Source organism: Sphaeramia orbicularis, chromosome 18 (assembly GCF_902148855.1).
Source record: "Sphaeramia orbicularis chromosome 18, fSphaOr1.1, whole genome shotgun sequence".
NCBI classification, from domain to species: Eukaryota; Metazoa; Chordata; class Actinopteri; order Kurtiformes; family Apogonidae; genus Sphaeramia; species Sphaeramia orbicularis.
Genome location: NC_043974.1, coordinates 28,840,128 through 29,867,627, shown reverse-complemented (window position 1 = coordinate 29,867,627; position 1,027,500 = coordinate 28,840,128). Strand labels below are relative to the sequence as shown.

The window sequence follows — 1,027,500 nt, the reverse complement described above, 5'->3', positions numbered from 1 at the left end:
CCCTTTTAGGCTGATTGAAGACCAGACGCGCTGCTGCATTCTGGACCATCTGTATATATATATATATACATATATATATATATATATGTGTCTCTACATGTATGTGTTTGAAGGGGGTTTGTATATTTCTATATGCAAGTGTATTATGTCTGGATGTAGACGGATTGGTCTGGGGTCCGGTGGTTGGGGTGGGTGGGATGAGTGGGAGGGTAGGTGGATGGGAATTGGATGCAGCGGTTTCATGTTTAAGTTGTATGTTTTTGTGGATTTGAAAACTGAAAATAAACAAGATAAGCACTCGGAGAGCGCAGACCTCCACCAAGAGAGATCTGCCCCCCCCCCTTCAATTTGTTCATTATTTTCTTCATTTTTCTTCATTTTGTTCAATATTTTCCTCATTTTTGGTCATTTTGTTGTTATATTTTCTTAATTTTTTTCATTATTTTCTTAATCTTTCTTCATTTTTTATATTCATTTTTCTTCATTTTGTTTTTATGTTTTCTTCATTTTGTTTTATATTCATTTTTGTTCATTTTGTTCATTATTTTCTTCATTTGTGTTCATTTAATTTCTGTATTTTCTTCATTTTTGTGGATTTTCTTCATTATTTTCTTCATTTGTGTTCATTTAATATCTGTATTTTCATCATTTTTGTGCATTTTGTTCATTTTTTCCTTCATTTGTGTTCATTCTGATGCGGTGAGCCCACCCCTCCTTCTGACTGGACCAACCCCCCTCCACCAATCACCACCAAAATGTAATCATTTCTTCCTTGCGCCAGTATCAACATTTCCTGAAAAATTCATGAAAATCCGTCCATAACTTTTCGAGTTATCTTGCTAACAAACAAACAAACAAACACGCATGCACACACAGCAAAGCGATCACAATACCTCCTGGTGGAAGTAAAAAAGACCTTGATCAAAAAAAAAAAAAAAAAAAAAAAAAATACCTTTCACCTTTTTCAGGCCATGGGGAAGTACAGTAAAGCACCTATGAACAGTAATTCATCTATATCTGGAGCCTTGTGTAACAGACAAACTGGATGCATCAGTGTGGAGCCTGGCACCGAGGAAAAGCTAACAGCCAAATATTATCTAGCATTAAGATGGATTGTCAAACGGAAACACAAACAAAAAGCAACATTTATGAATAACCTTGACTACTTCCATTGGGTTTGCGCTCAGGGGGATGGTTTTTGGAACCCACAAGCCCGTTCACGCTCTTTTGGCTTCATTACACGAGCCCTTGTCTCGACAAAACACCGGTAATAACTAAATAAAGAAAAAAGACCCATCAATCTTCATGACAGTCATTATTAACCAGAAATCCAGCGATTTAGGACCCCTGCTGATTAAAATGTGATGTAGCAAGCATATATGGGGCATTGTCTAAGATCGCTTCAGTGTTTGTTTTTTTTCACACTGAAACTGGGTCACGCTGGAATCAATTTTATCTATTCATGAATCCAAGTCGACTACAAATATTGTCCTCTATTAAGAATCAAGCTACAAAATCTAAAGGATCTTCAGAGGGACTTTTAGCTGAAGGCATAACTTATGCATTACAGGACATGTTGTTGACTACATGTATAATCTGTTAATGAACTGTGACTGAAGTACAGGGTCCTTATATGGATTTTAACTAAAATCCTTCCAAATATATAAAACACAACTGGAAAATTAGCACATTAGCACAGTTAAAGGGGCTGGATGTTGTATTTCTACCCTTTAAATATTGAAAAATGACCTAAAATGATGAAAGTGTTGAGAATAAAGAGCTGTGTAGTTCTGCCAAGGATTGTAGAGACATGAAATTTATTTATTTGCACCGGGGTTTTTTAACCTTGGGGTCACCTAGAATTCAAATGGGGTCGCCTGAAATTTCTAGTAATTGATAAAAAATTGGTACTATATAAAACATGTTCTCTTTTGCCCTTGATGTTGCAGCACAGGAGGGTGTTTGTACGGATTTTCCTCAGCCTTCACCTGGCCGATCGCCACCGAACTCGCCAAATGAATAGAAACATTACCTGACTATCTACTAGGTGCAATTTTATGTCTGTATTCAAATGTTGTGAGGCATGCTGGGCGATTTTAGCCTCTCTCTACTTTGAATTCTTCATCCCTGCCACCGTACGCCATTTTCGGAAGTGGTTATGCTGCCGTTCATGAAATTTCTACTGCTAGCAGACAATGCTACAATGTCAAGGCTGCATTTACAATAATGTATAGGCACTTTTCACACACAATGGCACCACGGGTACAACGCCGCTAGTAATAATAATAATAATAATAATAATAATAATAATAATAATAATAATTTGCATTACCCAAATTTTGAACCATTTGTAAACACTTTTGTGTGTCTGTATGTGGTGTGAAACTTTGGAACAGTCTAGACATCCAACGCAAACAATGCCAAAACATCCATCCATCCATTGTCCACCGCTTATCCGGGGCCGGGTCGCGGGGGTAACAGTCTAACCAGGGATGCCCAGACTTCCCTCTCCCCAGACACCTCCTCCAGCTCTTCCGGGGGGACCCCGAGGCGTTCCCAGGCCAGCCGAGAGACATAGTCTCTCCAACGTGTCCTGGGTCTTCCCCGAGATCTCCTCCCGGTGGGACATGCCTGGAACACCTCCCCTGGGAGGCGTCCAGGAGGCATCCGAAACAGATGCCCGAGCCACCTCAGCTGGCCCCTCTCGACGTGGAGGAGCAGCGGCTCTACTCCGAGCTCCTCCCTGGTGACTGAGCTCCTCACCCTATCCCTAAGGGTGCGCCCAGCCACCCTGCGGAGGAAACTCATTTCGACCGCTTGTATCCGGGATCTTGTCCTTTCGGTCATGACCCAAAGCTCATGACCATAGGTGAGGGTAGGAACATAGATTGACCGGTAAATTGAGAGCTTCGCCTCTCGGCTTTAGCTCCTTCTTTACCACAACCGACCGGTACAGCGACTGCATCACTGCAGACGCTGCATCGATCCGTCTGTCAATCTCACGCTCCATCCTTCCCTCACTCGTGAACAAGACCCCAAGATACTTGAACTCCTCCACTTGGGGCAAAGACTCCCCACCGACCTGGAGAGGGCAAACCACCTTTTTCCGGTCAAGAACCATGGCCTCGGATTTGGAGGTGCTGATCCTCATCCCGCTCGCTTCACACTCGGCTGCAAACCGCCCCAGGACACGCTGAAGGTCCAGGTTCGATGAGGCCAACAGGACAACGTCGTCTGCAAAAAGCAGAGATGAAATCCTGTGGTCCCCAAACCGGACCCCCTCCGGCCCCTGGCTGCACCTAGAAATTCTGTCCATAAAAATAATGAACAGAACCGGTGACAAAGGGCAGCCCTGCCGGACGTTGGTCTCCGGCATGCCAAAACATCCACCAATTTAAACTGCTATACAAAAATATGGTCTGTTCCCAGTATAAAGATGGTGGGTCTTAAAACTGATGGTCCATAAATACTCTGTCTTAAATATTAATGTGTGCTTGTTGTTCCTCATCTAGTTGGTATGTGTTGTCCATTACCATCGGGTATTATTCTTACCACCGCTGGTATGTGCTGCCCTTTACCATTAGTGGTATTGCAGTTTTTTGTTTGTTTTTTTCTTACCATTGTTGGTATGTAATTATTGCTGTTCTTTACCACTTGTGGCATTGCAGTTTTTTGTTTTTACCATTGTTGGTATGTAATTATTATCATGTAAGTTGACGGTTAACTGTTACCTGTGGTAACACCACCAGGAACGTACTTTGTTTCTATCTTTTTTTACACACATTTTGGTTATACAGTGTAAATACTGTCACATGAGTTTATTCTAATTTGGTATAGGCCTATTTTGTTCTATTTTGTTCATTGTTCTGGCTTGAAGTCGAAGGACAGGAGTGAGTATTTAAAACGTTACGTTCAGTTATTTGATGGTGAGAATGGGGGTGGGATTAAATCATCTTTTCTTCTTCCCACTCCTTTTTGAGTATAAATGAATGATTTTTTTTGGTGGGGGGGGGGGGGATTTTGAATTTGCTTGTATATATCAGGGTAGAGACTGCGATCTGGTAGGATCGGCGATTCTACCAGTAGAGACTCCGATCGTAGTCTCTACCAGTAGAAACTCCGATCAGAGTCTCTACTGGTAGAAACTCCAATCCTGCCAGTACAAACTCCGATCGGGTCAGGGTTAGGGTTAGGGTCAGAGACTCTGATCAGAGTTTCTACTGGTAGAGACTACGATCGGAGTCTCTACTGGTACAATCGCCGATCCTACCAGATCGCAGTCTCTACCCTGACATATACTACAAATGCTCGAAATAAACAAACAAATGAATGGAAATGAATGAATAATAATTTTAAAAAAAAACTAATAAAAAATAGATGGTGAGTTGAGAGAGACAAACCCAATCCATAAAAGACATGACAAACTGTGAAGCTGAAACTGAAGCACTGTGGTACTGTTTATCTGTCAAATGTTCATTGTGGTCGGTTTCAGATGCTGCAGCTCTTTTATAATTCATAGTTTGAGTTATTGTTTGTTCAGTGTTAATTGTCAGCCTTGTAAATCCAAGCTGGACTGACTGTACATATGACCAAGGAAAATAAAATTCTCTCTGTTCCTGTGTCAGGTTAAAAACACATGTCCAACTGTATTTGATTCATACCACTCTTGTTTCAAAAACTCCTTACTATCCTGTGAGTCTAGTTATTTGTTAGTGGTGCTTCACACATGTTGTACATCACTTTATTATGTTTATCACTGTATGCTTCACAAAGCACTATAGCTACAAGTCAGAAGGTCAGGGTCCATCATTGTTGTTGCCATATGGCATTTGGTTCACACATATGATTGGTCGATGCCTTCATTCCAACTGAGTGAGCTTGAAAAAAAAAAAATCTACCCTTTTCTTTACTTTCCTGTGTACTCGTAGCTTATGTAATAGCTGGCTGCACAAAATATAGACGTGCAAATCACAGAAAAAAGCTCCGTGGTCTGTATTAAATTTGTGCATTTATTGGTGTATATCTATCTGTCTGTGAAATTCTTTTGCAGCCAACAGAATTAGTCGTGCTATTTACAGTAGCACTACTGCTGCTACTGTAAACAGACTGACATGTACACTTTATATCCTGTTATAGTTTATTCTTCATACCGTTTATTCTTGTTCTATTTTTACCTTTTTTAAATGCATGACATTGAACAAGATGAGAGAGAAACAGTATTTCAGTTCTCTGTATGTTCTATGCATCTAGTAAATTGACAATAAAGAATCTTTGAATCTTGAAATTGCCCTTGAGAGGATTTCTTCACCTTATTTTAATAGTTTTGATTCATATGTGCAAAAAGCAAAGCTGCAACAGCCATAAGGGTAATAGTGAGAAGTAGGGCTGCTCAATTATAGAAAAAAAAAATAATCACGATTATTTTAGCAATAATTGAAATCACAATTATTAAAAACGATTATTTGTTAACCTTAAAGTTGTTTATTTTTTTCTTGCAAAACAATGTAAAATATACTCTTTAAACATAAATAAAGCTTTTAACCACTAAAACAAAGTATTTTCACTTTTGTACGAAACAAAAAAATTTTTGAAATCAAAAAGTGTACTGTAAATTCAAGTATGTTTCCTTTTGTAAACAAATAGTGCACTGTAATTAAACTGCTATAGACTTGCCATAGAACTGTAGCAATAAAAAAAAAAAAAAAAAAAAAAAAAAAACAACTCACGTAAAGTGCAAATTATAAATTCAAGTATGTTCAATGTAGTATGAAACATAGTAAATTGAGTGGCGTGCCGTGAGGTTTCAGTTCAGGCCTTCTGTATACATCAGCCATCTACAGGGTGTCCTATAAGTCTCCATACATAGGAGACATAATACATATTGTTCTAACATGTATTTCTTTATATTTCTTCTTTATAGTTCTTCAGCAGTGGAGGACACGCATTGAAATGTGTTCCCGACAAAATGGCAGTCATACAGAACATATTATATAAATAAAAATTGTTTATGTCAAGAAACGTTTATTTTTCCCATGTATGGAGACTTATGGGACACCCTGTTGAATACGCACGTTAGGGTTATACAGGTTAGGGTTAGGTTAATACGGGAGTTGCAGCGTAAAGAGATTCGGAGACTGAAGATTGCATTGCGGATAAAGTTGTTTTTATGCGTTTTAGTTTTTCATAAGATAAAGATTATGATAAAGGTGGCGGTGGTTAAACTTTAGATGGTTCAAAGGTTTGTTGTGTTACCCGTCGGTGCGGACACAACTACGAAACACTTTTTGCACGTGATGTGTTTTTGCTCTTCGTCTTCTTCATCAAACCCAAAGTGATTCCATACAATTGAATTTGACTTGCCTGTTTTGTTTACCAAGCACTTCTGCTGTGATTCTCCTGCCATTTTTCCAGACCGCTAGGTACAACTTTCCTCTTGGGGTGGACCTGCCGGCTAGCAGGCAGCTGTAGCTTAGAGGGGGGTGGGGCAGAGCAGCTCATGGTAGCTTGCATGCGCGTGAATTAAAACAACTCAAAATTAATAATAGTTTTTTCTCGATTACATAATTTTTGTAATCGTTGCGTGTAATAATCGAAATCGTAATTGAATTTCGATTAATTGCACAGCCCTAGTGAGAAGGGAATGTAAATCTTCAGATATTAGAAACTGATGACATGCCACAAAGCACAGAGCAAAAACCTTACAACAGAACGCCAAACCACAAGATACTAGGGTTCATATCCTGCTTTGTGCTGCTTGAGCCCTTACCCAGACCATGTCCCTAAACCTAACCAAATTATTTTTAAGTCTAAATGACACTGTAACCATGGCATAACTACTCTGGACATACTGCTAGATGGTTGTGACCCAACAGTGGGGTCATGAAATTTGTAGTAAAAAAAAAAACCAAAACAACTGTAAATGCTTAGCTCTCTGATGTCAACCAAACATTCAGGCACATTAATGGTAATCATGTTAACACAAATATTAGATGGAAAGGTGAAGGTTAGTGGCTTGTTGACACCAATTATATAAATATTGATGGACAAAGTTGAAATGTCAAAGCTCAAATGACAGTTTCAACTAAAAACTTTCTCTAAATGTGTTATAGATATATTTGCATCACAGTTGCATTGTTGTTGATGATGTTCCATAGTGCATATTTGTCTACGAGCGTATTTTTAAAAGCTAAATTTGTTTGCTTGAATTCTATTTTTTATTTTATTTTACCTTTATTTAACCAGGAAAACCTCACTGAGATTAAGAATCTCTTTTTCAAGAGTGTCCTGGCCAAGACGGGCAGCAGTACATTAAATAGTTACAGACAGACTTCCATACATAAAACGAATACACAAAAAGCACATAGACAAGTCAAACCTTCCAAAGTCAGCTTTGCAAAAAGTGCTCATGAAATGTAGACAAAAGTGCGTCAGGTAAAACATCTGCAGCCAGATGTCTCCCTCTCTAAGTCATACAACATCCTCTTAAAAGTGTCCAACGAAGCCAGGTCCTTCAGTTTCAGGTCTTTTTGTAGTTCATTCCAGGTGAATGGGGCCATATACCTGAAGGCCTTTTTCCCCTGTTCAGTTCCAGCTTTAGGAACAGACAACAAGAAAAGATCCTGAGAACGCAGATTATAAGTGTCTGTGGTTCTCCGACTGATGTAGGTCTGAAGGTAGGCTGGGAGCAGACCTAGAATAGACTTGTAAATTATAATACGCCAATAATTCAATCTGCGAGCTGACAAGGAAGACCATCCTACACGATCATAAAGCAGACAATGATGGGTAAGAGATTTAAAATTGCTGATGAACCTCAGAGCTCCATGATACACACTGTCCAGTGACCGTAAACTATGGGTGGAGGCATGCATGTACAAGACATCACCGTAGTCCAACACAGACAAAAATGTAGCTGAAACCAGTCTCCTCCTTGATTCAAAAGACAGACATGATTTAATTTGAAAGAAGAAGCCAAATTTTAGTTTTAGTTTTCTAACAAGCTGCTGAATGTGCGCAGAGAAAGAAAGGGAGCTGTCAATTAAAATGCCTAAATATTTATAGGTCGGGACAAGTTCTATCTGTGTTCCCTGGGTAGTCATCAGTGAAGGCAGATTTGACAGTTTGGACCTTGAGTTTGAAAACATCATCGCTTTTGTTTTATCTGCATTTAAAACCAGTCTTAAGTCATGAAAATTTTGTTGGACAGCATTAAAAGCAAGTTGTAACTGGGTAAGGGCTTGGACAGGAGTGGAAGCATAAGTGTACATGACTGTGTCATCAGCATAAAAATGAAATTTTGCGTTTGATATATTGAGATTGATGTTATTAATGTAAATTATGAATAAAAGTGGCCCCAGGACTGATCCTTGTGGCACACCTTTTGTCAAGGTGAGTAAACTGGAAGTACAGCCATCTACCTGCACACTCTGCTTCCTGTCTGTCAGGTAATTTTTAAACCAGCCAACTGCATGTTCCGATATTCCTGATTTAAATTATCTATGTAAAAGACTATGGTGATCCACAGTGTCAAAAGCTTTTGACAAGTCAATAAAAAGGGCTGCACAGTGCTGTCTGTTATCAATAAAATCTATAAAATCATTAAAAACGTTATGTGCTGCTGTAACTGTGCTGTGTCTTTTTCTAAAACCTGATCGAAAGTGAAATAAAATACTATTCTCATTTAAAAAAATCCTTCAGCTGATCACAAACCAGAGACTCCAGAACTTTGGCCAGGGCACAGAGCATGGAGATGGGCCTGTAATTGTTTAAAACCGTGGGGTCTCCCCCCTTGAGCAGAGGCATAACTAGGGCAGACTTCCAGATTGAAGGTAAAGTGTCAGTGACCAAGGATAAGTTAAAAATATGGGTCAAGGGTGGGGCAACAAAATCAGATGCTAACTTTAAAAAGTAAGGCTCCAGTTTATCAGGGCCTGCAGCTTTTGCTGTGTCTAAGTGCTTGAGGGCTTTATGCACCTCGGAAACTAAAATGGGGTTAAAATTAAAAAGAATGTCTTGACTGAGCCGGATACTCAGATTTAGTGGAAAAAGAGTTAAGAGTGGGGTTTAAATTTGTAGGGTTTAAAGACTCAAATAAATGCCCTGAGGCTATAAAATGTTCATTGAAACAAGTAAGCATTTTAGCTTTATCTAAGATTTTTTCAGAGTCTTTAACAATGCAATGGTGGTAGCTCAGAACCTTTACTATTTTCAGAAATGGATTTGATGGTTTTCCAGAATTTTGAGGGGTTATTTAGATTCTGTGTAGTTTGTGATAAGAAATAATTGGCTTTGGCTTTCTTGATTTTGACAGAACAAGTATTGCGTAATTGGGCCATGACGTAATGACAATGGGAACAGAGTCGTCGGGATGACGAAGGCAAGGTAGGCAGCTGCCCAGGGTCCCCTCACTGAAGAGGGCCCCCGATGGCCGCATGGTCATTTATCTGTACAACTTATTAAAAACCATCCATTGTAAACAAACCACCACAATGAGGCAGTGCTAACCCTCCCCTGTACTGTTTTGTGACTGAGGCCCCCTAAACTAGAGGGATTCCCCCTATGTAATGATAAACACTATGAGGGTCATGTAGAAGTGACATCCGCCCTCGTGCACCCCCCATTACACCCCCCACTTGCTGTGAGTGGAGGAGCAAACGGTCTGTCCACACTGCACAATAAGCCCGGAATTTGTATTTACTAAAATGCTTTAATTACATGTACTTAAATGATTTAAATTTTATGATGTTACTATAAAATGTTAAGTATATTCTAGTAATTTGTCGACATAGTTGAAAGGACGAAAAAGTTTAAGTTGAATGGAATTAAATCACTACGTTTTAGTCATGACCTTTTTATCTTCGCATTGCATTGTGGGTATTGGGCATGTTGTTGAAAATGTGTTATTTTTATGTGCAGGGGTTCAGCGGGGTTGTGGTGTTAGTGTTAATTTGGATTTAATGTGTGTATGGCAGTGTTTATTGGCCTTTATGTGTTTGTTTTTGTATTTTTGTACATCTGCACCGTGAGTCAGAGCCATAGGAAGAACAATGGATTTCCTGTTCATCTCAGATTGCTATTCTACAATGGAAATCTTAAAGGTCCCATATTATGCAAATCTCACTTTGTGACAGTTTTCTTATAGTAGTGTGTGTTGCAATAGCCTCATTATGAGGTTCGAATTTGAAAACTGTCTGTTTCCTCCCTGTCTTGCTACACCACATTTTGTGAAAATGCCTGCTCAAACGGCCGAGTTTGAGTTGGGTCCGTTTATGATGACATAAGCGGATTTAACTCCTCCCCCTGACTGTGCCCCCACCCTGCATGAAAAGGTAAGCCCCACCCTGGCAAAGTACCTCTTGGACAACAAACATGGCGACGGCAAGACACGCAAGTTGTGGTGTTGTTGGCTGCACACACCAACACGAAAGTTTATTTTTGCTCCCCACTTCCGAGCCTCTCCGTAAAAAGTGGCTGGATTCTATCTGTGATGGTCATGTACCAAACAACATTCCCAAACGCTTGTATGTGTGTGCCCGGCATTTCACGGACGAGTGTTTTTCGAACATGGGCCCATACAGCTCCGGCTTAGCACAAAGACTCCGAATCAAGAAGGACGCAGTACCAACGCTTCGTGACCCAAGTACAAGTGTGGGAGATGTAAGTTCTGATCATTTTTTGTATCTTTACTGCATAACCCTACATTACGGATAAGCTGGTGGTTGTTGACGTGTACGTCTAATGTTAGCATGGCAGCTAACATAGCTCGGTTACTGCTGCTAACGTTTGTGTCCCCGTTAACATGCAAGAGCTGATAATATCAAGAGACATTCAACAGAACTACTTTGAACACGGGCCTTTTGTGGTTGGGATCAGTATAGTTAGCATCAAGCTTGTTTGTAGCTGCCTGCATTAGTGGCGGCAGGCGTCTTTCTGTGTCAGGTCCACGAACCCGACACAACACCGCCGTTTTCCATCGGGGCTCAATCACGCCTCAAGGCAAAGAAAGCCAGTGTTTGGAAAGACGTTCTGTCTGAGACATTTGTATTGTAGACGAGAGAGGGGCATTTCAGACAGGTGACTTGTGTATTCACAACAGTGAACGCTAGCGTAAGCCGCGTCCTCTCCCAGAGAGGGGAGGGGGAGTGGGCGTGGACAGATGCGTTCATTTGCATACCCGGAAGCAGGCCCAGACACAGCCTGTTCTGAGGAGGGCTGGTGAGAGTGACTTTTTCAACCGCTGAAACTCCGAACAAAGGATGATTTTGGGGCGAACAAACTTAAATACTATGTTTTTGGGCTTCTCAGACCTATATGACGTGACTGAAAAATAGCATAATATGGGACCTTTAATGTCTCGTCAAATTAAATGCACTTCCTGTACTGACAAATGACATTAAGATAGCTTCCATTCATGCTACAATACACTGAGTTGAATATTTTCATAAATATTTTGGTCAGGAATAGGCTTTTGAGTTAGATTAACTTAAAAAAAAGTTGTTTAATCAATGATAAATTAATCTGGCTGCAATTGAGAAAATTAGTCAGTGTAACCTAAAATGCTGAGTTGAACGGTTGGATAGTGGGGTTGATTTTACAACAGATTTAAAGAACAAATAACTTGTCTTTTAGTGTTTTCTACTTAATAGTTTAAGTTAAATACTTTTAGCATTAAAGTTGAACCGACTTAAACCGACTGATTAGTCGATCATTACTTAAATCATTTAAGTGCAATCACTTGCCTCAAATTTTTTGCGTAAACTCTACTTATCCAGGCTTACAGTGTGAGCATGGCGGCGGCCATTTTAAAAGAACATCAATAATGAAGCGCTCCTACCCTTCAGGGTTTGAAAAAAGACACACAAAAAAAAGACAGAAGAAGAGGAAAAACGCCAACAACACAGCGGTAACTATGAAGTAAACCATTGTTTTCTCCAAATAGGCTACAACTGTGTGATATGTTTGAAAGTGTGCGAACAAAAGCCCTCACATCAGTGACCAAACACACAGATAGATGTTAGCATGAGAGGGAGAGGATTCAATTCAACAACTAATCATATACACACTCATATAACTGTGTTCTGTTGGAAGAATTTAAGGAGAGAAGAAACACAACTTCTCCATCGCCCTTTTCTACTGTTGTACAGTGTTCCAAAACTTCTTTGGAGCTAAATAATTTGGATGTGGAGGACCGAAGTACGACAGCATTAACAGTATTTAGTCATGAAATGCTAAAGCTAAGCCTACTGAAGTGTTTTCACTTACTCTGGACGGTTGTCTGCCTCCTGCTGTGGTCACCCACACAACTTTATTCCAAACTAAATCGTCTGGTCCTATGAATCCCATCCAGTTTGGACAAAGAATCCATCCAGTTCCATGTACATTTTCGGTTAGCTAGCAATTTCCGTTGGTGATCTGTCCATCCCATTAGGAGAAAAATGTCCCTTTTCTATTGCGTTTGTCCGTCTCATCCATACGTCTGTTCCTTGTGTGTCAGCTGGTTTAGGCACAGAAGAGGACTGCAGCAAAAGTTTGTATTTTCAAGCCAACATTAGTTCGAGTCCCTCACATCAGCTCTGTGCCCTCACTGCAGAACTGAGTTCACACATAAACAATACATGAGGCGTTCAGGAACAATTAGAAGAATTAGGAAATTACAACACTTTTCAAAATCGTCAAATATTCAGAATATTCAATACTACATTAAAAAAAAAAAAAAAATGAATGACGTGTCTGTGAACCTTCTCTGTGAACCATGTAATCACAGTCCTACATTTTAAACTCTGTAATTATCTATATTTCCCACACTTGCCCATCAACACATCACAACACTTTGCACCATGTGCTCAGGTAGTTTTGCCGATGAGGTCTGACATTACATTTTGGTGCATTATGGGAAGTGAAGTTCTTCTCCTGCAAAGTTACTATCAAATCCTCCGCACTTTAATCATATACTTCTACAGGGTGGGGAAACAAAATTTACTATATTTTGAGGCAGGGATTAAAAGACAGTGTATGACCAATTAGTTTATTGAAAGTCATGAGAATTTATTTGCCACAAGAAAATGTACATAATAGAAAATGTTTTTATTCTATGTGTCCTCCTTCTTTCTCAATAACTGCCTTCACACGCTTCCTGAAACTTGCGCAAATGTTTCTCAAATATTCAGGTGACAACTTCTCCCATTCTTCTTTAATAGTATCTTCCAGACTTTCTGGTAATAGTTTTGCTGATAGTCATTCTCTTCTTTCCATTATAAACAGTCTTTATGGACACTCCAACTATTTTTGAAATCTCCTTTGGTGTGACGAGTGCATTCAGCAAATCACACACTCTTTGACGTTTGCTTTCCTGATTACTCATATGGGCAAAAGTTTCTGAAAAGGTATGGATAATAGTGTTAGGTATGATTATGACATCAATATATGTTTGGTTTCAAAACAATTGACGTAGTGCCTGCTGAGAAAAAACAACTAAATGTTCATTGTAAATTTTGCTTCCCCACCCTGTAGAATAAGGACAAAAGTAAGCCTACTCACCAAATGCCTTTCTTTCTTTTTTTTTTTTTTTTTTTTTTTTTTGCTTTTTTAGGTGCTTTGCTTAAATTTCTGTCAGCGCCAACTGATAGTGACAATGCCATCTCCTCACAAGCTGAAGGTATTTATCAGGCTACATGGAATTAGTAACATCACAGTCTAGGAAAAAAAATCTTATCATTATTAAATCTATCACAATCAGTACTAATTGCATAGTATTATATAATATGAATGAATGAATGAATGAATGTTTTTATTGTTGTGTCTTGCATAAAGAACATGCCCAGCCCTTACATGGGCTTATAAGACACCAAAAATACACACCAAAAATCAAACACCAGACAATAGATATGAACAAAACAAAATACTGACCTATTTAAACAAACACATCTGCCGCTTTTTCCAGGCTTTACAAACAAATAATGCTAATTTATATACATTAGAACTAAACAACCATTTCATCTGCTCCAGAACAGATCAGGATTTCAGATACACATGTCATCAAACAAAGGGGCTCTCAGTTCATCATATAGAGGACAATACAAAAGAAAATGTGATTCATTTTCCACTTCCCCCTAATCACACAGTCCACAAATTCTGTTTTCTTCTGGGTTTTGGGTTAATCTCCCAGTTTCTAAGGCCAAGGGAAGGATTCCTGTTCGCAACTGAGCAATTAGGGACCTTTGGTTCCTGGTCAAATTTGCACTGACATAATAAATAGGCCTAATAATAATAATAATAATAATAATAATAATAATAATAATAATAATTTAATTTGTTTATCCTTTTATCATCAGTAGTACTAGGCCTAGTAGTACTGATAGTAGTACAATAATAATAAAAAATAATATAACCAAATTGTGTCATTCCCATCAACAATGCCTAATTGAAGACACTGTGTCCTTTACTACATTCTAGTGGATGCTCTGTGTAGCGTAATAGAGAGTAATTCATGACTCATTAAATGCACCAGAAAACATCTGGATTTTATTTTTCTTCTTCGGTGATTCAACCACCACTTCTTCGCGTATTAGGGGCCTCACTTTGCTTTCTTGCCTAGGGCCCCCAGATATCTTGAAACGGCCCTGAATGGGAAACAGTTCCAGCATGAGACCAGTTGAGAACCACTGCTCTAAGGTATTGAAATGTGACGTCTTAGTCAAGAGTAAGTATGTGATGAGATGGGGGGGGCGCATTGCTTTGGTACCAGTCAGCTGGAGATTGCTGTCAAATCACCATTGACCATATTATTAAAGTATGTCTTGTTTTGTTTTGTTTTGTTTTTATCTGGGCTTGTTATTTAAGGGCATATTAACTCTTGCTAAGGTTAATTTACAGTAGTAATATCAGAATGGTCTCTAATACTGGAGTACACCCACTATAAATCAAACAAAAAAGAAGTCATATCGTAGCTGCTGCAGTAACATGGTCACGAAAGATGGTGGACCAACCAAATTTGTTAACCTACGGCAACAAAAACACATCAATTCTCATTTTCTTGTGATTACACGTTAATAAAAACCTAATTATGAACATTATAATTAATTCCCCCTTACAAAGGACCTTTAACATCAAGCGACATCTACTTTAAACTGCAGAAAAATGCCAAAACATTGAAAAAAAAAAGCACCTGAGCAGCCACAAATTCAGTCCCACCAAAACATCTTACATGGAGGATGGTGAGGTGAAGACCATGCCGCTTTAGCATGGAGCCTAACGTGGACATGGAGGACGGTAATTGCCATCACACAAAGAGTAAATGACTGTTTAAACCAGGGGTCTCAAACATGCGGCCCGGGGGCCAAATGCGGTCCGCCGAAGGTTCAAATTCGTCCTGTGGGAATGAATTTGTAAAGTGCTGTTGAACTAATTTTAGTTCAGGTTCCACATACAGACCAATATGATCTCAAGTAAAATAACAGCATAATAACCTATAAAAAAAAATGACTCCATATTTTCTTCTCGATTTGATGTGAAAAAAAAAAAAATTACATTATGTCTGTAAATAATGACAACTTCAAATGTTCGTCTTTGTTTTAGTGCAAAAAATAACATTAAATGATGAAAATATTTACACTTACAAATAGGCCTGTAATGGTACACGTACCGAACCGTTTTGGTACGCACCTGTTCAGTTCGGTACACAGCTGTACCTAAATGGCACAGTATGATGAGAAAAAGAAAAAGGAACGAAAAACGCTATTTGATGCGGAATTTTAAATCTGCGCAAGTTTCATACGGACATATGGAACAAGCGCACAACGACCCAAAATATGAAATAACAGCTGAAATAAGGTTAAAAAAAAACAACAAATATGATGTCAACCTGGAAGGAAGAGACTGAAGACCCTCCACCATCATTACAGTCCAGTTTGGGATCACATCAGGTTCAGGTGAAAGACAACAACGAGGAAAGAGAAGATAAGACGAATGCTGTTTGGCCCTTAGGAACTACGGTAGTTCTAAAACACACTAGCTCTGTCTGTTTGTCTCTCTCTCTCTCTTACACACACACACACACACACACACACACACGCTGTATAACATGTAAAGTATGTAAAGTTTCACTTTCATTTCACGCCAGCGTTAGTTATGTTAGTTATGGACCAGATCCCCCCTTGGCTCCGACAACCCCCCCCCCCCCCCCCCCGGGTTTCTGACGAATCGCATCCTGCACACACAGACACAAATACTAATTTTGTTGTCAATGTAGCTCTTCAGTTTGTTAAAAGAGAATATGAGTTTGTCCTCTTCTTAATATTGCACTTCATGTGGAATTTTTCAAATTTTTCTGCAGAATGTGAACTGACAGAACTGTGATTAGATTTTTGCTGTTCGTTCAAAACTACCTTTCAGGGAAAAGTGCAATACTAATGTTTAAAATACATTTAGTAATATTTATTTTATTTTCTATTTGATTTATAGCAGCAGAATTACATTATTCCTGTTTTTCTTTATTCTATTGTCTCCAAAAATTTGGGGAAAAATGTTCAAAAATTCATAAATGCATTAAAGACATTTTGAGAGGTTTTCTTTCTTCCCGTACCGAACTGAAAAAAAAAAACGAACCGTGGCTTTCAAAACCGAAAACGTACCGAACCGAAAATTTTGTGTACCGTTACAGGCCTATTTACAAACTATCCTGCCTGTTACTAAGTGTTTAGTGTCTTTGTAGATCCGATCCATAATGCACATGTAGAAATGATAAGTTGAGGCATAATATTGTTAAAATTGCACTTATTTTTCTTAGGAAATATCATTTTTTTCAGGTTATTCACATCTTTTTTGTTTGGATAGTTTACAAAATTAAGTATTTTCATAATTTAAAGGGTTTTTTTTGCACTAAAACAAAGACAAAAATTTGGAGTTGTCATTATTTATAGGTTATTATGCTTTTATTTTACTGTTCCAGCCCACTTGAGATCAAATCGGGCTGAATGTGGCCCCTGAAAGAAAATGAGTTTGAGAGCCCTGGTTTAAACAAAGGCCTGCCACCTGTGACAAAAAGAGAACTACTATAACAGTATGAGTTTGGCTTGAATCAGAGGAGGCGCTCTTCAGTCCAGTCAATCTGCTGTCGCTGCTCAGGCAAGCGTAGCGCTAAGAACTCTGATCAGATTTGTTTGATGAGCCTTTATAACCAGTCACTGGAAGCCGATACGTTCGCCTTTATCAACCAAATGAGCCCATCAACACACCACTTTTGCAGAGGTGAACAAAGACTTCTGAAAGCACGGACTGTTACAATACAACCGCCACAACAGCGTCCCAGTCATTCACACTCATTTCCTTGAATTTCATCCTCAATTTCCTTCCACCTACAGCGCATCATCCTTCCGCAGTGACAGAATAGATCCACGTATTCATCCCCATCAATGGCCTTCAGGTGCGTCTTTACCAGCGTCATTCATAACAGACTATTGTGAGTGCGATTCTGTTTGGGCTCCTTGTTTGCAAGTCTGTTGATGGATATATCGAGTGGAGCCAATTCCCCTGTGTCGCTCGAGTGGATCACGAGGTAAGCTCTTAATTACTCTGAGGGACAGTTCAGTGGCATTATGAGCTGAGTAAACACATATGGAGGAAACAGGTCTGGTTGAGATATGAGAGCGAAGATGCTTCCCAAACACACACAGTCCCAGTCTATGAACGTTTTGGTTAATAAATATTTGAAGATATCTCCTAAATGTTGAGTGACACCTCTTACCGCTGCATGTTTTATTTGGCTTAGAATACATTTAGTCTTGAGCAGGAAGAGTGTGTGGTAGCAGCATTACAGAGGCCGAAGTGTGCAAAATAACATTTTCAGGTCTTGGGGTTTAAGATTTGAAATACACAATTTTTTTTTTAGATTTTCCAGACATTAACCCTTTCATGCATTAATTGTGAGAACCTTTGTCAAGATTTTTTTCTTCAGTGTTTTTATTCCTCCTTAGGCATGAAAAAAACAATGCAATCAAGGTTTTTTTTTTCTGTGGAGTTACAAAAATATCCATGCATTTAATTTTTGAAGTAAAGAAACGTGTTTAAAACCCAATATCAGAGAGGGATAAGAAAACAATGAAATAAAAACATGTTTAATGCTGCTAATCTGATGTCTTCTCACATTTTAACATGTTCTAATGCTATTAATTACTCACTTCATCGAGACAATGTGAAAAAAAAAAACCTTCTTGTCTAACAAATAACAATTGATTTACACTCAAACATGTTAGTGCAGATCAGGTTCATCAAGAACAGCACAGTTACAGTAAAGGTCTGAATGTCAGGATATGAGATGATGCGTAAGTGTCCACTGTGTCGGCTGATATGGAACTAAAACAACTAAACCCATTAATATACAAGAGAACAGCTGGAGAAGAACTGTCCACTGGAGTGACCTATGCATGAAAGGGTTAAAGGTGGGGTATGAAATCTTAGAAAAACGTTTCGAGTAAGCTACATTTTGAAAATACTCAGTTCAAAAATCCAAACCCCTTTCTTCAGACATCCCCCAGAAGCCACACCTCCAGAGTACTGGCTTGTTCTCAAGGGTTCACGAGTAAGGATGCACCGATCCGATACCAGTATCGGGCATCGGCTTCGATACTCAATGTGTTTACTCGTATTCGTACTCATAAATGTAATCCGACACAAATGCACCGATACCTCTTACGGCCGTGTGACATTCACAGTTCAGTGCAGCAGGTGGAATAATGTGTGGGGAGTGTGCAGAGTGTGGAGATTTTTCAAAATAAACTATGGTGGTAAAAGTAACGCTGACTGCAAGTAACGTTAAACACACAGACAGATACGGACGCAGCGTTCCGTCCGTCCTCTGCGTACATTCCATCCATTTTCCAGGTGCTGGCGGATGCGTACCCAGACGGAGAATACCACCGGGAACTGTGGAGGTAGAGGATCTGTTCAAAGAGCGACTGTGTGAGTTAGAGAAAAACTACTGACAGATTTATGACGACTACCCAGGGCCGGGCCGGTTTCCATCCTACTTATAATACTATGGGGGTACGGAGTGGTGCGGACCGCCACCAGCGGAAGTGAAAACAAAACTTATCACTCATTTATCTTTTCTCTACCTGCTGAAGCTAAGATTTTAAACCTTACCGGCGAAAACGCTGTAATATTAGTATCACATTAGTGTTACCTCTGTCATCTCCATATTTATTATTACTGACTTTTTTCTTCTTCTTCTCAAAAAACTTTTCTTTTCTTCATGGTATTTGTCCAGTATGGTTAATTCAGAGCAGCACCCCCTGGTGGATTAATTGAGAAACGCTCATTCCAATACATTAAATGTCAGTAGCAGCACTTTTTTCCAGTCAAACTAATGACAACGACAATAAAGCACATTTACAAAAGGAGCTAAGAACTGGAATGGGATTATTAAGTACTCATATCAGTACTCGGTATTGGCAAGTACTCAAATATAAGTACTGGAAAAAAGTGATATCGGTACATCCCTATTCACGAGCGCTACACAGCAACAATTTCCGGCAGACCCAATCCTTGCTTACCTCATTCAGTCTCCTCCGACACCCCCACTCTTACAGAACAGCCCCAGTTCATACCTGTCTGGCTAACGTTACTTCTTAGTAAAGCTCTTGGTTTCATGATCAGATCTTTCATGGTTTTTGTCTTCATTTTGTGATTCTGAACCTTGTGCTCCTACATGATTAGTAAACTAACTTAAACTGAGGCTAACCTAGTTTTTCAAATACAGGGGTACTCCAGCATAAAGCTACGATGGAGTATTAGAGCCACGTGAGAAAATAAAAACACTTGTCACTATGAGTATAAAGTCATAAAATATCGATATAAAACCCGTAATTTTATGAGAATAAAGTCGAATACAAAAAGAATCACAATGTTATGAGAATAAAGTCGTAGTTATATAAAAAAAAAAAAAAACCTCATAATTTAACAAAAATGTCATTCGTTTATGAGATTAAAGTCGTCAAATTCCGACAATAAAGCCATAATATTACAAGAATAATGTCGTAATTTAAAAACAGGTGGGAAAAATATCATAATTTACCAGAATTAAGTCGTACCCTGCTCGTACAAAGTAGTAGTATAAAGTATTTGATATTAACTAGACGTAAATCTCCTCAGTACCAGTAGGTCATGCATATATTCACTGGGGTCAGTACTCGGTCTACTGTAAATGCACTTTGGATCAGCTGGTTCTGGGCCCTAGTTTTGGACCCTGGTTGTCAGTGATGATGAAACCATGTATATTTGTTTCAGGTAAAAATAGCGATGATCCCTGGATCCATTTTACGGTATTTCAATTCTATAAATTTGCCTCAGAATATAGATGATTAAACACCACTGAGAAAGAGGGGAAAGGAGAGGAAAAGAGGGAATGAGAAATTATGTGTAGTCTTTTCCTTTCTTCTCTTATTTCTGTGTACTATACTAACTTTTTTACTTTTACGATTTGAGTTCCTTTATCATTATTTATGGTTTCCGTTTTTGATTTTCTTTTATGTTTTTTCTTATTTTTTATTTATTGGTTGATTTTTTTTTTTTTTTTTTTTTTTTTGGCCTGTGGGTTGGGTGGGTGGGAAGGGATGGGTGTTGACAGTCAGATATGTCATTCTTGATTGTGCATTGACTGTTACGAATTGATATGTCTGTCATGTTCATTGAAAATGTTCAATAAATATAGTTGGGGAAAAATAAATAAATAACGACGATCCCCTACACCCTGGATGTCCGGATATACGATTTCTGTCCACATGTCAATGTTTGTGGACAACTTGTTCCTTGGTAGCTCGTACGGATCCATGTCCAATCCAATTGTCCTTCATTTAATTTCATATTTTGCATTTTCCCGGTCTTGCCATCATGTTGAGCAGGTTGGTTTTTGCCACTCAGTCTGACTTAGAGGGGCGTGGCCAAGGGGGGAAGTGGCTTACAGTATGTGCATACCCTCTATTACATTCCAGACCTATTCACAGGTAATGGTCAAATGAATGGTCCGTGAAATGTAACATTCATGTACAATTTACATCAACTTGTTTAAAAGGGTACAACATGTTCCCATTGAACAAAGAAGAGCCACAGCAGACGAGTACAGTGTCCTTGGTTACCGCTCAAGTCGATCATTGATTGTACAAGTGGATGGCAGTGAAATGATGTCACCAGCCTGCAAAAACCTGTATGAAACAAGGTTATCACGCAAACATCACAGCGATGGCCAGGGCAGGCGTGAACTCAATGGCTTATTCAAGGACATAACCTGTGAAAGTGGCTCGCCGGGGGATTTCAACCTGGTGCTCTCCAAGCTTCGTCTTTGGGTTCATTTCCCACCAACACAACAGGCAACGTCGATGGCCTTCACTCATCAGTACCCTCACAAACGGCCGCTACCATGCTGCATGGAGCAGCAACGGGAAAATCAATAACATGTTTTTAAACCTTGAAAGAGCTGCGGTTGGTGCTATATATGTTTACTGCACCGACATGAAAACGAAATCCATCATGTATTGTTTGAGCCACCTTTTTTTTTTTTTTTGTGTCGATATTTAAGGTATTGTTTCTTTTGTAAAGAAAATGCAGCATGAAAGATTGGAAATATGATAATTACACAGGAACTTACATTATTATGAATATTGAATGTAGATCTAGAAATATAAAAGCATAATATAAAAGGAAGAGGGAGATAAATATATATATTATTAATAATATTTTATTGAGAAGGGGTGGGATTAAATAACCTGCTCTTCTTCCCATCCCTTTTCAGGCATGTAAATGAAACCATTATACTGTTCTAACATTGTCTTGATTGTTGATTTTTCTGTTATTATTTATATTTTGCTTGTTCACATATATGTTAAATTTCATTGCATGTTTGGAATAAATCACAAAATCACAATGTGAGTGACTCTGTCCATGTTCAGGTCCAGACTCTAGACCAGTGGTTCCCAACCTTTTTTGGCTTGTGACCTCATTTTAACATCACACATTTTTGGCAACCCCAGACCTTCAAAGCTGAGACTTTTTTTTTGTTGTTGTTGTTGCCAAAATTAATTTGTTTTTGATCATGTAATAGTTTGCTACACTATGTTGCAAATAAACGTTAATTTTAGATGACATTTAGTCTATATAATGTATATTATTATGGACAGTGGTATAAAAGCCAGGTGTAGATTACTGCACAAAGTGAGAATTGGATTTTCCTTGGTCAGGATATGTACAGTCAGTCCAGCTTGGGTTTACAAGACTGACAATTAATACTGAACAAACAAGAACTCAAACTATGAATTATGAAAGAGCTGCAGCATCTGAAACCGACCACAATGAACATTTGACAGATAAACAGTACCACAGTGCTTCAGTTTCAGCTTCACAGTTTATCTTGTCTTTTATGTATTGTGATTGTTTCTCTCACCATATATTTTTTATTAATAAGTTGTTGTTTTTATATCAGTTACTAGAAATTTCAGGCAACCCCATTTGAATTCCAGGCGACCCCATGTGGGGGCCCAACCCCAAGGTTGAAAAGCACTGCTCTAGACTGACCTGTTCCAGATTACCTACCCACTATCATAATAATTCCCTAACATCTTACCCTGTATTACATTTCTTGTACTTGTTTTTGTTTTGTATTTTATTTATTGGGTTTTGTATTTTATTTATTGTCTTTTTATCCTTTGCTGTAGTGTCCTTGGGTTTCAGCAAAGGCATTTACAAATAAGATGTATCATTATTATTATTATTATTATTATTATTATTATTATTATTATTATTAATAATAATAATAATAATAATAATAATAATAATATTTATTATTATTATTATTATTATTATTATTATTATTATTATTATTATTAATAATAATAATAATAATGATAGTGAACATGCCTTACCTTTCATTCCACACGTCCTTTTTTTATGCTAAACTGGTTATAATTTTCCACCTGCAGGCAGTTTGAGAATAATGTATAACATTAAAATTAAGTCATCAGAGTTTAACATTCCTCGTAGTTAAACACAGATCCAGTGCTTTGGTCTCTATAAGTGAACATGCTGTAATTATTTGCTAAGGCTGTTTTCATTGCACTTTGCTCCCTTCATTCTGTTTTTTAAATGAAAATGCACAACAAACAGCAGTTCCCTGTAAGAAAACTTACTTAATAAAAAAAAAATGAATAAATAAAACTCTGCCCAGCCACATTCAAACCCCTTTTAGCTTTCATCCACAATTTCTTACAACTTAGACAAAGTATACATGAATGACTCAAACACTGTTCCCAGAGATTTCACAGACTGTGGATTTCACAGTTGGACAGCTCTGAGTCCATGTGGAAATAAAAGAAACTTTGACTTTGTTAAGTTATCACAAATGGGCGCTGAAGTGTCTCAGTGATGGATCCCAGCGCCACATATTCATACCTGTCTGCCATTTGACAGATTTGACCCGACTTCCTCTACACAACATCTTACATTTAACACACATCCATTATTTTGAGTTACCAACATCTCTATTACAGGAGCTTATTCTTGTTCAACACATATTACCGCTGGTGACATACCGAGGGGCAACACTTTTTATTAACTCATCTTTGATTCCTTGCAGGACATTGGAGAACCTCACATAATGGAGTGATAGTAATAAGTTCTCAGAATATATGATAACACAACTAACAGTCATTTACTTTCAGAACTAGAAGCACTCAGAGAGCGCAGACCTCCGCCGAGGCAGGTCAGTGGCCCCCCCCACCCCTCCACCCCCGATCACCACCAAACTTTAATCATTTGTTCCTTGTGCCAGTATCAACATTTCCTGAAATTTTCATCCAAATCCGTCCATAACTTTTTGAGTTATCTTGCACACAGACAGACAGACAGACAGACAAACCAACGCCGACAAAAACATAACCTCCTTGGCGGAGGTAATTATATGTACGATTACAGAGAGAACACTTCATTATATGGTCAATATTTACTATTTATTTCTACTGAAATGACAAAAGACTTTGCATTATGCTTATCCCTATAACGCCAAACGTATCATATTTGATACATGAGTTTTGAAGCCCTCTACATGATCAGTGTGACTTTTTTTTTTTTCTTGAAAAACCTGATTTATACAATTAGATACATGCAATACACAGATAATCCACCAGGGGGGAGGAATTTGTTCACCAGAGGCCTTTCCAGTGACACTACAAGACTGTCATTAATAGCTTTATATAGCTTTATATATATAGCACCTTTTAAAAATAAAGTTTACAAAGTGCTTTTGACAGACAAAGTAGAGGGCACAAGAGCAGGATACAAGATGCAAGTAAAACCACTAAAGCAGAAGCAACACAATAAGAGAGATGTGTACAACAAATGCAAAAACATAACACTTTGAATAAATTAAATGAATCGGAATAAAGAGGGCAGGGATAACGTAACATGATACTGTCAAATCTATGTAAAAATAAAGGAGTGAGATAAAACAACATCGTGTATGAGAATATAAATTAATAATAAAACAGGATAAGATTCAAATTTAAAAAAATAAAATTTAAAAGGGACAAACATCACATAGAAGCAAATCTATAAAAATGTGTTTTAAGAAGTGATTTAAAAGATGTCACTGATTCCGCATTAATGAGGAAGGAGGCAGAACTTTGCCAGTTTTGAAAATGAATTACCAATTTGTTAGACATGTTTGTGTTATTTTATGTTTTTGTTTGTTCAAAAATAATAATATTTGAGCACTGAGACCCGATGTATCAAATATGACACAAAATTGACACTCATACATGGAAAATGATATTTGAATTTTTTTTTTTTTGGTTGTTCAGAAGGACCATTAAAGGCTCTAGTTTCAAAGAACTAGAATTTTCTGTCAATGATTGAATGGTTCAGGCTTTACAGGGTTATATATATACTTTTACTTCATGCTGTAGAAGCATGAAATAAGCTGTTAGATGACAGATTTCTTGACTGAACACTTACATGACAAATTCTTTTCAACAAATGACATTATTTTTAAGTCTAAGTTAAAGTTTGCATATCAAATAGACTATTTTACTGAAACTTTATCCATCCATGAACTCTTGTAAACATTGGAAATACTGACAGCATACTTAGTGAACTCACCGCACTATAGCGAAAGTACTTTCCTTTAACCCTTTTGAGGACATCTTAAAATACTGTACTGTCTATTTCTGTGCTTTCATTAACCCATAAAAACCCAAACAGCCACTGCTGATCAAAATCATCTACTGATCTAAAATATTTATTACCTGTTGATCCTCTAATCCTATCAATCCATGTAAATAATTGTTGTAAAAAGCAGTTTGTCGTCTTTTCATGGTCATCAGAGGCTCCGTAGTTACCGTGGAAACACCATCATCTTCTACAACATTGATTCGCCAATACAACCCATGGAGTTGGATCAGTGACAGTGGATGGACACACTGGGTTTATGTTCAGTTAATGATAGATTTTGCTGAAAGAGTCACTTTTTCTTCGATTTTTTTTCTGATAGAATAACCCTCAACTTTAATCTGAACGTTTCTAAACATTTACATGGTCAGTGAATTAAATATAGGAAAATGCCTGATTTTGACTGAAAAAAAAGCAAAATACAGAGGATAATATTATAATAAATGCTGATAAATCACTTAAGGAAGGTTAAATAGAGAGAAAAATTCATTTGGGAACTGCCACAAAAGTAGCACTGGGTCTTTATGGGTTAAATCATGTTTTATTGGTTTCTAAACATATGATTTCCATAAAATCATGACATTTCTAAGAGTGTTAAAACTCATCAATCCTCATTTTATATGATGTGCTGTTAATTTGCACATATAATCAAAACAAATCAATTTTTATCAAATGGTTCCTCACACCAGACAAACTAAAACTGTAATTATTAGCTCAATATGGCAGCAGGCAACTGTGTTGAGACATATGCTCCATTATCCTGTGCTAATATCATGGTCCAAGTAAGCCGAATGTGCACAGTTTAAACTCATGAACTGCACAAAAAAACACTGTAATGGAGTTCATGGTTAAACACAGCATGACATACACTAGTAAAAAACCTTGTGCATTTATCAGCCATGTATTAAGCACTAAAGTTATTTGAGTGAGAGGGACATGGGGTGTTTCTAAATAGTCTTTTTTGCTTAGTAAGGTTCCTAACTGAGTGAAAGCCATGTTAAGAGTTACGCAAAATCTCTAAATGCATAAGAAAGAAGCTTTTTAGCCTCTCTCTATGGCTCCCCCTGCAAAAAAAAAAGAAAAAAAAACGTAAGGAGCATTTTGAAATGAACTGAATAAATCATTACTTTTTAATATTGTTTTGGGCCTAAATCAATTCTAACATTGTCCATCTGCAAAAATGTGCAGGCTTTACACAGAATACAATTATTTTTTGTCAGCAAATAAACCAAAATGTATGTCACACTACATTATTTTCTTGCCAAATTTAATACAAGATACTCCGTTTGCATTTGTTAGTAGATTGGCTGTTTAAAAGTCAGCCCACATACATGAAAGTTAAGCTTTTTATCCATTACACAATGTAATTTTGTTTGGGAAATAGTGTACATTATTTTAAAAATTGTACAAATCCTGAATGTTTTCTTTATTGTACTTGTATAATTTCATAAATGCACCACACGTTACATTATTGTAGTGGAAATACAAAGTTAAACAACAAACTAATCACAAATAGGCCACAGAAGAACAGCCACCTCATGGTAAAATGTAGATGGGTTTTAAAAAAAAAAAAAAGATGGCTCCGGTCACATTTTTTCTTCTTTTTCAAGTCAAAAACAGTTCTTTAGATGGAAAAGAATACACGTGATTACATTTTGGGAAAAGTAGGTCCTTGTTATAAATTTTTTATGAATTTTTTAAAATTTGTTTTTCTTCTCCCATTTTCTTGTAATGGGCAAAATTTCACATTTCTATAAAAACATCAATTTTGTTTCAATTTACTTCAAACTTGATTCAACTTGTTGGTTGAATTTATACCAACTTGGGTTTATAGATTGCCAGTGACCCAGAATAGATTTGATTACATTTGGGGAAAAGCAGATCAAAGTTCAAATTTTTAAATAATTTTTTAAATGTCTTTTTTTAACCCCATTTACTTATTATGGGCAAAATTTCAAATGTCTGTAGCAGCAAAACTAAAGGTTGAATTCATACCAAATTTGCGTTATAGATTGCCAGTGACCCAGAATACACGTGGTTACATTTTGGGAAAAGTAGGTCAAAGTTAAAATTTTTAGTGCATTTTTGAAATCTTTTTTCTTCTCCCATTTTTTTATTATGGGCAAAATTTAAACATCAATTTTGTTTCAATTTACTTCAAACTTGGCACATATATAGAGGCAACTGATATGCTGACATCAGCACATGCATAGACATGATGACATCAGCTGGATCGATGCCAAAATAAGGTACAATATGTGCGAGGGGCGGGGTTTGTTGTGGCTGGGACCACTGATTGGATATGTTTCGCACTTTATTGGAAGATCATCAACAATGCAGAAAAAGGCTGATTAACCATGTGACTCAGACATTCACTATGTTCAAATGTATTCAGAAAAGGTCTGTCCATTTCCTATTGGCCTTTATTCTTACTCACCAAAACTTACCTCAAATTATTTGCTAAATTTACAATTTTTTTTTTTCCAGTTTCCAATATTTTCAATGAACATTTTCTTGTGTAAACTTCTACATGCATTTTAAATACAGTTATAGAAGTGCATGTTAAGTCATAAATTGTTGTACAATAATCATCTTTTCACTTATTAGTATGTCTTGATGATAAATGGACTGCGTTAACGTCAGATAAGATTCGCATTAGGGTGTGTATATTTTATGAAAAGTGGATAAAAACAGTAGGATTGACTCTATCAGAGCAACCATCTGCATGTTTAATGAACATTATGATATGAAATCATGTTCTGGAGGTTAAAAAAAATGTCAGTATTTTCAGATCTGTCAGGTGTTTTTATGACCCTGTGTACCTGAGTTGATTATTTTTAATTCAATAAATGCATTATTGCTCAATAGTCGCTTTTCCATTGGACATCTGTGCAAAACTTTACCGATATTTACTAAATGTCGAAAAAACACAAGTGCGTAATGTCGGTTTTTCTATTAAATCACAAATGCGATAATTTGTTTATTTATTATCGCGAGATAACATGAGAAGTCATTCCGTAAACATGGTGACAAACGTAAATAAGGTGTTGATTTACAGATATATTCATTATTATTATTGAATATTACCCCTCTATCTCATACCATATTAACCCTTTAATGCATGAATCATGAGAACCTTAGTCAAGATTTTTTTCCTGAGTGTTTTTAATTCCTCTTTAGGCATGAAAAAAACAATGAGACTGATTTTTTTTTTTTTTTAAATAACCTATTTTTCATGGAGTAACAAAAATGTCCACCCAGCTGGACACCATGTGTTTAATTTTTGAAGCGAAGAAACGGATTTAAAATGCAATATCAGAAAGTGATATACTGTGTGAAAGCTATGAAACAAAAGCATTTTTGATGCAGTCAAATCGGATGTTTTCTCACCTTTTATTATACTTTAATACTAGTTCTTACTTCCTAGAGATAATATTAAAAAAAACAAAAACTTTTTGTTTAAGAAAACTGTTAATTACAGTCTAATAATAATTCACAATTGATTTACACTCAATCATGTTAGTGCAGATCAGGTTTCTCAAGAACATAAAGTTACAGTAATGGTATGAATTGCAGTGTATAACGGTGCATAAGTGTCCACTGTGTTGGCTGATATGGAACTAAAACAACAAAATCCATGAATATACAAGAGAACAGCTGGAGAATAACGGTCCACTGTAGTGACCACTATGCATGAACGGGTTGAAAAATGATTGGGTTTCCTTGTGTGTCCACACATACCACGACATGTGTCTTCTTCTTCTTCACTTGTTGTAACGTACATCAACATCTGCTTTTTTTTAATTCACCTGACTCCAGTTTGCGAAAAAAGGTCTTTCCATTGCAGTTTTGCATGATATACCATTTGCGCTACACCCAAAAAACCACCTCTTGCCAGTGTAAAAACTTTTTTTAGCTGTCAATCTTTTTATTCAGTCAATTACAAAAACATCCACCATTACAATTCGTCCATATTTTGAAAAATACACACAGAGTGAGCAAACCAAAAATACAACAAAGGAAAGCAAACATAGACACACAATTTAACAACCCCCCCCCCCATCCCAGGACTTATGACATGTCACACCAAGGGAGGGCACATAAATTGTAATTATATTCAGGTTGAGTTATCAATATATTGTTGAAGGGGATGCCAAATCTGAATAAACTAGTGTAGTTTATTTAATAATGAGAACCAGATTCTCTCTAAGTGAGAGAGTTTAACCATTTCTTCCAACCATAATTTAACTGATTTTTTTTTTCAGAACAACAAAATAAGCTTTTTTGCTACAATAAGTGCCTGAGATAGCAGTTAATAGTGGTGTTTGTTCAGTTGTGAAAATGGATGAGAGGCTCCAAGTACAATCAAAAGCGGAACAGGTTTCAGCGCAAAAACTTTTAATCAAAAAATTAGAGTTTTGGCAAAATTGTCATTTTTCCATTAGGTAAATTTTTATACTGTGAGCCCAGAATTTGTATTTACTAAAATGCTTTAATTACAGTGCACTTAAATGATTTAAGTTTGATGACATTACAATAAAATGTTAAGTATATTCTACTAATTTGTAGACACAGTTGAAAGTACGAAAAAGTTTAAATTGAATGGATTTAAATCACAAAGTTTTAGTCATGACCACACCTTTTTACCTCCACATTGCATTGTGGGTATTGGGCATGTTGTTGAAAATGTGTTCTTTTTCTGTGCAGGGGTTCAGCGGGGTTGTGGTGTTAGTGTTAATTTGGACTTAATGTGTGTATGGAAATGTTTATTGGCCTTTTTGTGTTTGTTTTTTGTGGTTTTGTAGAGCTGCACCATGAGTGAGAGCCAGAGGAAGAACTATGGATTTCCTGTTCATCTAGATTTGTGCGTGTACAATAGAAATCTTAATGCTTTGCCAAATTAAAAGCACTTCATGTACTGGCAAATTATACTGAGCTAACTTCCATCCATGCTACAATGTATTAACTTAAATAATTACAGGGTGGGGAAGCAAAATTTACAATGAACATTTAGTTGTTTTTTCTCAGCAGGCACTACGTCAATTGTTTTGAAACCAAACATATATTGATGTCATAATCATACCTAACACTATTATCCATACCTTTTCAGAAACTTTTGCCCATATGAGTAATCAGGAAAGCAAACGTCAAAGAGTGTGTGATTTGCTGAATGCACTCGTCACACCAAAGGAGATTTCAAAAATAGTTGGAGTGTCCATAAAGACTGTTTATAATGGAAAGAAGAGAATGACTATGAGCAAAACTATTACCAGAAAGTCTGGAAGTGGAGGAAGCAACAAAAAACGTACCAAAGCTTTTATTAAAGCTCTCAAATCCAAAATCCTAAAGGATCCAACCAAATCCATGAGAAAAATGGCAACTGAACTTGAGGTAGACAACAAGACCGTTAGAAATGCAGTAAAATAGGATTTGAAGTTAAAATCTTACACAAGAACACCAAAACACTTGTTGACAACAGCAACAAATCCAACTTTAGCAATTTCTGAGAATCATGTTTATGTCCGCCTTCTAGATCTAAACCCTCTGGATTCTGCTATTTGGGGCGTTTTAGAACATGCTACCAATAGAACATCACACAGTAATGTCGACTTTCTGAAAGATACTATTAAAGAAGAATGGGAGAAGTTGTCACCCGAATATTTGAGGAACACTTGTGCAAGTTTCAGGAAGCGTGTGAAGGCAGTTATTGAGAAAGAAGGAGGATGCATAGAATAAAAACATTTTCTATTATGTCCATTTTCTTGTGGCAAATAAATTCTCATGACTTTCAATAAACTAATTGGTCATACACTGTCTTTCAATCCCTGCCTCAAAATATTGTAAATTTTGCTTCCCCACCCTGTATACAAAGCACTTTATATTGCAAAGGATTTTAATTTAAGTCAACTTGGAACTGAGTAAAATGAACTGATGATATTAAATCTAATGATTCTACAAAGCAATTGACATTATAACAAATTTTAAGTTAAATTAACTTGGCATTTAGTGTGTTGTACTTAAAATAACAATTCCATTCAAATCAAGCATTTAAGTTTAACACACTCAAGCTCTCATTACTCATTACTTAAATTTTTTAAGGCAACGAGTTACCTGAGATTTTTTAAAGTAAACTCAACTTATCTTGTTTTACAGTGTATGCGCACGTTATATTTGCGCAATTTGAGAGTCAATGAAAAAGCGACTACTGATAAGATGCTAAAGTTTGGCCCATCATAGTGCTTAAGCGACCCAGTATGCTCACACCGATGTGACATGCCCCCCCCCCCCCCCCCCCCCCCCTTGAACGGATACAGACTAGTGATGTTCCCTTTTTCTCAAAGTTTGTAAGTGAACGCTGTGGAGGTGTGTGTGTGTGTGTGTTCTGCTCTGAAACATATTTCCAGACCCCGGTGCTCGAGTTGTGGGGGAAGAAGAGAGGAGAGATTGAAATGTAAGGAGCTGCCGTTGTGGCGCCACAGTGATCTGAGGGGTGCCATGGAGACGCCTGTCATGGGGGGGCAGGGTCCTGTGATGTTGACGTGTCTCTGTCTGCAAAGGCTGACAATCTGCTAAAGTCGAACTCCTCTGATGAGTGTTCTCACCATGTGTGTGTGTGTGTGTGTGTGCGAATGCGTATATTCTTCATGTGCACGAGCGTATTTGTGTATGAGTTTTGCTGGCTGCGTAGGTGTGCATCGGTTCTTTGGAAGCATCTACTTTGATTTGAATATATCCAAATAAGGTGCCGCCTGCAGCACAGTGACAGGTTCAAAGGCAATTCGACCCAATTAGGACCAGAAAATGGAATTCTCATTTAGGACCCATGAGTACAAGCAGATGCAGCCGCAGAATCCTAATACAAAAGCGCTCGTACTTTCTTGAATTACAAAAGACACCAGGACTTATATAATTCGGTTTCATCGGTTTGTGAGCGAACGGGTTGAGTTGGTTGTCAAAGGATCTGATAGTATTTTGCACGCTGTCAGTATCCGTCATCGGACATCACGCTGGATGTTTCCTTCTCAAAAGCACTTCAAACTCGGAGAGAGTATTTGGAGAAAAGACGGGTTCAGCGTCTTTGCAAAAATAAATCAAACAGCCTCAACAGTCTGTAGTATCCAGGCCAGTTAATCTGTCCTGACGCCACCATTTCATTCATGTTCCCGCTCTCACAGCATTTGTAGAAATGTCAACCTGCTGTTATTTCCACACTGAGAAACTAATTAAAATTTGTTGTTTTTTTTTGACCAATGCATCTGAGTTTGGATGAGGAGAGTGGCCTAGTAATCTAAAGATTTTATATCATCGACAATCTTCTTTCAAATTAGACTAGATTGTGTCATTAAATGAATAAATTACCACAGTGTCAGTTCTTACTCCACTAATATTTATTTGAAATGGCCTGAGAAACAAATTTAATGGAGAGCGTTGCATTATGGGTTGTTTGATATAGATCATTATCCTTGGGCTAGTTAGTGCATTGGAGTTTATTTTGATTCCTTAGAATTTGTTTGTGTTAATTTAAAGTTCTGAACTGGATTTTATCCCATGTATCTCTACTACTGTCATCCTGTCTTTGACGTTAGGTTGTTGTTTGTTTGTTTTTTTTAAACCTTTTAGCTCATTTTGTAATATTTCAAAGTAGAAATACGACATGTAGCTCCTTTAGGGAAATGTGGACATAATGTTTACTTCATCAGGGAGCAGTCTCAGGTTTGTAGCACCTATTGTGTTAGTAGTGCAATAATATTGGTCATAAATAACAGTCCAAAAAGTAGAGTTTTTAGCCAAATAATAACAACAATAAAAATCTATTCTGCTGCAGCCTACACCTGCAGAAACCTGGGGAAGAACTCTACCTCTGATCAGGACTTGTGAGTCTGCCTCTGAACCATTTCCCGATAATGTTTTGTCCAGATCACTCAGACTTGGATGCAGAGGAGAACCTGGTGGTCTCATTAGTCGCTTTTCCATTGACCCTCAAATTGGGCAAATAGAACTTGCGCATAAAAATTTACCTAATGGAAAAATGACAATTTCGCCAAAAGTCTCATTTATCGATTAAAAGTTTTTGCGCTAGCAAGAGGTGGTTTTCCGGATGTAGCGCCAAAGGTATATCACGCAAAACTGCGATGGAAAGACCTTTTTTTGCAACTAGTCAGAAGAATAAAAAAAAAACGGATGTTGACATACATTACAACAAGCGAAGAATAAGAGGAAACATGTCGCGATATGTGTGGACACACCAGGAAAATCAGTCATTTTTAAATTTAGTACGAGCTAGAGGGGTAATATATAATAATAATGAATATATCTGTAAATCAACACCATATTTACGTTCGTCACCAAGTTTATTGAATGACTTCTCATTTCATCTTGCGAAAATAAATGAATGAATCATCGCATTTGTGATTTAATGGAAGAACTGACATCGGTGTCCTGGTGGTCTCATTAGTTGCTTTTCCATTGACCGTCAAATTGTGCAAATAGAACTTGTGCATAAAAATTTACCTAATGGAAAAACAAAAGTCAAATTTATCGATTAAAAGTTTTTGCGCTGGCAAGAGGTGGTTTTTCAGGCGTAGCACAAATGGTATATCACGCAAAATTACAATGGAAAGACCTTATTTTGCAACTACAGTCAGGAAAATAAAAAAACAGATGTTTACGTACGTTACAAGTGAAGAAGAAGAAGAAACATGTCGTGGTATGTGTGGACACACCAGGAAACCCAATCATTTTTTAACTTAGCACGAACTAGAGGGGTAATATATAATAATAATAATGAATATATTTGTAAACCAACACTATATTTACATTCATCACCATGTTTATGGGATGACTTCTTGTGTCATCTCAAGATAATAAATAAACAAATCATCGCATTTGTGATTTAATGGAAAAACTGACATCGGTGTCCTGGTGGTCTTATTAGTCGCTTTTCCATTGACCCTCAAATTGCACAAATATAACTTGTGCATAAAAATTTACCTAATGGACAAACAAAAGTCTCATTTATCGATTAAAAGTTTTTGCGCTGTGTGGTGGAAAAATTTACTTTTTATATTTTATACTCTTTATATTTTATACTGTTAGTACATCTTCTTTTAATGCTGAGTCATTATTCATTATGTGTGATGTTTACCACTCTGTAACACCCCCAACCCAGGAACGGAGTTCTTGCCTTGAGTTAAAACCCAAACACCTAAATGTCTGAATGTGTAGATAGAGAATGGCGCCTGCACTCCAGATTGGATCCAAGCAAGGTTAGAGTGAAGAGGTCATCATGACCTCTTCACGGAGCAGAGAAGGAGTAGTGTGGGGTGGTACGATGTACGTAAGGAATGACATCATAGTTTGAGGGGGTTGGATTTGGTTCTATATAATCTTTAGTTTTCTCTTGTTTAATCAGACTTCACTTACAGAGTTTCTCTGTGATTGACTTCTCAATAAATGCATTTATTTATTTTAACTCTAACTTTCTCTCCTCCTCTTTGTGTGTGGGTTATCAGTTGAACATTTCCATAACAAATTGGCGCTGCGAGCAGGGTTCCATGTGTGCTGTCGGGCGGGGAACGGAGGTTGGTGGACTGATCATCCTACGGGCCAAAAAGCGGCTGTAGCCCCGTGGTAAAACGACACCGCAGACGGGGGACCGGCCCCGAGCCCCGCCCGTCTCACCACTGGAATCGGAACTGAGTTCAACGCCACACACGGTGAGAAAGTTACAGTTTGGGGTGTTGGGCCTTTTACTCTCTGTGTTCCAAGCTCACGTCACTTTATCACGTTATGTCACGTTATCAGTTGAACATTTCCATAACAGCTGGCAAGAGGTGGTTTTTCGGGCGTAGCACAAATGGTATATCATGCAAAATTACAGTGGAAAGACCTTTTTCTGCAACTAGAGTCAAGTGAAAAAACAAAAAAAAAAACCAATGTTGACCTAGATTACAACAAGCAAAGAAGAAACATGTCGCGGTATGTGCGGACACACCAGGAAACCCAATCATTTGCTACTTTAGTACGAGCTAGAGGGGTAATATATAATAATAATGAATATATCTGTAAATCAACACCATATTTATGTTTGTCGCCATGTTTATGGGATGACTTCTCGTGTCATCTCGCGATAATAAATAAACAAATCATTGCATTTGTGATTTAACGGAAAAACTGACATCGGTGTCCTGGTGGTCTCATTAGTCGCTTTTCCATTGACCCTCAAATTGTGCAAATAGAACTTGTGCATAAAAATTTACCTAATGGAAAAAAAAAAGTCTCATTTATCGATTAAAAGTTTTTGCGCTGGCAAGAGGTGGTTTTTCGGGCGTAGCACAAATGGTATATCACGCAAAATTACAGTGGAAAGACCTTTTTCTGCAACTAGAGTCAAGTGAAAAAAAAAAAAAAAAACCCAATGTTGACGTACGTTACAACAAGCAAAGAAGAAACATGTCGTGGTATGTGCGGACACACCAGGAAACCCAATCATTTGCTACTTTAGTACGAGATAGAGGGGTAATATATAATAATAATGAATATATCTGTAAATCAACGCCATATTTACATTCGTCACCATGTTTATGGGATGACTTCTCATGTCATCTCGCGATAATAAATAAACAAATCATCGCATTTGTGATTTAACGGAAAAACTGACATCGGTGTCCTGGTGGTCTTATTAGTCGCTTTTCCATTGACCCTCAAATTGTGCAAATAGAACTTGTGCATAAAAATGTATCTAATGGAAAAACAAAAGTCTCATTTATCGATTAAAAGTTTTTGTGCTGGCAAGAGGTGGTTTTTCGGGCGTAGCACAAATGGTATATTACGCAAAATTACAATGGAAAGACCTTTTTCTGCAACTAGAGTCAAGTGAAAAAAAACAAAAAAAACGATGTTGACGTACGTTACAACAAGCGAAGAAGAAACATGTCGTGGTATGTGTGGACACCAGGAAACCCAATCATTTGTTAATTTAGTACGAGATAGAGGGGTAATATATAATAATAATGAATATATCTGTAAATCAACACCATATTTACATTCGTCACCATGTTTATGGGATGACTTCTCATGTCATCTCGCGATAATAAATAAACAAATCATTGCATTTGTGATTTAACGGAAAAACTGACATCGGTGTCCTGGTGGTCTCATTAGTCGCTTTTCCATTGACCCTCAAATTGCGCAAATAGAACTTGTGCATAAAAATGTATCTAATGGACAAACAAATGTCTCATTTATCGATTAAAAGTTTTTGCGCTGGCAAGAGGTGGTTTTTCGGGCGTAGCACAAATGGTATATCATGCAAAATTACAGTGGAAGGACCTTTTTCTGCAACTAGAGTCAAGTGAAAAAAAACAAAAAAAAACCAATGTTGACGTACGTTACAACAAGCAAAGAAGAAACTTGTCGCGGTATGTGTGGACACACCAGGAAACCCAATCATTTGTTAATTTAGTACGAGATAGAGGGGTAATATATAATAATAATGAATATATCTGTAAACCAACACCATATGTACGTTTGTCGCCATGTTTATGGGATGACTTCTCGTGTCATCTCGCGATAATAAATAAACAAATCATTGCATTTGTGATTTAACGGAAAAACTGACATCGGTGTCCTGGTGGTCTCATTAGTCGCTTTTCCATTGACCCTCAAATTGCACATATAGAACTTGTGCATAAAAATTTACCTAATGGAAAAACAAAAGTCTCATTTATCGATTAAAAGTTTTTGCGCTGGCAAGAGGTGGTTTTTCGGGCGTAGCACAAATGGTATATCATGCAAAATTACAGTGGAAGGACCTTTTTCTGCAACTAGAGTCAAGTGAAAAAAAAACAAAAAAAACCCAATGTTGACGTACGTTACAACAAGCAAAGAAGAAACTTGTCGCTGGTATGTGCGGACACCAGGAAACCCAATCATTTGTTAATTTAGTACGAGATAGAGGGGTAATATATAATAATAATGAATATATCTGTAAACCAACACCATATGTACGTTTGTCGCCATGTTTATGGGATGACTTCTCGTGTCATCTCGCGATAATAAATAAACAAATCATTGCATTTGTGATTTAACGGAAAAACTGACATCGGTGTCCTGGTGGTCTCATTAGTCGCTTTTCCATTGACCCTCAAATTGCGCAAATAGAACTTGTGCATAAAAATGTATCTAATGGAAAAACAAAAGTCTCATTTATCGATTAAAAGTTTTTGCGCTGGCAAGAGGTGGTTTTTCGGGCGTAGCACAAATGGTATATTACGCAAAATTACAATGGAAAGACCTTTTTCTGCAACTAGAGTCAAGTGAAAAAAAAAAAAAAAACGATGTTGACGTACGTTACAACAAGCGAAGAAGAAACATGTCGTGGTATGTGTGGACACACCAGGAAACCCAATCATTTGTTAATTTAGTACAAGATAGAGGGGTAATATATAATAATAATGAATATATCTGTAAATCAACACCATATTTACATTCGTCACCATGTTTATGGGATGACTTCTCATGTCATCTCGCGATAATAAATAAACAAATCATTGCATTTGTGATTTAACGGAAAAACTGACATCGGTGTCCTGGTGGTCTCATTAGTCGCTTTTCCATTGACCCTCAAATTGTGCAAATAGAACTTGTGCATAAAAATGTATCTAATGGACAAACAAAAGTCTCATTTATCGATTAAAAGTTTTTGCGCTGGCAAGAGGTGGTTTTTCGGGCGTAGCACAAATGGTATATCATGCAAAATTACAGTGGAAGGACCTTTTTCTGCAACTAGAGTCAAGTGAAAAAAAACAAAAAAAACCCAATGTTGACGTACGTTACAACAAGCAAAGAAGAAACTTGTCGCGGTATGTGTGGACACACCAGGAAACCCAATCATTTGTTAATTTAGTACGAGATAGAGGGGTAATATATAATAATAATGAATATATCTGTAAACCAACACCATATGTACGTTTGTCGCCATGTTTATGGGATGACTTCTCGTGTCATCTCGCGATAATAAATAAACAAATCATTGCATTTGTGATTTAACGGAAAAACTGACATCGGTGTCCTGGTGGTCTCATTAGTCGCTTTTCCATTGACCCTCAAATTGCGCAAATAGAACTTGTGCATAAAAATGTATCTAATGGAAAAACAAAAGTCTCATTTATCGATTAAAAGTTTTTGCGCTGGCAAGAGGTGGTTTTTTAGGCGTAGCACAAATGGTATATCATGCAAAATTACAATGGAAAGACCTTATTCTGCAACTAGAGTCAAGTGAAAAAAAAACAAAAAACGATGTTGACGTACGTTACAACAAGCGAAGAAGAAACATGTCGCGGTATGTGTGGACACACCAGGAAACCCAATCATTTGTTAAAGCCAATCATTTGTTAATTCAGTACGAGCTAGAGGGGTAATATATAATAATAATGATGAGTATATCTGTAAATCAACACCATATTTACGTTCGTCGCCATGTTTATTGAATGACTTCTCGTGTCATCTCGCGATAATAATTAAACAAATCATCGCATTTGTGATTTAATGGAAAAACCGACATTATGCGCTTCTGTTTTTTCGACATGGAGTAAATGTCGGTAAAGTTTTGCGCAGATTTCCAATGGAAAAGCGACTACTGAAGCTTTCCTTGTTATTGCACATTGCCTTGAAAAACCACATGAAGGACTAATTGCTGACAGAAATATTTGATAGTATAATCTGGTATTCAACAACACAAGCTACTACTGCCTCATTTTTAATAGAGTGTTTAAGTACTTCTGTCCGCCGCCGCTCGTATTTGCTCATCCCACTCACAACATCTTGTAAAAGAACCCTTCCCTTTTCAGTCACGATTCTGGAACTACCTGTTCCTCTGAGTGTTCCTTCCAATCTTGATTTGTGGTTTGATTTACTGCTTCCTAACTCCCAGCCAATCTTACCTATATTGCTAAATCAATATATGGGCTGACAAATGCTCGCCCTGACAGGTTGCGGATGACAAAAATCAACTCAAACATTTGCTGGGTGTCCATTGAACAATCCATTTGTATATAGAAGACGAGGTGATGGTGCTGGTCCTGGGAACACTACAGCTATTTCAATTACCGGAGAATTCTCCCAAGGATGAGGTTGAAATAGAGTTCACTCCCAGAGAACTACAGCTTCCAGTTACGTGTCTTACCAATTGATGGCCGCTGATTTTTAACGAATGAGTTTGATACAGGCTGTTTTTCTACTGGAAACTCACTGTGTAATCTATTACATCAGGATAAGTTAAAGTCACAAAAATGTCTGACTCATTTACCACAATATATTTATCCCAAGAAAAGAGTTAACTTTCAGTCATGTGAAGTTGTCTGCATATTAATAGTCAACACTGAAAAGTTCCATAGGTGTTGTTGAAGTGTTATGGGTGCATAAAAGAACAAACTGTGAGTGTGAAGGTGTTAGTCAGCAGGGGGGAGGTAAGTTATTAGTGAGATGCAGTTATTTTTAACTTTCTGGCTGCTGCATATTTACTTCTACTTGGCTTGTGTGACAAGAAACTTAATGCTTTTAAAGAAATACCAGTGTATGTCTTATACACAGTGTTCTGCCAGAGCAGGGGTGTCAAACTCATTTTAGTTCAGGGGCCATATTCAGCTAAATTTGATCTGCAGTGGGCCGAACCAGAAAAATAATAAAAGAATAACCTAGAAATAATGACAACTCCAAATTTTTGTCATTGTTTTAGTGCCAAAAAACCCCCCATTAAGTTATGAAAATACTTTTATAAACTATCCAAAAAAAACTCTGAAAAAACTGAAATTTAAATTAAAAAACGTAAGAAAATTTAGTGCAATTTTAACAATATTCTGCCTCCACTTCTCATTTCTACATGTGCATTATGGGTCAGATCTACAAAGACACTAAACACTGAGGAACAGGCAGAAAAATTGTTAAAATTGTGCTAAAATTTCTTTAGACATTTCAGGTTGGTCATATTTGTTCAGGTTATTCACATTTTAGTGTTACAGGATAGTTTGGAAAGGTAAATATTTTCATAAATTAATGGGGTTTTTTTGCATTACAACAAAGAAAAAAGAATTAAGTTGTTAATTCTAGATTTTTTTGGGCTTAATTCAAGATTGTTTTTTACTTAATTAAAGTTTTTGTTTTTTTTTTGGCTCAACTGAAAAATTTTTGTACTTAATTGAAGATTTTTTTTTTTCTTAATTGAATTTTTTTTGGCTTATTTCAAGATTTTTTTTTACTTAATTAAAGATTTTTTTATTGGCTCAATTCAAGATTTTTGTACTTAATTGAAGATTTTTTTTGACTTAATTCAAGTTTTTTTTTTAAACTTAATTGAAGATTTTTTTTTTTTTTTTGGCTTAATTGAAGATTTTTTTTACTTAATTAAAGATTTTTTTTTTTGCTAAATTCAAGATTTTTTTTACTTAATTGAAGATTTTTTTGGCTTAATTCAAGATTTTTTTTTACTTAATTGAATTTTTTTGTTTGTTTGTTTTTGCTTCATTGAAGATTTTTTTTTACTTAATTGAAGATTTTTTTTTGGCTTCATTCGAGATTTTTTTTTTTTTACTTAAATGAAGATTATTTTTTGCTTAATTCAAGATTTTTTTCCTTAATTCAAGCTAATTTTTTTGTTTTGCTTAATCCAATTCAAGACTTGGCAAAAACATCCCAGGGGCCAAACTGGACCCTTTGGTGGGCCGCATTTGGCCCCTGGGCCACATGTTTGACACCCCTGTACTAGAGCAACAATTGTTCTTGCTCTTTTACCCTCGGCCCTCACTGCAGAGTATTATCATCAGTTCGTCCATCCATCTGTCCATCCGTCTGTCCATACAGGGGTGCCGATACCAATTGTGGGCCCCGTGAAAGTTAAACGTTGTGGACCCTTTCATAAAATTCTGTATCTTGTCGATCTGTTGGAGCAGGGCAGGAGGGTGGGGGGGCATAAATAATAGCATTTTCCTACCATGCACCATGGTCGTGGAATAATCTTCAAAAAAGTGTAAAACTACATACAATCATTTCTTTTAATGATTTTTCAAGTATCATGGAGAATGCAGAAAAGGAGGAATGTCACTGTTTTTCTTGATGCCATTATGGTTGAATAGTTATTATTGTGTTTTATTGTTAATTGTGTATCATGTATGTCGGCTAAAATTTACTCAGGGGGTCAAATGAGTGGCCATTTTTGTCAAAAAAAAAAAAAAAGGTGTAAGAAATGCATAGAACTGTGTTGAAATAATGCTAATACATTTGTGCACAGACTACTGATATTATTTGACAGTGGAAGCTATATTTTCAGAAATATTGGATTTTGAATAGCACGTGTATGTGAAAACTTTTGCTGGTGGACAGACGTGACATTACCCATGATGCTCTGGTCAGTACCAGTACTTTATTAGTAATAAACTTATATACTTACTATTGCTAATTCTCCTCTTATTCCTAAATGTTAGTATTGTGGATCTAAAACAATAACAGCTGACACAAAAACACAAAATGTGTCAGTGGACGATGTGACATGGTTGTTACAGATCCCATCATACTGATGCTCTGCAGCCATGTCACCGTTTCCACTAATGATCCCTGTGCAAAAACTAGGATCAGAATTATTTATTGTATAGTTTATCATCATACTAAAGAGTAAATAACAATATAGAATTGTTATTTCTTTATAAAAATGCTTATTATTAGAAAACTGTTAATTTAAAAAGTGACGTGTGACATTCTTAATGTATGTATTGGTGTAACATAAGCAGGATGGATCAGCACCATACTCCATATTGAACCTGTAAAAATAAAACGTGATATGTAGGATAGAATCTTGTAAGAAAAACTGGGGAATCTAAAAGAATAGAATATTTGTTTTTCAGGTAAATTCAGTTCAAATATAACTTGGCCATTTGTGACATGAAAATATAGCATTAATTGTGATGAAATTGGACATTTTTGAGCTGAAAACATAGTTCATATGACCATCAACATGTTGTAACAGAACTGAAATCCTGTAAATTTGCAGAACTTGCATTTACCAACACAAAGTTCCTTTGGGGATTCATTTATACTGATTTCTTATGCACAAAGACAGAAATAAGACCTCTAAGCAAATTTTAGGCAATGTGTTGTATGCTTTTTGGACTTTGTATGGCTGTTAATTTGGCCAGGTCTCCTTTGCAAAAGAGATCCCTAATCTCAATGGGACTTCCTGGTTAAAAAAAGGTAACATAAATAATAAAAAAATAAATTATGTAATTTAAGCTAGCGTGTAAACGAAACGGAAACTTAACATACTTTCAACATCCGACTCCCAACTTCTACGCTGCTCTTAAACAGTGAATCTTACACAAAATTTTTAGAACTTCTATAGCCTGTATCCTCTAGACCCCCTCCACTGCTCTATGGGCCCCCCACAAATGCTGAGCCCCATGAATTTGTCATGTTTACTCCCCTTATCGGCAGCCCAGCGTCCATATGTGCAAAAACTTTGGCGTGGACTGAAAGCCAAGGGTTTTCAAGTGCGGGGCATGTTATGTTTAAATACTGCAGTGGCTGCTAATTGCATATTTGTGAATGTGCGACTGATGTGGTTCTTCTGATGAGGAAATTTGGCAACTCGCTGTTTGTTTGTGTTGGATATTTTACCTCACTTCCATCTGGCAATCGTGTGACAACATCTTTAAAACAGTTGGATTGCTAAAAGTGCCTGACTCAGCCTGCCAACGACAGAGAAAGTGGCCTCCTTACATGACAATACCATCGTCTCAGTCTTGAGGGAACCTTGCTAAGTCCCGCTCTTTAGGGGGTCTCAGTGAAGGATAGAGGCTCCTTGGCCAGCGAGAAGGAATTAGACACAATACGGGAGCAGACAAATCTGCCACGAGGAGCCTCGGCTTGCAAAGACAGCCAAATTCTCCAGCGGAGCATGAGCAATTCACTACATAAGCACATCTTTGTGTCCAGAGGGGGCCCAAACCAGAGTCCAATGTCCTCAACGCTCAAGCAGCCAGCAGCGATGAGGCTAGATATTAGGCTGACGACGGAGGAAGAAATGGAGGAAAGAAGGAGGGGAAAATATCTCGTAAAGTGGGTTGGGAATAAGTGCAGTCTATATTTTTAGATCTATATATCAAATAATTGTTTCTGGGCTGATAGGTGTAGTCCTACTTCTCTGAGTTTATGGTTTAATTTGTTCAGACTGTTTTGCTTCTGCAGAGAAACAGGACTGTGCAGCCTCATCAAACTGTGAAATGAGTACACAGACAAAACTCCATTACAGCAATTACTAGGCCGATAAAACTGTTTCTTTATAGAATATACTACAAAATAAGCCAACTGCAAAAAGTAGAAATTATATTTGTTGTAGTGCATTTAAAGCATATGCAACACGTACTGTTGAGGAAAAAATTATTAGACCGCCTTTGTTTTCTTCAGTTTCTTGTTCATTTTAATGCCTGGTACGACTAAAGGTACATTTGTTTGGACAAATATAATGATAACAACACAAATAGCTCATAAGAGTTTCTGTTTCATATTTTTATTGGTATGCATACAAGATAACAAAAAAATACATGCCAACACCATGGCACCCTGATGTCAACATTAACCAGGGTTGTAAACATCATTACTTTCGAATTTGCATTTTTTTTTTTTTTTTGTGACAAATAATAAAACCAGACAAAGAATATAAGGAAAAATAAACTAAAACATAGTCTGAATAATATACTTAAACTACTGACATAAACGTAAGAAAATAAGTAAATAATTAATAACTAAATTAAAAAAAAAAAAAAAAAAGGGAGGGGAGGGGAAAGGGAATTACATTGAATAAAAACAGTTGAGGAAAAAATTATTAGACCACCCCTTGTTTTCTTCAGTTTCTTGTTCATTTTAATGCCTGGTACAACTAAAGGTACATTTGCTTGGACAAATATAATGATAACAACACAAATAGCTCATAAGAGTTTCTGTTTCATATTTTTATTGGTATGCATACAAGATAACAAAAAAATACATGCCAACACCATGGCACCCTGATGTCAACATTAACCAGGGTTGTAAACATCATTACTTTCGAATTTGCATTTTTTTTTTTTTTTTGTGACAAATAATAAAACCAGACAAAGAATATAAGGAAAAATAAACTAAAACATAGTCTGAATAATATACTTAAACTACTGACATAAACGTAAGAAAATAAGTAAATAATTAATAACTAAATTAAAAAAAAAAAAAAAAAGGGAGGGGAGGGGAAAGGGAATTACATTGAATAAAAACAGTTGAGGAAAAAATTATTAGACCACCCCTTGTTTTCTTCAGTTTCTTGTTCATTTTAATGCCTGGTACAACTAAAGGTACATTTGTTTGGACAAATATAATGATAACAACACAAAATAGCACATAAGAGTTTAACCCTTTCATGCATAATGGTCACTCCAGTGGACAGTTCTTCTCCTGCTGTTCTCTTGTGTATTCATAGGTTTTGATGTTTTAGTTCCATATCAGCCGACACAGTGGACACTTATGCATCATCCCGTACACTGACATTCAGACCATTAAAGTAACTTTGCTGTCCTTGATAAACCTGATCTGTACTAACATGTTTAAGTGTAAATCAATTGTTATTTTTTAGACAAGAAGTTTTTTTTTGCATATTATCTCCATGAAGTGAGTAATTACTAGTATTAGAATATGTTAAAATGTGAGAAAACATCAGATTAGCAGCATTAAAAATGTTTTTATTTCATTGTTTTCATATCACTTTCTGATATTGGCTTTTAAACATATGTTTCTTTACTTCAAAAATTAAGTGCATGGATATTTTTGTAACTCCATAGGAAAAAAAAAACTCAATCGCATTATTTTTTTCATGCCTAAGGAGGAATAAAAACACTGAAGAAAAAAATCTTGACCAAGGTTCTCACAATTCATGCATGAAAGGGTTAAAGCATATGCAACACGTACAGTTGAGGAAAAAAATTATTAGACCACCCCTTGTTTTCTTCAGTTTCTTGTTCATTTTAATGCCTGGTACAACTAAAGGTACATTTGCTTGGATAAATATAATGATAACACAAAATAGCTCATAAGAGTTTAACCCTTTCATGCACAGTGGTCACTCCAGTGGACAGTTCTTCTCCTGCTGTTCTCTTGTATATTCATGGGTTTTGATGTTTTAGTTCCATATCAGCCAACACAGTGGACACTTATGCATCATCCCATACACTGACATTCAGATCATTACTGTAACTTTGCTGTTCTTGATAAACCTGATCTGCAGTGACATGTTTAAGTGTAAATCAATTGTTATTTTTTAGACAAGAAGTTTTTTTTTTGCATATTATCTCCATGAAGTGAGTAATTACGAGTATTAGAATATGTTAAAATGTGAGAAAACATCAGATTAGCAGCATTAAAATGTTTTATTTCATTGTTTTCATCTCACTTTCTGATATTTGGTTTTAACCCTTTCATGCATAGTGGTCACTACAGTGGACAGTTACTCTACAGCTTTAATCTTGTATATTCATGGGTTTTGTTGTTTTAGTTCCATATCAACCAACACAGTGGACACTTATGCATCATCTCATAAACTACAATTCATACCATTATTGTAACTTTGCTGTTCTTGATTGGTTCTTGAGTGGAAATCAATTGTTATTATTTATTTTTTGCATATTATCTCCATGAAGTGAGTAATAACTAGTATTAGAATATGTTAAAATGTGAGGAAACATCAGATTAGCTGCATTAAACATGGTTTCATTTCACTGTTTTCATATCACTTTATGATATTGGGTTTTAAATACATGTTTCTTTGCTTCAAGAATAAAATTCATGGTGTAGCTGAGTGGACATTTTTGTAACTCCATGAAAAACAGGTTGATTTAAAAAAAAAAAACTTGAATCACATTGTTTTTTTTTCATGCCTAAAGAGGAATAAAAACACTCAGGAAAAAAAAAAAAAAATCTTGATTAAGGTTCTCATAATTCATGCATGAAAGGGTTAAACACATGTTTCTTTACTTCAAAAATTAAATGCATGGACGTTATATAACTCCATGAAAAGAAAAAATAAACTCAATCACATTGTTTTTTTCATGCCTAAGGAGGACTAAAAACACTCAAGAAAAAATCTTGATGAAGGTTGTCATAATTCATGCATGAAAGGGTTAATTTAAGAGCTAATATTTATCCATTTTCTATGTTTTCTTGATAATAACTAGAGCTGCAACCTATTAATCGACTCAAAGTGATCCAAAAAAAATCATTCAACCACAATTCTCCTGAAACAAAGCTTTGTTTCCTTCATTTCTCTGCTGTTAAACACTGGTTCCACTGTTGTGTTTCACACGGACGCTGATTGTGACGCACAAAGAAGCTTCAATTCAGGAAAACTGCAATAGAATATCTCTCTTCAATCAATTCGAGTCGATTAATCGAATCGGGACTTTTTGCATTGACTTCAAGCACCTAGTCGATTAATTGGTTGCAGCTCTAAAAATAACCAAATCACTTCAGTTCTTACATCAATATCTATGGCATTGTACTGATAAAAACAGTGTTTTTTGACATTCCATGTTTTGTTTTTCTGTCTGTTTTAGTCACATGATACACACAGGAGTTAGACCCAGGGTTCAGTGCAAAGAGAGGTCACACTAAACACAACCACTTTGGTTTATAGAAGCTGTTGAATGAGACCTGTATATTTTGTTTGATTTTGTTCATTACCTCCGCCAAGGAGGTTATGTTTTTGCCAGGGTTTGTTTGTTTGTTTGTCTGTTTGTTTGTTTGTTTGTCTGTCCGTTAGTGTGCAACATAACTCAAAAAGTTATGGACAGATTTGGATGAAATTTTCAGGGTTTGTTGGAAATGGGATAAGGAAGAAATTATTAAATTTTGGTGGTGATCGGGGGTGGGGGGGCCCAACAGGGGGGGCCACTGATCAGCCTTGGCGGAGGTCTGCGCTCTCCGAGTGCTTCTAGTTTTAATTAAATTTATTGTGTTAAATTCTTTTTTTTGTTCATTTTGGTTCAAGTTGTTGATTATTTTGTTAAATATGTCGATTATTTTCTTTTTGTTTATTATTTTGGTCGTTTTTCCTAAATTTTACTAGTCGTTTTGTTAATTTTGTGATTAATTTGTCCTTTTTTGTCCATTTTGTTGTTTTTTTCTGTTCAATAAATCTCATATTGTCCGAGAAAAAAAAAAAGGGTTAAAGACATGTAAAGTAATAAATACTACCACTTTGGTTTATCGAAGCTTGGACCTTTTTGTTTTTTCTGCTGTACATCACATACAGTCACAGAAAAAATTATTAGACCACCCCTTGTTTTCTACAGTTGTTCATTTTAATACCTGGTACAACTAAAGGTACATTTGTTTGGACAAATATAATGATAACAACAAAAATAGCTCATAAGAGTTGAATTTCAGAGCTGATATCTATCCATTTTCCATGGTTTTCTTGATAATAACCACAATCACTTCAGTTCTTACATCAATATCTATGGCATTGTACTGATAAAAACAGTGTTTTTTGACATTCCGTGTTTTGTTTTCTGTCTGTTTTAGTCACATGATACACACAGGAGTTAGACCCAGGTTTCAGTGCAAAGGGAGGTCACACTAAACACAACCACTTTGGTTTATAGAAGCTGCTGAATGAGACCTGTATATTTTGTTTGATTTAGTTTATTTTAATTAAATTTATTGTGTTAAATTCTTTTTTTTAGTTCATTTTGGTTCAAGTTGTTGATTATTTTGTTAAATATGTCGATTATTTTCTTTTTGTTTATTATTTTGGTCGTTTTTCCTAAATTTTACTAGTCGTTTTGTTAATTTTGTGATTAATTTGTCCATTTTTGTCCATTTTGTTGTTTTTTTCTGTTCAATAAATCTCATATTGTCCGAGAAAAAAAAAAAGGGTTAAAGACATGTAAAGTAATAAATACTACCACTTTGGTTTATCGAAGCTTGGACCTTTTTGTTTTTTCTGCTGTACATCACATACAGTCACAGAAAAAATTATTAGACCACCCCTTGTTTTCTACAATTTCTTGTTCATTTTAATGCCTGGTACAACTAAAGGTACATTTGTTTGGACAAATATAATGATAACAACAAAAATAGCTCAGAAGAGTTTAATTTCAGAGCTGATATCTATCCATTTTCCATGGTTTTCTTGATAATAACTAAAATCATTTCAGTTCTTACATCAATATCTATGGCATTGTACTGATAAAAACAGTGTTTTTAGGCATTCCGTGTTTTGTTTTCTGTCTGTTTTAGTCACATGATACACACAGGAGTTAGTACTTGATTGCATAACCATTGTTTTTGAAGACTTTTGATGGTCTAATCATTTTTTCTGCGACTGTATTGAAGTAACTAACGTGACTGTGCGTGTTTATACTGTTGACTTATGTACTAACATTTTATGACATTTACGACAATGCGAAAATTCTGACAAATGCATCATTTTATTCAGTGTCACTCCCTGTCTATTACATCAGATCCTCTTTCCAAATAATCTTGTTTAAAGCTATTTGCAGCCACTTTACTCAGATGCTATTACATTGCATGAATATGGTGCATATTGTGAATAAAAATGTAATCTACTGCCACGTCTGTAAACATGATTTCTGCCACATGTCAGATAGACTGTGATAGTGAAAACAAATCCCATGATTCCAATACTTCACATTACACACTTATCTGTTATTACGTCATATGTGGTTTGGATTAAGAGGCCCCTAGAGGTAGAAATGACATACGGTGACATGTGTTTAAGCACTACAAACTGTGGTAATTAATATTTATCATATAATTAATCAGTTTTAACATGTTAAGCAGCAAGGCATGTTTTGATAATTCACAAACATACACACAAACATGTTGCAACTACTTGGGTTCATTGTCAACAGGTCTTTAACATGATTGGGTAGAAACAGAGCATCTTAGAGAGGCTGAAGTAAAGATGGGCAGAGGTTCAACAGTCTGACAAAGACAAGGTCTGAAGATTATAGAACAGTTTCAGAATAGTGTTCCTTAATGCAAAAGAAAAAAACATGATCCTGAAATGCTGCTGTCTTCTCAGAGTCATTTAAAGTCGACTGAGGCCAAGTGGAGATCTGTTCTGTGCTCAGATGATTCTAAATGTTCTTTTTACTCAGTTCAAAAGTCTGTCTGTGATGGTATGTAATCCGTGTATCATTCGTTCATTCGTTTTTCAATTTAAAACCAAAAATCCAAAAACAAAACAAAAAAAAAAAACACTCGTTTTTTTGTTTTTTTTTTGTTTTTGATTTTCAAAACCAGAATGAAAACCTGATAACGGTTTGTTTTTCCATTTCCCGATTTTGTGCTCAAATGAAAAATGAAAAAAACGAATAACGACCATTTCATCTGATTTTGCTATTTTCAATATAGTTCTGTTGTCTGACCCAGAAGTAGTCGTTACTAGGGAAAAAATAAACAAACGGAATCATGGCCGGACTGGAGGAATATTTTGCTATAATTAAGCAGCTGTTTGAGTTTGATACGTACGGACGCGTATTGCATTCGCACAAAAAATGAATTCAGAATTCCGAATTTAATTTTTTTCAGAAAACAGTATCTCGTTAATTCAGAAAATTCCGTTTGTTTATTTTTTCCCTAGTAATGACAACTTCCGGGTCAGACAACTTAACCATTTTGAAAATAGCAAAATCGGATCAAACAGTCATTATCTGTTTTTTCCATTTTTTATTCGAGCACAAAATTGGGAAATGGAATATTTTGCTATAATTAAGCAGCTGTTTGATACATACGGACGCGTATTGCATTCGCACAAAAAATGAATTCGGAATTCTGAATTTAAATTTTTTCAGAAAATAGTATCTCGTTAATTCGGAAAATTCCGTTTGTTTATTTTTTCCCTAGTAATGACAACTTCCGGGTCAGACAACTTAACCATATTGAAAATAGCAAAATTGGATGAAATGGTCGTTATCCGTTTTTTCCATTTTTCATTTGAGCACAAAACTGGGAAATGGAAAAAAAAACTGTTATCCATTTTTCTTTGTGGTTTTGAAAATGAAAAACAAAAAAACGAGTGGTTTTTTTTGGTTTTTTGATTTTTGGTTTTAAATTGAAAAACGAATGAACGAATGATACACAGATTGTATGTGAACACATGAATGCCTATGGAATGGGCAGGTAGTGTATCTGGAAGGGCAACATCAGTGCTGAAAGGTATCGTATGTACAGGAGCGATATATTAACAGTCACAGGTGTCCAGACTATAAAATGTTAACAATATTATGCCTGTTAACAACTGTTTTGTGAATTTGTAGCTCTGCTCTGGAATGCACTTGATGATTAAATGATAAGTTAAGGAATTATATTGTTCAAATTTCACTTTTTTTTTCTTAAGACATTTCAGTTTTTTTCAGATTATTTCGATTTTTTTTTGCACAACAGTTTGTAAATGTGAACATTTTCATATTTTAATTGCACATTTTTGCACTAAAACAAAGAGAAGTATTTGGAGTTGTCGTTATTTATGGGCTATTATGTTATTAATCTACTGGTCCAGCGAGTTTTTTTGTTTGTTTTTTTTTAAATCAAAATGGGATGTATGCACCCCCTGAACTAAAACGAGTTTTTGAAAACACTGGTATATATAGATTTTAGAGCAACAGATGATATCGTTTTTAAGGGAGTGTTGAGCCGCATTATGTAATAAATTTCCATTATTTAATGAAAGTTCAAAATGTAATAAGAATGTCACGTCATCTTGTAAAAAAGCCGCATTATGTAATAAACTGACGCATTTTGTAATAAACTACGTCAACGCATTATGTAGTACATTTTTTCACATTATGTAGTAAGTTATTACAATTTGAGAAATTTATTACAAAATGCACTTGACACGTTATTATTTTAAAAAAAAATGTAATAACATGGTTCATTATGTAATAACAATCCAAATTATTATAATTTCACAGCAATTTAGAAGAAATTAGTCACAGGAGCTACAGGTAATGGAATCAGAACTTTAACCACACAGTTTAAAGATTAATTTAGCACATTACATTTTCCTGAAAATAAAAATGTGTCAAGTGCATTTTCAAATAAATTTCTCAAATTGTAATAACTTACTACATAATGCGAAAAAATTTACTACATAATGCATTGAGGTAGTTTATTACAAAATGCGTCAGTTTATTACATAATGCGGCTTTATTACAAGATGACGTGACATTCTTATTACATTTTGAACTTTTATTACATAATGGGAATTTATTACATAATGCGGCTCAACAGGGAGGCCTTTCAGCAAAACAAATATAACCACTGAATGCATCTATTAAAACACTGTGGGTTCATAGTAGAAGAGTCCAGGTCCCGAACTTTCACCAACTGAAAACATTTAGGACATGAGACAAAAATAGGACCGAGGTTCCTGTAGTCCAACAGCATATTTAAAGATATTAATTTGCATTTGTTTGACCTTTCAAGGCCATTAAAGGCAGACCTTACCCCAAGGAATCTCTGCTATGAATTCCAATTGATTCTGGTTGACGGTTTTGGAGAGGAACTTTCTAGAAGTCTGGTCATAGATGATCTTGGGTTTGACCATTCAAGGTCACTCAAGGTCAAAGTTCATAGCACCAAATGAAAGCCCATATGTGACTTCCTATCTATTGCCAAGAGTAATTATATCAATGTCTTTAACATTTAATGATTTCAAGCTATAGCACTTTGAAATGTGTCCCATTATAAACCAATGGAGACTTTTAAAATGTCAGAAATTCATAAAAAAAAATCAAAAATCTATATTTCCCAATTCTTTGATCAGACTTGGTAGACCTTAGCCCAAAGATGGTCCACAACAAATATCAAGTCATTTTACTGACGGTTTCAGAGAAGAAGAATCTTGAAAAATTGTTTATGGACAACGAACGACAGCTGATACCAATAGTCCAACAGACACTTGAGGACATTGGACTAAAAATAGGACTATCTAATCTAATCTAATCTAATCTAATCTAATCTTGAATCCTATATCAGACAAGTATAGATCAATATTCCTCTACCAAAATGCTATCAATCAATCTCAGTTCCAGATGTTCAGACTATTAATTAAAGAAGAGGTGATTATGGTATTACAGTTGCTGCCAGCAAATTCTAAATGACATTATTTTTTCTTAAAATAGTGCATTTGGTATGTTTTCTACATTCTATTGCGAGTCAAATATGGGTTTATGAGATTTGCAAACCATTACATTCCTTTTTTACACTTTACACCCACACTTTGCTTCTTAATCCATATTAGAGACACGTTGGAAGTCAGAATGAAAGTCACGACAAACAAGATAATGTCAGCAACTGCTCTAACACTGACAAGTAATATTAGCTAGCAGCACAACAGTCACCAACTAACAGATGAACAAATGAGCAAATGAGAAATTACACAAAAAAACATCCAGCTGACTTACTTTTCTGATATTCATATTTTCTCTGAAAGTCATCATGCACAGGAACAATTCTTTTACCGACCATAATCATTCGCTTCATTATAGAGATACGTGTTTTTTTTGTTTTGTTTTGTTTTTATCGCTGAACACCTCCACATGTAAAACACACTTTTCCTAATGTTTAATCCAATATTTCTACATAAAGAATTTGCGTTCTTTAGGGAATGTGTGGTTCTTTAGCTGCTTCTTCTTCAATACATACAGCCATTTCAGAAGAAACAAACACATAACTAGGCTTAATTCCTGGTTCATAAAAAGTGACTGCTGCATTGTTATTGTGAAATTTCTCCCGTAAGGAAAGTGAAATTGTAAAGCCAGGTATTCCCTTTATTCAGAATTTGTTCTATTTGTAGACAGACTCCAAATGTGTCATCCGTGGTTCCATGAATCACAGACAGAGGACAAAAGTATGGCAATAGATGGAGTAAAAATATATTTCACAAAAGCCTCTTGCTGCAGATATTGTCTGCTGAACTAACTCTGATACCACACACTAGAAAATGCAGTGTCAATATTTCAGAGTCAAACTATTTTAACCTAGATAGAGTATTTTTAGCTCTACGGCAAGGAAACCAGCTCTAACAGTAGAGTTAAAAGTCTGCACAGATGCAGTGTAAAATTCAACTCTACAGAGTGATGATCAGTGCCAGTCTGCCGCATTGCATTGTGGGTACTGGACATTTCACTCACTGTGTTTTATTTTATGTGCAAAGGTTCAAAGTGGGTTTATGTTAATGTTTATTTAGGTTAATGTGTCTGTTTTACAGCGTTTATTGGCCTTTTTATGTTTATTTTTATTAATGGGACAATATTAGTCAAACCTGTAGGCAGAAAAATGCCCAACCTGATTACTGGTGTGAAACCAGCATTTTCTGGAATGTTTAAAACCCATACAGCAAACATTCTAACATGTGAACGTAATAATAAAACACTTAATCCAGTGATTCCCAGCCTTTTTTTGGCTCGAAACAATATTTTAACATCAAATTTCTGGCGACCCCAGACATTCAAAACATTCTTCTCTTGGAGATGTCTTAGCGGGGCCAGGTGGGCGAAGAAATCTTTCCATTCTCTGTTGGATCTGGTTTTTGTACGTGTGTAAGTAATGCACGCAGTCACATGATCAGGTCAATCACGATACGCCCTCTCAGATATTATATCCTGTCAGATATTATATCCATAAAAAAAAAAAAAAAGAACAGAATGAAAAAAAATAAATAAATAAAATAAAATTATATATATATATATATATATATATATATATATATATATATATATATATATATATTATATCCTGCATTTTATTTGAACTTGATTTTTATTACACTGTAAAAAAAAATCTGTAATTTAACAGAATTTTCACTGTTTATTTCACAGATTTTTTCTGTATTTTTAGGATACAGGAAAATATCAATGAAATGACAAAAATAGACTGTGACTGTACACGTCAAATGTAAAATAACATGAAAAAACTGTAATTGTGAATAACCGCAAAATTTCCATTTTTTAAAAGAATTTTCTTTTTTCACAGAAAAATACAGTTAAAATACATTTGCAAATGTATCGTAATTTCAAAAATATTTCTTTTCTATTTATGAGATTAAACTGTTAATTTAAAGTTTAATACTGTAAAAAAAAAATGATAATAATAAAATGAGATAAAATTACTGACAATTAACTGTAAAAGAAGCATTTGTTCTGTAAGTTTAACAAGACTTGTTTGTTAATTGACAAATTCTTGTGTAATTACGGGAGGTTTCACAACAAAAATGTTGAATAAATGTATTTTTGTGAATGTATAACATGTATAAGCACTGATAAACTGTCCAAATACAGTTTTTATCAGTGGATTGTACAACTTGGTCTCCCTGAAAATTATTTATATATTTATAGGTAATTTGATTGTTTTAATACATGAAAAAATTCTTTATCAAACATTAAAAAGTCAACAAAACAAAACCAAATCTCATGTAAAGTTAGGACAAAAAACTGTATTTTAATCATGGAAAATTACCGTATTTTTATGAGATGGTCATTTCCCATTATTTTACAGTATTTTTTTGGCACCCCTGCTGCCAGAATAATACTGTTTTTTTACAGGGTTTTTTCTTACAGTGTAGGAAAAGTGTGTGGTGTTTTAATTATAATGAAATTTATATTGAATCATTAAAAATATTTTTTATGAGTAATTTTTTTTAATTAATTATTAGAAATTTCAGGTGACCCCTTTTGAATTCCTGGTGACCCCACGTTGGGTTGCAACCCCAAGGTTGAAAAACACTGACTTAATCTGTCATTATTAATGGAAGAGAAGACCCACTTCAAGAAAACTGTGAAATTCACCTCACCACCCCCACCTTAGGAACCCCAGCATTTCTACATTGTTTCAATAGTAATTAATTAATATTAACAACTAAATTTGGTGTAAAAATAACTATAAAGTGTAACCATATTGATGTCAACAGTGTGAAAACACCACAGTGTTAAATATTTTTACATATTTCATTGCTAAGTTTGAGACTGAATTGAGTAGAATTAACTCTGAAAATTTGACACTGGCCATAGAGTCAGTTTTACTCTAATTTTGAGTGGGCCCAAATGTTATCTGAAACAGAGTTAAATTGAATTCTCTAAGAGGTAAACTGACACTATGCACTGCCAAATGTGACGTTAACTGATCACTGAGTGTTGTGATTCTCAGTCAATATGAGCAACACAAAGCCATTGTTTTTAAGACAGAAAAGATCAATAAAAATAATGTACAATGTTAATATCAGGGAACACACAAATGAGTGTTTTATTAAATCAGGATTGTTTAACTTTACAGAGTTAGCTGAATTAGGGACATTGTTGATTGTGTTTAGAGCGAGAAACAAACTTTTGCTGCAAATCTGCAGAGGTTATTTGTTTTAGTATCACAGGATGAAGAACACAGAAGGAGGTTTAATTTTAAACAGCAAAGGGTTCAGACTAATGTAAAGCAAATGTGTGTTTCTGTTGTGGGTGTCAGGATGTGGAATTCTTTGGCAATGGAAGAGAAGAGCTGTACACATATTTTTCAGTTTAAGAGGTTGTATAAGGAGAGAATAGAGAAGCTTTATAAAAGCATAATGAAATAATTCTACTTATGGATTTTTGGATTTGTTTATTTTCATTGACTATCATGTCAACTGTTTACTGTAATAAGCTGTAAAGGCAACTTATCTGAGGTAAGCAGATGTTTGAAGAAAGGGGCAGGTATTATAAATTTTCTTTATCCTGCTCATTTCCAGTCATGTAAATCTGAATGAACAAATAAATGAAATGAATGAAATGACATGATAGGACACTCCTCATTTCAATAATTAACACAAATAGTCATTACTCACGGGGAACATGATGAACAAATGTGTTCTGTTAGCCATGTAATATTTCGGCGACCATATTGGTGTAATTTCTGTACTTTCACATGTACCCACCAGCTAAAATTTGCTTAGAGGTCTTATTTCTGTCTTTGTGCATAAGAAATCAGTATAAGTGAATCCCCAAAGGAACTTTGTGTTGGTAAATGCAAGTTCTGCAAATTTGCAGGATTTCAGTTCTGTTGCAACATGTTGATGGTCATATGAACTATGTTTTCAGCTCAAAAATGTTCAATTTCATCACAATTAATGCTATATTTTCATGTCACAAATGGCCAAGTTATATTTGAACTGAATTTACCTGAAAAACAAATATTCTATTCTTTTAGATTCCCCAGTTTTTCTTACAAGATTATATCCTACATATCACGTTTTATTTTTACAGGTTGCAATATGGAGTATGGTGCTGATCCATCCTGCTTATGTTACGCACATACATACATTAAGAATGTCACACGTCACTTTTTAAATCAGCAGTTTTCTAATAATAAGCATTTTTATAAAGAAATAACAATTCTTTATTTTTAGTATGATGATAAACTATACAATAAATAATTCTGATCCTAGTTTTTGCACAGGGATCATTTGTGTAAACGGTGACATGGCTGCCGAGCATCAGTATGATGGGATCCATAACAACCATGTCACATCCGTCCACTGACACATTTTGTGTTTTTGTGTCAGCTGTTATTGTTTTAGATCCACAACACTAACATTTATGAATAAGAGGAGAATTAGCAATAGTAAGTATATAAGTTTATTACTAATAAAGTACTGGTACTGACCAGAGCATCATGGGTAATGTCACGTCCGTCCACCAGCAAAAGTTTTCACATACACGTGCTATTCAAAATCCAATATTTCTAAAAATATAGCTTCTACTGTCAAATAATATCAGTAGTCTGTGCACAAATGTATTAGCATTATTTCAACACAGTTCTATGCATTTCTTACAACTTTTTTTTTTTTTTTTTGACAAAAATGGCCACTCATTTGACCCCCTAAGTAAATTTTAGCTGCCACAGAAATGTGCCTGTAAATCTGTGCTGAAGGGGTCACTGTGCAACTAGGGTGATTATATGTTGATAGAAGTAAGGCAATGATGCTTCATTATGCACTGTGAAATGTCAGATCAAGCAACACTTACCAGCTGACAATGATTCATTTACACAAATGCATACAGGAGGTAACTGAGACACAGAATACAGTTGCTATCACAGTTCATTTTAAATCAACACCAAAACTGGTGCCAGCTTTTACCTCAAATCAGCTGGAGACAACTTTATTATAATCCTTCTCTGACACCCATTAGTACTTCATCGATAGGTATTTTATCCATAAATAGACTCTCAGAAGGCTGAAACAGTACGTGTCAGGGTGTCAAAATGCACTAGCACAATGATATCAATGCTAAGTGCATAAAAAAACCTGCACGCTGAAGAGCAACGTGTACACGAGCAGTCCTGAATTACTCCCTGTCACACGTTCATCTGAATCTGTCACACAGTCGGTTTACAGGCCCTGCGGTCATGTCACGACGACGTGAGAAAACAGTCGTTGAGAGAAAAACAGAAAGAGAAAGAGAGAGAGAGAGAGAAAAAACAGGGGGCTGGGATTGAGAAATCAAGCAATGATATAATGAAAGGAAGTGGGATAAACAGGGGAACAAAATAAAGAGAAGAGAAATGTGAAGGCAGGTAGGAGGGTGGAAAGAAAATCGGAAACAAGGAAAGAACAGCACCAAATCAACTTGACAAGGAGCTTTGATAATCACACCCGCCAGCCTCCGTCTAAAGTATAGAAAGTTGGATTCTAAAACCTAACTTAGATGGTTATATACAGGGCTAACTCCATTCTATTTTTCAACTAAAGCTCAGTTGTTCTAAGAAATGGTACATGTTAAACAAATTTCCAACTCTTTTGCACCCATGAGTGGATTGTGCTTACTTCTTAGATGTACTCTGACAATGTTAGTTTAGTCGAAAACTCAATAAAAGTTTATTTGAACAACTTAAGAGTAAGACCCTGTTCAGAACTGGCTTTTACATGAGTATTTTTTCTCATTCCGTCACAGGTGGACAGCTCTACCAGGGATTAGAATGTGTCTGTAGTTATCACTCATGATCGGATGTGTCTTTTCTCTTCTGTATGCAAATAAACAAGCTGAAGTAGTCTAAAACGCAACTCAATCATTCATTTCCTGAGTGCATTTCAGATGCAGCACAAGCTGTTGAGTTTTACACACGGGCTCGGCACTGTATCTCCGCAAATGCATCACACGGTGTCAGAAAAGTGAAATAATATTTGACTACCTTTGAATCTCTTGAATTATTTCGACACAGTATGGAGCATTTCTAAAAACGACTTAGACATATGTTATATCATGATGTGATTTGTTTTGTTTAAAGACCCAAACATCCGCCAGCGACCAAAATAATTCACTGATATAAAATGTTTAATACCTGTTGATCCACTAATTCACAGGTGTCAAACATGTGGCCCGGGGGCCAAATCCGGCCCGCCAAAGGGTCCAATCTGGCCCGTAGGATGAATTTGTGAAATGCAAAAATTAAAATGAAGATACAGGGTGGGGAAGCAAAATTTACAATATTTTGAGGCAGGGATTAAAAGACAGTGTATGAGCAATTAGTTTATTGAAAGTCATGAGAATTTATTTGCCACAAGAAAATGTACATAATAGAAAATGTTTTTATTCTATGTGTCCTCCTTCTTTCTCAATAACTGCCTTCACACGCTTCCTGAAACTTGCGCAAGTGTTCCTCAAATATTCGGGTGACGACTTCTCCCATTCTTCTTTAATAGTATCTTCCAGACTTTCTGGTAATAGTTTTGCTCATAGTCATTCTCTTCTTTACATTATAAACAGTCTTTATGGACACTTGCAATAAACAAGTTCTGAAGATTTTACTTTTGCCAATTTATGATTGTTTTTTTTTAATATTACAGGTGAATGAAATGGCTTCGACTAGAAGATCTGGCAAAAATAAGCCTGACGTATTCTGCTACACTTTGTAACACTTAATAAATACATCCTGTTAGAAAATGATTTTTTTTCTCTTAAAACCTATTTTGAGTGAGAACTGTATAAAAAATTAACTGATAAAGTCACAAAAATGTAATCAATTTTGTGAGAAGATCAAATTTTTTAAAATCTAATTAGCCAAAAAAACCTGACCTGACTGAGAAAAACAGATGTCATTTTTGGGTTTAACGGTGCAAAATGGTCCTAATTCAGTTGAAAAAACCTAGACAACTTGCAAAAAACATTTTTAGTAACCCAGTGTTATGCATTACCCACAGGAATGAAAAAGACAACCTTTACTATAATACAAATGAGATATCTGCACAAATAAAAGACATTGTATTTTTTATATATACAGGGTGGGGAAGCAAAATTTACAATCTTTTGAGGCAGGGATTGAAAGACAGTATATGACCAATTAGTTTATTGAAAGTCATGAGAATTTATTTGCCACAAGAAAATGGACATAATAGAAAATGTTTTTATTCTATGTGTCCTCCTTCTTTCTCAATAACTGCCTTCACACGCTTCCTGAAACTTGTGCAAGTGTTCCTCAAATATTGGGGTGACAACTTCTCCCATTCTTCTTTAATAGTATCTTCCAGACTTTCTGGTAATAGTTTTGCTCATAGTCATTCTCTTCTTTCCATTATAAACAGTCTTTATGGACACTCCAACTATTTTTGAAATCTCCTTTGGTGTGACGAGTGCATTCAGCAAATCACACACTCTTTGACGTTTGCTTTCCTGATTACTCATATGGACAAAAGTTTCTGAAAAGGTATGGATAATAGTGTTAGGTATGATTATAACATCAATATATGTTTGGTTTCAAAACAACTGACGTAGTGCCTGCTGAGAAAAAACAACTAAATGTTCATTGTAAATTTTGCTTCCCCACCCTGTATTAATCAATACTGTAAAAATCATGTTATTTCAGGTTCCATACATACTTGTGCTAGGCAGCGATTAAAATTTTTAATCGCAATTAATTGTGTGGATTTCTGCGATTAATCGCATAGTTGGGGGGGGGGGGGGGGGGTATCAACAGCGTGTTTTGCCTTTGCCTTTAAGTGATATTTCAGACTTGAAGTACTCTGGTGATAAAAATAATTCCACATGTCAGTGCTTCCAAACAACTGTGTCCTTCTCAACCCCACCATCTGAAGACATTTAAAATGAAAATGTCCATGGAAAAGACCGCTACTTTTCTCCATGTTTATGTCCACACCAGTGTATTTCCGCTTGTGAGTAACTGACAGGAGTCTTAAGACCACTGATAAGTACTAATACTAATAAGCCCAATAATATGTGATGTTCAGTTGCTCAACGTAAACAAAGGGGGCCCTCTAGTGGTCAGAATAAGTTGCAGTAACGAATGTTTTGTCCTTTCTGTGTTACCGTAGTCAGTTCGGACATAAGAAGGAACTAACAGACACGTTTCTTTCCCTCTGTTTGTATGGCACCAAAAACGTTTGCCTGTGAGTATTTTATGTTCAGTTGCTTTAAGAATGAATAGTATTAAATATATATAGGCTGGCATACTATACCTAAACACAACCAATGAATTTACATAAACTTAGCATGAACCTACATAAAGAATTAGCAACCCATCTGCGACTGCTAGCATAAACGAATTAGCTTAAACATGTTAGTAACACATTGTAATAAACACATCCAAAATAACGTCATGAGCATGTTTCTAACGGCATGCTTGCATGTGAAATTATTTAGTAAACAACAGAATGATTGATACATACAGGCGATGCTTCTGCAGGAGTTAAACAAAGTTTGATTCAGCATTACTCAGAAAGCTCGCTTTTTCCTCTCAGCTACGTGCAGAGTTCACACAGGGCACCGGCGCTTGGTACATGTGAAGTGCCAAAATAAAAGCATGAGTTTCAAAATAAGAGTCCGTATGTACAAAATGAACTAAGACTTGCTTGAAAGGCAGAACAGCATTAACAGGAGATTAAAAAAATTGTTGGCGTTATTTAATGAATGCGTTAACGCGGTAGTAATGCGTTAACATGCCCAGCCCTAATACATACACATATAAACCAATAAGATCTCAATTGGGTCAGACCAGAAAAATACTGTCATAATAACCTATAAATAATGACAACTGCAGATTTTTATCTTTGTCTTAGTGTAAAAAAGTAAAATTACATGAAAATGTTTGCATTTACAAACTATCCTTTTACAAAAAATGTGAATAACCTGAACAAATATGAACAATATGAAATGTCTTGAGAAAATTAATTGCAATTTCATCAATATTATACTTATTACTAAATATTTTGTATATTTGTATTTGTAAGTTGTAATGATAAACTGATAAACTGATGCAGAATATTATTAAAACTGCTTGTTTTTTGAAAGACATTTCAAGTTGTTCACATTATTCAGATTTTTAAGGAAATTATGTCATTTTACTTATTTTACTGGTATTATTTTACTGGTCCGGCCCACTTGAGATCATACTGGGGTGAATGTGGCCCCTGAACTAAAATGAGTTTGACACCCCTGCACTAATCCTATCAATACATGTAAATAATAGTTGTAAAATACAGTTTGTCGTCTTTTCATGGTCATCAGATATGACCCATTTGGACATTTAGTGGCTCTGTAGTTACCATGGAAACAGTCATCTTCTACAACATTGATTCACCAGTAAAACCCACGGAGTTGGATCAAGGACAGTGACTGGAGACACTTATTTTATGTTCAGCTAATGATAAATTTTGCAGAAAAAAATCATATTTTTCATCAGTTTTCTCTGTTTTGGATATAATAACCCTCAACTTTAATCTGAGCTTGTTCGGAAAACTGCAGAAAAAGCGACTTTTTCCATAAAATCTATCATGAATTGAACATAAACCCAGTGTGTCCATCCACTGTCATTGATCCAACTCCATGGGTTTTACTGGTGAATCAACGTTGCAGAAGATGACTGTGTTTCCACGGTAACTACGGAGCTTCTGAACGTCCAAATGGGTCATATCTGATGACCATGAGAAGATGACAAACTGTATTTTACACCAGTTATTTACATGTATTGATAGGATTAGTGGAATCAACAGGTATTAAACAGTTTAGATCAGTAGATGGTTTTTGGTCGGTGATGGATGTTTGGGTCTTTAAGAGTTCAAATGTTAGGCATTACATAAACTAACGGCATTGTACCCGTGGTGCCATAGTAGGATAGCATAAGAGGCTAAAATCTGCTAAAATACCTCACGACATTTGAATACGGACATAAAATTGTGTGTAGTACATAGTCAGGTAATGTTTCCATTCATTTGGCGAGTTTGGCGGCAGTCAGGCCTGTGAAGGCTGAGGAAAATCCGTACAAACGCCCTCCTGTGCTGCAACATCGATCACACATCGATGGAATAGTAGGATGTATCAAATGCAAAAATAAATGGTAGACCAGTGGTTCTTAACCTGGGTTTGATCAAACCCTAGGGGTTCGGTGAGTCAGTCTCAGGGGTTTGGCGGAGGTCAAGACACACACTCGACTCATTAGTCGGGTGTGTGTGTTGGGCTAGGTCCGTCTATGTAAACAAACGGCTTCGGAGACTCTTTCTCTGATTGACATCCAATATACGCGGTGTATTGTTGTTGCTTATAGCACTACAACACATCTGGACGTGTTTATAATCTCTTCCACTCATCTGACGATGAATTATTTGAGTATTTTCCACATCGTTGTTATGACTTTTGCTACTTCCTGTTAACCACGGAGGCAGCCATGTGTAGCATTTGTTTACATTTTTCGGTCACTGCACTGGTCAGTTACAATCATGTGACGACCGACGCACCGTCGCGGATGGAGAAATCGTATTACGCTAAAGCCGAGCTAGTGCCTTAATAAAACAGTGATCACAAAAATACCGAAGGAGTACAACGAGAACTTTTTTTTGATACACTACATGCAATTATCTTTTTTTTTATGTCAAAATTGCGTGGTTCAGAAAGTTCGGCGCGAGATGAAACGAAAACCGGGTTGACCTGACGGCCTACATATGATTCGTGATGACACGCCCCGCTTGGCCATCACTAAAGAAGGGTTCGGTGAATGCGCATATGAAACTGGTGGGGTTCAGTACCTCCAACAAGGTTAAGAACCACTGTGGTAGACAGAATGAACCAAGACAAAAAACAACACCAAAACAAAGGACAAAATGTACGTCTTTTGCTGCTGTAATGATTGAGAAAATACACACTGAAAAATAGATAAAATAATTTAGCTGACAGTCTTTTGTTGTTTTGTTGCAGAACAAATAGCATACCTTAAATGTTGATTTGATAACATTGACCATTCAGTTCCTTTTGCCTCTGTTGCAATGACATACACTTAAGTAATGACTGGATCTTCAAAGACTTCAAATGAGTATGAATTTAGATGGGATTCTGTGAATATTTCATCGACTTGCTTGGAGGAAAAAAGTGCCCCAGTGTCATTCTGCTGCACTCAGACTCACACTGTATAAAGCACTCAAAATGTTCATCTTTTAAACACTTTAATATGACACTATTAATGTGGTGGCAGTACATAGACCTAGTAGTGACTTCTTCTTCTGATATTCACCAGTGCTGGGCACATCAATCCAAATATTGATAGTATCGATACCAAGTCGATATCGGTATCAGATCGATACTAGCAAGCTGAGATCGATACTTTAGTTTCAGTTTTCCTTCTGTACGCTTTGCTGCAGTTTCTGAACACTACCCGAAAAAAAGAATTTATTTTCTGGTGATCATTTTTTGCACTTTGTTTATTCGAGAAAAAAAGTCCAGACATGACAATGTGTGGGGGAAATTATTTTGTTACTGTTCTATTGTTTCTAAAAAAAAAAACTTATTAAGTATTATAAGTATTTTCTATTTAATTATAAACTTTGTCCAAATTCTATCTTGGGTTTTATCTGATTAATAAATCAAACGGAAACATCACAAAACACTTAAAGGTCATGAAAATTAATCGATATTTAGCAATTCGACAATGCATCTACCTTAATTATTGAAACGTATCGGTATCAATATCAGCGATACTGGCCCTGTATTTACTTAGTATCGGATTGATATCAAAATATGCAGTATCACACACCACTAGTATTTGCATCAGCATTAGAATAGCTCAATAATTTCTGGAACACAAGAAAAACCCAAAAAAACATGTTGATACCAGGTTTTAACATTTCCAAAGCACCTCAAACCTAAGTTGTGAGAGCAAATAAAGTAAAACACACTCAAGGGTGTAGACTCTGGCTGAAGTGTTGGAGTCAGAGTATATATTTATTTATATCTTTAAAGGGGTCATATTTTTCTAAACCCACTTTTATTATTCTTTGGTTCATTTATTTGTGTATTTGGACCCTAATAGTTCATAAAGTTTGAATTTGAACCCTCCAGGTGCTGCAAAGCTATCTTTATACAGCTATTCATTCTGGCAAAAATCGAGTGGATTTCTACAACCTGTTTCAATTCCTGTGTAATTTGTTATATCTTTAACTAGCTACGTCACGACATTTGCACATATAAGGTCAAGACTTCTGACAAATATTTCTCCCAGTACGCCATAAATGTTTGTCAGTAGTAAGGTTATAATAGTTTTGTATTTTTCATTATAGTTTATTTTTATTTAGTTTTGACTTTTTTTTCTCTAATTCAATTAGTTTTAATTTGTTTTTAGAGCAGGTTTGCTAGTTTTTATTAGTTTTCCTTTTTTTTTTTTTTTTTCAAAATGCTTAGTTTTTGTTTTTTTTTTTAATCTTTTCTCTTCTTCTCCGTCGTATTCAAATAAATCCCAGACAGGACTCTGCTGCTTTCTCCCACCTTTAGTCTCCATGTTTCCAGGTAGAGTGGGGACCAGAAGACGACTGTAAACCACAAGTGACGGATCGTTAAACATCATATGGTGCCACCAGCAAAAAATTGCTTGAGGGAAATAAATCGATTTTATATCAATCCGACACTGACAAAGACAAAAACGAAGAGAATTTTATCCAGAATTTGTATCCGTTTTAATTAGTTTTGTAAGCACACAATACAGTTTCAGTTAGTTATCGTTTTCTTCTTTTAATTATAGTTTTTATTTATTTCAGTTAACGAAAATGTTTCTACAATTCTAGTTTTCGTCAGTTCGTTAGTTTTCGTCAACGATAATAACCTTGGTAGTAAAAACTGAAAATATGTCCAAACTTAGAGCCAGTTACCTAAAATGTTCAGTTGTTGGTTGAACGGGACAGAGCAGCACAGCCAACAGCCTGCAGGGGGCGGGGCCCTTATGCAAAGAAAATATATTTCTCTATATATTGACTGTCAATATATTACTGACTGAAAAATATATTACCGTATAATATATATTTATATTTAAAATATACAGAATAATATATTGTGTCAATATATTTTGTATTATATTACAATATATTGAAAAATACATAAGGAATTGCCGCTTTCCATATATTGAAACATATATGACAATATATTTACTTATATATGTAAATATATGTCATTATATATTTAGTAATACACTTCATAATGCATGTATGCATATATACATACATATATTGTCTAGTGTATTACTAAATATATGTAATTATATATTTAGTAATACACTTCAAAAAATATGCATGTATATATATATATATATGTACATCTTTTTCATCCTATGTTGCCAAAATGACTAAGAAGGCATCTTTTTTCAGTTAACACTTTTTTCATGTATATCATGATGCATATTTTCATGAAATATGTTATTATGCATACCAAGTAATGTAAGTGTTGGTAAATATCTGCTTTATATAAACTTGTGTCAATGGAAAGAAATTGAGTTTCAATAAAACTATATGTAAAAATATAAGGCAGTTTTTGTCTTCATTGCTGTATATGTTTTATATGTGTCAATATATGATTAAAGTATATATTACAGTATATTGGAAAATATATGCACTACTTTCCCATATATGGAAATGTATTTTTTATTATAATGCATTATATTTTTCAATGTATTGCCATATATTTTTGTTTCATAAGGGGGCCTAAAGTGGTTCAAGTGCATTTAAAGGGCCAGCGCTCAAAATAACCTTTCTGGTGTCATTACTCAGAAATAGTGTTGAAGATGGACCTGTGGAGTTGAATTAATGAAGAATTCAGACCCAAGCAGAGCATTTACAGTTTATGTAGACCACAGGGAAATGTTTGAAAATGCATCATTCCATTTAAAAAAAAAAAAAAAGCAAAATATCACTCCTTTAATAAACCACGGGTGACTTAAAGAGGCTGAGTGCTCCCTTCTCCTAAAAAAAACCAAGACGGAATTATAATTTGAAAAATGTAAAGCCTTCACCAAATGCACTTAGGTCTGAGCTCAAATGACGGAAAACTAAAAAAGCCTGACGTCATATTGGCACACCAATTAGAAGAGTCATGTAACACCCGTGGTAAGATCACCAGACATAATTGCAGAGCTAAAATAGAATGATAGCAGGATCAATACAGAAAAAAACCTTAGAGGCAGAGTGTGTGTGTGTAATAGATGTGTGTGAGGCTGCGCTTCATTGTGTAGAAGTCGATTTGTGGAAAGAAAAAAAGGTGGGAGAGCATGGTGGGAGGAGGGTTCCCAAAGGATAGCACCATTTCATAGCACAGTGCCCGGTGGTACCTCCTGGGCTGGAACTAATTGGTGCGAGATTAACTTTCCAGTGGGATATAATGACCCCGAGCGCTCCCACACATCTTTGGATCAGTGACACTGGAAGGGGCCAGTTTCCGTGGCACGCGCTCAAAGTGATTATTTGGTCCTGGACTGTCTGGCTACCACTTTAGCCCGATGGGACAAAAATAGCCCGCTTCAGAAACCGCCGCAGGCCGCTGATACGCACTTATGAGAATGTGGAAAGTCGGCAAACTACAGTGTGTTGGCCGTTCAACTGATGCGAAACAGGATCACAAAAAGTCTGCTCTCAAACTTTCTGCCCACTCATATAAGCATTTTTGTTTTTTTTGTATAATGAGATCCATGCGTTTTGTTTTTATGTCAACCAGGAGAATGGTTGGATTAATGCTTATGGACTCTTGTTTGTGGGAAGTAGGCAAATGGCATCTCCCTGCAGCTTTAAAAGAGAGGACAAATTGGTGTTCTTTCATAGCTGCGTATACACTTTCTGATTGGGCTTACACTGCATGGTTTTAGGTTACAGTAGTTCTGTTGAGCCGCATTATGTAATAAATTTCCATTATGTAATAAAAGTTCAAAATGTAATAAGAATGTCACGTCGTCTTGTAATAAAGCCGCATTATGTAATAAACTGACGCATTTTGTTATAAACTACATCAACGCATTATATAGTAAATTTTTTCACATTATGTAGTTGTTTTTTGATTTTTGATTTTTGGTTTTAAATTGAAAAACGAATGAACGAATGATACACGGATTGTATGTGAACACATTAATGCCTATGGAATGGGCAGGTAGTGTATCTGGAAGGGCAACATCAGTGCTGAAAGGTACCCTATATTAACAGTCACAGGTGTCCAAACTATAAAATGTTAACAATATTATGCCTGTTAACAAATGTTTTGTGAATTTGTAGCTCTGCTCTGGAATGCACTTGATGATTAAATGATAAGTTAAGGAATTATATTGTTCAAATGTCCCTTTTTTTCTTGAGACATTTCAGTTTTTTCAGATTATTCTGATTTTTTTTTTGCACAACGGTTTGTAAATGTGAACATTTTCATATTTTAATTGTACCTTTTTGCACTAAAACAAAGACAAGTATTTGGAGTTGTCATTATTTATGGGCTATTATGTTATTAATCTACTGGTCCAGCGAGTTTTTTTTTTTTTTTTTTTTTTTTTTTAAATCAAAATGGGATGTATGCACCCCCTGAACTAAAACGAGTTTTTGAAAACACTGGTATATATAGATTTTAGAGCAACAGATGATATCGTTTTTAAGGGAGTGTTGAGCCGCATTATGTAATAATTTTCCATTATGTAATAAAAGTTCAAAATGTAATAAGAATGTCACGTCATCTTGTAATAAAGCCGCATTATGTAATAAACTGACACATTTTGTTATAAACTACATCAACGCATTATATAGTCAATTTTTTCACATTATGTAGTAAGTTATTACAATTTGAGAAATTTATTACAAAATGCACTTGACACATTTTTATTTAAAAAAATGTAATAACATGGTTCATTATGTAATAACAATCCAAATTAACCCTTTCATGCACGAATTATGAGAACCTTAATCAAGTTTTTTTTTTCCTGAGTTTTTTTTATTCTTCTTTAGGCATGAAAAAAAACAATGTAATTGATTTTTCTGTTTTTTTTTTTTTTTTTTTTTTTTTTTTTTTATGAACCTATTTTTCATGGAGTTACAAAAACGTCCACTCAGCTGAACACCATTTGTTTAACCCTTTCATGCAGAGTGGTCACTATACTGGACAGCTGTTTAAAGGAGTTCTCTTATATATTTATGGATTTTGTGGTTTTAGTTCCATATCAGCCAACACAGTGGACGCTTATGTATCATCCCATACACTGTAATTCATACCATTACTGTAAATGTGCTGTTCCAGATAAATCTGATCTGCACTAACATGTTAGACTGTAAGAAAAAAAAAAAAAGATAATTGTTATTAAACTGTAATCAACAGTTTTGTTTTGTTTTGTTTTTCCATATTATCTATATGCAGGTATTGTTAAAATGTGAGAAAACATCAAATTAGCAGCATTAAAAATGTTTTTACCTCATAGTATATCAGTAAATACATATTTCTTTGCTTCTAAAATTAACCCTTTCATGCATGAATTATGAGAACTTTTGTCAAAATTTTTTTCTTGAGTGTTTTTATTCCTCTTTAGGCATGAAAAAAAGCAATGCAATTGAATTTGTTTATGAACCTATTTTTCATGGAGTTACAAAAATGTCCACTCAGCTGGAGAACATGCATTTAATTTTTGAAGCAAAGAAACCTATATTTAAAACTCATCATCAGAAAGTGATATATTGTGTGAAAACTATGAAATAAAAACATTTTTAGTGCTGCTAATCTAATGTTTTCTCACATTTTCTCACATTCAAATACTAGTTATTACTCATTTCATGAAGATAATATCCTCATGAGACCCAGGAAATTGACAATTTTAGTTTTTTTACACTAAAAAATTATCTTGTTTGGAAACTGCATAATGCAACAGTTTTTTCAGATACATTTTTAAAATCATTTTTATTTATTGATTGATTTTGTTTAATGGAATGTCCTTTGCAATGGGCAGCATTTAAGTTAAACTGTCAAACTTTTGTCCCCTATAGAGGACAACATGCATTGCTAGGTCTCAGGAGGATATGCAAAAAAACAAAAAAAAAAAAAAAACCTTTTTGTTTCAGAAAACTGTTCATTACAATCTAATAACAATTAGCAATTGATTTACACTAAAACATGTTACTGCAGATCAGGTTTATCAAGAACAGCAAAGTTACAATCATTGCATGAATTGCAGTGTTTGAGATGATGCATGAGTATCTACTGTGTTGGTTGATATGGAACTAAAACAACAAAATCCATGAATAAACAATAGAACAGCTGGAGAAGAACTGTCCACTGTAGTGACCACTATGCATGAAAGGGTTAAATACATGATGTCCAGCTGAGTGGACATTTTTGTAATTCCATGAAAAATAGGGTCATTTTAAAAATTCAATCACATTGTTTTTTTTTCATGCCAATAGAGGAATAAAAACACTCAAGAAAAACATCTTGACTGAGGTTCTCATAATTTGTGCATGAAAGGGTTAATTTTTGAAGCTCAGAAACATGTATTTACTGACATACTGTGTGAAAACTATTAAATAAAAACATTTTTAACCTCCTGAGACCCAGCAATACATTTTTGTCCTCTGTAGGGGACAAAAGTTTGACAGTTTTACTTAAAAAAAATGCTGTCCATTGTAAAGGACATCCCATTAAAAAATAAATAAATAAATAAAAATAATTTTTTTTTAATTTCTTGGGGAAAAAAACAAAAAAACAAAAGGAAAAAAAAATAAGATGTATTATGTAGTTTCCAATCAAGACAATTGTTTAATGGAAAAAAGCCAAAAAATTCACTTTCCTGGGTCTCAGGAGGTTAATGCTGCTGATCTGATGTTTTCTCACATTTGAACATACTATAATACTAGTTATTACTCACTCAGATAATATGCAAAAGAAAAAAAAAAAACTCTGTTAATTACAGTCTAATAACAAGTAGTAATTGATTTAGTTAAAAGAAAGGAAAGTTATAGGAATGTCAGTGTATGGGATGATGCATTAGTGTCCACTGTGTTGGCTGATATGGAACTACAACAACAAAACCCATGAATATACAAGAGAACAGCTGGAGAACAACTGTCCACTGTAGTGACCACTGTGCATGAAAGGGTTAATATAATTTCAGAGCAATTTAGAAGAAATTAGTTACAGGAGCTACAGGTAATGTAATCAGAACTTTAACCACACAGTTTAAAGATTAATTTAGCACATTACATTTTCCTGAAAATAAAAATGTGTCAAGTGCATTTTGTAATACATTTCTCAAATTGTAATAAGTTACTACATAACGCGAAAAAATTTACTATATAATGCATTGAGGTAGTTTATTACAAAATGTGTCAGTTTATTACATAATGCGGCTTTATTACAAGATGACATGACATTCTTATTACATTTTGAACTTTTATTACATAATGGGAATTTATTACAGGGTGGGGAAGCAAAATTTACAATATTTTGAGGCAGGGGTAGAAAGACAGTGTATGACCAGTTACTTTATTGAAAGTCATGAGAATTTATTTGCCACAAGAAAATGGACATAATAGAAAATGTTTTTATTCTATGTGTCCTCCTTCTTTCTCAATAACTGCCTTCACACACTTCCTGAAACTTGCGCAAGTGTTCCTCAAATATTCAGGTGACAACTTCTCCCATTCTTCTTTAATAGTATCTTTAAGAAAGTGGACATTGCTGTGTGATGTTCTATTGGTAGCATGTTCTAAAACGCCCCAAATAGCAGAATCCAGAGGGTTTAGATCTGGGCTAGAATGCGGCCATAAACATGATTCCCAAAAATTGCTAAAGTTGGATTTGTTGCTGTTGTCAACAAGTGTTTTGGTGTTCTTGTGTAAGATTTGAACTTCAAATCATATTTTACTGCATTTCTAACGGTCTTGTTGTCTACCTCAAGTTCAGTTGCCATTTTTCTCATGGATTCGGTTGGATCCTTTAGGATTTTGGATTTGAGAGCTTTAATAAAAGCTTTGGTACGTTTTTTGTTGCTTCCTCCACTTCCAGACTTTCTGGTAATAGTTTTGCTCATAGTCATTCTCTTCTTTCCATTCTAAACAGTCTTTATGGACACTCCAACTGTTTTTGAAATCTCCTTTGGTGTGACGAGTGCATTCAGCAAATCACACACTCTTTGACGTTTGCTTTCCTGATTACTCATATGGGCAAAAGTTTCTGAAAAGGTATGGATAATAGTGTTAGGTATGATTATGACATCAATATATGTTTGGTTTCAAAACAATTGACGTAGTGCCTGCTGAGAAAAAACAACTAAATGTTTATTGTAAATTTTGCTTCCCCACCCTGTATATAATGCGGCTCAACAAGTTCTCAAACAGATGCTTGTTTTTTAATGTCCTTTGTTTTTCACCGTCCAGCTTTGACGAGCCGAGGGCAGCGCCACTCAATTCTGCTGTTGAACTAGCGGACTGGTATCGGACAGGCTTGTTGTTGACATGGTGATCTCTGCCACAATTGATCCTGCCTGTGTTTGATTATTGGATGACAGCTTGTTTTGGCAGGATGAGAAGTTCAGTCTCCAACTTCTCCCACCTTTACTGCTACTGGCTCTTCATAAAGTTGATGCTGATTTACGTAGCAGCGCGGAGCCGTTCACTTTGATACAAAACCCTACACTACAGGTGTCAAACATGTGGCCCGGGGGCCAAATCCGGCCCGCCAAACAGTCCAGTCTGGCCCTTGGGACGAATTTGTGAAATGCAAAAATTACACTAAGATATTAACAATCCTTTTAGTTCAGGTTCCACATTCAGACCAATTCAATCTCAAGTGGGCAGGACCAGTAAAATACTATCGTAATAACACATAAATAATGACAACTCCAAATGTTTCTCTTTGTAAATGCAAGTATTTTCATGTATTTACCCTTAAACAAAGTATAATATTGCCAAAAAATGTGAATAACATGAAATGTCTCAATAATAATAATAATAATAATAATAATAATAATAATAATAATAATAATAATAATAATAATAATAAACTTTATTTGTATAGCACCTTTCATACAGAAATTGTAGCCCAAAGTGCTTCACATTGATTGAAAAAATACAATATTAAAATACATTAAGATTTGATTATACATCAAGAAATAAAATGAAATTGGAGAGAAATACAACAAAATAAAAATAAAAATAGCGCACATTAAAATATTTGATTATGCATAGAATTTTTGAAGTGCAAGAAATAAGATGAAATTTGAAATAAAGTAAAATAAAAAATAAAAACAGAAATACAATAAAATAAAATAAAAATAAAAACAGCGCACATTCCTGGTTCCTGAATTGTGACCCCATTTTTATCTCCTTTCAAAGGCTAATGAGAATAAAAATGTTTTTAATTTGGTTTTAAATAAGAGAAGTCTTAAGAGAAGTAAGTACAATTTTACCAATATTCTACCTGTTACTCAATGTTTTGTGTTTTATTTTTTCAGTTTGTTCATGTTATTCACATCTTTTGAAAGGATAGTTTGTAGATGTAAACCTTTTCCTAATATAAATGACCTTTTTCGCTCTAGAACATAGAGAAAATTTCGGAGTTGACATTATTTATATATTATTATGTTATTATTTTACTGGTTCGGCCCACTTCAGATCAAATTTAGCTGAATCTGGCCCCTGAACTAAAATGAGTTTGACACCCCTGCCCTACACATTCCTCGTTAAAGCTGTAAGCCCGGATAAGTAGAGTTTAATCGAAAAATTTGAGGCAAGTGATTGCACTTAAATGATTTGAGTAATGATCGACTAATCAGTTGGTTTAAGTAGGTTCAACTTTAATGCTAAAAGTACTGAACTTAAACTATTAAGTAGAAAACACTAAAAGACAAGTTATTTGTACTTTAAATCTGTTGTAAAATCAACCCCACTGTCCAACCATTCAACTCAGCATTTTTGGTTACACTGACTAATTTTCTCACTTGCAGCCAGATTAATTTATCATTGATTGACCAACTTTTTTCAAGATAATCAAACTCAAAATCCTATTCCTGACCGAAATAGTTATGGAATTATTCGCCTTGATATATTGTTATATGAATGGAAGTTTGCCCCATGTCATTTGTCAGTATAGGAAGTGTTTTTAATTTGACAGTACATTAAAATTTCCATTGTTCAATAATAGTATTCGATGAACAGGAAAGCCATTGTTCTTCCTATGGCTCTGACTCACGGTGCAGCTGTACAAAAATACAAAAACAAACACAAAAAGGCCAATAAACACTGGCATACACACATTAAATCCAAATTAACACTAACACCACAACCCCGCTGAACCCCTGCACATAAAAATAACACATTTTCAACAACATGCCCAATACCCACAATGCAATGCAAAGATAAAAAGCTGTGGTCATGACTAAAACTTAGTGATTTAATTCCATTCAACTTAAACTTTTTCGTCCTTTCAACTATGTCTACAAATTAGTAGAATATACTTAACATTTTATAGTAACAACATAAAACTTAAATCATTTAAGTGCATTGTAATTAAAGCGTTTTAGTAAATACAAATTCCGGACTTACAGTGTAAAGCTGTTGCTTCTAATGTTGGGAAACTCTACTTTTAGATCAATTTGAAGCTAAAAAATAAATGACTCAGTTGCAGCTCGTGAACATGAAACTCAACATTGTGCTTCATGCCACTCTGACTTGAAATAGCTCAGAAAGTTGATTTTAAACGCCGCAGGGACCCACCAAACCTTAAAAATACACTGTTTTTCAACCTGCTATATTGTAATAGACTATGTTATTCACATTTCTCTTCCCTTTGAGGATAATATCAGTTTATTTCTTTTGTTTTTCAGCATACACACTAATAAAAAAAAGGCACACACACACTCGCACACACAAATAGATACATAATTGCTGTCCCTTTTCTGCCATTCCAGGCTTTTTCACACTATCACTGCTCCTCTTCTGCATGTTCCCTAGAGGCGAACAATTGTCAGTTTTACCCAAGATGTTTCTGCACATAATAGGCCTTTTGACGGGATGCAGAGTGGCTCTAAGAAAAATCATTCATCCGGGAAAAGGAGCCTTTTTCTGCTAACGGTTTGATTCTAAGTCAGATGTCCCAGTTATTACAGCAGACTTGACAAGGTGCAGCTACCACAACTCATTTCACCTGTCAACAGCGGGTGTATTGACACACGGAGGGGAGACGACGTTTTCATGGGTGAATGACACACAGTAGTGGAAACCATTTTGCAAGGTAACCAGACTATTTGTGGGTCATATCCCCTTTCAGGATGTGTAGCGTTTCATAACGCTTTGCTGGGTCCTTGCTATCACTGAAATTGTTGTGTTTGACTTCCAGCATGACATCTCATCTTTATTTCAGTAAAACGACCACGATGGGGCCTCAATGGAAAACACTAAACCTGGACTCAACCCATGTCAGATATAAATGAAGAGGAAAAAAAGCAGTAATGTTCAATAACATGCAGAACGTGTTCAAAGAGATGGAATGTGAACACTGTCTCCTCTACTAAGAGTTTTGTAACGTAAATATTGGTCTAAGGACAGGTTCATGCTTCAGATATGCAGGGATAGTCCACCATGAGCTAAATGGTTATCAGTAGGGATGGGAATCGAGAACCGGTTCTTTTTGAGAACCGGTTCCCAGTAGCTCGATTCCTTGGAGTCGTTTGCCTGCCTGCTTAACGATTCTGCTTATCGATTCCGCCTTCGTTGTGCATGCGCGATGACATCACACGTAAACTGCATTGTATTGGTCAGAACGTAGCCAACATGGCGTTGAGGCAGAAACTGTCTAAAAAGACGACACCAGGTCCACTTACTTGGAACACTGTCAAAGCTTCCATGTCTTCTAAAGGGTGGAATACCTCCAAAACATTTGTCCACAGCATGTGAATCATTTACAGGAATATCACGTATTTGATACGCTACTTAGCAGCACTTGTGAATGTAGCAACAGAATGAACGCCGGGCCGGTTCTGGTGCGGACAACAAATGTTGTAACTCCTCAAATACAAGTTTCCGAAGGTAAGAAGGGAAAGGAAATGAGGTGCACAACAACGGGAGTCGAACCGGTTCCACATAGTAGAAATACGGCAATAGAAGAATTAGTAAAGCGTCTTTAGTTTCACTTTCACTGTACGCTCCCTCCCCCGAACCGTCATCTGTTCTTATTATTTGTACACACTGTATATGTTCTATTTTCTGTGCAGAGATGGAAATATAAAAGACAGTTAATGCAAACACACCCGTTTGTACTATTTTATTTCCTCACCCAATGAGAATCGATAAGAGAATCGATAAGGAATCGGATCGATAAGCAATATCGATAATGGAATCAGAATTGTTAAATTCTTAACGATTCCCATCCCTAGTTATCAGAAATAAAATATACACACCTTAATGCTAATCTTATCTGATGTTTATACAGTCCATTTATCAAGACATACTAAAAAGGACATTGATTTTTATTACTGACTGACGTGTTTCTTTTGTATATTACATGCTATATATCCTAACCCCACCACCGCCAAATTATGATGATGTAATGTAAATATTGTATATTACTGTACATAAATCTTTTTGTCACTTGGTGTCGCTTCAATAAAGGTTAAAAAAAAAAAGACATACTAATAAGTGAAAACATGATTAGTGTACAACAATATATGACTTAAGATGTGCTTCTATAACTGTATTTAAAATGCATATTGAAATTTCACACTAGAAAGTATTTATGGAACGTATTGGAAAAAAAAAACAAAAAACTTTGTACATTTGGCAATATAATTTGAAGTAGGTTTTGGTGAGTATCAGTAAACACCAATAGGACATGGACAGACATTTTTTGAACACATTTTAACACAGTGGATATGAGTCACATGGTTAATCAGCTGACTGATCAGCCTGTTTCTGCATCGGTGATGATCTTCCAATAAAGTGTGAAACACCTCCTACAAGTGGTGCCAGGCACAACAAACCCCACCCCTCACACATCTTATAGCTTATTTGGCTTCGATCCAGGTGATGTCATCATGTCTATGCATGTGCTGATGTCAGCATATCAGTTGCCTCTATATATGTGCCAAGTTTGAAGTAAATTGAAACAAAATTGATGTTTAAATTTTGCCCATAATAAAAAAATGGGAGAAGAAAAAATATTTTAAAAAATGCACTTAAATTTTAACTTTGACCTACTTTTCCCAAAATGTAACCACATCTATTCTAGGTCACTGGCGATTTATAAACCAAATTTGGTATGAATTCAACCTTTAGTTTTGCTGCTACAGACATTTGAAATTTTGCCCATAATAAGTAAATGGGGTTAAAAAAAAAAAACATTAAAAAAATTATTTAAAAATTTGAACTTTGATCTACTTTTCCCCAAATGTAATCAAATCTATTGTGGGTCACTGGCAATCTATAAACCCAAGTTGGTATAAATTCAACCAATAGTTTTGCTGCTAGAGTGTTAACAAACAAAGAAACAAACAAACCAAACCAAAAACAACACCCCTTGCCTCCTTTTTGGGGGGCGGGGTATTAAAACAAGTTGTGTAGACTGAAAAAACAACCAAATTATTTCTGTTTCATCCATGAAGAACATCCCAACCATGTCAGATGAAAAACAACAATAGAGTACTCTGTTTATTTTACTCCATTTATTGGAGCCATAGCTAACGATGCCTACATTATTCCCATGTGCTGGTGAAACAAGTTGATTTGCTCTAAATTAGTTTTTGCAAAGACACATAATTTGCATTTTCATTTTTGTGACTTTTCAAAGCTTTTCTTCCTATATGCTTGACACGTTATGTAGACACGTGCTAGCATACATTAAAATGAAGCGTCTTAAATGTTAAAACAGCAGAGCTTGATAGATTTAAGGTGTCACTGAGTGAAAATTCTATGAATAACTTTCAACGTGTAATTCCAGAAAATCTACCCTATGAAGCTGGTGTTTTCAGACAGGCAGAGGTGTAAAATAGGTGATTGACAGCTGTAATTAAAAGTGTCTGCACCTTTCTTTAGCACATGAAATAACACTTCTCTATGTATATTTTGTCTTTTGATTCGGAACTTGGATTTGGAGCTTTATGTTTTTGACAACATGGTTTGAAGATGACAAAAATAGAATCCATTTGCACTTATTAATTTCAATCTGTCATTTACTTTCCTTCACTGTCGTCAGTTTGTGTTGAGACCCTCTAGACCAGGGGTGTCAAACTCATTTTAGTTCAGGGGCCAGATTCAGCTAAATTTGATCGTAAGTGGGCCGAACAGTAAAATAATAACATAATAATATATAAATAGTGTCAACTCCAAACTTTTCTCTATGTTTTAGAGTGAAAAAAGTAAATTTACATTATGAAAATGTTTACATCTACAAACAATCCTTTCAAAAGATGTGAATAACATGAACAAACTGAAAAAAATAAGTGTAATTTTAACAATATTCTGTCTCAGTTTATCATTTACACATGTACATTATAACTTACAGATCATAGTGGATCTACAAATACACAAAACATTTAGCAACAGGCAGAATATTGTTAAAATTGTACTTACTTCTCTTAAGACATTTCAAGTTGTTCGTTTTTTTTTTTTGGCAAAATTATACTTTGTTTTAGTGTAAATACATGAAAATATTTACATTTACAAAGAGAAACATTTGGAGTTGTCATTATTTTCAAGGTCAAGGTCAAGGTTACTTTATTTATACCCGTAGGTAGATTTGTTTTGCAGTCTAGGTGATTGCCTTGACATTACAACAACACTTACATTAAACATGCACGACAGGCACTTGATCACGTTTACAGACAGGACAAAACAAAAAGTGCTCAGTGTTCTACTATTCATCAGTATAGCAGCATGGATAAGTAAATACAATAGGTAAGATCAAATAAATAAAAACAAGATGCAGTAAAACACAATAAAAACCAGAAAATATAAAAACAATAAAAACAATCCGGGATAAAAACCCGAGTAAGAACATACAAATAAATAAAAAATTAAAATTGTCATTATTTTTTATGTTATTATGATAATATTTTACTGGTCCTGCCCACTTGAGATTTAATTGGTCTGAATGTGGAACCTGAACTAAAAGGATTGCTAATATCTTCAGTGTAATTTTTGCATTTCACAAATTCATCCTAAAGGCCAAACTGGACTCTTTGGCGGGCCGGATTTGACACCTGTGCTCTAGACCACCAAAACAACAATCTGCTGGATAGAGCCGCAGAGTCAACTGTTAACTCTTAGTGGGATTAGTTGACATTTTTAGAATACAGTGAGGTACTTGATTCACTGTCAGTTTAACGTTATGAAAATAGTTTTATGCAGAATGGAGGGAGCATTGTTAGAAAAATGTTAGATATTTTAAGACAATCAGGGTAAATACAGAAATGACCTTTCTGAGTGTTGGAGACAGTGTGGACCAAAGGAGGCTAATCATTAGCATGTGTTCAGGAACTGCCCCAAGATGCACCAGTATCAGAGTGGTATCCACGGGACTTTAATATCAGTCTTTAACCCTTTCATGCATAAATTACGAGAACCTTAATCAAGATTTTTTTTTTTTCCTGAGTGTTTTTATTCCTCTTTAGGCATGAAAAAAAAAAAAAAAAAAACAATGCGACTGAAAATTTTCTTATGAACCTATTTTTCATGGAGCTGCAAAAACATACACTCAACACCATATGTTTAATATCTGAAGCTTTTTTTTTTTTTTTTTTTTTTTTACCGATATTCACACTTGCACGTACTTGAAGATAGATTCTGTTCATTTACATGTTTTTTGTTTTTGTCTTAATTGGTTGTTTTGTTTTATTTTATTTCTTTGCGTCTTCTAAATAAATAAATAAAATGAAATAAATATATTGTGTGAAAACTATGTAATAAAAACTTTTTAAAGCTACTCATCTGTTGTTTTCTCACATTTTATTATACTCTAATACCAGTCACTACTCACTTTATGGAGATAATATACAAAATAAAACCTCTTTGTTTAAAAAAAATCTGTTAGTTACAGTCTAATAACAATAACAAGCAACTGATTTTCACTCAAACATGTTAGTGCAGATCAGGTTTATCAAGAACAGCAAAGTTACAGTAATGGTATGAATTTATTTGCATGAGATGATGCATAAGCGTCCACAAAAAATCCAAGAATATAAAAGAGAACATCTCTGAATAACTGTCCACTGTAGTGACCACTATGCATGAAAGAGTTAAGGTTCATATGACCTATAAGTTTGTAAATCTATATCTTGGTGATGTCGCTGTACTAGAATTGTGGGAGGATACAAAATTACTACAGGTGCTTTTAGCAGCCAAGAAGGTGGTTAAATCCAAGTCCACTAACAATAGAAGATTGGTACAAAATTATCTGCAAATATTCAAAATGGAAAAATTTATTTACTCTATCAGAATCCAGAGGGATAAATTTGATCATATTTGGGACAAATGGATAAAATTTTTATCCTCTAGCCACCCAGAATTTGTATCACTCCTCTAAAAATGTCCTCTTTTTTTATAATCTCCCTGTATTTATTCTTCTTTTTATGTTTTTTTTTGCATAAATGTGTAATGTTTAAAAAAACAAAAACAAAACAAAACATGTATTGTAACGCTATGATTATTTTTTAAGTGAGAAATACCAAAACTGTAAGCACCCAGTTCATTTGTTCGTTTTTGTTTTTACACTTTTGTATAAAATAGGAAATACGAAAAGGGTTCTAATAGATAACATCTGTATGAATGGTAATGTTGGAGATATTTTGTCACCTTTATCAATAAAAATACAATGAAAAAAAAAGAAAACAATTTTATGCAGGGCAGTGAATAGGTTGTATTTGCACATTATTATTATAAAACCACTGACTTCCCAGGTTGAGGAGGATGCACTGATGTTGATTCTGATTCCAATAGATGTTCTGTTACCGTGTTATTTCTGTTCATTCTTGTTTTTCCCTCTTCTGTGTCAGGGAAACAAAAGACATCTATCTATCTATCTATCTATCTATCTATCTATCTATCTATCTATCTATCTATCTATCTATCTATCTATCTATCTATCTATCTATCTATCTATCTATCTATCTATCTATCTATCTATCTAAAATACAGCCCTTCATCACAAAAACTTTCACTCATACAAATTTGTCACACTGATGAAAATAACACAACAGACAAAGTTTGTCCACTGTCGTCAGTAAAATGTCATCTGAAGCCCGATTTGCTTTTGGGAGTATAACATGGAGACCCAAGCTGATTTAGACATGAACCCTCCCACGGTTGGGTTTCATCCTGCACATTTACATCTTTTTTTTTTTTTTTTTTTTTTTTTTTTAAACTCAAATATTCCCTGGTTCTCGTGTCAAAGCTCACTAACAGAAAACTGCTGAAAGATCATGCATATCATTCATTTCATGATCTTTTGAAGTGGTGCTTTTCTGAAGGATTTAAGCCGGCTCTTTTTAGTAAATATCCATAAAGAATTGCAACATGAACTTCCCAAATTTGCATCAAAACACTATTAAATAATCACCAGCATAGCCTCCGTAGTCTTCAACCAGGATTAGACTAAATAAGCACGCATTCAAAAAAAAAAAAAAAAAAAAAATTTCCAGTCACAGATCATAGAAATGTTCATTTGCACGGAGCTACCACCATCACAGGACCTATGTATTTGCTGAAACAGGGTAGGTCATTTGTGATGTGACGAGACAGATTTACATAGAAATAAACCAACAGATAACCACCACAACTAACCCATGAAGACCCAGTACTACTGATGTGTCAGTTCCCAAATGAGTTTTTCCTCTAAATTTAACCTTTATTAAGTGATTTATCAACATTTATTCCACTATTATGCTCTGTGTTTTGTATTCTTAAGTTAAAGTCATGTATTTTCCTATATTTAATATATTGATTATGTCGATGTTCATTAACCCTTTCATGCATGAATTATGAAAATACAGGGGTTGGACAAAATAATGGAAACACCTTAAAACATCAACAAAATATAATTTAATATGGTGTAGGTCCACCTTTTGCGGCAATTACAGCCTCAGTTCTCCGAGGTATTGATTCATACAACTTGTGAATTGTTTCCAAAGGAATTTTAAGCCATTCTTCAGTTAGAATACCCTCCAACTCTTTTAGAGACGATGGCGGTGGAAATCGACGTCTTACTTGAATCTCTAAAACTGACCATAAATGCTCAATAATGTTGAGGTCTGGGGACTGTGCCGGCCATACGAGATGCTCAACTTCATTAGAATGTTCCTCATGACATTCTTTAACAATTCTAGCTGTATGGATTGGGGCATTATCATCTTGAGGTGAAGGTGTTTCCATTATTTTGTCCAACCCCTGTAGGTTTCTCAAATTTTTTTTTTAATTATTGATTTTATTACTCAACATTAGGCAAAAATTTAAATGCATTTTGAATGTTTAAAAAACAATGGTTTTATTAAGAAGATAATTAATCTCCTGAGACCAAGGAAAGTACAAATTTAGGCTTTTTTTTATTATTAAATAATTGCCTGTATTGGAAACATCATGATGCAACAGTTTTTTCGGATACTTTTTTTTTTTTTTTTTTTTTACATTTGTATGGAAAATTCTTTGTTGTGGACAGTTTTGCTTTTTTTTTTTTTTTTTTTTTTTTTTTTTTTAATATATATAAAGCTGTGAAACTCTACAACCCATAGCTGGGTCTTAGGAGGTAAACTTCATGAAATCACAGAGCAGTAAAAATTCTAAAACTAAGATGATACTTTTTTTCATTGCATTGCCTAGGGTCTATAGACACTGCCCCCATGTGGTTTGGAGAATATTGCCTTTAAAACCCTTTGGAAAGTGAGCTTCAACTGTGTGTCCTCAAATGTGGACATCATGCATGAAAAGGTTAAAGCTCAAATTCAATTTGAAGGTTTTTATATCAAAAATGAGGAAAAACTGAAGAAAAAGTGACTTTTTCATCAAAATATATCAACTGAACTTAAAATCATGTGTATCCATTGACTGTCATTGATTAAAAAAAAAAAGAAAAAGAAAAAAAAGCAGTGTATTGTTCAACCTCCAGATAAAATTAATATTAACTTCACTGCAACCCCCCCCCCACCCCCCCACGAAGTGTGATGCAAGGTTATAATTGTTTTGGATTTTTCATTATAGTTTAGTTTTTGTTAGTTTTGACTTTTTTGTCTCTAATTCAGTTAGTTTTAATTAGTTTTTAGAGCAGGTTTGCTAGTTTTAATTAGTTTTTGTTATTTTGTAAATGTTTAGTTTTAGTTTTTTCATATCTTTATCTTCTTCTCTGTCATATTCAAATAAATCCCAGACAGGACGACTGTAAACCACAAGTGATGAGAAGTGACCGACCGTTAAATATCATATGGTGCCAGCAGCTAAAATAGCTAGAGGGAAATAAATCGATTTCGTATCAATCTGACATTGACAAAGTCGAAAACTAAGGGAATTTTATCCATAATTTTTATACAGTTTCAGTTAGTTATTGGTTTTTTTTCTTTTAATTACAGTTTTTATTTATTTCAGTTACCGAAAATGTTTTTACAATTCTAGTTTTCGTCATTTCGTTAGTTTTCGTTAACGATAATAACCTTGGTGCGATGCTGGTTTATTGGAAATAAATATTCCTACCAGCTCCAATTCCTAACATTGGTACTCTTCTAAAATCAGGTCATTCCCATTTACTGTCCATGTAGTGGCATAAATGCAACACTTTGACTCAGTCACTGCTGAGTAAAAACTGCGGAACAGACCAGGCAGGTATTGAGCACAATGTTCCAAGTATGAGGCAGTAAATGTGATAAACAAACTGTGTAGACCGATTGTTGGATTTCACACAGGATTCAACCTGTAATAGGCCTCTGTGGGCTGGATATACATAATTCATGAGTGTAAGACAGAAAGGGGAAAATAGGTATTCTTTGTGTTTCACTACCGACCGTCCAATGAAATACACTGCATCCCAGTTTTTATGCAGGAAAAAAAAAAAGATCCTCATAAACTCACCGCAAGATAACGTTACAATGAGTTTAACATTAACTCCTGGATGCTGATGAATAATTTGCCCTTTTCAGTTCTTACCCAGTTTCGTTTTGAAAACTAAATGAAAAGAACGACAGATGAGGCAGAGAGGAAGCACAGATAAATGTTTTAAAATACCCATAGTGGCTTCGATTTAATGTAACACATGCATTTAGGGCACGGCTGAAGAGCCAAGGCAACAAAGATGTTCTCTCAAACCTGAACTAATTCCCAAACACAGAGGGAATTCTGCTTCCAAAAGCCCAACTCAGACACCAGTGGAAGAGGAGATCTACATCTGTGTGTGTGTGTGAATAAAATACGTGCCCACAGACTGGTGAATAATTCACATGCTTACAAGGCTAAGGTTGGTAGGTCTTGTTTTGATAATGCCTCTCCAGACCACAGAAGGAAGGAAGGATGATGGGTGACAAGAACAGGGAGACAGATGGCATTTACACAAACGTCCTGTTTAACCCAGAAACACACAGCGCTACTTTTGTACTTCCCAAATCGAATTTTCTCTACATCCAACATTTCTTAAGGGATTCATCACCATTTATTTTAATAGTATCCCCTGCATTTTGCATTTGTTGCACCCTTGAAATGAACGACCAGTCTCAAGTTCATCTTCGTTTTGGGCAACTTTTATTTAGAGCCCGACCGATTAATCAGCCGGCCGATTATAGCTTATTACCAATTAATCAACATCGGCCAATATGTAACTGATGTATTAACTTTTTTGCTGCACGGAGATTCTGTTGCTCCTGTGTGTGCGTGTGTGTGTGTGTGTGCGCTACCCGAAGAGTTAAGGCGGCCTTACACTCTGCGAGTTTAGAGACGATTTCTAACTCGTGCGACTATTTCTGGGATCGGGCCCAATGTGCCTCTAATCGTGTGTCGTGCTTCGTGCAGTGTACATGGGGTAAAGAGAAGTGATTAGCACCTCATGACCAGCAATCGTGTGTTCGCAAGGAAAACGGAGCTGTTTGAAATCCTGCTCGCTCCTCGTGAGTGTATCGTACTGTCAAAGCAGTGCCACGAACCGATGTGCCTCAAATTCTCACACTGTGCATGTGCGAACACAGACGCGTACAGTAGCGTACAAGCTAACAGTAGCTGGCTGTTGTCCTAGTGCAGTTTAGCTTTTGCAGCTTACGTCTTGTTCTCTTTGCTGTAGGATTGACAGCCCATACTGTCCACGTCTGGACAACCAATGCCTGCACCGAACACATCGTTGTCTTTTCTTCTTTTTTGATTCCCCGCAGATAATGGCACATATTACCAAAGCAGCTCGTTGGTTTTTGTTTAGCACTGCCATTTCGTGACTCATGCCAATACACAATTGTCTATGCACTTTTACAGATTCCTTGGTATTTTAACGTTGTATTTCCGGATACAACACTCAAACGTGTCGTGCGTCCAGTGGTGTATGGTCCTACAGTGTGAGCAGTCAGGTCGCACACGAGTGTCGGTCCGTGCAGTGTGAGAACAGGAATCGTGAGCCTGACTGTACGACTGATTCGCACAGTTTGAGATGGAGCTGCGTGCAACGATCGAAATAATCGCACAGTGTATGGCCGCCTTTAGAGGAACAGTAAAGCGAGTTAGTTTCACTTTCACTTCCGCTCAGACAATGAGGCTATCACCACACACACAATCACATAATCACGGAGCTACCGCACGCTCTGAGGAGGATGGATCGCCCCCCTCCTCTAGATCACACGGTTACCGAACAGTTCTCGCACAGCCGCCAATGATTACTATGATCACCCTGTACAAGCACAGGGTGACCCACAAAAACGGGAATTTTTGAAGTGCGTATTGGCAGACATGAGCAAGTGGCAGCACTGCGAGACAGTGACCTTGAGCAAGTAAACACACCCCCATTTTATTAACCATTGGCGGCTGTGCGAGAATTGTTCGGTAACCGTGTGATCTCAAGATTCGGTAACGTTCCCTGGCCCCCTAGATCACCAGATTTGTCCGTTTGGGATTTTTTCTTGCGGGGCGATCTTAAGAGTAAAGTGTACACGACTCGACCAAGAACTGTGGATGAGTTAAAACAGAGAATTCCGGATGAAATTCACAGTATCCCAGCTGAGATGTCGCAGCGGTCAATGAGGAATCTCAACAGCAGATTTCAAGAATGCATTCGTACAGGAGGACGCCATCTACAGGAAGTAATTTTAAAAAATGAAAATTCCATCATTTTTTCTTAAATGGCATGTTTTAAGGTTTCAATTACTATGAATAAAATATTTTTCTTCCATCACTCTTGGTTTTATTGGATTGTTAAAAATTTCCTGTTTTTTTGTGTCACCCTGTAGAACTTTACTGCCGCATTTTTGATTCTTAAGGTCTCACAGATTTGATGTTTTTATTATTTTTGTTGTTGTTGTTGTTTTCATTTGAGCTGTTAAATTATAATGAAAGTTTGTTATAACATAAGTGCCACTGAACATTGAACCCAGTAAAACAATCCTGAAAATTGATTAGTAATACCCTACACACATGTAATGCATTACATTAGGAACGTGTTACTTCTAACACTGGGCATAAATAGCTATTTTATTCGCAAATATTTACGGTGTTCCAATTTGGCTGAAATTTGGTGAATATCAGCACAATTTCTTCTTGTGAGTTTTGTTTGTATTGCTGTCTTTTAATGAGTCATTTTAAAATATACAACATTTATTCATCATTTCAAGGTTTTATTTAATTTTTTTTTTCAGATTTTCCTTTTCTATTAGTCTTTTTGCAAATGGTCATTATGTCATCTTATCCTAATGTTACAAAAGGTTCTATTTTCACCAGTACAATTAACACTGGTCAACAACAAATTTATCGTTTAAGTTTTTTGAGCTGATTTAGGATAATTTTGGTGTGCTGAATCCAAAAATCACATTCATTTTTGCTCAATCAGGTCAACTTTCTGAACTATGCTACATATTGGCTTTTTAACATTTTTGCTTACATTTATGGGCATTTTCACATCATATGATACAAAATTCTTTCATATTTCTTGCAAATAAACGAGTTCTGAAGATTTTACTTTTGCCGATTTATGATTGTTTTTTTTTAATATTACAGGTGAATGAAATGGCTTCGACTAGAAGATCTTGCAAAAATAAGCCTGACGTATTCTTCTACAGTTGGTAACACTTAATAAATACATCCTGTTAGAAAAGGATTTTTTTTTTCTCTTAAAACCTATTTTGAGTGAGAACTATATAAAAAATTAACTGATAAAGTCACAAAAATGTAATCAATTTTGTGAGAAGATCCAATTTTTTAAAAATCAAATGAGCAAAAAAACCTGACCTGATTGAGAAAAACAGATGTCATTTTTGGGTTTAGTGGTGCAAAATGGTCCTAATTCAGTTGAAAAAACCTAGACAACTTGCAAAAAACATTTTTTTGTAACCCAGTGTAATGCATTACCCACAGGAATGAAAAAGACAACCTTTACTATAATACAAATGAGGTATCTGCACAAATAAAAGACATTGTATTTTTTATATATACAGGGTGGGGAAGCAAAATTTACAATATTTTGAGGCAGGGATAGAAAGACAGTGTATGACCAGTTAGTTTATTGAAAGTCATGAGAATTTATTTGCCACAAGAAAATGTACATAATAGAAAATGTTTTTATTCTATGTGTCCTCCTCCTTTCTCAATAACTGCCTTCACACGCTTCCTGAAACTTGCGCAAGTGTTCCTCAAATATTGGGGTGACAACTTCTCCCATTCTTCTTTAATAGTATCTTCCAGACTTTCTGGTAATAGTTCTGCTCATAGTCATTCTCTTCTTTCCATTCTAAACAGTCTTTATGGACACTCCAACTATTTTTGAAATCTCCTTTGGTGTGACGAGTGCATTCAGCAAATCACACACTCTTTGACGTTTGCTTTCCTGATTACTCATATGGGCAAAAGTTTCTGAAAAGGTATGGATAATAGTGTTAGGTATGATTATGACATCAATATATGTTTGGTTTCAAAACAACTGACGTAGTGCCTGCTGAGAAAAAACAACTAAATGTTCATTGTAAATTTTGCTTCCCCACCCTGTATATAATAGTAATATAATAATTCCTGGCCCTACTGTATGACAATATACAAATTCAACTAAGGTATTATTTATGGGGTTGTACAGTGTACAGGGTTAACTGCTGTAAGCATAAGGTCAAAACAAGTCAGCAACAGAGGTCGAACTGCAACAATAAACTGGATCCAATACCACGTCCAGTGACAGTTAGACAGCGTGATTGCTGACCCTGAGATCATAAAGGCCAAACAAGCAACAATTTGATTACCATCATGCGTAACATTTATCAAACAAGCATCGGTTCTTCCAAAGTCACTCACAGACCTCGAACTGTATTAGTTTCATAATATTTCACTTGTCAAAGTTCTTTAAAGCGCAAAACCTTCAAAACTATAAACACACGTCTGTTGTGACAGGAGTCGTGCGTAATGGTCTTTGCCTGATCGATTTAGTGTACACACAGCATTCAATGTGGAAACAGGGATGAAAATCGGATGGTCAGAAGCCACAGCTGCTCTTTTAACAGGGTTTCATATATTGTGGTATTGATATAACAGAGCTGCAGTGTCTTATACCAACCTTTAAACAAAAATATTCACTTATCTCAAAGGGCAAGGAACCACCAGTATTTAATATTTAATGAAAATGTTGCGGTATGAAAAATCTGAGCTAACTTTGTAAAGTATACTGAAGACTAGATGTTTAAAAAAAAAAAAAAAAGAAATCATGTAACTGAATGAATGTACTTGAACTAATTCTGGTCTCTATAGTTGACCTGAACGCCTCGGAGGGTCAGGCTGTCGATGTCCAAATCAGTATTCCGGAGTTTATGCATGCATGCATTAGCACAAAAACCTCAAACAGCCCATGAGAAGACAGTCATCGAACATTCTTCATAATTAATTACCGTTTCCAGACATATTCTTAGCTATACTTTTGAGTGTCACAGCTTTCATGTGACATTACCATCACTAGCACATGGAACAGTGACATGTGACAGGCTAACAAGTAATAATAATGTGTCACAGCTCTCAAGTACAAACTACGCGAGTAAATTGTCAGAAAAGTCAAATGTCTGAAATAGTAACTGTCAGAGCAAAGAAACTCTGGAGGAAAAGGCTGTCGATAACCAGAGCGCAGACCATAATTGTGGCTCTTGAAAACACATTTGCTTGCTTTGTTCTAAACAAAACTAGTAATTCCAAGTTGGATTCGTGTAAGGTAGGCTAGGTTGGCCACATTTTCACCTGCCTCTGTTCTGTCAAAGCTCTGAATATTTACAGGTAATTGCCATTAGGCTAAATGCTAATGCTAATTATAACTGAGGTTTGCAGTTTGACAATATACATTTAATATATGACAAACAAATTGAATTAAAAGTTCAGTATGTAACATTTCTTTGCTACCTGTTGCTACACAAGTCATGTTTTCATTCTTTGAGTGAATAACCAAGAAGATGCTTGAAAAACACCTTATGTTCAACAGTGGCTATGTCAGAACTTACTCGAAAATGCATTTTATTCACAAGACACAAAAATGACCTCAAAGTACTGTGTAAGGTTTGCTAAGACACCAAATATTTGCTGATTTTAGTTCCTCAGATTGTGTTACTTTATCACATCTAAGAGTCAATAACACATCTAAACAGAATGCAGACCATAATTATGGCTCTTGAAAACACATTTGCTAGCTTTACTCTAAGCAAAACTAGTAATTCCAAGTAGGATAAGTGTAAGTTATGTTGTTATTGCACGTAGATCAAAGTCCAGGTTGGCCACATTTTCACCTGCTGAACCACTGCCTCTGCTCCATCACAGCTTTGAATATTTGCAGATAATTGTAATTATGCTAAATGCTAATGCTAATTCTAACTGAGGTTTTCAATTTGGTAAAATACATTTAATATATGACAAACAAACTGAATTACAGGTTCAATATGTAACATTTGTGTGCTACCTGTTGCTACACAAGTCATGTTTTCATTCTTTAAGTGAATAACCAAGACGATGCTTGAAAAACAGCTCATGTTAAAAGTTGGCTATGTAAGAACTTTCTCGAAAATGCATTTTATTCAAAAAACACAAAAATAACCTTAAAGTACTTTGTAAGGTTTGCTAAGATACCAAATATTTGCTGATTTTAGTTTCTCAGATTGTTACTTTATCACATCTAAGAGTCAATAACACATCTAAACAGAATGCAGACCATAATTATGGCTCTTGAAAACACATTTGCTAGCTTTACTCTAAGCAAAACTAGTAATTCCAAGTAGGATAAGTGTAAGTTATGTTGTTATTGCACGTAGATCAAACTCCAGGTTGGCCACATTTTCACCTGCTGAACCACTGCCTCTGCTCCATCACAGCTTTAAATATTTGGAGGTCATTACAATTATGCTAATGCTAATTATAACAGGTTTTCAGTTTGGTAAAATACATTTAATATATGACAAACCAATTGAATTAAAGGTTCAATATGTAACATTTGTATGCTACCTGTTGCTACACAAGCCATGTTTTCATTCTTTAAGTGAATAACCAAGAAGATGCTTGAAAAACTTTCTCGGAAATGCATTTTATTCAAAAGACACAAAAATAACCTTAAAGTACTGTGTAAGGTTTGCTAAGATACTAAATATTTGCTGATTTCAGTTCCTCAGATTCTGTTACTTGATCATATCTAAGAGTCAACTACACATCTTTGGGTTATGGACTATTGCAGTTTGGAATCTATACTTTTGGCTCTAGCAATTTATGACAGGCACATGAAGTTTGTGCTGAGATCTGGTGGTTTGTTGAACTGTTGACGTTAACTGTTTCGAAGCATAAGGCTGTAGTGGTTGCTGGGTTCCTTGAGGACATGAGCTATTTTTTTCCCTGAATTCACCATGCTCGCTCAACACACTACAACACTCGCTGCCATGAGCTTAGACATTGTATAATTGTTGTAATTTCTCCCACATCCATCCATTGTGGACCCCTAAGGAGCCTTGACGCTATCAAGAAACTGCTGCCAATCATCTTTGTTTGCAGTGGCCTCCTATGGTATTCAGGTCCTTTTTTTTCACACTCGTTCATCATGGCTTCATGTAGAGGTGTTCTCAGCCTTCCTCACTGCCATTTTCCTTCAGCTAATGTGTGAAATGCATGTGTAAGATGTGTCCAAATCATCTCTACAATAACTGTTGGATCATACTGAACAGTGACCGACTAATGGTCTGGTAAGCTTCTTTGTTTTTATCTTGTTTTGCCATGAGATATGCAGATCTGGAACATGTCTAACAATATAGCATCAATCCACGGCCTGATCACAATCAAGGGTACCAGAAAGGGTGCACATACAGGTAAAAAATAATAATGCTCTATCAAAAAATCAGACAGGCCATTTTATTTGCCTGATATTTCTCTTTTAAAGTCCAAAGTATTTTTGTATTATGGTGTCTACTAAAAATTTCACAGGCTTGTACCCCTGTCAAATCAGAAATGATTGGGTGTATGGACACTACAGCCTAACAGCCTCCATATTTAATGCCTACAAAGATACACAAATGTTTCAGCACTCAGGATAATCATGCATTGTTTATTGCACAGATGTTGTGTCCAAAGCATGTGTGCTGAAAAATTCCATATGTTGACAGAAACAATAAAATTAGACCCACATATTTTGAATATGGTGTACGGACTCTACAAAATTGGAATGGAAATCTGGCTTACAGCATGGTGGCATCTGTGTTAGATCTGTAACTAAGGGTGTATTCACACCTGAAAAGTCCTTTGGTCCGCTTATTTGATTCGGATCAAATGCGGACTTCGCATTTGATCGCATTCACATTGCACTTTTTGCAAGTGGACCAAAATGTGTGAACACAAGCACGCATGTGACAAACTGCGCTAGCATTGGACAGAAAAGTCGGAGGCGGGGTGAACCAGAGACGGCCGGTGTTGATGAAAATAATCGTGGTACTCCTACATATAGTTATCATTTTTGGAATATAAATTGTATTTTTACTGACACAAATTTTCGAAAATAATGTTAACACTCAAGAAAAGCTCAGTCGGAGCCAGTTTCATAATACGGGCATCTGACCAAATGTCAATGGCAGATTCAGTTTCCTCATTGCTCCACGTCTGTCCACAGCTCATGGCTGCTACTATTAGCTCTGACCACCCGTAAACCTTGACTACTTCCAGTGGCTACGGTGGCTCGACAAGCATAAAAAGGCGCAAGATTCCTTGGTTTGGTTCGGTTCGAGGTCGGTTACATTCACACCAGAAGTGAACTGGCCCAGAGTCCGTTTGGGTTCAAATCAGAGTTCACATGTTTGTATTCACGCCTAAAAAAAGTCCGGACTTTCTGGGGAAATGAACTCTGGTCCATTTTAAACGGACCAAACGTGGTAGGTGTGAATACACCCAAAGTCTTCCCGGTACAGGAGTAAATAAACATTTGCGAACAAGTTATAACAATATATCTATAAGGCATATACGCCATATTATTGATGGAAGTATATTGGTGTACGGACACTACATGAATTTTGGTGAACAACGCGTCATTGAAAACATGCGGTTGGACGTAAACATCCGTTTGCCACATTGTTACCAAATTTTCTGCAGCCAGGGAGCATACCAAAATCTGTCTAGTTGTGCATATTTAGTCATAATAATACTGAAATAACAGGTTCCCATTCTGTTATTACAATTAAAGGGCTGTAAAAGAAGGGTTTTCAGAACAAAATGGTTGATTGTCTTAATACTGAAAATAAGAATTGATAATCAAACAGCTGTTCAACAAAAATGATCAATAAATGAAAAGAAATGTGATGTGTGTATTTTGTAATAAAAAAGACACAGGAGTTGAGTTGTAATTATTTATTGTGTTACAAAACATTATGTACAATAATTTTGCTCGCTCATTGGGTCGCCATTTTATCAGTTTTTATCCGATTTTCGTCAAATTTGGAGGATTGCAAGGTCTAGTAATAAGATGGCCAAAGAAACTTTTTGGGAATGGTTTTGGGGGGATCTTTTTGCAATACTGATGCAAATATACTTGTGCACCTTGATTGTGATCAGGCCGCTAATGTTTATACCTTCATATGTGTTCATCCTAGATACTGTAAAATAGGTAGTTCAGACAGAGGCAGACCACAGAGTCTTCCATCTAACTTTGTCCTGGGAAGCAACCGCTGTTAAAAATAGCCACAAGCTGAACACACACGTTTTCTCCTCCGTACCTCATACTAAAACCACACCATGGCCTCCACCACAGGAATACATTCACTTGTGTGCAGATGAATGTATTATTGCTATGTTTGTCTTTGTGGTGTAGTACAGCTGCTCCGTCTGGTCTCATTTCGAGGTTACTACTGCCTCCTTTTGCACAGGTTTCACACAAAATTCATTTGCAACAGGAGGATTGTGTACAAGCCTAGCCTCAATAATTCAGACCGGCTCATGAAATGGCCAGATATTTGACCTCATTTTGTTGCAATTTTTAAACTGTCAAAACAGAAAGACTTCGGGCAACTTTTGAGACAAAAAAAAAAAAAAAAAAAAAAAAGCTAAAAGATTGGATGACATGAGAGGACTGAGTTAAGTGGGAGGAGGGGGGGAACCAATTTGAGGTGGAAATCTGCCAGTTTAAGAGCTGCAGCAGAAATCACCATTATGCTGTGAGAAAGTTTGACTCAATGTAGCTTGACAATGTCCCCGGAATTCGTTCTGCCTTACTTCTACACATAATGATGACACCCAATCATGCAAGAGATAGCTTGGTTGTCGGACCACTAAAGGCCACTTCCTCAACCTCCCACATACATTCTGATGGTGATGAAGTCTGACATCAGCTTAGCGAGCACTAACCAGCCCTACATTAGTTTTTTATATAGTGTTGTTTACTCTGGCTGGATATCCAAGAAATCGCTGATCCGTGACCCCTTCAACAGTAAGCAGAGACATTAACGTGAGCAGTATATATCGGCTTGTTCATGATTTAACCACAGTCACTTTTTATTGATCATTTTACAGTAAGTCAGCACTTGTGGCCTTTGTGGAAAAAGGCCAACGTATGGCTCGTATTAGCTTTCCATGCTTTCATCTCTGTATGTAGGAAGGATTACAGTGTCCGACAGACATTATGGACATGTGAGTACTCTACTAAGATAGATATGAAAAAAATCTGGACCTATCATGAAACCAACTCTAGGAAAATCAACACCCAATCGATTGGATGAACTACAGGAAGGGGTTCCTCATGGTTTTCTCCTGATTGCAGCAAGACCACAAGTATAAAAAAAATGAGCAAGTGGTCGACTTACCAGAAATATCTGCAGAGAATTTTCAGACATGGTCTTTTTGTCTGTTTTTTGTGGTCATGTACTGAAACTGTTGACTCCTTTTACAAAATATTTTGACAAACTCAACCAAAAGGAAATACTTCATGACAAATACTAAGACTGTCATATGCATTTTCATTGAAATCAGTGCAAGGTTCAGATGTTCTGATGCAAGTGAATTGTGGAAACACATATGATAACACTGGTCAACAACAAATTTATTACGTTTTTTGAGCTGATTTAGAATAATTTTGGTGTGCTGAATCCAAAAATCACATTAATTTTGCTCAATCAGGTCAACTTTCTGAACTATGCTACATTTTTAACATTTTTGCTTACATTTATGGGCATTTTCACATCCTATGATACAACATTCTTTCATATTTCTTGTGATAAATGAGTTCTGAAGATTTTACTTTTGCCAATTTATGATTAATGTTGTTTTTTAATATTACAGGTGAATGAAATGGCTTCGACTAGAAGATCTTGCAAAAATAAGCCTGACGTATTCTGCTACATCTGCGGTGAATACACCATTGTACCTAACAGGAATCAAGTCACAAGCCTCATAAAGTGTGCTTACCAATCTTATTTTGGTATTAATTATTATATTTTGCGAGACGATCAAATTTTTCAAAAATCTAATTAGCAAAAAAAAAAAAACTGACGTGATTGAGAAAAACAGATGTTATTTTTGGATTTAGCGGTGCAAAATGGTCCTAATTAAGTTGAAAAAACCTCGACAACTTTCAAAAAACATTTTTTTGTAACCCAGTGTAATTAATTAACACTTGGCTATGTCAGAACTTATCATGCAAGGTCTTTACGTCTCCATATTAACTGAAAAGACTCGAAAGAGATGGAAAAATCATTTCAAGGTACCTTTACTGTTGTTGTTTTTTTAGACTTTGCTATCTTAGTCAACTTTTTCACCAAGTATTCATAAAATTCTATTGATTTTTTAGTGAAAAAAACCAAACATTTTTTGATTTCAGCTTTTCTTTGGTCCATTCACATGAAAAAACAACCACCTTTGAGACATTAATTAAGGCTCTGGGAATTTATGACAACCTTTATGTTAATGCACATCTCTGATACGTCTTGTGTCTTCGAGGACTTTCTAGGTTTATTATACAGGGTGACACCAAAAAATGGGAACTTTTTAACAATTCCATAAAACCAAGAGTGATGGAAGAAAAATATTTTATTCCTAGTAATTGAAACGTTAAAACATGCCATTTAAGAAACAATGATGGAATTTTCATTTTTTTTTAAACTGCAGGGTGACCCAAAAAAACGGGAATTTTTGAAGTGCGTATTGGCAGACATGAGCAAGTGGCAGCACTGCGAGACAGTGACCTTGAGCAAGTAAACACACCCCCATTTTAGTAACCATTGGCGGCTGTGCGAGAATTGTTCGGTAACCGTGTGATCTCAAGATTCGGTAACGTTCCCTGGCCCCCTAGATCGCCAGATTTGTCCGTTTGGGATTTTTTCTTGTGGGGCTATCTCAAGAGTAAAGTGTACACGACTCGACCAAGATCTCTGGATGAGTTAAAACAGAGAATTCAGGATGAAATTCACAGTATCCCAGCTGAGATGTTGCAGCGGTCAATGAGGAATCTCAACAGCAGATTTCAAGAATGCATTCGTACAGGAGGACGCCATCTACAGGAAGTAATTTTTAAAAAATGAAAATTCCATCATTGTTTCTTAAATGGCATGTTTTAAGGTTTCAATTACTATGAATAAAATATTTTTCTTCCATCACTCTTGGTTTTATTGGATTGTTAAAAAGTTCCCGTTTTTTTGTGTCACCCTGTATAATGGATTAGATTTATACAGGGTGGGGAAGCAAAATTTACAATGAACATTTAGTTGTTTTTTCTCAGCAGGCACTACGTCAATTGTTTTGAAACCAAACATATATTGATGTCATAATCATACCTAACACTATTATCCATACCTTTTCAGAAACTTTTGCCCATATGAGTAATCAGGAAAGCAAACGTCAAAGAGTGTGTGATTTGCTGAATGCACTCGTCACACCAAAGGAGATTTCAAAAATAGTTGGAGTGTCCATAAAGACTGTTTATAAAGGAAAGAAGAGAATGACTATGAGCAAAACTATTACCAGAAAGTCTGGAAGATACTATTAAAGAAGAATGGGAGAAGTTGTCACCCCAATATTTGAGGAACACTTGCGCAAGTTTCAGGAAGTGTGTGAAGGCAGTTATTGAGAAAGAAGGAGGACACATAGAATAAAAACATTTTCTATTATGTACATTTTCTTGTGGCAAATAAATTCTCATGACTTTCAATAAACTAATTGGTCATACACTGTCTTTCAATCCCTGCTTCAAAATATTGTAAATTTTGCTTCCCCACCCTGTATAGCGTTTTTTTTGGTCACTCAAAGCGCTTTACATTATTGACCCATTCGTCATTTCCTCTCACATTCTCACTCTGGTGGTGGTAAACTACATATGTACCCACAGTTGCCCTGGGGCAGACTGACAGAAGTGTGGCTGCCAATTCGCGGCGGCCCCTCCGACCACCACCAAACATTCACACGAAACATTCAAACACATTCATACACCAGTGTGAGTGGCACTGGAGGCAAGGAGGGTGAAGTGTCTTGCCAAAGGACACAATGGACTGACTAGGACAGAGCGGGATTTGAACCGCCAACCCTTCGGTTATTGGACAACCTGAGCCATGGCTGCCCCATATGCTAGTTAATAATCTGTGAAGCAGGTAAATAAGTAGCATATGTTATTTATTATAGGATACTAAAGATTACAGATGGATAAGATGTGACTGACTTTATTTAACCTTTGCACATATATGTTTTGTTCATTATATTTCTCATTTTTTAAATATCTCAACACTTTACACCCAGCACTGATAATGTTACTTCTAAATGAGCTGCTAAAATCCTGTATGACTTTCATCGTGTCTGAAATTGGGTTGCTCCACAATACAAACACAAAGGGCGAGCACATTAATGGTGGCTGCAAATTACCGGCTAAAAAATAAAACAACCCCACATGGACTAAATTGTCCTGAACTCATCAAACAGCTATTACCAAATACCAGTGTGACGCTCTTAGCCACAGAAAATAGCAACTTCATCTTGAGCGGAGGACAAACTGATTCATCCTGACGTGAAGCAACAAAAGATGTTCTGGTTGGAAAAATTGCAACTTTCTAAAGCACATTTGTTTTGTTTTATTTCCAAGGTAATGACATGGACAACACAATCGAGACAAAACGACAGCGTGACGATATTTGAAGAACCGACTTGTTACAACTGTCGCTAGCGCTTATGCTGCAACTCCGAATGAGACATGATATTTTTCTGCATATACTGGTGTACTGTATCTACTCTGTATTCTTTCTGCAAAACAGAGCAGCCTGAACATCACATCAGGAGAGGAGAGAGCTTTTAATCAGACAGCTTTACTTATTAATGCAGCACATGCATTTGGCCGACAATGCCGGAGCCACTTCCCACGTCCGGTTTTCTGCTGCTCATCCCCACCTAAACTGATACTAAAGGTCAAAAGGTCTTTCTTTAAGGACTGAGTAAGTGCACTGCCCTCGGTACACAGCATTATGGACTGGTTAAAGTGCCTGCAGTTAGCATGAGAACGAGAGAGAAGAAGCGTATAAGAGCGACTGGGTGAGTAGACACTGCCATGTTTTATTACCGGCTCTTCTTGGCTCACTTTCCTGTCTTCTTCCTCCTCCTCCCCACCTCTTTCCTCCTCCTAACACATACACGCCATATATCAAACCATGCATTTATGCCAAGCAATTGAATTCTTATTGGATATAAATCTGGGCAATGAAAAATGAGGCCGCTGTCTACGTCTTCGCCTTATAAACTGACATGCATCTCTCATGACTGATACCTTTAATTAGCACAGCAGTCGGAGAGATCCATGGCTCTGTCTTTCACCTCTAGAGCCAAGACACAATTACTGACTGGAGTGGTAGATAAGAACCAGTTTGTTGCCAAGTTTGCAGCACAACACTTTCATCCTTTCCTTTCAAGTATTTATGTACCTTTTTTATGTGGATGTATCTTTGCATTTAATAGTGAAATGTATAAGGCTCTGCTTCAAACCCTAATATTTAACAATTCTGAAGAAAAATATCTAAAACGGACAGAGCCTATGCTGTCTGTTTTCCACAACTGCTTTGTGAAATTCAGCAAAATCTGTTATTTTTTTTTCTGTAGTTCCATCTGGATGCCTATCAGTGGAAATATATCCTTTTTACTAACATTACAAGCAGCTTTTTCATTACAATCAAATGAGTAATGTGAGTACTTTGTGGTGGAAAAATCTGTCAATAGAGAACACAAAAGGCAAGGCTGGTGAGTTTATTCACCCCTTACAAGGAGGAGCCCTCTGTTACAAAAGCACAAGGCTAAAGTGTAGAGCGCAGTTGTCAAACATGCGGCCCGGGGGCCAAATCTGGCCCGCCAAAGGGTCCAGTCTGGTCCCTGGGATGAATTTGTGAAATGCAAAAATTGCACCAAAGATATTAATCATTTTAGTTCAGGTTCCCACTTTAATCTCCAGTGGGTCGGATCAGTAAAATACTATCAGAATAACCTGTAAATACTCACAACTCCAAATTTTTCGCTCTGTAAATGTTCAAATTTTCATGTCATTTTACTGTATTTACACTAAAACAAACTATCATTTCACAAAAACGCAAATAACTTGAACAAATATGAACATTTGGAAATGTCTCAAGTGCAAGTTTTCCCATATTCTGCCTGTTATTAAATGTTTTGTGTATTTGTAGATCCACTGTGATCTGTAAGTTGTAACGTACATGTGTAAATGATAAACTGAGACATACTATCGTTAAAATTGCACTGAAATTTTCTTAAGAAATTTCAGTTTGTTCATGATATTCACATTGTTTTAAAGGATAGTTGAGAGATGTAAACATTTTGATCACATAATTTTACTTTTTTCGCTCTAAAACATAGAGGAACGTTTGGAGTTGACATTATTTCTATGTTATTATGTTACTTTTTCACTGGTCCAGCCCACTTCAGATCAAATTTGGCTTAATGTGGCCCCTGAACTAACATGAGTTTGACACCCCTGGTGTAGAGGGAAAAGGGGTAAGGAGGAGCACAGGCAGTGAGGTTTTATACACACAAGATGTAGCATGACAGACATGACTCTTACAGAAATGAGGGCAAAGTTAAAGTCAGCTGACAAGTGCTCAAAACATCATGGAGCCATCATGAGATAGACAAGAGACACTCAGAATCCATCTTCTATGAAAAGGAGGGAGAAAACCACAAGATCTAAGATGGGGGGGGCTCTGGTCATGTGCGTCAGCGTGATAAAACAAAAAACACTCCGTGTTCTTCTACTGTGCGATGGTCCAAGGGTGTACTGTGATATTGACATGGATAGTGTAGGATGTTCTGTGCCATGTGATCACTTAGAGAAAGAAGAGGTTTAAACTAAGAGCCTCACAAGTTGCGGAAAAAATTATTAGACCATCAAAAGTAATCAAAAACAATGGTTATGGAAATCAAGTATTAACTCCTGTGTGCATCATGTGACTAAAACAGACAGAAAAGAAAGCACGGAATGCCTAAAAACACTGTTTTTGTCAGTACAATGCCACAGATACTGATGTAAGAACTGAAGTGATTTTGGTTATTATCAAGAAAACATGGAAAATGGATAGACATCAGCTCTGAAATTAAACTACAATGAGCTATTTTTGTTGTTATCATTATATTTGTCCTAACAAATGTACCTTTAGTTGTACCAGGCATTAAAATGAACAAGAAATTGAAGAAAACAAGGGTGGTCTAATAACTTTTTCTGCGACTCTATAATGGTACGAGTTTGCCTGGTTCGATAAGAATTACCCAAATGTCAGATATGGGTAGCCTAAGTGACCTGGGTTTGACAGTTACATAAGTGACATAATGTTGCTACTACAACTTCAACTGGCAAAATTGCTCAGCTTCAGCTTCACTAACAATCATACATGATCCAACATTCCATCAAAGGCACTATAAAGACATGCTCTGTTATGAACTTACTAACAGGGTTTTTTTTACTTTCATCAATTACACAAACATTTCATCAACCTACAGATACTTACAAGTTTGCAGCTTTATAATTAAATCATTGCCAATCTTTTCCAACAAACCCATTGATTACACAATGGAAACATTCTTTTTGATTTATTCTTCTACCAATGAAACCATATAAAACTACAGAAAATCAAGAATGTGACCATTTTTCGTCAGTGTATCTGCAAGAAATCCTCTGTCTCATGTGCAATAAAGGTGTTAAATTGTTGAAGTTCATTAAATACCTGTAAGGAATGAGCTTGCCCATCTTCAGCTTTTTACTGTCCTTTTTTATTATTCATTTTCATTTCTGTCCATCCATGCCTCTGCTTTTTATGAATATTCTGTTCCTTTGATTGGAACCAAGGACAGTTCTCAGCTTTGTAAGATGAGGTTAGGTTAAGTTTATTATCCACACAGTGGACATTTATCAAGAATGAGACTCTCTAAATTGTTCCCTGCTCTAAATCCATGTTGTGATCACAGTGGAAAGACACTGGCTTCATCTGCTCACATGTTCTGAACCAAACATTTCAAAGCATCGGTCAGAATTTGGTGCCAAAGTAATCAAGCCTGAAATATCTAAAGGCGAAGTCACACCAACCCGATTTTCGGCGGTCGGACATCATTGGGCAGTCTGGCAAGGTCGGTGACATGAGTCTGGTTGGTGTGTTGTTTGCGATCGGCCATCTTTTTTTTTTTTTGGTCAGTATTTGTCTCTGTATTTGTTCTTCGATTACCATTTAGTATTAACTTCATATCTGTTTACCCGTCTGATGTATGTTTGTCCCTTGGTTGTTTATTGTAAAGCATCTTTGAGTACCTAGAAAAGCACTATATAAAACCGATGTATTATTGCACTGGTCAACAACAAATTTCTGGCTTAAGTTTTTTGAGCTGATTTAGAATAATTTTGGTGTGCTGAATCCAAAAATCAAATTAATTTTACTCAATCAGGTCAACTTTCTGAACTATGCTACAAATTGGCTTTTTAACATTTTTGCTTACATTTATGGGCATTTTCACATCATATGATACAAAATTCTTTCACATTTCTTGCAATAAACGAGTTCTGAAGATTTTACTTTTGCCAATTTATGATTTATGTTTTTTTTAATATTACAGGTGAATGAAATGGCTTTGACTAGAAGATCTTGCAAAAATAAGCCTGACGTATTCTGCTACATCTGCAGTGAATACACCATTGTACCTAACAGGAATCAAGTCACAAGTTTCATAAAGTGTGCTTACCAATCTTATTTTGGTATTAATTATTATATTTTGTGAGAAGATCAAATTTTTCAAAATCAAATTAGCAAAAAAACCTGACCTGATTGAGAAAAACAGATGTCAGTTTTGGATTTAGCAGTGCAAAATGGTTCTAATTCAGTTGAAAAAACCTAGACAACTTGCAAAAAACATTTTTTTGTAACCCAGTGTTATTATTATTATTTTTTTTAAGTATGTTTATTCCATGTAGATGTGTAAATATATGTATACTTCTGTATCAAACCCCCCCGAAAGACAGTTCGAACCACAAAACCATTGCTACGACCTACGTCAACTACACAACCAATAGGAATTGAGCATGAAATAACAGATTGATCAAAGCAACATGTAGGTTTATGTATGCTAAAAATATAAACCTCAAGCTTTCTTCTACGTAACTGGCATTCCAAGCTGGCCTCATTTCCCCCTGAGTCATGACCAGGTCGTTCTCCTCGACTTTCATCTATAGTGGTGCAGACAGATGATGTGGGCTGATGACATTTAATTCTTCCTTGTTTATTTGCATCATAGTGTGAAATTCAGAAGCCATTTACACCGAACAGCCTGTATACATGTTGCACCCAAAAAAAAAAAAAAAACCCAATGAGACTGCTGAAATTTCAGTCTGCATGAGTCGTTAGAAGGGAAATAATTAAATGGATGAAGTGCTTTGATGAAACCCTAAGTCCAACAGACAGGCCCCCTAAACAGGAGGCAAAGCAAGACGATTTGGAAGGTTTTCAGTCCTACTCCATGGTCGTGGCCGCTGGAGGATCCATTAAACCCCCCAGCTGCAGTCTTACGGAGATGAGACCCTCCCTGAGCAGCTGAAGGCTTTAGGTGCTGCCGACTGTCATGGTTGATGGTTGACACAAGTTTGGGACCAGTGCATGTGAACCGGAAAACACGAGATGTCCATTTGGCTGCATCAGACCTCAACCACAGCTGTGTAATGCAGTCTGGATGTAAATCAACAGCGCTCAATTTAAGACCAAGGACTGTGCTCTCTCAATCCAGATGAAAAGTGAACATCTCTAAGTGAAAAGGTTCAGGTATCTGGGGGTCTTGGAGGATCGTGGGCTTGGCTGTCAGTTAGGAGGGCATCGCCTGCAGTAATTCAGGCTTTTTATCAGAATGTAGTAGAAATAAGATAGCTGAGGTATAAAGTAAAGCTCTTGATTTAACAGTCAGTCACTTCCTTCACCTATGGTTAAAGGCTTTAGGTTTTGACCAGAAGATTTAAATCACCGATACAAGCAGCTGAAATGAGGTTTTTCTGTTGGAGAGCTAGTCTCACATTCCATGATAGAAAAGCTAATGGTTAACGGGCTGCAATGTAAACGTCCTACCTTAAAGGGGTCATATGTTGCTAAACCCTACTTTTATTAGTCTTTGGTACATTTATTTGTGTGTTTGTGGACCTTAATAGTTCATAAAGTTTGAATTTGAACCCTCCAGGTGCTGCAAAGATGTCTTTATATTTGTTCCGGCAAAAATCGAGTGGATTTCTACAACAAGTTTCAATTCCTTCTTAATTTGTTACGTTTTATAAATAGTTACATCATGACATTTTCACATATAAGGTCAAGACTTCTGACGAACATTTCTCCGAGTACGCCATAATTGTTTGTCAGCAGCAATGGCTGTAGTCCATACTGAAAATATGTCCAAACTTCGAGCCGATTACCTAAAATGTTCAGTTGTTGGTTGAACAGGACAGTCAAATATCTAGATGGGGGCTGGGGTCATTTGCATTTAAAGGGCCAGCGCTCATAATTACCTTTCTTGTGTTATTACTCAGAAATAGGGTTGAAGATGGACCTGTGGAGTTGAATTAACCCTTTCATGCATGAATTATGAGAACCTTAATCACATTTTTTTCCTGAGTGTTTTTATTCCTCTTAAGGCATGAAAAAAACAATGTGATTGAAAATTTTCTTCTGAAAAATAAATTTAAAAAAATAATAATAATAAAAATAATTTTTAAAATTAAAAAAAAAAAAATACATAAAAAAAATAATAATGAAAAAAAAAAAAAAAATGAACCTATTTTTCATGAAGTTGCAAAAATGTCCACTCAGCTGGACACCACACGTTTAATTTTTGACACACAGAAATATGTATTTACTGATAAATTGTGTGAAAACTATGGGGAGGACTTGTGATTCTGGGGGTTTATGCTCGGGAGAGATCTACATAATGTTACCAATTCATGTCAGAAAAGATATGTAGTGTCTTAAAACTTTAATAAAGATATGTGTGGAAAAAAAACAAAACAACAAAAACAACAAAATCCATAAATATAGAAGAGAAAAGCTGTAGAATAGCTGTCCACTGTAGTGACCAGTATGCATGAAAGGGTTAATGAAGAATTCAGACCCAAGCATAGCATTTCCAGTTTATGTAGACCACAGGGACATGTTTTAAAATGCATAATTCCATTTAAAAAAAAAAGCAAAATATCACTCCTTTAATATAAAGAAGCTTCTTGAGAAGATGTAGATTGTGTTTGATTTATATGTGGAACTAATTTCTGATACTGGAGAAACCATGTACAGGTTGTTGATAATGTCTAAGTGATGCCCCTTTCAGATTAATACACACTAAAAACCCCAATCGACATGGCCTATATATTACAAAATATCTCCATACACACAAGAGGCCTGATCCTAAACCACCATTTGTGGTGGTTTTTGACCCACGGATGATGTGGACCAAGCAAAACTGGGCCCAGCAGACACAGAGGCTTTTGTGTGAAGTAACGCAAAGATATGCTGTAAGCTTATAAATGCTAAAAAATAAAATATAGACATTGTTGTTGCTATGGTTACAGTTGCAAAGTAGCAGTGGGAATACATTCATTTGATGGCACCATTTGTAAAGTTTCCAGTTTTCCACGTCCACATGAATGCACACAACGTTTTTGAAATAATCTTCACTTCATTTTCTTTGTAAAATACTGTTTTCGTGTGGAATCGCGGCCCAGCCATAAAATGTCAATACTGTAAAATACACCCATTAGTGTGGACTGGATATGAACATTTGCAAATATCCACTAGAGGAAGCACTCATTACAGTGTAAAATCAATTATTTTCCAAGGAAGTGCAGTGGTTTCTGCTGAAAACCTGCTGAAAGTCCTCAGTCACTCTTGCAACTCAATTAACTTCAACTCCCGTGAAACAGCCCAGTGTGGGAGCACCGCATGACTGTTTTTTCAAAATCCACTCATTAGATTTCAAGATACTCTGGGTTTTTCACCAATTTTAAACAGAAGCAGAAGGTAGAGCACAGGTGTCAAACATGCGGACCGGGGGCCAAATCCGGCCTGCCAAAGGGTCCAGTCCAGCCCTTTGGATGAATTTGTGAAATGCAAAAATTTCACTAAGATATTAACAATCCTTTTAGTTCAGGTTCCACATTCAGACCAGTTCAATTTCAAGTGGGCAGGACCAGTCAAATACTATCATAATAACATAAAAATAACAACTCCAAGTGTTTCTCTTTGTAAATGTAAATATTTTCATGTATTTACACTAAAACAAAGTATAATTTTGCAAAAAAATGTGAATAACCTGAAATGTCTTAAGAGAAGTAAGTACAATTTTAACAATATTCTGCCTGTTACTCAATATTTTGTGTGTTTGTAGATCCACTGTGATCTGTAAGTTATAACATGCATGTGTAAATTATAAACTGAGGCACAATATTGTTAAATTACACTCATTTTGTCAGATTGTTCATGTTATTCCCATTGTTTGAAAGGCTAGTTTGTAGATGTAAACCTGTTCATATTGTAAATTAACTTGTTTTGCTCTAAAACAGGGGTGTCAAAGTCATTTTTGTTCAGGGGCCACATTAAGCCAAATTTGATCTGAAGTGGGCCGGACCAGTAAAATGATAACATAATAATCTATAAATAATGTCAACTCCAAACTTTTCTCTATGTTTTAGAGCGAACAAAGTAAATTTACAGTATGAAAAGGTTTACATCTACAAACTATCCTTTCAAAATATGTGAATAACAGGAACAAACTGAAAAAATAAGTATAATTTTCACAATATTCTGACTCAGTTTATCATTTACACATGTACATTATAACTTACAGATCACAGTGGATCTACTAATACACAAAACATTTAATATCAGGCAGAATATTGTTAAAATTGTACTTACTTCTCTTAAGACATTTCAGGTCATTCAAATTTTTTGCAAAATTAAACTTTGTTTTAGTGTAAATACATGAAAATATTTACATTTACAAAGAGAAACATTTGAAGTTGTCATTATTTATATGTTATTATGATCGTGTTTTACTGGTCCTGCCCACTTGAGATTGAATTGGTCTGAATGTGGAACCTGAACTAAAGGGATTGTTAATATTTTAGTGTAATTTTTACATTTCATACATTCATCCCAAGGGCCAGACTGGACCCTTTGGCAGGACGGATTTGGCCCCCGGGCCGCATGTTTGACACCTGTGCTCTAAAACATAGAGAAAAGTTTGGAGTTGACATTATTTATATATTTTTTAATGTTATTATTTTACTGGTCCGGCCCACTTCAGATTAAATTTAGCTGAATCTGGCCCCTGAATTAAAATGACACCCCTGAGGTAGAAGAAGAGCACCAGAGGATGGTGGGTCAGGAGGTGTGAGGTCAAAGTTCAAACAGCAGAACAGCTGTATCCCATCATGCTTTTCACTTCTGCATCAGCTCTTCCATGTTCAGTCAGATTGTTTCGACTCTTTTTCTGACTTTGTCTCACTTTGTCACCCAAATAATCCTGTGTCTTGCTTCCCGTCTCTCCTCCTCTCACTTTCTCCAACAGACAGGGATATACCCAAGCACCGATGCTGCTCTCCTTTATGCAGGCCTTCACAGGGCCAATCGCTGGTTGACATTTTGTCTCACAGTTCAGTGCATACTATTCCCAAAGGGATCTATTAAGTTATGGTACTCAGTGATCCAGGGAGAAGGAAAGCCAAGCTTCAGAGTGGATTAGTTTATCAATAATATGGGGAAGCATTAAAATAGATGCATTCATACGTTGATATAGACCAGGGGCAGGAGCTGTCTAGCTTTCACGATTCCCGTGGTATTGATTGCCGCAAATGGTAGGTGGACACTTTTTTCAGGGTAATTGTCGCAGGACTGAGCGTTTGGTATTACTGTGAGTCAGCTCTAAAAACAAGCACCTCTAAAAATAATTCGACGCCGTTATGAAACACGACCTTAAAAAAAAAAAAAAAAAAAAAAAAGACAAAGCATTAATGATGTTGTAGGAGCATGTCATGGTCATTGGTCTTCTCATCTCAGTTATTTCCGTCCGACTCCATGGCCTTTAAGGACACAATGACCCTGGAACGATTTTTTTGTCCTCATGCAAATTGCACTTTTCTTTAATTCTCGGAGGAGCCAAAGAGGAACTAAGCTCATTATCATGCAACTTTGCTGCATTACTGGTTCACTGAACTACTTTTACCTTGGCTAACATCTAAGTGAACCTATTTTGCTCTCCTCATTTCGGTGCATGATAATCCAGTCCATGAAAGCCCTCGAGGGATGCTCAACAGCAGCTCAATTGAGACTTATAAAGAAAACTATGGATGAGGAAATATTGTGTAACACAAGCAACGAGCAACAATAATCTTGAGCCAGGGGCTTTTTTCATTATGCAATTATATTTCATTGCCAAGTGGACGCAAGTTCCTCGATCCGGGAGTTGTGGAGAAATAGAGATATAAAACATTACGAGGCGGTAGGTGACAGTGGAATGGATACAGATTGGACTGTATATAAAAGCCAATAGAGACTTTTAAAGAGAACTTTAAATACACTCTTATAAAGCATCTTAAAATCATTCAAGATTTATTACATTTATTAGTGCCGGGGGAGATACGCTGAAATTCTATTTATCAATCTGCACAAAAAAAAATTAAATAAGTGAACCAATTTAAATGTGAGTACTTTATAATGTCAACCTGTAAAATAGGTACCACTTAAGATTACAGCCTGCAACACACAGTGGACGTAATTTGTTTGTCCCAGCAGTAGGGATGGATGATGAAACAAGATCAAAACATGCCAAAAATAAGCACATTTTCCAAGTAAATTTTGCTGTCTTTGGCTGTCCGAAATATTACACTGGGGAACAATTTGAAAAATTTTTTTCTGTTGAGTTAGATTTTTATGCTGATTTAAACTAAAATTGGCATGCTGATTCCAAAATTGCAGTCAGTTTTTTTCTAGCACATCAAGTTTTTCCTCCACAGATTACCCTCCAGATTAGCCGATTAGCTGTAGTAAGACTTGCCAGCTGATTACGATTGGACTCATCTACAGGGTGGGGAAGCAAAATTTACAATGAACATTTAGTTGTTTTTTCTCAGCAGGCACTACATCAATTGTTTTGAAACCAAACATATATTGATGTCATAATCATACCTAACACTATTATCCATACCTTTTCAGAAACTTTTGCCCATATGAGTAATCAGGAAAGCAAACGTCAAAGAGTGTGTGATTTGCTGAATGCACTCGTCACACCAAAGGAGATTAAAAAAATAGTTGGAGTGTCCATAAAGACTGTTTATAATGGAAAGAAGAGAATGACTATGAGCAAAACTATTACCAGAAAGTCTGGAAGATACTATTAAAGAAGAATGGGAGAAGTTGTCACCCGAATATTTGAGGAACACTTGCGCAAGTTTCAGGAAGCGTGTGAAGGCAGTTATTGAGAAAGAAGGAGGACACATAGAATAAAAACATTTTCTATTATGTACATTTTCTTGTGGCAAATAAATTCTCATGACTTTCAATAAACTAATTGGTCATACACTGTCTTTCAATCCCTGCCTCAAAATATTGTACAATTTGCTTCCCCACCCTGTACAGCTACGTGGCAACTTGTTTGTGCAGTCACAATTGAGACTGTGGTTAGAGGTGTGTGCAGCTCCCAATAGGTCAGTACTATCAATATCTGCAAACAGAAAGCTAGCATAGTAGGAATTATGAGGATTTGTGCTGACTTTTCTCTTAACCTTGTAACCATGCACTGTAAGAAATTACTGTAAAAAAAAAAAAAAAAAAAAAAAACAGTAAATTTTGTACAGTATCATGCTGTTATTTGTAAATACAGTATAATGCGTTAAACAATGAGGTCTTTAAGGTGCAAATTTAAAACAGTAAGCTACTGCAAAATTTGACAGTATTCTACAGTATTTTCTTCAATTCTTCCACTTCTGTCCGCCCAGAACTGGTCTGAACAAAGTCATCTGGCATCAAATCCCACCAACTCATTTAGAAAAGATTCAATCAAACGAATGCTAACTATAGACTTGCTGCATCAAAGGTAAGTGGTTCTTTTTTGAAGCAGAAGGATAAAATAAAAAGAGGAAATAACTGAGGATGGCTGTTTTCTCCTGGACTTAACCCCGTACAGAACGGAACAGAGGTCACCTGATGCTTCTACCAACACTGCCAGAACTCCATCCTGCTCCAGTTGTTCATTTATAAAGGTAATTTTGATTTTATTAACGTAACTGTGGCATTTTGGGTTCATTAAACATTAAATTGCCTCCATAAACCACATTCACACCGAATGCAACTTCGCGGTGTAACATGCGTGATAACACTGCTTAATATTTCGGGGTGCTAACCATATGTAGCTAACATGCAGCTAATTTAAGTTGAAGCATACTAGCTAGCTGCGAAGTGGACACCGTTAAACTAAACAGCGTGTCAATTTAATGGTTATATATAATAATGTCATCTCTTGTTTGAGCTTTTTCTAGCAATGTTCATGATTTTGTATTTTAAAATGTAACTTAAACGCTAAAATCCTAGCTTTTCGCTGTGTTATACCGTAAATATTACATTAAATACATTTTACAGTAATATATTGTTTCTTGGAATACGGTAGTTACTGTAAAATGCAGCAACTGTGGCTAACAGTATTTTACTGTAAAAGGTACATTATGTACAGCCCAGTACTGTAATACTTTTTACAGCAAGAAACTGTAGTTGTAGATTACAGCAGAGATACTGTAGAATAACAGTAACATGCTGGCAACTCTAGCTGCCAGATTTTACTGTTATTTAACGGTAAAATTTGTTACAGTGTGGGCATACCGTTGTAAGTTCTATTTTGTTTTATGCTGTTTTTTTTAGTTTTCAAAGCTTGTAACTATTCCATCTTAAGTGTTTTATTTCCATAGGTATACAGGGTGGGGAAGCAAAATGTACAATATTTTGAGGCAGGGATTGAAAGACAGTGTATGACCAATTAGTTTATTGAAAGTCATGAGAATTTATTTGCCATAAGAAAATTGACATAATAGAAAATGTTTTTATTCTATGTGTCCTCCTTCTTTCTCAATAACTGCCTTCACACGCTTCCTGAAACTTGCGCAAGTGTTCCTCAAATATTCGGGTGACAACTTCTCCCATTCTTCTTTAATAGTATCTTTAAGAAAGTCGACATTACTGTGTGATGTTCTATTGGTAGCATGTTCTAAAACGCCCCAAATAGCAGAATCCAGAGGGTTTAGATCTGGGCTAGAAGGCGGACATAAACATGATTCCCAAAAATTGCTAAAGTTGGATTTGTTGCTGTTGTCAACAAGTGTTTTGGTGTTCTTGTGTAAGATTTGAACTTCAAATCATATTTTACTGCATTTCTAACGGTCTTGTTGTCTACCTCAAGTTCAATTGCCATTTTTCTCATGGATTTGGTTGGATCCTTTAGGATTTTGGATTTGAGAGCTTTAATAAAGCTTTGGTACGTTTTTTGTTGCTTCCTCCACTTCCAGACTTTCTGGTAATAGTTTTGCTCATAGTCATTCTCTTCTTTCCATTCTAAACAGTCTTTATGGACACTCCAACTATTTTTGAAATCTCCTTTGGTGTGACGAGTGCATTCAGCAAATCACACACTCTTTGACGTTTGCTTTCCTGATTACTCATATGGGCAAAAGTTTCTGAAAAGGTATGGATAATAGTGTTAGGTATGATTATGACATCAATATATGTTTGGTTTCAAAACAATTGACGTAGTGCCTGCTGAGAAAAAACAACTAAATGTTCATTGTAAATTTTGTTCCAGATCATGTCTGCTCCTGCTACTTCTCGTCGTAAATGCCTAAACAACCCTAACTCCTTTTGCTATATTTGTGGTAGTTTCACCATTCCAAGTCAGAGGGCAAACATGAGTGCCTTTGTCCAACAAGCATATTTTGCATAATTTAAAGTAAAACTCGGTGATCAAGACAAGCCATGGGCCCCTCACAAAGTGTACAAGCAGCTGGTATTTGGTATCCACATGGTTTGGTGAGAGCAAAAAGATTGCGCAGACTGTTACTTTTGTTTAGTGAAAACATCAGGATTTAACCCTTTCATGCACAGTGGTCACTACAGTGGACAGTTATTCTACATCTGTTCTCTAATATATTCATGGGTTTTGTTGTTTTATTTCCATATCAGCCAACACAGAGGATGCTTATGCACCATCCCATAATACACTGACATTCATACCATTACTATAACTTTGCATTACTTGATAAACCTGATCTGCTGTGACATGTTTGAGTGTAAATCAATTGCTAATAAAAATTGGGAATATGATAAAATGTGAGAAAACATCAGATTAGCTGCATTAAAAATGTTTTGATTTTATAGTTTTCACACAGTATATCACTTTCTGATATTTGCATTCCTTCCTTCAAAAATTAAACACATGGTGTCCAGCGGAGTGGATATTTTTGGAACTCCACAAAAAATAATGAAGGTAGATTTGTTTCTTTATTGGATTAACAAAAAAAAAATTAAAAAAATAAATAAATAAATATAAAATAAAAAATTCAATTTAAACAAAAATCACTTCAAAGAAAAAAACTGTTCAAATGCAGTTTTTTTGGGTCATAATTTTTTTTTTCATTCAAACACTTTTTTAAATTGAATTGTTATTTTTTTAGTGAAAGCAATAAAGAAACAAATCTACCTTCATAAAAAACAGGTTTATTAAAAAATTCAATTGCACTGTTTTTTCAGGCCTAGAGAGGAATAAAAACACTCAGGCAAAAAATCGCGACTGCAGTTCTCATAATTTGTGCGTGAAAGGGTTAACAAGAAAAATAAAAGTAAAGTAGAATATCCTAATCTACCGTCAGCTATAAGACCAAAGCCTCATTCAGCTGAAATTCCAGTGCCAGTTTTCCAACAACTACCTCCTATAAAAGATCTGAGTGATGTTGAAGAACGCAGTGAAAGCAATGATGCAGATTTTGAAATTCACGAGGATTCAGTTCGTAGGGGATTTGAGATTTCATTGTATGTCAATATTTGAAAATTTTTATAAAACAAGCACATATCTGTTAAGTACAGTATTTTTCATATCTTTTAAGAAAACGGGGATCCTATAGTTCAAAAACTTGATGTGATAGAGAAAAACTGAGATCAGTTTTGGATTCCGTACACAAAAATTAGTTAAAAACAGCTGTCAGACCTAACTCAACAAAAATTGTGTTCCCCAGTGTCATCAGGTAAATATCAGAAAAAGACTCAGCTGAGAGTCTGTACTGCATTCTGGCATCATTTACAGATTCCACATTTGGCATTGGGCACCTATTACCTCTTAATACCACTATAATTAGAATAATAACATTATTATTATTATTATTATTATTATTATTATTATTATTATTATTATTATTATTATTATTATTATTGATACAGGTGTATTCACTTCTAACTATGATATTCAAATTTTATGCATCACCCATTTTACATATTTGTACCATTTGAAGGCACAGTGTGTAATATTTAGCAGGCTCTACTTGCAGTTAAATTAATTGTAATATTCATGGTTTCCTTTTGCAAATTATCATGTGAAAATAAGAATACTTGGAGTTTTGTTACTACGTCTAAACGAGGATGCCAATGCAGAAGTTTTGTGAAATGTACAGCCGACAGCCACAAAATGCTGCTCTGCAAACCCCTCGCTCCCATATACTTACACTGAACTTCTCTCTCAGTATATATTTTTTTGAGTTATTCTGGTCTTTTTAGTCTTATTTGGACCAAATTACATCTTTAAAGTAATCCCCCAACTGATAACATTTTAAAGTAATTAGAAGACGATGATGTAGGTCAAATTGTGATTGATAGCTGTGGTGGAATTAGACTTTCAGAGCCATTGTTTATTGAAAAAATGTATTATTTCCTGACTTCCTCTACTTATCTTGAGTAGAGTTGTGGTTAATAAGTTACCCTAATACTGTCAGCATATCAGTAAGTACCGTGGTCACACTGGAGGTTTAAAGGTCAGACTCACCCACTTAAACAGGTCTTCCATATTTTTTTTTCTTGAGGTCACTTAACCCATCTATAAAACACATACAATATTAGTTCGCTTGCTTTAGAATTGTCTTTATAGCACTGTTTTTTCACTGTTTTCTAGATGTACTGTGCACATTTAATTGGCCTCATTTGCTAATTGGTTCAGTTGTATTAATCTCCTTTTCTTTCTCTCGAGTTACATGGCAGTCATTGGACTGATCCACCATCTCCATGGGGGGATATGGGGATTTGTTGTGTTTAATTAGAGTAATTGCCCATGTTATCCACCTCCATTTAACTTTATTTGTTGATTAGTTACTATATATGCTTCCCCTTTGACTTAACACTTATGTTGCTATATTATAACGTTGGTTAAAGTCACATTTTGCTCATCTTCAGCATAATTGGAAAATGGAAACTAATTTTTGAGCCAACTGGCACCTAAGTGCTTAGTCTCTAACAGTGAGCTAGCATTTAGCACAAGCTCTACCACCACCCCTTGTATGCCAACCAGTGGTTATGTCGTGTAAAATTTACCGCCACAGATTGTAGACATCTTTGGTCCCTTTGACGCTCTTCCTCACTGTACTCTGGCGTGTTGAATTTATGTCTCTGTCCTCCCTAATCTATGTAGCAGAGCTTCGTCAAGTAAATGCACACAGAGTCAAGTCAAAATCGGAGATCGAGCAGAACTGGAGCCGCATAAAAGTGTTTATTCATACATAAAATAAACACTGAGTTGATATCTGCAGAAACAACTGACTTTTCGCTCTGGGAGACCACTTTTATATTGTCAAACGTAGGTAGGGTTTAGCTACAAACCATACCCATTTTTTATCATATTTTGAACATTAATCTAGTCACGTCGGAAACCCCCTTTTTAGCTTGTCTCCGATAGGGTATGGTTTTATTTGTGTCAGTCAGGATTGGTCAAAACATATACATATAAAACTAATTCCCAGTATTTAATTACCATATATTAATATTAAACTTTTTCCCAGGAAATGTAAATTATTTCCCAGAATGTCCAAAATTTCCACTCACGTGTACTTCTTTTGTACACCACGTTTTCCGAAACTTTCCATGAACTCACATGTTCTTTCTGCCTGCCCCGTTTTGCAACTTTCCATAAATTCACATGTTCTTTCCACGGCTACACATGTTCGTTCTTTGGTGGGTCTCTCAGGAAAAAAAGTCATCTACTCTGGTACAATCTACAAATTACACTGCCATGCAAATGAATACAGGTTAAATACTTTCGAATACAAATTGAATACTTTTGATTAAAATACTGATTTTTTGACACCACAGTTACTTCTGGAATTTACCCTTGTGGGACGAATAAAGGCTTATCTTATCTGTCTTATCATATCGTATCTTATCTTATCTTGTCTTATCTTCTGCCACCAAAAATCCAACATAATAATTGACAAAAATGATGTCACAGTGGATATGACCGTTCCTTATGTACAGTCAAAGGTCCACTTACACATGTTGCGCTGGCTGTTGTTGTTGTTGTTTTTTGTTTTTTTTGGAGTTTTCGTAGCCACCATAGGTTCTTCTATGTGCAATCTACAAAGTCACCAGTAGATGTCACTAACTCCTACACACTGCCTCTTTAATAATACAATGATCCCATATACAGAAACAGGCTTAGATACAAATAGGGTCTGCGGTAAATTCAAGTCAGTCACAGTCAGACCGACTGTTTGTAGCACATGAAATATAACATGTAGTGTGAAGTGCTTTTCTGTATAAAAACCTCACTTGTTTAGTCAATACCTGAATTTTCCACCTGCTTAAGGCATGGGAGAACCCATTCTCTGGAGACAGCAGGTTGAAAATATAGCAAATCATTACAGCAAGCAAACACAATGCATGCAAGAGCTAAGTGAGAAATTCCTGTTATGCTTTCACACACTGTAAACCTCATATTCAGTCCTGGACTAGTGCCCACAGCTAGACTTTTCTTTAAAAAAAATCTGTTTTTCCAAATGCTATGATTATCACACAGTGCTTTTCTTGAATCCAAATGTTTACAGATGCAGCGCAATCAGAAACAGAGTGCAAATTGCTCTATTGTTAGGGTGATCATACGTTGCCGTCTTTGTTTCACTTCCCCCTGCTTCCCCTCCCTTTGTCAGTCCTGTCAGTTTTCTATTTTCTTTCTGCTCTTTTTTTGTCGTCTTCTCTCTCATCCTAAAGCCCCTTGGAATCATCATTATGCACAGTCAACCATATCATCTACAAATATTTGTATGCTGATGCCTGTTTTCCTATGCTGCTCTAATTAAGGCTGCTAGTGTGGCGTAGGCTAGCTAACAACTCCTAGTGTTCTCAGTAGAAATGACTAAAACAATCTGCTGCTCGGTGAGGAAGTGTTCTAACCGTCTCCCAGCAGACTCTAAGCCCGTGTAAAACAAAGACTGTTCTGATTGGCTGCCACTGAATTGCCTTAAGCTTCCCTCCCAATGGGCGAACAGGTAAGTTAATTAGTCATGCAGCAGCTTCCCCTGGCCACACTCAGTATCTAGTTGGACGGGAGATGTCTGAGCGTTCCCCCTTTGAGCAGCGGCATAAGTCTGCGGTGTGGCACAGAATGGTTAAAGCCTGTGGGAACAGGTCTGAGCTACGACCTGATGTTTGTACATCATAACCAAGAGTGCCAGCTTCCTGCTTGTATTATTTTTGGACTGAACCCAGAGGAAATGACTGAAACTTTGTTACTGTCAAAATTCCCTTCATTTATCCTCTCAGAAAGTATGGTTTTCCATCAGGGCCTTAGGCTATTGTATTTTTATTTACTTTTTCATTTGTGATAAAATATCCATGCTATTCACCAAAGGCCTACTGGCCTCAAGTTTAGATGAAATTAGAAATCTATAATTCAGTTCACACTTCAGAAAGTGTGCCCAGCAGAGTAAATGTTTGGCGAGTGAAACAGACACACACACACACAATCACACTGAGGGAAAGAACAACTAAAGGAGAAAAAAAAAAAAAAAAAAAAAAAAAAAGAGATTTAATTTCCTATGCCTCCGCCGATCACATTCCTTGTGGCACAGTTAAGGCCCTAGAACAAAACACAACCTTGAATAATGAACTATGCAAAAGCAATATATTCCTTTTTTCATGATGATATTCTTTTGAAAAAAGTGAGTCGATTTTAAGAAAATGCTGTTCTCAACACCCAAAAATAAACTTCTAACATCAACAGTTTGACAAGTCATGGCATACAGCCTAGAGAAGATTTCAATGCTTGATCTTCTGACATGATATTTGATGTATTTCTCTGATATAATTGCATATAGAGGAAACTGTATAAACCCTCCACATCACCCAAGTTTTTTTTTTTTTTTTTTTTCCTCAAGCTTCTGCCAGTTGATACAGTCACTTCAAAGATCCAACTTAGTGGGATGTTATTGAATTTTTGATGGGGGTGGAGGGCGGGCTGGAGAAGATATTGCTCAAGAGTTTTTCACCAACACTCAGACCAATATCATCAGATATTAAACATGGGCAGAAATCACTCCCTTTGAAGAGCAGTAGAAAAAGAATGAACAAAGGCAGGGAAACACAAGATCTATTACCTCGGATGTTGACAGAAAAATAAATAAATAAATATATATATACATCTCAAAAATGGCTCAGGGCGTGAGGTATTTTAACCAGATTCAGACAAACAGAATCTTTTCATTCCATGCAGCTGTGTGCTATTGTGGTTTGTATACCTGAGCACAGGCTGGATGCTTCATATCGCCTTACACGGGTAAAATAAGGTGCTGTATTTTATGGAAAATGTCTTCTACCGATGATCTACAGGCCTGGCGGTCCAGCAGAAATGTGGTAATGTTTAGGTGCTCTGTGTGGCCAGTGTTAAATGTAGCTTTGCTAGAGGATCGATGTGCTTTTGCAGGGTCTTGTGCCGGAATAAATAAGTGTTTCACAGCGAAGTTATATTACGTCTGCAACACTCCGCTGTCTCTCGATCTAAGGGCCAGAAATGTGCACAAACATGTTCAGATAGTGGCGTTCAGCTTGATTCACTTGTGTGGGTTTTTTTTTTTTTTTTTTCATAGTGCCAGTGATACACAATGCCATATTTCACTCATGAACAAGGTTAGTTTTCAATTTATTACCTTGTTTCTTCAGTCTGCCTACAGCTGATGCTACAGTTTTATGTGAAACCACTTCGGGAATATCACTGAGTAATAACCTTAATCCTTGTAATATCTGTCATGTATAATTTCATACGCCTCTGGTTATTTTGACACGGAACATGAAAGGATCTTTTTCACTGTCTTGTCATATGTGAGACAGATGGATTTTTTTCTCCCGTCATGCTCTGATTCAAGACAAAGGAGAGAACACAGAGGGCTATGCCGAGGGTGGAGCAATGCTTTATACTGACGGAGTGATACATCCCAGCCTGTTAGTTAAAACGGAAAAGGAGGGGATCCATTCTATTGGATACCATGCATACGCTAGAAGTACATTCATGTCTTAGTTATGAGCATCTAAGAAAATATAAATATAAGTATGATTATAAAACACACATTTAACCCATAAAGACCCAAACAACCACTGGCGACCAAAGACGTACTGATATAACTGTTAATACCTGTTGATCCACTAATCTTGTCAATACATGTCAGCTGAAATTTACTTAGGGGGTCAAATGAGTGGCCATTTTTGTCAAAAAAAAAAAAAAAAAGTTGTAAGAAATGCATAGAATTGTGTTGAAATAATGCTAATCCATTTGTGCACAGACTACTGATATTATTTGACAGTGGAAGCTCTATTTTTAGAAATATTGGATTTTGAATAGCACGTGTATGTGAAAACTTTTGCTGGTGGACGGACGTGACATTACCCATGATGACCTGGTCAGTACCAGTACTTTATTAGTAATAAACTTATATACAGGGTGACACAAAAAAACGGGAACTTTTTAACAATCCAATAAAACCAAGAGTGATGGAAGAAAAATATTTTATTCATAGTAATTGAAACGTTAAAACCTGCCATTTAAGAAACAATGATGGAAATTTCTTTTTTTTTTTAAATGACTTCCTGTAGATGGCGTCCTCCTGTACGAATGCATTCTTGAAATCTGCTGTTGAGATTCCTCATTGACCGCTGCAACATCTCAGCTGGGATACTGTGAATTTCATCCTGAATTCTCTGTTTTAACTCATCCACAGTTCTTGGTCGAGTCGTGTACACTTTACTCTTGAGATAGCCCCGCAAGAAAAAATCCCGAACGGACAAATCTGGCGATCTAGGGGGCCAGGGAACGTTACCGAATCTTGAGATCACACGGTTACCGAACAATTCTCGCACAGCCGCCAATGGTTACTAAAATGGGGGTGTGTTTACTTGCTCAAGGTCACTGTCTCGCAGTGCTGCCACTTGCTCACGTCTGCCAATACGCACTTCAAAAATTCCCATTTTTTTGGGTGACCCTGTCATTTTTAAAAAATGAAAATTCCATCATTGTTTCTTAAATGGCATGTTTTAAGGTTTCAATTACTATGAATAAAATATTTTTCTTCCATCACTCTTGGTTTTATTGGATTGTTAAAAAGTTCCCGTTTTTTTGTGTCACCCTGTACTTACTATTGCTAATTCTCCTCTTATTCCTAAATGTTAGTATTGTGGATCTAAAACAATAACAGCTGACACAAAAACACAAAATGTGGCAGTGGACGGATGTGACATGGTTGTTACAGATCCCATCATACCGACACTCGGCAGCCATGTCACCATTTCCAGAAATGATCCCTGTGCAAAAACTAGGATCAGAATTATTTATTGTATAGTTTATCATCAAACTAAAGAGTAAATAACAATATAGAATTGTTATTTCTTTATAAAAATGCTTATTATTAGAAAACTGTTGATTTAAAAAGTGACGTGTGACATTCTTAATGTATGTATTGGCGTAACATAAGCAGGATGAATCAGCACCATACTCCATGTTGCAACCTGTAAAAATAAAATGTGATATGTAGGATAGAATCTGGTAAGAAAAACTGGGGAATCTAAAAGAATAGAATATTTGTTTTTCAGGTAAATTCAGTTCAAATATAACTTGGCCATTTGTGACATGAAAATATAGCATTACTTGTGATGAAATTGGACATTTTTGAGCTGAAAACATAGTTCATATGACCATCAATGTGTTGTAACAGAACTGAAATCCTGTAAATTTGCAGAACTTGCATTTACCAACACAAAGTTCCTTTGGGGATTCACTTATATTAATTTCTTATGCACAAAGACAGAAATAAGACCTCTAAGCAAATTTTAGCCGCTGTAAATAATTGGGGTAAAATACAGTTATTCATCTTTTCATGATCATCAGATATGACCCATTTGGACGTTCAGAGGCTCCGTAGTGAACATGGAAACACCGTCATCATCTACAACATTGTTTCACCAGTAAAACCCATGGAGTTAGAGCAACGACAGTGAATGGAGACACTTGTTTTTATGTCCAATTATTTATATCTTTGCTGAAAAAGTCACTTTTTTTAAACCAGTTTTCTCTGTTTTGATATAATAACCTTTGAATTTACTTTGAGTTTTCATGAATATTTACATGATCAGTGAATTAAATATCGGAAAATAAATAATTCACACTGAAAAATACAAAACATAGAGGGGAATATTATAATAAATGGTGATAAATTACTTAGGAAAGGTTAAGGAGGTAGAGTGGGTCGTCCAATAACTGAAAGGTTGGTGGTTTGAATCCCTCTCTGTCCTAGTCATGTGCCGTTGTGTCCTTGGGCAAGACTCTTCACCCCCCCTTGCCTCCAGTGTCACTCACAGTGGTGTATGAATATTTGGTGGTGTTTGGAGGGGCAGCTGTGGCTACAAACGTAGTTTACCACCACCACAGTGTGAATGTGTGCGCGAATGGATAGTGAATCAATAATGTAAAGCACTCTGGATGCCTTGAAAAGCACTGCAGAAATCTAATCCATTATTATTATTATCATTATTATTAAATGTAGAGAAACATGTATTCGGGAACTGCCACAGAAGTAGCACTGAGTCTTTATGGGTTAAGTTAACGAGCAGCAAAATTTGTATGATCTTGAGTGAAATGCAGTTAGAAAAGACTACTTTACTGTATGAATATTAAATAAAATTGTCCGCACAGGGTAATATAACCACAATGCACACTCTCCCACCTCATTAGTTTGTTACATCTAATGGGTTATTTCATTCGCAGCCAATTAGGCCTTGTGCACATGGAGACAAAAAGGATATATTTCTTTTTCCTTATAACCAATAACGCGCAATCGCCTCAAGAAATGCGCGTCTACACAAAACCACTGAAAACACTGTAGTTTATATACAGTATGCCTGGCCTGTAAGTGGCCCTGTAATTCTACCGCAGAAATACAGAACCAAAGTGGGAGGACATAACTCCATTGTCTTTTTTTTTTTTTTTTTTTTTTTTTTTTTTTTTTACCTTAACCCTTTCATGCATACCGGTCACTACAGTGGACGGCTATTCTAGAGCTGTTCTCTTGTATATTCATGGGTTTTGTTGTTCTTTTCGTTTTTGTTTTTTTTGTTATTTTTTTACACATATCTTCATTAAAGTTTCAATACACTACATACCTTTTCTGACATGAATTGGTAACATTATGTAGATTTCTCCTGAGCATAAACCCCCAGAATCACAAGCCCTCCCCATAGTTTTCACACAGTTTATCAGTACATACATGTTTCTGTGCGTCAAAAATTAAATGTGTGGTGTCCAGCTGAGTGGACATTTTTGTAACTTCATGAAAAACAGGTTCATAAGATTTTATTTTTTTTTTTCATTATTATTTTTTAATGTTTTTTTTTTTATTTTTTTAAATTATTTTATTTTATTTATTAATTTATTTTTATTTTTCAGAAGAAAGTTTTCAATTTCTGTTTTTATTTTTTACTTTATTGTATTTCAAATTTCATCTTATTTCTTGCACTTCAAAAATTCTATGCATAATCAAATATTTTAATGTGCGCTGTTTTTATATTTATTTTTATTTCATTGTATTTCTCTCAAATTTCATTTTATTTCTTGATGTATAATCAAATCTTAATGTATTTTAATATTGTATTTTTTTTTTCAATCAATGTAAAGCACTTTGGGCTACAATTTCTGTATGAAAGGTGCTATACAAATAAAGTTTATTATTATTATTATTATTATTATTATTATTATTATTATTATTATTATTATTCAATCGCATTGTTTTTTTCATGCCTAAAGAGGAATAAAAACACTCAGGAATAATTTTTGATTAAGGTTCTCATAATTTGCGCATGAAAGGGTTAATTTAATTGAAGGAGGTATATAAAGTATTAAGTATTACAAAACACTTGTCCTAAACCCACCCCACATAAATAGAATTATCTGTACTTAATAACCGTACAGATATTCTACACATTTATTCGTAAATTTATGTACAGCTTTGTTCCTGTCACCGTCATTGAGCTCAATAAGAAATAGTGACATTACACTTTACTAACTTATTTTAGTTATTTATTCCATTTCTTTGCTCTATTTATTATTATTGTGACTTCAAATTTTTTAAATTTTATGTTCTTATCCTGGTTTTTATCCCGGATTGTTTTTATCTCCTCTGGTTTTTATTGTGTTCTACTGCATCTTGTTTTTATTTATTTGATCTTATTTATTCATTTTATTCTTTTACTTATCCATGCTGCTATACTGATGAATGGTGGAACACTGAACACTTTTTGTTTTTGTCCTGTCTGTAAGCGTGATCAAGTACCTGTCCGACATGTTCAACATATGTATTGTTGTAATACCAAAGCAATCACCTAGACTGCAAAATAAATCTACCTACAGGTATAAATAAAGTAACCTTGACGCACTCGTAAAAATACACATACAATTGCCCATGTTTACAATAGTGAATAAAAATTAAGTATCTGTATATGCGCTCACACATATACATATGCACAAACACATATGTTTACAGTAACAAATATATACATGCTTATACTCGGAATATCGTCTCTGCAATATATCACGATATTTCATTTCACTATACTGTATCGATACTAAAAAGTACTGTAATGATATTTTTAGGTATTTATTCAAATGCAGATATTGCGGAGGTTCCTTTTTGTTTTTGTTTTTCTCTTTTGTTTATATCTTATTTATTACACTGGTCAACAACAAATTTATTGTTTAAGTTTTTTGAGCTGATTTAGGATCATTTTGGTGTGTTGAATCCAAAAATCACATTCATTTTGCTCAATCAGGTCAACTTTCTGAACTATGCTACTTATTGGCTTTTTAACATTTTTGCTTACATTTATGGGCATTTTCACATCATATGATACAAAATTCTTTCACATTTCTTGCAATAAACGAGTTCTGAAGATTTTACTTTTGCCAATTTATGATTTATGTTTTTTTTTAACATTACAGGTGAATGAAATGGCTTCGACTAGAAGATCTTGCAAAAATAAGCCTGACGTATTCTGCTACATCTGCAGTGAATACACCATTGTACCTAACAGGAATCAAGTCACAAGTTTCATAAAGTGTGCTTACCAATCTTATTTTGGTATTAATTATTATATTTTGTGAGGAGATCAAATTTTTCAAAATCAAATTAGCAAAAAAACCTGACCTGATTGAGAAAAACAGATGTCAGTTTTGGATTTAGTGGTACAAAATGGTCCTAATTCAGTTGAAAAAACCTAGACAACTTGCAAGAAACATTTTTTTGTAACCCAGTGTTATTATTATTATTTTTTTTTAAGTATGTTTATTCCATGTAGATGTGTAAATATATGTATACTTCTGTACCAAACCCCCCTGAAAGACAGTTCGAACCAAAAAATCATTGCTACGACCTACGTCAACTACACAACCAATGGGAATTCAGCATGAAATAACAGATTGATCAAAGCAACATGTAGGTTTATGTATGCTAAAAATATAAACCTCAAGCTTTCTTCTACGTAACTGGCATTCCAAGCTGGCCTCATTTCCCCCTGAGTCATGACCAGGTCGTTCTCCTCGACTTTCATCTATAGTGGTGCAGACAGATGATGTGGGCTGATGACATTTAATTCTTCCTTGTTTATTTGCATCATAGTGTGAAATTCAGAAGCCATTTACACCGAACAGCCTGTATACAAGTTTCATAAAGTGTGCTTACCAATCTTATTTTGGTATTAAACTTGGCGACCAAGATAGAGTTTGGGCGCAGACTGTGAGAAGATCAAATTTTTCAAAATCAAATTAACAAAAAAAAACCTGACCTGATTGAGAAAAACAGATGTCATTTTTGGATTTAGCGGTGCAAAATGGTCCTAATTCAGTTGAAAAAACCTAGACAACTTGCAAAAAACATTTTTTTGTAACCCAGTGTTATTAGTTAACACTGTTTTATTAAATAATGGTTATTTGAAGCATCCTGAAGAGGCAGATGTTAGTTCCTTTGTTGAGACTGCACAAAAATAATGTTATGATGTTAGTTATGAACTAATAGAAAATGAACATCTTAAACTGTAATGTCTGTAAAAGATAATTTAAGGTTTCAGTTTTTACAGAGGAGAGTTTGGTGACATAGCATTAGATCCTGTTCTGATCAAATAAAATGTGTTTAGTATTTGTGCAGGTATCTGGTGTAATTACATTTTTCTAGGAAATAATCTTTTTTAAAAAAAGAAGCAAAAAAACCCCCCAAAAATTACCTTTTTAACTGTGGCATGATATATCGTAATATATCGTATCGTGATCCTAGCATTGTGATTCTTACCAATACACACCCCTACTTACAGGTAGTGTTCATCTGTGTTTTCCCCTAATTTGTCTTATTTGTTTTGGCCAAGAAACTACATATAAGAGTAAGTTTAAAGTCAGCTTTTCAACTGTTCCAAGGTCAAGGTTTAAATGGAAAGGTGACTGCGCCTTCTCCATCAGGACCCTCTGACTTTGGAACGGCCTGTCCAAGGAGATAAGGCTTACGGAAAAGGTGACATCTTTTAAATCACTTCTTAAAATGCGTTTTTATAGACTTGCCTTTATGTGATGTTGTCTCTTTTTAATGTTGAATATTTCATTTTACCCTGTTTTGGTTATTCATTTATATTGACATACATCAGGGGTGTCAAACTCATTTTAGTTCAGGGGCCAGATTCAGCTAAATTTGATCTGAAGTGGGCCGAACCAGTAAAATAATAACGTAATGATATATAAATAATGTCAACTCCGAAATTTTCTCTATGTTCTAGAGCGAAAAAAGGTCATTTACATTAGGAAAAGGTTTACATCTACAAACTATCCTTTCAAAAGATGTGAATAACATGAACAAATTGAAAGAATAAAACAAAACATTGAGTAACAGGTAGAATATTGTTAAAAATGTACTTGCTTCTCTTAAGACATTTCAGGTTATTTACATTTTTTGGCAATATTATACTTTGTTTAAGTGTAAATACATGAAAATACTTGCATTTACAAAGAGAAACATTTGGAGTTGTCATTATTTATGTGTTATTACGATAGTATTTTACTGGTTGGGCCCTCTTGAGATTGAATTGGTCTGAATGTGGAACCTGAACTAACAGGATTGTTCATATCTTCAGTGTAATTTTTGCATTTCACAAATTCATCCCAAGGGCCGGACTGGACCGTTTGGCGGGCCGGATTTGGCCCCCGGGCCACATGTTTGACACCTGTGACATACATGATGTTTTATTCCACAGGTGTCAAACATGCGGCCCGGGGGCCAAATCCGGCCCGCCAAAGGCTCCAGTCTGGCCCTTAGGATGAATTTGTGAAATGCAAAAATTACACTAAAATATTAACAATCCTTTTAGTTCAGGTTCCACATTCAGACTAATTCAATCTCAAGTGGGCAGGACCAGTAAAATACAATCATAATAACATATAAATAATGACAACTCCAAATGTTTCTCTTTGTAAATGTAAATATTTTCATGTATTTACACTAAAACAATGTATAATTTTGCAAAAAATGTGAATAACCTGAAATGTCTTAAGAGAAGCAAGTACATTTTTAACAATATTCTGACTGTTACTCAATGTTTTGGGTATTTGTAGATCCACTGTGATCTGTAAGTTATAATGTACATGTGGAAATGATAAACTGAGGCAAAATATTGTTAAAATTTTTTCAGTTTGTTCATGTTATTCACATCTTTTGAAAGGAGAGTTTGTAGATGTAAACCTTTTCATAATGTAAATTAACTTTTTTCGCTCTAAAACATAGAGAAAAGTTTGGAGTTGACATTATTTATATATTTTTATGTTATTATTTTACTGGTTCGGCCCACTTCAGATCAAATTTAGCTGAATCTGGCCCCTGAACTAAAATGAGTTTGACACCCCTGTTTTACTCCATTCCTTCATTTTGCATTGACCTGACAGCATCATATTATGTTATTTCTGCCCTCTCCACTATGATACATTCAAAGTTAGTCATGTTTTTGTGTTTGCTGTACTTATCTCTTATTTATTGTGTTGTTTTCTGTGTTTTTATTCTGCTGTTGTGCGCTTTTGCTGTCTGTTGAAGCACTTTGTAAACCCAATTTCCAAAGGTGCTATATAAATAAAGTTATTATTATTATTATTATTATTATTATTATTATTATTATTATTATTATTATTATTATTACCTCCGCCAAGGAGGTTATGTTTTTGCCAGGGTTTGTTTGTTTGTTTGTTTGTCTGTCTGTTTGTTTGTCTGTCCGTTAGTGTGCAACATAACTCAAAAAGTTCTGGACAGATTTGGATGAAATTTTCAGGGTTTGTTGGAAATGGGATAAGGAAGAAATGATTAAATTTTGGTGGTGATCGGGGGTGGGGGGGCCCACGGGGGGGGCCACTGATCAGCCTTGGCGGAGGTCTGCGCTCTCCGAGTGCTTCTAGTTATTATTATTATTACTTGATTTATATCTGTAGTCAAACATGGTCTCTGCATTTCACCCACCCTCCTAATACACACAGAACCATTAGCGATTAGCATTAGCACACAGCTGACATTAGGAGCAGTGAGCTGCCATTAAAGTCGCTCAGGGACCCACTCCAGATCAGTACCGTGGTCAAGGGCACTGACAGGAGAATTAACCTATATGTACCTATTTTAATGGCAGGGGAAACCAGAGGACCAGAGAGAAGAGGTAAACTCAACACAGTCTGAGAATCAAAGCTGGAAGTGCTAACCCTTATGCCACCGCACGGCCCATATGTTCCCTCTTGTGTTATCGTGATGGGTGAGTTTGTTCTATAGCTTCTTATTTAAGTGCTGTTAATTTGAGTGCAGTTATATTGTGCTGACCTCTTTGAAAGGCCTTGTTCTTATATTTGGCCAGTTTATTAGACATACACTCTAAAGCAGGGGTGTCAAACTCATTTTCCTCCAAGGGCCACATTCAGCCCAGTTTAATCTGAAGTGGGTCGAAACAGTACAATGCTAGCATGATAGCCAATAAATAATGACAACTCCAAATTGTTTCAGTGCAAAAAATAACATTCAATTACGCCAATGTTTACATTTACAAACTATTCAAACAAAAAGGATGTGATTAACCTGTAAAAAGGAAATTTGTTAAGAAATGTAAGTACAATTTTATCAATATTATGCCTCGACTTATCATTTATATTTATGTACATGTGCATTACAGATCAGATCTACAAAGACACAAAACATTTAGTAACAGGCAGAATCTTGTTTAAATTGCACTTAATTTAATTTAGACATTTCAAGTTGTTTGTATTTGTTCAGGTTATTCACATTTTGTTGTTAAAGGATAGTTTGTTAATGTAAACACTGTCATAATTTAATATTTTTGGCACTAAATCAAAGAGAAAAAATTGGTGTTGTCATTATTTATAGGTTATTATGATATTATTTTGGGGTTTGACGCCCTAACTTGCACTTTGCAAATTCAACCTGCGGGCCAGATCGGAACCTTTGGCGGGCCGGTTTTGGCCCCCGAGCCGCATGTTTGACACCTGTGCTTTAAAGGATAAATAAATAAAATAAAAGACAGTTAAGAAAACAGCTGAGACAAACATAAGTCAGACAGTAGATGAGACCCAGGATAAAAATAAAAAATAACAGTTTTTTTAGTTAGAAGATGAAAATAAACGTCCTGAAGAGAGAAATATGAACTCACCAGCTACAATATGACACAATAGTTTGGATATGATCCATAACATCATTCTCAAAATAAACGAACAAAGAGCTCTGTTTCATTTATATATTTTGTATTTTTGTTTCACTGTTTTTAATTGTACAGCTGTTTTTATGTCTTTTTAATCTACAGGGTGTCCCATAAGTCTCCATTCATAGGAAAAATAAACGTTTCTTGACATAAACCATTTTTATTTATAAAATATGCTCTATATGACTGCCATTTTGTCGGGAACACATTTCAATGCGTGTCCTCCATTGCTGAAGAACTATAAAGAAGAAATATAAAGAAATACATGTTAGAACCGTATGTATTATGTCTCCTATGTATGGAGACTTATGGGACACCCTGTATACTTGCATTTTAGTCTGTCATTTTTGCTTTTTTATTCTTCTGTACGACTGTATTTAATTGTACAGCTGTTTTATGCTATTAGTCTATTCTTGTATTTTATTCTTTTATTTTGGTTTTTCCTTCACTCTGGTCACTTTGGGAAAAAGCATCTGCCAAATGCATAAATGTACATGTAAATTTATAACACAGGATAAAACACTGTAGACCACAGGTGTCAAACATGTGGCCCAGGGGCCAAAACCGGCCCGCCAAACGGTCCGATCTGGCCCCTGGGATGAATTTGTGAAATGCAGAAATTACACTGACGATATTAACAATCAAGGATGTTAGAATCTATTTTGGTCAATTCAATCTCAAGTGGATCAGACCATTACAATACTATCATAATAACCTAGAAATAATAATGAAAACTACAAATTTTTCTCTTCGTTGTGTAAAAAAAAAGTAAAATTACACAAAAATGTTCACATTTACAGACTAGCCTTTTACAAAAAATGTCAATAACCTGAAATTTCTTAAGAGAAGTATGTGGAATTGAACCCATATTCTGCTTCTTACTAAATGTTTTGTATATTTGTAGATCCACTGTGATCTGTAAGTTGTGATGCATATGTATAAATGATAAACTAAGGCGTAATATTGTTTAAATTGCACTGATTTTTCTTAAGAATTTTCAGGTTCATATTTGTTCATGTTACAGGTCGGAGATGTAAACATTTTCATTATGGAATTTCACTTTTTTCACTCAAAAGTATAGAAAAAAACTTTGGAGTTGACATTATTTATAGGTTCTTATCCTTTTATTTATATTATTTTACTGGTCCGGCCCACTATATATCATATTAGGCTGTATGTGACCCCTGAACTAAAATGAGTTTGACACCCCTGCTGTAGACTATACTTAGCATTAGCATTAACATCTTAGCTTCACTAATGTGCTAACTTTTGTTTTTATTTGCAGACTCGAAGTCCAATAGTAGACAACACACACACACACATTCATTTTGCTTTGGATTGTTTTTCCATCCTTTTGCATTAATAAAACCCTTTTTAGACGCTACACTCTTGTTTCCTCATTGCCTTATCGCTTGGTCCCTAACAATGTCAATCTTAAAAACAGAATACATCACAAACATGTTGATATGGCTAAATCACTGAGCTTGTCAAGATGAAAAGAAAACCTATAAAAATGATAGAATATGACTTTATATTCATTGCAGGCCAAATTGTCTTTCAGCTCTGCCATTTACTCCAAATCAGTCAACGACCTTTTCCGTGACAAGGACAAAATATAATCGGATATCTGTTTTCATGAATTGCTTTTGTGATTCAGAAGCCAATTTCAGTTCATTCTAACCATTAACCCCTCAAGCCAGACCAAAGACTGAATTAGAATAGGTTATGACTTTGTTTGCAAGCATCTTGTCCTTAGTTATGTGCCGTTTGTGCATCCAAAACAATCGGTAAATGCAACGGGAGTCAGTCATGATCTTAAAGGAATAATGAAATGCATTACCAAAAGCAATAAGATTGTATTATTGAAGTAAATCCCCCTACCCACTATGAGCGAAATACTGAGCAGTGAGAATCCAAGTCCTCTCCATCAAACAACTGAATGACCTAATAAAGCACCACTGCCCATTTATGACCTAAGCCCACTATTTTCTAGAAATAATGGCAACGTGTGAGATAGATTTCACCTCTCTGATTGGTCCAAATGTTTAACCTATCATGTGCAACTGAGCCCCAAACTGGTTCAGATCTTCTTCTACATTTATACCAATAAAGAGCTTTAACCCTTTCATGCATACTGGTCACTAGAGTGGACAGTTATTCTACAGCTCTTCTCTTGTATATTCATGGGTTTTATTGTTTTAGTTCCATATCAGCCGACACAGTGGACGCTGATGCATCATCCCATCCACTGTAATTCATACCAATAGTTTGCTGTTCTAGATAAACCTGATCTACAGTAACATGTTTGAGCGTTGAAGGGGTGGGATTAAATAAAGTATACTTCCTCCCACTCCTTTTCGAATGTGAAAATGAAGTCATGTAGACGTATAACTTTTGTTTTTCTTTTTTTGTTTTCTTCCATGACCTCTTACTACCTGTTTTATTTCTAAAGACTAAGTAAGATTACTTTGTCTTGTTGCATATTGGAAATAAACTAAACTACACTGAACAAAAATATAAATGCACCACTTTTGTTTTTGCTCCCAGTTTTCATGAGCTGAACTCAAAGATCTAAAACTTTTTCTGTGTACACACAAGGTTTATTTCTCACAAATATTGTTCACAAATCTGTCTAAATTTGTGTTAGTGAACACTTCTTCTTTGCTGAGATAATCCATCCACCTCACAGGTGTGGCATATCCAGATGCTGATTAGACAGCAGGATTTTTGCACAGGTGTGACTTAGGCTGGCCACAATAAAAGGCCACTCCAAAATGTGCAGTTTTATCATACAGCACAATACCACAGATGTCACAAGTTTTGAGGGAATATGCGACTGGCATGCTGACTTCAGGAATCTCCACCAGAGCTTTTGCCTGTGAATTGAATGTTCATTTCTCTACCATAAGCCATCTCCAAAGCTGTTTCAGAGAATTCATGAAGAAGACTGCGTGAGGAAAATGGTGGTCACACCAAATACTGACTGTTTTCTGACCCCCCTGGACCACCCAATACAGTAAAAGTGCACATTTTAGAGTGGCCTTTTATTGTGGCCAGCCTAAGTCACACCTGTGCAATAATCCTGCTGTCTAATCAGCATCTGGATCTGCCACACCTGTGAGGTGGATGGATTATCTCAGCAAAGGACAAAGGAGAAGTGCTCACTAACACAGATTTAGACAAATTTATGAACAATATTTGAGAGAAGTAGGCCTTTTGTGTACATAGAAAAAGTTTTAGATCTTTGAGTTCAGCTCATGAAAAATGGGAGCAAAAACAAAAGTGGTGCGTTTATATTTTTGTTCAGTGTAAAAAAAAAAAAGAAAAAAAATCAATTGCTTCTTATTGTTACTAAACTGCAATTAACTGTTTTTTTTTTTGGGGGGGGGGGAGGGGTTTGGGTTTTTTTTACAAAAAAAAAAAAGGGTTTTTTTTGCACATTATCTCCGTGAAGTGAGTAATGACTAGTATTAGAGTTTGTTAACATGTGAGAAAACATCAGATTAGCAGCATTAAAAATATTTTTATTTCATAGTTTTCACACAGTACAGGGTGGGGAAGCAAAATTTACAATATTTTGAGGCAGGGATTGAAAGACAGTGTATGACCAATTAGTTTATTGAAAGTCATGAGAATTTAAATCTTCAAATCATATTTTACTGCATTTCTAACGGTCTTGTTGTCTACCTCAAGTTCAATTGCCATTTTTCTCATGGATTTGGTTGGATCCTTTAGGATTTTGGATTTGAGAGCTTTAATAAAAGCTTTGGTACGTTTTTTGTTGCTTCCTCCACTTCCAGACTTTCTGGTAATAGTTTTGCTCACAGTCATTCTCTTCTTTCCATTCTAAACAGTCTTTATGGACACTCCAACTATTTTTGAAATCTCCTTTGGTGTGACGAGTGCATTCAGCAAATCACACACTCTTTGACGTTTGCTTTCCTGATTACTCATATGGGCAAAAGTTTGTGAAAAGGTATGGATAATAGTGTTAGGTATGATTATGACATCAATATATGTTTGGTTTCAAAACAATTGACGTAGTGCCTGCTGAGAAAAAACAACTAAATGTTCATTGTAAATTTTGCTTCCCCACCCTGTATATCAGTAAATCCTTGTTTCTTTTCTTCAAAAATTAAACGCATGGTGTCAAGCTGACATTTTTGGAACTCCATGAAAAATACGTTCATAAGAAAAATTTCAATCGCGTTGTTTTTTTCATGCCTAAAGATGAATAAAAACACTCAGGAAATAAATGTTGATTAAGGTTCTCATAATTCATGCATGAAAGGGTTAATATTTTGCTAATTTAATTTTTTTCTAAGGTTATATTGAATCACAATAGGTTCCACACAGGATAACATGAAAGGTAATAGCACTGATACTGAATATTTCTCCAAATACCAAACACTGACACGAGAAGTCAACTCAAAAATACCTGCATTCATCAATTTTCATCATGTTCTCGGACGTCAAGCTAAATTCACCTGAATGATGCCTTTCCTGGAAACTATTCTATATTTTAAACTCATCTGTGGAGCATCTCTTAAATTATTCAGTCTTAAAAAGTGTGCATTTTTATTGATATACAGATTCAATTATGTATTAAGTTTCAATGTCTTTCCTTTGAATTGATCTGTCCTTTCAAAGAGGCTCTATCAGCACAATGCACAAGTATTTCACAGGATTTGATGATACTCCATCAACACATTGCCAGGAAATGCGGTGTATCAAAGAGCTCAGATCAGACTATATGCTGCGTGTTTAGCACCATTTAAAGGGAATAATACGCTGCACAGACAAAGAGCAATTGTAGACTACACCTTATCGTCACAATAATTATAAGCTATTGTGCAACCAGATGCACAGCTGAAATAGGCAGGCACAACAGTTTCTACAGCATGTAAGGCAAATGTGTGACCCAGTGAGGCAGCCAGCCACTTCAGCGAGCCTTGTAGGCCATCTGCCACGGCCACACCTGAGAACCACATCTGACAGGCCATTAATAAGAGAGCCCCTAGCTGTGGTGGCCAGCCTCTGTGGCATATGTCGCTCTGATGACACTAGTTCGTCTAGTATTTCCATTTGTTCTTTAGGCGACTGCACGGAAACATCATATTTTACATTGCAATGCTGATGCACATCATTAAAGGGGTTCGATATAGTACAGGGGTGTCAAACATGCGGCCCGCCAAAAGGTCCAGTTCGGCCCCTGGGATGTTTTTCCAAGTGCAAAAATTCCACAGTCTTGAATTGAATTAAGCCAAAAAATCTTGAATTAAGCCAAAAAAAAAATCTTCAATTAAGGAAAAAAAATCTTGAATTAAGCCAAAAAAATAAACAAACAAAAAAACTCAAATTTAGCAACAAAAAAAAAATCTTGAATTAAGCAAAAAAAAAAATCTTCAATTAAGTAAAAAAAAAAATCTTGAATTAAGCAAAAAAAAAAAAAAAAAAAAAAATCTTCAATTAGGTAAAAAAAAATCTTTAATTAAGCCAAAAAAAAAAAAAAATTCTAGAATTAACCACTTAAATTTTTTTTTCTTTGTTTTAGTGCAAAAAATAACACTAAATTATGAAAATATTTACATTTACAAACTATCCTGTAACACTAAAATGTGAATAACCTGAACAAATATGAACAACCTGAAATGTCTAAAGAAAATTCAGCCCAATTTGCACAAAAATTTTTGTGTAACTTCGATGGGGTAATTCATTCATTTCATTTATTCTTTTTTTTTTTCATTCGTTTATTTGTTTTGAGCAGAAAAAAATTACATTTTTTTGTGTACAAGGAACTAATATCCAAGCAAATACATTAATAAATAAAGGTGATCAAGACAAAATAGTGATTGCCGTGTACACTAATAATAACCAAATAAATTCAATATATACTGCTCAAAAAGGATAGGAAAGGGAATAAAGATTAACAAGAGATAACAATAAACTTTTTCTTTTTTCATTTTTTTTTTCATTTAGGCTATTTATTTTTTTCATACAGGTGCCGGATCTGAAGTTGGAGGTGCCAGATCCAGAAATGAAGCCCTGAACGTAGTTAAATATAAAGCTGTTTGTGTGATGGTGACATCCTCCTCTCTGTTTGTGTGTAATCTACAGCTATATTAAAAACAGATTACTCTTCACAGGCTCAGTGAAGGTTGTGCAGTGCGTGGTCACATGACTATCCAGCGCATCCATCAGGGGATATGAAGGTGTTTTGCATTCACTAACCTTGAAAACCAACCAAGTCGACTCATGACGGCATTCATTCCTCAATCTTTCATTTCTCAAATTGCAATGCTGCCTATAATAACTGCAATATGACTTTTCCGCCAAATCACACAGCCCTAACTGACGACCACCTGGCCAAACATATACCAGATACACCAGTTTACAGCGGAGGATCTGGATCAGTTCACGCGACACAGCACTGGGGTCAGATTTATGCCCACATGTCAGGGTACACTGTAAAAAATGACTGTAGAATTAACACCAAAAAGTTGTAAAATTGCAACATAAAAAAAAAAAAAAACTGTAAGTGACAATACAACGCAAAGTTGTTTATTTGAGAAGATTTTTGTGTTAACGATTAAATCAAATATAGCTGTAGTTTTTACAGGAAGAGTACAGGGTGGGGAAGCAAAATTTACAATGAACATTTAGTTGTTTTTTCTCAGCAGGCACTACGTCAATTGTTTTGAAACCGAGAACATGATGAAAATTGATGAATGCAGGTATTTTTGAGTTGACTTCTCGTGTCAGTGTTTGGTACAGTCTACTCTCGTTATACCGCCAACTTCCGTTCACGGCCAAATTGGCGGTATAGCGAAAATGGCGTTACAACGGGTTGCGTCTATAATGTGCATGTCTTTACTATATGATGTCGATGCTGCCTCCGTTAACCCGTTCTAATTGCGTTTCTAAATAAATCTTGATTCTGTTATGTTGTAAGGGATCATTTAAAGTGGGGAAACATTTTAAGCATTATTATACCGTGTCGGGAAATGACACCCCATCATCTTGAGGCTTTGGCTTAATCCCACGTCCTCTTCCCGACATCCTGACCTACTGAGTGTTCTGCGATAAATGAACGGTGGCCGTTCCGTAGACCTACTCGTAGCTTGTCGCGATCAGCGTCTGGCGCGTTTGTTTCAGTGCATTGTTAAAATTTATGTGTACTCGATGGCAATCACGCTGGCGGTATAACGGTCGGGAAATCAATGGTATAAGTGTTGTTTGTACATGGAACTGGGCTGGCGGATGGCGATAGGCGGAAATGGCGGTAGCTAATGGAATAATGCATTGGGGATTTTTGTGCAACGGTTTTGGTCGGCATTTAGCGAAAATGGCGGTATAACGGCGGGCGGTTTAACGAGAGTAGACTGTATTTGGAGAAATATTCAGTATCAGTGCTATTACCTTTCATGTTATCCTGCGTGGAACCTATTGTGATTCAATATAACCTTAGAAAAAGATTAAATTAGCAAAATATTAACCCTTTCATGCATGAATTATGAGAACCTTAATCAGCATTTATTTCCTGAGTGTTTTTATTCATCTTTAGGCATGAAAAAAACAATGCGATTGCAAATTTTCTTATGAACCTGTTTTTCATGGAGTTCCAAAAATGTCAGTTTGACACCATGCGTTTAATTTTTGAAGAAAAGAAACAAGGATTTACTGATATACAGGGTGGGGAAGCAAAATTTACAATGAACATTTAGTTGTTTTTTCTCAGCAGGCACTACGTCAATTGTTTTGAAACCAAACATATATTGATGTCATAATCATACCTAACACTATTATCCATACCTTTTCAGAAACTTTTGCCCATATGAGTAATCAGGAAAGCAAACGTCAAAGAGTGTGTGATTTGCTGAATGCACTCGTCACACCAAAGGAGATTTCAAAAATAGTTGGAGTGTCCATAAAGACTGTTTATAATGGAAAGAAGAGAATGACTATGAGCAAAACTATTACCAGAAAGTCTGGAAGATACTATTAAAGAAGAATGGGAGAAGTTGTCACCTGAATATTTGAGGAACACTTGCGCAAGTTTCAGGAAGTGTGTGAAGGCAGTTATTGAGAAAGAAGGAGGACACATAGAATAAAAACATTTTCTATTATGTACATTTTCTTGTGGCAAATAAATTCTCATGACTTTCAATAAACTATTTGGTCATACACTATCTTTCAATCCCTGCCTCAAGATATTGTAAATTTTGCTTCCCCACCCTGTGTGTGAACAAAACCAGATTTGTACGTAGAAACGATATATTTCTATTGGTTTTAGAAAATAAAACTGTAAATTGAAAAAGAATGTGGTGCCGTTTAAATTGCAAAGACCATAATGTTGAAATAACGGCCTATCTGCTTTTTTTTTTTTTTTTTTTTTTTGCTTTTTTTAAAATAAAAAAAGTTATAAAAAGTAAACATTTAACAATTTTACATTTTAAATTTGTAAATTAATGGGTTGGTAGAGTTGGTAGAGCGGCTCGTCCAGTAACCAAAGGGTTGGTGGTTCGAATCCTGGCTCCGACTGTCTATTTGTCCAAGTGTCCATGGAAGACACTGAAGCCTAAATTGACCTGGTGGCTTTGGATACTATGAAGGTGGAGAAAATGCACTGAATAAGTCCAGTCCATTTACCAGATAAATCCAGTGTTAAGTCTACAGGGGTTGGACAAAATAATAGAAACACCTAACATTGTGGCATCATAGAAGGTGTTTCCATTATTTTGTCCAACCCCTGTACGTGCTTAAAATGTTAAATCTACACTGTAACAAGCTTCTGTAGTTTTCACAGCATTATTACTGTATAATGAGCAAATGCTTACTGTAGATTGGCGGGTGAATTCTACAGTAAAATATATTTTACTGTAAATCCAAATACAGTAATTTTGAGCAGGATTTTTTTTTTTTAGCTGCCCTCTTTGGGTCATACTACGTGTTCAACACTGAATATCCAGAGGAAGCAGCCATATCACTGGAATGTATCCAGAGGTAAGCACGTATTTGTTCTTAATATTCTTCACTAGGGATGGGAGCAAGTATTTGTTATGTGACCACCTACTCCACAAGTAAAATACCACTAAAAATGTATCCGATTTTCACAGATTTTCACCGTTCAAACTGTAAAATGTTCAGCTTCTTCAGGACATTAGTGCTTGTATTTATATTTTTCAAATTTTTTTTAATATTCAGCTTTTTATGCCAAAATTTTTTATTTTTTTTTTTTAAATTAGTGATAGTTAACAAGACAATGTGGACAGAAAAACAACAAAGGGAAACTCAAACAAATAAACAAACCAAAAACAACAACAATGACAGAGTATTGACAAACAACAACGTCATATTACAATGAAAAAGATCAGAAATGTAAATAGCAATATGATAATAATAATGATAACATGATAATATGATAATAATGATAGCAATAAAAATATCCAAAAAAATAAAAAAGCGGGGGGGGGGGGGGGGGGGGGGGTTGGTTGAAGAGATAAAGAGGGGAGGGGAGAGAGAGGGGAAGAAAGAAGTGTAGGTGGGAATGAAGGGGAGCAGAGATCCTGGTTTGTCTGTTTGTGGAGGTAGAGAGAAAGAATGAAGTTAATGTGGATGATGTAAATTAAAAAATGTTTGTTGTGGGTTGGATGTGGTCTGATATGTGATCCTGCACATGGCTGTGGTTTTGGTTACTGCTTTCGTATGAGTTCTGGGTGGACTTTAGATAGTTTGTGAATGGGTTCCATGTTTCCTCAAAGGCTGATATATTGTTTGTTTTGTATGCCAAACATTTTTGATGGTTTCTTATGGAGAAATCAGCACTTCTTCTAGTATGAATGGCAGCGCCTGTGGCCAATCAAACTTGAAGCACTTTTTGCACTTCCTAAGGGTTTTTCCCTCAAGTCTAAATTCTTGCTTATGTTGTACATCGCTTTGGACAAAAGCATCTGCTAAATGAAATTGGAAAATTGTACAAATCTTCAACATGCCACACTTTCAACTTTTTCCACGGTATTTTCAACCTTTCTTTTCAGCTCAACCACCTAAAACAAAGCCCACCTAAATAAATCAACATTGGTTTGAGAGTGCGCTAAATAAAGGATATTCCCATTTGTGACATCGCCATCAGACAGCCCATTCCTTTGCCGTAACATTTTCTCAACTGTATTACTTCAAAAAATCCAAACTATCACCTCAAACAGCAGTTCTGTATTTTTACTCACCATGCAAAAGATAGAAAAGCAAGAATGGCTTTTATTGGTTCCGTGAGAAATGTAAGTCTAAAATTTATGCACATATCACATATCTACATGTCTTTTTTCGCTTCATCATTTTAAAACAAAAAGTTGAGTGCTTGGTTTTGTTTTGGAGTATTCAAAAAAATACCCCAAATTCCCATTTCACAGTAGTCCACTATTTGCTGTGATACAAAATACATCACCACCATCATATTACAGTACTGTAATAGCAATTACAGTATTGTGATTGGTACTGTAATGACAATTACAGTATTTTACAGGTACTGTAATTTAATATACAGTAAGTATGCTGTAGAATAATACAGCAACTTACTTGCTAATTGCTGCCAGCAAGTTACTGTACATTTCACAGTATCCTTGTTACAGTGTACGTTTAAAATGTTAAATCTACATGTTTAAACTGTTAAATTTACATGTTTAAAATGTTAAATCTACATGTTTAAACTGTTAAATCTACATGTTTAAAATGTTAAATCTACATGTTTAAACTGTTAAATTTACATGTTTAAAATGTTAAATCTACATGTTTAAAATGTTAAATCTACATGTTTAAACTGTTAAATCTACATGTTTAAACTGTTAAATCTACTTGTTTAAACTGTTAAATCTACTTGTTTAAAATGTTAAATCTACATGTTTAAACTGTTAAATCTACTTGTTTAAAATGTTAAATCTACATGTTTAAACTGTTAAATCTACTTGTTTAAAATGTTAAATCTACATGTTTAAACTGTTAAATCTACATGTTTAAACTGTTAAATCTACATGTTTAAAATGTTAAATCTACATGTTTAAACTGTTAAATCTACATGTTTAAAATGTTAAATCTACATGTTTAAACTGTTAAATCTACATGTTTAAAATGTTAAATCTACATGTTACTCCATAAATGTTTACAGTTGGGTGTGTTTTTTACAGTATTGTTCTGGAAACCACAGCTGCCAGTTTTTTTTTCCGTAAAAACAACAGGATTTTTTTTTTTACAGTGTAGAAAAGGCAGGGCTTGGTTATGGACTGTGGTTGTGCCTAGAGATTCTCAAAGCTTCAGCACTCGGAAGTCCATCAACCTGAGACCTGCAGAAGAACTTCGGTCAGGGGTTGTGAGACTGATTGCGGCAAATAGATCTGCAGACAGTGCAGCAGTGGAGCTGGATTTATGCGTGCACCACTGGGACAAATCAGCCATCAGTAATGGAGAGGTGTTGTGCTGAGTCTCAGAGCAGCTGATACAGTTTGAGTAGGTGAGGTCCTGTCTGCTGTTGTGCATGACAAAGATGGGCAAAGACTTTGACCGGATGCAGCCATTCTAACAGAAATCAGGCCATATCGGCATCTCCGGCACTACAGGCCACCCCTGCAATGAACCTGCTCAAATTATTTGCCTTAAATTATGCGTAGGATCAGAATAAAGCCCCAGTTCTCATTCTCCTTGCCTACTCTCTTTGCCCACAGGAGCATTGTTCAGTTTTATTTAAGGAGTTTGTGGGAGTAGGTGAGATCCAAGACTATTGGCTACAACTTGACAACATAACATAAAAAAAATTCAGGCTGTTATGCGAGTTGACATGATGGCAGAGACTATTAATAAACAATAAAATCTAAATTAATTGTGTTATAATAGGTTTAATATAGTGCAAGTTACAGATAAGAATATGCTATATCGGAGACTTCATATAGATGTTTAAAATGTGATTCACTCAAAGTATTTTTTTTTTTTTTTTTTAATTTAACCTTTATTTAACCAGGAAAAAAGATCCCACTGAGATTAAGAACCTCTTTTCCAAGGGAGTCCTGGCCAAGAGGTAACATGAAATACAACACACAGTTACACGGCTAAAATTTGCTTAGAGGTCTTATTTCTGTCTTTGTGTGGGGTCGCCTGGAATTCAAATGGGGTCGCCTGAAATTTCTAGTAATTGATTAAAAAAAAAAAAAAACAAACTAATAAAAATATGTTGTACTGATTCAATATATATGTCATTATAATTAAAACACCACACACCTTTCCTTATAAAAATTTAAATTTAAAAAGAAAGCGTAAATGTTGTTTAAAATTAATGTTTGTTTGCAACATAGTATAGCAAACTATTACATGATCAAAAACAAATTAATTTTAGCAAAACTAATGTCTCAGTTTTGAATGTCTGGGGTCGCCAGAAATTTGTGATGTTAAAATGGAGTCACGAACCAAAAAAAGTTGGGAACCACTGGTTTAATAACAATAATAAGCAGTTGATTTCCACTCAGACATGTTAGTGCAGATCAGGTTTATCAAGAACAGCAAAGTTACAGTAATGGTATGAATTACAGTGTATGAGATGATGCATAAGTGTCCACTGTGTTGGCTGATATGGAACTAGAACAACAAAACCCATGAATATACAGTCTACTCTCGTTATACCGCCAACTTCCGTTCACGGCCATTGGCTGTATAGCGAAAATGGCGTTACAACGGGTTGCGTCCATAATGTGCATGTCTTTACTATATGATGTCTATGCTGCCTCCGTTAACCCGTTCTAATTGCGTTTCTAAATAAATCTTGATTCTGTTATGTTGTAAGGGATCATTTAAAGTGGGGAAACATTTTAAGCATTATTATACCGTGTCGGGAAATGACACCCCATCATCTTGAGGCTTTGGCTTAATCCCACGTCCTCTTCCTGACATCCTGACCTACTGAGTGTTCTGCGATAAATGAACGGTGGCCGTTCCGTAGACCTACTCGTAGCTTGTCGCGATCAGCGTCTGGCGTGTTGTTTCAGTGCATTGTTAAAATTTATGTGTACTCGATGGCAATCACGCTGGTGGTATAACAGTCGGGAAATCAATGGTATAAGTGTTGTTTGTGCATGGAACTGGGCTGGCGGATGGCGATAGGCGGAAATGGCGGTAGCTAATGGAATAATGCATTGGGGATTTTTGTGCAATGGTTTTGGTCGGCGGTGAGCGAAAATGGCGGTTTAACGGCGGGCGGTTTAACGAGAGTAGACTGTACAAGAGGAGAGCTGGAGAAGAACTGTCCAATGTACTGACCACTATGCATGAAAGGGTTAATCATTAATCAACTGATAAGGTCAACGAACTAATGATTAATGGATTAATCAATGATTTGCATCCCTAGCTCACACATATTGGACATTTTTTGGAAATCTGAGGACATTTTTCAGATGGATTTCAAGAACTTGTAATACAAGAGCATATTATTTTTTTCATTATTAATACACTGGAGGAGAAGTTCATATTGCAAACCTGAAAAAAAAAGAGAAACACCTTCCCTTCAAAGCCAGAAAACATTAATAAAACATTACTTGAGTATTGAAAGGACAATGATAGAGGACAGCAATGCAGAAAAACAATTTCACAAGGTAAGTAGCTCGATTTATGAAGCTCTGTAGATTGGGTGAAGCTGCAGAAGCACTCGGTATACAAAAAAAAAAAATTTGCTTTGTTATTGATAAGTTATGTGTGTATGCGCTATGTATTTATTTGTGTAGGTGGGATTGCAATATTACCTGTGATGACTATGTGTGAGTGGAGAGGCCTTTTGGATTTGTTGGAGAAATGATGATTATGTAACAAATATTGGATGGATTGCATTCAGACTCTCAAGTCTTTATAATAGTGTGATTGTATTTAAGTGCAACACCGAGCTTTCCAATGAGGCGGCGAACTGAGAGGAGAGGAATAAAAGGCTTGAGGGTGAAGTTACTTGGAGACGGGCCAAACGTAGAGCTGGGAGCTGAACACGGAGGATATACTACGATATCAATACATATAGGATTACACAGTGATCAATACTTTAGTGAGACACAGTCGAAGAAACAGGGAACACAGAGCATTAGGAGGTGTGCATCAAACAGCTTCTGATTTATGGAAGGGCGCGGTAATAGCATTAAAATATTAATTTAATCAGTATTTTAAAACCTGTTACTACTTTACTGAATTACTTAAGATACTTCCTTTATTTATCTTACATGCATACTTTACTTAAGTTACAGACTTATTTTATTGAATTTACATATTTACTTTACTTATGTTATTTACTTACTCTAATTGATATACTTACATAAGACTGGTTAGTTTTCCTCTGCATGTATTTTTGTGTTAAATGGTGTAAATAGTATCTTTATAAATAAATGGTACTCAATTTGGCATAGGGATATTCTCTATATTGTATTTATTAACATCAGAATTATTATTATTATTTTCTTTATTATTACTTATGAATGCTCACCAATGATGGTTATAATACAGCATTAACCTTTTACTTTTGTTTTTAGGCTGATAATGTACTTTCTGTCCAATGACAACAGATGAAACATCGCCTTTTAACAAATTCTGATGCATTTACAGCTGCTACATAAGCCAATAAAATACAGTAATTGATTATGATGACTTTGATGTTCAGTAATTCAGTTTTTTTTTTTTTACACATTTATGCAATTCAGTTCAGCAGGATTCTAATAAAGAAAAGAATTGCTAATTTCACACGTGTATAACATGCATAAGGGTAAAGGAAAGGGATGTTTTTTTATAGTTATTAGTTTTTTACCGTTATTATACAATAGTGACAAAAAAGTTTTCATACATCCTTTAAATTTTAAAGAATCTCAAATATTACTCTGAAGTATGTGCGGAAAACAATGTTTTTTGTGCTTTAAAAGGTGTGGCTGCATCAGACAGACATCAACAAATGGACATTATAATTTTTTTTGTTTATGGTTAACAAGAAAAAATAACACGACTAAGACCTCGATGGAACAGAACATGTGCAGATAGGAGCATGTGGGTTTGGAGAATGGAGCTAAACTTGGCACAGTTCAATGACATAAGGGTCCGATCAAGCGAAAGTAAACATCAACCTGAAAAAGTGGGCTCATTTTTAGCTGAAGATCTGTATTTTATGGAACTATTCTCCTTTTTAAAATACCACTTGTAAAAAAAAAAAAGTTCCAACTGATTTTATCAATTGTACTTTTTACACCATAGCTCGAATTTGACGCTAAAAATTCTATCAAAAAAATTTTTTTTAATGTTTTCAATCTGTTTATTATATATGATTGTTAAGTTTCAAGTTTTCAAGATTTTCATTATTTTGTGAATATTATTGATATTTATGAGTTTGAACATTTGTGAGTTGCTTGAAAAGCCCTGTCCACGTGTTACCACAAAAATGCCAATTTTTAATTTTCAACTTACTTATAATTCACATATTTGAGTGAAACTTTCACAGAGTAATGACCTTTTGATACATTTTGAGTGATGCATACAATGGTAAAGAGCCGTCCACGTGTTACCACATTCCCATGTCAATACTAGAAAAGCACTTGTAGAGCGTAGACCTCCGCCAAGGCAGATCAGTCCCCCCTGATCACCACCAAAATTTAATCATTTGCTCCTTGTGCCAGTATCAACATTTCCTGAATTTTTCATCCAAATCCGTCCATAAATTTTTGAGTTATCTTGCACAAGGACAGACAAACCAACGCCGGCAAAAACATAACCTCCTTGGTGCAGGTAAAAACAGAGACTTTTCAATATTTTACTCCAAAATGTATTTTCAGCATTGTTGAACATAATATCTAAAAGGTTTGGTCCTAGTTGATATCAATTTCTGTCGAGAACCGCATGTTTTCAATGTTAAAGCTTAAAAAATTGATGTCCGTTTCAAGTCCACGTGTTACCGAGCTGTAAGTTGACATTTTTCACCTAAAAATTTTGTCTCCCCACATTTTGTCAAACATAATGTTACAGTGCTTATAAATACATACTCAGATATGTATAATACATGCATATAAGTTACTCTGCTTACATGACAGAGACTGTTGAACACCAAATGTGTCCATGTGTTATCACTTGATCAGACCCAAAAGTGATTCTTAATGAAATATATGACTCATGCATGGGATGGCCGACAACTTTTTTCCCTCATTGTTTTACCCACTATCTTTTGACCTCTAGTTTAGTACATGTCATTGCTGGAACTAGGCTAACAAGTGTGTTCCAAGTTGTTTACAGTGAATCATTGGAGTCTGTCTGTGCTATCAGAATTTTTCACTCTCTTTATTTAACCATCTGAGCACGCACAAGGAGCCACTGAAGGCCTCTGGGGACCCACTCCAGATCAATGCCAGGACCTTGGTCAAGGGCACCGACTGGAGAATTAACCTAGCATACATGTTTTTGACAGCGGGGGAAACAGGGTGTACAAACTCTACACAGAAAGGCCCTGTTCCCTGTTCCAACTGGGAATCAAACCTTGAACCTTCTCGCCTGTGAGGCATCAGTAGAACCGCTGCGTCGCCGTCATGTTCCATTGGCATTTCGTTAACCCACTGTAATCTACTGGGGTTTGTGTATTGTGTTTTTCTGCCAATTTAAAGTCATGACTAGAGCCCAACCGATATGGGATTTTTGGGGCTGATGCCGATACCGATACTGGGGGCTAAAAAAGCCGATATCGAACATATCGGCCGATACCCGATTTTGGCCGATAAGCGATATATTGGCCGATATATGAAATAAGAACACTGATCTACACAGGATATAATCATCTTATATCAGATAATTGTGGACAGGTGGATTAACAGTTGCATAAATCTTTGTTTATCTCACAAAGATAATTAACACCACTTTCAAACGCAAACTCTGCAATCACAAAAATAATTAGAACAAAAATTATGACTTACCACAAAATTATGTTTTCCCTCACAAATGTTGATGTGTCTGCCTCATGGCACTACAACTTCCCATGTGGACTAAGGACTAAACTGAGCATGTGCAGAGTGAATTAGGTGAGTCCTAAGTTGTTCCTGATTAGAGCAATTGCAAGAGTTACAACTGACCCGTGTTACAACTGCCCCCAGTCTCCCCTATGCTAGTAATACCCAGGTGTGCCTGCAGAACGAAACTGCGAGGTAGACAGGAAGTGCACGGACATGGGTGTGTGTGGGGGGTTGAATACTTCATAAGACAGGGGGGGGTCTGTGATTTTCGGAGGTAGGGGGAGGGGGGGTGGGGGGGATTCGCGATCCATCCTCCTCAGAGCGCACGGTAGCTCCGTGATTATGTGATTGTGTGTGTGGTGATAGCCTCATTGTCTAGCAGAAGTGAAAGTGAAACTAACGCGCTTTACTGTTCCTCTAACTCTTCGGATAGCATGCACACACACACACACGAGCAACAGAATCTCAGCGCAGCAAAAAAGTTAATACATCAGTTACATATTGGCCGATGTTGATTAATCGGTGATAGGCTATAACACTGGTCAACAACAAATTTATTGTTTAAGTTTTTTGAGCTGATTTAGGATAATTTTGGTGTGCTGAATCCAAAAATCACATTAATTTTGCTCAATCAGGTCAACTTTCTGAACTATGCTACATATTGGCTTTTTAACATTTTTGCTTACATTTATGGGCATTTTCACATCATATGATACACAATTCTTTCATATTTCTTGCAATAAACGAGTTCTGAAGATTTTACTTTTGCCAATTTATGATTGTTTTTTTTAATATTACAGGTGAATGAAATGGCTTCGACTAGAAGATCTTGCAAAAATAAGCCTGACGTATTCTGCTACATCTGCGGTGAATACACCATTGGACCTAACAGGAATCCTGTTAGAAAATGATTTTTTTTCTCTTAAAACCTATTTTGGGTGAGAACTATATAAAAAAAATCAACTGATAAAGTCACAAAAATGTAATCAATTTTGTGAGAAGATCAAATTTTTCAAAATCAAATTAGCATAAAAACCTGACCTGATTGAGAAAAACAGATGTCATTTTTGGATTTAGCGGTGCAAAATGGTCCTAATTCAGTTGAAAAAACCTAGACAACTTGAAAAAAACATTTTTTTGTAACCCAGGGTAATCGGCCCGACTAATCAGCCGGCTGGTTAATCGGTCGGGCTCTAGTCATGACAACGTGGCTTAAATCCTAAACTTTGAAGCTACAAGTGGTTGCAGTCAGATATATTCTCTAAACTTCGCTGCATGTGCACATGGTAATTGTGGTTTTACTCAGATTCTTTGCTGAGGACACTGCAAACTACAACTTGATTTTCTTTTTTGTTTGCTCGTGTTAGCACAAATAGGATGTTCCACTCACTGTTCCAAACAAAAGCTCTGTGTGAAAGAGTTTCATGCTAACTACCTGTCTCTGTACAAAGAAATAAGCCACTACTCCACACAATATTTTCATTATAAAACTCCACTGTCCACATAACTGATGTGAAACACTGTGGTGGTAGTCAATATATCGCCTGGCCCTGCTTTATGGTTAAGGGGAGATTTATTTTACATCACCATGAAACACAATTAGCACACTATGATTGTAATGCGGAGAGGGCAGAGAGAATATGCATGACACAAAATAGTTATCTGTACTTCATACTACACTTCACAATCCCATATGATTAGGATTAATGATATGCGGTACACCAGACTGCATGTGAATAATAATGAATGTGGAAACCATGTAGTTTCATAAGAGTGAGGCAGGGTTGGATGTAATCGGCTGCTTCATGGAGTGATTGAGCTGTGCAATTACACACAGTGCTTATGAAAGAACAGTCACTTTCATTTACACTGGCTTTAAGTAGCGTTATGAGGCCGACAAAAGGTGATTTTGCATAAGCACAGGCACCACATAGTTCAAATTTGTCTTTGAATTATGATTTTTATCTTTGTCTACTTGTAATTGGAAAAATACTTTCACAGAGATTGTGAACTACAGCGTATATATGTAGCTGGTGATGGATTTAAAGGAGTGATGCATACATGGAAAATTATATTTGAAAAATATAATAAAATTTTGGTTGTTCAGAAGGACCAATAAAAGCTCCAGTTTCAAAGAACTGGAATTTTCTGTCAATGATTGAATGGTTCAGGCTTTACATGGATATATATACTTCTACTTCATGTCGTAGAAGCATGAAATAAGCTGTTAGATGACAGATTTCTTGACTGAACACTTACATGACAAATTCTTTTCAACAAATGACATTATTTTTAAGTCTAATTTTTAGTTCACATCTCAAATAGACTATTTTACTGAAACTTTGTCCATCCATGAACTCTTACAAATATTGGAAATACTGACAGCATACCTAGTGAACTCACCACATTATAGAGAAAATTCTTTCTTTTCACCCTTTTGAGAACATCTTAGAATACTGTATTGTCTATTTCTGTGCTTTCATTAAACCCAAATCATGTTTTATTGGCCTCAAAACATATAATTTCCATCAAATCATGACATTTCTAAGAGTGTTAAAACTCATCATGTTTCGTTTTAAAGGAGTGATATTTAGCTTTTTTAAAAATGGAATCATGCATTTTAAAACATCCCCCTGTGGTCTACATAAACTGTAAATGCTCTGCTTGGGTCTGAATTCTTCATTAATTCAACTCCACAGGTCCATCTTCAACCCTATTTCTAAGTAATGACACCAGAAAGGTTGTTTTGAGTGCTGGCCCTTTAAATGCAAATGAGCTACTTCATGCCCCGCCCCCTCCAGGTTGTTGGCTGTGCTGCTCTGTCCCATTCAACCAACCACTGAATATTTTAGGTAATCGGCTCGAAGTTTGGGCATATTTCCAGTATGGACTACAAGCGCTGCTGCTGATAAACAATTATGTCATACTTGGAGAAATGTTCGTTGGAAGTCTTGACCGTATATGTGCAAATGTCGTGATGTAACTAGTTATAAACGTAACAAATTAAGCAAGAATTAAAACAGGCTGTAGAAATCCACTCGATTTTTGCCAAAAATTAATATAAAGATAGCTTTGCAGCACCTGGAGGGTTCAAATTCAAACTTTTTGAACTATTAGGGTCCAAATACACAAATAAATCAACCAAAGACTAATAAAAGTAGGTTTAGCAAAATATGACCCCTTTAAGCAAACACGCTAAAAAGAAACAGACAGTAACATAAATTCAAACAGACTACTAAGTAACATACATTTTTCATCAGTGCCCAACACATGATAAACTCATCCAAAAAGTTGGTACACTGTCTAAAATGTCAATAAAATTAGAATGCAATGATTTGCTGTTTTATGTGGTTTAGTGTCGTCTTCATGAAATATGCAAGGCCTTCACTGAGGAGCATGTCATCTGGATGGGAATATATGTTGCATATACACCGATTAGCAGTGGTGGCTGGTGAAAATATTTTTTGATGGGGCGCAGTAGGCCTATCCAAGTCAGTTTTCAGCTGCACTATAACCACATATCAGCACTTGGATACACCAAAAGTACATGAACTAATATTGTAAAACGTTAATTTGAATTAAAATAAAAACACTCGGTATGTGTTTTCAGCCATGTATTTTTTTTTATATGTACATTTCATCCATTTATCCATTAAACAAGCACAATTTTCTGTAACTATTGTTAAAGTCGGACATAGTGTCTTTTCCACTGATAGTGTTACCAATGCATTTAGAACAGGGGTGAAGGTAGTGTGAGTAGATTGCATGGCATTGGAAAGATAGAAACTTAAGGGTTAAAAACAGATCACTGGTAACACATGTACCGGGAACCGATCCTGTACCCCCCCACACTGTAGTCCATTATAGTAACCACTGAACTAACCAGCTGTTTAGTCATATTTCAGTAGTATTACTTAAGGACCTATTTGCTGATTCCATTTCTGAGGATGGTCTTGTTTCTTTTCGGGATGCGACATTTACGACTGTGGGCGGTGCTTGGAATCCACTATGCACGCGCCATTTATAACATGAGTCTATGGCGTTCTTGGCCGACACCCCAAACAGCAAACGCCTGACTTGACTGGTCATTAAACGACTGAAAACATTTTTAAACTAGACATGAATGCAGATTTTACACAGTACTAGCTGCCTGTATCATGTATAGGTCGTTTATTTATATATTAATGTTTTTGTAAAATTATTTTAGGTGATTCCTATCGTTCTTCATGTGAGACAATAATACCATTCTGATCACCGACAGGCAAAGTAGTATCAATTTTAATTTTCTCATTCCAATGGGGCCTGTCAGTGGGTGGATATATTAGGCAGTGAGTGAACATGTAGACTTCGAAGCCAATGTGTTAGAAACAGCAATATTGGGAAGAGTAGCAACTTTGACAAGGGTCACAATAGAGCATCACCAAATCTTGTTAATTCTCAATGGAAATTGGTTAGTACCAACCAAATGTAACAACAACTGGATCTCAACCAGTCCAGCATCTGTTGGAGCAGAACATTATTACCACTGGTCTAATATTGCCTAGGTTCCCCTTTTTCCACTAAAAACAGTTTTGACATGAGGCCTAGACTCCACCAGACCTCTGACAGTCTACTGTGGTATCTGGACCAAGATGATAGCAGCAAATCCCTGAAGTCCTGGAAGTAGGGAGGTGGGGTCTTTGTCCAACACCTCCCACAGATGCTCAATGGTCCTGAAATTGGGATGTCCGTCCTTAGTCCATTTGGGATCGGTACTAACCACTGCAGACCAGGAACACCCAACCAGACCTGCAGTTGTGGAGATGCTCTAAAGAACAACAACTGGATCATAACCAGTCCAGCATCTGTTGGAGGAAAACATTATTACCACGGGTCTAATATTGCCTAGGTTCCCCTTTTTCCACTAAAAACAGTTTTGACATGAGGCCGAGACTCCACCAGACCTCTGACAGTCTACTGTGGTATCTGGACCAAGATGATAGCAGCAGATTCCTGAAGTCCTGGAAGTGGAGAGGCGGAGTCTTTGTCCAACACCTCCCACAGATACTCAATGGTCCTGATATTGGGATGTCGGTCCTTAGTCCATTTGTGGTCAGTACTAACCACTGCAGACCAGGAACACCCAACCAGACCTGCAGTTGTGGAGATGCTCTAAAGAACAACAACTGGATCGTAACCAGTCCAGCATCTGTTGGAGCAGAACATTATTACCACAGGTCTAATATTGCCTAGGTTCTCCTTTTTCCACTAAAAACAGTTTTGACATGAGGCCTAGACCAGACTAGACCAGACCTCTGAAGGTGCGTATGGTATCTGGACTAAGACGATAGCAGCAGATCCCTGAAGTCCAGGAAGTAGGGAGATGGGATCTTTGTCCAGCACCTCCCACAGATACTCAATGGTCCTGAGATTGGGATGTCGGTCCTTAGTCCATTTTTGGTTGGTACTAGCCACTGCAGACCAGGACCACCCAACCAGACCTGCAGTTGGAGATGCTCTGACCCAGTCATCAGCGTTACCATATGGACCTGGTCAAACTCACTCAGTTCCTTACGTTGTTCATTTTGCAGCTTCAACCCATCAGCTTCGAGGACTAACTGGTCACTTGTTGCATCATATATCCAACCCAATGAAAGGTCCCATTGTGATGAAATAATCAGTATTATTCCACTTCTCCTGTCAGTGGTCACAATGTTATGGCTGACTGGTATATCTTTCAGTGTTGATGATGCCTTTCCAGATGAAAGGTTTCAAAGTTGCCCCTCTATAACCGTGATTGCACCCCCATACCATCACCAATATAGGCCTCTGAACTGAGCACTGATAACAAGTTGGATGGTCTTTCTTTTCTTTGGTCTTGCAGACAAAACATCCATGGTTTCCAAAAGGAGTTTGAACCTGATCACAGAACAGTTTCCATTTTGCCTCAGTCCATTTTAAATGAGCTTTGGCGCATCATGTTCACATATGGCTTCTTGTTTGTCTCCGTTTTGTGGATGGCACAGCTGGGTTCACACACTATGATTTCTGGAAGTGTTCTTGAGCCCAGGTTGTGGTTTTCATCACAGAATCATGCTTGGTTTTAATGCTGGGCTGCCCGAGGGCCTGGACGATCATGGGCATCCGAGGTAGACTTTTTGGCCTCAACCCTGAGTCTGCACACAGAGTTTTCTCCAGATTTTCAGAGTTGTTTGATTATGTCATCCGCTGCAGACGATGAAATATTCAAAGTCCTTGAAATTTTAAGTTGAGGAACATTGTTGTTTCACAATTTGTTGATGCAATTTTTCGCAGATTGGTGAACATTTGCCCGTCAAAACCTCCAAGAGACTCTGACTCTCAAAGATGCTGTTTCTATAGTCAATCATGTTACAGACTTCTTACCAATTCAAGGCTCAAGGTTCAAGCGGACTTTACTAATACCCATAGGTAGATTTATTCTGCAGTCTGGAGATGGCATCTCAAATGTTACACACAAAAAACATTAAAACCACAGGACACATGTAACAGGGTCAAGTATTTAGCAGCAATGTGGGTGTGTGTATTGTATTGTGTATTGTTATAATTACACAAAATCTGTTCATTTTATTTTCATTTCTTTTGGTTGGTACCTGACATTGTGGGCCTCCGGGTCAGTGTGTGGAACTGTTGGTTTTGATCTGTTCCCCAGCAAACAATTCACAGTGTGACACTGCATGTACAGTATAACCTGAGTTTTTGCACCTTTGCCTCCTCCCTTTTGTTCTGGATTTCTGTGGGAGAGGTAAGCAGCCATACAGTTGGTAAAAATTTTTGGTTTAGTCTCTGTTAATTTATTTTTTTTAAATGAACCAGCTAGTTCAGGCTGTATCAGGCGATTATAATGTACTTAACCCTTAATAGGTAACTATGGTGCCCCCCACAGCTACAGGTAACCTGGGGTCCAGCTAGACCCCAGGTTACCTACGGTGATAAAAACATCTAAAAATGTTATTTTTTAGTCAGTTACAATACTTTATTGCTGCTGGTAGTTCTGCTGAAGGAGATAGTTCTGCGGGTGCTGATGATGGGCCAGGACGAACACGACGGACATGTGGTTCTGTCGAAGCGCTTGATGATGGGCCAGGATCCAGTATGGATGACGAATTTCGTGAAGCAGCTCTTGGTTCATTGTGAGAGAACCCAAAGAATGGCGGCGAATTTCGCACATCACAGCATAATTTCTTTCTGAAAGGTTCATCACAGCTATCTGAATCACTGTCACTACCGATGTCCTCAGGAATATAAGGAGCATCGTTATTATCACTGTCATAAATACTATCAATCGATAAATGGTCATCATCTGATTCAGATTCTACTTCTAAATCTGCAAGCTCTATCCTAATATCTTCATCACTTAGAGTTTTCCTCTTAGCCATGGCCTCACACAATGTTAAAATTACTCAAAAAAGATTAAAGCACTGAAAGTTAGCGTTATTAGAAATTTATAATATCAATTATTGATCATATTCTGAAACACCTGAAATGGAAAAACAATAAATCAATATACGTTGAAGGTAACCTGGGGTCACGGGCGACCCCAAAATGTCTGTATTGCCTATATTATTCTATGAGTTAATTTTTTGGTTCCATTTTACTTTTCAGATCCCTATACTAGGAGGGTAAATGAAGTAACACACACGAGCTTCAAAAAAACCCAAAGAAAACATAAAAAAAATTAAAAACGTGGGGTCTGCTGGGACCCCAGGTTACCTGTTAAGGGTTAAACACATTTCTGTGTCATTTTGGTTTGTGTAGGAGGTTGTTTAACGGGGGATACTGACCGGAGGTTTTTATGTTTTCTGTCACTTTTGTCAGAATAATAAACAGAGACTGCCTCCAAGGACACACGTGCGGGTCTCGTCATTTAAAAAAAACAAAACAAAAAACAACACAACGTAGAATCCGACACCACCGGTTACACACATACAGGGGACAGATTAAAAACAACAGACAAAAGACATGGACAGGTACTCCCAGCTGCTCGCTAATCATGGTTAAAACAGACTAGAAATAAATAGATAAAAAAACAGACTAAAATCATTAAAAGCCATCAGATATCACTAAAAATGCCGATATAAAACCTGTAAAAATTACGATAAAAACATCATGATATAATAAGAAAAGGGAGAATAAATAAATAAATGACACACAAGTTAAGACCACATTAAAATAAGCCAGAACCACGATATAACACCTTTTTGAAAATTTGGCAACCGTATTTAGATCATATCAGTGCATCTGTTACACCAAGTACTTAATGTATTTGTCTGTACTGACCGTGCATACTGACTGTTTTTCCTTTTTTATTTTTGTTGTGTAAGAAGGTTATCCTTCTCGCCTTGCTTTTTGTTATGTCTCTATACTTTTGGTATGTTGACATATTTGTACACATTGCATATATAAAACTGAAAATAAAATATAATAAATAAATAAATAAAAGCCAGAACCCGAGAATTACAATTACAATTTAAAGTGAAGTGCATCAAGGCTTATTTAACCCTTTCATGCATTGTGGTCACTCCAGTGGACAGTTCTTCTCCAGCTGTTCTCTTGTATATTCATAGGTTTTGTTGTTTTAGTTCCATATGAGTCAACACAGTGGACACTAATGCAACATCCCATAATACACTGCAATTCATACCATTACTGTAACTTTGCTGTTCTTGATAAACCTGATCTGCAGTAACATGTTTAAGTGTAAATCAGTTGTTATTTGTTAGACAAAAAGAGTTTTTTTTTTGCATATTATATGAGGTAATAACTAGCATTAGAGTATGGTAAAATGTGAGAAAACATCAAATTTGCAGCCTTAAAAATGTTTTTATTTCATTGTTTTCATTTTACTTTCTGATATTGGGTTTTAAATACATGTTTCTTTACTTAAAAAATGAAATGCATGGACATTTTTGTAACTCCATGAAAAAAAAAAAAAAAAAAACTCGATCGCAATTTTTTTTTATGCATAAAAATACTCCAGAAAAAAAAAAATTTGACTAAGGTTCTCATAATTCATGAATGAAAGGGTTAAGCGAAATAGCAGCAGGAACAAAGCTGTTGCTGTAGCGCATGGTCCTACATTTGGGGACTTTATTTAACTTTTTAGCATCAATTATGTCATCAAATCAAAATTATCTTATTTTCTTTTACAGTGTTCAATTTTAAACATTCGATATGTTTTCTCTGTTCTATTGTGACTAATCTATGGGTTTATGAGGTTTGAAAAATCGCTGCATTCTATTTTTTTTTTATTTACATTTTATGCAGCATTCCAAGGTTTTGAGGGTTGCATTTAACCAATATCAATTAATGTAAAGGATCTATGAGATGAGTAATGGGGTCTCATGATGTCATGTCACATTGTGTTGTGGTGAGACGGGTCAATACCAGGGTCATATACGGGGTCAGTATCTCCAAACATCACTCAATAACGTCATCCACTACATGTCAAAGACTAATATAACTCTTATTGATGGATGTTTACCATTTTTTGTGTAGTTCCACACGCCAACCTCTTGTCTTGTCTAGAAAATCAAGTTCCGCACGGATGGTTTGAGTTTGTAGTTTGTGTTTTGGTGTAAAATAATGCATATTAAACCAGACTTAAAGAGCTGAATTCATTAACCAGCGTCAAAATGACTTGAAACTATATTTTCAAAGGAAAAAAAAAAGAGCCTGCAATGAGTTTCATAACAGCTACGTCTTGTCAGCATCATATTTATTTATTTTTTTTTTTTCAAAAGGCATTAATGCTGCAGAGGGAACATGCTGTAATATTAAAACCCAACCATCACTCCATTATCAGTTACCCTTGCTTCTTTTAAATGCAGAACCATCTGTCATAGTACAATGTTAGATGTTGCAAGAGAGGCTGCTTAAATATTACATTTCTAACAAAGCTGACTCATTGCTACCTCACCGCAGGTCATTTGTCTTTTAAATTATATGAGTTTTGATTATGACTGGATTCACTGAGCCATGCTTTTGCTCGGATGCATTTTTCCGAGCGGTGGCCATATGCTTTTAACTCAATTAGCATTCTCTTTGGGGACTGTATGCTTGGCTTGACTTTTAATTATTGGTCACTGATTGGTATTTTCTCTTAAAATGCACTCCTGTAGGCGCAACATTACTTTAATTTAGACTAAGCCATTTAACACACTGCAGCATCTTGCACTTTACAAACTGGTAAGAGGCAAAAATGTGGATCTGTACAAATACTGATCTCAACAGGTAAGTAAGTACCAGTGCCCGTGGAGCTCGAGAAAAGGGGTTGGAAGCGATTCAATATGCAGATGTCCTTATCTCTTTTATATACTTAAAGTGCTATGCTAAGTGTTAGAAGACAAAATATCCTCCTTTCCTCTATGAAAGCAGAATGAAGGGAAAGAAACAGCTTTGGAAAAGCTACTGTATATTCATTCGATATCCGAGTCGGACCTGATTTGCATACCTACAGATGACTGGCATGTCCGATAATTATGCTTCTGTGGGTAAATGAGGATTCCTAATGCAGCTTAGGCTACGCAGGTGCTCATTTTGTATTCACAGGACACCCGGAGCGCCAGGGATTTCATCTTCCCAGCATTTATTGTTAGTCATTAGGTATTTTTAGATTCAGTGAATAGATAATGGACGAAGCATGATCTTAATGAAATGTAATTTGGAAATGAGGAGTTAAATAAGTCACTTGATGGGCAGCAGGCTTTTTTTTTTTTTTTTTTTACCTGAAATATTGGCTTTTACAAAAGTGGGTCTTTTTCAGCTATTATTGTGATTGCTCCTCTCAAAACTGTATTAGTATGACAAATGATTCCTGTTTTTTTTTTTTTTTTTTTTTTTTTTTTACCTCCGCCAAGGAGGTTATGTTTTTGCCAGGGTTTGCTTGTTTGTTTGTTTGTTTGTTTGTTTGTCTGTTTGTCTGTCCATTAGTGTGCAACATAACTCAAAAAGTTATGGACAGATTTTGATGAAATTTTCAGGGTTTGTTGGAAATGGGATAAGGAAGAAACGATTAAATTTTGGTGGTGATCGGGGGTGGGGGGGCCCACGGGGGGGGGGGGGGGGGGGGGGGGGGGGCGCAGACCACAAAATTTCATCAAAATCTGTCCATAACTTTTTGAGTTATGTTGCACACTAATGGACAGACAAACAGACAGACAGACAAACAAACAAACAAACCCTGGCAAAAACATAACCTCCTTGGCGTGGGGGGGCCCCCGCAAAATAAACTCTGTATTTTGATTTACATTTTTATTTTTGTAACCAAGGACACAACTGTATGTTAATTTCACATGGATATTACTGGCATTAACATGTTCCATCCCAACTAATTTGTGTTAATTTTTGCCTACCTACCATACCAAGTTCCAAAGCTTATAAGTGAAGAGCCATGAGGCCAAAATGAATCAATGACATCTCACTTGACAAGTAATAACCTCTAGTATCAGATTAGCTTTACTGTTTTTTTGTTTTTCTTAGTATGTAGCTAAAACATAACCTGAACTGCACACAATAATTCCATTAGTTTAGTGCAGTGTTTTTCAACCTTGGGGTCAGGACCCCACTTGGGGTCGCCTGGAATTCAAATGGGGTCACCTGAAATTTCTAGTAATTGATAAAAATAAAAACTTACTAAAAAAAATATATATGGTGAGTTGAGAGACAATCACAAAACATAAAAGACACGACAAACTCTGAAGCTGAAACTGAAGCACTGTGGTACTGTTTATCTGTCAAATGTTCATTGTGGTCGGTTTCAGACGCTGCAGCTCTTTCATAATTCATAGTTTGAGTTCTTGTTTGTTCAGTATTAATTGTCAGCCTTGGAAATCCAAGATGGACTGACTGTACATATCCTGACCAAGGAAAATCAAATTCTCACTTTGTGCAGTAATCTACACCCGACTTTTCTGCCTCCGTCCCTAATAATTTACATTATATAGAGTAAATGTCATCTAAAATTAACATTTATTTGCAACATAGTATAGAAAACTATCAAAAACAAATTAATTTTAGTAAAAAAAAGTTTATATTGAATTTCTGGGGTCACCAAAAATTTGTGATGGTAAAATGGAGTCATGACCCAAAAAAGGTTGGGAGCCACTGGTTTAGTTACTCACTTGTGGAGAATCTAAGCTTCTAATAAGGTATAGCATGCCTATATTGACAGTGTAAAAGTTTTATTGTAGAAGCATTAACGTATGGCAACTGAATCACCAACAAACCGATGGGAATGGAGAAGTTATTGGACAACATGCACCTCAGATCACAGGATAATCTTATAAGACATAAAATAATGTGGCGTTTGTCGTCTTTGGTCGGGAAAGGGGAAAATTGGGACAAAAACAGCCTGATCATCTTCATGTGTGTACTGCAGTGTTTCTCAAAGTGTGGGGCGGGCCCCCCAGGGGGGGTGCGAAGGTGTGCCGGGGGGGCATGGGATCTCTCTTGGGTGGTTGGTTTTTTTTTCTCCTTCAGGTTAAAATATGTAGCAGGTGGAACTAATATTTTAGTGTTGGAGCACCCTGGACTCATTTTAGGGACGTACAACAAACAAATCTACTGCCATGGTGATCTGTCACTAGACTAGACCAAGAGTTTAGGTTCGGACAACGGACAAGGACTGGACTGGAAAAGAAAAATGTGGAATGTTTCTGTTTTTGCACTGTTTGTACAGTTTGCACTTTAAGGTTCTGAGATGTGCAATGGAAACAGGCTCATTACAGCCACTGATGCTGTCAAAATGTTAATCTTTCTTACCAAAATGTGTTTGTTGTTCTAAAAAAGCAACTTTATTATCACAGTTGTAAGATAATTGCACATTTCCAATTTTTATTTGGAAAAATATTGTCTTGGCGCAATCTTGTTGAGTTTATTTGCATTGTTCAAGGAAAAATCTAAGTTATTTTTTATTTGAACAACAAATTATTCAAGGAAAAGCAAAAAGTATTGTTACAATATTGACGTTTCTTTCAATAAAAATTTTAATTGCACCACTGTTACAATGTTGCTGGGGTTGGGGGGGCCCGGAGATTTTTCGTCCTCCAAAGGGGGGCCCGACAGAAAAAGATTGAGGACCACTGGTGTACTGTAACATGTCAAATTCATGCGGCCCAGTGTTTGTGGGAGGCCCATAGAGCAGTGGGGGGGCGGTGGATACAGATGTAGTGCATATTTTGTGTAAGATCCGCTGAAGTTGGGAGGCGAAGGGTAAATGCATGCAAGTTTTGGTTACATTGTTTCTTGAGCGCACCCCCCCCCCCCCCCATCTGACAGATGGAGAAGATAGTAGATGGGAAATGTCAATTTTTGTAGGGTCAACAACGATTATGCTTTCATGGGACCCATAATTGGTAGTGCGCCCCTGTGTGCGTACCCCACTTAAGTCTATCCTGTATATTTCAAAATACATTAAAGGAGAGCAGTCTAGACTGTATCATGAATAATTAAGGTATTGGTATAATAATTGGGCCTGCAAGTATGATTATTTTAATATGGATTAATGAGCTGACTCATTTCTTATTCATTTAAAGACTCGTGATCCAGCAAAACCAACTATCCATCCATAAATATGCTTCAAAGCATCTCATGCATGACAAAAAGACGGAAATGTTTGATTGTTCAGTCGATTGTTGCAGCTGTAAATCCTATCTGTTTCAGCTTCATAGGAAAACAATTAGAGCTGTAATACTGTGCTGGGAGAGCCGAGTGTGGAGTCGTACAGCTCCTCGCATGGCTGGAACTGCTATCTGGGTGTCACACATGCTCGGCCAGCTACTCCTGTATGGAGTCATGCCTTCTTCACTGACAAGAGAGATCGTTGTGAGTCAGCAGGTTAACGGCAGAAACCCCAGGATAGCTGATGGCTGAGCGAGGCGAGACTCACAAGCACGGAGGTCTGACAGAGCTGGCATGGGGCGATATGCAAGAAAGCCAAAAAAAAAAAGGGGAGCTTGCACGCATAAGTAGGCACTAAACTGCTTCCTCCTCTTGGATTCAGACTTTTGCTGTCCCAAGATGATGGCTGTAAGCAGAGCGGTTTATTAGTATAGCAGTCGATTTAGCTGTCGTCCACAAGAAGCTCTATTCTGGGTCATTTGGACAGTCATGGCTAATCAAACACACCAGACTCTGGCCATGACCAGAGCTGTGACAGCGGACCGTGGCACCAGCTACCTTTTTGTCTGGACCACTGGGAAAGAAATAAGCACTACTGGCACAGACGTCCTGGCTGGCATTAGGTGGGAAGGCACTGGGCTGTTGATCATTCTGTTAAAGTGCATTTTGTCTAGACAGGGACCAAGACGCAGTAAGAGGTACTGCTTCAAGGGTAGGGTGGGGGGGGCTTCTATTACCTGCCTTGCCTTGTGATATGTGCGCAGGCTAATTTTGCAACATAGAAAAGGCGCCGCTGTTTTGGGTCACTAGGAATGGGTATTGATAAGATTTTAACGGTTCCAGCTCCGTTGTCGATTCCCACTGGATTAGGTAATAAACTATAGTACACATGGCTCATAAAGTCTTTACTGTCAAATATGCATGAATGTTTGGCAGTGGATTTGAACAAACCTCATAAAGGGTTACACAGGTGTCGTTAAAGGAGCGCTGCAGCCTCTGAGCATCGTTGTTGACAACATGTGATTATAGGAGGTTATTCATAAACAATAGTGAAAGCAGGTTGAAGGTGAAATGGCACTAACGTTAACAGTATCGATAAAACCCAGAGGAGTTTAATGTCGTCCCTCTCACAAAGCAGCCGATCAGAGACGCTATATTAATGCAGGTCGGTTGGATGCGGTGGCTAAATGTTTGTGCATATTAGAGGTATTTGTTGTAATGGCAGCTCTGCAACTGTTGCGAATAGCCCTAGCATCGACTTTACTGCTGAAATACAACTACACATTGGAGTGCTTCCGAACTTCCGTTTCATGATTTTTGGCAAATGTAAAACAAGTAATGAGATAAAGGTACAAATAGATGGTGTAGATATAGAAAGGGTGAATCAAAACAAGTTTCTTGGAGTGATATTTGATGATAAAATTTGCTGGAAACCTCACATAAAATATCTACAAAACAAACTGTCCAGAAGCATCTCAGTCCTGGCCAGAGCAAAGGGGATATTAGATAAGAAATCACTTCAGATTCTGTATAATTCATTGATCTTACCATATTTAAGTTACTGATTGGAGGTATGGGGAAACACATATACAAGTTATATTGCAAAAAAAGAGCAATAAGAATTGTTCACAATGCTGGTTTTCGGGAGCACACAAATCCACTATTTTTACAATCTAAAATCTTAAAACTCATTGACCTTGTGGAATTCAAAACTATTCAAATAGTATATAAAGCTAAAAACAATTTACCACCGGGCAATATTCAAGAAATGTTTTGTGAAAGAGAGGGAGGCTATGATTTACGGGGAAAATTAAATTTAAAGATTCATAAAGTACGCACTACATTAAAAAGTTTCTGTATCTCCATTTGTGGAGTAAAACCGTGGAACAAATTGTGTGTGGAGATAAAACAAATATCAAATATAATTCAGTTTAAAAAAAGATATAAAGAATTGATTCTTGAGAAGTACAGTATTTAACAATGACAATGAGGACTGTTTGTTTTGTTTGTGTATGATATTGTACTGTTAAAATCTGCTGTAATTATTGAAGAGAATGTTTGATTTGTTGAGTCTGTTTGTATGACCATACTGACACGAACATAATGTTGTGGATAATTCAGTTACTGTATTATGGATTGTTGAGCCGCATTATGTAATAAATTCCCATTATGTAATAAAAGTTCAAAATGTAATAAGAATATCATGTCATCTTGTAATAAAGCCGCATTATGTAATAAACTGATGCATTTGTAATAAACTACCTCAATGCATTAATGTAGTAAATTTTTTCGCATGATGTAGTAAGTTATTACAATTTGAGAAGTTTATTACAAAATGCACTTGACACATTTTTATTTTCAGGAAAATGTAATGTGCTAAATTAATCTTTAAACTGTGTGGTTAAAGTTCTGATTACATTACCTGTAGCTCCTGTGACTAATTTCTTCTAAATTGCTCTGAAATGATATTAATTTGGATTGTTATTACATAATGAACCATGTTATTACATTTTCTTAATAAAAATGTGTCAAGTGCATTTTGTAATCAATTTCTCAAATTGTAATAACTTACTACATAATGTGAAAAAATTTACTACATAATGCGTTGACATAGTTTATTACAAAATGCGTCAGTTTATTCCATAATGCGGCTTTATTACAAGATGACGTGACATTCTTATTACATTTTGAACTTTTATGACATAATGGGAATTTATTACATAATGCAGCTCAACATGGATTGTTGTGGTACAATGCTAAAATTAGGGCAATAGTACAGGTTAATTGCTGTATAAAGTTAATAAAAAAGGTGTAAAAGGACTGAGGGGTAGGATTAAATAAGTTTATACTTCTTTCTACTCCTTTTCGACCATGCAATATTCAGACATGTATGTGCTTGAAGACAGATTCTGTCCATTTAAATGTTATTTTGTTTATGTCTTAATTTGCTTTGTTTTGTTTTATTTTCTTTGCATGTTCGAAATAAAAAAAATAAAATAAAAAATAAATACATTGGAGCGCTTCCAAACCAAAAGGGGTAGCCATGGCCTAGATGTTTGGAGAGTCAGCTTGTGATCGAAGGGTCGCCGGTTCAATTCCCTGGACTGGTGGAGAGTTGATGGCTGATGTGCCCTTGAGCAAGGCACTTAACCCCAACATTTGCTGTCCAGGCACCTGGCATGGCAGAAGACAAATTTCGGTGTGTGGTGCATGTTTACGTGTGTGACAAACTACTACTGTCAAAATAAAGATTCGATTCGACTCAAAATGCGGAAATGACGTCGTGGAACCAATAAACAGAATTGTTACGCAAGCAAATTATGGATTCCTATACCTATGAGCAGGGGCGCCACTACCAATTGTGGGCCCCATGAAAGGTATACGATGTGGACCCTTTCGTAAAATTCTGTATCACGTCGATTTGTCAAGGGGGGGCGGCCCGTGCTAGCGTGAAACTGAAACTTGCTTTCACCATCCAACTCACGACTTCTATGCCTCTCTTATACAGTGGATCTTACATGAAATTGTCACAACTTCTAGCTTGTATCCACTGGACCACCGCCACTGCTGTATGCCCCCCCCCCCCCCCCCCCCCCCCCCCCACAAATGCTGGGCCCCATGAATTTGTCATGTTTACCTCCCCTTATTGGTGCCCCAGCCTATGAGTCGCTGATTATAAGTGAATGATAAATTGGTAAACATTGAATATAACTAAGGGAAACCCTAAAAGCATCAAGGAGGCTCATCCTGACCACATATAATGCAGATATTTGGGGATGTTGATGTTTTTCTTACAGCTGCCGAGAGAAATAACAGCTGCAACTACCGTCTTTTTTCAGAATGAGATGGCACTCTTCTTATTTGGGATGAAAATCCCTGGAGTTTTCAAGAGAATGCTTTTAAGCCAAGTAATCAGACATGGCAGGTCTTACAACGGTAACAAGGAAAATGGAAGAAAAGGTTGGTCTGATCATGTTAATCTACCCTGAGCTTCATGATATTTTGATATTTTATGATTTTGTGACACATTTTTCTCCTTTAAAAACATACATAAATGTTCAAGTTACTTAAAAATGTAGCATCTGGAGAAGGATGGAAGAGTTTGGGTTGGATTTTCCGTCTTCCATTACAGTTTGCCAGTGAAAATTCCAGTGACTCGAATGTCTACGATCATAATCACCACACTGAATAATTCCACTATGTTGTGAATGCTTAACATTGGATGCAGTTTCAGTTCTATTATCAGACTGAGTCAATCAAATATGGTAGATTTGGAAAGGGAAAAAAAAAAATAACCATGGTGATAGATGTCATTGTGCAGCATATGTGATATTTTTTCAGACCAATTGCAAAATGACAAAGTCGTCAATGATATTGTAAATATAAATGAAATATTCCAATTTCAGCCATTTAATCATTGATGAAAATGGGAATGGATAAGCTAATTAACTGCAGCTTACCTTAATGTCCCTGAATCTTCTCCAAATGTTATAATTGTTAGACTTACAGCAGAGTGGATTTCTTACTAATGATGAGAGAGACTGATGAGGGGGTGTGGAGTTTGTCTGTTTGGTTTGGATATATGCGTCTGTAGAGCAGCCGCAAATCATCCTTCACTCTTGCCACATCTCGAGCAGTCATTTGTCTCGCAAAATTATCATTTTGTGAATATTACATCTTAATAAATACTGTTATAATTTGATGTTCAATGAGTATCATGTTCAAGGTCTTTACAAAACTCATCCAACTGTTTGGAAACCAATCGTTTTCACAAAATAGATGAACTAACTTCAAACAAGAAGAAGAACATGAAATACAGCAGCATATCCATTTACTGGTCATCTTAATGGGTACACTTACTGCTAGTACATGATGTACCTAATAAAGTGGCTGGTGAGTGTCTATGTTGTTTTTGTTGCCCATCTGCTTCACGTGTGTTCAGGTGTTCTTCGTCATTCCTCGTCTATAACCAGTGCTGGTCTGGACCTTAGAGCATTCTCTGTACTATAATACTCCGACCAGCCTGTCTAACAACAACAACCATGCTCAAAGTCACTTAAATCACCTAACTTGCCCATTCTGATGTATGGCTTGGACTTCAGCAGATCCTCCTGACCATGCATAGATGCTTAACCCTTAAAGACCCAAACATCCACCATCTACCAAAACCATCGACAGACCTAAAATGTTTAATACCTATTGATCCACTAATCCTATCAGTACATGTAAATAATTGGTGTAAAATACAGTTTGTCCTCTTTACATGGTCATCAGATATGACCCATTTGGACGTTCAGAGGCTCCGTAGGGAACGTGGAAATACCCTCATCTTCTACAACATTGATTCACCAGTAAAACCTATGGAGTTGGATCAATGACAGTGGATGGAGACACTGGGTTTATGTTCAGTTAATGCAAGATTTTACTGGAAAAGTCACTTTTTCTTCAGTTTTCTCTATTTTTGATATAATAGTCTTCAACTTTACTCTGAGCTTTTATGAACATCTACATGATTAGTAAATTAAATGTAGGAAAAGACATGATTTTCACCAAAGAAAACACAAAATACAGAAGATAATACTACAATAAACTGTGATAAATCACTTAAGGATGGTTAAATATAGAGAAAATTTCAGTTTGGAACGGCCAAAAATGGGTTAAAGGCATTGAGCTGTTACCATGTGATTGGTTTAGTACAGGGGTGTCAAACTCATTTTAGTTCAGGGGCCACATTAAGCCAAATTTGATCTGCGGTGGGCCAGACCAGTGAAATAATAACATAATAATATATTAAAAAAATGTCAACGTTAAACTTTCCTCTATGTTTTAGAGCAAAAAAAGTAAAATTATGCAATGAAAAGGTTTACATTTACCAACTATCCTTTAAAACAATGTAAAATAACATGAACAAACTGAAATTTCTTAAGAAAACTAAGTGTAATTTTAACAATATTCGGCCTCAGTTTATCATTTACACATGTACATTACAAAGTACAGATCACAGTGGATCTACAAATACACAAAACATTTAATAACAGGCACAATATTGTTAAAATTACACTTCAGACATTTCAAAATGTTCATATTTGTTGAGGTTATTCGTATTTTTGTGAAATGTTAGTTGTTTTAGTGTAAATACAGTAAAATGGCATGAAAATGTTTACATTTACAAAGGGAAAAATGTGGAGTTGTGAGTATTTATAGGTTTTTATAATAGTATTTTACTGATCCGACCACTGGAGATTAAATTGGTCTGTTTTTGGAACTGGAACTAAAATGATTAATTTCTTCAGTGTAATTTTTGCATTTCACAAATTCACCCCGCGGGCCGGATTGGACCCTTTGGTGGGCCACATTTGGCCCCCGGGCCGCATGTTTGACACCTGTGGTTTAGTAGATATTTGCATTGATGTGCAATTGAGCAGCTGTACCTAATAAAGTGGCCGGTGTGTGTTTTACCCATTGAAACTGAAAACAACATCTGAATTCTCTCTTTTTAAAGTGATTTTATACATGGAAATATACCCCCACTTCAGTGTTGTTATGACAATGTGGTGGGCTGCTAACACATTTTCCCTGGTCCTTCACCCTATTATCCTAACACAGACACAGTTCCTTAATGTGTAACGTTCTATTAGACTTGTCGGCGTTCGTAATGCGGACTAGTCATCTAGATGCACGAAGCCTTCCTTGATTAGATGAGTAAAATAATACTGTTTGCCCATTAGAAAGCAGTACATGTATGTCACTTGATTTCGGAATTCCCTGCACGAAGAAGCTTGACTCAGATTATACAGTATGTAAACATTTTCTGGCAAAGCATATGAGTAATCCCATCTCATTAACCCACAGTTATAAATGCTTGGTCAACTGTGACTCCTGAATGTACAAAAGAATGAGAAAATAACTGGGCTGGAAAGTTGTTTTCATTTGTCACTTCCTTCTCAGCTGTGAGCTCATATAAAAAGGAACATATTCACATATTCTCCAAACATGCATTAAGCAGCTTTTGATAAGTCAAAGACACTGTGGAAAACGCTCAAGTGCAGACCAGCCTCTAAAATGTGACAGCAACCCGACTCCTTAGCTAATTGGATGAGATGTGTGCAGTCCTCTGGCAAAACTTTAGTTTCATTTGCCATTAAATTGACAACGCCTCTAAGGATGTCAATATCACAAGGTCCGTCACAACCCTTATAGAGCTGGCTTTAATATTCTGACATTATAGTCTTAGAGGAAAAAAAATAAAAAAATAAAATTCTCCTTCGAAAAACACCGAGTTTCAAGACAACTGGCTCCAGAATACAAGCGCAATTAAAATCGGAGTTTTATTAAGCTGAGGACCTTGATGTGCTGACAATGTATAGCAGTATGATGGATTACAGTGCATCCCTGCATATTTTTAAACAAAGTGTTGAGGTTAGTGGTTTGCCAACTTCTTCTGATGGGTGAAAATGGTAGGATCAGCATGAAGATAAATGTAGAGTTAATGTTCAGAGGTTTATTTATGTTTGATGTGCAGAATCTTGAAAAATCCCCACATTGAGATGGCTACTCGTACATTAGATCGTCACCTTTTGGCTGTCAAGTTGATGTTTAGTCTTGGCGAATCAGGCTTTTTTTTTTTTTTTTTTTTTTAATTATTGGAAAGCAGGTGCAGATCAACATATGTCTGTCACTCTGGGGCGCCAATAAGAGGGGGTAAACATGATAAATTCACGGGGCTCAGCATTTGCGGGGGGCCCATAGAGCAGAGGAGGGGGTGTAGTGGACATAGGTTAGAACAGGGGTGTCAAACTCATTTTAGTTCAGGGGCCAGATTCAACTAAGTTTGATCTGAAGTGGGCCGAACCAGTGAAATAGTAACATAATAATTGTAACGGATAGAGTTTCAGGTTGTCAAGTTTCTATGGCAACACAGTTGTTTATTAATCTGATTATTATATTTTAAATTTTTTGGGTTAATTTTATTTTGCACTTCATTATTGAAATATCTGATTTGTTGTAATTTAAGTTGTTTTGTAAGTCAAATAAGTATTTGTAATAAGTAAGTTCGTCCTGGTCAAAGGTCATGTACAGTCATGTGACCTCAACATGGAAGCGAAGGACAACGCGGGAGGAAAGGACAGATCTGGCGGGTCCGAACAGAGAAAACTACACCCCGTCCCATTTTTCTGTTGGTTGACCAGGCGAACACGGTAACAGTGACTTTTAATTTTTGTTTACAGTGTTTTGTATGAATGATATTTGGGTAAAACATTGTTTGGTTTTCTGTTTATATTTAGTTTTCACGGTGTTTCACGGTGTACCACCTATCTTCTGTGAAGAATAAACTTGCTGTGGACATCAGTACGAAGTGTGGAAATATTTAATAACCAGCAGTTATAATAATATATAAATAATGTCAACTCCAAACTTTTCTCGGTGTTTTAGAGAAAAAAAAAAGTTAATATACATTATGAACAGGTTTACATCTACAAACTATCCTTCCAAAAGATGTGAATAACATGAACAAACTGAAAAAATAAATGTAACTTTTACAATATTATGTCTCAGTTTATCATTTATACATGTACATTATAACTTAGAGATCACAGTGGACCTACAAACACTTAAAACATTTCGCAACAGGCAGAATATTGTTAAAATCGTGCTTGCTTCTCTGAGGACATTTCAGGTTATTCATATTTTTTGCAAAATTATACTTTGTTTTAGTGTAAATACACAAAAATATTTACATTTACAAAGAGAAACATTTGGAGTTGTCATTATTTTTATGTTATTATGATAGTATTTGACTGGTCTGACCCACTGGAGATTGAATTGGTCTGAATGTGGAACCTGAACTAGAAGGATTGTTAGTATCTTGGTGTAATTTTTGCATTTCACAAATTCATCCCAAGGGCCAAACTGGACCCTTTGGCGGACCGAATTTGGCCCCCGGGCCGCATGTTTGACACCTGTGGGTTAGAAGTTGTGACAATTTTGTGTAAGATCTGCTGTATAACAGAGGCATAGAAGTCGGGAGTTGGACGTTGAAAGCATTTTAGCATAAGTGACGGTATGTACTGAGAGCAGGGGTGTCAAACTCATTTTAGTTCAGGGGCCACATTCACCCCAATATGATCTCAAGTGGCCAGACCAGTAAAATAATAACAGTGAAAAAAGTCAAAGTACATTATGATAGTGTTTACATCTACAATGTTTCCTTAAAAATCTGAATAACATGAACAACTTGAAATGTTTTAAGAAAAACAAGTGCAATTTTAACAATATTCTGCCTCAGTTTATTCATTTATACATGTGCGTTACAACTTACATTACAAATACATAAAACATTTAGTAACAGGCAGAATATTAGTAAAATTGCATTTATTTCTCTTACAACAGTTCAGGCTGTTCATATTTGTTCAGGTTATTCACATTTTTTGTAAAAAGATAGTTTATTAATGTAAACATTTTCATGTTATTTTACTTTTTTTTTCCACTAAAACAAAGATTAAAATCTGGAGTTTTCATTATGTCTAGGTTATTATGATAATATTTACTGATCCGACCCAACTGAGATCTAATTGGTCTGTATGTGGAACCTGAATTAAAATGATTTTTACACCATTGATTGCACTGGTGTACAGTTTTTTTTAGAAATGATTTACTTCAGAGATTAAATGTGCTAAATGTTACGTATTTTAAAAAGATTAATTGGAAAATAAATGACAAAAGTGCCGGTTTGCTAATGTTTTCAAGGTATATGATTAAATGTTATTACACATATATATTGGTTTATGTACATTTATATAATAGTTTTATAAATCTTCCACTACATAGAACCTGTAAAGTGAATGTATTCTAATGTGCAGACAGTGTTTTGAAGTAGATCTTGTAGCTCTGAGACAAATATTCCTTTTGAGTCAAACCCATTCTCTCGTTAATTCTTGAGTTTCACATTTTGACCCAAGGCTGTATCTTGGAAAGTTCAGCCAACCAGCATTTTTGACATGATTTCTCTTTATCAGTGACTCTCATGTGGTAAAATTTCATTACTTTTATTCTGGAAGCATTTTCCTTATAGACCAGTGTTGTTAATATGTTCAGTGTAATTCATCCTACGGGCCAAACTGGACCCTTTGGCGGGCCGAATTTGGCTTCGGACCGCATGTTTGACACCTGTGGGTTAGAGATTGTGACAGTTTTGTGTAAGATCTGCTGTATAACAGAGGCATAGAAGTCGGGAGTCGGACTTTGAAAGCATGTTAGCGTAAGTGACGTTATGTACTGCACTGCCCTGCCCCCTGCCCACCCCCCCACCCCCCGAGTCTGACAGAATTTAAGAAGGGTCCACAATGTTTGTTTTCATGGGGTCCACAATTGGTAGCAGTGCCATTAACCAAGATACAGATACAGAAATAACAAATAAATAAACAAATAAATAAATAATAGATGTATGTATAAACACATGTACACATGTACAGGGTGGGGAAGCAAAATTTACAATATTTTGAGGCAGGGATTGAAAGACAGTGTATGACCAATTAGTTTATTGAAAGTCATGAGAATTTATTTGCCACAAGAAAATGTACATAATAGAAAATGTTTTTATTCTATGTGTCCTCCTTCCTTCTCAATAACTGCCTTCACACACTTCCTGAAACTTGCACAAGTGTTCCTCAAATATTCGGGTGACAACTTCTCCCATTCTTCTTTAATAGTATCTTTAAGAAAGTGGACATTGCTGTGTGATGTTCTATTGGTAGCATGTTCTAAAATGCCCCAAATAGCAGAATCCAGAGGGTTTAGATCTGGGCTAGAAGGCGGCCATAAACATGATTCCCAAAAATTGCTAAAGTTGGATTTGTTGCTGTTGTCAACAGGTGTTTTGGTGTTCTTGTGTAAGATTTTAACTTCCAATCATATTTTACTGTATTTCTAACGGTCTTGTTGTCTACCTCAAGTTCAATTGCCATTTTTCTCATGGATTTGGTTGGATCCTTTAGGATTTTGGATTTGAGAGCTTTAATAAAAGCTTTGGTACGTTTTTTGTTGCTTCCTCCACTTCCAGACTTTCTGGTAATAGTTTTGCTCATAGTCATTCTCTTCTTTACATTATAAACAGTCTTTATGGACACTCCAACTATTTTTGAAATCTCCTTTGGTGTGACGAGTGCATTCAGCAAATCACACACTCTTTGACGTTTGCTTTCCTGATTACTCATATGGGCAAAAGTTTCTGAAAAGGTATGGATAATAGTGTTAGGTATGATTATGACATCAATATATGTTTGGTTTCAAAACAATTGACGTAGTGCCTGCTGAGAAAAAACAACTAAATGTTCATTGTAAATTTTGCTTCCCCACCCTGTATACACATATACAAGTGCATCGTTACTATGCACTATTGGCAGACATGAGTCATAACTAAGACCATAAACGATTCGAATCAGCGAATCTGGCTTTCGACCACTTTTGTCACCGTTCTCCATCACTTTCCATCTGAGCCACATGAGATCTGATCTCTGAGGACAGGAACACTTCAGTCCAATATAATTGTCTGTGACAGGTGAGTTCACATTGGTACTTGCCCCCCAAACCCAGCTGTCAGAAGGAAATTTTTTTTTTGTTAAAATGAACATGCTGTTTGTGAAAAACAGAACAACAGTGGTTGTACTGTTGCTTTAGTGTGGCGAGCTGCCAACTGATCTCTCAGTTTCTCTCATCATTCTTACCCCAGGCAAGGCCAGAGTGAGGTTAGCGCTCTAATCTAAAGAGAGCTAATCATAGCATCACAGGGATGAGTACACTCCCCTTCTCCTCTCCCTTCATACTAGCCTTTATCTCTTACACTGTACATCCTCTCATTCATCTCATAATGTATTTTACATCAACCTATATTCAACAGTGTTACAAATACATATAGCATGCAAGCGTGAACACAAGCTGAAGGGTGGAATATTGGAAATGGTCAAATTAATTCATGGTATAAGAAAAATATGCAAATCAGCTATGTCCTATAATCCAACAGCGATCATAAGAGGAACCGAAGAGCTGCAGAGTCACAGAACTGCACCTCTTGAAACCGGTATGAGCAAGCCAACGTTCCAAATAATTCCAGGCTCCCAGAATAATGCAATGACTCATAAATATCACCTTCCTTCTGTGTGAACCAAAGTGAATATCAGATACAAAGTGCCGAGCACAGCTTCTCCCACTCAACTTTTATTTATATTGCATACTTGGCAGGATTCCAGCTATATTTTTTGCTTGATCTAAACCAGAGTTAAAATAAGGCTTAAAGGAAGACATCTAGTCATTTCATCCTACGTATGTTTCACTATCATTGTATTTTCTGGCCTTAAGGTTAACAATCTGTAGTGACACATACTGTATAGTCAAATGGAACGTCATGTCTACCACAATTATCAGGAGTATTCTTTATCTGGATTATAAAAGCCAAATGGACTCTGTGTGCATGCGTGTGTCTCAGGAATCACACAAAATCTGGAAAGAGTTGACGGCTGAAATTTGGCATGTTCATGTATTTTTGGTCATGGAAGATACTAGTGAAAACAGCAAATTGATACGACCAATATTTTGGGAGATATTAGTAATTTTGGAATGCAATAGCCTTACAATCACGTTGCTATGCTTTGGTGGTGACAGCTGGACAAATGCAGTATAGCATGCACGAACACACAACAACATAAAAACTAGAACAACACACTAGTTTACAATGAAGCTGCTTTTATGCTTATGCTGGAATGATTTTTTTGGTGAATTTTTACACATGTGAACATTACAAAAACTGTTTTAAGTCTACTTTGTGTCTCATTTTTGCTTAAATGTGTAATTTTTTTGCCCACTCAAATGGAACAGATTTTTTTTTTTAAACACATCGTCGCAAACAAGCAGGTGACACTTTAAAGCTGCAGGAGACCACTCTGTTACCATGAATTAACATCTTTTAAAACTACAATAAAAATGACATCAGTTTTATTTTTGGATATAATGTACTCTCATATATTAAAAAAAAAAAAAAGTGTAGTATGCTAAATATTTGCACTTTCCTTGAGGAACAGCACTTTTTGGCACTTTTTTCCAAACCTTGAATAACTGCTGTATATTATTCCTCACTCCGTTACTTTGTCAGTGATGATACATTCATGTTTTTATGAAATATTTGGTTATTATTCCTCAATGGCATGTTAAAGTACTTGCTTAGACCTACAATGTGAGCTATTATGGTTGCTGTTAAATACATTTTTAAAAACCGATATGGAATGATTAGTATTACCCTACAGTGCTTTCTCACTTACTTACTTACTTACTTGGCCAGGCTCATATGTGGGTTTTATAAGACTGTGGTGGACCTGATGGTACAGTCTAGACCTGTGGACCACTGGCCTTTGGTTTGAGACTTGCAGGGGGTAAGATATAAAGAAAGATTAGGGTAGCATCATCTTATAATCTTTCAGTTTTGCTTGTGGAAGCCTGCTGAGTTGAGCATATTTTAAAGAGAAATGTATGCAAATGTAGGCTGCCCAGGCCAATAACTGGCCTGCATTAGATGCAATAAAAACAACAAAGAACTCAATAAATTCAAGCGCATTAGTGCTTTCCAGACGTGAATAAATGTGACTGCAAACACCGGGGAAAAAAATATGTCAGTAAGAATCTGCCTGTTTTCAGATAGCGTGGATTTGCACAAAGAAAAATAGATGCTGGAATATAACTGAAGAGTGATGTGTGTCAGCGGTAGGGGGTTCGTACAGATGAGTAGGAAGATGGAGCTTCAGGAAATGAGCTGCAGAGATGTGTTGTGGTTCAGGTAGCAGTTGGATGTTGTGACTTTTCAGTGGCTGCTATGTTGTGTTGGTTCAGTCTCAACCTCAGCAGATGAAGGCTCTTAATGGTTTCATCTTTATCCTCCCGAGACCCAGTAAGTCAACATTTTCACCAAATAATTGCCTTAATTGGAAACAGCATGATGCAATAGTTTTTTCAGATACATTTTTATTAATATAATGTCATTTTCAATGGACATTTTATTTTTTTTTATTTTACCATACCATACCAACTTTATTTAAAAAGCATTGTAGAAGCCAATAGTGTAATAACAACCGATAACGTAATAACGACTGATAATGTGATAAATTTGCTATTTTTAAAATGTAATAGGTCAATAACGTAATATCTGACCAACAACGTAATAAAAGTCCTGAACCGATAATGTAATAACTTTTGGCCAACAACATTAGAACTTATTGGCTAGTTATTACGTTATTGGCCTAGTAAAAAAAAAAAAAAAAATTCTTTGCAAATGTAATAACTGAGCCAATAACGTAATAAGTTATAACGCTATTGGACAAAATCAAGGCAAGATGTATTTCCGTTAGAGGGGTTGTAGAAGCCAATAATGAAAAAACAACCGATAACGCAATAATGCGGATAACGTCATAACGGCCGATAATGTAATAAATTTGCCATTTTTAAAATGTAATAAGCCAATAATGTAATATCTGGCCAATAACATAATAAAATTCCTGAACCGATAACGTAATAACTTTGGCCAATAACATTATAACTTATTACGTTATTGGCTCAGTTATTACATTTGCGAAGATTTTTTTTTTTTTTTTTTACCAGGCCAATAACATAATAACTAGCCAATAAGTTATAATGTTATTGGCCAAAAGCTATTATATTATATTTTATATATTATATTGACTCAGTTATTACATTTGCAAAGAATTTTTTTTTTTACCAGGCCAATAATGTAATAACCAGCCAATAAGTTATAATGTTATTGGCCAAAAGTTATTATGTTATCGGTTCAGGACTTTTATTACGTTGTTGGCCAGATATTACATTACAGGCTTATTACATTTTAAAAATGGCAAATTTATTACGTTATCGGCTGTTATTACATTATTGGCTTCTACAAGCACTTTCAGAACTTTACAGCTGGCCAAAGTGCCGTACACAAATCATAAAAGAAGGAATTAAATCGGTAAAAATAAGTAAGTAAAAACAGTGATAGCACAGGGTGCAAAGCAGGCTAAGAACAACAAAATACAACCATCATAAAAACAAAGACAAATTAAAATCTGATCAAAACAGCATAAGAAAAATAAAGAAACATGTCACTCACTGATTAAAAGCCAATGAGAAAAAGTGCATTTTTAGACATGATTTTAAAGTAAAGCTGTGAAACTCTCGTCCACTACAGAGGACAAAAATCCATTGTGTGGTCTCAGGAGGTTCGTGATTACAAAATGAAATGAGTAACTCATCCAAAGAAAAGGATGAGGGAAAAGTCAGCTTAGTGAGCTTGCTTTGGGGCAAATTTCAAGGTATATTGTATGCTTGTTCTGTACTTCTGTAAAGCTGTCAGTGCTTCTCACAGACAGAAGTCGAAAAAAAAGCAAAATCAATATTGTTCAGCTCTACACTATATTCCATTCCTCTCAACAAGGTCCAAATATACCCAGTAGTTTGACATCCTCCCTTCTGTTTCGTAGTCTATGTATGATTAAAACTGGTGCATATTTTCTTGCCTGCATCCCCTATTGCGGTGACAGATCATCGCATTATACTGGTTGATATAACCTTTTTTTTTTTAATCCGTCCACCATGTTTGCACTTTCCATGTGAAAGCGCTGCATTATAAGAGTGCTCTTGACCTTTCTTGGATGCGCCGTGAATTCACTACCTGAGGTTAAAGGTGCGGGAGACTTTCGTGACCAATTTTTTAGCAAATCTGTAAAACCTCCGTCATAGCCTAAGTATCACGAATCTGTAAGTCTTTCTGCGATTACTCACCTGAATCTCTTGCATTACGGTGAACGTTTCAAAGTGCCATCCACCATAAACAAACCATGTGTTTACAAACAGAGCCAGTAGGTCACTTGGGCATCTTCAGACTTTTGTCATGATGTTCATTGTGGGAAATGGAGGTTCGTGCATCTGCCTGACAGTGGCAGCGGCAGCGCAACCATATGGTATTATATGGATGAAACAAACACGACGCGAAAACGGCTGAAACGCGGAAACGGCTGGAGGGATATGCATTGAGCAGGGGTATCAAACCCCTTTTAGTTCAGGGGCCACATTAAGCCAAATTGAATCAGCAGTGGGCCGGACCACTGAAATAATAACATAATAATATATAAATAATGTCAACTCCAAATTTTTCTCTATGTTTTAGAGCAAAAACAAAAAAATAAAATTATGTGATGAAAATGTTTACATCTACCAACTATCCTTTAAAACAATGTGAATAACATGAACAAACTGAAATTTCTTAAGAAAACTAAGTGCAATTTTAACAATATTATGTCCCAGTTTATCATTTACACGTTCAATTAGAACGCACAGTGGATCAACAAATACACCAAAAATTTAATAACGGACACAATATTGATAAAATTACACTTCAGACATTCCAAAATGTTCATATTTGTTCAGGTTTTTTGCGTTTTTGTGAAATGTTAGTTTGTTTTACTGTAAATACAGTAAAATGACATGAAAATGTTTACATTTACAGAGGGAAAAGAAAAATTGAGTTTGTGAGTATTTACAGGGTGGGGAAGCAAAATTTACAATATTTTGAGGCAGGGATTGAAAGACAGTGTATGACCAATTAGTTTATTGAAAGTCATGAGAATTTATTTGCCACAAGAAAATTGACATAAAAGAAAATGTTTTTATTCTATGTGTCCTCCTTCTTTCTCAATAACTGCCTTCACATGCTTCCTGAAACTTGCGCAAGTGTTCCTCAAATATTCAGGTGACAACTTCTCCCATTCTTCTTTAATAGTATCTTCCAGACTTTCTGGTAATAGTTTTGCTCATAGTCATTCTCTTCTTTCCATTATAAACAGTCTTTATGGACACTCCAACTATTTTTGAAATCTCCTTTGGTGTGACGAGTGCATTCAGCAAATCACACACTCTTTGACGTTTGCTTTCCTGATTACTCATATGGGCAAAAGTTTGTGAAAAGGTATGGATAATAGTGTTAGGTATGATTATGACATCAATATATGTTTGGTTTCAAAACAATTGACGAAGTGCCTGCTGAGAAAAAACAACTAAATGTTCATTGTAAATTTTGCTTCCCCACCCTGTATAACTTAAAAAAATAAATAAATAAATCATCAATTACTAGAAATTTCAAGAAACCCCATTTGAATTCCAGGCGACCCCACGCGGGGTCCAGACCCCAAGGTTGAAAAACCCTGAACTAGAAGAAGGTCTGATTGGTATCTGTTTAGAAATAGAAGTTGGACTGAGCAGAGTGATGGCGTTCCTGCTGAACACTGAGTCAAGGCCGCTGAAATCACCAGCCCAAGGCTCAAACCTCAAAACAGCTGTGAGCAACATGATGGATGGGGGATGTGTCAAAAAATTCAGTCCAGTAACTGTGTCAGAGTCATGGATTATCCCCATCTTGTTTATCATTTGGTAAGCTTTGCTCGGTGTTAAATTCCTCACCTTCCTACAAGGGGCCAACTTCCATTGAACTGCTAATCTTAAACTCAAGGGTTAACCCAAAAAAACCAACATTTAAGCCACAAATGGAACTCTGTGCTACAGTATTGGATGCCCAACTGCCTGTCCTCACTGGTAATTGCCATATTTTCTCCAGGCTGAAGTTGTTTTGACCTGGTGTAAAACTGAAAAACATGTATTCAAACCGGTAGAATGGGCTCTGCTACACTTGTCTCTTAGAAAAGTTAGAACATCTGAAACTACCAGACATTTTAAGTACTATTGAGCTGAGACGAACCAGACTAATGGTCATAATCATCGCTCTGTGAGGCTTTAATGCACAAACAACACTGTCCAATAGAATAACACTCATATCACCATAAGTATTCAACCCAAGGCTGAACTATTACATGAAATTATTATCAAAAGATGGAGAAAAATACAAAAAAAAATCTTTCGTACATTGGTCCTCTTACACTTTGAGGCTATAATCACACTAAAAGACACATTCAACAGTGTAATGTGCTTGAACTATATTATATGCATTCCTCATGTGTTTCTTGGATATGCTACAGTATATAAATGAAAAATCTATTCAGAAACGCAGAGTTAGGATGCAATATATAGAAAACTTAATAAAACCGATGCTTTCTGAAGAGTTTACACAGGTCAACAATAGGAAATTGGAAACCGGTGAGAACACTGAGATGTGTCAATGCACGATGGTGTGACTCAAGACTCAACTGTAGGGTTAAATAAAAAATATATAGTGTTTGAGATCTGACAAATGTCAAATGGAGCAGGTGAGTATTGACCTGAATGGGTGGGTCATATCTAACAGTCTCGGTGTGTATCTTATCCATTTTGGTCAACTGTCAGCTCCTGCAGACTCTGAGGTCACAGTTTCACAAAAGTTAGTTTAGAAAAACTAACAAACAAACTGACAACTAGCAAAAAAAACAAACAAAAAAAAACCCATCAGACCTACTGTACTCATTATATTTTTCTTTTTTTTTTATTTATTTAATTGTATGACTGAAGAACAAGCACAAACATAGCATCTGAAGTGTCACTTATGCTAAGCAGATCTGATACACATCAATGTAAGTCATATGAGATTCGACAGCAATAAATAAATAAAATACAACACAAATCCCTCAGTGTGCTGTAATGAAATGAGTGCCGCATTACACCCACACATCACAGGACTTGCTCTGTGTCTGATTACTGCAAGATGTAAAAAGTAATTAAAATAAGGTTAAATCCAAAGCCAAAAGTCTGTTGAACTGTTCAATTCACCTTGAACTTGCTTATCCACAAATATACACTATAAAAAATGACTGTGGAATTAACTCCAAAAGGTTGTAAAACTGCAACATAAAAACCTGTAAGTGACAATACAATGCGAAGTTGTTTATTTGAAAAGATTTTTGTGTCAACGATTAAATCAAATATTGCTGTAGTTCCCACAGGAAGAGTATGTGAACAAAACCAGATTTGTATGTTGAAATTATGTATTTCTATGTATATCTGTATAAATTGCAAGACCATAATGTTGAAATAACAGCATATTTTCTTTCTTTTTTTTTAATAAAAAAGTTCTAAAAAAAAAAAAGTAAACATTTAACAATGTAACATTTTAAACTTGTAAATTAATGGGTTGGTAGAGTTGGTAGAGCGGCTCGTCCAATAACCAAAGGGTTGGTGGTTCGAATCCTGGCTCCAACTGTCCATATAAAGTGTTGATGGAAGACACTGAACCATAAATTTTTCCCAGTTGGACCTGATGGTTTTGGAAAGTGCTTTGGACACCATGAAGGTGTAGAAAATGTGCTTAATAAGTGCAGTCCATTTACCAGTTAAATCCAGTGTTAAATCTACATGTTTAAAATGTTAAATCTACATTTTACTCCGTAAATATGTTTACAGTTGGATGTGTTTTTTACAGTATTGTTCTGGTAACCACAGCTGCCTTTTTTTTTTTTTCTGGAAAAACAGGATTTTTTTTTTTTTACAGTGTACACTTAGAACCAATAAACTAAAATAAATAAAGAAAATTGAATAAGAAATAAAAAAGGTTTGAAAAATATGCATAAGGTAGGTATGGATAGGAGTAAAGTAGTCTTACCTCGAGTCTGATGTTCCTGTACCCATTATGCCTCTTAAATACACATCTGAATTATAGACAGAAAGCTGAATCACAGGGTTTTTGGGTGAAAGTGTGATTTTTGCACTTTTTCTGCATGTTATTGTGCATAATAGTGCATTCTTAAAAGTAGTAACATCAGTGTTTTGTTTTTTTTTAATTTAAATATACTGTACGTACCTGTTTACATTGTGATTACACAGAATTACAATTACATTCACTGTATATTTTTGCACTATTTTATCTATGTTGTTCTGTTTTTACCTGTTTATATTTCTTTTTAATTACTGGGCATTCTGTAAACAGCAAAGCAAGAATTTTATTGTACAAGACACAGCACTTTGCACATGACAATAAACACTACGACTCATTGAAATCTTCGAAAGTCATAATTACTTGGTTAATATTCTCACCACTTTCTTCAGCTCAACACACTGTTCAAGTATTTAATACTATAAAATACTGGACATGGTTAACCCATAAAGACCCAAACATCCACCAGCAACCAAAACCAACTAATGTGAACTGTTTAATATCTGTTGAGCCACTAACCTTTTAATACATGTCAATAATTGGTGTAAAATAGAGTTTGTCATCTTCTCATGGTCATCAGATATGACCCGATTGGACGTTCAGAGGCTCCATAGTTACCGTGGAAACACAGTCATCTTCTACAGCATTGATTCACCAGTAAAACCCATGGAGTTGGATCAATGACAGTGGACGGAGACATTTGTTTATATTCAATTAATGATGGATTTGACTGAAAAAGTCACTTTTTCTTCAGTTTTCTCAACTTCACTCTTAGCTTTTATGAACACTTACATGATTAGTCAATTAAATGTAGGAAAATCCCTGATTGTCACTGAAAAAACACAAAATACAGCATATAATATTACAATAAATGATAAGTCACTTAAGGAAAGTTAAATAAGAGGAAAAATTCATTTGGGAACTGCCACAAAAGTAACACTGGGTCATTATGGGTTCAAGTTAAAGAGCAGTTCTGTAAGTACTGACGAGAAAAGCCCATTTTTTACTAATCCTGGTATAATTACATAGGCAACTCTGCTCTCTAATGGTGTTTTCGTGTCACAGATTGAACATTTTTCTTTTTTTTTTTTTTATATTAAACTCATAAACTCTTTTCGGCTCCCATTTCAGCTGGGATTCTGACTACTCAAACACATCCATCATCGCTGTCAGTGATGACCGCTCGATTATTGCCATCTGTATATAAGCACGGAACACAAATCAAAAGGATTTAGCACTCAAACTACCTTATATTTGCTTTTTTACTTCCATAACTTCTGCATATGAAGATGAAAAACTGTATTCCCAAATTCCCAATTTGACTTTTTTTTTTTTTTTTTTTTTCCTCAAGCAAGGCTGTAAAGAACGACATAAGATCGTAAAGTAGTCGGCTAACCCAGTTGTTAAGCCGATAAAAATCCACTCTGCAGCTGTATTAAACCACACAGCCCTAAATTAACACCGCCATCAGAACATCAAGTGACACAAATCATCAGAAAAGCCCACAGCTGATGGCTGTAAAAGGCTCTGGCATCAGCTGTGGCATCAAACTCTGCAGTCACACATTTCACAGTAGTAAAGAATTTACCTCACCTCATATCTGGAAGTCACAGCAGTGGAAGTACCCACAGGCTTTACTCAGGTAAAAGCCGCAATAGAGCAATGTAAAAATATTCCAAGGATCAGTGTGGAAAATAGCATTTAAAGGGGTTCTATGTAGTTTTGATATTCCCAATTCTCAACAACTGGGGTCAGTCTGTACCAGAACACACTCAGTTCTACCAAAACCACCAATGACTCAACACAGACTGTATCATTGACTTAATAAAGCATTAAGTTAATTATTTAAACACATCGGCACCTTCCCTTCAAACTATTAAGTTACAACAACTACACCAACACAGGTTTTTCCAATGTTTATATCAGTGTAATTATTCACGATTATTCACAGCCATTATGTGTAGAACGAATGAATGAATAGTTGATTTAACCCATAAAGACTCAGTCCCATTTTTCTGTCAGGTTCCAAATTATTATTATTATTATTATTATTATTATTATTATTATTATTATTATTATTATTATTATTATTATTATTATTATTTATCTCTATTTAAACTTTATTGACTGATTTATGACCATTTATTAAAATATGCCTATGTCATCATTATATGTATTTTCAGGTTTTTTAATTTATAGTAAACGAATGATGTATTACTGCTGGCTGTTTGATTTTTTGTTTCCGTCACCTGCCTAGGGACTGCAGATGAAAAGTATTTATTTTTATTCATTCTGGCATATTTACATGAGTGTATTTTTTATACAGCAATGTTCATAAATGTGCATGGTCCCTATTAAATAACCCAATAAAATAAATAAATAAATAAATAAATAAATATTATCCTCTGAATTTATCATTTTTACTGTAAATCATGTATTTTCTATATTTAATTTAGATGTTCATGAAAACTCTGAGTACATTCAAGGGTTATTATATCAAAAATAGAGAAAACTGAAGAAAAAGTGACTTTTTCAGTAAAATATATCATTAACTAGAACAGTAGTTCTTAACCTGGGTTCGATCGAACCCTAGGGGTTCGGTGAGTCAGTCTCAGGGGTTCGGCGGAGGTCAAGACACACACTCGACTCATTAGTCAGGTGCGTGTGTCGGGCTAGGTCCATGTATGTAAACAAACGGCTTTTGAGACTCTTTCTCTGATTGACATCCAATATACACGGTGTATTGTTGTTGCTTATAGCACTACAACACATCCGGAAGTGTTTATAATCTCTTCCACTCGTCTGACAATGAATTATTTGAGTATTTTCCACATCGTTGTTATGACTTTTGCTACTTCCTGTTAACCACGGAGGCAGCCATGTGTAGCGTTTGTTTACATTTTCGGTCACCGCACTGGTCAGTTACAATCATGTGACGAAAGACGCACCGTCGCGGATGGAGAAATCGTATTACGCTAAAGCCGAGCTAGTGCCGTAATAAGGATGCTGGACATAAAAACGAAGAAAAGGAACAGACTTTGCTGTGAAAATGACAAGAGAGTGGCACTTGCCAAGGTGAAGCCACACATTTCTGAACTGGTCTGTCAAAGGCAACAGCAGAAGTCACACTGATTTGCAGTAAATATTCATTATTATTGTAGCCTGATGGAAATTAGGTGATGGGTGTGTGTTAAAATGTTAAAAATGATAAATAGCATAAATACAATAAGTTCATTATTGGAATACAAAAATTAAAACCATTTCAGTGTGGTAGTATTAAAAAAGGTCACGTCTTTGTGAAAAGGTATGTAATTTGTTGTGAGTTCATGCACTGTATTGGTTTTGTTCTTTGAACACAGTGATGTTAATGCACGGTTCATTTTGTGCACCAGTAAAACATATACCTGTGTCTTGAATTTGGAAAAAAATCATTTTTTTTTTTTAATAAAGAAGGGTTCGGTGAATGCGCATATGAAACTGGTGGGGTTCAGTACCTCCAACAAGGTTAAGAACCACTGAACTTGAAGCACTCGGAGAGCGCAGACCTCCGCCAAGGCTGAGCAGTGGCACCCCCCCCCTTAGGCCCCCCCATCCCCGATCACCACCAAAATTTAATCATTTCTTCCTTATCCCATTTCCAACAAACCCTGAAAATTTCATCCAAATCTGTCCATAACTTTTTGAGTTATGTTGCACACTAACGGACAGACAAACAGACAAACAAACCCTGGCAAAAACACCTCCTTGGCGGAGGTAACTAAACATAAAGGGCCTTGCTGGATGGGATACCGGAGGGTTAATAAAGCAAAATCTTACTCCTTTAATGTAAACTCAGACACCAGATAAATCTGAGAACTCATGGGATACTAAGAGGAAAATCCAAGGTTCTGATGCACAAATCTGTTTTCGGTTATTAAGCTTTGATTTTTTTGGTTAGAGACTGGATGATTCTAACTTTTACTGAAATGAAACCATGCAAGAGGGAAAACTCCCTATTTGGTGGAGGCCGGGAGTAGTTTGGGCTTTAAACAACTCGCAGACATCTGAAAAGTGAGCCTGTCTGCACACTGCTGTTTAGAAGATGTCAAGAAGCCAAACAGGATGGAAACTACTGCTTTAGCCTTTCACAATATGTTCTACTTCAAAAGCTCCTTGTACTGAGTTGGTTGAAATGTTGATCTGAAAAGCAACTAAAACAGTCAAATAAATATATTATTATATGTAGTTATGTAGAGTAAAAAAAAAAAAACAGAGCAACAAGCAAGTCTAGAGTCTTCGGCATTAACCCATAAAGACCCAGAGTGACATTTGTTTCAGTTCGCAAATGAATTTTTTTTTGATATCTAACCATCCTTAGGTGATTCATCACCATTTATTGTAATATTATTTTCTGCATTTTGTGACTTTTTCTGTGAAAATCAGGTATTTTACTAACTTTAATTTACTGATCATGCAGATGTCCATAAAAGCTCAGAGTAAAGTTGAGGATTATTTAATCAAAAATAGAGAAAACTGAAGAAAAAGTGACTTTTCCAGCAAAATTTATCATTAACTGAACATAAACCCAGAGTCTCCATCCACTGTCACTGATCCAACTCCAGGGGTTTTACTGGTGAATCAATATTGTAGAAGATGACGGTGTTTCCATGGTAACTACAGAGCCTCTGAACGTCCAAATGGGTCATATCTGATGACCATGAAAAGATGACAAACTGTATTTTACACTAATTATCTACATGGATTGATAGGATTAGTGGATCAGCAGGTATTAAACAGTTTAGATTATTAGATGATTTTGGCAAATGGTGGATGTTTGGGTTTTTATGGATTAAATTTCATTCAAATACTAAGTTTTTGTGGTATAAATCAGGCAAATTAACCCTTTCATGCACAAATTATGAGAACCTTAGTCAATATTTTTTTCTTGAGTGTTTTTGTTCCTCTTTAGGCATGAAAAAAACAATGCAATTAATTTTTTTTTTTTTTTTTTGAATGAACGTATTTTTCATGGAGTTACAAAAATGTCCACTCAGCTGGACACCATGCATTTAAGTTTTGTAACAAAGAAACATTTATATAAAAATCATCATCAGAAAGTGATATACTGTGTGAAAACTATGAAATAAAAGCATTTTTAATGCCACTAATTGCTAAATTGCCACTGTTTTCTCACATTTTATCACACTCTAATATTGGTTATTACTCATTTCATGGAGATAAAATCCTCCTGAGACCCAGGAAATGGACAGTTTTAGCTTTTTTACATTAAAAAATTGTCTTGATTGGAAACTGCATAATGCAACAGTTTTTTCAGATACATTTTTAAAACTATTTTTATTTATTGATTGTTTTTTTTAATGGTATGTCCTTTGTAATGGACAACATTTTTGAGGTAAAACTGTCAAACTTTTGTCCCCTACAGAGGACAAAAGGCATTGCTGGGTCTCAGGAGGGTATGCAAAAAAAAAAAAAAAAAAAAAAAAAAAAAAAAAAAAAATTTGTTTGCTAATTACAGTCTAATACCAATTAGCGATTGATTTACACTCGAACATGTTACTGCAGATCAGGTTTATCAAGAACAGCAAAGTTACAGTAATTGTATGAATTGCAGTGTTTTGGATGATGCATAAGAGTCCTGATATGGAACTAAAACAACAAAACCCATGAATAAACAAGAGAACAGCTGGAGAAGGACTGTCCACTGGAGTGACCACTGTGCATGAAAGGGTTAAAGTAGAATCCCTGATCACATCCAAGTAGTAAATACAGACATATATATATATAAAATAAAGTGCAGTTAAATAACAGTGACACAGCGAGTAATGGCAAGAAAAAAAAGACAAAAAACGACTAAATGACTTCAGAATATACGATTAATGATCTCATAAACACATAGGTATGAACAGATCTGCTAAATTCCCCATTTAACGGTATAATGGGCCCATCTGTCAGTTCTTATTTAGAAAAAGTTCGGTCTGGTTCTGAGGGAGGTTCTGTCTTTTTCCCACTCCTTAATAACGTTTGTCGGCCTGTCATTACACTGGTTTGATTTGCTTCTGCGTGCACACAGTCTTTCACAACTGACGGCTCGAACGCATCAAATCTGTCTCATCTGTCTCCTGTTTACACCTGTGGAGTTTTTCCCAGATCTCTTTATTCTGATCATATTTGGCTACTTTCTACTCTGAGCTTGATCATACCTGCGCAATAGTCGATCCTCAATCGCCCAAAAAAACCCATGTATATAAAACATATTGTGCATTGTTGTAAGTCAGAAAGTTAAAGATGATTTTTTTTTTTTTCAACAAAACATAAAACAGCTTGTTAAACACAGGCACAGGTTCATTAACCCTTTCATGCATAATGGTCACTACAGTGGACAGCTATTCTACGGCTGTTCTCTTATATATTCATGGATTTTGTAGTTTTAGCTCCATATCAGCCAACACATTGGACACTCATGCACTGCAACTGACAACATTATTGTAACTTTGCTGTTCTTGGTAAACCTGAGCTAACAGGTTTGAGTGTAAATCAATTGCTTGCTATTGTTACTAGACTGTAATTAACAACAAAAATGTGTTTTTGTTGTTTTTTTTTTTGTTTTGCATATTATCGCCATGAAGTGAGTAATGACTAGTATTAGAGTATGCTAAAATGTGGCAAAACATCAGATTAGCAGCATTAAAATGTTTTCACTTCATAGTTTTCACACAGTAGGTCTGTAAATACGTATAAGAGAACAGCTGGAGAAGAACTGTCCACTGTAGTGACCACTATGCATGAAAGGGTTAAATACATGATGTCCAGCTGAGTGGACATTTTTGTAATTCCATGAAAAATAGGTTCATTAAAAAAATTCAATCACATTGTTTTTAGTTTTTTTTTTTCATGCCTATAGAGGAATAAAAACACTCAAGAAAAACATCTTGACTGAGGTTCTCATAATTCGTGCATGAAAGGGTTAATTTTTGAAGCTCAGAAACATGTATTTACTGACATACTGTGTGAAAACTATTAAATAAAAACATTTTTAACCTCCTGAGACCCAGCAATACATTTTTGTCCTCTGTAGGGGACAAAAGTTTGACAGTTTTACTTAAAAAAAATGCTGTCCATTGTAAAGGACATCCCATTAAAAAATAAATAAATAAATAAAAATAATTTTTTACAAATTTCTTGGGGAAAAAAAAAACAAACAAAAGGGTAAAAAATGCTGTATTATGTAGTTTCCAATCAAGACAACTATTTAATGGAAAAAAGCCAAAAAATTCACTTTCCTGGGTCTCAGGAGGTTAATGTTGCTAATCTGAAGTTTTCTCACATTTGAACATACTATAATACTAGTTATTACTCACTCAGATAATATGCAAAAGAAAAAAAAACCTCTGTTAATTACAGTCTAATAACAATTAGTAATTGATTTAGTTAAAAGAAAAGAAAGTTATAGGAATGTCAGTGTATGGGATGATGCATTAGTGTCCACTGTGTTGGCTGATATGGAACTACAACAACAAAACCCATGAATATACAGGGGTTGGACAAAATAATGGAAACACCTTCACCTCAAGATGATAATGCCCCAATCCATACAGCTAGAATTGTTAAAGAATGGCATGAGGAACATTCTAATGAAGTTGAGCATCTCGTATGGCCGGCACAGTCCCCAGACCTCAACATTATTGAGCATTTATGGTCAGTTTTAGAGATTCAAGTAAGACGTCGATTTCCACCGCCATCGTCTCTAAAAGAGTTGGAGGGTATTCTAACTGAAGAATGGCTTAAAATTCCTTTGGAAACAATTCACAAGTTGTATGAATCAATACCTCGGAGAATTGAGGCTGTAATTGCCGCAAAAGGCGGACCTACACCATATTAAATTATATTTTGTTGATTTTTTTAAGGTGTTTCCATTATTTTGTCCAACCCCTGTACATGTTTCTTTGCTTCAAAACTTAAATGCATGGTGTCCAGCTTTTTTTTTTTTTTTTTTTTCTACATTTTTGCATTATTTTTTCATTTTTGCAACTCCATTAAAAAAAGCTTTATAAAAAAAAAAATTCAATCCCATTTTTTTAAAGCCTAAAGAGGAATAAAATCACTCAAGAAAAAAAAAAAAATCTTGATTAAGGTTCTCATAATTCATGCATGAAAGGGTTTAAAAATAAAACTGTGGGTCATTTAGCAACGCTAATCTGTCAAATTGTCATTAAAATATTCCTTCAGAGAGATTTCAAATACTGTGTTTTGACCCTTATGCATAATTTCATATACTGTAATTCATAGCATTACTGTAACTTTCCTGTTCTTGATAAACCTGATCTGCAGTCAAATATTTGAATATAAATGAACTGCTAATTGTTATTAGACTGTAATTAACATGTTTTTTGTTGTTGTTGTTTTTTAAACAAAAGTTGATTTTTTTGGTTGCATATTATCTGAGTGAGTACTAACTAGTGTTATAGTATGTTAAAAATGTGAGGAAACATCAGATTAGCAGCATTAAAAAAATGTATTTCGTAGTTTCATTCAGTAAATGCATGTTTCTCTGCTTCAAAAACATGGTGTCCAGCTGAGTGGATATTTTTGTAACTCCATGAAAAATAGGTTCATAAAAAAAAAACAAAAAAAAAACAGTTCAATCACATTGTTTTTTTAATGCCTAAAGAGGAATAAAAACACACAGGAAAAAAATCTTGAATAAGGTTTTCATAATTCATGCATGAAAGAGTTAATAATGTTCATGATGGCTCACTCATACAGTTTATGAAAGTATTTATGAAAGCAGGTCATTATTACTGCTAAGTTTACATCTGGGGTGAGCAGTGGAATCATACTGCCAGAGCTTGTACATGAAATACACCAAATGTATGGCCCACTCCCAATTCACCCCTTGGCCCCTCCCCCTTATCCCTCCCCCTCCATTTTCAGACCTCCGCCAAGGCAGATCAGTGGTAACTTATTTTTTCTCCACTGTTTGTTGTCTGCAGAGCTTTTTCCTCATCAGAGCTTCATCACATTAAACCCAGAGGGAGCCCAGATTATTACCGATATCATTCTTCAGTCAGTTTGTTTTTTTTTCCTTTTAATGATGCATGTGTCAGCCTTTAACACCTCCTGGAAGGCTGTTAAATTTGGCATGATGGGAAATGTCCCACTGTCAGCTCCTCCTCTTACTGGCCATCAAGTGGATGGACTGTGGAGTGTTTTAATTATAAAGAAATATATATTGAATCATTAAAAATATTTGTTCTTAGTATTTTTTTTTTAATATCACTTACTAGAAATTCCAGGCGACCCCAAGGTTGAAAAACACTGCCCTACACATTTAGGAACAGATATGTGATTTTGCCCAAAGTCAAGCAACATAAAAGTAATGAGTAGCATAAAAAGTAACTTTCCATAGAGGTCAACCAAGTAAAGTAATGGATTACTTTTTTAAAGCAGTAATGAGCAAAAGTTACTTTTTAAAAGTAACTTCCCCAACACTGGTAATATATTAGAAATATATATATTTTTCCCCCCTGAACTGTTTGTTGTTTTGCAGAGCTTTTAAACCCAGGGGGAGCCCAGATTATTACCGATATCATTCTTCAGTCAGTTTGTTTTTTTTTTTCCTTTTAATGATGCATGTGTCAGCCTTTAACACCTCCTGGAAGGCTGTTAAATTTGGCATGATGGGAAACGTCCCACTATCAGCTCCTCCTCTTGCTGGCCATCAAGTGGATGGACTGTGGAATGTGTGGTGTTTTAATTATATTTAATACATACTGAATAATTAAAAAATGTGTTAGTAACATTTTTTTTTTTTATCAATTACTACAAATTCCAGGCAACCCCTGGAATGCCCTACATATTTAAGAACAGATATGTGGTTCTGCCCCAAGTCAAGCAACATAAAAGTAACGAGTAACGTAAAAAGTAACTTTCCACAGAGGTCAAGTAAGTAAAGTAATGGATTACTTTTTTAAAAAGAAGTAACGAGCAAAAGTTACTTTTTAAAAGTAATTTCCCCAACACTGGCAATATATCACAAATACATGTTCCCACACGCTCCACTATCAGCTCCTCCTCCTCTGGTCATCAAGCGGATGGATTGTGGAATGTGTGGTGTTTTAATTATATTTAATATATATCGAATAATTTAAAAATATGTTAGTAGCAATTTTTTTTTATCAATTACTAGAAATTCCAGGCGACCCCAAGGTTGAAAAACACTGTCCTACACATTTAGGAACAGATATGTGGTTCTGCCCCAAGTCAAGCAACATAAAAGTAATGAGTAACGTAAAAAGTAACTTTCCATAGAGGTCAACTAAGTAAAGTAATGGATTACTCTTTAAATAAGTAATGAGCAAAAGTTACTTTTTAAACTGGCAATATATCACAAATTCATGTTTTTTTCCCCCATGAAATGTTTGTTTTTCGCAGAGTTTTTAAACCCAGAGGGAGCCCAGATTATTACCGATATCATTCTTCAGTCAGTTTGTTTTTTTTTTTTCCTTTTAATGATGCATGTGTCAGCCTTTAACACCTCCTGGAAGGCTGTTAAATTTGGCATGATGGGAAACGTCCCACTATCAGCTCCTCCTCTTGCTGCCCATCAAGCGGATGGACTGTGGAATGTGTGTTTCAATTATAATGAAATATATACTGAAATCATCAAAAATATTTGTTATTAGTATATATATATATTTTTTTATCAATTACTAGAAATTCGAGGTGACCCCAAGGCTGAAAAACACTGCCCTACACATTTAAGAACAGATATGTGGTTCTGCCCCAAGTCAAGCAACATAAAAGTAATGAGTAATGTAAAAAGTAACTTTCCATAGAGGTCAACTAAATAAAGTAATGGATTACTTTTTTTTAAAAAGAAGTAATGAGCAAAAGTTACTTTTTAAAAGCAATTTCCCCAACACTGGGAATACATCACAAATACATGTTCCCACAAGTCCCATTATCAGCTCCTCCTCCTCTGGTCATCAAGTGGATGGACTGTGGAATTTGTGGTGTTTTAATTATAACAAAATATATATTGAATCATTAAAAATATTTGTTATTAGTATTTTTTTAATCAATTACTAGAAATTCCAGGCGACCCCAAGGTTGAAAAACACTGCCCTAAACATTTAGGAACAGATATGTGGTTCTAGCCCAAGTCAAGCAACGTAAAAGTAATGAGTAATGTAAAAAGTAACTTTCCATAGAAGTCAACTAAGTAAAGTAATAGATTACTTTAAAAAAAAAAAGAGGTAACGAGCAAAAGTTACTTTTTAAACTGGCAATATATCACAAATACATGTTTTGTTTTGGGTTTTTTCCCCCCTGAACTGTTTGTTTTTCGCAGAGCTTTTAAATCCAGATTATTACCGATATCATTCTTCAGTCAGTTTGTTTTTTTTTTCCTTTTAATGATGCATGTGTCAGCCTTTAACACCTCCTGGAAGGCTGTTAAATTTGGCATGATGGGAAACGTCCCACTATCAGCCCCTCCTCTTGCTGGCCATCAAGTGGATGGACTGTGGAGCGTGTGGTGTTTTAATTATAACGAAATATATACTGAATCATTAAAAATATTTGTTATTAGTATTTTTTTAATCAATTACTAGAAATTCCAGGCGACCCCAAGGCTGAAAAACACTGCCCTAAACATTTAGGAACAGATATGTGGTTCTGCCCCAAGTCAAGCAGCGTAAAAGTAATGAGTAATGTAAAAAGTAACTTTCCATAGAGGTCAACTAAGTAAAGTAATAGATTACCTTTTAAAAAGACGTAACGAGCAAAAGTTACTTTTTAAACTGGCAATATATCACAAATACATGTTTTGTTTTGGGTTTTTTCCCCCCTGAACTGTTTGTTTTTCACAGAGCTTTTAAACCCAGATTATTACCGATATCATTCTTCAGTCAGTTTGTTTTTTTTTTTCCTTTTAATGATGCATGTGTCAGCCTTTAACACCTCCTGGAAGGCTGTTAAATTTGGCATGATGGGAAACGTCCCACTATCAGCTCCTCCTCTTGCTGGCCATCAAGTGGATGGACTGTGGAGCGTGTGGTGTTTTAATTATATTTAATACATACTGAATAATTAAAAAATGTGTTAGTAACATTTTTTTTTTTTATCAATTACTACAAATTCCAGGCAACCCCTGGAATGCCCTACATATTTAAGAACAGATATGTGGTTCTGCCCCAAGTCAAGCAACATAAAAGTAACGAGTAACGTAAAAAGTAACTTTCCACAGAGGTCAAGTAAGTAAAGTAATGGATTACTTTTTTAAAAAGAAGTAACGAGCAAAAGTTACTTTTTAAAAGTAATTTCCCCAACACTGGCAATATATCACAAATACATGTTCCCACACGCTCCACTATCAGCTCCTCCTCCTCTGGTCATCAAGCGGATGGATTGTGGAATGTGTGGTGTTTTAATTATATTTAATATATATCGAATAATTTAAAAATATGTTAGTAGCAATTTTTTTTTATCAATTACTAGAAATTCCAGGCGACCCCAAGGTTGAAAAACACTGTCCTACACATTTAGGAACAGATATGTGGTTCTGCCCCAAGTCAAGCAACATAAAAGTAATGAGTAACGTAAAAAGTAACTTTCCATAGAGGTCAACTAAGTAAAGTAATGGATTACTCTTTAAATAAGTAATGAGCAAAAGTTACTTTTTAAACTGGCAATATATCACAAATTCATGTTTTTTTCCCCCATGAAATGTTTGTTTTTCGCAGAGTTTTTAAACCCAGAGGGAGCCCAGATTATTACCGATATCATTCTTCAGTCAGTTTGTTTTTTTTTTTCCTTTTAATGATGCATGTGTCAGCCTTTAACACCTCCTGGAAGGCTGTTAAATTTGGCATGATGGGAAACGTCCCACTATCAGCTCCTCCTCTTGCTGCCCATCAAGCGGATGGACTGTGGAATGTGTGTTTCAATTATAATGAAATATATACTGAAATCATCAAAAATATTTGTTATTAGTATATATATATATTTTTTTATCAATTACTAGAAATTCGAGGTGACCCCAAGGCTGAAAAACACTGCCCTACACATTTAAGAACAGATATGTGGTTCTGCCCCAAGTCAAGCAACATAAAAGTAATGAGTAATGTAAAAAGTAACTTTCCATAGAGGTCAACTAAATAAAGTAATGGATTACTTTTTTTTAAAAAGAAGTAATGAGCAAAAGTTACTTTTTAAAAGCAATTTCCCCAACACTGGGAATACATCACAAATACATGTTCCCACAAGTCCCATTATCAGCTCCTCCTCCTCTGGTCATCAAGTGGATGGACTGTGGAATTTGTGGTGTTTTAATTATAACAAAATATATATTGAATCATTAAAAATATTTGTTATTAGTATTTTTTTAATCAATTACTAGAAATTCCAGGCGACCCCAAGGTTGAAAAACACTGCCCTAAACATTTAGGAACAGATATGTGGTTCTAGCCCAAGTCAAGCAACGTAAAAGTAATGAGTAATGTAAAAAGTAACTTTCCATAGAAGTCAACTAAGTAAAGTAATAGATTACTTTAAAAAAAAAAGAGGTAACGAGCAAAAGTTACTTTTTAAACTGGCAATATATCACAAATACATGTTTTGTTTTGGGTTTTTTCCCCCCTGAACTGTTTGTTTTTCGCAGAGCTTTTAAATCCAGATTATTACCGATATCATTCTTCAGTCAGTTTGTTTTTTTTTTTCCTTTTAATGATGCATGTGTCAGCCTTTAACACCTCCTGGAAGGCTGTTAAATTTGGCATGATGGGAAACGTCCCACTATCAGCTCCTCCTCTTGCTGGCCATCAAGTGGATGGACTGTGGAGCGTGTGGTGTTTTAATTATATTTAATACATACTGAATAATTAAAAAATGTGTTAGTAACATTTTTTTTTTTTTTATCAATTACTACAAATTCCAGGCAACCCCTGGAATGCCCTACATATTTAAGAACAGATATGTGGTTCTGCCCCAAGTCAAGCAACATAAAAGTAACGAGTAACGTAAAAAGTAACTTTCCACAGAGGTCAACTAAGTAAAGTAATGGATTACTTTTTTAAAAAGAAGTAACGAGCAAAAGTTACTTTTTAAAAGTAATTTCCCCAACACTGGCAATATATCACAAATACATGTTCCCACACGCTCCACTATCAGCTCCTCCTCCTCTGGTCATCAAGCGGATGGATTGTGGAATGTGTGGTGTTTTAATTATATTTAATATATATCGAATAATTTAAAAATATGTTAGTAGCAATTTTTTTTTATCAATTACTAGAAATTCCAGGCGACCCCAAGGTTGAAAAACACTGTCCTACACATTTAGGAACAGATATGTGGTTCTGCCCCAAGTCAAGCAACATAAAAGTAATGAGTAACGTAAAAAGTAACTTTCCATAGAGGTCAACTAAGTAAAGTAATGGATTACTCTTTAAATAAGTAATGAGCAAAAGTTACTTTTTAAACTGGCAATATATCACAAATTCATGTTTTTTTCCCCCATGAAATGTTTGTTTTTCGCAGAGTTTTTAAACCCAGAGGGAGCCCAGATTATTACCGATATCATTCTTCAGTCAGTTTGTTTTTTTTTTTTCCTTTTAATGATGCATGTGTCAGCCTTTAACACCTCCTGGAAGGCTGTTAAATTTGGCATGATGGGAAACGTCCCACTATCAGCTCCTCCTCTTGCTGCCCATCAAGCGGATGGACTGTGGAATGTGTGTTTCAATTATAATGAAATATATACTGAAATCATCAAAAATATTTGTTATTAGTATATATATATATTTTTTTATCAATTACTAGAAATTCGAGGTGACCCCAAGGCTGAAAAACACTGCCCTACACATTTAAGAACAGATATGTGGTTCTGCCCCAAGTCAAGCAACATAAAAGTAATGAGTAATGTAAAAAGTAACTTTCCATAGAGGTCAACTAAATAAAGTAATGGATTACTTTTTTTTAAAAAGAAGTAATGAGCAAAAGTTACTTTTTAAAAGCAATTTCCCCAACACTGGGAATACATCACAAATACATGTTCCCACAAGTCCCATTATCAGCTCCTCCTCCTCTGGTCATCAAGTGGATGGACTGTGGAATTTGTGGTGTTTTAATTATAACAAAATATATACTGAATCATTAAAAATATTTGTTATTAGTATTTTTTTAATCAATTACTAGAAATTCCAGGCGACCCCAAGGTTGAAAAACACTGCCCTAAACATTTAGGAACAGATATGTGGTTCTAGCCCAAGTCAAGCAACGTAAAAGTAATGAGTAATGTAAAAAGTAACTTTCCATAGAAGTCAACTAAGTAAAGTAATAGATTACTTTAAAAAAAAAAGAGGTAACGAGCAAAAGTTACTTTTTAAACTGGCAATATATCACAAATACATGTTTTGTTTTGGGTTTTTTCCCCCCTGAACTGTTTGTTTTTCGCAGAGCTTTTAAATCCAGATTATTACCGATATCATTCTTCAGTCAGTTTGTTTTTTTTTTCCTTTTAATGATGCATGTGTCAGCCTTTAACACCTCCTGGAAGGCTGTTAAATTTGGCATGATGGGAAACGTCCCACTATCAGCCCCTCCTCTTGCTGGCCATCAAGTGGATGGACTGTGGAGCGTGTGGTGTTTTAATTATAACGAAATATATACTGAATCATTAAAAATATTTGTTATTAGTATTTTTTTTTTTTTCAATTACTAGAAATTCCAGGCGACCCCAAGGCTGAAAAACACTGCCCTAAACATTTAGGAACAGATATGTGGTTCTGCCCCAAGTCAAGCAACATAAAAGTAATGAGTAATGTAAAAAGTAACTTTCCATAGAGGTCAACTAAATAAAGTAATGGATTACTTTTTTAAAAAGAAGTAATGAGCAAAAGTTACTTTTTAAAAGCAATTTCCCCAACACTGGGAATACATCACAAATACATGTTCCCACAAGTCCCATTATCAGCTCCTCCTCCTCCGGTCATCAAGTGGATGGACTGTGGAGCGTGTGGTGTTTTAATTATAACAAAATATATATTGAATCATTAAAAATATTTGTTATTAGTATTTTTTTAATCAATTACTAGAAATTCCAGGCGACCCCAAGGCTGAAAAACACTGCCCTAAACATTTAGGAACAGATATGTGGTTCTGCCCCAAGTCAAGCAGCGTAAAAGTAATGAGTAATGTAAAAAGTAACTTTCCATAGAGGTCAACTAAGTAAAGTAATAGATTACCTTTTAAAAAGACGTAACGAGCAAAAGTTACTTTTTAAACTGGCAATATATCACAAATACATGTTTTGTTTTGGGTTTTTTCCCCCCTGAACTGTTTGTTTTTCACAGAGCTTTTAAACCCAGATTATTACCGATATCATTCTTCAGTCAGTTTGTTTTTTTTTTTCCTTTTAATGATGCATGTGTCAGCCTTTAACACCTCCTGGAAGGCTGTTAAATTTGGCATGATGGGAAACGTCCCACTATCAGCTCCTCCTCTTGCTGGCCATCAAGTGGATGGACTGTGGAATGTGTGGTGTTTTAATTATATTTAATACATACTGAATAATTAAAAAATGTGTTAGTAACATTTTTTTTTTTTATCAATTACTACAAATTCCAGGCAACCCCTGGAATGCCCTACATATTTAAGAACAGATATGTGGTTCTGCCCCAAGTCAAGCAACATAAAAGTAACGAGTAACGTAAAAAGTAACTTTCCACAGAGGTCAAGTAAGTAAAGTAATGGATTACTTTTTTAAAAAGAAGTAACGAGCAAAAGTTACTTTTTAAAAGTAATTTCCCCAACACTGGCAATATATCACAAATACATGTTCCCACACGCTCCACTATCAGCTCCTCCTCCTCTGGTCATCAAGCGGATGGATTGTGGAATGTGTGGTGTTTTAATTATATTTAATATATATCGAATAATTTAAAAATATGTTAGTAGCAATTTTTTTTATCAATTACTAGAAATTCCAGGCGACCCCAAGGTTGAAAAACACTGTCCTACACATTTAGGAACAGATATGTGGTTCTGCCCCAAGTCAAGCAACATAAAAGTAATGAGTAACGTAAAAAGTAACTTTCCATAGAGGTCAACTAAGTAAAGTAATGGATTACTCTTTAAATAAGTAATGAGCAAAAGTTACTTTTTAAACTGGCAATATATCACAAATTCATGTTTTTTTCCCCCATGAAATGTTTGTTTTTCGCAGAGTTTTTAAACCCAGAGGGAGCCCAGATTATTACCGATATCATTCTTCAGTCAGTTTGTTTTTTTTTTTTCCTTTTAATGATGCATGTGTCAGCCTTTAACACCTCCTGGAAGGCTGTTAAATTTGGCATGATGGGAAACGTCCCACTATCAGCTCCTCCTCTTGCTGGCCATCAAGCGGATGGACTGTGAAATGCAAGTTTTGGAGCGCAGCATCCATCCCATGTCTCCCGTCTCTTCCTTCCTTCCCTCCCTCTCCAGCCGTCGCCGGGAGCGGTGTGTGTGTGCGTGTGTGTATGTGTGTGTGTGTGTGTGTGTGTGTGTGAGTGTGTGTGTGCTGGTGTAATCTGACAGCACGCTGGGGCTGCGTTTCCAAAGAAAAGCTCCGCTCTCTCAGTTTTGTGCCCGTCTTATTGCCGCTCTCATTGTCTTTGTCGACAGTGATAAACAGAGCAGGTACCATCTGTCCATTCGACTATTTATTACGACTTAGCTTTTGTTTGCTGCTCTTCACAGCTGTTATGTCAACACTTTTTTTTTTTTTTTTTTTGCGGGTGGTGGTGAGAGGTGGGGGGGGGATTCCCGGTTCTAATGGAATTTGTTGTGGCTGTTTTGGTCTCTTCTCTCTTTCAGTTCAACACCACGGGCCTGTTTTTGGAATAAGAAAAAAAAGCATTGCTGTTTTCTGACTTTGAGAGAAGAAAGAACGGACTCCTCTGGAATTTCCTTGGAATTTATTCGGAAAGCTCCGGTAAGTGGATGCTTTTTTTTTTTTTTTTTGCCCATTACAATCCCAGAGCTTTGTGACTATTAATGCATGTGGCTTTGAACGCATCACTATAGATAAATAAGCCAAGCGCATCCTTCATTTGTGTCCGTTCTTCTATTTTAATTCCAGTTACCGGGGCTTTGCATTCTACCGCCTGGCTCTATAGTAAGTAGTACTTTTTTCCCCCCCTGCTTTTATCTCATTCTGTGAACTGAAGTCGGACGCAGGACGCATCCGTTCCTTTCTTAGTGGAATTGTGTCATTTGGTTTGTGCTCTAAGTTGTGCGTCGTGCTGCGTTGAGAGTAGGTGCCCAGGGCGCATATTTTTGCATATCTTGGAGCTGCGTTATGGATAATGGAGCGCACAGCATGTACCGGTCTGCTGCTCACCGTTGCACTCCAGATGGTGGCGAGATATTTACAGATTTTTTTTTTCTTAATTAATTAATTAATTAATTATTTTTTAATCGTCATCTATAACACACACTGAGCGCAAAAAACACAGAGCCATCTTTGCGCACAAAACCAATGCTTTACCCTGTTTGTTTCATTTATTTTGTGTTCAAATTGAGATGCAATCTGTTTGGTAGTAGCGGGACGTTTTGGATTTAAAAAAAAAAGTTTGGATGCGTGGTTTGGAGCCGTTTGGATGCGTCGCCCTTCCTTGGCTGAATGTATGTGCGTGCCTCTGTGCGTGTGCGTGTGCGCATGCGTACGTGCGTGATGGCTCCAGTCTCAGGTGATGTGCAGGGTGGGTAGGTGGGTAGGTGGGCTCTGACTCACCCAGTTTACCTGTTTTGCTGCTGTTATCTGACATGCTTTGTTGTTAGATTTTGGCTGGTGATTGACAGTGGAACATGCGCAGTAGAGCGTCAGCACAGTGCCATGTTGTGTGTGTTCCTCCAATGGCTTTTTTTTTTTTTTTTTGGCTATCTTTGGAATTTACCTCATTCCATAATTTACACAACTCCCTCTCTGAGTGTTCAAGAGAATTTGTCAGACTACTACTGACAAGTGATTCATATATAGCCAATTACCCATGATTTGCAGTCATAGTTTGTAGACTGAGTAAAAAAAAAAAAAAAAAAAAAAAAAGCTCTAAAAGGCACGATAATGAACTGAAAAGTTTGTGTGCCTCAGTATTTTATAGCAAGCCGAGCTGAAGAGATCGCAAATGAGGGCAAGGACAGCTCACACTGGCAGAGAGATGTGTCTTCCCTGGCTAGTGTAGAGTGACACAGGGCTAACTGAGCATGACCATTGAGGGGAGGTAATAGCATTATGGTCTGCCAGTCATGAGGCAGTGCAAGAGATAGGCTACTGTTGCATTTCAAAAAGAACTAAATGGGGAACATGCAAGACAGCAAGCTGTGACATGAGGACATTTTAACACTTACCAACACCCACACATGACTCAGTGGTACACCTCAGCTACTTTTTGCAGATATAACACTCATCACGTCTTGGTTTTTAAATTGGTTTGTGCGGTGAGGTCATCTTTACAGAGATGGGGAAATCCTGTGGACTGTGATTAAGACTGGATTTAACATCGCTTGACTAATGTTGCCCTGGAGTTGGAGAGATTTGCTGATGCTGAGTTTATTAGGCATGATTTCCATTATCAATGTGTCCGTCTGTATTTCTGCCTCCTGCCTGCAAAACGCACACACTCGTGTAGCTAAATGAGGCACAGAGGAGGACAGAAACGCCACATGTGAACGAGATCTGATTCCGTATCTGCAACAAGCACGAAATACATTCATATCACACTGACAGCACTGATGTAAAAATAAGAAAATCCAGTACAAACACAAGACAAATAACACACTCTCTCTCCTATAAAAGGGCTGTTGGTTGCACAACAAATTGCAACATGATGAAATGCTGAAATACAGCAGTCCTTTAGGCTGGTTATCCTCATGTGTAGAGACAGTTTTGAACACAAAAGTGGATTTGAATCATTTGCTGTCAGGCTGTGAATTTCTTGCGAAGCTTTCAAGGATTAGTCCCAGGTAAGAATGTCCCCTGCCATCCTTTACCCAGAAGCGCTGCCATTTCATAACTGGCAACATTCTGCAATTTTCCTTCGTCTTCCCCTTTGAGCGATACTTCCAAAACTACTCGTCGGGCCCGCATCAGTTGCTGCTGGACGGGATTTGTGCAGCACTAAGCTGGGAGGACAGGTCTGCTTGCTCACAGTTGCACAAGCTCTTTCAGCGTGACCCCAGAGCCACAGCCAGCAGTGCCAGTTCAATAGCTGCTTTTCTGCTAAATCTTTTTCTCCCATTAATTATGCCTTAACATAGTTTGTTATAGTGCGGCCTTGTTGACAACACACCCACTATTCTTCTCCTGGCTGCACCTCCCTGGAGAGAAACTGAAGTAAGCTGTAATTATGGTTTATAAACTTCATCCAGGTGACATAATCGGGGCATGGCTGAGCTGGCAAGAGGCTGTCATAACAGCTGCTAATACATTTATAGCGTGTTTTTCCTTTTTTGCATGGCACATTACATTGACTCTCTTCCTGGAAACGTACAATGCAGTGGCTCAAACCTCATGCAATATATATCTCGCTGGAAACGCTCTATATATTTTCCCTCGCTGTCCGTAAAGACAACAAGAGCATAGGATATTAAAGGAGTGCAAATATTGCCCACATTCGCAGCAAAAGAGGCAAGGGTGGTTATATTATCCATGTGTTGCTGCTGTGTGGAACACCTTGATTGCGGTCCAAGGCTCGGCAAGCCGAGTAGCCGGCTCCCAGGGGCCGTTTTATAATGAGGATGCGCTGTCAGATAATTAGATACACCTGGCGCAGGCGTTTTGAGGAAATTTCGATTCATCCCAAAATAAAATATCTGCGCCTGCCAACATGAAAGCAGAAAAAATATCCCGCTGTCACACTGCCTCTCCTCTCATGGCGGCAATGTTTTATTTATTTATCCACATCTTAATGCTCTTGGATGAGGGAGGCTTCATTTTGTGCGAGCTGATGCATTAGCTGCCAAAGTTTCCCATCTCTCGTGGCGTGAGCCGCTCACTCATAAGGGTGCCAGTGTCCCTCCGTGGACGTGGACTCTCTGAGACTGGATGTTCTGACGCTGCTAAATTTAATGAGTCCCTTGGCTGTGCGCCGTAAGATGCCGTCCCATTCTGATTCCAAGACAGCAATAGAGGGAAATAGATGGCTTTGCGTAACAGTAAATGGAGATAGTCACATGGATCTGCAAATGACAGCAGCGCAGGTGTGCACCACATGAGGATATTTATCTTAACGCTACGTGTGTGTGTCTTATCTTTTGTGTTTTTGTGTTTAAAAAGATTCTATACACTTGAGTATCTTTATATTAGTATGTTTTGTGTCAATTTTCATACTTAATTCATACTGTATAGGGTGGGGAAGCAAAATTTACAATATTTTGAGGCGGGGATTGAAAGACAGTATATGACCAGTTAGTTTATTGAAAGTCATGAGAATTTATTTGTCACAAGAAAATGTACATAATAGAAAATGTTTTATTCTATGTGTCCTCCTTCTTTCTCAATAACTGCCTTCACACGCTTCCTGAAACTTGCGCAAGTGTTCCTCAAATATTCGGGTGACAACTTCTCCCATTCTTCTTTAATAGTATCTTCCAGACTTTCTCGTAATAGTTTTGCTCATAGTCATTCTCTTCTTTCCATTATAAACAGTCTTTATGGACACTCCAACTATTTTTGAAATCTCCTTTGGTGTGACGAGTGCATTCAGCAAATCACACACTCTTTGACGTTTGCTTTCCTGATTACTCATATGGGCAAAAGTTTCTGAAAAGGTATGGATAATAGTGTTAGGTATGATTATGACATCGATATATGTTTGGTTTCAAAACAACTGACGTAGTGCCTGCTGAGAAAAAACAACTAAATGTTCATTGTAAATTTTGCTTCCCCACCCTGTATTTTCTGTTAGGGCTTGGCAATCTATCACTTTAATTAGATTAATCAAGGTTTTGTGTTCTGAAAATTGTTAAAAATGCCTATATTGACAACTGAGATGATTGTTCTGGGGAACTATCTACATGTAGCCCAACAAAAATTGAGAATCCAACCCTTTTGCCTCTTGTCATACATTAATTGTAAAAGTACAGTTGTGGAAAAAAAAATTATCAAACCATCAAAAGTAAACTAAAACAATGGTTATGCAATCAAGTACTAACTCCTGTGTGTATCATGTGACTAAAACAGACAGAAAAGAAAACATGGCATGCCTAAAAGCACTGTTTTTGTCAGTACAATGCCATAGATATTGATGTAAGAACTGAAGTGATTTTGGTTATTATCAAGAAAACCATGGAAAATGGATAGATATCAGCTCTGAAATTAAACGACTATGAGCTACTTTTGTCGTTATCATTATATTTGTCCAAATAAATGTATCTTTAGTTGTACCAGGCATTAAAATAAACAAGAAATGGAAGAAAACAAGGGGTGGTCTAATAATTTTTTCCACAACTGTATGTCAGTTACACATGGCCTATAATTTTAACAACAGTCAGAGTTGAGCTTGTTCTTAATTCAAATCATCAGAAAACACTTGATTAAAATAGGAAGTTGTCAAAAACACTGCAAAAAATAGAAGTTACATTCCCTCCCCGTATCGCCCAGCTCAATTTTTTTTATTAGTACTATGACAGCGAATGTTACAGGGGATGTGATACCACGGTACTGAATATTTGATGCATCTGGTTTTGTTCTTGATATAATCAGACCCAATCCACCACAGTGAATAACTCCATTACCTCATCAACACGGTGAAAAAAGCTCAAAGAGAGAAATGTGTTGTCAGTCACACCGTTCATCCTTAAACCACAGGCTTTGGATTCATATTTCTATCACCAGTTGTTTTAAAGTTCTAACAGCGGATGAGATTTCAGTGTCATTACAGTCGGTTCTATTATTACTCCGAGTGTGGATGTTCATCAAATTTGGCAGAGTAAGAAATGAAAATATGCTCTCGGTTCAGGTGAGGTCAGGAAATTGATCACATTGATAGATAATGTCATGCAAAACGTCTGGGATTTCTTTTCAGACCGACAGCCGCCTCCCTATCTCCCAATGGTGACGAATCAGATATAACAGAAAAAAAATTAAAGTCAAACTGAGCAGAAGATTTTCAGTTACGAGCACAGTACAGAGGTAGATCTGATTGCAACACCCTTGTATGGGAAATGATAAAAAAATCCAAATATTATACCTGGTTTCTGATGCAGTATCATAATATAACAAGGGGTGTGTATTGGCAAGAATCTGGCAATACGATACAAATCACAATACTACTATCATGATATGATATATCACGATACTGTTAAAAAGGCCATTTTTTGTTTGTTTCTTTTTTTCTTTTTTTTTTTTTAATGATTATTTCCTCGAAGAATTTAATTATACCCGAAATATGCACAAATACTAAACACATTTCTATTTGACCACAACAGGATCTGATGCTATATCACAAAATTTTCCTCTGTTAAATCTTAAATTACACTGGTCAACAACAAATTTATTGTTTAAGTTTTTGGAGCTGATTTAGGAGAATTTTGGTGTGCTGAATCCAAAAATCACATTCATTTTGCTCAATCAGGTCAACTTTCTGAACTATGCTACATATTGGCTTTTTAACATTTTTGCTTACATTTATGGGCATTTTCACATCATATGATATAAAATTCTTTCATATTTCTTGCAATAAATGAGTTCTGAAGATTTTACTTTTGCCAATTTATGATTAATGGTTTTTTTAATATTACAGGTGAATGAAATGGCTTCGACTAGAAGACCTTGCAAAAATAAGCCTGACGTTTTCTGCTACATCTGCGGTGAATACACCATTGTACCTAACAGGAATCAAGTCACAAGTTTCATAAAATGTGCTTGTGAAAATGATTTTTTTTTCTCTTAAAACCTATTTTGGGTGAGAACTATATAAAAAATCAACTGATAAAGTCACAAAAATGTAATCAATGTTGTGAGAGGATCAAATTTTTCAAAATCAAATTGGCAAAAAAAACTTGACCTGATTGAGAAAAACAGATGTCAGTTTTGGATTTAGCGGTGCAAAATGGTCCTAATTCAGTTGAAAAAACCTAGACAACTTGCAAAAAACATTTTTTTGTAACCCAGTGTTATGTTTTACAGACAATACAGTTTAAGATCCTTCTGAAATGTTCATATTCTATTCATTCATAACTAACATCATAATATTATTTTTGTGCAATCCCAACAAAGGAACTAACATCTGCCTCTCAGACAGTAAAAAGTGCTTTTAGAATGCTTCAAATAACCATTATTTAATAAAATAGTGTTAAACAATCATAAATAAAATATAAACAACAAACAAAAATGAACCTCCACAATATCTGTATTTGAATAAATACCTAAAAATATCCATACAGTACTTTTTAATATCAATACAGTATCGTGAAATGAAATATCGCGATATATTGCAGAACTGATATTTTCTTACACCCCTAAATATAATTGAATCACGATACAGATTCGTCCCCTTCCTTTAGAAACTAGAAAAATAAGCAGGTTTCCGTGTCAGTGTGCTAATCCCCACAATAAATACTTTTGATGGATGCACATGCAACCAATTAGCCATTTCACGCTTTCGCTGTATACAGAAAACAGCGAATGATTAATCGAATTAACTGAAAAACACCTGAAACGCCACATCTTTTTCTTCGCCGCTGATTAGAAAATGCTGCGTGAGATGAAACCCTCTCACCTGTGTTGTTTATTTATCAGGCACTGGGCTCCAGTCATAAATCAGACACTCATTAAGCTGTTAAACAACAACTTTTGCCTTCTGCAGGAGACATCAATGCTATTAAGGCTGATGTATGTGATATAGTGGGAAGGTGAACCGTTACTGTAATCTAATTAAGTCTATTTTTATCATTTTTCTATAGTTACGCTGTAGTTGTAGAGTGAAAAAGCATGATTTACTATAAACTGGACTTGTATCCTATGTTAATGCGACAACAAAACATAAGGACTACAGTAAACAAGTTATTGTCTGTCAACACTGGTGTGAGCACAAATTATACAGTATTGACTTTCTCTGTTAGAACTCAATCAGCAGGAAGTCTTCAAATATACAAGATGATTATGGAATAACACAGCTTGTTCTGCATGTTCTGAATAGGAACGGTAATAAAAACCTCCAACAATACTTGTGATTAGTTTGGCTTGAAATGTGAAAAACGGGAATGTGAACTTTGAGAAAACAAGTGATCTCTTGCCCAAAGTTGAATATATTCAGAAGCAACAGCTGCTATTAAATGGTGCAGAAAATTTTCAAGGTCAAGACATGACTTTGAAAAATCAAATAAAAAAATAAAAAAAAAAGAAAGAAATGTGGTAGAAAAATTGGTAAAAAACGGCATGCTGAGTATACAATCAAAAGCACCGTCAACTAATATGTGCAATAAGTTTCCAAGGTCAGCAACAGCTTTTTAAAATAAAACTCAAAGTTCTCAAAGAGTTAGGTTGTATGACAGTGATATACAGTTGTGGAAAAAGTTATAAGACCATCAAAAGTCATCAGAAACAATCAAGTACTACCTGCGGTGTGTATCATGTGACTAAAACAGACAGAAAAGAAAACATGGAATGTCTAAAAGCATTGTTTTTGGCAGTACAATGCTATAGCTATTGATGTAGGGATTTTGTTTATTATCAAGAAAACATGGAAAATGGCTAGATATCAGCTCTGAAATTAAACTCTTATCAGCTATTTTTGTTTTTATATTTGTCCAAATAAATGTACCTTTAGTTGCATTAAAATGAACAAAATATTGAAGAAAACAAGGGTGGTCTCATCATTTTTTTTCGCGACTGTAATATGTATTGGCTGGTACATATATCAGTCAGATTAATGTGTTTTTGGAAATTTTTTTGCAGTTATTTCAGGTAAAAACCAAACAGTTTTGCCAAATGAACCAAAAGTTCACCAAAAAAATCATGATTTTACACAAATGAAGCTACAAACTGATGCCCTTTCCACACCAATATAAATATTTCACAAAACAGATTTTTTTTTTTTTTTAAATTCTTTGTTTATTTGTAAAAGCACAATTTACAAAACTTCTGTTACATGCACAGTTCTATCTCTACACATCACATAAAAAATGCTTATCCAAGATTTTTTGTCATATAAAGAACTTTTAAAGTAAATAAAGAAAAGTGGGCTGGAAGAGAGGGCTTACTTCATTACTTCAATGAAAAGACAAAACTATAAGGTGTGAATGTTTACATCACTCTAAACAGAAATGTTTCACATGTGAAAGTATTCACATCACCGATGTATTCATTTCACATCCATGACAACTTTAACATAGTTTGTCCATTTAGACCAGGGGTGTCAAACTCATTTTCTTTCAGGGGCCACATTCAGCCAAATTTGATCACCAGTGGGCCGGACCAGTAAAATAATAGCATAATAGCCTATAAATAATGACAACTCCAAATTTTTTAGTGCAAAAAATAACATTAAATGATGAAACTATTTCTATCCAAAACAAAAAAAAAAGATGTGAATAACTGAAAAAAAAAAAAGAAATTTCTGAAGAAAAATGAGTACAATTTTATCAATATTATGCCTCAACTTATGATTTATACATGTGCGTTACAGATCAGAGTTACAAAGACACTAAACAGGCAGAATATTGTTAAAATTACACTTATTTTTCTTTAAACATTTCAGGTTGTTCACAGTCGTTCAGGTTATTGACATTTTATTATTAAAGGATATCGGAATTTAATGTTCTTTGCAATAAATCAAAGAGAAAAAAAATTGGTGTTGCCATTATTTAGAGGCAAAATATCATGATTTTTCTCACATTAAACCAAGAAGAACATTTGGACTCGTTATTTCTAGGTTATTATGCTGTTATTTTTGAGTTTGATGCCCTTGACTGTTATTATCTTCAGGGTAATTTTTGCATTTTGCACTTTGTAAATTCATCCCACGGGCCAGATTGGAACCTTTGGCGGGCCGGATTTGGCCCCCGGGCCGCATGTTTGACACCTGTGATTTAGACCAAATAGTGAAAAAAGATTCCTTTTGACCCTGAAAACAAAATGTCAACTTCTCCGGAATGCAAATGTCCTGTACGATGTCCATCCATTCTTCTGTTGTGGGTACTCCAGGCTTTAACCATTTTCTAGTGATAGTCTTTTTACGCGCTGCCAAAAGCATTAACAACAGTTTTTTTTTTTAATCACAAAACAGATATTTTTATAATTATAGTTTTATAGTATAATATTTTTTTTTCCACGACTGTATAGAGAAGCCTTATGGTAATAATAAGAGAGAATGAAAACCTACTCATACAACAGTACACACCTATGGCCTAAATATGATGTCAGTTCGATCCCATAATTTGATCTGGAGCCTTTTGTCTCCACGCGGGTCGACCGTCAACAACATTTCCTGGCCTTCCTAGCTGGTAAAGGAAATGGACAAACTGTCTGTCGCACTTTAAATTGATTCCCAGGTTAGTTGCATAGCAGAGTAAGTGGAGTATTTTTAGCTACATGTGGAAAAGCTTTGACATTTGAATAAATTGCGAGATGCTGTTGTATATTAGCGCGGATTAGTCTCACATCAATCATGGAGCCACTGTGTATTTTTCTGCGAGCTCCACAATTCAGCTGTGTTTACATCGAACCTGTTGAAAAGTGACCATGAGTATGACTTTGCTCCGTACTACTCTATCATGTCCTGTTATCTTAGTTTTCTCTCAGGGCAGCAGGACTTCTAAGCAAGGCTCAGCGATGCATGATTTGACATTCATCCCGTAGTGAAGGCTGGCTGCAGTGAAACGTTTCCCCTTCTCTGCTCGACTTACTGTATTGTTATTGCCTAAAGAAAACCTGTGTCCGTATTCTGCTGTAGAAGTTGCACTAGGGGGAGGAAAAAAAAAAAAAAAAAGAGGATGCTGCCACTGTTTTGACTTGACAGGAACTCACAAAAATGAGGGGGGGGACTGACAAATGATCAAGACAAGAGGAGAATGGTGCAATGCCCAAAGTCAGATCCACTTCATGAACTTATGCAATGAGCACTGGGGTAGAGACAAACAACTGCACTATATAATCCACAGGAACATCAACACAAACAGCAGCTTTGCAGTTGCTTGAAAAAAAAAAAAAAAAATCTAACTCCTGCAGCGGAAACGGATGATTTCTAACCCAGCTAAAGAGTTCTGCAGTATGGAATTCGGAAAAAGCAGAGTATGGAAAAACATTTGCCTTTTCCCTGATTCTGCTCCCCAACCTAAAAAAGTCAGAGTTTCTAAAAATAAATGTTTTTCATTGCATTTGGAGAAGGCAGCCAGTGCAGCCAAAACATTCAACACTTCACGAGAGATGCTTGAGAGTGTCAAGAGCAAAGCAAGAACAAGAAATAGTGCATATGACTTAACACATACTCCTACGCAGAACTGCATCTACACCTGCACCGTCGTCCAGGGTTTGGTGTTTATTGATTTGTATAAGGTACAGGAATTAGCTGACATGTCCTAATAGTCATTTAGCAATGTACAGTCACGGAAAAATTACACTGGTCAACAACAAATTTATTGTTTAAGTTTTTGGAGCTGATTTAGGATCATTTTGGTGTGCTGAATCCAAAAATCACATTCATTTTGCTCAATCAGGTCAACTTTCTGAACTATGCTACATATTGGCTTTTTAACATTTTTGCTTACATTTATGGGCATTTTCACATCATATGACACAAAATTCTTTCATATTTCTTGCAATAAATGAGTTCTTAAGATTTTACTTTTGCCAATTTATGATTAATGCTTTTTTTTAATATTACAGGCGAATGAAATGGCTTCGACTAGAAGATCTTGCAAAAAAATAAGCCTGACGTATTCTGCTACAGTTTGTAACACTTAATAAATACATCCTGTTAGAAAATGATTTTTTTTCTCTTAAAACCTATTTTGGGTGAGAACTATATAAAAAATCAACTGACAAAGTCACAAAAATGTAATCAATTTTGTGAGAAGATCAAATTTTTCAAAATCAAATTAGCCAAAAAACCTGACCTGATTGAGAAAAACAGATGTCATTTTTGGATTTAGCGGTGCAAAATGGTCCTAATTCAGTTGAAAAAACCTAGACAACTTGCAAAAAACATTTTTTTGTAACCTAGTGTTATTAGACCACCCCTTGTTTTCTTCAATTTCTTGTTCATTTTCATGCCTGGTACAACTAAAGGTACATTTGTTTGGACAAATATAATGCTAACAACAAAAATAGCTCATAAGAGTTTAATTTCAGAGCTGATAACTACCCATTTTCCATGTTTTCTTGATAATAACCAAAATCATTTAAGTTCTTACATCAATATCTATGACATTGTACTGACAAAAACAGTGCTGTTAGTCACATGATACACACAGGAGTTAGTACTTGATTGCATAACCATTGCTTCTGATGACTTTTGATGGTCTAATATTTTTTTCCACGATTGTATCGCGATAACAGTTTGATATGAAAGCCATTTATTCACATCACATCACGGATTCTAGATGTAGTAGTTTTTGTGCTGTTGTGTATTTGTGCATGCTGTACTGCATTTGTCCAGCAGTCACCACCAAAGCATTCCGGCCATAGCAACTTAATTGTAAGGCAACTGTATCTGAAAATGACTAATATCTCCCAAAATATTGGTCCTATCAACTTGCCATTTTTGCTAGTCTGTTCCTTGACCAAAACAACATAAGCATGCCAAATTTCAGCAGTCAGCTTTTTCTGGATTTTGTGTGAGTCCCCGGACACACACACACACATATGCATGTGTGCACACAGAGGCCACTTGGCTTTTATAATATACAGTCACGGAAAAAAATTATTATACCATCAAAAGTCATCAAAAACAATGCTTATGCAATCAAGTACTAACTCCTGTGTGTATCATGTGACTAAAAGAGACAGAAAAGAAAACATGGAATGTCTAAAAGCACTGTTTTTGTCAGTACAATGACATAGATATTGATGTAAGAAATGAAGGGATTTTGGTTATTATCAAGAAAACATGGAAAATGGATACAGACATGATTCTTACAGAAATGAGGGCAAAGTTAAAGTCAGCTGACGAGTGGTCAAAACATCATGGAGCCATCATGAGATCGACAAGAGACACTCAGAATCCATCTTCTATGAAAAGGGAGAAAACCACAAGATCTAAGATGGTGGTGGTGGTGGTGGTGGTGGGGGCTCTGGTCATGTGCGTCAGCGTGATAAAAAAAAACACTCCATGTTCTTCTACTGTGCGATGGTCCAAGGGTGTACTGTGATATTGATATGGATAGCGTAGGATGTTCCGTGCCATGTGATCACTTAGAGAAAGAAGAGGTTTAAACTAAGCCACGCAAGTTATACAGTTGCGGCAGGGCCAGATTAACACTTCATCGTACCCAGGGCAACAATATTCAAGGGCCCCATCATCACAACCCCAGGATCCCTATAATCTGGCAAAATACAGAATAAGTTCCAGGAATATATGTAAATATACCCCATACTTCAGTATCTAACTATCATCAAATGCATTTTGATGTACAAATGTGTAAATGCTCGTGGAACTACAAGTGCACCACTATAGCCTCTTGTCAAGGCCACTCACTTGCAAATGATGATATGAAAACAAAACACATTAGCATCAGTATAATCTAAAATTGATCCACTACATTAGAAAGAGAGGGAAGTGTCCTCCATTTTCACAAAAAATAAATAAGAAACCATTTCCGAAGTATCCAGTATTTATTTAAGAGCACTTTTTGCAGACAGTTTCATTTATAAGCAAAAGATAACCAGATATTTTCGTTATGCCCGAGCTACCCAGGGCCCTTCAGAGGTCACGGGACCCTGGGCAATTGCCCAGTTGCCCATATGGTTAATCCGGGTTTGAGTTGCGGAAAAAATTATTAGACCATCAAAAGTCTTCAAAAACAATGGTTATGCAATCAAGTACTAACTCCTGTATGTATCATGTGACTAAAACAGACAGAAAAGCATACATGGAATGCCTAAAAACACTGTTGTTGTCAGTACAATGCCATAGATGTTGATGTAAGAACTGAAGGGATTTTGGTTATTATCAAGAAAACCATGTAAAATAGATATATTTTAGCTCTGAAATTAAACTTTTATGAACTATTTTTGTTGTTATCATCATATTTGTCCAAACAAATGTACCTTTAGTTGTACCAGGCATTAAAATGAACAAGAAATTGAAGAAAACAAGGGGTGGTCTAATAATTTTTTCCACGATTGTAGATAATAGTCTCGCTTTTTAAACTCAAATATGGCCTAAAATATGGAAATTTGAGTCTGGATAAGTATTGAATTGTGTGTAGGGTCCTGAAGTGAGAAGTAAGCTGCATTTATTATTCACTTCTGTGACTTAGAATGTCTTTTTTTTTGATACCATAGGTGTTTGCTTCGATAATGACTCACAGTGCATTTACCAAAGAGCAAATGCCAACGTGATCTTACATCCTGACCTTTTTGTAAGCCACATGTTCTCCACCTCGGTATGGGTATTTTATCTCTGCACATGCTATTGCTGTGGCGTTCTTCTGGCAGCCGGACAGATTTCAGAGGGCACTGGTATGTTGAGTATTGGCATTGTAATCTAGCGGGATATGGAGGCAAAGAAGAAAACAGAGAGGAATAACGCAGGCGAGCTGGAGCCAGGGTACTCTGCACAGTTCGATGCTGCTGCCTCTAACCGACATGAACAAGAGAAATCAATTAGACCTACTCGGTTGCTATCCGAGGGACTTCCACCATGGGAAAGGGTAGAGCAAATCAAAGAGCTTGGAAAAAAACAAAACAAAAAAAAAAAACAAAAAAAGAAAGTTGCAGAAGGGTGAAAGTGAACTCGAGTGGCAGTTTGTTGTATTCTTTGTCAGATCAGCCTCCTCTGACCTCGAAATAACATTCATTCTCTCTGTGTTCATCTCAGGCACACTTAGAATTCCAGACACTTCTCCATCTTCTACTTTTTTTTTTTTTTTTTAAACACTGATGCAAAGCCTTCTCTCTTACTGTCTGTTCAGGTCAGTAATGAGAAAAAATGAAAGGCTTGCAAAAAACAACAACATTTTAATGAAGCCTTAACTTAGTTTACTTGCAGATGCACAAATCCATGTTGTTGCTGCAGCAGCGTTAGGATCATTGTGTTATGTTTGCATTCATACCTTAAAGCCTTTTCAGGAGCAACTTGAGGGTCACTGAGAGCTATACTTCTTTTCCACACTCTGATGGCCACTGCAGTTTTGTTTGGCTGAAAAGAAAAGAGCAAACAAGGTAGACTGCAAAGAAAGAATAATATTATATAAGTGGAATATTTTGATGCTGGCAATATTGCTTCCTCAAACTTTCATGCTGCTTTGAAATGAATATTTCTGAAGTTGCATTTAAACACTAGTTATAAAAGTTTATTTTAGAGAGAGAGAAAAAAAAAAAATTCCCTTAAGAATGGAATATGTACTCTAACTATTGTAGTGGAATCGATGAGGCTAGATTCCACAGCATATCATTTATTAATAGTATTTTACAGACAGCCTTGGTATAATTTATAAATATATGCAGTTTCAGAGCGAATGTAGAGGTTGTTTTAATCCGACTGCCAAACTTGACTGACGTTTAAATCTCTACGCGAGTTTCCTGTTGATCATGAGAAAATATTTTGCATAACGGCTGGAGTTGATCGAAAGAGATAAGGCAAATTGACGCTTTATGCATATTTCATCGAACGGAGCTGAGTTCTGCACTGTAAATACCGAGGTGGAGGGTGCACAGCATGGATTTCACAGCACCCGGAGGCCTCATCGTCTTTGATCAGACTCCAAGAGGACACTTTTTCAACAAGCCCTACCTTGGACATTTAAATCAAACCGCTGACAGGCTTAGCAGCCTTCGGGCTAGGAAATGGTGTGTAATCTCTACACGTAGGAGAAAAAAAAAAAAAAAAAAAAAAACGGACACCCCTGGAAGTGTGCTAGCCTATTATACTGCACATTTTGAAATCTTTTTCTGTGTCCATTGATGAATATCTGGCAGTCGGTGATAGGGGAGGTATTCAGAGTGGAAATTCAATTTGACAAAGAAAACCTGTCTCACTGAGCCTGTTAAATGGTTATGATAGCATAGAGACTGCAGGAACAAACTTGGGTGGATTAATGAACAGGAATCCATTCGGCCTGTGTAATTATATAGGCTACATATGCAATCAGTCGGCCAGAATAAAACGCCTCAAACTATGGATGTGTATCAACTCAACTTTTCTCAACTAACAGTAGGATTTGCATGAACATCTACACCTATATGCATTTATTAGTAGTAGCACTTTTCACTCTAGAATTAACTTCATATATAAGGATTTATGGCCATATTTAGGCATTTGGTTAGATTAAGGAAAGAATATTTTTAATACATAGAATTTCCCAATAGCAAAAATGTTAATCACCAACACACAGCTTGGTATAATATGGAAAAAAATTGCAAAGATAACACTGTATAGCATTTTCTACCTCCTGTGTATGCATATTAGCAAAAAGTATCAGATCCTTCTAAGGCTGTACAGGTTGATTATAAAAGTCATATTGTACTATATTACCATGTAAGTTCAGATTGATTGGTTTTTGAGGAAAATACACAGATAAGTCAAATATACAAAATTAAACTAGCATAAAAAAATACAAAAACATGTTGCGATCCGCAATCAGTTGGTCAGAATAAAACACAACAAACTATGGATGTGTATCAACTCAACTTTTCTCAACTAACAGTAGGATTTGCATGAACATCTACACCTATATGCATTTATTAGTAGTAGCACTTTTCACTCTAGAATTAACTTCATATATAAGGATTTATGGCCATATTTAGGCATTTGGTAAGATTAAGGAAAGAATATTTTTAATACATAGAATTTCCAAATAGCAAAAATGTTAATCACCAACACACAGCTTGGTATAATATGGAAAAAAATTGCAAAGATAACACAGTATAGCATTTTCTACCTCCTGTGTATGCATATTAGCAAAAAGTATCAGATCCTTCTAAGGCTGTACAGGTTGATTATAAAAGTCATATTGTAATTACTCTGCCTATATTACAATGTAAGTTCAGATTGATTGGTTTTTGAGGAAAATACACAGATAAGTCAAATATACAAAATTAAATTAGCATAAAAAATACAAAAACATGTTGCGATCTGCAATCAGTCGGTCAGAATAAAACGCCGCAAACTATGGATGTGTATCAACTCAACTTTTATCAACTAACAGTAGGATTTGCATGAACATCTACACCTATATGCATTTATTAGTAGTAGCACTTTTCACTCTAGAATTAACTTCATATATAAGGATTTATGGCCATATTTAGGCATTTGGTAAGATTAAGGAAAGAATATTTTTAATACATAGAATTTCCAAATAGCAAAAATGTTAATCACCAACACACAGCTTGGTATAATATGGAAAAAAATTGCAAAGATAACACAGTATAGCATTTTCTACCTCCTGTGTATGCATATTAGCAAAAAGTATAAGATCCTTCTAAGGCTGTACAGGTTGATTATAAAAGTCATATTGTAATTACTCTGCCTATATTACAATGTAAGTTCAGATTGATTGGTTTTTGAGGAAAATACACAGATAAGTCAAATATACAAAATTAAATTAGCATAAAAAATACAAAAACATGTTGCGATCTGCAATCAGTCGGTCAGAATAAAACGCCGCAAACTATGGATGTGTATCAACTCAACTTTTCTCAACTAACAGTAGGATTTGCATGAACATCTACACCTATATGCATTTATTAGTAGTAGTACTTTTCAACTCCAGAATTAACTTCATATATAAGGATTCATGGCCATATTTAGGCATTTGGTAAGATTAAGGAAAGGATATTTTTAATACATAGAATTTTCAAATAGCAAAAACGTTAATCACCAACACACAACTTGGTATAATATGGAAAAAAAATTGCAAAGATAACACTGTATAGCATTTTCCACTCCCTGTGTATGCATATTAGCAAAAAGTATAAGATCCTTCTAAGGCTGTACAGGTTGATTATAAAAGTCATATTTTAATTACTCTGAACTATATTACAATGTAAGTTCAGATTGATTGGTTTTTGAGGAAAATGCACAGATAAGTCGAATAATCAAAATTAAACTAGCATAAAAAATACAATAAAAAATTGTGATCCGCAATCAGTCGGCTGGAATAAAACGCCACAAACTCAACTTTTCTCAACTAACAGTAGGATTTGCATGAACATCTATACCTATCTGCATTTATCAGTAGTAGCACTTTTCAACTCCAGAATTAACTTCATATATGAGGATTTATAGCCATATTTTTAATTCGTAGAATTTCCAAATAGCAAAAATGTTAATCACCAACACACAGCTTGGTATAATATGAAAAAAATCTGCAAAGATGTAAAAAAAAACCAAAAAAAAACCAAACAAAGTAACACTTTATAGCATGATCTTAACGTGAACAAACCCCACCCCACCTCCTGTGTACGCATATTAGCAAAAAGTATCAGCTCCTTCTAAGGCTGTACAAGTTGATTATAAAAGTCATACTGTAATTACTCTGCACTATATTACGACATAAATTCAGATTGATTGGTTATTGAGGAAAATGCCCAGATAAGGCAAATATACAAAATTAAACTAGCATAAAAAAATACAAAAACATGTTATGATCTGCCATTTTGCACATTTTACACAGCGCTTCATTCTACTAAGTGTCACGAAATCTTAAATATCTTAAACGATGTGTATTTTTTTCCATTTCTGCATTGAGATCATCCTAATTCTGGAGCTTAAATTATGACTACGAGGGCTGTTCAATAAGTTCATGGCCTCACCCAGAAATACTGGTTGTTATAATACAGGCTGTTACATTCTTTCGTGATGGGATAGTGATGCTTGAACATCGATGGACCAAGTGCATTGCTGTAAATGGAGATTATGTTGAAAAATAAAATATAAATTATCAGTCTGTGTTGTTCTGTTCTGGGTGAGGCCATGAACTTATTGAACGGCCCTCGTATATGACTGCACATTACAATTAGAATTTGACTAATTGTGCAGAGCCTTCATAACAGATCATCTATTGACAAATTATGTTACGATTATATATAATCATAGTTTGTAGAGCGGTACGTTTGACATTAAAGAATTGCAAAATATCATGAATATTCAGACAGATGGGTGTTGCAGGTTGAGTGTGATCATGTGCAGATAAAATAATGAAAATTTGAACAGCACAGGCTTAGGAAGTTGTGCTCCATCTATAATCCTGTGTGTACAGTTAGCTCAATCCCCTGATGGAGCACACATGTAAACAGTACACCCACCTCCCACTCAGCCCTGCTGTAGGTTTGGCGGTGGGTGAACGGCAGATCCCTCGGCATCATGAGAGAATAACAATGAGGGTTTTGGGAGGGATCAGTTCCCCAGCACACAGCCATACTGGCTAGGGTTTATGTAAGACCTTGGCTTCTTGAGCTCTCTGCCAGTTTAAGACGACAAACAAATGGTACGAAGGAGTATCGACTTGCCAAAAGGGGGGGTTTTCATTTCTTCGTGCTACCCCCACTGCTTCATCCTCTCCTCGCACACTCCCTCCCTGTGTTCGAGTCTGGTTATGTGTCGTGGCTTGTGATACCAGGTCTCATGTGTATCCATGCAAGTTGATGTGTGTTTTCACACCGTTTGTTGGCTCTGCAGTAACATCACCCACTTTGAAGCCACCCCCTTCCCTTATCCTCCTCTTCCTCCCTTTGTTTCCCCCCCCTTCATATGTTCCAATGAAAGAAGGCTGGGATCTGTCAAAATCTATCCTTTCTTCTGTCTGGCTTGTCAACGTTTTTTTTTTTTGTTAGGTGGGCTGCCACGGAAATTCACTCAGCCCTGACACCCTAGTGGTTCTTAAAATGCCAAACAGGTTGAGGCTGAAGTGTTGTCTTTTGGAATGATACAATTTATCGTCATTATTGTCAGCGCTTCGTCGTCTCATGTGATGATTCGGTTTTTCTAATGTTGGGATTCATGTCATGACTACACTCCGGCTTGTGAAGTATCTATTAATAATTATCAAGGCTTTATAAATAGAGCAAGATCTACTTAATCCATTTTAAATACCCCCTTTCATCACTTATTTATGTGGTTTCTTCCATAAAAATCAAATGTGCTAAACAAGAAATCATAGCAATCACAGATAAAGAGTTGCTGAATAATGTTCAGAGGCTGCAGAGCTCCTTGATTTTCAACCTAGGCCAATCAAAAGTACTCCAGCACAAAGTTTAGGTGGCTTGCTATATAATTAGTACACAATTACAGCGAGCTACTGATAAGACCAGGCCCACAATCCCCTGGTGTCAGGTGTATTTTTAGAAGTAAATGTGTGAAGCGCACGGCGTGAGTGCAGTCTAAATTTTGCAGCAGAAGGCATCCTTGCATGCTGTTTTCATCAGGATCTGGACATTACTGGCTTGAAAAGTTCAAGAGAGGAGGATACATGGCAATGCTTTTTAATGTGGTCCTTGTAATAAATGTTAGATAATAGGTTTTAGGGTTTTTGAGGCTATTTCTGATAAATAAGATACAAGTCCAACCCATTTATAACACTGGTCAACAACAAATTTATTGTTTAAGTTTTTGGAGCTGATTTAGGATCATTTTGGTGTGCTGAATCCAAAAATCACATTAATTTTGCTCAATCAGGTCAACTTTCTGAACTATGCTACATATTGGCTTTTTAACATTTTTGCTTACATTTATGGGCATTTTCACATCATATGATATAAAATTCTTTCATATTTCTTGCAATAAATGAGTTCTGAAGATTTTACTTTTGCCAATTTATGATTGTTTTTTTTTTTAATATTACAGATGAATGAAATGGCTTCGACCAGAAGATCTTGCAAAAATAAGCCTGATGTATTCTGCTACATCTGCGGTGAACACACCATTGTACCTAACAGGAATCCTGTTAGAAAATGAATTTTTTTTTGTCTTAAAACCTATTTTGGGTGAGAACTATATAAAAAATCAGCTGATAAAGTCACAAAAATGTGATCAATTTTGTGAGAAGATCAAATTTTTCAAAATCAAATTAGCATAAAAACCTGACCTGATTGAGAAAAACAGATGTCATTTTTGGATTTAGCGGTGCAAAATGGTCCTAATTCAGTTGAAAAAACCTAGACAACTTGCAAAAAACATTTTTTTGTAACCCAGTGTAATCAGTCGTAATAAAGGCGCTCCTCTTGTTTTAGATTTGGTAGCTGCAAAAACTGCTGATATGTACATTAATTGCACAATGACATATTTATTAACTTTCATAAAGCAACAAAAGGGTAAAGGTTTGATAATTACATTCTTTAGTCAAACAACAGTTCCAAAATAAAACCAATGCAAAGTATCTCACAGTTGCAATACCACCGACGGCCACTAGGGCCAACTTCAAAAAAACCCTAGCTCACATACATTTACGTTGAACTTCTGTCCAAACATTTCAAGTCAATATTGTTTTTCCAGGGTTCATTTCAGTCACATTCACTTTATTTTGAACCTCTAATAAGTGATCTGATCTGTCTTTACCCCCCCCCCCCCAATTAATTAGATCTCAGGGTGAATCAGAGCTTTGAAGTCTGCCGTGTCTGGGTTTGATTGACAGGTCTATATGACAGCTCGCCTGCCTGCCAAGTTGGACTTTCGGGAGTTCCAGTTTATTTAATAAAACATATTTTTCCTGACAGACAGCTCGTGTGTAGATGTGGTTAAAAGGTCCCACTAGCAAGACTGTAAAATGAGTTTGTTATACAATTGCTAGCATTTAGCTTTAGCTCACCTCTGACCCCTTGGGCTACTATAGCTTCATCCGTGTTCAGGAAATATGGTCACTCCAAATATGGCTCTGAAATGCCAATATGATGACAGCCACATTGCAAAAGTATTGACTTCAAAATGTAGGTGGGTTATGTCATGGTCAAATACTTGTATACAGTCTACATACAGTTAAAAGTATATAAAACTCATAAAGCTTTTAATACCTCCTCTAAATGCTGAGTGTATAAAAATTCTAATACATTTAATAAATAGGCCATTTCAACTATTTAGTATGGTCAAATCATGATTAACACGTACTAAGCAGAGGCATATTTCTGAAATCTTGAGGTCGAAGAGTCAGTGCAGCACATGATGAAATGTTTGCTCAGCATCAAAATTCATCCATCCATTTTCTGAACTAATTATTCCTTGTGAGGGTCACGGGTTTGCTGGAGCCAGCATCACAATATGCAACAAAGTACAGCGCAAATGTCCTAGGCCAGCATCAGGTTTGTTGGTTTAGTAAAGTCCTAATAATCACACATATGCATGTCTCTGTCTCTGTATTAAGATCCAGATTGGTTCTTAACACAGCAGGAAAAACAAAAGTTAAATGTAAAAAAAAATTACAACAAAAGTGGTAGTATTCAGTGTGACCCTCCCTTTGCACTTAATGTGGCTTTATCCCTTTTATTCGGAAAATATCCAATGTATTACTTTCATTTTCATGTCAGATGTTTGTAACTGTTTGTGCTGTTTTTTTGTCATGCTGTCAGAGGTCACACTAAATAGTGAATTCAATGAAGGCTGAGTAAATATTCCCTGTATTTTTTTCAAAAGAAAAGAGATTGAGACATTCACTTATATAGTCATGGAAAAAATTCTTAGACCACTCTTGTTTTCTTCAATTTCTTGTTCATTTTAATGCCTGGTACGACTAAAGGTACATTTGTTTGGACAAATATAATGATAACAACAAAAATAGCTCATAAAAGATTAATTTCAGAGCTGATATCTAGTTATTTTCCATGTTTTTTTGATAATAACCAAAACCACTTCAGTTCTTACGTTAATATCTATGGCATTGTACTGACAAAAACAGTGCTTTTAGACATTCCATGTTTTCTTTTCTGTCTGTTTTAGTCACATGATTCACACAGAAGTTAGTACTTGATTGCATAACCATTGTTTTTGATGACTTTTGATGGTCTAATAATTTTTTTCCGCAACTGTACGTATGCTTATTTCAGCCCTGCAAAAACAACAAAGCTAAAGGTGGACTAAGACTTTGACACAGTAATGTATATTTGTATTGCCCCGCTGTACCTAATATATTATAACCTAATAACAAATATATTTATACTGTTATTATTAATGGTTAGGATCTTGTAGATGGCTATCTTTAATCCAAATACAACTCCAAACAGTCAGCATGTCAATACTGGCTTCAAAACTGCAGTTCAGAAACCGATCCAAATCTTACATACAGGCTAGGTGTTAGCATGCTATTAAAGGTGATGCTAAGAATAGCTGACAGAAAAAAACACAATTCAAAAAGTGTCATGTAGAAAGCGGCAGTTTTCAATCATTTTTTTCCCCAGACACTACAAGGAGGACATAGTGTATACACTGTTCTTCAGACATGCATCGCTGCAGAGCAAAGCCTCCCTTTACTTCTGCATAGCACAGAAATATACTATAGATAACATTAGGATCCATTGAGGTGGGAGTATGGGGAAAATCAATGGGAGGTGAAAATTAAATTTGGCCCAAAGAGCCTTTAGGCAAAGTGCAATTTGAAAACACATCTTTTATTTTCCCCTGGGTGTCTGATAGAGGTTGGCAGGAGATGGACGGTAGATCTAACCATCATGGAAAAAGGCAGAGGTATGCTTTGAGGGAAGGGAAACACCCTCATCTCACTCCTAATGTGCCTCCCCTTTGATTGCCTAATTCGGTTAGGGCCATGCGTCCCTTATCGGATCATATCAAAGGTCAGAGGCGTCCTGTAGACAAATCAATCTCCCCGTCTGAGGAGGCGCAGAGGAAGCATGGATTGAGGGAGAGCCGATCCATCTAGCAGGCCCCGAATGAAGGTGGGTGAGGAGAAAAAGAGGCGGGGGCAAGAAAAATGATGGCATCTGCTGTTTGGAGAGAAGTGGGTGAAGAAGGTGAGATTGAACTGTTGACTTGGGGAATGCGAAATGCTCAGAGAGCAACATTATTGCCTGCAAGATAAAAGTGTTTCTTTGAGAAGATCTGGCATAGTGTGACCTACTTTTTTTTTTTTTTTTTTTACCAGATACTCACGATGACAAGAAAGTAGTTGATTTGTCCCAATTACTCTGGACATGTAATGTTAGAACCATAAAACACCCTGCGTTTCAGTGCGAGATGTGAAGATGAAGTGGTTAAAAGCTTCTTTTTTTTTCTAACTCAAATCGAGGATGTTCTTTTAAAAGACTGCTCTCTGGTCACCGCTGTCTGACAATATTAGCCGGGTGTTCTAATAGGTGTGAAGATCCAATAGCTGCACATGTTCTTATGCATGACTACCCCCATTTAATTCATCCCGTTCTAACACCTTTACATTTTTTGTGCGGTGCCTCCTAATGAACTACAAGCTCAACTTTTCAACCTTGACTCATCTACACAAGGTCACAGCGCTCAAGTGATTAATTGACTGAGTAAAAATTAATCTGCAATGGTTCTGAGAATCGATAAGATTATCCGCCGGCTGGAAACGTCAAACATTTGCAGGTCTGTGCTTATTAATGCTGCAGATACGGAGCTTTTATGTTTTATTTTGTCTTCATCTGATATGGGGCTTTTGTGTTTCTTTACACTCATTGAGACTTTGGGTTCTGGGCTGATGGTTAATTTCATTTTGAGATTGATCAAGAACAGAATGACATTTGAACAAGATATTCCTCCATAATAGAATCATGTATACATTCATTCTGTAGTCTTAAAATGAAAGAGGCCATTTAAGCGTTAGTAAGATGAATTAAAATCAAGTTCATTCTACTGCAAAGATTAAATCATACAACTTGACCAAAGAAACTTGAGATTTAAACCAGTGCAGAAATTCTTAAATATATCACTGATGGCTCCAAAAAAAAAAAGAAAAACCCTCACCTGCTCCCTAAAGATAATAAATTACTATTGATCTTGCTTTATTTAGACCCTCTAATACAGATAATCCTTCTGTAATGTATTACTATGTTAAGATTTTAGGTCTAATAGGAGGCTTGGATGCCTGCCATGTTAGCTTTGATTGACAGGTGAGATTTGCTGGTTGCTCACCTGCTAAGTCAGGTTTGCAGAAGTTTGGAAAGGATTGTTTTCTGACAGACACATTTACTACAGTTACACCAATAAGACTATCCTATTAAAGGGTTTCAGGAACCATGGGGGCTTGAGTCTATGTTCTGGACCGTGGCCTTTCTGTTGTTTTGAGTTAGCCTCATCTCTCAGAACCATGTGGAGTTCCTCTGGGTTCTCCAGTTTTGCTCTGCTATCAAATACAGGTATCTGTAGCTAATGCTCCTATCAGTTCCCTTGACCACGGTACTAAAGAAGATCTAGAGTTGGTGTAGTGGATGAAATTAGATGAGAACATGTTGAGATCATTTTCCTCCTACACTGCAACACCGGTGATGTGACTATTGTGCACACATGCACTACAAACAAAAAGTTAAGGATATTTTTTAATTTTTTGGCTATTTTTCAATTGGGATTCTTGCACAGTGTTTTTTTTACTTTTTTGTGTGTGAATTGAAACACATTTTTTTTAATGACCAGACATAGTTTTATTTACAAATGGAAAAAAAATGACAAACAAAATGACCAAAAAAAAAAAAGAAATATCCTTAACTTTTTGTTAGTAGTGTACATTGCGATGACGATGCTCCACCGATATATTGTGCAGCTCTAATCTAAACTGTTTAATACCTGTTGATCCATTAATCCTATCAATACATGTCAATAATTGGTGTAAAATACAGTTTGTCATCTTTTCATGGATCATCAGATATGACCCATTTGGATGTTCAGAGGCTCCGTAGTTACCGTGGAAACACTGTCATCTTCCACAACATTGATTCACCTGTAAATCGGATCAATGACAGTGGATGGAAACGCTTGTTTTATGTTTAGTTATTGATAGACTTGGTGAAAAAGTCTGTTTTTCTTTAGTCTTCTCTGTTTTCATAAAATACCCGTTGAATTTACTGAGTTTTCATGAACACCTTCAATGGCAGCTCACTGCTCCTAATAGGCTAAATGCTAATGCTAATTGCTAATGCTAGGTGCTGTGTGTATAAGGATATGTAAAATGCAGAGACTAATTTTCCCCAAAGTGAGTTAACCTTAAGCTAGATAATTTAGCAGTTAGCTTATTTTAGCATCGTTGCTTTATTGCTAGCCTGCTCATTACACCAGCTACAGTGTTAATTACATGAAATTACTCAGTTTTAGTAAATTTTAGTTGTGGCGTTAACCCTAAAGATTCAGATTCAGATTCAAGTTTATTTGTCATTTCAGCATATAAAAATACACAGAAACGAAATATTGTACTCAGGTCCCCGACTGTCAGCAGCATAAAATGGTACATTTCAGTCCCTGCTCTTTGCTAGCTCTGCCTACATGTCCAAATATGGTCAGTTCTGGTCCCAAAATGCAAAACATGAGGCTTCAAAATGATCAACAAAAAAATTAAATAACTGCATATTAGCTGTGACTGATAATCAGTTATGTTTCAACTCTGGGAAAACTCTGTGAATAGAATTTGTCACTATTTTCCTACATTTTATTTTAGACTATTTAAAAACAGAAAAAGCATCATTAACCGACACCCCAGTGAACAATGAGTGATGTGCTTTCACTTGGTGAGGTCAACACTACTGCAGTCAAACAATAATTTATCATTCCTCTGCCTCATCGCACTGAATATTCTTTTTTTTTTTAACAAATACTACAGTCCTCCTCGAAAACCCATTAACAAATAGTCATAATTAAACCAACGATGCATAAACACACAAGTGGTGGGCAGCAGACCTGGGCAAAGTTTATAGGTGAGAATAAATCATCCGCAGTTTAATGCCAACAAGATGTTTAATTTGGTCCCTCTGAGTGCGTAATTAGTTCAATTAGCCTCAATCCTGCACACAGAAGCACATTCAGAAAGGACCCGGGCTGCCCTGTGGTCTTCCTACATTAAAAGCCAACAGTGTATTTCTTCCTGTAAGATTAAAACTCAGTGTGTAATAACTCACGAGAGCCTTCCCCCCCAGACACTATTGCAACTGTTCAGTGTGAGATAATGTTTGCTCAAGCAACTCTCAATGAGATTCAGCGCTCCGGTGACACCATTACTCTAAGCTCATTGCCTAGTCAGGTTGGGTGGGTCTACCGTGCTTCACAAAGTCGAAGCACAGAGGCGCCGAGAGAGAGTGCACCTCTCCAGACAGATTACATGTCTGCGGACAAGCGAATAGGTTTGCACTTCACCTCTGCCTGAGACGAGCAGGTTATTATCTTACGTGTCTTTTTTCCTCATTCTTAAACGCTCTTGCCAGTTACGTAGTGCATCCAGGACAACACGCTCTTCTGGCAGCCTGAGCAGGTAGACGATGAGGTAGCTAGCATGTCGTAGCTAATTGCAGGCAGTCAGCGACACGCATCTGAAATGACGATGATAGCACAAGTCTGCAGAGGAAGTCAAAGCTGCCTAGGCCCGAGCCAAAGTGTTTTAAATGGATTACACCAGTGTGTCATTGCGATTACACGCTCCTCGCAGGGACCGCGACAAGATGAATTGTATTTTATGGCTTTACAGCGGATCTTTTTTCTTTCTTCTCTCCTCCAACTTGAATGAATTTTTTTTGCCTCTGCTATGAGCCGTGCTCTGAATATGGGATTGTTTTTGCCTTTGAACTACCTCACTAACAGTTTATCTGCTACTTTTTCCTTAAGGGGACACTTTTTGTTTATCTCCGAGTCGAGTGGCCGACTCGAGAAACCATACATGTTTACGGTTTCTTGCTTTGTAAATGATATTTCAGACCTGCTTTGGCTAGTTAAGCCGAGTGATTATTCCCACTGTAATTTCAGTCTGCTCATCACAGCATTTCAAAACATACTCTTGGCAGTGAACCTCAAAGGGCTTCCAAAAACGACACAAGCCAACACAACTATTTTGTTGTTCTATACAATTCCATAGCACAGAAGGCCTGATTCTATACTTTCCATTTTTTAATCATGTCCTGTAGGAGCCATTTTATCTTTCAGCACTATCTTTTCAATGTCAGTCTACTATATTACTCCTGCCATACCATTTACATGACTGAGCATGGGCAGAATAATAACAATTTCCGCCTCCTTCCGACTTACATACATTATCTGCCATGTGCAAGAAACCTCAATGACAAAAAGTATAATAACGGCAAAGGAGTGGCACCCAACACCAATCTAATCTCTGCAGAAAAAAAAAAAAAAAAACAGTAGACGGCCAAGTGTGTGTGCTCTGTCAGGGAGAGCTATCAAAGCCGAAGAGTCAGTGTGGATGTGAGGGAGGCCATGTCTCAGGGGAGTCCATTAAGTAGGGAAAGGGCATGGGGTTAAACTTAGCTATGACCCAGAAGCATGTATGTTCAAACACAGAGATATACAGACACACACATTCGTGCTCTTCTCTTTTTAAGGGTGAAGCATCCCAGTAGCACCCAGAGCACAGCCCTTCTACAAGTACTACTTCTGCACACTTTGAGTGAGACTAGCTAAGACACATGGAGGTGTATTACATCTGGTTGGTGTACATTTGAACCCAACACCTTGCAGACCCTGCAGAACTAACCTGCAGACAAAGGCTAGTGTCATTAAGTTGAAGTGTGTGATAAAAAGAAGTAAGGCTCCAACTAAGGCTCTTATTATTTTTCCACAATTCAGACAATCCTATTAATCCTCTTGTTAATTTACTAATGAAAAATATCTGCAACATACCATTAATATCGTAACAGTTCACAGACTTTAGTGTTGAATGATTTACTTCGGTGGCTAGTGCCACTTGTAATTGCTGTATTATTTATTACAGGTTGCTTACACTGACTTTCACTGTGCAGCGCTGTTAAAGGAAATCTATCTCATTTAGCTTTATAGATCTACCCACATAAAACAACTGCTTACAACTTGCAAATGTGCAAATGTTGACAACGTTGCCATAATAGGAGTTGACAGCTGCCCTAGGAAGTTTTAGAGTCTTGTGGTAAGTCATTTCAAGGCTTACAAGTATCTTTGAATAATTAACACATTTCACACAATTTACAATCAACACACAGTCAATGGCATTGACATCTCCTGGAAAGTAATATGTTTGTATGCTTTTCTACTCTTTTCCTTGATAAAGCAAGTGATAGACTGATAATTATAAGATTTTTTGAAGACCCTGAAACAAATTAGTCAATTTAAATCTATTTTTGATATACAAGAATTATATTAAAATCATGCCATCCCAATCTTAAACCCGTTTTGCAGGACCTGTATTAGGCTACCTCTGGTGATTTAGAAAATGAACCCCTTATGTCTGTCTTTAGGATAACCCAGGTTTGTGTTTTACTTAATTTCCTTACATTATACTTAGATGATGTCAAGGCTAACTATTAAAATTAGTACTTAACTGTCTAAATAGATGAAAGACTCCAACAAATCTCCATGCTGTGCACATGAAATTTGCACATGAAATGCTATTGAAATGTTCATTTATAATCACCAGTGCAGCCGCTAAGAACTCAAAGACTTGTGTCAAGAAAACAAACCAAAAAAAAAAAAAAACATTGCAAATCCAAATCACAAAGATGCCAGTTTGTTTTATACGAATATGACGACAGGACCAACGTTTTGCTCAAATAGGTTTACTTAACACACTACAATCAAGGTACATTTGTAAGGGTTTAAGGTCAGAGACAAAACCTGGAGTAACTTCTCTTTATTGGAGGTAAAACTATATAGTTTTTATGTCAATATTAAAGGTTTTTTTTTCCAGAATATGATCAAAGTTTATGCACTGATCCCCACGCTGAACACATTCCAGACCTGCCGTACATCTGACTATGACCAAAATGATACAATTAACTACACTCTTCCGATCTTCCACCTGGCATTCTTCAGGTTTAATTCAACCTTGTACTTCCCACAGATCAGCCTCTGCTGCCCTTGGCACTAAAACACTCCCTTCACTCTGGCCTGTTGAAGTGCCAACGGGACTTAATGCTCTTACTAGGCTTATATCAGTGAACACTTGCTCCTCAAGCTAATCATAGGACTTGCGTCTCTGAAATTTGATCAGTCTTAACAATGACCATTGTGCTCTGCTATTGAGTGCCATACAAATTAGCCTTTGTGCTGGTGGCCAGTGGGACAATGTATTCTGCTGGCTTTATCACATCTTGCCTCAGCCTACTATTAATCTTGTGGACTGTATGGGTTGAATTAATGCACTGAGGGATTTGTAAGGCTATGGATATGGATTACATTGTCTAACAGTATATTTGAATTGGTCTCTCAATGTAATTCCAGTGGACTGAGATTAAATTCAGCTGATAAGAGTCTGCTGTAACAAACCACATTATTATTGCCCTTGTCAGTCTGTTGTGCATGGCAAAATGAAGCAGTGCACCCATAATCCTGTTCATCTACAAGAGGTCTGCATCTCTGATTAAATTTAATACATACAGTTGGTGGGGACTGCCTGGAAAATGAAGAGCAAAGTGAGTCATTTTGCTTTATATGTCCTCTGCAGACTCTTGCCTCCCTCCTGCACACACGTCCTTCTCTAATTCGACTTCATTTTTTCACTTTATTCATATACTGATCACACATTTCAGAGCCAACGGTTTCCACAAACATCTGCAATAAGAAAACCTATGACAGCCGGTTTGACCAAAAGGATAGGAGACTATAAAGAATGCAACATCCCGAGGAACTTCTCCCCCTACCAATCAAACCGACTTACCCACAGGGATGTCTGGACTCGAGCTGTTTTCTGTCCTCCCTCTCAGTTTTTCTGCTCGCATTACATCAGATTACTCTGTCACAGTGCAATTTCTCTTAATGCTCCCTGCACTGTAAAATCATCACTACAGTCTTATCTAATCCCAACCTCGAGTGAGATTCTTTTTCTCCCTGCGCTTATAATTGAAAATTATGTTTATAAATGACTTGTTAAGTGTTGCACATTTTCTCCCACACACTGAAAGCATTTCCTCCCCTTTTATTTTTGACAGTGGCATTAAGTGAAGTTAATGTGTCGTGAGCATTCTAAGCATCTGCACTCAGTAGAGGCCATTTCAAAACATTTCCAGGCAAAAGAATCAATACCCCTCACAGCGTATGGCAGGGGTGTCAAACTCATTTGAGTTCAGGGGCCACATAAAGACTCATATGTTATAAAGCGGGCCAGACCAGTAAAATAATATAAGAAATCGGATAAGAACTTATAAACAATGTCAACTCCAAAGTTTTCCTCTTATGTTTTTGAGTGAAAAAAGTCAAATTCCGTAATGAAAATGTTTATATCTACAAACTGTACTTGAACATAACATGAACAAATATGAACAACCCGAGACTTCTTAAGAAAAATAACTGCAATTTTAACAATATTACACCTTAGTTTATCATTTGTACATGTGCATCACAACTTACAGATCACAGTGGATCTACAAATACACAAAACCTGTAGCAACAGGCAGAATATTGGTAAAATTCCACATACTTATCTTTAGATATTTCAGGTTATTGACATTTTTTGTAAAAGATAGTCTGTAAATGTAAACATTTTTTGTGTAATTTTACCTTTTTTACATCAAAACAAGGAGAGAAATTTGCAGTTTTCATTATTTATAGGTCACTATGATAGTGCTTTACTGGTCTGACCCACTTTAGATTGAATTGACCCAAAATGATTTGAACACCATTGATTGTTAACCCTGTCATGCACGAATTATGAGAACCTTAATCCAAAACTTTTTCCTGAGTGTTTTTATTCCTCTTTAGTCATGAAAAAAACAATGCAATTGAAAATTTTCTTCTGAAAAATAAATTTAAAAAATAATGATAAAATAAAACTAATTCAAAAATTTTTGAAAATACACACAAAAAAAATAATAATGAAAAAAAAAAATCTTATGAACCTATTTTTCATGAAGTTGCAAAAATGTCCACTCAACTGGACACCATGCATTTAATTTTTGATGCACAGAAACATGTATTTACTGATAAATTGTGTGAAAACTATGGGGAGGGCTTGTGATTCTGGGGGTTTATGCTCAGGAGAGATCTACATAATGTTACCAATTCATGTCAGAATAGATATTAGTGTCTTAAAATTTTAATAAAGATATGTGTAAAAAAAAAAAAACAAGCAAACAAACAAACAATGAAAAGAACAACAAAATCCATGAAAATACAAGAGAACAGCTGTAGAATAGCTGTCCACTGTAGTGACCAGTATGCATGAAAGGGTTAATATCTTCAGTGTAATTTTTCCAGATTTGAAACTTTGGCGGGCCGGTTTTGGCCCCCAGGCCGTATGTTTGACACCTGTGGCGTATGGCAAATAACAGTTGCATCTCTTCAGTAATTTGGTTTAGTATTTGGACTGTTCAGGGTTTCTCTCGTTTGCCACCGGTGGCAGCAAACACAACAGCTTCTTGTGGTTTCTGGCAGGCCAGTGTGCTCTACCAGTGATTCTGGTTTTCTAGCCAGGGAACATGAGACAATAAATTAGCATTCAGCTCCGGGCTGTGCCAGAAACACGGTGGAGCACCTCCACAGAGAAACACTAACATCCACATTTTAGCTTGCATATTAATAAAGAGTAGTAATGATTCACCGGCGACGCTTTATCTTCCCATCTTGAGTCGCTCTGCTCCTATTGAAGCCACCAATGAAAGCCATGAAAAACAATTTGCGTCATTCCAAGAAGAAGGAAAAAAAAAAACAAAAAAAAAACATCCAACATTCAATATTAAGCCTGCGATTTGCCCGACTGAGCCAATGAATTTTTTATAAACTGTCCCTAGAGATTCATAAACACCATGAGTTAGAGCGAGACAGGCAGCATGATTGACAGAGAATGGCACACAGGAGTTAAGAGGTTCCCATTTTGGAATCTCAACATGGCTTTTTTTTCTCCCCACATGAAACATGCACGGGTACCAGCTGTGGTTGCACTTACAGCAAGGTGGCAGCACTTTCTTCTCACCAGCTGGAAAAAGAAAAAGCTGCATCATTCAGTGTTTTTCTGCGCTTAGAGCTGACCCTGCCATCCATTTGGCCCTCCTTTATGATTACCATAAATGCCTGGATTGCCTGCATAAAAATGTGGAGTGGAGACGAGGGCCTCCGCTTCCATTAGTGGCCTCTTTTTACTGGAAGGGCCAAGTGTGTCCCATGGGTGAGGCCAAAACTCTCACTGTCCTCTGCAGTCTGTCAAATAGACTCTGTAATCAAGGACTAGGCTAAGTGGATAGCTACACTGATGGTGATGTTCAGTAAATGATTATTCATAGAGCATATACTGAGTGTGTATTAGCAAGCTAATAAGGGGCAAGAGTGTTTCCAAACAAAGAGATCATCCTTTTACAATAAAAGCTCAATTAGTTGTAATTGTTTGCTGTTGCTAAATTCCGAGATATTCTCCAGTCTATCAGCATCTTAAGCTGCAGAAGCCAATTTATATGTGCTTTATTTGAGTCCCTTTTAACAAAAAAAAACAAAGCGTTTTTATATGAGCTCACAATGACTATAATAACAGATGACATCAAGTGTTTGAGACATTTTGGGGGAAAAAAAAGAGGCACAAATGCACAGAAAATGCATTTTCTCTTTTAATAATAGGATTTAATGAATGCAGTAACTTCAAAACAAGAAGCAGCTACAGGCGCTTGGATTATTATAAATGCATGGCTCGTACATTTTGCAGGTCATTTAATCATTTGGGAGTTTGTGTTTTAATATTAGCAATGTTGCTGAAATGTTCGGGCTGTGCACTGCGTTGTAAGGTCTTGCTGAGACAGTATATACAATAAAATTGGCTTGTCTTATTCGAGGATTTCGTTTTCAATTTGATCTCATCCTGTTTGTTTAGAGAAAGCAACTTTCCTAGGGATAAATCCCTGCGAGGGACAAATATATGGAAATCCAAACATTGTAATTGTATCATTGCACTGCATACAAATATGCGACCAGCTAAAAATACATTCAAACAAACCAATACAGAAACTGTTGTGATTAGCATCGACTGTGCTTTTCTTAAAGTGGAGAGATTAAAATGTGAAAGCAACTCCCACAGGAACTCAAGGAAAGCGACGTGATAATATATGCAGGGGGAAAAAAATCTATTATGAGCATGATGACAAGAGATCAATGTTGCCTCTTATTCCCAGTGACAGTCTGAAACTAATATACTCATTAGCGTTAATGCCACCATGATATAAATTGAGCAGGCTTTATTTTAATAGTCCTACTACTGTCTGCACTGGGCAAAGAGTGATAGGTATGAGCAGGACAGGTTACGTGTCCTTGGGCATCAGTGGCTAACAGTGGGATGAAATTGGATAGTTATTGTGAAAATTGTGCAGGGAATTGTGTTGCATTGTGTGCCTTGAAAATACCGTTTTTTTTTTGTGCCGTGGCTCAGTGTCGCTAGAAGGAAATGCACTGTATAGAGCATTTTAACAAGCAATAAATATGGCTCATTTAGTGTGAGCTCATGATTCTACCTTCAGTATACTGTACATAAATAGAGATTGGGCTGTTAGAATTAAGTTGTTTTCAATATTTAAGGGATGTTTCTATTTCTTTTCCGCTGACAATAGTGGAAGCGTAATGTTGCCGCAGCTGCTCTGGGAACTGTTCACACACCAGATGTGTTCGTCACAGCCCAGGTGATGCTACTATCCCTTTTACCTGAATGTGGAAGGGCAAAAAATCCTGTGTTTGCTTAATTTAAGGGATAACGAGGAAGGTAGAAACACAGTTTTAGTTGGATGACTAGTAGAAAGGACATCCATGTATTAAAAGGGCTATATACAGGGTTAGACTTTTAAATATGAAAAAATGGCCGCTGAGTGTTCTTAAGTTCTGCTGATGGCGTTGAAGTATTGGACTGTAGAGAATACGTCTAAACCAGGGGTGTCAAACTCATTTTAGTTCAGGGGCCACACTCAGCCTAATATGATCTAAAGTGGGCCGGACCAGTAAAATAATATAAAAAAAAAAAAAAAAAGGTTACGAATTTATAAATAATGTAAACACCAAAGTTTTCTCTCTGTTTTTCAGTGAAAAAGTAAAATTCCGTAATGAAAATGTTTACATCTATGAACCATACTTGAACATAACATGAACAAATATGAACAACCTGAAAATTCTTAAGAAAAGTAAGTGCAATTTTAACAATATTAAACCTTAGTTTATCATTTACAGGGTGGGGAAGCAAAATGTACAATGAACATTTAGTTGTTTTTTCTCAGCAGGCACTACGTCAATTGTTTTGAAACCAAACATATATTGATGTCATAATCATACCTAACACTATTATCCATACCTTTTCAGAAACTTTTGCCCATATGAGTAATCAGGAAAGCAAACGTCAAAGAGTGTGTGATTTGCTGAATGCACTCGTCACACCAAAGGAGATTTCAAAAATAGTTGGAGTGTCCATAAAGACTGTTTATAATGGAAAGAAGAGAATGACTATGAGCAAAACTATTACCAGAAAGTCTGGAAGATACTATTAAAGAAGAATGGGAGAAGTTGTCACCCCAATATTTGAGGAACACTTGCGCAAGTTTCAGGAAGCGTGTGAAGGCAGTTATTGAGAAAGAAGGAGGACACATAGAATAAAAACATTTTCTATTATGTCAATTTTCTTGTGGCAAATAAATTCTCATGACTTTCAATAAACTAATTGGTCATACACTGTCTTTCAATCCCTGCCTCAAAAAATTGTAAATTTTGCTTCCCCACCCTGTATACGTGTGCATCACAACTTACAGATCACAGTGGATCTACAAATACACAAAACATTTGGTAACAGGCAGAAAATTGGTAAAATTCCACTTACTTCTCTTAAGAAATTTCACATTGTTCATATTTGTTCAGGTTATTCACATTTTTTGTAAAAGGAAAGTCTGTAAATATGAACATTTTTGTGTAATTTGACTTTTTTTTTTTTTTTTTTTTACATTAAAACAAAGACAAAAATTAACGTTTTTCATTATTTACAGGTTGTTATGATTGTATTTTACTGGTCTGACCCACTTTAGATTGATTGAAATGATTTTCACATCCTTGATTTTTAATATCTTCTTTATAATTTTTGCATTTCACATATTAATCCCAGGGGCCAGATTGGACCCTTTGGCGGGCCGGTTTTGGTCCCCAGGCCGCATGTTTGACACCTGTGGTCTAAACTGCTGGACTGGGAGATTTAATGTGACCACTAGAGGGAGCAGTGAGTCATTCTGCACATGTTTAGGCAAAAAAAAAACATCCCAGGGCCTTTGACCAAAGCATCAAAATGGGACCAGATGGAATGAGAACTGTTAAGAAACAACTTTTAAAGACAGAGAAAGTGATAGAAGTGAGAACATCTGTTGTTTTCGCCGCTGGACACAGCTATCAATGAAAAGAATGGAGTTTGATGCTGAAATGGCAGTGTTTCTGTAGGTATAAAGTTATTATGTGATGTAATTATCTTTGCTAAGTTGCTGTGTGTTGATCCACGGTTCAGACTAAACTGTGACAGTTCTGACCTTGTTTGTTCGATTCCAAAGGGATCTTTAGTTCAGCTATTGACAACACAAACTGTGCAGAAAACGGAGGTGATTTGTATTGTTGTTTTGATTGACTGTAAAAATAAGCAGCTGTGACCTGTAGTGTAGTTGTAGTATTGATTCGTTGGTGGTTTTGGTCGTCTTTGGTGTGTTCTGATACCAGACTGGCCCCTGCTGGGGAGAGATTAGAATATCAACACTACATAGAACCAATTCAACCCTTTCATGCATTAATTATGTGAACCTTAGTCAAGATTTTTTTCCTGAGTGTTTTTATTCCTCTTTAGGCATGAAAAAAAAAACAATGTGATGGAATTTTTTTTTAATGAACCTGTTTTTCACGGAGTTACAAAAATGTCCACTCAGCTGGACACCATGTGTTTAATTTTTTGAAGCAAAACAAACATGTACTTAAAATGCAATATCAGAAAGTGATAAACTGTGTGAAAACTATGAAATAAGAACTTTTTTTAATGCAGCTAATCTGATGTTTTCTCACATTTTAACATACTCTAATACTAGTTATTACTCACTTCATGGAGATAATATGCAAAAAAAAAAAACATTTTGTGTAAGAAAACTGTTAATTACAGTCTAATAACAATTAGCAATTGATTTACACTCAGACATGTCACTGCAGATCAGGTTGATTAAGAACAGGAAAGTTACAGTAATGGTATGAATGTCAGTGTGTATGGGATGATGCATAAGCGTCCACTGTGTTGGCTGATATGGAACTAAAACAACAAAACCTGTGAATATACAAGAGAACAGTTGGAGAATAATTGTCCATTGTGGTGACCACTATGCATGACAGGGTTAAAGAAAGGTACAAGATGTTAATATGAACTAAGATGTGGACATTTAAAAGCATCTGGATGTTGTGCAGCAGTCAGCAAAGACATACATTTGAACTATAGTGAATAGAATAGAATAGAATAGAATAGAATAGAATAGAATAGAATACAGGGTGTCCCATAAGTCTCCATACATAGGAAAAATAAACATTTCTTGACATAAACCATTTTTATTTATATAATATGCTCTATATGACTGCCATTTTGTCGGGAACACATTTCTATGCGTGTCCTCCACTGCTGAAGAACTATAAAGAAGAAATATAAAGAAATACATGTTAGAACCAAATATGTATGGAATGTATTATGTCTCATATGTATGGAGACTTATGGGACACCCTGTAGAATAGAATAGCCACTTTATTGTCAAACAGAACATATACTAACTGGTGCACATTATGAATGAAATTTCGAAATTGCAGAAAGCTCGCCATCATAATGGTAAAAAAGCAAAACAAAAATTATTCGAGATAAAAACAATTACAATACATAAATCTATACAAACACACACACACAAATATATATGCATACCCATACACACCTGCATACATACACATCCGCACATATTTATCTGCGAAGCGCCTATAGTGAGACATACACATTAAGTTAAATATGCAGTAATTGAGATCATTTAGCTTCTCCAGTCTCCAAAACACTTGGATAAGCTGAATAGTACATATGCAACTGCTCTAACTACCATTAGAGTGGGCGGCCATGCTCAGAGGCAAGTGCTGCATACATGTTTCAGACGATGATCTATGTTCGAGGATGATGAATGAGAGGTGAAGGCTTGCATTCCACCCCCTTAGGAGCATCCTTTAGTATCAGTGCATACTTTCTTGCTCAACATCCCCTTAAGTACAGGCTGAGTTTAAGTGTCTCACCACCTAACACTTGGATGACTGCAAAAGGGGCAGGCCTACATACATTTCCTGATTCCTTAGAGGGTTTTGTATCTGGACATAAGGCAAACATGGATTTAATCTCAAAATCTGTATCTATAAAACAAGCCCTTTCTTCTGTAGAGAGCATACAGGGTGGGGAAGCAAAATTTACAATGAACATTTAGTTGTTTTTTCTCAGCAGGCACTACGTCAATTGTTTTGAAACCAAACATATATTGATGTCATAATCATACCTAACACTATTATCCATACCTTTTCAGAAACTTTTGCCCATATGAGTAATCAGGAAAGCAAACGTCAAAGAGTGTGTGATTTGCTGAATGCACTCGTCACCAAAGGAGATTTCAAAAATAGTTGGAGTGTCCATAAAGACTGTTTATAATGGAAAGAAGAGAATGACTATGAGCAAAACGATTACCAGAAAGTCTGGAAGTGGAGGAAGCAACAAAAAACGTACCAAAGCTTTTATTAAAGCTCTCAAATCCAAAATCCTAAAGGATCCAACCAAATCCATGAGAAAAATGGCAATTGAACTTGAGGTAGACAACAAGACCGTTAGAAATGCAGTAAAATATGATTTGAAGTTAAAATCTTACACAAGAACACCAAAACACTTGTTGACAACAGCAACAAATCCAACTTTAGCAATTTTTGGGAATCATGTTTATGTCTGCCTTGTAGCCCAGATCTAAACCCTCTGGATTCTGCTATTTGGGGCATTTTAGAACATGCTACCAATAGAACATCACACAGTAATGTCGACTTTCTTAAAGATACTATTAAAGAAGAATGGGAGAAGTTGTCACCTGAATATTTGAGGAACACTTGCGCAAGTTTCAGGAAGTGTGTGAAGGCAGTTATTGAGAAAGAAGGAGGACACATAGAATAAAAACATTTTCTATTATGTCAATTTTCTTGTGGCAAATAAATTCTCATGACTTTTAATAAACTAATTGGTCATACACTGTCTTTCAATCCCTGCCTCAAAATATTGTAAATTTTGCTTCCCCACCATGTATACTCTAAGGTACAGTATACAGAATGATTATTATTTTATTTCTTAGGGCAACTTTCCTTTTGTCCAGTATAGGGATGTAACAATTACCGGTATTACAATAAACCGCGGTAAAATTGCTAAGGGTTAGTGTTACTGTTTAAATTCTAATTATCATGATAACTGTGTTTGATTACCGCACTTTTCTGGAAAAAAACGCTTATGTGAAGATCTGCTTTTATGTCAAATATTTGAGTATAGTTTTAATTTATTACAGTTTTAATTTTATAAACCTAATATTTGGAACGAATGTTCACTTTTAAAGTCTTTGAAAAGGTTCGTTAAGCATCTTTGTGTTATTTATTCAATAAATTATATACATTTTTCAAATCGGATTTTATACATTTTTTTGTGTGTTTTCTGTCCTTTTATGTTTATATAGTAGGTTAAAGAGAAAAAATAATAGGCAGATGATATAGATCACAGGTGTCAAACATGCAGCCCGGGGGCCAAAACCAGCCCGCCAAAGGGTCCAGTCCGGCCCCTGGAATGAATTTGTGAAATGCAGAAATTACACTGAAGATATTAACAATCAAGGATGTTAGAATCATTTTAGGTCATTTCAGTCTAAAGTGGGTCAGACCAGTAAAATGCTATCATAATAATCTATAAATAATGAAAACTACAATTTTTTTGTCTTTGTTGTAGTGTAAAAAAAAAAGTAAAATTACACAAAAATGTTTACATTTACAGAATAGCCTTTTACAAATAATGTGAATAACCTGAAATGTCTTAATAGAAGTATGTGGAATTGTACCAATATTCTGCCTGTTAAGAAATCTTTTTTGTATTTGTAGATCCACTGTGATCTGTAAGTTGTGACGCATATGTATAAATGATAAACTAAGGCATAATTTTGTTCAAATCGCACTTATTTTTCTTAAAAATTTTCAGGTTCATATTTGTTCATGTTATATTCAAGTACGGTTTGTAAATGTAAACATTTTCATTACGGAATTTGACTTTTTTTACTCAAAAACAGAGAAAAAACCTTTGGAGCTGACATTATTTATCAGTTTTTATCCTATTATTATTTTATTGGTCCGGCCCACTTTAGATTATATTTGGCTGTATGTGGCCCCTGAACTGAAAAGAGTTTGACACCCCTGATATAGATGAAGTTGTGCTGAAAAAAAAAAGATACAAACATGGGTATAGGAAACATTTGTTTATATGGTATATAAAGGCAAAATCAAAAGGACTGAAAAATGGCCAAAATAGGCTCAGACTACTAAGGGTTAATACTTGAATGTTTCTGCAACAGAAGGTACATTGTGCCAATTATTTAATTTGGGTTTTTTGTTTTTTTTTTTTTCAAAATACATCTTGGTTAAATTATTTAAGTGTGTGTATAAGTACTTTTGCACATTTTGAGCACAATTTCAACATTACCGCGATAATAATGATAACTGTGATAATTTTGGTCACAATAACCATGATATGAAATTTTCATATGGTTACATCCCTAGTCCAGTATGGAAAACTACAATATCGCACAGTGTGATATCGCAAAATCTTTTACAATCTTCCCATTTGGCCCAACTGTTCCACCACTTCCACTAAGTTTCATGAAAATCGGCACATTACATTTCCGCATCATCCTGCTGACAAACAAATAAACAAACAGACGCAGGTGAAAACATCTCCTCGGTGGAGATAATAAATAATTAAAGTAAATTACACCTGCTGTTTCCAAATCATGGCTGTAAAAATGCTAATGTCATCAGGGCTTTTGCACCCTATCACATGCTATCACAATAACCGGTTCATTAATCAATCATGCAAGACACAACATACGATCCAAATAGTTTCAGGCAGAAATGAAAACAGCTGGAAGGGGAAACAGTTAAGCTGCTGAGGCTGAAGTTTTTTCCCCAGCTGCTACTGTTGGCTAACAGCAACAACAAAAGCCAGAAGCAGGGATTAAAAAAACAAGGACTGAGGCAAAGAGAGCTGACTCCTAATGAGTAAATGCTATTTCCTGCCCGTTTTTTTTTTTTTTTTTTTTTTTGAGAGGTGCATCTGTAATATAGCGGCCATTAGATTGCATCATTAGTGAATAACTGTCAGAATTGTGGCCAGTTCTGCACATCACGAGCACATGATATGATTTACCGCGGATTGTCAAAATGTCTTAATGAGTTCTCGTCTTTCATAATTGCCAAGCTCAATCTGAAGGTTTGTGACTAGCTATTAATTTAATAGACATGTAAAGATAATTAGGATTATAAGGACAGAGAGCCAACCTGCCAAAAGTGTTAATAATTAAGGCATTCAGTCAGAACACCAGCACCAAAACTAATGTAGAAAAAACAAAAGCAACAAGGGAAAGTGTCTATTTAGTGGCATTTACATTCTATTTCTTATTAAACTGTTATGACACAGTTGTAATAATCTTCATTTCTCAGCCCGTTCTTAGACAAAGACTGTTGTATTAGGAGTTCTATTAGTATAATACCCAGAACTGCTCCAGGTGTTTTGCCGACCTAAGACAAATTGTCTATACTCACACCTTCCGACAGAGAAAAAGCATGCTGCTACATTCCAGTGGCGGTTCGGTTACACAGGGCCGGCTTACAGATCGATATGAGCCTGCCAATGACAATGTCTGTGTTAATGCCTCAGCCCGCTGCTGCATTCTCCACACAAAGCCATTTTGGCAACCCCTCCCTCTAATTACATATGCATTCTTTGTTTTCCTCTCTGTCCATTCTCCGCAACAAGCTTATAACAAGGGCTAAAACGCTTTCATTTCCTCATTTCACTCACTGCCAATGAAATGATGAAATATTCATTGGGTTATGCCAAGAATGCCAAGTCTGAAGTTTGAGTGTGATGAGTGCTAATATTGAAATGAGGGGTTGTGTAATTGTGTACTTCCACAGGCTTCCTCGTGCATCATAATCATGTGCTTGTGTCGGAGTAACAGCAGTTTGCGTCCAAAGGCAGCCATGGAGGACCTGGAACCACGGAGATAAGATGTGGAAACGGGCGTCGGGAAGTAGGGAAATTAAGAACAAAAGAAAGATAGAAGATGCATGTGGGGAGAAGAAAAGAGAACAAAGATGAGACAAGAAATAGGAAGGAATATATTTCGGCGTGAATGAATTATTCAGACGTCTCAAAGAAGAGTACGCAACCACATTATTGGTGTGTGGTTGCTTTTGCATCTTTTATTCAGCTTTTCGCTTGAATTTCAAGGTCTCTTAAGGGCCACTATATACTTTTTACAAACCAAGGGCAAGGAAGGCAGATATGAGAACCTCAATGTTTAGTCCAGAAAATCTTTAACCCATAAAGACTTAGTGCTATTTTTCTGGCAGTTCCCAAATGAACTTTTCTCTCTATTTGACCTTTCTTAAGTGTTTTTTTTTTTTTATTATTCAGCGTAAATCATGTATTTTCCCCCATATTTAGTTAGCTGATCATGTAAATGTTCATGAAAACTCAGTAAATTCAAAGGTTATTTTATGAAAACAGACAAAACTGAAGAAAATCTATCAATAACTGAACATGAAACAAGTGTTTCCATCCGCTGTCATTGATCCAACTCCATTGGTTTTACTGTTGAATCAATGTTGTAGAAGATGACGGTGTTTCCACGGTAACTATGGAGTCTCTGAATGTCCAAATGGGTCATATCTAATGACGATGAAAAGATGACAAACTGTATTTTTACACCAATTATTGACATATATTAATAGGATTAATGGATCAACAGGGAATAAACGCTTAAGATTAGAGCTGCACAATATATCGTTTGAGCATCATCATCGCAATGTACACTACTAACAAAAAGTTAAGGATATTTCTTTTTTTTTTTTTCTTTTTTTTAAATCATTTTTGCTATTTGTAAATAAAATTACGTCTGGTCAAAGTATATAGGGCCACTATATACTTTTTACAAACCAAGGGCAAGGAAGGCAGATATGAGAACCTCAATGTTTAGTCCAGAAAATCTTTAACCCATAAAGACTTAGTGCTATTTTTCTGGCAGTTCCCAAATGAACTTTTCTCTCTATTTGACCTTTCTTAAGTGTTTTTTTTTTTTTTCATTATTCAGTGTAAATCATGTATTTTCCCCCGTATTTAGTTAGCTGATCATGTAAATGTTCATGAAAACGCAGTAAATTCAAAGGTTATTTTATGAAAACAGACAAAACTGAAGAAAATCCATCAATAACTGAACGCAAAACAAGTGTTTCCATCCACTGTCATTTGTCAAACTCCATGGGTTTTACTGGTGAATCAATGTTGTAGAAGATGAAGGTGTTTCCATGGTAACTACGGAGCCTCTGAACATCCAAATGGGTCATATCTGATGACGATGAAAAGACAACAAACTGTATTTTACACCAATTATTGACATACATTGATAGGATTAATGGATCAACAGGGAATAAACAGTTTAGATTAGAGCTGCGCAATATATCGTTTGAGCATCATCATCGCAATGTACACTACTAACAAAAAGTTAAGGCTATTTCTTTTGTTTTTGTCATGTTTTTTAATCATTTTTGTAAATAAAACTATGTCTGGTCATTAAAAAAAAACTGTTTCAATTCATTCCACACACAAAAAAGTAAAAAGCGCTGTGCAAGAATCCCAACTGAAAAAAATAGCCCAAAAATTAAAAATATCTTTAACTTTTTGATTGTAGTGTACATGTGCGCAATAGTCACATCTTAGTTCCTGCAATATAGGAACCAAATGAACTCAAAATGTTCTCATCTAATTTCATCCTGGGTACCTGACTCATCCTGGGTACCTGACACACACTGCACACAGCAATCAACCAATCACAATCGTTCTTAATCAGTTTGCTGAAGCAGACCACGCCCCTGCACATGGAGTGAGTCGCTGGTAAAAACATAAAAAAATAAGCAACGGACAAGAGAAAATCACCAAAATAAAGACATGGTGCCAAAAAGAAAAGCGATATCACTTATCTTGAATTATTTCAGCTACAAGAAGAATGATATTGAAACACGTGTTTTAATATCATCCGTCCGAGAAGTAACACAACTAATATGTTTGACCGTTTACATCGGCACCACAAAGCTACAGGGTGGGGAAGCAAAATTTACAATGAACATTTAGTTGTTTTTTCTCAGCAGGCACTACGTCAATTGTTTTGAAACCAAACATATATTGATGTCATAATCATACCTAACACTATTATCCATACCTTTTCAGAAACTTTTGCCCATATGAGTAATCAGGAAAGCAAACGTCAAAGAGTGTGTGATTTGCTGAATGCACTCGTCACACCAAAGGAGATTTCAAAAATAGTTGGAGTGTCCATAAAGACTGTTTATAATGGAAAGAAGAGAATGACTATGAGCAAAACTATTACGAGAAAGTCTGGAAGATACTATTAAAGAAGAATGGGAGAAGTTGTCACCCCAATATTTGAGGAACACTTGCGCAAGTTTCAGTGTGAAGGCCGTTATTGAGAAAGAAGGAGGACACATAGAATAAAAACATTTTCTATTATGTCAATTTTCTTGTGGCAAATAAATTCTCATGACTTTCAATAAACTAATTGGTCATACACTGTCTTTCAATCCCTTTTAATCAAAATATTGTAAATTTTGCTTCCCCACCCTGTATTATATCCTCCTGAGTAGTTTTTCAAATCACATCAGAGGGTTAAAAAAAAAAAAAAAAAAAGCAACGTCACTTTTTTCCAATAGCGTGCAGCCCTTGTTTAGATCAGTAGATGCTATTGGTTGATGGTTTTTTACGGGTTAAAAATGAGGGTCCTGAGAAACTGCAGCTTATTTTAAAACTCTGCCTCGCCTCCAAAGCGGTGCAATAATACAGTAATGATCATCTTTGCTGTTTGATCTCTGATATACCCTTAAAAATAATCCAGAGGTTGACAGATGGGGTATTTTACACCACGCTTTGATCAGCAGCAGGTTATCAGCGTTGCAGCCTGTCTCACTGTGACGGAAGCTTCGACTCATATGTGTTGGAGGAAAACAAAAAAAACACACACATGGTTTTTGCGGTTTCATGAAATTTTAGTGATTTTTTTTTTTTTTTGCTTCTTGCTGTATATGAATTTTTCACGCCTAGTTCTGTACTACAACTCGTGGATTTTATCCCTATCAAAAACAGCAGGGAACAGTAGGTAAAGCAAAACGACTCTGCCATAAAGCCTTCAGCTCTCCACTGTTGGATCCAGGAAGCTTTGTGTTTGCCACCTCAGCTGTGAGTCTGTGTTTGTCTAACAGAGCTGTGCCAGGAGGACGGAACTGTACGTTGGAGTAGGTATTTTGTGTGTATACAGCAATACGAGTGGCTCTTTCCAGATGAAATTTAATTTATTCAGTATTAAAATCGGTATGCACTCTGTCTGAAACTTTTGGTTCTTTTCCCGTTCTGTCATAACCTTCCCTAATGAGGCTGAAAGGAAAACTGACTCCCTGGGGGGTTTGTGGTTCTGTACGGCGTATATATAGTAAAGAATCGCAATCAAACACAGATGTTAGTAAAAACGTTAAGATGGAATGAAAAATGCACATAAAACTAGCTGATTTTAGCTTGTGTTATTACAGCTATGTCTTAATTTGCCCCATTTTTATGGGGATCATATAGACTGCAAGGTTATAATAGTTTTGGATTTTTCATTATAGTTTAGTTTTATTTAGTTTTGACTTTTTTGTCTCTAATTCAGTTCGTTTTAATTAGTTTATAGAGCAGGTTTGCTAGTTTTTATTAGTTTTTATTTTTTTTTCTAAATGCTTAGTTATAGTTTAGTTTTAGTTTTTTCAGATTTTTTAATCTTCTTCGCTGTCGTATTCACATAAATTCCATACAGGACTCTGCTGCTTTAGTCTCCATGTTTCCAGGTAGAGTGGGGACCAGAAGACAACTCTAAACCACAAGTGACCAGAAGTGCCGTTTGGTGCCGCCAGATAAAATTGCTTGAGCGAAATAAATCGATTTCATATCAATCCAACATTGACAAAGACGAAAACTAATGGAATTTTATCCATAATTTCTACATGTTTTAGTTAGTTTTGTAAGCACACAATACAGTTTCAGTTAGTTATCGTTTTTTCTTTTAATTATAGTTTTTATTTATTTCAGTTGACGGAAATGTTTTTTCCAATTCTAGTTTTCGTCATTTCGTTAATGATAATAACCTTGACAGACTGTCATTAAAAAATTAACCTTTTCTACTGAGCTCATGTGTATTTATTCATTTTACTTTACCTCCTGAGACCCAGCAATGCATTTTTGTCCTCTATAGTGGACAAGAGTTTCACAGCTTTACTTAAAAAGTCCACTGAAAAGGACATTATATTAAAAAAAAAAAAAAAAAAATTAAAAATGTATTTGACAGAACTGTTGCATCATGCTGTTTCCAATTAAGGCATTTATTTAATGTAAAATGTTGAAAATATTTACTTACTGGTGTCAGGAGGATAGAGCACTGCAAGGTTATTATCGTTAACGAAAACTAATGAAATGACGAAAACTAGAATTGAAAAAAACATTTTTGTTAACTGAAATAAATAAAAACTATAATAAAAAAAAAAAAAAGATAACTGAAATTGTATTGTGTACTTATAAAATTGATCAAAACGTATAACAATTATGGATAAAATTCCCTTCGTTTTAGTCAGTGTCAGATTAATATGAAATTGATTTATTTCACTCCAGCAATTTTAGCTGTTTGCACCGTACGGCACTTTACGGTCCGTCACATGGTTTAGAGTTGTCTTCTGGTCCCCACTGTACCTGGAAACATGGAGACTAAAGCAGCAGAGTCCTGTATGGGATTTATATGAATATGACGGTGAAGAAAAGAAACGATATGAAAAAACTAAAACTAAACTAAAACAAAGCATTTAGAACAGGGGTGTCAAACTCATTTTCTCTCAGGGGCCACATTCAGCCCAAATTGATCTCCAGTGGGCCGGACCAGTAAAACAATAGCATAATAACCTGTAACTAATGACAACTCCAATTTTTTCCTCTTTGTTTTAGTGCAATCAAAATTAAATTATAAAAATATATACATTTGCAAACTATCCAAACAGAAAGGATGTGAATAATCTGAAAAAAAAAAAGAAATTTCTTGAGAAAAAAAAGTGCAATTTTAACAATATTACACCTCAACTTACCATTTATACATGCATATTATGGATTGGATCTACAAAAGGCACCAAATATTTAATAACAGGAAGAATAATGTTAAAATTTTACTTTCAAAATTTCAAATTTTTCGTATTTTATTGTTAAAGGATAGTTTGTAAATGTTAATATTTTCCTCATTTACTGTAAGTTTTTACATTAAAACAAAGAAAAATTTGGAGTTGTCGTTACATATTTATAGATGTAATGTAATATTATACTTTTCACAGTAAACTCAGAAAATTTGGAGTCATTATTTATAGGTTATTATGCTATTATTATTTTAGTTGAGATCACATTGGTCTGTATGTGGAACCTGAACAAAAATGACTTTGACATCCTTGATGGTTAATATCTTAAGTGTAATTTTTGCGCTTTGAAAATTCATCCCACGGGCCAGACTGGACCCTTTGGCGGGCCGGTTTTGGCCCCCAGGTCGCATGTTTGACACCTGTGATTTAGAAGAAACAAAAACTAATAAAAACTAGCAAAGCTGCTCCAAAAAACAATTAAAACTAACTGAATTAGAGAAAAGAAAAAGTCAAAACTACATAAAAGTAAACTATAATGAAAAATCCAAAACTAATATAACCTTGCAGCGCTGTATTAATCTGTGGGTTTTAGTGTTACTGTTACTAGCACAGATCAATAGGCTAGCTTTTTCACGCTGTTTATAATGATACTTTAGTAAGTGTTTGCGCTAAAGTGTTCAGTTTCAGTCCATATTAACTTAAAGAGTTTGAATAAAGTGTTGTTTTTTTGCTGCTGTTGATGCAGTGACAGTGATGGATTACCGTAACTCCATCAGGTCTGGGTCCAACTTCTGAACTCCAACATGCAGTTAAGATGCTTAATACCTATTGCTTTAGAGTTAAGCAACTGTGAAAATATTATTGATTGATTATAAACCTGTAACGGGGCAACATATGCTGCTGCGATCTAGGTAATTAATGGAAACCCTGCAGTTGTATGTGCACACAAATGTGAACGTTTGTTTACTTCATCTAGATATTGTCAAATTATTGTATTAATTTTAGTCCTAAATTATGCAGAAAGTCTCCACAAACCAGAGAAAACTAGAGAAATTTAGGTTGATTGTGTTTGATAAGAGGTGAAAAGGTTGTGATTCAGACTGTGGATCGTGACTTTACCTTAAAAAAAGATCATCAAATGAACTCAAGGCCAGATCACCTAGCCCTAACTGCAGCAGTTATAAACATATCTTACATTTACATTCATGCATTTGGCAGACGCTTTTTTCCAAAGCGACTTACAGGGGAAAAATAAAAGAAAAATACAAGAATACACTGTAAAAAAATAAATAAATAAAAAAAAAACCCAAAAACGTACAAAAACGGTATTATTCCAGCAGCAGGGGTGCGGAAAAAATACTGTAAAATAACAGAAAATAACCATCTCATAAAAATACTATAATTTTCCATAATTAAAATACAGTTTTTTGCCCTAACTTTAGATGAGATTTTGCATTTTGTATTTTTTTTTTTTACTTTTTAATGTTTAATAAAGAATATTTACATGTATTAAAACAATCAAATTACCTATATATATATCATTTTCAATAAGACTAAGTTGTAGAATCCACTGATAAAAACTGTATTTGGACAGTTTATCAGTGCTTATACATGCTATACATTGACAAAAACACATTTATTCTACATTTTTGTTGTGAAACCTCCCATAATTACACAAGATATTTGTCAATTAACAAACAAGTCTTGTTAAACTTCCAGAATAAATACTTCTTTTACGGTTAATTGTCAGTAATTTTGTCTTGTTTTATTTTTATTTTTTTTTTTTACAGTATTAAACTTTAAATTAACAGTTTAATCTCATAAATAGAAAAGAAATAGTTTTCTTTCTGTATTTTTCTGTGAAAAAATAAAAAAAATCTTTAAAAAAAATGGAAATTTTATGGTTTTTCCAGTTACAATTTTTTCATGTTATTTTACATTTGACATGTAAAATCACAGTCCTTTTTTGTCATTTCATTGATATTTTCCTGTATCTTAAAAATACAGTAAAACTCTTAGATAAACAGTGATAATTCTGTTAAATTACAGATTTTTTTTTACAGTGTAGACAATCAAAACAGTGTCGTACAGAAGAATAAAGAGCAAAAAATGATCGACTAAAATACAAGAATAGATTAAAAAGACAAAAGCAGCTTGTACAATTAAAAACAGTGAAATAAAACTACCAAGTAAAACAACAGAATAAACATAATTATACATTTAAAATGGAATGAATCTTCTAATATTCTCATGATTTTGGTTGTATATTTACGTCACACAACAACATCCTGCCATCCAGGCGTTCTACGACAAGTTAGCATGGATGAGTCAGCATCCAGGAGAAGTTGAGTCCTTCAGAACCGGAGGCGTTTTAAGGAAAGAGGCTTTCAAATGTACAAGAGAATGATTGAAAGGATGAAAAAATGTTCCTCAAACAAAGTCAGGAGGGGATATGTCACCTTCTATGAGCAGAATTAAAAGATTCGAGCCTGAGCTGGAAACGCCACTTCATCAGGAACCATCAGTTATCTCTTAAGTGGCTACAAGCACATGGACTCAGGATGACTTTGACAAACCTTTGCCGAGCACCACAATAAGATGACTTCTCCAGGCTCGGAGGCATCTGTAATGAGCTATAATATATGTTTCCACTGTGCGATGGTCAATCACAGATGCTTCTGAGCCCAGAGGAGTCGACGGTGCTTCTGGATGCACGATTAACTTCCTTTTTGCACAGTGAGGTTGTAAGAGGCGTTTGTGGATTTAACTATTGTGTTGTATGGTATGTACAGGTGCGGAAAAAAATTATTAAACCATCAGAAGTCATCAAAAACAATGGTTATGCAATCAAGTGCTAACTCCTTTGTGTATCATGTGACTAAAACAGACAGAAAAGATAACATGGAATGCATAAAAGCACTGTTTTTGTCAGTACAATGCCGAAAATATTGATGTAAGAACTGAAGTGATTTTGGTTATTATCAAGAAAACATGGAAAATGGATAGATATCAGCTCTGAAATTAACCCTTTCATGCATGAATTATGAGAACCTTAGTCAATATTTTTTTCTTGAGTGTTTTTATTCCTCTTTAGGCATGAAAAAAAAAACAATGCAAATGAATTTTTTTTATGAACGTATTTTTCGTGGAGTCACAAAAATGTCCACTGAGCTGCACACTTAATTGGACATTTAATTTTTGAAGCAAAGAAACATATATTTAAAAGTCATCATCAGAAAGTGATAAACTGTGTGAAAACTATGAAATAAAAACATTTTTAATGTTGCTAATTGCTAAATCGCTAATGTTTTCTCACATTTTATCATACTCTAATATTAGTTATTACTCATTTCATGGAGATAAAATCCTCCTGAGACCCAGGAAATTGACAGTTTTAGCTTTTTTACATTAAAAAAATTATCTTGATTGGAAACTGCATAATGCAACAGTTTTTTCAGATACATTTTTCAAATTATTTTTATTTGATTGATTTTTTTAATGGAATGTCCTTTGTAATGCACAGCATTTTTTAAGTAAAACTGTCAAACTTTTATCCCCTATAGAGGACAAAATACATTACTGGGTCTGAGGAGGATATGAAAAAAAAACAAAAACAAAAAACTTTTTGTTCCAGAAAGCTGTTAATTACAGTCTAATAACAATTAGCAACTGATTTACACTCAAACATGTTAGTGCAGATCAGGTTCATCATGAGCAGCAACGTTACAGTAGTGGTATGAACTGCAGTGTTTTGGATGATGCATAAGTGTCCACTGTGTTGGCCGATATGGAACTAAAACAACAAAACCCATGAATTTACAAGAAAACAGCTGGAGAAGAACTGTCCACTGGAGTGACCACTATGCATGAAAGGGTTAAACTCTTATGAGCTATTTCATTGTTATCATTATAGTTGTCCAAACACATGTACCTTCAGTTGTACCAGGCATTAAAATGAACAAGAAATTGAAGAAAACAAAGGTGGTCTAATCATATTTTCTGTGACTGTATTATGTATTGGGTCAAACATATGTTCACAAGTGTCAGATTCATTTGTTTTTGGAAAAATTTAGCAGTGAATTACAGTAAAACCCAAACAGATTTGCCGACTAAAGCAAAAGTTTACAAAAAAAAAATCTTACTTTTATACAAATGAAGCTGCAAACCAATGCCCTGTCCACACCAATATGAATATTTCACAAAATAGATATTTTTTTTCTACATTCGTGCCTCTTGTTTTTATTTATTTATTTATTTATTTATATTTCGAACATGCAAAGAAACAAAATAAAACAAAACGAGACAAAAACAAAATAACATTTAAATCAACAGAATCTATCTTCAAGTACGTACAAGTCTGGATTTTGCATGGCCGAAAATGCACGTTCATATGGAAACAATGTTTGACGTCATCCAAATTGAGATTTTACATTTTCCAAAGTGAAGAAAACTCTGGTTTGTGTGGACAGAGATAACAATAACAATAATGTCACAGTGTCTTTTATGTGTTTGTGTAATGAATCTGTACCTGAAACATCTAATCCAAGTAGGAATGTAACGATATAAAAATTTCATATCACGGTTATTGTGACTAAAATTATCATGGTTATCATTATTATCGCGGTATTGTTGAAATTGTGCTCAAAATATTCAAAAAGTACTGATACACACACTGAAATAATTTAACCAAGTTGTATTTTGAAAAAAAACAAGACAAACACAAACAAAACTGAAAACGAAAAAAAAATAAAATAAAATAATTGGCACGATGTACCTTCTGTTGCAGAAACATTCAAAGTCTGACCCTATTTTGGCCGTTTTTCAGTCCTTTTGATTTTGCCTTTATATACGATATAAACAAATGTTTACTATACCCATGTTTGGGATCTGTTTTTCTATATCATCTGCCTATAATTTTTTTCACTTAAACCTACTATATCAACATAAAAAGCCAAAAAACACAAAAAAATGTAAAATCCAATTTGAAAAATGTATATAATTTATTGCATAAATAACACAAAGATGCTAAACGAACCTTTTCACAGACTTTAAAAGTGAATATTGGTTCCAAATATTAGGTATACACAATTAAAATTTGGAATAAATTAAAACTATACTCAAATATTTGACATAAAAGCAGATCTTTACATAGGTGTTTTCTCCAGAAAACTGCGGTAATCAAACACAGTTATCGTGATAGTTACAATTTAAACGGTAATACTAACTGTTGGGAGTTTATCGTTATACCAGTAATGGTTACATCCCTAAATCCAGATGAATAAATCAGTGAATGACCTGCAGCAGAACGAGGTCAGTTATGGACAAATCCACACAAGTAAAGAATACACTTCAACAACCACAACTAACACTTATTTATAACTTAACTTGTTGTTGCTGCTTCACCTTCAGGTCAAATTAAAGCTTCTGTGTCTGCTCCGTCAAGTTTTTTCCACAGTTTATAGTCCAGTTTGTAGACAGAAGGTCACAGAGATAGAAAATAGTTTAGTAAATATCAGTGTTTAGTCACATAATTCTGAATTCCCAGAGATGGAAGTAGAAAGAGCAAACTGAAATGGCTTATTCGTGTCATGTAAAAATGTCTTGCCTCTTTTATTTGCTGATGACACGTTTGGTTATATCACATGAAAATTTCAATACGCTGATTAGAGAAGCAAATGAAGAACTATCGTCTATTTCTAGATGGTTTCAGATGAATAAACTCTCTCTCAATACCCAAAAATCTAATTACCTCCACCAAGGAGGTTATGTTTTTGCCAGGGTTTGTTTGTCTGTTTGTCTGTCCGTTAGTGTGCAACATAACTCAAAAAGTTATGGACAGATTTGGATGAAATTTTCAGGGTTTGTTGGAAATGGGATAAGGAAGAAATGATTAAATTTTGGTGGTGATCGGGGGTGGGGGGGCCCACGGGGGGGGGGGCCACTGATCAGCCTTGGCGGAGGTCTGCGCTCTCCGAGTGCTTCTAGTTTTATCATATTTTGTAACAAAAATAAGAAGTATAACAAGGAAAACAACAAAATATTCATAGATAACTTTGAAATAACCCAGGTATCTTTCGTTAAATTTTTGGATGTTATTGTAGATGAAAAATTGAATTGGAAATCTCATATTGATCTTGTCTGTAAAAAAAAAAATCATGAAGTCAATTGGCATTTTGAACAGAGTTCGTTCATTGTTAAATCATTCTTGTTTCTTGACTTTTTATTATTGCTCAATTTATCCTTACATTATTTATTGCAATACTGTTTGGGCGGCAACCTGTCCCACGTATCTCAATAAAATTCTCTTAATTCAAAAGAAATTTTTAAGAATGATCAGTTTTTCTAAGAGACTCCACTCATCTGCTCCTCTTTTCAAAAAAATTCAATCTTCTCTCAGTTTTTGACGTGAACGTTTTACCAGACCTGTGTCTTCATGTACAAATATGCTCACTTAACTCATATTCTTCCTCAAGTTTTTCAAAATTTCTTTATGTTGTCTTCTGTTATTCACAACTTTCCGACACGATTTTCAAGCAAATTTGATCTTCCGTACTGCCGAACTTCAGTCTGTCAGTATTCTCTGAAATATTGTGGACCAAATCTGTGGAATAATCTAAGACCTGAACTTCAATCAGCATCTACTTTATCATTGTTTAACCCATAAGGACCCAGTGTGACATTTGTGTCAGTTCCCAAATGATTTTTTTTTCTCTATATTTAACTGTCCTTAAGTGGTTTATCACTATTTATTGTAATATTATCCTCTGCATTCTGCATTTTTCAGTGCAAATCATGTTCTTTCCTGTGTTTAATTCACTGATCATGTAGATGTTCATGAAAACTCAAAGCAACTTCAAAGGTCATTATACCAGAAATAGAAAAAAAAAAAAAGAAATAGTAAGTTTTTCAGGAAAGATATCAATAATTTAATGTAAAAACGAGTGTCTACATCCACTGTCATTGGGCCAACTCCATGGGTTTTACTGGTGAATCAGTGTTGTAGAAGATGACAGTGTTTCCACGGTAACTACAGAGCCCCTGAACGCCCAAAATAGGTCATATCTGATGACCATTTAAAGATGGCAAACTGCATTTTACACCAATTATGTACATGGATTGATAGGATTAGTGGATCAACAGGTATTAAACAGTTTATATCAGGAGGTGGTTTTGGTCGATGGTGGATGTTTGGGTCTTTATGGGTTAAAAAGCATCTGAAAAGGACTTTAATTCATGAAAAAATGTAAGGCTGTATATCACTGGATTTGTATTTGATGATTTGTAATGTGGATTTCATTTGTATTGTTTTTACTTCAGTTTATTATTTCAGTTATATTGTATTTTTTAATTCTTTTTTTTTTGTGTATTGTTCATTTCGGGGGAGGTATTCATATAAGCCTTCTTTTTTTGGCTTCTAACCTCTCCTGCACAATTTTGTTACTTGTTTGAATGTTGTCGGGGGTTTTTTTTCCACTGCTGTTTTTATTTTGTGCAAATAAAATAAAAAAAAAAAAAAAAAGCCAACGACTGGACAGAGAGACTGGAGTGTAATATGTAATGTGCAGTCAGTGCTTCAAACAGGATTTTAATATTCACCGTACACATGTGAGCTCATTTTACAGTTGGACTGCACGTACCTGTACTTCAACATTAATGAAGATGTTATGGTTGAGATTTAGACACTCCTAAAGATTAAAGCCTGTCTTTGTAGCTCTGCAGAATCTGTATACCACCTGCTGGCAATCTCTCTGCTTGCTCATTTTTCGGGAGCTTCTCATTAAATTTATGAATGCTTGAAGGAAGTCAGATTTTCTATTCTCCCCATCTGTATGTTTTGTCCGTACGGGATAAAGGGCTAAATAAGTTCTTCTCTTGTTCCGACTTCTCTCCCGTTTTCCCCTGACGTCATTCGGCTGTTTTTTTTTTTTTTTCTTCACTCGGAGACTTTGCTGAGAAAGCAACGCATGCATAAATCAGCTATCTAATCTATCTCCTCTGAATCCGTCAACACAGCGAGTCCCTTAAACCCAACGCCAACCGACTTAGGTGCAATATTACTTATAAAGCCTTTTTCTTTTAACGTTGCGCTCTCTGTTTTGGTTCCTTAAGACTGAAGACAGAGTCAGAAACACATAAATCAAGGGTGGGAGGGGGAGGGGGGGGGTTGCTGAAAAGGTCAATGCCACACCGTCAGCAATGGCGAGTGTAGGAGGGAGTGATAAATAAAGAAACGGATAAATAAAAATAGGCCCAGGTAGTTAGCAGTGTAATGAGACAGCTGCACCCATCAGCAATCGATGAGCTCTGGAGACAGTAATCACTACAGCTTCCTTAACAGTGTTTTAATTGGATGTCAGTCATTTACACTGCTGGCACAGTCCGACACTGTCTCTACGTGCCTCTGCTCGCATAAGAAACACTAAATGATCAAGGTGTGTGTGATTTGGGGCCTCTAAGTGTATACATAACTAAACTAAACAATATGTCTTTCACATTTGTGTCGGTGAATTAGACTTCCTCTACTTTTGCCTTGAGGGAGTTTGGCTTTAATTTCACTTTAATTGTATTTTGACATGAACATACACTAAATAGTTTTGTGTTATTCTGCAGGACTGCATTGTTTTTTTTTGTAGTTTTTCTATTTTGACAAACAGGGTTGTAAAAATTCCATCATAACACATTATTATCCGTCATTTCAAATTACATTTTTTAATAATAATAATAATAATAATGATGAGGCATATTTAGTTGTATTTAATGTTCAAAAACATCTCAATGATACAGCGACTGGAGTTGCTGCTGGCTGATAAACCAACGTGATATCACGACTTGCGTAAATACACCACTTTTATTTGGCGTATTATCTGTACGCGTTATAAGCTTACCATGTGTATGTTCACGCCGTGGTGCGCACTGAGAGTTAGGGTTATGGTTGTGTGAACTGGAGATCTTGGCGATATTGACACACCATCAAATGGCATTGAATAACACACGAAAGGTAGAAAATGAGTACGTATAGCACACCAAATGCCATAAGAACTGCCGTATTACTTACTTGTCCTTCATCCTTCACCTCATCAGTCCCTCTGTTTCACTGTGTTTATCAATGCCGTCACATTTACTGGGCTTTCTAAAATAACTAAGGAGACTCAGCTGTCTTGACATTTTGCGCTAGCAAAGTAGCGTCTACTTTTGGCTAAAGTCATGACTGATTTATATGCACACTCCCCAGTAACTGTACTACAGGTGAAGTAACGGTGAGTCATTTGAAAGAAATACCAGTGTTGTATTCAGTGTAGTTGTGAACGGTGGCGCTGTAGGTTATATACAGGTGCTGTAGGGTTGTATACAGGCGATGTAGGGTTATATACAGGTGCTGTAGGGTTATATATGGGCACTGTAGGGTTGTATACAGGCGCTGTAGGGTTATATACGGGCACTGTAGGGTTATATACAGGTGCTGTAGGGTTATATACAGGCACTGTAGGGTTGTATACAGGCGCTGTAGGGTTATATATGGGCACTGTAGGGTTATATACAGGTGCTGTAGGGTTATATACAGGCGCTGTAGGGTTATATACGGGTGCTGTAGGTTATATACGGGTGCTGTAGGGTTATATACGGGTGCTGTAGGTTTATATATGGGTGCTGTAGATTATATACTGGTGCTGTAGGGTTATATCCAGGCGCTGTAGGGTTACATACAGGTGCTGTAGGGTTATATACAGGTGCTATAGGGTTATATTCAGGTGCTGTAGGGTTATATACAGGTGCTGTACGGTTATATACAGACGCTGTAGGCATATATACGGGTGATGTAGGTTACATACGGGTGCTGTAGGGTTATATACGTGCGCTGTAGGGTTATATACAGGTGCTGTAGTGTTATATACAGGCACTGTAGGGTTATACACAGGCGCTGTAGGTTATATACGGGTGCTGTAGGGTTATATACAGGCGCTGTAGTGTTATATACAGGCACTGTAGGGTTATATCCAGGTGTTGTAGTGTTATATACAGGTGCTGTAGGGTTATATACAGGCACTGTAGGGTTATATACAGGCACTGTAGGCTTATATACAGGGGTTGTAGGTTATATACAGGTGCTGTAGGGTTATATATGGGTGCTGTAGTGTTATGTACAGGCGCTGTAGGTTATATACAGGTGCTGTAGGGTTGTATACAGGCGCTGTAGGGTTATATACAGGTGCTGTAGGGTTATATATGGGCACTGTAGGGTTGTATACAGGCACTGTAGGGTTATATACGGGCACTGTAGGGTTATATACAGGTGCTGTAGGGTTATATACAGGCACTGTAGGGTTGTATACAGGCGCTGTAGGGTTATATATGGGCACTGTAGGGTTATATACAGGTGCTGTAGGGTTATATACAGGCGCTGTAGGGTTATATACGGGTGCTGTAGGTTATATACGGGTGCTGTAGGGTTATATACGGGTGCTGTAGGTTTATATATGGGTGCTGTAGATTATATACTGGTGCTGTAGGGTTATATCCAGGCGCTGTAGGGTTACATACAGGTGCTGTAGGGTTATATACAGGTGCTATAGGGTTATATACAGGTGCTGTAGGGTTATATACAGGTGCTGTACGGTTATATACAGACGCTGTAGGCATATATACGGGTGCTGTAGGTTACATACGGGTGCTGTAGGGTTATATACGTGTGCTGTAGGGTTATATACAGGTGCTGTAGTGTTATATACAGGCACTGTAGGGTTATACACAGGCGCTGTAGGTTATATACGGGTGCTGTAGGGTTATATACAGGCGCTGTAGTGTTATATACAGGCACTGTAGGGTTATATACAGGTGTTGTAGTGTTATATACAGGTGCTGTAGGGTTATATACAGGCACTGTAGGGTTATATACAGGCACTGTAGGCTTATATACAGGGGTTGTAGGTTATATACAGGTGCTGTAGGGTTATATATGGGTGCTGTAGTGTTATGTACAGGCGCTGTAGGTTATATACAGGTGCTGTAGGGTTGTATACAGGCGCTGTAGGGTTATATACAGGTGCTGTAGGGTTATGTACAGGCACTGTAGGCTTATATACAGGGGTTGTAGGTTATATACAGGTGCTGTAGGGTTATATATGGGTGCTGTAGTGTTATGTACAGGCGCTGTAGGTTATATACAGGTGCTGTAGGGTTATATACAGGCACTGTAGGGTTATATACAGGCACTGTAGGCTTATATACAGGGGTTGTAGGTTATATACAGGTGCTGTAGGGTTATATACGGGTGCTGTAGTGTTATGTACAGGCGCTGTAGGTTATATACAGGTGCTGTAGGTTATATACAGGTAGGTTACTGTTATGGACTGTTTGATGCCTTGTTTAGAGGCAGACAGACCAGTGATCCTGCAGGTTCTGTTCAGTGTTGTGTGTGAAAACTTTCTTTAGTAGATTACCTTCAGTATTTTAATCTGACCAAATGACGGACAGCCTTCAGAATTTTCTGCCATCTTTGAAAAAAAATTCTTCAATGACGGAATATTTTCCGTCAACACGACCTCTGTGTGGATCTATATTGTGATCTAGACCAACGACGAACAGGGTTTGTTAAGGGTAAGGAGATTTCTGAAATGCACGCTTTATGTATAATCTATTTAAGTATTTTTAAAAACCAGAATGTTTTTTGATGTGGTACAAAAAAGGGGAAAAAATGTTGTGTTTTACATTAAAATAAGGTAGAGAGTACACAGATGCAGCCAGAGTATGCAGCTCTTTTTCTAATTTTTTAATCTCCTTCCAGTTGAGCAGCACCTGGTACGACTCTTGATGTGCAGTACTTTTCCATTATATTTGAAGTGCTATAGAAGGCTCAGTGCAAATCAACATGGAAAATGAAAGCTGATTTTACCTGCATGAATGTATATAACATTAGAGTTAGTTTTTCTACATTTATATACATCAAGAAAGAAAAAAAAAAAAGTAAAGTAATTGATAGTGCTGGAGAGGTTATAAGACTTTGAAACTTAAGTAAAAATGAGCCCTTATTACCAGTTGTTTCACAAAGGAAACTGAATATGACATCATGTTAATATTCATGTATACCAAATCCATATGAAGACAATAGAATATCATAATTATTGATTTGAAAAGTTGAATCTATGGAAAGTGAAAGAAAAAAATCCTTCACAAGCTAGCTATTTCATGTCGAGACCTATTTTTGGTTATGTAGGGAAAAAAAATAAATATTTTTTTTAGATTAGTGACAAAATAATCTTAAATTCCAATGAAGCCATGCTTAAGCAGAGGGTTAAATGCTTTCTTTCAGAAATTTCCATTGGTTTAGCTCATTTGATTAATTAGTAATTTAAAAAAAAACCATGTTTTTTGAGAAAAGTGAAATTCCCTACATAACCGGCACCATCTGATATTAAAATGCTTAAAAAAGCAATTCACACCAATTTTTCAGACAAAATGATTTTTATAATGATAAAAGGCTGTATAAAAGGTCATAAAACTATATTGAAAACAGAAATATATGATTGAGATTTCAAATTATAGCAGTGAGAAGTTGTGTTATTATTCATTCTTATAGAACTTTCTGAGGGACTGAATTTAGTTTGTATAAAAAGTTCCGTAATTTTCTTGAAAATCCTTTTTTGGCAAAAATTTTAATGGATTTAGAAACTTAAGATGTTGTACTATCTACAAAAAGTTTGAAATCATTATCTCAATTCTAATTTTTTGATTCAAAGTCAACAGGCACGTGACTTGACCCATATGTATCAACAATTATACTTAGTGCTTATTGACCTAACATAATTTCCTGGATTTTAAGATTTTCAGATGTAGCAGAAACCAAACTATCCATTGGAAACAGAGTTGTTGATTCTTATTGCCACTCAGATTTCAACACAAACTTCACAGACACATGAGCATGTGCAAAATAAGACAATATGAAGAAATATACAACAGTAAAAACAATAACTTTCCAATCAATGAATCCATTTTTCATGTTACAGACTCTTTGGGAGATGCTATGTTTATGAGAGGATTTTAGTTGTTTTTCGTCGCTAGTTTTAGTTTAAGTCCGTGGCTTCCAACCTTTTTTGGCTCGTGACCCCATTTTAACATCACAAATTTCTGGTGACCCCAGACATTCAAAATGGAGACTTTTTTTTTTTCTAAAATTAATTTCTTTTTGATCATGAAATAGTTTGCTATACTATACTATGTTGCAGATAAACAATTTTAGATGACATTTACTCTATATAATGTATATTATTATGGATGGAGGCAGAAAATCCAGGTGTAGATTACTGCACAAAGGGAGAATTTGATTTTCCTTGGTCAGGATATGTACAGTCAGTCCAGCTTGGATTTACAAGGCTGACAATTAATACTGAACAAACAAGAACTCAAACTATGAATTATGAAAGAGCTGCAGCATCTGAAACCGACCACAATGAATATTTGACAGATAAACAGAACCACAGTGCTTCAGTTTCAGCTTCAGTTTGTCATGTCTTTTCTGTTTTGTGATTGTCTCTCAACTCACCATATATTTTTCATTAGTACATTTTCTTTTATTTCTATGAATTACTAGAAATTCCAGGCGACCCCATTTGAATTCCAGGTGACCCCATGGCTGGAAAACACTGGTTTAAGTCTGAGGTTTTGTTGGCCCTGATATGAATACATGTGTTGTGTTTATCAGTGAGTGTGTGGTAAGGATGCGCCGATGCCGATACGAGTATCGGCATTGGCTCCGATACTCAGAGTGTGTACTCGTACTCGTAAAAGTAATCCGATACAAATGCACCGATACCACTTACAGCCGTGTGACATTCACAGTTCAGTGCAGCAGGTACGAGGAGGAGGAATAATGTGTGTGGAGTGTGAAGAGTGTGGAGATTTTTCAAAATAAATGACGGTGATAAAAGTAACGCTGACTGACAGTAACGTTAAAGACACAGACAGATACGGACGCAGCGTTCTGTCCATCCTCTGCGTACATTCTATCCGTTTACCAGGTGCTCGCGGATGCGTAAACAGAATGAGAATACCAGCAGGAGTATGGAGTGGTGCGGAATGTCGCCAACAGAAGTGAAAACGAAACTTATCACTCATTTCTCTTTTCTCTACCTGCTGAAGCTAAACTGTTAAACCTTACCAGAGAAAACGCTGCAATATTAGTATCACATTAGTGTTACCTCTGTCGTCTCCATGTTTGTTATTACTAACTTTCTTCTTCTTAAAAAACTTTCCTCTTCTTCGTGGTATTTGTCCAGTATGGTTAATTCAGAGCGGCGGCCCCTGGTGGATTAATTGAGAAACGCTCATTCCAACACATTAAATGTCAGTAGCAGCACTTTGTTCCAGTCAGACTAACGACAACGACAATAAAGCACATTTACAAAAGGAACTAACAACTGGAATGGGATTATTAAGTACTCGTATCGGTACTCGGTATCGGCAAGTACTCAAATGTATGTACTCGTACTCGGTCTGGAAGAAAGTGGTATTGGTGCATCCCTAGTGTGTGGCAGCACTCACTAGCCATTAGTCAAAGTGTGTGGTATACCAGGTGTGCAGGTTTACAGGAGGCAGTTCAGACTGCTGCCAGGGTTTCACAATTTGTGCAGGAGGAACAACTGGATTGGGCTTCCAGGTTTTTCAGACCCGGGACAGCAGGGTTAACCCGCTGTTCGCAGAGAAGCTGTTAACAACCGGTTGAGCTTCTGGGATTCTTTGAGTCCCCGGGGGTGCAGGGAGCGAATTGCGCTCACGACGAGGCAGGTAACCCCAGGGGCAGTGGTTTCCGCCGGAGTGAAGCATCTTTTCTGCTCTTTCCTTTTGTTTAACATTTTATTCTACTATTGTCCTATGTCATTTTATGTTTCTATGCCTTTGTAAAGCACTTTGAATTGCCTTGTGTCTGAACGGTGCTATACAAATAAATTTGCCTTGCCTTGCCTAGCATCGATTTTTTCAAGGAGGGGCCTCTCACCCTCTCACCCTCTCACCGGTGTCCGTCTCTCCCAACACACACCCCCCTCCTCTCCACCTCCTACCACTGCTCTCTTGCGTGCAAATAGCAATAATTTCACTCTCACAGTCTTGGTCACTGTGGGCCCTGCCCTCCTGCAGCGTAAAAGATGGCAGTCATCGATCGGGGCATCCGGACGCCTGCCCCCTCCCCCCTGCTGAAGGATATCTCTGTCGATGGGAATCTCAGGTAAGTTACGAGCAAGCCTGCATGGCTTCCAATTAACTAACAGACTCAATGCCAGCCAGCTGCCACCTCCTTCCCATTTTTCAAGCGTTTGCTCTCAAACTGCACAGCCACACTTAGGCCTCGCACAGACCTTTTCTATCCATCAGGAGCAGAAGTTAAGTGTTCAATGTAATGAGAGGGGAGGCTGGGTCCTGTATGTATATCACAATTAAGTTGTTTTCCAGGAGAAGTGACTACACAGCGAGTGGCTCTAGTTTCCATTTCTCAAAAAACACCTCTTTCACCTTGGATGGTGATTATCATTCACAACGACCATGACGGTATAATCATAAAAAAATAATTGTCTGGCCTTTTTCTGTGGAGCAGTCTATCATAAATGCACAATCTCCTGCGTTAGATGTGATTGCTCAGGAGTAATCGGACTCATAACCAGTCTCACCGAGACAAGGTACTATTTCCACAAAGTCACTGGGTGGAAGGAATACTACTAAATGCGACGGTCCCTGCTGAGAACAAATCCCAGTTGCTGCCTGTGTGCTGCATGACAAAGTCATTATTTGAAGTCTGTGTTGATTAAATATTGAGTGACATGACAGATGCTGCATTGAATCAAGTTCATTATGTCGGACACCACCTCTGTGCACATCAGTGTTCTCAGTCTCCATCCAATAATGCAGACATGTTCTGAACATGCTGTTCTCATATAACGCCACCTGAGTCATCTGAAAGCCATTACACACCTTTGATTAGCTATTAATCAGAGGAAACCTGAGTTTAATTCCAGACATTTCAGTTAAATCATATCAGTTTCCCCTCTGGAGAATATTTGCATATATGAATATAATGGCTATTAAAACAAAACAGGCTTTTTGGAAAAAATGCAATGGTAAGAAAGCCAGAATTAATCACGCACAGACAACAAACAGCCGAGCAAGGAAATGAGGAGGGAAAAAAGAAAAAAAGCTTCACAGCTGTGTGCCTACAAAACTGAAACCCTGGCCGCTCAAGCTGCAATTAATATTCCAAGACCATGGCTCAACTGCTACCGATTATTTCAAGGGCCACTGTTTTTTCCCCACCACTGAAGAGGCTTAATCATCTTAATGTTTTAGGGAGAAGTAGTGAGAAGCTTTGACATTTTATTTTTTTATTTCTCTCAATGTAATTGGGCCAAAGATGTTTGCAAGCCCAAGCACATTAGGACCTGATTACTCCAATTTCCTTCCATCTCCATACCCAATCCTACTCCTTTCCCTCCTTCACTTGCCTAAACAAACCCAAACAATCTGTCATTTTGCCAGGCAGTTGTTTTCTGGCAGGTTTTCTTTCTCTCTCTTTCCTATCTTCCGCCTTTCCCTCCCCTCTCTCAGGCTCTAAGCCCACTGGACCCAGTGGGGAAGATCTAGCAATCCGCGTAATGTGAGCATAATAACACCAACAAAACATCTCATTCCACGTCTAATTCAGTGTAGCGGCTAGGCTACTGTGTGTGGGATAGAAGACAATCCTCTCCCCCTTCTCTCACCGCTACAGCCTGTGACTGGCTTTTCTCAATCGCTTTTTATGGCAAGAAAATGGGCTTGATGCACACGACTACAGCTTGGCATTTAAACAAGACAAACCCCACAGTGAGTTTTAATTTTGAACAGCATCCTAATGGCACCATTTGAGCCTGCGTGACCCCTTCTTGCAGAAAAGCTGCCACGAATATAAAATCTACCTGATTTCAGTGGCATTATAGGTTATTGCATTATGAGAAAAGCCGGTGGCATTGTAATCAAAGGCTTTTATGCCTTCTCTTTCTGAATTCCAGCCCGTGGGGTCTCGATTTCATCAGCAATATTACAGCTCTCATTATTTCAGAAAAAAACACAGTAGCCCACATTTTAAGTCACTGCTCTCTTTATGAGCTTCTTTTGCCCAGAGCATTGATATCATATGATTTTTTTTATTGCATCTATTGTCCATTTTCCATGTAGTTTTCACATTTGAATAAAGGTTTTGATTTGGCACAGTTTTTTTTTTCTTTTTTCTTTTATTCGCCTTACCAGAGGTGGCTTATTACAAAGCTCTGCATTTATTAGAGGTACTTTTCTTATCTTTTGTTTGCATAAATTAGTAATTTGTACCCTTAATTTACTGAATTGATTCCAGGAATTTAACAATTTCCGCTTATAAATTATTAAAAATATAAAAAAACATTTTGCTGTTACTGTTAATGGGTCCATGGAGATTCATGTTGCTGTTAGCAGAGAGCTAACACAATGAACAGTTCATTAATCGGAGCCTTGATTACTCCTGTGCGAGCATATTTTAGTATTCAAGTCCATAACCTAGTCTTAAACTCAGTATTACTCACATGTAGAAAGAGCAAAGAGAAAAACTTTGGTTGATTAACAGACAGGTCTATAAGACATGTTTATATTTATGTTTTTCCCACTGTACACATTTCCATAAAACAAAGCAAATCACATTTTTAGTTGGTTCAGTTAATGATCCAGATTTTAGAAAGTGCAGCCTTCTGCCTCATCGACTTTCTTTCCCATCTGTTTGTCAATCACTCTCATTCATCAGCAAAAACTTTGTTGAAATTGTCAGCTGAAGAGCTCACACTTCCCTAATTAAATCTCAAATCCAAATGCTAATTACCTGCCAAAAGCATAACCTCCCTTCACCTCCTGGTGTGACACAGTCATATCCCTGAACACACACAAACACCACAGTTCCTTCCTTCCATTTCCAGGTTGTCATGGTATCTTGGCAAATCAAGGTGTCTGGAGGAAGTGTGTTACCTGGTGTGCTCTTCACTGCAGTCAACTGAAAACAAAGCCACTTGAACAAAGCCACATGAAAAGATCAGCCACTTAGAAAGGCACCCAGGGGATGTTTGGGGATGCAACGCAGTAGGACTGTACTGCACCTTCTGTTTTGTTGCACACAGAACTTAGGCATATTTCTCTGTTTTGGAAGTTTGTGGGCCTTTACATGCAGACATCCTGAATTCATGCGGTGCGAATTTTCTAAGTTCAAAGATGGAAATTTCAACTGGAATGGCCTTGAAGTCAAAAGTCTGACTCAGAAAGCTGAAAGGAGTTCAGCAGCTTAAAAATGTAGGATGCCTACTCCACACATAATGCACATCTTGCTCATTTGTGTCTCATGAAATCAATCATACACACAGTATTATCTAACTACTGTCTGTGGACATGTCACAACAGTGTATCAACAAAACACCACATAATTCCCCTGATTTTTTATTACATAAGGCCAGAGAAGGTCATATGCCAGAAGCGAAAGAATAATAGTACACACCAACATATTAGAAGTGAAAAAGAAGGAAAAAAATAAATGCTTTCTCCCTGGTAGTGCTAAGCAGTAGCTAACAATGACTAGAAGTGCTATTGCTAGAGGTTTCTGAACTTATACTGTAACAGCATCAATTCAAGTGTAGCTGAACAGACTGCAGCAATTGTTTCCACATATCTTCACATACATATAGAAACACCCACCTAGAGGGCAAAACAAGGCTTTCTTCTGTTGCCCACCAGTTATTTTTAGCAGTTTAAGATAACTGTGCATCTTAGTTTGTTTGTAGCTGCTGGAAAAGAGTTGGTACAGTATGTGAATGTACTGATGCTAACACCTCCATACAATCATGCTTCTTCACAGCTGCTGTCAATGTTGAGTCAGTTCAACTGTAGGAATAGTTTAACTGGAAATGGGAAATTATTACCCATGGAAAGGAGGCAAGGGGTATTGTTTTTGGTTTGTTTTGGTTTGTTTGTTAACACTCTAGCAGCAAAACTAGTGGTTGAATTCAAACAAAATTGGGTTTATAGATTGGTAGTGACCCAGAATAGATCTGATTACATTTTGGAAACAGTCAGTTAAAGTTCACATTTTTTATGATTTTTTAAAATCTTTTTTTCCCCCATTTACCTATAATGGGCAAAATTTCACATGTCTGTCGCAGCAAAACTATTGGTTGAATTCATACCAAATTGGGTTTATAGATTACCAGTGACCCTAGAATAGATGTAATTACATTTTAGTAAAAGTAGGTCAAAGTTAAAAATTTTGATGCATTTTTTTTTTATCTTTTTTTTTTCTCCATTTACTTATAATGGGCAAAAATTTACATGTCTGTAGCAGCAAAACTATCTGTTGAATTCATACCAAATTGAGTTTATAGATTGCCAGAGACCGAGAATAGATGTGGTTACATTTTTGGGAAAAGTACATTAAAGTTCAAATTTTTTATGAATTTCTTAAACCTTTTTGTTTTCCTCCTATTTACTTATAACGGGTGAAATTTCAAATTTCTATATAAACATCAATTTTGTTTCAGTTTACTTCAAACTTGGCACATAAATAGAGGGAACTGATATGCTGACATCAACACATGCATAGACATGATGACATCAGCTGGATTGATGCCAAAATAAGCTACAACATGTGCGAGGTGCCGACTTGTTTGGGTTTGATGTGTCATAACATATTGTATAAAGCTAAGCAGATATTAACAGCCTGCCATTACTCCCTTAAAATGGTTAAACTATGGATGCTGAACAAAAGTTAGCTTGTCACTCTGTTTTCACAAAAAATAATTTACCATCTTTCACCTTCCAAATGACAACATTACTGGTCAATAGAGATAAAAAGAAATGCATGAAACTGTTCAGACTTCTGTATATTTTCATCCTGCTGGTAGTGTATAAGGAAAGATTCATAATTTACACTAAGTTCCATTTTATTTTCAAAGTGCACAAGAAGCAGTGGCCTGTAACTTGGTGAATGGTACTGAAAAGAGAGTTAACCTAGCATACGCATATTTTTGTTGTGATGTGATAGTTGTAACCACTGCATCCCATGTTAACATCACAAAAGTGGATGTTTACATGATTATTTTCCCTTTTTTCAATCGTGACTCAAATATCCATGGCTTCAAACTCATATAAAATTGATAGGTATATGCTGTTTCATGGAATATTTTACCTTCAAAGCTTCTACATCTGGTGTGTGATATGATCAGTCTGGTATTTGAGAGCATCATCTGTGCAAACATCTCCTATTTTATTTTATTTTTTTTTACATTTTTTTCAAATGTGATGCTTAGGACCATTCCAAAAGAAACACATAATGCATATTCTTACCATCCTGGGGCCATCTTTTTTTAAAATCCAAAGTGACTCCAACAGCCTCTTACTGTCATGTTGATGTGTCGTCTTGTCATAAAAAAAAAAAAAAAAAAAAAAAAACCATCGCGTATATTGTTTTTCGAACAAATAAATATTGGTGCATTGTCACTTTCAGCCACTGGACAGTAAATAGCTTTTGGTGGCCACAAGAGCACACTGTGGCAGCAATAGCAATTAGATATATGAAGCTGTCTTCCTGCAGGCTTAATATATAATATTTATAGTGGGTTGTCAAGGAGATTGGATCATGACTTGTGTACTAGATGACACTAATGGCATGTTACCTCTTTGGGCATGTCCCATAGTTGTTGCCCATTTAGGTTTGAAAGTCAAAGTGTGGGAACTACCGGACAAAAAGCTCTAAAACCATGTGAATGTAAATATAAGTGTTGCCACTTTGGGATGCCTACTTGACTATACTGTACGTCTGCACATTTTCACATGATTAGTATCCCTGAGTCCTAATTTCTGGCACAATTAACAGCTCACTTCCTTGTTGTGACACAGGGCACCGCGAAAAGGGAGGGGTACTCGAGAAAACGGCTCAAAGGGCCCCTTCAAGTGCTGAATACTAATGTACAATCTCTTCTCCTCACTTCCATGGTCTTTTTCATCAACTGTTTCCCATGGTCTCTCAGTCTGCCGTCCCCCTCTTTACCCCTGCATTTGCCTCATGTTTTTTCGCCGATACAATAGCCCCTAAATGTATGATTCAAATAGCCAGACGCACTTTGAAGTCACTGAAAACGTTGTAACAAAGCCCAGTATACTAACATGCTGGTTTTGCAATCGTGCGGCCATTCATAACAGCTAACAATGACGTGAATATGAGCTTGTGGTGGATAAAGGAAAAAAAAAAAAAAAGCTTGATGCTGAAACAGTGGTCGTATTCTCTGTGAATGCACCTGAATAATAGAGCACATGAGCCCTTTGTGTTAAATTAAATCAAAAAAACTGTGATAATTAGCTTAAGATACAGGAAAATAAAGCGACGAGAGAAATGTTCAGCGTTACTGTTACATCTAGCTTTGCTTTACCAGGTGTAAAAATCGCACTTGAGGTTAAATTAATCGTGTTGCCATGAGAACGATGTTCGTGAAGCTGAAGGAAAGTGTGTGTTGTCTAAGTTTAATAAATTCTCCCATGCAAGCCCATGTGTGCACAGCACCGACTGCTTTATTTTGGGGGTGCAAAATAATATCTCTGTCCTTACATGACCTGGAAATTGATCATATCTGTCATCTTAAAGGACATTTCTGTTGTCCTAATGAGAATGAGGAAGAAAGAGGGTTGTCCATTGGGCTTTAGTCAGCAGACAGCTTCCTATATAACAGCGTTCATCTGATAGATACTACAATTTATGTGGAATCTGTTGGTGCAACTAAGCCTTTGAGAGCTCTATAAGACACTAAAAGTACTTGAAAGAAGACAGATATGTTTTTTTTTTTATCAAAACGTTGAAAAAAAAAGTGGTTATATTCTAAGTACAGATTACAATATAGGACACATACGTTTTTGTTTAACACACAGATGAATTCTCTCTTTAAATTATATTTTACTTCTCGAGTAAACTTTTTCCAATTTGTAATGAAAAGGCTGGATGGTCTGTTTTTCCACAATGGAATAATGTTTTTATGCCTATGTGTATCATTTACATTCCTTTGCAGTGAAGCAATCAATCACTGTACATTGGAGTTAAACACCCGCTGTGTGGAAGGCTGTAATTTCTCTCTCTTTTCTTTTTCACCACCCAAAACGGTTGCAAAATGATTTTTTGCAGATTATAAGCCATCCTCATCACACTCTGGATGACTAAATTATCCATTCTAAAGTGAAATAAATGAGATGAATAAATGCGGGTGCAGATTACTCAGAGGGAGATGATGTGCTCTTGCAACAAATTGCTAGGGGCTATATGTTTTCAGTCTCTGTTAACTTTTGCAAAATGTGGCCTTTCACCTCAAAGACTTCTCAGCTGTATTTTCACACTGTCCACTAAAACCCTGTGTATCCACCCCTCCCTCTTGCAGCTGAGCACACATTCCACATGCAAATTGTTTCTAAATGCGCTGACGTATGTTGCAGAGTCAAACAACGTAGTTTAACTGTCAGGGCTGTCAGCTGGAAACTGCCTGTCAAAAGCAAAATCGGCACAAGCTAACAATTTACACTTTGTTTTTGTTATTTGCTAAAAAGGAGAGCCTGGAATAAAACTAAGTGTGGTTAATGTGGCTCAAACTGCTCACGCATTAGGCAACAGAGCATTTACAAGCCCAATGACATGGAGTCCTGCTGTGCACACATCATCATTAACAGACATTGCTTCAGATCATGGTTGGCTGGGAAGGACATCTCAATTTACAAATTTCCTTGTTGCCTTTCTGTGTGTTTATTTTACTCATTCTCCTTCATGTGTATTAAGTAAAAGGGATGCAGTGAAGCAAACACAGCGCTGTTTGTATGTGTTGTATTGGGAGCCGCTGTCCATGGTGCTGAAACTACCACCACCAACACTGACCTGCTGACATTATATAAGGCACTTTAAAACTTACTGAATGACTGACTAGGATAAGAATTAATCCAAAAGAAGCAGCAGAATTAATTCATTTAAACCTATGGTATGTATGTATGGTATTAATATTATATGGTAAAAATACAACTCCAATTCCAAAAAAGGTAATCAGGGGTGCCCATACTTTTTTTGCCTTGCAAGCTACTTTTAAATGAAACAATCATATACAACTGTTCTGTCTTATTTTTATTTGTTCTCATATTTCCATCCAGAGGGCCAGCGTGCTGTTTAGCATCTTCCATCTTTATCAATTATTATTATATATACGTGTGTATTAGGACTGTCAGAATGAATGCATTGATGCAGATTAATCCATCATCATGATTAATATGATTAAAAATTTTAATGCAATTAACCCCATCTGCCCATATGTATGTATGTATGTATATATATATATATATATATATATATATATATATATATATATATATATATATATATATATCAGGGTAGAGACTGCGATCTGGTAGGATCGGCGATTCTACCAGTAGAGACTCTGATCGGAGTTTCTACTGGTAGAGACTACGATTGGAGTCTCTACTGGTAGAATCGCCGATCCTACCAGATCGCAGTCTCTACCCTGATATATATATATATATATATATAAACACACACACACACACACACACACACACACACACACACTAAGTATACCTTCTGTATTCTCTGCATACCTTGCATAACTGCATGAACCCTTATGGTACAGTAAATTTCTATACATTTGTTGTCAGTACCATACTTTAATGACTTTCACTGAATGCTCCAGCTGACTTTCAATAGACATCTATAGCCATGGCAGAATGCTATTTGGACTTAATAATCTTCATGTGGAAAATGACTGCTGTCTGGTTAACTGTGATTTTTTAATTCTCTCACCTTTCTCTATCTCAGCTCATCATTATCATAGTATTTATGAACAGTTCCAAAGTGTCTATCAGTGATATCAATGATAATCCAGTAGCAAATTCCATAGGGAAGGCATCTACCTGCATGACCTATGCAATCTACTGGTTTATCGCGACCGACGTATTGGTCAACCCTGGTGTAAATAAATTTGATAGCAGCATACTTCCACAAACCTGGGATAGGGCCAGTTTCTTTTCACAATGGTCTGTAAATGTCTTGGACTGTGGAGACCAGTTGATGGAGCTTTGTTAGAGGACAGTTCTCCTGTTCTGGTCTGATATGAGACTCTAGCTGCTCAACAGTCCTGTGTCTTCTTTGTTGTATTTTTTAATTTCACAATACGCTGAGTTCAAACCAGTTCAGCACTCGGTCTCTTCTACTACAACGTCATGCTGTTATAATTGATGCATTAAGTGGTTTAATATGGTCTTGCTGAAATATACAAGGCCATCCCAGAAAACAGTAGTCTGGATGAAGCATATGTTGCTTTAAAACTTCTGTTTATGTTTCAGTGTTGCTGATGCCTTTCCAAATGTGCACAGACACTAATGCAGCCCCATGCCGTCATCATCAATGTGGGCTTTTGAACTGAGCACTCAAAACAAACTGGATGGTTCCTGTCCTCTCTAGTCTCGAGGTCCATGGTTTCTAAAAAGCATCTAAGCGGAGAACAGTTTCCTACTTTGGGCCTCCATTTTTAATGAGCTTTGGATCAAAGAAGACAGTGGCATTTCAGGATCATGCATAGTTTCTTCTTTACTTGTTTGGATAGAGCTTTAACCTGCGTTTGTCAATGGCCCAGCCAAGTGTATTCACAGATAATGATTTCTGGAAGTGTTCCTGAGTCCCTGCTGTTATTTCCATTACAGAATCATGCCTGGTTATTATGTACTGTAGATAATGAGATATTCAAAGTATTTCCAATTTTACACTGAGCAGCATTTTACTGAAATTGTTCCACATTTTGTAGACACAGTTTTTTTGTGAACTTGTGAAACCTCTGCCTCTTTAAGGTCCTCATTTTACCTAATTAGTCATAAAATGATCCTATATATGATTATTTTTAGTAGCAACATTTTATTATCCCATTCATACATTTTTGAAGGCATGCTGCAATTGGCACTGCTTCTAGGTTTAAGCTTGTGATATGTTTTCTATCTTATATTGTTAATGAAATATAGGTTTGTGAGAGTCTGTTTTATTTACATTTGGCACCATCTGACCTTTTCCTTGGAACTGAGGTTGTATTTTCAGTGTAACGTTGGTCTTTTTGACTCAAGTGAAGGATAGTTCTCCCAATGTACTCCATATATTTATTACTATTACATATTTATTTGCAAATTTTATTAGTGTTGTACTCTGCTACATGTAGAAGGTCCTCATATAAAACCTTGTATAATGACCAAGTATAAAAAGTACAAGTAGTCATTGCACAATAAATTGGTCCCTGTCAGTGTTTTACTATTACATACGTTGTTTTGGTTTTAAAAGTAATGCCGCTTTAATGTGCATTCTGCATTTTACTGCTGTAGATATTTATTTATAAATTATACATACAGTGTGCTTGTTGGCAATTTCCATATGCACCCTCAGCCTGATGTTGAACCATAATGTACTGAAGAAAGTCACATATTTGCACTCAATTCTAAATATAGCCATACTGCTGCCACTTAATCTCTCATATACTAAAGTAGCCTTCTGAATTTCAATTAGATATTTAAGGCTGAGCTCATCTGAACTACTTTATACACCTTCAGTTACTTTACACTTAATTTAGCCAGTTTAATCTATGGTAGATTAAGGTAGTTTGCAAGATCATGAAGTTTTTCAAGTCGAAGTTCTGTGAGTAACACCGTATTTCTGCAAAATTAACTTTACATGAGCTCAGAAAACACGTGGGTCAATATATAAATGAGGGACTTTTTGAGTTCCCTTTACAGGGTAACATAGTTGACAGGTATAGGTGACATTTTTGCTGTTTTCAGGCCTAAAATCCACATAACACCACATGGCATTTTTACAGAAAGATTCTTCTAAATATCATGTATACAAGTGAGTAAAACTGAAAATGAAAGTTATTTATAAAGATATTGTAGTAACACTGTATGAGTGCGATAAATACACGCTAGATTCACACACTACTTTACATGAATTAACTAAGAAAGAGGACAAAAAGCATATGTTGGAGTCTTGCCAGTGTTTTCTTCAGGAGGAAATGACATCCTGTGGAGCAGGTCATGTGATTTGGAATTAACACACTTCCTTGGGAGGTGTTTTTAGAATAGGTAACTTAGTTGAAAGGGATTTCTCAGACACAAATATAATTTATTTTCCACATAAAATTTGATCTATTGCCAAAAAAGAAATATCTGTCATGATTACCTCAACTTAATAAAAAGAACACAATCAAAACTATTTTTGAATAAGCTCAGTTTATTATTGTTTAGCTAATTAGAACAATTATTTGGTTGACATTTTAGTATATCTAGTCATTTATAAATTATTTATTAATCATTTATAAGTGATTGTTTCCGTAATTAAATAATTATGGAATTTTTCAAGACATGATCATAATGAACATAAAAAAACAGTTTATTGACAGGTCTGAGAATTTCCTCTGCTAAAGGAACACAAACATTTTGATATGAAACAATACATACTTTTTATTGAATTTATTCAAATGTAATGGACTAAAATGTGACTCATGTAGTGGGGAAGCAGTATAAAGCTGTATAAAATGGAAACACACAAATAAAATACCTGAAGTGTATTATTAAATCTGCAGTTTGGTCATTTTCAGCATCATTGGGTGAAAATTTAATGATTACCTGTCAGCATATTGTAATGGAATGGAAGTTCTGCTAATGCTCCTTGTCAGTGATTGTGGCTAATCACAGGTGTTTTCAGACAGGTAGGAGGGTTGAATATGTGACTGACAGCTGTAATTACCAATCTCAAGTCAGACTGCGTCAAATGTGACCTGCGTGTTTTTACTGCTCTGGTGCAAAAGTGTTTTTACTTTTTCATAACGGCACCAAAACAACTACAGCTCGTGTTTAATCATATCCAGTCTTTTTATTTGGCCTGAGTGGAAGTATCTCAAGGGAACGTGTATATTTTCAAGTTGCTGTATTTTTCTCCACTTCAGCTCTGCAGGTGTAGCCTGTCACAGCCGGGCAGCCGCTGTTCCATCTGGTGGTAATGCTATGCAACACATGCTATACATCCACATAGGCAGAGTAATTTTTAGCTAGAAGCTCAACAAAACCAATTTTCGGGAAACAGAACACAGTCCAAACAACAAGCACTTAAATGAGCAAATATCTAAAACAAGCTAACAGTCTGAGACCAGTGTATGCCATGAATAATTTAATAAAACAACAGACCAATGAGACAAACTTTGCAGCGTTAAGCTAACACTAAGCACATCCGACAGTACAAGGATTATTTCTCTACTGATAAAACTCCCTAAAGATTGCACTACTCATGTAGCATGACTATGAACTGTGTCTTACTTTGGATGTTTTCTGATCATAACTTGGCTTTATTTATATGAATGGAGTTTCTCCTATCAGTGAATGCATTGTTTGTGTTATGTTGAAATGATTCCAAGTACAAAATGAATGGGTCAAGGTTTAACAGGTTAATCATGGTACATTTCATACATTCCGTAATCTGGAGTAAAACTAGCAGAGGTGGCTAATCCATTTATACTTCTTCCTACTCCTTTTCGACCGTGCAAAAATTCAGACTTGTACGTAATTGAAGATAGATTCTGTTCATTTAAATGTTATTTCGCTTTTGTCTTAATTTGCTTTGTTTTGTTTTATTTTGTTTCTTTGCATGTTCTAAATCAATCAATCAACCAATCAACCAACCAACCAACCAATCAATCCATCCATCCATCCCAGGTTCATCAAGTCCAAGTCCTGCTGCCATGTATTGGTTCCAACCTGTTCACTTAACACAGCTGATTCCACTTAGAGCTTCACAATATATCGTTTGAGCGTCGTCATCGCAATGTACGTGTGCGCAACAGTCACATCGCAGGTCCTGCAATGTAGGAGGCAAATGAACTCAACGTGTCCTCATCTAATTTCAACCTGGGTACCTGAAACACACTGCGCACAGCGATCCACCAATCATAATCGTTCTTAATCAGTTTGCCGAAGCAGACCACGCCCCTGCACATGGAGGGAGTCGCTGGTAACGACATTGAAAAATAAGCAACGAACAATAGAAAATCACCAAAAACGAAGATTTGGTGCCAAAAAGAAAAGCAACGTCAGTTATCTGGAATTATTTCGGCTACAAGAAGGATGACACTGAAACGTGTTCTGTGTCGATAGTGCCTTGCACCTGCCGCTACAATGAGAGGTGACACAACTAATTTGCCTGACCATTTACATCGGCATCACACAACTATTATATCCTCCTGAGTATTTTTTTCATATCGCAGGGTTAAAAAAAATCGGAATGTCAGTTTTTTTCAATATCGTAAAACCCTAATTCCACTAATTATCCCATCTACCTGGATGAGGAGTTATGCTCATCAAAATGGGCTGCAAGGTTATTGTCGTTAATGAAAACTAACGAAATGACAAAAACTAGAATTGTAAATACATTTTCGTTAACTGAAATAAATAAAAACTATAATTAAAAAAAAAAAAACGATAGCTAACTGAAACTGTATTGTGTGTTTACAAAACTAACTCAAACGGATAAAAATTATGGATAAAATTCCCTTCGTTTTCATCTTTTTCAGTGTGGGATTGAGAGGAAAGCAATTTATTTTGCTCGAGTAATTTTATCTAGCGGCACCATACGACACTTGACGGTCTGTCACTTGTGGTTTTCAGTCGTCTTCTGGTCCCCACTCTACCTGGAAACATGGAAACTAAAGCTGGGAGAAAGCAGCAGAGTCCTGTCTGGGATTTATTTGAATACAACAGAGAAGAAGAGAAAAAATATGAAAAAACTAAAACTAAACTAAAACTAAGCATTTAGAAACAAACAAAAACTACTAAAAACTAGCAAACATGCTCAAAAAACTAATTAAAACTAACTGAATTGGAGAAAAAAAAGTCAAAACTAAATAAAACTAAACTATACAGGGTGGGGAAGCAAAATTTACAATGAACATTTAGTTGTTTTTTCTCAGCAGGCGCTACGTCAATTGTTGTGAAACCAAACATATACTGATGTCATAATCATACCTAACACTATTATCCATACCTTTTCAGAAACTTTTGCCCATATGAGTAATCAGGAAAGCAAACGTCAAAGAGTATGTGATTTGCTGAATGCACTCGTCACACCAAAGGAGATTTCAAAAATAGTTGGAGTGTCCATAAAGACTGTTTATAATGGAAAGAAGAGAATGACTATGAGCAAAACTATTACGAGAAAGTCTGGAAGATACTATTAAAGAAGAATGGGAGAAGTTGTCACCCGAATATTTGAGGAACACTTGCGCAAGTTTCAGGAAGCGTGTGAAGGCAGTTATTGAGAAAGAAGGAGGACACATAGAATAAAAACATTTTCTATTATGTACATTTTCTTGTGGCAAATAAATTCTCATGACTTTCAATAAACTAATTGGTCATACACTGTCTTTCAATCCCTGCCTCAAAATATTGTAAATTTTGCTTCCCCACCCTGTAATGACAAATCCAAAACTATTATAACCTTGATGGGCTGGTTCAGTGAACAGGTTGGAACCAATACATGGCAGGACTTGGACTTGATGAACCTGGGATTACCCACCTCTGAAAACTAGTAAATCCTGTTATCCGACTCGCACAAGATGGAGTGTTTAACAGCTCTTTTTCTTTTCCACCAAGCGAGTTTAAGTCACTAATATTCTTTCTGATCACCTAAAATGTGCCTCCAAAGGGAACATTTGGGGGTCTTTCCATGGACCTAAAAGTACAGCTCTTAGATGCTCTCCATTTCTCTGCACTGCTTCAAATCGGCTCTCTCCACCTCTGAAATGGAAAGCTAGTGTGCAGCTTGCACACAACTCGGGGTCATAGGTTGTCTCTCATTTTCTGAGCAGATTCATATCGGAGTGTTACCCCTCGTGAGATTTTCTTTCGCCCCATCCCTCTGTGTTGGAACCTTTTCTCAGAGGAACCCCGTCTCCACCGTTTGACCTCCCTTTCATTACGTTCTGACTCCCAAATGTCTTTTCTGTTCAGAGCGCCGGTGTCAGGGGTGCAAATCCGCACCCCTGCCACGTGACCTGCTCACCCTATCACTCCCTCTTATTAGGGGTGAGGATATACATATCAAGTCTGTTCTCTGTAGCATAAAGGAGTATGGGTGGATGGATGATTGTTGCCTCTGTAGTTCTCCTGGGTTCATCTCCCAGCAATGCTGAATGGACAGTTAGCCTATACCTCTAATCCCCTCATAGTGCTGTGTGTACTACTTCCAACATTTCTTCTTCACTGCTCATGTTTAATATCATATGCCTCTTTATTTGTGTTGTAGCGAAAGGTACTCTAACTGCAACACACAGCTACAATTCATATCAGCCGCCCTACTTATATGAGGAGAAATATCCACCTTCATTATGCATAGGACTCTTGACAATCCCCTCCTAGGATTAGGTATGTGTGTGACAGAAAGAGTGTGAACAGGCAGGCAGGGCTCAGCTGAAAATGGGGAAAGGAGGAAAATATGCAAGGTTAGATTTTTTTTCTCCCCCACTGCTCTGTCTTCATAGTCTCGATCTTACGCTACCCTCCCCTTTCCTGAGCAACACAGTGTATTATATATTAAACTGTAAGTAATGACAGAGCTCAAGTGGATTCTAGTCAGCGATAATAAGAAAGCCTCGGGGACTTTTTGAAGATTTGCATTCGCAGGCATATGAAAATGTATAGACGACCCACAATGCAGCTTGTCTTTTTCTAGTCGTTCGCTAGTTGCTGTTTAGCAGTCGCCGTGCTGCCAACAATAAATGTCAAGAAAGTGTTGTTCTTGTTTCAGGGAAATGGGAAAAAAAGAATAATCTTGTCAAACATGTTTGTCATTTGGAAAGTAATCTTATTTTAAGAAAGTGTACGTAACTTTATCGAAACTGATATTCCAGTTAATACTGAGCCAGATCAGAAGCAAGCTGAAACAATGGTTTACATATTATCTAAGAACAAGAATGAGATTTTCCTTATTTTAAGAGTGACAGTATTTGTATAAATAGAGTCGCATCTTTGATTGGTAATAACAGATGAACTTAATGGACTTGAACACATCTGTGGTTAGGCAAACTCTGGAGATTGGCAGATTTGGTATTATTTCAGACTTCTTGTTTCCTGTTAGACCCCTTAATTTACAAAATGCTGAAAGTTTATAATGAATATTTTTTTGGCCAAATGATGCAATCAAGCACTGCATCCAAGCAATGTTTGCTTACCCCATAGACATTTTTTTTTGCTAAAAGGTCCAGTGTGCAAGACTTAGTGGGGTTTAGGAGGCTCTGAATGCAGAAATGTAGTGTAATATTCAGAATGTCATCATTAGTGTGTAATCTTGACTTAAGTCCATCAGCATTATTGTAAAAACAAAATTGAAGGGGTGGGGTTTGTTGTGCCTGGCACCACTTATTTATTCATTTATTTATCAGGGACAATGCAGTGAAACATAGTGGACATTTAGGACATTTCATGTTCTACACAAAGAATATGTAGCATTTAGCTAATTCCCTGGTTGGGGTTTTCAAGAAGGAAATCTATACAGTATTAACAATCAATCTAAAAGCATAATTACTGTAAAAACACCATGTTGCCTATAAAAGCACAATATTTCAGATTTGAGAAACTGTTGGAATTTTTTGAACAACACAAGCCGTGATGTAATTACAGTAAAACAACGTGCACTTGCAGAATCTTTCTTCATCTACAATTTTAGGTGGGTTAGCACATCTACACCCTGTCTGGACTAAACAACACTGATGATTAGGGGTGTAAGAAAATACTGGTTCTGCAATATATCGCGATATTTCATTTCATGATACTATATCAATATTAAAACTGTACTGTATTGATATTTTTAGTATTAATTCAAACGCAGACATGGCAGAGGTTTATTTTTGTTTTTTCTTTTTCTGGGAATCCTGCAAGCTCTTTTATTTATATATTTATATTCTGTTTTTGGTATACTAAAAACATAGTATTGTGATATTACAGGTCATACATGTAGTTTTTCAGTTTTTAAATAATGGTTGTTTCAAGCATCCTAAAAGCACGTTTTTCTTTCTGAGAGGCAGATGTTTTCCAGGAAATAATATTTTTAAAAAAGAAACAAAACAAACGAAAAATATTTACTGCTTTATTAGTGTCATGACATATGACAATAGATCCTATCATGATTCTAGTATTGTGATTTGTAACGTATTGCCAGATTCTCGCCAATACACACCCCTACTGATGGTCATGTTTCTAATGTGGCTGAGTGGACTCTGTTTTCTCCATTTCATAGCAGGTGGTGCCCTACAATACGGTGCATTACTGTAAATTACTAGGTTTGAGTGTGGGCTGGAGTTATTATCCCTTCAACTAAAAGGCCCAGAACTGACAAAACAAACAATGACTGTTTATCTTTGGCCGCTGTAGGAAATAAAGGAAGGGGGGGATTCATGTCACAAAATATCACACTGAATCTTTAGTACGAGTCTATTTGGTGGTGTTGAATAATATTTGGGATCTTTTTAGTACAGCTTTTACCATAGAAGGAGTCATGAGGTGCTACAGAATAGACTGCAATGCTAATAAATGCAGCACAAACCATACCAGCTGCCGTGGGATATGAATTCTGATGTGAAATACATACAAATGAAATTACGTCTATGTGGTTACCTGTGTAGCCCTCCGAGCTTGCATGTGGTCTTCCATTGGGAAAGTATGCTAATATGTTGGCCCAAAATTTACTAATGACTGGCTGAGTGATTGCACAGACTGAAATCTTTTGCTAAATAAAACATATTTATGCTAATGCCGACAGACTTTGCACATTTTTTTTTTTTTTTTTGAATAAATACTGATTTCACCTGGTAAAATTAATTATGTTCACACAGGTTTGACTAGCTTGTTCAAGAAAAAAAAAAGCCAATTTCTGACACTAGCTACACTAGGAAAAAAAATCTGACATGTCCCCTGTAATGGATTTACTGGTAGGGGCTTTTCATGTTCCTTTTAAGTGAAAATGAAAATCCTGTGTTTTAACACCTTGTTAGGATTTTACCTATATATTAACATTTTCTCCCTCATTATCGCTACATAGATGCTGTCTCTCTTCCCTTTCCCTGGCCCAGAGTGTGAGAGATTTCATTAAAGTTGCTGTTTAATTATGTAGGTGTTGAAATTTAATTAATGAAAGGCTGGAGCAACGGCAGTACTCTGACATATTTTTGATGCTTGAGGAGAAAAGAAGGAGAGATCTCATTTTAGCTGAGCGCTGCCCCTTGAACATGTCCCCCTTTCTCCCGTCTGTGTCTCGTCTGTTGTACCTGTCTTTTCAGTTGCTAGGCTTACACCTCACCATCGATCATCCCAGCCCGTGTGTGAAGACAGCCAGGTTTTTCAGTTCAGTGGAAAAAAAAAAAAAAAAAAAAAATGGCCCCTTATGCTGATCTGCACTTTTCCACAACTTTTTCATTGGAACCTGCCATGAATGAGAACAGTTACACAAGACCTGTCTTTTACTACATCAGCCTTCTTTCTCCATCCTCTGTGGATGTTAGCCATAGAGCATACAGTCAGATATATATACGTCTCCACTTAGTTCTGACCTACTTACAGATAAAGTTTACTCTTAACACAAATGTTCTATACAGTAGGGAGTGACACAGGAGTGGAAATTCACTTCTATCCACTCAGACCTCTTTTAATGCAATACTTCAAAATGTGCATAAAATACGTTTTGAAGGCACTGTTGGTGGTGTATGTGATATACAGGTTAAACATCTTCAAAACAGTATATAGAGATTTAACACACACACAGACAACAGGGCGCCAAGAATCATGTCAAGAGGAAGAGTCATCCGAGCTGTCAACAACTACAACTCACCGGCTAATAGGTACAGATTCTTACATCTCATAGTGGGCAAGGAGCAATAAAAAAGTTCTGAAAAGCTGCAGGAAACTGGATTTGCCACTGTGTGGAAGGAGCAGCTTTTCTTGCCTCTGACTTAAAATGATGGGGATGAACTGAGGAGGTGTTAGAGAAATATAATATTAGACTATTCTCTGTAAATACCAGGTGTCCAGAGTCATGGATGGGTCGTGATGACATGCCCTGTAAGAAAACACCCAGGATATTAGCGGTGGGAATCTTTTACTAGCTCACTATTCGATTCAAGTCCAATTTTTGGGGCTACGATTTGATTCAAAATCGATTTTCAATTCAAAATGATTTGATTCATACCGATTTCTGCTTCAGTCTACAGGTGTGCAAAGGATCTTCATGATCTACTCCACTCTGATTTGCAAGACAGAATGACAAATGCAGACATTAAAATGTCGTTTTCACATTTATTAAGTTTTAAACATTTATCCATGCTTGGCAGGGAGTTTGGTGAGGCACAGCAGTGTGCGTTGGTTTGCCGCTGGTGGCTGACTGGGCACCGTGTCCTTAAGCTCTGGGTGATGCCCGCTGACAGACTGAGCTTATAAACTGGCATTGCATGTGTTTATTGCATTTGTTGTGCTATATGTACGCATTTTCATCCTTTTGCATGTTATTTAACGCCACTTGATAGCGTGTCAATGCGCAAGCCGCTAATCGTGCCAATCGCTAACCCTAACCGCTAACTGCACTAGCCGCTACTCGCCAACCCTAAACCTAACCGCTAATCGCGTTAGCCAGTAATCACCAACCCAAACCACTAATCGCACTAGCCACTAGTCGCGCTAATCGCTAACCCTAAACCTAACTTGAACCGCTAATCGTGCTAATGGGATGGGATAAAAGAGAAGAGTCATGTCGGACAGAATCTGACCAGCGATCAGTAGTTACTACAGCTGTCATTCACATTTTCAACCCCCTACTTATCTGAAAACGCTTGTGATTAGATTTTCTGCCGCCTGAAAATGCAGTTAAGGAGTACATGCAATATTTGCATAGTCATGCTAAAAAGTGACAAGCACTGCAGTTTTAATGAAGTAAGTTATGATAACTCAACTGTGAAAAGGTGAGTGAAAGGTTGAAACATAAGTGTTTTATTGATTTTATTCTTTTATTCATTGAAGGCTCTGTTTGTCCTTTTCTTCTGTTCTTTTGTTCCTCACCATTAGGGGTGTAAGAAAATATCAGTTCTGCAATATGTCACAGTATTTCATTTCAGAATACTGTATTGATATTAAAAAGTACTGTTTTGATATTTTTAGGTATTTATTCAAATGCAGATATTGTGGAGGTTCATTTTTGTTTGTTTGTTGTTTATATTTTATTTATTATTAGTTAACACTCTTTTATTAAATAATGTTAGTTCCTTTGTTGGGATTGCACAAAAATAATGTTATGATGTTAGTTTTGAACTAATAGAATATGAACATTTGAACAGGATCTTGTCTGTGAAACATAATTTAAGTTTTAACACAGGGAAATTTTGTGATATAGCATTAGATCCTGTTCTGATCCAATAAAAATGTGTTTAGTATTTGTGCAGATTTCTGGTGTAATTCAATTCTTCAAAGAAATAATCATTTAAAAAAAAAAGAAAATAACAAAAAAAATTGCCTTTTTAACAGTATCATGATATATCATATGGTGATCCTAGTATTGTGATTTGTATCCTATTGCCATATTCTTGCCAATACACACCCCTACTCACCATAGTGCAATTGAGGATAAATATAAATACTACATGCATAAGATACAATGGATAAACTGTGATTTGGTTTGGGCTGTGACTTTCCAAACCTCATGTGCACGCAACACTGCACAAAAACACACACACACACACACACTGGAACGCACAGACCAGAACCCGACCCCAGGTGCGTTCTCATCTTCCCAGCAGGTGCCTGACTGGCCGAGTGCCCTGGCGCCTCCCTCAGACAAACACAGTGTCTCTCACAGTGTACCGAAGTGACCTCCCTTCCCTTAAGCTGGAAGCCTAGAACAATGTGAACCACATAGCGACGCAAACTTTGACATCCTCAGCCAAGAAAGTGCAACTTGCTCAAAGTTGGCTTCTTAAGAAATGTGCACTATAGCTGCTGCTGCTGCACATGCACCACCTGTATCCTGGTACGGGATTATACAGGTGACTAATGCTTCTGAAAGCTCGTGAATCTTTGACTCGCTCACAAGCCCTCTTTGGAGCAGATCAGAGGATGCTTTGAGGCAACATTTGCCACGGTGGGTTCTGCGTGGATCCCTTAGCTGGTATTGCCAACAAGTGGCTATTACACAATCTGTAGCTCCGTGATCTCTGAGAAACAAAGATAGAAGCAAAGGGACTAGAGGCCTGCTGGTATGTGTCAGAGAGTGAACAAGCCGGATGGAAGATGACAAGAGTATAATGAAAGCACAAAGTTGGTGGCTTTCCAGCTTCCCTGTCGGACATCCATGCAGTATTCAGCCATAGATTGCCCTAAGTGTTGCAGCTCCAGCCAAAGGGCCAGCTCAGCCGAGGCCATGCCACAGATTCCCTTTGATGTTGGGGTGAGCGGGGAGGGAAGGGAAGGACGGGGAGGGGGGACGAGGGGGGGATACCGCAGCTGTTTTGGCCTCCTCACTGTCACAGCTGACACAGAGAGAGCCAACAATAATTCTTCTCTGTACTTCAACACTACAACCCCCCCCCCAGCAGTCTCACGAGCCACCTTCTCTAACCTCCTCCACGCCCCCTGTTGAGATGGACGCCCGCCCGCCAGACTGCAAATTCACTGCTCACACATAAACACAAGTGAAGCCAAAGAGATTAACTGAAGCATACAAAGACTGGGGGTGACCTGATTGAATGTAATGTTGCCCTGACTCAGCTTCAGAAGCTGTCCATGTGAAAATGCAATCACTGTAGCACATTGTTGGATAACAAAGGTGAAAGTAGGGTTAGCCGAACTCTTGCATTCAATTCCGTACATAGTATTGAAGGATTCCTGAATGTCTATCCTTCAGAAAGCAGTTATGCACTCAGCAAAAGAGCGATGTTTTTCTTGTCAAACTCACACCTGTGGATGACACGGAATGGCTGCCGTGTTGTGGACAACACATGTTGAGTTCCCACCACGGTTTTGAACTCCTCCAGCTGTGATAAACCAAGCTGTCACTTGACCCTGAGCACTCACTGCTAAACTGTTTTGTATCTTTACATTAGATGTGCTTATCTGGAGAAATGTCTCATAATCAAGCTGTAACGGGCATTTGCAGGAATGTGTTTTACAAAGAATTCATAGTGATCTTAATGACAATGAAAATCGTGTACTGATCTAAAATGTTTAAAAGAGTGATATTTTGCTTTTACAAAAGGAATTATGCATTTTAAAACATTTCCCTGTGGTCTACATAAACTGTAAATGCTATGCTTGGGTCTGAATTCTTCATTAATTCAACTCCACAGGTCCATCTTCAACACTATTTCTGAGTAATGACACCAGAAGGGTCGATTTAAGCGCTGGCCCTTTAAATGCAAATGAGCTACTTCACGCCCCACCCCCTCCAGGTTGTTGGCTGTGCTGCTCTGTCTTGTTCAACCAACAACTGAACATTTTAGGTAATTGGCTTAAAGTTTGGACATATTTTCAGTTTTTACTACAACAGCTGCTGCTGACAAACAATTATGGTGAGAAATGTTCATTGGAAGTCTTGACCTTATATGTGCAAATGTTGTGATGTAACTAGTTAAAAAACATAACAAATTAAGAAGGAATCAAAATAGGTTATAAAAATCCACGCAATTTTTGCCAAAATGAATTTAAAGATAGCTTTGCAGCACGTGGAGGGATCAAATTCAAACTTTTTGAACTATTAGGGTCCAAATACACAAATAAATGAACCAAAAACTAATAAAAGTGGGTTTAGCAAAATATGACCCCTTTAATATCTTCTGATCCACTAATCCTATCAATACATGTAAATTACTGAGGTAAATCCACTTTGTCATCTTTTCATGGTCATCAGATATGACCCATTTGGACGTTCAGAGGCTCCGCAATGAACATGGAAACACCATCATCTTCTGCAACATTGATTCACCAGTAAAACCCATGTAGTCTGACAGATGGTGTTTGTAAATATCTGTTATATGTTGAGTTGATAATATATTTTTCTGAAAAACTCACCTTTTCTTTTCTTGATATGACCTTTGAATTTACTCTGAGTTTTTCAGTAAATTAAATATGGGAAAATACCTCATGTATACTAAAAAATGCAGAGGAAAATATATAGTTAAATGATGATAAATGACTTGGGAAAGAGAACGGGAAGGAAAACAGTTGTGGGTCTTTAGGGTTTTGGATAATGTTGTGAAAGAATTTCCTGCACCTTTTTTGCAAACGATACTGGATTAATTAAGAGAACAAAAAATGTCATGTTAAGATAGTATAATCACTCTCTGATGCCGCTTGACCCCATATGTCACTGTGGATATTATAAATGGAAATATCACAAGCCCAGATGGAAATGCTGATTATGTGGTGCATCTGTAGCAAAGAACTTTGGTTCAATCAGAGGCTGAAATATCACCTCTGTTGATAATGTCACAGTGAGAAAGCAGCTTCCATTGAACAGGTGATCAGACCGGATGGAAAATGAGTCAGTCTACCTGTGGCATATTAACTAACTCTACCACTAAATGGACAGCAATGGACAGGGAGGCCAATTTTGGTGGTAAAGGACAGGAAGTTTACAGAGGATTTACAAGGTTTACATAAAAGAGATGCTGACCTTTGGAGGTTTTAATGCCTGTCTGTTCAGTGAGTCACTCATTTCATCTATAAAAAACCCAATTAAAGTTAAATATAGGATACACACAGGTTGCAGAGTTCAACAGAGTTCAAACTTTAAGATGAAGCGTTTCTTACTTTTATTCACAAAGGTTAAGTGAGTCATGAGGTTATTAATCCACTTACAGTAGTGTAAAAAAATAGGTGTTCGCAAAAATAATCCAATAATGTGCATCATGTTTGGAAACAGAACCACTCCCCTCTGCACGAAATCATTAAGAATGCAATAAGGACCTTTATCAAATGTTATATATTATATGCAATACATTCAGAGTAGCACCAATATGACTAAATATGAATGCAAATAGTAAGAAATAATATTGGCTCTTGTATATTTTTAAAAAAGTGTCGTCTTCTAAGCTATGGTGGACCCTGTGGGGGTGACCTGCTCCTTCTGCAGATACGAACAACTCATTCTAAACTAATGAAAACACAACAATTCTGGCTTTCATGAGATTATACACTCATTAAAACGTAATTATCACGGATATTAAATTCCATTTCTGCAATTAGATCCTGCTAAATCCCCCAAAAATCGCACCTTTAAATGACCTTCCGGAATTTTAATGCAATTAATACGCCATTAATTTTGAGTTTTCTTTTACACGGAAAGCACACAACTAAAGGTAATTGCTTGATTAACATTAATAACTGTGAAAAAAGGTGAGGGAATGAGGTTGAGTTACCAAAACAATGCTTTGGTTTAATAGAGAAATTAATATTTTACCATTTGAAAGGTTTTGTGGTAATTTAGCGATGTTGGTAATTGAATAAAATGTCGACTTTTTACAGTGTAATGTTTAATTGTGTGTTACTGTGATGCATTTATGGACCCGTGAGTAACCTCTCTGCATGAGAATCCACTCACAACAACCTAGTGCAACCCACCCGCCTACACTTTCCTCACTACGCAAAACGGGCATCTGATTCACACCGCGCTGTCACTTCTTTTTTTTTTTTTTTTTTTTTTTTTTATAAGTACATCTTCTTTTGAGCGAACCCTCCACTTTGAAGTTCATTTTTAGACGCCCTGCGGATTACACTCGGTGCTCGGTGGAATAGGTTAAACATGACCAGATGTGCTGTAAAGTACTAAATGAACTGGAAACAATTTTCGGTGTGATCCATAGATAATTCTCAACTTTTTAATGATGCCCCTTGGCTCCTGCGGAACACGACACACCTACAGGCGCTTGTATCGTTGGCGCACAAAGGGAAAAGTCATCTTTGTAATAGTGAAAGCTCATTTCCCAGGGTGTTCAAGAGTACCTTTACAGAAATAGAATAGCGCTTGTTGGATATCTTTTAGATGTCACTGTAGTATTGTAAGCATGCAAAAACTTACAGTGGATTTAGACAATACCTACACACCTTCTCTTAAGACTCAAGGCTTGGAATTTGATTTGAATGTGATTAATTTCGTGCGTTCTTCAGCAATTATGCAAAACTGTGTTTATTTAAAGGAGTGATATTTTGCTTTTTTAAATGGAATTATGCATTTTAAAACATTTCCCTGTGGTCTACATAAACTGTAAATGCTATGCTTGGGTCTGAATTCTTCATTAACCCCTTCATGCACGAATTATGAGAACCTTAGTCAAGATTTTTTCCCTGAGTGTTTTCAATTGTCTTTAAACATGAAAAAACCAGTGTGATTGAAAAAAATTCTCATAAAAAAATTAAAAATAAATAAACAGATAAGATAAATAAATAGAAAAAAAAAAACATAAAAAAGTGAAAAAAATAATAAAAAAAATAAGCTGGACACCATGCATTTAATTTTTGAAGCAATGAAACATGACATGTATTTACTGATAAACTGTCTGAAAACTATGGGGGGGGGGGGGGGGCTTGTGATTCTGGGGGTTTATTCTCAGGGGAGATCTACACAAGGTTACCAATTCATGCCAGAAAAGATACATAGTGTCTTAAAACTTTAATAAAGCTATGTGTAAAAAAATAAATAAATAAATGAATGAATTTAAAAAATCCATGAATATACAAAAGAACAGCTGTAGAAAAGCTGTCCACTATAGTGACCAGTATGCATGAACGGGTTAATTCAACTCCACAGGTCCATCTTCAAAAATATTTCTGAGTAATGGCACCAGAAAGGCCGTTTTGAGCGCTGGCCCTTTAAATGCAAATAAGCCACTTCACGCCCCGCCCCCTCCAGGTTGTTGGCTGTACTGCTCTGTCCCGTTCAACCAACAACTGAACATTTTAGGTAATCGGCTCGAAATTTGGACATATTTTCAGTTTTTACTACAACCGCTGTTGCTGACAAACAACTATGTCGTACTCAGAGAAATGTTGGTCGTAAGTTTTGACCTTATTTGTGCAAATGTCGTGACATAACTAGGTATATACGTAAGAAAATTAAGCAGGAATAAAACAGGTTGTAGATCTGGGAAAGGCTTTTTGAAATAATTGAGGGCATAATGACTTTCACAATTCCTAATGACCCCAAATTCTTTTTGCTGGGACTTCTACCTGGAGATGTATTAGAGAAAGAAAGACAAATACCTCTTTAAAATTCTTATAATTGCTTCCAAAAAGGACATTATAAGGACCTGGCTCAAAATGGATGTACCCCATGAGGATCAGTGGCTATAATAGAGGAAATCTACTCTATGGAAAGACTGACTTATTACCTTCAACTCAAGGAACATATCTTCATAAAGCACTGGAGAAAATGGCTGGACTATAAACAAAACATTGTATAATTACTACTGTCATTTAAATAGTTTGTGTTGAACCAGTGAGCCATGGTTTGTGTGTTGTATTGTTTGTCTGTTGATAAAACAAATAAAAACAAAGTATACTGTATATACATATAAAAAAACAAAAACAAAAAAACAAAAAAACAGGTTGTAGAAATCGACTCAGCTTTTGCCAAAATGAATCTAAAGATAGCTTTGCAGCACCTGGAGGGATCAAATTCAAACTTTATGAACTATTAGGGTCCTCGTACACAAATAAATGAACCAAAGACTAATAAAAGTGGGTTTAGCAAAATATGACCCGTTTAATGTTTGGCTGCTTGGAAAAGTCTGCTTTTATAAATACTCTAAATAAAACTCCAGTTTGTTCCCTCATGTGAGAAAGAGAAAATAGGTAAAACCAGACACCTTCTGTTTTTTAAATTCATTTATTATGCACTAAATCATCACTGTGAGGTAAGTGCAATCCTTAACTGGCATATAACAAATAACAATGCACAACTCAACCAAGTTTCATGAGTTTGTTTCATATAAAAATCTACTGTAGATAAGAAGTTAATAATAGGTCTTTGTTTCTCTTAATGGACAGTTTGGTCAAAAAAAAAAAAAAGAAGTCTTTCTTCCACTTCTAGAATATAAATGGCCTGTCAGTGCGACCCATTTGTCAAAACAGACTTCAGTGATCTACTAACCTATAAAAAGTATAATATTGTGTTTTATTTTGAGGCCATCAATCACCCTGTAAGAGTAAGTTTTTAGTTGTTTCTTTTATTATTTATTATTTTCCTTTCTGAAATGATGTGTATCTCATTGTAAAATCATAGTCCTCAAATGTTGCTGTTGTGAAAATGGAACCGAACCCATTTTAAAGCCATTTGTCAACATTTGCATCACCTGACCGCAGCCGTCGGACACGAGCATCCGCGAGCGTATTCCGTTCGGATCGATTAAGTTGTCGTTTTGATGTGATGAGGTTCTGACTGAGCGGCTCTCTGTACAGATGGTGAAACCCTTCAGTGCAATGTTGGTATTCTGGCGCAGTTCCTCTCCGTCATCCCAGGAGGAAGTTCATGCATAATGGATTAATTGTTGCACACTTCCACATGTACGGGGCCCACAGGTTAGTATTCCTGCAGTCTCACGCTGCTCAATAGGTCAACTAAATAGCCATGCCGAGCAATATCACTGCAAATCTACAGGAATAGTTCAATTAAGTCCACAAGCGCTCTACAGCTTCCGGCGAACGACTGTGTAAAGAGCTCTAATAGGTACCTTTCGAGTATTCCCCAGTGCTAATGTGTTGAAAATTGACACATGCGTCCACTGTCTATCACACAAACACAGACAAATACACTCACATATGTAAAAGGCCCGGATCCCGGCGGAGAAAGACTTTGTGAATGTCAATGCGATTCAGTGGTGACAGCGAGCCGTGTCGACAGTGAAATGGCCCCTATGTTGAGCGGAATGTAATGACTCACAAGACAATTGGAGTCGAATATGGAATGGCTTCCACTTTGTTGTGACGTGCTGAGGATGGGTGACAGGCGAAGTAGCGAGCGGGAGCCCTTCAAGGGGTGTCCTCCTCTTCCCCCACCACCACCACCACCACCACCCCTGCATTTACGTCTGTGTGTGGCTGTAGCTGTGGCGTCTCCCTCGGAAATATATTTCCACCGCGGCATTTTTATTTATGCCAGCTCCCCTGTTGAATGCTCAGGGATATTGGTTCTGTCTGAACCTGAGTGAGAGGTCCAGCTCAACTTTTCTTGTTATACCTGCATTCTTAGCATCTGGCATTTATCTGCAGAAGTCTCGAGCCCCGAGACAAAGCAGCACGCAGTGGGATGATAGCGGTATAAAAGCCATGTTCAAACAACACCGAATCTCTGCAATCCAGACAGGCCTGAGGAAGTGTTGGAAACTTTTCTTTGCCTTCTTTTAAGGCAGAAACTTCAGGTTTTTTTACCAACCTCTGGCAGCGCGGAAACATGAGGACTTTATGAAATACTGATTGTGTCTTTGCTGGTGAGAAACGTACCGAAAACACAGCTGAGATTATGCCATTTTCAGGGTAATGTGATGTAATATTTCTAGAAGCGATACTTAACAAGTATTTTCATTCTGCTGCTATCTGCTCAAGAGATATATGGCGCCACTAAAGAAATCTGTTCCCAATCATGCTGGAGACGAGCAAAAAAAAAAAAAAAAACTTACTTAAATCTAATCGCTAATATACAGGATTTCGCTGGGAATGAGGAAATTGAGCACTACAAATATCTCTGCATAATAGGCACGGCACAAATGATGTTGATGTTACCCAGTGCATAAATATTTAGCCAGAATACATCCTACTCGTGAATGAACAACAAGAGAATGACTGCCACTTACAGCCTTCAGAAGTACTCTCTAAACAGAACAATTAGACGCTGGGAGATTTAATCCTATATAGAAGACACTTTTATTTCAGACATCGCTTTGATCATTTGGCTGACAAGAGGAACAATTCATGCCCTGGCATTCAATGTAATAAGTAAGATAGAAGGAGTTTTGTTTTGTTTTTGTTTTGTTTTTTTAACTATAATTTATTCATGTAATGTGTCACTGTCAAAATAGGGAAACGGTGGAAAATATGCAAGACGCAGAGGAAAACAAAATGAGGAAAGAAGATATGCAGTACTGTGTTGCGTTACAGCGAGGAAATGGCTGGAAAAAGAGGGGGGAAACGGCAGCCATTTTGTCCCCTAATGAACCGGTGATAAACATCAGCGGGCCCGTGGAAAAGGACACAGTGGGGAGAAAGGAGTTTAAGGGTGGAAGCCGTGGAGCAGAGAGATGAATCACATGCTGCTCGGTGTTGGGGAAACACGGTCTGCGGAAAATTAACAAGCTGCTTCCAGTTGTTCCACTAAAAGAGCAGCGTGTGAAGATCAAAGATGGTCATTGTTGCTGCCAAGGACATCTTATCAGAGCTATCTATTTTTTGGATCTTTTAATTGCACAAGTTTTGGTGGGAGTGCTGAAACAACAAAAGTTAACAGGCACAATTAGGGAAATATATGTGCTGTGTCCATTTTGTCATTTGTTCACTTTGAAAACTTTCTGTTCTTGATCTGTTCCTTGTCCGTAACTTAGGTATTTCGGTTTCTAAAAGTATTGCTGAAATTCACATATGATCAACTACACAGTGGTGCTTTTCTTATGCTTTTTAAAGGTCATCCTGTTTCATCTGCTTTTAAAACTGATAATGTCAGCCACAGTCTGCATTTTCATCTGTTTTTTGTTTTGTTTTCATTGTTATTTAGTCTTACAGTTTGTTTTCCATCTATTTTTTATTAACCCAGAAAGACCCAGTGCTACTTTTGTGCCACTTCTGAAATAGTTTTTTCCTGTATATTTGACTTTTCTTAAGTGATTTATCACCGTTTATTCTAATATTATCCTCTGTTTTTTGTGTTTTCTCAGTGTAAGTCACGTCTTTTCTTATATTTAATTCAATGATAACACTGGGTTACAAAAAATGTTTTTTGCGAGTTGTCTAGGTTTTTTCAACTAAATTAGGACCATTTTGCACCGCTAAACCCAAAAATGACATCTGTTTTTCTCAATCAGGTCAGGTTTTTTTGCTAATTTGATTTTGAAAAATTTGATCTCACAAAATTGATTACATTTTTGTGACTTTATCAGTTGATTTTTTTATATAGTTCTCACCCAAAATAGGTTTTAAGAGAAAAAAAAATCATTTTCTAACAGGATGTATTTATTACTTATTATGTATTCACTGCAGATGTAGCAGAATATGTCAGGCTTATTTTTGCAAGATCTTCTAGTCGAAGCCATTTCATTCACCTGTAATATTTAAAAAAAAACATTAATCATAAATTGGCAAAAGTAAAATCTTCAGAACTCGTTTATTGCAAGAAATATGAAAGAATTTTGTATCATATGATATGAAAATGCCCATAAATGTAAGCAAAAATGTTAAAAAGCCAATATGTAGCATAGTTCAGAAAGTTGACCTGACTGAGCAAAATTAATGTGATTTTTGGATTCAGCACACCAAAATTATCCTAAATTAGCTGAAAAAACTTAAACAATAAATTTGTTGTTGACCAGTGTAATATATATGTTCATAAAAGCTCAGACTAAAGTTGAAGGTTATTATATCGAAACCAGAGAAAACTGAAGAAAAAGTGACGTTTTCAGCAAAGATATCAATGACTGAATGTAAAAACAAGTGTGTTCATCCACTGTCATTGATCCAACTCCATGGGTTTTACTGGTGAATCAATGTTGTAGAAGATGACGGTGTTTCCATGGTAACTACGGAGCCTCTGAATGTCCAAATGGGTCATATCTGATGACCATGAAAAGATGACAAATTGTATTTTACATCAATTATTTACATGTATTGATAGGATTAATAGATCAACAGGTATTAAACAGTTTAGATCAGTAGATGATTTTGGTCGACAATGGATGTTTGGGTCTTCATGGGTTAAAGGTCTTCAATGTGCAAAGCCAATTATTGTGTCACACTATTTATTTATTTATTTATTTTCAAACATGCAAAGAAACAAAATAAAACAAAAACAAAATAACATTTAATGGAACAGAATCTGTCTCCAAGTACAAAAGAGTCTAAACTGGCATGGTCGAAAAGGATTAGGAAGAAGTATAAACTTATTTGATCCTACCCCTCAAATACGTTTACATCAAATACATCTTTATCGGTAGCTTTATTCATGAATCAAGCAACAAGTTTTTCTTAATTTAGCATTCAACCCACAACTACTACATAATACATGTTACAGTTCATTCCTGTGTTGTAAGAACCTGGCATAATTATTTCTATTTGTTACAGAAATCACAGGTTTTTTTTTTTCTGTTTTAGCCTTGGTGTTTGTTAATTATAACCCTGATAACAGCCTGTAAAAGGTATGAAAAAACAACACTGTTGAAGAAGGTCTGTCCGTCCATTCATTTTAAAATCTGAAAATGAACATTCACTTTAACTCAAGGACTGATTAGACAAAATGGTGGGCAGAGGTGAAAGATCAAAATCACTTTGACTGTGACTGTTCTTTATTACTAAAGCAATGTCTCAGGAATTCAATATGAGAATTTCTTCAACTTTTGCACAAACATTTATCAGAACTCCATGGTGAACTGATGACATTTTAGCGACCAAAGATCTTGTGCTACTTATCACATATTCTCTTGCAAAAAGCCTGTCAATAATTGCAAACTGTTGCGAAAAATTGTGAAAACTGCACAAATGGATTACAATGTGAAGAAAGTGGACACTGTTTGAGCTTAAACTTTTCAATTTGGTTTTTTTTTTTTTTCATGTTTACCACATGTTCATCTTTGCTGCACAGTCTGTTCATGTTGACAATTTTCAGATTCAAGATCTGATACGACCTCAAACAAATGTGGATGGATTTGAGATGTTTCCAGCAAACAAGACCGCTGTTTGTTTCTGGAGTCCCAAGGGCTGATGGGAGAAGGGAAGAGTGCTGAAGTACGAGCCATGTACTGGTTTAAGCTGTGACTAAGATTCCCAATCAACAATTTGGTGTTTTTAAGCAGCTCGTTTCAGAAGGAGGCTGAGTTTTTGGTTTTCACAAATTTACTGTAAATCAGAATGATGTATCTCTCAAATTTTTTTCTAGTAAGGTAGAGAACCAACCATACTTTGGTACAATATGTCTCATACATGAAGAGCTTTAGATGTAACTTCTTCTTGAATACCTTCTTTGTGGCTGATATTGACGTTAAAGCAGGGGTCACCAATCCTGGTCCTCAAGGGCCGGTATCCTGCATGGTTTAGATGTATCCCTCTTCCAACACCTGATTCAAATGATAAGCCTATAATCAAGCTTTGCAGAACCCTGATAATGACCGTCTGGTGTGTTGGAAGAGGGAAATATCCAAAACATGCAGAATACCAGCGCTCGAGGACTAGGATCGGTGACCCCTGCGTTAAAATGATGCTAAATACTACAACATTTCATTTTAGAATCATTTCACGCTAGTAACAATGCACATAAAAATCAACACATTTGTTAAAAACTGCATTTTATCGGTGAAAATAGTGGCAACTTCTTGTTTAAATATTTTCCTTCAACCTTCACACCATGATGATGTCAAGTCAAACTTAAGTACAAGTCCACATCATGTAATTTCTCTAAAAAAAAACCATCAGTGTTTCCACCTTTAATCGGATGTGTTCAGTCCACATGTCCTGCAGTCAGATTCTGACAAAACTCATTAACTCTCCGACTGATCAACCTTTTTTTTTTCCTACTCAGAACCACCAGACTCAGACAGGGATAGTGATTTTTTTCTCTTTAAGTGGCAGATTCAGCCGGCTGATTACTATTAGATTGCTAGAATACGAAAACATTTTTTTTAAACAACAAAGACTGCAGATTGTTCTTCTTTTTGTAAAACTATGATTGGTTTAAAAGACGTAAGAGTTAAGGTCCCAGGAGGACAGGGCAATTGAAAATATTCTAAATACTAGACGCACTCGGAGAGCGCAGACCTCCGCCAAGGCTGATCAGTGCCCCCCCCACCCCCCACCCCCGTGGGCCCCCCCACCCCCGATCACCACCAAAATTTAATCATTTCTTCCTTATCCCATTTCCAACAAACCCTGAAAATTTCATCCAAATCTGTCCATAACTTTTTGAGTTATGTTGCACACTAACGGACAGACAAACAAACAAACAAACAAACAGACAAACAAACAAACAAACCCTGGCAAAAACATAACCTCCTTGGCGGAGGTAATAATGCACACTTAGACAAATATTTATTTTTTTCATGGGGTGCCGGTGGTAAAAACAGTACAGAAGCTCAAACTAGCCCTTTCAGAGACTCATGTGTTTCCACTAGCGATGTTCGATACTGAGGATTTCCTTTCCGATCTGATACTGAGTAAAAGTCAGGCTGATATCGTCGATGCTGATCTGATACTTTGTAAAAATACCCTTAATGTCTTGAAAATGAAAAAAAAGAGTGTATTTCAAATCATAACTTTATAAAGAATACAAGACATGAGAGTAATTATTATTTAATTATTAAGAACTGTTATAAAAAAAAAATAACACTTGCATATTAACATCTTCTTGGCTGTTTGTGGAGCTAAAACAGCTCCACACATGACTCCTTTTCTGTTCTGCCATTTTTTCTACAGACTGAATGAGTCAGAGTTAACTGACTGGGAAGCATGACACAGTACACACTTACCCAGGCGGAAGAGGAAGTAGTTCCCACCAATTGCGTATCATTTGGACAAGATCCCAATAGTTTAGCTTCTTTCCACTGTGTCCCTGATATATATTACCTCAAATGACCAAAGTATCAAAAGTATTGATATTTTGATTTGTAAATTGATTCTAGAGTGTAAAGATCTGGTATCGGAGATATTGATATTTCAGTATCGATCCGCACATCACTTGTGATTCTCTGCCGTATGGATGTCTCTGAACTACTCCCGTCTCCCATCCACTTGGATATTCAGACACTAACTCACAGTTTGCACTAATATCCAAAATCCTGCATCATTTGGAGTTGGAATCAGAACATCTGAAGCTTGCCCTTAAATAACCAGTACACGTCCACAACTTTCTCATGAAAATCTACCCAGAGTTACAGTATCTAGTATTAGCTTCAAAGAACAGTCTGCAAATGACTGACTACCAGAGTAACACAGACTCCAGCACACAATCACACACAAATGTTAGACATTTTACCTTAAAATGAAAGAAGATTGGTTCAGTTTCTAAAGTTGAAGGCTCTGAAATGGAGGTTAATATCTGCGAAAACAAACCTGCTGCTAAAATGTACCATTTTGTACATTAGGCAGTAAAGCTATGCTCAGCTTCAATCTTGTCCCTTCAACACACAGAAGAATCCAAAGGCAACCCGCTGCTACTAATTCCTATAAACAGACATGTTCTGTGGATGGAATTGTCTTTTAAGTACTCAACCATAGTCAATTACTGTTGGCTTACAGTAAAAGACAAATCAGTTCCCTCTTTTTGTTGGTAAGTTGTTGACTCCTGCTGTGGCAACACAATGGCTTTTTTAGGAGCACAAAACAGTTTAAGCGCTCTACTTTTCTTCTTTTTAGCAAGGACAATTTGCTGCGGCAGAGCGGTCTCAGAATATCAACAGTCTGGGCCCAAACACTGGCTGCATACATCATAAGCTCCAAACTCATGCAGCGATCTCAAGCGGTATTTGCCTCCGATATGCGGATTGTTTGAGTGACACCACCGATGGATTTAGCTTTTAGGCTGTCAGATGGCGTCTCCGCTTAAGGATGTGACACAACGAAAGATGTTATATTTTCTTGTCATTGTGGATATTAGAGAAAGGAAGTCATGATATTGAACTGATAGAAACAAGACATCTGCAAATGATACACTGCTTGCTTCTGCTGACTGATCGCGTGATGGTTTTGTGTGTGACATATCCATTTTGGTCTATCTCCATAACAATTTGCAGCCTCCCAGATGCAGTGTGCTTGTGTACTAAAACAAGATAACCTGTCTAAATCTCTTTACAAAATGAGTCCAATATAACACAATAAATCACCTTTGCCCAGAGGGATCATTATCTTACTCATTGTAAGCATGGAAGTTTGTTCATTTTAAAAACGCTGAGTGATCAGTCATAGTCTATTAGAGCAGTGGCTCTCGACTAGTTTGGCTTAAGGACCCACCATCACCCCTAAATGACAAGTCACGGCCCAAACTGATAACCGTTAAAGTCCTCAAATGTATTTAATAAAAAGATGGTGTGTTTTGAGCCTGAGATAATACAGAATATCACAGTATGAAAACACAGAAGACCAGTTTAATGATAAACCAAACTGACCAGCAGGTGGAGATACTAAGTATGGAAATAAACATGAAAATGATGTACATTTTAACCAAAACCAAAAATGTGTACAGAGTTAAAAATTAAAAGTGTATTCAGTCACTTGTTCAAGAAGTAAACACACTGAGGTTTTGGTCCTCAATATCGGTAAAACCATATCTGATGTAGTTATTACCATATGAGAGTTTCACCATGATATGTATAGAAACTTTTGGGTCTTAGAAACTTTTGGCCGCCACCTAGTGTTGGGGAGTGTGAATGGACAGCGCTTAGCACCATAAAAAATAAAGCACAGGGTTAGTTTCTTAACATTATTTTTTGATAAGACTAAGTGTGAAGAACACAACACATCAACTACCAACTTGAGTGTACGTTCTGTACTTGCACAAGACATAATGTCTCCATAACAGCAAACAAACAAAAACTGGAAATGACGGAACATTTCTCTAGACCAAAACACAGAGCTTGCGGACTCGTCAGTCATTGTTGTCAGCAGAGAGTGTGGAGTAGAATATTATTGTTGAACGGATGGCTAGTAATAAAAAGATACTGGCGTTGTCAGCTCTCGGACTTCTTCTCGTGGAAGAAGAAAGATTCCGGTCTTCTCTTTCACCGATTTGCTAGTTAAGCTATCCCTCCACCAATCTGGTAGTGGCGGATTACACATGTTGAATCGGCTGAAAAGACTGGTGACGGCATTAACGGTGGCCGATCGCACAGAACACACCAAAAAGACTCATGTCATTGACCTCGCCAGACTGTCTGACAATGTCCGACTATCAAAAATCGGGTTGGTGTGTCTTTGCCTTAAGGTCCATGTCCCACTGAAAGCGGGTTTACGACTCACTTTTGGGTTGCGACCCACCAGTTTAGAATCACTGTATTAGAGGACTGACCTGTTTGGAGGTCAGTTAATAGCTCCAAAGGGTGGCAGGTGTCGTCAGCCATCGGGGCCCATATGCACAGCCACAGGGATCAGCTGGTGTTGGTTCATGTCACCAGAGCGCTCCCTTTGTCTCCCAGTCATCTGAATATTTCATAAATTCAGAATAGAGAAGGTAGTAGTCTACTCAGGGCAGCTCGCACTCACATGACCTTCTCTTCCACCTCAGTACCTGGACCTGAACTGAACACCGCAGAATAAAACATCCCATGCATATGTGCTACACTTGATTGGGTGTTCTGTGCAGATGAGGCGGCTGTAGCTGGATTATGTCAGGCTGATCTCGCAAGATAAAAAATGAATTGCTTTATCTTCAGCAATTGATTGCTTCTATTGTGAGTCACTGTTCCTTTCATTTGATGCTGTCAGCAGCCGGATATTAATGATGGGATGATATAATGGACCGCAGTCACTCTACTCACACAGTTATTGGTACATTGGTTATTGGTGAGACGTTACTTTGATGGCGTTATCAAACAATCCTCTTATCGGAGTATGGAAACATTTACGTCTAGAGGACTAAGGGACAGATTTGCAAAGACTTTGCATCGCTTCTGCGTTAAAATCTACTGTCATTATTTGCTAAAGAAGCCTTGGAAACACTGGAAAGACATAAACTTTCACGCTGCACAGGTGTTTGTTGGAGGTTTCCTGTGAGAAAAGCCCAATCTGGGGACAAGTAGTCAAATGAAACACCCAAAGTGATTAATAAAGGTTTGTGGTTGTCAATTTCCTGCCAATCGCACCACCATTTAAAGCCAAAAAATAAGCATGTGTTACCAATTTTGCACCCGGCATGACTGTGATAGCTGCTCTAGTATGAGGCACTGCTGAGAACAGAAAGCATTTGGAAGAAAAATAGACATTTTCTTCACTCCCAGCAATTTATTTGGAAAACCAGAAGATGACGTGATCAGAGCATCATGAATTGCCATTCTTAATGTTCTGGAGCCAATCAGAGTTGAACGTGGGATTAGAGTGTGTAATTTCACCTGTGCCATCCCCGGTTTTGAGGTCACTAATGGTGTACGGAGGAACATAATGGTCCAAAAGTCAACTCTGAGGTTGAATAAACTGTGTTTCACAGAAGAGCTTTCAGGCTTCAGGTTAGCCTTCAAACACACACACAAAATAAAATAAAATAAAATAAAATGCATTTTTTCGTGATTTTGGAACATTATGGCTTTGGACATTGCACTACTCCTTGCTCTCTGTCAGACTTCTATTGGAGCTCACAATCTGAAGTTGTGATTGATTCTGATTTGTCACACATTTTAGGGAGTTGGTCATGTAGCGCTGCATTATGTAATAACAGTGCAATATAATAATGAAATAATTTTTCACCTCATTATGTAATAACATGCCGCATTTTGTGATAAAAATTCTTGAATGCATTTTGTAATAAACCTTCCCGCATTTTGTAATAACTTACCACCTATTGTAACCGTTATTAAAATGCTGGTGTAGCACTTTTTTTTTTTAAAGGAAATGTAATAATTTGCTGCATTATGTAAGAAACCATCAAAATCGATGCCTTGATTGGTAAAACCATCATACCAGCGGAACAACATTAAGCATTCCAGTTGAATTACAGTTCATTTTAAAAAACTAGTAGGATCTTTCATTGGTCAAACCTAAATCAAATGTAACTGTATTCATTATAATGGAGAATGTGTTTGCAAGTTAGAGACAAAAGCTGTACTAATTAAGTATTTCTGACAAGAAACTTACTGATGCACTGACATTTGGAAGACACAATACGTAATAAGTTTGCGTAAGTTACAAAATGCGTTCAAGAATTTTATTACAAAATGCAGTTTTATTACATAATGAGGTAAAAAATGATCACATTATTACATAATGTGGTGCTACAAGGCGTTCTTACTCATTAAGTCTTAATTTTAAATGCCACATTTATCAGTGTAATTACAGCATTTTCCAGACAGCATCACCCTAACCTATAACAAAGACCCTTACTGGTTTGTAGCAATAATGTTACTAGCACATATTGCTAGTCTAGTGAGTTTTATTTCAATTCATTTGTAGAAGTTCTTTATTGTTTGTCTGCACTAAAATGTTCCGTTTCAGTCTATGTTAACTAGCAGAGTTTGTGAATGTGTTCTTGTATCACTATTGAAATAACAATGCGGAACCTTGAATGCATCAGCTGCAGGTTAGACCTCTAAACTCTGATGCACAGTGAAGATGCTTCAGAGTTATGGGAGTGTGAAAGCACTTTTGATTCATTATGAAACTCTAAATATTAACCACAATATTGGCAATTAATGAAAACAGGAGCTGCAAGTACTGGGAATGTGAACGTGTTATATTATATATACATATTTGGTCCACATTATGCATCAGACTGTTATTTTGTATTTTTTTCATGATAAAATACAGTCTGTGAGCCTCCTTTTCCCTCTCTCTTTTTTTGTTTTTTTCTTCTCTCTGAGCCTTTGGGTGGATGGGGTTTGATATTTGTATGTTGTTTTGCCTTGGACTAGTTCATAGGTCCTACGCTGATGTAGATGCTTATTTGAAAATTGAAAAATAAAGTCTTAAAAAAAAAAAAAAAATCTAAATATTTGGTCGAAAATGATGCAAAAAAAAAAAAGTTGCGTTTCAGATCAAATAAAAAAAAAAAAAAAGACATCTCATGCATCTTCAGTCTGCTAAAAATAAAAGTAAATTCAGCTTGGCTATAACTTGCCTGTATTTTATCAGAGTATGTATTTTACCCTGCCCTTATGTAAATGATGTAACAAGATTACGAGTCTAAACATGTACATTGTGATAATTTGTGCTGCTTTTGCTGGATTGTGTTGTACATAATGGAAATTAACTGGTTGCATCTGTGCTCTAAAATTAGTACATTTTTAGTCCATCACATGCAGAAGTAGCCATTCCTGTGTGTGCTTTTTCTTTTCTTTTTTTTTTGGATTGCAGCCTAACTTTAATTTGCTCATCTTAGCAAATCTGGCCCTGGAAGTTGTATGCATTTTACCGCCAATTTCTCTGCATCAATGTATACATGTCGGCTTTGCATGCTTGGAAATGGACACAAGGCTCCATCATCTCTAGTGTGGCTTACAACAGCATTACAGCAGCAGGAAATGCTAAGCACATTAGCAGAATCAGGGATGGTTCCAGCTACTACACAGAGCTCCCTTCACAGCCAACCCCCCCCCCCCCCCCCACACTCCTCCCTGCTAACCGGGGAGGACGCTTTCACTCAGTACACAGGAGAGAGGTAAGCAAAGCATCCATGCGTAGTCGGAGCTGTTCATTTCTTTGCTCCTTTTATGCACCTTGGCTGTCCCAGGAGTTGAATACATCTGGGTCTCTCACAAATGTAACAAGACTTGACGGTATTTTACAGTGGGTAGCAACAGGATAAACTGAACAGTACAGGAATCATCAACAGAATCCAAAACAGTCTTAGTTTGATTGCAGAATTAGAGCCCAAGCACATCCAAGAATCATCTTATTTTTTTTGCAATTATGGAGATAAATAAAAAAACAGTAGGACTCCAAGCAAACATCTGTATCGACCCAAATCAACAGAGTCTTTTAAAGATGCTTCGACTGAAGATTAAACATATTAAAGGCAGTTAGTTTCACAGATGGATATTAAGCACAAGATGACTTTTAAAGCAGACGAACTCAAAGTGGCTCATGGATGGTTCAAAACAGTCCTGCATTCATCATAGGCTTCACGAAGGAAGATTACAGCCACTCCAGGACTAAATAATAGGTTTAATTAAACCTACAAAGAGTCTGCTTTTACTTTAGATTAATGTTTTCTGTAAAAGGACACACATGCAGTATTTAATGAAGACCAATGACCACTGCCAAATAGACAAGTGCTTACAGATGGGAGCACATAACCCATTCATTTCAACTCATTCACACACAGAGAAGCCCCACTCCTCTGAGTGATGCTCTAACCTTTTCACTGAAAAATTACAATCGTACGCAGCTTTTGCCATAGACAGATATGTTTTAGCTGATATGTTTATCTGCAGAAATTGCCTCCATGTCGAATGAATTAACTATTCACAATAAGGTCAATAGACGTGTTCAGTGTTAATGCAAAATAATAGTGTGTGTTGGAGTAGAACGGAGACCAGATTGGGGATGCAATTTGAATAAAAAACACCCTGAACTCTGTAGTTATCCTCAGTTCAGGTTAGTTTTTTGTTAACTGTATTCACAAGCTACTGTTTTATTATTATTATTATTATTATTATTATTATTATTATTATTATTATTATTATTATTATTATTATTATTTATTTTAACCCATAAAGACCCAAACAGCTACTGGCGACCAAAAACATCTACTGATCTAAAATATTTAATAAGTTCTGAATCACTAATCCCATCAATATGTTGAAATATTTCAGGTAAAATGCAGTAATTCATCTTTTCATAGTCATCAGATATGACCGTGGAAACACCGTCATCTTCTACAACATTGATTCAATAGTAAAACCCATGGAGTTGGATCAGTGACAGTAGATGAACAGACTAGGTTTATGTTCAGTTAACGGTATTTTTGCTGAAAAAAAATCACTTTTTCTTTAGTTTTCTCTGTTTTGATATAATAACCTTTAAATTTACTTAATGAACATCTACACAATCAGTGAATTAAATATAGGAAAATATCAGATTTTTGGCATCTTGGCTGAAATCTCGCTCCATCATGTCAGGTATTGATGCAAAATCAGAAATGCCCATTTTTAGATCCATTTATGTTATTTAATTTCTCTGCAGAATTGATTTAGTTCTAGTTGCCTGTACTGTATCCAGTGGTACAAGAAATCAAACATTAAGGAATATGACATGTTTTTGTCATGAAGTATAAAAATAATATTTAGTTTTTCTGTCAGCCTGTCCCAGGGCAGCTGTGGCTACAAATGTAGTTTACCACCACCAGAGTGTGAATGTGAGAGCGACTGAATAATGGGTCAATAATTTAAAGCGCTTTGGGTGTCTAGAAAAGCACTATATAAATCCAATCCATTATTATTATTATTATTTTTATTCTTATAGACCCTATCAAAAGAGAAATTCAGGTTCTCAGGAAAATCGCCGCTTATCAATTAATCGTTAATCGATCAATAAGGTCAACCAACTAATGATTAATGGATTAATAGATAATTTGCATCCCTAGTTTGTATATATTTAAATATATCCCAAAGTAGAACTTCTGTTTATAACTTAGATCAAAGCCTCTGCATCTGCTATATCTGATTTTACTGACAGTGTTTAAAGTCCCACAGAGACAATGTCATGGCCAAGCATTTGTACTGTTTGTAGTCATTTGTGTGTTGGAGTGTGGACAGAGATGTTTTGGGAATCATTTTGTTTCATTTTTGTCATAAGAACGATTTTTTTTTTCCCTCACATCAATGAGGAAAATACCTGTTTAGACAAATATCCATCGGGCATATATCTTCCTCCTGGTCTCTAAGAATCTGCTTCATACGTCATGTATTCATCTACCAGCTATTACAGGAACTACATTTGCAGTTTGTGATTAAAACATTAGAACTTGAAATTTTCACTGTGACAATTGCACCGGAATCACATGGCCCAACAAAGCCCAGAAAAGCAGATGGAGAAATTTATAGACCAACGCCTACTGTACGTTTTCACGGTTTTAAATGTTCCCAAAACGGCAAATACTTGAGTCATACACCATTGGCTCAAATGAGGAGCTTAATCATGAGAGCGATGATATGTAGGCACATGCTTTGATGACTTTTTTTTTTTTTTTTTTTGACTCAGTATGAAGATGTTACTCACTCAGTCCGACTTTAAAATGTATTCTTAAGGAGATCTCAACAGATCAGATGAGCGATAATTAACAGAATTTCACACAAAGTGGTTTGATCAGCCATACTGGGGCACACATAGCATTATGACTCTGAGGTTTGATCACTCGGATAACAGCTCAAATGAGTAAGGAGGAGCCGAGCTGCTGGGGGAAAAAAAGCCCCCTGTAAAAATTGCAACAGTGCAGCCCTTATTTTCCTCTCGATTGATACTAATTGGCAGCAGAATGCCTTCCTGACAAGTCTCTCGCCCTCAGCGCCTCCTGCATGCTAGCGTGATGAACTGCCAACTCTGGAAATAATCCCAAGTTTAGCTGGGGAGGATCATCAAGGCCTTTAAAAATCTGCTGGGACCTGAAAGATTTTATTCCTCTTTCCTTCCCTGGCATTTTCACAGACATCTTAGGCGTGTTCTCATTGTCTTTTATCTCTCTCAGCCCACAAAGTGAAATCTTCTATAAACTCAATTAGAAGAGAATAACAGGTTTTTTTTCCCTCAGTATTTTGACAAGAAAACAAGCTTGTCTTCACATTATCATGACACGCAAGAATACAGTATTTAAAACCCCTTGGAAAATCTGCATTTTATAATGACTTTTCTATATTTGAGTTTATTACAGGAGGATAAAATAGAGCATTTCACTCGATGGGTGGGTGTTTTTCCCACCCGCTGTTCACAGGTAACAGCCTTCAGTATTTATTTATTACTGCTTGATCTCTGCTACCGTTCTTCTGCACAGTTTCACAGATGGTATCCCAAATATTCGAAGATATAGATCTGGAGAAATATCACAAATTAATTTACCACTCTTGCACCGACAATTCTCATTCTTCACGTGGCTGGAGAAAAAAAAAATTGACTTCATCTGAAAAGATCATTCAAGTTTCTGTGGGGCTGAGGATAGATTTTTTTTTTCCTGCTGGTGCGTAATTTGACACTTGACAAAGTGCAGTGGGTTTCATGGATGAATGAGTGTATCTATCAGGTCTGCTAGCAGAGCCTTTATTTTACCATACAGTCCAGTGTGCTGTATTTCTCCCTCGGCTGAACAACTTCTTCTGCAGAGGATACAAGGTCAACAAGTGGTACCAGGCACAACAAGCACCCCCCTCGCACGTATTGCATCTTAATTTCGCATCGATCCAGCTGATGTCATCATGTCTATCCATGTGCTCATGTCAACATATCAACTGCCTCGATATATGTGCCAAGTTTGAAGTAAATCGAAACAAAATTGATGTTTTTATACACATGTGAAATTTCGCCCATTATAAGTAACTGGGAGAAGAAACAAGATTTAAAAAACTCACACAAAATTTGAACTTTGACCTATTTTTCCCAAAATCGCTTCTATTCTGGGTCACTGGCAATCTATAAACCCAGTTTGGTATAAATTCAAGCAATGATTTTGCTGCAACAGATGTGAAATTTTGGCCATTATAAGTAAAAGGGGAAAAAAAGATTTTAAAAATTCATTTAAAAATTTAAATTTAGACCTACTTTTCCCAAAATGTAAAGACATCTACTCTGGGTCACTGGTAATATATAAACCCAATTTGGTATGAATTCAACCAATAGTTTTCTTGCTAAAGTGTTAACAAAGAGACAAACAAACCAAAAACAATACCCCTTGCCTCCCCTTTGGGGGGCCGGGCTATGGCACCGTAAACAAATTCATGGGGCCCAGTGGATATAGGTTAGAAGTTGTGAAAATTTTGTGTAAGCCCCACAGTAAAAGAGAGGCATAGAAGTCGGGAGTTCGACATTCAAAGTTAAAAGTTAAGTTTTGCTTTCGTTATCATGCTCATTGTGCTTGTTACGGCATTTATGAAACGAACCCCTATACCTACAGTTGTTACAGTACGTTTAAATCCCCCCCCGCCAGATTTATTATCTGAAGGGCCCACAATGTTTACCTTCCATGGAGTCCACAATTGGTAGCGGTGCCCCAGGGGCCAGGTAATAAGATGTCCCAGGGGTTAAACTCCTGCCAACATGTCTCCAAATCATATTAAAAAAAAAATGCAGTGTTCACACAATGAGTCATGCAAAGAAACTTTTTAACTTATGAAAAGTTCAGAAATAAAGATTTGGTGATTTGCAACCGCTGCTTTCATGCGTCTTGGCATTCTCTCCAGTCTTTTACTTGCTTTAGCCAGCGCTGGCACAAAAAGGCAAGCAGCTTAGCTTTTGTTTGGTGGCTTTTGACCATTCATCTTTCTCTTGATTGCATTCCAGAAGTTTTCACCGGGGTTCAGGTCTGAATATTTCGACTAATTTATAGAAGTGTACACAAGCTGTGAAAGCAATGTTAAGAAAATGAGTGGTGATAAAATTTTAACTTACTGCAGATTACATCTCCAAGACTGTAAAATGCGATGCTTTCTGATGTTGTATTTGTGAACGACGCGCACAGAGAGGGGGGAAAACATTTTTTATGCCTTTGGATGCACTTGGGAAGGGTCATTAATCGAAGAAGCGCTCTGCCTCTTTTTTCCCCTACACTTTTAGCAGAGGGCAGGATAATGTGCTGATGATAAATTGAGTTTATGCTGAACTGTTAAATTCCATCTCTGGTGGTAAATCTTCCCCACTTTTTTTTTTTTTTTTTGGGCTAACTTCTCTCATCACACAGAGTTCAAGTCGGGGCACCTTCGTGGCCCTGTTGACATTTGAAACAAATCAGTTTTGACGGGTCAAGATCCCTTTAGAAAGACTGCACCACGAAGAGGTCAATCACTGAATGAATGATTTATCTCCTGGAGAATAAAGTGTTCCTTTCAGGCTGAAACAAGATGTATTCTAAAATCTGGAAGAAAACTCCTGGTGGCTGGAGAGTTAAAATATTCTTTGCACACCCTGAGTCGGGCTGCAATGTGTCAGGCATGCTTACACCGCTGTTAATGCTGAAGATGACTGTATTGTAGGAGGCTCAGAGTGTGAAGGTCACCTTTTTTTCCCGCTTCACTGACTTTGAACATAAATCGCCGCCAATAAGGGAGCAGAGGTCTATCTTAGTACACATTCAGGCCCATGTTGTCTGGAGCATGTGATTTTCCCAAAGGCTATACAGTACATACTGCTGCCAAGCTCTCTTAAATGTGCCAAAATGCACTGTGCCTTGAGGTGCACCATGTCCAAAATCATGAAGCTCTTAATGATGCAAGTCCTCCCCCTTCAGTGGACGATGTGCAAGCCTAGAATTGTTCCGACCTGCTCCGCTAGCCTGGTAAATCTCTCCACGGCATACCTGTTGATGAATCTGTCGAACATGCACATAGCACAAGAGCCTAGTTAGTATACAGCTATAACATGGGTTTTTTTTTGTCAATTAACTCCTCTTTTTATCTCCATTGGCTGCCGGATCGTCTCCAGTGGTAGGTGATCTCTTTTGCAGTCAGAACACCCTTAGCTTTCAGCGTTTATTGAGGTCATGTCCTATTACCATCTGTCTTTAGCTGCATCCGGAGTAATCCTTGAGTTCGCTCCCTTAACCTTATTAAAGAGATCAAGTGCACCAAGCAACTGATGCGGTATACATTTGTCTGGACCAAATGCTAATTTTATCATTTCCATTCCTGAAATTATGGAAAATATCGCGTCCGACTGACCTTATTAAACCGCCTTATTTCAATCGTGGAAGGAAGTCTGATGGCATTGATGTCACTTAAGTATATTTGGTGAAAATACATAAACAGAGGAATGTATGACAGTTAAAAGCCTGGGATGGGAAGTTCACTGGCACCGCCCATGACTCTGAACCCAGCTGAGTCCCAGAAATATGCTACCCACAGAACCCATAAGGCCAAGGAGTCCCGGTTCCTGTCCGGGGCTACTGGGTCAGATGCGTGTTAGCTTACAACGCACACTGCTAGGTTATGGGCCAACAAAGCAGACAAAAAAAAAAAAAAAAAATCAGCTCCTACACTTGTCTGTCAAACACAAATACTGATCAAGTTAGTTAGAAATGAGTTAACTATGAAGAAAACCAGTAAGACAGAACCAGTGACTGATGTTCATTAAAGGGAGTTTATGTTAGAAACAGTTGAGTAACAGAGTGAAGTTATATTGACATAAGTGAGTTAAGAGGATTTTTTTCTGTTGTGTTTTACATCAACATTGTATTAAACTGTTATGTGCTAAAAAAAAAAACAAAAAACAAAGTGAGTTAAGAGTGTAGGAGTGCTAGGAAGGAGCCACTCAATATAGTTCGAGCTATGAATTTAACTCTTTATTATTGTTTTGTGTACCCTGCCTTTCCCCGTAAGTAGCTGGGATAGGCTCCAGTGACCCCCACGACCCTAGTAATGATAAAGCGGGCTCAGAAAATGAATGAATGAATGAATTATTATTTTGTATTTTTATGTATTTATTTGAAATATCCAGCATGTCATTAAATTTAGAGAAAGATCTGTTGGATGGGGTTAGTTCGGGTTAAGGGGCTATAAAATATGCAGGTGTTCTCTGTTATTTTTCTTTTATCTTTTATTGTTTTAGGTATGATGGCCAATTGTAACAATGCACTAATGTGTATACGTGTGTACATGTGTTTATATGTATGTTATTTATTTATTTTTGTGAGTTATATCTTGGTGAATGTATGCGTGTATGTTTAAATTTCTTGCCTGCAGCGACAGACGTATTGATTTGCACCTGCTTCCCCATAAAGACAAAGGGTGTAATGACATACCTTTATGTTGGTATTAATAAATAGATTAAATTAAGGCAAAACAAACTGCATACTGTTGTTTATGATTACAAAGTTGTCATGAATTCAGTCTAAGTTGACCAGATAATGTGACTCAATACCATGTAATAGGTTATTGTCACGTGTATTATGATATTGAATTATTTCTGACATGACTCAATTTAGTGGAAATTGTTGACGTAGTTATATTATGAATTATAGATATGAATTGATACTATTATTATTACTACTACTACAACCTTGACTTCCTTTTGCACTGGTGTCGGTGCCATGTGCAGAGTTCATCTGTTGCTCAGAGCAAACAAGCTATGGCATAAGATTGACTGTTTTCTGTCATGTTGTGTGTGTCTGTTTTTGTGAATAATTGGGTTTTCTGATTTAGCAGCTGCAGAGTGCTGTAGAATGGATTTATGTCCTTTCCATTGGTAAAGGATGATCCTGTGTATGTTATGTTAACAATGATACTACAGGAAACACTGAAGCTTCTTAGCATTTTCAATACAAATGCACTTTTTAATGACTTTTTATTGTTAAATGATCAAGATGACCTCAGTAGATTAGTGGATTAGGTCTAACATCATCATTTACATGTGTCCTTCTCCTAAACAAAGATAATAATATTAAAAAAAAACAAACAACAAAAACAGATTGGTAGAATGGCATCTTCTTGTTTTCTCTTTGAAAGGATGATTCAGTGCATTTTGTGTACATGACAATAAAGGAAACATTGGAGCTCATTAGTATTTTGAGTAGGGATGAGCATTTTAATTACATTTTGAGGTCGAATAATCATGCTGATTTCAGTAGATTAATCGATTAGTCCTGCCTCCACTATGTAATATTAATTGGAAAAACTGGTTTACCAAGGACGGGTATAGTACATGTATAGTGTTGAATGTTTCAAAACACCTGAAACTTTTTTTTTTTTTTTTCAAACTTAACATATAAAGAGCTCACGCAGAAGCAGTCCCATCATTCTCCACAAAATACATTCATAGTCATAAGTTCATTTTTAGGTATTTGATGTATTTTCTAAGCATTTATTTATTGGTTTATTTAATAGGGACCATGCACATGTATAAAAATTGCTGTATAAAAAAATACACCCATATAAGTACAGGGTGGGGAAGCAAAATTTACAATATTTTGAGGCAGGGATTGAAAGACAGTGTATGACCAATTAGTTTATTGAAAGTCATGAGAATTTAAATCTTCAAATCATATTTTACTGCATTTCTAACGGTCTTGTTGTCTACCTCAAGTTCAATTGCCATTTTTCTCATGGATTTGGTTGGATCCTTTAGGATTTTGGATTTGAGAGCTTTAATAAAAGTTTTGGTATGTTTTTTGTTGCTTCCTCCACTTCCAGACTTTCGTGTAATAGTTTTGCTCATAGTCATTCTCTTCTTTCCATTATAAACAGTCTTTATGGACACTCCAACTATTTTTGAAATCTCCTTTGGTGTGACGAGTGCATTCAGCAAATCACACACTCTTTGACGTTTGCTTTCCTGATTACTCATATGGGCAAAAGTTTCTGAAAAGGTATGGATAATAGTGTTAGGTATGATTATGACATCAATATATGTTTGGTTTCAAAACAACTGACGTAGCACCTGCTGAGCAAAAACAACTAAATGTTCATTGTAAATTTTGCTTCCCCACCCTGTACACCAGAATTAGTAAAAATAACTACTTTTCATTTGCAGTCCCTAGGCAGGTGACAGAAACAAAACATAAAAACAGCCAACATTAATGCATCACTACATCAAGTATCAGAGACAAACGTAACATATTTATGCAAAAAGTCAATTCGTGTCACTGACAACACTTTGGATGACTGTAAAACATTAATTTCCTCATGCCCCCTCCCCAAATACAAATTACTCGACTCTTAAAAATAAGTCGACCACGCTTTCCATTTTGACTGACCCATCAATAATTCATGCACATCGTTAATTTCGAGTATTCAACCAGCTCTTACGGCCACACTTAGCTACTTCCAGGTCATTTCTCTCAGTTAGGAACACAGCATGAGCACAACCAACAAGACCGACGACTGACTATTATATTGCGGCGTTGGAAAAGAAAATCTAAAATCAACACACAATCCTACAAAGACTGAGGCAGATAATGCACTTGCACTGCATTGATCATGAAATGTAATTTGACAAGTACTTGTCACTTGTATAAACAAACACGTTCCCCCATATTTGAAGAATACGGTTTGTGATTTGCGACTCTGCTTCACTGATAATGCTTTGTTATGACATATCTCCCTTTATTCTGTGATTTGGATATTGCACATGCAGCCATTTTGAGCGTTCCGATTAATCGTTCAGCCCACGTGAAAACATGAAATTTCCACTTTTTTTTTTTTTTTTTCCCCACCAGGTCATTAACCGGTGATCTACAACTGGTCATTATACATTCAGATTAAATTAAAACCAGGCACCATAAACTGACCCAAAGCAAAGCTATGCCTCCTCAGTTGGATCTCTGTGGATTCTATATCAGGGGTATTAATCTACCTGTCTGCAGTCTGATATCAAATGTGATGGATGATGGCTGGCCAATGCCAAAGTCAGCTATTTCTGAAGAGCTATCTGGTTCAGACTCAGTCAAGCACAAATCTGAATGTCACAGTCCCGCTCACATCAAAGGGCCCCTTTTGGATTCATTAATTCAGAGACGGTACTCCCTATCAATTATAGCCCTGATTAAAATGTTTTGGAGTTGTCTTGCTCGGGCTAGGAATATTTTTCTCAGAAGACACAACTTCACACGTACAATTCCGTTCTTAAAAGAAATTTAATCCTGAATATCTTCTTTCAATTCCCTGGTTCTGGGTGAAAAAAAAAAAAAAAAAACACTTCAGGAAAGAAACCTTTTGTAAAGTCTGTGGATGCAAGTTATCCACCTCGTAAAATGCTCTAAAATATGAGCTGTTCTCTCAAACGGAGGAATAGTTTGAGCGTTTTTTTTTTTTTTTTCCCCAGTTGTCATTATATCTTATTCAAAACAGATATATGGATCAGAAAAAGTAAATGCTTGTAAATGCAGGCAGTGTGTTAGTGGCACTTATTTAGAAAAAAAAAAAAAAAACCCTCCCCTCTTGCGTCTCACTCAGAGCCTAATTTTCCTCATCCATCCATTTGACTTGAAAAGGCCTTTGAAGAATCTCTTCTGAGCTTGTTTGTGGCTGATGTTTGTGATGTTTATTTCTGCACAGCACTGGCACTGCCTCCCACTTCCTCCTTAAAATTAAATTGATTGATGACAACTTTGGCTGTATTTTGATTAAGAGGCCAGCTATGGTGTTGACTGGTATGGTTCTGTCATTAATTAATTATTTTTTTAATTTATTTTATTTTTTGTTTGTTTGTTTGTCTTTCTTTTAGCAAGATAACTCAAAAAGTTATGGATGGATTTGGTTGAAATTTTCAGGAAATGTTGATACTGGCACAAGGAACAAATGATTAAATTTTGGTGGTGATCGGTGGGGGGTGGGGGGCTGATCTGCCTTGGTGGAGGTCTGCACGCTCAGAGTGCTTTTCTAGTTTATCTGTTTTAGTTTTTGTTTGTTTGCATGACTTTTAGCAAGATAACTCGAAACGTTACGGACGGATGTTGATGAAATTTTCAGGAAATGTTGATACTGGCACAAGGAACAAATGATTAAATTTTGGTGGCGATCGGTTGCGGGGGGGCTGATCTGCCTTGGTGGAGGTCTGTGCTCTCTGAGTGCTTTTCTAGTTTTTTTGGTGTTTTTTGGTTATTAACGTCTTCAAAACCAACATAATCTCACATCATCATTTTCCACAACTATATAGTATCCTCATTTGATCTTATTTCCTCTGTTTACGCAATTTCAGCCTCCATTCTTTCCCATAAGCACTGAGAACCAGGTGTGAGCCTATGTGCTATATAAGCACTTTGTTTTTGCTGAGGCCTTCATTTTGTGTGTTGTTTAGCATCCAAACCAATTGCTTCTAAACTAAATCCAATAGCAGGAAGCACAATTAGTGCAGCTTCGTGGAGGACCACATCACGAAGCAATTTCCACATCTACAGATGTCCGTTTTCCTCTACAATAAGACAGATGACGCTTGGCAGGCTGTATCACTAAAAACAACATGCTAATGCACAACACAGCACAGCTATTGTGTTGCTTTCTTTTGTTTTTATTCCTGCGGTTGAGGATCTTCAAACACAGACTCCTTATCCATGGGAATCAGCGATCTGAAACATAACATGGTTTGCCAAGCCAGACAGCACATAACTGCTCAGTATTTCACTGGATAGGTAGGCATCCCTCTGACCGTGACGATTCAGACATACTGGGCCCGATTTCATCAAAACGCTCAATCCCACGGTGAGACAAACCAACATTTGTTCTCAAGTGCACAGCTTCATGTTCACAGGCACAGTGAAATAGTGTGAACATGGACACTACGGATGCCAACTTTTATTCCGAGCAACAAAGGAGGATTTTTTTTTTCTCCTCAGTCTGAATGTCACACTGTACCCAAACTGTCAAAGCACAAAGTCTTTTGTTTTCAGAACACAAAATATCTTGAACCTTATCTTCCTGACTGTTGTAGGACTTAAGCTTAATAAAACTCCTGTTAGTATTTGTGCAACACCAGAACAAAACAATATATGCACAGTCTTGTTGTCCATTTCTATTACCCATACGATATCAGATTACACTAATAATATCCTACAGTTTTTCATTAAATCAACCTATATCCACATTATTATTAGGAATATGTTGACATTAGTAAATTAGTTAATAACCTATTGATCCAAATCTAGCACAAACACAACTATTACATTGTTAGCATTAATGTCATTTAGCTGCTCAAATGTTTTTCAAGTGTTACCAAAAAATTGCTCTCTTGTTTCCGTATTAACAGTAATGGAAACATTGTGTATGCTCATATTTTTTATTATAATTACCACGGCTGAATTTACAAAAAAACATGCCTATGACTCTAATGATAAACCTTGCATCAACCTATAACCACATTATTATTAGGAATATGTTGACATTAGCAAATTAGTTAATAACCTATTGATCCAAGTCTAGCACAAACACAACTATTACATTGTTAGCATTATTGTCATTTAGCTACTAAAATGTTTTTCAAGTGTTACTAAATAATTGCTTTCTTGTTTCCCCATTAAAAGCAATGGACACATTGTTTATGCTCTTATTTTATTTTTATTATAATTAGCACGGCTGAATTTACAAAAAACATGTCTATGACTCTAATGATAAACCTTGCATGCAGGGTACCACCTGCTATATATTGTATATATATTATTTATTCTATTTATTAGAATGATTTATGTACTCTATTTAGTCTTTCAAAAATCACCAGGATTTTTTTTATATCACCAGAAATGGATACCCAGTGTTTACCATGCTATTACTATGGTAATTACAGTTGTTTGACTCAATAATTACTCATGTATTATCAAAGTATGACCCCACGTAGCATTAGCGAGCCATAAGGTAAAGTGCTGCCTTTTTTTTCCCATTTTAATATCTCACATTTAAAAGCTACATCATGTTGTAAATAATCCTATTTTACTGACGAAACCGCTCCTTGGGCACTACTGTGTCACACATTAGTGCTCTTGTGGATCTAGCAAACCTCAAATCAAAATCCCCACAACTCCAATAACAGGAGACAAACCATTTCCTTCCACGCCTCCTCCTCCTTACACCAGAAGTGTTCCTGAAGGCGAGCAATCAATAGAGCTCTCATGCTGAAAGGCTGTAAACCTGAAATAGTACCCATGACAAGCCCTTGCAGGTAATAGGTCAGATGTATTGATTGATCTGTTCATAAACACACATTTTTGGATCTTCGGCTCCATGTGGAATGTTACGTCCATGTATGACGCAATCACTTCGAAATTTATGCAATTTATCTACATCCATGTGCAAAGTTTAATGACTCCCTGGCAGTGTTTTTACAGGAAACCCAGCTTTTTTTTTTTTTTTTTTTTTGGCTGAGAAGAGCTGCTGTATAAATCATCTGCGGCAAGTTCAGGTTTGTGAAATTATAAAATGCCTTCTCAGCCAAATACCGCGCCAGAATTGTGATCTGTATGTCAGACCACATACCACCGTCTCACCTCTGCTGTCACACTTTAAGACTTTTTTTTTTTTTTTTTTCAGTGAGAGGCATCATGAGAATGGCTGTGCAGTAAAATGTTAAGGCTGGAGTGCAAACTGACATTTACCACTTGCTTAGTTGTGTGATTTTCTTTTTTTTTTTTTTTTAAATGTCCGGCTTCCATGCACTTGGGAGTAGCAGACCTTTCTCGGTAAATATCATAATAACTTTCTAGAATGGAAAGTGAGCATCCAAACAACCTCCAGAACATTTACTCTCACATACTTCGAGTTAGTGAAAAATTTGACAGCCGAAAAATAACCTTAATTGGAATTAACACTGGTTTTCCAATTCATCACAGATTGGATATATGGGGTACATGGAGTTCATATCTCTACAAGTGTCTGGCAGAAGATTGGAGCTCTTTATTATTACATATATATCTATCTATATCTGCACACACCACATTATAGCCCCTTTAAAGGAATGGAACATATTCAGTGTTTTCCAAATCTCAACCATACCAATGGGACAGATTTATGTTCATCCTGAGGAGACACCGTGTCCTTCATCAAACTGAAATTGAGACAATGCAATCCCCCCTCCCTGTCTTTCTCACTCTCCGTCTCCCCTCACTAATAAGCAACGCTCTCTTCTTCATGCATGAGGGAGTTGCAATGGCTCTCCTCCCTCCGTCAGACAGATAGCAGGGGAGATGGATGTGTCAGTCAGTCAGCGCTGTCTCATCTCAGTCAGGTGTTCGGTGTACTTCAGGTTATTTAGAGGCCTGCTGGCCACTAAACCGCACACGGCTCGCGTTTAAAACGTGTAAAATCTGCCTGGGGAAAGCAAAACTGAGCTCAATTTGCTTAGTTGCTTTCCAGCTGTTCACAGGGCTGTTATATTTTTCAAGGTACATCTAAGATGCTGGCATGCATTTCAATTTGCAATTCAACATTTGAAGGAAAAAAAAACAAAAAAAAAACAAAAACAGACTCTCCGTACTCTCCATAGAGTAACTCGTAGCATTGGGTAACAAGGTTTTCTCCAGGTCTGTCTCACCACGATGCGACCAACCCGTCCGTGATACAAACTGGAACAGTCAGTTCAGTACATCTCCATGTCAGCCGCTCTGCAGTGTCATGTCAATGAATAACAAGCACATTGCCACGATCTCCAATTATGCAAAACAGTGGCAGGATCCAGATATAGGGTTGTTTGTGGCAGATCTAAATGCAGACGCAGTGATGGTTTAGAGTTCTATCGTATTACAGTCATGAATAAACGACCGTCATCGAAGGCTCTTTGCCGGAGCGTGTCTGGTATGCAGCTGCTGGTATGCATTGTACACTACGACGATGTTATTAAAGTAGTACAGAGGTCTGAGAAACATTTTCAATCTATTAATTTCCTGTACATCACCCGTAAGTGTTTGTGTGACGGCCGTGTAATACAAAACACAGCAGCGACTGATGGCAGATGACATTGAGAAGACTTCCTTTCATAAACACAGTATCAGCCCTTTCCAGTCCTCTCATCCATCCTCCTGCACTTTGTTTTGACTAGTCCTTTTTGTTGGTCTCATTCCACATTCTGTCAGCTAATCATCACCGAGTGCCAGTTTAGGAATAACTCTTTTAATCTTGTGCTGAAAGCCACTCGGCACATTCCCGGCATTGTGTTATGGTTGCACAAAAGACCCCCTGTTGCTTTTAGCATGTCAGTGCAGTTTTGTAAAAAAAATAAATAAATAAAAAATTGATAAAATTTTGAATTCCCATCCTGCCCACATACTAATCATTTGTTGACTTAAATAAGCTCTATACCTATTTAGCCGGCCTGTTTAAGAGTGAGGTTCTGACCCCTCGTATATACATTTTCTAGGCTGTGAAGTTCAAACCAAAGGCTGAAACAAGTGACCACACACCAAAGTATAAGCATGACTAGAAAAACCTCCTACTATTCATTTCTCACTGACTCCTTTCTCTTACGAGGGTCAATATGTTCATGGGCAACCACATCGTCTAACACAATTCACCATTTCAATGCTCCGCACTCTTTTATTCCTCAGACTATCCAACTCAATGATTCACTTCTATTTGTATAACACATTTTATACACAGAAGTACTTAATGTGCTCTGGAGTACAGCATGCAACAAATAAAAGAAAAATCACATTGTACACATTGACCTTCTAGACACCTATATAATACACACTTACATTTGGCATAAAATAGCATTTGATTACTATTTCTATCAACGCATTAACATATGAACAGTAAACAGACAATAAATAGTGGACAGAGCCTCCATGATGTCACTCAGTGGTTTGTCAACAACAATCTGAAGCCTGAAAATGTGTGACAAAGCCATCATCATGTTGGTTTTATGGAATCAAGAGGGTGGAGGAGGAGAAGAATCCGGCTTTTGCAGAAAACACCAACCAAATCCACTATTCGTGAAGTAATAAAACACCATCAAGTAATTCCAGATACTTGATAAATGGTAACAATAACATCAGTTAAGTCATGAAATGTACAAACACACTAACAACGGCTACCTGATATGATTAGCATGTTAGCTAGCAAACCATACCATTCAATAGATATTACTGCTAACATGAGCTAAAACACACAAATACACATCACAAAACACATACTCCGATGGTCTTGTTAGTGCAATGCCTTGAACATTTCTATGTCAGAGCTGTCTGTCAGTGAGAAAATATGTTTAATTAAATGAATAATAGCTCTAAATGTCCAACTCAACAGCCGAGGTAATGCTAGTAAAACACAAACCGAATGGGAGACACAGATGGCCATTAGGCAGCTATTTCTGATTAATATAATAGGAGTTATAGAAAGTGTCACCCCTGGACAGAGGGCAAAATCATTTTGTGTTCCGGACTGTAAACATGGTTATTCCAGCTGTGGAGTCGACCATTTTAACATGGAGGTCTATGGGGATGGACTTCCTTTTTGGAGCCAGCTACCTGCAGACTAGCATCACCTGAGGCTGATGCTTGACAGGATATAATTATGCAAACACACTTTTACATTTCTTTAGAAGTCACACCAACTTACAATGATTTACACTAATTTCCAGGAGACTAAGGGTGTATTCGCATCTACTTTGTTTGGTCCGTTTAAAACTGACTGATAGAAAAATTCTGTAATATACTCTGAGACAAAAGACGGAGTCACTGGATTCTGGAATCAGAAGATTTTACTTGCAAGGAGTCAAGTACATACAGTGAGATGCAGCAGTTGACTGACTATCAACAGGAAGTGTAAGATCTTATGAAAGAACATGACTATTACAATCATTGGACCAAGTGTAGAAATATTATGACGTTGATCAGGTTCACCATTGGCTTAGGTATTCAAAACACGGTGATGCATGGGTTCAGTGACCGCGTTTGTACTCTTCCCCCACCTGCCCCGTGGCCTGATCTCCTCAAGGGCAGCAGCCCGCTCTGGTCCCAAACTGGATGGACAATAAGTACACTTTGGTCCCAAACTGGAACAAAACAAGCAGATAGCAAAGAACTGGTAGACATATCCTGAGTGGATATGTCCGGGCATTCTTGCAAAATGTCATCATAACCCATCCATGACTCGTGCTCTGGACACCTGGTATTTACAGGATATAGTCTAATAGCCCAATTTTTCTAACACTGACCAGATTTCATTTCCCTGGAAAGTCCAGACTTTTCTTAGGTGTGAATACAAACATGCAAACTCAGATTTGAATCAAATTTGATTGGATTTGAATCGCTCACCGGCCCAGAGTCCGTTTAGAAGCGGACCGAGATCACCTAGAAGAAATAGTCTCGGTCCGCTTCTAAACGAACTCTGGGCCGGTTAATTTCGGGTGTGAATATAACCAGCCAGGAGCCGAAACAAACCGAGGAACCATGTGCGTTTTTGTGCTTGACGAACCACTGTAGCCGCCGGAAGTAACCGAGCTGTATGGGTAGTTAGAGCTAATAGCAGCAGCCATGAGCCGTGGACAGACGTGACATTTGGTCAGATGCACATGTTACAAAACTGGCTCTGAATTAGCTGTTCTTGACAGTTAACATTATTTTTGTAAATTTGTCTCTGTAAAAATAGAATGTTGTTTTCATCAACACCCGCTGTCTCTGATTCATCTGCCCCTGACTTTTCTGTCCAATGCCAACACAGTTCGTCACATGCGTGCTTCTGTTTACACATTTTGGTCCATTAGCAAAAAGTGTAATGAGAATGTGATCGAATAAGTGGACCAAAGGACTTTCCAGGTGTGAATACACCCTATGTTTCAAATCTAATCATGTGCATGTAGAGTCCAGTCCCACAGAGGAATGTGGAAACTAGACACAGACTTACTGATTGATCAGTGCTAACAGGACATTTAAATAATTGGCAAACGGTGGTACCGGCAATAGCAAGATCAGCATAATATTTGGTGTCTAAACTAGAACATAATAACTTGGAAGATAAGAATCATAATGACTTAAATGTTTTACTTCTAGTTTGGTAGATCTATGCATTTATTGGTTAATGACAGAGATTGATTTGAACAGATTTATTTTCTCAGGTATAATTTAACCTAGTGTAGATATTTAGTTCTACAGGTGTAACGTTTCTAACAGTGAAAATAATGTTAATGTCAAACATGCATAACACACATGACATGCATAGTTTACATTTTTGGAGGAAGGTGCCAGGATGTTATAAGCAAATACTGGTATTATATGAGTCTTAATACATCAGTCAACCTTTTCCTCATACTAAATGCTAAATACCTGGACCACACATACACACACAAACTACTAAAAACATGAGAGAAAAAAATTGCTTTGAGATTGCTTTTAAAAGAAGATATAGCTGCACTTTCACCTTATTTAGTTTTCATTCCATTCAGGAGACACAATGTCAGGCCTAAAGCTGGTTTTAGTTTTGCTTTTGACCATTTTTCCACCCAAAGGCTCAATCTGTTTCAAAATTCTACTTTTCGTCTCCCTACTTGAAACATGTAGAAAATAGATGCAGCATTTACCACAGTCTGGCTGCTTTTGCTTACACTGAATGTTTGTGAGTTCGCCTTAAACAAAACATGTACAGACACATTTTCTGTTGTACAAAACTCAGTTTCACACTGTTTCTTACAGAATGAAATCACTCGCAGTTATTGGGAAAACATCTCTATTCAGAATGTAAAACACACTTCAATTTGTAAACACCCACACGTAAAAAAAGAGGCATATACAAACACTAAGAGCTCTTACGACCCTATTATGGTGTTGTGTTATCTTCTTTTAAATTTGCGTCTTTGTGAGTTTACAGTATCATATTGCAGTGGTCAGTATTCTGCGATTCTACAGGTTTTTGTGGGGGAATGAGATGTTTTTTTCCCTCCTTCAGTCTCTCTATTTCGGTGTTCATTGAGAAAACTGAAAGGTAGAAAATACTACAACTGGCAATGTTTTCCATGAAGTCAACCAGAGTGGTGCTGCTGTTTACAGAGAGTAATTGAGTTCACTTTGTGGCAAAAATGCAATTTTGAAGGAGAATTTTTAGACTTTGAATGCAGGGTTTCGTTTCAACATTGAGATGATATGTTTCCCTCCAAGTTCTGTGTCGTGTTTGGCTTGTGTTTAGAATTTTGAGACCGTCAGCCAAAATATGCAAGCGCTCATTATTATTATTAAAAAAAAAAAAAAAAAAAAAAAGCTATTTTTTTCCCTAGTCAAACTATTAAGCCCTCATTGTTTCTTGATGTCACACAACAAAGGGTCTTGTCAGTGCTCTCTATTCAGGTCAGAGCTCTGGTGCAATCACAGCTGAAGCGTTGACCTGATCCCACTTAATACAGCTTTACTTCAAGTACCCTATGGATCTACAAAGGAGCTGGGTGCTACAGGCAGAATGACTGGAGCCTCATACAGCACTTCTTTCATAAAGAGCACCGCAATAAGCACATAGCACATAACAGATCCCCACATTTACTTATTTTCTTCTTCCCATCTTTTTTTTTTTTGTGCTCTCATGTGGGTCACAGTCATAACAGCATTCGACTTCCTTTGTAGTTGATTTAATTGGCCAGTTTTGCATCCTGACATGGAGTTTTCATTATCGCTTACTATACACTTGGCTACTGTTCAAATGAGAGCACCCTGAGGAAGTTAGAATTTAAAACTCTCATTCCGGTGCTAGGTGTTCAATTATATATATATTTAAAAAAAAAAAAAGAGCGAAAAGAGGATAGGTACTGTCAAATTTTTTCTGCTTTGTTAAGCACACGAGCTTAATACCTATGGAAGGATGTACTTTTTATAGCAGAATTTAAGGAAATGAGTGTGGTGAGGGTAGTATGTGCTTGACTGCGTGTTTAAAAAGCCGCTTTCCTTGATTTATTGTGGATTTCTTGACTGTATGTTTTGCATTGTTGGCAGGTTGTGTGAGTGTGCGGCTAACTGCAAAAAGGCACTGAATGGGATCCACTTTGTAAATAAAGGTCAAGTGTTTTTATTTGTGGTCAAAACAGTCACGGCAGCAGTCTCCAAATGTAATCTAGAAATGAAAATAGATTTCATCGCCTCCCTCTTGCTATTCTCCGACCACTTTTTGAGAGAATGCAGCTTCGTCTTCTCCGCAGAGGCATCTCATTTAGACACGCAAACCGCTGGGAAGGCAGCCACAAACGCCTAATTGAAACCCTTTTCAGTTTATGAATAAGAGAACACCCATGTGCCCCCGATGACAGAATGTCTTTAACGGCGGGGCAGCATTGGAAATGCAGGGCATGTCGAGCCGCTCTCAGACCGTCGTGTTACGTAACACACCACTGCAGGTGCAATTCATAGAGAGTGTGTATGAATGGCAGGCAGCAGCTTGGAAGTGACCATCAGCTAATGACTGGGGGCACAGGGTTGTTTCAGACACATGTTGTGAGAGGAGTGTGGTACTTTACTATGCACACAGAGGCTGAAAAAGCCATAATACGTGTAATCATCAGCCACAATTTGAATACTAATCTTTCTTTTCAATTCTCAAATGCAGAATAGAGAAATAGAATTGTTAAAGCACTATCTTATATTAACTGTAGCATTAGTTCTACAATAAATCTGTATTTTGGTAGTAAAAAAAAAAACAATGAATGAAAGTCTATTAGATAAGTAAAGGTAAAATTGGCGTACTATTCTTTTTTAAAAGCAGATATGAACATGACATCCCAGCATGCACTTTTCATACAGGGTGGGGAAGCAAAATTTACAATATTTTGAGGCAGGGATTGAAAGATAGTGTATGACCAATTAGTTTATTGAAAGTCATGAGAATTTATTTGCCACAAGAAAATGTACATAATAGAAAATGTTTTTATTCTATATGTCCTCCTTCTTTCTCAATAACTGCCTTCAGACGCTTCCTGAAACTTGCGCAAGTGTTCCTCAAATATTCAGGTGACAACTTCTCCCATTCTTATTTCATAGTATCTTCCAGACTTTCTGGTAATAGTTTTGCTCATAGTCATTCTCTTCTTTACATTATAAACAGTCTTTATGGACACTCCAACTATTTTTGAAATCTCCTTTGGTGTGACGAGTGCATTCAGCAAATCACACACTCTTTGACGTTTGCTTTCCTGATTACTCATATGGGCAAAAGTTTCTGAAAAGGTATGGATAATAGTGTTAGGTATGATTATGATATCAATATATGTTTGGTTTCAAAACAATTGACGTAGTGCCTGCTGAGAAAAAACAACTAAATGTTCATTGTAAATTTTGCTTCCCCACCCTGTACTCTGACATTTAATCAGATATTTGTCAAGCAGTGTTCTGTTGACACGTTGCATAAAGGCAGGGAATGACAGGATTATAAAAAAAAACTAAATTAAAAAAAAAAAAAATGTTTTCCTGTGCATGGACATATTGTGGACGTACAGTCTCCATGGCCACATCTTCTAAAGTTTTAACACTAAAAGACCTTAAAAGCAACTGGCAACCAAAAACCTCGATTGATTCAAAATGAATAATAACTGTTGAACCACTACTTCTATCAATATATTGAAATAATTCAGGTAAAATGCAGTTTTGCAGCTTTTCAATAGTAAACGTAGAAACGCTGTCAACTTGTGCAACATTGATTCACCAATAAAACCCATGTAATTTGAAAAATGTCAGTGGATGTAAACATGTTTTTTCATGTTCAGTTAATGACGTATTTTGTTGAAAAAGTCTTTGCTTCAGTTTTCTCTGTTCTGATAATAATAACTACTCCGAGCTTATTTTTAAAAAAATCTACACGCTAAGGAAAATATTTGCTTTTCACTGAACTCTGGAGGGAATAATGGGCTTAGCAAAGGTTATATCTACAGAAAACTTCATTTGAAAGTCACCACAAAAAAGTAGTTGAAGGACATTAATCCATAAAGACCCAGTGCTACTTTTGTGGCAGTTCCCGTTTGAATTTTTCTCTATTTCTACCTTCCTTAACTGACTTATCACCAATGTTTTTTCATAACATTATCCTCTGTATTTTGCAGTTTTTGGTGTAAATGACGTATTTTCCTATATTTCATTCACAGATCATGTAGCTGTTCAAGAAAACTTACAGTAAATTCAACAGAAACAGAGAAAACTGAAGAAAAAGTGACTTTTTCAGCAAAGATATTGCTAAGTGAATGTAAAAACTATTGGGGCCATCAACTGTCATTGATCAAACTCGATGGGTTTTACTGGTTAATCAATGTTGTAGATGATGACAGTTTCCATGGTAACTATGGAGGCCTCTGAACGCCCAAATGGGTCAAATCTGATGACCATGAAAAGATGAATAACTGCATTTTACAACACTTATTTACATGTATTGATAGGATTAGTGGGTTGACAGGCAATAAACATTTGATCTGTTGATAGTTTTTGTCGCTGGTGAGATCTTTATGGGTTAAAGGTTAAATTTGTCTAAATAAAAACATCTCTCCTCTATTTGCAGTCTTGGTCATAGTTGGTCGACTTCTCTAACACCTCCGTCAGACAGCTGTTATTGTTCTAAAAGCGTGTAATAACTGATGGATCCGTTTTATTAGATGATCTTTGAAGTTGGAAAATGAGGTGGATGTGATAATATTTCTATGCTTCACAAAAAACTGGATATTGTAAACATCTGTATGCGATTGATCATGATATATGAACGCATTCGCCTAAAAACAATGCTAATTTCTTCCTAGTGTTTCACGGCAGGTGCAAGTTTGAGACCATCATAACAGTGTGAAATAACTGCAAATATCTCCAACGTCTTCCGTTTTCACGAGCCAGTAAACCAATCCCGGAATCCAAATGATAGAAGACGTTCATGCTAGCTAAAAAAAAAAAAAAAAGGCAAACAGGAGGAATTTGTGCACGGCATCCGAGAAAGGAGCGCCGTGTTCCATCTTAGAGCTGAATGAAGCTAAAATCGGGCAGTTTTGTGAAAGCGAAACGCTGCATCAAACAGTTCGAGCAGATCTCAGCGCCGTTGGATTAGAAGCTGTAAAAGATGGATGTGGTGGGGGATCGAGCTGCTACACATCCTCCGAGTTGCTAGCAGCTGTTCAGGGTAGGGACTTGGCAGGTACAGATCACGAGGGAGCTCGCTAGCAACTCTCTCCTCCCCTCCTCCTCCCTGTGCTAGCGATGGCCTCATTTATCTGTCACCACCCCTCCTACTCCCCAACCCATTCCACTCCAGACATCTTTGTCTAACACGCCTTCGCCGTCGCTGTTGAGCCGAAACAACTCCCGTCACTTTTGTTTTTATTCCATCAATTACTTTCCTGCCAAATGCTGTGATCGTCCACTCTGAAAGCTGCCGACTGCCCTAGGGACTTCGCATCTTGCCTGTCAGACCGGCACTGTCGTTTAATGACTTACCAATGGGCTCAATATAAAAACTGTATTAGTCATCTGTATCCCCCCCCCCTCCCTCCCCCCCAACTCCATGCTGTAATGTAACAGGGTGGCAGCAAAAATACCTGTGGGCCCCCCCTAACACATATTATTGTTCTACTCTGAAATATGCCTTCAATTAGAACGTCATATCTTTGTGCCTCAGTCATCCTCTGCCATTGCTACGAGTGATGAGGAAGGATTGGGCATTAGTTCTCCATCTGACAAATGCCTCCCTTCAGAATTTCTCATTAGTCAAATGCATCTCTATTCTGTTACAGGCAACTCACATTGTTGACCGTGCATCCCTTTGATGATGACCCACACCCTCACATTTAAAGCTCCATTAATTACCATAGATAGCAGTCGCATAAATATTTCAACACAGGAGTCGCCCAATATTTCATACAGTGGATCTGAATTTACAGTCGACACATTGAGAAGAGAAAAAACACCTCCCGTTTAGTTGAACATGTCCATTAATTTCCAGGGAGACACTGATGTAAATTAACTTACACATGTTAATAACGCTCATATTTATGTCTTAAGGTCGCATTACTAAACCGAATACATTTAGAACATAAACTATCAGTAACTGTACTTGATGTGGTAAGCAAAATATTTATTTATAGCTAGTAGATTACTGAAAGGAGTGATGTTTTGCTTTTTTAAATGGAATTATGCATTTTAAAACATTTCCCTGTGGTCTACGTGAACTGTAAATGCTATGCTTGGTAACCACTCACTGCAGCAATGAACCTAAAGACCTGATCTAGACACAAGAACAGCACTTGATTTAAGAAAACACAGACATTAAGTAAAAAAATGAGATAACTGCAGCCAAAAAATCAGCCTTGAAGGAGAAAAACTGGTTTCCTTCGTTACATATTCATCCAAAAACATTATATTACCTCAAATAAACCCAAAATAACGTGCCATTTTTGTCTTAAAGGAGTGATATTTTGCTTTTTTTAAATGGAATTATGCATTTTAAAACATTTCCCTGTGGTCTACATAAACTGTAAATGTTCTGCTTGGGTCTGAATTCTTCATTAATTCAACTCCACAGGTCCATCTTCAACACTATTTCATAATGACAACAGAAAGGTCGTTTTGAGCGCTGGCCCTTTAAATGCAAATGAGCTACTTCACGCCCCGCCCCTTCCAGGTTGTTGACTGTGCTTCTCTGTCCCATTCAGCCACTTGTGTTCGTTAATACAACCAACAACTTAACATTTTAGATAATCGCCTTGAAGTTTGGATATATTTTCAGTTTTTACTACAACCTCTGCTGCTGACAAACAATTACGGTGTACTCGGAGAAATGTTCGTCGGAAGTCTTGACCTTATATGTGCAAATGTAATGATGTAACTAGTTATAAAATGTAACAATTTAAGCAGGAATTACAACGGGTTATAGAAATCCACTGGATTTTTGCCAAAATGAATACAAAGATAGCTTTGCAGCACCTGGAGAGTTCAAATTCAAACTTTTGGAACTATTAGGGTCCAAATACACAAATAAATGTACCAAAGACTAATAAATGTAGGTTTAACAAACTATGACCCCTTGAAAGGGACTTCATAGGTTTGCAGTATTTGCTCTAAATTGTAACAATTTTACATTTTGAAACAACAAAACACCTTTTCATCTGTTGGCACTCAACATGTCTGATCTTTCCAACACATGATTTTGAGTTGTGTGAGTATGTAAAAAAAGAAAAAACAAAAAAACAATAATTTTCCAATCTTGGGCCAACATCTTTTACTATGCATTACAATCTGTACATAATATGAGCTAGTTGTTTAAATTTAGGCCTACTTATACAGGGTGTCCCATAAGTCTCCATACATAGGAGACATAATACATTCCATACATATATGGTTCTAACATGTATTTCTTTATATTTCTTCTTTATAGTTCTTCAGCAGACACGCATTGAAATGTGTTCCCGACAAAATGGCAGTCATATAGAGCATATTATATAAATAAAAATGGTTTATGTCAAGAAATGTTTATTTTTCCTATGTATGGAGACTTGTGGGACACCCTGTAGATATGAACATGAAGCCTAATGACGACTCAGAATTATTCAGATGCTGTGTCTTGTTCTTGTGGTTGTGATAGTTCGCTGCTGTAGAACCAACAATAATAAGCATCATGTTTAGGTTGAAGCCTCTTGGTACTATGGTTTCCAATTTAGATATATGGGGATGAAATTGTTAACTATGTTCATCACTCACATCAACTAAAGTGGAGTTAAAAAATCAAAGTGTGAATGGAGGGAATGCATGAAACAACCATTATACAACACATCCTACATGCTTTCTGCATGTCCTCAAATGTTATGAGGACGTAACTATTTTGTATGGTTGTACCAATAAATCCGAAGCTGTTTATTCTAGACCAGAGTTTTGAGGGGATCACCAGTGAATTATCCAAATTTCCAGCTTTGTATCACTTTGAACTGCACCTTTTTTTTTTTTTAAATTTAAGATATTGAAACCATCTGAATTCTGTCACTTCTAATTTTTCTGACTAGCAAGTCCAATCATGACATCCTGGAGAAATCAGTGTGCTATTTTTGGTAAAAAAAAATCAGGTATTTTTCAATGTAATTTGGCATAAACATGTAATTTAAAACAAAGTCCAAAATCTAATCTGCACCAGAGGAGGCTGTGCACACCTACTGGATCTACATCTGTCTACACATGAGCCAAGCAGATAGAGTGGTAGCACAAGCATGTGGAAATGTATCCGTGGCCTGGAAATTCACCATTCATTTCACATTCATAGAGGGCGAAAGGGATCACAATATTATTATAGAGCCCAACATCTGACAGAAAAAAAAAAAGTTCAATTTCCAGTGAAGCCACTACAATGTTGAATAAACAAAACAAATTCAGTTTTCTTTTTGCTTCTCTAAAGCACAGGTGAAATCGCCTACCTAGCCAAACCACCGGCCAACTGCAGCTCTACCTGTTAGCAACAGCCTCCGTGTTTTAGTCAACTGAAAACACCACAGCGCTGTGTGTGTATACTGTTAAAACAACTGTTAAAACCCAATCTGAGCGAGTCCAGGGTTCAGTCTACTTTGGGAAGCAGTTCTGTGTGAATGCCACATTCCCTCATATTGATTCGTTCAATAATAATCAGAACATGTTAAAATCACAGAGAACTGAACATATCCTGCTCCACTTGAGTAAATAGAATACATTTCAAATTACTTTTAACCCATAACGACCCAGTGTGACTTTTGTGTCAGTTCCCAAATTAATTTTTCTCTCTATTTAACCTCTCTTAAGTAATTTATCACCATTTATTGTAGTATTATCATTTGTATTTTACTTCTTTTTTTTTTTGTGAAAATCAAGTATTTTCTTATATTTCTTTATATTTACTGATGAAAGCTCAGATCAAAGTTGAGGGTTATTATATTAAAAACAGAAAAAAACTGAAGAAAAACAGACTTTTTCAGCAAATCTATCAATAACAGCATAAACCATATGTGTCCATCCACTGTCATTGATCCAACTCCATGGGTTCTACTGCTGAATCAATGTTGTAGAAGATGACAGTGTTTCCACGGTAACTACAAAGCCTCTGATTGTCCAAATGGGTCAAATCTGATGACCATAAAAAGACGACAAACTGCATTTTACACCAATTATTTACATGTATCGATAGGGTTAAATGTTCTAAGGTTATTAAACAGTTTAGATCAGTAGATGCTTTTGGTCGCTGGTTGATGTTCGGGTCTTTATGGGTTAAAGCTAGAATATTCCTAAATATGACCTATGTGATATATGTTGCACACTGCTTACATTATGCGTCCAATTCTGAAAAATCCATTATTTATTTAAAGAAAAGGCACATTTCATTCTGTCACCCTAACTTTACTTCCACATTTTTTCATGAGAATGAAATGACTCAGTGAGTATGTACGTCACTAATATGCATAAAACTGAATACATTACCTCATCTACAAACATGATCCCTGCCTGAGACATCAGTCGGAAACGCTGATCAAAACATTATCCCACAGCACCTCAGAACATCAGCATCTGACATGTCTTTTGTTATTTTCCTGATTGACACATTAACTGCTCCCTTTAGCTTAACAGAATACATTATAAATCACAGTTAAAGCTGTAACACGTAGCTTTTCTGCCTTAAAACATCTAAAAACACCAAGGCCTATGTGTATATTTTTTTCTGATGTTTCAAACAGTGTCCAAAATCAGAAAAACACATAATTTATTCAAAGCTACGACCCATTTAATTTCATTGCGTGCCAATGGTTTCACATGAGTGTGATTTGCACCTTTTTAATTAGAAGGAAATGACACACGTAAATACATACGTCACACAACCTCAGAAACATCAGCCTTGAACATGTTTTTTGTTAGTTTTCTGTTTGACATATTGGCTGATATTAACAGAATTTATTACAATTTACAATTAAAGCTATGATGTGTAGCAGACAAGGCGTGTGTGTTGTATATTTTGTTGACTTGTGGACATTTTATCGAATATCTATAAGATAAAGGGGTGAGAGCTAATACTCTATGCTTCTTTGCACTCCTTTTTGAATATGACTTTTTCTCTATTTCTTTTTTGTGTGTATTGTTATTTTATGCGTCCTTGAATTTTCATTTCTATATTATGTTGTGCAAAGAAGTCAATTAGTAGCAATCAGGAAGCTTGTTTCATTTCCATATTCGAAATAAATCAATTTTTTAAAAAAATAAAATAAAAAAAATCTCTACTATTCACAAACACTATAAAAGGAAAGGGAATGTGCAATGTCCTTAAGTGCAATTTGTGGATATTACGTATTTCTAGATATATATTACAAGTCACTGTGCTATTGTCTTTTAAGTGTTTTTAGACTGATTTTTAGATTTTTCTATATTTTTATACTGCTTATAGCTTTGACTTTTATTTGATTGCATCTTTTAACCCTTAGGGGTCCACAGTCACGGCCCAGTGACTGAATCTCATGACATATTCAACATGTCATAGCATCGGAAGTCATTCATGTAGACCACTGGGGACAACTGCATTTGAAAAAGTGCAGACTAGAAACACTCTCCCACTTTTTATTTGATGTTGATAGTGAAAATACAACCGGAGATATGACGATTTGAACCTGGAGCAAACAAACGTGAATAAAATTATGAAAATGAGGTAGGGGGTGGGCGTTACATTTCTTACCATATCTTCGTCATTTTTTTGTCCGTTTTGAAAACAAAAAAAACTGGCTGAATCTGCAGATTCTAATCCACAGACTGCATTAGCACTACAGGTAAGGGTGAGGATGACTCCCACCTGCAGAAACTGGGAGGACCGGGGGGGTGAGAAAACACTTATGTAAAAATATGCTTTTATGTCAAATATTTGAGTATAGTTTTAATTTATTACAATTTTGATTTTATATAACTAATATTTGGAACCAATATTCACTTTTAAAATCTTTGAAAAGGTTCATTAAGCATCTGTGTGTTATTTATGCAATAAATTATAGAAAATTTTCAATTCAAATTTTATATTTTCTGTGTGTTTTTTGGCCTTTTGTGTTGATATAGTGGTTACAGTGGAAAAAATAATAGGCAGATAAGATAAATGAAGTTGTGCTGGAAAAAAAAAAAAAAAGATACCAAACATGAGTATAATAAACATTTCTTCATATAGTATATAAAGGCAAAATCAAAAGTACTCAAAAACGGCCAAAATCAGCCCAGACCCGTAAGGGTTAACACAGTGGTTTCCAAACTTTTTTGGCTCTTGACCCTTTTTTAACATCACAAATTTCTGGTGACCCCAGATACTCAAAACGGAGACTTTTTTTTTTTTTTTGCTAGAATTTATTTGTTTTTGATCATGTAATAGTTTGCTATACTATGTTGCAAATAAAGGTTAATTTTAGACGACATTTAGTCTATATAATGTATATTATTATGGACGGAGGCAGAAAAGCCAGGTGTAGATTACGGCACAAAGTGAGAATTTAATTTTCCTTGGTCAGGATATGTACAGTCAGTCCAGCTTGGATTTACAAGACTGACAATTAATACTGAACAAACAATAACTCAAACTATGAATTATGAAAGAGCTGCAGCATCTGAAACCGACCACAATGAACATTTGACAGATAAACAGAACCACAGTGCTTCAGTTTCACAGTTTGTCATGTCTTTTATATATTGGGATTGTCTCTGTCAACGCACCATATATTTTTATTAGTAAGTTTTATTTTTATTTTTATCAATTACTAGAAATTTCAGGCGACCCCATGTGGGGTCCCGACCCCAAGGTTGAAAAACACTGGGTTAACATCTATCTATCTATCTATCTATCTATCTATCTATCTATCTATCTATCTATCTATCTATCTATCTATCTATCTATCTATCTATCTATCTATCTATCTATCTATCTATCTATCTATCTATCTATCTATCTATCTATCTATCTATCTATCTGATTAAAAAAAAAAGCATCATAAAAATACATAATTTACTCAAAACAGCCTATTTGGTATCATTGCGTGCTGGTGGTGTCGCACCTTTTTAAGTTGCCGAACTATTTCAAGCGACGTCCCTAACAAAATATCAAAGCGACCGCATGAAGTCTCCATCTTCCCCAAACTTCTCCGGCTGACATCAATCACCTATCTCCCCTGTTCCATGCTAGTTGCTGATGAAAGCAGAGTGCCTCACCATTTGGACGGCCCACGCCGATAACAGAGCTTTCAGTCTGACAATCGGGCCAAGCAGGTGTTTGGCGGTGTGTCGGGGGAATAGAGCAGCTCAACAGCACATTGGAGGATCAGAGGAGGCTTCAGATGCACCTGGTCACGTGCCAAGGCCTCCCTCCCTACACAATCTGGCCTGTTCTGTTCCCACTCAGTGGCAGACGCACCTCCGCTGGCAGCACTGATGGACGCTAAGCTCTGTTCTGGTGACAAATGCAGAGATCATTCGCTCCTACCCACGCACGTGTTTAATCATGATGCACTGCTACTGCTGCTCACACCCAAGATATTAAATCACGCAAAGTCCTGGTATGCTCTATTAACCGGCTTTTGGTTACTTTATGTAGGGTTTTGTTTTAATAGGCGACATGCTGGCGTCTTTTACCTGCACAAATCAATGCTGAGGTAAGCCAAGAAGAAGAAACAGCAGCTGGTGCAACGACAAAGACATTTTCCAACATATTTATAATTCAATGCACGTTTAGGACCCACAGTACATGTCCTCTACTGAGCACATGAGTAATAGGCATGGAAATCCCTGGTTAATATACTGTATGAATAATCTGAAGTTGTAAATGGCAGCCCTTTAGCACACAATTTCCCTTTGACTTTCACTAAATAAATGGACTGTATGGATGGAAGTTTGGATCTCAAATTATCTACATTTGAAATCACGTTTGTTTGTTTATTGTGAATTAAAAGTTGATTACATCCACCTACTTGAATCTGTCCTGTCGTTTTATATAATTAAGTGAATTTGGTTTGAGGAAGATAATAGTTTGAGTCATTTTTTTTTATCATGTCTCTGCAAAATTTTTCCATTTTAAGCCGAACCATTACCATAAATAGTATTTTACATAGTTCCAAATGAATAATCATAATTTCTGAGAGAGCCTGGAGCTGCTGAAACACTGCTATATGTAGAAATACTGTTATAAAATATATTTTTGGTGCAGAAACATTTAGATTAAATGTGTCTGAAATCTATGATGAAGATGATAATTTGTATGATTATGTCTCTAGTGTTGTTTCGGAACCGTGAATCCCACCAAGAAGCAGTAGAGACCAATCAACCTGGATATAATAACAATAATTCAGAGCAGAAAAAGCCAAGAGTTCATTAATCAACTTAATCATCCCCCGTACTGCTTGAAAAAAATGAATAAAACTACTAGAAATCAAGTGTCTTTGAAAAAACGGCTAAACTGAACACACTGCTGTACAAGTAAAATGCCTCCAGAATAAAAATAGTGAAACTTTTCCAAGTTTGACTCATTAATAAACTGATATAATGTCAAAAATGCTGGCTGGCTGTAGTCTCCAAGATACAGTCTTGGGTCAAAAATTGAAATGTGAAATTGTGAGAATTAATGAGAGAATGGGTTTTACTCCAAAAGGATGTTTGTGTCAAAGTTACCAAAGCTCTGTCTGCACATTACAGTACATTCACTTCACTGATTTATATTAGTGGAAGATTTAGAACGGTTTTGTATAAATGTAAATAAACCAAAATATATGTGTAATGACACTTTATCATATATATATATTGAAAATGGCAGATTTGTTTTCTGTTTCCAAGATTTAGCACATTTAATCTCCGAGGCAGATAATTCAGAAAAACTTGTAGACCACCGATCAAGCATAGTATGAATAATGATTAAATCAGTAACTGAACAACACACACTATAAAAAATACAAATGGGACATACTAAATTATTAAATTCAGGCATTTCAGTGTTAACAAGAGGTTGGAATCCAATATAATATATCATGGTTTTATATTGCAACAAATATTGCAATAAACATTTTTTTTTTAATTTCATCTTTAGGTTTAATTTTGTATATATTGTCAACTAAAACGTATTACAAAATTTCTTAATTTTTTTTATCATTATTATGATTTATATGTTCTGTCTTCTTATTTACAGTGTCTGCTGCCTTGTCACTGAATGGTAAAGGGAGAAAAAAAAAACCCAAAACAATCAAACAGCGAGGTCAAATGTCCTTTTCTGGCCACAAATAATCAATAAATAATCACTTTAAGTCACATGTAACTGTCTGGTTTGGTGAGGAAGACAAATCAGCTTTTAAACTCAAAAAAAAAAAAAAAAAAGAAAAAGATTGATTTTGACATTTATTGATTGAAAACTGACACAAACATGTGTATCATCATAATATTTCAAATCAATGAAAAGTCTGACAGTCATAGGTGTGACGTGTCCCAATATTTTTGTCCATATAGAGTAGGTATATACTATTATATAGCTGTCAGTCATTATTAGAGCTTCTAGTTGTGCTGATCCAATCATTTGTTAAACACCTTATGTGCACCGATTGACGATTAATCATGTCTACGTATCTGACACAATGACTGAAGGTACATATTGTCTCAGATTTAAGAAGTATTCCACTGTTTGGCATTAGTACATGGGTGTCAAACATGCGGCCCGGGGGCCAAATCTAGCCTGCCAAATGGTCCAATTTGGCCCCTGGGATGAATTTATGAAATGCAGAAATTATACTGATGATATTAACGATCAAGAATGTTAGAATCCTTTTAGGTCAATTCAATCTCAAGTGGGTCAGAGCAGTAAAATACTATCATAATAACCTAGAAATAATGAAAACTACAAATTTTTCTCTTTGTTGTAGTATAAAAAAAAAGTAAAATTACACAAAAATGTTTACATTTACAGACTAGCCTTTTGCAAAAAATGTGAATAACCTGAAATTTCTGAAGAGAAGTATGTAGAATTTTAACAATATTCTGCCTTTTATTAAATGTTTTGTGTATTTGTAGATCCACTCTGATCTGTAAATTTTGATACACATGTATAAATGATAAACTAAGGTGTAATATTGTTAAAATTGCACAGATTTTTCTTAAGAATTTTCAGGTTCATATTTGTTCATGTTATGTTCAAGTACGGTTTGTAGATGTAAACATTTTCATTACAAAATTTGACTTTTTTCACTCAAAAACAGAGAAAAATACATTGGAGTCGACATTATTTATAAGTTCTTATCCTATTATTTATATTATTTTACTGGTTCGGCCAACTTTCTATCATATTAGGCTGAATGTAGCCTCTGAACTAAAATTAGTCTGACACCCCTGCATTAGTAGATTAGGTCTTTCCATACAGAGCATTGTCAATACCATTATTTTATTGTTGATTTACCTTTTTTTCGTTTGTAATTCCTCCTGTTTTTGAGCTGCACACACTAAAAAATCTCCAGAATAGTATAAAAAAACCAAATAACTATACTGCATATGATCAGGAATTTATAAAACCTATAATATAACACATGCCATGAAGTTAATCCTACAGTCATTTCCCATTGTTTTGCTCCATCACTAATTTACATCTCTACGTTTTCACCTCAAATTCATGCTTTTACACTATGCGTGAGTGTATAGTTATGGAATTTCCATACCTGTGTGCAGGGGAGGTATCAACAATCGCCCGAGCGATGGCAATGAAAGCGTCCCAGAGGGTCCGTGAGCCGAAATAAGACAGATACAGCCGAGTGAACCTTGATGAAAAAAAGATACATAGAGAGAGATACGGGTCAAAGAGATGGGGCTTGGACCCTGGGGACGGCTGGAGACGAGAGAGTACATGAGGCCTTGTTCACCAAAATCAGCCCTGCAAAGATTGAGCTGTTAGTCTGCAACAATAAAGAGCCAGAAGAGGCAAATGGAAGTCAAAATAGAATAAGTAATGCACTGTTGTAACGATAATAGAATGCCTTTCGCCCTGAACTCGGCAAAGAATGGCAAATTATCTTTCAATTTAGTAAACAGATTAAGATAGATAAATATGATCCGGGCCTCGAGTGTAAAGGAAGTGTACAAATGATGATGAAACGCGGGAATATTTCGCGTCTCTTGGCTGATTCCTCCGGTACATTCCCTCATGTGCTCCATCAATTTCCCTGTAATCATTCCCACCCTTTCATTTGCACCAAAACTCTGTCATGATAAATACATTAAAAGTGTAAATCCTTCAGTGTGTGACACGCTTGTCTGATGGGATGATTTCATAAATTTCTCAGTGAATCGGATGCTAATTGCCGCTTTATGCTGTTGCAAATGAACTGAGCAATTTGCTGATGCAACACAATGTTAGTAAATTTGCTCCTCTAACAAGCATATCATTATTCTGTTATTTTGTTTTCCATCCGCTCGCGCTGTACAATTTTAGCAACTGACGCCGCCGAGATGAAAGTATCCGTTTATCCAACTGCTTTCTCTCTTTTAAGGCCATTTGTGTTTTTCTTGTTTTTTTTTTTCTTTTTTCCTCCCCACAACTCCATCTTTCAAGTCTCCTTCAGTGTCTTACATGATGCCCAGCTGTGTCCTTGCAGAGCTGATAAAGCTGTGAGACATCAAGGACCATCAAGGTGACGTCTAGTTACTCGGCCCTTTTTCGGCACAGCTGAAACTATTGCTCGTGCTATTGGTTCAGTGACAGAACTGAACTGACAGCTGAGAGTTGTAATTATTTCCAGGTTACTGAAAAATGTCACAGCCAGAAAACAGTGGGGATTTACCGAAGGGACCCCTTGTTTAATCAGCCTCGCTCACTTTGTGCTCACATTTAGCCCTTCTCTTAGGGATTTCATTTTCGTGGCAGCCATTCAGCATATTTTGCATCCGTGTTTTGCTAAGTAGCCATTGATGTGCCTACTTGGGACCGTTCCACGTTCTGAAAAAACGGAATAAATAGCAGCGTTCCTGAACGCCGCTCACGGACAAGTGAAAGCAGAACTTGTGGGTGAAGTTTCATCGGTTATGTATACAGGCTGTACATTCGGAGACTATGTGGGTAGTGAGTCCATAAGGCGTCATATGAAACCACCAGGCTGTTCCTCACTTGAAGCTCGGAGGTGTCAACAGCAGGAGCGCTATTTCAGTATTCATTTTCAGCCCCGGTCTATAATACAGAGGACTGTGACAGTGTGACCCACTCCGTTTCAGTTTCAGTTGTTCATGGGAGTTTTGTTGGGTCACGATTTGCCTTTTTTTTTTGGTCTTTAAGCTTCATTTCCACAGAGCACTGAGGCTAGATCATCAGATTTGAATTCAGGGTTTGCGGCATATTCATTTGCACCTCTGTGCTCTTAATCTTTATAACTCTGGAGATCTGGGTATTTAAATAAGGAAACAGTCTGGGTGAATAGGGGGCAGTAAAACTACTGTAATGGTTTGGCTGCACAGGATGAAGCAGAATACATAGCCAAGTAAACGGCTGTTTTTATTTAGCATCTTCCACATCACTCCCATCTCCAATGACTCCCATCTGGTGTTAAGCATACTGGGGGCATGAAAGAATATGGGCACAGCAGTTATAAAGTAGTGTACAGGGTCAAACTTTTAACGTTTTAGTCCGTTAAAAATGCTTCTCAGCCTTTAAGCATCGGGACTCGAAGTGCACGGTTTACATTACAAACCCAGTTGATTTTAATAATGATAATAATAATAATAATAATAATAATAATAATAATAATAATAATAATAATGGATTAGATTTATGTAGCGCTTAATTTGGTCAATCAAAGTGCTTTACATTATTCACCCATTATTCATTTAACCCATAAAGACCCAGTGCTACTTTGGATTTTCTCTCTATTTCACCGTTCTTAAATGATTTTTTCACCCTTTATTATAATATTATCCTATTCAATAAATAGAAAATATCTGGATAAACTAAGCCAATTATCAGTGTGAATCTAAGATTTTGCTTAGATTATATTATTTGTTTATCTACATTATTGTTTAAAACTGCACCATCTTGTTGTCTTGTTTTGTTTCTGCAACTTTCCTTTTTGTAAATAGGGTATGCATAAATAAGCTGTTGCTTCTGCCTACACCTTTTTGCCCATGTTTAATGTAGAAATCCAAACTTTAGGAATTTATGTATCATGTTTTGTTAAATGGACAAATAAATTACTTACTTACTAATATTATCCTCTGAATTTAGCATTTTTCAGTGTAAATCATGTGTTTTTCTCTATATATAATTTATCGATCATGTAGATGTTCATTATAGATCAGAGAAAATTCAATGGTTATTCTATCAAAACAGAAAAAAATTGTAAAAAAGTGACTTTTTCAACAAAATCTATCATAAAGTAAACATAAAACCGATTGTCTCCATCCACTGTCATTGATCCAACTCCATGGGTTTTACTGGTGAATTGATGTTGTCGAAGATGACGATGTTTCCACCTTCACTACGGAGCCTCTGAACATCCAAATGGGTCATATCTGATGACCATGAAAAGACGACAAACTGTATTTTACACCAGTTATTTACATGTATTGATAGAATTAGTGGATCAACAAATATTAAACAGTTTAGATCAGTAGATGGTTCTGGGTCTTTATGGGTTGATGTTTGACTTAAGTCCATTTGCATTGTAGTGAAAAGAAAAACAGGGACATAATATTAGTCACTTGCAGGATTTTGCACTCTCATATCCCACATGGTACACTTGTAATCTATCCACTCAGCCACAGATAACCCATGTAAGTGAAGAGCAAAGTGGTGTTTGGCCTGACCCAAAGTGTAACAGGCTGAACAGGACTAAACTTTCGTATCTGTAAAAATCTAGAAGAGGTTAATCATCTGCTCTGAAGTACTCAACGTGTCTGTATCTCACTCAAGGCGACTTAGCAACCCAGTGAAAATCCTCCTCACATCTCATTAAAGAGAAGAAAATGAAAACAATTCTGATATAGGCTACAGGCAACAAAAACCACATTCTGGGGTGAATATTTAATCGCCCAGTGATAACACAGTCTCATTTCACCAGCTGTGCAAGTTTTATATGCCGTATACACATTCTGCAACCAGGAAGTAAACATATTCACACATAAATTAACCAAATACTGTTAAAAAATAACATCAAGAAACATTGATGTAAACTACAGGACACAGGATGAGCAATATATTAGAATAATTTTAACATTTTTCATACTTTTTTGCTAAATAGAATATGTTTTTTGAATTCTGTTATTAATTTTAAGTGGGATGGTGCCCCCTATGGACCAACCATGATAGAACATGACCTGAACTAGACTATTTAATTCTGAACCGTTTACTGTTTTTCTTGTTGGTTGAATTTCTATTTTTTTTTTTTAATCATTCCATTTTAGTACTGCGATAACACAACATTTTTTCTGTAATTAAATAAAAAACAAACTGTTTACAGGTTATCATTTAAAATATCACATGCCATGTGAAATCAAGTATTTAATACTGATGATTTGGTGGTGGATTGAGCACGTCTGCATGAGCCAAGACAAGAAAAAAAAAACAAAAAAACAGAAAAATATTAACCCTTTCATGCATGAATTTTGAGAACCTTAGTCAAGATTTTTTTCCTGAGTGTTTTTATACCTCTTTAGGCATAAAAAACCCCCAATGTAATTGATTTTTTTTTTTTTTTATAAAGCTATTTTTCATGAAGTTACAAAAATGTCCTCTCACCTGGACACCATGCATTTAATATTTGAAGCAAAGATTAAAACCCATCATCAAAAAGTAATATACTGTTTGAAAACTATGAAATAAAAACATTTTTCATGCTTCTCACATTTTATCATACTCTAATATTAGTTATTACTCATTTCATGGAGATAATATGCAAAAAAAAAAGCCCAACTTTTTGATTAGGAAAGTAGTTAATTAGTCTTAACAACAATTAGCAATTGATTTACACTAAAACATGTTAGTGTAGATCAGGTTTATCAAGAACAGCAAAGTTACAGTAATGGTTTGAATGTCAGTGTATGGGATGGTACATAAGTATCCACTGTGTTGGCTGAAATGGATCTAAAACAACATAAAACATGGATATACAGTAGAACAGCTGTAGAATAAGTGTCCACTGTAGTGACCAGTATGCATGAAAGGGTTAAACAGGTTTGATTTTATCGGAACATCAAGACTGACTTGCAGCTTTTGTTTTATGACTATGTTACATCAAACCATTGAAAAGATCTACAAATCTAGGTCTCACGCTGATGACGTTTTCCCCAAGTTGTTTGGATAGTGGCCTAGTTTACCCCTTAACAACACATAAATGACTGTTAACACAGATTTAGTCATCTCCTCCAGTCAGTTTTCCAAAGGACTATAATATAACTGCTGGTGTGTGCCAGTGTGGTGACTCACTGCCATTCACTTGTTCTTGGGACACGTGGACAAAACTGCAGATTTGATTATCATTCTCAAAATGATCTGAGCCACAGAGCAATTACTCGTCAGGAACTGTAATCACTCGGAGTCTAAGCATGCATTTAATTACAGGAGTATTAACAAAAAATAATCGCTCTTGAACACCAGTCACACAGAATGAGATTTGGCGAGGGGACTCCGAGATGATTACTGCCTGTAAATCTAGCCATAAAATTGGGGGCTATTATGTCTCGTACTCAAATGGCTTGTTCAACAAAACTCTAATCGCATGCATAATTTTACACAGTTCATTACTGTAGTTCATTAAGATACGAGAGGTGCTTGTCAGAATGAAGGCTATATTGAAGCGTAGAAGATTCGCAGCACTTTGTCACCTTAAAACAACGTAAATGACACATTACATGTCGAAGAAAACGGCAGTAATTTTCAGTGAACCGGTGGTAAATCAAATTGCGGCTCTGTCTTGCTTCTCGATGACTGTGGAAAGCACCTCCATTGCCATATGTTTGTGTTATCCTTAAGATAACCCTGTAAACATCAGTTAAAGCTGTTAGATAATTTATGCAAAACATAACCCTCCTCTCACAGCAGCCGTCGCCTCTTTTGCTGCTGCCTTTTCTGTGTTTTACTTTGCGTCGCCCTGTTTCGCTGATGATAACTTGTGACAACGTGCGGCACGGGGGGCCGCACAGCAGGTGGCCGCCGGGAACCTCGCTGTCTCTCAAGCGACCGGCCTCTGGCAACCGCTGACCTCGAAAAACACGCGCACGCACTCATACATACTAACCACCTAGTGTGTCAGCTGTGGCGCCGTAGCAACCAGGGGAGCTTGTCCGACACGCTGAGTCGACAACAAGGGGAGCTCAAGTGGCAGCGAGGACAGCAGCCTCCGGGGCTCGCCTGCGATGTACCTACGTCACCAGCCGACACAGCGCCGCGATGCTGACAAGCCGAGCAGATAAAACATGGAGGCCAGAGTACAAAAAACGTCGGGTGAACTCGTGAGCCAGATCTGCTGAGTAACAGTGAATGGAAGTGCAGACAAAACAGAATCAGCTTTAACTATTTCTGAGACTGTCTTTTATATGGAAGGCTGCCAAAAGAGAAATAAGTTCATTTCATTCTCTACAAACAAATAATCTTGCCAAACATGTTTTTCATTAGAAAAGTAATCTGTTGTCTTAATAAGATAGTCCAGCTAATATTTAACTTGTACAGACCAGAACAATGGTGTGCATAAAACCACAGCAGAGGAAAAAAGACTGTTATCTGCATTAGAGGGAGACCACATGCACCAACGTCTCAGTTTAGACTATTAAATGTGGCTTAAATTACTGTGTTTGTTTCTTATAATGAGCACAACTTGATTAAATTTTATCATTAGGTCTATTATAGACTTTCAGTTGCTGGACTTTTATTCTAATTTTAGGAAATGTAGACAGTTTTGTTTTATTTCAGAATATTTTTTTCCTCTCTCTCTCCTCAGGTTTCTCTCAACCTCAGCATGTGTAGCTTTATTTATTTATTTCATCCTAAGGAATTGATAGATTTTTCAGGGTTTATAAAAAAAGCAGAAATTCACAAAACCGGTGATACTACAGGTTCAACCCATTTTATTCCTGTAAGCCTGGTGGCATCTTCTTTTTCATCGGGATAAAATATGAAGCAACCACATCCAGCAAGAAAATGGAAAGTAACTTGATTTGACCTTTTATTGTATGTGTCATGCAAGTTATTTTTTCATCTATAGATAATTCATGGACATGTCCAGATGTAGTCAGAGACATGATGTTGTTGGGTTAAAAGTTGCCTGTTCTGTCCTTTCCTGTCAGTATTTAACATGCATCAGCTTCTTCACTCATTGATCTCTTAATATAAAACAGTGCATACTGTATCTGTGAGAAAGGGAGGAGGGTTGGAAGAAGGTGGACTCTATGTGAACCCATAATGTTGTACTTACTTCACTGCTCAGCTGCCTGGGAACATTTGCTCATTAACATTTAATGACTTAACATTAAAATATTTTACTTTCAATCCCTCACTTAGCTTTTGGGAGGGGAAAAAAAAAAAAATCCTTACAGTGTGAGCACCCAGGCTATAAATAACAGCATCACAGAAGGCGGAAAAAACAAAAGCAAAGCTTTTTCCAGCTACACAAATCGACGATAAGTCCACCAGCAGTCATTTGTCTACTGTCAAAATTGGAGTTGAAGCCTCCTTCCCGTTCTTATCACACTTGGCAGTTTGTGTTATGTTTATATGCAGTTATACAGTGAGTGCCCTTCTCCCTGACAGCCGGGCGCCTCCTAAGCAGGAAACGTATATTTCAAGAGAGGGTGCCCTTCTGTTCAGACACAGGCTTAATGTCAAAGGGGTGTGTATGTAGTCGCAGCATTTCCCCGGAGAGCGTACGCGTCTTAAATAGATGCAAACGTGGCTCTGATTGATTACATGAATGATCAGGGACATACGCTGGAAAACAGCAGTTGAGCTGAGGTGATACTTTGTGGGTTTTAACAGCATTTTACAGTTTTTATGCACAAAGACACGTCAGTTAATTATAGTTATCACCCTGGTCTTAGTCAAAAATGTTTGGGAATCATTTAGTTGCACACTATAATGTCTTGTTGCTTTCTTTCCGCTACACAATTGAGAACCCCATATTTTTTTTTCTTTTTTAGATGGAGCTGCTTACCAAATGCGCCACCTTTCCAGTTTTCTGACAAAATCCTTTAAGCATTAGTAAATTTTACAGTAAAATTACATAGTCAGAGAGGGCTGCATAATTTCACTTCACAGGAAGCTTAAAATTACCAAATGGCAGAAAATTAGTGGCAATTTTTGCTATCTGAAACTTGGAATTTTGCCTCAGTCCAAATGCCTTTTTGTCACAGTCTAGATTAAATGACTCACTGAAATCACACGGCTTTTCAAGGGGCATACAGTACACAACATAATTGTGCATTCAGGCTGCGCTTTGAGCTGATTGAATGACCAAAAAATGCCATTTTGAAGTGGGAAAATTAGGACTAACAACACTAGACATATCAGACTGCATGGCCTATATATAACACCCACTGACTAAAGACTAGCCATTAGCTCCAATCAGTTGTTCATTAAGTTAACTACTGTTCTTCCTTTGTGTGAAGATTACAGGGTTAAGAGCATACGCTACTTTGTCTTTCAAGCTATTTCCTGTTCTTAAAAAGCATTTGCTGGAAACGGCTGGACTGAAACAGAGAGGCGGTGGACTGTAATGTAGCCTCTTTCCCACCCTGCACACGTTCAATAACAGGTTGAATCAATACTCTCTCACCTTGTCTTTGTAAAACACAGCCTTAAACATGCTCGGCTTAATCCTCAAATGATGTGATTATTAATGAAGTTAAGAAAACAAGGTGTCCAGTTTAGATAGGATGAGAAATGGGGTGAAAGGGATGCTGTAAAGGGTTAGATTCCATTAAGGAAAATGAGCTTTGTGGCACATTGTATATATATAAAAAAAAAAACAATGTGGTCCTTTACACGCCTGCTACTTTTCTTTCCAAAGGTCAAGGCTGGGTAAACCCTTATCTAAAGTGATGACTTTAACTCCACCATCTGGCCAAGGCCCCCAAATGATGCCATATATTGTGATGCATTGCCTTATGTACTCTTGACAGCATACATAACCCATAATATATAATGCAGAAGTGAGAAGACAAATAAATCCGAACAGTAGCAGAAATGTCTTCTTCCCCAACAGGTGCTGTGAAATTTAATGCTCTAGGTCAAGCGGTAGAAAAACAGGTTTGAGGAACATAATGGTCAGTGTCAGTATGGCGATGTTTACTGTCTTGCTTTTCTCTTTGTACCATTTCAAGAAGAGGAATTTACAGAGAGGTAACCACTCACTGCAGCAATGAACCTAAAGACCTGATCTAGACACAAGAACAGCACTTGATTTAAGAAAACACAGATATTAAGTAAAAAAAAAATGAGATAACTGCAGCAAAATAATCAGCCATGAAGGAGAAAAACTGGTTTCCTTCGTTACATATTCATCCAAAAACATTACATTACCTCAAATAAACCCAAAATAACGTGCCATTTTTGTCTTAAAGGAGTGATATTTTGCTTTTTTTAAATGGAATTATGCATTTTAAAACATTTCCTTACGGTCTACAGGGTGGGGAAGCAAAATTTACAATGAACATTTAGTTGTTTTTTCTCAGCAGGCACTACGTCAATTGTTTTGAAACCAAACATATATTGATGTCATAATCATACCTAACACTATTATCCATACCTTTTCAGAAACTTTTGCCCATATGAGTAATCAGGAAAGCAAATGTCAAAGAGTGTGTGATTTGCTGAATGCACTCGTCACACCAAAGGAGATTTCAAAATCAGTTGGAGTGTCCATAAAGACTGTTTATAATGGAAAGAAGAGAATGACTATGAGCAAAACTATTATGAGAAAGTCTGGAAGTGGAGGAAGCAACAAAAAACGTACCAAAGCTTTTATTAAAGCTCTCAAATCCAAAATCCTAAAGGATCCAACCAAATCCATGAGAAAAATGGCAATTGAACTTGAGGTAGACAACAAGACCGTTAGAAATGGAGTAAAATATGATTTGAAGTTAAAATCTTACACAAGAACACCAAAACACTTGTTGACAACAGCAACAAATCCAACTTTAGCAATTTTTGGGAATCATGTTCACCCACCCATGATCACCCAGATCTAAACCCGCTGGATTCTGCTATTTGGGGCGTTTTAGAACATGCTACCAATAGAACATCACACAGCAATGTCGACTTTCTTAAAGATACTATTAAAGAAGAATGGGAGAAGTTGTCACCCGAATATTTGAGGAACACTTGCGCAAGTTTCAGGAAGCGTGTGAAGGCAGTTATTGAGAAAGAAGGAGGACACATAGAATAAAAACATTTTCTATTATGTCAATTTTCTTGTGGCAAATAAATTCTCATGACTTTCAATAAACTAAATGGTCATACACTGTCTTTCAATCCCTGCCTCAAAATATTGTAAATTTTGCTTCCCCACCCTGTACATAAACTGTAAATGCTCTGCTTGGCTCTGAATTCTTCATTAATTCAACTCCACAGGTCCATCTTCAACCCTATTTCTGAGTAATGACACCAGAAAGGTGGTTTTGAGCACTGGCCCTTTAGATGCACATGAGCCACTTCATGCCCCGCCCCCTCCAGGTTATTGGCTGTGCTGCTCTGTCCCGTTCAGCCACTTATGTTCGTTAATACAACCAACAGCTGAACATTTTAGGTAATCAGCTCAAAGTTTGGACATATTTTCAGTATGGACTACAACCGCTGCTGCTGATAAACAATTATGTCGTACTCAGAGAAATGTTCGTCGGAAGTCTTGATCTTATATGTGCAAATATTGTGATGTAACTAGTTATAAAACGTAACAAATTAAGAAGGGATTAAAACAGGTTGTAGAAATCCACTTGATTTTTGCCAAAATGAATATAAAGAAAACTTTGCAGCACCTGGAGGGTTCAAATTCAAATATTTTTGAACTATTAGGGTCCAAATACACAAATAAATGTACCAAAAACTAATAAAAGTGGGTTTAGCAAGATATGAAACCTTTAATTTGATGCAAGAGAAAATTTTTCACAGGTTTGTCATTGGCCAATGAAGTATCATGCTTTTTATTATTATAATTTGACTTAAAACAGCAGTTTGCATAGTTTTGGACTGTTAAGACTCACAGTGTCTGAACAACAGCACAACAATCATTGACGGTCGACGCACAATTTCACAAATAATCACAGGTTATTATTTTCATCAGCTTAGTGTACTGCACCTAAGTGGTATAATGGGAGGGAAGATCCTGCGGGAGATATTAAAACCACAGTTCAACAGTAAACGTACTTAAGTATCTGGGTATTGAAGCAACCCGCTCTACCTCCTGACCCAGAGTCTACATGCTAACCACAAATTACATGTTTCCTCTACACTTTTTTATTTTTTTATTTTTTTTACATAAACCCTCACTTAGCCATCATCTGTAGAGGTCATCACCGAGTGGTAGTAATAGCAAAATGAAACCATGATTATATGATTGCACATAAAAATAGAAATTAATAACTGAAATGGAAAAGGTTTTGAAAGGGGTGAGTTGATAGTGATATGAGGGCTTGTCTTTGGTGTAAATGTAGCGGAGATGGTAGCACTCATCTCTTCAACTAAATAATAAATATATGAGTGAGGAAAATAATAATTACCTTGTTAAAACAAGATGACTACCAGTAAAAACATTTTGAAGGGACAAATCAGGATAGAATAGAATAGACAGTCATGAGTCAATTACAGTGCGCGATAATACACAGAGCGTTGACAGAAAGAGAATTAAAAAAGGTAAAAAAAAAAAAAAAAGTAAAACAAATCATAATTAAAACAAGTGGTGCCAGGCACAACAAACCCTGCCCCTCGCACATAATGTAGGTTATCCAGTTATCCAGCAATATCAATTGCCTCTATATATGTGCCAAGTTTTAAGTAAACTGAAACAAAATTGATGTTTTTAGAGACATTAGAAATGTCAGCCATTATAAGTAATGGGGAAAAAAAAAAAGATTTTAAAAAATCATTAAAAAATTGAACTTTGACCTACTTTTCCCGAAATGTAACGACATCTTTTCTGGGTCACTGATAATCTATAAACCAAATTTGATATGAATTCAACCAATACTTTTTGCTGCTACAGACATCTGAAATTTTGCCCATTATAAGTAAATGGGAAAAAAAGATTTCAAAAATTCATAAAAAATGGAAACTTTAACCTACTTGTCCCAAAATGTAATGAGATCTGTTCTTCATTACTGGCTATCTATAAACCCAATTTGGTATGAATTCAATGAATAGTTTTGCTGCTAGAGTGTTAAAAAAGAAACAAACAATCCGAACCAAAAATAATACCCCTTGCTTCCCCTTTGGGGGGGGGGTGTAAAAATGGAAGAAATACACAGTTGTAAAAGAACAAATTCTAAAGTCTAGAATCTAAAATATAAATTATAAATGAACAAAGTACACTAAAAAGTGACAAGATGCCTTTCACTTGAGCTTATTGCACTGTAGAGTAATAATGTCATCTGGTGTTACAATGATTACAGATTTACTGAATGTCTTCTTATCTCCACCAACCAATATTTAGACGGGCAGCAGAAAAACAAAGTGTGGTCAAAACAATAAGTAAAATACAAAATACAACATCACTACAGCGCTGGAACTACATTTTTATAGAGTTTTAGAATAATGTCACAAAAATTTGCCAGAAGTGGAACCGCCTGGGTATTGATAATTTATTAGTGGTTGAGGTCAACATGTAAAAGAAATATTCTAAGGTTGACAATGCACTATCTTGAAGTACATGCAGCTAAAATTAAAAAAAAAAAAAAAAAAATCACAATACCAAGCAGCGTCTGTAAGACTAAAGCAACTTCATGTGCATGTAAAAAACATAAACATTCTTTAAATAATCTTCCTAATGGGACACTCTTACAGTCTCTTTCACCGCTCTTGCACAGTCTTCTACAGCCTAGAAAGATCATTAACATGGACATGTTGCTTCCTCTTTGTTTTGTTTCCATTAGATTTTATGCTCTTAAAATCCCATATCATGACAGCCACAGTGGATTACACGTCTGGCCACATACAGGGAAAAAAAATATACAGGAAGGAAATCCAATTATCATCAAAATGCAAGTACAGTGTAAGCATAGTGTAAAATGCACTGTGAGAATGATACTGTAATTGTGGTGCTTTGTATTTTAATCCAATGAATTATGTGTCTGTGTTTCCTTAATGTATTTATTGTCAGTGGCCGTCAAGGCGGCAGTCACCTTTTTGTAAAACCACCTACGGTATATCAGCTCCAGACGCAGTACGGTGGGCGACAAGGATGGTAATACCCGAGGTGTGATCATACCATGTTCGAGCCAAATAAAAGTGACAGAAGCAGGCAGTAATCCCCACTCGTCCTGCCACCGTTTTTGACTGTAATCTCAGATTAATGTCCAGGAAGCGTCCTTACGAGGTGATTGCACACCGGGGCAGATGTGGCAGCATGTTAAGTCATGTGTTGCACTGTTGGAGAGCAGATAGATGGATGAGCGCTCACGTTTTGTAGTGCTTCAAAATCTGGTCACCTGAGGGAACAATTTTAGGGCGCTGTCCTGTCAGAGATAGAAGCTGCCGTCTTCTTTCCATAAGTACTAGTATATTTATATATGTATATATATATATATATATATTATGCTTTAATCTGCTTTCACGATTGCTTCACAGAGCCAAGCTTTGAGAAAAACATTTTTCTCTGTCAATTTCACCCAGGTCCATGTGGAATTCTGTGGTTTCTGTTTGCTTTAAGTTAGTTCTACAGCAGCATCCAGTAAATGTAGCGGGTTTCTTCTGTTTTCATTTAGTGAATTATTCAAAGTATGCCAAGAGTTTTTTTTTTTAAACAGCAGCAGCAGTTTCTTTCAAGTTTATGTAAAGAGTGTATCGGCTTTCTTTTGAGTGTAAAAAAGTTTGTTTCATGGGTTACGTAGACATAGATGTTGAAAACAGAGCAGTTCTTGGACTCAAAAAACGATTTTGTTTGAGGCGCTGTTTAGATCGGAACATATACGAAGTTTGACATGGCTTAAATTGCAAAACTAACGGTGTTGCATTATGAAAAACTGATGATGAATCTTTGCTGTTTTCTGGTCATAACTTGGTTTTATATGAATGAAGCTTCCAATAGACTAATCCATTGTTTTGTGCTACATTTAAATGATTCCGACAAATAACCCAGGGTTTAACTGGTCGATCTAAATCACCTGTAGTGCAGTAACATGTAAAAGGTTTACCCCATCCCACCAGAATAGCACTGCAGTGACGTACTCGAGGATTAAACGATTCCAAAACTGGACAAGTCAGACGTATAAAAACAACTATGCTTCAGCATGTTCGGCAGGAAGTCAACCAGGGAAACTGGATCAACCACCCCATTGATATCATTTCAGATTGAATGTCCTTTTTTGTTTAACACTGATTTGTTGAACACTGGGTTGGATGATGGCATCTGCTGGTAACACAACATGGTGGTTGACCCATTTATTCTGTCTCACTTAACCATGCCAAGAATAAAAGAGGATGCCTGGCAATACTTTTTTGCTTCCTGTCACATTTCCTGCTGGGGATTACTAGGTTAATTTGTATCCGTAAGGTTACAAAGTTGTATTATATGTTGTATTTCATAGAGAAAACACTTACACAAATATACCTCCAAACAATCCCCACTATTACCCATCAACCAACTAACGATCACATAGTTGCATTCATTTTAAGTTGATTAGAATTCAGATAAAACTCCGAGGCCAATTGTCAGAAACCCCGTCCACTATCTGACTCCCAGTTACAAAGTTCTCCTATTAAATGCAGCCCCCACGGTGCAAGTATGTTTTGCCGAGGAGGCGTATTCTCGTGGGAAAGTGAAGTCAATGCACACACTCTATACTTCCCAATACTCACAGTTACAACAGTTTTCTTCCAGCTGTCACAGTCCAGCTCATTTAATGCTGGGCATGTTCTATCGATAAACCTTGGAGAACTACAGCTGATAGTAAGAAACACAGTGAAGGTTTTTGCGAGTAATGGTTGCCTATTTTACTTGGATGTACACATACATCTTAGTTATTGCCTACAGAGGGTTTGAGGAGTTGACTTGATGGGTAAAAGTGGAGGTTTTTTATTATTATTTCAGCTGCAGTTTCTCTATTAATCAGTGGTAATTACTGGGTGTTATACTGTAATTTACCACATAATAGATACATAGCAATTAAGGGACTGTAAAAAAGTGTGATTCTGGTTTCGGAACAGTAATGGTGAATCCTCCTTCCCCCTCTGAGCAGTGAAATGGTTAAATACATCCGGCTATATTGGACAGTAGCAAAGCCTTGAACAATGACTTAATGCACTCCACTGAGGCTGCTTCACATCCCTCTAATGGATCATTTTTCACCTGGCACCTCAACTCTCTTAAGATCAACTGAGAGGGATCAGCTTTATTGATTCCTTTCCTCTACAGCGATCTGAATCAATAAGGATCCCTGCATTATAAACCACCAGCCCCGTCTCCAGTGCTGCTGCACCTTGTCATGATCTCGCTCTTGTCATTCGGAATTGCACAATGAATTATGTTGATGCAACTGATTTGCCTCGCTAACAGCCTTATGTTCATAGAAGGCAGCTGCGTGCGGTGGCGTCTTCCAAGCAATGCCGCATGTTAAAGTTGATCCTTCCATATCCCATTCTAATTAAAGTTCGAATTATTGTACAAGCATTGTCACGTCCATCTTTCGCCTCTACCACAGCACTTTTAATGACAATCACTCTTGTAAGTAGTGCTCATCAATGCCCATTTCTATTCCCCGGGTGCACATTCTGGCAGATGATTCATTGGCATGTTGAAAAAGCAGTTGGAAGTCTGCTAGATTGTTAAAACCTGTGGGGGGAAAAAAATGCATGCTCTCCATCAGTATGCACTACATCAAAGATGCCGAGATGCCTCAATGATGCGCTCACTGGCATGATCAAAACAGCGTGCTTAAAATGCAAAATCTCACTCCGTGATGCCGGAGATGGAAAAGGAGCACTAATACAAACAATCTCGAGGAAAAAACAAAGGTAGAATCTAAACAATGGTGCGGCAAAGCGCCTTCAAAGCACGTATGAATATGCCTGAGTGTCATTGTGGTAATGAACCTTTAGCTTGGTTTCAACCTTGATCCATCCACTTACTGGGAAGAAAAGAGAAACCCTATTTCCAGTACGATCAGATATCATAACGGTAACATGAAAAAGGAAGCAATTATTTATACTGCTCGTTGACATTGGCATCAGATACTTGGGGAAGGTGTTTTGGTGTCAGATCTCACCGGGTAATGGGTGGATGCGGGGTAGGGGGCGGCGTGAGGGGAGGGGGAGAATATTCTCGACTTTACCCACGGCATTTCCAGTCCGTTATTATACAAGTCTGCACAGGGTTAATGGCACAGGGAAGCCTCAGTGCCTGTGAGGATTATTGGCAATACACTCCCACAAAACAGCTGTGGAAGGCAAATAATTGTCTTAAGGTGAATAACAATACCGTGTTATCCCAGCAACAAGGGTGGAGGAGGGGGGGTGAGCTTAATGCAAACCAAATAGAGTTTATTTCTTCAACCTATGTTTCATTTATGAGATGCTCATATGAAGTCTGTTGCTCTTGGTTTATATTCATGGCTTATGTACGAATATGTGCAGAGGGGGGAAAAGGATTTAGCAGAATGCACAAGGAAATGAACAGGGGTTGCAGGGCCACGCCAGTATGCTTACAACATGGTGCTACAAGGACTCTCCCCCGAGTGAGTTTGGATTTTGTGAATGAAACCCCTCCTTATCTATTCTGCTCGAGCTGCCGATCAGTAAATGCAGCCCCGGGCGAAGTCCCCCTCTGCAGCTCGCAAAGATTCAAACGCATTTGCAAATGAGCCAGTTTCTCCAATCTAAATAAGCCGAGATGTGCAGAGCCGGAGGTGAGGCGTATTAGAACAGCCTGACTTGGTCATTACTTGGTGGTGGCATGCGGTATCGCCTCAGGTTAGTAACTGAGCGAGGAGGCCTTGACATTGAGACAGAGAGCTTGTGTTTCTCACTACACTGGGCCATGCTGAGCCTGTTTGTGACTCATGTTAGGTCAGACAGACGCCATGTTCTAAGGCGAAGGAACTGTCTGGCAGGTTCACTGTCAGAAGCACCAGGAGGAGGGCTCAATATCTCAGGATGTTCTGCTGTAGTTTGGGATTTATACGTTTTGAAGTATTGATCACAAATGCATGTAATATCTTTGATAAAACACTTACTACTAACCACAAAACCTTATACATATCTCATATGATATCATTCTATATTATACACAAAAAAAACATCTGTCAGTACAGGTTAAATAAAATCTGAAGAAGCACTAAATACAACTATGCAATGACGCTATGAATGAAAAATATTTGCAGAGCAAGTTGCACATACCTGTGTCCTAATCATCCTCAAACAACAGAAGTAGAAAAGTAGCTTCAGAAGACAACAAAAAACATTTGTGCTAGAAAAAAAAAAAAGAAAAAAAGTGGCTTAATCTTGCTTTCTATGTAAATCTGGATGGAAGACTTCAGCAACATCCCCTCATGAATGTGAATATAAAGCAGTTGGGCAAAAAACTGTGATGAAAACAACATCAGAAATCAGAAAATGTGCATTAAATTCAGTATGTTTGGTAAATGCATGTGTTCTAAAATCGTGATCTTAAAATCCAGTCTTGACTTTCATATTTAGACATAGAAGAGGGATGAGGAGTTTCAACTATAGTTCTTTTTACATCTTTTCATTTCTTGCTGCATTATTTTTGTACTAATCTCCACTGGTAACTTTTGCGGACGCTGCAACTTCTCCTGTGTTAATCTCCCTGCTTTATCAGCTATGTCCTACGCTCTTGAGCATGTGCTATAATTAGTGCTTAATGAAGATGATATGATTAGTAATTGCACAAATTAGCTGAGCCCTGGATCTGGGATTACCTCTTCCATAATGGCTTTTAAAGAAGATATAGCTAATCAGGAGATTTCACATAGACTTACAGAATGTAACGCACTGCGAGGATCCCAGGTTTAACAACAGTGAATCAATAGTTCATGAACAAGTCATCTGCAGGCGAGTACTAACTCTGTCTGTGTATTATCTGATGAAAAATAAGTGTTTAGCTACAAGTTTGTTGGCCCCTGAGGGTCAAAACACATTGACATTTCAGAAAACACAATCACAAAGAAAAACATTTCATAAAATTGCAGTAATATTTCCATGAACAGTGGCATTTCATCTTATGCAAAAGGTGGGAAAATGCTGTTTTCTGAAATGCTGTATTTTGACCCTTGAGGCCAATGTATTAATAATTACAGTGATTTTTCCATTCTCTCTATTTTTTGGACAAATTAAAAAAATAAAGAAAGGCTCACTAACGCAACTCACAGACTTAATAAAAATGCCATCGTTATTTTTAAATAATTTTCGGCATTTCTGCGTAGAATTCCGAGCCAATAGTTTTTTTTTAGAGCATAATTACTTCTTATTGAATTCTGTCTCGGTGACCTTTCATTTGTCAGTTTTCATGTAGTGCATGGAGTCTGAATCCTGTTTACACATTGAAAAATCCCTAATACTCCTGCTGTTTGATCTGCTTTCTGCCTTGAGCCACATGCTCCACTTTTGACATCACCGTCTACCCAGCTCTTCCCTTCCGTGCAACCAAAAAAATAAAAAATAAAAAAAAAAGGGTCAATTGAAGAAAATGAAGAAAATTGCAATTTAAATATTCATAAGGCTCTTTGTCTTTTCCCTCCCATCGGTGTCGGAGAGAGATCATGCTATTCCGCCGTGGATTTTGGCAATTACCTCTCATTGTAACCTCCCCGTGTCCAAAGTCACCCCGTTGCTCTTGAGAGACACGAGCAACCTTAACATAATTGTGAGGTTACAAGAGGATGCCAGCAGATTGGATACTGCTGAAGCTGACATCATTTCACTGTTGTTGAATAGGAGCACACCCTGCATTGTCTACTGCAAATTAATCCTAATGCCATGGCTGTGCAGTCTGAAAAGATTACATTGTATAATTGCATGTCTGGCTCTGGCAAAATGAAGCATTGTGAGCGCCAAGCAGAGAGTCAATGAGCAGAAAAATATTTTTATTTTCTTTTGAGATGTGCAGGTTATGTCCTGATTATTTTTAGTGCAGTACATCCCCTATTTTTTTTTTTTTTTTTTAAAGTTGTACCTTTGAGCCAATTTAATCTTTACTTTTAAAACCTGCTACCTACTCTCTCGCACTGTGTGGTGACAGCACTGCCATCAGGGTCTACATAGCTCCGACAGGATCTTGGCAAACGGCTTCAGCTAAAGGCCAACACAATGCCAGCTCTGTCACACTATCATTGCAGTATGGACTGTAGGGAGCCTGCTCCCCAGACTCTCTGTTCGCTGACTGCCAATTATGCCATCCAATTGAATTATGCCTTTGAGTGGTATTATTAGCAGTTGTTGAGGGATCCGAATATTTGTATTCATTAAGGCTTGTTCACAGGAATGATTGAATGACCACCACAGCCTAATTAACATGTGAATAAAGGCGCTGCATAATTTCAGTTTTTATTAGTTCCAATGTATTGTTAAAATCTGCCAGTTTTGTTGCTTTTTTTTTTTTTTTTTAACTCTTTCTGGAGCCTCCATGCCACCACAGTATCACTCTGCATGTCTTACATCAGCTCCACGACCCATCTCAAGGGCTCAATCTGAAGTTGTTCCACATTGAGGAGTGTTCAGTTTAATGACACTCAGAATCAGAGAGCTGCCTGCTCATCCTGGAGGACTAGTGCAGCGCTTTTCTATGTTCTACTGAGGAGGCACGATTCCTACCTACCTTCACTCACTTTCGCTCTGATGTAACTATATTGTGGATTTCAGGAGCAACAGATAGCCTAACACTAGTCTACAATTTTTTTTTTTTTTTAGAATATTGTCTGCCTCACAGGTTGAATAGGCCGAATCTTGCATACTTTAAAGGAGTGATATTTTGCTTTTTTTTTTTTAAATGGAATTATGCATTTTAAAACATTTCCCTGTGGTCTACAGGGTGGGGAAGCAAAACTTACGATATTTTGAGGCAGGAATTGAAAGACAGTGTATGACCAATTAGTTTATTGAAAGTCATGAGAATTTATTTGCCACAAGAAAATTTACATAATAGAAAATGTTTTTATTCTATGTGTCCTCCTTCTTTCTCAATAACTGCCTTCACATGCTTCCTGAAACTTGCGCAAGTGTTCCTCAAATATTCGGGTGACAACTTCTCCCATTCTCCTTGAATAGTATCTTCCAGACTTTCTCGTAATAGTTTTGCTCATAGTCATTCTCTTCTTTCCATTATAAACAGTCTTTATGGACACTCCAACTATTTTTGAAATCTCCTTTGGTGTGACGAGCGCATTCAGCAAATCACACACTCTTTGACGTTTGCTTTCCTGATTACTCATATGGGCAAAAGTTTCTGAAAAGGTATGGATAATAGTGTTAGGTATGATTATGACATCAATATATGTTTGGTTTCAAAACAATTGACATAGTGCCTGCTGAGAAAAAACAACTAAATGTTCATTGTAAATTTTGCTTCCCCACCCTGTACATAAACTGTAAATGCTCTGCTTGGGTCTGAATTCTTCATTAATTCAACTCCACAGGTCCATCTTCAACAATATTTATGAGTAATGACACCAGAAAGGTCGTTTTGAACGCTGGCCCTTTAAATGCACACGACCCCACCCCCTCTAGGTTATTGACAATACAATCTAATCCAACTGACCACTGAACATTTTCAGCATTTTAAGTTTTTACTACAACCGCTGCTGCTGGCAAACAATTATGGCGTACTCGGATAAAGGTATGTCGGAAGTCTTGAACTTATATGTGCAAATGTCGCGACGTAACTCGTTATAAAATGCAACAAATTAAGCAGGAATTAAAACAGGTTGTAGAAATCCACTGGATTTTTGCCAGAATGAAGATAAAGATAGCTTTGCAGCACCTGGAGGGTTCAAATTCAAACATTTTGAACTATTAGGGTCCAAATTCACAAATAAATGTACCGAAGACTAATAAAAGTGGGTTTAGCTAAAACCAAAAAATAAACTCCTTACGCAGTAAAATTAAACTGAAGTCCGGAGCTAAATTGAGAGGCTAACCCAAACTAAGTAAAACGTAACAAATTAAGCAGGAATTGAAACAGGTTGTAGAAATCCACTCGATTTTTGACAAAATGAATATAAAGATAGCTTTGCAGCACCTAGAGGGTTCAAATTTGAACTTTATGAACTATTCAACAAATACACAAATAAATGAACCAAAGACTAATGAAAGCAGGTTTAATAAAATATGACCCCTTTAACAAGACTGATTGGAAAACAAATGACAGCAGTGCTGGTTTTCTGATGTTTTCAGTGTATATGATTAGGTGTTGTTACACATGTACTGGTTTATGTATGTGCACAATAGATTTATAAACCGTCCATTACAAAAAAAAAAAAAAACTGAATAGTGAATTTTATTGTAATGTGCAGACAGTGTTTTGAAGTAGATGTGGTAGCTCTGAGGCAAACATCCCTTTGGAGTAAAACCCATTCTCTCATTAATTCTCAGTTTTTCACATTTTGACCCAAGATCTTGGAAACTACAGCCAGCCAGCATTTTTGACTTAATTCTTCTTTGTAAGTTTCACTGCTTTTATCCTAGAGGCATTGTTCTTGTAGACCAGGGTTACATGCGTGTTGCACCTTTTATCAGCGTTTTCACAGTCATGCGTGGTCTGGATTTAGTCATTTTAGTCCTGAAAGCAGATGGATAGCAGTCTCTTGAATGCTTAAAAATGTTGCTCTTATCAACTGATACTTGAACACATCTGAATGAAATGTCCATCAAAGTGCTACCGTCCTCCGTAATCATCCAGAGGTTATTGTAGTTACTGAAAACTAACATTAAACCATCAATTAAAAAAAAAAAAAAAAAAAATTACACACTAAAATTGAAGTGTTGTAAGTTTTGTTTCTTATTTAACTATAGGTGCTAATTACAGGGGTCTGCTGCAGGTCAAGGAATTCCAGTGGTTGTGTTCAAGAATAAAATGGATGTTCACAATGTGGGGCCTTTAAAAAAAAAAAAAAAAAAAAAAGTAATGATTTTGTAAATTACTTTTAATGTGGGGATTTCCTCACATTACAACATTCAGATGCAGCATTTTTCACAGCAGCTGAACTGAAGAAACAGAAAAAACTCTGCTGAGAATAGTCTGGAGAGGAAAGATAGTATATCAGCCTGAAAAAGACAAAGTTTTCTAAAAGGTGAGGTTTGTGTGTTGGTCGAAAAAACTGGAATTATGTGCTGACTTTATCAATACGCAGATTAGTTTCACATTTCTTTCATACTAAATATTGTAGTTACATCAGTTAAAGCAATTCATCCATTTTTTCATCCTGTCTCTGTTGAATCTAGGTTTCCATCGCAACACTACGTAGAAACTAAACTACAAAAGAAAAAGAACAAAAACGACAGAATCGAGTCTACAAATTCAGAGCATCAAATACAATACAGTACAATGCATCACACTGCATTCGACACAGTGAAGGACACACTTGATGACACCCATTTTTACAATACGATGTTGAAAAAAAAGTCACAACAAAAGCCAAACTATATGGAAATTAGATTATCTGTCACCTGTGTCCCATATTAAAAAAAAAAAAAAAATCCACTGTAATATGACGGAATTTACTCTTTAAAATCAAGGTTTTCCTCACGACACCTGAAAAACTGCATTAAAAACTAAATTAAAGGAGTGATATTTTGCTATTTTTAATGGAATTATGCATTTAAAACATTTTCTTATGGTCTACATAAACTGTAAATGCTATGCTTGGGTCTGAATTCTTCATTAATTCAACTCCACAGCTCCATCATCTAAAGACCTGATCTAGACACAAGAACAGTACTTGATTTAAGAAAACACAGACATTAAGTAAAAAAATGAGATAACTGCAGCAAAATAATCAGTCTTGAAGGAGAAAAACTGGTTTCCTTCATTACACATTCTTCCAAAAACATTATATTACCTCAAATAAACGCAAAATAGCATGCCATTTTTGTCTTAAAGGAGTGATATTTTGCTTTTTTAAATGGAATTATGCATTTTAAAACATTTCCTTATGGTCTACATAAACTGTAAATGCTATGCTTGGGTGTGAATTCTTCATTAATTCAACTCCACAGGTCCATCTTCAACCCTATTTCTGAGTAATGACACCAGAAAGGTCGTTTTGAGCACTGGCCCTTTAAATGCAAATGAGCCACTTCATGCCCCACCCCCTCCAGGTTCTTGACTGTGCTGCTTTTTCCTGTTCAGCCACTTGTGTTCGTTAATACAACCAAAAACTGAACATTTTAGGTAATCGGCTCAAAGTTTGGGCATAGTTTCAGTTTTTACTACAACTGCTGCTGCTGACAAATAATTATGGCGTAAAAATAAAATAATAATAACAATAATACATCACACTTATATAGCACTTTTTTGGGCACTCAAAGATGCTTCACAAACAAACAAAACAAAAGAACAAAGGGGCTCAAGAAATGCAAGAAAGGCGTACTCGGAGAAATGTTCATCGGAAGTCTTGACCTTATATGTGCAAATGTGACGTAACTAGTTATAGACCACGGTTAAATAGTTTTGGATTTTTCATTATAGTTTAGTTTTATTTAGTTTTGACTCTTTTTCTCTAATTCAGTTAGTTTTAATTAGTTTTTAGAGCAGAATGGCTAGTTTTTATTAGTTGTCGTTCTTTCTGAATGCGTAGTTTTAATTTAGTTTAGTTTAGTTTTAGTATTAGTTTCAGTTGTTTTGTTTTTTTTTTCATATATTTTATCTTCCTCACCATCCTATTCAAAGAAATTAGTGAGGTTACCCTGGACACTTTATTTGGGGGTGGGGTTAGGGAGGCTCACTGACTGAGCAGAGACACAAACACATGTACAGTACCATGGATAAATTCCCCATAGCAGGTTGGAGGGGGTAATGTAGGTGGGGGTGCGATCCATACACAACGTCACTTAACGTGAAAATGAAACTGAAACTTTCCATACTTTCACTGTTGGCCTCCTGACTTCTATACCTCTGTTAAACCACTGATCTTAGATGAAATTTTCACATGTTCTATCCTATATCAACAATGACAAAGACAAAAAATAAGGGAATACACAATTTTTTTTTATCCGTTTTAGTTAGTTTTGTAAGCACACAATACAGTTTCAGTTAGTTATCATTTTTTTCTTTTAATTCGAGTTTTTATTTATTTCAATTAACGAAAATGTTTTTTTTTCAATTTTAGTTTTTGTCATTTCGTTCGTCTTCGTTAACGATAATAACCTTTTTAGAGACCAGGCACGTGCACACAAAGGGCCCAAAGGGGGCTTGAGCCCCTGCCCTTTTTGCCTCGTAGAAAAAGTGCCCTTTTGACTTCTAAAAATAAATAAATTCCTGTTCTGCATAGGAATGTAAAAGAAAACGGCTGTATAAAAACACCATGATTTGTCTCTCACTGAGGGGCGGGGCTTATCTTCAACAATATATAGCCTGATAATAAGCCGATGTTTTATTGCTTTTTAGAATTGTAGCTGAATCACATGTCCTCCAAACCTCAGTATCATGATACTTTTTGACAATAATTTGTTGACACAAGAGAATCAGCAATTGCATCACTCACAGCTACACATTATACACTACTATGTTGCTGTTGTTATCTATGGCTACTTCACTCATTTTACATTAAGCCACATATTGTGTTATTAAGGCCTGAAAAAAATTTGGTGCACACATACTGCCCTTTTGTGACTTTGAGCCCCAGCCCCTCTATAATCTTGTGCACATCCCTGTTAGAGACGCATGAAAATTAAGCAGGAATTAAAACAGGTTGTAGAAATCCACTTGATTTTTTTTTTTTTACCAAAATGAATATAAAGATAGCTTTGCAGCACCTGGAGGGTTCAAATTCAAACTTTTTGAACTATTACGGTCAACAAATACACAAAAATAAATGTACCAAAGACTAATAAAAGTGGGTTTAGCAAAATATGACCCCTTTAAAACCAAAAAATAAACTTCTTACAAAGTAAAACTAAACTGAAGTCCGGAGCTAAATTGAGAGACTAACCCAAACTTTCCTCAAACATGCCTGTCTATTATCTCCCCCAGTGTGGTGCAGCAGACTGGGGTACTGGTCTGGAGTCATAGAGGCCTCTCAGGAGGATCAGGCAGCCAATTGGCAGATACTCTCCCAGCTTCCTAGCTCTCTGCATGCTCTGGTAGTCTGCCCCTGTAGTTCACCCCCCACATCACACAGTCCCATCCAGCGTACGTGTCTATTGTTGTTGGGTCGACCCTGGCACTGCGACCATGTGGGTCAGGGCCAGAGAAGCAGCATGTGGATTCTTATGTGTGAAGTCAACTCCTCTTGGAAGTGCTGCTCTCTGTCTCCCCTGTTATTTTGTTTTCTATTTGAGCTGAGTGTGAGGCCACCTGAGCCTGCATAGTCACTGCCTTCTTCTTCTTCTTCTTCCCATCAGCCTGCGGGGTCCTAGTCACCTTAAACTCTACACAATTAGGTTCAAATTCACTAAAGATTACTGATAACGCTGCTGAGGTGATTCTTTAAGCAGACAGAAGCAGCTGGACAATGAGTAAATGGAACAAATGAATCCCTTTTAGTCAATATAGGGGGGAAAAGTTACAGTTTTGCTATCAAGCCTTTATCTTAAAAAAAAAAAAAAATAAATAAATAAATATAAATATGTATATATATATATATATATATATATATATATATATATATATACACACACACACACACACACATATATATATACATATACAGGGTGGGGAAGCAAAATTTACAATGAACATTTAGTTGTTTTTTCTCAGCAGGCACTACGTCAGTTGTTTTGAAACCAAACATATATTGATGTTATAATCATATCTAACACTATTATCCATACCTTTTCAGAAACTTTTGCCCATATGAGTAATCAGGAAAGCAAACGTCAAAGGGTGTGTGATTTGCTGAATGCACTCGTCACACCAAAGGAGATTTCAAAAATAGTTGGAGTGTCCATAAAGACTGTTTATAATGGAAAGAAGAGAATGACTATGAGCAAAACTATTAGGAGAAAGTCTGGAAGATACTATTAAAGAAGAATGGGAGAAGTTGTCACCCAAATATTTGAGGAACACTTGTGCAAGTTTCAGGAAGTGTGTGAAGGCAGTTATTGAGAAAGAAGGAGGACACATAGAATAAAAACATTTTCTTTTATGTACATTTTCTTTCTTTCTTTCTTCAATTTTCTTGTGGCAAATGAATTCTCATGACTTTCAATAAACTAATTGGTCATACACTGTCTTTCAATCACTGCCTCAAAATATTGTAAGTTTTGCTTCCCCACCCTGTGTGTGTGTGTGTGTGTGTATATATATATATATATATATCTTTGGGTCAAAAAATAGTCATGTTTCGTCACAGAGCAAACTTCAATTGATTGCCATTCCAACATTTATTTCAATATGAAGTAGCTCCTTATTTTGGATAATCGCTTATGGTCCAACTGAACCAAAAATGAATTTAAAAATAAAAATGTGGGTTATTTCGCAACAATAATCTGTCAAATTGTCTCTAAAATATCCCGTCAGAGAGATTTCGAATACCGTGTTTTGATCCATTTATATAATTATCATTATGTATTTACTGAAATAAGGTATTATTTGACTATTTTCAGCAAATGACAGAATAGAATAGAATAGAATAGAATAGAATAGAATAGAATAGAATAGAATAGAAGGCATTTTTCATTACACAACTGTACAACCGTCATGCAACTCATCCTTCAATGGGACAAAGAAGTAGATAAAAGTGCAAGATAAACAAATACATTATATAGATCAAAATCTGAAACCTTATAATACCTACATTTTGAAAAATTTGTGATGTTGGAAAAAAAAAATGCTCCATGAATTTTGGTTTGAGTTCCAGAGACTATATCTATTCCTAAGCAAGAAAAGAAAAGAAAAGAAAAGAAAAGAAAAGAAAAGAAAAGCCTTTTTCATTGCACGACTGTTCAACAAACTGTTATGCCACTAATCTTTCAGTGGAACAAAGTAAATAAAAATGAAACAGAGAAAAATAAATACAGCTCTTATCAGTTGAATTTCAAACCAAACAAACAAAAAGAGCCACTTTGAGGAGATTCAAGCCTCGCCTGTGCACACTGCCATGTTATTGGAAATCTGCAATTATCATTTATATAACTTACATATATTTAAATGTCCCGATTTCAACCAAACTTTAGCTAAAAGTAGAAACTGTCTCTTAAAATGGGAGAGAAACATGTCTTTTGTATTAGTTTGGGCTAAACTAACCACTGGGATGGAACTTTGCAACTTTATGGTAAATGCATTGAACAGTTCATGTCAGCCTAATATAGTGCGTTAGTAAAGGTATTCTTTGTGAAGTGGTGCAGTGAAATTCCAACTGGAATAAGGTGTTAAACTCACAAATCCACATACAATAGAACTATTCACATTGCACAGGACATAGCAAAGTTAGTGCAAAGACATACTCAATCTAACTGCTCTAGTAAAGGCTGTTTCTGACCTTATTTTAAGAGATAAGGTGGTGTAAAAATCTAAAAAATCAGCTTCAAATTACATTACATTTTAATTTTTGTCCCAGCCAATTATGCATGTCTCAGTTTAGTCGACTTGTTTTAAGAAATAACCAAGTGCCTGAGAAGACAGACCAGCAAAACTCCGCGCCACCCTCCGAAAAAGGCTTGTTTTAGTCTTCACGCTTTGATGTGAAATACACCAGTGTAAAAGCAACATAACTCACTGTCACTTTATATCCTTTGATTATAAATGAATATGGTTTCGCGCATTTAAGTTTCCTCAAGTGCAGTCATTTATTTTGTCAGACGCCAAAAATCAAAGGTAGACAGCTGGAAGATAGAATCAATCACAGCTCCTCTTTTTCTTCTCATATTCAACTTAACAGAGCTGCCACTTTATCCGTGTTTAATCCCTCGCCTCATTCCTCCAAAACAGATCCCCTTTGCGCACAAATAATAGGGTAGAGTGTCTTATGACTCAAAAATTGGTTTTAGCAGAGGGTTTTCAGTGTAACAGCCACATGGACAGTCAGCAGAGCGCTTTTGATTCGATTCATTCTATATGACTTACTTGCTTTATTTTAATGAAAAAAAACAGCTTCTAGTGGGTTTCAGACGCTTCGGCGGAGCAGTGGAGCCGGTAACCTTGCCTAGGTTCAAGTTTACATTCGCTGGTTCTTACTTCAAATTCAATTTATACAATTAAATGTAAGTCAGTGTTGGGAATGAAGGTAGCACACAGAGGTTTGATTAAAAATTTAACAATACCATGACAGGAAAATCGAATTAAGGACATGGCTGCCTCAGTCAATCAAAGTGCTACACTGTGAAAACTCATCAGCGTCTCGTGGAGGAAGCGTGTTTTTGTGTACGGTTGTGCTTGTGCGCGCATGAGGACACGCGTGTACCTGACCCTGCCATCTCAGTACACTAGATAATCCACATCCTGGACAGGCGCAAACTGCAGTCTTCCAGAACACTGCAGAAGGTAATTACAAATTAGGCCAGGCCTTGGATCATGAGGCGGGCAGCATTCTCCAGTGCATCCTATCACCCCCAACTCTCCCCGGCCAAAACAGGCTTAGGCCAAGTGAACAATGACTCAGACCTCCCCACTGTGACAAAAACGCAAGCAGGCTGCACTAAGCCCGCTGGGGACTGCTGTCCTTGGTGAATGGCTTACCGGTGAATTAGCACCAGAGGTCACTAGTTGAGAAAACAATCTGAGGGAGCTATACATTCAAGGGATTATGTCATGCCACATAAAACCAAACCAAAGTACATGAATCCTTCATTCATGTAGAAGCCCAAATACAAAAAAAATATATATACAGGATGGGGAAGCAAAATTTACAATATTTTGAGGCAGGGATTGAAAGACAGTGTATGACCAATTAGTTTATTGAAAGTCATGAGAATTTATTTGCCACAAGAAAATGTACATAATAGAAAATGTTTTTATTCTATGTGTCCTCCTTCTTTCTCAATAACTGCCTTCACACACTTCCTGAAACTTGCGCAAGTGTTCCTCAAATATTGGGGTGACAACTTCTCCCATTCTTCTTTAATAGTATCTTCCAGACTTTCTGGTAATAGTTTTGCTCATAGTCATTCTCTTCTTTCCATTATAAACAGTCTTTATGGACACTCCAACTATTTTTGAAATCTCCTTTGGTGTGACGAGTGCATTCAGCAAATCACACACTCTGACGTTTGCTTTCCTGATTACTCATATGGGCAAAAGTTTCTGAAAAGGTATGGATAATAGTGTTAGGTATGATTATGACATCAATATATGTTTGGTTTCAAAACAGCTGACGTAGTGCCTGCTGAGAAAAAACAACTAAATGTTCATTGTAAATTTTGCTTCCCCACCCTGTATATATATTGAATGTAGAGGCCTTCATCCAACTTTCTAATCAGTACGAAAAAAAGTGCAAAAGAAGGCGCTTAAATGTATGAAAATCAAATGTAGCACTTTGAAGGACATTTATACCTCACATTATAGTAATATAATGGAAAAAGTATCCTAAAGGTACTGAAATACTGAAAATTGAAGGTTCAATGTGTAAGATTCACTTTTGTGTTTGTGCAGGGAATTGGTAGGTTTTCAACTATGTCCATGAAAGCAACCCATAAAAATGTCAATGTAGAGGACAGGGCAAGTGCTGAAATACTTCTATCAATGGTGTAAAATAAAAATAAGTGATAATTCCCTCCAAATGCATTATAACTAAAATAACATGGCAGGCTTGAAAATATAGTATGTGAAGACTGTATAGATGTTAAAGTTAAGAAATCAGCCTGAGTGGAAATACTTTTTTTTTTTTTTTTTTTTTTTTGCTGAAAAACCTTCGTAAAAGAACAATAACATAGTTTTGTTTCTCTTCTTCAAACTAGACTCTAGCCACTAAAAGACCATAATGAACCCTATGGGGAAAAGTGACAAAATAAGCAAGTTATGTTTACTGCAACAAAAACACAGTTATTTAACAGAAACTAAATATCCACACACACACACACAAGTGGAAGCAAGGTTATTTTTTTGGTTCCGTTTGTTTACACTTTAGCAGCAAAACTGTTGGTTGAATTCATACCAAATTGGGTTTATAGATTGCCAGTGACTCAGAATAGATGTGATTACAGTTTGGAAAAAGTAGGTCAAAGTTCACTCCCATTTACTTATAATGGCAGAAATTTCAAATGTCTACAAAAACATCAATTTTGTTTCAATTTACCTCAAACTCACATATATAGAGGCAATTGATATACACCACTCTGACCTAAAGCTAAGGTATATATTGTGTATAACTGAAACAACACAAAATCTTTCTTAAAATAATCTCAATGTTAACACTTTTTTGGTTCAAATGCTGACATCACTATATGTACATGCTGGGGTGCCAATAAGGGGGGGGGGTTAACATGACGAATTCATTGGGCCCAGCATTTGTGTGTGTGTGTGTGTGTGGGGGGGGGGGGGTGGCGGGGGGGCATAGAGCAGAGGAGGGGGTCCAGGGGATACAGGTTAGAAGTATAACCTGTATAAGAGAGGCATAGAAGTCAGGAATTGGACGTTAAAAGCATGTTAAGTTTCAGTTTTGTTTTCACGCTAGCGTAAGTGACATTATATATGGACCGCACCCCCACATAACCCCCACCCTCCTCCAACAGATCGACAAGATACTGAATTTTATGAATGGGCCCACATCGTTTAGCTTTCATGGGGCCCAAAATTGGCAGTGGTGCCCCTGCATACATGTATATAAACATGATGACATCAGCTGGATCGATGCCAAAATAAGCTACAATTCGTGGGGTTTGTTGTGCCTGGCACCACTTGTTACTTGTTAAATCGTGCTCAATATTAATTTATATATCTTACCAAGACAAATATAGACATATTTTATTATTTTGAGAGCTAACTTTTTAATTAAAAACATGATTGATAAGATTTTTAATTTTTGGAAAGAAAAGGAGACCAGATGTGTGTGTGTGTGTTTTTACAACATAATATACTGTGATATGCAAATACAAGTACAGATATCTAAATTCACAATGCTTAAGGACTCCCCGCTTCTGTATAAATGGAAAAGCCAATCACATTCTGGTAGATTTACCCAAAAGGAAGAACAACTCCAAGCCTTGACATGCTGATGATGAGGCATCTTCACAGAACTCTGAAGTGTGCGAATAAGTGTCTGTCTTCATCCAAAACGACTTTCTGCGCTGGCAGAAGGATCTTACTTTCACCAACACATAGGTAGACGTCTCTGACTGTTCTAATGATCATCATCAAACATCAGGCTTCCATCCCATCCCCTGGCAGGATGTACACGCATGTTTGAGCGAGGAAAAAAAACAAACAAAAAAAGCTTGTGTTGTCGACAGCGGCCCTGTGATGGCTTTTTAGAGAGAGGGCGTATGTGTGACGAAGCACGTGGGTATTATTTTGCTTGCGAGTGCACACATGCATATGCCTCCTGTCTTCACGGTCATCAGGGCTGATGATATGTTCAAGGTGGCATGACAGCTCGGGGACGGCGCGAATGCTGGACGAATGCTAAGGGGAATACCAGCCATCGAGACGTTCCACTTCATGAAGTGTGCAAATCAGGCAACAGGGGAGGGGGGGGGGGGGGGGGGGGGGGGGGATTAGATGGGAATGGAGTAACCAGGCCAGGGCCAGACCACCTCATCTGGGAAGAAAAGGAAGGATGAGAGGATTACAGAGATGGAGAGGATGGAGTAGTAAAAGTACGGATACAAATACAGGAAGAGACTTGAAGATAATAGATGAGTGAAAGAATAGCAGATAAGGTGAAGCGGCAAAGGGACGGTGAATTGATCGCAGCGAGCACTTCCTCATAGGGGCTATATCTTCAATAGAACAGACAGTGAGCAAAAAGCCTCACTTTGACTGTCATTCACTGTGAGGATATTTTTTTTTTTGGAGAGCCAGTTAAAGTGTGAATTAACAACATCATAGAGCAAACATGATACATTATACATTCTGCCTCGCTTCGGAAGTGATAAACAAGTCTGTAGACCGGCTTGTCATGCATGTCATTTTGGCCTTGGGGTGTTTAAAAAAGAGACAACCCCAATGTTGCATCTTAAAGAAGTTAGTTTTCCAACATCATGCTTTCAAATGAAGTCTTTGTATGTTGATCCCCCCCCCCCACACCTCCTCGCCCTCTAACAGTTGCCATGGTAACAGGAGTTGAGGATTTGGTTTTATAGAGAGAGAGAAAAAAAAAAAAAAACTAGCTTTTTAAGATTTGCCAATTCACAGATAAATTCCTGAATCTCTTTTTTGCAAAGTAAGTGTTTTTTGGGGTTTTTTCTTCTATCTTTATGCTTTTTTTTTTTTTTCTCACTTCCTCCTGCTGGTGGTGTTCAAATAACCAGATTAGTGTGAAGAACGGGATTGAAATAGCGATGGTAGGACAAGTGCCAAGAGTCGTGCCTGGCAATTCAACTTCTCTGGAGCGACAAGACACTGGGGCTCATTTTAAACCACCTTTTTTAAAAAAAATTAACTTACACTCTGTGGATACTAACTCAATACTGCACTGAATTAAACTTGCTTGATGCACAAGTGCTGTACAGAGCTTTACGTGGATCAAAAACCTACAACTTCTATTCAGTCTTTATGATAATATCAGCTCTGAGTGCATCAATCCAACCTGGTACTTCTTAAAGGTCATGCAGTTTTGCTTTTTTTTTTTTTTTTTTTTAGCACTTTTTCAAATCATGACATGCTATTTGTCCTGACAATTTAAATGCCTGGCCATTGCTGCTCATATCTTTGAGTGATGATAATGACTGACTATTCCCTATTTTGTTAATAGGAATGTGGAACTAAATGGGCAGATCGGCTGAGTGATTTCGTCAGGGCTTGGGAGTAGCGCGTATGTGTGTGAATGTGTGTGTGTGTTTAGGGGGTGGTTTGGTGTAATGGTGCTTCTCTCTATTAGATCCCATGATATAATCCATCTTCTGGATAATTAGCAATGAGGGGATAGAAGAGAGGAGGTGGAGGAGCTGGCATGCGCTGTTATAGATGAAGGCTCGTTGCCTTTACCCTGATGGAGGGTGTGTTTAATAGGTGTGTGGCATGTTAGTCTCTCAAGACAAACACACAGGCTTCCACGTTATTTAAATGCTCTTTTACTGCTGTCTGTCGACTCATTTTTTATGCTTTTTCAAAGAGAGCAGGATCAGAAAACGGACAAAACACAAGGAAATCAAGAAAATGTTTGGCAATTTGACACCACATGCTATATATACAGAGATCATCAAATAGACAAATGCAGTGTTAATTCTCACCACACAAGCAAATACAGAACAGCGCCGCAAAAGATCACAACACATTTAATTATAGAAGCACCGCGAAAATGATCACAACGCAAGCAAATGCTCATGACACAGTCAAACATGCGAGCATGCTGCAAATGAATAAAAATAAGCTCAAATGGAAACGTGCTGCGAACTCTCATAACATGAGTAAATACAAAACGCATTAGAATGTCTAAAAATACAGAATTCAGCCCCACATAGCTACACAACACGGGCCAATACAGAAACATGCGGAAAATAATTACAAAGCGCACACATGCAGGAACATGCTGCAAATTCTCTCAATACATGGAAACACGCCGCAAGTGATTGAAAATGAGCAAAAATGGAAACATGTTGCAAACTCTCATAACATGAGTAAATACAAAACACATTAGAATGTCTAAAAATGCAGAATTCAGCCCCACATAGCTACACAACATGGGCAAATACAGAAACATGCAGAAAATAATAACAAAGTGCACAAATACAGGAGCATGCTACAAATTCTCTTAATACATGGAAACACGCCGCGAGTGATTGAAAATGAGCAAAAATGGAAACGTGCTGCAAACTCTCGTAACTTGAGTAGATACAAAACGCATCAGAATGTCTAAAAATACAGAAATTGGCTCCACATACACAATATGAGCAAATACAGAAACATGCGGCAAATAATTACAAAGCGCACAAATACAGAAACATGCGGCAAATAATTACAAAGCGCACAAATACAGGAACATGCTGCAAATACTCTCAATACATGGAAACACGCCGCAAGTGATTGAAAATGAGCAAAAATGGAAACGTTGCAAAATCTCATAACGTGTAAATACAAAACGCTTTAGAATGTCTAAAAATACAGAATTCAGCTCCACATACACAACAGGAGCAAATACAGGAACATGCTGCAGATTCTCTCAATACATGGAAACACGCCGCAAGTGATTGAAAATGAGCAAAAATGGAAACAAAAGCAAAAGCAAATACAAAATGCACTGCAGTAGCTACAATACGTATACAACATGAGCGAATTTAGAAACCCCCGAGTTCTGGTGTCGCTGCTACATAAAGCATTAAAAAGTATGGGCTTTCGAGCAGAAACACTTTCTGGCAGAAATCAGTGACAAGAAATCTTGCTGGATAAATGAGTCACATGCTGTAAAGGAAAGTAACGGGTTTGCAGCCAGTGCGACTCGACAGAGACTTATCGTTTCCAGCTTTTCATTATTATTCTCTGCAAAGATTTCATGTCAGCTAGCATGTAGCACCACGTGTTGTGTGCAGCTGAGGACGCCCTCTTTGCATCCTTTCATGTCTCCGACCATTCGAATCGATTAAGGCCGAGCTGACCACGCTGTGTCTCATCTCGCAGTTCCTCACATTGCATTCATCTCTATTTGCCCAATCAAACAAACGCAGGCTTAAAAGTGTGGAGCAGATTGTTGGATCACAACTGTTATAATAGTGCATGATGGTTGCTTTTAAGTAACAGCGTTCGACAGTCTATTGAAGAAGGAAACGCATTCATACAACTTTACAAGCGGCGGAATACACACAAAAATTAAGATACAGTAGACTGGAGGAGAAGGAGGGTTTGAGATAAAATAAACCTTTAAGATTCCCTGGAGACATTGGGAATACCATGCAGACTGAGAGCGGCCTGCATGTCAATGTGATGCCTGCAGTGCAATTACCGCTTTCACATTCCATCGTGGTTCCCTTGATTGCCCCAAAGAGGCTCTCTGACTCTCTGATTCGCATACTGCCTTGTGCTCACTGGCGCCCAAACTACAAAGTGAAAAGCATCAGTGTGAAGGAATCAGATTTATTACGGGAGCCTGAGATTAAGTAAGAGCACACAAAAATGGCGCTGACCAATGACAAAATAAAGTCGCACTGGGAATACGCGGTGCAGAGTTGTTTCGTTTCCCCCACAAATGCCTTACAACAGGTGCACTTCAGGTCATCTATATTTAATTTGAGTAGTCGTTGCAGGATGATGAATGCAAACACAAGTGTGCGTGTGTTTGCGCATGTGTCGTCAGCATTGCCCGATAAACTGGCCCTCCCTTTTTCCTTTCAGTTTGAGCCCCTGCCCCGTCTTTTGTTTCATCGTCCGCTCATTAGACCCATCTCCACCCCAGCTACTACGTGCATGCTTCTGTGAGCGTATGCACTTTGTATTTGTGCTTGCGCCTGTTCCTGTGAGGTGCCTGTCAGGACTCGTGGGAGGGGTCAAAGGGAGAGGTCGTTAATCAAGACAGACAGGAGCATCACCTCGGTGTTCCCTGGATGATGCTGTAGCTGGGAGCTGTGGGTCCCTCAGCCCAGATCCCCTTCTTATCAGAGCACCAATTAAGGCCCGTGCTGCTCTACTCCTCAGCAGAGGTAGTGAAGGCAACCTTTTGTTCCCTGGCCTTGCATCACATGCTATGAGACCAAAGCCCAGGAGCATTGATGTCCAGTGCAGTTTTGGTACTGCATGAAACAAAGTATATTTGCCGCCTTCAGATATATAATAGTAGAGGAGCTCATTATTTGCTTCGCACAAATTGCGTCATCATAACGTATGACTTGACGAGTGTAAGTCAGAGATGTACAGGAGAAAAATCCAATTGCAATTCATATTGTAAAGCAACGGCATTTCTCCAGCACTTCATGGGTAAAAAAAGTATTTAAATAAAGCAAGAAAAGGCCTCCATTAGAGAGCACAAGCACAAACTATGAAGTGTCATCACTGATAATAGAAAGCATCTCTCAAGGATCTTTCCGTTCTTTCGATACTACTCATCAAATCGCGGGTACTCTATTCATACTTTTTTTTTTTTTTTCCCTCTTCCTCCTTCTTTTACCTCCCCCAGACAACACTAATGATCAATTCCAGCCCTCAGCATATTTATTCATGAGTGTATTACACCTGGTTCGTCTTTGTTGCAGATGCATTTCCTCAAGTATTATGTGATGCCTTGACTCCCACGCTTCCAGCTCAGAAGACATTTCTCTCTTCTCACTACCTGGCTTTGTTCAAGCACCGCCGTGCACACTTTCATGTGCACAAGTGCACGCACACTCACACTGGTTTACATTAGCAGATAATTTGAGCTATGTTATGTTGTTTCACTGTCTCACCCACTATAGATCAGTTTTCTTCTCCCTTTGTCATGGCAGTCCGTGGAGGAGTATGAGATGGCGATTTGTGAACTTGTGTGTGTGTGTGTGTGAATGCATGGGAGGGTGTGTGTTTATTTCTTTGTTTAGTTCTATCTAATTATCTCATTGCCTTTGTCGCACACTCACATTTCTTTTTTTAGTATGTTTCTTGCTGCATGTTTGTACTTCTGGCTTACAAATGTGTGCGTGGACTCGGTCATCTGTGTTTGCCTTTGCAGACTATCAGCCAATCCAGATATGATGAAGTAGCATTGTGGTATTGATGGCAAATATGTCGAAGTATCTAGAGAGGCTGACAGATGTCCACACACTCTAATTTTGGTGAATCATAGAGTTTGTGCCATCTCGTCGTTGTACACCTGTTTCCAAATTGCACAAAGAAACTTTGCGGAGCATTTATTAGCATTGATCTAGATTCAACAAAGCTGCATTCATGGAATAATTTATAAGGTTTGCTGATTGGACATATTCCTCCACACAGTACTTCTTCTTTTCCCAAGTGACAAGAGAAGATTGTTAGAAAATGGTATAATTGTCAGAATCAGGAAAGTGCATCCTAACATTCATTCATTCATTCATTCATTATCTGAACCCGCTTTATCCTCACTGGGGTCACGGGGGTTGCGTGGAGCCTATCCCAGCTACTTACGGGCGAAGGCGGGGTACACCCTGGACATTCCGCCAGTTCATCACAGGGCTATCCTAACATTTGAATAAATAACAATTAACCACCTTTTATAGACTTCTGTCATCAAAAAACGGGTAATAATAGTTATTTTCATATGAAAATAGTGGAAAACATGTAGTCTTTAATGTATCCTGTGAATTAATTGTACAAATAGAGACGCCAAGAGTGTTTCTGGTCTGCGTATGCTCTACAGTGCACGAACTGAAAGGAAAGGTTGCAATTCAGATGATGAATCAAGATTTTGATTAAAATTATGTGATGTTTTCACCATATTACAAACACCCACATGAAACTAATAAAACTACTCATCTTAACTCAGCAGCTGTTGTAATGTCAAAGGAATCAGGGAAACTTGTGTACAAGTGTGAGGCAAAAATCTGTGCATGTGAAATACTTTACAAATTTGATAAAGAAATACGATATTTCAATAAGTTGTTTTTTTTTTTTATCAAATGGTAAATTAGGAACATTTGATGCTGGAAAATTATTAATATTCTAAGCACAGAATATCAAAAAGGTCATGCTGAGGAGTTTTTATGTTGAATTTCCACAGTCTCATAATTATTTCTGAGGCAGTTTTGAAGACTGTAGATAATTTCACGGACTATATATTATTTTGAATAATAGTAATAACAATAATAACAGAAATATGGCAGCATAGTCATAGTTATGAGCATATTTAGATAGATTTGCTTAAAAAACATTATCTAACTATTAGTTTGATATTGCAGTCTTTCAGCAATCCTGTGTGCCTATACATTACTCAAACTTAGGATTGCCATAATAGAACACAGTTGACATTGACCAGGTAAATTCAATTTCATGTCAGCATTTCCTAAGTAGTAGTTTCAGTAAGTCAACAGTAACATTAGCCTTCCGGGTTTCATTCCTCGCTCTTCTGCAGCTCTGATCTCTTCAAAATGTGGTTTGACAGAAAAAAAAATTAGGCTTCAAAACATTATTCATTATTATTAATCATTATTATCAAACATTATTATTAAGAGACGACCAAATTCTGTAATGTAAAGGAATGGAGCTTCAATACCTCCTTATATATTGCAATATATTTTTTACACAAGGGGAAGAGACAATGTCATCCCACAGTCAAATACAGCAGCCCAGCTGTTCAGGAAAACATGAAATCAACATAACAGAGGGTACAGGCATTTTCCATTTTAGGCCACAAATGAATATTGAATTTAACTATTGGTGAAAAATGTGAAGTTACTGAGGCAGAATTGTTTAGTTTGCATGAGTTATATCTTCATTTTGAGCACGGTTATACTGCAGCTTAAACCATCCATTATTGATTAACTTAACTTAATTTAACCAGGTGGTTCAGTTGACAACCAGTACTCCGGGTATTCATCTAACTCTAAAACTAACCTATAAAACACTATATTGTAAACTGGATCTTCAAAATGAATAGGAATGAAACCGAATCAAGCTGGGATAAGTGTATTTGTGGGTGTTAAATGCTAATTTAAATGTACAGATAATGTTTAATTCATGTAAACTTAAGTAGAGGATTTGTAGCTTGATGCTATGATGCTGATTCAGGACAAATGTGGGCAGACATGAGGAGGAGCGTCACAGACTGGTGGTGTAGTTACAGCCTTCATTTAACTCAACTGCTGTTCCGACCTCAGCCATGAAGGCCACCTATACATGTAAAGTAAAGTAAGTAAAGTAAATTTTATTTATAGAGCACTTTTCACAGACAGAGTCACAAAGTGCTTTATCAATACATGTAGCCGTGTATTTATACAAACAGATATTTCCCTACTTCTGTTTTCAACAATATTATGCACGAATTATTAATAAGGCCGGTTACTATGAACATACTAGTCAGTTGTTTATGAAATCCCATATTATGAATTTTAATCATTTGGTTTATTATAAATTAATGCAAATAATGTATAAAACAATATAAAAGCTACTCCCTGTCTGTGTACAAAGGTTCTTCTCAACACGAGTCTAAATGTGATTTGCGAGATGTTTGTAAATTTGTTCAACAAAAAGCTGGTAAAGACACTAAAAGAAGATCACCCCCCCATCACCAAGACTAAGCTCCGCACCTTGGGTGACAGGGCTTTTGCCATCGCCGCCCCCACCCTCTGGAATTCTCTACCCATTCATATCTGGAACTCCGACACACTCACCTCATTCAAAAGCCAACTCAAATCCCACCTCTTCAGATCATCATTCGAAAACTGACCACCCGTTCAACCTCCTCCACTCTGGTCTACCTTCTTTTGTCTGTTTTTCTTTTGTCAGTATTTGTCTCTGTATTTGTTCTTTGATTACCATTTAGTATTAACTTTGTATCTGTTTACCCGTTGGATGTATGTTTGTCCCTTGGTTGTTTATTGTAAAGCATCTTTGAGTGCTTAGAAAAGTGCTATATAAAACCGATGTATTATTATTATTATTATTATTATTATTATTATTATTATTATTATTATTATTATTATTATTATATCTGTTGTGGGAGTTAAACTATGGAATAAGGCCAGCGTGGATTGAAGAATGTGTCGCTCATTTTTTGTTTTTAGAAAAATGGTATGTAAGGCAATTTTTGAAGGTTATAATTGTTAAGATCTAATAATTAATAATTAACAATTACAATTAATTTGGTTGGTTGGGTTTTCTGTTTTTCTGGATTAGTGTCACTTTTTGCTTGTTTGAATGCATGCAGTTTTGTTTTTCTTTCCTATATTGAACGCTGGGAAGCTTAATTTGTTATGTAGGACAGGCATTAACCCTTTCATGCATGAATTATTAGAACCTTAATCAAGATTTTTTTTTTTCCTGAGTGCTTTTATTCCTCTTTAGGCATGAAAAAGAACCCAATGTGATTGAATTTATTTATTTATTTATTTTTTAAATCAACCTGTTTTTCATGGAGTTACAAAACTGTCCACTCAGCTACACCATGAATTTTATTCTTGAAGCAAAGAAACATGTATTTAAAACCCAATATCATAAAGTGATATGAAAACAGTGAAATGAAACCATGTTTAATGCAGCTAATCTGATGTTTTCTCACATTTTAACATATTCTAATACTAGTTATTACTCACTTCATGGAGATAATATGCAAAAAATAAATATTAACAATTGATTTCCAAACAAGAACCAACCAAGAACAGCAAAGTTACAATAATGGTATGAATTGCAGTTCATGAGATGGTGCATAAGTGTCCACTGTGTTGGTTGATATGGAACTAAAACAACAAAACCCATGAATATACAAGATTAAAGCTGTAGACTAACTGTCCACTGTAGTGACCACTATGCATGAAAGGGTTAAGATAAGCATTAAGCTTCTGCTTGTGCCTTTTCAGTCACTAACCTATTGGTAATGTTTGTAGTGTTGAAAGTGGTTGTATTATGTGATGACTGAATAAATCATTTCATCATCATCATCATCACATTAGATCATTTTCAGAAAGGTTTGCATCTACACAAATCTGCATAAATATGCCTGTTGAGTGCCATCATGGGGTTAGAGTTAGGATAAACAAAGGTCAGATAGGATAAGCAAAAGTGAGAAAATGAGAAATTATCTGTTTTTCCAGATATGTGTGTACAAGACAGAAAACACTTTTTTTTTTTTCCCTACCATGATGTTCATATTTATATCCTGCAATAAACACCATGTTAAAAATGCACCAGGGGAAGTATCCAGGATGCATGTTGTAGTCCATCTTCAGAATATTGCCTGTTTAACCATGGCTGACCCTTGTAACATTCCTGTAGTCTCCATTTCATCTTCCCTTCACCTCATTGTTATTTCCAGGTCAAGGTAGAGTGGTTCAGAAAAGTACATAGCAGTTAATATTTTGGACATTTCAGATCTGCCCTGTGACTCCAATGTAAACCAGCTCACTGATTAATTTAGAAGTGACTGCATTAGTGATTGACAACCCAACAAAATAAGATCATCCCCTTGCTTTACTTCCGCTGTATTGCTAGACTGTGTAGGCAGCATCACATCTGTGGTGGCATGTCCTTGTTTGCTTTCCTGTGCGCATGTAAACAGCATGTGTTTGCCTATTCAAGGTTTCTTGTCTGTCCATCTCTATCTCTTATTCCCCTCTTTCACTTTCTCCCAGACCGATGGGATGCACCATTTTAGGGCAGGCTCAGTGGTTAGAGCTTCCTCCCACTGATATGATTAGGTGTCATTAGTCAGTTCAGCCTGTCGGACTAGCCTCACAGTCAGCCAGTGATAGAGGTCCATACTATCGATTGCCTCTAGCGTGGAGCCTTCACCCCTATTTTCAGGCCTTATTTTGGCCTTTAAACCAAACCATCCATGCCATTTGTGAGCAGACTCAGCCTCAAATATTGAGGAAAGTCATGTATGTGTCTGTAAGTATATCTGCATTTATCTAGCCATCCATCCATCCCGTTGACTTTTTGCCTTGATGTCCTGCTGTCAGCCCTGTGTGGTCGCAGAAGAATATGAAGTTTTAGCTGCGGCTGTCTCGCTGGGGAAATATAAGTTGACTGTCTATTGCATTACTGTTTCTAAGCCTCACATCAGGAGGCGATCAGATTCCCTGAGGTAGAAGGAACAGGGGAAATGGAGAAAGGGATGATGGGATGTGTGTGCTGCTTTGTCTCTCAATGTGTGTGCCTATGTGTTTATGTCTTTGTGGGTACACATTAGGGCTTTTACTTTTCACTAAATCACATTTGAACACGCTCCTGTGTTAGTGTTGTTAGCATCTGTGTCAGTATGAGGTAGGGATCATTTTATGCAGTGTATACCCTCGGTAACCATTTTATAAGCCATGTGCTTGTTAATACCAACAGTCAGCTCCGCCATGCGGCAAATCACAGTGCTTTAACTCAATATAAAAAACATAGTAAAAAAAAAAACCCAAAAAAACAATTCAGTTACCTTTGTAAGCAAACACTTGTGTTATCAAAATGACAAGTCTAAACTACCTTTTGATGTGATTATTACTGTTGTCCTGACAAGGTGGTTCCAGCACAGCAGAAACAGATGCACTCCTGGGATTCTAACACATTGTGTTGTCTACGCTTTACACAAAAATGACAGTCAGCAGCTTCTATGTGGGCAAAAACAATATGTCAGACACTGAAAGGGCACTGTGTTAATTCAAATAAACATTACATCAGTGTTGGACATGTCAGCATGAATTCAACTACTGCACTGAAACACCTGCACTATTTGTACAGTACTTGTACTTTATTGTGTTCTACTCAGTCAAATATTACTTTTTGCTGCACTACTTTGTCATAACTTCATATATCTATTGCTTTATAGTTTCATAGTTTTACCTAAAAATACAAAAATACAATGAACTACCCAACACGCACCACTGATAGTACAGTCTTTAGTTAACAGAGTACTACACTAATAATTATAAACTATCAGTATATTATCCTGATATGAGCCATTTAGCATATGCACATTGGTACTTTAAGCATATTGTGATGCTAGCTGTTTTGTTTTGAATATGGGACTTTTAGGAAACTTTTATGCTGTATTATTGATACTTTTACTTACTTTCTCCATCACTATCCCAAAAAATTTGCAGAAATTCTTTATTGATCTACCCAAAACTGGGAATGGTTTGTCCTCTTCCAAGTGTCATTAAAACTGGAACAGTAGTTCTTACATAATCACACCTAAGAAACCGTAATGTAAACATAAACTCTGTCGAGGAGCTTATATACTGTATATATTATAAATGGAAAGAGCCCATCAGTAAATCTAAAAGCTAGGTTGCAGATCACAACTGCTCAGTTTGCATCTCTTATCTAATCAGACCTTGGAGGGAGGGCTGTCCTTCAGAGACAGAGCACTGCAATACTTGATGTGATCACCAAAATAGATCCAAGTCCGGCTATTTTGGCCCTTGGCTAATCTACGTTATGTCACAGATAATGTGTACCAAGAGCGTTGTTGCTGAGCAGACACATCCCTTCATGGTCACACACTGTAGTCCCATCAGGATAATACAGCATGTGACAAAGCGCTCATCATCTCCAGATGGTTCAAGGGACATGACAATGACTACAGTATACACAGATGGCTTCCAAGAGAGCCTCTTACAGGACAAAATGGGGCTTTAAGTTTTGTAGCTTCGACGTGTGTTGATTCTAAGGCATTGTGTGATCCATGTATCGTGTAAGGATGAAGGAAAAAAAAAAAAAAAAGCCAAGGTAATGGGGTCACTTAGAAGACGGATGGTGATCTTCCTATTTCTGAGCATGTGTACCTAATAAAATGGTCAATAGCTTAATATATAATATATTATGGTGAGCACAACTTTGCACTGGCTAGGCTGTCATTGGTTCTTAAATGATGTTATCTTTTACTTTGACACATACTCAGAAGAGGAGCACTTTAAATCAGAAGTCCGCCTGCATTTTCTCAGCGCTCCTTCAGAGTTGATGCGCCAGCCCCACTCTGATTGAATATTTATCCCCACCAATCAAAAATGTGGTCCCCAGCTATTAAGTTTTACAAAATTAGGATAAGCACTTTATCCAGGGGCCCATTAAGGTAGCGACCAGCGAGAGCGTCCAGGCCTGGGCTTTGGCGCTGAGTAGCAGCTTAACGGGTTTATAACGGAGCAGGGCAGTGAGTCAATCAGCTGCTATTGAGTGACTCTATAATGGCCAACCTGACCATCACACTCCCCTGAGAGCCAGTTTTGTTTTCCATCAAGACTGTCATTACACAGGGAGGCACAAAACACTCTCCGAGGGAATTTGTCTTGTGTGTACATGTGGAAGGTAAAAAAAAAAAAAATGTTTCAGACTATTGATATTGTGGTGGGAGGAAAAGCTATACTCTATGTGACTTGTGTTTTAATGCCCTTCTTTCCCTTCATGTGACATAAAATCCTATCTTGTCTATAAGTCGAATTGGACGACACTGTAAAATGTGTTGTGTTTGAAGAAAAGGATCGTCCAATGCTCGGCACCGACTTAAAGGGAACTTAATGCTGTCCCCGTCAGCCGACCCAAGAGAGAGAGCCATTAGTTTTAATCAAGCGCCACTCTAATTGAGAGGCCTCCCATCTTCATAAAGATAATTACCAGAAATGTCAGACACTGCATGAGCTCCCTCCTCCACTACACCCGACCCATGAGCAGCAATAAAGCACAAGGCTGGACATGTATCTTTATCAGAGGGCAAAGTCATGGCATCCACTTGACTCCAACAATTAGTCAACATTAACCGCAGATGGCCTCCATAACGCAATTAAATGCCTTTGAGTTACTCTAAATCATCACTATTGAACCTTTATGGATCGATCATTTGAGTTACAAAGTAATAGAATGGAAATGAATGAGACAGGTTTTCAGAATGACTCACTCGACCTATTAAGGGGTTTGTGCTTTGCTTAAAAGTAATAAGAAAAAAAAAATTGTCAGTGTAAAAGCCCTCTGGAAAAGTCCAATGTGCTTAAAATATCAAAAGTATTAAGTACAGAGGAAGTGGCATTACTGTGCATCATAAAATCATGAAATTATTAGTGCTAATTAACAGTGAGACATTTTAATTGTCATAGATCAAGGTGCTGCTTTTATGTGAGATTTCGATTCAACTAAGAGAAACATAAAAGTATAAATGAAGATAGAAAGTAGAGTTATACTATTCTAGGTTAAATACACTGCAGTGAGGATATGCATTGCATCACCACATAGCCCTAATTAAAAAAACAAAAAAAAGAACAGTCAATGCACCCAAATATTCAGATATTTACTGGCATCTAGTGTTGAAGGTGAAGATTGCAACCAAATGAATACCCCTCCGTGCACCCTCCCCTAAACCACCAACAAAAAGCCCCTGCGCTGTGTCCATTTTGGGCTTTTGGGGTAATGGGTGTGTAATGTTTAAGCACATCTAGTGGTGAAGCTGCAGATTGCACCGCTCTACCTTCACCCTGATCCTGAACTATTTTTTTGTTTTTTTAATTAATTGAACATTGAACAATTGAACAGTATATAGAGATAATAGTATACATCAAAGAAAGATTTTAAAAAAAGTCACATTTCACAAATGTAAGTAAAACAAAAATTAAATTAAATTTAAAAAAATAAAATAAAATTTAACAAAGCTTGAGGTATTAAATAGAAATTATATAAATTAAATACAATTATATACTTGACATAGCTTTTTTATTTTATTTGCTTTCGAGTTTATAATGTTCTTCAAATTGTCTAAATAATTGGAAAAAAGTGCTTTAAAAACAATAATGTTTGGACGCTGGTGTGCAAATTTAGTGCAATGAACGTGAAATTTGGCAAATATTACTAAAAGGTTGATGATACATCTTTTTTCTGGATTCATTTTATCAATTTGTGAAAGGCCAAATAAAGCATGTTGAAAGTTCAATTATGAAATTATTTAAATCAATCCAAAATACATGCGAGTAGGTGCAATCCCAAAATAAATGACATGTTTCCTCTGCGTTGCTGCAAAAAGAACAAAGACCATTTAATATTCAATATTTTTCTTATATTTTACACCTTATCCTGAACTATGGGGGCCATAACAAAAAGCATAGAAGTCCCTCTTCAGAGCCAGTATTTTGTTTGTCCATTCTGGAGTTTTTAACAGGGATGTTAACTCTTTTTGTCAGAAAACAGTGCACTATAAACTGCCTCGTTTGTATATATGAACAGCTCATTCTAGGGCAACGAAAGTGCACCTCTTCATATTTTCAGGTGATTACATGCTAATGGAAACCATAATTATGAATATTACACTGATGCCACCCACCATAAAACAGAGTTAAAGAAAGGAAAGGTTCTGGATTACTGTAGGAACATGACAGTGTGACATGGTTGACCTGCTTTCTATAGACAACTCATTGTAAAGTGATGGAAAGGAAAACAAACTACAGTTTCAGGTGATCATACATTAATAAACAGAACATAATAATAGATTATAAATATCATAGTGTTTCGGTGATAAGAACCCGCTGAAGCCCTATTTGCACAGCACTAGTCATACCTGTGAACCTTTGGTAATTTTCAATAATTGCAGAGGTCGTCAGTGATCTAAACTGGTGTGAATCAGCCATGTCTGTAATATGTAAAGTAAAAATTCCACAGCAAATTACCCAAAAATACTTGTTCCAGCAAATGCAGAGATCCTGTTATAATATTAGTGTGATTTGCAATACTTTTGTTTCCTTCGTGCATTTATTCTGCCTATTCCGTGGTTGAACTATGGAGGCTGTTGAAGATAAATGAATGTATTTTGGGTAGAAATTCAAGAAGCTCATGTCACGACAAAGCATGAATATTCATTGATCAAACAAACTTAGACAGTGAGGAACATTATTCTTGTATTTTATTCTTTTATTTTTATTTTTTTTAAATTTATTCTTCTGTATGGCATTTTGGTCCACTGTGGCTGTTTTAACGTGCTTTACAAATAAAGTAGGGAGAGAGAATGAGAGAGAGAGCTATCTTAATTGTTAATCTTCCCCCTTGGAAAAAAGTGTCTGCCAAATGCATAAATGAATGTAAATGTAAATTATTCTGTTTTACAGCTATTTGTAAGTGTTGACCATTGGCATCAGAAGCCTGGCATAATCAGTAAATCGGTGTACAAAACAGACTTTGGTGACAATTCCGGTCAGCGTTAGTATTTGTGTACTATTTTGTAGAGAAGTGTGTAAAATTTAAGTCCTGTTTCATGGGGTCCATTGGCATGGGATGAGAGAAGTCTGTTTTTTTTTTCTTGAATTTACTGACATTATTCCCCTGCTGCGAAGTCAAGGGCAGGTTCACCACTTGCAGATAACTTTTGAAAGACAGAAAAATGTTCCTTACTGTAGCTGTCCTGCATGTCATTCATCCATCTTTTCGGATGTCGCTCGTCTGAAAGATTTAAATTTACTCTTTCAGTGAGCATCTTTCCAACCAAAACACTTTCGCAATTTTATTTATTGTCGTTACTTCAACCTCCGCCATCGTCAACCAAAAAGTTGTCTGAATAAATGAGTGGAAGAAACATAAAAGTGCTGCAAATCACATGAAAATACAGAGATCACATCACCGGACCTTGCTTTGCTGAAATACGAAATTTTTACTTTACAAATTACAGACATGGGACTAAGATCACGATTATTACAAACACTAGTCATGTGCAAAAAGGGCTTAAGACAAAAAATTGATCAAATTAACAAGGGTGGCCTGACAGTATGGCATCACGTCTATCAATTTTCTATTTATATCTTAGCCTAATAGCGCATTGATAATGAAAGACCACACAGACCTCAGGAATATGCCTAGATTCCAGAGTCTCGTCAGTGCTTTGATGTGACGTCCTGTCTCTTGAACTTTGACTGATCGCTCTCTCCGGGCTCTAACCGAGTGTCAAGAGAATGGATGAGGTGGCAGAGAATGACTGACAGCTACCAGGCCGAGGCTGCTCCCTCAACAGCGACCAAAGCCATTGTACGTTTAAAGCCAGTAATAACTGAATATCAAGCACATTTTAGAATGCAGATGACATAAACGCCCCCACGTCTTTTAATAAACATAGAGACTAGCCCTGCCAAACATGGTTGAGTGCGGTACGCTCTTCTTGTGCCATTAAAGGCTTTAGAGCAGCCACGATAAGTCTTTAAATTCACATGATGTTACTCTTTAGCCATGTCAGTTCCCCATAATAAAATAAACTAGGGGAAGCTGTCAACACTCGACAGTTCTCTGCATACAACCAAGGTAAAAAAAAAAAATCACACATATGGTAGCAAACCCAAGTGAATTGTTATGGATCTATCATATTCCCCAGTACAAGCGTTAATTTGGTACGACCCACGCACAGGATATCAAGAAATCAATATTGCTTTCCCATGTCTGTGGCTGCACTAGGTGGGCCTAATTGAAATGTATGAGGGAGCCTGCTAAATGATCTGTGCAGGCAAGGGAGCCAGAGTGATTGCAAACATATGGAACGGTTCCTTAGACAAGAGAAACATTTGTACAATGCTGAGAGTGAGAGAAACAGACAGAGTGAGGGTGAAAAGGAAAAGAGGGGGGAGAGGGAAAGAAAAGAGACAGAGCAGAACACAAGAGGAAGCATCACTCGTTTCGTTCGGTGCTACCTGATGTCTCATAACGTTCTTGTTACAGAGCTTGTGGAAAAAAAAAAAACTTAGCAACTTTGACGGGTTTTCAGTCGGATGCCTGTGTTAGTTGGAGAGAGCTATTAACATTGGAAAAAGATGTGCGTCTTGACACATTATAAACCTATTACAGCCGGAAACTTGGAAATACACCTTTGACCTTTGCAAGCTTTGACCCACACGTGTGAAAATTCTGTATTCAAGGGTCCTCCCCCCCATTCCCCCCCATCCATCTCTCTTACCATGTCTCTCTAATAAGCTATTGACATTTTGCTTAGTAATGACTGCTGGAATAATGGGTCTTGTATCGTCCAGAATGAGCAATGAGTAGAAGTGGCATTTTCTAACCTCCACAACAGGTGGACAACCAGGCTCGCTCAATTCCAATTGGTCGGTTTAATTGGGGCTATCTGGTCTGGATAAAGGGTACCATCTCCTGTGCACTGAATTGACACTCCACCACTGTCACTCCATGATGCAGTGATTAGTCAGAGCCATCTTGCTCTAATGCGTCTAACACGAGTGAGTCATGTCCGTTCCAATCACAGCAAGGAATATTCGTTACTCAGTAAGTCGCACAACACGTGTGTACAGACGGCAGCGCTTGGGGAGGATGTAATAATGCATTAGATTAACAGTCAAGGCGTACATCGTGATACTCTGTATTGATGTTTCTGATGTAATTTTAATGTTCGTTTCTGTTGAGATATATAATTTAGCAGACTTTTTCGTCTAGCTCAGACATCAGTGACGGAAGAAGAGTTTGAAGTCAGTCACACCAGCCTCTCGGTTTCACAAAGCACAAACATTCTTCTTCTTCTTTCCATTTGGCCCCTTAGCCCTCCCTAAATGCTACGTCTTTGCAAGTTTACACCGTTTCCAAACGAGCAGAGAAACGATTATTCCATGAAAGATGAGTGCAATAATGCATCTTTACAAACATTGCTTGAAGCTGCAAACAAAGCTCGAGACACATTTCTATGGCCTGAGCGAGGTTCATGAGTGAGTGTCAAGTGTGTTGGCATAATTCTCAAGTTATCTCCACCTTTCACATTGCTTCACAAATAAAATGGGTGAAGAAATGTACACACAGCTCTCTCGCAAGCTGAGTTTTCTTCTCGGTATTGAAAGAAAAGGTCAAACGATTATGGTTTAGAGAATCTGCCCTCTAAATGATGACGTTCACTAAGTTCTGGCAAGACCTAAAAAATTACTTAAATTTCTCAATGTGACTTTAAAAAGTCTTCTGGTCAGATTTATTTCAGCTTGTCTGCCAAAAACCGTTTTCCAAATTTCACTAACATGTGAGCATCTCAACCCAAATGGACACCTTGATACGAGGATAGCACTACAGAGCATCTATTATTCATTGAGTCAATGTATTGACAGCTCTAGTAAGCACTGAGGTGAGGTCAGGACAAAGAAAACTACAAGAAATGGAATGTGAATATACTTAAGGACAAAACAGAAAAGATTTCCAAAAGAAAAATGTGACAAGAAAATAATACATTGAACAGGATTGTAAAAAAAACAAAAAGCAAAAAAAAAGCATCATCTTACTTTGGATGACCTATAGTTCTGATGCTTTTTGTCGTTAATATGCGCCTCAGACGTCTCATTTCAATGCATTAAAGGTATGGCATTTTAAACATATTTCCTCTTAAGAGCAGAAAATGATTTCTATGTGAATATGTCAGTGCAATAAAGTTGAGTGACAGCCAGAATTGATTTGGTTGCCCCCCTGACTCCCTTGTATAAGCACAAATACAGGACATTTCCTCCTACCATGAACAGCATATCGATACTATGGAGTACTGTATGTCCCTCTCCCTCACCCACTAGTACAGTCTGGTAAATGTCCTGGAGCGAGCGCAATCCAGCCGAGTGTGTACAGATGTGGTAATCCGTTTGTTTAAATACATCTGACATGTTCATTAAGCTGCTAAGCCACACACCCTCACATTTTTCCCTTTTCTCTCTCAATCCTTCTACCAAAAGCTGCTTTTTCTTACCGCATTGAGACGGTAATTACCATGCAGTCAAATGAGAGGATGGCAAGCAGAAACACAGCGCTTGTCTGTGGCTGCCTGCCAGCCAAGCTACTTACACCGAGGAGCACACAGCACCCAGACACTGCAGGCCAGAGTTGGGCTGCGTATACGTCTGGCATCCTGAGCTAATAAAGATCATCTCTCTTGCGGAGGATTTTTGAGTTAACATGATATAGCACGTCAACACTTTGGGCAGCAGAAATGCCAGTAAGGAGATGAGCTGATGGTCTCTGGAACCAAAACATCTCTCAAAACAATGAATCAAGAATGAGGGATTGGGTTATTTTGGGTTAGAATGTGTTATGCTAAGTGAGAAGATAAACACCTGTGGTCTGATACATACATTATGTTCCACCACCGCTCCTGACAGGAGGCAAAAATCAGACAGCTCTTGTACCAGACTGTGCCATTTTCGTGAATTCGGAGCGGGAAATAAAATAGGTTCTCCAACATCTCCTCACTCCTGTGAGCCTGTTTGCCCGCCTGCTTTTCAAGCATGTCGTTGCCAACTTGGCATATTACCCAGGAGCTACACTGGTGTCGGCAAAGAGCCATCTCTGCCAGTTCCATGATTGCCATGATCTGGGTCGGCAAGAGTATTACATGACCACCTGGAAATAGGCGAACACCTGGACGCAGCTTAGCGGCCGGCTCAGCCATAATACAGGTCTGTTCTTTGCCAAATACAAACCTCCTCCCTCCTTCTTCCTCTTATATGGTATATAACTGATCAAGTATTGTATGGGGTTACAGTTGGTCTGCAGTAGGTAACATTTTGCAGAAACAAACTGCTTCATAAGTCAGATAAAAGGAACGGCAGCTGCCAAATGATGCATTGTGTGATACACAGCATGGAATAGTCTGTACCTACCAGAGACTTTATGCATAATTAGTTTACATTATCAGTAGTGCATTGTGCAGTGTTTTGCCTGAAGATGGATGTTTCATGTGACAGAAGCAGTGGGTTTTTGCCACTTCTAGCTGTCACAGTGTGGTTAATGTGGTGGTTTGTAACAGGTGGTCGGATGGCGCAGCGCTGTATGTGCTGCCACTTGGATGTATGTAAAAGTATTGCTAAAGGATTATGTTAGGTACAGAGTCTGACACAGCATCTTACTTTGAACTTAAAAGGATTATTTCTTGTATCAGAGCCTGGCCTTTGAAAATACTGCAGCCTTGTGTAACATTAGAAGAGGGATCACTTATTGTTCCTGATCTCCTTCCTCTATCCAGCGTTCTTCTTCTTTTTCTCCTAGTATTATAAATTACACGTTTTTTATTCTGCTCTCAAGCCCTCATTGGGTCTTTGCCAATGAATTTTCATAACAGCACTGCCGTCGTGCATTGTTCCAAACCAATCCTCTTGACCTCTGTCACAAAATTTCATTGCCTGTGATCAAATTCACAATTTATATTCCCTCTATTTATTATTTTTTGCAGAGGCTTAACTGGTGTTTCCTTATCGTTAGCGCTTAACTCAGACTGGGGGGATCTATTTTCTGCATCATTCAAATAAATCTGCCCTCCTGTTCACTGAGGCAGTGTACCTCACTGGATTATGGCGAGATAATATTGTTTCCCTCTAGGACCTTACCGTCTCCATCTTTTTTTTTATGACTATGTAGATAAAAAAAAAGTGAGCGAGGTGCTTGGCCTTTTCTTACGTATTGTTCTCGCATGTTCCCCTTCTATCTACTCCAAAACATAAAACTCAATCATTGTAGGACAAGAACCCCGAGAAATATATTCCCAGCAGACAGATCCTGTCTACTATCAGAGCATACTATATTTATATCGCATAATTCACTTCAAAGAACCTCCTCGTCTTCTTGGGAGAGCCAGTATTCATTAAATACAGTTCCCCTTCAGTAAGTTCAAGAGTCACAACTCACAAACAGCGGGAAATAAAATCACGCCTCAGAGCGCCCTGAAGAGGTAAAAATATCTGACTTTTTGTGATCTTGACAATGGATCTCGCTGGGGGCCATCAAATCCAGACAGCTCCTCACAAAGGTATTCAGTAAAGCCCAGCATCGCGGCTAGTTCTCCCAAATCATCTGAACCATTGTGCACATTGAAAGTGTGGACCTATGGGTTTGAATGCTGATTGAACACAGATGCTCAGGAGCAATAGCAACAGTAGTGGGAGAGAGACGAAATCAGAACGACACAGAAAGGTCACGCAAGCAAAAGAAAAAAAAAAAAAAAACTGTACGTGTGCACAACAAATGAGGTGGCGGAGAGTGTGGCTGAGTAAACAGCTCTGAATTTGTGCTAATTACTGGTCCTGTGGGTGGTTGTTAGTGGGGAATGTCCACTGCTTATGTGTGCTTATATAACCAATCAATAGCTTTAATTAGACTATTAGGTGGGATTGGGTCCCTGCAGAATACTTCCAGGCTTTAAGCTGCCTTATTGTTTACTTTCCTGATTGCTGAAAGTGCAGCATGTTGAGAGTATTGCAACTATTGATGTAAGGCTTGGGTGTTTGGTCGGACATGAGAACATCAGAACCCAGGTATTAGAAGGGCTGTTTGTTTAATACGTTACAGTTACCATTCCATACAGACCTGTCACAATTATTTAACAACTGCAGTAATATCATATTTCATCATCATTTTTACACCATTATCTACTGTTTAATAATCAACCCACACTGGTTCAATGAAACCATCTCATTCCGCCTTAGTCATCTTGAAGCATTGCAATATTTTTTTTGACAACTTCCACAGAAATCTTTCTCTACATTTAACCTTTTCTAAGTGGTTGCATATGTCAGTAAAAATCAGGTATTTTCCTACTTGTGATTTACTGATCATGGAGGTGTTCATAAAAGTTCAGAGTAGGTTATTCGAACTGAAAAAATGAAGAATAAGTGATTTTTTTTCAGCAACAATATCATTACCTGAACATAAAAACAAGAGCTTACTGGCACTTTTGTCAAAGTCAAAGTTGTTTCAGTTTTTATCTGCTTGATGTAAAGTGTCTTTGAGTTCCATGAAAAGCACTGTACAAATAAAATGTATTTTTATTACTGTTATTAAATAGATTTTAGTGGTGAATCAATGTTGCAGAAGATGATGCCATTTTCATGTTCACTACGTAGCCTCAGGATGTCCAAATGAGTCATATCTGATGATGTTGAAAAGCTGCATTTTACCTGAATTATCTGTTCTGAATGATTTAAAACATTAAAAAATATTTAAATTGATATGATTAGTAGTTTAGCAATTATTAGACATTTAAGATCATTAGATCATTTTGGTCATATAGGTGTCATTGTTATAAAGAGTTGCAAAAAATAGGGGGAAAAAATTGAAATTGGTGGGAATAATGTCACTTTCAGTGTCACTGACACTAACTTCAAATGACATTGAAATTTGATGTAATGATTATGTTACATAAATATTATATTAAAGTGTGACTGTCTGGTAACAATGTCATGCTGTTCTGCTAATTCCCTATTATTATGTAAAGTAAATCACATGTAATTTGACATATTTTTCTATAAACCTATTTACTTTTCGGATAATATAATATATTTGTGTAAAACCCATTATTTCCTAAGTAGACACGGTAATGAATAGAATTGCACTGATGCACTGAAAATCACTTTTTTTTTTTTTTTTAAGAGTAAACTTAACTTAAATCTCTTGCTTTTTTTTTCTAGGGTTCACAAATACTTAGATGCATATTTATCAAGATAACTATATATAAATATATAACCACCGTACGTGGAACTATAGCATAAACATATAGAAGATCTAAAAGTTGATATGAACTGAATATTGTGAAAATATCTCCTCTACAGTACTTTTACAAATTCATGTGCATAAACAGAAAAACCAAATGTCAACTGCGAACACTCAGTTTTATCACCAGAATACTATATAATAAACTTTGACTGCAGGCATGAAAGGTGTATATTTTAATTAAAAAGTTGGATTGTGATATAATGACAGTAGCTACAGGTGCATGTGATAAACCCAAGCACATTCTAGCCTTATAATATTACTAAAATAACTAATATGGGGGAGAATACAGAGTCATAAAGTCTATATTTAAAGCACAATTCTCTGGCTCATATTAAACAATTCTTATGTCTTTGGGTTTTATTGATTTGTTAAGGTAATGCAATTCAACTGAGATCATTAAAGCAGCCTGTGTGGCGTTTAAGGACCACCTAAAGAACTGTTTGCTTCAAGTGTCTCTCAATTTAATTATAAATAATGAAGTACATGCTTATTTTTGTAATCAGAGGCCTCCCAGACAATAGCTCCATCACTATAGGCACACACATATAAAGCACAATAACCGACATATTGTGAATTACAGCCAAAAGCAGAGAATAGGCTATTAGTCCAACAGTGACACGCAAACGCATCAAATGAACCAGCGGACACCACGGCGGGTGTTTAGCAGAAATAGAGGGTATGCACGTGATGTCACCGCTAGCAGAAGACACCGCAATTACGTCCACTGAGTGGCAGAAAGAGGGAGATGAGTAGCGGCTTTGGCTTGAATACTGCAAAAACTTTAGAACAATCTAAAAAATTGGGAAGAGCTGTTGTGCCATTGATTGGACAAATAGGTTTAAAAAGCACTCGGCGCTATCGTTATAGCGGTGACCTAAAGCCAAAGACGGAAGAAACAGATGGATCGCTGCAATTTGTAGAAATAACTGGAATCCAGGCAACGAAACCTGGATTTGTGTCAGGTAACGTTAATTTTTGCTGTATTCTTGTGTAAAATCATACCTTAAATTACATATCGTTTTGGCTAACTTTACTTCTTAGTAAAGCTCTTAATGTTAGCATCTGTCATTACTAAGGGTTCAACTCCAGTAAATCAGTAGTGAACTGTGGGCACTACTGCTGGGCCTTTACCTTGGAAATCACCGCCAAGAAAATACATCTGCACTGACAGAAAACCTCAAAAACAATAGCATGTTGAACTGAAAGCACTCACCAGCTGTAATCCTCTAATTAACGATGACGAGGATGTCAACAACTCTTTGTCTTTTGTATGCTTTCAGCTTTTGCATTGTGGATTTTCTTGGCGTTGAAATCAGGTTTGTATAAATGTCAGGATACGTCATTTCCGGCCACAAATCAATGTTCGTAGACCACTTGTTGTTTGGTAGCTTGTATGGATCCATGTCCAGTCCAAATGTCTTGAATTTCATGTTATATTCCACATTTTTCCCGGTCTGGCTGTAGTTACTGCTATGCTCCTCCATGTTGAGCTGGTTTGTTTTTGCCACTCAGTCTGACTCAGAGGGGCGTGGCCCAGGGGGGAAGTGACGCATGTGCATTCCCTCTATAGACCAGATCAGGAACCAGCAGTGGATTAAAATAAGATAATAAAACACGCATTTTCTTCCCACCAGTTTTACACATTACATAAAACAGAAATAAACAACCTGCGTCTGTTTCCCCTCACCTTTCAGGTTTTCAGATGTGCGTCCGGTCCAGTAAAACTGTCCTTTTCCACAAACTTCCTTCAAGTTTTTTTGTTTTTTTTTTTAGATTTCGGACTTTCACACATGGGCAGAGCATTGTGTTTCCTCCATATTAAGTCACATTAGCTCCGACGTTTGTTGAAAATAACGCAAAAACAAAGCAAAAGTATCCATTTCCTTCATTTTGAGCCTTTACGCACCATATTCCACCGCTCTGTTGTTTTATTAATGTAAATCACCTGTAACTGAATATAATTAACTCTAATTACACTCACCTGTTAGCTGCAGTTATGGGTATGTGTTGGATTTATGTCACTAAATGCACCGTGCGGGCGGGGTGATGGAAAAAAAAACAAACAAAAAAAACTTCACATCAGGACAAAAGTCATACTGAAGAAACCTTAATATTATTTTGAATCATCTTCACTTAATAAGTCATCATTTTTCAACACTTTCCTTTGACTGTACGCTAAATTCTGATCATATGGCAACTAGATAACACGAAAAAAAAAAAAAGCATTAGCACATTAGCATCATTAGCATTAGCACACAAAGAGCAGGAGCTGCTATTGAAAGGAACTTGGAGACCAACTCTAGATCCTCATGAGCACCCTGTTATATGTACAGCATATATATTATTCATTCATTCATTCATCTTCTTGAACCTGCTTTATTCTCTCATATATATTATGCTATGGCTATTTAAGATAGCTAAATTGCTGACAGAAAATAGAAGGCAATCGATAACAGATTCCAACCAATTCCTTATCTTCTTAGTCTTTTCTCTCTTCCTGAATGACTCTACTGAATTTTACTTGATTTTTTATTCTATTATTTTTATTTTCTTATTTATTTTTAGTGTTAACTCCCCCTAGTATTTATCTCAGTAACAGGATTTGTACTTATATGTTATTTATGTCCAATCTGCCTTGTGCAAATTTTGTTTACACATCCTACAAGGAAAGAAGAAAATCATTTCTATTTATGTGCTCCAGTATTCAATGCCAATAAGTGGCTCTTCTTCTTAATTAGATGTACTGTATGCGTATAAATAAACTATTGTAGGCTTATACTGTGCTGTGGCATAAATTATTTAATGACAATTAATCGTCAACTAAAATTTACTTATCCTGGGAGCCCTAAATCCCTCTCTATATAAATATAATAAGCTCAAGAGCTAAATATATTCATATATTGGTATTTATTATGAATATCTCCGATGTTATGTCAGCATTCTGTTTCTGAGCAGTGCACATCTGCTGTTTATAGTCCTCTTCAGCACAATTCTGTCTCAACAGTACTTTGAATTATGCTCCATTTTTCTACCCCCAATTTCTTTCTGAGGTGTAGTATAAGCCGACGGTGGCCTTTTCTCTGAACCACTATGGGCAACCTTGTAGATCCAATAACACCGCATTTAGTGAGCAAACATGCTGAAAAAACACTATGGCGCTTCCCCATTTTCATATTCAATATTCCACATCACGCAGATTCACTGACCCCTTAGAAGTGAAACACTGTGAAATAGGAAACCCTAATGCTGGTATTATTTTCAGTTTTCTTTTATCTTGAAGAGTTGGATTTTATATAAGCAACCAGGGTGACATGAAGAGAGCTTTTCAGTGCCAGCTTTTATCCAGGAGGGAGAAACAGAGATATATAGAGCAAAAGAGAGACAGTAGTGATGCAGGGTAGGAACTGTAATGAGGGAGGGGAAGAGGAGGCAGAGGAAGAGGCGGTGAGAAAAAAAAAAAAAAAAGTTCGGCTGATCTCAGAAATAGACAAAGGCAGAAAAGTAACACAGAGGCAGTGAGAGCTGGGAGTTGGAGGGTGCACTGTAATAACTTCATGCATGTTTAAGTAGCGAGGTAACGGTGAGTTAAATGCCCTGAGGATGTGGGTAGTGGTACCAGTACCCAGTCACAGAGATGACACCAAGTAGAAGAAGGGTGCTGAAGTACTACTACAGGTACCGTTACTGCGGTGACATTGACAGCGAAAGTAAAAATACTTGTGTCAAATCAACTCAAATGAATGAATACTTTTTTTTTTTCATACTTTTCAGTCATAAGAATGTGCATTTGTAACAGCCAGAATGGATGTAGCTTGAATTAAAAGGTTCAATATGTGAGATTTACTCATGGGCTAACACCATACTCTGTGCACACTGTTGCCCATAAAGTTATTTTGTATATATTGGTTCAATCAAGAGGTATTTACGAGCACTTTAACCCATAAAGATCCAAACATCCACCACTGACCAAAAGCATCTACTGATCTAAACTGTTGATCCACTAATCCTATCAATGCATGTCAAATGATTTTTGTAAAATGCAGTTTGTCATCTTTTCATGGTCCATTTGGATGTTCAGAGGCTGCATAGTGAACATGAAAACACCGTCATTTTCTACAACATTGATTCACCAGTAAAACCCATGGAGTTGGATCAATGACAGTGGATGGAGACACTTGGTTTATGTTCAGTAAATGCTATATTTTACTGAAAGAGTCACCTTTTCTTCAGTTTTTTTTGTTTTGATACAATATCCTTTGACTTTACTCTGAGCTTTTATGAAAATCTTCATGACCAGTCAATTAAACATGGGAAAGAGATGATTTTCACTGGAAAAAATGCAAAATTCAGAGGATAGTATTATAATAAATGGTGATAAATCACTTAGGAAAGGTTAAATAAAGAGAAAAATTCATTTGAGAACTGCCACAAAAGTCACACTGGGTCCTTATGGGTTAACGTTATGTATAATAAAATTTGGGGAGATACATTTTTCAGATGAAAAATGTCAAATTACTGCTCAGTAAAACGTGGACTTTAAACAGACATCAATTTTTTAAGCTTTACACAAACATTCAAAACATGCGGTTCTCGACAATAATTGATACCAAGTAGGACAAAACCTTTTAGATATTATGTTCAACTACGCTGAAAATAAATTTTGGAGGAAAATATTGAAAAGTCTGTTTTATTGATGTGAGAATGTGGTAACACATGGATAGGTTTCCATAGTAACACATGGACGACTCTTTACCATTGCATCACCTAAAATGACTTATTTTTTAAAACAAGCCTGATATAATCCCAATGCTTTATTTAATGTATTTAATACTAACACAGTGTTATTTACAACTTCTGCTGGTCCATACTGATTTAAGTACGTAAGTAAGTAAATTTTATTCATAGAGCACTTTTCACAGAGTCATAAAGTGCTTTATCAAATCAAAATCAAATCAAGTTTACAGAAAACCCAACAGAATCCTCCAGGAGCAAACCCTTGTGAGGTAAATTTTTAGGTAAATTACAAATAAAGAGTAATTTCTTGGTAACAGTTCACAGATAGTCTTTTAGATGTGACCAGTGTATGAATTCACAAACTTCATCATTCAGAATTTGAATTTCTCAAAGTAATAGACAGTCTTTTACATGTTTTTTGTTTTTTGTTTTTTTGTTAATTTAATGCAGCCTAGCAGAAGGTTTGGTACTTTTCCTTTACTGTGTAATTGGGATTTTAAAAAGGATAAAAGTTCCATAAAATACAGATGTTTAGCTAAAAAACTTGATAAATGATGTGTGCAAATCAACTTTTTCATGTTGATGTTCTCTTTTGCTTGATCGGAACCATATGTATATGTATATGTATATTTCTTCTCATGAGATGATTGTGACAATATGATTTATTCTTGATAGATAAAGTGTAACTGGGATGCAGTATGTAATTGACTGGTGATTACTGACGTGTATGATGTGTCTGAAAACAAAACTGCTGCAACTTTATGGGCAACAGTGTATAATTAGTTGGTATGTAACTTATTAACATTTATTAACCTGCTGTTTTGAAGCCAATAGTTTGTGAATTGTCCATCACTATCTTGGCTTAGTAGAGTCAGAAGTGGCCATTTTTGTACAAAAGGGGTGGGAACTAATGGTGGGAGGGTAATTAGTGAGCCAATGCTAAGTGTTAGCTTAAAACTGTCATTCACAAGTCAAACAAGTCATTTTTACAGTTTTTGCATGGTGGAATCTGTTCACCAACAACAGTGGAGCTGTCTATCAGGACAGAATTTATTTATAAAACCAACCAAAACTTCAAAAGTCCAACTCAGCAGGTGAGCAACCTGTCATAAAGACCTGTCAATCAAAGCCTGACATGGTAGATATGAAAGTTTGCCCTGAGATCTGATTAATAGAGGAACAATTTTTAACTTGACCACCAGAACATTTATTAAAGGTCCAAAATAAAATAAATGAGACTGGCATGAGTCCAGGGAAAAAAAAAATATTGACTTAGTATTTTTAGAGAGAAGTTATAAGTCTGTGAGAGCCATGGATTTTTAGAGCCACTACCACCATCTGCTAGCAGGGTTAAAACTCTGAAAAGTTCATCAGCTTCCTTTTGGAGCTTGGTTAATGCAACGTTTGTATTTGTGTCTGTGTTGTGTTGGGGGTAAGTTATCTACTGGGATGAAACCCGCCTTTGTCAGTACCCAAAAATGATCACAGAACCATCCTACTGAGTTTGTAGTTAGAACTAAGTCTATAAAAATGCTTTGATTTGTAAACTATTTTTCCAGTCTTCCAGTGATATAACTACTCCACCATTTTACTGCTGAACAAATTTAACATACTTGTACTTTACTTTTGAGCTAACTTATAATTATAATCTATTGCACTATTTGATAATTACAGTTACTTGGAACATTTTACACAAAAATGATCGAGGAACGCTGCTCTCATGTGTACTCATTAGCTTTAAATTCATGACTTTTATTTCTAACGTAGTACTTCTACAGTGTGGTATTTATACGTTTACTGATTTGAAGGATCTGAATACTTCTTCCAGCTCTGTCTAATTCGAAACAGAAGAGGAGTGCTCTGTTTTTGCTTCACTGATCTGTTCATATCAGATTCTGTGTGCAGTATTTTGACAGCGGAAGTTCATAATGAATCTTTCCAAGTTTGGGATTGAGCTATAAAAGTTGGGACGCCTCTCAGTCTCAGGTGGCTACATCTATCATAACAACCTGTAAGATGATTTTTCTGTAGGAGTTGGGTTCATTTTTCAGCAAAAATCCTTATGATTGCATCTGAGTTTTCATCTCTATGCTTTCTGCCCTTAGTGTACATTTGTGAACATTTGCATCCAGATTTAACTCATAAAGACTCAGGGCTACTTTAGCAGCAGTTTCAATATGAATTTTTCTCTGTATTTTAACCTTTCTCAAGTGATTTATCACCATTTATTATATATTATCGGCTTTATTTTATGTTTTGTTTTGTTTTTTCCAGATACAATCATTTATTTTTATAGATTGATAGATTTAATTCACTGATCATGTAGATATTCATTATTAGGAGATATTATTACATTCATTAATGATTGGATTTGTAGTAAATATTTGAAGTCCATATAATTATTATAGTTTATGTTAAAAACAGTTGATTATGCAAATCTAATTGTGTGTGAGGTGACTAAAAAGTGTATGTGAATGGTTTGTATGGATGTTTTTGTACTATTGGAAAAAATATACAGAGAAAAAAGTGTGTTAACAAAGCAAAGGAAGCAGAATTGATTTAATTATTAGTTTGTAAAATAGGGGTGGGAGTTTATAAGTTATACTTATTCCCACTCTTTTTTGAGTGTGGAAAAATTTGGTTTGACCATGTTGTGTGGTTCTTTGCTCTCTGATGATTCTATGTGCTCGAAATAAAACTAAACTAAAAAAACTAAACTAAAGCTCAGAGTAAACTCAAAGGTTATTATGTAAGTGTATGCGCATGGGTATGTATATGTGTGTATATGCATATATGTGTATGTATGTATATGTAGGTGTATGTATTTGTGTATGTCTGGATGTCTGGAAAGACTGGATGGATGGATGGATGGATGGATGGATGGATGGATGGATGGATGGATGGATGGATGGATGGATGGATGGATGGATGGATGGATGGATGGATAGATAGATAGATAGATAGATAGATAGATAGATAGATAGATAGATAGATAGATAGATAGATAGATAGATAGATAGATAGATAGATAGATGTGTACGTATATGGGTGTATGTATATATGTGCATATTGTTGGTTTAGACAAAGGGGTGAGAGCTAATAAGCTATGCTTCTTCTCACTCCTTTTCAAATATAACTATTTTTTTCTTTTTGCGTGTATCAATATTTTATGCTTCCTTGAATTTTATTTCTATATTATGTTGTGCAAAGAAGTCAAACAGTAGCAATCAGGAAGCTTGTATCGTATCCATATTCGAAATACATCAATAAAAAAATTAATTAAAAAAATTATATCAAAACAACAAAAACTCAAGAAAAATTGGACTTTTTCAGCAAAATATATCATTAACTGAACATACACCAAGTGTTTCCATCCACTGTCATTTGTCAAACTCCATAGGTTTTACTGGTGAATCAATGTTGTAGAAGATGACAGTGTTTTCACGTTCATTACGGAGCCTCTGAACGTTCCAATGGGTCATATCTGATGACCATGAAAAGATGACAAACTGTATTTTACACCAATTATTTATATGCATTTATAGTATACGTGGGTGAACAGGTATTAAACATTTCAGATCAGTACATGCTTTTGGTCGATGGCAGTTGCTTGGGTCATTATGGGTTAACACAATGCATGAACAATTTGTGATTAACATCCTGCGAGAAAAAAAACAAAAAACATCAAAGCTACAGGCTATTTCCATGCGTCTGTTTGAAATTCACTTGTACAGGTTGAAAGCAAAGTTTTTGCAATAGTCCACAGACTTTTTGGGCAAACAAACACGGCATAATGGAGTCGTTGCCTCTTTTGGATTTGAGTTAAATCGGTCGCTTAAACGTGGCCAAGGATTTTCTGCATGTTCAATTTCAGCCTCAGCTGAATAGGACTGGGACTGGGAAGTTCTGTGATCTTGTATGCTTTGCTGTCTTGGCATAGGAGGTATCATTTCCAAGTGCAGAGTTCATGGACTTTTTAAACTCTGTAACAAGCAACTGTGAGCCGCTTATTTAAGTTTTAACTATCCAAAAATGGCACGCTTAATTAACAGTAAAGCTGAAGTGCAGGATTTTTAAAAACTCAAATAAATCAGGTCTGGGCAACACGGTGGTGCAGTTATAGCACTCGTGCCTCACAACAACAAGGTCCTGAGTTCGATTCCAACACTAGTGGATGAGGTTGGGACCTTTCTGTGTGGAGTTTTCATGTTCTCTCCAGGTACTCCAACTTCCTCCCACCATCCAAAGACATGCACTGATAGGTTAACCCTTTATCGGGCAAGTGACTATTTTTGGTCATTTCTGCAAACATTAAATATGGGTCCAATCCCGTGCCTCAGTGAGGTCAAGATGCATGTTGGTTTCCATAACACTATACAGACAGATTTTATAGAAATGTTGCAGCTGTAAATAGTGATATTAGTGATTTTTGTCAGTTTATGACCTTATAATAGTTGTTTTATTACATGTATTTACTTTTTAGCAAATGGTGCTCAAAAATTTTCAGGCAAGAGGAGGTAGATGACGATGTTCAATGACACACTAAGGTTGAAATTTTGAATTTCAGTGTACTTCAGTGACTGCCCTATAAAGGGTTAATTGACTAATCTAAATTGCCCTTAAGTGTGAAAGTGAGAGTGACTGTCTCTATATGTCAGCCCTGGGTGTACCCCACCTTCACCCATAAGTATCTGGGATAGGCTCCAAGCAACCCTAGTAAGGATAAAGCAGTTTCAGAAAATGAATAAATCAGTTCTTTTCAGTAACAAAAGTAATTGTATATAAAGATTTATGTTTCTTTCTGGCAGACAGATGGAAAAAAGTTAATTCTTTTACCTTGACATGTTTCGGCTACAACCTGTAACCTTGTCCGATGGTTTGTTTGTTTATTTATTTTGAATATTGCAATAAAAATCAGACAACAAAAGAATTATATGAAAAGAAAGTAAACCATTCAAAAAGGAGCAGGATGACGTTTAACTTATAGTCTCCTTACTCCATCCTTCACCTACCCTAAATTGCTGTGTCAAATTCCGTAAGTAATTCAAATATCCTCACATATAATACTAAATTCTAACTATGCATAACACACAAAATTGCTGCACATATCAAGGATAGACTACTCCCTCAGAAGGGTCACTTGATGTTACTGTGATGCATCATTGTCAGCTGTTTTATCCTGGTTTGGTTGTAGCCGAAACATGTCAAGGTCAAAGAATTAACTTTTTTCCATCTGTCTGACAAAAAAGAAAAAGAAATCTTTATAAGCTGTAGTAGACAATACAAACCTAATCGGACTATTAAGAATAATTGTAGTTGATTCCATGACCACAGATGACAGTAGTCGCTTTTCCATCGATCCTCAAATTGCGCAAATATAAATTGCGCATAAAAATTTACCTAATGGAGAAACGACAATTTTGCCAAAAGTCTCATTTTTTGATTAAAAGTTTTTGCGCTGGCAAGAGGTGGTTTTTCAAGTGTAGCGCAAATGGTATATCATGCAAAACTACAATAGAAAGACCTTTTTTTCACAACTAGAGTCAGGTGAATTAATTAACCGGATATTGACGTACGTTACAACAAGCGAAGAAGAGGAAGAAACCTGCCGCGGTATACGTGGACACACCAGGAAACCCAATCATTTTTTAACCCTTTCATGCATAGGTCACTACAATGGACAGTTCTTCTCCAGCTGGTCTCTTGTATATTAATGGGTTTTGTTGTTTTCGTTCCATATCAGCCAACACAGTGGACACTTACGCACCATCCCATACCCTGACATTCAGACCATTACTGTAACTTTGCTGTTCTTGATAAACCTGATCTGCACTAACATGTTTAAGTGTAAATCAATTGTTATTTGCTAGACAAGAAGTTTTTTTTTGCATATTATCTCCATGAAGTGAGTAATTACTAGCATTAGAACATGTTAAAATGTGAGAAGCCATCAGATTAGCAGCATTAAAAATGTTTTTATTTCATTGTTTTCATATCACTTTCTGATATTGGGTTTTAAACACGTTTCTTTACTTCAAAAATTATATGCATGGATATTTTTGTAACTCCATAGGAAAAAAAAAAACTCGATCACATTGTTTTTTTCATGCCTAAGGAGTAATACAAACACTGAAGAAAAAAGTCTTGACTAAGGTTCTCACAATTCATGCATGAAAGGGTTAATTTAGTACGAGATAGAGGGGTAATATATAATAATAATGAATATATCTGTGAATCAACAACATATTTACGTTCGTCGCCATGTTTATGGAATGACTTCTCGTGTCATCTCGCGATAATATATAAACAAATCATTGCATTTGTGATTTCATGGAAAAAACGACATGATGCACTTCTGTTTTTTCGAAATTTAGTAAATATCGCTAAAGTTTTGTGCAGATGTCCAATGGGAAAGCGACTAGTGACACAAATCAATATATTCTAAAACAGCGACACATTTATTAGTGGTTATTGGTTAATCATAACTAATTTCGTTGAATTAATGACTAAAGAAAAATGTTTTACCATCAACTTTTTCTACGATTCCCTGACGTAATAGACTGAATCCATTCACTTGTTAATGACATAATTGTCCAACTGCCTGCTGGTGAATACAGTAGTTAGCTGCAGCCTTATCACTGTAAGACAGCAGTTCATACAGTTCACATCTACAGTATGTTCATGTGAGATACTGCACTCTTGCCCATACCGTTCTGGCCTCGACTATCTATCTTAGTTGAACACATACTCGCACACAGACTCCTCTCGTCCCACCAGGGAAAATATCCACCGTCAGTGCGAAAAATGGAGTGGAACAGATGGCATCAGGATGATTGAAACCACCTACAATGGTTCCCGCAACTTCTCTGTCGTCCTCCCTTTTCTCTCCCACATCCTACTTTTCCTCTCTTCACCCCCTGCTACCACTTCCCTGCCCAACTACACCCATCGTTTGGATGCATCATTGCAGCCTCTTCAATGCCATCCAGTCCCCATAGTTCTTGCCAAAGAGGCTCAGGCTCAGTGGAAGCCCCACAGTGCTACACAAAGTCAGCCAAGAGGAGAACGAGAGGAGGGAGGAGTACGAAGTGAAGAAGATAGGTGGTGGAAAATAGAGCCTCTGGTTTTGGTGCTTTTCCTGCTGCATTGTTATCAACTTTCAGTCCATGCACTTCAGCAAGGATTTACATATCAAACAGCCAACACATATTTACTGCCTCAATGTATTTATTCATTACTGGATAAACTATATTTGTGCGGTTGCTGCGATGTAGAAATTAGGTGGGGATTACTAATTTGAGCACCTATAATAAGGATGATACAAATTAGTGACATTAGGCATACTTGTCATAATAGTAATTAAGCAAATGTTCTCTGATTGATGCTGCTATTGATCAGTTATTCCAGTCAATAAACCAAACCAAACAAAAATTATCCAAAAGATCAGTAGAATGTCATGAAATGAATAAAACCATTCTAGAAACAGGATGTTGAAATTGATCCATAAATGCCAGGGATCATAGATCAACAGGCAACATAAGCGCACTGAACAGCACCTCTTTACAAAAACAGTGGAATATTGAGGGGAATTTGCAACAAAAAGGGGTCTTATTTTGCAAAACCCACTTTTATTAGTCTTTGGTACATTTATTTGTGTATACGAGGACCTTAATAGTTCCAAAAGTTTGAATGTGAACCATCCAGGTGCTGCAAAGCTATCTTTATATTCATTTTAGCAAAAATCAAGTGGATTGCTACAACCTGTTTTAATTCCTGCTTAATTTGTTGCATCTATAACGAGTTAAGTCACAACATTCGCACATATAAGGTCAAGACTTCCGACGAACATTTCTCAAAGTACGCCGTAATTGTTTGTCAGCAGCAGCGGTTGTTGTAAAAACTGAAAATATGTCCAAACTTCGCGCCAATTACCTAAGATAAGATTAGATAATATATACTTTATTGTCCCTCATGGGGAAATTTTTCCTGGACTCCATTGAGCTGCAGTTTACAGGTGGACAGAATAAAGAAGAGCCAACAGAATAAAATGGAGAAGTACCAGATAAATAGATTTGCACATAATATATACATATTTATAAATAAGGTATTGCACAGATGTGTATTGCACATACAGGTGTGATATTATTGCACCATGTAGCTTATTGCTCTGACACATGCTACTGATTGTTTAGCAGTCTGATGGATGTTGGGATGTATGAGTTTTTGTAGTGGTTCAGCCTGGTTCTGGGGGCCCTGAATCTCCTGCTGGAAGGTAGGAGCTGGAACTCATGGTTTAGGATGTGAGTCGGGTCAGACTCACATCCTAAACCATGAACACCAACTGAACATCCTAAAATGTTCAGTTGGTGGGTGAACGGGACAGAGCAGCACAGTCAACAACCTGGAGGGGGCGGGGCATGAAGGTGAAGTGGCTCATGTGCATTTAAAGGGCCAGCACTCAAAACGACCTTTCTGGTGTCATTACTCAGAAATAAGGTTGAAGATGGACCTGTGGAGTTGAATTAACCCTTTCATGCATGAATTGTGAGAACCGTAGTCAAGATTTTTTTCTTCAGTGCTTTTATTCCTCTTTAAGCATGAAAAAAACAATGCGATCGAGTTTTTTTTCCCTTTGGAGTTACAAAAATATCCATGCATTTAATTTTTGAAGTAAAGAAACATATGTTCAAAACCCAATATCAGAAAGTGATGTGAAAACAATGAAATAAAAACATTTTTTATGCTGCTAATCTGGTGTCTTCTCACATTTTAACATGTTGTAATGCTAGTAATTACTTACTTCATGGAGATACTATGCAAAAAAAAACTTCTTGTCTAACAAATAACAATTGATTTACACTTAAACATGTTAGTGCAGATCAGGTATATCAAGAACAGCAAAGTTACAGTAATGGTCTGAATGTCAGTGTATGGAATGGTGCATCAGTGTCCACTGTGTTGGCTGATCTGGAACTAAAATGTCAAAACCCATGAATATACAAGAGAACAGCTGGAGAAGAACTGTCCACTGGAGTGGCCTATGCATGAAAGGGTTAATGAAGAATTCAGACCCAAGTATAGCATTTACAGTTTATGTAGAACACAGGGAAATTTTTTTAAATGCATAATTCCATTTAAAAAAGCAAAATATGACCCCTTTAAATCATGTTTAGGCTAAAATTAATTTTATGACTACATAGTTTTTGCTCTTCTAAAGCAAACATCTTGCTCCTCCACAACTACTTTTTTCTCTCTTTCTGCCTCTCCTCTCACCTTCTTCCTCTTCCTCCTCCTCCACCACCTTGCCTCGTCACACTTCCCTAGCACCAGGCCGAGCTGCTGAGCGGCAGTCATGTAAATGAGATAGTTAGCAGATCAAAAGGCATGGAGAGGAATTTTTAATAGCAGTAGAGGTGTTGATTAGTGTCAGTGAAAGAGAGAGACAAGGCAAAGTGCAGCCAGCCTCTATTACACCCTGACGCTTTGAGGCATATGTAGAGGAGTGTGTGCGTTGACGTGTGTGTTTAGGTGTGAGGGGAAGGAAAAAAAAAAAAAAAAGACAAAGCAAGCAATTGTGTGTGTCTGCGTGTGCACATTCTTGCATGCGTTTACAGTATACCTACAGACATTTCTCTATGAAAAGTGTGAGTGTGTGTCTTGGCATCAAAGTGTGCGCCTTCCCTCAGGGAGATCATCGTTAATGCATAATACATAGCTCCATATTTCCGACTATAACAGCAATAATGTTGGCGCGCTGAGTTTATGAAGAGGAGATCAGGTGTAGGAGAAAGTGATTACAGGGCATAAACACTGCAACTGATATTGCTTTATTGTGAAAGGTAACTGGCATAAAGATGACAGTAGCTGGAGTCAGGCTGAAGAAGAGTGCCAGCAACAATGCTAATGAAGGGCATCAATGCACTGATTGTTGTTCGTTATTAAGGCTCAGGATCATTATAATGGTACGGATTTTGAGTCTAATACTTCTTATTTTTTTAATGCATATCTTTATAAAAGTTTTAACACATTACATATCTTTTATGACATGAAATGATAATATTGTGTGGGTCTCCCTTTAGCATACCCCCCCCCCCCCCCCCCAAAAAAAAAAGACCACCTCTGAATTTTGAAACAGCAATGGAAGTAAATAACAAAACAATAACTGACAGACAATAGTGACTTGAATACTTCTAATAATTCTTATAAGTTCCACTTTTTATTCATCCTGTTTTGACCAAATATAGGCTACACAATAAAATATGATAATGCATTCAAGACAGCTTACATTTCAGATGAGGACCAATTTATTGCTAGTTACTTCTGAGAGACTATTTTAGTGTTCTAATGGCACTTTATTTTCACTATATTTTACTTATAAAGGACAGTGTTTTCCCTCCCATACTTTACACCCTTTTCTGTGAAAACAAATGACTTGCAGCTAATTATCTTCCCACAGAGCCTTTATTTGCACGAACAAAGAGTTATCATATTCAGGAACTGATAAGCACAACTGGAATTAATGTTTTTTTTTTTACAGATAACCTCCACATAATATTTTCGATTTTTGCTGTCATTTTGAGTTTTACTTCCAAACCCTGGTGATTAATGAGGGACATAAACACATTGAGAAATATTGCCTTAGTTAGTTCAATCGAAGCTCAGAGGTTCAGAACGTGGGCGAAGTGGTTAAATGAAATATTTGATTATGTGACTCTGCTTTGATGATGTGTATATGCAATTCATGTGGAGTCTATGTTAATGTCAGAACTTACAGAAGCCGCATGATAAAGAAACAAAATTGCAAAACCTAAAAATAACACGCTTTCACTATTATTTGAGTAGAAGTACAATTTCACCATAGTGCATGCTTTTACTTGAGAAAAATAATTGAGTACTGCACCTCCTTCACAAATGCAGAGGTTATTAAGTTGTTAAAATGAAGTATACGATGTTGATTTGGCTCTGCTTTGATTGCGCCTATATGCAATTGAAGTCAACAATGGCCATTCGTTGTTGTAAGCACTCCACCACTCCAGCGATGCCCTGTATGCAATCATGGACTTAACTGCACTTTAATTGGACACAAGGCAGTGCGTGTAGCATTTTAATTTGACCTCTATGGGATTTTTGTTTTGCCTTCATGGTTGCATAACATTTGTCATTTTTCTTTTCAATTTACTCCTCCAGGAAATGCAATGGCAGCCTGCAGTTTTTATCTGTGAATCTAAATCTGAATCCAACTTTTATGATAAGGTTGAGGAATAAATAAATAGCACTTCAAAGCTGGCATATCAGTGGCTCTTCATTGGGCGTCCGGGGGTTTGCCCGCATGCTCCTGCCCATGTCAGAATTTTCATCTTCCCATTCTCCCCAGCTGCTTCCCTCGCACGCCTCTTGCTCGCACAGATGGCAGAAGGGTCGAAGCACTTTAATGAATTTTCAAAGGAGCTGCATTGGCAATATTAAAAGGAGCTTCCAAACTTAAACACGTCTGACATCGGAGTCACATGCATGCGCACGGTGACATGGACACGCACATATGAAGGGACAGACGACTTCTGTCTCCAATACACATAAATGCCATCCCGCTCACAAATACTGTACACACATCAATATTAGTTTCTTCCCAAACCAATAACATGCACAAACATGGTGAGAAAATACCACTTCTGGACACCTTGATTAACTCCATTAGAATGACAGGAGCCCGCTGGAAGGTCAAAGGTCAGTTTTAATGATGAGCCTACATATGGCAGCCACCGTGTTGCCTTGCAAGTGAAACGAGCGCCACTTCTGCTGATCCATCTGTCCCGTGGTAATGACTGCACCTGGCCTCGCATGGGCCAGCGCACGCAGGTAGCAGCGCTCTCAGAAGTAGCTCGGTGCACAGAGGGAAACACAATTAAAAAGCAATAAGCGTGTTTGCATCTTGTGGCGACATTGTTTACTCATTATGTCTAATTATCTATTTGAGCCACAGATTTAAAAAGACTTCTTTGTAGGGGCTTTTTAGACAGTCAGCAGGAGCGTTTACAGTGAGGCTGGGTAGGACCGTGATCTTAGACCTGATGAATTTCAATTGGAAATGCGGTCAATTGCCAGATGTGTCCTTCTGACCCATGTTAATAGTGTTCTTGTAGTGAGAAGCTAGTGGTTAGAAACTGATTGGGGAGTTGCGAGAGTGCAGTGTCAAACATTATTACAGCCTCTCTGTTTTCCACCCTCTTCCTCACACCAGAGCCTGGAGGAACCACTCCAATCCAGGCCTCCTTGATCGCGCCAGTCGACGTACGACTGCCTGCAGGCTCCCCCTTCTGTCTTCACAAGTGGCTGATATGAAGGGCCAAGCCGGCGCTGCCCAGTGAGAGGCTTCAAGGCTATTGCCTCTGCCTCTTTTTTTTATTCCTTCCTTTCTATGCTGTCCTTCCGTCTACTTCTCCCCAGGCTAGAGAGTCTTTATCCCAGCACTACGTATCTGAACTCAGGGTCAGAACTCAGCATAGAGCCCACAGGTCTCTCATCTCTCCAACTTCTGATCACTCATCAAGGTCTGCTGGCAGAATTCTTTAAAATACTGCATTTGAAAAAATCCCCTCTTAGCTTCCTTTTTTTTTTTTTTTTTTTTTACCACATGAGGACTGGCACCAATCCAAGGATGATCTATCAGACCATGGCTATATTTGATTTGCACTGTGCTTTCCATTAATTCTCTCTTTTTTTTTTTTTTTTTTAATAAGTATCAGCACCCTAGAGATCTGCTCAAATTTTAGTTGATTTTAATTACAACATTTAGATCACAAGTTGTTTGGGTTATAAGCATCTGGTATTATAATGATTTTATCAACTGAATCAAACATGTAATTTGACTCTGGTATGACCTGAGGAAAAAATTAAACAGGAGTTTTGAAGATCTGGGGATTGAGATGTACCGAGCAATGGCGCAGCGCTTCTGTTTCCAAACAGCAGACAGCTGCAACAGGAACTGAACATCTGCTGCAGTGCTAACATAAGCATACCTCGATCCTGTACTGTCATGCCTGAGCTGCGTTTCCAAACTGGACAGCGCTGAATCTGACAACCGCCTGATGAAGTTCTGAGTTTCTGTGACTGCGCTCATCAGGCTGTCACTCACAAAGTACTTATTCACACCTCAACTTGAAGAAAGATTAAAAACAAGTTGAGCAGTTTCTTTCTCTCTCTCTCCCAAGAACAGCCTTAGATTTAGAGCCAATCTGGCTTCTAGTCTGACTTGTGTAAACTTATGCAGTCTGTGTGAGCCCGAGCCATCTGTAGCCTCTGTCAAGGCTTCTTTAATTCTTTGTTGCAATCGAAAAAAAAGCAATGTTTATATCAGCTCAGATGGAAGGGTGTAAGCTCATATCATTCATAACATGGCAGCACTGTTCCCTCTTCTGCAATGTCTGTTTCACACCTCTTCTCTTTTCTCTCTCTTGCATTCAGGCCTTTTTGCAGCTAGCTGGAGTTTAGCCAGCCAGAGCCATTTTGTCCCATTATGTGGTACTGTAAAAAAACAGCTGCTCCCATTCCACACTGGTGAATAGGTTAAATGGTGACACAAGGAAAAGGGCCTTTTTTGTCATGGTCTAAATTGACCGACAACAGGCACTGGAGGTTCGACTGCTCCTTCTCTGCTGCCTTCCAGCTCCATTGCTTTTGATTTCCAATTAGTAGCTACTCAGTCCTGCAGCCGTTTCTAGAGAGTGAACTTTCTCTGCTTTGCTCTCTTTCTCTCAATGGTCTGCCACTGGGGAAAAAAAAGGCAAGTAATTCTAAAAATGCCCAGTCTTCTAAAGAACTGAAACTCATCAATCTGCAGAGAGTGCTGTGGAATCAGAGGAAGCAAGATACACGACAATTTTAATGTCTAGGTTCACTCGGTGCACATTTTACGACATGAAAGTGGTGTAAGTGGCAAGATTTATTAGATATTGTAACGAAGGAGATAAACTGGCATCGTTTCAAAGGTATTCACTGCTACTTTTCAATATGGAGGCTTTAAGTGTACTTGCGCTATTAGACAACTGCCTGATAGTAAAGAAAAAAGCACTACACAATACAGCGAGTAGTGTTTTTTTTAACAAATAAACTGGAAAAGAAATGTTACAGAAAGAAGATACTTTGGCAGAAATGAAGAAAAATGTTGAGTAAAAAGTGAGATAAGAGATACTGAAGAGCAAATGCAGAATAATATATGGCTGTAACTGGTCTCAGAACCAAATGATCACTTATATTTGTCTTCCAGAAGATTTGAGGACTCTGTACAAGGAGATTGTGTGTGCAGCAGGTTGTGGGAAAGAAAGGTTTTTACAAAACTGGACATACGTGAATGAAATACAGTGGAAAGAAAAGTATATTAACCCCTTGAAAGTCATGAAATGTGATCTGATCTGCAGCTAAGTCACAAGTACAGACAAGCACAATAACATTAACCTAATACAACCAATTAAAATATTTACTACAATTTAAACATTCACATTACTGCTGGTGAAAGCAAGTAAACCTTTAAGCTAATGACTCCAAAAAGAGCTAATTGGAGTCAGGAGTTAACAATCTTAAAGTCCAATCAACAAAAAGAGATTTGAGCTCGGTGTGAAAATCTTTTGACTTATAAAAAACACATTGACGAGAAGCATCTGCTGATGTCAACAAAGCATCACAAAACAGAGATCTCTGAAGACCTTCCATCAACAGTTTTTGATCTGCATAAGACCTAAAGGGCTTACAAAGCAATCTCACAGACCTTAGGGATTCTCCAGCCCACAGTAAGACAAACTGTACGCAGATGAAGATGACTTAATACTATGGCTAGGTGCCCAGCTAAATTCACACATACTTTTTCTTGCCTTTGTTTTTTTTTTTTTATCCATTTGTATTGTTTGCGTGGTAACCTTTATGAACAAGAGAATAGTGTCCACTGCAGTTATATGAACAGACTTGCATTAGATATTAATCACTAAACCCAACAAAATACTTGTTTAAAGGACTGATATTTTGCTTTTTTAAATAGAGTTATGCATTTTTAACATTTCCCTGTGGTCTACATAAACTGTAAATGCTATGCTTGGGTCTGAATTATTCATTAATTCAACTCCACAGGTGCACCTTCAACTTTATTTCTGAGTAATGACACCAGAAAGGTCGTTTTGAATGCTGGCCCTTTAAATGCATGAGCCATTTCACGCTCCACCCCCTCCAGGTTGTTGGCTGTGCTGCTCTGTACCGTTCAACCAACAACTGAACATTTTAGGTAATCGGCTCGAAGTTCGGACATATTTTCAGTATGGACTACAACTGCTGCTGCTGATAAACAATTATGTCGTACTCAGAGAAATGTTCATCTGAAGTCTTGACCTTATTTGTACAAATGTCGTGATGTAACTAGTTATAGACTGAAAAAATTAAGCAGGAATTAAAATAGGTTGTAGAAATCCACTTGATTTTTGACAGAATGAATATACAGATAGCTTTGCAGCACCTGGAGGGTTCAAATTCAAACTTTTTGAACTATTAGGGTCCAAATACAAAAATAAATGGACCTGAGATTAATAAAAGTGAGTTTAGCTAAATATGAGCCCTTTAAAGGAGTTACAGACCTGACACAAATGTAGCCATTATCAGCTGACTGTATGGGTCGGCAACAGATTTAATTAATTCAATTAAATCATGTTTTTCAGTGACATAATAATCGCAAAACTGAGATTTGCTCATTTTCTCAGTAGCACCAGCAGCGCTCCGTAGTTACAGTACCATAGGTTGGCCCCATTTCCATGGGGACACCTACACATGAGGACTGCTGCGTCCAAAATGGCAGCAACAGCAACTGACAATGAAATAAAAGCAAAGTAATGTATAGGGACTGATCACTGTACTGTGTTTGCAAAATTAATTCTGACTATAAGTACAAAAAGCTCTTTCGGTGATTGAAACAAAAATATAGTAACTCTTTTAAATCAGCATCAACACTCTTGCAAATGCAGATTTTTTTGTCTTATGTGTGTGTTGTTGATAAGGAAGCTATTTTTGAATCATGCATTCCTGCAGTTCATGGACACAGAAAAAAAAATCCAGATCTAATTTCTGGCATTATTGTGTTTTCAGACCAAATAATGTCTCTTTGGTCTGTCTGTAACCAAACAAACCAGCTCCTGTGATTCACAAAAAATGCAGTGTTGTCCTCACAGTGTTGTGGTGACTGTTATGTGATGAATGAGAAAAGTCAAGATCGGCTGTGTCAAAAAGAATCTCCCTGGAGGAAACTGATGTCCTTGTCCAAAAGCCACAAAGTCTCTGAGGACTGAACGTACAGCACCCCAAATATCCCACCAAGGACAGATGATGTCTCTTTAAGTTTAATCGAAATTTGTAGACAAGGTTAAACCGCTGTTGCTTTGTTTCTTTAGTTTTTATGGTGAACAGGACTTTGTGCTTGAGCTGTAAACTTCAAATATATCAAATGGTGACACGAGGATGGATCACATTGTGGTTGCCAGTTACTCATCATGGAAACGTAATTCGTTGCTTATTTTACATTGGCTAGTCAAAGAGAAACTTTGCAAAACTGAATCCACGCCTTTACTAAACCCATGCCTGAGCAGTGGCATGCTCACTATGGCACATCACAGAGGCTTTTTGTAATTCCCCCCAGCACTGACCACTCCAAACATCCCCAAATCCCTCTTGTCAATAGAGAAAAGACAACATAAGAAACAGACTTCTCAGCTTTTCTTTGCCTTGTCAAAAGTTTCCATATCGTGTTGTGGGTTCTACACAGCATAACTAAGACCCTGGAAGCAGCTTATCTGCTTAAAACAGGAGGGTGAGAGAGGGTGAAAAAGTGTCTCCTCCTTCCATCTTTTTCCTGGTTCACAGAGTAGGTTTATTGAAGCCACCAGGGCTTTGGTTTCTCTCTCTCTAGATTCCCACTCTACCAAGCTCACCGGTTTAATCCACTTAGGCCCACGCTACCTCCACTGGTTTTGATTGGCCAGGCTTCCAAATTTCAACTGTGGGATTCAGGAAAAATCAATAGTCTTCACTGCACTACAAAAAAAATCCCTCCATTAAAAAGACAAAATGTGATTAGAGGGAGAGAAATATAGAATGCTTAAACCAGAACCTCAGGCTATTTAGTGTTTTTATGAATGGCTACACATTTAACAGGTATTCTTAAGCAAAATTTTGACTCCTTTATATCGTTTTAAGTCCGATCTAAAATTTTGCCGCATTCTTCACATGCTCCTTCCCTTTCCCACTGCTGCCTTTTATTGCCTTCAAGTGTCTTGGTCGCTCATTCTCTCACTACCAAACAAAACTGATGCTAATGTCATTGAAACCCCAGGTGCTTCTAGTGGCTCTTGAAGTCTGACATCAGTCCCTGCCACCCCTTCCCCTGGGTCCAATTTTCCCGGTATGAAGCTTCAAGGTCCTCAGCTGAGCTCTGTGTTTAGCAACAACAGTAGCAGCGATTGTGAATGTGTGTCAGACAGAATGGTAATGAGTGTCCCGGAGATTGAACCCCAGTCTTTTCCCTTCTCTCCATGAAAAACACATTTGTTCTCACGTGCAAAACAGATATTGTAATAACATTCTCCCTATTCTTGATCCCTGTGGGATTTGCTGCGAGCGCACAAAAAATGTAAATGAATCCAGGGGATAGACATCATCAGTGATAAATCATATTACTAAAAAAAAATTCTGTGTAGCAACACAACTAGACTGCACTGTAAGCAATGGCAATGCAGAATTAGTCTTGAGTCTACTATTTTCCTTGCACAACATGCCGTTATTGTCAGTTCACTACATTTCCATGTTTTATTGTGCATTTACAAGAAAGCAAAAGTGTGTTTTAGAGGAGCACAACCGTAAAGGGACCACTTTCAATGTAAAAAAACGTGCTGTAATGGAAATCCTGTATATATTTCTCCAGGTGCCAAAGAGCTGGTAAAGCAACTGTCTTATAACATGCTTGTCTGTAAATCTTGGGAGGTATGAATGTCAGGAAGCACTGACACAGCAGAGATGTGGCTAAATGTTGCTTTTTTTAGCCATACTGATTCACTGTTTGTGTCTGGGAGTATTTGTGGTGAGTGTGGGATTGTCATTTTATTATGCTGTTGGAACCTTGGACGTCGGTTGTCAAAATAACAAGCTCGGGGAAATGTAGCAAAGGTCGACGCAAGCATGGTACGACATATCTGAGGGTTACTAAATTACCTCAGAGACATATAGAGTGAGGGGAATACCTCATGTTTGACTGAGCTATTTTGTTGTTTCTGTGGTTATGTTACAGTGGTGCAAAAAAAAAGAAAAAAAAAAAATTGTCGGTAATACATCAGGTTTCTGCTTACATCCTCCCTCCCGCCATCGTCAAAATCTCAACACAATGACAAATATTAATGCAAGTTGTGCAAACTTGTGAACCTCCTGGGAGGCTATCTCAGATATTTCACGTTCCACGATTAATAAATGATGTCCCCCTCTTGACGGGAACTATTCTTAACCCCACGGTATGTACAATGCTGGGACACCGTCATTTTTCAGGGGAGCCAGTGACAGCCTCTGCCTGCATTAAAGTTTAGCTCGCTGTACATTGTAATTTGCTGACGTTTCTTTTCTCTGTTTCTCTCCCTCTTTATTTCCCTCTTTCCCCTGTTCCCTCTTCTCCCCAATGGCCTGCTTACAGATGTGACCAACTATTCCGCACTAGGTAAGACTCGTTTCATTTTTCGTAGCACTGTTCTCACCAGTGAGAGTCATGTTTGAGTTGTCATGTGTCTTTGGGAGTGATGCGAACGCATAAATATGGAAGAGTTAGATGGGGGGAGGGTTCAAGGCAGCACCAAGATGCTGTTGTTTGCTCAGTAAGGTATGCAATGCACTGCAATCCTCACCCTTCCCATTTTCCCATATGTGTGCATGTGAATACACAATGGTGGCCTTTTTCTTTGCTGCCAAGCGGATTGTGTGCTCAGTGTCTTCAATTTGAATTTTATTCAAATGAGAATCAAATGGCCCAGATTGTTCAAAGAATATGCCAGCAGTGTTGACTTAAACAAGCATAGCATGCATGGTGTCTGTTTCTACACAGTGGTGAGTTTGTGGAAATACTTACATGTTAAGCTATGAATCCTCATCTTTTCCCTGACTCCACATTTCAACATAAAACCTCAGTGAGTGTGGATGCCGACAGTGTCCACATGGTAAAAAAGAAAAAAAAAAAAGCCTTGGATATCCTGTTCTCAGACATAATGGAGTAACCTCTCTCTCAGGGATCTTCTAATCATTTTCAACCGAAGATTTATTTTACTGCCATATATTCAAGAGTTACATGGCACATCATATTATTCTCAAACCTCCCTCATCTTATATTGCTCCAAGCTACTTCTGCTGCTTTCACACAGACAGTTTTGTTCAAATCCAAGTGGGGTTAACCTAAAAATATGGTGTTATGAATGTCTTTTCAAACCCAGACAAACCAAAGACACTCTACCCTTGTGTACCTAGAGAGACTGGCAGTGGATTCAGGGGTGATTCTAGGGTAAGACCATTAGGATGCCCAGTGCCTAATACAAATGTAACCTGCATACATGCATGCCACATGGGGTTCTTTAAGTGCTTAGGGTTTCATCATTCCTACAACACTAAATACATCAATATTTTTCTATAAGCTCATACATTCAATGAATTGTTGATTAAAAAAAAAAAAAGCAAAACATGAATTTCACCAGCATAACATTTTTTTAGGCAAATAAAGAAAATTGTTAGTTCAATTGCATAATTTCAGCAGTAACAGAAGCAAGGTAATTAGTTGTTAATTCTGTAGTTAGTGTAGTAAATAAACTCATTGCTAACATTAGTCTGTAACCTCTGTGCTAGCCACTTGTAAAGCCATTCAGTCTGCAGTACTGTCCATAAAACACATCCAGTTTACCTTCTATTCCTTGAATGCGATGACAAACAACAGAGAATTTGGATGAAGTTGATATTTAAAATCACAATTCTTAAATTAGTGGAGAAAATATTAAGCCTACTGCTAGCTAAGATTAGCGTGTTGGCTAACATAATAGTTCCTAGTGCATCTACCATACCAAATCTTAATGGTTTCCCCCTGATATAAAATAAGTTTTCCACATGATGTTTCACACTTTGCATTTTGTTTGTCAATACTTTTGTGCAATTTATTTTATGAGGGGATTAAGTAATGATTTATGTCAATATGCAGCTGGGCACAGACTGAAAAGATGCACGGCATGTACTGGACTAGGAGCTTAAAAATGTGCAATGTGCTGCACTGACAATAAAAAACTGCAATGATCACTGTATTGAAGCTGAATAATAAATGAACTTCGCCCTGTCTGAACCCCAACTGGAGCCTGTTGTGGAAATGTTCAACTGATAACCCACACACAAAGAGGAGGAGAGAAAGTTAGAGTTAAAATAAATAAATGCATTTATTGAGAAGTCAATCACAGAGAAACTCTGTAAGTGAAGTCTGATTAACCATGAAAATATTAAAGATTATATAGACCAAAAATCCAACCCCCCAGTGGTGACACCCAAATGACAACCCCATATGTTAATCATACCACTCCATACCAGTCCTTCCGGTTCCGGGGGTGAAGAGGCCATACTGGCCTCTTACCCCTTACCTTGTTTAAATAATATCTAGCATGCAGGCGCCATCACATATCCAAACATTTAGGTGTTTGGGTTTTAACTCAAGGTAAGAACTCCGTTCCCGAGTCGGGGGTGTTACAGAGTGGTAACCATCACACATAAGCATATGCATGAAGAATGACTCAGCATTAAAAGAAGATGTACTAACAGTATAAAATATTAAAAGTATAAAATATAAAGAGTATAAAATATAAAAAGTAAATTTTTCCACCACAAGCCTCACTAGAGAAAGACGTTTTTTGTACATAAGCACACAAGCTCTATCATTATTAACTATTTGGACCCAGAAATAGGTTTTGTGGCTCCAATTTGACCCATTGCATTTGTCAGAATCTTCATCACTTTAATTTGTTCCAATGGTAATGCATTCCTGGTTTTAAAGCATGCAATTAAACACTACTATGACTACTACTACTACTACTACTACTACTTAATGGAGGATACAGGATATTCAACCCGTTTAAATAAAGCCATTCTGCCTAATTTTATATTTTTATTGCCTCTAACAAATAAGTTTACAAAATTAAACATGACGTTGCAAAAAAGGGGTATAATAAACACAAACTTATGAATAGTAATTATTACTTTTTCAGATATGCAGTGATTTGATTAGATTAGATTAGATTAGATTAGATTGAACTTTATTGATCCCTTGGGCAGAACCATCAGGAAATTAAGGTTCCAGCAGCAGCACAACAAATTATTAGGCTACAAGACAAAAAGGAAATGAAGTAGAATTTAGGTGTGCCTTAAGAAAAGTCTAAAATCACCAATTCTTGGATCAGTATAAGTATGAAAAATTCAATTAACTGAATAAACCAATGAATAAAACCTTATAAAATACTTACATTTTTACCAATTACAGTTATTGCAGTTTAATGCTGTGATTTGAACAGTGTAAATGAAAAGTAATCAAAGTGATGCTTTTATTTGATGACATTTTTATGCCATTATTAAACAACTGATCAGTTTTTTGACTTGGACTTCAGAAAAAACATTACACAGGCCTTCTACTGAACATAAAAACTGTTGGCGAGATGGATAACAGACCGGCAGGTTTGTGTGAACGGTGAGCACTTGAACTTTGACTGAAACATACTAGTGGGGAAACTTCTCAAAGACAGGATTAGTACAGCATCCTGTATTTTGTTGGGCTGTTTCTGGAGATTCTGCAAGATCCAGGAATGAGATAGAGACTGGCTTGTACAAATGAATCTGCCGTAGCCGGGCCTTAGCAGGACCCTTCAACACTGCACTAGGCTGTGAGCTTGGGCCCATAAGGGGGAAATTCATCATCTGATCTCCAAGGTGGAACAAGAGTGTTGGACAAAAATGAAAACTGGCATACCTTAATGCTACTTTTTCCTTTGTCTGAGAAATATAGTTGTTCTCAATGCACTTGACTTGTAATCCTCAGATAGTTTTGGGAGACCGCCACCTCATGGTGTAATTGAAAACCCAGTGCCATGCCTCTACACTAGCACCGTTTGGCTACCCAGCAGAGCATCTGCAAGCAGTTCTGGTCCGGCTCTCAACTCTTTGAGGCAGGCGTTGGCTGACTGCTCGGAAACAGAAAACCCCTGGCTAGCTGAGAATAATAAGTACCCATGGGAAGCTGCCAGATGGACATTTACTGTGAGCCTAGCTGGAGAGGGAGAAATCTGTCAAACATCACACTAGGCATCTGTGGGGGAGCAGTGCAGGTTCACGTCCACTATGTCGGATAAGAGGGGTGCTCTTTGTCGAGACTAAAAGCTGTTAGATTTTTAACATATCACATCCAGTTGATGCATTTACTTTCATTCAAGGTCAGAAATTCGCATTACGTTCAAGCCACCTGTTATAGTGAAAGTGAATAATGCGTGTGTAATGGATGATTTAAAAGATGTTTATCACACAGCAGCGGTCATTGCAGATACTGCCACTAAGTGCCACCGAGAAGCCTTTTTCATTTCACATATCCTCATTTGCACGCGTTAAGTAGCTATTAATTATCACTAAATTCAATTTGTGGCGGGCTCCTGCTGCGCTGTTCATCGCTACTAAGATAAAAATCTAAATTTCCGTCTGATACTTGTGTGAGAATTTTAAGACACATCCCCCTGCAAAGCGTCTCTTATCTTTTCTCTAAATGTTGGCACTGGCAATTGTTTCTGTCCCTGTCATAGAAGAATAAGTCAAAAGCATACTTCTGCCTCAGATAATCCTTGAAGCCCAATCTTTTGACTTGAAATGTCCAGTGTTTTTTGTTTTTTTTTTCCTCTCTCCCTACGCTCTTCAATACAAAGCTATAGGAGAGGAATTACAATTGGCTCATTATGCTCCCGGAAGCTCTGGGGCTTCAGAGCTGGTAAAGACAGGGAGAATGAGAGAGCACAAAGAGTTCATCCCAGTATCGTCAGCAGTGAAATAGGACCTCGGTTCTCTTAGACAAGCTGTGCACCAGTTATTATTGCATTATGTCTGGCAGCCCTCCTCTCAGACAGGAACTGAGCCATACTTGATCAGTGATATGACACTGGCACAGAAGAGAGTGATTGCTGGCTGCTCAGTTAAGCAAATACCATTACGCTGTTGAAGTCTAAAAGTAGATCTATGCTTGAATAGAAATTATGAAAAGACCAGCATGGACAGAATCCAAAACACTAGCAGCTTTGTAATACTCAGGAGTGAATTCCTCTAAAATAGTTTTCCTTTATTCATCCTTCAGAGCAGAAGAACAATGATAATGACGGATAATACTACACTTTCAAGTCTCCATCTGGGCTTCTCATGCTGTGTAACAAACTGTTCAAGAACAAATGCTCATAACATGCATTCCATATAATTCCCCTGCACGTTTCAAAGGCAAATGTATCAGAATATACGTTGAGAGCAATGATCCTCATAGGGATGCTTGTATGGAGTGCAGGCGACCAGTCATAACCTCAAACCATTAGAGAACAACATAGATTGTTCCTGTGGTGGGTCTTAATGTCAGTGCTTTCTTTCTTTTAGCCGTGCCCTCTGGGTAACGGGCCATTTCGCTAATGGTGAGTTTCTCGAGCATGTGTCAAAAACCTCCTGGCATTATCGCAAGCTCTTGAGGGAGCTGAAAGTTGCTGTATGTTGATTTCTTTTTAAAGACCAGCTACTGGTGGCTAAGTTGTTATTAAGAAATGCGGCTGATAGCTTGTTAACGTGACTTTGCATATATTCCCCAGTAATTAGACATTGGTGACAGATTCAATATTCAGTTTTATAACCGCCTCAGAGAAATGTGCTTACATTGCATTGCGTTAGCCGAGCATGTCAATCTTTGCCTCTAATATTTTATAGGCCCTGCTCAGGATTTTCCTAATGATCACTCAGAGCGGCAGAAGATCGCACATGTGACTGTCCATACAACTCAAATACAGCTATATGGATGTTGTGCGATGTTAATCCAAGATGATGTGGCACGCAGACTTGTACACAACCATCCCTGCAAGTAAAGCTGGGCTGCTGTTTCGAACAGATGGCTTATCTTTAACTTTATCAGCGGCGGCAGCCTCACAAGTAAACGTGCTAAGTTGCCTCAGTGCCTGGGGAGAGCAGCATCTATCAGTAGCTAACAGCATATGGTGAAGGCACATAAAGGTGTCCTCTCTCTATTCCTGTCTTCTATTGCTAGTTTTGTGGCCAAGTATTAGAAGCTCACTTCACAGGACAAAGTATCTGTGTATAAATGTATGTGTTGAGGAGCAGTCGGCATCCAATTTGAGAGGTTTGTAATCTGTTTTATCTATTTTCAAAGCTCTTCAGTCAGTTGTTTCATTATTTATTCTTATACTTAGCACTGGCTTAATCAACCCTCCAAAACTATATCCTCTTGCCTATAATTTTTTATGTATTATATTGTCATTTGTCTCTATATTTTCATTCTAAGGAGCTCTTCCCATGCTGCTCGTCATGGGAAACAAAAAAATAAAATTCTTTCCATTTGGAGAGAAATTGCAAGGCAATATCAGCAGCTATGTCTCTATCAAGAAGGTGTTGTTTTTCCTCTAATAACAACCTCCACTGCCATCCCAACCTAAACGCCCCAGCTGGGCACTCTATTCCAACATTGGAAGGAAAGTGTGTTTACCAAACCCTCCATGTGTTGCATTCCTACATTAAACTGAATGTCAATCAAAGCCTTGTTTGCTTGTGCAAGCAGCTCAGTCTTCCTCTGACCAACTTGACAGCATGGTGTTGGACAAAAATCAAACAGGCTACAAAAATTATATTCACCTCTTGTCTAGATTGGAAAGTACACAACGCTGATTAAAAGCTTCTGTGCTGAGGCATACACAAATGGCTGCAAATTAGTATTTTCTTTGTCATTACCTTGCTATACTCAATGCATTTGAAACATCAATCTCCTGCAGTTTCCAAATTAAATACAAATACAAATAATAATAAAAAAAGTCCTGAGAAATAGTGACACCTCATCTTAACCCGGGGACCTTTTTTTTCCCCACACAAGCTCTATTCATTCTTATTTTAGAGTCAGTGTTTTCAACAATGACTTAATATTGTGTAATAATCACCCCTAGTGGTTTTTAAAATTACTTTCTCTGTTGCTTTCAGCTCTGACATCCCTTTTATGCTAAGTTTCAACTCATGTATGAAACCTCTGATATGTCACAGCATGATTCCCACCCAGGCCCCTCTAGCCTTGCCTTTCTATTGTTATTCTTGTGTTGACGTCTCTCTAATAAGCAGCGTTAATTAGCCTGCTCTTCAAAAATATAATTTTCTATTGTGTCTTCAGGGTTTGGCCATTAAATGAACAAAGGCAGTCAAATGAGTGACACAATAGGCGCTGCTGATTAAGGGTTGCTGCCATAACAGAAATTGGTTGAGAAACAATCACGGATCTACTTGATTCTACATCATCCTGTCATCTCATGTTGAATAGAGAATTTAAGCAAAAACACATTTTATAAAATGAGGGGTTTTTTCTATTTTGTCACACAGTTATTTACACAGCCATTGTGCCAGTTTCCAAATGCACAAATGAAAAGTACTGGTGCTATTATGTGATAAGGGCCTTTGGGTATTCTCTGTATCTCATCTAATATGTTGCTGGTTCTGTTTGTGGTTGCACGCATAAAGATTCTTGTTCTACGAAGTCATTCTGTTGAGATATCAGCTGAAGTCATATGGACTCCTTTGAGACAGCATCTGGCCCATCTATTTTGGCAGAACATTTGAGAATGATGAAGACCACTGGACAGAATCCATGGCCTTGCTTCTCTGAAGGTTGAATGTCAGAGGTCGTCGGGTGCCCAACCCATCTGCCGATCTGGCGCTTCCACACACACTACAGGCTGGATGTTAGTAATAGAGTGGCATGTTCTGTGGGTGTCCAAGCACTGATAGGCTGTTTTCAGAGCCTGCTCAGATGTATACGCTCCATCTACATCATAGCAAAGCAGAACATTCCATCACAAAATGGGTAAAATGTTTTGACAGATGCAAAGTGACAGCAATTAATTTGTTTTTTTCGTGAGACATTAAAGTTTGGAGAAGTGTCTACGGTAAAGGCATATGCTCTGTCTTTGTGTAGACAGTTGACAAATCAAGTTAAATAAATTGAAATAAACTCCTTTATCAGTCTGTGAAGGTGTTGGGCAGCTGTGTACCACCAGAACAACTTCAATGGCATCGATTCTACTGCAGGGATGATCTCCATTCTTCCACATTATATTCCATTCGTTTGGTGTTTGGATGACAGAGAAGGAGAAGGAAATCTCCAACAAGTGTTCCACATTAAGTGACGGAAGACACCACTCCCATCATTATAGAAATCTATCATTACAGGATAAGAGTGTTCGGTCAGAACGACTTTGTACAGATTTGCAGTGGCCTTTTCCTTCGAGGGAAAAAGAAGTCTCAACAGCTTAACAGCTTACCACCATAACAGAGCCACCAGATCCCCTCACTGTCGGGGTCAAGCATTCAGGCCTGTATTGCTGTGTTGGTGTACACCCATTTGTTGAGAATATGGCAAGGGATGACTCATCTGTTCTTATGCCTTTATTCCACATCTCTATAGACCGGTGCTGATGGTTTCTAAACTGCTGAAATCTCAAATGCTCACTTATCTTGAAACACAACAACCTTACATTAATGCCCCCCTTAAAGGAGTGATAGTTTGCATTTTTTAAATGGAATTATGCATTTTAAAACATTTCCCTGTGGTCTACATAAACTGTAAATGCTATGCTTGGGTCTGAATTCTTCATTAATTCAACTCCACAGGTCAATCTTCAACCCTATTTCTGAGTAATGACACCAGAAAGGTCGTTTTGAGCGCTGGCCCTTTAAATGCACATGAGCCACTTCACGCCTCACCCCCCCCTCCCCAGGTTGTTGGCTCAACTGCTCTGTCCCATTGAGCCACTTGTGTTCGATAATATAATTGATGATAAACAATTATGTGTACTCAGAAATGTTCGTTGGAAGTCTTGACTTTATATGTGCAAATATCATGACATAACAAATTAAGCAGGAATTAAAACAGGTTGTAGAAATCCACAAAATTTTTGCCCGGATTAATATAAAGATAGCTTTGCAGCACCTGAAGGGTTCAAATTCAAACTTTTGGAACTATTAGGGTCCAAATACACTAATAAATGTACCAAAGACTAATAAAAGTGGGTTTAGCAAAATATGATCCCTTAAAAACCACAACTAGTGGCCAAAAGTAAACCACTTCCATTAAAAATGCCCTAAAAACTAATAAAATAACTAATGCAAAACCAACTTTATTTTGTCGTTGAGAAAGAGTTGGTTATCTCACCTTCATCAAACACTAATGCAAGTCATCAAATGTGGATACAGATGTCACTTTATTCACTGCTCCTATTGAAATATTCACAAAATCACTCACCACTTGAGAAGCCTTTGTCACTGAACCCACCTTCAAAGTCACTCACATCTTTTCTTCCGGCCAGCTTTATCCAAAATCCGAATTAAACGGGCCTGCTGAGCAGTTTTTTATATGCCACAGTGCAAAATGGGCTGTTTAATTGCTCACTCGTATCATGCAGTGCATCTGTGTGGACGAATCTACATGGGTTATGTTTCTCTACTCATTTATTCAGGGTTCATTTGTCACCCATTTGCGTTTATTGTGAGTTTCAGCCTCAAATTGACATTTTTCAGGCCGAACATTGGGCTACACACCCACCAGAGTCAGGTCCAGACTTGAAAAGAAACCCCAAGCTTGCCGGAGCATGAAGTCATTAAATACATTTGAGTAACACACATTGAGTTCCAAGGGCTTCCCAGTGCAGGTTGAGTTTAATTTTATATGTATCAAATCTTGCAGGAAATGAAATCAATTCTGTTTTATTAATAATGCCAGAAATCACAAATTGAAAACTTTTTTTTTTCTACAGGGGCTTTACAATATGGACCGTTTGACACACTAGAGGCTGACCAGGAGTGGATTCTTAGAAACCAATACAATAATCTAGTTTGCAGCGAGGAAAAGCCAATAGTCAATCGATCCATTAGACAGCCAATATCATCCGATCTCAAACACTGAAAATTTATTATGCATCTCTGGGGCTGATCTTTTCTGTCATTACAAACCGAGTAACTGTTGAACTGAACATCTAAGATAAAGTAAGTGAAAATACCAACATAAATAATTCCAAGTAACAACAACAAATCATTTTGGTGCAGCAAATTGATTAATCATCCAAACTCTAAGCTACTACACACAGAGATGTGGAACAGAATATGTACACCTAATAGTCTGAAATAACAGCAAAATATGAATGAATGAATGGTTTATTTTGGTTTGCACAGCAATCACCACACACAGTACAACAACCACAATAAACAAAAAAACAAAAAACAAAAAAAAGGAATAGGCTAGAAGCAAAAGCTTTTTTTTGCCTATCCTTTTCACCTGACACACCACTTACATTAAATTAAATGTGTACATCATTTAGGATTCACATTATGACAAAAGAATCAATAACAACAAAAAAAATCTACCATCTCCATTTAATATTCCTGAATGATCTTATACTTAAGACATTTTTTAAACTTTGTCAGTGAAGTGAACAACTTAAATTCATCATCAAGTCCATCCCACAACCAAAATACATCTAGACTTCACGTTTGTCCTCACTGTCATACATTCAAAAATATAAAGATCTCTGAAATTATAATTACTCTCTCTTAATTTAAAGAACTCTTGAATGGTATAAGGAACAGTATTATTTTTTTTACTATATAAATCATCTCTAATATTTTAATATATGCAATAGCAGGCAATTTTAAGGTATTAGTTGAATAAATAAATTATTAGTTGCTTCAATATATCCTAGTTTATTGATTATTCTAACAGCTCTTTTTTTTGTAATTTTACTAATGTATCTATACTAGTTTGTCCTGCATTTCCCCATATTTCTGCACGATATCTAATGTATATTTTTAATAAAATATAGAAATAATAAGCAGTAGTAAGTACAGTATGCTGCATGTACATGTGGTTTTGTATTTAATGCACATGTTGCTTTTTAATTACCTTCAAAAGTTCACCAAACATGACTGCAGGTAAGGGACAGAAAGGAGTGAATCTGCAGAGGCTGTAACATATTTACCCTGCAGAGCTGTATGTACACACAAACCTGCTCCACCATGTCCCCAAATAATTCTCCTCGTACTTCCTTGACCGGCACCGAAATAGAAACTCAAGTTAATTAGTCCTTTGTGGCCTGTCATACAGAGAATCCAGGTTTGTAAATACAGGAGAGGATGTGTCCTCCACTGTCCCCTGTTACGGATTAAGGCCTGAAGCCAGATGGGAAATTTGAGCCAGGTTGTTTTGTTTCTTTTGTCTGCGTGACATGTGCACTGACATTCCTGCAGGTCAAAATGGGGAATTACTGTAGGGAATGTGTTTGCTTAGGGCCTTTATTGACCACAGGCCCTGCTAAGGGGTTCTCCCCTGGGGGTAGCAGAGAACAGTGACCACAGGATCCTAATGGAGCTTGATAAACACGAGTCGACACTTATCCAAGGTTAATGAACTGTTGCGTGTAAATGAAATACAACTCCCATCACTCTCATCATAATATAAAGTTAAGTTATCCTCCTCAGAAGGGGCATCTCATTTAAGCCCTGGTTTATTTAATGGTTCATTTTGGTATTCATCAATTTGCAATGTGGAAACACATATCCTTGAAGGTGCATTTTACTAAATGCAAGATTATTAAAATCTTAAACGGTGCTACAGCTATCACGTCTTTATGGCTGACTGGATGCATATCATTGTGTTTATTCACAAACTCATTTTGGGAGAAATATCAATGCATAATGTGAAATCATTTCAGTGAACACAACAACCAATGATTATTCCAATTAAGTGATTATGCCACTGTCCGTGAGCATGTTTGGAGTGGATGGGAATGTTATTTTATGTAGAGGCTGTCCACATTTTTAGTAATGTAAATGCTTTTCAGACTGTTTCTTGCAGCATGGTACAGGGGTTCTTGTTTTTTTTTTGTTTTGTTTTTTTTTGTTCGTTCTTTTTTTTTTTTTTTAACTATTTGTTTCAACAACATTGTGTTACAAGTTTGACTGTATGATACATCTAGTTTGAAGAAAGTTTAGGTATTTGATAAACAACAAAAAGAGCATTTATGTACTGTTTTAATACAGCAGAATTCATGATAGATCATTAGGAATTATTATTTAAGTATAGGTGCAAGCTTTAATCCTCACTTTTGCACTGCCAGCCATCTGTGACAGTGGTTTACTTGGTATTAATGAGAGAGGGAGCTTCTGATTCAGTTATCACAGCGAGCATTTTGATCAGCAAATGTTAGATTTATGTTTTTTGGGGGGTTTTTTAAATACAATTTTAGAGGCAACACCTAGAATTTTGAATAAGAATCAAACTACCAGGTCTATTCACAAGATAAGGAATTTGTTGTACAGAGATGCAAACAATAAAACAGAGCAAAAAGGTAATAAGGAGAAATAATCAACAATAATAAATAAATAATGGACAGAAGGACAGAATTAGATGTAATAAAAAGGCAAGCATGTTGCTGAACTTTACATAATAAGATGGGGCAAATGGATTAGTTCCTTGAAATACTATTAATGTGTAGTTTGTCTCATAGTCCTGTGAAATGTTATATAAACTGCTGCTCTAAAAATTAAATTAATTAGGTAACTTGATTGCTATTTCATAACTGTAACCTAAATTATCATTACTATTAGATTGTGACTATTATCTGTTACTGATTGTTGTTTATGTTCTGCATGAGAAAATGAAAAATAACTAACAAAAACTAAGTGTCAAAAAATAAATAAATAAATAAAATAAAGCATGTTAAATCAAGAGTTGAGTTTAAATGCAAAAACAAATTAAGTGTATAAAATCAGCTTTGAAAATATCTGCAATAGAGATGTGAAAAGATATTTAAAATATATGAAACATGTTCAATTATTTTGTATTAAAGTATGCAAAAGAAACTGGCATGAAGGTGTGAATGTTCCTCCTCTGTCTAATGGATACTTTTCTTCAACCTGGGTCTGAAAACATTAAATTAAACTCTATGCACCATACAAATAATTGCCAAAATCATCACCATGGTACAAACCTGGTTGTTGTTTTTTTTATATGTCACTACAAATAATAATCATGGCTCCTCTGCAGTTAAAGTTAAATTATGGTTAAAGTTAAATTATAAGACACAGTGTTAGGTGGCAGGATGCACTCGCCAGGTTGTGCTAAATATTTTGTCTCCTTTCTGTCCCTACCTTGCCCACTTTCATAGACTTACTCAAAAATAGTTGAATTTTTGATTCCATGAAGGATCCATCTTCTGATGCCGTATATTGATATTCTCCAACTATCTAAACCTCCAGATGCTTCTACAGCAGCAGCTGAACTCACCCCCATTTGTCATCTCCTTGCACCACCAAAATTTCTTGAAAGTCACATCAAAGCTCTTATGCAATTTTATCAACTTATATATAGTTTGTGCATATAATACTTAAACCGTGCCTTCAATATGTATCCAGCTCCATATAACGACCAAACATGACCTTTGACCTGAACCCATTTGAATATCATGTTGGAAAATTCGAGGTCAACCGATATTGGTTTTTCTAAGCCGATGCCGATTTTTAAAAATTTGGTCAGCCAATGGCCGATATCCACAGATGATTTTTGAGGCCGAAATTTAAGGCTGATTTTCTTTCTTTATTTTTTTTTTTATTTTTTTTAAAGCTAATTGACCATAAAATACAATTGAAACACTCAGATAATTAAGATTTTTATGCAGCAATATAAATGAAATTATTAATGCACATATACAAAGTACTCTTTTAACATTTATTGAACTCCAAGTGCTGCCCAAACATGTGCCTGATCAAATATCTAATAAAATTTTTACTACTAATCACATATCGGCTTTCAAAAAAAAATTAAGGCCGATGGCTGATATTGAAAAAAATCAATATGCCGGCCCGATACAGCGGCCGGGCGAGATTTCGGTCTACCTCTAAGGAAAATGCAGCAAAATCATTAGGTTTGACTTTTAAAATCTAAAAACACATTCTTGCCCACCTTGTAGATTCTATTGCTTGAAACATGTTAAACACACAAAATTTATACATCAAATATATGAAGCTTTAGAGTCTACGAACAGGGCAAGATGTTCAATTTGAAGGCAAACTACAAAGGTTTAAAAATTATACATTACATGCAGAAGTGAATGAAACATCCCAACTGATCACCTAAACATGTCTTAGAAATATGAAAAGAATATAGTTTTGTTGCTTAATAAATGTAACATCTGCTTTTTGTTCCCATATATGGTCTTATTTCTTAGTATTACAGACATCATCACAATAAAAGGGATCAATTTTGGAGATGCTGGATATTGCTGTTTTGCTTCTGCAATTGAGTTCTGCATCACTGAACATTTTCCAGACATAATTATGCATTTTACAAAGCCAGACACAACTATTTTTTGAAATAAATCCAAAGTGGGCCAAACAGATAGGATACCAGAACATGTCCTTGATATGAAGAAACAGCCGTGCCACCGCAGCATTATAACCCCATCATTAATTTGCTGTTATGTTACAACACCTTCCTACATCTTTCATTCCATCTCTCTCAAACTTTTCTTTTTGCCTTGCCATGATAATCACCTCACTTGAAGCATGGCAGGCAAAGAAATCAAGATACTCTCAGAACTGCAGGGATAACAAGCTGACACAGAGCAGTCATCCACAATGAATAATCTTTCACATATTTTTATTCCTCTCTGTTGAGTTCCACCATAAACAGTCCATTATCAATTTATAGCCTGTGTATCTATAACCCAAAGTGTATTCATTCTTTAACTTTTTACTGTTCAGTATTTTTGTGGGGATTTATAAGTCGTGAACAAAACCCAAATACCGTCTTGTACACACACTTGCAATTGAGGGCAATATTGAAGAGTTTGTTAAATAATGACTGATATGATATGTCACATTCAACAGACTAAAAGATTATATGACACCTGTTGTCCAATTTGGATAACTGCTTTTTCTAGTTTTTCACTAGAGCACACGTGTCAAACATGCGGCCCGGGGGCCAAATCCGGCCCGCCAAATGTTCCATTCTGGCCCGCAGGATGAAAGTGCAAAAATTAACCTGAACAGTCAAGGTTGTCAAAATCCTTTTGGTTCAGGTTCCACATACAGACCAATGTGATCTCCAGTAAAAATAACAACAAAATAACCCATAAATAATGACAACAACAAATTTTCTTTGTGAAAAATTATGTGGAAAAAACTGAAGAGGAAAAAAATAGCATTACACTGTGAAAATATTTACATTTACAAAGCTATTCTTTCACAATAAAATGCAAATAAATACATAAATCAAAACAAAGATGAACAACCCAAAATGTGCAATGTGAACAATATTCTGCCTGTTACTAAATATTTTGTGCATTTATGGATCCACTGTGATCTGTAGTTGTGTTAATAGTAAGAGATGGAATATTGTAGAAATTGTTCAAATTTTAGTTCCAAACGCCAAAGTTTTAACAATATTCTGCCTGTTACCAAATGTTTATGAAACACTGTGTATAATGCACATGTACAAATGATAAGTCAAAGCATAATATTGTTAAAATTGAACTAATTTTCAAATGAAATTTCAGTTTTTTTCAGGTTATTCACATCTTTTTTGTAAAATGTAAATATATTCAAAATCTAATTGGGGTTTTTTGTACCAAAACAAAAAGAAAAACTTGGATTTGTCATTTTTTATAGGCTACGAAGGCATTATTTTACTGGTCTGGTCCGCTTGAGATCAAACTGGGCTAAATACGGCCCCTGAACCAAAATGAGTTTGACACTCATGCTCTAGAGGTTTAGGCTGTGTTTCATGATTTTTGTTGTTGTTATACAAAGACAAACTTTGCATTTTGGCGTCATTTTGCACAACATTATTAAAATATTGACAATATCTAGATAAAGTAAACACGTGTGCATATTTTCCTGCTCATATCTACTGTCTGTCCATGAATTGTGCAGGTTGCTGTGGCCTAATTTGTCCTGGAGTTTTGCAATCAATCAAAATAGTTTTTACAGTGCAGTGTAACTCAAAAACAACCGTGTAAATCAGACCCACTGCAAACTGATGTTCAGAATTCTTCATGGGAATTATACATCATTATTTCCTCAGCAGCAGCAAAACAACACAAACCGAACACTTCAGTGTGGACAGACATTATAAATGGACTCAAATAAAATCACTACCCTATCAACATGTGCAGTGGACATGATTAGACATGCTGTTACGATGGAAGGTTACCTCAGGCTTGCGTTATTTCCTAACTTCATATCTAACCAGCATGGAACTAGATGATGCATTGGGCATGAAAATATGGCTTAAACCTTGGTGTTCTGTGACCTATCCTATCTACTGAGGGTACAGTGAACTCACTACCACCCAGGTCATTGTCAATATTCCCCATGAGCGGCTCACTCAGACCAGACGAACTTTCCAAACCTCCCCAGGGAACCACTCAGTCAGTTCAGTTCAGTTCAGTTTGAGATTGGACATTTACAGTACATAGTGAAAAGTGGCACAGAGTCTATTACCAGTCTCCTTTGTCTCACAGAGATCCACATTGGTGTCTACTTCCCGCATAGTGCCAAGACATAACCTGAGAAAATGACATATTATAGCAGCTCTTTGCAAAGTTCTACCATTACACCAGCAAATAGACCATTTAAACTAACTTTAACTGAGAAGAAAAGTTTTAACAGTCATGGACACTACTGATGCAATGGTACGGGTTGTCCACGGTTCGGTACGTACTGTGGTTCTTGAATCATGGTTGACAGTATGGTACGGTTTGGATGTGGAGGCCGTAACTGAGAGCTGATGGAGAACCTTAAGGCTCATCTATGTTCGCTTTATGTACGTAAATAGGTACGTCTGTTTCTAATGTTGTCATGCGTCACTGTCTTATAATAATGATAATAATACATTTTATTTATAAGCACCTTTCAAGACGCCCAAGGACACTGTACAACAAGATAAAACAGACCATCCATAAAACACAAAGAAATAAACTGATAAAAGAATAATTACTATATCTAGAAATGAAGATGTAAAATGGCCTTCACACTTCCATGCATCATGTACGCTGAAATGACAATTTCTCAATCAATCCACCAGAAGGCATCACTCTTAATTATCATGCTGGCTGAATACCACGAAGAAGAGTAAAGTTTTTCTGAGAAGAGGAAGAAAGTCAATAATAATAAACATGGTGATGACAGATAAGGTTTCACTAATGTGGATACTAATGTTAATATTGAGAAGGGTAGTTGGAAGTAGAAGTATCCTGTTTTAGACGCTCCATGGCCGGCTCCAATCAATGACAGTAGAATTCCGTAAGTCAGTCATCTTTCAAAACTCTAATATAAACACGAGTTGTCTGGAAATGTGATTTGAAAATGACAAATGAGCCGTATCGCAGTACATGCTCGTACCGAACCTTAAGGGGCGTACCATTCAGTACAACGGGATAACGTATACAGGGTGGGGAAGCAAAATTTACAATGAACATTTAGTTGTTTTTTCTCAGCAGGCACTACGTCAATTGTTTTGAAACCAAACATATATTGATGTCATAATCATACCTAACACTATTATCCATACCTTTTCAGAAACTTTTGCCCATATGAGTAATCAGGAAAGCAAACGTCAAAGAGTGTGTGATTTGCTGAATGCACTCGTCACACCAAAGGAGATTTCAAAAATAGTTGGAGTGTCCATAAAGACTGTTTATAATGGAAAGAAGAGAATGACTATGAGCAAAACTATTACCAGAAAGTCTGGAAGATACTATTAAAGAAGAATGGGAGAAGTTGTCACCCGAATATTTGAGGAACACTTGCACAAGTTTCAGGAAGCATGTGAAGGCAGTTATTGAGAAAGAAGGAGGACACATAGAATAAAAACTTTTTATATTATGTAAATTTTCTTGTGGCAAATGAATTCTCATGACTTTCAATAAACTAATTGGTCATACACTGTCTTTCAATCCCTGCCTGAAAATATTGTAAATTTTGCTTCCCCACCCTGTACTGTTGCAGCCCTAATAGACACAGCTCTAAATGAAAAGAATGGACTTTGATGCTGAAATGGCAGTGTTTCTTCTACATGGATAAGTTCGATTACAAAGTTTATGAAGGTATTAAGTCATTATGTGATGTTATTATCTTTGCTAAGCTGCTGTTGTCCACAGTTCAGACTAAACTGTGACAGTTCTGATCGTGTTTGAACAATTCCAAACACATCTTTAGTGCAGCTATTGACAACACAAACTGAACAGAAAACAGAGGTGATTTGTGGTTTTACTGTGGCTGTTTTCTGTCTAAAATAGAGCTAAGCTAACAGAGCTATAATGTAAACTATCAGCTGATGCAGCACGTGAGGATGATGAGACAAAGCTGTGAGTTTTAGTTGGATGAACAGAACTTATTACCAGAATACAGATGTGGGTAAACAATAACCTTAATACTTTATACAGTGAGGGACACAGTTTCTGGGAACATGTGGGTGATTTTTTTGGTGTCTAAAGTATGTTCTGTTATGAGATTTCTCTCTGCTGTTACGAGTTTGAAATATCAGGTCCACGTATAAGAAGGTGAAGCTCCTCACTACATCAGTTAGGATGAAATAACTTGTTGCAGCTGAAGGTGGGTTTGCAGGTGGGGACTATTTAACATGATATTGATTGATGTATTTATTTCGAATATGAATGTCAAAAACAGAAGAAAATAAATAAACAAAACACTTAAACATAAGACATATAATACATATTTGAAAAGGAGTGAGAAGAAGTGTAACTTATAAACTCCCACCCCTTCTCCTTATATAGTTAATAACAATAATAACCTTCCTAGTCTAAGCAAATCTGTACTATATACTATAATTCATTCATTTGTTTGTTTATTTCGAGTATTTACAGAATACATGAAAATTCAAAATTCCAAAATCATTCATCTACACTCGAAAAGGAGTGGGAAGAAGAAAAACTCATTTAACCCTTTCATGCACAAATTATGAGAACCTTAATCAAAATTTTTTCCTGAGTGTTTTTATTCCTCTTTAGGCATGAAAAAAACAACGCGACTGAAAATTTTCTTCTGGAAAAAAAAAAAAATAAATAAAAAAAAAAATATATATATATATATATATATATATATATATATATATATAAACATTAAAAAAATAATAATGACAAAAAAATCTTATGAACCGACTTTTCATGAAGTTGCAAAAATGTCCACTCAGCTGGACACCACACGTTTAATTTTTGACACACAGAAACATGTATTTTACTGATAAATTGTGAGAAAACTATGGGGAGGGCTTGTGATTCTGGGGGTTAATAAAGATATGTGTAAAAAAAAAAAAAAAAAAAATCCATGAATATACAGGAGAACAGCTGTAGAATAGCTGTCCACTGTAGTGACCAGTGTGCATGAAAGGGTTAATCCCACCCCCATTCTCATCATCAAATAACTTAATATAATAACGTTGTAAATACTCACTCCTGTCCTTTGACTTCAAGCCAGAACAATGAACAAAATAGGCCTATACCAAATTAGAATGAACTCATTTGACCGTATTTACATTATAGGACCAAAATGTGTGTGAAAAATAGAAACAAAGTACATTCCTGGTAGTGTTACCACAGGTAACAGTTAACCGTCAACTTACATTATCATAATTACATATCAACAATGGTAAAAAAAAAAACAAAAAAACAAAAACAAAACTACAATAGTGGTAAAGAACAGCAATAATTACATACCAACAATGGTAAGAAAAAAACAAACAAACCCCCCCCCCAAAAAACTACAATGCCACTAATGGTAAAGGTAAGGTAAAGGGCAGCACATACCAGCAATGGTATATAATATGACTGATACTTATTATTAAATAATTAGGTTTCCGGCTTTATATTAATATGAACAAATATAATATGATTTACATAAACACATAATACAATAACACAAATATGTAACATTTAACATGATACATAGTCAAATAAACCTCACTTTACTAGTCTCAGATGGTGTAATACAAAGAAAAGCTCCCAAAAATGATGATCAGTGTCTTCTTTTGGCAAAATCAGGTTAGCATGCTCTGAATCATCATCATTAGTTATCTAGAACAGGTAATTTAGAACACAGACATCCAGTGACGTTTTGAAGAGGAGGTGGTTGCCTTATGATTATATTAACATAATCTGGTCTTGTTAAATTGGATCAGCAGTATTATTAAAGCCAGCCTAGCTTTCATTCGGCGCCACTAATTCCTCTCATGCTTAAGTCCTAATGAGAAATATGGAAACACTTACAACAAACCATGCAGTCTGAATGGCAGGTAGAGATTATCTGCCTGCCTCGTTCAGTTTCACCGGCGCAGCATCTGTGACATGTGCACAATTACACGGAGAAACAAAGAAAGCCTCGCATGCGTACACTCAGGAATAAGGACTTTCACTTCCAGTCTTGATGTCTGCGTCTACCTCTCACATGAAAAGCGCATTGTAATAAAGCCAGGAACATTTTCAAAAACATCATTATAAGACTCCCGGGGAAGTGTACGGAGTGGAGACCAGCTGATACTTCATGATTTGGCAGGAAATGGGACTTTTTAAAAATACATTCACTGTACAAAGGCAGCACTTAAGTTTCAAATAAATTATACATTGGGTATTATAAAGCATAGACTGCAAAGCCCGAAAAAATGAGGATTTCTGATTGCTGCTATTGAAGCATTAAAGGAAAAAAACTTACTTTAATGGTACAAAAATGTTGCATACCAATGGGTTTTTTTCGTTAAGCTGTTATCTGGTCCTAAAAAGTCGTTAACAGCAGTTCCTAAATAAGCTGTTTGTGCTCTAAATGTAGTCAAACGTGCAATTAGAAATTCAATATATATCCTCTTAGGTTGTTATTTTGTCTAATCTGCTGTCATGCTAATATTTTGTCATAACACGCATCATTTGGACCGATTCATGGCAATAATTATTAACCCCGGTTGGAGGGAAAAAAAAAAAAAAATACTTTCAGCAGCTTTGGATATTTGTGAGTCAGTGAACGTGAACTGGAAATAGCACTCCAAGAGGGAACCATTCACTGTCTTATCAGGTTATCTGACAACACACAATGCTAATTCAGGTGCAAATAGTAAACTCATTTCCATTTTGTAATCTGGCCATGCATTGAAAAATATTGAAAGTCTGCCCATCTTGTTGCTTCCCCATTGGACACACAAACAAAAACTTAATATCCAAAATAAATTGGGAATGAAATGAGTTAAAAAGGATTATTCATTATGCACACACATAATATGACAGTCAATACCCTATCGATCACTGTAGAATTTTAATTTACCCATAATGACACAACATTAAGTGAACCTGATTGATAGTTTTTACACATGGGAGGACACAATTATGTTCCACACAGACTACACAGGCGCACACACACACACAGATCTGAGCGTGCACGAGTCCGCTGCACATTCACACACTCCCATTCCACAATGTTATTATCTCATTCTCCATGGTCTCATTTTTCACAAAGCCCTGGGGTGTGTGAGGGACAGTCAGGGTTGAGCTCACACAAGCCCAGGCTGCACGCCCGACTGCCAGTGAAGGTCTGTGTTTGTACCAAGTGCAACACTGCCAGAAGAAACAGCAGCGGAGAAATGGAAGGAACCCAGATGATCCTGCAACACAATGTGGTACAAGACCTTTTCACACTGCCAGTGGAAGCAGCTGCTTTATTTTAATTGGAGATTCGGAGATTATAAGTGCAGGGTGATTATTAAAAGAGCAAGCTGTTGGGGGTTGAGAAATGAGTTAAGGTCTTTACGAGAACAAAACACACAATGACAACAGTGCACTCGACAGTAGCTTTAACCCTTTATCAGGCAAGAGACTATTTTTGGTCATTTCTACACACGTTACAAGACAGTGACAGTTACAGTGAGTCAACAATCTCAGGTCCAATGTGGTCTACATGGTCTGTAAGGTCCACCTGTGCATGAACAGTGAGTGTACCTGCTTTGTTAGGTACCATGAAGGAATGGTACTAATGTAAGGAATGATGTCCGTAGGGAAAATGTGGATGTGGACAGGGGTCCGATCAGCACCTATTTTGGTCTAATGTTGTAAAAGTGGTATTCAAATGTTCTAAAATACATGTTCCTTGGTTTTTCTTGTATCGCTTGTATTGTCTTGCTTACTGGTCGACATGCTGTAAGCTATTGTTGTCATGCGGCGTCCGGCGTCAGGGTCGTCTGTCATCATCTGTTACAAAAATTTCAATCGTCTTCTTCTCCGAAACTACAATTCCGACTGACTTCAAACTTGGTATACAGCTTCTTTATGATGATGTCAACAGAAGATACTGAAATTATTTCCATCCGGATCTGATTCTGGATTTGGTGCGACTTTGAAAAATGTCCCCATTATAAGAGATAGGAAGTGGATCGATGCAATAACTCAGTAAATGTAAATGATATCCAGTGTAAATTTCTACAGTCCAGCCCTGATGGGGAGATGACCAAAACATAATGTCCACATGCTGATCAGGATCTTCTTCTGGATCCGGGAACTTAGGGAAAATTTAACATGGGCTCTTACGGGGAAAAATTTTCAATCGTCTTTTTCTCCCAAACTACAGTTCTGATTGACTTCAAACTTGGTATACCGCTTCTGTATGATGATGGCAACACAAAGTATTGCAATTATTTCGATCCAGATCTGATTCTGGATTTGGTGTGACTTTGAAAAATTTTTCCCATTATAAGAGATAGGAAGTGGACTGATACAATAAATCAGTAAGTATCAATGATATCAAGTTGAAATTTGAATTTTTTTACAGATCTGATTGGAATATGACCAAAACATGGGGTATTTCTGTAATATAATAAATACACAGAACTGGGTGATAATAAATGGTATCTGGATACATTTCCCAAAGCTTTTCATTTGGCCGGTAAGCTACAGGGCCATTGGTCCTATTTTTTTATATATACTTCTTGGATTTTTTTTTTTTTTTTTTGTGCTACTTACGGATAAGGAACCAAATATGGTCACTTCATTGATCTTGATTTTCTCCATAATAAAAACTGTTGAAAAATTTCACAAAAGTAATAAAGTATTGTAGTGCTGCAACAACAAATCAATTAAATCAATTCTTAAAAGAGTTGGCAACTAATTCGGCAGTCGATTCGTTGGGTCTTGAGCTCGTTAGTATTGAGGCATGTCCGCACGCTGTGTAGTATAACAGAAGAAAACAGAGCAGCATGGCTGAGGCTTCGTATGCCGGGCAGCCTCGTTTGGCCCAAACGTAGTGCGTCATTTATGTAATAAAACTTGAATATGGAGTAAAGAAACAGCCAAAATCCCACAGCGCAGTACCTTTCAGGCAAACGGGGCTGCCATGGCCACCAGGAACATAATGTAAACATTAGCTTAAGATAGCCTACATGTTGTGATTACTTTAGCCCGCTAGCTACTTAGACACTATTGCCGTAATTATAACGTTTTCATCCATCTCCGTTTATCAAACCACCAGACTAACATTACCTATTGTTGACTGGAAGTTACACATACAATGCAGGTTTGATAGCCTCTAACTGGAGCTGGTTGAAGACTATATCTTGCTAGTCTCTAGTCATAACAAGTCTAGGTAGTGGGCTGGTGCTCGCTATCTATACCCGAAGCCATTGTGGGGATGTAATCATTAGTGACGTGTCTGCAGCCTATATTGCTTTGGGTTAAATACACCAGTCTTTGAGAACTGAGTCTTTTGTGTTTATCTGATGAATCGATTAGTTATTAAAATAATGTACATATTCATCAATGATTAAAATCATCATTAGTTGCAGCCCTAAAGTCTTATGTCCAATAACACATGAAGGTTGAAATTTTGAATTTCTCTGTATGAGCACCCTATAAAGGATTAAAGGACTGCCAATACAGCTGCAGACTTTGGTCTAAAACTTAAATCAATAATACAAACCCATGACTGTGGAGATTTCAGTTGTTTGGATGAAGACTAGTTCAACAGTGATCAAGGTCGTCTGTCATGCATTATTACTTCTATGCAAACAAAGTTTTCACACTACATTTTGTTTCTGCTGGTCTGTTGAAATAAACTTAGCAGAATTAATTGGAATTCAGAGAAAAGTGAGGCTACAAGCCAAAGAACAACTTAACTATGTTTGATGCAAATAGCAGGCGATGTGGTCATTTATCAAGCAATTTACATGTTTTATTTTAAGTCCTGGATTGTGAAGGAAAAAGTGAGTCCAACCCCTGAATTTTACCATTTATACTAAGTTTTTCTTCACTTATTCTTCCTGTGCGATGTAATCCTTACCATATTTGTATTTCCAGGATGCCATACAGTGTTACAAAGTAACTGCTCTGCAATTTACAGTCATAACTCAGTGACTAAATACAGTTAAATATAAGTAAAGCTAACTATAGATACCATACACAGTACTGACAGTTACCTAAGTCATAAATGGTCTGGACAACATCAATTACTCTATTAGTAGACATGATATTCTCTTACTGGTCATGCACTCACTCTGTTATGTAATAATAAAAAGCCCTGTTCCTAAGCCGTGGAACAGCCGGTAAACACAGAAGTGACGTGTTGCTGGAGGGAAGTGGGTCCTCTGACAGGTCTGCCAGCAGATAGCCACTCACATGATTAGTGTCAGATCAGCGACATCATCCAGTGTGATGCCTTAGACATGGACCAGCTGTTACTGTAGCGAGCCAAGTCTCCACTACCACTTCTTTGGTTTAGGGCCAGAATCCCATTTATGGGCACAGTCTCTGGTAAGAAGCGGTAGGAAACCAAATCTCCATGTGCCCCAGTCCCTCCAGTGACAGGTTTTACTGCTTCAAGGTGAAGCCACAGATGACTACATCACAGAGATACATATTAGCAAAGTTAAAGGGCCAGAATATGGACCCAAAGCCCAAACCAATAACTCATAACATTGAATTTAATGTTTGTCCAGGAGGTGCAGTAAAAAGATCTCTCTCTCGAATTCCACATTAATATCTAAAACAGTTACAAAACTGTTGTTTGGACATCTTGCTTGGAGGTTCTTAAAGAGGTTTTTGCGATGTACATACATACTTCCACTGCATTATTTATAATTCAAGGTGATATCTACAGTCAAAGGTGCTATTCTTGTGTCACAGAAAGAGTGAAAAACAAGAGAAAGAAAAAGAAGATATAATGGCTGAAAAAACATGGTGTGAAATTTGCCACAGGGGAAACACTCACTCACTGACATTATACTGAATAACATATTATTCAGTACACATGGGAGGCCAGAACATATATAAGTATGAGGCAGCATACTGAAAGAAGTTTTCCTCTCTCACTTTTGTTGGAAAAATACTTTTCTAACACTTGCACAAGAATAGCAATGGCAACATCTTTAAATTTAGAATGGCGAATGACGCCCCCTGAATGTGTGATGAACACTAATTAACAGCCTTTCAGCTTGAGAAAATGCAAGTCTCCTGCCTCTTTGCACATTGCATCCCCTCGTTGCTGCTGCAGTGGCAGGTGGAGTAGAGGACACTTCAAAAAAGAATAAACCCTCAGTTAAGACATTGATTCCTGTGCCGTATTCAGAGTTAAAACAATTGTCCAGGAGTGTCCATATAAGGCATATGTCATTTTCTAAGGGTCATCCTTGTTTTCTCATAGACTAAACTCAGTCATCCTCAGGTCTGCTTCACATCTCTCAGAAGTGTCTAACCTCTGCAGATGTGTTAAATAGCATGCCTGAATACAAAGATATAATTTCATTTTCCCATGCTTAATCAGGAAACTCATCTTTGTAGTTGTCTTTTGTATGTAAAAATAAATGCTTCACCTTTGTCTTCAATGTGTCATCTTCCCATCTTTTCCACCTACAAAGACAAAATCCTCCCTCAAATGGAATTCAGCATCACAGCTTACATGATTTCCAACATGCAGCTTACTGTGCTGCTGTCAGTGCTTTCTAAGGTCAGAAGTGAAGAAAGTAAAGCCATCTCTTGTGTGAGAACTGGAAATCATGCTCAGACCTGCCTGATCCACGTGATACATTCACATCTGCTTGTATAAAGCGAGGCCCTGAACTCCGACAACACCATTTTCTGTTATATTACACTCCATGCTCCTGTATCAAAAAAGTAGAGTGCCATAAGGACAAGTGAAGACAAGAAGAAAAGCTCCGTCAGACATGAAGTCATCACCAATTCACTTGACTGCACTCTCACTCTCAGATATTCAGGAGCAGAACCATCCATAGGCTACATTAGTATAAATCAGAATAATTATAATACCTTTAGATAATGATCATAATTAAAAATAGAGTTGTTTACACTGAATAACTTCAAATGCAAATAAACAACTACCACTATTACTAGGCCTATTGTATTTGTTTGACTAATGTTCACTGTCATTAAATGAACATCATTAAAAAAGCAATAAAATAAGCTAGAGGTCTATGCATTAAATGACCTTCATAGGAAGCACAAAGTTAATATTTGCATTTTTTTTTTTTTTTCTTTTACAACTGAATAGATCCAAAGGCAAAACATAATGTGAATGGTATTCACAAACCTACAGAGATATGAATGCTTAATGGAAATCTACAGCTTAGTGCTTAGCTTTCATGTCCACAACTCGACTAATTCCCATCTAACAGCATTGTTTATGACCACAGATTTTAGCAAATAATGTTACCTATAATGCAAAACCAAAATTGCAACAGGCTCAAGGACATAGTGAAACACTAAGCAGCTAAATACCTCAATATTTCCCTCAGGAAAAGGCTACAGCTGTGCTAAACTAAGTCTTTTGTTAGCTTTCCTTTCCAGTCATCTAATAGTATTGTTCACGGTAGATGTTTTCAGCCCAAAAAAAAATAAGTTGTCCACCTAGCACCAGAATCATATCTCCCCAAGGAATCAGCTTAAAACTAAACAAAACAAAAAAGAAATCATAAAGCCTCTAAAGCTGATGCTTTCAGTAGCTCACTGTTTACAAGCTTGATGCTGTAGCCCTACCAACATTAAACAAGCAACAACCGTAGCTTGAAAGTGAAGTCAGAGCAGTGTAAGTGTAATGACAGCTGTTAGATGTTAGCTCAAAGAGAAGTCCAGTCAAAAAAATATCAACAGCGGTCATATTTTTCCATTTGAACTGTATTACCATTTACATATATATGATGTTTGTCTAATTGGAAGAATTTCATGAGCCAATAAATTTGCGGTTTGTGGCACAGATAATAAAGAAACATCTATTTTTTTCATAAACAGTAGAATAGTCTGCATCTTTCAATGCATATGATGCAAATTAACAAAAACAAAATGGTCATAATCGTCGTGTATCTCACGTTGATGTTTGAGAGTAATGTGAACAAGTATTACAGACCTAAAAATGACTGCGTGTCTGGTTATAATGAAACCGCACAGACTCCCTCAGCAGCTCTTAACGGACTGTGGAAAGAGACAGGATGTTACGTCTATGATTTTCGGGTGGATAGAAAGAAAATGCACAGAACAAAACAAACATTGTATGTGTAAATGATGGCATAATTCACACTGGTTCACAAAATGACTGTCTTACCGCTGATTGTATACAGTATACATACTGAAAGGAAAGGAAAAAAGGAATGATTCTGGTCTCACATTCTTGGTCCTTTCTGGGAACGGTTATTATTATTATTATTATTATTATTATTATTATTATTATTATTATTATTAGTATTATTTTTCAGAATAGCCTACCCCCCATAAGCTCTAATCTCCATTCTACTACTTTATTTCTATATATAGTAATTATTTGTTTTAATCTGTTTATTTCTTTGTATTTTATGGATTGTTTGTTTTATCTTGTTGTACAGTGTCCTTGGGTGTCTTGAAAGGCGCTTATAAATAAAATGTATTATTATTATTATTATTATTATTATTATTATTATTATTATTATTATTATTATACTCTTTTAATGCAATTTTATAGCCAATAGAAGGCTTTGATTGACAGATGTGTCTTTCAGGACCTCTTTTTGAATAAAACATGTTTTCCCCCGACAAACAACCCTACTGCAATTGTGCTTTATAAATGACACAAAACCAAATGATTTTGCTACAGAAATGTTTCATCAGGCTAACTGTTTGAGAGTTAGTGGTAGCATTTTTTTTTTTTTTTTTTTATTTTCCCAGCTCCACCAAATTGCCCAATTATAGTCACTTCTGGCTCTGAAATAACAAACATGGTGACGATCAAAACACAAACTCAAAGCTTCCAACCAATGAAGGACTTCTTTTGTACAGACCATGGAGATAATGTGTTTGCAACTTGTTTCTGCTGCCCCCAAGTGGCCAAAATCATCCCCTAACTGCAGAAATAACAGCCTTCATTGTAAATCCTAATAATATGTTGAAGACATGGAGCGACCATGTAATGTGGTGTTCTGCAGAATTGTACAATACCACATTCTGTCTGGTCCTCTTTTCAAAAGAATATATTACACCACAGCAATGTTTTATCCCTACACAAAATGTTAATTACATCACACATTGTCCCAGTGTTCAAGCAGCTTGTGTTTATTTGCATTCAGTCGACATTCTCTTTAAATTTTTTATCCCAATTCTACAGCAAATGTTTTGTCTTGGACGACTCACCACACATACTCTACAGTGAAATTAGAAAAATATACTATATAAAAGGCCTCTTTAACTAAATAGCTTTAGTAATGTGATACTATAACACAGAGGAAGGTGCCAAATAACTTTAATCAAATCCATTATCATCTTATTAACTGTGTTAACACAGGGAGCTAAAGCAAACAACTAGTAGACTTCGGAGCATGAATATTGTGCTGCTGCTTAACCACCGCTGGGTTTTGAGTCCCTGCTCTGTATTTCTAAGGCTTCTGAAGATCTAACTGCAGTCTCAGAGGTGCATTATTCACAGAGAAATGGGGCTTACTTCCATAGCCCTCATCCAACACTCACTTTAAAAGGTGTGCACATGGTGTAGTGTTCTGTGCAGTTCCTATACCCTTACCCTTATACTCCATCTCCCAGCCTCCCTCAGTCTGTCTGTTCTTCCTCCACCTGTCTTTTAAACTCCCATCTTTTCTGCTGTTTGCCTTGTGCTCTGACACCAAAAAAAAAAAAAAAAAAAAAAAAAAAAAAAGCACCCTGCTTCATCTGATATTTTCATTAGTGGGTCTGTAAAATTCAGATTTTGCCTCATAATGTTAAGTTGATGTATTTTATATCATTGACCCCGGTTGGTATTCTGCCGTACATGACAGATTTTATTTCTGCGCAATGTGATTCTCTGACAAGGCTGTTCTATTACAAAATGCCACCCAATAACACTGCTATTAATCCCTGATTAAATCCCCGGTCCCAAAAAAAAAAAGAAAAAAAAACACCCAAGTCACTCAAGCTTCATTAAAAAGATTGAGTATCCATGTTTAACACAATTTAATGGATGTGTGAAATAAGCCCCAGCTATTAATGTTTAATGTATAATTGAATGTTCTACATGGCCAAACTTGTTTACGGGAATAATTGATGTTTCTGATTTCCCATTTGCTAGCAATACAAGATGGGACACAGCGAACGTTTGGGGAGGGTGGGTGTAGACAGCGACACAGCACTTGGCTCACTCTCGGCAGCTGAAGGTGGTGAGGTCAAGCCACAGATGTTAGAAGTAATTATCACGCTCAAGACCGGGCTCATTTGATGAGTACTTAAAAGCTTGTGACAGACCTTATGTTTCCACCACAAACTGCTGTCCAAAAATCTCTGGAGAACGGCGCGCTAATGAACTTAAAGACGCCTTAACCGCTTCAAAACAAAACCACATACTCTTTTTATTTTTTTTTGGTGATGTGTTTAGCTCTCTGTGTAGACTCTAAACTAATTCCTATAAGAGCGCAGGCCAGGGTTTACGTTTTCAATTTTGCTTCAGTGTTGGGGAGCGCGTGTGTGTTTTCTCATTTCATCTGTTGGGTTTTGTTTGCGTGTTTACCTGAACAGAACAGCAGGGTGGGACTGAAGAGGAGAGTGCATTCTCATGGTCCACTGCACATTAGACACAGCACAGCCTCCAGAGTGAGCCTCTGCGCTTTCAATCTTTTTTGTCTTGATTTTCACTATCTTCACGTAGCTATCCGCATTACCTTAATGCATAGTTTGGCTAATCTCTTTCATGTCATTCCCTTCCTCTCTCCCACATCCTGACTTGCATCACTCTAAGCAGTCAATCTATGTGCATGGCCTGCCAAAGACAACTCACCTGTAGTACTGTGATCAAGAGCCGTGATCAACACTCACAAAAGCACCTGCTCGCCTGCTGGCTCTGCAGAGCTCGGAGATAGGGGGAACGTTTTCCCCCATCTCCCGCTGCTCCCTTTCCGACTCCTTCCACCCCAACTGCTTAACCGCGCTTCCTTCGAGTCATTTAGATCTCTCCCAGGTGGTTCAAATTTAGTTTGAACTTACAGGCTGGTTTAAGCTGATGAATAGCTTTTATTGAACATGAATAAATTTAAGGATTGAGATTAGTCAGCTCCTTCTCTCTGATGATCTGAGTCCACCAGAGGATGTGCTCAGCATTTAAAAAAAAAAAAGAAAAAGAAAAAAAGGGAGCGAAGACAAAAAATATGCGGGGGCTTCTGTTCAGAAAGAGGTAACTGGAAGGCGGAGATCATGTACCCTGCTTATGAAAATATCAGTGCATTGACATTAACGTATTACCTTTAAGATGATGACTCAGGTACCCACAAAAGAATTCACTTACTGTCTCATGTCAGATTAAAAAAATTCCTCTGAAGACAAATTTGAGTTGGACGGCGGCCAAACTTCCAGCACACTTAATCTCCTGTGTTCGTGCCGACTTATCGCTGATGTCCATCTACTGCTTCCTTGTCCATAAACTATCCCTATTATTTAGCCTCTTCAAAATTAAAGCCTCTGACACCAGATCCCCACCTCCCCACCCCACGTGAGTAATATCACAGCCATTGACCTTCCCATCCCTCAAGCAGACGCCTGGCAGAGCATTGATCGATCCCACTGATGGCCTTGGTGCTAATCTTCCAAGGGGGCCGACAGGAGGTGACGGTATTTCACCGTTCAATCTGATGCAATTACCCTCAAAATGAACACATTTTGGATAGCGGCTGACCTTTCAACCGGGGTACGGGGGGGGGGGGGGGGGGGGGGGGATGGATTGTCCAAGCGCTTGTACATGCCTCTGATTGTAGTTATTTATCAATCAATGAGCATCATAAACAAAACACAGGTCAAGTCTGCGTGTAATGAAATTCCTCATCTTTTTAACCCATAAAGACCCAATCATCCACTGGCGACTAAAACCATCAACTGATCTAAATTGTTTAATACCTGTTGATCCATTAATTCTATCAATACATGTAAATAATCGGTGTAAAATGCAGTTTGTCATCTTTTCATGGTCATCAGATATGACCCATTTGGACGTTCAGAGGCTTCGTAGTTACCATGGAAACATTGTAATCTTCTACAACAGGGGTGTCAAACATGCGGCCTGGAGGCCAAAACCAGCCCACCAAAGGGTCCAATCTGGCCCGCAGGATGAATTAACCCTTTCATGCACAGTGGTCACTACAGTGGACAGTTACTCTACAGCTGTTCTCTTGTATATTCATGGGTTTTGTTGTTTTAGTTCCATATCAGCCAACACAGTGGACACTTATGCATCATCTCATAAACTGCAGTTCATACCATTACTGTAACTTTGCTGTTCTTGATTGGTTCTTGAGTGGAAATCAATTGTTAATATTTATTTTTTGCATATTGTCTCCATGAAGTGAGTAATAACTAGTATTAGAATATGTTAAAATGTGAGAAAACATCAGATTAGCTGCATTAAACATGGTGTCGTTTCACTGTTTTCATATCACTTTATGATATTGGGTTTTAAATACATGTTACTTTGCTTCAAGAATAAAATTCATGGTGTAGCTGAGTGGACATTTTTGTAACTCCATGAAAAAACAGGTTGATTTAAAAAACAAAAATTCAATCACATTGTTTTTTTTTTTTTCATGCCTAAAGAGGAATAAAAACACTCAGGAAAAAAAAAAAAACTTGATTAAGTTTCTCATAATTCATGCATGAAAGGGTTCATTATTAATTAGTGAAATACAAAAATTACACTGAAGATATTAACAATCAAGGATGTAAAAATAAATTTAGTTCAATTCCATTTAAAGTGGATCAGACCAGTAAAATACTATCATAATAAACTATAAATAACGAAAACCACATATTTTTGTTTGTTTTAGTGTAAAAAAAAAAAAAGTAAATTACACAAAAATGTTACCATTTACAGACTAGCCTTTTACAAAAAATGTGAAAAACCTGAACAAATATTAATAACCTGAAATGTCTTACGAGATTTAAGAGTAATTTTTACCAATATTCTGCCTGTTATTAAATGTTTTGTGCATTTGTAGATCCACTGTGATCTGTACATTGTAATAAACATGTAAAAATGAGAAGCTGAGGCCAAATAATGGCATAAATTGTTAAAAGTGCACTTTTTTTCTTAATGAATTTCATTTTGGTCATGGTTCATGTTTTTCCATATTTTTTTCAAAGATAGTTTGTAGATGTAGAAATTTTGATAATATAGTCTTACTTTTTTCACTCTAAAACAGAAATGAGAAATACAAATTTTGGAATGGATATTATTTATGTATTATTATGCTATTATTTTAATGATCCGGCCCACTGCAGGTTATATTGGGCTTTATGTGGCCCCTGAACTAACATGAGTTTGACACCCCTGTTCGACAACATTGATTCACCAGTAAAACCAATGGAGTTTTCTTCCCCAACTTTTCTCTCATGCCTTCTGGGCGGCACTACTATCAAGGTTATTATCATTAACGAAAACTGACGAAAACTAGAATTGTAAAAGCATTTTCGTTAACTGAAATAAATAAAAACTGTAACTAAAAGAAAAAACGATAACTGAAACTGTATTGTGTGTTTACAAAACTAACTAAAACGTATAAAAATTATGGATAAAAGTCCCTCCATTTTCGTCTTTGTCAATGTCGGATTGATATGAAATTGATTTATTTCCCTCAAGCAATTTTAGCTAGCGGCACCATATGATATTTAACAGTCCGTCACTTCTCGTCACTTGTGGTTTAGTGTCAGCTTTTCGTCCCCACTCTGCCTGGAAACACGGAGACTAAAGTTGGGAGGAAACAGCAAAGTCCTGTTTGGGATTTATTTGATTTCAACGGCGAAGAAGATAAAAGATTAAAAAAAAACTAAAACTAAACTAAAACTAAGTATTTAGAAAATAACGAAAACTAATTAAAACTCGCAAACCTGCTCTAAAAACTAATTAAAACTAACCGAAATAGAGAAAAAAAAAGTCAAAACTAAATAAAACTAAACTATAATGAAAAATCCAAAACTATTATAACCTTGACTACTATGCACCCCCTAGGAAAACAAACAGATATTCCAACTCATTTATTCCCTCAGCTATCAGGCTGCTTAACACTGGGACGTGACTGAAGGTGATTTGATTTGTTATTTATTGTGTTTTTATTCATTTTTAGCATCTTATTCATTTCACTGTTGAATTTATTGCCCGGTTGCTGTTCTATGAGTACTGACAGATGAATGTGTGTGTATGTGGCTGTCATATGCTGCTATGAATGTTTTGATTTGTTTGTTTGTCCCAAATTGTTTGGACGTCCAATAAGGCAGAGTAACTGTGAACTGAATTGCCCTTCGGAGATTAATAAAGTAGTCTGAATCTGAATCTGGATCAATGACAGTGGATGGAGACACTTGTTTTTATGTTCAGTTGTTGATATATTTTACTGAAATAGACACTTTTTCTTCCGTTTTCTCTGTTTTTGATTAATAACCTTCAACTTTAATCTGAGCTTTTATGAACATCTACACGACCAGTGTGTTAAATATAGGAAAATACCTGATTTTTACTTAAAAATGCAAAATACTGTGCATAATATTAGAGAGAAATGTGATAAGTCACTAAAGAAAGGTTTAAAGGGTCAGAACACAGTATTCGACATCTCTCTGACAGGACATTTTAGAGACAATTTGACAGATTAGTGTTGGTAAATGACCCATATTTTTACTTTTAAATTTATGTTTGCTTTAGTTGAACCGTAAGGGATTATCCAAAACAAGGAGCTACTTTTTTTTTTGTCATTTCGTTCACAGTTGAGCATTTCATCAGCAAACATTCAATAATCATCAAGCGAAGAACATGTATACACCCATGCTCGAAAAGGAGCAGGATGAAGAAAATCTTATATTTCCTGCCCCCTTCCAAATAATAATAGCCTTAATGGTTAGCTATACACAAGTAGCTACAAAATCATTCTGTATAAAGTCAGACAACCAAACTAATTACACTACCAGTCAAAAGTTTGGACTCACCTGTTTTGTTTGGTTTTTTTTATTTTCATGACTATTTACATTGTAGATTCTCACAGATTATGTACTTAAAAAAAGTGTGACATAACTCAAAGCATGTTTTATATTTTAGATTCCTCAAAATAGCCCCATTTTGCTTTTAGAATAGATCTTTATTGTCACTGTCACAGGAACAACAAAAATCAGTTTAGCAGCTCAGTTCAATTTAGCAGCAAAACAGTGCAAAAGAGATTGCATAAAAAAACCCAAACATATATATACACACACACAAATATCACAGTGTTAAGAAAAGCGAACTGTGCAAGGGCTTCAGAAAAAAATATTAATACACATGCTACTAAAGTAACTCTAGAACTCTTGAAATGAACAAATATACAGAAAGAATATACAAAAGCCAACTCTATACTACTATTATTATATTACTATTATTTCTGCTTTGCACATTCTTGGCATTTTCTCAATGAGCTTCATGAGGTAGTCACCTGAAATGTTTTCCAAAAGTCTTAAAGGACTTCCCAGTGATGCTGAACATTTGTTGGTCATCTGCAGTCCATCTCATACCATTTAAATTAGAAGGTGAGTCCAAACTTTTGACTGGTAGCGTACATCCAAAGATAATCATTTCATTTCTATATATAGTAATTATTTGTTTTAATCTGTTTATTTCTTTGTATTTTATAGATTGTTTGTTTTATCTTGTTGTACAGTGTCCTTGGGTGTCTTGAAAGGTGCTCATAAATAAAATGTATTATATTATTAATATTATAATATAAAATTAATACAAAATTAATACCAAATCAAGTGCAAAGCTACATGTCCAGGAAGTACAAAACATCGGTAAATATATACCTGATGAAATGATGCAAAAGCATTATACCAGACCAAAATAAGCAGATAAATGTCACAAGATGCAATACAAACACAAAGCAAACTGTAAAAACTTATAACTGTTCATATAATCTCATTGTTCTTTCTTTATACACGTTTTTCATTTGGAATAGGTTTTTACAGTCCTTCAGCTCATTATAAAGAGAATTCCAGAGTTTAACACCCACCACTGATACACACATCTGCTTCAAAGTTGTCCGCACACACTGGTGCTTGAAATGACCTTTCCTTCTATGTTCTTCATTCTCTGAAGTGAAGACAAACAGGTTTTTTTTTTGTAATTTAGCTGGTAGTACTTTACTTTTGGCCTTGAACATAACAAGTAATGTCTTTAGCTTAACTAGCTCCTGCCGTTACAATAATCCAGAATTAACCCTTTCATGCATAGTGGTCACTACAGTGGACAGTTATTCTCCAGCTGTTCTCTTGTATATTCATGGGTTTAGTTGTTTTAGTTTCATATCAGCCAACACAGTGGACACTTATGCATCATTTTATAAACAGCAATTCATACCATTACTGTAACTTTGCTGTTCTTGATTGGTTCTTGAGTGGAAATCAATTGTTAATATTTATTTTTTGCATATTATCTCCATGAAGTGAGAAATAACTAGTATTAGAATATGTTAAAATGTGAGAAAACATCAGATTAGCAGCATTTAACATGGTTTCATTTCATTGTTTTCATATCGCTTTATGATAGTGGGTTTTAAATACATGTTTCTTTGCTTCAAGAATAAAATTCATGGTGTAGCTGAGTGGACATTTTTGTAAATCTATGAAAAAAAAACCTTAATCTCATTGTTTTTTTCACGTCTAAGGAGTAATAAAAACACTCAAAAAAAAACCCAAAACACCTCAACTAAGGTTCTCATAACTCATGCATGAAAGGGTTAATAAATAATATATTAGTGTGTTCCTGATAATCTGTTTTATGGACAATCCTGATAGCTCTCTTCTGTAGGCGATACAATGGCTTTGTGTTGCTCTTGTACGATTTACCCTAAACTTCCACACACTTTATACTGAAATAAATGTTGGAATGGCAGTCAGTTAAAGTTCACTCTCTGATGGGACATTACTGTGTTTTGACCCAAAAATAGATTTGGGAACTGACACAAAATTAGCTCTGGGTCTTTATGGGTTAAGCCACAGGTGTCAAACATGTGGCCCGGGGGCCAAATCCGGCCCACCAAAGGGTCCAGTCTGGCCCCTGGGATGAATTTGTGAAATGCAAAAATTACACTGAAGATATTAATCATTTCAGTTCAGGGACCACAAACAGACCACTTAAATCTCCAGTGGGTCGGATCAGTAAAATACTATCAAAATAACCTATCAATACTCACAACTCCAAATTTTTCCCTTTGTAAATGTAAACATTTTCATATCATTTTACTGTATTTACACTAAAACAAACTAAATTTTCACAAAAACGCAAACAACCTCAACAAATATGAACATTCTGAAATGTCTGAAGTGTAATTTTCACAATATTGTGCCTGTTATTAAATCTTTTGTGTATTTGTTGATCCACTGTGATCTGTATGTTGTAATTTACTTGTGTAAATGATAAACTGAGACATAATATTGTTAAAATTACACTTAGTTTTCTTAAGAAATTTTCATTTGTTCATGTTATTCACAGTGTTTTAAAGGATAGTTGGTAAATGTTAACATTTTCATTGCATAATTTTACTTTTTGTGCTCTAAAACATGGAGGAAAGTTTGGAGTTGATATTATTTATATATTATGTAATTATTTCACTGGTCCGGCCCACTGCAGATCAAATTTGGCTTAATGTGGCCCCTGAACTAAAATGAGTTTGACACCCCTGGGTTAAGCCTTAATGTCCTGCAAGGTTAAACAGTTAAATTTCACCTTCTGCCATTTCACCGGTAAGAAATAATCTTTATTTCTGAGTGTGACGTAGAAGAATCCTTTCAGTATATTTCTCAGTAACATGAAACATTTACATCATGAATCTAAACCCCCCTTAGGAAGGTTATTACAGTGGTTAAAATCAAAGCGATGTGATGGGATCACAAATCGTAAATTGAATAATGAAATGTGCTATAGCCACCAAGGATTTTAAGCAGTAGTAATTAGCAGAGCAGATATGATTGTAGCTACATACTAACAGTGATATGAGCCCATGTTCAAGCGGGGCCTTGCCTTTGCCACGGGGCAGAGAAGACCGGCCTGTTAAAGCCGTCTTTGAACCCAGAAACAGGCGAGCAAGGCCAGACACAAGCAGCACTTCCCTTTTAAGTATAACACAACAGATTTTTACAAAGACATCCCTCCGAGCTACTTCCTTATACACATCTTAAAACAAGAGCCCAACAAACAGCAGCAGGCAAAATCAATAATTAACAATCGGGGAAGAGAAATGCAGTTCGCCAAAAAAGTAAAGCAAGGTTTCATAGTGCAACTTCTAAGTTAATGCTGTTGAAGAGGTGTCAATGGAAAGTTGACCTGATCACTGTTGCATTTAAATGATTGAATTACTTCCAAACACAATACATGACTCCATCTGCTAGGAGTCTCACAATCAAAGCAAAGTAAACACGCTTATTCTACTGAAAGAAGAAGGTGAAGACACAAATATTTGAATCCCATTATATCTGTACTGAAAGCTTTACATACAATAATACAGTGTTTTCTTCATCAAATAAGGTTATATTATTTATGAAAGAATCCTACAATGTAAACAACTTTTACTGAGCAAAGTGCAATATAGTAGAATCAGAACTGAAATTTAAATAGATGTGAAGTGAAGTAAATTGTGGGTTGTTTCATAAAGTTTGATATACATAAGACGTACAGAAATGTGTAAAAATCCAACATTAGGTTTGTTGTTTTAATGTGCATTTAATGTGCATTTGTCAGTTTCTGAATGAAGAGCTGATCTGGGTATATGTGAAGTATGGACAGCAGGAAAAACTGAGATTTCAGAGAAAAGAACAGCTTCTATTAAACCAAACTGGTGGTATTTAGTGTGACTTCCTTTAGCATTTAACATGTCTTTAACTCTTTTGTTCAGACATTTATTGCATTATGTTTCTGATGTTTTAGACCAGGTTTTATTCAACACATGTCCGATGTTTTTAATTGTTTGTCCTTCTTCTTGTCATGGGGTCAGGGTTTACAATAAGTAGTTATTTTAACCTTTAGAACCCGTTTAAGTTCACATCTTTACCCCGCCCCCCGAAGGGGAGATAAGTGGTATGGTTTTTGGTTCAGTTTGTGTGTTTGTTTGTTTGTTAACACTCCAGCAGCAAAACTATTGGTTGAATTCATACCAAATTGGGTTTACAGATTGCCAGTGATACATAATAGATCTGATTACATTTTGGGAACAATAGGTCAAAGTTCAAATTTTTTATGAATTTTTGAAATGTTTTTTTTCCCCCCTTATTCACTTATAATGGGTGAAATTTCAAATGTCTGTAGCAGCAAAACTATGGTTGAATCCATACCAAATTGGGTTTGTAGATTGCCAGTGACCCACAATAGATGTGGTTACATTTTGGAAAAAGCAGGTCAGAGTTCAAATTTTTAATGAATTTTTTTTTTTTTCTCCCATTTACTTATAATGGGCAAAATTTCAAATGTCTGTAAAAACACCCATTTTATTTCAATTTACTTCAAACATGGCACATACATAGAGGCAATTGATATGCTGACATCAGCACATGCATCGACATGATGACATCAGCTGGATCGACGCCAAAATAAGATACAATATGTGCAAGGGGCAGGGTTTGTTGTGCCTGGCACCACTTGTTTATATTTCTTTTAAGGCTGTTCACATATTTCAAGTATTTTCTTGTTGCATTTTAAGGAAAGAGAATAGCACTGTATGTGTAAAAAAATCATACGGTACAGGAAATTAAAACCTGAGCATCAGTTCATTCAGTGCATCTCCCAGCACTATGAGGTAGAGTATTAAAGTTTTATTCATATTATGTTGGGTGACACATTCACATTTCATCAGTGCATTCTAGTGCAACAGTGACAAGCGACATTAAATGTTAATGTTAGTGAAGGGGATAAGCAGTAGGATGCACTGAAAAACGCCCAAAAGAAATGGGCTGTTACACTGAAGGAAATTACTGATGTGTGTCAATATAAACATTGTTGGAAATGTTTTACATAATGGAAGTACACAAGAAAACACTATACAGAACACAGACCTATCTGTTTTTATGTAATTTATCACATACGTGTGACAAATCATCACTTTTCTTGTCCCTGATGTGTGTGTCTGCTCACATCATTAAAATCATTTACTTAGTTTGTGATTCACTGAGATCATACAAAAGTTAATCAAGTGTCATTTGCCCAAGGACACTTCAGATGGGCAGACGTTTGGTGCCATATGGACTTGAATTGCTTTCCTTTCCAGGTGATGGACAGTCTCTCTAACCACTACTCCGCCCTGCCATTTCCATGAGATAAAATTTCCTTAGTGTGACAGTTGAAGTGCAATTCAGTAGCAAACTTTACACCTAACTTTCATCAACCTTCCGGCTCAACTATCCATTTGGGAACGAGACCCATACGTGGCTGATTGTGGTAAGATGGGCATCTGCCTGTCCAGATGCACTATAGTGGCCTGCTGCTGGAAAGCTAAAGGGACAGCGACAAGCACTTAGCTGATCCCTCAGCAACCGGTCCCATTTCCTTTCTCTTATCTAAAGTGACAAGAGGAGTTTTCCTGCCCTCCTATGCCTGAGGCTCATCCTGAATTATCTCCCAGTGTACCAGCACCACTAGCTATCTAGTGTCCCCGATTCCCTCCGTCTAAAAATATGCTAAAAAGGATGATGGCATTGCTAGAAATTCAGGAGTGAGAATAAGTTGTGCTGCTCGGATGTTTTTCAACCAAAGATCTTATCGTCAGATGATGGGCTCGGCGCAAGTGTGCAGAGAGCATGTGGAGATCAGTGCAGGTCCATTTTCCTGTATCTTGTGTCATGCACTGCAAACCTTTCCAACCAAATGCATGTACTTACCAGTCTGATGGGGTGTGTGGAGAATGCAAAGCGACAAAACATGAACTAAACAGACACCCTAATGAGATATTGATTGCCCACAGTGATGTTTACACTTTTGCCTGTCTAATCCCTTCCAAGTCCACCATAAACAATCAGCCATCTGTTCTAGCACATTCCGAGCTCGGCTGTGCAATTTACATATGTGTGATATTTGAATGAAGCGAGTGAAACTTTTTATAAGTAATGCCCTGGTTTAGCTAACTCGTATAATTAATACATTTTTTCACACTTTTTATACACTCCCACTTGACAAAGTGGACCAAAACAACCTAAAATAACTAAATGAATATGCATTGTATTAAATTGTTACATACTGAATGACTGCACTCAACTCTATTTGACACCTCACATACACAGCGCAGACTGCAGCAAAACAAAGCCCATGAAAATGCATGATTTTTAGCTGTTCTGACAATTCTGAGGACTCAAAGGCTACAAGCAGAAAAACAGCTTCTCCTTGAGAGGCAAGTCTAAGAAACCCTCACCAATTACATCTTAGCCTCCGTCCGTCCCTTTTTTTTTTTTTCCCCACTGCTAAGCACCAACTGATCCCATTTGTCTGTGCTCAATTAAACTGAGTATTAATTGTGAGAAAGCCTCAGGGGCTCGAGTCATTCGGATAGCATTCATTAGCGAATGGCTTATACGTTATAGCCGGTGATTGTAAAAACAGCAAATGATTGAAACAAATTTTTTGTTCTAAACAACAAAGGAATGCTCACCCCAAGCTCCCTGTTGTTTGTGCAGTAGCCCCCGCTGCCTAAAGTAAGGGCTGAGAGCTCCCATATAATGAACCTGGGAAGCTAGTCTTCGTGCAAAATCAATAGTGACGAGCTGCTTTAAAACTCTCAACTTTGAGCCTTTGATGCCCAAGAATACATTACCGCCGTTAACTAGGGCTCCGGTCCGTGCAATAAGCATGCAGCTCACTCTGCAGGCTCCACTTGCCCATCCCCACATAGATTTTTCGCCATTACTATTACAATTACAGTGTACACCGCAGCTGTAGTCGGCTTTACTTTTTGCTTTATTTATCACCCTGATCATTCCCGCTCAGCAAATTTATCAAACGGTACAGTTTTATTAAAGGCCATCAATAAATCTGTGGCTTGGGCATGACAGTAGCTATGAAGTAAAAGGATAGTGAGGTAGGTTTGATGTGTGTGAAATACTCCAGAGCACTTCATCACTGTGTATTTACTCCCTCTGTAACCTCTTCAATCCATACATATGCCATGCTATTCTTCATAAAGCCTTCACCTCCCATATAAACCACTTTTACATGCTGATGTTTCAGTGATTAGAGGATTAATCAAGTTAGCAAATGCAGCTTTATGGAACGTGTGCATTTGTGTGTGCTGCAAAATCAAAGCACTGTGGCGGGTATGTTTGTATGTTTATGTAAAGAATGTAAAGAAGAATTTATTCCTGTGAATCCTTCCAGGCCGGTGAACTCAACAGAACCATCAAAGCAATGTATGAATTAGGATACATCCCGCCATAGGCTTCCTTTTGCCACTGTGCACACATTCTCACACATACCGCTCCAGCTGTCAAGTGAAAGGCAGTGTCGAAAAAATTTGCTTTTAAGATCCCGCATGCGTTACAGTGTGTGAAAACGTTCCTTTCCTGTATGTGACCCATCACTGTCACTTACTGGGACATAATCATATAGATGCCGGGCTTGTTAAGTACTTTCCCACTTTCTCTGTAGTCTTGAATTGCAAATGTGAGGAATTAAGTTTGAAGCAAATAGGTTGGGTTCTCGTCTCACTGTCCGCTATTAACTAATTGGCAGCATTGTGCGCACAGCAAGCAATAGTATAATAATAAAAAAGAAAGAGAGAGAGAGAGAGAGAGGCGTCTTCAGGGGGGAGTGAACCAAACTAAGACAAGCCGACACTGAAGAGACAATTCCCATGTGTCTCCTCTCACATTTTCACTTTAATTTAGCAATGCGGGGCTTTAAATGGTGCACTGGAACACTTTTATGAACAAAAGGATGGTAATTTTAGTGAGAAAGAAATGGGAGGGACATCAGAAACTGCCATATGAATATTTCAAATAGTCCTTTCAATTAACCATATGCACGTGGAAGTACACAGTGTGGCATATATTGATAGGTGGCGCGTATAGATCTTGCATGCGTGACTGCACTTATATATTTAATAGATGTATGCAGCTCATGGCCTGTTGATTGCATAAAGGCTTGCTATTCCCCCAGCAGTGATATGTGTGATATTATGTCTGTGCTGCAGGGCTCTTAAGTGTTAAGTGTATTATGCATGTTGGCTCTCATGTGGGAGGACACAGCCACTAAAAGCTATTTATACAGATGATAACTGTGAATAAGGTGTGGAACGGGATGCGCTTTATGTAAGAGAGAGGGACAGTGGAAAAAAAAAATAAGAACGGGACACTGATTTTATGACCCGCGAGAAGCTCAGAGACAAATTTGTGTGATTTTCTGCCCGACGATAGGTTTGTTTTAAGTGGCTAATGTTTTCATTTCTGGGATTTACTTAGTTTCACTGTTTGACAGAAGTGTTATTGTCATTATAGTGTAAACTATACGGTGGGGATCAACAGGTCAATATGAAGAAAACTCACTAGATTTCAAAACACCAAGCTTATAACTGTTCATATCAATGTTTGGAAGACTTAAGGACTCCTATTTGTTTGTGTCCATGACTGGTTCTTGTTAGCGACCCATCGATTCTTTGGACTCATACATTACTCATAGGTAGGATATCATTTTAGCAGTGATCACTCTAAAAAAAAAATAATAATAAAAAAATAATAGACTTTAAGAAACCTACATTTTTATTACAGTCATGGAGAAAATTATTAGACCACCCTTGTTTAAGCTTATAACTATTCATATCAGTGTTTGGAAGACTTAAGGACTCATATTTGTTTGCGTCCAATGACTGGTTCTTGTTAGCGGCCCATCGATTCTTTGGACTGATACGTTACTCATAGGTAGGATAACTCTAAAGAAAATAAAAATAAAAATAATAATAATAACAGACTTACCTACATTTTTATTACAGTCATGGAGAAAATTATTAGACCACCCTTGTTTTCTTCAATTTCTTGTTCATTGTAATGCCTGGTACAACTAAAGGTACATTTGTTTGGACAAATATAATGATAACAACAAAAATAGCTCATACTAGTTTAATTTCAGAGCTGATATCTACCCATTTTCCATGTTTTCATGATAATAACCAAAATCCCTTCAGTTCTTACATCAATAGCTATGGTATTGTACTGAAAAAAACAGTGCTTTTAGACATTCCATGCTTTCCATGTTCACTTTTGATGGTCAAATAATTTTTTTTTTTTTCTGTGATTGTATGTTGGAGTGTGAATATAATGACTTACTGTTGGTCCTCTAGGGTGTCTATTTGCAAAACAGTAAATAGTTTGTATTTTTTCAATATATAAAGGCATAAAATAGAAGGAGCTTTGGTAAGTGTTTTGGTAACTGATGGACAAAGAGGAATAATTACAAGTTTCAATTGTTTATTCAGCACATTTATTACCCCACCCCCCCGAAGGGGAGGCAAGTGGTATTGTTTATGGTTCGATTTGTTTGTTTGTTGGGTTTGAAGATTGCCAGTGATACAGAATAGATCTCATTACATTTGGGGAAAAGTATGTCAAAGTTAAAATGTTTTAAGAATTTTTAAAATCTTTTTTCCTCTCCCATTTATTTATAATGGGTCAAATTTCAAATATCTATAAAAAACATCAATTTTGTTTCAATTTACTTCTAACTTGGCACATATATAGAGGCGATTGATATGCTGACATCAGCACATGGATAGACATGATGACATCAGCTGGATCAGTGACAAAATAAGATACAGTATGTGCAAGGGGCGGGGTTTTATCATTAATACTTTATTTTAACAGGTAAAATCAACTGAGAACAGCCTCTCATTTACAATGGTATGTTGTGCCTGGCACCACTTGTCAGTATATACATTGCATATATAATCTACAAAGTCAAATACCTTAATAAACTAATTTAATACATTTTAATGTATATTTACCTCAGTTTATTGGATATTTGTAACCACTGTAAAAAGAGAAGCAAAAGGCTTTTAAATTGACCTTACAACTTATTATAAGTATAATATAGGTCCAGTAGAAGAGGATCAAAGTTATGCTTTGAATTGCACTGATGAACAAAGAATGGAAACAAACATTTATGCTGAATATAATGCCATCTAAGTATTTTAAAAACATCTTTCTAAACAATAAAACTTGTGCTGGACACTAGAAGTAATGTACTTTCAAGATATACAAGTCTTCAACAGATGACTTTAACCCATAAAGACCCAGTGCTAATTTTGTGTCAGTTCCCAAATGATTTTTTTCTCTACATTTAACATTTCCTAAGTGATTTATCACAATTTATTACAAAATAATCTTCCACATTTTGCATTTTTCCAATGAAAACATTAAATGTTTACAATATTTAATGTACTGATCATATAGATGTTCATAAAAGCTCAGTTTAAAGTTGATGGTTATTATATCAAAACTGAAGAAAAAGAGACTTTTCAGCAAATATATCATTAAATGAACATAAAACAAACGTGTCCATCCACTGTCATTGATCCAACTCAATGGGTTTTACTGGTGAATCAATGTTGTAGAAGATGATGGTGTTTCCATGTTAACTACAGAGACTCTGAACGTCCAAATGGGTCATATCTGATGACCGTGAAAAGATGACAAACTGTATTTTAAAGCAATTATTTACATTCATTGATAAGATTAGTGGATCAATAGGTATTAAACAGTTTACATCAGTAGACGCTTATGGTCGTGGGTGGATGTTTGGGTTTTTATGGGTTAAATTTATTTTTTGATCTGGATGTTTACCTTCCCTTGGCCACCCCCTTGTTCTTTTTAGCAAGCCACCAACATTACTCATAGGTAGGAGATCATTTTAGCAGCAATTGCTCTAAAAAAAACAATGTATAGACTTTAAGAAACCTACATTTTTATTATGCTGGAGTGTAAATATAATGACTGCATTATTAAAATAAATCCTATCAGTTTATTATATAAAACCCTGTGTATGTGTATGTTGGGGGTTTTGGAAACCACTGTGCTGTCAAGTGAAGCGTCTGACTGGACTCCTGTCAGTTCCACCTCTCCAATTATTTCTGGAATCCCTGGGTCTACTGGTGAGACCGCCACCTCTTCCTGTCCACCCCCAGATGTCATGATGGAACACATTTTCCATTTCCATGTCAGAGATTGTATTTTTTATTTTTTTTATTTCTTTCTTTCTTTCTCAATTCTGCACCCCTCTGCTGATATGGCATTAAAAACATCCTAAATGTTACACCATTTTTAAGTGCATTAAAAGCACTTCTTTTCCTTCTTCTTCTCCTCTTATGGTATTTAGGAGGGTGTTACGCTAATAATCTGCCACAGGCCTCTGATTTATGATCAAGTGGGAATCCTCATTCAGCACATCTGGGTAAGAGCAGATTTAGATGGTTAAGAGGGGTTGGACTTGACTGCTCTTTTTTTCCCCCTCTTAAAATAAAATTAAGAAGAAAATATACGGTATTATAATGTGAGAGGATGTTACTGCATGAGCCCCATAGTGGGACAGAGGAGTTGTTGGCATTTTATCGTTTAATGGACTGTAAAAAGCACTGGGGGAAATGAAAAAAGAGAGAGAGGGAAGAATTTAGTGTGTAACAATGACTCTGCACTGGAGATCAGGAATGTTCGGGAATATTTGCAAATATATTTTAATTAAGCTCCCTGGATGGAGGTGGTACAACTCTTTCTCAGTGTTCCAATCTATTAGGAAAATATCTAATATCATAAAACGGCACATATTTTATGAAACATGTTCTCTCATAGCTTTGGTATCATGGTTCCCATCATTTTACTTTTGCTTGTTCAGGATAAGAAATAACAGCCAGTTGTTGGGTTTATCTGAAGTTTTAACATTTGCAGTGGAAGTTGTAAAATAGATTTTTGCCGTATGTTTAAGTCTTCTTAAATGCACCTTGGTCAACACAGTGAATTTATTTCTTTGCTAATAAAGAAAATTTTGGAAACACTTTCAATAGCTGCTTATCTTTAGTTAAATTGTCATGTAAAAGTATCTCCATTTAGCTATCTTGACTCATATTTTGCTTTTTTAATTCTGCATTGTTAAAGTTATACATGAAACAGGACATGGGGGCTGAAAATTCAAAGATGTAGAACGATGTTATGAAGTAAGTTTGGAAGCAGTTTGGGTCTATTCTTTTGTTTTTTTCTCTCTTACTTTTTATTGTTGTTTTTGAGAAAAACGTTACACGAATACAAACAGTAATAGAACAAACAGCAGAGGGAGAATCCAACATTCAAGGAACATTTAGACTGCACATACATCAATATGCTCATATACTATTCATTTTCTTCTTTACAGTAAAGTTTGAGGATGTGCCCCCCATAGAGAAATGTTATTTATATAAAATCAGTCTTTACAGTTGAAATATAAGCGAACCATTTTAACCAATATTCAGCAAAGACATCAAACTTTGGGTCTATTTTAAAAATACGTTTTTCAAATAAAACACATTTTTATAATATTTTTATACAAAAATCCGTATGTAACATGGTACAAAGGACATGAAGATTACACGCTAATATTTTTTCGAATATCTTTTGATTTTCTCACAGGTACATTTTGGGAATCGAACTAATTATGTGAGCCAGACTGTTTCTCAAAAATGACCGCTGTTGCAAAATCACTCGCGATTTATTTGTATTTAAATGGGTGGGTTCTGCATGTAACGCGAGTGGACACGATGGGTTACGCATGAAACCTGGATTGAGACTGAGATTCATAAAAAACCTGCATGTCTGGATTAGAAAAACCACTAGGATCACCAAATTTAACCCAGTGTCTTTATTTATAGCAGTATAGAAGACCATTTACAGTCATGTTTTCAAGATAAAATGCACTGACACCTAGTAGCTTTTCATGTCCCAATTTTGGTTCTATTTTTGGCCCCAGTATTGTCCTAAAAATTCACTAATTTTGGGATGGCTCAGAGAAAGAGTGTAATTTTTTTTGCATTTATCTGAGGTCATTATTAGGTACATCCTGGAGGGAAATATGTCTAAATTTCTCTTTTATTATTGGGTCTAAAAAGCTGGAAAAGTGCCAGGCACCAAAATGAACCTAGTTTCATAGAAACACCCACATGTAAAAAACAAAGCAAAACAAAAAAAACGAGTGTAATACATGCAAAGGGTATTACTCCAAGTACCTTAAATACATCAGTATCTCTGGTAATGGACTGCAGAATTGCAGTCTAGTGGGTCCAACAGAAACCATTAGGGCTCTCTCTTTTACATTTTGTCAAACCTGGTCACGGTGCCAGTTCCGGTTCCAGCCGTACCTGTCACTTGGCCCATAGACAGTGACACTGTAAATGGGCAATTATGAAATGTCAGTGATTGGAATTAGGTTTGTCACAAACAAAATACAAGCTGTTTTTCGGAGGCAGGGGGCTTCCCTGTGTTGTGATGTGGCTTTTCAGAACACATCTAAGCAGCAAGCCTCCACTGCACAGCATCCAGAAGGCAAATTTAGGAGAAATATTCTCTTTCCCAACAGATCTCAGGTTTACATAGACTGACAAACAATTGCTTTGATTATTAATGACAACTACCTCCTTGTTTGTCAACTTTTCCATTAATTATACCTTTAATGTACTACTGCTCTGCATCAGTAATAGAGGATTTATCTAACAGATTTTAGATTAAAATGTTCCTGTGCCTGTAATTATCCAGTATCTCTGATGAAAAATAAGTGGATTCAAAGCCTGTGCTGTAGTTGATTCAGAAGAAGAGGTTCTTCAAGTCCATATTTGCTCATTACTGCAATGACGGCGCTGTAAGTTGTCACTTTAATGAATTGAACAATTTTTCAGCATAATGTAATTCTAATGTTAAAAATGATCATATATAGTGTTGATACTCTAAATTATGAACCAAAATCACTGATGAATTAATATCACAACTCCAAAGACGGTATCATTCACTGAATTTTGTTGAATAAACACATTTGCATGATAGCATCAAGTTTTCTCCAAACAAAAGTCAGTCAGTTAGTCAAAACAACACTGTGTCTTATAATCTCCATGTACTGCATCAGCTGATAGTTTACATTATAGCTCTGTTGGCTTGGCTTTCTTTTTAAACAGAAAACACCCACAGTAAAACCATGAATCACATCTGTTTTCTGTATGGTTTGTGTTGTCAGTAGCTGCACTAAAGATTTGTTTGGGATCCAACCGACAAGGTCAGAACTGTCAGAGTTAAGTCTGAATTATGGATCAGCTGTGAATGTGAGAGTGAAAGGTGACTTGTTTCTAGAGATGTCAGCCCTAGCAACATGTCCAGAGTATGGGATTGGCAAAAATGTGCAACATGGTTATAGAAAATGAATGAATGAATAAAAAGCAGTCACAGAATGTTAGCTAAGTGATCCTAAAAACCTGTCACATACTGAAGCTTTAACTATCAGAACACAATATGAGCCCTAAAATGTCAAAATAATCTCCCTGGAATTAATCTTTGCATGTAAAATGTTATTCAAGTGTTTTTAAAGGAGTGATATTTAGCTTTTTTTTTTTTTTTTTTTTTTTTAATGAATTATGCATTTTAAAACTTTCCCTGTGGCCTACATAAACTGTAAATGCTATGCTTGGGTCTGAATTCTTCATTAATTCAACTCCACAGCTCCATCTTCAACCCTATTTCTGAGTAATGACACCAGAAAGGTCATTATGAGCGCTGGCCCTTTAAATGCACATGAGCCCACCCACTCCAGGTTGCTGACCATTCAGTGCTTATACTTGTTAACACAACCAACAACTGAACATTTTAGGTAACTGGCTTGGACTTTGGACATATTTTCAGTTTTTACTACAACCGCTGCTGCTGACAAACAATTATGGCGTACTCTGAGAAATCTTCGTCGGAAGTCTTGATCTTATATGTGCAAATGTAATGACGTAACTAGTTATAGACATAACAAATTAAGCAGGAATTAAAACAGGTTGTAGAAATCCGCTCGATTTTTGCCTGAATGAATATAAAGATAGCTTTGCAGCACCTGGAGGGTTCAAATTCAAACTTTTTGAACTATTAAGGTCCAAATACACAAATAAATATACCAAAGACGAATAAAAGTGGGTTTAGCCAAATATGACCCCTTTAAGAATTGACACAATATCACAAAACGTAATGTGTGTCATTGTTTTTTTTTGTTTTTTTTTTTTTTATCCTGCTACTAATATGGGCTGTAAAATTATGACGGAAATCACTGTAGACATAAAACTTGTTGTATGTTTTCCAGAGCAGAACAGACATAACATATACCTTACAGTAACTAGACTGTCATTTTGTATTCAGCTGTAACATGTCTGCGTACTTTAAGACATGCCTTATAGTCCCTAATGGCTGTCATCTCAGAAGACATTTCTCTTTGTCAAGAGCAAATGCTTGTTTCTCCTTACATGTCAGGAATAACATGTTCTTCACCATGAAAAGGGTACTTCGTTTGGTTAGCTTTAGTTTGTTGGAGGACACTTGCCTGCAGCAAGGAAAGGCAGTGTATTATTGAACTGTCTGTTCTTGTTCATCCTTCTCCAATAACTTCCCTTCCCCTACTGTCTCCAAGATGAGGAGTAAATACCACATATATACCCTCACCATGTTCAAGTGCAATTTCTCCACTATTGCCAATCCAGCGTTCATTTTTCTAGTAGTTGCCTTGTTTTCTCAGGCCTGTTACCTTTTCATAAAATCTAATGTAAAATGCGTGTGAGGGCAGAGCCGTGGTGGAAAACACTGTGAAAACACCCCCACTCTAAATAACCTCTTAAAGCACAGGCTCGATCACCCCACACCGACATCCACTATTCCCCTTAACCCTGTCAAGCCTGAACCATTAAATCACTGACAGAAAATTCCAGTTCTTTGAAACTGGAGCCTTTACTGGTCCTTCTGGACAACCAAAAAATATATATATTTTTTTTCAAATATCAGTTTCAAAATGATAAGACTAGGAAGGTGCAGACACAAATGTTTCAAAAAGACTCTAGAGGTGTTTTATTTTTCCAGCTTCTGTTTTGATCTGATGGTGAAACCTTTGAATATATGTCCATCTGAAGTCAGTGAGTCTGCTTCTTGACAACTGGAATATCCACCTGATGCCTCCTTGCTGAGTTGGTTGAAAATGTAATCATATATTTGAATAAGAAATACCCCCCATCATCTCATGAGAGACTAAACAAAGGCTTAGGTTTTCCATTTTAACCCTGTAAAGCCTGAACCATTAAATCATTGACAGAAAATTCCAGTTCTTTGAAACCGGAGCCTTTATTGGTTCTTCTGAACAACCAAAACATTTTTTTTCAAATATCAATTTCCATGAATGAGTTTCAATTTTGTATCATATTTGATACATCAGGTCTCAATGCTCAAATATTATTATTTTTGAACAAACAAAAACACAATATAACACAAACATGTCTAACAAATTGGTAATTCCTTTTCAAAATTGTTAAAGTTCTGCCTCCTTCCTCATTAATGACAATTTTGTAGTGTCACTGGAAAGGCCTCTGGTGAATGAATACCTCCCCCTGGTGGATTACTGGTATACTGTATGTATCTAATTGTATACATCAGGTTTTTCAAGACAAAAAAATATCATACTGATAATGTCGAGGGCTTCAAAACTCATGCATCAATTTAGAAGATGTTGGGTTCATATTCATGCAGTCATCTCAGTAAAATCGGGTCTCAAAGGCTTCACATATCTCACCCCCCCCCCCCCCCCCCCGCCCCAGTATAGCACAAAAAAAAATCAATCTTCAAATTTACAGTAAAGGTTATTCTTTCCATCCTATGAATTCCCATGGTTATGTCTATCCAGTTATTATTTGTCAGTTCTTCTTGTGTCATCCATTGTTTAGTTATTGCTTTTTTTCCTAATATGCTTAATAAGTATCTGTTTAGGTTTTTGACCTCTGGAGAAATGTATCCCAAATATATGGTTTTGAAACCAAAGGGTAAATAGGTATTGAGAATGATTTCTAACATTAAGTTTTCAAGTATCTCACTGATCATGTAGAGGGCTTCAAAACTCATGCATCAAATATGTTACGTTTGGTGTTCTAGCTCTATCACCCCACACTGACATCTACTATTCCTTTTAACAGCAGCTGGAAAAAAGTTGACCAAACACAATATGCACACACATAAGAGACACCACTTCAGTGAAAACAAAACAAAACCAAAAAAAAAAAAAAAAAAAAAAAAGAAACAGCAGCACAATCAGCAAAGCCATTTTTAATGAGCCTCTTCCCCTCTCAATCTATCAGAATGGAATTAGGACAGCACTCAGCAACCGAGGGGAGGGAAGCTGGGAGAACGGGGGCACATGGCAGAAGGAAAAAGTCTTCATTAAGGACAGTGAAGTGGAGTTAGGAGGGGGAAAAAAGACGAGAGGCATAAGTGATCCAGAAACGCCTCTCCCCTCCTTTTCCTGCCACATAATCAGGCAGACAAAGTTATTCCGGTCAGAGCGTTTGTTATTCCAGCTAATCCCTCATCAAGGTATTTCATCAGGTTTGGCATTTGGCTATCTGCATTAATTAGATCTTCCAATGGGCACGGCGTTAATAACTGACACACGGCAGATAATGAGAAATTGTATGCGTGGCCGTATCCTCTTCGCCATCGCACTTTCTTTGTCAGCGGCGATACCTCTGCGCTTGAAACACTGTGTCGTGTTTACCTGCGCCGGATTTCATTTATTGATGATTCAGGCTGTTTTTAGTGCCAGTGGCGATAATGTACTGTCTGCACTTTGGGAGATAAGTGAGTTCTGGCGCGATAGTTTGGACTTGTTCGCAATGTCTCTCCTACTCTATTTTTATCTCTGCTCTCCTTCCAAAATATTTTTCTTCCGTTCTCTCTCTTTCGCTTTTATCCCACATTTCTCTTCCCACTCCTTACCATCCTCGCCATTCTCTTCCATTCACTCTTTCTCTATCTCACCTGTCTTTTTCGTTTCTTTTTTTTTTTTTTAGAGCTTCCCAGAGGAGAGTAAGAATCCCTATCTCTCTTTTGCACACTCTCCTCACTTTTAGGCAGCCCCCCCCCCCCCCCCCCCCCCCCTCCCCCAATCCCCTCCCCTCCCGCCTCCATCCATATCAACACCAGGTGAATAGCCCTCGTCCTAATATTCATTCACACTGTTTCGCTTCCTCTCCGTCCCTGTGTTACCACTTTCAGGTTACACCCAGCACTTTAATATTCCGTCAACCATCCTTATGGTGTATTGTCTCCCCTTCGCCCCTCGTTTTTTTTTTTTTTTTTCCACTTTCTCCCTCCTTCCTTTCAGTGACGAGACTTTCTTTTTAACATTCTGTCAGTCAAGTGGATGATGATGCGGCTCATTCACTCGCAGGGCTTAGATCAAATGGGACAAAAACGTCCTTGACCTCCTGTCTTATCCGTTGTAAAAACACGTTGCTCACTTTCCGAGCTGAAACCTTTTCTCATGTTGTCATCCTCATTATTAATTTGTGTCATCTCAGCCTTTGTTAAGTGCTTTGTCGTGCCGCCTGTCCTCTCATGCCGTCCCCATTGCCCCTGGTTTTCTGCGTTGAAAGCCTTAATTCTTTATCAGACAGGGCATGTGGACTAAGAACACATTCTTGTTTACAGACACAGCCTTCGGGAGCAGCTCGGTACACACTCTTTCACATCTTTGTGTACAGGTGAGAGGTTATACTCTAGTAGTTCTGCAATGTTTATGAGATATTTAGGGTTTTTTTGTTGTTGTTGTTGTCAATTCCAGTGAGTTTGTAAAACTGTTTTGCAAGCTAACTTGTATTTTTAGTTATTTTTTTTAACACTCTACTAAAAAGTTCTAGTTTTTATTAATTTCATTTTTAGTTTTAGGGCATTTTCACATGAAGAGTTTCTTTGGTTGATGAGTTTCCCTCTTGGTTTGGGTTCTTATGAGTAGAAAAAAGTCCAAGCAAGTCAAAACACATTTGTAAACATTCACTCAACTTATTGGTCAGATGCGTCCAGGGAAAGAGCGAGAAAATACAGAGCGAAAGATGCTCCAGACTTCTGAGCAAGTGCGTATTTCTGTATGAGAGAACTCTTAACACAAATTATTCTGAAAATCTCTCTGGTCACCATTGACCATTTTTAGGGTTAGGTTACATCTGAGCTATGTTTAATAAATGTTGCTGCAGTTTCAAGTGTGTTTTAGTCACATTGTGATGCCTAATTACATGCGTATTGCACTTCCACATCTTTTTTGTTAGCATAACACTGATAGGGTTAGGTTTTCCAGGAAACAGTGGATGTCAAGAGGTTAAACTAAGTTGTTATTTAGCTAAATGTGCCACTGTGTTATGTGTCAAAACCCTGTAACCTGTGTTAATTTATGTGATGCCAGTTTGTCGTCTTACCATCAGTGTGTTGTTCCATTGTTGATTTTTGTAACTCCAAAATCAGTTAATAGATTTTAAAAAGAAAACAAAAAACATCATTGATATAACAGCTAGCAAGCATCATAGTCCTGCTATCTCCAAAACTTGTGCTTTACACATTGTTTTACACAACTTGGTACATATATGTCGCTTAAAACCAAGACCGAAAAGCTATTCTGCAAATTCACTGCACAAACTGAAATGCACATGACCCGACACCAATGAAATACACTAGTGTTGACTGAAAAATTATAGTCCAAAAACGCACTCAAGACAGATGAACAACAACTGGCAAATGAGAACTATGTACAGGGTTCCTACAGGTTTCTACAAATTAAATTTAAGACCTTTTTAAGAATACTTAGGGTGTATTTACACCTACTTCGTTTGGTCTAGGTAAAATGGACCAGACTTTGTTTCCCCGGAAAATCTGGACTTTTTTTTAGATGTGAATACAAACGTGAACTCTGATTTGAATCAAACAAGCGGACCGAGACCACCTCGGTTCGCTTCCAAATGGACTCTGGGCTAGTTCACTTCTGGTGTGAATATTACCAGCCTCGAGCCAAAACAAACCATAGAACCATGTGTCTTTTTCGTGCTTGATGAACCACCGTAGCCGCTGGAAGTAGCCAAGCCACACGGGTAGTCAGAGCTAACAGCAGCAGCCATGAGCCGTGGACAGACGTGGAGCAATGAGGAGATGGAATGTCTTATTGACATTTGGTCAGATGCACATAGTACGAAAGTAGCTTCAAATAAGCTGTTCTTGACAGTTAGCATTATTTTCATAAATTTGTGTCTGTAAAAATAGAACACATATTCCAAAAACAATAACTGCACATAGGACCTGCACGTTTGTTTTCAACACTGGCAGTCTCCAAATTCCTCAGACCTCGACTTTTCTATCCAATGCCAGCGCAGTTTGTCACATGTGTGCTTCTGTTGACAAAGTTTGGTCCACTAGCAAAAAGTGCAATGAGAATGTGATCCGACACAAATGAAAAAAATCAAGTTGGCATTCGGTCCAAATCAAATAAGCGGACCATAGGACTTTCCAGGTGTGAATACTTCCTTAGAACTGAATTTAATGCCCATTTCACAGCTATTTCACAACCATACTGGCAAAAAATTTGTGACTCCTAGAATTTAGGAAAATGCATTTACGCCTTGATTCCCATTGTTTTGAGTTGTACTGATTTCTTCCACAAGGTGCAGCAAACTTCAAACATGTCCCCCCCCCACTCGTGTCAACCAGGTCGAGAATTCTCTTTTCTTCAGTCAGGCCTTATTACATTTCCACTTCCCCGTGTTTACTTTCCACTTGCGAGTTGTTCTTTAAAGTTCCCAAAATCAACTTTCTCGGGTGACATACACAAGATTAATGACTGCACGTGTTGGGTTGAATGTTCTGTGACCATTTCTCATCGGGGGCTGAAAAGTTAGTGATAACCAGTTCCTAATTTCAATATAAATGTTTGGGTTGGAACAGGTGGAACTGAGTAGAATAACGTTACTTTCTTTGCAGCTTGGACATTTAACAGACACATTCAAATGCAATACAGCAAACAAGTTTATGGCAACATAACTTAAGACCTAACATATCAAATTTAAAACATTTTAAAGACTTTTTTAAGGTATTAAATGCAGATTTGTAAATTCAAGACTGTTAAGACTTTTTAAGACCCCACACGAACCTTGTATATAGAGGCAAGTTCTCACCCGTTCTACTGTGCCTCATGGGACATAACTTTAGAAAAAAATATGAACAGCAGCCACTGGTCGTTTCAATTCTGTCCCCATTTTGTGACATTTGTGAATTTAAAAGCTCATTTTATAAGCCAAAAACATTGCAGTTTGTAATAAAGACAGCAGAAACATCTAGTTTTGTGTTAACCAGGTCGGTGGACTCATCTTATATTGCATGTGATACACAACACGAAAATCAATCTTCAAGACCAAGGTGAAAAGGTATTAAAAGAGGTGGAAATTACTACAAGTCTGGTCACGTTGAAGCTGCAGAAACATCTTCCGTGACTCTGAACAGACTGTGGAAACAGAAAGTTATGTCACCTCTCTGACTCTTGAGTAAGTCATCTTTCTATTTATGTATTTTCAGACTCGACAACAGTCAACACTCACCGCAAACAGTGACGTGCTGGACTTGTAAAATTAGCCTTTAAACCAACATCACATGTAAATGATAGCGAGATGCATCATTGAGTGAGGTCCGTGACTTAAAAGACATGTACAAATTCTGTTTTCTTATTGTTCTTTCAGTCCCGCCCTGTCTTCCCATCGCTATTCCTATTTCAATCCACCTTCCCATGCCCCTTTACATATTACATATACTTCTCCCTCGGCTTTTCCCATCTGTGCCTTGCTGTCACACATCAGGAGTGTGTCAGTGAGGACTCAGAATATGTCAGAGCGCCGTCTGGTCACTCTGAGATACTTTTTTTTTTCTTTTTTTTCTCTAACCCTCCATCTGTGAAGGTTTCTGTGGGTCTCCTTCCATCCTTCCTCCTGCCATTGTAAATAACCAACTCTGACTTATGACTTAATCCATTGGGTGTTTCTCTTCTTTTTAGCCTAATGATTCTTGTTGAGAAATGTTCAGCATTCCCAGATCCCTAATATACCAGAGCCTTTAGCTTTCAACTTCCAAATCCCTGAAGCTCCCCGAGTACTCTCTTTGGAGAGTTAACACCAAAAGCCAAAAACCTCAGTCAATTTACCAGGCGGCCAAGTCATCGTTATTTTGCTCATACTGCCATGATCTTACTGTCATTAAAATTCATCCCTTACATAAATATCAAGGACGAAGTATCTCTTGGCGAGGGGAAGGACAGAATAAACCGTATGTGCATACACAAGCATACAGAATTCATGTCAGTCCTCTTATTTATTCTTCCTTATATGTATTAACTTCCTCTGTTCATTTGGAAGACGCCATGATACAAAAAGACTGAATGCTCGATAAGCAGAAGCCGTATGTGAAATATTCAAATAGTGTCCTATTTACAAAGACGGCATAGTTTTTCTCCCATCACCATCACATGTTTGTTATGTGATATAAAAAGAGAGGCAGCAGCAACTCCAGAGACTTCATCCAAAGATATTTTGTGCCCAGTGGATTCTTTTTACAGCGAGTGTAAACATATTAGTGTTCAGCATTAAAATCCGTTCAAAATGTAGGGAGTTGTCACGGTCTGGACAAAGGATATGCCGTGTCTCTGTGTACAAGGAGTGGAAGAGGCTTCTGTTTGTGCATTTCGGGTGAGGGTTAGGTTGTGTTTAGAGTACGGTTGAAGTGTGTGTACTTATGCAAAATGCTGTGAGCTCTCACACCTGCGTGCAAAGGAGTGCGTCTGTGCGTGTTTTCGTCCGAGCTGCCAGATGGCTGCTATCTTCTCCAGTCAGACGAGCAGGGAGGCTGGCGAGGCATGCCGATTGTTTTGAAGTGCTATTCTCTCCCGGAAGTTCGATCCGCCCCGAGGAAATTTGTCATGTCGTTCCACCTTTCTGATTCTCATATGGCAGGGGTGAGGGGAAGGATATTTGTTCTTATTTGCCGTCGACATCTCAATACATACACCTGTGTGTAACAGACCAGTAAAGGTAACCCAGTAATTTGTTTGGCCTTGATGTGAAATCCTGTTATCTCCTTTCTCTCTTTCTGATTTGGGACAGAAGTGGGCCAAGCAGTGGTTGTGGTCCAGTTCTTGACAGGATATACTTCATCATTTATCCACCCACCCTGCAGCTATACTCTGGACTGTTCCGCTTTTTGCCAAATTTCTGTTTCACTCATTCTCAGTGTAAATCTTTGTATGAAACAGTCAATCAGTTATTCTTGCTTTGTTCAAAATGTTCTGGCAGGATGTTCCTTCTGAAACTATACACAGCAGCCAGCGTTGGACAAGATACCGAAAACTAGTAATTACTTAGTACTAGCTGTAACTTCCAAACATTTATGAAATTATTAGAAAAAATATGAATTAGTTTAAAGAAAACACACCGTTGGCTTCATTTTTACATGCCCCCTTCAGTTCTGTTATAATTGCACACATATATTTTAGTTAGTGTTACTGAACTGTGGTGCACATAACCTGCCATCTCTGTTTGACACAGGTATTTTTCTAATTAACTGTCTGAAGGACTCAACTGTTCATCAGCAACAACATCCCTTCCAGTTAGCCTTTCTGCATTAAAATCCAGCTTTGGTGGATTAGATGCGGTGACTCTTCATGGTCACCGTAGTCACTGCCTGAACTGTCCGTTATTACTGATTGACTGACATGTGCCATGGTTAAGATCATGTCATGTCTAATAATAAACAGGGCATTAGTAAAACAAGTTGCAATAAAAATCACATAAAATCAGTATCTATTTCAACGTACTGACTGATCTACTTCATTGAGAATATTTTTGCCACTTTATTTGCCATCATACACTCCTTTACCACGAGGAACTGAAGGAACTAAATCCCAACAAAACAGTACGATTGTGCAGCCAGTTTTGTCGTGTCACTTTAGTGTTTTATGAAGTCATTTCGGAATCAGCAGATCAAGAAAGAGGTTTTATGAGGCAAAATCACTGCCTTAACGTGAGTCCGGTGACTCAGAATAGAGCGATATAACAGTATTGGAGATGCACCGATACCACTTTTTTCCAGACCGAGTACAAATACAAGTACTTACATTTGATTACTGGCCAATACCGAGTACTGATATGAGTACTTAATAATAGCATAACAGTTCTTAGTTACTTTTGAAAATGTGCTTTATTCTCGTTGTCATTAGTCTGACTGTAACAAAGTGCTGCTACTGACATTTAATGCATTGGAATGAGCGTTTCTCAATCAATCCACCAGAGGGCGCCACTCTTAATTAACCATGCTGGACAAATACTATGAAGAAGAGTAAAGCTTTTTGAGAAGAAGAAGAAAAAAGTCAATAATAACAAAGTTTTGTTAATGTGGATACTAATGTTGATATTGATGAGGGTAGTTGTCATAAACATGTCAGTAGTTTTTCACTATCTCACACAGTCGCACTTTGAAAAGATCGGCTACCTCCACGGTTCCCTGTGGTACTACTTCTCCATCTGGGTATGCACATAGCCTTAATAAGATATGATAATCTTTATTTGGCTCCACTAGCTCCTGGAAAATGGACAGAATTGCATACGGAATGTACGCAGAGGATGGACATCCGTATCCATTTGTGTCTTTAACCCTATCAATACATGGATAATCCACCAGTGGGGAGGAATTTGTTGACCAGAGGCCTTCCCAGTGACCCTACAAGATTGTCATTAATGAAGAAGGAGGCAGAACTTTGCCAATTTTGAAAAGGAATTACCAATTTGTTAAACATGTTTGTGTTATATTATGTTTTTGTTTGTTCAAAAATAGTAATATTTGAGCATTGAGACCTGATGTATCAAATATGATACAAAATTGAAATTCATACGTGGAAATTGACATTTGAAAAAAAAAAAAAGGGGTTGTTCAGAAGGACCAATAAAGGCTCCAGATTCAAAGAACTGGAATTTTCTGTCAGTGATTTAATGGTTCAGGCTTTACAGGGTTAACGTAACTTGCAGTTACTTTTGTCACCATCGTTTATTTTGAAAAATCTCCACACTGCTGACATTACTCCTCCACCAGGTACCTGCTTCACTGTGAATACTTCACGCTAGCATAAAGTGGTATCGGTATGGTTGTATCGGAGCACTTATACGAGTACAAGTAGAAATACTCGCGCTCAGTATCGGATCGATACCCAATACTGGTATTGGTGCATCCCCAAACAGTATCAGAGGAAAATGAATAAAGTTTGGCGGAATCTGACGAAAGAATAGATGAACTGAACACCTCTCATTAGAGGTACTAACACTATATTTATTTACTTATTTTTCATGCAAATAGCCCGACGTTAACACATTACTAACGGTACAAGTCTGTCATATAATGGGTGGGAAGGACATGACAAGTTTAGATGTTTTCACCTACAAAATGCCATTTTTTTGTCTTTCTTTTTAAACACATTTGTCAATTCCTATGTGTATTACCAGCACTGATGTATGTCAACGTAATCGAGTCATATGATTCTGTTTACAGCTCAAAAACATTTATGTTTAGTGCTGACGTCCAACATTTACTGAAACTCTACATCTCATACTCACCAAACTAGAGACAGACCAACCTGATGCAAATTAGCACCAGTAGGATGTGTTATAAACAACTGTTATAGGCAGATGCTGTTGTCTAATATGAGACTTCTTAATTGGAGTAACTAACTTCGAGGGAAAATAATACACTTTAGTAATTAAGGCTCACCTAGATTTTTACGGTTAGTTTGATATTCCCCTCCAGATTTACTGATTAATTACTCTGAGCTTGACTTACTAATTTAATTATTTTCTGATCGCAATTATACGATCCTTTAAAACTCCACTTTCGATACTGGAGGCCTAAAATAGGAACGCGTGAGATGAACGCAAAACTGTACATAACCCACCAAATCATGTCTTGGTTATTTCACCAATTTCTTTATATCATTTTTAGTGTGTGTAAGATAAGCTGTGAAAGACTTACTGTCAAGAAACACGTCCTAATAAATGCTCCAGTAATATCCAGTATGAGTCAACCCTCTTCTTTCTCTGACTAAACTGTACGTACCCGAGGCATACAGTACTTTGTAATGAAAGCTCTTGTCACTAAGTTAGTCGTCTGAATTGAATAGCTTTTCTTCCGTTGGTTAATTAAAGTCACTCTCTTTTTCTCTCACACATTATTACCATGACTCCGCTGGGATACATCAAATCCCCTGGACGGCAAAAACGAGTTCAAGAGGGGAAGATGAAAAGAAATGAAAGGCAGACACAGGTGGCAACCAAGAGAGCAGGAAGTAGAAAGAGCATATTGTGTAGAGACACAGCGACTCAAGAGTGATTCAGCCATTGTTACTCATCCCCTCATTTTTGCAAGAGGGCTCATGTCATGAGTATTTTAAGTGCCCTCCATTCTGTTGTTCTCCTTTAATCCTGTTAGATAACTCTCTTCCTCCCTCCTCCTCCTTCCTCGTCTTTCTTTGTATTTCTCTACTTTCCTCCTCCGACTCCTGCTGCCCACTCAGCAAACGGCGAGTCTCATGCTCTCTGCCACAAGAAGAGGCAAGAATGTGCCTAAACAAAGTCGAAAAAGGAAGAGGGGAAAGGCAGAGGAAGTGAGAGAGGGAGAGAAGATGACAAAGATGTGGTGGTAGTGGTAGGTGTTGGAGAAATCTGCTGGCCAGTGCAGGCTCATTTGTTATGAGGAGGGATGAGTGTGGATGAGAGCCAAGGCAGTGGCGAGTGAGTTGTGAAGTGGAGCCTGCACACAGCTTGTAGTTAAGACACACAGAAAAGAAAGAGAGATGGAGTCTGATCTGAAATGCATGTAATACACACGGTATCAATGGAGGATATACAAGCAAAAATAAAGGCATACAGTCGTCTATATTCCCTCAGTTGTCCATAACACTCACTGTTAAGGAGGCGTGCACACGAGCAGCATGCAAAAAGAATGACTCCGCTCTGACTTAAAAGTGCATTTTGTATCCTCAAAAAGAAAAATCTTCCATCTCTCACTGCCTGCTTCTTTTAGCGTCTGATGATAAAAGCTCGAATTGCACTGGAGTCACACTTGTATGCCAAACAATACGTGATGCAATGTTTCAAACCTGCCTTGTAACCGCCACGCAAAAAAAAAAAAAAAAAAAAATCAGCTAACACTCCATCAACCTCAGCAGGGCCAATCTGACTTCACAAGAAATACATTTCCCACAAGCCCCTGTCCCCAGCTCATCATTTGCATGAGGACAATTACAAATGAGGTGGTTGTAAAAGCAGGAACCTGGCTCTGGAGCTCTCTGCCAAGGCGAGGTAGCCACTTAGAGCAGGTGAGGTGGGGCAGCCACGTTTCTGCAGCGCCTTTCTCAGAGAAAATGGGTCACGAGAACGCTGGGAGAATTTGCTAGACCAATAGCACAGACTAGTGGCGAAGGTGCAGAATTGTGTGAAATCAGATATTAAGCCTGTGCTGTGGATTTGAGTCTATTTGAGAAATATTCCATCAAATCCAATAACCCTAATTTAAGCCATCAACCAAAGAGGATAATCCCCTTTGAAATATGGTCAGTGCATTTTCGCTGCTCCATCATTACCTCTTACTTGAACAAGCATAACCTTCTCCACCTGATTTACTTATAGACTCCCTGCTCTTCTCACTGCCATAGAAATTAATTCAATGCAAAGAGGAGTAGGAGGGGCAGGCACTTGTGCCGAGAAGAATTTGCATGACCCAAAAATGCCCTGCCTCTCCTCCAACTCCATAAATCAAAGGATAGAAAGAATCCCTCGACGCCTCCGTTCTTTGTCCTCAAAGGTGATAAATTGATCCCTGGTTGGCTAATAAGCAGAGGCACAGGGCGGCCCAAACTTCCCCAAGATTTATGTGGCGACAAGTGGATTTATAGTGGAGGAAATGTGAGCGATCTGGAGAACAAAATCTATTTACTTTATTTGTCCTCCCTATACTCACGAGATTTGAGACGGGAACTCCTTAGGGAAGCCCGTGGATGTGAAGAAATGGCACATCACTACAATAGAATCAGAGTATCCGTCCTGAACGTGATGGAATTACCTGGTTTTGATTGATGAACATGTGTTTCCAATTACAAAGATTCTCAGTCCATGTGAATACACACACTACCTTTCAGTCTATCTTTGACTTTGTCCTTCCTTTCTTTAAAACTGATCTCCAAACCATCACGGGGAATCAATATGATGGACATATAAGCATTTTTAGATTTGTCAGCGAATGAAGGGGAGGGGGAAAAAAAAACGTGGAAGGCAATCTAACAGCTTGCAGCCTTTGCGGGACATAAGAGAAACCTTTTAAGGCAACTCAACCAGTCATCCTAATGACGTGAGGTGATACGGTGACAGGAAAAGCGGTCTTTTAAGAAGATGATCAATGCTATCATCTTTTCCGAAGCTGACTGGAAAAAGAGACAGAATATCGTGGCGTAGAGTTTCCTGCCCCAAAGGCAGATGAAGCTACCCGTTCCCTTCTCTTCCTCACTCCTACTCTTCATCCAATTCGCCCACTTTAAGCCTTAATGTGTTTTCCTTCTCGTCCTTCCTCGCTGCATCTTCCTGTTTCATACAGAGTTTCATCATCTCGTCTTTTTGCCCTCTTTATTCACCGTTGCTTCGTTTTTAGTACAATATTCTACCCTCTTTGCATTGCCCTCACTCCCCCTCCTTTGCACCGGCAGCATGCTTATCCTGTTGTGTTGATGAGATATTTCGACGATTAACATTATGCATGCTGAGCAGATTATGATAGCCTTTGGGGAGGAGCAGTTTCAGCATGATGGAAAGACTTCAGCGTGATAGAAAACTCTGCTGATTAAAGGGCTTTGATTACAGACAAGAGGAGGGTACCTTACCAAAATCAAGACTGTACTGACCTGTTCTTCACCACCATTGCAGCCTTGTCCATTCTTCACTCTAAGAAAAGAAAGAAAAACAGATGATACAAAGCAGTTTGACTCATATAATATATCTCTTCTGTGCAAAGTATCAAACTTGACTGAGGATTAAAAAATAGGCTGTTTATTGAAGCTTCAGCAATTACACTAAGCACAGGAGTTAACACATACAATAATTCCCCCCCTAAATATTCACACAAGTCTCAAGGAAGATTTACTGGTTCCCAAAGTTATTTTTTGGAATTTCAGTTTGGAGGGGTACATTTCCGGCTGAGACAGCTCACATGGCAAATGTGACATCCCGTCAGCATCATCCTGACTATTGCAAACCTATGCAAATCTGTCGAAAATATCAAACTTCCTCCGCACCCAAAGCATATCTTTTTTTTAGTTGCATGATGCCAATTCTAAATAGACATATGATGTACCACATAACTAATTCCATCTACATCTGACAGTGACGCTACTCTGCGCCACTGAGGCAGCTGTGGGTACAGAGAGAGGGAGAAGGAAGCGAGAAGCAGATCACTTCCCAAATGCTCATTTTTAGCTGCCTTGTTTGGGCACAGCACACCAGAGCTGACGAGCTGAGCACGGAGTTTTTGACACAATGGTGTCAAACTCGGGACTGTGATGTTCAGCTCAGACAAGTGCATAGCATCACACCTGCTGGCAACATGCAGACACAGACACAAACAGGCTGTTATCAAGTATGCGTGGCAATTAGTGTGTTTGGGAGTGCTGTGAATCTTAATAACACATTTGCCTTACACTGTTTCATTAAAGAGGCTTTCAGGGAGATGGCATATGGAAAGTATTGAATGTCACACAATTTGGAAATGCTTGTGATCTTAAGTTTAGTTTGGAGTGACAGTGATCTATCTTTGATGCATATACAGTACACCATCGTGCTAAGTAGTAATCCCTGAAGTAAGAAGGTAAATCCAGTCTGGCAACGTATCTATGCTGCTTTGTATAGGAAAAGTTGCTGACGTTAAAGCTTTGTTCCAGTTTTGGCATCTGTTCTTGTGAACATCAAACAGAAGGTGGCCTTGCTGTTTTCTAAGCCCTCACATGTGTAATTTTCTTTTTTTTTTTTTTTTTACAAAAATATGTATAAAACCTGCAAAGGTACTGTAGAAAAAAAAAAAAACCCTGACAACTTCAAACACCGTATTTAAGTTGTTTTTTTTTTCTTTCAGACTAACCTCTGTGATTTAACTGCCTGCAGCTTATGAGTGTAGCTACGTGTAACTGTTCTAATCAACGGCTCTTATCCAGCCACAGCATGATGTAGTTCTATATACTATGAAAAGCTCAGAAAAACTGACATACTGCCACCTGCACAATTCTTCAGTGTAGCTCCTAATATATAGCCTAGTGGGACATCAGGTTTGCTCAGAGGTTGATGGAGACAAAAAAAGAGCTGAAAGCAGACTGAACTGGAAATCTACAATGGCTTGGGGGCTGATAACTTTAAATGGATGTTGGTTATGCTGCGAGTGTGACTGATTCTGTTTGTGACATGGTTTGGTGGTAGTTCTGTTCTATATTACTTTTAGCACGGGGGGAAAAATGAGGAATTTGACCTTTACTCTTACAAAAACACAGATTTCACTCATCAAATTAGATTTTCTCAGATAAATTGATCACTGTGTTATGTGCTTGAAGCTAGTTTTACAATAGTCTGTCTAAGGATGTGAAGTAATACTTCATACCACAGTCCATTTCCTGTGCTGTTTGTACAAGCCCAATGGCGCCATAATCCTTATGCTTTGTCAGCAGTAAAGTGTGCGCTAAACTACCAGTTATTTATGAATGTGAGTGATCTTCCCAGTGTTCAATCAGAGCACTGGCAAATAAACAAATAAGGATGAGGTTTTTTCCAAACTGCTCCCACTTGACCAGAGTTTTTGTATGGATTTAATATCTTCACCTCCACCTCAACATTCTGGTGGTTTTATGAGTGGAGATGGTGTCTCTGTTGGTTACTGTTCAGGGGAAGGTCATAAACGGGCGATTTATGTCTGAAGTGCAGCCAGGAATGCTGATGCTATTACTGCCAGGGAGCAGAGATACTGTCTGGTTTGACTCACATTTAATGGAAACTGTAAAGTCTACAATTGCATGTCCTAACTCATGCACTTTACAGTATATGCTCACACAGAGAAAGAGTTAACATAACTGGCAGGGAGGAGATATATTCTGTGAAATGGCATAATAAGACAGATAGAAGATAAATTTGCTCCTTGTGACACTTTCAGCATCTTACATCACATTTCAAGTCTAATTTGAGGTCTAAGTGCAGCAAGCCTGCTGACAGCGGTGAAGTTAATCATCATAGTAAGAAATGAGAACACTTCATTAGTTTTCAGTCGTGCACTTCTGGATAACAGCACACCAACATGCAACAGCCTCAAAATGTTCAACAACACTGACAACAATGTTCATTAACCCAACACCAGCTAATATGATTCTACATTGATTGCACCCCCTACTTTTTTCACAGCAGTTATCTGGACTTCTAAGCCACCATTGTTAAGTTATGGGCATTTTAATTGCTATAGACAGGGGTCCATTAGCATAGCTTCTTGGGTGGCCATGGCCATGTTTCTCTAAATCATTAAGCTAATTATACAAGCTAATTAATCAGTATGCTTGGAATGGGCTGCGTGAGCAGACGCTGCTCTTTGTTGGCTTGCATAATGAAAGAAGTCCATTTTTAGATGGGGGAAAATGAAGAAGGGAGGGAGAAAGAAACTTTGATCTCAAAAGTAAACATATGATTTTTGCATATCAAGTGTTTTCACAAAGTAGAGGGAAAAAACATCAAGTGCCATTACAGATTCCAAAAGTCAAGCTACTTTCTCATTGCTTTGAAGATGCTCCAAATTGTATTGGGGACAGTGGATAGGTGAAGTGGTGTATGCAAAGACAATTACTATTGTCATTGTCATTGTAATGCAGCAAAAACAATGGCAGCGATCTGTCAATCACTATGCTGCTTTGACATTTTAGGATCGTCAGACAAGGTTGAGCATGTGCTTGAGTTACATTAGTCCTGGCAATCTGTGCAGCAAACACAGGGCAGGCAGTTAATATTGATGCGAGTGTTTGTCAAAGCCTGCTTGTGTGCGTTTCAAGAGTGAGGAGGACCTTTGTGACGCCTGAACATTATCCTAAGTCCCTCGCTATCCTATTATGTTCCAGTCTTCAGTTTGAAGCCAGAGGTTGACAAAATGAATTAATCTTCTATGCATGTGTGTGTGTGTATGGTTATCATTGGATGTGATCCTTTCATGTGTGTCAGGATGTTCACCAGGTGCATATTCATACGCTCATGCACACAACTAAAGGTATATGACAGCCCATCACTGTCACAAATGATTACTTACAAACAGACATAACCAAACATGGTGCTATCTTGTCTTCTGTATGTGGTGGAGAAACTGTCAGCATTCACGCTGGAGTCTATTTTTAGCAGCCCTCATTATGCACAATGGAAAATCACCTCCTCAAAGCACATGAAGGATGTTTACAAATCTTTTCGGACTGTGCTGATAACACAGAAGCGCAGGGTCGCTGCAGTGCATGTTGGCTCGAGCTCATCCCAATACGTCTCAATTAATGATTATGTACATAAACTTAATATCGATTGAGGAGTTTGGTGGTAAATGAACAATGGATGCAATAAACTTCAGCATGACACTGACCCTCCCTTTTGACCCCTTCTCTCTCCTTCTCGTTTCCTCCAGGGAAATTCTGAGGAGTTCTTTTCTTTCATCACTCTGGTTCGAGGCAGCAATCGCCACAGCTTATTCCAAACGGGTAAGATCCATGATTCATAATCCAGAAAAAAAATGCCTTCTTGAAAATGTGTTATATATATATTTATATATATATAAAAAAAAACACACTCCATCTATAACCACATCCTGTCCATGTTCTAATGTCAGTGCACTCACAAATTAACACTAAGGGGAAAAAACGCTGTTATAGATCAGTGTATAGATGGAATAAATGTCTGCACATGATGTATAGCTCGGTCGCATTGACTCTGACTTTTATTTAACATGAAATAATGCTTGAGCTTAGCGAGCAAGTTAAGTTTGCTTTCTGTTTTTGGACAGGAAATGAGGCTCCATTAAATCCTGTACAGTGCTTTCCCTTTTTCACCCTCGTATTACTGTTTATCCTCAGCACAGCTCCAAAAAATTAGACTGGCATTTTCTCACACTGTTGGTATTTACAGAACAGCATTAGCGATGCTGCACTTCGGTTACCGTACTGAACTGATTCTCAATTATTGGAGGATGTTTGGTATTTCTCTGTGCAGTATAATGACACATATAAAGCATGCTAATGGTGCCCTCTGGAGTACAACAATCTCTACTGCTGCTACTCTGCTGTTTTCAGAGGAAATTTGTTTTCACATTAAGATTGTGAAGATGCACTCCCTCGCAGCTCTCATAACATTTAGACATGGGACTAGCAGGTGATTTTATAGCCTGAGTACAGACGTGAACAGGCTTTCAGACAAAAAAAAAAAAAAAAAGACAAGATGCAAACTCAACTGTGCGTAATAAACTGCATTGCAAAAAAGCCCAAATGTTTATTATAACAATCCTTTTCTGCTTGGGATAATTAGAAGCACAGTTCTTGTCCTTTGGAAAGAGAGTGAAGTTGCCCTCTATCACAACCCTGTTTTTCAGATCAATGAGTAACGCTGTGGTACCCCCAGAGGACTTGCGAGTGCAGCTGTAATTGGGCCGTTTGTGTTGCTGCGAGTTAGTGTTTCCTGGGCAGAGGCCAACATACACCAGAACTTTCCTCTATACTGTATATGTCCATAGGATTACCAATGAACTTATCAAACGCACCTGCAAAGAAAGTTTTTGCTGTGTGCTATTTTCAGATCAGATCGTGGCAGCGCTGCTCTAACCCAGTCTCTGCTTTTGTAGACGTTACTCTTGCTTTTATTTCTTATATTCCTCAGTGTGTTAAATCGATGATTGAAGGTGCTGGGACACTTTTCACTTGTGCATTTCACACATACTGTATGCTGTCCTCTGTCCCCTGTGGAAATTGCAATGAAATTTTGTGAATTTGTTTTCGAGGCTCAGGTAGCAAAGTGACTCGAATAAAAGATGACAGCGACAAATGCAGCATCAGTAGAAAAACACGACAAAAACAGTTAAGTACAGAGACGTGAGTTAGTCTAACTTTATCTCTGAAGTATTGTAAATGACAGCGACAAAATTGTCGCTATTGCATTCTATGTTGGAGGTCATTTAAATGTCTTGTTCAAGAACCATTAAGGCATTAAATTTAAATCGAGTATGCTGTTTCTTCAGTTCGAACGCCTTAAAACACTTGCTAAATGATGTTGTAGGCATTTTGCAGAGAGTGGTGGGTACGTAGGTGCCCTACACCTGTCAGATGGTATGTTATATAAAGAAGAATTCACAGCACGAGTGGGTGACCTGGTTTAGAATAGCAATGAGTCCAGCAGCCAAAAAAGTTTCCAAAGTCTACTTCCTAAAACTGCTTACAGTAAATGAGAAGAATTCTGTAAAAAAAAAAAAAGTCTTGCTACAGCAAAGAGCTTCTATAATGGGGAAAAGAGAATGCGACAAATCCCAGACTGCTTACTGAAGATGGCTCTTTGTATTAAGATGAAGTTAGTCACTGGTGTTTATCAACTCTCAACTCTGAAAAGTGCAATATGTAATGTAGGCAGAGGCGGTGCTACCAACTGTAGGCCTCATGAAAGCTAAACGTTGTGGGCCCTTTCATAACATACAATATCTTGTCCATCTGTCGGCGCGAGGGGGGGTGTGTGGTCCACACATAACGTTACTTGCGCTAGCGTGAAAATGAAACTGAAACTTTACATACTTTCGACATCCGATTCCTGACATGTCTCTATTATACAGCGGATCTTATAGGACATTTTCACAACTTCTAGCCTGTATCCACTGGACCCCCTCCTTTGCTCTATGGGCCCCCCCCAGAATGCTGGGCCCCACGAATTTGTCATGTTTACCCCCCCTTACCGACGTCCCAGAATGTAGGTGAACAAATAGCCTGGACACTGATTTCCAAGTACAGAATTCTGATCAGATTATCAGCTGAAATTCCATGTTCTTTAGTGTTTTTTTTTTTACAGCTGAACTCAGAAATGGACTCTCATAAAGGCAACAAACAGCGAACTCCAACACAACCATCATATGTGCATGTAAGAATGCACATATATAACAAGACATCTTTAAAAAAAATATATATTTAAAAAAAAAAACTCTTTGTATTTTATGTCTCCTTATTAATTCAGAGCAGGTTTACAGTCCTGTGGAGAAGGTTATGGGTCAACATTATATTCAAGGACACCTCAGCAGAACACACATTACAGCCTAATAATGGCATAACATACTAGTGATGCAGTAGTTTTATAATAAAGAGGTAATAACAAGGTGATAAGTTAGTATCAACAATGGGTAAAGGTTAAGGATAAGGTTAAGGTGAACTCATGCCTAGAATTAGCATTCACAGACTACCTCCAGGTCGTCATCAATACAATAGTCAAGGCCACTAACAGGAAAACTAATCTACATGTACAGCTCTGCTCATAAGTCTACATACCCTGACAGAATGTGCATGGGTCGGTCTTGGATGTTCCAACATGACAATGACCCAAAACACAAGAACAACTCCACCTGTCATTGGCTACAGCAGAAAAAAGTTAAAGTGAAAGAGTGGCCATCTCAGTCTCCTGACCTCAATATCACTGAGCCGCTTTGGGGAGGTCTGAAACATGCAGTTCATGCAAGAAAACCCAAAATCTTAAAGGAACTGAAGGTGTTTTTGCCAAGAAGAATGGGCAGCTTTACCTTCTGAGAAAATTAAGAGCCTCATCCACAACTACCACAAAAGACTTGAAGCTTTTATTGATGTTAAAGGGGCTAATACAGAGGATTAAGAACTAGGGTATGGAAACTTCAGATCAGGGTCATTTGGATAGTGTCGGTTTCTGTTGCACTGGCAGATTTTTTTGCTTGAATTACGCAAAAAAAAAAAAGTTGAATTACACAAAAAAAGAGTTGAATTAAGCAAAAAAAAAGTTCATTCATTCATTTTTTGAACCGGCTTTATCCTTACTAGGGTCATGGGGGTCGCTTGGAGCTTATCCCAGCTACATATGTGCAAAGGCGGGGTACACCCTGTACGAGTCGCCAGTTCATCACATGGCTGACATACAGAGTCAAACAATCACTCTCACATTCACACCTATGGACAATTTAGACTAACCGATTAACCTATCGGTGAATGTCGTTGGATGGTGGGAGGAAGCCGGAGTACCCGGAGAGAACCCACGCAAACACGGGGAGAACATGCAAACTCCACCCCCCATCTATTGGTGATGGAATCGAACCCAGGACCTTCTTGCTGTAAGGCACGAGGGCTATCCACTGCACTACCCTGTCGCCTGTGTTGCCAAAAAAAAAAAGGTTGAATGAAGCAAAAAAATCTGCCAATGGAACAAGTGAAAATTATCTTTGTAAGATTTCTTGAAATAAGATTTTCAAGATCTATTGTCTAAAAATAAGTTCTTACATCTCACTTACACAAATTAATCTTAAGGCGATTATGTCTAATTTTAAGTGTGATGAGATATTTTGACTTGAAATGAGAAAAAATACACTTGGTCAGATTTTGATTTTTGCATTATGATAATAAATGGCTTCACTTCGCCACTAGCCACGAGTGAAAGAAAAGTTTTTGTATTATCATTCATATTCTCTGAAAAATTGCCAAAGAATCACAAATTCTTCTATGGTATATAAACTTATGAGCACAACTATACCTGTTTTTGATGCTGTGGGAAACGGGCCAGCACAAGCCAAAAACTGTGTAAGAGACTGAAGTTGATGTCGCAGGGTAATGAAAGGCCAAAACCAAAGGGTGATGATGGGGAAACACATTTGTCTGTCCTTCCATCCATCATCAGGGAAAAAAGCCAAAACTAGTGCGCTGATTTTCATGAAACGTGGTAGAAAGGTAGACCAGGATAACTTGATTAGTGAATTAGGCCTTTAAATTCCCTGAGGGACAAATGCCATGGTTGACACCCTCCATCCTCCTCTGCCTTCTGTGCTAACCGTTGCCATGATCTGGTCTGGTCTGGTCTGTGGACCTTTTCCAGGTGGTTCTCAGTCTGGTGGTTCTCAGTCTTCCACTCTTCCCCTTTACATATGGGCTCCATGCTAAAGCCTAATTTTTGATTGGTTTATTGTGTTTTCTTTGTTTGTGACCTACTTTCTTCTCCTGATTTGGTTTTCTGTAGCTTGACTAGGTTTCCATGCTGAGTTGGGAAAAAGTACACAGTAAGCTAAATGACGAAATCAGTAGTTCCCAACTTTTTTTGGCTTGTGACCCCATTTTAACATCGCAAATTTCTGGAGACCCTCGACAGTAAAAATGGAGAATTTTTTTTTTTTGCTAAAATTTTTTTTTGATCATGTAATAGTTTGCTATACTATGTTGCAAACAAATGTTAATTTTAGACAACATTTAATCTATATATAGTATATTATTATGGACGAAGGCAGAAAAGCCAGGTGTAGATTACTGCACAAAGTGAGAATTTTATTGTCCTTGGTCAGGATATGTAGTCAGTCCAGCTTGGATTTACAAGGCTGTAAATTAATACTGAACAAACAATAACTCAAACTATGAATTCTGAAAGCTGCAGCATCTGAAACTGACCACAATGAACATTTGAAAGATAAACAGTACCACAGTGCTTTAGTTTCAGCTTCAGAGTTTGTCATGTCTGTTATGTTTTGGGATTGTCTCTCAACTCACCATATATTTTTTATTAGTAAGGGGTTTTTTTTGTTTGTTTTTGTTTTTAATTTTTATCAATTACTAGAAATTTCAGGCAACCCCATTTGAATTCCAGGCGACCCCACGTGGGGTCCTGAAACCAAGGTTGAAAAACACTGGATTAAAGGCTGATAAAGTATAACTAAAGCTAAAAATTCTGTGGATAATTAATTAAATGTTACCTTTTTGTCATCTGTGTGCAACTATAGTCTGTACCTATGCTTTTTATTTGCAGACTTGTAGGTGGATGCATGTCCTCAAATACATGTAATAGCAAAATATATGAAATTCCTTAACCCTGTACAGCCTGATCATTTCAATCATTGACAGAAAATTCCAGTTGTTTGAAACCGGAGTCTCAAATATCAATTTCCATGTATGAGTTTCAATTTTGTGTCATATTTGATACATTGGGTCTCAATGCTCAAATATGACTATTTTTGAACAAACAAAAACATAATATAACACAAACATGTCTAACAAATTGGTATTTCCTTTTCAAAATTGTCAAAGTTCTGCCTCCTTCCTCATTAATGAGAATCTTGTAGTGTCACTGGAAAGGCCTCTGGTGAACAAATTCCTCCCCCCTGGTGGATTATGTATTTATTGCATGTATCTAATTGTATACATTAGGTTTTTCAAGACAAAAAATATCACACTGATCATGTAAAGGGCTTCAAAACTCAAATATGATACGTTTGGCATTACAGGGATAATGTTTGCAAAGTGATGTCACAGATTAACCATTTCGCACACGTGGATCTGATACAACATGAGACTATATCTGAATGATCTGACATGGACTGAAACAGGACAATACCTAAGCTAACTCAACCCTTTTATCACGATGGGATAATATTGTGACTCATTAACCCACTTTGTTACTTTAAGTTTTGATACTGCCCTGCCTGTGCTTGTTGACGCTCTTCTTGTGTCTATGCATTGTCATTTTATTGTCTGTCTGTTAAAAAATGTAAAATCTGTCAAAAATAAAGTACAAAAAAACCCCAATAAATGTTACCTTTTCAGTATAAAACTAGTAGTGCATTAGTACTGAGCTGCTGATGCTTCCTTTGGCATAGATATTCCTGGTGTAACATCATCTGTTTGTCAGGTTGCGACTTAATGGAGTGTTCGTCCATCCTCTTTCCTCCAAAGGTCACGGTGTAAAGCTGTTTTCATCATCTTCAAATGCAGCATACTGTGTTATGGCTAACAAATAAGTGTGTGTACTTGTGTATGTGCATATAAGCATGTGCTGTGAGCCTGCCCCGGCCAATATGATTTATTATATGGCTTGAAGCGACTTGTACTTTCATGAGGTCACATGAGTAACATGGCAGTCTGGCATAACACACAGCTCTCTTTGGGCCTGCTGGCTACAGGAAGGCATGCCAAAACAGTTACAGCACAATCCAGTTTGCACATATTCAAGTACACAGCTAAGTATATAGTCATTACACACACAAGCGAGCACGCACACACACAAACTCAAATACTGTAATCCAGGCTTAATACTCTTTTATCACCTGCACAGGAGGCAAACGGAATGCAAATGCGCATAAGCTATTCCAAAGGCACGTCAGATTTAGGCCTGTCTTTAATATGTCTTTTGAGGTTAATTCTATGCAAATACAGCCTCATGAGTTGAGAAATGGTGAAGATATTTTCTAATAACACTAAGGGGATGCCACCTAGATGCAAAGTGGAGTCTTTATGATTGACCTTGGATGATCATTTTTAGCTGGAGTTTTACCTGAGGGTAACACTGTAACACTTTGCTGTTTTTTTTTTTTTTCTGCAAAAGTGAAAAATGACATTATATTCATTGGCGCGCTTACACTTACTGCACGTATATGCGAGTAAAATCAGCATCTATCATACCCATCATTGCAAAATCAGTGAAGAGTAGAATGGCCATAAAGTGTGTTTGTAATGAGTCTGCAGTTTTGCAGTTTCTCCTGTTCTCACTTTCAGGTGTCATTTTTCATAGTCAGTGAAACATCAAAAGACTCAAAGTATTCACGTTGCTTGAATGGCACAGTTTGAAACTAAAAATGGATATTTTTCATTCCTCAATTTGACCATATCAAACCTGACACATTTGCTTGTGTTTCCTATAGTGCACTGTTGCAGCAAATGAGAAAGTGCATTGTTGAAACAGTCTATGAAAAAAAAAACAGGCTAATATTAGAACTACATTTCAATATAGGATTTTCTTTTCTTTCATTTGACAGATTAAGCCTCTCAGGCAAACAGTGTTCGTTGGTAGTTGACTGTGAAGCTGATATTGACGGAATAATTATGCTTTTTTTTTTTTTTTTTTCTTTAATATGAGACTAAAACCTCCATTGTGTGACCTGTTCTTATATTCCAGGTGGGGGCAAAGGGGGCATTTATTTTACTGGTGTGTCGGCGAGGTAAAAATACAGCAGCGGGCAGCATGTTGGCACCTGCATGAACCCACAAGAGCAGCCTCATTTCTTGGTAAGTAGGACGCATATATTTAATGCATTTTTATTCCATCTTAAATCACTGAACTTTCCAGAGCAAAGATTACAAAGTTTACTCAAATGCAGCAGAACACAGTGCAACCGTTTAATGAATTATGCACAAAAAATGCTGAGATATTAATTTTGAATTTAGGAAACCACGTCATTCACAGGGGGGTTTTTTGGTCAGGTTTCCCACATTACTACTATATAATACCTAATACATAACCTGAGTAGCTTCTTCACCACCAGACTTTTACATCCCCTGTGCAAGAAGGAGCGATTCTGCAGGTCATTCCTCCCAGCAGCCATCAGACTTTATAACAGTTCACAGTAACACCCCCCCCCACCACCACCACCACCACCATATCACACCATGTGCATGTGCAATCACAATGCAAATATGTAAAAACTACATACATTTCAAGAATGTTTAATTCTAATTCTCTATTTATGTGAATATTTATATAAATACCAAATTTGTAATTTTCTTTTATATTTCATTTCTCACTTGTCAACTGTGAAATTTCCCCATGCTGGGATCAATACAGCTTTATCTTATCTTATCTTATCTTATCTTATCTTATCTTATCTTATCTTATCTTATCTTATAATACATTATGTTTTGGTCTCCTTTATTATTGAAAATGTGATTGCAAAATAAGCAGAATCCCTTTTGTCTTATCTTTAAGCTTTAAAGGAGTTATATTTTGTTTTTTTTTAATGGAATTATTAATTTTAAAACATTTCCCTGTGGTCTACATAAACTGTAAATGCTCTGCTTGGGTCTGAATTCTTCATTAATTCAACTCCACAGGTCCATCTTCAACCCTATTTCTGAGTAATGACACCAGAAAGGTCATTTTGAGCACTGGCCCTTTAAATGCAAATGAGCCACTTCATGCCCCACCCCCTCCAGGTTGTTGACAGTGCTGCTCTGTCCCGTTCAACCAACAATTGAATATTTTAGGTAATCAGCACGAAGTTTGGACATATTTTTAGAACAGACTACAACCGTTGCTGCTGACAAACAATTATGGCGTACTCGGAGAAATGTTTGTCAGAAGTCTTGACCTTATATGTGCAGAAGTCATGATGTAACTAGTTATAGACGTAAAAAATTAAGCAGGAATTGAAACAGGTTGTAGAAATCCACTCGATTTTTGACAAAATTAATATAAAGATAGCTTTGCAGCACCTGGAGGGTTCAAATTCAAACTTTTTTGAACTATTAGGGTCCAAATACACAAATAAATGTACCAAAAACTAATAAAAGTGGGTATAGCAAAATATGACCCCTTTAATGAATTATGAGATATTAATTTTTTAATTTAGTAAACCACATAATTCCCAGGGTGGCTTTTTTTTGCCAGGTTTCCCATATTACTACTACATAATACATTATGTTTTGGTCTTCCTTTATTATTGAAAGTGTAATTGCAAAATAAGCAGAAGCCCTTTTGTCTTATCTTTAAGCTTTAAATATTTCAAAAGCTGCTATTACAACAAATTAGAGGAGAGTTTTAACAGGAAAAGAAAAAAGAAACAGAGCCGGGCTAATATCTTTGTTTTTCAAAGAACCCGTAGCTTGATATTCGGTGAATGAAGTTAAAATAACAGTGTTTTAATTTGGGGGTAATTTTCTTTGAATGTGTCTGTCATGGGGTCATTTAGATGAATATTTATAATGTAGTTTTGTTTTTTGTATTATCACTGGTGCTCTGACATTATGATTATTTCACCAATGTTTTAACAGTAGAGAATTAAAGTATGACATTGCTGATCATGTGCAAAATGGGTCCTACATTTGACCTGATTATAATAAAACACAGGATTTGTCCTTGTAAGTATTTAAAGCTGGCGAGCTACAAAGACACAGAGGGATTAAAAGAGTAAAGCGTCAATAAAAAGCTGTCGCGAACAGGAAATAACGTACACTCCATCAGTTAAACATAAAAAATACATTATACCCAGTGGGTTTTATTAGTCGTGGATAAGTTTAGAAGGAGTGGATGAAAAAAACGAATCTAAGACAGAACTCCAACTTGTGATGTTAAAAACAGTGGCATCAAAATACACAGCTGGATGGGATTCACATAGACTGCATATTAATTATAAATAGCATATTTACTCTTTTATGACTAACATTTTCCGATAAAAAAAAAATTAGAGATCTGCGCACGTTTTCCAACAGACACATCAATCACGTCACATTTACATCTTTACCGTTGACATGATTAAAAAACAATTCCTTTTTCTTGTGTCGATCAACGCTTATCCTGATTGGGGAAAAAGAAACCACTTTCTCAAGTGTTTTATGTCAAGGCTCTGTGAGAAATGGCGGAATAAATAATGAATGAAATGACACAAACAGAGCTGGGAGAGGAAAGAAAATAATGATTAGAAAAAGGAGGAGAAAGAAAACAAAGACGGGAAAAAAAAAAAAAAAAAAAGAGTCAATCAAGAATAAACCAGATAAACAACTGACATTTACTCTGTGGAGAGTTGAGAGTGGATGAAGAAGGCGTCTGGGAGTGAATATGGGGACGCTAAGGGGACTTAGATGGATCCAAGCATATAAGAGGATCAATACATGTGGCTTAATGTACCTTAAAAGCATCCTTTACTTAACAATCAAAGCAAACTGTATATAATGGTTGAAAAATACTAAGCAATCTTGCCTATCTCTGGCAAGCTTTACCCATTAAAATATGATTAAATCTCACACTAAAAATAGCCAGTCACCCTCCCATGTTTTACTCTAAGTGGTATAATATTTATGGAATCGTTTCCTGGATTTAACGAAGGTCTGAAATACCAAAACCTGTCTCACAAGAGAAAATCCTTGCCCTGGGCCTGTGCGATGATGTACACAGCTGAGGAAATATATTCAACGGGGTATAAATATTGCACAGTGAGTACATGGAGGGCTTTTTGGACGATGAATTATTACAAAGTCCGGTGGTTTTATGCCAGCCAAAGAGTATATCTTGCTTAGCTTCACCCTGCAATAAGCTGTGGCTTGGGAATTGTGGTTATAGGCACGTCACAAATAACTACCGACGATAGCAGGAATCCATCACACTCATCCCACATGTTTTGTGCTTACACTTGAGCACACTCAACAGCAGATAGTGAAACACACACATACACACATACACACACACACACACACACACAGATACAGCATGAGAGGAAGGATTTCCTGTAAGGCCTGAGTCAGGGGAAAATATCTTTAAACATGTATACTGAAGAAATAGGGACTCAATTCTAAATGACATTTTTCTACATGAATACATGCATTACAGTGTGTTTAGTTTAGGGCTGTTTAACCCATAAAGACCCACAGCTACTTTTGTGTCAGTTCCCAAATGAATTTTCCTCTATATTTAGCCTTTCTTCAATGATTTATCACCATTTATTGTAATATTATCTTCTTTATTTTGCATTTTTTTCTGTATAAATTATATATTTTCCTATATTTATTTTGGACGTTCATGAAAACTCAGAGTAAGTTCAAAGGTCATTATATCAGAACAGAGAAAACTGAAGAAAAAAATGACTTTTTCAGCAAATCTATCATTAACTGAACATAAACCAAGCATCCTCATCCACTGTCATTGATCCAACTCCATGAGTTTTACTGGTGAATCAATGATATAGAAGATGATGGTGTTTCCACGGTAACTATGGAGCCTCTGAACGTCCAAATGGGTCATATCTGATGACCATGAAAAGATGACAAACTGTATTTTACACCAATTATTTATATGGATTGATAGGATTAGTGGATAAACAGGTATTAAACAGTTTAGATCAGTAGATGAGTTTGGTCGAAGGTGGATGTTTGGGTCTTTATGGGTTAATCTGATGATAGAGCATAATGTGGTAATAGATAAACATCTGTCTTTTTTTTTTTTTTAATAAATTCTTTGTCATTTGGGCAGCATGTGGATCGCTAACATGAACTAAAAAGCCACACACTACAAATTATCCCAGGATTTATTCTTACTGACAGTATCAAAACCCTGTACTAAGTGGAGGACAAATGCTGAATATCCGCAAAATTAGCTAAAACCATGGACTGTAAATAATAAGTGAACAGAGGAATTGTGACGTCACCCACTGATTTCTGACCGGTAATTTGTGATTTGGCTGCCACCATATTGGCTTTTTGGAGCTGCAAGTGACCATATTTGGACAAAAAGGGGTGATGCTACAGGGCCCTGAGGGGTCAAAGGTGAGCTAATGCTAAGCACTTGCTCGCAGCCTCTATGAAATAGGAAACTTCATCAAGCACTTTGCAACAAAGTCAATTCACAGTCTTGATTATGAAACCTAATGACTGCAATTACAGTGGAGCTATAATGATATGTTTCAAAAATATTATATGTATACGTGTCCTTGATCATTCAACAAAGCACAAAGTACAACAAACCCAAGCTCTAACAGGACAAAAACCCCAGTCTCATATAACACTGAGTTCAGAGTTCAAACAATCTTATATGTAATATGGAATATATGTAAAGTTATATGGAATATATGTAACTTGCCACTACAATACAAAATAAAATCCATTTGCATATTAATATAAATGACTTTGGATAATTTTGATTCATGTTCACCAATTGAAATATTAAATGCATTAAAGGTTAACTGACTTTATTTGTCCCATGGCTGTTCATTGTAAAGTGTCTTTGAGTACTTAGAAAAGCGCGATATAAAGCCAATGTATTATTATTATTATTATTATTATTATTATTATTATTATTATTATTATTATTATTATTATTACAGTAATATGTTAATATGTTTGAGTGTAAATCAATTGCTAATTGTTATTAGATTATAATTAACAATTTTCTTAAATGGAAAAGCTTGTTTTTTTTTGCATATTCTCTCCATGAATTGAGTAACAACTAGTATCAGAGTATGTTAAAATGGGAGAAAACGGCATTAGTGGCATTAAAAATATTTTTATTTCATAGTTTTCACACAGTTTATCACGTTCTGATGATGGATTTTAAATACATGTTTCTTTGCTTTAAAAATTAAACGTATGGTATCCAGCTGAGTGGACATTTTTGTAACTCCATGAAAAATAGGGTCATAATAAAACTAAATTGCGTTGTTTTTTTCATACCTGAAGAGGAAAAAGAAATCACTCAAGAAAAAAATATTGACTAAGGTTCTAATAATTCATGCATGAAAGGGTTAAAGAAGAAAACAATTCAACTGTTTTTTGTCTGAGATATAATTAACATCTAATAAGAAACAGACTTTTTTTTTTTTCTGATATTAATTATTGCAGCGTTGGTCATCCTGCACAGCTACACTTGGATATGTTTGGTTTGTCTAAACTTTGTCAGCTGAAAATGTTCATCTGATTACCTAGGATCTTTTGCTAGATGCTCTATCTCCAGCAGAGTAAACAGTCTTTTTGCTCTCAGTTAAAAGCAGAAATCTGGATCATTGATGATGATGATGAGTCTATTTACTCAACATCTGTAGAACAACGTTATGAATCTTTTTCCTGCGTTTTACTGATAAATCACTTTTCATTGGCTAAGCAACATAATCATGTAACTCAGTCGTGCGTGAAGTTACTGGTTAAAACATCTGAATGTACAAAAATACAATGGGTATAAAAGAAGATCAAAATAATTCCCATCTAAATTCCTATCTAAATGGAAAGGACTTTCTGCTCCGCGCTCTGCATTGTCAAACCAAAGAAATGCCGGGCAGGTTGGGTCTTTTGGTGATTTGCAAAAAAGCATAATCCCCAGACTGCTGACATATTTCTTTTGAAAACCGGCTGTCTGTAAAAGACAGATATGCGCCGCAAAATGGATCAAATCTGTTTCATGTCAGATAGCAGCAAGCACTTTCCCAGGGTGAATCTCTACTAAGCCACAAACATACAGGATTAGACATTAAAGTAGTGGCCAGTGAATCAGAAAGTGAATCAGAAAAATAAAAGAAAATGATTAGTGACAACTTGTGATAACCTTTTAAATTACTACACTGCAAACTGTAGTCTTACATTGTGCTGTTGTTCAGAGGATGTGTTGTGGGTCCAATTTTATAGCCTTCCCTAATCTGTCGTAATAAAACCGGTAATTCTTTTAAATTACATTCCTACTGAGGTTACGAGGAAATGAGCATGAAAATTCATTTTATTTTCTCTGCAAAGGAGGGATAATTTTGCTGGGGAGCTGAGGATTCTTGTGTGTTTAATGAAATGCACGGCTCTATGGATGAGGTATTTTTAAGGCTGGTGCATATTTCATGACCGTTAACTGCATGCCAGCAGCGCATTAGTCCTCTGACAGGTAATGGTTCCGGTGCATTTTGATATGACAGGATATACAGTCGAATCCGAGGCACATGAATGTAATCGCATGCGGTTAGACAAAAAAAAAAAAAAAACATCACAACACAAAAACACCAACAGTGCCATTAGTTATTGTTCATAGACACGACTGCCTAATTAATCGCATTACGCCTCATGCCATATCACAGAAAAACCACCGGTGGCAAATCAAGTGTTATGAACCAGTCATTTAAAAAGGTCTGCGCACTTAATTCAATTACAATCCCCAAAATGACTACGAGAGGAATATAAATCAACATCTCCTTTGGTAAGAATCTAATTGTTCTGGCTTCAGACTTACCCAAATTTATCTATTTGGCTACTTTTCAGTCAGATCATGGTGAAATGCCAAACTTCAGACAGTCGGAAACAGTCACAAGGTGGTGCTGTTTGTCCCTTTTTTGTCCTTCGAGAATTGGCAGAGCCACTCCGTGTGATGCAGTGTGATGTGTTTCCAGCATCCCAGTCATTGGGTGTTTGCTTTGACTATGGCATAGCACATTAGCATAAATGACGAGATGCTCTACACTGATCAGAATAATGGTTTCTGGTAGATTTTTTGCAGCTATGGTGCATACAGTGACTGAAATTGAAGCAAAGGACACAGTACATATGTTTTTCTGTGCATATATATTTTTTGTGATGTTTTCTTTTGTTAGACTAAGCATGCAAATTAGCATTTTAGCTATAATCCGGCATATTTACATCTGATGTTGGCTCAGTAGATATTTTTTAATATGCAGTGTCACTACCAAATAAGCTAATAAATAAATGAAATAATTACATTTTCTTAAAGCAAAGTATTTTTACAGTTACAGTCATTAAATTTTAACACTCAAGCTGTCTTTTTTTTTTTTTTTTTGAGGCGGTGGCATAACTGTATTAAATCCATATAGATATATGCATATCCAGTGTAAATGAGCTTAATAAGTGCTTCGTTTAGTGCACATTACAAACTATAGATGTGTGTATGAAAGCTGCTGGTTTCATTATTAAAAGAATAAAACCAGCGTGCATGTACTGTATGCAAGACCACATGTGAAGCTCAAATAGCAATGAAATTACACTAAAATCCAGTAGATGGCAGTCTGTCAATACACAATCTGTCCACCCACATCCTCCACACACCCACAGCTCTTCAGTAGGTGTGCAGTTTTTCATCAACCTGAGCCATAACGTGGAGCGTCTTCTCTGCGCAGTATGACGAGTGAACACAAAGTGACAGGCACAAATGAACTTTTATTGCAGCTGTAATGAAGTACACAAGCGATTTGGATGTGGAATAACATCACACGGGTTAATATGTACATGGAAAGCGTCAGCACTCACACACCATACACACACACACACCTCTGCGGCGTTTCCACCCTCCACCCCCCACAGCCCCCTCCTCCCTTTATTTCCCCTTATATCTCTTGCGCTCTCACACTTGTACAAAGCAGGATGGCGTCACCACCCAGCACACACACTGGCGTATACACATGCATACACACCTCCTCGCCATCTGTCTGTGCAGCGGCCCGTGTCTCTGGCACTGGGAGCAGTTGGGAGCAAGAGAGTGAAAGAGAAAGTGTCTCTTGGCTCTGTAGTCCTGAATCCCACTTCCTCTCTTCTCTCTCCTGCTGTGCTTTTGTCTATCAAATAGTCTCATGACATCACACTGTCCGCCGACGGGCCCCTCCACCTCCACCCCCCATCACCCCCACCACCATCCTAGCACTTCCACTTGATGCCATTTGAGGGAGAAAAAAAAAATCTAATTCTCTTCTGCTGGAACATTATGAGCAAAGAGATATGAGCCCTGTGTTTTTCGCTGATTTCACTTCACAGTTATGAAAGAGCTCATTTCAGCTTAGTTCATTAACTACGGGGTACACATTTCCTCGTAAATGTTAAAGCCTACAACTCCACAGTATGAAAAATAAACATGCTTGATTAGCTCATGTATTAGGCGTTTCAAATTAATACCGCAGATGGTAGAATTACACTCGCCCTTATTTCAGGGACACACGAATAAAGTCAAATAAATCGGAGGGGATACTATACAGCATTCGTGTTTAGAAAGTTGTCTTGGGAAGTTATAAGACAGCTGTATGATTAATTTTGATGCTTATTGGTCCTATTTAGTGGCATGATTTTTAATGTATGTGAAAAAAATGGATGCTTGATTTTTTTTTAAAATTAAAATAAAATAAAATAAATTAAACAATACATAAGTTGAGATCTAGTCCCTTTTATCATGTTCCATGAAAACGGCAGCTATAGTTTTTGCATCAACTTGCAATGTTTGGAAAATATGAATGAATGAATAAATAAATAAATAAATAAATAAGCCAGTGCCCTACCCTTATGGCAAGTTTCAGGAAAATCAGTGCATTCATTTTTGCACAATCCTACTAACAAACAAGTAAATGAGAACATACAACTGTTTGTTTATTTATTTCGAATATTGCAATAAAATCAAACAACAAAAAAATAATTATATAAAAAGAAAGTAAACCATTCGAAAAGAAGTGGGATGCAGAAGTTTGCTTTACCTTGATGATATGCATATAAGTATCTAGTAAGCAGGATAAGAAATAAAAAGAAAAGAAAACAGATGATTCTGTGTTATCCAAACTGTTCTTCACCATACAATATTTCTTTCTCTTCTCAGTGAATTTTCATTACCACGCAGCTCTACAAAAAGCTTTTTGGCCAGCTTAAGTAATTTGACCAAGAATGCATTCCCCTTTCTCAGTCTACGCCATTTAGACAGCAAGCCAAAGTGCCTTCATAACTGTGCTATATTCAACTGCAGTGATAAGAAATGGCAGCTATCAGCAGGCGATTTTGAAGCCGCATATAACTGTTATTGTGTGTGTGTATATAAAAATTGATTTATGTAGCCTATCACTTAGCTGCCGCAATATGTGGATGAATATGGGCTAATATAATATTATGGAATGAGTGAGGGGGTTAGAAAAAGGGCCAGGTGGTGCCTCAAGGTGAAAAAAATGTAGGATCAAAATCCAAAGACACATAATAACACATATTATTGTTTCCTGGAATATGTCATATTTCAGCATTTAAAGCAAAGTGACACTGTGTCACATCAGATGGAGGGAAAAATATGATATAGTTTAATATTATTCTGGCGTTTGTCAATTGTTTGTAATTTTCTTCTTAAAATGAAATGAAATCTGATCATTCATAAATTAGACAGCAGTGTTTTCTATGCAAAAAGCCAACCTTTCATAGGCTACAGCATGTTGCACAACAGCCTAAATCTTTTCATAGGCTTTATTTGCAGTTTTGTATACAAATCACACATGTGAAAAGCTACTACTCTGTTATGAATACGGGTCTTTCCTCTCTGTTAAATGCAGTAGGAGAAACAGGCTTGGCTGGAGCAAACAGCCTCATGTTTACCCCTTGGCGCAGAGCTGGTGCCATGTCCAGACTTGTAAATCAGGCCCATTGAGGTAACATAATGCTGATGATTATGACAGCCAGTCGCATGGGAGTGATAGAGGGACGTTGAGTTATGGGCTCGGGGAGGGTGCCCAGAACTGAAGAGTCTCACGAATAGAGAAGCACTTTCACCAAAACACAAGTCCCCAGATGGGGACTAATGCTGCAGTTGGCTGTTGTGCCACCCAAATGAGCACACATTAGCTGCTCAAAACACACAGAATAGTGAAGTGCGTTTATTTTCCTTCTTCTTTTTTTTGTTTTGTTTTAATTTCACAGTTCTTCCACTTCATTATTAGAAAAACATCATTTTTCAAAAAAAAAAAAGACTGAATAAAGGAGCAAGATCAAGCCAAGATATTTGTTCACTGGCAGGCACTTAAGTAGATGAGTTCAGGATGGGAGATGCAATTCCATTCACTATATTACTAAAGAATGCACTGTTTGTATTCTTCTTTATGCTTTAAACTCCCCTTTGTGGATGAACGATCATTCTTTTGCATTGATCGTCAGCCACGATAATATAATCAGGCATAATGCCTGACAAGGCTGGCCGGTCCGATAGATCAGAGATGCTGACAGCAGAGCTATGCACAGGTCATAAACCCTCACCTTCTCTGTTTGACCCCACATCAATTTGGCTCTTTCCAATATGAATGCAAATAACAATGCATTTTTGGTGACATGTTTATGGTTATCTCTCTATCTCCCCTCGCTCTGCCTGCTGCCCCTAAATGTGCTGATGTTACGACTCTAATGGGATTTAAAAAGGTAACCTATTGCTCACCACTGGTCACTTTGCAGCCCCCGCCCCCCCCCACCCCACGTAAACACAAGTGTCCATGCGTGCCCTTGCTCACTCTCACACACACACACACACACACACACACACACATGTATGCACACCTACATGCCCTCCACCCCACTCACTTGTGTATGCATTGAGCTGATAAGTACTGCGGTTCATTTTCCCCATGGCAAAGCACAGTAAAAAACTGGGGAGTAATAATTGCTTTGGGGGGGGGCGAGACGAGGATGGCTAAATATGCTTGATTGCCTCCTAAGCTTCGGTGCTGTGTAATGAAATATGGCTGCTGCAGACAGGGGCTCCCGTGCGATAGCTTTCTTGTCACTTTCTCACTTGCCTTCTTTTTTTTTTTTTTTTTTTTTTTTTAATACCCTTTCGCTCTTCTGTTCTGGCATTTTCGTCCTTGCTCACCCGTTGCCTTTGTTACAGAATGGAGTCCATCAAAGCATTTGTTGCCATTGAACACTTATCTTAGCTATAATGTAATAATTACGGGGGCCAAATCCGTCCTAATTGAGTATTCCTCACCACATCAAAACGACAGGCGCCCTAATATTCCTCTGTTCTACAATTTAATTTGTGGATTCATTAGCATGAACAGGGTGTGTAGAGGGAATCCAGATAACAAGGAACTCGGCAAAACACACTATTGATGAAGTCATGTTGGAGGGGCTAGCAACTAGGCATTTCCTCACCTGCGTAATTATGCTCTTTTCATTAACAGTTTAAGACCTTAAAATGCTAAATAAAACATTGTGTTCCATCTAATGCCTGGGAAGACCTTGCAGTAAGATAAAATAGCTAGTTGGCATGTTTGCACAAAAATGAGCCAAATACATTCATACTGACACAAAACCAATAGCATGTTTTGGGCAGAGATGACTGCGATCATGGCATTCATAATCATTACTGCTAATCATCTCATTTGACGGTCATAAAGCCCTACAATAAAATTTTAAAGATAATGAGTTAAATTAAAGCTCTGTGCTGCACAAGAATGTTTATCCCAAACTCCGTTTTTTGTTTGTAACCACCCAAAGCATATTTCTCCCTGTTGGTTAAATACGGAGCTAATCATTTACAAGTGTATTAGTCCACAGGCTTGTATAGGCACAGCAGCATCTGCTAAGGCATTTAGCACGAAAACAGCCTAAGAAAATCTTCCCAGCACATTAAATGCAAGACTTCTTTTTTTTTTTTTTTTTTTTTTTTTAAATATACTGCTACTCTTTTGCTTCCAGAATAACTCGCAAGCCTAATTTGTTGTGCTACTTCAAGGAAAATGTAATTACGCTTGTTTTCATTATAATTCACAAAGCCAATCGATAACTGTGGTTAAGACATTCTCTACTGCTCATCCAATTTTCTGTTCCTTCAACTAAAATCTGGTTTGGAAAAAAAAAAAACAAGTATGCTCCGTGCCTTTCCTATACATGTAGTGCAACATAGTGCTGAATAAATCTGCTAATTAAATAAGCAGCGTAAATGATTTTGCACACCGGGTGCGTACTGTTAATGTGTGCTTTTTAGTGAACATTTTGCCACAGACAGGATCAAACAAATGAAGAAAAACGCCGTGGTACAGACAGGTTGATTAAGCTGTTCTCTTCCTCTTTGTCTTTCTTATTTATGCAGTTCTCTATCCTGATACATCACCCACAGGATGAGGCCTGCGGCAGGTAAGAAACTGAAAACAATAACTGATAAGCTGAGGAAAAGAACTCTCTGACGTCTTTTTCTTGTATCGTTTCCTGTCAGCAAATGCTTGAAACACATACGCTCACATGCTGTTTTATACGTTTTCACGAGAGGGAGGTATTTGCTGATCATGTGCCAGAGTATCCATCTTTGTTTGAAAGAGGAATTGCCCGTTTTGAGTGCAGAGACAGGCCGGAGAATACGTCAAGCGATATCAAATCAAGCGCTAAGCTGAATCTTGACTCCGGCTCAATCCTCCCTCCACCCCCCCCACCCCCCCATCTCCTGACCTGTATCGGGGTGGGGGAAGCAGACTATATCTGGCAACCTAAACCGTTTTAAAGTGACTGAGAGAGTGAGGGAGACTGACTGGCACTGATGGGACCAGACTAGGACTGTGCGATGCTGTGCTGCACTGCGCCCGGGCCTCACAAGCCTGATTGATAGAGTGTGATGAGACTGTCACCGAGCAAGGAGAGCGCCGGAGAGATTGGCTCGATGGAGGGAGGGAAGTGGGCTGACCAGAGTCGAGAGATAGAGAGAAATAAATTTGCGAACATGTGAAGGATGAAGTGGGGGGAATGAAGTGGCTGGACGGGATCTGTTTCGGACACATGAAGGATGGGGGAGGCGGAGGGGTAGGGGTAGGGATGGGGGGGAGTCAGATACCGTTGGCCTGAGAGTTCTGCTTATATGCTGCTTAAATTTGGCAGAGGCAGATTTCACAGGAGTTATGATGTGTGAGGGATGCAGCAGGATACAGTCGCGGAAAAAATTATTAGACCACCCCTTGTTTTCTTCAATTTCTTCTTCATTTTAACGGCTGGTACAACTAAAGGTACATTTGTTTGGATAAATATAATGATAAACAACGTGGGATTTGTCAAAAAAAAACAGGAGGGGACGCTTGGTTTTTTTGGTCATGGTTATTATCGCTAACGAAAACTAACAAAATGATGAAAACTAGAATCGAAAAAATACATTTTTGTTAACTGAAATAAATAAAAATTACAATTAAAAGACAGAACAATAACTGAAACTGCATTTCGTGCTTACAAAAATAACTAAAATGTATAAAAATTATGGATAAAATTCCCTTCGTTTTCATCTTTGTCAATGTCGGATTGATATGGAATCGATTTATTTCGCTCGAGCAGTTTTAGCTGGCGGCACAATACGGCACTTGACGGTCCGTCACTTCTCGTCACTTGTCGTTTAGAGTCATCTTCTCGTCCCCACTCTACCTGGAAACATGGAGACTAAAGTTAGGAGGAAGCAGCAGAGTCTGTATGGGATTTATATGAATACGACGGCGAAGAAGATAAAAGATATGAAAAAAATTAAAACTAAGCCTTTAGAAAAAAAAAAAAACGAAAACTAATAAAAACTAGTAAACCTGCTCTAAAAACAAATTAAAACTGAATTAGAGAAAAAAAGTCAAAACGAAATAAAAATATACGATAATGAAAAATCCAAAGCTATTATAACCTTGATACGTGGAGGTGAGGTCCATAACTAACCTAACTAATGCTGGCATGAAACAAAAGTGAAACTGTACATACATTCAACGTCTAACTCACAGGTTCTATTCCTCTATTATACACGAAATTTTCACAACTTCTAACCTGTATCCACTGGACCCCCACAAATGCTGGGCCCCATGAATTTGTCATGTTTATGCCCCTTTACGGTGCCCCAGTACATGGAGATGTTTGCAAACTCTGAGACTACCAACAGTTTGGTTCCGGTGAATGTTAGTGCCAGTAATGTAGGATATATAGGTGTAAGAAAACTGTCACAACCTGCCTGTTATTTATATTGGTTGGCTGTACCCCCCCCCCCCCCCCAAGGATGAAATTCATTGAGCAGAAGTAGGGATGTAAAAACCAGAGGGGGGTTTGATCGCCCCAGTCCCTCCCAACAAATCGCATCCTGTTTATAATAATAATAAATTCTGATCATTTAATTACAGCCACTTCCCACATGCTTTATATCTACAGTAGCGGAAAAAAATTATTAGACCACCCTTGTTTTCTTCATTTTCTTGTTCATTTTAATGCCTGGTACAACTAAAGGTACATTTGTCTGGACAAATATAATGATACCAACAAAAATAGCTCATAAGAGTTTAATTTCAGAGCTGATATCTATCCAGTTTCCATGGTTTTCTTGATAATAACCAAAATCACTTCAGTTCTTACATCAATATCTATGGCACTGTACTGCCAAAAACAGTGCTTTTAGGCGTTCCATGTTTTCTTTTCTGTCTGTTTTAGTCACAGGATACACACAGGAGTTAGGACTTGAATGCATAACCATTGTTTTTGATGACTTTTGGTGGTCTAATAATTTTTTCCACGACTATATATATAAAAACCTACATTTGGTGCATTTGGATGCACAGATCAGATAAAGTCCTAACACATAACATTTCTGACCAGACCTGTCTTATATGATTACCTGTGTACTTACTTGACAACAACTTTACAATTTTATTCAATGTAAGATGCTGTTAAATTTGGCCACTTGTTAATAGTGTTATTATTATTATAGTACATTATTTATGGCTATTTAATCAGAATAAAATGACATCCACCCTTCTAAACAGACCATGCATTAAACTTCATCTGTATACATTTTTGTATCAAAGTCTAATTCAGGTTATCTCATGTCATTCTAATTAAATCGCTAGAAGGAAGCAAAGTTATTAAGCACAACATTAATGAGCATTACCTTAACCTGTACAGACCTAGAATTATTTTTCCACGGGATTTTTTTCTCTACATTTAACCTTTCCTAAGTGATTTATAGCAATTTATTGCAATGTTACCCTCCGTATTTTCAATTTTTCCAGTGAAAAGCCGATCTTCCAGTACTTAATTTACTGATCATGTAGATGTTCATAAAAGGTATGAGGAAATTCAAAAGTTATAGTATAAAAACAGAAGAAACTGAAGGAAAAGTGACTTTTTTCAGCAAATATATCATTAACTGAATATAAAAACAAGTGTCTACAACTATTAGTTGCTTTTCCATTGGACATCTGCACCAAACTTTACTGATATTTACTAAATGTTGAAAAAGAGAAGCGCGTAAAATCGTTTTTTCCATTAAATTACCAATGCAATGATTTCTTTATTATCGCGAGATGACACAAGAAGTCATTCCAGAAATATGTCAACAAACATAAAAATCATGTTGATTTACAGATATATTCATTGTTTTTGTTATATCTTACCCCTCTATCCCGTCCTAAATTAAAACATGATTTGGTTTCCTGGTGTGTCCACACATACCGTATCATGTTTCTTTTAAAACTCTTCTTTGCTTGTTGTAATGTCCATCAACATCCATGTTATTTTACTCATGCGACTCTAGTTGCGGAAAAAGGTCTTTCCATTGCAGTTTTGCATAATATACCATTTGCGCTACACCTGAAAAATCACCTCTTTTAATCAAAAAGTTGTCATTTTTCCATTAGGTAAGGTTTTTATGTGCAAGTTATATTCACGTAATTTGAGGCTCAATGGAAAAATCGACTATTGTCATTTATCAAGTTACATGGGTTTTACTGACGAATCAAATAAATGTTGAATTTTTTTTTTTTTTTTTAAACGCATTTTACATGAATTATGTAACCGTATTGTAGGATTAGTGGTTCTAAAGTTATTAAACATTTAGATCGGCAGAGCAGTAGTAGTCTGTTGGGAGGGTTAATGTTAGTCTGGAAGTATTCAGCTGGAATAAGGGTGAACAGTTCTGTCACACCATGGCAGCAGGAGCAGGAGTTTATCGTTTATATCATCCTCCTTCCTTCCCTCCTCTATCTGTACGTTATATTTCTGAGCCTCTCCTGCTATGTGGGTGAAAAACAACCTCTGAGCTGCAACCACCCCCTGAAAATGTCAAGTTTAGACCAAGACACGTGTCTTTTAATGAGCCTTGTTTTTGGATGGTTTTGTTTATTTTAACACCATGAAATGCTTTCTCCTGTGTCCGTAGCCCATCAAAACATCTGGTCTCCCATTAACTATTTTCCAAATGCAATGTTACAGCATTCTACATTCAGCTGCAGTCACTAAGACCTAGTGCATGGGTCTGAAACTCATTTTAGTTCAGCTCAATATGATCTCCAGTGGGCCAGACCAGTAAAATGAAAACAGTGAAAAAAGTAAAATTACATTATGATAATGTTTACATCTACAACGTTTCCTCAAAAATTTGAATAACATGAATAACTTGAAATGTCTTAAGAAAAACAAGTGTAACTTTAACAACATTCTGCCTCAGTTTATCAGTTTATTATTTACACATATGCATTACAACTTACATTACAAATACAAACACACAAAACATTTAGTAACCGGCAGAATATAGGTAAAATTGCATTTACTTCTCTTAAGACATTTGAGGTTGTTTATATTTGTTCAGGTTATTCAGATTTTTTGTACAATGTGAATAATGCAAATAAATGCTTCTTCTCACTCCTTTTTGAATATGTATTGTATGTCTTATGTCTTATGTCTTATGTTTAAGTGTTTTGTTTATTTTCTTCTGTTTTGACATTCAAATTAAAAATAAATCCATCAGTCAATCAATTTTTGTAAAAGGATAGTTTGATACAAATATTTTCATGTAATTTTACTTTTTTTTTTCACACTAAAACAAAGATAAAATCTGCAGTTTTCATTATTAATAGGTTATTCTGATAATATTTTACTGCTCTGACCCAATTGAGATCTAATTGTTCTGTAAGTGGAACCTGAATTAAGATGATTTTTACACTATTGTTAATATCTAAAATATAATTTCTGCATTTCACAAATTGATCCTCCGGGCCGGATTGAACCCCGTGCCACATGTTTGACACCTGTGACCCAGTGAATCAACCCAGATAACTTTTACCCATATTCCAGATGGATGCCTGGCACGCTGCTGGAGATAGGTCTGGATGTGCAACACTACATTAATGCGCACAGCAGCTTTAGCAGCTTGTATAAGCCACCAGTTGGACACTTTAGTGAGTTCGATTGACACAAATAAATCAATTAATTGGCTCAATAGTTGATTACTGTGTTGCAGAATGCCATGCAAATATATGCATGCAACCATTTTGTACTGTGGCTGGAGATACTGCAGTATTCCTGTCATTACTTGTAGTATGTGCCTTGATGGTGTTTAACTGATGTCTGTTGAAATGACTGTTATTATTTACTAACAGAGGACGTCATCTATAGACCGGCTTGCAAAGGAACGCTTCATAAACTTGGCACAATCTATCACACTGCTGTTCGAAGAGCCCCATTCAAAACACACCATTGTATTTTCTGCTCTGTGGTCAAATAGTCACCATAATATCCACAGGTTCAGTCATTTATAAAAGTCTTTTAGGTCACACACCCTCTATTAAAGCAGCTACTGCAACCACTGTCTGCAGTCAAGTACATAGTACACACATTGTTTAGAAGCCCTTAAATGCAACTCATCCTGTGGCTAAAAGTGGATAAATGTACCTCAGTCTAAGCTTTGAATTGTCCATTTAACCCATAAAGACCCAAACATCCATCGCCGACCAAAACTTTAATACCTGTTGATCCACTAATCCTATCAATCCATGTAAATAATTGGTGCAAATTAAAGTTTGTCGTCTTTTCGTAGTCATCGGATATGATCCATTTGGACGTTCAGAGGCTCCGTAGTCACCGTGGAAACACCGTCATCTTCTACAACATTGATTCACCAGTAAAACCCATGGAGTTGGATCAATGACAGTGGATGGAGACGCTTGTTTTATGTTCAGTTAATGATAGATTTTACTTAAAAAGTCACATTTTCTGCAGTTTTCTCTGTTTCTGATGGAATAACCCTCAACTTTGATCTGAGCTTTTATGAACATTTACAGGATCAGTGAATTAAATATTGGAAAATACCTGATTTATTTTGATAAAATACAAAATACAGAGGATAATATTATAAATAAATGGGGATAAATCACTTAAAAAAGGTTTAGAGAAAATGTCCTTTGGGAACTGACATAAAAGTAGTATTGGATCTTTATGGGTTAAGGATATTTTAGTGGAACACGCAAATGTTTTACTTTTAAATAGTTTTGAAGACCTACCTACAGTCATGACAGATTGGTTATGTGATTATTTATTGTATTTATTGTTAACTACCTGAGTTCTGTCTCTTCAATTCATTATTGTTATTCTTTTTATTCCTCCTCTTCATCTTCACCTTTCATGGGTTTTCTGACAGTTGCTGTACTGATAGCATAAATAAGGAAATCTTCAAACGGTCTTGCTAGTAAAATAAAGCTTAAATCAAAAAAACAAAACAAAATACAGTGTTTATAGTGTTTGTAGAAATGACTATAAATGCTAAAAATTGTGAATGACATACAGTATATGTACAGATAACATACATATAAACGGCCCTTATGTAAACTGCATGTAGTAAAGATTGCCACTATACTACATTTTACAAATTAAATCACAAAGAACATGCTATTTATTCTTTATTCATAAGAGGGAATTTAGTATCGCTGTAAATGCATTTTTTTAAGAACATATGGTCATTTGTGCCTCCCCCAGCACAGAATTGTGACATTTGTCGCATTGCAATGACGTAAAAGTCCAATAAAATGCATGTTGATTGTTCAGACTGAATTGCGACAGTGGTCTGGGTCTGATTTGTGCTATTCAGACTGTCGTAATAAAACAGATATGAGTCACATATGGACAGAATTAGGCTACTTTCACCTGCAGTGTGAACGTAACATCAGATATAGCAAAACACTACTTTTACAGACTTTTTTCATTCAATATGGGGTTCATGTCAATGTAAACAGTTTACCAGCATGTTTATCCGTCTATCAGCACCTGCCCAACGCAGGTGCTGATAATAGACAATAATGACACAATAATAGATCTTGCGGACACATGGCATCTTGGCACTCGACTGAATCCAGGCTGAGCTAAAGCCCTGTTCTGGGAATTCCACAGTTAGTGATTTCAGACTCAATAAAGGCACCATGTTTTACTTTTATCCTTGCCTGAGGAAAGACGGCTGACTCACCAGAACGCCAAAATTAATATTAGTGCCTCACATGTGTGGAGAAAAAGCTCTGCGTCTGTGTGTGTGTGTGTGTGTGTGTGTGTGTGTCAAAGACAGAGAGGGGGAAGCTCCGGCAGTGGATGTGAGTGCATGCAGGAGGCAGCATGAGGAGCTCTTATCTGCCGCCTGCCAAGCCCTGACCAGGGCCCTGACTCCTGCGCTCCCTCCCTCCTTGCGTCCCTCTCCAGCGGGGCTCCCCACTAGTCTGCTATAGGCGAGGCGGCCAGGTGAAATGAGCAATTCCCATTCAGGGACAGTAGCGGCGCACAGACTCGCCCTGTGAAATGGCTGCTCACTTTGGCAGATCAATGCACACTCTTTCCCTCGTGCACTGCCACTGAGTGATAGCCAGGAAGAAAAAGGAGAAAAATGAGTAGGGGGAGACGAGAAGGGAGAGGTGGTTTAGCGTGAGGGGGTGTGTTTGTGTGTATGTGTAGAGGGGGTGGAGTGTTAGCAGGGCATTTAATGATATTTGCCATGGCTCCTCTGAGTGAGGGCTGTTGGAGGAAAATGGGAGACGCTTTGCATAAGCTCAAAAGACATGCAATATTGCTGTTGCCTCTTTGGGAAGAAAAAGTGCCGTTCCCAGTCCCACCGGATATGAGAATATTCAGCCACTGAACTGGAAATTTTGCCAATATGAATGATATTAGTGACAACCATATTAAATTGCTTAGTTGTGCCAAAATTAATTCCATATCTCTTCAGCGGGACCCGCACATTTACAGCATAGATACAGGTTGAACAGGCAACAATTTTTGAGCGTATTTCTCGAAACGTATCTGATTGTTTTCAATACACCTATCTCTCGTTAAACATGACAGTCGATAAAAACTAAACTATCAAAATCACTTGCACATCACTGCCAAATACACCAAAGATACTCCCTGATTGTATAACGCATCGACCCATAATCCCATTTGCTGCAGACGACTTCAACAATGCACTTTGTTGATTGGTTATTGGTTACATCAAGCCTGCACGCCATGTGATTTGTGGCAAAATCTTTTATACTATTCGAGAAGCATATCTATAAATCTTACATTTGCATAATTAACACTCCTAATATAGTATTTTGCCTGTTTGAGATTCAAGGCCCAGTTTACTGTCTCCATGGAGGGAAATATGGGCGTTTACCCACTTTCTGCATCCACATAAACCCAATTAAAAGACATTCAACGAAACATGAAGGAGGATATAAGGAGACAAGTTAAATAAAACATGAAAGATATAGTTAGTTTACAACGGCACTAAAACATTATGTAAATGAAAAACTACAAAATGATTGTTAAGTCTCCATAGATTTACCCAATTGTGCCAAACGTATCATATTTGATATATTTGTTTCGAAGCCCTCTACATGATCAGTGTGATTTTTTTTTCTTGAAAAACCTGATGTATACAATTAGATACATACAATGCATGGATAATCCATCAGGGGGAGGAATTCATTCGCCAGGGGCCTTTCCACTGGAACTACAAGATTAATTTAATGAGGAAGGAGGCAGAACGTTGCCAATTTTGAAAAGGAATGACCAATTTGTCAGAAATGTTTGTGTTATATTAGATTTTTGTTTGTTCAGAAATAATAATATTTGAGCACTGAGACCCGATGTGTCAGATATGATACAAAATTGAAACTCATACATGGAAATTCATAAAAAAAAAAAAAAAATAAATAAAAAAAAAAATTGGGGGGTTGTTCAGAAGGACCAGAAAAGGCTCCAGTTTCAAAGAAGGTTCAGGCTTTACAGAGTTAAAGGGACTCGACTACACAGTGGCATAGTGTTTAAATGTCGGCTTTTGGTTTGGACAGAGGAGAGAGCTGTAGAAATAAGATGTGAATGTGTTTTTTTCTCATTATTTTGGATCCTGCAGCTTTAAATCAGGCTGTGAAGAACACTCAAACAAATCTTGACACTACTAGTATGCCAATATTTGGTCGCACACCAGAGATTCATCACTAAAAAAGACCAAACTAACCAAAATATTGGTGCTCTTTGAGTAGTTGCTCTAAACACAGCATTCGATGTCAGTTGGTTTATTACTTTCTTGTCTTTGAATACTTGAGAAGCTAACAGCTAAATCTAGATAACATCACTAAACAGCAACAAAATGGTGCATAAATGAAGGTATTTAATGGTTCAGGCTTTACAGGGTTAAAGGATATTCGTGTTATATACTGACTGTATGAATGTGTAGTTTACATGTTTGTAATAAGCATGCAGTCATGTTATTTCAACAACTATGGGCCTAAACAACAAAAAAACAGTAGGTGATATGTCATAGAGAATATGATGCCACTAACAGGTGAGTGAAAGTAATGACAAATTTCTCTGAATATCATAAGAAAGAAGCAGTGGTGCTAAAGAAGAGAAGCTTTTTTTTTCATTACACAACTGTGTTTAGCTACAGTTCATATCCTATTAACTATTTATTAGATCCTTTTGTTTGCTTTATGAGTTTATTTATCATCTTCTTTTCAATACCCCAGTGTTCTTTTCACAGTCCTGAGTCTTTCAAGCTCAATGAAGACCGAGTGGAAAATATAGTCAGGCCTATGTGAACATGACAGCAATAAAGTGCATTTGATTACATGGCTGAAAGTGAGGACGAGGAGGCAGAAAAGCAAAGGCTAAACAAATAGAGAAGAACACAGCCTCTCAGCTTTGATTGTGCTGAACATCTTGAAGTCAGAAAGTCCCGTTTGTGTGCAGTCTTGGCGGAGGAAGGTGCAGGAGGTTTGAGTCTCGGTCATCAGCTGTCAAGGCCGTAATGAACAGTGTTTACTAGTAATACCATGCGCTGCCACATTTCAGGGTGTGAAATGTCAAAGTGTCCATTTTCCCCCCAAGCTAGTCAGAAGCAACACTGTCAGGGCTGGGGCTGTAAACAATGGGAAAAGCGAGGCAAGACAGCAACAAGGAGATTTCTCCGTTTCAACCATTACAGTCAAGAGTGAGAGGGAAAAGAGTGGTAGACTGTCAAGGTAAAGAAAAACAGAGACGCTGCAAAGGGTAGGGGAAAAGAAAAAAAAGTAGATTCCAAGTGGATTCCATTTGGCAGACACATAATGATAGCTGTTAAACATAAGCGAGGGAAGGAAGAGAGTGGCACAAAAGCGGAGGAAGACAGACCGAGAGGACGAGAAAGACAGGCAGAGAGACACCTGCTGTTGCATCACCTGCTGTAATAATAGTGTTGACATTGAAAAGCTCTGACAATAGGAGCCGGCTGAGGCAGCATCCAGTATGCAAATAAAAAGAACACATCAGGAAATATTAGCTAGCGTCAGGACATTTCAGAGCACACACTGAAAACCACTTGACCCTTGGCATCCCACAAGTGCTTAGGTATTATGTGTGTGTGTCTGTGTGCAGGCAAGCAGTTGACACAGTAAAAAATGAGGTGATTTACCACTTATGTCTGTTCAGTCTATACTTACTGCCCATCTAATGCTATTATTGAACCGTACTGGCATTGTACCTTTATTTATACTGTACACAGGGAAGGGCACGGGGTTAATCATTTCTTTTCATCCCTATGCAATTAGTTAAAGTCCGTGTAAAAGCAATAATAGACAGGTATATTAGTTCGGAGTTTGTCATTAAGCGGCGAAATGTGAATGACAGTTTTGAATAAATTAAATTAGATTTCTAATTCGCTGCAGGCGTATCTCCTGAAAATACCCAAACCACGCCCAAGGAAGAGAAACGTGCAGCTCTTTTCCAAGTATCAGATACCACCTTGAGTGGAAAATGGAAGCTCCTTCAAATAGATGTTAGATTTTTACTAGAACTTTAACAAAGTCGGATAAGATTAAATCCAGGAGGCAGTAATACAGCTTCAAAGATGCAAACAGCTGTGAGGAAGATGCCACAATCCAATCTATCTATATACAGCACTGTGTAAAATCCAAGTCCATTAGGTTTGTTGGTTTAGTCATGTTCTGAAGACCACACATGTATCTCTCAGTCTCTGTATTAACCTTCTAAGACCCAGCTATGGGTTTCACAGCTTTATAAAAAAAAAACAACCTGTCCTCCGCAAAGGACATTCCACAGAAAAATAAGATAAAATACATCTGAAACAACTGTTGCATGATGATGTTTCCAATACAGGCAATTATTTAATTAAAAAAAGCCAAAACTTGTACTTTCCTGGGTCTCAGGAGGTTAAGATCCAATCTGAATATATGTGAAGTATGTACAGCAGGAAAAACAAAAGCTTCAGAGACGCATAATGTGCTGAACACTTTTAATCCCCCTCGGCCAAATATTGTGTAAGATTCTGTTGAAAGTTACTGCACTATAATTTAGATTAGATTGTCTTTGTGTAAAACTTATTAAATATATATTTATATTTGAAAGTACTCAGATATTGTATTATATAACTGCACAAGGACATTTGACCTTGAAAAAGTAGGTCAAGGTCACCTGTTTTCAATAGACTTCTACTCCATGCCAAGATGCATCCACAGTATAAATTTGGTGCAGATATGTCGATGCATTCTTCAGATAATGTGATTATTTCGTTGAATGGGGTAAAAAACTGCTTCTATTAACCCTTATTTTGGCCGTTTATGAGTACTTTTGATTTTGCCTTTATATACTATATAAAGAAATGTTTACTATACCCATGTTTGGTATATTTTTCTTCAGCACATCTTCATCTATCTCATCTGCCTGTTATTTTTTCACTTTAACCTACTTTATCAACACAAAAGGCCAAAAAACACACAAAATATATAAAAATCCGATTTGAAAAATGTCTATAATTTATTGCATACAGGGTGGGGAAGCAAAATTTACAATATTTTGAGGCAGGAATTGAAAGACAGTGTATGACCAATTAGTTTATTGAAAGTCATGAGAATTTATTTGCCACAAGAAAATGTACATAATAGAAAATGTTTTTATTCTGTGTCCTCCTCCTTTCTCAATAACTGCCTTCACACGCTTCCTGAAACTTCCACAAGTGTTCCTCAAATATTCGGGTGACAACTTCTCCCATTCTTCTTTAATAGTATCTTCCAGACTTTCTCGTAATAGTTTTGCTCACAGTCATTCTCTTCTTTCCATTATAAACAGTCTTTATGGACACTCCAACTATTTTTGAAATCTCCTTTGGTGTGACGAGTGCATTCAGCAAATCACACACTCTTTGACGTTTGCTTTCCTGATTACTCATATGGGCAAAAGTTTCTGAAAAGGTATGGATAATAGTGTTAGGTATGATTATGACATCAATATATGTTTGGTTTCAAAACAATTGACGTAGTGCCTGCTGAGAAAAAACAACTAAATGTTCATTGTAAATTTTGCTTCCTCACCCTGTAAATAACACAAAGATGCTTAACAAACCTTTTCAAAGACTTTAAAAGTGAATATTGGTTCCAAATATTAGATATATCAAATAGAAACTGAAATAAATTAAAACTATACTTAAATATTTGACATAAAAGCACTTCTTTACATAGGCGTTTTCTCTGGTTTTCGTCCCCCCTGTGACCGACTTCCTATGCTACGACATGTTGAAAATGTCATGTGATTCAGTTACAGGGCTGTGACTGTGGACCCGTAAGAGTTAGGAACCAATCTGAATATATGGAAAGTATGTAGAGCAGGAAAACAAAAGCTTCAGAGAAAAAAACTGCTTCTATTAACTAAAGTGGTTGTATTTACTGTGATCTCCCTTTGTACTTAACATGTCTTTAATGCTTTAGTTCAGACAATATAAAATTGATTGTTACTTTTCTAGTGTTTTCTACTAGGTTTCATTCAACACATCTGATGTTTCTGATTGTTTTGTTTCTGTCCATGGGGTCAGAGGTCACAATGACTACTGAGTTTAACCTTTAAAACCCATTTAGTTCAGTTTTATGTGTCTTTTAAGGCTGTTCACATATTTCCTGTACTTTTTTTTTTTTTTTTCATAAATATGTGTCCTCATTTCAACCCTGCAAAAACAACACAGCTAAAAGTGACCTTGTATATGTATAAACCCACAGAAGTTTGGCTTTGGTAACTTTGTAAGTGTCAGAAAATGTAAGAGAATTGATTCATTCTTACTGTTTTTGTTACACGGGTAATAGATGTTCACGTTGGCATGGAAGTCACTCCTGAGTTCCTTTTCCTTATAACATTTGGCAAAGAAAACAACTATTTTTAGGCTCAACTCTCACTTGATGTCTCACCAAAAAAGAGCTTTATGGCCTGTCCAAACTAACACAGATGTCTTTCTAAATGGATATTTTCCTCTTCTGTTGAACAAAAACCACTCTGTCCATATGGCCTTGTGTTAAAAATATCTCACACAACAACACACAAAGGACAAACTGGTGCAAACACTTGGACAAACCATTGTTTCTGTTGGACGCTGTAGATCAGAGGGGTCAAACGTGTGGCTTGGGGGTCAAATCTGGGCCACCAAAGGGTCCAGTCTGGCCTGTGGGATGCATTTTTGAAATGCAAAAATGACGCTGAGGATATTAATCATTTTAGTTCAGGTTCCACAAACAGGCCAATTTAACCTCAAGTGGGTCAGATCAGTAAAATAGTATCATAATAACCTATAAAACTCCATATTTTTCATTTTACATGTGAATAACCTGAACAAATAAGAACATCTGAAGTGCAAGTTTACCAATATTCTGCCTGTTATTAAATGTTTTGTGTATTTGTAGATCCGATGTGATCTGTAAGTTGTAATTTACATGTGTAAATGATAAACTGACTCATAATATTGTTAAAATTGCACTTAGTTTTCTTAAGAAATTTCAGTTTGTTCATGTTATTCACATAGTTTTAAAGGATAGTTGGCAGATGTAAACATTTTCATTGGATAATTGTACTTTTTTCACTCTAAAACAAAAAGGAAAATTTGGAGTTGACATTATTTTTATATTATTATGTTACTATTTCAGCAGTCTGGCCCACTTCAGATCAAATTTGGCTTAATGTGGCCCCTGAACTAAAATGAATTTGACACCCCTGCTGTAGATTATACTGGACGTAGAGGATTTAATCTGCCATGACAGAGCAGCAACAACTTTAGTTCTAAACTAAAGTTACCTTCTGTGTTGGTTGGTGTTGTCAAAGTGTATTCTCTATATTATGTAGTTTTCCCTTCAGTATTGACACATTTCTCTGATCTGTCCATCAATGTGTCCATGCTGACCTCGACGTCCTGCAGATGATCTATATCATCTATATTTGATGTTATAGATTCAGGTTCATCGCACAAAGCGACAATAGAAGTGTGAATTTGGGTGACAGCATCATTTTCTGATCTCTTTGTTTTCCCTGTCCACAAGGATACACAAAAAAAAAAGTCGTTAAAAAAATTCAGTCTATAAAGAGTGATTTTTTTTGCCCTAAAACATCACTCATGTATGAACAAAAGACCCAAATGTAGAGAAAAGTAAGTGTGAACAGGGAATTGACATAAGACGCAGTTAAAGGATTCAAGGATTTAAAAGAAACCATTTGACAACAGATGAGAAACTTTTAGCAAACAATGATACGAAGATACCTAAAAGTCTCATCTTATCTTAGTTTGACTGTTTTTAACAATGTCAAACTCAGAATTTTCTCTGCAGATAGAAGGTTTTACTGATTTATTGAATTATTTTGCACATACATAACAATGATCAAAGACATGATGAAACGGTAAAGGTGCACAGAGGGTCAGAAAGCCTGAAATGTCTTGTTTTAAAGCCTCCACCTTTTAAATACATAAACATTATCAAAGTTATGAAACTTCCATTGTCCACACACATTCAGAATTCATGAAAAAAAGAGAATATAAAAAAAAAATATGTGATATCATAATTGATATCCTTTAATATTTCTTAAAGGATAAAGGTTTAGGTGCAACAGCTGAGTTGTTTTAGACACTAAATAAACCCTGAATTAATTAGATCTTGTGATTTATGTTTTTCATTCATCATCAGTTATAACTTCACATAATATTTGTGCATAGATATAGTGACTATACAGAAATATCGGTCTGAAACTATGCAAATTTGTCCAAAAATTTCATTGCAAAGAAGTACCAGTATTAACAAAATAAAACAACAAAAAAAAAACAGATATTTGGAGAGTGAAAGTCATAATATTACAAGAAAAATTGTATCACTACATGAAAAGTCATAATATTCTTAGAAAAAAAGGGAGATGATCATAAAAAAGTGGTAATACTATGAAGGAAAAGTCACGTTGCATAAATAAAGTTGAATAAGGATACAGATATGTTTTTAACAAAATGAAACTTGTAATTTAAATAAAAATATGGAAGTCACAAGATTAAATAATATAAATTTATTTATTTATATTAAGCAAAAGTGAATCAACATGAAAAAGTGGGTTAAGTGGGTTCATTTTTTAGCTAAAGATCTCTATTTTATGGAACTGTTCTCCTTTTTAAAATACCACTCACACAGTACAGGAGAAGTTCTGAACCTTCTGCTAGGCTGCATTGAATTAACATATAAAACATGTAAAATACTGTCTATTACTTTGAGAAATTAAAATTCTGAATGAGGAAGTTTGTGAATTCATACATTGGTCACATTTAAAAGACTGTGAACTGTTACCGACAAATGACTCTTTATTTGTAATTTACCTATATCAGTATGGACCAGCACAAGTTGGAAATAACACTTAGTATTAAATACAATAAATAAAACATTGTGATTATATCTGGGCTGTTGTTTTAAAAAAATAAGTCAACACACTTGAACAAATTTTCATATTTTAGTACTGCATGTTTTATGTTGGAGAGCTTCTATTCTATTCTATTCTATTCTATTCTATTCTATTCTATTCACATTTCACAGTAACATTCCATATACATACCCATTCTTATTTCCAGGCATTTCCTTAATTCACCAGTTTATCTATAACATGGAATTATATATTTATCAGACTGCTACCCCACTATTACTACACTATCAAAATAGTTTAATTTTCAGATTTTTATTGAATATTAATCAGGCTCGAGGGGTAGATCTTAATTATGGCTAAAACAAATGGCATTTTTTTTCATCATGTACGCTGTCTGAAAACAAAACAATCTCTCAATCTCTTAAAATTTTAAACAATCTCTCCTTTAAACGCACTATTGCGTATATACGTTGGGTTTGTTTTCCTTGACTGGTATTCCAGTTCCACTCACACCTCCACTCGTTCATTCTCTCTGTCATAGTATCTTGAATAGCCAGGTTAAACATAATTCAAAAACGGAAAGGATCATTAGTTGGAAAATTCATTCTTGACTCTCTCTTTCATGTACCCCACATGGCCCAAAAGGGACTATCAATCAACATCAGATCCAGCTGATATCACTTCGCACATATTTTATTCCCTTTTAAGTGCTCAGCGGTCTTTTGTATCCATGTAGACCTATAGTGGTTGCGGTAGAAACTTTTCATGTTTGAACTCAGTGGGCTTTGAAGGACTGCAGATATCAGCAGATCCCCGCTGATGCACAGGTCAATACTTATTATAGTAAAAGCAATAGTCAATACGACGCTCGCACATTAGCAGCTGTAGATGTGGTGAGAAGCGGTGACCCTATCCTATGACCACAGCCTTTAATCGCAGCTTTGATTCTCTGGCTTGTCAGTTTCTTTATCTGCATTATACGAAGGCCAAATAAAAGATAACGTGCCTCAACCGTCCATGAGTAAACTCTATTACAACTCTTATGGCTGCTCCAAAGTCGAGATTGATTGGCTGCGTGCCATCAATGCTCTTTAGACAGGCCTGTTTTAATATATCACTGCGTCTACTCCCCTTTATCGAGTTGCCATTATATAATCATGTTTAACTAATTGTTGTCGACTTGCAGCGAGATCATCAACATTCAAGTTTACTGTGGTAATTTACTTTACAGTCCTACTACGACACCGTTTATAGCACTCGAGATGTGGATACGGTATTTTACTCCTCCATGGATTTAACTACAGTATGAAACAATATATTTTAGTATCCAACATTAAAATAAAAAATCCATGACATAACTGTAGATTCTTTATCACCCATTATTGTTTGGGGAATTTCAGATGATGTTAAAAAACTAAACAATTTACAGCAATGTTTTCTTTCTTATAGTCTTATCATTGCAAAGACTTTTTTTTTTATTAGTGATAGTTAACAAGACATTGTGGACAGAAAAACAACACATAAACATAGGGAAAATCAAACAAATAAACAAACCAAAAACAACAACAACAACAACGACAACATCATATTACAATGACAAAGATAATAAATGCAAAGAGCAACTAAACAATATAGCTTAGTTAGGACTGATAGGGAAAAGGGGAAGAGGAGAGTGTGAATGAAAGTGAGAAAGGGGGTGGGGGGTGGGGGGGATAATAATTGTTGTAATAAAACAAAAATATATAATAATAATGATACCAGTAGTCTAATTTGCTAGTATTATTGTGGCAGTGGTAGCGGCAGAGGCAGCCACAATACAACAATGAGTTACATTATTTAATATTTGAAATAATGTATTTGTATCAGTTACTATCCATGTGAGTTTATATGAATTAATTAAAATTAATATGGCTGGGAGGGGGGGGGGGGGGGGGGGGCAAAGAAGTTACTTCTCATGCAAAGAAAGATGTACCCTCCACAAGCATGTGGCTTAATGACCTCACTAACACAATCCACTTACAAAGAATTAGATATATTCTTATGGATAAACTCACATTCTTTAAAAAAAAAAAAAAAAAACCTGGTCAGCTCTCATTCAATATCTCACTCCTCTTAGCAGAAATTAACTTTTCACCTTATTCTAGGAAATTAGTGAATAGATGGAAGGGTGTGGGTGGGTAGTGGGGGGTGGGGTTTATTTATATCTATCCTTGTTTTTGTTTTTTTTTCTTTTTTTTATCATTTGTGTTTTGTATCTCATGTTTATATCTGTTCTTTATTGTTATATGTTCAAAGAAAACAATAGGAGTACATTGTGACTTAACTGCACATTTATCTGTATGATGTAAAAATCCTGCACGCAATGTGTGCGCCGTAAACATGTAATTGTGTGACAATGTGCTCTAATAAAAACATTTGAAACTAGAAAAGCACTCGGAGAGCGCACACCTCCGCCAAGGTAGACCAGTCCCCCCCCCCATCACCATCCAAATGTAATCATTTGCTCCTTGTGCCAGTATCAACATTTCCTGAAAATTTCACCAAAGCCCTAACCCTATGGAAAAAAAAAAAAAACATTTTTAATGCAGCTAATCTGATGTTTTCTCAAATTCTAGCATACTCTAATACTGTAAAAAAAAAAACTTTTTTGTTTAAGAAAACTGTTAATTACAGTCTAAAAGCAACTAGCAATTGATTTACACTCAAACATGTTAGTGTAGATCAGGTTTATCAAGAACATCAAAGTTACAGTAATGGTATGAATTGCAGTGTATAAGATGGTGCATAAGTGTCCACTGTGTTGGCTGATGTGGAACTAAAACAACAAAACCCATGAATATACAAGAGAACAGCTGGAGAAGAACTGTCCACTGTAGCAAGGTCATAATAATTTTGGATTTTTCATTATAGTTTAGTTTAATTAAGTTTTGACTTTATTTTCTCTAATTCAGTTAGTTTTAATTCATTTTTAGAGCAGGTTTGCTAGTTTCTATTAGTTTTCATTTTTTTGTAAATGCTTAGTTTTAGTTTAGTTTTAGTATTAATTTTAGGTGTGTCGTATCTTTTATCTTCTTCGCTGTCATATTCAAATAAATCCCGGACAGGACTCTGCTGCTTTCTCCCAACTTTAGTCTCCATGTTGCCAGGTAGAGCGGGGACCAGAAGATGACTGTAAACGACAAGTGACGAGACGGGACGGACTGTGAGGTACCGTATGGTGCTGCTAGCTAAAATTGCTAGAGTGAAATAAATCGCTTTCGTATCAGTCTGACATTGAAAAAGACAAAAACGAAGGGAATTTTATCCATAATTTTTATATGTTTTAGTTAGTTTTATAAGCACACCATACAGTTTCCGTTAGTTATCGTTTTTTTCTTTTAACCCTTTCATGCATACTGGTCACTACAGTGGACAGCTATTCTACAGCTGTTCTCTTTTATATTCATGGATTTTGTTGTTCTTTTCGTTGTTTTTTTGTTTTTTCTTTACACATACCTTTATTAAAGTTTTAAGACACTACTTGTCTTTTCTGACATGAATTAGTAACATTATGTAGATCTCTCCTGAGCATAAACCCCCAGAATCACAAGCCTTCCCCACAGTTTTCACACAATTTATCAGTAAATACATGTTTCTGTGCATCAAAAATTAAACGTGTGGTGTCCAGCTGAATGGATATTTTTGCAACTTCATGAAAAATAGATTCATAAGAATTTTTTTGTCATTATTACTTTTTTTTAATGTATTTTTATTTTATTTTATTTTAGTTTTTATTATTTTTAATTTATTTATTTATTTATTTATTTATTTATTTATTTATGTATTTATTTATTTATTTTTCAGAAGAAAATTTTCAATCACATTGTTTTTTGCCTAAAGAGGAATAAAAACACTCTGGAAAAAATTTTGATTAAGGTTCTCATAATTCGTGCATGAAAAGGTTAATTACAGTTTTTATTTATTTCAGTTAACGAAAATGTTTTTTCAATTCTAGTTTTTGTCATTTTGTTAGTTTTCGTTAACAATAATAACCTTGCACTGTAATGACCGTTGTACACAAAAGGATTCAAATTTATGATGTAATCTGCCTTTTGCGGCTCCACTCCACTCCACGACAGACCAAAGCCTCTGCGTCTGTTACATCCAATATTAGGTGTTTCTCAAAGTCACAGATTCATTTACATAATGCTCTAATCATTACATTTCACTAGAGGACTGTTATGGTGTCCAGGATCCTTCCAAAGACTGAGTCCTTCCTTTGGAGAATTGTCAGGGATCTGGATCATCTGCACCGTCTCAGCGACACTGATCCTCTGCACAAGTATTTGAAAAATGCGCAAAATGAAAACAAGAAAGCAACAGCTGCAAATAAAACCTCAACCAGGAAGACTAAAGAGCTGGGCGCTTCACTAGATCAAAACACATTTAATTATAATAAGGCAGTCTCATTAGAGAAGGTAGGGCAGGTTTATTTACAATAGAACACATTTCATACACTGAGGCAGTTCATTGTGTTCTTAGATAAATAAACTGAATATCCAGAGGAAAATAAAGTCATAAAAGGAAGCCAGACTGAGAAAAGAAAACACAAAAGAGAGTAATATAAGAATTCTGAACCCATAAAGAACCAAATATACGACAGTGATCAAAACCATCTACTGATCTAAAATGTTTAATACCTGTTGATCCACTAATTTTATCAATACATGTAAATAATTGGTGTAAAATGCAGTTTGTCAACTTTTCATGGTCATCAGATATGATCTGTTTGGACGTTAAGAGGCTCTGTAGTTACCATGGAAACTCCGTCATCTTCTACAACACTGATTCACCCGTAAAACCCATGGAGTTTGATCCATGACACTAGATGGACACATTTAGTTTATGTTCAGTTAACAGTCACTTTTTCTTCAGTTTTCTCTGTTTTGATATAATAACCAATGAATTTACTCTGAGTTTTTATGAACGTCTACATGAAGTACAGGAAAATACATGATTTGCACTGAAAAAATGCAAAATAAAGACGATAATATTACAATAAAAGATGATAAATCACTTAAGAAAGGTTAAATACAGAGAAAAATCAATTTGGGAACTGACACAAAAGTAGCTCTGGGTCTTTACAGGTTAAACAGCCCTATGTGGAAACATCGTGATCTTCTACAGCATTTATTCACCAGTAAAACCCATGGAGTTGGATCAATGACAGTGGATGGAGACACTTGGTTTATGTTCAGTTAATGATAGAGTTTACTGAAAAAGTCACTTTTTCTCAAGTTTTCTCTGTTTTAGTTATGACAACCCTCAAATATAATCTAACCAAGAAGATTAAAGTACATGATCCGTAAAATAGAGGGAAATACCTGATTTTTAACTGAAAAAAAAAAAAAAAAGCAAATTACAGACGATAATATTATGATAAATGGTGATAAATCCCTTAAGGAAAGATAAATAAAGAGAAAAAATTATGTGGGACGTACCACTCAAGTAGCACTGGGTCTTTATGCGTTAAAATAATTAAAAGAAGGTAGAGTATTCCAGAATTAAAGAACAGTGCTGTGAGAATTACTTTAGAGCTTGTGCATCAGTGCAGGACAAAAGACATGTTTTTAACTGACTTGAAAGAAATCTACATTTAAGGTCAGTTTGTTCCATGTCATTTTTCTGATCATTGAGTAGGAGAAATGGGTGTGATCTGAGGGTTAACTGTTTAAAAACCCCTTTAGCCCTATTGGCCCGCCCGTGGGCCTAAAAAATTATATTAATATTCATCTACTATAAAAATATAATAAATCAGGACAACGGATGTTTTTTCAACTTTTGCTCAAAGTTTAGACCCTAATGTTAATAAAAGTACATCAAAAGTGTATTTTAGTGCAAACTTTAATGTTCAAACATGATTTTTAATCTCTGCGGGGTGAAATATATGCTGTTAAAAATCTCCGACACGAACAATTAATTTATGCATATCATCGTCAATCCAGCCGAAAAAAAACAGGGAAGGATAAAAAATTCTAATTTCTCTTTTAGTTTGTTAGAGTTTACTCAGGCATAGTAATAGATACAATATTTTAGACAATGGGAATAGATTCTGTGAGGTCTCTAAATGTCCATAGACACCAAGAACATCCATACAAACCTTATTATTGCGAAGTAATTCTTCATTTACTTTGGGTATGTCTTTTCAGGCGTTTTTCCCTTGAAAATATGGTCAGGGTTAAACAGGTTAAAATCCGAAGAAACAATGATTTGTCTGGATTTTTAATAGTTTTGTGTTCTTTCTGTGTAAGTGTGACAACTCTGTAACACACCACAGCCAAGGTATAGAATAAAAACTATAGTTAAAATAGTATGAATGCATAAACTGAATATAATTACCTCCGCCAAGGAGGTTATGTTTTTGCCGGCGTTGGTTTGTCTGTCTGTCTGTCTGTCAGTTTGTCTGTCCGTGTGCAAGATAACTCAAAAAGTTATGGACGGATTTGGATGAAAATTTCAGGAAATGTTGATACTAGCACAAGGAACAAATGATAAAATTTTGGTGGGGATCGGGGGGGGGGGGGGGGGCGTACTGATTTGCCTTGGTGGAGGTCTGCGCTCTCCGAGTGCTTTTCTAGTTTGTTCTTTTTTCCTCATTTGTGTTTCATATCATGTTTATATCTGTTCTTTTTTGTTATATGTTATATTGTTATAAGTGCTTCTAGTTTGACTTGTTTTAATCAAATTTATGTTGTTTCATGAACTTAAGCCCTGTCATTTCAGTTGTCTAACAGTATCAATCAATCAATTTATTGCAAAATTATTATAAACAGTCAAAATCGACATGTCATTTACAAGATACATTGTATAATATGACACCACAGAAGCAGTCCTCAGCTTATAAATAGGGCCCTTAAACGTGATGAGAGACACAATTTCCATTATAATCTTTATTACATTAAAATGTTCTAAATAACTACAAACATATTTTAAAATATTAACCTATCTACCCTTAGACATGTGATGAGAAACACAATTTACATACAGTAAGTGATCCTATTATGAAAGTAATTAATTTTAGACAAGAATAAGAGATTGTAAATAGTAAAAAAAAATCTATCACAGAATCTTGTGATACAGCTGGTGTATTAGCATTAAGATAAAAAGAAGCACTGTTGCAGTGCTTGTCACTTGTTAAATCTTATTCATACATAGGGAAAGGCAATAAGAATGTGACTGAATAACAATACATTAATATCTGAATGTTTTCTAAAAAATTAAAAAAAAAATTTTTAAAAAAATTGAGCCGTGTTTTCTGAAAGAGAGACGAGAAGAGCAGAAAAGCTTGAGCGACTTTAAAGTTTTCTATGGGAAATGAGATTTGGAATATGACAGAGCTAACTAATATCCTTCCACCCAGCCTCCCAGCATGTATGCTAATGCCCTGTCCTGACCATACGCAACAGGAAAAGTGGGCTAAATAAAATGGAGGGGGAAGCTGTGAAATATAATTCTGAATGCCTATAACGACTACAGTATCAGCCGTCTTGGATCTGTACTTCTTCATTCGGATGTTCTCATTTTTATCCACACCTGTGTCATTCACAGCCTTACGTCTTAACCTAATTTCATGGTCTGCGGGTTTGGATGGATGGCTCTGCTGCAACTTGTACACTGAGGGGAGGAGAGGGAGAGAGTAGCGCAAGTGCATATGTGCATCGGTGTGAGTGTGCACCGGCATAAAAACACAACTGTGACTGAATGAAAGAGCCAGGGAGAGAGGGAGGAAGAGGAAGAGGAAGAGGGAGGAGGGAGGGGGGAAGGGATGCTCTGTTACAATAGCATAGAGAATTGTAGTCACTGCCAGATATTAACCTTTTAACCTTGTAGTTCTCTGTTAACAAAAATGCATTAAGCTCCTCTGGAAAGCTGACAGTGAATTGGGGTTTTACAGACTTTCACTGAGCATGACTGAATGATCAGAGGTGAATCCATTTTGTGCTAATGCGCTTCAATTACAGTAAAAGTCTGCTAAAACACAAGTTAAAGGGAGATGACACAGCAAGCGTTATTGCCATGATCTGAATGTTACACGAACGGCATTCAGCTAGAAAAGACGCAGGAAAAAAAAACAAAAAAACAAGCCTGAATACGAGGAAGTCCTATTAATGCTGGTATAAAATCATCCTATGGGCTTTGCACTGCAATATGCTTGTTGTCAATGTAATTGCTTGCTGTTTTCTTAAGCCGAGTGTCAGCGATGTCTATTTAGCCAGAGTTTTTAGTGGTGTAATAGCTTATTTAGCCAAACCAGGCATGACTCCAATTATAATGAAGGGGAATAGACTCCAAAAAAAGCTTTCTGCTGGGATGTGTAGTGCAAAACGAGAGGATATCTGTTTGGCTATTGCAACAAATAGCAATAATTGTTTGTGCTTGAAACTTATTTTTTTAGTCCAGTCAAAATGTGTAATAAAGGCCGTGATATGAATACACTGATGTAAGACAAGAATTTTTAAGGGACTTGGTAGACCACATACCTCCACAAAGATCCGGTGTTACTGAAAAAAACAAAACAAAACAAACAAAAAAAACAACACTTGATTTTTGCCAAAATTAATATAAAGATAGCTTTGCACCACCTGGAGGGTTCAAATTCAAACTTTATGAACTATTAGGGTCCCCAAATACACAAATAAATGTTTGTATTGCAACAATTAGCAATATTTGTTTGTGCTTGAAACTTAATTTTTAGTCTAGTAAAAATGTATGAAAAAGGTCTTCATATGAACATTGACACAAAAGAAGAATTTGAAAGGGACTTAGTAGACCATGCCTCCACAAAGACCCGGTGATACTGAAAAAAAAAAAAAAAAAAAAAAAAACTTCTTCAGTGATAGAAAATAAAACAAAAAAAAAACACTTGATTTTTGCCAAAATGAATATAAAGATAGCTTTGCAGCACCTGGAGGGTTCAAATTCAAACTTTATGAACTATTAGGGTCCAAATACACAAATAAATGTTTGTACTGCAACAAATAGCAATATTTGTTTGTGCTTGAAACTTAATTTTTAGTCCAGTCAAAATGTGTGAAAAAGGTCTTGATATGAACATTGATACAAAAGAGGAATATGAAAGGGACTTAGTAGACCATGCTTCCACAAAGACCTGGTGATACTGGGAAAAAAAAAAGACTTCTCCAGTGATAGAAAATTTAAAAAAACACTTGATTTTTGCCAAAATTAATATAAAGATAGCTTTGCAGCACTTGGAGGGTTCAAATTCAAACTTTTGAACTATTAGGGTCCCCAAATACACAAATAAATGTTTGTACTGCAACAAATGGCAATATTTGCTTGTGCTTGAAACTTAATTTTTAGTCTAGTCAAAATGTATGAAAAAGGTCTTAATATGAACATTGATACAAAAGAAGAATTTGAAAAGGACTTAGTAGACCATGCCTCCACAAAGACCCGGTGATACTGAAAAAAAAAAAAAAAAACTTCTCCATTGATAGAAAATAAATAAATAAAAAAAACACTTGATTTTTGCCAAAATGAATATAAAGATAGCTTTCCAGCACCTGGAAGGTTCAAATTCAAACTTTATGAACTATTAGGGTCCCCAAATACACAAATAAATGTTTGTATTGCGGGGTGACATGGTGGTGCAGTGGTTAGCACTCGGGCCTCACAGCAAGAAGGTCCTGGGTTCGATTCCAACACCAGTCGACGGGAGGTGGGACCTTTCTGTGTGGAGTTTGCATGTTCTCCCCGTGTCTGCGTGGGTTCTCTCTGGGTACTCCGGCTTCCTCCCACCATCCAAAGACATGCACTAATAGTTTAATTGGTTAATCTAAATTGCCCATAGGTGTGAGAGTGATTGTTTGTCTCTATACGTCAGCCCTGAGATGAACTGACGACTTGTCCAGGGTGTACCCCGCCTTTGCCCCTATATGTAGCTGGGATAGGCTCCAAGCAACCCCTGTGACCCTAGTGAGGATAAAGCGGGTTCAGAAAATGAATGAATGAATGTTTGTATTGCAACAAATAGCAATATTTGTTTGTGCTTGAAACTTAATTTTTAGTCTAGTCAAAATGTATAATAAAGGCCTTGATATGAATAGGTTGATACAAAACAAGAATTTTTAAGGAACCTGGTAGACCACATACCTCCACAAAGATTCAGTCATACTAAAAAAAAAAAAAAAAAAAAAAAAAAAAATCAAATGCCTCTTCTCCAGTGATAGAAAATGTCACCCTGCCACATCTACGGATCTGCACCAGAATGTCAACATTCATGGAAACTTGTGCAGTAGTTTTTGCAAAATCTTGCAATGTTGAGCAAAAAGGCAGACTCAGCCCCTTTTGTTGTAGCTCTACTCCCAAATAACATAGGTACATAACATATGATATTTTGATATTGTAACATTAGTAAAAGAAAACAAAACCTTGACAAACAGAATTATACAGTATAACCTCCTGTCATTCGTACATGTTGACTCAGGTCTAGCGATGTAAAATGGAAAAGTGTCTCATGCATCTGATAATTTAGTCGCCAATACAGGAATGAGTTCAAACCTGAGATTATTTTGTGGCCCTTCCCAAGCCATTTATCACTATTATTAAAATAGTATCCTATGCATTTTCCATTTTTCAGTGAAAATTAGGTATATATGTTCACAAAGGAAATTCAACTTTTTTTTTTTATCAAATCAGCAAAAACTGAAGCACAAGTGACTTTTTCCAGCAAAATATGTCATTACCTAAAAACTTAAATGTGTGTCTACAACCACTGTCATTTGTCAAACTCCATGGGTTTTACTGATGAATCAAAGTTGCAGAAGACGGCAGTGTTTCCACATTTACTACAGAGCCTCTGAACATCCAAATGGGTCATATCTGACGACCATGAAAAGCTGAGAAACTGCATTTTACACCAATTACTTGAATGTATTGATCAGATTTTGGGTTCGAAAGTTATTAACCCATAAAGACCCACTGGTCCCAAATGATTTTTTTTTTTCTCTATTTAACCTTTCTTAAGTGATTTATCACCATATACCATAATATCATCCTATATATTTTGCAGTTTTTCAGTGAAAATCAGGTATTTTCCTATATTTAATTTACTGATCATGTACTTTAATTATCATGACGAGATTACATTCAAGGGTTATTCTATCAAAAACAGAGAAAATTTAAGAAAAAAGTGACTTTTTCAGTCAAATTTATCATTAATTGAACATAAACCTAATGTCTCCATCTACTGTCATTGATCCAACTCAAAGGGTTTTACTGGTGAATCAGTGTTGTAGAAGATGACACTGTTTCCACGTTCACTACGGAGCCTCTGAATGTCCAAATGGGTCATATGTGATGACTATGAAAAGATGACAAACTGCATTTTACACCAATTATTTACATGTATTGACAGGATTAGAGGATCAACAAATATTAAACATTTTAGATCAGTAGATGGTTTTGGTCACCGGTGGATATTTGGGTCTTTATGGGTTAATATGTTTTGCTGGTGGCTGTTATTTTAATTCATAATGTTCTTACTATCGTCGTTCCTGCACTTGGTAAATAAATGTTTTAGAAATGTAATCCATAACACACTGTGTAAAATAAATACTAATATGAATAAAACAAACATGTTATTATTTAATAGATTAGCTTCATCAATGGCGATAAAAAAAATATTAGACCATTAAAAGTCATCAGAAACAATGGTTATGCAATTAAGTACTAACTCCTGTGTGTATCATGTGACTAAAACAGACAGAAAAGAAAATAAGGAATGCCTAAAAGTACTGTTTTTGTCAGTACAATGCCATAGATATTGACGTAAGAACTGAAGTGGTTTTGGTTATTATCAAGAAAACATGGAAAATGGATAGATATCAGCTCTGAAATTAAACTACTATGAGCTATTTTTGTTATTTTCATTATATTTGTCCAAACAAATGTACCTTTAGTTGTAACAGGCATTAAAATGAACAAGAAATTGAAGAAAACAAGGGGCGGTCTAATCATTTTTTCCGCGACTGTAGATGACAACTACTCCACCTTTCATGTGAAGTATTTCAGTGTCTGTGCTGTCGTTATACATGTCAATTCTGAGGTTCAGGAAAAAAAAAAAAAAGAAAGAAAAACAGTGTGTAACCTAGTGTGCACTGAGCTTATTTTAATTAGTGTCATATCTCGCTTGTGCTCCAATGGCACAGTTCTCCCTGAAATGTACAGTATTGTGAAAGATATTAAAATCATAATGAAAATGCTAATTATCCTTTTGTATATTCAGGATCATACAATGGTTTATATTCCAATGACAATAGAACCATTTTACGTACGCTTTAATAAGTGCATGTAATTACTGATACTCTAATAATGTGTGCGTCATAATGCAGCTGCCCATTGTGCTGAACTATGCCACAGATCTACAGTATTATTGTAATCTATAAACCATAAGTTTAACTGGGTATCCTGTGTTTGTAGTCTTCCTGTGCAGTTCATTTTGAGGCTGTCTGCCGCCCTAGTGCCACTTGTTGTCAATCTTCATTCCTGTTTCCAGACGTTATTCTGTCCGAGATAGATCCCTCATATGTCAGAACCGCACAGACCATTTCCTGGAGTCCGCTGTGACTGTCAGGCTCCGCGGACCATGAAAGCCGTATATGTGATGCCCGAAATTACCTCATCGTAGAATACCAGACTCCCACAAACGGCGCAGTTCAGACTATCCCTTCACAAGAGAGAAAAACAGCTCACTGACAGTCTGAGCCAGTGCTTTGCCAACAAATACAGTGGGAGCTATTTCACATTCTACGGCAGAAACAGAAATAAATCCATTTTACAGGATGTGTGCGGAGCATGAATTATCAGGTTAATGGTGTCCGGGACATTCAGTGGGTTAATTCATGGGTTTTGCAATGAAAACGTTGTGTTTTTGCATTTGAATAAGGTACTATAGCACCCACAAAACACAGAATTGAATACAGGGTGGTTTTTATGTGGCTTTCAGGCTGTGTGCAGTCTTAGCAAGGGGTGTCTTAGCCAAAACAGAAGGAAGAAAACCAACCCTCTCTGGTACAATTACAGAAGTGCACTGCAGTCACTTAGCCTGCTAATACACGGTGTGATATTAATTACTGTTTGTAAACAATGCACTTTGCAGAGATTATTGCATGCACTCGGCGTCCTCCATTTGTGTTTGGTAATTCTCACAAGTGATTAAGTGGTGAAGCTAGGACAGCTGTTCAAGATGAGTTCATTGGCATGTTTAATTAATTGCACTTGAGATAATTATTCAATCATTACTTTGATTAATTTTCTGCATCCCAGATAATGCATCAAACGTCTGCTTGGTGTCAATAGTTTTGAAAGCACGAGTCGAACAAGACTAACCATTCTGGGAGTTTGATTTAGGGTTTTAAATTGCGCTTTGTGGAGAAAAATAATGCCAGTGTCAGCTGCCCATGACAGGAATTCATTATTATGACTGCATGGTTGATTTGAACAATGCTAATGCTCACTTAACAGGCATCCCACTAAGGTTGTGTCTACAGAACATTTGTTCCAACACTCAACACCTGTCAGTGCTGCATTTTTTCCTTGTATTTCCAACACATCAACAACCCCCTGTCACTGCTCACTTCAAGGTTTGAGTCGATTCCGGCTGCATTATGTTTGAAACATGCTTATTCTTCACCCCCTCCGATATGCAGGGTAGTGGCAACATCCAACTGAAGGAAAGCCAGGCAAATCGTTTGTGAGAGATCTTGTCAAACAGATTAATTCCCACCCTGGGCCTCGGGGTTCTGGACCGTTTTTCTGTCATGCTGCTTTGCCAGGCTCCCTCTTGATAATACCCCAAAGATAAAATTAATTGTGCAGGGAGATGTGGGATGGGGAGTATCTAAAAGGACCTTGAGCAACACATGAAGCTCTCTTTTCCTCCCTGCGCCTCTGCATATGAAAACACAGAAACAATCAAACCGTCAGAAACATGACACATAGCACCAACGATCACTGACTTTGTTAAGAAGTTTCTGGAAATGGGAAGATCTGAGAGAGATGTGAAGGGACAGAATCAACCCTCCTGAAATTTCCTTGTCAGAGCATGTCTGTGCTCAAATTACCACCAACATGGAACCTCCCCCCTTCATCAGCTGTGTACAATAAAGAATAGCTAACATCTTTAGAAAGTTTGGAAATTGTTCTTTTATTTTACACTGAAAACTACAGTTGTGAGTACAGTTAAATTGAATTATGCATTTGAAAATATTTATATTTTAATATAAACTGTAAATGCTATGCACGGCTCTGAATTCTTCATTAATTCAACTCCACAGGTCCATCTCCAACCCTATTTCTGAGTAATGACACCAGAAAGGTCATTTTGAGCGCTGGCCCTTTAAATACAAATGAGCCACTTCAAGCCCCACCTCCTCCAGGTTGTTGACTGCACTTTCTGTCCTGTTCAGCCACTTGTGTTTGTTAATACAACCTACAACTGAACATTTTAGGTAATCGGCTCCAAGTTTGGACATATTTTCAGTTTTTACGACAATTGCTGCTGCTGATAAAAAATTATGGCGTACTCGGAAAAATGTTCATCAGAAGTCTCGATGTGATGTAACTAGTTATAAAATGTAACAAATTAAGTGAGAGTTGAAATGGATTGATATATAAAGATAACTTTGCAGCACCTGGAGGGTTCAAATTCAAACTTTTTGAACTATTAGGGTCCAAATACACAAATAAATGTACCAAAGACTTATAAAAGTGGGTTTAGCAAAATATGACCCCTTCAATCTGTAGTAGCTGGAAGAAATTCAGTTCTACAATCAGACCATTCTAATTCTTCTAAGATTTAATTCTAAAATCAACAGAGAGGCAACAAAATCTGTAGCGTTTGCTTCAAAATGCTAAAGTAACAGTATGTGTATTAATACAGTACGTTTCCAATATTCTCACCACTTTACCTTGCAGTGACACAGTTCCTTTCAATGGTGAACTGTACCCTGAAGTACTCTTCAAAGCCATTAGTCTCCTTTGACAAAAACAGTAATTATACCTTGCAGAATACAGAAATTTCCGGCCTCAGTCTGTTTGTTACTGTAATGTCTCAGTACATTACTTGGATGCAAAGTAACAAACTAATTGTTTACTTGAGGCAATGATAGACCAACAACTACAGTGTTCTAATGAGGGTTTTTTCTGTATATCTCAACAAGTCTGACAGTTTTGAGCTTTTGATTTAGCTTTGCAAGACTGTTCTAGCAAGTAAACAGCCAACACACAATACACTGCAAAAATCAAAATCTTACCAAGTGTATTTTTCTCATTTCCAGTCAAAATATCGCATCACCTTAAAATAAGACATAAAAGAGTAACTTTTCAGTGAGATATAAGAACTTATTCTTAGATAATAGATCTTGAAAATCTTATTTCAAGAAATCTTGCCATGATCATTTTCACTTGTTCCACTGGCAGATTTTTTTTGTTTTTGCTTAATTCAAGATTGTTTTGCTTAATTCAAGCAAAAAAAAAAACAAAAAGTCTGCCAATGAACCAAGTGAAAATTATCTTGTTAAGATTTGAAATGAGATTTTCAAGATCTGTTTTCTAAAAATGAGTTCTTACATCTCACTTGCAAGTTGTTTTTTAGGTAATTATGTCTTATTTTAAGTGTGATGAGATATTTTGACTACAAATGAGAAAAATACACTTGGTAAGATTTAGATTTTTGAAGTGTATGAATATTGAAACAAACATGATGACCTGAGGAAGGCAGATTCCCCTATGTGTCTTATGTTGTTTCATTAAGATATCGTGAGCTACAATGGATTGCAGTGTGCTGGGGATGAAAGTACATATTTCAGTGTAGCAGTTAATGAACCGATGACAGGCATGTGGTGGACTGAGTACAAACTACACTCTATGGTGAGTCACTTTGCCTCTTCAGATACAAAGAAGTACAAAGTGAGGTGTGAGGTGGGCTGAAGATAGCGGATTAGCTTGATAATTTATGTAGATATCTCTGCAATGCGATACACTGACATCTTTGACACAAAGTTAAAACTGTTATTTTTTCACGCTTCATAATTTTAGTTGCTTTTTTTTAATGCTTTGATATAGAAACATTAGAAATACTGCCCAATTAGCTGCACTACACAGCAGTCAAAAGCAGTCACACTTTACATGAGGCAGACTTTTACCCATAACCTTTTGTCACCACAAGCAACTCACAGCATTAGTTAACAAGTGCTAATCCGTGCTGTGACACTGTGCGAACACATAGAGTCTTGGTCTTTTATCGTCACTACTCTTCAAAAGCCACCCCAACACCAATTTATAACAAAAAAAATATTCCACAGAGAATGTAGCAGTAGGAGCAGGTAGACTGTGGCAGCTGTACTGTTTTTTTCTAAAAGCCCCTTGGCACTTGAGTTGCCCCTGTCACCTCTACTGGCAGATGGTGCAAATGAGCCTTTGAATAGCGCTGCTAGACACCGTGGACGGGCAGCTAATGTGCAGTCACGGTGACAGGAGATCCATGTTTGCATGGGTAGAGGGCTAAAACAAAAGTGGTTCTTTTTTTTGTACTGTCATAGTCAAAACACATCAACAGCTGCTTTGGAGGTGGATAATGTTTTTAGTACTACTACGAAAAATCACAGCTTTGTCAGCGAACGTCTTTTTTTTTTTTGCCGCGACAAATGCAGACTAGAGTGACTCGGTGGTTGCAGTTTATTTTTATATATTTTTATGTGGCACATACTCAGACGTTATTGCTGTCAAGATTCACAGGGCTGTATGAATAAGAGATGAGATCACTGAATTGTTTGTTGGTACAGGCTGCACATTTGCTTCTTTGTGTGCGGATTTGTAATATAGTGTAGTCCAAGAATGTGTCTGTGCTTACAGCAAAACAGTCCTTGTAAAGAATATTACATTTGGCACTTTTCCCTGGATATGCATTTGTAGCTCATTTTAGTAAGCGTTTCACACTCTTACACAATGGTGCAGCAGCAGCGGCAGCCACGTAAACACACAGTCTACGGGTAAGTCTGGATTTAACTGTTCTGAGCTCAAGCAGTCACCGCTGTCACACTGTGACATCATCAAGCGGGCTCACCGAGGTCCCAGAGGTGTCCTCCTTTGGCGCTAGAGATATCCTTCAACTGAGCTCAAAGTGTGACGCTGCTGTGTCACTCAGGGGCCCAGACAGGCAGCGCAGCCAGGCTGACAGCCCAGGAATGAGAGCTCAAGAGCAGCTAGAAAACTATTGACAGGACCCTGGAGAGCAATTATGAGAGAGGCTCAGGGGCTTGTTCGTAGGTACCTGATGCATGTTTAACTTTATTAAAATCACTGCTCAAACCCTGTTAAATGATAACAATTCTTGCTAATTACTTAATCCCAAAAGTAAGTTTAAAGCACAACTGAGGACAGATTAATCGTAGAGGCTACATGGTAGTTGTCAAACTTGCCGATTTGCAGAAACTTAAAAATAAATTAAAAACTGATGTGCGGTTTCTATCAGTGAAATCACAGTACTCATCATTCGCACATTCATGAGAGAGATAATGTAGTTCAGTGATCGAGAAGCTGACCTTTTTCAAAGTTTTTTTTTTTCGCACCTCAGCATTTGTATTTTTAAGCCTATAAAAATCCAACAGTGATAAATTCAATAGCTACCGTTGACACTCAGCACATCACTCTCCATAAAATACCTGCAAATGATCAAGGCAGACAGATAATGGCTTGAAAAGGGACTCGGCTTGCTGCCCTGTGACAGACATTTCCAATTAAGCAGGGTAAATAACTTTAGATTCATCTATTTCACCCTGTCCTGAGATTTATCAGACCATCGTTCTTTAAATCTGCTCACCCCTGAAATGGTAATATCACAGATTTGGCTTTCCCCGGCAAATAAAAATGTCATACAGTTCCAATATCCTCACATTCCTATTTAAATCTTCCTACCCTGTCTGTGTTAGAGATTTCATGTGGTAAGCCAAGCATGGGAGGAAGCAAGTGATACTGCACACAAGCATATCATGAACACTAGCTGGGACTGAGTTTTCTAGACTGTGCAAGACCCAATAACTGCAAAAATAATAACTAGATGCAATATTATTTGGTTTCATAAAATACTGAGACTCTAATCCTGACAGTAGATAGGTATGAAGTCAAGCATGAAGTCTAATTACCTAAGGCCTTATGGATTACTTGAGTAATGCCAGCACTACATTGACTTTTCACACACTATGACTACGTTGCACCAACAAAGATAAGTTTAATTAGGTTTAGTCAGAGTTCAAGAAAGCTGAGCTTTGCAAAACCAAGTTTAGTGTAATCCAGAATTAAATAAAGGGTAATCAGTATGAGGCTTATCGGCCGTCTGGAACTAGTAAATGGAAAACAGGAGGAAAACATTAACTTTCCGTTGCTCTGTATCCAGGTTCAACTGTGCAATAGATAGCTAAAAAAATAGTTGTTGTTCTGCTGATGGCTCTTCTGAAGGTCATCAGGGCTTGGAGTATTACTCATACAACCATTATAACAGGTCACCTAGTTTTCTTTATGTTCTTTTTGCAATAAAAGTATCGGAAAATGTCTTTTTTGTGAATTCTTTTGCACTCATTTTTTAAGGAATAACTTAACTTAAATATTTGACCATTAATTATCATTATTATATGCAATACATGCTTATTACAGTGTGTTATAACAAAAACAAACAAACAAACAAAAACTTGAGTTTTTATCATATTTACCGTGAAAAACAACTGTAAATCTGCATAATGATATTTATGAAATTATAGAAATAGACTTAACTATTTTACATGTGCTAGAACATTTTTGTTTATCTACAGCATTCTGTGTCTGTCTTACAGCTTTTTATTTTGAATTATTTCTAGTAATTCATCAATGAATACAAACTGGAAAAATACAAATAAAAACTGAAAAAAAAAATAGCAAAACTCAACAAAAATACAGCAAAACACACTAGTAGAACACTCCAAAACAACACTATCACTATTATATACAATTATTTACCAGAATTCACCACTAAAACCTCATTAAATCGCTGATAAAAGTAATAAAAATCTTCCATCTATCTCTCACTGACTGCGGTCTGCTACTCTCTGCTCCATCCCTTCCACTCAGCCAATACAGACATCTACCTTAATTTGTTATTTAGCAATAGAGAGAACCCAATCTCAGCTAAAAGGTGATGTTTGGATTTTTTCAATACCAGAAACGTTTCAGGTGTTACAGTAATATGAATGACGGTGGATGTAAAAATGTTTCACCGGAGACACAATCGTCCTAAAAGGGTGATGCTGTTTTCATACCTAATGATGTTACCAACCCATTGTTAATTAACCTAATTAGTTGCAAATTTCCCTCTTATTCTTTCTTTCTTTATAGCACAGTTTATATCATGTATACACTCAGCTGGGTATCTGGGGAAAAAAACTGATATTCTCTCAAGCATTTTTGCCTTTTAATCCATGTAAAAACTCTGGTTTACATCACTGGAAATGAGAATTTCTGAAACCTGGAGAAAAAAAAAAAACTGAGATTTTGGAAAAATTGGTTTCGCATTTGCATGTTTTCAGGGAGTTTTGCCATTTTTTTCAGCTTTAATTGGGATTAAGAATCACCCTTATGTGTGGAAATTACTGTGAATGCAGTATGTAATGGATTGAAAATACTTCTATTTGTTCAAAGTAAATTATATTTAAGCAGAATTATATTCAACTGCAACACTAAAGCACAGTAACCACCAGGGTAATTGATAGAGCAGCAGGTCTCCACACAACTCAAACACCCACAGCTTTAAGCTTTCCACAGCTAGCCAAAATAGCCTGGCCCATCCACGACCTAAATCCGGCACAGCTGGTTGCTCAGACTCATGCCGCAGGTGTGATGAATGAGTCGCCTCTGGCCCAACGCTTGCCCAAGTGCTAATAACTAGAGCTGAATCTGGCCCAAGTCTGCATCGACCCAAAATTGCAGCCAGATTTGGTAGGCCGGTGAATAAAACCGAATGCATCAACACCCAGAAGCAATCAGCCGGCTACCTGGGCTACTGCAGATTAATTCCTACTCTGCCGTTTTTGATTAACTTTGGCAAACATTAACAAAATGCTACATCATGATAGCGGTGATCATCCACAAGAAAAAAAAAAAAAGAAAGAAAGAAAATCTCCCCCATTTTTGTAAATAAAGTGACACGACTCATTAATGTGATGAATGACCGTGAAATTCCCCAGGACCTCAGCATAAAGCCTCCCTCCAACCCCCTTCAGGCGTCCCTCTTGTGGGCCATTCCGGGTGAAAGCCGAACATTTAAACGTGTGCTGTTAAGTGCTGAGGCAAGCAGGTCCGCCGGCCAAATGGTTGCTCTTTTCAGCTGTTGAAGCTCCCAAGGACCCATTTCGCTGTTAACATCAAATCATTAAATTCACCCCATACTCAGTCACTTAGAGTTATAGAGAGATGGATAGAAAGACAAAGACAGTGGGTAAAGTTAAATAAAAAAAAGAACAAAAAGGTCACTGTCAGCTTTTAAAGCTAAATAGGCCACATTATGAGGTTGGAAATAGATAGAATCAAAACTGACAGCTCTCTCTGGTCTTAATTCTGTCAATGCTGATTGCTAAGAGCAACTCAGTTCATCAAGGATGGGATCAATAAAATATGATTTGGCTAACGTGTCACTGTGACAGGACTTGAGATTATTCTGCTGTATTAAAAATTTAATTGCGTCTTCAGTCGAGTCTGAAAATATGTGATGGTATCACACCTTGAGCTTGTAAGAATAAGCATCGTGAAATAGGCTCGAAATTCAACCTCAGGCGGTTTTATCCAACAAGTTTGATCATCTGTACAAGTTTTTGTGACTGGAAGGAGGAAGAATTGCAAAAATGTGGATGTGTTTATGTTAATGTATTTAAAAAAGCAGATGAAAATGTTATACAGGCAAACTATACAGAGAAAGTGTACTTCAGATGTTCAGTCTCTCTGGGTAAAGGTAACCTTGACATACACAAGTGTCGAACAAGTTCAGCCATTGTATTATTTCATGCTACCTCAAGCAATTACAGTCTTCAGCTGTTTCTTTCAGTACAATGAGTACATTTGGAGCTTGAGGAGAACTGATACATTTGATGCATGCCACCTCAGGCTACAAAACAACTAACTGTCCACAATTATCTTCCTTCTTTAGACAGAAAACGTCTCCTGATCACTATGTATAAAATTATACATACTCATTGCAATGGTGTACAGCACACAATATGCACTTCAAATACTACATGTCTCCATGGTTCTAAATGATATAATGTCTCAATTATATGTGACGATATTCACATATACTAGCACCACTGGCATTTTTCACAGTACAACACCTCAGAATGAAGTATTTGCAATTATGTCCAGGAATTAGTCATACGGTACAATCTTTAATAACCTAATAATTGTGACCATTTCATAACTTAGCTTAGTTTCTATGCAAACCAATACGCAACATAATTATGCGCAATGGATTAGAGGGATCTTGATTTGTTTTTTGGTTTTTTTTTACCTCGAGGAATTCATTGTACTTTGTCACATCATAGCCATGTTCCCAAAGTTACAAGTGTTTTTAGGTTTGTTTAACTTAAAAAGGTTTCATTTCCTAAATAAGTCCAATGGCAATCATCTGTCTTCATTTCTAATGAAGGACTTTCCCTGATATCCCCAATTTTCTCTCATAAATGATCAGGACGGCTGGTTTTGTTTGTTTTTCTTTGTTACCACAGCCAGCTGGGGTTAGGGTTAGGGATTTAACAGCAGAAGTGCCCAAGGCCAAAATCCATGTATTAGACTTGATTTGTTTTCTTTTCTTCTTGGAGGTTTTTAGACATTTGGTAAACAACTGGTTATTCTTCCTTTTTGCAGCCTCTACCTTTTCTACTCTGTCTATTACAGCCATGTCTAAAAAAGCCTAGACCACCATCTAAAGCCTAGTTTATTCGTATTTAATTTGTTTTTTGTTGTGAAATTGCAAAAGTTCACCTAAAAGTTGCTCAACTAAATGGGTGCTTCTATGAAACTGGGTTCATTTTGGTACCTGGCACTTTGACAGCTTTTTAGACGCAATAATAAAAGAGAAATTTAGACACATTTCCCCCCAGGATGGACCTAATGATGACCTCAGATAAATGCAAAAAAAATTATACTCTTGCTCTGAGCCATCCCAAAATTAATTTGTTTTTGATAAAATATTGGGGCCAAAATAGGCCCCAAACTGGGACAGAAAAAGCTACCTAGGTGTCAGTGCATTCAATCTGGAAAACATGGCTGTAAATGGTCTTATATAGCACTATAAATAAAGACACTGTGTTAAATTTGACATTACTAGTGCTTTTTCTAATCCAGACATGCAGGTTTTTCATGAATCTCAGTCTCATTCCAGGTTTCCCATGTAACCCATTGTGTCCACTTGTGTTATATGCGGAACCTGCTCATTTTAACACATATGAATCGTGAGTGATTTTGCAACAGCGGTCATTTTTGTGAAACACTCTGCCTTGCATAATTAGTTCGATTCCCAAAATGTACCTGTGAGAGAATAAAAACATATTAAAAAAAAAAAAAAATAGTAGTGTATAATTTTTGTGTCCTTTTTACCGTGTTATATGCGGATTTTTGTATAAAACTAATATAAAAATGTGTTTTATTTGAAAAATAGTTTCTCTTTTATCTCAGTAAATATTTATTTTTAAAACAGACCTAAAGTGCTTCCAGACTTGCTTCATAACATTAGTCTACATCTGGTTTGAATTTTTAGCCCCCATGTCCTGTTTTTAGGGACCAGTTTCATAGAAGCACCCAAATGCAAATATCAGTCTTGCAGAAACTTAAGAAAAGAAAGAATGTGGCTCAGTTTCACTTTTTTATCTTCTACATTCTCTTATTTGATATAAAGCTGTGTATTTGAACTAGTAACTTTGAGCTAGTCAGGTATAGAAAAGAATGAACCGAGTCACACTTTTTTTTTTTTTTTTTTTCACAAATTTAATGTAAGTAATATCAGGGCCTCATATTCAGTGTCAGCCAGTTTCCAATTCAGTCATCTCATTTGGACCTTGGTGGTCTTTATTCCAAGGCACCGATGACTCATTGTTGAAATTACAGCTCTTGGAGCTCACATACATAGTCAGTGACTGAATGATTAAGTGAAATGCAGCTGCATTTATTAATAAGCCACATGTGGTAGAATACGTGCTGCTGATTAATTAGTAACGCCAATGACACATGGTGGCAAATTTAAAGCTAGTCCACCATTTAGCTTCCCAAAGCTATGAGTCATACAGATTTATGCTATTTTACGTCAAAAAACTGTTTTGTTGCACAGATCGTCTTTGTTTTTTCATGTATTACAGTAATGTTTTTTATGTGCAAATAAGAGGCGACTATGAAGTTTAGCGAACTAAAAGTTAAAGCACCAGTCAGATGCCTCGCTCGAAGGGCTTGCTGTTTTTGGCAAGCGCCCTCCTCACCTGTGTACATGGCATGAATAGAACAGAACTCAAATATGTCCCTCCTTATGGTGCATCAGCCCACGAGGCAGTCCAGATTTTTCATGGAGTTTACAGGGCTAAATCAAAAACTGAATTTCAATGCAGTGGCATATGAAGCTTTTGCCTCAAGGGCCTGATTTCCTCATTCTCTGGTGTTTTAACAATGAGGCTGTACTTGACAGTCCAGCTGAGGCATGTTTAAGTGGCCCTTGAGTTCAGACTCTTTTGGGTAACAGAGTTAGGAGTGCCATGGAGAACTAGCTCAGAACTCAAGGGGGGTTGGCTAATAAAACCAGGCAAAAATTAGATACATCAAAAATAAACTGAAGGCAATCAGATTTTCACTGTGTAATAGTCAAAAATGGATCAAAAGTTATGAAAGATCATGTTTTTCTTTTAAATGTGGTCAAGTCGGGCATAGCTTTGAGCACTGTTTTATCTCATGCCCATCTACACTACTACAGATATCAGGTATTTAGTAAAAAAAAGTTAGACAATACTGTGGGTTTAAGTGGTCCAGTTGAAATTTCCAACTCCCCCTTATTTATGTAGAAAGCACCAGTATGTGTTTTGTCTGTATATCCCAGAAGTAAGCACTTTTACTTTGCCAGAAATACAAAAAAAAAACAAAAAAACTAATTCATCATCAGTTATATGGCCAATTTACAAGGACTAAGTAATAGAAAGGATATTTGGGTGTTTCCCACATAAACTTTCAGTAAAATAATAACCAGTTTGGTGAATGAAGGGATCAACAACTCAACAATGCTCTTGGGAAAATAAAAATATCATATACGCTGGACTGTCACGAGTAAAACAGTCATGAGACAAAATAATCCTCTAACTTTAAGACTGCATTGGCATTATTCCACTTCCACTTTCATTACCGTACCTGACATTCAGCTGAATAGTTTTACTGCATTTCGAACCCACAGACCAGACAGGATGATCCTCTTGGTGTCTTAGTAATCTGGGACACTATTCCCACTACTTACTTTGCCAATTTGCTCCTGGGAGCGCCCCTGAATCCTTGTCTTCATTAAGGGAGTTCCTCATTGATCAATCACTGTCAGACGAGTTGCTCTGTAATTGCACTGTGGCTTAATGATGACTGACGTCTCATCGCCCCCCCCCCCACCCTTCTGTCACAGGTCTCAGGAGACAGAATGTTCCATGACTTTCACACCTTCGACCTCAAGGTAAGCCTCTCTAAGGACTTTACTCTTCTCCCTGTGGGTTACATGTAAAGGTGTATTGGGGGGGGGGGTATAAACTGTTCTAGTAGGATGTAATGGACAGGTAAGTTAACATAGAAGTTGTAAACAGTTTGCTGCTCTAACCATTCACATGTAACAAATTATGCTGAAGCAATTCTGAAAATCATTATTTGACATCCCCAAATATTTGCTGTTATTACTGAATTACGATCTGACTCTCAAAACTGTCAGCAACACATACAAACAAATTAAAACCATAAGCTGCACAACACTGAAATACAAAAGGGCTTTATTTGCATGGCTGCAGTCCTGGCACGAGCTGATTGTATTCATCAATCATGCCCTTCCTTATTGTAAACTGATTGATACAGTGTTGACTATAGGTCTCACGCTGGGTTTGTCACATTCAGTGAATAAGCCTTTACATCTTCTAAACATACTGTAGTGAATGGAAAACAAAGCACCAGTCACAGCCGCAACAAAGCCCTTGACATCTTTACTGAGACGCTTATTGTACAGCGGTTCACTAGCAAATAACTTCAGGAGTGGCATGTGCACGATTCTTTATATTGTTGTGTTTTACAGTCAATGCTGAAACTAAAGCCAGATTTTCTACTGTTGTGTTTTACGACAAATTTATTCTTTGCTATTTAACACGAACACATACACGCACAGGTGTACGCCTCATACAGAAATGCACGGAATGAACCTGGGTTTTTGCTTAATTTTACACCAACGGCTGACCTATCGCCAACTTAAGATGTCAACATGAGTTTCTCAGGTATTTGTAAGACTCTGGCAAGGATTTGTATTCTTCATTCTATACACTCACCTGGAAAGGTCAAGTAGAACGCAGTGGAAGATTTTCATGTCTAATAGAATTATAAGCACAGTTACAAAAGGCACCAATTTAAAGTCTAAAAACGAAATATTCTATGCAAACTCTCCTTGAATTGCAACTTGTGAATGCTAGGCTTAGACCAGTGTTTCCCAACCAGTGTGCCACGGCCCATAAGTGTGCCATGAGAAATCATCAGGTGTGCAGTGGAAAATTACCCAATTTCACCTGTTGGTACTGTAAGGAAGCAGCGTTATATAGATACATACAACTGCACGCACCAATGATCCACTCTACAACAACAATCTCCTGTTTCCCTTTGTAAAATAAAAGTGAAAATGAATTGGCCCTGATGTGGTGTGTTCTGATAATAAAAACCCCCCATACTAGTGATGCGGTGATCAGCTGGTTACCTGCAAGAATATCAGCTTTGTGTTCAACTAAACAGGCCCAGGTTTCACACTGAGTAAGTCAATTGAGACTAGATGTGCATTATATTTCAATTAAAATACTTTTTGTGACATTTTTGTTTGGTGGTGTGCCTTGTGATTCTTCTAATGTTAACTCTATAACGCCAAACATATCATATTTGATACATTAGTTTTGAAGCCCTCTACATGATGATGTATACAATTAAATAGATGCAATACATGGATAATCCACCAGGGGGGAGGATTTCGTTCACCAGAGGCCTTTCCAGTGACACTACAAGATTGTAATTAATGAGGAAGGAGTGTTGAGCTGCATTATATGATAAATTCCCATTATGTAATAAAAGTTCAAAATGTAATAAGAATGTCACATCATCTTGTAATAAAGCCACATTATGTAATAAACTGACGAACTTTGTAAAAAACTACGTCAACGCATTATATAGTAAGTTTTTTCACATTATGTAGTAAGTTATTACAATTTGAGAAATTTATTACAAAATGCACTTGACACATTTTTTTTTTTTTTTTAAATGTAATAACATGGTTCATTATGTAATAACAATCCAAATTAATATAATTTCAGAGCAATTTAGAAAAAAATTAGTCACAGGAGCTACAGGTAATGTACTCAGAACTTTAACCACACAGTTTAAAGATTAATTTAGCACATTACATTTTCTGGAAATAAAAATGTGTCAAGTGCATTTTGTAATAAATTTCTCAAATTGTAATAACTTACTACATAATGCGAAAAAATTTACTACATAATGCATTGAGGTAGTTTATTACAAAATACGTCAGTTTATTACATAACGCAGCTTTATTACAAGATGACGTAACATTCATATTACGTTTTGAATTTTTATTACATAATGGGAATTTATTACATAATGCGGCTCAACAAGGAGGCAGAACTTTGCCAATTTTGAAAAGGAATGACCAATTTGTTAGACATGTTTGTGTTATATTAGGTTTTTGTTTGTTCAAAAATAATAGTATTTGACTATTGAGACCTGATGTATCAAATATGATACAAAATTGAAACTCATACATGGAAATTGATATTTGAAAAAAAAAAATTGGGGGGTTGTTCAGAAGGACCAATAAAGGCTCCACTTTCAAAGAACTGGAATTTTCTGTCAATGATTTAATGGTTCAGGCTTTACAGGGTTAAATACACTGGCTCAGACAATCAGTCATTTTTTTCTGGTCAATCACCGTATGAGCAAAGCCGGAGGAGTGTTGACACATTTTAACTGTTTGTCAAAATATTGAAAAATGGAAAAACTGCACATGCAAAACCTTTGACAAGTTCACAACAGGGCCATATAAAGTACATATTAAAGTTATGCAAGCACACAGCACAACAGAGACTTGACACTTTTTCATATCAATCACTGCCGATAAATTTAGAGATACTGAACTAGAGAATATCTTCAGCTGAAAGACGCTGAGAGCCTGCTTGTTATTATAAGTACACAGTGAAACGTGTCTGTTCTGAGGCTTAGCTCAGACTACTGGCCTCCCTCCTCCTCTCCGAACAGCGGCAGTAGGAATACATCTTTGAGACAGCTAGTGAGAGTTCCAATGCAAGCTCATAAGACGACTTTATGACCAGCCGCTTTGAAATTACTCCGTGAGATACAGATAGTCTGCAAATGCTGCACAAAGACAAATGTTTTAGCTTGAAATGGCAGAATATAAGGAAAGACCTATGCACGCTTACATGATTGTCTTATCAATCAGTAATGCAAAATGTGCACACACTGCTTTAGAATGCACCATATCATGAGTATAATACTGCTCCTCTCTGTTCAACATTTGCCATCTGCAGTATATAGAAAAAAAAAAAAAAAATGACTGCGACAGTTAGCTGTTACTGCTCTAATCTGTGGAGTCACACCACCATTCAAATCTTTGGAGAACGAATTGGAAAAGATGCAAAATGATGTAAAAAAGACCAAGAGCGATTTTCTGGATTAAAATTGATATCTCTGCCATGATATTAAACCCACTGGGATGCAAAAAGTTCAGAAAACTTGATCTGATTTTGTAAAATGATTTTCAAGTCTCCTATTTTTGTCACTCAAAGAGGTCTCACTGTTGGTTTGATACCACAGATTAGTCTCGGTCCTCTGGTGATCTTGCATTAGCGCAAGGTTATTGGAGCTTACAAGCTGTGATTGGAGTGAATGCCTACTAGACCTGTCAAGTGCTGCGTGGATGTAAACATAACATTCTGCTCCAGACACATACTCATGCTGCCTTCCTAAAAAAAAAAAAAATAAAAAAATAAAACTCAAGATTTTAAAACTGTAGTGGCTGCAGTACTTTTACACATGCAAGTACATGACATGATCTGTCATCTCAAAGAAAGGGCATGGACACAATTGCAACTCCCCCCTCCCGATATGCTAATGCTTTATCCCGTGCCGTATTTCATGCAAATGCCTTTCATCGTATATTTTCAAATGTCATTTATCTGACAGCTGTAGCACAAGCATCCATAATGTTTTGACTAGGGGGAAAATTGCAACACGGATCTCAGTCATTGTGAATTCAGCCCACAGTCAGAATAAGAGAAGGTCAGGAATGCTGAACTCTCCCTCCTACAGAACATGATTGTTTTATTAAACTTTGAAAACATGTTGATGATTAATGCCGCTGTGGCAATACATAAACAGGGTAATAGGAAAATTGCTTTTGCAGACAAAATAATGCAGCATTTTCAGCTTTTGGATCTGGTGGGGATAATGTGCTGTTATTGTATACATTTTACTGATGACAGGATAAAGATTGGGTCAAGTAGGAAAGCGCTCTTTGTACATATATTTACAGAATTCATAAACTATACTTAGACTATACAATGGCACACATGGAAAGGGGAGGTGATGTTAGTTCAGACCGTCCACAAAGCTAAGTGCAGTATTTCTCTTCCAGTCTGGGAGATTGCAGGGACCTTGGCATTTACTAAGCCTGCTCTGTCATTGTCTGCAAAACTGTTCAGGACCATGTACTACGGGAAAGTTTTAAATTTAAAATGTAATCAGCACAATCACCACAAGCAATCAGTTCCTCTTCATTTCACCTGATCGAGCCCCCTGCTAAAAAGGAGCCTGTTAAATAAAGCATCTTATCAGGCCTGGATTAAGTTTTGACTTTGATTAACATCTGTAGCCGGAGTTTAGAATGTCAAAGTTCAAGTTTGGGGAAAAAATTGAGTTTTGCAAAAGAGTAAGTGTCCTGTTGCACCAGTTATACTTAAGTTCCACCTTAAAGCTGCAGTGCTTGATAGTTTTTTGACATTACGGAGTAAACATCTCATGATTACCTTTCTACATATTGCAATTAACCCTATAATGACAAACGTATCGTATTTGATACATGAGTACTGAAGCCCTCTACATGATCAGTGTGATACTTTTTTGTTCAAAAACCTGATGTATACAATTAGATACATGCAATACACAGATAATCCACCAGGGGGGAGGAATTTGTTCACCAGAGGCCTTTCCAGTGACACTACAAGATTGTCATTAATGAGGAAGGAGGCAGAACTTTGCCAATTTTGAAAAGGAATTACCAATTTTTACTTCCGCCAATGAGGTTATGTTTTTGCCGGCGTTGGTTTGTCTGTCTGCCTGTCTGTGTGCAAGATAACTCAAAAAGTTCTGGACGGATTTGGATGAAAATTTCAGGAAATGTTGATACTGGCACAAGGAACAAATGATTAAATTTTGGTGGTGATCGGGGCGGGGGGGGGGGGGGTACTGATCTGCCTTGGTGGAGGTCTGTACTGTCCGAGTGGTTTTCTACTTTAGACATGTTCTCCTTTGCTCAAAAATAATAATATTTGACCACTGAGACCCAATGTATTAAATACGATACAAAATTGAAAGTCATACATGGAAATTCTTATTTGAAAAAAAAAAAAAAGGGAGGGGGTGTTGTTCAGAAGGACCAATAAAGGCTCCAGTTTCAAAGAACTGGAATTTTCTGTCAATGATTTAATGGTTCAGGCTTTACAGGGTTAAAGGGACTCTACTATACACTGACACATTATTTTTATTTAGTCTTTTGGTTTGGACAGAGGAGAGAGCTGTAGAAATAAGATGTGATCTTTTTTTTTGTCATTATTTGGATCCTGCAGCTTTAAATCAGACTGTAAAGATCACTCAAACTGATCTTGACACTAAAAGTATGCAGATATTTGGTCGCACACCAGAGATATAACGCTAAAAAAGACCAAACTAACCAAAATATTGTTGCTCTAAACATAGTGTTCGATGTCAGTTTGTTTATTACTTTCTTGTCTCTTGCCCCATGTGTCTTTGAATACTTTGGAACCTAACAGCTAAATCTAGATAACACTCATCACTTAACAGCAACAAAATGGTGCATAAATGAAGGTAAAACGTTATATTTAGGTGATAAGTATGTGCTTGTTAAGTCTGACGTCATGGTACCAGCAGAGCCTGTATCTTGTTTACAATATCTACTTTCTTAAATAAGGTACCAGTCAGGTTTCAGAAGGAGATACATTCATTTATTTGAATAAAATACAGTTATTAAAGCAATTTTCCTCTGCGTCGCTTTATTTGGTGCTTGGCTGTGTTAACATAAATCATTCAGTTATTCATATTCCTCTGAAGTCGACAGCACAGATAATGGTGTGAAGATGTTACGCCCCTCATAAAAGCCCAATTCTATAACTAATCCACAAAGACCCCTTTTGGCATATGCAGTGGGTTAAATAGCTAATGTGCTAATGTTAACTCCAGCCAAATGTCTTGTTTTTTTCTCCATCCATTGATATTTGTAACTTTACTTACTAGCATCATCCACTTCCTCTGCTCTTTCTCATTATATTTGAAGTGTTAGAATGACATCTGGATGTGTTTTATAGACTGAGGGACAAAGTACTGCAGCAGATTGAGTACAGAGGAAAGAACCGAATCGGACATTTAAGTAAAAAGTGATGTCGTTAGTAAACAACTGCATACAATCCTAAGTAAAATACAATCATCATAAAAAGACAAATTCAAATCTGGTAAAAACAACAAAGTAGTAATATAACAGCATCCTATTGTTGGCAGATGACAGTGTTATACATTAGTATCTTATATAATTGCTTACTAACATGATAACATTTCACATTTTGTCCTGTTATTATCTTATAACACAGTATAATGCTATGTTGATCTTTTTTGTATTTATAGTAATTAGCAATACCCCATGGTGGATGTGTTGCAGATACAAAACAACTGGTAAAAAACTTAACTTTACTTTGCATAACACCTGAATGTAAGCCTCAATTTGTAAGATATAAAGGGGTCATATTTTGCTAAACCCACTTTTATTAGTCTTTGGTACATTTATTTGTGTATTTGGACCCTAATAGTTCATAAAGTTTGAATTTGAACCCTCCAGGTGCTGCAAAGATATAGAAATTGACTGGATTTCTACAACCTGTTTTAATTTGTGCTTAATTTGTTACGTCTATAACTAGTCATTTGCACATATAAGGTCAAGACTTCCGACAAACATTTCTCAGAGTACGACATAATTGTCGTCAGCAGCAGTTGTAGTAAAAACTGAAAATACGTCCAAACTTCGAGCCGATTACCTAAAATCTTCAGTTGTTGGTTGAACGGTACAGAGCAGCATAGCCAACAACCTGGAGGGGGTGGGGCATGAAGTGGCTCATTTGCATTTAAAGGGCCAGCACTCAACATGACCTTTCTAGTGTCATTACTCAGAAATAGGGTTGAAGATGGACCTGTGGTGTTGAATTAATGAAGAATTCAGACCCAAGCATAGCATTTACAATTTTTGTAGACCACAGGGAAATGTTTTAAAATGCATAATTCTATTTAAAAAAGCAAAATATCACTCTTTTAAGTCATATCGTAAGCCTACATCACAGCAGATTCAGATTCATGGTGCAACCATTTAGGTTGACATTAAACAATATTATGGTGTTCCTAGTTTTCATTTTCTTTCTTTTTGTAATTCATTTGGATTTTGTCAGATAACTAAACTGGAAATTGTCTTTTTTCACCAGAAAGATGGATATGTCTTTCAACAAGCTAAAGTCAGCTCAATTATACGTATAGGGAGTGTCAAGACATATAGATATGTTTATACACATGGAATAATCATATTTTAACAACAAACAAACATGTGGCATCATTGCCTGGCTGGAACTCTGTTGGAGAAAAAGTCAAACACAGTCTAGTGTTCTAATAAATCCAGGTAAATAATAGCTTTTATTGCTGTACCATATCTTGCCTAAAGTACAAATAAAATGAATCACAGTAATATTGTTCAGTCTTACAGATCCACTTTAATTCTGTTCTCTTAGAATTTGTACATCTGTGAACAAACAACCTCTCAGTCCACATTTGTAGGAGTAATAACTGTAATCTTATGCATCTTACATTTGTCGAATTTACAAACCTTCATTATGATGAAATCAAAGGGTAAAACAAGTCCTGTATAATTTGGAGCAGTTGTTCTGAACACACTGATATGGCTGTGAACAAATGGCTCTAAGAGACCAACATGCTGTGACAAAAACTACACAGGTGCAGTTGCAGGTGGTCATGCCACCTGTACACCTGCCCACTACCAAGAGACACACAAAGGCGAAGGTGGCTGACATCCACAAACATCACACTGTATTTGTGTTAAATTAAGTATTTACAATGTCGGTCGCAAACCTGCCATGAAATTAATTCACCATTTACCACAGACTTACACTGGTAAGCAATTTGTGATTTAAGACCATAAACTCATCACAGCATTTGTCCACATTGAGTCAACGGGACATGAATTTAATTGTCTTTTTTCTACTGACTGCTGGAGTTCTACCTTGTTTGATAGCATTGTTTATTGTACAATTCGCAAAGTCAGAAAAAAAAAAAAAAATGGTTTTCCTATTTTTCTGGGTAATTGTTTTTAGATAAACAGTGCTGATACAGCGTGGCAGGGCAATCAACGGCATTAGCAAAAAGACTTGAGGAAATTAATATATATCAAAGTACTGTATCTGCACTTATGCAAAGTTCATTATTAGTCCATAACAAGCAGTGCTGACTGACCTAGAATGAACGTTTATGAATTTCAATGTCACTACAGCTGAGCTCATTTGCAGAAAGGCAAACCGAGCACTCAGAGGCCTCATCCAGACATAATAAACTGTCGCCCTGTTCACGGAGGCGTGGAGAGGTGAGAACACCTCCCCAGTACATCCTCAGACACATCTGCGCCCATGCCCCTAAAATTATGCTTCTTTTGTGGAGGAAATAGGTCAGCCGTGAATACCTGGCTCCTTCCGTCTCAAAAAATCCTTTAACACATTTAATTATGAGTGGAACTATGTGGGCTTATCCAGTGTGAATCCAAAACTGTTGTTTGGTAGATCTTTTAAACATTTATTTGAGGGGCGGCAAAAGCAAAGGCGTGTCATATTTAGAGATTTTTTTTTTTTTTTGCATAAAACAAATTTTAGAAGCAGCTTCATTAGGAACAGAAAAGGCTCAATAATGCCAACTTGGCCCACATTTAGACATTGCCAACTTGGCCCTCATTTAGACACTGAATCATTCAGATTGCACCACTGTGATTGCTTAATTAAATGCTCAGCTGTGTAATGACTTTGCTTGAAAGGGAATTAAATGTCTAAATGCTGCAGAATCCGCGTTGAGCTGAATAGAAATCAATGGGACATAGTGCTGGAACCCAAGGTGTTTTCCGACTTGTTTAGGGTGAGCGTTTTGTATTGATGCTGTCCTTCAGTCAGTAAGTCAAAAGCTCATTCCTCTTGGTCTAAAGCATTGATTGGTGGCGTACAAACAGTGTGCTTACTTTGTGCTTTCTGTGGTGGGCTAGAGAAGGTAGTTTACAAAGCTGTACAAGTTGGGAATGTGGATATATCTGCATTTACATTTAGAGAAAACCAAAGTATTATTTATTAGTAATACTAGAGCATGACTAGGAGTGTGTATTGGCAAGAATCTGGCGATACGATACAAATCACAATACTAGGATCACCATACGATATGTCACGATATGTCATGATACTGTTAAAAAGACAATTTTTTTGTTTGTTTCTTTTTTTTTTTTTAAACGATTTTTTCCTGGAAGAATTGAATTACATCAGAAATATGCTCAAATATTAAACACATTTTTATTTGATCAGAACAGGATCTAATGCTATATCACAAAATTTTCCTCTGTTAAAACTTAAATTATGGTTTACAGGCATTACAGATTAAGATCCTGCTCAAACGTTCATATTCTATTAGTTCGTAACCAACATCATAACATTATTTTTGTGCAATCCCAACAAAAGAACTGACATCTGCCTCTCTCAGACAGTAAAAAGTGCTTTTCGGATGCTTCAAATAACCATTTTTAATAAAACAGTGTTAAACAATAATAAATAGAATATAAACAAAAAAAAAAAGAACCTCCGCAATATCTGCATTTGAATAAATACCTAAAAATATCGATACAGTACTTTTTAATATCAATACAGTATCGTGAAATGAAATATTGTGATATATTGCAGAACCGATATTTTCTTACACCCCTAAGCATGACTATATATTGCTAGAGTGATTTTGCTGGCCAGTATAGGTGTGTCAAAGATAAGAGTTTTTATATTTATTGATAGTATTTAGCAATAACTATAGCTCTAGATTAAAAGAACAGTTTGATGCTGAAATAGCAGCATTTCTTCTACATAGCCAAGTTTGACTCGGAGGTTTATGAAGGTGTAAAATTATTTTGGGATGTTTTTATCTTTGCTAAGTTGCTGCTAAGTTGATCCACGAATCAGACTAAACTGTGACAGATTCTAAACAGATTTTAGGTGCAGCTATTGACAACAAACTGTACAGAAAAAAAAGGAGGGGATTTATGGTTTCACTATGGCTGTTTTGTGTCTAAAAACAGAGCTAAGCTAACAAAGCTATAATGTAAACTATCAGCTGATGCAGCAGGTGGAGTTTATAAAATACATTGTGACTTTGACTGTCAGAATAACCCGCTGTGAATATTAATCTACAGAAGAAAACTTGATGATCCCATAAATACAAATCTGTGTGAACAATGAGCTTTATACTTTATTCAGTGAGTGATACAGTCTGTGGATACATAGCATTGATTCATTAGTGAGTTTTGAAGTTGTGACTATCAATACATATAGTACTACATAGAATGAGTTTACTATATGTGAGCACTTGCTTGACACGTATTAACCCTATTCTTCATACATACACATTTCCATTATTGCACAAAAAATACAACAATTAACAGACTCTGTTCTAAAGAGATACCTAACACATGATGTGACATCAGCGTGTTGGTGTTGTTCCTGTAATATTAGCATTACGTTGCTTCACAACCATTTTTGTAACTGACCAATCTTTTTTTTTTTTTTTTTTTTTTTTTTCTGGTCAATATCTTTATAACAAAAACAACAAAAAATACATAAAAAATACAAATATAAAGCAAGAGGCTGGAAATACTTGAATGGAAGGTTATGCTATGTGTGACAAAAATAACATACAGTTTATGTTCCTTCCCATATACAACATGTCATTATGAATAGCCAAATATATATAGACACAAACCAGCATAGACAAGCACATAAACAACTGACCAATCATTTGGCTTGTTTGTTTGGGTTGTGGATGGGGGCAGATCAGTAATCTCTGAAAAAGTTGTGTTGATGTGAAGTAAGTCATCTTGATATTAGCTGTGGAAAAGCAGCATACAAGATACTAAAGTACAGCTGGTCTGACTTCCACATGTGCACATTTACTCCATTTCAAGTGTCATAATCATATCAACATCAATATCGAGTGTTTACGACAGTTTCTACTCACTTTCTATTCACTATTATGCTTGAGAAGTGCCAGGCATACCTTGCTTTTTATAGGTGTAATAGAGTTATACATGTTGTTGTATTTGTCCATTCATCCTACCCACAAAAGCATGGGATTATTTGCATGAGGTACATTTTTAGGTAAGGATTTTATGGAAAATCAGTTTATTTTATGGGCAAAATGCACACTGATAAACATCAGTATAAAAAAATACAACTCTTGCCAGATGTTTGGAAAATGGCCGGTTTTCTTTACAATAAAACAATAGGTAAACAGACAAAGACTGAATACATTTGTGAAAACATTACAAGCTAAGAACAATCACAGACCTGCTTTGCCTTTAGCTATTGTTGAAGCAAGTATTAAATGTGGGGTGTTTTCATTGGAAGCACATCTTCTGTCCAATTCAGTGCCTTTATGACCCTGTTTATATGTGTTTGTGTGTTACGGTTACGTTTCAAAACTAATTCTAGTTTATCATGTGGATTTCCAATGTTGGTCATTAACTGGCAGCAAAGCATGGCAACAATTTTCTCCAAATAACTTTTAGAGTCCAAAATTATCAGTCTCCCAGCATATTTTAAGTGTGTTTCACCATGAATGCCTAAAGGCAAACATTAAAACCCAACCCACATGGAAATAGTTCTTGAAAGGAGTGCAGCCGACTAATCTCACAAACATTTGATTGAACCAAAGACCTTTAGAAACAGCCAAAGCTGGGAAGGGCATTCAACTCCTAAAATGACAACCGATTATCAAACTGCCTCTGGCTCGAGACACTGTAATCCCCCAGATGTTGCAGTCTATGAAATATGAGAGTCTGAATTAGATCTCTCAAACAATGTCAGCTTGTCTGAATTTATAAACCCACAGCATTTAAGTCACAAAATTAAGTTGACCCCGTCGGAAAGCTTAAGGACATGTAACAAAGCCCCCGGCAGTCATATTACTTCATCTGCTTTCGTCTCATCTCCTCTGTGTAATAAGTTCCCACTCTAGCAAGACCACTGGGGCTAATAAGGGTTTTATCTGCTTTTGATATTAGATATTAACACCTCATCAAAGTTAAGCCAGCGGTAGGCTTTCGTTCTCCCTCCAAATTTACATTAGCCTAACAATGTCTCAAAAAGAAATCTTATCAAATTCAAATTAAGGGCGAGTTGAATAGCCAGAGGGATAGCGCTACCCATCACTCAAGAAACATGTAATTTGGCTCTGCTGCGAAGAATACAAGCGTGCTTTTGTAAATCACAGAGATCACCGTTTTCTTGCAATACCATTAATACTCTGAATTCCTCATAATCCAAAAGAGTCCGAACGGAGCGCATTCGTAGCACATGAATGATAAATATTTAGCCTTTGGGTATGAAAACAAGTCTGAGTGACACAATCAGGATTTGCTGTTTTGAAGACTCCATAAATAGCAACTGAAGTCAGACAGTCTTGGTGATCTTCACCTGAGGGGGAACCACATTTGAAGCATGTATGTTGTTGTTTTCAGCAGATACTCCACGCAGGCTGCAACTCTGTGATTAGTCGTGCCCATCTATCATGAATAACAGCAGTAAATGTACACGAAGCACTAATATTTCAGAATGAACGATTAGAATAAAAACAAGACGGATAAAACGGATGTTGTTTTAAGTGTCTGGGTTAGTTTAGAAGTCTTATTCCTTAGGAAAAATTCTCAAGGTAAATCCTGTATCTAGCGAGAGTGCAAAGGTTTCAGAATTCTTATCATCCCTCGTGGCATCCTTTGTCAGGAGGTATAAAAAAAAAATTAAAAAAAAAATGAAATATTAACTGGAAAATATAGCTTGGAGAGATAGAAAATAAATTACTTCAGTGTGGCAAGGAAAGGAAGATTGTGAGATTTATCAAGTCAAGATGGAAATGCCTGCTAAGTCTGTGCCCCTACCTTGAAAAATTAAAGAGAAATCAAATGCCTACGAGTACACAGTGATTGTGTAAAGGTTTGTGTGCGTTCGTGTGTGAGTCTGCGATCTGGTTTTCACTGTAATTTATTGTCATATTCCTTGATATCTGCCATTTATTTTCTGTTGTGATAGGTGACAAGATATACAAGCCTCTACAGTGCATGACTCTGATGCTTAAGGACATAACCTTTCACCTGGTGCATCAGGGGGCCTTATTGTAGTGCGTTTTAATATTTCCGCCGAATTAGACCCCATCCACGATTAGCCTAGCTGCGCTCTGCACTCTTTTAACACTCAACAGATTTTCGGTGAAACAGCTTGACTGGCAAAATCTATAATTGTACAGATAAGTGAACATGTTAGCTAGATAAAGGTTAAACTATCAGGGATATGTTCTCCATCCTTCTAAAGCCAATTTTACACATTCAGCTCAAGCAATAGTGGGTGGGGGGGGGGGAGAAAAAAAAAGAAGGAAAAAAAAAAAAAAACTGGCAAGTCAATATTGATTGATCTGGAGCCTTAGCAATTACCTCCATGTGCAGAAGACCATGTTAAGGTCAGTATTATCTTAGCTCATTTTATGGGTCAGCGCTCTGGCTTTAGCTGAAATAAATTAATGGGGTAAACACTTTAGCTCACCTTGATGAAATTTACAGCAAGTTTAAAAGCTTTGCATAGGGGCAAGGTGGTGTACAGTGCCAGAGAGTGACCCTTGATATTTTGCTGAACCTTCGTGAATTTAGGTGCCGGAATGCAGTCTATAAATAACACTGAATCCAATGTAATGAAACTGTAAAAGCACAATTATATACTGCCTGAAGACGCAGGACCATTAAATTAACATGTTTTATAGGATAACTAAGGACATTTAGGTTTTTATTGCTGAATGGTGATGACATTTTTTAAAGCCATTGTTAGTGCTGTGAATCTAAAAGTAGGTATATTAAGTCGTCCGGTGATTAGAAACATCTTTTTTCTATCCGGTCCACAGATTTATGTGCCTGTGTAATATATGAGTCCAAATCCAGTTACATTTTATTGTAAATGTAATATGGACTGCATTGTTTTGCTACAAATCAATAAAGCCTTGATCAATAAACCGATCAGACAATTTGGTGTTGTGACATTGTTGCAATTACTAATTGAAGGATGGGATTCTTTTAGATTTTATCAGACCTGAATAGATAAGAAGTGGTTAGTGTTGATGGTGGAAAGAAAAAAAAGTCAGGTTTTTGGTACCAGACAGTTAGGTTTGTGTCCCAGTTCCTGCAGGAGTTTAGGTTTAGACATCATTAGTCAGTGTTTTTCAATCTTGGGGTCGCAACCCCATGTGGTGTTTATTATTGGATTTACACATTTGTCTTTTTTTTTAGGAGTGCACTGATCAAAAAGCACTTTTAATTCTGTTCTATTACTCATACAATGAAAACTAGAAAAGCACTCGGAGAGCACAGAAAGTTTGAATTTAAACCTCCAGGTGCTGCAAAGCTATCTTTATATTCATTACAGCAAAAATCAAGTAGATTTTTACCGTTTTTAGTTTAATAAATGAAGAATTCAGACCTAAGCATAGCATGTACAGTTTATGTAGGCCACAGGGAAATGTTTTAAAAATGCATAATTCCATTAAAAAAAGCAAAATAACACTCCTTTAAGACAAACTAAGAAGGTTTAAAAATTATTCATTATTCATCATTCATTCAAGCAGAAGTTAATGCAACATCCCAACTGATCACCTAAACATGCCTTAAAGAAATATTTAAAGAATATAGTTTTGTTGCTTAATAAATGTAACATCTACTTTTTGTTCCCATACATGGTCTTATTTCTTAGTATTACAGACATTATCACGCTAAAAGGGATCAATTTTGTCATGCATCACTGAACATGGATTTTTTAGACATAATTATGCATTTTACTGAGCTGGATACGCCTATTTTTAAAATAAATCCAAAGTCGGCAAAACAGATAGGATACCAGAACATGTCCTTTGTCAGAAACACTGATGCTTTTGCCAGTCTCTGCAGTCGGTAAATATCCTTATACACACTTATTGTGCTGTTAAGGGTAGGTATTTGTGTCAGCAACTCCTTGTACATTTTGTAAATGTGCACTTCTATATGTAGCATTGTGCCCAAGGCTGCTATCATCCTTTCAAAGTAGGTTAACAGCATCAAGCACCCTGCTGTAAAGAACACTGCCATATTAAATGCAGAGGCCTTAACTTTGTATGTTACTCCTTGACACCTGTATGTATTCCGCTAGAGGTAATACGAGTGCGTTATTAGTCAACCAAAACATTGCATCAGCTTTAGGTGTATTGGCATTCTTCTGTGGCCTCCAGGTCGAGTTGCAAACAGCTCTGTTATGTTCTTAAAGCCCAAAATAAATTCAATTTCCAATGCAGTGATCTCCTTAATGAAAAGTCAATGTCCCTCACTCATTGGCGAGCTCCCACAGGGACAGTCAGAAAGATGAATTTATCAGCAGGCCGGTGACTGCGCCCTAGGGGGACACCACCCCTTATGATCAAACAGAATGCTACAGAGTGTGTCCAACCAGTCCTCCATTATTACCCAGCTTGTGCTCCTAATGTGAGCCGACGGAGGAGGGATGACAGTATTGATCTAATGAAAGCACTATTTATATTCTCACAAATCCTCTCACCAGTGATTACAAAAGCACTCTAGTATTGCGGACAGCCCATTTTCAATTTGTTAAGTGTACAGGGCTAGAGTTTGTTTGCCTCACATGCATGCAGTGTTATCTTAGTGAGCTTACTTTTGCAGCCAGTTAAGCATCTCTTCACTGTGTGGAGACACAACCACACGTGTCCTTAAATTACTAGTCTAGGTCTCTATTGAAATTACAGTCTAACACAGTGGTTCCCAACCTTTTTAGGCTTGTGACCCCATTTTAACATCACAAATTTTTGGCGACCCCAGACATTCAAACTTTTTCTTTGCTAAAATCTATTTGTTTTTGATTTGTTCTTGTAATAGTTTGCTATACTACATTGCAAATAAATGTTAATTTTAGTCAACATTTAGGCTATAAAATGTATATTATTATGGACAGAGGCACAAAGTGAGAATTTTATTTTCCTTGGTCAGGATATGTACAGTCAGTCCAGCTTGGATTTACAAGGCTGACAATTAATAGTTAACAAACAATAACTCAAACTATGAATTATGAAAGAGCTGCAGCATCTGAAACCAACCACACTGAACATTTGACAGATAAACAGTACCACAGTGCTTCAGTGTCAGCTTTTCAGTGTGTCATGTCTTTCATGGATTGGGATTGTCTCTCTCAGCTCACCATATATTTTTTATTAGTGAGGTTTCTTTTTTTTTTTTTTTTTTTTTTTATATCAATTACTGGAAATTTCAGGCGACCTCATTTGAATTCCAGGTGACCCCACGTGGGGATTGAAAAACACTGATTAAAAATAAATACATGCTCTAATGTCAGTATAATCTTACCTGCACTGTTGTGATGTTCGGGGCTCTATTTTGACTCTTTTAGACCAAAGTCTGCATTGTTGGACAGCTTTCCTGGAACAGTTCAGAGGTTTTTGATTATTAATAACATCATGTCTTGTCAGGAACAAACTCTCAGATAAGGCTGACATGAGGTTGTTGTCACGGCATATGGTTAACACAACTATAGATAAGCATAATCCCCACTAGGCTTCATGTAATGCATAGCAAAAGTGAAGGGACCAGAGAACGTACATATGTGTAAACATCCACTGCAAGATGAAACGGCAGTGTGTTGAAATTACACTGAGCAGAGAGAAGAGCATACGATGGGATGCTTACAACCCAGATGTAATTCACGCTCATCATATGCATGATTCTGTCAGTGTCATTCTTGTGTACCTTTCATGACCAACGAAGGGAAATCATGTGTGGTTTAACATGCATGAACGTATTCCACCCATGGCTATGCAGTCATGAATAAAACACTGAAAAATGGATAATTATTGACCCCATATGTTTAACTGCAGAGCTCCATCCAGCAGAAAATGTAGACATCTATCACAATCACCAGTGAACCTCACCTCACTGTATATTCTTCAGACTCAAATCTGTCATTTAGGTATTTATGAAATGCATTTTCTATTTTCCATGGCTACTAAATCAGGTCACAAGTAGTAACCAGTGTGTTTGTATGATTTACATTGCTTCTCAACACTGCTATATTGCTAATACAATGCAGATAGAAATATAGAATTATTTATGTGGCATATAGTGTTATACATAGTTCTAATAGGTTTATTATATCCATATCATGCCAGAATAAACACGTTTCTTCAAACCACTGATGCATAGTCTGCCCATTTCAGAACACCAAATTTGTATTATATTGACATTTCTTTATACATGGATATTAGAATTATAGTATTTTAACCAATCTAATTGCAAGCAGTGTTTTACATTTTCTCAATAATTAGGAGTTGGTTGGGTTGCGATTTTACCATGACAGACTGGAGTAACTAGTGTTGTACATTGTGGCCACTGTAGAGGAGCAGGAGAAAGACACTGGAGAACTGTAAAAAACAACCCATTCTTTGACAGAAATCACTGTACAGGTCATTACAATGGTTGTAGGTAACCGAGACAGTCGTTAGCTTATTAGCATCAACAGTCGACGAACCCCCAGCATGTAACACAAACAAATTTGATATAACAAGTGGTGCCAGGCACAACAAACCTCACCCCTCGTATGTGTTGTAGCTTATTTTGGCATCAACCCAACTGATGTCATTATGTCTATGCATGTGCTGATGTCAGCGTATCAGTTGCCTCTATATATGTGCCAAGTTTGAAGTAAATTGAAATAAAATTGATGTTTTTATAGACATTTGAAATTTTGGCCATTCTAAGTAAATGGGAGGAAAAAAAAACATTTAAAAATTCATAAAAAAATTGAAAATGTGACCTATTTCTCCCAAAATGTAAGGACATGTATTCTGTGTCACTGGCCATCTTTAAACCCAATTTGGTATGAATTCAACCAATAGTTTTGCTGCTACAGACATGGGAAATTTTGCCAATTATAAGTAAATGGGGAAAAAAGATTCATTAAAAGTTTATTTTCTTTTCATTTCTGAATGTGCGTTTGTTATGTTGATATCAAAAATGAAGCATAATGTACCAATCAGGGGATCTCAAATCTGTACTATGTTAAGGCTTCGCAATAAAAAAAATATCGGAAATATATGTGTATTAAAAAAATATCATAAAAAATTTGAACTTTGACCTACTGTTCCCAAAATGTAACCACATCTATTCTGGGTCACTGGCCATCTATAACCCAATTTTGTATGAATGCAACCAACAGTTTTGCTGCTAGAGTGTTAACAAACAAAGAAACAAACAAACCGAACCAAAAACAAGGCCCCTTGCCTTCCTTTCAGGGGGCGGGGTAATGATTTTTTAACCGACTTGACCACATATCTGACATTTAGTATTTCCTCAATTAATTAATCGATTACATTATCAGCTCTGTACAGAACATCGATGACAGTAACCATGCCTTCCAAATGTGCAGACAGAACATACAGTCTTATACGGTACCTAGCTCCAAATATGAACCGTAAAAAAAAAAAAAAGAGCATAGTTTTAGGCTATTAGTCATTTTCTAATTTTTACAGACTACTGTAATGATAGCTAATTCTCCTACAGTTCTACCACTGATTGAACTTATGAGCTTACTTAGCATGAATGTTATTACTCGTTGAGGGAATCTCCCCATTCCAGGAGAAAACGTATACTGTCCATTTGGAAAGGGGTCTCATTTATTGGATCCCTCGCAGATAGAGCATCTCGTTCATCTCCGTCTCCACTGTGTGAGTCTCCCTCTAATGTGGCTCCACTGCCCATAAACAGACATTGAGTGATTAGCGCTGCTATGCCATTGACATCATTTGCATTTTAATAGACCATAATTACAACTCAGGGAAAATAAATTGCAGTTTGAAGAATGTTTGAATTGCTCCGACTCTCTGGCTCTCCTTACGAGATAGCAGTGAGCATATGCAGGATGCTTAATATCTGGTTCGGAAATGTATGGAGAAAAGAGATTGAAAACTGCAAAAGTAGACAAAGGGCTGTGTTAATGGTAGACTTGATTTCCTTGGGAAAAAAAAAACAAACTGCAGGTGAGTTTTATAGAGCCTGTAAAAGTTTACCCTGAGTGAATAAGCATATGCGAAAAAGGATACCGAAATAGCTGCTTGCGAACACAAATTGACTATTTATGGGATCAGAATCTGTGACCTTTCAAATTCAGGGCCCGTCTCTAATCGCGAGGCCACCCTGCCCCTACCCCTCATGTAGCTGTTTTGGTTTCTCATTAACGCCTGTGATAATTGCAGTTTGTCCGTTTAATATCCCCCGGTCTGTCTTATCATCGCACCTCACCTGCTGAGATGTGACACCTTGCTGGGATTTGCAGAGGGATGTCTAACCCTGGCAGCTAAAGCCCATGTGACCCTGTAAGCAAGAGTGACAACACAATAATACTCCCCGCGCCTAATCTTTCATTGGTGGATTATCAGATTAGAGGCCCCAGTTGTTTATGGGCTCGGTGACTATCGAAAAAGTTGATCTGTCAAGTTTATCTTACACTTGTCGTATCAAGGCAGTGTTGGACCATACAGTTGGCGGTGGATGGAAGATAAGGCAGACATAGCTGAATGGAACCTCCGGAAAATAAGAAACAAGGCTTTTCTTCTTACTCTGACGATACACTTTATCTAGTTTAAGAAATAGACCCCACCAAAAGCATTAGCAGCCTTTTGGATTCACTTGATTCCTTTGACCTCTTCAGTGTAACAGAGCAGCCTTATTTTATTTTATTTTATTTTATTTTTTTTTTAAAAGGAGATATCAGAAATCAGCCACCAGTTTAAGACTTAGGTTAGTGGTGTGGAATCGCAAGTTTGAAAGAGAACATAATCCATCCTCTTTCAAGCTGCCCCTTTGTGCTGTTTCAAAGACCAGACCTGATATAGGCTTCCTATCAATCTCTTGTTTTGACAAAGTCATGGGATCAAGGGAGTCTATTACTAAATCTGCGGCTGTGGTTCACTAATTCAGACTAACTGGTTTCTTTCCATTACAAAGCGGTGACTCTGAAGGTCACGGCCTCTTCAAACGTGACTGAGGGAAGATATCTGCAAATAACAGAGATGAGATCACTATCTGCGTAAATCTGCTCTTATCGGATTTGCAAGCCAAGGTGTAAATGTTTTGATGTTTGCACCTGGTAGGATGCAAAGTTGAATTTTCAGTGATTCAAGAGACGTGTACTGTATGAGCAGAATTAGAAGTATGCATAGAAATACCGAAGATAGAGTACACTCAAAAAAATGATTCTTGGCTCTAATAAACATGAAGTAATATTTTTAAGGTAAAATATAACTGAAATATATGAAATTTAAAGTTTATTTATCTGAAAAAGTCAAACATAATGTGAATATGCTTAGTATGAAGTGAATCTAAACAAATAAAGTAAACTTTATTTACTAGATCACATAAAAAGGCTGAGCGTCATAGTCAAAAACAGTTTATGTAAAAGTTTGCATTAACTAAAGCAAATCTGACTGAAGGTATTTAATTTATTCATATGGACTCAATATGATAGAAAAAACATTGTATTTAATGCAACTCTTTACATTAAACTTATGTAATAAAATTAGATGGAAAATTTACATGTAATTAAAATACATAAAGTCAACATTTTTGGCCTAATTATTTTTTTTGAGTGTACGCAGAGGTTTCAGTTCAAATCTATATTAAGATTTAAGGGTAATAGTTCACATTAAAGTACATATGGATTATTTGTTTTCTCCTATACTTATTAGTTCAGTTTTAATGCTTAATTACTTGCATATTCATAATTATACTTGCATTAATGTATAATGACCTAGAAACTATAATAATCATGGTTTTATTTGAATCAGAATGACATTTACATTTACACAGGGAAGATAATTTTTTATTTTTTATTTTTTTTTTCCTTTTATCAAATGCTTAGTGTGGACTACATTTAATATTCGCTTACCAATACTGGACTGATGGTCTGTTTGCATTTTTAACAGCCACTGTAGAGGATGGTGATGTGAGAGGAACTCACTTAAATTCTCCACTAGATGCCACTGAATATTTTCACGTGACTATTATTGTCTCAAAATTTTCAAAGGGGTCATATTTTTCTTTTTTTTTTCTTTTTTTTTCCTTTTAATTTTAACTCGGTGGACTCTTTTAAAAAGTGGCTCAAGACATTTTTATTTAGGAAAGCTTTTGGTTGATGGATTTATCCTTTTCATTTATTTTATGAAATTATTCTTATGTTGTTTTATTGCACCCATTTTATGTACAGCACTTTGTGATTTTTATCTGTGAAAAGAGCTTTATACATAAACTTTACTTAATTTTTAACACACTTTTACATCACAGTAACAAGAAAAAATGAGCACAAAACAACAACAGGGGGATACTGTTCCATATGCACTCGTCTGCTTTCCTGCATCAGATCTGGTAACAAGAACTAGTGTCCTTGAATATAGTCTATTTCTCCCATCTTCGATTGAAAGTTCCCACCTTAATCCTCAGAGGAAACGTTAATTTTTCCATAGTATATATTTCCTCTATAATGTCCAGCCATTGCTGTAGTCGAAGAGGGTCACTTTTGAACCACTTCCTTGTGACAACCTTTTTGCAGGCAAGAATTAATATTTCAAATAAGTAAGCGTCCATATTTTGCTTTTTTAAATGGAATTATGCATTTTAAAACATTTCCCTGTGGTCTACATAAACTGTAAATGCTATGCTTGGGTCTGAATTCTTCATTAATTCAACTCCACAGGTCCATTTTTAACCCTATTTCTGAGTAATGACACCAGAAAGGTCGTTTTGAGCCCTTTAAATGCAAATGAGCCACTTCACACCCCACCCCCTCCCGCTGCTGTGTCCCGTTTCTTCATACTTGGAAAAATGTTTATCGGAAGTCTTGACCTTATATGTGCAAATGTCGTAGTTATAGACGTAACAAATTAAGCAGGAATTAAAACAGGTTGTAGCGATCCACTCGATTTTTGCCAAAATGAATATAAAGATAGCTTTGCAGCACCTGGAGGATTCTATTAGGGTCCTTAAATACACAAATAAATGTACCAAAGTGGGTTTAGCAACATATGACCCCTGTAAGTATTGTGGGGGTTGTCTGTGATCTTTACTACACACACATCTGCCTTGTCTGTATTCATTTGCAAAGTTGAAATTCCATTGCAAATGACCTACTCTCAACAAACACAGAGGTCCTATGATAATATTCTGTCTGTGTATTTCAGCATGTCTTCAACTGGTGATGATAAATGAAAGTTTTACAAGTGTTCTGGGCGGAAATTCAGCAGGCTCATGTTGCGGTATAACTTGGGTATTCACTGAAAGAGCAAACCTAAATCTGTCAGAACAGCAGCAACATCTCAAAAAATGATGAGATACATGACATGACAGCGACAATAAGGAGTAAGGAACATTCCTCTGTCTTTTATGTTTTATCTTATGAGCCTGCCCTTGACATCATAAATAAATTTGAGTAAAAAAAAAAAAAAAAGAATTTGCTCATCCTGTTAGAATGTGCCACATGAAACTCTTATGGGGGCTTAATTTTCAACTCACCAGAGGTTGATATGATAAAGGTTATAATAGTACAGTATGAATGGGGCTTAACTCAAAACCCTCCTATTCTTTTCAAGTGATGTCTCGATTATAACTAATTCACTAGTTCTAATTATATCAAAACCCTCATGAGTATTTACTTACAGTATCACTTCATGTGCAGCTGTCTTTACTTATTATCATAAACCATTATCCAAGAAGCTATTGAGGGGAAACTGTTGATTAATGGCTTAAAATATGATCATAAGGAATAACCAATAAGTCATTTACAATGACTACTAGAGTCAATATGCTACTAATGTTTCTCATAGAGTTAAACCTATATAGAGTAGTGTTGGAAAGAGACATTGTTTTGGTGGAACACGTGCACATGAAGAAGTGCTTTGTGGTATTAAAATCTCAATAAAAGAAACATGACATAAAAACACATGTATGTTGACATTTCTAGATTTTAGTTGCAGTTTGGATTTTCCATGCACAGATAGAAAGAATGATAATGCTGACACTTCACAATGACAATATTTACACACATACAAAAAGCAACACTAGTTATAGCAGAAAAATTAATAATAAGTCTGTTATAAAGACTACTACGGTGCTAATATGCCACTGATGTTTATAATAACATGTGGTGCCAGGCACAACCAACCCCACCCCTTGCATGAATTGTAGCTTATTTTGGAATTGATCCTGCTGATGTCAGCATGCCTATGCATGTGCTGATGTCATATCATTTGCCTCCATATATGTGCCAAGTTTGAAGTAAACTGAAACAAAACTGATGTTTTTGTAGACATTTGAAATTTCGCCCATTATAAGCAAATGGGAGAAAAAAAAATCATATAAAATATGAACTGTGACCTTCTTTCCCCAAAATGTACGGGCATCTATTCTGGGTCACTGGCAATCGATAAACCCAATTTGGTATGAATTCAACCAATAGTTTTGCTGCTACAGGCATGTGAAATTTTGCCCATTATAAGTAAATGGAGGACAAAAAGAATGTAAAAATTCATTAAAAATATGACCTTTGATGTACTGTTCCCAAAATGTAACCACATCTATTCAGGGCCACTGGCAATCTAAAACCCAATTTAGTATGAATTCAACCAATAGTTTGGCTGCTACTTACATTTGAAATTTCATCCATTATAAGTAAATGGGGGAAAAAAAACAGATTGTAAAAATTCATAAAAAAATTTCACTTTGACCTACTTTTTCCAAAATGTAGTGAGATCTATTCTTGGTCATTGGCAATCTATGAACCCAATTTGGTATGAATTCAACCAATAGTTTTACTGTTAGAGTGTTAACAAACAAACAAACCAAACCAATAACAATACCCCTTACCTTCCCTTGGGGGGGGCGGGGTAATAACAAACTAGTTGATGTTTACAATTTAAGAAGTTTTCATATATTCACCAAAATATTTCACAATTACATCATAGCAGAAGTGGCTCTCCTGAAGTTAACAAATGCCCTGATTTCAGACTAATAGGCATGGATCATTTCATCACATGCAGTTATGCAACATGGTAAACTCTCTGTAAATGTTTACTAAAGCAAAGTGTATAAATATGCGGAATTTCAAGGTTGTTTTTTAAATCGTATGACCCTGATGTGTCACTAAACCTCAGCTTTTTTTTTTTTTTTTTTTTTTTGGCATGAATGACCAAAATCCTTGATAGTATTCACAGCAGAAGCAGCGACACATGTTTTCAAGCTTTTACTGGAATATAACCGTTGGATTTACAGGGTGTTTTGCGGCTTACTTTGACACAATCCTCTGTCGGCTAACCTCTGCCAACTACACTCTGCAATCACTTTATTGGAGGCCACATTCATCAAACAGTGGCTTAACTGTTTGGGGCTGCATGTTATCATAGTTGTGATTCATCTAAAGCCTCTTGGAGTGTTGGGCCAGTGGATAGTGCAAACAGCCTGAGTTTATATGTATAAGCATTAGTCTTTATTTTAGAATAGGAACAGCAGAACACTCTCCTAAAGGGATAATAATAATTTCCCTCCCTCCTATTCCCATCTTATTTATGGCACAGCACTGGTTTGTCACTTCCAGCCAGTGTGATTATTCACCTGGCGAGCATATTATTCTAGCAAATACCTAAGCTATAAAATTTTTTCATATTTCATTCCAGGGGTTTGATGAGAATGCGCTGGATCCCATTTTCCAAAATATTGGGTATTCTGTGCGACAAGAATATGGCTTCCCTGATTACATTATGCCTCTGAGCTGTGTTTAGCCAAATGTGCATGACTTGCAAGTGTAATGTACAATAGACTGCTGCTGGTGTGTCACATTAAGGCAAAAAAAAAAAAAAAAAGGAAATAAAAAGGAAATAAGGCAGAACATAGAGGTCCCTTTTCATCAGACTTTTATTCATATGAAATCCTCACTGGAAATTAAAACTCAGCTTAGGTCACGTTACCTTGGATTCCACAGGGCGTCTTAAAATACATTTAACTTGTAGCCTTGAAAATCAAAGGGTTCTCGATATTAAACTAAACTGGAGGTTCAGCAAAATGTCGCAGCTTCTTTGTGGGGGTAAATCTGACTATTCTCACAATAGTCGCTTTTCCGTTGGACATCTGTGCAAAACTTTACCGATATTTACTAAATGTCAAAAAAAACAGAAGTGCGTAATGTCGGTTTTTCCGTTACATCACAAATGCGATGATTTATTTATTATCGCGAGATGACACAAGAAGTCATGCCATAAACATGGCGCCGAACGTAAATATCATGTTGATTTACAGATATATTCATTATTATTATATATTACCCCTCTATCTCGTACGAAATTAAAGTTATTAGGTTTCCTGATGTGTCCACACATACCGCAACATGTTTCTTCTTCTTCTTCGCTTGTTGTAATGTCCGTCAACATCCGTTTTTTTTTTTATTCACGTGACTCTAGTTGCGAAAAAAGGTCTTTCCAATGCAGTTTTGTGTGATTTACCATTTGCGCTATGCCGGAAAAACCACCTCTTGCCAGCGCAAAAACTTTTAATGGAAAAATGATACTTTTGGCGAAATTGTCGTTTTTCCATTAGGTAAATTTTTATGCGCAAGTTATATTTGCGCAACTTGAGGGTCAATGGAAAAGCGACTAATGTCTCTGAAATGACTAGATTAATTTAATGGAAAACACTAAAATACCACAAGACATACTAAGGTTATTATCATTAACAAAAACTAACGAAATGACGAAAACTAGAACATTTTCGTTAACTGAAATAAATAAAAACTATAATTAAAAGAACAAAACGATAAGTAACTGAAACTGTATGTGTGCTTACAAAACAAACTAAAACGTATCAAAATTATGGATAAAATTCCCTTCATTTTCGTCTTTGTCAATGTCAGATTGATATGAAATTGATTTATTTCGCTCGAGCAATTTTAGCGGACAGTCCGTTACTTCTGGTCACTTGTGGTTTAGAGTCGTCTTCTTGTCCCCACTCTACCTGGCAACATAGAGACTAAAGTTGGGAGAAAGCACCAGAGTTCTGTATGCGATTTCTTTTAGGGATGCACAGGTCGGGGGTTTTTTTTCAATCCAGGTCCTGATTTTGCGGAATTATTTGACCCGCAAATAAAGCAACATTTTTTGACCCGACCTGCAGCTAACCCACGGATCACTAGTACTAACCTTCTATATACTCCTAATAAAAAAGGCTGTGCAGCTCGCAGCAGGTGGATGTGATGGGAGTCTGTTGAGGGAGGGGTCTGCGGTCATGCCAGAGCGGACCGTGACATAACCATCAAATAATATAAAATATAACAGGCTAGGGGCGACAGTGGTGCAGTGATAGCACTTGTGCCTCACAGCCAGTAGGTCCTGGGTTTGATTCCAACACTAGTTGATGGGGGTGGAATTTGGTTGTTCTCCAGGTACTCTGGCTTTCTCCCACCATCCAAAGACATGCACTGATAGGTTAATTGGTTAATCTAAATTGCCCATAATTGTGAATGCAAGAGTGAACTGGTGACATGTCCAGGGTGTACCCCGCCTCCACCCATAAGTAGCTGGGATAGGCTCCAAGTGACCCCCATGACCCTAGTGAGGATAAAGCAGGTTCAGATAATGAATGAATGAATAACAGGCTATATATCGCTAAGTATTTTAACCCGCTATAGGGAATTTATATATGAAACTGTACATATTTTTGCATCTCTGCTCAATTAATGACCCTCCCCAACCCGACCCACAAATAAAGTGTCCCATGGGTAACCCAGATAAAATATATGAAGAAGATAAAATATATGAAAAAACTAAAACTAATATTACAACTAAACTAAAACTAAGCATTTAGAGAAAAAAAACCAAAAACTAGCAAACTGCTCTAAAAACGAATTAAAACTAACTGAATTTTTTTTTTTAAAGTCAAAACTACAGGGTGGGGAAGCAAAATTTACAGTATTTTGAGGCAGGGATTGAAAGACAGTGTATGACCAAATAGTTTATTGAAAGTCATGAGAATTTATTTGCCACAAGAAAATTGACATAATAGAAAATGTTTTTATTCTATTTGTCCTCCTTTCTCAATAACTGCCTTCACACGCTTCCTGAAACTTGCGCAAGTGTTCCTCAAATATTCAGGTGACAACTTCTCCCATTCTTCTTTAATAGTATCTTCCAGACTTTCTGGTAATAGTTTTGCTCATAGTCATTCTCTTCTTTCCATTATAAACAGTCTTTATGGACACTCCAACTAGTTTTGAAATCTCCTTTGGTGTGACGAGTGCATTCAGCAAATCACACACTCTTTGACGTTTGCTTTCCTGATTACTCATATGGGCAAAAGTTTCTGAAAAGGTATGGATAATAGTGTTAGGTATGATTATGACATCAATATATGTTTGGTTTCAAAACAATTGACGTAGTGCCTGCTGAGAAAAAACAACTAAATGTTCATTGTAAATTTTGCTTCCCCACCCTGTAAATAAAACTATGTACAGTTCTAGACACTGATATTACACCTTACCCACTTATTGCCATCTTTGGAGTCCCCCTGAATTATCCTTAGTTCATCACACAAACTAAATGTGTTAGCATTTGCTTCTTTGACTGCCCAGAGATGTACCCTCCTACATGGGAAGTTGCCTAAACCTCCAGCTGAACACATCTGGATAATGGACATAATGTCTTTCTTGAAACTGGAAAAGATCAAATTTTCTCTCCGAGGATCAACCATGAAATTTTACATTACATGGAAGCCTTTCCTCTATTACTTACAAAATATCTACAGAAAACATAACAGAATAAAATAGCTATAACACTCGTAATTAAGTGAATGTGGACCAGTGTGGGTGGGTACTACTTTTCTGTCTTTTTTTATTTATTTATTTATTTATTTTTAGTTTAAGGTTATGTTTGTTGTTAGTTGATTTTTGGAAAACTGGACATGCTTATACCTTTGCTGAGAGGATATGTATACTAAAAATGTATCCTAATAAAAAAATTTAAAAAAACACAAAAGTCAAAACTAAATCAAACTAAAGTATAATGAAAAATCCAAAACTATTATAACCTTGATACATACATAGATAACACAGTTTTCTTTAATCCTTTTACAGTTTCAAGCCAAAGATGTGCCATATTTAAGAACAAAGTCACTTCTTGATATTAAAACAAAGGGACTTGAGGCACAACAAGAGGCAGTCTGTTGCACAGATGCCCACCACACGGACTGGATGCAACTCATTTGTTGCACTTTGCAGTTATTTATTTATTTCCAAGGTCTGATATAGGGAAACATCTGTCACCTTTGCCTAAGTGACTGCTTGCAGGATCCACGGTTTCTGTAGAACACTCCCCCATATTGTCTGGCTCTCTGGTCCTGAGCTCAGGTGCAGAATCCTGTTAGGCATTTGGAACGCCCTGCTGCTGCAATAGAGGCATGCGATGCTCAAACACCTGGCCACCCCATGTGCCACCAGAATTAACAACCAATGCCAAGCTATAGAATGATTTAGTCATGATTTTTCATCAACCGCATACTTTTTTTAATGCTAGACATGTGATTGTTCTGATTTCAAATTCATCATTAAGAGGATTAAGTATGATTTTCTAAAGTATAAATACACTATAAACAGCCCCAGATTTACTAAGCAGCAGTGGAGTAGCCAGCCCTGCACATGATCTATCAACAATGCCCAAATTTATGAACACAGATGCAGCCGGTTTATTTCAATAATGGTTTCCTCCAGCAAAGAATAACATGCCTTGGCAAGTGATACACCTTCCTCTGGCACTCTATATAAATTAACACAAGTGGAGAAAATTCTCTCCTTTCTACCATGTACTCTTTTGTCAACGTTGCCTCCTCTGAGCACAATAATCACATCTATTTCATGCACAAAATGGATGAATACATAACCTTTTTCTCTTTTAAATAATAGGGCAACTGACTGACAACCACTAACTTGAGATTAGCACTTAAAGACCTAGAACTGTTTTGTGTCAACTTGATTTATTACCATTTATTATAATGATATTCTCTGCATTTTTCAGTAAAATCAGGTATTTTCCTGTATATAATTCACTTATCATGTAAATGTCCAGAACAGCTCAGACCAGATTCAAAGGTTATTACATTAAAGCAGAGAAAACTGAAGAAAAAAACGACTTCTCCATCAAAATATATTATGAAATGAGCATAAAAACAAGCATCTACAACCATTGTCATTCATTAAACAGCTTGGGTTTTTACTGGTGAATCAATGTTGAAGAAGACCATTTCACATTCACTATGTACCCTCTGAACATCTAAATGGGTCATATCTGATGACAACCAAAAGCCGAGAAACTGCATTTGACCTCAATAATTTATTGTATTAACAGAATTAGTGGATCATAAATTATTAAACTCTTTAGATGAGTTGATCCTTTATGTCATCGGCGACTGTTTAGGTCTTGAAAGGTAATCACATCATTTACCCCATTTATTCATTAATATATTTAGGTATTTATTACTTTGATTTAGTTGTGATTAGCAACATTAGTTGAATATCAGACCCAAACTATTGTTATTATATTGAATATTGGTAAACTTCTACCACTTGTAACGCCATATATGTCATACTGTGTGGAAATTTGGGGCAATGTGTGTAAAACTAACATAGACTCTATAATAAAACACACAAAATAAAATAAAAAACAAAAACAAAGTGATTAGAGTAATAAATAAAGCTGGTTATTTTCAATAAAGCAATCCATTTTTTGTTGGATCTGGTATATTACAATTTCCTGATACTGTATAATAATAATAAAATATTCTAAAGTTAAGAGAAGGGAATGAGAATTTAAGAGGGTTGTTTGTGTTTGAAACATGTAAAGTACAAACAAATGTTAAATATCGCTGTGTTTCTGTTATAGGTGTGAAATTATGGAATCAGTTGAAGAATGAATTGAAATTGTGTAGCTTGTTGTCGAGTTTTTTAAAAAAAAAAAACCTTTAATTTGTCAAATTCTCAAGGGCTATTAAAGTAAAATAATCTCTAAGTGACTTAAGAAACTGAATGTAGATAAATTTGTGTTGATGTTTTATTTGCTGCAACTTAACCCTTTCATGCATAGTGGTCACTACAGTGGACAGTTACTCTACAGCTTTAATCTTCTATATTCATGGGTTTTGTTGTTTTAGTTCCATATCAGCCAACACAGTGGACACTTATGCATCATCTCATAAACTGCAATTCAAACCATTATTGTAACTTTGCTGTTCTTGGTTGGTTCTTGAGTGGAAATCAATTGTTAATATTTATTTTTTGCATATTATGTCCATGAAGTGAGTAATAACTAGTATTAGAATATGTTAAAATGTGAGAAAACATCAGATTAGCTGCATTAAACATGGTTTCATTTCACCTTTTTCATATCATTTTATGATATTGGGTTTTAAATACATGTTTCTTTGCTTCAAGAATAAAATTCATGGTGTAACTGAGTGGACATTTTCGTAACTCCATTAAAAACAGGTTGATTTAAAAAAAACTAGAAGCACTCGGAGAGCTCAGACCTCCGCCAAGGCTGATCAGTGCCCCCCCCCACGCCAAGGAGGTTATGTTTTTGCCAGGGTTTGTTTGTCTGTTTGTTTGTCTGTCCGTTAGTGTGCAACATAACTCAAAAAGTTATGGACAGATTTTGATGAAATTTTCTGGTCTGCGCCCCCCCCCGTGGGCCCCCCCACCCCCGATCACCACCAAAATTTAATCATTTCTTCCTTATCCCATTTCCAACAAACCCTGAAAATTTCATCAAAATCTGTCCATAACTTTTTGAGTTATGTTGCACACTAACGGACAGACAAACAAACAAACAAACAAACAGACAAACAAACAAACCCTGGCAAAAACATAACCTCCTTGGCGGAGGTAAAAATTCAATCACATTGGTTTTTTTTTCTTTCTTTCTTTTTTCTTTTTTTTTTTTTTTTTCATGCCTAAAGTGGAATAAAAACACTGAGGAAAAAGAATCTTAAGGTTCTCATAATTCATGCATGAAAGGGTTAAGGTCATTCAAAAGATGGGAGGAGGAGTTAATTGTATGTTCTTTATATGTATGTGTTTTGTACATAACCGAAATTAAGAAAAAATCATTTGTTCATTCAAATCATGTTGCATGATTTATTAAAATACTAATTGAAATGTTATCTTTACACTAATTTCACTGCAAATTTGAGTAAATCCCCGTATTTTTAATGCCCCGGTACAAACTATTAGTGAGTCAATAAATAAAATAAAGATAATGACTTGACTTTTTACAATAAAGAGATAGAGGTCGATACTTGTTAGCTGTTGCGGTCAGTGTTGTACAAACTGCTTAATTGCTCCTTGGCTCTTTCCATTGTCCTCCTCCTAATGGCATTCAGCCCAACCTTAAAACAAATTGATTAAACGGCATGGTGCCACAATTGTGGTACAAAATCTGATGCATGTTTCTGAAGCATCTCAAGTGTCAACCAAGATAAAGGATGTCAGAGAGATTCTAATTCCCAGTGCCTGGTCCCAAACAGCTCTCGTCCCCATCTGTATTCTCAGTTCTGCAGCACTCGCTAAATCAACACACTTGATTCAAGCCCGAGGATGCCACCGTACAATCATGCATGACAACATCAAAGCTTTTCTTATTGCCTCTCCTCTTCATTTTTTTTTTCTACTCAGCCTTCTAAACTGCTATGTGGAGTTAACAGCACCAGCACCATTGCAAATATTATCTGTGGGGCGAGCGCAAACACTAAGAATCGTGGCTGTGTCTTGTCAATTATTTCAGTCACAGTTGATAGCCGTGTTCAAGGAGGATTTTATCCCTTCGCAGGTATGAGTTTTACAAGTGAACCCACATGCTTATGGATAACAGCGACAGTCTATAGCTGTACAAAGACACAAATCTATAGTAATAAACTGTTCCGCTTTCCTCAGGATCTCCCCTTAATTCTCTGCCTTTGTTCCTGTTTCAACATATTGACAGCCATAAATCTCTAAAATGTCAGATGAGCAAAATCCCCCAGATTTCCATGAGCAGGATGTTTCAATGATAAGCTGGATCTGTCATTGGGGAGCCACTCAGCACCCACAAACAGATTGAGCAGCCATCCAAGATGAATCTGTCGACACTTCATTCTGCATATCTCTATTTAATGATATTATATTTCATTTCCCGAGCAAAGAAAACACCATTACCCAAAGCAGTGAGTCGTAACGAGCCATTCTGCAACAGATTCCAAGCCTCCTTGGTGGTACAGTAATTGAATTACAATCGCATATGACACAAAGTTTGAGAGTGATTGTGTTTGTTTCCATTTGTTCCTTCTATGTTACATACGAAGATCAACTTTGTGCATGGAAATACCAAAGCTTGCAGCAGGTGGCAACTCTTCCTACAAATAGAATGATTTTAGATGAGTACCTGTGCATCCAGAAACTCTTGTACCATGTATTGTACTCTTATTTGCCATAAACTATTTATTCCCTAAAGCCTAGACAAGAGCCTAAAACTGAACAAGAATGTTGTTAATGCACTGGTTATCCCATCCAATCCAACTTTATGTGTAAAGCACTTTAAAACAACCACAGTGGACCAAAGTGCTGTGCAGAAAAATAAATAAAAAACAAAATAATAGAGTAAAATACAAAAATAGATTAAAAATAAATAAATAAATAAACAGAAGAATAGATCAAATATGAATAAAAGAATAAAATACAAGAATAGATTAAAAAATATAAAGCTGTACAATTTAAAAACAACAACAAATAAGAACGTAAACCAATACGAAATAAAACAATTGAATAAAAATAATACATTCACATGTACTGTATGTATGTGTGTTTCTGATAATTACACATGAAATCTAGAACAAAAGGCTGGCATACTACTGATGAGAGGGGGAAAAAAAAAAACATTCACTGATGTATTTAAAATGTGTATATGACTTAAAATGCACAAATGTGCAGGAAACAAAGTTGTGATTTATCAAAAATACAAGGACTGATTTGTACATTCAAGATAAAATTTAATTATAATGTGATGTGAAAATGGTCAAGAATGCTCATTTTTACACAAATTTGTTGTTCTCATGATTTTGAGATGGCATCGGATACTAATGGAATACATATAATCTATGATATGAAATGTGAGAATGCCAGAATCGGTGGTAATCAGATTTAATTTACGTTAAATTTAATTTTGTGCTGTGGGGAAATGGAGAAGGCCCATATTCTCTTTCCTGGTACTATTTTTTATGAATATGAATAGTTACAAAGCAACCAAATGCACATTGGAACCGATAATCTAGTATGGAAAATATTCTGCATAGTATTATAATCATCTTTGTTTCCTGGTGGTCACCCTGTCTCAACTTAGATCTTCACAGCAAGTGTTCAAATACATTTAGGTTCATTCCACTTTAAGCATCAGTGCTGTGTGACTGTTACATGAAATAACATGAGATTGTTTAAGTAATTGTGTATTTAACCCATAAAGACCCAGAACTTGTTTTATTTTAGTTTTTAAAAATATTTTGAACCTTTCTAAAGTGTTTTATCACCATCTATTATAATATTACCCTCTGCATGTTGTGTTTTATAAGTGAAAATCAGGTATTTTCTTATATTTAATTCACTGATCATGTAGATGTGCATAAAAGCTCAGTATAAAGTTGAGAGTAATTATGTCAGAAATAAAGAAAACTGAAGAAAAAGTGACTTTATCAGCACATCTATCATTAACTGGACATAAACCCAGTGTGTCCATCTACTGTCATTGATCAAACTCCATGGGTTTTACTGGTGAATCAATGTTGTAGAAGATAGCAGGGTAACTACAGAGCCTCTGGACGTCCAAATGGGTCATATCTGATGACCATGAAAAGACGACAAACTGTGTTTTACACCAATTATGTACATGTATTGATAGGATTAGTGGATGAACGGTTATGAAACATTTTAGATGGGTAGATGATTTTGGTCACCAGTGGCTGTTTGGGTCTTTATGGGTTAATCAAGTATTTAAAATGATAGTTATTTGTAATCTAATAAGGTGCCTATATTCAGTAGTGAAAAGTCACCCTCCAAATGTTCTCACAGTGGTTCATAATGTTTAAAAAGTAGGTCTCGATAAAATAAAGTGGCCTAAAACTTTGCAAATCAACATATAGGAAGACACTGGTTGTGGACCAGAAGGGAGGTCACCAGAGGCCATCCTCCGGCAACATTTAGGTTGATTTCTCATCGTCCCTAAGCCTGCATCTGTATTGATAATTGACAAAAACTCACTTATGTGGAAACTGTGGTTTAAGTGCTTTGAGAGCCATTGGGGGTTTTGAAAAATGTGTCCTGTTGTTTTGACCACAGATTGAAAAGCAGTTATCATTTCAATAGCAGTGATATGCTTATAGGGGAGAGGACAAAGAGGTCAGCAGAAGTGGAGTAAGTGCTCCCCCAGGCACAAACACAAGGCCATTCAGAAAACCCCACAGACACACGACACAGAAATTGATTTCAGCTTTATGCCTGGTCAAATGCATGGCTGTGCTGGTGTGTGACCCAATAGTGGTTTTGTCTGCTTAAATGAGGAAGCCATTTGGAAGATATGGCCAAATGTGAATGGCCAATCACACTCTATGAATATTGTGCCACAATAGCATTATTTCACACATCAAAACATCTAGAGGTCATCCCGTCCCTCTATTTTGTGAGTGATGATCTTTTTGTTGGGGCAGGTCCCCATTTACTAAAGTAGTTTGAGATAAGTGCACTGTACAGGGTCTGCTGGCAAAAGTGCACTGTAACACTGTAAAATGTTTCTGGGGCACAGTCAATGGCATAAATTGCATAAAGACATAAAAGCTTTTGCGAGTGGCTGCACACATTTTAACAAAAGTGGGTGCTTTATGCTGCACTGACAGAAAGATCCCCCAACACCAGTCACATGCACTTACTGTGCTGTATATGAGCTGTTTGGTAACCAGCTGAATTGACAAGTTTTGAATGGATATGTATGCATTTATTTAGCCCTCGTGTCATTCCCAAGCTAAGGGCAAGTATAGCTCGTCGACTCAGATGTGGTAGTAATGGTTTAATTACAGCTCTAGTTCCGATTTCCATGCAATCTTTGCTTTAGTGCATCAGTGCACCTTAAGTGAGCTGGGACGCTTTAAATTCCATGTGGTACAGGAAGTCTATTAAACATGGCACACGTACAATTAGTCTTGCCATTCTTCTGTCTAGCAGGACTGGTACTAGTAGTGGTAAATGAAACTACCAGGACATTATTCGTGGCTCAAACAGTGCAATATGTTCTGTTTAAAAACCTGCGCGATTATGTGGAAACCAATTCAGTAAATAAAAACTGGACATGTCTTTCAATTCTGAGACACAACAGTGCCTCAGAATGGGGTAAAACCCAAATTACAACAACAAAACAAAGCAGTCCAACTTACTCTACAGATATTTTTGGTTTTATTCACCATTCGATTGCTACTGACAGTTTTCCAAAAGTCTGTTTGGAAGCAGAATAGAACAGCATTTCTAAAATGGCACATTTGGAGTTGAGTTAAAAATCAGCAACTACATTTCCATCTATCCACCTCCTTTGTATTTGAAGAAACAGAATTATCAGAGACCGATCCAAACATGAGTCTCTAAATATCTAACCCAATGTACATTGCTCAGTGTCACAAATGCAAATGAAACTACGATACCAAATGAATAAAATTTTAAAATACATACAAACAACAACCATTTGATCTGAAACCGGCTCATTTCTGAAACATCTGCAGTTATTTCAAACATCTTTCCCCTATAGTAATTCTCATTTTAGTTAACAATAGGCAATGTAGAAACCTGTGTTTTTCACCACTTTTTACTTCAATGTTGGATTTGATTTGTTCCTCAAAGATGCTGTGAATCTAGTTCAGTTCAAGAGCTGATTTTTGTACCACTTTAAGGAAAATGCCTGCGTTTTGCTTCCACTACAAGCACATTTCTGCCCCGTGCTACAGTATATGAAGCAGGACAGGAGCATTGGTACGGAAAAGAGGGTTGTACCAACCATCGGTATGTTGCTTCAACACCACGGACCTCAGGGCTTTGCTGGCTGCCAAGCTGCAGTCACCCACAGAGCTGTGTGCTTATTTTCTCTGCCCTTTTCTTGACCATATGGAACATAAGGGTCACAGGGACACAGTGTATCACAGATTTGTCTCCATGTGTGAGAGTGTGCGTATACATGTGAGTGCGTATATGTATTGTCTGTTTGCAAAATGAGCCAAATCTGCTCACCAGTGTCTGTGGATTTGGCAGTAGGGTGCATTGATTCTGTCAGCATTTTCATTTCCCTGCCAGCCAAGAGTACTTTTATTAGCTCTACCAATATAGATGCAGAAAACATTTGAGTCTTTTTGCATTCTGCTGTGTTGGACCTAACACAATAGCTATGTTTGTTTTCCAGTTTATTCAGGGATTCCTTTATCCCATTCAATTTAACACCAAGAATTGCCCAGCATTTTCTTTCCTTCCCATGGCACAAGGGTAAGGAAAAGCCCAGATGATAAATGTTAACGCCAAAGGTCAGAGACACTCTATAGGAGCAAGATGATGAAGAGTCCTTTACTCAATTGCCAGCTGATCTGGGGTCAGCTTGTCAGAGCTGACATGCTGACATAGTAGCAACCTCTCATTTAATCACCATATTAATTCACCCATCACAAAGCTCTAATGACACTGCCACTGGCCGATTAATCTCCGAATTTGATTTAGCGAGTGTCCATTTATCATAACTGACTGTTTCAGTATGCAATCAATATGCCCCTTTTAGCACTTCGGACACCTAGACCTCAAGAGGTACACAGTCACAGTGTGAAGAGTGTTGTGATAGAGTAAATGCTTGCCCAGGCCATAGGGGCGAAACATCAATCACATATCACTGCATTCAGCAGCCACACGTTTTTATTTTTTCTCAAACTCTCTTGACAGCTTTTTAGACACGAACCAAATGGTCCAGCATGGTTCTCGTCAACATGCCCATCTTCACATCAACAGTAAATCTAAAGGTGTCATTTCACAGCGTCATTAAATAGCCCTCTCTGACCACAGTGAAATCTTTATATAGATGTAATGTCCTATTTTAGTTCATGTTAGGGTTGGGTGGAAAGGACAAACATTCTGTTTATATAAGAATCTTGATATTTCTAGGTGGGGTAAATTTTATTTGTAAAAAAAACAAACAAACATATAAAACGTACTTATAATATGACATATAAACCCTATCATCAGTTACTGACCAATATCTGAAATAAAGTGTTGTTCATAACAGAATGCAATCAGGCTATAATGTAAACATAATGTATCAAAAAATATATGAAAATGTAGCCTGCAACACAGCAATAAAAATATGCAAAATACTGAAAGAAAAATGGCAAATGATGACCTGTCACTTTCACGTTGTATATTGTTTTGGCTAAACTCAAAAATCGTACAAATTGACCAGGCTGCTGATGAAGAGCTGACCTTTGTGTGGCAACTCACTGCTCCTAATGTACTAAATGCTAATGCTAATCGGTAATGGTAATGCTAGCTACTATGTGCATTGCGATGGGCAGAATTCAGAGAACAAATTTCTCTGTACCAATAATATGCGAGTTAACCTTAATTTTAACTTTATTATGAGTTTGTGATTTTTTACAATAGTTCACAGTTCATATCTTTTCTGCAGCATAGACATCACTTTCAGCTACCTGACTCTGCAGTATCACTACAAACAGACTTGAATACCCGCACAAGCCTAGCAATGATAATTCTAAAGAGCATAGCAGCACAAAAAGAAAAATTGCAATGATTTTGGACAAATGCTTTTAAAGGAGTGATATTTTGATTTTTTTAAAATGGAATTATGCATTTTAAAACATTTCCCTGTGGTCTACATAAACTGTAAATGCTATGCTTGGGTCTGAATTCTTCATTAATTCAACTCCACAGGTCCATCTTCAACCCTATTTCTGCGTAATGACACCAGAAAGATTGTTTTGAGCGCTGGCCCTTTAAATGCAAATGAGCCACTTCATGCCCCACCCCCTCCAGGTTGTTGACTGTGCTGCCCTGTCCCCGTTAACCCCATAACTGAACATTTTAGGCAATTGGCTCGAAGTTTGGACATATTTTCAGTATGGACTACAACCACTGCTGCTGACAAACAATTATGTCGTACTTGGAGAAATGTTCGTCGGAAGTCTTGACCTTATATGTGCAAATGTCGTGATGTAACTAGTTATAGACATAACAAATTAAGAAGGAATTAAAACGTGTTGTAGAAATCCACTCGATTTTTGCCAAAATGAATATAAAGATAGCTTTGCAGCACCTGGAGGGTTCAAATTCAAACTTTTGTAACTATTAGGGTCCAAATACACAGATAAATGAATCGAAGACTAATAAAAGTGGGTTTAGCAAAATATGACCCCTTTAATCCAAACTGATGGAGGTGTCACTCTACTGCTACAAGCTGATGCAGAAGAGCAAAAATGTATATGACAAGACTGACAATAAGGATGAAAAGATGCTACAACATGGAAAATACACACCTCCCTTCTGCAACTCTGTCTTCTCAGTCCAAAACAAATGACTAAACATTAAGAGAGACAAACCTGATGGAACTTCACGTCGTTATGAAAAAATAAAACCATGTTACAGAGGAGTAAAGAATGTTCAGTGTTTGAAAACTACAGCTGTTAATGTATAAAAACCCCTGACCTGTCTGAAAATGTCTGGTAGCCAAAATCTGTGCCACTGGATGTCTCTTTTACAGCTTAAAAACATCAAAGTTTCATCTATTCTCAGACCATCTGAATTAGAAACTGCTGCAACATAATAGGGGGATTTTTCCAGAGTGATGCTAAAAACAAGCGCTGCAGCTTCCAATATAACTTCTCATCAGTATAAACTGATTGACAGTAGCAGGTACAGGTTGGAGGGAAAAAAAAAAACCCAAAAGTTTGGTTCTTATGGACAGCTGCTTTTCTGTCCATACTGACAGAAAAGTAGCTCCGTTTGAGGGGAATTTTGTTGCAATGGAAGATTACATTGAGCTTCAGTGCTTGTCAATGCTACACACAACTGATGATGCAGTTAGCTAGCATCAACAAAGCAACCAGCTCCCATCACATGCAACTCTTTAACATCAGAATTTAAAAAAAAAATGCATAACATAATAACATTGCATGTAGGCCAAGCATTGGTACAAGAGTAAACCGTATTTGAAATATTGTCCAGCCAAGTTCACATTAAAGAAACACACAGCCGTCTAGCTTGCGGCTGCCAATTTACTTGTGCGTAGTTGTTTATATTCCTGTATCTTGGAATAATCCGCATTGCTAGTGCACCTTGTCAGTTTCCCCGCATGCTTGCGCTTGGACACACTCTCGCCCATACATACACACGCCATCAAGCCGCAGGGCGAAGGCAGCTCTGCTCACTCAAGGGGAAAGTGAACAGCTGTGCCTGTGACAGCTGGAGCAGTCATGACATCCCTTCACCAAATATCAGGGATGGCTTAGGACGCAATGGCGTATCAGCCGAGAGGGGTCCATTTACAACCTGGACGAGATGCCGAGGCTTTAGCCTGCGACCAGACTGAAGAGACAGAGCTCGGTTTTTTCCTCCTCGCATTTCCAGTGATAATGTGAGAAGTAATGAGTTTCTCCTTGGTCTGCGGCCCATATAATAGTCCCCCATTTGCTTCAAAACAAGCCCAATGGAGCAAATTAGATAATGTTGTGCCCGTGAAAAATGAGCTGAATACTAATGTTTATTTTTGGAGGTCCAGTTTCAATGAGTGCTCATCAGATTCTCACCAGAATCTCATTTCATTGCTTACATTTTCTAATCTTATCTCGAAAAACATGGTGGTAATTCACTCAAGAGAAAAGCATCTGCTAGATTCTTTAAATATAACAGCTTAGAGTTTAGCCTCTTTCACTCACTATCGTCAGTGGAGTGTCAATCATGTCAATTTTGCTTGGCACGCAGATACATTAGGAATGCAAACTGTTATCGTGCATAAACACTTTTTCTAATCATCCCAGAGTTTCGGTTTTGTTTGAAATATTAAAAATGATGGATGTTTAAAATATGTTCCAAGCAGTCATAATTGTGGAGGCAGCATTAAAAAATGAAATCAGTGTACTATGCAAATGAGCATAATCACCTTCAGCCCCTTTAGCACCAGACCGATTTTAATTACACCTTAATTTCATGTATAAATACCCCCAATTCAAACGAGCTGCTGCAGTAAGCCCCAGCAGAATAGACTGAGTGGGAGGACTGTATAGGTACAGATAATTACTAGTCACTGTTATGGACTCCTGATTATATGAGGTGGTGGCCAACAAAGTGTCTCCAAATACCACAGAATGAACTTCATCAGGGTGATAGATTAAAGTATATCATAGTTTTGACAGAGGTGTCTGGGAAACTTAAAGCCGCTGAGGTACAGCCAGGGGAATTATGCTTTTGGAGACATGTACTAGTGTTTTTTAAAACACAGATTACAATTTCACACACAATAAGAATACAGGTTTACTGTAGTAGTTAAAACAATAGCTGTAACGCTTGAGTAGGTAGCCAATTATATTACTCAGCAGCAATTACAACAATTTATTACCTACAATCACCTTTTAAATCACTTGGCAACTACAATGATAATCCAATAATTAGTTATTTTAGTCATTTTTTTCTCCTATATGACATTTGAAGTCATCATCACAGCCTCTGGAAACAATTATCAGCAATATTCATCATTTTGTGACCAAAGAATACATGGAGCACAGTAAAAAAAAAAAAATTGTTTCAGCTCTGTTGTGAATGCTGTGACAATCTATCTATGAAAAGACTTGGTTTAGAAAAAGAAGCAGTGTTACAATTGTCAGCGTATATGTTTTCTATAAGTGTATTCCTTTACTTTGACATAAACATAAATAGTAATCAGTTTAACTGATATATGGCAAAGGTGTCCCAATATTTAGATCCTCTCCACAGTGAGATCATAAAAAAGGTGGATGCTTATTTAGAAAAAAAAAAACAACAAAAAAAAACAAAACACTATAATCTTATAACAATTTCCTCAACTATTGGCATGACTGTAGGACATACCAGGCCTTTATTTGACAGAGGATTGGATTAGAAGCAGACCTTAGTTTATAATTTCCTCTGTTTGATAAGAAGAAACGATTCTATTTCGTAAGATATTTTGTTTTGTTCCACTGTTAGTGATGTTAATACAGTTGCGGAAAAAATTATTAGACAATCAAAATTCATCACAAACAATGGTTACGCAATCAAGTACTAACTCCTGTGTGTATCATGTGACTAAACAGACAGAAAATAAAACATGGAATGCCTAAAAGCACTGTTTTTTTTTCAGTACAATGCCATAGATACTAATGTAAGAACTGAAGTGATTTTGGTTATTATCAAGAAAACATGGAAAATGGATAGATATCAGCTCTGAAATTAAACACTTATGAGCTATTTTTGTTGTTATCATTATATTTGTCCAAACAAATGTACCTTTAGTTGTACCAGGCATTAAAATGAACAAGAAACTGAAGAAAACAAAGGTGGTCTAATATTTGTTTCTGTGACTGTATATGCTTTAAAAACAACAACAACAAAAAAAAAAACATTTCTTCTCCTGTTTCAAACAAAAAAAAGTCATGTGGTGTTTAAGTGGATTATATTTATTTCTTAAAGTGAGCTTTTATTGTGGAAATGCTGCCTTCCTGTAGGGCTTGTAAGTTTATTCAAATGACAGCGTCCCTGAAAACGTGAAACATTCACACACATACACAAGTGATATCTAACACTTCACGTGAGTAATGTAGATTGACAAAAGCCCTCCAGTGTGTCAGAGCAGGCAGGCCGGCAGGCAGGCAGACAGACAGACAGATGAACAACACAAGAGCAAACCCTATACACTACACATAATAAATTACAGGTATGAAAATGTCAGGGTAGAATCTGGTTAATAACTGTAATGTGCTAAAATACAACTGTAAGGTGCAATTATTCCAATTGAAAAGAGAAAAAAAAGCAAAAACAAAAAAAAACAACATTCGTTGCTTTCTGTAAGAAATGGTTTCACTGAAAAAGACACACACCTGCAGTGACCAATATTAGATGAGTGATCTAGAAATGTTGAAAACAGCTGCATTAAATGAAACTTGTATAAGAATACGTGCAGCACCTAGGTTTGGTTTTAGGAACTGGGATTAGCACCTAGCATGTCAGGAACAGTGAGGTGCCACTGAGGGGACTCAGGGACCACCTCCAGATCTTCATCAGTCGCCTTGATCAAGGGCACTGACCAGGGAGTCAACCTACAATATCTGCTTTTGATGGCAGGGGTTATTACATGACACACACCAGAAGTTTATCTATGCTAGTAAGTTACAACCACCACACACTTCTATCTATGTATGGGACCTGCAGGTTGGATCTCTTTCAACATGATTCATGTTCGTAATAAATTAATAATAAGATTACCTGTGTAGATAGTTGCTTTAGACATTTTTACGGCTGTTAAGGTAGAGGACCATAAATACTTCACTATGATATGAAATATCTGAAAGCACTGTATATTGTAGCGATTTTGTCTTTTCCAATACAGAAAGACATGTCCTCCATCAACTGATGTTTAAATTGATTAAAAAAAATAAATAAATAAAAATCACTAGGATATAGGAGATTATTTGTTTTCACTCAAAATATCCTGAAGGCAAACCAAAGCTGCATCCAAAATATTTAATAATTATACAGTCGTGGCAAAAAATTGTTAGACCACTCCTGTGTACATCATGTGACGAAAACAGACAGAAAAGAAAACATGGAATGCCTAAAAGCACTGTTTTTATCAGTACAATGCCATAGCTATTGATGTAAGAACTGAAGTGATTTTGGTTATTATCAAGAAAACCATAGAAAATGGATAGATATCAGCTCTGAAATTAAACTATTATGAGATATTTTTGGTGTTATCATTATATTTGTCCAAACAAATGTACCTTTAGTTGTACCAGGCATTGAAATGAACAACAAATTAAATCTCTTTATGAAAAACTGGGGAAAATGGCTGACATTCAGGGACAAATGTATCTATTAAGGGACATTAAAATATTCACAAACACATGCTGTTCTTTTCATTTGTTTGTTTTTCTATTCTTTTGTTTCTTTTCCTGCTCCTGAGCCTGAGGAGATTGTATTGTACTGATAAAAATGAGAAATAAATAAATAAATAAATAAAAATTACCAAGAAATTGAAGAAAACAACGGCGGTCTAATAATTTTTTTCCACAACTAGATATGATTAAAAAAGAATAAAATGTTCTAATGTTTGGTGTACTTTTCACAGCAAAATATAGTTTGATATGAATGCTGTACATGGTTCAGGAAAAGATGATGACAGTGGAGGTGCAGTTTCCATATCAGATGTTCTAACAGTATGTGGAATTTTGTCCAGACTGGTTAATATATAAAGGCTTCCATCTATTTTTCCTGAGTGAGGTTATTTAAAAACCAAAGGCTTGTGGTCATGTTTGTGGCTACGTTTGTGTTTCCAATTAAGCACAATTACTCTCACATGACTTTCCAGGCTTTAATTAAGTAGAGCACATTAACAGATATTACAGATGCTACCACAGGTTGACTTTTTCCTTTTGATGTAATGCTTGGAAATGACCAAAAAAGGTAGATGTGCACTTAATACAGACATTAATGATACAGTACAAAGAACTATGTTTGAAATGAGCTCAAAGTATGAGGAGCAAAGCCGCAGTCCATCTTGACTAACCATTAAAGTTGAATGACTGAGTCTGCTCTATAAATAGAGTCTTTTTCTCCTGCAGGGACTGAAGATTGAGCATTGTTGAAAACACCGGAGGAGCATATGCTTCGGCACAGCTTGTTGCAGCCTCAGATGTTCCTTAACAGTTGATTTCCTCAAGTTGCATTTCTTTTTTCACCACGTTATTGTTCTAATTATTTTTCGGCACGTTCCACTCGGGTGCCTCGCGGCCTGGACTGCACAAAATCAGCCTGTTTTTTTTTTTTTTTTCCTTTCTTTTTTTTCTATCCTTACCCCAGAAGCACCCAACACTAGGACCACTGAATGTCACCCCAGCTGTGTGACACATTGGTTCCTCAACGTTATTAAATGTTTTGAAAGGCTTGTGAAAGCTGATGGAGCATTTTCTTGCACCTTACTTTTGCAGCTAAATAAGATTTGTGCAGAGCAAATTTCCCACAGAATTGCTCTCACAGAGTTGATATTCAGGTAAATCCTAATATATATACATACAATATTTCTTTAAAAATCAAATCAATGTTTATATTGCCTGTTTAGACTGATTTGTATTCTACTCTGTGAGTCTCCTACTGTGCTGCCAGGCTCAGAAAATATCAACTTAGCACCTCTATTATTCACAAAGTGCACAGTGATGCCACTAGTAATTGCTGTAAACAGCATACACTGACATGAAGGCTGAATGAATGGCAATGCAGTCAAAAAGAAGTGTGGCATTGTGTTGCCTGTCACGCTGAATTTTCTGCCTATACATTTTTCACATTCTCTTCAAACATGTTCCCTGGAGTCTTTGTTGTCGTGGCATGATGTGAAATTGGTCTGTACTTTGTCTGCACACCTGTATACCAATGTTACAGTTAGAATATGAACTTGTATTCATTTTCTGCCAGAAGTAACTTCTGTGGTTTGACCTGACTGTAAAATCTCCTGACTTCAGCTTAGCAGATATGATCTCGTCTGAAATAGCGGTACAGAAATTCAGAGTCAATCTGTCACCGTCTGTGATGTTCCTGATCATTGTTTTGCACTCACGCGAAGATGAAAAAAGAAAAATAGTGTGGCTGTTTTTTTTTTTCTCCCGAGTATAATTTTAAAAAAAAAAGAAGAAAATAAAGAAACGAAGCCCATGCATATTTCACATTCTTTTTAAAATATGGGGAAGTGCTGGCTGTTGGAGTTGCCTACTGAGGTCAGGGGTTCCATGCTTGAATGCTCACATTTACATCTTTGACTCGCTCTGGCCCAGTGAGGAAGAATGAGCTGTTGCATCTCCTGTGATGTGCAAAAGTGAGAATGTACAACAGCATTCAGTGAACTACATGCGCTCCACTGATCTCAGCGTGAAACTATTTCACCACAGCAGGGTATGCTTTCTCTCACAAAAACTATACAAATGCAAAACCACATTAAAATGGGGCGAGGCTTTCATGGGAGTACATGAATAACTGCAGAGGACGGAACACAATGAGCAACACAGTCGTACAAACAAAACAAAACAAACAAAAAAAAATGCTGGCTAATATTATTTACATTTATTTTTAATGAACAGCACTCACTCTGTTCCTTTTTTTAGAGTAAATATTTTCGTGCAGCAGGTACTTGCACCAGCCTCCTTACTGCCTGGTTTCCACTCTCCAATTATCATGCACGATCACAACACCAAGAGTAACCAAAGGCGATCGCAGTGGCTGTATGACCCTTGTTTGTCATTCCCAAGTTCCCACTCTCTCAGTCCACACAGGCAAGGTGAAATCTGCATCCATTCCTCATATTTACATATGAACCAACAATTCCCCTATGGGCAGACTGTGGCCTTCCAAATACTCTACGTGGTACAACTGAGGGTGATGTATAGTACTACTGGGCAACTGGAGCTGGTGACTAACGCAGTATGATACATGGTTTCACAGTCTAATTGCAGCTCCCAGCTGAATAGGCCATAAGCCAACAGAGACCTACTGACCTTGGCGAAAGTAAAAAAAAAAAAAAAAAGGCCCCTATGCTACTACATGACCCATTTTGTCACTGAAAAATCTTTAGTACACATTAACTCTGAAAGGCATTTGTGAATGGCTGTGTTCCCGAGCAATTTCTACACAGACAGGGAAGCCAAGAGAGCTCCTTTTAGGATACTGAGAGAGGGAATTTAACATCTGTCATACACCCCAAGGAAATGCTCATACAGTACCACAGTGTATATATGGGAGTACTTGGAAGCAGTGACACAGTGAACAGCAACAAACAGACAGTTCTTTCTACAGTCACGGAAAAAATTATTAGACCACCCCCTTATTTTCTTCCATTTCTTGTTCATTTTAATGCCTGGTACAACTACAGGTACATTTGTTTGGACAAATTTAATGATAACAACAAAAATAGCTCATAAGAGTTTAATTTCAGAGCTGATATCTATCCATTTTCCATAGTTTTCTTGATAATAACCAAAATCACTTCAGTTCTTACATCAATATCTATGGGACTGTACTGACAAAAACAGTGCTTTTAGGCATTCCATGTTTTCTTTTCTGTCTGTTTGAGTCACATGATACACACAGGAGTTGGTACTTGATTGCATAACCATTGTTTTTGCTGACTTTTGATGGTCTAATAATTTTTTCCGTGACTGTATGGTATAGGCCTCTGTACCAACTAGGCAGTTTTAACTTGACACACGGTTGATTTAGATCAAACAGATATTGATTGAACTGATATGTTTATAGAAATAATGCAAATCTTGGCATCTAAACTCAAAAACTTTGATGAGGCATCTGAATGCATTATAGTTTTTGTTTTGTTTTTTTACAATATGTAAAGCAACTGTATCAAACCGTGATCGTCTTAGTTGTCGACATTTCTGAAACTAACCTCAGTCCTGATTTATATGTAAAGGAATCAAATTATTTATCCCATTAAAATCACTACTTTGTTCAGAAGCAGACTCAGAATCAGCTTTATTAGCCAATTATGTTAACACTTACAAGGAATTGGCTTCAGTTTTTCCGAGCTCACGACATACAATTTCAACATAAACCCAAACACACTTAAAAATAGACACAAACAAACATTTGACTAGAGACAAAGACAACAATGGGTTGAGATTTACAGTGGATTTGTAATATGTACAGAGTGCAAATTGGAATTTTTATACAGTGAGTGGATGTGTACAGGGATCCAGTCTATTAAATCTTATCTTTTATCACTGTGTGTTGCGTCCTATTGCTTTATGCACATTTATGGTACTTGATTAACCTGTTTTTTTTATCTTCTAATTTAATCATGCTTTTAGATGTAAAGCACTTTGGGCTTCGCTATGTTGTTGTCAAGTGCTATATAAATAAATTTTGATTTTATTTTTGATTTAAAAATATATGTGTATATTATTATAGTGCAAATTAGTGAGTAAGTTTAGTTTTTGCTTCCGCTCCTCTACAGCACCAACACTGTGCAACCATTGGAAATGAGGTCAACTAGCATCAACCAATAAACCAGTTCCAAACACTTCCCAGACTTCAACACAAACTTCATACCCACACTTGATAATGTGTCATTGTTATATATTACAACTTTAAGCTTATTTTTATTTCAAAGACACATTTTCAACAGTATCTTTATATGCATCGGGCTCCGAACAGCATTTTAAGTAATTGATTTTCACAAAAATAACTCCCTGAATTTGAAGCTAACTTTGTAAAAATCAATTAATACAATCAAACCTTTTAGTCTATTTAGAAAGGGTTTGCCTGTTTTCTGTCCCTACCTGGTCCACTTTCAGAGACTTACTCAGAAATAGTTTTTTTTTTTTTTTTTTTTTATTAGTGATAGTTAACAAGACAATGTGGACAGAAAAACAACAACAACACATAAACAAAGGAAAACTCAAACAAATAAACAAACAAACCAGAAACAACAACAATGACAGAGTATTGACAAACAACAACAACAACAACGTCATATTGCAAAGAAAAAGATCATAAATGTAAATAGCAACTAAACCATATAGCATGGTTAGGGGTGATAGGGAAAAGGGGAAGAGGGGGGTGTAAATGAAAGTGAGAAAGAGAGAGGGGGGAGGTGAGGGGGAAAATAATAATTGTTGTAATAATACAAAAATATTTAATAATACCAGTAGCCTAATTTGCTAGAATTATTGTGGCAGCAGTAGTGGCGGAGGCAGTCACAATACTACTAGTTAAATAATTTAATATTTGTAACAATGTATTTGTATCAGTTACTATCTGTTTTGAGTTACTCAGAAATAGTTGATTTTTTGATTCCAAGAAGGATCCACCTTATGATGCTATATTGATGTTCTACAACTATCTAAACCTCAAAAACACACCCCCATTTACCATCACCTTGCACCAGCAATATTTCCTAAAAATCACATCAAAGCTTTTATGCAATTTTATCAACGTATATATCATTCATGCATATAATACTTAAATAGAGCCTTTAATACGTATCCAGCTCCATATAATGACCAAACATGACCTTTGACCTGAACTCATTTGAATATCATGTTGGAAAAAACAGCAAAATCATTAGGTTTGACTTTTAAAATCTAAAAACACATTCTTGCCCACCTTGTAGATTCTATTGCTTGAAACATGTTAAACACACTACATTTATAGATCAAATATATGAAGCTTTAGAATCTACGAACAGGGCAAGATGTTCAATTTGAAGGCAAACTACAAAGGTTTAAAAATTATACATTACATGCAGAAGTGAAAGGAAAATCCCAACTGATCACCTAAACATGTCTTAGAAATACGAAAAGAATATAATTTCTTTGCTTAATAAATGTAACATCTGCTTTTTGTTCCCATATATGGTCTTATTTCTTAGTATTACAGACATAATCACACTAAAAGGGATCAATTTTGGAGATGCTGGATATTGCTGTTTTGCTTCAGCGACTGAGTCATGCATCAGTGAACATTTTCTAGACATAATTATGCATTTTACTGAGACAGACACAACTATTTTTAAAATAAATCCAAAGAAGGCAAAACAGATAGGATACCAGAACATGTCCTTTGATATTTAACCTTAAAATGTATAAATAAATCAATAAAATTCCCTGAAGTTTTGTAAAGTACAGATAAATACAACTAATACATTTGGACTCAAAAGTTGAGTCTCAGTCAATAGACCCGAGACACATTTTTGCACTTTTTCTGGATGTGTTTATTTTATTGGATTAAAAACATGAAATCACAGATAATTGTAAGAAATGGTTGGATGGTTTGATTGGACGATTGGCTGTGTGCATAACTTACACAATACTGTTAAATACCATTGTGCTGAAAAACACCCAACACCTGCGAAAAAAAAAAAAAAAAAAAAAAATCAAATCCCTGATGATGGTTTGCTGCACAAAGATATTGATGAAAAATAACACGCCACGTTTCAAAGAGGCAGATGCTATCCTCTTTGTTCTCCCTCACGCCTTTTCCTGCTCCGTCAAAACTCTCTCAGCTGTTCTTGGGCTGTGCATTCCAACTGCCGAGTAAAGGCAGGAAACAGATAATTGAAAATGTCGATCTCATTAATTATCACGGTGAGAGTTGAAGAAGCAGCTTTCACCAGGAAACAAATTGCTCATTTTTATAGCTCCAGACCTGAATGCTTCTAAAGCATAATTATGTTCTATAGAAACCTTATTTTCCAACATTTACAGGAATCCCCAATGAGTCACTAACCTGAATGGTCAAAATAATCCCCTTGTATGAACTGATACTACTGATATTTAAACCTTTACACCAAAAGACAATGATAAATATCACACATGTATGCCAACTCAAAACATGAGTATGCTGTTAAAAGTTTCCGTTTGGTACAAGATCATCTTGCGAATATTCAAAATGGAAAAACTGACTTACTCTGTTAGAATGCAGAGAGATACATTTTATCATATTCGGTACAAATAGATCAAGTTTGTATCCTCTAGCTGCCCAAAATTTGTATCACTCCTCTAAAAAATGTGCTCTTTTTTGTAATCTCCCTGTATTTATTCTTCGGTTTATGTTTTTCTGCATAAACATGTGCAATGTTTAAAGAACCCAGAGGTATTTTAATGCTATGATTGTTTTTAAGTGAGAAATACCAAAACTGTAAGCACCCAGTTCATATGTTCGTTTTTAATTTTTTTTTTTTTTTTTTTTTTTTTAGATGATTGAATGTTTAACATAAGAAATACAAAAAGGGCTCCAATATAGGGGACACTGAGAGAAAAAAAAAAAAAAAATCAGGTTAAGTTTTTTTTTTACAGGTATAGATGGATGCACACTGCCTTTAATCTTTAATCTGACATCCTCTTTCCTCACCAGTGGTCCACATTCTCTGCATTTCGCATAGATCCATCTATACCCGTGAAGCTGTCCGGAGTATTGCATTTGGTTCTTAATGAAATCAACCAGGCCGCAAGATCCGAATGCGCTTCTTAGATGTCTTGTTCTAACATCAAATCCGTGTCTACTGCCAAGCACTGTTTTAATCTCTTTGTATTTTACACAGGAAAAATCAAAATCTTACCATGTGTATTTTTCTCATTTCTAGTCACAATATCTCATCACACTTAAAATAAGACATAATCACCTAAAGAGTAACTTTTCAGTGAGACATAAGAACTTATTTTTAGACAACAGATCTTCAAAATCTTATTTCAAGAAATCTTACCAAGATAATTTTCACTTTTTCCACTGACAGATTTTCTAGCTTGAATTAAGCAAAAAAAAAAAAAAAAAAAATCCTGAATTAACCAAAAAAAAATCAGCCAATGGAACAAGTGAAAATTAACTTCTTGAAATAAGATTTTCAAGATTAATTGTCTGAAAATAAGTTCTTATATCTCACTGAAAAGTTACTCTTTAGGTGATTATGTCTTATTTTAAGTGTGATGAGATATTTTGACTAGAAATTTAAAAAAATACACTTGGTAGGATTTTGATTTTTACAGTGTAGGCCCAGGTTAAAATAAAACTCAATTAACTTCTCCCACTCTATTGTCGCATCTGTTTTGTTTTCGTTCTGAGCATGGATGACCCGGAAGAACACTGTTCTTAATATAAACAGTTTTGCAAGATCTTGCAAAACTTGACCCAATTTTTATTTATTTTTTTCTGTCCCCTAATGGGCTCCATACTAATAGATGATATCTGTATGAACGGTAATGTTAGTGATATTTTGTCACCTTTTTCAATAAAAACAAAATGAAAAAAAAAAAAAAAACTGCCATAACAGCCACAAAAGAGCATAATTTGTAGATATTCTGCACTTAAATGTAGCAGATTACAGTCTCTACCGTGTTAGGTTTAAACCACTCTTCTTGGTTCATTTTGAGAGGTGCGAGTCAGTGATGTACCTGCACACATACTACAAGTCCTAATTGATTTTACAAGGCAGCTTAGGCGCTAATTGCTGATTTGCCTGGGGAGATTCTTGATCCAAATAGCTTAGCGACTTCTTTTGTGGTGTGCCGTTTGGAGATTTTCATTCATGGGAGAGCAGATAGGACGGGGATTGAATGAATGCATTGAGAAACAAGTTGTGTAACGCATTTAGAGTAAAAACAGACATACACACAGCGACATGAGCTAACAGATGCAGTTCTTGTGCCCCATGTTCAGTCCATATCCAGTCTGAGAGTTATCTTTTTAGGGGATGGTACGTCACATTTCTGCCATTTTCTGTGTGTGTGATGCAGATAGGGTCTGACTGCATTATTTCTGACGAGCGAGTAATCACTGCAGTGCAATAAATAAATGCAAAATGGCTTTTCCAGTATTTAAGCATTAGATTTTAAGTCTTCCAAAGTAGATCTTTTCTTGGCCCAAGAGAGAAGGAAACCGATCATGTGTTTTGGCATAAAAACTGCAATATTTACCCCGGGGTATTGTTTTTGGTTTGGTTTGCCTGTTTGTTAACACTGTAGCAGCACTTTATGAATTTTTCAAATCCTTTTTTTCTCCCATTTACTTATGACGAGCTAAATTTCAAATGTCTGTAGCAGCAAAACGATTGGTTGAATTCTTACCAATTTTGGTTTATAGATTGCCAGTGGCCGAGAATACACGTCATTACATTTTGGGAAACGAAGGTCAAAGTTCAAATTTTTTTATGAATTTTTAAGTCTTTTTTTTTTTTTTCCATTTACTTAAAATGAACTAAATTTCAAATGTCTGTAGCAGCCAAACTATTGGTTGAATTCATATTGAATTGAGTTCATGGATTGCCAGTGACCCAGAATACATGTGATTACATTTTGGGAAAAGTAGGTCAAAGCTGAAACATTTTATGAATTTTTGAAATTTGTTTTTCCCCATTTACTTATAATGGGCAAAATTTAAAATGTCTGTAGCAGCAAAACTAGTGGTTGAATTCATTCCAATTTTGGTTTATAGATTGCCAGTGACCCAGAATAAATGCCATTACATTTTGGGAAATGTAGGTCAAAGTTAATATTTTTGATGAATTTTTTAAATCTTTTTTTTTTTTCTCCCATTTACTTATAAAGGGTGAAATTTCACATATCTATAAAAACATCAATTTTGTTTCAATTTACTTCAAACTTGGAACATATATAGAGGCAATTTATATGCTGACATCAGCTGGATCGATGCCAAAATAAGCTACAATACATGCAAGGGGTGGGGTTTGTTGTGCCTGGAACCACTCGTTCGACATGTTTTCTTTTTTGATAGGTAGTGCTATGAGGCCATTTGTAAAATAAAATCATCATCTCACTTCCTTTTTAACTCTGAGTGAAGCTTCAATTAAAGTAAAAGTCAATAGATTGCCTTAATGGTCATCAGGACAGCAACTGTAAATGCATCAATCAGCATTAATCAGCAGATCTCATTTAGATTCACATTACTGAATATCCATTAAGCTAATGCAGTTCATTTGAATACAACGCGCTGAAGGAAACTCATGTTGCTGCCGTGGCCAAGGACAGTTTAGTCATCTGGCTGCAAACACTGTGGCTGCCCCATAGACGATGAGTGCAGACTTTGTGAACCAAAGCATTTGCCATTTTCCCACTTTATGCTCCACTGAACTTCACATAAAGGTCTAGAATTGTCAGCAGTACTGGAACGTAAAGCTTATTTTACTGTAAGATTTTAACAAAAAACATTTACTTCTATAGCTGTTTCACCTTTCCCAGTTATTTGACATTTCACTTGAGATCAGCCCTTTGTGAATTCTACTTAATTTGCAAGATTAAAAGACGCTAACGCTGTCACCCTACATCTTTAGGTGCTGCATAGTGTGTACAATATACTATAAAACAGCTTCTGTGACTAACATGGCTCATATAAAAATAGTTTTGCCCCGTTGGTTCTGAATTGTTGCACCAATACTCCATATTCATGTGCAATTTTATTAGCAATTGTCTGTCATGCAGTTATTATGCATAACACCAGCTCAAGCTCAGACTGAATAGACACATTAAGGTAATTTCCCGGCAAATGAAACTTTCACTGTCATCTTTTTTTTTGGTGGTTATAGTCAATGAGCTTTTTTTTTTTTGTTCCTTATTAAAATCATTCTAATTGCATATTGAACGGGTCTCAAACATATGGAACGTGGGCCAAAATCACCCCAGCAAAGAGTCCAGTCTGGCCCATGGGATGAATTTACAAAGAGCAGAAATTACACAGAAATATTAACAATCAAGGGGGTTGAACTGTTTTAGTCCAGGGGCTACATAGAGCCCAATGTGATCTCAAGTAAAACAAGTGGTAGCAGGCACAACAAACCCTGCCCCTTGCATATATTGTAGGTTACTTTGCTGTGGAAGTAAACTGAAACAAAATTGATGTTTTTATACTCATTTGAAATTTCGCCCATGATTAGTAAATGGGAAAAAAAAATCATTTGAAATTGAATTGAAAATTTGAACTTTGACCTACTTTTATCAAAAAGTAACCCCATCTATTCCGGATCACGGACACTGTATAAACCAAATTTGGTATGAATTCCATCTATAGCTTCGCTGCTACAGACATTTCAAATTACGCCCACTATAAGTAAATGGATAAAAACAGATTTGAAAAATTCATTAAAAATTTTAACTGTGACCTACTGTTCCCAAAATTTAATCAGATCTATTCTGGGTCATTGGCAATCTATACACCCAATTTGGTATGAATTCAACCAATAGTTTTGCTGCTAGAGTGTTGACAAACAAACTGAACCAAAAACCATACCCCTTGCCTCCCCTTCAGGGGCGGGGTAATAATAGCATAATAACCTATAAAAATTGTCAGCTCCAAACTTTCCTCTTGATTTTATGTGAAAAAATAGGACCAATGGCCCTGTAGCTTACCGGCCAAATTAAAAGTTTTGGGAAATGTATCCAGATGCCATTTATTATCACCCAGTTCTGTATATTTATTATATTACAAAAATAGCCCATGTTTTGGTCATATTCCAATCAGATCTGTAGAAAATTCAAATTCCAACTTGATATCATTGATACTGATTTATTGGATCAATCCATTTCCTATCTGTTATAATGGGAAAATGTTTCAAAGTCGCACCAAATCCAGAATCAGATCTGGATCAAAATAATTTCAATACCTTGTGTTGACATCATCATAAAGAAGCTGTATACCGAGTTTGAAGTCAATCAGAACTGTACTTTCAGAGGAGAAGACGATTGAAATTTTTTTCCCATAAGAGCCCATGTAAAATTTTCCGTAAGTTCTCGGATCCAGAAGAAGATCCTGATCAGCATGTGGCCATTATGTTTAGGTCATCTCCCCATCAGGGCTGGACTGTAGAAATTTACACTGGATATCATTTATATTTACTGAGTTATTGCATCATCATAAAGAAGCTGTATACCAAGTTTAAGTCGATCGGAATTGTAGTTTTGGAGAAGAAGACGATTGAAAGTTTTGTAATTGACGACAGACGACGCCAACGGACGCCGCATGATGACAATAGCTTACGGCCTGTCGGCCGGTAAGCTAAAAATAAAATTACATTATGAAATATTTACAGTTACTATCCTTTAACACTAAAATGTGAATAAGGTGAACAAATATGACCAACCTGAAATGATGTAAGAAAAATAAATGCAATTTTAACAACATTCTGCCTTTTACAAAAAAAATTGTGCATTTGTAGATCCACTGTGATCTATAAAATGTATTAATATTGTCATAATATTAAGTATTACAGTAATTTTTTGTGAGAAATTTCAGGTTGTACTTGGTTGTTCAGGTTATTCACATTTTCATTTCAATTTCAATTTTACTTTTTTCACATTAAAACAAAGAGAAAAACTTTGATTATTATTCTATTGTTCTGCCCCCACTTGAGAACACATTGGACAGTATGTAGCCCTAAACTAAAATGAGTTTGATACCCCTGGTATACTGCAACCTACTGGCCTTTTCTAGTCAAATATTGGACTAAAGGTCATTTTCATGTGCTCATTGTCCCAGTACTGAGCTTTAACAAACATCTAAGTAAAAGGGGTCCATGTATTCTGAGCTATACCAGTTTTTTAGTAGGTCTGAAATAGGACACTAGTAGCACGTTACAATAGAGATGACATTCAGACTTTAAGCATAATTCAAACCATACTCTCCACATCACAGAACCAGAAAACCACAAATTTAATTTTTTATGTACAAAGGCCCTTGCTCAGCTCGCCGCTATGCTCGGCATCTCTGATCAGCTCGTTGTTTCGACCCCCTCGTTTCCAAATCTGCTCCCGAAACACCCGGGAACTAAACAGTATGGGAATATGATGGGAGTAATCTGACAGAATATATGCAGTTTCATAAGACCAGCCAGGCAGAAAATAGATCGGGGGTTGAGATTTGGAGGGGTTAGGATGGGGAGTGGTATGGAGAAATAATGTGTCACTCACAGTTCAGCTTCCACAAGCAATGTGATGGCATGACCCACAGCCCCTTTTGTGGGATAAAACCGCAACATCTGTACCTTTCACCTTCATGTATTTACATTTTATGAAGAGACTGCAACCGGAAAAGGGAAGGCAGAATACATTAAAAAAAACAAAAAAAAAAAACAAAAAAAAAAAACAAGTCATTGCTTTTTTTTTTTTTTTTTTTTTTCCTCGCTGCTGTGATATAAGCTAAGTCTGTCTGTGGGCGCCTTGACAGAAGTGAAGGTAATTACTGAAACATATGGATGGGGGGTCCTCTCTTAACCCTCGCACTAATGATGCTTGCCATTACAGAAGGGCAAGAGAAGGACACGTCTACCGTTAAATGATACATCCCACTAGAGATCCATGACTTTTCTTTCACTTGTTGGATAAAGAGAAGTGAGTCAAAAAGTAGAAGTCTGAAAAAGATCCTTGTTTCTACTGGAAAACAGGCGAGAGTTTGTATTGTACAAAGAGATTTATAATATAATATAATTCAGCTATCTGTAGTTTACTTACTTGAGTATTTTATATGACAGCTTTCATCCTTTTTTCTCACCTACATTTTTGAAACAATTAATGTGTTTTTAATGCATTTGGGGGAGATTAGTATTTTGGATGATCTCCTCTTTACCAGAATTGATTTCAGGCTACTTTGGTAAAGCATATGATTCCCTCTGTGAATACTGTGTATAAACGAATAAAATACATGACATAATGACAAAACAGACAAGAACTATGAAGAGATGCTTTTGTCTGTTAAATTAAATATTTGAAATGTGGATAACTAATAGTAACATGGATGCTGTGAGTGTCAATCATAATATAATAAGATTATTATATTGGTTTGTTTATTTCTTTCTTTGTTTCTTTGTTTGATTGTTAACACTCCAGCAGCAAAACTACTGGTTGACTTCATACCAAATTGGGTTTATAGATTGCCAGTGACCCAGAACAGATGTGGTTGCATTTTGGGAAAAGTAGGTCAAAGTTAAAATTTTTCAATGAATTAAAAAAAAAAAAAATCTCCCATTTCCTTATAATGGGTGGAAATTGCAAATATCTATAAAAAAAAAAAAAACGTAAGTTTTGTTTCAATTTACTTCAGACTTTGCACATATATAGAGGCAATTGATATTCTGACATCAGCACATGCATAGACCATGATGACATCAGCTGGATTGATGCCAAAATAAGCTACAATATGTGCGAGGGGTGGGGTTTGTTGTGCCTGGCACCACTTGTTGTAATATTAATTTATTATACAGTATATTTAGTATTTTTTGTGAAAATCATGTATTTTCAATTCGTTTCAATAGATTTAATTTGTCTATCGTACATTTTCATAAAAGCTGAAACTTAATTGAAATAAAACTGAAGAAAAAAACCAAATATATCATTAACTAAACATAAAAAAAAGTGTCTAGACCCACTGTTATTTGTTAAACTACATGGGTTTTATTGTTGAATCGATGTTGCAGAATGTAACGTTTCCCCAGGTCTTATCTGATGATGATGAAAAGTGCAGACTGCATTTCACCTGATTTACTTAAAAACACTGATAGGAATAGTGGGTCAAAAAGTATTAAACATTTTAGCTTAGTAGATGCTTTGAGGGTTAAGTACATGTACCTGTGTGCTTTTGTCACCACTGAACATAACAGAATCAAGAAACTGAGCTTCGACTTAAATCCATGATAAAACTCCTGTTTAGATGTGGAAATAAACAATCGATCCAGCTCATTTTTTTGTGCTGTGTTTCTGCTCTATTGCTAAAATTACAGGAGGATTTCCAAATATATGAGTAAATAAATAAATAAATAAATCAACAGACCTTATGAGCTTATGGGCTTAGCATATGGCCATGCTTGTGCTAAGTCACAATGCAAAGTAAATGTCATATTGCAGATCCGGCTCTATACATTCAGTACAAACTTGTGATATTACACTGTCCAGGAATAATTTAGTTTCTTAAGTTCATATTCAACTTCTGTTTTAAGACCCAAGAAGACTTTATTGTCATTGTACTGCAGTCATAAACAAAGAAGACGGTATTACCCAAGTTATTCAGCAAAATGCAGACATAAATATAAATGGAAAAAAATGTATGCAGTAAAATTACAAAAACAATGCAGTTAAAGTGCTGATGTAACTGGACGTTGGTGAATGATGTTTACCATTCTCAAATGGCCTACTGAGAACACCAGCTTCGTGGTTGATGCCCTTACTAATTCAGCGTTATTAACTACATCATTGATTTTTTTTCTAGTTTTTCTCCCTCTTACGCTTCTGCTCGCCAACATACTGCTCACCTCCTCATTCAGACAGACTTATCACAGCAGGGATCCTAATGCATTAGTTATAAGGCAGCCTATTAGTTTTATAGCACATAGACTTTAGTGTTCTGCTGTGATTAACTTAAGATTCCACACACACAATTTATGCATTTTCATGTTAGTTTTAGAGGTTGAGGTTGTCGGGATGGTTTACCTGCCCTGACACTGTTACAGAGCAGAGATTGAATGAATCTTTCTTTATCTACAAGTGGTGCCAGGCACAACAAACCCCGCCCCTTGCGCGTATTGTAGTTTATTTTGGCATTGATCCAGCTGATGTCATCATGTCTATATGTGTGGTGATGCCAGCATATTCATTGCATCTACAGGGTGACACAAAAAAATGGGAACTTTTTAACAATCCAATAAAACCAAGAGTGATGGAAGAAAAATATTTTATTCATAGTAACTGAAACCTTAAAACATGCCATTTAAGAAACAATGATGGAATTTTCATTTTTAAAAAAAAATTACTTCCTGTAGATGGCATCCTCCTGTACGAATGCATTCTTGAAATCTGCTGTTGAGATTCCTCATTGACCGCTGCAACATCTCAGCTGGGATACTGTGAATTTCATCCTGAATTCTCTGTTTTAACTCATCCACAGTTCTTGGTCGAGTCGTGTACACTTTACTCTTGAGATAGCCCCACAAGAAAAAATCACGAACGGACAAATCTGGCGATCTAGGGGGCCAGGGAACGTTACCGAATCTTGAGATCACACGGTTACCGAACAATTCTCGCACAGCCGCCAATGGTTACTAAAATGGGGGTGTGTTTACTTGCTCAAGGTCACTGTCTCGCAGTGCTGCCACTTGCTCATGTCTGCCAATATGCACTTCAAAAATTCCCGTATTTTTGGGTCACCCTGTATATATGTGCCAAGTTTGAAGTAAATTGAAACAAAATTGATGTTTTTATAGACATTTTAAATTTTGCCCATTATAAGTAAATGGGAGGAAAAAAAATATTTTCAAAAATCCTAAAAAAATTTGAACTTTGACCTACTTTTCACAAAATCTAATGACATCTATTGTGGTTCACTGGCAGTCTATAAACCCAATTTGGTATGAATTCAACCACTAATTTTTCTGCTACGGACATGTGAAATTTCACCCATTATAAGTAAACAGGGAAAAAAAAAGAGATTTTAAAATTCATAAACAATTTTAACTTTGACCTACTTTTCCAAAAATGTAACCACATCTGTTCTGGGTCACTGGCAATCTATAAACCCAATTTGGTATGAATTCAACCAATAGTTTTGCTGCTAGAGTGTCAAACAAAGAAACAAACCAAACCAAAAACAATACCCCTTGCCTCCCCTTTGGGGGACGGGGTAAAAATCGGACACATTCTCAGAGATTTGACTGCAGATTTATATTTTGGTGAACTGATTAGCCCTTAGCAGGTAATTTCTATTGGCTATCCTAGCAAAGCTCATACAGTGTCATACTTGTGGATTTGTTAAGTTCAGGCATCAAAACTTGGCTCGGGTGAAGGTAAGAAAAAATGGTTGGGAAATGGTTACAATATAAAGATAAATATAAGATAAAGACAGAAAATGCAGAAAGTAAATACAGCATGAATCGGGCAATCGGACAAGTCCATGAAGTTTGGTACTTCATCACCATAACTACCTCCTACTTACATCACGTTTTTGTCATCAGTTTATGACATCTATGGACACATGCTGACTTCTGTGTGGCATCCAACATGACACAATCTAAAGGTTAAGGTTAAAAAAGTTAACTCATTTTATTATCCGTGTAGGGAAATTCCGTCACTGTATTTCCCCATCCTAATACACACACAGTTCCTAGCATTAGCATTACCGTATAGCACACACATTAGGAGCAATGAGCTACCATTGAAGGCACTCTGATATGTGCTCACAGTCTGAAGATGTCTCTGCAGCTTCAATATGGCCAGAATGCAGTGGTTTTCTCCTCTTTTACAGCATTTATCAGTTTTACATTTTGGTGTCGGTGACATCACATGCAACAAAACACGTTGTCCATTAAGCTGTTCAACATAAAACTAGATGTTTCTATACTATTTTCTGCCATAAACGGTGACTCTCTTTGCTCATAAAATTATATTATGTTCATATTCTATGATTAAATGGACAAATGTGTGTAACTGGTGAAACAAATCAAATGGGAATTTAAAAAAAATAAATAAATAAATAAAATCACTTGCTCTCTTGATGGTTCATATTTTTCTCCTAAGTTAGGTCCCATGGGTCATGGCTCTTAATTAAGCAAAAATGTGTGATGCTTCAGTAGTGAAAACAGGCTACAAAAATCATACAAAACATTCTATGATCATTAATAATCATCTCAGTCATCTTATATCACATTATACAGGTCAACGAGAACATTTCATTATTATGTTTGATAAAAAAATTAGGTGGTAAATTATCAGAAAGTGTTGCTAATGAGGATCAAGTGGGTGGTCAGTTATTGTTTTCTTGCTAACTAACTCTAACCTCAGTTTATTTGTACAACATATAAAATATACATTTGTGAAAACATGCTAAACATATGTGCTCTATTTCAAAGCATGTTGCTGTCAAGAAACTACTGATGGAGCAAAAAAAAAAGAAAAAAGTTTGCACTCTGAGGCTGATGGTAGCACGAGTTTGCCCATAAAATTACAGCAATTGCTTAATCTTTGCTACATCAAAGCCTTTCCATTGGCAGCAGATTCAATTTAACTCTAGACGACCCACTTCAACACCATTAACTTTCTTTGCTGAATGGGATCAGGGAAGATACCTCCCCATAATGCTGGCTCGCTTAGGGCAATTTTTCAGCTTGGAAGCTACAGGCCTCTCTCATGTTAATGGACCCAACAATTACCCTCCCCGGTCCATGCAAAACATGCGTACATCCCCCAGATACATCGCAGTGTGACCCAGCCAACTGGAGCTTTTGTTCATGTTGTCTTGTGGCTACGGGCAAAAGGGATGCTGCTGCACAATGGACTAAAAGCTTTGGCGGACGGCAAGAGTCCACAACACAATGGCTGTAGCCCGTCCAGAAGCACGAGTTGAAAATAGCTTCACTCCTTTAGCTATATGCAGAACTTACACAATTCCGCTGAAATGGCCTTTTGCTGAATAGAATCCAGCAGCAGCAGCAGTAGTGATTTAGATGCCTGTTAAATATTAGTATTAGACCAAGCCTGAAATCTTAAGTGGATATGTTGAGCACGAACGACATTTGAAAAAGCTAAACTTGATGCAACACCACAAACTAAGTTTATTTTAAGAGCACTTTTTGAGTTGTTCATTGCCTTGACACAACCTTACTGTGCTGTTGATTTTATCTGGAGGCTGTGTACCACTAGTCCAGCTGAGTGGGTGAAAGATTACATCTATTCACTAATTTGAGCTAGAATTTTGATCGCATTAATGCCTGTAGACAGCATTAGAGAAGTCACTGTAATCAGAATAGTTAAAGGACTACTTTTTAAAGGAGTGATATTTTGGTTTTTTAAATGGAATTCTGCATTTTAAAACATTTCCCTGTGGTCTACGTAAACTATAAATGCTATGCTTGGGTCTGAATTCTTCATTAATGCAACTCCACAGGTCCATCTTCAACCCTATTTCTGAGTAATGACACCAGAAAGGTCGTTTTGAGCGCTGGCCCTTTAAATGCAAATGAGCCACTTCATGCCCCACCCCCTCCAGGTTGTTGACAGTACTTTCTGTCCCGCTCAACCAACAACTGAACATTTTGGGCTCGAAGTTTGGACATATTTTCAGTTTTTACTACAACTGCTGCTATTGACAAACAATTATGGCATCTTCTGAGAAATGTTCATCAGAAGTCTTGACCTTATATGTGCAAATGTCATGACATAGCTAGTTATAAAACGAAAGAAATTAAGCAGGAATTGAAACAGGTTGTAGAAATCCACTCAAATTTTGCCGGAATGAATATAAAGATAGCTTGGCAACACCTGGAGGGTTCAAATTCAAACTTTTGGATCTATTAGGGTCCAAATACACAAATAAATGTACCAAAGACTGATAAAAGGGGGTTTTGCTAAATATGTAGGCTGTATTATTTGCTCTAACCCTTAAAACGGCATCCCTAATTTCTGATAAACCACTAAATTAAACAAAACAAACAATCCTTGTGGTTCACCAGTCTGCACAAGACACTGAGGACGGACTGACTCGATATCTAATTCAACGGTACATTATTATAGACATCTTACACCTTCAGTGATTTTTTTTTTTTTTTTTTTTTTTTTAAGGAGGTTTAGTTCCAAAAAAAACAACACTTTAATAACTCAGCCAAAACAAAATGTTCCACAGCACAACAGTAAATCCTTGGATGTTCATGGATTTGGTTTAACTTGATGCTGGTGAAAAAAAAAAGGTTTAATCATCATTTTTGCAAGACATCTCTTGAGATCAACTAGTCATATAGTTTGTTTTCATTGATTCAAGGACACAGTATCAATCAATAATGCTGTAAATGTTGAGGTGTTGCTCTCTTTTTCATAGTTTTTTGGTTAATTCACTGCTAGAGTTGCGATTCCTATTAGGACCAGGCCTTTCCATATAGACTTTACCTGTTCTCTCTGCAATACATTAGTTTCCTCCAGTTTTCCCTCAACATTAAAATTAATCAATTATGTTGTCAAGGCTAATATCTTGGTCAAAGTATTGATGAAGAAGAGTTGGTCTCGAGAGATCTCAATGGCAGCTCACGTCACCTAATGAGCCAAATGCTAATGCTAAGGGCTAATGCTAAGTACTGTGTGCATTAGGATGAGTGAAATGCAAAGACTGAATTTCCCCACAGGTATAATAAAGTGAGTTAACTGGCTCATTTTCAACTGTTTACCAATGGCCAGATGTTGAATTAGCCAGTAAGATAAGACCAAGAGAGAAGAAAGAGGACAGAGTGAAATCCTAAAGGAGTCACAAAGGCAGCAAGTAAAGCACAACAATATAAAAATGTATATAAGTCAATATTCTATCAAAGTTTAAACAAAACCAGGGAAAAACTGCAAAGTGAGATGATGCAAAAAAATGTTCTAAAAGATACTGCTGTGTGATTAACATGGGAGGTTAGTACATAGCAAAGATGAAGTGCATGACAGGACAACTTTTACAGATAGTGATTAAAAACACAAAAACACAAGAGTAGACAAGGCAAACATGCAGTACCTTAGTATGATGGCATGTCTGGCAGCCTTTTAGTCACGTACGTTCAAAGGATTGATAAGATACACTACCATTTATTTAGTGGACATGTAAACCCGTGTATCATTCATTCTTTTCATATTCAATTGAGAATCCACAATCGGAAAATGGAAAAGTCACTCATTTCATTATTCATGTACAAATCAAAAGTTAAAAAAAACCACATTTTTCATCCTTTCGACTGTACGCACAAATTAAAAATTGGAAATAAGGAAATGGACCAAATGTCAGGTTTCATGTTGACATTTTTGTTATCTGATTTGATATGACCCGGAAGTTACTGACTTCTTCATGTGTTGAGCTGGACAGTCGTGGGTTTGTTAGTATTCTGCCTGATACATTCTACGGTAACGGAGAATTTCGTGTTATTCAGAGGCAGCAAATGCGTTACTCTCAAGGAGCACAACATGACAACTGAAAAAATTGGTAGGATCTTCCAGGTATTGTTGTTTTGTCTAATACAGTGCGGCCATGGTAGCTAATCTAAGTAGAGGCCACTTCGCGTAACACACGAAGAAGTCAGTAACTTGCGGGTCATACCAGATCGGATATCAAAAATATCAACATGAGACACGACATTTGGTCCATTTGCTTATTTCCACTTCTTAATTTGTGTGTACAATCGAAATAATGAAAAACTACTAATTTTTTGATTTTTGATTTGTACACGAATAATGACATAACGAGTCATTTTTTTCATTTTCTAATTGTGGATTTTCAATTGAATATGAAAAGAACAAAGGATACAAGTATTCATGTATTTCAGAACTGTGATGCTCCCCTCTTGTTTTGGATTGTGCTATTGTTGTTTTCTGAAATATGTAAGTATTAAATAGGGGAGGTGCTAATCCATTAAGAATTTTCCATATACATATATATATATATATATATATATACATATATATATAGTCTCTGGCATGACTCCTGCATTCAGTCCACTTTTTTTAGCTGTTAAATGTCACACTGTTACTTGCAATAAGAATAAAAAAAAGACAATGTTGAAAATGTGTTACTTTCTCACCCCTTTATCTTGCTAATGTACAATACTGTGATACAAAATCACAGTGATCCATTTCTTTGTTCCTAGCTCTGTTCTGTAATCACACTTAAAGATGTTCACTCACTGGACAGGACACCAAATAAAGGAGCTTCTATTGTAGTTTGATGTGTTTTGCATATAATTTGCATGCAATCATAAAAACTGACTTTCCTGATAACAGGTTTAACATTAATGAATAGGTAAATGATGAAAGAACAACTACTACTAGCAAACAAGCATACATGTTTCTTATCTTTGACACTGTGCATCTTTGAGCCAAACCTTTAGAAACATGTGTACTAAAGTCAAAAGATGAAAAAATTTATTTTTGTTGAATTTCATGAGAAAACAAAGGAAACAGTCTTAATTGCTGACAGTAACAGTGGTAAACAAGACGACGCATGCAAACAGGAGGGATGAAAAAGGAAAAAAACACATCTGGGATGAGACTGTATTTGATCTGATGTTCTTATTGTGGAATTAAAAGGCACAGTTGATCACTTAAGTATTGCATTGGCTTGAGATTTATGCAAATAAAGCTTTTCTATTGGCAGTGCTATCAAACAGTAAGTAATCTGACAGAATATATTACATGTCACATGTATTCTTTAATCTGTAGTGAACCACCATGTGAAAGGAACCCTCTCAACACCTCAACACTTCCCAACTGGCACATAGCACGTATCTTTGATTGGTTCATAACACTAGAACAGTTCTTACATCCAACTCTCACAGTTGCTAATTGAGACAGGAGAAAGGCTTCAGCCATTCTATTCTTCCCCTAAACGAGTATTGGACACTGGAGACCAGATGGTCTGTCTGCAAATGTCACTGGTGGCCAGTTGTTACATTTGACAATGTGGGTTGATCTGGCAAGTATCAGTACAATTTTTGCTGCCTTCAAGAAGGAGCAACTGGGAAAACAGCACTTGGATTGATTTCATCCCTCATTCGGCACACAGCAAATATTTTTGACAAAGACATATGGTGGAGAGAAGTGCACAGCAGCAGGCTGGCCAGCCTCGAGCCTGAGCTGTTTTCACTTGATTGTTTCAGGCAACATGCACATTTAGACAAGCAATGTATGCAGAGCTTGCATGCAGGCAGGCAGGCAGGCATGGCTTTAGCATTAACACATGAACACAGACGCCAACACAGAAGTGATAAATCTCTGCAGAACCACAAATACTCCTCCCTTACAGAATTCTCCCATGAGCCTTTCTCTTTTTTCGCCACATTACGGTGTTTACGAACACACCATACTGATGCATGTTATTGAATCATGTTCATCACCTACATGAAGTCAAACTATTTGTCTCCAGACTGCGATGCTGCACGGCAGATGTTTGCTCTAACATGTCAGGAAGGAAGCAGCAAAGCAGCCGCCGCCAAAACTCCACCTCAGCCACCCTGTCTTCAGCTGAACCAATCTGTGAGAAATAGAGTCTTTCACCTTCAGTCCATTTTGGAATTGGGGGAACCAACCTGACGTTCAAAGTTGCTTGCTGAAGCAGAGTCCCTGTCTGGGCTTTGGCAGCTGGACTGATAGCCAGCCCTGTGGAATGGCAGCTGTTGAAGGGCTTTTTAAATTGCACCCAGGTTGATGGGTGGCTGTCAGGAGGGCAATGGACAGCGAATTTAAAAAAAAAAAAAAAAAAAAAAAAAAAAGACAGATCTGGGGAAGGAAGACTTGGGAAGACCATGACCCTGACACCAAGGTGTGCAGAAAAAAAGACATGTCTCAAAACTTGAGGAATATAAAGTGAAGGCAGTAAAAATATGGTGATGGCGGGGTGGGATTACAGGGAGGGGTTACAATGACATTAGCGTTGGAATAAATGGAGCGCTAAGGCTTGTCATCGGCAGGGTTATTTAGGTAGGCAGCCCGCCATCACTGTTCATCGGGGTTTGATATTCTCAGACTATGTTTACATAGAGCAGGATAATATCACTTTCTTTGCTGGCATGATCGCCTGTCACAGATACAAATGGAAATGTCAAACGTTGACAGCACTCTCACGCTCCTTTTCATAGTGATTTACAATTGCCTTTGTGCACATCAAAGCCAACCATTCTATTAATTACAATAGCTAAAGATTCGCTATTGAATAAAATTGCTGTCTAAACACAAGAGTATTTCAAATTAAGTGGCATGCAAATACTGTGTTTTGCTTTTTCCAATGAGGTACAAGACGTTCCTAATGTGACTCTTTCAGCCTCACTGGCTAATCTTGCATTTCTGTGGTTGTGCTGTGCAACAGATGGTGTTTTTAAGAAGGTCATCATCACTATTTCCCAGCTGTAATATGGGCAAGTTTCATTATTTGGGGGTATTTAAGACATAATCTAAAACCTATCCAGGGATGGTTGAAGTGTGGCTGAACAGACTCAGAGATAGTGCAGCTCTCTATGGAGTATTTAGGATGGAAATGTACACTGAATGGAGTGTACACTGCAAACACAGCAAATTATCTCAATGAGCATTTCTATTAGTAGTGTCAAGTATATTAACACACTGAAGAGCGACTTGTCGTATTTGTTACAGTTGCAGAAAATATTATTAGACCATCAAAAGTCTTCAAAAACAATGGTTCTGAAGTCAAGTACTAACTCCTGTGTGCATCATGTGACCAAAACAGACAGAGAAGAAAACACGGAATGCTTAAAAACATTGTTTTTGTCAGTACAATGCCATAGATATTGATGTAAGAACTGAAGTGATTTTGGTTATTATCAAGAAAACCATGGAAAATGGTTACATATCAGCTCTGAAATTCAACTCTTATGAGCTATTTTTTGTTGTTATCATTATATTTGTCCAAACAAATGTACCTTTAGTTGTACCAGGCATTAAAATGAACAAGAAACTGAAGAAAAAAGGGTGGTCCAATAATTTTTTTCTGCATCTGTATGTTTGAACAAAATATAGTCATTATTCCCCTTATGGTAAATAAGACTACACATTCACACTTCCATTTCACCACATACTTGGTCAGGGTGTCAGTTTTTGATACACAGTATTTCTGTAACTGCATTTTTTGAAGTGCTGGGTGGTCCAATATAAGTAGTTATGTTTAGGGTTAAAAACAACTTAACTATGATCAGAAAAAGGGTAGAAGGAATGGATAAATCAAAGAGAGAAAACAGACTGGATTTGGACTCTGGACAACTATGTCTATGAATGTCATCTGGTGTTAATCAGAAACGCTTATTTCTGAACGTTAGATTAGATAAATCCAACCTCAAAACCTATATAAACCAAAATGATCATATCAGGTATAATTTCACTTTTCAGTTAATTTTTAAAAATGTATTTATTATTATTTTCTTCTCTTACTTTCTAGCCTTACATTATCTATTTTTACAATGTTAATTTATTTGAACGTAGGTGCATCATAATTGTGTATTTATTGCTTTTTTAACTGCATTTGCAAGCCATTATTATTATTAGTAGTAGTAGTAGTTGTTGTTGTAGTATTTAGATACAATTTAGCTTGATTGTCATTGATCAACATGCAATCCAATGCGCAAGTTGTAAAAATAGGGTGGAAAAACAGTGCAAATAATGAAAAAGAACACAGTGCTAGCTACATTAAACAGTGTTATAAATGCATATGTAGATGCCTATAAATATAGGTGTATCTAACTACAGATGCATATAAAAAAAAAAACATACCAATCTTACCTTACATTTACACATTATTATTTTATTATATCATTTATGCTCTGAATAATAGTGATATTAGTGTATGTGTGTAAACTCAGTGAGTGTCTGTCTCTAAAGAATATTACTGAGATTATTTTTTTGCATCTCTATTTACATCCCCCTGCACTATTCAGCCCACAGAAAACAGATAGATTCCCTTCTCTTTGAGTCTCCAACCAACCAGCCCTATAAGCAGCAGCCTGCACTGGCCTAAACTCCACTCACAGTCAATTATTCGTCATAAATCTACGAACGGAGGCAGGACCTCTGACAGGTGGCTGTCTTATTACCTGCTGATTTCTGCCGTGTACCTAATAATCATTGTCCGTATCCCCCCACCAGTTGAGGATGCTTTAATGAAGGGATGGTTCAGACACAATGGGGCTTTCTCATTTCTAGCTGTGTTTACCCCTTTGTTACCTTCCTCTAATGGAAGCTATAACCAATGCGTAGTAGAGGCTCGGAGCGGGAATTAATTCAAAATGGATTTCTTAAGCTCAAGTGTATCAGATTTGCAAAATGTCAGGTTTCACACATAACAAGAAGACATGCAGACAAATATTAAGTTCACGGTTTTTACAATAACAGTTAAAGGACGCGCTTTTATATCTGAGAATATAAAGGATTTGTCATATCCTGGCGAATGAGTGCTCGGCTGCATCACATTCATTGAAGCCAGGAGCTGCTCCCATAAGCCTGTGCCTAGAACAGCTCCTGATTATACGCCAGCGAAATGGCAGCATACTGTACATCAAACTGTAGCCATTTAGTCTCAGTAACTCCATGATATAGCTTGCATATAAACTAGGAATAAATTCCCTTTCAGCATTTTGACAGCAGCTATTCAGATACTTAGCCCTCATACTCTGCAGTCATATTCCGCTGCCAGAATCAATTGCGCTGGCAACCATTGCCAAGCCTGAATTTTATCTCCCAGCTGGAAAAAAAAAAAGGGGGGGGGGGGGGGGGGGGGGGGGAAGCAGAGCAAGGAGACATGCTGTTTATCAGTCACAAGACTATTTCTTTCTCCCATCTCGCTCCATTCTGCTTTTGAAAGTGAACTTGGTATTAATCTGCGAGACCTTGAGCGCCTCGTGCACACAATCAGCGGTGATGTGCTGTTATTTCTGCTTTTTTTTTTTTTTTTTGGTTAATCTCTGACCTTTTGAGTGCCGCCCATATTTTAATTAGTGCTAAACTAAAAAGCTGCTCAGTGCCCTCTCAAGCTCCCACTTCCCCTTTGTTCTCACAGCTCCTTTTTTGTGCCCCAGTGAAGTTCATGGGAGATACACCACATTCAAGCAATGATTGAATATAAGTTGTTAAGATGGGGTTTTTGTAACTCGTTGGAAAATTACAAGGGCTTAAGTGTCACACACATATGCCTGCCAAATGTAATGAGTGGGTAATAAATGTTTGGCCTTTACACTATAAAACCAACTGCAGCACTGAATTAGTTCTCAGCCCAGAGCAGCAGATAACTACAATGCAGGATTTCCATTAGCTGGTAATTACTGTTTTTTTTTTTCCATGATAAAACTTTAATAAAAAAAAAAAATTTCAACTCAATCACGCACATTGGAATCACGTCATTACAATGTCAGGCGCTAGTAAAAGCATGTTTCCATTCGGGCACAAATCGTGATTTATGATTTGCACCTACGTCTGTAAATCAGGATGCGAGTCTTTATTTGTAAGGAAAAAAACCCAGGATTACCTTTTCATCATATCTCGCCCTCAGTGCAACGCGACAATAGAATATCAACACAACAGCCTCCAGTCGTAAATCCATCTGCATTCTACGTTAGTTGACATGTCATAAGACGCTCCCGACTTGATTGTTTGACTAAACCCCACCTTTCATTTTTAGTGTTTTCAGTATTTTGTTCATTGCAGATGGAAGTGGCCCAATGTCAGAGAGGTCATACTGTAACTTCTGTCACGTCTAATTTTCTTTGTGATCGGTTATGTAAATTCCAATGACGCTGATATCCCCATATGGTGTTATTTTGTCAGATGATGTCGTGGTTTTAAAATAAAGCGTGAAAATGACCAAGAAGTGGCTCCTGGTTTATATCTCTATATGCTATGATTACAATTTCATACTCAAAAGAAATAGAAAATAGAGATGAGAACATTATAGTCGACTGGTAGGAATTAAAACACAGTATGTGAGTGCAGAGAGTAGAAGAGGCGAAGGGGTTATTTTCTGTTAAACTTTGCTGCCTGTGATTTTGGAAAAGGTTCATCAGATGCTTACATTCATTCGTTGTTCGTCAACAGAAGCAGAAGAACATGTGCATGAGTTTCAGCTGCACAAAACTGCATCACCGTTTGCTTTGCTCAGTCATTCCTGATCATTTAATAGTCAAGGTGGAGGATATAAGCAGGTGTAGTCTACCTTATATTTGCATTTATAACAAATAGCAGCCGTTCTCAAAGTTAGCAGTAGTAGTAGATTCAGTCCTTAATTACTTTAAACAAAAAAAATCAACATATCCATTGTTCCATATACTATGCGGCTGAAAGGGTTTAGGCTGAAGTTCAGACTTATTTTGCCTAACCCTATTTACAATTAACACAATGTTTCCACAAGAAAACCAACAAACATCACAAGAAAAAAAAAAGTCAGTGTAATCATTGCTAAATATACAACAGAAGAGAATACATATGTAATTTAATTCCGGTAAATCATGTCCTTATCTCAACTACCAATATTGGTCCTAGTCTTTTAAACAAGTATTTTCTGTAGTCAATCCTGAGCTCTATATTTTTGAAAAGTAGTTAATTTATACATTTTTTTTAAAAGTTTTAATTGTTTTAGGCTGTTTTAATCGATCTTCCAGGTCATTCTAATGATGAACCCCTCTAACAGAAACACATCTACCTTTTTTATTTGTCCTTGCCTAAGCTTTTTTAAAAATGCCAGTTCCTCTGAGGCTAGACCGACTTTTCCTACATTCAAACATCTCCTGGATGTAAGGAGGGAGAACATTATTGTGTGCCTTGTACAGGGTGTCCCATAAGTCTCCATACATAGGAGACATAATACATTCCATACATATATGGTTCTAACATGTATTTCTTTATATTTCTTCTTTATAGTTCTTCAGCAGTGGAGGACACGCATTGAAATGTGTTCCCGACAAAATGGCAGTCATATAGAGCATATTATATAAATAAAAATGGTTTATGTCAAGAAACGTTTATTTTTCCTATGTATGGAGACTTATGGGACACCCTGTACATCACTACCCCTGTATTAAGGTCAACAAGATCATGTATTTTCAGTAAATTAAGCTCTGTAAAAACAGAGTTTTTTGGTGCATACAAATTTGCAGTTGAGTAATTGAAAAAAGTTGAGAAGCTGAAAAGTAGTTGTTACTCAGAATGGGTTGAGGAATCTTTATTGGATCTCCACTTTGCAGAGTAAATTACATAAAAAACAGCTATGTGTGAAGCCATTTTCCTAATTTAAGTGTTGGAATATAAGTCAAGTATCCTACGTAAGTACAAAATTAACAGACTTGTATTTACCAAAGCTTTTCAGTTTTATGCTAGCACTGCTACTGCCATATATTCCTGCTCCAATGAATTTAATTCATAATTACTCGTAACTTATCTTGTATAACAACAACAGACATATTATTTTATACAGAACTGTACTTCTAATGTACTGAGTATTAAACAATTTACTAAAATTTACTTTAAATTTTAGTAAATTGTATTAATTGAAATTGACAAATGTAAGTAGTTTCATTTTGATTTCAGGACTCCACCACCTCATGTGCAGTGTTTTAACAATAGGAGAATCAGTAAAAATGTAGATCCAATGGGAAACCTTATTGGGAGTTTTGTACAGTTGGGTACCAGGAAGGAGAAGAAAATGTAATATTGCTGAGATATTGCTTGAGATGAAAATGTCATAAACCAGCAAGACATGTCCTGCAAAAAAAAAATCCAAAAACAGAAAGTCTGCTTTGGTGTCATAACTGTGATTAAAATAAGGGGTTTAGACATTTTTAAAGGATGTTGTAGTGACCATTTTGGCTGCAGTGGTGAATGGGGGTTTAACCAGAGTGGGACTTCTGAGACCAGACACAGTAATCATGAGCTTTCGCAGTGTTATATACAGTCCCTCTATTATTCAGAGCATAAATGATATACTAAAATAATAATGTGTAAATGCATGGTAAGATTCTATTTTGATGCTTTTTTTTATATGCATCTACAGTTGCCGAAAAAATTATTAGATGAGCCCTTGTTTTCTTCAGTTTCTTGTTCATTTTAATGCCTGGTACAACTAAAGGTACATTTGTTTGGACAAATATAATGATAACAACAAAAATAGCTCATAAGAGTTGAATTTCAGAGCTGATATCTATCCATTTTCCATGGTTTTCTTGATAATAACCAAAATCACTTCAGTTCTTACATTAATATCTATGGCATTGTACTGACAAAAACAGTGCTTTTAGGCATTCCATGTTTTCTTTTCTGTCTGTTTTAGTCACATGATACACACGAGTTAGGATTTGATTGCATAAGCATTGTTTTTGATGACTTTGATGGTCTAATAATATTTTCTGCGACTGTATTAGTGCTTCAAGTGTTTTGTCTCAAATCAAATACTTCCATCAGTACATTTACGTTTCGATACCCGACTTAGTTTCGATGACAGTGAAGCTAATGCATAACAAGCGGTCCTTAAAATTGTTGCTTCCTACACTTATCTTCCACAACAAAACATACTGCTATCTTCACCCATATGTTTTGTACACAGATGGCATCAGCTACCTATCATCGCAGCTTTTACGACCGCCTCTATAAACTGTGTTCTAACATGCGTCTCTGCTTTTCTGCAGCTCTTGAACTGTTGGGAAGGTTGCTTGAGCGCTGAAAGGTAAGCTTTCCTTATCAACTCGGATGAACCATTGAATTGCACAAACACTACATACGCTCAACAACAAAGATGGGTCGTGGCATTTTGAGCTGGGTTTCCATTTCCTTTCGGTGTCAGGACTGTGTTAATGCTGGCTGCAGCAGAACGGAGCCTCAGAGGGGAGAGTGTGAAGGCCTCTTGCTCTTTTCTCCCCACTGTTTAATTAGCATGGTCTTGGAGACTGGGGTGCCGCTTTAGCAATCACGAATCCTGCCCAGCCAATAAGAACTTGTGTTCAACCACGTCTGACAGAGATAAATGGCATGCCACAGAGTCTCAGCCTCGCCCATCATCTCTGCTACCCATGCAATAGTGCATTGTGGGAAGAACAGAGGAACTGCACAAATTTAAGTGTCTAAGTGGGCATATGGGTCATTCAATAACAACATAAATCTACGCGGGCGTTGCTCGATGTTACAGCGTCGACAGCTTGTTTGCAAAATGATCTGCTCGAAGTGTGTGCATGATGTGTTCGCTCACCACGCACCCAACATCTGGACAACACTAAAAAGTGGTTCTGTCTCCATTTTTAACACTGTAAACCACAATGTGAAGTTGCAATAGAGAGGAGTTTTATAAGATTCAATTAAACGATGGAAATGGGTGTAAATTTGGAAGGAAGTCTTATTCATCCGTGCAGGATGACAGACAGCTTCTTCTGAAAGTAACAACATGGAGCATTATCTTGTCTTGTAAGCCAGATGCCTTATTCATCCAAGCATCGCCTAATTGTGTGAAAACATCATGTCATGTGGGCACACATCTGAAACTGTATTTTTATTCCATTTAAATGAGAAAAAGCAATGCCTTATGTCGATATTTATAGATGTTAGTGTTTAAAGTATCAATCGTTGGAGGTACCTGAACATATGTGACAAACCACTTGTTAACTTTTCAGTAAAAACACAACAGGGGACAGTCTCTACAGTCCCTTGAGTAGTGTCGATCTGCTGTCTGGACACATTTTAATGGTATTGCACGATGCATTTAATTTTGTAACTTTGTGTATATTTATGTTTTTTTATTTTTATTAGCTCCAGCAAGGACAGTGGAGGTTATGTTTTCCTCTGGGTTTGTCTGTTTGTTTCTTCTTTTGTCTGTTAGCAAGATAACTCAAAAAGTTATGGAAGGATTTTGATGAAATCATCAGGAAATGTTGATACTGACACAAGGAACAAATGATTAAATTTTGGTGGTGATTCGGGGGTGTGTGTGTGTGTGTGGGGGGGGTGATCTGTCTTGGTGGAGGTCTGCGCTCTCTGAGTGCTTTTCTAGTTTATTTACGCATTTACTTTCTCCTTTTGTAATCCTTGATAGATGAGATGTAAGCCTGGGTGTTAGGATTGGGGTTACTATAGTTCATAGTGTACGTCTATGTTCACTTTGTATCCATGTACTGTGACTCTAACACTCAAATTTCAAATAAATATATGTAAAACTAGAAAAGCACTCAGAGAGCGCAGACCTCCCCTAATGCAGATCAGTCCCCCCCGCCCCCATCACCACCAAAATTTAATAATTTGTTTCTTGTGCCAGTATTAACATTTCCTGAAAATTTCATCCAAATCCATCCATAACTTTTTGATTTATCTTGCTAACAGACAGACAAACAGACAGCCAAACCCCGATGAAAACATAACCTCTGCCGTTCCACTTGGCGGAGGTAAAAACAAAAAACACAACAGGATTATGGAACACGACCAAACACCTGCTCCGAACAACAAAAAAACTCTCCACAACTCCAGCCTAATCTACATTTCTAGTGATATAGGCTCAAAAGAATTTCACTGCATTTAACTGAACTGATTTCTTACATATTGGAGTAATTTCAAACTTAAACTTCAAGACCCTAGAACTATACTCTGCAACAAAACACTGGAATTTGTGATAAATGTCTGCAGAAGCTAAAGTCCTGTGAGGAATGAAATGATTACCTACTAATACTTTAGGCACTGTTGTGTTATGTTTTGTGATCAAATCTCAAAAACGCTGCATTGATTTCAGTGCAGTTGGTTGTTTTAGTGGCATTGCATAAACTATTGTAACAGTATCTTCAGGGTGACTGTAGCAAAAACTGAGCCAACAATGGAGGAGGATGAAACCTAAAACTGTGAGTTCGAATTTCTGAAATCAAATATTACGTATTTTCCAGGTGAGAATATAATGATCTGATGTTTTCATACATTTCCCTCTAGTTTCGATCTGATGACACATAACATATTGATGCAGCAGTGATTTTAATTTGACCAATCTGTGATCTGCATGATGACAGGTCATTATTACGGTATCTCTTTGGCCCATGTGGAACCTTGATAAGAGTAGAACTAAAAACAGTATCTAATCATCACTAAAATCCTCATAAATTACTTCATTGGAACCAGATAACTGTGATAAGTCAAAGTGCATAATGCATAAAATAAATCTGACTTGCTAATCATCAAGCTCACAATAATCAATAAATAGCTGTGGAACTGAAAGTCAAAGTCTGTATTTCCACTTGAGCAGAGTATCGACTGCTATCACCCACTATTAGCACCAAAACCTGCTGATACCCAGTCTATAAAACATTCTATCAACATTGATAAATCTTTAATCTCTAGTATAAACCACAACTGCTTTATTGTCCTGTGGTAATCTATAACAGTCTTTACTACTCCGATTTTATGCACAAAACAGTTTCTTCATTATGAAACAGTTTAAACTTCAGAAAATTAGATTAAGATTGCAATATGCGGCTTGTAATGTGGCGATATATCACATTAAATCAAAACTTACCCCATTTATTTATGTATACACATTGAATTCGGGAGTTGCATTATTAACAGAAGGGAGAGCCTGAAAATGATGAGGACAAATGTCAAAATATAACTTTATATTGATATAGATTTATTTATATTTACAGAGATTGGGGGTAGGAGTATACAAGTTTTTACTTCTTCCTTCTCCTTTTTGAGCATGTTTTTTTTTATGTATGTATGTATGTATGTATGTATTTATTTATTTATCTGTTTTTTCTCTTTTCCCTTCTGTTCACTTATCAACCTTTTATGTCTCATTACTGATATTTTGTTGGTTCGTTTTGTCTTGATTTCACTGTCTACATGTCCAAAAAAGATAAAAATAAATAAATAAATAAATAAATACAAATATTGCAATAATGACCATATCAAATATCAAATTCAACGCTGACATAGTTGTCTTTCATGTCCTACCACTAAATTTACTAAATATGTCCAGTGTTTTGACATAAATAGTCTTTTTAAACAACAAGCAACCATCTGATTTCTTCAACTCTCACTCAAGACAGAAAAATGATTTGACATTTATTGTGACTGCTACAAGCTGTAGGTGCAACGTGTCACAATCTAGTGTATTTCTGTCAAAAGAGGTCTACAATAAACAAAATAAAATAATAATTATGAACAAAAACGATACTTGAATTGATTTATGATAACTAATCAAGTGAATTACTAGACATCGGGACTTGCAGAGCAGTATTAACCCATAAAGACCCAAACACCCACTGGGGACCAAAATCATTTACTGATATAAAAAGTTAAATAACAGTCGATCCACTAATTATATCAATACATATAAACAATTGGTGTAAAACAAAGTTTTTCTTTTTTTCATGGTCATCAGATATGACCCATTTGGACGTTCAGAGGCTCCGTAGTTACCATGGAAACATAATCTTCTACAACATTGATTCACCAGTAAAACTCATGGAGTTGGATCAATGACAGTGGATGGAGACACTTGTTATTATATTCAGTTATTGATATATTTTACTGAAAAAGTCACTTTTTCCTCGATTTTCTCTGTTTTTGATGTAATACCCCTCAATTTTAACCCGATAAAGCCTGAACCATTAAATCATTGACAGAAAATTCCAGTTCTTTGAAACTGGACAATTTATTGGTCCTTCTGTACAACCAAAAAACTTTTTTTTTTCATATATCAATTTCCATGTATGAGTTTCAATTTTGAATCATATTTGATACATCAGGTCTTAATGTTCAAATATTATTCAAACATCATATAACACAAACATGTCTAACAAATTGGTAATTCCTTTTCAAAACTGGCAAATTCTTGTAGTGCAGGGGTGTCCAATCCTGGTCCTCGAGGGCCAGTATCCTGCATGCTTTAGATGTTTCCCTCTTTAAGCACACCTGATGGTCGTTATCAGGCTTCTGCAGATCTTGATGACAGGCTTATCATTTGAATCAGGAGTGGTGGAAGAGGGATACATCTAAAACATGCAGGATACCGGCCATCAGGATTGGACACCCCTGTTGTAGTGTCAGTGGAAAGGCCTCTGGTGAATAAATCCCCCCCCCCCCCCCCCCCGGTGGATTATCTGTGTATTGCATGTATCTAATTGTATACATCAGGTTTTTCAAGAAAAACAAATCACACTGATCATGTAGAGGGCTTCAAAACTCATGTATCAAATATAATACATTTGGCATTATAGGGTCAATGTGAGCTTTTATGGCCATAAATTATGATCAGTGAATTAAAGGTATAAAAATACCTGATTTTCTCTCAAGAATGTAAAATACTGACCATATTATTAGTATAAATGGTGGTAAATCACTTTAAAAAATCATTTGGGAACTGCCACAAAAGTAGCACCGGGCCTTTATGGGTTAATCTGTACCTCTTTGCATACAACCTTGGAAAAACACACGTAATTTTTAATAACGGCTTTATTTTATATTCTTTTTCCATATCCTTCATGAGCTCATGAGGTGCTTTCTGCTTGTCACTGCAGCCGTTTCCCTTGTTTCAGCAGATCATAGTAAGCGACCAGTTTGTAGTAGCGGGGGCATAATTAGTGATAGGCTCTGGACATGTCATACTCTGTTAGTCAGCTTCGCTTTAATTCCTTTGTCTCTTCTCTGCTCTTAGCATTCATTCAGGCTGTGTGTTCATCTGTGTGTTTTCTTTTTTCTCTTTGCTTAAGCATTTTTGCATGTGTCGTGCATACCCAGTCAAATTAATCAAACAGTATTGTATGCAGGAGAGATGTTTTTATCAGAAACAGTTTGTCATTACATGTTTGTGCTTTCTGGCTGTTTTCGCATCGCTGTTTACAGAAAAATTGGTCTGGTTCTTGCTGTGTCTCACAACCGGTGATGTTTCAGTATTCAGCTGGCTCATTTTGGATATAATTATAGAAAACCTTTTTGGCTTTTCCACATTTCTTTTTAAGCAATTCCCTGCAGCAACAAATTACATAAAAAAGGTTTTGTACCATGCCAAAAGGTAGTCTGGTGATTATTGTCAAAGGATGCTTTTTGGCATGATGAGTGTGTTTGTCTGTGCATGCGAGTGTGGGGTTTACAGAGGGGTTTCTCCATCTCGGCTCTTGATGTGAGGGCGGATGAAAGCCGCTTTGAGGATACAGTATGCGACTGGGTGGAAAAGCGCTTCCTCCACCATCTTCCTTTTGCTTTCCTCCAATTTTCCCTCTCTCGTTTATTTCTCTCCTTTCGAGACTCTCTCATTCTCCTGCCACTCTCCCCTCGCTATCTCCTCTCGCCTGCTTCTCCCCTCCCCTCTGTTGTTTCCCTATCCAATTTTCCCTATACATTCAGCCCACTCTTTCCCCCGCCACAGCCTTCTTCATGCTTACATTCCTCTGCAAATGCTCTTTTTTCCGTGTCCTTTTTCTTACTCTCACATTTATGCTCAAAAATGAAGGATGCCGCCCAAAGAGGGATGATTAGTCCATAAACAGTGCGTGTGAATCAAGATAGAAATATTAAAACTATCTACTACTAACTCCCTTTTGTTTGCTGTTGCTTTAAATCTACAACTCATGCCAAGCTGTGAATGTATAAAATGCAGAACAAAGGGTTCAGGTGTCTGCCCAAAGCCATTTTAAGGAATCTTCCTCCAGCCATAGCACATGGTACCTCTGTAGATAGCAACAACTGTGCGTCTGTTCTCATGTTCTTATCACGCAACAATAGCTTTACAAAAATTACAAGTGTATTTGGGAGTAAACTTTGACCTTACAGACTTAGAACAGCCTGATTTTTACAGCTCTGCCTGATCCCATTATTCCTCAGGAAGCCCCACGAGTGGATTCAACGTGCTGTTCGTACTCAATATGGAGAAACTGTGGTAATTACTTTTACAAAAGCAGAACCGGAAAATATTCTCTCCAATGCAAACTTAGCAACAAAAAAAATAATAATTTTACAAACTAGGTATGTAATTTTCTAAATGAGTATTCTAAAAGGCCTTGCACTGTAGCAGGTGTGTAAATGATATTCTCCTGGCAACGTTACAACACCTGCTCTTTGTACGTGCAGATCAGATTATTTGTTATTGTCTTGTACCAGCATAAATGCCCTGGTAATAAAGATTGCATCAGTGTTATGTTGCTTTTACACCAGACCTTTATTCTTTTCCATTGCCACTCAACGTCAGATAAACACTGACTTATTTAGATCTGTCTTTGCCAAACACAGGGTAAGGAGCCAAAATGTCCCCCTGACCTGTTGTTATTCGGCTGCCAATTGGCAAAGTACAACGCAAAAGAATGGCTCATGTGTAGATTCATTTTTAATAGAAGAAGAGTGTTGTTGTGTGGGAGATGTTGTGCACACGGTGTTAACATGACAATACAAGGGCCATTTTATGAATACTGATATCCTTGAAGTGATCTGAAATCACAAATCTCAATTTAAATATTAACAAATTAACAAAATAAAATTATGAATGTATGTGTATTTCCATTCACTACTGTTACGTATTATATAACTTAGCTGTTTATCGTCATTGTGGTTGAAAGGAGTGATATTTAGCTTTTTTAAATGGAATTCTGCATTTTAAAACATTTCCCTGTGGTCTACATAAACTGTAAATACTATGCTTGGGTCTGAATTCTTCATTAATTTAACTCCACAGGTCCATCTTCAACCCTATTTCTGAGTAATGACACCAGAAAGGTCGTTTTGAGTGTTCCTAATGTTCAACCAACAACTGAACATTTTAGGTAATCGGCTCGGAGTTTGGACATATTTTCAGTATAGACTACAACCGCTACTGCTGACAAACAATTACTCAGAGAAATGATCATCAGAAGTCTTGACCTTTTATATCTGCAAATGTCATGATGTAACTAGTTATAGATGTAAAAAAAAATTAAGCAGGAATTAAAACAGGTTGTAGAAATCCACTCCGTGTTTGCCAAAATGAATATAAACATAGCTTTGCAGCACCTAGAGGGTTCAAATTCAAACTTTATGAACTATTAGGGACCAAATACACAAATAAATGTACCAAAGACTAATAAAAGTGGGTTTAGGTAAATATGACCCCTTTAAAGGTTAGATAGTTAACTTCAGTATATCACACAATAACATGCAACCCGCTAGGTTTAGTGTTTCTCCCTCAAACTGATCATACAGCTATCAAACTATTCCACAGTTTTGTCGAAGTTTCATAATCAGGACCAGGATTTATTATAGGGATGCACCAATAAATCGATTCGACGTCAGTGTCTAATATTGGTATCGGAGTAGAAGGTGTCACAATCATCATTCTTACTATGTTTAAATACTAACAAATACCTACTGAAATATGTAACACACATTGACCTACAGCTGCAGAAAAAATGAATTGACCATCAAAATTCAGCAAAAAAACAGTGGTTTTGCAATCAACTACTAACTCCTGTGTGTATCATGTGACTAAAACTGACAGAAAAGAAAACATGGAATGCCTAAAAGCATTGTTTTTGTCAGTACAATGCCATAGATATTGATGTAAAAGCTGAAGTGATTTTGGTTATTATCAAGAAAACATGGAAAATGGATAGATATCAGCTCTGAAATTAAACTCTTATAAGGTATATTTGTTGGTTTCATTATATTTGTCCAAACAACTGTAACTTTAGTTGTACCAGGTATTAAAATGAACAAGAAATTGAAGAAAACAAGGGTGGTCTAATAATTTTTTTCCACAACTGTACATGTCACTATTAAATGTTATTAGTTCTAATATTAATTGTCAAGTGATATTATCACTGAAACCAAAAGTGCATTTCTTCAACAACAAGAAACTAAATAACCAGTAACAATAAAATGTTGACAGTGGAAGAGCAAATAAGGTAAATATTATGGCGATACATAAAGTACTTTTGTAAGTTTGGGTCCCAGGAGTCACCAAATTTCCCTTTAGAGTTTCAAGCTGGAAAAGTTTGTCGAAACCCTGACTGAAATATAAATACACATTAAAGTCTAGCAGTTGCACAAAGCTTTCTTGGTCTTAAAAATCTTAAGCAGGACTAATTTTCTGAGTATTTTCTGTAAGTATAGACTGCTTTCAAATGAACAAGTATGGCTGACTGAGATAACACTGTGCATTGCCTCCACTCCAGCAAAACAGTCACCAAAAAAAAAAAAAAAATTCTAGTGGAGGAATTTACAAGTGACAGGGTCATGTAAAATTCAGTGTTAAATGAAGGCGTCCATTCATTATTTCAGTATTACTCCTAGATTCCTCCTCAGAATCCCATCTTTGACGTCCTGCGTCATATCGTGCATCTGTCGTATGTGCCTGTGCTTGCTCCTGTATTACAGTATTTGCTTGATTATAATTCACTGTCTACTATTTGAAGAGCCTAGGTCGCTTGTATTCTATTGATTTTATTTACATGGCTTCTATATTTTACTCTGTGCAAATCAGAGCAATTGTTTCCAAGTGCATACATGAATCAATGTCTCCCTGGAGCCGGTGCTTGCGAGTGTATGCAGCTCAATACCTCCAATTTATGTTTTAATTACGATGATCTACTAAGTGCTGGGAGCTCGGCCCTGATCTCACAGTTGGTATCAACAGAACCAGGCGGCGTGCATGGTACTGTACACCCAATTTTACTTTCCATTTAGGCAGCTGTTGTTCTTGACTTTGACTGCATTCGTCAAATCGCACCGAATCTCCTCAGCGTTAGTCGGAGTGATAACAAAGGAGGATGCAGTTGCACTAATGTTGCACCTTTTGCTGACACCGTAAGTGTCGACTGAATACTGAAAGGACACGTACACAATGAGAAATTGGTAAAAAGAACCTGAAAGTACTGCAGTTATTTTTATGGCACTATGTTCAATTTTAGAGAGCCCTTCACAAAAAGAACAGGTACCGACTTATTTCATGATTTGCTTTTATTTTCTGTTCAGATAAGGAGAATAAAAGCAACCACGGCTTAGTTCTGACAGTCTTGTTTGGCAATGAGGCTGCAAACTAAATTTTATACCCCTCCATGTTTGTTTGGTGCTGTTTTTGTTTGGCAGCACAGTATATCATTTGATCATTTGGCATTAGATGTGATTGCTCAACTCAGTATGCCATATTAGTGGCTTCTGGCAAGCCTGAAAGCCATAAATTTTATTGACTGGTGTAATTAGGGCAGATCAATAAAAGGCAGTTTCTTTCACTGCTTCCCAGGACGGTATTGGTCGGTGCACTTTCCTCATCATAGTGTATACTAGCTCTTGGTTGAGCTGCAGTATAAATATTATGACATAAAACCTCCATAAAAAGCAGAGAAAACTGTCTATAGTCTCCAAAATGTTTTATTTTATGAACATGCATTCAACACTTTTTCTCGATAATTTGTCGGGTTTTCTTACGCCATTCGCAGATGCTCCACCAGTAATACCTATTATAATACAGTAGAAAAATGGCCCCATAGTGTGTTCCTGTCAAGCCTCTTAAGTTGATAGCTGTGTCTTTGCACACTGCGGGAAGAATCCCTTTCTGTCAAACAGCAGCTGGTGAAGACAACATGATGCGGAGGCCACGGACGAGTGAGCCATCAAACCTCCGTCTGTGACAGTATTTTGGCAAGCCACGTTTCATAAGAGTCTGTCTCACTCTGCTCTGCTTTTATGGTGCATGAATCAATGATAATTGTGCTGTGTTCTCACTTGAATGGCAGAACTATCCCCGATGCGGCAACAGTCAAAAACAGGAGTTTGAGGAATGGATCAACGAATAGCCAGAAATTAGCATGAATGAGATGAATCACAGCTCCCTTGGGATTATGATTCATTAGCTGGAAAATTCAGTTCACTGCAGAACGCATTGGTGGTAATATGCCAATATAAGTTATATGATATGAATTATGAGGATCAATGAAAAGCAAGGTTATGATATGCAAGATGTATGCCCGTTTTCAACATGGGTTAAAAGAAGAGTTGTGCAAGGCTCTAAAGCTGACCCAGCTGGGAGGAAAAAAAAATCCCTTTGACAGCATAATGCTTTTTCTTTTTTTTCCTTCCATCATTGTATTTCACCCAGGTTGAAAAGCATGTTCTATGTGCAGTGCAGATTTGGCCAAACATGCTTCTCACAAGCTTTCAAGCATTGGTGTGATCAAATCAAAGCCAAACAACCTTATCCAGAGCTTCATCAGGGCCTAATTCCATTTCAAACCAAGCTCCCATTCTCCTTTCCTTTATCCCTTCTGAAAAGCCCAGTGATTAGAAGTAGACTTAAAGTTGACTATAGTAGCCCCCGCGCCTCACCCGACGGGACCTTTTTGAATCCCCAAAGTCTTGGCCACTTTATCAGCATCAGGGGATCAGGCAATCCCCCTCCCCCCGCCCACTTCAAAACGGGGAGCCCAGTGTGTTTCTTGGCCTTCAGTGTAATCTCTTTGGCTGTCGACAGATCTAGCACGGGGTCAGCTGTGATAACAGGATCGCTCAGGTGGAGACAGGGGAGGGGATTGCTAAAGAAAGGGACAGAAGCTAAAAGGAGAGAAATGCGGGTAAATGCAAGGTGAGTTCTGTGCGTGACGGGGCTGGAGATTTAGATACGGAGGGAGATTTTCATGCAGCAAATGCAAACCCAGTGGAGGTAGATAACATGCCTGTACAGTCACCCACATTGTCACTCAGCTCTAAAATTATTAGAAATGATTAATTAGGAACTTATTCATTACTGGTTAATTATGTTACTCATTAGGGAACAGTTCAAATGGTCTGCTTTTGTTGTTTTATACATAATAATTATTATACCCAGATGAATAATTAAATTACAATTGAACTCTGACAACTTAGATGGAATAGTCCACCATTCATCTTGTACAAGAATAGACATTTTTGCGTAATATACAGTTATTAAAGATATTTTACTTACTCTCTCCCTTAACGGTATTAGCATACATACCATACACTAATACAGATATTTTATCAAATTGATATTTCTCTCTGTGCTTGGGAAACTTGTCATTTTAAGACTTTAAAAAAACTGCTTTGTCTGTGTCCTTGTGACAAGGAAAAAAAAAAAAAGAATATGATGGTGTCAAACCCCAATTTGTGCATGTCTAGTGTTACTTTGTGTAATGATAATAATAACAAGTGGTGCCAAGCACAACAAACCCCGCCAGTCGCATGTATTGTAGGTTATTTTGGCATCAATCCAGCTGATGTCATTATGTCTATGCATGTGATGTCAGCATATCAATTACCTCTATATATGTGCCAAGTTTGAAGTTAACTGAAACAAAATTTATGTTTTTATAGACATGTGAAATTCCGCCCATTATGAGTAAGCTGGAGAAGAAAAAAGATTTTAAAAATTCATAACCATTTTAAACTTTGACCTACTTTTCCCAAAATGTAATCACATTTATTTTGGGTCACTGGCAATCTCCAACCCCAGTTTTGTATGAATTCAACCAACAGTTTTGTTGGTACAGACAATTTTGCCCATTATAAGTAAATGGGGAAAAAAAAAAGATTTTAAAAATTCATAAAAAAAAAAAGTGAACTTTGACTTACTGTTTCCAAAATGTAATGAGATCTATTCTGGGTCACTGGCAATCTATAAACCCAATTTGGTATGAATTCATCCAATAGTTTTGTTGCTAGAGTGTTAACAAACAAACCGAACCAAAAAAATACCCCTTGCCCCCCCTTCAGGGGGGTGGGGTAAAAAGTCATATAGGTGTATAAGTGAATGTTTTACCTGCTGGACATCATGGTCAGCACAGGCACATTTGAGAGATGTATGAATGTTGTGGCCAAATCTACATTATGTAAAGAATGTCCTTTGATAACTCAACTTCACAACTGAACTTGTCATTGCTGCTCATCTTCATGACAGACTAAACCTCTGGATCTGCTGCATCCAGTATTACCTGAAGGTCTGCACTGTCCACAGTTCCGAGTTTGACAGAAACAACGGTTTGTTCAGGTGTTTGCCCTGTTTTGTTTGGTTATTCTAGTGTTCACAGAGGTTGGAGGTAGATGCTATGGACTATAAAGCCATATCTTTGCTAGGCAATCTCAATAATTAAGTACTAAATTTCAACACTGTTCATGCCTGCATGTGTGGTAAAAAGTTAGCCAGCTGAAACATACAACCAAACTTAAAGTCGTAAACACATTTATATTTTTGATGTTATAAAATATTGAATGTACTCACATGCAAATGAACTGAAAGATAAAACTATAAAGTAACTTGAGTGGTGATTGTATTTACTGTTACTACTAACCAGGGACTCTCCATTGTTAAAAAAAAAAAGAAGCAAATTGATGAAACACTTTCAGGCTCTGCTCTTTTTGAAAGATCCATCCATCAGGATCCATGAAAATCAGTGTAGTAGTGCTTGCATAATCCTGCTCAGAGCAGACAGATGACATAACCTTGGTGGAGGTACCAAGTCCACAGGTTAATTAATAATGACAACAGTTGTTAGCTGTAGCCCTCTCTACACAGAATTTAACCACTAAACATAAAAAAAATATATTTTATCTGAACGAATAGGCCATTATGTCCCAACTATCATGATGTACGTGACTGAAAATCCAATATTTGCTTACAAACTGAGTCCTATTTGACATGGCTGGATGCCCAACAGAGCAATGAGGCATCCCGACAAAGCTATTTTGGTTTGCCCTGCATCTAAGGGCCTCAAGTTGCATCCATCCTGACCTGGAATCTTATTAAATGACCATCAACCTTTAAAAAAAAAAAAAATCCAGCAGTGGACATAAATGGTGGAAAAAATGATAAGGTGAAAGGTCTCAGAAAACTATGACACTACGGGATCAATTTTACGCTTGGAAATCTGGTCGACATAGCACAAACTCACAAAAGCCATTATTTACAGTCCATCACACATGCTAGCTTATTCGCAAACTTTACAAACATATTTCATACACATACGGACACACTAACATTTGTATTCTCTCTCTCTCTCTCTCTCCGGTCGTCTCTTTCTGACTCTCTCCCTGACACACACATGCTGAGAAGCAGCATGGTAGGCAGTGACACAAAGCTAATGCCTTGTCACACAGGCTGTCAGCAGATTAGCCAGTGGATTACACCCCAGCCATTAGATGTGCACAGAGCGAAAGGCCACAAACATGGAGGAGGAGAGAGGAGAGGAGAGGAGGAGGAGGAGGAAGAGGAGGAGGAGAGGAGGAGAGGAGGAGAGGAGAAATGATGACATGACAAAAGAGAAGAAACAAGGAGAAACAAGGAGATGAGAAACGAGGAGGGGAGAAATGAAGAGAAACAAAGAGATGAGAAAGGAGGAGAAACAAGGAAGGGAGAAACGAGGAGAAACAAGGAGGGGGGAAAAAGAGGAGAAACAAGGAGATGAGAAAAGGGGAGATGCAAGGAGAAACAAAGAGGGGAGAAAGAAGGAAAGGAGAAATGAGGAGAAACAAGGAGGGGAGAAAGGAGGAGACACCAGGAGGGGAGAAAAGAGGAGAAACAAGGAGGGGAAAAAAAGAGGAGAAACAAGGAAATGAGAAAAGAGGCGATGCAAGGAGAAACAGAGGGGAGAAAGAAGGAGATGAGAAATGAGGAGAAATAAGGAGGGGAAAAAAGAGAAGAAACACTGAGATGAGAAAGGAGGAGGAGAAAGGAGGAGAAACAAGGAGGGGAAGATGCAAGGAGAAACGGGGATAGGAGAAAAAGAGGAGAAACAAGGAGGGGAGAAACGAGGAGAAACAAAGAGGGTAGAAACAAGGAGATGAGAAATGAGGAGAAACAAGGAGAAAAAAGGAGGGGAGATACAAGGAGAAACAAGGAGATGAGAAATGGGAGAAACAAGGAGAAAAAAGGAGGGGAGATACAAGGAGAAACAAGGGGATGAGAAATGAGAAGAAACAAGGAGAAAAAAGGAGGGGAGATACAAGGAGAAACAAGGAGATGAGAAATGGGAGAAACAAGGGGGGGAGAAAAGAGGAGAAACAAGGAGATGAGAAATGAGGAGATACAAGGAGAAACAAGGAGATGAGAAAAAGGAGAGATGAAAGAAGAGGAAAATGATGAGATGACAAAAGAGAAGTGAGGAAACAAGGAAAGGAGATGAGGAATGAGGAGATGAGAAAGAACTGGCATTGATATGCAGACATAAATCATATGAGCCGCCAAAGGAGGTTACGTTCAAAAAAGGAAAAGGAGAAAAACAAAGACTTGTTAAGTAGTGCAAACAAAAAAGAAAGTCAAAGACACTTAAAGGACATGTTGAAAGGAAAGATGTAAAGATGGGGAAAAAAGTATTCAGTGTTGTTGGGGAAAATAACAAGATAATAAGACAGATAAGATTAAAAAAAAAAAAAAAAAAAAAACGGTAAAAGGAAGACACGTGGCGACAAACAGAAAATGCGAGCGGAAGAGGAAGAGGAGAAGTTAGTGCCCTGTGAGTGGAAAAAAAAAAGTGAAAGGATGGGAGGAGTAGAGGTGATGAGACACACGTGCAAGAGGAGAGAAAAAGGGAAAGAGGACACTTGAAAAACAGAAAAGGGAAAGAGGGATAAGGGAGTAGGGGATAGAGATGGAAATGAAAGAACCTGGTGTAGAGATTAGAGGGGAGAGATGGGAATGTGAAGCATCGGAGAAGAGGATGGAGAATACTCTGCAGTGCATTAAAAACAACACAGGCAAGCCAAATACAGCGGTGGAGATGAGAAGAAGTGGAAGATGGACCTTAATGTAGAAACCGGCAGCGCAAATGTGCTGTAATGTGAAGCTGTGTAGAGTGCTCACATCTGTAGCGAGTCACATGTCTTCTGTAAAACATCATATAGAACAGAAGACAGGCAAAGGTTTAGCATCTCCCTATGGTCAGATGTGGTTATAATCTGCTAATTCTGCTATAAATCAAGTTCTAAGAATTTATTTAGTCATTACTCATTAAAAACAATGCCAATATAAAGCAAATACAGGGTGGGGAAGCAAAATTTACAATGAACATTTAGTTGTTTTTTCTCAGTAGGCACTACGTCAATTGTTTTGAAACCAAACATATATTGATGTCATAATCATACCTAACACTATTATCCATACCTTTTCAGAAACTTTTGCCCATATGAGTAATCAGGAAAGCAAATGTCAAAGGGTGTGTGATTTGCTGAATGCGCTCGTCACACCAAAGGAGATTTCAAAAATAGTTGGAGTGTCCATAAAGACTGTTTATAATGGAAAGAAGAGAATGACTATGAGCAAAACTATTACGAGAAAGTGTGGAAGATACTATTAAAGAAGAATGGGAGAAGTTGGGAGCATTTTAGAACATGCTACCAGTAGAACATCACACAGCAATGTCGACTTTCTTAAAGGTACTATTAAAGAAGAATGGGAGAAGTTGTCACCCGAATATTTGAGGAACACTTGCGCAAGTTTCAGGAAGCGTGTGAAGGCAGTTATTGAGAAAGAAGGAGGACACATAGAATAAAAACATTTTCTAATTATGTACATTTTCTTGTGGCAAAAAAATTCTCATGACTTTCAATAAACTAATTGCTCATACACTGTCTTTCAATCCCTGCCTCAAAATATTGTAAATTTTGGTTCCCCATCCTGTATATGTGAAACTGACACCAAAACCATCAACAAATCATCGCATGGATCCACAGACAAATTCAATTAAAAAAATATATAATCATTGTTTACACACATATGGTATCATCAGATATCTGGTATCATGTTTAATTGTTTTATATTCATATACCTGCCTTTTGCACCTGCTTTTTATTCATTTTTTATGTGTTTGGTTTCTGTTTTTATCTGCTGTATTATTATTATTATTATTATTATTATTATTATTATTATTATTATTATTATTATTATTATTATTATTATGTTTTCTCCTTCAAACAAACAAACAAAAAAAATCATACTCAGTTATTTAGTGTTTTATTATTGTCATGTGCTGTTTACATTATAGGTCTGTCACCCAAGTTTCAGTTTTCAGTATGTTTTTTGTTAATATCTGCACTAAATATCTCTTTGGGATCATCACAGAACTGTCACAGTTCAGTCTGAACCATGAATCAACAAATGGCAACTTAGTAAAGATTAAAACATCCCATAATAACTTTATACCTCATAATCATACTAACCCATGTAGAAGAAATCCTGCCATTTCAGCATCAAACTCCGCTCTTTTCACGTAGAGCTGTGTCCAGTGGAGAAAACATCAATAGTGCTCCAAGCTTCTGTAAAAGTTACTTCTTAACAGTTGCTGAATAAATCCCCTGGTCCATCAAACACATTCATTGCATATTTCTACATATGTCTCTCCAATGCTTTGGTATCTTTGGCTTCACTTCAAAACTAGTGATTATACATTATGTTATATCATTTTAGGTCAGTTTTTTTTACCATTTCAAAGTAGAAATAGTACATACAGGGTGGGGAAGCAAAATTTACAATATTTTGAGGCAGGGATTGAAAGACAGTGTATGACCAGTTAGTTTATTGAAAGTCATGAGAATTTTTTTGCCACAAGAAAATGTACATAATAGAAAATGTTTTTATTCTATGTGTCCTCCTTCTTTCTCAATAACTGCCTTCACACGCTTCCTGAAACTTGCGCAAGTGTTCCTCAAATATTCAGGTGACAACTTCTCCCATTCTTCTTTAATAGTATCTTTAAGAAAGTCGACATTACTGTGTGATGTTCTACTGGTAGCATGTTCTAAAATGCTCCAAATAGCAGAATCCAGAGGGTTTAGATCTGGGCTAGAAGGCGGCCATAAACATGATTCCCAAAAATTGCTAAAGTTGGATTTATTGCTGTTGTCAACAAGTGTTTTCATGTTCTTGTGTAAGATTTTAACTTCAAGTCATATTTTACTGCATTTCTAACGGTCTTGTTGTTTACCTCAAGTTCAATTGCCATATTTCTCATGGATTTGGTTGGATCCTTTAGGATTTTGGATTTGAGAGCTTTAATAAAAGCTTTGGTACATTTCTTGTTGCTTCCTCCACTTCCAGACTTTCTCGTAATAGTTTTGCTCATAGTCATTCTCTTCTTTCCATTATAAACAGTCTTTATGGACACTCCAACTATTTTTGAAATCTCCATTGGTGTGACGAGTGCATTCAGCAAATCACACACTCTTTGACGTTTGCTTTCCTGATTACTCATATGGGCAAAAGTTTCTGAAAAGGTATGGATAATAGTGTTAGGTATGATTATGACATCAATATATGTTTGGTTTCAAAACAATTGACGTAGTGCCTGCTGAGAAAAAACAACTAAATGTTCATTGTAAATTTTGCTTCCCCACCCTGTATAATGCAGTGGTGTAGTGGTTAGTGTTCTGCGTTATCTCCACACCACATGGTTTCTTCCTAAAACAGATTTATGTAGTTTTAATTCTCCTGTTAATAACCTTGACTCCATATTGAAGATACTGATGATGATGAGGAGGAGTTTGTCCTCGAGCCTTTTCAGTGGCAGCTCATTGCTCCTAATATGCTAACTGCTAAAGCTAATCACTAATACTAGGTGCTGGATATAAAAAGCAGAAATTGAAGTAAGGAAGTGAGTTAAACTTCAGTCTTTATATACAGCTCTGGAAAAAACTAAGAGACCACTGCCATTTCCTGTGAAATGAGCATGTGTGCATGTATGACAGCCATTCCATTCCTGTGTCTGTTGAATTCCAACACAAGCACACCTTATTCTACTGAGTAAACACCTGATCCATGTCTTATTGAAGAACACTACTGTGGCCATCACTATCTTCTTGCAACAGGCAAAACAGTGCTACAAAAGTAGCTGGAATCCAAAAATAGCTATTGAAAACTACTGGACTTCTGCTCTGACAATGTTCACAAACTCTGAGGACTGGTTCTTCTATCAGGTTAATGCTCCTGGCCTCAGCTAGGTCCATAAAGGTGTGGATGACAGACCACCAGATGAAGACCCTGTCATGGCCAGCCCAATCTCCAGACCTGAACCCACTTTGAAAACCTCTGGAATATAATCAACAGGAAGATGGATGGTCACAAGCAATCGAACATTACTGAGCTTCTTGAATTTCTCTATCAGGAGCTGCATAAACTTATCCAACAGTAATGGTGGAGAGCCAAGACACGTGAAAGCTGTCATTGAAAATCAGGGTTATTCCACCAAATATTGATATCTGAACTTTTCCCAAGTTACAACATTAGTATTGTGTTGTTTAGAAATGAATATGAACTGGTTTTCTTTGCATTATTTGAGGTCTGAAAACACTGCATCTTTTTGTTATTATGACCATGTGTCGTGTTCTGCAAATACATGCTCTAAATAACAATATTTTTATTTGGAATTTGGGAGAAATGTTGTCGGTAGTTTAGAGAATTTAAAAAATATATTCATTTTACTCAAATACATACCTATAAGTGGTCAAATCAGAGAAAGTGATCATTTTGCAGTAGTCTCATATTTTTCCAGAGCTGTACATATATAATTTTAATTATATGTATTTATATAAGCTCTCAACTCAGGCAACAAGGGAGAAGCAAGTGGTCTAGTATGTGCCTGAGAAATAACCTTTCCCTGATTGTTTCACAGTGGTTATGTTCTAAACAACAAACAGACGAAGCCAAAGCACTTGATTCTCACTGTGTGCTATAGTTAAGAGGACTATGTAGGTTTATGTTGGTTTAATGGAGAATAGAGCCTTTAAACCATACCGGGCTATGTCTCCTTGACCCTAACTGCTGACAGCCCCTAAACTAATTACATTTTAGTTGCAAACGTAATATATGAGAGATAGTTGGAAAACACCACAAGCAGATAAACCCTCGAACATGGACACACAAGGTACTCACAGTAATACATTTGGTTCAGAAACATCACAATTATGTGCATCTGTGGTTTGCAGAAACATAGACTGCAACGTGTTATTACGGTGAGTCAAATAAAAAAACACAGTTAGGATTCAGAACAGGTCAAATTTTAAGCTTTATTAATATTAAACCTATTCAAGCCATCACAAAGCTGCAGAATTGACCTGAAACAAATATCACCGATCTGACCATAAAGCTCTTTTTTGCAAAGTTCCATTATGCTTCTTCAATTTATTATCAGTATAACTGACTGGCTGTGCAACACAACGGCTCACATAAGCACACCTACTGTATTATGACTCTTGTCAGATGCAGACGGGCATGTTTCTTTAGACGTTGCTAAAAGCAGATGGCAGCAGTGATGGCAGAAGTGTCAGAAACTTTTCAAGCACTTGTCAGTTTAACTTTTACCACGGCACTCTTCACCATCCGTTGAGTAGAATGAAAGCTACTCCCTGCACTGTGAGGAGATAATGACGCTTTAGCTTTTTTTTTTTTTTCAATCACTTCTCTGGTTCCAAGTGGAGAGGTGTCAGGCCTTCTCAGCTGGTGTTTCGTTTTACAATAATCGACTTCGCTGCCCCTATCGTCACCGCCACCTACAGCCCCCACCACAAAACCACTTTGCAGATGTAATGACACATAATTGTCCGCTGGATTTGCCTGTTAGGAGCTTCATTTCGAGCTGGTATTTATACAAGAATGGAAGGGAAGATGTCAAGTTAACAGGGGCTAATGGGAAATTCTGATATCCATTCAGAGAAGTATTGCCAAGAGCAGCATGTCATACGGTGCTCAGAAAAAAGGCATATGTTTATTGTGCAAATTGCATGTATAGTATGAGCTTTGAATATATAGCAGCATATTCAATGATTATTCCTGGTGACTAAGGTAGGAGGGGGTTTGTGTGTCGGTGTTTGCTCGTATGCTTACGTTTGTGCATGCTTTATGTGTGGGCATGCATGCGTACATGAGCGTATACATGTGTGCGTGTCTTACAGTCAGGCTGATGTCATTCAGGACGCTTTAGCTGGTTGACTGATCTGAAAGTGTGCAGCAGAATGAGCCGAGTCTCTGAAGTGCCACGGGGAGAAGGGAGCAAACTAAACGTATGAATCCCCAAAGGATATTTAGACTGTTTATTATGATAAACCCCTGTGTGCACATATACATACAGAAGGAAACACAAAAAACTCACATGTGCATGCATCAAAGGGTGAAAGAAAGAACAGAGAGATAAAGATTTGGAGATAGGGAACGTTTGAGGGAAACAAAGATAGGGTAAAAAAAAAAAAAAAAAAAAGAGGAGAAGAAGCTTTGAGACATGTGATGCACATAAGGACAGTGATAGGCCTGTAGTTCACAACCTATTAAATTTAATTCCACACCAGTCTATCCACAGCCATCTCATGTGGGAGCCATTCCACCTTTTAAACCCCCTCTCAGTTAAAGCGGGGCCCAGATGTAAGTCAAGGGGCTGCTTTGGATTAGCCAGAGAGAAAAACTCATTTCCTTTGCCATTTTACGAGTATTTAATTTGAAACAATTAAGATATTACGGTGCCGCAGATTCACTACACAGAGTGACAGCTGGGAGCAATCCCATAAACCCCTGAGCCAGTGAATGAGGCACCTTGCCTCTCTCTTCTGCTCCTGCTCGCCTCCTCCTTCTCTACCTCCTCCTCCTCTATGTAATTTCAATGGAGCATTTAGCTTAAGGCTCTGTTGAGGTGAATGTGTTACCTTTGCCTCAGCCGAGATCTCGCTGCAATCGCCAATTACTTTAGCAGCTCATAAATGCACCAGTTGGCTGATGATAGAATGGTCTAATTTCCCAAGACTAAAGGGAGGAAGTGAGCACAGAGGATGTTTACCTTCTGGATGCCTTTTTCCATCACTCCTTTTATTGCAATATTGGATTTATTGCATAAATTGTATGACTCATCTTTGAGGAAGAAATTAAAAAAAAAAAAAAAAAAAGGTGCTAACTACAGGGGGCAGCAAATAGCAAAGTATAGCATAGAAAGCTGAATTATGCTTTAAGGTATAAAAAAAAAGTGCATTTGATTGATATTAATGGACATATGTGATTAGAAGAAATTGCTTGTAGCACTTTACAGTATAGAGCATGGTAATGGTGGGGAGTATGGTGGAATGGTGGAAGGCAGGAGTTTGCAGGGGGTTAACAGGAGTAAAGTGATCATTAAAGTTTGACGTCATGATGCCATAAAACACATTTCTGGGTCCAAATAGTCAGTAATAATAGTGGATGCCTGTATGCTCATTTACTTTAACTTCTGTATGTATGTATGTATGTATTTATGTATGTATGTATGTATGTATTTATTTATTTTTGTTCAATTCTATTTTTATTGGTATTTTCCAGGGTTCACATATTTATTCACATAGAAATTCACCATTCTCATCCATTCATCTGCAAATTACAATTGAATCTCACAACGATACTTTCGTGACTCCACCGACAATAGAAATAAGCATGATTGGTCCTCTCTCAGCAATACCAAATATTTAATCTTTACAAAACAAAATTAAGAACTAAACTCCCTAGAACAGGAATGTTGGGGTGCACATTTGTGACATTTAAAATAAATAAATAAATAAAAAAAATAGAAAACATCGATACAAAAGGGAAAAAAAGTGGTGAAATGGGCATAAGACATAGTCTTAGATAAACGATGATAATTTCTGTTTTTAACTGGGTAACAGGGTTCAGAAGAGACTAGATTCATTTATTTAGCTCAGTTATTAGTGCTATTTTCTATAGTCAATTTTTACCTGTGATTTTAAGTGTTTTTTCTATTTAAGCTCCAGGTCCGTTTACAGCAGTGCAGCGCTTCACTTCATCTGTGTGTTGACATGTATTGTTATTTTATTTGCCTTCCCCTGAAATGGACAGCATAGATAAAGTCCAAAAATACAATTGTTAAGACATGAAAAACCTCCTAAAAGCTTTATTGTATGTCGTTGTAATCAGTAAAGATCCAGTTTGGCCGATGCAGTGGAAACTAACTAGGTAATGCACTGTGACCTAGCACCACATTTCACTTTTTTGACCTTCATGTAATATTTGTAACTTTACAGATTAGCTTCCTCCACTTCCTCAGCTGTTTGTCATCACATGGAAAACAGCAGAATAACAACTGCATGTCTTTTATGGGTTCAAGGATACAGTGCTTCAACATCCTGAATTAACCCTTTATAGGAAATTCTAATTTTTTTTATCTTATTGGAGGACAAAACAAGATTTTTTTTTTTACTTTTGAGAATTTTTTTTTTGAGAAATTTTTGTTATGTAGAAAATCAAAGTCAATGAAGTTACCATATTTGGTTCCTAAACAATAAGTGGCCAAAAAAAAAAAAAAAAACAATAAGTAAATGTAAAAAAAAAAAAATCCAAGAAAAACACATGCAAGGTGAAAGGAACATGCATTTTAAAACATTAGAACATCACTTTAACTTTTAGAGCATCACAACAACATAAATGCTGATACATCCACATTATCCCTTTGAACATCATTCCTTACATTAGAACCATTACTTCATGGTACCTAACAAAGCAGGTACACTCACTGTTCATGCAGAGGTGGACCTTACAGACCCTGTAGACCACATTGGACCTGAGATTGTTGCCTCACTGGAACTGTAGCTGTCACTGTCTTGTAATGTATGCGGAAATTACCAAAAATAGTCACTTGCCTGATAAAGGATTAAGAGAAATTAACTAAATTGGGCCCGGAGGTTGGAAGTGACATCACGACTTTATAACCGGATTATGGATCAGCGTAGAGACTCCGTCACAGCTCCCATAACAATGACATCACGGCCTCAACTTTCCACCAAAACAATAAACAGCTCCATCCCATTTCTGCCTGGATTTAATTAATCTTTTGATATAGACTGAGAGCAGAAAGCTGAATAAATGACATTTTCCCAAAGTCTGGTGTTTTTTTCCCCCTGATTTCTATGTCATGCAGGTTTAACTAATGCCATGTAATTACTACAGGAATAACCAGATAATAGCTTGGTACTGACATTGGTATGTTTGAGTAACACCAGACTAAAAAAGGGCCAAAAACTAGGAGTTGTAATGAGGAAGATTTGCAGGAAAACCATTAATAACAAAACTTGTTCACAGCAAAATGGTTAATATGTGTAATGCTGCAACTTTTCACCTGTTTATGTGTAAAAACATACATTAAGCCTGTAAAATGCTAAATTACCTGTTTATATTTAATTTCATAGTAATAGATTAAAAGGTAAGTAAGTAAGTAAGTAAATTTTATTTATAGAGCACTTTTCAGACAGAGTCACAAAGTGCTTTACCAATTCAAAACAGAATCAAATCAATTCAAATCAAAATCAAATCAAGTTTACAGAGACCCAACAGAGTCCTTCAGGAGCAAACACTTGTGATTGGTGACAGTGGCGAGGAAAAACTTCCCTTTAACGGGCAGAAACCTTGAGCAGACCCAAACTCCTGAAGGATGGCTGTCTGCCTTGACCAGTTGGGGTTAAAGAGAGAGAGTAAAGGAGGAGAAAAGAGAGAGCGATAGAGATATAGAGAGACTGGGGGGGGGGCATGGAGTACTTTATGATGAATACATAGAGTGTAGTCAGTCTGTGGTGGCCCTGGGTCAGGTGGGAGACTAAAAAGCCTTTTTGAACAGGAGGGTTTTGAGGTGTTTTTTAAAGCTCTCTACAGAGTCCATGGACCGTAGGTGTAGAGGCAGGTCATTCCATAGACGTGGTGCCACAGCTTTAAAAGACCTGTCACCGCGAGTGCTAAAACAGGTGCGTGGAACCATCAGCAGGTGTTGTTCTGAAGACCTCAAGCTACGAGTTGAGCTGTAGGGCTGGATCAGGGAAGCAATGTATGCAGGGGCCTGGCCATGTAGGGCCCGGAAAGTTAGCACAAGGTAGGGTAGGAGATCCTGGAAAAATGTTCAAGCAAGCTACATTTTGAAAATACACAATTCAAAAGTCCAAACCCCCTTCTTCAGACTTCCCCCAATGCCCCGCCTCCATTGTATTGATTGTACTCACAGAGGGGGGAGGGATAAATGGCAGTTGAATTTGATAGACATATCACCATTTAATAATTTCGATGGGTCGGTTAAAATGATTGGATGATGTTGTTTCAGTCCTGTCCATTCCACAGGTGACTAAAAATTTTTATTTTTGTGTTAGAGCATTTAATTCATTGGTTGCAATCGGGGTGTGAAGGGGATTTTAAGTAATATATTAAAAAATACTCCAAGAAAAAATTCTCCTACCCTACCTTTAAACCTAACATCAAGAGGCTTCATAATTACTTGTAAACACTTGTGGTAGCAGAGCCCCGTTGGTCTTCTGGAGTGTAGTCAAAGTGCTGATTAGCTCCTGCCTAGTTTAGAATTCAACGTTTTGCAGACTTAATTTATTTATAAGACATAAACTACTACACACAGTCACGGAAAAAATTATTAGACCACCCTTGTTTTCTTCAATTTCTTGTTCATTTTAATGCCTGGTACAACTAAAGGTTCATTTGTTTGGACAAATATAATGATAACAACAAAAATAGCTCATAAGAGTTTAATTTCAGAGCTGATATCTATCCATTTTCCATGGTTTTCTTGATAATAACCAAAATCACTTTGGTTCTTACATCAATAGCGTCGTGTAAAATTTACTGCTGCAGGTGGGAGACATCTTTGGTCCGTTTGACACTCTTCCACACTATACTCTGGCATGTTGAATTTGTGTCTCTGTACTCCCTAATCTATGTAGTGGAGCTTCATCAAGTAAATGCACACAGAGTCAAGTCAAAGTTGGAGACTGAGCAGAACTGGAGCCACATAAAGTGTTTATTCATACACAAAATAAACACTGAGTTGAAATCTGCAGAAACAACTGACTTTTTCGCTCTGGGAGGCCATTTTTATTTGCCCAAAAATAGGTTGGGTTGTAGTTATAGACCTTCCCTTTTTACCATATTTAGAACATTATTCTAATCACATTAGAGCCCACCTTTTTGGCTTTGTCCATGATAGGGTAAATTTTTACTGATCTCGATCTAGATTGGACAGCATATGTACATATGCAACTTTTTTCCAGTATCAATTTATCATATATAAATATGTAACTTTTTCCTAGAATATGTAAATTATTTCCCAGGATGTCCAAAATTTCCCATCCCATGTACATTTTTGTCCACCACATTTTGAAAGCTTTCCATAGGCACACATGTTTTTCCATGGGTACACGTGTCTTTTTGTAGCGGTTCTCCCTGGAAAAAAGTCAGTTATTCTGGTACAATCTTCACATTACACTAGGAATAATTTCTGGCATGCAACTGAATACAGGTTACATACTTTTGAATACTTTTGATTAAAATACTGGTTTCTGACACCACAATATCTATAGCATTGTACTGCCAAAAACAGTGCATTTAGGCATTCCGTGTTTTCCTTTGTCTGTTTTAGTCACATGATACACACAGGAGTTCATACCTGACTGCATAACCATTGTTTTTAATGACTTTTGGTGGTCTAATAATTTTTTCCACAGCTGTAGATCTCCAGGTAAGAACTATATAATTTGTGTAGTACTGCCTTGGAAGAAGAGGATGAATTTCAGAATTATATAACACTAATTTTGACCTCCATTGCTCATCACCGGAGCATAAAATGGCTATTAATTTGGTGATTATAAATTATGCTATTAATACTCAATTGTCATGTAAAATGCAGCTCATGTGTTTAATATTTATTTGTGAACTTCATGTCCTATTGGTCCTACACTTGAAGAACTTTGTCACTCCCTGACTGACTTCACATTCCAGCTAGCTTTGTCAGCACAAACCCATCAATTTACACCCCCCCCCACTACCTTCCACAGTGGCATAGAAGGGCATCGGAGGTGTGAAATTGATGAAGGTGTGCTTGTGAAAATGTCAGCAGGGGGATCACTGGCCAGAGAGAGAAAGAGCGGGAGAGTATATTTTGGAATGGGGGCTCAGGGGGTGGGGTGGGTGACAGATAAGAGTGGCAAAAGCTCCTTTTCATGAACACTGAACTGTAAAATGGAGGACCCACTGCAAACAATGGCTGTGATCAATCGGCTTCAGGGAGAGGCTTCTCGTAAATGCCCGATGCCAGCCTGCACCCGCTGAAAGACAGACGAAACAGAAAAGAGAGACGGATGGAAAGTGACCGAAAGGGAGGCAGACAGAAATGAGGCATGTGTCATTTTGAGTTTGACGAAGGGAAGACAGGTAGAAAACAAAGGAAACTGACTTACAGAGGAGTAAAGAATGGTCAAAATGAGTGAGCAACTGGGATAAGATAACAGCAGGAGATGGTAAAAGGCTTTTAGAGTAGGCTGGATTTAAATAAATGAAAGAACAATGAAGGGGAGTGGAGGGAGATGGAAAAGATCAGCAGACTAAAAAAAGTAGGAGAGCGTGAATTATTATTTTTTTTTCCCAGACTTTCTCACGAAATTTGAATAAAGGCATGGAGGAGTATTTCAGAAAGGACAGAACAGACTAAAAGTAGAAACTAAAGTATTCTAACAGTGCTACATTATCATATCAGTGCATTAACAACATCCTCCCTAGTTAGTTTCTTTTTTTTTTTTTTTTTTTTTTTTTTAGATATGAAACAGAAAAAAGCTGAATAAAAAAAAAAGTCTGTCTAATCAACTAGAACCTGCAAATATTCTGCTGTTTTGTTTCAGGTTCATAAACTGACAATTAACAAATCATTTCAGTTGTGCATACACAGCAATAAAAGCAAACAAATGCCATTCATTTTAGAGCACAGGTTTAATCTTGTTGGGTGTTTTGCATTTGCAGCTGAAGAACACACAATACAAATCAAAAGCTGAATGAGTACTGCATCTTTTTGTAACCATGGTGACCAATATTTCCCACTTATGGAGGAGAGAAGCATGTGCATCTCCCTGTTTACCTGTTTATGCGAAGCCTTCCCCTTACCAGGCAGCACCCTCCACAGCAGAGTGTGGCCTCATGAAAGTGGACTATCAGTGGTGAAGTGGGGTTGTGGGGTTGGGACCAGTCTGGTAAAGGGCTGTTGCTACTCTCTTGTATCTTCTCCACTCCTTCTGCTTCACTGCAATTTCTTTGACGCTCCCTTGTGTTAAAATTTCAGGAGCTGCACTTGTTTGATGCGCAACCACACAAACATGACCCTACATGCCAACGCTTATGCTCAGACACACTGGGATACAGATTTGATCTGTTTCACTGGACAGATGTCCCGAGTTGGTTCCACAGAGTGACTCTGTCAGGCAGGACTCCACTCGATCTGTCTAAAGCTCCATCCCTTCCCTTCCTTTATCTCTATCTCTCTCTTTGTCTCTGTGTGCAGGCTGCTGCACACCGTGGCTGCTCACACCATCCCAGTTGATCTCTTAATGGACCTAATTGCTTCTCAGCTCATTGCACCCCATGCCAACACTAAACTAAATCAAACCGAGGTCCCATCCACAAAGCCTCTTTGTGAACCTGATTCCGCTTGACATCATAATAAGGTGATATTGACTACTCATGACTCAGCAATTCCAGAACAGATGACTAAGCATGCGCCCCTTGTCACAGCTAGCACTGTTAACCAGCAGAGTTGTCTGGATCATGTAATTCCAGCTGCTCTCCTCTGGCACTGCACTCATGGCTCTCTCTTTGACACTAAATGGCGCACTGTTGCACAGTGAACTAGGGATTGGAAACAGTAATAATAATAAATGTTTTGGTTTGGTACTACGGACTAGTGAATCAATACTTGAATATCAATAGTTCTAGCATTTCCTGTTGAAGGCTCCATTCAATTATTACAAGATTCCTATTTGAGCAATTTGAGGAAAGTGTATTTTATCAACAATTTGCCACAGAAGGAATGTTATTACCAGGATTTTGATCTAGAGGTGGGTGATAGCCAGTCAATAGGAACTACTTCCCCTTCCATCAGTCATAGTCATATCTGTGCCATGGCGCTATAAACATATTTAGGTTTCAGTTTATGCATGTATGTATGTTCACAATAGGGGTTGCTCCACATTGTCATACCAACAAAAAGTTATTTTATTGTTTAAATAACTGATAAAAGTGAATATGACAGATGATTAAATAAGTACAACTGTGACATAAGTAAATGCCATAATTCATAATTATATAAAGATCAGGACTTCACCTTTTTTTTAACACTTTCTTTTTATTGTTTCTTTTATAAAGAACATGTAGCAGATGTGGACATACAGAAGGAAGACGAAAAAAAAAAAAAAAAAGGAAAGAAATACAAACCTCAAAAGAAAAAGAACATAGTGGATTGCCATGTCTCTACAGTTTGCACCAGTGTTGTTATCCTGTCGTTGTATAAACAGACCATTTCTCCCACTTTTCTCCCACATTGTTCTTCTTGTGTTCTTATCTTATGGGTCAACAGGACTTCAACTTTTTAGGTCAGTTTGGATTGAGATTTATGTTTCTGCAGGATCACACAAATAATACATCAATATCTCTTGACTATTGTCATTTTTAAATCTGTGTTTCTGAAATGGCTGCTTTTTTCTTACTACTGTATAGTTTAATGTGACTAATGCATCTATTCAAAGCATCACAATTTGTATTGGTTTGTGTGATGTCAGCCTGTATTTTACTTAATATGAGATCAGGAAGGAAACCAGGAGTATTGCATGTCACTACTGTGGCCTATACTTCACATATGAATGCCACGTTTGTCTTAACGTAGCTCAAACTAAGGAAATTCTAATAAAATAGAATGTAGAAAGTTTCACCTACAGAACTTAAATCCAAGTATTATAAAACAGTTGGAAGTGCAACTGTTGGACGCAGCACTAGTGACAACTAAGGTATAATCAAGACAAGTCCTGTTGTAATACCTGGCTCACCCGCACAGCTTTCAAGAGCCCAGGTAACTTAAAAAAGGATAATTTGGGAACATGAATAGGGTTAATTTAATAATCTTACAACAGGGGGCATTGAAGAGCTTTTTCACCCTGAGGACGTGTTCCATGGCTGTCATTGTTTCAAAGTTATGTAGGTCACTAAGTGAATTATAGATGCTATCACTGCTTGTATAAGGCTCTTTATACAGCTGTCTGGCATCTGACCAAAAAATTAACCCCCTTTTCTCACGTACAGTGCATAATTAATAGCTATTAGTCTCACTCTGAAACCTAACAGTCATGCCAGCCACACCACAAAATCTTGCACTCTCCTTTTGTCTGCCATGAACTCTGCTACTTATTAGTAAGTCCAGCAATTTTGACTAAATGTTAATTGCTCATGAAAGTAAGAGTGTATACTCTGTCATCCATCATGTCTGACATGTTGTAAGAAGGAGAGAAATATTAGACGTCTGGACCAAGGACTAGAGTTAGGTGTCGGTTTACATTTTTCGTGCCTTGGAGATGTGTGTAATATCACCTTGGCATTTGTCGCCCCCCCCCCCCCCCACACACACACACACACACTCACACACATACACACTCCTTCCCACCCTCCTCCTTCTTTTGACTGCTTGGGCAGTGGCCATAAACAAGTCAATCTCCATCCGTCTCAACACATTGGATTAGATTTATCCGCTTAAGATAGATTGTTATCCCAAAGAGCGTAGGTCTCGCTTGATGGGGAAATTAATTTTACGATGACTGGTTTACTTGATCAGGCCTGTGGGGGGTGGGGGCGGAGGGGGCTGTAAATGTATCAACTCCAGGGCGTGGGGAGCTGAAAACAACAGTCCTTGTTTTTGATTCAGACAAGTTGTCTCTGTTCTCCGCAGCATTATACATGGTGTTGTCTTTGCGTCGCAGAAACTAGAGTAATGACTTGACTGACAGTCATTTGTAAAGCGCCAGCATCTTGTCAAGGGTGAAAAGGCCTGCACCTCGGGCTATATGAAGATTGACAGTGAAAGATATTGTATTTTCACGTTTGTCTGTCTAACATGAAACGTGAAATTGACAATTTCGTATACAGAATTATAAATAGACGCCATGATCAAGAACAGCCCAACTTATAAAGGACTGAAATGCTGTCCACAGAGGAGAAAATTCCCTCTAAAACAGCTGTCAACCCGCCCAAATCTAAAGTGTTAAACTGATACGGCAGTTATTGGATTGAGCTACAATGGAACTGACCTCAGCCTTTTGAGCAAGAAAATCCAGTCTGAGCCTTGTCCTTAGTGTAAATTCATCTGACAAGCATTACTTAGAACCCCTGTTAGCAGAGTAAAAGCACCCCCCCCCTTTTTATTAACTGAAGAACAGGCTGATTGACTTTTTTTCCCTTTTTTTGTGTGTTTTGTTCAGCCATTTTTGACCCAGACACTTAAAAGCTGACACACGTCAAATAAGCATGACTTTCTGAAGTAGTTGGGTAGTGGGGGGGGGAGTAAGAAAATAAAATTCTATCTATTAAATGTTCCACTTTATACAATTACTGCATAGTTCAAAAAGGCCTGAACAAAAGATGAAATGCTGAGAGAACAGGTATAGCTCAAGTACAGGAGATTCACCAACTCCAACACAAGGACTGAGCAGGTGCAGTGTTTTATACGACTTTCCTTTAAAGGGGTCTTAAAAAAAAAAAAAAAAAAAAAAAAAGGAAATGTCCTAGTTTTTCTTTCTAATCATCAGCTTTGTCATGAAAGGTTCAGTAAACATTAAAATATCCATGGCCATATTTATATGTAGATGATAAAAATAAGTACTAACTTATCATTATATAGTGCATTCACATTAATCTTTAACAGCAAATAAAGTTAACCCACTGCCACGGTTCAGGACAGATAAGACAAATATAAATGAGAATATTCAATGCTCATTACATCTATATCATCAGGCCAGTCCCCATAGAGTTAATGTGTAGGTAGAAACCATAGAGAAACTAATACATCAAAGGGTTCCTTACATTATTCATCCTCAGTAAATGCATATTGATATTGTAACCTTTCGCATCTGTAGCTATATTTGCATTATATTTACATAGTAAATGTCAATCAGCGCTACACTTTGCATGACCCTACACATGTATGTAAATACACCCAAGGCACTTTGAAAAAAAAATACCTGCACTCACATTATGGATTTCAGTGTGTTACAACAAAGACAACATTTGCAAAGGGACTTTTTCCACAACCCCGTCTACTGGGAGGAGTTCTAACACACACAAACACACACACACACACACACACACACACACACACACACACACACTAGCAGAACATCAGAATGCTGTAGATCAGCCACGTAATCGGCCTTTCTCCGTCTTAGATCCTTCGTACTGAGGCTGGTTTGCAGACTAAGTTGAGCCATGACAGACCTGCACCGTGGGGCGTTGGATACATCATACCTTTGCCCTAATTTTACAACAAGTGGTTCTGTATTATTTCAACAACTGGTTTCAGTAATATGATAGCATGAGGTTAGATGACTGTAAATCCAATAAGAACTGACAGTCAATTATATATTAAAGGTTCACTATGTAGGATTGGTACCATCTTATATTTTTATGCAAAGTTAGGTTTCTGTGCCTGTTCTATTCCCTGTCTAGTCCAGTTGCTTAACCCATAAAGACCAAAACATTCATCACCAACGTTTTACACGGTGTTATGGATTAGATTTCTTAAACATTTATTTACCAAGTGCGGAAAAATGATAGTAAGGACAGTATGAATTAAAATAACAGCCACCAGCAAAACATATTTAACCCATAAACACCCAAATATCCACCAGTGACCAAAAGCACCTACTGATCTAAACTGTTTAATACCTGTTGATTCACAAATTCTATCAATACATGTAAATAATTGGTGTAAAATACAGTTTGTCATCTTTTCATGGTCATCAGATATGACCAGTTTGGATGCTCAGAGGTTCCGTAGTTATCACGGAAACACTGTATCATCTTCTACAACATTGATTCACCAGTAAAACCAATGGAGTTGGATCAATGACAGTAGATGGAAATGCTTGGATTATGTCCAGTTAATGATATATTTACCTGAAAAAGTCCCTTTTTCTTTCATTTTTTTGTTTTTAATACAATATCCCTGAACTTTAATCTAAGCTTTTATGACCGTCTACATGATCACTAAATTAAATACAGGAAAATACCTGATTTATATTGATAAAATTCAAAATACAGAGGATAATATTGGAATAAGTAGTGATAAATCACTTAAGAAAAGTTAGATATAGAGAAAATTTCATCTGGGAAGTGACACAAAAGTAGTACTGGGTCTTTATGGGTTAAATCTACTGACTTGGATCAGTTTTTCTGCTAAAAATATATGTAGACTCGCTTGTGACTGAATCAAATCCCACTCTGTTCTCCTCTACAGTGTCAGCTTAGAAATGGAGTCGGCTAACATCAACCTCACACCTTAAACAACACAGACTCCAACACAAACTTCTTGTAAACACACATGAATCCTAAAACTTTATGCACAGATGAAATAACTTAAAAGCACCTTGCAGTCATGGCCCAGTTAAGGGAAATACTAACTAACGTGTTAACTAAAACCCTTACAGTTTTATAAACCTACATAGTTGATGATAGAATATAGCTTCTTTATAGTCAGTGCTCTAACCTTCAGCCTGTAGCCAAATCATTGTCAGATAACCACATAATCTGCAGTACATTGTGCCTCTAGACACAGTCAGCTATCACTCCCTCAATGCTTTGTCATTGCCAGCAGTTGAGGGCAATAGTTCACATAACAGTAATTTCATCAAGTTTCCCTATTGTTCATTGTCATAAAACCAGCACTTTCGCGTAGCCTATAAATCTACATGTGGAGGTTGTATCAAATTCTGCCCTTAAAAAATAGAGCTCAGTATAATTTGCAGGTATAAATCTCCATCACAGTTACTCAATCAGATACATGACATGTGTGAGTGCAGGTAAGAAAACAGATCTGCTGACTGCAGTAGTCTGTCTCTCTGTCTCAGAGAGGACTATTGTTGGATGCTAGATGTTCGTGTCTGCAGGGCTAGGTTGTTCATCAGATGGTTTGGGTTGCTGCCACAAAAGCAACTTTTCTCAAAACACAATTGGTCATAGTCATCTGTCTCCCCAGGCCATTGCTGTTATTTTGTAGCCCTACATCAGAGAGCAGTGCACTTAACTGTGTTATCGGGAGCATTATTGTCTCTTTATGCATCGTTGTGCAGCATTATGTCTCTTCGGTGACGTGGATTGAAAAGATTTCCAGCTGCATTACGAACGACGTGTGATAATTGCAGAGTGAACCTGGTTTGGTCTCATAGGCCGACCTTGAAGTATATCATGCAGTACATGAAGCCAGAAACTATCGTGAAAAAACGCCTTAAAAAATAAACAAAATGGCAGGTGATATGCTCCCCCAACAGACATGCATACTCACACATTCCACCCAAGTCTGACAAAAAATCAATAGCATATCCCTTTCGGCGACTTACAGTGTATCTCAGGCTGTTAGTAATGAGTTTATAGTGACCTTATTGTACTTGATGGCATTTTTTTTAAAAACACAAGTTGTGCTGATGTTACCCATAACATGATCCATACTCACTTCTCAATGACAGAAGGACTGGTGGTGGAAAAAACTGTTTACTCATACAGTTGCAGAAAAAATTATTAGATCATTAAAAGTCATCAAAAACAATGATTATGCAATCAGGTACTAACTCCTGTATGTATCATGTGACTAAAACAGAAAAGAAAACATGGAATGCCTAAAAGCACTGTTTTTGTCAGTACAATGCCATAGATACTGATGTATGAACTGAAGTGATTTTGGTTATTATCAAGAAAATCATGGAAAATGGCTAGATATCAGCTCTGACATTAAACTCGTATGAGCTATTTTTGTTGTTATCATTATATTTGTCCAATCAAATGTACCTTTAGTTGCACCAGGCATTAAAATGAACCAGAAATTGAAGAAAACAAGGGTGGTCTAATATTTTTTTCCGTGACTGTTTACATAAAGCAAAATGCAAAAACCACTTTGCATACTTAAAACTGTCATGATATTTTACACATATGATCCATCACAGGTCAGAGGTAAATATTACTCTCTCATATCTACAATGTACAGTAAAATTAATATGAGAAAAGGGGAATTTGGATAAAAATGACACAGCACTGAGAATTGCTAAAATATTATTTAGAGATACCATAAAAATTAAAAGGATCATTAAACAACATTAAAGCATTAGTTCTAATAATCCAACATGATATATTATCTACACCAGATGTCTTAAGTGCATTTTTGGCATTTTATTTCTCCACTATAACTTAAGCAGCTACTGGACAAAAATGTTGTTTTGACTGTACTGTTATAAACACATTATAAATGATGTTAATATTGACATCCTGTCAAATGTATAAAAATGTGTTTTCCCATGATTTCCAAATCACTCAATATGACTTTTAAATGATCCTGAACCTTGCAAAGCTGATGCCAACACTGAGTCAACAATCTAGATGTATTCACGCCATTAAATTTATATATATGTCTTAAAAAATATTAATTTTCTCTTGTTAACCTCCCCTAGTCTATGACCTTGAGTGGGAGCTTGCAAAAGCGTACACATTTTCAAACACATGCTGATCAAGACTCATTTGCTAACATTAGCCTTCTAACGTTACATTTCAACTTAGAGAATGTCCCTCATCCTCATCTGCATTTGCATTGCCTCGGCTCCAAAAACTCCGGCTTCAGGCATTACCGGGGCTGGAGCCAGCGGATCAGGACCACCATGGTCCTCCACCACACTAATGTCCGCTTAAGGGGATTCTGGAAGGGAAAAGTCCACCTCTGTGGCGTTCCAGTGTCTCTCTCCATTTTTCTCTGGCCTGAGGATGTCACTGAGCAACTCCAGCCACACACATCCAACCCCCACCCGCCAAGCTTCCTCTTTCTCACTGCCCATGCCCACTTTTTTTTTTGTGTTTGTTTGTTTGTTTTTTTCATAATTTCTCCAAATTATGCAGTGGGCAGAGTTAGGCTGAGAGCTGGGGATGAAGTTCCACTTTAAGTAAAAATCGGAATCATATTAGGACTGCTTCCTTTAGTCACAGAGTGCAAGATTTTTTGCTGGACTTAGGGCAATCTAAATAGCAGAGATGGAATATAATAAACTAATAAAAATGGAATGGAAAGATACAAGTGTTTCCATAGATGTATAAAGACATAAAAATGAAAATTATTGTTTTGTGAGTTAAGAATGAAGCATTTGCCATTTCATCCCATCCCTTCTCAAGAACCTAATGGGGACTAACTTTGTAAACAATGTGAATGGCGGTCAATGTAGACACAACATTTTTTTTTTTTTTAACTCATTACCATTTACACATTCATTCATTCATTATCTGAACCCACTTTATCCTCACTAGGGTCGCGGGGGGGGCACTGGAGCCTATCCCAGCTACTTATGGGCCAAGGCGGGGTACACCCTGGACATGTCGCCAGTTCATCTGAGGCCTGACATAGGGGGAGGGGGCGGTCCATAAATAACATCACTTATGATACCATGAAAATGAAACTTCACATGCTTTTAACGTTCACCTCCCGACTTCTACACCTCTCTTATACAGCGGATCTTACAAATTTTCACAACTTCTATATCCACTGGGCCCCCTCCACTGCTCTATGGGCCCCATGAATTTGTCATGTTTACCCCCTCTTACTGGCACCCCAGCAAACAATCACTCTCACATTCACACCTCTGGCCAATTTAGATTAACCGATGAACCTATCAGTTCATGTCTTTGGATGGTGGGAGGAAGCCGGAGTACCTGGAGAGAACCCACGCAGACACGGGGAGAACATGCAAACTCCACACAGAAAGGTCCCACGTATGTTTGTCAAATTAAAACAGAAATTTAGCCAAGAAAGTCACAGTTTGTGGTGAAGCTAGTAAAGTAAGATAGTTTTGTAATATACAGCTCAATGGACTGCATCTCCTTCCACATGTGGTACGTCTCAAACACAAAACTCCCCATTACCTCAATATATTTTTTGAAAGCGAGGTGTAAAAATATTAAAAGAGAGTTAAATCTATATAAGTATGGTCGTGTTAAAGCTGCAGAAACATGTTAGACCACTCTGAACGGACTAAAGTTTCCAAACAAACTAACTTTCGAGACTTGTGGGATGATCTTAAACTGACAAAAAAATAAGTGTAATGATGCAAAATTTAAATAGGATCCCAAAATGACTCACATCCCCCCCCCCCCCCCCCCCCCAAAATAGGGTCACATGGGGCACAACTGGAAGAAGCTGGACTTTGTCTTTCTATTCAGATGATTCCGATCTGAAACTTCCCTGTTAAATGTCACTAAAATATCACACATTGAAACCTTTAAGAAAAGAATGTGAACATCTGAATAGTGCTTCTGCCAATACCCACAGAACACATTATTTGAGACTTTTTAAATAAACTTCTAGCTTTTTTCTTTTTTAATTAACTCCACTGTTCCGCTGTTTAAATGCAAAACGGGGGCACACAGAATGACACACGCCACCATCTGAAAATAATTAGGCTTCTATAGGACTAAAACAGGCACGTGAACGCACCATCCCACTTCCCTCTTTAACGCAAATCTTGATCCAGAATAGCCATGTCCAAGTGCACATTCCTGCAATAGACCTGGGGGCGGGAAGGCTGATCCAGGAGAGTTGGGAGAGTGGGATCTCTCTGAGTGACGTCACCCCCACCCACCCCCCAAACACTCTCTCTCTCTCTCTCTCTCTCTCTCTCTCTCTCTCTCTCTCTCTCTCTCTTTCCCAGTCTCCGTTTTCTGTGCCTTGGGTTGTTGTCAGTGCTCGGGTCTCAGCAAAGTGACAGACAAATAGACAGAGAGAGAGAGAGAGACAGAAAAAGAGAGAGAGAGAGAGAGAGAGAGAGAGAGAGAGAGAGAGGAGAGGAGGGGAGGGGGGGCGGCTGTGCGTCCCAGCCGCACCGCACTCTCCAAACACAACCACAGTCTCGCCACGTTCAATCCAATGAAGATCTAACGAGCACAACACAGCCAGACTCCACGCAGAGAATATATTATCCGCGCTCTTTCACGTGCGTCTCCGTCCATCCGCCCGTCGCCCCGAGCCGCCGTCCATGCGTCGGTGACGGCTAACTGGAGGGAAGAACCAAAATAATAAAAAAAAAGAGCGGCGAACACACGGGAAACAAGAGGAACAACAAGAAGAAGGGAAAAACCTGGGGACGGATTCTTCTTCTTCTTTTTTTTTTTTTTTTTTTTTTTTTTTGTCTTTGCGCTCCACGTTATTTTAATTCCCCAGGACTAGACTGGATGTAAAAAAAAAAAAAAAAAAAAAAAAAAAAAGACAAAAGAAAAAGAAAGAAAAAGAACAAACACGCACTCGACTTTCTTAACTGCAGAAAAAAAGGAGAGACTGAGTTTGAAAGTGAACGCAAAATGGTGATAAGGTAAGAATACTTGTCGAGCCTGTGAGTTTGGAGGTTGTGACAGTCGGAGCACAAGTGACGGTGCCGCAGTGATTTCAGGTGTGCGTACAGCTCCGGGAAGTTGGGTCACATATACTAGTCCATCCATCTATTTACTGTGGAAATATGACATGGGTGTTATGTAACTGCTGGTGTATTTAGGGTACATTTGTGTGTCAATTATTTGCTCTTGCATAGTTTATTATAAGGCTGGAAATAGAGTCGCTTCCAGATTTACACTGTCACGCATAACGCACCTTTATTCCCCCCACCTAAAAAAAAAAAACAGCGTCATTCACTGGTTAGGGTGATTATTTTAATATGTGCCAACCTGTTTTAAGTTGCATCCAAACGTGTGGGTGAAATGTTGTCACGGTTGTGTGGTGTTGTTCCGTGCGTTAATTTTACGCGTAATTGCAAGCTCTGACCGGGTTCGTATTATGACTGATTTCTTGTGGTCACGATACAATTGCAGAAAGAAGAAGAAGAATAATAACAAGGCCGGTGTGCTCAGAACGTCTTATTTGCACAAAAGAGGCTTTGGCATCACTGTAATGTAAATACAGTTCATTTAGTGGTGCCGTTTAAAGTTGTGGAAGCCTTTTCCAGCGAGTCGATGGTGAAGAATTTCAAAGTGCATTCCTGTAACTCTCCAGAGATCCCTCATCTATCTGCCTTATTTATAGAGCGCTTTTTACGCGGGGTTTAAAGTTGTCTGAGCTTTTTAAAGAGCTGACATATAAACAAAGAAGGGGGAATATCAGTGGGGCTGCTGGAGAGTCAGTCAGTCAGTCAGTCACGCAACCGATCTGTCAATCAGCTGAAAGCGAGCCTTGGTTTCCAGAGGAGCTGTGCACACCACCTGTGCTCAGTGTGTCTTTTGGGCCACTAGGGGACTCGTTTTCTCCAGTCAGTGAGTGGGCTGTGGTGGAGAGGGGCCACGAGCCATAAAAAACTCCTATTTTAACTACCTGGGTGGACTCCTACGCCCATATTTCAGTTCAGTCCAAATTATAAAGAGGCCAAGTGGATTAGAAATGTCACAAAACCAATGCTTCAACCTGATCGATCTTGTTAAAATAAACTGTATGTGATGTGGAATTCTTGTTAGGGAGAGACATGATGTGAAAGTATCTCTTAAAAAGGGGATCTCATATATATGTGCTGTAATGAATTGCTTTCTGTGTCAATTTATTATAATCAATTGAAATATAGCAGTGATTGAGGACAGAAGGGAAGTGAGGTGTTCTAGAAGCCACTACTGTGTGTGTATGTGTGTGTATGTATGTGTGTGTGTGGTTTAAAGCATGCAAATGAGCATGTGCATGTGTGTTTGCTCAAGCAATTCCCAGTTTATAGCCAGTAAGCACTCTGGGAGAGTGTACCCCAGCACCTCCGCTGTCTTATGTGTTTTTCAGTTCCCAGCTCAAACAATTAGCACTTACCCAATTTTGACACAGCACAGTTAACGCTGTCACCACACGTTCGATTTCCAATTTTGCTGTTGCGACAGCAGCGTTCAAAAGAGGAGACAAAATGGATATGCACAAAGGTGGTGCCTGGCTTAAGTGCTGCTATCCAAATTCGCTGAAGGGAGCATAGTGTTTTAGTCACGGAAACACGGCGATGATGCGGCCATCTTCTCGCAAACCTCCAGCCTTGACTTTGTGCTTTCTTTGGTTTTTTTTTTCTTAATTCGTCAAAATCATTCAAACCTTTTAGTTGAAAAAAAGATATAAATAGCAAAAAGGTATTTTCGTGTAAAAAAGGAACTGAAAGGGATAAAAAGCCAAGCTTTTCTGTGCTATTCACCAGTGTGTGTGTGTATGTGTGTGTGTGTGTGTGTGTATGTGTGACGGATACAAACAGTTCATGGCATGCAAGCCATTAAATTGAAAAATGATATAAGGCTTTAGAAACTGCCTATAAGGGAGTTGGGCCATTTTTGCTTGCCTACTTTTTTCTTCTGTTTTTGTGCCTGAAGCTCATTCGGAAATCATATCCAACATTTTTGGCAGTGTCTTGGAGGGAAAAGGGGATATTTTCAAGGCTCAATGTTACAGAGAAGTCCGCTGTGTATTTAGTACATTTTATTAGTATTATATTTTTTTTTCAGTTTCCATGCACCTGGTGTGATGAGGTTGAATGCTGCTGCACAGTTTCAGTAAAATGATTTAGCTCAGAGACAGCATTACAGAAGTGCATATCTTAGACTGAAGGCGTCTTGAAGGACTAAGGGAGTTCTGAATATTTCCTATCCAAGTCCCTCTTCGGTGCAAAGCCAAGCCCTCTTACAAACAAGCATGCTTACAGCTCACAGTCCCATTCTCAGTCAAGGAGCTCTGACTCACTAGTCTATTTTCTAAAGTTAAAAAAAAAAAAAAAAATGAGGAAAAAAGTTTGTTTTCTATCTGTGCATATGCGTGTGTGTATGAGTACTACTTCAGGAATTCCAAGGCCAGGGCCCCTATTACAAGTGTGGAATGAGAAATCAACACTTACACTACAAAAATGGATACGTAAACACAGAGACCACAATTATCAGGCGCCACGGTGTTGGAAGTGGAGGAGATGGAGTGCCAATAAGTCTGTTAGCAATCACCCCCTCTCACTGGCTGCCCTCTGTAATCCAGTGGGTGTATTCTACCTTATTTTGTGCCAGCGGCGGCCCTTAACAACTACCCACTGACTAGCAGGCAGGCTGGCAGGGTGAGGCGACTGGCGGATGCAGGGGAAGTTTAACTGGTAGAGGTCACATTGGGGAGAAAATTCATGGCAGTGGTCCTGTAAAAAGGCAGGTTAGCATGGCATATGCCTCGTCGGTGTTGCACCTACTGGGCAGTGTACGTGCATGTATGTATTTTTATGTGTGTGTTCACCCAGAGGTGCATGTTCCTTCTGTTATGTGTGCCTGTGCATCAGGGTCCTCCAGTCCACTACAAACCTACTTCACAGAGGCCGACTTGATGCCTTGTGACAAATGAGAAAGCAGTTTGATTTCGCACAACACTGAGCTCCACCGCAGCATAATGAAGTGATCATGACTTTACCCTTGGTTCACTTTGGCCCAAGTCCCGCTGTGTTTTTTCCCCCCTATTCAATCGCTTCAGTCACTTATTTACTTGGCAAGCATTTCCTCCCGTAACCTCTAGTACTGCATAACTAGCGTCAAGGGTGGGTTGCTTGATAAAAACCACCGCTACGGGGCATTGGTTTTACACATAGGGGAGCGCTAGCAGTTTTTATTGATATTCAAGTTGCCACTAGGTTGGAATAATAAGAAGCCCATTTTCACGCCCAGGCAAAATCACCTCTACTGTCCATCACCCTGTCAGGGCAAAAAGCTTAGGCGTAAATATTATTTGGCAGTTGAGGAGGCGAAGGGTTATAGCCAAGCGTGTTCTTTCCTGTTTATGCCTTTTCCATCTTCTTGTTGCTCTTGTTTTCACTTTCTGCTCGTTCTTATATTCTCCACAACACAGTAGCTTAAAAATAAGTCGTCGACCTTCACTATCTAGTACTTTCATTCTGATTTCCCTTAAGGGCTTTTTTTGTATGATCCCGAACATGCAAAGCACCGTGTAGCTTTCAACGTACAACACAGTTACGCTTCGCCTCAAGGCTCTGCCTCCAGGCTTTGCGTACTGGGGGAGTACCGACGTGTCAGAATTGGGGAGGACTGCTTTGCTGCCGCAGCTGTCCTTTGCTTGCAGATTGGGTTTCGGGAGGTATGATGGATGCCAAACGCCTGTAGCCAGTTGTGAAGACATAGGGGGAGGGAGTGCGCCGGTATGGATTTGGATCGGGGTTAGTGGCACTAGCGGAGGATCTGAATTCTGCCCTTGACCTCCATTTTAGATCATCCCCCGCCTAGCAACTAACAGCCTGTCATTATTAGCGCTAGAAGAGAGTTAGAACTAATTAGACAAGAGCTCAAAATCTCAAGTTAGACATTTTCATTTCTAAAGTTGCAACATGACAACTACAATCAAGGTACGGGGATCTAAAAATACAGCTTGGTGATATTTTTAAGGACTGCGTTGCAACCTAAATCGTTATTTCTTTTTATGGTTTTCCTATTGTCTCATTTTTTTTCTTATCTTAATTTTTGGGAGGCTGAGAGCAGAATCCAACCGAGGTTCATTTGAATAACCGGCGAAATGAGGAAATAAAAGCTTGGGGAAGAAATGGAAGTGGCTGTGGGCTCTGTGCATTCATGTCACACAGCTTTATCAAATTATTCCACAATAGCAGCCACACAAGTGATGGAATTTCAATTAAAGTATGACAGTTTTAGAATTTGTTTCTGCTCGCAAGAGAGCCGGTGGGGGTTACGTTTCATGGGTTGGGGGGGGGGGGGTGAGGAAGTGGACGGCTGGGAGAATCTCGTACAGTAGATATATTTTCCAGTCTGTGTTCTCTATACACCCACCTCCCCACTCACTCAACGCCTATTCTCCATCAAAAGGGAATGACTTAGCTGAAACACTTTTGTTCAGTCTGTGGTTTGAGCCTGGAGCCTGGCAAAATGGGGTGTTATGATAAAGGTCTTTGCAACAAGAAGTCAAAAATAGAGCCTTTACTTGATAGGCTCTTTCCAAGAACAATTACACTACCTGCTGTGCCAAATAGAAGGGTTCAAGAGATAAGTGCAAGGGAGTGGTGCTCTGTTCAGACTGGTGGCTAGCTTGTAAACGGGGGAAAAAGCAATGTATATATGATCCTCTGGGGCTGTAAACTGTTGCAGAGTTGAATTTTTAACATGTGCAAGATTGCAAGCACACAAAAGGATGTGGAGAGACTAGAAATGTGGCAGAAGTCACACCCGCAATCACAAGGCATACAAAATAGTAAGTAAGGCTAAAATATTATATTAAATAAAGCCAAAGAACAAAGGTGACTAACAGTTGTACATGTTGTCCATTTGCATTTGTCAGTCAGTGTCTCATTGGAATTGGGTAAGAGGAAAGAATTCCATTAAGAAGTGCAGTGACACTGCCACAATAGCAATTTCACGAATGAGAAATGCATTTAATAGTGGATAGATTTTTCATAATTCGAAAGAGTTTTGTGCCATAACTCTTGAAGTGACACATGTTGTAATGGGATCCAGTGCATCTGGTCTGCTCACAGACTCTGGCCTCTACATGCCTTCTGAGAAATGTTAAAACTTGTATGGATATCATTCAAGCCGTGCAAAGAAAACTCAGAGAACTTGCGGAAATTTATACCAACATAAATATTGGTTCCTTTTATTTGTCATCCATCCTTCCTTCCCCAAATTCAAGTTTAGATTTCTGCGTCATTGCAAGATTAGGAGTCAGTGTATAAATTCTCTGTAACCCCAGCATTCTCTCTCTACTCAATCTGCAATTACAGCTAGCTGCTTTGAAGAAGCCAGGCGGAACTAAAATGACTTTTCATGTCCGGTATAATGACTGCCATTTGGAAGCAGACACGGAGAGAGGGAGGGCAAGAGAGAGAGGGAGGGCGAGAGAGATGGAGCTACAGAGGAGAGAGTCAATAGAGATCGACGGAGAAGGCAGAAGGAGAGAGAAAGGGGGGACAATCAGTGGATGAAAATGGCTTAGGTCACCTCTGGTTTTGACCAGACGGCCCAAACCAACCGCCGCTCCCCTCAGTCATTCCTCACAGATGAATCTACATTTTTTTTGGTCCCTTTTTATTTCCTGCTCTGCTGCTCGCTCAAACTTTTACCCTCTCTCTTTCCCTCCATCTCCATCTTTTCTGCCATTGGTCTCCATTCATTTGCCATCAACAGAAGCTTAGCAGCTTTAAGGCGGATTACAAGATGAAGTGCAAGAGAGAGGCGCTGTATATTCTCTTTAGGGTGGACCACTGCTGCCAAAGGCCAGAGCTGAGTGTCATCACCTGGGCTAGCAGCTGGCTATCTTTTACACTTCCCTCACTAATGAGTCCAGACAGTTGGGGCTGAAGTTATAGCGCACGCTGGATGCTGTGTTGGTAATCTATTATTTAGACTCTCATGGGGAGGCCGGTCTCAAGAATTTCATGCATGCATTTTGCAAAGCAAATACAAGCCCTGGGGGAATACAGAGCTCTGTGTGGGAAAGGAATGAGCGCGTATCAGACATTAATGTGAGCTGGAGCGCTTCCTCGTCCTGTCTATTTCAAACAAGACATCGACTGAGAGGAGAGTTATTTGTATTTTGTAATTTTATTTTCACCGTACGAGAGTGTGTTGCTCGTACAGATGCGCTTCACTGGTGCTAGCAACACTGACAACTTCATTTGCTGCTTTGTCTTTTCCATTCACTCTTCCTTCCTTTCTATAATTCTTCCCTCATTGTGATATTTTAGGGATGACAGATGAAGGTTGTGCTTCAAACAGTCGACACAGAAGAACGGGTATATCTTTGCGTTCTCTTTTCATGTATATTTTAGGAACTATTTCAGAGGGGTTTCGAAGAGTTGCATCAGTCTGTTATAGATAACTCTGCGCAGACTTGTTTATATTTAGTCAGGCTAGAAAACTATGGCACTTATGACCCAAGCATTGTATTTATAGGGGCTATGATGGTATGTTTTGAAATATGCAATTCCCAGCAGCCTTGTTCATTGAAATTGAATATGAAAGCTTTAATGAGGATATATTTCTAAAAGTCTTGAGACTTATTACAAATAAGGTTTCAGGGCATCAATATCTACTCACTTTTACAGGCCTGTGAACCCATTTAGAATTTGGCTATATTTGGAGCTGTTCATACGCAAATCTACTGGGAGATGAGATGGCAACAGTTAAACATAGAAAGGCAGTTTAAGCCCGCGCTGTTTAGCAGACTTGGGTTACTCTTAAATGAAGTTAATGCAGAATGGATCAAGATACCGCAAATAGCTTGGTGTTAAAGATAGTAAAATGAAGCTATACATACCAAAGCGTGTGAAGTCAGAGTTATTCATGACTTCACATGTAACACTGATCCACATCATGATATTTTAAATTTAAGATTGACCATAGTGCAAATTGGTCATATGATGAAGACAGGAATGGTTTTAGATATGAAAACATGAGAGTTAAATCTATTTACATTAACATATTTTAGGGGTATTTTAAAGTTCTGCATCAGAAAATGTCAGTGACACTCATGCTCAACTTTGTGCTCACTTGTGGTTTATGCTTTTGTCAAAAACATAGCAAACATCTAATGCATGCGACTTATCACCTGACTGATCTTCCCAGATAAGCAACTAAAAGAACTCTATAGTAGCCTACACCACCACCTTCCGACAGCAAAACACCACCAATTTGGTCACTAAAAACCAGATTACGGAAATGCACATGATGCTTATTTTCTTTATTGCAACTTTGCAATGCATCACTACAAGTTCACTTTGTTGCTTACAGAAACAGAAGCGAAACTAACCACTGCATACTGTATAGCTGGGTGACTAACAGTACAACAATCTACTGTTGAGAACTAATCCATACCCTGTTTGTGATTCACTTCATTAACATGCAAAATTTCAAGTCAACATTACTGACTTCTCACTTGAATGTCAAATTTACAGGTGCAAACTTTGCAGAATACCATCATCCATCCATTAAATCCAAGAAACCTTCAGGCAACAATTCGCTAGAATTTCCCTGACCTTGAATACAAAGATTTTCCACTTAATTTCTGTTCAAGGAAGTCCATGTCAGGTATAGGGCAGTGTAACCCAAGCTGCCACACTTAATCCTCTACCTACCCGTACCTTGTCCTTGCATGTGTTCTCTTGCTGAGTTACCCTAAAGAAACATTCCAGGAGAGTTTTAGCACCACTGTAACTGGACACCATCATGCCTTGTGTGTATGTTTGACAATGAGAAAGGGAAAGTTTGTATGTGGGAACAAGAAAGCCTACGCATGGCCTTCTCTGTTTCCTAAATTGTGAAAGATTAACACAACATGCTACTTGGGTTACATGATGTCAGGCAACAAATGAGCCAGAGGGGAGCTATGAAGCAGCAAAGGCTACTCTGAGGTTTGAGTTTAAGACAGATTAACTACAGATTGTGCATGTAGGTACGTGTATGATCTTGAGATGAGGAAATTAAGGATGAGAGAAAGGGAGATCCTTATAGACTCACATAATTAAAGAGAGTGGAGAAATAATTGGGATTTCTGCAGAATGTAAACAGAAACATAGCAATTAGGGTAAGGTGGGATTGCACAGATACGCGTCGATGAACTTAAATACATCCAAGAAAGATAACTTTGACACAAATGAATACTTCAAAAGCATCTCGTAAAAAAGCAGAGCAAAACTGTTACTGCAGCTGAAACAGAGATTTAACTTACTGTGAAATGGCTTACTACGTCTTAAGTGTCATCCATGTTTGATGACTTGCCTCAGGTCTAGACAAGGAAAAAGGTATCAATTACAGTAGGGTTTATTTTAAATAGCACTAACTCGGTGAGAAAGCTAATATGCATCAGGAAAAAGAAGTGTGGATTGATGGCAATTTAGCTGTTGTTGCTGGCCGTCACCCCTCTAGCTTTTAATATTGCAAATGGGTTTTCCTTTTGCCAGAGTTGATTTTCATTCCTGTGACAAACCGAGATGAGTGTATGTGTGTGTTTTACAGTACTGAGCTCTTTCTGTCAAAGTCTATTGAAAGGTTCATTTGGTAGCAACAAAACCACATTACAATGCTTCTCCTTTCTCCTGCTCTAGCTCCCATCCTTCCACCCTTTACTGTTATTTGGAAACCTTCCCAAACCGTCTATTGTGATAAGCTAAAGACAAAGCTGTGAGGAGGATGTCCTGTGCTAGCTGCTAGCCATATTGTTGTCTTGCTCCTCCGCTTGTACTGCCAGCCTGCATAACACTGCACCCGGGGAATTAACCTCTTCTGCAGTTTCTTTCATATTTCATACATTTTTTTTTTGCAATAGCCACTCCAACAGTGCTGCCGGGGGAAAGTACTGTAAATGTTGCCAAAATTACTGACAGCTCCTCTCTACCCAACTGCATAAACACAGAGTCAATGTGATAAACAGCTGAGTCTCCCTTGCTTGTGGCTGCCTCGACTGCAACCTTTACAGAAATGAAAGGGCATGACATTTTTTTAACGACAAGTTAGCTGACGTGAAAGTGGGACGTTAAATAAAGCAGAGTGTAGTTCAGTGAATGGGACATTACTACATTGTCACAGTTTGTGACCTTTCCCATTTCTTCTGACAAGCCAGGGTTTCTCTCTGTCAAATCAGCCTATGCCGTTTGTAAGCGATTCTTCCCTTCCTGTCGCTTTTTTTTATATCTGCCATCTGCAGTGACTGCATGACGCCACAGCTTCTGTGTCATCAGTGACAACACTCTCACACACACATAGGGAATGAGACAAGAGAGAGGAGAAGGGGGAAAACAGGGAGACAGAAGAGACAGTGAAAAAGAGAGCTCACTTCATCCTTTAATTGTGCCTCTGTATGTCCCGGTGGACTTCATTACCCAGGCATCTTCAGAAATCTCACTTGTTTGCTCTTGGAAACATGTAGTAAAAAGCGTTTGTAGTTCTTTTTATGTCTCTACAGCAGCATGAAGCTCTTCAGTTTGCTTCAATGAGATTTCTGGATACCAGAGATCGGGGCATATTTCAAGCGATCAGTGAAGCTCAGGGCTTCTTTGCAGTGAAAAGTTTTGAAGATTACATACTGAGTAAATGGATCTTATGGCAGCCCTTTGCAAATGTTTACAGACACAAACCTGAAGGACATTTTCATTAAAGTAATATATCTAAATTTACCATGTTTAATCAGATTCCTGATGCAAAATGTAAGCAAAACACTAGAAATTTTAAATGAGTAATACTGACATATTTTAATAATGCTAATGGACGCCAGATGACAAATAGTTGCAGACTTACCGGTTCACTTGTGACCCCATGCTGGGATTATGATGATGACTTACTGTAAGTGATTTTTGAAACTGCCTTGTTTATTAAGATAAAACCTTTCGTTTTCAACTTGAAGGCAAATTTTAGTGACACACTCAGCTTCCGCAGACCCTGTACCGGAGGGCTGGAGGTAATTTTTGACTTCATTAAATCCAAGGCTAAAAAATCTACAGCATCTCTGCATAAAAAAACAGCAGGAGAGGTGATTATCTTTGGAAATTAGCTCACTCATTTAGTGCTGTGTGGATGCAGATGCCTCCGTTCAATGGAAGCCTATTATTCCAAACGACTCTCATTAAGCCATAGTGAAATAAGGCAAGCTGTGGAAGCAGTGAAATAAAATCTTTAGACTGCCTGTGCAGAACTCGGCAGCGGTGAGCTATGCCGTCTTCATTAAGAGTCTCTGACGTCAGGAGTGAAATGCAGAAAATGACTCTGTGTGAAAGGAAATTTGTATACAGCTGATTTGTGCCTCTTATGCCTTATAGGAGGTTATTTGGTGTTTGTGCTTAGAGCCGAGGGAACTAAAAATGCAGTCTGAGCTTAATGAGTGCGTTTAATAAAATACTTAAAACTGTCAGGCATGAGTCACAGCTGATCCATAATTTTTGTATGACAGTGTAAATCTGCTGATCAGTAGCTCTATTGAGTGACACTCACCAAAATACTTTCCTGATTAGTCACACTGTGCTGTGCTCACCTCTGCATGACATCAACAAAATCATATCACATACCTACGACACTACTTTTCATATATTCTAAAAAAAAAATCCCACTTATCTTATTTCCTTCTAAGTGTCTACTTATAGCATCTGACTTTTTGACAGTACCAGCAAAAGCCATTACCCCCCTTTCTTTCCTAATCCCCCGTTTCTGCTTTTACTTTTACAACATAACACATATTACTGTCTTACCTTTAACTCCTCATACGCTCCATTCTTATGTACCAATGTCAAAGCAAGGTGTTGATTTCCAGTCCTGCAAGAAGAAACAAAATAATTAAACTTTTTTGTATTTTCTTTTTATTCAAGCTTTATTTAACCAGAAGATACTTATTGAGATTAAAAATCTGTTTTACAAGAGTGCCCTGGAAAACAAAACCAGCAGCCCAATTTACCTGGTTTTAGACAAGGTAGTAAGCAGACTTACATTAAAGGAGTGATATTTTGCTTTTTTAAAATGGAATTATGCATTTTAAAACATTTCCCTTTGGTCTACGTAAACTGTAAATGCTATGATTGCATCTGAATTCTTCATTAATTCAATTCCACAGGTCCATCTTCAACCTATTTCTGAGTAATGACACCAGAAAGGTGGTTTTGAGTGCTGGCCCTTTAAATGCAAATGAGCCACTTCACACCCCACCTCCTCCAGGTTGTGCTGCTCTGTCCCATTCAACCACAAACTGAACATTTTAGGTAAATGGCTTGAAGTTTGGACATATTTTCAGTATGGAGTACAACCGCTGCTGGTGACAAACAATTATGGCATATTTATAGAAATGCTCATTGGAAGTTTTGATCTAATATGTGCAAATGTCATGACGTAACTAGTTATAGATGTAACAAATTAAGAAGGAATTAAAACAGGTTGTAGAAATCCATGCGATTTTTGCCAAAATTAATGTAAAGATAGCTTTGCAGCATATGGAGGGTTCAAATTCAAACTTTTTGAACTTTTAGGGTCCAAATACACAAATAAATGTCCCAAAGACTAATAAAAATGAGTTTCGCAAAATATGACCCCTTTAACTCAGACATCATGAGGAAATACAAGGCAAGTGTTTTCATAGAAGGCAATTGTTATGTAGTAAGATAAACAGTTTGATTATTGCAAGTTTACTTTCAACAGGCAACACAGACTACAAAACAAACAATCTACCATATATTTAAGATTAACACAAATATCGAATAACAATAATTATGGTTAATTCAGAGATAAGTAAAATAGTCATTGACAAATAATGTGATTATTCTTATTATTTTAGGATACATAAAAACAATGCAGCACCATGGGACATTATAGCATCTGGTTCTATTTCCCCCCCTCTCCAGGATCCATCTTAAGTGTCATACAGCAGGGGAGCACAGTTAGAAGAACAAGGGAGGAAGTGAAATTAGATAGACTCTTGTCAAAGGAGGAGAAATCCTGAAGGGCTATTGTGATTCCCCATGGTCCCAGCACCACAGCAGGTGGCCTTCATTTGCATCTCCCATGAGCTTCCCTCCTTCCCCTCCCTGTGCAGTTTATTTATTACAATGGCTGCAGGTAGAAATCAAATAGCTGTCAAAGCACCATAATGTTAAACAAGGTTCCATTACTTGTTCTTGTATATACACACACACACACACACACACACACACACACACACACACACACACACACACACACAAATGCATAAATGCACCAACTGTCCAGTCGACAGTGCTGTTTTTGAGGGTTCCCCAGTTTATTACCACTCTATGATAACCTCCATAGATTCATATGCTGTTAGTTCGGGCCCTAAACATCAGTAGCCTGTATGAAGTGATGGAATGTACACATTAAAATTCGATCTCCTGTATCAGTACATCCAGTGCTGGTCAGGACAGCAACTATAAATTGCTGGACATTATTTTCGATTAACCACACTGACACCATGGCCCATCACATTTCTTCCCATTTTACCCCCTGTCACAGTGGCGCCATATTTCCAGTGCTGTTTCATTTTAGATTGTCCCGAAGTATGATAACACAGAGACTAGCAAACCTTGGGACACAAGCCACCGGGCGATCTTATTAATGGCAGAGCAGCGATAACAGTAGTGGTCCACGTCCTCTGTGGTATCTCGATCTTCAGGCACATCCTTTCCAGGGCCTGAAGAGCAGGGGCGTCGTAGTGGGTGCAAAGGGGCACTGACTTGGCAGTTTATCATTGATATGCCGGGTTTGTTTAATTCCCCACATCCCGGGTTTAGCGCATAGGTTTTCCCAACCGGTGCTTCAAAGGCAAATACAAAATGGCTGTCTTAGATCATGAATGCAACTGGGACCTTCACTGTATAAGATGTTTGTTATGGAACAGAAGCCACCTCTGCTGCCTTCTTAGAGGATGTGGAAATAAATAACAAAGAAAAAAGGATGTCAAATGTACATTATTACTCTCTTTATGTTCACTCAGAAGATACAAATTACGCTTGCTTTCATGTGCCAGATAGCTCTGAGGCTTTACATCATCATCAATCAAAATGTGGAGGGAGGGAGCAGTTATGGTCAGCTGCCAGCAAACACCGGGGATAACAGATGCATGACACAAGAGGAGATGATACTAGATGACTTTTTTTTTTTTTTTTGTCAAGCAGCCATTCTGTAAAACAACGGCTAGTGTCCCAGTGCAACAAACCAGTGACAACCTTTCACAAAATTATGCCCGTTTCATTCTTCTCATTGCAAGCTAGTATGTAGTAAGGGCTAGTTGATATTCAATTCTTTATCATGCCATGGAGTCATGGCTCATTTGTGAAACAATGAGTTCAAGAGGGCAAAAGATTGAACTGAAACAGTGAAAGCAATTTGACTGCTAAGCTCTGGTACTGACAGAAACAAATAGTTGTGTCTGTGCGGAAAGTCCTTAGTTCTTAATGAGTTTATTGGTAATCAATACCGCTTTCTCGTCCACTGGCATGTGACACCAAGGCCATGACCCAAGAGGGACCCTCAGACGAGGGAGTTGAGTGGGTCAGGGAGGATTGGTAGTCACTTGCACATGCTTAGGCAAACAGTAACGCCTGGGCTCCATGTAAGTGACAGGACAAGGAAGAAGTGAAACAAGGCAACTGTTCCCTTATTTTGTTCTCAGTATATTCTTTGCTTCTCTGTAGCACATTGTAACTGATTTGGATTTCAGCCAATTGTGTTAGAAAGAAGGCCTCCTCAAAGAGCTGCGTCCCTGTCAAATACTGCACAAAATGCTACTTTTGCCTGTCAGTCAAAAATTCTTAGCGGAACCTCTCCTCCAGTTGTACTGTTAGCATCCTGCTGATACAGGCGCTTTTTGGCCAGTGTTTTTTCAGGAAGATGGGGCCTGGCCTCCCGGTGGGGGTCAGAATGGTTGACCCTACCCTGGCGAGCTCTCAGTCTGCCTGCGATGATTTTATTCAGCCCCACTCAGTAGAACAGCGGGGTGTGACCCGGGTCGATGCGGCACTGCCAAGGCTGATTCCAATGAGAAATGCAAGGCCCATTGAGAGGCCCTGATCAAGTGTGCCGGATGTTTTGGATTCACACTGCTGAGCCTCTGTATACTCAACAGTCAAATCAGTCTGCTAAAAGTGGGTTTGTTTTTCTTCTATAGAGTCATGTGATTCGGTCGGACTGATGAGGTGCACTGAGCTTTGTTGTCCCTAAAAAAGATATACTCATTCAGCTGTGGTTCATGTCAAACCCGGTGCATATGCACATCATTCTAGGTCCTTTTGTTGTTATTTAGCTTGAACAAAACAGAACAAAGGAGGGAGAGAGTAGGATATCTGGCGAATGAAAAACAATTGGGCCAGGTGCCAGACTCAAGTCAAGCATGTGAGCTCAATAAAGCACGCTGTATCGATTTGCGAGTTATTCATTATTTGTTTTGGATGTAGAGAAAGTTCTTTGGAAAATGATTTTGGTAGGCAGTTCAGACTTTGAAATACATTGTTTGACAGATTATCAATGACCACAGAATATGATAATAAATGGCCTGTTATTGATTTATTTCCCAATGCCCCCTTCTCTTCTCGTGAGCTGTTGTGCTTACACCAAGACCAAGCACTCTCCTGAGTATTGGATTTTTGTCCAGCCTGCTTTCAAATGTGAAAATGAGGATTTATTTTGTCCTGCTGCTTGACTGATGCTTATAAGAGAGCATGGATTCGACTAGATAAATGGAGATGGAGAAAGGATATAGATCACACTGCTGCTAATATCTCTCATGACAACAAACAGCCTTGCCGGTGGTAATATGCAAGCATCTAGACCCTCAAAATGCAAAAATGGCAGCTTTGTTTACTGCATTCAAAATAAATGGCTGAGGCCCCGCTGTCACTCACAGATGGCACTTCCTTTGAGAAAAAAAAAAAAAAAAAAATTGCAGAGCCAGTGACTCGTAATAATGCGTTGGCATGGCGGCAGCCATTTTGCACAACCTCCGGAGGCACTGATCGTCACAGAGAGGCGTTGGCATTGTCTTGGCACTGGCCCGACCCCAGGCTTGGAGTAGTAACTGATAGCCAAGCTGGAGCTTGTCACGCCTGACGCTTATCACTTTTGACATCTGTCCACACCATCGCTCTTCCCTCATCTGCAGCAGGCCCAGAACACTGACCTTGGGATCTCTTTCTCTGTTACTCCACTGGCCTGAACCCCCCTCCCCCACACTATGTCCTCATTTAGCACTGCTTCTGTGTGTGTTGTTCTAGGGCTATCATTTACCCTTTTGGACCTTGTTCTGTGGTCAGACATGACTTGGAATCTGATGTTCAAACACAGGAGAACCCCCTTTGCTGTATTTGGATCCCTGCTTCTATGCAACATTTAGCGCAATATACTGTGTATGTTGGTTGTCTAATTATCCTTTCCAAGGTACTTTAATACACTGAATTTAATTAGGATTCATGTTAAGAGTATATTTCACTGATAATAAGCTGAAACAAACTGAACAGAGATACTGTGAAAGTCGGCTGAAGTGATTTTGTTAAAATATGCATGTAACTACAGTTATCTGGTTGATCTGACTAAAAAAGATCATATCATATTTTTTTCAACCACAATCTGTGATCTAGATCACAGTCTTAAGACTTAAAATAGCTGATAGATTTCTTTATTTGCACAGTTAAACACAGTATTTGTACTGATACCCGTATATCCACTACTGATCAGTATTTTGGTATTAAAATATTGATAATACCTCACAATGGTTTCACATTACTAATTACTAATTTACTAATTATCTAGATAATCAGTCTAATTTGTCTCACCACAGTTTTATAATAAACTAAAAATATTTTTGCATGTTTCATATTAATATAAAACACGTCAGGTTGAACACAATTTGAACTTTCTGTCATCACACCAATAAAAAAAAGTCATTTTGAGCTCCTGCAGGTTAAAGGGGACTAACCACTAACACTTCTAGCACCGACTGACTCTCAAGAATCCCTATAAACTGATTTAAATACACTTGTAGCTTAGCAACATTAACACTACAAACCACCCATGATGCAATACTCCATACTGCTATATTTACCTTATTACTCTGCCCATTGAAATGACTATTCATGCAGTGTTAAAATTTCGATAGCTCTATTATTAAGTGATTAATGACACCCTCTGACCACTCCTCTCTTATATTCCAAATTATGGTAAAGATCATCGGCTTGCCATTCCCTGAGCTGATTTATGCTTGCAAATGGTGTGAGGTGTTTTATATTTATTTGCTGCTTCATGCTTTTGCCAAGAAGGCAATAGAAAGGTAGCAGAGACAAGCTGCCACACTGGCCAGCATTGACAGGTTGGCAGGAAAAGCCTGACACAGTGTGCTGCTATTGGTCTGCTGCGTTGCTATCTGACAGCCTAACAATACGGTCATCGTGGCAAAGAAATCCAGATGCATAAATGACATCCGGAATCAGTTTGCATTGCTGTGCATGCATTGACGACCTACCACTTTAGACACTAATCATTTCATGGCCCATTCTATCAAACAGAAGCCCAAACTCCCATAGCCTGGCAATTTAGGGGTGGTCTCATCTCATGAGTGTGTGTGTTTCAGGAAGCAGCTGAGATATCAAAAGAGTCGGTGTGACTCATGCACTACTTGCAATCTTATTTCATTTTGCTGATTACTCCGTCTATTGAGTCACCGCTTTTCATCAAAATCATAAGATGTGTTGCGCTTATAACATAGCGCTGTATTTCGCCATGCTACTTTGCACATCCTTTTACAATCTACTGTTGTGACTCATCAGCAGCTCTCACCCCTGGCCTCCCTTATGAGGTAATTAAGCCCCTGGTTGTTTGTTTAGCTGTCTGCATGTGTGTCCTGTATAAAACACAGGGGGGGCATATGTTCTTCCTACCATAAACCCATTGAAACAGCAGGACATGAGTAGTGAGGAGGGGTTGACTGTGTGTGTGTGTGAGAGAGTGTGTGCTCTAATTAGGCAGGCAGAAGTGTATTAGCCTCACTGGGCAACAGCCAGCTGGGAGCATCTGGAGTCGTCTTTCATACTCACCAACTTCCCTGCTATGCACACGCCCGTCTGCAACACATATACACAACATTAGAACAGATATCTATGGAACAGCGGTGTGATAAGAGAGTGTAGGTCAGGCATGACGGGTCGTATGCACAGCTATTTAAGTCTGCTGCATTTTAAGCCTGCCTCACTTCGCCACCCCCGCCCGTGTCCCCGTCTGGAAGCCTTGTTTAAAAGTAACGGTGCCACTCTTGCGTCTTTCCCAAGCCTGGAATGCCAACGACGGCAAGGGGAGGACGGCATTCATTCCTGACAGTTTCTGTGCCCCTACTGACGATCGAAGGTCTCCCAAAGGACTGAAAGAATTTAGTTTCAAAGCAGGGTCAATAGTTAAAATAGTCCAGTCACTCTTTTCTCACAGAATCTTTTTTTTATGTTTGCTGATAATATTTTGATTTTCTTTACAACCACTCCTTTAGTTTGTCAAAGTCCCATCACAGCAGCACTTTTCTCTTGTTAATATCCAGGGACAACCAACCAATTGAAATAACAGGCAGGTTGTGACTGACTTTTCTTACACCTGTATTCTACATTACTGGCACTGACGTTCACCTGAATCGAACTGTCGGCAGTCTCAGAATTCGCAAATGTCCCCATGCACTGGGGCAGATACAGGTTAGAAGTTGGGAAAATTTTGTGTAAGATCCACTGCATAATAGACGAATAGAACCTAGGAGTTGGACGTTGAAAGTATGTAAAGTTTCACGCCAGCATTAGTTACGTTAGTCAAGGACCGCAACCCCCCCACCCCCCTTTGTTTTTTTGACAAATCGCACCCTGTTAATATCAATGGTGTAGTTCAGCTGCTCCCACTCAACTCGGCCTATGTGCACACTCACCGCTCAGATAGATCACTTCCTGTGCTTCAACTAAGTATATATAAAAGAAATACTGCTGTCGCATGCTGTACAGAATAAAAAAAACAAAAGACTGAGCTGGCACTTTCAGTATTTCTTTAGTACAGAGAGCTCAGTGAACCAGCTGAAATAGTGTTTCTCTGTGCTATTGATTAGCTGGTTAGACCATGAAGAGCCAGGGACAAGACAGCCACTGAGCTCCCTTCCTTTGGCTTACCGGTGCACGCTACTAAATCTGTGCTCACTTTTTTTCTCTTTTATGCCGCCTCCCGTTGCCATGTATCCCACGTCTTGTGCATGCACAGTATTTGTCGCCCTTGTTCTCGTGTGATTCTTATGCGTTTGACTACTCTGCTCACAGAAGAAAAGTCCCAGTGAGCCGCATGTTGAGTTAGATCACAGAAGCCCAGCTGTTCACAGTGGAGGGCTGCTTCTTTTATTAGCTGTCAGTAGGCTGACCTGGTAGGACAGCAAGAGAGAGCAAGAGTGGGTGGCAGGAGGATGAGTGTGAGGGCGGTGAGGGGGGGCACATATTTCCCAGCTGTTAGTCCACAAGCTCTGCCCCCCTGTCAGAGATTAAGTAGATCAGCGGGAAGGCGAGCGCATCCACAAAGTGAGACAAGACAGCTGAGTGAAAAGGGATTCAGATGGGTCTTTTCATGGAGGACAGTAGTTGCACACATACCAGAAAAGTCTAAGTGCAAGTTTTGGGTTGCTGAGGAGTGTAAAGTTTTGCATGCTGCACCACTGGAATGTACAGCGGGATAAGGCACAAGCCAGCAGGCGTGCAATGCCTTAATACCCCTACAAATCCCCTTCTCCCGTCTCGCGTCCTTTTTATTTTTCCCTACGAACTCACAAACCGATGCCGCCTTTCAGTCTGTTGAGAACTGTTTTACTACTGAGCCAGTGGTCTAGAGGGACACAAAGGACCTGAGTGTAAAATTATATTCCTAGCCATATAACCAGGCCTCCATTGTGCCATTTTTACAATATTATTTTCATTAAGATTGCAGGGACGGTTTTCTGTCTTTGTTGCGCCTCCCTTCTATCGGCTTCGATTCTAACCACAGTGGAAACAAACCACTCAAAAAGAAGTGGCAGGGATGAGAGCAGCACAGAGTGCACCCATTTTGTATGATTAAATTTACTGTGACAAGCAAGTGTGTTGTGTTTTGGCAAAACATGTTGCTGTGGGAACCCAGAAAATTAAAGGAATAAAATTAAAAAAAAAAAAAGCGCCCCTCATGAGGTGCTCAAAAGACTTGACTTGCGATTTAAGAAGGGGACTCGGGCACGTCTTTGCCTAAAGTCCCCTTTTGCAGTGGAAGTACTCAAAATATGTCTGTATTGTATTTGCATATTTATGAGAAATGGGTGTCACAGTGATTAAGTTAACTGGGAGCCAGTTCTGCAGAGTGTGGATAATAAAACCATATAAAATGGGAAAGTCAAAGGACATTTTCTTTAAAAGAATATCTCATTTAACCTTGTGGCAGAGTTACTTAAGTTTGGTTACTAATGTTCAAGAGGGCACACATGTGATTGGCATCAAAGAGGATGTAGCTGTTGCTGCTGAAAGATTAGATTTCTACTGTACATGTTAGGAGTCAGACACAAAATCCACTGTTGTATTCTAGTATAACTTACAAAAACCTAATCCTACAATAGTCTACAAAGTAAAACTCTCCAAATTCCAGGCGGATATTTTCACCTAACATTTGCATTGTGTTTAATAAACATGGTACAATACGGACTTTTCATTACCGAGTGTGTGAGACCAATGTAGCTCTGTGGCCCCAGACAAGTAATTAGACTTCACACTGAGGCCTGACTCTAAAATATAGTCATTATCCCAGCAAAAAATACAACCTTTCCAGGTCACATCACTTTGTTTGCAGCAGTAAAACAAGTTTATTTCTGCATTGAGCCACTATTATAGTAGCCCCAATCCACTTGCCAGCATTTTATTGAGCACAGAGTGATTGGTGGCGACTGAGATTCAATAAAAATGTGGTAACACAACTGGCTCAACACAAGGTAAATGTGTGCGTGACAATTTCTGCGTGGGGTATCATTTTATATACAAGTATATGTGATGCATGTGCAGAGTAGTTTTCATCACCCTAATTTAACAACCACCTCCTGACTGGAGCCCCAAACAACAGCACCAAATTCTTTACAACCCCTTTAGGAGCTAATCAGCCATCTTGCAATGAAACAGTACAGTTTATATGGGCCCATGTCACACAATAGCCCCAGTGTATACTTACTGTTAAGCTCAAAAGGTCTTGGTGAAAATAAAGCTCATCTTGTTGTCTTGATGATTACTGAATGCTGACAGCAGAAAAAAAAAACAAACCAAAAACAAGGCCATAATAATATGTGGAGGACAAAAATTAGGTCCAGAGAAATTTTGCAAACTGCTCGGGTTGCTCTATGGACAGAACACTGAGAAAATGTCCCTTGAAAAATTGCCCTTGAAATGTGAGATCAGCTGTGAATTTTCAATCAGCTTGACTTTCCTCCTGCAAGACTTCTGAATCAGCAAATCGTCTTGTAAATATGATGTCTAACCACTTTTCAGGGACACAGTTTACAGTGCACCGTTGTGGTCGGATCTGTTCTCTGCTGAAAATGTATGATAAAGATGAGAACGCCAGCCTTTGTTGGTCTGTGTTTTGTTTAGCTACAGTTGGATCTGTTCGGATGTGTAGTAAATGTTGACACGCCAATTTCAAAATGGTTTGAGTCAATAGTACCTGAACTGTCATGCTCTCAGAGTCCAGATATTATATCAGCAGGTAATGAGAGATAACTATAGGGTCCGATCAAGCAAAAGTGAACATAAAAGTAAATAAGCACACATCATTTATCAAGTGGGCTCATTTTTTAGCTAAAGATCTCTATTTTATGGAACTGTTATCCTTTTTAAAGTAGAAAAAACATTGCAACCCATTTTATCAATTGTACTTTTTACGCCATCGCCATATCATAATTTGTCACTAAAAATTATATCTAAAAAATTTTGTTTTTTTTTAATCTGTTGATTATATAGATGATTGTTAAATTTCAAGGATTAGATTTTCATTATTTTGTGAATATTATTGATATGTTTGAACATTTGTGAGTTGCTTAAAAGGCCCTGTCCTCATGTTACCACAAAAGTACCAATTTTTAATTTTCAAGTTACTTATATTTCAAATATTGAGTGAAACTTTCAGAAAGTAATGACCTTCTGATATATTTTGGGTGATGCATACAATGGTAGCGTCATCCACTTGTTACTATGGCAACCTGTCCATGTGTTACCACATTCTCATGCCAATAAAACACAGACTTTTCAATATTTTACTCTAAAATTTATTTTCAGCATAGCTGAACATAATATCTAAAAGGTTTTGTCCTACTTTGTATCAATTTCTGTCAAGAACCGCATGTTTTCAATGTTACAGCTTAAAAAACTGATGTCCGTTTCAAGTCCATGTGTTACTGAGCAGTAATCTGACATTTTTTCACCCTAAAAATTTTATCCCCCCAAATTTTGTTGTATATAATGTTAAAGTGCTTTTAAATACCTCCTCAAATATGTATAATACATGCATATAAGTTACTCTGCTTACATGACAGAGACTGTTGAACATGAAATGTATCCATATGTTACCGCTTAATCAGACCATATAGTGGACAGAAAAGACAATGGTGAGATGCAGCATGAGGATTTACTTTGCATTAGATGTGTTTTATTTGAAACACCAAAAGAGAAGGTTATGTTTTTGTATCAACTGGCTAGGAGTAGACACATTAGGTTACACAGTGTCATCAGAAGGTGGCAGAGCAGGCTATATTACAAACAGATTAATAAATAAAGTAGAATAAGGAGAGCAAATTGTTGCCATTTTCCATCTTAAATGCCTGTGATGTAACAGACGAGATGGAGGAATAATTGTGTCCTCATCAGACCATTTATAACAGTTTCTGGGAATTTATGACTATTCAATCATTAGTTAAATGTTCACTATTCTAAACCTTATTTGGCAAGTGTTTTTATTTCCCATAAGTGCTTTAACTCTTTCAAGGGATTGCTAAAATCACCCTGAAGTTAGCATAAAAACATTTACTGAGGTGAAAGTTTATATATTTTCTTGTTTAATTTTACTTTTTACAGCAACCTTTTCAAATGTGCATTAAATATGTTGATTAAAACTACTGATTCCACTACTGAGTCCACATTAAATTCTTAAATGCTCATTATGGTAGACCCTATTTGGCAAGTATTTTTATCTCCCATAAGTCCAGTAACTTTCAAGTTAGCATAAAAACATTTAATGGAACTGAGGTGAAAGTTTATATATTTTCTTGTTTAATTTTAGTTTTTACATCAACCTTTTCTAACCTGCATTAAATATATTGATTGAAACTACTGACTCAGCCCACATTAAATGCTTAAATGTTCAGTTTTCTGGTTTGGGCAAAGTCTAGTAATGAAGAGCCTCCCCTTCGATTTATCCCAAGACAAAACACTCAAATGAGTATATGTGGGAGGATCCTGCTCAGACTCTGACTTTCAGCGTACCGGAGACAGAGGCTGTACTTTCAAAGACTACACACTTCATCAAACACACCAGTGAAGGGCAACGGGAGGATGACCCCACTCAGATATACACAACACTTCTGGCACCAACACCAATTTATCACACGTAATTTCCTCAGCTCTTGACCTCTGACCTCTTCCTGGAGCTGTGTTTGTATTGAGGGCAACATGCCACTTCCTGAACTGTCTGTCTGAAGCATGACTGCAGAGGCTCAGTGGTGTTTGCACCGCTTCTTAAGCCACCGGTGGCGAGTCCACACTTTGTGCCCAGTATGTGGTTCCTGCCCCTCTGTGTGCGTCTATCATCGTCTAGTCAGCCCTCTAGTGTTTTACGCATGCTGCTCATTAGCCACACAATGCCCACTTACAATGAAATGTCATCCAGGGCAATATGTCAGCAAACCCTTGGGATGAAAAACGGAGGGTGGTAGCAGAAAACAGAGGACTTAGAAAGACAGAGGAAGCTGAAGAAAAAGGAATGAAGGGTGAAAGCGAGACAGGTGACAAGGAGTCTACGAACAACCACAGAACAAAAGACACACGAGTGGGTACTTTGTATGTTTTCGTCGCAGTAATCCGTGAACAAAGAACGAGCAGCACCCAACATCTTAGCTTTCTGAATGCTGACACTCCGAGCCCACTGAGTCAGACTGCCCTGACCTCACACGCTAGCGAGATCTAGCACAACGAGGCAGTGCTGCAGCCCCAACTGTGGCGCTGGCTCCATCCAGTGTACGCTCGCTCCTCTCCCCTTACATCACCGCGTCTAGAGGCTTAAGGTGGGGAGGGGTACAAGATTAATGATGGTGCTAACCGCGTATTTATCATCCGGCTGGAGAGTAATGCGACACCTTTCTAATCTGAATATATTTCATTGGGCTGTTATGGCACTCAGCCCTGGGCCACATGTATGTGTGAGTGCGTGTGTGTGCTTCCACCTCCTGTGCGTCACTGGAAGTGTGTCTGAATGTTAATCATATCTCTATGAGTCTACGCGCGAGAATGCGTGTGCTTGTAAAGGCATGCGAGTACTGTGATACCAGCCAGTCGCCATAAACGCTACCACTATCTACTCTAGCAAAATGGCCCTGTGGTAATTAGATAAAGATGAAGTTCCTCTTTCTAGCACGTTGGGGCCACGCTCCCTGAGATCCACTCCTCTGATTCTCTGCAGCCTTATCAGGTGAACCCCCCCACCCCCCCCTCTCTCTCTTTCCATCCTCCTCTCCATCTCTCCCTCTCATTCTCCTGTTACTTCTTTTTGGCACTCAGCAGAAATCAAGATGGATGTCTCCCCAACAAAGATAGGAAGATAGGGAATGTGCAAGGCCAAGATGGGGCCTGATAGGGCCCACGTTGGCCCTCCCATTAGATTGGCTTTACTGTCACCAAGGCTGCCACAACTACTGCGGAACTTTGGAAAAAAAAAACTGCCTTGTTTTGAGTATACTCTGCTTTGGTCATTGTCAGATGGGAGCTCACAATCTGAGTAGGTAGATTGTTCACACTTGGGCATACACAAGACCACACAAAGATGTTAAATTATGAAACAGTTTGCTTACAACATATCATCCAGACTGTTACACTAGAAATCATTAATATTGTATAACCCGTGAAACAGCAACTGCCCGTTTGACATACATTATCTGTACAGTTATTTGTCATGTGCTCGAGGGAAAACATGACCATGTGCTTGTGTTAAAAAAAAAAAAAAAAAAAAAAGCAAGGAAGTAGTAATCCACAGCAAATTAAACTCCAGACCCAATTTAAGTTAAGAAATTTCAGTTACAGTCAGACGCTTTCAGCTATGAGAGCCTAAATGCTGTAAAAATTGATGCTGGAAGGGAGTGCACAGATGGACATGCTTTTTTGCACTTCAAGACTCCAGAGTATTATGTGTCTTATTTTCTGGTATATCCTTTACCAAACTGCAGTTTATTCAGCTGTGTATATTTGAGATTTGGACTGGCAACTTCATTGTTTTTGCTCATTTTGAGAAAACCAAACAGGTAGTGGGAGTCAGGGATTGATTTTTTTCTCCTCCGAAGTTAACGATCTGGTCATGTTTTAGGGAATTCTGTCGAGTTTGTTAGCATTTGTTGTTCAGGAGTAAGCTGAGAACTTAGCTTGACGTCCCACACAGTGCATGCCGCATTATCAAACTCCAACATGTGAGAACTGCACTGACTGACTCATGATATTTTAGTGTCATTACAGCCTTGAGCATCTTTGGCCAGACTTCAGCACCATTCCCCACTGTAACGCTTGTAGGGACGGACAGTTTATCTGTTGCAGTTAGCAGCTGGTGTCTGCCCCAAAGACTCACATATCCCCCAGCTAGCGTTGCCACTTCAGATGCTAGTCATTTAGCAAACAACTCAATCATGCGCAAGGCAACTGCCAGTGACTTGCCAACATCCCCAGTGATCCCAGATACAGAGAGGAGAGGGCATGGAAGAGTCACAGCCTGCTTGGCTATGGAAATCAGGTCAATTTGGTCATCTGCAAAATATCTGGGTCTAGCATTCTGCTCTAATAACAGTCTGTTTAAACGGTTTAATGTGACAAAAGATCAGGGGGCCCTGGTGTCATTTGGAGTCTACTTCGTTTCATTGATGTTGAAGCCTGTCATCGGTCTATGTGGGACTGTGCAAGTTCAGTTCAGCTCAGTTCAGGAGTTCACTTCTATATGACCTGAACTATAAATCTTTCACAAACGCCCCAGCACTGTTATTTGTGAAAAAGGAGGCACCAAACAGTGATTTTAGAAAGAGCTCAATGAAATGTAGGACAAGGAAGCAAACAGTGTTCGCTCTGCATGATACTTGTAATAAGTAAGTGCATTTAGATTTTTCTAAATTTGATCTAAAATGGTGCCCAAATTAAGGTTCCTTTTAAAACAAATATTTAGACTAACCCCTGCTTCACAAATTATACAACAGTTGTAAACATCGTATTAAATTAAATAATCGCTTCTTCCTTAGCCTCTGTGAGCAATCTAAAAAAATATCTGTCTTTTCTTGTATACTATGCCTCCTCTTACAGAACTGTGTTAGATGTTGCACTGGAAACCTCAGGGCTGACACTCCATGGAGTCAATGAAAGGCTGAGCTTGACAGCTGACAACGCTTTTTTGTCTTCTGATGTTGGGCAAAAGGAAACTCAACAACAGTAACACAAATGTTCTCTCTATTGGATTCAATTATCTTCACAGCGATGGGAAATGTTCTTAGCTTTGTAGTGTTTTTCTCTTATCATGCGTTGCAGAGGCCACAGTAGTCTGAAATGTTCTTCTTTAGTTCCTAGCTTTGTTTCTCTGGCATTGACAATGTTAACCAAAAATAGAAGTTGAAACAACTGGAGCAGAATTTGCATTGCATTAACACAGCCAGGCAAGGGATGAGTCTATTGTTGTAACCGTTTTTTGTTTGTTTGTTTGTTTTTTCTAATAAACAAAACACAATAATGAAATACTGTCATCAAAATATTAAAAAACACAGATAAAGAATTTTGTGGAAGTATAAATTTGCATTTGCGAACAGTTTGACAGCAGGAAAGAGACCACACAGCATTCATTTCATGGAGTTCGACAATAAAGCGAAAAGTTCTGGTTTTCTTTTGTATGAGGATTTTACATTTATGATTCGGTTTTAGGCTTAATTTGTGTACTTAAAATCCATCAGAATATTTTCCTTAATCTGCCAAAATGTCATCAGTATCAGTTGAAGTCACAAATATTTTCACTTCATGGAGAACCGCCAAGGGCAGCTTAACTAACAACAGACATAAAAAGAAGAGGAAAAAGACAAACTTCAAGAAACCACCATCTCTATCTCCAGATGTAACCTAATTTAGATTGCTACAGAGGCTGAACATGAGGATCGTACTGTTTTTCACGCTAGAAAGTTGTTGTTTACCCGGGACCATCCGTCAATTAAAAGGTAATGGTTAGTATTGAATTTACTTGGAGCTAAAGTCAGAAGTCAAACTGTCTAAGTGCAATGTAAACAAAAAACAAGCTAGTGACCTCCACGCTACCAAGGTAACCCTTGAATTCAAGGTCACAGTCAGCTGCGGATCCAGAATACACATGCAGGCATGAGAACACCCACGTACTCATATCATCACCTCACCCACACATGCATCCATGCACATACAAATACATCTCCCTGTAGTGCCCTCCTTGGCAAAATCTCAGTGCCAGTCTCTTAATGAAATGCTCAATTAAGGTCTTTAAATAGGTAATTATGCAGTGCCTAATCCCCTAGCTCCTGGGCCCTATCTCATTTAGATGACACTTGGGCAGGCGAAATGGGAGGGGCTGGGACTGGGGCTTTAGTTTCTGTCATCAAAGCCCCTCCGTGGTGGCACAGGCAGCCCTGTTAATGATAAGGCACATCCAGGCAGTCAGTCAACAGCGACTCCCAGTGAGGGCCGCTGACAGCATGGGAGATGGCAATGTCAGGCTTGACACTGTCTTAATCATGTTTGTGAGTGTTCGGGGGTGGATTGTATTGGGTTCGGGAGAGCTTGTATAAAGGTTTCTAAAAGGGTGTTAGATATAGAGTGAGAGCGGCGAGGATTATTTGTGTGATGTTGGTTTGTAGTGCGCGTATTTTATTTTATTTATTTTTTTCTGACTATTACTAAGTTAATTTTACATGGACCAAGAACAGAGGCAGAGAAAATCACTTCCAAATGTCATATTGTGCATTTTGCTTGATGCTGAGCATTGACAGAATGGTTTTGATTTCCTGTACTGACATTTTTTTGAAGGTGGCATTTGATTTGAATTTCAATCTCCAAACTGTGGCAGAAGAAAAGGATCTATTCATTCGATTTCAGCAGCATAATAAAATGTCTTGTTGGAGTGGTACAATATACAATCACTGACGGGGGAACTGCTCTTGTTTGGTAGCTAACGTGGCAATGGCAAGCATTTGTCTTAGTGAAACGACAAAGGGGGAATTGTTGCTTTTGCCTTGGGGTGAACCATTGCTTCCCCTGGACTTAGTTGCACAAGCAGCTTGCACCGCCTTTCATGAGAACAATAGCTTAGTTTGGCAAAAACACCTTTCAAGGGCATCCAAGGACTCCAAAAACTTGGGCTTTTCTCACCCATTAATCAGCATTTCCCACATCAAAGCGTACTGTAAACTTTGGTAAGGATATTTGAACCAGTGGAATATTGAAACAGCTTTCTAAAATGCTGTTCGTTCCCACCTAGCATGTCCTTTGGCAGCCTTATCAGGATATAGATGGAAAGGCAGGAACAACACAATTTCACCTCAATCTGTGTATTCAGCAAAAACATCTCATATCTGTGATAATATTTTTGTCCCATTGCCCTCTCTGTTGGCACTGATGTATTTTCATGCAAAAAGCTTTGATAAGCTGGTGAACCTAATGCCGTCTGTCTAGTTCTTAAAGTTGTTGACTCAGGCTTTCTTATCATACCTGAGTCACAGCAAAACACCAATGCCCATAATGCACTTCACTAGCTTTCTCTCTCCAATATCCTTTTTTTTTTTTTTTCCTAATAAAGTTTACTCTGATCAGAGCCAGCCAGAGTACCATTTCTAGTGTCACCACACACCACAAAAAAGGATATTAACGCCCTGATTACGACCCTGATATCATATGTAAAGTTCATGTTTACACTTTCATTATTTATTTAGATTAGATAACTAAAAATAAACTAACCATGAAGTAAGACTTCAGAAAGAAATCAAATCAACACAGACTGACGCCACGGCCTTCTGACTAATGCACACAGGAAAACATCACACAAGGTAAAGATAGCATTCAGCATGTTAGGCTAATTGAAGGGAAATTCACCCACTGTTGCCGTAATGCACTACGGCAACCATAATGTGGCATTACATTTTAGCTGAGGGTATATTGAGGCAAATTAGCATTTAGATAATGGGAGACACTTGGCATTTTAATTATTTTGCTGCCCTATGAGTGTAGCGTGTATGCCCCAAGCGCCTCCTTACATCCTTCATGTACGCCTAAGTAGTGCATTTACATACCAAACGGCTTGGCTTGTGTACAAAAGCCACTGAAATGTCACCATCTCACACTGTACCTTGGTGTTCAATTGTTTCAAAAAGATAAGGAGTCATATTGTTGTTGACTTACTCCATATGTATTAGCGGGCAAGACAATTCCCAGTGCTCTATTCTTTAGTTATTTCTGATCATGCTGTGTACTGACGTTTTGTAGCATGTAGCTGAGTGGCAGCCGAATGCTGTTTTGTCTGTTTGAGGGCTCTGTACTTTGCATAAAATGACATGAGCTCAGGCTGGGAACAACCTCCCTCTCACCCTCCTTTCTCTCTTATTTTCTCTCCCTTGCGGAAGTGAGATTATTCATCCTCCCACAGACCGTTGCCGTGTTGGGGGTAGTGCCAGGAGCATGTGGTGTAAAGGGTATGCGTGCCTGCGCCATGCTTGTATGTGTGTATTTGTGCGCATGAATACCTGGCTTTACATTTGTGAGCACGATTGTGTGCATCTACAGCTGGATGTGCAGTCTGAATTTGTGCTTTTTGAGGGTGAGGAGATTTCATGCTTGGTGTGTCATGTTTCCTGTTCTCTTATTTTCCACCTGCTGTCATCTTTCCAGATTCCTTCCTTTAGGAAACAATACCGTCAGATTGCCAAAGTGGCCTCACAACTATCATCTCCTATTCAGCAGCTCCTGCTCTTTTTCTCCCTCCATCCCTTTTTTCCTCTCCTCCATCTCTATCATGCTGCCTCTGTAAGGCACACAAGCACAGACGGAGCGTGAGAAAAGCTGGCAGTGAGGCACATTCCCTTGCTTCCCCTCCCTCTGCCTCCAGCTCTCCTGTTCTCTACCCTACAGTGCGCTCTCCTCCTCCTCCTCCTCCTCTCACCTCCTTCCTTCCTCCCTCTTCCACATTACTTTCCCCATGCCTCCTCTCTCTCCCTCTCTGCCTCGTTGCTCCCCTTATCCATTATATTTCCACCCCTCTGCTCCGCCCTCCTCTCACTCCCCCTTCTTTTTTCCTGGTTCATAATATGTAACATGATTTAGCCCTCCCCTGTTCATGCGGCGTAAATTTAATCCCAGCCATTCCAGGTTGGCTGCGGCTGCTGCGTCTACCATTTTTCTCATTTCCCCCCCATCCTGCCACACTCGCTGCTCCCGACACAATAGACTCCTCTTGATTCAGCCTGTTTGCATGATAACAAGTTCTTTCCCTATACTAAATGCTGATGTGCAAGGTCAAGCACGACCTAAGCGACACATGCTCGTACTATAGAAGCCGCCCACGCTGGGACAACCAAACATAGCACAAGGGAAGGCCTCCCAACAAGGTGGCAATCATTTGAATAGTTTACACAGCTCGTACGCCTGCTGAGGGGGCTGGTTGTACTCATCTGTGTGTTTTATCTGCTGCCCATTGAAAAGGCATTAGTAGAGTTCAATAAGAAGCGTGTTTCCCAGTATCAGCAAGGTCAAAGGAGGTGATCCAAACATGCAGACAAAGATGAAATATGTTGCTTTGGATTTTTGCTCTACCTCTCTTTAAACTCCCCAGTGTCTTTAAAGCTTTCCCAATAGCTCCTGTCTAACCTTGTGTGTGCGTGGCTGCCTTTGTGTGCCTGTGTTGGTATGCGTTCAGGGAGCAGCACAACAGGGCACTGGTATAATCAGTCACTAGACTGCAGGTCAGGGTCTTGCACTAAGGGGACCATCCATCTGAACCCAACAGCTGCTGGGAAATGTGGCGAGAGGAATGAGACGCGCCGACGACGGGTATAAACAGAGGGAAAGAAAAGAAGGAGGGAGGAAGCGTTGAGCTTGACCAGGTAAAGAGACAAGTCAAGGAGAGGCTGTAGGAATCAAAAGGGACACGCATGCACAATAAGCAGGTGGAGGAGGAGTCGGAGCTGATGCTATGTGGACGTTTTTGTTGCTAAAGTGTATGTTCAAGGTGAGTTTAGGCGGGCTGAATTCTCATGAGGACTCAACCTTGCTCCTTGCACCCAAACAAGGTAATAGTTTTCCAATTGCAACATTGTCTCCTTGACCCTGTGTTTTCCAGAACAAAGTTGTTTTTTTATGGAAGTTTGCCCCCTTTGAAAACCTATTGTGCTGGCTAATGTGCCCATAGACACTAGATTGTATATGCATGACACTATCTGGAATATGACAATATGATACATTTGAGCATATTCCTTTTCAATTTCCTATATTATTATTATTATTATTATTATTATTATTATGTATTTATGACCCCGCCAAGGGGGTTTTGTTTTCATCGGGGTTTGTTTGTCTGTCTGTTAGCAAGATAACTCAAAAAGCTATGGAAGGATTTTGATGAAATTTTCAGGAAATGTTGATAATGGCACAAGGAACAAATGATACAATTTTGGTGGTGATTGTGTGTGTGTGGGGGGGTGATCTGCCCTGCCTCTGAGTGCTTTTCTAGTTATTTATTTATTTATTTATTTATGAATGGAGCACTTTTGATTCTAGACTGGGAGATTTCAGATATCTTAAAGGTTTGTTAAAAAACAAACTTTGCATTGTGTATCTATTAGACTTGGGTACAACATTAGGTTTGTTGTATGACTGTGCGGTAATGCCCTACTGATACAAGTAGACAGAAGAACAGTATATTTCTGATAGATGTTAGCCGTTTTTGGACTGTCTGATTAAGATGTGGGACATGTTGGTGTTATTTGTGTTTTCTGAGCCACCGATATTTTTCTATATTTTGTCAGAATTGTTTGGAATCAGCTTTGTGCACTGTACACAAACTAGTTGAAATGTTATTTAAAAGAAAAGCCCACAACTGTTGACAGAATTAGAAAACATCAGGTTTTTAACATTTTGAAAGACTTGGATATCAGCAGGGTTTGTTGCATAAATATGTCATGTCAACAGTTGGAAAACTCATTAAAAAATGCTACTTTCGGTAAAAGAAGCAACAGGGCACAAGCAGTTCTAGCTACTTTTCCATATTTTGATGTGATAAATTACATGTTGGGGCATTATTAATCAGAGTTTTCTGCATACATGGCTGCATTTAAAGAGAAATATGAGAGGAATATTCATTTTCATTAACTAAATGCTTAGTTGGAATATTGTCTTTTCTCAGAATAAAGGCAAAAATTGTAATATCTTATGCATGTAAATTTAGTCACAGTGAAGGCTTAATAATATTTTATGAACAGTTAACAGTGGCTGGGTGAATCAATGCTGCATTTAATATTGTGATGGATCATTCTCCAGATAAAAACACGGGAAAGTCTGGTTTTCACTTTTGACGGACAAACTACTGAGATGGGACAGTGACAGCTTCCTTGTCCTACAATCACAGCAGGTGTTTTTAAACCCATTATTAGGTAGACAAATGTCATCAGACCCAATTAGCTTCCTGCTGGGCCTTGTCCATAAGAAGACAAGATACGACCAAAGACATACGGAGGCTCCAGCATTGGCAGCTTTCGCTTGTCAAAAATTAGTCAGGCTTGGAAGTGGAACTGTAAACTCTGACTTTCTCAGACGGAAAGTCATGCGGTAACACCCAAAGGATGGTTTATGACCGTGGGAGGCTTGTTTGAGGGAGGTCAGAGGAGGCAAGGAAGGAGGGAGGGAGGGGAAAGTAAATAAATAAGTATAGCAAATAAACTCCTCTGATGTGCGGTTGTCAGGGTCTTTCATGTGGAGGCTGCACTTGAGGGCATAGCTTAGCTTAGCTTGAGGGATGTTATTACACATGCCGGCTGATCGGGAGCGATGTGTGAGAAACGGCCTTGTCATTCGGTCTTAAATCACACCATCAGAGGCAGAAGAAGAAAGTGGTTGGGAAGGGAAAAAAAATGAGAGGGAAAAGAGAAAAGGAAAACACAAGGGAAGAAAATAGAAAGAAGTGCACATAGGAAAGAGACTGGCAGTGAGAAGAAACCGGCAGATTTTGCACTGTGGCATTTAAAGTAGGAGCATGAGAAAAAAGATAAAAGTAGGCCACACTGAGCATGTAAAACACATCATGACTTAACCCAAACTTAACCCCTCTTGATGAGGAAGTAGGGGTTTAAAGAGGAATTGGGTGGGTGGCGATGTACGGGGGTGGGAAGCCGAGTCTTTGATGAGCTTATTTTATAACTCGGATCATATGATGCTGAAGGAAAAAAAACAAAAAAAAAAAAAAACAAAAAGAAAATAACAGAGGGGCATCACGAGTGGGTGACCATCACAGATATCCGGTTGTTGTGGGAGTGCACTGCAATTCTGTGCTGTTTTAAGTGACCTTTGACCTCAAGACAGACACTCTGATCATTAAATTTCCAGTTTTACATCAGAAAAACAGAAGACAGACCCTTATTCTGTGGCTAAATTCTCATCATTTGTTCACAACACATAATTTGGCTGTGTGAAACTGATAACAAGCAAGGAAGAAACTAAAAAAAGACTACAAATATAATCATGTTAGGAGTTATTTCTACATACTATCATGCACCAAATGTTAATGAAAGGAAAAAAAAAAACCCATCATACATCAAGATGCTGTTGTTAACCCTTAAAGATAGATCTATTATTGTGGCAATCAAACGAATTGTTCTGTACATTTAAGTGACATATTACAATTTACCATACTTATATCCTCTGTACTTTCCTTTTTTCAGTGAATAATCAAGTATTTTCCTTTATTTAATTTACTGATCATGTAGATGAGAATAAAAGATGAGAATAAATTTAAAGGTAATTATATAAAAACAGAAAAAAACTGAAGATCAAGTGACTTTTTCATCAAAGTATATCATGAATTGAACATAAAATAAGTATCTACAACCACTAATTCATCAAACCACGTGGGCTTTATTAGTAGATACATTTTTGCAGAAGATGGCAGTGTTTCAATGGTCACTGCTGAGCCTCTGAACATCTAAATGCGTTATATTTGACGCAGATGAAAACTCGGTGCATTTTACCTGAATTATTAAAATGCATGGATTAATGACTCAAAAGCCTTTGGACATGTCATATCAGCACATGTTTTCGTTTGCCAGCAGCTTTATTTATTTTTTACTTATTTATTTATTAGGTGACAGTGCATGTTAATTAACATCTCCAACAATTGCAGCTGTAAATATGCCAGATTGTAGCAACAGTGCTAATTTCCATCTGTAGTCACTAGGCAGGTGACAAGAAAGACAACTGACAAAAGGCAAAACATCATAAAAACACACAAAACAACACAGTGAGGACAATCTACCGAAGGTCACAGGCTTGGTTTTCCTTCATCCGATGTTTAAGTTGTGATTTAAAGGAGGCACATGATTGTGAGTCTCTTATGTTGAGTGCTTTGAGGGTTAAAATTATCGTAAAAGTAAGTAACATTTCTGCATCAGTACTTATGTATTTTGTTGACTTTTGTGTTCAAATACATGTATTAGCCTGTTTTATTTGTTCGCTTGTGGCTATTTCATCGGGTTGAAATGACATAATGCGAATATATGCACTGTAACAAATTTTACCGTGAAATAACAGTAAAATATTGGCAGCTAGAGTTGCCAGCATGTTACTGTTATTCTACAGTATCTCTACTGTAATCTACAACTACAGTTTCGTACTGTAAAAAGTATTACGGTGCTGGGTTGTATATAATGTACCTTTTACAGTAAAATACTATTAGCCACAGTTGCTGCATGTTACAGTAATTACTGTATTCCAAGAAACAATATATTACTGTTAAACATATTTAATGTAATATTTACAGTATAACACAGCAAAAAGCTAGGATTTTAACATTTCAAATAACATTTTAAAATACAAAATCATGAACATTGCTAGAAAAAGAGATGGCATTATAACATTGAGCTTTTATTAAATTGACTGTCAATCACATGCAGTGATTTGGTTCAACATTGGCTCAAAGTGCATAGCTTAGTACATGTGTTGTGAATTCAATCTCCTTTTTCTTGAACTTTAACAAGAGATCATATATTACATTAAATTGGTTGAAACTACCACATTAAATCCATTCAGTAGTTAACACATTTTCTCAAATTCTTGCAAGACGTAGTTTAATGAACCCAAAATGCCACAGTTACATTGATAAAATCACAATTACCTTGATAAATGAACAACTGGAGCAGGATAGAGTTCTGGCAGTGTTGGTATAGAAGCATCAGGTGACCTCTGTTCCCGTTCTGTATGGGGTTAAGTCCGGGTGAAAATAGTCATCCTCAGTTATTTTCTCTTTTTATTTTATCCTTCTGCTTCGAAAAAGAACCACTTACCTTTGATGCAGCAAGTCTATAGTTAGCATTCATTGGACTGAATCTTTTCTAAATGAGCTGGTGGGATTTGATGCCAGATGATTTTGTTCAGACCAGTTATGGGCGGACAGAAGTGGAAGAATTGAAGAAACTACTGTAGAATACTGTCAAATTTTGCAGTAGCTAACTTTTAAATTTGCACCTTAAAGACCTCATTATTTAGAGCATTATACTGTATTTACAAATAACAGCATGATACTGTACAAAATTTACTGTTTTTTTTTTCACAGTAATTTGTTACGGTGTGTTATTAAATGTAATGTGAAGCGAACTTTAATACGTTATCTTGGAGGTCATGGTAGAGAAAACAACAACTCTTCACGTCATCATCAAACTTTGCATTTTGCTACTGTTTTGATTAGCTGCAGGAATTACATATTGTATTTTTCAATTTGCAAAAACATACTTGGCTGTTTCCATCAACATGAGGACAAAGTCAAAATCCCAGAGACCATTACAGTCCTAACACAGCAGCCTACTGTGTGTACTTCCTGCTATAACCCTGCATATCTCTATATTTTAACAGCGTGGGTGTTTGTGTGGGGGGTAATTACTGCATTCTTTAACTCTGGTCGGGAGGGAAATAGAAAGTCCTGCGTCATAAAAACGAATCAAATTCTTATTTGCTGTGCCTGGCTGGTCATGATACTGAGCAACTACTTAAAAAAAAAAAAAAAAAAAAGAAAGCAGTGCGGAACACATCTCTGCTAGTTTTGCCGTGCCTTGTCCTTGCATGTGTTAGGCTAATTACAGAGGGATTGGCCTTAATAGATCAAGTGGCATTTTTGTGGCTGCTTTGGTCTGTTAGGATAACATACCGTAACTCTTAACCGTAACTATTTCCTTGAAGTTCAATTGAGTTTGTGCATGAGTCTGAAATTAAAAACACCCCATTTAAAGATTCCCTGGAGCTGGCCAAAGTGAAATTAGTCAACTTGCACGAAGGATGAGCATAATGCGGTGCAACCACAACGCTCAAACCCCATGTTGAATTTGTTAAAAATGGCACCACCAGGAGCGTTCTCATGTCAGCGTTCGACTCCCACTGGTTCGTGCTCGGTTCGCCAAAATATTACAGCATGAAAGTGAACATGGAAAGACAAAATTGCCATGAATCTGATGTGAACCTGCTGATTTGGGGAGCTCATAACTATTCCGCCTGCATGCTTGCCCATAACAGGGTTATTGCAGCAGTATGGTTGGAAGTGTAAGATAAATACGAGTGATTCTTTTCTCCTCTTAATAATATTGCCTATCTAAATAGAGCAGAATACCAAACACACACTCAAATAAAACAGAGACTAGCCATTATGGAGAATATAAACATCCCTCCCTCCTTCTATTTCACATTTCTGATAAGGATCATGGAGAAGGAGAGAGAGTAGACAGCTCAACAGCCCCTTTCTTTTTCTTGCCACACACTCCCCCCTTTTCTAATTAACATTGTGCATGTTGTCAGGCTTTGTTTAATAATGCATGATTGCTATCAGCAGCAAAATCCTTTGAATGAAGCACCACTGAATGGGAACACAATAATACCACCGGGGGCTCAGGAAGAAAGACAAGATTGTTTTTTCTTACTCTAATAAATGTTCAATGGAAAGCATCAGTGGCACCGTATGCATGAAAGTGAAAGCGACACACAACGGCCATGTTGAGGAGAAAATGGGCAAAGGTGGCGCCGCCTTCTTGGAGGGAGGTCCTCGGAATGGAAAAGGAAGTCGTGTACATACTTAAAAATGAAGACGCACATGCACGGCGGAGGCGTTCATGCATAGAAAAGCAGCGGCGTTCGGGCTAAATCCACAGTCGGACAACAATGCTGCTGGCAGGCTGCTACCTCTCCGTCAGGTCTGGCAGGTGCACACACCCCCCCCATCCCTTCCCTCCTTTTCCCATAGCGCATTAGGAGGGAATTCGCAGTGCAATTTACTTGTAAAAATTAACATCACAAGTCAACACCAAGTATAATTTCATTTGTGGTGTAAATCAGGGTTTTGTTGGTGGCGGGGGTCTTTTTTTCCACTATGCTTACATTAGCTTGTCCTTGTATTTACTCACATGGCACAGCCTCTTGGTCGTCTCACTGGTGGTTACACAACATACAGATGGTTTTGTTTGCCTCCATCAGCATGTGTGTAAATGGGTGTGTGTGAGCAGAGAGGGGGAGGGCTGCTGAGTACTGTTTCTTGTGTGCTGCCTAATGTCATGTCATTATGGAAATTCACACTTCATTAATTAACTCAAAGGGTATCACTTAGATTTGGAGGGGCAGATGCGTAAAACAATAACCGGAGGAGACAGACGGCGGTACCTGCGCTACGTATGGATCAGACTGCAGCTTTGTCCCCTCGCACCCTGCTCAGGCTTTTTTTTTTTTTTTCATTCTGGTTGATTTTAATCAAACCCAAAGTCGCTACGAACACTACTCATGCGAAACTTCTGTCTAGTGCGCTCAAATGTATGTATATGTATTTGTGTTTTTTTGCAAGCCGGTGTGTTGTGGTGGTGTTGTGAGCGGGGAGCGGGGGATGAGATTGCCTCAAATTGATTCCCTTCGCCACACGTCCCCCGCTCTTACGCTTGCTGCTAGCCCCGCGGCGCTTTGAGACAGGTAGTCGTGTCTATCTCCCCCCAACACAAATCGAGTGTGACAGGTGCGCTATCTTCCTGTCTTTTCTGCCATTTACAGCCCACATAAATGAAAGAGGGAGAGCTGGGAGCGAGAAAGAGGATGATTGGTAACAGGGAAATGAGGTACTTTGTCATCATCGGGCCTACTGATTAGGCTTAGGGGGCTTTGTTTCCCCCCCCTTTTTTTTTTTTTTTTTTCTCAATTTTGTGGGTGGCGGTCAAATCTGCAGATAAACTGTCCAATAAAATATTATTACAAGAAAAAAAGTATCAATGCTCACTGTTACCTCCGGAACAGACAGCTACTAAATCTCTTCAAGCCCAAAAACTTCAAGAGATTTCACATGTCGTGCGTTTGATCTCACGGAACATAAAGCGTCTGAAATGCCACGGTACACAGACCGTGCACTGGTCTGACTCCAGCCGTCGCTGCAGCTGAAACAACAGCATCCTGCAGAACAATGCCAGTACACTAGCTATAGCATGCTAACTGCAAGCTGTACAGTATGTCATCAAAGCTCACACACTTGGATTAGCCGGGAGCGGCGTCGCGAGCCGAAGACTACCGCAGAGCATCCATCACTAAGGATCAGGCTCGGGCTTAAGCAAATGGATGACAAGGGATAGAGCCGGTCTGCAGCTAATACGAGCTCACTGTATCACATTGATTTCCACAGCCATGTCATTGCCCTCCTATAAAAGGCTCAAACATGAACGGCAACACTTGACCACTCTGTCTTACACAGTTTATCTGCTCTTTAAATACAGCTGGAGAAAAATCAAAGTGTGTATGTGTATGTATGTATGTATGTGTGTGTGTGTGTGTGTGTGTGTGTGTGTTACTCATCGCTTTGCAAAGGCTCCTAAAGCTATTAAAGTATCTACTGTAGATTATAAGTAGTGCAACAAGCATAAATAAGTGCTTCAGATGAAATGCTTTCCTGAATGGGCATACCACAGTGCAACTAAAAGGTTGAATCTTGGTATTGGATAATATTTTAAATGAACATACACTTAAACATACTTAGAAACACAGATATGAGAAGCATATTGGCTGTTTATTAGTCATTATAAAGCACTTATTAATGCCTTATTGTGCATTACTTCTACATCCAGCAGGACATTAACTGACAATTTTCCCTTCTTATTGATATTAAGTCAGAAAGTTTTATATAAATTACGATCACGCTCTATTCAGTATGGCCTGTATGAGGTAGTCACACGACAAGAAGAATTAGTCTCCCTTAATAGCACATAATAAATGAATATATTGTCTTAATTGTCTTAATATTGTCTCAATAAATTGCCTTAATTTATGACAACTTAATCAGGAGATTGTTTAAGGAAAGTGTTATTATGTGATGCTCGTGGCCTAGTGGTTGTAGAATATGATCATGCAAAATAAATACTTCATGATGAATAAAGAGTCAAGATGCTACTAATATCTATGTTAATTAGTAACTAATTAATTGTAAATCTGTACATTACAATAAATAGGATTTTAAGCCCTGTCACTTCCTCTGTTGTCAAATTTACATATTACATAAATATTAAAATCATATTAATTTTAACAAGGTCTTCCTGGCTGGTCTTTAATGTGACTGAGGGGATCTTTATGTGAAATAGATCTCACCGCTGATCTGAGGAGGACTTAAAATGTACTCTTATTATGCTGTGTATTTAATTGGCGCTTGCGACCGGAGCTGTGAAGACAAAATTGTATTAGTTCACCCTTTCATCTGTGTGGTTCCTCTGCCTCGCTCTCCCTCTCATGCACACGTGCACACGCGTTGTGTGAAGTGACTATTCCATTTAGAGAACTGTCAGAACATACCCTGTGAGCACATCAGCCTCTTCCTATCCTCTGTCAGCTCCAGCCGAGGCTGTGTGGGGGTATGTCAGAAATGTGCAGGGATAGATAAAACCCGTGGAGCCAAACAGCTTTGTTTCATTCAGTCCTTCTCTTTCTCTCTCCCTTTTTCCTTCCTCCTCCTCCTCCTCCCTCCTTCCCCATCCCTTCTTGCCTTTGCATAGGCTGTGAACACCCTGCATCTGAGAAATCAGACCAGACTGACTCACAGGGCTCTGTGAGCCAGCGCCACCGAGGCTGCCAAAGCATGCTGGTGCCAAGCTGTCCCACCATGCACAGAGCCAGACCCACGCTGCTGCTGCCGCTGCTGCTTGTTTTGGGTCTGCTCCTCCACCTCGCCGACGCTCAAAGTAAGTGGACCGTTGGCTTTCACGTGGGCCTCAAGTGTTGTGTCCTACTGGGTTAGGGGGTGGGATGGCAAGGGCTCTTTTCTCGAACTGTAAATCATCAGATACATACAAATGTTCATGAAACACACAGGTGGGAAAGCTCTGTTGATGTACACAGCTGAGCAAGACGGTTCAAAAATACATCACAAATTCATAGTATAATGCAAACAAGTTATTAATGCCATTCAGAATACTTTTGTTTTTCTTTATCAAAACAATAAACTCTATTTGTGCAATATCAAAAGAAAGATTCATTTATCAAAAAAATTCAAATAACATCCCAGTATAAGGAAATGCCTGGAGAAACATGTATAACTACGTAACAACACACAAGCCACATTTTGATTTTGTGCCGTTTTATGTTGAGGAAGAAAAGTCATGAAATAAAATCTAAATTTTGTGATTTAACGTTATCATTTTCACATCATTCAAAATCACAATCTCAACTAATTTAATTAATTCGATATGTTAAGCAACCCCAGCCCCATATTGGAGGCTACTCATCGAGGTAAAGAGTCTCCTTAAAAACACTCAAAGAGGGGCCACATGAGTGCACATCCATCCATATATATATGAAATTCTGAAGCAAGATAAAAAAAAAAAAAGTGTCACTAAGGATCACAGAAAACAGTAGAAGTCTGCACACTGTTAGACTCTGAGTAGATATTGTAATTTGTTAAAACACTGATCCACAAGGAGGACTGAGATTATGAGAATGTTAGAGATGCTGCCTTAAAAAAATCTATTTGTAGAAACAGTGCAAACTTCCACCCTTCATTCTCCTTAAACCTAATACAAATGTAATTTAATTTAATTTAATTAAAAGTCAGTAAATTATTCCTTTTAATTTATCATTGCCCGTCATTTTTCTTTTCTCGCTCTGTGAAGAATGGAATTGGAGCATGAAGTACACAAAACCTGCATTATTTACAGTGTAGAGGATATCAAACTGGAATGTAATGATAAAATTAACACAATGGTGTTAAATTATTTTGTTATCCTTCACGATCCAGTATCTATCAAACTAGATCAAGGCTTTTATAAAGTCGTTATCTATGCGTCCTATTTAGCTCCCATTCACACATAAACCAATAGTTTACAGTGATCCAGCTCTTCATCTCCAACCATCAAAATGTATTTTACTTTCCAACTACGTCTTCTGTCGATAAAAAACTGTCATGTGACCCAGAAACACTCAGGCCTCAGCCAAGAATCTGGTGATGAGAAGTCACTGGAATTGAGTTACTTGACATCAGACACCTGCCTATTGATGTGTGACAACAGTTTTCAAACCTCATTGAGTTTTGGTCCTGCACCACAGCGTCCCCCTCTCCCACCCTCACTTTTTTTTTTTTTTCTTTCTTACGCTAAGATCCATGAATCATTAGCTTCTGGAGTCACAGAGGGATGAATAAAAGTTTTATTGCTCCCTTTGCACCGACTGAAATCCCCTCAGTTCAGCTGAATATCTCTGAATGAAGGGATCATTCACCCAAGGTCATATACAACAGAGCTACGTAAAGTGAAATTGATGGCTGAGATTTTCAACTTTGTGCTTGAGAAATGTTCCCTGCAATATGTTCAAATGTGTTTTATTTTTCTTCTCTGCTCCCCGCCACATGTGTCTCACAGCGGGGGAGAGGCAAATGGAGAAATTTATTCTCCGTTTATCCCTCATTTTATGTGCAGCTTCAGGATTTATTGACACAATTTAATTATGGGACCTTCCCAAAACAGCATTAACGGTCGATAAACGTTACCATTGAGGAGGCTCTTTAGTAGCTATCTTTCAGAAACTACCATCTTCCAAAGTGTGGCGTAAATTTGCATAACAACATTTGATGAGAAAAAAAAGACGATTGCCAAAACCTTCCCTCAGACAAATGTCTCGACAAAACTTCCACACGTGTATGTTGAGACATTCCACAGTTGGATCTGAGCACAAGTGCAGTAAACGGCTCCAGAATCTTGATGCCTCCGTGCCCACCATCGCCTTCCCTCCTTGTACCGTCTGGCTGTTTGCAGCTGCTGCTACTCTTTACCCTACTTAGACAGCTGTGCCGGGTCATCATTTCAAAGCCAAAACAAACTTATCACGAGGTAGCCACGGCGGCTGTGTGTTAATGACTAAGAGGGTGTGTGGATTCGGGGAGGTCACAGAGACGTGTCCTGTTGTATCTGGAAAAAAACTATGAGGAGTAAGTGCAGGATCAGAGGTGGGCTCGCCTCAGGCTTTTGGAATTACTCTGTTCTGTTCCTTCTAACACAGTCGTAAGAATTAAATGATGCTGTGGCACATTTCTGCAAACGGATACGTAAAGGTAATTTGTTTAGAGGATTGGCAGTTTTGCTATATTTCTTTACCTGGTGGTGAAGAGGGATTTAAATCATTGAAGATTTTGGTCCCTGAGACATCCTTCCTCCTTGTTTTTAGTTTCAGGCGATAAAATGGCTTTGTTTAGAATGAGGAAATAACTCTTATCCTTTTCTCTTATCCTTATCCATGTCCCTGCTAAACTGACAAACAACACCTTTGTCACAACATCCTATAGAGTCATGGAAAAAATTGTCAGACCGCCCCTTGTTTTCTTCAATTTCTTCTTCATTTTAATGCCTGGTACAACTAAAGGCACATTTTTTTGGACAAATATAATGATAACCACAAAAATAGCTCATAATAGTTTTATTTCAGAGCTGATATCTAGCCTTTTTCCATGTTTTCTTGATAATGACCAAAATCACTTCAGTTCTTACATCAGTAGCTATGGCATTGTACTGCCAAAAACAGTGCTTTTAGGCATTCCGTGTTTTCTTTTCTGTCTGTTTTAGTCCCATGATACACACAGGAATTAGTACTTGATTGCGTAACCATTGTTTTTGATGACTTCTGATGGTTTAATAATTTTTTTCCGCCACTGTAATTGACAATGACATCCAAAAAGGTGATATAGGAAATATGTCCTGTTACAGTGTTATTACAGCTGCACAATCTCACCAGGGAAACGTCAGCCTGTTCACTCAGTGTACAGCTGCTGTAAAATGAACACAGGAGTCTCAATAAGATGGTTTGGATTTTTGTAAACAAACCATCCATTTACGAAGCAATGATTATTGTACATTTTACAGCTAGTGTTGTGTTGACTGAGGTTTTCTGTCTGCACATCAGTCATCATTTAACTTTTGTCAAAACGTGACAGTCTCATAATAGTCTTTTTAATGAAGAACTTGACTGCTGTGCGGCTTGTTCCTATCGGCCTCAGTGGTAGTAAGATGGGTGTGACTTTATAACATCTTGCTCTGTGCTTCATATTGGAGACTTTTCAACAGATCTATGCTGTTATCCAGCTCAGATCTGCTGCACCTGTATGTAACATGTGGCATTTGAACTCATGGAGGGGCATAAAAAGCAGAGGAAGCATCTAATGGTGCTGAGTCCTTGAAGAACCATTAAAAATATCTTACCTACAAATCAGCACTTTGTCATAGCTGGGTGAGATACTGGCCTAACATCACATTTGATTGCATAGGTTTTTCAATTTTTGCCAGTCATTTTTTTTTTTGCGTCTGCATTGAAGCAAGTCCTGCTATCATTTGCTGTCAGTGCATAAACCTAGCCATGAACATAAATTGTGGGAGATATCCTCCTGAGACCCAGCAAAGCATTTTTGTCCTCTGAAGTGGACAAGAGTTTCACAGCTTTATTTTAAAAAAAACAAAACAAACAAAAAAATAAAAACTGTCCACTGTAAAGGAAATTTCATAAAATAAAAAATTTAAAAATGTATCTGAAAAACTGTGGCATCACACAGTTTCCAATCAATACAATTATGTAATGTAAAAATAAAACAAAAAACAAAGGTTTTACTTAATGGGTCTCAGGAGGATATGGCTGAAAAGCATCATGGGAGATTAGGGAGAGTAGCTCGATCTAGAAACTGATTCAGAATATTCCGATTACACATGTGTGTGGTTTGCAGAAATGCACAATGACATTTAATTCTGCTAATGGGTTGCTTCATGCACTACCTGATCTTCCAAATGAATGTTTGTTCCTCCTTCCAAGCTGCTCTATTGTTTTTCTTCCTAATCACTCTCTTGCCAATTTTCTCCTTATTTCTTCTGAGCCTTTTTTCCTTTCTGCTCTTTTCCGCCTGCATCTTTGTCTTCTCCACTTGCGGTGTGCGATAGCCCCTTCCAGGGATTCTGCAGATCCTTAATTTCCTCTAGCGTGGCACTTCTTATGCATAGCCAGCCCAGACTCTTTGGGACTCTCTGTCTAACCGTTTGTGGATGTTGCACAGAGGACCGACACCGACGGACCTCCGCTCAATTTAACCTGCTCCAGACTAACCTGCAGCACCACAACCCAGACCGTGTTTCCGAGGGGAAAGCTGCCCTCTGTTGGTGCCCTGGATCTGTTTGGGTGTGCGATCGCCTCCGGCTGAGGACATGCTGGAGGATATGAGACATGCAAGAGTAGAAAATGGCTGAGTCGGCCTGCTCAACAGATGGCATGGTCCTTAGAGCCAGTCCTACTCGCCACCACACACACTGGACACTGCAGCCCCCTCTCGAAAAATGTGCCAATCAGACCCCTAGTATACTTCACCAAAATAGTATAAATGGGATTTTTCTGTGAATTTTTAACTCTATGAGCAACGTAACGGGTACAAAACGCATCTTGTGTCACGATGCTGCTCCGTTTTGTTCTATCCTATCGGTTTATTTTCACTCGGTTATTGTTTTGTCTTTCCCTCCCTGTTGCGCACTCTCGTTTTCTCCTTCACCCTGTCCTCCTCGCTCTTCAAATGTGGGCCATTTAATTTGTGTGGCAAATTGGGCTTGGCAATAGCTTGAAAGAGGGGCATAATTGTCCCTGGTGAGCCAAAGGGACAGAGCGCGAGCGAGAGAAAAAGCAGATGCAACAAACAATTCCTGTGTGTCCCTGACCAAACAGTAATGCAAAAAGAAAGCGTTGGAGAATGAGAGGAGCCGTACAACCGTTTTACATCTCCACCTGAAGGGTAAAACTCTGGTATGGGCATCAGCAATAAAAACTTGTTTATTGCTGCTCACTAACTCAACAGATTGTTTTACGAGATTGACCCTGACATGAGCAAAAAGAAAACCTGGTGATGCACACGGCTTCATTTTGCGATTGCGATCCCGGTTGAGCTACATGCAAAACGCAAAACTGCTGACTGCTTTTTTTTTCAGTCGATAAACACATCAATATCCATAATACTTTATTTGAAAACTACCCTGATTTTTAAAAATGCAGGGGTTTGTTTATGGTGTAAACTGCCTTGCAAACACCCACACTCTTAATAGCCCACGCTATCCCATGCTGTGTAGGACCATGTCAAACCACAGGCTTAAGTGTTTCAATTGATCTTTGTGCTGGTGGATGGCGTAGTGAGTCCCAGCGAGCCAGCGTGCTTCTCTTTAACAAGTATTGACAGGCTCTTCCAGCTTCTCTAAACATTAAGATTTGAACACTCGAGCCTCATCTCACCTCACTCGCTAGTGTTGCTTTACATATAAGCATGTAGACAGGCACACGCACTGACTTTTAACTCTAATGTACTGTGTGAATTTGTGAAGTAAGCATCGAAAGCAAACAAGACAGGATGAAAAGAGGAAATTCTCTCAACGCTACGATTCTTTTCGGTCGCTGCAGCTTGAAAAAGAGCGAGAAGGAGCAAGGAAGAGGATAGGACCTTTCATGTGATGATGTGTTCATAGAAAATACCACAATGAATGCAGCTGACCTGTGATCAGTATTGGATGGCCGCAGAATTTGTTTCATTTGTCAATGGTTTGCAGTTTTCTGACTCAGATAGCTTTCAATTATGAAACTGTTTTATTGATCAGAGTCGATTCAGCCGCAGTCTGAAATAAGGGGGGGTAAACATGACAAATTCATGGGGACCAGTATTTGTGGGGGGCCCATAGAGCAGTGGAGGGGGCCCAGTGGATATAGAAGTTGTGAAAATTTCGTCTAAGATCCGCTGTATAAGAGAGGTGTAGAAGTTGGGAGGCGAATGCTGAAAGCACGTTAAGTTTTGTTTTCACGGTATCGTAAGTGACATTGTAAACCCCCCACCCTGTGTCTGACAGATTGGGTCCATGGGGTCCGTAATTGGCAGCAGCGCCCCTGGACACCACTACCATATACAAGTGTACAACTTTGGATATGACTATCGGATTAATAGTATATTTATGTTAGTATTTTGTGTATCAGGTAGATGCTGATAGTTTATCATCTTGTGTAAAGGAAGAAACAACTAAAAATTCAAGTCAACATTATTAAATCTCAAGAAATCACCCACGACTCATTATTTAGAGTTCCAACAGTGATTTGAACTTTACAACCAACACAATACTATACACTGCAAAAATCACTTGTCCCATTGTCAGATTTTTTTTGCTTGAATTAAGAAAAAAAAAAAAAATTGAATTAAGCAAAAAAAAAATCTGAAAATTGTCTTGGTAAGATTTCTTGAAATACGATTTTTAAGATCTATCGTCTAAAAATAAGTTCTTACATCTCACTGAAAAGTTACTCTTTAGGTGATTATGTCTTATTTTAAGTGTGATGAGATCTTTTGACTAGAAAGGAGAAAAATACACTTGGTAAAATTTTGAATTTTGTAGTGTACTATCTTTCAACCACTATGAGTTCAGAGACTTGGAAAAGTTGTCATATATGTGACATGAAAAGCCATCAGTGGGGATGGATACCTCAAAATGACCTTTCTGGTGTCATTACTCAGAAATAGGGTTGAAGATGGACCTGTGGAATTGAATTAATGAAGAATTCAGACCTAAGCATAGCATTTACAGTTTATGTAGATCACAGGGAAATGTTTTAAAATGCATAATTCCATTTGAAAAAGCAAAATATCACTCCTTTAAATCATACCATAACACCATAACGACCAATAATTACCACATCCGACATGAAGAACTGATTAGAATACTGTTAAAGTATTGTATTAACAAAATCTTAAATATATCTATCACCAGTCATTTCATGTGTGCGAAAGTGAGGCAAAAATCAGACAAATAAAAAAAAAAGAAGCTCTAAATTAACACAATAAGTAAGAATAAGTGTTAATGTTAATAATAAACTGTTAGTATTTCCTAGAACAGAAAACCAGGGGGTCTGGCTGAACTGAAGGGCCATCTCAGCAGAATCTTTCCCTTTTCTGTTTTCTTCTTAAGTGCTGGACTAAAATCAACTGGCACTTGAGCATGAAACACATGTTTTGTTAATGATTTCATTTCAAGTACATAAAGTCATGTCCTTCTGAGCTAGTGTCTAATTTAGTAACCTTGATGGTTTATGGAATTTAATACACAGACTTGGGTTTGCATTAAACACATTTTCAGTTTTGACAGTTTTATTGCAGAGTTTAAAAAAAGGATTTCAATTTAATATACTTTGTGCTAAAAATCTGTGACTTTACATTTAAATATACATCATTTCAAGCTTCAGTTTTAATAAGGTTATAATTGTAAATGCAATTAATCACAGCAAATTGTAGGATTATTATTACTTTCATAAATCAATCAACAGTCCTAGGTTTTTCTATACTGTTATGCCAAGATAAAAAGTAGTTTTTGTAGAGTAATCCCTTTCCCATATGTTAATTTTATGCATGAGGATGTTATACATTTATGATCCAGAAATGTCTGCTGCTCTACAAAGAGTCCTCTGGTTAGCAATACAGCTTTAATAATGCATCAGCCTCTGTCTGGCTGTGTTACAGTTAGATCTCCGGTTTTGTGGATGGAATGTGGAAGATGATAACTACAGTTTGAAGGAGCGTATATCAGAGTACACATTCACTCAGCATTTGTAGAGGGGGCAACTATGCTTATGTGTTAACATACTGATCTGCATTTTATGTCTACTTCAACACATATAAAGAGGGATGGGGGTGCCTTAAACGCTTGCACACTGCACACTTGCATATTCCCATAACGTGATCACCTTGTAGAAGTCCAAGCGCTAACAATACTCTATTCCCCAGATGACATCAGACCGTAATATGTGTCTTATGCATGCCTGGCCTAATATGAATTATTGTAAAATAGTGTTGTATTTGCATATGAGCTTGCAGGCTGTACTGAAATTAGCATTTTTACAACAGCTCAAATTAAATCCCTCTGCTTAATTTGCCTGCATGCTAATTTGATTTAAATTGAGCCTATTCCATTCCCTTTTACACTCATACCCACACAGCGCTAACATGCAAAGCACATACACACATCATGCAGGCATATGCACACGTCTGAACGCACAGCATGTACTCATAAGAGCAGCGGCCTACATTCACCCCCACAGACACACACACTCACACATACACACACAGCGCACATTGCGTTAGACACACAAATAAACAGGCTCGTAGCTCACATTTCGGCGCATCCACATAAAATGGCATTAAAGCAAAAAAAAAAAAAGGGGGGAAAACGGAACTCTTAGCGGTTTTGATCCACCTTTAAATCACTGTAATTTCCCCAGACTGCCGCCTCGTTCATCATTCTGCCGGACACCGCTCGAGTGGAAACCTTATTGTTGGCTCCACTCGCTCATTTCCAACACGTGTCTGGGTACAGTGCATCTTTAAAAACCAGCCTCCACATCCACGTACCGGGAGACGGCGCGTCACCACATCATACTCGCACTTCAAATAAATGTGGAGAAAACACCTTCGGCTGACAGTGCCAGCCCTTAATTACCATCTAGCTGTTTGGATGAAGACCTCGTGACAAGGCTGGGAATCTGAGATAAAACAATGTTATCACTGCCATGCAAGATGCTTCTTGCTCGCAGGTTAAACAAAATGAGTAAGAAGTCATTATCATTTTCTTTTAGCTGGAAACGTCTGTACAAACTACTTGTCAACATTGTGCCGTGCAATTATGTTTAAAGGTGCTATCAGGCCCCTTATTAACTCCATGAATGCCGTTTACTCTGGCAACTCGGCCCAAGTGTATTATTTAAGGCCATTAACCTCATCTATGGATCGCAGTCATTTTGCCCTGCACTTAGACCACGGATTCAGACAAAAGCCGAACAATTTTCACTCCACTCCTGACCCTCCCACTCTTAAGAAAAGCAAATAATCGCACACAATATGGAGATGGTGTGTGGGCCCAGATGTAGGTAATTAAACGCTAGTCTGCAGCGTCTAATGCTATATCTAAGTGCACTTATGTCTCCAAGATACATTGACTTGAAAATGGTGGAGCAATTTAGCCATGCTGTACTATCCACGTCTCAGAGAGAAAATATTGACAGAAAAACAGCCCCGTATTCCAAATTGTAAATCCACTGCAGCAGCAATCAACACCGTGCTATCGTTCTTTTCTCTAAATCCATATATTTGAATACCTCAACATGAAATGAACCGGTGTGTGCCATAGCGGGAGGTGTCATGCATTTCAGTGGATCTGGCACTTCCATAGTTGTACTTTGAATTCTAAAGGCAGCAAAAAATGCCAAAGCAGTGCACCAGACTTTGTTTCTACACAAGTATGAAGCACTGTGTTGTTTTTTTTTCTTCCTCTTTTACACACAGAGACACACACTCACACACAAAGGGTACCTTGTAGCATGGCTTTGAAGCTGGGATCAGCCGGTGAGCCGAGCACAATGCCAGCTGTTTTGCATCTGCCGGGCTTAGACTTGGCACGATTCTGGCCTTGCTGGCATATGTACTAAATCTGATCACCCTTCATACGGTGTGCCAGCGAACTGTTTAACAATGCAGGTGTTTTGTGACATTGCCACAGTGACAGTGCAATTAATGGATTGATGCTGTAGCTGCAGCAATGGGATTACTGGACTAGTCAAGTCTGAAATACATGAGCGTTCACTGCACAGAGGATGTTTTACTGTAGTGAACAATGGAGCCGCTGTTGACTCCATGTCATATAAAGTCTGGGCCAAATATAAAAAATAAGGCAAATCATTAAGATATTTTTACTCCAAATTATAACTTATTTGTGCTCATGGTTTGAAGTGGAAATGTATATATATCAGCAGTCGCTTTCCTATTGGACATATGCTCAAAAGTTTACCGATAGTTACTAAATGTTAAAAAGAATAGAAATGTGTAATATTGGTTTTTCCATTAAATCTCAAATATGATGATTTGTTTATTTGTTGTTGTTTTGTTTTGTTTTTTTTTATTGTATCTTTATTTGGAATGGACAGCTAAATTCACTAGCAGATCGACACTGGTAAAAAAAAAAAAAAAAAAAAGAGACAGATGTCATTCCAGGGTTTGTTGAGTCCAGGAGATGCACTTCACCAGCCCATTAAGCAAACGAGTCCCAAAAATAAAAAGCCTCAAATCGTGGAACAAAGCTTGTTTGTCCTTGTAGTGATCATTTTCCTTCAATATCTTGAATTTAACAGAAATTGCACTCAGGTAACCACAATGGATATCCATTATCCTCCAAAGGATGATCTGGTTTGTCCAGAATAAACATAGCCAGATGGGGGTCATATACTCACTTAAAGAACACTCTGATACAACTTAATTAAAGATTGAACGATTTGTTTATTTATTATCGTGAGATGACACAAGAAGTCATTCCATAAACATGGCGACGAAAGTAAATATCATATTAATTTACAGATATATTCATTATTATTATATATTACCACTCTTTCCCATACTAAATTTAAAAAATTATTCAGTTTCCTGGTGTGTCCACACATACCGCACTGTGTTTCTTTTAAAAGTATTCTTCTTCGCTTGTTGTAACGTCCCTCAACATTGTTTTTTTGTTGTTGTTTTTTTTAATTCAGGTGACTCTAGTTGCATAAAAAGGTCTTTCCATTGCAGTTTTGCATGATATACCAATTGTGCTACACCCGAAAAACCACCTCTTGCTAGCACAAAACAAGAGTTTTTGTGAAACTGTCGTTTTTTCATTAGGTAAATTTTTATGCACAAGTTATATTTGCACAACTTGAGGGTCAATGGAAAAGCGACTAGTTACTTTGTTTACATGCAGTATTTATACAAACAGCAAATTCCATTTAGATGTATTAAATGGTGGATTTTTCTGATAAAAGTTGGGATATGGTAATGTTATTCAGCTTTTAGGAGGATTCTTTAGACATGCATGCTATGTTTAAAACAGTAGTCTATAAATCACTCGTAAATGGCTTCGACTTGATCCACCAGTGCTGGAAGACTGGTTGAAAATTGTTGATGAAATTCACAAAATGGTGAGATAAACATTTATGCTGAGGCTGCAAGCTGAACTTTACATAAGATGGGGCAAATGGATTAGTGTCTTTAAATACAGTTAATGTGTGGTTTGTCTTATTGTCCTGTGAAATGCTATAATAAACTGCTGCTCTAAAAATGTAATTAATTAGGTAACTTCATTGCTATTTCATAACTAACCTAAATTATCATCACTGTTAGATTGTGACTATTATCTGTTGCTGATTGTTGATTTTTATGTTCTGTATGACAAAACAAATAACTAATAAAAACTAAGCAGTAGTTTACACCAAATTGCCTATTAACCGATGGAGCAGATGCACGGTCAGAATAAAAGCCCACATTTTTAGTCAGAAAGAGAACCGCACTGATATTTCAGCATCATGAAAGTCTTGGATGAAGAGGTTTTTGGATGTATATACACACACACATATCACAAGTTTCAGGAAGGTGGTTGAAGAAATGAAAGAGGGAGGCTTTGTTTCACAAGGCTCGACATGTCCAGGGCTGGTGGATATCTCAAAATAGCACATGCGGCTCTAGCACTTTCCCATATTTTGACATGATAAATGATATGTTAGGGCATTGTCAATCAAAGTATGCACATCTGAATGTCAATGGAAATAGAAGTGGAATATTCATTTTCATTTGCCATGGAAACAGCTTAGCATATTTGATTTTTATTTTTATTTTTAAATAAGAGCAAAAGCTGCACTATTTTGTATAAAAATAGTCATTATTCTTGCTCATTGTGTTGTAATAATTCTAATCAGCGTATTAACCCCCACATAGCTGATTGAAGGCACATTTTGCTAATTTAACCCACCTTGCTTATAAATGAACGTTAGACTACTAAAACAAGCAGATATCAGTGATCATTAGCACTGTGACATTTAAAATATTAAATCCTAAGCACATGGTGAACACTAACATGAGTCTAATTTGGCGGAGTGGAAAGCCAGTCTCTGTTTTGCACACAGACACTGAAACAGGTGTGCTCAAAAACAATAGGCCAAACCGTAGACCTACAGCACCTGCTTCACACCAGGCTTTATTTGTCACTCCATTAATTTATTATTCTCTTGAAAATATCAGAGCCACCTGGATATCGCTGAATGCCTCACTTTACTGGTCTGATTCTACCCTCGGGGTGTGTCCAATTCAATCCAGTTGACAGGGAGAGTGTGTTTTGTGAAGTTTTCTGTGACGTGACTGTACAATTATAAAAGCCTTTTTGGATTCTGGACTGTAGGATTCGAGCTTATGTGCGTGCGCGTCTGTGTGTGTACTCGTGCATGTGGGTAACACCTGGCCCTAGGCCGGAGCTTTGGTCTCACACCGGGGGTCCGATGAGTGCCACATATTGCACTGATCTCAGCACAGCACCATTTGTGTGCCTGTGGGGTATGTTGAGATTCTGCAGTGGGGTTAATGGTCTAAACCATTCATTCCATGAAGCGCCTCGGGGCAATCTCTCAGTCCCAGCCAGAAAGCTTACATTCCCACCTTCTTACCTACAGCACTTTCCAATGCTTGACGCCGATTGGGAATCTTTATGTGCTAAGCTTCTCTTGTCACACTTGATTTACATTCCGTGGAGTGATGGAGTGAGTGCTCAAAGTCCATCTTATGAGAGCTGTCTTTCTCACCTAATACCCTCTCACACACTACATCTGTCACTCTCTTCTGTCACTCCGCCCTCTTGTTTGTTTTCTTGCTCACTCATTAACTCACCCGCTTGCTCACTTATTCACACACTCGCCGACTTCTGCTTACTCCCTCTTTGGCTTCCCTGCACCACCGAGTGAGTCATGCCATCTGAGGAGCTGAGATTTATTGTGACACACAGTGTTAGTGTGGTTTATTAGTTATGGCAAATGAGAGTGAAAGCCTCCATTGAGAGGTGAAAATGCTCTCACGCCACAGCCAGACCCATAGGCTTTTCCATTTGAAACGGAGCCAAGCTCTCGTTTCTAATGGTGCTGCAGTCTAAGTGCCCATCCCATCACACCATGGAACATGGAACATACATTCACACACACATGGTTACCGAAGGGTCCCCGGACATTTATGAGGTGTTTATACAGCATCCATCATAACATCCATGAGCAGTCTGTTTCCCCTTAGCTTTAATACTCCCATGGTGCCATCTCTCATGTCATTCATCATTCTCTCATCAACTAATTAATTACCACAATCCCTTCCATCACTCGAGTCATGATGAAGGATATTTCAAGTTAAGTGCAGATAATTAAATGTACAACAGAGAGTAGGTTGATGGTGGAATCCTGAGTGGTCATTTCCCTAAACAGGTTTAGACTTTATCTAGTTTTCCCTCTCACTTTGAAATGTTTGGGGACATGAGAAGGCATGAGCATACGCTGTATTTCCGGCTAACTTTAACCCTCAAGTTTGATCAGCACAATCCTCAATCACACACTGGAAAAAATCTAAATCTTATCAAGTGTATTTTTCCCATTTTTAGTCAAAATACCTCATCACACTTAAAATAAGACATAATCACCAAAGGAGTAACTTTTCAGTGAGATATAAGAACTTATTTTTAGACAATAGATCTTGAAAATCTTATTTCAATATTTTTTTAAAATTATTTTAAATTACTCATTTACACAAACATGTACCAAGACATAAGGAACCACACATACACAATACAAAAAAAAAAATATATAAAATGTACACAACAAACCTACAAACCCACTAAACGAAAAAAAAGAGAAAAAAAAGAGAAAAAAAAAACAAAAAAAACAACAAAATAAATATTATCAATTCCTCTTTACAATGCTCAGGGCTGATTAAGAGTTTATGTAATGTATACTAACAACAAGTGTCTCCGTCAAAAGGACATAGGAGACAGACGGACACTCTTGTTGACAGTAGAGAAAAAAGGATTTCATTGTTGATAAAACAAATTAATTTGTCCACGAACAGAAAACTTAGTCTTTGCCAACTTTAAAAAAGAAAAGCAAATCATGCACCCGTTGCACAAAGGTGGGTGGCAGAGGTTCCTTCCACTTAAAGAGAATCATACAACAGGCCAATAGTGTACAAAAAGCTTTTGAGTTACTTATTTCAAGATATCTTACCAAGATCTTTTTCACTTATTCCATTGGCAGATTTTTTTTGCTTGAATTTAAAAAAAAAAATCTTGAATTAAGCAAAAAATCTGCCAGCGGAACAAGTGAAAATTATCTTGGTAAGATTTCTTGAAATAAGGTTTTCAAGATCTATTGTCTAAAAATGAGTTCTTATATCTGACTGAAAAGTTACTCTTGAGGTGATTATGTCTTATTTTAAGTGTGATGAGATATTTTGACTAGAAATGAGAAAAGTACACTTGGTAAGATTTAGATTTTTGCAGTGTACTTGTCATTAATCCATTCATCTCTCTACTACGTCTCACTCAGTTTGATACAAGGGAGCACACATGAGACGGGACATGGGGGAAGGCTGCTGAGAAGACTTGATGATGTCAGGATTTATGCCTACATGGATTTCTTTAAGTACACCTTCCAAATAAGATTTTCCCACTCTCCTCCCTGTGCCCTGCGGAGAGAGGAAAAATAACACATGATCAGAGAGTCTCGCAGAGATCCCCTTTCACTCTTTTCCTGCCGCTGCATGGATGAGACAGAAATTTCACACCACATGATCTGTTGCCTCTCATTACACGGCACAATTTAATTGGCTGTGCTTTACCCCCGTTGTGATTATTCAAGGAGAGATGTCCATGAAAGGATAAGCGGTAGTTTTGCCATTAAGTCCCACAGGGATAGCCGCATTTGTAGCTTTGGCTAAATTATGCCAACTACAGTGGGAGGAGAATAGAAAGGCCATGGGACGTTACTCAGTTAGCAGGTAGAAAAGTGCTACTGAAGGGCCTGGTTAAACATGATGAGAAACAGGTTTTGACGCACAAACAGTACTGTGTAATCATGACCATGTGGTATTTTGTGCAACCTCTTCATATGCATTACTTCCATTTTTAGTTCACTCTCCCACACATGCAAGAGTGCAATATTTACTTTTTTTTTTTTTTTTTTTTTTAGACACAAACACTAACGGAATCAGCTTTGCATGAATACACATTGTGGTTTCGATATAAAAATAGAATAGTGTATTCTGTATTACACACAGAGGCACACATACAGTACACCTAATGGGGCCGAGGGACAGACAATATGGCATATCTAAAATAATATGCTTTCATATTCCATTACTGCCAAAGAGCACCACTGATCAGATGGTCTGGAAAAATCACCCCCTGACCTACTCTAAGAATAACCGTATTCTGTAATGTATGTGCTGCATGAGACGTAAACAAATGCAAAGCAAAGCTGCATTTTCACAGAACTTGGTTAGAAAATATGTACAGTATTTGTACATGATGCCAGCTGTGGACCAAATTATGTTTCAAGCAATTTTGCTTGCCAAAAAGAAATGTAAGATGTTGGAATAAACTCATGAGAATTCAAGGCCAGTATTTTCCTCATCTTGATATTATGAGGATGTGAATATTCTCATCAACCAATAAATAGACTTCTTTTCGCTTTCCAACAACAAACAGGACGCAGAGGACTATTATGAATAAAATACCTGATGTAAACAGAAATACCATAATAGAATCCAGTTTGTGTAATCGTTTGCTGCGTTTGGTTTTCTCTCCTCTGTCGTTAGACCATTACAATAGTTACTTTAGTCTTTTTAAAAGCTTTTCAGACTGAGTTTATGGCAGACAAAAGCAAGAGAGACTGAGCAAATTGACCATCCGTAGTTGAATACCACCACACTAGCGCTTTAAAGTGAAAAGTCAGAGACATGGGGGAGAAAGATTAGAGGTGATTAACAAAGAAGAATGAATGGGTAGACTTTGAAAAGCTTCAGCCAAGACGAGGTGATGGGCCTAAGGAAAGACAGAGCTAATATGAGCTACAGAAATTCCATTTATGCTCACTTTGCTGCTTAGTCTTTTCTTTTTTTTGGAGGAGGTTAATTTCTAAAAAGTAATCCTGAAGCCTACAACTTTAATCCTACTGATATGATTAGGTTCCTGACATATTATTAAATGATCTGAATCCTCTTTTTTTTCTCCAGTTATCTCAAGTTTGTAATTAAAATCAAAGGCAAACAGATTAGAGGTATTGATTTATGGATATTGTGTATCATCTGGATATCTTTTCAAGTATTTTGTCATTCATAATAAATAGATTTAAAAAGAGCCAGTTATTAAATGAAACTTCACCCAACTCCTGTGAAAGCTATAGAGTCAACAGTACAAGGCTACAGGGATTAAGGGAGTTTTTATGTGCACAAAGCAGTGGCGGAATGTTTTGTGGGACAGCGAAGAGATACAAAGACTTTTTTTTTTTTTTTTTACGATTATTATTATTACAATTAATGTTGCAAAAAGAAAGTCATTCTCAGCCAAGCTTCAGAAAAGCTTAATGTGATGTGGGTCTTAAGTGTACGAAAAAGTGAAGTGAAAATGCAATCTTGTGTTTAAATTGTAATCCATTACAGGAGACAGTGAGGCAATAAGGAGTGAAAATAACTCAGGTCCAGGCAACTTAGTAGGAATCAATTGGTCGCATAGTAAGTAAAGCGATTCAGGGATGGAGATGCGAGTCACAATAATAGCAAACAAAAAAGCAAAACACAACCATGAGAGGGTATTCTTATCTCAAGATGAGTGCTATCTTGTGGAAGACAGCCACTTTTGTTTTGCCATGGCTCATTGTGTGGTGTCTTTGAAATCCACGAGGGCCTGTTACACAGCATTCATTTTGTTTCATCACTCACACAAAGGCTTGACTGACATTATTCGAGATAGTTTGTTTCAGGTACAATGACAGTAATTATTGAGACCGCATCGAGAAAAGAGAGACTACCCGAAGAAAGTAAGTAATATTAACTGGGAATGATACAACATTACGCCAAATTGCTAATAAAAGCCAGACAAATATTGGTACATCATTGTTATGATCCATAGCTCCATTATGCTGCTTTACCCCTGCACTTTGCATGGGCTTTTTTGAGTTTGTCTAGAAAATAACCTGCCTCTAGCAGCCCCAGACTGACTCCTGTCTTTAATCAAGGTTGCTTGTGGTTTCAGCATTTGTACAGGAGAAAAACATTTTTGATTTGCAGAATTTTAGGAGCATAAATGAAAGTCCAAGGAACACTTTCAGACCATCCGTGTCTGGTTTGTGTCCCTAGAAGAAAGAAAGTGGAAAGATTTGTACTTCTTTATTTTGTGTGAGTGTTTAGTTTACAGTGTGGTGGTAGTGTCTGTCCATCACTACAGGAAGCTGCAGAGTTTGCCCATGGCCATGCATCCATAGAAACATGTTCCTGCCCGCACTGAGATTTGAAAATAAAGGAAATTTTCTGGTGTCCTGCCCTGGGCCATCCCATCACCCCTACCGCTGCCCACATACCCCTTATTTTTAGACAAGGGTACATGCAGTGAATCCCAAAGAATGAAAAAAGAGAGAGAGAACTATAGGTTTTAAAAAAATAACAGTGCAGCAAGGATTGGCTTGAGAACTTCTTGCATGCGGGACGTGACTGCAGTTAGGTGATCAGAATTTATTATTATTATTATTATTATTATTATAACCAGGATGCAATATGTCGGGAGGGATTTTTACCTACCCTACTTCTGCTCAATGAATTTCATCCTTGGGGGGCAACCAACCAATGTACATAACAGGCAGGTTGTGCCAGTTTTCTTACACCTATATCCTACATTACTGGCACTAATGTTCACCTGAACCGAACTGTCGTCAGTCTCAGAATTCGCGAACATCCCCATGAACTGGGGCAGCGTAAAAGGGGGGGGGGGGGGGGGGGGGGGGGGGTAAATGTGGCAAATTCATGGGACCCAGCATTTTATGTGTCCAGTGGATACAGGTTAGAAGTTGTAAAAATTTTGTGTAAGATCCGCTGTATAAGAGAGGAATAAAATCTGGGAGTTGGACGTTGAAAGTCGTTTCACGCCAATGTCAGTTACGTTAGTTATGGCCTGTACCCCCACGTACATAACTGCTACCCACCCCACCCCCCGACCAAAAAAAAAAAAAAAAAAAAAACATACCCCCCTCTGTTTTTTTTAACAAATCACACCCTGATTATAACCTTTATTTAATCAGGAAAAAAGCTCATTGAGATTAAAAATCTCTTTTTCAGGAGTGTCCTGGCCAAGACAGCAGCATAAGTTACAAAAAATGGAAATCCCAGCCATACATCCACACTATAAATATACATAAACACAATAAAAGTCTGTACTAAAAAAAAACAACTTAAAACTGATAACATATGTATCTACACATCACTTTTCTATCATATTCTACCTTCTGGCAGATTTAAGGAAAGAATATAGCTGCTTCTCATTGAGTATGCGTGAACCTCCTCTAATTTGTTGAGATAATTCTACAAACTTTTACCTTTTTCAACAGCTAATCCTTATACCGATTTTCTTTTTTTAACTAAACGTTGCAGCCAATTTTCTACTTGCTGTGACCTATTTTTCTTGAGGTGTACACAGCTAAAACACCATATAGACCCAGCAGTTATGCTACTGTCAACACTGCCGCCATTTTTATAAGCATTACAAACACAGGGAGATTTATGGGAAAGTATTTCAAGCAGGAGGGAAGGTTAAAATAATCCTGAGAAAAATGCCAGGGTCAAAAGGTATGGTTTCTGTTTACAGCTGGCCTTTTTTCCTCCAGAGGGTTTCATGGACGGCAGATCTATCCTCCCAGTCGCTGCTCTACATCTGTACAAGATCTAGAAATATCGATTAGGTGATAATTAAATTGTCCACCCCAGCTTGATATGGATTAATAATTGCCCGCTAATGCCCTTCTGACATTCTTCTCCATCGACTCGATACTGTTTGCAGCGGTGCACCGATAATTATGACGCTTGGCATTCTTCATTTTGTCCCTAATGAGACCAATCACAGTTGGCTTGAGTGTTGCCTAAGAATTAAAGTGTAAGAGACTGAGAAGGAAACATGGATTTTCTCTTAGGACACATTACTCATCTCTTTGGGCCTTATCTTGAGGATATTCCCATGCTTTAGAGGAGCATGTTTTCTCGTAAAATACTCATTTCTTGGTTTGCAGTGGCATCAATACTCATATTTTGTCTAAACCACATAAAGAAGGCGTGTCTGGAGAAAAAACAGCGCCACCAGGAATACTATAAATACTGACGTGAGAAGGTGGTATGGGCAACGTGCCACATCACTGCTTCAACTTCCTCGCTGCCATCTGTGAGTGTTCCTCCTCTGGCATTCTCACAAAGGCCTTTTGTGCATTTTTTCCCCTTTGTCCCTGTTTGCAAGGTTTAATTAGGTTATTTACTTGAGCCTCACCTCCCAGTGTCATTATAGTGGGCATTGCAGATAGGGCTTCACACAGGGCAGGGGCAGATAAAAAGTTAGGACAAAAGATGATAAATGTCGCGAGTAGGGACCGGAATGCAATCTGGCCGCCACGATGCAGAGATGCTCTAATGGCTTCCCAGCAAGGAAGGGGGAAGGCACTGTCGAGATGGCAATGTGATAAATGGTGCCGGGATGGCTGTAAGGACTGTAGGCAAGACAAAGAAAAAGAAAAGAGTCGTGGAAGGAGGAAAAAACGAAGATGACCACAAAATGGAATCTAATTAATCTGGACTTTGTTCCCTCTGCTGACAAATTCAGCGTAGAGGAAGAAGGGGAAGGGAAATTGTTTTTTAGGGACGTGTTCTGCCCCCCTCCCATCTCCACTTCCCTCCCATACCACTCCGCTTTCCACCCAGGTTGAAAAGGCAAAGGGACGTATGGGTTCTGACAATGCTCTTGCACCTGTGGAATGATTAATGACAGCGGACTCGCCTTACATGCTGCAGAGTGAAAATATCTGCTCCAAAAACACACCAAGGAGAACTTTGCTAGAAGCATACTTCTACTGCAATTTACTGGGATATTAAACAAACCTAGAGTCCCTTTGGGTTTTAAATTATGGACCTTTTTTTCCCCACATATAACGCTGATTTTATGCAGAATTTATCACTGATAAAACACATAGGTGTCACACAGAATCAATGTAAGCTATATAGTTACAGTATAAATGCACTTCTACTACTGAAATACAAAATGGACAAGGAATGAGTGTGAGAGCATCTCATATTGTGATGAATGAGTGGATAATGCTGCATTAGTCTCCATATGTGCTTCAGAGAGATGTATCTTAACGTGATATATAATTTCCAGTCTTCGTGGAAACTAATGTACAGTATATGACATATTATGGAGGTAAACAATTACAGTCCTAAGAGCCACTTCTTTTCTTTCTTTCTGTAGAATAGGACATGTTTGGTAACCAGAAAGGCCAAGGGTACATCTAAATAGTCCCTTTTGTTTAGTAATGTTCCTACCTGAGTGAAAGGTGAATGAAAATAGCTGTCCCAGTTCTCAAAATGCGAAGGAAAGGAGCTTATACAGTTGTGGAAAAAATTAATAGACCATCAAAAGTCATCAAAAACATTAGTTATGCAATCAAGGACTAACTCCTGTGTGTATTTGTGACTAAAACAGACAGAAAAGAAAACATGGAATGGCTAAAAGCACTGTTTTTTGTTAGTATAATGCCATAGATATTGACGTAAGAGCTGAAGTGATTTTGGTTATTATCAAGAAAACATGGAAAATGGATATATATCAGCTCTGAAATTAAACTATTATGAGCTATTTTTGTTGTTATTATTATATTTGTCCAAACAAATGTACCTTTAGTTGTACCAGGCATTAAAATGAACAAGAAATTGAAGAAAACAAGGGGTGGTCTAATAATTATTTCCGTGACTGTAAGCTTCCTGCAATACCTGTTTTAGTATTAGATACTAAATTAATTAATAAAGAATTGTACAATGTGAATCAGTGGTTCAAGGCAAATAAACTGTCCCTTAATATCAAGAAAACAAATTTCATTATCTTTGCAGGTAGGAACAAGAAATACAATAAAGAGAAGGCTAGAATATTCATAAATGATAAATCTATCAATCAGGTAACACACACTCGCTTTTTAGGTATATTGATAGATGAAAAACTTTCATGGAAAAATCATATTAGTTTTATTTCTAAGAAAATTTCAAAAAAACATAGGAATCATGAGAAAAGTCAAATCAGTGTTCACACAAGGCCTATTTATGACCCTTTACTACAGTTTGATATATCCTTATTTAACATATTGCAATATTATCTGGGCTAGTACATACACAGCATCTGTCAAAACACTCTATCAACTACAAAAGCGCTTTGTCAGAATTGCAGCCAATGCTACTTTGACAACACACTTAGCAGGTCTGTTTCACCACTTAAAAGTTATGACTGTGTACGATATCAACAAATTTCAGATTGCTTTATTTGTCCATAAAATTTTTAATAACAGTTCATGTTCACCTGATCAATACAGAGGTATTTTCCGGTTCAACTCAGACATTCATCACCATAGTACAAGACAGCGGAATCTACTAAGACCGATTATGACAAAATCCAATCAGAAACAATTTACAATACTGCATAGGGGCCCCATCATATGGAACAATTTAACCCAGTCACAGCAAACCTGTGTGCTCTTACCCAGATTCAAAAAACTTTTAAAACTGGATTTCATAGAACATCCAAGCACTACTTTCACCTGATCTGTTTGCTCCTCTTGATTCATTTATCATTTTTCTTAGTTATTAGTTTCATTCTGAATTTCGTTTAATAGTTTTGTCGATTCTTATTTATTTCTACGTGCACTGCTTAACGATGTATTTAGTTTGTTGTTTTTTTTTTTACTTATTTCCTTCTTTTAATTAATTTTGTTTATTTATGATTGTATATCATATTAGACACTGTAAATACTTTTTTTTATTTCAAGTCTTTGGGGAGGCCCACGATAAACCACTTTGGTTTTTGGCTTCCCCGGCATGTCTTTTACTGTTATTATTATTGTGTTTTTATTATCTTGTGTACATGCGAATGAACAATAAACAATAAATAAACAATACATCCTTTACAGTAGGAGAGAATGATGACCAACAATCCACTGCGGCAACAACATCAGCTAGCCTGACTTAAGGAAAACGAATGATCAATATGATAGGATGTGCATTTTTATCTTATGCTACAACCGTCTGTTTGTACTTCAAACACTTGTTGTACTTCAAACACAAGTTACCAGAACCTGGGCTTAGTTGGCAGATTAGTTAAACTGTATCTTCAATTTCAGTGCTGTTCAATTGCGGCTTGTAGGATTATCAGTGATTACTTTTCAGCTCATTCACACAGACTTTAAAGAGCTAAACTGTTACATGAACTGGCATTTCAGCAAGGAGGAGAAAAGTAAAACTGGACTGGATTAAGTGTATTTGTCGTTAAAATGTTATTATAAATGTAGGCTGATAATGTTTATAATTCACCAAGTAAACCTAAGAATGACCACATATACAGGAGTGGATTTATAGATATAATTTATAATATAATGTATGCTTATTTGGCATAGATTTAGTATTTGGACATGTTCATCCTAATTCAGCATCAGTACTGTGGACAGAAGGATGAATGTGTGGGACTAGCTCAAACCTTTATTTGTATTTATTAGTCACGTTTATACTGCATTATCTACATTTATATCTTTTATCAAACAGCAAAGTAAGAGTACAGTGGTGGAGTACAAAGGTATGCTTTTTGTAGTCTTTCAGTGGATTACAGATTCCCCATGATGGATTTATGTAACATTCATCTAGTGTCTTTTCCTAAGCCTTTATGAATTATCCTTTCCATATTTCTCATGATATTCCTGATGATATCTTCCACCAAGGTCAAGGAAAAGTGATGTATGTAGTGATGATATATTGATATATATATATAGCACTGCTTTAGCTCTGAAAAAAAAAAAGGCAAAACTCATTTTCCTATGTGTAGATTAGCTAATGTTGCCAGTGAAGTGTAAGTAAACTTGTAAAAATAATGAAAATACATGTACATGGGTAAAATGCAGACACCCAATTTCACTATGGGGATAATAAGTGAAAATATATATAGCCTAAAATTCTTACTTAGCAGTCACTTTTTGCTAACAGTGTTATCAGTCCTAATTAAGCTACTGTTAACAATTTTGCTAGCAACCTGGATCTAGATCAGATACATTAAGTTACATTAAGTGATTTAGAAATGCATAAAAATACACATGTCCAATGAAATTTATGACATGGAATGGCTGACCTTCTCATTAAGACTCACTGCTGACAAATATAAAAAATATTGGGAAAAATGGGATGTTTATGTTAATCAAAGACATCCTTGAATCTGGATAATGTTATACTTATACACTGCAAAAATCTATATCTTACCAAGTGTATTTTTCTCATTTCTAGTCAAAATATCTTACACTTACACTTAAAATTAGACATAATCACCTAAAGAATAACTTTGACATATAAGAACTTATTTTTAGACAATAGATCTTGAAAATCTTACTTCAAGAAATCTTACTAAGATAATTTTCACTTGTTCCATTGGCAGATTTTTTGCTTAATTCAAGATTTTTTTTTTTTTTTTTGCTTAATTCATGCAAAAAATCTGCCAGTGGAAAAAGTGAAAATTATCTTGGTAAGATTTCTTGAAATAAGATTTTCAAGCTCTGTTGTCTTAAAATATGTACTTTTATCTCACTGAAAAGTTACTCTTTAGGTGATTATGTCTTTTTACCTATTGTATTTTTAGCATTGTGATCACTTTGCTTGCTAGCAAGATAACTCATGAAATTTTCAGGAAATGTTAATACTGGCACAAGGAACAACTGATTAAATTTTGGTGGTGATTGGGGGGGTACAGATCTGTCTTGGCTTACGCTCTCCGAGTGCTTTTCTTGTTTTAAGTGTGATGAGATATTTTGACTAGAAATGAGAAAAATACACTTGGTAAGATTTGGATTTTTGCAGTGTATATACAAATTTTGACTTTTTTGCCTAATTTGTCCTGAACCTGTCTGTATTTTATTTGTCAAAAGGTTGAACCTAGATGCTCTAACAGTTGCCGTTTGTTTTTTGTTTATTTGTTTGTAATGTATACTGGAAAATTTGTATCTAAAAAATAAAAAGTTTCAAAAAAAGAGCAAAAGGGTTATGGAATGATTAAAAAAACAAAACAAAACATGTGTCCCTGTTTAAAACATAAAATCTCATGTACTTGACTTAAGCTAACAAGCAAACAGATTTCCAACCCTGAAGCAGTCCTAAAAACCATCCCTATTAAAGTATTTAAGACAGCCAGCCAGAAGTCAGGTTATAGAAACAAACTATTACGTCTGTGATTCAGAAATGTGACTCAGAAAAGTGACAAAAAACCTCTCTATCACTTTGACCCTCTTCACATTTCATTTTATGTTCACTTTATACACTTAAGTGCACTAGCATTACTGGAATATTCACAAAAATACCAGTCAGTGTACCATCTTACCACTTAACTATTATTTAACCTTTGGTCTTTCTCTGAGAAAAAGTGATCCTGTCCTCCAAAGTAGATAAAGTTGTAACTTCCTGAGCTCTATAAACCCTTTTGGCATTTTGTGAGACTACCGTTAGCTTTTTACTCTCCTTCACAATTTCACAGCACCGCATTAAAAGCCGGGCACATTACTCACAGTAAATTCAGATAACTGAGGAACTGCAGACACATGGAGGTCTTTACAGTTTTACAGGAACATTTCTGCCTTTCAGTTGCACAGACACACATAATTCACATCGCCAGTAATATATGGCAGGACGACATATCTAATGGTCTTGTGGGTAATTGTCTCACATACATTTCTATTCACATTTTAGTGCTTGTGTACATACACTTAATACACACATAAAACCCACACACATTCATTTGCCACAGTGGACTAGAGCCCATTACTGCTGGCAAACATTTACACTTGAGGCCGGCGCTTTTGTGTACCCTCTCACTCTGTCAACGGAGGCTCAGTTTGGCGAAGGGTGAAAAGGACTAAGAAGAGAAGCGTAACCATCTCCATTGGTCCAAAGGCCACATCTCCGGTCCCCAACAGCCTTCTACTCAGAGAAAGCAAGCTTGTCTTTAGAAATCTATCCGTTTTTGTTTTTTTTTTTTTTTTTTTTTTTTGTGCACACATTCTCTGAAAAAAAGTTATATAATATTCCATTAAAATTCTCGTCAAAACATACTTGGAGAGAAGCTGCACCAATGAAATCTACATGATATTTTTCTCATGTCATTAGCTGTTCCTTGGAGTGTGTGCATCCTTTTTGGGTTTTAAGTGATGTGCTGCATCCCACACAGCTATCCAAACAGTAACACATGCTTTCGCTTTTAGTTTACACTCCAAAATGGTGTATTTTACCACCCTAAGAAAGTTTAATGTGAGTGAACTTCCTATTTGGTTTTATTTTTAATCAATGTTTACTGAATGTCTCCAAGGGTAAAGCAAACTACATTTTGGATAATCACCTTAGAAAAGTAGGATTTCAGTGGATTTTCTCTTTTTTTTTTCTCTTCCAAAGTTTAAACTTCTCTTCCTGTGAAGCTGGTGAATGCGGTGTAAAGGATATGTATCTACAAATGTGTTTCATAAGAGAAGTATCTATTAACACCCATGCACTGTAAACATGAGACAGTCATCCTCTTTACACTTCTACTCATCTCTCAATGAATCATCCCCACATCCACACATATCAAGGAAAGGCCCCTTTCAGAAGTGATCTGAAGCACTTAATTTCACTGGATTATTTTAATTATGCCCCCCGAGGGTTGTTGTTTTTCTGCTCCTGGGGTGACATTGCACTGTTTGCTTCTGAGCACAAACCCCTATCCGCCGGTCTGACCCTCATACCACCCACCCTCATTTGTTTCCCATCTGTAGCTCTTCAAAGACATAGCCACGCACACGAGCTGAACTATTTTCTTCAGGGGTTCGCAATTAAGATTTCAAAGACCTCAAATTAGATTTACTGCATGTGGTTTAGTTGGAGACATATTAATAATGCGCAGCTGACAAAAACAACGCACGCATACACAGCTAATGTGCTATTCCGAAGCATTACATGTCGTTTATTTAATGTAAAACAAACTAATTAAAATGTAATGAAAAAGATTAACATTAAGAATAATAATTGGAATTTAATTAATTGGGACAACTCTGGCATTTTGACATACATTACATCAAATGGAGCATTTTGAGGCAATATTTTGACCACAAAAATGTAATTCTAGGTAATTAAACCAGGGCTTTTCTATAATTAAATAAAACGAGGAGAAAAACTGTTATTGTCGGAATTTATATCGGAAGTGGCAGCGTTACAAGAATGGTGTATATTTCCTTTTGTGACAGACATAACAAGAAATAATTAAACCCACAGCATTTACACCTAGCTAGTAGCTGTATGTGCAAAGGTCAGATGTGTCTAAAACTGTCCAAACAGTTGTTTATCGTGGCCAAGTCTAAGTGGGCGAGATTCATCACTTTCCACTGCGCTTTTATGTTATTAACGGTGGCAGAATGCACTTTTTGTATGCATTAATGAGCAAAAGGTGATTTTTTTTTTTACCTCCGAATGTGTAAATTACTTCCACTTTTCTTCTGCTCTTTTGTATGCAGTACTCTATCTTCACTGCTGCATCAAATTATTGGCGTGTAAAAGGTCGCTGTGGTTCCTGAGTGACTGTTTGTAGTACCTGCCGTGCATATTCTTTGTCTCAATAATAGGTTTTTGGTTTGATGATAGCCATCACTATGGGTTTTTTGCAGAGAATGGTTTGCAGTAAAGTAAGGCATTTTAAATTGTAGCTTTGTATTTCTTACAGTTGTGTTACGCATTTCCTGAAAATGTGAAAGCTGTCAGGACGTTATGGTCAGACATTCAGTAGATAAGAAAAATTAGTCTTATTCCCCCCCCTAAAAAGGACTGAATTGGTTGGTGCTTGGTTTGCTTCACTGGAGGAAATGTGCAAGATATCTGAGCTCCTGAAAGGAAGCCAGATGTCATGTCGCAGGTTTTCTGGAGCATGAGCTGGTTTGTCTGTCCGTGCCTGAGAAAACAAAGTGCAGTGAATGTGTCACTTCTTATGGCCTCAACAACTGGCATCTATTGGAAATAGCTTGGCACTGCTTAGCCATAAAATTACCGTCTGTTTAAATATACAATGTGGAAATCGTGAAATTATTTCGTACATAACCCATCTCTGCTTTTACAGAGACAAATATGAGGCAAGCTTTTCTGCTGCATGGTTGAGGGCAAGGAAAATGATGTGAAGTTTATACTATGAAGAAACAGTGCAGGCTTGAGCATAATGACTCCATTTTGAATGTATTATGTCTAATATTAGTGCTGCAACAACGAATCGATTAAATTAATCCAAATCGATTCTTAAAATAGTTGGCAACAAATTCAGCAGTCGATTCGTTGGATCTTGAGCACGTTAGTATTGAGGCATGCCCACACGCTGTGTAGTGTAACAGAGGAAAACACAAAGCAGCACAGCTGAGGTTTCCGATACTGGACCAGATTTTTAAAGCTAAGTTTACATTATGTTCCCGACGGCCACGGCAGCCCCGTTTGGCCAAAACATAGTGCGCTGTTTATGTATCAAACTTTAATATGGAGAAAAAAATGGCCAAAATCCCATGACACAGTACATTTCGGGCAAATGGGGCTGCCGTGGCCATCGGGAACATAATGCAAACATTATCTTAAGATAGCTTACGTGTCGTGATCACTTTAGCCCGCTAGCTACTTAGACAGTATTGTCGTAATTATAACGTTTTCATCCATCTCCGTTTATCAGGCCACCAGACTAACGTTACCTATCTTTGACTGGAACTAATACATACAACGTTAATTTGATAGCCTACAACCGGAGCTGGTTGAAGACTATATCTTGCTAGTCTCTAGGCCTAACAAGTCTAGGTAGCGGGCTAGTGCTCGATAACTGTACCTAAAGCCATTGAGGGGATGTAATCATTAGTGATTTGCCTGAAGCCTATATTGCTTTGGGTTAAATACCCATCTTTGAGAACTGAGTCTTTCGTGTGTATGTGATGAATCGATTGGTTATTAAAATAATCTACAGATTCATCAATTATTAAAATCATCGTTAGTTGCAGCCCTATCTAATATATTATCCCTTTGACTTATTTTCCCATCTGTATCTGTTCATTTTGCTAAGTGTAATAAAGTCAGCAGCTTTATAGATTGACATCTGCAAATCTCTTTGATATTTTCTTATTAAATCACATAAAATGTCCATTTCATGTATGTTAAAAGGATCACAGCTCCACACAAACTTGTTCTTTCACTATCTACACGTCATTACATTGGCGGTAAGCTGACATGGCCAAAGAGTGTTTATCGCTTTTGCCATTTTTAAAATCTTTTCAAGTCTGTGCAGCTCCAGCATGATAACTATTGGCCATTTTGCTGCAGCTCTGCCATTTAATGAATCGTTCCATTGCCTCGTGGATAACAGAATGAACAAATGCCTTTCTGTGTTAGTGGCTGCCACAGCCTATCCTATCAGATAATTAACTTTTTGCAAATAGACTGCACTGACTACCAAACAGAGTAAGCCTTCACAATTAGAATTACTTATCTGTGTTCTCTCTTTTTTCTAGACATTGGAGGAAAAACAAACAAGACAAACAAATCCAAATTTCATACTTCTTGCTTGACTTTTCTCTCCCCCCCCACAAATCATCACACACAAATTGGCCTCAGATTTGTGTAAATGAAAGTAATGAATGAAGGGAGATGAAAATTAAGTCTTATTGAAAGTGAAGCTGGTGTATTATTTTGCATCTGCATGTGACAACCTCAGCCCAGATGTTCAGAATTTCCGACAGGAGGTCTAGTGCTTTCCACCTCCCTCCCCCTCTTCAGGTGGATGGTCTCACGCCGACAGTGGCGCAATTCAATATTTATGTGTTTCCTTCTGTTTAGTTTTCACCGCAAAGTGAGGTAGGCTTTCATGTGTCTGATTTGCCACAGCAGCGATTCAGTTCCAGCTTTTAAAGCGTCGGGGGCCGTTTGAACAAAGCCATCTGTTTGAGTGGGCTGTTTTATTAAGTGACAAACTGGATCCCTCTACCTCGCTAATGTGTCCCGTGGGAGATCGTGGTAGCTCGTGTACACATAGAGAGAGCGAGAGATGCAAAGAGGCCACAAGTTTTCCTCTGCAAACACCGTTATTTAACACAGAAGACGCTAACGCATCTCATGGAGCTGTCATCGCAGAACTGAGAGGGGTTTTGCCTTTGTGAATCTACAATGATAATTGAATAATGAAGCCTTTCAGTTTCCATTTCATCCCAAGAAACACAAGATAACATGCTCAGCCCTAGTCTAAAAAAGAAAAAAAAAACATATTTATTTAATGGAACTTTCCATTGTCCCATACCCTACAATTTATTAATGTCACTCTCCTATTTCCAATGTTCTTTCCATCCTGTGAGAATATTCTAACACCCATGAGGGAGTGCTTCTATGCATGTGTGCGAGAGCTTTTTCTCTCTACCCCCCACCCCCCACCCACACCCCAATCTTGTCAGGGAATCTGTCAGTGCACCGAATGTGGGACAAGAGCATCAGCCATTCTTTTTGAAGCTGTTGCTGTTGTCTGTGCCCTAACTCCTGCAGTGCTGTAGCCAGAAGCTCAGACCTTGCATAGCAGCGCCACTGAGCATGAGTAATACACACTGACTGAGGTTAAGAAAGTCCCATTGGTATATGATTTTGCAACTTTGGTCACTGGGCTACATATTTGGCAAGGAGAATACACAGTTGGGTTGTGTGTGTTAATGCATGCTGTAGGTTTCCCTGCCTTTGAAGCTGCGTTATAAGTGATGATATGCATTTATTTATTCACAGGAGACTCTCAGGAGCTTATGAGCCACATCACAGATCCTGACCCTATCACAAAATGAACCTGCAGCCCTAGCGTCCGTATGCAGCCTCAATATTAATGTATCATTAAGCTGCATTCTTGTATATTCCATTGAATTAGTTTTACATAATGACTGTTATGAATTTTGCTTAGAGAGCACATTTAAGCAGTTGGAAAGAAGGGGGGAGCAGAGGGGAAGAAGGCTTGTAGTATGAACTTCATTATGTGTGACAAGCAGCACAATATTGATGGAAGAGCAGGTCCCCATCATTGCACTGCATGAAAACCTCTGCAGTGAATTAATGTACTATTCCTGATCCAGTAATTAACAATCATTCGGGGGCCATATCCCTTTTCAAGTAATCACTAATTGCAATAAGAATTTCAGTTTCCATTTAAGGCAAGATTACCGATGAGCATGCAATGCAAATCAGCCAGCAGTTCTAATTAAGCTCCAATTCCTTTTCTCTCAGTCTGCCTAGACCCTTTGTGAGTGTATACAATGTGGAGTTTGTTTTGTCGGCATTACAAAAGACTAAATTTTATCATAATGCTGCAGATAGAGTGCTTTGTAGTGCCCCAAGAAACTGGTTTATGCCTGTGTTTGTTCCATTGGTTAGTATGTGTGCTTTATCTCCGCTCCCTCTTTCTTCAAATATTTCTTTGCATTCTTAGTTTGTATTTATCACTGCATATGTGCGTTTGCATTACCACCATGTTTTTTTTTTTTTTTTTCCTTGCTGGCATGAAGTCAGATGTTCCTCAACTATATACACAGTTAATTAATCCATAGAGAGGCTGTTGCTTTATAAAGCACATAGCCAACTGCAATTCACAATCAACCCCAACTCATCCTCTCTCCACTTTGAATACATTAATAATGAAATTACTTCGCAGGATTTTAGATACCTGAAGGATTCCATAGTGCTTAATATCCTCGGCGTACATACTAAACGCGTCACTTCTATCCTCCGCAACATGAGCCTCTTATAGTTCAGATTGTGCCACTTGCTGCCAAACAATTCATCAATATTACAGAGCTGATATGCTGCAGCTTAAAGATGTCGAATGGGGTTAATGGCATCTTTAAATGCTCCTTTCTTCTACTCATACGTCCAAAATGGAGGCGCGTATTTGCAGACTGCCACCCAATGTGTTAGGATTAATTATCACCCTCCACAACCCCACCTCACCCTGCAAGTTAAAGATTCAGAGAGGAAATGGCCCCTTTCATGCAAATGAAATTGAATATGTCAGTCAGTATAATTGTGAAAACCGAGCCGTCTTGGACTGATGTCTGCGCCGAATAGAGGCTCCAACGGAAAGTCGGTTTAATAATGTTCTTCTCTCTACTCTTTGATTCATGCTTTTTAATGGCTTTGCAGATCAAACTTTAGTCTATGGTGGAGTCCTGATGACTTGAAATGTTTGGGCCGTTATGAATGGAGCTCAGACTTTGACCTCTTTGAGAGCAGTCTTTAAATTTAAATTCAGTGTTTGGCTCCGAGTTAAGCCAATATCAAACAAACTTGTAATGAATGCAGATCCGCAAGATGCTCTGAAGTCGGGCTTTTTATGAGTTCAACATGTAGACAGAAATGTGTGTTATCTTTGCCATTCTGTTATTCTTGACCAATATTGTGGCAACAGGTACAACCTCTAGTTCAGCCTCACAAATGCAAAACTAAAGAATGTAAAATAGAAGTCAGCCTTTTACATATGTATAGAGACCTTACTCCCCTGTAGGATTTCATTATTTTCTCTTTTCAGCTTCACTTTTTTTTGATGATGGGCTGACTATTGTAGGTTTTATTTTCCCTGACATTGTTAAAAAAAAAAAAAAAAAAAAGAAAAAGTTTAATTGCATTTTCCCCCTAATATTAGTTTTAAAAACCCCAAAGCTGCAGCTATTCCTCCTGAGCTCTGACATATATTTACAATAACTGAGAACAAAACTGAGATATTATAGTTATACAAGTATAAAAGTTTAGGTCTCTTTGTCCTAAAACATCTTATACTAACACAAACTACAAACACTACGTAAATATTTCAGCAGTCTTTAATTTATTTTGCTGCATAATTATTTATCTTTACTAAACTTAAATGGCCATTTGTCTCCAATTTAGATAAGTTGTCTGATTACTATGGTAAAATCAACCAATATTGACTTGTATTTTATTGCTCTGTATTAGTATTCACTACGTACCCCAATTTGTACGCTACAGTTTTCACTTTTAATTTCATTCATATCCATAATGTGCTATATATTTATTCATGTCCATTGAAAATATTATGTATGTTCAGACATACTGTTTCATTTATATACAGGCCACTCTTGGCTATGTTAGTTTTACGCAGTTGTAGTGAGCAATAATATAAATATCTTAATTTCTTTATTAAAATACAACACAAAAATAGAGGGAATATTATGCACAACAGTCAAAACTACATGGATTCTTCAGGACACAGTCAGTATTTAGTATGATCTCTGTTCTCGTGACAAAAATGTAGCCCGAACGATAAGAAACATCAAACACATGTTGAAGGAAACCTGATGAAAACATATTAATTAAGTAAATCTCATAATGTCTGCGCAGAAGAGCTCAAGACATGTTCAGCCAGTGTTTTTCAACCTTGGGGTCACACCTGGAATTCAAATGGGGTTGCCTGAAATTTCTAGTAATTGATAAAAATAAAAAAAAAATACTATTAAAACATGTTTTTTAAAGATTCAATATATGTTTCATGATAATTAAAACACCGCACACTTTTCCCATTAAAAATCAACTTCAAATAAAATCCAGGATATAATATCTTGATTGACCTGATCATATGACTGCGTGTGTTGCTACAGTTCAACATACACTGCACCCGCCAAGACATCTCCAAGAGAAATTGAGAAGCAGACATCAAAAAGGTGCATTATATACATTATATAGCCTAAATGTCGTCTAAAATTAACGTTTATTTGCAATATAGTGTAGCAAACTGTGACATGTTCAAAACCAAATTAATTTTAGCAAAAAAATGCCTCCATTTTGCATGTCTGGGGTCACCAGAAATTTGTGATGTTAAAATGGGGTCACGAATCAAAATAGGTTGGAAACCACTGTGTTAAGCCCAAAGCAAGGTTACACTAAATATTGGATGCTTCAGTCTCCAGTTTTGTTTTTTTTTTTCCTGTAACTCTTGTTTGTTAAGACTCACTTATGCTCACTTTATGTACATAAATAGGTACGTCTGTTTCTAATGTTGTCATGCATTACTGCCTTCATACTTCCATGCATCCTGTACGATGGATTGAGAGTTTCTCAATCAATCCACCAGAGGCCACCGCTCTTAATTACCATACTGGCCAAATACCATGAAGAAGAGTAAAGTTTTTTGAAAAGAAGGAAGTCAATAATAACAAACAGAGCGATGGCAGAGGAGGTTTTACTCATGTGGATACTAATATTAACATTGAGAAGGGTAGTTATCATAAATATGTCGGTAGTTTTTCACTAACTCACACAGTCGCTCTTTGAAATCCCCTATTTATGGAAATTATTCTGTTAAATCTCAACACTGCCTCGATTGCTCCTGGTGATACTGGTCTGTTTCGTTCATCTGGGTATGCATCCGCAAGCTCCCAGAAAACGAACAGAATTACGCATGTAATGTACAGACAGAATGCTCTCTCCATAGAGCATAAATGAGCCCTAATGCTATTCTGCATTTCAGCTGTATCTTGTTACAGAGACTGAGAGACGGGTACCTACATTGTAATATAAGATGGTACTCTTCCTAAAACAACAAACCTGCTTGTGGCCCAAACAAACTACAGTACATAATGTGCTGTGCCTTTGAAAATATCCCATATGCTGATTAGGATTGTGTGTGTGTGTGTGTGTTTTGGAGAAAGAGTTCCATTCATACACAGCTCTGAGCATTACCATTCTCCTGCCATTATTGGTCTTTACTTTTGGGAGAGCAAATTTACCCACAGCAGCATGTCTGCTAAAATAGTTATGACTGACAGAAGTGTAATGCAATTTGTGGTGTTAAGCTTGCCGAGTCTTTGTAATGGACACGTTTCTTGTAAACAATAATAGTCTCTTACCATTAACCCACAAGGATGTTAATGCATCTTAAGGACAGTAGTTTGAGTTAGTATTTAATTGGGAGAAAAACATAAAACAAATAATGCCCCTGCCTCTCTTCTGTGAGCACGGCAGTGTACTGGAGGCTCGTTTTAGCCTAGTGTCTGTGTGCTAACTACTGTTCTCATACTCCCGCTGCTACGTCTGGTATTGTTTGCTTAAACATCTGCCAGACCGTAAAAAATTGTACTTCTCACTCTAATGGTAATGTATCCAAAATGTATTTCACGCTGCTGCCCAAAATGAAAAATGAAAATGAAACAGATTCATAAATATGTTTCTAAAGGCCTTAAAAACAGTCAAAGGGTGACTGCTGAAGACTTCCAACGTCGATTTATGTGCGTCCATGAAAAGACATATACTTCTAGTCATTAAACTGTCCTCCCCTTCAGCCCTTTGGACACGCACATTGTCTGAAACAGCCCAGGCATTCCAAGGGAAGAAATACAGGTATGCAACAAGGTTATATAATGACCTCGAGGGAACGCAGGCAGACGTCCACATCACTAACTTTGGAGCTTGCGACAGGCTTTACACTTCTCATTTGTTTGCTGGCGACAGCTTAGCACTGGATTAACAGGTGCCAAGCCGTGGTATTAATGCAAATGTGCAGCAGAGGTAACAAGGCTTTTTGCTCAACGCCAGTTCATTTTCATTCTCTGTAATTAACCAAAACGATGCTATTCTACATCCTGCTTCATAATATTCTCATATTAATTGCACTGTATGTAATTTATGCCGCTAGGGGTCTCTTAATCAAAATAATAAGACATAGTAGAAGGTGACATCCTGAAGCTGCGGTGGATTATTGGATTTGTTTTTTGCCAACACTCCAAATGAGACAAAGCAATATAATGTATAGTTCTATTTATGTTTCATGAACTGATGTATATTAAAATGGTGTTATTTTATTTCAATTAAATAGTTGCAAGTCGCATTAGGAAAAGTGATATGATGGCATTGACAGGTAAACAAATTAAACAGACTGAGGATTTGGAAACGTTTGATGTCTTGTTAAAAAGATATTTAACATATGCCTTGTTTTGCTGGTTATCTTGCAACAAAAAATATCTCATTTTGTGGTATTACATTGTGGGATACCCTCTAAGACACAAAGAAGATGGCCATATATTTGCTCGACTATTCTCCAATCAAATCATGTGATACAAGGTCTTTTTGTGGCGCATGTTTGCACAGTGTTTGTTCACAGACCATATCTTTTTGGTTGCTGTCAAAGTGGTAGTCATGACATTGTTCAGAGGAAACCGAGGTTTTAATCAGCCTCTGTCTACCTGAAGCTATACGACGAGTCGGCCAAAATGGATGTTTGTCAGCGGCAGACTTAAAATGGGGGTATGATGGTGATATCAGCGGCCATGTCTGTGAAAACACCATTACCTCCGTGTCACGCCTCAATCACTCCCCATTGTGCGATGACTGCCCCCACCCTCTTCCCCTCACCTCCAGCGCTGATCTCCCGTTCATGTCGTAGCAGTCTATCACAGCCGGCGTGGGGAGACGCACCGAGCCGTAATGAATGGCCCCAGAGCGAAAACAGCCCCAATAGCATATCAATTACCCATCAGCACCCTCTTGGCTGGGTGCCAATGTGCACCACGTCCCAGCCAAGTCAACGAGATAAGGTGCAAATGCAGATATAATGATGCTTTTTGTGGCGTACAAATTACACAGTGTCAACTCTACTGCCCACCTGTCAGACATGTCAGCCGCTGAATGACGGGAAGATGAGTGTGTGTGTGTGTGTGTGTGTGTGTGTGCATAAAAAAAAAAAAAAAAAACATGCACACATCATAAGGCAATCAGGTGATTTCCCAGACTCCTTTCACCAGTGGAAACCCAGTGTCTTGCCTTTTTTATCTGCTCCCCCTTTTGATTGCTGACCAGACATCTTACGCCGCCTCCCCAACAATCCTGCAGGTTAATTTGTCATTCGCATGCGGTGCTTCTGTTGCTGCTGGGCTGTACAATCTGGGAGGGGAAATCAGTCCACACGCAGACACGCGAACAAGCGCTATCACACATTCTCACGCGCACAGATGAGGTAATTCAGATGGTTGGCATTACTGCAGCTGTGTGGCCCCTAATGGCCTGCTGAAGTGATTGATAAAAGGCAAACAGTTGCTCCGAAGGGGGGACAGATGGAGCTACACCTCCCACTGACGCTGGCACTCTAGCTTCAGAGGAAAATACTAGGGGGTCTGACTTAACGCTATGACATTATTGCTGTTGAAATTACAAGAGCCTTGATCATTATGATAGAGCTGGAATTTCAATCTCACAATCACAATCTCATCAGGGAAGAGACAGGTTTCTTTGATTACTAATCACTTTGGTGTATTTTGATTTTTTTTTCACCAGTAGTAATAGAAAATTTACCCAGTGAGAAAGGACTGATAATCCTGGAGAAAATAAGTGAAACTGAAATCATTTCTTAGAAAGTATAAAGAAAAAAAAAAACATAAAAGAGGATGAAAGGCAAATCACTTTCCTTAGCACAGTGTAATTCTAAAAATCTAACTCCAGGAAAGAGAAATCAGTTCGGTGCAGGAGAAATCAGCCATTGTATAGGCTTGTAAAACCAGCCGAGTACATGGGAATGTCCGTGCAGTGTCTACACAAAGCAAACACTGTTCCCCTCTGCTATTCTCTCACCTCCACTCCCCTGCATTTTTAGCATTTTTATCCAAGTTGCCTTTACACTTGACTTGTTTTGCTGAATTGAGGGACCAATTAGGAACAACACTGCTCACATCGCCAATCAGAGCGCTGCGAGGTCCTTATCAGGTGCGTGTCTCATTTGCGTGGTGTAAAAACAAAGTGTTCCACGTGTTGATTTTTAAGAGATTAGCAATGTCTGCGACTGGACAAGCTTGGAATATAAGCTACGGCAGTGAACAGAAGCGTTTTGTTTTCCTACTGTTTGGGAAATGTTATAAATGATTAATTGAACGGCCAAATGATTCATGCCAAGCAGAGTATTGTCTATACAGCACAATATGAAACATCTTGAAGAGACAGATGGCTTTACTGATGGATGAAACAAAGTTATGTAGCTTTAAGTACAACAAAAAAACACTTTCTTTACTCAAGACTATTCTCTGACAGTATCATTATGAAGATGCTCACTGTCGGCGGGAAAAGAAAATTGTACCTTGAAAGCCACAACTAACTCTTTTGTCAATGTGAAACACTCATATTCGAGCTGCAATTCCTTGCGATATCAAATGTGGTGCAAATTACCTGTGTTATTTCAGATTTTTTTTCCAATTATTATTTGATACTTTCCAATTTTCCTTCAAAATATTTCATCAACTTCATCTGAGAATTGCTAAAGTGCCTCACTCCAAGAATCCGATTTGATTTCAGAACTCCAGAAATACCTCCACGGTCAATATAAAACGCTTTACACACTCTGCTCCCAAGACCTCTGTCCTTTTACTTCTGATCTCAGCTACTGATCATCTGTTTCCACTCGCACAATAAAGTCAATACAATCTCTTGTCCTGACCTCCAAACACAATCCTCTTAACAGCCACATGCTGAAATCTGCAACTTTGTTACTTTCTGGTGTGTGGGGCTTGATAAGAGAGATTAATTACTCTGCCGGCGGTGCTTAGCATGCTCACTAACTATTTTTGTTATCTTTTATTTTTCTGTTCTCTCTATCCAGCACCACCAAAGTTTTTAAGAACCCCCAATGACCAAACAGGCGTGCAAGGAGGCGTGGCATCCTTCATCTGCCAAGCTACAGGAGATCCACGGCCGAAGATTGTGTGGAACAAGAAGGGGAAGAAAGTCAGCAACCAGAGATTTGAGGTATTAGGTCTATTGTTCTGATGTAAAATGCTCGACAAAAATGGGAATGCTTCAGCACTGCTTTTGGCTCTGCACTCACATAATCCATTGCACCAAGCCCCCGCTCACTTGCTTATTCGCCCCGACTTGCCACCACGCATTAGCAGGCTCTAATAATCACGCTGGCCAGGCTCTGAAACATGCATGAGTTTTAATGAGCAAGTACACAAAAGATCTGGAGACAGATTTGTAATCAAATAAAAAACAAGAAAAGAGCAATTGGATGGCAAAAAAAACAACAACTTGTGGTGTGACCCAGATACCTACATTAGCATCACGCCACATCTGCCAGCTTTATGCACAGTGAAAGGAGAAGCAGCTCTTTCACTTGGAAAATCCTTTTGCTTTGTGGCATTTTTATCTTAATGCATGTCCTGCTGCTCTTATTTTGGCTGAAGCTTTGCACTTGGGCTCAATACCCATGAGAAATAACAAATCATCACAGAACACTGATAAGATTTCTATTAATTTCTGTGTCAGTCCTGGGGACTATCACAGTGTCACTTCTTTTCTCCTCTGCTCTGGCTTCCATATTTGCTTGCTACTGCAAAGCAGCGATGGCTCAACAGAGCTCTGAGACCATGTCCCGCCCCTTCTTTACATCTCATAACCATGGAAATCTAATCTTATCAGAGTTCATAGCGTTTGCATCACTCGTACTGCTGAATGCTAACACGCTACTTTCCATTCCCATGTTGTCTCACACAGCTTGCTAGCTGCTACCATTCCATGCCTGTTCAGTCATGCATTGCTGCCTCATCCTCTAACAAAAAACCATTTCCTTTAAAAGTCAATCTGCTTCCTTTCTGGTTCACTCTTTGCTTTTATTATGAAAGGAGGCACTTTCTTGCCCTCACCTGCTGTCAGCTTGAACGCTAACACCGCTTTAGCTTGGCCAATGAAATGTTGAAGTGTATTGATAACTAATACGTGACCAGATATACTGTGTACTTTAAAAATGTTTGTAGGCCTCTGTGTGTGTCTGTGTGTGAGAGTATGTGTGTGTGTGAGTGTGTGTGAAGCTGAGGTCTTGGCCTATTTTTATTGAAATCTACCTCTATGCTTAAAAGAGATTGAGTTATGACACAGGGCTTTCTAAAATCAGTGAGTATACAACATGTAGCATGCAAAAATAGCTGAATAAGCTACAACAAACACCTGTTTGTGAGCATTTTATGTGTCCGTCCGTCCAATACAGTCGGTCCTGTCTTTTGTACCACTACTTCACCTCATGGTACAACTGTCCGTAACCGTTTATCAAGCCACCTTATAACTGTTTGTGCTTGTTTCTGTCCCATTAACACAATCCAGTGTGATGCATTTCTAAAATAGATAGTGTGTTAACTTTAAGAGTGGGACACATTCAGACTTAAATTATACAACCCGAGATCTGAGAAAAACATTTCTGACAAGATAAGCTTCCCCATTCTTAAAGTTAGTAAGCTGCATTGGTTATTTTTTTTCCCTGATTAATACGAAGAATAAAACTACACATACCATCTTATTAAGTTACTAGCATTCAGTATATGTTAATACTAAAAAAAAAAAAAAGCACAAAAAAAAAAGATTAATGCTAACATATAATCTGTCAGCATCCTGATCCTGAAGTATATTTATACATGTACAACATACAAGCACAAAACACTAGAAAACAAGGATTCAAGGTAGGCAGCAGCTTTTGTTTGTCATAGGAAGCACATTGTGTCAGTCACCATCAGTGTTGTTAGCCAAATGTCTTGTTTTTCTTTTCTTTCTCTGCAGAAGGTCCCTCACCCATTGTGAACAAAAAAATCTCCTTTAACATATCTTGTCTCTCGCACCTGCAGGTGATAGAGTTCGATGACGGCTCTGGTTCAGTGCTAAGAATTCAGCCATTGCGCACGCCCCGAGATGAAGCCATATATGAATGCGTCGCCTCCAACAGTGTTGGAGAGACGAGCGCTACCACCAGACTCACTGTTTTACGTGGTAGGTCTTTCCAACAAGCCCAAAAAGAAAAAACACACACCACTAACATGCCCTTTTTCTCCCAGCTAACCCAGGTAAGTCTGCATTTACTTGTTTTGTCTGTCCTGTCCTGTCCTCTTGTCTTTATTTCTGGCTTTCACATTTCACCATCAGATAAATTAACGACTCTGGTTACACTCACGTTGTGTATCCTAACTTGATAAGATTTAGTCCATTAACCATTTAGCCAAGTAAGTTTCCGTTTCTAAGTGACTTAAGTCATTTGCATATAGATTCCTGACACAATAATTAAGATGCCAGTTAAATTATGCAAATAGCCATCCATTCCTAGCCTGCGGTAGTTTAATGGAAAAGCTCAGCAATAATTTTCAAATCAGTCATTTTTCATCTCTACACTTGAGTGCAGATATTCACATGACTGTGTTACATGAGAATAAACCTGTGTGTTCTCATGTGATTAACTAGCTTAAATTGTTTATAGCGGTCTTCTGGCTGCAAGTTTACTCAATGCCAGGGACCAGCGGCTGTTAATACGTTGCTGTCCTCTGCACAAATGTGTGCAACAAACCAGGCAGGAAAGGTCAGCCACTTTGTTTACTTCCAGTGAGCAGTGAGAATAAAAGTCAAATGACAAATATCAAGTTGGTTGACAGTCTCTTTTATAATGAGCACTGAGCAAAAATTTTATCTTGATTGCACACAACATTCCATTCAAAGGCAAATATGTAGTGGCCCTGAGCTCAAAAGGCTGCGTAATATCTCTCTAAAACATGACTTGTTTGGCTGTGAATGGAGAAAATGGCTTTAGAAAAAAGCCTTGGGCTGCCTGAATGAGGTGTGTTCCATTATGTGCCACAATTACACAACATGGCAAATGAGATCCTATTGAAAGGGTTGCTTCCATCCTATAGAAGAAAAAAAAAAGCTGGCTCTGTGAGTCTCTGAAGCACCAACACACCCCGCCTCTACCCTACACCACCCCACCAACCCGCTTCTTATCTCACCAATGAGCCAACAAAAGACCCTTTGCACTGTCTCCAGAGGCCGATTGAAAGAGAAAGGTGGCACGTTCACATGCAGCTCTCTTCTGTTTACTCTGGAGCACAAAGTGAGGGTGTGTATACGCGTGTCTGTGTGTGTGTGTGTGCAGTCACATGCAATATTATGCACATTTCCTCTTCCTTTCCCTCTGTCTCTATCTCAGTTTTTTCTCTCAGACACACACACATGCACAGACACACCAATAGATTGCTGAGGGACGGGCTGAAGCTGCTCTCCCTGGCTCCGCGGCCTAGCATTAGCATGTTTATTACCATTTCCATTTTGCTCTTCTGCTCGCTCTCCTTTCCCATCAATGTATTGAAGGTGAGTAGAGGCCTATCACGGACAAGGCTCCCCCCACCATCACAAAAACAGGAAAAAAAAAAGAAGCGTTTTCTTATTCGACTTTGAATAGAAAAGGTGTGCTTCCTATCATCACGTTGCCTCCCATCCAAAAAAAAAAAACATTGCTACTGTGAATATTTTAGGCAATAATCTACAAACTACTAATAAAAGAAGTGCGACAGCAATCAGTCATACAAAAGAAAGAAAGCTAGACAAAAATCAGATAGAAATAGAGGGAAGATAATGCTACGGGGCTGAACAGACAGACCAGAACAAACAGCTTTTGGCAATAAAACGAGCACTGGCTTTTGTTATAACCTCAAATTGAGATCTGCTTCACAGAGTGTATCCCTCATGCAAATGGTCAGTGTAGAACTGACTGTGGATGTGAAGGACCTTGGAGCACACTGTGAGGGTAGTTTACTGTATGAGCAACTTCAGGTAGCACAAGGTTACCTCGAGGGTGCTTTATATATTATTTAGGAGATGAAAATACTTCCATTTCCCAGAAATAGTCCATACAGTAAAAAAAAAAACCAGTCCACTACTGTTTGACATAAACTACATATTAGTCCAGCAACATCGCCAACAAAAAAGACATTTTCATGTAAAACACTGCACCATCCAGCATCTGAGAGCTAAATAAATAAGCAAAAATACTACAGTGGGCCTATTACATATAAAGTGACTGTTCGTTTAGTTCATTTGGGCTCCAATGGTGTGTGGAATCAACTGCAAAGCATCTGTTGTGGGGAAACTCCCAACAGGGGGTGACGCCTAATTCCATGAAGGAAAAAGCACATTGTTGTAATTGCCATGCTACGAGGAGAGGGGGGACTTGAGGTGACAAATTCCAATGCACATGGGGATATTAGTATTCGGATGGGCCCCCAACTTGATGGGAAGTGCCATTAGTAATGAACTTCTAGGCTTAGACAAGCGATTTGCATGAAAAGCGAACTCGTAATCATGTTCAGAGTCAAATCTGCCGTCCCACAGCACGAGGAATGGGCTTCCTTTTTGCTTTTTTTTTTTTTTTTTGCGTGCTCTGTTTTGATTAACTAGTATAGGAGGTGACCCGTCTCATATGCAACTCGTGTCTTTGAATTAAGGTCCTCTTGATTTGCTCTGTAATTGAAAATGACTTCAAGGGATTGAGAAATGAAGAATGAAAAAACAGCATATTTGGGCTGTCATGGAAAGAATATCATTTTCCGCCGTATTTCAGCTAGTATTTGATATATTTTATGGATATGTTGATATTTCCTCTCAGGGAAAATATCTATCACTAACAACGTTGTATTATCTAAAACAAAAACAAAAGAAACATTAGAATAGAGTTAAAGCACCTCACAGTCTTGGCTCTGTCTGCAGTAGTTCCAACAGAATGGTGTGTGCATTTGAGTTCTGCAGTTCATGATTCAGACATGATTAAGGATTTATATTGCATCCTCATACTCCCATTATGCTGTCAACAGCCATTTCCTGTGCCCCACACACAGGCGCGCAAACTTATGCAGCTGTGCACAACTTGACAGTGGGAGCGGAAAATGGGAAGCCGCTCTCCTGTGACGGAAAAACAGAATGCATCATTTCAATTTGTATGGAATGGTGCAACGGCACGATCAAAGCCTTGTCGCTTAGACGGATCTTTCCACATACAAAGGAAGGGCTGCTAAATGATCAGTGATTATTCATAAATAGTCTGCTCTTTGTTATTGTGAGGAGAAAGTAGTTTCCTCTATAAAGACTGCCAAAACGTACATTCAAAGCTGAGAGAAGTAACTTAACATGCTTTGAGATAAACACCCTAAAAAAAACCTGTAGAAAAACGCACCTTAATGCTTAATCCTGAGAATGCACACTTAACACCGTCTCAGTATACAATGCCTCTGCTGTTACAAGTACAGAGGGAGAGATGGACAAAAGCTGGTCTGCATGCTCAAATTGCTAAGGAAGATAAATGCTGTGTCAGCTGTCTCGCGCTGTCGGAGCAAGGGATGCGGGGGGATGAAGTAAGTGACCATTGTAAAATTACTGAGCTTGTGATCAGTGGCTTGCAAAGAGGAGCATAGGGGGGCCTCGGTATAATTCTCTGCTTTACTGGCTGGAGCGCCATACATACTGAGACCTGAGCCGCCACATGGAACACTCAATTTTGTTTGAAAAAAATATGTTTTTCCTCCAAAAAATTGAGCTGCAGACATATGCTGAGTCACTGCACAAGGCAGTCTGAGCTTAACGAACAGAATTTTCTAGTCTGATTGGTTGTCTGTGTAGAAAAATCATTTCTGATGGATTGTTCTGGCATTCTACTAATGGTTTTTATAGTTACGTTCCTGTGTCTCAGATGCACCAGTGTTTCCATGTGAACCAACAGTTATTAGGTGTACCTGCAGCAGCATTTATGGCTACTGCTCAGAAACCAACAAGTGCTTTTTGTCTCAGCATGCTGGGACAAATGGTAACTGAGTGCAACCAACTATCAATTATTGTCACATCCATTAGAGGTTTCATAAAATATCCATAGGCAGAGTTATTGCCTGGGAGATGGCCAACACTGACTTGATGGTACTCTCCCCTCAATTGCCAACTTTTACTCCGCCTATACGTCACAAAAATGGAGCACATGACATGTTATTCATTAATGTAATTAAAAAGATGGAGTTGACTGTCCTTCCAAAATTGATCTCTTTGAAAGGGGAAAAACTTTCCCCCCCTTAGTGTTGCAGCTTAGTTAATCATGGAAGCCAATCAGCATCCGTGTTGCATGCAGGATGATATAAAACAAAACCGCTGCCAACAAGACGGATGTTAGACTTAACAGTCGACATAGCTCGTGAGAAAGCATCTGCTTTATCTACAGAGACACTTGGACTGCTTTTGAACAAGATAGATATTTTTTTTCACACATTGTGCCTCTGGATTTTAATAAAAGCAAACACAGCTTGCTAAATTAATAATTATTGGTTCAGGCAAATTAGATTCATGCCTTTTCACTACATTGAGAAGCCACAGGACCAGAAGCACAATTACGCAACGAGATTGTTTGCCAGTAAAATCCTGATTTGGACCTTAAATCTACATAAAATGTCAGATCTCATCTGTTTAATCCACACTGATATCTTCTTTTAGCAATAATATCCTACATAAAAGGCACAGCATAGTCACATCAGAGTGATTTCTGATTTTATTATGAGATACAAGGCTCAACTACAAGGGACGTATGGTCATAAAATGTAAAGTGTGGAGGTCTGAGCCAGGTAGTGGGGTGTAGGAATGGGTGGCAAGGATGCTAATGTTAGTTGCTTTGATCTTAGCTACAGCCAAAACTCATTTTCTACTAGATTAATTGGCTAGTGCGGGGTCATCCTTAATGTATCTAATGATCTTGAGAAACTTTTCGGGCGGTGTGAGGATGTTAGCTTAGTATTACCAAACAACCTTGGGCTAGAAAGTGATGTAGCAGGAATTGTGTTTTTGAATGAAGTTATAGGTCTATACATTAATGCACAAAATAGACGAACATGAGGAATTTTTTTTTTTTTTTTGCATCAGACAAAAACACTTAAATCAAAAGCTGTCAAACCTCAAAACTCTCCATAATAAATATTGACACCCACTGCAGAGTTTGTGTGATACCTGATCTGGAGGTGAGGACAGTGGCTGCTGTTTGACTGGTCACTCTGGATACTGACCACGACCTCTGATTGGCTGCATGCATAATCTCTTGTCCCACACCGCGGGGTCATCCTCATCATATTCATTTATTCTGTGTGTGTTTGGTGAGGTTATTTAAATGCCAAATGATCCCAGTACAACTTTATCACAGCTGATGTACTGGGCCTGGAGCCTATTTTCATATTCATCCATTAAAGAGGTTATACGTAGTGTTGATATTCCAAAAATCTCAACAACAGGGTTAAGTCGCCTACTAGAACACACATTGAATTGCCAACAAATCAGCAATATGTAACCACAAACTATACCACTCACTGAGTAAAGTATGAAGATCATTTGTATTATGTTATCATGTGTTCTTAGTCAAATAAACATATGTGCAGATTGTGCTAGCCAATAGTTTACATTAGAGCTCTATTAGCTTAGCTCTGTTTTTTGACAGAAAACAGCTCATTCAAAGCACATATCACTTCTGTTTTCTGTACGGTTTGTGCTGTCAATAGCTGCACTATACATCTGTTCGGAATCACCCAAACAAGATCAGATCTGTCACATTTTAACCTGAACCATGGATCGACAAATGACAACTTAGCAAAGATACCAACATCAGATAATAAATTTAAAACTTCATAAGCCTCAGAAACAAACTCACTCATGTAGAAGAAACTCTGCCAGTGGAGAAAACAACAACATTGCTTCTAGCTTTTATCACTTTGTCACTTTTTTTGAGTCTAAAACGTGGTTCTTATCCCATCTTATCTCCATCCCACAGTTCATGTACTTCGTCATCTTTGGCTGAACTTCAGAGCTCTTTATTCGGAAAAGTCATGAAACTTTAAGATCATATTTTAATATTTTAAGTAGAAATACTACACATACCTCCTTGAAAGGATACATATGATCACAACTGATATGTTAATTGTTGTGCTATTTTAGGAGTGAAAAAACAACAACGTAATATTGATGATGTATTTGGAATTCTTTCAACAAAATGGTATAAAATACTAATAACCAAAATGCACAGTTTGGCACCAGACTAACCAATCACTTAAAGGAACTTGAATAGTTTGGCCATCATCCTTTTTTTTTCCTACCTCTTCTTCTTGACGATGATGTTTCTGCCGCTAAAAAAGGGCTCAGAGGTCAAAGACAGGTAAGTTGAGCAGAGCGAGTATTTGCGAAAGCGTAGCGATGAAGAGTGAGGGTGGCTTTCAGCTCAGTGATAGTCGTATCACGTGCATGCGCCTAGTTTTTATATGGGCGTGTTTTCAAACTAGACTAAAGCCATACTCATCTTCTTCCATAGTCACTTGGGGAGAATGCCTGTCAGCTACATTTGAAAAATCCCAATATAACCCCGTTTTCCATTAGGGCTCTCTCAGAGCCAAGGGGTCCTCAGTACAGGATGTTAGCAAGCATGAATAATCTCAATACTCCCCTTCTCCTGTAGCAAGCTTTCAGCTATATAAAATATTGAAACGGTTGGTGCTAGGTTTTTCCTTTCTCAAGAGAATGTGAACTGGTGTGCAGTCTGTTTCCGCAGACATTTGTATACCGCACGTCTCCTACAGTACTTGTCTGAGTTTGATGATACCATGTTGAAATGGGAGAGTCCCATTTCTGTCTTATGATCCGTAAAGACATCTGGCACTGTCATGGCCAACACACTAAAAGTGATTAATGTTCGGGGGATTTTCTGGAAGCACTCAGATAAATGATCGGATGCTTTCTTCTCAGTGAAGTTACACAGAAACACACCGTCATAAGAGGTCCCTTAACGTACACCGCTTCCTGCAAATACACGCCGCAACACATCCATGCCAAAATATTACAAACGGCCCTTTGATCAAACTGCTTGTTTCTGAATCCATACTACAAGAAGGTTAATGAAGCAATTCAGTGTCTCACAGTTTTGCCTTCTGTCTTTTTTCCTGCTCAATAGGAACTCTCACCTGGTCAGTGATACTGATCCTGGGCCCCTGCTGGGTCCTGCTTCTGGTCTTGGCTCTGGTCAGCTGCCCCTTTACAAACAAGACAAAGAAATCTGTTTTCAGATTTCACTTTTAGTGACTAAGAAATTCTTAGAATGATAGGTTTTTGCACTGAAACAAACAACAAAAATATATACTTCATTAATTTTGAAATATCATAAATAATACTGTCATCTCAAGTGGGTAGGAAAAGTGTATATACAATGAATATGCTAAAACATCAAAACAGAGCAGACATCTAGCATTATAAGCGTCAAAGTGACATGAGCATTGGTGAGAATAGAAGTGTCTCAAAGGAGAAGATAATGTTGGGTTGTTTATATATTCCCTGTCACGTCCTCTTTATTTGTGAATGTTTAATGCACTCGAGAGTATCAAATGAGGGTTGATGGACTGTTCAAAAAAGTCTTCCCAAGATGTGTTTCTCTGAGTTTAGAGCAAATAAGAAACATCCATCTTGGCTTTGTGCTTGGCAAACAGCTCAAAGCATTGTCAAATAGCTTGCTCCCTCCTCCTTTGACTATTACTAATAATAACAAAAAATGCTGATGGCAGATAAGATGACAAGAGCAGATTTCTTTTTCTTTTCTTTTCTTTTTTTTTTTACCTTTTTGGATCCCCAAACTCAAAATAAATGGGGCACTGTTTTCTGAAGTAAATGGAATCATTGCTCAAGGTAACAAGCAGCAAATGGAATATGCAAAGTGAAATCCGGAAAAAAAGAGAGATGGAGAGGGGGGCGTGAGGCCGTAGAGGCGGGAAGACTCAACGAAAAGAGATCGAGGAAGAGTATTTGACATCAAGCGTTTTTTTAAAGTCTGAAGTGAGGCAGATGAAGTCAGAAAAGGAAGGTGAGCGCAAGAGACAATGGCAGAAGAAAGCGATGATTATAGTTGGGGGAGATCTGGAAATCAGTCCCTCTCCACCTTTCCCCGAGGTGATCTTTACTCAGAACGGTACATCTGGCTGAGCTGACGTGTAGTCTGTAACGCCGTGCGCCTGGCGTCCTGCCTGCATTGCTGCCTGCCCAGCCAGGCCTGTAGAGAAAGGCCCCCTCTCCGCCCTTCCTGCCTCATCTCTCCTTTTCATCTCCCTCTTTACCCATCCATTTTAGCACTACCCCTAAGGGGCATCTGACACTAACATACTCTCTCTGCTTTCATTCTCTTCCTCCTACTCCCTTCGCTTATGTTGTAAATGGAGGAATATCACAGCTAATCCGTCATGTTTATGAATGACATGGGGTCTGGGGAGAGCTGGGGCGCCTTGCCAGAAGTGGCGTACATCTCTGTTGCATGCCCTCTGCTTGGCTGATCCAATCTGCCCCAGCAGCAACAGCCATAAAAAATGTCCAAGGGGGATAGCGAGCTTGGAGCGACACTACACGGATTCATTTTACACTAGAACTTCAGCCATTTCTGACCTGGATTCTGTTTCCCTTCAAATTTAATCAAATCTAAAATTGCAAGCATAATCTTAGCTACAGTTTCTCTATAAAATCTCTCTCCAGCACTGCACTAAAAGTGATGTTGAATCTAATAAAATCCACATTGAAAAGTGGGAGAGTTGCTGCTTTATGCATTATGTATAGGAAAAGTGATCAGTACAGAAAAGATATATATACAGTAAGACATTGTCCACTGTATATGATTATAGTTATTAATAAAACATCTAATATAACATCTTAATATAACATTTATCCTTTGCACCCTCACCTAACAGAGCAACATGAATCCCTCTCTCGTAATGTTTTTTTTTTTTTTTTCTTTTTCTACATACTTTGTACAGGTATCTATATCGATATGCAAGTCAAAGCATTGGCCTCTTTTTTTGTTTGTTTGTATGTAGCAAAACTAGTAAAAGTTTAATAAAAAAAACTAAACACAACATGTAACCACTCTAGAAATTACCCTGCTAATCTGAAGTCATGACAAAGACTTAAAGGTACAGTGTGTAAGATTTGTATAGTGTTCTTTCCAATAATCAATGTAATTATTGATTATATTTGAATAAATAGTGCTCAATCAGTCAAAAAAAAAAAAACTATTTGTTCGATTACATTTAACCTAGAAAAACCCATTTAAATATACATAGCACAGATAGTGCTTGCTGGGCTGCCATTATCGATACCATTTTTTCCCTACATGAGCCGACAGAGGACAAAAATCAAAGTAGAACAGGGTGGGTTTCTCCATTGGTTGTAATGGCAGCTGGGGGTAGAAGAGTGTGGTGCCTCCAGGGGCATCTCCCTTATTTCTCTCTGAAAATATACAAAGTGGATAGACAAATGCAAACTTAAAATGAAAGATATTAGATTTTACCATGGCAAAAAGATTGTAGGTGTTAGAAGATGATTGACAATTGTGCAGAAGACAATATTAACTACTAAAACTGCACTGCAGAGAGAACACATTAAAAGTTTGACTTGAGTCATTATATACACAGATAATCTTAACTTTCTATCTTTTTTCTCTGTGTAAATAATGACTCAAGTAATACTTTTACTTTTATTGATGAGATATTAACTTCACATATAGGCTACAGGTATTAAGCAGCATCACAGATCAGATGGAACAATTTTATTTAGGCATATGCAACATAAATTCGTCGCACAAACAGTGAGTGATGTAGTCCATAAGCCTACTTACATAACCTATAGCCTATATGCATGTGGAAAAAGTGGTACCAGGCACAACAAACCCCACCCTTCGCATGTATTGTAGCTTATTTTGGCATCGATCCAGCTGATGTCATCATGTCTATGCATGTGATGATGTCAGCATATCGATTGTCTCTATATATGTGCCAGGTTTGAAGTAAATTGAAACAAAATTGATATTTTTACAGACATTTGAAATTTTGTACATTATAAGTAAATGGGAGAAAAAAAAAGATTGTAAAAATTCATTAAAAAAATTTACTTTGACCTACTTTTCTCAAAATGTATTGACATCTATTCTGGATCACTGGCAATGTATAACCCAACGTGGTATGAATTCAACCAATAGTTTTGCTCCTATAGATATTAAAGACATTAAATCTACATGTTACTCCGTAAATATGTTAACGGGTTGTTGTGTTTTTTACAGTATTGCTCTGGTAACTACAGCTGCCAGGTTTTGTTTTTTTTTTCTTTTTTCCATAAAAACAGCAGGATTTTTATTTACAGTGCACTCTGCAATTCCCATCCCTACTGATTATCAATATATATGTACACATTCCCTCTTTCATCTTTCATTCAAGCTATATCTAACCTTGTCTTTGAAAACCGACCATTGTATGATGGCAATAACCTGTTCGAGTGTGTTAAAGCTTTGTATAATATACACAATGCCATCAGAAGAGTTTTACAACTCCAATGTCATTCGAAAGAAAGAATGACTGGGATTGTTCATCTGTGAAGGTTTTTCTTGAAATAATAAAAAAAAAAAAAAAGGCTGGATGATTAATAGATTGACTCTATGATTGTTTCCTCATAATCTCAGGCATTAGGCGAGGGTTTGTTAATGACAAATAAGCAGCATTCAATTAATTATACAACCTCAAAGGGGATTTATGGAAGAAACAATCAGTGCAGGGCAAAGGGGGAGAGGATGCTATTTTTCACTGAGACAGAGTGCTGTGAACTCTGGGTTAGAAGAGCTTTCCACGCCTTCACCTTCCTCCTCATATTTTGTCCCAATGTTCATCATCACCGCAGAGTTAAAGGAACACGCTACATAACATTTCACAGCTCCTTTCCCTTTTCGGCGCTTTTGGCAACAAGGGTAAAATAAAATTTTAGTGGATACTAGAGCTGTCCCTCGTTTTCTGCCCTCGGGTTTTTAGCAGTTTCCTCAAAGTGACTGTATTTGTTCAGCAAATTACTGAAGTACCTTTTAGAGGTATAAAGCGAGTGAGACTTAATGCCACTTTGTATTGAAGTGGGCTTGTTCCTCTTAAAAACTCTATTACAGGAAATTGGAATTAGCGGTTTGAGCCAAGTGTGGCACATTCACAGTAATATTGATTAGCGTACTCTACACCTGTGGAATCAACTAATAAAGTAAACTGAAACATATTTTCCACAGGCCGGGCTGAACGTTTAATGGTCTTCACTGCCTTACAAAAACCGATTTGGGGAGACATTTGCAAAAAATGTGCCACTAATATTCAGCCATTTTAATCCATGAAGACTCAAACAGCCACCTCCGACCAAAACCATCTACTGATCAAAAATGTTTAATACCTGTTGATCCATTAATCCTATCAATACATGTAAATAATTGGTGTAAAATACAGTTTGTCATCTTTTCATGGTCATCAGATATGACCCATTTGGACGTTCAGAGGCTCTGTAGTGAACATGGAAACACTGTCATCTTCTACAGCATTGATTCACCGGTAAAACCCATGGAGTTGAATCAATGACAGTGGATAGACACACTTGTTTTTACATTCAGTTATTGATATCTTTGCTGAAAAAGTCACTTTTTCTTCAGTTTCTAATATACGTTTCATTTTTCTCATTTCATTTTATTTCTTTATTTCGAGCACGACAGAATACATGCAAATTCAAAATTCCAAAATCGTTCATCTACACTCAAAAAGGAGTGCGAAGACGAAAAACTTATTTAATCCCACCACCATTCTCATCATTAAATAACTTAATATTTTAAATACTAACCTCAACTTCAATCTGAGCTTTTATGAACATCTACATGATCACTGAATTACATATCGGAAAATACCTAATTTTAACCGAAAAAAATGCTTAACACAGAGGATAATATTATAATAAATGGTGATGAATCACTTAAGGAAGGTTACATCTACTTAATTTGGGTCTTTATGGGTTAACAGCAGTGTTTGGGATGTAATGCTTGCCACGTCACCCACTATCTCAGAATCCCATTTTATGCGATTTTCTGGAAGTATGTGATTGTTATTAATAGAAGCAGACATACAAATAGAAGATCATCCATTCTGAGACATGTGATAAAAGGATCACATGCAAACTTGAACCCAGCAGCACTCATCTAGATACAACAGGATTAGGTCTGACCTGCTGTCCTGCGCAGTCGTATTTGCAAACCTTAACTGGAAAGTGGTCATGCCTTGCCACTTACCATTTCCTCTAATCAGTTCATCTAAGGCTTTGGAATATGGAGAACTGTGGCCCCAGACGTATAATTGGGGCCTGCTCCCACACTTAACATCCCGGAGTCTCTTTCAGTATGTAATGATAAAAAAATTTGTCATGAAAACCACATCAATCTAGATAAATGCCATGTTTTAAAACAATTTTGAGGTTGATTCAGAGTTCAGCTGCCTTTTAACCCTTCAAAAACAACTCCGGGAGGATCATTTTTAGATTATTCCTTACTGCACACTAGTCCAGACTTGGTTAGGGGGAAGTTCTGAACATTTTGTTTTCCATTATTGGATTACTTAAGCAATATCTACTCTAGTGCAGGTGCCAGAAGGCTTATTTATTAAATCTATCTCGGAGGAAGCTCGAGGGGAGAGCGTAATCTTATTTAGACTGGACAACACATGTGCCAAACCGCATTGAGATGTATCAATGAGATAAATACAGGCTCGGTGTCCTCACTCTCACTGGCTTGTTAAGTGTTTTTGCCAAAGTAATGCTGAGACATCCATTACTGACAGCTTTTAGGCAGGCGCTCGTTGCTTCTGTGCATGTTGTAATTATAACAAAGCACAAAGAAAACATACAAAGTTGTGGCGTATTCATATTAAAATGTCCGAGCTTCGTGGTCAAAAATACACGTGCGAACAAGTTTCACCTCTGCAAAAGTTTACAGGCAGAATGATGAATGGACCGTTGAGTCGAGCCACTTTGTCCGAGATACTTTAACCAAGCTGCAGGTAGCAGATAAAGCAAAAGGGTGGCCTCAGATTTAGAACCAGTCAATCACACGGTGTTAAATTGTAACATAACTAAGACTTTAACTGCAGAAAAGTTAACACTGGAACACGGAAATCAACAACATGAGTACGTGAGCGAAAGTGGCGAAACACAAGAGAGAGGCGAAGAGGAAAAACAGAACAGATGCCGTCATCAAATTGGCACAAAATGGAATTGCTGCTTGCCTTTGTTAATCAAGAGCTCTTACGTTTGGTTGAGTAATTTTGTTTGTGTGAAAACAAAAGCATAATTAACAGTTCCCTCTCCCATGCCAAAGTGAAAACAAATAATTGAATACGTCAGCTGAACAGGAGCCGAACACAACATTTAGTTGTAGAGGATTCAGGTCGTTTCAGAACAGATCTATTAACTAGGCCTGTATCATTTATTATATTTTATTATCATTTCTTTCTTTCTTTTTTTTTTTTTTTCTCAGAACTGTAAACAAATTATAATGGACACGTTTCTGTGCTAATGTGTTCCAGTTCAACAATCTTGTTAACAGAAGTTTATGCCACAAAAAACACATTAAAGTTTTTAGTTATACAAGCAAAGTGTGAATCACATAACTTGTCTTCTTCTTCTTCTTTTTTTTTTTTTTTACCTTTGTTATTGGGAAACCATGTGTTTGTAGCCGTTATAGAAAAAAAAGATCTCTTTTATTATCTTGTAATATTTAAAGAAAACATTCAAATCATTGCATATACAGCTCTGGAAAAAAATAAGAGACCACTGCAAAATGATCACTTCGTCTGATTTTATGTGTTTGAGTAAAATGACCATTTTTGTTTTATTCTCTAATTTACCAACAACATTTCTCCCAAATTCCAAATAAAAATATTGTTATTTAGAGCATGTATTTGCAGAACACAACACATGGTCAAAATAACAAAAAGATGGAGGTGTTTTCAAGACCTCAAATAATGCAAAGAAATCAAGTGGATATTCATTTCTAACCAACACAATACTAATGTTGTAATTTGGGGAAAGTTCATAAATCAGTATTTGGTGGAATAACCCTGATTTTCAGTGACAGCTTTCATGTGTCTTCTCTCTCCATCATTTCTGTTGGATAAGTTCATGCAGCTCCTGGCACAGAAATTCAAGAAGCTCAGTAATGTTCCATGGCTTGTGACCATCCATCTTCCTCTTGATTATACTCCAGAAGTTTTCAAAGTGGGTTCAGGTCTGGAGATTGGGCTGGCCATGACAGGGTCTTCATCTGGTGGTCTGTCATCCACACCTTTATTGACCTAGCTGAGGCCAGGAGCATTAACCTGATAGAAGAACCAGTCCTTAGAGTTTAGGAACATTGTCAGAGCAGAAGTCCAGTAGTTTTCAGTAGTTATTTTTTGATTCCAATTCAAATGGGGTTGCCTGAAATTTCTAGTAACTAAAAATAAAAATATAAAAATAAAAAACTTACTAATAAAAAATATATGGTGAGTTGAGAGAGACAATCCCAATACATAATGGATTAGATTTCTACATACATAAAAGATAGATAGATAAAAGACATGACAAACTCTGAAGCTGAAACTGAAGCACTGTGGTACTGTTTATCTTTTAAATGTTCATTGTGGTTGGTTTCAGATGCTGCAGCTCTTTCATAATTCACAGTTTGAGTTATTGTTTGTTCAGTATTCATTGTCAGCCTTGTAAATACAAGCTGGACTGACTGTACATATCCTGAACAAGGAAAATAAAATTCTCACTTTGTGCAGTAATCAATACCTGGCTTTTCTGCCTCCGTCCATAATAATATACATTATATAGACTAAATGTCATCTAAAATTAACATTTATTTGCAACATAGAATAGCAAACTATTACATGATTAAAAACAAAATTTCAGCAAAAATTTTCTCTGTTTTGAATGTCTGGGGTCACCAGAAATTTGTGATGTTAAAATGGGGTCACGAGCCAAAAAAGGTTGGGAACCACTGGCCTATTATAAGAGGATAGTGATGGCCACAGTAGTGGTTCTCCTTCTTCAACAAGTCGTGGATCAGGTGTTTATTCAGTAGAATAAGGTGTGCTTGTGTTGGAATTCAACAGACACAGGAATGGAGTTGCTGTCATACATGCACACATGCTGATTTCACAGGAAATTGCGGTGGTATGTCACAATCTTGTTTTCTTTTCTTGCACCTTCTTCAATTGTCATCATCTACTTTGACTGTAGCTATGCAAGTATTTTCCCAATGTAAAGCAATTAAAAAAAAAACAAACAAAAAAACACATCATAATTCAGCCTATGTCACCTAATGCATTTGCAAGTCAGATAGTAAGCAACTCTGAATTATATCTTTGCAAGATGCAAAAGTGCTGTATGATTAACATGATTAGCGCTGTAACTCTAACTTATCTATCCCTAACCCTGTTTTTTTGCTCTTCCGTTTGGATTTCAAACATGGTAACAGCTTTAATCAACGTCCCTCAACTTGAAATTATAGGCTGGGAAAAAATTACTTTGGCTCAAGATGCTGAGAAAAATAGACGCTGCTGTCACACTGCTTGGGCAATGTTTCATAGCCTGTTTTTTTTTTTTTTTTTTTTGTGCTGGCTGATATCTTATCTCAGGAGGGGCAGCGGAAATCAGATTGATTCCTAAACCAGGCTGAAAAATTCTTTAGAGCAGAGGAATAAGGAATGTAGAATGAAAGATTGTCATATTTGAAGCCATCTGCCCCAGATTCCCACACTTCCATAATCCAGCTTCTTTGGTTTAGGAGGGATTCCAAAATAACAATACATCTCGACACACACTTTTCTCTGCCATGCCGCCACAGCAAGTGACCTGTGACAGCCTCTTTGAGGAGATTGTATCCACTCACAAACGTCCAACAAATATATCTCATTATGGCCTGCAGGGATTTTCCCTGAAGAATAACCTCAACCGCAGGGTGAAAAGTCTCGTTCCGCTTGAGAAGAAAAGGGTCGGACCGAATCCAATCCTGTGCAGCAACCACGGAACGAAAGCCAAAATGTGACTGGAAAGGTTTATGTTTTTACAGCTTTACTTGGAAAGTCCAAAGTAACAAAGGCTTATTTTCTCCTTTAAACCCTTTGTACTTGTTAGATCATTTTGGAGCTAAATGTGATTCCAGTAACATAAAACAGCATCGTTTCATGTTGTCAACTACATTTTCACTCCATTCACTGATTGTTTTGTTGCTTTTGCTCTTCATCCTAATGAACAATGTCATTAATCTTCCAATAATGCATAGCACACAGACATCTTAACAGCCTACTTGACATATAAAAACATGATCATTACAGATTAAATGTCAAATGTACTCCCTCGTATCTGAGAAGCTATTAGTTGTTGTGCATTATGTGCTGTATGTCAGTCTACTAATAAAAAAAGACTGATAGCAAAGGCATTCTACTCTTTCTGTTTCTCTGCAGTGGGATGATACACCAGGATGTCTGGAGCCAAAATGTCATGTACTTTGAAACAATTGAGCTGATCTTACTGTCAGATTGCCTTAACGTGAAGTTGCACGACTTTTATTATCTTGCGAATAAACCCACAACTACCAGCTTTCACGTTGTTCCATAGAGCCACAAATTCAGCAAAAATATAAACAGCAACTGATCCCATTTCAATGGTCCCTTTATCTGTTCAGACTCAATTAGGCTTATTTAATTAGAGCCTAAACAAGGAGGATATTACTTGAGTTTTTCCAAACAAGTCATTATACCACAGCAGGTGAAAAGCCTGAATAAGGGCAAACAGAGAGCGCAAGTATGTGTTTAATAGAAGCGACTGCAGTATGACAACCAAAATGCTAAATTAATACCGCATTCAAGCAACTTTTTAGACCTGGATGTTGCCACTGCCGTCATACAAATGTGATTTCACTTTTGCTCGTATTTTCTATGAGTGATCAATAGATATAATCTGCTAATGGGTTGAGTTTATGTCCAGTGGCCTTATGTCTTCAGCTAAAATGTGCTCACTGAGGTACTTTCTGAGCCAACGTCCTCTTTATACACCTCCCATACTTGGCACCATATACTCATATGGCCTGATAGCCTGGCAGTGGCTAATGTGTGCAAATTGTCATTGGGAGTCTTTTTATATCAAGCACCAGTGCTCAGCACTTCTCTAGAAGGTGACTTCAGCATTTCTCTCCCTTCCATCTCATTTAGTGTGTAGATCCATTGTTGAATATACAGTATGGGTCTGTAAAGCAGAAACTGCCCTTGTCTTATAGGCTGTCCTTGAGATTGCAGTTCTCAGCGAGGCAGAATAAGGAAGCAGGAAAATTTGTGTTAAACCCCTTTTTTTCCCCTCATCAATTTCACCTTTCATCTTTGACTTTCATATATTTTCCACCGTAGCTTGATGCTGTATGTTCAGATTACATGACATTCACTGCATTAAGACAAACACAACAAACACACACTGCAAAATGTGGTGTCTAATCAAGATGAAATATCTTAACCTAAGGCAATATGTGCTGGTTTTCTGTCTGACAAGATTTTTTTTTCCTATTACCAGGCAGTTTTTATGCCAAAGCATTAGTCTTGTTCTTTCATTTCAAGTTATTTGTGCTCAATTGTCCTAATACTATAACACGTCCCTGAGATTCTATTCCTGATTTTGAGAACTAATTCTTCAAACCACAATGTCCTGAGTTACCCTGTACAGACAGAAAACACTTGACACGTATAATTTTATAAATTCAATGTGTTATTCTGATTCAGTCTGACTGCATTAGTTTGGGGGGGTTCTCTCAACCAAGATATTTTTAGGTGTTTTTAAAAATCTTGGCAAGAGAAAATTTCCTGTTCTCTTAGCAGATAATTTTGCTGACTTCCAGTACTATTTGCCCTATTTTTTTTTTCTTCCTTGTTTTTGAGAACTGAGATTTTCAGTACACAACAACAAGTTTTCTAACTTCCAGTCCCATTTAGACAAGTTCCCAAAAGCTTCTTCAAGACAATTTATGCAACCAAATGTTGAAAAAAAAAAATAAATATAAACATAACACATGGAGAAAACAAGCCTCCACTCTGGCCTCAGTTGGTTAATTCTTTCACTTTTTCCTTTTAACACTTTGTCAATAACCCAACTTTTCTAAAAACATATAACAAACATGTCGTGGCTCAAATTAAATAGTGATTAATCTGATTTCATTTTGCTCTCTTGGCCTTGTAAGGAAAATGCTCTAGCAGCTCTTTTGACGTGTGTTGTTAATCACAGAACAAGCTAGCAAATGCATTCAATCCCCCACAACCCCCCGTTATTTATTATCACAATGGTAATTCACTGTGTGAAATAAATGAGGGTACAGCTGGGAGTTGTAAGGAACTTTAGAACATTTAAGTTCCTGTGTTTATTATTCCTTTGTTATATCTTCATCTCAAGTTATAGGCAAGGAAAGTTTTTAGATACCTCACGGTTGATGTCATGACTTTGTGGCCATCCTAGACGAGCATTAGCGCGCAAAGCAGCTGTAAATTACATTTCTGGCCCAAGAAAGAATGTGTTCAAAAGGCCAGAAACCTTTGTAACAGACCATTAATTTTAAAAGCGCTGCCTGGAGTCGTATCAGCTGCCTGCGCTGGAGTTACAGGCTAGCATCGCGTAACATGCATATTTTGGAGAAGGGTGAAAGTGCCCTTTGTGCATTTGACCTGATCTTGTTTTCACAAATACGTCCCCCTCTAACTAAGGAGTCCTGTAATAAGTGTAGCCTGGATGTAAATATTAGGTTCTACTGTCTTAAAACCAGACCCTGACAAAGGATTGACAAAAGCTTCATTATTACAAATAATGGTTGTCAGGCACCTTCCTCTTTCCCCCTTTGAGCAGAATAATCACGGACATTACACACTGTGGCATTAGAACGATTCTGACTTCTGTAAAGGACAGCTAAATTATCATCTCCTGAGCACTTTGTTTTAGACTACATTGCAATTTCACAGGAGTTGCTTTTTAGTTCGCATGGTTTGTCACATCCAATTATTATATTCAACACGCGCCCCTGCTTCGAGGCTTGCTTCTGGCTATTGTGTTTGATCAGGTATAGTTTTGACTCGCTGTAGAATCGACTAATTGTCTGTTCGACCTTGAACGGGCTGAAGGGAGCTTGGACAGGAGCTACCTTGTTCAATTATTTCAGTCTCCACACCTCCTCCCTGTCCTCCTCCATTTGAGTGAGCACCTTAAAACATGTATTTTCTCATGTTAGACCATTCATTCATATCTTGACAGTCATTAACATGGAAGGTTTGTAAAAAAAAAAAAAAAAAAGGAGTTGTTATAGCTGTCTACTGCATCACTTGTAGTGCTAACATTCATGACGTTTACAATGCAGGATGACTGTAGTTAAACAGAAATTAAAGTTTCCATGATTTTCTAGTTTCTAGAACCTAAAAATCTGCCTAATCATAAATATCAACTCAATTCATGCTTGTGAGTCAAATATGAATGATTACGATGCACTGTTTACTGCCTTTGGGCCATTGGATTTATTTCTGAATGTTGGAATTGCTTTTCTGATTGCCACATGGGCTTTACTACTTTTGGTCTCCTGTTGATTAAATACAGCAGCAGTGAATTCACTCGTTGCTTATCTTTTTAGAAGAGCAATAATCAAATGTACATGAATTAGAAGGAAAAAGGGGGAAAACAGCTTTAAACATTTAACAAGTGCAAACCCCAAGCATCTCTCATTACCTTAATGGATACTGAAAGTTATAAAGACAGTGAATATATTGGACAGTGAGTGTTCATAGTGTAGAACTACAGCATATAAGGATGAAAGGGTCAAGGTGTTCTATATAACTAAAAGCCTGCAACAGACAGAAGCTCATGCATGCAGCATATAGGGCTGAGAGTCATTAAACACATTTACGAAGGTTTAAAGCAACACCATGGAACTTTTGCTTGTGGGGTCCCCTTAAAATCAAGAAATGGTATTGTCTGTAACAACTGTCATAAAATCTGTGTCTCACTAATACTCACGCATTTGTTGACAAGTCATTGATGCTGGCAAACTACCTGAGGCAAGACAATTAATGAGCGCTCAACCATGACTTCAGGCCAAGTAAAGTAGCCGTTTTATTTTTTAAAATATTAGAAATAAAAAAAAAATTTAAAAACGACAAATGAACAGATCTGTATTACGATGGTGTATTAGGGCCACAGGAAAAATAAAAACACTTGTCACTATGAGAATAAAGTCATAATATTTTGAGAATAAAGCCATTATATTATGAGAATAAAGTCGAATACAAAAAGCGTCATAATTTTGAGAATGAAGTTGTAATATTATGAGAACAATGCCATCCTATTTCCAGATAAAGGCATAATATTACAAGACCGATGTCGTAATTTAAAAACTTCCAGTCAGTTCCTCCTCCACAAAAGACGCAATTCACTCCAAATCTATTCCGTTCTTACGACGAAACAAACCCAAATGTGTGCGAACTCGTTTCAAAGTCCTTAGACTAATGCTAATGTGTTGATGGTGGGATAATAGGCTCAGGATTTTGCGGTGCATAAGCCCCAAATGAAAGTAGAACCTCACAAAATGTTCAGAGTTTTCCATTATGCGACGAGTGGGTATGACTTTATTCTCGTAATATTACAACTTCATTCTTGTAAAATTATGACACTTTTTGGATTTGACTTAATTCTCAGTGTTTAACGACTTTATTCTCTTAGTGACAAGTGTTTTTAGTTTCTTATGCTGCCCTAATACACTGTCGTATTATATAACAGCCTATAACCGATTGCTCATTGTGGAATACAAAGCTGTTTGTGTGGTCATCATACTCATATTGTAATACAAAAAAATCAAAGATCGATTTGTAATGTTGTAAATTCAATTTACATTAGCCTGAAACATAGTAAGCTTCACACTTTCTAGTCCAACAGTAAAAGCGCCAGATCTCCATCAGTGGGGCATCCCTCCTCCTCCTGCTCTTTCAGCTCACACCAGTCAGTGAAAGCTGGGCCAATATTCACCCTAGTCCAGCCTCTTATCACATCTTATCACTCAGGCTTTCTTTTCTTTGTCTCTTCGGACAACACCCTTACCCTCTTTGTTTTTCTTGCTGCTTCAGCAATGACCGTTAGCCTATTTGTAGCTTTCCTTCACTTGTAACCTTGTTTACCTGCCTCGTCTTCTGAAGGAGAAGGGGGGGGGGGGGGGGGGGGCGTGCGCCGTAAAGCAGTCAAATTCTGTAGTTCTTTTTGTGTAAGGGTGACAACCCGAAACCAGAAGTTGCATAGTGCCAGTGCAGGCGATACAGATGCTTTGGAGTGATGAAGAAAGTGTAATTGAACTTATTGTGAGTTGTTGTACCACCAAGATGACCTTGAAAATATAGTTTGAAGGCTGAAAAAGTCCGTTGTGTTGCTTTAAAAGAACGGTGCTGCATAATTGGCTCCTTCGGAATGAGCACCAAACACTCTTCCATCACTGTCAAGGCACGTCAGTTCAGGCAGGGACACGGAGTTGCGTCGGAAAGTTTTGCAGTTCAGTCTGAAGTCACTCATTTGTAATACAGTCTATTTCTGAGAAGATTTATCCATTGAGTTGGTTTCTCGTGCCAGATACCCAAAAGCATTGTTGGAAGGCGGCCATGATTGTCGTTTGGCTGTGTGCAGGCTATGGCATCTCAAAGCTGTTTCCAGACTGATGTCTCCTCATGAAAATTTAATGAAGAAAGTCTTTCCAAAAAGGTGCCGTTTATGAGAGCAACGGAAGACACTAATTAGCCGTATCACAGCGGGGAAAGGAAAACTTAAGGTGCACATAAACCTCATTGGCATTCGGAATAAGCAGGTCTTGTTTTGCAGATTAACACTTAGCTAACATTACAGAGAGGCAGACATTTTGCATATGGGGATCTTATGGTGCGGAATATTCCACTCGCTGCTCTCAAAGATCATCCATCGTTCGCTGCAAGCCGAAAATACTTCCTGTTCAGAGCCGTGAGCGTCACACAAAGCTGCTTGAGGCTTTGATTTTCTTTGTTTTGCTAAAGGAACATGTTTTGGGAGCACAGAGCAGCGCAATAGAAATATCTTGTCTCACATCTCGAACGGCAGCAAGATGAAGCCCACCCTTGTTCACTTGTAAGTTGAGACACAGGCAGGAACAAGACAGCTTAGGCAACACGGCAAAGCCACCTGCCTTCATCAAAGAACATCAGAGCTGCACGTCACCTCAACACATGCACCAAAGGCTCTTCTCTTTCTTTCAGTCATTCCCTCAACACGATTCAAACCATTCCGTCTCTTTTTCCCTGTTTGTCCAAATGCTTGTCCGGTCCATTCTCTCCTTTTTGTTAATTTTGTCCTCGTCAATACTACTACTACTAATAATAATAATAATAATAATGTGGGCAGAAAAAAAGAGATTAAGCTATTATATTGAAATTTTTACTGTAAAAGAAACAATATTCCACTACTCATTTCACGCATCTTTCATGTACAGAGGTTGGAAGCTAACAAAGTACAACTTTTATCCATACTTTCTTCTTGGTTTAGTCTTAATGCATTTGAGAGGAATTCTGGATTATTTTTTAATGCTGCATTATTACACAAAAATTAGGATGCAACAAAATAAGTCGCAAAAAATAGCACAGAGAAGCTTCCAGTTTTTCTGATGCCTCTCAAAGCTGATTTGAACATTCTAGCAAAGTTAAAGTCATTATTTTCAGGATAATGCTTTTTTGATTTTGAAGTTAGAATGATTTTTCCGTTATATTAATATGATGTGATGTTGAGTTAGCTTTGCAGTAAAACAGACAATAAAAATGCCTGTCGTAGACCTCGTTTTTCCTTATGCGTTTCAGAGTCTGGCATTTGAAGCTTCTCCTTGTTGAATCAGTACTTCTATTTTCACCAGTCTTTTTTTTTTTTTTTTAATCTGTACACCTGCTTGAGCGTATAAAGTGTGTACTTTTGCCACCTCTGCTCTCCTATTTGCATTCTTATTCTGTCGCTCTGCAGTCATAGCTATAATTTCCATCAGCTCTCTTCTAAGTAGCTCTTCACGGGGCCCCAGGAGAAGCGGCGACTTGCCCGTTCTAACCTCGGCTACACTGTCTCTTGTCTGTTTGCAGAGGACCAGCTGCCCCCTGGTTTCCCCACCATAGACATGGGCCCACAGTTGAAAGTGGTGGAGCGAACACGCACTGCCACCATGCTCTGTGCCGCCAGCGGCAACCCCGACCCAGACATCTCCTGGTTCAAAGACTTCCTCCCTGTCAACACCACCAACAACAATGGGCGCATTAAACAGCTCCGATCAGGTAGGTTTCCTCTGCTGAAAGCTTAATTACAAAAACAGGGACTTTTCTTTCTCCTCTATCTGATCTGCTCCCCCTGTTGTCTCCTCTGTTCTTTCATTCTTTTCTTCTTCCCATAATTTAACTTCTCATTTGGCTTTTGATTTTGTAGGTAATGGCATTGTTTCTACTATTTCCTGTCTTCTACTCTCTGTACACCCCGGTGTGTGTCGTCTGTATGTGTGTCTCCCTTTGTCTTCCAGTGTTGTCATGGGCTGTTGGGATTGTTTCCCCTTCTGTGTTTGCTGGCTTCTGCCCTAACTTCTGCCCTCATTGCTCACTGCTGTGACTTTTTGCAATGATTCTTTTGCTGTTTTATATTTTGTTTTTCTTTCCACTGCATTGGTGCAGTGGGTTATTTTTTTTGGATCCATTCTCTTCATTTATTATATCTTTTTTTTTGTTTTTTTGTTTTTTTTGTTTTGACAATTAATATCCAACATTCATTCAAAGGAGTGCAATTTACAGTAATCTGAATAAAGTAGGAAATTATACAAAACCAAAATGATTATTAAGTGCATTTGTTGAATTAATTACTTATAAAAGAGGGATCCTTAAGCCTCATTTGGAATAAATATTTGCTTTCTTCAGGTTCAGAAAACACTCTATAATTGAAATAACATTCTGGACACTAATAGCCACAGTAGTGTGTAAAGTTTTATACAGCAGCTTCCCCCCCACCCCTCTTTACAGCCTCTGCTTTAGTGTTTAGTCGCCAGCTTTGGTTTTCTTTGCCTGTGACATACCCTAATATGCACCTTATTATCCTAAGTTTTATTTAATATTCTTACACAGATGAATTCAAATGCAACTTAATTTGCAAGCTACCGGTAACACATGAGCTAAACTATTTGTAATTTTTAAGTCTTGTATGTTTGACCACCTGTCTTCACAGATTTCACAGCTGTCCTTTTGTTAATCCGTCTTGTTAACCTTACTTCTGGCTTGTTTTTTTTTTTAACCGAACTGTGTAGAATTAACCCTTATTTTTAATGTCCGACTTTGATTCACGTAGAGTTGATAAAGCATTAACAAAACCATGTTAACTAAACTTACTTAAAGAATATAATCATATTCTTATGCTGTCTTTCTTCTCTCTGTATTTTTAAATCTACAGAATCCTTTGGTAAGTGCTTAGCTCTAAAGCACACATCACCCCCCACTAATTTCCATGTTTCCAACAACTATTAAAATGCATGGCATGCATTTTACTAACAGATAGTTTAGAGTCAGGGCTACTACTAGAGGCACACACACTCCTCCCTCACCTCACGGTGTTCAAGTGTCCTACCACTGTCAGATACACCTTTATCTGGAGGTTATAATCACTCAGCTTTAGCCTAGTGTTGTGATATACTGACCTGGATAACCTGTCCTTACATGTCTGTTACTCACTCACTGACCCACCTACTCACTTACTTAATCTTTTAACACCAGCACCATAGGTATGGGAATTTCACAAGTTTTTAGGGAGGTGACCAGTTCAGGTCGAGCACAGGGACCTCAAGTCTTTAATCAAGTCTGCTCTCACTGTCATACATAAAAAGTCCTCAAAGTCTTTGCCTACAGTAGATGGTCTTCAGAAGCCATTGCCACTTCCAAAATGGCACCTCCCCGTGGTACATCAATGTACAAGTTCTTCTCTCTGACCTATGGTTTTTCTATGATGAATCCTGTCTTTTTTGCCAGTAGAGTACAGAAAAGTTCTTATTCTCTTTCTCTCTCCTTTCTCTTTCCTCTAGTACCTTTATTTACGTACCCTGTTAAATCTAATTTGATTCTTCTTCCAAAGCCCCCAGCCTCTATCTACTCGTACTAATGCTTCTTCTTTCTAATCTTATTTGCATTCATATTATCCACCCAGGTGGTACACCAATAAGAGGTAAGAGTGCTGAACTGACGTTCACAGAATGAAAATAATACAAATTCATTCTTGCTGTCAACCCATCCATTCACTCGAATCACCTCCATTTTTGTCCTGTTTACTAAGTCCAAATCCCATTACGTTCATATGGACCTTCCTTCTTATTTGTCCTATTTTGTTGACTAAATTTGTATTCCATCTTTTTGTCTATGCTTTATTTCCTCCTTTGTATTCTGGTTTCAAGAGCCTGTTTAGCTCAGTTGAGATATGCTTGCCCTGGCTCAAATAAGCATATCCAATGACAATTATTTTTTAAACTATATTTTTCCGTTCATTTTTGTTTTCTTTTTGGCCATAGCGAATCATGTGTCCCTCTTTTTGTCCAACTAAAACAACCAAGCATTTTTCCCCCTTAGCTGTTCTTGTTCAGCACTAAAAATATGCACAGATGCTGTGGAATCACGCAGGCATGCTGAAGACAACATTGCCTCTCCTCTGCTTTTTTCTCCCAAAGAATTCTTTCTATCTTTGCAAACTATTTTTTTTCCATTTCTTCTATTTGCTTTCCTCTCCTGTACCTCTACAAAAAAGCCCAAACAACCACTTTTTTGATAAAGTTTCTCCGGTGCTTTTTTCTCTTTCACCTATTTTTCTTACTTTTCTTGGGTTTGAAGACTATTTTACTTTTTGACTTTTTTTCTTCAGGGTTTGGGAAAGGCAAACTGTAGAGTCTGGCGAGGACCCGATTGGCTCATTTTTGCCGTGTGACATGGAGCTGGAGAGTTGTTGATGCATAAAGCCATTTTTCCCCTGGGTCATGTGACACCACACTGCTGATCCCATTTGTGGATTTTTATGGGTGTCTTTTGTAGCTTTCACAAGCTAAAGCAGTGGTTGGTTACCTTCTTGTCGGCTCAGGCCGATATTTTGAATTTTGTCTTCTAATACAATTGCATTTTATTTTTCAGCTAAGGGTTGTCAGAAGGTTGTAAGTTGTGCCGACATACATTTCTTGCTAAGATTTGCATGTCAAAACTTTTGTTACAGAGGGTTATATGTTGGTTTTGCCTTACATAATATTTCAAATAATATTTTTCCACATATGTGAGCAGCATTTTTCTATTTTTTGTATGTGCTGCATTTTTTGAGCGTAACTTCACGTAGATGAAGTCCCAAATTATTCTGTTAGATGGATGTTACACTTGATCTGTGATTGAATATGCTAAAATTCATACCTAAATTTCTTTCTTTCAATTGTCCTCCCTTGTTATGCTGCTTTCTTATACTGTAAACCTCTTTTGTTTGATCCATGTCTCCCTAAAGCAGTATCACTCATCCCCATATTGACCAGTCCAGTGACATGTTGTATATTCAAGGGCTTGCCCCTGTGACTCAAAGTGAAATTATTTTTTGATATTGGCACTAGGATGAGTGTGGTTTTAGAATTAACTGTAATCAGTCTTTTCGCTGAATAAGTCATCAACAAGGTAAATGTACTGTAGACAGGACATAAATTATGTTTTATGTTGTGTTTCTGTTTAAAAGTGTCATTTTCTTTTCCCTTGTTGTTATTTTAGGCGAGAGGAACAATATATTTGTAATGCTAATTCTTGCATAATCATTTGCAGCAATCCCTCACTATAGTTGGATAACAGGCTCCATTTTGCTTCGGCAAGTGGATCAGTGTTGAGGGTTTAATAGATCTTACAGAAATAGATTTGATTTTATCAGTTGTATATTGATTAATTGCCCTCATAAAGTGTCCCACTACTGAAGTTTTGAAAGGACAAAGCAAAACTAAAAATGAAGGGGGCTCATGTTGGCCTCGTTGAGGTCAGACAAGTTCTTTTCTTTTTATTTTTGCTTGCAAGCTTCATGCAGACATCATTTTAACCAGAGATACTCCGCTGCCCCGTTTGTTATTCCCAACCAGGAGCCCTCCAGATAGAGCACAGCGAAGAGTCTGACCAGGGGAAGTATGAATGTGTGGCAACCAACAACGACGGAACCCGCTACTCGGCCCCAGCCAATCTATACGTCAGAGGTAGGAAACCCGTGTCAAACAGCTCCTGTATGACTCTGTCGAACATTATATTAACTTTAAAATTTATAAGGAAGCTTTAAATCGGTCAATAAAGTCTGCAGGGGCCATATCCAGTGAGGCCGTTGTGAGTATTCTGTTTGTTTGTTCGTTTTTTTTGTTTGTTTTTTTTTTATTTTTCCACTCGACTTACCTGCACTGATTTGAACCTACAGTATTGATTCTCTTACTGTATGTGTTTCTGGCCCTTTCTGTTATTTATCCTGAGCCTAACACCGATGATGAGACTGCTTGCTGTGTTTTATCTACTAAATGCCTTCCAAACCTGACTGTCGGAGGGGAAAAGGGCGGCCGGCCCTTCTCTGTCAGTCCAAACTCCTTCCTAGCAGTGAACAGATCCTCTTGGGCCTTTTTCCCCCTGATTTTTTCCCACCTATATCGGAAGGACATGTTTAATTTTAAATGACATCAGTTTCTTACAAGCTGAAACTTAAAAATTGAGCATTAGAAGTGTTCAAGAGTTAAAAATTGAATAGAATTAATGTTTCTAATTTTGTTTGCAAGTGGTTGTTACAACAACTATAATGCGATTCGCCTTTGCAAGTGGATTAGTTGCTTGCTTTTGGCTGGATTTAGCAGTAAAATATGATTCTTCCAGCAATAAAATACAACTCAATTCCTCTAGATTGACAGATTTCTATATGTTTTACAAAGCTGCAATATTTCGCTTCAGTAGCCATCACTTTCTAAACTCTACCACCAAAATACAAAACAAAATACATTTGTTTTAACTGTCGCTTAAAGCTAAGAACGTGACTGGGACAGGGTTTGTTTCCACAGCAAATATGTTCATATCTTTAGGTCAGTCTTTGTTTTAAAGCACAGGATGCTCGGGAGAAACATGGGGCTCCCTGCACCTTAAAGACAGAAGGTCCTTCGAATTGTTTGAGTAGCATCTGAACACCTTCAACATGGCCTTTTTACTCTCTGTGTTTCCCTTGTTTTTTCTCCTTTCCGTATTTCATTTTGTTCTGCATCCAAACCCCTACATTCCTCAGAGCTGCGAGAAGGTTGGTGTGTTTTTACTATTTGAACACAACACAAATCAAAACACGTTCATTCATTTGCCACGTTGAAAAAAAAAAAAGAAAAAAAAAAAGAAAGAGACAGTCACATTTCACAGTATCCGCTTATTGTAATCTACGTTCATTGCCATGGCCTTTACTTTTTTCGTTGCAGCTGTTGCAGATTCAGTGTTCATGTTCCCATTGTGAATATCCCTGGTTATTGTCAGAATGCATGCCTGTCTAAAATGTGGTGCACGTTTGCATCTTTGAGGCGGGGTCACGGCTGCATTTGCATTTGTTGGGAGGATCTATTTGCATGGTCACCTGTTGATGCTTGAGCTGGACACCCCCCCTTCGCTGTCAGTGTTCGGTCTTAGTTTATCTAGTAAAAATAATACAGGAGGTCAATGGGTAGAGCATCTCTTTAAAAAGGTATTTCAATGATACTGAAGAAATTAAAGGGTTCTTTGTAGCATTTATACTCCAAAATCTGAAAACCACAACTGCTATGTATCCCACAGACTGAAACTCACTGAATTAAGTATAAAATTCACTGTTTCCATACATCTGTATTATGGTATCATCACAGTTTTTTCTTCAATCTAAAACTCAAAGCCAGTTATTTTGATTACACTGTGACTAATACAATTCATGTGCTGCGTCAGCTGATAGTTTACGTTATAGCTCTGTTAGCTTAGCTGTTTTTAGACAGAAAACAGACACAGCAAAACCACAGTTCACCTCTGTTTTCAGTATGGTTTGTGTTTAATCTGTTTGGAATCGTCCAAACAAGGTCAGAACTGTCACAGTTTAATCTGAACCATGGATCGACCAATGGCAATTTAGCCAAGATAATAACTTTATACCTTCATAAACCTCATAATCAAACTCACCTGGGTAGAAGAAACACTAATGATAATTTTAAGTCTTTTCAATATCGGTATAAGTAGAAACATTACATATATAGCCTGGTCAGCCATCCAGTTTTTTCAGTGTATTCAGTACCGAGAAAACAGTCTGGATTCGGACCAGTCACTGTGAAATATGCACGATCTATTCTATACTGAAGTCTGGGGGACGGGTGTTTTGCAATGTGTCATATACACAGACTTCTTTTTGTTGTTAGTCAAAGTCATTTCCAAGTCTGCAAATCTCTTTACAGCTGTTGTCGGTTGTTTACTCGATTAAAAAAATAAGGATTGAATTACAGATTACACCCTGTATTCTCAAATTTCTCTGGCAAAAGCATCACGTTCATCTTATCTGTGATTGGTTTACTCTACACCCGTTAATCCTGCCTTCATATTTGGATTCAAGCCCCGAGATTCCAAATGGATTTCTCATTGAGAAAGATGGATGGCTGGTCGGGCTACTACATACAGACTTTTTAAAGTAAAGTAAAACAGAACATCAGCAGGAAAAACATCTTCAAGAGGAACTGTTTTGCAACACGGATACCATTGCATCATATACGTGTCGTTTCAGTGCACTCATATTCACCCTGTGGTGTTCAGTCCAGGTCAAGTTTCGGAGATAAAAAGTTATTTAAAGCAAAATCAATAATTTGTAGCAAATGGCAGTAAAGTCAAGTGCCAAGCTATAAAAACCAACCTTGCCATCTGAGATTACAAACTTCCACTGACGAGGATGTCTCTGCGCAGGAAGTCATGAAAGAATGATGCATTTCGAGCGTTATCCACCAAACATGACAAATGTAATGATATTCAAATGAGCAGGATAATGTTATGTCTGTGGGGAACGTGATCCAATTGGATATTAATTAAATATTGAGTGAGAGAAACGTTGTATTTAATAATGCAAGCAGTTCCCCTAGATTTCCTCTCTGGAGATCTGCAGCCTGCTCGGCAGAATGAGCTGTGTGCGAGGTGGGCGGCAGGAAGCGCTTGCCTATGCTGCAGTTAAATATAACAAATTCCTACAAACAGAGTCACAGGAACAATAAATATAAATATTCACGCATTTGAAAGAAACATTTTACCAAACTGTTTTTCTCAAGGTTTCCTGAATAATTTAATAACACACTTAGCCCAGAAAGTAGACTATTAAAAGCAAACTTGGCCATGTTAGCCTTCGTCGAAATAAATATTACGCTTGCACAAAGGTGTGTTTAAAAGTACTTAAAGTTGTACTACTGGCTTAATTCTTTGAGATCAGTCATTCTCAGACAATTTTAACACCTCCTGCTAGTCTTTGTCCTTTTGTCCTGTGCCAAAGCCCCTGAATTGCACTTAAAAGTCAAACCTAAAGAATTTCCTGCTCCATTTATTCTCCCATTGTACTGGCCTGTAGTCTTTTTTTTTTTTTTTTCAGATTTTCCAAATGTTTCTTAATAATCTACTCTATGACCTTCTAACTTGTGTTCGCCACATTAACACTGTCAGCCTAAATACCTCGTCTTTCTTCGGAGTCTTCATTGTTTTGCCCTTGCGGTCTTCTTCCCGCCTCAGTCCCATCCCGGTCTTGTATGCATGACAGACTCCCTTCCTTGCCCTCAATGCCTTCGTGTACACTGTGGATCATGTACATTTCACTTCAAGTCTTTTACTTTGTAATTATTTTGGAGTGTGTATCCACTAGGGCTGTCAAATATACACATGTAAACTGATAAAACCTCAATATTGCAATATTAGCAATCTTTACAACCATCTTGTCATATTTTAACCCTTTCATGCATGAATTATGAAAGCCTTAATAAAGATTTTTTTCCGGAGTGTTTTTATTCCTCTAGGCATTAAACAAAACAAAGTGATAGAATTTTTTTTTTTTTTTTTTTTTTTATGAACCTATTTTTCATGGAGTTGCAAAAATGTCCACTCAGCTGGACACCATGCAAAGAAACGTATTTACTGATATACTGTGTGAAAACTATGAAATAAAAACATTTTTAAAGCAGCTAATCTAATGTTTTCTCACATTTTAACATGTTCTAATGGAGATAATATGCAAAACAAAAAGTTAATTACAGTCTAATAACAATAACAAGCAATTGATTTCCACTCAAACATGTTAGCGCAGATCAGGTTTATCAAGAACAGCAAAGTTACAGTAACGGTATGAATGTCAGTGTATTATGGGATGATGCATGAGCGTCCACTGTGCCAGCTGATATGGAATTAAAACAACAACATCCATGAATATACGAGAGAACGGTTGGAGAATAATTGTCCACTGTAGTGACAAGTATGCATGAAAGGGTTAAGGTTGTCTTTATCATAACATGCCAGGTTGAAGACAACATTAACAGCCTCCAAATGTGATAATGTCTAAACGTCACATTACATGTAGACTTATAGGAGCTAAAGCAGTACAGATAACCCAGTTTAATGTAGCTCTAATAAATTATTGTATCTATAATTTTGTAAATGAACAGCATCTCCGACTGCACTATATTTGAGAGCCCTGGTGTGCACTTCGGACTGAGTTAGAAAAACACAATTTCTCAGAGTATTAACCATGTCGTGTGATGTGCAAATGTGAAGCGCTGCATTATCTCACATCAGCTGGAAGTACACAGCCTGCAGTGCTGTCCACTCTCCAGTACTTTGTGCAGTTCTGTTTACTTGTAGTAATGGTGATATTGTATTTTGTGCGTGGTGTTTGTGTTGGTGTTAACCCATTCCCCATTTCAACCTTTAAGTCTGATCAACTGTGTATCATTCAACAATCATAAATGAAAAATGTCTTTCATATACGAGAATAACAATCTACTGTCTAACGGTAACATTTTAATTTTGGGTTTTCTGCTTCTCACATATGATTTTGTGTTTTTCAGTACGCCGGGTGCCACCACGATTCTCCATTCCACCTACAGACAATGAGATCATGCCAGGCGGCAGTGTCAATATCACATGTGTGGCAGTGGGTTCGCCCATGCCATATGTCAAGTGGATGCTGGGTGCTGAGGACCTTACACCAGAAGATGACATGCCCATTGGACGAAATGTCTTGGAGCTGACCGACGTCCGGCAGTCAGCCAACTACACTTGCGTAGCCATGTCGACACTTGGGGTGATCGAGGCTATGGCTCAGATCACAGTCAAAGGTAGAGTCACTTCCAAACCACCTTATTTAATATTTAAAGGGCTGTGACTGCTGATGCATACTACTGTGGTGCCATATGTCACTTTTTTTTCAACTCATAGAAAAATATCTATTTATGTTTATGTACAGTACTGTTTATTGTCTATTGTTTATGCGGATCCCCATTAGCTTCCATCATAGTGGTTGCTACAAATACAAATACAGTTACAAAATACATAAGTAAAAACAAGTTTACAATTCATTTTATCATCAGTCAGCTGAAAATGTCGTCACAACACATAAATCGTAAAACATTTAAACTTATCTTTACACATATTTTGATTGCGAGAGTCAAAACAATCATTTGCATTACTGTTTTTCCTTGAGTAGCTCCTGTTTGAGTGTTTTTTTTTTTAAATTAATATGGCTTTTAGTGTATTCGATGTAGGAAGGCAAGTTATTCCATAGACTGGAGCAGAGTTTAAATGAGCTAAATATTTATTTCCTAATCTCTTTTATTCAGATATAACTAGAAAATACAGGAAGTATGTGCGTAGCTTTAAAAGCCACACACACTAAAACTAAAAGCGGTTTTAATGGTTAAAGTCGATATTTAGTGTGACCCTTGAACCCATGACAAGAAGCAGCCCGATTAAAAAATTTCTCACATGTGCTAAATGAAACCTGGTATAAATAAAAACACAAACTGAATGCAATAGATTTCATTTTGTCTGAACAAAAGGGTTAAAGACATGTTTAGTGCAAAGGAAGGTCACAGTAAATACGACCACTTTTATAGAAACCTGTTTTTACCGTTGTATTTCCCATACGTCCAGGTTGTATCATAATACAGAGAATGAAAAATGCATGTGTGATCATTTGAACTTTACTAAAACAACAAACATAATGCTGGCCTTTACATGGTACTGTATTTGTGTATGCATATGTAAAATGTCAGTATAGAAAGAGTTTACTTTTAATGCAGTCAGAACTGTGACATCTGCATTGGCATTTATCTCAGTTTCTGTAGTAATAATAATAATAATAATAATAATAATAATAATAATAATAATAATAATAGAGGACTACTTAAGAATTTGTGTAATTAGCAGTTTAATCTAGTATCATGTCCTTAACCTTTGAATGTGAACTATTAAGTCAAACACCAATATTTTTCTTGGGAATTAAGTGTACTGATGCTTTTTTTTTTCGCAGCCTGGATTATCTAATATTTGTTCTGTGCTAGAAAGAGGTATCATTTGCTGGTCAAAATTGACTTTCTTGCTTTAATCACCTCAAAACTAAAATCAAAATTCACCGAATTCAGTGTTTTGTCTCATACTAACTTGTTATCCATTAAATTACAAAGTCTTTTCTGTATTTCATCCAATTACAGTTACACATCTCATCCAGGCGAATCATAAATAATTAAAAACTTAAATTTCAGTTACAGAGACCATGCAGCAATAATACACTCTGGCTAGTTTTGTGGATCAGACTCAGCCCAGACAAGAGTCTAAGTAATATTTCATCCACACAACCATCCAGACTCTTTCGTATTCTCTGCCAGGTTGGATTTAACTCAGAGCACAGATGGAACAATTTTTAGAGACCTTCGGAGTCAAATAAGAGGATACCCAGTGGGTTTGCTGTGTTTCCATAGTGTTTTCAAGCCTTGTTCCAACACAGTAGGAGAGTTAACCCATAAAGACCCAAATATCCATCACCAACCAAAACCATCTACTGATCTAAACTGTCTAATATCTGTTGATCCACTAATCCTATCAATACATGTAAATAACTGGTGTGAAATACAATTTGTCACCTTTTCATGGTCATCAGATATGACCCATTTGGACGCTAAGATGCTCCGTAGTTACTGTGGAAACACCTCCTACAACATTGATTCACCAGTAAAACCCACGGAGTTGGATCAATGACAGTAGATGGAGACACTGGGTTTATGTTCAGTCAATGATATGTTTTACTGAAAAAGTTACTTTTTCTGCAGTCTTCGCTGTTTCTGATACAAGGACCCTCAACTTTAATCTGAGATTTTATGAACATCTTCACGATCAGCGAATTAAATATAGGAAAATACCAGATTTATACTGATAAAATGCAAAATACAGAGGGTAATATTATAACAAATGGTGATAAATCACATAAGAAAGGTATAGATAAAGAGAAAAATTCATTTGGGAAGTGACAAAAAAGTAGCACTGGGTCTTTATGGGTTAAGGTTGAAACTGCAGCAGTATAGTCCTGCAATACACATAGTATTTTACAAGGTTCCATATTCCACATATTGTTAAAGAAAAACAATCTGTCCATCAGATGTGTATGTTAAAGGTAAACTGTCAGAGCAGACACTAGTGGCAGTGCTTTAAAGAAAGTTATTTACCTCTCGTTGCCACAACAAGTCATCTGTGGAGGATTCTTGAAAGCTTTAGACAAGCCCTGGCACCAGCTTCAGTGCATTAGATGCCAGATTGAGAAAATAGTGAAGTGCTTATCTCTCAGCGAGAGATCTACAAAGCCACAAGCTCACCATTTCGAGGCATGCGGGGGAGTAAATGTAGTGAGCATTGTTTGGTGTCCTCTGTAGGCATGGTACTTATCGTAGTGTAATCATATCTACACTGCAGCATACCAGTATGATATCCCAGATTGGTGTCGCCGTATGCACATGCACTCAAGGGACAGGACCACATACACACACTCAGCTTTGTTTTGCCGAGACATAACATAGAGATATTAGTCACAATATAACTGTCTGGCAGCAAGCTCCCCCAGAAGCATGCTTCAGATGGCATATAAAGACAATCTATTGCGCTGATATCTTTTGCCATGTGCCACAGTGTGGGGAATTAAAGCAATAAATTTGCCTGTTAAATTATTAAAGTTATAAACACTGGGAAATCGGAGATTAACGACAGCAGTGTCCTCAGATGCTGAGCGTGGAGTATGCAGAGCCTCCATTGCACATATTTGTTCATATGCAACCTATTTTTCCTAAATGTAAATTAGGAAAGTAAAATAACATTAAGAGCATCACCTTCCTTTAGGGAAAGTGTGCAGTACATCATCAGTATTGAGCGCAGTGAGCTGGTAAATGAATGCGATCAATATCATTCAACTCTCAACAAATTAAAAGAAGTCTCTATGGCTTGTAACATAAAATTAATCACACTAGGTTTAACTGTGCAATATCTTGTGTGTATTTTGCATTTTTATTAATATTTATATAACAATCATTATTTCAGCATTGCCCAAGGCTCCAGGCACTCCTGTGGTGACAGAGCGAACAGCCACCAGCATCACACTTACATGGGATTCTGGAAATCCTGAACCCGTGTCCTACTACATCATCCAACACAAGTCCAAGTACTCCGACGACGCCTACAAGGAGATTGATGGCGTGGCCACCACTCGCTACAGCGTCGGAGGCCTCAGCCCGTACTCCGACTACGAGTTCAGGGTGGTAGCGGTGAACAACATAGGCCGGGGCCCACCCAGCGAGATCATCGAGGCCAAAACAGCTGAGCAGGCACCCAGCACGGCACCGAGGCAGGTCAGAGGTCACATGCTGAGCACCACCACAGCTGTCATCCACTGGGATGAGCCGGAGGAGGCCAACGGGCAGATTATGGGTTACCGTGTGTATTACACCATGGATTCCACGCAGCACGTCAATCTGTGGGAGAAGCAGATTGTTCGGGGGTCCAACTTTGTCACCATCCAGGGCCTCATCCCCAATAAGACCTACTACATCAAAGTCCTGGCCTACACCTCAGTGGGTGATGGACCGCTCTCACCAGATCTTCAGATCATTGCCAAGACTGGAGGTGAGCAAGACTTCAAATACCAAACAAGTTCTCACATTTAAGGTTCATGTTACTGCAACTACTGCTGGGCAGAGTGACCAAAAATATATTGCACTATATGTTTATTACCCCACCCCCTTCTTTGTTTGTTTACACTCTAGCAGCCAAACTGCTGGTTGAATTCATACCAAGCTGGGTTTATAGATTGCCAGTAAGCCAGAATAGATCTGACTCCATTTTGGGAACAGCAGGTCAAAGTTGAAATTTTATAAGAATTTTTAAAATCTTTTTTTTCTCCATTTACTTATAATGGGCAGAATTTCAAATGTCTGTAGCAGCAAAACCATTGGTTGAATTCATACCAAATTTGGTTTATAGATTGCCAGTGACCCAGAATAGATGTCATTACATTTTAGGAGAAGTAGATCAAAGTTTCAATTTTTTTTATGCATTTTTAATATATTTTCCCATTTACTTAGAATGGGTGAAATTTCATGTCTGTAGCAGAAAAAAATACTGGATTAATTTATAACAAATTGGGTTTATAGATTGTCAGTGACCCAGAATAGATGTGGTTACATTTTTGGAAAAGTAGGTCAAAGTTCAAATTTTTAACGAATTTTTAAAATACTTTTTCTTCTTCCATTTACTTATAATGGGTGAAATTTCACATGTCTATAACATCAATTTTGTTTCAATTTACTTCAAACTTGGCACTTACATAGAGGCAATTGATATGCTGACAACAGCACATGCATAGACATGATGACATCAGCTGGATCGATGCCAAAATAAGCTACAATACATGAGAGGGGCGGGGTGTGTTGTGCCTGGCACCACTTGCTTAGTTATATCATTGCTTCGTCTTCCTGCATTACCAGTTCTTAATAAAGGTTTGTGGCTCATTCCATTGCCTCTAGTATATAAAAAACATTTTACTTTAATCTTATACAATAATGACAGCTTTGACTACGATATGGCTTAGGCAACTAATGACTATTTTATATTATTTATTATTGAATTAATTAAGCAGTTATTTGATCTATAAAATATGAGAAGACAGTAAAAAATACTGAGTTTTTTTCCAAGGCTCTACTGTTGTGTTCAAAAACCAAACCAAAGATCTCAACTTCACTGTCAAAGATTTCAAAAGCTGAAATCTGAAAATGTGTACGTTTTTCCTCAAAAAAAAAAAAAAAAGGAGTCCTAAATCAAATTAATGAATCACACACTGACCAGAGATGGTGATTTAATTAAAATAGATGACAATTAATAAATCAGTTATATCATTGTTGAACCTATTATTCACTTGTCAAGCTTGAGCATTGGAATAAAAGAACTTTAAATGTCAAGTTGGCACCTTTATTAACTTTAAACTGACTTTAAATCCTGTAAGAGTAAGAGGTACCTCGACTTTTTTTTTTATTTAGTCGCTGCTTGGAATGTGCCTCTCACTTGTTTTTCAGTAGTAAATGTCCTTTCATAGGTTATTATGTTTGTAAAATAACAAAGACAGTGAATTATGGGTATACAGAGTTAATAGTGGTCTCCTCTCAATACACTTCAAACAGCAGTCAATCATCTGCTGCCTCTTAAAGCAGTAGAGCTGTTGTTTCAGTGATGTTATGATATGGTGGTATATGTAAAACCATACTGTGCAGAAAATTAAAAGTGATGTACTGGTTGCAGATACTGCAAACATGTTTGCTGCCACATTTCATCCGTCACTGCTCCTCATTAGTGGGCTGCAGTTGTTATCCGGAGCTGTAAACATCCAAACATCAGGCTGTCAACAAACACTTGATCTGGCCAAGTGGGGAGAAAAAAAAAAGTTTAATATAAGAGAAGTTAACTACAATCAGCGACTGTATGTTTCTGGGTAAAAAAAAACAGTCTGGAACTCCTGAAAAACAATGTGGTAGCAGTAATTCTGAGCACAAAGTGGCATCTGTCTATGGCTTTAATGATAATGAATACTGCAAGATGTAGAGAGTAATGAATTCATATCCTCATTCCAATTCCAGTTCCCTCCCAACCAACTGACTTCAAAGGAGAAGCCAAATCAGAAACAAGTATTTTACTTTCATGGATTGCACCGGCGCAGACTGGACAGGAAAATCAAATCACAGGATATGAACTGATGTACAAGAAGAGGGACGACAAAGAGGAGGTAATTATTCTCTGACGTTCACGAATTTTGCAAACACTAAGTAGAAAATCCTAAAATTATATATGTAATTATGCATTCTGGACATGTAAAATAAAATGCACACATTTATGATTTGACTTCATTTCTACTGTATATATAGTCCATAATATGGGTGCATTCATTTATACCGAACTGTTTCAGTCTGGGGCCTTCGATACAATACGGAGGTGTACCGAATGAATACATGTAGCCTATGTGAAAAACTAAAGCTGCACAAAATATCATTTGAGCATAGTCATCGCGACGTCCGTGTGCGCAATAGTCACATTACAGGTCCTGAAATGTAGGAGGCAAATGAACTCAATGTGTTCTCAGCTAATTTCAAGAATATGTGACACACACTTCATGCAGCGATCCACCAATCACAATCGTTCTTAATCAGTTTGGAGTTGCTGGTAACAACATTGAAAAATGAGTGAACTAGAGGAAATCACTGTAAACAAAGACTTGGTGCCAAAAAGAAAAGCAATGTCACTTATCTGGAATTAATTTGGCTACTAGGAATTAATTCGGCTACAACATTTGGCTAATTCAATAGTGCCTTGCACCTGCTGCTACAACGAGGGGAAACAACTAATTTGTTTGACCATTTACATCGGCACCACACAGCTATTATATCCTCCTGAGTATTTTTTCATATCACAATATAGATCACAGGGTTAAGAAAAAAAACGCAATGTCAGGTTTTTTTCCAATATCGTGCAATGAAGAACACAAACACTCGGGAAGTATGGTGGCCGCAAGCAGAACCCATGTGCAGGGTTTCCTCTATATACATTCAGCATCTCAGGGAAAGCTGTGAGGTGTTCAAGTACACTCAGTAAATTACAATGTTTGCCATAAACGAACATTGAACATTCAAAAATACAGAACATGTGGGGTGTAATGCAGAAATGACTGAACAATATTTTGTAGGAAGGTCCTGTGTCCCACAGGTAGTTACCGAAGCGTACTGAAAACTTATCAAAAATGTATCGAAGTGAAGACCCCTGTACTGAAAACACACCAAACGGAAATGCTTGTGTGCCGTTACACTCCTAGTCCATAATGTATATGACCTTCAATATTTGTATTATAGAACACATAATGCAGCTTATTTTTATTTATGATTTTTTTTTACCGAAAAGACTGACAATGTGAAACTTTCCACACAGAAACGTATCAGCTTTGAGCCAACCACAACGTACCTACTGAAGGACTTGAAGCCCTTCACTACTTATACTTTCCGGCTGGCTGCTCGCAGTAAACATGGGGTTGGAGCTTACACCAATGAGATCTCTGCAGAAACTCCACAGACACGTAGGTCTTCTTCCTTATCTGACAGAGTTTTAAACTGTTTGGAAGGGAACATATTTTCAAATGCATTCCTATTTTTTTTTCTCACATGTGCTGCAAAATCAGAAAAGTGACAAAAATGTCAACAAGGTCCTGAGTACAGATAAACAGAATAAGATTTTTTTTTCTTTAAAGAGTTGATGCATTTGAAAATAGTCAAGATGTAAACATCTGAACTAGTAAATAAGTGTTTTGAAGTCTACGTGACCATGCAGTATTCACTTTGAAAAGGTTGCATGGACAGCGTACACAGGCTTTCCTGTGAAGTCAGGAGACAAGGTTACAGAAACTTCCCCTTTTTACTTTTCTTGGGAAAAACAGTTTGGACTGAAATGAATGATGGAGCTTTGAATTATTTATGCAACACACATATCTGCCTCGCCCCACTGAAGTAAAAGGGCATGGCCAACCTATAGAAACCCTTGTCTCTTGACATTGCATGTCAGCCAAAAAAAATAAAAATAAAGAACATTTTAGTCTGAGCTTTCTATGACTTCAAAAGTTATTCTTCCATTTTCTTAAAGAATCAATGCTGACGTTGATGCTCAGCTTAAATTACAATGAGAAAAGTTGTGGACTGACATTATCATAGAAAGCTCAAAGGAAGTATTGTCTCTGTAGTTAGGGACATTTTCACCCAAAAGACCTCCGATTTATGATGCAAGACAAAATTGCAATATTAAATTTTGAGGCTTATTAGATGTTAAAGAAAGCACATTGAATTGAATCGGATAAAATGTGAGTGAAATCCCCTGGAGTGGAAATCACCGTATTGTGGTGTGCAATGTAAATCTGAGGTCTCTGAAAGACAAGGGCAGAGATCAGGTAGGTATGTCAAAGTTCATGAGTTCTAACTCTGCCCCGATGTATGTCCAGAGGTAAATGATGAACTTTATTCCAAAGTGCATGCCAATGTTATCAGAATCTAATAAATCAGTCATGTCTCCTTGGGAAGTTCTCTGTTGTACAATCAGGCTTTTACCACAAACCAACAGGCTTCGGAAAGGTTGGTGAGAAAATTTCTACTTTAAACTAGTTAAAGCATCAACCTTTATGTTTTTGGATTGATGGTAACTGCTTGCCAAATTTGTATTATTACTTAATTTCCTTTGGAATGATTTATATTTTACAAAGTACTTTAAATTACCCTTAGGCTTTCATTTTCTTTTTAATTTATTTATCAGAGTCACAGAATTTTAACATCCAGACAATTTTAGGACATGATTTTTTTGTTTCCCTTTGTTTGTATTGTTTATTTTCATGGCTAAGGTAGGTTAAATATTGTAAAGCTGTCCCTTTTCTGATCAACACCTTCCATTCATCATGAATGTGCACATTTTGTGTTGGTCTAAGAGCCTTTTGTTTCATTTTGATTTGTTATTTCCCATTGTTTTAAGTTACACTTTATTTATCCTCATAAAGTCCTTGTGCTTTGTCCTCATTTTGTCATTTTGATTTCCTCTTCTTTTTTTTTTCCCTGTTCGGTCATTTCCACCATCATCACCCCTATCAAAACCAAACCTGAAACTTCTTCAAAAAAAAATAAAAAATACTTCATGAATGCCCTGGAACAAAAAAAAAAAAAAAAAAAAAAAAATATTGCACCTGCTGGTCTATATTCAACCCACCAACCAGAGCCCTCCGGCCCACCTCAGGAAGTCATGTGCTATAGCCCCAGCTCCACCAACATCCTGGTAAGTTGGCGGCCGCCCCCAGTGGAATTACAAAACGGAATCATAACGAAATACACCATTCAATACGTCGCAACTGAAGGGGAGGACACGACTGCACATCAAATCTCCGACATCCCTCCGGAAAGCACCCAGTACCTTTTGGAAAACTTGGAAAAATGGACAGAATACCGCGTGACGGTCACTGCTCATACAGATGTTGGAGCAGGACCGGAAAGCCTGCCACAGCTCGTCCGCACAGAGGAGGATGGTATGTGTTCGCTCAAACAAAGCCCCCAGCTGCAAAATCCAGTCTACCCTTTTAACCTTTCCCGTCAAATACTAACAGCCTCGCCTATGTCTACAATCCCCCTCTTCTTTTCTATCCCCACTGCCTGCTTCTAATATGACTGTCGCCATTTGATACTTTTAGCCACATTTTGGACTCTGCCTTTTTTTACTCAAAACTGTATGAAAGCACCTTTTTTTGGCTTTTTTTCCCCCCCTTCGCTGCTCAATTTCAACATATGGTATGGCATTTTCACCTGCAGGCCTCCAACTTCCAGTCCCAACTGTCTATCATATTGACTGCAGTGTTTTTCAATGGCAGCATTTTTTATAGAACTGACTTTTTGGTTTTTCTTTTTTTAGGAACTTGCCAAAATGACAAGTTCTGGACAGTGGGAATAAAACAAAAGGTGGAAGGATTTTTTTTTTTTTTTTTTTTGAAGGCCATTTTTTTAAATTTTTCCGCTCATGTGATAAAATCATTTTTTATTCATTTTTTTTCCTTGCTCCATAGCCAAAAATCTTGTTGTGCTTCAAGCATTTCCAACACTTGAAGCCCCCCCTTTGGCTCCACTTTTCTATTTTGGCAAAACACATTTTTATTCCATGTTTTTAAAATCCACTCTACCCATTTTTAATGTTTCAAGATTAGGTCAGTTGTCAGACCTGTTTTTGCTGTTGTTTTTTCCCCTTACCATTGTTGAAATATTGATGTGATGCAGTGCTTGTTGCAGTTTGCTGCAATTTTGTGATTTTTTTGGTCACTGCAGCATTTTGTGCCATGGCGTTGGGCAAAATTTACAAAGAAGGGGTTCTCTATAATTTTGACCTTTATTCTTCTATCCCATGGTGTTCCTCCAGTTCCTAGCGGGCCACCTCGTAAAGTTGAGGTGGAGGCTGTCAACTCCTCATCAATTAAAGTGATCTGGCGTTCACCGACACCCACCAAGCAGCACGGTCAGATCCGAGGGTACCAGGTGCACTATGTCAGGATGGTTAATGGGGAGCCCACAGGACAGCCAGTCATCAAGGACATCCTGATTGATGATGCCCAGGTACAACACCTTCCTCAGTCAGCCACCCCAACTCTCAAACACAAAGTAATGCTTTTTCACTCACTCACTTTTACTTGGACTAGGATAAACCCTTAGAATTCAAGTGAAAACAAAAGCTACTTTTAGGAAGTGAAATGCAGAAATTATTGACTCTTTTTGTCACTAATCACAGTTTAAATGGATGCCGAAGCTACAAGTATACATTTGTCTATTTCTGCTTCTAATTTGTTTTTGGGTTGAAAACTGTGCTATTTTCTGACCAGTGTCTGTACATGGTGTCATTTCTTTTCTCTTTTCTTTCCATATTCCTATATCCTAATCAGACGGAATATGATGATTCAACTGAACATGTGAGTAGTTAAATTCAACTTAAACACAATCTTCCTGTCACATCCTTTGCATGAATGGCATGTGTCTTTTGTACATTCAGATTTGAGACTACATTTTAAGCAATAGGCATTCTGTTTTCTGCTGGTTCTTCCTTAAGATGTGTACATTAAGAAGTGAGATGAAACTCTTGACATTTTGGACTTGTTAAACTCTAGCAGAGGTTGACCTTAAAAAGGCTTGAATTCTATTAGTGTTCACTGACAAAACCATTTTGTTTCAGGCGAAAAAAGATACTCTTTGCCAAGTGTATTAATCTAGGCTCCATCAGAACTATCCTTATCCACTGAAGCATGCCTCAACTTTAACTATACGCTGAAAATATGTCTGTTCTGTCCATTGTGATGCCAGTGTCACTCATCCACTTCTTATCTTTCTGTTTTTCCATTGTCGATTTTTACAAGTCAGCAAATAAATGTCCTGAAACTTAAATCCTACTTCTTCACAGGAAATGATCATCACAGAGCTGCTGGCTGAAACCACATATTCAGTGACAGTAGCAGCCTATACGACAAAGGGTGATGGTGCACGCAGCAAACCTAAACTGGTCACCACCACTGGCGCAGGTAATATAACCAATAAGTGCTACAAAATCTTGACACTCACATCTATATGATGTTTAAGGCTGTTTCGTGCTTACAAGGTTAACAGTCCTACAGCTGATGGTGTAAAATAAGGTCGTATGATAACTGATGTGGGCAATTACTGGACTCAACATTCTGTGTTATTATGAAACTATTACTGAATATTTTGATAGAATTAAAAAACAAATCATTAAGTTTATACATTTTACACCAAAATTATTTAGGAACTAGATGCACTCGGAGAGCGCAGACCTCCGCCAAGGCTGATCAGTGCACCCCCCCCTCCGTGGGCCCCCCCACGCCAAGGAGGTTATGTTTTTGCCAGGGTTTGTTTGTTTGTTTGTTTGTTTGTCTGTCTGTCTGTTTGTCTGTCCGTTAGTGTGCAACATAACTCAAAAAGTTATGGACAGATTTTGATGAAATTTTCTGGTCTGCCCCCCCCCCCCCCCCCCCCATGCCCCCCCCCCCCCCCGATCACCACCAAAATTTAATCATTTCTTCCTTATCCCATTTCCAACAAACCCTGAAAATGTCATCAAAATCTGTCCATAACTTTTTGAGTTATATTGCACACTAACGGACAGACAGACAGACAGACAGACAGACAAACAAACAAACCCTGGCAAAAACATAACCTCCTTGGCGGAGGTAATTAGTTTTAAATATTCATTATCACATATTATTTGCAATAAAAAGTAAGCACAATGTTATGTGGTGTACAATATTTTATTTAATAATATTCAATTTGAATACATACATCATTATTTTTAACATTTTATTTCCTTTCTCCATTGGTGTTGTCCTAGTTCCAGAAAAACCAAGACTAATGGTCAGTACAACCAATATGGGCACAGCTCTCCTTCAGTGGCATCCCCCTGCATTAACCCACGGACCCCTACAAGGCTATCGCCTTCGTTTTGGCCGTAAAGACGTAGATCCTCTGACTGTCATCGAGTTTCCTGAGCGGGAGAACCACTACACAACCAAAGAGATCCACAAAGGCGCCTCATACACCTTCCGCCTTTCAGCGCGTAACAAGGTGGGCTTTGGTGAAGAGACAGTCAAAGAAGTCACCACAAATGAGGATGTTCCGAGCGGCTACCCTCAGAGCATTACAGCAGAGGGTGCCACCACGTCCACCATTCAGGTTAGCTGGCAACCTGTTTTACTGGCAGAGCGAAACGGACAAATAGTGAAATACGCTCTGCAATATAAGGACATCAACAGCCCACGCAGTCCCTCGGAGCTCTTCATCACTGCCCCTGAATCAACAGTCATCTTGGATGGCCTTAAGGCAGATACCACTTATGATATTAAAATGTGTGCCTTCACCAGCAAGGGCTCTGGCCCGTATAGCCCAAGTGTCCAATTCAGGACACAGCCTTTGGATCAAGGTAGGACCAGTCCCTGAACCTTTGTTAGTATAAAACCCTTTCTACAACAATCAATTTCCTCTGAAAGCCTCAAATGGCAGAAGTTGACAAAGTATGGAATCCACCACAAGACATTCTAACATATTGCCCCTCCCTTAGTCTGCCTAACATATGTTTGATTTAAATGAGTTACACAGAGTAAGTATGTACGTCTGTATGTGTCTTGTCAGTCAAGCAAAGGTCAGTCATTTAAGTTAAGAGATGGTGTTGGTAAGAAGGTAAGAGGACAGTGCTGAGTTCAGTGTAGTACTGATTTCAGCTTGGTTTTGAAGGAGGCATTCCCAGGTAAGCACTGCTGTTGGACCATTGAAGGGAGACTGAGGAGGTTTTGTGTCTAAATCAGCTGCTTCCCCCTTTCTTTTAGCAGTGTTTGCAAAAAATTTTCACGTGAAAGCTGCCATGAAGACGTCAGTGTTGCTGACTTGGGAAATCCCAGACACCTACAATCCAGCTCAACCATTCACAGTGAGCATTGTCCAGTTAAATACAATATGTGATACTGTCTTACAGTAGCCACCCACACCTACCAGACAGTCAAACCAACAGCATGTACAGGCTTCAGTGTCTACATCTAACATTAAATTATTCATGTGCAGATCCTCTACGACAACGGCCAGAGTGTGGAAGTGGACGGGAAGTTAACGCAGAAGTTAATTACGGGTCTTCAACCTGAGACGCAGTACTCTTTTCTCCTGACTAACCGTGGCAACAGTGCTGGAGGTCTGCAGCACCGCGTTTCCACCATGACAGCCCCAGACATACTCCGTACAAAACCCTATTTGATTGGCAAAACCAACTCTGACGGTATGGTGACGGTGGAGCTACCAACAGTACAAACATCTGAGAGAGTAAGGTGAGTAGTAAGCCATCCCAACAGCAAACTTTTCCTGCCCATTGCTCATGTACACACAGTACAACTACTTACTAGAATCCATTTCTCACTGATGTGTTTATGTTGTGAATAAACAAGTGAAGTTAAAAGATGGCTTTTTGTATTTCAAAGCAAATTCATTGATATTCTTTCCTATACTTCCGTGTAATATCCTCTTCACCACAGTCATTACGAATGAAAGCTGCTTGACTGATTTAAGTGAACTTCTCTAAGCTTGATAGAGTCCCTTATAGTGTTTAAACAAAGCCCAGAGTTGTCAGAAGGCCAAGGAGCACATCCGATTGTAAACTGATGCTTCAAACCCATCTTGGGGTTTTTTTGATCCTGCTGGATGCGCTTTGCCCACTGTCTCCCATGCCAGAGCTTAAGCTAATTAGTTTCCCATTAGCCTGCCACAGTGCCTTCCTGGCTAACGTTAGCTAGTGCAGTGCCCAATCAGGAAGCCCAGAAAACTCTGGCAGGGGCCTTTATCTCTCTTGCCACCCTGATGAAGGGATGAAAATCCCTCTAATTCTCTATCTTTTCCGTGTTCACAGAGGTCTCCTAATTAGCCCACGGGGGGGCTCAGTGAGGTGCAAACACATTGCCTGACTTCTATGAACAGGCTTAAATTAAATAGAAAACAGAGGAAAGTAACACCAGTCAAGTGAGAAAGATTTGCTTAACTTGCTAATGGCATGATTATGTGTCTGTATCTCGTAAGCAGACTACCAGCCGTAATGTAAAGAGACATGGTCAGGTCTGGACATTGCTGTATTTCTTCTTGCTGTCTTATGGGGTTTTGTTTCTGTGCACTGACCTGCTAATAGAATTACTCAACTCGATATTGTTGTTTATGGAAAACAGACCAATTTTGGATGCTAATACACAGCACTTTTATGTTCCAGGGGTTATTATGTTGTGGTAGTACCTCTGAAAAAGCACCGCACTGGCAAGTTTTTCAAACCCTGGGACAATCCTGACGAGATGAACTTGGAGGAGGTAAGTAGAAACTGTGACTCAGATAACGAGAAAAGAGAAAAGGTTTCATTATTTATCCATTATCCTATTATTGTAAGAATTAATTGTACCCAGATTCTTCGAAACCAGTATTCCATAACTGTGTGCACATAGCACACATTTCTTTTCTCAAAATTCTAGAAAAAAGTTGAAGCACATAAGAGGGCAGGAAGAACTGGAGATGAGGCTCACTGATTGACGCAAATAGCAGAGAGCACTGTTCATATGGAAATGAGAACATGAAGTAGCCATCAAGTGCACTGCAAACTCAACCCCCATCCCCACCTCCTCCTCCTCTTTGTGTCTGTGGTAATTACCTGAAGAGCTGCATCAGGACTTCCTGTCTTTTCTCATTCCAGGCAAAGCTAGGCTACTGTGTATGCACAAAACACTTGACAAGTTTTATATTTAGTCAGCTGAGATAATTCAGGAGCTTCTGTGCATCGCATGCATGATTAAATGCGTAAGCAAATGAAAGCTTTCATAGCCATAGACTGTAAGCTGCGATTACATTTCAAGTGTTCGTTCCGTTGCGGGGCCAAGCACTGATATCTAATATTTTTTCTTTCTCTACACATTCGGGGCTGCAGATGCTACAGTCTGTGTAGTAGGTTTGTTTAAAATGGAAAGTTCTCAAAGGTTATCCCCTTCAGGTTATTACTGTTTGAAAGGTCTTTGGGTTATAAATCAAATTCCTTGGTTGTCTTTTGATATTGAGATTTCAAGTATTTATTTCCCACAAAACATTATACTTCTATTAGGGGGTAAAAGAAAGCACCCCACTTCTCATCTGCCATTGGCTTTACAGCTTATGCCCACGGGCCCGTGTCTGTAGCCTTGACCGATTGCCCAAAAGTCGCCCCTCTGTCAGAATTTATTTGTTTGTCAATATTGGCACTCACCTTTTCACAACTTTTCCCAAGGGCAGCCAGATTTAGCCGTGTTGACAGGAGAGATGATTGAAGACATTATCGGGCAGCACCAACAGCCCCGCAGCCAAAACAGAGCACACACAAGAACACACACATCCACGCGCTATTGTGAATGACAGCCGCACATGGCACGTACACACCGATTCGTGCACAGAAGTCAAAGATATGAAATCAGGCTCCAAATAACTAGCAAGGCTTGATTAGCATAATTATGATCCACGCTTTGTACTGGGAGTTTAAAGTGTGATGATACAGACTTGGATGAAGGGCACACTTGATGTGTTTCTTTCAGCCTGTTGGTTTTATTGTTGTTACTGGTTGGGGAAGCAGAAGCGATATTTTGGTAGCGGCATTAATTAGCCAAAAACAAAACATATCTCTGACATAATACATTTATTTGACTGGTGAACTTTAGCCATACTGGGGAAAAATAATATTTTAAGAAGCAAACTGTAGTTTGTGTGGATGGATATAATTATTGTGCACTTTTAGATTCTTTAAGGTTGGGAATCTTTAACGGAACAATAATCTGTGCTGTTGATTCCTACAAAAAGCACTGGCTTACCTATTTTTGTTGGTGTTTCTCTAACTATTCCTGATTTTAATTCATCCACATACTTGTTATTCTGATATTAAAATTATTTCCAAACAATACTGATTCATATTCCCTGCCAATAGCTTACCAGAATTTTAATTTTGACAGGAAGACATTTATCAGATCCTACATAGCAGCTGAACACTGTTAATTGGATACAGACGCAAGACAAACACAAATGATTAGATCATATTTATTTGGCGTAATCAATGTTTCTGATATTGTCATGGAAAAAAAAAAAAAAAAGATGATGGAGCTATGAAAGTTTTGAATGAATTCAGTCTATTTTCCCTTGTTTGATGCTGCTGGATAATCCTTAGCTGTTTTATGTGCTGGAAATCCACACAATCTTTTAATCAGTGTCTTTTGTAGTCCAAAAACAGATGAAATAAGTCATTGATCTTTCTGTAATGCTCTGCCTTTTTGCAATCAGCATTTTCAGCTGAGTAATCAGTAGAAAAAATCTAGACGGATTCAGTTTGGGGAGATGAGTTTTCATGTGTGCGACGGAACATGTCTCAATGTGATATCAACCGTGCACTTCTTGCTCTTCACTGCAGCTTCTGAAGGAGATTAACCGAACTAGCCGGGGCCTTCGGTTCGCCAGGCAGACAGAACCCAAAGCCTATATCGCTGCCTACTTCAAAGACCTACCCAAAGACTTCACCTTAGGAGATGGCAAGATCTATGGCGACTTTGAGAACAAACAACTCCAGAATGGCCAGGAATACATCTTCTTTGTGCTTGCTGTTCTGGAGATGTCTGAAAATGTAAGTTGGCTCTGTCGACACACTATTATCTTACATTCATGCATATAAGTTCAACCACAGACAAAAGACTATTAACTGTGGGTTATCCACTGGTAGCAATATCATGTTGTTAGCGTTCTAAACTGATCTTAATAAAGCGGAAAAAATCCACTACATTTTGGTGGAGGGGCAGGGATTTTACTTCTGGTCAGATGTGTTACTTTAGGCTTTGACTCGAAAACTCTAAGCTGCAGTTGGCCCAAGAAGCTGACCCTTACCGCTTTTGGGAGAGAAACCCCTTAGGACCTTGGCTGATCGCAGGAATACCTTGATAACAGGGCTTCTGTTTAATTGCGTCCTACGTGCAGTCTGCCTTATCTCCGCTGCTGCAGCTAGTGTGTATGTGTGCAAGTGTCCAGTGTGGACCGCAGAACCAGAAAGCCCCGTGATTAGGCAGCTGCAGGCGAGATGATGGATTTGATGAGCTGCAGGGTCCAAAGTGCTGCCTCACACAGTAACCCCGAGTTCAGGTAGAGCAAGAACGATAATGACGGACAGAGAGAGATCTCTAATTTGCCCACTGAAGCATATACAGAATTTTCTTCCCAAAAGACCTTTTTTTTATCTTTTCAGAGAATGTGAAATACTTCAATCAGGACTTCTGTATATGGGAGATATTCAAGATAAATTTGATTAGTCCATCTACAGCTTAGCAAGAATTACACAGCAAAACTTTGAATTGGTTTTTAATTTGTATTGTTGGGTGTGCTCTCTCAGATTCTTGTTAGTCGGAGTAAATTAACTGGAGTTTTAAAGCAGTGCTTTGAATATATTGCTCCAAATACATCTGGTTACAAGCCACATCGTCTGCATTGATATAACTCAAGGTGAGCACTGGAAATAAAATGGTGTAATCAAAGCAAAGAAAGTATCAAAACCATACCTAGACTGTTTCTATATATATTACAATGTTTTACACATATGTCATTATTAAGGATGTGCACAACAAAAAATCATAGTCGACTATTTATAATAGTAATCATAGTCAAGTTAAATTTTTTACAAGTCAGCTACTACTTAAAAAAGACACAGTTTTAGGGCTCTTTCTGCTAAAGTGCTGCATATGTTAAGTAAACTCTGAAAAAGGGTTTTAAGTGTTAACTGCATGGCATCCACTCCTTGATTGGTCAGTTTGTTTATTTATGTGTAGGTGGAGTGCGATGGACTAATAATCTTAAATTGGCTTGATTATTCAACTTCAAAAAGTATTTTACACATCTATCCCGGTCAATATATGAAAATTCTACCAGTTTAACATATAGTGAGTATGTATGTTTTCACTTTTGTAAACATATATTTGATAAGTGCAAATTCTGTGTCTGTATTTATGTATATTACCTGTGCATCTGAGAGAACCTTCATGACATGAGGAGCAGGATGAAGTCTAATACGCACAAATAGACTGTGACATATCATGATCACTTTTAGGATATGTAATATTGATTATTTGTTTTTCCCTGTCTCAGATTATGTATGCCACTAGCCCCTACTCTGACCCGGTTGTGTCTGCCGACCTTGACCCCCAACCAATCATCGATGAGGAGGAGGGTCTCATCTGGGTGGTGGGCCCTGTGCTAGCCGTTGTTTTCATCATATGCATTGTGATTGCCATCCTCCTCTACAAGAGGTGAGAAATTAAAATGAGGATTTTGCCCATCATTTCTAAACATGCTTCAAAATATGACAACTAACAACATAAATAATGTAGATGTGATACTGAGCGCATGTCATAAACTCTATAAACATTATCATTTATACATGTAGCCTTTCGTGTATGAATATTCAACATCCATGTTCAGCAATTTAATATTAAACATTTATGAAATCAACACACTACCCTGTACATATCTGAATGCAGAACTAAAGCGAGATTTTGACTTCAAGCCTGAGGCGCATTGATCTTCACAGTATCCATGACCCATGTTCTCAGTAGTGCACACACACTCATGAATCTTGGATAAATACATCCAAACACAGGGCGAACCAAACTGTCAAGACTTCAAAATGACTTCACAAACATGTGCGTTGACTGAAAGTTAATAACACACATCCATCTATCCCTTGTACTTGCAAACACATGTACAGTAAATCTGTCGAAAACACTGCGCGGTATTGCACTTTCACACCAAATCAACAGTGTTTCTGGTCTAAAACCCCTAGTGGTAGGCAGACCTTGTGTTGTCACTGCTCATCAGTCAAGCGTAGGAGAGGATGGCTTTGACTATCCGCTGCATGTCACCACATGTGCGTACAGCTTTAGAGAGGCCCTGGAGCTTGGGCAAGCATCCCAGCCACCCCCACCCCCCTCCTCCTATTTTACTACTCTTCATTCCACAAGGGAGCCCAGATTTGATCCCGGTTTTGACCTTTTTCTGGCCTGTCTTTGCCAGGATACACACTGATTTTTCCTGTCCTTTGCTGGCTCTTTCTGCACTCACCTCTGCATGAGGCAAATTATCTGCAGGGTTCATTCGATCAAATGTTCAGTTCTAAGCAGAATTTCACTGTACTCCTTTATAAGTCCTTTGGGGAGGGTAAGATTAGTAAGCGAAGTGTCAGCACAAGATACGATCAGTACATATGATCAAAAAAACTCATACTTAAAGTGATATAAAGGGTTTAGACCTACAGCTTTAGTCTACTTTCATCTTTCTACTCAATTGTCCTTGGTTTTGGTTTGGATAATGCAAAGGTGACTTTAATTTGAACAGATACTGTGCGTCCTGGGTTCTCGGCATTTCCATTTGTTCTAGACAGATTTACACATCGATTACCAGGCCTGTGTCACTGGCACGTTACGAAACATTCAGTGCATAACCAGGATATATTTGTCTTGTCGAGATCAATTTTTATGTGACAGAATGCTCCTCTTGTGCAAAATAAAGGGCAACAACCACGTTATGCTCAGGCATGGAATAGGACTGTGCATCTTCATCAGACTGAAATGTAAATCAGCGTTAAGGAATAATTCATCCCATGTTTCAGGACACATGTTTTGCTAATTATTTGCGTGTAAGATAAAATACATTAGAATATCTTATATGCCTAATTTGCATATTTATTCATTAATAATCTTAAATATTGTTGTATTTATAAAACCAAATTGCTTGCATTGTAGTTTTTTTTTTTTTTTTGCAGAGAAATGCACACACACACACAGCAATTAAGAGTCAAGAGATGACTTTTATGCTTGAACAAGAAGCAATCAGCTGAAACTGCTTGGAATAGCAGAGATACAATGTACAAATCTTGGATGCACCTGGGAAACTATAGTATTTGAAACAAAGAGCCCCAAGGCTGCATAATTGAGCATAATCTCTGAAGTGAAGCATTACTAATCTCGCACGCAAAACAAAACTGAGATGTGATTGGTATCGTTTTTCTCTTGTGCAGTCAAGTCATTCACCTATTCCCGAGAAAAAGTGTCCATTATTTAAAGCCAAAGGTCTTACCACCTAATGTTGTGTCGATATTTCTTTCCTTGCTGACCAATGGAGCAGCAAACCAGACAGGTAAGAGTAAGAAAGGAAAGAGGAAACCTACCCACCTTTTGTCCCTCAACCGTACCTATTATATATGAGTAGTGAGACATTTTAAGCCTGCTGCGTATTATTTATATCAGCTATAGTACTTTGGTTTAACAGAAACTATCAATTGGCAGAGTATTCACATTGTTGAAGTCCCCCATGAAATCAGATTTGGGGTTTTCATTCTTGTCCTATAATATGTCTTGCACTGTATGTCCCTATATTTCAGTGTCTGACCAGTCCTTCTAAAAGTATTATCAATGGTTGTTGGGGGTTCGTCATTTCCTGAAAATGACTGATCCTCACCCTATTTCGTAGCCTTTGAAATCCCTTGCAGAGCTACCAGTTATGGGTGATTGTTCATAAGCAGAAACTCACCAATCAGCAGGCTGGGCTTTTCCGTAAGGGGTGCAGCCTCCCTAGATTGCTATATTTACAGGAAATGCATAAATATGCAAAAACAAATAACACTGCACCAGCTGTTTCATGGGGGCTTCAACATTTCCATCTTATATATTACCTATTTTACATATAGCGCATTACAAATATGACCTCCAGTGATCTAATCAGTCGTGTACAGTTCCGCACCAATATATGCACAGCCTTTATTACTTTCAATACAGTTTAATTCATAAGTCATCAGGTGTCGCAGGTGATAAGCTAGTAATATGTAAAAGGAGAGGCATTGAACATGATGTCATGAATATATAACACTTACAAAAGACAGAAAAATAAAACCAAGAATAAAGGTGACAGTTGTAGTATGTAAGACAACAGGGACACTTTCATAAAATCTAGTTCAGTTCCAATGTGGTAAAGCTATCTCTCTCAAGCTATTGTACTTGATTGCATTACACTCTGATGTTATTTTGTCCACCCCCTGTGGCCTTACATAAAGAATGTTCTGCTGCCACATTTCTTCCCAGTTCCTACAGTATTTGTAAGACTTCCAAGCAATTTGTCAGAGGGCTGGGCATCGCCACAGACTTCCTGAATCGATTCACTTCCAATTCACAAGGTCCCAATTCAATTAGATTCAAGATGTAACATGATTTGATTTGATATTGATTCTGTTAGGAATATCTCAGTTACAATACATATGTTTTCTTGGATATGAAAGATTATCAGAGAAATACTTGAAATTGTACAAGCAAACACCATAATTGGGTGCATTATTTAAATTTATACAGTTACAAATTGAGCCCAGACCATTTATATTAATGCAATTTTAATGAACTTCACTAACAAGTACCAATAAAAGCTTTCTTTAGGGCAGAGTTGAGACTAATAATATAAAAACTCCAGCTTTACTGACCCCCGGGTTTCAGAAATCAATACTGTATAATGTAGATCTTTCTGAGTCAGAAACCAGGCCATGATTTGTATGATTTTGAACAAAATAGAATCACTCATCATGATTAAGATTTACCATTTGTTTTACAGGAAAAGGGCAGAATCTGAGGCTAGAAAAGGAAGTCTCCCCAACAGCAAGGAAATGCCGTTGCATAATCCCACTGACCCCGTTGAACTTCGACGTCTCAACTTCCAAACCCCTGGTAAGTTTTCCAAATGAAGCTGATGACATCCGTCTCATTCTGAGATGGAATATCAACGCTACTGATTCCTTGCTTGAGGAGAATGTATTCCAAATCAACATGAATTCACTTTTAGCCTCAATCATCCATTGTTTGTTCATTTTGCAACCACGGCTGACATTGAGGCTCCCAAAAGTGTTCCTGTTATCTCTGCAGTGAGAGTGGCACTAAACAAATGAGCAGTTTGCAGGTAGACATTGGACAGGTGCTTAGAGAAGGCGCAGAGGGTCAAAACACTGACAGTGTCCTCCCGGGAGACTCTTCACAGTGGAAAATCAAGAGGCAGAAATGCCAACTTGACAGTTTCATGGCAGCTGTCATCTTTCAGTACACCTGGGTTATCCAGGTCATCGAGACTTGACATGCTTACTAAGAAATGTCCGGTCCTGCTCAGATAGCGGCCCGCTGCTCTGAGTTACAGGTGGCAGCACTTGTAGGAAAGTGAGAAAAATACAAAATGTGTCAAAGGCCTTGCATGTCCCGTTCTGTATGCGAGCCAATGGATAGCGACAAAAAAGCCGGTGACAGGCTATAAAGTGCAGTGTTTACTTGCTCTGACCTTTAGTGAGGAGGTGAGTGGTGGTCAGTGGTCATGCTTTTGGCTCAGTCATGTGGCTGGTTCTCGCTTGGGGAAACAACCTGAGTCACAGTCCATTTATCACCTGGAAAGGTACTGTGCATCTTTGCCCCCACCCTGACGAAAGATACACACTTAACTGCCGTTTGAATTCTTCTGGCACCGACTGCTTTGGGACAGGTGTTCAGAACCTGCCAATAATGTAGTAATATCAAAGCCATATTTTGCAGGTCAGCTACTATGAAAGGAGGATAAATTATCCCTGCAGGCTCATTTTTGAAAAAAGATTATGCATATTTATGAAAGCTCTTCAATGACGTTGGGACCATTACTGGCTGTTTCATCCTGGCACAAGGATATTTTTCCTTTTGGCTCGGAATGATCTCAACCATCCTCCCACTATTTCAGTCTCCACTCAAGCCATCATTTTTCCCCCCAACAGCCTTTCTGAGAGCTCGTATCTTGGCTCTCTCACTGCTCAAAAGGACCAACCGTTTTTTTTTTTTTTGTTGTTGTTTTTTTACTACCACATGACCACTTTCTCTCAAGTCTCGAGGCGCTATTACATTAGACCACCTCTCTCCCCTCCTCTCTCACCTCTTTACACCTCAATGGATATTTTCTTCTTAAGGATGCTTGATGTTTGAGTGACGGCGTGTTGGAAATGGTACTTTCATTGTCCCCAGTGGTGGAAATGGATTTTGAGTAGCAGGCTGCGATAGAAACCCTTTCGCAGAGACATGAGAGTGGGTGGGAAAACGTGTTCCTGCTTCCATTAGCTAATGTCCACTTGTGCCAATAACCAAAATGAAACCTCACCACAATATTAGCGAGACTATGTCACCCAACTGTGGTGTCAAAATGCCACATGAAATCTTAAGCCGGAAAACTTTTTTAACACAACCAACACAGATGAAGTCACCTCTGACATATATACTGTTACAACCTCATTAGTAGCAACTCTACACATCTGAATCCATAGTTTCTGCAGGTTTTACCACATTTAAGACTTTGTAAAGGGGTCATATTTTGCTAAACCCACTTTTATTAGTCTTTGATACCTTTATTTGTGTATTTGGGGACTCTAATACTTCAAAAAGTTTGAATTTGAACCCTTCAGGTGCTGCAAAGCCATCTTTATATTAATCCCAGCAAAAATCAAGTGGATTTCTACAACCTGTTTTAATTCCTGCTTAATTTGTTACGTCTATGACTAGTTACGTCACAACATTTGACACATATAAGGTCAAGACTTCTGATGAACATTTTTCCAAGTACATCATAATTGTTTGTCAGCAGCAGCAGTTGTAGTCCAAACTGAAACTATGTCCAAGCTTCAAGCCAATTACCTAAAATGTTCAGTTGTTGGTTTAAGGGGACAGATCAGCACAGCCAACAACCTGGAGGGGGTGGGGCTTGAAGTGGCTCACGTGTATTTAAAGGGCCAGCACTCAAAATTGCCTTTCTGGTGTCATTACTCAGAAATATTGTTGAAGATGGGTCTGTGGAACTTACTTAATGAAGAATTCAGACCCAAGCATAGCATTTACAGTTGATATAGACCACAGGGAAATGTTTTATAATGCATAATTCCATTTAAAAAAGCTAAATATCACCCCTTTAAGAACTTCTGTTTCCTACTTCAGACCTATTTCATGTCAAAAGTGGCATAAGAAGAACTGGGCAAAATCACATTCCAAGTTTTAAATTCAATTTTATTAAAATTCAATTTTATTCATATAGCCCAATATCGTAAATCAGACACTCACCTCAAAGGCCTTTTGTCCTCAGACTCTCAGTATGAGTGAGGAAAAAGTCCCCCACCATAAAATAATTTACTGCCATTTTAATTTTAGTTGTATTTGGCCCACATATGCCACTGAAACACAGTTAACTGTGTGTGTTCTGCTATACAGTTTCTGCACAGTAGCATTAATAGATGTTGGTTCCACATTGATATTGTATGCGTAACATGATGAATCCCATTTTTTCCTTAAAAGAAGAAAAACAAAAACAAAGAAAAAACATTTAATTTTAAAATACAGAAATAGACAGCACAATGGCCCGCATAAACCCTGGAATGTGTTCCCTACATCCAAAGTCGAATATGCTGATGACAAAACCATATATCAAGCACAATCAATAATGTCAGCTCAAAATATTCAGTCTAGAGTATTTTACCTACATAAAAAACACATTTTCTATGACAATGTCAGCATCTTGAGGTTAAAATGAATGTCCAGTAGTATCCATGGTTCTAAGTTTTGTTTGCAGTGTCACTGAATATCCCCTCCTTGTATGCTTTCTTATTTCCATGAGATAAGCATGATGGCCTAGTCAAGCATCTAGCATGACATTTGTGTGTTACTAATGAATGTTCCATTTAGAAAGCACATAATCATGCAACTAGCCCTGGTCACATTTCAACTGCTATCTTCTCTTTGTCAAGAAAATAGTCATCACATTGCTATGACGTCTGCAATGTATTTAATTACACCGCCGTTTCCTCCACAGGTTCAGGTGCGCCCAGTCACCCCAGTAACCTCCATTTGTCAAGTTAGTTGGTCTCGATTATGCATTTGACATGATTTGTTTTAAGCTTTTATTCCTTTCTTTTTCATCTTCCTGCCCAGTCTTGTATATCCATCCTCATCTAATCCATCTGGTGTAAATGCTATGTCATCACAGGAGGCAGAGTTTGGAATGACAGCCTGAAAACATGTCATCACTCAAAGCAGACGTCAACATCTGGCCTAACATTTTGGATGTTTTCTGTTTGTTTTCTTGGATGTTGGTTTGTGTCTGAGTCTTTCTGTCATGCTAACCGTTCACTGCGGCTTTCTGTGTGAATAACGTTCTTCTCTCTCTCAATAGGGAGAGTCCTAGTGGGACAAATGTGCTCGATGACTTCTCATTAGCTTCTGTGTCCATATTCTCTTTATGAGCATGGCCACTGCTTTGAGTGAACAAACTAGCCTAACAAGATCCACTCTTCCATCTCCCCTGTTAAACACACATGCTGCTTATCTAATGATTCACTGTTGGCTTGTGCTTGGGTGGCACTATCCTACATGACTGTTGACTGACCTTTATCTTCGTCATCTGATTGACAGGTATGGCTAACCACCCCCCAATCCCAGTCATGGACCTGGCCGATCATCTTGAGCGCTTGAAAGCAAACGACAACCTCAAGTTTTCACAGGAATACGAGGTAAGCATTAACCCTTAGGGGTGTGAGCCTATATTGACCGTTTTTGAGTACTTTTGATTTTGCCTTTATGTACTATATAAAGAAATGTTTATTATACCCATGTTTGATATCTTTTTTTTCCAACACAACTTCATCTATCTCATCTGCCTATTATTTTTTCACTTTAAGCTACTATATCACCACAAAAGGCCAAAAAACACACACAGAAAATGTAAAATCTGATTTGAAAAATGTATATAATTTATTGCATAAATAACCCAAAGATGCTTAACGAACCTTTTCAAAGACTTTAAAAGTGAATATTGGTTCCAAATATTAGGTATATAAAATCAAAATTGTAATAAATTAGAACTATACTCAAATATTTGACATAAAAGCACATGACGATGATATGGTAAGAAATCTAACGCCCGCCCCACCTCATTTTCATACTTTTAATCATGTTTGTTTGCTCTGGTTTCAAAACGTCATATCTCTGGTTGTATTTGCTCTATCAGCATCAAATCAACATCAAAAAGTGGGAGAGTGTTTCAAGTCCGCACTTTCGAATGCAATTGTCCCCAGTGGTCTAAGTGACCGACTTCCGACACTACAACGTGTTGAAAATGTCATTTGATTCAATCATGGGGCCGTGACTGTGGACCCCTAAGGGTTAACAATATTAACATGTTCTTTGAGTATTTATAAACCATCTATTATCTAGAGTAGGGCAGTGCGGAGTCAGCACCTAACGTTACATCAAGGATTATAAAAGGGGGCATTTACGAGGTGTACACAAAAAACCCATCCAAATTAATGTCACTATTTAGTGTTATATTTAATGATGTTTTCCTGGTAGCATTAATCCTATCACAGCTCACCGATGCCAACAGTACAGCAGTTTAAGCATGTCGACAATGTGTCAACTGGCTTTTATGGATGTCTGCCCAGTATCAGGGAGGTCATAAAGTACTTCCACTTCAAGTTTCCTTAACAGAATACTTCACAATCAAATGTGTCACAAAGCCTCATCACAGCAGGCATTTTGACATATCATATCAAGAAAACTACAAGTGCAATTAATAACAATAATGCTGGCTGCATCACATTTTTAGTTTCCGGAACCTGCTATTGTGTTTGCTGGCTCACTGACATGGCTTGCTGAGACACTGAAATGGTTACAAAGCCGTAATTAATCCTATTTGTTACAGCTGTGTCTTTCCTGATAAGTCAAAATGTGTGCTCTTTAAATGGGCTATTTGCAGTATTTGTCTTTTTTTTTATGTTGGAAAGTAAAGACAGAAAAACAGATCTTTAGTGCCGCTATTGAGAACACAAACCGTACAGAAAACATAAGGGATTTGTGGTTTAACTGTAGCCGTTTTCGGTCTCAAAACAGAGCTAAACTGACAGAGCTATAATGTAAACTATCAGCTGATGCAGCACGTGACGATTATAAAACATGTTATTTTGGCCAAAATAATTGCCTGAGTTTTAGTTTGAAGAAGAAAACTTGACAATACCATAATACAGATCTGTGCTAACAGTCTGTGGATACATAGCATTGATTTGTTGGTGGTTTTGGTAAGTTTTCTGGTTCGTGACTTCCTCCTGCAGTCGAGAGTTTGGAAATTAATACCACACACAACCCCTTTAAACCCAGTAAACAGCAAATGCAACACTTCATTCACAAAGTTGAATCTGTCTTTGGAAACAGCACCAATACTTTTTTATTTCATGTTCGCAAATAATAACATATTTATCTTCATGCTACCTCATAAGTTGGCTTGTACTCTAATATACTACAATCTTAGTAACCAATGGACATAAAAAGACAGAAGGTCAAAACTCCACTTTTGGCCACAAGGGACAGCAAATCTAATCAAACCCAACAAAAGTGGGGTCAAACAATATACAGCACACAATAGAGATAGCAATTCAGTATTGTGCTTACATGGGAATCTAAGTGGTTACTGCAAAGTTGGAATGATTAATGGATTTTCGGCTGGATGCTGGAGATTTCAAAAGCCATAGGTTACCAACACTCATCAAAACACACAATTATATTTGGACTCTGAGGCAGTCTGAATGTACTTTAGTTCCTATTGCAAGAAATGTATATTAAAAGGTAACATGTGATGTGTAAGTAAAAAGGTCCTTTAAGTACAAAAAAGATTCCCCAAATGACCTCTGATTGCTTAAATATAATGTAAATGGTTTCCCTTATGTGGTTTGCATTATTGAAAATGCTGTTTGCAGAACATGACTGGAGCCCAAAAAAAGAACAGAACAGAACGGAGGGCCGGTGTATGAGCTAGAAATGGTCACTCTGTCTGCCCATTTCTCTCTGCAGGTCCTGCAACAGCTCCAAAATCTATGAGGTCACTGTATGGGTGCCTGCCAAGCTGCCCAATCATTACTGCAGCTTAAGTACATTGAATTCCTATTTCATAGTGCTTATTCGAGAGTGGTGGAAAGCAATTTTGTGAGCACAATGAAATAAAGATTTGTATTATGAGCTGTGCTGCTGCCCACTGTTTCAATATATTTAGATAAAATTTCAGGATTGGCAGGTTGTCCCCCCCCCCGCATGTTTTACTGTAGGTGGTGTTTAGACAGAAAGCACTTAGTCCTAAAATGTATTATTATAATCACATGCTCTTCAAAAAAACTTCATATAACTGTGTAATCATTACAGTGGGCTGCCTTTTTTACTACATTTTACTATAAATCTCTCTGAATAAGTTGTGAAAGCATACGCCTGCCGAAATGTATTTTAATTATAATCAAGGTCAGTGTCCAAATGTGGCATGCTAATTAAATTGTGCTCTATAGTACTACGGCCTGCTGTTTTCAGTGCAAGTGTGGAGTTTCACTCATAAAATGGTGGAGAGTCATTAAAAACACAAGCACAAGCGTCTCCCTGTAATGTGAAATGAAATGCTGTTTTTCATGTCCTCGTATTTCCCCTTTGTGATATTACATTTTATTGTTCATTTATTTGTGATGAGGGACCATTATCAATCCCTGCTTTACAAAGCCGGGACACGACTTGGCTAGGATATTCTGTTCAACTGGTCTCAAGTGTGGAATTCTTGTATGTGCCATAAAGTCCTACTTATCACATGAGGAAAAGGCGATGGCAGGTCGTCCATTGAGAATAATTTAACATCTCTTGCTTTTTAAAATAAATCTCTGTATTAATATCTAGCGACTATTACTTGGCACAGAAAACACGAAGTTCCTGTTTTTAATTCTCAAGTCACTTATCTATTCGAGTTCTATTAAGTCAAATTTCTTCTTACACGTTTTTAATTTAATTCTAACTTCTGTGTCTGTTGACATTATGCTAATGGCCAAGAATGGTGTCAATTTTAGGAATAAAAGCTTGAATTTGACTATTCAATCCATTCTAATTTTCTTTACACAAATTGTTTCAACTAATTTTAAATTAATAATATTAGATATCTGTGGATTGCAGATATCATGAGGTTTTTACATATGGAGAAGATGAGATGTACGTTAGCAGGATCAACTGCAAAAGTCTATAAAGCATGGCAGCCTTTTCTAAAATACACAGAAACTTATAGAATGAGGACTTTATCATGAGTTTAATACCAAATCACCACTCATCACCTGGATAACTATAGGTATTGTGCATACTTTATTTCTTTTATTGTTTTCTTCTTTTTTTTCTCTTTTTTATTATTATTATTTATTTAATGGTATTTTATTTATTTATTTTTGCCTTTGCTATGATTTCACATGTAGAATTTGTGTGAATGCTATTTTGCTATTTTCCTGTTCATATTCCTGATGTCTTTTGGTGTATATATTTACATGTTTATGTTCATATCTAAGTTGGGGGTGGGGACTTATGTTAAGAAGGACAGCAAAAATGTACACACTGTATGATACATCCATGTTATTCTATTGAAAATCCATAAATAAAATGAAATAAAATAAATAAATAATAGATATCTGATAACATATTTTAACTGCTTTACTTTTCCTGGCTATACCAGATAATGTGAACATATGTACAAAAACTTCTGTATTTAATATTGACTTGAATGCAAAACTCTCTTCCCACAAGATATATTGATAATCATTTGCAATTACTGTCTGTAAATTGCCCCTAACAAATCAAGCTCAATATTCAATCAATAATTTGCTATTATTTGCTGATTTTGCCTTGTGAATAGTGTGTCTGTTCATTTTCCACATGGTATAAATAGCATCTAGAGATGAAGCGATATGATCAATACTTTAATGTCTTTCTTCATCAATGTTTTGCCCAGTCTATGAGGCTTAGTCACAGATAAAAATCAGCAATATGCAAATATTAGCACACAGACAAGAACAAAACAAAACCCTGAAAGGTTGAAAAGGACTGTTATAAACACGGTTGGCTAACTTCAACACAACTTTTGTAAAACAACCTGTCTTTTACCTAAACTGCGCAAAAAAGAGCACTGAAGCCTCCTCTAAAAGCCTGAGAGCACACAACAAAGTATAGCCTTACCTGTCAAGCACATATTTTTCATTTTTACTCAATAATCTGTGATGAAAGATGTCTTTCAGCTTTTCCAGACTGAGCAAGTACAAAAACATCATGCACTCTTGGCCTCAGAGTGTTATTCAATCTGCAAAGATTAACCATTGTTAAATGTCCCTATAAAGCAAAAATATTCACTGAATTAATTATTTTTGATGCATCTTTTTTCCTTTACAGTCCATCGACCCTGGACAGCAATTCACATGGGAACATTCGAACCTGGAGGTCAACAAACCAAAGAACAGATATGCCAACGTGATTGCCTACGACCATTCCAGAGTCTTACTTTCTGCTATTGATGGTACGCCACCCACCAACATCTCCTCAGCAAACTACTGTATTGATCCTACTGACAGCAAGTACAGCTGTATCTTTAAAACCTCAGATCCGACCACACTGTACAGCTTCTGAGAAATGCCACTTTGAAACAGATAGTTAAGTACTGTTTCTTTAACCACTTTATTGGATTACACATCTGCACAGCACACACAGCTATTAATTAACCATTTCCATTGAGCTACTCCTTGGAGAGAAAGAAAATGGACTAAGGAGTAAATAGATAATGTGACAAAAACAGATAGATAAAGACACAGACTCTTCTCAAACAACACACAGCTGAGTGTTGATGAAACTCCATTAGCCAGATGTACACGCACACATTGGACTGCACAAAACAAACTGGAGGCTTTGTGATGGAGCAAGTGAGTAGACCTCAGTCAGGCAGACATGAGGGACTTCCTCTTTTCCTTCTCAAGCTTCAACAAAGTCTTTTGGCAGGCAATGCTTCTATTGTTTACTTTGATTGGTCCTTTGAATAAAAAGGGATTTGGGATTTGACATCAGAATTCGAAGACGCTTTCTTTCAGTATTTATTGATGTGGGGATGGATCAGCAGAATCTGTAGAATACAGGCACTCTGATGCCGAGTACATTCATTAATGAATTTGCTCTCATACAGCACCTTTTGTCAAGTTTCCCAACTACACAGAACACACCACCGCGTAGGATTAAACTGGCATCTGGTAAAGTTAGCATTTTTTTGTTTTTTTTTAATGTTCTTCACATGCAGCTCTTTACAAGTTCCTTTTAAATGATGCTTTTCATCAAGATTCAATCAAATCCGTGCTCCTTTTGTGCGACTCATTTCCCCATCTATTCTAAATGCATGGATGGGGATAAAACTGCCCCTGTCCTTGAATTCTTTAGTGTGTTTATTATCAGGGAAAAATGTGCACAAAATCCTATTTTAAATGTCATACATCAGCTCTGCAGGAGGAGACCACAGGAAGCAAGTAAAGCAAATGCAGAATACTGAGGTCTTAAAATGAAGCTTTCCTAATACTTCTACTTAAAATCATCATCATTATCATCACCATTCAACATCCCCCCCTAAAGCCTGTATTTCCTGAGATTCCATTTCTTTTTTATGAAGACTGAGTACAGAACAACAACCCTGGTGGAATGTTTATTTCCTAATAAGCATATTGACAGAGAATGGTAAAATTTATACAAATCCTGACTGACAGAAAGCATAAAGGAGAAAGCCATTGCAAATGCGCATTAAACAACTTGTCTCATTCTCATTAAACCACAGTAATGTCTCTTTTGCTTTTTCTTTTCAATTTGAAAATGCGCTGGGCTTAATTGCATTTATCCCTTGTCCATCACGGAAAATGTGCAGCCGTTGTGACTGTGTGTGGACAACTTCAACAGCAAAAAGAAGAGAGGGTGGGGGACGGCTGAAAAAAATAAAATAAAATAACGTGGGTGGTTTTGAATGTGTTCATATTCCATTTGCTTCTCTTTTTTGTTGAATAAGTTACCTGGGAGTAAAAGAGAGTCTGGGGGGAGACGGGGGAGAGTAGGAGAGGAAGCAGTTGGAGAGTGGGGATTCTCTGAGACGTGGCGTCCATGCAGATGAGACTTATCTTGGTCGACCATGTGTGCACGGAGCCCCTAAACTGCCAGTCCTAAAGCATTGACTAGCTGTCAGCTCTGTCTCTTTCCCTGGGATTCGAAAAGGCTGCTGTGCCTTTCATTTAATATAAGCAAAGGGAAGGAGGAGTGAGGAGGGGAGGGGGGAAAATTGTTTTGCTAGTTTTTTGTTGGTTTGTTTTTCCCCGTGTGAGGTGATAGACTCTTTACAGACCAGGCTTTATCTGGAAGTCACTCGCAGATATGGAAAAGGACACAAAACTGTGGATTTAAATGTGTTGTTGATAGTAAATGGTAAGGCTTCTGTACTGTAACACTGATCCCAACTGGTCCGAAATGTCTATTTTTCAATTTGACAACACAGTATCATCTGAATGTTATGCTGGAAATAATATGATTTCCTCAAATTACTGCATCAACAGAGATTTGCACTGACTTATGAAGCAAAAATAGCCAGTTTTGTGACATTTCAGAAGCTTTTCTGCATTAAACAAACAAACAAAACCATTGTTTTGGTTGTGAGTTTTGCATTTAATTCTACACCACTACATATCGCTGTTTGTTTTAAAGCAGTCTCCTCAGCCTTATATCTCACATCACTCTTCATCTGTGTGTATAGGTATCCCTGGAAGTGACTACATCAATGCCAACTACATCGATGGCTACAGGAAGCAGAATGCCTACATTGCTACTCAAGGGTCTCTGCCAGAAACGTTTGGTGAATTCTGGAGGATGATCTGGGAACAGAGGAGCGCCATCATCGTCATGATGACAAAACTAGAGGAGAGGTCCAGGGTAAGAAGCAGAGACATAAACTTTAGCACTTAGAACCCATGAAAATAGGCTGGTGAACCTCTGTCTAATACATGCGAAGCGTCTTATAGCTAGACACTGGAAAAGTGTTGATTGTCCATCGTTGAATTCATGGATTGCGGAACTCTCATCCTGCATAGCTATCGAAAAGCTCACATACACAATTAAACGGAAAACTCATATCTTCCACAAGATACGGAACTCATTTCTAAAATTTTTAGAATCAAGGCCTGATATCTCATCATCATAACTTACAAAGTGAGACCATACCCTTTTTTTTAATGTTTGATTATGTGTCAGATATACAAAAATGGATCTTGTGAAGTATTCAAGTCACTATTACTTATATTGTCTGTCAATTATTATTTTGATATTTACTTTCACTGCTGTTTCAAAATTCAGAGGTAGGCTGGGGGGGGGGGGGGGGGGGGGGGGGGAATACAATATTACCAATTCATGTCAGAAAAGATATGTAATGTGTTAAAACTTTAATAAAGATGTGTTAAAAAAAGAAGCAGAGACAGACATAGATTTAACCTTCAAAGATCTAAAAAGCTGCCAGATGACCAAAGCATCTACTGATCTGAAAAATGTTTAATAACTTTTTAACCACTAATTCTATCAGTACATTAAGTCATTCAGGTAAAATGCAGTATCTGTATGGCTGTACAAGAACGAATGTGGAATATAGTTTAACTAATAGCAGTGGTTGAATAAGCTTGTTTATACGTTCAGTTAATGATATATTTTGATGAGAAAAGCCTTTGTATTTACTCTTTTGAGAACATGGTCAGTAAATTAAATTAAAAGAAGTCGCCTAGTTTGTATTGAACAGTGAAAAATGAAGAGGATAACATAATAAATTGTGATAAATCACTAGGGAATGGTTAAAGTTAGAGAAAAATCCATTAGAAAATTGCATCAGAATTGGTCCTTGTTCTTTAAGTGTTAACTACAGTGGGTTAATTTGTTTAAACATAAACTTTACTTTGACAAAGACACAAAGATTTATCTAAGAGTAAAAGCAAAGCCAGGCAAGTAATGCTGTATTATGTAAAACTTCTATAACTATGATTCTTCCAATTCTCCTTATCAGTAGCTTCCAATTTACATTTTCCCTGAGCCTTTTTCTGTCTGTACATACATTTTTACTCTGCCTTGATGAAACAGTTTTTGCCAGCTTGCATTCTGTTTTCCACCCCGTGGTGTCTTTCTGTTGTTGTTTAGTCATGACTGATCTGCAACAAGGCTTGTTTCATTTGCCTAGCATGCTGAGGGCTTTAGATTACAGTCTGCGATAACAGACTCAAACGTTTTTAAGTCTTTCATCGGTGAAAAAGCTCGGCTGCCCGACTGCATTCACTCACTAGTCCTTAAGGTCGACATAGTCAAAAAGCACTTCCCTCACTCTCTCTCTGGCACATCTTGCAGTGTTCAACTGAGCACATGAAAGCCTGCCTAGCTCTATACGCTACTGACCTTCACACTTGTATGCCTTTTCTAACAGCGCAGCATCGTGTTACCAGGGAGCAGTTATAGCCCAATATCCTTAAAAAAGCAAAAAGAGGAAATGGTTGTCCAGTGTTAAAAGCTATGTTAATGTGTACAGTCATGGAAAAAATTATTAGACCACCAAAAGTCATCAAAAAACAGCAATTATGCAATCAAGTACTAACTCGTGTGTGTATTATTTGACTAAAACAGATAGAAAAGAAAACATGGAATGCCTAAAAGCACCATTTTTGTCAGTAAAATGGCATAGATATTGTTGTAAGAACTGAAGTGATTTTGGTTATTATCAAGAAAACCATTGGAAATGGATAGATATCAGCTCTGAAATTAAACTCTTATGAGCTATTTTTGTTGTTAGCATTATATTTGTCCAAACAAATGTAGCTTTAGTTGTACCAGGCATTAAAATGAACAAGAAACTGAAGAAAACAAGGAGGTGGTCTAATAATTTTTTCCGCGACTGCATATTTTAGGCAACAGATGCTGTGTCCTTGTTGCTTTTTGGTCCTGCTTTTATGTTTAGTGTTTAATATTCCACACCATGATCTATTGTTTGACATTTGTAGAACATAATGTGCTTTTGTCACTATGTCTTTCATCTTAATCACTCATATCAGTCATGGCACTCATGCTGGTTGTATGTTTTGCATAACTGTAGTGCATAAAAACAGAATTATGAATCAACATTTCACAGCTCATCATGTCACTTTTATAGCAGCTGCTTAGGAAAAAACAACACTTATTTAAATATTTAATATGCACTGGAACAACTGGCATCCAGAAGTCTAAGTATTTTCTGAGCATCATGCAACATGGCATGATGATAACACTGACATTTCAATTGCACTGAACCACATTGTTTCTGACGGACAACGACAATTGAAATAAAAACAGTTGCACTGTAAGCTCCTTATTTCCTCCCCTGCACCAACAGAGCTTCCCTTTGTCAGAGAAACACTAGGAGTGTTTTATTGGCTGCTCACTGAGAAACAAAGCTATACACTAAAAAAGCAATAAAATGGAGCCTGTTATGTGATTGGAAACAGTGGTTACCTTTGTAATTATGGAGTGTCAGGACAATTTATACCAATGTCAGATCTGTAAAAGTATTTCAGGCCATTTCATCGATTATAAAATCCAATAGTCAGCAAAGAGGAGGGAATTTTGAGAAATTATTAAAACGTTATTTGGCTCTATGGAGTTTGTGTATCAGCTGCAGGACATGAAAGAAAAGGGCAAAGTGTGTATAAATGTCACCGACCCAGACACTGTCTAATGTCATGTTTTTCTCGACTACAGGTGAAATGTGACCAATACTGGCCTACAAGAGGGACAGAAACCTATGGTCTCATCCAAGTGACACTGCTAGACACAGTTGAACTGGCCACTTACTGTGTCAGGACATTTGCACTTTTTAAAGTAAGGGGCATGGATGTTTCACAGTAGCTGCACAGTATCTTGTCAAGGGTTTGACAGGAGACATCAGTGGCCACTAACCTTTGTCCATCTCCATATTCAGAATGGCTCCAGTGAGAAGCGAGAGGTGAGACAGTTCCAGTTCACGGCCTGGCCAGACCACGGGGTACCGGAGCATCCCACTCCCTTCCTGGCCTTCCTGAGACGAGTCAAAGCATGCAATCCTCCAGACGCGGGGCCCATGGTGGTACACTGCAGGTAGGAAACAACATGGTTTCACAAGGCGGAGGTACACATGAGGTCCACAGAAACGTCAAGCATGAAATTGATTTTTGTTCCCTTTCCATTTACTTTAATGAATATATGAATACATATCACAAAGCTGTATATATTACTGTACAGTATATGCTCAATTCTGTCTCAGATATTACCTTTATATACAGCTTAATTGCAAATATAACCACTAATCATTTTTACTGTTGTTTCACCCAAGTTGTTTTAACTAAAGAATTAAATTTGTTAAAATAAATTATTGTTATTTTGAAGTGGCAAACATGTTGATGGTGAGCTTAAAACATAAATTCTTTACAGATGAAATATTTAATTTGTTTTCCACCAACAGAGCCGCATTTTTTTTGTAAAAATGAGGCATAAGGAGCACTTGGTAAGAGTAAGGGAAAGATACCAGATAATGGGTTAATATATAAAAAAAAAAAAAGTGGAAAAGACAGAAAAATGACATGCCTTGTATTTGTCCCCATATGAATTGAACAAAGCAAATAGTTCAAATGCTTCCATTGGATAATTACTGCAGTGATTAACACATTTCAACTGCAACAAAAGCTTCTAATTTCAAAAACAACCATCAGTATATAGCACTATAAAGGAGAACGATTGGACTGTTTCTATTTTTTTTCCCCCATTTTGTTTTTACTGAAAAAGGTGACAAAATATCTCCAACATTACCATTCATACAGATATGATCAATTAGCGCCCTTTTCATATTTCTTATTTTATACATACAAAAGTGTAAAAACAAAAAACGAACATATGAACTGGGTGCTTACAGTTTCAGTATTTCTCACTTAAAAACAATCATAGCGTTACAGTTTCTCTGGGTTCTTTAAACATTACACATGTTTATGCAGAAAAACATTAAACGAAGAATAAATATAAGGAGATTATTAAAAAAAGAGGACATTTTTAGAGGAGTGATATAAATTCTGGGCAGCTAGAGGATACAAACTTGATCCATTTGTCCCAAATATGATAAAGTGTATCCCTCTGTATTCTGATAGAGTAAATCAATTTTTCCAATTTGAATATTTGCAAGATGATCTCGTACCAATCTTCTATTGTTAGTGGGGCTGGGTTTAACCACCTTCTTGTAATAGATTTCTCACTGGCTGCTAAAAGCGCTTCTAATAATTTTGTATCCTCCCTCTGTTCTAGTACAGCAACATCACCAAGATATAGATTTACAAAGTTATAGGTAATATGAACCTTAAAGACTGATATTAAAAGTCATGTGGATACCACTCCGACAGACTGGACTGTTTCAATGACAAAATGTCTGATGTGGTCTGATGAGTCCAGACTGACCCTGTTCCAAAGTGACTGGCACATCAGGGTTAGAAGAAAGCTGGATGGAGTGATTTGCTTCAGTTGGTCAGGTCTAAGTTCAGCAGCATCATGTGTCCAAAAAAAATGACAAAAATAAGTGATGTGACGTTGCATGAGCTCATAGAAACGATGCCACAGTTAATTCACATCATAATCAAAGCTTAAGGCTAAAAATTAGAGCTTGAGGGTGTTTTTTTTGGGACACTTCTTTCAGTATTTAAACTTAGACATCCACCTCTCCCTGCCTGTTAAGGATGGTTAAAAAAAGCATACCCTACAAAAAGAAATTACATTACATTGCAACAAAATTAAGGTGGTGATTGTGCTTTTATCTGAATGTAAAATAAGCAGCTTTACAGCCAGTCATAAAAGTATTTGCAGTTCATTTAAAATGTTCAGACTGTTGAGATGTTTCCTGTTGCCTGCTTGTAGAATGAAACCAATACAGGGAAGTGTGCAATACAAGGCAATGGTGGCATGGAATACAGTGCCACAACTTTTAATTTCAGAAATTCAAGCAGGTAGTTTTTCTGAAAGGTTGAGAATTTTCATATTTACCCAAGAATAACTGTCGGAGCTATTGCACATCCTATAGTGACGTCATCTAGATGGTTCGTTTTTCTTTTGTTTGTTGTGGAGCTGCTTTTGTTTCTAGTTTTTGGGTTTATTTATTTATTATTTTTTTCCCTGTTGTTGTTGGTATTATTATTGTTACTGTAATTGTTTTGCATTGTGTGCTTGTTATTGAATTTTGGTTTTTGTGTTGTTGTGTTGAGTGTATGTACATCGTGTTTGTTGAGCGACTTGTGGTAAATTGTGGTGCTTTGTTTCTGTTTTGTTAATGTCCCCACTAAGAGTAGCTGCTGTGGTGTGCAGCAGCTAATGGGGATCAAACTAATAAACTAAACTAAACTGATATTCGAGGCGCTACTGATAAAGTGGCAAAGGAGACTTAAAAGAGATAGAATAGTCAGGTTACGGACTGATATGAGTTAAACTCCGACCTGCTGTAAACCCAAGCAAATCATCCCACTAGCTCTCATAGAGGACACTTTAAATCTGAAGGTGTTTTCAACATGAGTGTCATTGCCCTCAGCAAACCTAAACATTTCCTCCTACACAGTGACACACAAACACGTGCCGACCTGCCGTCTGCTTTGCTACACCGCTAACATGTCGCACATCAGCAGCCCACAAGTCCTCGGCTTATCCCTTGGGTTATTGCATCTGAAACAAATAACTTTCACTTTCATGCCAAGTTCGCTTGCCTCGGCTACATAAGCGGCCAGACTCCCAGCAGAGAGACGCTAAGATATAACACAGACTCGTGGCTCCTCTCAGCTCAGGAAGCCATCAGAGGTGACGCACAGAGAAAGCCAGCAGCTGAAGGAGCAGCGATAGCGAATGTAATAGATACAAAACTCGTGTCAGAGAGTGACAAAAAAAAGGAAGGGGGATTACTGAAGAATCAGAATTACCACATGCTGGAGTTAATTAGAGCTAGTTGCCCAATCGCTTCAAATTGAAAATCCTGACTTTTACAATAAAGCAGAATGCAGGAATTAATGTCACTGTGCAGATGGGAGTTGTTAATTCCTCTGGCACGCTATCAGATAAAGTCATTTCCAAGCTTCAAATCCTTTAAGAAGCCCTTCTTCACTACATGTTTGACCACAATTTTATGAGCCATCCACTATATTTACATACTAGGAAACATGGTGATATAGAGATATACTCCAGCTAAATGTAATATTTAGAAATAAGCCCAGATTTGGTTTTGCATAAAGAGACAGAAATAAAGGGAGAGTTTTACTGCCTGTAATTAACAGCATGGTACAGTCTCTTGAGCAGCTGATTAATTAGTGTGTGAGTGTGGGGGGGATTGCAGCTTAAAATGCAAACCGTGACCATAATGTATAAAAATTAACAATTAAGGCCTTTTGATTTGTTTGTACAAGTGAGTGAATGATGGCAGATGGGGTATCAGTACCTGGTTCACAATGAGCCCAGATCAGTAATAATTCAAAAAAATTTACTCTCTACCTACATGAGCCATCATTGATCACACATTTTATCAGTGTTACTCCATATTGAGATACTACAAGACCGATTTTTATGCTGTAAAATGGAGAAAATAGAAGCATTCTGTCGCACAGGGTAATAAAAATGAACCCAGAAATCTCATCCTGGTGTCATTGATGCTGAGTGCAACTTGTTTTCACATTTAGAGAGTGACAGGAAGTTGGGTTTTGCTTCCTCTTAACCAGTGTTTTTCAACCTTGGGGTTGGGACCCCACGTGGGGTCACCTGGAATTCAAATGAGGTCACCTGAAATTTCTAGTAATTGATAAAAATAAAACAAATTTTACAAATAAAAATATATGGTGAGTTGAGAGAGACAATTCCAATACATAAAAGACATGACAAACTGAAGCTGAAAATGGAGCACTGTGGTACTGTTTATCTTTCAAATGTTCATTGTGGTCGGTTTAAGATGCTGCAGCTCTTTCATAATTCATAGTTTAAGTTCTTGTTTGTCAGCCTTGTAAATCCAAGCTGGACTGACTGTACATATCCTGACCAAAGAAAATAAAATTCTCACTTTGTGCAGTAATCTACATCTGACTTTTCTGCCTCCATCCATAATAATATACATTATATAAACTAAATGTCGTCTAAAATTAACGTTTATTTGCAACATTGTTAAGCAAACAATTACATGATCAAAAACAAATTAATTTCATCAAAAAAAAAAAAAAAAGTCTCCGTTCGGAATGTCTGGGGTCGCCAGAAATTTGTAATGGAGTCACAAGCCAAAAAAGGTTGGGAACCACTGCTCTTACCAGTGAAATAATACTAGAACCAATCAGGTTATCATGTGTTTTAATATGCTGGAACATTAAAACTACTTTTATCTTGGTTTCCTCTTCTTGCAAGGTGAGATCCATGTGAAATCTGCCTCTTAGCAAACACTCACAAGTTCAGTACAGTAGGTTTCCTGCTTTCTTAGTTCATTCCGCTTCCACTAACCTACGGGTCAGGGTCTGTTTTGCTCCTTCAGCTAAAGGGCTACCAAGGCGTTGGGAGGTCAGAGAACAAGTCGAAAGGACATGATTGAATGGCTCAGAGATCAGTGGCCTTACCCAGCCGCTCGAAAGAGAAACTTTTAGGGATGCAGTGTGTTTAGCCTCACTAGACTTATTTATGTTCATCACAAAGAATGCAAACATGAAATAACTTTAGTAACAGAAGAGAAGAAATAAAGTATAGTTGTGCTGCAATGATAAGACTCAGTATTGAGGATCTGAGTACATTTTAATAAGGCTGTGTTTGGGCTAAAATTCAAGCTAAAATTTTTAATACTGCATAAAAATGTCCCTCTGATCAATACACGGTTACATTTTAACCCATAAATGTACACACAAAAGTGCATAAACGTATACTGGCTTTCGTCCTTGAAGAGACGATCCAGTTTAACTGTTGCCATTGTTACAAAACACCAATGATTTAAGTAATATTAAAAAAATATATTAAGGTTGACAGTCGATTAGAACTCAAAACAAGGAACGAAATAATAGGTTACAATGCAAACTTCACTCAGATCATATTACGTTGGTTAAAAACATGTAAGCATATTAGGAAGTTGTGGTAAAAGATGGAAAATGCTGTGTACCAGTCATGTTTTTTGTTGCTGGGATAATGCCCTGAGGAACTGTGGGACCACATCCTTTCCTATTGTTAAGGATGGCCCAGTTTATCCTAAAGGAGACTGGACTAATATTTCTGAAAACTGTCTTTAATCATGGCTGCCGCTTTTGGGTCACTTCAGGAACCTTCCTAAGCAAACAAAAAGGCAAAAACGAGACTTAGAGTTACCAAGTGAAGCCTGAACAAAACAAAACTTTACACATCCAAGTCAAAATGATGGACAAATATTATTTACTTCGCACATTTTAGAAAATATTCATTCACATAAATGACTGAGATTATTGAGTCTAACGGCTAAACACTGATTCTGGTGAGTTTATATGTGTGTTGAATGGCCAGTGGAGCGAAATGGTGACAGGTTAGCTGACAGCAAGAGATTTGCTAACAATACATATGTAATTGCTTTCACTGCTGCTCATGCTTTATCTTCTCGGGGCTCATTGCAGCTGTATTTTACAATCCACTTTCTCTCCCATCCCCTATTCCCTAAACTCCTGGAAAGCATATTAGTCTGACACTTAATGTGTGTCGACTTCCAAAGCAGCTGGTCTTGACTGGCTGAAAAGGCAGTGTCAGGTCATTAGTGCAGCCAGTCCGCCAGCTCCCCTTCAACTGCCAAAAGCACCGACGGCTTTCTGCACCGTCTCACACTGCCACATGCACGCCATCGCTTGTCGATAAAGAATGTGTCCCTTGCATCTCCTGGTTTTACATTTTAGAATAAATACTTTGAGCAGATGAGTCTTTTGGAACGCTAACTACATAACTTAAAGATAACTGGCAGTGTCTGTCCCTGCATGACATTCCCCTCCACTCTCCCCCATTCCTCATCTGCCTCAGTCTCTGTCTCACTAGCTGTCACTCTGTCACTTACTTTCTCGCAGGTCATCACTCTCCCACATTCAGCCCTGCACTGTAAAATGTTTTCAGATTAGAAACAGCTGGGGTAAAGGGAGAAATCTCTTCTACTTTCTGAATCCCCCCGCCAAGGGGCTGAGGTGTTCTCAGACCTGGAAGTGATTCATTCTTCAAATATCCCCGAGATACTTTCGCATAGGCCCAGGTTTGCTTTGCAGCATTACACACATACACAATTTCTAATTGCCCTAGAGACATGAGGAGTGTTGTTACAAAAGGGAGAGGGGAAAAAAGAAAAACGAAAGAAATCCAGCCAATGTCAGCCATTTTGAAAGTGATCATCAGATCATTTGTTAAAGCCAATGACTCCCATACGTGTCTTTATTCCATCCCCAGCACAGTTCCAGTGCAGCATGGCACATTAACCAGACTTGGCCTCTGGGGACTAACTTTACTCCCTCTTGAGTTTTTCCTTCTCCACCCTTTCCCCGTTCCTTAGAGCAAATGAAAAACAAATGCTCCATCAGAAGTAGAAGGCACGAGTGCATGGCTCACACCTCGTAGGCATGTCAGCTTAATGGATTGAATACCCTATTTACTTTGGAGCGCCAAGCGCAAGGACTCGACTTGTCAGTGTTGCGCTTCGCAGTTGGCGGAAGGAGAGTTAACAAACAAGATTTAACACTACCCTGTCATCCCCGTGGTAAATAAATTGTCATCAGAAAACATCATTGGTGCTGAGGCACGCACTATTAAAACATGTGCTGGGGTGAGCATTTGCAAATTGTCAGCAGTCTGAGAAAAACATCCATGTTCACACAGCATGTCTTTAACTGGCCTGGGAGGAGAGGTCAAAAAAGAAATGGTACAATATTTTGCCTTTTTGTTGGAGTGCTTGTGCATTTTTACTCGCTAATGTAAAATGTGAATCTTAATGAACAGACCTGCCTTTCAGTGGCTCTTCTAAAACTCTTATGCCATTTGGGTGCAGTGCGCTAATCTAGTGGCATTAATTAAAGCCAGCTGCACTTCTCTGAAGTTACCCAGCACATTAATAAAGCCCTCTCAAAATCATACCCTCAAAATTGCATCTGTCTGTCTATCCACATTTGTTGTGCATTTGTTGTAGGGCCACTTTTCAGAACTGTGAGATAAAGGTTAAATGTTGCTGTTACATAAGTGATTAGTCCTGATGGGCTGGAGAGCACAGGTGGGTTCCAGAGGGGGGTGAGGGGGACTCGATTGCAAAGCCAGGAGTGAGCTCACCGAGGGCTGTAACTGCCAAGAACTCTTCTCTACACAGTGCCACTTCAGATTTAATTACACTCGAAGCCAAATGGTCAGTCCCTCAGAGACGAACTTGGCAAAGAGAGTTTACTGTTCAGACTTATCACCGGGTACAAGGGAGTTCTTCAGGGCTCTGTGAATGTTAACAGAAGATATCTCTCCGTCCACAGGGTTACAACAGAATCAAATGTCAAACAAAGAGTCTTCAAGGGATTATTTATTCACTTGAAATTTAAAATGCCTTAAATGTGATTCTGACAATTTGTGTTACCTTCAGTCTCACTTATATATGTTTATGGGAAACTGATCAGACTGTATCAAAACTGCACGACTTTAACCGGTCCTGTTTGAAGTTATTGGTCCACATCTTGCTTGTATGTTGGTCTCTTCTCATTAACGAGACATAGCCATATCTACAAGAAATATGTCCACATAATGTTACATTCATCTAAGGCTAGGATTAGAGTAATTTCACAAATTTTTACGAGCATGGCTGGGAAGAAAATTGGATTCATCACAGTTTTAAAAATGTCAAAGTCTTAACTTTGATTTGCTGAAACCTGCTGAAACTCTGACAGACTTTTCAAGTTAATGAGCCGGACAGAGCAACTAACATGTCTGGTAGTAATAAAAATAAGGCCATCCGTCAGTAACACTCTGCTGTTTGTGTTGTTTTTGACTACAGTGCCGGTGTTGGTCGCACAGGCTGCTTCATCGTGATTGATGCCATGCTGGAACGAATCAAGCATGAGAAGACTGTGGACATCTACGGGCATGTAACGCTAATGCGAGCCCAGCGCAACTACATGGTGCAGACAGAGGACCAGTACGTCTTCATACACGACGCTCTCCAGGAGGCCGTCAACTGCGGCACCACCGAAGTGCCCGCCAGAAACCTATACGCCTACATCCAGAAATTGACACAGATAGAGGGTGGAGAGAATGTCACTGGCATGGAATTGGAGTTCAAGGTACAAACTGATACAAACATACTGAAATAGTTTGGAAGGCTATCTATTTGGAATATCATTTTATTGGCATCCCGTTTAGAATTCGAACCTAGTGGCTGTGTTTCTATATAACTGTGATGAAATGTTGCAATAAATAATATGCAAACTAACTGAAACTATGCTGTGTAGTGTCAGCGGAAGGCTATGCTTGGAGGCTTGGAGGTAATAAATAGAAAAAGCAGAAATTGCAAAGTAATGCAAAGTGTAGTAATAATGGGAATATCTTTGTGTGAAAACAGGGGAAGATGCCTAAAACCGCACATACTTAAATGTTTGCTACACTGGAACTTTTCCTTCTCCCATTAAAGGGGTCGTATGTAGTATTGATTTGCATCCGTCACTTACTAGAACACACTTTAGACTGTCAAAAACACCAAAGAATCAATTCTGGATCCACAGATTGTATCATGTCCTGAATAAAGTATAAAGCTTTTTGTTTACACACATCTGTATTATGATATCAAGTTTTCTTCAAACTAAAACACAGACATAGATTTTGACAGTCGGTCGACATAATACACTGCATCAGCTGATAGTTTACATTATAGCTTTGTTAGCTTAGCTCTGTTTTCAGACAGAAAACGGCTGCAGTAAAACCACAGATCACCTCAGTTTTCTGTACAGTTTGTGTTGTCAGTAGCTGCACAAAAGATCTGTTTGGAATCATCCAAGCAAGGTCAGAACTGGCACAGTTTAGTCTGAACTGTGGATCAACAAATGACCACATTAGTAATCCCCATTCTCTTGATTTTGAACCGTATCCAGTGGTAAAAACGGCAGTGCTTCTAGATCTTCTAAAAGTTGTTTCTAATCACATTTTGTCACTTGGCATGAGTTTTCCTCACTGGCAGAGTGATTCACTACTCCCTCTATTGGCCACAAACTACTCTCCTGTCAGTGTAAATGTATTCAGTTCATATCTCTACAGTCCAATACGCTTTAAATGCATCAAATCTTCAAAACCACCTGAAGACAAAAAGCTGTCTGCAACTCCTCATATTTTGCTGTTTCCATTAACCTTTCCTAATGAAGTACTTCAAAATATGCGTAAAAAACATGTAGATGTGAACATAGCTGTTGTCAAACACACTGGGTCATATAACACACTGTCAATAATTGGCCACCCTCGGTCTTCTGGACACTTTTCCAACATCCATTAGGCCTGTGAGACATTATGGAGCCTGTGGTTTCCTCTTTACTTGGTTGACTCACTTGTATAACCCAACATAGGATAAATTCCTCCTCTGGTTTACCCCTCTCATATAGCCTCTTTAAAGGGGGTCTTGGTTTACTTAAAAAATGCCAAACACAGGTTTTCCCTCACCACGGGACAATTGCCAGAGCGGCTTGAGCAATATCCACTGCATTTACAATGAGGATGCATTTCATCCAGCCTTATCCAGCCTTTTGCAGCCTGTAGTGCTGCCATATGTACTGCTTTGCCTTGCTTGTCACGAACCTCCTTTTCTTGCTCTGTGATGGATGCTGATTCCACTAAGAAATGATAAAGAGGTTAGATTACACCGCACTTCTGTCCACTCTGAGCTCACTCGGCGATCCATTTCCCTGTCTTTTCATCATAACATGCTATTTTTTCTTCTGCCAAGGCACGCTGTGATAGTAATCACTTTGGTGCTATTCCAATTCTTCATTGTTACGTGAAATAGTATAAAACCACAGTAAAATGCAAGCCAGTAAAGCGTAAATTTCATCACCTGCTTACAATGGTCTTCCCACACTTTACATGTGTTTGTTCATTGGATCTTAAATCTTATCTTGGAGGAAAAAAAACACTTTTTTTTGTCAGACACAGACTGTCATAGGGGAAATAAACACACAGCAGCTTCTTACCTTGCTCTAGCCTGCTAACTGGTGTATTTCTTCTTATCCCTTGCAGCGTTTAGCTAACACTAAAGCCCATACGTCACGATTCATCAGTGCCAACCTCCCCTGCAACAAGTTCAAAAACCGCCTTGTTAACATTATGCCATACGAATCCACACGAGTGTGTCTTCAGCCCATCCGAGGAGTTGAGGGCTCCGACTACATCAATGCTAGTTTCATTGATGGGTACAGGTAAGAGCTAAAGTACTCTTAAGGCCAGCGCAGCATACTGTCATTGATTTCTTGAATCAATTCCAATTCACATGGTCCCAATTCAATTGCATTTCCTATTCAATTTGATTTAGTATCGATTTGGTTAGAGATATTTCAATTACAATAGCAAATCTACTTGGATATGAAATAGATTCTCAGATAATTATACAAGGAACCCTCTAAAGTGATGGATTATTAAAAATATTAATGTTTACATGGCCAATAAGCAAAAATGTGTTAATTGAAGTGTTTTTCTATGACTTTATTAGTTATTACAATGGCTCCTCATATTAAACAAGAGAGAAAACCTACCTCTAACCTTTGCATTTGTTTTCATCTTGGCACAAAATCACCCAAATTCCTTGAAATCTATTTCTGATTGTATGACAACTCTTTCATCCTATCAAAATTGCATTCCCACAGGCAACAGAAAGCCTACATTGCGACACAGGGGCCCCTGGCAGAGACTACAGAGGACTTTTGGAGAATGCTCTGGGAGCACAACTCCACTATCGTCGTCATGCTCACCAAGCTTCGAGAAATGGGCAGGGTATGACTTCACCTTATGGTTTTGTCACCTGACTGACTGTTTCCTAGGTCTAGGGTGCATTTTACTAAACAGCTATACCATAGTGTTCACGCCTTTGAGTGTGACACAGAATGAAAAATATTTGGAAATGAACACAATGAAGCCAGTGTATGACAGGAATGTTGTGGCTCAAAGTGGTATATTTCTTTTTCATTGACTCCCTGCAGGAAAAATGCCACCAGTACTGGCCAGCAGAGAGGTCGGCCAGATACCAGTACTTTGTGGTGGACCCAATGGCCGAGTATAACATGCCCCAGTATATCCTGAGAGAGTTCAAAGTGACTGATGCCAGGGTAAGTAAACGGATTACGGAACAAAGCCAGGCACTCAACACTGTAAATGTTGCACTCTTTCTTCAGTGCTATTGCTTATAGTTTCAATATATAATCAGTATTAGTGGTACATTTTGGTTTGTGACTAACCCATAGTGTACTTTAAAGGGATGTCATAAGTTTCCATGATGTGTCATACAAATTTAAAGCAAACCTGAAAAATTGCACATTACATTCAATCATGTGGAGCAAATAATTTAGGCTGCGCTGTGTCATCAACATGTGGTGCTGTAGGTTACGTTATCCATAAAAAGAGTAGAAGTAGAGCATTCTGTTATTGTTTCAAATTAATTCATATATGTTTTTGCACTTTACCAGAATATCTGGGAAGGTGTCTGCAAAGAAGCTGATCAGTTACAAGTTAAATTTTTTGCTTCAGAATTATTTTAAAAATGGGCGTTTCCATTTCCCCTATGCATATTTAGGGCATCTGTTGAAAAAATCCATCCAAGCAAGAATTTGTCTTTTTTTTTTTTTTTTTTTTTTTGGGGGGGGGGGGGGTCTTTTCCATTAAAAAAAAATTCCACTGTGAAATTGCAAAATGCACTTTAAATGTGTTCATGGCAATGCTCCTATTGTTGTCAGTAAAATAATTAATAAAACAAAACACAAGGTGTCATTTTGCTTTTACATGTGGTGTTTTTTTTTTAGCTACCATTTATCTTTATACATTTTTTGATGCAGTTACTGTTTGGTCTTTAACATTTAAAAGTTTAAATGAAGAAAAAGCCTGATTACTAAGCACCAATTGCTGCATCATTTAACTTTATTTTAGTTTTAGTGAAGGCATTTCATATGCCGGCTGTGAATGCCCTCTGACCATAATTAACACTCCAAGATTCATTAACTCAAAACGCTGGCATTGTATCAAATATTTGTTTATACCAAACTATGGCCTAAAGTGTAACATGAACATAAATATATATATATTTGTCGGAAACATGACACGTGTCAATGTGTAAAAAACAAACGCGGTGCCGGCAGCGGGGAGCTGCCAGAGTTTTTAATTCCATCAAAGGCTTACGCAGATACATGGCACCAGCTCCCTCTTTGTAGTGCATGTTAAACTGTCTCCTCAATGGGATTTCTTTCCTTATCAAGGGGATACAATATCACTTAAGTAATGCACTCTGCTTAAAAGTCGATCCTCCAAACACCCTGTCAGGGATGGCACATCAAACGAATTAGCATCTTTAGTGTTCATATTCTAATATATTCAGGTAAAATGACAGGCATCTTTAATAACAAAACGTTTCCTCTGATGAAAGAACGCAGTCTTTAAATGTGAAACAGGTCGGGGTCATTATGGTGTGTTGGTCATGGAATGAACTGCTGCGAGTTGGCCATCTACAAAATCTCTCAGACTGACTTCTTTGTTTTTTTCCATATTTCTGAGCATTGTTCTCTTTTTTTTTCCGATTCCTTTGTTCCCAGGATGGACAGTCACGAACTGTAAGGCAGTTTCAATTCACAGACTGGCCTGAGCAAGGAGTGCCAAAATCAGGAGAGGGCTTCATCGACTTCATCGGCCAAGTTCATAAAACAAAAGAGCAGTTTGGCCAAGATGGACCTATCTCGGTCCACTGTAGGTAAGAGACTAATCACAATAATCGAAGGAAGAACACTGAAATTAAACTAAAGGGAAGTGTTACGAGAGCTGGATGAAGTTTTCAATCGATGGCACAAGAAACACCATAAACGATCAAACACTGAATCAGAACGATAGTGCTTTTTTTTTTTTTCATTTAAACAAACTTGTTGCATAATGATGTAGTTGCTCTGCCCTCAGCGTTGACCCTTCCTGTCCTATTGATCTCTCCTGCACAGCGCGGGTGTTGGTAGAACCGGAGTTTTCATCACTCTCAGCATTGTCTTGGAACGAATGAGATACGAGGGTGTAGTAGATATCTTTCAGACGGTGAAAATGTTGCGGACACAGAGACCAGCTATGGTGCAGACAGAGGTGAGCGTTTCTATTTCATTTACATGGATTTGCAAAGAGAGCATCACTTTCACTTGTAACGCGGTGACTTTAAGTTTTGACATTGAACAGCTCATGTGTTAATTTAATTTGACTCTCTTAACTTCCTAATAAAAGGGATTCCAACTAACTCTCTTGAGCCAAACAGATTTAACTAAAGGACGCCTGATTTAAAGACTGTGATTAATTTAGTAGCTGAATCTAGGGTAGTCTCTGACCTGCAATTTCATAATTAGACACCGCCTCCTTACAAACCTCTATTGTACCTGTAAAAAAAAAAATAATTTAAGGGTGCTTTCACATCAGACTAAAGGTCAGGTTTTTATTACATTATATACATTCAATCCAGTTTCACGCTGTAATTTTGTGCTCACAGTAAAGCTCTTTGCACATCATTCCTATGTACGTGCCAGCGCCGACTGTGTTCTGATTACTTTGTAGACGGGTGTGTCTTGTCAGTCGGCGGGTGGCCTTTTCCATTTGTATGGAGGAAAAGGAATGAACTGAGCGTGTTGCACACCTTTCCCGCTGCCACAGTTTCTTTATATTCAGGTGGCATTGCTTGGCTGTCCTCTTATGTCCTCTCGCGCTCTCATCTTCTTGGAAAATACATTAAAGTTTCAGCATGTGCTTTTTCAACACTTTTTGTTACTTCTGTCAAACAATATTTCTATTTAAAACTTTGTCGCCTCCTTTCCCCTGGTGCTACTTCGACTCAGCCTTCTTTTTCTATTATTCATCGATAGAGGACAGCCTTCTCTAACTACGTGCAATTAGTTGAAAATCACTAACAATCATAGAAAGTGTTGCTGACAATGTAAGTGACAAATTGTGGTTCAGTTTTGTTTATGGTAAAGTTCATAGCAAAACGAGTTAGGTGTGAAAGCGCCCTTAACCCTGTAAAGCTTGAACCATTAAATCATTGACAGAAAATTCCAGTTCTTTGAAACTGGAGCCTTTATTGGTCCTTCTGAATGACCCCAAACATCAATTTCCATGTATGAGTTTAATTCAATTTTGTATCATATTTGATACATTGGGTCTCAATGCTCAAATATTTTTTTCCAACATGTCTAACAAATTGGCAATTCCTTTTTTAAAATTGTCAAAGTTCTGCCTCCTTCCTCATTAATGACAATCTTGTAGTGTCATTGGAAAGGCCTCTGGTGAACAAATTCCTCCCCCCTGGTGGATTATCTGTGTATTGCATGTATGCAATTGTATACATCAGGTTTTTCAAGAAAAAAAAAAAAAAAATCACACTAATCATGTAGAGCACAGGTGTCAAACTCCGGTCCTCGGGCGCCGGTATCCTGCATGTTTTAGATATTCCCCTCTTCCAGCACACCTGGTTTAATGAATGATCGGCTCATCATCAAGCTCTGCAGAAGCCTGATAATGATATAATGGCTTCCAGGTCTGATGGAAGAGGGAAATATCTAAAATATGTAGGATACCGGCCCTCGAGGACCTGAGTTTGACACCCCTGATGTAGGAGGCTTCAAAACTCATGTATCAAATATGATACATTTGGCGTTATAGGTTTAATGAAAAATGAGATATCATGTTTTGCGGCCACTGAGTGCTGGTTAAATGTCACAATAAAAGCAAAATGGAACAAAAATGATTTTCAATGTTTGATATCAATATCGCTAAGGAGCAGCTCAAGCTAAAATCCTGTGTTCTTTGTTTCTAGGATCAATACCAGTTCTGTTACAGAGCTGGCTTGGAGTACCTGGGAAGCTTTGATCACTATGCAACGTAAAAGACCCAGTATTGGAAGAAAAAAGCAGAGGGCCCTTTGGAAAGAAAACCCAGTGAGCCTCTCTTCTGAGCCATAAATTCCTGCTTGAGAAAGTACTCCTTAACTCCTTGCTAACAACTCATTAAGTGTTGGATGTGCGACATGACTTGTCAAAAAATGAAAAAGATGATTCCCGGAGGACCAAGTATTAACCAACCCCAATAAAACCTTGCCTTGACGCAAAGTGAGGGAATCCTGACTGTTGAAGCATCGTACGGAATTACCTTTTCTTTTGCTTCAAGGATTCATTTTGGGGCTCATAAAACTGAATGAAACCAACACAAAAAAGTAAACGAACAATAATGACATCGTCAGAAATGCATCAGTGATTATGAACCATTACGAGAGGCATTGGAGGCACACAGAATTGTGGGGAAAAAAAACTTGATGCACATTGTAAAGAGAAAAAAATATCAGTTTCACAATCAAGTACACACAGACAACCCATCGAAAAAGAAGACAATGCTTGGTCCACAACAGCAGGACAGACTTAAAGTAATAATAATGAATAAATACCCCTTTTCCTGTCACAATGTTCATCATCTAAATTTGGGGAGAGGGTAAAGTTAAAATGATCTATGAAATAAATAAAAATTATTGATTTAGTTTTTTAGTACTTTATTATACAGCTGATGTGCTTTTTTTGAACTGTGTGAATTTCCTTTTTTTACACAAATTTATCGCTTGGAAAGAAGTGATAAAACGTATTTACGTAAATGTTCTTTTTTTTTTTAAAGCTGTAGAACTGTTCTGACGTATGTGCTTTTTTGCAGAGAATCTCTTTATTTTCTAATCTTTTATTACTTTTCCCCTCATTTTGTTGCACTTAGTGCACAGAATGGAATTCACACTACCAAAATGTAACTTGAGTTATTTTTTGGCTTAGAATTTTTTTTTTTTTTTTTTTCGTTGTTTTATTTGTTTTTTGTCCATGATCACATACATGGTAAATTAATTACTCCCATAAGATAAACTGGGGCTTTGTGGAATCAACAGGGATGAGCAAAGTATGAAGTTGCTGCTACCGATTATCTTAGTTCTTCCATGTCAGAATGATAAGATAAGAGAGAACCTGATGAATTGGATACATGGATATATAAATATATGGTACAGATTGTCAAATATATGTGAAATATATACAGAAAAGATACATATATTATTAGAAATATATTGATAAATGACATAATTTATATGAAAGTATATGAAATATGGATTGTCTATGAAAGTGTCCAAATTACAAGTCGTGTGCTATGGGGGAAATGAAGAGATATTTCACTGGAATGCACATCAGTAGGACAAAATTGTATTCTGATTCAGTGCATCTTTTCTTGTGCAATAAATGTGTTTTTAGATAGGATTTTTTTTTTTTTTTTGTGGGTATGTTATTCACTCATGACATTGTTGTTCCCCCGCAAGTGAGGTGTGGGAGTGGGAATGTCAGGTGCCAGTCAAAGCATCACTGGTGCATTCTCCGAGCTCTCATCCAGTCTGTAATTAGTGTCAGAGGGTCCCACGGCCACACTCACCGCTCCACACAATAGGGCAAGGTACAAAGACGACACATTCTTGTGGTTCTTTAAAGCGTCCGACGGTAATAACATTTATTTTTCATTTTGCATTTAGAGTGCCTTATATTTATGCCTGTTTTATAATGTTTCATTTAAACATAATAATGTATCCTTTGAGTAATCTAGGCATTTAGTGTAAATGTATAGTTTACCTTTTGTTTGTCATATGATGAGATTATATATGCAAATAAGAACATTTCAAAGCTCATAATTTTTCATTTTCAGTGGCCTTATTGTGGCTGAGTGAATTAGAATAAAGCTGTTTATATTTTATGGACCTCGACAGCAAAAAGTCAAGAGGACGCGGTAGTGTCGAGACATTCGCCCTGCGTCTTTTCTTGACACTTTCAATTTTTGTCTGCAGCAGAGGTAACGGTCAGTCCATCAGTGCATGTATTCAGGCCCGACGTGAAGTTAATGAGCTTTTTACAGATTGTCACAACGGTCAAATTTTACGACGGTAATTATAGCGTTTTCCGATGTTAAAAGGGTTCATCGTTAAGGAGAATGCCTAACACAGGTCATCACTGAAGGGTTTCTTCTTCATGCCTTAGGTTTGGATTACGGACGTTGTGCGCGATACTACAGAGAGCAGATACAGAGAAAAGCAAAGTGCAACACATTATCGGTTCTGTTACCCTGACAATCCTTCAATACGTGTCATGTCCCATGTTTATGACAGAGTTGGACACAGGGGGTGTAGTTTAGTTACATTTCTGCATCTTTTAACTTCTCCGTACCCTCTTTGATGGCTTTGTGGATGTGCATTCCAGGTGCTTTCTTTCCCTTGTTAACTCAAGCCACTGTGTTTTATTTTTGATGTCTGCTTCGTGGATTTCCTTTGTCATAATTTTGAGATATAAAAGTGCTATTATTTATCCTCATGGTGGCTAATGTTACATTAATGTTCATGTTCATTTTCTCATCTCAGTCTCCTTTCTTTTTTTGTTTTAATTATTTGTCATATGCATGGTGAAACATGGCCAGAGCTGGCCTGGTAGGAAGATTTGCACTTTCTCTATCTTTGTACTATGCACTGCCCTATTGATTCTAAACCCAATAATATATTACTTGAACCCATCTATAAAAAAAAAAAAAAAATTCTCCTAAACGTTCACGTTGTGTGTATGTAAATAACACAAAAAAGGTATCAACTCTTGAAAAAGACAAAAAAAAAAAAAAGTTTGTGGCAAAAAAGAGCATCCATTCTGATGCCATGGTTACTCCAGCAGATGACTTCTGAAAAATCTGTCCCCCAACCATCTGTTCTTGTGGCTTTGCCATTCAAGCTTGGAGTGTCATTAACAGAAATAAACGTTGTGTTCTCTGCTCTCTCTATCTATCTCTCGTCTGGATGCATAGACTGAAAATTAAATAATGAAATTGTAAAAAAAAAATAAAAAAAAAATAAAAAAAAAAATGGCTTGTTAAAAAGATCATACAATTACCTCTGATTAGTTGTAAGCGTAAACTGTTTCTTTTTCTGAATGAAAGGAGTGCTTTTTATTTTCTTACTTAGGTTACATTGGTGGCGAAAGAAGTCTGTATGAAAATCAGTTCTTTGCTGACACAAGTTCCATTTGTTATAAATGAATTCTATTAAAAAATGTCAGTGTTATGCATCGGCGTTTCACTTGTTTCCCTCCACCTCACTCTGACTTGAAAAGACTGATGAAGCTATTTTACCCCCTACTGGTCTGGGTCCAACATATTATCCACAGTTCTCTCATGAAAGGGGAAATTGAGCCTCACCACATTTGAATAGATTTCCGTCGCTCTGGTTTTTCTGTCACTGATGTCAGCCACAATGAATCATCAGGAGAACCTCTGACAGATGAAGTGCAACATTTTCGAAGCCAGCCTCGTTTTAACAGAGACTTTGTTCTGGCAGGGTACAACTGACACTGTTGTGACAACAGCAATTACATTACACTAAATGCAGCTTCACGACTTAAGCACTGTACATTTTTGTTGCTTATGTTCTCATCTCCATTATGGTTATTACATTATGGATGAAAATACAGGCACACACCAGTCTAGAGACACATTATTCAGAAAAATGTGCTCCTTTATGCTGGACTATGATGTGTTTGGGGGATTTGTCATGGTTTTATTGATGTACATATGCAGAAAACACATTTATGCACTAAAAAAAGCAATAGACACATTAACTCTAAAACACAGATTGACCAAAACACCCAAACAAAACACATATGTTGTGGACACACCGGTCCTTTTACATGCAAATGTGTAAATGTTAATCATAGGCATTTTAACCAGAAGGACTGACCTCTGCTAAGGTCAGGAGTTCACTCTTCTTCTTGTTCCACAATATTACAATATTATTAAACCACAAACAAACCGCTGTTTATGATGTACAGTCCCACTGGTTTTAACTGACAGTGATCATTGGAACAAAGGCCTTTTCTTAGTTCTTAGTTGTGGTAAATCGTTCTCTAGTGTTAGAGAAAATGAAACAGCGTCAGCCCCTATGTTTGTCATGGATCAGTTCTAAAGTTTGAGGGTCCACTGTGTCCTGTGCCCTACCTTTCAACCAAACTGTATTAAAATCAGTGCAGTAGCATTTGTACAATACTGACAAACAGACATGACTGATTGGGTTAATACAGTGACTGCAAAGATTCAACTGGTAAACACATAACATTAATAATAATAATAATAATAATAATAATAATAATAATAATAATAATGATTTTTATAAAAGATGAGGTCCTGCCCATTATCACCTGCCCCATGGGGTCAAGCCTTAAACAGGGTACACACATAAGGATTTTCTAAATCTGAAGAGATTTTTTTTTTTATCCGTTACAGATAAACATGAACACATGAAAAAAAAAAAAAAAACAGTTTTGATCGTACTGTGTGCGGTGTGCTCTGATAATCTCAACACAGCACACCACACACATAATGATACTGTCCCACCACCGACATAGAATCTAGTCCTCCAAGCCAGAAATCTTGCATGATAAAATGTGATCTAACAAAAACGAAGAAACATAGCAACAACTGAAAAACACAACACGCAAGATGGAAGAGGACATATGAGAGGAGGGAATGATGATGTTCTTGGGACTATTTTTGACAGAAAAATCCCAAATTTCTGAGGTCCACTGAACTTTATGTTTCAGGTCAGCCATACTTGTTTTTATTTACGCCTGCTTCCTTGTTCCTCAGTTAGTTCGCTTCTTGATTGGCTACATTCTGTTCCACGTCACAATTTACGGAGTCATGACTCAGGAGTCGTTGGTTTTCCCCACACACATGAAGATTTGTGGTCGTAAATATTGAACAAGTTTAATGTTTACGATTGTGGGTCCCGACCCATTACGGTGCAGATTATCAGGACAAATTCACTCTGAACACACCTCAGACCACAGGATAATTTTATAGGGTAATCTTATAAAACATAAAATAATCTGGCGTTTGTCGTCCTTGGTTGAGAGAGGGGAAAAATCGAGACGAAAACAGCCTGATTATCTTTATGTGTGTACCCTGCTTTAGATAAAATATGAACAATGGGTCAACAGAGAAAGAATTATTGATCTGATCTGAATTGCGTCACCACTTATACATATGTTTGTCAGTTTAAAAGATATTTTCATGATCCAAGAAAGTCATTGTTTGTGGTAGAAATAGTAACGAAACATCTAGTTTTGTGTTGAAGTGTTTAACTGACTGTTCTCTTGTTGCATATGATACACAACAGCAACACCAAAACTGTCGCTGCCTCGGCACATTTTACCTCAATCTTCAAGAATGATACGAAAAAGTATTAAAAGAGGTCAAATCACTAGAGTCTGATCACGTTGACGCTGCAGAGACATCTTCAGTAACTCAGAACAGATCACAGAGACAGTTACAATGACGTCTCCTCCTTTTGTTTCGGGTGTCTAGTCTTTATATTTATCTGCTTTCACAGTTTGATACTTCAGTTATACCACTAACCTTCTAAAGTTATCTTTAATCTAACAAACGGGAGTAAATTATGCATAGTTCAAAAAGGATAAAAAAAGTAACTTGGAGACAAAAGTATTCTTTACTTTATGAGGCAGAATCTATGCGTCAGTCACTTCAGTAAAATGATGTTAGAACACAATGAGTATTTATAATCACAATATCCTTGAACTAAAGCAAAATGTTGTGAAGTCCCAAAAAGAAACAATGGAATCTGAAGTTTCCACTGCTTAATCGGATGTTCATCTTCTCAAACAATCATTTATGCCGCGTTACTGCTACATTGTACCAGCTCGACTCGATCTTTTTGCATTTCAGTTACGTAAAATGACTTGGAATCTGGTACCCGGTACTAGTTTTTTGGTATCTACTTCACCAAGGTTCCAAGAGATACTATAACATGATGTGCAAACACTGCAGACTACTGACTGGTCAGAGAGATGTCTCTGTGTCAGTGCATTATCAATGTGCGGTGACCCACCATTTTTAAAAAAACAGATGCAGAAGTTTACAGTAAATATAGTGGTAAATTAATCCACATGATAGCAGCCCACAAAACTACGCCGTGGTCAGTCGAGGAGGTTCAGACGTTTCTGTCCTTGGTGGCCGACGAAAAAATTCAGCGTGAGCTTGATGGGACAACAGGCAACAAGCGAGTTTATCAGCACCTCTCAGAGCAGACAATACAGAAGTTAGGCACCACATCGCAATGACGTCCAGGTATCCTAAAGTTGGTAGGATCCTGTAATGGAAACAGTCTGGTACCCAAGTCGAGTAGCGCTGATTCCACATAATACAAATAGGGATGGGAATCGAGAACCGGTTCTTTTTGAGAACCGGATCCCAGTAGCTCGAGTCCTTGGAATCCTTTGCCTGCCTGCTTAACGATTCTGCTTATTGATTCCGCCTTCGCTGCGCATGTGCGATGACGTCATGCGTATGCTGCATTGTTTTGGTCAAAATGTAGCCAACATGGCGTTGAAGCAGAAATGGTCTAAAAAAGACGACACCAGGTCCACTTGTAACACTTGCAATTTCTTCAAAAGGGTGGAATCCCTCCAGTATGTTCAAACATTTGTCCACAGCATGTGATTCATTTACTGAAATGTCACATATTTGATGCGCTACTTAGCGGCGCTTGTGAAAGTAGCGGCAGTATGAACACCGGGCCCAGTTCTGGTTCCGGTGTGGGCAACAAACGTCGTACCCCCCCAAATACAAGTTTCCAAAGGAAGGGGAAAGGAAATGAGGTGCACAACAACGGGAGATGAGCCGAGTCAAACCGGTTCCATGTAGTGGAAATGCGGCAATAGAGGAATTAGTAAAGCGTCTTTGTTTCACTTTCACTGCGCACCGCTCCCCCCACCCACCCAAACTGGGCCCAGCATCATCTATTATTATTTGTACATACTGTATATGTTATATTTTCTTTGCAGATGGAAATATAAAAGACAGTTAATGCAAACATGCCCCTTTGTACTCTTTTATTCCCTCACCCAATGAGAATCGATAAGAGACTCAATAAAGAATCGGATCGATAATGGAATCGGTACTGTTAAATTCTTATCGATTCCCATCCCTAAATGCAAATGCAGCATTAGTCTAAAAAATGTCAGAAAATGGTAAAAACAAAAGTCCAAGATGAAACCCTCTAATGTCTGGTTTGATCCACAACCCAAATATATCAGTTTACTGTCACAGATGGACAGAATACAGAAAATATTCACATTTAACAAGTTCGAGTCACAGGGTTTCGACCTGTTTTTCCTTATAAAAATGACCCAACAGACTGACTGATTGTCAAAATAGTTGACTAATTCAGTAGCCAAGAAATAGTCTCTTTGATGCTTTTGTTACATGAGAAGCCACAAAGATAAGTCAGCTGATCAGTCACATGACTTAAGCACTTACTATGTCAGAGTTTTCCATTTCCTATTATGTTGATTAACTCTTCTAAAGCAGGCATGAGCCACTCCAAGCAACTATGTTTTGTATTTCCATAAATATTTTCAGAGGCAAAACCTAAATTTATGGAAAATCACTGAATGAATGAATGAATGCAACTTACTGAAGTACAATATATTGCAAATATAAACCTGAAGCATGAAACTGTAATAAACATTTCTTGCAAAAACAATATAAACTCCTTGACAGCTGTGAACTGTTCGAAAATTGCCTGGAGACATTACTCTGAATTCAGAATTAGAAAACATTATTGCTCAGTATAACAAATGACAGATGCTGTCAGGTGCGGCGCTGAGTTTCAGAAACATAACTCCCAAGTTTGCCATGAGATGTTTTTTTATGTATAACAAGCTTCCACAAAATATCAGATTCCAGATTATAGCCACAGACGTACAGAGGTAGAAAATATTCCTGCAGAAATAGTTTATGAAGAGTAGTACATAATGAAAGAACTAAACAGATTATGCAGCAATGATTGTGGATTTGCCAATTTCTTTTTTCTAAATTACTACTCAGATTCATGGAAGGCATGAGCCGAAAGAGGAAAAGGAAACATCCATGAAGGACCTTGAAAACCTCCTGGTAATGGTGAATTTTATGATACTTGCGTGTGAGCTCATTAAGCATCAAAATTGTCAAAATGCATCAATGCCATCCACATTTTCCCTCCTCCCCACACATATTTTGGACATGATTTCCCACGTACACGTGTGCCAAAAGACCATTAACATTTCAGACACCATAATGAGCAGTGGAATCGACAGACTCCCCTGAATACTAGAGTATCATATTACCGTGCCCGCAGAATTGCATGTGACATGTAGGAAAATGTTCACAGATTACTGGATGGCAAGAACAATTATTGCTTTCTCTTGTTTCCGACAATTTGATGGAAATTGGTCCCAATGACTTTCTAAATTTCTTGAGCAATCACGCTTAGGCAGATGTCCGCTTCAGGAGACAAAAGAATTGAACAAAATAAGGAACTCCTACTTTCATCATCTTTCATTTTTCACCGGAGACTGCACTTCAGATGTGTTGAGCAGATGTTCCGTCTTCATCTCTCAGCACTTTCTGCAGAATTATGAAACCAACCAGCCAGTCACAACACTGTGCAAAAGTCATTTCTCATTTATCCCTTTTCCCCCCTTAAACAACGACAGCTTGCCTCACTCCCCCAGTGCTTTTTTTCCCCCCCCACATCCGAAATTTGATGAAACAAAGGCTTGGGGAGGACTGCGCCCTTGTTGTCCCACAGAAGAGGGACTCAAGACTGAGACTTTTTTGTTGATCTTAGGAGAAGAAAACCTTTTCATATCAAATTCTAGTCGAGCAAAAATAATTACCTAACTATGTGTTCAGAGAGCTCAATAATATTGACAGGTTACTTTGATCAAGCAGTGTGACGCCACCCACTGTGTTCTTGATGCTCCTTTCCTGTTGATAAGCAATTAGGTGCTACAAGTCTGGCATCTAATGCATTGGGTTGTGACTGCTTTTCACCAATAAGGCATCTAACAGTTGGACTGTGTATGTATGAGCACCAGCTAAATATTTACATGCAGCTCGTCAGTCCTCTAGGATTGCTTTGTTGTTGTTGTTGTCTGTTAATGATGTTGGTGCGTATCAGCAACAAAAACATGAGACTTCTCAACGAAGAGTAATATGCAGAAGTAATGTTGTGAGTTAATTTTTTAGTTTTAGACTGAACTTTTCTCCCAGCCTGTCATTATATGCAGGGTGCGATTTGTCAAAAAACAGAGGAGGGGGAGTTTTTTTGTTTTTTTGTTTTTTTTTAAGTCATGTGAAAACAAGCAATCAACAGGCTTAATTCTTTTAACAGTTACAAACAGTTGAACATTCATCTTTAATATAAGTGTTTAAGGACATGCACCCCAAAATGTCCATGTGTCGTTTTCAACACATCAGCCTGTGTATTAAGGCGGCCGTGATGGGGACGTTTGCGAATTCCAAGCCTGCCGACAGTTCGATTCTGGTGGAAGTTAGCGCCAGTGATGTTTGGATCCCTGTGTTTTTTGTTCCTCTGAAGCCGAAACCATTGAACATTTGTTTTTGTAATTGTTCACACAGCATTTCATTTTGCATTCACAGTTGGTTGTCCTTAAAAATTTAAAATATTCCATCTTTTTCTTTATGTGATATTATTTATTGTATGAATTCATTAGAAGTTAACATCAAAGATATTGTTAATCTTATTATTATTTCGGGTAAATTTCATATTTATTGTTGCAAGTGGAAAAACATGAACTCCTCCTTTAATTTTTTTATATGCGATTTCATCAAATATTACAGATCTCTACAGTGTATTGAAAATATGTCCAAAAGAGCCAGAAAACTTTATTGTTGTTTATCTAAGTCCTTGGTGTTTTAAATGTATCTTGCCTTGGTCCTTTGTGCTCTATTGTCCTGTCAGATTTATTTTTTATTAATTTTTCTTTCTTTTTCTGTATTTTCATTACCCTTCAAATGTCTTAATTGTTTTGTTTATTCTGTTTCAGGTATTTGCAATAGTTCTGTTTCATCATTCCACCATGTCTCCTAATGTATTTCTGTTTTACTCTTCTGTAACATTTTCCAATTCTTGATCTGTAAATTTGCTAAAAAAAGAAGAAAAAAAAAATTGGGCCAGCAGTGTAGGCTATAGGTGTACGAAAACTCAATCACATCCTGCCTGTTATTTCAATTGCTTTTTAATCATTGATGGTGTTGTCCCTCCCCAAGGATGACATTCATTCAGCAGAAGTAGGGATGTAAAAACTAGGGGGGGGGGGGTTGATTCCTGCAATCCTGATTATATGACAGTAGATGGAATATGTTTGTGTTTTTCTTCATAAAATAGCAATATCATTAGCATTCCTTATTTATAACATTATGGCAAATTGTGTCACTTTATTACCAGAGTATCCAGATCTCCGTCTGATAATTACATATACATATGTTCAAATGTACAAAAAAAGATTTCCTATTCATTGCTTCTCGCCGTGTTTTGCAATCTGTTTACCGTATATGTTCATATCGCAATTACAAAGAAAATATTATCACTCGTTTTATCAGATTTCAGTTTACAGCCCTATTATCCCAGATGCATTTACATACAATATTATGATCTTCTAAATGATTTCTCATATTCTAATCAACATAATACGGGCAATTATGTGTTATTTTGCATAAAAAGAATTTAAACCGTAATCTCCTGGTGAAATTAGCAGTGCTTTTATATAACTAAATAATCTAAATACTGATAATGGAGAAAATTCCACTTCTGCTACATTTAGGGTAGGTTTCCAGTCCACAAAGATAAGCAGCAAAGCTTCTTACAGTTCCCTAATGTTCACTCACTCCAATTTTTTTTTGCAAGTAGAGTGGAATACAAATTATTTCCACTAATTACTGGGTAAACAACAGCCATTTCAGTTCCGTCTTTAACACGTTTCACAAGGTCAAGTTCAAACCATAGCGGTGATTTCATTTACTTGTTGGGTGCAGAGCTCAGACCCCTGTCACCAATCCACTGTCACAGCTGGCTGAAGGCAAAGCTAATATTAAACTTGAGAGCTAAGCAGCTGAGTAAACAGACATTGCACTTCCTGAATTCTTGGCTTGACTGGACTAAAGGCACAATGCAGAACAAGTGGAGCGACTGTGGGCTGCAATTTAAATGGACAGCTACGGGTCTGCGAGCAGCGGGACCCGGGGGCCTTTCGCCGCCAGAATGGTGAAGGCTGTTGTGTAGCGGAGAGACAGGCACCATGCCCTGCAGCGGGCTGATGATGATGATCCATATGGGGATCCTCAATGGAGCTGGCTCCCAGTTCAGCGATGACGAACCCAGATAAGAGCTGACACTGCTGCCAACGCTACATTGACTTTGTCTGCACATCGCATTAGAGCTACTTCCAAAGCAAAAAGAAGGTTTGACCTTTAGTTATTACAGCAACAGCACAGCAAGGGTAAAAGGAAGGGGGGACAAAAGGCAGCCAGAAGAACCAGCCTATGAGACTGACAGTGTATAATGTGTATTTGTGTTTCGTTTGAAGTTCTCATTAGGACTTGTGGACCAGGTGAAAATTTGTAAAGAAAGACAGTTTCTTTAAGTGAGAAGCCAAGTAAAACAAGGCAGGGAGGGAGAGAGTAGAGCTGTAATTGATGAAAATGGAGAAGGAAAGGGGTAGACACAACTTCAGTGAAAAGGTTGACTGGAGAAAAGGCAGAGACGGTGAAAGAGGGGGAAGAGAGGAATCTGGCAAGAGCCAACAGTTGCCGCAGTGTAAAAACCTCTGAAGGTTAATTTCTCCGGCTCAGCATCTTGCCAATATCCCTGCGATCAGAACCTCTGTAGGCCAGCCATCTGCTTCCCCTTCCCTCTCCGCCACTGCACTCCTCATTCCTAGCCGGCTTCATCTGGGAGTGGACATGCATCAGGGCACTTTTAGGAACTAATCCCTGCATGTGTATGTGAGAGGGAAAAGGGGGTTTGGGTATTGGCTGATGACAGAAAAAAAAAACAAGTTACAGGATAAATAATTCCCAAGAAAATGTTTCAGTAGCTATGTTTTTATGAGCATTTATAAGTACTGCATCAGAAAGGTCGACAGGAATACGAAAATAAGGGGAAAAATATAGCTGAATTTGACAATTAATAAACTTAAAGGGAGATGGTGATACAGAGATGTACAGTCGATGGCAATAAATGTGAAAACTTCATGTTTTTTAGGTTTATAAGTTGATCCACTCATCCTGAGTGCAAACAGATGTTGGTTTTGAACTGCTCTCTAAAAAAGGAAAAACTTGCCCAGCAGCAACTGGAGCAAAGAATAAAAAATATTATGACTGTTCAATGTCAGACTTCCACAAGTAAAACTGAGGAAAACAAATAAATAAATAAATATTTGTATCTTTCAGCTGAGAAAGTAAACAAAATAAAGCCAAAAATAGAAGAAAAAGGCCACATTAGTTAATGAAATGCAACATTTCATAGGTATTTTCAAATTGTATGTTTTGTTTTCTATGATTAGCATGCATTTTAAGTATCCTTACGGTTATTGTGCTATGTCATCTGTAGTCATTTAACTTACTTTTTTCCACAAAAACACAACCATAAGTAAATTAATTTCCTTACATTACCTAAAATCCAAAACCCCAGCGTCACTTGACTGACAACATATGAAACGTACACTATATATAGGCTAGTTGAAGTCAATTTGAACTTCACAGCAAACATCAATTATCCTGTCAAGCTTGAAAAAACGAACAGGAAATATAATTTACGAGCTTCCCGACAGGTTTTAGTTGCAACCTAAAGCAATAATACACCTTCACTTTGGTGCTCGGCTGCAATCTTTTCATAGACTGCCACTTCACCAAGGGGATAAGTACTAAAGGTATATTTTTTGTGACCTCAGAGGACACTGTGTCAATTATTCTGGGTATGGTTCTGTGGAGGACTTCATTCCCTAATCAAAATAAATGGCCAGGGCAGCAGAAAGTGAATGGAGCTAAGCCCCCAATATTCCTTCGAGACAGGAGGGGGGTTTGGGCCACAAACAAATCCATTACCTCAAGGTAAATAGGACGCATCAGCACTCTGGCCCATTTGAATGGTTCTAGCCCCGTGACCACCCCCCACCCCCACCCCCTGCACAGGATTCTTCCATTTTTGACGCAGGAGCTGATAGGAAGTTTCTTTTTTTCCCCCATCCTCGCACACCACCCTGCAGTCAATCTTACATAATACATTCTGATGATAAAACTCTTCGGCGTATGGCAGCTCTGCTAACTGAAAGTGGCTGTGACTAACTCACTGTAATGGGAAAATTCAGCTTCCTGCGTATAATGGGAAAAACGTGGAGGAAGTGTAAGTTCAAACTTTAATGCAATGCTGTAGCCTAACGTGGTCTTAAGCAATTCATGGAGGGGTTGGAGGTGGGGGTGGGGGTGTAATTAAAATGAGCTGTCATGAAATTAAATGTTTTTTTTTCCTCTTCTCTTCTTTTTTTTTTTCCCCCTTCACCAGCTGGTAGTCATTTCACTGTCAGGGTGTGTATAATTTCAGCTGATAGTGGAGACACTTTTGCTGTGAGGCGCTATTTTTTCACAGCAAGAGTGCTTTTAGGGGGCTCCTCACACACAAGCAAGGCTTTCATATTGTCCATCTTTCTCGTGATGTCTTGTTTGCAACAGTTTTGCCTCTGTCATTAGATGGAGTTATAACAGGGAATCAGTCATGCTTGTAGAGAGGTTTACAGTCAGGGAGTAAGATGCTGGATCGCAGTATCGAAGAAAAAAACTGTTATTTTGAAGGTCAAGCCTGTTAATAACTACCTGTGGGGAAGAATCATTTAGAATTATTGGGTCAAATAATTTTTGGGGCAATTTAATTGAAAGTTTGAGTGTATTTATAGTTTTTTTTTTTTCCTAAACGTATGATCAGTTCCATGTTCTCAATAGTTCTCAAAATGCTCTCAATTTCCAAGCAGTGCTTCAGGGAGACTACTGAGTTGAACCTTTCATCTGTTGCAGCTGCTATCACAGTTATAATATTACTTTTGCCCTACAACAGGGAGGTTGTTAAAGCATATCCACTACTGACGGCCAAGGCTAAGAGTCGCTGGCCTTCAGCTCAGTTGGTGGCAGATTCCATTTTCTCTGCTAGGCGGGGATCCCCACCTGAAGCTACTGAAGCGCAGATATTGTTGTCATTTAAAAAACATTTAGTGGCATATTCATCTGCGAGAGCCGAAAGGTTTGTGTGTGGGGTGAGCGATGTATTGTGGCGTTAAAAAAAAAAAAAAAAAAAATGGTAACTCGTTAAACACATGCTAATGAGTGCTCGGGAGCCGGCTGGATTTTGTGTAGTTGGTGCAGGAAGACAAATGAAAATTGGTATCGACTTCACAAAAATGAGACAAGGAAGCAGATGGAAAATGGAAATACATTAAAAAATGAACCGACGTTGCCGTTCCCTCAAAAGAAACTTGCCTGTGGTGTGTTTATTTATGTAGACATCAAACTCGCAGCCACTGACAAAGACCTCCAATCAAACAATTAATGCGGTAGAGAAACACAAAACAGGCTTAAAACTATAACCTTGAAATAAGCTTTTCTTTTCCCCCCTGTTATACATTAAAACAGGGCTGAACAGATTCCCCAGAGAGTGAGTAAAGCAGAAAAGAGGCGATGGCTGACTGCTACTGCTCAGGGCCATACAAGAGCATTTAACTAGCAGAGATTAACTACTGTATTCCCACTGGTGGCCTAGATGTCCTAGTGTACCGCCTCAGGGAGGAGAGATAACAGAGGCAGCGATGGAGAAAGTAAAAGAAAAAGAGGAGGTGTTGGTGAGGTGTCTATGTAGTACTGACAGCTTTGGTCACTTGAGAGTACAGTGACAGGTGATACAAAACAAAAACAGCCTCTCGACTCCATTATTTCAGTGTCTGAGCAGCACTTTATTGTAAGGTTACAATAGGATCAGCAAATCATTTGTCGAGTAAAAATAAATGAAGACACGAATGTCGAGAGTTTGATTATTCTTCTGTAACCGCTTTGCATTTTTAAAGGGTAATGTATTCATTTCGACGGTAAAATCTGGGAATAATAATGAGAATAAGATGTCGTGACAATATTTTTACACTGTCTCATCTTGAACTCTCGCTCTTTCGGAAGTAGTTTTCAGGTTTAAAAACAAATATTGAGAATGATGGCATAGCAGCTGTGTTTATTGTCAATTTGTTCCCTCCTGAAAACTGTCTCTCATTTCCTCTCCGTCTTGATTTGCCAAATGCAGACATGGCAGTCATCACTCTAATGCAGACAGACATGTTGGTGGAACTTCTTCCAATTTCTCCAGATACATCGACGACATTTTCCTGGGCTACTGCTTGTTAGACTTCATAACATCACAGCTTCACCCAGTGGCGGTCGGGTAATATATACACTCTGTACATGGTATGTACACTCAAATAAGTCACAGATGATGCAGATGTTTAGTGTGCAAGTTTTACAAAGACATACAATCAGCAGTTACCCTGTGAAATCTGACTATGATATAACCTCCTCTATCCTGTCACTGAACAGATGCATATTAAAGATTGTTATATAATGTAGTTCATGTTTCCATTCAGTATATTGAACTAAAGAGTACCATCCTGCTGATTAGAGTTACTCGTGCTGCTCAATATAATGGATTTGCATTGTAATCCTGATAGGTTTACATCCAGTAAATGCATTGTGAAAGACTTTGACATGCAGTGAATAAGAAAAAATATTTTGTTTGCATACATATAAGTCTACTGTTAATGCAACAAGTAGCAGAGGGTTTAATTATTTTTACCCCACCCGCTGAAGGGGAGGTAAGGGGTATTGTTTTTAGTTTGGTTTGCTTGTTTTTTTGTTTCTTTTTTTCTTTGTTAACACTCTAGCAGCAAAACTATCATTTCAATTCATACCAAACTGAGTTTATAGATTGCCAGTGACCCAGAATAGGTCTAATTACATTTTGGGAACAGTAGGTCAAAGTTAAAATTTTTATGAATTTTTTCCAATCTTTTTTTCCCCCATTTACTTATAATGGGCGAAATTTCAAATGTCTGTAGCAGCAAAACTGTTGGATGAATTCATACCAAATTGGGTTTATAGATTGCCAGTGACCCAGAATAGATGTGGTTACATTTTGGGAAAAGTAGGTCAAAGTTAATTTTTTTTAACGATTTTTAAAATTATTTTTTCTTCTCCCACTTACTTATAATGAGCGGAATTTCACATGTCTATAAAAACCTCAATTTTGTTTCATTTTACTTCAAACTTGCCACAGATATAGATGTAACTGATATGCTGACATCAGCACATGCATAGACATGATGACATCAGCTGGATCAATAATTCAAGATCTTAAGTCAAATTTTTTTTTGCTTAATTCATGCAAAAAAAAAAAAATCTGCCAATGGAACAAGTGAAAATTATCTTGGTAAGATTTCTTGAAATAAGATTTTCAAGAACTATTGTCAAAAAAGAAGTTCTTATATTTCACTGAAAAGTTACTCTTTAGGTGATTATGTCTTATTTTAAGTGTGATGAGATATTTTGACTAGAAATGAGAAAAAATACACTTGGTAAGATTTAGATTTTTACAGTGTAGTTCATCATCCAAAGCTGTCAATAAACACCAGTATATCCAAAATTCTGGAGCTCCTCTACTGAAACACACTGACCCACAACCACATCACCCCTGTCTTCTACAACCTCCACTGGCTCCCAATCCTCTAGAGAATGTAGTTCATCCTCTGTCTACCTGTCTGAGCTTCTCCATTAACACACTCCCACCAACACACACCACTCTGCTGATAAAAGCCTAATGTCCCTTCCCATCGGGGCCTAACAAGTCCTGGGGTGAACTGGGTTATTTCCATCCCTGCAGAGACTCCTCTTCACTGTCCACATTCAACAAATTGCCCTCGACTCACCTGTGAAACTCCACCTTCAAACGTTCTCTCCTTAAGTCCACTTTGTCCTGTCTATTTTCATTTATTTAAGTGTCTTTGAGTGTCTTGAAAAGTACTATACAACTACAATGCATTATTATCTGTCCAGTTTAACAGGTGACGGAAAGTCTTTTAAGCACAGAACATTAACCCATAAAGACTCAAACATCCATCACCTACCAAAAGCATCTACTGTTCTGTGTCCGGATCCACTGAACTCCGGTCCGTCAGATCGGAGTCTGCGCAGAATGGTCTGTCACTGTGTTATAGCGGGGGGGTCTGGAGGGGGACGTTAACAGGCCAGGCCTGACTAGGGTCTGGCGGAGTGAAACTGGGCCACAGTAAGAACCAGGCCAACCTTGTTAGTGTGTGTCACAGTCAGACCCAGTTCTCCCATTGTGTTCCGGTGGTTCCATTGATACAGATCCAGCCCCCCTCCCCCATTTGCAGCTGTGAATGGACTCCCCCGCGGGCCGCCTGTCAGCCCATTGTAATTTTAAAAACAACTAATAACTCTAAAAGTATTGGTCATATCAATAAGCTGTTTTCGCCTGTCTGATCCTTGACCCAAAATACATAAGTCCTCCAAAAGGTAAAGGCTAACTCTGTCCAGTTTATCAGTTATAAAGCAGATACACATACATGCATGCACACAGAGGACACTTGGCTTTTATAATAAAGATAAGCAAACAGCACCAGCCAGATAATTGGAGGATGTTTAGTAGATCTGGTAGTACTGTGTGTTCCCAAAATCAGAACCAAACAAAGTGAAGCAGCATTCAGTTCTTCTGCTCCTCACCTGTGGAACAAACTTCCTGAATACCTGAGGTCTGTTCAAACCGTCAGCTCATTTAAATCAGGCCTGAAAACATTATTGTTTACGGCAGCTTTCCCTTGAACCCTGAAATAATGTCTTTTAAATGAACTTCAAAATCCCATTTTATTGCTGATGATTTTCAATGTCTATTTTAATTTTAATGTTTTTATATTTTAACTTTCTCTCATCTTAAATGTATTTTTATGCCTCTCCTGTGATGCTTTTATCTCTTATGTGAAGTACTTTGAATTGTCCTGTACATGAAATGTGCTATATAAATAATCTTGCCTTGCCTATATCAAACGAAAGAACCCAGATGAGTATATGCGTTCAGGCACTCCTGATATAGAGGAAAATGAAGATTCTAGTGTTGAAGAGCTTCATGATCCTGAGAAACAGTTGAGGCACAACTGTCTGGACAATGCGTTTTGAGGGCAAGCACAAATTCTTTAAACGGGTTATTCGGAATGCTCACAGCTTCAAAAATGTAGCTCTTACCCTAGCTGTAAAGCATCAGAAACATGCAGCTTACTATTATTACATTACTATTAATATAAGACTCAAGCTCATTCTTCAAGCCCCCAGCTGAAATGGACATGGTTAATACAGCATCAATCTCCTCTTTTCCTGAGAATATCCAACACGTCCTCTGCCAGAGAGTTCCTGAGCTTGTAGCAGTTGTTGTTGCATCTTCAGTTTGTGTCGATGGAATCAGATATTGTGTTGATATGTTACTCTCTGTTGGCTCATGTTCTGGCCTCCCTGAGTTTAAGCAGATCAAACAGATTGTGGCAATTAACACAGAGATCCTGTTTATCTGCAACCCGTTGACTGCATGGTACCATGAGCATTTAAGATCCTTTGAACTCTGTCACAGCACTAACTCACCTCTCTGTGTGGTGCAACTACAAGAGCCGAATGATGTTTTCCCTCTTTTGGGATACAAATTTGAGAAATTAATAGTGACACTGAGGCGTTACATTCTCTGTTAAAAAGCCTAAAGTGTCCCTGCTGGATTCTTAAACACGGATCAGAAATTATTCTAAATTATGCTTAAACGTTCACATTTTCCGCTGTTTTATGAATACACCAAACTATTTGATGATAACACACTGCACCAATTACACAAATATCAATACTTAGCACCATTAAAAACGCACAGGTCAGAATAATATGTATATTTGGAGATATATTAAATTAACTGGTTTGAGGTTACCTATTAAAGAGGGAAGCATTGGTCATTAGAGAATAAATTGTGGACAAACTGTGATCAACTTAACACGTTTATTCAGTCACTGAGTACAGGTACTCCAAAAGTCAGTGTCATCATTTAATATCGGGTGTGTCCACCTCTGGCTTCCAAACAAGCAGTGCAGAAACAACGCATGGAACAAAGTCTCATGATCCTGTCCTGAGGGATCTGATCACTCAGACAACTGATTGTCCAGTGATGCCAGCGCAGACGTTGAGCGACTTCATCACGGCTCAGACTTGCACGTAACATGCCAATAGCACATATTTTCTGTTGTATCCTAAGTCTTGGCATTTTGAGCTGGCAAGAACATTTGGGCGTTTTCTTTGCTGCATTTATATCAGCTATTGACCACACCTAAAGTTACCAGTCAACCATGACTCTGAAGAAATTTGACTCAATGTCTGACAGTTGTGGCCCACAGGCTGCCTGTTTGACACATGCGATGGAGGTCATTATATAGTTCAGTGTTCTTAAAGGAGACAAATATAAGGTGTTGCCATATAATTTTTACTGTCCCCTTTGCAAATATGCAACTCTTTCGCTATCAATGGGTTTATTTTTATGAGGACTTTTATAGAGTACAATAAGAAATGTGTAAGCACAATATTTTATGGATGTTTGTATGCTATGTCACGGTCTTCAGGTAAAGTCAGAACACTGAATAGTGCCTATTAAAAACATAGCATGCCTGCACTTGAAAACCCTCGGTCTTCAGTCCACGCCGAAGTTTTTGCACATACAGACGGACGGACAGATAACAACTGATGACAATACCCTGCAGCAAGGGCCAAGGCTAAAAAAAGTCACACAGGCACCTTTGATTGTTCCCCAGCAACTACTAGTGACATTTTCTGTTCAGTAGTTCTTAACCTCCAGTCAAGTTTGACAGGCTTGTTTTAATGCCTGTCTGTATGTGTCCAGTTTTTAGGATATACCATATGTTGTAAATGCTGTGTTCATTTCCCTTAGTCTAATGGACAAGTGGCTTAAACTGCTGCCATGACATTTTATGGTATGTTTTAACTTGTCTTTTCATCAGCAGGGTTTGTTCAATACTGCGAGACTGCAGAATGTTATCTTGCACTGTTTTTTGAAAAATACATGTTTTTCTGAACGTTTAAATGTGTTTAATTTCTTCCCTTCATTACAATATAAAATTGTGTAATTACATTTGAAGAAATCTCATTATTTGTTTTTTTTTTATTCATTTTCTGAACCTGCTCCATCCCCACCAGGGTCACGGGGATCGCTCGGAGCCCATCCCAGCCACCTACGGGCGAAGGCGGGGTACACCCTGGACATTTCGCCAGTTCATCGCAGGGCCTCATTATTTGTGTTCTATGAATTTAAGTAGTGATAAATGTAATGTATGTTTAACTTAACATAATTATTTCAAACAACTTGGGGGTGCAAAGAAAATTATTTAATGAATGCTTTTGTAAATATTAATGATTGTCTGTGTTAATACAACTTAAAATGTTTAGTTCTGGCATTTGTAAAGACTAAAGTGGTTTAAGGCAACGGGTGTCCACACAAATTTCTAGTAATAATAATAATGGATTAGATTTCTATAGCGGTTTTCAAGGCACGCAAAGCACTTTTCATCATTGATCCATTATTCTTTCCCTCTCACATTTACACTCTGGTGGTGGTAAACAACTAATTTGGGTTTACAGTGTACATGATCGATAAGTTAAATACAGAAAAATACCTGATGTTTACAGATAAAATGCAAAATACAGAATATAATATTATAATAAATGGTGATAAATCACTTAAGAAAGGTTAAAGATAGAGAAAATTTCATTTGGTAACTGCCACAAAAGTAGCGCTGGGTCTTTATGGGTTAAGAACAGATAAAAAATAAAAAGCTTTTCCTAAGTTAAAGCATGAGTAAGTAGTAAGTAAAACAAAACTTTGAAACATTTTGCACATTGACAATGTAAATACAATAAACTATTCTCCTCCTATTGTGCAGGCCTAATTATCATACTTCGTTTTTAACTCATTTCATAATACAGACATATTGTTATCTCCAATCTGCAAGTGTAACCTGCGGTGTAATCATCCCAAATGACTCTTATGGGACATTATTATCTACTGGGAGCTTTGTTTGGTTGTTTTGGGCTACACTCTTCTCACAGTCCTTTCTGAAGTGTCTTGCAGCAACTAAAACAATTAAGACCCCCGACCAGGACAGTGGGCGCCTCTGTAGGAACGCCACTGAGTTGTTTATTATATCAACAGCTTGCACTGTAGGCTTCCTTCATGTCTTCAATGTGCCTGTGGAACATATGAATGCAGGAAATTCACAGCAGGGCTACTTTGTCTTTTTTGGCCTCCTCAACCACCCACCATTTTTTCCTCCCTCCCTCCTCTTTCCCTCTCTCTGCTTCCCTGTATCTCTTCTCTGTGTTTCTGCCTGGAAGTGGAACCGATCTGGATCCTCTCTTCTGTCGGTGGGAAAAAAAAAGCTCCTCCACTTGTGATGCAGAGCAGGCGAAAAAGCACAGGAATATGGCATGTCTCCAGCACGTTGGTTCAGAGAGGAGTGCAGTATTTTGTATGCAGGGAGGATTAGCCTAATTGAAGTGTCAGCCTGAGAAAATTGTGGATGCGTGCGGGTTAATGTCTGGGTATAGCAGAAGCTTCACTCATCTCGGTGATGATGAGGAATTTGGCTATCATCGCAGGCCTCATTTGATTGTGTAGCATCGAACGGACCCCACCCCATCGGGATGCTAATTGTGAAGCCCACCATCTAGTGCATTTATGATACTGAGACCGCAAGGTGGGAACTGTTGGTGATATAATTACCTCACACCATCGGTCCATTACATTAAGAGTCAACTGTTAACAACAGCGGTACTCTTAATTTAATTCATGGGAAAACCTATGTATGAACCAATGAATATGCACGTTAACTTTCCCTAACACTACATTAAAGCAGTGTATGACTTTCATCACAAATTTTTTTTTCAAATTTGTAAACCCAAGTGATAGCCTAATTATCACTAATCCATTAGTCTTTCCATGCTTATGCACTTGAATCACTTCCGTCACGGTGAACAACTTTGACGATGACTCCATCATAAACACAGTCTGCTTGTGTACATAACAAACCAAAACGTCACTCAGGCCTTTTAAAAAAAATTTTGTCATGAAGTGCATTGTGTGAATGGCGACATAGCGAAAGCGACAACATAAAGTTATACAGTCCACTGGGATTGATTTACAGAATGAGTATAGTCAGTGGATGGATGTAAAGGTGACATTTGGGTTCAGCACTCACAAAGAGACAGCGAAATTGCTGCTGCATCGAATTCCCATTCCCAAAATGCACTTCGTAACAAAATTTCCAAAAAGGCCAGAGTGACGTTTTGGTTTGTTATGTAAACAAGCAGACGGTGTTTATGATGGAGTCATCTTCAAAGTTGTTCACCATGAGGGAAGTGATTCTTGGGCATAAGCAAAGAAAGACTAATGGATTAGTGATAATTAGGCTATCACTAGGGTTTTACAAATTTGTAAAAAGATTGTGATGAAAGTCATATGATGGTTTAAGCAGCTCGAGTCTTCTCCTTTTATTGCAGTGTTTTTCAACCTTGGGGTCGCCTGGAATTCAAATGGGGTCGCCTGAAATTTGTAGTAATTGATAAAAATAAAACAAAACTTACTAAAAAATATATGGTGAGTTGAGTGAGACAGTCACAATACATAAAAGACATGACAAACTGTGAAGCTGAAACTGAAGCACTGTGGTACTGTTTATCTTTCAAATGTTCATTGTGGTCGTTTTTTTGTGCAGCTCTTTCATAATTCATAGTTTGAGTTATTATTTGTTCAGTATTAATTGTCAGCCTTGTAATTCCAAGCTGGACTGACTGTACATATCCTGACCAAGGAAAATAAAATTCTCACTTTGTGCAGTAATCTACACCTGGCTTTTCTGCCTCCCTCCATAATAATATACATTATATAGACTAAATGTCATCTAAAATTAACGTTTATTTGCAGTATAGTATAGCAAACTATTACATGATCAAAAACAAATTAATTTTAGCAAAAAAAAAAAAAGTCTCTGTTTTGAATGTCTGGGGTTGCCAGAAATTTGTGACGTTAAAATGGGGTCATGAGCCAAAAAAGGTTGGGAACCACTGATTTAATTTCATGTATCAGAGAAGAAATACAGCCCTGCTAACCCTGAAATAACATCAAAAAGAGAAAGAAATAAAATGCACAGTGAGACCACAGCACTGTGACTTTACACCAAAGCTATTATTGCCTTGTCAAAGCATGGAACTAAAGTGACTACCTCAAAAACAGGTCTCACTCACTATGTTCACACTGTATCCAGCCGAGACAATGGTAAAGCTTAAGTGCTTTCACAAGAGGGATAGAACAGAGGAAGCAGTATCCCGAACAGCGTGACTCTTTTTGAAATAAAAACCAATACTTAATTTCACACTACACTTAGTTTTCAGCTCTCCTGTTAAATAACTATGTACATTCAGTCAAATATCCAAGTGCTTTTATCTGTTTATTTATTATTGCAGCTACCAGGGGCTTCCAACAGCTACAACTGCTATTAATTTACAAGCAGGAAATCAGCATAATTCCTCCAGATGCAGTTCCAAGAGTTTTTATTGTTTTATGGTTCTTTGTTATTATCTAGTCTTTAACTTCAGTGTTAGGGTTAGTTTAGTCTTGGGAGTGCAGGCAGATTAAGTTGCATTTTGAGTTTTGTAATTAGTTTCTCTAAGTATTAAGCGTTTTCAGCTATTATGAGGAAAGTATTGTTGAAAAATGAAAGAATGTATAACCAGAAATATGACTTTTAAACCTGTTCTTTTGTATTGCCGTGGCATCATAAATCATTTTAATCAAGAATGATGATTTTGCCTGTAATTCCATGTTGTTGCATTGTTTATCCTATCTTTAATTTAGCTTTTGTTAGTCAAGAACTGTACTTTTTAAATTTGGAATCCAGTTAATTAAATAGTTAACACTAATAATGCTGATTCCAACAGCTAAAACCCACAACATAAACCATCTTATTTTATCTAAAGTATAAGTAAAGAACAGCTATGATCTCATTTTATACAGGATGGGTTTTCTTCAACTCAATTAACTTAATGTGTGTGAGATTGGATTGGTAGCTGTGCTCATGTCCACTATGGGGGTTACCGTATCAGAGCACCTCCCGTGCAGTCGAACTTTGCTGAGTCATTTGATCCTGAAGATGAGGTCAGCCCTCTTTGCTGCCGTGGTGATACAGCCTCAGCACCGATTCCACTGAGAGGTGCAGCTATCAAGGTAAAGACCTCTGTGGGTCCTTCAGCACCTCCTGACAGCTCACCCCAATGTCAAAGAAAAGCCAACAATAGCTGCTGAGTCTCATGAATATAACACTGTGTTCCTGGATGCTACTGATGCTAATATAGTATGCTAACAGCTGTGGATCTGCTGTACATTTCTGTGCAATTTAAATGTTTGGTATTTAACACTAGATCTGTTTTTGTATTTTTTTTTTTTTTTTCAGTTGGATTTATTTCTCTTTTAATGAAATGTTGAAGCTCCTCAGTTTTCTGGAAATTGTGTTGTGTTACATTCCTTACTGTTAAATACATGTAGATTAAAAATATGGACATCAGGTCAAATTTCACCCTTAGAAATACATAGATTTTTGCACTGTTTATGCTTAAACATTGCCTGCATTTATTTGCGTGTGATCTAAAACATAAGTCATTGGAAACTGTCATTAAAGTCAAGTCTTTAATGCAAAAGACAACCAAACAAATGGTTGCAGAAAAAATTATTAGACCATCAAAAGTCATCAAAAACAACGGTTATGCAATCAAGTACTGACTCCTGTGTGTATCATGTGACTAAAACAGACAGAAAAGAAAACATGAAATGTCTAAAAGCATTGTTTTAGGCAGTATAATGCCATAGATACCGATGTAAGAACTGAAGTGATTTTGGTTATTATCAAGAAAACCATGGAAAATGGCTAGATATCAGCTCCTAAATTAAACTCTTATGAGCTATTTTTGTTGTTATCATTATATTTGTCCAAACAAATGTACCTTTAGTTGTATCAGGCATTAAAATGAACAAGAAATTGAAGAAAACAAGGGGTGGTCTAATATTTTTTTCCGTGACTGTATGCAGGGATTTTTTTTTTTCCAGTGCCAGTTTTAGACTGATTTGTACTGACATCTATGCAAACACGTTCCTAAATTTAACCCACTTGGCTGTTTTAGGTATGTTTTTAGTGTTGATATTGAAGAAAAGGAATAACATGAACTTGAATATATCTTCTGAATCACCAAAGTGTTTATTTTTATTAAGTATTATTTTGATATTCTTTTATGTCCTTCAGATTCATTTAATGCTACTGCTGTTTCTTTTACTTCTCTTTTTGCCCTCCTCTTTTCAATATTTCCCTTGGTTATGTGTCACTATAGTGCTTTATAGCTTTTGGTCATATCCATAAATGCTTTCATATTTGCTGCCCTGAAACCAATGCGGAAGATGACATACAGTATAAGCATAAAATTTGTAGAAAATACTGCCAATAGTGATATAAATACTACATCACTGCTGCATTTTGGCTGCAGTTAGGTTTAGGCAATAAACAACTTGGTTAGGATAGGAAAAAGGGCCATGGAAACTACTGAAGGAGGGAAGTTATATGTCTAGTACAAACATGGTTATGGTTTGGTGGCGATAAAACTAACTTGGTTCGTCTTAGGAAAATGGGTGAGGAAATAAGAAAGAGCCAAAAAACAAACAAAAGATAAAAACACTTACAACACAAACACTAGTTGCTTGAATCCCCATTACTTATCCACCCATATTGGTGATTTCATGGAGAGCTTGAACAGACTAAATTCAGCCTCCAAAATAAAAAGTAATTTTTCAGCTGTTTTTAATATCATTCTGATGCAGATCCGCTCCACTCTAAAACCATGGCAATTGTTCTAGTATGATTAATTCTTTCCAAATAAAACTATTTAAGTCCTCTGCAGAAAATTCCTCTTGTAAAAAAAAAAAGCTTAATTTTTTTTCTAATTCTGTCTTATTATCAAGTTTAGTTTTGTTTTTGTTTTTTTAAAATAACATGCAAGTTTTTATCCTTCACTATGCTGTAAAAACTATCTTCGTTACTTCACAGAGCTTCCTTTAACAACTTGAATCTGCAAATCTGAACACACCCTGCCCACTTTGTAAGAGGTAAACACCTAAATTACAGTTAATTCACTCTGATGAGCGAGAGTGGGAGCAACTGGTAAATATTCAGAACAACTGTAGCCAGTGTCTTTTATGCACAGAGCCCAGCTTGGAGTTGGCACAGGCCTGCGTGGGATGGATTAGTGTCTTCTTGTTTATTGCGCTTTAATAGGATTTGATTTTATAGATTTTTTTGGCAATTCCTCCTCCTCCGAACACACCATCTGAGGGCTGAGAGATATATAATATGGATTAAGAAATGCCTTCTGTGAGAAAAATGTGTCCGTTGATTTGCTTCAGGAAGATATTATCCTGCCTTTAAAGTATTTATAACTAGATGTATGTTAAAGTTAAAATATTTTTGGGATAAAAATAAAGAGAGTCACCATGTTATCATGCAGACCCAGATGAATAATATAAAGAACTATCAGATGGAATTGTAGGAAGTAAATTACTAGCCAACAATGAGAACTCGAAAGTGATGTCATGTCATCTTAGTTCAACCCTGTGAAGATTACAGTAGCAATTCCACTCAGATATTGGATTAAGTTACTCCCAGAACAGATGAGCCAGTTAAGTGTTTCCAGAAGTATCCAAAGAAGCACCACGGTGGCTGAAGACAGAGCCAGACTCTGTAAAGCTGTGTTAAAAAGTTTCCCTGAATACTCAATGGCATCTGTCACATTTGCAGTTGGTGCTACTATTGCATATTTAAAAATAAACTGCTTGTCTACGAGTACAGCCTGTAACAACCATTACAAAGTGCTGCTTGGGATATTTCTGCCTCTGTCTTCAGGGTTTTTAGACTCACAAAGTCAAACTTAATTCAATTACAAACCTGGTGACTACAGACATTATGGGTATTTGGGATCACAAAAGCCAGAGCATGTCTTAAAATTATATATACACCCACCATAAAAAACACTGCAGGTCTGTGTAATCATAAAAATATAGAAATTACCAAGAGAAAATTCATCAAAACAAAAGCAGACAACATGTAACACTAGTAATTTACAGGGGTTCTATGCAGTATTGATATTCCAAGCTCAACAGCAGGGTGAAATCAAGTTCCAGAACACATCGAGGACTCTCGAAACCACCAACAAATCAAAGCTATGTATCCACAGACTGTATCATTCACTGAATAAAGTATAAATCTCATCATTTTCACACAGGTGTATTGGTATCATCAAGTTTTCTTCTTTAAAATAAAACTCATAGAAGTTTATTTTGACAGTCCCTCAAAATGATAATCTCATAATCTCTACGTGCTGCATTAGACGATAGTTTACATCAGAGTTTGAATAAAGGGGTAAACGACACGCACATCCAAAATAGGAGGTGTGCAGGATCCCAAAAAATTTAACCATGAAAAAATAAAGGAAGGTTCGCACAACCTGTGAGCTCCCAAACCATTTATTCAGCGATGTTTCAGGTCAGTCTTCATCTTCATCAGTCTGATGAAGGGCCTTGGCCTTGGCCCGAAACATCGCTGAATAAATGGTTTGGGAGCTCACAGGTTGTGCGGACCTTCCTTTATTTTTTCATGTTTACATCAGAGTTTCTCAACCTTTTTTGAGCAAACACCCTTTTTTGTTATCATGACCCTCCTCACACCCCCAACCCCAAAACAAAATTGCAAGCAAGGGTGCGGGTAATATGTTGTCAGGGGGGGTGGTGGTGGTGGTACTATTGCTACGACCCCCCACCCCCTACTCCGACAATCACGGACCACTACCACCCCACCCTCTCACCCCCCACCGCTCCACTGACTTTCTTGTAGCAAGGGCCCAACATGATTATGTTTCAGGGAGCCCAAAATTGATAGTGGCACCCCAGTACGTTGCATAGGTAGTGCCCCCCTCATTGGACTTTACCACTGAAGACCGGGGAGGGGGTACTATGATGTACCTTATTGCAGAGGACTGGGGGTGTCATGGAAATTCGCCACCGACATAACATGCAGCTTGATGTTTATACTTCTACAGATTAACTCCCCCATTTCAGTCTCAGTTCCCCCCTTCTCAGCTTTCTCCTTCCAAATGCACCCCCACAATATCCCATCGCCCCTGGGGGGTGGTACCACCCCCGTTGGGAAGCACTGATTCCCATTATAGGTCTGTTAGCTTAGCTCGGCTTTTAGACAGAAAATGGCTACAGTAAAACCACAAATCACCTCTGTTTTCTGTACTGTTTGTGTTGAACTAATAGTTTAACTATTTGGAATCAAGCAAACAAGGTCAGAACTGTCACGATTTAGTCTGAACCATGGATCAACAAATGGCAACTTAGCAAAGATAATAACGTCACACAATAACTTTATACCTTCATAAGGCTCATAATCAAATTCACCTTTGAAACACCAGCCTTTCATCATGAAACTCCATTCTTTTCATTCAGAGCTGTATCCAGTGATGAAAACAACAGTACTTCTAGATTTTATCACTTTGTTACTTTCTTTGACTCTAAAAGTTGTTTCTTCGTGGTTCTAATGTCATCTGGTTACTTTATAATGCTCTGCTCAAAGGCCTCTTTGTGTTAGTTTTCCTCAACATGGAAGACTCACTACTCCCTCTAGTGGTAACACAAATCCCCAAACCTTTCGGTATAAATAAATATAAGTTTGTATTTCTTCAATTGGCATACATTGGCGTCTTTAGCAAAACTTTAGAACTCTATAGTCTAAGTAGTAATGATAATTTTAGTCTTTACCTCCGCCAAGGAGGTTATGTTTTTGCCAGGGTTTGTTTGTCTGTTTGTTTGTTACCTCCGCCAAGGAGGTTATGTTTTTGCCAGGGTTTGTTTGTTTGTTTGTTTGTTTGTTTGTCTGTCTGTTAGTGTGCAACATAACTCAAAAAGTTATGGACAGATTTGGATGAAATTTTCAGGGTTTGTTGGAAATGGGATAAGGAAGAAATGATAAAATTTTGGTGGTGATCGGGGGTGGGGGGGCCCACGGGGGGGCCCATTTCCAACAAACCCTGAAAATTTCATCAAAATCAGTCCATAACTTTTTGAGTTATGTTGCACACTAACGGACAGACAAACAGACAGACAGACAGACAAACAAACAAACCCTGGCAAAAACATAACCTCCTTGGCGTGGGGGGGCCCACGGGGGGGGGCCACTGATCAGCCTTGGCAGAGGTCTGCGCTCTCCGAGTGCTTCTAGTTTGTTTGTTTGTTTGTCTGTCCGTTAGTGTGAAACATAACTCAAAAAGTTATGGACAGATTTAGATGAAATTTTCAGGGTTTGTTGGAAATGGGATAAGGAAGAAATGATTAAATTTTGATGGTGATCGGGCGTGGGGGGGCCCATGGGGGGGGGGGGGGGGGGGCAGACCACAAAATTTCATCAAAATCTGTCCATAACTTTTTGAGTTATGTTGCACACTAACGGACAGACAAACAGACAGACAGACAAACAAACAAACCCTGGCAAAAACATAACCTCCTTGGCGTGGGGGGGCCCACGGGGGGGGGGGCACTGATCAGCCTTGGCGGAGGTCTGCGCTCTCCGAGTGCTTCTAGTTTTTTTTTTATCTTTCAAAATTCCAATACAGGCTCCTTTATTGAATCTGGCCTCAAATACTGCTTTAAACAGGAGGTTACAAACTAAACAAATCCATTTATCTAGACCAGCCAGGTAACTATAGGCATTGCATTATGAGCTTAAGAAAACAAACCCAAAAACTCCCCTCTAGAGAATCAATGACAATCTGCTCTCTTTGGTTGTGAGCTATGAGATCAGATACTCTGTTAATTATCTGAGTGGATTATCGGAACTTGCACTAAAATTAAAAGTAAATATTTCCTCAACTAAAATTAGAATGAACACCATTAAACTATAGTGTAATTTAAGCAGCAAATCATCCGGCGCAATAATTTTTGGGAATGAGACACTGACTTTACTATTCCAAGCTGAGTTTTTCACCCTTTAACTTGACAGCCCTTTTATTGCAGCTATTAAACCTTGAAGAGCCTCAAGTTGTTAACATGACAGAAACAAAGACAAAAAGTCCAACATTAAGTGGCTCTCTACAATCGCAAGCAAAGCAGTGAAACGGGCAGTGTATCATGACAAACACATTTTCTAGTGTGTTCTAATTTTAAATGTAAAAAGCCCAATGAGCTTCGGGTGCCGATTAAGTTTGGACAGAGTACAGATATAATTGGCTTAAGGTGTCGTCCAAACTCTGTAAGCCTCCAAATGCAACCCATTAGAGATATATTTTCCCCTTTTGGCCTTACTCTTTAATATAACGAGGCAGTGAGAGAGCTTCCTTTCCACTACACACTTTCAAACTTTTGTCATATTTTTACCTTATCTGTATTAATTCCACTGACAGCCTGCAGATAAATTCAGAGCTGTTTCAGAGCTACAATGACAGCTCCCAGAAACCCTTTGTGGCTCGTCTTTCCCCCCCATCTCACCATGGCATAGGGCTGGAAAACCCTTACACACCTAAATCTACCTTTTATATGCAGATTCCTAAGCATTATTTAGGCATAATGTACCTATGCAATTCTGTGTAATCACTACTGTAAAATGTGACACAAAGTGGCTTAGTGTGCACTGTAAATATGAGGCTTGCGGTGTGCTAACATGCGACTGCATATGCTCCCTGTATGAGCGGAGAATGGAGGTTAGTGGAGTAGAAACCGTGAGCAGGATTTAGAGAGAAAATAAATGGAGGCTTCTCAGTTCATTTGCTACAGTGTCTCCTAGCTCCAGAGAAGGAAACCTATCGTCTATGTAACATGTCAAATCTGTGCTCAGGAGTCATCACAATCCTTGTCACATTCCTTCCTTCCCTCCTTCCGACTTTCAGAAACTTTCCGAATACTTCAAGAACTTAACCAAGGTATACTTTTTTTGCTGGGGGTATTTTTTTCAGTTCTCTTCTATGGCTAAATGTCTTTGTTTTTTCTTATTTAAGAGAGCAATATGGAAAGTTCTTGCATGGTGTGTGTACTTAAATGGAGTTTATCGTTTCGCTTTCTTGTCTGTTCTCGCGATCTCGTGAAACATCATCAGTCACGGCCCAAGTACTGTTCCATTTGAAAGTTCGCATAAACAAAGAATGCATGGAATACCCACATGTTCTTCTTGTCTGCTAGCTTAAACCAAGGATGCACTAGTTGGTGACTCATGTAGCCTTAATCAGGGGCTACCAGTCATGGGCCCCACGAAAGAATAACACTGGGTTACAAAAAAATGTTTTTTGCAAGTTGTCTAGGTTTTTTCAACTGAATTAGGACCATTTTGCACCGCTAAATCCAAAAATGACATCTGTTTTTCTCAATCAGGTCAGGTTTTTTTGCTAATTTGATTTTGAAAAATTTGATCTTCTCACAATCTACGCCCAAACTTTATCTTGGTCACCAAGTTCAATACCAAAATAAGATTGGTAAGCACACTTTATGAAACTTGTGACTTGATTCCTGTTAGGTACAATGGTGTATTCACCACAGATGTAGCAGAATACGTCAAGCTTATTTTTGCAAGATCTTCTAGTCAAAGCCATTTCATTCACCTGTAATATTAAAAAAACCATTAATCATAAATTGGCAAAAGTAGAATCTTCAGAACTCATTTACTGCAAGAAATATGAAAGAATTTTGTATCATATGACGTCAAAATGCCCATAAATGTAAGCAAAAATGTTCAAAAGCCAATATGTAGCATAGTTCAGAAAGTTGACCTGATTGAGCAAAATTAATGTGATTTTTGGATTCAGCACACCAAAATTATCCTAAATCAGCTCAAAAAAACTTAAACAATAAATTTGTTGTTGATCAGTGTAATCATTGTGGACCCTACAGAAACTGACTATCTTCTCAATCTTTCGGACCTGGGGGGGGCATGTGGTCCACAAACGTCACTTATGATACCTTGAAAACAAAAACAAAACTTAACATACTTAAAATGTTCGCCTTCCGCATTCTACACCTCTCATACAGCGGATCTTACATGAAATTTTCACAACTTCTATAACCACTGTGCCCCCTCGACTGCTCTATGGGCCCCCCACAAATACTGGGCCCCATGAATTTGTCATGTTTACCCTCCCTTATTGGCGCCCCAGGCCTTAATTCAGAAATGTGGTATTGAGTAAATGAGGGTCACTAGATAATGTGATATAATGTTAGAACATGAGCGAGAGGCAGAATAGCAAGAAATACGTCCTTATTATTATATGGGATTCAACAAAATATATTAGTTTTTAAGAAACATACAAAATGTTGGTTTTTCTTAGCTCACAACATACTATTTTAACATGAACACAAGTAAACATAGACCTAATATAACCAAACATTCGACTAGAGACAAAGACAACAATGGGTTGAAGTACAGTATAAAATAAATATAAATAAATAAGCAGATGTGTACAGAGATCTGGACTATTAAAATATATGTTTATGTATATATTATTTACAGTGAGGATTTATACTGTCGTGTATAAGTTCACAAGTACACAGCCATTCCAATTACAGAGAGACTTGGGATATTAGTAAGTACATTCTCTGGAACCGTTCTTACCAAGACCGTACTCTGCATTCTTGACACTGAGAAACGCCCCTTGTGTTGGTGCCTGTTTTGCTTGGACCTGGTCATTGGTTGAAATAGTATCGCTGGGTGCCAGATATTATAAGAAAAAAAATATGCCCAATGGTATGGCTCCCATGCAAAAATCTATTTCAGCAGCATCGCTCTTCTGATGCATAGAGAAAAATTCAGAGATCTGCTCAAAATACCCCAAATCCCCTGGTCTTAAATCATGTGATCAACAACGTTACAAAAATGTAAATACTATAGAGAGGAAATGGTTTGGAAAACAGAAAAAGGAAGGACTAGACGCAACACTTAGTGGAAAATCAGATTACGTATCCATCATAAATACTAAATATAAATCGCATCCCTGCATAGACATGTTATGAAAATGTGACTGCGTATGCTCTCTGTATGAGCAGAGAATGGAGGTTAATGGAGGAGAAGCATTTACAAAACATATGAAAGCACACAAAACATCTAGATCAAGTGCACTACTATAAGGAATGAATTACAACCATTAGATCTGGAGAAAGATGTTTGGTCAGGGGACTACAGGGTGGGGAAACAAAATTTACAATGAACATTTAGTTGTTCTTTCTCAGCAGGCACTACATCAGTTGTTTTGAAACCAAACATATATTGATGTCATAATCATACCTAACACTATTATCCATACCTTTTCAGAAACTTTTGCCCATATGAGTAATCAGGAAACCAAACGTCAAAGAGTGTGTGATTTGCTGAATGCACTCATCACACCAAAGGAGATTTCAAAAATAGTTGGAGTGTCCATAAAGACTGTTTATAATGGAAAGAAGAGAATGACTATGAGCAAAACTATTACGAGAAAGTCTGGAAGATACTATTAAAGAAGAATGGGAGAAGTTGTCACCCCAATATTTGAGGAACACTTGCGCAAGTTTCAGGAAGCGTGTGAAGGCAGTTATTGAGAAAGAAGGAGGACACATAGAATAAAAATATTTTCTATTATGTAAATTTTCTTGTGGCAAATAAATTCTCATGACTTTCAATAAACTAATTGGTCATACACTGTCTTTCAATCCCTGCCTCAAAATATTGTAAATTTTGCTTCCCCACCCTGTAGTTTTGGTTTATACTGAGGTACAGTTATCGTCTGTTACCCATTTTACCCAACGCATAGAACTGCTTGGTCTGTGGCGACAGTGCTCCTGTGTTGCGTATCTTTATGGGTTTTCTTGGTTGTATTTACAGTATGTGTCCCCCTCCCCAGTCTTTTCTCATTTGTTTACGCCTGTTATTTGACATCTTGAGTATCTTGTTTATTCAACTCTGTTTTTAATCAGAGTTACTGCTTCTTCAGCTCTGAAAAACCCTTCATCAGTTGTATATTTTGAGATGGATATACCCATTTCCATTCAAAGATATGAATAACATTACTGAGCACCATACATAACAGCTGCAGACTTCCAGTGTCATACGCACAATAGCTCTGATGCACCAGACCTTGAGGGACATCCTGTCATTCCTTCTGCTAACTCATGACCTTCTCTTGGCCCTCACTGAATTTTCTCAACTCCTCAGCTGCCATTGAAGACATACTGTAATTGCACCGTTCTCTAACAGTAACAGGCTGTTTGACAGTTAACTATTGATGTCTTGCCAATATATTGTCAGCATAGTACTTTGAATATAACCATCCAATCAACACCATTATGAACAGGACTGACTGTTGTATACAGGCCGCTAGTGTCATGAAGAGGATTAAACAGAAGTTAGACAGATTGTTTAAGATTTTATTTACTGTATATTTAATACATAGTTTCACTCACAACACTGAGACAAGACATTCCTTGATCTGTAACTTGAATAAGTGGTCATTAAATTGCTGAGCCAATTTGGGAATATTGTATATTTTTGTTTTGCTGAAGTATTACGACTTTCCTATGAGGCTCACGATGCCTGTTGTTGTGACGTGTAAATGAGACCAGATAAAAGTGTAAATGATACGAGACAGCAGTTTCAATAAAACACCTAATTAAAAAGCTAATTTCACCGCAAAATATCAGCATTACACTCATAATTTTTCTGATTTGATTAATACTAAATGACCTACTAATGAGCTGATATTGAATCCGGTGTTTATAACGTGTGCTTTTTCAGGCTCACTATAGCCCGCTGCAAATTGCATGATGTATTGTATTATGGTGTACTTTTAACACCTGCTCTATCTCACCACTTTGACTGATGAAGTATCTCAAGAAAATAAATTCAACTCCCATGACTTTTATTGCCTTGGTTGTTGTCCAAGCATATGGTCGCCATCAGTTTAAAAAGAAATACAGGAAATCCTGGGTTTCATTCAAAAATAAGCTAAGAACAGCTGCTGTCTGCAGTGGGAACTGTAGGTAAACTGAATGGGAGGACAATCTCATTGTGGAAACCAGGCAGTTTGCCCTATGATGTCATGGTCTGGGCCAAATGTAATGTTAGCATGTGAGCAGGAAGCCAAAGGTCTGTCATCTCTCACCATTATTTGGGATGACACGTGTTTAAGAACGCACCATGACCCCACTGTCGAGGAATGGAGACTGGGGAAGGAAAAAGGGGAGCAAAAGTGGGGGCAAGTGCACTTCTCTACTGGAAGTCCAACAGAGAGACCGCTACAAACGGTTCTGTAGTCAACACTGAATTAAGGTTTAAAAGTCTACGCGTTAGCAAAAACCGATGGAAACGTAAGGGAAAAAAACAGCATTTAAAGACTGATACACTGAATAAGGAATTGGATTTACACCACAAAAAATGTTTAGCACTACTTTGTTGATAATCCAACACAGTACGACTGTCCATTTACAACAGACAACAGCTTAAGATGTCAAAAACAATCTCTGCTCTTACGTAAATGAAACCGTTCTGACAGCCCAGTGCATTAACAGAGTGAGTCACCTGGCAAAAGTGCTTTCAATGGGCAAACCATGACACATAAAACTTGAGATATGATATCCTCTCCATTTACCTGAGCTTTTACTAGTCATGAAAAAGTGAATGATTAGCAGAAGTGAATGATTTACAGGTAGTTGAATCTTACAGGTCTATACAGAGTATGCACTGGAGTGAACTGCACAAATGTGAACTTTACAATGTGTAGACAAGGAGTTCATTTAAAAGTTTCTATCTACTTTATGTAAACTAAACAGGCATCTGAGGATGGCACAGTAATCATTGCGCTGATGCTGATTAAGACCTGGAGTTGTTCCCAGAGCAACTTCAATGGCAGTTCACTTCTCCTAATGTGCTATCTTCTAATGCCAAATGCTAATGCTAGGAGCTTTGTGTGTATTAGGATGGGTAAAGTGCAGAAACCATAGTTCCCAAAAAGGATAATAAAGTGAGACAATCTTTAACCTTTAATGATGTTAGCTTGATTTTACTGCATTGGCCCTTTGACAGCTATGGAGTTGAGTATCTTCTCAAGTAGTTTAACAGATAATTACTGAGTGGTTAATAACTCACTGGCAACAAAATGACAACAAACAGCCTGACAAAACATACAACAGAACCTACATAAAGTCAAAACATGCCTGTATTTAATCTAGCGCCCTCGTGTGGTTCACAGATTGCTTAAAGGGGTCATATTTTGCTAAACCCAATTTCATTAGTCTTTGGTACATTTATTTGTGTATTTTGACCCTAACAGTTCCAAAAGTTTGAATATGAACCCTCCAGGTGCTGCAAAGCTAGATTTATGTTCATTTTGGCAAAAATCGAGTGGATTTCTACAACCCATATTAATTCATTCTTAATTTGTTATGTCTATAACTAGTTACGTTATGATATTTGCACATATAAGTTCAAGACTTCCAACAAACATTTCTCCAAATATGTCGTAACTGTTTATCAGCTGCACCAGTTGTAGTAAAAACTGAAAATATGTCCAAACTTTGAGCCTATTACCTAAAATATTCAGTTGTTGGTTGTATTAACAAACAAGTGGCTGAACAGGACAGAGCAGCACAGTCACCAACCTGGAGGGGGTGGGGTGTGAAGTGGCTCATTTGCATTTAAAGGGCCAGAGCTCAAAACGACCTTTCTGGTGTCACTACTCAGAAATAGGAGTGAAGATGGACCTGTGGAGTTGAATTAATGAAGAATTCAGACCCAAGCATAGCGTTTACAGTTTATGTAGACCACAGGGAAATGTTTTAAAATGAATAATTCCAGTTTTTAAAAAAGCTAAATATCACTCCTTTAATAGCATAAATGAACTCCAACACAGAACTGATGAGTTGTACCAAGTTTCATTAAAAAGTTGAATTATCTTCCAGTTAGACCCTGGGGGAAAAAAAGATGATGATGGATCATAATATAATTATTTGGTGAGGAGAGAAACAGTTAAAAGATCACTTTAAAAGTTTGTGCCTATTGCAGTCAACCAAATCTGACAAGCCCTTGTGAAAGCCAGTGTTTGGTTGGTATTTTCAGGGATTTTTTTTTTTTTTTTTTAACCAGGTTTTCATTTCAACAGTAGATGATCATAATTCACCTTAATGCTGATGAAATCCATAAAAAAAAGAAATTGCAAAGAGGAGGAAGTCCATCTGGAGCTACTGTCAAAATATAGTGAAACATGGTGCAACAAGGGCCCTCTGTAGTTGCAGTCCTAACATAAATTCCCTTAAATCTTATACATTGGCTCTAGTACAGACGCCATAGTGCTGTCTCTATAGCCTAAGTGAATCTTTACGCTTAAAAGACAAGAGAAAAATAAAGGCTCAGAGTAGTTTGTTAGAACATCTAGAACAAAGGATTTTGTACAAGGTGCCAGCAAACACCCACCATTTTCAACTTCATTAGGTGCTATATCTAAGGGATTTTGTCTGATCGATAAACCTAAGAGACGTTCATCCCCCTAATACACACAGGCACTTCTACTTCAGTAGAGACAATACTTCCCGCAGACTGCAGTGCAGAGGACAAAACATGAGCACTAACACCAGCAGTGACAGAGTTACATTCCTGGGGGAATCTAAGAAATGAAGAGTACATAGATTGGTATCCTCAACAGTAACCACAGGCATTCCCATTTCTAGATATAAGGACTTCCAGACTGATAGTGAGGATTGTGAGGGATGATAATGCACATACTGTATGCTTGCAGTGGTTTCTGAGAAGAACTTACTTCTTATACTCTTCGGCTGTGTTGTGCAATTTAAGTCTGTACAAGAGAACATCTCTCACCGCAGAGGCAGGTAAACAAACTACCGTCATTTATTTATTGGCATAGGTTTAAAGTGTATGCAACATAAATGGCACATATAATGTTTCTTAACCCTTTAACAACAGTGTTGTCTCTGGTACGGTGCTGCATTTTGCTGTTTCCCCACAAAATTCAAACAGCATCGGAAAGCTGAGATCCTGAACTTTACGATACTATATACCACTTTACGGCAGCAACGTGGGACTCTATTACAAGTAGAAAGAAAGTGTTTCAGAGACTTCCACAGGCAAAAAAAAAAAAAAAAAACGCCTGGAAATAACAAAAAAATATGAGGCCATAATGTGGAAACTGAATGTTCAAGACCAAAAGCATGTTTGAGCAGACGTAAAATAGTTGAAAGTTTACTTTTGCAATTTCAAGAAGTTATGGGCATTCACAGTCGTTTCTGATAATAAAGAGGCTACAATCTTCAAGTCCGTTTTTTTTTTTTTCTTTTTTACTAAAACACACTGATTTAAGCATTTATTATTTATAGTAATGATAATTAATGGCCAGATATTGAAAGTTAAGTTCTTCCTGAAAACAAAAGTGCAAAATAATTGGCAAAAAAAGACATTTTCTGACACTTTTATTGCAAAGACAACATCAAGAGACATAGGATAAGGAACAGAATTTCACCTTCAAAGATAAAAACTGACAAACAACTTACATAACAACATTGAAACAGATGAATGTTCTCTCCTTCCTGTCCTACTAAGTGCTCAAGCAGCATAGATCTTAAACAAGTAGCTGAATTATAACATTTTGGGCAGACCAGCCTGAAGATCACAGCAGTCAAGCCTGCTTGTGTGTTCTCAGTCTTGGCACTGAAAGCCAAAATTTGGAGACGAACATAATATTTTAGGACAAATTTCAAGCCTACAGAAAGGTTACTGACTCTCAAGCTAGTTCTAGAATCTATCACTAAAAGTTTGGTTTCTACTATTTGAGCTACAAAAAAAAAATTTTGACACCCAAACATAAACTTATCATCAGGAAAAGCAATAACCTGAAGTTGTATGTCATCAGCACAAGTATGAAAAGAGATGCAATGCCTCCTGACCCTATCATATATGGATTAAAAAGAAGTAGCCCTTCAATCTATCCTTGGGGAACTCCTCTGGTCATTTTAGAGGAGCTATCACTTCTAACAAAGAAATCTCTTCCAAATAGATAAAATAAAACCAGTTAATATCCATTTCTGACAGAACTGTGATCCCCCACTCCCAACATTAACTCATCATCAGGAGAACAACGACGTAACTTAAGTTCATACTTCCTCCTACTTCTTTTCGACCACGCAAATTTAGACTTGTTTGGCCTTGAAGACAGATTCTGTTAATTTAAATGTTATTTTGTTTTTGTTTTATTTTGTTTCTTTGCATGTTCGAAATAAATACATAAAATAAATGAAATAAAGTTGTATGCCATTATAAGTATGAAAAGAGATGACGTGCCTCTTGATCACATCTTATATCAATTAAAAAGAAGTGGCTGGAAAACCAATCCTTGGGGAACTCATATTATTCTATTTTAGAGAAATTATCTATTCCAAAAGAAAAAAAAATAAAATCTCAAAATCAATTGACCACCAACTTATGTGGAACTTACATGGGCGTGTAATTGTTGAACATTTGAAACTTAACTTCAACAACCTGGATCTATATGTGCAGTATAACAATAGTGGCTAAAAATGTCAGTTTATGACAATTTCATAAATCTTCGACAGTTGTCGATGGTGGACAACACAAAACCAACAGATCACTGCACATTATATTCCTGATTCCTGATGCCTAAAAAGTCTCCACATGTTACGGAAGCTTGCTTTCACCTTGTTTTGCAAGTTTCAACTCAAGCTTTAATTTCCAGGTCCAAGTTATTTAAGACTCCAAATAATACAGTGTACATAAGGGGACTTGAGCTTTTGCAATACCACTTATTAATGCTTCTGCTGACAGAAAGCAAATATATGAATTGTATGAGATATTGACAAGACAAATTAAGCCATGCCTTGTACATACATTCTTCGATGCTGAGTACACTGTTTAAATTGGCATGAACGACACTCTGCTAAATAGAAAGGTGATATGTGATGTGTAAGTTAAGTGCTACAGAGTATGGTGCATGCAAGCTTACAAGGTAAGAGACAGAACTAAAAGAATGCCAAGCAAGACCATCAACATGTGTTCTTTGTTCATGCCATCAGTCTGCAAACATTAGCCACTGTATGTACATAAGAGAGCTGGATTGTCTTGCAGGGACTGAAGGAAAAAAAAAAAAAAATCACATTAAAAATCTCATTAAAATCGGGTAATCATGCTTTGCCTCAGGACTGGGGAGGGAGGGGGGTTTGGGAGAGGAAATGCTTACAAGTTGAATCAGCCTGAGGAAGAATACATCTGCTTTTGCTGCATGCCTTAATGCTCCAGAGTATTATTAATGTTGAGAGGAAATAGATCCCATGTGGTAGGGGTGAAAAAAAAGGGATGTTGCCTCTTCTCATCCTGCATTAGGTCATCAAGTGATTTACTACTGTGGCTGCTTCTTGTACAGTAAAAAAAATATCCAGCAGCGTATTCCCACACTGGCTGAGACAGGTGGCTTGAGGAAATAAAAACTAGTGTGGGGGAGCGGTCACTTAGATTATTCCGAATCATTTCTCAATATACTTTCAGCCCCTGAGAGAGTAGCCATTGCAATGTCTGTGAACGGCAATACATTTTAAAACATCAAACCTTAAAGCCTCTTTTCACATGAGCTGTCTTTTCCATAAACTGCACCTGGATACACTGCACTACAAATACCACCCACAGTTACTGGAACTGACAAAAACAAAGACTACAAATAAAACTAGCTCTTAATTTTAATGACTCACAGTAGACAGGCGTAAAATGGTATTAAACAGTGTGGGCCCTTTGCCAAACAATGGTCATGTAAATGCATTCTTTCATCTTACCATTTTCAACGTCTACAATGCCTCCGTCCACTCTAATGCCATGATTTTGCAAAATGGATATTTGTCTCTACATTTGGGCCTCTTGCAAAAGACATGTTTTAAGAATCTCCTCCCTGAGTGAAGTTTGCGTAAATCTGAAATCAACATCCACATATATCTATTATTGCAAATACAGATTTAACTAGAAAAGCACTTGGAGAGCTCAGACCTCCGCCAAGACATATCACCCCCCCCCCCCCCCCCCCCCCCCGAATCACCATCAAAATTTAATCATTTGTTCCTTGTGCCAGTATCAACATTTCCTGATCATTTCATCAAAATCCGTCCATAACTTTTTGAGTTATCTTGCTAACAAACAAACCCCGATGAAAACATAACCGCCTTGGCAGAGATAATAACTGCACCTGAAATATCAAATCCAGGTGTATAAATCAGTGTATGACCCACAGTAGATCGAGGTCAGCAAAGATACCTTCAGGGTGTTTTCACACTGGGTATCCCAGTCCGTATCCAAGTATGTTTGACCCCAAAGTCTGCTTAATTTTATCAACGTGAATATAAATGTTCTGTCCTCGAATACCATACACGAGTCCAGCTGAGAAGGTAATCCTGGGTGCCAGTCTGTGCCCGAGAACGGACATGACTTAATCACCACTCCGACAATAGAAGTGACCTAATCACCACAAGACCATAGCTGGCGCTCCTGTTATCTCCTGAAAAAGCCTCAGATCCATGTGGCACAAGCTCACCTTATGGACCGAACCACTCGGGTGATAAATCAGGGACAACGAAGGTCACTCATCTTCACTTTGCCTCAAACAGGCTAACAGATAGACAATTGCAACCATTGTCGACAAATGAACGAACAGTTGCTCAGTTGATGACATAAGGGTTTGTCTTCTTCTGACTTCTACTGTTTCGGCCCTGTAACACCCACTAGTACGTGGTTGTGAACGCAACATCTGTGGGAAAGGTGTGAACAAATTCAAGTACGGTACGAGATTGGGTAAGCAGTATGAAAGCACCCTTAGGAAACGGACCAGACCAGCATTATGGGCAAATCCACATCATTTTAAAAGTACACACCTCATCTCCCCTTCATAGCAAATCTCTCCTTAGGCTGCTTCCATTTTATCTTTCTACATACATGTCTAAAACCCAATAGCAATGCAATCTGTGCTCTCAAAAAATCCTACTCTTAGTGGTTCCCAGAGTCAGAACATACTGGGATAAAAGAGATTTTTTATACGCTGCTCCTTCATGCAAAGACAGGCAATCTTTCTTTAGAAAAATATCCATGTTTGTGATGGCATTAAACAAAGCTTTCCTTATGAGACCTGAAAAACTAGATAAATATTAAGAATTTCAGTCAGTTTCATAAAGTAATCTGATGCAAACCTAGAACATGTCAGCTCCATGTTAAGGTTACTTTAGCAAAAATCTACATCTTTACTATTATTCAACAAAAAAGTACATCGTTATTATCATTATTATTACTATTATTATCATCCCAATTCAAATGCAAAAGCTGTAGAACTGGAAATACCATTTATGACCACAGAAATACAAGGGTCACACTGAGTTAAATACAAAACTAAGGAGAACTAAAAGCATGTTCTACATTAAACAGATTTCCTGCTGCTTGTTCCCTACTTATTCCTGGCATCACACATTTCAAGCCTTCCTATTTGCTTTGGCCTCCAGGAGGTTATGGCCACCAACAGGCACCATATGTTTTTCTGTAGCTTTGCATCTTCGCCTTTTAAGGCCTACAACCAAGCCGTCATCGGTCGGACGTGTGTGAAAAAGGTTCATTTCATGCCGTCTAAAATGTTTCCTGAAAAATGGAATGACTTCATCATTCACGAGAGTCAAGAATAGGGCCATTGTGCTTAAAATACTTTTCCCCGCAAAGTTGAAGCAATGAGAATCAGTCAAGCTAGCTCTGTAATAACTGGATAAAGGGGAAAAAAGCCAGCTGTCACTCGTATCTACATATCGTTTACTTATGAATCAATGAGGAGAAAAAAGCAAATATAGAGCCAACAGTAAATGGCTTATGAGTTTGTATTTGTAAGTTATGCTGCGAGGGTTCTCGGTGATTATCAGCATCATTATGTGTGCGGAAAGGTCAGGTGATATCAATCAGGATCCTCCAGATTCCTGAGGTCTTCTTCGAGCCACGGGGAAACATTATCCTCAGCCTGCCTTTTACCGCTTGACAACCGACATTAATTACAGTACTTACGCTTCCTTTTAATTATGCCCAATTATGTGGCATATGTAATAACGGTCCGCACACGCCAAACACCAAATGTTGAGATGATAGGTAGATTGATAGTTGGATGGATCGGCAGAACATCCTTTTGTGCTTGGCCCAAAATTAACACAGCAATTACAGCTTTTTTATAGCTCACACAGGGAAGGCTAACTTGGATATCTCTACCATTATCTCCCAATAGGAAGTGAAAAACCACCCGTAAATCAAGCACCCCATCTACAGCAGAGTATCGCACACAAGGCCGCAGTAAACTCTAGAGACATTAAGAAGGATGTGGGGACCTAAAACTGGGGAATTTATGACTGTGAATTTATATTCTCATTGCTGCAGCGGGCCTACTTTGAAAGGATGATTGATTCCTCCTCCTCATTACTGAGCTATTCAAACTCTACTATAGATTTTTCTCCCTCATAATGATGCAAATGGGGAAAGATAAACAAAACAAAAACAGATCTGATAGAGCTGAAAATGCATGGTTGCTCATAAAATTGTGGGATTATTCATGTAAAGACAGGGGATCTCAGCTTGCTCTGGCTGACTTTGTGACACTGTAATAACACCGTCCATGTGTGTTTTCTTAAACTATTTACGTATGTTTGATCAAAGCTAAACAGCGACGAAAAACTCAGCCTCTCATGGCGCTGACGTGACTTGTCTGGTGGTTTCTTTCAAGGCTGCTTGGCAGGCAGAAACACAAAGGAGAACTTGAAGAAAATATTACACAAAATCAACAAGTGGCCATTTCAAGCATAAACAGTTTCTGCTACATCAAGTTCAGAAGCTTAACAACGCAGAGAGCTGACTTCAAAGTGAGAAAGACCTTCTTTTTGCACCGTTTTTCCATGACTCATTCTTCCTGCAATAACACTTGTAAACCTTAAAACCCCAGCAGAGTGGAATAGCACTTAAACCATATGTAACCATAAATTCTCAGAACACCAAAAGTGATTTGTTAATGGCACCTAAGTATCAAAATTTAACTGTGGAATGATTAAAAACAGTTGTTTTTTTTTTAAAATGGAAATCAAACTTATGAACCAACTCAAACCCTGTAAATGCTCCTAACATCTCTGACAATGTACTTGAGTCATCATCTTTATAAAAAGAAAAGCAGTTTTGATCATGGAAACTGCTGCAGATGCAATCTGCCTTGTTCTTTCAAAAGGAACCAAACATGGATGCAAAGCTTTCTGGAGAGTAAACCTTGGATTTTCTTGGATGAATTTAGATGTAAATTGTGTATGTACATTACCACAGCTGATTTCCATGTGAAATACACACAACGAAACAACCGCAGGATTAAGCAAATGCGCACCCCAAAATGACAGGGCAGCCTCTATATCTAGATCCACAAACTTGCAAGCAGTATTTTGAAGAGCTTATGGTCTTATAATGCTAACCTGTATTCACACTACAGCTGTTACCGTCTTCTTCACTTTCTCTTCCTGTCTGCTGCTGGCTCTCATCTCGCAGCCCTCAGTGTTTCGCTTTCTTCTCATTCATTTTTAATGAATTGTTTCAGGTGCAGGCACGAGGAGAGCAAATCAAGGGGACATTTAGCACTGGGAGAAAGGAGGTGACTATTGAGCCGATAAACCAAAGTAATGAAAACAGGAGCTCCAATTTCAATGCTCTCTGCAGGACGTTTGTCTTTTTCTCATAAGCGGCGCACCAACTCAGTGGCTCTGCCTCTCGTGAACCATAAGAGTGTCAGATTCAAGATTGTAAAAGGTGAAACTTGGGCCTCAGGTCTATTGTGTAAATGAATTCACACATTTCTTGTGCCCAATTCTGCAGTTGCATTGCATCATGTCATGTCAAAATTTGGTTTTGTGGCTGCTTTTGTGTACACTTTGTGGGTGGTCTACCAATTAGCCCATTTATGAAAAGATGAAAGACGTGGCAAATTCAGGATGAGGTCATGAGTGATGATAGGCCAAGGGTGTGAGTGTGTGTGCGTGAGAAAAAAAAAATTGAATCTGCAGCAGCAGGGCACATTTGGCAGTGTAAAGGATATAGCATGCCATCATTCATTTTCTCACATCAAGAGAACCATGAAAAGGGAAGGACTGACCTAACAGTACAGCTCTCCACATTGTGGTTACTGTACAAACAATGTGATTATGCTGACATCATCTCACTTTGGTTATATGAGGGACTATTACCGCCTGACCACACTGTCCTCCGACTTGGCCAGTGGTGGGGACACTCTTACGTAATGGGAGAAGCTGTGTGGACTCAAACTTGGATTCAGAGCTGCTTTGGTAACAAGGGAAAAAACTAAACTTCCTGTGCCAGGGTGGCATATTGTAACAAAAAAACAAAACAAAACACTGGTACTAGAGAGTTCACTGCGTCTAGAGCATCTTAGACACAGTCATTCTATCCTAATTTAAAGAGACAATATTTAGTAACTAATTTCTATTTTCAAACACAATAAAATGACCTAGCAGAGTCTTAATAAAGTACTGCCCAAGATGCTGATGTATTGGATTGTAAAAATAAAGTGCCTGAAGGATTTATGTCACCTCTAGAGGGAGTAGTGAGTCACTCAGCCGGTCTCCTCAATGGAAGGAAAATTAACACCATGTGGCCTTAGAGCAAAGCGTTAGAAAGTGACCAGATTGGCGTGAAGTAAGTGACAGCTAAGAAACAACTTTCAGAGTCAAAGAAAGTGACAAAGTAATAAAAGCTAAAAGCACTGTTGTTGTTTTCACCACTGGACACAGCTGTAAATGAATAGAATGGAGTTTGATGATGAAATAGCAGTGTTTCTTCTACACGGGTGAGTTTGATTATGTGGCTTATGACGGTATAAAGTTATTATGAGATGTTATTACCTTTGCCAAGTTGCTGTTTGTTGATCCACGGGCAGAGGTGGGTAATCCCAGCTCCATAGAGTAAAAGTCCTGCCATGTATTGGTTCTACCTGTTCACTTAACACAGGTGATTCCACTAATTATCCCATCGACCTGGATGAGCAGTTGTGTTCATCAAAATGGGCTGTTTCAGTGAGTGGTTGGAACAAATACATGGCAGGACTTTTACTCTATGGAGCTGAGATTACCCACCTCTGTCTATGGGTCAGACTAAAGTGTGTCCGTTCTGAACTTCTTTGGATGATTCCAAACAGATCTTTGGTGCAGCTATTGACAGCACAAACCATTTAGAAAACAGAGATGATTTGCGGTTTTACTGTGGCTGTGTTTGGTCTAAAAACACAGCTAAGCTAACAGAACTATAATGTAAAGTATCAACTGACGCAGCATGTGGATATCATAAGACACTGTGTTATTTTGGAATGATTGTCAAAAAAAAGGTTTAGAACTGATGATACTCTAATACAGGCCTGTAAACACTAAGCTTTATATTTCATTCAGTGATCGATACAGTCAGGGCCAGATTAACACTTCATTGTATCCTGGGCAACAATATTCAAGGGCCCCATCATCAAAACCCCAGGATCCCTATAATCTGGCAAAATACAGAATAAGTTCCAGGAATATATGTAAATATACCCCATACTTCAATATCTAACTATCATCAAATGCATTTTGATGTACAAATGTGTAAATGCTCATAGAACTACAAGTGCACCACTATAGCCTCTTGTCAAGGCCACTCACTTGCATATGATGATATGAAAACAAAACACATTAGCATCAGTATAATCTAAAATTGATCCACTACATTAGAAAGAGAGGGAAGTGTCCTCCATTTTCACAAAAAATAAATAAGAAACCATTTCCAAATTATCCAGTATTTATTTAACAACACTTTTTGCCAACACAAATGTATTGAATCGTCAGAAAAAGCCCACAGACAAAACACAAACATAATCTGATAGAATCAGATATGAATTTTAAACAGAAATCCCCTTGTCACCTCAGAATTCAACAAGAGAGTTAAAGTAAGTGCAACGTAAACATCTTGAAATCTGCTTTCTCTCATGTTAGGCACAGTAAAGAAATGAGCTATTTTAGGTATGTTCTTTAAATTTTCAGCTTTTTTAATGTCCCTCTCCTTTTTTAATTTTCGTTTGGCGCTCCCACTTAGCTGCTTCTCCATGTTTGCACTGTTTTGATTTGCGTACATCGCATATGTCGCGTAGTTCTTGACGTCTCACATCCCACTCAGTGCACGCACGTTGATTTGCGTCACCGCTGATTCGCTTTTTGGACTGACCAATGAGGAGAGGGTCTCAGCTCATGGTCACAGACAGCAGGAGCAGGGTTTCTGTGCAGTGCACTGGCTCCGGGCAGCAGACAGTTTCATTTATAAGCAAAAGATAACCAGATATTTTCGTTATGCCCGAGCTACCCAGGGCCCTTCAGAGGTCGCGGGCCCCTGGGCAATTGCCCAGTTGCCCATATGGTTAATCCAGGCTTGGATACAGTCTGTGGTTACTTAACATCTATCATTTGGTGGTTCTGGTAATCTTAAATGTGTTGTAGAATAAAACTTCCCTCTGATAGAGAATTTGCAATATCAATACTACATCAAACAGCTTTAGACTGATGGTATATTTCCTTTAATATTGCTCAGTGTGTATTAACATAACCACAGTCCATTTTCTAAGCACACACTTTTCTCTGTAGATGTGTCATATCACAAACTAGGACAGCTATTTAGGTCTAAAAGATACTGTTCTTAGAATACAATACAAACTTGCCCACAACATCATGCAGAGTAAGAAACCACTCACTGATTCTAATTATCATAATTTCACCTATTTTTCTACCTTGCGTGCATGTATTATGTTATTTTTATTGCGAGTGTGGGCTGTATATCTACAGTCTGACAAAGTGACAGGCACCAACACAGGTTTTTAGGGAGGAAAATGCTTTGTAGCTGGGCTTTTTCTTCTTTGATAAACTTCTTTACTCAAAGCAGATGTGAGCACTTAAGAAATCCTTCTTTGCCTAAGTCGTAGCAAAAGTGACATTATGTTTTAAACGCTGATGACATTGTGGATCATAAAACGATCACTAAAAACCTTTCAGGGGGACGGTATGCCATTCTCTGGAAATAGCATATCTCTCCCCCTACAAACAAACATGAATCACAAAATTGAGGTGTAATGATGTCAATTCCGTGAGTTTGTAGCAAATGGTAGTCCACCTGCTGTGAAAAGACAATCTGTTCAGCGGGGGGCCGTGCCCCCCAGTGCACTCGGTTATGAGCTCACTTAATAAAACACATTTTTATGATGGAAGTTCAATATAAAAATGGTAATGTATAATCAACATTTTATGAGAATGATGGCATTTGCCAATCAACTGCAGGAGAAACGACTCTATTTACATCCTGGTATCACTGTTAAGCATACAATTTAATCTATTTAACGTCAAGGAGGAATATATGGTTTGTAGCATCAGTAGTTACTGATGGTCCTGCTTTGCTTCTCCATGGTTCATAAGTTTAAAATGACAAATCAATTTATGAAGGCTGTTTTGTACACCCCCCCACACACTGTATTTGTACGCTCAAACCCGTATGACATTTCTGTTTCTTGTGTGTGTTTTTCTTTTTACTCTACACTCAATTTCACAGCAGACGGTAAATTGTGTTGACTTGAAACTTTGCACACTCACCGTAAATGTATGCCTCGTGAAATACAGCCTCATGTGTCGACGTACTGACGATATGTTTAAGCCTCACTTTCACCCTTTTTAACAGTTTTATTTCCCTTACCCTTAGTGTGATTTATATGAACGGAGACGTTCTTCAGATACTGCACTACAATTCACCAACTGCATAATCCTCCCACTTCTATCGGTTCATTCCCTAAGTGCTATTTTAAGAGGTGATCTATGTCTACCAAGGTTTGTGCTTTAGAACTCACAGGCAGCCTGTTATCCACACATCACAACACTGGCTACATTCATTCAGTTGCACTTTTTTTTGTGATGGAAATAGTTTTGATGACTTTTCAAATTTTCATCAAGTTTGCTGAAAATGTGCTTCAAGAGCACCACAATACTATTGGTTCAGTAAAAATCTAGACACAATTTGGTGCAGATGCAAATTAAAGTTTGGTCTTAATGTGATAAATGAGAACAAATCTTAAATGAAAAAGCTTTAAAAGTCAAAATAATTGCATTTCAATAAGATTTTGTAGTATTTTTTTTCCCCTCGCATTTGAACAGTTTAGAAATCGCTTCCCTGCTGGATAACAGTCACACAGTTTTTCGCACTTGACAGGTACCAAGGAATACTTTTTCGTCTGAAATGTGTCCTCAGTAACGGAAAGAATATGACATCCATGTTGTCAAAATGTACTTGCTGTGAAGGCACTTACATCAGTTACTGGACAGCAATATTTGTCGAGGAAAAATGCAAACAGCAGCACCACTACAGAGTGACATCCACATCAACAGCGTGCAAGTAATGCTTCATAGATATGATGTTTCACAGATATGGAGTGGCAGCTGGTGCTAAACAAGACTGTGGGGGTTTTAGGTTTTTTTCTTTTCCACTCATTTGTTTTAAAAAGGGCACAAAATGCAAACCTTGGTGCACATGGTTGGATATGTCGCAAACCCATGCCTCCTGTCCACAAACCAAATGATAAAATAGCACCCTGAATTATCAGAGTCAAACAGGCAAGTGGCGTTTTCCTTCGTAACTCTGGATTTTAATAGACATTTTTGTAATACCAGGTGATTTCATGTACAGAACGTGTTTGAACCACAAGAATGTCATTAATTCTTGTAATTCTTGTGTCTTCGTGTATTACAATTAATGACATTCTTGTGGTTCAAACACATTCTATACATTAAGTTCTTAAGTAAAACCAAGCCATGGAGGCTAAACTTCGGTACCTGTGTCTTTGGGAGCAGGTTAATTAAATGAAAGCATCTGTTTAATTTGAGGAAACTTGGTAACTCAATGAAAAATCATCGGATGACATTAGGACAAGAAAACTAAATTCTGATTGGCTACCATTCATAAAAAGGATGAATATTTGGTTAAAATACTCTTAAAAGCTGCAAAAAAAACTATAACAAGGAACTGGGGGAAAGGAAACAATTCCATCAAAGGACCAGTGGATATCCACAACTGAAGAAATACTTCTAATGGAAAAATTAACACACAGACTGAGACTGCAAGAACCACAGCTGGATAAAAAGTGGAATAAACGGACTATAGTTACACAAAATCCCAGGCGCATTGTTGTCTTTTGTACTCATTTGTTTTCTCATTTGTTTGTTCTTTTTTGTTTTTTTGGTTATTCTTATAATGGTTGTCATAAAACTCAATAAAGATTTAAGTTACCAAAATATATATATATATATATCTGATTGGCTACAGAGCATGAGGAATCTTTAATCCTCCAATGAGAGCACAGCCTTAAGTTACCTGCTCGGTTCAAGTTTTCAGAGCCCAATGCGCATTGATTTTAATAGCACCCCATGACCAGGAAATGAATGTATTCACACAGAAATTGACTAAATATATAGGGTGGGGAAGCAAAATTTACAATATTTTGAAGCAGGGATTGAAAGACAGTGTATGACCAATTACTTTATTGAAAGTCACGAGAATTTATTTGCCACAAGAACATTTACATAACAGAAAATGTTCTTATTCTATGTGTCCTCCTCCTTTCTCAATAACTGCCTTCACACGCTTCCTGAAACTTGTGCAAGTGTTCCTCAAATATTGGGGTGACAACTTCTCCCATTCTTCTTTAATAGTATCTTCCAGACTTTCTCGTAATAGTTTTGCTCATAGTCATTCTCTTCTTTCCATTATAAACAGTCTTTATGGACACTCCAACTATTTTTGAAATCTCCTTTGGTGTGACGAGTGCATTCAGCAAATCACACACTCTTTGACGTTTGCTTTCCTGATTAGTCATATGGGCAAAAGTTTCTGAAAAGGTATGGATAATAGTGTTAGGTATGATTATGACATCAATATATGTTTGGTTTCAAAACAATTGACGTAGCGCCTGCTGAGAAAAAACAACTAAATGTTCATTGTAAATTTTGCTTCCCCACCCTGTAGACTTAAAAACTTCAATAAATGTTGACACAAACTACAGGATAAAGGACACGTACTGCATCCTAATGATAAAGGAAAAAAAAAAAAATCAGATTCTAAAATTCCACTGGTTTTACATAGGTTGGCAGCCCTGCACTTTCGATGGTGCAGCAACACTGCAGTTATATAAAGTACGAATGGATCTTCATTGTACTGGTCTGATGGAGCTTGTACTTAAGTGGACTGTGACATAAAGCAAACAAACTACGAAATTACAACAGGTAAAGCTTTCAACTTGCTGGTGTTTTTCTTTCACACTGCTTAATGCGACAAAAGTCCTGAAAACTAAAATGAGTTGTTCAGTGGTTGATTTGCTCTCAATCAAGGCACGCTGTAGCCTCTGTACACCAAAGGCAGCATAATCACTGTTTTTGTATATAAAGTGTGTATCTTTACAGCTAATTTGCATCGCTGCCATCTCCATGAGGTTTGGAGAATCTGCCTAAGGGGTGTGTTAATTATGTCTAATTTTACACTCCGTCTTTTTGAGAGGGACCCAATTTGGTGTCTGGCCCCCTTAGCTTCCTTAACCTGCCATTTACCACTCATCACTACAAAGTAAACAGCCTGAACAATAGATAATCAGAGAGGGGAATGATGAGGAGAGTGTGGCAGATGCGGCTCTGCATTGCAGATATCTGCTGCCTCTGCTTCAAATCAATCGGCAATTAGCGCCATTTCACCGCAGCTGTTATGGAGCGATTTATTTCGCTGGAGTGATCCACGTTTTCTAGCGCCCCAAACATAATTGCAGAACCCTCCAAGGCCTTAAAGAAAGAAAGACAGACAGCAAGGGTAAGAGGGATGGAGAGACAAGTAGTGGGTGAGAGAGGGAAACGATGATACTGATAGAGAGAAAGGGAAGAATGCAGCGACTGAGTTATGATTTCAACTGCACAGGAGACGTTTCAACAGCTGAGTGCCTTTACGGAAGCCAGTCTCAATAACATTCTTTGAAAGTTTGGGGGGGGGACAAATTCCATACTTCTTTTTTCTCGTTTAGATGAACTGTGTTAAATTTGCAAAGACAGCGTTTTCCTTTCATAGAATATTGTCCTGATGAAACACCAGTGATTGGAGCGAAACACCTGATTTTGTTTTAACATATCAGTGCCCCGGGTGACACGGTGGTGCAGTGGATAGCACTCGTGCCTCACAGCAAGAAGGTCCTGGGTTCGATTCCAACACCAGTTGACTGGGGGTGGGACCTTTCTGTGTGGAGTTTGCATGTTCTCCCCGTGTCTGCGTGGGTTCTCTCCGGGTACTCTGGCTTCCTCTCACCATCCAAAGACATGCACTGATAGGTTAATTGGTTTATCTAAATTGTCCATAGGTGTGAATGTGAGAGTGATTGTTTGTCTCTGTATGTTCAGCTCTGCGATGAACTGGCGAAATGTCCAGGGTGTACCCCGCCTTCGCCCGTAAGTTGCTGGGAAAGGCTCCAAGCGACACCCGTGACCCTAGTGAGGATAAAGCGGATTCAGAAAATGAATGAATGAATGAATATCAGTGCCCAAGTTCACAGCAAGATCCACCAACCAGTGGTTTGTTTCTTAACATGTCCAGCAAAGAGTCTTAGGGACTGATTTACTAAGATTGCAAATAACGGGCGTAAATTTGCTTGCTCGCGCTATTGATCAACTGAGATTGCCAGCACAAATGACAATAGGTGCAAAGTCTTGGAGACTGCCCTATTTAAATGAAGATTTTGCGTGCGCTACTGGTTGTCGTCATTGATATAGTTTGCTGGAAAATCTGCTCTGGGATACGCCAGCACTAATGGCAACAGTGCACTGGAATGATCCAGACACAAGGAAATGTAACATTATGAGGAGTTTTATCAAAGAAGGTATTGTGTGACTCCTCCTTGTGACTGGCCCCAAATCATCCCCGAGTTCATCTAGAACAGGGGTGTCCAATCCTGGTCCTCGAGAGCTACTACCCTGCATGTTTTAGATGTTTCCCTCTTCCAGCACACCTGATGGTTGTTATCAGGCTTCTGCAGAGCTTGATAATTTATCATATCACATATCATTTGAATCAGTTGTGTTGGAAAAGGGATACATCTAAAACATGCAGGATAGTAGTTCTCGAGGACCAGGATTGGACACCCCTGATCTAGAAGTTCTAAAATGGCATTGCTGGGTAGGCAATACATCTCAATTATTATTAAAACAGCTCTGCTCATGTACAAGTCTGACATGTTGTTCCCATATGAGCCATCTCGGACCCTCAGAGACTGGTCTTTTGCTGGTGCCAAGAGTCAGGACTAAACACGGTGAAGCTGTGTTTCAGGTCCATGCAGCTAAACTCTGGAACAGCCTTCCTGATGACGTGAGACAGGCCTCTACTCTGACAATGTTTAAGTTCAGGCTTAAAACGGCTCTGTTTAACTGTGCATATAACAACTGAAAGTGTTCTATCTGCACTCTTCTCTTTTACCTTATTTTAATTGATTAGTATTTATGCGTTATTGGTTATGTTTTATTTGTAATTGTGTGTTTTAACTTGTCTCTTTTCCATTCTTGTAAAGCTCTGTGAATTGCCCAGTGAATGAATTGTACTATCCAAATAAATCTGCCTTGCCATTTTTTTTTTCCATCATTCCAAAAATGTTGATGCAAGCAGAACAGATTCGTTCTCTGCGTTGCCTTTGGTTGTGCCTATGCCGCCTCCTCACCACAACAACTGCAGCCAGTTTTGTGCGAAGCTGTGCCAGTTAAAAACTGCCTTTCAGACGTGCTAAATATAGACACAAAATCAGCCACCACAATCAGTTTCAGGTTTGGTAAATCACATTCCGCGTGCTAAATAAATATTTGCATTTACTCCTCCCAATAATTTTTTGCGTTCCGGCAGAAGCGCTCATATTGCATACTCATCAATGCAAACACACTAAATGAGTTGCGCAAGCTATTTTGCCCATTTGAGAGACGCAACCCTCAGCGTGTCCTGTTAGCAGATAAGCTTCAAAGTGTTTTTGTGTGCGCAGTCAAGTTTGCGCATGTTTTTACACGTGTAAACCTTTAGTAAATCAGGCCCTCAATGTCAAACTCCAGCACCTTCAGTTGAATTGGAAAGCTGAGAGCAAGTCAGACCAAGTTATTCAACATTACTGCCTTGCTTCACTAATGTTCTTGTGGTGAGATGAAAGCACATGGAGCCAGGTTCTAAAATGTGGAAAGCTTTTGCTGAATGTGGAGGGTGTTATAGCAGCATCTTAATGTCCTTGGTTCTGAAAAAACATGTTCAACATGTTTTGCTGTGGGCAAAGTAAAAATATATTCAATAAACCTGAGGACCGTGTTTATGAATTTTTATTTTTATTTTTTTAACAGAGGCATTCACTTATGAGTTTGATTGTTGCTGAATATTGATCATAGTCATACTTTTTGTGGGCAATTTAGACCTACCCATGAAGCATTCACTAAAATAGAGTTCCCCAAAAAATGTTGCTTTTGAATCAACCCTGTAACAATTAATGATACAAGTGAAACATCGAGTAGGCCTCGTTTTCAACAGGACAGTCTCAGAAAGAAATGTATTGTGGTTATCTGTTTGGTTATTTGTGTCCTTGTTGAAACATGCACGAGCACTGAGAGCAGTATAGTGGGTTTTTTTTTAGAATTCATATTCATATAAGTATATAGACACCCTGAGCCAACAGATCCATTAAACGTGTAGCATCTTTTTCCTATGGTTAAATGCCAAGTCCTTACCTCAGACAGCACCCAGAGGTACCATTTCATCAGAAAAATCGTGCACGGTTCCAACGCAGTTAGCGACCACAGCCTACAATTATGGCTGGCCATAAGTCATATTGTCCTAGAAGGCTTTATGGAAGGAATTTAATTTCAATGGTGAAGCTTTTATATTTTTTCTTGGCTAACCTAGTAGCAAGATAATAAGTCCTCCAACCCTGAACAACCATACAGGCTTTGGTTAATGCCAAAGGGATGCTAGGCTCGGCTGTGATTGATTACTTCACCACACGGCTGTGATTCTTTCATTTACTGCTATTGGAACGTGTGGTAATACCGCTGCTATGCTAGCCATGATTAGTATCTCACTTTAACACACTAAATCTTGATGAAACAGCACAACAACACAAACACAGGTATTTAAGTGCCATCAGGTTGTAATACGTCCATTAGCCAGCAGTAAAAACACATAATTGGAAAACACCTAAATACCCATAAAATACAGGTTAGCTGTGGACGTGTGAGTTTGCTGCTGATGTGCAGTAAAGAACATGTTCGTACTGGCTTAAAAAAATATTTACGGGGACATTGCTGCAGTGCTTGCTTTATCCACATAATCTAAACCTTGCAATTATGCAAATTATTCCATAGGAAAGCACAAAATTCATGGATTTAAAAAGCTGAAACTAATAAATATTGGTGTTTTACATGAAAAAATAACTTAAATGATTGTCAAAATAGTTTTGACTGTATTTTTTTCCATTCAAGTGTTTCAGCTCTATTTGTACAAACAATTTAATCTAAAACAAATCAAATAATATTTCAGGAGATTTTTGTAATGGAGTTTTAAGTGCGATATTTCCTCTGATTTAGTGTAGTTTGTGGTGTGTCATGTTGGATATTTTATTCACACTAGCTAGATACAATCAAAGCAGAACAAAAAAGCCAATCAGTGTTAGCCGCTAGCTGTGGTAACTAATAAAGTAACACCCAATCACAGCACAGCATTACTCCGTTCATTTCATTGGAGGATGAAGCGTCACCTGTTTATCCGTACCCCAGCACAACTATAAGGCTATGTTCAAACTAAAGGCAAAACTGACCCTATATGTGATTTTTTTTCACGCATGTACAGTTTTTGTTTTTTGTTTTTTTTTTTTTGGTGACAGTGTAAACAGATATTGGGCCACTTCCATATATGCTCATCAATCAGATATTACCTCAATCTGAAAAGTCAGAATCCATGTGCTTCATTCTAGATCGACACTGGTCTCACACGTCTGTGCTGGCAGTCTATTCCCTAATCACCATCCTCATTATCATGTGCTCACATCCACTTGTAAATGAAATGCTGACATTATTGGCCTCCATGTTCATTTGAGTCCAAAAGCGTGTTGCGGGAGTTATCTGTGTTCTTCTGTGCATGTAGGTCAGCTCAGGGCCATGACCTCTATTATACTGAAATGTGATGATGGCCAGATTTTCCTAAATAACATGAACACCCAAAGAAAAAAGCAAAATCTAAGCAATAAATCCAAATTCAGCACTAAAGCATGCTGTGTGAATGTAAGATGAGTTTTTACTGAAACAGTGCAGCCTAAAACAGACCTCAGACACATTAAAAATAATTCTTGCTATAAACTTGTATTTATCTTTTGGTTTATGTAAACATAAAACTATGACATTAGTGGCTTTTCCATTGGACATCTGTGCCAGACTTTACCGATATCTACTAAATGTTGAAAAAATAGAAATGAGTAATGTCGGTTTTTCCATTAAATCTCAAATGCAATGATTTATTTATTATTGCGAGATGACACGAGAAGTCATTCCATAAACAGTGACAAATGTATGTATATATATATATATATATATATATATATATATATGTATTATTGTGTTGATTTACAGATACTGTTTATTCATTATTATTATACTGTTTATTACCCCTCTATCTCGTACTAAATTAAAAAATGATTGGGTTTCCTGGTATGTCCACACATACTGCAACATGTTTCTTTTAAAACTCTTCCTCACTTGTTGCAACATCCGTCAACATCTGTTTTTTTTTAATTCACGTGACTCTAGTTGCGTAAAAAGGTCTTTCCAATGCAGTTTTGCGTGATATACCAATTGCGCTATTCCCGAAAAACCACCTCTTGCCAGTGCAAAAACTTTTCATCGAAAAACGAGAATTTTGGCGAAATTGTCGTTTTTCCATTTGGTACATTTTTTTCTGCAAGTTATATTTGCGCAATTTGAGGGTCAATGGAAAAGCGACAACTGAGGACAAGAACAAGACGCCCCCCTTTTTGTTTTTTTTTAAAGACAATCCAACTACAGGTCATAATAAACTGATTTAATAGGAACAAGAGGAAATTCTCCAAAATAAATGGCAATCTGTAAAATTTGTCATGTTATAATAATTTGCTCCGGTTTTAAAGTACACTTTTTTTTCCAAACCTACTCTCCGTAAAGAGTATATAGACTCTGAGTCAATAGATCCATTAAACGTGTAGCATCTTTTTCCTATGCTTTAACGCCAAATCCTTACCTCAGACAGCACCCAGAGGTACAATTTCATTTGAGTGCCAGAGCAGTTAGCGACCACAGCCTACAATTATGGCTGGCTATAAGTCATATTGTCCTACAAGTTTTTATGGAAGGAATTTGGTTTCTATGGCAATGCTTTTATATACAGCAATGGAACATGTGAATCCACTGCATGGCTAGACAGGGTGCTGAATACAAATAATAGTGTTGATTTTACCCCAAATTAATCCATTTAGTCAGTCAATCACAGCAAGTCCTTCACTTATGTTCCCTGCAGTATGATTCATCCACTCGGTGAACGCTTATAGAATATGTATATTATACATAACTTTTGTGCACATCGGGTTATACTGTATGCTTTTATAGCTTACTGAGACTGACATACGCATGCATGGAAATTATGGATTCAAAAGTAACCTCCAAAACCTTGACATCTACACCGAGTCATCATCTCAGTTTGGTTTTCTGTGCGATAACCAGCAGTGGTGGCAGCGAACAACATATCCCTGTGACACTGTGACTGTCAAAGCGAGAGATGAAAAATCCTGTGCACATCAGCATTGCACTTTGAAGACTGTGTGCAGTGTGTCACGGGTATCACTACTAATATATAATGCGTCTTCTTCCCTTCTTTCGGCTCCCTTAACATCTCATCCCATCATTAAATAATCTTTGAAATTCAACTCCTTATCACCAGCTTTCTGTGTGAAATTAAGTTCTTACAAGAAATGTTGATAACGTGTCAGCTGACTGCAGAGACGTCACTGATTTTATCTCCCGGTATGAAGAAAGTACCAATAAAGCAATTCTTACTTTGTCCTCTTTTCCCCTTTTCTTTTATTGCCTTAAAACACTGTCTTGTCTTGGATGTACAACGCATTTATTACATAGACTAATCCGTGACAATGGACTTAAGTGCTTTAGAGTTTTATTTATATGCTTTTTTTTTTAAATGCTAGATGCTTGTTCCGCATTCATTTGATGTTGGCTCGCTGCAGTGCTTTAATTGTTATATGGATTATATTTGTTTCTGTGCAAATTTTCACATACGCTCTAAGAGGTTCTGTTCTCAGTCCAAGCCTCACAATTGGCTGTTGGTGTTTTCTTCTTGGAAGTCCACTTAAGATGACAAAAGTAGCCGTCTGCAAAGATGTATGGCCTCAAATTATGTCCTGAGTTTTTCCCAAGCTGTTGCTGATGGCACTTTGGGAGGAAAGTGATAGCAAGTTGTAAGAAAGCAAAGTGGCTGGGCTTTATGACCTATTGCCTTGTCTGCCATCTGCAGGGATCAATTAGTCTTCCTTGTGTAATAGCTGAGAGCAAAAAAGAAAAAAAAAGAAAAAAAAGAGTTGAAAAATATACACTTTCTGTGGAGTAATAACAGGGTTTCCACTTGCTTGTAGTGGCTCGACAGCAACGCAATGGAGCTCTCTGTGGCTGTCAGACTTGTGGCTCATAATACAAGTGCCTGGGGTGTTACGCACAAATATAAAAAAAAAAAAAAAGCAAAAATAAATGCAGCTATCCCTTCTAGAATATTAATACAATGTTTGTAAAATTTTTACATTTTGCTCAGCTATAATTCATCTCCACTCCAGCTCTCACTCTCCAGTCCTGTCCTGCTGTTGCATCTGGACTGCAGTGATTGACTTGAGGAGGAAATGGAGCGGACGCTGTTCAGTTGACACCATCAAAGCACCATATTTAACGGATCACACCCGAGAGGTAGGCATGTGTCTTTCGAATCCGATCGTCTCTCCACATGTTGTATGTGCACTCTGAACATCACAAAGTCTATCTTCTGTGCTAAATAATCAATGGCTTCCTTTCTGGCAGCCTCAGGGCTATCTGGCAGAGGACAGAGAGATGGAAACATTGCATGTGCACTCTGGAAAAAAAAAAGACTTTTTTTTTTTAATCCTTGAGGGCAACTGAGGACAGAGCCATTTTCTTCCTTTACAAACTTTTTGTCCCTTGGGTGACAACTTGTCACCAGCGTCAGGAGGACAAATGTTAATTGAGAGTGACACCATGAGATGTTCTTTCGAAAAGGGTCGTTGCGCTGGGAAATAACTGCACTTCATCAATCTTCAAAATGTTTTTCAATCTACCAACTCTGTGTTTTGGCAGTCGATAGAAAGTACTTTTGGAGAATTTATCTAAAATTTACCCAACTTAGACACTGACAGCTCATGGAAAAAAAAATATATATATCTCCATAACTCATAACCATTCTGCAAACAAAATGCCGATATGATCTTCTATGATGCTTATATCAAGCTGTCCTTTTAGATGTAAAGGATCACTGCAACAAGATGTAATACCTTTATGTTCCGGCATACATTTATTGAAGGTTACAGCACCTAAATATATCTAAAAGAAGCCCTAGACCTGTAAAAGTGTAAAATATGTTTATAGACCTACCAAATTTGTAGTCTGACAAGAGTCATTTACAATTCAAATCAGCACGTTTACATTTATCTCGACCTAAAGATAAAAATAGTAACTTTATTGCATCTACAAACAAACAAAAGTACAAACAAATCCAACATGACTGGTGAGAATGTGCACTCTCGCTAAAAATACTTGAGGTTAAATGTTAATTATTCAGTCTACTCTAAATAATGGCTGCACACATGCTCTATTTACAGCAACATAACTTAGCCATGCAGCCGTACTCTCTACCCCAATAGTACCCTCAATATCCTGGAGAAATCCACGGGGAATCACTATAGTTTACTTCCTGTTTCCCATGGAATTTCTTGCCTCAAGGTGTCTTTAAATAAGCGCACATTGATATTAGACTTTTAGAGGTCTGTCATTACATGAAGCAATTATGAGAAGACCAGAGCTCACATACTAAGAAAAATGCCCTAAGTGTCCGGAGACTCAGTAGGGGTTTAATTAAAATGTAACTCTGTCAGACGGTCACAAAATGACCTAAAATCTACACTGAAAACAATCAGTGTTAAGAGTTCCTGAATATGAATTACAGTAAAATGTGTATTTGTCAAAGTCAGTAAGAAATGATATTATTTTCTATTCTGTTTTCCATGTATTAGCCAATTTTCTACAAATCACATGTCCTGCCAACCATGTTCTCAGACATGACAGGGTGAATATTTCTATTTGTGTTGCAGACAGCCATTGATTTTTGTTCAGTTGGATTTCATTTTTTGAGATGTAGATACCACTGCTTACCCGCTGTTGTTATTAGTACCTGGTAATGGATTGGACATATTTAATTCTTGGAGTGACAAAAAAAAGAGACTGCTGTCTACATAGAAATTTAATTAATTTTGCTTCTGTACACAACCACAGTGCACTTAAAATGATCAAATTGAGATAAGTGTTGGGACTTTCAGCTATAATTCAAAAAGTTTAGCAAAATTACCACATTAACCACTTAGGAATCACAATCATTTTAGATGTCGCCCTCCCATTTTCAGAGGCTCCAACGTAGACTCATGTCCAGATGTGGCCTGTTCCCTGGCTATTCTATGACAAAGCAGGGAGATAAAAGGCCAGTCAGTCATCTTCTGAACCGCTTTATCCTCGATAGGGTCGCGGGGGTGCTAGAGCGTATCCCTGCTACCTATGGGCAAAGGTAGGGTACACCCTGGTCGTGTGCAGCTAAAAGTTGTGACACTGAATTCACTTTTGGTAAGTGTTCATAGGAATTCTAAAGAGATCCAAGGACATGTAATTTGGCTGAAAAAAAAATTATCAGAGCAATAGCAAAAACTTGATAAAATCAACAAATTGGTATATTCTTCAAAAGAAATAATCCACAGCTGAGTACAGTAACATCAGAGGGAAAACCTGATAGGATGGCACTTCACATTGCAGATGGTATTGACCAAAATGTATTGAAAAGCTTTAGAAGGTAAAGACATGGGATGTCCTTCAGTGGTCACCAAAGACCAAACTGAAGGCAATAAAAACTCACAAACAAGCAGCAGGTCAAGGTAAAGTAAAGGCCTAGAACAGGATCTACAATAGGAAACTTAGTGTTTGGTGATTTCCATGGGTTCCAGACTTTATTTTTTTCAAACAACGCATTAAAAACGACCTTCATATTCCTAACAATCTTAGTTTTTCCAATTACTTTTATGCTTCTGAAAATGGAGGGACATTGTCCAAACATAATTGCATTTCTTAAACAGTTTAGAGTTGTGTTAACCCTTAGAGACCTCAAACTGTTTTTCTGGGAACTTCAACATTATTTTTTCTCTTTAATTTAATCAGTTCATTCAACATTTATTAAGTCATTTATCACCATTTATTAAAATATTATCCTCTGCTTTTTTCATTTTTAAAGTAAAAATGTGGAATTTTCCAGTATTTAATTTACTGAACATACAGCTTTTCAAAAAAGCTCAGAGTAAATTAGGTTTGATAAAAGGTTATTTCATCAAACCAGCAAAATATATCAGGAAGTGAATGTAAAAACAAGTGTCTACAACCACTACCATTTGTCAAACAACATGAGTTTTAGAGGTGAATCAATGTTGTAGAAGATGACGGTGTTTCCACTCTAACTACAGAGCCTCTCAAGGTCCAAATGGGTCATATCTGATGACCATGAAAAGATGAGAAACCAAATTTGACCTGAATTATTTACATGTATTGATAATATTAATGTCATAAACATTTTAGATCAGTAGATGCTTTTGGTTTCTTGCAACTCTTTAGGACTTGAATTGAAGCTCAAAGTCCAAACTTCACATCTTGATTGGTTCATTTCACATTCGCCATAACATACACATATAACACTGGAAATCATCCAGCGTAAGTAATCATTGTTGAAACATTACTCCGGACAGTGTCTGTTTTTGTTAGATGAGATATCAGTGGGCTGTACTGAAATGTGTGGGGATGAATATACCTAATTATCAAGATAAATTTCTTATGATACTGTTCATCACCGTAGATTTTACATGATCAGGGTTTCGTTTATATACATTCTGCAGCAGCAGCGCTGCAAATAAAAACAAGAAACACTGACATTGAAGTTACATGATGTGCTAAATTTTATTACAAGTTGTTTGCCGCTAGTTAACCAACTTGGCTATTGCTTTAGCTGTCATAACGCAACCTCCTCCCTCCCTACCCTCTCTGCCTACGCTACTGAAGCAAATGATCTGGAATCCATATAGAGTGGAGAAAAAAAACAGTAGAACCAGTAGAACAGTAGAACCAGGCGCATACTACAGCGGCGTTTTCAGACCGACAGAACCACGCCACTTCCCACACCTAATCTCGAGCTGGCCGATGTGTTCACACCGAAAGTCAGAGTGTTTGGGAACTGAACATTTGGTTTGTAAAGCAAAATTTGATATTTCTACGCAAACCGTGACGATATGAGTGGACATCACCAGGTTGATCAGAAGTGGAAAAATAAACAAACCATGAAAACGTGAGTGTAGAAAATGGCCGAGAAACCAAGTTGTAATGTTGTGTTGCATTTAATAAACAGCTTGTACATTCACTTACAGATATGTAGTCTTTCTCCTACAACTTATCCCTTCATGCATCAGTCCTACTACATCTATGGTAAGTGTGGAGGGACAAAACAGTAGCATATGATATGTCCCTTCTTTTTGGTAGCCAAACAATGACCTCTGCTGATGACACACCATGGGCTCACACAATGCTATGTTAATGATCAAGCACTTCAGTTCCCAGTGTAACTGGTGTGGGAACTGGCTCCGACACCGGGCTGGCCGGTCTGAAAACAGCTAAAGAACTTCTAGCCGTCAACTTTTATTCTGAGGTAACTGGTTTTGATGGTACTTAAATGAGGTAACTAGTTCAAGATAACTTGAATCTGGTGATTGCTAAGTTGCAGTTGGTCAATTTCTTTCCACAAAATTCTCCAGAAGTCACAATTTAAAGGGTTATTTTGCAACATTTTCCTCCAGGGTAACCTTGCCCCCAGACCCCCCTAGTGTTGCTAGGTTACCGACACAGCATTGCTGCAACAAAACTTTCTAGGGGAAACACTGCAGGATCTATCATTGTTCTTGGTATTTAATCGTATCAGTCGATGCACTCCATAGAACTTACATCAGATTAAAAATACAATAATCCTATAATGTGTTTTACTCCCCTTTTTCATTGAGGTCTTCCAAAATGGTTTTGGCTAAGAGGTTCCCATTACATAATCTTATTAATAGCCTGCTCCTTCACCACCTGCTGGCCACTAGTGCTAATTGCTTTGGCCCTCATGTCCACTACTGTGGCTTGCCCCAACTAATTCTTTCATTTAAATTAGATGACCTCTTCATGTGCTGTCAATGAATCTATTATTCTGTGATATACTGAGCTTTAACAAAAAAGTAGTTTGCTGTAAGCATCATGCACAGTATAAAGTGGTATTTAATTTGCTGTTACAAAGAAAATACCTCAAGAGGTCAAAGGAGAAGAGCAGAAATGTATGTTACTGCAAGTAATGAAGCAGTCTTTTCTCAACATCCTACAAGATGGGGAAGTAAATAATACACCATTTTTATTCACTTTGCATGTGAACGGACATAAGAATACAGAGTGCAGTATTTAGCTGGCAAAGACAGGCAAATTCTACCACCAATGTTCAATAATCGTCTTTACTTTATATCAGTTTAGCCTGGGCGTTACAACCAAATCCAAAGTCCTATTCTGACTCTTATTACTTTGACAGCTAGTTATTGAGAAAACCACTTGGGTGTTTAAATCACTTTGCAATGTTTAGATTCAATTTGCAAAGAGAAAATCCATAAATCCTCTTTTTCTGTACGCAAACTAGCAAATTACATTCATATTTACCAACTACGAGATAAATACTGTGTTGATCAACAGTCGAATTTAATATAATTACCCAAAACAAGTTTAGTTTAAAGGCGTTCTATCATCTATTGTTTCGTAGTATTGATATTCTAAACTCAAAATCAGAAGGATGTCACACATCAGAACACACGTAAGACAATTAAAATTCAGCATCAAACTCCATTCTTTTCATTTAGAGCTGTATCCAGTGGTGAAAACAACAAGTGTCACTTGTTTTCTCTAAAAGTTTCTTAGCGGTTCTAATCCCATCTGGTCACAATGGGAGACCAACAGAGTGACTCACTACTCCCTCTAGTGGTCACATACATCCCCCAGCTCATCAGCAGTTGCTTTTCCATTGAACCTCAAATCGTGCATAAAAATTTACCTAAAGGAAAAACGACAGTTTCGCCAAAATTCTTGTTTTCACTGAGAAGTTTTTGCACTGGCAAGAGGTGGCTTTTCAGGAATAGCACAATTGGTATACCATTGGTATATCAATGGAAAGACCTTTTTATGCAACCAGTCACGTGAATAACAAAAAACAAAAAAATGGATGTTGACGGATGTTACAAGTGAACAAGAAGACTTTTAAAAGAAACATGGCGCAGTATGTGTGGACACACCAGGAAACCCAATCATTTTTTAATTCAGTACGGGATAGAGGGGTAATATATAATAATAATAATAATAATAATAAATATATCTGTAAATCAACATATTTACGTTCGTTGCCATGCTTATGGAATGACTTCTTGTGTCATCTTCCGATAATAAACAAATCATCGCATTTGTGATTTAATGAAAATACGACATTACACACTTCTGTTTTTTTCGACATTTAGTAAATATTGGTAATATATCCAATGGAAAAGCGACTACAGTAAACTAATTCAGTTCATATCTCAACATTCCAATACATGACTGTCTTTACCATAAATTCACATCTCCTAATGATACATTTAGGTATTTTTTTTTATATCTGAAAGTAGAAATACAACATATAGCGCTTTATAGTTATGAAGTGAATATAATACTGACAGAGGAAAATGAATAGACCAACTGCTCTGTAAAAGTTAACAGGTAGTAACCACATGGAAGCAGCATTGTGTCCCAATTAAAGTGTAGAATTACATTTAATAGTAATGTTACGTTGGTTCAGCATCTCAAATTCTTCTTCAAATAATTCTTAGATGAAATAGCACATGCTGTCAAAAGTACAGGGAGGCAATAAAAAACAAATGGCTTAAGTGTCCTTTTCCAAATGGTGTAGCCAATGAGGCCTTTGTAACCTAAGGCGAGTCATATTTGCCTGCTATTATTCCCATCTTATTTATTTGGAGGGGAACATCCATTTTTATTTCACATTTGCTCAGAAATCTACATAAGGCAATCACATCTCCACTACTGGGCCCCCATATTGCTAGAAATTACACTTTCCATTTACCACCACCCAGCAACACTGTTGCTGCCTCTGCTGCTATGATCGGCGGGTACAATTGAAAACACAATGAATTTTGGAGAACAGACTGTGACTGCTGTGACTGATATCATAGAATGAGTTTGATGGAGGCCCTTGACTAGAGAGGAAAATGGCAAAAAACGTCAAAAAAAAAAAAAAAACACAGATGTACAGTAAATATACAAGTATTTGCTGATGGTAAAAAAAACACTTGATACTGACATAAGAAGCCCATGAACATCTAATTACACAGTCAGGCGTAAATGCAATGTAGTTAACATACAAATTACATGGGCACGTGGAAGCATTGTGTTGCTGTTCATGAAGGCAAGATTTATTTATTTAATTTTTCCAGTATGCTTTAACCCATAAAGACCCAAACAGCCACCGGCAACCAAAATCATATACTGATCTAAAAGGTTTAATAACTTCTGATCCACTAATCCTATCTATACATGTAAATAATTGGTGTAAAATACAGTTTGTCATCTTTTCATGGTCATCAGATATGACCCATCTGGACGTTCAGAGGCTCTGTAGTAAACATGGAAATACCATCATCTTCTACATCATTGATTCACCAGTAAAATCCATGGAGTTTCATCAATGACAGTGGTGGACACTTGTTTTTACATTCAGTTATTAATACATTTGTTATAAAAGTCACTTTTTCTTCAGTTTTCCCTGTTTCTGATAAAATAACCCTCAATTTTAATCTGATCTTTTATGAACATCTACAGGATCAGTAAATTAAATATAGTAAAATATATGATTTTCACTGAAAAAACACCAAATACAGTGGAAAATATTATAATAAATAGTAATAAATCACTCAAGAAAGGTTCAGTCTAGAGAAAAAAAATAATTTGGGAACTGCAACTAAAGTAGCGTTGGGTGTTTATGGGTTAAACTATGATAAGCTTTGGGCATCTTCTTCTTGGTGAGGAAATCTCCGACAGCCGTCTACTACACAATAAAACAAAAACCACTGCAACATCCTGACTTTATGCATTTCTCACTAACTGTGTTTGCGTGCATATAAGTATCCCAGATATTGTAGGGCTTTTCTGAGTCTAAGTCTTTATGTTTGCATATGTACACACCACATCCTGAATTCACCCATGTGGATAAGGCCTAATCCTGGTTTTAGGAAATACTTAGGACACTCCAGCTGTAGTACTCTGATAGTATCTCTGATGCTGTGACCTGTATACATCTTCTCACGGTTATTGACAGTTGTGGATTACTGAGCAGGTATTAAATGACGTCACAGAAAAACAAATATGGCAAAGAAAGCATCTCTCTACTGGAGTTTTGTCTTTTAATTATAAAAAAAAAAAAAAAATCATTAAATTAATAAATTACATAGGATCGGAAAGTTAACCACCTCAAGTCACCATTAAACAACCTGGCAGCAGATGAATGCTCGATCTGCTATAAACTAACATGGTTTATAACTCATTTTCTATAGCCACAATTACAAGTTGTTCACACACTCCTGCACAAATAGCAGCAGTAATGAGTAACCAGTATGCTAGTATTTATGTATACAGAGTTGTATGTTTTGTATACATCCAGTTTTCCATGGAAACACTTAGGTATCATAAATTGTCTTAAGGTCCATAGTAGTTAGTTAGTCATTAGTTACAAATGTCTGTTGTGATTGAAGTAATGTGAAGGTCACCGAGTTTTACAAAGGAAGAAAAATAAAGTTTCTTTCCTTTCATTAGCTGGGTTTCCATTACAGTTTTCCGTAGAATAAAAGCAATATTTCTGCAGTTTCAACAAAGTACTTGTAGGTGTTTCCATTGAAGAGTGTTTGGCTTCTGATGCAGAATTCTAGTAAAGTCCTGTCTTGTGATATGTCATAGTTCATGCTGTCCATGCATACTTCACAATTTTACTCTACAGATGTGCCTCACTGTCCCAAGGCAAAGTCCTTATTTATCGCAGCAGCCACGCATAATGGATTTACAGGAGAGAATTGTACAGAATTCACCAATGAATTGTGGATCCAGAATTTCTGAATGACCCAGGCAACATTTAATGAACTGTTGTGTTATTGAACCTCTCGTTGCGCTGGAATTGTCATGCCCTTGACTAATGAAAATGCATAAAATGTGTTTCCATTACACTTTTGCGCAATACTTCTATATCGAAATGTCTCAAAAAATGCTTCATGAGAATGTACAAACTTTGTGATCTGTGACAGTTTCTGCGACATTTCTGTGTTTCCATTATCGGTTTTCTATTGTGCAATTTACATTTTGCACATTTCTGAGGGTAATGGAAACCAAGCTACTGATGTTATGTGAGTAAGTCACTAAAGAAGATCATTAAAAGACAACAGGAACACTAATGTGATTTCTGAAGGACAGCCAATGGAGTTTTTTAAAGACATACCACGGCAGTTTGCGACAGTATCCGAGCCAAACTGGGGTCCTCGAGGCCCATTACTGATGCCTTAAAACCCCAGGGCTGACCATGGAAGCATGGTTGCAATCAAACAGTCAAAATAAACAGTGAAAATGCTGTTGCACTTCTTGCTGAAAGAGCAGCGTAGATTCACATCAGCGCTTGATGCGTGTCCTTTTTGTTATGAGAGGAAATCAGGCAGGTCAACTTGCTACAATGACAGATAAAATGTATTTATGCTGCTGTCACACAAGACAACTGGAAGGTCTTAGTTTAATTTTTCTGTGAATCAAGTGTTGAGTGAAGCTTGTACTGCAGGATATTAAACTGTGGCATTTGAGGAAGCATTTGAAACAGTCCATGAGTCTAAAGCCCCATTCCAAGGGGATTTATTTGTCTGCAGGGGATGGATTTTAATATAATATACCCTGATCAGTGATTTTAATCATGTCTAAAGCACATGAGCATGTGAATGTTTTTCCTCCATACCCCACTATTAATTACACTCAGTTACCTACTAGTGTTCAGTGTGCTTATCGACCCCACTATAATTTTATATCCTATCCACACAGACACATTCCTTTAATGCTGGTGTTGGTGAATTTCTTTGTTCATATGATAAATTATTCATGATTCATTTTTATTACCTTTCTGTATCTGAACTGAGATTACTCCACTTTCATTTATCTGTGTTTGAGTTGGTTGAGCTGCCGAGGGTTCAACTTGTGCAACATTGTTGATGTTTTTAGAAAACCCGGCCAGGGACAGAGATAAATTGTGTCTAGCGAAGCTGTTTGAATAATAACATGGATATTGTTAAAGACTTTATGTCCTCTGTTAATCTGGAAGGGGATGATTGTGCTCATGATCGTGCTATAAACACTGCGTTTGCATGTCATCTATGTGCATTAGAGTGCAACTGCTTTCTGTACATTGATCTGACCCACCTGCATATTTAGATGCACAGTATTGGACCAACAATGACACTTAGAAATGTCCTTCAAAAAACCCAAAACAAATTAGTACTTTAACATGTCACTGTAACCACTAGACAAGATGAGATGAGTAATAACCTATTCACACTGAAATTAGACACTAAAATAACTTTAATTCCACCCATTCACTGTGAAATATTGTGCAAATATTGTTGAAATATAATTGGCTTGTAGTTCATTTGATTTCACTGTCAGTTTGAAGATATTTCAACAAACTTTTGTGTTTGAGTTGTTCTAAAATTGGCACCAAGAATATAAGGGTGTATTCAGACCTACTTCGTTTGGTCCATTTAAAACAGACCAGAGTTTGTTTCCCCAGAAAGTCCAGACTTCTTTTTGGGTGTGAATACAAATATTCGAACTCTGATTTGAATCAAACAAGCAGACAAGTCCGCTTCTGGGCCAGTTCACTTCTGGTGTGAATATAACCAGCCTCGAGCTGAAACAAACCATGGAACCATGTGCTTTTTTGTGCTTGATGAGCCACCATAGCCGTTGGAAGTAGCCGTGCCGCACGGGTAGTCAGAGCTAATAGCAGCAGCCATGAGCCGTGGACAGACTGGAGCAATGAGGAGACTGAATGTCTCACTGACATTTGGTCAGATGCACATATTACAAAACTGGCTCCGAATGAGCTGCTCTTGACACTTAATATTTTCATAAATTTGTGTCTGTAAAAATAGAACACATATTCCAAAAACGATAACTGCACATAGGACCTCCACGTTTGTTTTCATCGACACTGTCCATCTCTGATTCACCCCACCCCCGACTTTTCTGTCCAGTGCCAACACAGTTCGTCACATGTGCTTCTGTTTACACATTTTGGTCCACTAGCAAAAAGTGCAATGAGAATGCAATCCAACCCAAATGAAAAAAAAAAAAAAAAAGTCCGCATTCAATCTGAATCGAATAAGCAAACCAAAGGACCTTCCAGGTGTGAATACACCCTAAGTTTTCGACAAATGTGCATTAATTCCCTTTTTTTCCACTTTGCTGGATTATCAATTTTCTGCCTGAAAAAAGTTAAATGTCTATAAAATAATCTGAAGGGCATTCTGCTCACTGGTATTTTATCATTTATGATATCTTAAAATGCTATAATATGTGTATATAAAATGCAATAACTGACACAGTTTAAAGTAGATCAGTACAAATGAACAAACTCACCACAGCATACTGCCATGTCTCTGAACTAATTGTCTAATCCTTCAATATAAATTCAATCAGGTGCATTCACTATTCTTGCATCATCATCTGTTCATGCAGGTCTCTCATCACTAATAGTAATGCCCAAAAAATCTGTTTTGTGAGCACACGTCATCTTGATCCTTGACCTCTAATTGTCCTCAAGTTCAACATGAACATTTGTGGTGAATTAAAGAACACAAATCTCCCAGTGCAACTGGAACTGAGTGGAAAGACACAGGGTTACAGTGACTGACCTTTGGTTGCTCAAATGTTTTCACATTTGTCATGAGTTGAGGATGAAGGTTCAGAGGAGATGCAGCAGCTGCTTTCCACAGACCTCTTGGCACTGAACTTGACATACATGGCCTGGACAAAAAAAAACCAAAAAATACAACACAATATTTAGTTGGACCGCCTTTAGCTTTGATTACAGGGCACATTCACTGTGGCATCGTTTATGCTACACAATGCTTATGCAGTGTCACAATCAATCACAATGTTTATTTTCATCCAGTACTGAATTTATTTTTCACCAAGATCTTGTACTGATGATGGGAGAGTCAGACCGCTGTATAAAGTCTTTTCCAGCTCATCCCACAGATTGTCACTGGGGTTTCGGTCTGGATTCTGTTGACGTCTCGAGCTCCCTGAACCACTTTTTCACAAGCCTGATGAATCCTGTCTTTGTCCAGTCTTTATACTTACTTCAAATCTGATGGTTGTTTGACTCTTAAAGCTCTAAACAGCTGCAGGTGAATAAAAGCATTTACTGATAGGAAAATATGTAACTTTTGAACCAGTAATCCTATCAATACTCAGCTTTTCAGCGACATTAGACATGACTAGAGACTGACCAATAGCGTATCACCGATTAATCAACATCGGTCAATATGTAACCGATTTAACTTTTTTGCTGCACAGAGATTTTGTTGTTTGCTGCTCCTGTGTGTCTGTGCTGCCCGGAGAGTTAGAAGAATAGTAAAGCATGTCAGTTTCACTTTCACATATCGGTATCAGCCCGAAAAATCCCATATCGGTCGGGCTCTAGACAGGACTCATTTGGACGTTGAGAGACAGTGAATGTGAACCCATCACCTTCTGCAACATTGATTCAAGACGAAAATACAGTCACTTTTTTTTTTTTTTTTTTTTACATTCATTTAATTATATATTTTCAAGTCAGTTTTTCTTCACTGTTTTCATCCTGATTTGATATAATAATCTTTGAAATGACTGAGTTTTGATGAACATCTACATGATCTGTAAATTAAATGCAGGAAAAAAGCTGATTTTCATTGGAAAAAAGCCAAATGCGGGGGATAATATTACAATAAATGGTGATGAATAAATGTGGAATTCACTAGACAAATAGTTCTAGGTCTTCAAATGTGAAATAAGAACTTACTCATTGCATCAGCTGAGGTAACTTGGTGCAACTGAAACATTAATTGCTGCAGTAATTCCGTGTCAAAAAACTTTATAGAGTTATTTTTACCCAATTTAATCCTTTTTTTTTTTTCCAAATTTAGTTTAGAAATGACTATATTGAGTTAATATTCTGTTGGGTTTCTGTAAATTGGCTTAGAGTCTGGTTTTGACCAACTCTATATATAAAGTGTCATTAGATAACTTTTTTGTTGTGATCTGTCGCTATATAAATAAAATTTGATTGATTGAGTGATTTGATTGGTTTTCCCCTGTAAGTCGCTTTGGAAAAAAGCATCTGCCAAATGCATAAACATAAACATAATATTGAAACGATGTCGAATTGAAGGGGTTCCCAAGGTGGGGTTCAAGAGATGATTTTCAAAAATTTCTTGACACAGCTGTTTATTAGTAAGAAGAGGTTAAGTGTATGATAATTACACTTATAATTTCAAGAAAAAACAACTGCTCCACGGGTTTCAAACACCTCAGGTTTGACTAATGGTGTTACATTAATTAAAAAGTCTGTCTATATGTAAAGGCCAATAAACATTGTAAAATAGACACATTAACCTAAATAAACATGAGCATAAACCCCCTTGAACTCCTGCATATAAAACAGAACACAGTGAGTAAAATGTCCAGTACCCACAATGCAATGCGGCAGACTGGCACTAATCATCACTCTGTAGAGTTGAATTTTACACTGCATCTGTGCAGAACTTTGACGTTTATAGAGCTAAAAAGACTATTGAGGTTAAAATAGCTTGACTCTGAAATATTGACACTGCATTTTTTTTTTTACTGTGCATCTCTCCAACTCTTCTTCTCCTTGTTACAGATGCCAAATTGTGCAACGTTCTCTCAAACAGAATTTTTGGTCTTTAAAACCGATCGAGGCCAATCGATGGATGTGTCCTTTTATGGTGCCACATCTAAAAAGCCTCTGTATTCTGTGCGTTGTGTTTAGCACTACTAAATTCTATTAAATGTGAACTGGGTCCTGTCTTGTTAAACATCTGCCAATCAGCTATAGACGTACCCCCAAGGGAATGCATTATAAAGAGAGAGTCAAGCATTTGTACATTATCTGTCTGCAAAACAGTTGGCCTGCTGTGTTAATTTCAAAAGCTTGTTTGTTTGATTGAATAGTAAGTGCGGACTTAATTAATTTGGAAATCCTGATGTTGGACATATATTTGCTTTGGATTTTTTTCAGAAGGTATTAAAAAGATTAAAGACCATGACATTAGCTGTGAATAACTAGTGTCGCTGCCACAAAGGTCCCCTTGCCAAAGAGGATTCAGTTGAGCGGGTTCCTCCCCCATGTAAAAAGAGGTCTCTTGTTATGTGTTGTGCCCTAGAATGCAGAGCTTCACAGCCGACTGGGTTCCATCATCATTCCAGCTACCTAATGAGTGATTGTTTGTAGGCTGATAAAATTAAATTGCAAGCCTCGATGATTTCAGCAACAGGTGTTTTTCTCTGTCTCATAATAACACGAGACAGGGGTTTTCACCACCTACTCAGGATGATAATGTATTCTGCTTTACCGATTCTCTTGGTTTACCATTCCCCTCCCACATGCATTAGAGAAGGGGGAAAATTTTTACCAGCTGTGCTTCTTATCAACTCATTTTGAGAGCTGATAATCTTTGATCTAAAAGAAATGTTTACAGATATAATGTTCAGACAGATGGTGGCAAATTCTTCAATATTTAATATAAACTCAGTCGTCGCTGAAAGACTTGACATGAACCTTTGCGGTAGTTGGTTATGACATGAATTCAGCTCATTCTCAAGTATCAATATCTTGTCTGGAATCTGTCACAACTGTTTAAGAAAAAAAAAAGCTCCACCACAAATAAAACCCAGACATTTGGAACAGACGAGATTGTATGATTTGTTGTTTATACTGTGGTCAAATTCTCCAAATTAGGATAAAAGTCCAACAGCTGGTTTTACTTCTCCACTCCACCGGGAGGGCGTTTTTGTCAGTGTTAGCGGTAGTGGATTTTGTTCTTGTATCCAAACCCTGAGCATGATTTCAAGTTCAATGCAGATGCTGTGACTGTTGCAAATTTAAGGATAGTGAAAGTGTCTATGTGGCAATCACACAACAGTGTTTTCCCATTTGGCCTCAAGTTGTTTTTTCCATTTTCCCATACTGCTTCATGAACTTTTACAGAATATTTTCCATTGTGTCAATATTCTTCAGCACCGCCTATTGTTCTAATGTGCAAAACTCCAGTTACTTTATTAATTTCCTAACATATTAAAGAAAGAGGAAGACTAGTCAGTATTACTGATACAAACTTCGTGGAACTTCATGCACATGACCAAAAAGATGCTGACAGTAATTCACACAACAGCCAGTGGTTAAAAAAAAAAAAAAAGGGTTTCATATTCCTAATAATTAGTACTGAAAACCAGGTAAAGCTGAGGTTGGGAATATTGAAGGTTGTCATGGAGAAGTCTGCCCTCCAATAGTTAGTTGGACATCTGCGCAAAACTTTACCGATATTTACTAAATGTTAAAAAAACAGAAGTCTGTAATGTCTATTTTTCCATTAAATCACAAATGCGATGATTTGTTCATTATCATGAGGTGACATGAGAAATCATTCCATAAACATAGCAACGAATGTAAATATTGTGTTGATTTCCAGATATATTCTTTATTATTATATATTACCCCTCTATCCCGTACAAAATTTAAAAATGATTTGGTTTCCTGGTGTGTCCACACATACCGCACCATGTTTCTTTTAAAACTCTTCTTCTTCCCTTGTAACATCCGTCAACATCGGGGGGGGTTTATTCACGTGACACTAGTTGTGGAAAAAGGGTCTTCCATTGCAGTTTTGTGAGATATACAAATTTCACTACACTTGAAAAACCACGTCTTGATGGCGCAAACAATCAAAAAATGAGAGTTTTGGCGAAATTGTCGTTTTTCCATTGGGTACATTTTTATGCGCAAGTTATATTTGCACAATTTAAGGGTCAATGGAAAAGCAACTAGTGATTCTTGGTGGCTCAAGAACATGATGTGCGAATTACCAACATTCTACCACAGTTTCATAGTAGACCAAAAGATCTCAATGTTGCACTTGCATTCTGTGCATGGTCCGACAGTAGTAAGTGATTCCAACTTGTTTTAACAACATAACACCTACTGGTGAAGAATACATTACGGTTCTTTCAAGCAAAAGTGAACATCAACATGAAAAAGTAAATTCGCACACATTCATCAAGTGGGCTCATTTTTTAGCTAAAGATCTCTATTTAATGGAACTGTTCTCCTTTTTAAAATACCACTTGTAGAAAAAAAAGTTACAAATGCTTTTATCAATTGTACTTTTTACACCATAGCCATAGCTGAAATTTGACGCTAAAAATAATATCTAAAAAATTTTACAATGTATTCAATCTGCTGATTATATAGATGATTGTTAAGTTTCAAGTATTAGATTTTCATTATTTTGTGAATATTTATTGATATTTATGAGTTTGAACATTTGTGAGTTGCTTAAAAGGCCCTGTCCAGGTGTTACCACAAAAATACCAACTTTTAATTTTCAAGTTACTTATAATTCAAATATTTGAATGAAACTTTCAGAAAGTAATGATCTTTTGATACATTTTGGGTGATGCAAACAATGGTAAAGAGTCATCCACGTGTTGCTATGGCAACCTGTCCATGTGTTACCACATTCTCATGTCAATAAAACAGAGACTTTTCAATGTTTTACTCCAAAATGTATTTTCAGCATAGTTGAACATAATATCTAAAAGGTTTGGTTCTACTTGATATCAATTTCTGTCAAGAGCCGCATGTTTTGAATGTTAAAGCTTAAAAAATTGATGTCTGTTTCAAGTCCACATGTTACCGAGCTGTAAGTTGACATTTTCCACCTAAAAATTTTATCTCCCCAAATTTTGTTATACATAATGTTAAAGTGCTTATAAATACCTACTCAAATACATATAATACATGCGTATACGTTACTCTCATTACATGACAGAGACAGTTGAACATGAAATGTGTCCATGTGTTACCGCTTGATCGGACCCATTACTATAAAATAAAGGGTGATCAATAATGCATTTTTATTAGCTGATAGAATAAAGAAATATCCAATTGCCAATAAATAGGCTGATATCACTGCACCATCAGAGGGAAAGAATCAATGCTGTTGGAAATTTACTATTTTTGATGTTATTAGAAACTGGATAATTGTTGAACTACCTGAGTTAAAATAATAAATCTTAAAATGAATAAATCAATGACTAAGTCTTTTTATGTGTATGAGATTATTTTACCTCGGTCACTTTCTTTTTGCCGGACATGAATGCTAACAACCCATAATGTGATGCAATCTGGGAAACCTTGAAATACACAGGAACACAGCCTAGTCAAAGTTAATATTAGTGAAGTATGAAAGCTTGAATGTCATTTATTTATTTAATGATATGATCTGTGATTCCTCTGAAAAGCAAATTGTATGATAGATAAATAATTCAATAGGAATCACTGCATGAAAGAAGATAAAGCAGGGACTATTGTCATCCCTTGTGGTTGTCAATAGTGCATTATTGCAACACTAAGTGTACATGCATAGTAATATTACTCCAGATATGTCACTGTTCTGACTTTGACAGGATCACATAAACAGCATGTTCTGTTTAGATATTCTGAATTATGCCTTTTTCCAAATACAGCATTTTCTGCCTAAGAAATGACTGATATGCTGATATTATTCCAGATTTATGAGGATTCGTTGGACATGTTTACATCACATTCAGGATATCCATCACATGTGTTTGTTTTACTGAAGGTTATGCCTCAATGCCCTGTTTATGTTTAGCTGGAGTAAAGACAAAGATCCTCTCTGATAGGGATGGATGAACCAAAGAAAAAGTCCACATTTCTGGTTGTAAGGAAACGGCACCTACTGCTAAATATTATGACAGAGGATAGCAACTGGTTATGAGCAAACAGTGAAATACTGACCTTTTCCAGAAGGTGCATGAAGGAAAGTTGGAAGCTACATTCACATATTGGAGCATGTAACACAGGGGTTTCCGATCTTTTTTGGCTCATGACCCCATTTTAATGTCAAAAATTTCTGGCGACCCCAGACATTCCGAATGGAGACTTTTTTTTTTTTTTTTTTCCTAAAATTAATTTGTTTTTGATCATGTAATAGTTTGCTAAACTATGTTGCAAATAAATGTTAATTTTAGGTGACATTAGTCTATATAATGTATATTATTATGGACAGAGGCAGAAAAGCCAGGTGTAGATTACTGCACAAAGTGAGAATTTTATTTTCCTTGGTCAGGATATGTACAGTCAGTCCAGCTTGGATTTACAAGGCTGACAATTAATACTGAACAAACAGTAACTCAAACTATGAATTATGAAAGAGCTGCAGCATCTTAAACCGACCACAATGAACATTTCAAAGATAAACAGAAACACAGGGCTTCAGTTTCAGCTTCACAGTTTGTCATGTCTTTTATGTATTGTGATTGTCTCTCAACTCACCATATATTTTTTATTAGTAAGTTTTGTTTTATTTTTATGGGTTACTAGAAATTTGGGTCCTGACTCCAAGGTTGAAAAACACTGACGTACCACCTTTGGAAAACACTGAAATAACCTATTTTCATTTTGAGTATGCACAGCTCCATGTGAAAAACAATCCTACTATCATTATGCCATGTAAGCAAACTTACAAGGAATTTTGTCTTTTCCAGAAAAAGATCAAAAATCTCAGTATTTACTTTGGTTGTTACATCAGCCTAGTCCTTAGAAGAACTGTCAGTTCTACATCAATTCATGCCTTGTGTTTAAAAGTTTCTGCTAATTTATAATAGCTGCTGAAACACTTCAATCAGGACTAAAGTGATGGTTCATCCAACCAAAAGACAATGCCAAAGATCTCTTCTATGGTAGCCGGGATAAAAATATTACCTCATTAAATGTGTTCATTGGAGGAGGACAGTTATTATGGTATTTCGGGTCTAAATAAATAAGAGGCATTAGGCAGAGGGAAGCAGTAAAGTGTAAGCGATGTTTAGCTACAGTACATTTTGTATCTCATTATTTTTTCCTCTCTCAGTTACAGATAGGTAGTGCACTGACTCTACATCCCTGTCCTTTCTAGCGTTTATACAATACTTCCTTATTATTTTGTACCTGGTTAGGAAGCAGGAATCAAACTTAGTTTTGAGCTACCTTATTCAAATGAATTTAGATTGTTCTCTCATCCACGACACTTCTTAATGAAACCATATTTGCAAGTACTTAATATGATAATCCCAATTATGATCAATTGTTGGGGTGTGAATATGCCATGACTTTTGAAAACAAAAGTAGTTCTGCTCAGTGGCAGGATTCACTTCCAAACCTTCAGAGAAATAAAATGTTTTAATAGCCTCTTTTCCTGTTAATGATATTCTGTTCGTTCTTAACACACCATTGCACAGATATTGAAACCATTCATTTCTGTAATAGGGAAAAGGGGCCCACAGAGAACTCAATCTGAATGTTGTATTCTTGACAGTTTTCTGTGATAACAGTTTTAACATCATGCACTGTCATCTGTTCAGTGAATTTTTCTGATCTTACAGATTTCCTTGCTGCTTGATGTCTTGGTTTGGTCAATTCAATATTCAGCGGCGCCACAAGATATCTGAAAACTAGTCCTGTCAAACGATAATTTTTTTTTCATCAGATTAATCACAGGGTTGCTGTGGATTAATTTAGATTAAATATCATTCATTTTTAATCTATATCAATTGTGTTTCATTTTGCATGAGCAAACAGACTCAAGAACGAAGGGAATATATATGCACTAAATGTGTTTGTTGCAAGCTAGGGGACGCGTTTGCTGAAGTACCAGCAGAATCCCCGATCTAAGTGTGCTTCAAGTTAATGTGGTATTTTAGGCTGGAAGTGCTTCGGTGAAAAGAAAACTCCTTCCTGTAGAGTGTGCATAATACTTTATGTTGGTCAACTGCTACGTCTTGGGTTCTTTTGCACTCATATTTCCATCCAGAGGGTCAACGTGCTGTTTAGGGCCTTCCATCTTTATAGGCTGGTTCTGCTGCCTGTCACTACCGGATCAACTGCCCATTTGTTCATATGTGATGCTAACTCTACTAGGACAAATTGCCCCAAATGTGTTGCCAAAGACGTTTAGAGTCATTCTGCGCTACAGATGGGTTAATTGCATTAAAATTGTTTAATCAGATTAATCATGATGGATTAATCCACGTTAATTTTGACAGCGATAATAAAAACATTCCAAACCCCCAATGCAGTTTTGAGAGAAGTAACACATTTATCAGGAAGCACTGGGATGTCAGGGATCAGCTTTGATGCAAAATGAAATGTGTATGAGGCCACTGTTAAACTATGGGTAAATTTCACAGACAAATCATCACTACTGTTATTGTAAAGGCCTATCATGTCAGGGGAGATAACTAATAAAATATTGCAAACTTTTATTGCTGAATTTTATACAAATTAGTATTAAACAATCATCTGACAAATATCCAATGTTCCTCTAATGGTCACATCTGTAAAAGCACTGCACATATTCTTGAATTAAAAGCAACCGAAGAGCATTAATACTGCTTTTCCTGACGTGTTTCACATTATGTAGTGATGTGATGTAATGTATGAAGTCAGCAGAAGCTCCCCCTTGGGCTATGTGCAGGATCCAAAAGGCAGTTAAAGCTAAAACGAGCCAAAGGTGCACACAGCACCCAGAGGGCCTTATTGAATACAGTGTCTGCAGAGTTAAGTAAAAGGCTTTATTCTGATCAATAGACAACACATTAACCTTTAGCTCTTCTACACAACAGGATCAATATGCTCACACAGTTAACTCACTTCACGAGACTGTGACCACGTTGTTTAAATGTGGACGATCTGGACGTCTCACCGTTTCATAACACTGTCTAAATGACTGACAGGGGTCATGCCGCCATCATGATATGAAAGAACAATAGCTGCCTGGTGTTTAGATTCATCCTATTGATAATGCTGTGATACGTGTCACAGCATTATCACCCACGGCCAATACCATTGTGATAAACAGAACTAGTTGGAGAGGTTAGGAAGACTTTGTTTACATTGTTGGTCTGAAACACAGATATTCATTTACATATTTTTCTGCTTCCCAAACGTCAGAAAAACATATCTTAAGCATATGTCATGCTACTAACCAAAATACATACAACACTCATCACTGCCTGCCACTATGAACCTAGATTTAATGCACTCTGGGTCACATTTTTCCCCCACTTTTTTTTTTTTCTTTTAGTTTTAACAGCAGAGGAATATCTTCAACTTCTTCAAAAAACAATCCATTTCATGTCACTGTAAAGAGAAACATTAGTTAGCCAAGTGGCAAAACACATTTTCTCTTCCGGTGTGTTGTGACAGATCTAACCCAAAACCAAAAACATGACCAAGATCATACTATACACAAAATAAGGAAATTACAGACATCAGGTTTTTCAAGCATAATACATTGAAATAGTATGAGTGTGCAGAGGGAGGTGGCTAAAACACAGACTGTATAAAAATGATGAATGAGAATGAATAAATGAATGAATGAAAGAAAATAGTGAACCCTGACGTCAAACAATGACGCAAGAACTGTAATTCCTCAGCCTGCCTGATAATGGATGTAACCTTGTTGTTTTTTTTGTCTGAATAAAAGGGTTAAATTGGTTTATATGGGCTCTATGTTCAGCCCCACTACTTCCTGAACTTAAACCAGCTCCTTTATTTCCTGTCTTTCATTATTGGACACACTGATTAATCCAAGTATGTCTGCTACTTCTTGTTGTGACTACTTTGGTTAGACACACCTGGATTAACCAGTGTGTCCAATAATGACAGACAGAAAACTAGGAAAGCACTCGGAGAGCACAGACCTCCGCCAAGGCAGATCAGTGCCCCCCCCTCCAACCACCAGAATTTAACCATTTGTTCCTTGTGCCAGTATCAACATTTCCTGAAATTTTCATCCAAATCCATCCATAACTTTTTTAGTTATCTTGCTCACGGACAGACAGACAGACAAACCAACGCCGGCAAAAACATAACCTCAGCGGAGGTAATAAAGATGCTGGTTCAACTTCAGGAAGTAGTGGGGCTGTGCATAAAGCCCATTCTAGTTTACAGAAGCCATTTTTTTGTCTCCCAGAAACTTTTGTTTTTCCTGCTGTACATACATCCAGATTGTATTTTAATACAGAAATTGAGCAATACACATGTTTGGTTATTAGAACCGATCTAATGTTGGCCTGGAACTTTTGCACAGTACTGTACTTTCTAAATCTTATCACATACTGTTATGTGGAATGTCAAAGTCCTGAAATATAAAGTATCAGCTACCTCAGCTCATTAGCAGGGTAGCTGCCTGATCAAATAAATCAAAATATAGCAATGCCCAGCTAACACTAATAAAGCCAAACAACACAGCGGACACAGACTGACTGACCTGTCAATCACACCAGCCGCTTCCCTAATTATTCAGAACCCTAGCGCATTGACCCGTGGTTCCCCATGGGTCATATTAATACCGATATCTAGGGACTGAAGTTAGTCATTTTAGAATACAACTGCGGAAGCACAGTACCACACTGCATTATGGGAAATGAAATTAAAAACAGGAACGACGCATTTTCTAATATCTCTGAAAATATTGGTCCTATGAACTTGCCAAGATATTTAATGTGCAGATGGGACTACTCCTCAACTGTAGGTACCAAATTGGCCAGTTAAAAATGTATTAATTCCTCACAACTGTGCGGATACACACACACACACACGCTCTGAGACCTTCCAGTATTATGATATAAATTTTACCTTTAATGTAAGCTAAGGGGGTGAGTTGTTTTAAAATTCAACCCCAAAGTTGTCATGGAGTGGGGAAATTAACTATAGTGACCAAAAGCATTATTTGTACTCAGCTGTAAAAATTTTTATTTCTGCTGTAAAGGTGGCCATTTAAAGGACAGGAGTCAATGGGGACTGACTTCCTCTTTGAAATAGCCACCTACTGGACTTTCAAGGTAATGCAGATTTTGACAGTGGTTTGAATTTTCAGCCCTTGAGGTTGAATTTGCAAAAAGTTGAATTCCTACAAGTAATGTTGCAGATTTTTTTTTTCAAACCACAGTAATGATGGTAACAAATAAATCAGAAACTGTTTGAGAAATATAGTAATATATACATGTGGCCCAGAGTCTTTTGTGACAAACTGATACAAGGCCAAGGTGCACTTGACACCAAGAAGAGACCAAGACCTGGATCCACTATGACAAATCTTGAGCATTACAATACTATACTATTAATATTCGTACAGCTGGTCATTGAAATTATACAATGTGGTGCGTTGTAATTGTGAATCATTCTAAAAACATCAGCTGTAAAAATGTCAAAGATCAGTTACCCTAACATCAAAATAATCGAATCACTTGAAAATACTACTGAACTCTCAGACGTTGAGAAAAGCTGCTCTTCACTGGGGTTTAACACTGTTTCCGTACATTTATATTCTCTAGAAGGTCTTGGGTATACTAACATTTCCCTCCTATATTCTGCCATTAGAGGGCATTTTAACGCACTTATCTCTTTGTTCAAAAATTGGTTTGAGCCATAAAAGGGACAACAGATTGTACTTATCAAGCAATGCTGTGCCTATGTGTGCACTTGAGTGGCAGGTACACAAAGCCAGCAGATTTTGTATGCTTAAAATTACACTGCACAGCAGAATGTGAAAGTGATTTGTCATAATAAAATGTTGTTAGTTTTTCTTATGTTTAATGTAGCTCTCTGGAGGAATGCTGTTTCTACATAGGTTTGCAAAGCGTTCTGTTTTATTGCAAAACTGGGCTACAATGAGTTCACACAGAGAGTGAAACATCGCCAAACTACGCAGCCAAAAGATGGCCACAGTGGAGAAAACAATGAAATTTGTATCCAAACACACACAATCCAACTCCCTGTGCCACAACATCCTGAATACCAAATAGGCTTTGTCATTAATTATATAAAACATAACTAAGATAGGATAGAATTTATACATTTCCACTGAGGAAAATCTCATGTGACTGTGGAAATGCAAGTGAATACAACTTACTGAACAGGATCTAAAGGGGAAAAAAAGTACACTGGCCATACTGTCTAGGACTTGATGCAGACTGTTCCCTTTTCTCTGTATGTACGGGAACAAATCTTGACATGTCATCGCATCAGTTAATTTCACACTTCAGTTGATTCTTTGTGATGTAATGGGAAGCCATATTGCTAAGGTCTTGCACAGTCAGCCCAATCATATTTCCTTGAATATGAAGTGGGCGACTATGCAAAGCGGTTACTGGAATTAGTCAATGTGCTGTTGAAGTTCATTGTGAAATAATTTTGTACTGTGGCGAGTAGAGGGTAAGGTAGATAAGGAAAGGGCACTCTGTGTTTGCCTGTGTGTGGATGTGTGTGCAGACACGTATCTTTGAAGACTGAGGTGGGATAATTTGGCGGGAGGCCCGAGCGTCCAGAGTAATAGGGCTTTCCTTATCTTACAGTCACATGGTTTTATGAATGAAAGACTGGCTCATCTTCTGATGGCACTGACTGACTTTGAAGCGGTCATAGGGATGTTGCTTATTTCCAGCTCAAGACTTGGGCCACTTTATACACACTGCATTCATGTATTTGGGCATTTTGCATCCAAAAAGGACAGAGTAAGGAGCACAAACATCAGCACCTGTCTCCAACTCTGAAGTCTCAAAAGTTTCAAAGTGTTGCAGCAATGAGCATGTAGGAAGGGCTGAGCCTGCACTTACCACAGCCCTAACAGTATTGCACTGGAAGAACTACTGAAATGTTCCAGACACATGTACTACCATGCATTTAAAGAAATTAAAATACTGTACCCTTTTGAACCGTCTTTGAGCCTTTCAAATATGTTTTTTTCTTTATATTTATATATATATATGTATATATATATATATATATATATATATATCTTTTCCTGGAATTTGGTTTAAAATGTTGGTATTCAGAATAAATTTATGAGATTATGTTGAAATTTGTCTGCACCTACACATTTTGCTGGATTAAACCAGAGATTTCGAAATTACAAGGTGTAATGAATGCAACCCTTTCTGCATCAGGCACCTCATCTGTTAATTAAACAAAAACATAGTACAGACTACTACATGACATTAGTAGACCCCTTTATCCTCCAGTGAACCAAACCGCCAAGTTTTACTGAAGAAACAGAAAGTCTACCCATATGCCCCAATTTATCTCCCCTCTGTGACACATAAATCCATACTGGATAAAAATGTCCAAAGCTTTTAATCATTACTGATCTGAATTTCATTGGAGTCCCATATGGAAACTGCAGCTTAATATTATGTTGTCACCCCTGGCATGTTTCTTTTAGCAATGAAAATGCACAGTTAAGAATACAGTGACTATTTATATATATATAAAGATCTTGTATATGTATATGCAGAACTACATGTATAGGTCTTTTCTATCCTGGTATCCATGACTGTTATACTGGTTTGCAGTCTTGTTGATAAAATGCACAAAAATAAAGTATTTGAATAGTTTGACACTATCTGTATTTTTAGAATTAATAATAACAAAGTGTTATCATGAAATCGCAGAAATATACATGCCAGTTTTAATTGGCGTGTTATCTGTACACGTTATAAGCTTTCCGTGTGTATGTTCACAACGCATCAAACACCACGCACTAAGGGTTTGGGTTATGTGAACCACAGATCTTGGCGTAAATTAATATGCAGTCACATGGCGTTGAATAACATGCAAAAGGAAGAAAATACATACATATACCATGCCAAATGCCACAGGAAGTCGCGTGACATACAACGCAATTTCATGAAATCAGTCTCAATAATAAAGTAATTTTTGACAGTTTTAGTACCAATATATCAGTTGAACATTGCTATTAGGCCTGTAATGGTACACGTACCGACCCAAACCGAACCGTTTTGGTAGACACCTGTTCGGTTCGGTACACAGCTGTACCGAAATGGCACAGTATGTTGAGAAAAAGAAAAAGGAACAAAAGCCGTTAGCTGATGCAGAACTTGAAATCCGCACAAGTTCCACACAGACATATTGAAGGATGCGCACATTGACCCGAAATACGAAATAACAGCTGATGTAAGTTTAAAAAAAACAACAAATATGATGTCAACCTGGAAGGAAGAGACTGAATACCCTCCACCATCATTACAGTCCAGTTTGGGATCAGTTCAGGTCCCGGTGAAAGACAACAACGGGGAAACAGACATTAATAAGATGGACGTTGTTTGGCCCCTATGAACTTCGGTAGTTCTAAAACACTTACACTAGCTCTGTGTGTGTCTCTCTCTCTCACAGGCATGCTGTGTAACAGAGGAATAGACGTTGAAAGTATATCAAGTTTCACTTGCGTTTCACGCCAGCGTTTGTTACATTAGTTATAGACCCCGCCATCCCCCGGCTCCAACCAAAACAAAAAAAAAAAACCCCCGACAAATCGCACCCTGCACGCGCACGCACGCGTACACAAAGTGGTCTAAAGAGTTTATCTGTCCTAAAATTAATAATTTGGTTAATTTTTTGTTGTCAATGTTGCTCTTCAGTTTGTTTAAAGAGAATACCACTTTGTCCTCTTGTTAATGTTGCACTTCATGTGGAATTTTTTTGGTATTTTTATGCAGAATGTGAACTGATAGAACTGTGATTTGATTTTTGTTGTTTTTTCAAAACTACCTGTCAGAGAAAAGTGCAATACTAATGTTTAAAATACATTTAGTAATATTAATAATTTATTTTATTTTCTATTTGATTTATAGCAGCAGAATTATATTCCTGTTTTTCTATATTCAAATTTTTCAAAACCTGGGGGGAAATTTTTCAAAAATTCATAAATGTATTAAAGGCATTTTGAGGGGTTTTCTTTCTTCCTGTACCGAACCGAAAAAAAACGAACCGTGGCTTTCAAAACCGAAAATGTACCGAACCGAAAATTTTGTGTACCGTTACAGGCCTGATTGCTATTAACTTATGTTTGCTAATATTGCCCAATCAGTAGCGGCACATAAGATGTCCTCTCAGCGATGGCAGTGGCCAGTGTTTAACTCTTACATTCTCTCGTACTGGCTTCAGCTATCAGCTAGATTGTCATTTTACACGTCAACTTGGACAAAATTTTGCAGTCGTGCATTCTTATTTATTTTACACTTTCTATTTCAGATTATGTCACAATATGTAAGACAATTAAATATGAGCAACTGGTACTTGAATAGTTGAAATTTCTGGCTCATATTTATAAAAAAAAAACATTTTGAATACCAACTTTGCCATTAACCATAGAGCTGAACAAAACCTACTGCAAATATGGCAGCATGCAAAAAAAAGCCAATGTGGGAAAGAACATTAGAAATGACTTCCACACTTATGGACCATAAACATGAGAGCAAACTCAGATCAATGAGATTCCATTACCATCCTATCTCATTTCCCAGAGCTGAATTGGAAATGGGTTAGAGATGGATCGTGTCATTACCAATTCCAGCAGATCCACGGGAGCCATAGATGAGTGTGTGAATGTGTGTGTGTGGGTCTATCTGCACCCGCTGCCAATGAATAGGTTTTTAGTGACAAGCAGGAAGGTGAGCAGGAGTTCATGCACTATCACTACAATCATAGTTGGTAATATGCTTCCTTTAGATGCAAAGCTACTGGAGATTCCCAAACTAAACACTCCCAAACAACTTCTTGTTTAAAGTATAATCTTTAGCATGCAACTGTAAGGAAATGGATTACTTTGTCAATAGTTACAGTCAGCCAAACTGACAGAGTTCTTTAGTTAAAGTCAGAGGTTATAATAGTGTTTTACCGCACAGCTGTTTTTGCGAGAGAGTTTAGATAGCCTGAATGGAGCCGAGGTAGTGTTGACACAGTTGTAGACTCTCATCTCTTTACACTTTGACCAACTTAGGGACTGAGCAGGACTGAAATTGGCTCCATGTGTTAGTGCATGAAGAAAATCCAAGTACTGGTGCAGATGGAGGCTGTGTTTCACGTCATAGTGCTAAAATCAAAGTGACATGGGCCTTGACTGTGGTTGAGTTTTTATTTCCTATTTGCTATAACCATATGGTGTGCAAAGGCTCGGATCCAGCGCTGTGCTGAAATGGGATGTTACTGGTCAGACATCTTGGCCTTTTTTAAGGTTCAATGCATCCAAATGGCTACACTTAAATCCCACAATGTATTTTGACATGGAGTTATGACAAGATACAAAAATTCTGCATTACATCACCTGTTACAAGCCACAAAGAAGGAAGTGCCAAATGGCGTGTTCATGCCAGTTCACTCACCATTCTGCAAACTACTAACAATTTGGCATCACATTTTGGACACCAAACCACACTGAAAGCACTTCTTAATTAGGAGAACACCTGCTCTACTAGTATAAAGTCACAGGCAGAGTGAAGGATGTTGTCACGCACTACTTCTTTAGATTACTGTGCCTAGCCAACCATCTAACTGTCAATAAGACCGTGTGTTTAGATGAGAAGATGGGAGCCGTTGCCCTCCATGAAAGCCAACATGCTGAGAGAACTAGTGTCAACAACAGGGATGACATCTGGCAAGACAACAATTACATTGTACTCGTACCAGCCAAGAAAAGTCTGTTTGCACTCTCAGCACTGTTCATCCTAATGTCAGCATCATAACAAAAAGAAGGCAAACCCAGGAACAGTGACAGACTTTCTCACCAAGACACAGTTTGTCGACCTGCAAGCCTGGTCTGTCTGCCATCAGCGCTAACATTATCAAAAAATGACTCAACCAAACCTAAGTAGGAGTAGGAATAATCACATCACCTCTCGGATCCCCTTTACTCCTGACAAGAAAGAATAGTGCCAGATGGGCAGCAGCACAAATAATAATAAAAAAAAAAAAAAAACTACCACTGACTTGTCTACATAAATATTGGCTCATTAGATCAGGACAAAGCCTATTACACAACAGGGGGGAAAAAAAAAACTCTTATAGGTACCAGAAAGTAGCTCGAGTGACTTTTCAGCTATTTTCAATCGTTAGATGTTAACAGACTTTGAAGAATGAAGAATGTCTAGAAGTCCAACCTAAGCACTTCAGAGACTTTGGCATGAAGATCAGGAAAATAATCATCTTTTGCTGCCGAAGCTGCATTATAATGGCGGCATGGAATATGTAATGATGGCATAGCTTTTGAAATTAATTCTTTAAATCAAATCTCTTTGATTGACTGATAATCATGCATGTATGCAAACTGCCTGCAGGGTACAATTAATTAAAAACTAAGTATCTTTACAAATCTGCCAAATAATTATGCTTATAGTACTGATAGTAAACCATAAAGGATGAACCTTTTCTTCTGATTCATTGGGCCTATATCTTGCATTTAACAAATTACCCAAATCAGACAAAATGCACTTAGAACAATCACACAAAAATGTTTTTAACCCTTTCATGCATAGTGGTCTCTCCAATGGGCAGCTGATCTCTTGTATATTCATGGATTTTGTTGTTTTATTTGCATATCAGCCAACACAGTAGACACTTATGCGTCATCCCATACACCACAATTCATACCATTACTGTAACTTTGCTGTTCTTGAGAAACCTGATCTGTAGTAACATGTTTGTGTGTAAATAAATTGCTATTGTTATTAGACCATAATTAACAAGGTTTTTTTTTTAAACAAAAAAATGTTTTTTTGCATATTTTCTCCATGAAGTGAATAACAACTAGTATTAAAATATGTTAAAATGTGAGACAACAACAGATTAGCAGCTTTAAAAAAGGTTTTATTGCATAGTTTTCCATATCACTTTCTCATATTAGGTTTTAAATACATGTTTCTTTGCTTCAAAAATTAAATGCATGGTGTCCAGCTGAGTGGACATTTTTGTAACGCTTAAAAAAAAAAAAAAAAGAAAAAAAAAACTCAATTGCATTGTTTTTTTCAAACCTAAAGAGGAATAAAAACACTCAGGAAAGTATCTTAACAAAGGTTCTCATAATTCATGCATGACAGGGTTAAAGTACTTTATACCCAAATAACCATTGTACTACAATTTACTGAGGTTGCAATTTTTGTGGGCAATCCTGCATTTGCCAAATCACAAGTCTACATTTTTGGTTATCAAGTAAAATGCACAGACTACTCATTTAGAAAAGCCAAGCTAAACAAACACCCCAAAAAATGTTAATAAATAAAAAATGTAGCAATAACAGCGTCACTAAATCAAAACTATCACCAGACAACAGATGTTATTTTTTCCCCCATTTGCCCGATAACACCGAAGTAAATCTAAAACTTTAAAGGAGTGATATTTTGCTTTTTGTAAATGGAATAATGCATTTTAAAACATTTCCCTGTGGTCTACATTAAATGTAATTGCTCTGCTTGGGTCTGAATTCTTCATTAATTCAACTCCACAGGTCCATCTTCAACCCTATTTCTGAGTAATGATACCAGAAAGGTTGTTTTGAGCGCTGGCCCTTTAAATGCAAATGAGCCACTTCACGCCCCACCCCCTCCGGGTTGTTGGCTGTGCTGCTCTGTCCCATTCAGCCACTAGTCTTCGCTAATACAACCAACAACTGAACATTTTAGGTAATTGGTTTGGACATATTTTCAGTTTTTACAACAACCGCTGCTGCTGACAAACAATTATGTCGTACTCGGAGAAATGTTCGTCAGAAGTCCTGACCTTATATGTGCAAATGTCGTGATGTAACTAGTTATTGACGCAATAAATTAAGCAGGAATTAAAACGGGTTGTAGAAATCCACTTGATTTTTGCCAAAATTATTATAAAGATAGCTTTGCAGCACCTGGAGGGTTCACATTCAAACTTTTCGAACTATTAGGGTCCAAATACACAAATAAATGAACCAAAGACTAATAAAAGTGGGTTTAGCAAAATATGACCCCTTTAAGTTGCAGCCTTTTGTAATCATACAGCTGATATTGTGGTTTGATTAACTATGGTATGCACATAGTTTGAAGAAAGTAAGAAAAAGCAGGAAAAAAAAAAATCTGATTTTTTTTCTTTTTCCTATATCGTGCCCTTGAACCAACTATCCTGAAAATCATTCTGGTAGGTTTTATGTAATTCTGCTAATAAACAGACAAACAGAAGCAAAAACATAACCTCCCCAGCGCAAATAACAATAATTAGGTAACCAAGTCCAAAAAGTGTACTTTGAACACTGCTGATATGTGTTGCCTGCAAACTTCTGAAGATATTTCAGTATAACCGATGATTAGGTTTGATGAGTCTGCCCTGCAGTGACAAGAGAAAAGCATCTATAAGGTAACAAAAGAAAGAGGAGAAATGAAACCAAATATTGTGGAGTTCTTTATAATGGCTACAGTGAGGGATAATCTACTCTACCTCAAGTCAATATCTGATGCAGAATGTAAATACAAGCCGAGATGACTATATTTTTTAAAATGAAGACAGTGTTGCATTCACTTGCTTACATTTAAGTGAAGGAAGATAATTGGAGATGCATCATTCATTCACTTGTATAATCGGGGATGACCCATATATGGTGCAGAAACGTCAATCACTGAAATATTTCAGGAGTTAAAACCTTCTGGCTACCACACTGTCAGGCCTCCTTTTTTTTTTTTTTTTTTTTAGGAATTATAACAACCCACAACTGCAGGTTTAAAGACTTGGCTCTGTAGAATGCTGCAGGGATGATGCGTTTTCCTAAACTTACCATGAAGTTGGTATCACCCATGTTTCCTTGACAAACAGCCAATGGGATTTTGGATAACTGCAGAAAACATGCTCAGTGGCAATGAAACTTTGATACATCAGACGTGTTCAGCAAAGTAATCATCAAAATGAAAACTTGTTTTATAAATTATGGTATAAACGGATTTTACTACCATGTCATGACTCCAACATCTCCTCCACTGAGCTTTCAACCTTGAATTTTACTTTATTAACTCTGCTGTTGTTGACTAATCTTTCTGCTTAGTGCAAACAAATTCAGCTACTGAATAGGATGATTCAACGAGCCACACTAGTAGATACGTTTTCATGTTCGCAGCAGAGGTCACATTAACCCAAAATATTTCGTCACTGACTGAATTTTTTTTTAAAGATGATCGAAAATTATGAAGGTCGTCCGTCATTTTGACAGATTAAAATATTGAAGGTAATCTACCAAAGAAAGTTTTCACACAACACTGAACAGAACCTGCTCACAGCATCCCTGGTCTGTCCGTCTCTTAACAAAGCATCAAACAGCCCATAATAGTATCCTACCTGTATATAACCTACAGTGCCTGTATATAACCCTACAGCGGCCGTATATAACCCTATAGCACCTGTATATAACCCTAAAGCGCGTGTATATAACCTACAGTGCCCATATATAACCCCACAGCACACGTATATAACCCTACAGCACCCGTATATAACCCTACAGCCCCCGTATATAACCCTACAGCCCCGTATATAACCCACAGCGCCCGTATATAACCCTACAGCACCTGTATAAAACCCCAAAGTGCCCGTATATAACCCTACAGTGCCCGTATATAACCCACAGCACCCGTATATAACTCACAGCGCCCGTATATAACCCACAGCGCCCATATATGACCTACAGCACCCATATATAACCCTACAGCACCCGTATATAATCCTACAGCACCCGTATATAACCCTACAGCGCCCGTATATAACCCACAGCACCCGTATAAAACCCTACAGCACCCGTATATAACCCTACAGCACCCGTATATAACCCTACAGTGCCTGTATATAACCCTACAGTCCCCGCATATAACTCTACAGCGTCAATGTATAACCCTACAGCATCTGCATATAGCCTATAACGCCCGTATAAAACCCTACAGCATCTGTATATAACCTACAGCACCCGTATATAACCCTACAGCCCCGTATATAATCCACAGCGCCTGTATATAACCCACAGCGCCCGTATATAACCCTACAGCACCTATATAAAACCCTAAAGTGCCCGTATATAACCCTACAGCGCCCGTATATAACCCACAGCGCCCGTATATAACCCACAGCACCCGTATATAACCCTAAAGCGCCCGTATATAACCGAACAGCACCAATGTATAACCCTACAGCATCTGTATACAGCCTACGGCGCCCGTATATAACCCTACAGCGCCAATGTATAACCCTACAGCATCTGTATACAACCTACAGCACCAGTGTATAACCCTACAGCATCTGTATATAACCCTACAGTGCCCGTATATAACCCTACAGTGCCAATGTATAACCCTACAGCGCCCGTATATAACTCTACAGCACCACTGTTCACAACCACACTGAATAAACTGTCTGTCAAACGACTCACCATTAGTTCACCTGTAGTAGACCCCCTGTCCAGTTGATGTCCAATGTGCGTATTAATCAGTCATTGTCAAGTCTTGTCTCGTCGTTTACCTGACTTTAGCCAAAACTATATGCTACTTTGCTAGCATAAAATGTCAACACAGCCGAGTCTTCTTAGTTGTTTTAAAAAGCCCAGTATATGTAACGGCATTGACAAACACAGTGAAAAAAGACTGATGTGGTGGAGGATGAAGGACAAGCAAGTAATACTGATAACATCAACCACAGTTGCTGCATCATTGAGATGTTTTTGAACATTAAATACAACTAAATATGTCTCATGCTCATTAAAAATTTAATTTGAAATGATGGATAATAGCATGTTATGACGGAATTTTTACAACCCTGTCCGTCAAAATGACAGACAATCAAAATGTCTAGCGCAACCTCTGTTTCCCTGACAACCTTTGTAGTCTAACTCAGCCACGCATTAGCAACCACTTCAAAACTACATAAGCTTCTAGTAACACATCCAGGTAGCTGGGACAGCATCCAGCATCCCCACAACCTGGGCTTAATTTGAGCCGGATCCAGCCAGATTGGGATTCAGTACCTCGAACGTCGGATCCGGAACCTATTTCATTGGATCCAGCACCTCTATGAAAAAAAAAAAAAAGTCTAAATTTAAAAAAGAAAAAAAAAAATCTTTATTCTCCATCAAAGTTGCACAAAAATCTTGTGTTAAGATACATTTTAAGGTAAATTTTAAGGGAATGGATGTAACAGGGACAGTCTAAAGTGCTTGTGTATGTAAAAAAGCTTAACGTAGCTTAATGTCCGAAAACTCCAATAAATAATAATAATAATAGTAATAATAATAATAATAATAATAGCTTTATTTATATAGCATCTTTAAGAACAAAGTTTACAAAGTGCTTTGACAGACAAAGTAGGGGCACAACAGCAGGATACAAGATGCAAGTAAAGACATTAAAACAGAAGCAACACAATAAAAGAGACATGGACAGCAAATGCAAAAACATGACACTTTGAATAAATTAACTGAATCGGAGTAAAGAGAGCAGGGATAACATGATACTGTCAAATCAATGTAAAAATGAAGGCGTGAGATAAAACAACACTGTGTACAAGAATATAAATTAATAACTAAAAAGGATAAAAACCCAATTTTAAACAATTAAAATTAAAAGGGACAGACATCACATAAAGGCAAGTCTATAAAAATGTGGTTTAAGAAGTGATTTAAAAGACGTCACTGATTCCGCAAGCCTTATCTCCTTGGGCAGGCTGTTCCAAAGTCAAGGGGCCCTGATGGAAAAGGCGCAGTCACCATTAGATTTAAGCCTTGACTTTGGAACAGCCAGGAGCCCTCTGCCCAAGGATCTAAGGCTGCGTACTGGCTCGTAGTCAACTAGCATCTAAGCTATATAGCTAGGGGCCAGGCCCATTCGGACTTTAAAAGTGATCAGTAAAATCTTAAAATCAATTCTAAAACACACCGGAAGCCAATGATGGGAAGCCAGGATAGGGGTGATGTGATGTCGCCTGTTAAAACCAGTGTTATTACCAAATTTCATGTGGACATCTCTAGTCATGCCCACTTTCACCTCTCCTAAAATCAAAACAAAACTCCCACTTTTATGGATGTAATATGCATTACAAGTTTTGCTCTCCATAGGCAGCCATTACAGAAAAAGGGAGTGAGAGAAAGCAAAAGCAAGAGACACCCAGTTACCTCCACCCCCGTTGTGACTCGCCAGATCCACCCCCCCCCCAACACCGTGTTTCGGCACCTCCCGCAAATTAAGCACTGCCCACAGCCCTTTCAAGGAATAAGCCATTTGGAAAATGAATGAATGAATGTATAAAATTGTCATGTGACCAATGTAGTGTCACAACCCTAAGTATGGGAAAGTCAGTTTGACATTAACCAAAAACTCCGAAATCCAACTGAATTCAATATTAGTTGAGAAATTCCAATTGCTAAGTCATTTTCCACCTGTTTTGTTTCTGTAATTTGTATTTTGTGGCATTTTTTCCCCCCATCATTTTCATTTTTCATGTCAATTATTTTATATGATTATCATCATTTGTCATTTTCATCTTACTGTATTTTTTCATATCATTTACATAGTTGGTTGAAAGTGAGGCCTCAACTTTGTATTTCACATGGTTCAGTTGAGGTCAACGATTCTAAACTCTTATTGAGAAAAATGTATTCACGTATAATCACTGTTTATGTTTTGAAAGTCAGTATTAGGCATCTAACCAAAAAACTGTGAGCTATAAAATTCAACATGTGAGGTCATTTCCAGATTTTAAGACTCCTTCTACAGTATATAAACCCAGCCTGCAAAAACACCAGAGAAACATTCATTTGTGAAATATGGCTTTACAAATTGAACCAGAATCTCAAGCCAATTGTTTTCTATGCATCCCTTGATTACATGCCAGCCACACAAACCCTTTTATATAGTGTAGTGAATAATCCTCTCATGGAACTAGATTACACCAGTCTATTGTGGGGAGCTCCCTTATATGGGGGCTAAGTAATCCACAGGGGTCAGCACTGGTAGCAACATGAATGTTTAAGTGTCTGGAAGAGCTGAGTAAGGAGAAGCGATGGTGGAAAGAGAAGAAGTAAAATGGTGTTGGTAAAAACGTAGGAAGCGGGGTGAGCTTGGGAAGACCAGATTAGACAAACTACAGACGGTGGTACTTTGATGAGCAGAGCTGCCCGTATTTATGATTAAAAATCGTCCACTTCTCTCTGCCAATAAGCCCTTATCTGTGCTGCATGCATATAAGTCTGATAGGGCCTCTAGCCAAAGTGAAAGATAACAAAAATAATTAGCTAACATTCAGCTTTGAGCAGATAGAAATTTTATACTAAAGGAGAAAAAAAAAGTACATTAGAGAGGAAAGATAGGAAGAGGAGAAGCAATTTTACTTACAGTTTATTCAAACCTTAAATGTTTCTGTTTGTGTATGTGTTTGTCAAAATGATATTATTTCCCGTCGGAGATAAGCATTGCTCCTCACCGTCCAACTAGTCAATCTCCGCTGATCTGAAAGTGGACAGACTTCTATACGTACAGGACTGTTTTACCCTTCAGATAATATTGTTCTACCTTTTTAAGTGTATCTAAATCCAGATGTGTATTATGTGTTATTATTCAAGGCAACAAATTCTTTCTAAACCTGACAGAAAGTGTATGACATGAACCAGTTGTGCTTCTTCCTCCTGGAACATTTTGTTCATTGGCGATGAGTTTCATGTATTTGTGTTTCCAACAGTGCCGAGGCAGAGAAAACAACTTAATTAACCCAACAACCAAACAGGTACATAATAAAAATAACAAAACAAAAATAATGTGGTATAGTTATGATTTTCTGCCTTCCTCATATGTAATTTTCTTTCCTGAATTATGATGTCGTTGCTATTTGGACATCCATGTCTCAAAGTCAATCATGCACTTTTGACTGTAAAGTTCTTTAATTTGACTGATTTACTTCTAATAGTGTTGTAATTCATATTAATAGACTAAGTATAACTTTTTAATAATAGTACAGCAAAAACCTTTTAAATCATCAGAGAAATCTTTTACTAAAAAGAAGCAGTTAATTGGACAATGAAACTGAAGTAACAAGACATTTCACAAATGTTTAGTATCAGCAAAACCTGATTACAATACTGTTCTATGAGTAATCTTAGGATTCTGAACTTAAAATCAGTGATTGAGGGAAAGTTAAAAAAAAAAAAAAAAAAAGAAAGGAAAAAAAAAAGGACAATCCACCTAGAATTTTATATTCAGTTCAGCAGTTCTACATTTACTACAAAGTCAAAGACTGACAGTGTCATTGTTTGTTTGTTTTCTTCCAAAAATGGGGTTTGAATATTAATCAGCTGAGGTGAGGTGAGGTGAGGTGAGGTGAGGTGAGGTGAGGTGAGGTAAGGTAAGGTAAGGTAAGGTAAGGTAAGGTAAGGTAAGGTAAGGTAAGGTAAGGTAAGGTAAGGTAAGGTAAGGTAAGATAAGATAAGATAAGATAAGATAAGATAAGATAAGATAAGATAAGATAAGATAAGATAAGATAAGATAAGATAAGATAAGATAAGATAAGATAAGATACAGGGTGGGGAAGCAAAATTTACAATGAACATTTAGTTGTTTTTTCTCAGCAGGCACTACGTCAATTGTTTTGAAACCAAACATATATTGATGTCATAATCATACCTAACACTATTATCCATACCTTTTCAGAAACTTTTGCCCATATGAGTAATCAGGAAAGCAAATGTCAAAGAGTGTGTGATTTGCTGAATGCACTCGTCACACCAAAGGAGATTTCAAAAATAGTTGGAGTGTCCATAAAGACTGTTTATAATGTAAAGAAGAGAATGACTATGAGCAAAACTATTACGAGAAAGTCTGGAAGATACTATTAAAGAAGAATGGGAGAAGTTGTCACCCGAATATTTGAGGAACACCTGGGCAAGTTTCAGGAAGCGTGTGAAGGCAGTTATTGAAAAAGAAGGAGGACACATAGAATAAAAACATTTTCCATTATGTACATTTTTTTGTGGCAAATAAATTCTCATGACTTTCAATAAACTAATTGGTCATACACCGTCTTTCAATCCCTGCCTCAAAATATTGTAAATTTTGCTTCCCCACCCTGTAATTAGTCCCACAAAGAGAAATTGTAGATTTACTGGGGCAACAGTGGAATACAAACACACACACACAGGTTGGATAGGGGAGATACTCATACGTACACCTATACACACATATCTACATACATAATTATATATAGATATGTATACAGATTATACATACAAGTACAATATAGACTGTGGATGCCCAACATAGTCTATTTTTCCCAACCACAGTCTTACAATATCTAGAGATATCTATGTTGCTAATGATGTATATTAATTTCAGGATCGACCTTATAATGCATGGCAATGAAAATTAAATGAATCAAAAATATTTTTCAAAACACACAAATGTGCATGTGCAGCTGTGCGGTAAAAATTTCAAATTAGCTGGACCCTGAACCAGCATCCTCTGAAACCATGACAACTGTAGATGCAACAGATAAAATCAACCCATCAGTGAGATAAGCAGGGTATAATGGAAATGTTGCTTGTTTGTTAGCAAATTACTGTTTGTCAGTATACAAAATTTAGCTTTACAGTCAACTGAGTAGCTCTTAAACAGCTAAAACCCCAAGTAAGTTCTGAAGCTAAAATGTGTACTGTGCGAGTCTGTGCGTTTATTATTATAGAAGAAACTGATCTGCGATTACTAAGATTCTGCTCAGATTCTAAGTAACTGTGACATCAAATGTTAATTTTGTAAAGAAGTGAAAAATCATTTCAAGACTGATAACTCTGTGAAGCAAAAAGATGACAATAATGAAACATTATACATCTAGGAGACCGAAAACTGCACATAGGCAAAAGTTAAAGTGCTGGTTACTGTATTTGTGAAAAATCATGAATACCTAAATTGTTAAATGTAACTGCTTTTCCATTGACCCTCAAACTGTGCGAATATAACTTGAGCATAAAAATTTGCCTCATGGAAAAAGACGATTTCGCAAAAATTCTCATTTTTCGATGAAAAGTTTTGGAGTTTTTTGGGCGTAGTGAAATTGGTATATCACCCAAAACTGCAACAGAAAGACCTTTTTCCGCAACTAGAGTCACGTGAAGAAAAAAATAAAAAGGATGTTGACAGATGTTACAACAAGCAAAGAAGAGTTTAAAAAGAAACATGGCGCAGTATGTGCGAACACACTAGGAAACCCAACCAATTTTTAATTCGGTACAGGACAGAGGGGTAATATGTAATAATAATGAATATATCTGTAAATCAATGTGATATTTTTGTTCGTCGTCATGTTTATGGAATGACTTCTCGTGTCAATAATAAATAAACAAATCATCGCATTTGTGATTTAATGGAAAAACCGACATTATGCACTTCTGTTTTTTTTTTGACATTTAGCAAATATTAGTAAAGTTTTGCACAGACGTTCACTGGAAAAGCCACTTGTGATAATTACATATTTTTGATTAATCTCATACTGTCAACTAACAGGTTACAAACATGATCTGGTCTCATAAAATATTTTTACTGAATTTTAACTCACTCACTACCCACATCTAAACAATGAAGCTGCTTTTTTCTGCTAAGAACTATTGTTATTATGTCAACATCTAAAAAGTCCATGTAGGCTATCGGGCAAATTCTAGGAGTTTCAATTACCGTACTTTCCAGACTATAAGCCGCTACTTTTTTCTCATTTTGAACCCAGCGACTTATACAGCGATGCAGCTCGAGTATAGACTTATACAGGCTAACGGCCACCAGGGGGCGCTCTAGCAGGAAGCGCAAAAGTGAGACAGACAGGTGGAAGAGGTGATGCGGAGAGGAGAAGTTTTCATCTTACCTTTTAAGAATTATTTTGCGTTCTTCTCTTTCTTCTCTTCTCCAAAGAGAAGAAAGAAGAAAAAAAAAAAAAAAAAAGAATTATTTTGCGTGTCATGCACAAACCCTCATCATGGAAAACATATTTTGCAGCTTTTAAGTTAAAAGCAATCGATATGTCTGTCTAAGAAGGAAATAGAGTTGCAGCATGGAAGTGCCATTGAGCAACAACGGAGGAGAGACGTTGAAGGTGTGTGACGGAGCCTTTCTGAGGCTGTTCAACTCCAACACTGAAGATGATGACTGCAGGGGTTTCAGTGACAAAAGGAAGACGAAGATAGAGATCAATGACTTTTCTGGGTTTTTTAACCAGCCGTGTTACTGCTGTTTTAATGCTGTGTTACAGGCACTGTTTGGAAAAAAGCAGTTAAGGTATGGAAATAAATATTTAAATAATCTTTCTGTTTAGCATCTTTCTGTGTAAATATCTCATGTCACAATGTGGACACCTGCAGCGTATACTCAGGTGCGGCTTATATTCCTTATAGCCTGGAAAGTACGGTACTTCTTGCCGCTTTGTTTGCTACATCGCATGTTTCATGTCTGTCATCTTTAGATCCAATCAGTCTTTGGAGAATAATAACGTCTTAGTTTGAAAATATCTGCTAAAGTCAATGTGCAATCTCAGTGTGAATATAAAACAAATGACTCGCTCCTAGAAAACAGTGTGGATGGAGCAATTATGATAATGTACAGTTGTGGAAAATATTATTAAACTACCCTTGTTTTCTTCAATTTCTTGTTCATTTAATACCTGGTACAACTAAAGGTACATTTGTTTGGACAAATATAATGATAACAACAAAATAGCTCATAAGAGTTTAATTTCAGAGCCGATATCTACCCATTTTCCATGGTTTTCTTGATAATAACCAAAATCACTTCAGTTCTTACATCAATAGCTATGGCATTGTACTGCCAAAAACAGTGCTTTTAGGCATTCCATGTTTTCTTTTCTATCTCTTTTAGTCACATGATACACACAGGAGTTAGTACTTGATTGTATAACCACTGTTTTTGATGACTTTTGATGGTCTAATATTTTTTTCTGCATCTGTAAGATTAATCAAAGGGTGCAGTGAGCTACTGGAAATCTTACTCCCCTAAATAGGTACTTGCATTATTATTTTTATTAAAGGCAAATGGGGGTTATTTTATCCTTTATATTTAATATAATTTGGAAGCCTCTTTTACCTGTGCAAGTAAAAACAAAAAACAGATGCATTTAAGATGAAGGACCTTTGCTAATAATAGTATTATATTAAGGTTCATATTTTGTGATTTCCAAAAAATAAACCAGAAAAGTATTGTATATAAAAGTAATGAAACAACAGTGCTTTCTTCTGTTTTTGTATAGATTTATATATTACCTTACCTCAACAGCCCGACAACTCATATAGTCTATAATATGCAACCAAACTAACAAAATGATTCATTACACCACACTGAAAATTTGGTCCCACCATCGATTGAGTAAAAGCAGCTCCCAACGGATGAAAGACTGATTTCAGGGGAAGATTCCTTGTGCATAGTGTGACTATAATTGGATTAGAAGGCTGGTTGCAGAAGACAGAATAGGAGAGATGGAGTAAGGCGCTTTTACCATTTATTCTCTTTTGTGTGGTTGGAGGTGATTATGTCTAATCAATGCTGGCAAGTTTCAGTGCACTGCCAACAAAAATAAGGCTTCTCCCCAAGTATTTGTCATTCTGTGCTACTCAGTCTTAACTCTTTTAGTCCCACGCTGACAATATTACATCAGCATTTAAGTCAAGTACCCAAGCGTGTATTTTTAAATAATGTACAAGTTCTAAAATACCTCAAAGGCAGGATCTCTCATTATAACGCTATGGATGTACGATATTTTGTGAGGTGACAAAGGTTAGAAGAACTGTAGATCATCAAATTTTTAAAGGCTAAAACAATATTCCAGGGCATGCTTGATCTCCTATTAGTTATATAACCACCTCAGTGTGAAAATTAATCTTCGTCTTTTCCTCTGGAGTGCCAGCGTACTTAATAACCCAGTCCATGATAGCATCTCAGAAGGTTCCCCATTTTCTCTGTGTTACATGAAAATGGACAGCACTTCATCAGCACTCTGCCAGCCTTACTTGAGTGAAAGAGGCTGGGGTGGGGGTGAGGTCAGGGTCCTTGATTTGAGTGAACATTATGAGATCATGCAAATGAGATGAGCGCAGGCCTTAGACCTATTTAAAGTATGCAATATTTACTCAATGTAACATGTGACACAATGTAAGGAACCATTAAATATTACGCAAATATTTTGCTTAGCCCCTTAAATTTGCAATTTGGGTTATTCTTCCAATCTGACTATATAATTCAATGTTCAAAACAGGAAATTGGTATAAACAAGTGAAAATGTGAGCAGATCTTACAAATAATCCACACTTTGCCCCTCCTGCTCACAAGTCGCTTTTCCATTGACCCACAAATTGCACGAAAATAACTTGCCCATTAAAATTAGCCAAAATGGAAAATTTCACCAAAACTCTAATTTTTCAATTAAAAGTTTTTGTGCTGGCAAGAGGTGGTTTTTCGGGCGTAGCGCAAATGGTATATCACACAAAACTGCAATGGAAAGACCTTTTTCGGCAACTAGAGTCACGTGAATTTTAAAAATGAATGTTGATGGACGTTACAACAAGCGAAAAAGAAGAGTTTTAAAAGAAACATGGCGCAGTATGTGCGAACACACCCAGAAACAGAATCCTTTTTTAATTTAGTACAGGATAGAGGGGTAATATATAATAATAATGAATATATCTGTAAATCAACACCATATTTACGTTCGTTGCCATGTTTATGGAATGACTTCTCATTTCATCTCGCAATAATAAATAAACAAATCATCGCATATGTGATTTAATAGAAAAACCAACATTATGCACCACTGTTTTTTTCAACATTTAGTAAATATTGGTAAAGTTTTGTGCAGATGTCAAATGGAAAAGCCACTACTGATACCCTGCCTATCCAGGTGTTAATTTTGAGTCTCAACATTCAATATTTTGAAAAACTTAGCAAACATTTGAAAAAAAAAAAAAAAAAAGCAAAAATTGGGAGAACGACATGTATAGAACATGTGTGTGTAATGTGAATCGGGTGAATAGTGTCCAAGAAATCGATGGACATTAATTTCGGACGAACAGACAGAATTCCAGGTATATCTACAGTACAGGCCAAAAGTTTGGACACACCTTCTCATTCTTCGCATTTTCTTTATTTTCATGACTATTTACATTGTAGATTCTCACTGAAGGCATCAAAACTATGAATGAACACATGTGGAATTATGTACTTAACAAAAAAGTGTGAAATAACTGAAAACATCTCTTATATTCTAGTTTCTTCAAAGTAGCCACCCTTAGCTCTGATGACTGCCTTGCACACCCTTGGCATTCTCTTGATGAGCATCAAGAGGTAGTCACCTGAAATGGTTTTCACTTCATAGCTGTGCCTTGTCAGGGTTACTTAGTGGAATTTCTTGCCTTATTGATGGGTTGGGACCATCAGTTGTGTTGTGCAGAAGTCAGGTTGATGCACAGCTGACAGCCCTATTGGACAACTGTTAGAATGCATATTATGGCGAGAACCAATCAGCTAAGTAAAGACAAACGAGTGGCCATCATTACTTTAAGAAATGAAGGTCAGTCAGTCTAGAAAATTTCAAAAACTTTGAATGTGTCCCCAAGTGCAGTTGCAAAAACCATCAAGCGCTCCAACGAAACTGGCTCACATGAGGACCGCCCCAGGAAAGGAAGACCAAGAGTCACCTCTGATGCTGAAGATAAGTTCATCTGAGTCACCAGCCTCAGAAATCGCAAATTAACAGCAGCTCAGATTAGACACCAGATGAATACCACACAGAGCTCTAGCAGCAGACACATCTCTACAACAACTGTTAAGAGGAGACTGCGTGAATCAGGCCTTCATGGTCAAATAGCTGCTAGGAAACCACTGCTCAGGAGAGGCAACAAACAGAAGAGATTTATTTGGGCCAAGAAACCCAAGGACTGGACATTAGACCAGTGGAAATCTGTGCTTTGGTCTGATGAGTCCAAATTTGAGATCTTTGGATCCAACCGCCGTGTCTTTGTGCGACGCAGAAAAGGTGAACGGATGGATGCTACATGCCTGGTTCCCACCATGAAGCATGGAGGGGGAGGTGTGATGGTGTGGGGGTGCTTTGCTGGTGACGCTGTTGGGGATTTATTCAAGACTGAAGGCAACCTGAATCAGTATGGCTACCACAGCATCCTGAAGTGACATGCCATTCCATCCGGTTTGCGTTTAGTTAGACCATCATTTATGTTTCAACAGGACAATGACCCCAAACACACCTCCAGGCTGTGTGAGGGATATTTGACCAAGAAGGAGAGTGATGGAGTGCTGCGCCAGATGACCTGGCCTCCACAGTCACCGGATCTGAACCCAATCGAGATGGTTTGGGGTGAGCTGGACCACAGAGTGAAGGCAAAAGGGCCAACAAGTGCTAAGCATCTCTGGGAACTTCTTCAAGACTGTTAGGAAACCATTTCAGGTGACTACCTGTGGAAGCTCATCAAGAGAATGCCAAGAGTGTGCAAAGCAGTCATCAGAGCTAAGGGTGGCTACTTTGAAGAAACTAGAATATAAGATATGTTTTCAGTTATTTCACACTTTTTTGTTAAGTACATAATTCCACATGTGTTCATTCATAGTTTTGATGCCTTCAGTGAGAATCTACAATGTAAATAGTCATGAAAATAAAGAAAATGCAAAGAATGAGAAGGTGTGTCCAAACTTTTGGCCTGTACTGTATATACATTAATATATGCTTTAATTATTGCCCTTTCCATACTAATGCAGATATTTTGCAAAAGTGATATTTTTCTCATGGTCTGCTGCTTCAGTTGCCATTTGACTAAAAGCCTATAGTGACTCACTGGATCCTGAGGCGCAGAGTGGTATAATTAGAAAGGAGGGGCCACACTGAGCTGATTAGTATGGTAACTTTAGTGGATATCCGTGCAACACTAGCAACAATGTTTTTTGCATAGTACTTAAAGGGGTTAGTAAAAGGTTAGTGAGATTATAGCTCAAGAACCATCAGATATGGTCCCCACCCATCTTCCCAATATTTTGACACTTAAAATACACGACTTTGACTTCACTAGAGACTGGATACCTGTTGAACTGAACATCTGAGTTGAAGGAATAAACACTAAATAAATCTGAATTGCTTAACATCAGAATAATTGTAACTGACAAATTTGTCACTTCACATCAAACTAACTATAAAAATTATAGGAAGGGACTTTTAATTCATGAGTAAAGTCAGTGTTTTCAGTTGGATCCTAGTATGAGCCATCAGTTACTATATGTGCCAACTTCAATCAGTACCAGTATTTTGTTAAACATTTCATCAGACCCTAACTCTACCTATAGAATCAAAACGTTGGACAAGCTTATGAAGCACTGTGCAGTGACACCGGTGAATTATTTTAAGAAAGGGTGTGATACTTGTACTTGGATTGTCAGGTTGTTATATTGTATTGTGGGTGCATACATGTGGGTTGGTGTACAGATGGAGACATAATTTGGTGTGTATGTATATGGGTATGTGGCTATAGGTGTATGGGTGTGCAGGTTTGTAGGGGTGTGTACATATGTTTCTGGATAATTATACTCTTATGTTGTATATTATGTGATCAGGTGATTAAGTGGTGGCACAACAGTTGTTCCATTTTTGGTTTTTTTTGTCCTAAGTTTTGTATTATGTTTGTGTCTGAAATAAACTACACTAAATATATTTGCTATAGATGCTCATATGACTCAGCAACTATGGCATGTGAATATTCATTGTAGCATGGAACAAACATCAACAATAATACATTTACCCCAAGGCTTGAAGAAATCAAAAACAGCTAACTAAATAACACAGCTTTGTTTGGACTACTCTGTTCTGCTTTAGTTTTCCACACTCTGGTAGAGTCCTGGGTGCTCATTTCACGTCTCTGTCTGTTGTGACAGGGTGAGTCATTACTCAAATCCAATTTGCCTGCGAGCCTTTATGTTGCCTGCTTTGCTCATGTGTCTTTCTGTTGACACATAAAAAGCTATCTCCTTCTATCCCTGGCATGTGACCGCCATGTTTCTCCTTATTCTCCCAACATCAGTTGGCGAGAGGGGCCAATGAGCAGACAAGATGCCACTTTTACCGAGGGCAAAAGAAAATGAAGCTATTCATCTCCCACTAGGTCATGAAAAGAGATGGGAAACGCAGAGGGGAAACACTGGTCTGCTTTCTGTTATATTTCTGTACACGGGGAGGCTGTGTGGATGCTTCTCATTAGAGCACTTCTCCTCCTATCCAGCGTCTACCCCTGTGGCACTGGCTATGGCCTGTGCTGGCTGCTGCCACAATGCCCAGCTGTGAACAGATGGGTGGCACAGAGCAGGCCAATATGTCAGTCCTGATGGTGTGTTGCAAGAAGTATGAAGACTTGCTCTGTGCAGCGCTCGGTTCACATTCAGTTAATGCACTAAAGAGATCAGACGTGTACTCCAGAAGATGCTAAATGTGTTGAGGGCCAAGTCGAAATTCCCTTAGGCAGTGTTAATCATTAAAAAAAAATGCTCGAGACCAATATTAAAATCTTATTTTGTTTGATTGACTGTACGCCATAGCTTTTCCCAAGGAGAGACCTGAGTGCTTGCGGATACATAACCTCTATGCCCAATTAGATTAATATTTGATGGGATCAGCTGCTAAATGTATAATCCCACAGTGTAAAAGTCAGCGATGGCAACACACATCTGTCGAGTTGATTCTATGAAACTATATTTAGAGTATTCTTTGGTCTATTACCCCAACATCGCATGCATTATTAAAACAGAGAGCCGACATTAAAATCATACACCTCTCTGTGCTTATACACATCAACCCTGAGCTGCAAGTGCATGTTTTTGTGGTTAGTTCTGATGAAATGGACTTCATCACACCGTTATTGTGAGGGTAGGATGGAGCTTGAGGTTGACAGGCGGATTGGGGCGGCATCGGCAGTGACGCGGACGCTAAACCGGTCCATTGTGGTGAAGAGGGAGCTAAGCCAAAAGGCAAAGCTCTCGATTTACCGGTCGATCTACGTTCCGACCCTCACCTATGGTCATGACCTCTGGATAATGACCGAAAGAATGAGGTGGCGGGTACAAGCGGGCAAAATGAGTTTGCTTCGCAGGGTGGCCGGGCTCAGCCTTAGAGATAGGGTGAGGAGCTCGGACATCTGGGAGGGACTCCGACTGCTCCTCTATGTCGAGAGGAACCAGTTGAGGTGGTTCGGGCATCTAGTGGGGATGCCTCCTGAACTCCTCCCTGGGGAGGTGTTTCGGGCATGTCCATCCGGGAGGAGACCTAGGGGCCGACCCAGGACACGCCGAAGGGATTATATCTCTGGGCTAGCCTGAGAATGCCTCGGGATACCCCCAGAGGAGCTGTTGGAAGTGGCTGGGGAGAGGGCTGTCTGGGCTGCTTTGCTGAGGCCGCTGCCCCCGCAACCCAGATAAACGGATGAAGACGAGTACATTGTTATTGTCACAGCACAATAAAAAATGTAAAACTAGAAAAGCACTTGGAGAGTGCTGACCTCCACCAAGACAGAGTAGCCCCCCCCATCACCACCAAAATTTAATCATTTGTTCCTTGTGCCAGTATCAACATTTCCTGAAAATTTCATCAAAATCCTTCCATAACTTTTTGAGTTATCTTGCTAACAGACAAACAAACAAGAAAAGCACTTGGAGAGCGCACACCTCCGCCAATGCATTTCAGTCCCCCCCATCATGATTAAAATTTAATCATTTGTTCCTTGTGCCAGTATCAATATTTCCTGAAAATTTCATCAAAATCTGTCCATAACTTTTTGAGTTATCTTGCTAACAGACAAACAAACAGACAAACCCGAATGAAAACATAACCTCTTTGGTGGAGGTAAATATATAATACTATGTAAAGCACTATTGGTACTGGACTAGTACCATCTGTGGACCTATGGTAACGTGTAATAAGAACAGAGGTTGTGTGTAATCACAACTGCATGCAAATCTGTTTCTAAAGTAAAAATCCTTTTGCAAATGACCTCCACTATTTCTGTTCAAATAGATACTCCTTTGATTTGATGGGATTCACCTAATGTTTTGGTTTCCTCTGTAAATTCATTCAGTCTATTTCCTGGTCAATCACTATGGAGGTCTGGAGGCTCATTCGGCAATAAAGCATGGATTTTCACTGCATGAGCAAAGTTAAATCTTTAAGGAAAGTGGCACCTCAAAAGATGACAAGATGGATGACATGCATGACAGCTGCAGTTTTCTTTCAGCAGTCATATGTTAGTGGTGAAACTGCCCTTGAAACGAGAACTGGGGGATATTGTCAGTAAATTCAACAAAAAAAACATACTTCAGTAACTCCATGTGAAAGCCAATGAAAGTTGAGATTTGGAGGGTTAATTTCCAAAATACTGGGGGTCCACAGGTTGATGAATATCATGCAAAAAAAACTTAGACAACCTTATACTTTAACAGAAAAGAAATGTATCCGAGTATCATTTTTATCTGCTCACTGGGACTTTTGAATGTGATTCCTCAAGTGCTCTAAAACTAGACATAAGATGAAATTTGGAAAAAATTTAATTTGCTCATATCTCTTTGCTACACAGTATTTGGCATCTGCACAGTCAAAGAAGCCTTTTGTAACAGACCCCTAATGTTTCATCATTTCAACACACTCCATGATGCCATTTTTTCCAAGCGGTCAACTGTTGAAGCATCCAGGGCTGCACAGCTTGTGCAGCTCCCCCCTCCAAAAAACAAGATGGACTTTCCTGATAAATGATTAGCTTGATGGGGAATCATGATCTAGATCAAGAGCAGGCTAATGTCAGCAATCTGTGTTGTCCATCTGTCTCATTACCCAACCAACCGCCTAACTCTCTCAACATATAAGGAGCAGCAGAACTGGTTCCTGCAGAAATGTACCTATGAATTTGTTTTGTGTTCCAATTTTGGTTCACTCCACGATACCTGTGAGATCTCAATGTATAATGTATGTTGTATGCTGCTTCCTGCCCTCACCTTCTCGGGAGTGACCCTGAAGCTTGTATCTGGCTTGTGAATCACTTTTTATGTGGAAATGGCAGAGGTGCAGTAGTTGGAAAGCATGGTTTTATGTATTACAGAGCCCTTTGACTCAAGGGCAGAAACAGTTAAACCATTTCAGGAAATGAAGACTGGGAAACTGTAACGGTAGGCTTTCCAGCCATAATATGTACTAAACAGATTAGTGGCTAAATAGAGATACTAGGCTAAAGCCCTGCAATATATGAAATATTTGGATTGTAAATTTCACATTCATTGTAGCAGATTACACACAATTTGTGTAGTCTGCTAAAAGAAGACAGTTAAAAATGGTTCAACTACAAAATATCTGCCATACAACATATTACAAATATTTCTTTATGTTAAGAAGCATTAAAAATCATGTTTTTAAATCTACAGTTTCAAGTGTATTATTATTATTATTACTATTATTATTGTATTGTATGTAATTGTTTATGTGAGGTGGATGAAGAAACCTAAAAACAGTCAGTACACCCCCTTTCCCATCATGAGCCTCTCACCCCTAATACCATTTATGTTCCAGCAAGACATCTGAGGGGTATTTGTCACTCGATGCCACATGCAGGCAATGTAAAGAGTAATGGTGAGTGATGTGGTGAAATGGCTCACAAAATGAAGTGTTGTTCACTTGAGCTTTGCCATGCATTGCACCATCCATTTGAATTATCTGCGGTCTGGTAAACACACCTTGTGTGGCATACAACGCTCATGTGAAAGCACTCAGAAACCTCAGTGCATTATCTGAGCTGGCAAGAAAATGGTGATCCCAGACAGTGTCAATTTCTCACCTGTTGAAAATGACAGAGGTCCTATACTGTCACATGTGCAGCTTTTACTTGCTGGAGCTCTCTGAAAAACAACATTTGGCTGGAATTTATTTGAATTTGATTGATTTCGCAGATTCTGTATGCACAGAGGTGTGAAGGTGGAAGACTGAGTAGCAGTTCCAAACCCCGGTCTATAAACAAAATGCATGAGCTCACGCTGCATGTCTACAAACCCACAGCTAACTAAATCATAAACTGGTGTGATGGCAAAAATTATCGCTTGCTTTTAACCAATTACAGTCACCGATTTATGATGCCAGGAGTTGAGGAAAGCCAAACAGAGACTGCTGTGTGCCATGCATTCCTTTCTTTATGTTGTGTTAAATTAGACAGCCAGTGCTAAATGCAAATTTTAACACAGAGGGGGTGACAGAGGTCACACATCATGTGTCTCATGTGTACCGGGCATGTCTGTGCAGGATATAAGGGATGTCATACCTGCCAGCTTCTGTGCTGGCACTGAGCTGACCCAGACTGCTGCCGATGGCATTATCACCAGCTTCCCCACCTTCTCTGGCATGTCGCGTCTGGCTAATCTCTTAGCCAGTGTATTTTGGATTGGACGAGGCTCAACATGGCTCGTCGTTGAGCTGGTGCAGGGACAACCATGCCATCAGTGGGAGTACAAACACAGTGTAAAGTCTGATCCTGCTGTCTGGTTTATTCATTAGAGGTGCTAAACACAAGGTTCTGGTATCTTTGCTTTAAAGATAGAGTAAGCAATTACTCAGCAAGAACGTTGGTATGTGAACTCACGCTAAACAACTAAAGCTGCAATGATTATTTGATGAATCTATCAGTTGCCAATACTCAGGTTATCACCAACTATTTGGATCATCACTTTGTGTTTGTCAAAATTTCCCTGTTTTATGCCAGTAAATTGAATATTAAAGTGGACCTGAAACACTGGTCAATACTACTTTGTTTTTTTTCTTTGTACCAGTGGTAATATATGGTTCTACAACAGAACTTGATATTCACTTGGATTTATCAGAAAACTAAATTGAATTTCACTCTGTCACCAGTAGGGGGTAGCCATCTTGAAACTATTTATTTGATGACATCACTGTTGGTTCATCTCTGCTGTTAGCTTGTATACCAGTAGGACTTATTCTACTAAATATATGATTCTTGAGATAGTTGTAGGTCATTATATGCCATAACATGCTCATGATTTTGACAATCATACTACATTAATATGATCAAAGTTAATGTGACAGGTCTGACCAGATCAGGTTCAGATTATCTAAAGGGACTGGACGCTGTTTGGTCACATTACATCCTTTTATTAGGCTGTTTATGTGAATTTAAATAAATGCAGACCGTGATAGAGCTAAAATGGTAATAACTGTTTCAGGTCCAATCCAATCCACCTTCATTTATAGAGCACTTTAAAACAACCACAGTGGAACCAAAGTGCTGTACAGAAGACTAAAATTAATCACAGTATTTAAGGATGTCATCATTGGTTTTAGGTTTTCAATTTAGTTTACAACTTTGTTTATCCCAAATGAGCGATTTATTTGCATCTTTCTTACATGCATAGAACTATTAGTAAATGAGAGGAAACATTAAGGTACTTATGGGCACATAAAAACCAAATCAACGAAAATCCATGTAGAAAATAAATAAAAACCTATATTAAAATCCAACACGTAAATCATCAAAAAAAGTTAATTTCATCTAACATGGGTGAAGTCTGTGTTAAAGATCCTAATAGCAGAAGGAATAAAACACAAACAGACTAACTGACATTGAAAATGGTTATTTGGAAACCTACAATCTGTGACCAGGTGTGTGTATCAGAATTAACCTCAACCCATCAAACAGAGACCTGGACACATCAGCGATAATTCACACCATTTGACTGGCAAGGTGAAGCTACTCTCAGATAATTTGGATTTAATCTGGTGGCAAATGCAAGGGTTTTTTGTTGTTGTTTTTTTCTTTTTTAATAGCGAGTCCTATCATCATTGCAATACTGAATAATGTCATCTCAGTGCAGATTTCCCTATATCATGCATTTCTACTGCACATATAGAACTGTTTTGTTTGTTTTTTTCTGATCTTTATTTCGAACATGTAGATAGTGAAATCAAAACAAAACCCACAAAATATCAGTAAGGATGCATAAAAAGTTGATAAGCAAACAAAAGAGAAAAAATAAATAAAATAAAAATACATAAAATTAAACCTGCTCAAAAAGGAGTAGGAAGACATAAAAACTTATATACTCCTACACCCAATTCAATTCCTTATGATCTCTACATAAATAATAGCAATTATTATTTTATATGAATATCAATATAACAACAACAACAGCAACAATAGTAATAACATAATATCACACATCCTTTTTCCTATATACACTAATATAATAATACCCATTTACAAATCATCATACCAGTATCAGCACTTTCAGATATTAATAAAAACTAAAAAAAACCAAATGAAAACCAAAAACATATATATAATATAAATACATATAATATTCTATGTTGTCCTATATAGTAATAATATATTTATATATCCATATTTAAACTAGATATTGTCAGCAGACTCTGAAAACAACTGGATTCCGCCCTCAAGCCCTTTCCTCTATATATTTTGTAAAAAATAATTTGTTTGTATTTGTTTTTAAACTGTTTGATGTTTGGACATTGTTTCAGCTCCATACTCAGTCTGTTCCCTAGTTTTACACCATTATTTGATAAACACAATCTTTTCTTTGTGGTTCGACATCTTTGGATCTTAAAATTTCTCATTTCCCTTAACTTATACCGTCTCTCTCAACTGCTACAAAAAACCAAAACATATTGGGCTAGGATCTCTCACTCAACCATTAGGGCAGGTTCTTGAGTTCCTTTGAATGCGTACTTTTCATGAAACATTATCAGACACTTCAGCAATAATGTGTTTGAATTTAAGTGAAATTTATACGGTCAAAGATTTACTGATTACATCTTTAGGAGCTTTGGGGCCTAAGGGACATAACGTTTTAGTTATATGTGAAGATCTGCCAGACTGACAGCCCAACCATGGCTGCAAAAATGAAGAAATATTACCCACAGGGAAAGATTCTGAACCTTAAATCCGGAGGCCATATATTATCCTGATAAGTCTTGTCGGCCTAAGCCAGCGGGCCTATTGTCAAGCCCCCACCACCTAATGACGAGAAACTGATAAGCGGGCTTACCATGTCATCCGCAATGTAAAACAAAAATAGATTCAATTAATCATATGAATTGCCATTTAAGAAAAGAGATGATGGGACCGGCTCCAGCCAGGTATGATGGGCTAATGAAGAATAATCAGTCGATGAATCATTAGGATTTGAGTGTAAGGACATGAGGTCTGACTGCCTGAATAAAGAAGGATGGTGTTGGACTATCTTTAGGAAAAGGAGCCCACATTCAACACAGAATGGTATTCAAAGCTGGGAATATGATATTTATATACTTCATAAGACAACTGTCAGCATGGCACCAGAATAGATGATATAGCACTTAAGGAAGATGTTCTCGGTCCTCTTACCTGGTTACTTTAAATAAATAAACATAAATATATGTCTAGAAGAACCAAAAATAAAGAACCTGAATCTTTCATTAATAAAGCAAGACTTACAGAAAAATCCAATTTTAAAGCACTGCAGAACACCACTGTACCGCTATATCTCAGAGCTTGTTAAGGTGGACTGACTTGCTTGGAGACACTGTCAATGCCTTCTGAAATGTGAAATTAATATTTGTGTCTTTGGGCAAGTCAAACAAGACACAAGTCTAATTGTATGCACGGTAAGTTCAGTTTTTCATCTTTTTTCCAAACAAATCAGATGTATATCCTGAAGACAATCTTCCCAAAGGTTAAACATTATTAATAGAACATTAAAGTTACTTGATATCATGCTTAATAGTGACAAATTGGAGCTAATTTCTACTTTGGACAGAGTTACGTCATAGTTTTAAGGTTTGACTGGGGCTTCAGAATAATCATTGAGAAACAAAAATCATCCCATATTATCTGTGATATATTGTTATGCTTTCAATATCTAAAATACAGCTCTCTGAAAATAATTATATGTAATAAGCTGCATCTTTTAGTTCCTCAGGCTGTGCAATATGAATGATTCAGTTTGTATATATGAAAACCCAGCCAATGCACTGTAAACTGAAAAAAAGGTTTACTACCCTCAGAAGTGCATGTAAATATATACTAGTATGTGTTGGGGGTAATAAAGAAATAAACAAGTGCAGAGAGCAGAAACGACAGCACTCCTACTCCATTTTCTTCCATGTCCCATTAGCCTTTGAGACCCTCTGACAGCTCAAATGGAAGTTTTATGTCTTTGGGTAGGAGCTAAGTCTTAATGGCAGGGCCTTGTGCATTATGAATGTAAAGGTTACCGTCACTGACAGGGTGTGGGCCGGACACGTGTTGCATCTTACGGTTTTAGTCAAGAGTGAGCTCCAAGTGTCATCTCTCTACCGCAATAGATGACTCCAAGTCTGAATCCATTATGTCACTAATAAAATACATGCATGAATCTTTTAATGCTGAACTAGAGTTGCAGTTTACATTTGTATTGTAGACAGGATATCTGTTTCAACACAGAACAAACGTATCATATTGCACTTCATTTGTGTCTACACTGCAACGTAATATTTTTATGCAAGACACATACTAATATTTTAGTAATGTAAGGGTTTGTCTCCTTTCTGCTCCTACCTGGCCTACTTTCATAGACTTACTCAGGAAGAGTTGAATTTTTTATTCCAAGAAGGATCCATCTTATGATGCCATATATTAATATTCTCCAACTATCTAAACCCCCAGATGCTTCTACAGCAGCAGCTGAACTCACCCCCAATTGCCATCCCCTTGCACCAACATTATTTCCAAAAAAAAAAATCACATCAAAGCTCTTAAGCAATTTTATCAACTTATGTATAGTTCGTGCATATAATACTTAAATAGTGCCTTTAATACGTATCCAGCTCCATTTAATGACTAAACATGACCTTTGACATGAACCCATTTGAATATCACATTGGAAAATTTGAGGTCAACCAACATGGGTTGGCCGATATTTGAGGCTGATTTTTTTCTGTTCTTTTTTTTTTTTTTTTTTTTTGTTAAAGCAAATTGACCCTAAAATACAATTGAAACACTTGGATAATTAAGATTTTTATGCAGCAATGTAAATGAAATTATTAATACATGTACACATAGTACTTTTAACATTTATTGAACTCCAAGTGCTGCCCAAACATGTGCCTGATCAAATATCTTATAACATTTTTACTAGTGATCACATATCGGCTTTCAAAAAAAAAAATTAAGGCCGATGGCTGATATTGAAAAAAATCAATATGTTGGCCCGATATACATCGGCCAGTATTTCTGTCTACCTCTATAGAAAATACAGCAAAATCATTAGGTTTCACTTTTAAAATCTAAAAGCACATTCTTGCCCATCTTGTAGATTCTATTCCTTGAAATATGTTAAACACACAACATTTATACATCAAATATATCAAACTTTAAAAATCTACGAGGAGGGCAAGATGTTCAGTTTGAAGGCAAACTAAGAAGGTTTAAAAATTATACATTACATGCAGAAGTGAATGGAACATCCCAACTGATCACCTAAACATGTCTTAGAAATATGAAAAGAATATAGTTTTGTCGCTTAATAAATGTAACATCTGCTTTTTGTTCCCATATATGGTCTTATTTCTTAGTATTACAGACATAATTACATTAAAAGGGATCAATTTTGGAGATGCTGGATATTGCTGTTTGTGTCAGCAACTGAGTCATGCATCAATGAACATTTTCTAGACATAATTATGCATTTTACTGAGACAGACACAACTATTTTTAAAATAAATCCAAAGTAGGCAAAACAGATAGGATACCAGAACATGTCCTTTGTTTTACAACTGACAAATACTAAGTCATTATGAAGTTGCAGGAGAGAACTTTTGCCATTTAAAAGGTTAAGAGATTTTGAAGTAGCCGATAATGGTCTTCAGTTTTTATCATTTTCCTCTACTCTACCTTGTTAACTTGACTTTTGTTCTCCTGACTGATCCCTCTTTCTACTCTTAAGCTGTGGTTCATACTCTACTCCACGACCTCATTTAATTCAGTCTTTTTCCTCTGTCTTACCCTTTTCTCCTGTCCTTTTTTTCTTTGCACTTTCACTATCTTGTTTCCACAGAAAGCACAAAAGCACACGTTCTGGGTGCTTGCAAATCATCTGGCTTCAGAGCCAATACATTGAGGCGGCCAATGTGTTTGCTCCCACAATGTCTCGTACACAAAGTACACTTGTGACTGATTGCTCGACTTGTCAAACACAAATTACTGGCCAGCAGGAGTCAGAGCTTTACAGTTCTAAGAGCCTCATTTTTGTATGCAAGACAAAAGTACAACTTGTTCAACGTATTTAAGTGAAAAGTGTATTTTGCAAAGTTTTATAGAAGGGGTTTAAAGGGGTTCTATGTTGTATTGATATTGCAAGTCTCATTCCACAAAACACTTAGGAACAGGCCCGGGCCTGTTCATGTGGGGGTCCAAAGCAAGACATTAATTCATGTCAAAAGCTCACCGGCTATACATACCAATGTGTTATATTTTAACACAGTGACAGTAAAACAATAAAGACTGTAATAAATATTGACTGACTTTGGTGCAGGAGGCTGGGGTTTGTATCCAGGTCAGGGTGTTCCCAGGTTCTGAAGCACTCACCACCTGTCAGAAAGGCCATAAGGGCCTGGTGCACTGCAGGTTGTGAAGTGGCAGGAGGTACGCACATCTAAGATGACTCGTCTTAAAAGGGTTAAAATCCTACTAGTTGTCTTACTCTGGGGCTCATACAGCAGTGGAGTGGGCCTGGAGTGTTAGAGGAATAGTAAAGCTCAGTTTCAGTTTGCAACCCCCCCCCCTCCTTCATGAGCCTCATACTCAAACTGCCCTGTGTAGAAGAAATGCTGCCATTTCAGCAAAGGAGGAGTGATATTTTGCTTTTCTTAAAATGGAATTATGCATTTTAAAACATGTCCCTGTGGTCTATATGAACTGTAAATGCTATACTTGGGTCTGAATTCTTCATTAATTCAACTCCACCGGTCCATCTTCAACCCCATTTCTGAGTAATGACACCAGACAGGTCTTTTGAGCGCTGGCCCTTTAAATGCACATGAGGCATTTCACGCCCCACCCCCTCCAGGTTGTTGGCTGTGCTGTTCAATCCCGTTCAACCAAAAACTGAAAATTTAGGTAATCGGCTGGAAGTTTGGACATATTTTCAGCATGGACTACAACCGCTGCTGCTGATAAACAATTAAGGTGTACTCGGAGAAATGTTCATCGGAAGTCTTGACCTTATATGTGCAAATGTTGTGACGTAACTAGTTATGTAACATAAAGTAAGCACAAATCAAAACGGGTTGTAGAAATCTCCTCGATTTTTGCCAAAATGAATATAACTATTAGGGTCCCCAAATACACAAAAAAATGTTCCAAAGACTAATAAAAGTTAGTTAAGCAAAATACGACCCCTTTAAACAGCATTCTTTTCATTTAAGGCTGTGTCCAGTGGTGAAAACCGCAGTGCTTCTAGGTTTTTATCACTTTCTTTGACTCTAAAAATGGAGTATTTGCAGTTCTCATCCCATCTGGTCACTTTCTGATGCTTTGGTCAAAGGCCCAGTGGTGTTAGTCTCCCTCATCAGACTGACTCACTACTCCCTCTCATGGTTTTTTTTCCCCCTGTTTTCTTTAGGTCTGCACAGCATGGCAGTTAACATCCCATGGCTATATGTACATAACTGAACCTGTTCTTACCATTACCATACCAAATTCCATCTAATATCATAGAATAAAAAATCCAAGAAAGAAATCAGGCCTTTGCTATTCATACTGGTTTTGTGTTACAGGACTTCTCATGAAACCTCAAACTGAATATGATCATAAAGCAGGAACTAAATACACAGCACTATGTGAGAATACCAATTGTGCATTCTGTATTCATGTTACATACTATGGGCTCGTGTAAAATGTGGCCTTGAGAGAAAACTACATTAAACAGACTTGTGTGTGATAAACTGCCCTTCAATGAAAAAAAAAAAAAAAAAGAGCTGTACATAATTACATTTATTTAAATATACTATATATCATATAGTGCCTTCTACAGCCCTAGCTACACCACAGATTCACAACAAGATGAACCTGTTACAGGATGAATAGTTGCATTGGTGTAAACTAGCAGGACTCCACTGCTGCTATCATCTGCAGTTCAGCTTTGTCAAATCACCAGTGTCAGAGTCTATGTTGTATTTATGGACTTTACCTCAACTGTCCCCAAGCATGACATCATCATCAGCTAAACACCTGTCTCAGTAGTATGTTCTCTGCCTACAATATGATAGCAACTTCTCTAAATGATGGAACTGCTCCATGAAATCAATAGAGGTCCCCAATCATCTTTTTTTTTTTTTCGTTTTTCTCTTTCATCAATACAAGAAATGCAACTGCAGCAAGTACTTAATTTCACAATCACCCTTTGTAATTTAAGACCTTGTAAAATAGATGAACTACCTAGGGGTACAATATGCAATTTCTGATATTTCCTTAAATTTGCAGACCAGCACAAGGCAAGTCATTTAAATTTTCCAGGCCATCCAAACTGCATCATAAGATGGTAGAGGAATGCCTTGAAAGTATGTTTATTAGAGATGCATCACGTGTGGTACTTGAGGCTGGTACCAATACCAGTGTTTAAATGAATGAAGAATTTTTCTGCCAACGTGAATTTCTGTTTGTCTTGTTTTTGTCATTTCTCTCCCAGTTTTGTGCCAAGGAAAGAAACAAATCTTTAATATAAGGCTTCATCAAAATAGTTTGATTAGAACAAATTAATTACCACTTATGAAACAGTCATAAATATAGTACAAATATGAGCTACTGGCATCGATAAAATGATATCTTATTTGGCAATAGTTGATGTCACTAAACAAAGCCAAGATACAGTCTGTTTATCCCTAACTCATCTTACTGTATTATGCATATCTGCAGATTGATGCCACCATAAATACACTAGAATACATTTATGAATGCTAAGGGACAACATAAAAATTACATAATAATGGGTTGCCATACAAAATTCATACGAAAACGTGTTCTTGGCTGCAGGTGTTCTATGTAATATTGATATTCCAAATTCCTAATGGCAAGCACATGTCGCACACACTTAGAACTGCAAAAATCACCAACAGGTCAACACTATGTATCCACAGACTATATTAGTCACTAAATAAAGTATAAAGCTCATTGTTTACACACATCTGCATGATGGACTCCATTTTTATCCTTTTAACTAAAACTCAGTCGGTCAAAATAAGACTGTTTTATAATATTCACGTGCTGTATCAGCTGATGGTTTACATTATAGCTCTGTTAGCTTAGCTCTGTTTTTAGACAGAAAACAGCCACAGTAGAAACACAAATTACCTCTGTTTTCTGTATGGTTTGTGTTGTAAATAGCTGCACTAAAGATCTGTTTGGAATTGAACAAACAAGGTCAGAACTGAACCGTGGATCAACAAACAACAACGTAGCAAAGATAATAACACCAGATTTATACCGTCATAAGCCTCATTAACAAACTTAGCTATGTAGAAGAAGTGTTGCTATTTCAGTAACAAACTCCAATCTTGTCATTTAGAGCTGTGACCGGTGGTGAAAACAACAGTGCGTCTAGCGTTTATCACTTTGTGACTTTCCTTGACTGTAAAAGTTGTTTCCAAGCAAGGTTGTTATTCACAAAAACTAATGAAATGATAAAAACTAGAATTGAAAAAACATTTTCATGAACTGAAATAAATAAAAACTGTAATTAATAGAAAAAACGATAACTGTAGCTGAATTGTGGGCTTACAAAACTAAATAAAACGTATAAAAATTATGGGTAAAATTCCCTTCATTTTCATCTTTGTCAATGTCAGCTTGATATGAAATTGATTTATTTCGCTCGAGCAATTTTACCTGGCAGCACCATACGGCACTTCACGGTCCGTCATTTCTCGTCATTTGTCGTTTATAGTCGGCTTCTCATCCCCACTCTACCTGGCAACATGGAGACGAAAGTTGGGAGGAAGCAGCAGAGTCCTGTATGGGATTTATCTGAATACAATGGCGAGGAAGATAAAAAAATATGAAAAAACTGAAACTAAACTAAAACTAAACAGTTAGAAAAAAACTAATAAAAACTAGCAAACTTGCTCTAAAAACTAATTAAAACTAACTGAATTAGAGAAAAAAAAAGTCAAAACTAAATAAAACAAAACTATAATGAAAAATCCAAAACTATTATAACCTTGTTTCTAAGTGGTTCTCATCCCATTTGTTCACTTCCTGACACTTTTGGTCAGTGATAGTCATTAATGACTCATTGCGCCCTCTAGTGGACACAAATCTTTGGCAGAAATTCAGAACTTTTTATTCTCAACACTATAATGATCATTTTAGAAAACTATACAAAAACTATATACGGTTAAGTACAAATACTATAGAAAGAGAGAGAACCTGAACTGTGCGTATAATTTTTCGGATTATCCAGTGAGTCTGTTCACAGTCAAACAGTAACTCAAGTGTCTAAGGGGAGCTCAGATGACCTCTAATGGAGCTGATCACCTGTAAGGCATAATCCCTCTTGCTCAAGTGCTGCAGAAGTTAATTAAGTTAACTGTTAATTGGGATAGTTGGAGTTAATTGGCCGGGGATAGCCAGCTTCAGTCAGCGACTACAGTGCATGTGTCATATGCAGCAGTCTGGATTTTTAAGAGCTTAAAAATGTTCCCATGACACTCTTTCATTTACTGTGGCTGAAGTCATCCCTTTAAATTGTGCCAATTGATTTTCTGATAGACAGTCTATGAAACACAGAATTAAATACTTTAATCTTCACACTGACCAGCCAAATCTGATTTAACCCTTAGGGGTCCACGGACATGGCCCTAGGACTTAATCACATGACATTTTCAACATGTCGTAGCGTTGGAAGTCGGTCATGTAGCCCACTGGGGAGAACTGCTTTTGAAAGTGCGGACTTGAAAGACTCTCCTACTTTTTTATTTGATGTTGATTGAGAAAATACAACCGGAGATATGACGTTTTAAAACTGGAGCAAACAGTTGCGAATAAAAGTATGAAAATGACCTGAATCGAATGCGGAAGCTGGGAGGGGCAGAGAAAACGCCTATGTAATGGGAAAAAAAAGGAGAAAGAATGAAAGAATGGAAGTCCTTTTTATCACATTGCACTGTCATACCTGTGAAACTACTTCCAATAAAGAAAGTTATTAAAAAAAAAAAAAAAAAGGAAACACCCTTGTAAAGATATGCTTTTATGTGAAATATTTTAGTTTCAATTTACTACAATTTTAATTTTATATACCTAATATTTGGAGCCAATATTCACTTTTAAAGTCTTTGAAAAGGTTTGTTAAGCATCTTTCTATTATTTATGCAATAAATTACATACATTTTTCATCTCGGATTTTATATTTTTTTGTGTGTTTTTGTGTTGATATAATAGATTAAAGTGAAAAAATAATAGGCAGATGATGTTGATGAAAATGGGCTGAAAAAACAAACAAACATGGGTATAGTAAACATTTCTTTATATAGTATTATATAAAGGCAAAATCAAAAGTACTCAAAAATGGCCAAATTAGGCTCAGACCCCTAAAAAAATCTGAGTCATGTACACATCTACTTGCAATTAACCTCGTTGGTCTGTATGTTTAAACTGCCTCACACATCATGTAAAGCACAGAGACATGTGAAAGGCACCTTTCTTTTCTGTTATTCACCCTCTTGTTCATTTCACAGGCTGTTAATCATTACTGTGATTATTTAATTAAATAACTTTGCTTTTTCTGTGGCCTCAAGTCTACAAAGACTGTGCAGTTGCCATGAGCAACGGGATATGTGTGAAGGAGGATGTGTGACATAATGTCAGGAGAAACGTCTGTAGGAGTGGCACCGGGGGAGGCTTGTGTGTCCTTCTGACTGTCCCACAGTGTGATTCGCATGACGGAGATCCGCTGATGTCGACAAAGTTTCCAGTCCGTTTCATTGATTAAGCTCACCACAAGCACAACACACCATGCTGCCACACATTACAAGTCCATCTGCGAAATGATTAGACAGTTTATAGACACACCGACTTTATTTTCAGACCTTACAATTGGCTAGGTCAGGTAATTCTCATCAAAGCAAACACATGATGAGCTTTCTGATAACAGTTTGTGCTTTACTGACAATCAGAAGAACTCTAATTTACATGAAAATGCTTTGCTGGTGCACTTTTCATTTGGCCGCCTTGCACGTGAACTGTAAGCAAGGCACACTGCTTGCACTGATCATGGAATAAAAGCAGAGAGCACACACTACCAGTCAAAAGTTTGGACTCATCTTCTCATTTAAATGGCATGAGATAGACCACAGATGGCCAGCAAGTGCTCAGCATCACTGGGAACTCCAAGACTTTTGGAAAACATTTAAGGTGACTACCCCATGAAGCTCATCGAGAGAATGCCAAGGATGTGCAAAGCAGTAATAAAAGGCTATTTTGAAGAATCTAAATTAAAAAACCAGCTTCGAATTATGTCACACTTTTTTTAACTACATAATTCAATATGTGTTTATTCATAGTTTTGATGCCTTCAGTGAGAACCTACAATGTAAATAGTCTTAAAAATAAAGACAAACCAGGTGAGTCCAAACTTATGACTGGTAGTGTATATATCAGTGGTTCCCAGCCTTTTTTGGCTCATGAACCCATTTTAACATCACAAATTTCTGGCGACCCCAGACATTCAAAACAGAGACCTTTTTTTGCTAAAAGTAATTTGTTTTTAATCATGTAATAGTTTGCTATGCAATGTTGCAAATAAACATTAATTTTAGATGGAATTTAGACTATATAATGTATATAATGCACCTTTTTGGTGTCTGCTCAGTTTCTCAGAGATGTCTTAGCGGGGCCAGGTGGACGAAAAAAATCTTTCTATTCTCAATCAAATTAATCAAATTTTATTTATATAGCATATTCTCTGTTTGGTTTTCTGACTGCGACAGTGTCCAGGCAGGTTGAAGCGTAGGTCACATGATCAGATCAATCAAGATATGCCCTCTCAGATATTATATCCTGCATTTTATTTGAACTTGATTTTTATCCGGAAAAGTGTGTGGTGTTTTTATAATGAAATATATATTGAATTATGACCATGGTGATGTGAGCCTTCCTCAACCGACTTCGAATTAGTCCTCTGTAGGTTCTTCTTGTATAACTTCCTCACAAATGTATTTGCTGTGAGTAATGTACTGACTTATATACATATGAATGTGTACAGATGGGTGTAAGTATAAACTACGTACAGAGACTGTTTAGGTATTTAAATGAAAGGAAATTGAGAGCCATACAAGGGTGGGGGGTAGGATGAGAAAAGTTCATGTTATTTTTGTTTTGATTTTCCTTTTTATTATTTTTATTTATTTATTTCTTCATTTCTCTTCTGATGTACAAAAATCATCCTTGTGTGGTGTATCTGTAAGTTCAAACATTTCCAATCTAATCCAACTTCATTTGTAAAGCACTTTAAAACAACCACAGTGGACCAAAGTGCTGTACAGAAGAATAATTAAAACTACAACGGAAGAATAAAATACAGAATAGATTTAAAGACATAACTGTATAAAAAAGATTTATGTATGCTCCTTCTGCAAAATGCTCCTCATCTCACTGTAACAAACTGTAGATCCTGTAAAAGCTTTCAAAAATAAAAACAAATCTTGAAAATATATATATATATATATATATATGTATATTGAATCATTAAAAAAATGTACTAGTAATTTTTTTATTATTTTTTAACAATTACTAGAAATTTCAGGTGACCCCATTTGAACTCCAGGTGACCCCACGTGGGGTTGCGACCCCAAGGTTGAAAAACACTGACATATGTTTACAGTGAAGACAGCAGCTTTGATAACATAACACTAAGACAATGATAACACCTACAAAATTTGCTCTTTCATACCATGGTTGAACGAGCAAATTTCAGATTTCAGAAACCCCAAGGCCAAAACAACTTAAACTCAGAGTAATAACTCAGCTCAGAGCCGTGTGTCCTCCCCGTGTCTTATTGAGTACGTATTGGCAGCTGCTCACAACGGTAGGCGCTTCAGGTGCATACACTCCAATCGTGTTCCATTCCTCTCCATTAATTCGTCATCAATATGGATCCATCTTTTGTTGATGGCGACACACTTGCACCTTGGTTGCCCTGTTGCATTGCCCTGGACAGCCCCGTTTGAATAAAAATGAAGCCAATTTCTTTCATCATGGCATTCATTGTGCCATTTGTTGAGTAAAACACACAGGTCCATTATTGGAGTGTCATGACGCTGTGTGTTTGGAATGCGACAAATCACTGCAGGCTGTCACCCAGGCAGTTTTGTGGCATTACTCTCAGCAGAGAGGAACGCTGTTAATGCTGACAAACACTGGAGAACGAGGGTCATTTACGACACATCCATTAAGCAGGTGCCAATACTCCACCAGCAGCAGAGACATCTTTAACTCTCGCAGGGTTTGGTTTGCATCCTGCTGCTTTAAAATGACATCCTGTTATTTTGGTTTATTGAAATCATGTGCACAGATAGAAACCATTTCAATAGCTAATGACTGTAAGCATGAATTTCTTCAGAAGAAAGAGTAGTCAGTCTCAATATTACCAACCCACCCAGTTTACTGAAATTAAATGACAAGAGGTCATCAGAGCGCTGCTATTGTTACCCTGCAACATCAGACAATGATCAAACCAACATTTGATTTCTGTCTCAGCCTGTCAGGGTCGATTCACACAGGACTTTATGAAAGATATTAAACCGATCTCAGCCTCAACTTCCCTTTCAAAGCTGTTGCTCAAGGCTCTAGTTAGAGTTCATTAAAAGTCTAATCAAAACAGGGCAACAGCATTACATGTAAAGTTAATTTGCAAAACATTTTTTTTTTTTCCTGATGAGCAAGAGACCATAACAATATGAACCCTCTTGGCCCCGGTGAAATATTAATAGATAGGATCACCAACGACTTTCCAAGTAACACCTCACTTCATTTGAATTCTCAAGAAAATGTAATTTATGACTTCACTCAGAACTCATTGTTTTCTGTAATTGTTGATATTGCCTGAAGGCGCTTCCCTTTGTTCTAGTCCTAATTTACCTAAATGAGTGAAATTTATTTTCACTTTTGTCTCCACCCCTAAGAACTCAGGGTGCAGGAACATTTTTCCCCCATTAAAGGAGTGATATTTTGCTTTTTTTTTTAAAAGGAATAATGCATTTTAAAACATTTCCCTGTGGTCTACAGAAACTGTAAATGCTATACTTGGGTCTGAATTCTTCTTTAAAATGGTAAATGGACTGCACTTATTCTGTGTATTTTCTACACTTTTATGGTGCCCAAAGTGCTTTACAAAGCCTCACATTCACCCATTCACCCATTCACTCACATAATTCATACACTAGTGGGTGGCTGCTGCGGTGCAAGGTGCTACCAGTCCCTACTGGGAGCAATGTAGGGTTTAGTGTCTTGCCCAAGGACACTTCAACATGTGGACAGTCAGAGCCAGGACTCGAACCGCCAACCCTTCGGTCATTTGACGACCCACTCTACCAACTGAGCCACAGCTGCCCGTCAATGAAACAAGGCCCATCTTCAACAACATTTTTTGGTTAATGACATGAGAAAGGTCATTTTGAGCGCCGGCCCTTTAAATGCACAGACACCGCCCCCTCCAGGTTGTTGGCTGTGCTGCTCGGTCCTGTTCAGCCACTTGAGTTCATTTATACAACCAACAACTAAACATTTTAGGTAATCGGCTCAAAGTTTGGACATATTTTCAGTTATTACTACAACTGCTGCTGCTGACAAACAATTATGGCATACTCAGAGAAATGTTCATCCGAAGCCTTGACCTTATATATGAAAATGTTGTGACGTTTCTAGTTAGGAACATAATAAATAGAAAAGCACTCGGAGACTGCAGACCTCCGCCAAGGCAAATCAGTCACCCGGTCATCATCAAAATTTAATCATTTGTTCCCTGTGCCAGTACCAACATTTCCTGAAAATTTAATCAAAATCCTTCCATAACTTTTTGAGTTATCATGCTAACAGACAAACAAACAAACCAAAAGGCAAACAATCCCAGATGAAAACATAACCTTCACCATTCCTTGGTCGAGGTAATTCAGAAACAATTAAAACAGGTTGTAGAAGTCCACCTGATTTTTGCTGGAATGAATATAAATATAGCTTCACAGCACCTGGAGGGTTCAAATTCAAACTTTATGAACTATTAGGGTCCAAATACACAAATAAATGTACCAAAGACTAATAAAAGTGAGTTTAGCAAAATATGACTCCTTTAAATCATTTTATATGTATGATACTCTAGGCATGACTAAAGAGAATTTCCACTTCTCTTTCTCTACCTTGAAGACCTAAACAGGTTTTGTTTAAAGCCAATCACTTCAGCAGCCAAATGAATATTACTATTAGGGTCCCCAAATACACAAATCAATGTACCAAAGACTAATAAAAGTGGGTTTAGCTAAATATGACCCCTTTAAACAACAATGCCTGTGACACACATATAACTGATACAGCTAAATTTCAGTTGTCTTACACACCTAAAATATATTCCTCTGTGACACATTATTAGAGCCGGTATGATGGATGGGTGAGACATTTCAATTTTGACATGAAATATGAATCACTGGAATTGACATTTGCTGACCTGTTCCCATGTGAAGAGCATAAAAGGTCCTCTTTGAATAGATAGCTCGAGACTCATAAATATGACATAGAAGCACCTATGACCAACTCCGAGGCTGGTGCGGAGCACTGAAATAAAACTAACACTGCTAATCTGCACATTTCATGCATCATTAAAACATCAGTTCAGAGGAGTGGAGAGAAGGTCATTTCAAAGTAGCATGCTGTTACAAATGATGTGTAATCAACCAACGGATGATGTGTTTTGAGTCTGGAAAATTCGAATATCAAGTAAGCTGTACAGACTCAAGATTTCCATTTGGACACTGGCTGGTTGGTTGGTTTGTTTGTGTGTGTTACTGTACAGAACATACTGTAACTCAGCATGCATCTAAGCTCTGTCATCAGTCATTTATTTTTACATTATAACCATTGGTCACGGAATTGTTATGATTCTTATAGAATTCCCCATAAATCAACTCCTATAGTTATGTGTTGTGGTCTTTGTGTCAAAAGTGAGGAGCCACAATAGCATGACATAAACCATGCATGACAACCACATAAATTACATATCTAAACACAAATGTTCAAACATCTTCTCCATAGAAACAGTAATTATAGGATACTGTTGAAAATCTGTGACATCCATGACAACTATGCATGAAAACAGACTGTTTATGTGAGTGAGTGGAAATGGTTTTCTGTATATTTGATCATCTAGGGGAAACATTATGTGAATTTCTTTCAGCCATTGCTCATTTCTAAATTTCGTTTTCTCATACACTTAATGTTTAGAAGGAGGCTATGACCACAGAGTTATACTGATCTCAAATGTCAGTGTATTAAATTATTTTCGGAATGGATACTATTACATCTAAACAATCATTTCCATCAGTAATTTTAGAGCCAGTTCAGACCTTACATTCACAAACATAACAGTAGAACCAGCCTGTTAATTATTGTGTTGAACCAGTCTTAACCATGTTTCAATCGTTACATTACCATTTGTCCATGACTAATGTTTCTGCTAAAGCTCATACCTGAAACCCTCCACCCATGAATGATTGTTGGAGGTTCCACTCATCCCATTCTCCCTGATGATGAAATGATCAACACTAATTACACATTTGACTAATTCTTTACAAACATTTTCAAAACAAATACAGTAATATTTTTTTAGTTTCTCTGTGGAATTTTTAAGACCTTTGAATCTAAGATTTAGGGATTAATTATTTTAGTATTTTAATGATAATTAAAGCCTTTATTTAGGTCAATAAAAATTAAGACTTTTTGAGGATCCACAGACACCCTGATGTATTAAAGCAATTACTTAAAAAAAACAAATTGTGTTACAGCTTCACGTGATTTATTTACTTAGTGTTTATTTGTATGGCAACGAGTCTGAAGCATAGAGTATTGCCACAGACAAAAGCTTTTATAACCTTGTCTAATTTGCAAAGCCAGGGCTTTTAAAGTACATAAAATGCAACCTAAAAATGGGATGAAATACAAAGTCACAGTAGTACACAATACAAACTAATCTAAAATAAAATTCAGTAGAACAAGAAGTAGCAAGTTATTCATAACACACGTTCCCTCTTTAAACACTGTCAAACTCAAGTCAAAATGATTCTACTCAGTCTCTAGTTTGACAAAAGAGAGCAAAGAGGTCCATATATTTATTCAGGGGAGAAAAAATTAAAAAAATAAAAATCAGGGTTTACATAAAAGACATCTTACAGTTCCCACGGGACGCTACTTGTAACATTGAGTCTGAAAGTCTAAAAGGAATCTTGAGCCTGGTTATGTAGGCATTTATAAACAAGCTAGAGACAAGCAAATTCAATAAACTGCTCAAAACTTAACCTATTTAACGTCTTTAGAACATAACATGGTCTTACTGACTACCTTTTACTGTTAAATAAAAGCCTTTATTGTAAGTAGATGCTGCCTTTGACCAAGTATTATCACAATAATTAAAATATGTTAATAATCGCATGTATTGGTACCAATATCTAGGGACAGAAGTTCGTAAATGGGTCGTTCCTGTTTTGAACTTCATTTCCCGCTTCCCATCAACCATCATAGACTGAAGTGAGTAAATGCGTCATTCCCATTTTAACTTCATTTCCCATCATGCCGTGTGGTTCTGCACTTCCAGTCAACTGAGCAATGTGATTGTAAGGCTATTGTATTCCAAAATGACTAATATCTCCCAAAATATTGGTCCTATCAACTTGACGAGATATTTAACGTGGAGATGGGACTATTCCTCAACTGTAGGTACCAAATTGGCCAGTTAAAAAGATTTCAGTTTCTCAAAACTGTGCAGATACACACACACACTCTGAGACCTTCCAGTTTTATGATATAGATAGATCATGGTATGCATAAAATGGTAGGCAACTCTTGTATAAATCTCGTGCAACTATGCAAATAGCAAACATTTTAACATGTTTGGCTGCATATTTTAGATTAGAGTCTAATCTGAGACCAACATATTTTTCCTCTGAAACATTTACAATTAATTTTTAGATGCAACTCCTTGTCTTCTTTTGAGGGCTGAGCCTTGGAGAAAAAGCAAACACTAATTATTTTGACACTGAGTTTAAGACAGGATTTTTCCAACCACGCTGCTAAAGACTATAAATAATATAACAAATTGAGAGGAGACAACAAAGTGTTTTTGTTTTCGACAGCATGATGTTTCAGTCCTCTCAACCCCAGCTTTAATAGAATATATAACTATACTTTTTATCTCAACGGTAAAACAAAAGCAGCAGAAAATCTTTAGTTAACAGAATAAAAAGTGGATTGCTTTGCCATCTGGATGAATTAAGACAAGAGCAAAAGAATAAACCTTTACAGACCTGAGAAATCTCTTTTAATCTATGGTTTTCTGGTATAAAACACACACTTTTGTCTTTAATGTCCAACTTCTGGTGAGTCAGTATTACGGCATATCCTACAGCGTTGGAACAAACCCTTCAGTAAACTCCATCAAAACAAACATGGATATTCCAATGAACATCCCATGTCCAGTTAAATCAGTCATTAACAAATGGAAATGTTTCCACATGGAAAGCTACATGTGCTATTGTTAAGAGCAGACCATTCCCACAAGCACCAACTGTCTGAGAGGCTGACGAGTGATGAGGGCCGCAGACAGACATATGACCACTTCAAAACCTGAAACCTGAAGAGACTGTGTGTGCAACAGCTGCGGGGGATTTCTCCAGTCGCAGCTGTGAGGAAGCAGCAAAGACAACAGCAACAGTCTGGAAAGGCACACATGAGAAAGTCTATGCTCTAGGCACCAAAGACACCAAACTTCGCCTGATCATCTTCAATATTTATCACAGTAAAGAATTTGTGAGATTACAATGGACTAAATTTGTATACTCTGTAAAGAGAGATGCGCTATGTATTTACAAGAGATGTCACAATACCAAAAAAATCAGGAATCGATACCACTAAAATGACAAGATTCTTGATACCAAAGTCGATACCACAGTAAAAAAAAAAAAAAAAGAACCCATACACTTAAACAAGAGATACTTTAAATCAGGGGTGTCAAACTCATTTTCTTTCAGGGGCCACATTCAGCCCAATTTGATCTCCAGTGGGCCGGACCAGTAAAATAATAACATAATAGCCTATAAATAATGACAAATCCAAATTTTTTAGTGCAAAAAAAAAACATTAGATGATGAAACTATTTCTATCCAAAACAAAAAAGATGTGAATAACTGGAAAAAACTGAAATTTCTGAAGAAAAACAAGTACAATTTTATCAATATTATCCCTCAACTTATGATTTATCCAAGTGCACTATAGATCAGATCTACCAAGGCACAAAACAGGCAGAATATTGTTAAAATTGCACTTATTTTTCTTTAGACATTCCAGGTTGTTCATATTTGTTCAGGTTATTCACATTTTATTGTTAAAGGATAACAGAATTTAATGTTCTTTGCAATAAATCAAAGAGAAAAAAATGGTGTTGCCATTATTTATAGGCATAATGTCATTATTTCTTTCACATTAAACCAAGAAGAAAATTTGGAGTCATTATTTCTAGGTTATTATGCTGTTATTTTTGAGTTTGATGCCCTTGACTGTTAATATCTTCAGGGTAATTTTTGCATTTTGCACTTCGTAAATTCATCTCGTGGGCCAGATTGGAACCTTTGGCCCCTGGGCTGCATGTTTGACACCTGTGCTTTGAATCATCATCATCACCATCATCATCTTTATTTGCGGACTTGGGAGTCCATTTAAAGACAAACAAACAAGCAAGCAGCAAATAAAATAAATTTAAAAAACACATACACATAAATATTTGCATATAAATGAATATTGCTATTGCCTCTAACTCATCTGTCTGCACTGTCAATCGCACTCTTTACTGCTTTGTATGCACAGACGTGATTGGCTAAGTGGTGTCACATGGGATGGCTCCACATGCATGCAATTGGTCTGTGCATTTCTTCATCTACTCTACTGTACTGTAAACTGCACTGGTTTAAATGGAAGCACTCCACCACCGGCTGCAGGTTTGGGTCCGTATAGGATGATTTCTGGGTTCTGTTGCATGTGTACATTCGGTACGTACTGCCCCCATCAATTCCAGAAGAGTGGTAGCTTACCGATGATACCAATTCTTACTCAGGCATCGGTTTTTACGTTTCTTAAAAAAATGAGTATCAACGTTTTGTTTTGTTTTTCTCTTCATCATAGTATTGACTGGTAACATGAGTATTCGTTCTTATGACATCCCTAGTATTTGCTAACATGAAATTAAGAAAATTGAGTATGTCCAAGACTACAAAGTAACCTTGAATATAGGGCTGGGCAATAAAATGATAATTGTGATATAACTTTTCCTCAACAGAAATATGAGACATGCTCAATACAATTTCATTCAAATTCATTCGCCCATGTTTTGACAGACATACGAACAGCCAATCATAATTAAGTAGCGCTGCACTGAACCAATCATACTAGAGCCACGTCAAGTTTGGTTGACACACACAGCACAAGTCTAAGAGCAGCCGCAGCACACACGCTAATGTTTGGGCTGCAGCAGGAGGTAATGAGTGTTCCCTCTGGAGAAAATGTGACTGAGAACTCGAGTGACCGGGTTACCGAAAAGTAAGGCTGCTCGATTATAGAAAAAAAAATAATCACGATTATTTTAGCAATAATTGAAATCACGATTATTAAAAACGATTATTTGTTAACCTTAAAGTTGTTTAGTTTTTCTTGCAAAACAATGTAAAATATACTCTTTAAACATAAATAAAGCTTTTAACCACTAAAACAAAGTATGTTCACTTTTGTACAAAACAAAATCTTTGAATGCAAATAAGTGTACTGCAAATTCAAGTATGTTTCCTTTTGTAAACAAATAGTGCACTGTAATTAAACTGCTATAGACCTGCCATAGAACTGTAGCAATTAAAAAAAAAAAAAAAACTCACGTAAAGTGCAAATTATAAATTCAAGTATGTTCAATGTAGTATGAAACATAGTAAATTCAGTGGCGTGCCGTGAGGTTTCAGTTCAGGCCTTCTGTATACAATAGCCATCTAAAATATGCATGTCAGGGTTATATGGGTTCGGGTTAGGTTAATACGGGAGTTGCAGCATAAAGAGATTTGGAGACTGAAGGTTGCATTGCGGACGAAGTTGTAGACGGAGTTGTTTTTGTGTGTTTTAGTTTTTCATCAGATTATCATAAAGGTGGCGGTGGTTCAACTTTAGATGGTTAAAAAGGTTTGTTGTGTTAGCGGTCGGTGCAGACACAACTATGAAACATTTTTTGCACGTGATGTGTTTTTGCTCTTCGTCTTCTTCATCAAACCCAAAGTGATTCCATACAATTGAATTTGACTTGCCTTTTTTGTTTACCAAGCACTTCTGCTGTGATTCTCCTGACATTTTTCCAGACCGCGAGGTACAACTTTCCTCTTGGGGTGGACCTGCCGGCTAGCAGGCAGCTGTAGCTTAGAGGGGGGCGGGGCTGAGCAGCTCATGGGAGCTTGCGTGTGCGTGAATTAAATCAACTCAAAATTAATTATCGTTTTTTCTCGATTACATAATTTTTGTAATCGTTGCGTGTAATAATCGAAATCGTAATTGAATTTCGATTAATTGCACAGCCCTACCGAAAAGTAGGGTGCAGCATAGAAGCCGGGAGTCGGACGTTCAAAGCATGTTAAGTTTCATTTTCGGTTTATGCCAGTTAGGGCAGTTAAGGAACACACCCCCTTGTATACCCCTGGCATTGTTTGGTGAAGATGGTCTGTTTTGTTTGTGTTCTGTTTTAAAACTTGAAAGCTTCTGCCCGCTCGTCACACATTTAGTTTAGTTTTAAATATATGTACCTGTTTTATTTATCTGAAACACTTGTATAATGTTCTTCAGCACATCTTTCATGTTCAACCTCTGACAGAAAATACATCATATTTAAATAAAAAATAACCTTCTGATGTCTTCACAACTAATTTATGAGTAACGGAAAATTTAAGCTTCACGAAAGTAGTGATTTGATTTATACAGTGATACATATCGATGAAAAAAATCATCCTGATATGATTTTTTTTCCTTATCGCCCAGCCCTACTTGAATGCAACACTTCATCTGCCACATTTTGCCATTCAATACAAAGGAGATTCCGGAATTTACGAGGTGCACTGAATGCATCATGAATTCTCTATTCGTGTGTCAAAGCCCGACCCAGACAGCTATTAAAACAAAAGCAGAACATCTATAAAACAGCCCAAAACACACACTAGCATAGTTTTTACTACTTGACATGATACTCCATTGTGCCAAAACCTGTCCAAATGTGCTCACTAAATGGAAAATCTACCCGTATATGCAGCTTTGCACGTGCTGCATTTACTTCTGCTGTGCACAGACTGTCAGTTAATCCATATGACGTAAATATGCCCAAAGATTATCATCATTATTGAGAAATTTTAATTGCATCTCTGTTTTAAGATCATTTTATGACCCATCTACAAAAACAAGACTCTGACTCTCCTACCAGATGTATCTAATAAACAGAATTTGGCTTAAATATTTATGCTCTATTTAATATTATAGACCGTGATTAACTTATTAGACATCTGCTTTCAGACAGTAAAGCGGACCTATTTTAGGAACATCTAGTCACAACACTAGACTTATTTGTTATGTATAAATCTTCCATGATGTAAAAAGTTGTCTCCCGATATTATTAATTAGCCTTCCTGAATAAGAACGACACAAATGCAACTGATGCCAAGGATTTGAAAAAAATAAAATAAAAAATCAGTAGGTTGCACAGTATATAGCAGCTGTAAAAAAAAAAAAAAAAGTGGTAAAAAAGTTTCAGATCCTCAAGTTTTGAGGTAAACGTTTACTCATATGAAAATAGACATGTTTATTGTGATGAATTTTGAGCTTTTCATAGCTTGTGGGGGAGGAACATCAGGTGGGCCCTCGCAAACACTACAATTAAAAACAGCGAGGAAAATTTGCATTGCATAAGCATATCATTAACTCTCAGGGAAAAAGAAACAATGTAGTCTTCAGGGTGGTATCCAAAGATAGGCCTCAAATCCACCCTATGTAGGTGGTTGCCACAGCAGACACCGTAAGCTACAGTAATAATCCACTTGGTATTAATATTCTCAGTAGAAGTTTCCAATTCCAGTATTTTCTCTTCCAAAATAGGACGGTGTGTCATTGGAAACTATCAGAGTTTGGGAGAAACATTCAGTAGATGTTTACAGTATGAAAAAACAATGATATCTATTCACGCAAAATGCAAAACTAGTAATTTCCTTTCTTCTTTGGATTGTTCACTTAAAGGAGTGATATTTTGCTTTTTTTCAATGGAATTATGCATCTTAAAACTTTTCCCTGTGGTTTAAATAAACTGTAAATGCTATGCTTGGGTCTGAATTCTTCATTAATTCAACTCCACAGGTCCATCTTCAACCCTATTTCTGAGTAATGACACCAGAAAGGTTGTTTTGAGTGCTGGCCCTTTAAATGCAAATGAGCCACTTCACGCCCCACCCCCTCAAGGTTGCTGATTGTGCCTTCTGTCTCGTTCAGCCACTTATGTTTGTTAATACAACCAACACACTGCAAAAATCAAAATCTTACCAAGTGTACTTTTCTCATTTCTAGTCAAAATATCTCATCACACTTAAAATTAGACATAATCACCTAAAGAGTAACTTGTAAGTGAGATATAAGAACTTATTTTTAGGCAATAGATCTTGAAAATCTTATTCAAAGAAATCTTACCAATATCCGTTTCACTTGGCAAATTTTTTTTTGCTTAATTCTTTTTTTTTGTTGTTGTTGTTTAATTCAAGTAAAAAATCTGCCAATGGAACAAATGAAAATTATCTTGGAAAGATTTCTTGAAATAAGATTTTCAAGATCTATTGTCTAAAAATAAGTTGTTATATCTCGCAAGTTACTCTTTAGATGATCATGTCTTATTAAAGTGTGATGAGATATTTTGACTAGAATTGAGAAAAATACACTTGGTAAGATTTTGATTTTTGTAGTACAGCTGAACCAATTAAGGAGGAATTAAAACGGGTTGTAGAAATCCACCCAATTTTTATCGGAATGAATATAAATATAGCTTAATTTGCAGCACCTGGAGGGTTCAAATTCAAACGTTTTGAACTATTAGGGTCCAAATACACAAATAAATGTACCAAAGACTAATCAAGTGGGTTTAGCAAAAATATGACCCCTTTAAAGGATTTCACATGTATGATACTCTCGGCATGACTAAAGAGAATTTTCACACATTTCCACTTTTCTTTCTCTACCTTGGAGAACTAAAAAGTTTTATTTAAAGCCAACCACTTCAGAAGGAAGCAATATTAACTTAACAAAACGATCAGAGTTGGGAGCTACACCTAAAACCACAGCATAATCATCATTTTATTTCCCTGCTTTAGAGGCATATCTCCTTAAGACTCCTGTTCCTGGATTCCCCCCTTTATCCAAACCAAACAAGCCAAAGACAAATATGCTTAAGAATATAAGTTTAAGCCTGCGACCTGAAAGGAGAGAAACCAATGAAATGGAGTTTAAAAATGTGCAAAAAATCCAGTGAAAACAAAACCTATTCATTATGGCATATACAAGTATACTGCCTTTACTGTGGCCCCTAAGTTCAGCTAATACCATCTGAGGCTACACAGAAACTGAGGAATGCTCATGTTATTTATGGTCTCTTCCAAGAGCTGCAAATCGTCAGTTTCCTTAAAGCCATCGCAAAAAACCTCTCAACCCGCTCACTAAAAGTCTGGAAAAGGCACAAGTCAAGAGTGGAGTCCTGGGAAAGTGGTCAGAGAATGTGGTATTAGCCATCAATCCTCCAGCACAAGCGGGGTTTGTGAAGGAGGACTCATCCCGGGGAAAAAGGTGGTTTGGAAGACACACAGGCATAAATATAATGGCAACTAAATGGATTTTCACACACAATAAAGTTTTTACTATGAATGTGTCTGTTCTGTTGGTATGTTGGCCAGCTAGGTGAAATTTGCAGCTGACCTATACTATAGTACTCTGTATTTATGAGTAGAGGTATTGTATACATAATTAATTCATGCTACTAGAAGAAACATTAGTTGTTAAAGCTAATAATGCTAATGGTGATGCTAATGGTGACTAATGGGTAAAAACCAAATGGATCCAAAAGCAGACAAAGGGCTACTGTACACTAATGTTCTGCTGCAACTGCTTTTCCAGCGAGTTCTAAAACCAGACCTATATTATACTGAAGAATTCTGGTGGTTTTCATCTGCCGACTCTTTCCAAACCATTAGCATAAACTCTGTCTGGTTGATCTTCACATATAAGCACAAGGCAGCTGTTTTAGAAATTATCTCTGCAACGACTAAGGTGATTTCCGAACAAGTAAGGAAAAAAATTGTAGCAATATAATCACATTACATCTCACTTAAGAATAATAATGTCATAAATGCAAATATGCACCCTTAACTTTACAAAAACAACAAATGTGTCCCTTTCTGATTTATGACCTTATGACCCAAGTGTGTGCTGACTCACTTGTGTGCAAATATTGTTTGATGTGAGTCAAGGATACAATTTCAGTTATAAGGTTTCGGTTATGTGTTTGTGTGCAGGCTTGAAAGGAAAAGAGTAGAAAAACCAAGCAGGATGTTATGTTTAACTTGGGAGTTTTCTCTCCGAGGCCTTGACCTGCCTCGGTCATCTGACCTTGTTCTTCTTTACCTCGGTTGAACTCAGCGAGAGGAAGAACAAATGACTCACACATGCATGATAGTTTTGATTGGTGGTTGGCTACACTGGGTGGTTTTGCTTTTCTTCAGAACGGTTACACATTGACCCAACACCAAAAGGAAAATACTTTCCGCATCTGAAAACAAGGGGAAAAAAAGAGAAGGGGCTCTTCACTTGGATTGTGTATGTGGAGGAGACATTTGCTTGAAAGTGCTTCTATCCTGTCAGTCTTTGCTCTGTTAAAAACTGAAAATGATGAACTCAAGGTGTGGACATTAACATATAAACCAATATATATTTTTTTTTAATCCAAAAAATACAGAAGCAATGTACTTGATCTGATTGTTTAAAGATCACAGCTTACTGCCTGTTAACTGTAAAAGTACTTCAAATGACAGGGAATGAGTTATGAGTTGTGCTGCAGATCTGCTTTCATTTTAATATGCATCTGACAAACAGTTATTGCATATTTCAACTGGATTGCCATTGCATTATTCTGACATTTACATTCACCATAACATTTTTTACCTCTGCCAAGGACATAATGTATCTGTCTACGTCCATTTGTTGGTTTGTCTCTCAGCCCTGAGTGCAGCGGTATACCATGGAATGAAAACAATCATACTGTATATATTGCTTATCTATAGTATTGGGAAAGAAAAGAAAAAGCAGTAAGCAGATAGAAAATCTTTCCACATCTCCCTTCCTCCTTGACTGCTTGTCAAACTTGTCAACTTATGCCATATACAGCTTCTTTCTCCAACAGGGCATGAGTCAATTTCTTATTTCAATTACGTATTTACAAGAGAATTTTTACACATGCATTTACAACTTGGTTTCAGGTTTAACATGTTTGTTTCATTGTATGCAAACATTGTAAGTGATAACAATAGGGTTTTCCATCTGTTTGTAAGACTCAGGGACAGCACTTTTGTACAGCACCTGAGATGAAGAAAAGAAGAAAAAAAAAAAAAAAAAGAAAAGAAAAGAAGAAAAACTGCCAGAGTTTTACCACTCGAGAAAAGACACCATATGAGCCTGAAGAGAAATATGTGTTAATAGTGGAAACTGGGATTGAGTGACGACTTCATTAATGTTTCTTCAACGTCTGATCCTTTTAAGCTGCTTCTTTAATATTGGGCATAGGTCCACAATTATGCAAAAGTGCAATATAAAGCCCTAAATAATGACAGAATCCATGTAATACCCTATATTAAGGCTCTTCCGTTTAATTTACAGGAGGTCCACTATGTCAGCCCTCCTTTTCAGCTGAGGTAAAATATATGTACAAATACAAGTGTATGCTTTTCGCACATAGAAATGCTATTGAACTACATATAAATGTTCTCAGTCTAAAAGCAACATATTTTAGTTTGACATATTGAAACCTTGATAAAAAATAAAAAAATAAAGTATCTGGACCTGAAGGTTACCTTGGTGAAAATGCATCATTCTTAGACTCAGTAACAACAAAAAATCAAAATACTAAAAGAAAAAACAGGGTTTGAGTTATAAATCATAAATGACTGTGTCCTTTAGAAAAAAGAAAAAAAAAAAACTGTACAGATGATGAAAATCAGATAGATGATGATGATGATTTGTGACATCAGTTCTTTTTACAATTGAGGAGTTTATGGTTGTTCGTGACATCCACCTAAAGGCGATGTTGTTTTATTTTGAGAAAGTAGGGTATTTTTATTGAGAGGACTATATTCACTGTGTATATTTTTTTATGTTTTATTGATTTATTTCTTTCACTCAGCGTGTTTAACATTAACTGCATGAAATGTAGTCGTTTTCAAATTTACAAAACGATACAAAGATAACATGTCTGATGGTTGACTGATCAAACTTTTCTCTCATGGGAGGCAGGAGTTTAGCCCCATACACACTGTCCTTTCTGGCATAAAGCTGCTTTGTGGGTAGATGTGGAGTTTTAGTGTGGGTAGGGGCTACATGTTAAAACAAAATATCCTACAGAACGTGTACTGCTGCAAGAGCGTACACAGATACCACTTAATTAATGCTTAATTGTCCAGTGATTGTGGCTTTGGGACTGCATCATCCTCATACATATGTACACACAGACTGAAAAGTTGGAGAACAAGATATTTTTACAGAGGTGTGCCTGCATGAAAAGTCTCCAGTGACAATAAGAAGGATAGCCGAGTATTGTTTTCTTGTCAAAAGTCTTCACGGTCTGGATAAAAGCTGCTTAAGTCCGTCAGTCTGGGACCCCAGCTGTGCAGTATATATTGTCTTAGATGGTAATCATAGTGTGGAAATGTCATTGCAACCCTAAATTCACAGGACTATGGGAAAACAACTGCTATAATTGTGCATCGAGTTAGTGAAAGAGAAGTAAATAGCCTAAAGATAAAGACAGTAAAATTTGGAACAGACTGAGCAGGGGCAGAGGTACCAATGTATTAAATTTTGTCGTTACAATATGCAGGATTGCTGGATGAATGTATTGTTTTTCTAGGAAAAAATGTGCAAATGCAAAAAGAAATCAAATGTTAGATTGCTGGCTGTTTAAAAGAAGCATGTTGAAATAAGTGCTAATGGTGAAATGCCTAAAAAGAACAAAAAAAAAAAAAAAAGTGCCGAGTCGAGAAAGACGTCTGACAACAGAAAAGTTTTAAAGAACTGAGGCTGGTGGGCTGGGTGAGGCAGGGATGTCTGTTTATGTGGGTGGTAGTGGTGGTGGAGCAACAATAAGGGAAGAGGTAAAATAGGGAACAACACAGACGAGGCTGTTTGACATAGATAAATTCTGCTTATTCAGAGTAACCGGAGGGTGCACAGCAAAAATAATAGGGCCATTTGTGGAATGGAATGTTGCCAGATCTTACTCTGTTGTTGAGCAGATGCAAAGCCCAAAATGCATTTGGGGACGCTGACATGCACATGCCAATATGGCGATTTCTGCATTTTTATAGTCCTTTTTTTGGAATTATTTTTAGCTTGGCTTCCAGTGTTGACACAAAGCGTTTAACCAGGTTCTTTTACTGCGCATTTCAAGAGAAGTGCTGTCGCAAAGCAATCGATAAATCTATACATTCCCCTCTGTTCAGCCACCGTTTATGATTGATTTCCCTGGTGATGTTATTGATTCATGTACACTTCTGTACCCACACCTTTTTTCTAATTGCATGTGAATCAAATCATGCGTAGATCATTGTTGAGTCAAGCCGGACCTTCATAGGTCACTGACAAAGACATACATGAAATAATATCTTTGCAAACGACTCTTATAAAAATCCATCACACTCAAGAAACCAAGGCAGTCTCCCTGAACCAACGCAACAGTCTCACATGACATGTTTGACAGCATCATGGTCAAGCTGGTCCAGACGCATTTTCCAACCTCTTTGACATTGGTGACAATATGTGATAGCAACTGTAAAGTATTTGATTTATTTTACCCAGAGACATTATCTCTGCTTACAGTTGACAGAGGTCCGATCAATTGTGATGGCTTACTCAAGTGCCATCATAGTGACATTATTAATGTTCAGCATTTACTGTGTGTTTTTATTAGCCTGGATGCTCTGCAGAAAAAAGAAACTGCTACTGTGTCAGAAACTGTTACATTAAATGCAATTAAGTTGATTTGCAACATACAGACCTCCAGTCATGAGCCACAATATGATGTCTTCTACCTCAAATCTAAAGCAGACCAAACACCAAATGCAAATAGCGCATCAATTTTAACTCACGATGACAGTTTTTTGTAGTCATAGTCACCAAATCCTAACCACCGCAGAGCATTTCATCTGTTTGTCCTTACAAACTAAGTTCCTGGTTGTTTGAGTGTCACAAAACTGGAGCTTTATTTATACATCACAGATGGTTGGGCGAATAAGAAATAATGTCTTCCCATGTCTTCTGTGCAATATGGTCACACAGCTGTGGATCTTGGTTCCATTGTTGGGTAAATCCAAATTTAGCTGTCCAGTTGGCTGCAAACAGCTAGCCTGCAGCATAATTCTTGCACCAGACATCCAAAATACTAAAGAATGTTCTACATAGATTATGTTAGAAGCCTGTTGGATTTTATAACAATGAAATCCAGTTTTAAGCTGTTGTACTAACAATAAACCATTCATGTCTTTGTAACACATAGATTTCTGAGTCTGTTTCATATGAAAATGTTGCTCTGCTGTTCTAATGTAAAGGCTTTTAATAGACAGTCTTTATAGCTTTCAGTTCTAAGTAAAATCCTCTAAAAGGTTTAATTTACCAAATCACGGAATTCTACATGGATTTGCGTTTATTCTGCAGTTGCACTGTTTTTAAATGGGCTGTAGATCATATATTTTCTTTTCCTTAAAACTATTTCTTTACAATTAAGAGCTGTCAAGTTCTCCCAAAGATGCCAGTGTATAGAATTATAGAGATATGAACTATTTATTTCTACTAATGGGCTGTTGGATTTATTTGATCACTAGAGGGAATAATGGTTCCCATAATGAGGAAAACTCCACGCCTTTGAACAAAACAAGATGGGATGAGAACCACAAAGAAACAACTTGTAGAGTCAAAGAAAGTGACTGTACTGTTGAGCTCTAAATGAACAGAATGGAGTTTGATGCTGAAATGGCATAGTTTCCTCTACACAGAGGAGTTTGACTATAAAACTTATGAAAGTATAAAGTTATTATGATGTTATAATGTTAATTATGATTATTATGATGTTATCTCCAAAATCCCATGATCTCAACAACGGGTTTGGAATCAATATAGGCAATCGATTCTTGCCAGATGGAGCAGAATTGCATGACAGAGCTTTGATCAACATATCCAAACTCAAAGGACTGCTTCCTCAGGTCTCCTTTTTGTACTTGTGAATAAAAAAAAAAAAGAAGTTATGGAGTGCTCATGAGTAGAGCTCAGTACCTCAGGAGGTTAAACTGCTTACAACATACAAGGCCTTCACAAGAAATTGAAAATGTGGCTTATCAACACCTACAGGGGTTGGACAAAATAATGGAAACACCTTCACCTCAAGATGATAATGCCCCAATCCATACAGCTAGAATTGTTAAAGAATGGCATGAGGAACATTCTAATGAAGTTGAGCATCTCGTATGGCCGGCACAGTCCCCAGACCTCAACATTATTGAGCATTTATGGTCAGTTTAGAGATTCAAGTAAGACGTCCATTTCCACCGCCATCGTCTCTAAAAGAGTTGGAGGGTATTCTAACTGAAGAATGGCTTAAAATTCCTTTGGAAACAATTCACAAGTTGTATTAATCAATACCTCGGAGAATTGAGGCTGTAATTGCCGCAAAAGGTGGACCTACACCATATTAAATTATATTTTGTTGATTTTTTAAGGTGTTTCCATTATTTTGTCCAATCCCTGTATACCTGCCAACACTAAAAGACAAGCCTGTTGTGATGTTTTGATGTTGTGATCTAATGTTGTCGTGATATGTTGTGATGTCTTATTCTCTTTTAATTGTATAGTAAGTGTTTGAATATGTATCTTGTATTATATTGTACAGGTATTGTGTGTTTTGTGCTCCCTTAACAGTCTGTTATGTATATGTTATTTGTTACATTAGTGCCCTATCAAGTGTCTAACTATGTTTTTCTCCTGTAAATGTTTTTTTTTTTTACTGCCTTTTTAAAACTTGGCCAGGGGACTACAGATGAAAACTAGCCTTCTGGCTAATTCTGGCTTTTTTTTAACCATGTGTAACCATGTGTTTTATGAAATTGCATTGTCCCCTTTCAAATAAACTAAACAAAACTAAATGACCTATATGAGTGCTTCTCTTTATCTTCCAGCTGTAGCGCTCTCAAAACATTTTCTAGTAACTAACATTCACATGAACACTTTGTCCAGAGACCTTGGTCCATATCTATGAACACACACAGAAGAAAAGGACAACTATAATATTTTCAATAGTTCTGACCTTGGCCTTGTTTGGACAATGCCAAACAGATCTAGAGTGCAGCTATTGACAACACAACCTGTATAGTAAACTGAGGTGATTTGTAAGTTGTGTGATCTAACGTGCAACCCCCCTTAGAATATCAGTACTACAAAGAACTCCTTCAAGTCTGTACAAAAAACCTCAACTAAATGCCAAGAAATTGGCCTTTGAGACTAGCAAACCTATCGAAAAACTGAAAATTTAGTGAGTATTTTTCTTGCAGACTGCTAGGAATGCATGAGAAGAATAAAATCAAGAAATACAGCACAGGGGGATGAACTCTCCCAAATAGAAAATGAGGCACAGACTGCAGAGAGGGAGAGGGTAAGATCTCTAAGGCTCATTACTCCCCTCATCACATGCCAAGTGCTGACCGAGCAGCATCCCAGCCCCCCCATCCTCCTCTTGCCCTTCAACCCCCTCCCCCCGTTGGCAGGTGAGGGGAGTCGCCTGTGCTCTCAGGCACACCCGGCGGCAGCCCATTTTGGTCTGTGACACCCATAAAGCAATGCAGTATGGTAGTGCTTCAGGAGCTTTTAAAGCAGCCAATGGCTACTTTAATGGATGGATACACTATTTAGTTTAATTCATGCTCTGTTCAAGCCTTACAGGGAGGATTTGACCTCTCTTAGGTTAAATAATGGTCCCAGCGTAGATGGGTTGGTCGGGGGGCAAGGAGGAGATAAATGCACTGTGACATTCAGCTCACTCCAGCGTCCCCGGATGTGTGATTTGAGAGCAGTCTATTAGGCACCCGCTTTGCTTAAACATGGGAAGAGTTATTAGACAGGGCAGCAATGACTGGGGCTGCACAGGGGAGAGGATGTGAAGAGACGAACAGGTGTGGGCAGACACTGAGGACCGTTTATCAAAGCAAAGCTGAAAAGGGATGTTAGGATTTGCCCAAAGTGTTGGTCTGACAAACTTAAGACTCCACTTGCATCACCTAAAACATGCAGTAACTGACATCCAGAGGGCAGCAGTGAAAGAACGTTCAGCATGAATGTGATGTCGGACGAATCAATAATAGAACCCGTTTCCTGTATCATATTTATAGTGCTAAAAGTATTACTGTATTGGTAAATAAGCATTAAAAAAGTTGATTCACTCATTGGTTGCATTTGTTAAATATTTGCAGATCTACCACAGCAGAGGATCAACGGGTCAAAAGTTATTGAACAGCCACAGTAGATAAAATATAGGAATCACTTTAATTTTCTCATATTTTCTTGAATTGTGCAATGACTTTTTGAGCACCACTGGTATGAAAAGACTGGCAACCAATTGACATTCCTATGTGAAGCGTGCATACTTATCACCTCTATGATACTGTGGGTGTTTCCTAACTTGCAGAGAAGAATAATTTGTTTTTAATCACAATTTTGTTCTCTTTCTCTTAAAGCAGATGAATCTACCATTTCCATTTTGAAATATTAAAAAAACGCAAAAGTAGCATCAGAGTTAGTAGTCGCTTTTCCATTGCACATCTGTACAAAACTTTACAGATATCTAGTAAATGTCAAAAATACAAGCGCGTAATGTCAGTTTTTCCATTAGATCACAAATGTGATGATTTGTTTATTTATTGTCACGAGATGACACGAGAAGTCATTCCATAAACCTGGCGACGAACATAAATGTCATGTTGATTTACAGATACATTCATTATTATTATTATATATTACCCCTCCAGCACAAATTGAGAAACCCTGGCAGTGACCTGAACTGCCTGTACCTTTAAACCTGGTACATCACACACTTTTTAAACCTGAGTGGCGGAACAAAAACAAAACAAGAACTAGAAAAGCACTCTGAGAGCACAGACCTCCACCAAGACAGATCTGCCCCCCCCCCCCCCCCCCCCCCCAATCACCAGTATCAACATTTCCTGAAAATTTCAGGAAAATCCATCCATAACTTTTTGAGTTATCTTGCTAACAAACAGGCAAACGCACAAAGCAAAGTGATCACAATACCTCCTGGTGGAAGTAATAAGAGACAGTTAAAACAAAAGCTAAAAACAGTCTTGATTAAAATGAAGAATTTAATGTTAAATCAAGCAAAACAGTTAAAATTGTGAGCCGCAGTGCAGGTATTAGAACCAAAAAAAAAAAAAAAAAGTCTGTGCATATTTCTCCAAGAGAAAAAGACGTAAAAATGGCCAGCATCTTCCTTTTTCAGCTCTCCTCTGGGTCTAGATCAGGCAGGTAAATACTGTATAAATATAAATGACTTTACACTGTTCCATATCAAATCACAGGGTAACAGAGTAAAAACTAACTTGTCTGCAATCTGTAATTGCAGCTGTTGATCATGTATTTAACCCCTCCAACGTGTCTGAACACACCTGTGATAGAGTCTGCATTATGTGGTAGATTTTCTATAGACTAAAACAGTCCACAGAAGTACGCAGAATTATTGATTTCTCTCAGACCTCTTGCATATTTACAATATGCTGCAGGGTAATTTTTTTTTGCTTAATGATGGCAAAACATTATCAAGCACTGCAGGTTTAAACAAAACAAAAGAACAAATTACTGCTGAACTGCCCTTTGTCTTAACCTCTTCCTTCATTCCCATGTCATAAATTTATTTATTTTCAAGAGAAAAAATATCAAAACAGCAAATTCAAATGCAGCTCAGCGTTGTGTTTCTACTGATGGTGCCTCATAATTCTCATTTCTTCAATAAATGATGTGATGGACATTTTAACTGTTATCATTTGCTGGATTTTGATTTAAAGGTTACAGCTGTTAAGAAAGAGGGTAAAAGGAAACATATTCTTAAAAGACACCCCTAACACTTATTTCAAAGTCACACATTCTACAGTAAATAAGGATTCAGTAAATTTTAATTAACACAAAGGCCATCCATTTTATCATTATTGCCAAAACAAACAACCCTCTAAAGTTTAATAGCCCTTGCATGAAGATATAACCACTACTTAGTGCAAACACAATAAACCAGAGTGGATTGTTTCAACAGTCATTTTTACACTGGTCTTTGTGAATATTATGGCTGAAAAAGACAGTGGCTTTGAGCAACTGAAAAGCAGGGCACAGCTGACACACAAAAAAAAAAGAACAGATACAACAAATGTGGCTGGCTTTCAATATAGAATTCCCTCCATGTATCAAAAATTCGCATCCACATAATATCACCATTTTCACCAAGTTAATTTCTTCATTGTCAGTCATCTCCATAGTCTGAAAGCAAATAAATCCACAGAATGACAATGTACAAAACAGTACCGTGACTTAATGTGATGAAATACTTACAATTTACATGCCAGTAATTGTAGCTGCAAAAAGAAGCAACTAGTCATCATAAAATTCAGAGGTAGTTAAGAGCTCTTCCACAGTATCTGACATGAACAGCTGTTGCAGGTTAAGTCGGATGTGTCTGCATCATAATCTGTTCATGGCGTTCTCTCGGTTACAAGGAACCTACAATTAGTGACAGACTTTTGTTCAGCAGCCGTGAACTGAATGTTTGGGCCAAAATTGAAGAAATTCACTAAACGTATTCCTGACACATCACATCCTAGGGTGGTGTAAACGGGAGGGGGGGACATGACAAATTCATGGGGCCCAGCATTCCCAGTGGATATAGGTTAGAAGTTGTGAAAATTACATGTAAGCTCCGGAGTAAATAGAAGCCGGAAGTTGGACATCCAAAGTTAACTTTCACTTTCAGTTTCACGCCAGTTACGGCACCCCCTCATACCTCCCGCCCCTACACCACGTACATACCCCATCCGACAACAAATTTACAGATACTTTACTTTATGAAAGGCCCACTACGTTATAATAATATTGCTAGCAGCGCCCCAGATCACTATTTCAATGGAAAGAGCATGAGGCCAAAGCAATCTTGACCTTCGGCAAATACAGTCTTTTCACTATATCCTCGGGTCCAAGTCAATGTTTGTGCCAAATTTCACTGGTCTACAGTCTTTTAGAAATTACCTGCCTCAGAGATTAATATGCTAAATCTGACATACTTTGAGTTAATAAATAACAACAGCATTGGTTAACATATTTTCACAGTATACGATACATTTTTATTACACATATTTATCACCTATATGTGCATTTATACAATAGATTTATAAATCTTCCACCAGAAAGAACTTGTAAAGTGAACGTATTGTAAAGTGCAGGACGGTGTTTTGAAGTAGATCTGGTGGCTGTTAGATAACCATTACTTTTGAATAAAATCCATTCTCTCAATTCTCAAAAATTTATCATTTTGGATCGAAGATTGTCTTGAAAACTATACAGCCCACCAGCAATTTGGCTTAATTTTTCTCTGTTAGTGTCTCAAACTTAGTAAAGTTTCACTACTTTTATTCTGGAGGCATTTTACTTATGAGACATTGCCTCAACACAGCAACAGATACAATTGCTTAGGTTTTACTACTATAATAGTAAACTGCAACCACATGTCGAAGTATCTGGCCAAATTTCATACACTGAGAAATTTCTAGCGTCCTATTTAACAACTGTCAAAATGCACCACTCAAGACCTTTTAAACTGTAAAAGAGAAGCAATTAAGTGACTGACCCTGGCCTGCTAAATTATATGTTTTTCATCACTCTGTCCTTATTCAGCGCTGGAATATTTTCATTTTCACCCTGAGGAGGTCAAGAGGATGCTGTTACTTTCGATGCAGGTTATTGAGGAGATGTGTGTAGAGGTCAGGCCAAGTTTGGCCACGCTGTCTCTCTCCATCTTTCTCCCTATGAACAACCTACCATCCGCCCCCATCTGCATATTCCCAGAGTGACAAAACTAGTTAGCTGAGTAATAAATCAAACCTCGGCTGCCCAATTTGGTTTCCTAATGTAATTAATAAGTGCTAAAAGCATTTAACCAGCCATAATTTGTGGATGCCACTTTGAAGTGCCTATTTAAAGAAAACTTTGTGAGCACATGAAAAATATTTTGTTGGCACTGATGTCGCTGCAAATAGTTGCATGCAGTGAAGCACACTGATCACTATCTGCCCACATTTGTATTAAGATTAAGAAATCATCTGACGTATCAGTAAATCGCCTCTATTATCGTTTGACATGTTTCTGCGAAAGGTTTCATTGAGACACATCAGATCCATATTGACTGCAGATGAGTTACGCAAATTTCTGTTTGTCGGGGTTAGACAATTACAAAAACCAAACACACTTTTACTAGACATTCCTCGAGTAAAAGAAAAGAAAAATCTGCTAATCCATAATCTATCATACATTATACCCAAAAAGCATCTTTTCTGGTCCTGACCTTTTAATTAACTGCTCTACTTTTAAGTGTGACTGAGTAAATCATTATTGATGCATCCATACAGTACACTCCAGTCTATCAAAATGATTTACTTTCTGGAAAGGATCTATCAATTAAATCTCTATTACTTGAGCCAAATCATTGCAGTCACTTTCAGACTTGCTTAATCCCCTTCTTGACTTTCCCTCAGCTGCAAACCACTGTGAGGATAGTGCAGACACAAGTGAGAAGAGCGAAAGCAAGAGGGAGGAAGCAGAGAGGGGTGATTGCCGAAGAGCAGAGCTTGTCATGAGTGGATTTATGGCTAGGGAGACAGCGGCAGGAGGCGGGCGAATTGATGGGTGACACATAATCAGCCTCCTTATCGCAGCCCCGCAAAACTGGATTGCATCCAGAGGCTTGTGATCCGTCCGGATTTGGCTAATGTCTCCCACTCCTCTCCTGAGCCCCGACAGCTCTCCGTTATCAGGGCCTGGCCTGGGCTTCCTTTGCTTTCCTGTGACTGCTATCCCTCCACCCCTCCATCCACTACTTCCACCTCCATGCTGTCTGTATCTTGACACTGTCAGGTGAAGAGGGGACTAAGGGTTTGTTGACCAGGTCTGTCCATGAGCCTCGCTTCTTTTCTCACTCTCAATCCCTGTCTTTTTTTCCCCTCTCTACAAGCAAAACCTCCAAATGCTCTTCTCAAATCAGCCTTCTTGTTTGCAGAAAAAAGGTAAACCTCAAAAGTGCCGCTGTTACTGAAAACAACTAAATATGTGTCTTTAAACTTTTCTTGTTTGCATTTTGTAAACCAACATGCCAGTTTTTGTCAAGGATGTTTATTGTTTTATGACTAGAGTTACAACAGCTCAAGGAAGAAGTGAATCACAGCGTCAAGATTCAGAGTTTCACAAATCGGTTTATGGGTTGAAACGGAGCTATTCCCTGACGTAATGCTCTGGGTCAATCACACCATCTCCACAACACGGTCTACAATCCCTTGCAGAGATGATGAATTTATTTCTCGTGTTGAATCATTAGAAGGGTAAGCAACAAGAGCAGGAATACACTTCAAAAGAAAAGACTGTGGTAATATTTATGAGTCGGCGAAGATCCCAAGTAAACAGACAAATATATACACTACTGGAAGTCATCTGGGCAGCGTTATTTCCATTTTACCTATGCCGTATCTTAACCTATTCATCCTGCCAAAAAAACTGTAAACAGTTTGTAATAAGAGTCCCTTGTATGAAGACTAAGACACACTGTCAACACCACTTTGATATATAATAATAATATAATTTGATCACTATAATACAGTAAATAAACTGTAGGTCCCACTTGCCATTTTTAATGTTGTCACTTTGAAACTTACGTACAATGAAACCTATACTACAAACAATTGGTGCCAGGCACAACAAACCCCGCCCCTCAGATGTACTGTAGTTAAGTTTGGCATCAATCCAGCTGATATCATGTCTATGCATGTGCTGATGTCAGCATATCAATTGCCTCTATATATGTGCCGAGTTTGAAGTAAACTCAAATAAAATTAATGTTTTTATAGACATTTGAAATTTCACCCATTATAAGTAAATGGCTGAAAAAAAAGATTTAAAAAATTCACTAAGAAATTGAAACTTTGACCTACTTTTCCCAAAATATAATCAGATCTATTCTGGGTCACTGGTAATCTAACCCAATGTGATTTGAATTCAACCAATAGTTTTGCTGCTAGAGTGTTAACAAAGAAACAAACCAAACCAAAAACAATACCCCTTGCCTCCCCTTTGGGGGGGCGGGGTAATAATGATGACTTTTTATAAAGACGATAATCAAAGATGTCATTTGATGACATTAAGTCACGTGGATCCACTGTTTAAACATGGGATTTGACTAAACCTAAATCCATCATTTCTGTAATAACGAATTCCAAAGAACAGAGGATGATTTACAGACTATATTAAAGAAAAATGGGAAAAATTATTAACTCAAACTAACTTCAGGACAGTGGGACCTCATCTTTCTCTGACTGTTGTGAATTCTGCTCTGTTCATTTTGCCAAAAATGAAATAACATCAAAACATTTAGACCTGTCAGAAAATAAGTAGACTTGGAAAATCATGCAACAAATGTTGGCCCTCTATTTGACTTGTGCTATACTTCTATGGAAGACCTACCAGAAAATATACCAGGAAATTCCATCTTTTGAAAACTTTTATTTCAGCAGCAAAAGAAGCAAGCAATTACTTTCAAATACTGTAGATAACTGGCTTAATGGAAGGATGAACTCTACATTTAAGATTGAGAAATAATTTATAAACTTTAAGATGCATTAAATAAGTGATGTATTTATGTGAATGGGGTGAGTGGTAGGCGGTTCATATTGGCATCTTTGCTTTCTGAAGCCTATTTGCTTTTCCTTTTAATGTTATGTGGATGAGGACCTTCTCTTGGACTTGCTAAGACTGAAACAAATACGATATGAATGCTATGTGGCGTTGATAAGCTGACAACTTATCTATGGCCATGTACTGTAATTTTCCAAAAAAGAAGTCAGGGTTCCCACTCTTTCCCTGAAATTATTTTCCAGGACATTTTCAGCCGCTACAGAGACAAGTTATCATGTCACACACTAATCCATTCCCCTGTTCCCCTCATTCTTTGGAACTGTTCTTTTCTACAATTGTAACTTGCATTTACCCAGACAGTTTCTCTGTTTATTACTCAGAGGTTTGATGTGCAGTCTATGGCTATAATTTATCTATGAAAAATAATTATGACAAATGTATCATAGAATAATGCAAACACACCCACAGTTTACAGCGTAGCACTTCATTAGCCTGACAAACTTGAGTTACAATGCTCAATTGGACAATTCCCAACTCAACTTTCTCTTCTCTCTTACTTTCTCTCCTGCACTTCCTCTAAAAATATTTGTATATTTTCAATAAATCACTGAAACATAATTTCCTTTGTTTCATCTCAGTTTAGACACACAAGGTCACAAGGCAGGGGGAGGATAAATAATTTTCCAGGACAACTTAAACGTTTCCAGGACATTTGACCTTTTTTCTCATTTTCCATGTTTTCCATGACTGGAAAATTGGTCAATCATTTTCCAGGTTTTCCAGGACACGTGGGAACCCTGGAATTGGAATGTTTTGAAGATTGCCATCTAAGTCCAGATTTAATGTTTTTCTCTTTTAAAACACAATTCAACTCTAAATTAAGAGTAGAAGCCAGAAGGAGGAAGGAAAACATTCCACTCGTATCCATGTGGAAAAAGCCAACAAAATCTTATATTATGTGCAGGAATGAACAAAAATTATATTTGTCAGTGAATCATTAATTCTTAAATTTTAATGGTGTGCGGTGTGACTGTATATGCTTGTGCTCCTTTTGCAGAAACTGCCTGAACTTTTTTGGAAACTGTTTGCAGGAACACAGCTGCAGTGATGCCACTTAACACCTCCTGATCCTGGTCCTCCCTGGTGCTGATGGAAAGGATCCAGCGGATGCGTCTCCATCCTGCTTGAAGGCAGACAGATGTTGCCAGGATGGGTCAGTTGTGCTACAGACTGCACACCGCCTATGGGACTGATCCTCAACTGTACACAAACCCCAACAATGTGCTACAGATCTGAGGTGCAGGACAGTTGAGGACAAACCTTCAAAATGTGGATGTGTTTCAGATGTCCCAAAAAGTTCCCATTTTATAATTTTTGCTGCTTTGTACCAAGGTTATAATAATTTTGGATTTTTCATTATATTCTAGTTTTATTTAGTTTTGACTTTTTTCTCTAATTTAGTTAGTTTTAATTAGTTTTTAGAGCAGGTTTGCTAGTTTTTATTAGTTTTCGTTTTGTAAATGCTTAGTTTTATTTTTTCATATCTTCGTCGTCATATTCAAATAAATCCCAAACAGTACTCTGCTGCTTTCTCCCAATTTTAGTCTCCATGTTGCAGGTAGAGTGGGGACGAGAAGACGACTCTAAACAAGTGACGAGAAGTGACAGAACTTGACGTGCTGTATGGTGCCAGCAGCTAAAATTGCTTGAGCGAAATAAATCGATTTCATATCAATCCGACATCGACAAAGACGAAAACTAAGGGAATTTTATTCATAATTTTTTTATATGTTTTAGTTAGTTTTGTAAGCACACAATAGTTTCAGTTAGTTATAGTTCTTTTCTTTTAATTATAGTTTTTATTTATTTCAGTTAACGAAAATGTTTTTTCAATTCTAGTTTTCGCCATTTCGTTAGTTTTTAGTAACAATAATAACCTTGTTGTTGACCAAATATTTTCTTTTTTTCATTTTGCAGATGGACTGAACTTGCATAGCACATCTTATACACCTTCATGGTGCCCAAAGCGCTTTACAAGGCCTCACATTTACCTATTCACACACACACTCATACACCAGTAGGTGGCTGCTGCCATGCAAGGCACTGCCAGACTGGACTGGGAGCAATTTAGGGCTCAGTGTCTTGCCCAAGGACACTTCGACATGCGGACAGTCGGAGCCAGGATTCGAACCGCCAACCCTTTGGTCATTGGACGACCTGCTCTAAAAAACTGAGCCACAGTCATTCAGATGACTGTAACTACACTTTGCAGAGATACTCATAGTTCTGCTTCATCAGTGCCACATAAGTCGAGCCTGGAAACCAGACACATCTGCCTGACAGTGAACGTTAATCTGATCTGGCAGATCCGTGTGGTGATGCTCCCATTCAAACCCATACCCACTGAGTCTCAATTTGATAGAACCAAATCACAATCATTTATCATTAATCATTTCAATAAGCTGATCCACGAGGCCAGTAATGTTGTGGAGATAGACTCTCTGATGGTGGTGTAAGAGAGGCGAATATTGTCCAAGATCAAGATAATACTGGACAAATCCACTCATCCACTCCATGATGTGCTGGTCAGGCACAGGAGCATGTTCAGTGAGACACTGATACTACTTAAATGCACCACTGAATAACACAGGAAACCATTCCTGCCTGTGGCCATTAAACCGTTTAATTCCACCTTACAACCTCATAATTATAATTACGCACAACTATAGTTTTGCACACTTATGTATATTTCTTTAATTATCATATTGATAATATATTGTCTACTACATATTGTACAAATTGCTGTTCTAATTGTATCTTAATAGTATTTTAATATGTATATTTGAAACATACAGTCGCAGAAAAAATTAGACCACCCATGTTTTCTTCAATTTCTTGTTCATTTTCATGCCTGGTACAACTAAAGGTACATTTGTTTGGACAAATATAATGATAACAAAAAAAGCTAATAAGAGTTTAATTTCAGAGCTGATATCTAGCAGTTTTCTTGATAATAACCAAAATCACTTAAGTTCTTACATCAATATCTATGGCATTGTACTGACAAAAACAGTGCTTTTAGACATTCCATGTTTTCTTTTCTGTCTGTTTTAGTCACCTGATACACAAAGGAGTTAGTACTTGATTGCATAACCATTGTTTTTGATGACTTTTGATGGTCTAATAATTTTTTCCGCGATTGTATAATGTATATTTAGAGCTTTTTCTTTTTTTGTGGTATTGGTAATTTCTTTCCTGCTACTTTTTATTATACTTGAATGGAGCAACCAATAACAACACCCAAAAAAGCTAATTTAGATGTATCGGTCTATTAAAGTGGATACTGCAATTTTGACTTGACAGGCTGCGGTACTGATCAAGGGTCAAACATTTTGTGGCTTTGGGTCTATTTATTTATTTTAACTTTGAGGCTAAAAGTTCCTGCTTAAGTAGTACAAGTTGACCCCTGCATTAAAGTAATCCAAATTAAAGTACCAAAGGTCCAGCAGAGTGCCACCAGAGTACTGTAAGGTGAAATATTTGCATTTTGGAAGGTAAGCCCTGGCGTTTGAACAACAAATGTCAACATCCACACTACAACACACAAAAAAAACCAAACAAAAAAAACAACTACAAATCAAAGTTTGGACAAACCATAGGCTAGCAGACTTTAAAGTATGCTGCAGATAATATTGCACTTGCAGACACAAAAGTCATGAAGATGAGCAGGAGCAACAAGTCATAAACTTTATTGTATTATCTGCACATTCCTTTTGTTTCATCTTTTATTCTGCTATTGTCCTGTGTAATTGTATGTGTTTCTATGCCTTGGTTAAGCACTTGGAATTGCCTTGTGTATGAATGATGCTATACAAATAAATTGCCTTGCCTTATGAGGATCTGGATCTGTGCTGACCTTAATCTCCTACAGGTCATACACTAACTTATATACCTGTGACCTGTATTTAATGTTTCAGGTGCAGGTTCATTACACAGAACCACAACACAGATGTGCAAATTCAAGTGTAACACCATCATTATCCCTTTCCACATGCATACACACATCCCAGAGTTTTTTTCTCTTTGGAAAGAGTTGCAAAAATCTCCATTTTCCCATCGTAAAACACTGTTTATATGTGGATAAGAGGTTCCAACGCAGAGTATCTGCATTAGTGAGAACAGGGCATAAGTCACTATAAAAGAACCTTCTCACGGCATCTCTATGACTAAAATCTTCAACAAAACCTGCCCTTTTGAGCTTGTGGTTGCTGCTCAAACATGGTTCTTGTACATAGTGAGAGAAACTTGGACAGCAAACTGAAAATGAGAATGTGGTGAGGCAAAAATTACAGAATTACCAATACTACTTACTGTTACTATTACCATGTGTGACACTTTCTCCAGTGTTCACAGTATTTGACATGACACCAGAACAGGCAGCAAAATAAAACTGGCTATTACCCAGTACAGTAAAATCACATTTCTCTGAACATGACTGGTAACGTTTCATACAATGCAAGTACAAGAAAATACATGTATTGTAATGCACAAAGGTTGCATATGATACCTTTACGCAGACATGAAAACACAATCTAGTTCTACATCCACTGTAGTGACTAGAGAAGAGAGAAATCACAACAACATTTCTCATCCATCTCAAATGTTCTGCCGTTTGACATTGTTTAGTTCTTGTTATAGAAAGTCAATGTGCACAACTACGCACATTTCTGGCTGACGAAATGAAAATAAATACAAGGTAACGATACTGATTGCAGCTGCCACTCTGACACTAAACAAAACCAGCCATTGCTGACATAATACAATAAGCTCATTACACAGGAAATATTACATTTACATATAAATTGAGTTAAGTCACAACTCACTCTGTTGTTGCTGAAGATTACTGAGTCTTATCAGTAAGGAACTTTTTTGAGGAGGAAACGGAAAAAAAAAAAACCCTCTGTTGACATTGAATTATAAAAGGGAACGAAAAAAAAGTGCTATTCTTGACTAAATTTAGTTAACGGCCTCATGAAAAACGTACTATGCTCTTTAATGCTTGGAGAGTCTTAAGCTGCATAAGGTCACATGATTCTGCAATTTCTACCTTCACCTGGATGAAAAGTCTGAAGAATAAGAACTGATGCTTTGCCTTTCACATTGGTCTGTAAGTTTTAAAGGCTAATGGGAATAGTTTGACCTGATGTTGGCTCTGAAGGATATATTATAAGGAGCATGACTATCTGAGAAAATCTCTTGCGTAGACTAAGGGCTCATTTATGCTCTATGTTAAAGACGTAGACGGATACGGACAGAGCGTTCTGTCCATCCCCTACGTACATTACATGCGTAATTCTGTCAAATTTTCGGGAGCTTGTGGATGCGTACCCGGATGGACAAAAGGGAGCAGTACCACCGGGAACAGTGGAGGCAGTGTTGAGATTTGAACAGAAAAATTTCCATAAATAGCGGCTTTCAAAGAGCGACTGAGTTTGTGAAAAACTACAGACCCTTCTCAATATTAACATTAGTATTCACTAGGGATGTAAACAGCGTCATCTCCACTGAAATCTCACTCCATCTTGTTAGCTAGTGATGCAAAGTCAGAAATGCCCATTTCTTCTAAACTGCCCCCTTCAGATCCATTTATTTTATTGAATTTCTCTGCAGAATTTATTTAGTTCTACTCCATAAATGTCATTGTCTGTACTGTATCCAATGGTACAATAAATCAATCATTAAGGAATATGACATGCTTTTTTCATGAAGGATATTATGCTTATAGACCTTATCAAAAGAGAAATTTGGGTTCTCAAGAAAATCACTTATCAATTAATCGTTAATCAATTGATAAGGTCAACCAACTAATGATTCATGGATTAATCAATAACTTGCATCCCAGTATCCATATTAGTAAAACCTCCTCTGTTGTCACCATGTTTGTTATTATTGATTTTCTTCTAAAAAAAAACTTTACTCTTCTTCATGGTATTCGGCCAATATGGTAATTAAGAGCGGCGCCCTCTGGTGGATTGATGAAGAAACGCTCATTCCAGTATACAGGATGCATGGAAGTATGAAGGCAGTGACGCATGACAATGTTAGAAACAAACAATTTACATATGTAAAGTGAGCATAAATGAGCCTTACTATATTTCCCATTCAAGATACGAGACTAAATATTTAGTTTGATGCACCTTAGTCCTACAGTTAGCAGTATATTCAAGAGATTCTGTTGTGCAACAGTGACAAAAAGAAAAACAATAGGAAATGGCACCTGCTGTAATTATGGTTCCTATGCAATTATAGTTCATTTTAAGGGCCAGTGAAAGAGGTTGTCACATTGCTATGTTTGTTATCCATCTTCTGTCATTGTCTCCACCATCCTCATGAATTTTTTCCTAATATGCAACAGAACAATGCCAAATAGTTGCTTAAAAACAGTTTGAGAATTAGTATCTGTCTGGACTCTATGCATAGTACTTTATAAAACCATGAGAGAAAGGAGAGAGGAAATAACATCAGCCCGCTATTATTTATTTGTTGTTTGTAGATCTACTTTTAAAGGGAATAAGGCTGAAGGAAGAGGGAATATAATGATTTAATTCACCTATGTATGTATGTATGTATGGATGGATGGATGGATGTTTTTATTATTGTGTGTTGCATACAGACATGGCCAGCCCTTACATGTTCTTATAAGACACCATAAATACAAACCAAAGATCAAAAACCAGACAATAGGCACGGTATTTAAACAAACATATCTGCCGCTTTTTCCAGGCTTTACAAACAAATAATGCTAATTTAAATACATTTGAACTAAACAACCATGGTAAATAATTCAATTTATGCCAAAAATGCCAATGTATTGTGTTGTAGAGACTTTATTCACACCGCTGGACTGGGGAATTTATGTGACCACTAGAGGGAGTAGTGAGTCCCATGGTGAGGAAAACTAATGCCACTGGGCCTTTTATGAAAATGTATGAAAGTGACCAGATTGGACGAGACCCCCTAAAGGTGCTGGAGACTTTCATGACCGGTTCTTCATCAGATCTGTTAAACCTCAACCATAGCCTAAGTTTCACGAATCTGTAAGTCTTTCTGTGATTACTCACCTGAATCTCTTGCATTACGGTGAACAATTTCGAAGTGCCATCCACTATAAACAAACCGTGTGTTTACATTCAGACCCGGGGTGGGAACTCTGGAATCTTGGGAAATTTTTGTCGCGATGTGCATTGTGGGAAATGGAGGCTCACCCTGCCGCTGCAGGCGGCTAGGAGGTTCACGCAGCACAAGCCTCCGTTTCCCACAATGCACGTTGCAACAGAAATTCCGAAGATGCCCAAGTTCCCACCCCGGGTCTGAATGTAAACACATGGTTTGTTTATAGTGGATGGCACTTTGAAATTGTTCACCGTAATGCAAGAGATTCAGGTGAGTAATCACAGAAAGACTTACAGATTCGTGAAACTTAGGCTATGACTGAGGTTTTACAGATCTGATGAAAAATCGGTCACGGAAGTCTCCAGCACCTTTAAAAATCAACTTCTACAGTCAATGAAAGTGACAAAGTGATTAAAGCTATAAGCACTGTTGTTTTCATCACTGGACACAGCTATAAATGAAAAGAATGGCATTTGATGCTGAAATGGCAGCATTTCTTCAACATGAGTGAGTTTGATTATGAGGCTTATGATGATATAAAGTTTTTATGCGATATTATCTTTGCTAAGTTTGCTTAGAGGCCACCGTTAATGAGGACAGTATTTTGATGCATCTTTTGGAGCTTCAAAATTTAATTTTAAAGGGGTCATATTTTGCTAAACTCATTTTGATTAGTTTTTGGTACATTTATTTGTGTATTTGGACCCTAATAGTTCAAAAACTTTGGATTTGAACCCTCCAGGCGCTGTGAAGCTATCTTTATATTCATTCCGGCAAAAACTGAGTGGATTTCTACAGTCCGTTTTAATTCCTGCTTAATTTGTTATGTTTTATAACTTGTTACATCACGACATTTGCACATATAAGGTCAAGATTTCCGACAAACATTTCTCAGAGTACAACATAATTGTTTGTCAGCAGCAGCAGTAGTAGTAAAAACTGAAAATATGTCCAAACTTCAAGCCGATTACCTAAAATGTTCAGTTGTCAGTTGTATCAACGACCTCAAATGGCTGAACAGGACAGAGCACACAGTGAACAACCTGGAGGGGTTGGGGTCATGTGCATTTAAAGGGCCAGCACTCAAAATGACCTTTCTGGTGTCATTACTCAGAAATAGGGTTGAAGATGGACCCGTGGAGTTTAATTATTGAAGAACTCAGACCCAAGCACAGCATTTACAGTTTATGTAGACCACAGGGAAGTGTTTTAAAATGCATAATTCCATTTTAAAAAAAGCTAAATATCACTCCTTTAATGCTTCTTTTTGGAGCTTTGTAATTTAATTCTAAGCTAAACCAATAACTTGTGACTAGATTGGGAGACTTCTTGTATGAAATTCAGTTTGATCCCTTCTAATGTTATTATTCTTTGAAAATAGTGCGGTTGTTTGCCCGTAGCTGAAAAATGATTGAATTCTGTTGTTTCACTGAGTTGGAGGACGGGTTTTCATTTTCTTGAATGAGTGCCCCATGACTGTCATTTGTTATCGCACAGCATCATCCCATATTGATCACTTGGAGTGGTCAGGCCATCTGATACCACCTTGTCTCGGTCATCAACTATGGAGAGATTCAACATCTCCTACAGATCAACCGTGGGGGGAAAAACTGCCTGAGAGCACACATCATGTGAAGCCTTTCATGTCAGAACAGTGTCTCAACAATGGACACAATTTACCTCATGAAATATTGCCCAAGAAGAGGAATTCAACTTATAATGACCCCATACAGTGAATTTAACTGTGGTAACTGTATGAAAAAATAGGAAGTCTGTTTGATCCCTATGTAGCATTCAAGTGATTTATATGGTATGTGCCTTGAGGTTTGGAAGTTGCCATTGTGCATGTGGTCTACAGGGTCAAACAGTTTGACTTTTCCACCTCTCACGGTCTCCAAGCCTGTTTTTTTTTTTTTTTTTAACAGTACAATAAAGTCTACAAATGAGCCACCATTGTTACTTACTAATTGCTTGAACATGGTCAAAAGGCAGTGGGGTGGTAAAAAGTGATGGCCACATATGAAGATTGTTGAATTCCCAGGCAAACCTTCCAACAAAATGTGCGCTTGGCTGCTTTAAAGATTGCCGTGCATATTGTAATTTGCTAATTTACATACAGATGACCTACAAATTACACGTGAACCTAGAATGTGAGTCTTAATCGGACCACCTAAATGGACTAATTTCATATACAAACCACTGACAGTACGTACAAAGCACTGGTAGCTTCTACATTCATTTATTACCGTTTGTTTAATTGATTAAGACGCAACAAAAGGCAGAGATCCTGCTCTTGTGGGCTAACCTCGGCTCCTGCGTAATTGGAACGCCTGTTCGTTGCTGCAGAATGAGCTCTGGTTTTGCAGCATCGTGCTAAAAACAACACAGTACAAGACAGCTGATAGCACTCAGCAAGACAAAAACAAGACCACACAACACGCAATACAGTAACCACCAAATGTACATGCAGCAATGTTCTGTGGGTCAACGTTGAGTTATAGACCCATCGCTACTCCAAAATAAAGTCTGCCAAGATGTTTACTGGCAGCTGAGTAAACAAAATCTAAAAAATCCAAAAATTTTCAAGTGGAATCAAGGAATGCCAGCCCAAAAGATGGTATCTTGAATGATTGTTATTCTCCCGCTTCTCAGGGACACAGAAGCACAGCTACAGAAATAGGGAATTAAAGTAGGGTGATATTGAGGTTGGGGGGGTGGGGTGGGGTGGGGTGGGGTGGGGTGGCAATATTGCTTCATTCTAACTTGAAAAACTCAAACTTTTTTGGAACCAGATTTGTCTGTAAATTCTCAAGCAGTAGGACATGGTTCCCTTTAGTTATTTAGCTGTTCAGTTTAACCCTTAGGGGTCTGAGCCTATTTTGGCTGTTTTTGAGTACTTTTGATTTTGCTTTTATATACTATATAAAGAAATGTTTACTATACCCATGTTTGTTTGTTTTTTTTTTCAGCACAACCTCATCTATATCATCTGCCTATTATTTTTTTCACTTTAACCTATTATATCAACACAAAAGGAAAAAAAAAAAAAACAAAAAACAAAAAATCTAAAATCCAATTTGAAAAATGTATATAATTTATTGCATAAATAACACAAAGATGCTAAACAAAACTTTTCAGACTTTGAAAGTGAATATTGGTTCCAAATATTAGGTACATACAATTAAAATTATAATAAATTAAAACTATACTCAAATATTTGACATAAAATAATATCTATACATAGGCGTCATTATCCCCAGTGGGCTACATGACCAACTTCCGACGCTACGACGTGTTGAAAATGTCATGATCCAGTCACGGCGCCGTGACCGTGGACCCCTAAGGGTTAAGAATCAAGACTGAAGAGCAACAAACAATCCTCTGGGTTCTATGAGACAGACTAGTTGATATATGTAAAAATAAGAACTGTCTGTGTTTGCCTTTTACATGAACAGAAAAAGCAGTAGCTATACAATCGATTTGCATAAGTTGACAGTTTGCCCTGTGATGTGACTATTATACACATCATGCAAAACAAGAATAAATCTTGTATTCTGCTAAATTGTAGATTTTATATAATTAGTGTTATAAAGGACCCAAAACATCACCCAGTGGTTTCTGAAATGCTGCCGTTACGAAGTGAGCAGTTTGTGATTTGACCATTGCCATATGGGCTATTTGGAACCAGAATGGACCATATTTGGACTAAACAGGGATCTCGAAGGGTCAGAGGTGAGCCATTGCTAAGCAATAGTGATGAGGAAAGAGTTACATCTTCATCGAGCACTGTGCAACCAAGTCATTTTACAGTCTTGTTAGTGAAAGCTGTTAACCACTACTACAGTGGAGCTGTCTGTCAGGAAAATGTGTGTTTTATTGAGTAAACACAATCTCTGAATGTCCAACTCAGCAGATGTCAAAGCTGCCATTTACCCTGAGATCTGAATAACAGAGGAAAAATTTAAAGATGGACCACTCCAACACTTATTAAAGGATCCAAATAAAATAGATGCGCCCAGGATGACTTCTAGAAAAAATCTTGGACTTTTATGAAAATTAGTGCAAGTCTATGGGATACAGTGACTGTCAACTTTAAGATCCTTCCACAGGGTCTTCATTTTAGACCTATGACTTGGTGATAAAGCCAAAAAATTAATTATGTTTTTTCGGGGGGTTTTCTGCTTGCCAATGTTATGTCCTGATTTAAATTCATTATTTTCTGGCTCGAAGTACTTGAATCAAAAATGCGCTTTCTTTAGCAAAACCATAAGACATATGAGTCATATGTCAATTAATACACTAAAAAAAGCAAAGAGGTTGCATTTGAAAACGAATGGGAAAATGAATCATCTCTAATTTCAATGTTGGCATTTCTCACAATTTTCAGAAAGCAAAACCTCAATTAATTAAATGAATTCAATACAAGTCCCAGCTCTATTTTGAGCCAAGGCTCTTTCCTCGTGTTACATCAATCTTTGGGCTCTGATGATTGATGATTGTGACCCATCTCAATTTGTTATATGACCTGCATTTCAAAAGGATTGTGTAGATCATGTCATTGAAAGGCAGTGATCTAACACTCATTTTAAATTGCCTAAATACCAGTTTAATTATGCTATTTCACATTAAAGTATGGGTTGGTGGTAGCATGAATGTTTCTGGACTCTCTGCTTAAATACAGACAGATGCTTAAAAAAACAAAACAAAATTAACCGACTTAAGTGTCTCATAATTCCATGTTACCCTGCTGAGTTTGTGTAACATGTACCAAGGTTATAATCGTTAACAAAAACGAACGAAATGACGAAAACTAAAATTGAAAAAACATTTTCGTTAACTGAAATAAATAAAAACTCTAATTAAAAGAAAAAAACAATAACTAACTGAAACTGTATTGTGAGCTTACAAAACTAACTAAAACGTATAAAAATTATGGATAAAATTCCCTTCGTTTTCATCTTTGTCAATGTCTGATTGATATCAAATTGATTTATTTCGCTCCAGCAATTTGAGCTGGTGACACCATACGACACTTCGCAGTCTGTCATGTCTGGTCACTTGTGGTTTACAGTCGTCTTCTGGTCCCCACTCTACCTGGAACATACAGACTAAAGCTGGGACAAAGCAGCACAGTCCTCTATGGGATTTACTTTAGTGATGCGTGGGTCATTTCTTTTTTTTTTTTTTTTTTTTTTGTGCACTGTGTGTGCATGAGTGACAGAGACAGAGCTAAAGGACAGACAATGTCAGACAGGTGTTGAACTAGCATCCAGGTAAAGGTTGGAGAGTTTATCACCATGAAAAGGCCTTCCCAGGCCTTAACTGCAGTTAACTGTTTAGAAGAGAAGAGAAGAAGAGGATGAAAACTAATCCAATTGCACAGGTATGGAACCTGTTATAATGTTAAAAAACGTTTGATGTTACTAGCTGCAGCTAGCTGAACTGAAATGAAGCAAAGTTGGCAAATAATGGAACTGGAGATGATTAAGAGATGAGAGATCTGCTAAGGTGTGGTTTACTGCTGATGAACTGGGTTATATATGTTTATGAGTGGTTTATATATGTTTATATATGGTTTATATATGTTTGTATGCGGTTTACTGCTGGTTAGCTGGTTTATATATGTTTCTCTCTGGTTTACTGCTGGCTGCTTTGTGCATCTCCTCTCACACTTTGCACATCTTCACATTGTTTTCACATAAGTGACGCTGTCTAGGGATCACAACCCCCCCGCCAACCTGCTATAGGGAATTCATGCATTGTACTGTACATGTGTTTGTGTCTCTGCTCAGTCAATGAGCCGCCCTAACCTGACCCCCAAATAAAGTGTCCAGGGTAACCCATATCCGCGCCTCACTAATTTCGTTGAATAGAATGGTGAGGAAGATAAAACATATGAAATAACTAAAACTAATACTAAAACTAAAACTAAGCATTCAGAAAAAAATGATAACTAATAAAAATTAGCAAACCTGCTCTTAAAACTAATTAAAACTAACTGAATTAGAAAAAAAAAAAGTCAAAACTAATAAAAATGAAACTATAATTAAAAATCCAAAACTATTATAACCTTGACATGTACTACCGCTGATGAGAAACTAATAATTGATAATAAATAAATAAATAATAATCGCATACTGAAGAATTATCTTCACTCTGCTGGTCCAGCTTCTGAACTCCAATGTGTGGAATACAGATGATTTCCTAAACCAACAGGGCAAAATATGTTCAAGTGAAAAAACATTAATTCATCTAAAAAACAAAACAAAAAAACAAACAAACAAAACTCCACGAGGATGAATTAGACCAACACAGTCCATGTAATTAATGGGAAACACCACAACTGTCACAGAGGTCTAGGTTAGTGGATTAGTGTCAATGTCATCACTACTGCAATAATATCAGCCCAAAATGGAGATTTATGGAAGTGATTTTGTTTGTAAAAATGTAATTGGATGCTTCTATTAAACTGGGTACATTTTGGTACCTGGCACTTTTCCAGCTTTTTAGACCCAATAATAAATGAGAAATTTAGACATAGTTCCCCCCAGAATGTACCTAATGATGACCTCAGATAAATGCAAAAAAAAAGAAAATTAAACTCTTGCTATGAGCCATCCCAAAATTAATGAATTTTTAATAAAATATTGGGCCAAAATAGGACCAAAATTGGGAAAGGAAAAGCTACCTAGGTGTCAGTGCATTAGATCTGGAAAACATGGCTTGAAATGGTCTTATATACTGCTATAAATAAAGACACTGTGTTAAATTTGTCGATCCCAGTGTTTTTTTTAATCCAGACATGCTGGTTTTTCATGAATTGGCAGTCTCATTCCAGGTTAACCCATCGTGTCCACTTGTGTTACATGCGGAACGTGCCCTTTTAAACACTTATAAATCAAACGATTTTCCAACAGCAGTCATTTTTGTGAAACACTCTGCCTTGCATTATTACTTCAATTCCCAAAATGTACCTGTGAGAGAATAAAGAGATATAAAAAAAATAATAGCATGTAATTTTAGTGTCCTTTTGACTGTGTTACATGCAGATTTTTGTATTAAATATAATGTAAAATAATATAAAAATGTGTTTTAACTGGAAAAAAAAGTTTCTCTTTTATCTCAGTATGTATTTATTTTTAATAGACCCAAAGTGCTTCCAAACTGGCTTCATAACATTTGTCTACATCTGGCTTGAATTTTTAGCCCCCATGTCCTGTTTTTAGAGACCAGTTTCAGAGAAGCACCCAATTATGTTACATACATGCATGTTCCACCAACAACATGCATGTCAAAAAAAGACAAAAGCAAACAAAAACAAAAAAAAACCCTCTGGAGTTCCATATGCAAAATCTTTCTACACTTTATGGGTAATTGTATGGCTTTAAAACAGGTAAAACAGACAGTACAGAAAATGAGGCAAGAAGGAAGGAATGACATGCAATAAAGATCTTTGGCTAGATGTGAACTGTAAACAACACGATGCAGGCTAAAAGAAGTTAGAATACCTCAAACATCCACTGTTACATTTCAGGACATCTGCTAATGGAAAAACCTGTCCAACAATAATAAATTGAGGTGAAAAGAGGAGGTAGCATGGAAAACGTCCTTTATGACACTGCCGCTCACTCTGGTGAACACACATCGAAGCACTCCCTCCCTCTCTGATCTATGGACTGTCAAGATGGATATTTCCTCAAATATTTTATTTTATTTCTGTTGCACCATTATGAACTGCCGCTGACACTTGCTGGGGGGAAATGAGGAGTTTGAGAAACCACAAAACACCAGTGCTGTGTATGAATTAAAGTTTTAGTGTGTAGTCTAAATCTGAAACAAAGCAGCAGGCAAAGGATATCGACTGGATGTCAGGGACAACAGAGGACGACATGTATCTTTGTATGTGTTTTGTTGTTTCTGTGATTCTACATTGGGAAGGATGATTCATATAGTAGTGTGATCTGTCAGCGTTGTGGTCGAATCCTTGACATCTCGACTCCGTTGGAGGGCAGCCTGACCTTTGGAAAGGACGTATGCGGCTTACCACAGAGTTCAACCCCCTTTAGAAATGAGGACTGTATATTTATGCATTTGTCTGACTCAACACAAAATCTAATATAATCTAGTGTTTAGGTTCTGCCTCCACTTTCTTCAGAATAAATCACATCACAGCGCTTCCCCTTAACGTTTTTTTTTTCCGTTTTGTGTATACGAAGAAAGTAAAATAAGCCAACTCTACAAACAACTCCGCCACACAAATAATAATGCAGCCCAAGTGTATCTGTAGAAAAACAACTGTCAGTTTTGGCCTTGTGATGATTTGTGGTTTTTGGCAGCCTGGCATGCTCATTAAACAGTGGCCACTCTGTTTACCACAATATCCAACTGTGGTGGTCAAAGGTAATAACATCTGCTTGATGAGACATGTTTATATACAGCAGGTACTAAATACTGAGGGAATGAACATGACTTCCATATTAGGACAACTTCTGATAGCCATGTCTATGGGAATCTTCTATTTCAAAACACATATAATAGTACTAATAATAGTAGTAGTAGTAGCAGTAGTAGTAATAATAGCAGTAGTAGAAATAATAGTAGTAATAATAATAATAAATTAATAGTAGTAGTAGTAGTAGTAGGCTGGGCGATAAAATGACAATGATATACAGGGGTTGGACAAAATAATGGAAACACCTTCACCTCAAGATGATAATGCCCCAATCCATACAGCTAGAATTGTTAAAGAATGGCATGAGGAACATTCTAATGAAGTTGAGCATCTCGTATGGCCGGCACAGTCCCCAGACCTCAACATTATTGAGCATTTATGGTCAGTTTTAGAGATTCAAGTAAGACGTCGATTTTCACCGCCATCGTCTCTAAAAGAGTTGGAGGGTATTCTAACTGAAGAATGGCTTAAAATTCCTTTGGAAACAATTCACAAGTTGTATGAATCAACACCTCGGAGAATTGAGGCTGTAATTGCCGCAAAAGGCGGACCTACACCATATTAAATTATATTTTGTTGATTTTTTAAGGTGTTTCCATTATTTTGTCCAACCCCTGTACATCGTGAAATAACGTTTCCTTGATGGCAATATGAGACATGGTCGATACAGTTTCGATAGAATTAATTCATCCATGTTTTGACAGACATAAGACAGCCAATCATAATTAACTAGTGCCACCCCAAACCTATCACGCTAGAGCCATAGCAAGTTAGGTAGACACACACAGCACAGGTGTAAGAGCAGTCGCAGCACACGCAAATGTTTGGGCTGCAGTGGGAGGTAATGAGTGTTCCCTCTGGAGAAAATTTGACCGAGAACTCAAGCGTCCAGGTTACTGAAAAGTAGAGTGCAGCATAGAAGCCGGGAGTCGGACGTTCAAAGCATGTCAAGTTTCATTTTTGGTTTACGCCAGTTACGGAATGCACCCCCATGTATATACCCTCGGCATTGTTTGGTGAAGATGGTCTGTTTTGTTTGTGTTCTCTTTTTAAACCTTGAAAGCTTTTGCCTGCTGGTCAGACTTGTAGTTTAGTTTTAAATATATGTACCTGTTTTATTTATCTGAAACAGTTGTATAATGTTGTTCAGCACATCTGTCATGTTCAACCTCTGACAGAAAATAAATCACATTTAAATCAAAAATAACCTCCTGATGTCTTCACAACTAACTTGTGAGTAATGGAAAATTTAAGCTTGACAAAAATAGCGATTTGATTTATATAGTGATACATGTAGATATCATCTGATATGAAAAAAAAGATCGTGAAACGATTTTTTTCCCATATCGCCCAGCCTTAAATAGTAATAATAATAATAATAATAATAATAATAATAATAATAATAATAATAGCTGGCTTGGAAATATTTGCTATCCATTGCTGGGTTGACTTGTGTGTAACCAAGTATGAAATTATCTGAGCTCCCCACACTATCTCTCAACTAAATTAAGTTGCATATAAATGCACCGGTATGTATAATTACTATTATATTAAACATTTTTACAGCCCTACTTTGATTTGATTCATTCCAACATTACTGGGCATAAAAGTTAAAAGCAGACCCAAAGTCCTGAGTACACCTTCATTTGACAGTTTGACTTAGTTTTGCAGCCAAACCAATTAAATGTAGGATGAATCGTATGTGTTCCACCTCAAAAGCAATTCATTCTTCATCATATAAGTAAATAGAGGAGGTCTCTGAGAATCCAAGACAGCTCCACAAACATTAACATTTTCATTCTCCTCTCATCGCTAACAGCCCCAGGGAGACCCAACCATGCGTATTCTATTAACAAAAGGCACGCCCAGTGCTCCCAAGTCTCAGTCTCGATTCATACACATCCACAAATCCCTTGGCAAAAGCTGTTTGTGTTCACTAGAGCCTGCAAGAGGGACAGAAAGAAAGAAAAAAAAAAGATGGAAGACAAAGGCAGAAAGAAGAGAGAGATGTAAGAAAAGCTGAAGAACAAACCCACTACAGAAAAATGTCACTTTTGCAAAAGTACACAGCCCATGGAGGAGCTTTTTTATGTTCATCTGGGTAAAACTGCCATTTTACCTTTGGGGGCTCAACACTGGCTCCCTCATTACCAGCCGATGCATAAAACAGTCTCGCATCCACCTTTAAAGTTCAACAACTAGACAATGCTGTGGCATCTTTTCTGCCTGTTGACTCTTGTGTCTTCCCGTTTGATGAGCAGATAAAACCCAATAGAAGCATTAGTTTTAGGGCACTTTTGGTCTAGTTAGTTTTGCTTTCACATGCACTTTTGCAAGCAGACTAAACTTTGCAACACACACCTACATTGTCCTGTCTTCTATATATGCTGCGTCTTCCTTTACTTGATATTGATTTGTCTATAGACGTGTGCATCTGACATCGGTGTGTTGTATCCTGCTCCACTTGAAAGGTACAGTTTCAGAAAATGCCACTATACTGTTATTACTATGGCATTACTAACAGGTTTGTGTTGATTTCCTCAGACTATAGTTCTATTAAATAAGTCCTCTGGTCTGCAGGTTCTGCCACAACTCAATTTTGACTTCCTTCTCCTGTTTGTTTTTCTTCTTGTCCTGCTTCTTTATTATTGACGGTAGCCCAGCGCACAGTGTCTATAAAAAGTATTCACCCCTTGGATGTTTTCTCCTTTAATTGCTTTGGAATCATGGTCAATATAATTTAGGGTTTTGACAAGAAAACAAAGAAAATGACCTGAAGCATACAGTGAAAGCTACACAGAGAAAGTCTAAGAAGACAAGTACAACGTTCTGGTGTGGCTGAGTTAAAGCGCAGACATCAATCAAATCCAAAAGATGCTCCAATGGACGCCCAATCCCCAATTCAACCTGACAGAACTTGAGTGGTTTTTCAAGAAAAAATGAGTAAAATTTCAATGTGTGACCGAAGGTGCATCCTCTAAACACTGACTTGAAAGAGAATATTTATGGCATCTCTTATTCTATATCATATATAATGGATAAAAGAAGAAACAGTACCCCGCACACACAACATCATTGAAATACCTTAAGCTTTGACAACAGGAGACATTTACTGCGCCATCATTTCAGCCATGTAAACCCAGCATTACAGTAAACATCAAAACATTTACTTACGTGCAGAGTTGCAATCATTTTCACAGAGATCTTGAATTGACAATGGGAGAGTCAAACTGCTGTGTAAAGTTCTCCATCACATATGTAGGTCTGGAATCTGTGGAGGCCAATCGACATGTGAAAATTACATCTCATGAATCAATGAAAACCTTCTCCAGTATTTATGTTCTTCAGCAAACTGGTGGTTGTTGAGGGAATGAAGAGCTACTCAAAGCTTCAGTTAAGGTTAAATAATTAGTTTGCAGCTGAGACACATCACTGCAGTAATGATCCAATTGAAGGATTTTTATATTTTTGTTTGTTATTATTATTATGGACTGTATTTTTGCAAGGCTGCGCTTATTTTTATTAATTTTCACAACTTTGTAGAAATGTGTTTTGACTTTGACAAGGTTTTTTGTATATTCTTGTAAAAAAAAACAAAAAAAAAAAACATTAAAGTTTTTAAAAAAAAAAGCGTAAACAAAAAAAAAAAAGTTAAATTGACCATGATCACATTTAGGAAACAATAAAAAGGGTGAATACTATTTATAGACACTTTAACTTCCTGCAAGTCCAAACCATCTAAAAATGTGTTAAAAACCCTAACCATGAGCAATCTGATTCAGACTGGGAAATTCTCTTTGTTTTGCCAAAGTCCAGCTGTTTGATCCAGACCGCAGTTAGTGGGAGGCAGCACAGTTGCAATTTTGGTTCTGATCAATCTAAAAGTCAAGCCAAAACTCTGGAACAAATGAGGTAGATGTGCAAATGCCTGAGGCATTACTAGTCTACACACAACTGTAACAAAATTAGAAAGGATAATGGAAGACACTGTTAAAACAGCAAAGGCTAAGGCCTACGACAGACCATGAATGAATGATTCTAATGATTAAGCAGGAGAAGGGGGTGTCTAAAAAGGAAGCAACACAATTGCCTGATTTCATGGAATGTTAGTTGTAATACATTTTCTTTGGTCTTGTGTTTCACTAAAAAAATAATGTTCTCTCTAAACAGTTCAATAATAACTCAGTGCCTCTCATTTGTTACCCATGAAACAAGTTCATTATTGTGTTTATTTTTTGTCTTGTTTTAAATAATTATTCCTCATCTCAACCTTTACTGTTATATACTCAGTATGTAGATACTGAGTAGGATGGAAGGAATACTTGTTGGTCTTTATTGGTAGTATTTTCCTCCTTTGTTTTTCTTCAATTAAAATTCCGACTGTGTTCCTCTGTCCTAGATCTTATAATCCTCTTCTATAATAATACATACTTGACAAAGAACAGTGTAAAATATAAGCATGGTAGGAGCACCATTGATATATAAAACAGCTTAAAAACGCAAGAGAAAGGGTCGACATGGCCTCGGGCATCACAGTCTATGATTAAACGCTTGAATCTTCCCAAGGGAGATATAGCAGAAGGACTGAGTATTCAGATTTCCATAGAACAATATCATCATACTGAAAATCAGCGAGCATCGACTGCTGACTTTTCCCTTAAAAAAAGAGTGACTTATTCTATTCAGCAATCACAGTGAATATAATTCTCCCATAAAGGTAATATCCTGGTTTGTTTCTTTGAACACCTTTTACAAGTTTGCACTCAAAGCACATGAACTCCAGGGATCATTTTCGTGTCTGATAGAAATTGAATGCATAGTTAATTTCACAGTAGGTACGTGTGGAGCTACGCGGAACTGCTGATGGTGGAAGTTGTTTGCCCAGCAGGTAAGCAACACATCACTGACATTTGCCTCTATTCATTTGCACAAGGTCTTAAGCCTGCTGTGAGCTAGACCAGTCAGAATAGCAAAATGGTTATATCTGAGGGAAAAGTTGAAGAAATAATCATACTTAAGAGCTGGCTCCTCTGACAAGAAAGAAACTATTAAAAACGTCTGAAGCTTTTATTCAGAATTTCCCAAATAATCCAAACACGTACTTTAATCATTTTCTTTTTGTTAGCAAAATATACACTCAGAATTTCAGTTGTAAGAGCAAAGTCAAAAACTGTAAAAGAGACGGGAAAGAACTGTTGGGGGTGGGTGATATAAAGAAAATTATGATTTAGTTTTTGTATCCGTCTATATCATGGGCCAAGGACTTTGGTTGAAAATGAAGCCAGTGCAATACAGCTGGTGGCCACAAGGTTTAGCCCCAAAACGCCTCAGATCCCATAGACTTGGGGCACATTCACACCAGGATAATTCGATTGGGTGGGTTCACATCTTCATTTGATTTGGTTTACTTTCACACTGCAGTTTTGAAAGGGGACCAAACCACCTGGACGAAATCACACACCTGCTGATTTTTGAGTGGTACAGCCCAAAACAAGCACTGACCATCGATTTGCCAGGACCAAAAACAGAAACCCCTTTAACCAACTTGTACACCACAAAAACTTCAGTTTATTTCCTCTTGCTGGATAGCCCTTGCATTTCCCACTCTTTTCTGAAGCCCAACCAGCGTTCTAGAAAGCCATGTTTTCAGACGGACCAGAGTTCACTTGTTTGGTCCTCACCAGAGATCAAATGATCACAACAGGCCAAATGAAGCAGACTGACTAAGGAAACAAAGTCTGGTCCATTTATATAGGACCGAACAGCATTGCCATGAAAGCAACCTTAAACTGGATATCTGTCTAAAAATACTAAGTCCATCATTTTAACTCCAGGAGTCATTCTGGTGTCACTTTCAACACTGACCTGGTAACACGTTCTAGGACATTGCAAAATTACTCCTGTTAATAAGATCCCAGGTCCATTAGACGGCTTCATGTCTACCATTCCTGACTTTGATTGACAGGTCTGTATGACAGCTCATTCTTCTGCTGAGTCAGTCTTTCACAACTTCTATTTATTCAGTGAAAGATACTTTTTTTCTTGACAGACAGCTTGACCATAGTTGTGGTTAATAAGTTACACAAACATGGCCATAAAATGACATGACCTTCACAATGTTGAACCAAACACTTAATGACCAGCACTTTTTTTCTACATCGGTAAGGTAGTATGAGCTCATGCATCGTCCATCGAAAACAGCTGTGAACCATAATGTTCCCACAGTGTCACCCTTTTTATCCAAATATGGTCACTTTCAGCTCCAAAGTCAACATGGAAATGACCAAATTTTAAACTACTAACTTCAAAACAGCAGTTCAGAAACCAATCACCACATTTTCTCAACCAAAAAACAAGTTATTTATAAGCCACACAATAGTGTGTAGTTTGACATTAATAAAAAAGGTAATTTTCAATTATGGGCAGGATAAAAAAAACTATATGGATAATCCTATGGTGCCTGTCATTATGTACTGCCAATTAACCAAAATGTTCATTTCTTGATATGTTAATTAATACATTTACCAATATAATCCAGGTGTTTTTTGACAGCTGATTGTTCTACATCAGTCACCTGAAATGTAATTTTTCAGTTTCAGTCACTGTAGGTTTGCGGTTTACTTTTTCAGCAAAACTGTCATTGCAAAAAGTTAGAAGGGCAACAGGAAAACAAAAGTTAATCCAATATAAAAGCTCTGTTAAAATATGTATGGGTTCTACACCCTGTAATGCTCGGGGAGCTTTTATTTTGTAAGAACTTAAGGTGTTGTGTTTATGGAAAAGCAGATTGCAGTCACAAAATTTAAACCAGGTTTCATATTAAATTACAATTTCTACTTATTAGACAGAGGAAATGAGAAATAAAGGTCTGCGTCTAATATAAGTCTTGCTCTGCAGCTGAGACAAACAATGGCCCTGGATACTGTTTGAGGACATGTGATATATCTGTGGCCTATATCAAGTCAAAATAAAACATGACTCAAAAAGTAGCCTTCTTTATTAAATCCGACACACAACAATAAACTAAAAGCAGCATTTGTCAATGTTCATTACTTGTTCATCTAGAGAAAGAACGGGCCTCAGAGGAAGCAACAATCTTGATTTTGTGATCTAGGCAGAGAGCAAAAAAATCATATTCATCGCATAGATTTCCCAACCCTGTAATGTGCATTTGTTTCATTCACAGGGTTAAATGGGCACATTTCATTTTCCATCTACATATTATAACCAAACATGTCGCATCCACATCTGAGTGAGTTACAGAACTAGTCCAACAAGTTTACTGTTGCCATTTCTGATGTGACTTTCTTGGACAGAGTACTGCACTGCACTGCACTGGGCTGATAGTGAAAGGTGTTTATCATGTAATGGTATCCACAGTGGAGCCACTGCAGGGCGCAGATAGCAAGCTGCTGTTTTCAGATCAGTTCTGTTCCAGCAGTCATAATGGTTATTGCTATGATTAAAGATGGAGTTCTTGGACCTTCATCTCGCACTCTCTAGGGCAAGGCGGACCGAGGCTATTCATCGCTCATATGACATCAGAGTACAAAAGCAATTGTGTTATCCAACTTTTAAAAAGTCTAGTGTAATTTTCATCATTATCGCTTATTCCCCAGCCGACACACTGTTATGGTTCCCACATGTTTCCTGAAATGCACAAACCTCTGAGTATTTAGGCATTCAAATGTGTCCATGCTCACACACTTTTTCGTAGATAAAGTCACAAATAGTGTTCTTGATTGCCCTTTTGTAAAACAGAGGATGAGCTACTGCATCAGAAGATAATCTCAGTATGTACTCAAACCAGATAAACATGTATTCCCAACTTCCCCTACTTTTTTTCTTCTCTGTCATCTCTCTGAAGCAGGGTGGGATGCCATCTTCCAATTTCTCGCAAACGCTGTTGAGCTGCTGCTCAAACCCAGCCACAACCTTGAATGTACTGCATGAGGACTAGTGATTTCAGAGTAAACAAGACAACACTGCCCCCTACGTGTACAAAATAAAGCAGCATGTAGGACAGCCAAGTGAGGGAAAGCGGGAGGAGACGCTTTATCAGCCAGCAAATATAGTCTGATACAGGAGCCCCTTATAAGGTACTTTTGAGCACCTGAACAACAATTCTTTTACTTTACAGACAGAAAAAGTGTAAACAGTGTAGCCAGTGAAATCTGCAGGGAAATTAGACTGATGAGAAGATGACATCCTGCGTTCTATATCTAGTGAAAAAAAAAACCTTCTGTAGGTCTTAACAGTAACAGTGAGTCAAGCTTATTATCAGGGCTCTAAACTAGACCTGGACAAACAACTCCATCAAAACAAGCAATAAGCCCATCAACAGCTCTTGAACCTCCTCACTCCTCTCATATGCAGAGAGACAGTGAAAAGAAGAGGAGATTGTGCCTGGCTGTAGCTAATCTGGTTCTAAGCAGCGTGGGCGGCAGTGGGCAAGGGCACAAAGGGGCTGCTGGGTAAAAAAACTGTGGGGAGACAGCGGTGATTGACGGCTATAATTAGCCTGCTGAAGTTGTGCCGACTGAATGAGGCAGAGGGGAGGAGCCGGGGTGTTTGCAGAGCATCTTGTATACTTGGGTACACATAAACCTGCACGTTTTATGCAAACAAGTGTCATAATGTATGGGCATGGAAAGACAATTACTCTAATGAATTTCAACAGTTCATAGAACGTTATACGTGTCTGTTTCTTAGCAAACTGTGTCCTATTTACGGGTAAAACCTTTTGATTTTGTTTCCCCGACTTGCAAACAACCAGAATCCAAATAAATGTAGTTGTAACATAAGCCGTGCTCATCTGTTAAATGTTAAGAATCAATAGTGCAGCTGTTTGGTTCAAGAACAACACATTTTCTTTTTTTGTAAGACACAAACCCAGACACATCTCACACCAACATGCTCTTAAACACAGACTCTCAGTAACAACATTAGCACAATTTAGAGTGGGGGAAAATAGACAAGGCGATAATGGGCAACCATGTCAAGGCCTTGAAGCAACACAACTTCTGATCACGTTAATGGAAGTTTTGCAACCCGTCTCCCTCCTCTTGGCTCCTTTTATGTGGAATATCATGTCACTGTCAGCGTGGCCATTAAGGCAGAACGAGGGAGAGAGGGGTGCAAGTCGCTGCCAAATGGTCCAGAGAAATGAGGATTCCATCAGGCTGACAGACCCCTCGCCGGCTTTCTGAAAAGGTGTCATTTGCTTTAATTTGATTGTTTTTTGGTGGACAATAATATGGCTTTTATTTAGACCACCTGCAGATCTATCTAGTCTGCCCGAGGGCAAATAGGCTTATGTGCACCTGCATGCAGATTTTTTTTTTTTAGACTATTTACCCTATTGAGTATTCAAAGACTGTATATACATGGTTTTAGTTATACTTATCATCTACAGTTATAGCTGCAGAGAAGAATCTCCATTAGAGCAAAGAAGCCATTTTACTCTATTCTCTATCACTATTATTAATCATCTGATAAAAAAATCTAACAATATTTCAATACAAGTGGCATGTGTGTAATTTTGCCCAAAATATTACAATATTGCATCTTCTTTATGTAAGCATTACCTCTAAAAATTTCAGTGTGTAACAACTGGAGGAGTGTCTAATTAGCAAAACGAAATGTTAGTATATTCTCAGTCAGATACAACAACCTAAAAATAAGAACTTTTAGGTTTTTGTTACACAAGAAAAAGCTATTTCTCTTGACAGAGCAGGTCACCTACACTCTACCATGTTTTTACAGTAGCCGTGAATGGACTTCCACCTCTTCTTTTTTTTCCTTTTATAGCAGATGGCATCAAGCACCAACATGCATCACTGTCACTACTACGTATAAGTGTAGACCAGTTATCCCTCGACCAAAAATACTGGGCAAAACACACACTGAATCACAGATCTTCATTGTTTTAGCTGCCACTTTAGGGAAAGGTGTGGTGAGGAATATTCAGTTGGTCATAATCTGCAACTTCACTATTGGATGCCAGTAAACATTATACACTGAAGCATAAAGTTAACCGGTCTTCCTCTTATACTCAAGTACAATGCCAAGGTTTTCAGGCTGTGCCAAGCCTGGATGCTGATCCTTTTAGCCCTATGCTCATGGGACTGCATAACCAGGGGCTATCTGGTAATTTAGAAATGAGCCCGCTCACATCTGTTCCATGCAGTGCATTAGCTTGATATTAGCAAATGCTCTTTCTTTTAAATAAGTATTCATTAGAGAAATGATGTACAAATGATAGGCTAATATCCCATTGGAATTGGTACTGCTAACAGGATAGCACTGAAATAACTGGCTAATAATAACTATCAATAGGTTTGACAGTATTGTATGTTACTGTGCTTTCATTTTATAAGCCTGAATTTGAATTTATAAAAAAAAATAATTTAAAACGCTTGAAAGAATTACCACCAGTCTTTCCATATTTCCCTCTAAGGAAAATGGTAATTAACCCTTAGGGATCTGAGCCTATTTTGGCTGTTTTTGAGTACTTTTGATTTTGCCTTTATATACTATATAAAGAAATGTTTACTATACCCATGTTTGTTTGTTGTTGTTTTTTTCAGCACAACTTCATTTATCTTACGCGCCTATTATTTTTTCACTTTAACCTACAACACAAAAGACCAAAAAACACACAAAATATATAATATCCAATTTGAAAACTTTAAATAATTTATTGTATAAATAACACAAAGATGCTTAACGAACCTTTTCAAAGACTTTAAAAGTGAATATTGGTTCCAATTACTAGGTCTATAAAATCTAAATTGAAATAAATTAAAACTATACTCAAATATTTGACATAAAAGCATATCTTTACATAGGAGTTTTCTCCGGTTTTCTCAAAACCATTACACATCACTGAGCTCCGAGATGCTCAATTGCATAAAACTAATATTACGGTAAATCTACTGTGGAAATTTGACTTTGCAAATTACTGACATGTCAGGCTAAGATCACAAACCACCTCCGTGATTATTACACATTTGCAGAGGTCCACACATAAGACTAGTCCTGTGTGAATAGGGCTTTACACCAACTGTTCACTGCAGGGAACGTAAAACGTGACATACATTTTATTTCAATGCCTCTTATGAATCCTGAATGCATTTTCTCTTTAGACATCGGTAGAAACACGTTGCTTGTGCCATCACTGATTGGGTTTGAGTATTTCAGATATTTCAAATGACAATTGTAGTCACTGTAAAAACCGCCCATGGTTCCTTTTATGCATAAATGTTCAGAAAACAGCTTGAAGCAGCTAGTAAGTTAGCAGGCTGTGCCATGATTTAGGACAGCTTAGCAGTTAGAACCATACGTACCACCTTGTGACACAATTTAGAGCTCCAACCTCTGTCTTTAATAAAGCCTGATTGCTTCCAGCATCTTCATAATTCTCGTTAGGCAGGAGCGTTCACAGAATAATCATAACCTAGATCTGTATCACGACATGGGGTGTTACAGGACATTATTTTTAACTTATAATTTAACCCAACGGTCTGTGAAGGAGAATCTTAACTTGGGACTGACACTGCTATTTAAGAGTTGAGCACCGAAAGAACTAGCTCATTCCACATATCCTAACCTGGTCAGAAGGTAAAATTATAGTTGTTCTGAAATGCAACTTTTGACAAGGGAACCAAGATACTATATGGATAATGGTGCTGACAGCTTGTTTAGGACAGTGTTGTTTGTAATTGGTTACACACATAGAAAGTGACAGTTATGCAGAAGAACTGGCTGATATAAAAAGACATTCCTGTCATAATAACAAGGACCCTTGCCCTTTTCAAAATAGGACAAGGGTCTCCATTTTCATATATAATTGTCAATATAAGTTGTGCACAAGTTATCTAGAGTATACTATGCAGAGCTAAAAAAAAAAAAAAAAAAAAAAAACAGAAATGTGACAGAGTATTCATTGTCCATACATCAATGCAGTTTGCAAATATTTACCGTTTATAGTGGTGCGCTATGACATACTGCTGGAGCACGGTGTTTCCACACAGTGACTGACAAGTACTTATATGCTTGCTGTTCCTTGCTGATACACTGAAAATTAGAAAATCAAAACTTTAAAAAAAAATCCATAGGCCTACTAAAGCACTTCACATTACCATCCATTATCCACAGATCCACTGCCACTACAGTCACATGTCAACCATATCGACTTCACACAGTTTTCTACAGCTGCAATGCAATCTCAAAAGCACAAACTTTGCTTTCCTAGCTCTCCAGCTGTGATGATTTAGCTTGGCCGAGCGAGCCTGAGGCTTAACCTGCTCTGTTATTTGTCTTCTTCGGAAAATGTTCACACCAGTAAAGTTATTTGCTGTCAGAAAGGAAAGAAACATGTCATATAGTTAAGATTTGTGAAGCACCTGCAGTGTCTACACTGTTTTGGAGACTAGATACCTTTGGGGGGTTTCACACAGTTCAGTCTGAATCTGGATACAGTCCACATCAAAATTTCATGAAAAACTTTTTTTAGACGTGGGTGTAAACCAATGTAGTGTACCCTACTTCAGCTGCAGGTGGTAGCTTAGGATTTTTCCCAAGTAATACTTACAGAAAACTAGGTTTAGCAGAGGGACAGCCAGAGCCCACTGCTCAAGAAAAAACAATGGGCCTTGAGCAAGTTACAAACCAAAGTAAATATTACATTGCCTTGTGTGTTTGAAGACATTTGTGTGCTGTGTTTTGCAATACCAGACACTTGTTACATAACCAGTCTGAACAACCACCAACCAATGTAGGCTTCTTTTTTTTTTAACACATGCATTCCAACATAGTATCAGTCACAGTATAATAACTTTACCACCCTCATGGAGACACTGAAATCAAATTCTAATTTGGACTCAAAATGTTTTATATAACATTTTAATGTTTTATAGTTACTGGATTATGAGGATAAAACTGTTTTCCAATAATTACCCACACTATGGTGATTTGCTATAGTTTAATTTGTCACATCCATATTGAACTGAAAATACTTCCTCACTTCACATAATACCATAATCAATGCATTTGGGCCATTACTTCAATCAAGCAAATGAGTACAAATAAAAGCATGGCTAGATAATGTTTGCAGAAGTTATGAATGGAAAAAAGGTGCATATGGGGTAGACAGTTGTATTTTATTCTTTTATTTGGGTTTTATTTATTCTTCTGTACAGCACTGTTTTCTTTTTTGTACAGTTCTATGTCTTTTAATCTATTCTATATTTTATTCTTTTATTTTGGTTTTAATTATTCGTCTGCACAGTAATTTGGTCCACTGAGGTTGTTTTAAAGTGCTTTACAAATGAAGTTGGACTGGAGACAAACTTACTAATTTTACAGCTGTTGTTGTCTATTTTTATTTACTGCTGTGTATGTACCTTTTTTTTCCCAAGTTAGCATTATCATTTCTTATTTTGTGGATTTTTAAGTTGGCTACCAGTTCAGAAACTGTATAGGAATACTGTGATGGGAGAGAATGTGGGCCCTTTTGTAACGTGTATTTTTCTGTCATTTTTTTCATTAATTTGTTTATTTTATTTTTACTATTTATCTACTTTCCTTTCATTATCTACTTTGTTATGACTTACTGACATGCACTGAAGAGCAACATGTATAACCCACTTTTCTTCTAATAAAAAGTTTAATAACAAAAAAAAAAAATGTATAAAATAAATCATGGCTGACATCTGCAGTCAAATAGTCAGATCCATTTCTTTCTTTCTTCACTTTACTTTAGCGCTCAGACAGCCACCAGCAACTGAAGTTGTGAACTTGTTTTCTTAGCTGCAACTATTTCTTCAGTGGCAACAAATGAAAAGTCCATTTATGTTCACTTACTACATACATAGGTACATTTCAGATGTTGTCAGGCTTCACTGCCTTTCCACTTTGATGCATTTATTGCATTGGAATGAGCTTTTATCTCAAGACACTCTTGATTCCTAAGGCAGGAATCTTAATTCCTAACTGACTCAGGGCTGCTACAGACCGATGGCACTTTATGGGTTTATCATATTTTAATTGTATTTTTAAATGGTATTTTAAACTGTAAAGCACTTTGTGACTGTCTGTGAAAAGTGCTCAAAAAATAAAATTTACTTACTTAGCAATCCAGCCACCAGAGGGCGCAACTCTGAATTTACGTACTTGCCAAATGCCAAGAAGAAGAGTAGAGTTTTTTGAAAGAAGACAGTCAAAAATTGCTAACATGACAATGACAGAGGAGGTACTACTAATGCTGATATTGAGAATGTTAGTTATAAATGTCAGTTTTTTACCAACTCTCACCGTAGATTTCCAAAAAGTTCAATTTCTAGGAATTATTCTCTTCAAATCTCAACACTGCTCCTGCAATTTCCAGCAGTACTGCCCCCATTCCTCCATTTGGGTATGTATCCACAAGATCCCAGAGGACAGACAGAAATATGCATGTAATTAACACAGAGGACGAACAGAATGCTTTGTCCGTATACATATTTAACGTTGTGCATAAATGCAACTTTACACAAACCCAAACGTTTTGTGAACTCCATTTTAAAATATTAAAAATCCTGAAAGATTAAAAAAAAAAAAAAAAAAATTGTCGTTAATGTTTTTGGCAGCAAGCAAAAAGACTATCACCAGAAAATGGTTAAAGCCTCAAGCACCCACAACTGAAGAATGGATCGATATCATATAGGACATTTACATTCTGGAGAATTTGACATTTTGTTTTCAGGGTCAGAGGGATTTTTTTTTCACTATTTGGTCAAAATGGACAAACTATGTAAAACCTGTAATTGATGTGAACTGAACATATTGGTTATGTGAAATCACTTACATGATATACATTTCTGCTGAGGTTAATGTAAACATACACACCTTAATGTGTCTTATCTTGCTCATGAAGAAGCGGAGGAAGCCCTCTCCTCCCACCCACTTGTTATATTTGTTCAATATTCTACTAAAAAACTTGGATTAGCAACTCACTCTTTGTTCACATTTGAGGTGTGGATTAGGGCTGCATGATACTGGAAAAAACTGACATTGCGATTTTTTTTAACCCTGCGATATATATATTGTGATACGAAATAGCTGTGTGGTGTCAATAACTGGTCAAACAAATTTGTTGTTGGTAACGTGTTCTTTTGTTGGAAGTTCCAAGAATAAATCTGGATTCTTTTCGGTCTCATTTTTATAAATTTAATTATTTACTTGATCTGATCACAAACAAAATATAACTCTGCTGAGGATCCACACCCCAAGCAGGGAAATGGATCCAGACATTCCAATGCATATCACTTTTATAATCCTTGTAAATTGATCTCCAAACTATGGGCTGAACCCCTTGTGCTAGGTGGGCTGGGTAACAGAAAATGGACTGGTGTCATCTGACTCTAAAGTCAGGCAGATGTGATACCTCAACTCTATGTAAAACCCCATATTGACAGTGTTTACCTCTTATCTCTTGTTGTTTACGATCGTCTGTGAGCATGTGTATTTAAAGTGCGCCTAAGGTAAAACCTAAGTCCTGTGATCATAAATCTGTCAGTTTAGTATGTTGACCAAGATGTGACCCATCCTACCAGTGAAAGAAAGAAATCTAGTGACACAAAGCAATCCTAACTAATACTGACTAATACTAATACTGACTAATAGGTGATTAAACTTAAGAATTCAACTATCTAAATTAAAATAATATTTCATTGTTTTACCTCTCGTTGTAGCAACAATTGCAAGGCACTATCAACACAGAACATGTGTTCCAATATCATCCTTCTTGTGGCCGAAAATATTCCAGATAACTGATGTTGCTTTTCTTTTTGGCAAGTCTTAGTTTTTGGTGATTTTCTCTCTCATTTTTCAATGTTGTTACCAGCGACTCCCCCAGTGTGCAGGGGCGTGGTCTGCTTCGGCAAACTGATTAAGAACGATTGTGATTGGTGGATCGCTGTGCACAGTGTGTGTCAGGTACCCTTGAAATTAGATTAGAACACATTGAATTAATTTGCCTCCTACATTGCAGAACCTACAATGTGACTGTTGCGCACATGTACATTGCGATGATAATGCTCAAACAATATACTGTGCAGCTCGAGTGTGGACATTGAATTGTACCCAAAAGGGAAGTTTTGTATGATCTGCTTCTCTGAATAAATAAAGAATGGAGAAAAAATAAATTAAAAATCAGATAAGAGTTGTGACATTATGCTTAAGATGATCTGTGTATTATATTGCAGAGATATGAACTGAACATATTCACAACCCTGTCCTGTTGAAAATTCCGCATCTCAGTCAAAGATGGCCTTCAAGCCAGAGCTTATTACGTACAAAAAGATCTGCTTGTCCAGTTTCCATGACCCATATGATAAAGCATCATTCATTACATTTACAGCAAAGAATAAGGCAACAGCATAGTACAGATCTGCAAACTCAGAGGGGCTGAAAAAGGTGACAATCACCACGTGGGGGCCGACCGACTACCCCACCCCCCACCTGAAAAAATGTGTGCTTTTAAGGCAGAAATTCAGTGTCCTGGTGTATACTGAGAAGAAAAGGAAGAGAAAATACATTTGCTTCAAGCAAAATAAAAATATTTATTTACACCACAAGCAACACTTGACAAGCTTTGTGAGAGATCAAAAAATGACTCAAAAGAGGTAGTGATAACACCATAATGTAACAAATTTAGTGTGGGAGAGAGAAGACAGCAAGAGAGATAGAGAGAATCAGACTGGTAAATGAGGGAGAAAGAGCGGTCATGCCAATAAAACAGGTACCGATTAGTACCTGTGTTTTTGCACATGCGCACCACATGGGTAAATTTGGTACAGCATGCAGCATGCCTGTTTTACACCTGTATTATTTTTACCTCCATTAACTATGTAGTTCTGAATATGTTTATGTTTATGCATTTGGCAGACGCTTTTTTCCAAAGCGACTTACAGGGGAAAACCAATTAAATCACTCAATCAAATTTTATTTATATATAGCGCCAGATCACAAAAAAGTTATCTCATGACACTTTATATATAGAAATGTCTATCTTGATATGAAAGAAAAGTGAAATTTACTATAGTAAATGATAAAAGACAGGACTGTCATGAAAACCTTCAGCACAGCTTGAAGGGGTATGTTTTCTATATAGGTTATAGATATATGTAGCAGTGTTATTGTACAAGGGTATAGTTAGCACAGGGGGATAAATTGAGTACAGCTAGATTGAAAATTCAGCATGTAATGGTAATAGATCACCTCAATTGCAGTAACGCAAATATTAGGATGCAGCAACTCATCTCAAGTTGATCACAATAAACAAATCCATCTTATATCATGTATATTGGAATTTGCAATTAACAATTACTGTGTAACCGTAAGAATAACAGCATGCAAACTAATAATCATACATTCATTCACTTTTATTTGACAAAAACGATGTCCACCAGATAAATAAAGTTAACACATGGTTGAGTGTTTCAATGATCCGAATAATACGGAAATCAACTGGCCTAAGTTTGACTGTTTTCTCTGGAAAATCTGCACAGGGATAAATTCAGTACGACAGGTTTCACTACTGGATGTTTACGTAGAAAAGAATGTGGTTGCACATGTCTGATGGTTTCGAGCATGCGCTTAATTCTTAGGTGGTAAAAAAAAATACAGGAGTAAAAATTGCACCCGACACCTACTGAAACACTTGCGTGGTGCGTTTTATCAACATCACTGAGGAGTCTAAAAGTCTATTTTATTGAGTGGGTTCCAAGAGTCAGGTGTAGGCCTACAGTGATAATTTTCTGTTAAGACCTAGAATGAACTTAAAGTCTACAAGAAACATGTCCTATACCATGACATATGTGGCTGGCAGAGAGAGCAATTACTGTAATAATTAATTAGAATTCTGGAATTAGAATATTTAATTATAACTCTTGGGATATAATAATATAATAATAAAAAGTGCCAAAAGGGACTGTGAAAGAATTTGGTGCACTGAAAGTACAAAAGGTAGGCACACCGGTACAGCAAATGTAAAACATTAGACTGGCACCCTGTATGAGATATCAGTGACGAATTCCCTATGATGTAACCCTAATTAATGAGAAGCAATTGATGAAAATCTATCCTGCAAATATTAATAAATGCTCCTTCCTTTGCTGCAATAATTACCTTAACAACTGTATATGGGAACAATTTCTCTTCCCCTTTCAAAATATGTTCTTCCTCAAAGATAGAGTCTCCTATCTCCCCTTTTCTGCCCTAAAACCAGACAGTACGTCTAATATTGTGTAGCTCTAAACCCACTGTTTACCAGCAGGTTTACTGCAGCAAGCACTTAATTGCATTCATTATCTAAAGCTCCAGGTCTGGGCCAAGGTTGTGGAAAGAGATGGGGGATTTCAGTTATCTGTTGTTTATTCAAAAATATATATATAATAATAACTGCCAGTACTGTAGATAGTAAGTAATGAGCACATATTGTGAAAATAAATAATGAAAAGCAAAGGATTTCCTCTGCACTTTTATCATCCCCATTTTCCATACAGAATAGAAATAAGGATGTGTAGGCCATCATAGCTTAAGACATATTGAAAGTCTGGAGGAAAATGGAAGTTTCTTTTGTGTGAGGGGGCACATAATGGAGTTCTTTCCATCCCCTGAGGTAAAGTTTAAAATGGGGATACAATTGAAAAGCACTATTAAAAACACATTTCACGCACACACACAAAAAAAAAGAGAAATCTGAATTTACCTATAATGAAAGTTATGTCAGTTAGGAGGGAATTTTATACTATATTTTACAGGAGACTACTTTTATTATCTTGTCAAGGCAGAATGTATGTATTTATATTGCTTCAGTGACACTCAAATGTCAGCTCAAAAGTAGTGACAAAATCACACAGAACGTAAGTGAATTCCTCCATTAAAATTATTATTCACTTCATTTATACACATTAGCTGAGGGTATCCACAAAAAGCTACTGTATGCCGTTCTAAACTGAAAATGTCAGGATTGATCAGTAACTAGAGACCAATTAACAGTTTGTCTGATCAGCATTAATAGGGCGTTTTAGAAACAGTCAGTACTGGCACAAGTTGGCACTGATAGAAGCTGGTAGCTAATATTAGGCTTCAAAGCTGAAATAATCACTCAGAGCGAGAATGAAGATAAAAATCTGTCCCACCTTGATTTTCACTTACTGTGATGTTCAGTTCCACATTAACTGATGAATTATTCTGACTTTGTTCAGTGATTCAGACATATACTTGCACTTACTACTTTGACTGATCCCCTGTCCACACTAATGGATATTCATATTATATACAGGTGTTCCTTTGCCTTTAACAAAAGTGCCAAAAAGTAATTTAAAAAGGGAGGTAAAATTAACAGTATATATAAAAATAAAACAAAAAAATATACATAGATGAATTGGAAACCAGATATTTAATTACATAATAATTAAAAAAGCCTGTCCTTTTGGGTAAACCTGTGTCCACACATTGCTATTAAAGCATAAGCTTATGCCACATATAGATCTCTAGTGTCAGAGTATGCTTAAGTACACATGACTAACAGTATTCAACGCTCACCTGCAGATGTTACATATAAGGACTCTGAAACTGGTGCACAAAAACAGTCAGAAAGAGAGCGGATAAAAAAAAACCTTATCCAGTCTCATCAAACATTTGTGATAAATCGTCGTCTCTTAGATCATTTAGAAATGGGCCTCCGATACTTTTAAGTCTTTCAAGTTTGTCCTTGAATGTATGCGTAATCTTCTCTAAAAGGTAAACAGAGACTTTTTTACTTTTTTTTTTTTAATTTTCTGATCTTGATTTTGAACAAGTAGACAGTGAAATCAAAACAAAACCAACAAACAAAATATCAGTAATGATACATAAAAGGTTGATAAGTAAACAAAAGAGAACAAAGAAAAAAATAAATAAATGAAAATAAATAAAATTAAACATGCTTGAAAAGGAGTAGGAAGAAGAAAAAACTTATATCTCCTACCCCCAATCTCTATGATCTCTATATAACTAATAGCAATTATTATTTTATATGAATATCAATATTATAATAATAATAATAATAATAATATTGCCATTACTACTTTAAGCCATTGTCTGATGCCTGTGTATTACCATGTTGAGGAAATGAGTTAGAATTGCTTTAGGGACATGTGAAGCGAAATACAGACCAGCCTGTCTGTTTGTGGGAGTGCTCCATCATGTCAAATAAAGATGTAAAGTCAGAAATGCCCATTTCTTCTAAACTGCCCCTCTTCAGATCCATTTATTTTAATGAATTTCTCTGCAGAATTTATTCAGTTCTACTCCATGAATGTCATTGTCTGTACTGTATCCAATGGTACAATAAATAAATCATTAAGGAATATGACATGCTTTTTTCATTAAGTATATAAACAATATTTAGCTTTTATTCTTATAGACCCTATTGAAAGAGAAATTGAGGTTCTCATGAAAATCGCCACTTATCAATTAATCGTTAATCCAGTGGTTCCCAACCTTTTTTGGCTCATGACCCCATTTTAACATCACAAAATTCGGGCAACCCCCGACTTTCAGAATGGAGACTTTTTTTTTTTGCTAAAACTAAAATAGTTTGCTATGCTATGTTGCAAATAAACGTTCATTTTAGAGGACATTTATTCTATATAATGTATATTATTATGGATGGAGGCAGAAAAGCCAGGTGTAGATTACTGCACAAAGTGAGAATCTTATTTTCCTTGTTCAGGATATGTACAGTCAGTCCAGCTTGTATTTACAATTAATACTGACCAAACAAGAACTCAAACTATGAATTATGAAAGAGCAGCAGCATCTGAAACCAACCACAATGAACATTTGAAAGATAAACAGTAACACAGTGCTTCAGTATTAGCTTCAGAGTTTGTCATGTCTTTTATGTATTGGGATTGTCTCTCTCAACTCACCATATATTTATTTATTTATTTATTTTTTTATTTTTTTAATCAATTACTAGAAATTTCAGGCGACCCCATTTGAATTCCAGGCAACCCCACGTGGGGTCCCGACCCCAAGGTTGAAAAACACTGCATTAATCGATCGATAAGGTCAACCAACTAATGATTAATGGATTCATCAATATTTTGCATCCCTAGTCTGAGCAGATGTGCCTTTAAATTATATCAACCAGGTGGGTCAGAGCAGTTCTCCAACCGAGGATCAGATTAGCGCTTTGGTTCTGAAAATTCATAAATAAACTGTCATTTTCTTTTCACAGAAGCAGTCGTATATTAGCCTCTGAATGAATACACTACAACCACCTGGCAGCCAAGCATGTGCTTATTCTGACTCAGTAAGGTGTAAACTCCCATCCCAGTGAGTTACATCAGATGACATATGTAGGGGCAGATGGGATGGATAGTTCTTCCAGGTTTATTTATCAGGGATGTCTGCAGCATGTTGTACCAACTGATCAAGCCAGGTGCCAAATCAGATAACAGCCTGATTGATGAAAGCTGCTCTTACAAACACCCGGCTGAATATGGAGAGCGCTGACAATAGCAGCATGTCTGCTTGACCCAGAACATTTTTGCAAAATCTTATAAACTTGCACACGAAATAAAATCTAATTCCCTCATTTAAAAGTAGCCCAGCCTAGGAACTTAGAGTCATTACACGTTATTAAATACCAATTACCATATCACAGATGCTCCAAAATTATGAGACATATAAAAGCTAACAGATGACTGCTATGTAACATCACAGTGTCTCCTTTATCACAATATTTGATGAGCTCAGAGGTAAGGCAGGGACTTTTTCGCCACCAGGACACTGTTTGCTATGCTATTTCTCTATTGCTTGCTATATTCATTCACTTTGGCTCCTTCATTCTCTCCGTCTGCTTCTATATCAACTGTATACCTGGCACTCATCCCAGTGTACACATCAGCCATAATAGAATCTCAGGAGACTTCTCTTCTCAACTCCCACTCTGTTTTTCTTTCTATTTCTCACTCTTACCACCTCGATGACATGCACACTCATAGTCCCTGAACTGCACGAAGAATCCCACACACGCTGGCTGCTCCTGAAATAGAATAACTGTAGGAAGGAACGCAGAAATGTGAATCATGTGACATGTCACCCTGACCTCTCCAATAAACTACAGTGTATTCAGAGCGGTTTCCCTCCTCCTACAACGCTGTAACTCTAAACAGAGATGTGATGTTGAAGATGACAGAGCAATTCTTTTATCTTCCTTTCATAGTGCAGAGGTGGAATGTCATTTGCACTCAACGGCATCAGGATCTACGAGTTATTCATTCGGTCTATTCAGCAAGCAAAGCATCTGAATAGTGAACTACTGCACCCTTAAGAATCATTTAAGGCATCTTTATCTCAGAGGAATTCACATCAATTCAACCTCTCTTCATTTCATTCATATTTTGTATTATTCGCTTTTATTGAAACGGCAAAAAGTGTATCAGTAAAATACAAATACAGGAGATACAGTACCATGACTAGGGATCATTTCAGTACATTTTTTTTAGCCTATAAAATGGTGAAAAAGTATTTTTGAAAGGTAAAGACTGCATCCTCAACTTGTTCACTTCCCAATCCAAAGATATTCAGTTTACTGACAGACAAGGGGGAAAAAAACTGATTGCAATTTACGAAGCGACAATCATAGAATTTTGGTGTTTTTCTTTTAAAATTACTCTACCTGAATAGCTGCCAATTAATTTCATTGTTGCAACTACTTGATTGATCATCGCAGCTCTAATATGTGTCTATGCAACTATGTTGTCAATATTCACCCCTAGAAATAATAGCAAAAAGTTTCAAACATGAAAGTTTCATCAATATCTTGATTTTTTACCATTCAGTCTTGCTCTAATGTTAATTACCATGGTTAGATGACTCAAAATTAGCACAACAATTCACAAATGTACTAAATTGGGTTACTTTGAAAAGAATTACACCAAGATTCAAGGAAGCCGGTTTGGTGAATTTCCCAATTTTGGTAAAATATTGCGAGTTTTCTTATGATGCCTCAAAACAGTCCTTTGCAGCCCTTTGGCATTTTGACTTGCCACTTGAAATGGGAACCCAGTTCTCTAAACTGTAGACACACAATCTAGATATCCTGTGGATGCATGAGAGTCTAGAGAGACACAAAATTATAAGGGTAAATTAAAATCTGATTAACCAGGAGTGTATTTATTGATGCAAATTTACCACCGCAGCAGCAGTTGTTTAAAGTAAATGCTAATGACAGCTTGATGGTAATATGCCTCTAGTTCTAATGCTTACTAAAGTTGTGTACTAACATGTGTACTGAAATAAGTTCCACCTTTTATTGGCCTAGGGGACTGTTAGAAAAATTACCCCATTTTTAATCAACATGTATGCTCATCACGTATAATTTTAGTATTTTTTTCTTGTAAAATGCTGGAGTAAAACAACTCAGAAATCATCCAAGGTTTTTAGGCACCTGCTGTACAAGATCTTTTTAAAATCTGGTTAGAAATGTACAAAGTACTGCATCAAATTATTCAGAATGCTGTGGTATGAAAAAAGCATGACAGATGTAGGCATGTATTCTAACAAAGGTGAAGTATAATCTTCCCATTTTCAAAAACCCTCAAGGCCATTGAAAAATAGATTTCTGAATGGACTATAAACTGCACTGAGAAGCAGTTTTCAGACTTGACTCAATTTGAACAGAATGGAACCATTGCAGCAATACATGACAAAACACAGCAGGGAGCCTTAGAATTATTTTTTTTCCCCCCATTTCTATTTATATTTCGTGACTATACTGCTTCAAATATTCACTTGCAAATGCAATGCAAAGCCATCTGACCAGAAACAGTTTATAATTAATAAATGGAAGCACACATTGTTTCAAAACTGTTGTTTTGATGCCAACAGTTTACCATTTGACTGTCACCATGCTGGCTTTTTGGACTGAGAAGTGACCATATTTGAACAAAAGAGGAAAACTACAAGAGCCTTGGAAGTCAGATTTGAACTAATGCTAAGTGCTTGCTTACTGAGTCAGTAAAGTTGTAAACATCAAACATTGTGTAACCAAGTTATTTTGCAGTCTTGTTAGTCGAACCTTTTATTCACAACTACAGTGTTTTATTAAACTGAATCTTTAGACGTCTGACTCCCAAGATTTGAACAACCGAGGATAAATTTCAAGATGACTACATGACTTAGAGCATCCAAATAAATGAGATGAGACCAGAATGAGTGCAGGAAAAAAGAATTAGGATTTTTAAGTCTATGGGACCCAGCCCTTTCTGGAGCACATTAGAGAAGCTGTCAGTTGTATTACAACTATAGGATACTTCTGCATTGACTTCATATTTGAGCAAAGGTCCATTCCCATTGTTTCTTACTCTCAGAGTAAAATCTATTTGCATCTGACACTTGGTGGGTGTTTTTTTTTAAGACCATTTTTAGACCAATCTGGATGCTGAAACACTACCAACTTGGTGACTGGGAGATAGGTGATGGGTGGAGCATCAGACCAAAACACAAAATGACAACATAAGCATTACTTGTGAGCTGCCACATAGCTTTTCAAATGTGACTATTCTGGCTGGACTACTACGGTCAATGATATCAGTATTTGAAATGAACATGATTCCTTAATGTCTGGTGACATTCAGGGCCATTTTATGATTACTTGGAACATAATTCTTACATAAAGCTACTTTATATATGTTCTATGTGTATTTAGTCCTACTAACATCTTTCAAGAACATATAAAACGGGTAAAATTTACTTAGGGGGTCAAATGAGTGGCCATTTTTGTCAAAAAAAAAGTTGTAAGAAATGCATAGAACTGTGTTGAAATAATGCTAATACATTTATGCACAGACTACTGACACTATTTGACAGTGGAAGCTATATTTTCAGAAATACTGGATTTTGAATAGCACGTGTATGTGAAAACTTTTGCTGGTGGACAGATGCGACAGTGGACGGACATGACATTACCCATGATGATCTGGTCAGTACCAGTACTTTATTAATAATAAATTTATATCCTTACTATTGCTAATTATCCTCTTATTCCTAAGTGTTAGTATGGTGGATCTAAAACAATAACAGCTTAACAAAAACACAAAATGTGACAGTGGACGGATGTGACATGGTTGTTACAGATCCCATCATACCGACACTCGGCAGCCATGTCACCATTTCCAGAAATGATCCCTGTGCAAAAACTAGGATCAGAATTATTTATTGTATAGTTTATCATCATACTAAAGAGTAAATAACAATACAGAATTGTTATTTCTTTATAAAAATGCTTATTATTAGAAAACTGTTGATTTAAAAAGTGATGTGTGACATTCTTTATGTATGTATTCGCCTAACATAAGCAGGATGGATCAGCACCATACTCCATGTTGCAACCTGTAAAAATAAAACGTGATATGTAGTATAGAATCTTGGAAGAAAAATTGGGGGATCTAACAGAATACAATATTTGTTTTTCAGATAAATTCAGTTAAAATATAACTTGGCCATTTGTGACATGAAAATATAGCATTAATTGTGATGAAATTGGACATTTTCGACCTGAAAACATAGTTCATATGACCATCAACATGTTGCAACAGAGATGAAATCCTGTAAATTTGCATAACTTGCATTTACCAACACAAAGTTCCTTTGGGGATTCATTTAGATTGATTTCTTATGCACAAAGACATAAATAAGACCTCTAAGCAAATTTTAGCTGATTTAGTCCTACTAATATCTTTCAAGAACATATAAAAGTAAACCAAACTCAGTACTGCTAGTCAGGTAGTAGATGACCTGGTACTTAACCCAAGGAGGTATATTATGAGGTTTAACATGTTCAGTATCTTAGGAAATTGCCATGATAACATTTGTATTGTTTTTGTCTGTTTTAGTCTCCTACAGAAATTCAAAAAACAGTCAAGTTATTCCAGTAATGGTGTCACCACCTTTCTGAATTTATAACCCTTCTATAACAGCAGAAGATGGCAGTAAGAAAAGAGGAAAGGAGGGAGACGATTTTTATCTGAGAGAGGAAGAATGACAGTTCCATTACCTGAGAGTCGCAGATGCTGCCTGCAATCCACCAAGTAGACTTTTTCCCTCCAATGAGTGCTTATCAATACTGAAGGCCTGCCATTTTAAACCATCAGCAGAGAGGGGTCTCATCGATCACACAGTGAAAGGTCAATCATGGTTTTCACTAATCAAAGCCTTTAAAGATTTGTGAGTCACGTTTGGACTGCACTCACATAAAGCACCATGTGAACCGTCGTACTGTATAAGTGCATCACCTCTCAGGGCTCCAACAATATATTACACTTCCGACAGCGGCAGTGATAGCACAGTGTACCAGCAGTTAGGCACCTTTCAGTCAACCCAACACACTGCAGATTCAAATCGAAGAGAGAGAGTTGCAGTTTGCAAGTGTGCCGGCCACTGATCTTCATGCAAACAATGTCAGAGCAAAACAATTAGAGTCAAGAAGGCCTCCCCAGCTTTCACTCTGTTAAGATGTTAAAGAGGATAGTAATTAAACTTTAAATATAGATCGGTCGAGCACATGTAAGCAATCTTAGGGGCATCAAGGGTCTTAATGTAAGATAGCAGCCAAGCGTAAACAATCAATTTGCCAAAACTGCACAGGAAAAAAAAAAAAGATCACACTGGTGTACATCTTAATTCCCACAGGAGTGCCCTACTCCCATTTTGCCACCAGTGCTGAGATGGACAACAGAATTTATCAATAGTGCCATTGTGAAGTACTGCAGCTTGTCTCCAGCAAAAAAGGATAGATTCTTTCTCAGCTTATTTTATTTGTAGCTGCTTTTATCAGTCCTATATAAAACCAGACATCTTGGGAGGTTTTTTTTTTCTGACAAACTTCTACATAAAAGGATCATCAATGACTACTGTAAATTGTATCATATCTTCAATTATGAATTAATACAATGATGTATTCAGTCTTATTATGGAAATTAATATTCTACTGTATTGTACTGCCAAGGTTGTCTGTCTCACACAATCTTATGCGAGTCTGGGCGACTGCACTGAGAGCAATGCATGATAAAAAAAAAAAAAAAGATGTTACTTTGTATGGTTTAAAATAAACTGTAGGTCAAGCTGCAGTGTGTGAATATCTGACACAAAAACAAACCTGTGCTAATAATGACAGTTTATAGTCCATCTTGGACACAGAGAGAGTGATATGCACTTCAAGAAACCTAGTAAATGGTAAAATCATGAAAAAACAAGAAAAAATATACAAGGTACACTCAGACAAACCAGATTTTAAGCTGAAGGACCCAGAGATAATATCATAGTCGAAATGTATTCTTTATTTTTTGAAGATTTCTCAACACTGGTCATAGTCTCTAGATGTAGACCAATATACTGATCTTTTTCAGTATCGACTATGGGGCTTAATTTTTTTTTTTTGAAAGCCAATATTCAATCAGTAGCACAAATGTTATATTATATTTGATCAAGCACCTGTGTGGGCAGCATTTGAAGTTCAATAAATGTTCAAAGAGTACTATGTGTATGTGTACTAATAATTTCATTTATATTGCTACATAACAATCTTAATTATCTGAGTGTTTCAAATTTTATTTTATGGTTAATGTGTTTTAGAAAAAAAAAAGGGCCTTAAATAATCAGCCTCAAAAATCAGCTGTAGATATTTGGCCACTGGCTGACCAAATTCTTAAAAATCGACACCAGCCTTAGAAAAACCTGTATCGGTCAACCTCTAATAGTATCAGCGATCTATTGTAGGTAATACACTGACTTACACACCAATAGATATAAGACATAAGGTATAATCACAGTACAGCACATTCTATACTGATTTTGCAATGTGTAGGTATTCATGAGTGCTGTTGCATTGGTTTGCCATCTTGTGGACAAAATGTACAAAAATATAACAGTTTAAATTTGTGTGTCAACATCATTATTGGCCAATTTATTTCAACAGCACTAATATAGCTACAGATTAACATAAATTAACCAAACAGTACCACTGACTGTATAACAAGGATCCACGCTGCAGGCATTTTTGGATAGCGTGAATACATTTTAGCAATATATTATATATATTGTATTATATTATATATGCTACATGCTGATGTGACCGAAATGAAGCATGCCACACATGCTCAACAACTTACATCTACAATATGATTCTCAAAAATATCGACCAAGTCCCCCATATCTCAAGAGTTGAAAGGTCAAAAGAACCATTACGACAAAGAACATCACCAACATCCTGTCCCGTCACAGAATCTAGAGCTGTAACAATTTCTTCGTCAATAAAGTACTGTCCAACTATTAAAATAATCAACAACTATTTTGATAATCAGAGAAATATAACTCCAAATTTTGTGCTTCCAGTCTCTGAAATTAGAGTATATTTTGCCTTCCTCCTCTTGCCTAAATAAACTGAATATATTTGGATTGTTGATCAATCAAGACGTTCGACCATGCCATCTTGGGCTTTGAGAAACACTTTCACAATTATTGTTTTACACTTAACAATAACTGAATTAACAATTAAGATGAGAGGATTAATTGAAAATGAAAGAGATTGTCACAATAATTGTAAGTTAGTATTAGTTATATAATGTAATATAATGTAGTAATGCATATATACCTTAAATATAAGTTGGTTTCTTTTCTTTTTTTTTTGCCTCTTGGGACAGAGCAGAATACACAAGCCCTTACTAATTGGCAAACGGCTCTTGTATTATCCATTTTCATATACAGAACCACACATGTATTTTTGTTTTCTTGTTAAGTTTACTGATTAACAACAAAACGTGTGACTCCTAGATATATTATTAAGTAACCACCTTCATAAGTACTGTCAAATAATCACTATTCATATTGTGTTCATGTTCAACATATGTACATTAATGTTTAAATAAGATAAATAAGTCAGCATGCCAAGCAATTCTACGGCTCACTCGACGATTACCCCGAGTACAGCAAATACATTCCCATCTTGCGGAAAACAATGAGCTCACTTTAAGCCCTGGCAGACAAAGATACAAAGCATCTCTGAAGAGTTAAACTAATATCATCTAATGTTAATGATCTTTATTCCAAAGCTGTATGACTGCATACCCAAGAGCCAGTGGATTTAAAACTTTAATATCAATGAATAATTAAAGCTCTGGGAAAAGACCATTTAGTTAGCCAATAAAGATGAAGAGAACTGCCATGTTAAATGTTGAAATCCTGCCTAGGCCTAGAATAGGGCTTCATTTAGCTAGTATCAAATTACTTTTTGGTCAATAAGGTTAAAAGCCATCTTGTCCACTAAGTGATGGAAAAGATGAACCCCTGAGAGCACATAGCTACTCGTAGTATTCCCAGCTGTAACCCAAATATCCCAACTAGTAATATTTGTTTTAACGCTTGAGCTTGCTTGCGCTTGCTTGTGCTTTATAGGGCTTCTGTAATACCTACAAAATTACAGAGTGCTGGGATGAGAGCAAGCTTGAGAGGCAATGTCAATGCTGAGCAAGCCATCTCAATAGTTACAGAAGCCAAGCATTTAAGAATAGAATGTCTGGGTGTGTGGGTGTGTGCATACGCTTCAGTCTGACTGTAGAAGGATCATAGCGATAACTAAAGCCTTGGCAAAGACGATGCACGCATTTGAAAAGACTAAGTAGTGAGAAATAAATCGCTTTGTCATCAACCGTTGATGCCAAGTGCCATTACACACAGCGGGAGAAGAGAATGATATGTTCTAGACAAAACAAGTTGCATCTGTAGTTTTGGCTTAATGTGTGTACTCCAAGTCATCATGCAAGTATTAATGACATTTGCCATCACTACTGGGCAAAACTTCATTACACAAGCATAAATGCATAGAGACTCAAACCAAGGCCGCTGGGTAAACATGGCTGGCTCTTTTCCAGGAAATTATAATGAGTATCTTCAAACTTTTTAATTCTGCTTGAGACTTCAAAAACAAAAACCTGCCAAAGGAAAAAAAAAAAAGAAAAGTGCTTCGGAGTGTTTTACTTTCCAGATGTTGGAAGCAAATAACAATCCAGGAGGCTTTGGCTTAAAGCGGATTCAAAAGGGTCAGTCTGATGGGCAAAATACTGATACTGCAGACACATTTAGGATATTGACCTCCCCTCGGCCCTGTCACGGCAAACACTGCCTGCTCCTCTGAGTCTCTTGCTGCTAACTCTGCCCTTCAGGCTGACGGAAAGGGCAAACGCGCTGAACTTGGGCCAATGATGGATGGGATTGGGCATGTCGGGTGTTAGGCCGTAAGATGCCGAACTCCAGATAAATGCCCGTGCTTAACGTTTTAAAGCATTCTCTTCTCCTAATAAAGATGTCTATCATCTGTGAATAAGTAACCTTGTCGACCCGCCGAGGCGGCTGTGAGCAAGGGGCGGAGGGTGAGATCAGCAACCCACAAATCAATCACGCATAAACAACACGACAAGATGAACTCGCCTATGATAACAATTCCAAAAGAATATTGCAGCATAAAAATGGATAATGAAAGCCAAGAAGCCATGCCAGTAATAGCATCAAGCTAATAAAAGAGATAAGCCATCAAATGGGAAGCTGACTTTCAGTAAAGGGAACAATATCACTTCTCTGTCTTTCTGGTGGAGCCGGGGGGTGGGGGTGGGGTCCTTTTCATAACTGGTGGAAGCAAGATGAGAAGAAAGTCTTTCAAAAATATCACAAAACTTTAAATTAGAACTAATTAAAATCAATAATATTAACACAAACTGGCCTTGACTGGCACCTAATATAAACCTGCAGCTCCTTATCACTGATATTTAGATATGAACACTACACATCTCTGTCAGCAGTGTGTCTGTTGGTCAGTCAGTCCCAGTATATTCAGAATGGAGGGAAAAATGTCAGACTACACCGTGGCATAAAAAGTAACTTGGATATAAGCATCAACAATCTCCCTCTATACCTACGGTCCGTGGACTCTGTTGAGACTTTTTAAAAAACATCTTAAGACACTATTGTTCAAGAAGCCATTTTATATCCAACTGACTCGGGGCTGCTAAAAAAACTGACTGCACTTACTGTATTTATCGCATTTTAATTGTATTTGAACTGGATTTTAAAACTGTATTTTATTTTGTATTTTTAATTGCTTTTTTTTTAATCAAGATCTTTTTATTCAAGTTTTCTCAGTATAATACAAGTGCAGTGCTGAAATCAATCGCAGCTAGCACTATAGAAAAAAAAACAACAAAAAAACAGAACAAAACAAAGCAAAACAGAGAAAACAACAGACTGTACATAAAATAATCCCTCCTCAGTCATTGCCAGTGCACTAGACATAATAAAGGATAACTATTACAACAGAAACCTGTGCTAGGAGTAAGTACAGCGTGAGCCGTTTTTAATTGCTTTTAATTGTATCTTGCACTTTATGACTCCCTGTCTGTGAAAAGTGCTCTATAACTAAAACTTATGTAAAACTTTGGTGCCCAAAGGTCAAAGTTGCTGTAACCTCAGGAACACCTTGAGATAAGTTCTTATGCTTTGACACAAAAACTAAATTCAAGGATGAGTTGATATGATTAAATTTCAGTGAAACAAAACACATTTTGGCAATAACTTCTTATCACAGAGAGACGCATGAACAAGATGATGATGCACAGACAGTGGATCCATCTGACTGTTTGTAACATGAAGAGTGTTTGATTGTAGTTTGAGTTCCATGTTTTTGAAGGCATGCATCATTTCTCGTGTTACTGTACAGTGTCCAGTCTTCAAAGTCTTGCCTTGAATAATGCATCTTGGTATATACAGGCCTGTCTGACAACACAAGGATTTATTCCATAAAAGAAGAGGATTGTCCAAACAAGGAGGGGTTAGAAAAAGAATCGGGGGGTGGGGGGGTGGGCTGACAGAAGAAGGGGGAAAATCGGCAGTAAGGTATAGGACAAGTACTATGTGACTGGAATCCTCCTCACACCATCAACTCCAACACATCCGCTCAGATGATGCATGAAAATCCATTTATGATACAAGCCGGGAGGGAAGACAATGCAGTAGAGGAGGGAGAGAGACAGGGGGGGGGTTAAGGATACATGCATCTCTACCATTTGTGCACGGCCTGACCAATGCTCCCATTGGGACAGTAAACTTCATCCCCAGTTATTGCAAAACAAGAAAAACTGGGCATTGATCTGTGACACTACCCAGACTACTTTAAAAAGTGGGGGTTGAATATGAATATTTTATTGCCGGTCATGATGACACTGTCTCTTTAATGACCTGCAAATGCCTGCGTGAAGTAAGACAAAAAAAGAAAAAAGAAATTACCAAATTAATTGCAGATTCATTTTTATTGTTGGTTATCTGACTGACTAACCAAGTTATGTAGTTATGCACTGCTGAAATATGTTGCCAATTCTACATATCTAAAAAAAAAATAAAAAATTTAAGGATAAACCAAAATGACCAAATGTAATGTTTATATTATAGATTTCATTTTAAGCCCAGCTTATACTGTGTAGACACAAAGATTAGAGGTTGCATTGATTTATGCAAGTAAATTATCTGCCTGCACCGCTTACAAGCTCCCCACCAAAGTGTGGTTGTCAGAAATGCTCTTTCATCTTAAGGTTGTCGAGTTAAAATTAACTTTGTACATGCACATTACTCAACGCATTTGCCTGATCAAAAGCCTGCAGAATAAACAATATGATGTCCACTACTTCCCCGAACACAGGACGATGAATAATGTGAAAAGGCTGTCGGCAGTTTATCTCTCGAGTTCAGACAGGGGATATGGAGTTAGTGAATTTCAGCGCACATGCAGGAAATGTCATTTGGGATGTTCCCCAGCTCCCATCTCACTTGTGGACCCAGGTGTTGGACATCGTTCCTAATCGCCCCCCATGGTTTGTCTGTCTGTAGCACACCTGGACATCAGCAAAGCACACCAACAGTCACAGAAGTACGACTGCATGTCTTGTCATAAAGAATACATTTGCTTTTGGCAACACTTAGAGTGAATATAATTGCTGTAAAAAATATTCTTGGCATTTCCTCTATATAGTAAGGAGACTGAAATATACCTTGATCAGAGCTCTTTTTAATTTTTTAGATCAGTAACCACATCCTAGTAATGCCTTTAATTGGTAGAGACATTCATTGATTGTCACATGATGGTCTCATAAGACAGGAAAGTACAAATGTTTGTTTATAGAAGCCCAGCCAGTATGTGATCTGACTGTGTCAAAAGTCCATTTATCTTGCTGAACAAGGTGGCAGAAGCCAGCCAGGATTAAAGAACTGGGTCTCTGGCCGACTCTCACCTTCAGCGCTCTCTCAACTCGGAATGAGAGTGCTCCATCATCCAACACGCTCTGTGACACCGGCTGAGCAACTGGGTGGAAAGAGCAATGGGGCGCCGTGCTCTCCACAAGCACCTTCTTCGTGGAGTGACTGCTTTGGTTTCACCTCACGCATGAACACAGAGGAAGCGACTTGATGGCTACTCATGATCAAGGCCATTATATAAGAATGTATTTTCCCGTGTCGAGACATTCACTTACTCCAACGTTAGACCATATATTTGGCTTTCATTTCCACTGTATATCCAGGATTCATCAAGGAGGTTCACCATTATCTACAGGATGTTCTCATGCCCTAACGCCTCATAGGTCAAATGAAATTACTGTAACCAGTCTCCCATCCAGTCTTACAAATAGGTGAGACCGCTGTTTGACTTTCTCTCCTTCAACTTGTTTTTTAACAAGAAAATGCTTCCTGTTGTTTGCGTCGCATTCATTTTAATTAGAGATTGTGGGCATTGAAAGACGACAACATGCATTTTAATTTAATCTAATTACCTGAAAAGCAGGACTCTATCCATAACTGTCACATTTTAATCAGGGGGTTCCTTTATAAGAGCAACAAAATAAGTAAAACTCAAGTTTCTCATTGAAGTATCAAAACCTCTTGGGAATTATCAATGCCATTTTAAGGATTTGTGAGAGGAAAAAAAAAGGTTGCCTTATATAGATATGATCCACATCGTTTCCACTCCATGAGAACCCTACAATGCTTTTTAATTGCCATGTATAGCATTCACACACACCGACTTTAAGATATAGAAAAATATGTATCTGGAATGCATGGGGAGCTCTTTCACATTTGCCCCCAAACAGTCATGCTGAAAATCTAAGGCAAATTTTCATTTTACGGCCCGTCAGCTCCCTGATACAGAGCAAATGAATGCAGCAGCAAACAAATCTATCAAATCCTACATCAAAACAACCATGCTCTCTCCCTGTGACTTAGAGACACAGACATAGCAGAAGGGAGAAAATGAGGGAGGAGTGAAAGCGGTAGTAGTAAAAGAAAAGGACAGAATGGTTGGCATTACCAAACATGCTGCACAAAGACACCCTTAGGCACCAATTCCGAATAACTGCAAGCTAAATGTGACTGCACACGGCAAATGATAACTCTGGTCTTATACAGCAATGGAAGCTCCTCTCAAAGTCAGGTATTACACTAATGAAGAAATTAAAAACTGTACTTCAATATCATATAACAAAAAGTATGTGTGGTCTTATCATTAGGCTGCCACAATAGTTGGCAATCCACCAGGTGACCTAATTGCCATGCGTACATGTATTTTTAATAAATATTTTGCAAGTACAGCAAAAACCAATTACAGTGTTCGTGGTCATAGTGATAAACATCTTATGTGGCTAATCTGGACAGAACCATTCCGATACAAATGGTGTTAATTATTTACTTTTAACGATCAAGTCCACATGGAGTTTAAATGATAGATTTTGTTCCACATAAAAACAGAAAACAATGCACACCTGTAATAAAAAGGCAGTCACACAACATCCGTGCACCCTGGAGAAAAGACTAAAGAGTCGACCTTGAGCCTGACAAGACAGTTTAAGAGTTTCCAAAGGCTTTCTGTGCTTAAAGAAACCACACAGACACAGAAGAAACGACCAGGTTAATACTGCATTCATATCCCAACATCTGAATCACAGCTATGAGCTGCTGAGTGAAGAAGAAACTCAGATATAATCAAACTTCACAAAAAAAAAACATATGTATATAATGTGGCAGGAAAAAAAATATATTCTACTACCAAGAGTAACACTATAATCACTATAAAACTGAATGTTAGCCTTACAGATGGGTGAAAAATTAAAGTTCAGTATAAGCAACTCAATATCACAACAACTTTGTTGCATTAGAACTCATCAATGGAAAAGAAACAAGATAATTTAAAAAAAAAAAAAAAAACTTTCCTGAATTTGGCTGATGGTAGCTGAGAGGTGCAATGCATATGAACTGATGAGGCTAAATTCTTCCTCAGGCTATTCCCATGAAGTTATTTTAGGCCTACAATACCAAGAACATCATCTGTAAGTAAAATGGCTGTATTTCCATAAATGACTTTTCGAACATTAATCCTACCCATATTCTTCATCAGGTGAAATGGAGTTTCTCACTTTGCTAGCATTAAGACATTCACATTCAGAGGCTTTGTAGGAAATGTGTTCAAGCCCTAATACAGAATTAATACAAAATTCTTAATTTTATCTAATGAATTGCTAAGGAAAGGTTAGATCCCTGCATTTGGAAGCTTAAAACAACAGTTTACCCCTCCTACTCACTGATATCCTGCCAACCAGGGATTAAGTTTGAGTCTTAACTTCAAACCTTTTCAAAACTTAGTTTAAAAAAAAAAAAAAAAAGTAAAAATTGAGAGAAAGGCACATGTACGGAAGTGAAATGCATTCACACTAAAAAATAAATTCGGCTCTGTTTTTCCAAATTAATAAGATAATTATCTTGTAATTATGAGAAAAAATAAGTTTTTAAAAAATTTGGCTCTGTTTTTCTGAATTAACGAGAGACTGTTTTCTGAAAAAAATTTAAATTCGGCTTTGTTTTTCCGAATTATTGAGATCTCGTTAATTCGGAAAAACAGAGCCGAATTTATTTTCTGTGTGAATGCAACATGCTTCCGTACATATGTAAAGATCATGCATGTAACATTTTAAAAGAATTGGGTGAATAAAGTCTGAGAAATCGGCAGGACAAAAATCTCAGACTGATGGAAATCCTGGTATATTGACATACTCTCTGAGGCAGGTGGGGCAATAATGAACCAAATGAATATCGTCATTGCTCTGAATCAAATGATGCGTAACACCTGATGCTGACTGATGTTTTAGAATAGACAAACATAATAAAAGTTAAGGCACGATAACTAGCCTTGGTCTCAGAGGGTTAAGTTAGAAAATAGAACCCAAAAACCACAATCAACCTCTCCAAATTCCCATGCAAATGCAACCTAATGATGCCACTTTTCCTTTAAGGTCCTAAAAATGTTCAAGACCATTGTTTCCAATGTGTGCTTTAAAAATAAAGGGTGTTTCAAACACTCTGAAAACAGCAAATCCAAATAAATGTTGGAACCGCTATAGCAGGACTGACTATAGAGCAGTATCAGTTCACTTCAATGCTTCTCGTGGGGTGTTATGGTGGGTTGAAAATGTCAATTTCATGCCATGTAGAATTTGATTAAAGGGCCTAATGGATACCTGTCTGGAACATGACAGGTTAATCAGTGTCTTTTCATCAAGCTTTTTGTCCATCTCTGCTTGAGCATTTCTTGCCTTGAACAGGAATGGCAAGAAAAGAAATGGAAAAGATACACAAGATGAAACATTAGACCTTTAATTAGAGGCACACTTTTGAGCCAATGTGTCTACCTCAGTGATTCCTCTAAATGCTTGCTGCATATTGATGTTCCTGAGAATGCCCTAAGGCACTCAGATTGTTCTTGGTCCTCCAAGCATAATGACATAACTGGACCTTTAATTTGACATGGCGTTGGATGATTTAATAATGCAAGAAGCAGTCATAGTTATAGAGTTACAGCATCCACATACAGTAGAAATGATGGAATTCACTTGCGCACACACAGGCCGTCTATACCAAAAAACGTCATTTTTACATGTCTGAATTATGATTAAGGGGTATTTACTGCCAACACTGATAAGAAGCACTAAAATTAGACTTGCTCTTCATCTGAGTTTTTATTTTTGCAGCAAGTCACTGCACTTGGAATGATGACTTTGGAGAAATTAATGTGCTGCTGCTGGGTTACTTTCAAAAGAGTACTGTGAGGGGGAGAAATGCAATCAGTCATCAATAGCCATAAATTTCATTGCAGAGTAAAGAGAGACTGCCGCATTTGTGCTGACACTGTAAAATAGTTTGACAGAGCGGTGGCTGGTTTTACAGTTATTTTTTCGCAATGAGCTTTTCCATTAGGGAAATATCTACTCAGAGTCGATGCCTCTACAGAGGTGCTGAATGTGTGCGTATTTACCGTGTGTGTACATGTGTATGAGAATGTGGGCGTGTGTCGTCCAAATACATCACTGCAGCAAAAGGGAAGAAGTGAGTGTATGTTAAGTGAGGTTTTTCCCAGTTAGACTGCTGCCATTGAAACCATTTAATTTAATAAGCCATAACTCTTTGTGGCACTAGTGCTTTTTTGCCTAGAAGGCCAAGAGATAAATTTAAAACCAGACAAACATTATCAGAAATCTTCTTTTTAATGCTGATATGTACTGAATCGCATCATCTGTCACCTTAATGACAGCAATGGAGCTTTGACGCCACAGCCTAACCCTCAATATTAGCATGGTGTTGTGAAATAATTTTCTGCAGACTGTTCACCACATGGACACAGGTTTGAGCTTATGATCTGCACAACGTTACAGTTAAGTAGGTTCAGATGAGTAACATCACTACAGCAGGTTCATCTGCATCAATGACTAATGAACACAGACTCATAGTTCTTAATCTAAAGAGCTGACCTGGAGTAGTAACACTAAGCATCATTAAAAATCATACTGTAATGTGGCTACTGGTTATTATATCACTGGGGGTATAAATTAAAATATATGTGTACATATATATACAGGGTGGGTGAAAAGTAACTAGGCATTAGAAATTGCTTATAGGATTTTTAGCATCACTGAAGTCATGACGAAAACATTTTTTAAACAGACGACACAAATGGGGATTTTTTATTTTCTTATTCCCAGATTCAGGAGGTTTTCAATGATATCCAGACGATGTTCTTCAGAAGGTTGTTCATTCCATCCCAGGCTGTTTGAGGAAACTGGTTGATACCACTGGTGCTTACATTGAAATATAAAGATTTACTTTAATTTTCCCATGTAATAATGAACATGTATCATTTGTTTCAATAAATTTGTAATAGTATAATATAGGTCATATAATAATAGGGGGAGAATCATGTATGAGGAACAAAAGCAAAAAAGACTTGCAAAAAAATAAGTTAAATAACCAGTATTTGCTGGGACATAATACAAAAGACCTGTGCTGAGTGCATCATATTAATGATGTTAATAACATGACAACTGCTCTCGAGTGTGGTTAAACAAGTGGCAAAGAAAGATAAAGTCAATTGTTTATCAATTTATTTATTTTTGTCTTCTTTGCCATCTTCTTTCTTTTGTCTTTTTTTTTGCCACTTTTTCAGCATTCGTTTTTTTTTTTTTTCCTATAAGAGTTCCCCAGACTTGTATTTTTTGCACTTGTTACTTTTGGACATTGATGGATTTTTTTTTCCTCCCCGCTGTCTTTTTGCCCTTCAAAACTACAATATGTCAGGAAGTAGAATAGGATCATGGGAGTTTTCACAAAGGATGATTATTAAACTAGTTCATCTGATGTCTGTTTGATGGAACTCTTGCAGAAGCCGTGTTAGGTGAAGGACTGAGTTTTATTCACGTCACATTTAGTGATGTATATTTACCTCATTTCATTTAATTCTAATACAAGTAACATGAATGATAATCAAAGGGATGCAAAACCACTGACAGGTGACATTAATAGGAACATTTGACACAATCCACAGGTCAATCCAATACATACCACTGGCCTTGTTTTTAGATTTTTAATAGAGAAACCCATATATTACTGCTATTCACTGCACAGGTCTGTTATTGCAGTCAGGTAACACACTGTCACACCACTAAAACACCTTAACTCCCTTACAAGTTCCTGCCACCACCATGCAAACACCGACTTTAATCATTTAGATTTCCATTATCACAGCTTCCTCTTCTCATTACTCAACCAAGTTCTACTCACTACTGAGCCATGAAACAAAATTAATTCATTACCTTGTCGTCATCACAAGATTGCTATCTTAGCTGGATTCCAGTCCTCATCTCAAACTCAAACATTTGATGTTTTCTATATTTTCTCTCATGAAACCTAGCAAGATTAATTAGAATAAACTGGATGAGGCACAATACCACTGCTAAAATGAGTAGGGTGAAGACGAATACGACTACAGATTGTCTCAATAGCACTGAAGCAATTTCATGCAGACAGCTAGTGTGACTAGGAGGTTCCTATCTACAGCAGGTTGTCAGTCACAGAAACCTGTGCCTAGCGGCTTTGAACACTGTGTGCAACCATGCTCTACTTGTTCTTTTACTCTCCTCCTCACTCCACCCCTACTGCCACTTATTTCCCTCCTGCTTCACTGCATTTCACATCCAAGGAAAACAAACAAGCAATGTCATTCCTCTATTATTTGCCAGGAAGCCCACTACTCAAGTCTTGACACTTGCATAATGAGAAGTAGATGTACATGCAGCCCCTTCTCAGATGAGAGCTCTATTAAATGATGTGCAGTAGCAGCCCAAAGAGTTTGGTGACTTTGCTAGATATGACAAAGTATACACAAGTAAAATGTAAGGACATTTGCGACAGTGCCACTGCCAATATGAGCTCCATTTTGTGCTGTTTTTGTTTCTGCTTTAGTATATAAAGATAGAAACAATCCAGGCAGCTGATACACACTGGATAGCAAAAAAAGGAAATTAATTGGGAAACTGGGCTAGAGTGTGATTGTGACTTTGATCAATGACTGGGGAAACTCATTACCAGCGTGGGCCAGTGTGTGAGGCGGACCCTAATTGTGTGCCAGTCTGTAATTCTGGGCTGTAATTGACAGCTGGATGAAGCAGGTGTGCCCAGTGACACAGTGGTTTGATGAGAGACAAAGGATAGAGGGACGGAAAGATCACAGGATGGGGTGAGAAAACTGTAAAACAAGTTCTCTTTGCCATTATTTTTGCACATTTATTCAGAAAAGTGGGTTAAGAGCAGGCCTTATACTGGAATTTGTCTAAAAGGAAATTAAAAAAGACACTACTACTACTGTTACTAAGGTCTAGCAATATTTGCAAATACAATATATTTAAAATATTTATCCTTGTTTATCTACTTTTTTTTTTAATCAAGGTTACTTATTTGAGTTCTTTCAACTATTAATTATTTATTCATATTTGTTTCTCTCATGCCATAACTAATGGAGCGTGGATTGCTTTTATTATGTTTCATTATGTATTTGTCTGTTAAAGTGCATGGTACCAGTTTGCTGTAAAATAAACCTTCCTATGGGTACACATAAAAGAACTGGACTTGAAAGCTGATGTAAGAATGCAGTTTTCCTAATATTGGCTAAGATTTTAGTGAATATGAATTATACATTTGCTCATGTACAAAAGAGGCTGCAAAAGCTATTAGGCTGTTTTTTAAAAGAAATCATTTAGACAGACACTGAAATACATAGTTATTTTTGCATTCTAATTTCTCTGAAAAAATGTATATAACTAGGAGGCCAGTAGTTCATTCTGATTTCCAAACATTCAAACGACAAATTATGAGCTTTCAGTCCTTCATTTTATCAGTTGCTGCCAGTTGTTGTATAAGTATGCATTAATTGTAGTTCATCACCAAGGTCCATTTAATGGTTTTTTTTCATATATTAACTGTTGCCATTGAAATAAAGCCAGAGCCTTGATCCACAAATTCTCATGAGTTTTTGTGTAATCCTGGTGAATGCGACAAACTATAGAGATCACATAACCTTGTTGCCTGAAGTTAAATTTATGTGATTTTTACATCTGGAGAATGGTATACTTTGTAGGCTGGGGTATCTCTAAGACATCCATTTTTGACTTCCAAGTACTAAATTGTGTCATATTTTATCTTCAAAAAAAACCTTGTAGCTCCTGTGATTTGGATGCACCACTTAAAGGGGTCATATTTAGCTAAACCCACTTTTATTAGTCTTTGTTACATTTATTTGTGTATTTGGGGACCCTAACAGTTTCAAAAGTTTGAATTTGAACCCTCCAGGTGCTGCAAAGCTATTTTTATAAAAATTTTGGCAAAAATTGAGTGAATTTCTACAACCTGTTTCAATTTCTGCTTAATTTGTTACATTTTATAGCTAGTTACGTCATGATATTTGCACATATAAGGTCAAGACTTCTGACGATAATTGTTTATCAGCAGTAGCGGTTGTAGTAAAAACTTAAAATATGTCCACACTTTGAGCTGATTACCTAAAATGTTCAGTTACTGGTTGTATTAACGAACAAAAGTGGCTGAACAGGACAGAGCAGCACAGTCAACAACCTGGAGGGGGCGCGGCATGAAGTGGCTCATGTGCATTTAAAGGGCCAGCGCTCAAAACGACCTTTCTCCTGTCATTACTTAGAAATAGGGTTGAAAATGGACCTGTTGAGTTGAATTAATGAAGAATTCAGACCCAAGCATAGCATTTACAGTTTATGGAGACCACAGGGAAATGTTTTAAAATACATAATTCCATTTTTTTAAAAAAGCAAAATATCACTCCTTTAATTAGGTTGTATTTTGAGCATTTCAATTAATTATACAACCTTTATGGCCACAATTCTTCAGCCTTAAGATCTCAACACTGCCATATCTGAGATTCCATCTGCCTCTTATACTCCCTTTCTTTTTCTCGGTCTATACACATGTTTGAAAAGTGCAGAACTAGTCAGACAGTCCCTGAACAGCATCCACTCCACAGTGAGCTAATGAAAGTGAGATGCAGTCCAAATAAAGCCTGTCTGCTTGCTTGATGTGATACACTACAACATGGTGGTTTTTTTGTTGGCTCCTTTACCATCTTCTGCCAAACTCTCATAGACTAGGGGCAAAGAATGTTGAATTCAATCAAGCACACCATAATTCCTTGCAGTGTATGAGTGGGGCTGACTCACAGGCTTCTAATGGCTGCTCATAATCAAGCACCGTGATTAAGCACTTGGGGAAGTGGGCACACACTGAAAATCCTTTGGAGATGTCCTTTCCCTTAGAGCTAAGTACACTCATTACCTCGCGACAGCGGGTACGTGGGTGCTTCATTAGCTTTTATGCCGCGTTGCCTGTATTTGCTCATAGTTTTTCAGATTTCCATAGAGTGAAAAAGGCACCCAAAGAGCTCTTGACTGTAACAGTTTTCAGTTCTGTGTTCTAGCATTGCGGTAGCAGGAAAGTCTAAAAATGTAGAGATTTCAAGTCTCTTGGTCTCACAGCAATCAAGAAATGGACTTTTTGACCAAAACCATGTTATTTAAGCCCTCAATAGTTTTACATAATGCACTGAAATAATTGAGTGGCAGGATATTATGCATAATTATACGTATTATTAATGATCAGCCTGCAGTTCTGACATTAGAAGCAATAAAGTCAACTTAAAGACCTTTTAGTCCTATTTAATTGTGTCATTTAATTTAAATATCTACCATCTGTAGGTCTTGATAAACATTACATAAGCTTGAAGTCTCAGTATGTCTCGATTGTCGACTAACTCCAATGTTAACCCTGCTGGTAGAGAATTCACTACGGCTAGAGGCCAGACGGTGGATGACATTCTCCACATGGCGAGCTACATTAGACATCCAGACAGATGCTTCAGCCACACAGACTCATTAGCAAGGGCCATCAAGGTTCTCAACCTGAAACCACATCTTTGACCATCACCATCTGTATTCTAACAACGTCATGTATCCTCTTCCGACCCAGTGGGAAGTCAAAAATACTTTCCTGAAACCCACCTAAAAATTTCTTGAAGCCACTGACTGAAAATAAACAAACGATATCCATACATTTTTGTAAACATGCTTTCTTCAAACATGGCTCTGCTAACAAAACAGTCATTTTCCAAGAACATTTCTGCATTTCAACATTAAAGACTGAAGCTACAATTTGCAAATTCAGACCTTGCAAGTCAGCGCATATGTATGCATACGCATAAACACGGACACCATCGCCTTGAGGCACTGGGGAAGATGGATTGCCACTAAGTGTTTTCTGAATCATATTACAGTCCATAGATTATAACCATTATAGGTAGACCTCCTGGCAAAAAGATTAGTCTAATTAGTTCTCTCTTCAACTCTGCTCATCTTTGGTTGGACACATTCATGATGCATTGCCTCTTTAAAATTTAGAGAAGCAAGAGGAATGCCACTTTAATCGAGTGTTTTACATCTCCCAATCTGTTTTCCTTTTTCATCATAATGAGACTTGAAATGCTTAAATAGCTGTCCAAACGATTTATTGATGACGATTTGCTTAAGATTTGGTTGAGAATGCTCGGCCACAAAATTCTTTAGAAAATGCACCGGAAACAAAACCACAAGAAACAGTTGAGCTACTGCACCTCTTCCGCATCAAAGACATCCTCCATCAGCTTTGAGCTGCTTCTCCTCCTCCTCAAAATATGGATTTGATGATAGTCATCTCTCACCCCTAAAATAAGCACAGACAGATGCCTGACAAATGTCCTGATATCTATCAAAGTACTATCTCCTTGTCTTGTGTTTTTTTCCTATCCATGCAGCTGCTGACAATACATCACTGCCTTTGATCCCAACTGTCTAAATGTCTGCTCAATGTCACCAGTTTTCAGACAGGCTGTCAGTGTGTGTTGTGTACAATGTGTGCGACTGTATGTGGGATGGGATGGGATGGGATGTGTAGGTGCATAATAGTGTAAACTGCACATTGATGTACAAAAAAGCACCAGTGCTGTTTGTGTGTACGCGTGCAGGTGCATGCATGTGTGTACTCGTCTAAGCACAAGCCTTATCCAGAGAGGGATAAATCCAATCCATTACCTGGCGGGGCTCAGGGCAGCTCAATCGATGGCACTCTCAGTGGCTGCTGATGAACTTCCCTCTCTGACAAGGTGTATCATTCAGACCTGTCGCAGAGCAGGACTCTGTCTGGCATTTCAAAGCTTCAAGGAAACTGAAGGCCAGAAATTTTTACTTGTGGTAAACTAAGCCAGTGTCCACACCACTGAATTTACGCTCACGACACATTTCTGTTTGTAACTGCCCAGCCCTACCAGTAACTTAAAAGGTTTAAGATGAGCTACCCGTCACATCACATTGCAAGACCTCTCAGTGCGACTTGAGACATACATTATCAAGTCATGCAGGATTTCAACACAAACTGTAATTATATTCAATCACACCGAATAAGAACACACAGAATAACATGATTCTGGCGTGTCGAATCCATACTCGTCTACAAGCATGTTTTCTTATCGTCTGGGTGACACTTCCCTTCAACCTGAAAAAACGAAAAGGGATGGAGAGATGGAGGAGCAGTCAGTGTGAAGGAGGAGGAGGAGAAGATCAAATGGCAGGGCGGTTATGAGATGTGTGTCTGATGCCTTTTCAGACTGTGCTGTTTTGGCCGCCGCACCAGTCAATCACGATTACAATGGCGAGGAGAGATGGGAGCAGTGGTGCAGAAAGAGCAGGAGTGATAATTACAATGCAAGGGACAAGATAATGGGAACACGCTGCACTCTCCCAATCATTTCATGTATCAGCTGCCGGCTGAGCCCCCCACACTACCCCCCATCCTCCACTGACAACCAGCAATCACAGGTCATATTTGTGAAATCCAAAATGAATTAATTCAACGACAGCAGTGGGGTTGTGATCTGGCTCAGTGTATGCACATGTTTGTGTGAGCACAGTTTTGTCAAATGTCAAGGAATATTTACCTCTACTTTTCCCTTGGCTAATAAGCTTATGTATAGTTTTATCAGTGGGGGATAAACAAGAGAAGACCCAAGAGCACAGCATCCTGTTGTTTACAGATGTGACCCAAAGTCAAAGCAGAAAATTCTGCCTTTTTGTCTAAGTTTACATCACTTCTCATCACTTTTATATGGAAATACGTCCTGTACATTCGCTTAGTCATGAACATGGCACCCTCACAATGTAAACACCTACTTAAAGAGGTTATATTGATATTGATATTCCAAAGTCTCACCAGCAGGGAGTAGTCAAGTACCAGAACACACTTGGGACCAAAAGCCCCAACAAATCAATGCTATGTATCCACAGACTGTATCACTCACTGAATAAAGGATAAAGCTCATTGGTTTCACACATGATTAAGGTATCATCAAGTTTTCATCTTCAAACTTAAACTCATAGATGCTTCTTTTGACAGTCACTCAAAATAACACTGTCTTATCTTCACATGCTGCATCATCTGGTAATTTACATGATCGCTCTATTACCTTAGCTGTGTTTTTAGACAGAAACAGCTATAAAAAAAAAAAAAAAAAAAAAAACATTTTCTGTACAATTTGTGTTGTCAATAACTGCATTAAAGATCTGTTTGGAATCGTCCAAATAAGGTCAGACCTGTCAGTTTAGTCTGAACCTGAACAGCAACTTAGCAATTATCAAAAATAATAACATAAATAATAATAATTAATAATATTTTTTTTTTAATTTAAAAAGCAAAAATACTATCACATAACTTTATATGTTCATAAGCCTCATAATCAAACGCACCCGCATAGAAAAAACAGTGTCTTCAGCATCAAACTCCATTCTTTTCATTTAAAGCGGTGTCAAGTGGTAAAAACAACACCAGTGCTTCTAGCTTTTATCATTTTATCACTTTCTTAGACTCTAAAAGTTGGTCACTTTCTGATGCTTTGGTCAAAGGCCCCATGGCATAACTTCAGAGCTCTGTATTCTACACAATCTAATGGTAATTTTAGGACATTTTTAATATCTGAAAGTGTAAATACAACATATTTTCCCTTTAAAGCTGTGGTGGAAGTGATTAAAAAAATATATCATTATCCTTCTGTATACTGGAATCCAGAGTCTGAGAAATCATGAAACTTTTGTACCTGCTCCCCACTGATCAGATTCTGTCACATGCAAACTGGATGTTTCTCTACGATTACGTGTACAGTTGTGCTCATAAGTTTACATACCCTGACAGAATGTGCATGGGACGGTCTTGGATGTTCCAACATGACAATGACCCAAAACACAAGGCCAAGTCGACTTGTCATTGGCTACAACAGAAAAAAGTGAAGGTGAAGGAGGGGCCATCTCAGTCTCCTGACCTCAATATCACAGACACTTTGGGGAGGTCTGAAACATGCAGTTCATGCAAGAAAACCCACCATCTTAAAGGAACTAAAGGTGTTTTTGCCAAGAATGGGTAGCTTTACCATCTGAGAAAATAAAGAGCCTCATCCACAACTACCACAAAAGACTTCAAGCTGTCACTAGTCACTTTTCCACAGACCCTCAAATTGCGCAGATAGAACTTGCACATAAAAATTTACCTAATGAAAAAACGACAATTTCACCAAAAGTCAAATTTTTCGATTAAAAGTTTTTGCGCTGGCAAGAGGTGGTTTTTCAGGTGTAGCGCAAATGGTATATCACGCAAAACTGCAATGGAAAGACCTTTTTTCGCAACTAGAGTCAGGTGAATTAAAAAAAACAGATGTTGACGGACATTACAACAAGCGAAGAAGAAGAAGAAACATGTTGCGGTATGTGCGGACACACCAGGAAACCCAATCATTTTTTAATTTAGTAAGAGATAGAGTGGTAATATATAATAATAATGAATATATCTGTAAATCAACACCATATTTACGTTTGTCGCTATGTTTATGGAATGACTTCTCGTGTCATCTTGCGATAATAAATAAACCAATCACCATATTTGTGATTTAATGGAAAAACTGACATTACGTACTTCTGTTTTCGACATTTAGTAAATATCGGTAAAGTTGTGCGCAGACATCCAATGGAAAAGTGACTATTGATGTAAAGGGGCCAATACCGAGGATTAAGAACTAGGGTATGTAAACTTTAGATCGGAGTCATTTGGATAGTTTCTGTTGTCAGTATGATTTATAAAGAGCAAACACATTTGTTTGATAATAAATGGTGTCACCCAACCTCTAGCCATGAGTGAAAGAAAAGTTTTTGCATTATCATTCGTATTCTCTGAAAAATGGCCAAAGAATCACAAATTCTTCTAGGGTATGTAAACTTACAAGCACAACTGTACCTGTTTTTGATGCTGTGGGAAATGGGTCAACTACGCCACTACACAAACCAAAAACTGTGTAAGAGATTGAAATTGGTGTAACAGGGTAATTAAAGGCCAAAACCAAAGGGTGAAACACATTTGTCCGTACTTCCATCCATCATCAGGGAAAACAGCCAAAACTAGTGTGCTGATTTTCATGAAACATGGTAGAAAGGTAGACCAGGATAACTTGATTGAGTGAAAGAAAAGCTTTTGTATTATCATTCATATTTTCTATATATAAACTATAATTCTCTTTATATAATACATGTAGTCTTTTGATTTGGACCATGAGAATAGAGCTGCACAAGCAAGTGTGTATTTTCCCATTCTGGAATATTTTCAACTCCTGCAGCTTTAACATTTTAATTGAAAATCAGTATTTCAATATAAGTTTGTTAGAGTGTTGAGTAAAATCTATCAAAACCTCAGTAAACAAGTCTTTCTTACATGTAAGTACAAGTCAAATGTGGCTGTGTCGTGTGTATTCGTGTACGCCGGGAGCAGCATGTGCTATCCCACTGCGCCTCATAAGTATAGTCAGCTGAGGACATTAATCATAGGATCTTCTAAATTAAATTTAGCATAAAGCGTAAAGAGGCTTAATGAAAATGAAGTTGTTTATGATGTGCATGATTACGAGGGTATCTCCTTTTTACTACTTGTGCTTGAGATGAGCAATGGGATTTGAGCCATGTGGATAGGGACAACTCCAATCACCCCGTGGACGCCAAAAGGCACTGAAGCAAAGCATACAGGCACAATCAATCACTGCACTTATTGGTTACGTTATGTGATTTTTATCAGCAAGTCTGTGCCTTCTGAAATGTATGTTTTCTTTTTACTTATTCAACTGTACTTTAGAAATACTGCCTGTGTCAACACTTTAACTTAATTCCTCCATTTCATTACTGCCAAAAACAGTAATTACTTAGATTCTCCCTAGATTAGTCCGGGTCAAAGTGCAACTTTAAACATTAACAGCACTTGTGTGAAAAGTGAATTTATTTGTTTTTCTGAGTTGCTATAGGGTCTGTTGAGCCACATTATGTAATAAATTCTCATTATGTAATAAAAGTTCAAAATGTAATAAGAATGTCATGTCATCTTGTAATAAAGCCGCATTATGTAATAAACTGATGCATTTTGTAATAAACTACGTCAACGCATTATATAGTAAATTTTTTCACGTTATGTAGTAAGTTATTACAATTTGAGAAATTTATTACAGAATGCACTTGACACATTTTTATTAAAAAAAAATGTAATAACATAGTTCATTATGTAATAACAATCCAAATTACTATAATTTCAGAGCAATTAAGAAGAAATTAGTCACAGGAGCTACAGGTAATGTAATCAGAACTTTAACCACACAGTTTAAGGATGAAACTAAAAATGTGTCAAGTGCATTTTGTAATACATTTCTCAAATTGTAATAACTTACTACATAATGTGAAAAAATTTACTACATAATGCACTGAGGTAGTTTATCACAAAATGCGTCATTTTATTACATAATGCGGCTTTATTACAAGATGATGTGACATTCTTATTACATTTTGAACTTTTATTACATAATGGGAATTTATTACATAATGCGGCTCAACAGGGTCTGATCAAGCTAAAGTAAAAAACAACGTGAAAAAGTAAATTTGCACTCATTTATCAAGCAGGCTCATTTTTTAGCTAAAAATCTGTATTTTATGGAACTGTCATCCTTTTTAAAATACCACTTGTAGAAAAAAGTTACAACCGATTGTGCTTTTTACACCATAGTTATGCCTCAGACATAAAAATACAGCTTGAATTTGACACTAAAAATGATATCTAAAAAATTTGAACATTTATTCAATCTGTGAACTGTTACATAGAAATTACTCTTTATTTGTAATTTACCTATATCAGTATGGACCACCACAAGTTGTAAATAACACTGTGTTAGCATTAAATACATTAAATAAAGCATTGGGATTATATCTGGCTTGTTGTTTTAAAAAATAAGTCAACATTTTGGGTGATGCATACAATAGTAAAGAGTCGTCCTTGTGTTACTATGGTAACCTGTCTACGTGTTACCACATTCTCATGTCAATAAAACAGACTTTTCAATATTTTACTCCAAATTGTATTTTTTAGCATAGTTGAACATAATATCTAAAAGGTTTTGTCCTAACTGATATCAAAGTCTGTCGACAACCGTACAGGGTGGGGAAGCAAAATTTACAATGAACATTTAGTTGTTTTTTCTCAGCAGGCACTACGTCAGCCGTTTTGAAACCAAACATATATTGATGTCATAATCATACCTAACACTATTATCCATACCTTTTCAGAAACTTTTGCCCATATGAGTAATCAGGAAAGCAAACGTCAAAGAGTGTGTGATTTGCTGAATGCGCTCGTCACACCAAAGGAGATTTCAAAAATAGTTGGAGTGTCCATAAAGACAGTTTATAATGTAAAGAAGAGAAGGACTATAAGCAAAACTATTGCGAGAAAGTCTGGAAGATACTATTAAAGAAGAATGGGAGAAGTTGTCACCCGAATATTTGAGGAACACTTGCGCAAGTTTCAGGAAGCGTGTGAAGGCAATTATTGAGAAAGAAGGAGGACACATAGAATAAAAACATTTTCTATTATGTACATTTCCTTGTGGCAAATAAATTCTCATGACTTTCAATAAACTAAGTGGTCATACACTGTCTTTCAATCCCTGCCGCAAAATATTGTACATTTTGCTTCCCCACCCTGTATGTTTTGAATGAAAAAATTTATGTCCTTTTCAAGTCCACGTGTTATCGAGCAGTAATTTGACATTTTTCACCTAAAAATTTTATCTCCCCAAATTTTGTTATACATAATGTTAAAGTGCTTATAAATACCTACTCAAATATGTCTAATACATGCATATAAGTTACTCTCCTTACATGACAGAGACTGTTGAACACCAAATGTGACCATGTTTTACCGCTTGATCAGACCCTATGGACATTTTAAGCATTGAAATAATTTCAATTTCAGTTACTGTGAATAATTAAAGTGACTAGGAGCACTAATTGTGATCAGTCAACTGATCTGCAGCCAAAGCTGTTCACACAAATATGATGAGAGATCCATGGTTTGTTGAAACAAGTGTCAATGACAAGGTGGCCTTCCTCACTGGCAATAAAATGACAAATGTTTGACACAAATAATTTCATCCCAAACTAAACTAAGGCCTTCAGAAAGTAAAAAAAAAAAAAAAAAAATCTCTGAATATTCTTCCACACCTGAAGCAGGGAGCTGATAAATTGCTTGAATAACAGCTTGCCTGCTGGGAATATAATCAGTAGTATCATGATAAAATGAAGAATTTAACTGCACAACAGCTGTTACAGAGACAACAAACACAGAATCACCTGTAATTCAGTATTCGTGTTGGATTAACAGCTGGTAGGCAAGGGCAACATTTTGTTTTCTTCCAGAGAAGATCACGTGAAAGGGGTGCGACAAATCAGAGACAGATACCTGATGAATGAAAAACTCCAATCAGGCAGTGAATACAGAGGGTCTGCACGATCATTATGAAAAGTATCACATTCATCTACAGACTCTTTCACATTTCAGACAACAAGGTCTACAGAGTTTCTAAAAGTCACCCTTTGCAGGAGGTTAAAGTTAAACATAGATTTGTATTTATTATTGCATATTAGTGTGGACATGGTGTAGCAGCTCCTAAACTTTTTTCTTCCGGCTAGAGAACAGAACCATGCTGCGACTGATGGTTGTACACCTGTAGCGTAGAAGTCTCTAAATTAAAAAAAAATGTTGGGCGCCAGACAGGAGAGGGGTTAAATTACACCTCAACCTGTCAAATTTATAACATATTTAACTTAAGTGAGAAAGAAAAAAACCCCAGCTGCTCACTTCATTGCTACAAAAAAACATATAATCAGACCACACCATACAGTTAAGGTTGCTTACTTTTCTTTCTTTTCAATTAATAATTCACAATCTTCAACATCAACACAGAATCAAAACATTTCAAAAGATCCATGAACTCAAACTGGTATTCAATCAATATACCACCAAACCACCGTGAAAAACTGATATAATATAAACTATAACATATAATATCACAATGTTGGCCATCAAGCATAATTAAAACTATATTTAACATAAACATCACATACAAATCAATAGAAATAATAATTAGAAGTACTCCATACCATGTGCGCCCTCCAACCAAAAGTGAGGAATAGCTCTTCTTAAAAGGTGTGTTTCCCATAATTTCAAAACAGAACTAAACTCTTTGTCCCTGCTATATAACATCACATAACTGATTGAAACATCACATGACTAGCCAAATGCATCACATGGCTACCTTGACGTGTACCTTTTCTCCAACAGCAAGGGTCTTAATTACCAAATAAACAAAAATACATATAGATCAAATATCTAAAAGACACACAGAGCAGCAACAGATTAATCAAAGTGATCCAAAAAAATCATTCAACCACAATTCTCCTGAATCAAAGCTTTGTTTCTTTCATTTCTCTGCTGTTAAACATTGGTTCCACTGTTGTGTTTCACACGGACGCTTAATGTGACGCACAAAGAAGCTCAAAAATTCAGGAAAACTGCAATAGAATATCTCCCTTCAGTCAACTCAAGTTGATTAATTTTTGGCATTGACTTCAAGCACCTAGTTGATTAATCAGTTGCAGCTCTATACACTACAAACAAAAAGTTAAGGATATTTTTAATTTTTGGGCTTTTTTCAGTTGGGATTCTTGCACAGCGCTTTTTACTTTTTGGTGTGTGAATTGAAACATTTTTTTTAGTGACCAGACAGTTTAATTTACAAATGGCAAAAATGACCCAAAAAAATGACAAAAAAAAACAAAAGAAATACCCTTAACTTTTTGTTTGTAGTGTAACTCAGTGACAGCCACACATGGCTCAAGCAATGCCAGCACATTTAATACGTTTTCCACTAGAAAAGAACAATTTATTGTGTCTGTGTGAATGAAAACATCTGAAACAACCAAATCACAAACTAAATGCCACCTTGAGACAATAAAATAAATGTACAGCTCAATATGACTTATCGATCAAAGTATAATTCTCACAAACACATCACCCACATGGTTTTTGGGCACGCATGCATTTAAGCAAACTGTGTGCAAAGACAAAAAGAGGGGGGAAAAAAAAAAAAGTGGAAGAGAAAGAGACCACACAGTAAAAGCTGCTTGAGGGGGAAGGCAGAGCTAATCCATGGTTATCAACACTTTAAAGC

General features: G+C 37.3%; 1 protein-coding gene and 2 long non-coding RNA genes across 36 annotated transcripts; 1 reads left to right on the top strand and 2 right to left on the bottom strand.

Annotated features, from left to right (window-relative positions):
* Positions 1 to 194,796: 194,796 nt before the first annotated feature.
* LOC115438765 (receptor-type tyrosine-protein phosphatase delta) lies at positions 194,797 to 812,779 on the top strand. 34 transcript variants are annotated; one of them, XM_030162570.1, is made up of 45 exons: positions 194,797 to 194,931; positions 195,109 to 195,226; positions 195,374 to 195,409; positions 407,416 to 407,439; positions 474,335 to 474,407; positions 481,840 to 481,949; positions 494,224 to 494,267; positions 534,787 to 534,834; positions 608,115 to 608,152; positions 685,437 to 685,622; positions 723,711 to 723,856; positions 725,722 to 725,863; positions 748,927 to 749,115; positions 750,269 to 750,277; positions 751,016 to 751,033; positions 752,949 to 753,059; positions 754,115 to 754,126; positions 757,917 to 758,186; positions 761,431 to 762,012; positions 764,016 to 764,161; positions 765,355 to 765,499; positions 767,171 to 767,476; positions 768,355 to 768,548; positions 768,872 to 768,898; positions 769,384 to 769,501; positions 770,326 to 770,913; positions 771,320 to 771,417; positions 771,549 to 771,805; positions 772,732 to 772,825; positions 774,931 to 775,140; positions 776,646 to 776,806; positions 778,680 to 778,691; positions 780,150 to 780,262; positions 783,992 to 784,089; positions 788,804 to 788,927; positions 791,181 to 791,356; positions 794,186 to 794,305; positions 794,406 to 794,560; positions 802,464 to 802,749; positions 804,686 to 804,864; positions 805,309 to 805,435; positions 805,642 to 805,767; positions 807,241 to 807,395; positions 807,634 to 807,769; positions 809,484 to 812,779. In XM_030162570.1, exons 10-45 carry the CDS (start codon positions 685,520 to 685,522, stop codon positions 809,550 to 809,552), a joined length of 5,802 nt encoding a protein of 1,933 aa, XP_030018430.1. In that variant the 5' UTR covers positions 194,797 to 194,931; positions 195,109 to 195,226; positions 195,374 to 195,409; positions 407,416 to 407,439; positions 474,335 to 474,407; positions 481,840 to 481,949; positions 494,224 to 494,267; positions 534,787 to 534,834; positions 608,115 to 608,152; positions 685,437 to 685,519; the 3' UTR covers positions 809,553 to 812,779. The 34 variants fall into 34 exon arrangements, with proteins under 34 accessions (XP_030018430.1, XP_030018428.1, XP_030018429.1 ...); XM_030162568.1 differs by having other exon boundaries at positions 771,317 to 771,417; XM_030162569.1 differs by having other exon boundaries at positions 723,711 to 723,859.
* LOC115438768 (uncharacterized) lies at positions 372,225 to 391,428 on the bottom strand. Its single transcript, XR_003938154.1, has 3 exons — positions 391,328 to 391,428; positions 385,721 to 385,723; positions 372,225 to 372,236 (listed from the first exon to the last, which is right to left on the bottom strand). It is a non-coding gene; the product is annotated as an uncharacterized LOC115438768 (long non-coding RNA).
* LOC115438767 (uncharacterized) lies at positions 462,998 to 478,937 on the bottom strand. The gene is made up of 3 exons (XR_003938153.1): positions 478,927 to 478,937; positions 476,987 to 476,989; positions 462,998 to 463,073 (listed from the first exon to the last, which is right to left on the bottom strand). It is a non-coding gene; the product is annotated as an uncharacterized LOC115438767 (long non-coding RNA).
* Positions 812,780 to 1,027,500: the final 214,721 nt, after the last annotated feature.

Bases quoted from the DNA above. Each gene is read 5' to 3' on its own strand.
- LOC115438765 (XM_030162566.1), top strand. From the start codon at position 685,520: ATGCTGGTGCCAAGCTGTCCCACCATGCACAGAGCCAGACCCACGCTG. The intron at 725,864-748,926 runs GTAGGTCTTTCC...GTCTGTTTGCAG, and splicing joins CAGACTCACTGTTTTACGTG to AGGACCAGCTGCCCCCTGGT. The intron at 769,502-770,325 runs GTAATATAACCA...GTGTTGTCCTAG, and splicing joins GGTCACCACCACTGGCGCAG to TTCCAGAAAAACCAAGACTA.